We start from the raw sequence: 975,175 nt of genomic DNA on the forward strand, positions 1-975,175 counted from the left end.
CCAGATCAGTTGACTGGAGGTGAGTGTTTGTATTGTCAACGCTCCGTCCTTCACAACCTTTGGTTTTTCTTTGTTCGCCCTAGGTTGGCAGGGTATGCTCAGACGTGAGTCCCTTGCTCACTTTGCCACTGGAGTCAAGCAAGCCCGGCTGAAGACGGCTGTAATGCCAGAAACCGGTCCTGGGAAGCTTGACTCTGGTCCAGGGAAGACATGGCTTGGCAGTTCGGGCTGGACTGTTCCCATGAGGCAAGGGGTCAGACTGATTTGCATATGGCCATGTCTGAACTGGGGTGGCGGAGTGAGCTAAAGAACGGTGATGGATTAAACCCAGATCAGTTGACTGGAGGTGAGTGTTTGTATTGTCAACGCTCCGTCCATCACCACCTTTGGTTTTTCTTTGTTCGCCCTAGGTTGGCAGGGTATGCTCAGACGTGAGTCCCTTGCTCACTTTGCCACTGGAGTCAAGCAAGCCCAGCTGAAGACGGCTGTAATGCTAGAAACCGGTCCTGGGAAGCTTGATTCCGGTCCAGGGAAGACATGGCTTGGCAGTTCGGGCTGGACTGTTCCCATGAGGCACAGGGTCAGACTGATTTGCATATGGCCATGTCTGAACTGGGGTGGCGGAGTGAGCTAAAGAACGGAGATGGATTAAACCCAGATCAGTTGACTGGAGGTGAGTGTTTGTATTGTCAACGCTCCGTCCATCACCACCTTTGGTTTTTCTTTGTTCGCCCTAGGTTGGCAGGGTATGCTCAGACGTGGGTCCCTTGCTCACTTTGCCACTGGAGTCAAGCAAGCCCGGCTGAAGACGGCTGTAATGCCAGAAACCGGTCCTGGGAAGCTTGATTCCGGTCCAGGGAAGACATGGCTTGGCAGTTCGGGCTGGACTGTTCCCATGAGGCACAGGGTCAGACTGATTTGCATATGGCCATGTCTGAACTGGGGTGACGGAGTGAGCTGAAGAATGGTGATGGATTAAACCCAGATCAGTTGACTGGAGGTGAGTGTTTGTATTGTCAACGCACCGTCCATCACCACCTTTGGTTTTTCTTTGTTCGCCCTAGGTTGGCAGGGTATGCTCAGACGTGAGTCCCTTGCTCATTTTGCCACTGGAGTCAAGCAAGCCCGGCTGAAGACGGCTGTGATGCCAGTAACCGGTCCTGGGAAGCTTGATTCCGGTCCAGGGAAGACATGGCTTTGCAGTTTGGGCTGGACTGTTCCCATGAGGCACAGGGTCAGACTGATTTGCATATGGCCATGTCTGAACTGGGGTGGCGGAGTGAGCGAAAGAACGGTGATGGATTAAACCCAGATCAGTTGACTGGAGGTGAGTGTTTGTATTGTCAACGCTCCGTCCATCACCACCTTTGGTTTTTCTTTGTTCGCCCTAGGTTGCCAGGGTATGCTCAGACGTGAGTCCCTTGCTCACTTTGCCACTGGAGTCAAGCAAGCCCGGCTGAAGACGGCTGTAATGCCAGAAACCGGTCCTGGGAAGCTTGATTCCGGTCCAGGGAAGACATGGCTTGGCAGTTCGGCTGGACTGTTCCCATGAGGCACAGGGTCAGACTGATTTGCATATGGCCATGTCTGAACTGGGGTGGCAGAGTGAGCTAAAGAACTGTGATGGATTAAACCCAGATCAGTTGACTGGAGGTGAGTGTTTGTATTGTCAACGTTCCATCCATCACCACTTTTGGTTTTTCTTTGTTCGCCCTAGGTTGCCAGGGTATGCTCAGACGTGAGTCCCTTGCTCACTTTGCCACTGGAGTCAAGCAAGCCCGGCTGAAGACGGCTGTAATGCCAGAAACTGGTCCTGGGAAGCTTGATTCCGGTCCAGGGAAGACATGGCTTGGCAGTTCGGGCTGGACTGTTCCCATGAGGCACAGGGTCAGACTGATTTGCATATGGCCATGTCTGAACTGGGGTGGCGGAGTGAGCTAAAGAACGGTGATGGATTAAACCCAGATCAGTTGACTGGAGGTGAGTGTTTGTATTGTCAACGCTCCGTCCATCACCACCTTTGGTTTTTCTTTTTTCGCCCTAGGTCGGCAGGGTATGCTCAGACGTGAGTCCCTTGCTCACTTTGCCACTGTAGTCCAGCAAGCCCGGCTGAAGATGGCTGTAATGCCAGAAACCGGTCCTGGGAAACTTGATTCCGGTCCAGGGAAGACATGGCTTGGCAGTTCGGGCTGGACTGTTCCCATGAGGCACAGGGTCAGACTGATTTGCATATGGCCATGTCTGAACTGGGGTGGCGGAGTGAGCCAAAGAACGGTGATGGATTAAACCCAGATCAGTTGACTGGAGGTGAGTGTTTGTATTGTCAACGCTCCGTCCATCACCACCTTTGGTTTTTCTTTGTTCGCCCTAGGTCGGCAGGGTATGCTCAGACGTGAGTCCCTTGCTCACTTTGCCACTGGAGTCAAGCAAGCCCGGCTGAAGATGGCTGTAATGCCAGAAACCGGTCCTGGGAAGCTTGATTCCGGTGCAGGGAAGACATGGCTTGGCAGTTCGGGCTGGACTGTTCCCATGAGGCACAGGGTCGGACTGATTTGCATATGGCCATGTCTGAACTGGGGTGGCAGAGTGAGCTAAAGAACGGTGATGGATTAAACCCAGATCAGTTGACTGGAGGTGAGTGTTTGTATTGTCAACACTCCGTCCATCACCACCTTTGGTTTTTCTTTGTTCGCCCTAGGTTGGCAGGGTATGCTCAGACGTGAGTCCCTTGCTCACTTTGCCACTGGAGTCAAGCAAGCCCGGCTGAGGACGGCTGTAATGCCAGAAACCGGTCCTGGGAAGCTTGATTCCGGTCCAGGGAAGACATGGCTTGGCAGTTCGGGCTGGACTGTTCCCATGAGGCACAGGGTCAGACTGATTTGCATATGGCCATGTCTGAACTGGGGTGACGGAGTGAACTAAAGAACGGTGATGGATTAAACCCAGATCAGTTGACTGGAGGTGAGTGTTTGTATTGTCAACGCTCCGTCCATCACCACCTTTGGTTTTTCTTTTTTCTCCCTAGGTTGGCAGGGTATGCTCAGACGTGAGTCCCTTGCTCACTTTGCCACTGGAGTCAAGCAAGCCCGGCTGAAGACGGCTGTAATGCCAGAAACCGGTCCTGGGAAGCTTGATTCCGTTCCAGGGAAGACATGGCTTGGCAGTTCGGGCTGGACTGTTCCCATGAGGCACAGGGTCAGACTGATTTGCATATGGCCATGTCTGAACTGGGGTGGCGGAGTGAGCTAAAGAACGGTGATGGATTAAACCCAGATAAGTTGACTGGAGGTGAGTGTTTGTATTGTCAACGCTCCGTCCATCACCACCTTTGTTTTTTCTTTGTTCGCCCTAGGTTGGCAGGGTATGCTCAGACGTGAGTCCCTTGCTCACTTTGCCACTGGAGTCAAGCAAGCCCGGCTGAAGACGGCTGTAATGCCAGAAACCGGTCCTGGGAAGCTTGATTCCGGTCCAGGGACGACATGGCTTGGCAGTTCGGGCTGAACTGTTCCCATGAGGCACAGGGTCGGACTGATTTGCATATGGCCATGTCTGAACTGCGGTGGCGGAGTGAGCTAAAGAACGGTGATGGATTAAACCCAGATCAATTCACTGGACGTGAGTGTTTGTATTGTCAACGCTCCGTCCATCACCACCTTTGGTTTTTCTTTGTTCGCCCCAGGTTGGCAGGGTATGCTCAGACGTGAGTCCCTTGCTCACTTTGCCACTGGAGTCAAGCAAGCCCGGCTGAAGACGGCTGTAATGCCAGAAACCAGTCCTGTGAAGCTTGATTCCGGTCCAGGGAAGACATGGCTTGGCAGTTCGGGCTGGACTGTTCCCATGAGGCACAGGGTCAGACTGATTTGCATATGGCCATGTCTGAACTGGGGTGGCGGAGTGAGCTAAAGAACGGTGATGGATTAAACCCAGATCAGTTGACTGGAGGTGATTGTTTGTATTGTCAACGCTCCGTCCATCACCACCTTTGGTTTTTCTTTGTTCGCCCTAGGTTGGCAGGGTATGCTCAGACGTGAGTCCCTTGCTCATTTTGCCACTGGAGTCAAGCAAGCCCGGCTGAAGACGGCTGTAATGCTAGAAACCGGTCCTGGGAAGCTTGATTCCGGTCCAGGGAAGACATGGCTTTGCAGTTTGGGCTGGACTGTTCCCATGAGGCACAGGGTCAGACTGATTTGCATATGGCCATGTCTGAACTGGGGTGGCGGAGTGAGCGAAAGAACGGTGATGGATTAAACCCAGATCAGTTGACTGGAGGTGAGTGTTTGTATTGTCAACGCTCCGTCCATCACCACCTTTGGTTTTTCTTTGTTCGCCCTAGGTTGCCAGGGTATGCTCAGACGTGAGTCCCTTGCTCACTTTGCCACTGGAGTCAAGCAAGCCCGGCTGAAGACGGCTGTAATGCCAGAAACCGGTCCTGGCAAGCTTGATTCCAGTCCAGGGAAGACATGGCTTGGCAGTTCGGCTGGACTGTTCCCATGAGGCACAGGGTCAGACTGATTTGCATATGGCCATGTCTGAACTGGGGTGGCAGAGTGAGCTAAAGAACTGTGATGGATTAAACCCAGATCAGTTGACTGGAGGTGAGTGTTTGTATTGTCAACGCTCCATCCATCACCACCTTTGGTTTTTCTTTGTTCGCCCTAGGTTGCCAGGGTATGCTCAGACGTGAGTCCCTTGCTCACTTTGCCACTGGAGTCAAGCAAGCCCGGCTGAAGACGGCTGTAATGCCAGAAACTGGTCCTGTGAAGCTTGATTCCGGTCCAGGGAAGACATGGCTTGGCAGTTCGGGCTGGACTGTTCCCATGAGGCACAGGGTCAGACTGATTTGCATATGGCCATGTCTGAACTGGGGTGGCGGAGTGAGCTAAAGAACGGTGATGGATTAAACCCAGATCAGTTGACTGGAGGTGATTGTTTGTATTGTCAACGCTCCGTCCATCACCACCTTTGGTTTTTCTTTGTTCGCCCTAGGTTGGCAGGGTATGCTCAGACGTGAGTCCCTTGCTCATTTTGCCACTGGAGTCAAGCAAGCCCGGCTGAAGACGGCTGTAATGCTAGAAACCGGTCCTGGGAAGCTTGATTCCGGTCCAGGGAAGACATGGCTTTGCAGTTTGGGCTGGACTGTTCCCATGAGGCACAGGGTCAGACTGATTTGCATATGGCCATGTCTGAACTGGGGTGGCGGAGTGAGCGAAAGAACGGTGATGGATTAAACCCAGATCAGTTGACTGGAGGTGAGTGTTTGTATTGTCAACGCTCCGTCCATCACCACCTTTGGTTTTTCTTTGTTCGCCCTAGGTTGCCAGGGTATGCTCAGACGTGAGTCCCTTGCTCACTTTGCCACTGGAGTCAAGCAAGCCCGGCTGAAGACGGCTGTAATGCCAGAAACCGGTCCTGGCAAGCTTGATTCCAGTCCAGGGAAGACATGGCTTGGCAGTTCGGCTGGACTGTTCCCATGAGGCACAGGGTCAGACTGATTTGCATATGGCCATGTCTGAACTGGGGTGGCATTGTGAGCTAAAGAACTGTGATGGATTAAACCCAGATCAGTTGACTGGAGGTGAGTGTTTGTATTGTCAACGCTCCATCCATCACCACCTTTGGTTTTTCTTTGTTCGCCCTAGGTTGCCAGGGTATGCTCAGACGTGAGTCCCTTGCTCACTTTGCCACTGGAGTCAAGCAAGCCCGGCTGAAGACGGCTGTAATGCCAGAAACTGGTCCTGGGAAGCTTGATTCCGGTCCAGGGAAGACATGGCTTGGCAGTTCGGGCTGGACTGTTCCCATGATGCACAGGGTCAGACTGATTTGCATATGGCCATGTCTGAACTGGGGAGCGGAGTGAGCTAAAGAACGGTGATGGATTAAACCCAGATCAGTTGACTGGAGGTGAGTGTTTGTATTGTCAACGCTCCGTCCATCACCACCTTTGGTTTTTCTTTGTTCGCCCTAGGTTGACAGGGTATGCTCAGACGTGAATCCCTTGCTCACTTTGCCACTGGAGTCAAGCAAGCCCGGCTGAAGACGGCTGTAATGCCAGAAACCGGTCCTGGGAAGCACGATTCCGGTCCAGGGGAGACATGGCTTGGCAGTTCGGGCTGGACTGTTCCCATGAGGCACAGGGTCAGACTGATTTGCATATGGCCATGTCTGAACTGGGGTGGCGGAGTGAGCTAAAGAACGGTGATGGATTAAACCCAGATCAGTTGACTGAAGGTGAGTGTTTGTATTGTCAACGCTCCGTCCATCACCACCTTTGTTTTTTCTTTGTTCACCCTAGGTTGGCAGGGTATGCTCAGACGTGAGTCCCTTGCTCACTTTGCCACTGGAGTCAAGCAAGCCCGGCTGAAGACGGCTGTAATGCCAGAAACTGGTCCTGGGAAGCTTGATTCCGGTCCAGGGAAGACATGGCTTGGCAGTTCAGGCTGGACTGTTCCCATGAGGCACAGGGTCAGACTGATTTGCATATGGCCATGTCTGAACTGGGGTGGCGGAGTGAGCTAAAGAACGGTGATGGATTAAACCCAGATAAGTTGACTGGAGGTGAGTGTTTGTATTGTCAACGCTCCGTCCATCACCACCTTTGGTTTTTCTTTGTTCGCCCTAGGTTGGCAGGGTATGCTCAGACGTGAGTCCCTTGATCATTTTGCCACTGGAGTCAAGCAAGCCCGGCTGAAGACGGCTGTAATGGCAGAAATCGGTCCTGGGAAGCTTGATTCCGGTCCAGGGAAGACATGGCTTTGCAGTTTGGGCTGGACTGTTCCCATGAGGCACAGGGTCAGACTGTTTTGCATATGGCCATGTCTGAACTGGGGTGGCGGAGTGAGCGAAAGAACGGTGATGGATTAAACCCAGATCAGTTGACTGGAGGTGACTGTTTGTATTGTCAACGCTCCGTCCATCACCACCTTTGGTTTTTCTTTGTTCGCCCTAGGTTGGCAGGGTATGCTCAGACGTGAGTCCCTTGTTCACTTTGCCACTGGAGTCAAGCAAGCCCGGCTGAAGATGGCTGTAATGCCAGAAACCGGTCCTGGGAAGCTTGATTCCGGTCCAAGGAAGACATGGCTTGGCAGTTCGGGCTGGACTGTTCCCATGAGGCACAGGGTCAGACTGATTCGCATATGGCCATGTCTGAACTGGGGTGGCGGAGTGAGCTAAAGAACGGTGATGGATTAAACCCAGATCAGTTGACTGGAGGTGAGTGTTTCTATAGTCAACGCTCCGTCCATCACCACCTTTGGTTTTTCTTTGTTCACCTTAGGTTGGCAGGGTATGCTCAGACGTGAGTCCCTTGCTCACTTTGCCACTGGAGTCAAGCAAGCCCGGCTGAAGACGGCTGTAATGCCAGAAACTGGTCCTGGGAAGCTTGATTCCGGTCCAGGGAAGACATGGCTTGGCAGTTCGGGCTGGACTGTTCCCATGAGGCACAGGGTCAGACTGATTTGCATATGGCCATGTCTGAACTGGGGTGGCGGAGTGAGCTAAAGAACGGTGATGGATTAAACCCAGATCAGTTGACTGGAGGTGAGTGTTTGTATTGTCAACGCTATGTCCATCACCACCTTTGTTTTTTCTTTGTTCGCCCTAGGTTGGCAGGGTATGCTCAGACGTGAGTCCCTTGCTCACTTTGCCACTGGAGTCAAGCAAGCCCGGCTGAAGACGGCTGTAATGCCAGAAACTGGTCCTGGGATGCTTGATTCCGGTCCAGGGGAGACATGGCTTGGCAGTTCGGGCTGGACTGTTCCCATGAGGCACAGGGTCAGACTGATTTGCATATGGCCATGTCTGAACTGGGGTGGCGGAGTGAGCTAAAGAACGGTGATGGATTAAACCCAGATCAGTTGACTGGAGGTGAGTGTTTGTATTGTCAACGCTCCGTCCATCACCACCTTTGGTTTTTCTTTGTTCGCCCTAGGTTGGCAGGGTATGCTCAGACGTGAGTCCCTTGCTCACTTTGATACTGGAGTCAAGCAAGCCCGGCTGAAGACGGCTGTAACGCCAGAAACCGGTCCTGGGAAGCTTGATTCCGGTCCAGGGAAGACATGGCTTGGCAGTTCGGGCTGGACTGTTCCCATGAGGCACAGGGTCAGACTGATTTGCATATGGCCATGTCTGAACTGGGGTGGCGGAGTGAGCTAAAGAACGGTGATGGATTAAACCCAGATAAGTTGACTGGAGGTGAGTGTTTGTATTGTCAACGCTCCGTCCATCACCACCTTTGTTTTTTCTTTGTTCGCCCTAGGTTGGCAGGGTATGCTCAGACGTGAGTCCCTTGCTAACTTTGCCACTGGAGTCAAGCAAGCCCGGCTGAAGACGGCTGTAACGCCAGAAACCGGTCCTGGGAAGCTTGATTCCGGTCCAGGGAAGACATGGCTTGGCAGTTCGGGCTGGACTGTTCCCATGAGGCACAGGGTCAGACTGATTTGCATATGGCCATGTCTGAACTGGGGTGGCGGAGTGAGCTAAAGAACGGTGATGGATTAAACCCAGATCAGTTGACTGGAGGTGAGTGTTTGTATTGTCAACGCTCCGTCCATCACCACCTTTGATTTTTCTTTGTTCGCCCTAGGTTGGCAGGGTATGCTCAGATGTGAGTCCCTTGCTCACTTTGCCACTGGAGTCAAGCAAGCCCGGCTGAAGACGGCTGTAATGCCAGAAACCGGTCCTGGGAAGCTTGATTCCAGCCTGGGGAAGACATGGCTTGGCAGTTCGGGCTGGACTGTTCCCATGAGGCACAGGGTCAGACTGATTTGCATATGGCCATGTCTGAACTGGGGTGGCGGAGTGAGCTAAAGAACGGTGATGGATTAAACCCAGATCAGTTGACTGGAGGTGAGTGTTTCTATAGTCAACGCTCCGTCCATCACCACCTTTGGTTTTTCTTTGTTCACCTTAGGTTGGCAGGGTATGCTCAGACGTGAGTCCCTTGCTCACTTTGCCACTGGAGTCAAGCAAGCCCGGCTGAAGACGGCTGTAATGCCAGAAACTGGTCCTGGGAAGCTTGATTCCGGTCCAGGGAAGACATGGCTTGGCAGTTCGGGCTGGACTGTTCCCATGAGGCACAGGGTCAGACTGATTTGCATATGGCCATGTCTGAACTGGGGTGGCGGAGTGAGCTAAAGAACGGTGATGGATTAAACCCAGATCAGTTGACTGGAGGTGAGTGTTTGTATTGTCAACGCTATGTCCATCACCACCTTTGGTTTTTCTTTGTTCGCCCTAGGTTGGCAGGGTATGCTCAGACGTGAGTCCCTTGATCATTTTGCCACTGGAGTCAAGCAAGCCCGGCTGAAGACGGCTGTAATGGCAGAAATCGGTCCTGGGAAGCTTGATTCCGGTCCAGGGAAGACATGGCTTTGCAGTTTGGGCTGGACTGTTCCCATGAGGCACAGGGTCAGACTGTTTTGCATATGGCCATGTCTGAACTGGGGTGGCGGAGTGAGCGAAAGAACGGTGATGGATTAAACCCAGATCAGTTGACTGGAGGTGACTGTTTGTATTGTCAACGCTCCGTCCATCACCACCTTTGGTTTTTCTTTGTTCGCCCTAGGTTGGCAGGGTATGCTCAGACGTGAGTCCCTTGTTCACTTTGCCACTGGAGTCAAGCAAGCCCGGCTGAAGATGGCTGTAATGCCAGAAACCGGTCCTGGGAAGCTTGATTCCGGTCCAAGGAAGACATGGCTTGGCAGTTCGGGCTGGACTGTTCCCATGAGGCACAGGGTCAGACTGATTCGCATATGGCCATGTCTGAACTGGGGTGGCGGAGTGAGCTAAAGAACGGTGATGGATTAAACCCAGATCAGTTGACTGGAGGTGAGTGTTTCTATAGTCAACGCTCCGTCCATCACCACCTTTGGTTTTTCTTTGTTCACCTTAGGTTGGCAGGGTATGCTCAGACGTGAGTCCCTTGCTCACTTTGCCACTGGAGTCAAGCAAGCCCGGCTGAAGACGGCTGTAATGCCAGAAACTGGTCCTGGGAAGCTTGATTCCGGTCCAGGGAAGACATGGCTTGGCAGTTCGGGCTGGACTGTTCCCATGAGGCACAGGGTCAGACTGATTTGCATATGGCCATGTCTGAACTGGGGTGGCGGAGTGAGCTAAAGAACGGTGATGGATTAAACCCAGATCAGTTGACTGGAGGTGAGTGTTTGTATTGTCAACGCTATGTCCATCACCACCTTTGTTTTTTCTTTGTTCGCCCTAGGTTGGCAGGGTATGCTCAGACGTGAGTCCCTTGCTCACTTTGCCACTGGAGTCAAGCAAGCCCGGCTGAAGACGGCTGTAATGCCAGAAACTGGTCCTGGGATGCTTGATTCCGGTCCAGGGGAGACATGGCTTGGCAGTTCGGGCTGGACTGTTCCCATGAGGCACAGGGTCAGACTGATTTGCATATGGCCATGTCTGAACTGGGGTGGCGGAGTGAGCTAAAGAACGGTGATGGATTAAACCCAGATCAGTTGACTGGAGGTGAGTGTTTGTATTGTCAACGCTCCGTCCATCACCACCTTTGGTTTTTCTTTGTTCGCCCTAGGTTGGCAGGGTATGCTCAGACGTGAGTCCCTTGCTCACTTTGATACTGGAGTCAAGCAAGCCCGGCTGAAGACGGCTGTAACGCCAGAAACCGGTCCTGGGAAGCTTGATTCCGGTCCAGGGAAGACATGGCTTGGCAGTTCGGGCTGGACTGTTCCCATGAGGCACAGGGTCAGACTGATTTGCATATGGCCATGTCTGAACTGGGGTGGCGGAGTGAGCGAAAGAACGGTGATGGATTAAACCCAGATCAGTTGACTGGAGGTGAGTGTTTGTATTGTCAACGTTCCGTCCATCACCACCTTTGGTTTTTCTTTGTTCGCCCTAGGTTGGCAGGGTATGCTCAGACGTGAGTCCCTTGCTCACTTTGCCACTGGAGTCAAGCAAGCCCGGCTGAAGACGGCGGTAATGCCAGAAACCGGTCCTGGGAAGCCTGATTCCGGTCCAGGGAAGACATGGCTTGGCAGTTCGGGCTGGACTGTTCCCATGAGGCACAGGGTCAGACTGATTTGCATATGGCCATGTCTGAACTGGGGTGGCGGAGTGAGCTAAAGAACGGTGATGGATTAAACCCAGATCAGTTGACTGGAGGTGAGTGTTTGTATTGTCAACGTTCCGTCCATCACCACCTTTGGTTTTTCTTTGTTCGCCCTAGGTTGGCAGGGTATGCTCAGACGTGAGTCCCTTGCTCACTTTGCCACTGTAGTCAAGAAAGCCCGGCTGAAGACGGCGGTAATGCCAGAAACCGGTCCTGGGAAGCTTGATTCCGGTCCAGGGAAGACATGGCTTGGCAGTTCGGGCTGGACTGTTCCCATGAGGCACAGGGTCAGACTGATTTGCATATGGCCATGTCTGAACTGGGGTGGCGGAGTGAGCTAAAGAACGGTGATGGATTAAACCCAGATCAGTTGACTGGAGGTGAGTGTTTGTATTGTCAACGCTCCGTCCATCACCACCTTTGATTTTTCTTTGTTCGCCCTAGGTTGGCAGGGTATGCTCAGATGTGAGTCCCTTGCTCACTTTGCCACTGGAGTCAAGCAAGCCCGGCTGAAGACGGCTGTAATGCCAGAAACCGGTCCTGGGAAGCTTGATTCCAGCCTGGGGAAGACATGGCTTGGCAGTTCGGGCTGGACTGTTCCCATGAGGCACAGGGTCAGACTGATTTGCATATGGCCATGTCTGAACTGGGGTGGCGGAGTGAGCTAAAGAACGGTGATGGATTAAACCCAGATCAGTTGACTGGAGGTGAGTGTTTCTATAGTCAACGCTCCGTCCATCACCACCTTTGGTTTTTCTTTGTTCACCTTAGGTTGGCAGGGTATGCTCAGACGTGAGTCCCTTGCTCACTTTGCCACTGGAGTCAAGCAAGCCCGGCTGAAGACGGCTGTAATGCCAGAAACTGGTCCTGGGAAGCTTGATTCCGGTCCAGGGAAGACATAGCTTGGCAGTTCGGGCTGGACTGTTCCCATGAGGCACAGGGTCAGACTGATTTGCATATGGCCATGTCTGAACTGGGGTGGCGGAGTGAGCTAAAGAACGGTGATGGATTAAACCCAGATCAGTTGACTGGAGGTGAGTGTTTGTATTGTCAACGCTATGTCCATCACCACCTTTGTTTTTTCTTTGTTCGCCCTAGGTTGGCAGGGTATGCTCAGACGTGAGTCCCTTGCTCACTTTGCCACTGGAGTCAAGCAAGCCCGGCTGAAGACGGCTGTAATGCCAGAAACTGGTCCTGGGAAGCTTGATTCCGGTCCAGGGGAGACATGGCTTGGCAGTTCGGGCTGGACTGTTCCCATGAGGCACAGGGTCAGACTGATTTGCATATGGCCATGTCTGAACTGGGGTGGCGGAGTGAGCTAAAGAACAGTGATGGATTAAACCCAGATCAGTTGACTGGAGGTGAGTGTTTGTATTGTCAACGCTCCGTCCATCACCACCTTTGGTTTTTCTTTGTTCGCCCTAGGTTGGCAGGGTATGCTCAGACGTGAGTCCCTTGCTCACTTTGCCACTGGAGTCAAGCAAGCCCGGCTGAAGACGGCTGTAATGCCAGAAACCTGTCCTGGGAAGCTTGATTCCGGTCCAGGGGAGACATGGCTTGGCAGTTCGGGCTGGACTGTTCCCATGAGGCACAGGGTCAGACTGATTTGCATATGGCCATGTCTGAACTGGGGTGGCGGAGTGAGCTAAAGAACGGTGATGGATTAAACCCAGATAAGTTGACTGGAGGTGAGTGTTTGTATTGTCAACGCTCCGTCCATCACCACCTTTGTTTTTTCTTTGTTCGCCCTAGGTTGGCAGGGTATGCTCAGACGTGAGTCCCTTGCTCACTTTGCCACTGGAGTTAAGCAAGCCCGGCTGAAGACGGCTGTAACGCCAGAAACCGGTCCTGGGAAGCTTGATTCCGGTCCAGGGAAGACATGGCTTGGCAGTTCGGGCTGGACTGTTCCCATGAGGCACAGGGTCAGACTGATTTGCATATGGCCATGTCTGAACTGGGGTGGCGGAGTGAGCAAAAGAACGGTGATGGATTAAACCCAGATCAGTTGACTGGAGGTGAGTGTTTGTATTGTCAACGTTCCGTCCATCACCACCTTTGGTTTTTCTTTGTTCGCCCTAGGTTGGCAGGGTATGCTCAGACGTGAGTCCCTTGCTCACTTTGCCACTGGAGTCAAGCAAGCCCGGCTGAAGACGGCGGTAATGCCAGAAACCGGTCCTGGGAAGCTTGATTCCGGTCCAGGGAAGACATGGCTTGGCAGTTCGGGCTGGACTGTTCCCATGAGGCACAGGGTCAGACTGATTTGCATATGGCCATGTCTGAACTGGGGTGGCGGAGTGAGCTAAAGAACGGTGATGGATTAAACCCAGATCAGTTGACTGGAGGTGAGTGTTTGTATTGTCAACGCTCCGTCCATCACCACCTTTGATTTTTCTTTGTTCGCCCTAGGTTGGCAGGGTATGCTCAGATGTGAGTCCCTTGCTCACTTTGCCACTGGAGTCAAGCAAGCCCGGCTGAAGACGGCTGTAATGCCAGAAACCGGTCCTGGGAAGCTTGATTCCAGCCTGGGGAAGACATGGCTTGGCAGTTCGGGCTGGACTGTTCCTATGAGGCACATGGTCAGACTGATTTGCATATGGCCATGTCTGAACTGGGGTGGCGGAGTGAGCGAAAGAACGGTGATGGATTAAACCCAGATCAGTTGACTGGAGGTGAGTGTTTGTATTGTCAACGTTCCGTCCATCACCACCTTTGGTTTTTCTTTGTTCGCCCTAGGTTGGCAGGGTATGCTCAGACGTGAGTCTCTTGCTCCCTTTGCCACTGGAGTCAAGCAAGCCCGGCTGAAGACGGCGGTAATGCCAGAAACCGGTCCTGGGAAGCTTGATTCCGGTCCAGGGAAGACATGGCTTGGCAGTTCGGGCTGGACTGTTCCCATGAGGCACAGGGTCAGACTGATTTGCATATGGCCATGTCTGAACTGGGGTGGCGGAGTGAGCTAAAGAACGGTGATGGATTAAACCCAGATCAGTTGACTGGAGGTGAGTGTTTGTATTGTCAACGCTCCGTCCATCACCACCTTTGATTTTTCTTTGTTCGCCCTAGGTTGGCAGGGTATGCTCAGATGTGAGTCCCTTGCTCACTTTGCCACTGGAGTCAAGCAAGCCCGGCTGAAGACGGCTGTAATGCCAGAAACCGGTCCTGGGAAGCTTGATTCCAGCCTGGGGAAGACATGGCTTGGCAGTTCGGGCTGGACTGTTCCTATGAGGCACATGGTCAGACTGATTTGCATATGGCCATGTCTGAACTGGGGTGGCGGAGTGAGCTAAAGAACGGTGATGGATTAAACCCAGATCAGTTGACTGGAGGTGAGTGTTTGTATTGTCAACGCTCCGTCCATCACCACCTTTGTTTTTTCTTTGTTCGCCCTAGGTTGGCAGGGTATGCTCAGACGTGAGTCCCTTGCTCACTTTGCCACTGGAGTCAAGCAAGCCCGGCTGAAGACGGCTGTAATGCCAGAAACCGGTCCTGGGAAGCTTGATTCCGGTCCAGGGAAGACATGGCTTGGCAGTTCGGGCTGGACTGTTCCCATGAGGCACAGGGTCAGACTGATTTGCATATGGCCATGTCTGAACTGGGGTGGCGGAGTGAGCTAAAGAACGGTGATGGATTAATTCCAGATCAGTTGACTGGAGGTGAGTGTTTGTATTGTCAACGCTCCGTCCATCACCACCTTTGGTTTTTCTTTGATCATCAATGTCCCCTGCTGCAGCCACATCACCCACCACCTGATACACCTACACTGCCTCAATATCAACGAAAGGATCACCTTCAAGCTCCTCACCCTCACTTACAAAATACTCTACAACACCAGACTAATCTACCTTAACAGCAGTAATCCTAAAGAGCAAATTTTGATCTTACAATGTTGCCTTTAAAAATATTAGGTACGAATTTGGTAACTCTTTGGGCAAACGTTGCTTAAAAACTAATTGACTATCATTACAATGTATCCAACCTTTCAGACATTTTAAATATACAATGTAATGTCCAGATGTGGTAGAAGGTCCATCATGAAAAATAATTGCAACAGCTACAAAAGTTCTTCCTGATATTGAACACTGACCAGCTACAATTTTTTTTATTAAAGTTTCCAATTTTCTTCCATCAGCTCTATAACGTTGCAGCATTAAAATAACATACTGTCCATATCTTATTATATGTAATGTTGATGACATTTCTGATTTACATTGGCTACACTCCATGTTTTGACTTGCTCCTCTAATTAGATTGTTAAAAGACACTGATTCACAGTCAGATAAAGTCAAATATATGAATCTTTCAGTGTCTATGATAGTGCTACATGTAAACAAACAATTTTGACAGTCATGTTGCCATTTATAAGAAAGGCCAAAAAGGTCTTCAACATCTATGCCTTCATCTTCCAGTACACAAGCATAAACCTTAAAAATTCCTGACAATCTTGCTGAATATTCTGCGTAAATTGAGTACAACCAAAACATATGTCCAAAACATTTCGAATATCAGAAACACTTTGTATTTTACTTTTATCACTACTACATTTCTCATAAACAGAATTCAACAATAAACAGAATCTTTTGTCCCGATTTTCTACAATTTGCTGTTGCAAACTTTCAAGAAAAAAACCAACATTAACAACTACATTAGCATAGCAGTTGACACCACAACTATTTTCAAACCGATAAGCAACATTCTCTTCAACACTGTCCTTTCTCTTTTTGCTTGCAGGCGCAACTTCATCTTGTTTTTTTTCTTTCTCTACAGTTTCACTACAGATATTCTCAAATCTTCTTCTTCCACATACCACACACTTTTCAAATACTGGATATTGACCTAAATTGGGTGCATATTCTCGTCTTAACCTATTATACTCTTTCACACAATTTGCATCTGCTCTAACCTTTGTCTTATCAAAATCAATCAAGTACAATCCAGATAAAGTTCTCACTCATGACAAAGCAACATATGCCATACCTTCTTCAAACACGGTACTTCCAATATTCACTAAAGCACTATCTACACTTAAACCTTGTGATTTATGAATGGTCACCGCATATGCCAAAGAAACAGGAAACTGTTTTCTGCAGACATACAAATCTTTTACAACCAAAAATCGAGCTGGACAACGACTAAGTTGTTGTACTTCAGCAATTTAATCAAATTTGATTTCTCAAAAATTCAATCCCATCTCTATTTACATAATTAACAAAATCAACAATTTTACCCATTGCTCCATTTATTAAACCTTTTTCCACATTCAAATAACGTCGTAAAATTACCCTACTGTTTACACATGCATACAAATTCTTTTCTAAACCAGCAGTTTTACTTATCGATTTCTCTAAACAATCCAATTTCCTCTTCAACTTTTCACTCAAAATAATAGTGATTCTTTCGTGTTCTATTTTATCAATTGCTTCCAATTTTATAACTTCTTCATTTTCCAACTGTAACATTTCTTCACTGAATATAGAACATTCACGCAGTGTTGGCATTAAGCAGATTACAGATTTGTTTTCTGCAATTCTCATGTATATTTTCTCTGGGACAATATTTTCATTTGGAAACAAATTGGAAAGTAATCATCTCTGTAAAGCTTGTTTGCCATGTTCGGTCATTGTTCCAATTCTTATATTTTGAAGAATACTTCCATAATCAGCATCATTTGCCTGTCGCATATTTGTAATAAGTTCCTTATACTGCAAATATGACCAAATGTTTACATTTCTAATGCTCCCCAAAGACTTTCTAGTATCTTCATGCACCAGTGTTTTAAACGGTAAACAGACATAATATCGACTACAAAATATCGAATGGACATAATATCGAGTACAAAATATAGGCTGGACAAAATATAGAATGGACAGAATATAGACATCAAAAATATCGTTTTGAAGGTAAGTAATGTAATATCGAATTTTTAATAATATCGATTTTTTTATAGTGTTTCTTATGTTATTATATGTGTGAAAAGTGTGTATTTATGTTATAATTAATTTTAATTAATTAATTTTGTTTTTTTAATTTTTGCGTAATTTAATTCTGTAGCGGGTTGTGGGTTTATAGGGGAATAGGGTGGGAAGTAATTTATTTATAATTAATTAAATATGTAAATCTATATATCGGTATTAATTTTTAATTAATTGTTAATTAATTTATATTTGGTAATTAATTAAATTTTAATTGGCAATTAATTGTAATTAATTGGTTAATTGCTAATTATGTTAATTTTACTAATTTATTTTCTGTAGCGGGTTGTGGGTTTATAGGGGAATTGGGTGGGAAGTAATTTATTTATAATTAATTAAATATGTAAAAATATGTATTGGTATTTTTTTAGAATTAATTGTTAATTACATTTATATGGGTAAATAATTAAATTTTAATTGCCAATTAATCAATTTTAATTGATTAATTGCTAATTATGTTAATTTTAACAATTTATTTTCTGTAGCGGGTTGTGAGTTTATAGGGGAATAGGGTGGGAAGTAATTTTTTCATAATTAATTAAATAATTCAATTTATTTAATTGTTTTGAAATTGAATTAATTGTTAATTCATTTTTAATTGTTAATTAAATAATTGTTAATTTGTAATTAATTTGATTCGGTAACTAATAGTAAAAATTAATTGTAATTTGTAATTTTAATTGAGTAATAATTATATTATATTAAATTGGTAACTACTTTTAATTGTGTTTTTTATAGATATTCATTTATACTGTATTTAAATAATATAAGAAGTATTTACGTTCCCTACTGTTGCACTCTCTGGAGTCGGAATAGTAATTTTTACCCCTACGCTATCCAACGTTTTCTCTACTGTTGCACCCACTGGAGTGGGAATAGTAATTTTTACCTCTACGCTATCCAACGCGTTCCCTACTGTTGCACTCTTTGGAGTGGGAATAGTAATTTTTACCCCTACGCTATCCAACTCTTTCCCGACTGTTGCACTCTTTGGAGTGGGAATAGTAATTTTTACCCCTACGCTATCCAACGTTTTCCCTACTTTTGCACCCACTGGAGTGGGAATAGTAATTTTTACCTCTACGCTATCCAACGCTTTCCCTACTGTTGCACTCTTTGGAGTGGGAATAGTAATTTTTACCCCTACGCTATCCAACGCTTTCCCTACTGTTGCACTCACTGGAGTGGGAATAGTAATTTTTACCCCTACGCTATCCAACGCTTTCCCTACTGTTGCACCCACTGGAGTGGGAATAGTAATTTTTACCCCTACGCTACCCAACGCTTTCCCTACTGTTGCACTCACTGGAGTGGGAATAGTAATTTTAACCCCTACGTTATCCAATGCTTTCCCTACTGTTGCACTCTTTGGAGTGGGAATAGTAATTTTGACCCCTACGCTATCCAACGCTTTCCCTACTGTTGCACCCACTGGAGTGGGAATAGTAATTTTGACCCCTACGCTATCCAACGCTTACCCTACTGTTGCACTCTTTGGAGTGGGAATAGTAATTTTTACCCCTACGCTATCGAATACTTTCCCTACTGTTGCACTCTCTGGAGTGGGAATAGTAATGTTTACCCCTACGATATCCAACGCTTTGCCTAGTGTTGCACCCACTGGAGTGGGAATAGTAATTTTTACCCTTACGCTATCCAACGCTTTCCTTACTGTTGCACTCCCTGGAGTAGGAATAGTCATTTTTACACTTCCGCTATCCTACGGTAATAATATGGGATAATATTTAATTATATTATGTTACTATATATATATATGTTTTAACAAATATGATTGTAAAAATTAGTTTTTATAACTTTCATTAATTAGTTAATTATTATAAGGTAATTTAAGTATTTTTAAGTATATTTTAGAAATTAATTTTTAATATTAATTTACTTTAACATTGTTTTTAATAAAGTCGATATTTTTATAAACTATATTTTTGTAAACAATATTTTTTACTCAATATTTTTGTACTTACATGTTTGTAGATACAAAGTCGATATTCGGTCTGTCGATATTTTGTCAACGATATTTTTGATAGTCGATATTATGTCCCTCGATATTATGTCAGTGACCCGTTTTAAACACTGGTTGTCCTTTTACAGGAGTAAGTTGTAGAAGATCTCCAAAAACTATAACGTGTTTTCCTCCGAATAATACGTCATACTCTGTTTTAAGAATTTGCTGCATTCTTAAATGCACAAAGGCAAGCATTAAGTTTGATACCATGCTTACCTCATCAATAATGAGAAGTTTCATTTTACTCAATGCTCTTGAAACTTCACAAGAAGCTTCTCCAGATAGCCTGTGGTATTCTAATTGGTTTTCATGCTCTACTGGTAGCAATAATAAACGATGTAAAGTAATTCCTTTAATATTGTGGGCTGTTAATCCAGTTGGAGCAGTGACAACACAAGACAAATGCGACTCAGTTCTTTTCTGTACAAAACTTGTGATTACTAACATGTTTTCCTGTTCGAGCTTGTCCACTCACATACATACGGATAGGTTCAAATGATGAGCAAGAGCACTCTTTCTTCTCATGAAGTATTCCATGCTGAATCTGTTCTCTCACTTGCTCATATATTTCTTTCTGCTCAAGATTTAGTTGTTCTTCCAAGTTTCCTAAGTTTGTTACATCTTCTTGAGCTTGATACATTGCTGTTTCCACCTCTTCCGTAGCAGTTGCTGCTTTATTTTGAACAATTGGTTCTCCTAGTGGGTCCTGACTCAACGAAGCAGAAGTTTCACTGTCTTGAGAACTATCTCTAGCAATCTCAGCTGCAATTGTAGCTTCTTGCTCAATTTCGTCGTTCAACATTTTCACATAATTAGCAAAAACAGGATATTCTATTGTATCTTTAGTTGCATTGAAGGAATCTTCATAGCTCTCAAAATCTCAAAGTAATTCCAATTCTGAACACCATGGTTTGAAAAGTTGCAAAAGAGCTAAATAGTCAAATTCCCTTTTGTTAGGTGTTTCGCAACTCAGTTTACGGTGATTAATCAAATGTCCTTTTCTTTCTTTCACCAGACATCCTTCAGAACTAATCGCGGCATATATGCCATTATTGATGTTTTCTGTAATATTCCGTTTAAAAATATAGTTTTGCAGCACTTCATAGAGACAAAGGTTCTCGAGATGATGACTTCTATTTGGATAATATGTATCCAACATATTTGTTTTGACAATATCTGTACTTTCTGGCTCTTTTTCAGCTAAATATTCAATTTCTTGTACAGATTTAAGTACTCAGTTTCGTGTTGCAGCAAGACCTAGACTCACCCAAATGATTCTTCTAGATTTGGAGTATAGACTTGCAGATGATAAGCGATCCGAGCATTCATACGCTCCAATTTCTCGACGAGATAACATCTTTAAACTGTAACTATGTAATTTTTTAGTTAGATTTTTGTTGTAGGAAATCTCTTCTCACATCTCCTTCACTTCTGTCTTTTCTGATTTTGTTATGTAGGGTGTTAGATATCGAGCAACAGCAACGGAATTGTCTGCAATATATTGAATGTCTATGTTAGTATTCCACATGGACAAAATGACTGGGTTGTAGTCATTTATGTATTTTGACTCTTCATTTCTTTTTAAGTTGTATGTATTTTTTGGAGACTTTCATGTGAAAGCATGTAGCAAAGATGATATAAAACTGTTCACTCTTCCTTTCAATATTACAGGATGTGGAAATCCAAAATAACAGTTGGTGTAGAACTTTTCCTTAAATTTGTAGTTTCGACGACAGTATTTCCCACAATGATCGCTTTGTAATCGTAAGACTTGTTTTCTTAATTCCTTATCTTGTGTACTTTTGGGTACATCACATTTAGCATATTCTTCAATAAAAGACAACACAGTATCATCTGAGTCTGTTCCAAATTTGGGAGCATCTTTGATCCATAATAGCATATGTATGTGAGGAGCACCTCTCGCTTGATACTCCTTTCTCCAAAAGAAATCCAGAATCTCTCCAAGAGGAGGATTTTTTTTATTGGTGATAAAAGACATCATAGCTTCGAATCTATGATTGAAATACCTGCATATATTAACAGGATCCAAAGAGCACAATTCTCCAGGTGTCTTGTATTCGATATTTAATATATTTGGATTTGCCTCTCGAAGAAATTGAAGTAAATCATCCCAAGCATATTCAGCACAGCTTAGAAACCATGTAGGAGTTCCTAAGTTCCTTAGCATACATTTGAGTTCTCCATGACGACAGTACCAGTACCACGCTGACATGCCATCAGATTAATCAGCTGACATGGGCGCTAGGTGGCGCATCAGCGGAATGGCTGACGCTTAGCGAGGCTTCCACAGTCCGGTCGCCGATAAATCAATTATCCTTAAGTAACGTTCTTACTATGCACTGACGTCGGTGGACAAAGTTGGCGGAACTGATACTGCTACTGATGGCGGAGTTTTGAAGAACGGCGGCTGCCGCTGGTGCTCCATTTTGCGATTGAAGCTGCTGCCGCGGCGATGACCCAGAGCCTGCCTGGTACTCGGGACGGGAGGCGGCCGCTACGGGAGCACCGTGGCTCCCACGTGGTGTGTAGGCCGCGAAGAGATCTGCGCGGCGGCGGCTCCAAGACCACGATCCTGTCCGTTGTAGGTGTCAGCATTGCATGGCTCGGGGGGCTGACACCTGGTGTGGCCTGACCGCTGCCTGGTGGCTGACTGCGTGGTAGGGCAGAGGAGTATTGCCACGCCTACGGAGGAATGGTGCACTGGCGGCACCCATGCTGAAACCTTACTGTTGGAGCCCTACCAGCGGAGCACAGTAGACGGGGGCCCTATATTGGTCTGGGAGTGCTCTGGATTGCCAGGCTTTGCGGCAACGGCGGAAGGACTTGGGCTATGTGCGGGCCTTGAAGTGGATGATTGCTGCTGCCCCTGTCCCGATCCTGCAGGAGTGAGCTTGCGGGCGACCATTCTGGAAAGGCCGAGATTCTTGGCTGTGCATGGGCTGGAGGATTTGGTCCCAGCGCTGATGATATTTGGGGGTATTGAAGAAGGTGGGGGGTGCACTGCACCCCAATAGTGCTGCTTTCGGCGTGCTTATACTTGCGGCGGGAGCTGCTGTGCACTGGACTCCTGAAAGGCCTTGGCGCTGAGTGGCCCGCACGAACGGAGCCGCTCACTTGGAGGCGGAGGTACGGTTGGTGGGCCGGCCGCCATTACATGACAGTCAAGTCACCCTACAAGGAGTACAATACCTGCAGCTGGCCGCGTAGGCGTGGGCCTCCCTCCGGTGAACTTTGGAGGGCTTGGTCACTACCTGCGCTGTGCCCTATCTGCGACCCCTGAGTGGGCTGAATTGAGAGAGACGTGGTGACCCCACTGAAAACTGCAGATACCCTTATATTCAGATGAGGCATCTGATGCACCGGGCGGCGCTGGTTCTACCACGGGACTCGTTGAACACCCCCTCATCTGCCACAGGTACTGTGTGACGGGTGCATGGCCGCTTTGCCCTGATAGCTGGCTGCACCACTTGCGCCACAGACTCAGCTTGGAATTCACCCTACTATAGCTGGGGGTGACACAACTACGAACCATCACTTCTTCAAGGGGGCAGTGCTCTTGTGATCTCTTCTAAGGTAGTTTGTATCTGGCATACGACAACCTGCTGTGGCTTGGCGTCCCGGGGGTATCATGGGCCGCCTAGATTCCCACCAGTCGCGCCTCACTTTCGAAGCCAAACGGACCCCCAAGAAAACGCCTGCCAAAGAGGAGCCCGTTGAGGAGGATGCACTGCCTTGGAAAAGCTCTGGTAATGACAGTGACTTGCAGACTATACTTACAGGAATGCGGCAAGGGTTCGCAACCATAGCATCGAAGGTTGATACGCTGACGGCCCGCATCGATGGCATCACCCATAAATTGGCCGGTCACGAAACTAGGCTTAAAGAGGCGGAGCAGCGGATATCCGACTCTGAGGACGTCACGGAGCAACTAAAACCAGCTATGACCCAAATGGACAAACTCATGCGGATAATTGACGCTAAGAATGAGGACATTGAAGCTAGAAGTCGCCACAATAACGTGCGCATTTTAGGGATACCCGAAAGAACAAACACGGGCGACTTGAACAATATGTGAAAAAACTGCTCATGGCAGTCACGGATGAGGGAGCCTTATCTGCCCAATTTATAGTGGAGAGGGCGCGCAGATCGCTGGGACCCCGACCACCCCCTGGAGCAACTCCTCGCCCCATAATAGCTCGCCTGTTAAACTATCGAGATCGCAACTTGGTCTTGAAGGTGGCGAGGGAAAAAAAGCAGCTTAACTACTCCGGGGTGCCCTTCACCATCTTTCCGGATTTTACAGCTCGGGTGCAGGAGGAACGCAGGAAATTCAATGGAGTGAAACAGAAGCTCCACCAGGAACAAGTGGACTATGCTCTTTTATATTCAGCGCGGCTACGGATTACCCACCAGGGCAAACAAAGCATCCACACGACGCCTCAATCGGTGGAGAAGTTTCTTAAAGAGATGAAAAGGCGGAAGACCACAGCTGCGGACGAGGATGAGCCTACCCAACTGCCATTGTCGGACGTGGAATGACTTGCTGCTAAATCACAGAGCCCACCAGGCAGCGATGTCAATGATGGAGTGCACATATGTAATGGACTTGGGTGGACTTGATCTACGGCCACTGTATTGTATACCACTGATAGTTCAATTGACATTTTTTCTGTCATTTTATTGCTGTTTTAAGAGTAACATGTGGAAACTTTAGAACGTACAGTGATTGATCTCTTATACCGGACACCCTTGCTGGTTTGGGGACTACTGGATGTAGACAGCGCCTAGGCTTATAGCAAGGTTCCGGTGTGCCATCTGGAGTGCAGACCCCCATGGGTGTACCCCTGCTTTTTTGTGGTTTGGTTATGTTGATGGGTGGGAGGGGGGAGGGGTGGAGTATGTCTGGCATGATTGGGATGCTTCAGTGGGAGGGGGAGGGGATGGGTGGAGATAGTTCATATCGGCTGATTGCATTGTTGGGGAAGGGAGGGCAGGGGAGGGATCAGCTGGTATGTTTGTGGTGCTTCAGTGGGTGGGGGGAAGGGAGGGAAACCGTTCAAACTGACACGTTTTTTCTGGATGCAGGAGATGAGCTGGCGGACAGTGGTGGATTGTGGGTAATGGTGGTACCCTTGCGGGCATTGTTGACCTATTTTATATGCATTGTACTTATTCATGATGGGTGAGCCGCCTGAAAATACTTTCACGGTACTCTCCTAGAATATCAGAGGGCTTAAGGATGCCAGAAAATGTAGACAGGTATTAGCTTACTTGGATCGCCATAAGGTGCACATGGTGTTGTTACAGGAGACGCATATGTCCCCTCAGACTAATCCTTCTTTTGCTAGCAGATGGGCTAGCATCAGGGTTTTTTCTACCTACTCTTCCTATGCTAGGGGCACTGCTATATTGATAAAACCCTCAGTTCCATTTACACTCTTGGGTCAATTTGTGGATACTTCTGGGTGCTACGTGATCCTGTTGGGGAGGCTGGGTGACGGGACAGTTACCATTGGCAATTGTTATGCCCCGAATACAGACACGCCTGAGTTTTTCACACTGATGTGGGGGAAGATACTGGATATTGGCTCCAAGCACATCATTTGGGGAGGCGACTTCAATGTAGCATTAGTGCCTGCACTAGACAGAGCGGATGGTCTAGCACAGTATCATACTAAGATGAGAGAGACGCTGCAGGGTATTGTGGAGGAGGGAGGACTGGTGGATAGCTGGAGGCATATACACCCCATGCGCCAGGAGGGCACGCACTTCACCTCTTACACGGGCAGGTGGGCACGGCTTGATTACTGTTTCTTGTCCAGAGAACTGGTTGTTGGTGTGACACTTGCACGGCATTTGGCTAGAACCTATTATGACCACTGTCCTGTGTTTGTTACGATGGCTTATACCTGGATATGACCGTCCTACACATACCTGGTGTCTCTAACCCACTGCCCTACTAGACGCCGTCTTTCGGGAGGAGCTGAGGGAAGACATAAAGGACTTCTTTCCTCGTAATAAGGACACGGTCGATAGTGTCGAGATGGTGTGGGAGGCCTTCAAGGTCACAGTTCGAGGGTGGTGTATTGCCAAGAGCTTTGGGGTGCTGTGCGATATCCAACGTACACTACATAAGCTAGAGGGAGAACTAAAGGGGTTAGAGAGACAAATGCTGGGTAGGGATGGAGGGCTGCGCAACGAGAGTTTAGAACCAAATTATCAGACTATGAGGAGGAGGTGCTGCGCGAAATGAAATTCCGGAGCAAATATTGGGTCGTCCGCAAGTATGGTGAAGGGGAGCGGCCTGGGAGAGCATTGTCTGAGGTCATACGGAATGCCCGCTGCACTAATACTATCTTGGAACCTAATGACTTGGAAGGGGCGGCTTATAGGGACAATGGACGACTTCTGAATGTCCTTAAAACGCATTATGAGCGCTTATATACTACTCAGTCCACGGGAGAGGTAGATCTGGATGGCTTCCTGGGAGAGGTGGCATTATGCTGGCTGAGTGACGTGCACACGGAATTCTTGAGCGCCCCATTGAAACTTGACGAAATTAGAGAAGCCATAATGTCTCTGAGCAACGGGAAGGCGCCTGGTTTAGACGGCATACCTGCAGAGTTCTATAAGTGCTACATAGATATTATGGTGCCGGTGTTGCGAGAAGTGTTTGAAGACTCCTTGGAATTGGGGATATTGCCCCGATCTATGTGCGAAGGAGTGATTACGTCCCTCCTGAAGCCGGGTAAGGACCCTATGCTGTGTGACTCATACCAGCCCTTATCATTAATAAACTGTGACGTGAAAATATTGGCCAAAGTATTGGCCACACGGCTGTCCCTCTTAATGACCAAAATAATACTTCCAAATCAGTGGGGCTTCGTTCCGACTAGGGCGACCTCTCATAACCTGCGCACTCTTTTTTCCCTCATACAAACGGTGGCAACAGAGTTCCCGCTTGCCGCTGTGTTTTTAGATGCCTCTAAGGCATTCGATTCCGTGGAGTGGTAGATATCTTTTTACTGTCTTACGGAAGATGGGTGTTCCTCCAATCTTCCTGGCCTGGGTGCAATTATTATATACTGGGCCCACGGCGAAAATCCTTGTGAATGGTCATTTATCAGAATCGCTGTCAATAACCAGGGGCACCCGTCAGGGGTGCCCGCTATCTCCCCTTTTATTCACTATCGCGATAGAACCCTTAGCATGCCGGATACGACAGCTACATCAGGATAGCGCCTTTCGGTGCTTTCAACATCAAATCTCCGTCTCACTCTACGCCGATGACGTGACGCTGTATGTCACTGATCCTCAAAATAAATTGAATGCCCTGTTACGTGAATTTGTGGTCTTTGGTAGATTGTCAGGGGTTGCCATTAATTGGGGGAAGTCGCAATTTTTTCCATTAACCGCGGTGGTAACTGAATTTCCCTTAGATTTCCCCCTGGAATGGTGCCATTCTGACCTGCGCTATCTGGGGATCCAGGTTTCCAGGGATAGGGAAAAGACACTACGGATGAATTATGGGACGGCCATCACGAAATTAACGACACTGTCACGCGATGGATAGGTCTCCCTTTGTCGCTGGCTAGCAGAGTTTTTCTTATTAAAATGGTTATATTGCCCCGCTTTTTATATTTCTTTCTTAACATCCCATGCTATCCAGGAGCCTTTTTTTCAAGACTTTGAAAACGGAATTGGTTAGACTGGTGTGGGGTGGGCATCTACCGAGGCTCAGATGGGCTGTTATGGCACAGCCATATAACAAGGGGAGATTTGACATACCAGACTTTGAGGCGTATTACCTCAGTGTGCAAGCCCACTATGTGTATCACTGGGTTAAGCCTACATCGTATATGCCCCAGATTGCTGTAGAGGACTGGATTGCTCACCCGTTGCCCCTTAACGGCATCATTTATGGCCCGGCTCATGCGCTGGACACTCCACTGACCACATTGTTGTGTACGATTGATGCCTGGCAGAGAATTTTGCGTATCTTACAGGTTTCGTTGCTCTAAGCACCGGGTATGCCCCTTACCTATCACCCCCAGGTAGAGTTGCTAAAAGAAACCGGGTTTCAAAAATGTGCAGGCGTCTTAATATACTTACATGGGGGGACATGTTCCTCAATGGTGTGTTTTGGTCTCGAGAGCTCTTTTTTGGCACTACTGCCCCCAACCCCCTGGAAATAATCTACTTGATACGATTGTGGGAGGGCATGAAAGCGCTGCTTCCAGAATATCCAAAGGAACCGCCCCGTGTTGCCCCCTTAAATGTTACTGATGGCGCGCATTTGGTATCACACATTTACAGTAGCCTTCGGACCCATACCGAAGGGGTGATGGGGATGGCTAGGGAGCACTGGAGGGCAGATTTAGAGAGAGATATAACCGATGAGCAATGGGAATATTGTTGTGTATCAAAAGAACAAAATGGAGGAGTACTACCCGATGAGGGTATGTGAAGGCTCTTGTCTGAACTCAGGAAGAATTGTTCCTTTGTTAGGAAACCCCTCACTCACCACCTAGTGGTGACTTGCTTCATCATCGGGGCCCACCCAAGTGGCCTAGCGTCACTTGGGTGTGCTTCAACACCTGCAACTGCAGTGGAGCTGGTAGTGAAGTGTGGGGTGCAAACAAAAAAGAATGTGAGTGTTAAAAATTGTCCTGGTATTCTTTTGTATAGAGTTTTAATAAAAAAGATACTGGACAAAATTAAAAGATAAGGTTGAGATAGTAGTGGGGAAGTTACGGCCCACTTATCTCTGTTTTATGTGTTGGTCGACATGTTTCTACCATAAGGGGAAAATCCCCGGTATTCCTCAGGACCAAAACAAGGAAGTGGGTGGTATGTGCCCCCTAAAAGACACACCCAGACCTAAATCCTTGGACAGCCAGAAGAAAAATCAGCTTCTGGGACGCACACCTAAAATAGAGGGTGCTTTAAAACAATGCTGTAGCTCAACTCGAGCTGCATGATGCACATACCACCCACTTCCTTGTTTTGGTCCTGAGGAATACCGGGGATTTTCCCCTTATGGTAGAAACATGTCGACCAACACATAAAACAGAGATAAGTGGGCCGTAACTTCCCCACTACTATCTCAACCTTATCTTTTAATTTTGTCCAGTATCTTTTTTATTAAAACTCTATACAAAAGAATACCAGGACAATTTTTAACACTCACATTCTTTTTTGTTTGCACCCCACACTTCACTACCAGCTCCACTGAAGTTGCAGGTGTTGAAGCACACCCAAGTGACGCTAGGCCACTTGGGTGGGCCCCGATGATGAAGCAAGTCACCACTAGGTGGTGAGTGAGGGGTTTCCTAACAAAGGAACAATTCTTCCTGAGTTCAGACAAGAGCCTTCACATACCCTCATCGGGTAGTACTCCTCCATTTTGTTCTTTTGATCCTTGACCAGGGAATCAGGAGTATTTCCCGTCCGACGTTCACGGACACAACTCCTTACTCTCCTACTTGTTTTCCAAATATTGTTGTGTAGTCACCGGGAACATAACATCCAGTTGTAGATTTAAAATCATTCATTATAAGTTCCTGCACAGAATCTACTACACCCCTGCACGGAAATACAGGTTTAAGCTGGCTGATACGGACCGTTGTGACCGGTGTAGACAGCCCGGAGCTGGGTTCTTGCACCTGTCGTGGGAATGTCTCAAAGTGTGGCAGTACTGGGAACAGGTGCATGGCGCCCTGGAACTAATGCTTGACACTAGCTTTGATAAAGATCCATTGATATTGTTATTGGGTTATACTGCACATATACCTAGAAGCGGCAGAAATTTTTTAGATGTGTCTTTGCTACTGGCTAAGCGACGACTTGCCTGTCGATAGGGTAGGGGAAGGGCCCCGAAGTTCAAGGAATGGATGCAGGACATGGTATACTGCCAGGAACAGGGTGGGATCTATGCAGAGACTCAACCCATCACCTCCAGACCTAAGGACATCTGGGGCCCCTTACAGGCCTACATGCTGCAACAGGGGACGGCACAGGTGGACGGGGCAACCCCAGAAAGGAGCGGGCAGGAGGGGGCTAATGAGGGAACTGTTTCCTGTTGAATGAACCACGGTTGGACAATGAAGTACTAATGACCACGTGTATGCAAATATGGGTGGGTAGCATATACATGTCGCATTGTGCCCTAACTTCTCCATGTTGGATATGATACTGTTGGAAGATGCTGATTACTTTGTCTACATTAACTCTAAGGATGTGTTTCTGAATGGTCGATGTATATCTGTAGGGTCTGCATCCATATTGCCCGTAAGACAATGTTTGCTGAACCACTCACTGTGCATCATGCTCTTGCTGGAAGAACTGTGCTAATGTATAATGTTTCTAAATAACAAAAATAAAGAATACAAAAAAAAGATTAATCAGCTGACATTCCAAAACATTATCTTTCTGCTGTTCTTTATTCATAAATTCCTTTGCCGAAACATTTTGCAGATGTACACCTGTTTTCAATATATGGTTTACTGCATAAGAAAGTCCAGACAAATCACTCTCAAACAAAAGATGAAACAAATACGGAATACATTGTCGAAATCTTGGATCTTCTGCATATAATCTTGATGTCCGGTATTCAGATGCAGGAATCTGCACAGTTCGTTTATCATATCATCCTCCTTTTCCTGTAGGGAACAACTGAGGGAAACAATGAGCTTCCAAGCTTTTTTCCCATACACTAATGGGACTTCCTTTTGCTTCTTTCATTTGGAATAACTCTATAGCATTCCCCATCATTTCTTTGGAATGCAGTGGATGAACACTGTAATGTTCGTAGATTTCTTCAGTTCTGGACACATCCACTTTTTCAATTTGTCCAGATGGCAAGTCACTATCTTCTTGTACAGTTATTTCTTCTTCTCCCACATACACATTTTTGTAATATTGATTATTTTTTAACAGATACAACGTTGCCTTTTTCACTTTCTTAACATCCACTAATTCTTGCCAGATTTTCTTACTCTTAGTAGGAACGCCATTAACAAGAATAACTAAAAGTTCATCCTCTACATTTTCTACACCAATAGTTTCAATATTTTTCTTTGAATCTAGAGGCAAATATACAACTCTTCCCTTTAATCCTCTCTGTAAATCTGAAGGAGGCAATTTTCCTGTCTTAGGCTCCATACGAACAAAAGCCTGAAACGGGATGCAAACATTGAATAAGAATAGACTCATAGGTATTTAAATCCATCAGTACAGAAGGAATATTTACCAACTCAAGATTATTATGCACAGCTCTAGCAGGCATTTTGTTCTCATCTAATTTGTTATAACAATATTTACAAATACGCTGATCAGAACCCAAAGCAAAACAATTCTCAACCAACAATTAAGTTGCAAAATCCTTCCACTCATTATTATTTTCCTTTTCACTTTTTAAATACAAATCAACACTCCTGGTCTGATTTTTATAATGAATTCGTCGACAACAGATACAAGAATTATTTGGTCTTTTACCTGAAATCACCTTAAACTTTATAATTTCTTGCTCAAAATTTTCTACACTGCAATGTTCTACATTCTCTTCCACATTTTCTTCTATTAATGTCTCAGTTTCTGCACTGTCTTCCTGAGGACCAAAGTTACTAACCTGAATTTCATCACAAACATTTGTTACATCTGATACAGATCCATGCAAAAGAGCACTGTTCAACTTTTTTAACATCAGTGCTGGGCTTTTTGCATAATACAATGTTCTCACTAATTTCCTCATTTCAGAATGATGTACTGCTAACATCCTAAAATGGCGCAAAACACTTCGACATACTTTTTTAGAAAGACAAGCCAGAGAATGACCTTGCAAACCAGTATTTTCTCTCACTCTGCAAGGGTCTAGTCCTTGCAACATCTTAATCTTTTGTTTAACACTTTTCTTAGTATAGTTATGTAAGAAATTACGTAAAAAATCAATATATTCTTGCCGCACACTGCAAATACTACTACAACTCCAAGTGTACACTAGAGCTTTTGGACGTCTCCCTAAAACGTCACCAGCTAACACCTCTTCTGCATTTCTAGGAACAATTTTCTCTTTCTCAATAGGACAACCATTTCTAACCTCATAAGCACAACCACTAGTGTCAACTGCATGCAACAAATCATTACTCCGAACTTGAACTATGTTTCCATTCACCCAAATAAAAACTCACAAAAATTACTTCTGTTAATTACTCTTCTCCACTTTTTTTGGCCTTCATTAAATGGATTGGCTTATCTAGTGATCTAATTCTATTGATTACTAAAATGAACAATTTTCTTTTCAATTCCAAAGCTTTCTCAACTACAACTACATTTTCTATATCTTCTTCTTCTTATAAAATACTGTTTTTTTCTTACATACCTTAATTTCTTTAATAAAATTTGAAACAAATCTATTATAAAACATTTTTTTCCTAATTTCCATAAATTGGTTTTCCCTCCTTTTACTATACACAGTTTCCTCTGCACTTGATTTTCCATGATTGTTCTCTTTATTTGAATTTTTCTTTTTCGTTGCAGATACACTAATAAAATTTTTCTGTTTGTGCTCACTACTCTTAGTCTTTAATATTTTCCTCAAAAAAGTGTTCCTTGTCTTACCAGGACTTTCTTTCTCTTTGTTAACACATTGCTCTTCATGTAAATCATGTTGATGACTTCTCTTCAAATACACACCTTTCTTTTGTTGTTTCCGCTTCTGAAACTTAGTAGGCATCATACAGTTTTTTCAGTATCGATAAACAGAATCTATAATAAGAAAATATATATAACATTACAAAAATAAATATATCAAATATTCTATTATATTACTTGCAAGAACAGAGGGAGGATTATGAGGACAAACGTGGGACTATACAAATAAAAGGACTTACAACAAAAGAGGAAGGAGTATGAAACAAGGGAAAATATAACCAAAAAGGGGAGTATAAACAGACACTGCAATATAACGGAATAAAGTAAGTATGAAAAACTGGAAAGTATCAATAGGTAAGGGAGAGTATGAGGAGAAAGATGGAAATATGTGGAGAAGAAAGAGTATAAGAAGAAAAAAAGAGAGTAAGAGGACAGAGGGGCACTATAAGAAGAGAGAGAAAGACTCTAAAGAAAAAAAGAAGGAATATGTGAAAAGATACGCAACTATAAGAACAAAAAAGGAATACTAGCAAAGGACAGTATGTATAAGGACAGAGAGAACAGTACCAGAAGAAAGCACGAACAATGTCAGGAAAAGTGGAGCAAAAGGAAAAAAGGGGTAAACAAGAACAGAGGATACAGTCTGAGGTGAAAAGAAGGAGTATAAACAGATGGAGGATTATAAAGAGAAAAAAGTGTATGACGAAAGAGGCAGAAGTTTGACTAGACAAACAAATATAAAGAGAGAGGTCAGTATGAAAAGACAGAGAATATGAGGAAAGTGCTGCAGAGTGTATACAGTGAATCAAGGAGCAGTAACAGATGTGAGCAAACAATATGAACAGATTTAAGAAGTATAAACAGAGAGGACAGAAAATGAAAATAGAAAAGAAATATGAAGAAACAGTGGAAAATATGAACACAGAGAGAAGGAATATAGGACAAAAGGCAATATAAGAAAAACTCAGTAGTAAGAGGACACATTAAGAAGTAAGAGAAGAGAGAGGAGAATATGAAAACAGGGAGCAGTATAACAACAGGGGGTAAAATGAGGAGAGAAATGTCACAATAAGAAAAGACGACAATATTAGTAGAGTGCAAAGTATAAGAAAAGACAGAAGAAATGTGAGAACAGACACAAGAGTATTAGAAGAAAAAGAAAAGTATGAGAAAACAATAGGGAATACCTGCAAAGAACAGCAAGAATAAGAAGAAACATAGAATATAACAACAGAAGAGTATATATGAAGAAAGACGAAGCAATGTAAAAAGACACAGAGACAAAAATATAGAGAAAAGACAAATATAAAGGAAAACTGACCTATAAGCAGAGAGGGAGTACTACGAGAAGACAGTAACAATTATGACAACAGCGGTGAATATAAAGACAAGAGACAATATAAACAGTAGGACAAACATGCAAAAATAGGAGAAAGTATGAAAAAAAAGTATAAAAAGAGAACAGAATATAAGAAAAAGAAGATAGTATAATGAGAGAGGAAGGAGTAAGACAAGAGAGGAGGGAGTATGACAAGAGAGTGTAGAAAATATGCAAAAAGGAGCGAATATGGGGGCATATTATCAAGCCTTGGTGATACAATTATCGCAACTTTATCGACAGGAAACTGCTGCTAAAGTGGCGATAATGGGCTTGATAATATGCTCTATGAAATTCCAATTGAAGCTCATGTTAGATGTGAAGAACATCTGACATGAGCTTCGATTGGATTTCCATAGAACATATTATAAAGCCCATTATCGCAACTTCATCTGCAGTTTCCTGTCGATAAAGTGGCGATAATTTTAACGCCCAGGCTTGATGATATGCCCCATAGGGGCATATTTTCAAGGACCGCTGTTAAAATTATCGCCGTTTTATCGGCAGGAAACTGCCGATAAAACGGCGATAATGGGCTTGCCAATACGCCCTCGTTAATTCCCATAGAAGCCCATGTTCTGCTTTTTATCTGCAGGAAAATGCTGATAAAACGGCGATAATGGGCTTGATCAGCCAAGGCCCGTGGAGGGAGTTGCGGTGGGACAGGTGAGGCGGGGAAGGGGCAGGGTGGGGGGTGATAAACAACGGAATCTGGATGATTGCAGGTAAGTAAACAATTAAATTAATAAAACGAATTTCGAAGCGCGCCCTGCATCGCAAAAAGCGATGCAGGGCACGGAACGAAGGGGCATATTATCAACAAAAGGCGATACATTATCGCCGATTTTATCGGCAGGAAACTGCCGATAAAGCGGCGATAATGGGCTTCATAATAGACCCTTGTAAATTCCCATAGCAGCCCATGTTCTGTGTTAACCTGGGCTTCTATGGGAATTCACAAGGGCATATTATCAAGCCCATTATCGCCGCTTTATCGTCAGTTTCCTGCTAATAAAAGAGGCGATAATGTATAGCCTTTTGTTGATAATATGGTCCGAAATTCATTTTATTAATTTAATTGTTTACTTACCTGCAATCATCCAGATTCCGTTGTTTTTCTCCCCCCACCCTGCCCCTCCCCGCCCCGCCTGTCCTACCGCAACTCCCTCCACGGTCCGCGTCTGGGCTTGATAATACGCCCTTGTTAATTCCCATAGAAACCCATGTTAACCCCAGAACATGGGCTTCTATGGGAATTAACAAGGGCATATTATCAAGCCCATTTTCGCCGTTTTATCGGCAGTTTCCTGCCGATAAAACGGCGATAATTTTAACACTGGTCCTTGATAATATGCCAGTCAGTGCCATATTATCAGTAAAGGGCGATACATTATCGCCGCTTTTATCGGCAGGAAACTGCCGCTAAAGTGACGATAATGGTCTTGATAATATATCCTTGTGATTTCCCATAGAAGCCGAGGTTAACACCATAACCTGGGCTTCTATGGGAATTCACAAGGACATATTATCAAGCCCATTATCACTGCTTTACCGGCAGTTTCCTGCCGATAAAAGCAGCGATAATGTATCGCCCTTTATTGATGATATCCCTTAATGTACACAGACGCGCAAACTGATATTAAACAAAAAAACATAACAGTAATAACAGTAATAATTTTACAGAATTTTAAGGGATACTGTCATGTGTCTAAGGTCACACTGTGAGTTAGTATTCATTTCAGATAATTGTGGCAGAATAAGTTTCTTACTTGATGTGTTTAAAAATATAGGAATACATGTACTTATGCAGTGAGTCAGACTTTAGGACATGTAGTGCTATAAAAATCTATGCAGCATGTGTGTCAGGCCTCTTGATTCCCAAATAGTCTCCATGTTGTGTAATAGAGCTCCTGTGTGTGCTGTAGAAATGCCATATCAATTCTCTCTGTAGCATGTAGTAATCATTTCAGTGTATTTTCATTTCTATATTATCAGTCCCACCGTGACCCCTTATACTACCAGAACAGCACTGCACTGTCCTAACCCTGAAACACCATCCCTATAAAAAGCTGCTAAACTCTTTCAACACTACCGCACTGTCCTAAAATCTGAAACAGCACTCCCAGCAAAACCCTTTTTCACTGTAGTAATCATTTTACTGAATTGCAAGGAATACTATCATGTGTCTAAGATCACAGTGTGAGTCGGAATTCATTTCAGAAAAATGTGGCAGAATAACTTACTTAGTTGATGTGTTTAAACATATGGGAATTCATGTACTCATGAAATTAATCAGGCGTTAGGACAATTAGTGCTACAAAGTCCAAAGCAGCATGTGTGCCAGGCCTCTGAATACCAAAATAGTCTCCATGCTGTGTAATAAAAATCCTGGGTGTACTGTTGAAATTGCATAGCAACTGTCTCTGTTGCAGGTAGTAATCATTTCAGTGAATTCTCATTTCTACATTTTTAGTCTCACCTTGACCCTCTACACTGCCTGAACACCACTGCACTGTCCTAAACCCTGAAACAGCACTCCCAGCAAGACTCTCTTTCACTGTAGTAATCATTTTACTAAATTGCTAGGCATACTGTCATGTGTCTAAGATAACAAATAGTCTCAGTTTTTAACACAGTGCTTACAAACAGACATTCTCTTGAATACCTCTGTACAATAGGAAATCAACAATCACAGAGACTTTGCTAAAAGTCAAACAATATACACCTGGAAATAAAAACTATGCTGTACGACTCAGTTTATACCACAATACGTTGGCTACTAGTTCAAAGATTACAATTGTACAAGAAGACTCTCTCAAATCATTTTTAATTTTTCATCATAAATTTATTCTTGTGGCATTTCATATTGTAATAGAACATCTAGCATGATGTTATCAGGAATTTCAGTAACATCATCAGCTACTTCTGAACTTGACACATTAAACTCAATATCATCTAATGCATCTATGAATTCATTGTCCAAACTTTCTTCCAAAAAATCACAGGTTATATCTCCTGCACCAATAGGTTGTTCTTCATTGCTGCTGTCCACAAAAGGTACATTTAAGTCCTCTATCAGAGTGTTAGAAATTTCAAAAGTGACTTCAATGTTCTTCTGATTTTGATCCATAATACATTTTATTATGTTGCTGTACCTAGCAGAAAAATATAAACACTTCATTTTAAGATTTTTACTAATAGATAATAATAATAATTTGTATATTCTAATATATTCCAAAGGCAAAAATGGAACTGGTCCAACCAATATTGTCCACAGATTGAGAAAGCAAGGAAACATGTGAATAAGTCTGTTTCTGCTTTCCTCAGAGACTATGGTATGGGTTCTATATACCACAACAACTTGCGTTACAACATGCAAGGCATTTATAGAGGAGACGGTGTACATTTCACAGATGAGGGAAACAGAGTCTTCCTCTTCAATTTTAGACGCTGCATCGGTAATTACTTGTATGTACAAAAAACACTCAATGAACTCAACGGCTCTTTTTAGAGCTAACCAACATCTAAACACTCAAACTTGTTATTTAACTGTATTTTTTTGGGGGGGTTTTCTGACGTACGCGTAACGTGCGCGCACCTCGATTTTTTTTACCTCGATGGTGCGTGCAATATATATTACCTACCGCCAGTAGGTAATATATATGGGGCTTCAACTGGGACGGGGTGCATAGCCATAGCCCATTCAGGGCGTGATTATTTAAGATACGTATTCATTGGTATATGTTATCTTTGGTTGCCTTCTAAGCATTTATGATATACTTGCATAGGCTGCTGAATTGACTTATAAAGTTGTCCTTCATCAAGAATGCATGTTCCAATATGGCGCGATATTTTGCTGTAGATGCACTATAGTCCTATGTTGCTGTTTATGAACTGTCCCATGTGCATAAAACACTAATGGCCGCCGCGCGCTTCTGTAGATCAACTGACGAAAGCCCATGCTGAAACGCGTCTTGATGTGCTGAGTGTTTCCCAATAAAAATCTTAGTGGAAACCACCCCTGCGAGTGCCACGTTCCTTGTCAGGTTGAGTGCCTGAGGATGTTGGGAGCAATATATATATATATATATATATATATATATATATATATATATATATATATATATATATATGAATCACACAAGTTCGCCTAAGCTTGGAAGAGCCTCACACAGGTAGATAAAGTAACGTGCGTTTATTCATGAAGGCTGCAGGCAGTTTCAGTAACAACCAACTTCTTGTACCGACGCGTTTCGAGTCCTCCTGACTCTTCTTCCTGGGCAACAGCACATATGCAAAAAGACCGGTTTCAGCAACCATTTTTGTTCTGATAGTCCCCGCCCCAGTGGGCGTTACTGGTTGCAAAGTATTATGGTACTTGTGGTTGCTTGTTCTACTCAAGTGAGTCCGTCTTGAAGCATTGTGCAAAAAATTAAAACCACAGTGGGGAGAGGTAGTTGATGCCTCTAACTACAGCACATTGAGTCCTTCGTGAGCACTATCTTCTGTGCTGATCACACCAGGTGGCACGATCATTGCTGCTATACAGCCGGGCGTCCTCCGCGACCTGGGCCGGCCGCTAATATGAATCACACAAGTTCGCCTAAGCTTGGAAGAGCCTCACACAGGTAGATAAAGTAACGTGCGTTTATTCATGAAGGCTGCAGGCAGTTTCAGTAACAACCAACATCTTGTGCCGACGCGTTTCGAGTCCTCCTGACTCTTCTTCCTGGGCAACAGCACATATGCAAAAAGACCGGTTTCAGCAACCATTTTTGTTCTGATAGTCCCCGCCCCAGTGGGCGTTACTGGTTGCAAAGTATTATGGTACTTGTGGTTGCTTGTTCTACTCAAGTGAGTCCGTCTTGAAGCATTGTGCAAAAAATTAAAACCACAGTGGGGAGAGGTAGTTGATGCCTCTAACTACCGCACATTGAGTCCTTTGTGAGCACTATCTTCTGTGCTGATCACACCAGGTGGCACGATCATTGCTGCTATACAGCCGGGCGTCCTCCGCGACCTGGGCCGGCCGCTAATATGAATCACACAAGTTCGCCTAAGCTTGGAAGAGCCTCACACAGGTAGATAAAGTAACGTGCGTTTATTCATGAAGGCTGCAGGCAGTTTCAGTAACAACCAACATCTTGTGCCGACGCGTTTCGAGTCCTCCTGACTCTTCTTCCTGGGCAACAGCACATATGCAAAAAGACCGGTTTCAGCAACCATTTTTGTTCTGATAGTCCCCGCCCCAGTGGGCGTTACTGGTTGCAAAGTATTATGGTACTTGTGGTTGCTTGTTCTACTCAAGTGAGTCCGTCTTGAAGCATTGTGCAAAAAATTAAAACCACAGTGGGGAGAGGTAGTTGATGCCTCTAACTACCGCACATTGAGTCCTTCGTGAGCACTATCTTCTGTGCTGATCACACCAGGTGGCGTGATCATTGCTGCTATACAGTGCTCACGAAGGTTGCTGGTTGCTGAAACCGGTCTTTTTGCATATGTGCTGTTGCCCAGGAAGAAGAGTCAGGAGGACTCGAAACGCGTCGGCACAAGATGTTGGTTGTTACTGAAACTGCCTGCAGCCTTCATGAATAAACGCACGTTACTTTATCTACCTGTGTGAGGCTCTTCCAAGCTTAGGCGAACTTGTGTGATTCATATTAGCGGCCGGCCCAGGTCGCTGAGGACGCCCGGCTGTATAGCAGCAATGATCGCGCCACCTGGTGTGATCAGCACAGAAGATAGTGCTCACGAAGGACTCAAGGTGCGGTAGTTAGAGGCATCAACTACCTCTCCCCACTGTGGTTTTAATTTTTGGCACAATGCTTCAAGACGGACTCACTTGAGTAGAACAAGCAACCACAAGTACCATAATACTTTGCAACCAGTAACGCCCACTGGGGCGGGGACTATCAGAACAAAAATGGTTGCTGAAACCGGTCTTTTTGCATATGTGCTGTTGCCCAGGAAGAAGAGTCAGGAGGACTCGAAACGCGTCGGCACAAGATGTTGGATGTTACTGAAACTGCCTGCAGCCTTCATGAATAAACGCACGTTACTTTATCTACCTGTGTGAGGCTCTTCCAAGCTTAGGCGAACTTGTGTGATTCATATTAGCGGCCGGCCCAGGTCGCGGAGGACGCCCGGCTGTATAGCAGCAATGATCGCGCCACCTGGTGTGATCAGCACAGAAGATAGTGCTCACGAAGGACTCAAGGTGCGGTAGTTAGAGGCATCAACTACCTCTCCCCACTGTGGTTTTAATTTTTGGCACAATGCTTCAAGACGGACTCACTTGAGTAGAACAAGCAACCACAAGTACCATAATACTTTGCAACCAGTAACGCCCACTGGGGCGGGGACTATCAGAACAAAAATGGTTGCTGAAACCGGTCTTTTTGCATATGTGCTGTTGCCCAGGAAGAAGAGTCAGGAGGACTCGAAACGCGTCGGCACAAGATGTTGGTTGTTACTGAAACTGCCTGCAGCCTTCATGAATAAACGCACGTTACTTTATCTACCTGTGTGAGGCTCTTCCAAGCTTAGGCGAACTTGTGTGATTCATATATATATATATATATATATATATATATATATATATATATATATATATATATATATATATATATCCACACACCTCCTTTGTGAAAAAGGGCAGAGGCCACACGAGGGGAAAACCACTCGGAGCACTTTATTAGTTTTTTCATGGCGAATGCATTTCGGCATATTCCATGCCTTCATCAGCTCCCAAGTGTCCAGGGATAACAACAGCATATATATATTTATATATGAAGCTCCAGTTTTACCAAGTAATCCCGGGGCACTCGTGGGTGGGTGCTCCAACACGCTGGTACCACGTGTCAAAATCCAAGCTCAGAACTTCGCTGTATTTGAAAAACAAAGCAAAAGCACTCCGTGGTGGGCGGTCAAAGTTATTTAATCCGGCAACAGCAAAGTGTGCACAGACGCGTTTCGGACGTCTAGTCCTTCGTCAGTGTTTCAACATAGCGTGTGTGAGGCGGCTATATTTAAGCACGTCATCGCGACCTATACATTGAAAGCGATGACGGCTTAGACTTATTCATTTTACATGCTAATCGAGCGGCCATCATAAAGCTGTTAAAATACATACATTTAGATAATAGGAAGCGCCGAAAAAATACAGCGCAAAACCTCCCATAGATGATTGCCGTATATCGGCAGGTAAGCCGCTGTGAGCCGGTGTCATTTGTAACCATAAAGCCGTGTATCGGCACCACACCAGCTATCATTTTGCAGGTTAAAGAACTGTGACCAATTAATCATTAGAGGGCAAAGCAATCCCAAAACAATTCATTTTCATCCTCACATGTGTTATCGACTTTTAAAGTAATTTCATTTCTATCAATAACCTAGAAGATCAGGCTCAGACTCCATCAAAAAATTAATTAATTAATTCTCACGAATTAATCAAAATTCCATAAATGATTCCATAACAATTAACCATACAGTCATAAAATAGTTCCAATATGCAGATTTCCATCATCAGTACATTTTCGCTCACATATGAGTTATTTTCCCAAGTGTACAGTCAATTCTTCCCCACTATTCATACCTTGTGGGGTCTTGGTTTCTAGATCAATAATAAAACGTGACTCTAGTCTTCGTAATTTCAAAAGTCTGTCACCCCCTCTTGATTGTAAAGGCACATGATCTAGCCCCCAATACTGTGTTCCGTTGCCGACCGGCCCAACACCGCAGGAGTGAAGAACGTCCCAATCCCCTACCCTCACCGTGACCCCCCTCACCCGCAATCAAAACGGATGGTGGAGAACACGACACCGGGAGAAAGTGGGTAACAAAACAAGGGAACCCAAGGTCTTGGGGAACACAACTCGTCTCCTCTGGCTTCTTGGCAGCTGACAGCTTGACACAGACGAGAACGCTAAAATGAAAGGAGACAAGATTAAACACACCCCTACTACTATTACCAGTGCCAAGTACACACATGAACCACCGACCTCCCTGCTTACCCCAGATAATAAACGGAAGTGGCTTGATACGAAACAGGAATTCTTCCACTGCAATCGTATTGGTTGTTTCTTGCGTAACCCCAGACCAACCACGCCCCCTCGGGAAACACCAAGAATGACAAAGGGGGTGGAATTCACAATTCTTAGGACAAAAAAAGGACCGGGGAAAAATGGTATCAAAGGGAATACGAAAGACACCCCAAAAAAACCTGGAATCTAAAAAAGAACACGAAGGTAGCACAAAAACGGCCGTTATTCAGCTCCTTCGTGAAACCACCCAAACACAGCGTATAACAAGATGGTTTGGATACAAAAAAGGGATAATAACGGGACGTTAAAACTCAAAGGAAACGCTGCAGCGAATCCCAGAACGTCACCGAAGATCAAAAACAGGTCCCCAATAAAGGGTTCTGAAATGCCCAAGGGAATAGAAAAACAAGGGAGCAGGGGAAAAAGGGGATCAAAACCCAGCACTAGAAAAGACCGCTGGAACGGAGCTCTTAGGAAACAACCATGGATTGGGACCCCAATTATATACTTATCACTCTTGATATCACAAGCTTATACACTTGTATTCAACACACCAAGGGGGTTGAGGCAATTAAATTCTTTCTGAGTAAAAGACCAGCCAAATACACTGAACATGGGGTTATGCTAACAGAGTTGTTAGAATTCTGCCTAACATACAATATATTTATGTTTCAGGAAACTTACTATAAACAGGTGCCCGGGACTGCGATGGGAACCTGCTTCGCCCCCAGCTACGCAAATTTATTCGTCGACTGGTGGGAGGAGCAGGTGGCCCTCGCGGGTGACAATGAGAAATGGGCAGGACAGGTTCTGGTATGGAGGCGCTACATTGCCGACCTCTTTCTCGTGTGGAGGGGCTCCTCCAGCGAGGCAGAGGACTTCGTGAGTGCTCTCAATAGGAATAATTTAAATCTAAAATTTACCTTTGAGATGAGCAGGAAGGAGGTCCATTACCTAGATCTTAGGGTCTTTAGCAATGATAACATGAAGCTGGAGACAGCCTTATACAGAAAACCTACGGCCGGGAATAGCATATTACATGCAAAAAGCAGTCATCCCCCAAGCCTAGTGCGCAGTATACCATACGGGGAACTGTTGAGATTACAGTGGAATTATTCACTTGAACCTGACTTTATCAAGGAAGCTAAAAAATCAATAGAAAGGTTCAAAATCAGAGGTTATGACAGCACTCTCTTAGAGAAAACATACAAGAAAGTGCTTAAAATTCCTAGAGAGAAACTGTTGTTGCCCAAAGAGAGAACCAGTGAATTAGCCGAAACAACTAATAAATTCCGCATGATAACCACTTTCTCTGATGATGCCAAATATTTAGGAAAAACACTTACCAAGAATTGGCATATACTGCAAACTGACCCTGTGATAGGTAGCGACGTCCCAGAACGTCCATTGATCACATTTCGTAAACTTAAATCCATCAAAGACAAAATTGTCCACAGTCATCTTATGCCACCTAAACCCAAAAGTACTGGTACCCTAAAGGAGATGAAGGGTTTCTTCCCCTGTGGGAAGTGCAAAGCGTGCGAAAACAGCAAGAGAGTACTGACATATAAGGTACCGGGCCTATCTAGAGGCAGAGAAATCAACAAGTTCATCACATGCTCGACTCCGTTTGTAGTGTATTGCCTGTTATGCCCATGTGGCCTTAAATATATAGGCAGCACAATTAATAGCGTGAAATTACGGATTTTAGAACACCAACGAGCAATTACAAACAAAGATGTAACGTATCCTGTAGCCAGTCATTTCGCCAAAATGCACCAAAGTAATAGGGATCTATTACAGTATTGGGGGCTAGATCATGTGCCTTTACAATCAAGAGGGGGTGACAGACTTTTGAAATTACGAAGACTAGAGTCACGTTTTATTATTGATCTAGAAACCAAGACCCCCACAAGGTATGAATAGTGGGGAAGAATTGACTGTACACTTAGGAAAATAACGCATATGTGAGCGAAAATGTACTGATGATGGAAATCTGCATATTGGAACTATTTTATGACTGTATGGTTAATTGTTATGGAATTTTGATTAATTTGTGAGAATTAATTAATTAATTTTTTGATGGAGTCTGAGCCTGAACTTCTAGGTTATTGATAGAAATGAAATTACTTTAAAAGTCGATAACACATGTGAGGATGAAAATGAATTGTTTTGGGATTGCTTTGCCCTCTAATGATTAATTGGTCACAGTTCTTTAACCTGCAAAATGATAGCTGGTGTGGTGCCGATACACGGCTTTATGGTTACAAATGACACCGGCTCACAGCGGCTTACCTGCCGATATACGGCAATCATCTATGGGAGGTTTTGCGCTGTATTTTTTCGGCGCTTCCTATTTTCTAAATGTATGAATTTTAACAGCTTTATGATGGCCGCTCGATTTGCATGTAAAATGAATAAGTCTAAGCCGTCATCGCTTTCAATGTATAGGTCGCGATGACGTGCTTAAATATAGCCGCCTCACACACGCTATGTTGAAACACTGACGAAGGACTAGACGTCCGAAACGCGTCTGTGCACACTTTGCTGTTACCGGATTAAATAACTTTGACCGCCCACCACGGAGTGCTTCTGCTTTGTTTTTCAAATACAGCGAAGTTCTGAGCTTGGATGTGACGATCTGCATCCAATGAGGCTGTGGAAGTGAGAGTTAAATGAAGGACTGAGTCACCTGAAAGTCATTTTACGGCATCTGAGGAAGGCCACGCCTTGGCCGAAATGCATTATGCCTGATGTCAAATATATGTGCTACCTCCTACGTCCCCGTGTTGGTCTCTGCTTCTTCATGAGCGGTGGGAGGAGTTGTTCCTGATATACTGCGCAAGTTTCCAGATACGCGCTTCAGAGACCCCGTTCCTTCAAGTGGCACCGAGATTCATCTGGTCCCTTGCTCGGCATCTTTCTTCGCAAGGTATTGCAACTACCCGGAGCCCGCCTCTCATGATCTTGGATCTCTGGGCGGCTGCATAGCAGGCTGTGACTTCACGGCGGCATTGAAATCAGCACTGTCATTTCAAACCCTGCCTGCTTGACAATTGACAATGAGGGGCTGGAACGTGGGGATGGGAGGAAGCATGCAGTGAATGGATTGTTGACCTTCAGAAATATTGCCACAATATCGTTATCCACAAGGACACACCACAAGCATAACTTACCTGTGTAATGGATTCTGGGGGGTGTAGTTCCTTCGAATCTTAAACAGAGTGCTGTACTCCAATGAGGGTGGGTGTGACGATCTGCATCCAATGAGGCTGTGGCAGTGAGAGTTAAATGAAGGACTGAGTCACCTGAAAGTCATTTGACGGCATCTGAGGAAGGCCACGCCTTGGCCGAAATGCATTATGCCTGATGTCAAATAAATGTGCTTCCTCCTACGTCCCCGTGTTGGTCTCTGCTTCTTCACGAACAGTGGGAGGAGTTGTTCCTGATATATATATATATATATATATATATATATATATATATATATATATATATATATGAGGTATGTCAAGTTCCTTCGTCCACTAGCGCTGCAATCTGCCACACACACGAACAGGAACCAACGAGACCCAAGATGTGGTGCAAAGTTATTTTATTATTTCAAAACCCAGCACCAGTCCGCCACGACGCGTTTCGGCTAAACGTAGCCTTGTTCACATGACAACGTCACGAGGGCTGGCCACCCTTTTAAAGTGCAAAATAGCCATCACATGATAGAAACATAGAAGAGTTACTATAATCTTGTAAGTTAACTCAAGTTTGTCTTTCTAAATTCCAGCATAAATGCTGTTCATTTGCACACTATTGCACAAGCCCAAACAAATGTCAATTGTTATCTGTCCGAATAATTGTAAAATACAAAATACAACATACAAGTTGTCACCGCACAGTAATTGCTACTTGAGGAGTCCCTATTACCAAAATTTCATATATACCCATCAAATCACAATGGTTACTCATTAATTGATAAAAAGCTCAAAAGGACCATATAAAAGTTAAAAACATAAATATTTACATTTGAAACCATGTCCTGATGGTGGAACTCACTCCTAATAGTAAACCAAGTTGGCAACTAGATCCATATGTAGCATATACAGTGCAGTTGTTTTAATGTGCAAATAGCAAAATTTGTGCAAACTATTACTAAATTGATATATGTACAGATGGCTAAAAAAACAGGTGCTACCATGTAGTAAAAACAATGATAATTCAAACAATGTGATTAAAATCAGTTACATAATGATCTTGATAGACGTCCAGGGTACAGGGTAAGATTTTAAATCAAGTACAGCTACAGAAAGGCAATGTAATTATAAGTTACATATAACAGTGGACATAACTCTTTAAAGATAGGTGTGGCAGTCCTCCCCAGTGTTGAGGCCCTGTGGTACCTTAGTATCTAACAGGATGATGTAGCGCGTTTCTAATTTGCGCAACAGGGACTCTCTATCACCTCCCCTCCTCTGGGGAGGAACACAGTCTATCACAAAATATGACAAGAGGGAAGCATCTTTCCCATGGCACTTGTCAAAGTGCCTTGCAACTGGATAAGAGGTGTCAACGTTGCAGATTGCTCGTAAATGTTGGAGAATGCGCTTATGGACCTGAGGCCTCGTGCTGCCCACGTATCTTAGCCCACAAGGGCACTCCAAAACATAGACAGCAAACTCTGTCTTGCAGTTGAGCTTGTGTCTAATCTTAATTGGAAATGGCGACAATGGTGTTGTCACTTCTGTTTTGCTAACGCCATTTTTACAAGCCTTACAACTCGAACACCTCAAAAAGCCCTTACTCTCATTAAGCCAGTTTCCCATCACCACCTCAGGACTGCTGGACACCAAGCTATCCTTCATTGACCTAGCTTTGCGATATGCTATACTAGGACATTTTGGAATGACTGGACCCAAAATAGGATCCTCAGACAGTAGGGACCAATTCTCCTTAATGATTTTGTAGATGCTATTATGCTGGTTGCTATAACCCATAATCATCCTTGTTACCCCTTGTGGGTCTTTTACCTGTGCTTTTGACTTCGTCCCTCCTGAGCCCAGGAGTGACAGTCTGTCCGTTCTGTTAGCCTTTAGAATTGCCAAATTAATGGCATCCGATTTGTAGCCTCTAAGAAGGAAACGCGATTTACAATGGAGTTGTGCCAGCCGGCACTCCTCCTCACTGCTGCAGATCCTCCTGACACGGAGCATCTCCCCATAAGGTATGCTCCGTATCAGGTGTGCAGGATGATGACTCCCCGCATGCAGCAATGTATTGCCCGCAGTGGGCTTTCGGTGCAATCTTGTATGAAGGCTGCCTGTCTGAACGTAAATCTCAACATCTAGGAACACAATTGAGGTTGCACTTATGTTACTGGTAAAACGGATGTTAAGATCATTCTCATTCAGTTTATCAATGAAATCAATCACCTCCGTCTCAGTGCCCTCCCAAATAAAAATCAAATCATCAATATATCTTGACCAGAGTTTCACCTTGGTATTCATGATGGCCAAATGTTCTTGCCACAGGACCTGCTCCTCCCAGTACCCCATGTGCAAACAGGCATAACTGGGAGAGAAGCAGGCCCCCATAGCCACTCCCCTGGTCTGAAGAAAAAGTTGTTTGGCAAACAAAAACATATTGTTCTCTAAGCAGATTGCAATCATGTCCATCAGCATTTTAGAATGATCTTGGAAACAGGATGGTCTTTTCCCAAGAAAATGCTGTATTGCTCTCATACCATCTTGGTGGAATATACTGGTATATAACGAGGTGACGTCCATAGATACCAATATATAGTTTGTGTTCCACTGGAAATTTGCTAGTTTCTTTAATAAGTCACTAGTATCCAAAATAAAAGATGGCAGGTTTCTCACAAAGTCCTGCAAAAAGAAATCAATATATTTGCTCATGTTTTCCAACAGGCTGTTGCAAGCCGAAATTATGGGCCTGCCAGGAGGTTGTTGATAACACTTATGAACTTTCGGAATGAAGTAAATAACTGGTGTGACCGGGAAATCATTCCTCAAAAATTTAAGTTCGTCCATAGTGAGCAGGCCCTTGCTCCTCCAGGCTATCAACGTTGAATATATTGTGTTTCTCGCCTGTAGAGCATCCTGTGGTGTAATACGTTTATAACAGTCTCTGTCATTCAGTTGTTTTAGGGCTTCTTCTAGATACATCCTACGTGGCCATAAGACCACGTTGCCCCCTTTATCTGATTGACGTATCACTACATTTTTGTTTGCACTCAACTTTTTAATCAATTGATGATATTCACTGTCCCTATAGTTGAAACGTTTCCTTCTATGGGCGTTCTTAATCTGTAGCTCCTTCAATTGTAGTGCCACTTTGTCATGAAAAATGTCCACATTATCTTTTATCATGAGTGGACAAAATTTCGACTTCGGTTTGAAAGGTGTTGTACATAAGGCAGTGGCAGGTTCCCCACCTATTGTCATTGAATTGTGAGAACCTGAGGAGAATTCCTCCTCTTGAAGCTCAAAAAGTTCTTGCGTTAGAGCTGATCCTAAAGGTGGATCCGCATTTCCACCTATTGGGGTACCAAGACTGGCGTTTACAGGCTGATCATTGCTATTCGCCACACTCTCAGTTGTTTTGTGCGCATTATGGTATTTTCTCAGCTTGAGTTTGCGCACGAATTTAAACACATCGATCTTTGTGGTTGCGTAATCGAAGTCTCCCCTTGGACTGTACGTTAAGCCTAACGCCAGAATGCTGGTTTCCTTGGGGGTTAGGTCGATGTCAGTCAAGTTGATGACAGAGTGTCCATTCTCATCAATTACTGTGTTGGCGTTCAATCCTGTGACGGAGCTGGCTGTGCTTTGTTGCGCTGCCAGCGAGTACGCTGTCTCCTTGGGGTTCCCCTTACGCTTCCGGCGTTTGTTGCTTTTGCGCCTTTCTGAGCGTTTGCGGTTGGCTTGCTGCCTGCGGTAGATTGATTTGCTGAACGCAAAGTTAATTTGCGATCCCGCTGGACCAACTCCAACTCCTGCCCCGGGGTGAATTTCCGAAACCCCGACCTTTGTTGTCGCCTTATTTCCGAGTCTGACTCACTCTCGGGTTGTGAGCTATCCCCCGAAACTGAGGACAGTTCTACCTGTTGTGATGGTACAGTGGTATCAGTTGAACTTATAGCAGCAACGACAGGTAAATTTTTACTTTGTTTAATGCTGTCATATTTTCTTGCAAAAGTAAAAATTTGGCCATTTTCATAGTCAAGTCTATCACGTATAAACTTGAAAGCTTTTCTCTTCTTGATAATGTCCTCCTCACGTGCTAGACGTGCATTCATATCCGTTCTGTACTTATCAATTTCCGGAGTAGGAGGCAATTTAAGTATGTCAGCTTCAATCAAGTTGATTTCGTCTAAGAGCTTCAATCTATCGCTCTCAGCGAACTGAACTAATATGGCCATCAATCGTTTGGAATTATCTAGGTTGCAGAGCGCCCATGCTTGTAACATAAGTGGGTCGGGCTGTTCATAAGAAGGAGCTAACATAATGCGCAAACCGCGCGGCACTCGCCCCACATCCAAATAGCCGGTCAGGGAAGTGAATTCCCACCATTTGGATAACTCTCTCTTGCTGCATTTCTCCAAACGTTTGAACAGTTCTTTTGCCTCATTTTTCGTGCTGCTAACCGCAACTACAATAGAATTAGTATTAGTCCCGGACCCCCCAGCCGGGGAATCCGTAAACATGCCATGGACGCCTCAACACGCCCCCTTAACGTGTCCGCCGACATGGTGCTTAACAGTGGGTAATATTCAAAAATGCACACAGCAGTCGATGCTCCTACCGGTTGCTATGCCGCCGAGCCTGCTACTCCACACAAGGTATCTCGCGGTCTGTCCGGACAGCGTCCCAGGTACACACACGGGGAGTCCAGTAGTTCTCGATCTGCTTCCGCCGACCCAGAATGCCGAACTCCTTCCGGTTTTCCTCTGACCCGCCGCAGTCAATTCCGCCTTCCTTGGGGCGTTGGCGACGTCTCCTCCACGGAGCTTTGATTAAAGTCCCAAAAGACTGTTGCTTCTTGCCGCCGTTGCCCAAAACATGGAGGGGTCTCGTAAAGTCCGGGGAAGCAGTCCCGGATGCCAAATACGAGGTATGTCAAGTTCCTTCGTCCACTAGCGCTGCAATCTGCCACACACACGAACAGGAACCAACGAGACCCAAGATGTGGTGCAAAGTTATTTTATTATTTCAAAACCCAGCACCAGTCCGCCACGACGCGTTTCGGCTAAACGTAGCCTTGTTCACATGACAACGTCACGAGGGCTGGCCACCCTTTTAAAGTGCAAAATAGCCATCACATGATACAAACATAGAAGAGTTACTATAATCTTGTAAGTTAACTCAAGTTTGTCTTTCTAAATTCCAGCATAAATGCTGTTCATTTGCACACTATTGCACAAGCCCAAACAAATGTCAATTGTTATCTGTCCGAATAATATATATATATTCACTCAAAAAACTATAAGTTTTAGTGGTGTTAAAGTTAGCTGGACATTTTACTCATACAAAACCATTGAAAACGCTCCTATATAGTTAGTTGTACTAACTATATTTCGCACACCCGCAATCCACTGCTGATGATGTCACATATTAGATCATTCATTACATGGTCAGTGACATCACTGATGACATCTCAAATGACATCTCAAATGACATCACTGATGACATCATCCATGTGACAATCACATACACCTTTTCATACACTATTACAATTTTTCCTGGACACCAAGTTGGCCAAAGGCAAGGTGCCCACCCTGGTTGGAAGTGTTGACAGCCAATGACCATGCAGCTTTCTCGGGAAGGCATGCTGATTGGCTGCCACTGTCTGTCAACACTCAAAACCAGGAAGTGTTGGCAGCCATCTTGTGCCTTGTTAGAACCAAGGCACAAGAAAGCAGTGAAACAAAGGTGTGAAACTCGCAAAGGGGCCAGAGTAGAAGCACCCTGACCCCCTAGGCCTGCTCAGGGGGTCCCACAAGGACCCCCAAGGCAAAAAAATTTATTTATTTTTTTAAGTCGCGGGGTATGCGTACCCCGCGACTTTTTTTTTTTTTAAAAGACTTTATTTGCATTTGCCAATAGTACATTACAATGTTACGTGCAACATAAAGCCGTCGAATAACACTTAACAGCTCATTCACAGCGTTACACAGCTATTTAGCCGACAACCTTCCGGTCCGGCAGCGTGCGTTGAATCAGTACGCATGGCAGTCAGAAAAACTTTCATCGAGTGTACGTCATCTTACTTTTATAAAATTACAAACAAAACTGTAGACTCATTACTAACAGATAAGCACCTATAGCCAGAGCAATGTTTCTATAGTGTCACCAGCCGGAGCACAGATTCCAGAGTATCATCCCATCCCCTCCGAACTCAGTCCACCCATTACCCCTATTGCCCGGTTCTCTATCCTTCTACTAGCACCTCCCCACCCCCTAAGGTCTCACTCGCCCATCTCCTCCTCATCTTCTGAGCTATCCACTTCTTCTTCAGAAAGTGGATCGCATAAGTCTCCTCTGTATTTGTTCCACGGCTGCCAGATCATATTCCATTTGCGAGGGTTAGCTCGCATTTTATACACTGCACGTTCGACTAACATGAGTTTATCCATAGTCCTGCACCACAGCGCCAATGTAGGTGTCTCCGCCACTCCCCACCTCTGTGCAATGTCTCGCTTGGCCACCATCGTCCCGATTGTAACCCATTGTTGTTTCCGGCGTGTCAGGTCAGTCCCTTCCCATACATTCAGCAAACATACACGTGGGTCTGGCGTCAGTGATGTTTCGAGAGCCTGGGAGATGGTGCGCAGGACTTGCCGCCAGTATCCTGAGATGGCCGGGCATTCCCAAAGTGTGTGCAACAGTGTCCCTTCCTCTCCACACCCTCTAAGGCAATACGGGTTGTCTGCCCTGCTCATTTTGTGTAAGGTGGTCCTAGTGTAATATACCCTATGCAGTATCTTAAATTGTATCAGCCTGAAACGAGCTGAGACGCCCGCCTCTCGTGGTGACGCCAATGCAGCGTTCCAGTCTGTCTCATCCATGGCTTCCAGCTCAGTTTCCCATTTCTCTTTCAGTTTGACCAAGGGGTCCGGGAGATTGTTTAATAGTTTACGGTAAGTGAGTGAGGTGGCGCCTGCCTGCATGAATTCCGTGAGCAGGCGGTCCTCCAACGGTGAGGTGTCCGGGACAGTCGACCCTGGCTCAATCACCGTCAGTAATGCATGCCTTATTTGTATGTACCTGTATGTTTCATTGGGGCCTAATGCGTATTGTTGCTGCAGTTGCGGAAAAGGGATCACTCCAGTAGTGGTCCAAAGGTCTCCTACTGTCGAGATGCCAATGTTATCCCATTGGGTAAATCCCTTGCTGGTTCGAAGACAGCCCAGCTGTTTGGTGTCCCACAACGGAGTAAGTTTAGTTATGACCCCTTTCCATTTAAGTCGCGCCTGTGCCCTGTGCCAGAGTAGCACGGTGTGTTTAGTAGGTCCAGTCAGTTTCGCTGTAAGCCCTGGAGTATACAATGGGGCCAATAAGCTGTGTGTGCCTAGTTTTGCTCTGTCCGCTGAATACGCCGGGTCAGTATGCGGGGCGTGGATCCATTGGTTAACGACCTTGAGTTGCGACGCCCAGTAATACAGTTGCATGTTTGGCAAGGCTATTCCCCCGTCGTACCACCCACGGTTAAGTTTGGTATGCGCTATTCTGGGCGGGCGTTCTCCCCATAATAGGTCTGTCATCAGCGCTGTCACCTTCCGGAAATATGAAGGCGGTATCATGACTGGGGTATTCTCTAGTACATACAGTAGGCGTGGCAACGCCATCATTTTAAATAATGCTGCTCGTCCCAGCATTGTAAGAGGTAGAGTCTTCCAGTGTCGCACGTCCGCACTAAGGCGAGTGAGAGGTGGCAGTAAGTTCAGGTCATAGAATACCGCCGCGTCACGAGCGACATGAATACCCAAATACTTAAAGGAAGTGTCGGCTATCATTAACGGGCAGTCATTCGGGAGAACTGGTGCAGGACCTTTCAGTACGTATATGACTGATTTTGTCCAGTTGATCGTGTATCCGGAGGTCAGACCCTGCGTATTGCACATGGCTAGTAACTTCGGAATGCCCGTCTCAGGGTCGGTTAGGTAGATGAGCATGTCATCAGCATATAGGGAGACTCTATCCTCCCAGGTGTCTCCCCATTGCAGTCCTTTTAATAACGGGGTATTCCTGATGGCAGTAGCCAGTGGCTCCAAGGCCAGCGCAAACAGCAGGGGGGAGAGTGGGCATCCCTGTCTCGTTCCCCTAGCCAAAGGATTTTCCCGGGAGATGTGACCGTTGGCTGCCACATGTGCCACAGGTTCCGTGTATAGCAGAGTGATCCAGGAGATGAATTTGGGGCCGAAGCCCATACGGGTCAATACTGCGAACAGGTACTGCCACTCCACCATATCAAACGCCATTCTGGCATCCAATGATAGAATGGCCGCCGGTTCCTTCAGCAGGTGGGCACGTGCCAGTGCTCCGTGCACACGGCAGAGATTCAATGCCGTACTTTATGTGGCATGAAGCCTGACTGGTCTGGGTGGATTAGATGGGTTAGGTGCGGAGTCAGTCTATTCGCCAGCAGTTTTGCCAAGATTTTTGCTTCGGCATTAAGGAGCAAAATCGGGCGATAGGACGTGCAGGCTATGGGTGGTTTACCTGGTTTCGGGATGGCCACTATGGTTGCCATCCGTTGATCCGGGGGCAAAGACCCCTTCTCCCGACACTCCGTGTACATGGCCAACAGAGGTGAGCTTAGGGTGTCCGCGTAAGTCTGGAACCATTCTATTGGGATCCCGTTGGGGCCCAACGCTTTGCCGGAGTGGAGTGCAGCAATTGCCGTCTGTATTTCGCCCAATGTCAGATCTTCCTCCAGTTCATCCACCGCTTCCGGTGGTAGAGTCGCGATCTGTGTACCCTGAAGCGCCGACATTGCCGCTTCTGCTGTGACTTCCGCCTCTGGAGTGTAGACTTCTCGGAAGTGGTCAGCTAAGATCTCTACAATCTCATCGGGGCGTGAGTGTGATATCCCCTCCGAGTCCACCAGCTGTAATATGTGTCTACAGCCCTCTCTTTTTTTATCTAGCCATGCCAGTAGTTTATTTGCCTTGTCCCCTATGTCATATACCCTTTGCGCTGTAGATTCTATGTTTTCTACTGTACGTCGCTTGAGAAGGTCGTCATGTAGCTGTTGGCAGAGATGGAGTGAGTGTAGGGTGTCCTCTGATGGGCGTGCCATATGGTCTGCGTTTGCTTTTTCTAGTTTCAGTTCCAGATCTAACAGTTCCCTCTTTTGTGCGCGTTTGTGCCCCGCTATCGTCGAGATGGCCTGCCCTCTTAATACTGTTTTGTATGCCTCCCACAAGGTCGTTGGGGAGGACACCAAGTCAGTATTCTCCTCAAAGTAGTACCTAGTCATTTTTTTCAGGTCCTTACGGATGCGGGGTACCTTAAGATACCCTGGGTAAAGTGGGTAAGTTCTTGTACGTGCAACTGCGGAGCATGACAGGCTCAGCGTCAGGGGGGAGTGATCCGAGACACCTCGAGGTCGTATCTTTGCCTCAGATATCGTGAGTCGGCCGCCCCCCAATGTAAGGAAGTAGTCAATACGGGACAGACAGTTATGGGTAGCCGAGTAATAAGAGTATTGCTGATCTTCGGGGTGTAGGCGCCGCCCTATATCTACCAGTCCCTGAGCCTCTATGAACTCGCTGAAGCGGGACGGGCCAGTTGTCAGCACCAGAACCGGGAACCTATCTCGTGTGTTATCTGCCACCGCATTAAAGTCTCCTCCCACTATTAGATCCCCTTCCGGGAGTTCCAACAAGAATTTTCCCAGGTCTGGAAGCGCAGTCGCATGTAGTGCAGGTGGAATATATACTGACACCACATTGAGGGACCGTCCTTCCCATTGCCCACACACCGCTGCAAAGCGGCCGTAACTATCAGTTTTGGTGTTCTGTGGAATGAATCGGGATGTTCTCTTCATCAAAATACCTGTTCCCCGGGAACCTGAAGTGAAGTCTGAGTGTGTTATCATGCGGTAACCTCGTCTATCCAGAGCCTTACTAGCTTTATCCACTAGATGTGTTTCCTGAAGGAGGATCAGATCATGATTCAGTCTCCGAATGGACTGAAGCTTCAACCCTCTCTTTACCTTGTCTCCTAACCCCCTGACATTCCATGATACCACTTGTAACGGCGGTACCAGCCCCGTGTCAGGACTGTCATCTACCATATCAGACCGTGCCATTTGTGCCATTGTGTATCTGTAAGGACGGACCCTGTTTCCCCCTGGACGCTTCCATGCGCCTGCAATGGTGGGCTAACTGTCGCCGGGCGTGCAGTGGCACGCGCGAGGCATATTCTCCAGCTTATTGTGACTATTGTGATTCTTCGCGCAATTCTTAGAGTCAAACTTTTCAAACAGTTAAACATTTCTACCCCCCCTATCTTCCCAACTCCCCCCTCCCTGCTCCCCTGCTACTCGGACTTGGAACTGCCCGCCTCCCCAATTTAGCAGAGTGCCTGAGCCCACCCAAATACAAACACATCGTTACTTGCTCGTTGGGGGTGAAGAGTGCTTCGGAGTCAGCGACCCCTCATTCCCTCCATGGAGGCCCGTAGCCCAGTGTCCATGGCGGCCCACGCCGCAGTCCCATTACCAATAAATGTCTCGTAACCGCCGGAGTGCTATTCTTCCACCTCCAGACCTCCATTAGCAGTGTCTCTTAGTGGCGAGCTGCTGTCTTCTGTCGGCTCTGCTGCCCGGTTATCTGCATGATCTCCTGTTCGTTGGCCTCTCCTAGGCCGTCCTGCTCGGTGGGGTTGAGAGGTTGGTCGCCAGCCATCCAGCCAGTCTCGGGCTATGTCCGGATTATCAAAGAACCAAGTCCTATTTTCTGCCACTACCCGCAGCTTGGCCGGGAATAACATGGAGTATGGGATCTCTCTCCTTCTTAGTTCCTTCTTAATTTCTAGAAACGTCTTTCGCTTACGGGCCACCTCCACCGTGTAGTCCGGGAAAAAGGCCAATGTAGAGTTTTGGATCTTTACGGGGGGGGACACCCGCGCCGCTTGGAGGATGGCATCTCTATCCCGGAAATTGAACAGTCTCGCCAGGATAGGTCTCGGAGTCGCCCCCGGTTTCGGCTGACCACCCGGTACTCTGTGCGCCCTTTCGACTGAGAAGAACGTCGACAGGCCCTTAGGTTGGAGTTGTGTCTTGATGACTTCTTCCACAAAGAGATCAGTTGCCCTTGTACCTTCCGATTCTGAGACCCCAAGAATTCGGATGTTATTCCGTCTAGAGCGCCCTTCCTGGTCATCGAGCTTTTCCTTTAGTAGTTTATTCTCTGTTACTACTTTCTCCATCGCCGTCTGAAGCTCTGAGACATCCTCCACCAGTGATTTCGTCACGAGCTCCAGCGAGCCCACCTTTTCCGCCATGTTGTGGAGATCTGCTCTAATGAGAGTGACTTCAGTTGAGATCGAGCCCACCGTGGTCTGGACCTGCGAGAGCGCTCGCATTACGTAATCCAGCTTTTTTTGTTCCCGCGCCGTTTACTGTTTTCACAGAGTTTCGCATTCCGTCCGTTGGAGGGGATGCAGACGTATCGCAGGTGTATCTCTCGATACGCGTCTGTGTCGCGCCGCCTTTGGGGCCTTTTCCCGCCATCTTGCCTGCCAACGTTCCGCTGGGCGTCAGGAGAGATGTCCTGCAGTGGGGGCCGGGCAAGGGAGTGATCGCGGCCCCAGCCCAAGCGTTATCGCAGTCCAATCCCTGTAGTGTTATGAGTAGTCCTCCAGCTCAAGTTATTCTGGACCACTATGGAGCCGTGGCCGCGGTATTCACGTGAAGCGCGATGCTCTGTTCCCCCCAGTCTCACACTAATACCCTCTGTGCAGCACAGGGTCCTGTAGTTTCCTCAGCGATGGCAGCGTCCTACAGTTTGTGGAGCTGGGATGCGCCCCGATATGGCCCGGCGGGGGATCAACACTGTGGGGTCCAGTGTGAAGCAAGGGTCCAAAGCACAGGGCCAGACAACGACTGAATCTTTCAGGTCTCCCAACACCTGCGCCCCTCACCACCCCTTTCTCTGTCCGCACTGGTACTGCGGCCTCCAGGCGCCACCCAGGTCCGATTTACGCCAGCTCCGGCGTGGGGGGGGCACGAGAGCCCCTCCGGCCGCCCGCTGCCCCCGCGACTCGCTTTCCCACCCCGCCACGTCCCGCAACAGTGCCTCACCCCTCCTTCGATTGCGGCTCTCAGGCAGCGCTCCGGCAGTGTCCTCCGCTGTCGCACCTGCAGCACCACGGTCTTCGGATCGTTCCCACGCCTCGTACGGGGTCAGCGTTGTATTCTGGCAGGTCACTGTTGGTTCCGCTCCTCGGTTCCCGGCCACGTCCGGTCTGCTCCTGCCGGCCCAGCAGCACTTCCGGTCGGCACCTCTGAGTGCTGGAGGCCCCGGCTCCTGGCCCTCGTCTAGGCAGCGCTGACACTCGGCCGTAGCTCTGCCGTCCGGCGTCCAATTCGCGTCGGAGTGCCTGCCGCCTGTGCCGCCCGGTCCCGGGTCTCCGGTCCCTCCGTCCGAGGTCGGTTTCAGCCACGGATTATTTCACGGATTGTTGGAGAGGTCGCTTCTCTACCGGAGCTGTCCTTCTAGGCTGCCGCCATGCTCGGCTGCTAGCCACGCCCCCACCCCACGACTTTAAAAAAAAAAAAAAAATTGCCTTGGGGTCCTTGTGGGACCCCCTGAGCAGGCCTAGGGGGTCAGGGTGCTTCTACCCTACCCCCTTATTGAGTTCTACACGTTTGTTTTTCTGCTTTCCTGTGCCTCAGTCTACCGAGGCACAAGATGGCTGCCAACAGTCTCTGTTTTGGAGTGTTGACAGACATTGGCAGCCAATCAGAATGCAGCTCGCGCACTAGAGGTACGCGTACGGTACGCGTACGTGCGCGTACCGTAAGCGCACGGGTAAGCTCACGGGTAAGCTGCTATAGATATATATATTTTTTTGAACCCAAATTACTCAAAATCCTCTGGAGCACATATCTTGAGACATAGCAAAGGCACATCGGGCTACCAGTCCCTACAATTTTGCCAAGTTTGGTGAAAATCCATTCAGCCGTTCGAGCTAAAAAGTGAGTTCGACCGCCCTATGGAAATTAACATGGGGAAAACACGTTTTGGGACCCCCCTTTTATCTCGGCCCCCGCTTGACGAATCCCCCCAAACTTTCAGGGAAGGACCGGAGCGCCGCGAGGCAAAGTTAAGGAAAAATTCAGGAAGATTCCTCAACCGGCGCCAAAGTTATTCCCAATAGAATGTTGCGATTTCCCTATGGAAAACAATCCTAACTATATATACCTACTGGCGATCGTCAGTAGGTAATATATATATATATATATATATATATATATATATATATATATATATATATATATATATATATATATATATTACCTACTGACGGTCGCCAGTGGAAAACAATCCTAACTATATATACCTACTGGCGACTGTCAGTAGGTAAAATATATATATATATATATATATATATATATATATATATATATATATATATGAAAAGCCGCAAGCTCCGGTATGAAAGGAAGTCGTCTAGCGGGGCGGTCCGTGTTCAGGGCACCGGTAGCCCTGTGTACTATCACTCCGCACTCCCCCAGCTCCAGGAAGAACAACACGGACACCTTACTTGGTTTGCAGTAAATTTAATCGGACTGCACAGCAACGCGTTTCACCTTTCGGCTTGGTCACGCTACAGAAGCATAACAGATGCACACATTTAAATATACGTAAATAAGTGAACAAAGAAGACGGACTACACCCTAGTGTCAGTAAACAAAAAATGTGATTACGCCATTTTGACCTAGTCAATAGAGACCTCACACAGTAAACATATATCAATACATTTGTATACATTTGAGCAATGCAGGTATTAGATACAGCTTATCCAAAAATAAAAAGTTTTCAAAAGTAGAAAGATAATAGTCAATAAAATACCATCAGAATCAATATATCATTGAACTGCATAGAGTGTTTTGCTACGTGACACAAAGCCAGGTCCCGCCCTAGTGGGCACTGATAATATCACCCAATCCTAAAATGTAGTTTGTAGTCGCTCGAACTCCTAAGTACATGTTTCAAAATTCAATTATAAGTATAACTGTACAATGGGTCTGCTCGAGTTCCATGATACTGGGAAATGACACATGATCGTCCTAGTTGCAAGGCATGTCCTATATTTACAAAACAAAAACTACTAACGCCCTAGTGGGCATGATCTTAAGTATAAGGTGTGCTGTCTCATAATTTTGTTTGGTCTCGAATGTTTCAGTTGGCATGTATCACCATCACCCCAAATGTGCATATACCTGAAAATAAATAATAACAGTATCAAAAGTCGTTCCAAAAGGCAGCAATTTACAACAGTATAAATGATGTATTATGCAAGAAACTATTATTCGATTTCAAAATTCACTGACAGGGTATACATTGCATATATACATCATTACTGCTAGTATCTATCAATGCAGATGAATTGACAATTCTTCGCTCGAGTTCAGTCCCTGTGGCATCATAGTTTCCATGTCAATTATGTATTTAGACTCAAGCTTTCGGAGTGCCAGTTTGCGGTCCCCCCCACGAATGCTGACAGGGATATCATCAATGACAACCATTCTTAACAAGTTTTCATTTTGAAAATGTTGATCATAAAAGTGACGAGCAACAGGGTACTGTTTGTTATTGTGCCTAATCGCTCTTATATGCTCGAGAACTCTATTCTTGGCACATTTGATCGTGCTGCCTATATAGGCCTTGTTGCATGGACACAGAAGGGCATACACACAATACATGGTATTGCAATTAAGTTTCTTTCTGATGGTTAGTTTCTTATCTGTGCCTGCAATCGATAGGACTTTACAATCAGAACTATTCCTGCAAGCCTTGCATTTTCTACACCTTGTGAAACCTCCCACAGTTACATTGGCCTTCGTCTGTCTGGTAGTAATCAGGCTGGGGCTTAATTCATCTCTTAGAGAGTTACATTTTTGAAATGTGATCTGCGGTGTGATATTAAGGTGTTTTTCCAAGTTGGCATCAGTTAATAGTACGTGCCAATGTTTGTGTAGTATTTTGCGTAGTTGTGATGACTGCCCTGAAAATTTCGTTATAAACCTCAAGTTATTTTTCACTGGGTCTTTTCTGTCTGGGTGGAGTAATTTAGTTCTATTCACAACATCCACTTTGGCACAGGCTTCTAGGATAGTCTTTTTGCTGTACCCTCTTTCTAAGAATCGATCAATCATCGTCTTTTTCTCAAGTTGATAGTTCTCCTCTGAGCTACAGTTCCGTCTGGCCCTCAATAGCTCACCGTAAGGGATGCTATATATCAGTTGTCTAGGATGGGAGCTGGCAGCATACAGGATACTGTTACCCGCTGTACTTTTGCGAAATAATTTTGTTTGCATGGTGTTATCTACAATCTCCACCAGAACATCTAAAAATTCAATTTTAGTATCACTCATATGTTCGGTGAATCTCAGATTGCAATCATTATCATTCAAACATCTGACAAAGTTATGGGCAGAGTCCAAGTCCCCATTCCAAATCAAAAAAATATCGTCGATGTATCTGAGCCACAGAACACAGCGATCATGATCTTCCAACTGGGCGGCCACCCGCTCCTCCCACCAGCCCATCGCCAGGTTGGCGTAGCTGGGGGCAAAGCAGGTGCCCATCGCTGTGCCCTGTGACTGTCGATACACCACCTCATCAAAAAGAAAAATTATTTTCTAGACAGAATTTCATCATGTCAAGAATCATTTTGGAATGGGACATAAACGCTACCGAGCGTCTCCTCAGAAAGTATTCCACAGCCTTGAGTCCAAATTCATGTTTAATGGACGTGTACAGACTGCACACGTCCAGGGTAACCATGATGTAATTAGGTTCCCAATGTATACCCTCAATGATTGTAAGGAAGTGGGTGGTGTCTTTAAGGTAGGCGGGTAGACTGACAACATATGGCCTTAGATAATGGTCAATGAACCTAGATGTCATTTCAAGGAGTGACCCAATAGATGACACAATGGGTCTCCCTGGTGGATTAGTGGGGTCTTTGTGGACTTTAGGTAGTAAATATAAGACTGGGATACAAGGGTGTTGGCATTTAAGATAGTTCAATTCCTCCCATTCAAGTAGGCCCTGTGCTTGCCATTCATTAAGCATTTCCCCATAAGTTCTATTTGACTCATTGACTTCTAATCTGCTTGATTTCATATAGCAAGTGATGTCTGAAAGTTGTCTAAGTCCTTCCCTTATATATGCCTCCTTATCCAGAACAACAACATTACCTCCCTTGTCGGATGGTCTTATCACAATTGTGGTATCTGATTTGAGTCTGTCTAATGCCTGCCATTGTTGTACCGTCAAGTTTTTCTCAGATGTTTTGTGATATCTCATCCTCTTCAAATCCCTCAGAACCCCCCTCTCAGAGGAACAAACAAGCCAAAGCAAGATACAAGAAAAGAAACAACGACCCCTGTGGGAATGGTAACAAGGGGGAAAAAGGCCCAGGTATGACAGTGATGAATCTCTCCAAGCGGATGCTGACGACGGAAGAGACTGATTGGAATCTGAGATTCACCGAACATATGAGTGATACTAAAATTGAATTTTTAGATGTTCTGGTGGAGATTGTAGATAACACCATGCAAACAAAATTATTTCGCAAAAGTACAGCGGGTAACAGTATCCTGTATGCTGCCAGCTCCCATCCTAGACAACTGATATATAGCATCCCTTACGGTGAGCTATTGAGGGCCAGACGGAACTGTAGCTCAGAGGAGAACTATCAACTTGAGAAAAAGACGATGATTGATCGATTCTTAGAAAGAGGGTACAGCAAAAAGACTATCCTAGAAGCCTGTGCCAAAGTGGATGTTGTGAATAGAACTAAATTACTCCACCCAGACAGAAAAGACCCAGTGAAAAATAACTTGAGGTTTATAACGAAATTTTCAGGGCAGTCATCACAACTACGCAAAATACTACACAAACATTGGCACGTACTATTAACTGATGCCAACTTGGAAAAACACCTTAATATCACACCGCAGATCACATTTCAAAAATGTAACTCTCTAAGAGATGAATTAAGCCCCAGCCTGATTACTACCAGACAGACGAAGGCCAATGTAACTGTGGGAGGTTTCACAAGGTGTAGAAAATGCAAGGCTTGCAGGAATAGTTCTGATTGTAAAGTCCTATCGATTGCAGGCACAGATAAGAAACTAACCATCAGAAAGAAACTTAATTGCAATACCATGTATTGTGTGTATGCCCTTCTGTGTCCATGCAACAAGGCCTATATAGGCAGCACGATCAAATGTGCCAAGAATAGAGTTCTCGAGCATATAAGAGCGATTAGGCACAATAACAAACAGTACCCTGTTGCTCGTCACTTTTATGATCAACATTTTCAAAATGAAAACTTGTTAAGAATGGTTGTCATTGATGATATCCCTGTCAGCATTCGTGGGGGGGACCGCAAACTGGCACTCCGAAAGCTTGAGTCTAAATACATAATTGACATGGAAACTATGATGCCACAGGGACTGAACTCGAGCGAAGAATTGTCAATTCATCTGCATTGATAGATACTAGCAGTAATGATGTATATATGCAATGTATACCCTGTCAGTGAATTTTGAAATCGAATATTAGTTTCTTGCATAATACATCATTTATACTGTTGTAAATTGCTGCCTTTTGGAACGACTTTTGATACTGTTATTATTTATTTTCAGGTATATGCACATTTGGGGTGATGGTGATACATGCCAACTGAAACATTCGAGACCAAACAAAATTATGAGACAGCACACCTTATACTTAAGATCATGCCCACTAGGGCGTTAGTAGTTTTTGTTTTGTAAATATAGGACATGCCTTGCAACTAGGACGATCATGTGTCATTTCCCAGTATCATGGAACTCGAGCAGACCCATTGTACAGTTATACTTATAATTGAATTTTGAAACATGTACTTAGGAGTTCGAGCGACTACAAACTACATTTTAGGATTGGGTGATATTATCAGTGCCCACTAGGGCGGGACCTGGCTTTGTGTCACGTAGCAAAACACTCTATGCAGTTCAATGATATATTGATTCTGATGGTATTTTATTGACTATTATCTTTCTACTTTTGAAAACTTTTTATTTTTGGATAAGCTGTATCTAATACCTGCATTGCTCAAATGTATACAAATGTATTGATATATGTTTACTGTGTGAGGTCTCTATTGACTAGGTCAAAATGGCGTAATCACATTTTTTGTTTACTGACACTAGGGTGTAGTCCGTCTTCTTTGTTCACTTATTTACGTATATTTAAATGTGTGCATCTGTTATGCTTCTGTAGCGTGACCAAGCCGAAAGGTGAAACGCGTTGCTGTGCAGTCCGATTAAATTTACTGCAAACCAAGTAAGGTGTCCGTGTTGTTCTTCCTGGAGCTGGGGGAGTGCGGAGTGATATATATATATATATATATATATATATTGCCTACTGACGGTCGCCAGTAGGTATATATAGTTAGGATTGTTTTCCATAGCGGTCGCCAGTAGGTAGTTATAGTTAGGATTGATTTCCATGGGGAAATTGCAACATTCTATTGGGAATAACTTTGGTGCCAGTTGAGGAATCTGCCTGACATTTTCAGCAACTTTGCCTCGCGGCGCTCTGCTCCTTCCCTGAAAGTTTGGGGGGGATTCGTCAAGCGGGGGCCGAGATAAAAGGGGGTCCCAAAACGTGTTTTCCCCATGTTAATTTCCATAGGGCGGTCTGTCGTACTTTTAGCACGAACGGCTGAATGGATTTTCACCAAACTTGGCAAAATTGTAGAAACTGGTAGCCCGATGTTCCTTTGCTATGTCTCAAGATATGTGCTCCAGAGGATTTTGAGTAATTTAGGTTAAAAAAAATGTATATATCTGTAAGCGTGCCCCGGTGCGCGTACCGGGGAGCGCTCCGGGCGCGCCACGCGACTTGCGCACGGGAAGCTGATTGGCTCTTGGGTGTCTGTAACCATTCGAAACAGTCCGGAGCGGCCGCCATCTTGTGTCTCGGTAGGACCGAGACACAAGAGGTGGCTAAAAACAAAAAGGGGGAAATGACCAAAAGGGGGCAGGGTACACCCCCCCGACCCACTAGGTTTGATGTGGGGGCCATAAAAGGGTCCCGTGGGACAAAACCTTTTTTGACTTTTTTTCCATTTTCGCGGGGGGAGCGCCCGGTACCCGCACCGGGGAGCGTACCGGGGAGCGTACTTTGAGTGATTACGGGTAGGGTAGCTCTGAAAAGAGCTTTTGGGTTCTGTGGCTGTTTTAGGTACCTACAAGTACGTCCCACACACACCCACACGCACACAACCCCACACCCACACACTCCCCACACACACCTCACACACGCACACCTCCACCCACACCCAAACACCCCACACCCCCACACCGACACCTTACACATCCACACCCACACCCACACATCCCACACACCCACACACACCACACACACACACACACCTCACCCCCCCAACACACACACACACACGCACACACAGATACCTCACAGACACACCCCACACATCCCACACACACACCTCCCCCCCACACACACACACACACACCTCACAGACACACACACACATCCCACACATACACACACATCCTACACACATACCCCCCACACCCACACACACCCCACACACACCTCACACACCCACACTCCCACCTACGCCCAAACACCCCACACACCCACACCCACACACACACCTTACACACCCACATCCCCACCCACACCCACATACCCCACACACCTATACACTTCATCCCCCCCAGACACACACACACACATACACACCTCACAGACACACCCCGCACATCCCCCACACACACCTTCCCCACCCCCACACATGGGGAAAACTCAGTGAAACACTAAAATAATAATTTAAAGTGCTTAGAGGTAGGGTATCTCTGAATAGAGTTGTTGTGTTGTGTGGGTGATTTAAGTACCAACATGTAGGTACCAATGCAGAGTCTTAAATTCAATGTACACCGTTTCCTCTGTAGATAATTTGCATGTTGTTAACACACACACACACCTCACCCCCCCAACACACACACACACACACAGATACCTCACAGACACACCCCACACATCCCACCCCCCCCCCCCACACACACACACACCTCATAGACACACACACACATCCCACACATACACACATCCTACACACATACCCCCCACACCCACACACACCCCACACACACCTCACACACCCACACTCCCACCTACACCCAAACACCCCACACACCCACACACACACCTTACACACCCACATCCCCACCCCCACCCACATACCCCACACACCTATACACCTCATCCCCCCAGACACACACACACATACACACCTCACAGACACACCCCGCACATCCCCCACACACACCTCCCCCACCCCCACACATGGGGAAAACTCAGTGAAACACTAACATAATAATTTAAAGTGCTTAGAGGTAGGGTATCTCTGAATAGAGTTGTTGTGTTGTGTGGGTGATTTAAGTACCAACAAGTAGGTACCAATGCAGAGTCTTAAATTCAATGTACACCGTTTCCTCTGTAGATAATTTGCATGTTGTTATAGAAGTTATTGTGGTATATGGAATCCATACCATAGTCTGTCAGGAAAGCAGAAAGAACATGGAGGCAGGAGATGAAAAAGAGATGTCAAATACACATTGGAGATAATATAGTGGGAGAAAGGAAGTATCTATGAGCAAAATTACTATGTAAAACAAAAACGTTGCACAGTATACTATAAGTCTGACTTTACATTATAATCAATTTGGTACTAGTTTAAGAATTACATATAAAAATGAATAATGTCTCAAACAATTTTAGAATTATTAAATATAATTTTTTTTTTAGATTCATTTTCAAAATTTGATAGAACGTCTAACATTTGACTGTCCGAAATGTCCTCTTTTTGAGTGAACATAACTTCCAACATTTGACTGTCAGAAACGTCCTCATATTGAATTAACAAATCCACAGATTCTACACATTGTAGAAGTTCATGGTCCCGTGATTCATCCATGAATTCCAAGTCATTGGGTTCAATGATTTCTTCATTGTTCATCTCTAGGACAATTTCAAAGGAAACGTTCTGTTCTCCTTCCATTTTTGTGCTGAAATTTGCAACAAAAAAAAAATCTGTAGAAATATGGCACTGTTGGGTTTAAGTTCAGACAGGTAGTTTTGATTTTTTAACAGTGAAGTTAACTTTGGGCAGTGTATGGTAACAGGCAGGAAGTAGAAATATAAAAAAGTGCCTGTGAAGAAACGTAAGTAAATTCATAATTCTAGCAGAGAAGCCTAAGTCAATCCATAAATATAACAGAGGAGCCTATCTCTATCTATAACTATAGCAGAGGGACAGTAAATAACTATCAGAAAACGTTTTTACAAATTAACTTAAAGTGCCCCTTACAAATTATCAACTTACTTTACAGAGAGGTGAAGAAGACAAAATGCGAAAATCCTTTCAAGATGTACCTCAAGTAGTGGTAGTCAAAATGGCCGTGTTTCCCTCTCATTTTTCATTTATATTCATGTACATAACCAATCAAATGTCAGGAAAAAAAAGTAGAAAATGAAAGTAACATTTTAATTGGTTGTAAATTCTAACACTTCAGATGTGTTTTTGTGAAGTAATTTACCTCAGGGTATTTAGAGAGGTCTACAGGCTAAATGGCTCAATGGAATTCCATCGAATTTGGAAAAATGGTAGGGATTGTTATGTAGTATGAGCTATTCTATATTTGGTGAAAGTGTCTCCAGTGGTTTTTATGTAAATTAACTTTTAACATTTTTTTTAGAGCGCTTCCCGGTGCGCGCCCCGGTACGCGTACCGGCAGCGCTACGGCAGTCCTCCATTTTGTTTTCGGTAGATTTAAGACAGAAAATGGAGGACAAACAACGCTGGGAATGGTTATAAGGGGGCATCGTAGGCACTCCTTGACCCTCTATGTTTTGTGAGGGGGTCTTAGGAGGTCCAAATAGGCAAAAAAAAAAAAATTCACGTGGGGAGTGCCCGGTACGCGCACCGGGAAGCGTACCGGGGAGCGTACTATGGTGAAAAATAGTGAAAAAAGTTTGAAAAAGATAATCATTTGGAGTGATCAGAGATAGGGTAGCCCTGAAAAGGGCTTTTGGGTTCTGTGACTGATTTAGGTACCTACAAGTAGGTACCAATGCACAGTCTTAAATTCAAGAGGAATATTCTATTCCCCTCATCTGAAAAGTGCACACCATCTCCCCTGTAGATATCTTGCATGTTGTAACGCAAGTTATTATTGTATATTGAACCCATTCCATAGTCTCTCATGTAAGCAGAAACAGATTTATTCACATGTTTCCGTGCTTTCTCAAATTGTGGACAAAATTTATTGGACCACTTCCATTTCTGTCTTTGGCATATATTGGAATATACCAAGGCAGTTTGAGGAAAAAGTGCCATCAATTGATCAAAGGTGTCCTTTAAAAGCATTTCCAGACCTACCCCAGTCAAAGTGCCCAAGTCATTTCCTCCACAGTGCACAATTAAAAGGTCAGGGTGTGGCAAATGCAAAAAGGTTTTCACCAATGGTATCAATTGGTGACATTTCAATCCTCTCTGGCCAATCCATTTAATCTTCACATTTGGTAAGTCAAGGTTGTGAACATTTCTGGTAGCTGCATACCTTTGAGCCCAGTGGATACAGCTATGTCCAATAATCCAGACAGAATACATGGTGAGAGGAGATTCTGATGCAGTCAGATGAAGTGTGGAAAAGAAATGGCAGTTGGAACAATAGGAGTTTGCAAAAAAAAACCTGTGGAGTTTCAGTGCTCTTGAATCACAAGCAATGATTGGTAGAATGAGATAGTTGAAAACTGAAAGTTAGGGTGCATGGTTGTGTTCTGTGTAAGAAGTAATTTGAATGGTTAAAAAAAAGTAATTTAAAGAAACCTTGCACCAGAAAAGCTGGTGTATTCGCAGGTCAAACATCCTTGCTGAGGTGATTTGCAACATTGTAGAATAAACTTTTAACCCTCGGAGCTCAGTGAGGAGGGAGTTGCTATGGTAACAGGTAGAAAGGGCTGAGGGGGGGGAAGGGTGTTGGTTTGAAAATACAGAGGGAAGAGATTTGATTGGTTACCATGAGCAATATGTGTGTAGAATTAGAGGTTTTCTGTGCCTTTATGGTTTGCAGTGCCTAGAGAACATACCTTTTGCTCTGCTAAAGAAATATTGGTGTGTGTATCTGACACTGTTCTGAATCTCCTAAAATATTTGTAAAGGTGAGTTATGATTCATTTAATATACATAGAGACTTGTATACTCTATGGAGAAGATTTGAAAGCAAATTGTGGTTTTTTAATGTTGCTTTGTGTCATGCTTTTTGATAATGCTTGGTAAAAAGTTTTTACTGCATAGAGTAATTGTATTTTGTAAAATTGTGAAGTTTTAGTCGTGACATGGAATGCTTCTACATAGGACCTGTGCTGTGTTTTGTAAATGTGATGTCAGTCAGTCAAAACAAGCTTTATTCGATTGTTAAAATCATAAAAGCAGGATCAATACAATAAAATGTCACATTTCATCGGTTTAAACGACATACAACAATCATAATAATAAAAGTACATTCAATAGTTATTAAAAGTGGGCATACTAAAAATGGTAAAAACAGTAAAAACAAGCACCGTGTCTTTAATCACTCCACCTGAATACTCGGGGATAGCTTCCTGGTCTTGATACGCATAGCAGCTACCAGGAAGCTAGCAACCCCGAAAATTACATTTGTAGTTCCTAATAGTTGTAAATACAACAAGGCTGGGCGTACTTGTAGGAAGCCTACTTCTCTCAGGATAGGAATCAAGAACCGCCTTCTACCCTCCTTGAAGTGCTCACAGAACATGACAAAATGCATCAGAGTCTGCTCTGAAAAATTGTCACAACTGCAAGGACTTGATGAATCAGGTACCCCCCACACTGGGAAGTCCCCCAGGGAGTATTGGATAATGTTGAACCTGAATCTAATGAGGAGGTGGCGGTGAAATGGTTTGCTTACAATTTTTAGGTAGGTTCTAGAGAAGGAGTGGTTAAGATGTCAAAAACGATTTTGGGAAAAATGAATGGCTTTTACATTTTTTAAAAGGAATAAAGAATGTGTGCATGTTTAAAGAAATACATTTGACTCTTTACAATGATGTTACCTGTGTTAACTCAGTGTAGGAAGCATATTGAGTTTGTTTGCATAGAGGAATTGTATTTTGTAAAATTGTGAAGCTCCATGTGAAAGCTTTTGTCTCAGTCTTATCCCTGCTGTGAGGCAGATGCTTGTACATAGGATCTGTGCTATTTTGGGGAAAATGAATGGTTTTTACATCTTTGAGTATATTGTGGTGCAGGGGTTTAAAAAGTGACGCATCTAACTACATGCGTCACTTTTTAAATATGGTGCAAAAAGGTACATGTTTGGGCTTTCCTGGGGAGCGTAGGTGGTGAGGCTTGTGTCTAAGAGTGCAGTGGACTAGGCTTCATGAAGCCTATCCCCGACTGCACTCTTAGACACAGGTGTCAATTTGACTCTTTACAATGATGTTACCTGTGTTAACTCAGTGTAGTAAGCATATTGAGTTTGTTTGCATAGAGGAATTGTATTTTGTAAAATTGTGAAGCTCCATGTGAAAGCTTTTGCCTCAGTCTTATCCCTGCTGTGAGGCAGATGTTTGTACATAGGATCTATGCTATTTTGTGGAAAATGAATGGTTTTACATTTTTGAGTATAATGTGGCGCAGAGGTTTAAAAAGTGACGCATCTAACTACATGTGTCACTTTTTAAATATGGTGCAAAAAGGTACATGTTTGGGCTTTCCTGGGGAGCGTAGGTGGTGAGGCTTGTATCTCAGAGTGCAGTGGACTAGGCTTCATGAAGCCTATCCCCGTCTGCATTCTTAGATACAGGTGTCAATTTGACTCTTTACAATGATGTTACCTGTGTTAACTTAGTGTAGGAACCATATTGAGTTTGTTTGCATAGAGGAATTGTATTTCGTAAAATTGTGAAGCTCCATGTGAAAGCTTTTGCCTCAGTCTTATCTCTGCTGTGAGGCAGATGTTTGTACATAGGATCTGTGCTATTTTGGGGAAAATGAATGGTTTTTACATTTTTGAGTATAATGTGGCGCAGAGGTTTAAAAAGTGACGCATCTAACAACATGCGTCACTTTTTAAATATGGCGCAAAAAGGTACATGTTTGGGCTTTCCTGGGGAGCGTAGGTGGTGAGGCTTGTGTCTAAGAGTGCAGTGGACTAGGCTTCATGAAGGCTATCCCCGACTGCACTCTTAGACACAGGTGTCAATTTGACTCTTTACAATGATGTTACCTGTGTTAACTCAGTGTAGGAAGCATATTGAGTTTGTTTGCATAGAGGAATTGTATTTTGTAAAATTGTGAAGCTCCATGTGAAAGCTTTTGTCTCAGTCTTATCCCTGCTGTGAGGCAGATGCTTGTACATAGGATCTGTGCTATTTTGGGGAAAATGAATGGTTTTTACATCTTTGAGTATATTGTGGCGCAGAGGTTTAAAAAGTGACGCATCTAACTACATGCGTCACTTTTTAAATATGGTGCAAAAAGGTACATGTTTGGGCTTTCCTGGGGAGCGTAGGTGGTGAGGCTTGTGTCTAAGAGTGCAGTGGACTAGGCTTCATGAAGCCTATCCCCGACTGCACTCTTAGACACAGGTGTCAATTTGACTCTTTACAATGATGTTACCTGTGTTAACTCAGTGTAGTAAGCATATTGAGTTTGTTTGCATAGAGGAATTGTATTTTGTAAAATTGTGAAGCTCCATGTGAAAGCTTTTGTCTCAGTCTTATCCCTGCTGTGAGGCAGATGTTTGTACATAGGATCTGTGCTATTTTGTGGAAAATGAATGGTTTTTACATTTTTGAGTATAATGTGGCGCAGAGGTTTAAAAAGTGACGCATCTAACTACATGCATCACTTTTTAAATATGGTGCAAAAAGGTACATGTTTGGGCTTTCCTGGGGAGCGTAGGTGGTGAGGCTTGTATCTAAGAGTGCAGTGGACTAGGCTTCATGAAGCCTATCCCCGTCTGCATTCTTAGATACAGGTGTCAATTTGACTCTTTACAATGATGTTACCTGTGTTAACTTAGTGTAGGAACCATATTGAGTTTGTTTGCATAGAGGAATTGTATTTTGTAAAATTGTGAAGCTCCATGTGAAAGCTTTTGCCTCAGTCTTATCTCTGCTGTGAGGCAGATGTTTGTACATAGGATCTGTGCTATTTTGGGGAAAATGAATGTTTTTTACATCTTTGAGTATATTGTGGCGCAGAGGTTTAAAAAGTGACGCATCTACCTACAAGCGTCACTTTTTAAATATGGTGCAAAAAGGTACATGTTTGGGGTTTCCTGGGGAGCGTAGGTGGTGAGGCTTGTGTCTAAGAGTGAAGTGGACTAGGCTTTATGAAGCCTATCCCCGACTGCACTCTTAGACACAGGTGTCAATTTGACTCTTTACAATGATGTTACCTGTGTTAACTCAGTGTAGGAAGCATATTGAGTTTGTTTGCATAGAGGAATTGTATTTAGTAAAATTGTGAAGCTCCATGTGAAAGCTTTTGCCTCAGTCTTATCCCTGCTGTGAGGCAGATGTTTGTACATAGGATCTGTGCTATTTTGGGGAAAATGAATGTTTTTTACATTTTTGAGTATAATGTGGTGCAGAGGTTTAAAAAGTGACGCATCTAACTACATGCGTCAATTTTTAAATATGGTGCAAAAAGGTACATGTTTGGGCTTTCCTGGGGAGCGTAGGTGGTGAGGCTTGTATCTAAGAGTGCAGTGGACTAGGCTTCATGAAGCCTATCCCCGTCTGCATTTTTAGACACAGGTGTCAATTTGACTCTTTACAATGATGTTACCTGTGTTAACTCATGTGTAGGAAGCATATTGAGTTTGTTTGCATAGAGGAATTGTATTTTGTAAAATTGTGAGCTCCATGTGAAAGCGTTTGCCTCAGTCTTAACTCTGCTGTGAGGCAGATGCTTGTACATAGGACCTGTGCTGTGTTTACTAAATGTGATGTCATAAACGATTTTGGGGAAAATAAAAAAAAATAGATGCGTCTGTTTTTAAACCTCTGCGCCACATTATACTCAAAATGTAAAAGCCATTTATTTTCCCCAAAATCGTTTTTGACATCACATTTAGGAAACACAGCACAGGTCCTATGTACAAGCATAGGCTTCATGAAGCCTAGTCCACTGCACTCTTAGACACAGGCCTCACCACCTACGCTTCCCAGGAAAGCCCAAACATGTACCTTTTTGCACCATATTTAAAAAGTGACGCATGTAGGTAGATGCGTCTCTTTTTAAACCTCTGTGCCACATTATACTCAAAAATGTAAAAGCCATTCATTTTACCCAAAATCGTTTTTGACATCACATTTAGGAAACACAGCACAGGTCCTATGTACAAGCATAGGCTTCATGAAGCCTAGTCCACTGCACTCTTAGACACAAGCCTCACCACCGACGCTCCCCAGGAAAGCCCAAACATGTACCTTTTTGCGCCATATTTAAAAAGTGACGCATGTAGGTAGATGCGTCACTTTTTAAACCTCTGCGCCACATTATACACAAAAATGTAAAAAACATTCATTTTCCCCAAAATCGTTTTTGACATCACATTTAGGAAACACAGCACAGGTCTTATGTACAAGCATTCCATGTCATTACTGAAACCTCACTATTTTACAAAATACAATTCCTCTATGCAAACAAACTGAATATGGTTCCTACACTGAGTTAACACAGGTAACATCATTGTAAAGAGTCAAATTGACGCCTGTGTCTAAGAGTGCAGTCAGGGATAGGCTTCATGAAGCCTAGTCCACTGCAATCGTAGACACAAGCTTCATCACCTATGCTCCCCAGGAAATCCCAAACATGTACCTTTTTGCGCTATTTTTAAAAAGTGACGCATGTAGGTAGATGCGTCACTTTTTAAACCTCTGCGCCACATTATACTCAAAAATATAAAAGCCATTCATTTTCCTCAAAATCGTGTTTGACATCACATTTAGGAAACACAGCACAGGTCCTATGTACAAGCATTCCATGTCATTACTGAAACCTCACTATTTTACAAAATACAATTCCTCTATGCAAACAAACTCAATATGCTTCCTACACTGAGTTAACTCAGGTAACATCATTGTAAAGTACATAACACTTGACAGAGGTATAATGTGGTGCAGAGGTTTAAAAAGTGACGCATCTACCTACATGCGTCAATTTTTAAATATGGTGCAACAAGGCACATGTTTTATACCGCCAATGCGTCACAAAAAGTGACGCATCAGTAGCGCAAAACTGACGCGTGGCTTTATAAATGAGGTTCATCTTTTTCTTGCACACTACTCCAGTTTAGTCCTGTCCACTGCACTCTTGGACACAAGCCTCACGTTTTGTGCTCCCCTGGAGAGTCTTCATCTCATCTGCACTCCTGCTTAGGTGTGAGAATCGTATCACATGGGGAAAGCCCCATGTGAAAGCGTTTGCCTCAGTCTTATCCCTACTGTGAGGCAGGTGCAAGATTTTGACATAACAGTTTCCTAAAAGTGACGCAGTGAAGTTTTATAGATTTCACTGTGTCATTATTACGAGGCTTTTTGCAGAGAAATGACCCCCTCTCTCTACATTATACTTGACAGAGGTATAATGTGGTGCAAAAGGTTTTAAAAATGACGCATCTACCTACATGCGTCACTTTTTAAATATGGTGCAACAAGGCACATGTTTTATGATGCCAATGCGTCACAAAAAGTGACGCTTCAGTAGCGCAAAACTGACGCATGGCTTTATAAATGAGGATCAATTATGTCATCTGTGTTACCTGAGATTAGGAAGTAGATTGTGCAGATGAGGTGAGACATGTCCAGAGGGACAGAGGAGGTGAGGTTTATGATCAAGACTGTAGTGGGAGAGAGGGCTTTCCCGGGAAGCATAGGTGGTGAAGCTTGTGTATAAGAGTGCAGTGGACTTAGACACAGGTCTCATCTTCTTTGTACCTGTGGACAGAGCTGTCTTCGACTATACTCTTCAATACAGGCCTCACCTTTTGTGTACCCCTGGAGAATCCTCACCTGATCTGTAACCCTGAATAGATCGTTTGCTTTTTGTCATTGCTTTGTTGTTTGATAATAGTGGTCTATAATGTGCTATTTTTTTCTTTAACACAGATTGAAATCAAGATTTCAAGAGTTAGCAAACATGCCCACAAGGGAAAGGACAAGAAAACAACGTAACCGAGAAAAATCAAAAACAGCAACGGAATTACAGTACTCTTCCACAACAAATACTTCAAAAAACAGGAACCAAGCTCCTGGTAAGACAACTAAGTCTTTTATTCAGAACATATGTACTTTAAAAAAAAATAATGGACAGCATGTAGAAAAAGAAAATGAGAGAGTAAATTTGAAAAGGAAGGAGAGAACCTCAAAGAATCCTACAACTGGAGCAGGAGAGAATAATATGTATAGGAATAGAAGGCAGAATCAGTTTAGAGACATTCGTAGACGAATGTTTCGCAATAGGGTGGTTTTAAATTTGTTAAAAAACATTAGGAAAGGTAAACAGAGAGCTGCTTTTTATAAGAAAAAGAAAAGTGTAGAGAAGATTGTTGATCAGGCTTTTGAAGTTAAGAAAAAATTATTTATTTTAATAATCAATAGAATTAGGACACTTAACAAGAAAATTGATGTTTTCAAATCAAACAGTAGATGGAAAAGAGTAATTAATCGGACTAATTTTTGTAAAGTATTTTCTGGAGAATGGATGCACAGTTCAAGTTGTGAGCCATTTTTTAATGAGGAGAGTTACTTCCAGGAGAATGATTTAGTGCATACAGTTGACACCAGTGGTCGAGCGTATGAAGTTAAAGACGGTTGTCCGATTGAAAAAGAGAAACTTGTGCCTAGAGAACCAGAAGAGGTGTTAACTGATGAAGTTTTAGGGAGACGTACTAAGGGTCCAGTGTACACTTGGAAGTGTAGTCGTATTTGTAGTGTGCGACAGGAATCAATTGATTTGTTTTGTAATTTCTTCCGTACATATAGTAAGAAAAGTCTAAAGCAGAAAGTGAAGTTGTTGCAAGACTTAGATCCTTGAAGAGTGAGAGAAAAGACAGGTTTGCAAGGCCATTCACTGGCTTGTCTTTCTAGAAAAGTCTGTCAGAGTGTTTTTCATCATTTTAGGATGTTAGCAGTGCATCATACCAAAATGAGGAAATTAGTGAGAATGTTGTATTATGCAAAAAGTCCAGCACTTAAGCTTAAACAATTAAACAGTGCTCTTTTGCACGGAACGGAATTAGATGTGAAGAAGATTTGTGAAGAAATTGAGATTTGTTATTTTGATAAAAAAGAGGATAGTGTAGAAATTGACACAGCAATTCAAGGTAATGTGGAAGACAATGTACAGATTTCAAGTACAGAAAAGTTTGAGCAGGAAATTATCAGGTTTAAGGTGAAATCAAGTGAAAGGCCGAATTTTACTTGTGTGTGTTGTCGACGAAGTCATTATAAGCATCAAACTAGATTAGTTGATTTATATGTAAAAAGCGAAAAGATAAATAATAATGAGTGGAAGGATTTTGCAACTTATTTGTGGGTGGAGAATTGTTTTGATTTGAGTTCTGATCAGCGTATTTGTAAATATTGTTATGATAAATTACATCAAAACAGAATGCCTGCTAGAGCTGTTCATAATAATCTGGAGTTGGTAGACATTCCCCCTGAATTGATGGATTTAAATACATATGAGTCTATTTTGATTCAATGTGTCCACCCTTTTCAGGCAATTGTTCGCATGGAGCCTAAGATAGGGAAATTGCCTCCTACAGATTTGCAGAGAGGATTAAAGGGAAGAGTTGTTTATTTGCCTCTAGATTTCAAAAAAAATATTGATACAATTGGTATAGAAAAAGTAGAAGAGGAACCTTTAGTTATTCTAGTTAATGGGGTTCCGACAAAGAGTAAAAAAATCTGGCAAGATTTAGTGGATGTTAGGAAAGTCAAAAAGGCAACGTTGTATTTAGTCAAAAACAATGAGTATTATAAACATGTATGTGTTGCAGCAGAGGAAACAGCTGCAGATGAAGACAGTGATTGTTCAGTCGGCCAAATTGAAAAAGTTGATGTCTCTAGAAGTGAAGAAATATATGAACATTATACTGTACATCCTTTGCATTCCAAAGAAGTAATGGGGAATGCAATTGAATTGTTTCAAATGAAAGCAGCAAAAGGAAGTCCCGCTAGTGTATGGGAGGAAAGTTTGGAAGCTCGTTGTTTTCCACAGCTATTTCCAACAGGTCGAGGTGGACAATATGACGATCGACCACTTCAAATTCCTGCATCTGAATATCGAACTGTAAGATTATATGCTGAAGATCCAAGGTTTCACCAAGGAATTCCCTATTTGTTTCATCTATTGTATGAAAGTGACTTGTCTGGGCTTTCTTATGCAGTAAACCATATACTGAAAAGTGGAGCATATCTGCAAAATGTTTCGGCGAAGGACTTTATGGAGAAAGTCAATCTGCAAGATAATATTTTGGAATCTCATCTAATCAATCTCATGGCATGTCAGCGTGGTACAAATGAGTATTGGTACCGTCGTCATGGGGAATTGAAATGTATGCTAAGAAACTTAGGAACTCCTACATGGTTCCTCACTCTTAGCTGTGCCGAGTATGCATGGGATGACTTACTTCAATTTCTACGAGAAGCAAATGCAAATATACAAAATATAGAATTCAAAACACCTGGAGAACTGTGTTCTTTGGATCAAGTAAATGTATGCAGATATTTCAATCATAGATTTGAAGCTGATGTCTTTTATTACCAACAAAAAAAATCCTCCCCTTGGAGAGGTTTTGGATCTCTTTTGGAGAAAGGAGTATCAAGCGAGAGGTGCTCCTCACATACATATGTTGTTGTGGATTAAAGATGCACCCAAATTTGGAACAGATTCGGATGAGACAGTGATGAGCTTTATTGAAGAGTATTCAACATGTGCTGTTCCGAAAACTACTGAAGAAAACAGTTTAAGGCAACAAGTTTTACGCTTTCAATCCCATCGTTGTGGAAAGTACTGTCGTCGAAAATGCAGAAACAAGGACTAGTTCTACACAAAATGTCGTTTCGCCTTTCCACGACCAGTGATTTCTAAAGATAGAGTAAATAATTTGATGTCTTCTCTGCGACATACTGTGACGAGGAAATCACCAAAAAATACATACAATTTAAAAAGAAACGAAGAGTCCAAGTACATCAACGACTACAACCCTGTGATTTTGTCCATGTGGAATGCTAACATGGATATTCAATTCGTTGCTGACAACTCTATTGCTGTGGCTCGATATGTGACGTCTTACATCACAAAAAAAGAAAAGACCGAACTGAAGGAAATGTGGGAGGACATTTCACATGAAAAGAGTCTATGCAAGAAATTATACAGTTACAGTCTGAAGATGTTGTCGCATCGAGAAATTGGAGCATATGAATGTTCTGATCGATTGTCATCAGCAAGTCTATATGCCAAATCTAGAACCATCATTTGGGTGAGTCTAGGCCTTGCTGCAACACGAAATCGAGTTTTGAAATCTGTACAAGAAATAGAGTATTTGGCGGAGAAAGAACCAGAAAGTACAGATATTTTGAAGACCAACATGTTGGATACATACTATCCAAATAGAAGTAGTCATCTTGAGAACGTTTGTTTGTATGAAGTTCTGCAAAACTATATTTATAAGAGAACCATCAGAGAAGATATTAACAATGGAATATATGCTATCATTGGATGTGAAGGATGTCTAGTGAGACAGAAAAAAGGCCATTTGATTAATCATCGAAAATTGAGTTGCGAAAAACCAGAGAAAAGGGAATTTTACTATTTAGCTCTTCTGCAACTCTTTAAGCCATGGCGTACAGAAGAGGAACTACTTGGAGATTTTCTCTGTTACGAAGATTCTTTTAATGCAACCAAGGATACCATAGAATGTCCTGTTTTTCCAAATTATATGCAAATGTTGAACGAAGAAATAGAGCAAGAAGCCACAATTGCTGCAGAGATTGCTAGAGACAGTTCTCAAGACAGTCAGAGTTCTGCTTCATTGAGTCAGGATCCACTTGGAGGACCAATTATCCAAAATGAAGCTGCCACTGCCATGGATGAGGTGGAAAGAGCTATGGAACAAGCTCAAGATGATGAAGTTAACTTAGAAGATTTGGTGAAACAACAAAACCTTGAGCAAAAACAGATATATGACGAAGTCACAGAACAGATTGAACATGGATTCAGTCATGAGAAAAAAGAGTGCTCATGTACATCATTTAAGGCTGTCCAACTGTATGTGAGTGGAGAAGCGGGAACTGGAAAAAGTTTTCTGATTAAAGCAATTGCAACTTATCTGCAGAAAAGGACTGAATCATCGCTGTCTTGTGTTGTTACCGCTCCAACTGGGCTGGCAGCACATAACATTAAAGGGATTACTTTACATCGTTTACTGATGCTGCCAGTGGAGCATGATAACAAATTGGAGTATCACAAGCTATCTGGAGATGCGTGTTCCGAAGTTTCGAGAGTCCTGAAGAAAATGAAACTTCTTATCATTGATGAAGTAAGCATGGTGTCAAATATAATGCTTGCTTTTGTGCATTTGAGAATGCAAGAAATTCTTAGAGCAGACTATGATGTCTTATTTGGAGGAAAACATATTATTGTTTTTGGAGATCTTCTGCAGTTGACTCCAGTGAAAGGACAACCTGTGTTCAAAATGCTCACGCATGAAGATACCAGGAAGTGCTTAGGGAGCATTGGAAACGTTAATATATGGTTAAACTTCAAATATGCAGAACTGCTTCAAAATATGCGGCAGGCAAAAGATGAAGATTATAAAAATATTTTACAAGATGTAAGAATCGGAAAACTAGGTGAGCAAGGGAAAGAAGCTTTACATGGACGATTAATTTCAAATTTGTACCCAAATGAAAACATTCTTCCAGAGAATATTTTTAAGAAAATTAACGAGAGGAAATCTGCCATATGTTTGATGCCAACTCTGAAAGAATGTTCCATGTTCAACAACAAAATGTTAAATTTAGAAAATGAAGAGATAGTGAAACTGGAAGCTACAGATAAAATAGAGCATACGGGAGCAACAATTGTTTTGTCTGAAAATTTGAAATCAAAATTGGATTCATTAGAGAAGAGTATATCTAAAACTGCTGGTTTTGAAAAGACTCTGAATGTGTGTTTGAATTGTCGTATCATTTTGAGAAGGAATTTAAATGTTGAAAGAGGTCTGGTAAATGGAGCAATGGGTCATGTTGTTGGTTTTGTGAATTACAAAAATAGAGATGGAATTGAAATTTTAAAAATTAAATTTGATGGCATTGATGAAATAGAACAAATTTGTCGTTGTTCAGCTAGATTTTTGCTCGTGAAAGACTTATATGTTCGCCGAAAACAGTTTCCTATTTGTTTGGCATATGCGGTGACAATTCATAAGTCTCAAGGTTTAAGTGTAGATAGCGCTTTGGTGAACATTGGAAGTTCTGTGTTTAAAGAGGGTATGGCATATGTGGCATTATCACGAGTCAGAACTTTATCAAGATTGTACTTGATTGAGTGTGATGAAACAAAGATTTGTGCAGATCTAGATTGTGTTAAAGAATACAATAGGTTAAGAAGAGAGTATGCTCCACATTTGCCTCAATATCCTCTGATTGAAAAACGTGTGGTAATCCGAAAAAGAAGAAATTAGAGTAATTGCAGTGAGGTAGTAGCAAAAAGACAAAAAGTAGATGAAACTGTAATTGTAAGCAGAAGGAAAAAGGATTCTGTTGAGGATGTTGTTGGATTTCAGTTTGAAAACAGTTCTGGTGTCAACTGCTATGCTAATGTAGTAGTTAATGTTGTTTTTTTTCTTCAAAATTTACAAAAACAGATTGTTGAAAATCGGGAACAAACATTGTGCTGTTTATTGAATTCTGTGTTAGAGAAATGTAGTAGTGATAGAGCAAAAATAGAAAGTGTTTCAGAAATTAGAAATCTTCTAGACATATGTTCAGGTCAAAATCAATTTTCACAGAATATTCAGCAAGATTGTCAGGAATTTTTAATGTATATGTTTGATGTATTGCAAGATGAAGGAGTAGATATAAAAAAACTTTTTAGCCTTTCTTATCAATGGCAACATGACTGTGATAACTGTGCTTCATCAAGTACTACTAGAATAGACTCTGAAAGATTTATATATTTGACTTTACCAGACTGCAAATCAGTGCCTTTTAATAATCTAGTTAAAGCAGCGGATCACAATATGGTGTGTACCCAATGTAAGTCTGCAATGCTGTCCACATTATTTCTACAAAATTATGGTCACTATGTCATTTTAATGTTCCAACGATGTAGACCTGATGGAACTAAATTGACAACTTCTATTAAAAATTTCGTGGCTTCTCAGTTATCGATATCAGGAAGAACCTTTACAACTGTAGCTATTATTTTTCATGACGGTCCTTCTACAACATCAGGGCATTACACATGCTATTTAAAAACTTCTAAAGGTTGGACCCAATGTAACGACACTCATTTGACTTTCAAACAATGTTTGCCTTTTGGCTTTATACATTCATACTTAGTGTTTTTTAAATGTAATTGGCCTATGAAGACGGGAGGAGTACTGATATATACTCATACATCTGACACTATTTGGCCAAATGGAAAGGTGCAGGAATGAGTAAAGAGTCATGACTGAAAAAAAGGAGTATATGAAAATATTGAAAATATTTCAGATGTTCTTGGAGTTTTTCTTCTGGAAAGTCGATGAAATGGATTTTTTACTGAACAGCAAAGTACTTTGCAACGAGAAAAGGACCTCCATGATATACTATTTGGCCTCAAGGAAAAGTAAGTCAATCAAAGATTAGTGTACATTTGTCATTTGTCAGTATCTAAGGTTTTTTTAAAACACAATCTTTTAGATTGTGTTTTTTTTTCCCGCTGTCATATGATGAGTAATTTGAACTCACTGAGAACAGCAAAAATAAACTATGTAACATGTTGTACAAGTTATTCTATACTTTGGATTGTGTAAATTAAATTGTATTCCCATTCTCTGACACTCACTTTCCTTTTTCCATCCTCTTTGAGCTCTTTTAACTCACTTATAATGTATTTCTCTCACTCTCTGTAACCCCCGTTCTTTTACTCCACTTCTTTGACAAGCCCTCATTCTCATTTCAACTGTCTGCATCCCCTCTCTCACTTGCATAACTTTTCAGCTTTCAGTCTCTCTGCTTTACTTCCCTTTTCTGTATTTTCCTCCTTTGCTCTTTTAGTAATTCCTCTTTACTCACTCACCAGTATTATTGCACTCTATCACTATAAATCACCCACTCTCCCTAGCTGATCTTTGTTTGCTCCTTACTTTTGACCTCTTCTCCCTATTTTTCGTTCACTACTTCTATGTCCTCAGTGTCTCACTCTACTTGTGTTATTTTCACTTGTGTTTATCTACCTTCTATCACTTCTTTTACAACAACTTCACTGCTCCTCTCTCATCGTTCTTTATCTCATTTCTTTTACTCTGGTTCCATTACTATCCCTCATTTCCTTTCTTTCAATGTCCTTCTCTTTACTTTCATCACCAAATTATTTTCTCTCAGTACCACTGTTTTAGTCGTCTTCTCCTCTCTTTCCTTCTTTTTGCTTCCTTACTCATTTTCTTTTCTCACTCATTGTACTCCACCTCACTCAGTTTTTCTCTTAGTGTGTCTACCTACTAACTTCCTCAGTCCATTTCCCTCAATCGTTGTATATTATCCTCTCTCCCTTCATCCTTTCACTCTATGACTGTTCTTCACTTACTCTGAGTTAACTTCTATTCCTCATTCTTCTAAATACATCCTTAATTAGACTGTTTTCTGTCTCAGTCATTATCTTTTTACTTACTACTGTTTCCTGATTTAGTTTTGCTAACTCACATTGTTTTAGTATCTTTCTTCCCTTCAGTTCATTTCTATGTTCTTCTCTTCCTCTGTGTCAGTGAATCTATATGCCTTACTCTTAGTAATTTGCTCTCATTCTATTTCTTTTTCTCTCTTTTTGTCCTTCTACCTTAGTTTATTTCCCTTTCTGTGTCCTTAACTCTAACTTTATTTGTAAATAGAGTGTTATGATTTTTAACCTCTTCATTTGTATCTTTTAATTTAAAATACATATTTTACTAATTATAACTTATTTTTTCTTCTCTCTTTCACAGATTCAAACTGTAGTAAAAAAATAATTAAACTGACATTTATTATATGGTAAGTATGACTTTGCTTTAAGGTCACTAACATTTTCTCAATCTACCTCACTCCTGTGTCTTTACTCTGCTTCTCTCACTTATTCTTATTCTACATGTTTACTCCCCTTTCCCTATTTACACTCTCATATTCAACTTCATTCGATCCCTATTCTTTACTTCACTTACCCTCTGTTCCCTTCCTTTGCTTCTTCACTCATTCTCTTTTTCTTAATTATTTACCTTACTTCTACACATACACCTCATCCCCCTCCCAACACATACACACACCTCTAACATACACCCCACACACACAACACACACACACACCTCATACACACAAAAAACCTCCCACACACACTCCTCAAAAACACACATTCCATACACACACATACATCGAACACATATACACCCCACACTCATACACTTCTCACACATATTTCACACACCCTCACCTCCACCCACACCAAAACACTGCACACAACCACACCCACAGACACACCTTACACACCCACACTCCGACCTACACCCACTGACTCCCTATAAGTCACACACACTGCATTACTTATCTTTTTTTACTGTTTTACTCAAGTCCATTCAGGTACTGTTTCCTTTACTCTCTTTGTCCTCTCTCTTTGTCACTCCCCATGTGTTATCCTAATTCAATTTTTCTCCCTCTTTCATCCCTCTTTACTTATACTACCTGGTCTTTTCTCACTTTCCCTCATCGTTCTTCATTTATCGTGGTTCCGCCACTACCCTTCATTGTCCATTTTGTACTGTCCTTTTTTTTTCTTTTAACAGCCAATCACAGTCTCACACTATCTCTACTTTAGTGTTCTTCCTCTCTCTTCCTTTCTTTCGCTTCTTTACACATTTTACTTTTCTCACTTTCATCCAATTACACCTTCTCTAATTTTTTACTATGTAATGAATAATCCCTATGTGGTTATCTTGTAGCTCTTTTTCTCTTAACATAACTCTCTTTGTGTCTTTCCCTCATGCTAACTGCTTCATTAAATTTTTTTTTCTATTTTTTTGCGGGGCGCGCCCCGGTACGCGTACCCTAAGGACAAAAAATTGACAGAGATCCTTTAAAAATATAGGTTTAATTTTATAAATGAAAGGTAGTTCTGAAAAGAACTTTTTTTTAATTCTTTTTGTTGTTTTATATTTTTTTAAATGTTTTTTTAACATTTTGTACTTTTTTTGGCTTTTCAAAACAGTTTAATTTTTTTTTTTTTTTTTTATGGGAAGAAACAAAGAGAAAGGGAATTGAAAATGGCTCAACTGGAGCAAAAAACAAAAAACGAAAAAAATTACTTCTTTTGTTTGGGGCAAATGTGATTCTGACCAGCAAGGACAATCAGCTTTATGCTCTTTTCACCATAGGCAATGAGCTTGCCACATTCAGTACAAGTGATTCTAAAAGTACCAAATTGTTGCTGAATGCAAGGCATCGTCTCCGTTGTTTCTGGGTCCGATTGACTTGGTTGCTTTCTTTTTGAGGTGGTCCTTGAACACTGGGGGAGGTGACTGGCCAGTTCCCTGATCTCTGCACGAGAATAGTTAGCAGGATGCTTCCGGGTCATATGCCGAATCATGGTATGATTCGCAAATGAATATTTTTTATTTGGATTGTCCCTTGAGAGTTCTGCACCACAGATTCGACACGTTACCTTGGCCGCATTAACTTTTTTCTTGCCCTCTGGAAGAGAAAAAAACTCCCATACAATGTGTTCTTTTGGCTTGTATGGGGTAATTTCTTCCTGCAGCCATCTGCTCCCCTCCTCCTCTTCCTCTTCCTCCTCCTCCTCTTCTCCACCAGCAATGTATTGTTGTGGTGGTCCTCTTGGTGGTTGTGGTGGTGGTGGTGGTGCAGATGCTCCAGCTGCTGCTACAGTAGCCATTTCAAAGTACAAAAGAATTGTCTCTGTAGATGAAACAGGTCTTCCTCAGTCAAAAGACAAAGTCAGAGTGAGGAAGAAAGGTGGGGTTTTTTATCATTTGGAAAAAAAACTGTGCTGAACCAATCAGAAGTGTTATTTTCAGGTCACAAGACCCAGGCTTTACTCATTTGGAAACCAAACCAAAACTGTTCTGCACCAATAGAAAGTGTTATTTTCAGGTCACAAGACCCAGGCTGGTCACAAGACCCAGGCTATACTCATTTGGAAACCAAAACTGTTCTGCACCAATAGAAAGTGTTATTTTCAGGTCACATGACCCGACGCGCTTACGCTACCCGCACTGGGGCGCGCCCGTAGTCGCGCTCCGGGGCGCACCCGCCGGTGCGTAGCGTAAGCGCGTCAGGACGTTTTCGCGATCGTATGCGATCGCTTGCTTTCGGTTGCGATTACGCTGTGCGTCATATGACGCATCACTCGGTTACGCGAAACGTCACGATGTTGTTTTAGTTCGCGAGAATAGCGCTAACGGGACGCTCCCCGGTACGCGCCCCGGGGCGCGCCGTAACATTGCGCTTACCCGTGCGTTCACCGTTACGCGCCCCGGTAGCGCCCCCGGGTTATATATACTGATGTCACTGACCATGTCATGAGTGATGTAATATGTGACGTCATCAGCAGTACATTGCACGCGCAAGTTATAGTGAGTCCAACTAACTATAACGTGGGAATTTCAATGGTTTTATGCGAGTAAAAGTTCCAGCTAACTATAACTGGTGTAAAACCTATGGTTTTTTCAGTGAATTTAATAGGTTTTTTAAATGCTAATTCCTAACTATAACTATAACTGGTGTGAAACCTATGGTTTTTTCAGTGACGAATCTTCGTGAAGTTTTTAAAACTTATGGCCAGCACTTGTCCGCTCCTATTCTGAAAGTCTCTGGGTGATTCGTCAAGCGGGGGCCTGAGAAAAAAGGGTCCCAAAAAGTATTTTCCCCATGCAATTTTCCATAGTAGCCTTTAATCGCAGCTACAGTCCGAACTGTTGAACGGAATTACACCAAATTTGGCAAAAAGGTAGTCCTTGGTTCACACACGTGCCTTTTGGTTAAATGGTGTAAATCTGTTCAGTAGTTTTTTAGATATTAAAGGAAAACAATACATATATATCTGGGCAGAGCCTAACGACACATCTCATCGTGAGATCTAATTGGCTGTCAGCACTTTATCTAAGAAGTGTTGGCAGCCATCTTGGGACCAATATACATGATAGGACCTCATTACAATGCATTGCCGTTAATAGAATGTTTTAAGACTTTAGTTACATTATAATCATTTGTTGATGGTACCATACTCATTTCAGGAAATGAGGTGTGTTCTAAGCTGATTTTACCATGTGAAAAAGCCTTCTGCTGGGATATCATGAATCATGTTTGAGAGAAAACTATTTTCTCATGATTTTTCCACAGAGGTTTGGAAGGTGATCTATAAGCTAAAGTGAGAGCATATTTTCTGTAAATTCACATTATCTTTCTCAGTCGTGTGAGAATGAAGTCTGACATTCTCAGTCAAACATGTACACCCAACAAGGGAAGAGACTGTTAGTTAATTCCTTTGTGTTCTACTGCAGCTTCCCAGAGTGTTCTAAAGAACAACTAGAGTGCTAACAGCCTTACTTGTGACAAAAGTATGGCACTCCTGAAGCCATCTTGATTGGAATAAAGAGGTAACTCTTAAAACATTTAATTTAAAAAGGAACAAAATGAGGGGATTCATTTTGTCATAGAAAGTATGATTAATGCTGCAGAAAGAATAATTAGGGCACATTTTGACTTCTCAAATCCTCTTCTATTTCATTAAAAAACTCTAACATGCAGACTGAAACATGCACTTTGAATACCAGCAGCAGACTTCCCTTGTGAGCAGTAGCTTTACTACAGTGATCTAATGAGCAACTAAAGTGCTAACATTCAGAATTTATGGCAAATGTATGACACATCTGAATGCCCTTTTGATGGAACCAAAGTAAACAAGCATTGAAAATGCAATAGGTCTCACCCTCGTTTAAGTTAAAGCAATTCTGTTTGTAATTAGGTGGCTTTTTAGCTTTGCTTTTATTAGTGTTTTTCAAACTTTCATGTACATAACATGCATATGTCTGCATATATGTATATGTATATGTATGTATGCATTTATATTTGTATTTGAATAGAAATGCAGATTATATATTTGTTTATATATGTATGTATTACCTACTGGCGGTCGCTAGTAGGTAGTTATAGTTAGGACTTAGTTTCCATAGGAAATCCGCAACATTCTATGTGGAATAACTTTGGCGCCGGTAGACGAATCTTCGTGAAGTTTTTAAAACTTATGGCCAGCACTTGTCCGCTCCTATTCTGAAAGTCTCTGGGTGATTCGTCAAGCGGGGGCCTGAGAGAAAAGGGGGTCCCAAAAAGTATTTTCCCCATGCAATTTTCCATAGTAGCCTTTAATCGCAGCTACAGTCCGAACTGTTGAACGGAATTACACCAAATTTGGCAAAAAGGTAGTCCTTGGTTCACACACGTGCCTTTTGGTTAAATGGTGTAAATCTGTTCAGTAGTTTTTTAGATATTAAAGGAAAAAAATACATATATATCTGGGCAGAGCCTAACGACACATCTCATCGTGAGATCTAATTGGCTGTCAGCACTTTATCTAAGAAGTGTTGGCAGCCATCTTGGGACCAATATACATGATAGGACCTCATTACAATGCATTGCCGTTAATAGAATGTTTTAAGACTTTAGTTACATTATAAATCATTTGTTGATGGTACCATACTCATTTCAGGAATTGAGGTGTGTTCTAAGCTGATTTTACCATGTGAAAAAGCCTTCTGCTGGGATATCATGAATCCTGTTTGAGAGAAAACTATTTTCTCATGATTTTTCCACAGAGGTTTGGAAGGTGATCTATAAGCTAAAGTGAGAGCATATTTTCTGTAAATTCACATTATCTTTCTCAGTCGTGTGAGAATGAAGTCTGACATTCTCAGTCAAACATGTACATACAACAAGGACAGAGACTGTTAGTTAATTCCTTTGTGTTCTACTGCAGCTTCCCAGAGTGTTCTAAAGAACAACTAGAGTGCTAACAGCCTTACTTGTGACAAAAGTATGGCACTCCTGAAGCCATCTTGATTGGAATAAAGAGGTAACTCTTAAAACATTTAATTTAAAAAGGAACAAAATGAGGGGATTCATTTTGTCATAGAAAGTATGATTAATGCTGCAGAAAGAATAATTAGGGCACATTTTGACTTCTCAAATCCTCTTCTATTTCATTAAAAAAACTCTAACATGCAGACTGAAACATGCACTTTGAATACCAGCAGCAGACTTCCCTTGTGAGCAGTAGCTTTACTACAGTAATCTAATGAGCAACTAAAGTGCTAACATTCAGAATTTATGGCAAATGTATGACACATCTGAATGCCCTCTTGATGGAACCAAAGTAAACAAGCATTGAAAATGCAATAGGTCTCACCCTCGTTTAAGTTAAAGCAATTCTGTTTGTAATTAGGTGGCTTTTTAGCTTTGCTTTTATTAGTGTTTTTCAAACTTTCATGTACATAACATGCATATGTCTGCATATATGTATATGTATATGTATGTATGCATTTATATTTGTATTTAAATAGAAATGCAGATTATATATTTGTTTATATATGTATGTATTACCTACTGGCGGTCGCTAGCAGGTAGTTATAGTTAGGACTTAGTTTCCATAGGAAATCCGCAACATTCTATGTGGAATAACTTTGGCGCCGGTAGACGAATCTTCGCAACATTCTATAAGAAGATGGGGCGCTCCGCTCCTTCCCTGAAAGTCTTGGGGTGATTCGTAAAGCAGGGGCTGAGAAAAAAAGGGGGGGGCCCAAAATGTGTTTTCCCATTGCAATTTTCCATAGGGACCTTTAGACATGGCTACAGCCCGAACTGCTGAACGGAATTACACCAAATTTGGTAAAAAGGTACAGTTTGGTTCATAGATTGTGCTTTCTGTTAAATGGTGTAAATCCGTTCAGTAGTTCCTGAGAAAATAAAAAGTAAAATCATAGATATATTTACGAAGTTGTACCGTATGCGTACCGTTCCGAGGGGGCAGGGTAGAAACACCCTGACCCCCTAGGCCTACTCAGGGGGTCTCAGAAGGACCCCCAAGGCCCCCCAAAAATATTTTAATTTTTTTTTTAAATCGCGGGATACGCGTAGGTACGCCTATCCCGCCTCGCGGCTCCCGCCCTACCATAGCAAACTGCTTTGGTTTTGGAAAGAGAGAGCAGGAAACATGCTCTCTCTTTCAGAAATCAAAGCGGATTGCTTTTCTGCATGGGGAGCAGCAAGTTAGCTGCTCCCCATGGAGGAAAAGGAATGCCGGGTCCCGCAGGATGTGAGGAGCCGGCAGGGACCATGGGGGGCTTGGGGACCCCCTACGGTCCCCAACGGAGTGGGCCAGCCCCAGGGGATGGGGTCCCCGGGGATACAAGTGGCCCGGGAGGGGGGGCATGTGGCCGCTCTCCCAAAATATATATATTTTTTTAAATGGCCAGCCCGGGGGATGGTGTCCCCGGGGCCAAAAGTGGCCACAGGAGGGGGGCAAAGCAGCCCCCCTCCTAATTAAAAAAAAGAATTAAAAAAAAGGCCCATGACCCGGGGATGGGGTCCCCAGGGCAGAGTATGACCTTGGGAGGGGGCCACGTGGCCCCTTCCCGATTTTGTTTAATTAAAATTGGGGGCAGGCCCTGGCGGAAGGGGTCCCCATGGCCCAAAAAAAATAAATAGAAGCGGGGCTACACAGCCCCCCTTCTTAAAAGTATATTTTTTTTAAACGGGATCGGGAGGAGGCCACGCCCCCTCCCTGCACCTCTCTGCAAATGCACCCCCTGGCGAATTTACTATTCCCCCTCCACCAAGTATAAAGTCAGGGAAGATACTGGACAGTGATGGAGCAAGGATTTGCACGTACAGCGACTTGCTTGAACTCATGAACCTCAAATAACCCTAATAGTATTAATCAACCTGTTTGTCTTATTAATTTACCCTTTATTCTGACATTATGGGTGTCCGAGAGACGCTTGCCTATGTGTTTACTAATCCTAATACACTTGCTACCCAAGATGGCGGCTGCTACGCGGGAATTTCTTCTGCGCATGCGTCGGTCATAGCCATGTGACGTGACGTACTCGCAGTCCTGATGGAAATCTCTTTGCACTTGCGCAGTAGAACTAAAATGGCTGTTTTGTGTCCTCACATGCCTGAAGCTTGCAGCGATGCTTTTGCTATGCTGTTCGTTCTGTTTTAATCACTAAAGCTATACTTATTATAAAGTAATGTGAGTAGTATAGGGATATACAGTGCATTCACTTTTTTCTGTGTTTTAAAACTATTTCTATTTACTTTTCATGTATCGTAAATCCTTGGGCATGAGGGACGGGAATACTCCATGTTGAAAATCCCTTCTGTGCATGACAGTCTTCAGCAAGGGGATAAACTCAGTGTTCTTGAAACCAAGCCAGATGGAAGCACCAGCCAAGATGTGCCTGGGAACCATTTGTCTGACCCCACTAAGAAGATGACAAAAGACTACAATGTATAAATCAATAGACTGTCCATTGTTTCACACATTTAAATCGTCATGTGAACCTGAAGTTCGGTAGGCGTGCCCAGAAAATGTAAATTATGGGCTAGAGAAAGTCAAATCCTAGGAGATGTGATGATCTGTCCTTTATTTGTCCAATCGAAATTGGGGATCCTTACACTTGCAACATTTGGGGAGTGGAACACTGACCCGAAAACAGTATAACTAGCCTAGGTATAGATAGAGAAATTGTCCGACTTGTCAGAATAGCTGACCTGTCACTGACCCAACGCACTCAATAGCTGATCGAGAAGCAGAGGTGCTGCGGAGCACTCTGTCAGACAGACTCACAGACCCATTCGGGGTTTTGAGAACCTTAAGTGCTAGCGAAGCACTTTGCTGGGGAATTCGAGAACCCAATCCTGGTTTTGACTGATAGCTGCAGAGAGGGTGTAGAGCAGGCGTTGCAACTGAACTGCGGGTGCTGGTCTCAACTTTGGTGGTCCTGTCCTGATCCTAATCTGGTTTTCCTGTCTTGGGTTTCCATTCTGCATCTGCTGGCCTCCTGGCGACTGCATTCCTTGGGGTTCCTACTGTCCTTAAACTGACCCTTGGCCAGGGTTGGTCTCCACACCGTTCTAGGTAAATATAAATCTGTGAGGGAAACACATTTGCGTCCTTTTCTTTAACCTTTCCTGAAAATCTTGCTAAAATCGTAATTGCATATGTTCTTTTTCTTTACCCTCCCTTTACTAAACTAAAGTGGTCATTTGAATTATCAGCGTGTTCCAATTTTCTTAACCTTCCTATAGCTGCCTGTTAAATTCACTTTCGTCATTATAGTTTCATGTTCCCTTTTCTTACCCATCCCATAGGGAAACAATAAAATTGTGACATTCTAGCATGTTCCTTATTTTCCCCGTCCTTTAGAAAATATCCATTCTAAGTCCGATTTCTATACGTCTAATTTTCAGTATGTTCCCTGTTCTTACCTTCCCTTTAGTGTTCTAAATGGTTGGTATAATCTATTTTCTACATGGTTATACACTCTTTATGATTTTGGTTATCGATAGTTTGCTTACTGTAAATCTTTTGCTTTCTGACATTGACGAGAACTAGATAAAGGTTTTCAAAACTTCCTGAGTCTGTGGTTATTATAAAGAGTGCAAATATTATAAATGTTATTGTATTTTGGTGACTGCTTATCTTTTTCAGCTAGCTCCCTGATCCATTGTGATCATAGGTACCCGTAACAAGGATTGGTAAGTCGGGTACATTGGAAATAAATAGGAATGAACTGGGTTACTGGTAGTAGAGTGTAGGTTACCCGATTTATAAATATGGTAAATTAAATTTATGGGCCCAAAAGTGCATATGGTAAAAATTATAGTCGGGTGGCCTGCGCGCTCTATCAGTAATTGTCTAGTAGCAGAGCTATAGTTAGGGACTAGTTAAAGGTAGGTAGGACTAGTTAAGATAGGTAGATAGGTAAACTGCTGCTAACTGTGAAAATGTTATTGCTGCTAAAAAGTATTGATCGATCATATGTCAAATTGTTATTGCTTTGAAATGTTATGAAATGTTTTACATTTGTTCTCTGAAATTCTGATGTATTGATTAATGTTCTAACCAAACTCGTTAGTGATTGTTATATGTTTGTCTGGAATCCCCAGGGGCAGAATAGCGAGTGGTAGAATAGAAGCCACGTCGCATAGAGGTCACTTACGTTGAGGAAAATTGGTGCAGGTTGGGCAGAACTGGAAGCACTAATTAGGGTTTTCTGTATAAATGTATGAATAAATGATAGCAAAGAGTTTGCTGGCCAAACTTCTATTGTGATATAACCCAGTAAGGGTCACATGGAAGGAGTAGCAGGTTCGTCTAAGCTTGATTGATAGCAAAGGGGTTCGCTGGTGAAACTTTTGACTTAGTATATATCCCAAAGTGGATGAGTCGAAGGAGTAGCAGGTTCTCTAATGCTTGTGTGAAGGATAGGCAGAAGGGATCTATCCGCAGTATATGAAAAGTAAACGGAAGAGATTTACTTGCAGTGAAACAAATCTTTTCTTTTAGACACTCGAGTACAGTGGCGAATGTTTTGCGTTGTAAATTAAACAGAGCACTTGCACTTTAAAGGGTAGAAATCAAAGTTTTCCTTACCTTATGAAGGAGGGAGTCAGTTGCGGAGCTGCGCTGACGTCACTCAGTGCCGCGCTGGTATTGGTCGAGACAGCGGGTGTGTAGCTGAGATAGCATTGTAAAGGAGGGGTGAGCACAGGAGCGTGGGAACTCGTTTACGAAAAAAAACGCGCACCCATTGGTTGAAATTGTTTGAAATCGCGCATTTGATTGGTAGTAGAAAAATAAAAGACGCATTTGTATTTGAAGTGATTTTGTAAACAAAAAGTAATTTGAGAAAAGGTATATGTGGTATCCGACTCATCCAGAGACTCGACCTGATCCAAGATATCAAGGTATTGCAAGGGATCAGTGGAAATCAGCTAGATATAACATTATGTACGGAAACAAGAGAAAAATGACATTTGTAGACAAAGTAAAGAATTATTTCCAGAAAGACAAGCCCATCAAAACTAGAGAAGGAGATATTATTCCACCACCTAATACTCCCGCATCGTTTATGTTGTTTGACAGAGGCTACCATGCTTGTGTATGGTTAGAGAATTGGGTGGAATATACTAAAGATAACAGAATCTTAGCATTTCCTTTGGAAGGGACATTTAATGGCAGAATTCTGTTCAATCTGAGGACCCGAATGAATGATTTGCATCCCAGACCTAGACTAACGCAATATGAGGCATTAGAAGAATGGGAAATAGAGGCTTTTGAGCGAGAAAGACCCAGAATTGACAAAGGGTTAGCTAAACTTTATCCAAAGGTACAGAAAGAGACCCGAGAGAAAAGAATGAAAGCATGGAGACAGAACATGATGGTAGAAGGACTGTACCCTGTAATAACAGTAGGAGAGCCCATGGGAGGGAAAAGGACAGAGAAAACAAAGCATTTAATGACCAGTGGTGATTCAGACGATGATTATCTGGAGGATTTATTAATGAAAAATCCACCACCTTGAGGAACCAAGCAGACCCTCCAGCTTATCGCGATTTCGCGATTAACGAAAAAATCGCGAAATTAGCGGAAATGCGCGATGGCCGCGATATTTACCATTTCGGCCGCGAAAAGAGTGTCCCTGCTGCCTTTTTAAAAAAATAGTGTCTTCTTAATGGATGTACGCAAACAGCATTAGAGATAAGGTAGAGGAGAGAAGCAGGCGAAAATGCACATGGAGTCAGAGGCGCCGCGCAACTAGAGCATTTCTAAGCATTCGGCAGAGTGGAGCTGCGGGGGCTATTACGAGGCGTGAAACAACAACTAAGCCTCATTACCATGCAAATGGTCTTCTAAAGACCAGTGAAGTACTCGGGTGCGGCTGGGCGTGGAAGTACACAAAAGCTTCATTTGACCTTTTGGGAGGAGCGGGCTGTGAATGGCAGTGGGGGTGAAAGGACTTCTATCCTGGCTTGGAGGAGCTGTAAGAAGTCAAGGATGAACAGAGCTGAACAGGGTTGGATATTGCAGCAATGCAAGACAAGCCAGGCATAGAGAAGAAAGTCGGTTACCCCGTATAAACATTCGGGAGAGAGGATGTGGCCTAATGGTCAGAAATGCTGGATTTAGACGTCTCGGTGTCTGCTCAACAGCCCGTGATTCTAGGCAATTCAGTTCATCTCCTCGTGCCGATACATTTTAAAATACAAATCTTATCTTGTGTAATATTAAAGCACTCTAATCCCTTTCGTCAAAATTTCGCCCTAAATAGAACTGGATAAAACATTCTTGGTATGTTCACAGCACTTATGTAGACCGCGCCTCATCCAGTGGGCTCGAACCCTTGCAAGGAGTGCATTTCCAACCTCGTGATTAGGCTCTTTTTTCACAAGGATGTGTGCCTGTGATTAAAAAAACGAACTGTAGTTGCTGATGCTCACATGAACCGAGCACGTCTGAAGTGCGAGAAATGTATTCGCAGAAGCGAGGTTCACTGCCTAACCTGGACCCTTCCGTGAGGCAGGTGGCTGGCGAGAGCTGTGGCTTTGCTTTCTCGTTTTCTTTTAAGCCTGCTGTTTTCCCATTGATGTTACTAGTGACGCAGCTCTTCCAGGGTAGTAGGGGGTGAGGAAACTGGGCGAATGAAAGTGAAAGGTGGAGAAAAGTAGAGAGGAGTGAGCAGGAAAGAAAGAGGGAGGGTGAATGTGCGAGAAAGAGGGCGAGAGAGGAAGGGGAAGAAAGACAGTGTCTGGAAGAACGAAAGTATGAGAGTTAGAGAGAGAAGAGAGGGCAAGGAAGGGAGAGAGGGCGACAAGAGAGAACTAGAGAAGCAGGGTGCTAGAGAGATCCGAAGATGGAAAGAGAGAGGGACTGGGGAGAAGAGACTGGGCTGATGAGAGAGATATCGATAAGGAGAGAAAGATGTGTGTGTGTGTGTGTGAGAGAGAGAGAGGATGAGTGAATGAGGCACAGAAAGGAGGGGGCATGAGAAACAGAAAGCTGAATGGGACAGTGGAAAGAGTGAAACAGGAAGGAAGATAGAGGAGCTAAAAGCGGCAAAATACAACTAAGAGAGGGAGAATTGGGAGGCAGAAAGAGTGTAAGGAAGGGCGGGTGACGGATGGGGTCACTGGAGGCCGCTTTATCAAGGTCCAGGGCTGCAGCCTCTGTCTCCAGCTCCATGGATTTACCTCCGCAGGCAAGAGAGAGAGAGGGAGAGAGAGAAATAAATAGCGAGAGAGAGAGAGAGAGAGAGAAAGAGAGAAAGAAACAGGGAGTTAGAGAGAGAGAGAGAAAGAGAGAAAGAAACAGGGAGGTAGAGAGAGAGAGAGAGAGAGAGAGAGAAAGAGAGAAAGAAACAGGGAGGTAGAGAGAGAGAGAGAGAGAAAGAGAGAGACAGAGAGAGAGAGAGAGAAAAAGAGAGGGAGGTAGAGAGAGACAGAGAGAGAAAGAACGAGAGAGAGAAAGACAAAGAAAAAAGAGAGAGAGAGAAAGAGAGACAAAGACAAGAGAGCAACAGAGACGGTAAACAGCGTTTACAATGCTGTCATTACATCGCATTACTATTACAACACGGTAGTTACAACGACTGCGTTGTTAGTATGCGATGCATTTACATTGCAAGTCATCACGACTTTCTGTAGGGGGCGCAGAGGTATTGGAAATGAATTCCAACACCTTCCCTACTGTTGCGCAAACTGGAATAGGTAAGTAAAGAGTGTAATAAGAATACCGTGCTCTGCAGCCCAGAGGTTCAGCCGGCAGATGTACAAAATAGGATGAAATTAATTCTCCGTATTTAATGCGACCCAATATAATTGCATCCTAGACGCTAGCAATTACAGGCCGGAATTTTCTGCAGGAGGCGCATTGAGAGATATGTTAACTGTACTGTTAAGGGCTTATCCTTATTTACCCTTTTGGCATTCTGCTAATCTCCGATCTATGCCCTGCTTGACAGCTATTCACTCTCCACGCTATTGAGCCCTTTGTTGTAGGAAAAATGGCCAAATAAAATGCCGCAAAATTGCCGCTAAATTTCCATATTTGTGCCGCTAAATTTCCATTTTTGTGCCGCTAAATTTGCTAATCCATGCCGCTATATCCTGGGGGGTCTGACCAAGGTCTCTAAGCACGAGAAACCCATTCCTGAAACCTAATTATGGTGAGGGACAGAGTATGACAAACCCAAGTGCCCCGAGTTATGGCCCTACTTTAATTCTGCAGATAGTACATGAAACCTCCATGGATAAGGTACTGCAGGATAGAGAACGAGAGGCTTTGGTTAAACAAAGAACAGAACTAAATCAGAAAATCTCTCAATTAAATACCAGTCCTGAAGCTCTGACAATTCCAGTAACTATTGGTCCAGTTGTTCCTCTGTACGGGGATAAGCAAAGTAGTCCGAAAACTCCAATTATAACCCCATCTGTAGTACAGCCGAGAAAAGAGCCATTGATAATAGACGACCAGGCAAGTGAATGCGAATCTGTGATTTCCTTGATGGATTTACCGATAAGGGAACCAGAAGGGAGCTCATAGAGAAAGAACACTCCTTTTAGTTCAAGAGAAGTTCAGATTGAGTCCTCTTCGGGTACTAGAAGTGCTACGGTAGTGATTCCTGAAGAAATAGACAGATGGACCTGAGAATTAGAAAAACCAAATCACCAGCCAAAACCATTGGATATATACAAACTGAGAATAGAACTGGAGGAACTGATAGCTGGGAATGTGGGTTTGGACAGACTAAACACCCTTAGTGAAGAATAATTGTTATTCATTTGCAAAAGTATCACCCGTAATACCAGAGTGTACCATGAGAAATTAATGGACACCGCAGCTAGCATGGGAATAGACATTAGCCGATCTAAAGTGTTGCAAAAACTCTACAGAGCAGAATTCTCAGACAAAGATTTAGAGAACATTAATGTGTCAGGAAAAAAGATACAGATCAGAGAATTGTTAAACCTGTTACAAAAATGGGGAGATTTAGAAAAATGGAAAGCCAGGTGGGCCAAGAAAAAGGAAGATAGTAGACCAAAGCAAATGACATCTGAATATGTTTTAAAAGAAACAGAGAAGGTAGAAAAATTATATCCTATGAGAGAAGTGCTAGATGGAGGATATGTACATGTTCCATGGTCCCGACAGGATATTGTGTCCTTTACGAATGACTTCCCAAAATTACGAGAAAAACCTGTAGAATGGGACTGACAGGTCGAGAGATTTGTGAAAGTTCAGAAGTGTCTCCTGAAAGATCTAGATGGTTTTTTTGACATTGTAGTCCCTGTAGATTTATGGACAGAATGTAAAATTGCTGTTGATTGGCCTAGTGAAGAGTTCCCGAGAGACCCAAAGACAGGGGCTCCTTCAGGGGATGTGATGAGGAAGTACAACCAGGTAATGTTGTATCTGAAAGGAAAGGTGCCTGCAAAAGAAACTGATTGGACCCGAATAGATAGAACTACTTAAAATCGAGATGAAACTGTACATTCATACTATCAACGACTGTTACAGGTGTTCAAGACATACAGTGGTCTGGATAACATTGAGAAGAAGGACATGACCCACTTCATTTATCGATTTGTGTTAGGGTTAAGGCCTGAGATTTCACAGTGGATCAAAGACAATAAAATCTGCTGGCAAGCAAAACCAATTGATGAAGTCCTTAAGTATGCTAAATACTGCGAAGATGAGCTAGAAGACAAACGAAAAGAACTGAAAGAAAAAGTCATGTGGGCACAAGTAAAATTAGCAGAGCACCAAGAACATCATTTAAACAAAATGACTAATAATCAGAGTCAGGGCCCTGGGGGTGGGGGAAACCCCAGAGTAAAAATGAGCCGAGAAGAGGCACGAAAGAAGTTTCCCTGACACGGGTGCGGAAAGATAGGACACTGGAGAGACGAGTGTAAGGCTGTGCAGAATGGTAATGTGCAAATTAATGATTTAAATCCACAGACGCAGAATGAGACACCACGGAAGACTCAGCAGCAGGTAAAACAGAATCAGTTGCCTCGTGCACCTAGGCCAAATTATAGGAGCAAAGCACAACAGAGTGAAGACACCGAAGTGTGGGAAGGAAGGGAGGATAGAAATGCAGCAACTTCACAATTTCTGTTAAATGACACATTTCTCTGTGATGACACCTACTGACGGTGCCTGAGGGGGGAGGATGAGGAGTGTGTGCTTGGCGTATCCTTACCGGTGTACCAGTCAGGGCCATACATCGAAGGAAAGGTTGAAGGAAATGACGTCACCTTTCTGTTGGACACTGGTGCTACCCGTTCTACTGTGAGAACAGCAGACGTTCCAAACCTACCCCTCTCGGGAGAAGCGATCCAAGTAGTGGGCATTTCTAATCAGCTAATTAGTACCCCATTTACAGAACCTATGGAGATTAAAATTGGAAATTTTAAAGAAATGCATAGATTTGTTGTTTGTGATTCCAGTCCTGTAAACCTGCTAAGACAAGATTTGTTGTGCAAAATGAACTGGACTATCTTTTGCACTCCAAATGGCGTCGAAATTCAGACCCCAGATGAAGATGGAATTTACAAATTAATGTTAGCAAGAACTGACTCAGAAATTAAAAGACTGACAGTACAGGACTTACCTGAAGAACTCCAAGAGACAGTGAAACCGGAAGTATGGGATTTTACTGAAAAAGATGTAGGATTAATGGCAATTAAAATAGCCATAAAAGAAGATGCAGTCTACCCAAATACTAAACAGTATAAAATGAGTAAATGAGTGCAGAAGTCAAAGCAGGAGTTGCTATTGAAATCAAACGATTGCTAGAAGCAGGCATTTTGCAAGAAGTGTTGAGCAGTCCTTGTAACTCACCGATAATTGGCATAAAGAAACCTAGTGGTAAGTACAGGGTCGTACAGGACCTGTGCAAGGTTAATACAATTGTTGTTCCTTGCTGTCCTGTCGTGCCAAACCCTGTAGTGATTCTATACCAAATACCGTGGAATGCTGGATGGTTTACCGTCATTGACCTATGTCATGCATTCCTTTCAATTCCATTGCATCCAGACAGCAAATTTCTTGTCTCATTTGAATTTGACAGTCATGTATATGTCTGGAATCGTGTTCCTCAGGGGTACACGGAGAGTCCTTCGATTTTTAATCAGATTCTGAAAAAGTGCCTTGAAACTCTGGTATTGTCCGGAAAATCAGTCCTGGTGCAATACATAGACGACCTCTTGGTAGTGTCTAAAAGTTGAAAAGACTGTGTGACTGACACAATTGCCTTGCTGAACCATTTAGGTGAAGGAGGACATAAAGTGTCACCAGACAAACTGCAGTTCTGTACCTCATCAGTAAAATATCTGGGACACCAGATAGAGAGAGGTATCAGGAAAGTTACCAAGGAAAGAATCAGAATAATTCGTAACATGGAATTGCCCAATACCCAGAAAGAAATCAGAATGTTCCTTGGAGTTGTACGATACTGTAGGCAGTGGATTGTGGGATTTTCAGTCCTTGCAAGAACATTGATAAAGTTGACAAAGAAAGGAGCAAAAGATCCTGTGGAATGGGATGACGAAAGCATGACTGCTTTTGTAAAACTGCGAGAATGTCTGTGTACCGCTCCTGCATTAGGAATGCCTGATTATTCAAAAGATTTTGCACTTTTCTGTGACACGAGATAATTGTGCACTTTCAGTCCTGACCCAAATTCATGGTTTGACTCGATGTCCAGTGGCATAGTTTTCTTCCACATTGGACCCAGTCACAGCTGGATTACCTGGATGTTTGAAAGCTGTAGCTGCAACATGCACGAGTCTTGAACAGAGTGAGTCCATTGTTATGGGGCATCCAGTAACTGTGTATGTTCCACATTCTGTTGTAATTTTGCTGACAAGAACAAAGACTCAGTATCTCACACCAAGTCGACTGACTAAGTATGAGAGAATCCTTGTAGGTGCAGGAAACGTGACCATCGCTAGATGTAATATTCTGAATCCAGCTACCTTACTGCCAAATTCATTCGCAGCAGACGTGAGGGAGGAAATTGAACATGACTGCATTGATTTGACTGAGTTTAGTACAAAACCACGACCAGATATAAAAGAAGACCCTTTAATTAATGAAGATTATGAGCTGTTTGTAGACGGCTCATGCATGAGACATGAGGAAGGAGGCCTAAGTGCTGCCTACTCAGTGTGTACTTTAGGAGGTCCAGTGGAAGCATCCTATTTACATGGAGTCAAGTCTGCACAAGTAGCTGAATTGGTTGCATTGACAAAAGCTTGTAAATTTGGGAGGAACTCGAAGATAACCATATATACTGATAGCCAGTATGGTTATGGGGTTGTGCATGACTTTGGCCAATTATGGATGCACAGGGAGTTCCTGACTTCTTCAGGCACCCCTATCAGAAATGGAAAATACGTGCAGGATCTACTGGAATCAATCCAGTTACCAAAAGAATTGGCTGTGGTCAATGGTGCTGCTCACAAATCTGGCGATGACAAAGTGACAGCAGGTAATCGATATGCTGACCAGTTAGCCCAACATTGTGCAAGATCCCGAATAGCAATCAATGTAAAGGTTGGGGGAAACGGAAACAGCTGCCAACTTTTGATGTTAGAGGGAGTGAATACATGGGAAGAAGTGAGAGACTTACAGGACACGGCAGAGCCACAGGAAAAACAAAGGTGGAGAAACTTTGGTTGTCAGAGGAGGGTGGAAGACGGTGTCATTGTTTACTTGGATGGTATGCCTGTGTTGCCAGACTGTCTGCTCACTCCTATGGCTAGGTTGATACATGGAGACACACATTTAGGCAAAGATGCAATGATTCGTATGTTCCGCCAGACATGGTTCAATTCGAAGTTCAGAAACATAGCAGAGGCACTCTGCCAGAGGTGCCTGGTTTGTCAGCAATTTAACCCCGGAAAGAAAACTGTAGTGTTACCAGGGAAAATTGGCAAGGCAGAGGGCCCCTTTATTCGACTACAACTAGAATTTATTCAGTTACCCCCTTGTCGAGGAATGAAATACCTACTTGTCATTGTCTGCCTGTTTTCAAAATGGGTGGAAGCTTACCCTGCACGTAGAAATGACAGCATTACAGTAGCCAAATTATTACTTAGGGAGCTCATACCTAGGTACGGTTTTCCAGTCACAATTGAATCAGACAGAGGAAGTCATTTCCAAAATGAAATAATAAAACAGATTTGTGAAACATTCAAAATCACGCAAAAACTGCACTGTGCATATCGCCCAGAGGCTTCTGGAGTGGTAGAACAACTGAATGGCACAATTAAAGCAAGATTGGGAAAAATGTGTGAATACACTCAATTGGAATGGCCTGATGCTTTGCCACTTGTGTTGATGGGACTCAGAAGTATTCCAGACCGGAACACGGGCTTGAGTCCCCATGAGATATTGGTGGGAAGAGCAATGCGGCAAGCATGGGTACCAGGATACAAACTGATAAGCATAACTGATGATTTGGTACTAGACTACTGTAAAGAACTGGCTGACCAAGTGCGTTCTATCTCTCAGCAGGTTGGGGGAGACGCTGTCGCCAGGCCAACGACCTCAGCACATGACCTGAATCCAGGTGACTGGGTCGTAATAAAGAAACATACTCAGAAAAGTTGCCTTGCACCAAGGTGGGGAAAGCCACGACAGGTGGTCCTAGTAACCACCACAGCTGTAAAGTGTGCAGGAGTACCTCGCTGGATCCATGCCAGCCATACGAAGAAAGTGACTGAACCTGACGAAACTGAGGCTAAAGGTTGTGCAGCTGAGGGGTCCCAAGATATCGGTCCTGAAGTAGCTGAAGAAGAACAACCGAGCTCCAGTCAAGAAGATTGGGTCCCGATAATCGATCTGACCATAGACCCTATACGAACCAGAAGGCAAATATATTTAGATAGACAGTGGGATAGTGAGGACGAGACAGGTGAAGAGGAAGATACTCAGATCATCGAAATTCAAGTCAAATCTGATTTGGATCTAAGTGACGAAAGTGATGAAGAATTGGTTGCTGACCAGACCAGTGAAGAAGCGAAACCCACTTGAAAAGTTGCCTTGAGTAAGCAAGCTGTGCAGAGTTACAAAGAGGGGTTGAAGCTTCTTTTGAGTCAAAATGTCTGATTCTTCTGTGAATGGGAGACCGAGACGAGGTTGTTTTAAAACATGCTGCCAAGTATGTTTATGTAGTGTAGCAATAGTACTGATACTTTGGATAGGACTAACAATAGCCATTCCTTCTATGATGAGTAAAGACCTGAACCTGTACCCAAATAATCACCAACCAGAAGACACTGTAGAATCACACACTAGAAATGCACCACAAAGAGTAGATGCACCAGAGAAGACACTTAGCCTTAAGCAAACAAAGTTAGATTTAGAAGCACCAGATGAGGAAGGATTACATTACAATAAGATCAAGAACAAAACCCATTTAAATGTTTTCGCAAACCTGTTAGTACATTATGTAGAAGCTATGGAAATAGACGACTGTTATGTCTGTATGAAGCTGCCTACTTCGGTTGCTGAAGGTGTGACGTACCACCACTTGCCCTTAACCTATGGAATTTCCTGTAGTATTCTAACTAGTTTATTTTATAGGACAGGACCTTTACAGTATTATTACTCAAACTTTGATGTGACATTTTCTGAACTTCCTGTCCCGAGAAACCTGAACCCTGTACATACAACTAGAGATGTAGCAAAATACATGAGTGATTATTTTCTAACTGTAGGTAAAATAAATATAGATGACGCACACAAAGATAACTTGACTTGTTCATTACACGAAAAAGAGAAAATGTTTCTGAATATGGTAGAGAAAAGAAGAGAAGGTTTCCAAAAGAAAGCCAAAGACAAGAATCAGAACATTCCTAAATAGGCTGAAAGCATAGGGAGCACCTCAAATGGTGGAGCTAATGCTGCTATGTTGCTGGATTTCGAAAAGAAAGGGAAACTTTGTCTCCAAAGAGAAAGAACCAGTTATTATAACAATATATTCATTGGTTCCAGTGAATGCGAATATAATTACAAGGTAATTGGGGGTTGGGGTTTCAAAGATGGGTCAGAGCCTGTGTTTCCTGGAATTTATTATGTATGTGGGAACACGGCTTATTTCAAATTGCCCGACCATTGGTACGGAAGCTGTTACTTTGGTAATGTCTTCCCAAAGATATAGCATGTGGGGTAAATCACTGGAAGCACTGAAAAGACTAATGAATTAGTACATACTAAAAGAGAAAGTGTTGGTGAAATAGTAGGTGATATTTTTAGTGCATTGATACCTACAGTGGGAGTGGCTCTGAACACACACAGAATTTGCAAATTGTCAACAGTAGTGGATCGGTTATCTACTGACACTGCTGGAGGTTTCCTCATGGTCAATACCGAATTGGTTGCGGTTAGATCAATGGTTTTACAGAACAGACTTGCTATTGACACATTATTGGCAAAAGAGGGCGGAGTCTGCAGAATGTTGAAAGCGCAACATTGTTGCACTTACATACCTGACAAAAGTGTGGAGATCAAAGGGTATGTGAGGAACATTACTAATTTGGAAAAAGAGCTTAAACCACTTGAGGTTGACAGTGCCTGGAAGAGACTTACTGATGGTCTCTCCGCTGTAGATAGTTGGTTTTCTAACCTAGGTAAAAGTTTTGTGAGCAAAATACTGATGCCAATTGCAGGAATAGGTTCAGTAGTGTTCATAATAATAATTTGCTGCAAATGTCGAAAACACAAAAAGAAATATACTGTGAATAAGCGGGGAGTGAAAAGAAATGTTGATGAGCTTGAATTAGAAGAATTAAATAATCAAATTTATAAAAGGGTGAAAAATTCTCACCCTAATAAAGATACTGAGAAATAGCTGAACAGAATGTTTGAAGAAATTTAACTGGGTAAAATGTGAGAAGTTGGCATCTGGTTCCATTAATTTGTGATGATATAAAATATCATCAAAGAGGGTATTGATGGAGCAAGGATTCTCACGTACAGCGACTTGCTTGAACTCATGAACCTCAAATAACCCTAATAGTATTAATCAACCTGTTTCTCTAATTAATTTACCCTTTATTCTGACATTATGGGTGTCCGAGAGACACTTGCCTATGTGTTTACGAATCCTAATACGCTTGCTACCCAAGATGGCTGCTGCTACGCGGGAATTTCTTCTGCGCATGCATCGGTCATAGCCATGTGACGTGACGTACTCGCAGTTCTGGTTGGAATCTCTTTGCACTTGCGCAGTAGAACTAAAATGGCTGTTTTGTGTCCTCACATGCCTGAAGCTTGCAGCGATGCTTTTGCTATGCTGTTCGTTCTGTTTTAATCACTAAAGCTATAGTTATTATAAAGTAATGGGAGTAGTTTAGGGATTCATGGTATACAGTGCATTCATTTTTTTCTGTGTTTTAAAACTATTTCTATTTACTTTCCATGTATCGTAAATCCTTGGGCATGAGGGACGGGAATACTCCATGTTGAAAATCCCTTCTGCGCATGACAGTCTTCAGCAAGGGGATGAACTCGGTGTTCTTGAAACGAAGCTAGATGGAAGCACCAGCCAAGATGTGCCTGGGAACCATTCGTCTGACACCACTAAGAAGATGACAAAAGACTACAATGTATAAATCAATAGACTGTCCATTGTTTCACACATTTAAATCATCATGTGAACCTGAAGTTCGGTAGGCGTGCCCAGAAAATGTAAATTATGGGCTAGAGAAAGTAAAATCCTAGGAGATGTGATGACCTGTCCTTTCTTTTGTCCAATCAAAATTGGGGATCCTTACACTTGCAACATTTGGGGGGTGGAACACTGACCCGAAAACAGTATAACTAGTCTAGGTTTAGCTGGAGAAATTGTCCGACTTGTCCGAATAGCTGACCTGTCACTGACCCAACGCACTCAATAGCTGATCGAGAAGCAGAGGTGCTGCGGAGCACTCTGTCAGACAGACTCACAGACCCATTTGGGGTTTTGAGAACCTTAAGTGCTGGCGAAGCACTTTGCTGGGGAATTCGAGAACCCAATCGGGGTTTTGACTGATAGCTGCAGAGAGGGTGTAGCGCAGGCGTTGCAACTGAACTGCGGGTGCTGGTCTCAACTTTGGTGGTCCTGTCCTGATCCTAAACTGGTTTTCCTGTCCTGGGTTTCCATGCTGCATCTGCTGGCCTACTGGCGACTGCATTCCTTGGGGTTCCTACTGTCCTTAAACTGACCCGTGGCCAGGGTTGGTCTCCACACCGTTCTAGGTAAATATAAATCTGTGAGGGAAACACATTTGCGTCCTTTTCTTTAACCTTTCTTGAAAATCTTGCTAAAATCGTAATTGCATATGTTCTTTTTCTTTACCCTCCCTTTACTAAACTAAAGTGGTCATTTGAATTATCAGCGTGTTCCAATTTTCTTAACCTTCCTATAGCTGCCTGTTAAATTCAGTTTCGTCATTATAGTTTCATGTTCCCTTTTCTTACCCATCCCATAGGGAAACAATACAAATGTGACATTCTAGCATGTTCCTTATTTTCCCCGTCCTTTAGAAAATATCCATTCTAAGTCCGATTTCTATACGTCTAATTTTCAGTATGTTCCCTGTTCTTACCTTCCCTTTAGAGTTCTAAATGGTTGGCATAATCTATTTTCTACATGGTTATACACTCTTTATGATTTTGGTTATCGATAGTTTGCTTACTGTAAATCTTTTGCTCTCTGACATTGACGAGAACTAGATAAAGGTTTTCAAAACTTCCTGAGTCTGTGGTTAATATAAAGAGTGCAAATATTATAAATGTTATTGTATTTTGGTGACTGCTTATCTTTTTCAGCTAGCTCCCTGATCCATTGTGATCATAGGTACCCGTAACAAGGATTGGTAAGTCGGGTACCTTGGAAATAAATAGGAATTAACTGGGTTACTGGTAGTAGAGTGTAGGTTATCCGATTTATAAATATGGTAAATTGAATGTATGGGCCCAAAAGTGCATATGGTAAAAATTATAGTCGGGTGACCTGCACGCTCTATCAACAGTCGACTTATATAATTTACTATTCACACTCCACCAAGTATAAAGTCAGGGAAGGTGCTGGACACTAAACCCATATCATTTACTACTCCCAGTCCACCAAGTATAAAGTCAGGGAAGGTGCTGGACAGTCAACCAATATCATTTACTATTCCCACTCCACCAAGTATAAAGTCAGGGAAGGTGCTGGGCACTAAACCCATATAATTTACTATTCCCACTCCACCAAGTATAAAGTCAGGGAAGGTGCTGGACACTAAACCCATATAATTTACTATTCCCACTCCCACTCCACCAAGTATAAAGTCAGGGAAGGTGCTGGACAGTCAACCGATATAATTTACTATTCCCACTCCACCAAGTATAAAGTCAGGGTAGGTGCTGGACAGTCAACCCATATAATTTACTATTCCCACACCACAAAGTATAAAGTCAGGGAAGGTGCTGGATACTAAACCCATATAATATACTATTACCACTCCACCAAGTATAAAGTCAGGGAAGGTGCTGGACAGTCATCCCATATAATTTACTATTCCCACTCCAACAAGTATAAAGTCAGGGAAGGTGCTGGACACTAAACCCATATAATTTACTATTCCCACTCCAACAAGTATAAAGTCAGGGAAGGTGCTGGACATTCAACCCATATAATTACCTATTCCCACTCCATCAAGTATAAAGTCAGGGAAGGTGCTGGATACTAAACCCATATAATTTACTATTCCCACTCCACCAAGTATACAGTCAGGGAAGATTCTGGACACTAAACTCCTTTGATTTACTATTCCCACTCCACCAACTATAAATTCAGGGAAGGTGCTAGACACTAAACCCATATAATTTACTATTCCCACTCAACCAAGTTTAAAGTCAGGGAAGGTGTTGGACACTAAACCCATATAATTTACTATTCCCACTCCACCTAGTATACAGTCAGGGAAGATGCTGGACACTAAACCCATATAATTTACTATTCCCACTCCACCAAGTATAAAGTCAGGGAAGATGCTGGACAGTCAACCATTATAATTTACTATTCCCACGCCACCAAGTAGAAAGTCAGGGAAGGTGCTGGACACTAAACCCATATATTTTACTGCTCCCACTCCACCAAGTATAAAGTCAGGGAAGGTGCTGGACAGTCAACCCATATAATTTACTATTCCCACTCCACCAAGTATAAAGTCAGGGAAGGTGCTGGACAGTCAACCCATATAATTTACTATTCCCACTCCACCAAGTATAAAGTCAGGGAAGGTGCTGGACAGTCAACCCATATAATTTACTATTTCCACTCCACCAACTATAAAGTCAGGGAAGGTGCTGGACAGTCAACCCATATAATTTACTATTCCCACTCCACCAAGTATAAAGTCAGGGAAGGTGCTGGACAGTCAACCCATATAATTTACTATTCCCACTCCAACAAGTATAAAGTCAGGGAAGGTGCTGGACACTAAAGCCATATAATTTACTATTCCCACTCCACCAAGTATAAAGTCAGGGAAGGTGCTGGACAGTCAACCCATATAATTAACTATTCCCACTCCATCACGTATAAAGTCAGGGAAGGTGCTGGATACTAAACTCATATAATTTACTATTCCCACTCCACCAACTATAAAGTCAGGGAAGGTGCTGGACACTAAACCCATATCATTTACTATTCCCACTCCACCAAGTATAAAGTCAGGGAAGGCGCTGGACAGTCAACCTATATAATTTACTATTCCCACTCCACCAAGTATAAAGTCAGGGAAGGTGCTGGACACTAAACCCATATAATTTACTATTCCCACTCCAACAAGTATAAAGTTAGGGAAGGTGCTGGACAGTCAACCCATATAATTAACTATTCCCACTCCATCAATTATAAAGTCAGGGAAGGTGCTGGATACTAAACCCATATAATTTACTATTCCCACTCCATCAAGTATACAGTCAGGGAAGATGCTGGACACTAAACTCCTTTAATTTACTATTCCCACTCCACCAACTATAAAGTCAGGGAAGGTGCTGGACACTAAATCCATATAATTTACTATTCCCACTCAACCAAGTTTAAAGTCAGGGAAGGTGTTGGACACTAAACCCATATAATTTACTATTCCCACTCCACCTAGTATACAGTCAGAGAAGGTGCTGGGCACTAAACCCATATAATGTACTATTCCCACTCCACCAAGTATAAAGTCAGGGAAGGTGCTGGACAGTCAACCCATATAATTTACTATTCCCATGCCACCAAGTATAAAGTCAGGGAAGGTGCTGGACACTAAACCCATATAATTTCCTGCTCCCACTCCACCAAGTATAGAGTCAGGGAAGGTGCTGGACAGTCAACCCATATAATTTACTATTCCCACTCCACCAAGTATAAAGTCAGGGAAGGTGCTGGACAGTCAACCCATATAATTTACTATTCCCACTCCACCAAGTATAAAGTCAGGGAAGGTGCTGGACAGTCAACCCATATAATTTACTATTCCCACTCCACCAAGTATAAAGTCAGGGAAGGTGCTGGACAGTCAACCCATATAATTTACTATTCCCACTCCACCAAGTATAAAGTCAGGGAAGGTGCTGGACAGTCAACCTATATAATTTACTATTCCCACTCCACCAAGTATAAAGTCAGGGAAGGTGCTGGACAGTCAACCCATATAATTACTATTCCCACTCCAACAAGTATAAAGTGAGGGAAGGTGCTGGACACTAAACCCATATAATTTACTATTCCCACTCCACCAAGTATAAAGTCAGGGAAGGTGCTGGACAGTCAACCCATATAATTAACTATTCCCACTCCATCACGTATAAAGTCAGGGAAGGTGCTGGATACTAAACCCATATAATTTACTATTCCAACTCCACCAAGTATACAGTCTGGGAAGATGCTGGACACTAAACTCATATAATTTACTATTCCCACTCCACCAACTATAAAGTCAGGGAAGGTGCTGGACAGCCAACCTATATAATTTACTATTCCCACTCCACCAAGTATAAAGTCAGGAAAGGTGCTGGACAGTCAACCCATATAATTTACTATTCCCACTCCACCAAGTATAAATTCAGGGAAGGTGCTGGACACTAAACCCATATAATTTACGATTCCCACTCCACCAAGTATAAAGTCAAGGAAGGTGCTGGTCACTAAACCCATATAATTTACTATTCCCACTCCACCAAGTATAAAGTCAGGGAAGGTGCTGGACAGTCGACCCATATAATTTACTATTCCCACTCCACCAAGTACAAAGTCAGGGAATATGCTGGACACTAAACCCATATAATTTACTATTCCCACTCCACCAAGTATAAAGTTAGGGAAGGTGCTGTACACTAAACCCATATAAATTACTATTTCCAATCCAGCAAGTATAAACTCTGTAAAGGTACTACATAGTAAACACATATAAATCAATATTTCCACTCCAAAAACTATATTCTCTAGAAAACAGCTAAAGAGTAAAACCATATAATTTACTATTCCCAACTTCACCAAGTATATACTCTGAGAATGTGCAGAACAATAAACCCATATAATGATCCTTCATAAATAATACATACCTCTTACATCACAATTTTTTTAAAAGATATTAAACATAATCAAAATTCTCAATTAAAAATAAATATTAACAATAATTTTCAAATTTTGTATCATTATTATAATTTTTTAAATATTTTTAAATATATTTTTAAAATGTTTAAAAAATAAATGTAATACTTTGTACCTCTTTACTTAATTTAAACAATATTGTAAAAAAAAAATTAAAATACATAACATTATTTTTCTCAAAAATTATCCAAAAAATAAATATGTTAAATTATTCAAAATTATAACACAATTCTTAAAAACATAATGCTTTATTTACACTAAAATGAATTTGGATTTCATAATGTAAAATTTGAAATTTTGGTAAAAATAAATTATATTTCTCAATTTTAAAAATTCAATGTAAAAATGTAATAAAAAAACCACTATTACACAACAAACACACAAAAACCCCAAAATAAATGTCAAAATGTAATATTTTAAATTACTGTTTTATAAATATTTGCTAAAACATCTTTTATTTATAATTAAAACTCACATTTCCAAAATGAAAATTTCAAAATATTTTTATTTTTTATTTTTTTAAATTAAAAATTAAATTTCAAATTTTAAGAAAATACACACCCTACACACCTAAAAACATAAATAACACACCAAAAACAAAAACAAATTTTAATTTTTTTTTTTAATTAAAATTTTAAATTAAAAAAAATCCCATATTTTAACACACTTCCCACCCATGTTCTCTAAAAACACACATCCCACTCCTAAAATATAGCATTTTTTTATAAACATTTAAAAACTAACCACCCTATTCCCCTAAAAATCCACAACCCGCCACTAAAACATATTAATAATTCTATTTAAAAAAAATTCAAATTCACATTTTTAAAACACTCCCCACTCTATTCCCCTAAATACCCACAACCCACCCCTAAAACATAAAATTTGTCCAAAAAGTAAAAAATAAAAAATGTACAAAATTCAAATATACATATTATTAAAACACTCCCCACCCTATTCCCCTAAAAACCCACATCCCACTCCTAAAATGTATTATACATTTTATTAAAATAATTAAACAATTTAAAATATTTATAAAAATTAAAATAAAAAGAATTTCAAATTCACATTTTTAAAACACTCCCCACCCTATACCCCTAAAAAACCACATCCCGTTCCTAAAACGTAAAATTTATAAAACAATTTATAAATAAATAATATAGAAATTTCAAATATATATATTTTAAAACACTCCCCACCCTATTCCCCTAAAATCCCACATCCCGCTCCTAAAATTTATTATATATTTTTTTTAAATAAATAAAAAATGTTAAATATTTATAAAAATTTAAATAAATAAAAATATATATTTAATTTTATAAATTAACAAATATACATTTTTGTTTTACCAACACCTAACTTTTTCGACATTATTAACAGTCTATATTTCAAACATCGATATTCTTACACTCTATATTGTGGCTTTCGATATTCTAACACTCTATATTTTAGGTTTCGATATTTTTAACTAAAAAAATAACGATATTTTAAACAATCGATATTAACAACTCGATATTTCTTACTTCGATATTTATTTTTAAAACAAAAATTCGATAAGACATACCTCAATATTACTTACCTCGATATTACTGCCATCTCGATATTACTCATTCGATATTCTGTCCAGTCGATAAAAATGACTCAATATTTTGACTGCACACCGTCACAGTCTATGCACTTGCAGAATTAATCAGGCATTGAGACAAGCAGTGGTACAGTCATATGTGCACAATATATGCGGTCCCTTAAACCCTTGCAGACTACTGATTCAGTCCTGCAAAAGTCCGGGTAATAGTCATGCTTGTCTGGAATCACACTGTGAGTCTGTGTCTACTCCTACAATTATCCTGACAGAAGCATGTCCTTATCTAATCACTCTGCTGAAATATAAGCACTTTTAAACTTATCCTGCTGTCAACTACTATCACTCTAGGAACCCAGTCACTGTCTATGCACTTGCAGAATGACTCAGGCATTGAGACAAACAGTGGTAAGTCAAATGTGCACAATATATGTGGTCCCTTAACCCCTTGCAGACTACTGAGTCAGTCATGCAAAAGTCCAGGTAATAGTCAGGCTTGTCTGGGATCACACTGTGAGTCTGTGTCCACTCCTACAATCATCCTGACAGAAGCACGTCCTTATCGAATCACTCTGCTGAAGCATAAGTGCTTATAAACTTATCCTGCTATCAACTACTAGCACTCTAGGAACCCAGTCACTGTCTATGCACTTGCAGAATGACTCAGGCATTGAGACAATGCCTAAGCACTTATAAATTAACTGAGCACACTATTTGCAGCACTGTCATCATTCTAGTTACTAGTGATGTTCTTATATAATGACCTAGGCACAAACACAAGTACACGTACAATATTCTGTGCACAATCCCTACAAACCTTAAGCAGATACATACTATTGGTACACTCCACTAAATACTGAAGTAGTACTCATGCAGCCTAGGATACCTCCTGTCAGTCTCATGCAGTTCGTCAATCAGCCATCCAGTACTATGTTCTTATTGTATCACTCTGCCAATACCTAAGCACTTAAGGGGCAGATTTACAAGCCACCTGTGCCACCAGTATGTCACTTTTTGTAACGTAGTGATGGCGCTGGGGAGTCCTCCATAGTTACAAGGAGAGGAAAAGCCACCCTGCGTGGCTTTTCCTCTCCTTGAAAATACGACCATTCAAACGCAGTACTTTGCGTTGAAGGGGTGTTCCATGGGTGTTGCTGTGTCCCACACAACACCCATTGAATAATACATCTCAAGACTTAGGAGAAAGTGTAAATCTGTAGATACGTGTGAATGGTGCGCCACCCTAGAGGTGGTGTAGCGAGGCACAACAAGGAGAAATGTTTTCATTTTTCCTCGTTTTTTCCTCTTTCAATGCACGCTGCATTCCACAGCACACATTGAAGGAGAAAAATGCCTTTAGTGATTGCTTTTGTGCCGGAAGTAGTCTCTTCCTATAGAAAAACAATCTCCCCACGACACAGATATCCTTGCACCTTAATGCAAGTATGCCTGCGTCACTGCATGGCTGCAGTTTGTGTGCTAGTGCAGAGGGAGCACAGAATTGCGACATATTCATGTAAATATGTCACATCCCTGTGCTTCGGAAGTGCCGCAGCGCGGTGCAGCTAAAGGGCTTGCCGCGTGACTCTGCATCACTTCCTCATAGATCTGCCCCTATAAATTCACTATACAGTACTAATGAATTCTTTCAGTCAATCATGCTCTACACATACATTCAACCAAACTTTCAGACATTACCATGCAATTATAGTTCTTTTTTTAAACCAGATAAGGTCGTTCTGAACTTTTTTTTTCTTCTGTTTTTCTTTTTTTGTCGTTTTTTAACAAATTTGTACTTTTTGGGTGTTTTTAACCGCATGCGCGCTAGAGGTTTTCCCGCTGCACGCTGCGTTTTTGGAAAAAACGCGTTACATGATAAGCTCAGCTCGTCATGAGCGTACGAGCGTCGTCACTCATGACCAGCTGAGCTCATCATGAGCGGGGAAGGGGTTAAAAAATTGAACAAAAAAGGAACAAGGGGTCCATTAGGATGGCGGGCGGACTTAGGGGTCGATAATGATTGCGGTGAATCCGCATCCTCCGGACCGGTGGAAGCCACCGCCGGCCCGGAGGATGCGGAATCACCGCCGCGGTCAAAGAAAACACCCACCGCCAGATCAGGATGGCGGTGGGAACAGCGGCGGGGTGTTGACCGCTATTTGGTGGCAGTGTCTGCAAGACACAGTCAGCCAAATTAGGATGTGTGTGTAAACATGCTTTTTCGAGGCAGCTTTTCCGCCGTGGAAAAGCATTTGGACCTTTGCTTCTGGGGGCCCCGTGTGGCCCCCAGAAGCAAAACCAGAATCGACCAAGCAAAACGACCACAATGTCTGCCCGCCATCCTATCGGTCTTTGGGACCACCCGCCATAAAGGCAGGGGTCCCGTGGGGGGTATTGGGATGCGCCCGCCACAGTGGCGGGTGCATCCTGCATTTTTAGCATGGTGGCGGGTGGTGCTCTCAGCACCGCTCATCACAATGCTAACAATGCATGTATGTATTTGCATACACAAAGCGGCAGGCACCACACGGTGCCTGCCGCTTTGTGTATGCAAATGCTGAGGGGTACCACAGGTACCCCCCATGTGCACCCCCCACCTCGCCTTCACTTCAGGGGCCCGCAGGGGGCCCCCGAAGTGAAGACCGCATGCCTTTCCGTGGCGGCGATGAGGCATTGTTTTACGCCTATCCTAATATGGCTGCCGGTGTCTGATAGACAACGCCACCATAGAAACCCTTTTCCGCCCCGGCCGCAAGGTGACCAGGGCGGAAAAGCGGCGGACGGTGTTTCCGTCCGCCGCGGTCCCTCTGCCATAGTAATATGGCAGGGGGAAATGGGTGGCAGGCGGGCATGGATGTCGGGCGGATCGCCACCGCCACCATGGCGGTGGCGATCCACCCGACATCATAATGGGCCCCTAAGTAAACAGTTAGCTTTTGGAATTCAACATCATTCCAAAAACAAAAAAAACAAAAAAATTGCATTTGTGGTTCTATTGAGCTGCACAAATAGCGTCCACAGACTGTTCACCATAACAGATGATGGTTTTGCTGCTGCAGAAAAGCAAATTCTGGGCGAATGTCTCCTGGTGGGGTTGAAGTGGACGTTCTGGAGGTGCTAGCAATGCCTGGTGGTGGATTTTTTGCAGCACGCCTCATTTCTTCTCGTGACAGATTCTTCGGGGGAATGGTCCACAGATGTTTATACATACTCGCTGTTCCACAGGAGTATTTCTTGTCACTGCCTCGCGACAGGACCCTGTCACACAGCAAGCATGTGACTTTTCTTGCGTTGACCTTTTTTTCTCCGGCAGGAAAGGTGAAAATGTTCCATACCACTGATTCATGCCTCTGCTTGGGGGGATCTTCCTCCAAGATATCTTCATCTGAAGAATAATGAGGAGCTTGCGAACCAGATGCCATTTCTCCAATGCAATTTTTTAGAAACACCCACAAAATTCCAAAACCAGCTCTAGAAGAAGAAGAGATGTCTCTCATCAACTGCTCCAAACAGAATAATTAAAATGGGTGGGTCCTTCAATAGATACAGTGGGAAATGTTATGAACCAATCAAATCTTTTTTTTTAGGTCACAAGGGATCCGCGCACCGTGCGCTCACGAAGTGAGCACCCAACGCGACTTCGCAAAAATATATTTAAAAATAATATACGTTTATTACAAGTAGAAATATATCATTTTTATGAATACCTTAGATAATCTTTTGCCCTAATATGTACATTAAAGACACATACATATGATTTTAGAACATAAAAAATTTCACGGGAGTCGCACACACCCAGCGCGCCCCAGCACGTATTTGACGTCACTTGGGGATCGCCGCTTCACAAGCATCGCGTACTGTAATACGCATGAGTCGCGAACGCGCGGGAGCAGGAGTCGCAGACCAGTTGCATACCGGTCGCACACACCACGTAACATTGTACGTATATAAAGTAACTGAAACAAAACATGCACTCGTCGCTCACGATACGCGGATCCTTTACGACTTTTCCAAAATGGCAGCTAGAATACGCGGACCCACTGCGGTAGGTACGCTTTGGGTGCGCAACTCCCCAAACAATTTTGAAAAAAAAGTAAATAGAAAATCATATAAATATTAAAATACAAACAAGCAAAATAATTAAAAATATTTCAATTTTAAAATTATTTTAATTATTTTTGCAATTTTCTGAAAAATATATAATGTTGTTTAATAAATAAAATATGTATAAATTAACAGGTAAAAACTGTGGAAATTCAGTACAAAAAATAGGTATAACTGCTATTGCACTTAAAAATTAGCATTTAAAAAACCTTTGAAATTCACTGAAAAAAACCCATAGCTTTCAGAGAAGTTACAGTTAGGAATTAGCATTTAAAAAACCTTTGAAATTCACTGAAAAACCATAGGTTTCATGAGTGTTATAGTTAGCTGGACATTTCATTCGTACAAAACCATAATAATTCCTCTGTTATAGTTAGTTGTGCTAACTATAACTCGCGCGCCCGCAATGCACTGCTGATGATGTCACATATTACATCATTCATGACATGGACAGTGACATCACTGATGACATCTCAAATGACATAACTGATGACATCACTGATGACATCATCCATGTGACAATCTGATACACCTCATCACACACTAGTATAACCTTTGATCACTCACTGTAAAATACAGAGTACCATATTTGAAAGCATTGACACACACATACCAGTTACAAATACGCACTCACTGATTCCTAAATCTACACACACAACTGTCCACTCACCCACAGAATCACTTATACATGCAGTCACTGATCAATGGTAACACTATCAAATGTACTCATACACCTATATAGACATTGACACATCAGCAGTCATCCTAGTCTGTTATGCAGTGATGCTACTCTCATGAAAAGAATCAATCACACTTACATTTACTCATCTACACAGTTCATACACACACCACCTGATTTATACATACACATAGTAAATCATAGTTACGAATTTAAAAAATCACTATTACAATTATGAACTCATTCATACAGTTACTCTCACAATGACTGACTCTTACGTATACTTATTTATATACATCAACTCTCATATACGATGCCTTTTATTTTTCTACTTTATTGGAGATGAACAACTGACACATATATTCACTTACCAACACACAAATAAACACACTCAGACACCCAAACAACTGCTTCCATATACACTCCTAAACCCATATGCCTAGACAATTAACCACTCACACATCTATACATATAGTTACAACTCCCCCACCCAACCACAGATACACTCAGTCTTCCTTACAAATACTCAGCCAACTAATCAATAACTAATATAGACACTCATGTAGTTAGTGGCCAATTGGTGCAGCAGGTTATACAACAACAGAGACAGTGATACACACATTCACATGTATCAGATCTGTTGTCCTTCTTTTATTGTCTGTGTGTTGTGCACTTCTTTTAAACTGTGTTATGTTTTTCTGCATTACTCCCCCTTACCTAAAGCGCCGGGATTCTCTTTTTGAGTAACCGTTGCGCTATACAAAACAATAAATAACATAACATAACATAACATAACATAACATAGTTTGGTTACTAACCCATATATTTAGTGAGACACATTTAATTACTCACTTAAACAAACAGTCAGACAGCTACTAAATCTTCCATTCAGACAGTTATATATCCACTCAATCTTCAATACAGATTGGTATATATATATTAGATATTTACATTTCAAACAAAACCACATTCACTGGATGATGTCATCAGTGATGTCATCAGTGATGCCACTGTCCATGTCATGAATGATGTAATATGTGACATCATCAGCAGTGCATTGCGGGCGCACCAGTTGTAGTTAGCACAACTAACTATAACAGAGGAATTTCTATGGGTTTGTACGAAATATCCAGCTAACTATAACACTCATGAAACCTATGTTTTTTTCAATGAATATACATATAGATGTGGTGACCTTTGACAAAGCCAATAGACTTGCCTTATATTACTGTAGTGGTGGCTCCTTGGCAAAGTCAATGGGCCTGCCTTATTTAGCAATACATCTACCTATATTATGATGCTCTAGTTGGTATAGGTGGAGGGTACTGTGCTTTTGGTGGGCTTCACCCATTGGAGTCAAATGGGATTTCAGAATGTCACAACAGGTATTTCTATTTGGCTGATGTATATATTTGTAGATTCTAGGAGGGAGATCCGCAATCAGGGATCCACCCACTAGACAGCAGGGAGGGGGAGCGCCTCCTTGGGCATGGGCCTTTGCTCCCCCATTTCAAAATAGGCACATTCAGTCTTTCTGTCCCTCTGGTGGCAGATGGGGGCAGTAGCCCCCAATCAGCCCCTAGACACCAGGGATTTTTTTAGTTCAGGGGTGGGGGCTGCCCAGAATGGGCATGCCAATGCCCCCACTCCCCCCAAAAAAATACTTAAGTCTTTCTGACCCTCCCAGGAGGCAGATAGGGCAATTGCCTCTGATCTGCCCCAGGGGGGGCAGAAATTCCACTAGGCACCAGGGATTATTTTGTTTCACAGTTCATGGGTCGTGGCTGCCCAGAATGGGCATGCCAATGCTCCGACCCCCTCCAAAAAATGCCAGAGTCTTTCTGCCTCCCCAGGAGGCAGATGGAGGCAGTAGCCCCTGTTCTGCCCCCTGATGGGGCAGAAAGCCCACTAGGTACCAGGGTTTTGTTTTATCTGTAGGGATGAGGGCTACCCAGAATGGGCATGCCAATGTCCCACCCCAAAATAAATGCCACAGTTGTTCTGCCCCCAGAGGCATATGGGGCAATAGCCCTTTATTTGCTCCCTTGGGGGCAGAAAGCCCACTAGGCACCAAGGATATTTTGTTTTTCAATGTTCAAGGGGTGGGGGCGGCCCAGAATGGGCATGCCAATGCCCCACCCGCAAAAAACATGCCACAGTGATTTAATGCCCCCCCCAGGGGGCAGATGGTTGGCAATAGCCCCATATCTGTCCCCCAGGGGGGCAGAAAGCCTACTAGGCACCAGGGAATATTATATATTTTTTTTATAAATAGGGGTGGGGCTGTCCACAATGGGCATGCTAATGTCTCTACCCCCAAAAAATTGCCACAGTCTTTCTGCCTCCCCCAGAGGCGGATGGGGCAATAGCCCCTTATCTTCCCCCCGGGGGCAAAAAGCCCACTAGGCACCAGGGATTTTCTTTTATGATACATAAAGGTGTGGGCTGCCCAGAATGTGCATGCCAATCCCCACAAAAAAATTAGCCACACTCTGTCTGGCTCCCCAGGAGACAGATGGGCAATAGCCCCTGATGTGCTCCCCCCCCCCTCCCGGGAGACGAATAGAACCTACTAGGCATCAGGGATTATGCTTTTTTTTACACATAGGGGTGGGGGCTGCCCAGAATAGGCATGCCAATGCCCCCACCCCAAAACAAAAGACTACAGTCTTTTTGCTCCCCCTTGAGAGCATATCAGGGCTATAGCCCCCAATCTGCCCCCCCCCCCCGGGAGTGGCAGAAAGCCCATTAGGCACTGACCTTTTGTTTGCAATGTGCCCAGGAGGGGATTTTGGGTCCTAACGCAGCCAGCACCTAGGGAAACCTTGCAAACCTGTACATTTTTTAAAACTAGATACCCAGGGGAACCCAGGATTGTGACCAGGTTCTGCTCCCCAGAATCCCTTGCAAACCTCAAACTTTGTAAAGAAAAAAAACACATTTTCATCACCTTTCTGTGATGGAAAATTCAGGAATCTGTGGAGAGCCACAGACTTTCACCACCCAGCATTACCCCAAGTACCCACATAAAAGTGGTACCTTACTTGTGTGGGTAGGCCTAGTGCCCGCATTAGGAAATGTCTCAAAACGCAACATGGACACATCAAGTTTTTCTAGCAAACCTCAAACTTTGTAAAAAGGAAACACATTTTCCTCACATTTCTGTGATTGAAAGCTTTAGAATCTGTGGGTAACCACAAACCTCCACTCACCCAGCATTTCCTTAATTCTCCCAATAAAAATGGTACCTCACTTGTGTGGTTAGGCCTAATGCCTGCGACAGCAAATGGTCCAAAATGTATTGTTGAGATTTCAAATTGATCAATCAAAAAAACGACTTGGTTTAGCGAGGGAGTCACCAGCGTTTTTGGTCCCGGGCTCGGTGGGCATCTAGGGAAACCTACTAAACCTAGACATTCCTGAAAACAAGACACCCTGAGGAGTCAAGTGAGATGTGGTTTACGTGGATCCCCAAACGTTTTCCTACCAAAATGCCACTGCAAACCTCAGATTTAGCTGATCCCTCAGTTCTCCTGATAAAAATGGTACATCACTTATATGGGTGGGTCAAGTACCCACAACAGGGAAGGGCCCAAAATGTATTGGGTAGACATCAAAAGTATATATCACAAAATGACTTGGTTTTGCAAGGGGGCACCTGCGTTTTTGGTCCCGGGCTTGGCGGACATCTAAGGAAACCTACCAAACCCATACATTTCTGAAAACTAGACACCTTGTGGAGTCCAGGGAGGTGTGCCTTGCATGGATCCCCTAAAGTGTTCCCACCCAGAATCCCCTGTAACCCTTAAATTTAGCAGAAAAAAATCCAATTTTTCTCACATTTCTGTGTAGGAAAGTTGGGGGATCACCGGGTTGACACAAATTTCCTACCTCTCAGCATTACCCCCGTTCTATCGATAAAAATGATGCCTCATTCATGTAGGTTGGCCAAGTACCAACGGCAGGAAAGGGCCCAAAACGTATTGTGGAGACAACATTATCTATCACAAAATGACCTGGTTTTACAAGGGGGTCACCTGCGTTTTTGGACCCAGGCTCGGCTGCCATCTTGGGAAACCTACTAAACCTAGACATTCCTGAAAACAAGACACCCTGAGGAGTCAAGTGAGATGTGGTTTACGTGGATCCCCAAACGTTTTCCTACCAAAATGCCACTGCAAACCTCAGATTTAGCTGATCCCTCAGTTCTCCTGATAAAAATGGTACATCACTTATATGGGTGGGTCAAGTACCCACAACAGGGAAGGGCCCAAAATGTATTGGGTAGACATCAAAAGTATATATCACAAAATGACTTGGTTTTGCAAGGGGGCACCTGCGTTTTTGGTCCCGGGCTTGGCGGACATCTAAGGAAACCTACCAAACCCATACATTTCTGAAAACTAGACACCTTGTGGAGTCCAGGGAGGTGTGCCTTGCATGGATCCCCTAAAGTGTTCCCACCCAGAATCCCCTGTAACCCTTAAATTTAGCAGAAAAAAATCCAATTTTTCTCACATTTCTGTGTAGGAAAGTTGGGGGATCACCGGGTTGACACAAATTTCCTACCTCTCAGCATTACCCCCGTTCTATCGATAAAAATGATGCCTCATTCATGTAGGTTGGCCAAGTACCAACGGCAGGAAAGGGCCCAAAACGTATTGTGGAGACAACATTATCTATCACAAAATGACCTGGTTTTACAAGGGGGTCACCTGCGCTTTTTGGACCCAGGCTCGGCTGCCATCTTGGGAAACCTACCAAACCCACACATTTCTGAAAACTAGACACCCGGGAGAGTCCATGGAGGTATGGCTTGCATGGATCCCCCAATGTTTTCCTACCCATAATCCCCTGCAAACCTCACATTTAGCTAAGAAAATAAAAATCTCACATTTCTGGCTGGTATTACCGCACCAGCACAAATGTTTTACTACTCAGCATTCCCCCCAGTTTCCCGAGTAAAATGATACCTCACTTGCATGGGTGGGCAAGGACCTGTGACTGGCAAGGGCCAAAAACATAGGGATTTAAGGTATAGCACAGCAAACTCTAAGCGCTATATTTTTATTAAATACTTTTTTAGGCAATTCTGCATTAGACACCCACACAAGTGAGGTATCATTTTTATTGGAAAACCAAAGGGAACGCCAGGTGGTAGGACATTTGTGCCAAAGCAGTGATCCCACACAGAAATGTAAGGAACATATGACTTTTTCTAGCTAAATTTGAGGTTTGCAGGGTAATCCGGGTAGGAAAATGTTGGGGGATCCAACCAAGCCACACATCCCTGTACTGCCCTGAGTGTCTAGTTTTCAGAAATGTGTGGGTTTGGTAGGTTTTCCTAGATGACCGCCGATCCCGGGACCAAAAATGCATGGGCCCCCTTGCAAAACCAGATTGTTTTGTGATAGATAATTTTGATGCCCCCACAATACATTTTAGGCCTTTGCCAGTCGCTGGCACTTTGCTCACCCACACAAGTGATGTACCATTTTTAGCGGGAAAGCAGGGGAAAAGCTTGGTGGTAGGACATCTTTGTCAGCCCGGTGATCCCACAACTTTCCCACACAGAAATGTGAGAAAAATGTGATTCTCATCAGCTAAATTTTAGGCTTGCAGGGGATTCTGGATAGGAAAACGTTGGGGGATCCACACAAATTCAACCTCCCTTGACTTCCCCTGGTGTTGAGTTTTCTGAAATGTCTGTGATTAGTAGGTTTTCCTAGATGGCTGCCGAACTCGGGATCAAAAACGCAGGTGAATCCCTTGCAAAACAAGGTCTTTTTGTAATCTATAATTTTGAAGTTTCCCCAGTACATTTTGGCCGTTTCCTGTCTCAGGCACTAGGCCTACCCACACAAGTGAGGTACCATTTTTATCTGGATACTTGGGGTAATGCAGGATTGGTGGAAGTCGGTTGCTTTGCTTAGATTCCAGAACTTTCAATTACAGAAATGTGAGGAAAATGCGTCTTTATTTTATAAAGTTTGAGGTTTGCAAGGGATTCTGAGTAACCGAACCTGGTGAGAGCCACACAAGTCACCCCCTCCTGGATTTCCCTGGATGTCTAGTTCTAACAAATGTATAGGGTTGCTAGGCTTCTCTAGGTGCCAGCTGAGCTAGAGCCCAAAATTCACTAGGCACACTGCAAATAAAGGGTCAGTTTTCTGTGTAAAAATGTGATGTGTCCACTTTGTGTTTTGGGTCGTTTCCTATCACGGTCACTTGGCCTACCCACACAAGTGAGGTACCATTTTATTGGGAGTCTTGGGGAAATGCTGGGGGGGGAGGTTTGTGGCTCCACGCAGATTCCAGAACTTTTCATCACAGAAATGTGATGAAAATACATTTTTTTGATTTTGACAAAGTTAGTGGTTTGCATAGGATTTAGGGTAAAAAAAAACTGAGAAGGGCCACACAAGTCACCCCATCCTGGCTTCCCCTGGGTATATAGATTGCAAAAAGGTACAGGTTTACGAGGTTTCCCTAGGTGCTGGCTGAGCTAGGGTCCAAAATTGACAGCTAGGCATTGCGAAAAATGGGCCAGTTTCTAGTGGAGAAATGTGATGTGTCCATGTTGCGTTTTGCGACGTTTCCTGTCACGGGCACCAGGCCTACCCACACAAGTGAGGTACCATTTTTATCAGGAGACTTGGGTGAACACAGAACCGTAGAACAAGTGTTACTGCCAGTTGATTTTCCATGCATTTCTGCCTTCCAAATGTAAGACACTGTATACATTTTGAAAAATGTCCTTTAATTCACATGCTTGTATGGGTACCCACAATTTCGGAGATGTGCAAATAACCACTGGTTCTAAACTCTATATTTTGTTGCCATTTTGGAATTATATAGGTTTCCTTGGTACCTATATTTTATTCTTTATATTTTACCAAATGAATTGCTATATACCCGGTACACAATGAAAAACCATTGCAAGACGCAGATTAGTTATTGGCTTTGGGTACCTCAGATTCTTGGTGACCCTACAAGTACTTTATATCAACGCAACCAAAAGGGTCCAGCAGACATACCGGTATATTGCTTTAAAAAATCTGCCATACTTTGAAGAAGTTACAAGTGAAAACATTGGCACAAATAGCTGTTTTTTCAACACACTTTCAATATTTGTTTATTCAAATTGTTAGTTTCTATAGGAAAAACCTTGAAAGAGCTACACAAATGACCCCTTGCTAAATCCTAAATGTTGTCTACTTTTCAGAAATGTAGTTTTTCGGGATCCATTATTGCTTTCACACCCATTACTACCACCAACTGAAAGGAAGTTTAAAGCACAAAAAATAGGCTATGTCCCAATAAAATGCCAAAACTGTGTAGAACATTTTGGTTTTCTGAAAAAAGTCTGCCTGTTCCTAAAAGCTGTGCAGATGATGATTTGAGCACTGCAAACCCATTGTTGATAACTTTTCCAGGGGAAATTACAGACTCTTTCTTCTGCAGCAATTTTTTCCCATTTAGAAATAAAAAGAAGTAGCTGTATTATGGCCAATTTCTCGGTTCCCTCCAGAGGAAACCGCAAACCCTGTTACCTTTAGAATTTTCAAGATATTGGAAGAAAGGGATGCACATTTGCGGTGGATACCTTATTTGGACAAAACGTTACAGGGGCAGAGTTGTGAAATACCCCAAATAGCCAAAAAAAGGCTTAGCACTGGGTGGGGTGGGGGTAGGCCTAGCAGCAAAGTGGTTAAGGTCAAAATTGATACAACTGTGCTACATCGATTCAAGTGTATGGTCCAATTGACAATTACCTGAATAAGCAGTGGATTAGGGCACTGTCAGTTTCATATAGTCACCACTGCAAATTCCCCATTTGGGCCAGCGACCATCACCATAGTGATATTATTTTGATAAAACATCATTCCGTTGCTGCATTGTTACTGGCATACCTCATTCAGGCTGCCAAAGGATCAATGTTTAATTTCCAACACTCCTCGTCATTCCTATTAATCTATGAACAGTACTAGGGCTTGTAAACAGGTCACTACACAAATCAAAGACAGTAACAGCCCTTCTTAATACAGCTGCTACATATTCAATGGACAGTAGCTGCACTTATGAAACACACTTCTGTGCTTGAAATTCACAGTTCCAGTTATTCTCACCAGGGCTGCCATTCTTGTACTGGGACAGTACCTTCACTTTTCAAGGAACGGTACCAGAGCATCTCAGCATGCCTGCTCTAAAAGTAGTGGTCAGTTCCAACAAGTTTTATTTCTGATGTGTCAGTACCAAGTTGTGAACAAGGCTTTTGTACTTGTAATGAACCATAACAGCACCTATTTGCTAGTAGACACTTTTTTTCTACAGGTTTTCCCTCACCATAATGCATGTGTTATATTACATGTCATTAATATCATATCTAATACACTGACCTAATTACTATATTGCATGACCAGAATGAGAGGGGTAGACGTTGATTTAAGAATAGCAATTACATAATTGCAACTGCCTTTCATTTGTTGGTACAAATATTCAAATATCATATGACACAGTAAATAATGACTGAGACCTGAGTACAGCATTTCAGGAAGATGTTTTAAAAACCATAGGGCATTTGTCTGTGCTTGACGTTCGTCCTACATATTACCAGAACATAGAAACTCAGCCCCTTTCCCTACACTTCACGCACATTTTACTAAAATCAGCCTAAGGAACAACAATCACATCAATTAAATGTCGTACTGCCTCTCTACTGGGCAATTTCCCCTACACTCACATGGTTACATTGTTGCGTATGTGGCGACGACCATGTCTGAAATGAACAGGCGCCCCCCGCGCCTAGGGGAGGGGCGCCCTTAGTTGCGCCACGGGGCTGAGCCTCCTCCTCCGGGCCCCAGTACAAAAAGAAGGGGGTGGTGGTAATGTCTTCGTGACGTGAGGTATCGTGAAAAACGAAACTTATGAGAAACGAAACTTAGCCAGTATTTAAGGCTGTGCCCTAGGGCGTTTCACTCTCTTAGTCCCCTTAGGCCTCAGCCTGAGCTTCAGGAGCATCGTCGAGAGTGTCGTAGATGTCGAGTGATGTTCCTGTCGGGCGGAGTCTGAGGGGGCCTGGCATAGCGTTATTCATTGCAACCTATGGAAGGCTAGTCATCAGGCTGCGGTAGTGGGAGCGGGCTATCAAAGGAAATGTCTTCACCTTATGCAGAACACAAGCTAGCTAACCGTGTGCAATGTCTCGCGGTAGATGGAACACCTGGTGTGGCTCCCACCAAGCGTCAATTAGACACAATTCAGCTTAGTGGGCTACGGGCGCCCAAGATAGGGGGCCGACCGGCCGGTGGTCACGAACTTTCTGGCATTAACTGAAATGCTCACTGGATGGGCTTCAGGTGTGAGCGAGGCTCCAGGCATCCTGGCTGACGCAGTTTGTTTCCAAATATTAAGGTCATAACATACGTCAAGGTTTTTTTTTTTTTAAAAACCTTTATTTTGGAAAAAGAATACAGTTACAGACCTACAACCACCAAGGCCGGTCAATCATACGAAATAGCAAGAACAGATCAATACACAGCTCATCAGCCGACAACCCGAGGGTCCGGCAGCGTAACAGTATGGTGTGATTCGGAGCAGTTGGCAGATGAGGATAAATAAAAGGTTTTCATGTTTTATTACATACAAACAACAAGAAGAAAAAGAATCGAGGCAATATTATCAATATTAGGCCTGCAGTGTACGGTAGGGGGGAGACAAACGAAAAACAAGCACCAAACAATCGTAGGAGCGGGGACCAAGAGTGAATAGCACTTCACAAAGAACAGAAAATCAAAACACTGGAACGTACAGTCAAGGAGATCTCGGAAGGTCTGGGGGCTCAGCAAAGGGAGGGTCACAAATCTCTCCACGGTACGAATTCCACTGGCCCCAAATCCTCCCCCACTTCTTGGGCCTACCTCGGGAGATGTACACAATTTTTTCTCTAAACATGCACCAATCCATGTTCTCCTCCCAGGTCGAGACCAATGGTGCCCTATGAGACCCCCAGAGTTGAGCGATATCTCTCTTTGCAATCATATTGCCCAGCGTGACCCATTGAGTCTGAGCAATGGTACAATCATTCGGTTCCCAAACATTCAGCAAACAGCGTCTGGCCTCGGGGAGTAACCCGACACCCGTCACTTCTCCCATCACCGCATGCACTCGATTCCAAAAAACCACGACCGCCGGGCATTCCCATATAATGTGGAGAAAGGTAGCAAGCAAACCACATCCACGCCGACATAACCCATCCACAGAATAACCCATATGGATCAATCGTGGACCCGTGACATAGATACGATGTAAAATCTTGAGCTGCACCAGTCGGAGACGCACCGGAATAGCGACTTCTTTTGGGGAGGATATTGCAGCCTGCCAGTCTTCATCGTCTAATTCCAGACCGTCACCAGTCCATGCCTCTCGTAGCTGCACAAGAAGGTCCGAACGGGCATTAATAAGTTTTTTATATATGAGGGAGATAGTGCTGTCAGGGACATGTCCATCCAGCACTCTATCTTCCAGGGGAGAAGACTCAGGGATCGAAGTACCAGCAGGGAAGACCGAAGCAAGTGCATGGCGGACCTGAAGATATCGGAAATATTCCCTATCACTCAGCTTATATTCCCGTTTTAGCTCATCAAAAGTTTTGACTCTGTCAACGGCCCAAAGATCACCCACTTTGCTAATACCGATAAGGTCCCATCTATCGAATCCCTTCGAGGACCACAGACCACCCAGTCTCTCAGCTGCATAAAGGGGAGTCGCCCTAGTCAGTTTATCCGTCCAGCCCGTGGCCGATGTTGCACTATCCCATACACGTATCGCTACCACAGTGGGGCCCGTCAGACTCCTCCTGGCGGTTCTGGAGTAGAGCGCTCTATTATAATCGCCCCCCGGTAGTTGCCACCTATCCATATCATAGGCGGGATTAGGAACAGGACCATACATGGCATGGTTAATAGCACTCAACTGTGACGCCCAATAATAGCGCCTGACATCCGGCAAAGCTATACCACCGTCATACCAGGGCAAAGTCAATTTCGCCAACGCTATACGCGGCCGTCCACCCCAAACCAATTTCCTCTGAAGGCCCTCGATTTGACGGAAATAGCCGGCCGGAACCAGATCGAGCGTGTTCTGGATGGCGTATAGGAATCGGGGAAGAGACATCATTTTAAACAGGGCCGCTCTCCCTAAAGGAGACAGAGGCAATCCACACCATGCCACTACATCCGACTGAAGTCGGGCAAGCGGAGGCAGTAGATTACGCTCAAATAGTACCCTGGGGTCCATAGAAATATAGATCCCCAAGTACTTGAAACCAACACTGGAGACAGGTATAGGGCAGAAACGGGGCAAAGACGGCTGTCCACCTGCAAGCGGTTAAATACAGGATTTAGCCCAGTTGATAACCAAACCAGAGTTCTTCCCGAAAGAGCTCAGGACGTCAAACAGAACACTCAATGACTTACGGGGAGAAGTAAGGTATAACAGTATATCATCGGTGTAAAGCGACACCCGATCCTCGAAGTTAGGGGACCACCATATGACCCTGAGCGAGGGCTCCCAGCGGAGCCACGCGGCAAGGGGTTCAAGAGCGAGCGCAAAGAGAAGAGGCGACAGAGGGCAGCCCTGCCGCGTGCCACGCCCGAGGACAAAAGGGTCAGAAGCCCTTCCATTAACCACCACCTGTGCCAGCGGTTGCTCATATAAAAGCCTAACCCACCCGATAAACTTAGGACCAAAACCAAACTTGGGAAGGGCAGCCCACAAATAAGGCCATTCCACCGTGTCAAAGGCCATCGAGGCGTCAAGGGAGACCAAGATGGCCGGTTCCTCAAGAGACCCCGTCCTCGCCAAGGCACCATGAAGGCGTCGAAGATTGAGTGCGGTATTACGGTGGGGGATAAACCCGGACTGATCAGGGTGCACCAAATCGCCAATCACCGTAACCATTCGGCTCGCCAAGATCTTCGCGAGAACCTTAGGCTCCACATTCAAGAGCGAGATCGGCCGATATGACGAACATTGTTCCCGAGGCTTTCCATCCTTATGGATGACCACAATGGATGCCAGTCTCTGATCCCGGGGAAGAAGCCCGAGATCTCGCGACGCCAAGAACATCCGACGAAGGTATGGCGCCATTTTGTCGGGGCACAGCTTATACAGCTCGACTGGCATACCGTTCGGGCCTGAAGCCTTTCCCGAGCGAAGCGCACGGATAGCGAGCGCTACTTCATCGGTAGAGAAATCCGCCTCCATAAGCTCCCTGTCCGAGTCCGACAGACTAGGCAACGTTATATCTCGGAGCAACAGGTGCGAGTCCTCCTCGGGTCTGTTTGAGACCGACGCGTAAACCTTCCGAAAGTGCTGGGCAAAGACCTCTACTATCTCGACAGGGTCCACCACTCGCACACCATCCACTCGTTCAATCACGGGCACCACCTGGTTCAATCTATCCCTTCTGTCAAGCCAAGCAATCAATTTCCCCGCCTTGTCACCCACATCATATAGGTGCCCCTGCTGCTCACGATTCATCGCCTTAGCCGCATCAGTCACCAGAGCTCTGTATTCAGACTGTTTAAGCGCCAGGGAGTGCAAGCTACCAGGCGTAGTTCCAGACTCCATCCGCCCCTCCAACTCAGAGATATCATGTTTCAGACGTACCACTTCCATAGTTCTGCGCCTCCTTTCGCTGGCAATCAAAGAGAGTGTCTGACCCCGGATCACAGTTTTATATGCCTCCCATAAAGAAACAGGGGAGGATACCGACCCTTCATTCTCAGCAAAATAATAATCCATACATTTAACCACTTCCGTACCAATGTTGGGGTTACGAAGATGCCACGGATGAATAGGAGCGATCCGACCCCCGGACTCCAGCCGCACGTCAATAGTGAGCCAGAGTGGGGAGTGGTCCGAAATCCCCCTAGCCAAATGTCTAATTTCCCTCACTGAGACCATCTGCGCCGCTGGTATAAGGATGTAGTCGAGTCTCGAGAGACTACCATGAGCCCCTGAATAAAAGGTGTATTGGAGCTGTTCAGGATGGAGTTGTCTCCAACAATCCGCTAATCCAAGTGTGTCCAAGAAATTCCCCAGCCATAACTGCGATGCGGGGAGGGTTCTACGGGGGCTACGATCCTCCTCCCCACTGACGACCGAATTAAAGTCGCCACCCACTACCAGCAAGCCATCGGGGAGTCCCAGGATTACCCCGCCCAAATCAGAAAACGTGGTGGACTGAAGACCAGGGGGAACATACACAGACAAAATGGAGATCGTCTTCCCCTCCCAGCGACCCACAACAGCGGCATAGCGGCCCCTATCATCTAGCACCTTATCATCCACTTCGAGGGGGAGGGAGTTTCTAACCAGGATACCCGCCCCCCTCGACCCAGTGGTGAATCCAGAGTGGGCCACCAAGCGGTAGCCTCGTCTATTCAATGCATGGCACGTATTCCCTACAAGATGTGTCTCCTGTAGTAAAACGATATCCGGGGATTGTCGCTTCAAGTATTGCAAAACTATCCCCCGTTTTATCCTATCCCCGAGACCATTAACGTTCCAGCTCAGTACCTGCAGCCCCCTACCCCCCATCCCAGACAGGAACAAACAGTCCTCCCCGACACAAAACAGGCACAAATGATAAAATAGCGACCAAATCGTAGCCTCATAACAAGCAAACAAGAAAAGACCCCCCCACCACCCCCCAAGGAACCCTCAACACACAACCCCCCACCCTGCACCCCTGCGGTAGACCAAAAAGCCACCCCAACTTGCAGTGGGCCTGTCGCCCCATTAAACTAACCTACAAGAAGAGAGAGAAAAACGTCCCCTGAGGAGGAAGAGTCCCGAATCCCTCCACCCCGGGTGTCCACAACGTAGAAACATCGCAGTCACAGAGCCACTGCAAAGCGTCCAACAAATTGGCTCGTCGGCACAGACTCACTACTCCTGTTCTTCCAAGCCGCCCTCGGCGCCCCCCGAGCTCTCCGGGCTGGTGTGTTGCGTCGGCAGGGTGTCCAGCCAGTCACTGGCCACCTCGGGGCGATCAAAGAAGAATGCACGTTCATTATGTTCATTCCTCAGGCGAGCCGGAAAAAGCATGGCGTATTTCAGTCCCATGTCCCTGAGACGTCTCTTCACACCCGTAAAGCCCATACGTTGCTTCTGCACCGCCTGCGTGAAGTCCGGATAGAAACTGATCGACACGTTTTCAAACTTAGTGGGACCATTAGTACGGGAGGCCTGCAGGATAGCGTCTCTGTCTCGGAAATTAAAAATCCTGGCTATTATAGGCCGCGGAGCGGCACCAAGCTTGGGCTTCCCACCTGGAATCCTGTGAGCACGCTCCACCGCAAGATTACTAAGGCCCTTTGGTGCCAAGTGGTTCCGAATAAGATCCTCCACCAAAAGGTCCGTAGGCGAGTCTGTAGAGTTCTCCGGAACACCTACAATGCGGACGTTGTTGCGTCTGGCCCGGCTCTCGAAATCATCCAGCCGACGGGCGAACGAATCTCTGGCCACGCGAAGATCGCGGACCTCGGTCTGAAGATCCGAGACATCCGTAATCAGGCTTGCTGTCTTGATGTCCAGGGATTTAACCCGTTCATTGGTTTTCCCCAAGTCCGTCCTGATAAGGTTGACCTTGATTGCCATCGTGTCCAGCTTAGCGGCCAGAGTTTCATATTGCCGACCCATCGCAGTCTGGACACTGGCAATGGTGCCCATTACATCCTTTAGAGTCGGCTCTTCAGTCGCAGGAGCATCGTCACCAGACTCCCCCAGGGCCTTGCTCGGTCCACCCGGGGATCCCTTCGGGCGGGTAAAGCGATCTATAGTCTGTGCCTGAACAGCCCCTCCACGATTCGGGCCTCGGGTGTTGCGCCTCTCAGAGTCCGTCCTGCCCGTCATGGTGGGCGACGAGCTCCGACAGGACCTCTGGAATCTGGTCAAAATGATGCCCCCTATGACAAGCCTGTTGTGTCGAGAGGTCGAGGAGCGACAACCAGAATAGAATTGATGGCTAGCCCAGGGCAGCAGTATCAATCAGCAGCGAGTTGGCGTCAACAATTACCAAAATCGAAACCGAAAGTACCACAGGGGCAGCGGATGCAGCTCTCCAGCCGTTGTTGTTCAATCGCCACCTGGGCACCTCGGGAACTCAAGCCCCCGGATGGCCTCTGCCATAGGCCTCAAATTATGAGGAGCAGCAAGTCCGGCTCCCGGTGGCCAAATCGAGTTTTGGAAAAAGCTTTTGATATCAGCAGGGCATCAGCAAGAAATACCCGTCGTCCAAATCAGGATTTGTTCCAGGATAGATGAGTGTGGCGGAAGGGGTCTCGGGAGCCCTCTGCTCACGCGCCCATCTTGGATCCGCGCGTAGCTCCTCCCTACGTCGAGGGTTTTAAACCATTTGCCGGTCAGGGTGACTACTTTTGGCCTAGGTGCATAATAAATGCTGCAGCTTCCGATTGTCTTCAACAAGGGCAACACAATTTTCTTATGGTTAGACATGGAAAACAGTTTTGTGGCGAGATAGCACTCTTTATAAAGTAATAAACAAAAACAGGTTGGGGAGGGGGCCCCTCTTATTTATTTGCAGGAGTCCCCTGTGATCAGGGATGCTGCTGGTGGTGCTTTCCTTGTAAACAGGGAGGACACGCGCATTCTAGTGTGCTGCCGAGGTAAAAAGTTAACGTGTACAAATTCATCTGTTCAGCCAAGTTGTTCGAGTGTACGGCCCAGTTAACAGCAGAGTGGGGCGTTACTGGCCGAGGCGGCAAAGTTCAGATATACGGCCAAGTTCTGGTGTTCAGCCTACTTTCAAATTAAAGGGTAAAGCTCAAGGTACGGCCAAGTTGTACTACTGCGTCGCCAAGTTCTCAAACTTTCTTCTGCTCCGATGCCCACTATTCAAACATAAGTGCCCTTCCATGTAATAACCAGTGCACACTATAGGCTTTCCTTAGCGCCAATTAACAGCTGCCCGGTGTACCAAAGCGGTATGCAGCAGCCCTAGCGCCAGGCGCTTCGAAAATCTTAAAAGTACGTTATCCACTGATGGTAGACGCTATGGGCATATGGTGAAGTTATGCTGCATATTTTCCAGTATGGGCATAGGGTGTAGTTACACTGCATATTTTCCAGTGTATGCCATTGGTAAACAGGTATGTTCTCCACTGATGGTGGATGAAAAAAGTGAAGTTATTTTGCATATTCTACAGTCTAGGCCATTTATAAATGGGCAAGGATGTTTTTGTGGAAAACTGGGAAAGGTGGTTGCAAAGTGGGGCAGGGATGGCACTCTGGGCACAGCGAATATCATTTTATTATGTGCAGTTCACTTCCATAGTCAGCTTCTACCTTGGGGATTAATATATCAGTGTAATTGGAGCGATTAACAACTTAATTAAAGCAATTTTAACAACAGGTACGTCTGGAAGACAGTCAGCGTCTAGGAGGGGGGAGGGCGAGTGCGCCGGGGAGCTTCTCACCCTGTGGCGGAGCGCTGACAGTTAACAACAAAGAGGGATGCACAACAATGGAGGTGCAACCATTCCATGGACCACAGGAGGGGGTAGATTCCACGTGTGTAGTGGGTCGGCGGGGAGGAGGGACCGACCTGACGGTGGTCCTGAACTCTACTGCCCTAACCCACAACGTATGGACTCAGTAGTATCTTGGGGAGGTGGCCTGTGTTCAGGTACCCTGGTGGGCCGGTGCAGTATGCGGTGCCCTAGATGTCAAGTAACGGTTGGCTGTAGCGCGTCGGGGCCTGACGGCGCAATGTGCGCAGCACAGTGGGACATTGGTGGCCGAGACGCATAACTGCGCTGCGAGGCCTCAGGGCAGTTATGCGCTATACAAATGCAATTTTTCATTTAATTTCATTTCATTTCATTTCATTTCAAGTTCAAAAGTATGTCCAAGTTCTAGTGTACGGCTGAATCTAAAAGTTAATGTGTGATGTTTAGATGTACAGCTAGGCTGTGTACAGTCGAGTTAAAGTGTGATCTGGTACCTAATTTCCTTACTGCCGTTGACATGTGATGCAGCTAAGTGTGATGCTGTGAATAATTCTTAAATACAAGAAGCAGATCTTTCTTTGGTAATGGTCTGTGGTAAATTGACTAGCGTAATGTGAATAAAAAGGCTACGCCGTGGACAACCGACCCTGATTCCGAGAGTTATTGGGCGTAGCGGGTGGTAATGTGAAGGAATTTGGAGAGGAGGGAATGTCACGTTGTGCGCACACTAAGGAGCAATTACCATTTGTCCATGACACACGGCCTAGGTTCTAGAAACTTGTTCAGGACAGTGCCAGAGGAGGAGGAGGCACTTTCACAGAGGGAGCGTTCTCCATTTTGTTAGACAATGCTGCTGCTGGCGGATATTATCGAGACTGTCGCAGGTTTTCTGAAGAGTAGATGGGAATGCCAATTCTCTAAGACGATTACTGGTAGCACAACATTTGGAGGTATTCGACCCCAATACAGTAAGGGCCTTATTTATCAAGGGACTGTGTTGCCTTTGATCCATGCAACATGAGGCATGCACAACGCAACCCCAAAATACAATTGATCAAGCCACGCTTGGCCAATTTTCATGGCCCTGAGTGGCTTGATAAATAGCGCAATGCAGCACAAATCACTGTGTTGCTTTACTCTGTCCGATTGAGGCGTTCCTTGGGCATTGCGTGGCTGTTCCTACGCAACACCCATGGATTTTGATGCATTCCCAGATGTACCATTACGTGTAGACCTGGGAATGCACAAAATGGTATGCCTTACCATGTGTGGTGTAACGAGTAGAAATATCTTTATTTCTCCACGTTACTTCCTCTTTCTTTGCGAAGAAAATGCCTCAGGGGATTGTTTTTGTACAAGAAGGTGTCCTTTCCTGCACAAAAACAATCCTGCATGCAACACAGGCACCCTTGCAACACGGGCAGCACATTGTTCGCCAATGTAAAGAACAAAAAAGAAATGCGCTGATATAAATATGGCGCTTTCCTGCCCTTTCTCTATCATGCATCGCAGCAAGGTGGCTTGCAGAGCTGCATGATTTTTTTAAATAAATATGGCCCATAGTTTATATTGTGCTTTGTTATTGGTAATTCATAAATTCAATGTTTGCATCGTTCTTTTTTACAAATATATTCTATGCAAATCAATGACTTTGCATCAGTTCAGTGCATTTTTGAACAGTCTGTCATGGGACAGTTTAAAACATGTACTGGATGCCACATTGGGACTGTTTTGAGCGATCGTTACATTTAGAGCTGCAGGTATCTGGTAATGGCTCAATTCGTCCCAAATACAAACTGCATATTTTGAGGTAGTTGGCTGGCATATTGTCTGAGCTAAGCTTGGATTATTACCTGACCTACAAGGAGTATAAAAGCTGTCTTCTCCTTAGGAAACCCTTAGATGTGCCTTCGACCATAACGCCTAGAACAAAATCAAAAGACCTGATTTAAAGTTGACTGCTAATGGAAACTCCTCCAATTTCTGCATTAAATTCTAAATCCAGAGTCGAATCCATGGATGGAATTTCCTTCATCATAAGACGTGCATGGTGGATGAAATTACAAAAATTGACGTGCCTCCGGATTGACCATTTCTTTGAAGAATTTTTGGATTTTTCATTATCAATCAGGTACTAACACTTCAAAGATGAACAGGCTAAAAAAATCATTTATGTGTTTACATTTAGAGAAATTCTTAATTTTTGATGACTGATTATTGCTTTAATTTGAGAAACTCCCTAGCATGTTATCGTCCACAATCTCAAATAATGTTACGTGTGAAACAACTCATGTAAAAAAACGTTCTTTTCCGTCTTGCATTACCCAAAACAATACAAAGTAGGAATTCGTGCAAATATGTTAGGCAATTAGTCACCCTGTGTGCAATATGCAAAGCCCACATCGACTGGCGGTGGCATTTGACAGTTAAGTTAAGTATTGAAACCCACAGGTTCCCTGGAACATGCGCTTACTTCAGGATCAGCAACCCGCAGCAGTTTCCTGTCTCTGAAGCAATAAACCACTTCATCCTGTGTCCCTTTGCCAAGAAGCACCAGAACTGCACAGTCTTCTCAAGTTACTGTCTAGCAGGCTCCCTACCCTACACTATGCGTGCATTCTTCACATAAAGAACATTCTTACGTCGCGCGTTCAGAGAGCAACTCTAACCAAAGAATTATGGGGAATGGATCTCCAGTGTTTCAGACACTCTGTTGGGATTTTGTAGACTGTTTAAAAATGTTACAAACACCGTGGGGCTGTGGGGAGGGGCTGGCAGTGTCTAACACCCCCATTTTTAGGCTTGGCTTCCCCAATACAAGTGTCAGAAGTCGGAGCTCACGTTAACACTTGTTCACTTCCTCATTTGTTAAGCTAAACTTAAACACACATGGCGCATTGCAAAACACATTTCAAACCATTTCTTTGCTTTTCAAACACCAGTAACACTGCTCCTGCACGGTCATCCAGGAAAATTAGCATGATGGGGATGATTCTCATGCTGCTTGAGCCACTGTGTGTGTATGCATCAGTATGGTTTACTGCTCAACTCTACCTTTCTGGAAGTGAGTCTCTCTCTCTAAAAAACATTGGGGCATATTACCAAGGGCCTTATCGCCGCTTTAGCGGGAATTTTTCCCGCTAAAGCGGCGATAATTTCATCGCCCTATTACCTAGCTGTCGCTAACACCAGTTAGCGACAGCTAATAGGCGATAGCGGGCATTTAGGGGCCCACTGTGCATGTCAGCGATATTTATCGCTAATGACATGCAAAGTGGGCGTGCCAAGATGTTAGCCACTGGAAACAGTCGCTAACATCGCTATCCCCTATTACCAACTTTTGGAAATAATCGCGCTAAGCGCGATCATCTCCAAAAGCTAACGCCTGCCCAGAGCAGTTCTTAGCCATGTTATCCAATGGAAGGTGGATAACATGGCTAATAGCATTTGCTCGGTAATGCATGAATATCACTGACTTTTCAGCGATATTCATGCATTTCGGGCAATTTTTATCGCTTAGGAGATAAACCTTGATAATATCAAGGCTCCTAAGCGATAAAAATAGGCGATGCTCGGCGATATAATTTTGGCCGCTAACCAAGCTGAGCGATATTTTTCGCTCATGCTTGGTAATATGCCCCATTATTTTACCACTTTTCTTAAAGGTATCCTTCCTAAGACACTGTTTATCCTTGATCCATTTTTAGATCGGCAGATCCCTTCTCCAACGTTACACTCCTCTTGGCCCTCACGACTTTTTCAGCCACTCAATGCTTCAAAGCTGTATACACAGTGACATCATGTAACACACTAGACTAGCGGTATTACACTGAAACAGGAAAGCCACTGCTGACACCAGTAAACTAACAAAGGGGCACCGAGAATGCCACAGCAGCACCAACAAAGATTAACCAACAAGGTTACAGGCACATTGCCACAGTAGCCCCAATGGTGACATTATGGCATTAACATGGGTAAGTGAGGAAGGGGCACTGGCACTAGACCACTCACAAGGGGACACTGACACAGGGGCTCTGGCAAATGGACACTGTTACTCAGATACTGAAATGCAAAAATCAACCCTGGCATTAGGACACACCCACAGGGGACACTGAAAGAGGCGTGCCAATACTGAGGTGGAAACAATGGCTCTGGAACATTGGCCTTAGGCACAAACACTAATGCTTGGAGAGTGGCAAGAAGAGCAGTTTAACTGGGTTATTGCGACAGAGATGCTATGACACAAAGTTACTGAGACTAAGATAGTAACTAGTGACTGTAGGACACAATTCCAGAACAGTGACCCAACATAGGGACATTGACACATGGACTCCGACTGGAAGGGGGGGGGGGCAACACATATGTACTAACGTGGATACTGATGTAGGTAGTGATACAAGGACACCGACATGGCCACTCTGCCGTGGGAACATGCATATTAGAACACTGACTCCGGGGTATCTAGACCAACATGGAGATGTTGATTTGGGAGTAGTAACCCTAGAACTTTCACATGTAGAAATTACAATGACACTAGGGCACTACTGACACAGGGGCCCCAACACTGACAGAATGACCCTGACACTGTAGCACTAGCAATGGAACTGCAATAATTATAATGGGATGATGCGATTGGGTAAAATATAATAGGACACTGATATATGAGCACCAATGCTGACATGGGGATATTGACCTGGCAATAGTGACTGAAATGCTGAGAGAGGGCACACACATTGATGCTGCAACAATGGCAATGGCATTAACACAAGGGCACCACTTGGGAACACAACACTGGGGCACTGACATGTGTTTAGTGACATGGGGACACTGATACTGGCATACTGACACAAGGACACTGACATGGAATGACATAGGGACACATGAATGATATTGACACTGGAATACTAACACGCATATTGGGTAAGGCAACACAGAAAATAGTTCCCACCACTGCACCTCTGCATGGGCATGCAGATATTGACGGGACAAGAGGACCCTGACATAGAGGTACTAAAACCAACTTGGGGACATTAGGAGGCTGACACTGGCACATAGGCAATGTCACAGAAGAACTGAAATGGGGAAATTGACAATGGGACAATGACACCTGGGTACCGATACTGGGATCCGGGTAGATGGGGAAATAAAGACCCTTGCACTGATACTGGAACTGGACAGGAGGGAGAACATGGAAACACTGACACATGGTACTTACAGTGATTGAGTATTGGGACAATGTCACGTTGTCACTAAAACACGTGCTATAACACATGGATATTGGCAAAACACTGTTAAGTGACACAACACAAGTGCACAAGCCTGGAGACACTAAACCTGGATCACTGCCACGAGAACACCCACACTGGCATAAGGAATATTGCCAGGAAGGACACAAACACTGAGAAACAAGCATTTGCATATGAATACTGAGAGGGTCCTGAGAGAGAAATACTGACCCTGGGAAACTAATACACCAACACTGACATGGCTGTATGGGCACAGGAGTTCAGACATGTTGATAATGGCACGCAAAAATCACCACAGCCATTTGGATGCGCTTTGCTGCCATTAGGACACAACCAAAAATGCATTCAGATCCTAACAGTGAGATAGTTCAACTTACATTGTGACATTAACATTGGAATAGTGACACTTAAAAAAGAACACAGACATTGAAATGGAGGTATGGCACTCCAACGCTGACCAAAGGGACACCGAAACTGGCAAAATTGCATCAAATGTCGACATGGATAGACCAGCACTGAATCAGAGACATTGCAATTTGGAATCTGAAATGGGTACACTGACAGATGGACTTGTAAATGATACTGACATTGGGAGGTTGATGCTTTGACAGTGATAGTGGGGCATGTGGGTACAGGGACAGTATGTCACTGGCATGGGCAGTGAAACCTGCACAAGATCACTAAAAATGGGACAAGTGAACATAGGAACTTTAATTTTTGGGCACAAAGACTACGCCACGGAGGCAGACAGGGAGACCCTGTACATAAGACAAAGGAAGCCCACAGTCAAAACTAAGCAACTAAGGCCCTTATTTATGAAGGGCTTGCGCCGCCGTTGCATCACTTTTTTGTGACGCTGAAGTGGTGTAAATAATGCACCACGCTGCCCCTTATTTACAAAGTGACTCATTTAGACAGATGTGTCACTTTGTAAAGGTCTGCTCTACATTACACCTGCGTCAGCTATAATTTATACAGGGTGGGCATTGCCCAGTGAAAAAACCGTGTAGAGGTGGTGCGGTGAAATCTCTGAGGTTTCACTGTGCCACATCTACGACTTGACTGTGTCACAATCCCCACCCCTGCTTCAAGCTGGCGTAATGAGAACTTGCTAAAAAAATTGCCCACACCAAAGCAGAATTGACAAATATTATGGAAACCGAAGACTGGACCAAAACATTGGAAGACATCAATGTTCAATTAAACAAATACACCCAAGAAATCAATGAGAGGAAAATTCGCAGGTACAAGCGAGACACTATAGACTACAAACTGGGAGAGGTATATTTCTGGGCAGAAGTGTTCGTCAGACGACGACAGAACAGACCTTACAGCCAAAATACAAAGACCGAAACATCATCTTCGGATAACGATGTCATGCACAAACCACATAGAACAGCTAGTAAACATCCATCCACTTCTGTGATCACAGAACACCAACAAACACGAGCGTTTCTTTTTTAGAGGAGACCAAAGAGACAAAGGCGACTCAGGAGGGGCAAAAGAGAAAGAGAACGTGGATGCAAAGAGCATACCGTTAACGAGCAAGAGACTCAAAGGAAATCAATCAATCAATAAACATTGATCTATTCTAGCCACGGAGCCTGATTTTTTAGGCATATTCACTGAGACACCGATTTTCGCATACAGCAGAGGCAAAAATATCAAAGAATTGATCACACAATGGCCACAAGATGCACAAAAATCCACACCCTCCTATAACTGCAGCAATAGCAACAACATTATTAAAGGATCCTGGATAACCCTTCCTATGAAAGGAACTAGAATCAATTCGAGAGGGACTGCTAACTGTGACACCACCAATGTCATATACTTACTGAAAGGCCAATGCGGGCTGACATATATGGGTAAGACTGAAAGAAAAATTAAGGTCAGAATACTTTACCACAAGAGCAACATTCGGACTAAAAATATTAAATCAGTGGTTGCCGCACACTTTGTTGAAAATCACCATAACATCAGTCAACTCAAGTTCTTGATTCTGGAAGTTATGGAGAAGCCGAAGGGAGAGACAATAACAACTGTCTCCTTCAAAGAGACAACCTTTGGATCAAATTCCTCAACTCTTTAAAACATCACGGCCTTAACGACAGAATGGAATTTTCATGTCATCTTAAATACAACTGACTTTCATCTTCTTATACTCATAACTCTCTCTTTTTTGTATTATATTGTTTCTTGCTATACTGTGATTCTCACACTGACTGATTGGTTGCTCCCCATCACTCTATTCTTGCTCTTTCACCTTTGGTCCATGATACCGACACCTTGAGAACGTTTCCTCTTTTTTTACACCCCTGCAATTCCTAATTCCTGATATTTTAATTTGGGTTCTTCATTCTCAGCTCAAAGACACTCTCCCCACATTTACTTCTCACTATTTGCTGTTTTGGTTTTGACTTTTTTGTTAACCATCTCGCTATTTAGATTACTTTTGCATTCCTACTCCATCCGCAACTACATTGATGTATACAAACCTCCTATAGATTTATGTCAAGACCTCATACTTTAATGCAGTTTGCATGTTTCAAGATGGCACCCCTTTTCGGTGGCTATTGCTTTAGTTTAGCAAGTCCCTCTTCACTGTTTACACTCTATTTCATACAAATTCATTCCCATTCCGGGCGTTTCACCTTCGCCGTCACATGTCTGTTACTGCGATTACATTCTTGTAAGTAACAAGGCTTGCATGCTGCTATGTTCATCGGCACTTAGCGTGTTTTAAACTTATTTGGACATTTTCATTGTTGACCGCGAATGGTGCACATATCTGCACGCATACGAGTAAGAATCCTATCTACTGAGTGTCCGTTTTTTTTTACATATTTGAATATTCACTTATACTTTATGTTCACACACACTTTAGTCTTCTAGGTTCCGTACACATTCGTTGTCAGCACGTTTGTTTTCCAGTGGAAGTTTCTCTAATTTCACTGCGTTTTACTCATGTTCATTGTGTTTAACTAGTTCTCATGCCTACACAAGTTTATATGAGTACATGGTTGCACTCACGATACTGGTCACTCTTAGGGAACAACTCACCCAGGTCGAGGTGACTGTACTTATTCTCATGTTTTGGTTCCTCAAACTACTATTGTTTGTCTCTTGTAGAAATTTTCCCCTGATGAAGGGCTTACATAGCCCAAAATGCATCGGTAGGGATGATTGAAATTTGTGATGGCCTCATCTAACTCTGTTAATATGATGTAAACCCGTGAAGAAATTCATCAATATGATAAGCTAATATCGAATCAAGAATAAAACCTTTACAAATTTATCGCTACAATTTGATATTTTATCTACTGTTTGCATGATCCTTTAACAGACCCAATATACCCCGCTAGGAGGGCCTTGTGCAGTGCTCAGGCGGGCGGACTTTCTACATCCAGTTGTGCATGTTCCACCATTTATTTCCTGATGCAGGGCTTTTCACATGGGACTCGACTGCTGACACACTTCTTGAGTTGCGTCAGTTATCTAACACACTCCAGCAATGCATCATGTTTGCGCCACCAGATACGTCAGGATTCCTGACGTATCTGTAAATCCTTGCGCCATGGAGTGCCGTATTGCAAATATGTCGCATCCATGGTGTCATAAGTATGGTGCTATGAAAAGTGACACATTGTTATTTTTGCCCAGCGATTCGCTACTTTTCAAGAATGAGGACCTAAAAGGGCATACTGTTGGCAAATTCTGATAGTCAACAATAGTTCCTGACTTTTATTCTTGAGATAATAAGTTGGATATCAGCTTCCAAATAAAATGACCTCTCAAGTACTGTTCAAAGTAACCCTAAAACCTACCTCGGCCAATTTATGTCCCTAGAATACACCATTTGGCTTCCACATGCTTCCTGCTGTTACAGTGCAGAAAGGGAGGGTGGGAGCTTCAATCAGGCCTGGTCACATTAGGTGGAGGAGAAGAGGGGCTCTTCCTTCTCTCATTGGTAGATCCTTTTGAAATTCTGAGCACACAGCCACAAAGATAGAGAACAATAGTGTTGAGCTGAACCCAAAATGCAGCACCACGACTCACTGTCAGTTGCTTAGAGACCACGCAGTACCTAATATGAAAATTAAGTAAATACATATAAATAAAGGCAAGGTCCAAAGTTTTTTTAGATGCAAGAAAAAGGTCCAGGGGTCCTGGGTGATGTAGCCAATATTTGACACCAATAGGGGGAGGAGATTAGCTCGAGGCACTGGACCCTTCCAGCCTCGTTTGTAGAACTGTTCAAAGAATTTGAGCGATATCGCCCATACAATTAGTTCTCCCAAAAGAGTTTTTGTGTTCGATTCTATTGTTGAGTTTGGAAGAAAGACAATTTTCTGGTGTTCTTCTGTTTTTTATTACCAACATTTTTTTTATTGGTTTTGACATGTGCTTCGCCCCACTGGGTCTATTAGACCAGGGCTCTCTCAAGACTTAACGAGTTGGACCATCATGTTACTCAGAACAAGGGATTGCCCCGAGTCACCTGCTCCGCCGTAATAGAATTACAACCTAAATTCTCGTTGGTTTGAAAACTGATATAACTTACCTTATGTTCAAATCTGAAGGAAAATGCATATTACTATCATGAAAACTCGTTAAGCCTTGAGAAAGCCCTGGTCTAATAGACCAATTGGAGTGAAACACATGTCATGGCCTGAACCCGCCCCTCCCTGCACACACTGGCTCAGATAAAATATTGTTTTATTTTTCAGCTGCTGTCTCTGAGCCAGTGGGGCGACGCTCCACCGCCATTGCGGAGGAGCAGCCCCTGGGTATTATAAAAGAGCAATAATACCAAATAATTGTTGCCCCGATAAAAACAATGAGAAAATTGTCTCAGAAATATCCGAAGGATATGAAGATTAATGTTCTATTGATAGACGTCATTTCCAAGCTCCGCCCTTTCGTACATTATGCTTATGAGTTAGCGGAATGTGTCCAACTAATTACTTGCATTTACGCATTTACATTTATGTTCTCATTATTCAGTTATTCACTTATGCGTGTGATATCGTTTTAGTGTTCTTAGCTTAGCATGTGTGCCACCATTTTGAATTATTTCTCTCTGCGTGCAAACTGTACTTGCTCATTCCCCCTCCCGAAGGAATAGGAATAATTCCTCGTGTCAGCATATATTCATTTCTTGGTTTACTGTAGCTGAAACTCCTGCTAGCGAAACTCCTTATCAGGCCGTTCTCATGCGCTGGAGATGTAGCGGCCTGGCTCTGTGTCCTTGGGAGATGATAACAAGTGTTGCTATTGCAGGTGCAGATGCCTCCTGTATGAGGCCATTGTCCACACTTTTGGGGGACCAGTACTTTTCCATTGTGGGCGTGTTTACTCTGCCTTCTCGTAATATAATGTATCACCATGATGATTTGAGTCAGTCCTTCTCGGCACACTCTTAGGGGTGAGGTCGATATAGGGCCCTCTCATATGGGAGTTTGTGGCCTAATAAACTTGCTTTGTTTATTCTTCTCCACTGTCCGGCTGACTTATTTTGGTAACTATAGGTGAGTGAGGTAAGTCACTCGGGTGGTATTTTAGCCACGCTTATCAGATGGCGCCCGAACAGGGACTCCGCGATTAGGATCTTTCTCACCCGTAAGTGGGTAGCAGAAGTCCGGAGACCCCTGGTCGGCACGGTGGGTCCGGGTACCCACTTTGATGCCGAGCTTGGTTCTCGCAGCGCTGCCCCACCCTGCTGATCGGAGGAGGTCTCGGTCCAGAATCCTACGCCGGAGTCCAGAAAGCTGACCGTGTTGGTCCAGGCAGCCGGAAGTGGAGAACGGTAGAGGTCGGTACCGCACACGGAAGGTAAGTGGTCCGACCGGTGATTGAAGGGGCCGGAGTGCTCCGTGAGACCGGTGTGTCTCTGGTGATTGGAGGAGCCGGTGTGCTTCTGGGGCTAGTGTGCTCCGGGAAACTCAGAGTGCAGATAGCGCTCTGACAGACTTGATGGAGATTGGGGAACGTTGGTTTGTAAAAAATCCGACTGGATAGTACTGCGGGTTGGTGAGCGGCTTGCTACGTGAGGATTTTGGGCTCGCCCGAACACCTACTGTGGTGGTTTGTGGGAGAGTGCCGGGTCCCGCGCGGTGTGGCGCCTGCCGATTTGTAGTGCTGCCCGGGAAAACGGATTGGTTTCCCAGTCTCGGAACAGCGGGTGTGTGCTGTTCAGTCTGCGGTAGGGTCCAGGTTTCCCAGGACTTGGTCGACGGGCCTTGTCTTATTTTGGTAACACGTGTTTTGGTGCGGATTCTATTTGATAAATATATGCATATTGAAACTGTGAATTTTTGTGCTGTTGTGTGTTTATAAGAGAACAAGATGCCGTGTTTTAGTAAATTGCGGTGTTTTGGGTGTTGTGATGAGGTTTCAGATGTGAGATTGGCTAAGAGCCAACCTGCCCCGCAAGAGGGCTCTCCAAATTTCGACATGTATGTCAAGCAAGGCTTACCTCCTATTTTGTTTTCCTCTCTGTGGCATAAGTATACAATGGATAATGTGGATTTGCAGTGGCCTTTATTGGGCTCTTTTGACGCAGCAAAATTAGACTATTTACAAGACAAATTGTTTGCTAGGCGCAGCCGTCAGAGTATGTTTGATTCTTTGCGAATGTGGCAGAAGGAGGCACGAGAACGACAGATAAGGGAGGAGAAGGTAGCTCAGAAAAGATCGGCACAGACCATGGCGCAGAAAGCGAGGGAACACACTAAGAAAGAGAATGAGCTGCGGATTGAGCGCGCAGATAGGCGTTTTAGGTTATTGGAAAATAAGTGTTATGTGGTAAAGGAAGAGGACATAGACGAGGTGGAAGATATTTTGAGCGCCCGACCCCCTCCCCCATATGCTCCACAACCGCTGTACCCCGTGCTCGGAGATTCCGCCCCACAGGCGGTGGTTTCAGTTCCCCAAGTCAGTGCCCCTCCCTTGTCCGGTACACCTGCTTCCTCTGCAGCGGGACGTACTTCCCCCTCTGCCACGGCACCCTTGCTCCCTTTCACGGTGGCGAGCCCTGCGTCTGCTGCGCTGTCCCCGGTGTTCTCTGCCAGCCCCGCTATCCCCACTGTCTCTGCCAGCGCCACCCCTCAGAGCGCGTTGCGAACACCCGCTAGAGGAGCGGAAGGCGGGCTATTTACTCAGGTACGGAAGTTACTTACGCGTGCTAATGTACCCCTAGATGAGAAGGCCATGGTAGCTAATCAAGCTTGTCAATGGGCCAGGAATAATATTTATTCACTAGAGGATATTTGGTCCACTATGAAGGATTATGAGCCTTTGATGCAACAGCATGCTTTGTGGCACATGTCAACAACTCTAATAGCGCTATGGGAGCAGGGATATGGTGGTGTGGTGCCAGCGGTTCTGCGCGATATTAAAAGTCATGCTTACAGGGCTAATACTGGAGCAGCGGAAGTGCTCCGTAGTTTGAGGTACTTGTTGGAGTATAGGAATGAGCTAACAGCGACAGGTGAGACCCATTTCCCGGGGATACATCCGATGCGTGAAGTACACCCTATATTTCACCCTGAGGTACCTGAAATAATAGACCAGACTACCCAGGTAGTGACTAGACCACGTGTAGATGCCCATTTCCAGGAACAATGGGTGTATACGCCCTGGAAAAGGAGCGAGGTATTAGCTCTGAAGGCACAGCTACCCGACTCGAGAAAAAATCCAACGGCTTATTACAAAGAATTAACGGAGGCAGCTTCCTCAACAGTAATGACGTTAGCAGACATTGAACTATTTTTTGGGTTATTGGTCCCCGTGGATGTGTGGAGACAGGTGAAGGGTTCGGAACATAGAGAGGAGTTAGGCGGTACTTGGGAAGAATTTACAGATTGGGATAAGGAACGAAAGCCAGGTGAGAAGCCGAAGCCTGAGATATTAGCGTTACCCGGGCGTATAATTAAATATATGCATTCACTCATTCCTCCTAAGAAGGTAGATTGGGATAAGTTAACGGCTTGCAAACAGAAAAAGGATGAGGCAGTTTCAGATTTCTTCACTCGTTTTGAAGAAACATTTATGGATTTTAGCGGACAAGACATCTCTCAAGATGGAGGGCTCCGTCTTTTTGTCAACAGATTCGTTACGAATCTGCTGCCAGAAATATCGGCCCGACTGCAAGCGTCAGAGAGTACATGGACAACATCTACCCCCTCAGGGATTTTGAGCATGGCCCAGTATTATGAACATAGAGAGAACGAGAATAAGGACAGACAAGAAAAGAAGGCGAAAGATTTGAAGACAAAGGTTTTTTTGCAGCAAGTAGCGAAGGGCAGAGGACGGGGAGCCCCGCCCATGTCAGGTGGTCGAGGAAGTAGCTTCGGAAGGGGAGAGAGAAGAGAGCGTTTGGGACCCAACCAGTGCGCTAACTGCAAACAGGAAGGGCACTGGTGGAAAGATTGTCCACTACTACGGTCCCATGCTGGACCTGGCAGGGGACGAGGTCGGGGAGATACGAATAGAGATACTAGACAGTCCGAGGAGGGCAGGAGACCGGGAGGAAATTATTTTGACGGAGGAAAGGATAGACAGCATTCTCAAAGGGAGGGCGATGACGGCAGGGATAGACAGTTCTACAATGATGCGTACGCCATGGATGATTTCACAGGATTTTCCTATAACTAGGACAGCGTAGGGCAGAGTGAGGGACCTGTTTCTGTGGATGTTGATCAACGTGGGCCTTATGTAACGGCAGACTTGTCGGGATCCCATCAGAAATTTTTATTGGATACAGGTGCTACGAAAAGTTCTGTAGCACGTTCTCAGGTTCCAGGGGCGGCTCTGTCTGGCAAGAATAATATTTCAGTGGGGTTCTCTGGTACCCCGGTGGTTAGCCCCATCTCTAAGCCCTTGACACTTACAATTGGCCCCTTCACTGTTGATTCCTCCTTTCTCTTGACTTCGAATTGTGGTGAGAACTTACTGGGTTTGGACTTGTTAAAAAGGCTGCATGCTACGATTTACTGTTCCCCGGATGGTGTGTACCTTACGATGGGTCCTTCTGTTGCGCGTGCGCAGCAATGTTTTTCAAAGGACGAGCCCCTCCCAGTTGAGTTCAGGGATGTTCCCCCGAGTCTGTGGGCCAGTAGTGATACTGATGTGGGAAAAATGGACATTGCACCGGTGTCCATAAATGTTAAGGTGGGAGCGAAGTTACCTCGAATACCCCAATACAAGATCTCTAGAGATGGAGGGAAGGCTCTGTTGCAGATTATACAGGATTTGATTGGATCAGGGGTAGTTGAGGAAACGGACTCAAATATCTGTAATAGTCCGATACTTCCAATACTTAAGAGATCTTCAGGTGACGCAGGTGAGAATACACCTGATGTCTATCATTTTGTGATTGATTTACGCCACGTTAACAAGGTTGTTGAGCCCCAGTACCCAGTGGTTTCTGACATTACTACCATTTTGACTATGATACCCCCCTCAGCTAAATATTTTTCAGTGCTGGACCTTAAGAATGCGTTCTTTAGTATACCTGTACACCCAGATAGCAGGTACCTCTTCGGATTCTCATTGGCTGGCCGCAGTTTTAGATTTTGTCGAATTCCTCAAAGTTACACAGAAAGCCCCAGTATTTACAGCCAAGCATTAAAAGCACAGTTAGATGATTTGGAGCTCCCGCAAGGAAATGTCTTGTTGCAATACGTGGATGATATTCTCATCGCCTCCGACAATGAGGAGGGGTGCCGAGAGTCTACTGTTAAATTGTTACACCATTTGGCTCAGAAGGGTCACAAGGTGTCTCTCCCTAAATTCCAATACTGTCGACAGGAGGTCACCTACCTCGGTCATCTCCTATCGAAGGACGGGAGAAGGCTGACACCAGAGCGCGTCAAGGCAATAACTAACATGGCAGTCCCTAACACACAGCGAGAGGTGCGCGCATTTTTGGGCATAACATCGTACTGTCGCCAGTGGATACCTAATTATGCTTTACTAACAAAACCCCTGCTGTATTTGACCACAAAAGAGGTGCGCGAGCCCCTACCTTGGACACCTGCATGTCAAGAAGCGTTTGAGTTACTAAAGACTAAGCATGGGCGGATTTTGCGGATCCACGATTCACGAATTTGCGGATTCACGGATCGTGGATCCGCAAAATCCGCGGATTGTGCGGATCGGCGGATTTGGGGGCGGGGCTTCCTCGAGTGTGTGGGCGGGGCCAAACGGACGGGGCTTCCATGCGAGCGCACATGCCTCTTGTGTGTATAAAAGGTCAGAGACCGATCAGAGCAGCAGATTAAGAGACAGAAGCTCCTGGTCACAGGAACAGCACGGGGATTGCGCTCGTGAAAGTCAAAGATGCAAATGCCTCTGGCCAGCATCACAGCGGATTTTCGATGGTATATTTGGGAAGAAGGCACACCTGCCCAGCCCCCACAACGCTCACGATTGTTTTTGGGCTGATGAATGAGTCACTGAATTTAAGCTTCAACTAGGGCACATGCTTTATTGATATCTGCAAGTGTTCCTCGAGTGTGTGGGCGGGGCCAAACGGACGGGGCTTCCATGCGAGCGCACATGCCTCTTGTGTGTATAAAAGGTCACTCAGAGACCGATCAGAGCAGCAGATTAAGAGACAGAAGCTCCTGGTCACAGGAACAGCACGGGGATTGCGCTCGTGAAAGTCAAAGATGCAAATGCGTCTGGCCAGCATCACAGCGGATTTTCGATGGTATATTTGGGAAGAAGGCACACCTGCCCAGCCCCCACAACGCTCACGATTGTTTTTGGGCTGATGAATGAGTCACTGAATTTAAGCTTCAACTAGGGCACATGCTTTATTGATATCTGCAAGTGTTTCCTGTTGAGGTTTATTTTTTGTGCCAGGACCGTCGTGCCCGAATGAACCCTGCCCTTCATATTTATTCAAGAAGACACCACCGTTTTTCACCATCATAAATAATTTACGATGGCGCCGGCAAGCTGCCAGCGCCATCCTGCAAAAGTTACTTAATTAGCTTCAACAGGAAGCTCCAACTGATAAAATAAAGCAGGCGCTCGAGACCCTGCTGTATCTTATCTATTAGAGCTTCCTGTTGAAGCTAATTAAGTAACTATTTGAGGATGGCGCTGGCAGCTTGCCGGCGCCATCGTAAATTAGGCTCGCTTGAACTTTTGACCCGCAAAATCCGCTCCGATCGCGGATTTTCGGTAAATTCGCGAGAGTTCGCGGACCGCGAATTTACCGAAAACCTGCAAAATCCGCGATCGGAGCGGATTTTGCGCTCATGCTTACTAAAGACTGCTCTATGTTCTGCACCCGTTTTGGGAACACCTAATTACCAGAAGCCTTTTGTACTCTATGTGCACGAGGCGGAAGGTTGCGCGTTGTCTGTCTTAACACAAGATTTTGGAGGGAAACAGAGACCGTGTGCTTACTTCTCTGCAATGCTCGACAACGTGGCAAGAGCGCTTCCGAGCTGTCTAAGGGCTACAGCGGCTGCTGCAGTTTCGATAAGACAATCGGCAGGGCTCGTACTGGGTTCAGCTCTTACGGTAATGGTACCACATGCAGTGGACATTTTGCTAAACAGAACACAGACGCAGCATTTAACTAGCGCTCGTCTGACTGGTTATGAGATGACACTATTTGCCCCACATGTAACGATAAAAAGATGCGCTACCCTGAATCCAGCCACACTGCTGCCTCCCCCTTCAGATGAGAAAGATGGTGAAGTGCATGACTGCCTGTTCCGAACAGAGGAAGAGACAAAAGGGAGAGTAGATTTGACGGATAAGCCCCTAGATGACCCTGACGGAGAGTTGTATGTTGATGGGTCTTGTTTTAAACTAGCGGACGGTACCACAACAGCAGCATATGCAGTTACGACCTTACAAACAGTGGTGGAGACTTCTAGAGTCCCGTACAACTCAGCTCAAGCTGCAGAGATAATAGCGTTGATGCGTGCATGTGAATTGAGTGAAGGATTGGATGTGAACATTTATACTGACAGCCAATACGCCTTTGGCGTGGCTCATAGTTATGGAAGACTGTGGGCAGAAAGGGGATTTTTGACATCACACGGACAACGAATCCAACATGGCCCATTGATATTGCGACTGCTGACAGCTCTAACGCTTCCCAGACGGCTAGCAGTAATAAAGTGTAGTGCACACAAAGCGGTGGTTGATGACGTAGGGCGGGGAAATGCGTTTGCAGACCAGACGGCCAAAGAAACTGCCAGGAATAGACTCCCGCGAATGTTTGTGGCTGGACCGGCTAGATGGGTACCAGACGTTAACATGTTTGCAGATACTGTACAGAGTGTGCGGAACATACAAGAGAAAGTGACTGAGGAGGAGCTGAAAGAATGGAAGAATGGAAAGGGACAGTTGGACTCGGATGAGTGTTGGACGGATGTGACAGACAAAAGACGATGGTTGCTCCCAAATGCATATGTCCTCCCAGTGGTGACAATGGCTCATGGACCAGCTCACATAAGTGCCAAGGGAATATGTAAATTATTAGACCCAGTGTGGAGTAATAAAAACATTTCCAGGGTGGCCACACGTTTGGTACAACAGTGCATGATTTGCTTACGACACAATCCTGGGAAGGGAACACCCGTCCCTGTGGGCAATTTTGCACCCCCAACATATCCCTTTGAAGTAATACAGATGGATTACATTGAAATGGAAAGAGTGAACAACCTTAAATACGTACTTGTGGTGGTGTGCGCATTCAGTAGGTGGGTGGAGGCTTTTCCAACAAAAGACTGTACAGCCATGTCGACAGCTAAGATGTTGATTAAGGAATATTTTAGCAGGTTCGGGTTACCTAGAGTGATCTGGAGTGATAACGGTACCTCCTTCAATGCTGAACTGATGAAAAATATATGTAAGGGATTACAGATCTCTCAAAAATTCCACGCAGCCCTACACCCACAGGCTGCGGGTTTAGTTGAAAGATTTAATGGTACACTGAAATTAAAAATGGCCAAGATACAGGAAAGTACTGGGCTACGCTGGCCAGACGCTCTTTCCCTTGCCCTACTCTCCACACGAGTTACAGTGAATTCCAAGACAGGTGTTTCTCCTCACGAAGTTGTATTCGGCAGGCCCGCCAATGTGTGGGGAGTTCCTAGACCTAAATGTTTCTCAGAGATAGAATATCCTATGTTGACAGACTACTTGTATGCTTTGACTAAAGATCTCCATTCTGTTCACCAGCAGGTAGCAGACACACTGAAGCCGCTGCCTGAGGGGCCCGGTCACGGCATCAACCCAGGGGACTGGATCGTCGTTAAGAAGTACCAGCGGAAGTCCTGTTTGGAGCCTAGATGGTCTGAGCCACGGTTGGTGCTGCTCACCACCCGCACCGCACTTCGAGTGGAGGGTCGAAAGGCGTGGACGCATGCCTCTCATGTCAAGAAAGTTCCACTACCTTTACCCTATGATGCATGGGTAAGAGGTGGCATTGCAGATCACGAAACAGAGTCGTTGCCTCAGTATCTTCCCTTTTCTGATGCTGTGTTGATTGGGGAGGAGCACGACGAAAAAGAACGGAAGCCAGCCCTGAGTACGAGTAGCGAGGCTTCTATTGGTCACGGTGCTCAAGCAACTGAAACCACCTCTTTTCAAAACGACCCACCAATTCTGTTTTCAGACCCCGAAGTGCGAGGGAGCACTGGCTATAACTTGCGGCCCAGGAAAGAGAGGCAAATGCATTGAGCACTGGAAGAAGGGCTGAGATAGGGACTAAGAGTGGACTATATTCGATAGGTTACCATAGCAATAGGGATGGACTGCTGAAAGGAGCCCTGGTGCACTTCTGAGACATTGCTTCTGAGACATTGCTGCACGGAACATTAGAGTTGTACGTGGGCCCGAGTTCTGTGCTCCTGAGTCACTGCAGTTGTGTGACTCCGACGAGGGAATAGGGTTTGCGAGGTCGTAAGCCTGCCTATGAGGCTTTAACGGACATAGGGAGAACAGCCCATCGAAGGGTGAAGAACCCCTCTGGCCGGTTTTGGAGTGTCTGAACTTTTAGTAGTGTCCCTAGCTTTTGAACTTTTAGGATATCCCTTAGCTTTTGAACTTTTAGGATATCCCTTGCCCCGTTTTTTTAGCAGAAATGTATCCTTTTGGCCGTCCGATCCCAGACGAGGAACAGCCTTTTGCTGCCCCTCGCAGATCAGAACCAGATTCACCATGGCGTGCCCTATCACGAAAAAGTAAAATTGTGGTTATTGTGGTGCTCATTATTGTCTTTCTGATAATGCTTGGGATACTGTTTTTCCTGGATAAAGCTTACCCCGTCCACAAACTGGTTCCTACCCCTTCTCCTTTACCAGAACATAATATGGTTACTGTTGATTATGGTGAACAATGTATGAGAAAAGGTTATCGTGATAATGTCTTCATAAAAACTCTACATCATGCGCACGCTGTATACAATGTGACAGATTGCTGGGTATGTGGGTTGCTTCCTTCTGCAGCATATAAGAAGGACAGGTTATTGGCACTGCAATTGACCCCTGTGAATAGCTGTGTGGGCTGGTATACCTTGATAGGTGGGGTAAAGTTTTTTCAGCAGCCTGACTCTCTCACCCCACGACTCCCCAACAGTAAGTCTACACTGACGATGCAAGTACGCCCTTTGCCTCCCTCATCCCTTGGACGATTATTTACTGATGGACGTTTTGACCAAACATTTTTAGAGACTTGCTCGAAAAAGTTGGACAAATTACTGATACCTAATGACACTGATAAGGTACGAGAGAGTTTTCTACAGCTGAACTCTTCTCTAGCATACCGACACCCTCCTGCAACAAATGGTAGTGGTCATTCCCTGGTGCCCCTAGCAGTAGTGGGACCCTCGCCTTATTTCTGTATTCAGGGTAGAGGTCCGATAAAGGTGGGTGACAGTATTTGTAATGTGACTACCTCAATTCGGCTGACCCTTAGTCCTTCGCTTGTCACTCCCCCTAATGTCTACTTTGTATGTGGTGACAGTGGGTATCTGTGGTTGCCTGAGGGTTGGGGTGGGACATGTTACCTGGCGTATTTTCTCCCTCCTGTTTATGTGGCACCTTCGGATTATCATAAGACACATAGGAGGTTTGCCGTGGTGCAAGGACAGCGAAAAAGGAGGGAACTCCAAGTTGATGACGTAGATCAGACGGACACCGCTGGACAGCAGTTTAGTGATTTCTCTAAAGGCCTGTTGCCATTCTGGGGCCCTATCTTTAATATTAGGACCATCAGACGTCTTTCACGGGTCATGGAAAAGGTAGTCAATACTGAGGCTGATATTGCAGCTAATATGTCACTGGAGATGCAGGCTATGAGATTATTTACGATTCAGAACAGAATGGTTCTTGACGTCATCCTGGCAGATAGGGGTGGAGCTTGTCGCGTCATCGGGACGTCTTGCTGCGTGTATATTCCTGACTCCGCCCCGACTGTTAACTTGGCTGTGCAGAAACTTCATAGGTTAGCTGCCGAACTTCATCAAGATACCGGTACCTGGTCCCTAAAGACATGGTTATGGGGTCTTTTCTCTTCCTGGGGTTGGAAAATATTCATGGTCATTGCAGGTGTAATGGGGGTCCTACTGTCATGCTGCCTCTGTGTCTACTGCCTTCCCCCTTGTTGCTCCATGTGTGCCAGCAATATGCGTAAGTCTACGAACAGATTGAAACAATATCCTGTCTCCAATGCTGTTGAGCTTACTGATGCTAATTGGTTGATACTCATTCATGATGATGTTCTGGTTTAAGCATGTCTTTCCAGTTTTTCCCTGTCCATAGATTTTTGCTGTAAAGGCCCTCCTTTTGGTTAATAAATGGAAACAAACGTGTTAGCCACAGTCCGCTAAAAGGAGGGTCTGATAGACGTCATTTCCAAGCCCCGCCCTTTCGTACATTATGCTTATGAGTTAGCGGAATGTGTCTAACTAATTACTTGCATTTACGCATTTACATTTATGTTCTCATTATTCAGTTATTCACTTATGCGTGTGATATCGTTTTAGTGTTCTTAGCTTAGCATGTGTGCCACCATTTTGAATTATTTCTCTCTGCGTGCAAACTTTACTTGCTCATTCCCCCTCCCGTAGGAATAGGAATAATTCCTCGTGTCAGCATATATTCATTTCTTGGTTTACTGTAGCTGAAACTCCTGCTAGCGAAACTCCTTATCAGGCCGTTCTCATGCGCTGGAGATGTAGCGGCCTGGCTCTGTGTCCTTGGGAGATGATAACAAGTGTTGCTATTGCAGGTGCAGATGCCTCCTGTATGAGGCCATTGTCCACACTTTTGGGGGACCAGTACTTTTCCATTGTGGGCGTGTTTACTCTGCCTTCTCGTAATATAATGTATCACCATGATGATGTGAGTCAGTCCTTCTCGGCACACTCTTAGGGGTGAGGGCGATATAGGGCCCTCTCATATGGGAGTTTGTGGCCTAATAAACTTGCTTTGTTTATTCTTCTCCACTGTCCGGCTGACTTATTTTGGTAACTATAGGTGAGTGAGGTAAGTCACTTGGGTGGTATTTTAGCCACGCTTATCACTATGGGAAATCAGTTTTACTTGGTTCCTATTGCAGTGGCATTTGCAGTATAAAGCAGCAGCATGTGTCATAATCAAATTTATATGCTGTGCAGCATTGCGCCACATTTTAGTAGGCATTGAAATGCTTTTCGGCGAGTAGCATGCTACTCTGGAACCCATAGTGCATTTGTCGCAAGTTAGTATAGGGAAATCTTAGTTGGTAATTTGAGCGGTGGACATGTGAATATGTTAGTTGTATTGAATAAGATAAAGGAGGGATAGAGGAAGGAAGAGTCTAGAAAGCGTTATTATGGAGATTATAGTAGTTAAAGGAGGTTTGGGATGAGTCAAAGGAGGAATATAGGAGGGCAGAGTCTAGAAAGTGTTATTTGGGAGATAATAGTAGTAAAATGAGGTTTGGGATTAGTAAAATGAAGGATAGAGGAGGGACAAGTCTAGCAAGAGTTATTAAGGCAGACCACAGTAGCACAATGAGGTTTGGGATAAGTCAGAGAGCGGACTTAGAGGATACATTGAAAGAGGTATAGTTGAGCACAGAAGAGCTGGCAGAAACAAGATTGATCCTCATTGTACTAGCAATGACATAAAACTGAGTAGCTCACACAGCAGTAAAATTCAGCAATTTACTAATAGTGGACATAGTGGTAGAAGTTCAAGCCAGTCACAGCGTTCCATTGAGAGGTAGAATAGATTTCCCATCAACACAAAGCATTAAGAAATAACACATAAACGATTTACACTGAGTTGGAAGTTCAAGCTCATGGGCTTATTTACACGCAACTATTTTGGAATTATGATTGGTTTGTGCCTAAAGTATATATGTAGATTCCTTGGGGGAAAAAACAAATTTCGATGTTAGCATTCTGTATTTATTGTTATCATAAATACAAGTTACTAAAAGAACAGCCGACACATGTTTCACCCATTTGGCCAGCAAGCTAAGGGCTTTCTCAAGGAAATATTCTTCAAAGGATAGAATCAGAAAGTCTTGTAATTCTAAGGTGGTCAAGGAAGAGCTGCGTCCGCATTAAAGGAACTTCATCCAAAATAGCAATCCTGCCAACAACGCAGACACTGTTGCACCATGGTGCATGGATGCCTGTGTTGGAGCTAGGTACCAAATTGGGCGCCCGCTGAAAGGACAGGAAGGCACTGTATCTTGTAAATACGGTGCATTCCTGCCCTTGCGAATTGGCGTAGGGCAGCACAGCAAAAAGACTTGCCGCACTGCCCTATGCCAATTCATTGCAAATGAGGCCCTCAGAGACTAACCCCCACATGCATCAATCTAGGATTTTGCATTTCTTAAATAGCGAAAATTAAGGAATCGCTATTTAGGAAATGCAAAATCCTATGCATCAAGAAATCCTAAAAGTTTTTAGGATTTCTTAATTTTCGGAAATTGTGATTCCTTAATTGCGAATCTCAATTAAGGAATGGCATTACATTGATTCCTATGGGCCTAGAGGCCCATAGGAATCAATGCCGTTTTGCTTTTTTTTTTTTTTACTCGCAATTTTTTGATGCATTGCAAGGGTGCAGAGGGGGGTCCAAAGGACCCCCCCCCTGCACCCCTGAAATTTATTTTCAAGTGCATGTTTCACACACACATGTCCTAAGGACATGTGTGTCTGTAACATGCAAGTTTAAAAAATGCACTTTTTTGCTTTTTTAAACATTTTCGCAAATTAACACGAGGGTCAACCTCGTGTTAATTTGCACTTCCAATTTCACAATTCGCTATTTTTTACAAATTGATGCATTGCATTTAAGGGATCGCACAAATGCGATTCCTTAATTGCATTTGCATTTTTAAGAAATGCAAAAAATAGCGAATTGTTTCATGCATCCCAAAAACGTATTTAGGAAGTGCAAACGGCCGAATTTACCGATTTGCACCGTTTGCACTTCCTAAATAGGTTGATGCATGTGGGGGTAAAAGTGCTAGAGGGTACAATATTTTCAGGAGCATGCGACCAAAAAGTGACAAGGACTTTATGCAAGTGTGGCCCACATCTCTTAAACAGCTGGCCCATCCTTTGGCCAGTAATCATGACTTCACTTTTCATGACTCTGCTCTGTTAGTCTTCGACACAACCTTTGAGCAGAGCACTACTAGTGCAGTGCTTGAACACTCTGTGCAGCCTGTTGCTCACGTCTGCTGTACCTTCTCATCTTCCTCTCTCTTTGTCTTTAAGTAGGATTCACCAAGTGTCAGCATCTCCCACTGTCAGTAGATGTTGCCTTGTTCTGTATTGCAGAAAGTCATATATCCACTCTTTCTATCTCTAAATCCTAGAAATCTGTAGGCAGTTATATTGGTTGTGAGTGGGTTTGCTCATGTTCTAGTATAGAGATTCTTAACCTGTGGTCCGGACCCCCTGGGATTCAGCGCCACCTACTTAGGGGGTTTGTGACTGCTTTGAAAATGAAATAATATTTAAATAGATTAATAAAATGTATATAAATAAAGAAGCAAAATGTAAAGTTGGAATTTTAAAGCGTTCTGTAAATGTAAAGGAGTTTGAAATTGGAGGCTGAAAATTAAGTTGGTATCCTCAGATTGATTAATGGTTGCAGTGCAAGTGCATAAACAGAATATAATACGGACAATGGTTGGTCTAAATTGGATTTAGAAAAGCTCCAAACCTTCCCTTTAAAATTCAAAGTTTGATTCGTTTTATACTTGTATGTGAAATAAATAAAATATTTAAGCATTTGTGTATTTGTTTGATACGTGTTTTATCTGGCATCTTCGTGTATTCTTTTGAGGCTCAAATCATTGAAATTGCTTCGGCTGGGGTCCCTACCTTCCGGTAATGCCTCAATGGGGGGGCGCTGGATTCCAATATTGATTCATTGGGGTCCCTGGATTTTAGTATTGATCAAGTGGAGGTCAGCAGAAGTCAAAAGGTCAATACCACTGTTCTAGAGGATTGGGGAATGTGAGTCATTGCAGCCACTGACCTATATCTAGTGATGCCTCTGAGGGTTTCTATAGCTAATTGCTGTCTCACTTACTGTCTGAGGTGCATTTTTGTCCCTTGCCTCTTTGAGTGACAGCATCACACATACCAATTCTGTACTTTTCTGGTCTCTGACACTTCTTGAATGTTTGTGTTATAGTCTTTGTCTGTCATTTCCCTAAGTAGTAGGGGATTTGGGACTGGGGGCAGACTGATTCCGTGCACCCCCACCAGGTATCTTAGCCTGTCAGTATCAGCTAGCTCACAGTGCCACTATAATCTCCTCTTACCAAGGAGAGAATATATTCTGGCAACTTCAGTACATGACAACCCTGACCCCTCAGGATCGTGGAAACAATATACTACTTTTCACCCAGTCACTCGTGCTCACTTAGTTGGTCTCAGAGAGATACACAGAATACACAGGCTGAGTGTTTTCAATAAGAATGTATTGACAAGTTGTTCTTCTAGTGTAGAATAGATGAGCTGCAGCAACCATTAGCCAGTTGCAGAGATATATGATTAGAAGTACTACAAACGTAAAGGGATGGTAAAGTTCTACCATCTTGCAATACTCATGTATACATACAAGTATATAAAACACATGATAAAAAGTGCGTACTCCTACGCTGCCTCCCTAACTAGATATACCTATATGTATCTAGCATCTGTGTAGGTGTTATGCCAAGAATCCCTCTAGGATCTAGTTATCCCTATTATTTGAGAATGAGAGAATATGGGAATCCTGGTCTCGAGTGTGACACCCCGTGAGGGATGTTAGACCACTGCGAGCTGGAGCGTCTACATGCAGGAACCTCAGCGTCTCTGGTCAGTGTGTCAGCTGGAAAGTCTCGGTCTCCTCTATACTTCTAAGCAAGATGTGATGTATAAATACCCATAGGTCTCCCCAAGGGTTCTACCTTGCTGTGTTACTGTGTCGGCCTAAAGGATGATGTCAGGCCTGAACTTTATACAGAGATATTATACAGGAGATGTTAGTCCTGCTGTTAGTCCTGCTGTGCTTCCAAGAAGCCTCATGCATAATATATGAGATTCGAACTAGGGAAAACCCCCTGTTCTGAATGCAGTGTTGTATCTAGTTAAAAGGTCAGCCCCTAAGAACCGTTATGTATATAATGTAGGGAAGAATATAGGTGAAAGGCGCCAATGTTACCTGTGCCTATATAGGGTACCTATATGGAATATAACAGTGGAATGCTTGTGTTCCCACACATCCATTCATGGATTTTGGCATATTCCCAGAGTTACAATTACTGGTAGACCTGGAAATGCGTCAAAATGCTATGCCTCACCAGGCAAGGCGTAAGGAGGAGAAATATCTTTATTTCTCCTTGTTGTCGCCTCTTTCCACGTGTACCGCATTCTGCAGCATCGTAGAAAGAGGAAAATACAGGTGTTCTTTCTTATACAAAAACAATCCTGCTTACAACGCATGCACCCTTGCAACATAACGCAAGGGTGTGTGCATTGGTACTAGACAGCCAAAAGTGTGCAAGCGCTATGAAAAGATAGGAAAGTGACATATATTGTTAAATACAGTGCTTTCCTGCCCTTTTTCTTAGCGCAAAGTGGTACAAAAGGGGGTGGTGATGGACGGAGCATCTGAACCAATCAAACACTCACACCCAGTCAACAGATCTGGGTTTAATCCATCACCGTTCTTTAGCCCACTCTGCCACCCCAGTTCAGACCTGGCCATATGCAAATCAGTCTGACCCTGTGCCTCATGGGAACAGTCCAGCCCGAACTGCCAAGCCATGCCTTCCCTGGACTGGAAACAAGCTTCCGAGGACCGGTTTCTGGCATCTCAGCCGTCTTCAGCCTGACTTGCTTGAATCCAGTGGCAAAGTGAGCAAGGGACTCACGTCTGAGCATACCCTGCCAACTTATGGCGAACAAAGTGGTACAAAAGGGGGTGGTGATGGACGGAGCATCTGAACCAATCAAACACTCACACCCAGTCAACAGATCTGGGTTTAATCCATCACCGTTCTTTAGCCCACTCTGCCACCCCAGTTCAGACATGGCCATATGCAAATCAGTCGGACCCTGTGCCTCATGGGAACAGTCCAGCCCGAACTGCCAAGCCATGCCTTCCCTGGATCGGAAACAAGCTTCCGAGGACCGGTTTCTGGCATTTCAGCCGTCTTCAGCCCGGCTTGCTTGAATCCAGTGGAAAAGTGAGCAAGGGACTCACGTCTGAGCATACCCTGCCAACTTATGGCGAACAAAGTGGTACAAAAGGGGGTGGTGATGGACGGAGCATCTGAACCAATCAAACACTCACACCCAGTCAACAGATCTGGGTTTAATCCATCACCGTTCTTTAGCCCACTCTGCCACCCCAGTTCAGACATGGCCATATGCAAATCAGTCGGACCCTGTGCCTCATGGGAACAGTCCAGCCCGAACTGCCAAGCCATTCCTTCCCTGGATCGGAAACAAGCTTCCGAGGACCGGTTTCTGGCATTTCAGCCGTCTTCAGCCCGGCTTGCTTGAATCTAGTGGCAAAGTGAGCAAGGGACTCACGTCTGAGCATACCCTGCCAACTTATGGCGAATAAAGTGGTACAAAAGGGGGTGGTGATGGACGGAGCATCTGAACCAATCAAACGCTCACGCCCAGTCAACAGATCTGGGTTTAATCCATCACCGTTCTTTAGCCCACTCTGCCACCCCAGTTCAGACATGGCCATTGGCAAATCAGTCTGACCCTGTGCCTCATGGGAACAGTCCAGCCGAACCGCCAAGCCAAGCCTTGCCTTCCCTGGACCGGAAACCAGCTTCCGAGGACCAGTTTCTGGCATTTCAGCCGTCTTCAGCCCGGCTTGCTTGAATCCAGGGGCAAAGTGAGCGATGGATTTAGGCCCAGATCTCTGTACTGGGGTGAATGTATGACATTGTTCTGCATTCTGTCCATCATTTGTTGTTTTGCATTTGCCACCCCGAGTGGGATGGGTATGCTCAGACGTGAGTCCCATGCTCTCCACACCACTGGAGTCAAGCTAGCCTGGTTGAAGACGGCTGATTGCCAAAAACCGGTCCTAGGATGCTTGATTCCGGTCCAGGAAAGACATAGCTTGGCAGTTCGGGCTGGACTGTTCCCATGAGGCACAGGGTCAAGGCTGATTTGCATATGGCCATGTCTGAACTGGGGCGGTGTGGAGTGCAAAAAACGATGGATTTAGGCCCAGATCTCTGTACTGGGGTGAATGTATGACATTGTTCTGCATTCTGTCCATCATTTGTTGTTTTGCATTTATCACCCCGAGTGGGATGGGTATGCTCAGACGTGAGTCCCATGCTCTCCACACCACTGGAGTCAAGCTATCCTGGCTGAAGACGGCTGATAGCCAGAAACCGGTCCTAGGATGCTTGATTCCGGTCCAGGAAAGACATGGCTTGGCAGTTCGGGCTGGACTGTTCCCATGAGGCACAGGGTCAAGGCTGATTTGCATATGGCCATGTCTGAACTGGGGTGGTGTGGAGTGCAAAACACGATGGATTTAGGCCCAGATCTCTGTACTGGGGTGAATGTATGACATCGTTCTGCATTCTGTCCATCATTTGTTGTTTTGCATTTATCACCCCGAGTGGGATGGGTATGCTCAGACGTGAGTCCCATGCTCTCCACACCACTGGAGTCAAGCTATCCTGGCTGAAGACGGCTGATAGCCAGAAACCGGTCCTAGGATGCTTGATTCCGGTCCAGGAAAGACATGGCTTGGCAGTTTGGGCTGGACTGTTCCCATGAGGCACAGGGTCAAGGCTGATTTGCATATGGCCATGTCTGAACTGGGGTGGTGTGGAGTGCAAAAAAACGATGGATTTAGGCCCAGATCTCTGTACTGGGGTGAATGTATGACATTGTTTTGCATTCTGTCCATCATTTGTTGTTTTGCACTTTTCCTTAGCGCAGCACAGCAAGGTGGATTGCAAGATTGCGCTACGTGAAAGTATAATAAATATACCCCTTGATGCATTGTTTAAGCCAGGGAATGATTCTCTCAAGTGTGCATCATTTGTGAATGTGTACTCTGCCATGACTTCCATGTTCCTTGCAGGGAGAATTGTGTTTGGGTGTCATCAATCATCTCCTCAAAGAATACGTGCTGCCAGCAGTTGGTTGATTCTGTGAATCATTAATGTATTTGGCTGTGTCTGTGCCAGGAAATGAAAATGAGACTAACCTAGTAAGATACGTATTCTGTATGATTGTCCATTCATCTGAATCTATTCAAATCCAAAGCGGAATTATATGTCGTAAGAATGGAAAGATGGAGTATGATGTTGAAAAAGTTTGCATATCACGCACCAGTGTTATGTTGGACTGGTGAACCCTTTATGATTAGAGTGGAAGGCTTTCTACCGTTGAGATGGGGGCATTCAATGGCCCCTCTGGTGATGTAAAGAAGAAGGCATCCTAGTCAAAGAACTATGTCTGGGATTTTGGGCTCTTCTCTGGTTTAAGGGGAATGGTGACAGAGCATGACCCATGAGGTTTAAATGTATCTGTAGCCTGACATATTGCTTTGCAGATAGATGGAAGTGAAATGCTAACTGTTCCCCTTTTGACTTTCTTGAGGTAGCATGCAGTATATGATTGAAATGCACAGAGTGGCTTAGATTTCTGGTGACAAGGTCTGAGGCATTTCTTTTTAGGCCTGATGTGTTTTTATCATTTGTAGTAAGCTCTTGATGATGATGTCCTTGTTTAGGTATTGTCTTTTTTTTTTTAATATTCATCCTTTGTCACGTGAAGGAGTGTTCTCCATAATTGAAATATTCTTCTTCTAAGTGCTTTCATCCATTACTTTATGTCTCACAGGAGTTTGTCAGACACAGTTGCATTTCCGTGCATCACAGCTCTTCTTACAGGTTCAGTGAATGGACTGTAGTCCATTGTCAATACTCTGTTGCTACATGAAAGTTGGAAATTGGTATGTCCTTCATACTGTTTGACAAAAACTGGGTAATTGGCACCATTGCTCTGTTTGCTTGACGTATGCTGCCCATGCACACAACTGGATTTTTCCCTACATCTTAATCAACAATTGCATATAGAGTTTTTGCAGGTTACACCATTTTGCTTGATTGGATGCCTGGTGTTGTTTATCTTAATCCCTTTAACAAAGGCTGGGACATGCACATTAGATTTCTTAACAGAACAAGACTACATTATGCATTTTGTAGGGCAATTTAGGGCTCAATTTAGATCTTGGTGAAGAGGGAACTCTGTCACAATGACGACGTAGTTCTCTCCCTACCAAAGAGGTAATTTGGTTGTTTTAGAAATCTCAACCCTATCCTTCGGAGAAGCATGGCAAGCATTAGGTTTAGCATAAAACAACATACATGCCTAGTGCTCGAATCTTGTATCAGTTGCTGAAGTCATTATTGAAGTATGAGAGTCTGTATGGAAAATTCTATGGCTGCAGCTTTTGAGTCCTTTACCTCCATACAGATTTCTCTACCCACACATGTTTCATAATGTATGTAAGTCTCAAAGAGGGAACTACACAACCTAAACTTCAAACTTCAGGCGAAAATTTTCACCGAAGCAGCGTGGCCAGTCAACAACTAGTGGATAGTTCCATATCATTAGTGTCTTGCAGCAACATTAGGGGTGACTGTGACACAGCTATGATGGGATGTAAGATTGGGATAGCACCAAATAACACTCTGGGAATATTCACAAGAACGTGAGATAATCATCGCCATAATCGGTTAATACAATGTTTCATATCGCCGTCTATCGCGGCAAAATATCTCAGTATTAACGTCCTATTCACAACAAGGCGGTAACATGCGATAGTTTCCAGATAACGCGTCAAATGTCCGCAATAAAGTCACCGGTACGGCGATAAAAATGTAAACCCCAATGTGAAAAAATTGGCGATGGGTCCCGCCGCAAAAAAAAAATCTGCGATAATCTTTGCCAGGCCTGCAATTCACACACGTCAGGCGGGAAAAATCACTATAAAAGTAGAAAAAAAAATACAAACAACTGCAAAGCACAATGGAGGTAGCCAGAGCAAGTACAGAGGACAACCAGAACCCCACAAGCCCCACGGAGGACCAGCCTGGGACCTCTGGGTCAGGGAAGGGCACGGACAAGAAGAAGAGGAAGACACGGTTCAGTCCGCAGGAAAACAGGATCCTGATAACGGAGGTGATAGAACACCATCAGCTACTGTTCGTCACCTCCACTGTGTCATTGGCAACAAAAAATAGAATATGGCAGTGCATCATGGACAAGGTGAATGCAGTCGGAGTGCTGAAAAGGAAAATGGAAGAGGTCAAGAGGCGCTGGAATGACGTGCAAAAGCAAGCAGAAACTCGCCAACAACCAGAAGGCAGCAATGCAGACTGAAGGTGGGAGTCCAGCACCACAGGAGGAGCTGGATGAGATGGAGGAAATGGTGTCCACAGTCATCAGTGTGGAGACAGTGGCAGGAGTTGGGGGACGGACACTGCTCAACATGACCTGACACAACAGCAACAGGATGAGTAAAGACCAGGGACAGGGGGGACGGGGGGAGATGGGCACAAGGACACACATGCACAATTACGTCTAGCACAGTGCACACCCACAATGACTCTGGAGCATGCCTATGATCCCCTTGGCAAACTGCAGCACACCTAGAAACAGCAAGTAGGCCCCCGTCGACTATGTGCCCAGAGGGGGCCCTTCCCACACACCACCAATCTCACAACCAACCCATTCACATGTGTTAAACCCAGCAAAGTGGTGTGTCTGTGAGCAACACTGACAATGCAAGTGACACTGCATGACGAATAGCTTTGCTGCAGTCAACATATCATGAAATGTTGCACGCCACAACACAACACTGAGGTGGCTGAGTGTGGACCACATCCGTAAAGGAGCAGGTCGCACTCTGACACATCCACGTGCTCAAACAACCCCTGAAGCCAACAACACATGTGCGCACAAACCATTGCTCCAGACTCCCAACTCCCACCAAGTGCTTAATGTACCCAAGTCTGCCACATCTCAGCGCTGTATAAGCACAGAAGTCAAAGGCACACCCCATGAAAGGGATACGGGGCAGCAAAACCAGAGCTGCAGGGGCGACTCTCCCAAAATGCAGCACGCACACATAACATGCAGAGCACATCAACATTGACAGCATTGTGGTACAAACTGCAATACGTTGACAACAGAACAGAGAACACAACTGGTGCCACTTGTGGTAGAAACTGGTCAATCACATTTGGCATAGCAGGGAAATGTGAGTTGATAATGTACAAGTACAAACACACCTTTGTTATGTTGTCAAACTGTCCACTGTCCCGCATCAAATAGGAAGCTCCTCCCAAACAGTCACAATGTACATTGTCATGCAGTCTGTATGTAAACATGTTATATGCATCAACACACATGTGAACACAATGTTAAAATGCATCTCCCATTCACATTGCAGATGGAAAACCAACACCTCCAGCAGAGTAGACCAAACCTCTCTTCACTGATGATGAAGAGGACCTCCACACCTTCGATACCGATGCCCTCCAAGAGTTCATTGACAGCCACGTCAACCCACCTCCAGGAGCAGTGCAGCCCAGCTGCAACGAGGAGACCCCACCCCATGCACAGACCACACAGCAGGCAGCACCCACCACCAAGGCTGACTCCCAGGTCCCCCACGAACAACACATGGCCTTCCAACGCTGTGTGTTGGAGTTCCAGGAGAAGATGGCTGAACAGGTGCGGTTGGGGTTTGACCGTATGGCATCCAAACTAGATGCCATACGTGGGTGTCTAAGTCACATCAGGGACCACTCACGTTCCCTAAAGGACACCCACAGGCCACTCCATGCTCTCCAATGATCCATGGCTGACATCGCTGGAGTCCTGACTCTTAGACAAGAACAACTGTCTAGTCAGAGTGGCTCCAGCAATGTCTGATCATGGAGAGCATGGAGTGGATGCAGGCAGAAAGAGCGGCTGCCATGGCTGCACAGCAGTGAGAGGTAGCTGTGTTCTTCCATGCCGTGCAGACCCTCCTCATGGCATTGCTGCCACAAGGCCTTGCATGGATGAATGCTGCGGCTACCACTCCATCCACATCTCAGACCCCTCAAGTGCCAGTGCCACACAGTGCAACAGACATTCCACCTCTGGCCCCTGATATGTCACTGCCACACAGTGCTGGAGACAGAACACCACCACTCACATGTGAGGCACATGAAACAGCAGAGGACGAAGATGTGGATGAATCTGCCTTACTGGTAAGAAGTAAGCAGTAGCATTCATCTCTGCCATATGGCCTGTTTCTTTTCAGTTCTGCCCTTTGCATCATCACCTTCCACTGTCCCCCAATACACTCTGCAACACTCACCTTGGACCTCGACAGGGACTGCCATATTCTGTTTGGTTACCAATGACACAGCAATCAGACAGCGTACTGAACTCTTCCTCTTCCGATGAACTTGTCATTCCCTAAAGGACTCTTGTTGGCCCTCCACGGGTCAAGAATGTAAAGTGGGGTTTGCATGGCCCTGTACTGCTCCAGCTACAACACTCCACTGAATGTGCATTAAACATTCGTATTCACACAGATGTGTCATATCTATGATCATTCAAGTGTGGAAGTATGGATGAGTGTAGGGCCAGTGATTCCCCCTTAGTCCATGTTGCTCATGCTGTGAGACTTGAGTCACAGGGTGCAACATTACCGATTGCGGTCCGGGTGGCACCAACACTACAACAGAGACACACACCTTAGTTACTTCCTTGTACAGCCCAAGACGGACTCACGCCCAGAGCCCCGTGGTCATTGTTCACACCCCTACGCTGGACTGGCACACACCAGGTCAGCCCACTCCACTTACACTTACAGGGGACGACGACAACGCTACATGTCCCAGGTCTTCCCTGTAGTGATCTGCTGATCACAGGACTAGTTGTCAGCATGCCACGGCCACTCCCTGAGGGCTAATTTACACCCACACCACACCCATCCAGCACAGGCGTCACAGGACATGTGACCCTGCCAATAAAAATGGCCGGGCGCACGTGCTCGGGGCCATTCTGCTGTCTGTCTGCGTGTATCTGTGTGGTTATTATTTATGTATGAGGGCCTAGGGCCTCACCACAACACATTCCCCACTGCCGGAGGTGACATGATGGTGTCCGCACCATGATACTCAATCATAAAGGGTCCTTGACTTCCGTTGCACAGAGTTGGTGGCTTCAGATACACTGCGGCCGGCAAGGGCCTACCGCCACGGGACGGTGACTTTTGGTGCACTGAGGTAGGTGCACCTTAAGTGCTGAGCGGGTGTACAGTGTGCGATGATACGCCGTCCTGTTGGTCCGAAATTGTAAGGATTTGCGTGAGCCCTGCCGGACAGCAGTGCAGGCCTGAGCCAGCGGGCAGAGCTGGCTTACCGCCACGTGCGGTTGCCTCGCGGTTCACAGAGTTAGTGGCACCTAAAGAGCTGAGCAGGTGTGCAGCATGCGATGATGCCGTGTGCACTGATATGATCTCTGCCTTTGTGAAATAAAGACCCAGAATCACGTGTGTGACCTGGTGGCCCACGCTGCGGGGTTGCATGATGTGGAGGCTGCCAAGGTCGCGGGCCAGGGGCCCCGGGCTTGGAGCTTGCACCTGCACATGGTGGGCCCTCTTGGAGACACATTGCTGGTGGAAGGTGAGCAGTGAGGCCTGGGTGCTCAGGGGCGGGCAATCACCGCTGGGGAGCGGGAGGGGTGCAACAGCCTGTGTGCATAAGGGCGGGCAAGCGATGATGGCGTGTGCAATTATATGAACTCTGTCATTCATAAATCTGGACTATGTTTCAGATAAGGGACCTGGTGGACTGCAGTGTATATTGGCACATGGTTGGAGACACACCAGTGGCAGCAGGTGAGCAGTGAGGCCTCGTTCTGCAGTCTCGGCACTCTATTTCGCTCTCTCTCTCTCTCTCCCTCTCTTCCTTTCACTCTCTCTCTCTCTCTCTCCCCTCTCTTTCTCTCTCTTCCTCTCTCTTTCTCTCTCCCTCTCTTTCTCTCTCCCTCTCTTTCTCTCTCTTTCTCTCTCTCTCTTTCTTCCTCTCGTTCTCTCTCTCTCTCTCCCTCTCGTTCTCTCTCTCTCTCTCTTTCTTCCTCTCGTTCTCTCTCTCTCTCTCCCTCTCGTTCTCTCTCTTTCTCTCTCTCTCTCTCCCTCTCTTCCTTTCACTCTCTCTCTCTTTCTCTTTCTCTCTTTCTCTTTCTCTCTCTCTTTCTCTCTCTCTCTCTCCCTTTCTTTCTCCCTCTCTTTCTATCTCTCTCTGTCCTTTGATGAGTGCATGACACACCTTCCAAATAGTTGTTTTGAGTTTAATTTGAATAAAATGATTTGTTTGGACATTCAAATATGAATGAATTATTCTCCTTTTTCTGACCACACATGAATGTTAATTGTTGTAATTGTGCGACATCCTGCGAACTGTTTTGTTAATGATTTCCTAAAGTTGATGTAAAATATCTTTGGGAGGGGATGGGGGGCTTGGGGGGGGTGTGCCCGGTGTAGGACCCAGGGGGAGGGTCCTGCGGGTGGTGGCACTGAGTGTTTGAGCTGCATGATCAGTAGCTCCATGGGATCTGCTGTTCTTCAGGTGTGGTTCTGGGCTGGGCTCCCTTTTTATGTCGCAGGTTGTCGTCTGACTTTACACCAGGTAAGAGCAGGTGTTAAATCCCTGCAGCTAACTCGCCTTATCGCATGTTTTGGGATCTTATCGCCGATCTGGCTGGTCGTTGAGAATGTTGCGAAGTGGTGTTGTTGCGGGCTTTTGCATGGGAACGCCTACTCTGCATATCATTAGGGTTAGTTGTCGGTGTCATCTGGGGCGATGTTTTGTGCTGCTGCTATCGCCGGAAAACTTGTGTTAACGGATGTTAACACCAGCTTGTGAATAGGGGGATAAATATATTGCCACTTTGGCTGCGATAAAGTGAAGCTAACTCAGCGATAAGTCCTTGAGAATATGCTCCTCTGTTTTTTAGGTCTAGTGTTTGTATACAGCCCTCTTCATCCACTGGTCGTTGTGTCATTCACATTATATTTCTGCCCTCTACAGAGTGCAGCATGGATAAATGTGTCAGTCCACTACAGACGATGGTTAACTTCGCTATTAGCAACGGTATTTCGCACTTTCACAGAGAGCACACCTTCTGTGAAAGTAGTTCCCTTCAGAGACTGTTGTGGCAATTTTTGCTTTTGAGAATAACATTTTTTGCTTGTAGCATTTTAATAGCCACGACCAGGCAGCTCTCACAAGAAAAAAGTTTAACAGAATCCATGACAAAACCAGCAACGAGTAAACCAAAATACTGGCAGGCAAAACCAGACCTTTTGCCGTTGCCATTGCCTGTTTTCCTTTTTATTAGCTAGCCTGTGGTTATTTCATGAGTATTATTTTACATTTCCCGTAATGTCATTTCAATACTTATTTGGGGTTTAGATATTTTTTGTTTTTACTAGTACGTCATGTGCATTACCTACTTTGTTGCAATAGTAAATGAACAGAAATCAAAAATTAACTATGATTAGACTCTAATTGGCAGGCAAAATGTAACTTGCCCAACGTTGATGCTTGTAGCCGAAAAGGAACCAGAAGCAACCCATTTAACTGCAGTGTATTTCCGTCACTTGCACTTCCCCTTTGCTTCTTGAGCTCCGTTGGCTCACACAAGCAAATATGTTTTTTTCATTCATTTTTTGAAGCCTTTACATATAGCGGACAAGAGACGTTAGTGTCTTTCTATCGGCTTAAATAAGACATTTGTTGCCATTTTTTTTCAAGCCTTCAAATACAAAAGAGACGTGTGGATTTTTTACTTTAACATTAACGCTTTGATAACCGTGAATACAAATAATGGCACTTCCGTGGCTTCTGTCCCTTCGAAAAGTTGATATTTTTTGCTCTCCTATGTCGGGAAGACTGTATTCTGTCCTCCGATCCCACTCCTCAGCTGGGGTGCGTAGCTGTGACGCACTCGTCTACCGGACTCGTGGACACCCCAGAGAAGTCTTGAGGTAAGTTAATGTTTATGTTTGACCGGGCGTGTTCGTTAAGTCTCTTCGGCTATTTTTGCCAAACTTGCCCATGATTAGTACTCCCTCGATGCCTCCTTTATGTCTCCACTTATTTATCAAATTTAAATCCGTGATTATAGCAAAATTCGAATGAACTGTCATCTCTACAATGGGCATGCTCCTAGAGTAATTAGACTAATGGTGCATGTCTTCTTTTTAGAAACAACCAATGAAGCATTACAAAGCATACCAGCACAGCAAAATTAAATTGCATAATACCAGTCTCAACAACTCTGTCATTTTAGATACAGTAATTTATCTGAGTTACAAAATATTGTGGGCATTTGTCGACACCCACTTGGGACAATAGGAAGAGCCTCGTCACAGTTTCCCCCCTAAGAATAAAAGGAGGGTGTGCACCAGCAATTCTGAATTATTACGGGCGATATGTATCAAGGAAGTATTTTGCATTTCCTAAATAGCGATTTTTAAGGAATCGCCATTTAGGAATTGCAAAATGGTATGTATGAAAAAATCGCTATTTTTTAGTGATTCCTTAGTCTTCTTTATTTGCGAATTCGCATTTTGCGAATTCGCAATCAAGGAATATTTTCCAATGCATTTCTATGGGCCAGGAGGCCCATAGGAATGATTGCAAAATAATTCTCAAATTGCGATTTCGCAATTTGCTAATCGCAATTTGAGAATTATTTCAAGGGTGCAGGGGTGTCTCAAAGACACCCTGCTGCACCCCTGAAATCTACATGTGTGTGCATATGGCGCACATACATGCCCTACGGGTATGTGTGTGCATCACATGCCACCTTTAAAAATGCCAAATTGTGCATTTTTGGAAGAATTCGCAAGTTACCATCAACTACAAGTTGGTGGTAATTTGCGAATTCTTAACCTAAATTCGCTAGCCAAAAATGCTACATACATAGCATTTAAGGAATCGCAAAATTGCGATTCCCTAAATGCTATGGCAAAATAAGGAATCGCACAAGTTTGCAATTCCTTATTTTGGGAATGTTTCATACAGCCCAAAACATGCAAAAAGGCCGTTTGCGATTCGCAAAGGCTGAAGTTCTGAGAATTTTGGCCTTTGCGAATCACAAAAGGCTTGATACATATCGCCCTACGTGTTGGCCCAAGACTGCAACAAGCCTAGGTATTGAGGGGCATATCATCAACAACCGGCAAAAATTATCGCTAAGCGCACTTAGTGCTAGGATAATTATCGCCGGCTATCGCTTGTTTTAATCACGGAGATAGCGCGCTATCAGCGACGCTTATCTTCAGAGCAATAAAAATAACCAAGTTAGCTGCCAAATGTTCAATTATCGCTGGGATTCCAGCGATAATCGCACAACGTTTAGCGCTACGTTGTTGATTGGGCAGGGCATACTTAACCATGATATCCATCTTCCATTGGAAATCATGGCTTAGTCAAACTAAAAGCAGGCATAAGGAAAGTAACGATAACAGCGGTTAGTGCTACTTTTCTTATCGCTATGGTTGTTAGCGTGCCCATTGATAGTTGGAGAAATGTTGGTTAGCGACATTTCTCCAGTTATTTTGGGCAGGAACGCACATACGTACAGTATTTACCAAAGACTTGGGCTCTAGGTGCAGGATCATTTTCAGGACAGTTGGAGCACAGTTTTGAGAAAGGAGCAATCGCCTATAGTATTGCTCAGGTTCAGTTAGACATGAATAGGCCATCCGATAACATTAAACCAGAACTTAGGAGGAAGTATGGTGGGGGGTTGTACGATATTTACTAACAAGAGGATGCTTCCAGAGGTTTCACTCCGAATCATGAAGTAGAAAGCCCTGGAACATGTGGAAGCTACCTTCTTAAAGGGCCAGACGTGTTTACGGCTATGTGACTGTCCCAAGTATAGAGTCTTCTTACATTGCAAGTTCTTGGAAGATGCAATCAACAACAGAAATGCCATTTAAAGAGTAATCTTTTGAAGCCTAAAGAATAACAAAAGAAAAAATTAGTTCAACTCAAAGCGAGGGATCACTGGAGAAGCCAATCACTATGTACTGATCGATCAATGGAGAAAGTGGTGAAGTGGCGGGTGACACATGACTAGGACGCAAAACTCAATTGTCAAAGGGGACTTGCACTTTGAGGGCACATTTTTTTTACAAATTAACAGTGTTCATTATGGGGACTCTTTTTTCAAGCCCAGTCTGTTATTGCTGGCTATGACCACACAACTTTGAGCTTCTCTGTTATTGTTTTGTCTACATTTGACTCTAAGTGAATCACTAGTCCAGTTCTTTACATCAGTCTTCTAATTAAAGCACCACCCAGCCCTTTTACAATGTTACTATCATCCACACTGTGCACATGCACATAGATATGTATACAGACCTATTTCCAATCACAGAATGTCCCAAATACGCTTAAAAGTGGAAGGACAAGCCATTTGTCTGTGATCCATGGAGATTCTGTTATCAGTACTTCTCCCTTTTCCCACAAGAGCAGTTCAAACATGAATGGGAAAAATATCCTAGTTTGCAAATGTTTTCTATATAATTATGACTTTGCCATATTTGCCACATAATACAACATCTGCTACATTATCTGACAATTTTAAATAATAAATTGTTTTTAGCTCAAACGGATCAAAAGTTACTAAAAAATGTATTGTGCTGCTGCGAAGTGGACGGCCCTTTGCAGAGGTTGACTGATCACCTTTCTCACTGCTGTATTTGTATGTTACAATGGTACTAATAAGGAACAATCTTTCCAGAGATTGTTAGCATGTGTAAAAATGTAAAAATAATAAAGTTTCAGAAAATATACTGCATTACTTTGCAGCCTTTTATTGCTGCATAATTTAGTCAACACTGCGGTGTAATTTTGTCTTCTTTTGCTGCATAATTCCAGTGGCCCCAAAGCAGGCAGCACATCTTAAAAGTGCTTGTGCATGAAGCAGAGAGAATGTGAAGTTTGTGAACTTAGTTTAGTGTGTGTGCAAATCCTGTATTTCCAATCACTGGTAAGTTCCAGCTACTACTGCTGAAACAAGGTCAATAGTGATACCAATGGGTGAGGCAGACTGGCCTCAAGGGCAGGGCCGGCTTTAGCACTGGTGGTGCCCTGCGCAACAGTGTTTGTTGGTGCCCCCCCATTGACCACCTCCGCCACAGAGTCCCTCAATTCCACCCTTTAACAGTGCCCATCAAGTCTCCATAACCACACTCTCTCTCAGATGCATTTAATTTGATTTACAGCGCCACTCAATCCAGTGTAAGGTTTCAGACCACTTTACATCACACAGACTACACAGAGACAATCAATTATACATGTGTAAATCACTGTATAGGAAATGTTACATAAGACAAAGGACTAAAAGGTGTAGAAGTCACATGCCAACCATACTAGTGGGCAATATAGTTTAATAGTGATTGGTCTGGACAAACACAAACTCAGAATTTAAAACGTAATACCATGGTTGGGTGTTCTCTTTAATAACCAGGATGTATTCCTATCCAAATGAACACTTTTTGCAACATTAGGATAATCAAAGACTGGGGGGAAAAGATAATGCTCTAATTTGTACCTTGCAGTTTACATGCAGCTCTTAGATGACAATAGCTCACTGTTCTATGTTATGATTTTAACTTCTAAACTTTAAGCAACCAGAGATCTGTCTTTAAAAATCAGTAGCCTACCAACCTATTTACATTATTTCCACTTTGTGAACTGCATAGTACATGTTCTGTGCAGCAGGCACATTAACTTTCTGTGCAACCTTTCCATGAATCAAAACTTCCACTTCTCAAGGGTCCTGTGACCTCAGTGACAGAGTCACTGTTGCTCTAGGGTGTGCTGCTTCATAAGCCTGCCCACAAGACTAGAGGTGAACTTCATTATGGATTGTGGTGGACAGGCCTCCAAGGTTAATCCACACTTGCCCCCACTAGGGTAAACCTGCTGGTGCTAAGACACCGGGGCTTCTATGGCCTTGTGAGGCCTTCTTAGGCGTAGCATGGGAATGTGCTCACTCAGGAGAGTGGTCTGGGGACGGATCATGAAGGCTGAACCTGGTTCCTCAGTTCCAAATCCACAAGCTCTGACCATAGTGCCACATCCTCTCCCCCACTGAACACCATACTGCCCCACTGAGAGAAACTAATTGTGCCCTGCTATAAATACCTGGATGTGACTCAGTTCAAATTACGACCTAGACAAGAGCAATATATGCTGCCTAAAGAAATGTAACAACATCCAGAAAAAAGCAAACACCCATAGGGAATGCAAGATTAGGAAAATCATGTAAAATGTAAGCAGGAACAACATGGATAACTTAAAGCATTTACACTCACTATTCAGAAATCAGTATGTGCTTGTGTCTGAAAAGTTAAGGACATGACTACAGGGCCCGAAAGGGACCTGCTTCAATGTCCATTGCTTATAGCCTTACAAAATGCAAGCAGTATGGTTTAAAAAGTCCACATCCATGACCACAGAGCCGCGGTACGCATGTGGTTTTCCAATCCACCCATCAATCCGGCATTGCAGTACCTCCAGGAGTTTTGCCCTTCCTCATTCAAGGAAAACAATGCTGTTCAAACAAAAGATAAAACAATAGTAGCACTTCACTGGCAAACTCTGTATAGTGGCGCTAATGTGTTTGGGTGTGAATAAAATCAATCTGGATGCTTTATGAATACTGTCTTGCTTTATTTAGTCATTTATTTATTTTTCATAGTTGAACCTTTTATTTCTCTCACTCCTGAGGCTGTACTTTAGAATAGAATAAAGTCAGAAAAAGACAACATTTACAGCAAAAGTATTTTTCGTTTTTGGATCCATTTCACAGTGAAACAAATAAACGAAAGGAGGAAAGAGAGGGTGAGAAGTAGGCCAGCCCAGCCACCCCCTCGCTCCCTGCTAAAAGTGACACACAACAAATAAAAGTCACTGAGCTGCTGAACCGGGCCGGGGCCTAGGCCCTCCTTGCCCCTTCCTTAGGCCCCGGCCCTTTTGCGTTTGATTCTGGCCCCGGCCCAGTTGCGACGCCCCCCGCCCTCGGCCCCATACAGCGCCACCACTGCCACCAGTCACCCAGAAATCAGATCTGGCCATGGCCAGGAACAAATAGCACTCACCTGCAGACAGGGGGAATTAAATCATGGGGTGACGTTCTCTTTCCCTGTTCCAGACTGTCTCCCTCTGGCCTCTGAATGCCTGCCTCAACCTCGCCTCAGAGTCACGTCACGTCACATTCCTTAACAGTGAGCAGCTAGTCTGCTCCCCAGAAACCTAAAACCTAGCAGAGCTTTTCAGCACTTTCCCCAATATGGCGCCACCAATCCAGCGAGGATAAAGGGGGAAGTGCATCATGGAACATCCTGTTCCTTTTTTTCTGACTTCGTCAGTTACCTTCATGCCTAGCGGAGCTGCGGGTCGGGTAAGTGTACCTTCTGATTTTTTGTTTCTTTATTTTGGCAGCCTGCTGTAGCGGCCACTATTTTTCTTGTGTTTGGGGTAGGTGCTGGGAAGTGTACATTTTTGTTTTGTGCCTTCTCACGGCCTGCTTTAGCTGCCATTTATTTTTAAAAAAATGGACAAGCAACACCGGGTTCCGTGCATATATATATAAGACAAACCATACATTGAACACTACAAATTATAAATTAAATTTAAACAAAGAAGTAGAAAAATATTCAATTTTATTTGTATTTTTACTTATTTAAAAATTATACATCTTTTTCTTGTATTATTTGATAACCAATTACATTTATATCTTTCAATGGACAATTCATTCCAATTACACAATAGTTAATTTTTCATATAGGTTACTGATAACATGAAAATAGAGGGATTATAGTTGCGATGATCTTTGGTGATAGTACACAGAACCAATCAACGCGTTTCGGCTACTGCCTTCTTCAGGAATTCTGTATATACAGCAAGTCTTGATTGATCTTTCCTTTCTCTGTTTTATAATCCCAGGTATCTGTGGATATTTCGTAGTACTAGTAACCTATGTTTAATGATTAAATCTTGTCACGTGTCTGAGTATATGGCGTGGACAGCCCGCGCACTCCCTTAGGTTTTAAGTAACTAGAAAAACGTCCTGCGATTTCAAATCATTCTGGCTTCAAGGTAAAGGTTATACGTGAAGTGATGATTAATAATAGATGGCTCTTGTTCATTGAGGTTGCACTCTTCTTGGGGGACACTTCTGATTTTGTGTTCCCCGAATATCGGATATGTTCCGCCACTTCTGATCGTTGCCAACTTAGCAGCCGTTTGTGCCTGTTCTTTTCCCTGCCCCTCGCCCTCTTGTACACGGCCTGCTTTGGCGGCCGCTCCTCTCACGGGGGTCCCATCGGGCCCTGCTTTAGCGGGCGGGGCCCTCTGTTCTTTCCCAGCGGCGCAAAGCGTCCTTTGGGATTATTGCCCCCCCTTGGTTTTTTGTTGGGAGGCCGGTCGCTTTTTTATGCGTCCACCCCCTTGCCGTCTGGCTCGAGTGGTCGGGTGCCTCGATGGCTCCTTCTTTGGCTGCCCTGCCCCTCCTTATTGATGGGGCGAGTGCTCTCCGGCCATGGTGCCCGGTGGAACTCTTGTTTGGCCTGCCCCTTCTGCTGCTGTGGTGGGGTCCGTAAGGGGTGTTTATGTGGCTCTTTGTTCAGTTTGTTGGTGCTCTCTGACTGGTTTGCTTCGCTCCTCCTGTGCTGTTCCTTGCTCTTACGGAGCGCTGTGCACATGGTATGCTGCATCCACTACAGCGACCTGTATTCGTCTTCTTGGTCACAGGGCTACGGCCGTGCCTCCCTAATATCGCCTGTTTTCGTTTGTTTACATCACGGTGGCCTAGTGGTTCAAGCCTCTTACTATGTGGAGATGCTGGGTCTGGTGGCTCAGTGGCCTGGTGCATCCACTGCAGGGGCCTGTGTTCTCGACCTCATAGTCATAGGTTCGAAAACCGGCGGCTCCACTCCGCCTTTCATCCATCTGAGGTCGATATAATGCTGCCATTGAGTTTGGTGGCGATAAAACGTCTGTTTTTCTGCTCCAAGTGGCCTATGGGTGAACGTGCACTTTATTACGACACATGTTGTTATGAGTTTCACTCCTGGTGTTTCTGAGGTCATGTTTGGCCTGGTTGGTCCCTGGTTGGGGGTCTGCCTGGGTGTACCAGTTGCTGTGGATTTTTATTCTACTCATGGTCCAAGGAGCTATAGCTCAAAGGTAAGTCTTGTACCTTTGGTGGTGTCCGCCCTCATGGGCCAGGGTTCAAATCCTGCCAATGCTGTGAATGTATCCCAAGGTGGTACAATTTCAATCAGTGGATTTGTTGTTCCCTCAGTCTATCATAGTGGTTTCTCCATGATGCCCTTCCCTCTGCCGTTGTAGGTCTTTGAGTGGAGGGGGCGGTAGTGCATTCCTACACTGCTTCTTTGAGGTCGGGCTGGATCCTTTTCCATCTGCCTGGTCCAGTCCCTGGTACTGGTTCCAGGCCCCGGCACTTCTTTTGCTGGTGTCATGTCTGGATGCGTTCTTGGTTGGCGGAGTCCTCTCGGACGTCGGTCCTGTTTCGGTGGCCCTTTTCTGAGTTCCTGGGTGGTCGGATCCCGGCTGGAGGTGCGCCTTTGTGTTTTGCCTGCCCCAGTGGTTGCCGGTTCCGGATGCCTGGTCCTTGCGGCCTGTGTCCGTGGGTTCTCGGTTTGGGTTCTCCCCCCCCTGGTCTTCTGGCTGACCCCCCCAGCCCTGTCATCCTCTACAGGGGTGGCCTTGCTGGGAGGAGTGCGCCTTCTGTTGTAATAGTTGGCTGTCGTGAAGGTTCCTTCTCTGGACTGGGGCGAGGGTTGTTGTTCGTTTCTCTTCCTGGTCTCCGTGACGGATACTTCCTGTTCTGTGCCCTGTTTTGGGTCTCTAGTGGTTCGTTCTTTTCTTTCCCGGACGTACATTCATGTTGATGGCTTTGCTGTCCATCCTGCCTCTGGTGCTTCTGGGATGCTTCCTTACATCCCTGGCCCTGCTGGAGGTTTTTCTCCTCGTCCCCATCCATCCTGTGGATCGGACGTTTCTCCGGTTTGCTGTTGGTTCCCGGCACTTCCAATTCCGGGTGCTGCCTTTCGTCGCCTCCATGGATTTTTTGTGGCTCTTGGCCCCTCTGGTGGTTTTTCTCTTTTTCATGGTCTTCAGGTTTTTCCCTGTCTTGACGATTGGTTGTTTGTTTTCTCCTTCCTTTTCTCAGGCTCTGTCGGTTGTGGCTTGGTGTGTCCTCTTCTAGGGTCCTTTGGGTTCCTCCTCCTCCAGTTGTCCTACCTGATGCACTCCCGGGCTCTGTGGTTCCTGGGGGCTCTGTTCCGCATGGATCTGGGGATGGTGTTCCTTTCTGAGGAGCGTCGGTTGCCTTTGTGCCATCGCCTTTCCTCGGTTCTGTCCGATACCAGGTGTCTGCCCGATTCTGGTTCGGGAGTTAGGGGGAGTTGGCTTCCACTATGCATCTCCTCCCTTGAACCCCGGCTGCGTTTGTGTCCTCTCCTGCATCATGTTCTGGCCCTCTGGTATCCTGCCTCTCTGGATTATGAGGCTCTTTTTCCTGTTACCGCAGGGGTTCGGGCTGCCCTCCAGTGGTGGTTGTCCCCTCGGTCTCTCTCCAGGAGCTTCGTCTTTCTTCCACCTCCGGCTGTGGTTGTTTTGTCGGTGGGTGCCTGTGCCATTGGTTGGGGGGTGCGTTCTTGGCTCCTTCGAGGCTCAGGGTCGGTGGCTTCTGGGTCGTGCTGTCTCGGTGCAGACCGACTGCCCGGTTGTTCTGGCTTATGTCTGTTGCCTCTGGGCATGTGCTGGTCTCTGTTTCTCCTATCCGGGGCGATCGGATGTCGCCCTGGAGTATCTTCCAGGACTGGTGCTTGGGCCTGCGGGCTCTCTGGGCAGGGTATTCCCTTCCTCCCAGGCGAGGTGTTTGTCCTCTCTCCTGTTCCATAGGATTGTCCTCTGGTTCGGCCTTCCCGGGCTGGTTCTGTTTGCCTCGGAGGTGTCGGCCCTTCTTCCCATTTTTGCAGCCGGATTCCTTCTTGGCTGGCCTTGGCGTTCACTGCCTTCACAGTTCCTTGGTCCCTGTGCCTTCTGTTTGCCTTCCCGCCTTTTGCTTTGATTCCCCGGGTCCTCCGGGATCTTCGGTTGGCTCGGGCGGGGATTCCTCTGGTGGTGCCGGAGCGGCCTTGTCGGCCTTGGTCTCCCCTTCTGTTGTCCTTGGTTTGCCCCCATTGGCTGTTTCCTCTGTGGCTGTCCCCTCTGCGGCTTCCTCTGCTCCGGGTGTTCTCTCTGTGCCGCCTCCGCTGGGGGTATGGTGGTTGCTCTTTGTTGGGACAGGGTTGTTCTGTCGAAGTGGCACAGTGTGTCCGGTTGTCTGTACGCCCTTCCACCTTGGTATCTTTTGCCCGTCGTTGGCATGCCGTCTCCTCCTGGTGCCTTGGGAAGGGTGTTTTACTTCCTCTTGTGTGGCTGGGAGGGTGTTGGACTTCTTCCGTGATGGGTTTGTCCTGGGGCTTGCTGTTTCGTCGCTCCGTGCGCATTGGCTGTCGTTCTTGGTTTTGGGGGTTCTGATGTGTCTTCTGTCTCCCCTTTGGTGGCCCACCTTTTGCGTCGTTTTTTGATTCAGCGTCCTGTTTCTTGCTCTCCTGTCCCGGCCTGGGATTTCCCCTGATTCTGCAGGTCTTGCCTGGGCCCCCCTTTGGGCCTTTGCTTTCTGTGGTCCTTTGGTTCCTTACAGCTGCGGTTGTTTTTTTTTTTTATGGCAGTTTCTTCTGGACAATGGATTTGTGGGTTTGGTGCCTTTTTGGCTTCTCCCCCTTTTTTTGCTTTTCTGCTTGAACAATGTGTTTCTTTGTCCTTGTCAGTTCTTTCTGCTCTCAGTTTTGTATTCTTTCCACTGTCAGGTGGGTTTTGTCCCCCCTGTCTTTTTTTCCGGGCCCCTCCTCTTTGGAGAGGGTGGTTCTGCATTTTTTGGATGTGTTGGGGGCTCTTTGCATCCCTTTGGTTCGCTCCAGTACCTTTTCGTGGTTTCTTTCCTTGTTTGTGGCCTATGGGGCCTCGGGGTAGGGCTTCGTCCTTCCTTGTCCGCCTTGTCACGTTGGGTGTTTTGTGCTGTACTTTTCACTTGTGGATAAGCTCCCTATCCTCTCCCTTCTTGGGTACAGGTTCGGTCTTCCCTGGATGTGTCCTCCTCATGGACCATGTTCTTTGGTGCCTCCTGCGTGGCATTTGTGTTGCTGTCACTTGGGCCTCTCCTCATTCCTTTTTCTCTTTCCGTCTTTGATTGGGGTTGGTAGCCTCGGCGGCCTTTGGCTCTCATGTTTTGTCTGCTGTATATCATTTTTGTTTTGTACTGCTTTTATTTGGGTAGCTTGGTCTGTTTTGCTGCAATTGATTGTCTTTATTCCTACAATCACCGTGTGCTTGGGTATGGGCTCACTGTTAAGGAATGGGATGGGAAGACAGGACGAGGAGGTAATGCCCGGTTACTCACCGATAATATTCATTACTCTGAGTCCTGGTCTTCCCGTCCCATTCCTGAGCCCTTCCCTCCTTCACTGGTTTTTGTCTTTGGTGATTGTTTTCCTTTCTGTGTTTTCTTTGGTATTCTTAGGATGTTCTATGACGCACTTCCCCCTTTATCCTCACCGGATTGGTGGCGCCATATTGGGGGAAGTGCTGAAAAGCTCTGCTAGGTTTTAGGTTTCTGGGGAGCAGACTAGCTGCTCACTGTTAAGGAATGGGACGGGAAGACCAGAACTCGGAGTAATGAATATTACAGGTCAGTAACCGGACATTCACTCCCGTCTGAGCCCCTAGGAGGCTGGGCTGCACCACCCAACTGATCTTCAGTCTGCGATTTCTTTGTATTTCAAGTTTGTGTAGTAAACCCCTGTTTTGAAGGGTTATTTGTTTGGCAGGCTTCTGGATTTAAGCACTAAGCAGGTGAACCTGCATGTCCTGTAACATTCCTGAGGAAAGAAGTTTGTGGTTGGCTGCAGGTGCCCTTTTCTGTTTTGTTTTAACCAGTGAGACTCAGGACTGTGAAGGACTTTCTGTTCAAAGTAATGTTTAACCTATTCTTGGTTTGGGCATCCAGATATTGTGAGGTCCTTTTGAACACTACATAGCGCTAGTATCACCTAACAGTAACAGGAGCCAGCTTTGTCATACTTTAAGGCCTGCACCGGTCGAGGCAGAGCCTCGTATTCTTCTGTCAGCTGAGATAATATATTAAGGGCATGATTGGTTGTTCAAAATTGTAGAAGAAGTGGTATGATACTGTTGACTCATTTTTATTAATCAGGACAGTCACATTTTTACTGAGTCTCTGCTAGATGGGGAGGAAACAGTCCCCTAGAAGGAGAAGGGTTCTATAGGTATAGTTTATTCATCTTGGGTTATAAATAGGTGAAGGAAGGGTTGCAATTAATCCATTGTTCCTCCTTATTTATCCATAATTAATTATGGGGAAATTAAAAGCTGTTGATGTCACTACTATCTCTCGTGAACCCACCAAATGTGCTAGGAAAGCCAAAGAAGCATCCAAAGATCAACCACATTTACTCAAATAAATGATTTAATGGAAGAGGTTGAGACAATCCTGAACCCATCTTTCCCCCACAGACTAGTGGCTCTAAGCAGGGTCAGACATTCACACAACCAATATTGCAAAATTTCCTTTCACAAAGACATGACAAGGTAAGGCCTAGCATTCGTAGGTCATCTCCCGGTCCAGTACATGCCCCAATACCAGCAGCAGTAGAAGAGACTACCAACATTTGGCCAGTACGTTTACCTTCACCCCTTGAACCTGTGGTGATCTGTTCCAAGGATTTTCGCCCTTGATAGAGAACATTCCTGAAGGCCTGCCAGAGATTGAATGCAGGAGGGAAGAGGCTACTATCATTACTAGGTCACACAACTCTACAACTAACTTGTATGAAATAGTGCACGCACTGACTAATGCAGTAGTACGTTTTAGGGAGTTGGTAAAGACTTTAGACAGTAACCTGAATACTGCTGTTGATACGATCCCTCAGATCATTAGTGCCCAGTCAAGTGTTTCTGGCCTGCCTGTATCTACACCCCATTGTCAATCGTCCTTACCAACTCATAAAAACACAGTAGTCCAAACTCTGAACACTCAAGGTGATCAGTCGGACACTGGGAGGTCTAGGCAGGTTGCTCAGCCTTTCCAATCTAAGATACATCAGGCTGATCAGTGTGGCTTGGGCTCTAAACAGGTTGTCACACAAGAGTAGAGGACCATTATCTAATAAAGTATACACTGGCTAAGGAGGAATTATAAATGCCAGTCAATCATTATGTCAGATATCCTGAATGTGCGACAGAAATCATCTGACCCCCAGCTACAGGATATAATTGGGATTGAGGTAGCTTCTAGGGAAATCATTGACAGACTTTTGGCAATTGATGCCTTTGACATCCGTACTTTGGGAAAAGTGATACATCTTGCCTTTTCTAAAGACCCTGACTGCAGATGCCCTACCGACATAGTGGGGGAGGGGGCGATTACAGGAGAAAGAGGTCCCTATCTAGGGTTAATTGACTCCCTTCTGATAATATTAGCAAGTCCTCCACCTCTGAATCTACATTAGTAGAGGCCGAGGGATTGTATCCCCAGTAATAGAGCTGGCAGTTTGTATCCAGAGTGGAGGTGACCCCACAAGAGTCACTCCACAGGATTGCTGTAACCTCCAGGGGCAGCTGCAGGTCAGTTCATGGAACGTTGCAGGCATACATAGTAGGCTGGCTGACTCATTATGGGGAGTTTACATCGACACCTTTCATTTATGCTTGTTGCAAGAGACATGGGCTTTAGAATCCCTGTATAGATCAGGGTTTGTAACATACGCTGTGGATGCACTCCCCTCCCTGTCTGGTTGCCCTGCTGGGGGCTCCTGATATCCATAAAAGTATCTCTTGGAGGGGACATTAAGCAACTGATAATTGAGTCACCTGAGATACTAGGACCAACCGCAAGGGCCAGCAAGGATCTTACTATTAACATTTATAACATCTACTTTTGCAGTTTGCCCAACTCTAGTGCCTCAGTTACTATACGCACCCTCGATCACCATCTAACACTTCCTATCAGCCATTGGATTATATATCTTGGGGGACTGAAACGGAAAATTTATCTATGGCCAACCCGAAACTAAATGCCCCCCCCTTAAAATCTTGCTCTGGCTTTGCTACCCAAATGGCTCTCTTCACGATCCCTCATAGGGTTCAGGCACGCAACAGCACCTTCTATCAAGGGGCTGTCACATGTAGAATAGACTACATACTACTTTCCCCCAATTTCTGGGTATGGCTTGTGGATTTCGGTGTTGTAGACAGAGCCAAGAGTGACCCTAACCCATTAATCTTGACTCTGAAAGGAGAGCTTTTGGACGCCCCATTGGAGGTAAGGTTTCTGGAGGATTTTTGAAACTCCAAAAGGATTCTTAAGTGGTCTAAATGTATCTCTTGCCCTAGGTTTCTTATCATAATTTATAAGTGCTTCGACCCATTTCTAAAATTCACAACCACCTTTTTAGTGCCCTAAGTTGACTATACCAGGTTGAGGCACGTTCTGATGGTTTGAAACTAGCCGATGCTAGTACAGCCCCATGGTTTACAAAGGACTGTAGGAGGGCAAAAAACAGCCTGATATTAGCCACAAAACCCTAAATCCCCAAAGTATTTGTGAAGTTAGAGCTCTCTATAAAAAGGTATTAGAGGCGAGCAAAAAGGAATGGGATGAACAGAATTAGCAAGACCTGTTGGAGGCTTCCAAAGAAATAATGTTTCAACGTTTTGGCTTAATAATGCCCATGGTAGCCTAAAAGCCCGTACTCCAAATATTCATCATATACCACAATAGGTCTGAGTAAAACATTTTGTAAACCTTTACTCCACTCCTTATCAAGATCAGCCCATTTGCTATATTAACCATGGCCCAAGAAATATTGGTAATACATTGAATTGCCATTCATTACAGCAAGATCAATCTGACCACGCTAACAACCCCGGTTTTAGGGGAAATGGTGACTTACTGAACCAGATGGGTGATACCTTTTCACTAGAAGATACCAGGGTAGCAAACCATTCCTTAAAGCCTGGGAAATCTCCCGGACTGGATTGCATACGAGGCGATTTGTATAGTTCTGAGGTGAATGTTAGGGCCCCTTACATCAACATCTTGCCAAATGCTATAATGGCCGTAGCTTCCCTACTTGATACTTGGAGTGGAGCCGTGATCATACCCATTCATAAAAAAGGGTGTCAAATCAGACCCCAGTAATTACAACCAATTAGCCTCATTGATATAATACAAAACTTGTTTTGTTCTCAGGTTCTCGACAAACTTCAGGGGTGGATCACTGATAATTATATTCTTTCCCCCTTCAATGCTCGGTTTAAATCTAGGTTCAGAACAGTGGATCAGGTTTTTAGATTTTCTATGAACCTCTGGAAGTACATCGGGATCCTGAAGAATCATTTATACATAGCTGCTTTTGATCTCTAATCTTTGGGACTGCTTCAGGTCTATGTTGGCTCCGTTACACTTGTTGGAGAGCTTAATGCGGCTGCACAAAGAAGATTTTGGTCAAGTTTGGTGGAGGCCAGATGGGCAACTTACTGAGAGGATAAAAGTCACATGTGGGGTGTGGCAGGGATGCGTTCTTGCACCTACCCTCCTTTTATAGTTTATTAACCTCTCGTTTGGCTACCTCCTGGAGTGTACCCATGAAGTCCCCAAACTATGTGGCACCCCCATACCCAGTTTACTGTTTACAGATGACACATTGCTCATTTAGAAGCTGTCTTGAAAAGTAACCAGAGGGGAGGAGCAAGATGGCGGATTGACACCGCCACAGAGCATGGCCAAGTGAGCTTCCACGCGACACCCGAAAACAAGATGATTTTACATCGTTTTTCTCCCTCGCATTTCTTTGTATGACGTAGCGGTTCGAAAGGAAAGGAACTGTATCGACCTATATTGACCGGTGGTGAACTGTGGCGAAATTGCGACGAGCTATGGCTAGTCCACGTCCTCTCACCTGAAGCGCCCCTCACCTTCCATCTGAAACGCTGAGACGCTGCAGAGCGGAGCACGGGAAGAGAGTGCTATGTAGCGGCACGGTTTGGTAAAGGAAAAAACTGAGAAGAACGGGGAAAAGAATCGAAGCTGTAGTGAACGGTGGCGAACTGTGATCTTTCTACGTCCTTTCACGTCCTTTCACCTGAAGCACCTCTTCACGGAAGGAGAGCATATGTGGCAGTCATTCGCATCCAGATTTGGGCACTTGGTCTTAGCGTCTCGGCTTTTCTATTGGAAACTTGGAAGCCGGTCTGTAGTCAGGAGGCCAAGCCTGGTTTTTGCTGTTGCTCCAGTGGCGGCAGCGGTGGCAACTAGTCTATCGGCTCCTCTGCCGTTCTCCCCCTCATCTCAGGCCAGGAAGATGGCCCCAAAAACGGATCCAAGGAGTACACGAGCGGAAGGAATGTCGGAGCAATAGGGGATTATATCGAATATGCCACCGAGCATATCGGATGGCACTGGGAAGCCATCACACGCAGGCAGCTCTGAGAGGGACAGAGCACACGACAGCCTGCTTGAGGTTCTTCCGGCGGTTACTGAAGCTCGAGCCATCTCAGAAGGCAGTAGTGTCACCTCCCTTAATGCTGCTCATATAGTACTAAATGCTGCCTTAGCTACTGCTACTGCTATAATTGTAACTGCTGCTGCTACAATTGTAATTGGCACTACAACTGCAACTACTACTGATTTAAGGGGCTCAGCCGATGCTATAAAAGCTTTTTCTGCTACAGCCGTTACTGGTACTGGTACTGCTACTGTTACTGTTTTGGAGCCGCCAGAACCTACCGGCGGTACTGTTATAATATAGCTATGTCTCTGCCTCTGCTTCCATCGGCTCTATTGGCTGCTGACGGCTGTCTGAATTTAATCAATACTGATACTGGTGCAGAGGATGATTGATCGCGCACGATGGAACTACCGAATTTAAAAGAGTGGTAGAATTGGGGGCAATAGTCTGCAGTGCTATAGATAAAACTACCATGGATACCACCGCTGCGGGCAGAGATGAGGAAGACCTGGAGGCAGATTCATTTGACGATATTGACGATAATGAAGACACTATGGAACTCTCAAAGGCATCTTTGGATAAAAGGGGAAAGGGAAAGGGAAAGGGGAAGGCAAAAAACAAAAGTAAGGGCAGTGAAAACAAAAAGAAATCACCTGTTGGACAGAATGGTGGACAGAATATCGGACAAAATGCGACTACACCACGTGGAAAGCTAATACCTGACAATAGCCCTTTGCGTAAATGGATACAGGCAAAAGGAGGCATCAAGAGTGTGGCATCACTAAACTCAGGAAACATCCCTAGCGAGATCATAGCAGCAAAACCCCAATTAGTAGTATCGGTGGTAGATATTTCAACGAGTCCAACAAGGCTGCCCTCAGGTGGAGTAAGCTTTAAACACCCAGTCTCCACTATGGAAGGAATTCAAGGTATCACAGATACCACTACAGGTGCTCAGGAGGTGGCTGTAACAAGTGACGGTGCAGGAACAGCCTGTAATCAAGAGGTTATGACACCTTCATTGTGCTTGATACGTCAGTCGCTTAAAGAGCAAAGACAAGAAGCTCAATATCACTATACGCAGGTCCAGGAAAATAACAGCAGAGTACATCAGTCTCTGCAGGAGATGGCAAATCAGCTGGGGAGTCTAACCAAGGATATCCCAGAATTACAACAGAGGGTTGTTGTCACGGAGGAGCCATCAACTCGCACAGACAGTCTCACAAAGAAACATGATGATCAGATCTTAGCGATGCAGATCAAACTGGAGGACATGGAAAACCACCAGCGCCGACAAAATTTAAAAATGTTTGGTATCCGTGAAGGCTCAGAGGGAGCCGACCCAAGGTCCTATGTGGTGCAACTATTCCAGAAGGCTTTCCCTGAACTCACCGATTGGGACTGGGATTCTCCATTGCAGAGGGTCCATAGACTTCCAATTACCTAGAGGGGCAAGGGCGGGCAATACCCATGACCATTTATGATTTAGTTTGGAACTTCCTGTTGAGACAGGCAGTTGCACTGAAAGCCCGACCTAACTCCCCGGTAAAAGTAGGAACTGTAAGCTTCTTTGTTAGATCTGACCTAAGTAAGGTCACGATGGATAGACGTTGGAAGCTACGCCAATATATAGATTCGATAAAGGCGTCAGGTGCGCAGGTTTTTCTACAAGAACCTGCGCGCTTAAAAATCCTTAAGAATAGCCATACCTTTTTTTTGCAGAAGCAAAGGAAATCAAACAGGCTATGGCTAAGTGGAAAATGAAGGCTGGAGCACACAAATAGAATGAGGGTTGTAAATTATTGACCTCGGCAGTATCTCCTTTCTAATCTCTAAAAAAAAGTATTTCTTTTCAGTATGGCCTCATATTTAGCTAATATTCAGCTTAGGCTTAGCTGCTGTCCGGGTATCTCTGCTATAGGTATGGAGGACGGCATTCGGTATTAATATATGCATTATACAAAGGGATGGATAGCTATATATCTTTGGAAAACGTAGGCACTAATTTAGGGGGAAGGCAAACATCTCTGATCACATGATGAGGGTGTACGGGTGAGATCATTATGGCTGAAGCTCTGTATGGGCTGCCTAGTTAGCTGCAGCTGGGTAAAGGGGGGAATCCTCTTCCAAGGGATAGGGTGGGGGTGGGGCTGGTCATGGAGGGAGGGAGGGGAAAGGAGGGCAAACAAATTTCATCACTAGGGCACTGCAGGCTATTAGGTATTTTCTTTTCTTTCGATTCTATTTTTTCAATCTTCTCTTATCTGAAAGGCAAGATAGTAAAAATAAATAGAGTAAGGGCTATTGAGGTACCAAAGGGGATACGGGACAAAGGTTAGGAAAACCTATTATGGATCAGGTTAAGTGCTTGGTCTGGAATGTGGATGGCCTCAATAGTACTATTAAATGCAAGTTAGTTCGGGAGGAGTTGAGAATGTATCAACCCCATTTAATAGCCATAACAGAAACACATATTGCTTATAAAGATCGCAACTTGCTAAAACAATTGGGGTACGAGATTACTACATGCACCACTCAATCTTTAAAAGGAGTAGCTATTCTTAAAGACAAAACGTTTAATTGTAGAGTGTTAAAAAGTCAATCAGATCAGTGTGGCCGTTGGGCACTTACTCAGCTAGAGATAGGAGGTAAAAAATGTGAGGTGTGCGCAGTATACGGCCCTAATGTGGACGACCCTGCAACTTTTTAACATCTCAGTTTGGAATTGCTGAATTGGGAGGGGGAAAAATTGCTAGTGGGGGATTTCAATTGCATCATAGACTATGGCTTAGACTCTTCTGGTAAAAGCCGAGCCCAAAGAATGCGCAAGACACGTGCCGCAATATTTCTAATGGCAAGGCTACAATCTGTTAAAGATCTATGGAGAAATAAATACCCAACAATACCGGGCTATACATATTATTCGGTCCCCCATAAATCTTATTCAAGGATTGATATGGTTTGGGTATCAGATGATTTAATTAAAACATCAGAAATGGAAGTATGCCCCCGCGTAACATCGGATCATAATCCTATCAGGCTAGTATTCCGGATATATATAGTAAAGAGGGAGACTAGACCATTCTCATTTCCAAGATATCTGCTGACAGACAGGGACTACTTGGATAATACGATTAGGGAACTGAAAGAGTTTTTTAGAGTTAATACGGGAACAGCTTCACCGACTATTGTATGGGATACCATGAAGGCGTTCGTGGTATTACACAAAAATATATCTATGAGAGGAATAAGAAAGGTAGAAATGAAACAGAGTCTCTAATAAGCACTCTACGTAATCTTGAAGTGCAGCACATAGAGGCAGCAAATAAAGATCAGGCTACTCAAGATACTCAGTTTCTATTACTAATAGACGCAAGAGTATTAGGGAACAAGACCCTGCGGAAAAAAATGACAGCTAGCTTTACTAAACATCGACTGGAGAAATACGAATATGGTGAACATATAGGGAAGGTACTGGCTTATCAGACTGCAGAAGCAAAAGCAAAAACTAAGATCAGTGCTATAAGGGGCTCAGACGGACATATGCATACTGAACCTTCTGCAATTTTGGAGCAATTTTCTTTGTTCTATCAGAAACTCTATTCCCTTACATGGGTTCCGAATCAGGAATATATACTAAACTGCATTGAGGACAGCGGCATATCAATAACTGATGAAGAGGAAGCTGTTAAACTAGAAGATATAGTGTCTATAGAAGAAGTGGAACTGGCTCTGTTAGAGTCGACTCTGCTGGAGTCGACTCGCTGCCATTAGAATTCTATAAATCTTTTAAAAGTGTATTATTACTGCCTATGTGCAGAATGATACAATCAGTGGCAGTAAGCAGGCAGGTCCCAGAATCATGGAATACAACACAAATAGTATTTTTCTTAAAAAAGGGCAAATCTCCAACAGAATGCGGGTCATACTGGCCTATCTCACTGATTAATACTGACGCAAAGGTCTTTTCAAAGATCTTGGCAACTCGCCTAGCTCTACTTATGCTAAGAATAGTATCTGAAAGACAACACAGTTTAATTATTGGGAGAGACACCACTGCTCACGTCAATACGGCTATTGGGGCATTCGACTATGCAGACAAAAAGGAGAATTACCTCATTATGATATTATTAGATGACGAAAAGGCCTTTGATCGAGGGGATTTTCAGCAGTTTTATTTGGGGATATAAAAAACAGAGGAGGGCAATTAAATTACTTAAAGCTACATATGATCAAGGTGGGCTTGGTCTCCCAGACTTCAAAATCTATTTCTGGGCCGCTTTTACGGGCCGTTTTCATAGCTTGCTTGGCCTAGATCAGTCTGATTTTGTGTTCAGGTTTATGCTTGGGAATCAGAGGGATACATTCTTATATGGAATTAGAGATCCAAACTATTTTAAAAGGGTAAAATTCAAGACCATAAGGGATATTGCTTATATTTGGCAAGCAATGTCTACTAGGTGCAACCTACCGATATTCCATAAAAAACTACCCATTGTGGGAGAATCCGACTTTCCCTAAGGTATTTAAGGATCAAGCGGGTAAAATTTGGGCAAACCATGGAGTAAACTGTCTGGGCGATTTATATAATGATAGAGATATCAATCATTCAATCAAATTATGCTTTATTCGATTTTAGCAAAAATACAAAATCATAAAAGCAGAAGTTAAAAATGATAGTCAAGTTCATACAGTGTCCTCTTTAAAAAACATCATTCTATACAAACAGTAAAAAAAACTGTACATCTGTAATATATAAAAGGGTATACCGTACATAAAATGGCACTTATTTCTTTCCATACCATGGCTAACAAGTTATTACATTCCGCTTCTTCAATATACTCTTTAAAGAAACGGTCATAATTACAGTGCAATATTCATTATCCAGCTGTTGCAAAGATAAATAAGCTTGTCGGTATTGCCGCCATGCGCCCCGCTTCAGATATTGCTTAATCCACCTTACACGTTCTTGAGTGTAGTACTTACAAAATAATACTACGTGGATTGTCGTTTGCTGGGAGACATTGTCACAAGGGCAGAGTACCAGATCCCTAGACCAGTAATTTTTATTTGGAAACGTCACTAGATGATTCAAATCTAAACCTTGTTAAGATGTATCTATCAAAACCCCTCAGACAATAACACAAATAGGGTTGGATCCTATAACAGGCCAGGGTCATCTGATGTTGAATGACAGATTTTTTATGAATTTCCACAGTTAATCTTAACAGTTCAAAATGACTCATGCATAATTGTTTCAAAGCCTTTTTGGATATTGCACATACCTCCTCCGGATTCTCATAAAACTCCGGTCTGTTTAGATCATTACACAGCTTTTTAACATAATATAGCCATGGAACGTGTCTTGCCTGATCCAGAACCCTTACCTCCCTAATAATTTCTCTATTTAATCCCAATGTTGGTGTAGAACAGACTCTATGCCATAGTAAAATTGGTTGCAGTTTAATGAGATCTGTAATGAACTCAATGCCCAATTCTGCATGACAATTAAAAACGGATGTACTCTGTGGGACCGCAAGAATATATCTTAAAAAGATGTTTTCAACAATTTGAATCGACGCCACGTTACAAAAACCCCAGATACCCGCCCCGTACATTGCTATGCTCCTGCACTTCGCTCTGTATATTTTTATTAGGATCTCAGGTGGTCTTTTTCCTAGTTTTTGTGCAAAGTTTATTAATGCGGCAGTCGATCTTCTGAATAAAAGGGTGCTGCTCCTCACTGCTGGACCCCAGGAGCCTGCTCCCTTTAGGAGTATGCCTAAATATGAAAAGGTTTTAGTATATTCGATGTTAACATCATCCACTGCTAGGTTCCTGGCCTTATTTTGTCCTTTCCCACATATCATCACAAATTTTTTTTAGCATTGAGTTTTAGACCCCTATTGGCCATAAACTCAATATAGGTGGAAAGTGCTCTCCGGAAACCTATCTTAGTTCTGACCATCAGAACCGCGTCATCCGCATAGAGAAGGGAGACGACCTGCTTGTTGTTATGTCTAGGAGAGTCTATTACATTGGCCCTCAATTCCTCCTCCAGAGTGTTGGTATATATGGAAAAGAGGAAAGGGGCCAAGACGCAGCCTTGTCTAACTCCCCTCTCTACGCGGAATGATTTGGTGCATTCTCCATTGAGGCCATATCTCACTTTGGCTGAGAACCTGCTCTACCGTGCCCATCCCTTCCCTAAACCCATATTGAACAGGGCTTAAAATGTTATTTTCCTTAGCCCGGATTTGAAGTTTATTTAATACCACCCTTCCTGCCACTTTCATCCATACTAATATTATAAAGAGAGAGCCCAAACCTTTGAGGCGGGTAATCTCAGTAACCACAGCACCAATCACAACACCCAATACAGCGTTGGAAAGGGAAGTTGCAGCAGAAGGACATAGGCTATGCAGACGGATAAAGAAATGTATTAAAAAATTGCATCAAACAGGAAATGATGTAATAATGTGACTCACTATATTGAGACTGAGAGCCTGGAGCCAATTTGATCGTGAACAAGGGATATGCTGTCCCGAAACGCGTAGATTTGTGCCTGCCTGCTTGAGAAACTCCATGCTGTGAGGATTAAATAAAAAAGCACATAAGTGAAGACAAACGCGAGTTCGTCCGGTTTTTCTCCCAGCTGGGGTAATTGGTTGTGGATTTAAATGCGGCGTGGTTCTGCCGCGGGGATTTACGAACCGGCGAGAGAGCGCTGCAAATTCTGGCGAAAAGGAACCGAGTGGTATCAATATATATCCATACTAATCTATACTACTATTATAAAGAGAGAAACACAACCATTTGAGCCAAGTGAACTCGGGAACCACAGCGCCAATCCACACACCCGATACATCCTTGAAATTGTCAGGGTGTGTAGATGGACATAGGCTACATAAAATTTAAAAAAACGTAAATGTAAAAAATTAACTTTAAAAACAAAGTAGTCCCCTGAAAGAAGCGCCGGCAGCGACGTCTGCGTCATGACATCGGGAGCGCGGGGAGGAGCGGCGTTCAGGAGCAACAGGAAGAGCGGAGGACATGATCGCAGGGAGGAGCTGCGGACAGGCGGGGAGGAGCGGCGAGCGGCGGACAAGCGGTAATGACCAGTGAGAAGCGGAGGAGCAGTGAAGCGGTAAAATCAGCAGCGCGAGGAGGAGCGGCGAGTAAGGTAAGTGAACCATCCAAGAGCCGCGGTAAGTGAACCATCCAAGAGCCGCAGGTGCGCAACGAGGGACGGGCGGGAGCCATGGGTGCACGCAAGCCTTAAATGCTGCCTCCAGCCCCCTTCTGCCCCGGGCAATGCTGGGGCGGGCTGCTAGTTAGAGAATATAAAAGCGAAATTGGCCTGTAGCTAGAAGGATTTTCACGGTCCCCTTTTTTGTAGATGGGTACTATCACTGATTCGGACCAAGATTTTATAAACCCTTCTGAACAACAAGCCTCCAGGACTGGGGGCAGAAGTGGGGCCCAAAGATCAGTGGTCGCCTTAAATAAATCGATTGGAATCCCATTGGGACCTTGGGCCTTAATTCCTTTGCTTTGATTGATTGCCAGTAATACTTCCTCAAGGGCAATCTCAATTGCAATCGGTGATTGTGCCAGTTTACATGCTTCTGCCACCCAGTTCCCAGAGTGGCTTACATCACAAATATTCTCCTTACTATAGACCTTAGAGAAGAATTGAATCCAGTTGTTTTCATCAATAGCAATTTCCAGACTTGCACTTTCTCTATTTATGAGAAAAGGGGCATTCACCGCCTGCCAAAATGAGCAGAAATCTCTGCACTGGGAGGCCTGATACAAATTAACCCACGCCTGCTCTTTTATTTCTCTTTTACGACTTTTCCTTGCTAGATTGTAGGCCTTCCTACAGGCTCTAATTTCCTCGCTATCCCTAGTTGGTGTACTAAGTGCAGCCTTAAGAAATGTATATGTTTTAGTACACTGGCTGTCAAACCATCCATTCCCCTTTATTTGTTTCTTGTTTTTAAGGGTAGACATGATCTTTTGGAGTGTTTGTGTAATCTGCATGAAAGCTTTTAATACATCGGCATAAGAAGAGTCCTCGTTTAGGCATGTCATGATTGGTGTCAATACCTTTGTTACTATATTTTTGTTTGCCAACATAGGATCTTTTGACCCCCATCTTATCGTAAAACCATTTTGACGAGACAACACTAAATCTTGAGCCCAAACCAAATGCTCAATCGTGGAACTAGTGTTGTTGCCAGGCATTAATATATCAATACAAAGATGCAGGTGATCCCTTAATCCAATTGGGTGAATCACAAATTTTTCCACCAAGTTGGCATAACGTATTGGCATGATGAAAAAATCAATCACAGCTCTGAAACCCTGTCCAAGTAGGGACAACATTGGCAGTTGGAGAACACATAATATTGACGAACCCAAGATCGAACGTTGCCATAATTTCGTTAAATGTCTCCCCTCTATGTATGCTCTCCTACATAATTATAGACCATTGGGCAGTGAGAAATTAGCGGAACGCTGGACTCAGACTCTGGGGACAATGGTCTCCTCTAGAATGATCGAACAAGTACTAGGCTATGTTAAGGACTCAGTCCACTCTGTCAGTCTACAACTCTAGCAAACACGTATTACCTGCATGATGTATTATACCCCTGCTAGAATAGCCAAATGGGCCCAGGGAAATAAGATGGGGGATAAGGTGAAATGCTCAAAATGTGGACTGTACGCGGCTAATTTAAAACATATGTTTATGGAATGTCCAGAATTGAATGGATACTGGAGGAAAATTGAGCAAATACTTAGCTCTAAAATAGGATTGGATCACACACTTACTGATCTTGAAATTATGTTGGGATGTAAGGATGATAACCCGACAGTAGCACGTCTCGTTACGATTTTGATGGCTGCAGCTAGATAGGCTATTGCCAGGGCGTGGGTCTCCACCTGTGGCAGAGGATTGGTGGGCGATTATCAGAGATACCTATGGCTTAGAGGCCGCTCTAGCAAAGGCAAGGGGCATTAAATCACTAGTCAAATTAGAGGCGCTGTGGGGGCCAATGGCCCTGGATGGCCTAATCTAGCTAGATTAGGCTAAAATATGAAATAGGAAGTAATACACTTAAAATGTTTGCAAATGCTCTTTCTTATCTGGTATGTTATTATGAGATCTTTTTCCCCTCCTGTTGGACCTGGCCCTTTTCTTGCAGTTTCACCCCGAAACTTTTTGCTTTTACCTAGCCTGTTTCTGTAACCTGGTGTTGGTGATTTTAGGCCTCTGCGCACTTTTTCACTGTGGTACAGTGTAAAGTGCGTGAGCTCTCTGTGTATGTGTGGTGAGTGACCTGCCCTCCCATACAAATGCATGGGGAATATGTGTGACCATGGTAGTTCCTGGTGTGTGGGGAGTGCAGGGTCGAGTTTGGTATGTGCGAACTCGTGAGATGGAATGCTGCGTAATGATGTATGTGGCATGAATGTGTCTAGTGTGGAAGGGCCACTTCTAGACATGGGTGTGCGTGTGTAGTGAGTCTGCTGGCACGTGATTGGCTGGAGCCTGGCTCCAGGAGTGTGCCTGGCTCCAGGAGTGTGCCTGGGCCTGCTTGTGGATTGACTGTCTGGTTTGAGGATGACAGGGGCTGGGGAGCCCCCAGGAGATTGTCTGAGTCAGCCCTTGGTTGAATGACTGCATCTGCAACTAGAGTGGTGGGAGGAGATAGCACCTGGGAGTGAATAGGGCTGTGCCTGCCAGCCACAATGCTGGCTCCACCTCCTGCTGGGGGGCTGTCGCCTCTGCCCCTCACACTGAAAGAAGTTCCCTATAACCAGTTGTAGCTGGTTCTCACACTGCCTGCACCCTGCTAGACAAAGGTTTTTGCTATATAAAAAGGGGCTGTGTCCCCTTAAAAAATGTTCTTGTTTCTAACTTGAATCCTGCCAGGGGCGTGCTGCTGCTGGGGCCCAGGGGAAGGCTTGCCTCCCTGGGCCCTGCCCAGCACCTGGATACCTGAGGGAGCTGCTTGCCCCATCTTTTGTTCCCTCCCAGCGCTTTATCTGGTCCCTAGCGCCTGGGAGCGCTTGGGAGCGCTGTATTTCTTCTCCAAAGCGCCTGGGAGCGCTGTAGTGGTCTTTAGCGCTGGGGAGCGCTTCTTGTGCTTTGGCCGGTGCCCACCCGGCATTTTTCACCCCGTGTATGGTGCTCTTAGCGAGTGCCTACCTCGCTTCTGCAATTTAATGGGATTTCGAGGGTGCCCACCCCTCATGTGGCCCCAGGAGAATTGCCGCTGCGGCCCGAGCCGTTTTTTATGATGTCCGCCGCGTCCGCGGCCCGCCTGGTTGTGGGCGGGGCCCGCGGGACGGAAGCAGGAAGAGGAATGCGGGCGGAAGGAGAAGCGTGCGGAAGGAGGATGACGCCTGCCTGTGGGGGCCCCCCTGCGAAGGGAGAGCCCTGCAGGCGCCAGCCGTGATGTCCAAGAGCGCCCCGAGGTTTGGGCGCTCTTCCGCTGCACTGCCAGGATCCCCGGTGAACTGGAGAGGTTCCCGGCGCCCGTCCTGCGTCTGAAGGAGCCCGGTGAGTGTTGTCGGGCCAGGGGGAAGCTCCGGGGGCTGTAGTAGTCCAGGGGCGTCAGGGCATATTGGCAGCATCCAGTTGCGCCCCTTGTGGCACAGTGATGGCAGTGCAATTAGGGCGGCCCCGGTTGGCAGTGGGTCGCCCCAACGTTGTCTAGAGCCCCGAGAGGCTCCCTGGGGGCATGTTTGTTCACGAGCCCCGAGAGGCTCACAGCGCCCCATTTGTCGAGGAGCCCACGAGGGGCTCAGGCGCCACAGTTGTTGAAGAGCCCACGTGGGGCTCAGGCGCTACATTTGTTAAGGAGCCCACGAGGGGCTCAGGGATTACTTAGTTTTAAGACCCCAGAGAGGCTTGTGGCCGCATTTACCTTATTTGGAGCCCAGTGAGGCTCTTGAGGGCATTTTATATTTAGAGTCCAGAGGGGCTCACCGCCCACATGATGTTTAGAGCCCCGTGAGGCTCTTGGGGGACACGAGTGTTTTCAAAGCCTGTGTGGCTCCCACAGTTGGCGCAGCTTGTCCTGAGGGCCAGTGAGGGCCCATGCCGCAGTTTTGTCCTCCAGCTGCCCAGCAATTAGTGGGCAGCTGCAACATTTAGGTTTGCGCCGGTGGCTAACCCCTGACTGGCGCTGCATTGGCAGCGCGCCCTGACATTCTGTACACAGGGCTGTTGAGTCCCCTTGTTGGATGGCCAGTTGGCCAGGGGGCTGGTATGTAGGTAGGGTGTAAGGCCCTAATGTGATTTTTGCGCAATGTGATTTTGCTATGTTTATGATAGTAATTGCCTAAGGTGATGTTTGCGCTATGTGATTATGAGGTTATTTTACCTATGTAGGTTTATGCTAGTGAGAGTTTATTTCACTATGTGAGTTACGCCCCTAAATGTGAGTTATGCTTAGGGGGAGAGTCTAATGTGTTTAGACTAGTGAGAGATTGCCTACTGTATTTTTACTGGTTAGGCCCAAATGTGAGTTATGCGTAATGTGCTATGCCATTATGCCTGTGACACCTCTGAATGTTTTATGCATTATGTGTCTTACCTACACCTCTGAATGTTTTTATGCATCATGTGTTTTTCTGTGCTACACCCCTGAATGTTTAGGCATCAAGTGTTTCTCCGGTACCTCTGAATGTGTTTTGATGCGTCATGTGCCTTGTTCTTACACCGCTGAATGTATGTTTATACATCATGTGTCTTTCCTACACCTCTGAATGCTCTATGCATCATGTGTGAAACTTCTGATTGTTCTATGATCTACAAAGTGCTATTTCTAACAGTATTTCTAGTTCTAAAAGTGTTGATTCTGACAGTGGCCCATGTGGCCCTGTCCTGTAAATAATCCCTTGTGAATATTGCCCGTGCCAGTGGGCACAATGTACATGTGTGATTTCTATCTAATGTGTTTTGACAATACAAAAGTTATTTTGATATAACCTTGTGTGGAGTTCCTTTTGTGGTGTGCCTAGGATGTTGTTGCTGTTGTGTGCTGGCCAAATGCTTTACACATTGCCTCCGGGATAAGCCTGTCTGCTCGTGCCAAGCTACCAAGGGGGTGAGCAGGGGTTATCTTGGCGTGTGACTCCCTTGCCCTGACTAGAATGGTGGTTTCTGCCTGGCTTTGGCGTCAGCCTTAGCCTACCAGAAATCCCAGTTCTAATATTGTTGGACAGCGGTGAGGATTTGGACTTGTGTTTGCGCCGTGCCACAGCGACAACTGGCTACATTACAAAACTCTGCATTTTTTTTAGATAGTCACATGTTTGGGATTATTGTTTTTGATTTTGTTTTTCCTCAAGAGTGTCATTTTCAAATGGTGTTCCTGCGCTTTATGTTTAGTGGCAGATGAGAGAAAATGACAGGGCGGGACGCCAGTAGAGGGGGAGGTTCCCATAGATTAGGAATCCCTTGCTGAGTCCAGTGCCCAATCCCTGTTCCTGTCCCTGTGTGGGTAGATGGAAGAGAGGGAGTGTGAAGGAGAAATGGCTAGCTCGGGAGGGTGGTTATCCCCTGAGTGTAGTGTGTGTGTCTGGATTTCCCAGTATGGTAGGATCCAGTGGTGGCAGCTAAAATGTGTCCAGTGCGTGAAGTCCCATTCCCAGTTCCCAGAGTATGGTGCCTGGTGCTCAGTAAGAGGGGTACAGGTTGAGAGTCAGGGGCAGTGAGGAACTGTCTCACCAGTCTGGAGGGGGAGTGTGTGGATGAGTGGTGTGTTGAACTAGAGGAGTTGGTGTGACTTTTTTAAAGGAGCTTGCACGGGAGGTGTACCTCTGGTGGTGTGCAGGAGGTACTGCAGAGGCACTGGACAAGAAGGTGGACATCTGGCGGTGTGCTAGATGTCTTGCAGAGGCATTAAGGAGTGATTCTAAAAGTAGTGGCTTGTGTATCTGATGATCCTGTGTAGGGGAAGAGGTTCATGTGTAGCCCAGCTAGGTCCCAGTAGGATGGTAGGGGTGTAGGGGCTCACGTCCTGTCTCAATGGAGGCGGAGTGAGTGTGGGACGGTGTGTCCCACGTTGGCCCGAAACCCTGTCTCAGGGCCTGGAGGTTTCCCTAAGGGAGCGCCAGGTCAGGGGCCTAGGCTGTACTTACAGGTCATTTGAGGAGGATCTTCCTGTGTCTAGAGGACGGGGAGTGTCTGTAACCAGAACTCCGGTGGTCCTGGTGTTGGGCAGTACCGTTCCTAAGTGGAGGGTGCAGAAGTCCTGGTTCTCTGGGCATTTGACCATCTAGAGTGCTTGACCATTTGTGGGGCCTCTGGAGGTCATTCCCCGAGGAGGGGGAGGCCAGGTTCAGGTTCAGCCTGACCTGGAGGGAAGGGCATCTGTAATCAGTGTCCTGACCGGTTTTGGCTTCCAGGGGTACCGCTCCAAGGTGGGAGGGTGCAGAACTCTGGAAGGGGGTGCAGAGGGATTGTGTCCTTACTTCTGAACCCGGTGCAACCTGAGGGTTTAGATCCTAGGTTGGGAGATTAGGAAACTTCCAGGTCAAGAAGGAATCTCTGCCAAAGTAGATCAGCTGAAGAGACTGAGGGGGCTGCCCTTGCTGTGTGTTCTGGGGCCCACCTGCAGTTTGTTGTTTCCACTAAGGTAGAGGAAAGAGGACTTTGCTGTGTGCTGTGTCCCCCCACCTGCTGGGACTGTGCTGTGTGCTTTGTACCTCCGAAGTGAAATAGTTTCCAGATCCCAGGTGGTAGACCAGTAATGGAGTGAGGTCCTGAACTAGTAGGAGAGTTGTGTTCTGGTGGGTGATTCCCTGGGAGGGTGCGGAAACCCAGAAGTAGAGGTAGGGTGGGGCATTCTTGCCCGTGACCTCTGGTCAGCCTGAGGTTGTGGTCCCTAGGTTGAAGGATCAGTGGTAGTTGTAGCTACACTGAGAGGGAGAGTGGAGAATGGCTATTGTGTGCCAGGGGTTACTGCCCCCCACTCTGTGGATTGGTCAGGACCTGTGACATTTGGATGGCCTAGGGCCTGGCCGTGGATGACTAGAGAGTACCAGTGGGGTATCCTAGTTGTGCCAGAGAGCTCTTGTTGGGAGAAATCCATGTGGGTTCAGAGTGGCGCAAAACCGGAGTGTGTCCCTGCCGTGCGGGCCCGTGTCCGTGTTTTGTCGCCCAAAGCAGGGAAGCCCATCAAGGGATTGATTGGTCTACCCTGCGTTTTGGCTGGAAGGGGGTTGTGTTGGACTTGGCCCTTTTCTGACAGGTTCACCCCGAAACTTTTTGCTTTTACCTAGCCTGCTTCTGTAACCTGGTGTTGGTGATTTTAGGCCTCTGCGCACTTTTTCACTGTGGTACAGTGTAAAGTGCATGAGCTCTCTGTGTATGTGTGGTGAGTGACCTGCCCTCCCATAGGAATGCATGGGGAATATGTGTGACCATGGTAGTTCCTGGTGTGTGGGGAGTGCAGGGTCGAGTTTGGTATGTGCGAACTCGTGAGATTGAATGCTGCGTAATGATGTATGTGGCATGAATGTGTCTAGTGTGGAAGTGCCACTTCTAGACATGGGTGTGCGTGTGTAGTGAGTATGCTGGCACGTGATTGGCTGGAGCCTGGCTCCAGGAGTGTGCCTGGGCCTGCTTGTGGATTGACTGTCTGGTTTGAGGATGACAGGGGTTGGGGAGCCCCAGGAGGTTGTCTGAGTCAGCCCTTGGTTGAATGACTGCATCTGCAACTAGAGTGGTGGGAGGAGATAGCACCTGGGAGTGAATAGGGCTGTGCCTGCCTGCCACAATGCTGGCTCCACCTCCTGCTGGGCGGCTGTCGCCTCTGCCCCTCACACTGAAAGGAGTTCCCTATAACCAGTTGTAGCTGGTTCTCACACTGCCTGCACCCTGCTAGACACAGGTTTTTGCTATATAAAAAGGGGCTGTGTCCCCTTACAAAATGTTCTTGTTTCTAACTTGAATCCTGCCAGGGGCGTGCTGCTGCTTGGGTCCAGGGGAAGGCTTGCCTCCCTGGGCCCTGTCCAGCCCCTGGATACCTTAGGGAGCTGCTTGCTCCATCTTTTGTGCCCTCCCAGCACTTTATCTGGTCCCTAGAGCCTGGGAGTGCTTGATTTTGCTTATAGCGCTTGGGGAGCGCTTTTATCTGCCTTCAGCGCTTGGGAGCGCTGTATTTCTTCTCCAAAGCGCCTGGGAGCGCTGTAGTGGTCTTAAGCGCAGGGGAGCGCTTCTTGTGCTTTGACCGGTGCCCACCCGGCATTTTTCACCCTGTGTATGGCGCTCTTAGCAAGTGCCTACCTCACTTCTGCAATTTAATGGGATTTCGAGGGTACCCACCCCTCATGTGGCACCAGGAGAATCGCCACCGCGGCCCGAGCCGTTTTTTATGATGTCCGCCGCGTCCGCGGGGGCGGGGCCCGCGAAACGGAAGCGGGAAGAGGAATGCGGGCGGAAGGAGAAGCGGGCGGAGGAGGATGACGCCTGCCTGTGCGGGGCTCCCATGCGAAGGGAGAGCCCTGCAGGCGCCAGCCGTGATGTCCAAGAGCGCCCCGAGGTATGGGCGCTCTTCCGCTGCACTGCCAGGATCCCCGGTGAACTGGAGAGGATCCCGGCGCCCGTCCTGCGTTTGAAGGAGCACGGTGAGTGTGTTCGGGCCAGTGGGAAGCTCCGGGGGCTGTAGTAGTCCGAGGGGGCGTCAGGGCATATTGGCAGCATCCAGTTGAGCCCCGTGTGGCACAGTGATGGCAGTGCAATTAGGGCGGCCCCGGTTGGCAGCGGGTCGCCCCAACGTTGTCTAGAGCCCCGAGAGGTTCCCTGGGGGCATGTTTGTTCACGAGCCCCGAGAGGCTCACAGCGCCCCATTTGTCGAGGAGCCCACGAGGGGCTCAGGCGCCACAGTTGTTGAAGAGCCCACGTGGGGCTCATGCGCTACATTTGTTAAGGAGCCCACAAGGGGCTCAGGGATTACTTAGTTTTAAGAGCCCAGAGAGGCTTGTGGCCGCATTTACCTTATTTGGAGCCCAGTGAGGCTCTTGAGGGCATTTTATATTTAGAGTCCAGAGGGGCTCACCGCCCACATGATGTTTAGAGCCCCGTGAGGCTCTTGGGGGATACGAGTGTTTTCAGAGCCTGTGTGGCTCCCACAGTTGGCGCAGCTTGTCCTGAGGGCCAGTGAGGGCCCATGCCGCAGTTTTGTCCTCCAGCTGCCCAGCAATTAGTGGGCAGCTGCACTGTTTAGGCGCAAGATGGAGAGTGAGTCCCTGAGAGGGACAGAGATGGCACAGTGGTGCCAGGCCTTCCACAGCTGCGCAGCACTTAGTGCCAGCTGCAACGTGTAGGCCTTGTGATTGTTCACAGCTGCCCAGCAATGAGTGGGCATCTGCAACGTTTAGGTTTGCGCCGGTGGCGCACCCCTGGCTGGCGCTGCATTGGCAGTGCGCCCTGACATTCTGGACACAGGGCTGTTGAGTCCCCTTGTTGGATGGCCAGTTGGCCAGGGGGCTGGTATGTGGGTAGGGCGTAAGGCCCTAATGTGATTTTTGCGCAATGTGATTTTGCTATGTTTATGATAGTAATTGCCTAAGGTGATGTTTGCGCTATGTGATTATGAGGTTATTTTACCTATGTAGGTTTATGCTAGTGAGAGTTTATTTCACTATGTGAGTTACGCCCCTAAATGTGAGTTATGCTTAGGGGGAGAGTCTAATGTGTTTAGACTAGTGAGAGATTGCCTACTGTAGTTTTACTGGCTAGGCCCAAATGTGAGTTATGCGTAATGTGCTATGCCATTATGCCTGTGACACCTCTGAATGTTTTATGCATTATGTGTCTTACCTACACCTCTGAATGTTTTTATGCATCATGTGTTTTTCTGTGCTACACCTCTAAATGTTTTAGGCATCATGTGTTTCTCCGGTACCTCTGAATGTGTTTTGATGCGTCATGTGCCTTGTTCTTACACCGCTGAATGTATGTTTATACATCATGTGTCTTTCCTACACCTCTGAATGCTCTATGCATCATGTGTGAAACTTCTGATTGTTCTATGATCTACAAAGTGCTATTTCTAACAGTATTTCTAGTTCTAAAAGTGTTGATTCTGACAGTGGCCCATGTGGCCCTGTCTTGTAAATAATCCCTTGTGAATATTGCCCGTGCCAGTTGGCACAATGTACATGTGTGATTTCTATCTAATGTGTTTTGACAATACAACATTTTTTTGATATAACCTTGTGTGGAGTTCCTTTTGTGGTGTGCCTAGGATGTTGTTGCTGTTGTGTGCTGGCGCAAATGCTTTACACATTGCCTCTGGAATAAGCCTGTCTGCTCGTGCCAAGCTACCAAGGGGGAGAGCAGGGGTTATCTTGGCATGTGACTCCCTTGCCCTGACTAGAATGGTGGTTTCTGCCTGGCTTTGGCGTCAGCCTTAGCCTACCAGAAATCCCAGTTCTAACACCTCCCCTTTTTTCCTCCCTTTTTTTTCTCTCTCCCGCCTCTCTTTTGCCTCACTATTACGTTCTTGCCTATGTATTAATTAATATATCTGCTTATCTATATTAATTTGTTTGTGTATTTCAATTGTATGAATATGCCCTATCTGATGATTTTTTTTTTTTTTTAAACAGAAGCTGTTAAACAAATTCCAAGAATTCTGCAATGTAGGAGGGCTTGAGATTTAGGTTGCCAAAACAAAGTGTATGATCATCAGACCACTTAGATCATTTAGGGGGGACCTGAACCTAGGGGGCTTAGTATTTGAAGAAGCTAAATCCTTTGACTATTTGGGCATAAGAATCAGTAGTTCCCTCTTGTGAAATCCTTATATATAGAATAGTAATGCACCTATAGAGCACAAAGCAGCTACAATTGGGAAAATGCACAAGGCTTCTAAACAGAGGGCAGTTTCTCCTGCAGTAGAAATATCTAAGGTTGCAGTGCAGTCTCCAGCCCTTTATGGGGCAGAGGTTTGGGGGATGACTCTTCTTGATCAGTAATAGGTTAGCTAAAACCACTTCATAAGATCCAAACTTTCTATGCCGCGAGCTACACCACTAGTCCCCATATATTATGACCTAGCTCTTAACCGGATAGGTGACCTAGCCATCTGAAGACTATTGATCTGCTGTGTTAAAATCCGGTCCACTCCCGAACTGTGCTTGTACTGTGAAGGCCTTCAAGATCACATTCAGTTGGATAAGAATGCAGCCACCCCTTGGTTGGCGCACATCAAATTATGGCTCTTTAAATTTGCGTTGGGTGAACTGTGGTCTAAACCCTTAACCATTAATTCTGCTTCAAAGGCTCTTCTAAAGAAATCCATTTGGTGGTATTTGAACTTTAACCGTCACCGTATAGCCGGCAGTAGCAGCCTTACTTGCAAGTTTGTATCTATAAAACCAACTCCATATTTTGAATCTTATGGGCCAAAACCCTTTTTTATTAAATTTAGTTTGGTATTTTAGCACTTAATAGTTACACTTGTAAATGAAGCAAGGTGAGCACCACTATTGATGGCAGGAATAAGTGCCCTCTTTGCCCTGATTGTGTAGAAAATATCAACCATATTCTATTTTGTTGTCCATTGTACTCTCGTCATAGAGTAAATTGGTTAAAACATTATTGTCAAAATTTGGAGTTCCAGCATTATTTACCAGCCTTTCACATTGTGAGATCTGACCCCAGCTGTTATGCATTTGTTATCTGAGCAGGTTTCGATTAGCTGTAGGTGTGACCCAAAAATGGCTAGGTCTACCAATTTAGTACAATCAATCAATAAATCAGGAATTTGTAAAGTGCACCACTCACCCGTGAGAGTCTTAAGGCGCCGGGGGATGGGCGAAGTTTGGGCAGTTCAGATTCAGACAAAGAGCCAGGTCTTGAGGTTTTTCCTGAATGCTTGCAGTGTGGGGGTTTGCCTTATGCTGAGGGGGAGTTTGTTCCAGGTTTTGGCCGTGTTGTAGGAAAAGGCTCTTCCTCTCGTTCTGGCTCTGAAAATGCGAGGGATTTCAGCCAGGGCACGGTCGGCAGAGCAGAGGTTTCTCATGGGGGAGTAGAAGGAGATTCTTTCTTTGAGGTATGTGGGTCTGATGTTGTAGAAGGATTTGTAGGCGTGAGTGTGCACCATGAAAGTCACTCTCTTTTCGATGGGGAGCCAGTGGAGGTCTTGTTGGTGCTGGGTGATGTGGTCTTGTAGTGGGATGCTGAGGACGAGTCTGGCTGCGGCGTCCTGGAATGTCTGGAGTTTGTGGAGCAGACATTTGTGATTCCGGCATAGAGGGTGTTCCTGTAGTCCAGTCTGCTGGTTATGGATGCATGGGTAAAGGAATTTCTGGAATCGGAGGGATCCATTTGAAGGTCTTGTGTAGTATGCGGAGGGCGTTGAAGCACATGGAAGATACAGCATTGATCTGTCAGTTCATGTTGAGGAAAGATTCAAGTATGATGCCGAGGTTGCGGGTTTGATCCGGGGGTGTGGGAGGGTTGCTGAGGTCGGGGGCCACCAGGTGTTGTCCCATGCTGAGGTGGTGGATCCGAGGATGAGGACTTCTGTTTTCTCCGAGTTGAGTTTCAGGCAGCTGCTGCTCATCCAGGATGCGACATCCTTTATTCCTTCCTGGAAACGGTCTCTGGTGATGCCGGTTTCCATGTTTAGGGAGAGGATGAGCTGGATGTCGTTGGCGTAGGATACTATGCTGAGTCCGTATTTTCTGATGATGGTTGCGAGAGAGGGCCATGTAGATGTTAAAGAGCGTGGGGCTGAGTGAGGATCCTTGGGGTACTCCGCATCTGATCTTTGTAGGTTCGGAGATGAAGGGCGGGAGTCTAAGAACTTTGAGTTTGGCTGGCGAGGAAGGAGCGGATCCAGTCTAGAGCAGTTCCTTGTATGCTGGCGTCACAGAGTCTGGTGGCTAGAGTACAGTGGTACATGGTGTGGAAGGCTGCTGAGATGTGTAGTAGAACGAACGCTGCTGTGTGGCCTTGGTTAAGGAGGGTGTGGATGTTGTCCGTTGCGGCTAGAAGGGTGGTCTCAGTGCTGTGGTTACTGCGGAATATAGATTGAGAAGTGTTGAGGATTGCGTTGGATTTCATGAAGTTTGTGAGCTGATTATTGACTTCGCTGAGACTTTGGCAGCGAAGGGGAGGAGAGAGATGGGTTTGTAGTTCTTGAGGTCCTTTGGGTCTGCGGAGGGTTTCTTGAGGAGGGGTTTACAATATATAAATGTATTTTAGGCCCAAGACAACTGTTGTGAGTTGACAACTGTTTTTTATGCATACAACTGTTGTGAGTTGATGACTATTTTTTATGTATACATTCTCACGATTGTTCTCTTACAAAGATATAACAACATCCGGTGCTACCTATATATAAGCAATTGTAGGTGTTTTCATGAAACCAACAAGGTTTTTAAAATAATATTTTAATTAAGTGCATTTCAACAGTGATCTGGCAGAGTAATGGTCTAAGTCACTGGATATAAAGGTAATAATTGATGTATTGCCATTAAGGTTTAGGCGTGGTAATGCATTTCTAAGAGTTGCCAATCTATTAATAAATAAAGCAGTATAAGGCAATACATATTCCATGATTTTTCACCCAGTAAGGTACTTTTAATGGAATGACAATGTCAGCTCGAACTGTCCTAGAGGCTGTGAAGAAAATGCCGACGAGGTACATATGTTCTCTGCTTGCCCACTGCTTAGAGACTGAAATTAACTAATATGTTTAGCACCATCATAAATCTTTCAAGAGCAAGATGGAGGTACAGGCGCAAATCAGTCTGTTGTGAAAAACACTGGCTGCTCCCTCTGTCATCTAAACCTTGATATATCAGCTTCTGGTTCTGAGTAATAAATCCCCCCTCAGTTTTTAGTCCTTATAAGGCATGATTAGAATTCAGTCATAGTACACAGGCTACTAATATCCTGGGCGTTAAAGTGCTGCTCAAGGGAAGAATGGCACCGAGCAAAGGATGAAAAATGGCTAATTAGCCGGTGCTTCCATTTTCATGTTCGCAATAAAAAAAAGGCGTGAGGTTCTAAAGTCAAAGTAAGAATTAAAATAAATTTGACCAGAAATACTTGGGAAGCGGGATGGAGCTCACCTTTAAAATGTAAATCAATGTTAATCATGACTATAAAAACGCATGCCAACTACAAACATTTTCAAAAGGCATGATTTTCAGCAATAAATGAATATGTAATTGCATTAGCTAAAACTATCTTCCACTTTTAAATTGTTTTCTACATGTGAATAATAGCAATTAACAATGGTCTGGATTTGCGCAAAGGTGCCGCCACCTTGCTTAAGCCCCCAGAGGAACAATCTAAAACCTAAATGTACCGAAACTCATCAGTTCTGCACCCATAGCCTCCAAATGCAGTTCTCATTGCCTACCTCATGTCACAAATAATATCTAGATGAAAATAAGACAAAAGTGACAATAAAGTAGCAGAAAGCAGCAGATCTCTATGTTCGTGTTCTTATTTCAAAAGGATGTTTAATTGGATCCACAATCAGCCGACACGTGTTTCATCGTGTTGAAGTGGAGTCAACACGACTCTTCAGGGCTGGTATCAAATCCAGGCATCTATGGGTGGATGCGAAAAATGTGTGCAAGTTGATCGATATATCCTGTAAAGATATTGACGGATATGTCAATATGTTATAAACGTAGAGAACCCTGGTAACGGGTTGGCAGTTATGTGTCGGCTGATTGTGGATCCAATTAAACATCCTTTTGAAATAAGAACACGAACATAGAGATCTGCTGCTTTCTGCTACTTTATTGTCACTTTTGTCTTATTTTCACACTGTTTTGTGGTAGCGAGAGCTTTGCTGTTTACAGTTTATGGTAATCTTTTGATTGTCTTGGAACGGTTTTAGGGTCATTCCGTTCGCTCTGAACGCACCACGCGTCTGAACTCATCTCTTTACAGGTTGTAACGTATACTATAGGTAGAGCGCCATCATCTGAAACTTCTCTAAACCCTATTAGCTGTTAATATCTAGATGATGTCATCAATTACACTACGGTGACATCACGCATCAGATCAACACTGATAGTTTCGATGAGCAATAATATGTTCTCTTAAGCACATTTGTCACCTGGCGGTGTGAATGGCCAAATATAAGGCCCTTGCACGGAAGGATATGTTGGCAAGCGGACTGAGCATTGGGGCTGGTAATGTATAGGCCTTGTTAGCTCGGCCCAGCCTAAAACCAAGCTCGGTGAGCTGCAGGGAAGAGGTGGGCACAGGGCCTACCAAAGGGGAAAGGAGTGACTGCCCATGGTTGAGAGGCACACATAAATATCCGGATGCATCAGTGCAGCCGATAGCATTAGTGCAAAGGACTTTGCACTGACGAATGAATGCTGGCAGTGACTGCTGCCCTGCAGCTTCCAGTCCGCCGATTTTACCGTGGATGAACCAGCTTAGTACTTTTTGTTTTACCATGGGCATCCAAAGGCCTCCTGCTCATAAACCCCTCTCTACACGCCTTTTAGTTAATCATAGTCCTAATAGTGACCCGTGAAATTGGCTTGGGTCGAAACAGAATCGACTGAAACAGGGATTAATGGTGCACTGTATCATCATTCATGATGGTGATTTTCTGTTTACCCTGTCGGCCGGTGTTGTTAATCTGCACTATGTTTTCATGTATGGTGTGGATCACTCCTATGGGCACCGAGACCTCGCTTCACTATTTGCTACCCATTTTATCTGTTACATGACGGTGTGCAAAAACCATTCAATCTTGCCTCGAAGCGCGTTTGATGGATCGGGAGAGATGTAGTGGCAGATTTACAACAAAGTAACGCAGCACAGTGCAGCAAGTCATTTTGCTGCGCCGTGCTGCGTTAGTTTGGAAAGCACTGAGATGCAAAATATTTTTCAGGAATATGTCACATCTCTGCTTCCCCTGCGCTGGCGCACAAACTTCAGCCATGCGCCGGCGCAGGCACCCTTGCACCATGGTGCAGGAATGCCTGCGTCTTGGGGAGATTGTTTTTGTGCAGGGAGGGACACCTTCCTACACAAAAACAATAACAAGAGGCTTTTTCAACTTTCAATGCGTGCTGTAGAATGCATTACAGGATATTTACAAGGAGAGGAAAAGACACCCAGGGTGGCTTTTCCTCTCCTTGTAAATATGGAGGAGCCCCCTGTGCCACCAGTACGTCACTAAAAGTGACGTACTGGTGGCGCAGGGGGCTTGTAAATCTGCCCCGTAGTCCCTAAACGGACTTTGGTTCTCCCCTCTGTACTTATCTCAGTTTAGGAAGCTAAGGGTAGCAATTGCAAATGACAGAAATGTAGGACACACTTGGCCCTACAAGAATGCACCGGAGACTCTGACATTTCACTCAGGTTATTTTCTGGCTGTGGTTTACATGAGTGGCGCTGCGAACCCTCAGGTCGGGCCTCCTCTTTTTCCTTTGCTGCTTCGGAAACTTGTATTCAAGCAGTCCTCGGAGAATTAGTGGATTCCACTCTTCCCTTGCTCATCTCACTTTCTTCTTGTATGAGGCATGAATCCAGTTTGGCAGGCCTGCACATTTCACAGTGGTGTTGGGTATGAGGGTGACTTAGTACGGGGCTCTCCATCTCTCCTCCAAGCATGACTTGCAAGTGTGCTTTTTCACTCTGAACCCAGTCTCCAGGGTTCAAATCATGGCACAGATCTCACAGATGGTGTCACTGAGTCAACTTGATGAGAAATAAAATGCACCACATTAGCTGGTCCTTTGCAGTAGTTGAGAACTATGTCATCTGTAATATTCACAAGTGCAGCTGCAAGAACAGAAGGAATTCTCATTGCTCTCCCCTTCCGTATCTCATGGAGGAAGTGTCTGGTTCTCATGCTTGGAGTGCTTCGAATGCTCATGAGTGCCAGTGGGAGTTCATCTGGCCAATTGAAAGATATGGAGGCATTGCCTTTGCTTTGATTGTCCCATTTACCCTCTCTATCATTTCTGATGCTTCTGGTCTGTAACTGCAGTAAAATCTCTTGTCAATGAATAAGGCTGTGCATAGTGGGCTACATCATTCTCGAAGTGACTCCCTAACTTGAGATAACGGGCATTCCAAAACTCGGTTTTAACTCCCCAAAAAAAGTTTGGCCATGGTTAGTCTGTTACATTTCCTAGTGGGATATGTTTCACCCCATCTGGAGAATAAACATACAAGACCATATTTATGAAAGGGTTGCGTCACATTTACACCATGCAACGGTGTGCATGCACGAGGCAATCCTTAAATGTAACTTATTAAGCCACATAAGGCCTGCTTATTTGAGATAAACTCCCTAATTTGAGATAAACGGGCTTTCCAAACCTCAGACTTAACACCCCCAAAAGTAGTTGGCCACGGTTTGACTGTCACATTTACTAGTGGCATATGCCTCAACCATCTGGAGAATAAACATACAAGGCCATATTTATGAAAGGGTTGCGTCCCTTTTGCACCACGCAATGGGATGCAGGCGTGACGCAATCTTTAAATTAAATTCATCAAGTCACGCAAGGCCACCTTGTGTTTCCCTGAGAGCTTGTTGAATCTAGAGTAACGCAACGCAGCGCAAATCTCTGCATTGCATTACTCTGCCTCAGGGAGGCATTCCATGGGTGGTGCATGGAGGTTTTCACTGCAAAACTCTTGGATTTTGAAGCATTCCCACCCAGAGTTACCATAAGTGGTAGACCTTGGAATGTGCCAAAACTGTGTTGCATCCCAAGGTGATGCATAACTAGGAGAAATATGTTTTTGTTCTTTTCTCTTTTTATGTGTGCTGCAGAATTAAGCACATATAGAAAGAGGAAAATGCCTCAGGTGATTGTTTTTGTGTAGGAAGGTGCCCCTTCTTGCACAAAAACATTCCTGCTTACGATCGAGGTACCCTTGCACCATGGTGCAAGAGTACCTGCTTTGGTGCTTGGTGGTAGATTGCGTGCCAGCATCGGGAAAAGGCAGGAATGCACCATAATATGATAAATATAGTGCATTCCTGCCCTTTCCCTGTCAATGCAGTGCACCAAGGTGACTCGCGGCACTACATGATATATTGGTATATTATGCACCACAATAACTAGAATATGACTCCGCTGACTATAGCGAGGCATCTCCAAGGAATTGCTCTGCAGTCGATTGAAGGGGCAGTCTGACTTTCCTATGTGTGACTCATTGTTGCAACACATTTTCTTCCTGCGTTCATTTTTTGGACAGATGGTGCACCTCTGGCACAAACTTTCAGCCATAACATGGAAACGAGGGTTATGCCAATAAAGCTTGACGGTCACGCCATCTCGTGTCAACCAACATGGGTTGGGCCATGCATATGTCAGACCATGGCCGACAACATGGAATCGGACAAAACTGGTTTTATATCATCCGATACTTAAATGTCAGTGAAATCCTTTACACAGCCTGAATTCTCCCACTTTGCTTTTGTCTTTTGGGATCCTTGTTCTATCATCTCTTCATTCACTAAAGGTCTACACAGTGTTCAACAACATATTTGAGACTGTCACATTTTCTTCACTAATAATTGAAATGTTCTGGAATTAAGAGTGCAATATATTTCAATCTCGTCTGCTTATCTGTTACCTGAAGTAACAAAATCATTGCCGCTCCTGTGGGCAGCACACATCACAACATCTATTTTGCTGCAGATCTTTTACTTCTCATGGACCTGAATAACCAAGCATGTACAGATCTTATTTCAATTTTGAATCTTATCTCTTTCATGGTTATTCTTGTTTGATACCTTTTATCAAAGGTTCACTGCCTCACATTGTGTGGCTTTGGGTTGAGGCTTAATGTCATACATTCTCTTTCTCAGATTCTTACGTTTTGCTTTGTGGAAAGTATTGCATAATTGGAATTGTAAATCCCTGTCTTTCTCGGTATACTGTTGCCATTGTTTGAGCCATGCACTTGTGTATACCCTTTCTTTGCCACCATCTGCCTAGCCGGTGTTCCCTCCATTGGTAATTTCTCTTCCTTAGTCGAATATTTTGGGACTTCCAATTAAAGTTTCCCCATGTTTCCTCAATCGTCAGCAAATAATTAAGTTACTCAAATCATGGCACAAGCCTCCCTTCCAATTGGGCCAATCACAATGTGGCCTCAACCAGATGTTCACCAATCCGAGCACAACCCTAGTAAATGTCAATCAATCACAGTGTGTCTGTTGACACGAACTGACCTATCCCAGCTCGGCACCCTATGATGCAAGCAGCACAGCGTACAGAAACATTTTCAATGAATGAAACCCAGTAACTTCTCCAAACTACTGTTGTCTCCTTCCGCTATATGGAAAGGAATATTACAGCTCAAAGACACAAATGGCGCTTTTCACAGCACTCACAACCACACAACAGCAAGCCCTCGACCTGCGGGAACTTTCTTTTAACCTGCATGTTCACTCCCGTGCACCAAGGAATAACGATCCAAGTTCATGTATTCATACACAGTGATATTACGTCCCTATCTTGATGTGACTCATAGCACTTCACAGTACACACCTCGACCCTAGTAGACAATTCAATAAAACAACTAGATCTCGATTTCACGCACCTTGATGAATGATATTAACTTAAACCACAGCTTTGTATTGTAACTGCACTAAGAGCATCAAGCATAATTGAAATCACACAGCACAATCACCCCAACAATTCATGGAATAACATCAAAAAGACAAATAATCATGATCCCTACATGTCTACAAATCAAAGTCACATAATACTTAAATTCAAAATACGACCACTCTACACACTCTACAAATCGCAAGACGCACCACTTTGGTGTGAGATTACTCACACTTCTACACATGCACAATGCTTTTCCCTACTGATACTCACAGAGCGGCATCAGGAATAAATCTCAGGGCAGCTGCCACATCTCCAAACGGTTGTCAGGAATTAGGGATGCAGATTGGGTCAGGGTAATTTTAAATTTAGGAGCAAAACCTTATGAACTATGAAAGTGCAGTTCTACTTTTCCTGAATGCTGATCTAATCGGTACCAGATGGATCCAGGTGGAACCATCAGCTCTATTACCAGATCTGATGGCATGCGAAACCTATTTAATCTTCCCTCAAAGCGTGCGTTGATGGATCAGAAGTGTTGTAGTCCCTAGACAGATTTTGGTGCTTCCCCGCTGGTCTGTTTCAATTTAAGAATATAAGGGTGGCAATTTCAGATAACACATATGTAGAACACCTTTAGTCCTACAAGAAGAATAGACCATGAAGTCTCATCCTTAAAGGTTTTCTTAGGATTTAGACATAAGGAAGTTAATTAAATACAGACAAAATCAATTTCTCAATAAATTGGAGTGCAAAGTTAAGATAAAGTGCAGAATCAGGAAGTCAGTAGACTCCAAATCAGCAAAATACAAAATACACAATGGAAAAGAAACCCAGCAAAGATTCGCCTCCTAAGGAAAAGGGAAGGCTCTTTCTCGCATAAAGAAATGACACTCTTACATAGGGTTCCAAACAAAGGATTGCATGCATTCAATACATTGGCACATGGTTCACAGTCTGTAAATCAATCAGAATATAGCAAAAGATAAACATTTACAACTAAATACAATCAAAAAGATTCTTATAGTTCTACTACTTAAAGCTTATCACGAGCAACATCTGCACATACAACAGAAAAAGCCACATGATATGGGATTCTCATTGAGGCAGTGAAGTTTAATCTCAAATGTGTACATTTTAGGCCCGGTGTATCAAACATCTTTACCCTTTTCTGTGTTTATGGGAAAATATGTTCGCTCATCTGACCCTTTGTTCAGAACAGTCTGTGAAAGTCTACATCCTTTTCTGTGGATATATTTATTTTCAGTCTAGTGAGACATGGAAATACAAGTCTATTCACGTGTTGGAGTGAAATGTTACAATAAGATGGAATTGAAGGCAAACCTTGCCTTAGGTTAGTTCAAAAACGAATTTATATTACAGCAAAGCATTAAATGGAGCAAAAAAGCGAAATAAACATATGCCTTAAATAGGACTGTTGCAGAAACAATAATTGATTTGTAGATCCCTTTTAGTTAATTACTTCCTAAGAAACCATAGTTGTCCCACATATATGTTATTACCTCGTTTCTTATGGGCTATTCAGGTTACCCTTATTCTCCATAAAAAATATAGAGAGTGCAACAGTAGGAAAAACGTTGGATAGCGTAGGGGTACAAATTACTATTTGATATTAAATTACTTACCTTCAATTCGATATTTTTCACCACCATATTCTGTCCATTCGATATTTTGTCCATTCTATATTTTGACTTCGATATTTTGGTAATATTATAGCCTTATAGCCCGCCGTAGCGGGCTATACCGGCTATTAAAGGCCCGCCATCATCAAAGACCCCGCTGTTAACAGCACTCGTGCATTCAGCGCATTCCAACCCCTCACCAAAGAAATGGCTCTAAAACTATTTCTGGAATGCAAATCTGGTTCACCGCTGGACCCTGCCCCAGCCCTTATCATGAACGAAGTTGCCCCCATCATCATCAACCCTCTACTCGACATCTGGAACTCCTCTCTACTCACGGGGGTTGTTCCCTCCGTTTGGAAACACGCCATGTTAATTCCACTTAAAAAAAAAAACTAACGTTGATCCCTCCTGTTTAAATAACTACCGCCCGATCTCACTGCTACCCAAACCCGCAAAAGTACTGGAAAAAGCAGTCCAAAAACAACTGTCCCACTACCTGGAATCCAACTCCTTATTCCACGACACCCAATCAGGTTTCAGACTAGACTATAGCACTGAGTCGGCGCTACTCGAGGTCTCCGAATCGATCCGCGAATGCACTGACAGGGGAGAGGAGGCCATGCTGGTCCTCCTCGACCTATCCGCTGCATTCAATACCATCTCTCACGACAAACTTCTGACTCGTCTGCAAGAAGTTGGAGTCAGCGGGCCCCCCCTCGCATGGGTAAAATCTTTTCTCACCAACAGAATACAGCAAGTGATGTTGGGACCTTTTCTCTCCTCCAAGAAACATCTGATCTGGGGTGTCCCACAGGGCTCTGCCCTCAGTCCGCTCCTTTTTAATGTGTACCTCAAACCCCTGGCTAAAGTGGTTGAATCCTGTGGCGTCAAAGTAACTTTCTATGCTGACGACACCCAACTGGTATTCTCCTTCAAAGACCACTCTGAAAAATCCTTTAACAACTTTCGTCTCTGTATGCTCAACATTGCTGCCTGGATGTCTGACAACAACCTACAGCTTAATACAGAAAAAACAGAGGTCGTGTTCTTTAATCAAAAATCGCCTATACCCTCTAATCTCTGGTGGCCGTCTGAACTCAACCCCCCCCCCGGAACCTGTACAAACCGCCCGAAACCTTGGCTTTCAATTTAATACCACCCTCTCCTGCAAGACTCAAATTAACAAAGTCACCTCAGCCTGTTTCGGGAAACTTCGAATGGTAAAAAAAATCATCCCCTACCTACCACTTGAATCCCGAAAAACGGTGGTCCATGCCCTCATCACGGCTCATCTGGACTATGCCAACAGCTTATACGTGGGCGCCCCTACTTACCTCATTAGCCAACTTCAAAAAGTTCAGAATGCTGCTGCCAGGCTGGTTTGCAACGTCCCATACCGTCATCCCATCTCACCCCACTTGATTAAACTGCACTGGCTCCCAGTGAAATTTCGCATTCAATTCAAGGCCTTAACACTGGCCTTCAGAGCACTCAATGACCGAGGTCCAATCTACTTACGTAACAGAATGAGGTTCTCACAAGCACCTAGAAACCTGAGATCCAATCACCTACGTCTCATGTTCTGCCCCCGGTTTCGCCTTTCACGGACAGGAGGAAGGGCCCTAGCAGTAGCCACTTCCAAACTGTGGAATCAGATGCCCACAGAGCTACGATTCCTGACGTCCGAACCCCAATTCCGGAAAAATCTAAAGACCTGGTTATTCTCCCAGATATAACAACAGTACCTACTCCTTCTCGAACCTCTGAGATCATGTCTTCAGCGCCGGGACGCCTCCGTCGGAGGTAGCTGCGCGCTCTACAAAATCCTAAATAAATAAATAAATAATCGTTAAAGGCCCGAGCCGAAGGCGAGGGAGTTTAACGAAATAGCGGGACTTTAATAGCCGGTATAGCCCTGCTACGAAGGGCTATAAGGCTATTAGAACATTCTGCCACTAGAGGGCAGAATGTTCTAACAAATTAAACAAAGGGTTCTCGAAGCTCGAGGGGATATAAGTCCCCTCGAACTTCGAGAAGCCTTTGTAGAACATTGGAATGTTGCTCTGTGGGCCTTTACCGGCCCGTAGTAGCAGGGAGCACTCTATTGTCTGCAATGGAGCTCCCAACATTCCAATGTTCTAATATATTTTGAATTCAATATTTTGTCTTGTTACTGTGGCAGCCAACCACAGAAGAAAGACAAGCAAAGCATCCAGGCCCCACCAGCCCGAACCCCCAAAAACCGCAGAGTGGAAGGGAGCCCAGAAAACAACCCAGAAGCCAACCAGACAAAAAAACAAAATCAAGGCTGAAAAGAAGGCACACCACAGAGACCCCAATTCTCAAAGGCCAAGCCCCAGAAGGAAAACGGAGGCCGAAGCCACCACACCATCAGAGCAACAGACGCCAGGAGAACCAGCACAGACCGAGGACCCCACAGTGCATGAAAAACTCAAAAAGACACCCAAAGAGCTAGAAAGCTGCCACACCCAACACCCCCAAGCAGAGAGCAACCCAAAGTAGACAATGGAAGGAACGCCCAACAATGCTGAAATGCCACACAACCAATAAAGAAGAGAGCCAAAGGGAAGTGTAGTATGTTTATCTAGGGACTGTATCGATACTCCTATTTTCTGACCCTTGTCCGGTTATTATTCACTAATGTCCATACAACGGCACAGAAACCCGTTTTCAGATTAAGTCATAGCGCATGCGGTCACATTGAGCAAGCACTATTCCTCCAGCCCCCTAGAAAGCACACCGAGTTCTCTAAACAAACCAAGCCTCCAGCCAACCTGGGAAATCCCCGCTGCTATTGTTTTGATTTCGTTCGAGAACTCCTGTAAAGAATGTAAGGACGACCAGTTCTTAATGACATCTTTTATTGACGTCTTATGTCCATCCTTACGTCAAACCCGGCACCTTTCAGGTATAAATATACCGACGCTGCCCTAAGCAAAGACACGGTGGTGATGAGCTTGGAGCAGTGACTACTTGCCGGAGAGCCCAGCTGATGCAGGAGGCCCACGGACGCTGCCCCTCCCTCTTGACGCGCTGAGAGAGACGCTGCCTTTTCTCCTGCCGAGAAATCCAGCTTCCAGCGTTTCCAACTTGCCCTTGCGGGTGATTGGGATACCGAGTCCTGAGACAGAGATACCAGCCCTCCTACCTTCTAAATCCCAGGTACTGAACTGACTAACCCCTTACAGAGAATTCTTGAGTCAGATTCTTGGCAAAACAAACTTAACTTAAACTGCTACTTACTTACTCCCTCCCACGTATTAGGCTTAGGTCAGGTACACCGGGGTAGGCGTAGTTAGAAGCACCAGTTGAGTACAATTAGTCAATGTATATATGTATGTATATCTTTTTTCCATGTTAAAGTATCATATGGCTAAGAAACCATATCAATGCTTTTACAGTATTATTTTATAATCCTGCTTTTACTGTATGCACTTTACTTAACCTTAAGTATTGCTACTGTAGCGATTCATTTCTCTTGTATGAGAAAAAGAGACTGATCAATAAATAACACCTTTTATTGAACACGCCCATCTCTTCTTTCTCTACAATCTGGTGGAACTAAGTATGCACGTACTGACTGAGTAAAATAGTTGTCTTTTGTTTTCACACGACTCTGGAGATATACTCTTGATTAGGGAGAGCAAAGTTGTCATGTTCTATGGTTGTCAGAAACGAAATCCCTTCTTGTCTATCCAGGGAGGTTAAACTCCTCCTCGCCTATTCGAGAAAGTTTCTAGTGAACTCTGAGCTAGCTGGCACACAAAACTTAAGTCTAACATCGTCAGTAGAAGACCTAGTTAACCTCTGTGCTACGTCTATACTATTGAATATATTATTCCAATGCGCAGAGCCTATTGGGATAATAGGAACTACACTACAGAAGCGGGGGATGATCTATACGCCCCTGCTCCAACCAGGAACTAAGATCAACAGGGCCAACATCCAGACTAACCCCACCACCACAGGAGAGGCTCACGGCAGACCAGCCCATAAAAAGGAGGAGAGGGGCCACCAGCAGGGCCAAGGCCTACACCCAAAGGACCAGCCAAGGGCAGAAGCACACAGACCAAACCATGAAGTGAGGAGGCACTGAGCAAAAAGCAAGCCCCTACCAACCAAACCAACGCAGCCCCCAGAGTGCACAGAGGACACCACAGCCACTGAAAACCCAAGAGGAGCACCAAGGCCAAAGGCAAAAACGCCAGCACCAACCACCAATGCAGACATGGGACGACCGTCACAGCCCTCATACCGGGAGACAGAGCTGGGGCACCGGAATTGACCAACAGGGCAAGACCAAGGAACCCATAAAAGAGTGTAAGGGACAATGGGACACAACCACCACCCGAATCCTGTCAGACAATGGCACTGCCGTGAGCAGACAGAGGTAGGCAGGATGAGCACCAGATCACCAGGAGGACCAGGCGGACAGAAGCACAAACCCCAACAGTACAGGAAATTACATGGGGGAAGATAGAGGCCAGAACCCAGTGAAGCACATCACACCAGCAAGATAGAGGCCAAACACAGGACCCCATCCAAGGAAAGAAACCGCAGCGGGCGGACACCATCATACTAAGAACCACTGAACAGGATCAGGGCCCAGAAAACCGAGATGACCACGAGATGGGCAAGGCAGTCCCCCAGGCCCACAGCAAATAGTAACAAAAAAAGATAAGGTAAACCGCTACGTGGTATTCACCCCCGGGCCGGCAGAAACAAGACCACTGCGCACCATCACCACAATCCCATCAGCAAGCCCAAATGTACTACAATAGCCAGAGAACTTGGGTAGAAGACACCGGCTCCCAGGAAACCAGGCAAGCCAGGGGGCATTACAAGTACTTCCCCAGAACCAGACTAGGGTCATTGTTCTTCCCCTTCCATTTTGGTTTCTTCTGGGCCTGCCTTCCTCTGGTGCGGGCTGGGCATGGTGGGACCGTTTTCTTAGGGGCTGCTTTTATTCTGCCATAGCTTTTCCCCAGCATTTTGTGGGTCTTGTCTCTGGGGCCTTGGTTGTGGCTGGTCCTGGTGACATTTCTTACTGCCTTTGTGGCTTGTTATTTTTTCTCTTGTGTGGCTCACTGGTCCTGGGCCTCTCTTCTCTGGTCTGTGGGGGTGCCGTGTTGGTGGCCCTGATTCCTCCAAGCTGGGGGCAGCTGTGCTGACCTTTTTTGGTGTAAGGTTTTCTGCTTCCGGTTGGTTGGGCTGTGCCAGGGACTTCTGTCTTCATTCGCTTCTTCCTGGAGCCTTTGGTGGTGGCCCTGTGACCAGTTTGGAGAGCAGACTGCCTGTACTTCCTCTTGTCACTGGCCTGGGGGTTGTGGGCTGTTGCTTCTTCTCCTGGACAGTTGTTTGTCCTTCCAATCTTGTGGTCTGGCTTACTAGTGGCCAGTGGTGGTTCCTGCTCCTGTCGCTGCCAGTGGATCTGTGTTTCTGTAGGTTGGCTTCTTGGGGGCCTGGGGGCCGCCCTGTTTGTCTACCCTGTCCTTGGGGTTCTGGAGTGGTGCTTGTTTTTCTGCCAGGTTTTTGGCCTGGGGCACTGGGACCCATGTGGTTTCAACATCCAACAGGGCCATAGTGCCCATGGTGGTTTCAACATCCAATAGGGCTAACATCCAGACCAACCCCACCACGACCGGGGAGTCCCACAGCAGACCAGCCCAAAAAAAGGAGTAGAGGGGCTGCCAACAGGGCTTAGGCCCACACCCAGAGGACCAGCCAAGGGCAGGACCACACAGACCAAAGCAGGAAGTGAGGAGGCACAGACCAAAAAGCAAGCAATCACCAACCCAACCAACCCAGCCCCCAGAGGGCTCAGAGGATGCCACAGCCACTGAAAACCCCAGAGGAGCACCAGGCCCAAAGGCAAGAACGCCCAGCTCCAACCAGCAGTGTTGGCACAGGAACACAGCCAAACCCCCATACTGGGTGACTGAGCAGGGCACTGATACAGGCCAACAGGCAAACTGAGGAACGCACAAAACAGCGCAAGGCATACTGGGATACAACCATCGGAACCCAGCCCAACAACAGCACCGCCGTGGCTAGAAAGGGGTAGGTCAGATGAGCACCAGAACACCAGCCACTCGAAGACCAACAAGGAGGACCAGGCAGTCAGAAGGACAAACCCCACCAGTACAGGAAAAAAGGGGGAAAGCCAGAGGCCAAACGAAACCCAGCGAAAAACAACACCCCACCAGGAAAGATGTCAACCACAGGGCCCCAACCAAGTAAAGAAACCCATAGGGGCAGACACCACCCGATTCAGAACCGGACCGAACCAGACCAGGGACCCGGAAAACTGAGACAACCACGAGAGGGGAGAGGCAAACCTCCAAGCCCACAAGACCAGGGGAATCCAAAAACAAAAGGCATACTAGGTAAACCTCCCCTGCAAGCAACACACACCAAGGGCGACACACCTAACTCTAAACCCAGGGGTCGACCCACTGCGTAAAACAGCACCGGAGATGGTCAAGCCCATCAGCCACCATAGAAAAGACTAACAATACATGCAACAGCAAGCCATCGTACACCCCAGACCCCACAAACAAGATGAGGGCCACTGGACACCATGCCAACCAGCCCAAACCAGGAAGGGGAAACCCCAACCGAAGAACCATTCAATCAACTGGCATGAACGACAAAGGACAACCCCAAAGAACCATTCCAAGCAAGCCCCGACACTAGCCACAGAAGGGCCAAGATAAAGACTCATGCCAGCCCCAGAGCAACCGGGTACGAAAACCACCAAGGGTCCTAGAGCACCAGGCCTAAATCTGTGTAGGAAAACAAGCTCCACAGCAGAACCCCAAGGACAGGGGAGACAAAAAGGGTGGCCAGTCCCCCAAGAAGCCAACACATTAGTCATTTCCAGCAGACTGTTGCAAGGCATCATCAGCGGTGACTGTAGTTGCAGTGAGGCGAGCTAGGAGTATTTTTCTTTGCAAAGCTCACAGCATAGAAAAGCCCTTCTCGCTTCTTGAACCGATGGTAAAATCTGGATACAGAGATAGAGAGGATTCCATATAGTGCAAGTACATTTTTCTAGTGCCAGTCTTAAAATTAGATCCTTATCCCTGTAATTCTTGATCCTTGTGACTATAGGACTGAAAGGAGCCACAGAAGGCAGTTTCGTACCCAAAGATTAGTGGGTTCATTATATGAATTAATATATGAATAAATGATTGAATTTATAGAGCACACAGCTACTCAAGAGTGTCCTGGAAATGAGGCAGCAAATCAAGTCAGAGGAATATGCTTGTCGATAAATAGGTGAGTTTTTAATAGCTTCATGGAGGCAGGCTCATCTGAAGTATTTCTTAGTTGGATTGAGAGATGATTCCACATTGTGGCTACTTGAAATTAGAAAGAAAAAACACCTTACCTCTTTTTCATAAAGTATGGGACAACTAGGAATCGCACGTTATTGGAGAAAGATGATTTGTTTGATAATTGCCATCCATTGGAACATTAGAATAGTCCAAACGAGACAGGATCAGAGACAGGACCACAATTTTATGCGCCTCCTAAGTTAGGAAGAATATACTTTTTTTAGGGTTCTTAAAATCAAGAAACATGACTTGAACACTGAAGAAATCTGTGGTTTCAAAGCGAGTCAATCCTCAAATAACAACACCAAATTCTTGGCTATAGAGGTTGGAAGGAAAGGAGGTGGACATCCTGCAGGCAAATATCCTGCCTATCCTGACAAAGGATCGGGCCAAACAACAGGATTTCACTTTTGTCAGGATTACACTGGAGATTGTTGTCCCTAAGCAAGCATATCAGAGCTTTTAGACATGATGCAAAGGTCCTAGTCTCCACTGAATCGCCTTTATAGGAGAGTGTCAATTGTGTTATGTTTGCATATGAGATATTTTTAATGTTAAAGAACTCCACCAGGAAAGCGGGGGAGTCATATAGATATTAAAAATGGTAGGGCTTAAGGCAGAACCCTGGGAAACTCCACATTGTAAAGTTTTTACCTTTGAATAAAAAGGTTTCATCCACACTGCCTGTTTCTTGTAAACAAGAAAGGAACTAGGCTACCACAGGGCTGACCCATTCACTCCAATTGAAGAGAGACAACATATTATCTTGTGTGAGACAGTATTGAAAGCCGCTAAGAGATCCAGCAGAACCAATGCTATGTTACAACCAATGTCCAGATCCCATTTTATTGACTCAGAAATTTCCAGCAACGCAGTTTGAATTCTATGACGGGGTCTGAAGCCCAATTGTGAAGGGTGTAGCACATTAAAAGTCTCTAACAATGCCCTGAGCTGTGTTGAGCAGTGTCTCAAGGATTTTTGAGGAGTAGAAGTGAAGTGAATAAGCTTTATTGTATAATTAGTTATAACCTTTACAAAAAGTAGAAAAAGGAGCAGCAGTTTAAAATGAATGATCAACGAGCATCCATGGTGTAAATTTAGCAACATTAAAAAGACAAGATTACATACAAGGGACGTCAAGTGCCAAGTCAATTCAATTTTATATTGTCCATTTACTTGTTGAGGAACGGTGAGTGGAAACCATCTTCCGTTGACTACCAAAGAACAAGCGGCAGGTGGAAGACTTGCGTGACATTAAAAAGAGGGAACTAAATCTTATTTACTCTAAGATTAGCAGCATAATCTTTATCTTCATAGTTTTTTTTTCTTTTTCAAACTTGTATGATAGTATGCCTTTTGTTCTCAAAGTTCGTGACAAGTTTGACTGATCTGCAGATTAATTGTGGATCCGCTGTACACAAGACTTGTATGACGGCGGAGCGGCAGGTACGTACTCTGTATTCAATTAACTTTGTCTTTAACCAGTACCGTCGCTCCTGATCCAGTGCAGGACAGATGCAGAGTAGGTGGATAAAGTCTTGTTTTGCATCGCCACATAAATCACACTCCTTGGTGTCTGGTTTCCTCCAATCCGGTTTGTCTGCGTTTGTCGGTAGATTACCCATACTTAAATTAAGGTATTTCGTTTTGACATATGAGGAAAAGGAAAGACCAAGATAAGCTGCCGGTTTGAGCACTTTGTACGATTGAATTATCATCCAGGCATGTGATCGGTGACTAAGGATTGATTTGTCATTGATCAGCGAATGCCTGTTTGCAGCCTTTTTAATCGCTAGCTTGAATGATGATACCGGTAGCTTAGTTTGCCACAGGGATGTAAGTTCAGTAGTGTCGAGGGATAGTTTTAGATACTTAGCGTACTGAGAGTTGGAATTATTTTGCATTGCATCCCACGTGGCTTGGTTGATTCCTGTTTCCCTGTTCATCCAAATATCGTACCAGAATTTAATGGTCTCATACTTTTTTTGCAGTTCTTGGGATTTCAGGCCGAACTCCGGTCGGACCTGCGCAGGTGATGCATTGGACGGTACGCTAAAAACCCGCTTGTAGACTCTAGTTTTGATTCGGTCTAGAAGCTGTGCACTTCTGCCATGATGTAACACACTGCCATAGCCTATTGTGGGTAACAGCTTGGCTTTGATGACTGTCAGAAGTGGATTAAAAAACGGGCCCTTTAGCTGTTTGGAGATGCTGTTAAACGCATGTAACAGGGCTATTCCTTTTTTTTCGATGACATCGAAGTGCAGGGAAAAGTTGAGGTGACTGTCCAATTGTATTCCCAAATACTTGTAATTGCCCACCACTTCCAATTTTTTATTGTCTATGACAAAAACCGGCAGAGTATTACGTCGACGGGTCAGTATCATGATCTTTGTTTTCTGGCTGTTGATTTCGAGAAGATTGAGTTTTGTGTAATCTGCCAGTTCGTGCAGGAGACGTTGCAGACCTATCTTTGTTTGACTTAGGAGCACCACATCGTCGGCATAGGAGAGATGTGTCAGCCTTAGTGTTCCTAGCCGCGGTGGGTGAGCATTAGTGCTATCCAGCCTCGAGGTTAGGTCTGCCATGAACAGATTAAAAAGATGAGGGGCCAACACACAGCCCTGCTTTAATCCGTCATGTGTGTTAATCTTTCGTGTCAGCTGGTGCCCATTAGCGATCTTTACCTGCATCCAGGTATCTGTGTATAAATTCATTATAGGGCTTAGAATTGTATCCGGCAAGCCCTGCTGCTTTAATTTGGACCATAGTAGTTGACGGTTAATACGGTCAAAGGCCGCCTTGAAGTTGACGAAACAGGAGTACAATGCTTGATGGTTTTGCATACTTTTTTCGGCCATTAAACTTATTGCCATGGCGTTGGCCATGGTGCCTGTACCCCTACGCAAACCAGTCTGGTTTACCGGGATCTTCTGATTATCCTCAGACCATTTTAAAAGGTCCATTAATACCAAGGATGCGTAATATTTTGCCTCAGCATCGATGAGTGCTATTAAACGGTAATTTGCTGGGTTTTTACGGTCTCCTCCTTTGTAAATCGGATTTATAATCGCCCCTCTCCAACGTTCTGGCAGCCGACTCGTGTCATTTATTGATCTGAATAGGATGTTTAACTTGCGTGCCCAGAATTGAGGGTCTTCCTTGTAGATAGCCTGGGGGACACCATTTGGTCCAGGTGCACAGTCTTGTCTGCTTCTCTTAACTATTTGCGCTGTTTCGAATTCCACGTATGATCTTAATGTCTGGTCTCCGTCTCGCTGGATGACACTCAAGTTGTTACGTTCTACAGGGACAGTGGTCTTCACTTCCACTATTTTTAATATTTTTTGTATTTTTTGAGCTTGTGTTGTAGGTGGCACCAATTGGTTTACTGAAAAAGTATCAAGTAAATGTTGGACCCATGCATTTTCCGTAACACAGGTCATGCTTGTTGTTTGCACTGATCTATTTAGTGAGTTTACTTGTGACCAGAATGCTCTGGAGTCGGATTTTTTTATGTTTTGTAGCAATTTGGTCCAAAAGTCAGTGACTTTGATTTTATTTTCGAGCCAGATTTGTTTTTTGTATTGTTTCCTGATTGATCGATACGTTTGCCAAACGTGCATATCCGAACTGCGACCCTTTGCATGCCTCATCGATGCCCGCAGACGCCTTCTTAAGGACAATATAGTCTTGCTGGTCTGACTATGTTTCTTTTGATTGAAGTTCTCGCGCAAGTTGACTCCAGTTTTTGGTAGCTTCTCCAAAAAGGCAGTCCATGTTTCTGCACACAGTTCGCTTTCATCGGTTATGGTTTGAAGTAGGTGCTTTGCCTCCTTGGCTATTTGTGGTAGTGAGTTAGTCGTCCACCTTAATCGCTTCAGGTTGACTGTTGTTATTTCCCCAGCTGTTGATCGAGCTTTTAAGTGTTTGAACGGTGCCAATTTAATCTCAATGTGCTGCATTAAATGATCACTCTCCGGTGAACTTTGAATTTGGAAACTGTTGATTAGCCCCAGCAGGGGGAGCAAGACGATGGTGTAGTCCAGAATTGTACTCGTGCTGGGGCCTATGTGGGTAATTGATGGGGGTTTATCCTGTTTGATTCTTCCATTTAGTACTCGCAACCCATGATTTTCCAAGGCCCATATCAACTGTTTTCCCACTTGGTCGGTCCTCTTGGTTGGCGGGATCTCCTGTGTTTCAACCACCCAGAATTCGTTGGCAGCCATGATATTGTCTTCCTCTTATGGGAGCTGTATGAGATTTGCATTGAAATCGCCCGTCAGAATTATCTCCCATCCTGGTTGGTCAAGGCGGAACCCTGATATAACATTATTAATGCCCTTGAATAATTATTTTTTTACCTTCGTTTTTGGCTGGGCGTATATATTGATTAATATAATAGTTCCGATACCTGCCTGAGATACCCTCTCTAATTTGATTATTTGCATGTCTGGTATGGAGGCTGCCAGTTGGGAGGCCTTGACGTTTAGTGCAGTGCTTATGTAGACCGACAGACCCCCCCTTTGCTCGACCATAGCGCTGAGCGCGAATTGCGTTGACATGAAAACTAATTCTACCTGGAACATCAATTGGCTCTGTTAGCCAAGTTTCCCGCAGAGCAATGATATCATATGTATCCCAAGTGTCTATTTTCCTACTGTTGTTTAAAAATTCTTTGGCACCGGCGATATTCCAGGAAAGTACTTTTACTATGCTATGTCCAGTGTTGAGCGCCCTGCTTTTATTTCAGTATTCCGTTGGGTCTTGCATTTGTCTGTTCTGTTGGTCGATTTTGGAAATGTCTGCACCCCTTGCCCCTTGCAGTACCGAATATGTACATCGGCTAACCCCAGTATGGTCTCCTAATTTGGTGCGCTTTCTTAATAGGGGCGAGGGATAACCTGTTGTTGCATCTTCCTTAAGCGAGATCCCCATTCTTCAAATTTCCTGGTTTCGTTGATTAACTGCTTAACAGTTTCCGCGCTCCTCCAAGTTGTGAGGGTGCCTTCCTTGGGAGTGTTGTTTCCGAGGGTGATGAATTCAATTGTCAACAGGTCTGTGGGTGTTATGTGGTTGAGGCTCCGGATCGCCGATATTAGGTGTAGGATGTTTCCTCGGTTTAGATAATCTTGTGTACCTTGCATTTTATAATTGGGTATAAAAAGTAACCTTCTGGATATTATAGGTTGCGCACTGTACGTGTTATCGTGCAACCGAGTTGTCCCTGCTTTATTGCTTCCGTTGTGTGTTCCCTCCACCCTTGTGCTATTAACCTGTTGGCTATGAGCATCGTCCCCTGGTTGTTCTGGCAGTATACTTTCCTTAGTTTTTACTTTCAATATTGTTCTTTTAGGTCCGCCTGGTTCTGTGTTGGGAGTACGATCGTTCACATTGTTGAGTGGGTTAGGACCTGGCCTTATGGTCTTTTCTGGTCCTATGGTTTGATGTTGTTGCTCGGTAGTGATCTTTACTTGTAGTTGGTCTTCTTTATTCTGGTCAACTTTTGCTATGACTTGTCTTGCCTTTATTTTATCTCTTTTGGAGGCGATGTTGATACTCATAGTTAATTCAGGTTTTGAAGCAGCTTTGTGAATATTATCTGGACCTTTGGTCACTACCCTTTGGGCTCCGTGCTTGGTGGATTCGTGACTACTGTACTCTTGATTCCTTGTGTGGTGGTTGGTACTTTGTTGATTAGCCCAAGTTTTTTGCCTTACGTTATTCCCATTGCTAAGTGACTCGTCCTTAGGGCTTCCTGGTTTTTGTTTAGGTGTGGATGATTATAATCGATACTTTCCAGACTCCAATCCTCCTTATTTGAGTCATCTGTGTCTGTGCTTGTTGCATAGTCGATCTCCTCAAATATTGTTGATGCTCTTGTTCTTTTTCTCTGTGCTGAGTCATTACAGCAATCCTCTTTGACGGTTAGCTGCCGCCCTTTTTCTTTTGCACTATGCTTCCGAGAGCTGCTGTGGGGTTTTGACGTTGTTAGTGACTGACGTGACCCCTCCGCATCTCCCTCTTGGGTTTTAGTAATTGTTTTTCGACAGTTGAAGATCGGGAAATTGGTCAAGGCTTGTTTAGGTGCAGGTATGCGGTTTAGTAATTGATTTCTATTTTTCCTCACACGTTTTTTCTGCCTTTTGGTTAACGGTGTTTTGATCTGCAGATTTTTTTCGCCATCTTGTTTGTGCTGTTCTTTTTCTAATGATTCATAAGTAATGCTATTCTGGGTTCCTGAGTTGTTCCCTGTGATGTTTTGTTCTTTCTGTTTGTCGCCAAGTTTTTTTTAGTGTGGCGAGTTTTGTTTCGGTTCTTTGTCTGTTATTTGTTGTAATACAGATACTGTCAGTTCTGACTTTCTCTTTTCCTGGGTTGATATTGCTTCTTTATGTGCATCCTTTTGCTGAGCGGTGAGGTCTCTTTCATTTATTATGTTTTTTGCACCCTAATTTGCGTACTTGCATTCATGTAGAATGTCTCCAAGTATTGACGGTAAGTCTTTTAATTTTTCCAGTATTGGGCTGCAAGTGCAGTGTGGGACCTGAGTCCCGGGACGGGGCTGCTCCTGAAAAACATCGAACAAGTTTCCATTTTTTTATTTATGGTGGCTATATGTTCGGCTATAGTACTCATTAGAAGAATTTGGATGTCAAGTTTGTCTGACTGCATGTTCAATGTTTTGATTGAAGTTTCCAGGATATTACCCAGTGCACTGTGTAGTGCAATTATGGATTCCAGATTTTGGCTGAGATCGCTCACTCCTGCTTGCTTGCATGCGATCGCTTTATCGTGTTCGTCTTGAGTTACGGGATTTCGATGTTCCTCATGTTGTGTGCATGAGAAACCTTTGTGTGGCGACCTTTTTGCAAGTGATTGGTCGCATGGCACTGACACACTCGAAATATTTATTATTGTTGGTTCCTGACGGCAATTGGTATCAGGACCCGTGGGCGAAGCTGGTTGAGCTTTGTTTTCTATGTCCTGGTTTGACCCACTTGATATCTCAATTATGTTATTGTTTGCTAGTTCCTGGGTTGATAAATTGGTTTGGTGCTGGTCCCTTAAGGTTTTTCCTTTTACCTCCGTTGCTGCAACTGCTGGCTTTTTTTGTGAGTTCTTTTGCTTGGAGCCATTTACGTTTTTTTGGTTTTCTTGCTTTGTGTTGCAGGACATTATGCTTTGATTCTTGTCCCAAAAGATTTGGGAGTCTGACCACAGACCGCACCCCTCAGTATCTTTACTGTGTTTGCGCTTTAATTGATTTAGACGTGAGTCCAATCTTGGAGTTGAGTGGTTATTTGGTTGTACCTTGTGTGCCACTTCTGTGGTGCTAGTATTGTGCCTTCCCTCCTCATCACCAATTATCGGTGGACTGCTGGCCCTTGATAAAAGTTTATTTGTACCTTTTGCTGATTGAACTGACAGTTTTGGGGTCGTTGTGGTCCTTTGAAGCTGTGTGTTTGTAAAAATCTCTTCCAAGGGTTTGTCACTAGGGCTTTGAAGCTGTGTGTTTGGTAAAATCTCTTCCAAGGGTTTGTCACTAGGGCTGTCCTTTATCCACTCAATAACACTTGACGACTTCCGGTGATTCATTTGTTCTTGGGCCGAGTCTTTGGCCGAGCCATGGCTTCTGTTTTCCGTGTGGTCGTGTGTACTTGAGCTTGAATTTGTAGCTTATGCTTATTATTTCCCTCGGTGATTTGTGTGCACCTGCCTGATTCCTCTATTCCAAAACCCTTTGCTGAGGTGCTGTTTACACCAGGCGAGGGTGAGTGTTGTTCAGCCAGCTGTATGGTTGGCTTGCTCGGAGTCATCGGTTTTTGTAATCCGTTTGGGGTTGCTGGCATTGTATAAATTGCTGTTACAGGGTCTTTCAAAAATTTAAATTTTCCACTGGGCTTAATTGATCCAAAAATTGAGTAGATTGGGGGTATTAACGAGGTAGTGGGGGGGGTTGGGTGGAGTGTCTTCGGAGGGGCTAGTGAGTTCTTTCCTTTTGGATTTCCATTTTATGGTCTGCGGGGGATTCCTTCGTGTTCTCCCCGACCTCATTGTTTAGTTCCTATGGTAGCCCGAAACTTCCCGCTTCCCTTTAGGAACTTTACACAGGGATCTCGGTGAGTGTTTGCTTGCGCGGTGGGGTGGTCGGTGATAATGTACGGCGAAGATCAGTCGCGTGAAACTGGTCCCACTCTCCACACTCCGCTACACTCCTCACCAAGTTCCTATCCAACCAGTGATTATCTTTACCAAATTCCTTTCCAAACAGTGATTACCTTTACTGCTACGTGCCACCTCTGTCACTTCTGCCACTCACCCCCTCCACCACTCCTCACCGGTTCTGCTGCTCCCTCGCAGGACGTTACTACACCTTGCTCCTTCGCTGCTCAGATTGCCAGTGCGTTACTCCTAGATCCCAGTCTTCTTCTCTCAGCTCTCAGCTCTAATTTAAGCTCTGGCGTGGCTGGCGTGTTGAGATGCCTCAGATGCCTCAGATGCCTCAGTAAGGGTGTTTCAAGTACTCAGGGCTTTCCAGGGGTTCCAGCCACTTTGGATACCTCCGTTGCGCCTACCTCTTCTTTGCTCCTCGGCACTGATCGAACTTTAAAATTGGTCACGGGCCTGCAGGCGCCTCTGTATGCCCGTACTGAGCACTTTGGTTCTACAAGCGCGCGGCGCCTCCGTGCCCTCCCTGACCTCACAGCACTTTAGGGCTTTAGGACTTCTGAGAGCTTCCGAGAACTTTAGGGCCAGCGCTTCTAGTCACAAAATCAAAAATCGTAGTGATAATGCAGTTGGAGCTGTTTCCGATGTTTTAAAACATGTTGTCACTACTTGAATACATGTACAAATTCCTGTACATATTCCTCGTTTTTATTGAAGGCTAACTTTATTAGCCTCCTTCTTCCAGTAATGCAGAGCAGAGACAGAGTAAAAGAATAATGCTTTCCCCTCCTCACCTCACCAAATTTTACATGGACTGCAGCATGCGGTTTCAGCGCCGGTGCTCTCTGGGCCCACTCAGTGCGGTCTGCCTCTCGGCGGTTCAGGGCTTCAGGGAGCTTCGGGGAGTTTCAGGGAGCTTCTGGGCCAGTGCTCGCGGCCCGCCCCTGACCCGCGCTCGACCCGCGCTCGACCCGCACCTGACTCCCGCTTCTCACCGCTTCCCTCCTGGTGTGGTATACAGGATGCTGGACGCGGGACGCGGGATGCAAGATGGGGGGTGCTTGATGCCTCCTGCACGCCTACGACTCACGGCCTCCCCGGCACCTGCTTCCACTTCGGCTCGCGCCTCCCGGCTCCTGGCTCTCGGCTCTGCCTCACAACTTCGCAGCCTCGCTCCAACCACTACAACCGCTCCAGCCGCTAGTCTGCCTCGACTGCTCGGATTACTGCTCCACAGCGCCCTCTCTGTGATCAACAGTGTTTGCTCAGTCTTCGAGGAGACAATTGGGGAGTTTGTCCAGACGGGGCAGTTTTTACTGCAGGCCTTTGAGGAGTAGGAAGAAGGGAAATTGGTCGGATATTAGACAATACAGTGTCAGCATTTGGTTTTTTTAAGAGGAGAATCCTATTCGCCTTTTCCAGAATTTAGGTATTTACCCTGTTTGCAGAGAGGTTGTGAAAAGCTCCAGAAACACAGGAAAATTTGAGGAAACGGGTCTGAAGGGGAGCCAGATTTACAGATCTGGAAGCATTCTTTCAGTTTTCTTTCTACTGGAGATAAAAAAACAAATGTAAGCTTGCCCACCAGTTGTGGTGAATGCTATTGCCAATATATGAACTGCATTTGATAGTGCAAGATTCAATTGGATCTTTATGATTTTTATCCTCACTGAAATTGCCAAGCGTACTGCACAGATTTGTATCTACCTAGCATGTTTGCGCCAATATGGTGGGATCAAAAAGAGCGACACAATCTTAAAAATTTCCTTCGGCCTGTTCTTAGGGTCACTAATCAGTTTAAAATGGAAATTACCTCTGACCAGTTTTAGATTGTTATGACATTGTTTCAACACTTGGTTATATAGTAATTTGTCTTCCACTTTATAATAGCACCTCCAAATACATTCAAGTCTTTTGCAGCATTGCCTTTCTGAAACCTGTTCATCAATGTACCAGGCGGCTGAAGATGAACGTTTATTTTTAGGAGGCAGCTTTCCAGGGGCTACACTATCTGATGAGATGGCCAGACATTTATCCACCATGACATTATCTTCTAGCACCTTACCTGAAAAATAGGGCCTAGTAGAAGCTAGGACTTACTGTAAAATGCGAATCTCTACATGCACATATTGGGCCGTTTAATGCCTTTCTGTCCTCATTTTGAGACTTAAAAAGGACCAAGAAGATGGTAGAATACAGTCGTTAGCCCACACCACTTTCCTAGGTGCTTCCATAAAAATAGGCGTATGGGAAAATATTAACTTAATGGTATGCACAACACATTGATTTTGGCCAGAGGGTGTCATAGAGAGATTCAATGCTGTTAATGTTTCAAGAAAACGCATAGCCAATGTCAAGTCAAGTCAAATAGCTTTATTTCGATAACAAGTATCATAAAATCATCAACATTCTTACAATCCATCAATAAAAATACGAGTTATCTTTAAAACAGTAATAGTAAAATATCCAAATCAGTCAAAATATAATAGGTTGTCACAATATCATATCAATAACAATAACAAATAATATCAGATAGGTCCTTAGTTAAAAGTCAAATTGATTTGGTTTCTTCCTTAAACACAAAAAAAGAGGACATTTACATTTAAAATAGTTGTTTAAAGAGACGGTGCATTTTATTTTGGCCAAGCTATTTATGCTCAAATGAAAGATGGAATAAAATCATGATGCTTCATCAAACCGCCCTGCGCAGGAATTTATGCCTAATTATACAGACGCAACTTAGGTACTTAACCACACCACAAGCAAAGAGAGTTCTTGAATCTGATTTTAAGATACACAAAGCAGCACAATGGTCAGCAGTGCCCAGTTGTCTGCAGATGGGTTTTAGCCATCTGGATCTGGGTGATTTGTATGCTGGGCATGCGAAAATTAGATGGGCCACACTCTCTTTCGGTGCTTCACAACAAGGATAGCCCGTAATTGTCTGGTAGGGGATCTCCACTTTGTAGTTAATTCGTGAACCAAGAGTGAGCCTACTCTGAACTGTATGTAAAGTGCCCTATCTCGTGGCATCTGGATGAAATCCAGATATGGTTCCAAACATATGTGCTATTTATGTAAATAGAAATCTTCTGTGAAGCTTCCTGCTTTGGGATTGCTGAGCTCCAGCATGTCAACCCAGGCCCAATAAAAAGTGTTGAGCTCAACCTTACTGAGAAGATTTTGACTTTCCCACGATTCCCTAAGGCCAAGGGCGATAAGTGATTTCTTAACATTATTTATCCAGCTCACTCTTTCACTACCGTCTAGGTTCATTATCTCTGTGAGCACAGCGGCATAGTAAGAGAGTTCAGCAGTCCCCGTATGCAGGCCCAAAAAAGCAGTGGTCACAGCCCAACAATATCTCTAAATGAGCGTCTGTCCATGTCCCACATCAGGGGTTTCAATGGTACATTGCGAGGAAGCATCACTAGTTCTCTAAAAAACGTATGCTCAGATGTACAGATTTCTTCTACATTGTCGAAACCCCATAGTTCGGTACCATAAAGGGCCAAACTAACTGCCTTTGCAGCACAAGCCTGGGCCTCTGGTCTGCTCTGCGGAGAGCGATGTTCTCTACCTAGTGCCCCAACCGCACAATTATGGTTCAGAAGCATTTTATCAAGGTGAGTTCTCCACTGCATTTTTTCAGACATTCGAATGCCAAGGTAGTCGAACATACTAACTCTCTCCAGGCGAATTCCATCTAAAGTGAGGTTATCTCTGGATGATCTATAGGGGTTAAATGTCATAAGCTTAGTCTTCGAGGTATTAATGACCAGCCCCCCAGATTTACAGAAAAGCTGAAATCTATCCAGGAGTCTTTGAAACCCTGCTGGGGTCTTAAAGATCAGCAGGGTATCATCTGCAAACAGGAGAGTGGGTACCCTATCTCCTGCCAGGGCCGGGGCATCAGCTGAAGCCTCCTGAAGGAAGCTTACCACCCTGTTCACGTATAAAGAGAACAGGGTGGGTGCCCTTACACAGCCCTGGCATACTCCCCTGCTTACTGGTATCCTGTCTGTTTTCTGTTCTTGGGACTCCCACCTCACTTGTGTGTAATTGCCCTCATGTAATTGAATCAACAGGTTGAGGATCAACTGGGAGATCCCCATCTCACCTAGTATTTGCCACAACTGTTCACGGGGGACCACATCAAAGTCAGTCTATAAGTCAATAAAAGCGAGAAAAAGACTGCCCTCGCTAATCACGACTACCTTCCATAAAGGAGAAGCAGCCTGAATGCCTTGGTCGACCAGCCCTGTGTTGGCCCTGAATCCCGCCTGATACTGGGAGAGGACGTTCTCATCCTCCACACAACATTGAATTCTCTGCAACAACACCCTACCGACTACTTTCTGAATAACATCAATCAAACTGATTGGTCGGGAGTTGGCGGGGCCCTCCCTAGCCCCTTTTTAAAAATTGATACCACCTCAGCACCGTTCCACGATTCAGGTACTGAGCTTCCTTTGGCAATGGAATTAATTAAAAAAATTATATAGCTTACCCAATTAAAGGTATCTGCTAGGAGAAGATCCCCCAGTAGATCATCTGGTCCCGAAGCTTTTGCTGGGACTATTCTCTTTATAGCAGCTTCCACTTCGCCTAGCAAGAAGAGGGCAAAAGTATTTGGAGTAAAATGGGTACTTAGTTGGTCATATCTTCTTTGTGGATTAGGTCCGTCCCAGAATAAAGTTTCCCAAAGTGATCGTACCACTCTTGGCTTGTGATATGATTGGGAATTATATCAGGGTCTTTTCTACCTGCCCGTCTGACGAGGTTTCAGAAAGAGTTAGCATCTCTAGATCTACTGCTGTCCTTTAGATCCTGCCAGTGGGACTGATCCCACTTTAGCTTTGCATAAAGCAGAGCTGCTTTGTATTCTTTCCTAGTGGTTTGGATCAGAGGACAGTTTTTACTTTTTATTGCTAGAGCTAGGTCCTTTTTTGTCTGGATTCCCTAATGAACCATGTCTGACAGTTTTTTTGGCGGGCACTTAGTTTACTATAGTTATTTGCTATTTGGAAGACGGACCCTATCTGATGTATCGTTCTCGTGTATATTTCTTGGGCCTTCTCCAGGCCGTCTATTTCGCTAAGTGCCTCCTGTAATTCAAGAGTATTCTCGCTCAGGACGTGCCTAATACCCGCCATTTTTAATTCTTGGTCAACAACTTTAGACCATTTGAGGTACCTTCTACAGTTGGAGGGAACCACTTCTTTGGTTGACATGGAAGAAACTACACTGTGAATAGGGCAAGGGGGAAGCCATGGGATCTTCATGGTCAGGCAGAGTGGATTATGATCACTATCGGTAGTAGGAACCACTTCCATGTCGATCATGATTCTCCAAAGCCTAACGTCTATTAAGATGTAATCAATGCAAGTGGGGTCTGACTCTATTGTATGTATTAGTCTCCATGGCATCTGATGAAGTTCTGCCGTTGGCAGCCCTCAGTCCGAATTCTAAGACAAGTGCATTAAGCTGAATTGTTACCTGAGACCATCTTTTAATAGGGGTATATTTAGAAGTGGAACACCCCTCCTTGAATCATCCTCTTCTACTCCCAACACGTCCTCAGAGCTTAGGTGCTCAAAGGTACAGTTAATGTCTCCTGCAACCATAACATAGGAAACAGACGGGCAACCAGATAACTCCTGTTCCAATGATGTAACCATAGATGAAGAATTCCCCCCTGGTGTCCCCTTATATAGACATTAACCAACTCGAGAGTTTCTACCTCCCTTAATGGTAAGCCTCATTATATCTAGGCTCGCACATCGATGTTTGATAATTCTACAGCCCATGGCAATATTCACCCAAATAATAAGGTCTCCCTATAGTAATAGCAGGTGTAAAAAACACAAGTGTAACCTGATTTGTTGAGTGGGACTAAGCTCCATGGTTCCTGAAAAATATAGATGTTGTGTCCCTCTATAAGATCGTTCCAGTCAGGGAGTAACAATTTGCTATGGAGCCCTGCATCATTACAGGAAATGATCTTGAGCTGGGAGGGGGAGGCCTGAATGGGAGCTATATCACATAAAGGGGTTTGATAAGTCAAAGGCATTGGGTCAGATAAAGCAGAAGTATCAGAGGATAAGGCAGAAATATCAGTGGATATTGCAACCCCTTGACCCCTCAGGTTACAAACAGGATGGCTACTATGGTCAATAGATCCCAAACTAGTTGATAATTGTTCCCGATCACTGCATGATTGCATAGTGTTAGGAGCACTCTGATTATTAGCTAAAGGGACAGATTGTGGGTCCTGATTTAAATTGGAATCATATCTTAGGTAATCAATAGCTTCCAGTGAAGTCCCCCCTCCTGTGGGCAAAATTAACACACTATTCTGTGCCCTAGCAGCAGCAATAGTTGGAAAACACCTAAACTGAATGGCTGAAGAGTCCGGTGGGCAAGTCCGGTACTCTAATGCCAAAAGATTTTCAGCCAGGTCGGGCTTAGTCAGGGTGAGTTCTATGCAGTCTAAAGATTGGTTATAGGACATGCATCTCTGTGCCCTGGCTATGTCTTCCCTTATCAATGAACGACAACCCCTCACATGGCGTATCCAGTGTATGAACTTGTTTTTCAAAGAGTCTTCATTTTCAAAGCCACCTAGTGAGGCAAGCTTAGGGAGGTTGACCATGAAGACTGTCCGTGCTAGTGCAGGGTGAAAACTAGATTGATTCTCAATTGTAAGTGGTCTTTAGTACACAAGTGAGTAGTCGTTAATGTATTGATAGGTCTTCTATGGTTTGTAATAGCTTGGGAAGAAAGTTGTTTTTGCTGACTAATAGGCAAATTAGCTTGAGGGGGGCCTGCCTGTCTGGGAATAGAAGCCATGGGGGCCAGTCGAAATGGGACTATAGAAGGTGAAGATGGACCATTGCTTATTGGATCTCCTTTTTTATGGGCAATTATAAGTGTCCGATGTGTATGGGAATTAGGTGACAAACGAGCAGCTGGAGTGTACGTTGTATTTTTCGGGGACAACGAGTTAACTGTAGCCACAAGCTCCTCAATCATCAGATTCATTGCACCAACTCCATCCTAAGTGAATTAACAATCTGAAAAAGGGCTTAAGGCGATGTGACACATGTTTCAGCTAACTCAGTGAGACTCTCAATAGGACTCGGGTGCATCAGCCAATGCTGCAAATCTCTTTGAGCAAATAATAGAAGGCTCAAAATGGCCTGAGCATCAAGGACTGAAGAATTAGGTGGGTGGGGAGGAGTCTCTCCCAGTTGCCTCAACTTAGGTCCTAGTTCGATGGCCTCGCTACAACCTGGGGCATCTTTATGTGGGGCTTTCTGAAACATTGAGGGTACAATTGTTGGGTGGAAGGGGATAGTCCTCTTTTTGGGCGAAGGACTAGTGCTATCACTGGCGGCTGACAACTCAGCTCCTAATATCCCTTTGCATTCTGTGATGAGGGTGTCAATTCTATCCATCACACAATTGTTGGTAGCATTCCTAAGGGCTTTTCTAGCCTTTTCCCCCTTGCCTGCCCTGCCATTAGAGCCATTTGTCCCCCCCTGTTCCCTCTATAGTTTCCTTTTGTCCATTTTTAGGCCTTCAATAGCTACTTGAGGTCAGTACTTTCCAGAGGCTTGCCTGTAGCTAATTCTCCAAAGGAAAATCTTATGATGAACAAATAGAATGCAAGGGTTTGCTAGTGTAAGTTTGTAGAGTGTCTTTAGTCTGCAAGGGAGTTTTTCAAGGAAGAGAAAAGAAGAAATAATAAATAGAAGAAGAGGGTGTGCCCAAAAATCGGCACAGTACCATTCCAGCTACAAATGCAATAGCCAATGTATGTTATGTTATCCAGTTTTTTAAAGCGCAAACAGCTGCCCCAGCAACGGGGCGTCCCGGCGCTAATCTTCAACCATATCCATATGCAGATTAAAATCACTTAATACGGTGTGGCTATGTAAAGCTGCGGAATGGCCGCCTTCTGAAGGGGCTCCGCAGACCAGGCAACATTATCCTACGATATTACTGTCTACAACCGTGATCTGCCAAAGCTGCTCAACTTAACATGCAGCTAAACTGACTCGCACCAATATGGCAAAGCCTGACCGTCGTATGCTGCGTGGGAGCTGAGATGCAAGTCCGGTCAGACCGCAGCTTGGCAGGCAGGGTAATATGGCGGCCATGCTCCACTGTTAAGCGAAACTGAAATAATGGGCTGCTGCGGCTCTGACCAGCATCGTCGAGGCAGGATCAGTTGCCAGGAACAGCTGTGCATGCTGACCGAGATCAGTCATCCAGCCTGGAGACGACTCCAGCGCCCTTTCACTTGGCGGGACTGCACTCAGAGATTGGGGGCTTAGGCGCCGGAGAGGCCTTGAGTGGTGTGTCTGTGGGCCTGTTGCTTCAAGCGAAGAAGATCGGGCACAGCTGGTGACCATCTGCTCCCTGTACCTACGGGATGTACAGAACGTGCCGAACTGCGAGGGTAAGAGTCCAGGCACTGCAGCGAGGTACGGTAAGTGTGGGTGGGGTGGCGCGGTGCCGCCCACGCTCCTACTGCACTGGCCTGGTCCCTGTATACCACAGGAGGCAGCTCTGTGGTTGGCAGCATGATTGGATCAGCGCCGCGGCAGCCCCTGCACACAACGGGCCGCTGGGTGACTGAGGTGCTACATCGTGCTCCGCAGTGGGTGAGGGAGGCAGGTGAGCCTCTGCCGCCTCCTTTGGGCCTTACTTGCTCATGTGTAGTGCGGAAGCCCAAATTGGTGATTAAGGGTGCCGCTCGTTCTGGTCCCATTTTAGAGTTAATTGGCACTGGGCACTAGCTTCCTCCAGTTTCCCAGCACAGATACAAGATATTCTCTCCAGCAGGGCGGGTAGTGTGTCTGGTTGCAAGATTGGAGCCCATGCTGACTACTTGAGATATGCAGCGGGTGTGGTGCGCAGAGTAGCTACAGGCATGCACTTAATCAAATAAGCTCTGAGGGGGTGGTGGTACCCTGTGTTGACCCACGTCGCCAAGACCTTACATTGCTGTCTTGTGGTTCTATGACTACTGCTACAATGGGGAAGACAGACCCCAAACAGGCGAAACTTCCCTTCGAGAATAACCGCCTCACTTGGACTAAAGACACAGGCCCTGAGCTGGATTTGGCCCAAGGTTCCAAAGAACTCTTGGAAAGTCAGGGGGAAACATCCGCACTATCCTGCTGGACGTGCATTCCAGCATCAAAACAGTTGACAATAAGGTAGACGCTCTTGCCTCTAGTCTGGATGTCCACAAGAGCAGGCTTGATATTCTGGAAAATAGGTTATCGGATACCCAAGACTCTAATGTAGAATCCAGAACACATGTCCTCAACATGGAAAAAGTATTGGCGGTGATCAAAGCAAAGAATGAGTATTTGGAGGTGTGTTCTCGGCGCACCAACCTACACATTATTGGGCTGCCTGAATCGACTGCCATCCGGAAAATGGAACCACTTATTGAAGAACTTCTGCTAATTTTGTTTGGGCCGGTTCTTTCACAAGTCATGATCATTGAAACGGCACACTGCTCCCTAGGCCGTAGGCCCCCGCCTGGAGCCAGACCGAGCCCAATTATTACACGCCTCCTGAACTACAGAGACAGGGATGCCATCCTCAGAGCAGCAAGAGACCAAAGTCCCATTACGCACCAAGGAAACTCCCTCTCCTTTTTCCCTGACTATACACCTATGGTCCAGGCAGCACGAAGGGAGTTCATGCCCGCAAATCACATCCTACAAACGGACTCCATCTCTTATGCTATGCTATATCCAGCTAAGTTTAAAATCACATACAACGGGAAATCGCAGTTCTTTATGGACGCTAAATCAGACCTTAAGTACGCCAAACACATAGGTGCAAGGAAACCCCCCTCGCTTTCTTCACAACAAGCTGCTTCAGAACAGAACTTGAGTGACAATGATTGATATGTCGATAAGTAGCTTTATATTGTTTTACGCATGTTTGGTTATTAGTACGTTAATCATTACGATGCAGGATACTACCTAGTCTCTTACTATTGCAGTTCAAATTCACATGATTCTATGTTGCAGCAATTATCTCCTTTGGCGAATTTCGCACTACTCGCCATCGCCTGGTCACCCTGTCACAGTGCAGATTAAATCTGACTTCCCTAGCCCAGCAGGTAGATCTCCCATGTGGTGTTGTTTTGTTCAATGGGTTCTTCATGGGTGGGTGGATATAAGTCACAACCTGTTTGGGAGGCTGCTGTGGGTGGGGGGGCTGGAGGGGGGGGCATAGCACACTCAGGCACATTGGGCCAGATTTAGGTAATCCCCGATTACTGATTCTTAAATACCGAATCATACCGATTCGGTATTTAAGAACTGGCAATCGGGATGTAGGTATATTTACCGAATTATTTACCGAATCGTTATGATTCTGTAATTAATGAATCGGTATTTACCGAGTCTGTAACTGCCATTATTTCCTACTGGCCTTGAGGCCCATAGGAATCAATGTCAATTACCGAATCGGTAAATACCGATTCGGTAATTGGGGGAAATATTGAAGGGTGGCAGGGTGTCACTTTGACACCCTGTTGACCCCTCAATTGTGCATGGGTGCACATGTTGCTGACATACATGCCCTTAGGGCATGTATGTCTGCAACATGGCAATGTTTAAAAAGCAAAAAAAATGCTTTTTAAATGGTTTTCTTAATTTACCACCAACTACTAGTTGGTGGTAAATTAAGAATTCTTAAACCCTTGTAGCACTGAAAACAGTGCTACCTACATCTGAAATTACAGAATCGGTAATTTTACCAATTCGGTATTTTACCGAATCAGTAAAATTACAGGGGCCAGATGTAGGTCGGTCGGTCGGCCGTTACCGAGCGGTATTTAAGAATTGGTATGTAGGGGCATTATTTTACAGAATCGGTAAATTTACCGATTCGGTAAATTTACCGATTCTGTAAAATACCGAATCTGTATTTTTACCGATTCGGTAAATCCCAGATGTAGGTGGGACTCTTCTGAGTCCCAAAGGCCCTACAAATTCGGTATTTTACCACCCAATCCAATTTGTGTGGTGTGCATGCACACCTAGCCATGTGACAGACAGACATGCCCTCAGGGCATGTCTGTGTGCCACATGGCGCACATGCCTATTTTTGGGGTGCCAGAGGGTGTCAAAGTGACACCCCCTGCCCCTTTGCAAAATTCGGTATTTACCGATTCGGTAATTACCGAATCGGTATTTCCCATTGATTCCTATGGGCTTCACAACCCATAGGAAACAATAGGGAATACCTATTCGGTATTTACCAATTCGGTAAATACCGAATTCTAAAGATTCGGTATTTCAACATCTGGAAATACCTACATCTCCCCCCTTCATATTTACCGACCCTTAAATACCGAATCAGTAAAATTCGGTATTTAAGAGTCGGTAAATATGAATTAGCTACATCTGGCCCCAGATTCGGTAAAATTACCGATTCTGTAATTTTACATGCCCCTACATACCAATGTCCAAATACCGGTCGGAAACGGCCAAAAATCGGTATTTTCGGCCGTTTCCGACCCGTATTTGGACACCTACATCTGGCCCATTGTCCTTAACTGCACAGCGTCTATGTGAAGTGAACTGTTACTGGATTTCTTTTAAAGATTATTCACGCTCCTATTCTTCTCCAAAATATGAAATGTATCAGTTCAGTATGCTTTTAATTTCAGGATGTGCTACTGCGCACTTATTTTACGGGTACACATTACATACCCCTTAATCACTGAGTTATGACTGAGACAAAGTTCCTCACTTAGAACGTTCGTGGACTCAATGGTTTTAAGAAAGCACACTGGTACACACATATTTACGCAGGCATCACATAGTCGTGTGTTTCCTCCAAGAAACTCATCTAAACCGCAATTCTAACCCAAACTAAAGAATAGATACTGGGGGGAAATACACTTGGCACCCTACTCCAATTACGCCAGGGGTGTCTCGATATTGATCAGACGTGGACTGGGTTGGTCGGTCACACATGTAGTGCTGGACCCTAAGAGAAGATATATAATTCTAAAGGGTTCCCTAATGACAACTAAACTCACCCTTGTGGAACTGTATGCCCCAAATGTGGATTATCCACAATTCTTTCTCACTGTATGGGCTAAGATAGCAACACTGGGAGGAGACACGCTAATATTTGGGGGGACTCCAGTGTCACTTTCAACAATAACTGGGACAGAGTCGGTGCTTCTTGTAACTCACACTTCAAGGCAACGTCACAATTAAACACCATTATACTTGAGCACGGTCTTGTGGACATTTGGCATAGCAGAAATCCGGCCATGAGGGAGGGAACTTTCATCACGTCATCACATAACGCATGGTCAAGGATAGACTATTGGTTAGTGACAAGCAATGTTGCGTCATGGACCATAGACACATTTCACCTCGCATGCACACTCTCTGAACACGACTCGGCGCTGCTGCAATGGAGGATACCACAAACTTAACCCCGCGCATTCAGTTGGTGTTTGCCACCACATGCACTCCAGAATACCGCATTCAGAAACGAGATTAGAATTGACACTACTCATTATTTTTCAACCAATGAAGGATCGGTTGCCTCCGCCTCTACCTTGTGGGAGGCGTTTAAGGTGGTGATTCTAGGGGTGTGCATTTCCAAGCAATCAGGGGTATTAGATTCTATTTGTTCTACCATTGCAAAACTAGAACAAGAGATTAAGACAGCAGAACCAATGTTCTTCCAATCTGGGGAACCAGGGCATCTGGTTACCATAAGGAGAAAAATCTCAGAATTTGGTTAAGAGGTAGATAGGGAAACCCGTTTCTTAGGGAAACATTCAAGAGCGCGTAGTTATGGTAAATGCGACAGGCCTGGTAAAACTCTTGCCAATGCACTCAGACAACGCACTTCCCCTTCTTTTATTGCTGAACTATTAGATGACGACGCTTCCCCCATCACAGACCAAGAGGACACACATAAGTATCTCACAAAATACTACTCCTTGTACACTGTAACACAGAATGCACCACACGCAGACCTTGGTGAATACTTAGAATCAATTGAGCTGCTCTGGTTGAGTGACTCCCACAGAGAGTATCTGGATGAGCCATTTTCAATAGAAGACATTACACAAGTTATTAACAGCCTACCGGCGAGAAAGCACCTGAACTTGACAGCCTGACCACCAATTTTATAAGACCTATCCGGAGGAGCTGGCACCTGGACTGCTAGATGTATACCAGGAAACGCTTGAGATAGGAACCCTACAACTGACTATGCGGGAGGCGGATATCATTTCCCTTTTAAAACCCGACAAGACAGCTAATTTATGTGACTCATACAGACCACTGTCGTTAATTAATGTAGACGTAAAGACGCTAGCCATACTCATAGCTAACAGACTTCAGCCGCTATTACCGCCAATAGCCACACCTGATCAATCGTGATTCATCCTGGGCAGGTCAACAGCCTACAATTTGCGTGCGTTCTGTGCCACGGTGCACCAGATTGACCCCCTCTTACCTTCCCTTGCAGTCTTTCTAGATGCTACACAGGCATTTGACTCCCTGGAGTGGCCTTTCTTGTTCACTATCCTGCCCAGGTTGGGATTTAGCCCCAACTTTGTCAAACGAATAAGGCTGCTACATACAAAACCCACAGCCCGGCTTAGAGCGAATAATCTAATATCGGAACCATTCTGCATCACCTGCGGAACCAGGCAGGGATGCCCGCTTTCGCCACGGCTGTTCACAGTGGCAATGGAGACCATACTGGCCAGAATTTGCCAACACCACACCACACGTGGACTAGGGTTCACTGACAGGAGTCTTATAATATCCATGTATGCAGATGACATAACATTTTATATCCGTAAACCAGATGAAAAACTGAACCCTGTGTTGAGAGAGGTCCTCCGCTATGGCGGAATGCCCGGCATACAAATTAACTAGTCAAAATCCTCAATTTTGCCGCTGACTGATGCCCCACTGCAAACCAACCTGGAATTTCTGCTTAAATGGGCTGATGGAGCTGTTAAGTACCTAGGGTCGTGGTTAAGCAGAGACTTGCAGGAAATATGGCAAAAGAACCTTTGGTAAGTTACTGGACTGGTTGGATCGTAAGTCGAAACTCTGGGCTGCCCTACCTCTGTCACTTGCTGGCAGAATCGCTATCACCAAGATGATACTACTTCCTAAATTGTTATACCTGTTCGTTAATATACCCATACCCTTGACCAAGGCCTTTTTTAACTCCTTATGCTCTATTGTGATCACCTTAGGTTGGGCCGGCAAGCAGCCCCTCTTTAGCTGGGAACTATTAACGCGCCCACTGTCTGGGGGTGGATTGAGTGCACCCTATTTAGAACTTTACACACTGTGCAGGCCCAAGTTCTTCATTTTTGGATACATCCCATTCCATTTCCGCTGCATGTGGCCATTGAAACATATATAGCTGATCCCACCCCTCTGCACGTAACTGTCTATAAACCATATCACAGAGCAGCAAATGAAATAAATACAGTTGAGACCCTCAGATGGGCCTGGGGCAGTTTATGGAAATGAGTGGGGACATCATTGGTCTACGCGCCCTCCCCTCCGGTTGCACACCACCCTCTTTTCCCCTTCCTTAATGATAAGGGTTCCATACTGTGAGCACGCAGTATGGGCATTTCCACATTAGGGGACCTATACCCGGAGGACACTTTTTTAGAGCAGCCACAACAACAGGGAGCTGAACCGGTGCCACTCCTGAATCTATTCCTATAGTTTCAGCTCCGTGCTGCCTGTAAGAAATTGCATCCTGCTTTCCCAGCCCCCCAGAAGTGATGAAGCCTCTAGAACATTTATGAACCACACCCTCACCTTGTAGATTAATTACCAGACTGTATAACCTCACACAAACAAACACCCTTTGGATTGCCCCCCAAGGCACTAACACGGTGGAGAGTTGACTTGGAAGGACTGCCCATAGATGAATAATGGGTATTTTCTTGCTCGCAGCTGAGATATCTATCCCCGACTTACAAGCTGAGACTGATCCACTTTAAATTCATACATAGGATGTACTGCACCCCCTTGCAGTTACACAAACTGGGGTTACGCCCTGTTTCACGCTGCTAAAAATACGGGCGCGAGGCGGATGCCTTCTTGCATGTTGTGTGGAGTTGCCACCCCACTGCTGAATTTTGGAAATAGGTATATGACCCTATTCTGGCTGTCACTGGAGTATCGCTGGATTCTACCCCGGTAGTGGGACTGCTGAGTCATGTGGGAGAAATCTCACGCGAGAGGCACCGCTTGGTGGCCATGATGCTACTTCTCGCTCAACGCAGACTGGCCATACGCTGGTGCGCCGCTAGAGCCCCCATGGGGCTGCGTAGGTGCATGATGTCGCTTACTGTCAAGAGCAGCTGGTGAGCTTTTGGGACCTAATGTCGACAGCATCTCAACTGAGGTATATATAGGAATCTTTCAACACCTGGCTAAGGGGACGAGGTGCAGCCCTCCCGGATGCTCCTGGCCCAATTTAGGTTACCTCCCCTTCCTAATCACTTTCATTGGGACGGCCGAATCTGAACTGTGGGATATAGATACTTAGAGCCATCCCTTTCTCCCCAACTTACTGGACCTACAATCTATTTGTTTATTTAGTCCTATGCTGACTCTGTTATGTCGCAGGCAATAAGCCTGTGAGAACTGTACTAATGGAGCAGTAAACCTGTTATTGTTTAATAATGATATCTCACATTATTGTAATGATGTTATTCGGAATTATGCTGTGTAGTACTCTCATGCAAATGTACTTTTGTAATATATATGCCTGAACAAACTTCAATAAAAGAAAAGAAAACAAAAACAACTTAATACCAAGAAGTTTGCATAATTAATAATCTTAGATGCTAGGGCTTGGTGGAGATAGTTAATCAAATCCCCTGCATACCCTATGGAACACAAAATTAAAACCCTATGCAGGGAATGTTGAGCTGAAGTGGAAGAGTCCAAGGCTTCTGCATCTAGCATCTCTTCAACCAGAAATGTGTAGCCCTTGAGATGTTTTTTAAAACAATTGCTACTCTCCTGCCCGTGTATCCTTTCCTGTCCACATGAATGCAGGCATACTTGTTAGGAAGTACTAATTGTAGACTAGAGACTTCCATCATCCACGTTTCAGTCATAAAAAGAATGTCAGGCTGGGTATAAATTAGAAGAATATAAATGTCTAGTGCATATTTGTGCAATCAATGGATGTTAACTAGAGCAGGGTTGAAGTTATTACCAACATTAGCTTTAAGTTCTCCCCTTCCGTGCTAGAGTACCTGGCTCTTTCCCTGATTTTCCTCCTCTGCCACTACCTTGTCATTAGCGCTGGGACGCTCAAGGGCAGCCATGCGCTTTATAAATCCCTATTTCATTTCATTTCATTTCAAGGCACAGTACTGTTATACACCTTGCACAGGTAACAGGACCCTGGCAGTCTCTTAGGACCAACTTGCAATCACATAGGTTAAAATTCCTCAAATGTATTAGTACCTCAACCAGATAGACAATCCTTGCCTTGCTTTCACTTGTCGAGCCAGCATACTGGCTGTTGTTGGGCGGTTCCGGGACGCGGACAGCCCAGATGGGCTTGCCTTACGCCCGCCAGTGGAACATCCATGCCGTAGCCTTGTTTATATAGGGAGCCTCTTTCTAAGGTAAACCCACCGAGACACTAGAGCGCACCAGAGGAAAGTGCTCCACTCCGCACCTCAAGGATGTGTGAAATAAATTATAAAAACTTTTAATAAACTTGTTGAGACTTACAAAAATACCTGCTAAAACCAAGCAATAAGAAACTTCACCCTCACAGTTTCAGATTCAAGCACAACAAGTAGAAATCAAGCTCAATGACCACAAAATAGAAAAGAAGTTTGTTTCTCCAAATATGTAATTTAACAATTTCTTTACAGAAGTCTTAATTTGACCTGGTTTGTGGATTCCAGGACACCTATGCCCAGGTGTACAAACATTTTGCATTGTGTTTGCTTTAGAAAAGTGAAGCAAACCAGTTTTTTTTGTCAGTTGCCTAAATATAACGCAAAGCAGCGCAAACCACTGCTTTGGGTGACTTAGAATCAAGAGGGCGTTACATGGGTGTTCCCAAGCAACCACACATGCTTTTTTATGCAACACCCTATCTACTAACAATAGTAGACAGGGGTTTGCATCAAAAAGTAAATGTCACTTGAAAGCAATTCTTAAAAGGGGAAATGGTTTAATTTCTCCTTTCTTTTCCAATTTTGCGTGTGTGCTGCACTCACACATACAAAGTAGGAAAAGTTTTAAATGCTGTCTAGGCATACTATTTTGTACTGGAAGAGAACCCTTTCAGTACAAATCCTGTGCTAGAGGCATGCGCACAACCTTGTACTATGGTGCAAAGATGAGTTTGTGACACTTTGGAGCAAAATTCTGCACCGTTGCTAGGGAGAAAGGAGGAGAGTGTCATATATATATGTTGATATGGTACTCTCCTGCTCCCACCACGTTACGCCAGCCGCGGCCGGTAGTGGGAGTACCGGCCGGGCGGTGACGTGGGGAGGGGGAGGGGTAGGGTGGGGGGTAGTAATTATGGATTAAGGAGTTTAAAAGGCAGCCACGGCTGGTGGTAGGTGTAACTGCAGGGCGGTGACGTGGAGAGGGGGAGGGGCAGGGTGGGGGGTTGTAATTTATGGATTACGGACTTTAACAGGTAAGTAAACATATGAATTAATAAAACGAATTTCGTTGTGTGCATTGCATCACCAAATGCGATGCAGTGCGCGGAACAAAATGTGTTTTATTTATTTATATGTTTACTTACCTGTTAAAGTCCGTAATCCATACATTACAACCCCCCTGCCCCTCCCCCTCCCTACGTCACCGCCCTGCAGTTACACCTACCACGGGCCCTGGCTGTTAAAAGGTAAGTAAACATATAAATAAATAAAACTAATTTTGTTGCGTGCACTGCATCACCACCTGTGATGCAGTGCGCGCAACAAAATTTGTTTTATTTATTTATATGTTTACCTTTTAAACTCCGTAATCCATACATTACTACCCCCCACCCTGCCCCTCCCTCTCCCCACGTCACCGCCCGGCCGGTACTGCCACTACCGGCCGCGGCTGTGTTACACAAAGCAGCACAGCATTTTTCACTGCTGCACTGCGTTGGGTGACACTTTTAAAAATCTGGTCCCCTCTAAGCGCAGGTCATTATGTCGAGACTGGACCTCAAAATCTTTGTTCTGAGCACATGTGAGGTCTAGTGTCTTTTCCAACATTTGCAGCTTTGCAGTCTCCATGGAGCAGTGGTCAAAATGTATTAAAAAAGTATGGGATCTGTGATTCTGAGTGTAGGCGGGGTGGAGTCAATAAGTGTGGTGAGGATGTAAAGCATGGCAGAAAATAACAAAATATTTTGTAACTATTTTGTTGGTTTTTTGCCTTTAGAAAACCTACGCATAAAGTAACAAACATATTAAATTAAAAATAAATTACATTTAAACAAAACCAGTGAGAAATGCACTGTTTTATTATATGAATCTTCTTTTGGGTAATGCAATCCCTGCAGATGTCTGTGTAACAATAGAACCACAGAATTGAATCCTGACTAGTGCAGTGGTGAATAGTGACTTGTGTATTTGTAATGACACTATATCCCAGCCTGTGAAAGAAAGCTTTATTTTACATTGGCATTACACAGAGTATATAGATAGGCTGCCACAAAACTCACAACAGATTTAGGTTTAAGATAAAAAGTGCTTATAAAAATACATTTTAGTAGTATGCAGACTAGAGCAAACATTTTTTTATATCTGTCCATTGTAATATGCAGACTGTACCTGGAGTAAACATTTTTCTTTCTATGTCCATTAAAAACACACTCCACGGCTCAGTTTGTAACACACTTGCAACAGAGGTGGACGAGCCAGTAAGTCAACCGGGGGATTCGAGCCAAGGGTCTGGTTTGGCTCTTACAGCCTTGTAGGAGGTGAGCCCTGAAAATGTTTGCCATGTAAATAATTCAAGAAATATCATGGAAAAATATGTTAAGGTCTCCTCAGAATTCCAGAAATTGTGTTTCTATAACATATGGAAGGTTTACCATTATGTCCTCTTATTGCACTGCACTGAGAGGAACTTATTCGTAAAAAGGAAAAACTTTATTTCGGTCGTTGAAACCATAAACGTATATATATATACAATGCAATACATTTTATTAGAAGATAAAATAATAAAAAAGGAATCCATCCATCTTACAAAAAGGCTTGTGCATCACCTTGATATTTCATGAAACAGTCTGGAGCGACACGTGTCCAGATCCATTGGCTTCATTAAAGTGCATGTGTAAAATATGTGCAATTACACAAACGGCAATGACGAGAGAGGCAACATGAAGGACAACTACTCAGTTGTGGCTATGAAAGTACAATTGGTTTTAGACTGCGTTAAGGTGCTTTTCTGGGGTCGTAGAATGGTAAATCCAGAGAAGTCGTTTCACAAGCCACCTTAGGGATAAAAGTTATACATGCAAGGAAAGAGTCAAAACAAAGTACATCAATAAAAGTTGAATATAAGACATAAGGGGCTTTAAAATGTAGGTTAAACTATTAACAGATGGGGACATTATGGGTGCTTGAGGCTTTGATAACAGATTTAAAAGAGTCCAACGCCTGTGGCACATCAAAATTAGAAATCAGGATACAGCGAAAACAATGGGTGTGCAGGTGTCGATCTTCAGGACTCTTGCCCCCAGATGCATCAGCAAACCAATTTGCGATTCCTTAATAGCGAAAAATACCGATTCGCTATTAAGGAATTGCAAAATGGAATGCATCAAGAAATCACTTAAAAAATAGCGATTTCTTAGAATTCCTTAATTGAGTCGCAATTAAGAAATACCTCCCCATTCATTCCTATGGGCCTAGAGGCCCATAGGAATGAATGGGAAGACAATCTCAATTTGCGAATCGCAATTAGCGATTCGCAAATTGAGATTGCGATTTCAAGGGTGCAGGGGTGTCCAAGGGACACCCTGTTGCACCCCTGAAATTGATATGTGCGCAACATGGAACTTTGAAAAATGCACTTTAGTGCATTTTTCAAAGTTTTTGCAAATTACCACGAAGTTGTACTTCATGGTCATTTGCGTGCCCTATTTGTGAATTCGCAATTTTAAACACTTTCATGCATTGCATTTAAGGAATCTCAAATTGAGATTCCTTAAATGCAAATAATCGCAATTTAGCGATTTCTAGAATTGCGATTTTTGCATTTGGGATGATGCATCCCAAATGCAAAAATACAGCTCGCAAAGGGCCAGATTCTCAGAATCTGGCCCTTTGCGAGCGGATTTTTGTTTGATGAATCTGGCCCTAAATCCCTCACCACAGTGCATAAACCCTTGATTCCTTCACAGCTGGATATGCCAGCACTGCCTTACTAGTTTGTAGCCAGGGCAAAAAAAGAAAACGTGGAGCTCTGACTCTTCCTCACAGTTGCAGGCAGGGCACCCTCGCGAGGCTGTCTTTGACCATTTACAGGAAAAAGCATGAAGCGGCAGGGTACCATGTCTAACTGGACATATCATTTCCTTGCAAGGGGTGGTTGGATATCATCCAGGAAGGGCTCAATATTCATCTTTCATTAACAGAAATTCAGAAGACGGTCTGATGTTCTAAGGTTGAGCTCCCTTGGATGGCTGCTAGTTTGGACATTTGATAGGTTTTTACTAATTCGGAGCGTGAGATTGCAAAACACGCTTCCTCTGGGTTACTCCAAAGACTAGGCTTTCCCAACCAACTACATTCATCCTTGATGTATATAAACCAAGGGATTTTTTTCTGCACCCGGGAGACTCAATAGCTCTTTTAATTCTGATCGATAGACTGCCAGTTCCGGGGTCACCCACAGTCTACGCCAAAAGGTTAGAGGTCTAAGATCAATTTCCTCTCCAATTGGTTGAATTCTTAGATCCAGTCGTAGGGGGATTGGGTAGGTGCTTGAGGGGAGACCCAGGATCTGCCTCATGAAGCTATTCTCTACTTTACTCACATTGCTATAGGAACAATGACCCCATAATTCCCCCCTGTACATTGTCACACCCCTGGCTTGCACGTTATGAATCTCTGTTATAGGCCCAGCGGGTTTAGCGGAGGAGTTTCTGAGTAATTTTGTAATGCCCCCAGTAGCCTGGGCTAACTTAAGCTTGGCTTTGGCTATTTGTGGCCCCCACTCAATACCTACACTCTCTCCAGCATAGTGCCATCTAGACAAGGATTTGAGCGGGATGATTTGGCTGTGTTGAAGACCATTACCTTTTTCTTCTGGGTCTTAATCCCCAGCCCCCTGTTGTTACAGAAGTTGACAAAACTATCTAAAACCCTCTGGATGCCCTTGGGCGATTTTGACATTCAAAGGGTGTCATCCACAAACATCATTGTTGGATCCTTTGTACCTGCTAGCTTAGGGCCATCGTTATTTTTGACCTCAGTGAGTTGGGCAACCAATGCGTTGACAAAGAGGCAAAACAGGGTAGGTGTGAGCATGCACCCCTGCCTTACTCCTCTGTCAACTGGAAATCGGGAGGTCAGTTCACCTCCTTTTCCCCTCCTTACTTGGGCGAAATTTCCTTCATGCAATCTAATGAGCGTACTCAGAAGATGGCAGGGGATCCCCATGTCTCTAAGTACCCCCTTAACTTAACTCTGGGCACCAGATCAAAAGCCGTCTTCAGATCCACAAAGATTAAATAGAGGCTGCCACGCTCCATTCTGACTGGTTTCCAAAATATAAGTTGGAGTCTATATATTTGGTCAACGGTGGAAGTGTTCCTTTTGAATCGGGCTTGATATGGCTCAATATTTCGTGTTCTTCCATCCACCCCTAGAGGCGATCCAGAAGTATCTGTGCAAACAGTTTTTGCGTGACATCGATCAAGCTGATTGGTCTATAGTTTGCAGGCAGGAGTAGTGAGCCCTTTTTAAAAACTGGGACAATTTCTGCCCCTGCCCAGGTTTCAGGGATCGGCATACCTTTCATGATAGCATTGAATAGAACCCCTGGGTAAGGTTCCCATATTTTCGGTACTTCCCGGAAAAGGTCCCCCGGAAGCTTATCCAGTCCTGAAGCTTTGCCGGAGGGAAGCTTATTTATTGCATTTAGAACTTCGAGCAGGGTGATCTCGGCGGCTTCCCGTGTGGTATATAGAGCCTGTAAGTGTGCTTCCCATGATTCTGCTGCGATGTTTGGTTCTATTTATTGCTGGGTTACTTTCACTAATGCCCATGCTAACTATGGACCAAAATTCCCTCACGTCCTTGTTGGGTAGGATGGTTTTTAAAGCATCCCATCTATTCAATTCCCAGGTCTGTTTTGGTATTCGGGTGGCTTCTTTATGCAACACCCGCATGTGTTTAGTTAGTGGTTTGTCTTTGGCTTTAATGGCCTCTAACAAAGCCTGTTTCGTCTTTCGACAATTATCATTAAACCAGGATCGAGTGACTCATTTTTTTGTCTTGGAATGTGTCTTTGGGTAAAATATATCAGCCAGTTTAGAGACCAGGCCTGCATGCAAATCGGCAACTTTGCTGATGAATACTGGGTTACCTGCCACTGTGGCAGCTTCTCCCATTTCAAATAAGACTGGGACAATTACTGTGTATAATGCAGTCAGCTTTTCGGGTGACTGCTGAATTACCCCCCATTTTATTATTCTCGTATTATTGGTGAGTATTAAACTATTATCAGGGGGGGTGCTGCTGACCAAGACAATTCCAAGGTCCGGCATATTCAATTCCATGAACAAAGCGTTGTGATTGCTATCATGCCGCTGATGGACAGTGAAGTCAAGAACCCTGTGCCACATCCTAGTCTCCACTAGGATGTAATCCAGAAGAGAGGCTTGGCCTATTCTATTAAATGTTAGATACCCTGGTGTGTCCGATGCTGTGTGACCAGGTGTCCATTGTGAGGCTGTAACTGAGCGCTGTTGGGTAGCGTAATTGCGCCGCCAGCAGTCAACTTTTTAATCTCCCCGTTTTTTCATTTGCTTTGATATAATTTCGATTGTACCTTGTTTTTAGCCGCCGCGCTTCGCCTGGCCCCTCACTCCCACACTAAAATCTTTGGAAGATCACCGCTACTTTGGCGGACCCGGTTCCGGGGTGGTGGAGTCCATCTTGGGTAGGCTGTGAAGCGCGACGCCGCCATCTTGGTGCGGGTACTCTGGAGACTCATTCTCCGAGGTTTCGCCGGACTATTTAAAGCTCCACCTTCCTCAACGCGCAGCGGTGACGCGCAGGTGTGGCGCCCTCTCTGCGCCTGAGTCGCGCCAGAGTCCTGCCCGTCTGCGCCCGTCAGCGGCACGTAGGCGGACGGGGCAGGACGGCTGGCAACTCGTCCGACCTCTGGGCTAGCTGCATATTGCTATCCATCATGATTACGTACTCCAGTACTGATCTGCGTTCTCTCCGTCCTCCGTGTGGTCTCTGCCATCATGTGTTCCCAGGAGGTCGGGCTTTGAGGAAAGGCTGTAGCGAATGTGGTTGGCGCCGTCCTGATCGTAAACTCTTTACACAGGTTAGTCCATCCACCCACCATCAATGTTTGCTACTTAATACCAGATCCCTGCCTGGCCATGCTTTAGATATCTGGAATTTGCTGCAGGATTCGCAGGTATCCTGCTTATTCCTGACGGAGACTTGGCTGGCTGACTCTTCTGCCCCTGATTTGGCTAATGCCGTACCTTCCGCCTATAATATATTTAGAAAAGATAGGCCATCTGGTAGAGGCGGTGGAGTGGCGATCATAGTAAATAAGAACATAGCATGTCGCACTTTCCCTGTAGATAATATACAGGGTAGTGAAGCCCTCGGCTTCACTCTCCAGCTTTCATCTTACCAGGCCTGTACAGGTATTCTTGTATATAGACCACCAGGCTCGGTGGGGCCTTTTTTAGAAGAACTGCAGGCAGCTCTGGCAACCCCATGCCTTAGATCTAATCACTGCTTTTTATTGGGTGATCTAAATATTCATATGGACAATAGTTTAGACCTGGACACTCTAAAATTGTTGGACATCACTTCTGTGCTCGGTTTATTTCCGTACGTGGTAGGACCTTCTCACAATAAAGGCCACACGTTGGATCAGATTTTTTCCACTCTCCCTATCTGTGTAGGTCCTCCTCTGCCTGTTTTGTGGTCTGACCATTTTCTCATTTCTTTCTCCTTCCCTGTCACTGCTTCGATACGGTCTAAACCTGCTGGGTCGTCAAAGCATCTCTCTAAATCTTTCCATCTTCTCACTAGAGATATGCTATCGAACGCCTTGACTAATTTTCCCTGTCCTACCTCTGACAACTTAGAGGATTACATTGCTCTTTTTCACAAATGGCTCACAGATTGTCTGGAGAGCCTGGTTCCGGTCAAGAAACAAAATTCTGCCAATAAAAGGACATCTGCCCCATGGTTCACTCCTCAGCTAAATAAATCACGACAAGATCTTAAGAAAGCTGAAAGAGCATGGAGGCGAACTTATGATGATTCTGAGAGGCAGAATTTTAAGGCATTGACTCGAGCTTATCATAAATCAATCTGGGCAGGTAAAAAATCTTATTTGGAATTTAGAATAAATGAGGCGGAGCATTCCTGCAAAGAAATCTTTAGGGTAGTGAAAGATTTCACTTCTCCATCTGCCTACACTCCTATCCATGTCCATTCTGAATCCTGGCTGAGGGAATTGGCTGTTTATTTTGTACAGAAAATTACCACCATTCAAGACTCTCTCCTGTCTACTTTCCAGCAGCATACGGTGAGTTTGGGGTGCTCCCTGCCAGACCATGGTCCCTTCTTGTGTGACTTTTCTCCACTTGATCATGAGAGTTCACTAGACATCTTGGCAAATCTTAAATCTGGATCTCCATTGGATCCTTGTCCTGCCAAGTGTCTAGCAAATATGGCACCAGTTCTAAATGACCTGGTTAACCCCATTCTGAATCTGTCGCTCTCATCCGGGGTAGTTCCTCTGGCTTGGAAGAGCGCCATGATCCTGCCACTCTTGAAGAAACCAGCACTCGACCCTTTGGTCCATGCCAACTACAGACCCATCTCCCTACTCCCTGCTCTGGCGAAAGTGACAGAGAGGTTTGTTCACAGATCAATTTCTAATTTCATCGAGGAAAATGGTCTGTTGCATAGTACTCAATCCGGTTTCCGTGCGAATTTCAGCACGGAGACTGCTCTCCTTGAAGTCACGGACGCCATCAGGGTTGAGCTGGATGCGGGTAGAAAAGCTGTGTTGGTTATGCTTGATCTGTCGGCGGCATTCGACACCGTTCCCCACGCACTTCTCCTTTCTAGACTTTGGGACTTTGGTTTGCGGGGAACGGTGTGGAGCTGGCTCAAATCCTTCTTGGCCGACCGCCGACAGACAATCTGGGCGCCTCCCTACTCCGCCGAGATGTCACCGCTAGAAGTGGGGGTTCCCCAAGGTTCCATCTTGAGCCCCCTCCTCTTTAACATCTTTATGGCTCCTCTGGCGGTGGTGGCGGAGTCTTTTGGTGCCCGGATTGTCTCCTATGCTGACGACACCCAACTCCTGTTTGCAAGCGACAGGGGTGGTCTGTTTGACGACGCTCAGGTTAGGGGTTGTTTGAGTGCGGTTTTTGAGTGGTTTGGACGTCATGGACTGAAGTGCAACTCCGACAAGTCGGAGATGCTCTTCTTTCGTTGCACTTCCGAGCCTGACTGGAAACCCTGGTGGCCGCAGGACATGTCCCCTCCCGCCAGTATATCCCTGAAGGCCAAAAATCTGGGAGTTATCATCGACAGCGACCTATCTTTCGGACCGCATATCTCTTCCCTTACTGGGAAATGTTTTAGCATCCTTCGGATGCTTCGCAAATTTCTCCCCCTAGTGTCCATCCAGCACAGGAAAATTATTGTCCAGGCACTGGTTGGTTCTAGGCTGGATTATGCGAATGTTTTATTCCTGGGAATTCCCAAATATTTGGTTAGACGTCTACAAATCGCCCAGAATTCAGCGGCCCGAGCTATTTTCGGTCTTCCGAGAAGAGCCAGAGCCACTGATCTTCTTTTCACATTACACTGGCTACCCATCGCCAAAAGGATTCTTTTTAAAACTCTGACCACGACTTTTAAGGCCTTACATGGTATAGGCCCTAAATATATTACAAAACGACTGTCTTGGTACCAGCCCTCCAGATCTCTCAGATCTTCGTCCCTATCTAAGATGAATGTTCCCATTATCAGGCGCGCTAGAGCAGGAGGCCGGTCCTTTCGCTATTTAGCTCCTCGTGCTTGGAATGACCTCCCGATTTCTTTAAGACAGGCTTCTAGCCTTCTTTCATTCCGAAAGGCCCTTAAAACATGGCTTTTCTCTTAAACTGGTGTGGTTTTCTTGTTTTTATGTGTCCCTTTAGTTGTTATGTTGCTCCCTTTTTGGTGGGTACCTTCGTTAAAGCGCCGGGATACTCCATGGAGTGGCCGTGCGCCATAGAAGCATAAAATTAACATAACATAACATAACCATTACACGCTCTCTGGGAATGGTTCAATGTGATTGCATTGATCTCGCATGCCAGCAGAGACCAGACCTTAATTGGTGGAATTTGTGGATCTGGGATTAACCATCGCGCATCCTCCTCAATGGAAATTGTATCAGTAACATTGGGAAGAGGCTCGAATTGACAAATAAAGTCTCCCCCTACAATCAACAGCATACTTGAGGGGGAGTAGGATTGAAAAGATCCAATTTATCGAAAGCCAGGGATTCCTTGTTCAGACCTGTAGGTCGAGAGTAGATGTTAATGAAAGCCAAATTCAGCTTGGTAGTGCTAACCATTGGATATCATTGGACTAAGAGTTCAGCTGTTTTGCTGTGCAACCCAGGTGTGAGCCAACCCAGATACATGGACCCCTAGACGGGCTGGCACTTCCCCTCGAGATGGCTGGAGTGCTAAATGACGCAAACACCACCCTTATAGGGTCTTCCCATGGCCATGTTTCGTGGAACATGCAAATATCAAATTGGTCCTCAAAAAGCTCACAGTCAGAGCAAGACAATTTGCTTTTAAGGCCAGCAATGTTCCAGGATAGGACCCTCAGCTTTCTCCCTGTATTATGCTTATCTTATCAGTGGAAACGTCAAGATCGTTGTTGCCAAGGGTTTGAGTCCCCCCTATTAAGGCCGGGGAGGATACCAAGTGTGCTAATGTGTTGTTCTGCCCTCGTGTTGCTGATGTTTAGGGGGTCGAGGGTTGTGGAGGCTAGTGGTTCCGGGGGCTCTTCCCGTGGGCCTACTACACCACATGCTGTGTTAATATATCCAAATCCATTGTGTTTATCCCACCCCAGGGATGGTGGATTGGCTTGGTTGGCCACAACCAAGCTTCTCTAGCACTCCACGGTACCTCGAGGTTCGCATTCCCCGATCTGTTCCCCTAATCACTGTTTGTCAATCCACTTCTTCCAGAACCCCAAATCTGTTTGTTACAGGTATGTTGTAGGGCAAAGGTCCGAAAGAGGAATGCCTAAGGCCAGTGTTCTGATGCTCCAGTGGCCACCTACCAGGATCTAAGATGGTATTGATCCTATCTGGAATAAGGCAGTGTGGGTAGAAATAGTCCAGTGGGAGAGCCCTAACCTCGGTATGGTGCTCTGCAGTTCTGCATTTCTGGCTTAATAGCCTGCACACGGTTTGAGGATCTTTAAAATTAATGATCACACAGTCCCCTAGTGTTGTTTTTTGGCTATTTCCCACCCAACCAACTCTGCGGACCAATAAAATTTCACCTGCCCTGTCATAGGGGAACTGCCTGCGCCTTACCAACCAAAACAGGCTTTTGTTCCCGGAGGTCCAGTTGTGACTCCCTCTGGCCTTTTTTGAGCTCTGGACCCCTGTCAAAATGATCACGTAGGGGGATGAGGCTGGGGGTAAGTTTATGGTAGGCTTTATCATTGCTTCTGTCCTACTCACTGGACTATCTCCCCCCCTGGCCCTTCTCTACTCTCTCTGGGCCCTGTTAAAGTAGTGTTACTGTTGTTTATGCTCTGTGTGGGGCGTAATTTGTTGTTATTCCCTTCCTCACAAAAAAACATTCATTGGTGCTGTGTGGGTGGAGTGAACTTGTGCCTTCTGTGCACCTACTCTAAGTTTAGGCATCGGGGGTTATACCTCTCAAGTTAATGTGTTCGTTGGGCCGTCTAAGGCCAATAGACTGGTAGAATCTTGGTTCCTTAGCATCCCTGGCTTATCTGCGGGTGTTAAACTAGGAGCGTCTACCTGACAGCTGAAAGTAATCCCCCTCAATGTAGTTTGTGTGATATTAGTATATATGTGTGCTTGCCTAGTATCCTCCAGTGTTGCCAAATTGTGTGTACGACCAGTCAGAGGGGAAACTTCTTCCTTAACAATAACTCTAAGTTGGAAAGCATGGGCGAGATGATAGAACCTTGAGGGACCCCTGCTTTTGTAGAGAATGGTTTGGATGAGAAGGTGGGGTATGGACGACATTAGTTCTGTTTCGAAGGTAGGACGCTATCCAGTCTAAAGCAGTTCCCTCTATGCCGGCTTCATAGAGTCTCTGTTTCAGAATGTCATGGTCAACCGTGTCAAAGGCTGCTGAGAGGTCCAAGAGGAGTAGCGCAGCAACCCGTTGCGGTCAACTGTATTCTTTATGTCATCCCAGATGGCAAGGAGGGCAGATTCAGTGCCTCTTCCCGGACGGAATCCTGTTTGGAAGTCTGAAAGTATGTTATTCTCTTCAATAAATTGTGACATCTGGGCCAACGCTGCTCTTTCTATCAGTTTGCCCAAGAACGGTCCATTTGTAATGGGTCTGTAGTTGTCAGGGTTCAGCGGGTCCAAGATTTTTTTCTTCAGTAAAGGGCATATGTATGACTTTTTGAGTTCTTCTGGAAATATTCCAGTAGTTAAGGAATCGTTGATGATTCTTCTTACTGGAGTGGCAGCAGAGGTTGTTAAAAGAATTGTCTTGAAAGTTTGTGGCGGACAGGGGTCAGAAGGGCTGCTGGCGGGCCTGCTTGCTTTGAGCAGGTCCATAAATTCATTGTGTGAGATGTGTTGGAAGGAACAGAGAGGCTTGATTAGAGCATTCTTGGGTTGTTGTTTTGTACAAGGGTTAGTGCTGGTGCTTTGTGTCTGTTTTAAGTACGATTCCAATGTGTCTGCTTTGTCCGTGTAATGAATTGCAAGTTTGTCTGTGAAATCTTGAGTAACAGGATGAGTTCCTTCTAGGCAATTTGGTTTGAGAAATTCATTGAGTATTTTATAGAATTCTTTATTTGCACATTTAGCATTTTGAATTCTGTCTGAATAGTACCTTTTCTTAGCTTTTTTGATAGCAGACTTGTATAATCTGTTAATTTTCTGGAGGTGAAGTTTGTCTTGTTTGGCGTTTGTTTTTAGCCAGGTACGTTGCACCTTTCTAATTTGTTGTTTTATGTCTTTTATTTCTATGTTTCTCCAAGGTGCTTTTTTTCTTTTGTTCCGTTGTGTGGTTTTGAGTGGTATCAGGATGTCAAAAGCTTCCTGTAGCCACTCATATAGATTTAGAACAGAATTTATGCTTTCCAGATTTGTACTGGTGTTAGTTGTGTGTCCAAGTGTTCCAAATTGAATTTGTTTCACGGCCGATAGGTGGATGGATGAAAGGTAGTGTTAGGTGAGTCTCTTAGCATTATTTTATGTTGGAAGGCAAGCAAGTGGTGGTCTGACCATGTGACTGGAGTTATAGTTTGAAAGGTAACTAGTTCAGTATTAGCAAAAATGACATCTAGGATATGTCCAGCGGTGTGTGTCGGATTTGGGATTTCCACCCAAGGTCCAAGCTACCATCTCTCTTGTTCTGTCCAAACTCGATTACGCCAATAGCCTCTTCCAAGGATCACCTTTAACGACCATGAAAAGACTACAACGGATTCAGAACTCGGCTGCCAGACTACTCTTGCATATCAAACCGCGAGACCACATCTACCCTGCCTTGAAAGTCCTGCATTGGTTACCGGTTGTCAGAAGATCCACATTCAAGTTGCTTTGTATCACCCACAAATCAATACATGGAATGGGACCGCTCTTCACCAGAAATAAAATCACCAAACACATTCAACAAAGGAACATCTTGCCTCAAAATCCCACCATACAAGAAAAAAAACATGGGTGGCATATCCTTCTCTGTTCAAGCAGCCAAACTATGGAACTGTTTACCCCCCAACATAAGGTCTACCGACAACCACCTTATCTTCAGAAAACTACTCAAGATTTGGCTCTTCCCTACATAAGCACCATACACAAACAGAAATTTACAGCCTATCCCTCTGTATAAAAGCATTTTTTTCACTATAGATATGTACCTATCTTTGTGTATTACTTTGTATAATCATGTAAAATAATAATGTTGTTGAGAGAAAAAATAATAATAAATAAATAAAAAAACATCTTTGGTCTACATGTACATACTTCCATTGTGCATCTATGTACCTTCTATGTACTTGGATCTTTGTGTCTGTTACTTTTCTCCTGAAAAAGCATATCCAATGCACTACCCTATTTCTCATCCTGTGCCTCTAGCAATATCTTTAATCTACATATACTTACCTCCTTTATGTATCTATATACTTTCAATGTAATTTCGGATCTTTATATTTATCACTTTCTTCTAATTCAGCATTTCCAATACACTACCCTATTTCTCATCCTATACTTCTCTCAATATATCTTCTAGCCCATCCTTCTGACTCATCTCAAACTTCTTCTACTACTCCTTCCAATGCAATACCCTATCTCTCATCCTATACATCTATCAATTTATCCTCTACATCCACTCTCTCATTTATCCCAAACTCCATACCACTACTATTATTGCCAAAATAACCCTTTCTAGGCTCTCGCCTACTCTACCCCTCCTTGCATCATCTAACACCTCTTTTACTATACCGATCCCCTATAACAAACATTTCTAAACTCTTTCCTCCGAGTCTCCCTCCAAAACTCCTTTTTACTCATCCAAAAGCCTCCTCCTATTGCTAAGACCTGAAAAAAAAATCTTTCACTCTTTTATCCCTACAATATCCTTTTCAATCGAAAATAACAGACTAACATGTTCACTTCTCAAATTCCATATTAAACTATACTAATAAACTACCCAAATAACTGAATACCATATCCACTACTCAAATTACTCCATATATGTTTTACTATACAAATTTTTAACAGTAATCCTTTATGGGTTCCGGAGTGGCGTGCTACTCGCCAGAAAAGCGATTCAACACCCATCAGGGGTAACAAGTGCTATATGAATGCAAATCTTTCTTCCCCTTTTATCCCTCCGCTATCATTCTCACTCCAAGTAACTGACTAATATCCACCACTGAAATTACTTCATATTTCACCATATTAATTCACCACTAATCCTTTGTAGGCTTCCTGAATAGCATGCATCAACAAGCGCTATATAAATACAAACCTTTGTCCTCCTCTATCCTTCTGCTATCATTCCAAATCCAAATAACTGACTAACCTATCCACCACTTAAAATGTACATTGCATGTTTCACTATACTAATTCAACCCTAATCCTCTATGGGTCCCGGCGTAGCGTGCTACTCGCCGAAAAAGCGCTTCGACACCTCGTCAGGGGTAGTAAGCGCTATATAAATGCAATTACAATACAATACGTTTATTATAGGCCCCCCTCTGGCTTTCTTACTTTTGGGTGCCCCCCAACCACTCACCTGCTTACGCTTCCTATTCTTGCATGTACTAGGAGCAGCAACCCTCTCCTGGGCTACAATTTTTGGAGCAGCTTCTAGTCGGTGAGATGGTGAGGACATATGTGCTCCGGGTGTATGGGATGGGGTAGATTAATCTAGGAACGGGAGACAAAGATCTGAGGTTAATGAAAGACGCCTTTCAGTGAGTTCTATTGTTACCACACCTACAGCCCCCTGCAGCATTCTATCAATTGAGGTTGGGGGCAATAAGGAGGAGGGTGGCTTGGGGACGGAGCTGTTTAACAGCGCTGGTGGATTTCCCCATTATTGAACCTTAGTGGACCCACAGTGTAACCACCCAACTGGAAACCCCAGAGGAGGCACTTGTGATTAATATAATCAACAAGCCAGAAAGCATGCAAACAGTGTCATTATTGCATAGAGTGGTTAGAATACTTCAACCTATGTATTTACAAGTCAGGCTAGCCTTATTTCCCGCCCCTCAGAGTCCTTGCTTGGGAGAGTTAATTAAATACAATCTATGCTTACAGCAATCATGGTAAATTGTCAAAAAGGGGTGCAAAGGCAGCCCAGGCCACAGCTATGGGGGAGTGGTGAAGAGTACTCTCCCCTTGCAGTGATTAGGAGGCACTCTCCTGATCCCCGCTGCAGATGCTCTTCCCTGTAATCCTCATTGGGCTCCACTGCAATAGGATCCGGTGGAAGCGAGTAGCTGCACAAGGTTCAGCACAGAGCGAACAGTATAACGAATGAATGGACCAGCAAAGTCTTATCTTCAGATTTCAGTGGAAGATCAAAATCAAGGGGGGTGGCCCTGCCCTGCCTCTTTCTGGCAATGACGGGCAAGGCTTTCCCCGGGCGAAGCCTGGGCGTGCCCCACAACGCGGCGGTTCTCTGCGCTATTTAAAGCACTGCATGGCTCCACCTCCTCCCTCCTGGGAGGGAATGCAGCAGTGAAACATTTTTATTTGTTGATTAATTAAAATCATTACAATAAAAGGAGAAAACAGAAACAAAACAGACACAATATCTAATTTAACATTTACAGATACAGTGCACAAAAATTTTCCATAATTGATTAACATTTTCCAGTTAGGGATTATAGTGCTACCAATATTTTCACAGGTTTAGTAACGGATATACAAGGTCCAAAAAAATGCAATGTGCTTACGAGGCCGAAGCTAAAGTGCAATGTGCTAGCAGCGAACGATCAATAACAGTTAACAGTAGAATAAAGCAAAAACATAAAAGAACATTTTTACAAATTGTCTGTAACTGTCGTATTGCAAAATCAATGCTAAAGCAACTTATGCTATTGTCAAAAAGTGAACTGTGTATTAAGTGCAATAGGTTAGCAGCAAATATTCAATAGCAGAAAGTGAACAGTGCATTAAGTGCAGGAAAAAAGGCTGCAGAAATGCTGAGAACCTATGTTATAATGCATCGAATGTTATGCAGCTGTAAATAAAGAGTTTAAAAAAGTGCAATACGCTAGCAGCAAATATTTAATGGCAGTAAGCAACGGAGCAAAAGAACAGTATCACAAATGTCTAAAACTAAAACCAGCTAAAATACAATAGGGGAACAGAATCAATACTAACCGACTAAAATACACTAGTAGAACAGAGTCAATACTAAGGTGGCTTGTGCTATCAGCTAAAACGTGAAAGATACATTAAATCTTTCACTATCACAGCTAAAGTGCCTTGTGCTAAAAGCAAAGAATAGTCATTTAATTTTTTAACACAGTCTGTAATGAATTGCAACTTTCGGGGATAAAGGGCACATACGCAAATCAATAAAAATAGTAAACATATTAAGCAGGACATTATTAAAAAAGTACTCTAAAAACAAGCAAATATAACATGGTTAAAAAGTGCCATAAAAATAATCTATCTACTCACTAAAAACAGCTACATCATCATTTCACAGCCATAACAAGTTTAACATATGCTTTGGATGTCAGCCTTACATAATTTCTTTTCCACTCTAAGAATGAATTGAACAAACTGCTGTATAATATAGACGTTGACACCGCTTAAGCATAATATTAATGCTGATCTACGGGTTCTAACTCCCTTTTCTTTAAAAATAGGTTTCAGAATTATTTTCCGTTCCTGCAACATTTTTGGGCATAATGTTACCATATGCAGCAAGGTTTCATCATGCTGCCCACAAAGCCTACAAATATTTGAAGCCCATTTACACTCCCATTTAGGGCTTCCATCTTTGGTTGGATATATTCCAAACCGTAATATTATAAATTTATCCTTGATTAGGGGTTTTTGATGAAAGAGTAAATAAGGTCGGGCAATCATTTTATCAAAAGAATTGGCCATAGACCAAAAGTGAGTTTTTTTCCTCAGCTCATCTTTATCCAAAACTTCTGACAACAGAGCAACGGTTGAATTAATACATTTTTTAAACACCATTGTACTCCTTGTTTCATCCTCAAAATTTGGGCATTCGAATTTTAGGAGACATTCAGCTAAATAGTCCTGCCAGCTTCTGCAATATTCGCCCTTTGAAATCTCAAGCCAGCACATATTGGCCAGCGAGCCCTCCACGGCTCGAGACAAGACCAATAATGTTTTTAAAAATGAACCTTGACGCACCAAGAGCTGATTCCTTAAACCATATTCCAATCTTAAATTGGCACGTGGAATCTGCCTAGGTATCCTAAAAACTGATTTATATGTTCTTGCCACTATGTCCTCCAGCACTTTCACATCTCTACCCTTAAAAATTATGGACCATAGTCCAGGGAGGGAATAAGTGCAGTAGTGGATTGTGGGGGTTGCAGTCCCCCAGCAACAACAACAGCAGAGCACGTCCCGCGCCTTCGTGGGTTCCGGTGCTCTCTGAAGCGCTGCCTGGCTCCTCCTCCTCCCTCCTGGGAGGGAATACAGCAGTGGATTGTGGGGGTTGCAGTCCCCCAGGAACAACAACAAGAGCAGAGCGTGTCCCGCGCCACGGTGGTTCTCGGCGCTTTTTGAAGTATTCTGAACTCACATATTTTAAAGGAATTTCACATGCGATAATGAAGCAAAATGAAAAACTTTGAAATCTTTGCCTAAGATCACACAGTGTGGTTAAAAGGGGAAGCGGCGATTAATCCAAGCTTTCTCGTTTCACTTAGTACAAATCAGCCATTACATGGATATCAACTTGTCTCTCCTTTTTACCTCAAGTGTAATGACTTGTTAGGTCGCACTGCGTAGCAGTGTGGGCGGAGCTCCGAGATTTAATGTTTCTTAGTTAGGGGGCTTGAACCCGCCCCTCTTCTCCATTGGCTGGCCTCGTAAATGCTCGCCAGCCATTGGAGGAGAGGGGCGTCACGCCCTTTAAGCCCCATCTTTTTTGGATTCGGGGGCGTGTTTTTTGCGTTCTTTCTCACCGTGACGTCATCCGTCACTCAACAAAAAACACCCCCCCCAGTTTGAAAAGGACGGGGCTTATCTGCAGCTGCTGCCACCATTTTGCTTGTTTATCGCTAGTTAGTGTGTTTACCTCTAGTGTTTTCTAGTGATGGTCCGTGTTATTATTTTGCTCTAATTCGCGAACATTTCCCCTTCCCCACTGTAGGAATAATATTATAGAATTTTCGTTTCATCCCTTTACCCCGCTGTTCGTTCTCTTATTTGACAACCGTGAATTCAGAAGTGAAACACATTTGGCGGGACAGGCCGAGGTTGTCGGTTCGATCTTCTTGTCGACGTGAAATCAATAGTGCGTTCGAATTTGTAAAACCCATGTTTGAGGTGCACGGGTGCGGGTGCGTTCGGCATGTTCTGCGGCTGGGAATAGAGACTGGAGCAGGGAGGGTGGGTGTGGACGCCCAGGGGCTGAGGTGAGGGCTCTTGAGTGGATACTCCTACTCATAGGCAAGAGTGCCCTCCCCCCTCTCTCCCCCGAGTTGCGTCGGCTTAAGGGAGGCTTTCCGGGCTCGTCCCAGCAGACGCAGCAGCAGCAGCCGGACCGAGCGGACTATCGCGAGCAGCTCTCCACTATGAAGAGAGAGAGGGACACGCGCTCCAGGGCTATGATGGGGCAGACGGGTGCACCCCAAAACTAACGATGATCGTTTTGAGCAGGGGGCAGAGCGTTTCTGAATTATTAAAGATCTTCTGTTTGGAATCGGGGCGTCGAAAGCCAACATGAAGCAGAAGCCGGAGACGGAGTTCGTCAAACTTTTGACGTGGAGGAGCTGGGACCAGCTGTGCGCCCTGGACGAGGCTCTGAACCCCGCCTGCGAGGCCAAGATGGGGGTGAGTGGGGGCAGCGCCCTTCTTTACTTCTCTCTGCTGCACAATACGGCGCTTTTTCATATGTTCCATTTATTACTTTTTTACATATTTTTACTTTCTTCATATTGTAAACGGGTTAATTGTGTCCAGAAATCTAAGGCTCTTCATGCGTCAGTATAATAAATCACTGATATCTAGAGATATTTACCCAGATATTTTATTTTACTTTCTTTTGTCCAGCGTTGTGTTGAAATTGTGACGAGCAGGACATGCAAAACAGCGTGGTGTTTAAATCTTTTGTGTCATGAAGATCCCTAATGACGCAGCTCAATCACTTTATACACTAACATTACTCGCGCGCTCTCTGACAACTCTCTAAACCTTTCCCGTTTATTTGGCTCCTGCTAATTCCCAGGAAGCACGAAAAGGGGTTAAACTGCAGTCGAACTAGGAGGTCCGAGGTCTAATCTCGGTATACTTAGTCGCATTGTGTGATCCTGGGCACAGTGGTTATCTCCCTCTACATCAGCGAGCTTGAGGGGCTCCTAAAGGCGGTCACGATCGCGCTAGCGCTCTCCAGCAAAGGCCACTCGTCAGAAATCCATGCGTGTGTTCTTATTGCATTTAGGCTACCACGATGAGGCGGAGGCCACGTCATCATGGACACGGGGTTCCTGCCCCGGCTTTGCTTTTGCAAAGCTTTGTCAGCTGCCTTAGTCGGAATGAGGGCTGGAAATGGTAGCCCTGATGACAAGGAGCCACTAAAAACCAGAGTTGGATAATACGGAGTGATGTCTCTCCTAACAACTGTTAGCTACCTTTTTTAGGCGCCATATAAAATCACTTTATGAATGATTACCATCCGATGCTTGCCACTTTTTCTAATTGTTTATTTTAATATAGTTCTTATTTTTTATAATGCTAGTGCATCGCCGTCTGCACACATGGTCGCGCGGATATAGTAAAAGTGTTGCTCTAAACTTAAAAATAAAAGGTAACTCGTGGATTAAATAAAGAGTGCAGGCGGCCCGCTGAGTATGGGTGCAGAGTCCCAGGCAGGCGTGACCTGGGCTGAACCTCTATTATAGGCTATTTGCCCCTACTCTCAGAGGAGGGGTCTGGAGCTGAACCCCTACTCTGAGCTGTAGGCACACTCACAGCCAGAGGTTCATGGGAAGAAGTACTCAGAGCTGCATTCCGTGCCTGCGAGTGGTACTCATTCTTTCAGATAGAGGCACTTCGGCTTGCACCCGCCCTAGACTGCAGAGGTACTCTGAGTGGTACTCAGAGCTGCAGGAACAACCCCAGGGAGAGTTAGATCGAGTGCACACATACTCACAGCATGTTACCTTGAGCGGCACCATTACTCCCAATGAAAGTTACTCCGAGATTCACCCACACTTCTAGGGATGGTACCTGGAGCTGCACCCTTACTTCCAGGGAGTATAACTTTGAGTGCACCCATACTTCTAGTAGTGGTACCTTGAGCTGCACCCTTACTATCAGGGAGTATAACTTCAAGTGCACCCATACTTCTAGTAGTGGTACCTTGAGCTTCACCCTTACTTCCAGGGAGTACAACTCCGAGTGCACCCATACTTCAAGGGTGGTACCTTGAGCTGCACCCATACTCCCAGGGAGTATAACTCCGCGTGCACCCATACTTCAAGGGTGCTACCTTGAGCTGTTTCCTTACTCCCAGGGACTGTTACTGTGAGATGCACCCATACTTCTAGGGATGGTACCTTGAGCTGCACCCTTACTTCCAGGGAGTATAACTCTAAGTGCACCCATACTTCTAAGGGTGGTACCTTGAGCGGCACCCTGACTTCCAGGGAGTATAACTCAGAGTGCACCCATACTTCAAGGGTAGCACCTTGAGCTGCACCCATATTCCCAAGGACTGTTACTCAGAGTGCATCAGTACTTCTAGGGCAGCACTCATCCTTCCATGGACTATTACTCTTGGTATACCCATACTCCAAGAGTGGTACCTGGGAAGCACATGTACCATATGCTAAGGTGCAGAGCAGGGTTTGCGACACGATGAAAGAATTTGTGAGTCTGACTCTCCTATATACATTTTATGGGGTGTTTGGTGCTCAATGTCCTGGGCACTTGTGATTTGTTTGTCCTGCCATGCTGCACGCTCCATTAGAGACACAGTATACCATTACACATTGTACTTGCTTGCAGGTGGATTTTCTGTCTCTCTCTCTCACACTCTCTCTCTCACACTCACTCTCTCACACACACTCTCTCTCTCTCTCACACAAACACTCTCTCTCTCTCAAACACACACACACTCTCTCTCTCACACACACTCTCTACTACTCAACATTACTCACTCATAATTAGTCATTCTATACTACTCACTCTTTACTACTGAAACAAAAAATACACTATGTATATGTAAGGGTGTGGCTGTGCATGTAAATGTGTGTGTCTCTAGGACTCTTTACTACTCACTCTCTCACTATTTAATACGTACTCTTTCACTTTTTACTACTCGCTCTCTAATACTCTCTTTACTAATAATTCTCTCCTACTCACTATCAACTACTCACTCTACTACTCTACTACTTACTCTGTGTGTGGGTGCTAATGCAATAGGTCTCACATATGCAAGCGACTAAGCTATTGGCAATATAAATGACAATGCCATTTATTTATGATTTAAAAAAAAAAAAGAAATGTCATGAGCAATGCCAATAGCTCTACCTTTAAAAATGCCGAGACCATTGCATTGTAAATGCTTGTTTTTACCTTTGTGCATGAGGGTAGAGTAAGGATGACAGGCAGAAGCCCCACCAAAGCTTGCCTCGTTTGGGGCTCTATGTTCAAACAGGACATCTAGCGGAGCCAGAGCCAGTCTTTAAGCTCGAGCCTGGCTCGAACTTTAAGGATTCACCCACCTCTACCTACAAAACCTCTCAAAAACAGAATGCATGTGTGTCCTCAATTAAGTAAATCCTCTATCAATTATAGCCACAGACTTCCAAACAGCTTTAAATTTGGTGATTAAGCAAATGCGTACATTTACATTTCATTGAGGCAGCAAAGTCCGAGGCAAGAAGGCGTTCTTCTTCTTGGTTAGCTGCCTATCCCTCACTTGACGTCACAACACAGGAGACTCCTTCTACTTCAGCTGAGGCATCTCAAGTGTCCGTATTAACCGCTCCGCGAATTTTTTTGTTTAGCAAAACATAGGGGAAATGTTTTTGTTCAATTAAAAAGTATGGGGACGTCTTACCGCACAGATCCTGCCCACTTCGACCTCTGGCACGAATATACCATCCTTCACGTCTGAAAACGTCTTTCTGACATGTCCAATTAAGTGGCATGTTATTCCGTTGCTCCATTTTGCAATTAACTCTACCTGTGAGTGTATCTCTCTTATAACCTATAGTTTGTAGGTAGGTAGGTATAAGGCTTTATTTCGATAAAAACATATCTTAAAAGCATAACATTATACAGTAATTTGATGTCAACAAATAATATAATACTCAATTTACAATATGGTTAAAAGTACTATACAATTAGGATAAAAAGACTATATAAAATTGAATATAAGATCACTAATTAAATAACTTCACTAAGCCTTTTGGATCTGATGGACCAAGCCCATCTTAAAAATTTTGACAGTCCACATACAAACAGTGACCGAGTATCCGACATCAGGATTCGCAATGCTACAATATGGTGTCTAGTGCCCAGTTCTCTGCATAATGGCTTTAACCAGCAGTTCCTTGGTGATTTTTATGCCGGGCATGCGAATATAATATGAGCGACGGACTCTATTCTTGTTTTGCAGATTGGGCAAAAGGGTAGGGTTTGGAACGGAACCTTCCAGCGTGCGGTTAGTTGATGTACTGGAAGGATTCCAACCCTGAATTTGAAATACAAAGCCCTGTCAGTGGGCTTCAAAATAATATCGAGGTAGGGTTCCCGAACTGCCACATCCTTGATCCTCAGAAAGTCAACAGTTGCTCTGGCATGTTTGGGGTCAGAGCTGTTTTTGCTGGATTCCCAACTCCAATAAAGATTCTTCAAGACCGCTTTGGGGGGAGCGGACCTAGTTTCCCAGGCATCCCCGAGACCCAGCTCGCCAAGCAAAAATTTGACATCTTTTAGCCACCCGATTTTAGACCAACCCGACATCGACATTACTTCCATTATCCCATCCGCATACTTAGCTAATTCTGGGACTCGCCATAACCGGGCCCATAATAGGAGCGGTGGAATTTGTGCCTGCTCTTTAATCGAGCGGCACCCCAAATCAAATAGCAGTGGTACCGTAGGGGTACTCTGTGGGAGTACCATTAAGTCCTTAAAGAATTTGTTCTCAGATCTAGTGAGCTGATCTATATTGCATGTACCCCACAGTTCTGCCCCATAAAGGGCCGAACTGACTCCTCTCGCCTTATAAATATCAATAACCGGGGCGATGGGTTTGGTTGAAGAAGAACGCTGTTCCTTAAGGAGTGCCCCCACTACCCTTTTGTGGCTTAGTAACATCTTTTGTAAGTGTGGCTTCCACTGCATTGTATCTGATATGCGGATACCTAGATAGTCAAATTCCGCAACCCTTTCCAGGGGCACAAGGTTCAAAGCTGGCGGTCGTCCGGATTTTTTTGGGGGGTTCAACACCAGGTATTTGGTCTTATCAGTGTGAATTATAAGACCTCTACAAGTACAGAAGGACTGAAAGCTGTCCAGGAGGCTCTGTAAGCCCACAGGGGACTTAGAGATGAGGTGGGTATCATCAGCGAATAGGAGGGTTGAAACCCGCTTGCCCGCCAGGGAAGCTGCATCAGATGGATTTTTCAGCAAGTGCTCCACAACTCCATTCACATATAATGAGAACAGAGTGGGGGCAAGGACACATCCCTGGCGGACACCCCTATTCACTGGAATTCTATTTGTCTTCTGGCCCTGTGTACCCCACCTCACCTGTGCAAAATTTCCAACATGTAGCCTCACCAATAATGACAAGATATATGCGGGGATCCCCATTTCGGACAATACCCCCCACAAACGGTCCCGGGGACCAGGTCAAAGGCAGTCTGTAAGTCGATAAACGCGAGGTAAAGACTGCCTTTGCCTATTAGTACCATCTTCCAGTATATGAGCAGTAATCTAAATGCCTGTTCGATGGTCCCTGTGCCAGTCCTAAACCCTGCTTGGTAGTCCGATAAGATTTTATTATCATCGACCCACTGCAAGAGTCTCCCAAGTATCACCTTGCCAACGACCTTCTGGATAGAGTCAATTAGACTTATTGGACAGTAGTTGGCAGGGTCGTCCCGACGCTCCTTCTTAAAAATTGGGATGACCTCTGCCCCCTTCCATGACTCTGGGATTGCAGCGCCCTTGTTGATGGCATTAAGTAAGGTTGAAATAAGCCTCCCCCATTGAATGTAATCAAGACGGAGCAAATCCCCCAGGATCCCATCTGGGCCTGCTGCTTTGGTGGCACTATAGATTTTATCACGTTTTTCACTTCCTTTGTTGTAAAAGAGTGGCCTTCACACTCCCCTAGAGGGTCCATTGAGGTAGGTGTGATCGGCCCCTGTCTGTCATCCAGATGGTTCGTGTATAATGATGAGAAGTGGGTAAACCACATTTGACCAGTGATATTACACGTGTTAAGGGTATTAGCAGGCCTATTCCTAGCTCTTATGAGATTCCAGAAACCACTAGGATCCCTCCCAGCACTGGCCTCCCTTAAAGCTTGCCAATACTGGTCCTCCCACTCTTTTTTTGCTTCAGCAATAGTCAGCTTATAGTCTTTCCTAGCCAACTGGATCAGCTCGGGGGACTTACATTTGACAGCTTTAATTAATGCAGATTTCTTTTGTCGGCATATTTTTGAATACCAGCCCGTGTTATCCTTAGGCCTTTGGGACTCCTTTTGAGCAGTACCTCTATTTTGTACTAAGAATAAGTCTCCCAAAGCCTTGATTGTATCACAAAAAACTACAGATACTTCCGAATAGTCCAGGGTATTAGTGTCCAACTTTGACTGGGCAACAGCCAGAAGGGCCCCTATACTCTGAACTTTCCCCTCGTCCAGGACAACTTTACACCATTTAAGGCACCTCCCGCAGTTTGATGGACAAACTTCTAGGGTTGACAATATTTTGGTTGGTTCGACCGGTCTGATTACACACGGCCACAAGGGGTGTAGGGTCAGAGAGAGCAGATTGTGATCACTGTCCACAGTGGCCACGACTTCCATATAATACATGAAGCTCCAAAGCTTGAAGTCCAAGAGGATATAGTCAATCCGTGAGGAGTGATTGACCCTATTGAACGTATGGGCTCCAGATGGGTCCGAGATGGTTCTGCCATTTGCCGCCCTTAGGCCAAATTCCATGGCTAAGGTGTTCAGCTGTATGGCCCGTTGTGACCACCTCTTTATCGGTTGGATTGTTAATATCGGTATACCCCTCCTAGTATCCTCTTCGGAGATATAGTTTGTAGGGTTTGTCTCATATCCAGCAGTAAAGATGTTGCATCTGAATCTTCAATGCCATATTCACAAGTCTCGGATTCTTTTTGTGCCCCCCCACCTTTCTCCTTCAGCAGTTTTTTAGTTTTCGCCTGCACAACTCTTGCGCTTTGCTTGCAAAATCTCCTGTAAATTAAAAAAGAAAATAAATTAAAAGGGACTTACAGCTCGCCGGTTATTTGCCATATGTTAGTGTGCTTATCACTCTCTTTTCTATGCTTTCTATTGGTTATTACACGCAACTTCTTGTTTCCCGACGTCTTTCCTTGTGTTTTTGTGTTTTCAGTGAAGCATGAACCAAGTATCTCTTCCTTTTAAAATCTTCATTTGCTCGACCCAACGGTATTAGAGCACCTTCACAGGAGCACCAGTTGCAGTATGCAAGGCCCAATTACTTTCTAATTATAGGCCATGCTATGTAATATGTACTGAGGCATTCCATTCATTCAACACTCACCATGCATCATACAATAGTTTACATCCTTGCACATGGGTTCCAGCGCCTAATATGCCCCCCATTGAATTGCTTGCCCTCCTGCTATCCGTGTTTTGTATTTTTTATTTTTGCCATCTGATATAGTGCCAACACGACCCATAGGTATTGGAACGATTTTACAGGAGCACCAGTCACATTACACAAGCTGGATTACTTTTTTGCCTATAGGCCAATCAATGCAAAATGTACCAAAGGGTTCCAGTCAATCAACATTCACCATCCATCATACAATGGTTTACATACTTGCGCATAGACTCCAGCATCTAGTACAGTTTTCCCACCCCGCCCCCCTTGCATTGCTTGCCCTAACCCTGCTGTCCATCCTTTTTTTTTTTTTGACGTCTTTTATAGCGCCAACTTGACCCAAAGGTAGGACCATTGACATTCCACAATGCTGATTACTTCTTGCTTACAGGTCAATCAATGCAAAATTTAGTGAGGCATTTCATTCAATCAACACTCACTATCCATCATTCAATTGTTTAAATAGGATAGGATCAAGGCGCTTAGGACGTTCTATGGGTTTAGTGTCAACCGGAGTTTCCATATCATACACAGCAAGGAATCTTCCAGGCTTCCTATGAAACCACTTGCATTCCATGCTAAATAGATCACATTCACTGTATCTAATAATTCATTCACTTAGCTGCATTGTGTAAATTAGGATGCTAGACTAACTTTCAGAATGGCATTAATCGCTCCAGCCAGTTATCTTGTACATTCCTGGGGATTCTGAGGGCCCTCAGTACACAGCGAGGAACCGTGTTTTGTCACAGGCCAGAAACTCACACATTTCCCCATTGTGATCTTACTGTCCTGCTGTTCTTACTCAGTGTCCAATGGACAGTATTGCTAAACATCTCTCAGAGTCCTTGGAAACCAAATAGTGAGCTGCTGTAAAAGCAAATATGGGTTCAAGTGCAGGTGGAGAACTTCTAGTTAAAGACTTTCGGCTAAGTTGAAGCCTAGGTCGGTGAGGTGCACGTTAGCCCCACCCAAGTCATTCATGCAGCCTTTGCAAAAGAAACATACTGCACAATGAAGTGCTCCTGCCACCCTATACCGCACTCTCTTTCCTATCTCACTGGAGAGTAGATTACAAAAACTGCATCTCTAACTAAACAAGGTGTGCCAGTCCAAATTCAGCTCTCCGTAAATAACCTGTGAAAAAAGCTATGTCAACGCCAACAGATCTTGAATAGGTGAAACAATGACTTTGCCAATGCTTGCTTGTTTTTACCACTAGCATGACCTATTTCTGCTCCTGGTCAAAGGGTTCATGAAGGCAATGTAAGAAAGAGACAGTATCCACTCATTATTCTTTCCACAGCTCCTCAACAGCAAATGGAAAGATGTTGACGAGCTAAGTGGGGTCACCTTGTGATCTCATGGGGGAGGGGAGGCAGGTAGCTAGACGGATGAGGTGTTTAAAATGGCGACTAATGTCTCTCCTAGCATTTTGGTGAATTGATGTTCACGAAGCATTCCAACTTTCCTGGTGTGATGTCGTTAATATGCCCTATAAACTAACCCACATTAAATATATATTGAGCGACAGTAGATTTGGATTTCTGGATACATTATAGTTTAACGTTTGCAGTAGGAAATGAAAAGAGAAAATTCACATTTTGAAATATAATATCATTTGAGAGCAGCATATCAAAAGAACTACAGTAAGATTGCAATGACTTCCTTATCATCGTTAATAAGACGGAATTGGGGCACAAACTAAACCAGATTCTTTTGCCGTAGCAGAAGCCTTTCAGATCGGCTCTGAAATTCACCTTAGCTTTAATCAGTATAGTGACTATTTTGTAAGTAAAATGCATTAGAGATAACAATCTGAGCTTCTCCTGTAGTAAAAAAAAACCAAAAACCTTTAAAAACACAATCCATCAACGCGAACAATTTCTCTAGCTGACACTGATTGGGCATAATGCACAATGGCCCTGGGAGCTATTTGTCTTTCTCTGAGTGTAATTCTGGTTTAGCAGCACCACCATCAGACGACTACATACAAATTGGACCAAGACTGCAGGAATGCATTTTTATCTGCATTTCTTTCGGCTTGGTGTACCAAAGGGTTCTATGGTCGCAAAGCCTGCGATTTGAAAATCCCTGGATTAGTGTGAAAACAAAGCGTACAATGTAATTGGAAAAAGTAGATTACAAGTCACAATTTCTTCGCAACTTGCAATGTACACATTGGCACTCCATGTGATATGGAAATGGATGTATGACGTTACAACGCATACTTTTACAACGCATACCTTTACAAGGCATTTTTTACAACGCAAAATCCATTACAACGCATTCCATTACAACGCATGCCATTACAACTAATTTTTAAAAACTACCAGTACAACGCATTCCATTACAACCCATACTACCTTTACAACGCATACCATTACAACGCATAACATTACATTGTATGTATGGTAAGTATTGGATAGTGTAGGAGTAAAAATTACTATTCTAACTCCGGGGGGTGCAACAGTAGGGTAAGTGTTGGATAATGTAAGGGTAAAAATTACTATTCTAACTCCAGGGGGTGCAACAGTAGGGTAAGTGTTGGATAGTGTAAGGGTACTATGCGTGGTAATGTTATGCGTTGTAATGGTATGCGTTGTAATGACATGCGTTGTAGTGGTATGCGATGTAGTGCCATGCGTTGTAATGGTTGCATTGTAATGGCATGCGATGTAATGGATGTTGCGTTGTAAAAGTTTCATTGTAATGGTAGTGCGTTGTGAAAGTTGCGTTGTAAAGGTTGTTTCCCATGGAAATAGGACAGAAATTAAAGGTGGACGCACCCCGGTATGAATGACAAGAAAATGTATCAATGTTTTGCAAATCACAGTCACAGTCCCAACTATTGAGAACACCGATTTTATGAGGGACAGCTCCCACTCTGTGAATATGTGCTCGGGCTTTGGGGTATATATGGTAGTCAAGGGAAAACTGCCTTCTTACCCCAATAACCTTCACAGGATGCCAATTTGCAAATGCAAACCCTCTGTCCAGAGGCTGCTATGAAGATAAACTAGCATTGTTTGACCGTGAATACAGTGATGGGTGATGTTCTTTGCAGACCTCAATTCTGGCATTTACAGCCAGTAAGAGAGATTGTCATAATTACTCCTTATATTGTTAATGTTAATGGAGCAGCGATACTGTGACTCCAGCTGAAGAGCATTATTTGCTTTGTACATTGGACACAGCGTAAAAAATATCGTATGCGACCAAGGATATTGTATCATGACAAGAGTGGTCAATTTTATAGGCTCCAATTAACCATATCATGATAAATCACACTTGCAAGGCTTATGTCTAACATCTGGGCATAGTTATCTTTCTGATTTTCAAAAGTAACAAGTGCATGCCAGTAGTCTACTAATGCCAGGGCAGGTGCTTTGCACTAATACATTGAAATGGAAGATACAAAGGATCAGGATCGTCTGTGTTCCAAAGGACAGGGGCCGTAGGGCAAATAAAGTAAACCTTATAAGGACAATATTCAAAATCAAAGCCATAAAGGTTGATTCAAAATTAAGAATCATTACAGAAGGCAAACAGTAGTCAATTAGATACAAATCAGCATCAACAATCCAGACAAATAAAGCCAGTTGGTGGATGTCAAACTTAAGGGAATTAGCCATAATCAACATAGAGTTCAGTAATGAACTAACATGAATGTACTCAGTTTGTAAGTCAAAGGAAAGAGATAAATATTCAGACAGTCTAATTGGTCACCCATCAGCTAGTTCAAAAGCAAAGGTCTATTTATTAAGTTAATAACAATCCAATATAGGACTGCTCAGTATGAAAGCAAGGAAAAGTTCTCTAAGCATAAATCAAATAAACCAACTGTCATAGAGTCTGCCTTCTTGGAAATGAGCAAAAGCCTTTTACGCATTCTAAAAAAAAACACATTTTGTAATGTCAGAGAAGTACAAAAAATACATTCTACATGGCATAAAGTGGCAAGAACGATACATGACGTAAACCAATTGACATTGAAAAAATTGTGGTACTTAAAATACGTTACTTTAAGGAGCATCTAGCTCTTTATTAAGTAACAATTCCATTGACTCTACAAACAAGCAAAATGACATTGCAATATTGAAGCAAACTAAACAATAAGTAATTCTTAAAAGAAAAGAAAATACAGTTGTGGCTCAGACAACAAAAACCTCGAGGATTGCAACATACTGGAACATCTCGACAAAGCTTCCTCCCAAGGCAGTACAAGAGAATAACACCATGAAATGTATTCCATTTGGCCATTTTATGAAAAGGTAAAAAAAAGAAGAGCAAAAAGCATGCAAGTAGCACACTTGTTTGTGCAACGTTAAAAGACACAGGGGTATGCTTATTAGAACTGGTGCAGCAGTTTGCCAAATAGAATGACAGCCACGGTACAACAATTTCCAACGCCATGTTTGTGTCGTATTTACAATACGGCGCACCATGGAGTTAGGAAGAAGCCGGCGTCGTAAAAACTGGTGCTGTTGTGTGCGCTGAGTCATTAGGAAATTTGACACTAATGACCTGCTGCACTGCCACGTGTGAGGAGGGGGACAAGGACTATCAGTCCCAGCCGCCCTGCGGCCACCGTCATTGCTGACACCGTCCCGCACCCGAAGGTGCTTCTAAATTTTGCGGCAGGCTACCGCAGCACGGGAAGCCCGTTTGGATATCTGCTGCACTGCCGCGTGTGAGGAGGAGGAGGGGGACAAGGACTATCAGTCCCAGCCTCCCCCGCGGCCACTGTCATTGCTGACATTGTCCCGCGCCTGGAGGCACTTTAAATTTCACGGTGGGCACCCACAGCACGGGACACACGCGGGCGTGCCCTGGCCAAGGGCGGGCCTGTCTGCGCCCTGTTGTGTGCTAGGGTTATCAGCACTTTGGGCCGCAGTTAGGCCTACCAAATAGCGCAGGGGCCGGCAACGCTCAGCACAGTTACTCAGTCCGACACCGTGGTCTCAGTCGGAAGTGACGTGCACGAGCGCCCGCCCTCCTTTTATTCAACCCCGCAGGCCACGCCTGGCCTGCGGATGTAGGGATGCGTGTGTGCGTGCAGCAACTAGACTGTTGCTAGCATTACATCCCTATCCAACTATATATTTTTTTACAATGAATGAAGAACAGTCCTGAATTGTAATACAGTTCAAACAAAGGTGCCTGGGTACTTGCGTGTCCCTTGATGACAGCTTCAGGGTCTCAGCAGGCAGGCATAGTCTTTCAACTTCTGACTCGGTGGTGGGTTGGGCCGCAGGTTGTATCTCCGGGCGTTTGCCCTGCCGCCTTCAGCACCTTGATGAGTGTCTCTGATCGTGGCCGGCGGTGTTTGAGGCACCGACGCGGATTCAGGCCTCTCCGCATGGCTCTCTGGAGGTGTATTATCTTCTTCTACAGGAGTCGTTGTCACGTGTGGCTCGTTGTCCATTTCCGCTGTCTCCGGGCATTGTCTGGATTCTGGTGGTAGGGCCTTGAACCAAGAGGCATTTCTTGATACTTCCTCTTCCCCTTTTTGGGCGGTGACCATGGTGCCTTTTGTAGATGTTACTGTCCAGGTGCCCGGCTCATATCGAGTTTGGAACTTCCCCCCGGGGCGTCTGTTCTGTATGATTACTCGGGTCCCCGGGCTTAAGCTTCTTGGGGTGGCTCTCCTGCACCGACTTGCTTGCTGATTTCCTTGTCGTCTCCGTTCTTGTGCTTCTCCGGTGGCAGCCGGGGATGGTGTCCAGACCGGGGCATTGGGAAGATCTCTCCGTGGCCCTCGGAACATGAGGGTCCATGGGCTGCTTCGTGTGGTACAGTGAGGGGTGCCCCTGTACTCCCGCAGGAACTCGTGCAGTCTCTGTTCGGGGTCGGCCTGTTCCACCATTGCTATCCGGAACACTTTGTTGAGGGTCCGCATGAATCTCTCAATGTCCCCATTTGCCTGGGGCCATTGAGGTGTGATGCGACGGTGTTGGATCCCCCTGTTCTTGAGAAACGTGGCAAACTCAGCCCCGTGGAAGGGTGGTCCGTTGTCACTCCATATCTCAGACGGATACCCGAACATGGAGAATATATTTTTCCAATGCTGGCCCTACATGTGTGAATGCAGTGGAAGCGACCCTCTCCACTAGCGGATATTTCGAGTAGGAGTCGATAGCCACTAGGGTGTGCCCTTCCCCCGGGAAGCTCCCAAAATCTATGCTGACCTTGGTCCAGGGAGATGTGCAGGCCTCTTCAGTGATCACCGGTGCAGGACTCTCAGGGTCACTTGTCAGCTGGCAGGCCATGCAGTTCCTCACGTATTCCTCCACCATGTTCTCCAGCTCCGGGAACCATACCTTTTCCCTCATGCGCGCCTTCATCTTTGTCGTGCCTTGGTGGCCCCCATGGGCGAGTTGTACTGCCCGGTGCCTCAGGCTCTGGGGAATGACTAACCGTGCCTCTCTCAATAACACTCCTTCTTCAGTAGCGCTTAGCTCATGCCGGACTCGCCACACCTTCGTGAGTGCCTCTTTGTCTTCCGCGGACCAGGAATTGGGTGGGCGTAGGTAGTCAGCCCACGAGCCTTCTTGAACTGCCTGCAGCGACCTCAGATAGATGTTGTCATCGGCGGCTGCTTCCTTAATGTCTTCTATTGTCATGCTCTGGGGCATGACGTGAGTGCCACCCATTGGGCATATTCCTCACAGTCGTCGTCCACTGGTTCTGGCTCCATTTGGGAGGGATGGCGCGATAAGTAATCTGCGGGATTCTTGGCCCCTGGGCGGTAGATTACTTCCATCTCGTATGGTTGTAGTTGAATTACCCATCGTTCAATGTGAGGTGGTGGGTGTGGAGCAGTTCCCTTGAAAAGGGACACCAGGGGTTGGTGGTCGGTGACCATTACAAAAGAGTGTCCTCGTTGATAAAGATGGAAATGGCCACAGGCCCATTTAATAGCGAGAGCCTCCCTCTCGATCTGGGCATACCTGGTTTCCGTTGGAGTCAGGGCTTTGCTGGCGAAGGCTAACGCCGTCCACTGGCCAGGTTCATGCTCCTGGGTCAAGACCGCGCCGAGACCCACCGGGCTGGCATCGACGATCACCTCCGTACGTTTCGTGGGGTCAAAGTATGAGAGAGTGGCTTTCTCCAGGAGAGCACCCTTGATTCCCTGGAATGCTTCGTCTTCTTTCGGGCCCCACTGCCAGGTGGCATCCGTCTTGGTCAGCGCTCGTAGCGGCTCACTCCGAGTAGCTAGGCCCGGTGTCATGCCTCGAGGTCCGCAAACGGGCGGTCCCTTTAAGAAACCCCTTCATAAGCTGTTAGAGCCCTGGGAGCGACGCTTTACGTCCTTGCGTCAAGCTCCCGTTACAGCGTTTCCTGTCCTGGTTTCCTGTTGCCTGATTTCCGGATATCCTTAGTGGTGGAACGAGCTCTCCTCCGTTCCTCTGCGTTTGAGGTTATCTTCTTGTTCCTGCTATAGTTCCAAGCTCTGGAACTAGTCCTTGAGCCCCGTTTGTTTATAGACTGCTCCGCCCGACGGCCGGGTTTGACTCCGCCGTCCGGCCGGGCAGAGTGTCAGTGTTCCCCTTGGTTTGCTGCTCCGCCCGTCGGCCGGGCTTGTGCTCCGTCGTCTGGCCGGGCAATCACTGACCTCTCCTCCTTTTTCCTTGGCTCCGCCCGACGGCCGGGTTTGTACTCCGTCGTCTGGCCGGGCTGTTTCTCCCCCGTCATTTCCCTATTCACTGCTCCGCAATTCAGCCGGGCTTTTCCCCCGCTGACCAGCAGGGGACCCTTTAGGTATTTAGCCGTGTTTATGTCCTTCCCTCACCCGGCGGCCGGGCTTAGTCTCCGCCATCCGGTGATTCCCTTACCCGCAGTTTGTTTCCTTCTTGGTACTTATCATCTTCCCTCACTTCCTGCATTCCTGGCCATACTTGCTGTGTGTGGGTTCTGCACTTGCGTGGACTCGTGAAAGATTCATCTACACAACTCCCAGAATCACGGTAACAGCGCAGTGCGCTATTTCTATGTTATTCTCTATGAAGTCATACTTGTATTAATGTATGTTTGTTTTACATCTCAGCCAGTTAATTCTACGTGAATGTTACCGTCTGGTTCGGGTGGGCTCTACTGCAATACAGATGTTGGTTTAAGAGTCTTCTACATATGACCAAGTAAGACTACTATAATCCTGAACAGTGTAGACAAGTGCACAGTATTCCTCGAGTACTCATTATTGTGTTTCTTGTTTGTTCCTCCACCTTAGCTCAACCTAACTCCTGTCCCCCATACACAGTTATATGCCAGCAAAGTTTATTTACTCTTGGTATGTAGTACACATAACCTATAGATGTGCCTACTGTTCTTTTGTGCATGTTTCTGAGGGTTAGTAATTCCTGTTTTGGTTTTAGCCCCTACAACCATCAGAGGTCCAGGCCAGGTGCATGTACAACCACACAGAAGTCGTCATACCAAGAAGAATATTTTTTCCCCGCCTTTCCTTGTTTTGTCTCCCTGTTTTCCCCTGGCGAGCCTCTCGGTACTCTAGTGCTTGATAGAGTCGGAAGGCCGTAGGGGAAGGCTGTGGAATATTCATCGGATCCTTGGCGCTCCTGTGGAACCTGCCTGAGAACCATTACAGAACGTAAAGCCCACGTGGTTTGTTCTGCCCGAGCGTCATGGATCTCGATGCAGTATCCCTGGCTGATGTTGCTAGTATGTTGGGGAATTTACAGGTAGAGACCCAAGCATTGATAACTAGAATGGATGTATTACAGCGACAACAGTCGAGTGGAGCTACCGGGGGAAACCCGTCGGTGGTTCAAGTAACCACACCCCCTTCTCTACCTTTAGCACCACCTGAAAGGTATTCTGGAGACGGGGCACGATGTGCCGCCTTCCTTAGTCAGTGTCAGCTACATTTCTCCTGTAAGGCTGCATGTTTTCCGTCTGACCAGGCTAAGGTGGCTTTCGTAATTTCCTACCTTAGTGGGGGTGCTGCAGATTGGGCCATACCATTAGTTGACAGGGATGATCCGTTGCTACACAGTTACCCCGCTTTTAGGAGGGAGTTTCGTAAACTTTTTGATAGACATGTATACACCCAGTCTGCGGATACAGAATTATTAGCATTGAAACAGGGCAATCAAGATCTCGTGTCCTACATTACTTCTTTTCGTAGACTTGTAGTCGAATCCCACTGGCCAGAGGAGAAACGTGGTACCATGTTTTACAAAGGTCTCAGAGATGACTTGAAGGATGCTTTATCACAAATCGTAGATCTGCCTACATCATGTAACGAGCTCATTGATTTAGTGGTAAAGATAGATCACAGACAACAAGAAAGAAAGAAAGAGAAGGGTAAACCTGAAGCAAGGTATCTGCCTTTACGTGAAAAGAAGGTCACTGCAGAGAAATCCACTGACGAGAGTGAGCCCATGCAGATAGGCATAGTGAGGGGACCTCTCACACAAGAGGAAAGGCACAGAAGACGAACACTCAGACTGTGTCTGTATTGTGGGAAGGCAGGCCATTTTTTGAAGGATTGTCCTATAAAACCCGCACAGTCTAAGTTTTCGGGAAACTAGGAAGCCTGGAGTCCTGTGAGACAAGGACTCCAGGTAGGTTAGGATTAACCGTCTCTTCCACTGACTATAGAAACACCCCAACGAATCACATGTATGTGTCTGCCTTTTTGTCTAGCGGAGCGCATGGTTTACATGCGCTAGTAATGATTGATTCAGGGGCATCAGGAAATTATATGGACCAAGAATGGGCCAAAGAAAACATGTTACCTTGTACTCCAAAAACAATAGCCAGTCATGTCACCACCATTGACGGTAGTCCCCTTGTCTCAGGCCCTGTGACACATCATACCTCTGTATTACACATGACTATAGACCCCGAACATCACGAAGACATAAGTTTTGACCTTATTTGTTCTCCGCAATTTCCAGTACTCCTAGGCATACCCTGGCTCAGAGCCCAAAACCCTAACATCAATTGGGAAACCTCGACCATAACGTTTCCACCTAAACCAGGAGAACCAGTGGGAGGTACATTAGTTGACATGGGTTCCTTATGTAGCAGTAGTGATGAGAGCAAGACTAAACTACCCTCGTGTTACCAAGATCTGCACTCGGTCTTTGATGCTAAGCAAGCAGAGATCCTCCCGCCACACAGGGTGTATGACTGCCGCATAGACCTAGAGTCGGGAGCAAGAATTCCATGTAGCAGAGTATATGCTCTTACAGAAAAGGAGAATATATATTTACGCGATTACTTGGACGACATGCTTGCTAAAGGCTTTATAAGGTCTTCCCGTTCCCCGGCCTCCTCTTCTCTATTTTTCATCCCTAAACGAGAAGGAGGTCTGCGGTGCTGTATTGACTACAGGAAGTTGAATACTGTCACGATCAAGAATCGTTATCCATTGCCTCTGATCAATTCCCTCCTTGACCGAATCCGCAATGCCAAGTTTTTTACCAAGCTGGACTTGCGTGGCGCATATCATCTTGTGAGAGTCAGGGAGGGAGACGAATGGAAGACCGCGTTCTGTACTAAATTCGGGCTATATGAGTATCTGCAGAGCCCTTTGGGCTCTGCAACGCTCCTGCAGCGTTTCAGTTTTTTATAAACGAGGTCCTGAAAGAAATGCTGGATCTATACGTCATTGCATATATTGACGATCTTCTGATTTTTTCTTCAACTTTGGGTGAACATGTACAGCATGTACGCAACGTGTTGGAACGTTTACTTGAGAATCGTTTGTATTGCAAACTTGAAAAGTGCAACTTCCATACACAAGAAGTCCCCTTTTTGGGTTATATAGTGTCTCCTTGGGGTCTCAGCATGGATCCCGCGAAGGTGGAGGCAGTCTTGTCCTGGCCAGAGCCTCGTACAATAAAAGAGATCCAAAGTTTTTTGGGATTGGCCAATTTTTACAGAAGGTTTATACATGGCTTCTCTACACTTGTAGCACCTATCACTGCTTTGTTGAAGAAAGGCATCCCTTTCGTTTGGTCCCTAGCGGCAGCAGAGTCTTTTCGCCTGCTGAAAAAGGCCTTTACTAGCGCTCCTGTTTTGAGTCATCCGAACCCGGCCTTTCCCTTTGTGGTGGAGGTAGACGCCTCACTGGTGGCAGTGGGTGGAGTATTGTCCCAAATAGACACGGAGTCAGGCGAATGTCATCCGGTGGCCTATTATTCCCATAAGTTCACCCCTGCTGAATACAACTATGCAGTGGGAGACAAAGAATTACTGGCCATCAAGAAAGCATTCGAAGAATGGAGGCAGTATTTACTGGGTGCCAGATATCCCGTGGTGGTATATACGGACCATCGCAACCTACAATATATCAATTCCGCTAAGGCACTTTCTATGAGACAATTACGTTGGTCACAATTCTTTAGCGAATACAACTTTACAGTTCACTACAGACCAGGGAGAAAGAATGGAAAGGCCGATGCTCTGTCAAGATTAGGGTTTGAAGTTCCTACGGACGTAGTTGAACAACCGTACATCATCCCTAGGACTAGTATTGTAGGAGGGACTTCAGAGGAAGAAGATTTCATAGCACAGGTTCAGAGGAGCCAGGCTGCAGTGGACATGACAACGTTGGTGGGTTCCCAAGACATGATTTTGAAAGAGGGTTTAGTCTGGGTACAGGGGGGAGTGGTGATACCTTCTACTGACCTACAACAACTAGTTTTGAAGTGGTATCATTCACATCCAGTGGCAGGACACCCAGGTATAAAGAAGACCACCAAGGCAGTGAGGGAGAGGTTTTGGTGGCCTGGAATGCTTAAGGATATAGAGACCTATGTGAAGACATGTCACGTTTGTGCCCAAACTAAGGCTTCTCACCTTAACCCAGTTGGCCTGCTCATGCCGTTGGCTTCTCCTCCTAGCCCTTGGCATACGGTGTCACTTGACTTTATAGTGGATCTGCCTGTGACTAAGAGGAAGAACAACACACTACTGGTAGTGGTAGATTTATTTACGAAAATGGCCCATTTCGTACCTCTACAGGGCTTACCGACAGCAGCTAGCTTGGCTTCCATATTTCTACAACACATAACCAGACTCCATGGGGTCCCTTCCGTCTTAGTGTCCGACAGGGGTGCCCAATTTGTGTCACGTTTCTGGAAAAGTTTCTGTTCCATGCTCCAAATCGATGTCCGACTGTCCTCAAGTCACCATCCGCAGACAGACGGACAGACAGAAAGGGTCAATCAATGTTTTGAACAATACATACGTAATCAAGTATTACAGTCATTGAGTGATTGGGATGAGTTAGTATGGTTGGCCGAGATTTCATACAACAACAGCCCGCATTCTTCTATCAACACAACCCCTTTCTTTTGTTCTTATGGGTATCACCCCAAGCTATTGCCTTCAGTAGTCCATACTGATGGATCCAATCCGGCTGCCATTGACAGACTAGAGAAACTTCAACAGGTACACAAGAATACCATCGACTGTCTAGATATGGCGAAGGTGCGGTACACAGAAGGTGCTAACTTACACAGGAGATTAGAACCCATTTACACTCCAGGAGACAGAGTATGGCTTTCCACAAAACATATAACATTGAGGGGTCCACGCAAGTTCAACCCTAAATACATTGGCCCCTACAAAGTGCTGAAGATGATAAATCCGGTGGCCATGAAACTGGAACTTCCACCCTCTTTCAGGATTCACCCCGTGTTCCACGTTTCCCTGTTGAAACCGGTTGAACCAGGTACCAAACTGCCCCAAAGACCTGCTCCTGTGTACCTCCAAGATTCGGATGAATATGAAGTGGAGGAGATTCTGGATTCCCGTAGAAAAGGAAGGGGATTGCAGTATCTAGTGCACTGGAAGGGTTATGGAATAGAAGAGCGTACATGGGAACCTGACACTAATATCCATGCCCCACGTCTGATTCGTTTGTTTCACCAAGGTCATCCTGACAAACCCAAACCTGGAGAGGGGAGTTGTGGGGGGAGTGTGCTGTCATGCCTCGACGTCCGCAAACGGGCGGTCCCTTTAAGAAACCCCTTCATAAGCTGTTAGAGCCCTGGGAGCGACGCTTTACGTCCTTGCGTCAAGCTCCCGTTACAGCGTTTCCTGTCCTGGTTTCCTGTTGCCTGATTTCCGGATATCCTTAGTGGTGGAACGAGCTCTCCTCCGTTCCTCTGCGTTTGAGGTTATCTTCTTGTTCCTGCTATAGTTCCAAGCTCTGGAACTAGTCCTTGAGCCCCGTTTGTTTATAGACTGCTCCGCCCGACGGCCGGGTTTGACGCCGCCGTCCGGCCGGGCAGAGTGTCAGTGTTCCCCTTGGTTTGCTGCTCCGCCCGTCGGCCGGGCTTGTGCTCCGTCGTCTGGCCGGGCAATCACTGACCTCTCCTCCTTTTTCCTTGGCTCCGCCCGACGGCCGGGTTTGTACTCCGTCGTCTGGCCGGGCTGTTTCTCCCCCGTCATTTCCCTATTCACTGCTCCGCAATTCAGCCGGGCTTTTCCCCCGCTGACCAGCAGGGGACCCTTTAGGTATTTAGCCGTGTTTATGTCCTTCCCTCACCCGGCGGCCGGGCTTAGTCTCCGCCATCCGGTGATTCCCTTACCCGCAGTTTGTTTCCTTCTTGGTACTTATCATCTTCCCTCACTTCCTGCATTCCTGGCCATACTTGCTGTGTGTGGGTTCTGCACTTGCGTGGACTCGTGAAAGATTCATCTACACAACTCCCAGAATCACGGTAACAGCGCAGTGCGCTATTTCTATGTTATTCTCTATGAAGTCATACTTGTATTAATGTATGTTTGTTTTACATCTCAGCCAGTTAATTCTACGTGAATGTTACCGTCTGGTTCGGGTGGGCTCTACTGCAATACAGATGTTGGTTTAAGAGTCTTCTACATATGACCAAGTAAGACTACTATAATCCTGAACAGTGTAGACAAGTGCACAGTATTCCTCGAGTACTCATTATTGTGTTTCTTGTTTGTTCCTCCACCTTAGCTCAACCTAACTCCTGTCCCCCATACACAGTTATATGCCAGCAAAGTTTATTTACTCTTGGTATGTAGTACACATAACCTATAGATGTGCCTACTGTTCTTTTGTGCATGTTTCTGAGGGTTAGTAATTCCTGTTTTGGTTTTAGCCCCTACAACCATCAGAGGTCCAGGCCAGGTGCATGTACAACCACACAGAAGTCGTCATACCAAGAAGAATATTTTTTCCCCGCCTTTCCTTGTTTTGTCTCCCTGTTTTCCCCTGGCGAGCCTCTCGGTACTCTAGTGCTTGATAGAGTCGGAAGGCCGTAGGGGAAGGCTGTGGAATATTCATCGGATCCTTGGCGCTCCTGTGGAACCTGCCTGAGAACCATTACAGAACGTAAAGCCCACGTGGTTTGTTCTGCCCGAGCGTCATGGATCTCGATGCAGTATCCCTGGCTGATGTTGCTAGTATGTTGGGGAATTTACAGGTAGAGACCCAAGCATTGATAACTAGAATGGATGTATTACAGCGACAACAGTCGAGTGGAGCTACCGGGGGAAACCCGTCGGTGGTTCAAGTAACCACACCCCCTTCTCTACCTTTAGCACCACCTGAAAGGTATTCTGGAGACGGGGCATGATGTGCCGCCTTCCTTAGTCAGTGTCAGCTACATTTCTCCTGTAAGGCTGCATGTTTTCCGTCTGACCAGGCTAAGGTGGCTTTCGTAATTTCCTACCTTAGTGGGGGTGCTGCAGATTGGGCCATACCATTAGTTGACAGGGATGATCCGTTGCTACACAGTTACCCCGCTTTTAGGAGGGAGTTTCGTAAACTTTTTGATAGACATGTATACACCCAGTCTGCGGATACAGAATTATTAGCATTGAAACAGGGCAATCAAGATCTCGTGTCCTACATTACTTCTTTTCGTAGACTTGTAGTCGAATCCCACTGGCCAGAGGAGAAACGTGGTACCATGTTTTACAAAGGTCTCAGAGATGACTTGAAGGATGCTTTATCACAAATCGTAGATCTGCCTACATCATGTAACGAGCTCATTGATTTAGTGGTAAAGATAGATCACAGACAACAAGAAAGAAAGAAAGAGAAGGGTAAACCTGAAGCAAGGTATCTGCCTTTACGTGAAAAGAAGGTCACTGCAGAGAAATCCACTGACGAGAGTGAGCCCATGCAGATAGGCATAGTGAGGGGACCTCTCACACAAGAGGAAAGGCACAGAAGACGAACACTCAGACTGTGTCTGTATTGTGGGAAGGCAGGCCATTTTTTGAAGGATTGTCCTATAAAACCCGCACAGTCTAAGTTTTCGGGAAACTAGGAAGCCTGGAGTCCTGTGAGACAAGGACTCCAGGTAGGTTAGGATTAACCGTCTCTTCCACTGACTATAGAAACACCCCAACGAATCACATGTATGTGTCTGCCTTTTTGTCTAGCGGAGCGCATGGTTTACATGCGCTAGTAATGATTGATTCAGGGGCATCAGGAAATTATATGGACCAAGAATGGGCCAAAGAAAACATGTTACCTTGTACTCCAAAAACAATAGCCAGTCATGTCACCACCATTGACGGTAGTCCCCTTGTCTCAGGCCCTGTGACACATCATACCTCTGTATTACACATGACTATAGACCCCGAACATCACGAAGACATAAGTTTTGACCTTATTTGTTCTCCGCAATTTCCAGTACTCCTAGGCATACCCTGGCTCAGAGCCCAAAACCCTAACATCAATTGGGAAACCTCGACCATAACGTTTCCACCTAAACCAGGAGAACCAGTGGGAGGTACATTAGTTGACATGGGTTCCTTATGTAGCAGTAGTGATGAGAGCAAGACTAAACTACCCTCGTGTTACCAAGATCTGCACTCGGTCTTTGATGCTAAGCAAGCAGAGATCCTCCCGCCACACAGGGTGTATGACTGCCGCATAGACCTAGAGTCGGGAGCAAGAATTCCATGTAGCAGAGTATATGCTCTTACAGAAAAGGAGAATATATATTTACGTGATTACTTGGACGACATGCTTGCTAAAGGCTTTATAAGGTCTTCCCGTTCCCCGGCCTCCTCTTCTCTATTTTTCATCCCTAAACGAGAAGGAGGTCTGCGGTGCTGTATTGACTACAGGAAGTTGAATACTGTCACGATCAAGAATCGTTATCCATTGCCTCTGATCAATTCCCTCCTTGACCGAATCCGCAATGCCAAGTTTTTTACCAAGCTGGACTTGCGTGGCGCATATCATCTTGTGAGAGTCAGGGAGGGAGACGAATGGAAGACCGCGTTCTGTACTAAATTCGGGCTATATGAGTATCTGGTGATGCCCTTTGGGCTCTGCAACGCTCCTGCAGCGTTTCAGTTTTTTATAAACGAGGTCCTGAAAGAAATGCTGGATCTATACGTCATTGCATATATTGACGATCTTCTGATTTTTTCTTCAACTTTGGGTGAACATGTACAGCATGTACGCAACGTGTTGGAACGTTTACTTGAGAATCGTTTGTATTGCAAACTTGAAAAGTGCAACTTCCATACACAAGAAGTCCCCTTTTTGGGTTATATAGTGTCTCCTTGGGGTCTCAGCATGGATCCCGCGAAGGTGGAGGCAGTCTTGTCCTGGCCAGAGCCTCGTACAATAAAAGAGATCCAAAGTTTTTTGGGATTGGCCAATTTTTACAGAAGGTTTATACATGGCTTCTCTACACTTGTAGCACCTATCACTGCTTTGTTGAAGAAAGGCATCCCTTTCGTTTGGTCCCTAGCGGCAGCAGAGTCTTTTCGCCTGCTGAAAAAGGCCTTTACTAGCGCTCCTGTTTTGAGTCATCCGAACCCGGCCTTTCCCTTTGTGGTGGAGGTAGACGCCTCACTGGTGGCAGTGGGTGGAGTATTGTCCCAAATAGACACGGAGTCAGGCGAATGTCATCCGGTGGCCTATTATTCCCATAAGTTCACCCCTGCTGAATACAACTATGCAGTGGGAGACAAAGAATTACTGGCCATCAAGAAAGCATTCGAAGAATGGAGGCAGTATTTACTGGGTGCCAGATATCCCGTGGTGGTATATACGGACCATCGCAACCTACAATATATCAATTCCGCTAAGGCACTTTCTATGAGACAATTACGTTGGTCACAATTCTTTAGCGAATACAACTTTACAGTTCACTACAGACCAGGGAGAAAGAATGGAAAGGCCGATGCTCTGTCAAGATTAGGGTTTGAAGTTCCTACGGACGTAGTTGAACAACCGTACATCATCCCTAGGACTAGTATTGTAGGAGGGACTTCAGAGGAAGAAGATTTCATAGCACAGGTTCAGAGGAGCCAGGCTGCAGTGGACATGACAACGTTGGTGGGTTCCCAAGACATGATTTTGAAAGAGGGTTTAGTCTGGGTACAGGGGGGAGTGGTGATACCTTCTACTGACCTACAACAACTAGTTTTGAAGTGGTATCATTCACATCCAGTGGCAGGACACCCAGGTATAAAGAAGACCACCAAGGCAGTGAGGGAGAGGTTTTGGTGGCCTGGAATGCTTAAGGATATAGAGACCTATGTGAAGACATGTCACGTTTGTGCCCAAACTAAGGCTTCTCACCTTAACCCAGTTGGCCTGCTCATGCCGTTGGCTTCTCCTCCTAGCCCTTGGCATACGGTGTCACTTGACTTTATAGTGGATCTGCCTGTGACTAAGAGGAAGAACAACACACTACTGGTAGTGGTAGATTTATTTACGAAAATGGCCCATTTCGTACCTCTACAGGGCTTACCGACAGCAGCTAGCTTGGCTTCCATATTTCTACAACACATAACCAGACTCCATGGGGTCCCTTCCGTCTTAGTGTCCGACAGGGGTGCCCAATTTGTGTCACGTTTCTGGAAAAGTTTCTGTTCCATGCTCCAAATCGATGTCCGACTGTCCTCAAGTCACCATCCGCAGACAGACGGACAGACAGAAAGGGTCAATCAATGTTTTGAACAATACATACGTAATCAAGTATTACAGTCATTGAGTGATTGGGATGAGTTAGTATGGTTGGCCGAGATTTCATACAACAACAGCCCGCATTCTTCTATCAACACAACCCCTTTCTTTTGTTCTTATGGGTATCACCCCAAGCTATTGCCTTCAGTAGTCCATACTGATGGATCCAATCCGGCTGCCATTGACAGACTAGAGAAACTTCAACAGGTACACAAGAATACCATCGACTGTCTAGATATGGCGAAGGTGCGGTACACAGAAGGTGCTAACTTACACAGGAGATTAGAACCCATTTACACTCCAGGAGACAGAGTATGGCTTTCCACAAAACATATAACATTGAGGGGTCCACGCAAGTTCAACCCTAAATACATTGGCCCCTACAAAGTGCTGAAGATGATAAATCCGGTGGCCATGAAACTGGAACTTCCACCCTCTTTCAGGATTCACCCCGTGTTCCACGTTTCCCTGTTGAAACCGGTTGAACCAGGTACCAAACTGCCCCAAAGACCTGCTCCTGTGTACCTCCAAGATTCGGATGAATATGAAGTGGAGGAGATTCTGGATTCCCGTAGAAAAGGAAGGGGATTGCAGTATCTAGTGCACTGGAAGGGTTATGGAATAGAAGAGCGTACATGGGAACCTGACACTAATATCCATGCCCCACGTCTGATTCGTTTGTTTCACCAAGGTCATCCTGACAAACCCAAACCTGGAGAGGGGAGTTGTGGGGGGAGTGTGCTGTCATGCCTCGAGGTCCGCAAACGGGCGGTCCCTTTAAGAAACCCCTTCATAAGCTGTTAGAGCCCTGGGAGCGACGCTTTACGTCCTTGCGTCAAGCTCCCGTTACAGCGTTTCCTGTCCTGGTTTCCTGTTGCCTGATTTCCGGATATCCTTAGTGGTGGAACGAGCTCTCCTCCGTTCCTCTGCGTTTGAGGTTATCTTCTTGTTCCTGCTATAGTTCCAAGCTCTGGAACTAGTCCTTGAGCCCCGTTTGTTTATAGACTGCTCCGCCCGACGGCCGGGTTTGACTCCGCCGTCCGGCCGGGCAGAGTGTCAGTGTTCCCCTTGGTTTGCTGCTCCGCCCGTCGGCCGGGCTTGTGCTCCGTCGTCTGGCCGGGCAATCACTGACCTCTCCTCCTTTTTCCTTGGCTCCGCCCGACGGCCGGGTTTGTACTCCGTCGTCTGGCCGGGCTGTTTCTCCCCCGTCATTTCCCTATTCACTGCTCCGCAATTCAGCCGGGCTTTTCCCCCGCTGACCAGCAGGGGACCCTTTAGGTATTTAGCCGTGTTTATGTCCTTCCCTCACCCGGCGGCCGGGCTTAGTCTCCGCCATCCGGTGATTCCCTTACCCGCAGTTTGTTTCCTTCTTGGTACTTATCATCTTCCCTCACTTCCTGCATTCCTGGCCATACTTGCTGTGTGTGGGTTCTGCACTTGCGTGGACTCGTGAAAGATTCATCTACACAACTCCCAGAATCACGGTAACAGCGCAGTGCGCTATTTCTATGTTATTCTCTATGAAGTCATACTTGTATTAATGTATGTTTGTTTTACATCTCAGCCAGTTAATTCTACGTGAATGTTACCGTCTGGTTCGGGTGGGCTCTACTGCAATACAGATGTTGGTTTAAGAGTCTTCTACATATGACCAAGTAAGACTACTATAATCCTGAACAGTGTAGACAAGTGCACAGTATTCCTCGAGTACTCATTATTGTGTTTCTTGTTTGTTCCTCCACCTTAGCTCAACCTAACTCCTGTCCCCCATACACAGTTATATGCCAGCAAAGTTTATTTACTCTTGGTATGTAGTACACATAACCTATAGATGTGCCTACTGTTCTTTTGTGCATGTTTCTGAGGGTTAGTAATTCCTGTTTTGGTTTTAGCCCCTACAACCATCAGAGGTCCAGGCCAGGTGCATGTACAACCACACAGAAGTCGTCATACCAAGAAGAATATTTTTTCCCCGCCTTTCCTTGTTTTGTCTCCCTGTTTTCCCCTGGCGAGCCTCTCGGTACTCTAGTGCTTGATAGAGTCGGAAGGCCGTAGGGGAAGGCTGTGGAATATTCATCGGATCCTTGGCGCTCCTGTGGAACCTGCCTGAGAACCATTACACCCGGTATGAACCGACCACAGTAGGTGGCCATGCCAAGGAAACTTCTTACTTCCGTCGGGGACTTCGGTGCGAGGGCGTCTTTGATGGCCTTGGACTTCCTCGGGTGTACCTGGATACCCTCCTGGTTAAAGACGTATCCGAAGAATTCTATCGATGGCTGAAAGAATTGACACTTTTCTTTGTGGAGTGTCGCTCCATAGGTACTCAGTCTCTTTAGTACATCCCGGAGGTGTTTGTGGTGTTCTGACGCGGTGGCGGAGTGTATTAAAATGTCATCGCTGACATTTATTACCCCAGGCAGTCCGGATAGGAGTTCCTTGATGGTGTTCTGAAACACCTCCGCCGCCGAGGAGATGCCGAAGTTTAAACGCTTGTAGCGTCGGAGGCCAAGATGGGTGCTAAAAGTGGTGATGAACCGACTTTCCTCCGCTAACGGTAGTTGGTGGTATCCGGCGTTTAGATCTATTTTCGAAAACCACTTAATCCCGTTCACGTCAGCAACGATGTCATCCATCGTGGGGGTCAGGTGTCTCTCCCTCCGGATCGCGGCATTCGGTAACCGCATGTCGATGCACAGGCGGATTTCGCCGGGTTGCTTAGGTTTTACCACAATGACCATTGGTGATACCCATGGAGTGGGCCCTGTGACTTTTTCTATGACACCTAGGCTTTCCAATTTTTCAAGTTCTTTCTCCACCAGTGGCCGTAGGTGAAATGGTATCCGACGGTGACGCAGGGCGGTGGGAGCCACAGATCTGTCGATATGTAGTTTGATGCAGCCCAGGCTTCGAAACAGTTCGGGGAATCGTCCTAATAGTTCATCTACTTGGTGTGCTCTGATGCGATTGGCAAACGCTATTAGTTTCAAGTCCTCAGCCGTGTGACTACTTATCAGAGTGTCGGCCTCTCGGTTGATTATGTGGACTGTCGCCATCACCTCTGACTCGTCGGCCTGGATAGGTATTGTGATCTTTCCTTTCAGGGGTAGTGGTGTGTCCGCTCCATAAGCGAATATCCTCGTCTTGGACGGCAGTACCTGGGGGCGCGGGCGTAGCTTATTGAACTGCTGCAGACCCATTACATTTACCGTGGCGCCAGTGTCAATTATGGCCTTAACTTCATTTCCCGCCATCTGCACAATGCACGTCGGTTGCGGCCGCCGCCGTTGCTTGAGCTCTCGTGTGAACCAGACGGTATAGGCTCTTCATCCTCCGACTCCGAGTCATCATACACCGTGGGTACGTGTCTCTCTGTCTTCGATGGCGGTGGGTCAGCCAGCGACAGCTGTCGAACAGCTTTGGTAGGCGTCCGTGATTTCTTGAAGTTCTTTGACGTGCTCCTTCTGCGGCATACGTTTGCGAAATGGTTTGGAATTCCACAATTTGCACAAGTTTTTCCCTGGGCTGGGCAGTCCTTATCCGCGTGGGGCTCATGTCCACAATCCCCACACCGCGCTCGGGGTGGATCTCTCCGATACTCTTTCTGTGGTGGTCCACGCGGTTGGGTCCGCACCGCATCTGCCCGCGCAGTCTTGACGGTTTCTGCCTTGAGTTGAGGTTTGTGTAGTGCTTGTTCCATGGCGGTGGCCCTGACGTTTGAGAGTTCCTGAGATCTGGCCAAGATTAGGATATCTTCCAATGAGATCCCTGGTTTGCGTAGAATCGACCCTCTCAGCACCTTGTCTCGACATCCTTGAATGATTTGTCTCCTTATGGCCCTCGGTTGATCCTCGTTGGTACAGGAACTGGCTAGCTCCCTGACGCGGGCATAGAACTGGTCCATCGTCTCACCTTCCCTCTGGCGTGCTTGTCCCAACTTGAAAACTTCGAAGTCCAAGTTCAGCTGTGGGTCAAAATGGGCGTTGAGGGCAGCAACTGCCGCATCGTAATTATCCGCCGCCCCCGTGTTGGGCAAGTGTTTGAACAGTCTGAAAATGTCATCACCTGCATAATGTAGTAAGAGCGACCTTCGCACTGCTTTGTCTGTCTCTCTCGTGACCACAAAGTAATTTTCCAGTCTTTCGAGCCATATCTTCCACCTCAGTGAGGCTGTGGACGGGTCCTCCGTTTCACTGAATGGGGCAACACCCCAGAAGCAGCGTGCTGAAACAGAATGTTAATAGTGGCTGCTGGCGCGTCTTCGTCTGCCATGGCGGCAGTTCGTCGGGGTGACTTTCTCTACTTTGCTTTTACTCCCGATTTGAGGGTTGCGCGCACTTGCTGACTGTCCTCCTCAGTTGCGCCGGTTCTGCGACACCCTGTGGCAGCTGCGCGGCTCACCTCAGCTCCGTCGATCGTCCCACCAGCCTCCGTTTGCGTGAGTGTGTCGGGATTCTGGTTAGGGTCCTTCTCAGAGCTGCGTAGCGGCATGCACTCCCTCCAGGGCACAGGAGAATGCACCCCCAGCCGTTTTCCACATCTCACGCGCAATGCGTGAGCATTGGCAGGGCGTTTTCCCGCTTCTCACGCGCAATGCGTGAGCAATGGTAGGGTGTCCCGGGATCCGCGGCTCACGCGAGATGCGTGAGATATAGCGCCTTGTCGCGTCTTCGGTTCGGTGTAGCGCACCACGGCGCCCCATCCTACAGGCAGCCACAGGATCTTCCAGGGCCCAGGCGTGAGGAGGCAGGGGGCGTAGGCAGGCTCAGGATAGGCACAATGCCACAGCAGGCAAAACACCGCGGTGGGCACCGCGTAAGGGAGCAGGCAGCTCCGACTCGGTCACCGATGCACGGGCGAGGGTTGGGCCCCCTCCACTTGTCGCCAATGTTGTGTGCTAGGGTTATCAGCACTTTGGGCCGCAGTTAGGCCTACCAAATAGCGCAGGGGCCGGCAACGCTCAGCACAGTTACTCAGTCCGACACCGTGGTCTTAGTCAGAAGTGACGTGCACGAGCGCCCGCCCTCCTTTTATTCAACCCCGCAGGCCACGCCTGGCCTGCGGATGAAGGGATGCGTGTGTGCATGCAGCAACTAGACTGTTGCTAGCATTACACGCCCGTCCGCAACTGTTCGCTGCGGGGCTGGGTCAATCCTCTTGGCTGCAACTTCTGGAGCAGGTCCTTGTCACCTGTAACACACTATGGGTAAGCGCAAATTACCTCCTAATTCTGACAGGGCGAAAGTGAAAGCCAAAATACCCAGGAAATGTGCCTCCATTATTTCTTATCTTACGACAGCTGTCGGGCCATTAAATGAGGAAATCATGTTGTTGAGGAGCAGCTGGGCATAGGGGGAGGAAGCAGACCAGATAAGGACTTACAGAGCAGAGCGTCCCTGGGGTGTCACAAACTGAAAATGTGGCATCCACGTTAAATGACATTAACTCTGTCTCAGAACTCAAGGACAAGGAGGCAATAGCTACGGACGTCCTTTTAGATATTTTGCCTACTATCTGCGGATGCTGGACATCCAATATGGGAAGGCCAGTAGGTGCAGTACCTGGCGCCCCAACAGTGGCTATACCGAAGAAGAAACTCAGAAAGGTTTTGAAATCGGGGGCGAATAATGCTTTGAATGGGGGTGGCCGTAGACCTTTGGGGAATGAAGATTGGTGCAAAACTCATCTTGCCACTGTTGTGGAAAATGCTATTTCTTCACATCTCAAGACTTTGAAGGGGCATTTAAAGAGGGTCTAACAAATTGCCTTAAAAATGTATTGGAGGCCATGTTGATTAAATTGTCCTCAATAGACGATCACCTAAAAATAATTAGGTCCTTTAACCCCTTGCATGCTGCCGAGATTCTGCGCCTGTGCGGCACATTCCGATCGCGGGTGCGGTCATGACGGCCCCCAGCCGTCATCAGCACACGAGCACCGTAGTGCATGACGGCTGGGAGCCGTCATCACCATGCAAGGGGTAAATGAGGGTAGGATTGACAACTCTGCTCAGGGCAAGGTGGATTTGATGGATCAAGTAACCGCAGGTCATTTACATGCAGGACCGTCCACCAAGACCCAAATCCCTCCCCCTAATCATGGGATTTCAACATCTGACCCCAATAACTTACCCATTAACAATGATAAGTTACTTCCTAGCACACAGAATAGTCTTATAGGGCCCAACTGCAGTCCGAAGAGCCAGCAAACTCTGTCAGTACAGTATGGCTTAATCAGTCCCAACGTGTACAGGAAAACAAATGTAGGCTTCACCTACCCCCGGAGTCTACTCCCCTGGTAGCAGTGCTGGTAGGGGTCCCTTGTCGGAAAGATAATACAAACGAGCCTCCTGATGGACTGATTTGCAAGGTTAAGCATTGGTGTTCAAAGGTCCCGGAAGGTGGGGTTAAAGCTGCTTCACATATTATTATGGCTAGATGCGAGGGGTGGGTCGGCCAAGGTGTGAAGTCGGTTGAGGGAGACTGTGTTGTTATTGATTTGAATCGGGCTAATGTAGCTAGTTCATTGTTTAAAGAGCCTGGCATCCTTGGGATGGGCGAGATTACAGCGCTCCCCTTAGGGTTTTTCTATTGCTCACCTGTGAGAAAAAAGGTCGAGAATTCAACACTGCAGCATAGTTATCCCTTAGAAAGGTCACATATGGGGCAGGGCAGTATTTTCCTGTCTAGCCAGCAGTGGAGGCTGGTGTACATGGGCAAAATGCACGTCGCCCTGCCACCATGGGGGGGTTACAAAAAATCTGAGATGGGACACCGAGCAGCTAGCAATAAACTGTGCTGGCTGCTCGGTAAACCAACATGTCTAAATCTGCCTTTTTTTTGGGGGGTGGGGGAAGATGGCCCTTAACTCTGGCTTGCCTTGGTCGGCAAAGATTTCCTCGACCTGGGGCCAGAAAGCAGGGCAGTGACGTCAGACTGGTGGGTGCAGCCTGTGTCTCACTGCCAGAATAAAGTTTCAGTTTGGGTGTGATTCCCATAGCCCAGGGAGGAGTCGAAACCGACCATTAATTTCAATGGCTGGGGGCAGTCCAGTTTAGAGAAGTTTGCAGTGGGGGTGTCAGAGGCCTGTGACTCTCCCACGAGACCCAGCAACAGTTGTTTATTTTATAAATGATTGGTGGGCTGGGGCCTGGGGAAGGAGTTTAAATCCTGAATTTTCCAGTTCCTTCCAGGCAGGCAGTTAGCTGTGTTCCACCATTGCCACGCTCACTGCACTCGGAGTCTGGCAGTCCAGTCATGAGGAGCCTGGTGCGAGAATATTCCATATGTGAGTATTTAGGAATTTATTAAATGCACTTGGAGAACTAACTGTTTCGACTAAAACTGGAGGGGCTCATAGTGCCCATATCGGCCCGCACACCAGCCCCCCAGCAACATGCATATCCCATAAATAAACAGACCAGACAATTGTTGATGGGAAAACATTGCTGCAGGTTTATTAGCATAAACAATGCCAACATGGTGGGGTATCTTACAGATGATCCAAAGGCAAGTCGCCCCTCGCAGCCTACCACCTAATGGGCCAAGTAGCATCGCGGTCTTGACCAGACGGTGCTTAGCGGTTGTGGTGTGCTCCTGAATAGGGTACTCCTGAGTCCCTTTACGCCTCTGGATCATCCTGTAACTCCGCCTGCAACACAAATAACAGCTGTTAACACACAACCTCCCCCCCCCACCACCCTGAGATGCCGGGTAAGCGGTAGAGAGGGAAACATCGAAGGAGAAGCGGCCACAGAGACCGCCAGTAGGGGGGGAGCCTTAAATACTTCCGCCCCACCCCCCACCTGGCCGGAAGTGACGCGCCTTCACGGAAGGGGCGACCCTGGACCCTGGGCTGTCTCGCATGCCATCTTGTGGCACTAAGGGGGCTGCCTCTTATGAGGGTCCTCTGCGGGGACGAGTCGGTCAGCCCGCATAGTGCCCATATCGGCCCGCACACCAGCCCCCCAGCAACATGCATATCCCATAAATAAACAGACCAGACAATTGTTGATGGGAAAACGTTGCTGCAGGTTTATTAGCATAAACAATGCCAACATGGTGGGTTATCTTACAGATGATCCGAAGGCAAGCCGCCCCTCGCAGCCTACCACCTGATGGGCCAAGTAGCATCGCGGTCTTGACCAGACGGTGCTTAGCGGTTGTGGTGTGCTCCTGAATAGGGTACTCCTGAGTCCCTTTATGCCTCTGGATCATCCTGTAACTCCGCCTGCAACACAAATAACAGCTGTTAACACACAACCTCCCCCCCTGCCACCCTGAGATGCCGGGTAAGCGGTAGAGAGGGAAACATCGAAGGAGAAGCGGCCAAAGAGACCGTCAGTAGGGGGGGAGCCTTAAATACTTCCGCCCCACCCCCACCTGGCAGGAAGTGACGCGCCTTCACGGATGGGGCGACCCTGGACCCTGGGCTGTCTCGCATGCCATCTTGTGGCACTAAGGGGGCCGCCCTCTTATGAGGGTCCCCTGCGGGGACGAGTCGGTCAGCCCGCATAGTGCCCATATCGGCCCGCACACCAGCCCCCCAGCAACATGCATATCCCATAAATAAACAGACCAGACAATTGTTGATGGGAAAACGTTGCTGCAGGTTTATTAGCATAAACAATGCCAACATGGTGGGTTATCTTACAGATGATCCAAAGGCAAGCTGCCCCTTGCAGCTTACCTCCTGATGGGCCAAGTAGCATCGCGGCCTTGGCCAGACGGTGCTTAGCGGTTGTGGTGAGAGGATAGCCCCTCCCATATCCGGTGAACCAGTGGTCCACCCTCTTGCTCACACCCCCCCTACGAGGGGCGGAGCGTTCAAGCGACACCCGGTTGTACAGGTTTCTAACCGCCCGTAGGATAACGGGGCGTCGTCGCACCCCAGGGTCCACTGCACAGATCTCTCGGGGATATTAGGCCTCAGCACCCTCTGTGCTCCTGAATAGGGTACTCCTGAGTCCCTTTACGCCTCTGGATCATCCTGTAACTCCACTACAGCCCTGGGTGTGGCGACCGTCGCAACCAGGGCCCCCCCACCTGAGCACCCCTACTTATTTGCATCCTGCTATTCCTAACGCTTCATTAAGGTCTAAGAGGAACAAGTCCATGCCCACATTGGAAAGGTGAACTCCTTCATCCTCAAAGCATCCGGTGGATTTGGCGTGCAGTTCCCCTTGTCTAATAAAGCCAAACCCAACTGATCAGTGAATTTACGCATAGCGCAGTTAACTCTCCTGCGCGTCACCTCCAAAGCTTGCCCCGATCGTGCCCCATGCCGCACCAGACGTGGCGTGATCTCTGACCACCATAGTTCACATGTCCCTAACATGCTGCTTATCTTGCACATGTTTGCCTTCATGTCCCGCAGCAGAAACCTTTTGCCCACTGCCGGTAGGTCGTCCCGGCCAAGGTGTATGACTAGCACATCTGGCGGAGGGAAGATCCTCTCCAGTTCTCGCTGCAAGGTGCCCAACAACCCATTCCAACGCATGCCCGGGAATTCCAGCCAAATGATCTCAGTGTTGCAAAACTCATGTCAATAAGTAGAAGGGAGGTCTCCTATCAAATCCAATCAGGGATGAGGAGAAAACAACGGTAAAGACAAAGGAGTGGTCCCTAGCTGGCCAATAGTTTTGGCAAGAATGAAGTATCTTCCTTTCAAAAGATAAAAAAAAGGGAAGGGGAAGAGGCAATTAGCCTATAAACGCCATAACCACATGAAAAATAATTCACAATATTTGAGGGAAAGGTACATAAAACAATTCATAACGCAAGATTTAGAAAATTGTACAATTTTTAATTCACAAGTTACATATACAAAAATTAATATATAGTGCCGATTAAATACAATTAAAAATGTACTTTGAAATGTACATAGGTACACAGAATTGTGTTAAAAACATGAACACAAGTTGTCGACGCAGCGTTTCGGTATCTAGGATGTGACCTTCATCAGGACAGGGTTCTAGAAGAAGAGACATTATATTAAACATGGCTATATTTCTTTTTTTTAAAACCATTTATTCCAAAAGTACACAGAATTAAAAAATCCACACTTTCAAAAACTTAACTAACAGCTAATGTTTCTTCATGATTATTTACAAAAACGGGCACAGTTTTCACCTCTTTTATTAAGCATGTGGTATGGACTTGAAAATGGGGGCAAGTTATCTTGGGCTTATCTATCTTTTACATATGGAAGATAGCAAAAAGAACTCAGGTAGGTATTTGGCGATAGTTCTCAAGAAATGATATATCTATACTTTGCCATGTGAAACAGTCCTTTTAGCACTGGTACTTGTGGGGGTTCATGATCCAATGCAAAAATAAAAGGCGTGAAGCCAGTTGACAGATTTAAAAAAATACCTTAAAACGGAAGAGTATAGATCCTCTCTATATGATTCTTCGTTACATTCGTAACGTCACATCATGTGATGGCACATTCTTTTGGGTGCTGAGATGGTTCTAAATAATTGGAAAATATTTCAATCATTATTATTAAGCAGTCATTTAATTGTTGCTTCAGCATAGTTGGAAGAGGAAAGGCATTGATTTACCTTGGACGGAGGGCTCTTGGTGTGTTATTGATTTATCTACACCGCCGTTTTGGTTCGGTTTATTCTTTGCGATGTTACCTTTATCAATTGGTAATTTTCAAGAATAATTCTGTTAAGTCCTAAATTGTGGAAAAACAGTATAGAGAGCATGTAGTGTTTCTACTTGATACATGCACTTCTTTGTTTATGTACCTAAAGTAGTATTCAAGTTACCTCATATTTTGGGAACAGAGATGGAGAGTGGAGGTAGCCACCGTTGATAAGTTGATTAGAATAGGGTCTAAAATAAAAAGTGGTGGACATACATTTAGTGTGTCATTTTATTTTAGAGATTCCTAAATATAAGGTGCTGGTAGCTCGATACTTACCAAATGATATAGGCTTAGGTGTATTTCCTAGTTGTCGGGATATTCTAGTCCCTTTTGTGTTGGCTCATCGCATAGTCAAATTGGTGCGACCTTCTCTTTTGTCTCCAAACTAGGTGTATTTCATCACCAGGCTAGGGGGAGAATTACATAGTTTCATTTTTATGCTATTTATGTTCAGTCTGCTACTAACAGTTATATATAATCAACATCTCTGGCTATTATTACACACTTTTTCTGTTTACTATTTAGGTCTTTCTATTGTTTACAGATATAATGTGGGTGATCGGATTCTAATATCCTTAGACTGCCACCCTTGCTAATAATGTTTAAGCGTGCTGCTCTTTCTAACTAATATTTACAAGGCTACTAATTCTGACTACCGTAGTCCCTTAAGACGCAGTCTGGTACCATGGACTATCTGAGCATATGGCTCCTTCTAGGTACTCTATCACGGAGCAGCTAACTCGGCAGAATGGGTTAAGTTGCGGTGGGCTTCCTATTAGTATCCCCATGGTGGTTTCTCTTACCTTTCGCGAGTACTCCGGCCTCCCTGCTACCTCGCCTCTCTCTGTTTGTGAATGAGGAGGGGTGGCTGAAGACCATGTTTATAAACCGCCCAGTCGGTTAACGCAGCTGGCGCCCGTTGTTGTTAATTGGTTTGCGCGCGTTTTCTCAGGCGCGATGAACTACTCGGGTGGTTCTTTGTGAAAAGAACTACACGTGTAGTTTTGCCTGTGGCTTCCTCATTTACTCGTCATTTCCTGTTTCTTATCCTGACGCTAATACTCGCCAATAAGAGAGAAACTACTCTGGTAGTTCGTAACTGGCTCATTTTTTTGGTATTATTCGAGCGTCCTGATGTTATTGACTTATGTGACAAATCTAATGCTGCTAATTCAGTTGAATGATATTAGACGGGAGCGGTTATATATATTTATTTATAGGTGTCTCGAGACCTAACAGTCTGCTTTTTCTGAAAATTAAAAAAATGAAATTTATCTCTCCGCTTTTAAGAAAACTTTTTATTCCGAATAAATACATATTTTAGACATTGAAGTTTATTTACAACTAACAGTACCGAGAGGACGTTTATTTCCAACTAACAGTACCGAGGGGACGTTTCATGGTGGTTGCTGTAGTCTTGTTTATACTAAAGGGTTTCAGTTAAGTTGATTCAGTCATAGGAAACCAGGAAGGTAAATGTCTGTGATGATCAATTATACTAGAATGCGTTCCCAGTCCTCTTTGTTATTTAATCCCTTTTTCACTGTGTTGAATTTTGACATAAAAAATTGTTCTCTTTTTCTCCGTTTGATTTCCATATTGCCACCTCTGGCATTCATATGTGTCTGTTCCAACACACACCAAGATAAGTCATCAAGTGAGTGGTTGGCCTCCTGCCAGTGTTCGGTCAGGGGGGCTCCTTTCTTCTTAGTCCTTATTGCTGACTTGTGTTCATTTAACCTGAGTCGGATCTCTCTTGAGGTTTCTCCTATGTATGGCAGATTACATGGGCATTTAATAAGGTATATTAAGTTTTTGGACCTGCAATTCATCATAGACTGGATTTTGTGAGAATTTTTGTTTAATTCTATACAGGCACCCTTTATTATTGATTTACAATTTCCACAATTGCCACATGGAAAAGTCCCTGTTGGGAGGGGGGCATTATTAATACTAGGTTGCAAATCGCTTTTTACTTCCCTATAGGTGTGTACTAAACTGTTTCTTATCGTTCTGTTACGTCTAAACGCAAACATTGGCTTGGGTATTTTTTCTTTCTTTTTATTAGTTATCAAGTGCCAGTTTTTATTTATTATATTCTTTATTTTATTGCTCACAGAACTATAATTGGTCACAAAAATAAGTGGTTTAGTTGCTTCTGTTTTATTCTGTTTGTCCTGGAAAAGATTGTCCCTATTATAGTATTTCGCTCTTTTATAAGCGTGTTTAATCATTCGTTTTGGATAACCTCGAGTAATAAATTTCTCTGTAAGTATATTCGCATGTTTTTCAAAATCTCGCATTTTTGTACAATTACGTCTGAGTCTGAGAAATTGACCGAAAGGAATATTATCCTTCTGGCATGGTGGATGAAAACTGTCATAATGCAACATAGTGTTACGATCTGTTTTTTTAGTGAACAGCTCCACTTGTAATTTGTTCTCATCACTTTTAATCAAGATATCTAGAAATTCACATTGTTGTGTGTCATGGTTTGAAGTAAATTTTAAATTTCTGTCCCCTAGATTCAGCCATGTAATGAATTCATCCAACGTTTCTACTGTGCCTGTCCAAATAAAGAAAACGTCGTCTATATATCGAGACCAATTCGATATATTCTCATAAAAAGGAGCCATGGGGTTAAATATGTGAATATCTTCGAACCTTGCGACGTATAAACACGCTAGGCTCGGAGCACAGGTAGCTCCCATGCTCGTGCCCTTAATTTGTTTAAAAAAATCGTTTTGGAACATAAAAATGTTATTTTTTAATACTAAAGTGACACAGTCTAATATAAAAATTTCTTGTGCATTAAGATCTCTATTCTGACCGGTCAGGAGAGTTTCTACCATTTCAATAGTGCTGTCTTGTGGTATGTTAGTATACAAAGCCTCTATATCGAGGGTTACTAAGATTTGAGTATCGCGATTAAAAGGGATTCCCTCTAATTTCTGAATAATATCTCCCGTGTCTCTGACATAAGCTTTTTGGTTGATGACATGGGTTGAAGGAAGATATCAGCGTACTTGCTTAAAGGTTCTGTAAGGGAACCAATGCTAGAGACTATAGGCCTCATTGGTGGATTATGTAGATCTTTGTGTACTTTTGGTAATCCGTACAGAGCAGGTACCACTGGATTTTCATTCACAAGGAATTTGTATTCTTCGTTGCATATCACCTCATCTTCTAATGCTAGATCTAGTGTTCTTTTAACTGTTTCTTTTAGTTGTAGCCAATCTTCTCTTTTGACTTTTTTATAGTGATCCTGATTTTTTAATAGCAAATGCATTTTATCATTATACTGTTGTGTCGACATAATCACAATACTACCGCCTTTGTCTGCGGGTTTGATAGTTAGCGTATGGCAATTCTGTAGTTTTTGAAGGGCCTGTTTTTCTTCTATTTTCAAATTAAAGTTAGTCCAATTCTTTTGATCTAACAAGTCAGAGATACTCTTCTCTACTACTATCTCAAATGCTTCTATATCCTTATTCATTTGGCCTATGTTAGGGGTCCATGAGGATTTTGGTTTCAGACCGGACTTGTTCGAAGAAGGTATCTGGTCCTTCCCATCAAAGAAAGTTAGTAACCTTACTTTCCTGAAAAAAAAAATTGTACAATTTTCTAAATCTTGCGTTATGAATTGTTTTATGTACCTTTCCCTCAAATATTGTGAATTATTTTTCATGTGGTTATGGCGTTTATAGGCTAATTGCCTCTTCCCCTCCCCCTTCCCTTTTTTTTTATCTTTTGAAAGGAAGATACTTCATTCTTGCCAAAACTATTGGCCAGCTAGGGACCACTCCTTTGTCTTTACCGCAAAACTCATGTCTCCACTTCCTGCTTTCAGCCCACTGTGCCAATCTGGAGACACCCGCGTGGCCCATGACCCAGACTTTCGTTCCTGGTAAATAAAGAGATGTGATGTATCAAACCTGTTTTATTAAACACAAATCACACCACACTGCAAATGAATACATAACACGACACTCTAATGCCAGACTGGGGGTCGTGTACTGGCAGCTCCCTAACTTTGTGGCCACACGCCATCATTGATTAAAAGTACATGTCACTAACACCTTATGAAATGTCCCCCACGGTGTCTGTTGATGGACCTGACCTTATAATCAGCACTCATGGTCTAATGTACCGTTTGAAACAGTTTGATTGCCACCGCCTCACCTGTTTGATGCCCTACGCTGACAAGCCTTCTGTAAATGCTGTGGTGGCTGCGCCGATGCGAAAGGAATGAGTGCAAAAGCGCTTGCCCGGGCCGTTCCCCCCAGACAGCGCCAGACATGCGTGTATAACGTGTTCCACCTGATATTTGGTGAGGGGGGTGCTGTCTGCATGGATGAGGAAATAGCCGTCCACTGCCGGGCGTGTTGCTACGTATGCAGCTACTAAACGGACTGGGCAATACTTGCTAACTCCTAGGCTATTCAACCTAAACACTTTTCCTCCCCCCCGCTGATCAGTCTTAGATCGTCGCAGTGTGAGTTTGTGTGCCTCGCCTGAGAGGGACACATCATGCAACTTCAGTGCCACCCCTGACGTGTCATTCTTAGATCTAGCAACCAACTCGCAAATCCTGAAAGCTCCAAAGAAAGCCATGCTAAAAGTGGTTGCAAACAGCGCAGCCTCAGAGTCTGAGATAGTTGCTTGGGGCAGCCAATCGATCATCCCTTGTAAAGTCTGAAAATCTATGGGTGATCTACTGTCTGGAGCCTTAGGTTCACTCCTAGCCCAACCTATTAACGCTGCCCTAATCACGAAGGCCTTGGTAGGGTCAGCTTACCCTCTGAGCTTGGTGTGATGGCTGATGGCCGCTAGGTGGCCAGATATCCATGAATGGCTCTTCTTGCTGTCCTTAGCCCACAGGATAAATGACTGTACTCTCGCTTCTAAGGATGCCCCGCAGTCCTCCCAAGCCCCCACTGTAGCATAATTTTTTTTAATGCATGTCCTGTATCTACTGACGGTCTTAGGTGCTAATGACAGCTCCCCCAGTCCCCTCATTCGCTCTTCCACTTCAACAGGTACCAGAGATGTGCTGGGAAGGGGGTTGCCTCCTCTCTCGCTCTCGGCCATGCTTCCCGGAACCGGCGCCACTGAAAACGAGAGAGAGCGTCAGCCGCAATGTTTTGGGTACCTTGAATGTGTCGAGCCCTGCATTCTACATTGTTGAAAAGACACACTCGCACCAGCTCACGTAGGAGGCACAAAACCAGTGGGCAACTAGCAGATTATCCGACCATAACAGGACCCTTTTGGCTGACAACACTGCGGGCAACAAGTGAAAAGACACAACAATGGGGAATAACCCAAGAACTGTAATCTTAGCTGTGACCTTTTTCTTGTGCCAAGCATTGGGCACCTTCTCAGTCCAGAATGGCCCCAAAACCCTGCCTACCAGAAGCATCAGTGTAAAGAGCGAGGTCGGGACTGCCAGCCCAAGGAGCCCTCCAGATCACTGCTCCGTTGAAATTGGCCAGGAATTCTGCCTACATGGCCAGGTCGTGCTGCATGCCTTTACTCAGCTTCACCATGTGGTGTTTCTTGGTGACTTTGGCGGTGGCCCTAGCGAGTCTTCTGGCAAACACCCTACCCGCTGGGATGATTCTAGCTGCGAAGTTGAGCTTCCCTAAGATGCCTTGAATGCATTCCAGGGGGGCCCTGTCTAGGCACGCTAAGGATTGGATTTGACCCGCCAGGTCCCTCACTTTGTCTGCCTGTAACCTGGACTCTCCCGCAATGGTATCGATCTCAATTCCCAGGAATGTTAACACTTGTGCTGGCCCTACTGTCTTTCCAGGAGCGAGAGGGACCCCCAGATGCCCAGATAGTTGTACAAAGTCTGCCAGGGCCTGTGAACAATGCTGTGTCCCATCGCTCCTGATGAACAGGAAGTCGTCTAGGTAATGAGTCACCCTTCCACCCCGTAGGTGTCTTTGAGGGCCCATTGCAAGAAACAACTGAACGCTTCGAAGTAGGCACAGGACACAGCGCAGCCCATGGGCATGCATTTGTCATAATAGAACTTTCCGTCTAGCTTGAAGTCCAGTAGGTGAAAGCTGCTCGGGTGGACTGGTAATAGCCGGAAAGCAGATTCAATGTCTGCCTTTGCTAACCAGGCCCCTCTGCCCGCCCGCCTGACTAGGTCCAAGGCCACGTCCAGCGTACAATATGACACAGAGCATGAGCCCTCCTCCAAACCATGGTTAACAGAAGCCCCGTCTGGGTATGAAAGGTGATGGATTAATCTGAAGGCACCATGTTCTTTCTTGGGTACCACCCCCAGGGGCGAGACAACAAAGTTTTCCAAAGGGGGAAGCGGGAAGGAACCCCCCACCCGGCTCAATGACCTCTCCTTCTCCACTTTTGACCGAACTACCTATGGTTGGTCTTTGGCAGATCCAAGGTTGTCTGCTTCTCTGCTACCAAGGGCACCTACGTAGGGGATCCTGAAACCTTCATGGAATGCAAACAACAGCAGGCGGCTGTCAGTCCCCAGGGGATAACGCCTAAGCAAAGGGGTAATGTTGTCCACGATAATAGGAGAACAACCTAGAACAGCATGCCCTGGAGGAGGAGGAAGAGCAACTGGCGGCAAGGTGGCAGGGAAATTAGAGAAACTGCCACCAACCAGGAGCTGAGCAGGGGCAGGAGAAAGTGGCGGGGAGGGGGAACCAGAGCTGGGGGTGAGATAACTGATTCAACTATGCTGCCCCCTCTTCCTGCTGGTTGCGAGCTTTGTTTGGGTTGGCAGCAGGCCGCAGGGTGAGGTCCCCCACAAGTGTGACATGCATGCAGGAATTTGCACGTCTTACCCCAAGAGCATGACCCCTTGTTAAACAGGCGGCATGTCCCGGGGGACGATCTCTTGAAGCCCCCTCTGTGTCCGCCTCCTCGAAAGGTATGGTTGCCCCTTGGCCCTAACTGAAAGGACCCTCCTTGTGATGGCTTCCCCCCGGGGGGAAAACCCTGGGAGCCACTGGTCTGATGAGCACGGGCCCCCATGTGCTCCATCCAGAGCTGCACCTTTTTCTGATCCTATCTCATTTCTGGACACTGCGACATCTTTCTCCTAAATTCTCTGTCGTAGTTGACCCACCCATTACCTCCCCATTTCAAGGCCTCGTTGTGAATGATCCTGGAGTACTGCATCCAACTCTGGGACCTGCTCTGGGAATTTCTCCATCGTGACTGAGGCTAGAATAGAGAAGGCATCAAGCCAGTTTGCAATGTTCTTTTCTGGCCAGGGTTGGTACTTAACCTTTTTCTCATCCTCCTTGGCCCCTATCTTTCTGGCGTCCATGCCTTCTTGGCCCAGCATGAGCAACGTGAAGATATCTAAGAAATCCCGCCTCCAGATACCCTCTGTGGCGGCCTGTGGTACTTGCCAGGCCAGCGAGCAACAACCGGACAAGAGCGGGGCGGAGGTGACTAGTTGAACCAAAGAGCTGGGGGGGGATGGGTGCCGGGATAACTGCAGGAGGGACCCCTGCGGTACTGTGTGCTACGGGCAGGACCGGGCTGGACACCAGGGGAGGAGGGACCGGAGGAGGCGCCGCAACCGACCCCGCATGACTGTTGGCAACCTGAATGCTCACTGCCGGCGCTGCCCCGCCCGGACTGGCTGGCTGCCCTGTGGCCCAAACATTAGATGCTACAGGTGCAGCACTCAATTTATCACAGACACTGGAGCCCACCTGTGATGGGCTTGCAGCTACTGACCCTGCCATGTCCTCCCTAGTTGCGTAATTACCTTGGGCAGCGAGGCTATCCTTCGTGATAACCCGTGCTGGTGGCAGGGGAGCAGGCACCTGGGAAATGACCTCCCTGGGGGTCGACACAGTTCTGCTCCTGGGAGGTGGCAAAGGGTCTTGAGGGAAATCCCTGACGGTGGGCTTGCAAAGCCGCTTGGGTCTGGATGGGACCACATCAGCGCTGGGCTGAAGATCCGACGGGGGTGAATCGCCCACAACTCCAGAATCTTCTGTCTCGGGGGCATGCATGACGCTGTTTGCCCACGCTAGGCCTTTAAGCTTGGCCATCTCGAAAAAGTCTGCCCACTGTGCATCTTGGGAGGTACCCGGCAACGAGTCCTCCACCTGCGTAGTCTCCGGGAAAAGGGGGGGGGAGCCCTGGCTACGAATGCTCGCTTCTGCTGGCACACGGCACGGCAATCTGGGGATAAAAAGCTGGATCAACCAAGGGTACAAGGTGTTAAATTATCGACCGGTCAACCTTCACCCGCTCCCGTAAGGCTGCGTGCCCCAAATCTCTTCCATACTTACATATTGAAAAGCGTGTGTGTGCCGAAAAGAGAGAAATGTGGACGATGTGGGCGATCCTCTGCGAGCGAGGATGAGTGGGGGCTAGGGGGGAAAAGGTGACAACATTAGTGGGCAACAAGGCTTGTGACGCTCCTCCTGGCTAGCTCTGCCAGTTCACAGACCTCGAGTGGGCCAGCGCACCCCCTTGCTCTTCCCCCGTGTCACCGCACTCTGCCTTATACCTGCTATCCACTACTTTCTGCTCTGTTCGACTGGCACTGTCGGCCGTTCGTTCCCCTCAGCGGTGTTGTGATAGGCACCTGTAAATATAAAAGAAAATTTTTAACAACGTTCCCTTCCCTTCTGCTGAGCCCCGTGTCTCCGGGCCTTGCTCCTTTAGTTTGGGTGTCGTGGGTCCCCTGTCCGCTTTGCCCGTCCTCCGTAACCATTGTAAGGGACACCTCCTGCAAGTACACACATGTTAGCACAGTATATTTCCCAACCAATTACATTAACTTTTGCACATGTTCCTGCCATGGACATACTCTATTGAAGGAATATAACCGTTGAATGCAAAAGATTAGCGTAGTTACTGTAGATCCCAAGGAGGAAGACACCCGGTAACATCGGGTTCAGTAAAGGAACGTGTAGCAAAACGAGCTCCTGGCGCTACAATACTGAGTAAAATAACATGCGTCCTAGACCTGGGGTACGTGACCGTGGACCAGGAGAGCACCCCATTGCAGAGGGCCAGCTGCTCTCGTTAGGTTCAAAGTCCTTATTATACTAAGCACGTTTACTATTGAGCAGTCTGATTTTAAATTCTCTACTAGGCCGCTCCAATCTCTCAATCTATCCTCTCCAGTTTCCCTCCCAGGGGAATATAGTTCCTGTAAATAATCTTCCCAAGCCCCCTCTTCCACTACACAGTTCATTGGGGCAACAGAAGATTCTGTAGCTGATTTTATTAGCATCCAGAACTGGCGAATATTTTTAGATTCTAGCGTCTCCAATAATTTTCTCCAACATATTTCTTTGTGGACCCTTTTTGCATTGCAAATTAGTGATGTATATTCTCTCTTTATTTTGGCGAGGTTTTCCGCCCAAGCCTGGTCAAAATATTTGCGTAGGCAACGCTCTTCTCTCCTTAATTCTCGTTTCTTGTTTAAGCAATCTAGATTAAACCAATTTCCTTGTTTAGCCTGCATCCTTTCTTTATCCTTGGGTGCCCTTGCATCTATTCTTAAATCTATACTTATACATTTGACCACTTGGTCTATTTTGTCAACATACCATGATAGATTTTGGCCGCTCACACATCCTAACTTAACATTTTGTTGCAGTCTAGTTAACCTTTCTATAAATACATCCGAATCCCGAGTTGTTATCCGCTTCGGGTACTCTATCTCTTGTAAAACCACTTTGTCACAATTGGCCTGTGGGGATGTTACCAGCTCTAGTTTTAGTATATTATGGTCACTACATTCAGTAGGGCCAATCCTAAAATCTAATACTAGTTCAAAGTTCCATGCCAGCATGAAAACATAATCAATAGGGCAATTTTGAGTCCCATATTTGAAAGTTTTCTTTGCCGGAAAATCTTGAGCTTGCCTACCGTTTAAGCAGAAAAGACTTTTTGACGCTAAATAACTTCCAAGTTTGGCGGCATCAGTCGGTGTTATATTTTCGAGGAACTCTGCTTTTTTTTATATCATATGAGTCCAGAGTTTCAGTATACAAAAGGTCTAACAATTTTGGGTTTAATTTATGGTTAAAATCTCCCACCAACAAAATTAAATCAGTGCCATACTTATCACAAAGTGAATCCAAGTCATTCTTAAAATGTCCCAGTTCAACCACATATTCTTCTAGAATCAACATATTTTCATATTTTTTGTCAACAAACGTTGTCCGTATCCTGCAGGCCTAAAGCCACTTACATGTCACCAATAACTGGGGCACCCTAATCACTAGGTTTGTAGATAATAAAATCAACGAGCCACCTGCTGCACGACCAGAGCTAGATTTTTTCGCTGACCGATGGATTTGTCGAAACCCCTCAACTACAGGGGGCTCTCCACAAAGCCAGGTCTCTTGTATACAGATGATCTCGTTGTTTTTCGCAAGCTTTTTTAAGAGTTCCTGCTTTATCTGTGTTCCGAGACCATTTATATTCCAAGAGGCCAATTTTATGCCATGTGGCTGCCCCTTTCCCTATTCTACATCGCTCAGTGGGCCGAGAGGATCTGTACCCTCCATATAATGCTGGGAAGGGCCTGCAGGGCTTGTACTATTACTCCAATTCTTCCAGGCTTCCATCATGTCTGAGTTATTTACTACTATGTTGAAGTTTTCCAACCAACAGTCCACATCGCTTCCTGGTAGTTTCACTTGTCTTTTTCGTAGGCCCGCATGGAACCGTAGGAAGGTTTTCTGTTGCGGAGCTTTGTATACTGGTACAACCTCTTCTTTGGGCATTAGCCTAATCCCTTCTTCACATATCTCCTTCTCTGCATTTATTATTGCTGATTTAACCAGGTCAGAATAAAGCTGTACCCAGTAAACTCTTTACCATCACAGGATGCTTGAAATCCCACTAGCCGAAGATCTTTAGATCCTATTCCTTTTAAATTTGGGCAGTGGGCAAAGGAGTTAAGGAGGTGGGAGCTGTTTAAATAGGACCTCTTCTTCGTTTTTTTCCCACCCCTTCCTATTTTCACTTGTTCGAAATAGAGCGACTTGTTCTCTTTATCCTCCTCACCTTCCCATCTAGGACCCCTCAATAATGGTTGAATGTTGATTCTCCCCCCTTCCTCCGAGCGAATACCCCGGTATATTTTGTCTTTAGGGGGGACCATACGACCAAGTGTTCTTACTGCCTTAAGAGGCATATGGTTTATATTTTTTGACTCCTTATCCTGGTGGTTTTGCTTCCTATTACCGAGCCCCTTTTTTACTAACATCCTTGCAGATTTCTCTACACTTATTTTTGACATTCTAGTTTCTCTCACTGTTTTAAGTGGTTCAGACTTAGGCCCTTGATCAGATACTCCTAATCGTTCCTGCTGCTCTCTTCTCTTTTTCCTTGGACTTGTTTTACCCTTTCTTTGTGCATCTCTTCCTGCCAATCTCACTCGTTTTGGCAACCCATAGCTTGTATAATCACCTCTTCTTTTTACCAACATTGGCCATCTTGAAACATAGACTTCATGATTGGTTGTTGGTACTTCAGAGTCATGGTTAGCCATCGGGGGTTCAACATTTCCGACCTCCCCCTCCCCTTCCCTCACCGAACCTATCGATAATGAATCAGAGACAGGTCTTAACATTGATGGCATTTGCCCTCTAATGCCGTGTAATTCTCCCTCGATTTTGGAGAGGTGCATTTTCTGAGTTTTTAAAATGTCATGGTGTAGCACAGTCACTTCCAGCAAACCTTGTAATGATTTTTGCAACATTAACATTAACTCCAGCATTGAAAAGGCGGGGGTTTCCGAAGATTCCGTATTTATCTCCAGGGATTGATTTTCACCCCAAGTATCGCCAATTTTGTCCACTAGCACTGGTCCCTTGGTTCCATGTAAATCCGGACTTTCCATTCCATTTAGTCTTCCATCTGGTGTTTGGGCTACTTCATCGGACATCTGAAATAGCAGTTGCGGTGATGAGGAGAGACGTGGTGACATTATTACCCCCTTATGACCTATCAAAGACTGTACCGATTGGTTAGCCGGGTTTGCAGAATCCACTGTACATTCATTAAAAATTAGGGAGGAGCCCCCTTTCCATGATACATCCCCATCTTCTACAACCAGGGTTTTAGCAGGGGAAAAACCCTTTTAAAATACTTTCCCACAAAATCTTTGAGGGAGTTTGATGCTATACCTCCCTTGTTTCCTCCTTGCAATGGTTCCTTGGCAGCTTGTCCTTTTTTCCTTTGCACACGATAGCCACGTTTTGATTTTGACTCTACCCCTGGAGCGATCCGATTTTCTCCAGAAATGTTTTGCTCTTCTACTGTGGCCTTCTCTTTCTGTGCAGAACCCAATGTGCTTTTATTTCTCAGAGGGGCCATTTATGGACATGCAATTTTAATAAGCACCCAATATTAACCCCAAAACTACCCCCTGATTACCAGCTCAGTCCACAGGAAGGGGAGGGGTGGGCGACAGGGGAGTGATAACTGCTTTCATTTTAAAAGAAAAACTTTTTCTGTCACTTACCTCTGTTGTGCCGTGAGCTTGTACTTATGCCGTGCAGCGTGCCCTTTTTGACCCTATTCCCAACACACTAATCAGCAGACAAAGTTCCTTCTTCCTCCTTTGGCACCCTCACTACTGCTGCAAAGATGGTGCAGTTATATGGAGTTTTTATGGGGTTTAGTTCTACTGAACCGCTTTCCTCCAGCACATAATTTTCGCCTTTATCCCCTTTCAGCAACCTTAACCAGACTGGGCTTCGCCACTCCCCCTCCAACCTTCCTTGAGCCCACCGATCTACTGCCTCCCTGGGCGGGCGCTCACATGGGTTGCTCTGTGCTCACGTAGCACAATGACCAGACTTCTGTTGGGGATGGCGGGTGGGCGACGGCTGCTGCAGCAAACGTCCAGCAGAGGAGAAAAAAAAAGGCGTTCAAGGCACTCGCCAAGGGTTTACTACGGGAAATCCCACTCAGCAGACCCGCATTTCGTTCCGCTCCTGATTCCAGGCTCCAGCTCCAACTCTCGCAGCGAAAAACGTAGAACGTCAGGGTCACGGGATCATGCAGTATAACAGCGTCAGCAACAACAGAGAGGACACAGGCGCAATTAAATTTACACAGGAGAACTCCTAAATGATCACGACAAATGCTAAAGCATCAAGGCAGATACTGTATATGTGGATATATGTCATTGACTCCTGCTACATGTGTATTGGATGCCAGGGATATTCCTTGTCATAAGCCATTTGGCTCTCTTGCTCACTGCAGAATGTTTATGTGATAACACTGACCAACTGTTTTCTTTTTTGTAAAGTTTTTATTTTGAAAATGCAAATAAACAAAGTTTTAAAAAAAGGTTTATAGAGGAGAACCCGACTCAAACATTTACTGGACTCATCCCACAAAATATGAATTTGTGGTCATTTATGACTGAACTAATTTCCAAAAGAACATTAGCTGACAACTTATTAGACACTTGTTGTAGGACTTGTCCCTATCTACAGGGTCACTCCGAACAGTTTTGCTGTCACCCCTCCTATTTGTGCTCAATTTGGCGTTATTGGCATTAGGACTCAGTGCATTTTTCCACTGACAACTAGTGCTAAAGTGCTTGAGCTCACTCCCTAAAATATGTTAAATTTGGCTTATACCTGATTGGTTTATGTATTTACTTTTAAGTCCCTGGTAAAGTGGTATGCCATATACCCAGGGACTGTGAATGAAATACTTCTAGTGGGCCTGCAACACTTATTGTGCATAGCAACAGTTTTTTAATAGGGGCGTGGGGGCCTCTCCCACTGTTTGTTTTGTTGCCCATGGGAGGCGGACCCTACAAATCATGCTTACTGCATTACTTTCTTTAAATGCCATTTTAATGTTAGCCGCAGTGCACGGCATGGCATGGGAAAAGTTGAGAGTTACTCAGGGGATGGGGTGGGGGTGTGGAGAGTCCAAGCCTGCTTGAATAGCTGCTGGGCTTCCTTTGGGTGAAGTGTGCATGTTGAGTTAGACAAGTATCTTGCTGCAACCAGCCTGACATGCACACCTAAACCCTTTCCTACCTCCGCAATGTAGGAGATCAGGGGATTGTCACCACATCCCCCAAGGCTCTAAATGAGCGCTGTCAGCGCCTGCCCTAGCCAATCCTCATGCTGCTCTCCTGCTGTTTCCTCACAGAAACAGAAAGGGAGCAGTGTCTAGATTGGTGCAGGAGTCACAGGGTGGGACAGGGCCTGGAGGGAGGTTACAGCGTCCATGCTCGCGGCGCATCTGGAGGCAAAGTCATGAGTTTTCAGAGTCGGACGGTGCTGAGAATAGAGACCGGATGATGAGTGTTTTAATGTTTAATCACATGGGGGAAGTAGAGAATCAAGCTCAGGCCCTCTGACAACAGTCTCATCAATAACTACTTGGGATTGATAAAAAAAAAATGTCTGTTGTGACTGACAAGCCTACTGACAGTTTGAAGGAAAGTACCTGAAAAGTGACTGTTAGAACATGGAACTTGATCAACCTTTCAAATGCACCACTCAGATACATGCTTCAGAATTTCTTAGCTCCTACTGGTCTTAGAAAGTCAGAGATGTGTCAAATGTGACTGAAATTTACCCCGCCACCGCAACTTTTGTTAAAAGTTATATGCCTGTATGTAACTGGACTTGTCCCAGCCCAAACCATTTTTCAGATGTAAAGCCTGAATCATGTGATTGTACAACTGCAGTAACCTGTCCTGGAGTACATGACTGTGTCTCAGCTGTCCCGCTATGAGGCACCCTCATGGCACATGATTGATTTTCTCCAGCCCTACCAGCCTGATAGATGAGATGCAAGCCATGCCTGCCGACTGGCAGTTCAATTGTAACCACCGTCCGCACATTTTTTTTTTACTGTTTTTATTTTTAAACATCAGCCAAAACATCAGCAGGCGAGCCTGATACTCATTAGATTTGACATTCTTACAACCCTTTGTTACTTTCAGGGGTACAGAATGTGCACTATGGGAGTTCATTCTTCAATGCTCCTCCCTCCTCCCTCCTCCCTCTCTCTGGATTAGACATGGCCTTCCCCGGCTGTACATTCTTAACAAATGAGGTAGTCCACTGACAATTTACAAATCCTGTGTGTTGGGGTGTGCATTGTCAATCCCAGCGCCATTGATCTCGAGATTGTAGTATCATAGCCATTGCTGCCAAATTTTTGTGAACGTGTTGGGACATCCTCTAGCCTTGTATATTGTTTTCTCATCTGCCATATATAAGTCCATACTTGCACACCATTCTGCCAGGGTGGGCAGGCCCTCCCCTCAGTCTAGCACTGTCTCTTTTTGTGACTATCAGTGCCAGATTTCTCTACATGAGTTTGTATCTAGGGAGATCAATTTCTGTAGGGATACCCAGGATGATATGTTTAGGGTACATAGGGATCTGTACCTCTAGTATATCATTAAGTTCCTTCACTATTCGTGATCAGTATCTTTGTATGTGTTGACATTTTCAGAGTGTATGTATGTAGGTGCCATGAATGGTTTTACACTCAGACAGTTGGGTGCTTCTGCCCTACCAATAACGTTGAGTTGCACCCTGCCGTAATATACCCTATGTAGGATTTTAAATTGTATCAAACTTAAGCGAAGATTAATTGCTACCTCTGGTGGGTGCATCAATGCCACCTCCCATGTCTTCTCTGAGGGCCTGTGGTTCCTTCCCATTTAGACCTGAGAGATTTCAGTCTGTCAGGAATGTTGTTAAATAGTGTTTTATATGTCCACGAAACCGTCTTTGAGGGTTTCTCCTCTTGTAGCAATCGCCCTTCTAGTGGTGCATATTCGGGAAATGTCTGTAGTGTCCGTTTTTGTGTCGTCCAAACATGTTGCAATTGTATATATGTTTATTGTTGCGTATGCAACAATTGGTATTCGGTTTGGAGAGCCACAAAGGTAATTACATTGTCTTTGTTGAGTTTGTCACTTACTGTTGTGATCACGACTGTGTCCCAGCTCTTGAAGCCCCTTAATGTTGCTAAATCAGGCAACCTCCTACCCGCCCATAATGGTGTAGCTTTAGTTAATTTCTTGTCCCGTCTCATCTGGCGTTCAGTCCCCCTACATATCTCCACCGTTCTCTGAGTGGAGGGTAGTAGGTCTTGTGCTCCTGCCCCCCATAAAGATAGTGAAGATAGGTATGTTTCTGGAATTTGAGCCTCTCCAGGGTGTACGCAGGGTGGTCTCCCAGAGCATAACACAATTCATTAATTATAGTTAGATGTGCGGCTCGATAATAAGCTTGAATATCTGGCAGGGAAATTCCCCCATTGTACTGACTGATCTACAGCGTTTGCAATGCCATTCTAGGCTGCCCCCCATCCCATCGGAATGTGCACAATTCATCGTTAATTGTCTCACAGTTAGTCACTGGGATCGTATGGTATGTGTTTTGGAGTATGTAAAACAGTTTAGGGAGTGTTATCATTTTATACATGGCCGCTCTCCCCAGCAGTGTTAGAGGGAGCCGCCTCCATCTTGCCACATCTTCGCAGAATTCTACCAGAACCCATTTGTTGTTTTGATTAAGGGAGTCAGCTTAATTCATGGCGATGTATAGCCCAAGTATTTGAAGCCCTCTCCGGTAATATGTAGTTGTCCTGGCATAGAGCGTACGTCTGTGGACCTTCCCACTGGTTAGAGACTTGACTTTCCCCATTTGATATTATATCCTGCGTATTTACCATATTCCTTAAACAATTGTAGCATCGGGGGAAGTGTAATGTCAGGGACGGTGATGTGAAGCAGAATGTCATCTGTGTAGAGGGATATTCGTTCCTCTATAAGTTGACCTCCGGTATCCTGGAAGCCTCTAAGTTCTGGGTGAATTCTAACTTGGCAGGCCAATGGCTCCAGGACTAGCGCAAAAAGCAGAGGAGATAGGGGACAGCCCTGTCTGGTTCCTCTTCTAATTCAGCTGACTTTACCCTATTAGTCCAAACTCTAGCTCTGGGGTTAGTATACAATAGCTCCACCCAAGTCATAAATTCTCGTCCAAACCAGAACTTCACAAGGACTTGCTTCATGAAAGGCCAGTGGACTGTGTCGAAGGCCTTTTCTGGATCCAGTGATGAGCAGCACTTGCCGGGTCAGCCTGTTCTTCACTGTGTCTAGCCAGTTGGCCAGCCGACGGATATTGAAATACATAGCTCGGTCAGGCATAAAGCCAAATTGGTCCCGGTGGATCGGGGATGTAATCACTGTTAAGAGTCATGTCGCTAAGATGAAGGCCTGGATTTTCGTTTCGATGTTGAGCAATGATATTGGGCAGTAGGATCCGCAGCTCTCTGGGGTTTTCTCTGCTTTGGAATAACTACCAACGTAGCTTGAAAAAGATCTGGTGGAAGCGACTCCTCCTCCCTGGCAGCCTGAAACATGTTGAGAAGGCCTGGACTCAGTAGACTAGCCTTTTGCTTGAAGAATTCAGCTGGCAGTCCGCTTGGTCCTGGACTTTTCCCTAATGTTTGTCAATTGATGGCATCAAGGACTTCAGTTAAGGTCATTTCTGTTTCTAGGGTTTCTGTATCTTCTCGGGGTATGGTAGGAGTATCTATACCACTAAGGTATTCTGTTATCTGCGATTCATCTGCCAGTGGCCTAGCCTTATATAGGTCCATGTAAAAGCGTGTGAATGCCCCCACTATGGTGAGTGCAGTTACATGTCGTTCTTCCAACTCCTGGATCTGGGCCACCCAGCTCGCCTCTATTCCCATTTTGTCTTGCTAAGCCAGGAGTCTCCCTGCTCTGTCTCCCGACTCATAGAATCTGTGTTGTGTAACCTGAATTTTGGCCTATACCTTCCGTTCTTGTAGGGCTCAAAGTTCCCTGTGTGTAACTGTGATTTGTCGTAATAGGGTAACCTCGGTGTCTGGGGTAGTACGTCTCTAGTTCCAGGAGTTTATCTTCTAGGGTTTCTATTTGGCGAATTTCCTCCCTTAGTTTTCGTGCTATGACATCCTGCATTCTACCTCGAATTACCGCTGGGGCCACTGAGCTCTCATTCTCTTGAAAGTGTAATTCAGTCTCCTTCTTTATTGCTCCCGCTACTGTTTTGTCGCAGAGCTCCCAAGCATTCAGTTTCCAGTCTGATTGCTTGCTCTCACCTCTTCCTTCAACTGTCAACCACAGTGGTGAGTGGTCAGAGATGACCCTTGCAAGGTATTCCACCTTGTCCACTGCTTGTATCTTCCCTGCCAGGGCAAAGTAGTAATAGAGTCTAGAGAAGACTCGATGTGCCCGGAGAAGTAGGAATAGGCATGTCCTAGTGGATATTGTTGTCACCAATGGTAGGTTAGTCCTAACAACTTCACAAAGGCCGCCAATGGGGTGGAAACCCGGGTTCCTGTGGCAATGTGTGTGCCTGGGTCGATTACATAAAGTCACCTGCAATGATGTGTGTGGAAGGGCTCGATTCTAATAATATCCTGGCAATTGCAGCTAAGGTTTGGGATTGCAGTCTTGGTGGGGCGTAGACACTGATTAATGTAAGCTCTCGTCGTCCCCAGGTTCCGTGGACAGCGACAAAAGTCCCACCGGGATCTGTCCAAGTTTTAGTTGTGTGGAGGGGAGGTATCCTAATTAAGATAGCAACTTCTCGCGCCCCAGGGGAAAATCCTGCATGTTCGAGCGGTGTATATGACCCTCTCCCGATAAAGGCACAATGTGTACCCAGCAGGTGGGTTTCCTGCAAAAAAACAATATCGGGTTTAAGTCTCTTAATGTGTCTTGTTACCAATCCTCTCCTAATCTTGCTACCTTGCCCATTGACATTCCACGTCAGTGCTGTGTATGTTTTGTTACTCATTATGTGTATATCTAATATTCTTCCTTATGTGGCGAGTAGGCCTGTCTGTGGGTCTCTTCCCTCCTGTCCCTGTCTGTCTACTATGGCACTCCTGTTTCTGGTTGTATGGGGAATGTATTCACAAACAAAACTATAAGACTTTGGGTCCCTCAACCATACCCCCACACTACTCTCTCCCACTTCCTACGCGTATCCCCTGAAGTGTCAGTGGTTTTGACTAGCCAAAGGGTTAGTCCAATCATGCACTTTTCACTTGGTGCTTTCCTACACCTGTTCGGTTTGTGACTGTTAATCAATTTTCAATACCATCAAGGTTCATTCTTTTTAATTTTCTTAATTTTGACCACAATTCATTTCACAATTTGTTAATCATTAATTCTTCAAGGTTATATCAACATTGTAAATTGCATTTTTCATTTACAGTTGTACATAGCATTATGTTCAATGTTACATTTCAAAATCAATCAGCATTGAAATTTAACACGCCCGATGCATTTCGGTACTGAGTACCTTCCTCAGGGGCAAAAACTAAAAGACAAGAGGAATAATATATGTACATTAATACGTGTGCCCACAGTAGCTCTTGGTTTATAAATATCCTCGTGATAAATGCGCATACCTTATAGTGAATGGTGTTTACGGGGTTTCCCTGTAAAGTTGAAGAATATCTGAATGTTATATATATATTATAATGTTCCTAGGTGGGTATTAGAATACTGTCGTTGTTAGTCTCTTACCTAAAGAAGCTGTAAGTAGAGACCGATTCTGCAATAGAGACCATGAATGCAGTCTGTTAAGTACATCATATCAACTAGTGTGGTGTCCGTTTGAGAAAATAAAGAAAAAATGAAAAAAATGACTCAGCCTACCTGTGTCAGGCGGTTACTTTAACGAAAACCTGTGATATGGTGAGATAAAAGCAATACGAAATTGCATTAATGTTCAGGTCTTCTAATCACAGATGTTACCGTATTCTGTGTTGCTGGTTATCCTACCTTTCAGATTTTCTTACTGGTGCTCTTCTGTAAAAAACAGAAATGCACACATACAGCCGGTTATGATCCCTACTTTCGAATAAACTGCTGGTCTCAAAAAGAACCAATAATTAATGCACCGATTATGGAGAGACATACCTAGTGCTGAAACGCTGTCGGCTTTATTCACGGTCGCCAAAATTCCCGGAACGCCATCTTCCCTGTTGTTTTCTGTATAAGTGCACGCCTGTTTGCGTGATCACAAAAAACGGACTCAACTGAGTTCGAAATGGGCGCCATCTTACAGTGGACTTACTTCAATTAAACTTATTATTGCGGTGCCTATATCATGTTGTGCCTGTATTGGATGGAGCGATTTAACTGTATGAATGATATCGTTTTTTGTTTTTTTTTAAACGGAGAAAGGTGTTTATTAAAACGAGCGTAAATGTGCTCTAAGACATTCTGCCGACTCGATCTTGATTAGTCTAGTAGTCATACCCACTAGTGCTCCATCTTAGAGCAATGTTGTATACGTTAATATTAGCACACTGGTGTTAAATCTAAATAATGAAAGATAATGCTGTTCTTTTGTATGCTGCTGTAGTTGAATGTGTGCCTCGGTGTAGAACCTGATATTTACCGAAAAATGTATTAAAATGTACGTTATATGTAAAATAAATAATGGAACTGGTATTTGGATGATGCATTAATGCTTGTGGCGGGAACATTAATTCAAGAAAAACAATTCAAGAAAAACAATAGTGAACCCATACATGCTCTCAAACATCAGTTCATGATATTCAACGTCCTGTTCAATCAGTAAAGTTTTTTTAAACCCTATCCTAAGTGAATGTCATTACTCAATTCTCCCCATGAAGGGTTTCTATCCCCTGTATATCGAGTGTCTTTCATAGGTAGCATGATAAATCATATCGATCATTCAGCCCAATCGGAGACATTGTTTGTAGAGTCTTAATCCAGAATAACTCTCGTTGCAGTAATTTTTGTCTGTTGTCAACTCCCTGTCGCATTTCTACCTTCTCTATCACAAAAAAACGTAGTTGGGATATAGAGTGATGTGATTCTTGCCAGTGTTGTGCTAGAGGTGATGCTGCTGTTACCTTTCTTATCTTGCTCTTGTGTTCTGTTATTCGGATTTTGAGTTTCCGTTCAGTCTTTCCCACATACATTTTACCGCATGGGCATTTAATTGCATAGATCACGTTTTGTACGTTGCAATCACTTGTATGTCTCAATGCTATCTTTTTGCCTGTTGTTGGATGGTTGAACGTATCTCCTGTGATGACATTATTGCAATGTATGCAATTCTGACAGCGTGTCGTTCCTTTATATGCCCTTGTATCAATTTGTGGTTTCGGGTGTTTTAAGATCTCCTTTAGATTTTCCCCTCTGGTGTATGCATGAAGTGGCACGTCTTTAAAGAGACCCTTGAAATCTGGTTCTGTAGCTAGTAGTTCCCATCTTTTGTTGATTATTGTTTTGATCTTTTTTGACTGGGTGGTGTATTTGGATACAAAAACCATTCTGTCCTTAATTGTCTTTTCTTTAGTTTTTAACAGTTCTTTTCTCTCGATTTTAAGTACTTTTTCCTTATTTTGTTTTAACATATCCATTGGGTACCCTCTTTGTTGATATTTAGACAAATGTTCATCCATCTTGATCAAGCCTGTCTGTGTTTCTGAACAGATGCGTTTTATCCTTAAACATTGTGAATAGGGTAAATTGTTAATCAAACTTCTCGGGTGGAAGCTGTCGTATGCCAATGCATTGTTTCGATCTGTAGGTTTAGAGTATAGTTCAGTGCGGAAACCTGTTGCCAACTTGATAATCCTTACATCCAAAAAGTCTATGCTCTGTTGATCGATTCTATGTGTGACTTTTATTCTTGGGTTTACATTATTCAATTCCATGATCATTCTCTCAAGTTCTTCAGTTCCCCTGAAGTGTCAACATGACAACCTGGCACAAGTGTAGCCTGAAAGGTGTATACCCCCACCCAGTTCCCTAAACCCTCTAAATACGAATCGATCTGTACCTAGCTTGCATCCCCTAAGTATTAAAAGCAAGAGTCGGGGGTCGCTCTTTGAAGGTGATGGTGTCTGTACTCTGGAATTCTCTACCTTGGTCTATCAGTGGATTTCCAGAATCATCTGGTTTACAGAAAGGCCATAAAAACTTGTCTTTTCCCGAACTAATCCACACCTCCTATGTTTCTATCTTGCAATGTTTTATCTGGGTTAGCGCTGGGACGCCCCGTTGCTGGGGCAGACATGCACTGTACAAATCTCTGTAGCTTACTAATGCAAAAAAGGATATAAACTTCAAATAGATCCTTGCATTCAGAAGCACTGAGTACAGTAATGTCTGGAGGGGTCTTTAGCAGTTCTGCTGTTCGTCTGCCATCGGCATAACCTGTGGTTAAGCCTTCTTCGCTGCCCTTGTCCTGCTGCTGGTGTGTGTTCTCTGGATTTCTTATCTCGGTGCCTTGATCTTTTAGTAGACTAATTTTCTTGAGAAGTGGATGGTCACTGCCTGTGTCTGCAAAATACTCCTTATCCGAGGCTTCTGTGTGGGTGCTGTCCCATTGGCTGGAGCATGTATTGCTGGCTTGGGCCTGTGTAGAATCTTCGTCTGATTCTGAGCGCATCTGCTTCTCCGGTGGGTATGGGGTTCCCCTCAGTGGAGTCCCTGTCTGTGTTCTGCACCCTCCCATGAACAGACGCCTCTTTTTCACCCACTGTGGTTTGGGTTATGGCCGTCCATTGCATCTCCGATTTGTGACTCACTAGTCCTTGTAACTCATCTCAGAGGGGGCGCTCCTATATCCCTGCCGAGGTTTCTACTTGTTGCCTTGAAAGATGACTTTTAGCTTGGCTGGGAAGAGGAGCATGTACTGAATTTACCTGGCTCTCAGTTTAACCTTCACCGAGTCAAATGTCCACCGCATCTTCTGCACTTCCCTTGAGTAGTTGGGGAAAATTATTCCCCTATACGCCATGATTCTCTGAGGATTGTGTAACAATCCTAAAAATTCAGGAACCGTGCAATTATTGGCACTGGGTGGCACCGGTGGCACTGGGTGGCGGTCTTGCATTGGGCATTCTGTGGGCCCATTCAGTTATAAAGCAGGGTGAAAACTTTAAAACGTTACCACTGGAAGGAAGTCGTGCAACCACGTCATTAAGAATGTGACTGGGTCCAAGTCCTCTGCACCCTCCGGGAATCCAATAAAGTGCAGATTGTTTATGCGTGCCCTGTTTTCCATGTCATCCACCTTTTATGCAACCTCTCTCACGGTTGCCTTCAGGTCTTTGACGTCTAATTGTAAATTATGTGTCATGTCTTCCACCTCTGAGATGCAAGTTTCAGTTTGAGTCACCCTGAGTCACCCTTTCGGCGATATTACGCATATCCTGCTGCAGGAGGGATACTTATGACCTTATTTCTGCCATTTTTCCATCAATGGCCTCTGTGGTGGTGTGGATTGCTTGCAGGATGGCTGCATTGTCTGGTGGTCCAAGGGGCTCTCCTTCCATTTTCGCTGGTGGGGGAGCACTTTTGTGTACTTATCTTGTTTTGGGTTCTTTATCCCTCACCATTGTTCAGTTAGTAGCATTGGATCTCCAGGACGGTTTTTGGTCTCTTCCTTATTCCCTGTGCTGGCCCTGAAAAGTGGTGTTGTGTGTGTGGCCCAAGAGTCATTTAGGCTGCTAATCGCTGGTGTCCAGGGAGGGTAGTCTGCTCCGTTGGTGGTGAGCAGTCTTGGTCGCAGTCGGTGTCTGTGCAGTGTTGACTCCGTTGTTTTATCTGTGGCTGCCAGCTACTGCTACTTTCTCTGTCGCCTTCGTCGCCACTATCTCGGGTGACGATCCTTCCCTCACCGCTAGTAGCGTGCGGTGTGTCTTTTAGCGAGGAGTGTGGAACCCTCCGCGCATTAGATGTCTCTCTGTAGTCCAGGGGGCGTTCTTGTCTGTCATCTGAAAGTGTAGGTCTCTACATGGTTGTATGTACCTCTGGTCCTACACTGGATGTTGCATCTACTCTTTGCTGCCGGCCAATCTAGGAGGTGGGGGAAAGGGCTGCCCGCCGTCCCCCTTGCCCACAGGTGCATTACAACCTGTTAGCAGTGTTTGTCAGGGTCTCGACCTCCGTTTCCCTTTACTGTGCAGTGAGTGTCCAAAACCCTCCGCACCTACTTGCTTTGGTTCTTGTCCAGCTAAGCCTCAGGGATAACGCTGGTAGAGCTATCTCTTTTGATTCCGAGGTGTAGGCTGGCGGCCAGTGTTATCTCCCAAGCTTTTCTTACAATCAGTGTTGAAGCACACCTTGTTCATTAAGCTAAGGGCTTCCACACGCCGACCCGAGTCTTCTTCGTTTCACAGGGGTCTCTGAGAAAATCTCTGTGCCTCATCTCTATTTCCAATCAGCAAGGATGCGGGGCCTAGCCCACCTGATGTCGACTGTGCACAGCCGCTCTTGCCTGCTCACGGATCAGGGCACAATTGTTTGTGTGTCGCAGGAAACGGCCCAGCACCCGCCGCACCAACCTGGTAGGCGGCAGATGTAGCCAAGGCTGTGTTGTGATCCGGAGTGCCCCCCCGGCCGATCCCTACTTGATGGCCTACATCAGCGGAATCCCACTCCCTAGGCCTGCAGTGTGTCACCCCTCCGCCTCCAAACGGCAAGGGGACGAGGCCTGATGTGGTCAGTGTCGTGCGTGTTAAGCTCTTCCCGCCTGCACACAGATCAGATCCCAATGATGTATGCGTCATTAGAGACAGTCCAGCCACTTCTGCCACACTGATCTGGTAGATGGCGGTCCGTCTCACTACGTCAGCCAAAAGTGCGCTGTGCTCTTGGGTGTCCCCTGGGTGATCTTACTATAAGGGCCTCCATGGCAGGGTCCCTCTTCTCCAGGCCTACGGCATGAGCGCGCACCCTGGTCTGTTCTCTGTGCCCTTCACAGGGCCGTCATCACTGCCTATCTACACTTGGTAGACTTCTGGAGGTGTGGGCTGGTACCTGGGGCTATCTTCTCCAGCCCTCTCAGTAGCAATATCACTGCTTCGCTTACTACGTTGGGCTAAGGTGTCACACCCCCCCACAAGCTGACTCCGAGCAGCTGCAGCTTAGCTGGGGATGCCTCAGAAGGGCCCTCAGCTTCCTGCCCTCACCTCCAGTCAGGGTAGGAACGTGGATCAGCCCGCTCTGTATTGCCTGTGCACAGCCCCTCTCGCCTGTACACAGACCTGGGTCGTGGGTGTCGCATGGTGCTGGAGATGACAAGTCACCTCATCGCACCAACCTGGCTGACGGTGGGGCCTCCCCTTGTCTGCAGACAAGCCCTCTCACTGATTTCAGGGGGTCCCTAGGTAGCGACCCACTCCAGGGCTTTGTCTTTACCTCTGCAGGCAAATGCGACTCAGTCCGCCCTTGCTCACCCCTTGTGCTGCCCCTCTCACCTGCGCACGGGCTAGGCTTGGATTCTCATGTCTTCTCTGGTGGGGGTCGGAACCCTGGTTTCCTGCTTCTGCTGCCACTCGATCTACCCCCAGCTCCTAGTATCCCACGGGGAGCAACAGGATGACCGAAATCTGCACCTGTCGCTCGGCCCAGGAATTCAGCCTAGAGCGCCGCGTCCTCCATCTTGGGCGGTCTCGCTTCGCCTCTAGGTCGTCTCATTAGGTCTCGCCTACGTAGTGCGCATGTGCTGCATTGGAATGAGACCTGTAGCCATGGATTGCCTTTTTCAGGCTAAAACGTGCACGCGTTCCATTGCCTTCAATGGCAATGCATGCACGTACGGGTTTCCCTTGAGGGAGCGAGCTTTGGCAACATATGCTTGTAATTAACTTACAAACACATGGTGCCCCTGGCTCGCTCCACAAGGGAATCGCTCAGGCCTCCTCCTCTCTCCCTCCCCCCTGCTGCCAGCAAGCGAGGCACACACGTTTGTTTTTTTCATGTCAGTCCTCCCGGGTAACAAGCAGGCATCCACTTCTGTCTTTTTGCTGCGATCAGCTGTAATGACGGAAGTGGATGCCTGCTTGTGCCCCGGGGGAACTGCAGGACAGCCGAAACAGCGGACTGTCCCAAAATGTATGACTTTAAACCAATGCCACCATGCCGGAATTCACAAAGGCTTAAGGGTGGGAGGTGCTGTGTGCCTCGCTATGCACCTTGAGTAGTGATGGGGTCGTGTGTTGAGTGATTGCCGCAGTGTGTGTAGTGGGTAACAGGCATGAGCTGTGCAGTGTCATCTCACTGGGTACCACAATTGTCTGGAGAGCGGTCGTGTTCTCTCAGTGTGACATGGGTGGCTGCACGAGTAAATCTCTGCTGTTTCGACAAGACCTTTTTTCATATATATCTACAAGTATATATAAATTGTATATAGGTTGTCAATCCACTTACATCACCTGTGATTAGGCAGCAAGTCCGGAACCGCAATTTTGTTTTGTTGGATTTTGAATACTGGCTTGCCTTTGGACACAGCAGAATGACTGGAGTAGAAGGTGGGGCAAGTGGAGAGGTTCGACACTGAGAGCCGGATGACTCTCTTGGCAGGGACTTTTCAATCCTGCAAGAGGTCTTTGTCTTCACCCTTGATTGGAAGCCGACATCAGGAACAGGGCACTGATGTCATCGGCACAGTGGTGAGGATGGGAAGTGGACTGTGTTTCTGGGGGACAAGTTGCACAGAGCTTAAGGTATGAACTGCAACTATTGCCCTGTGTTCAAGGCAAAACTATGAGATTGGATGAAGCCTAAATATGAGCAGGTGTTAGCAAGCAAGGGCGGCACCCTTCATTTACCAAAGTCGAGTAGCTTAGCTCAGGCACAGGAATGTATTAAATGTTCCTCGCTGAAAATGTTTATTTGATAAAAAATTATGACAATATCGGATGCTTATTTATAAAATTCAAGTTACCTACCTATTTTAGGTTTATTAATTCAAGTGCCGGGAAGAGGGAATGGAAAACATAGCAGCTCGACCATCTTTCTTGTCCCAGTACAAAAGTGTTGTGTAGTAAAATCCACACTCGTAGGTTTGTGTATAAGTATATTGAAATGTATTCCAAGGGCGTTATTTATGAGGCCTTACGACAGTTTTGCGCTTCCGTTGCGTCACTTTTTGTGACACATCAGCGGCGTAAACCATGCCTTCTGTTTCGCTCTATTTACAAAGTGATACATCTAAGCAGGTGTGTCACTTTGGAAACCCCTGCGCTACATTATACCTGTGTCAGGTATAATGTATGCAGGGTGGGTGTTCCCACGTATGTAAGCCTTGTAGAAGTGACGCAGTGAAATCTACCAGATTTCACTGCGCCACTTCTAGGGTGCAAATGCATCAATATCTTACGCCTGCCTCACAGCAGAGGTAAGACTGACGCAGGCCCTTTCACATCGGGCTTGCCCGATGTGAAAGGACACATTGCTGGAGTTGCGTCACTTTTGTGACACACTCCATCAATGCGTCACTTTTGCAACATACAGATACGTCAGAAATACTGACGTATCTGTAACTCCTTGCGACATGATGCGTCATAAAGTAAATATGACGCATCAATCATGTCACAACGAGGGCGCACTGAGAAGTGACGCATCGCTGCTTTCACTCAGCGATTCGCCACTTCTCATAAATGAGGCCCCAAGTATGTAAAAGAGCAGACAGGCAGGCGAACAACGAGGATGTACCAAGCCAGCAACCTGACTCCAGGCACCAAAAAAACTCCAGGTAATCGGAAATGCCGACCAAAAAATTACCAACGTAATCAAGCAACAACCTACAAGTGTACTGCTCGCAGGACATTAGCACCAAGCATGGCTACTTTGGACCACTGTCTAGTCTATAATGAGGAAAGTGTGGGTAGGAGCTGAAATAGTAACTCGCGAAACGTAATCCCAATTCCCGCCAACCCGAAGGCCGCCATGTCACCCATCAAGCACTGCTGGTCCAAGTAGAGCCATCCATGCCTACGCGAACACAGGCCTGGGCTCATCCAAGCAGCAGCCGCGGACTTCTTAACCTGGCCAGTAGGCCATTACAAAGCACAACACTATTAAAAGGAAACATATAAGAGACAGGTATCACCAAAGACTCCAGCTCACTTTAGTATTCTTGTATAAATAAACCAAAAGTATAAGTTAAAGATAATACGTTTATTCCAGGAAAAGAGCACGTCTGGTAGGATCATGAGCAGAGCTGGAACTAAAATACAGTGGAACATATTGCATTCCATTACAACTCTCTAATAGAACATGGAACGATAACACATTTAAAAGACTACATCTCATTTAAAGAGGTAAACCTAACATTTAAGATAAATACTAACAATCTTATCAATAATAACATACTACACTCATCCAATCAGCGATCGACATTGCGCCCACAGGAAGATCCACTTTTGCCAAAAGACACGCCAGAGTGTGGTTGATTCCAGAGGTTCAAATGAAGTACACTGACGATCGCCAAGGACCAGGGTGAGATCCAATGGAATGCAGCCCTTTATTTCGTCACAAAGGGTGCTCACATAGTGCATTCTGTTCATGGATCCTAGCGTCCGTCTATGGTTGCTGTGAGATTTGCTGCTGGATACAGTCTTTCACCCCAAGACCTGTGATGCGTATTGCATTCTAGATTTCCTGGCCCTACGGTTCCATAAGAGGCTGACATCCTCTCCCTCCCAAGTCAGGATTTAGTGGGCTGCATTTCTTGTTTTATTTTAAATAGGGAAGATGTGGTACCTTGGGTGAAGTGCATCTTCCTGATACCATGGTGACGGGATGATGTACTGCAGCTGGATTCCAGAATGGTGTGACTACAGTCAGTTGAAGAGGGAAGCTGGAGTGGATAAGGTGTACCTGCTTGTCTTCAATAAAGCTTACTTGAATATTTAACTGGATTTACTCATCTTTTTTTTCGTTCTCTCGCACCCTTGTTTCCCGGAGCGCACAGCTATTTTGGTTTCTTTTTAAAATCTGTTTGCGGGCGTGGCCAAGCACGAGGTTTCTAGGGCTCGGATGGGTTTTGCTATGGTCACAATGAACTAGTTGACATATTATATTAAAATCAAGTACCCCTGCTGCGACCGCCGGCGGGGATGTCCGGTTCCTAAATAAATACAAAAAATTGAAGCTGAGCTCATGCCGGGCCTCCTAGGGGCAGGTGAAGGAACTGACTAGTTGTGTCTACAATAAAGAAAAAGACACTGAAAGCACGGTAAATCCAGCTCCCTATGTATTCCGTTTCCTTCTAAAGTGCTTCCGGTGTGAGGCACGCATGCAGGCCCTGGCCAGTTGCCTGTACCTTATCTTGGTTCACCGAGCTTACACTGCAACAGGGCCAGACTGGGAACCAAAACTGGCCCTGGCAAAGTGCTCGGCCGCCCCCCCACCCCCCAGGGGTGGGTTGGGGGCAGGGCCGGACTGGCTACCGGGCATTTTAGCATTCTGCAGAGCTGGGGGCTGATGTCACTGCAGTAGGAGCTAATTTCGTAGATGGAGACCTGCGTGTGCTTCGAAATCAACAATGCAAAACGAATTTCGTTTTGCACATGCAGGTCCCCATCAACGAAATCAGCCCCCAGCTCTGCAGAATGCTAAAATGCCCGGTAGCCAGTCTGGCCCTGGTTGGGGGTGTGACCGCGCTCTTTGCCAGGGCCGGTTTTCGCCGATTTTGTTACAGGGCCGTTTTTGCAGCAACGCTGCAAAAACGGCCCTGTAACAAAAACGGCCCCCAGGGGCCCAAAACCGGCCCCCACCCTTGCGCTCTGTCCGGGCCCTGCACTGCAAGCAGCCCCAGCAATCCCCCAAACCCGCATGTCAGAGAAGTGCAGACAAGGAGCGCTGCATGCAGTTTAAGCTGAGAAATGCTTGCATTTGTAGAATATGTGAGGCTGGTTTATATAAGTGTGTTATCCTGCAGTGTGACAGCATGGGCAGAGAAGCGAGTTTGGAATTAAAAGTCCACTTGCTACGAAACCACTCATTTCTTTCTGCCTCAAATTATGTCTGAAAACCCCAGCGCTACTGCTTAAGTGCCGTGAGTTCCTAGTAAATACGGTTTATTTTAGAAAGTTAACCAGCATTTTATCGAAAGAAAGTGTTTCTCCTTTAATAACCGCTCACACGCCGGACCGGCGGCATACCTGAGCGAAACATTTTCAATTAATGTAAAAAAGCAACTTATGGCACATTACTTTTGGAACTCTACCATCCTTGGCTGACCAGCCCGCTTGGTTGCATACAGGCCCTAAATCATGTCGGCTGTGCAATTTCCACAAAGAAGATTTTATCCACGTAATTTGCACATGCAAGAAATTGCAGGAGGAACGAATGATCTTTCTAAAAACATGCTTCAATGAAAGAGGCATTAGATCCTGCAGAGCTGCAATAATGGCGTGCCTAAACCCCTCTGACCCTCCATTGAATGGCAGACTGATTACCTTTCCTAAAGCATTTACAAAGCTTTGCTAAAAGGGTCTGAAGCATGGCTAACTGAGGGCTAATTCACGGCACTGATTTTCATTAACTATGGACATTTTAGAAACTCTATGTAGAGATGAAATGATTGTATGTTTATATTCTTCTTTTTAACCTTTTGTTATAATATTGTTCTCATTCGCTTTTCGCTACTTGTTTTAAAATTGTTATGGTTTTAATTAACTAAACAATAAACATTACTTACCTTACCACTGAGCTATCCCTCAGCTGCTGTGTATTCAATGACACAGCCTCTCCTCTGTCTCCAAACTGGCTCCTTTCCGAGGTGGATGAAATGAGTACGGTCCGGTCTGTCCGTAGTCGCAACACAGCATCTTCTTGCTCAGAATCGGCACAGACACTAGTTGTAAAACCAGTGTGAAGTCGGAGGAGTCAAGGAGTGTGCATGTTACTGCTCCACTGTTTTTTTTTCAGTTTTATTGATTGTCTTCTCAACATTTGAAGATCAAAAGGCTGAACTAGCTCTTCCCTCATTCAAACCTGTGACCCAAGCGTTAGCATATGTCTCAGTCGCAAATGCTTAAGCTTCTGAGCTATCTTGCTTGTTTGGCAAAAATATTTTATTTGAGAGCCCTCAACTCCTTCTTTCTCCACCCTATCCCACCTGTAGCTCCCACACCATTGCACGCCTGACTACCATGGTTCAGACATTCTAATTGTGGTTCTCGTTTGTCTGCAGCCTGGTGCCCAGCAGGAGGGTTTACCTCTGTTGTTTAAAGTACCAGACTTCTCATGGACCAGAAGTGTGGGGGTACTAGGGCACGCCCAGGGCATGGGTTTTGGGGCGCATTTAGAAGGGGAACCACTAGGGATTTATGGAGCACAGCTGAAAAGGGCAGTGACCTGGCACCTTAAACCTGGCACTTCACACCCACACTTCAACCTAGCACTCCTACCTAGCTGCCTATTCCTGGCATCAGAGTCTAAAGAGGTCGCTTTATCCCAGAGATACTTTCCCCCTCAGGTCGAAATGACCCCATGAACCTATCACAAATGAGTCCTTCACTCACACACCTTAGGTTAGTAGAAGCCCTCCTTCTACCCCTAGTTTTCGACTTATAACAGTTTGGTCAATCTACTCCTGGTCCTTATTGATCAACGTCTGCTGCAATACTAACATCAGTCTCAAGGGGCAGGCGCCTTCTTCTTTGAAATATTTGAATCTATTCCTCCATACTCTACCTCCTTCAGTGCTACGTGATTGAGGTGGAAAGAATTTTCTAACGCACTCTCCTGCCATGAATGACTCAGCTGCATTGACATGTAACTGACTTTTAACAGCTCCTGTGACACCCAAATGAACCTGACTGAGCTAGACATGTCAACTTTTTCATTGGCCTGCAATGTAACTGATTAACTTCAACCAAATCTGGAAGCCTTTCAGAAGCACCCGCGTGACTTCTACCAGGAGTTCTCAAATCGTCGAGTAGTGTTTTATTACATTTTTTGCCTTCTGATATGCCTACATTTGTTTGTCAACATACATGCATGACTACAAGTCGTGAACAAAAGGTAAATGAGTGGTGGACAAGCGAAGACAACTGGAGGCCTCTAAGTTTCTGACAAAAACCTCAGACTTTCTGGTTTATCATAAGTGAACTTGACATGTGAATGACTCTTTCAGAGTCCTCAAGATAGCCAGTTTTTTGTGTGTGAAGCAATTGTTTTTTTTTGTACGGCCTGGGATTTGAAGTGCTGGTTAATCAATACAAAAACTAGAACTACAGGTCCCAGAATGCCTCACTAGCTGGGCTAATCACGCTTGGATCTCGGAAACGTGAGAGCTATGGAATTTCAAAGCCCCTGGTCTTTCAGATGCGCCTGATTGGCATGTGACGGACACCGTACTGTCCTCCTGGGTTTACAGAGAAACGTGTCAGTTAGGTGACTGATTCTATACCAGGACCAACTTCAATGTATTCGCGTCATTGAGTAATATAAGTGACTCCACCCAGAGCCTTCTGGTAATTCAAGGGCACAGGCCTCTGATTGACTTTTTCAAGGCCCTGTTAGCCTTTCAAAGTCGAGCCTCTACCACAGCAAGCCTGACAGTCAGCGGTACTGGCCTAGCTGGTTGAGTAGATCCAGCCCAGCCTGCCTTTATGAAGTACCACCCTGCTGCACAATCGTATTTTACCTATGAGGAGATGGCGTCCTGCCCTGCTAGAAGGTTTTGGACGCGAGGCTGGTAGCACCTGTCTGTAGGGTAAGCCTTAGAAGAAAGGGCTTAAATCTACTTGATCTAATGATCCCTTCTACAGCTCACGAGGTTACGTCCCCTGCTGCAGCGAGCTGTGTAAAAACAAGCTTTAATTCTGGTAGCGCTGTCCCAACTTTTCATCTTCCCAAAACAGATAAAATGAATACAGCACTGTGCACATTTTATCCATATTTTATATTGTTCATCACCAGGTTATCTAAAGTGGTTCTGAGCTGTATCCTACAGCAGTGAAAGAAGCTTTTACAAGGACATTACAAACCAATTTCTGCTGTTTACTGTGCTGCTTTCCAGTGTCCTTGTACTGCATAATGCATTTGTATCCCACTGGATAAAATAATTCAGCATTTAAGGTGTCCCTTTAAAGTCCCAACCTTGAAGTATTTAAGTGGCGACTCCTCCTTTCATCTTTATGAAGTCAACAGACAAACAGTAAGTTAGGAATATTAACCTCGTTTGTTCAGATGTATTAAAATTATGCCATGTTATGTTATCTAACATTCCTATAGCACATATCTGTCACCAGTGGAGTAACATGGCACTTAAACTCCGGGGTGTGGTTAGGTAATTACATACAGACATGTATGTGCAGTTGGAGAGGTCAGTGGTTTTAATATGTTCTTTGTGGCAGATTTTGGTTTCACGAGTGTGATCAAAAACCACGGTCTGGTTTGTTGTAGCAAACTTGTGGCTGCCTTAATGTGTGTCCATTTTTTATAAAATGTATTTGAAAAGCTTTGATCTGGGACATTAACAAATAGTCAACCATTTCACATGCACAGCTTTTGTATATGAGTAGTGTGTTTGATATTTGGATTCTTGTCACACAGGATATTGCAAACTATACGCACCCTGGCAAGCGTGCCACACATTCATTTAATTCTAAGTTTGATGTGTTGACATAATAAGGAACAGCCACTTTTAAAAAGGGAACGACTTGGACCGTGTTTGAGACAATGTTTTTATTTTTCTTGAAAACGCAATTGAAAATTGTACAAAATAATTGTAATAAAAAGGGTTATTGTGAGGTAAAGTTTCTGTGCTAACATCTGTTACTTATTCAGCTTATTAGTAGCCACTGATGTGGTGATTGTGTTTCAGAATCGTTTTCCTCAATTATTTCGCTTGAACAATATTTTTCTGTGTTGTAAACAGGAGATCACTTTATTTATATTCTGTGGTGCACCAGCATCAAAATTCGTGCAAATTGATTTGGCCTATTTTTTTTCTTTTTGCAACTTCCCAGAGTTTCCTGGTCTTAGTTGATTAATAGGTGATTGTTCTGCACCCACGGTCACTCTGTCTATCACAATCATTTAGAAATCCTCTAGAACAGTGCCAGATGTGGTGTAAAACCAGTTCCTACATCCCCTCTCAAACCCACTGGAACGGAAATGTACTTACCTGTTTGCAAAAGCTGGCCTGTATCAATGTCTAATCCACCAGGACTGAGGTGAAACTCAACTGACAGTGACCTGCCAGAACGACCCATGTTCTCTGGTCACAGACCCATTCCCAGATTACAATAGCATATGGTAGGTGTATGATGGCCGTTTTGTAGCACCTTTCACATCAGTGTTGGGTGTTGGATCACTTTACATCACACAAACATATAGGCAATGAGTCACCTGTGTGACTACAAGGTGTAGGATTCAAATTTCATCCATACTGGTAGGCATTTTTTAAGAGTGCATGGTCTGGGGAAGCACACACTCAGGATTCAAAACGTAAGAAAAGTGTTTCTACTGAAACAAACCCTTTTAACCACATTAGGATATTAAAAGACTGTGAAAAACATAACGTTCTTACCTGTATCATGCAGTGTGCATGCAGCTCTTTGATGGCTGTTCATAGCACTACTTTAGATGAATCAAAACTGCCACTAGACAAAACTCCTAATCCAACAGGAACACATTATTATTTTGACATTTTTATTTTTGCCTAAAAATTATTGGACACACATGGAAACCTGTAGCACATACTTTTAAACCCATACATTATTTTAAATACAGCACCCCCAAGGTCAGCATTAAGCGGTCGCTCCACGCTGTAGCCGGATCTGATTACAAGCACATCCAATCCTTGACCTCTCTGGTGCCAGTATAAAACTTACGACTTCGCAATGATAATGATATTCTCCAGATAGCGTTAATAGTAGGATGCTGTAATGGTTTTGTTGGTGTAACCCCTATTTTCACCTTCTAGTTGTTTTGCAGGTGCATCAAAGTGGATGATACTTTGTTTATTTTTGCAGTTGCAAGTATACTTCATGTAGGCAACATATGTGTGTTATTTGTGTTTAGTTGTAGTGTCACGTGGTTGCTAGGGCCATTGTCGACATCTTTAAGTTAGCATGAGCCCAGCAGCCATGATGCTGCTTTTGCACATGACACTGCATGTCTTTATTTTTCAAAGAATCTATTTATGCCTTTCACATGAGAACTCACTGCTGTGTTCCTTCTCTGCCTGTTCCTTGAGTTTCATCTGAACATTGCGAGCAAGGTCGATAAACACAATTCAATTCAATTCAAATGAATTTTATTCGGTTTTTGTTTGTAAAACCATAAAAGTTACACAGATACAGGTACATTAAGAACAGTAAAAAAAGTTAATACATGATTTAAAACAAATATTTTGTACCACTAATGAAACAACTGGATTAATAAACATGCCAGGCTACACCGACTTTACACATCCATACAGGTCCTGAGTTTCACAGAAGCTTTTAAAATCCCTACTGTAAAAAAGATACAGTCTTCTTTCAGGAGGTGAAGATACAGAAGGGCTGGAAGAGCCTGTCTAAAATTCATTCTTTTTAAAATGGGAAACAGAAAGGGCTTACGGGGAATTTCATACAGTTTACATAAAAACAAAAAGTGCAGCAAATCCTGCGGAGACTGACCGTCGCAGCCGCAGGGAGCTAGCACTTGGCCTCTGCTAAAGCCATAGGTCTGGCTAACAGTAAATGGAAGAGGTTAATCCGGAACCTGGTTAGCAGAAACTTCTCATGTGTTGACAGAGTCCCCAAAAGATAGGGGGCCTCATTTATGAAAAGTGACGCATCGCTGCGTGAAAACAGAGATGTGTCACTTTTAATTGCGCCCTCCTTGCGACACCAATGATGCGTCATATTTACAATATGACGCATCATGGCGCAAGGAGTTACAGATACGTCAGTATTACTGACGTATCTGTAAGCGCAAAAGTGACGCATTGCTGGAGTGTGTCACAAAGGTGACGCAACTCCAGCAATGTGTCCTTTCACATGGGGCAAGCCCCATGTGAAAGGGCCTGCGTCAGTCTTACGCCTGCTGTGAGGCAGGCGCAAGGTTTTGACGCAACGGCGTCCTAGAAGTGACGCAGTGAAATCTCATAGATTTCACTGCGTCACTTCTACGAGGCTTTTTGCGGGGGGAACGCCCCCCCTGCATACATTATACCTGACGCAGGTATAATGTAGCGCAGGGGTTTACAAAGTGACGCATCTGCTTAGATGCGTCACTTTGTAAATAGTGCGCAACAGGAGGCATGTTTTACGCCGCTGATGCGTCACAAAAAGTGATGCATCGGAAGCTCAAAACTGACGCATGGCCTCATAAATGAGGCCCAAGGTTCCGTCATCTGGGTTGTTTTAAGCATTAAATACATCCGGACACTAGGTTTCAGTACCTCCTTAACCTCCCTGTCTGCTTTCCTTAAAGTCAGAAAGGTTATCTTGGTTAATTCCACATCCTTCTTAACAATAGCGTAAGGGTTGGCGAATAACTCACCCCGCCCTATCCCAGTCTAAACTTCTTTTGATATACATAACCCAGGGAATAAGGGCTGAGTTATCAAGAGACATACACTCTCTTAGTATTAAATGGTTGAGAGTTAAATCTTTATTCAGCCAACACTTAAGCCAAAAAATCAGGGGTCGCAGGGCAAAAGCGTCACTTAAGTAGGGGACCCCTAGTTCCTCATGGACCGCTAAATTAGAGGTTCCACCCGGAACACAGTAAGCGTTTCAGGAAGTCATTCTCCACTACCTGCAGGGAATCTACGGCAGTGTATCCCCAAATTTCACTACCATAGGTGGCTATGGCCAGGATTTTAGCTTGGTAAACTTGCAGCATAGCTCCTGTAAGTTTCTTCCGTATTTTAGAGGCAAAATTAAAAATTGCAGTGTTTACACGAGCCAGATCCCCTTTATTCCTCAGGATTAGGGGACCCCATTTAAGTTGGTCATCAAATAGGACCCCTAAATAGGAAAATACATTCATACTAGGGATCTTGGCGGGGCCAACGCTAAAATAAAAGTTATTTTTCGATTCTTGCCCCACTTTCATGACGTAAGACTTGGAGTTATTGATTGCCAAGTCCCGGTCAGACATGAATCTGGAGAATGTGGTTGAAAGGGATTGCAAACCAATTTCGGTCCTGGATATGAGCCCGGCGTCGTACGCATAAAGCAGGACGGGAATGCCACCCGTCCTACACAGGGGTAATCCACTCCAGTTACCCATGGCGCACTATGCAGTTCATTTATATAAAAATTAGATTAAAAAGTCGCCAGAATGCATCCTTACCGGATCCCCCTTTTAATTTCAAAGTCTCTAGTGACCTGCAAGTCCTGCGAAAACCTGACATTAGCTCTGGTTGATAGGTGCAGGTCCTCGAGAAAATTAACTATAGTGTTCTCCATCCCCATTGCCCTCATGGACTGCCACAATCTGACCCTGTTTACACAGTCAAACGTGGATGACAAGTCCATGAAGGCAAGATGGTTGGTTCCGGGTCGAGCAACAGTATATTTGCTCAGTATCATAAATAAATTAAGACACTGAGCAACTGTAGAGCTTCCCGGCCGGAATCCATATTGGACATCCAACATGATCTTGTGTTCCTCTGCCCATATTGATAACCTCTGTAAAAGAATCCATCCACTACTTTGACCATCGAATCAATAAGCGAGATAGGTTTGTAACAGTGGGTACTATTTCTATTGCATTTCTTAAAGACAGGGACTATAGTGGAAGATGCCCAGGACTGAGGACAGCCAGTCCTAGATACTGCATTTAAAAACTGACTCCAGTATCGGGCCCAGAACAGGGGGGTCTGACTTAAATAGATCTGGGGGAATCCCATCTGGACCAGGTGCTTTGTTAATGGATAGTCCTGTGATACCTTCCAAGATCTCCCCCCTTTCAAAAATTATTACAGGGTCCTTCGTATCCTCACTTTCTTGAGAGGGTATTCAAACATAGATTTAAATTGAAGTACCCATTCCTCCTCTGTAATATGTGAGTCTAAAGCCCCCCCATCCTGATCAAAGAGGGGTCGATTCACGACACTCCAAAACCTCACACTGTTCCTGAGAGTACTTGAATCAATCAGCTCCCTCCAAGCTTCCTCCTGCAAGACACCCTTCCGTTTGGCCAGGGCTAGCTTATATTCCTTTCGGTGAGCACATACCTCAGATTGTGTTCTTGGTTTGGCTGCCAGAGCCTCCCTCAACCTCTTTGCCGCTTTAGAACAGTGGCAATCAAACCATCTTGGACCCTGTGTGGTATTTCTACCAGCTGGGACACTTAAAATTCTACCCACTTTTTGAGCTATTGACTCGTATGCCCAAAGAATCGCATTTGGGCGGAAACCCTTGGTTGAGCAAATTGTTAAATCATGTGCGCAAGATATTTTTACTTCGTTATAATATTTATCTGGGGACACATGAGACCATTTTAATCTGCGCTTACCGTCAGTCGGTCTCAATACACCCCTTTTTGGAGCAGCCTCAATCTTATCTGTTAGTGGGCCCTTCATATAGACAGTTAATGGATTATGGTCACTAAACTCACTCTCCACAATATTAAAACCATGAAAAGAAGAGTGCATCGAAGAGGAAATTAAGATATAGTCAAATAATGACCCTGTGCCATGCCCTTTACGGGTCGCCACATGAAACTTAGTATACGGGTCAGTTAAAGACATGAAAGCCACCAAATCCAATTCATTTACCATGTTGTTCAACAGTTCCTCTTGGGCGTGATGTTCAAAATGAAAACCCCACAGGCGGGGGCAGCCCAACTGAGAGATACAAGATGTTGTTGGGTTACCACAGGGGTGTATATTAAAATCCCCAGAAACCACAAGATTATGTGAACTGTGGCCCATGAATTCTCTTATGAATGCTCCCAAAATAGTGATGTTACAGTCCTCATGCAGACAAGCCACCGAATTGTAGAAATTAACAATACCCCATCTAGTATTCCCCCCTTTTGGCGGACAATGCCAGAATTCCACGGTGTATGGTTGGCATCACCCGAATCTGACAACCGCAGCCACAGAAATATATACAACTAACCCGCCCTTTGGTCTTCCACTCGCCAAAGGGGTAGCCGGGACAAAAAAAGCCTTGTAACCTTCCAGAAATAGGTCACAATCCACTGACCAAGTTTCTTGGAGGCTGTTTACCGTGAATTGCTTCACATATTGCACCCACCATGGATCTTGGAGCTTATTGGCCAACCCTGCAATATTCCAAGATAGATAATTATTAGATCTCACATCTGGGGGCCTTACCCCTTCCTCCACGGGGGACTGGTCAGGAGCAACTTGTTAGCGGTAGTGAGGGATCGGTACTAAACTGTCTATCTAGTTCAGAAGGTGAGTATACCATAGAAATAGGCTGTTGCCTAGATACTAGTCTATTTGGCCACCCACCTCGGAGAGGGACCTTGGGGACATTTTCAGGTACGTCCCTATAAGGGACTGGCTTGTAAAAGTAGCCATGGGGTAAAGCCCTTATAACAAATCCCAGTAGGGGAGTGAGGCTGATGTCCCGAGATTGAATACTGCCCGCAGTGTGTGGGAATATCAAAATTTACAATAACACAGTCGCCAGAGCCCATTCTACGAGAGCTCCCTATCCAACTGACCATGCGTGCCATGAGGATGTTTCTTATCACGCGGTCACCCACAATGGTATTTTGTGTAAACCAATGAGATAGTTTATTTATCAACCGCCCATGGTCTTTGTTAGCCCCTATAGGAAGTGGCGGAACATTTCCCAGAACCACTATGTATGGGATGGATTCAGGTGGGTGGTCAATAATTGGGAGACTTGATAGGTGTACGTCCCTTCTTTCTGGTCCTTCTGGTCTCTTTACCCTAAGAGGCACAGAGGGCCCAGCTCTTGTAGGAGTCTGGTGTGCAATTGCTGGAATGTATACACTAGTCGGCCTAATGCTATTGGAACTGCCCTTATCTAGTACCTCACTATTTACAGTAGGCCCCACAGATGAGCTTACTCTTGCACCTATACCCCCTGAGACAGCATGGTCTTTACTAGTATTATCCCTAGCTGGCGGTAAAGCCGGCATATTACAGGTATCCCGCCCCTCTAGTTTTAATAACCTGGCTTTTACTGAACTCATTTTTTGAAAAATTGGGTCCAGTAGGGTGGACATCATAATTTCAAGCCTACCCCAGAAATTCCCCTCCAGGGTGCTGTCAGCTGGCTGCCCTAACATTTGTCTGATTCATAGGAATTAGGGGACCCACTTTACAAACATTTGTGGTAGGGACAGCTAGTGATTTTTTTCCAGATATGCCCTGAGCAGATTTATTTGATTTGGCTAGTCCCCGACTTTTCCTTTTTACAACGGGGGATTCACTAATATAAGTTGACTTCAGTTTTGCTTTCTGCCCCCTAGTTGTAGCTTTAGATTTAACTGGGCTAGGTTCTTGCTCCAAAGATGAACAGGAAACAGAGTTTATCGCTGTAGCTGGAGCAACAACTGGAGACTGACTCAGCCGGGATGGAGATGCATCCTGATTTAGAACCGCCAGAGAATCAGAAATTGCTGGGTTTAGAAGGAGTCTACCTTGTGAAGGGTGGGGCTCAAGAGATAGTCTGCGTGCGGTTAGATTTATTTCATTAATGAAGGCTGATTCTGCCCTCAAAATGAAGGCGTCTAAAGTACCAGCCACACTCTTCCCCAAATTTGGCTTCCACTTGTTCATGTTGGCTATTTCTGAACACACTGAACTATTTGCACAAATCCCTGCCAAAGTGCTAAAGTGCTAAACTATTATTAGGGCAAAGTGCTTGGTACCATATATAATGAGGATAAATCAGTATACTACTATAACACAAAACAATGAAATTGCCAAATGTATACTCCACAAGACATTTGTATTTACACTAGAAGTGCAAAGTGCATATATGTTGTTTGACGGCAATAATACTAATACATATAAACAGTTAAGAAACACTAAAGTGCAGTAAGCGGTACAAAGCCCAGAGTCAGAGAACAAAGTCTAGGTCCATAAGTCTTATTGGGCCGAGTTCAATATATAGAATTTGGTCACACCTGAGCCGTTAGAGCAAAGTACATTAGAAATATACTACCAACGAAGGAGCACCAGTACTGCCAGTAAGCTCAAGTGACTGTGGTGACAGGAAGCAACAGTACCTACATACAATCTCTGAGTGCTGGACAAGAATCCACAACCTCAGGTATAAGGGGGGTTGCCCTGCCCTGCCTCTTCCGGCCCCTGATGGGCACAGACGGGCCCGCCCTTGGTCCGGGCTCCGTCCAGACTGCGTCCCGCGCTACGTGGGGAGAGGCAGTGCTTAATGCGCAATCACCACGCCTACCCCTCACTCACGGCAGCTGTGGGCAAAGCGTTGCACCCTGGGAGATGGAGTCTGCTCCCAGGGTGATGTAGCAGGCACCGGGAAAGGAAGGCAGTCAGTCCAGTGAAGAAAAGGAAAAAGGGCCCCTCGCCACGTTCCACTGAGAATGGGAACAGCTTCTCCTTTTGTTTGCAGCTATTAATTCAGCTTGGGCTCGATAAACACTGTGTCTTGTTATTCTGTTCTGGTCAGGCCCTAGCACCTAGACAAAACACACCAATGCAGTTGTTTTTGCTGGAGACTCGTACTTTGATATTATGGGAATGCATGCTTAGGAACACACTTGAAGAGGGACCTTTCCTGGGAGAAGAGCAACCCTCATCTGTGATGTAGAAATACAATCTATTGCCTGAGGTATGGGATCGGCTAACAAAGCCCAGAGATCTTCTATTATATAATAAGACTTCTTCTTGTGAAGGGGAGAGGGGGTTAGGCATTATAGTCCTTTATCCACTGTCCCATCTCCTTTTATGATATATGGCCTTGCTGCAATGCTAACTGCATTGATATTATGCATTTTGCTGCTGGTTGTGGCACGTATACTACATTTTAGAGTATGTTAGTTAAAATACATATTTCAAACTATATTTGTATCTCTGTCAGATCTTATTGTGGGCAAGTGCGAGAGTGTGAGCTACAAGGTGAATCTTATTACCACAATTCTGGAAAGATCTACGAGTGATGTGTTCTGGGGTGTCTAATCATTGGTTTCTCCATTTGTGAGTAGGAGAGAGAGTGAGACACTATAGCTAGTCAGTCTTCGGATCATGGGTACTAAGGTGGTAGGAAAGCTTAGCCCCTATACACCGAGGTTCCATAATCCTGCGCATAATTCTGTATATGTGAAGAGTCCCTGAAAAATATTTAAGCCAAATTGTGTTGAGTGTTAAACATGTGTTGGCTAAAATGTTTGGGAATTATCAAAATGTGATACAATGAAGTATTCTCTGTCTATCAAATAAAGAACTGTTTGCATTGAAACCATGTTTCTTGAACATTACCTGAAGATATATCAAACTTATAACTACAACTATATGTTACTTATATTAAAGTATCGGATATCCTGGAACTCTCCTGATTTCACCCACTTCTATTATTCACCAGAGTTATCTTGACATTGGTACTGTTGCCTGAAAACTGCTGAATATAAAAGGAGTTCTGCAGAGGGTGCTTTTAAACCCATACCAATTTGCAACACACAGTACCCCCAGCTCAGTGATCGGTGCAGTGGGGGTCATGTAGGACCCATCAGCACCATCAACATAATTAAACATTTTAAATAGAGTTACAGACATCCACTCAGCATTTACCACCACTGGTAGCAACCAGCTGAGTTGCCTGTCAGGATAGGGAGTGTGGGGGATTTAAAAATACTGATAGCAGGCCAAGGCCCTCAGTTACCACTGGCAGTTTCTAGTAATTGACTCAGGTGGTAACTTGTCCCGGGCTTGGCTGCCGGCCTCTGGGCCTGACTATCTGCCCCAACTCTGAGCCCCCTGACACCCAAGAGGAGAGGCCAAGGAATTGAGGGAGCAATGCTAGGGCGGAGAGTGCGGTTGAAAGACAAAATTATTTACACCACGGCCATCATGATAGCGCTTTCGTGTGCTACTTCAGATAGATAGTCCTGTGAGCAAACACACCACTAGGGATGGACGGGGTCACATGGTGGTAAATTTTTTTAAACGCTCTCAAATGCACGTCTGGAGTGCTGGCTGACCCCCGGGAGGCTGGAAATGAAAGTGAGTAAATTTGTTTGCGGGCTGATTTTGTTAGATTGGTGCCAATAATGGATCAGCGCAGCAAACAGGCACCCAAAAACAAAACACACCACCAGCAACAAAACTAGCCCCCAGCCTTCCAGGGAAACGCCTGATGCCCGGTACGGACAGTCCAGCCTTGCATGTAGGTATCAAAAAGGAAAGATTAGCCCTGGCAAAAGATTTATTTTGCCAGGTCAAAACAGCTGCTTTAAAATTGCATACACGCTGCAATGGCAGACATAAGACATGTTTAAAAGGCTACTTAAGTGGGTGGCACAATAACTGCTGCAGGCTGGCCCAGTAGTAGTATTTCCTTTACAGGCTCTGTGTACATGTAAGACCACTTTACTAGGGACTTAAAAGTCAATTGAATGTGTTAATTGGGTTTATGCCAAATATACCAGGAAGTGAACACAAGCACTTTACACTGGTTATAAGTGGTAAAACACACACATTCCTAAAGACAACAAAAATGAATTCAGCAAAACTGTATGGGAGAAGGTAAAACGTTTGGGGGTGACCTTGCAGAGAGAGCTTAGTCCAACAACGTTAATCTTGAATAATCAAAAGATTACTTTTATATAGTGCTATGAACTCGTAAGTGCTAAAGTGTAAATAATAATGCCCGTTATCCATTTTACTCAGTTAAGTGATATTGGTGGTATAGAAGCCTGAGTTGGCCTTGCCGAGTAGAGATTAGTGACCAGCAGGTGGAGGCCAATGGTGTTCCTCAAGTTACAAGACCATCTAGCTAGTGTGTCCGAGGGCAGTGTATATATGCCATGAGGCTAGTATTAAAGAAAATGGTAGGAGAGTGAAGAAAAGAAGGAAATGGAGATACAATAATTAGAATGGAAAAGAGAATTTAAGAAACATTTTGGAAAAATATAAATGATGAAAAAGGAGGTAGAAAAGAATATGGGCTACAGTTGGTATAGGAGACAGGGTAGAAAAATGAAACAGAGATGAAAGGTGAGTATGCAAGATTGTGGGGGAGAGTGGAAAGGAAGAAAAGAGGAAGCAAATGCAGAAAAAATCGGATACAGAGACTGATGGAGTAGGACGCTGCATTGAAAGGCGAGGATATAGAAAATGTAGATAAGGTTAAATGATTCTGTCATGTCTGTTTTCTGCAAATATTTCTAACAAATAAAGCACTCAGGGCCACATGTATCAAGCAATTTTGTGTATGTAACCTGGACAATTCGCAGAATCGGCCTGTTTGCGAATGCAAAAAAGGTTTTTCCCATGTATTAAACCCTATTTTACGATTCAGTAACCTTTTACCAAATTGCAAAATGGGTTTTTGAATAGGTATTTGGAAAGGGCATGTTTAGGGCGTCCCTTCCAAATACAGAATCGCAACAGCATTTATGAATGTTTTGTGACCGTGAATGCATTTCTAAAATGTTCGCATTTTACCAACTTCGAGTTGGTGGTAACCCATTCGCAAATGGTAAGGGGGTCCCTTCCCCTTTGGTATGGGTGACAAAAACGTTTTTAAGAGCAGGCAGTTGTCCCACGGACCACTTCCTGCTCTTAAAAAATGGAAAGAAAACTTTCATTTTTCTTTATTAAACACAACCCATTTTCCTTTAAGGAAAATGGGCTGCATTTAAAAACAAAATATTGCTTTATTAAAAAGCAAATACGTACATGGTGGCCTGCTGACCCCAGCAGGCCACCATCCCCATCATTTTTGCGATTCCTAGGGGGGTCGCATATTGCGACCTAGCTCACTAATATTAATGAGGTAGGTCAATTTGCAACCCTCTAGGAATTGCTAAATGAAACTCTTGCGGGCACATGCATCATTGCTTTTTGCATTCGCAAACGGTGCGAATTCCAGAATTCGTCCGTTTGCGAATGCAAAAATTAGTTTTGGGATGCATCAAACATGGTACAATTTTCGCACATTTAGGAATCGCTATGTCATGTGCGAATTCTTAAAATAATTCGCATAAAGTGGAAATCGCTTTTTTTCCCCAAAAAATGGCATGCATCAAAAATCGCTATTTGCGAATTTCGTAAAATTAGCTATTTGCATTTCTTAAAATAAGAAGTGGTCTGAGGTGGTGGTATTTTTTCCCGCTAATGGACAACAAGTGACAGTGATTCCAAAGGCAAATAAGGGGAACACCAATGGATGTCAGAAGCATTTGCCATGGCTGCAGTCATTATATTTGGACGTAGGCGGAGATTGAGAGCTGCAGCTAGGAGGAGAATGATCAGTGATAGGATATTTAGGCTGCGCATCACTTTATTGGGGCAGAGTGATCCAGAGATATATGACAGGTATAGGCTCAATGGTGATTCCATCATGGAATTGATAGCTGATCTGGACCCATATTTACAAAAGCATACTCGTAGGACCCAAGCCATTCCCACACATGTTCAGGTGCTTTGTTCACTTCACCTTCTTGCCTCAGGTTCATTCCAAGGTGTCATAGCCATTGCTGGTGGTGTGTCCCAGAGTTCACTATCTAGATTTTTCAATAATTTTCTAGATGCTATGCTTCATAGGATAAGGCATTACATAACATTTCAAACTACTGCACAAGATTTACTCCAAACCAAGTTAGATTTTTATAATTTGGCACATTTACCATGTAATTGGCTGCATAGATGGCACACATATTCCTATTTGTCCTCCTTCACACAATGAGTACATTTTTCGTAATAGAAATTCCCTGAATATTCAAGCCATATGTAATGCAAAAACTATAATTACTGACCTGGTAGCCAGCTTTCCTGATAGTGCCCATGATTCCTACATTTTCAAGCAAAGTGCCATTCATGGAAGGCTGTTGGCAGGAGAATTTGGTGATGGTTATTTGCTAGGTAAGAAATTAGGTATGGAATTCTTTTCAATGTTTCAGGAATATTCATACATTTAAAGTACTCATTTCTATTCTGTCTTATCATGACCTATAGGTGACAGTGCTTATGGAATAAGATCATTCATACTTACTCCCTATCTGACTCCAACTACTCGTAAAGAGCAACTGTTTAACCAAGCCCATATATCAACACGTAATGTAATTGAAAGAACTTTTGGAGTGATGAAATCAAGATTTCGCATACTTCACAAAACAGAAGGATCCTTACAATATCGCCCTGAAGTTTGTTGTAAAATTGTTGCTGCTTGTGCAATGCTGCACAACGTTGCAACTAAAAGAGGTCTAGAATTGGATTTTGAAGAAGGAATGCCCAACAATGACAATCAACCCCCACAACTCCAAGCCAGAGTACATGGTTCAGACGCTGCAGAGGGAAGGAGAAGGAGGGCTGAGATCACACAACATTACTTTTAAAACAGGTATGCCAAAGACAATGTGATTGTGATTTGCATTTGCTTTTATTAATGTTTGAAAATGAAGTGAAAGTAACATCTATGTCAACACCATTGTCAGTCATGGTGGCATCTATAGATACGTTTATGTAAATTAAATAATAAGCAGAAACTCAAATGCATGTTCAATGAAAAGGACAATACTCAATTCCAAAAGCAACCTACTTCTTTCTTCCTCTGACCCTTAAGGCTTTATTTGTTACATTTTCTTTAGCCATGGTCATTATTGTACCGTTCACATTTTTCCTCATACTACGGCGTTCTACATTTTTACCAGAACTCCCTTCCATTGGCACATCATCATTACTTGGAGTACAGTCCTCCTCAACAGACATGTCCAACATGGACACATTCTGTAATTTTTCTGTTGAAGACATGAGTGATGACATACCTTTAGATATTTTAGAACAACATTTTCTGAGGCCCTTCTGCATAGTTACTGCATTTCTAATCAGCTGTGCAGTCTGCAAGCACATTTTATTCATCACCCTACTACAAGTTTGAAAAGCCAAAACTGTCTGATTTGCCCTTCTTGAGTGCAGTAATGATTGAGCATGCATGTTTGCACACATTTTGTCCATGGATGCAGCAATTTTGTCAACATTTTGAGCAGTCTTTTCATTTGCATCATCCATGTGTGCAGATATCTCCATTAAACTTCTGTTAATGCCACTCACATCATCAGTCATGCTAATTAATTTCCTTTTGATAACACGAATATCCTTTCCTTGTAGACGGTGAATTTTGAGGCGTTTAAGTTCAACAGCACTGGCACTGATGTCCACCTCATTATTGGATCTACGCTGACCCTGACGTCTCCTGCGCCTGAAAAACTGCTGCAGTCTATGGCGTCTGTGACCTTGTGTTTGAAGTGGAGTTGGGTTTTGGGGAGCCTCTTGGACTACTAAATTTTCATTTTGAGAAACTTCACTGTCTGAATCTGGCAGCTGGCGTATTCTTTGACGTGAATTAACTCTCTGCACTGTTGGTGAAGATGCCCCTGAGTTATTATCAATAGAATTTAGTAAATCATCTGTGAATGACTCTGCAAAGTCTATAAAATGGGTATCCAGATCAGCATCTATTAAGAATAGAATAGAGAATTTACTTTACTTTGTGTATTTGAAATAATTTATTACATTACTTAAATAAAGAACTCCTGAAAAAAGAAAGACAAGTTTCCAATTTTTTTAAATTGTGTCTTTCAAAACTGTACGACTAGGTGATTTTAGAATTTTGACTAAGAGACTTTTTATGAAAACCAATTTACAAAAACTACAAGTACCACAATGCATTGCTGCTTCCATAAAAAAACAGTATTTCCTTTACTTTCAAAGATTGTAGGGGAGGGAATACTGTAATTCATTTACTATTGACTTTAATGGACAAGGAGGTAAATATAAAAAACATGAGTCATTTTTACCTTGAGAGGTACCTGGTAGGTCAGAAGTGTCAATATCCAATAAGCCAATGACTGCCTCTGTAGTAAGTTTCCCTTCCACAAGATCATCCAGGGGTGTGTTTGGCTTGTCTTTTGGAGGTCCGCCACCAGTCTTCTTGGCCGTCTTCATTCGCGTCGCAAGTCTTTCTATTGCGCGACTGCACAGATCATACCACCTTTTCTGCAAATTTGTAATGTCCCTATGTGCCACTCCTACAGCGTTGACTTTGGCTTGGATTGCCAGCCACAGCTTCCTTTTCACTCCTTCTGGCACTTTTAGGGACATTTTGCCAAAAAGTTGATCTTGCCTAGCTGTGACCTCCTCTATTAGGATCTCCAACTCTAGGTCACTGAATTTGACCTTTCTGTTCCTAGTGTTACTATCCTCAGAAGCATTCACAGGATCCATTGCAGTGGAACAAAAAGACAGGCTCCTCCACCTCCAACAGCCACAGCTCCAACTGCCAGTACACTCTGAAGCATTTCAAATGGTGAATCAGGTGTACTTAATTGTTTTCCTGGCTCACTGGCAGCACCTTCATTGAGATGCATCATGTGTGCGTTATCGCAATTTGCGATAATGCAATATGCGAATTCGCAATTAAGAATTCGCATATTTTATGCGAATCGGTAAAAATTGCGATTTTTACCGATTCGCATAAATTATGCGAATTTGATGATGCATCCCATATTGCGATTCCTTATTTGCGATTCTCTAAAAATCGCTAATAAGGAATCGCTAACACACACGATGATGCATGTGCCTGTTGGAGTTTCATACATTAGGAATGGCGATTACCTAATTACCATTTCCAGGCAATCACAATTTGGTATTGCTATTCCTAATGTTGATATATGTGGACCTCAATATATAATAGACAGCACACATCTCTTTTCACTGGTAAAAGCCAAGTCTCTGTTTTGTGTAAACTGTTCTATAATTCCCATACATGCAAACACTCCAAATACAGGCAGGGGACTACCAATTTCAAGGCTAGTCTCCCGATTTGGAGTTTTGTAAAACTGCCAAAAATAAAATGTTGATGCCTGTCACACATGCACCAACCTCCCCCTCCAAGAATTACCGCTGACATCAATTCGTCTTAATTCTTTGAGGGGGAGATTAGAGCATATAACAGGCCTGATATTTAATTTTTGGCAGTTTTACATAGCTTAAACTAAAACTGTGGGGCATATTTTAAAACAACTATCACCACAGGAACATTACTTTTAACGATGTTGCTGTGGCTATAGGGGCTACGCCTTATTTACAAGGCGGCACAAGGTGTTTCGGAGGGCATTCTGCTGCATTACCAATTGATTTTAATGCTGCCCCCTGTTTACAAGGGTGGTGTAATAGGAAGCAGCGCCATAATTACAACAAGGAAAACCTGGTCTTAACAAAGCAAAATGATTTTGTCATGTCAATGTTTATTTCTCCTCATTTAGAGGTTTCTATTTGTGCTGCATTGTGCATTGCGTAGGCCCTCTTTTACTGTGGTGCAAGGGTGCCTGTATTGGGCTAGGCAGCTTACTTTAGCGCTGGCGCAGGGGGAAGCACAGGGAAGTGCCGTATTATTGTAAATACGGCGCATCCCTGCGCATCTAAATTGACGGAAAGGCAGCTTTAGCTATTTTGGACCTAACCCACGCTCTATCACTTTATTGTAAATATGCCCCAGAGGTTGGAACTTTGCGCTATTAAACTGCCAAAATTCAAATGATGATTGTCTGTCACCATACATGTCACTAGACCAGATACAGGCAGATTGCCTCATCTCTTACTTGCCTGCTCTAAAATGTTGATATATATGAATTTCTGAAGTTACATATAACAGCACTTTTGGGGCCGTCTTATACCTGCAACGCTTTTTTCTTTATTGCGCTGAGCGCAGCTTTTAAAAGTTGCGCTTGGTGCAATGAAGGAAAATGCGCAGTATTAAACTGAATGACTGCCTCCAGGGCAGTCGCGGACTTGCTTTCATGTGAAAAACTGAGCTGCTGCTTTGAAGCTGCTCCGCTTTTTTATAGTGCGGGCGGCAACCCTTCTGCACTTTGAAGGGGGAATAGAGATCCCCTTGCAGGCGGGTGCAGGGAGTACTGCACCTGCCTGCAAGGGGATGTTTGGGAGAGGTCCCTGGGACCCCCTTTCTCCTCTCCAGAAGGCAGCCATCAGGGGATGCATGTAATTCGGAATGGGCGCAGAGGCAAAGGGGCTTCCTCATGTGCCCATGCAATATCGGTATTACAGAAGGGGCTGCACAAGCATCTGAGGCCACTTCTGTAATACCAAAGTGACCCAGGGGCGCACACAGTGGGAACACATCCCCGTTGGGGCCCCGGGGCGCTTGTATAATAGGGCCCTTAGTGCTATCACCCTCAGTAATGTCACATAGTTCGAAGTTTGTGCTTTCCGTAAACGGAAATGCGACAGAACACACCTGTAAGGGTTTATAGACTGGGAAAAATATTTCTTTCCTGCAGGAAAAAAAAGTTGATGGTGCAAATGTACTTCAGCATGACGTACCTGCATACAGCAACACATAATATTGAAAAACATTCAAGCAAGTGAATTTGAAATCCATATGCAATGCTGCCATCTAGTGGTAGAAATATGTATTCTACCAATAAACTTGGAGCATCATTTTTATTCTTATTCCATGCTATTTTCTGAATTTATATAAATATGTTCCGTATCTACGAACAAAATGGATATGTTGATATGCACGATATAAGTGAATAGTTTTGTTCTTGAGTCGGGCATATTAAAATAATGTTCTGCGTCGCAAGTAGTAGATTATTTCAACTTTAAGTCTGGTATACATTTTCTTCTAGTCAAATGATGTGTCTTTATGCCAACAGTATGGAAAATGTCGTCCTGCCGCATGTTCACGAAACAGATGTTCGAATTAAAATGCTTGCTGCCCCGATTAATCCAGCAGACATCAACATGATCGAAGGTGAGATATATGCCAAGAACACTTTGTTTAAACAACATGCACCTTCTGTAGGAGTCGGTACACCTCTATCTTCAACATTTGACAGGGGAAATTATGTACCTCTTCATCACCACAATGAAATTGCATTGATTTATAATCAAATACAAATGCGGTTCTTTATTTACAGCTTTGAATCTGAGTCTAATGTTGAGTCTTATGTTGCTAAAGCGCCTACCATGCCTTAGAGTCGAATCAGACCGCTCCTAAGGGAGTTTAAACATGTGATATCGTAAAGAGTTTTAAAATGTTAATACGTGTCTAAGGAATGCATGAAATAATAGAAAAGCAATGTTATAAAATACGTTAAAGCTGCGGTCGATAGTTCACCTACTCATCGATTGTTGGTAACTCGGCCTAATGAAAACATTTCTGTACCACATGAGGCCATATCTGTGATTCTGCAGAGTGGTGGAAATGGACTACCCCATAGTCAGCTTCTATTTTTTGTTTTTAAAGTACTCCGTATTGAGGCTTAAGAACAGGAGGTTTGACATCACTGTAGAAATGATTTTGGAGTGTTGAAAACGGATGATTTTATTGCGAATCAACCTAACATTACATCAAATACAATCCCACGGATCGCCCACGTTACGTCTTTGCTTAACAAGGAATATTTAGATGAACAAAGCACACGAAGAGGTTCTAAAACATCACCCACCTCTAAACATTAAAACATCACCCACCTCTAAACACAAAAACATCACCCACCTGTAAACACTAAAACATCACCCAGCTCTAAACACTAAAACTTCACCCACCTCTAAACACTAAAACATCACCCACCTCTAAACATTAAAACATCACCCAGCTCTAAACACTAAAACTTCACCCACCTCTAAACACAAAAACATCACCCACCTCTAAACACAAAAACATCACCCACCTGTAAACACTAAAACTTCACCCACCTCTAAACACTAAAACATCACCCACCTCTAAACACTAAAACATCACCCACCTCTAAACACTAAAACATCACCCACCTCTAAACATTAAAACATCACCCACCTCTAAACACAAAAACATCACCCACCTGTAAACACTAAAACATCACCCAGCTCTAAACACTTAAACTTCACCCACCTCTAAACACTAAAACATCACCCACCTCTAAACATTAAAACATCACCCAGCTCTAAACACTAAAACTTCACCCACCTCTAAACACAAAAACATCACCCACCTCTAAACACAAAAACATCACCCACCTGTAAACACTAAAACTTCACCCACCTCTAAACACTAAAACATCACCCACCTCTAAACACTAAAACATCACCCACCTCTAAACACTAAAACATCACCCACCTCTAAACATTAAAACATCACCCACCTCTAAACACAAAAACATCACCCACCTGTAAACACTAAAACATCACCCACCTCTAAACACTAAAACATCACCCACCTCTAAACACTAAAACATCACCCACCTCTAAACATTAAAACATCACCCACCTCTAAACACAAAAACATCACCCACCTGTAAACACTAAAACATCACCCAGCTCTAAACACTAAAACTTCACCCACCTCTAAACACTAAAACATCACCCACCTCTAAGCACTAAAACATCACCCACCTCTAAACATTAAAACATCACCCACCTCTAAACACAAAAACATCACCCACCTGTAAACACTAAAACATCACCCAGCTCTAAACACTAAAACTTCACCCACCTCTAAACACTAAAACATCACCCACCTCTAAACACAAAAACATCACCCACCTGTAAACACTAAAACATCACCCAGCTCTAAACACTAAAACTTCACCCACCTCTAAACACTAAAACATCACCCACCTCTAAACACTAAAACATTACCCACTTCTAAGCACTAAATAATTACCCACCTCTGAACACTAAAACATCACCCACCTCTAAACACTAAAACTTCACCCACCTCTAAACACTAAAACATCACCCACCTCTAAACACTAAAACATCACCCACCTCTAAACACTAAAACATTACCCACTTCTAAGCACTAAATAATTACCCACCTCTGAACACTAAAACATCACCCACCTCTAAACACTAAAACATCACCCACCTCTAAACACTAAAACATCACCCACCTCTAAACACTAAAACATTACCCACTTCTAAGCACTAAATAATTACCCACCTCTGAACACTAAAACTTCACCCACCTCTAAACACTAAAACATCACCCACCTCTAAACACTAAAGCAGCACCCACCTGTAACCACTAAAACATTTCCCACTTCTAAACACTAACACATCACCCACCTCTAACCACGAAAACATCTTCCACCTTTAAACACTAAAACATTACCCACCTCTAAACACTAAAAGATCACCCAGCTCTAAACACTAAAACATCACCCACCTCTAAACACTAAACCATTACTCACGCCTTAAACACTAAAACATCACCCAGCTCTAAACACTAAAACATCACCCATCTCTAAACACAAAAATATTACCCACCTCTAAGCACAAATAAATTACCCAACTCTAACCACTAAAACATTACCCACCTCTAAACACTTAAACATCACCCACCTCCAAACATTAACACATCACCCACCTCTAAACACTAAAACATTACCCACCTCTGAGTAGATTGTGAGCTACTGGTAGCTCTTCAGCTGCCTGTAAGTAGTTCTCATGGGTGCATCCCATCCTACAAAACTGGAACCATTTGCTTGGTTGAATTAATATATATATTCAGATGAAGTAATATATATGTGCCAAATTTGTGAATTTAAGACAAATATGTGTGTATTTTCAGAAGCGTTAAGCTTATGTTTGGAGAAAAATGGAGATTACCTTTTCAAAATATATTCAAAGCTGATTTTTGAGTGATAAATCATATGAGGAGACTTATTAATAATATTGTAACTTTTATGCCAGGGCACTGCAGCAGTGGCTGGCATGTATTACCTATGTAAAGGCATTACAAATTCACTATGCCTTTTCTACATTACTCCTAGCTCTACTGTCTGATGCACTGAGGTGATCACTGCTGGTAATCTTGCAAAGGTTGACCACTAATATAATCGTGTCTTATGTGGTCACTATTAGAACACTGATTACATAAGTAGCTCACCATGATTTTAATTGAACATAAGTAGCTCTTATTACACTAAATGTTGGAGACCCCTGCACTAAAACATCACCCACCTCCAAACACTAAAACATCACCCACCTACAAACACTAAAACATCACCTACCTCCAAACACTAAAACATCACCTACCGTAAAAAACACTAAAACATCACTCACCTTCAAACACTAAAACATAACCCACCTCTAAGCACTAAAACATCCCCTACCTCTAAACACCACCCACCTCCAAACACTAAAACATCACCTACCTCTAAACGTCACCCACCTCTAAACACTAAAACATCACCTACCTCTAAAAATCACCTACCTCTAAACATCACCCACCTCTAAACACTAAAACATCACCCGCTTTTAAAGAATGGGGTAGTTACACCGATCTCAAACTTGATAATTGAAAAATAAGTTCCCCATTCTGGCCGAGAACTTCGAAAAATACTGTGTGTGAAGAGGGGCACTGGCACCGCTGCAAATAAAATTTTCGTTTCCGACTACGGTGATCATTCATTGGTTTAATTCACCTGTTGTTGAGATTTATGTGGAAGCTCCATCTCTATCATAGGTCCCAAGAGCATAAATCTATCAGCGTAATACTCGAGCTGCAGAGATATTGTGTGCTAATAATATGTGAGAGATTCCAGCTCGGCCCTGTCTATTCAAAGTGTCATCAGTCAGAGGTCAATAAGAAGTACATTTTAGTCATTAGCAGCACGAGTTACTTGAGTCAGTGAAATGGCCCGATAAGCAGCTGCTGGTAGTTTTTCATAGAAGGCGCTACTGAGAAGATGTTACAATTTTCCATAATGCTCCTTCAAATTTTCATAATGACCTTCTAAATTTGCCCTTCTTCACAGTAGCCCCGTAAGCAGACTACCTCCTCACATTACTTAGGTAGGAGCTTCAGCTTCCCCACCGAACCCTTCAAGCAAATTAGCGCTCTAGCCTTCCCATCGGATGTATGACGTTACAACGCATACTTTTACAACGCCTACCTTTACAACGCGGTTTTTACCACGCATACCATTACAACGCATAGCGCTTTGGGGTGCTGAATAGTGAATAGTTTTATTTACTATTCCAACTCCAGTCCCCGTGGATAGTAGGGAAGGTTATTGGATAGTAAATTACCTATTCCCTATCCTAGAGCGCCCCCCAGAGCAATGCGTTGTAATAGTTTGCGTTGTAAAAGTTGCGTTGTAATGGTAGGTCGTTGTAAAAGTTTCGTTGTAAAGGTTGTATACCTCCCGATCCCTTTCTAACATGGCTGACCTCCTTCACCCCTGACCTACTATAAGAGGCGGCACGACTCACCCCACTTCCTGTTTTTTTGGTTCTGCTTTGCAGACTCTTCCAGTAAGTTACAGGTAAGTGGGGCAAGGTCGTGCGGTAGCTGACCTGGGGGCCTGGTGGAAGTCCTGCTGAGCGGGCTCTTTATGTCTATCACCGTGCTTTTGTTGTTATACTTTTGATTGTATTGTGTATTCTGAGGTCCGGTCACAATGGTTTCTTACCTCCTCCTTGGAGCTATGCCTCAGAGGGCTCAGCCATTACGGCAGGTCCTTGTGGTGCGGGCGCCGGCCTTCTGGGTTAAATCTTCTGAGGGCCGCTAAGCCGCTTTCATTTGTGACGTGGGCAATCTGCATGGAGAGTGCTGTCGGTCCTGTTCAGCGTGTAGGCCATCTGGTGTCTCTGGTAGTCCTTTTATGTTGGGAGCTGTGGTAGGGCAGCTGGCTAGTTTGCGATGCTGGGGCTTGACGCGTCATGCATTCCTGGCCTACTGGGCTTTGCTGGGGAATGGTGACAGATTTTCTCATCAGGAAGGGCCTATTTAAACCTGGCTCCCTCGGAGTGGTTCTGTGTGCCTCAGGATGGAGAATACTGAGGCGTCTCAAGTTAGGGAGGGCCGTAGTATGCAGGCTCCGGCAGAGTAGCCTTCTTTGCAGGCAATTCAGCAGACGATACAAGCTGCAATGGCAGCTGCATTCAAGGAGTGCATGGGCCCTTATTCTCATAAGAAGCAGTGTGTTGAACCTTCCACTAGTGCTGGGGCTGAAAGAGAGGAGGATTATCTCATGAGCTGTTATGTGCAGGCTCAAGTTCTTAAGGAGGTTCTGCAGAATACCAAGGATAATCTGGCATTCTCTGTGCCCCAGGTAGAGGAAGTATCAAAGAACTTCTTCATGCAATCCAGAGGTGTGACCTGAGTCCTTGCCCCTGCATCCCTCTATCAAGAAGGTGATGGATAACGAGTGGCAGGAGCTTCACAAGACATCTTTCCCATGGTACTTATCAAAGCGTTATTCCATTCAGGACTTTCTAATGATTGTCCTGCTGCAGTAAAGGTAGGTTCCTTCATGTCTAGGTTGCCTTCACAGGAGACCATCATTTCGGAGGATGCCCCTCCTTCAGACTAGGATGACAAGAGGGTGGAGGCTGCAGTCAAGAGGTCTTACGTGATGGCCAATTTCTCCATTAGGGTTCTGCTTATCTCTCCTACATGGTCCAGTCTCTGGTTGAGCTTTTTGAATAGGGGGTGGACATCATACCTACCTTGGAGATCATGGAGCAACAGACCAGAATGTTCTCAGACATTTCCTTTGATACCTTGGGGCTGCTGCTGCCTCTGCAGGCACGGCCATTCAGACCCGGTACCAGGTCTGATTGTGCCATTGGAAGGCTGAGGCGGCACAGAAGGCACTTCTGTGAAGATTCCTTTCTCTGGGGTGAAGCGATTTGGTGCTCCAATGCAGACAGTGAAGAAGTCGGCAGAGGATAGGAAATTGCTGCCTCCAAATCATCCTACATGGGGTAGATGTTTTGGATTCAAGAGGGCCTTCAGCATGTCTTCTGCTCCTCAGGATAACCTGCGCTTTCATTGGAGGGGACTCGGATGGGATGTCCCTTTCTCCCACAAATCCCAGCCTCAGCATTCAGATGTTGGTTCCAACCCCTCATCTAAGTCTTGACTATCCAATAGGCTCAACAGTCAACTTCCTGTAGTGGCTCGGTTGTCGAACTTTGAGGAGGCTTGGGGAAAGTCAACCTCTGACAAGTGGGTGTTGCAGATTGTCAAAGAGGGCTAAACGATTGTCTTTAATTCTCTGCCCTTCAGAGTTTTTTGTTCATATTCCGCTGCCCTCTGCTGCCACATAGAACTAGCTGCTACATAGAAGGATACTCTCTTGGCAGATAGTTGGGATCTTCTCTCAAAAGGGGCCATTGATCCTGTTCTGGCTGGTCAGTGGGGTTGAGGTATCTACTCATTCCTTTTACTGGTAAGGAAGACTTCAGGACATTTTTGGCCCGTGCTGGATTTGAAGTGGATGAACTATTTTGTCTCCCTTGTTAAGTGTGAGATGTTGTCTTTGCAGGAGATCCTCCCTTTGCTGGTTCAGGGGGGACGTGGTGGCTTCCTTGGATCTGCTCGATGCCTATCTCCATGTGCTGATTCATCCGGCTTCCCATCAATTCCTCTGGTACTGTATGGGGCCACAGCATTTTCAGTTCCAGGTATTGCTCTTTGGCTTGTCCTCTGCCTATGGGTTTTTACGAAAGTCTTGGCTTCCTGGGTTTGGCTCATCCATATGGAGGAGATTCCGGTGTTCCCGTACCTTGATGACTGGCTAATTTCTACCCCTTCTTTTTCCAAGGGGGCTCTTCACATCCAGAGTGTCTGCGAGATTCTGGAAGACCACAGGTTTTTGATCAATCACAAGAAGTCGCACCTAGTTCCCATGCAGCACCTGGTTTTTATTGGGGGTCACCTGGACCTGGTCAGGAGGCTGGTGTTTTTGCCGGTGGGGAGGAAGGTCACCTTACAGATGGACCTGGGTTGCCTGCTCGCACTGGATTCAGCCACGGCATAAAAATGTGGATGACGTTACAGAGCTTGACGTCAGCGGCAATCACTGTGTTGCCATGGCCCTAGTTGCACCTCTACTCATTAGTGAACCATCTCCAGTCCCATTGGTCCCTGTATGCCCCCAATCACTATCTACAGGTAGCGTGTGCCTTCGTTGAGGATCGCCCTTAGCTGGTGGCTGGATGTGACCAATCTGACAAGGGGTTTTCCCTTTGTGTTGTCCTCCTCCAGTGTAGTGACCACAGATGCCAGCAAGCTGGGCAGGGAGGCAACGTTGGATTCCTTGTCATTTCAGGGACAATGGGATCACTGCAAGTTGGTTGTTCTTCCAACTTCAGGGAACTGAAGGCTGTGCAAATGGCTTCTCAGGAATTGCGTCAGCCCTCAGTGGGTATTATGTGCTGGTCCGGATGGACAATCAGGTTTTGATGGGTTATCTCAATCACCAGGGGAGTTGCAGGGTATGGTCCTTGTGGCTCATGGCTCAGGAGATTCTGACCTGGGTGAAAAGCAAAGTGTTGTCTCTACAGGCAGTGTACCTCCCAAGGAGGGAGAATTGTTCGGCGGACCACCTGAGCAGGGTTTTGTGCCCATGAATGTGATCTCTTTGTCAATTGAGGTGTTCCTTGTATTGCAGAGGAGGTGTCCAATTGTTCACTTATTTGTAGACAGGGAACAATGCTCTAGTGACCCACTTCTGCCAAAATTCTTCTCGTCTGGAGGCATGGCAGATGGATGCAATGTCATTCAGGTGGCTGAAAGTCCTTCTCTATGCTTTTCCTCCAATCCCACTGATGCCAGGGTGTTGTGCAAAATATGCTTGGAGAAGGCTCTTGTTCTGGTGGTGGTGCCAGGCTAGTTCTGGCACCCCTGGTAGTTTCTCGTGAGGGAGCTTGTGGTTCAGGAGTGTTTTGTGATTCCAGAACATCCTTATCATCTGCCTCTGAGAGGTTCGCTGCTGCCCACTGGGATTCTGCGGTGGCTCCATCTTCAGGCCTACCTATTGAAAGAGTGACTCTGTTGTCACGAGGTTGCTCAGCTGAGGTGGTTGATCTACTTCAGAGTTCCAGACATCCGGCGACTCCTAGGTCTTATTCCAGACATTGGGGGTCATTTTGTAGATGGTGTGGCACTAAGGGGCTGGACTAGGTGGATCCGCTCAGGATACTTGATTTTCTATCTGATAGATTTTCATTGGGCCTGGCTCCCTCTACTCTTCAGCCCAGTGGGCAGTTTTGCGGGCTTTCTGGAGTCCCCATGTGGATGAGTTGGATCCTTTGGTTTCAGGGTTGATGCATAGTTTCTTTCTTCAGTGTCCTAGGGAGATTTGTCCTGCCTCAGCCTGATATCTCCATTTGGTGTTGCAGGTGCTGCAGGCTGCTCCTTTTGAACCTTTGTGGGTGGTGAACATCAAGTTCCTGACCAGGAAAGTTGTGTTTTTGGTGGCCATTGTGTCCGCTGGAAGGATTGGGGAGTTGAGGGTCTTTTTTAAGATCTCCTTTTTTGAGGATGTTCCCAGATTACATTGCCCTGCAGTCTGATCCGAAGTTCTTGCCCAAGATTTCTTCCGTAACTAACCATTCAAGGGAGGTTGTTCTGCCCACGCGTTCTCCTGAGCCTCTATCTGGGGTAGATGCTGGCCTCCCGCTATTGGATGTCAGGAGGGCAGTTTTAGTGTATCTTGAGAGAACCTTTGACTTTTGCAAGTTTGATCATTTGTTTGTCACATTTAGCCTGGTGAGGTCTGGTCATAAGCCTTCTATTTCCACATTGATTAGGTGGATTAAACAGACAATCCTTCTGGCATATGAGTCTTCTGGTTCGGAGGCCTCGGCCAGGATACAGGTGAGGTCTACCCACATTGTTTCTGTCTCCTGGGCTTCTTTCAAGGGGGTCTCGATCGAAGACATTTGTAGGGCTGCAATATGGGCTTGTCCTCCCATGGACCACTATCAGGTTGAGTGGGGCTGTTCAGCTGCTGGCGATTATGCTGCAGATGTTCTATAGGCTGGCACTGACTGTGATTGACTGTCGCTGTGCTGTTGGGTGGCTGTTTGTTTTTCCTCTGTTTGATGTTTGTTTTAAACTTTATTTGTGCCTCACATTTTGGTTTCTGGTGTTCTTGTTTTCTGGTGACCATGAAGCGGTGTTGGCTTTGGTATATTCTCACTACATAAGTAATGTGGTGAGGAAGACTTACTAGGAGGTAATGCCCCGGTTATTCACCAACTCTTAGGCTTTGCACTAACCATCTGGCATTTAGGAGATTGTAGAAAACTTTCTTGTTTCAAATGTAGCTCCTCCTCTAAAATCTTGAGAGCATTACTTTCTACCTGCTAGGTGAATTAAGAGCAGAGATACTCCTCCGGGAGTCGATTCCAGCGCTATACAAACCTATAAATAAATAAATAAATAAATAAATAACTAAATGTTTGTTACTCCGAGCATAGTCTTCCTTGCCACATGGTTTTCAATCCCGCCCTTCGCTGTTTGGTTATGGGCTTTATGTTTTTGGTACTGAGGCTTGGTAGTGGAGCAGGGAGTGGGGTAGGTCGTGCCGCCTCTCATAGAAGGTCTGGTTTCAAGAACTTTAGCCAAGTTAGGAAAGGATGAGAAGAAGGCTAGGGTCCTAATTCACTTGGAGGGTTCTGTGGGGGAGCTGAAGCTCCCTATGGAAGTAACGTGGCGAGGAAGACTTTACTTGGAGTAAGGAAGATTACCGGTAAGTAACAGGGGCATTGCCCATTTTCACAATGGCTCTGTAAGCAGATAGTGTTAGTTTTATGTTTAGCATTAAAGCAGATATTGCCATCTTCCACAGTTGCACTCTTAGCAATTATTGTCACTTTTCCCATTGCCACATAACGTAGATGTATCTAGTTTCCATAAGCTTCAAGGAAGTAAATATCGCTACAGTATTTTTCCTAATCCCACAGTACAGTGTAAATGTAGTCTTATCAATGCCACTGTATACAGATATTAAGGATTTCAACAGTGCTAATAATTTCAGATTTTACATTGCATATCAACGCAGACATGATGACCAGTTTCTAGATTGCTCAGAAAAGCTGACCTTGCCAGTTATATAGGCCTTAGGTGCACACACAAATACACACAAACACTCACGTGGAATATGACATGGGGGATAAGACGTTATTTTTAATTATATTTCTCTTTCTAATAATGGACTGTGTGTGTTTGTGTGCATGCGCTTGTGTGTGTGTGGCCTGTTGTGAAGGAAATGAAGTGGAAGCTAAGCAATATTTTAAGACTTAACTCCTGAAGCAACAGAAGTAGGAAAAGGAAGACTCAATGCAGAGGTTGCAGGTGAAAGTGAGACAGGCTCAGCCCAGCCTGTTGCTAGGTGGATGCTTTGTGGCTGGAGAGGCAGAGATGGCCAGGATGGGGATGTTGGCAATGTCACACAGAGGAATGACCTACTAGTTCAATTATCTTATTTTAGTTATAAGTGCTTGTGGAATGAGTGCTGCACATCCGCATGAAAGGCTAGAATCCCCTCAAATAATTCTGGTGTAAAAAGTGCATTTTAGAAGTCTGCGATTTTAAGATGTTACATATTATCCCTTACATACCAGCTCAAGCTATTTGGAATTTGCTTACATTTTTTGATGATCTTCACTGAATTCAGTTCAGTTTGCAGTACATCATGGAGGATGGATTGGAGAAAAGATAAAACATCCAGTATTCTGAGCAAAAAGGCTGTAGTAGACGTTGTCGAACCACAAACCTGAGATGGTCCCCTTTTTCAGAAGGGTGTTTGAAGAGGTAGAATATTAAAAAAAAATATTGTGATACAAATAAATTGTTACAGGAATATTGTGATGTCAAAAATATTGTGGTTATGAATATCACAGGTATGTATACTGTTTTTGGTCTTGCTTTTAATATCATTTACTAAAATATCATTGTATATCATGTTGTTTTTTTACAATTTGTTTATGTAATTATCTTAAAAACGGTTAATCTTATATACATTTATTTATTTTAAAAAGTAATCATAATGTGTATTGTATTTAATTTTACAGTGTATTAGTTGAAAATTAGAAAAATAAAACTATATCTTTAATGACATTTATAGTATTGGAATGTTGGGTTTATAGTATAAATAAATTCTATGTGTATTATTTTCTATATTACTAAATTTATATTTTATACATTACACATTTTGCCAATGCATATTTACATTTTACAATTGTTTTTTGTAATGTTACCATTGATACTTCTTAATTTAGTTTAATTTTAAAGTTTATGTTTGCAATTTTGTTCTATTTTTTTTATTGATTTTTTATTCATTTTTTAAAATTTGTTACGCCTTGTTATATTTTGTAATATTTTAAATTAAAATGATATATTTTCTAAATGTATTTATAGACTCATGCAATCATTATTTCATTTTAAAATATTTGTTTTCTTTTAATTTTTTTTGTTTTTTTCTGTGCGTTTATGATTCTAACTGTTTTAAATTTGTTATTTTCAAGTGTGCATTTAGTAAAAAAACATGTACCATTTTTATGTGAATTAGATTTTTGATGCCTCAGGATAATTTGCTGCTTTTGGTGTCCCATAATTCACTAGCTCTGGGAGAAGAGGGAAAGCTGAAATCTCCAACATCTTCCCCCATACTTTAACATCGCCTACCGCCTCCCATTGCATGGGACGCCTCAGGAGACTGCTGCTTTTGCTGGGGACTCAGTTTACCATAGATTCATAGCCATAGGAGAAGAGGGGCCACTGACAACTCCCTGCACCGTGTGCTTAAAAAACACCTACCACCCCCCGCGGCCTGGGATGCATCAGGAGACTATGCTGCTCTTGCTGGAGTCTCGGTGTCCCATAACATAATTCAATATTGCTAGGTAAGGAAGGGACGCCAACGTCTCCCCGATCTGCTCGATTTAAAAGCACTTACCACCTTCCGCAGTGCGGGACACCTCAGGATAATTAACCGCTTTTGGGGCAGAGATTCAGAACCACACACGCAGTTTAACTTGCATGCTTTCAGGTTTATCAAGGCCTTGCCCGTTCATTCCTCTCACCATCATTTTGCGTGTTGCGCTCATTTCTTGCAAGATTATAATCCTACAGTCACAGAATGACCTATCATGATCATTTCCTCTAATGCCAAATGCCTCTGCACACCTGCCATCTTGGCTAGACACTTTAACCTTTACTAGACAGCTCTTGATGACTGCCTATATTACTTGTTGCATTTACTGCTTTAAAGAAAGAACACAATGCTGTGAGGGATTACCTTCCTGGTGTACCATTCTGAACATTGACACTTTTTGTTCAATTCAGCCTTGAAAAAGTCTCTGTGATGAAACACGTGTCAGCTGCCTGTCTGTATATGATATTATGTCTTTGATGCAAGAAATGTGAATAACACCGGGAAGAATAAATACAACCAACACAACTTTGAACGTTGTATTACTGGTACTACTGGCCATACACCATAACCATTGGACTTCTCTGTGTGCTGCAGTACTTTTTTCTTCATTACTTTGCCTCTTTTGCTGGTGACTGGTGACTCAGTGTCCCATAATTCAATAGCTTGGGTGTAGGAGGGGTTGCTGACATCTTGGTGTGCGCGTTAAGAGTGCCTACCACCTTCCACGGGCAGGGTTGCCTCTGGAGACTGTACCACTTTTGCTGGAGACTAATTGTCCCATAATTAAATAGCCCTGGGAGAGTAGGGGCTGCTGACATCACCTCACTCTACTCACTTTTAAAGCGCCTATCACCTCCTGTGGCGTGTGCCGTGCCAGGGCAATGCCTGGGCCAAGGACGGGCCCCTCCATGCCGGGCCGCACCAGAAAGAGGCAGGGCAAGGCCACCCATCTTGGCTTTGTATCCTGGTGAGCTTTTTCTGTATTTATTAGTTCATTTTGATGGATGGCTTTTTGTTGCGCCTCGTCATTTTTTGCTCAGTCTTAACCTACTGGTGCCCTGGTTTTCGTGTTATTCCTCATCATGGGCAAAAGGAAGGCTAACAAGTGCTCCCTGGGAGCAGGGAAAGAGACAAAACTGATGCAGACATGTGGCGAATACTTGTAGCCTGAATTAAAGCCCCCATAACAAATATTTCTCAGTTTTCCTAAAGCAAATGAACTGGTGATTTTCATGGCATCTCTACCTCTTCCTCTATGGCGCAGTTACAGCACACAAGGTGCGAAGGACCCTAACTCCTATTATTTCTTGTACTTATCAGTTTACTCCGTGGGTTTGGAGACACATTTGGAACCTAGCATGACTGTTCTGTGTAAAAATATTCCGTGGAGAAGTTGCCATTACTCACTTGATAGTCTCGTAGGACTTGCCTACAGCCCCCCTCTGATAATCTCACTTTTTACTCCTCATGTTTTGACATTATCAAAGACATTGTGGGTAGTCTGAGAACCAATCTTAACATTGTTAAGGATGCAGTTTTTGCTTTAAATTTAAGAATGTCTCATTTTCTAGATCTTAACAAGGGGGTACTGGAAAAAATGTTTTTGCAGCAGCCTTGTAATTATTCGCCTCTCAGGACATATCAGCATTTGTATCAGACTATTGGATCTCAGGGTATCGATAATACTGAGCTTGGGCCAATGTTCTCTATTCATTCTCTGTTTACCTTTGGCATTATTAACGTCTGCAACACTGTAGGTGAGCAAATCGTAATGCCAGTGAAACCTGACTCTGCTGCTAATGCTACGGGGTGACAAATGTGGAATCCTCCCTTAGTTTTGCTCCAAATGTGGGTGGACAATGGTCACCTGGATCTTGCTGCTAGGGATTCTTGTAATGTACCCCTGCCTCATATTAATCATCTGGATCTCCCTCCTGATTGTATTCCTTATTTAGTAGTTTTGGTAAACATGCCCAGTTGAAGACTGCTGGGAAAGAAAACTTTGATCCTCTGAGAAATAAAGTGACTCATTGGTTGTCTACCAAGGGTGGGTTTCATGTAAACCTTCATGATCAAATCATTATGTCTCGTAGAATCGGGTGGGTGAGCCGAGCCAAAAACCTTTCAAGGCGACTGTATTGTGGTTAATTTTGCAATAGTCTGGTCACAGGCAGAATTCGTGCCTCGTGCCAAAACAAGGGTTTGGATTGTAGAAGCTTTCTACAGCACTCATAAAGAGAAAAACCACCCCAAAGATTGCTTTTGTGTAACTTAAAGTAATGTAAAAAGGTACTTTTAGAGCGCGCAGCTACTCAATAGAGTGTACCGGCATTGAAAGACCTCAAGACAGACAACTGACACTAACTCTGCCAGATCACTCGGCTCAATGGCGATTGTTAGAATAGCCAAGTTTTTAGCCGCTTCCTGAAGGTGAGTAAATCCTGCATCTGTCTAAGTGACAGTCGCAGGCTGTTCCAGGGACGGGAGGTCTGCACTTGGAAAGAGTGGCTGCCTATGCGGGCGCCGGAAAACCTGGAGATGAGCAACTGCTGCTGCGATGAGGACCTCAGAGTTCTCTGCGGTTTTTAGTACTGAACTCTTTTCTTAAGATTAGAGGCACCAGTGTCATGTAGAGCTTTAAAGGCCAGAACCAGAGCTTTGAACCGAATCCTCTTACGAATCGGCAGCCAGTGCAGGGCTTTCAGGTGGGAGGACACTCGCGTTCTGGGTCCAAGCATGAGAATGGCCCTCGCCGCTGCATTCTGGACCACTGGAAGGCATGTCAATGAATATACCGGGAGGCCCAGGTACAGGATGTTCACGTAGTCCAGCCTTGACACAATAAGAGCCTGGACCACCATCTTTCTGTGAATAACCAGAAGCAGGGGCAGGGGCAGAGAATGCTTCAGCATTATTAACAAGCCGAAACAGGACCCCACTACTGTTTGGATCTGAGCTTTTATGGATAAATCATCATCCAGTTTGGCACCTAAGTTCTTGACTGTCCTTACTGAGGTTCCGGGTGGGGACATGTCTGCAGACCAATGGAGCCACACCTCACAGGGAGAAGGACCAAAGAAAATGATCTCCGATTTCTCCAAATTACACTTTAATTGGTTCAGTTGTAACCAGGAGAACACTTCTGACTGGCAGATGTTGAGCACATCCCCTCTAACATCACCGCCCTTCTCACAAGTAAACAGCAATTGTGTATCATCTGCTTATGATACTATTTTTGCACCATGTGCCTCTGCTAGATGCGCGAGGGGGGCCATATGTAAGTTAAAAGGTGTTTGTCTTAGAATCTAGCACTGAGGAAACCCTACCTCATGGGGGGATGGAGGCAGTAAAGGGCGGAGACCAAATAATTTGCTGGCGGTCTTACAAGAAAGAAAAAAACCACTTGAGTACTGTGCCACTAAGGCCACACTCCAGAAGTCTCTGCAGGGGCCGGTCGTGGGGCATGGTATCGAAGGCCGCGGATAGGTCCAACAGAATCAGCACCACTTTGCCTCCTTTATCTAGTGTTTCCTTGATAACATCAGAGACTTCTTATAAGGCTGTTTCTGTACTAAAGTTTGCTCTGAAGCCAAACTGGCTATGGTGAAGCACATGATTGACTTCCACATATTCGGTAGTGACAAGATTCACATATTTCTCCAATGCTTTGGAGAAAAAGGGGAGTAAGGATATTGGCCTGTAATTAGAGGCTTTCAAAGTGTCAGCTGAGGACTTTTTTAGTAAAGGGAGAATTTTTGCCTTCTTCCAACTGTCTGGCACCAATCCATTCTGCAGTGAAATATTGGGGATCAGATTCACAAATGGATTGATAATCCCAGCTGTAGAAGCCAGCACTTTAGCTGGGCATGGGTCAGAGGGTGAGCCTGACTTGAGGGCTTTCATAATCTCCAAGAATATTGCCAGGGGAATTGGAGGGAACTGTGTGACAGGCGGGTGGAAGGGATCGGGGGCCCAAAAAACCCTCCCTTGAGGCACGCACACACCTCCTTCTCAAGAGGTTTTGATAGGCGCCCTGCCACAAATGTAGAAACCTTAGCGGAGGGGGTCCATTCCGATGAGCGGGGGTGTACCAGGTCCTCTGGTACCAACATGTTAGACTGATCGACACCCTTCGGTGCGTCTGTGGCCGAATGCTCCGCGGGGCGCCAAGGCCTGGAATGCCTGCCTCGTCGGCTGACTCCTCTAAAGAGTCCTCGTCATCATCATCTTGAACGAGTGATGTAGCTGGTGGTGCTGGTGGGATGGGATGGGGGTGCCTTTCTGACCTAGCCAAAAACGCCATTTTGAGGGGATAAAAGGCGCCTAAATTTGCATTTGCCGTGTTTTTTTGTGGGCACTGCGACTGTATCGCAAATGCGTATTGCATGAAACGCTGCTCAAAAGGCCCCATGGCCACATTAACCGCCTGATGAATGGAGACATCCACGGCGTCACAAAACTCATAATCTAATGGGATGACTTGGACAGTTTCTTCCTCAGTGTAGTTCTCCTTCGTGGCTAAGCAGAACAGACTACCTTACCACAAACAAAGCTGGAAGAAAAATCAACCCAAACGCTCTAGTCGCTAGTGAAACAACTACCTGCAAGGGGATACCAATTTGGGCGTGCCAGGTACTGAATATGGGCCACACAGAGTGTGGGCTGGGATGAAACTCGCAGGGGCGACTCACTCTTCAATCACTGGGTATCTGCTTCCGGGCCTGCCCCTAATCTTCTGAAAGCGCTAACTAGCACTGTGTGCCCCGCAAACACGCACTTCAGGCAAAACCACACACGCTTTCAATGCCGGCCCGCTATGCGGGCGTATACAAGGAGATTCTGGTATTTATTGTACGGACCTGCACGAAGCAGGCGTAAGGGCTTTCAGAGCTTGTGAGGGCCGTGCATGATGGGCGAACGATCGGCGCTCTCAGATCTCGCCGCGTCTAGCGCGCCCGGGATAAGCGAGACACGGCAGCGCAACACCACACCGCACTATCATCGGGGCCGCCTGTGAGGCGTTAAGGCTCCCGCGGCCCTCCCTGTGAAGAGAAACATTGTAAACTCACACAATTCAAGTATAAGACGAATGTTAGACAAATTAAACCACGTATACACAGAGAAAACACGCCACTTGAAAGAAAATTACCCACACGCCGGAGCGAGGGTAAAATAGACTTAGCTTGTGGCCGAGCAGGAAAGAAAGAGGCAGGACGGGAACAACGGCAGGCCCTAGAGGATGATGGTCACTGCTGATTGGTTGGCTGGAGTTACATGATGGACTACAGTTATGATGGGACTTGTAGTTGTTTTTCTTAATGAAAGTTGAGATTGCATTGCAGGAAAATAAAAGAAAGAACAGCATAATCCTCGTCTCCGGTCCTGCCATAGAATTAAAATGTTGTGATTTTGAAATATTTAACCTATATTATTATTATGTGTTGATTTTGTATTTTAAATGTATATTTAAAAAATATGTTATGCTCTTTTAATGTTTTAAATATTTTAAATATTTTATTTTATATTTTGTAAATTGTATCTATTTTTTTAACATGTACTGCTTTTAATGTTTTTAATGATTTTGTAATCCAGCCTAGACCCCAACCAACCTGTTTCTGCAGCGCTGTTCTCGCTGCTCCCTCGCTGGGGTGGGACTGGGTCCCCCAGCTCAAGGCACTCACTAGGAGGGGCGGGGCCAAGCTCCTGCCATGACACAAAGGTGCTAGAACACCCCCGCAGTGCGGGACGTGAGAGGGTGCGTCCGGGCAAAGCCTGGACCAAGGGTGGGCCCGTGTGGGCCCATCGAAGAATGGGCTGGGCCACCCCCCTAAGATTTGCTTTTTTTTGGACTGTGAGGTATTAACAATTTTAATTATTGTTCTCTATTTTAATTGGCATTTAATGAGAGTTTGCTGAAGCCAGGCAAAAGGTCATTAGCCGCAAGATAGACCAACTGATAAAGAGGTTGTTTGGCAAGGTCTTTACTTGAGCAGTCTGTCCCTTTGCATAATGGAGAAAAGAAAGGCGACGGAGGGTGGGGGTGGGCCAGGTTCAGAGAAAGCAAAGAAGCAAGCCAAACATGTAGTGAGTAATTGTGTTCTTGACCGTAAAGACATCCATCTGTTGGAATATGAGGGTATTTTAGACATAAACAGGGTGGGTGAGGAGGTGGTTTCAAGCATTCACAGTAGTCCTCTTAATTGTAACAACGATGGCATCACTCAAATCATCCCAAAGATGTTTTCAAAGTCTAGGAATAAAAGAAATCCTGCACCTACCACAAAACAGCCAAATTCATTTTTTGAAGCAGCAGTCTCAATTCATTCTGAAACACATCCTGACATTTCAACAGACAATCTAATTGGATGTAATAATCTGTTTGCCTGTTTACAAAGCCCCATTAAAACTAGGGACAGCTGCACTAAGAAATCTCACACAAATCGGAATAACAAACTCCAGCTAATTTCCCCAGTATCCACAACCCTGTCAGCGATCTAAAAGCAGATCTCATCAGCTTGAACTCCTTAATAGGTGACCTTGTGGGGATGATAAGGGAGTTGATAGCCCTTAACAAATTGACGTCTGCGATATCTGAGGCACAAATCTTTCTGTCTAATAAACCAATACCTAGAGGAAATGTTGAAGTACACTGTGGATAAAAGGCAGGCCGCTCTACCAATAGTAAAAAACAAAGAAGTTGTACTGGTGGGGAATGGTTTATTAAACAGGGCCAGCAAGAAGATCTTCCCAAATAACCCCATTAATTGGGAAAGCAGGAAGCGGGGCCTGAGCACTTTATTAGAACTAGGGAAGCCGGGTTTGCTGTTTTGCCTACTAGCACATGCATAGAGCAAAGACCACCTCCTTAATGGAGGAGCACCTGAGTAACAGAGATTCTTTTACCTCCTGCATAATTGCAGGGGATCTTCCACAACGTTCGAATCACTAGATATGGGTGAGTTGCTGGAAGCACTAGAGGAAGAGAAGTAGTTGATTCTGTCAGTAGATCTGAAACCGGTAATAAAGTGGTCCCAAATTGTGCTACAACTTAAAGCTATGACCCTAGAGTTCGGCATTAGGGCGGCTAATGGTAGGACTAAAGCAGATAAATTTGGGGCAAACATTTTTAATAGACTAGGTGCACAAAGTCATATTGACTATATTCTGTTAGGGTGAACACCTTTACAACGCAACTTTTACCACGCAGTGCCTTTACGATGCAACTTTTACAACGCAAACCATTACAACGCATTGCGCTGGGGGGCGCTCTAGGATAGGGAATAGGTTTAATTTACTATCCAACACCTTCCCTACTTTCCACGGGGAATGGAGTTGGAATAGTAAATTAAACTATTCACTATCCAGCGCCCAAAAGCACTATGCGTTGTAAAGGCATGCGTTGTAAAAACAGCGTTGTAAAGGCATGCGATGTAAAAGCATGCGTTGTAATGTCATACATCCTTCTGTTAGACCCATGATTGTGGCATATGGTAAAAGACATGGTGGTTGGTGACACGATAGACAGTGAATACAGCCCTCTTTGCCTAACGATGCTACCTCTGTGGGGCGAATCAATAACTTCCTCAAAGATCCAGAGGCTGGTAATGTAAGAAGTCTGCCCTTTTAATGATAGATGCCGCCTCAAATGGCATAAGCTAGCAACCGACCAGGACAAACTAAGGAGTATACAATGTGATTTAACAGCTTTTACTGCTGAGATTACAGCATCAAAGCCCACAGAGGAAAGGAACCTTATAGCAACAAGTCTCCATTCCAGTTTCTTCACTCTTCTTGGCCACCATCTCACAGTCAAAAAACATTCTAAGCCTACGTGGCACACTAGATACAGGACTCGTACTTGGTATATTAAGGCACGCAGGCCCTCCAGATCGCTATTACTACATGCAGTGAAAGGCAGAGACCAGGAGGGGATCAGAAATGCAAGGAAAGCATACAAGCTAGAGCTGGGGAAAACAAAAAAAGATTGGGATGAAGGTAGGTGGCAGTCCCTTAAGGACGCATGCCAAGCAAGAGACAGTAAAAAATTCTGGTCGCTAATGGCACGGGCGCTCAGGCAGGCCATGCTGAACTAGAAAATCACATTCTCCCTGACGTTTGGCACACCCACGTTTCCAACCTGTGAGCTGACCTCGAAGCGCCTAAGTCACTGACTGTGCAACCCAGTCAGTATCTTAAAACTAACGGGTTTTTTTTCTATGAAAGATATTTTATCTGCTATTAGAACTATAGTCCCGTCCAAAGCTCTGGGTCTCGAAGGGATACCAGGAGATCTATTTCTTCTGGATATCCCTGGATGGATGCAATATATGTATGTACTATTCAATGCCATAGTTGAAGGTGCCCCTATTCCAGCTTCCTGGAAATTCACAGAAGTTGTACCAGTATTTAAAAAGGTGACAGGTCATCCCCCTATAATTATAGGCCAATCAGCCTTATTGATGCAAATCTGAAGGCCATCAGCATGGTGCTCCTGGGCAAAATTCAGCTATGGGTCAGTGTCAATGAAATCCTATCCCATACCAAACAGGATTTACAGAGAAAACAGGGACCGTAGATCCAGTATTCCCTTTTCTCCTTCTTTGCTGGAACACAGGGCTAATTGGGAAAGGCAGCCTATATGTCACATTTATAGCTCTTAAGACAGCATTTGTTCTTGTGTCCAAGCAAAACCTGTAGCAAACACTCAGAGATCTAGTCTTGCCAGAGGAATGTATAGCTCTGCTCATTCGCATGCATGAAGGTATTTCTGCCAGGGTGCTTTGGGGCTCCCAAGGACAGCTCACAGACTCGATCACTGTTAGCATGGGTGTCCGACAAGGTTGCATCTTGGCCCCAACACTTTTTTCGTTATTCATTAACAACGTGTTACAATTTCGTACCTCTAAGCCAGCTGACACCCCTACAAAAGGGGGAGAAAAGTAGTCACCCTTCTTTTGGCTGACAATACCCTGCTGGTGTCCAAAACACCTGGAGGATTCAATTGGCTGCTAAATTCGTTCCAGGAATTTTGTGATTCCAAAGGCCTAATATTCAATACAACAACAACCAAATGTATGGCCCTGAACCCTCACAAAGTTATTGGGGTAGTCAGGGGCTTGGAGTTACACAGCTTGAAAGGGTTATCACTTTTGAATACCTAGGGCTAAAATTAGCAGATAACATGTCATGGAAACCCCATATTATTAAGATGATCTTGAAGCATAAACAGTTGTCTGGGGTTCTAGGGTGAGAACATCAATTATCTCATACTAAACCGACTGGGCCTGCATTGCAGACATACAGTGCTAAAGTGTTGAGCTCTGTGATGTATGGTGCAGAACTGTGGGGCCTGGAACATGTAGAGGAGCTTAGTAACTTAGATTTTAGCACTCCCCTCCTTCCGCTCATGCTAGATATGGGCAGAAACTCCCTTGCTCCAAAGTAAGTTTGCGCCCCTTGCTATTTTGGCTCAGGATTAAGACAATCTGTGAACTATTGCTGTAAGCACGTGCAATGGAGGATGTAATAATCAGGGACTCAGCAAATAAAGTGAGTAGCTAAGAGGGGTTAAGAATCTGCTCATAGCCATTGGCATGGGTGACATATGGGAAATCAGTGATTCCACCTTTCTCCCCCGGAAATGCAATCTGAAAAAAGTCTATTGGGGTGGGTATCTCAGGGAAAAATTATCAGCAGCAGAGCTCAGGGGAAACTTACCTTAGATTTTACGGCTCACAAATAGTTCACTCTCTGGAAGGCTATCTTGACTTTATAGACCATCCCAGAGATAGGAAAATATACATCTAGTTCATCCAGTTTCGGTTCGGCTCTTTGCCCATGATTTTACCAACGAAACTGCTTTCACATGTCCTGGCTGTAAGAACCAACAAGAGACCCTAGCAAAAAAATATATACCCTTGCACACAACAAAATTATATACTATGGTGTGTCAGTGTGGACACTGGTACATTAGAAACATAGCATGTGAATGGACAATAATTCATTAAGTGGTTCTTGAGAATAGAGTATTTTAATGATCTTGAGACAAATCCATCCGACACATGTTTCGTCGCAAGTGGGATTATCCTCCCGCGACTCCTCAGGGCTGGGAAAGATACAAGGGAAAAGGGTGGATGACACAGTAATGTACAACAAAAACACAGTTTATTGTGACTTGCCTCCAAAATGGAAACTGTACCTTAAGAAAAGCGAAAAAAACACATCACGCGTGAACAAAACCGTGAGATAAGGGGAGACTATAGTGTGCACGTGGTGTATAAAGGAAGTGTATCAGGTGAGAAGGACGGTGGGTTGAGTCTAAGAAGCCGCACGAGTAAGGGAGAGTAAATCTGGTGAAGCCACCATCTGGGCTTTGGAGATGAAAATGGGGTTTTCCGATTGGGAAAAAAGACAGCCGGAGGGAGTGTGACTAATATAAACATGCATGTGCTGAGAAAAAGAGAGGGCCAGTGGTCCGCTCCTACCTATAATGGATAAAGATGTCACTGTGGAGGTCTAAAAAACAGGGGGGAGGTGTAGAAAATAAACATAAGTATTTATAAGTTTAGGCTGGCCAGTAGAAACAGTCATATGAGAAAACAATCCACAGGGGCAAAGCAAAACTCTCCGCTCTGCTGGTGATAATTCCGACCCAGCAGGGCCCAGGACTCTAAAAGAAGATGTAGAAATAGCGTGTGAGGAAATGCTGTAAAGGGCGACAATGCATCTGTGCGCTAAGTAATCCCCCTACCAAACCATATAGACACTCATTCTGATACTCAAAAAACCAACTAATAACCCATATACACACTCATGTAGCTCCTCACCAACCCATGTAGCCATTTATACACAAATTGAGACACTGATACAGATATTTAAATATTTAAACATTACTCGTTAATGCATGTATTCTAAGATACACTTAATAATTCAGTTATACAATCAATTTTACAAAAAAAACATCCATTTGCACACTTATTTACCCATTTATTCTTCCATCGACCTTTAGATATACATATTTAACAAATATTTATTTTTCAGAAAGACACACATTCACTGGATGATGTCATCAGTGATGTCATCAGTGATGTCATTTGAGATGTCATCAGTGATGTCATGAGTGATGTCACTGACCATGTCATGAGTGATGTAATATGTGACGTCATCAGCAGTGCATTGCGGTCGCGTGAGTTATAGTTAGCTGAACTAACTATAACGGGGTAATTTCAAAGGTTTTGTATGAGTGAAATGTCCAGCTAACTATAACATGTGTGAAACCTATGGTTTTTTGAATGAATTTCTAAGGTTTTTTAAATGCTAATTCCTAACTATAGCATGTGTGAAACCTATGGTTTTTCAGTGAATTTCAAAGGTTTTGTAAATGATAATTTTTAAATGTATTAATTGTTATATTTTTTTACACTGATTTACTACATTGTTTTAAACTATTTATTTTTAGATTTTTTTTAAATTACATTACATATCTTTAATATAAATTGGAAAAAAATGTGTTTAAAAATATTTAAATTGTAATATATATATATTTTTTTAACATTTTTTTTAATTTATATATATTTTATATAGCAGGCAATGATATTCTATGGAAGGAAATTCAAGTTACTGGTAAGTATGGTTAAAATTACTTTTCTGGATCAGTACAGGGCTGAAAGATGGAGCACTGAGGTCTCTCCTGATTACAGGTGAGTAAATCGGAATTCGTAGTTCGGCTGATTTTTGAGGAATTTTTTAAAGTTCCAAAACTCCACACTTACATGAATTTCCAAGTGAAACCAATCAATGTTAGCCTATGGAAGGAAATTCAAGTTACTGTAAGTATGGTTAGAATTACTTTTCAGGATCAGTAGTGGGCTGAAAGATGCAGCACTGAGGACTCTCCTGATAACAGGTGAGTCAATCGGAATTCGTAGTTCGGCTGATTTTAGTGGATTTTTTTTTTTGGGTAGACCTTTATTAGAGGCAAGAGTCGTCGACCACAGCATGGTGCCTACATCCCCGGACGGTCCGGCATCGCAATACACCGTTTTTCAAAGCATGATAGACGGGGAAGAGAGTACATAGCAAGCCACCTACAACCACTTTGGGCCGGCCGCATCATGTGGGACAAGTTCTTGTTTAAGTTATTATGGCCGATTCAGAAAGACTCATGCAGTACACCTCTGTGACATAAATGGCAGTGATATCAAAGAACAAAATCAAAAACAAATACATCCCAACCAACAAGACTGTGGCCATCACTTACAAGAGATGGGGGCAGATTCCATATGGTTACAACTGACATACATCATATACTTAAACTCTGCTCAGAAATTACGCAGACTTGGTGGGACAGCGGTGTGTAGATAGATCAACAAGGGCTCCCGAATATCATTCGGACTGGAGGTTACAGGCAGCTCCTCCCCATATAGGACTAGGTTCTCTCTACAATATATCAAGTCCCTAAGCCACAAATCTGGTGTGGGGCTTCGTCTACTGTTCCACGTTATTGCCACACACCGCTTGGCAATAAGCAGTGCCACTCATGCCAGCCCACCCCTTGCCCCTCTTAGAAAGGGGATTAAACCCAGTAAACACACCCGTGGTGTGCAGGGCACATCCACCCCAAGGATCTTTGACAATTTAGCAACCACCGCAATCCAGTATGCCCATACCCACCCGCAGGCCCACGCTAGGTGCCACAAGTCCGCACCCAAAGCGCCAGATCGCATGCATGTGTCTGTGTCGCGTAGACCATACCTAAAAAGTATATGGGGTGTATGATGAAGAAATTTGAAATGTATAATACGCAAATTCCCGTTTGATGTTAGGGCTCCGGTCAAGCTACAACAGCGCACCCAATCGTCCTGAGAGATCGGGGGTCCAAATATTCATCCCATTTGTCCAGACTTCTATCAACGGGGAGGGCCCTGTCCTCTCTCACGGCATGATATAATTTAGTGACAAGTTTGTGTCGAGTGGGACTGGTGAGTAAGACATGTAATGCAAGGGATTCTGGAGGTTCTGTAGGGATCGTTGGATAGTAGGTACATGCTGCTTGCCTAAGTCTGTGTATCAAGAATGTAAATAATAGAGTCTGATGTGGAATGTAAGCCATGTCAGCGGACGTTCAAAAAGAGCCATTGGGGTACAGATCCTTCATTTTATCAATACCTGCCTGAGCCAGTAAATTCATGGCTCCCTTCTCATGTGTCACCGTGGTAGGCGATAGGCAGTAGCGGAGAGTACAGTGGTAGTTTCCCAGCCAGCCTGCCCAACGCCTGCCAGGCTGAAATCGTCGCGTTAATAGTGTTGAACGTAGCCCGCTGGGTGAACCTGTTCTTTACGTGTTAAAACGGAGGTTAATGGGATGGGGTGCGCGTCCCACTGTTCTACCGCAACGTGTGGGATGAAATTGTGATCAGTGAACCAAAATGCGCGTATTGTGCCTGCGCACATGGGTAGTAGACATAGAGATCGGGTACCCCAAATCCCCCATGCTTATAATCTAAGGTGAGTGTGCACCAGCTTACACGGGCCTGCTTTCCACCCCAAATCAGACGGAGCAGTGAAGATCGCAGCGTTTTAAAAAAGGGCTGTGAAAGAGGGATCGTAATGTTGATGAAAAGATAGAGGAATTTAGGCAATATCACCATTTTAATCAAAGCAATTCGGTCGGCGAGTGAAAGCGGTGATCAAACCCATCTGTCAATCTGTTGCTCTAACAAAGTGACAGCAGTGCCGTAGTTCTCACGAATGACTCTTTCGGGATCACGATGCACTCAAATCCCCAGATATTTAACTGAGTCCTGCGCCCCTTCAAGAGGGAATTCCAGCTCATGCAGACATGTGGCTTCAGTCAGTGGTAGTATCACCGACTTAGACCAATTAATGTGTAACCCGGAAAATCTGGCAAAGTGTATGTACTTCCGCAGCACAGACGACAGATGCAAATTGGGCTCACGAATAAAAAGCAACATATCATCCGCATATAGTGAAATGATGAGGGGGCGGTAGTGCAGATTAAGACCCGCGTGTTTGTGACGTTGCCGTATCAGACATGCTAACGGTTCAAGTGTTATTGCAAACAGGAGGGGCGACAAGGGGCACCCCTGCCTAGTGCCTCTAGAGATGGGAAAAGGATCCGATGTGTGCCCACCCACCTGGACTCGCGCAGTAGGACGGGCATACAGAAGCTGTACCCAGCTGACAAAACTGGGGGGAAAACCCATCCACTGGAGGATGAAGAAGAGATAACCCCATTCAATGGAATCAAATGCTTTGGCAGCATCAAGCATGACAGCTGCAGCTGGAAGATCAGGAGAAAGAGTGTGAAAGATGGCAAACAAAGTGCGAAGATTGTGGGAGGTGGAGCGCGTAGGTAAAAAACCCAGACTGATCAGGTAAAACCAAATTTTGCATGAGTGGCTGGAGACGAGTAGCTATTATCTTGGCCAATATTTTGGCATCCGTGTTTATGAGCGATAAAGGGCGATAGGAATCGCAAGTGTCAGGTGATTTGTCTTTTTTTAAATAAGGTAACGATGAGCGCCTCTCGGAGAGAAGTGGGGAGCACGCCAGAATCGTGGGCCTCTGCGTACATTTCTATCAGGAAGGGGGTGAGCTCTTCAGCATATGCCTTGTAAAATTCAGGTGGGAATCCATTCGGGCCTGGTTCTTTTTTATTAGGAAGAGAGGCTATTGCCACACGAATATCTTCCACAGTAATAGGCTGACTGAGATATTCTCTCTGCCCGTCCGACAGCCAAGCAGTGGCTACTTGTGACAGGTAGTCCTCCAGTTCCCCAGTAGCTGCATCACACCGCGAAGCATATAAGTTCATGTATGTTCATCGGAACTGTTCTAAGATATCTGTGGCGCTAAAATGGTCCTGCCCAGCCCCATCTGTGATTTTAGTAATGACGTTGTGATGCATATGGTGCTTAATCTTTGTGGCCAAGTGATGCCCCGGTCTCCCACCTTCTCCCCACGAACGAGCCACAGCACGTCTCAATATGTATCAGATCTCTGCATCTGCTAAGTTAGCATGTTCAAGAATAGTTTCTTTAATTGCTGCTAAGGTTGCATCGCATGGTGTGCTCTCATACTCCCGTTCAAGGCCAGACAGTGTGGTTTCCACTTTTGTAATTTGTCCCCTCAAATCCTTTAAAATACCAGCGGAGGTACTGATCCAGTCACCTTGAATGGTAGCTTTAAAACACTCCCACATAACCCCGGAGCTATCAACAGATCCCTTATTCTGATCAAAATAACAGACATTAGCCTTGCGAATAGTTTCCAAGTAAAGGGGGTCCAGCAGTGCTTTAGTGCGGAGGCGCCATGTGAAGGCCCGAGGAACCTGCTGAGGTAAGGTAATAATAAGGCGAACAGGACAATGATCTGAGAGTGTACGCGGTAGGTGCTCCACCCCTAATGCCCAGCCCTCAACCTCTTCACACACCAACCAGTAATCGAGACGAGACCAGCTGCCATACGCTGTAGAAATGTGTGTGCCCTCTCGCGCCTCCTTATGTCTGTGACGCCATATATCCAGCAATCCAAATTCCACCATCCCACTAGCAATCACACTCGCTGCACCCGGGGAATGCTCCTCCTTACCACTAGATTTATCCCTACTGGGATCCAGATGAGTGTTAAGATCGCCTCCCCAAAGAATTGCAGCATCTGGCCAGTCACGCAGTACCGCGAGGAGGCGCACGAAGAAGCCAGGGTCATCCACGTTAAGAGCATATGAATTCACAATGGTGAACAGCTTGCCTGCCAACATCCCTTGTACCAGGGCATATCGTCCTTCAGAGTTAACATGTGTGTGATGTACTGTGAAAGAAAGGCCTTTCTTAACCAAAGTGAGTACCCCCCGGCTATAGGAGGAATAGGAGGAGGCCAAACGGTACCCAGCCCAGCGAGCCCCAACCAATGTGTCTGTATGGTGCGTGAGGTGAGTTTCCTGAAGGAGGACACAGTCAACACTATGGCGTTCTAAATGAGCTATCACTTGTCGAATTGTTTTAGGCAAATTGAGCCCCCGCACGTTCTATGTGAGGCAAGAGATTGTCAAACCATTACTGTGTATAGCAAGCGTAACTGATGTGGAATAAGGAATCTGCCTAAGTCCAATAGATGAACAAGGGTGCAAAAGCAACACCCAGCTGGATAGCAACAATAGGTAGCCACAGAAACAAACCCTAACCCGGTTCCCTCCCCCTCTCATCCCCCACCCACTTTACCAATCCCAACTCGCCAAAGCCATCCCACAACCCCAAAAACAGATCCCCCAAAAAAAGCATATGATCCAAAAACACCAATATTGCACATGTTATGTAAAAAACATACCTCCCCCATCTCTCTCTCCCACCAAAACGCCCCACCCACTTTGGCATCCCCAACTCGCCAAAGCCAACCTAATCAACCCAGAACAGTTCCGGAAAGTATAAACTAGATTGGGGAACACCCATTTGGGGAACACTGGAGCACACATACCCTCCAGTTTCTACGGGAGGTAGTCGAGCCAACAAGTGTTCATAGTCCTGCCTATGGAGTTAAAACGTAAGAAACCAAAATACGGTCACCCTGACGCCCCAGAGATACTAATACAGTGGCAGGGCATAAGTGGCGATCTGACCATCAAAGGATAATCTTTCAGTTTGCAACATTCAAACGTCATACATACCGGCGTGAGTAGTCTATAACACAGTGTAAACTAGAATGAAAACATAAAATCTTATCTGCACACTGCCAGTGTCCTGGAGAAGTCTGTGGCACGACCGTCTTGATCATTCTCTGTCAAGTGCATGGTGGGGAACCAGTCGAGGTGCGGCGGAGAGTGGGCAATAGGAAGAGTCCAACCGTCCATGCCACTCAGCAGCGTCACTTATCTGCCCCATCGGCCCCTCTGCATTCGTCTTCTTCTGGGCTGGGAGAATCTCGACTGCGGCGTTTGAGAGTTTTGATAAAGTCCATTGCCGATTTAGGGGTGGTGAAAATCCTCGGTTTTCCGTTAACCTCAATGCGCAGTCGTGCTGGGTATAACATCTCATAAGGGATTTTTTCCGCGATAAGGAGTTTCTTCACTGACTGGTATTCACGTCGTGCCTCCTGAACAGCAGCTGTAAAATCAGGATAGAATGCGAGGGTATTACCTTCATGCGTGATGGTGCCTTTTTCGCGCGCTTGCCGAAGGACGGTGTCCCGGTCTCTATAATTGAGCAAGCGTGCGATGATGGGACGCGGCGGTGCTCCTGGAGGCGTGCGGGTGGCAAGAGATCGATGGGCTCTTTTAACTATTAGGGCGGGAGACAAGTTCTCCGCACCAAAGATTGTCTGGAGGAGTCGTTCCATGTAGCTTTCTAACCGGCCAGTATTTGTAGATTCAGGCAGGCCCGTAACGCGAATGTTGTTGCGCCGGGACCTAGCCTCCAAATCCTCATTGCGCGCTTGGATCACTGCCAACACCAATTCCATTGAGGCTGTATTTGCTGTAACATGTTGTAAACCATCCTCTGCCGTAGAGAGACGATCTTCTGCCTCTCCCAGTCTCATGGCGTGTTTATCTAGCTTTGTGGACATATGATCCATACGCAGGTTGAGATGGTCGAGATTGCAGACTAGCCTGCACTGCAAGCATGGTTTTATCTATATTGGACAGTTGGTTGGTGGGTGCTTCTGCCTCGGAGTCTGAGGCAGGGTGCGAAGGCGTCTTACCGCAGCGCCGTGATTCAAAAGTGAGATGTGGCTGGTTCCGATCTGGCTTCCCCAATTTTTTAACGCTGAGTTAGTGTGGGTGTCCGAGACTGTCACTCCACAGGCAGCAGTGCAGATCCAGCGCACAAGTGGCCCGAAACAGAAGTTGCACCCCAGTCGCACCCGGTAGAATCTGTTCCCAGTAAAGGTGACACTCCACGCGTCAGTCAGGGTGAAATGTCCACTGTTCTAGCAGACAGCAGGGCTTATCAGGCTGTACAGCAAAAGGGACAGCTATATGGACTGATCTGCCACTGTGCACAGAGCAAGGTAGTATGACACAGACCAAGAACCTCAAATAGAACTCTGTGCAATCACAACGTAGTGGTGCTTGGATACTGGCCGTCACGACTCTTAGGCAGCACCTCCAGGCTGTGGAGTGCAACAAAAACGATGGATTTAGGCCCAGATCTTTGTACTGGGGTGAATGTATGACATTGTTCTACATTCTGTCCATCAACTGTGTTTTTTGCAATTCTTACCTCGAGTGGGCTGGGTATGCTCAGACGTGAGTCCCAGGCTCTCCACACCACTGGAGTCAAGCTATCCAGGCTGATGAAGGCTGATAGCCAGAAACCGGTCCTTGGATGCTGGATTCCGGTCTGGGAAAGACATGGCTTGGTAGTTCGGACTGGACTGTTCCCATGAGGCACAGGGTCAGAGCTGATTTGCATATAGCCAGTGTCTAACCCAGGGTGGTGTGGAGTGCAAAAAAACGATGGATTTAGGCCCAGATCTTTGTACTGGGGTGAATGTATGACATTGTTCTACATTCTGTCCATCAACTGTGTTTTTTGAAATTCTCACCCCGAGTGGGCTGGGTATGCTCAGACGTGAGTCCCAGGCTCTCCACACCACTGGAGTCAAGCTATCCAGGCTGATGAAGGCTGATAGCCAGAAACCGGTCCTTGGATGCTTGATTCCGGTCTGGGAAAGACATGGCTTGGTAGTTCGGACTGTACTGTTCCCATGAGGCACAGGGTCAGAGCTGATTTGCATATAGCCAGTGTCTAACCCAGGGTGGTGTGGAGTACAAAAAAACGATGGATTTAGGCCCAGATCTTTGTACTGGGGTGAATGTATGACACTGTTCTACATTCTGTCCATCAACTGTGTTTTTTGCAATTCTCACCCCGAGTTGGCTGGGTATGCTCAGACGTGAGTCCCGGGCTCTCCACACCACTGAAGTCAAGCTATCCAGGCTGATGAAGGCTGATAGCCAGAAACCGGTCCTTGGATGCTTGATTCCGGTCTGGGAAAGACATGGCTTGGTAGTTCGCACTGGACTGTTCCCATGAGGCACAGGGTCAGAGCTGATATGCATATAGCCAGTGTCTAACCCAGGGTGGTGTGGAGTGCAAATAAACGATGGATTTAGGCCCAGATCTTTGTACTGGGGTGAATGTATGACATTGTACTAAATTCTGTCCATCAACTGTGTTTTTTGCACCTCCAGGCTGGCACAGGGAAATCGCGAGAATGCTGGGTCAGCAACCGCTGCAATCCAGCGCTGCACAGATTGGGGCATATATTAGAGATGCGGGGGTGTCGCCAGGTGTGGCCCAGAAGATCAAAGAGTGGACATTGGGCAGAGAGGAGGTCCGGGCACTAATAGCAGGGAGCCAGCAGGTCAGGGCAGCTTCAATTGTCAAGGCGGGGTCTGCCAATACTCGCCAAAGAAATTGAGGTCTATACCTCGTCTATGACCAGTGAAGCAGTCAGTCTCAGCGCAGGAAGCAGCCTGGTGAGAATGCACAGCTGCCGTTACCGCGCCGTAACACACAATGTCAAATGTCAAATGTTGTTATATAGCGCACAAATCACCGTGAGGTCTCATGGTGCTGGCAGCAAACGAAGATGGTAGGTCAGCCAGCAGTCCGCAACTAGAGGCAGCTAAGGAAAAAGCCAAGTTTTGAGTTTCTTGCGGAAACATTTGTGGTCAGTTGTGGAGGAAATGTGTTCGGGTAGTGTGTTCCATAGTGAGGGGGCCCGATATGAGAAGGCGCAACCTCCATTACGTGAGGTTCAAATACGGGGCTGAACAAGATAAGGTTTGGAGCATTTCCTTAAAGTTCTACCAGATAAGTACCATTTAAGTTTATTTTTAAGGTAATGTGGACCAGCCCCGTACATTGACTTATGAACAAGACTTAGAATTTTAAATTGGCATCTTTGACGAATTGGAAGCCAGTGGAGGGTCCGAAGATTCGGGGCAGATGGAGCTCTCTGAGGGAGATTAAGGACCAGCCTTGCCGCCGTATTCTGAAGAATCTGGAGCTTGGTCAGCAGATCAACATTCAAAGCTACAAGCAAGGAATTACCGTAGTCTAAACGGTTGATAACAAGACCTTGCACCAGTGGTTTCCTTGCTTCAGTGGGTAGCCATTTGAAGATTTTGCGAAGAGTACGCAGAATCCCATCCCAGACCCCTAATACCTGATTAACAAGGACAAAGAATTGTCACTGGTGATCCCCAGATTACGTACAGATGATTTGGGAAGAGGACACGTGCCTAGTTCCGGGGGCCACCAATCCGGCGACCAGAATTCCTCGGCCTTTCCAAACAAGATAATTTCTGATTTGCTACTGTTTAGTTGTAACTTGTTTGCACTCATCCATTTGTTGATTTGAACCATACAGTTCTTAAAGCGGACTTGGGTACTGACGAGTTCAGAGTCACAGGTGACCAACAATTGGGTATCGTCAACGTAGGACATGGTCTGAAAGCCGTGTGCTCTGATGATACCAGCTAGAGGAGTAAGATAAAGGTTTAACAACATAGGACTGAGTATTGAGCCCTGGGGAACCCCAACAGTTACCGAATAACTACAGGAGGTCATTGAGTCGGCAACCACAGTGGTGGACCTGTCAGCCAGATAGCTCTCAAACCAGGCAAAGGCTTCTCCTCTGACACCCACCTCTCACAGCCGATGTTTCAAAATGCTGTGGGAGATGGTATCAAAGGCGGCAGACAGATCTAAGAGAACCAGGATTGCCACCTCCTTTTTCTCCAGGGTAAGCCTTATATTGTCAACAATCTCAATGACCGCAGTCTCCGTGCTGGCCCGAAAGCCAGATTGTGAGGAGTCGAGTAGACCGTGTTTCTCCAAATGGACAGTGAGACGTTTATTAATAAGGTGGTCTAACACCTTCCCAAATAAAGTCAGGAGAGAGATTGGACAGTAATTGGATGGAAGGTTAGGATCTGCTAAAGGTTTCTTAAGGATGGGTTTAATATAAGCTTGTTTCCATTTCAGAAGAACCTTAGCTTGTTGTAGGGACATGTTCAAAGTTTGAGTTAGAACATTGGTGATTAAAGGCATAAGCTTGGTACAGGCTTGAGGGGGAAGAGGGTCTGATTTGATTTTTGTCAGGCCTTCTAATCCTTCAGTAGTAGTTATGGGGTCAAATTCTATGAGCACAGGGATATTTCTTGTTTCCGAAGACGAGGCCAGCAGACAATCAAGGGATCTGTCCCGCCTCGAAGTAGGCCGACATGCGGGAGTGAAGTTCGCGCCACGAAGGCTATCAGACGAACCCCAGGGCCTCCCCAGCGCTCGCCGGAATCTCTTCAAATATCGGGCCCTCCGCGCCGGCAAAATAGCGTGTCTATGCTGCATCGTACCTCAGGATCTCTGTGCCAATATCTGGCGATGAGGGGGACAGTGATGCCGGGCGCCTGCTCAGGATGTCCGAACGCATTTCAGGCCGCAGAGGGTTGTGGGGCCGATGTCAGTCGCACCACCGGGTCCACGCACTTCACTCCGTGCCCCGTGCTGCAGTGGTAACACCACTAGTGTTCAGCCAGATCCGGGGCCGCCGCCCTGTGTATGGCAGGGAGAGCACACACGCCGCACAGTCCAGCGGTGCCCACAGGACAGGGCGCAACCCACCAACACAGCAGAGCAGGCCCGGGCGCTCACCCGCAGCAGCCGTCGTCAGATCAGCATCTCCAGCAATTCTTCCTCAGTCACCAAGGCCCAGATGTAGGTAAAATAGATTTACCGATTTTAAATTACCGAATCATACCGATTCGGTAATTAAAAATCGGTAAATCTAAGGGGTTGAGATGTAGGAACATCCAGATGTTCCTGCTACCGAATCGGTAAAAATCTGTATTTACCGATTCGGTAAATACCAACCGGTAATGGCCCATTCATTCCTATGGGCTTTGAAGCCCATAGGAATGAATGGGGCATTACCGGTCGGTATTTACCGAATCGGTAAATACAGATTTTGACAAGGGTGCAGGGGGTGTCACTTTGACACCCTCTAGCACCCCCAAAAAAGATTCGGGGGCCATGTGGCAGGCATACCTGCCCTAAGGGCAGGTCTGCCTGTCATATGGCACAGGTGTGCATGCACACATGTGCATGCACACCGGAATCGGTTTTTTACCATGAAGTTGGATTTCATGGTAAAATACCGATTCTGTAAGGCTTGTGGGACTCAGAAGAGTCCCACCTACATATCAATAATACCGAATAGGTATAAATACCGAATCGGTATTTTACAGATTCAGTAAATTTACAGATCGGTAAATTTACCGAATCTGTAAAATAATGTGTCCCTACATACCGATTACTGAATACCGGTCGGAAACGGCCGAAAATACCGATTTTCGGCCGTTACCGACCGACCTACATCGGGCCCCAAGTGCCTATAATCCTCCGACACTCGGATTCCTCAGTATAAAGCTGTTTTCTTCAGCAGGACTGCAAAATATTAATGAATAATGGGCTCGACCGACGGAGCTGCTCTAGTGAGCGGAAATCTCGTGCGCCCTCTAGAGCCCCCCCTTTTAGTGGAATTTTTAAAGTTCCAAAACTCCACACTTAGAAGAATTTCCAACTGAAACCAGTCAAGGTTAGCCTATGGAAGAAAATTCAAGTTACTGTAAGTATGGTTAGAATTACTTTTCAGGATCAGTAGTGGGCTAAAAGATGCAGCACTGAGGTCTCTCCTGATAACAGGTGAGTAAATTTGAATTCGTAGTTCGCCTGATTTTAGAGGAATATTTTGCTCAATAGTGAAGGAAGGGGGTGGGGCCTGAGGTGACATGTGTGCAAACACGCCCTGTGGTGCGTTTTAAGGTGGGGAATTCATTCCTCTTCAATCCTGAGGCCCCCCTGTGGGCAAACTAGCCCACCATGTACCTCCAGTATGCACCAGGGAGCTGCGTTGCAGAGAGGTGTTCAGAGGCAACGCCCCCTTTTTACCAGCTCCGTGCCTTAATTTTTTTAAGTCTTTCTACCCTGCCCCCGTTGCATCTTTTGCGCACTTGTTTATCACTTTTCTTGTGCCTCGGTTCTACCGAGACACACGATGGCTGCCAACACTTCCTGGTTTAGAGTGTTGACAGACAGTTATCAGCCAATTAGCATGCAGCTAGTGCTCATAATGGTAACTAATACAGACTTTCACATAGCTAGTAACCAACTGGAGAACCAGTTTACACAACAACTGACAAAGTGATACAGATATTCAAACAGTTTAGTCACTATCCATTATATTTAGTGAGACACTATAAATTGGTCAAGTAAACAGTCAATTACACACTACTAAATCCGCCATCCAAATATTTATTTTTATATATCCACTCATTCTTCAATGCCAATTGCTATATATATAATGCATATTTAAATAACGAAGCAAACCACATTCACTGGATGATGTCATCAGTGATGTCATCAGTGATGTCATTTGAGATGTCATCAGTGATGTCACTGACCATGTCATAAATTATGTAATATGTGACATCATCAGCAGTGGATTGCGGGTGCGCGAAATATAGTTAGTACAACTAACTATATAGGAGCCATTTCAATGGTTTTGTATGAGTGAAATGTCCAGCTAACTATAACACCCCTAAAACATATAGTTTTTTGAGTGAATTTTAAAGGTTTTTTAAATGCTAATTCCTAACTATATAAGGCCTGAAACCTATGGTTTTTTCAGTGAATATATATATATATATTCACTGAAAAAACCATAGGTTTCAAATACGTTATAGTTAGAAATTAGCATTTAAAAAACCTTTGAAATTCACTGAAAAAACTATAAGTTTCAGAGACGTTATAGTTAGGAATTAGCATTTCAAAAACCTTTGAAATTCACTGAAAAAACCATAGGTTTCATGAGTGTTATAGTTAGCTTGACATTTCACTCGTACAAAACCATAGAAATTCCTCCGTTATAGTTAGTTGTGCTAACTATAACTCGCGCGCCCGCAGTGCACTGCTGTTGATGTTACATATTACATCATTCATGACATGGTCAGTGACATCTCAGATGACATCACTGATGACATCACTGATGACATCATCCACATGACAATCTGATACACCTCATCCCACACTAGTATAACCTTTGATCACTCACTGTAAAATACAGAGTACCATATTTGAAAGCATTGACACACACATACCATATTACTACATACGCACTCACTGATTCCGAAGCCAACACAAACTGTCCATTCACCCGCAGAATCACTTACACATGCCCTCACTGATCAATGGTAACAGTTTCAAATGTACTCATATACCTATATAGACATTGACACATCAACAGTCATCCTAGTCGGTTATGCAGTGACGCTACTCACTCATGAAAAGCAATCACACATACATTTACTCACCTACACAGTTATACACACAACACTGGATTTATACATACACATACTAAATCATAGTTACTGTGTTAAAAAATCACTATTACAATTATACACTCATTCATACAGTTACTCTCATAATCACTGACTCTGACGAATACTTATTTATATACACCAACTCACATATACAATGCCTTTTATTTTTCTACTTTATTGGAGATGTACCACTGACACATATATTCACTTACCAACATACAAATAAACACACTCAGACACCCAAACAACTGTTTCCATAAACACCCCTAAACCCATATGCCTAGACAATTAATCACTCACACATCCGTGCATAGAGTTATAACTCCCCCGACCAACCTCAGATACACTCAGTCACCCATACACATACTCAGCCAACTAATCAATAACTAATATAGACACTCATGTAGTTAGTGACCAATTGATGCAGCAGGTTATACAACAACAGAGACAGTGATACACGCATTCACATAGTTTAGTTACTAACCCATATATTTAGTGAGACACATTTAATTACTCACCTAAACAAATAGTCAGACAGCTACTAAATCCTCCATCCAGACAGTTATATATCCACTCAATCTTCAATACAGATTGGTGTATATATATAATAGATATTTAAATTTCAACCCAAACCACATTCACTGGATGATGTCATCAGTGATGTCATTTAAGATGCCATCAGTGATGTCATCAGTGATGTCATGAGTGATGTCACTGACCATGTCATGAGTGATGTAATATGTGACATCATCAGCAGTGCATTGCGGGCGCGCGAGTTATAGTTAACTATAACGGGGGAATTTCAATGGTTTTGTATGAGTGAAATGTCCAGTTAACTATAACATGTGTGAAACCTATGGTTTTTTCAGTGAATTTCTAAGGTTTTTTAAATGCTAATTTTTATTTATAACACGGGTGAAACCTGTTTTTTTCAGTGAATTGCAAAGGTTTTGTAAATGATCCCGCAGCGCCAGCAGTACCGCAGCGTGCAGGAAGCAGTTCCCGCTCCCGGAGGAGCCCCGCACCACCCGCCTGAAAGCCGCACGGGACTCCATTGCCCAGGAGCCCGTGCGTGACCTGCACACCATGGAGGCACGCCCACCCACCCACCGGTGCTCATACCACCTCGCCGGACCCGCTGGCGTGGGTCCCGCAGCGGCAGCAGTACCGCAGCGTGCAGGAGGCAGTTCCCGCTCCCGGAGGAGCCCCGCACCACCCGCCTGAAAGCCGCACGGGACTCCATTGCCCAGGAGCCCGTGCGTGACCTGCACACCACGGAGGCACGCCCACCCGCCCACCGGTGCTCATAATAACGTCAGGTTGACGCAGCGCGGGACCAATGCCAGACGAAGCCGGGCAAAGGGCAGGCCGTCTACAGCCGTCATCAGCAGGAAGAGGCCGGGCAGGGCCCATCCTCTAACTTCTACAACAAGACCCCCTCATCACAGCCTGGACATTATACCCTGTTAAGAAGGTACTTTGGGGTCGTAAGAGGGGGAACATAGTAAGGTCATTCCTGTTGTCCCATTGTATAACCATCAGTAGAATGGGCAAACGGAAATCAATGGAGGGGGGTGCCCAGCAGTCGAATACAAAGAAGGGGAAAAAGATAAAAAAGTTTATTGTCACTAGTTCCAAATCCACCTAGACACGCATTGAAAATCTTGTCAGCGAATTTGAGGAAATCTTAGCTGATAACACACCACAACTCAATGTGACTACTACCCCCAATATAGAAGAGCCAGGCAAATGCAGAGGGAAAGTGATCCCAGATATCTTTAATAAAAAACAATTATACTCCACAATCTTTACCCATCTGCTTAGTTCATACTCAATCAGAGAATAGCTCTGCCCTGGCTATAATGGGGCCATCAGGCTCTACAGATAATGACCCATCAATGGTTAAAGGCTCTATCACCGACAATGGGTCTTTACGGCCAAGCCCTGGGGATACCACTTTTCTATGTAGTAATAAATATGATGTCCTGGACGGGGAAACAGGCGATGCAGTAGATGTAATCGTGCAGGCGGCAAAAAGGGGTGTAATTGACAATGTAATAGGCACTTGTGCTGAAAGGTCTGAGGGCTGCCCAAACTGTTCTGGCTCGACTAAACTTATCTTGTCTAAGTTAGAGGAAATGGAACAGGATATGGTGGATATTAAGAAAATTCTGGCGACATTACACCATAAAGGGAATGCAGCTCTGTCAAATAAAAGTCTGCCTCCTGGCAGTCCCACCCTAATCCCAACACCACTACAACAACTATTGCACCCCGCTCCTAGGTCCTCATCTGCTTGTGAGCGCCCAAAGAACATACCATTGAGCACCAAGCCCCATCCCAAATTATACGCTGATGTTATAAGACCGCATGGGGCAGACTTGCAAAGTAAGCCTGGTCCTTTAATTGCCCCATCAACTAGTAATGTGAGGATGATGAGAGATAGATTTGCCAAGGGGAGCTCGTCTTTTACGTCTGTGCCTTACACCACAAGAAATACTAACAAGATAGTTTACATGACCGGGGTCCCAAAATTAAACAACAAGCAGGGCTTTGAATCCAGGGAATCCATACACAACAAATCCATACACTGGCTTAGAAATGTTAGGGGCTGTAGATCCATCATTAGAGAGGACTTGATAAGTGTCAAGAGATTGTCCCTTTTTAGCTCCAGTACCGACTGCATTGAAATTCAATTTAATAACCAAAGTATGGCGGATAACCTGGTGAAGCTGGTGTTCCGGTCCTCCCCACCTAGTCATTCTAACATCCAGATCAGGCATCTCCCCTTATGGGCTAATGAAGGGGCAGACAACGACTCAGGCCTTAATAGAATAGACTGACTAACAGGTAGCAATTCTAGTTCTCTCCAAGTTTCTGACTCTGAGGGGATCCTGGCGGCAAATATTCCAAAGGCACCGAATGCTATTCCTATTGTTCCCAGCTCGGACCCTCCAAACCAGATCATGAGAGAGGCAGGTGGGGCAGGAGAGGGCAACCACGGAATAATCCATATTTTGTCCTGGAACATTGCGGGTCTCAAAAAGAAACTGGCCATCCCCGATTGGCATGAATTTATTAATAAACATGAAATCTGCATGTTCCAGGAGACTTGGAGCCTGGAACCCCTGTATACCCCTGGTTATTCCACTTTTTATATACCTGCAGAACCCAAGGCATGGGCCGACCCTCGGGGGACTTCATATCTGGGTAAAAGTATCACTGAACTTGAATATTAAAGTCCACAATGCCAACTCAGAAGATATCCTCCACTTATCCTTTAAAGGGCCATGGAATGGTAGCAGAATTGACCTTTTCAATGTATATGCAAGAGGAGGCCCTTCTAACCAAAACTCTGTTACAATCTCCTGTTTGGAAATGGCCCTGGCAGGTATCCCCCCACATTCTAACATCATCTTGGGAGGGGATTTAAACTGCACATATGAACCCCTAAGCAATGAAGATATTCTAGGGTCCCAGGAGGAAGATATTAAATACCTTGTCCTCCCCCTAAATCTAACTCCCATTAAGAGGTGGACGGTGAGGGCACTACAAATCAATGCCCTGACTATGGAATTTAATTTACGGGCACTCAACGGGAGAACTACTTCGGACCCTAGTGGGGCCATGACTTTTAACAGATTGAATGGGCCTTCACGTATTGACTACATTATCCTAGATGTAAATTCATGGGGCCATGTCGTTGACATGAAGGTTAAGCAGATGCCAGATAGTGATCACAATCCACTCTGTGCAGATATTAGTTGGGGAACTAGTGAAAACATCATAAATACTCATTTAGCTTCAAAAGCAGTGATCCCTACCAACTGTAAACGAAAGCTCAAATGGCATAAAGTAGCATGTAAAGAGGATATATTAGTCGGTATAGGACTTAAAGTGGCTTCAAAGGTGGTAGAATTTTCCCAGCTTAATTCTGCGCCTGAACCAACAGTCAGTGCAAACCTTAGCAATTCCTATAAGGAACTTATAGAAAACATAGGTTCTCACTTCAAAATTAGGGGGTCCAAGGGAGGGATAAAACATGTACCTAAAAAAGGTAACCCTTGGTTCACTAAAGAATGTAGAGATCGTAGGAATGCCATCTCCTCAGCCTTACAGAAAAAAGATCCTGTAGCCGTAAGGCTTGCCAGACAAGAATATAAAAAATCTACAGAATCTGCCAAACGGGTTTGGGAGGAGGACCACTGGCAGGAATTAAAAAAGGCGGCTTACTTAAAAGACTCTACTATTTTCTGGGCCTTAATAAATCAATTAACTAGAAGGGGCTCAGATCCCATCCCTAATACCATAACCGAACAACAATGGTTTATGCATTTTTCAAATCTTTACTGTAGCGAGGTAAGATCAGAGCAACCCCTGACCGTCCCCCCTGACCCCGAGATAGCGCCTATGCCACCTGCACCCGCTGATTATTTTACACTCCTTGAAGTCCAGTCAGCAATCAAAAGTATAACCCGTGGGAAGGCCGCAGGCCCAGATGGGCTGCCAGGTGATCTAATTCTTCATGACCCTACATTATGGGCCAACCTTATCCTTCATCTGATGAATTTACTGTTAAAGGGCTACCCAGTCCCAGATTCATGGAAGGGAGCCGAGGTAGTCGCAATTCACAAGAAGGGAGCGAAAGAGGACCCTGCCAACTACAGGCCAATAAGCCTAATTGATGTCATCCAAAAGGTGGTTGGCAGGGTTCTCATCTCCAGAATGGGGGCCTGGCTAGAAGAGGGGGACATTTTAACACATTTACAAGCGGGTTTTAGACAAAAAATAGGTACAATGGACCAAGTATTTAGATTCACAGCGACCTATTGGAAGACCGTTTCTATTGGCAAAGGGTCGTTATACCTGGCCTTCATTGACCTTAAAAGCGCTTTTGATCTTGTCCCCTGGGTCAAATTGTGGCAGGTATTGCACGAGATGGGCCTTCCACGATACCTCCTGGAACTAATCAAAAGATTGCATGAAGGTACATATGCGAGAATCAGATGGGGGAATGAAGGTCAGCTGACAGAGAGAATACCTGTGCAGAGGGGGGTCCGACAGGGGTGTGTGATGGCTCCGACTCTGTTCTCCCTCTTTATAAATGGGGTGGCAGACCATTTGAGGGAGGACCCAGCGGATGCCCCCACCCTGGCTGGGGAAAAACACCTACCCTCCTCTTTGCTGACGACACTCTCCTCATGTCCAAAACCCCCTCTGGTCTCCAGAAACTTCTAGACAGGTTTAGCGGCTTTTGTAAAGATCGTGGCCTTACAATTAACACCACCAAAACCAAATTAATGGTTTTGTCTAGAAACAAAAAATTGAAGAAAATTCACATTGCACTGAATGGCACTTTATTGGAGGAGGTCGATGCATTTGATTACCTTGGGGTCAGAATAAATTGTAAAATGAAGTGGGACCCTCATATTGCTAAGATGTTGCTTAACTTTAAAAGGGTGACAGGAGCAATTGCCAGAGATCATCGTCTGACATCCAGCAAACCCATTAGCCCTGTCCTAGCAGTGTACGAGGGCAAGGCACTGTCTGCTGCAACCTATGGCTCCGAACTCTGGGGGTTTGAAACAGTTACTGATTTAGCCACAGCTGAGCACAAATTTATGAGAGAGCTAGTGGGTCTCCCGGTCTCCACCCCCATCAAACCGTTATTTTATGACTTGGGACGCCGTTCAATCAAAGACATTGTCGGCCTCCGCAATTTATTATTTTGGGTCCGCCTCAGAAGGACGCCGGATCTTAGCCATTATGCTGCAGTCCTTGACAAACTTATTGAGTTGAATGGCTTTGGGGTGATTCCTTGGCTGAAAAATCTAAGGGACCTGGTGATTAACTTGGGACTTAAAGAAGAATGGCTATCACAGCAGCCCCGCCGAAAGACACTGTTAAAAAACTGTATTGGGAGAGGATCCAAGAAAAGGACTCGCTAAACCCAAAGTGGGGTGCTATAACCGACCAATTTCTGGCACACAAGCCAATGCCGAGGCTGGAGCCATTCCTTGATTTTATCACCTCACCAAGAGACAGATCCTTGTTCCTTAAAATGAGGCATGGCACCTTACCCCTGAACATTTTTACCAGTAGGTGGAAAAACTTTAAACATCATCAAGCGGCATGTCCGGGGTGCCCTAATCCCACTGAAACGCTTGGCCACTTCTTGTTTGCCTGTAGGGCATACAAGGGGGCAAGGAAAAGATGGCTAAGCCCAGTTTGTAGAGAATTGGGTACAAGGCAGTGCTCAGTGGCCTTCCGCATCCTGACAACGGACACTACCTCCATTATGATAATTGCCGGGGTTGCAAAATTTCTGGGGAGTGCATGGCAAATACGATCCAAGCTGGTGCGATTGAGCATTGGGTAGATGTTTAAAATCTGTAAAATTGTCCAAATTAGCACTTTACCAATTAGCACCCTTTTTTGCTGTGACATACCCATCTGGGCTCTCGTCCCTTTTATTAACTATGAATTTTTAGAAAACTTCTCTTTTAAACAAAATCTATATCTGAATATCCTTTTAGCAATTTTTATTCTTTTTATGATGTTATTGCATTTTAATTCAATTTATGATGTACTTACTTTTATGATACCTTGCTATCGAATAAAGTATTACAACAAATGTATTAATTGTTATTTTTTTTATACTGATTTACTACATTATTTTAAATTATTTATTTTTAGTGATTTTATTTTTTAAATTACATTACATATTTTTTATATAAATTTAAAAATAAATGTTTTTAAAAATATTGAAATTGTAATATATATATATTTTTTAATTTATATATATTTTATATAGCAGGCAATGATATCCTATGGAAGAAAATTGAAGTTACTGGTAAGTACAGTTAAATGTACTTTTCAGGAACAGTAGTGAGCTGAAAGATGCAGCACTGAGGTCTCTCCTGAAAACAGCTGAGTAAATCGGAATTTGTAGTTCGGCTGATTTTAGAGGAATTTTTTAAGTTCCAAAAGTCCACACTTAAAAGAATTTCCAAGTAAAACATGTCAATGTTAGCCTATGGAAGGAAATTCAAGTTACTGTAAGTATAGCTACATTTACTTTTCAGGGTCCGTCCTCGGCTCAAAGATGCAGCACTGACGTCTCTTGTGATAACAGCTAAGTAAATCGGAATTCGTAGTTCGGCTGATTTTCCATGAATTTTTTAAACTTCCAACACTCCACACTTAGAAAAATTTCCATGTGAAACCAGTCAATGTTAGCCTATGGAAGGAAATTCAAGTTACTGTAACTACGATTAGAATCTTTTTTCAGGATCAGTAGTGGGCTGAAAGATGCAGTACTGAGGTCTCTCCTGATAACAGGTGAGTAAATCGCGATTCGTAGTTCGACTGATTTTATTGGAATATTTTAAAGTTCCAAAACTCCACACTTAGAAGAATTTCCAAGTAAAACATGTCAATGTTAGCCTATGGAAGGAAATTCAAGTTACTGTAACTATGATTAGAATTACTTTTCAGGATCAGTAGTGGGCTGAAAGATGCAGCACTGGGGTCTCTCTTGATAACAGGTGAGTAAATCGGAATTCGTAGTTCGGCTGATTATAAAGGAATTTATTAAAGTTCCAAAACTCCACACTTAGAAGAATTTCCAAGTAAAACATGGCAATGTTAGGCTATGGAAGGAAATTCAAGTTACTGTAAGTATGGTTACATTTACCTTTCAGGGTCGGTCCTGGGCTCAAAGATGCAGCACTGACGTCTCTCGTGATAACAGGTGAGTAAATCGGAATTCGTACTTGGGCTGATTTTAGAGGAATATTTCGCTCAATAGTGAAGGAAGGGTGCGGGGCCTGAGGAGACATGTGTGCAAACACGCCCTATGGCGCGTTTTAGGTTGGGGAATATATTCCTCTTCAATCCTGAGGTCACCTGTGAGCCAACTAGCCCATCAGGTACCTCCAGTTTGCGCCAGGGAGCTGTGTTGTAGAGAGGTATTCAGAGGGCACGCCCCCTTTTTACAACACTCTGCAACGCAGCTCCGTTCCTTAATTTTTTTAAGTCTTTCTACCCTGCACCCTTTGCGTCTTTTGCGCACTTGTTTATCACTTTTCTTGTGCCTCGGTTCTACCGAGACACAAGATGGCTGCCAACACTTCCTGGTTTGGAGTGTTGACAGACAGTTTTCAGCCAATTAGCATGCAGCTCGTGCTCGTAATGGTACACATTACATCCTCGGACGGAACGCGTATGGTATATATATATTCCCCAACCTAAAACGCGCCACAGGGCGTGTTTGCACACATGTCACCTCAAGCCCCGCCCACTACCTTCACCACTATGCAAACATGCCCCGTAACACGTTCTAAGTTGGGGGATTAAGTCCCCTTGCATACTGGGGGTCCCTGAGGGCCAACTAGCACACCAGGAACCTCCAGTATGCGCCAAGTGTAAAAAGGGGCGTTGCCTCATTACACCTCTCTGCAACGCAGCCCCCTGGCGCGTTTGCAGAGGGGGAACTAATTCCCCTTGCATACAGTAGGTCCCTGGGGGCCAACTAGCCCACCAGGAACTTCCAGTATGCGCCAGGGGGCTGCGTTGCAGAGAGGTGTAATGAGGCTATGCCCCTTTTTACACCTCTCTGCAATGCAGCGCCCTGGCGCGTTTGCAGAGGGAGAACTAATTCCCCTTGCATACTGGAGGTCCCTGGGGGCCAACTAGCCCACCAGGAACCTCCAGTATGTGCCTGGGGGCTGCGTTGCAGGGAGGTGTAATGAGGCCACACCCCTTTTTACACCTCTCTGCAACGCAGCACCCTGGCGCTTTTGCAGAGGGGGAAGTAATTCCCCTCACATACTGGGAGTCCCTGGGGGCCAACTAGCCCACCAGGAGCCTCCAGTATGGGCCAGGGGGCTACCTTGCAGAGACGTGTAAAAAGGCCACGCCCCTTTTTACACCTCTCTGCAATGAAGACCCTTGGCGCGTTTGCAGAGACGTGCAGGGAATAGGCGTGGCCTCCTCCCGATCCCATTAAAAAAAAAAACTTTTAAGAAGGGGGGCTGTGGAGCCCCCCTTCTTTTTCTTTTTTTTTTGGCCCTGGGGACCCCATCCCCAGGGCATGCCCCAATTTTTTTTTCTTTTTTTAAATCGGAAGGGGGCCGCGTGGCACCCCTCCCGGAGCCTATTTTGGCCCCGGAGACCCCATCCCCCGGGGCATGGCCAGCATAATTTTTAATTTTTTTGTGGAGGGGGGCTGCAGCCCCCCTCCAATGCCCCCCTTAAGGCCCCCGGGACCCCATCCCCCAGGGCCTGCTTTTTAAAAAAATTATTTATTTAGTTTTTTTTGGGAGGGGGGCTGCGTGGCCCCCCTCACGGGCCACTTCTGGCTCCAGGGACCCCATCCCCCGGGGCCTGGCCTTCCTCGTTGAGGGCCGTGGGGGGGTCCCCAAGCCCCCCACGGCCCCTGCCGGCTCCCCTCATCCTGCGGGAGCCGGCATTGCTTTTCTGTATGGGGAGCAGCTAACATGCTGCTCCCCATACAGAAAAGCAATCGGCTTTGATTTTTGAAAGCGAGAGCAGGTTTCCTGCTCTTTCTTTAAAAAATCAAACCAGTTTGCTGTGGTAGGGTGGGAGCTGCAAAGCTCCCGCCCTACCACAGCAAACAGCAGTGTCCCGGGGGTGGGCACCCCGGAACACTGCAGTAGCCAGCCCTGGGGGGTGACGTTACCAAGGGCCATCGAGGGCTCCAGGAGGGGGGCCGTGTTGCCCCCCTCCCAACATGTACGAAGCCCGGGGGGGTGGTGGTCCCCGGGGCTGGGGGGTCCTTCACGGACCCACCTATTTGCAAATTAGTGCCCCGGGGAGTCGGAGGTCCCCGGGGTGTGTGGGGGGGCTTGAGCCCCCCCCACACAGGTTTTATTATTAAAAACGAAGCCCCGGGGGTGGCGGTCCCCGGGCTCGGGAGGGCCTTAGAGGCCCTCCATCATTAATGTCTTTGCCCCGGGGGTGGCGGTATCCGGGGCTGCGGGGCCGTGTGCCCCCCACTAGCATATTAACTTTGCCCCGGGGGGTGGCGGTCCCCGGGGCAGTGTGGGGGGGATATTTTTTTAAATATGCCCCCGGGATTTGGTCCCCCCCGGGGCTAATTTAAAAAAAAAAGCAGACCGGGTTTTTTTTTTCACGGGGTACGCGTATATACTCTGTACCCTGCCCCCTTTGCGTGTTTTGCGTGTTTGTTTTCAGCTTTCTTGTGCCTCGGTTCTACCGATGCACAAGATAGCTGCCAACACTTCCTGGTTTGGAGTGTTGACAGACAGTTGACATCCAATTAGCATGCAGCTCGTGCTCGGGAAGGTACGCGTGCTGTAAGCGTACTGTACAGAGTACAGTACAGATTACGGTAAGCTTCTATAGATATACTTATGATTTTACTTATGATTTTCTCATGAACTACTGAACGGATTTACACCATTCAACTAAAAGCGTGATCTGCGAACTGAACTCTACCTTTATGCCAAATTTGGTGTAATTCCGTTCAGCCGTTCGGGCTGTAGCCCTGGCTAAAGGACCTATGGAAAATTGCATGGGGAAAACATGTTTTGGGACCCCCCTTTTTTCTCGGCCCTTGCTTCACGCATCACCCCCAAACCTTCAGGGAAGGAGCAGAGCGGAGCAGGCCATTTTCTTGGAGAAATTCGCGAATATTCGTCCACCGGCGCCAAAGTTATTCCAAATAGAATGTTGCGGATTTCCTATGGAAACTAGTTTTAAACTATACCTACCTACTGGGGATGTATGACATTACAACACATGCTTTTCCCATGCAAGCCTTTACAACGCGGTTTTTACAACGCAAACCTTTACAACGCATAGCGCTTTGGGGTGCTGGATAGTGAATAGTTTAATTTACTATTCCAACTCCAGTCCCCGTGGACACCAGGGAAGGTGTTGGATAGTAAATTAAACGTATTCCCTATCCTAGAGCGCCCCCAGCGCAATGCGTTGTAATGGTTTGCGTTGTAAAAGTTGCGTCGTAAAGGCACTGCGTGGTAAAAATTGCGTTGTAAAGGATGTTTCCCACCTACTGGCGACCGCCAGTAGGTAATATACACATATACCTATATATATATATATATGTCTTCTTTTGTAAGAGGATTCTTGTCATATATTTTGCGCCGGCCAGAGGCGCAATCCAGAAGGCCCTGCCACGCGAAGAGACCCGACTCTAAAACTGGCTTTCCGCTGTTCCAGCGTTCACTGAAGTTGAGGGATCAACAAGAGTCGGAGACCGCCAGGAACGTGATGCTGATGTACGAGGAAGGAGGTATTTTATCTCCATGAGCAGCAAGCCTCGCATTTGGCAGCTCTGATCGTAATTTTCAGCATTGTGGAAATGGCTGTGGTAGCATTGAGGGGACAAAGAGGAATGACTGCAATATTGGGGGCGGTGTGAACAGTCCCTTCCAACTCACCTGTGACAGCACGGACCCATTGTCTAAGTTCCCCCTCACGCCACCGACCAGAAACTTGCCGAGACGGTGCATGCTGGGAACTGCAGTTCCGTGGACTTAATTGGAGCTGCTCAGGTGTGCCTACAGCATTAGGGGGGGGAGCAAGGAGTGCAGTCAAGTATTTCACGCAGTGTGGGAGACATTTGGAAAGGACACGGTATTGGGCGCTGAGGAAGGTCTGTTGACCGAAATGCATTCGCCGCTGCTGGCATCGTTCTAAATAAAGCTGGCTGTTCCTTCAGAAATCCCCTCAGGCCTCTGTCTTCTTTTGTAAGAGGATTCTTGTCATATATTTTGCGCCGGCCAGAGGCGCATTCCAGAAGGCCCTGCCACGCGAAGAGACCCGACTCTAAAACTGGCTTTCCGCTGTTCCAGCGTTCACTGAAGTTGAGGGATCAACAAGAGTCGGAGACCGCCAGGAACGTGATGCTGATGTACGAGGAAGGAGGTATTTTATCTCCATGAGCAGCAAGCCTCGCATTTGGCAGCTCTGATCGTAATTTTCAGCATTGTGGAAATGGCTGTGGTAGCATTGAGGGGACAAAGAGGAATGACTGCAATATTGGGGGCGGTGTGAACAGTCCCTTCCAACTCACCTGTGACAGCACGGACCCATTGTCTAAGTTCCCCCTCACGCCACCGACCAGAAACTTGCCGAGACGGTGCATGCTGGGAACTGCAGTTCCGTGGACTTAATTGGAGCTGCTCAGGTGTGCCTACAGCATTAGGGGGAGGAGCAAGGAGTGCAGTCAAGTATTTCACGCAGTGTGGGAGACATTTGGAAAGGACACGGTATTGGGCGCTGAGGAAGGTCTGTTGACCGAAATGCATTCGCCGCTGCTGGCATCGTTCTAAATAAAGCTGGCTGTTCCTTCAGAAATCCCCTCAGGCCTCTGTCTTCTTTTGTAAGAGGATTCTTGTCATATATTTTGCGCCGGCCAGAGGCGCAATCCAGAAGGCCCTGCCACGCGAAGAGACCCAACTCTAAAACTGGCTTTCCGCTGTTCCAGCGTTCACTGAAGTTGAGGGATCAACAAGAGTCGGAGACCGCCAGGAACGTGATGCTGATGTACGAGGAAGGAGGTATTTTATCTCCATGAGCAGCAAGCCTCGCATTTGGCAGCTCTGATCGTAATTTTCAGCATTGTGGAAATGGCTGTGGTAGCATTGAGGGGACAAAGAGGAATGACTGCAATATTGGGGGCGGTGTGAACAGTCCCTTCCAACTCACCTGTGACAGCACGGACCCATTGTCTAAGTTCCCCCTCACGCCACCGACCAGAAACTTGCCGAGACGGTGCATGCTGGGAACTGCAGTTCCGTGGACTTAATTGGAGCTGCTCAGGTGTGCCTACAGCATTAGGGGGAGGAGCAAGGAGTGCAGTCAAGTATTTCACGCAGTGTGGGAGACATTTGGAAAGGACACGGTATTGGGCGCTGAGGAAGGTCTGTTGACCGAAATGCATTCGCCGCTGCTGGCATCGTTCTAAATAAAGCTGGCTGTTCCTTCAGAAATCCCCTCAGGCCTCTGTCTTCTTTTGTAAGAGGATTCTTGTCATATATTTTGCGCCGGCCAGAGGCGCAATCCAGAAGGCCCTGCCACGCGAAGAGACCCAACTCTAAAACTGGCTTTCCGCTGTTCCAGCGTTCACTGAAGTTGAGGGATCAACAAGAGTCGGAGACCGCCAGGAACGTGATGCTGATGTACGAGGAAGGAGGTATTTTATCTCCATGAGCAGCAAGCCTCGCATTTGGCAGCTCTGATCGTAATTTTCAGCATTGTGGAAATGGCTGTGGTAGCATTGAGGGGACAAAGAGGAATGACTGCAATATTGGGGGCGGTGTGAACAGTCCCTTCCAACTCACCTGTGACAGCACGGACCCATTGTCTAAGTTCCCCCTCACGCCACCGACCAGAAACTTGCAGAGACGGTGCATGCTGGGAACTGCAGTTCCGTGGACTTAATTGGAGCTGCTCAGGTGTGCCTACAGCATTAGGGGGAGGAGCAAGGAGTGCAGTCAAGTATTTCACGCAGTGTGGGAGACATTTGGAAAGGACACGGTATTGGGCGCTGAGGAAGGTCTGTTGACCGAAATGCATTCGCCGCTGCTGGCATCGTTCTAAATAAAGCTGGCTGTTCCTTCAGAAATCCCCTCAGGCCTCTGTCGTCTTTTGTAAGAGGATTCTTGTCATACATATATATATATATGTACACATATATATATTCACTGAAAAAACCATAGGTTTCACACCAGTTATAGTTAGCTGGAAATTTTACTCGCATAAAACCAATGAAATTCCCACGTTATAGTTAGTTGGACTCACTATAACTTGCGCGTGCAATGCACTGCTGATGATGTCACATATTACATCACTCATGACATGGTCAGTGACATCACTCATGACATCACTGATGACACCATCCAGTGAATGTGTGTCTCTCTGAAAAATAAATATGTGTTATATATGTATTTGTAAAAGTTGATGGAAGAATAAATGTTTAAATAAGTGTTTACATGGATTTTTTTTAAATTGATTGGTTAACTGGCTTATTAAGTGTATCTTAGTGAATACATATATTAGTGAGTAATGTTTAAATATTTAAATATATGTATTAGTGTTTCACTTTGTGTATAGGTGGCGGCATGGGTTGGTGAGTAGCTACATGTGTATGTATATGGGTTATTAGATTTTTTTTAATATCAGTATGAGTGTCTGTATGGTTTGGTGGTAGATGCATGAATCACTGACTCTCTGTTTGTATCTGTTTTGAAGACAGCATATGTGCAGGACTGTATGGGTGAATGGGTGTGTATATGTGTGTGTTAGTGAGTGAATAACTGTCTCACTAGTGTCTTTATCAGTAACTACATATGTTTTAATCTAGTATATGTGAATATTGATGTATATAAATGAGTATATGTGAGAGTAAGAGATTGTAAGAGTTCCTGCTTAAATAAGTATGTGTTTCTATAAGTGATTGTTTAAGAGAGTACATATGTGTAAGTTTCCTTAGAAGTAAAGTGGTAGTGTGTGTATAGCTGTATATGCAAATAAATGGATGTTCAATAGTTTATTTGCATGTGTGAGTATGTGTGAGAGTATCTTTTGGATGACTGTAGGTGTATAACAGGATGTATAGGTGTATCACTACGTATGATGAGTGAGTATATGTATGAGTGACTATATAGAACTGTTGGTCAATGAGTGGATGTGTATATAGATGGTGGAATTATTGAATTGGTTGTTGTAACTGGTATGGGTATCTCCATTTTTTTGAAAAGTTTAGTTTCTATTTTTGAATATGTGTTGCAAGGGTTACATTACAGTGAAAGGAGGTCTGTCACTCTGTCACAAGGATGGTGTCATCAGTGATGTCATGAGTGATGTCACTGACCATGTCATGAGTGATGTAATATGTGACGTCATCAGCAGTGCATTGCACGCGCAAGTTATAGTGAGTCCAACTAACTATAACGTGGGAATTTCATTGGTTTTATGCGAGTAAAATTTCCAGCTAACTATAACTGGTGTGAAACCTATGGTTTTTTCAGTGAATTTATTAGGTTTTTTAAATGCTAATTCCTAACTATAACTGGTGTGAAACCTATGGTGTTTTCAGTGAATTTCATAGGTTTTTTAAATGCTAATTCCTAACTATAACTGGTGTGAAACCTACGTTTTTTTCAGTGAATTTCATAGGTTTTGTAAATGCTAATTCCTAACTCTATATAGGGCCTCAAACCTAAGTTTTTTTCAGTGAATTTCATATGTTTTTTAATGGCTAATTTCTATAGCTGTGATATATAATATTTTTTATAATAAATCCTATATTGTATATTTATATAATACTTTTTTATATGTATATTTTTCCCTTTTTTTTTTGCCTTGGTGCGCTCCCGGTGCGCGTACCGGTGAACGCACGGGTAAGCGCGTCGGCTCATGTGACCTGAAAATAACACTTTTCATTGGTTCAGATCAGTTTTGGTTTCCAAATGATGAAAGCCCGGATAATGTGACTTGAAAATAACACTTTTCATTGGTTCAGAACAGTTTTGTTTTCCAAATGATGAAAGCCCCCACCTTTTTTCCTCATTCTCACTTTGTTCTTTTAGTGAGGAAGACCTGCTTTTTTCTTACAGATATGACTACAGTACTATCAGCAGCTGGAGCATCTGCCCCACCACCACCACCACAAGGACCACCAGAACATCACATTGGTGGTCAAGAAGAAGAGGAGGAGGAGGAGGAAGAGGAGGAAGAGAGAAGGCAGTTCCTGCCTGAAGACAATCCCCCATACAAACCTAGGGAGCACTTCATATGGGAGTTTTATAAAATCCCAAGGGGTTCCAAAAAAGTAAATGCTGCAAAGGTGATCTGTCTCATCTGTGGTGCTGTGCTATCCAGGGGGAACCCTGCGAAAAAATATTCCTTTGGGAATCATACAATGATTCGGCACATGCAGCGTTTGCACCCTAATAACTATTCTGCAGCAGAGGTGAGAGAACTCTGCAGAAACCTACCCCAATCATCTTCCAGAACCTCAACAACCAAAGAACCCACTCCATCGGGTCCAGAGGCAAGAGAGATGATTCCAAATATACAAACAAAGTTTGGGGGATACAAAATTGTTTGTATATATTGTAACAAAACAATTAGTTATGGTGAGCAAAGCATTACACTCATCAATGTTGCTGGTGATAAGCACAAATGCCCGAAGAAACCTTAATTTTTCCTGTTTTTTTTTTGCTCCAGTTGAGCCATTTTCAATTCCCTGTTTTTTGTTTCTCCCCATAAAAAATACAAAAAATATATAAAACTGTTCAGAAAGCCAAAAAAAGTAAAAAATGTTCCAAAAAAATAAAAAAAATATAAAACAACTAAAAGAATAAAAAAAACAGTTCTTTTTAGAACTACCTCTAATTTATAAAAAAAACAACATTTTTAAAAAAAACTCTGAAGGAGTGAGCATGAGGGAAAGGGACAGAGAGAGTGATGTTAAGAGAAAGGGAGCTAGAGGGAGCAACACAGAGGGACTGTGTATTAGATAGTAAAACAGTGAGGGAGGATTAGAAAAGAGCAGTGACTGTAAGTAAAGAGGGGTGAAAGAGGGTGGATAAAAGTGAATAAGGGTAAGACATGGGGAGTGACAGAGAGAAAGGAGAGAGAGAGTAAAGAAAAGAGTGACTGAAAGGGAGTGAGTGAAGCAGCAAAGAAAGGTAAGTGAGGGAGTGTGGGTGAGTTGTAGGGAGTGAGCATGACGAAAGAGTATTGACAGAATGAGGAGACAGAGACAGCAACGGTAAGAGAGACAGAGTGAGGGAACGGAAGTGAGGAACTGTGAGGACAGACGGACTGAGAGAAGGAGTGACAGGAGTGAAGTAAATGATTAAGGGAAAGGGAATGAGTGAGGGAGCAAAGGAAGGGAACAGAGGGTAAGGGAAGTAAAGCAGGGAGACTGAAAGAAGTTGAATGCGGTAGGGGAGTAAGGGAAAGGGGAGTAAACATGGAGGATAAGAATAAGTGAGGGAAGCAGAGTAAGGAAACAGGAGTGAGATAGGGTGAGAGAATAGTAGCGTAAAACTTGTTGCCTTAAACTGTTTTCTTCGTTAGTTTTCGGAACAGCACATGTTGAATACTCTTCAATGAAGCTCATCACTGTCTCATCTGAATCTCTTCCAAATTTGGGTGCATCTTTAATCCACAACAACATATGTATGTGAGGAGCACCTCTCGCTTGATACTCCTTTCTCCAAAAGAAATCCAAAACCTCTCCAAGGGGAGGATTTTTTTTGTTGGTAATAAAAGACATCATAGCTTCAAATCTATGATTGAAATATCTGCATACATTCACTGGATCCAAAGAACACAGTTCTCCAGGAGTTTTGAATTCTATATTTTGTATATTTGCATTTGCCTCTCGTAGAATTTGAAGTAAGTCGTCCCATGCATACTCAGCACAGCTAAGAGTGAGGAACCATGTAGGAGTTCCTAAGTTTCTTAGCATACATTTCAATTCCCCATGACGACGGTACCAATACTCGTTTGTACCACGCTGACATGCCATGAGATTGATTAGATGAGATTCCAAAATATTATCTTGCAGATTGACTTTCTCCATAAAGTCCCTCGCCGAAACATTTTGCAGATGTGCTCCACTTTTCAGTATATGGTTTACTGCATAAGAAAGCCCAGACAAGTCACTTTCATACAGTAGATGAAACAAATATGGAATGCATTGACGAAACCTTGGATCTTCAGCATATAATCTTAAAGTTCGATATTCAGATGCAGGAATTGTAAGTGGTCGATCGTCATATCGTCCACCTCGACCTGTTGGAAATAAATGTGGAAAACAACAAGCTTCCAAACTTTCTTCCCATACACTAATGGGACTTCCTTTTGCTGCTTTCATTTGAAACAAGTCAATTGCATTCCCCAGTACTTCTTTGGAATGCAAAGGATGAACAGTATAATGTTCATATATTTCTTCACTTCTAGACACATCAACTTTTTCAATTTGGCCAGCTGAACAATCACTGTCTTCATCTGCAGCTGTTTCGTCTGCTCCAACACATACATGTTTGTAGTACTCATTGTTTTTGACCAAATATAACGTTGCCTTTTTGACTTTCCTAACATCCACTAAATCTTGCTAGATTTTCTTACTCTTTGTCGGAACCCCATTAACTAGAATAACCAGAGGTTCCTCTTCCACTTTCTCTACACCAATTGTATCAATATTTTTCTTGAAATCTAGAGACAAATAAACAGCTCTTCCCTTTAATCCTCTCTGTAAATCTGAAGGAGGCAATTTCCCTACCTTAGGCTCCATGCGAACAATTGCCTGAAAAGGATGGACATATTGAATCAAAATAGACTCATATGTATTTAAATCCATCAATTCAGGAGGAATGTCTACCAACTCAAGATTATTATGAACAGCTCTAGCAGGCATTCTGTTTTGATTTAATTTATTATAACAATATTTACAAATACGCTGATCAGAACTCAAATCAAAAGAATTTTCCACCCACAAATAAGTTGCAAAATCCTTCCACTCATAATTATTTATCTTTTCACTTTTTACGTATAAATCAACTAATCTAGTTTGATGCTTATAATGAGTTCGTCGACAACACACACAAGTAAAATTAGGCCTTTCACTTGATTTCACCTTAAACCTGGTAATTTCCTGGTCAAACTTTTCTGTACTTGAAATCTGTACATTGTCTTCCACATTACCTTGAATTTCTGTGTCAATTTCTACACTGTCCTCTTTTTCACCAAAATAACAAATCTCAATTTCTTCACAAATCTTCTTCACATCTAATTCAGTTCCATGCAAAAGAGCACTGTTTAATTGTTTAAGCTTAAGTGCTGGACTTTTTGCATAATACAACCTTCTCACTAATTTCCTCATTTTGTTATGATGCACTGCTAACATCCTAAAATGATGAAAAACACTCTGACAGACTTTTCTAGAAAGACAAGCCAGGGAATGCCCTTGCAAACCTGTGTTTTCTCTCACTCTGCAAGGATCTAAGTCTTGCAACATCTTCATTTTCTATTTTAGACTTTTCTTACTATATGTACGTAAGAAATTACGAAACAAATCGATTGAATCCTGTCGCACACTACAAATACTACTACACTTCCAAGTGTACACTGGACCCTTAGTACGTCTCCCTAAAACTTCATCAGTTAACAACTCTTCTGCTTCTCTAGGCACAAGTTTCTCTTTTTCAATCGGACAACAGTCTTTCACCTCGTATGCTCGACCACTGGTGTCAACTGCATGCACTAAATCATTCTCCTGGAAGTAACTCTCCTCATTAAAAAATAGCTCACAACTTGAACTATGCATCCATTCTCCAGAAAAAACTTTACAAAAATTAGTCCGATTAATTACTCTTTTGCATCTACTGTTTGATTTGAAAACATCAATTGTCTTGTTAAGTGTCCTAATTCTATTGATTATTAAAATAAATAATTTTTTCTTAACTTCAAAAGCCTGATCAACAATCTTCTCTACACTTTTCTTTTTCTTATAAAAGCAGCTCTCTGTTTACCTTTCCGAATGTTTTTCAACAAATTCAAAACCACCCTATTGCGAAACATTCGTTTACGAATGTCCCTAAATTGATTCTGCCTTCTATTCCTATACATATTATTCTCTCCTGCTCCAGTAGTAACATTTTTGGGGGGCCTCTCCTTCCTTTTCAAATGTGCTCTCTCCTTCTCTTTATCCACATTCTGACCAACATTTTTTTTTGATCTACATATGTTCCGTAAGAAAGACTTAGTTGTCTTACCAGGAGCTTTTTTCCTGTTTTTTTAAGTATTTGTTGTAGAGGAGTACTGTAATTCCGTTGCTGTTTTTGATTTTTTCCGCTTGGCATCTTTTCTTCTCCTCTGCCTTGAGGGCATATTTCCTTACTATTGAAATCTTGATTTCAATCTGTGGTAAAGAAAAAAATAACACATTATAGACCATTATTACCAAACAACAAAGCAATGACAATAAGCAAACGATATAAACACTAGTTTACAACATATCTAAGTTTATATCACACCAACTATGTAACTAGGAGTAAGACAGAGAAAAAGAGCTAGAGGAACTAACACAAAAAGACAGAGAGACTCAGACAAGGAAACAGGTTGAGGGAGTAAAACATAGAGAAGGAGTAAGACAGAGAGAGTGTATAATATGTTGTAAGACAGAGAAAGAATGTAATAGGGAGAGGTAGTAAGTCAAAGAAAGGGATAAAGGGAGTAAGTCAGAAAAACGGTGTAACAGGGTGGAAGATAGAGAGAGGGTGTAAGAGAATGTAAGACAGAGAGAGGGTGTTAGAAGGTGAGAGGATGTAAAAGAGAGTAAAAGAGAGCGAGGGTGTAAAAGGGAGAGAGAGAGCGTAAGTTTGAGAGAGGGTGTAAGAGGAAGTAAATCAGAGAGAGGATGTAACAAGGAGTATGTCAGACAGAGGGTGTAACACAAACAGAGGAAGAGAATAAAAAGTCAGAAAGAGGGAGAGAGGGTATAAAACAGACAAATGATGTAATAGGGAGTAACTCTGGGACAGAATGTTACAAAGAGAAAGGTTGTAAGACGGAGTAAATCAGGAAGAGGATGTAAGAGAAAGTATGACTTACAAATTGCTGTAAAAAAGAGAGAGAGGGAATAAATTAGAGACAGGGTGTAAGAGAATGTAAGTCAAAGAAAGAGTGTAACACAGAGTCAGGATGTAAAAAGGAATAAGTCAGAGAGAGAGTGTTAGAAGGGGACAGGTGGAAAAATAGAGTAAGTCAGGAAAAGAATATAATAGAGACTAATACATTGTTAATAATCCTTGGTAAAGAAATGTTAGTGCATAAAGGAATTGTATTTTCTAAATGAGTGAGGTTTCAGTAGTGTAATCAAATGCTTATACATATGACGTATGCTCTGTTTTGTACATGTTATTTAAAAAAAGATTTCAGGCACATGAATTGGTTTTACATTATTGACAAGGATTAGATAGTATCTGCATGATTACAAAAATATATTAGCACATTTCACAATCATGTTACCTGTGTTTCCTCAGATTAGTAAGCAGATTGTGCTGATGAGGTGAGGCCTGTCCAGGGGTGCAAAGGAGGTGAGGCCTGTGTCCATGAGTGCAGTGGAGAGGACTGACCTCTGACCCTTGGACAAGCCTTACCTCATCTGTGTCCTCTGGACAGGCCTCAATGTATTGGGTATAATTGATGGTAACTGGGTGCAGATGAGGTGAGGCGTGTCCAGGGGTGTAGATAAGCTGAGGCCTGTCTATGAATGCAGATGAGTTGAGGTCTATTCAGGGTTGCAGATGAGGCGAGGATTGTCCAGGGGTACAGAGGAGGTGAGGTCTGTGTTGAAGAGTGTAGTGGAAGAGAGGTCTGTCCAGGGGTACAAAGGAGGTGAGGCCTGTGTCTAAGAGTGCAGTGGGGGATAGGCTTCATGAAGTCTAGTCCACTGCACTCTTAGACACAGGCCTCACCACCTGTGCTCCCCAGGAAAGGCATCTCTCCCACTACAGTCTTGAACACAGGCCTCACCTCCTCTGTACCTCTGGACATGCCTCACCTCATCTGCACAATCTACTTCCTAATCTGAGGTAACACAGGTGACATCATTGTGAAAGGTTCAAATATATTTATTTAATCATGCAGACACTATTTATTCCTTCTCAAATATGTAAAAGCCATTGATTTGCCCCAAAATTGTTTTTCAAATAACATTTTAGAAACAGAGCACAGGTCCTATCTACAAGCATTCAATTTCACGACTGAAACCTCACTATTTCACAAAATACAAATCCTCTATTTTGCAAATGTTGATACCAAGCATTATCAAAAAACATGACACAAACCAAGAGCAAATAAGCTCAATGTGCTTCCTAGTATGAGGTAACACAGGTGACATCATTGTGAAAGGTTCAAATGTATTTCTTTAATCATGCAGACACTATTTATTCCTTCTCAAAAATGTAAAAGCCATTCATTTTCCTCAAAATCGTTTTTCACATCACATTTAAGAAACACAGCACAGGTCCTATGTACAAGCATTCCATGTCACTACTGAAACTTCACAATTTCACAAAATACAAATCCTCTATCTTGCAAATGTTGATACCAAGCATTATCAAAAAACATGACACAAACCAACAGCAAAGAAGCAAAATCTGCCTCCTAATCTGAGGTAACACAGGTGACATCATTGTGAAAGGTTCAAATATATTTTTTTAATCATGCAGACACTATTTATTCCTTCTCAAAAATGTAAAAGCCATTGATTTGCCCCAAAATCATTTTTCAAATAACATTTTAGAAACAGAGCGCAAGTCCTATGTACAAGCATTCAATTTCACTACTGAAACCTCACTATTTCACAAAATACAAATCCTCTATCTTGCAAATGTTGATACCAAGCATTATCAAAAAACATGACACAAACCAACAAGAAAAAAGCTCAATCTGCTTCCTAATCTGAGTTAACACAGGTGACATCATTGTGAAAGGTTCAAATGTATTTCTTTAAGCATGCAGACACTATTTATTCCTTCTCAAAAATGTAAAAGCCATTCATTTTCCCCAAAATCGTCTTTTCACATCACATTTAGGAAACACAGCACAGGTCCTATGTACAAGCATTCCATGTCACTACTGAAACTTCACAATTTTACAAAATACAATTCCTCTATGCAGTAAAAACTTTTTACCAAGCATTATAAAAAAACATGACACAAAGCAACATTAAAAAACCACAATTTGCTTCCAAATCTTCTCCATAGAGTATACAAGTCTCTATCTATATTAAATGAATCATTACTCACCTTTACAAAAGCTTTGGCAGATTGAGAACAGTGTCAGACACACACACCAATATTTCTTTAGCAGAGCAAAAGGTATGTACTCCAGGCACTGCAACCATGAATGGCACAGAAAACCTCTAATTCTGCACACATATCCCTCATGTTAACCAATTAAAACTCTTCCCTCTCTATTTTCAAACCAACACCCTTCCCCCCTCAGCCCTTTCTACCTGTGACCATAGCAACTCCCTCCTCACTGAGCTCTCAGGTTTAAACGTTTATTCTACAATGTTGCAAATGAACTTAGCAAGGATTTTTGACCTCTCAATACCCCAGCTTATCCAGTGCAATGTTTCTTGAAATGACTTTTTCTTAACCATTCAAATTACTTCTTTCACAGAACAGAACCATGCACCCTAACTTTCAGTTTTCAACTATCTGAATCCACCAATCATTGCTTCTGATTCAAGAGCACTGAAACTCCACAGTTTTTTTTTTTTGCAAACTCCTACTGTTCCAACTGCCATTTTATTCCCACACTTCATCTGACTGCACCAGAACCTCCTCTTACCATGTATTCTGTCTGGATTATTGGACATAGCTACATCCACTGGGCTCAAAGGTATGCAGCTACCAGAAATTTTCACAACCTTGATTTACCAAATGGTGACATCAAGTGGATTGGCCAGAGAGGATTGAGATGTCATCCATTGATATCATTGGTGAAAACCTTTTTGCATCTGCCACACCCTCACCTCATAATTCTGCACTGTGGTGGAAATGACTTAGGCACTTTGACTGGGGTAGGTCTGGAAATGCTTTTAAAGGACACCTTTGAGCAATTGATGGCACTTTTTCCTCAAACTGCCTTGGTATTTTCCAATATATGCCAAAGACAGAAATGGAAGTGGTCCAACCAATTTTGTCCACAATTTGAGAAAGCACGGAAACATGTGAATAAATCTGTTTCTGCTTACACGAGAGACTATGGAATGGGTTCAATATACAACAATAACTTGCGTTACAACATGCAAGATATCTACAGAGGAGATGGTGTGCACTTCTCAGATGAGGGGAATAGAATATTCCTCCTGAATTTAAGACTGTGCATTGGAACCTACTTGTAGGTACCTAAATCAGCCACAGAACCCAAAAGCTCTTTTGAGGGCTACCCTACCTCTGATCACTCAAAATGGTTATTTTACTCTAACTTTTTTCACTGTTTTTCACCAAAGTACGCTCCCCGGTACGCGTACTGGGTGCTCCCCCCGCGAAAAATTAAAAAATATATTTTTTTTTGGCCTATATGGGCCTCCTAAGAGTCCCTCAGAAAACCTATGGGGTCAGGGGGTGTCTACCATTTCCCCTTTTACCCATTCCCAACGTTGTTTGTCCTCCATCTTGTGTCTCAAATCCACCAAAACACAAGATGGAGGACTCCCGTAGCGCTGCCGGTACGCGTACCGGGGCGCGCACCGGTAAGCGCTCCCAAAATTTTTTAAAAGTTAATTTACATAAAAACCACTGGAGACACTTTCACCAAATATAGAATAGGCCCTACTACATACCAGTCTCTACCATTTTCCCAAATTTGGTGGAATTCCATTGAGCCATTTGAGCTGTAGCACTGTCTAAATATCCTGAGGTAAATTACATGACAAAAACACATATGAAGTGTTAGAATTTACAACCAATTAAAATGTTACTTTCATTTTCTACTTTTTTTTCCTGACATTTGATTGGTTATGTACATGAATATAAATGAAAAATGAGAGGGAAACACGGCCATTTTGACTACAACTACCTGAGGTACATCATTAAAGAATTTTCTCCATTTATCTTCATCACCTTTTAATTAGGTAAGTTGTTAATTTGTATGGGGCACTTTAAGTTAATTTGTAAAAACTTTTTCTGATAGTTATTTGGTGTGCAGTCTTAATATCGAGTTTTTTATTTCGACTGGACATAATATCGACTCCAGAATATCGAGATGGCATTAATATCGAGGTAAGTAATATCGATGTATTTTTTATCGATTTTTATGTTTTTAAAAAATATATCGATTGATAAAATATCGAGTAAGTAATATCGTTAGTAAAAAATATTTATTTTTCTAGTAGTTTAAAAATATCGAAAGTTGTGTTATCGACAGTCATGATATCGACTGTCATGATATCGACTATTAATATGGATATAAATAATATCTAATAGTTAAATGTACATTGTTTTAATGTTTTATTACTACATTTATTGTTAAAATATATGTAATTTTTTTATTTGTTTATATAGAAATAATTTAAAAAATAATTAATAATTTAAAAAAATATTTCAAATACTATAATAATTTCTAGGAGCGGGTAGTGGGTTTTTAGGGGAATAGGGTGGGAAGTGTTTTAAATATAATTAATTAAATATGTAAATGTATTAATTGGTATTAATATTTAATTAATTGTTAATTAATTTTTTTTAATATATAATATTTAATTGGTAATTAATTTAATTTAATACATTAATTGCTAATTATGTTTATTTAAATAATTTATGTCATGTAGCGGGTTGTGAGTTTATAGGGGAATAGGGTGGGAAGTAATTTAATTATAAATAAATATGTTAATTAATTAATTTGTATTAATATTTAATTAATTGTTAATTAAATATTATATTTTAAATATTTATAATTTAATTGTTAATTAATTTAATTTAATTTAATAATTGGTAATAATGTAAATTTATATATTTTATGTTATGTAGCGGGTTGTGGGTTTATAGGGGAATAGGGTGGGAAGTAATTTAAATTTAAATAATTAAATATGTATTTTTATTAATTGGTAGTAATATTTAAATAATTGATAATTAAATCACATTTTTAATTAAATAAAATGTAATTGGTAATTAATTTAATTTAATTGAATAATAGGTAATTATGTAAATTTATAAAATTTATGTCATGTAGCGGGTTGTGGGTTTATAGGGGAATAGGGTGGGAAGTAATTTTATTATAATTATTTCAAAAGGTAAATGTATTCATTGGTAGTAATATTTTAATATTAGTTAATTAAATAATGTATTTAAATTATATAACAATTAATTGGTAAATAATTTAATTTAATTGATTAATTGCTAATTATGTTATGTTAAATAATTTATGTCATGTAGGGGGTTGTGAGTTTATAGGGGAATAGGGTGGGAAGTAATTTAATTTTAATGTATTAAATATGTTAATTAATTAATTTGTAGTAATATTTAAATAATTGTTAATGTAAACATTAATGTTCATAATTTAAAATATAAATTCTAAATAAGTTTATCTAATTAATTAATTGCTAATTTTGTTACATTAAATTTATAATTTTCTGTAGTGGGTTGTCTGTTTATAGGGGAATAGACTGGGAAGTAATATAATAATAAATAAGGAAATAATAATATTTACTTAAGGTATATAATGTTTTGCACACAGCGTTTAAAATGCACTACCTTTACAATGAAAAAACCATAGCAATGCATGTATTTAGGGTTCAGGGTCAGTTTTCAGTTTGTGGGCTAAGGGGTATTTTTAGGGGTCTGGGTCAGTTTTCAGTTTGTCGGTAAAGGGGTATTTTTAGGGTTCAGGGTTAGTTTTCAGTTTTTGGGTAAAGGGGTATTTTTAGGATTCAGGGTCAGTTTTTAGTTTGTGGGTAAAGGGGTATTTTTAGGGTTCAGGGTCAGTTTTCAGTTTTCAGTTTTTGGGTAAAGGGGTATTTTTAGGGTTCTGGGTCAGTTTTCAGTTTTTGGGTGAAGGGGTATTTTTAGGGTTCAGGGTCAGTTTTCAGTTTTTGGGTAAAGGGGTATATTTAGGGTTCAGGGTCAGTTTTCAGTTTGTGGGCTAAGGGGTATTTTTAGGGGTCTGGGTCAGTTTTCAGTTTGTCGGTAAAGGGGTATTTTTAGGGTTCAGGGTCAGTTTTCAGTTTGTGGGTAAAGGGGTATTTTTAGGGTTCAGGGTTAGTTTTCAGTTTTTGGGTAAAGGGGTATTTTTAGGGTTCAGGGTCAGTTTTTAGTTTGTGGGTAAAGGGGTATTTTTAGGGTTCAGGGTCAGTTTTCAGTTTGTGGGTAATGGGGTGTTTTTAGGGTTCAGGGTCAGTTTGGGGTTTTAGGGTAGAGGGGTACAGGGTACAAATAAGGTAAATTTACATTTTCATTAATTTAATTAAATTTAAATACATTTAATTAAATTATTTTCTATTAATTTACATTAAATACAATATTATATAATTATAAATACTTAAGTTGTAATGCTAGGCGTTGTAAAGGTCTATGCTTTGTAAAAACATTTGTTGTAAATAAATGTGGTGTAATGGTATTTGCGTTGTTAAAGTTTTGTTGTAAAGGTATGTGTTGTAAAAGTATGTGTTCAAACGTCATACATATTTTATTTTATTGTATTTAATAGAAAAAAAATTAAACTTAATTTATAATTAACAAATAAATTATTGGTAATTAGTTGTAATTTAGTAATAATAGGTAAGTTATAGAAATAATGATAGTTAATTAGTATTTTTAATATATTAATTATTATGTTAAATTAAATAGTTAATCATTTGTTAAAAAAATTTATATTATTTTTTAATTTATTTATTAATATATGAAGTATTTACTTTCCCTACTGTTGCACCCACTGGAGTGGGAATAGTAATTAGTATGGGTTCAGTGTCCAGCACCTTCCATGAGTTTACAATTGGTGAAATGGGAATTGTAATTTGTATGGTTTTAATGTGTAGTATGGTTTTGTGAGTTTATAATTTGTGCAGTGGAAATAAGAAGACATTTTTTATATAAATAATTATTATTGGTAGGATACTATAATAAAGTTTTAACATTACATAGAATTTTATTTTATAATTATAATTATTGTTATTGTAGTACTTAAAAGATTAATACATTTTTTAAATTATTAAAATTTTAAATGCATTTTTATATAGAATATTTCATATGTAATTAATATTTATATACAATAATAAAGAAGGAAACATACACAGGGTTTAATGTAATAAATGAAAAACAGTTTATTAACATATAAAAAATAAATTGTAAGTAGAGATTTATTTTTAATTTCAATTAAATTTAATTTTAATTTTATTAAACAGTTTTTATTATCCAAAACAATATATGAAGTGCATATATATGTTTTTAACACATAAATGATATTAACATAATTTTATGTTTATTAACATATATTGTAATTTTAATAGTTAAAGAAAAATAATGGTAATATGTACTTTTCATTTAATAACAATTATTTTATTCACATAGACATTGAATATATTGTCATAGATAAATATGTACATTTCTTTTGTAACAGTAACATTTTTGTTTCTTACAAAGTATTCATTTTTTTTAAATTAATATTATGAATATTGAACATATTTATAATATTCATTTTTACATAGATAAACACAAAAATACATTTTAATATACATACATAATGTTTTAACTAATATTTGCTATTTTTATAAACAAATTATTTGTAACAAAGTTATAGATGTAAATTTGTTTAACATATACATTATTTTTAAAATGTATATATAAATCATCAAATATTATTTAAAGTATCACATAACAGTTGAATAATTATTTGAAAGTAATGAATATTTTGGAAATAATTTTCTACAATTTAAATAATTATTTACACTTAATATAATACTCAGTGTATTTTTTTAAGTGTTGGAATATAGAAATTAAAGAGGATTTTGCTGTATACAGGGACTACTTTTTAACCGCGTAATGTTACTTAGGCGTATTTGGTGCTTCAACAGATCGCGGTTGGATGCTGCTTCGCGTTAGAGAGGGTAAGTTTGTTTTAATTGTATTTTACAAGTTAATGAAGTTATTGTTAGTGTATGTGTGGTGTGTTTAGGTTTATGTAGATAGGGTTATTAAGAGAAGATTGTGTGTTAGGTGTTAGGTAGAGTGTACGATATTAGATTTTTACCGCGTTTTAGTTGTAGGTGTGTGAGGTGAGGTAATATGTTGAAATGTTACAAAGATAATATGTTTGGTGAATAAATATGTGTTTTTATATATGTATGGGTGTTTTTGTGTGGGTGGGTATGTATTTTATTTTTTGCAGGTTATCGTCGCGTTTTACTGTTTTTGAGGAGTTTCTTATTTTTCGATCAGAGTTGTGTGACGAGTATTATATACTCTTATTTTTGCACACAATTATTTTGGATTTCAAGTTTTCCAGGAGCGTATTTTGTTCAACATTACTATTTTCGGGTTTTCTATCGTATATCGTGTCTATTACATTGGAAAGGAGTCGCTATGGATTTCTTTGTATTTTTGCATTTTTTTTTGGGGTTCCATGGATTGTATGGGTTTTTGCAATGGTGTCGTATGGATTGCTTGGAACTGGATTACGTTTGAAGCTGCAACAGAACTTTAAGTATTTACCACATTTTTTATGGGTGGGGAAACTGTTTTAATTTTTGCTTTACTTACGTTGTATGTAACATTTTGTAAATACATTATCTAAATACATTTTATATATGTTAATATTATGTATTTGATAATTTAATTGCAAATTGTTACATGTTAAAATCAAGGAATTTAGAAAAAAAAATGCTTAATTTAACGTGAATAGTTATGTAATGTTTTAAAGAATAGTTTTTGCAATCATTGATAGATATTCTAGTCCTTTGCTAGTTGGATAGAGGGTAACTTGACTTTGGAGTGTGTTATACATTTTTTTAGTTTCTTTGGTGAGTTTAGGTCCGATCAAAGTTACTGATTGCTCCATTCGGAGCTCCTGGTAACTCTGTTCTTTTTGTAAGGATTGTATTAATTTGTGAAGGGTAGGCGTTCCTCGGCCTGTAGTTGCTTGGAAGGCATTGTGCCATCCTTCAACTGCATTGTTTGTTTTTGCTTCCTTATTTAGTGTGCTAAGGTAGACATTCCACCAAGCTATTTGGTATTTGGGTTGTCTTCTATGGCCTGATCTGTGTAGCCTTCCTACCCATGTGTCTTCGAAGTAGTCAAGCATAGGGCTTAGTCTTTCTTCGTTTCTTTTATAGTAGGGGCTGTCTATTAATAAGTTATAGTGCTCAGTTACATCTGTTAGTGGAACATAGGCTAGGGCGATGAGTTTTTTTATTTGATAAGCAAATGTGCTATCAGTGGCGTATTGGATACTCAAGGTAGATTTTTGTAGATGTCGCCAGATACATTGATTAAAATGATAATAGCAACCTTGTATTGCTGTGTGTGGGTATGTTTTAAGGATGCTGTTTATCATTGCTTTTTCAATGTCAATGATAATTTTTTGTGGAAAATAGTTGTTAGTATGTTGAATGACTTCAGTTAGTATTTCTTGATAGGTAGCTTGCTGTTTGTTTGGTAGAAGGGCATAAAGGAATGGAATATTTGCATTTTGGAAATGACCATGGATGGTGTATAATTGATAAAAAGGTTTGGGGCATACAGAAAAAGTACCGTCCATCATCCAAGTTTGGCATTGGGTAAGTTTAGTCATGTTGTTTGCTGTGGCAAACACTATAATTCTTTTATCTTTAGATTTGTTGTCATAGAGTATACAATTATCTTTATTGTGAGTTACAGAGAGTTCAGGGGGAATTAGCACTTCCTTAAAAGTTTTTGGTGTGGGAGGAGTAGTGCATGTTGCTCTTTTTTGTCTAGCTACAGTTCTTTTAAGGGATTCGATAGATGGTAATTGGCTAGAAGCATGTTGGGGAAGTACACTTAAATGGTGTTTCAGAATTGCAGTTGTTGGTTGATCAGTTCTAGTACTAGCTTCTTTAAGGGAATCTAGCATTTGTCTAATCTCTATTTCTGTTACATTGGGTGGGTGATTATGTTCCTTAGTATAAGTAACAGTAGTTTCCTGAGTTATAGCTCTACCATAACATTTGTTGGCATAATATTTCGTACACTTCCAAAACACTTTCAAATCTTTTTGTTTCTCTTGAGTGTAGACATAACCCATGTAACAAAGAAGCATTTTCCCTTTTTGTGAATAAATGAATTTAGCTCCTTCAGTCATGATTGTATTGTAGTGCTAGGAGGTAATTAAAAGAGAATGTCATTACATTTTTTGTAAAAATAATGTTGTATTCTAATAATACAGTTTAATACATTTTTAATTTACCTGTAATTCTTGTGATGATTTCAAGTAGATCTTTTCAGGTGTTGATGTTCTTCAAACTGTTATTTTCTGTGTATATCTTTTTGTACCTGTGGAAGTTGAGAAAATGTGTACAAATATTTTATTACTATTTATGATATTTTGATAGATGTTTTTAGCTAGTTTCTATTTAGTTACCTATCTATTAAATGTCGAATTTACATTTCAATTATATACTTACTTATTTATATTTAACTTTTGATGTCCAGGTGTTGTGTAGGTCTTCTGTATTTTCTTTTTGTCTGTAGGATAAGTAGTAAAAAAAAACACATATATTTTAGGTATTTGGCTTTTAAATATGGGTGTGAGGTTTGAGAGTTACATTTTCGATGGCTAATAATGTAGTAGTACTTACTTTAGATAGGTGTAGCTGTCTTTATGTTGAAGTCAATCAGTTTTCTTTCAGAAATCCTGCAGAGTTTCGTCTTCCTTTAGTTAGGAGATGTAGGCTGCATTTTTAGTTTGCTGTAATCTTGTTTATATAGTATTAGTTTAATTGTTTCAGAAATAGGATTGGTTGTTTAAATTGATAGTCTGTTTTTATTTGTGGATTTGAATTTTTTTACCTGTTATGCTAATTGCTTTCCTTATATGGGTGACGCCAATTAACGTTTTTTGAATGTGTAAGGCCTTATTTAGTATAGGTAATGTTATCGTTATATTTGTAAAGTGGAGGAATATATATAATTTGCAGTAAGAAATGTTTAGTTGTTGGAAATATTGTTTATGTATTATAAAATGTATGTTTGTATTTATTTTGTGTTATAAATGTTAGGAAATTATATAATATATTTTATCGATTTATATAAACAATATATGATTAATTATGATTAGTATGACTAAATTTTAAGATAATAAAGTGATGTATTCAAGGATGTAGTAATGTCGATATTTTAAAAAACGATCAATTTGCTATCTATATTTTTGTATTCGATATTTTGACTGTTTTTCATTTAAATATGTGATAATCGATGTTTTAGAAATCGATAATGTTGTTAGTCGATATTGTTGTAGTCGTTGTTTTTTGTAGTCGATATTGTGGTTTCGATATTTTTGTGGTTTGTTGTTTAAGTATAGGCAATCGATAATTTTGTAGTCGATAATTTGTTATCGATATTTTGTCCAGTCGATATTCGGTCTGTCGAGGTTATGTCAGTGATCCAGTTATTTACTGTCCCTCTGTTATAGTTATAGTTTGAGATAGGCTTCTCTGTTATAGTTATAGATTGAGTTAGGCTTCTCTGGTATAATTATGAAATTACTTAGGCTTCTTCACATACACTTTTTTGATATTTCTACTTCCTGCCTGATACCATACACTGCCCAAAGATAACTTCACTGTTAAAAACTCAGAAGTACCTGTCTAAACTTAAACCCAACACTGCCCTAACTCTACTGATATATTTATTTTTAATGCAATTTACAGCAAGAAAATGGAAGGAGAACCAAAAAAAATTATTATTTCTTTTGAAATTGTTCTGGCGAACAATCCTGAGGAAGACTTTGACTTTATGGATCAGTCTCAGGACGAAGAGTTAGTTAATTGTGTGGAAGAAATGGAATCATGGACTCAAAATGAGGACATTCCTGACGATATAATATTGGAAGTTCTTTTACAGACTATGGTATGGATTCCATATACCACAATAACTTCTGTAACAACATGCAAATTATCACAGAGGAGACGGTGTACATTGAATTTAAGACTCTGTATTGGTACCTACATGCTGGCACTTAAATCACCGACAGAACACAACAACTCTATGCAAAGCTACCCTACCTCTAAGCACTTTAAATTAATATTTTACTGTTTCACTGGGTTTTCCCCTTGGTACGCTCCCTGGTACGCTCCCCGGTGCGCGTACCGGGCGCTCCCCCCGCGAAAATCGAAAAAAATAATAATTTTTTTTGCCCCGCGGGGCCCTTTTATGGCCCCCACATCAAACCTAGGGGGTCAGGGGGGGTCTACCCTGCCCCCTTATGATCATTTCCCCCTTTGTTTTTGCCACCTCTTGTGTCTCGATCCTATCGAGACACAAGATGGCGGCCACTCCGGACTGTTTAGAATGTTGACAGACACCCGAGAGCCAATCAGCTTTCCACGCGCGAACTCGCGTTACCCGCCGGGTGCGCTCCCCGGTGCGCGTACCGGGGCGCGCTTATAGATATATATATTTTTTTAACCTAAATTACTCAAAATCCTCTGGACCACATATCTTGAGACATAGCAAAGGCACATCGGGCTACCAGTCCCTACAATTTTGCCACGTTTCGTGGGAATCCATTCAGCCGTTCGGGCTAAAAGTGAGTCCAACCGCCCTATGGAAATTAACATGGGGAAAACATGTTTTGGGACCCCCCTTTTATCTCGGCCCCCGCTTAACGAATCCCCCCAAAACTTTCAGGGAAGGAGCGGGCCATCTAATTTGAGAAATTCGCGAAAAGTCGTCCACCGGTGCCAAAGTTATTCCCAATAGAATGTTACGGATTTCCTATGGAAACTAGGTCCTAACTATAACTACCTACTGGCGACCGCCAGTAGGTAATATACACATATATACACACATATATATATATATATATATATATATATATATATATATATATATATATATATATATATATATACATATACATATATATATATATATATATATTCACTGAAAAAACCATAGGTTTTACACCAGTAATAGTTAGCTGAAAGTTTTAGTCGCATAAGACCATTGAAATTCCCACGTTATAGTTAGTTGGACTCACTATAACTTGCGCGTGCAATGCACTGCTGATGACGTCACATATTACTCATGATATGGTCAGTGACATCACTCATGACATCACTGATGACACCATCCTTGTGACAGAGTGAGAGACCTCCTTTCACTGTAATGTAACCCTTGAAACACATATTCAAAAATAGAAACTAAAATTTTCAAAAAAATTGAGATACCCATGCCACTTACAACAACCAATTCAATAATTCCACCATCTATACACACATCCACTCATTCACCAACAGTTCTATATAGTCACTCATACATATACTCACTCATCATATGTAGTGATGCACCTATACATCCTGTTACACAACGACAGGCATCCAAAAGTTACTCACACACATACTCACACATGCAAATAAACTATTGAACATCCATTTATTTGCATATACGGCTATACACACACTACCACTTTACTTCTAAGGAAACTTACACATACTTACTCTCTTAAACAATCACTTAAAGAAACACATACTAATTTAAACAGGAACTCTTACAATCCCTCACTACCACATATACTCACTTATATACATCAATATTCACATATACTAGATTAAAACATATGTAGTTACTGATAAAGACACTAGTGAGACAGTCATTCACTCACTAACACACACATATACACACTCATCCACCCATACAGTCCTGCACATATGCTGTCTTCAAAATACATTCATGCATCTATGTGCTAAGTAATACCCCCACCAAACCATACAAACACTCATACTGATACTAAGAAAAACATCTAATAACCCATATACATACACATGTAGCTACTCAGCAACCCATGCAGCCACTTATACACAAAGTGAAACACTAATACATATATTTAAATATTTAAACATTACTCTCTAATATATGTATTTTAAAAAAACATCCATGTAAACACTTATTTAAACATTTATTCTTCCATCAACTTTTACATATACATATATAATACATAATTATTTTTTAAAAATAGACACATTCACTGGATGGTGTCTTCAGTGATGTCATGGGTGATGTCACTGACCATGTCATGAGTGATGTAATATGTGACGTCATCAGCAGTGCATTGCACGCGCAAATTATAGTGAGTCCAACTAACTATAACGTGGGAATTTCAATGGTTTTATGCGAGTAAAACTTCCAGCTAACTATAACTGGTGTAAAACCTATGGTTTTTTCAGTGAATTTAATAGTTTTTTTTAATGCTAATTCCTAACTATAACTGGTGTGAAACCTATGGTTTTTTCAGTGAATTTCAATGGTTTTTTAATAGCAAATCTTTATAGGTATAAAAAATAATACATTTTAAAACGAATTTTATATTGTATAATTATGTCAAATGTTTTATTTTTTTATTTTTAACCCTGGGGCGCTCCCGGGGCGCGTACCGGTGAACGCACGGGTAAGCGCAATGTTACGGCGGGCCCCGGGGCGCGTACCGGGCAGCGTCCCATTAGCGCTATTCTTGCGAACGAAAACAACATCGTGACGTTTTGCGTAACTGCGTGATGCGTCATATGACGCACTGCGTAAGCGCACCCGGAAGCACGCGAGCGCATACGATCGCGCAATGTCCTGACGCGCTTACGCCGCGTGCCCCGGGGCGCGCCCTGGAGCGCGACTACGGGCGCGCCCCGGGGCGCGTAGCGTAAGCGCGTCGGGTCATGTGACCTGAAAATAACACTTTTCATTGGTTGCTAACATTTTTTTTTATAAAGAATGAAATCCCCACCCAATTTCCTTCACTTCTTCTTTCACTTTTGTGACTGAAAGACCTGCCTGTTTTGCTGTCGGTTCTTTGTTGGATATCTTGGATTATCATGGCTGCCAGACCATCCAGCAGTGAAGATGACTCCAATGAATTCATCGATGAAGAGCCTCCTCAGCCAAAATACAAAGAACATTTCATCTGGAATTTTTTTCCATACCTGATCACCAGAAGAAGGTAAATGCTCCAAAAGTGGAGTGCAGGATCTGTCACACAGTCCTGTCACGGGGTAACCCCAATAAAAAATATTCTTTTGAGAACTCCACAATGATTCGCCATGTGGAGAGAAGGCAACCCCAGAATTTTGCCCGGGAAAGTGTCAGGGCTCTGGAACAAAAGGTTCCCAGTGATGGGGCCTCTACATCAACCGGAGGACGAACACCATCGGTGAGGGGGAGATCACAAGAGCAGTTTCCGAACATTCAGCCTGCATTTAACATAGGCGCCCTTAAATGCAGATACTGTGATCAGCTACTTTCCTGTGGGGAGCAAAGTGTTCTGCTCATGGTTCGAGCATTGGAGAACCATCACTGCCGTTACCAGCCCTAATTTTTTATTTTTTTTTGCTCCTGTTGAGCAGTTTCCATTCCCTGTTTTTGTTGTAGTTCTAAAAAAAGAAAAAAGAAGAAAAAAAAAGTTATTTTCAGAACTACCTCCAATTCTCATCAAAGAGCTATATTCTTAAAAAAATGAAAAAGAGTACGTGAAGTGGAGTGCATTGATAAATGAAAGGAAAATGAGTAAGAAAGAACAGAAAAGTATGAGAGGAGAAAGGAAGTGAAGTAGGGGGACTGAAAGAAGGTGAGTGTTGGGAACGAAAGTAAGGAGAAGGAGAGTGAACATGGGGAATGTGGCTATTCAAACAAAATGTAGAAAAGGAACGGGGGGGTGGAAGGGTAAGAAAAGATGCATTGCTGGAGTTGCATCATTTTTGTGACACTCTCCAGCAATGCATCACTTTTGCGCTTACAGATACGTCTGAAATACTGACGTGTCTAAAAGTACTTGCGACATAATACGTCATATATTTAATATGACGCATGAGTAGAAGACTGAAGGCCTCATTTATGAGGCCATGCGTCACTTTTACGCCACTGGTGCGTCACTTTTTGTGACGCACCAGTGCTGTTAAAAATGCACCTTATTCAGTCATATTTACAAAGTGACGCATCTAGGTAAATGCATCACTTTGTAAACCCCTGCGCCACATTATACCTACGTCAGGTGTAATGTATGCAAAAGGGACGTATTGACGCAAGAAAGGGTCGTAGAGGTGACGCAGTAAAATCTATGAGATATCACTACGTCACTTTTATGATGCTGTTGCGTCCAAATCTTGCGCCTGTTTCACAGCAGGCGTAAGACTGGTGCAGGCCCTTTCACATGGGGCCTGGCCCCATGTGAAAGGATGCATTGCTGGAGTTGCATCATTTTTGTGACACACTCCAGCAATGCATCACTTTTGCGCTTACAGATACGTCTGAAATACTGACGTATCTAAAAGTACTTGCGACATAATACGTCATATATTTAATATGACGCATGAGTAGAAGAATGAAGGCCTCATTTATGAGGCCATGTGTCACTTTTACGCCACCGGTGCGTCACTTTTTGTGACGCACCAGTGCTGTTAAAAATGCACCTTATTCAGTCATATTTACAAAGTGACACATCTAGGTACATGCATCACTTTGTAAACCCCTGCGCCACATTCTACCTACGTCAGGTGTAATGTATACAAAAGGGACATATTGACGCAAGAAAGGGTCGTAGAGGTGACGCAGTAAAATCTATGAGATATCACTACGTCACTTTTATGACGCTGTTGCGTCCAAATCTTGCGCCTGTTTCACAGCAGGCGTAAGACTGGTGCAGGCCCTTTCACATGGGGCCTGGCCCCATGTGAAAGGATGCATTGCTGGAGTTGCATCATTTTTGTGACACACTCCAGCAATGCTTCACTTTTGCGCTTACAGATACGTCTGAAATACTGACATATCTAAAAGTACTTGCGACATAATACGTCATATATTTAATATGACGCATGAGTAGAAAACTGAAGGCCTCATTTATGAGGCCATGCGTCACTTTTACGCCACCGGTGCGTCACTTTTTGTGACGCACCAGTGCTGTTAAAAATGCACCTTATTCAGTCAAATTTACAAAGTGACACATCTAGGTAGATGCATCACTTTGTAAACCCCTGCGCCACATTATACCTACGTCAGGTGTAATGTATGCAAAAGGGACGTATTGACGCAAGAAAGGGTCGTAGAGGTGACGCAGTAAAATCTATGAGATATCACTACGTCACTTTTATGACGCTGTTGCGTCCAAATCTTGCGCCTGTTTCACAGCAGGCGTAAGACTGATGCAGGCCCTTTCACATGGGGCCTGGCCCCATGTGAAAGGATGCATTCCTGGAGTTGCATCATTTTTGTGACAGACTCCAGCAATGCATCACTTTTGCGCTTACAGATACGTCTGAAATACTGACGTTTCTAAAAGTACTTGCGACATAATACGTCATATATTTAATATGACGCATGAGTAGAAGACTGAAGGCCTCATTTATGAGGCCATGCGTCACTTTTACGCCACCGGTGCGTCACTTTTTGTGACGCACCAGTGCTGTTAAAAATGCACCTTATTGAGTCATATTTACAAAGTGACGCATCTAGGTAGATGTGTCACTTTGTAAACCCCTGCGCCACATTATACCTACGTCAGGTGTAATGTATGCAAAATGGGTATATTGACGCAAGAAAGGGTCGTAGAGGTAACGCAGTGAATGAACGGGGTTTTTCCCCATGCTACGCTCCCTGGTACGCTCCCCGGAGCGCGTACCGGGCGCTCCCCCCTCTGAAAATTGAAAAAAAAAACGCGGAGCCTTTTATGGCCCCCACATCAAACCTAGGGGGTCAGGGGGGGTCTACCCTGCCCCCTTTTGGTCATTTCCCCCTTTATTTTTTGCCACCTCTTGTGTCTCGATCCTACCAAGATGGCGGCCGCTCCGGACTGTTTGGAATGTTTACAGACACCCTAGAGCCAATCAGCTTTCCGTGCGCAAGTCGCGTAGCGCGCCCGGAGCGCTCCCCGGTGCTCGTACCGGGGCGCGGCTATAGATATATACATTTTTTTGAACCTAAATTACTCAAAATCCTCTGGATCACAAATCTTGAGACATAGCAAAGGCACATCGGGCTACCAGTCCCTACAATTTTGCCAGGTTTGGTGAAAATCCATTCAGCCGTTCAAGCTAAAAGTGAGACCGACCGCCCTATGGAAATTAACATGGGGAAAACACGTTTTGGGACCCCCTTTTATCTCGGCCCCCGCTTGACGAATCCCCCCCAAACTTCCAGGGAAGAAGCGGAGATCCGCGAGGCAAAGTTGAGGAAAAATTCAGGCAGATTCCTATATATATATATATATATATATATATATATTACCTACTGGCGGTCGCCAGTAGGTATATATAGTTAGGATTTTTTCTCTATGGGTTTTTTGAAAATTCTATGTCTAATAACTTTGGCGTTTGTGGATGGAATTGGCTGAAATTTTCAGGAAAATGGCACATTTTGTTTCTGAGCAGCCCCTGGAAATTTGGGGGGAGTTGGTCCAGGGGGGGCCGAGATAAAAGGGGGGTCCCAAAACGTGTTTTTAACATTGAGTTTTCCATAGGGCGGTTAGCCTCACTTTTAGCCCGAACGGCTGAATGGATTTGCACGAAACTTGGCAAAATTGTAGGGACTGGTAGCCCGATGTGCCTTTTGTAGGTCTTAATATATGTGCTGCAGTGGATTTTGAGAAATTAACGGTCAAAAAAAGATATATATCTGTAAGCGCGGACCAGGCAGCGCCCCGGTACGCGTACTTTTCGCGTAACGGAACTTCGCGTAGCGAAGCTGATTGGCTCTCCGGTGTCTGTCAACATTCTAAACAGTCCGGAGCGGCCGCCATCTTGTCTCTCGGTAGGATCGAGAGACAAGAGGAGGCCAAAACAAAGGGGGAAATAACTATAAGGGGGCATAGTAGATCCTCGCTGACCCCCTAGGTTTAATGTGGAGGTTTTAAAGAGGTCCCGCGGGGCAAAAAAAAAAAAAAATTTTTTTTTGTTTTTTTTCGTGGTTAGCGCCCGGTACGCGAACCGGGAAGCGTTCTGGGGAGCGTACTACAATGAAAAATGAATGATAGACTTTTCAAATGCTGTATGTTAATTGATTGTTGGTTTTGTTGATTATTTTTTTTTTTTTTTTATTTTTTAAGCATTTTTTATTGTGTTTCATAATTTATTAAACTTTCTAACATTTCATTGTCAGAAATTTCATTATTATCATGGAATATACATTGTAGTCTCTGAGGTTGTAAAATGTCCTCATTTGCAATGAGGTTATCTACTGCTTGTACACATTGCAGTAGTTCTTGGTCCCAAGTTTCATCCATAAATTCAATCTCATTTGGATCAATGATTTCTGTGTTGGACTCTGGAAGGACAATTTCAAATGAAATTTTTTGTTCACTTTCCATTTTCCCTGAAATTTGCATAAAAAAAATATATATTAGTAGAGGTAGGGCACTGTTGGGATTAATTTTAGATAGGCAGTTTTTAACAGTGAATTCATCCATAAATTCAATCTCATTTGGATCAATGATTTCTGTGTTGGACTCTGGAAGGACAATTTCAAATGAAATTTTTTGTTCACTTTCCATTTTCCCTGAAATTTGCATAAAAAAAATATATATTAGTAGAGGTAGGGCACTGTTGGGATTAATTTTAGATAGGCAGTTTTTAACAGTGAATTTATCTTTGGGCAGTGTATAGTATCAGAGTGGAAGTAGGAATATAAAAAAGTGTATCTAAATTTATAAGTACTACAGAGGGATAGTATATAACTAACAGAAAAAGTTTGCCATATTAACTTAAAGTGCACAATATACTTCAGTTTTAAAAATAACAACTTACCTTTAAAAAGAAGTTGAAGTTATTAATGAAAATCCTATTGAAATGTACACCAGGAAGTAGTAGTCAAAATGGCTGTGTTTCCTTGTCTTCCTTTATATATATTCGGGTACATAACCAATCAAATGTCAGGTAAAAAAAGTAGAAAATGAAAGTAACATTTTAATTGGTTGTCAATTCCAACACTTCAGATGTGTTTTGTGAAGTAATTTACCTCACGGTATTTAGAGAGGTCTACAGGCTAAATGGCTAAATGGAATTCCAATCAAATTTGTGAAAATGGTAGGGATTGGTATGTAGTATGAGCTAATCTATATTTGGTGAAATTGTCTCAAGTTGCTTTTGTGTGAACTACTTTCCCACCTTTTTTGATGGTGCGCTTCCCAGGAAGCGACCCGGTACGCGAACCGGTGAGCGCCCTGGTACGCGAACCTTAAGCGTAACGGGAGTCCACCATTTTGTGTTTCGGTCGAATTATGATACAAGATGGAGGGCAAATAATGTTCAGAATAGGTAGAAGGGGGCACGGTAGACTTATCTTGACCCCCTAGGTTTTGTGAGGGTGGCTGAGGAGGCCCATATGTGCGAAAAAAAAACATTTTTTTAAAAAATTTCGCGAGGTTAGCTCCCGGTACGCGTACCGGGTAGCGCCCCAGGGAGTGTACTTTGTTGAAAATTAGTGAAAAAAGTTAGAGTAAAATAATAATTGTGAGTGATTAGATGTAGGGTAGCTCTGAGAAGAGCTTTTGGGTTTATGGTACATTTAGGTACGTATAAGTAGGTACCAATGCACATTCTTAAATTCAGAGTGAAAATTCTGTTGCCCTCATCTGAGAAGTGAACTCCATCTCCTCTGTAGATATCTTGCATGTAGTAACGCAAGTTATTGTTGTACAGGGAGCCCATTCCATGGTCTCTCATGTAAGCTGAAACAGATTTGTTTACATGCTTCCTCGACTTCTCAATTTGTGGACAAAATTGGTTTGACCACCTCCATTTCTGTCTTTGGCATATATTTGAATATACCAAGGCAGTCTGAGGAAAAAGTGCCATCAATTGCTCAAAGGTGTCCTTTAAAAGCATTTCCAGACCTACACCAGTCAAAGTGCCCAAGTCATTACCTCCACAGTGCACAATTAACAGGTCAGGTTTGGGCAAATGCATAAAGGTTTTCACCAATGGTATCAATTGGTGACATTTTAATCCTCTGTGGCCAAACCACTTAATTTCCACATCTTGTAAATTGAGGTTAGGTAAATTCCTGCTTTCAACGTACCTTTGAGCCCAGTGAATATAACTATGACCAACAATCCAGACAGAAAACATGGTGAGAGAAGGTTCTCCAGCAGTCAGATGAAGTGTGGCAATGAAATGGCAGTTGAAAAAATGAGAGTTTGAAATGAAAAAAACTATGGAGTTTCTGTGTTCATGAAGCAGTAACAGTGATTGGTGGATTTTGATTGATGAAAACAGAAAGTTAGGGTGTACAGATGTGTTGTTTGAGAGATGTATTTTGAGTGGTCAATAAAAAATCATTAAATGAAAGAAAGCACTGGATATGCAGGTGCACTGAGAGTTCAGAGTTCAATTGCAACATTGTTGTGTGAACTTGCAAACACCAGAGTTTCTCCAAGAGGTGGTTGCTATGGAAAATAGCCAGAAATGGCAGAGGGGGGAAGGGTTTTCATTTGAAAAAAAGTGAGGGAAGAGTTTTGATTGGGTGACATGAGAAATATGTGTGAAGAATTACAGCATTTCTGTGCTTTTGATAGCTGCAGACTCTGGAGTGCATACCTTTTGCTCTGCTGAAGACAAATTGGTGTGTTTCTTAGACTGTTTTCAAACTCAAAGTATTTGCTAAGGTGAGAAAATATTTCTTTATTTTAGATAGAGAATAGTGTGCTTTAAGGAGAAAATTATGATTTATGTGGCGCAAATTGCTTGTAAATATGCTCTCACATGTGCATGGAAAAATTTGATTTTGAATGTTAGTGTTATATAGCCATGTTAAAAGTGACCCAACCATGCTGGAAAGTCAATCAAAAAATGATTTCATGTGTTTTAATGACATTTTAAGTCATTTTCTCATGTGCAGTGTTTAGAAATTATGATTTGAAAATCGTTTTTGTGGAAAAGGAATTGTTTTTAAATTCATGACAAGGATATAATGGTGTATGGTTCTTTATAAGGCAATTGACTGTCCCTGATGTTATTTTTCTCATTTTAATGTAAGACCTTTCTCTGTGGCGCAAATTGCTTGTAAATATGCTCTCACATGTGCATGGAAAATTTAGATTTTGAATGTTTGTGTTAAATAGCCATGTTAAAAGTGACCCAACCATGCTGGGAAGGCAATCAAAAAACGCTTTCATGTGTTTTAATGACATTTTAAGTCATTTTCCCATGTGCAGTGTTTAGAAATTATGATTTGAAAATCGTTTTTGGGGAAAAGGAATTGTTTATAAAATCATGACAAGGACATAATGGTGTATGGTTCTTTATAAGGCAATTGACTGTCCCTGATGTTATTTTTCTCATTTTAGTGTAAGACCTTTCTCTGTGGCGCAAATTGTGTGTAAATATGCTCTCACATGTGCATGGAAAGTTTTAATTTTGAATGTTTGTGTTACATAGCCATGTTAAAAGTGACCCAACCATGCAGGAAAGCCAATCAAAAAACGCTTTCATGTGTTTCAATGACATTTCAAGTCATTTTCTCATGTGCAGTGTTTAGAAATTATGATTTGAAAATCGTTTTTGGGAAAAAGGAATTGTTTTTAAATTCATGAGAAGGACATAATGGTGTATGGTTCTTTATAAGGCAATTGACTGTCCCTGATGTTATTTTTCCCATTTTAATGTAAGACCTTTCTCTGTGGCGCAAATTGCTTGTAAATATGCTCCCACCTGTGCATGGAAAATTTTGATTTTGAATGTTTGTGTTACATAGCCATGTTAAAAGTGACCCTACCATGCAGGAAAGCCAATCAAAAAACGCTTTCATGTGTCTTAAGGACAATTTAAGTAATTTTCCCATGTGTAGTGTTTTGAAGTTATGATTTGAAAATCGTTGTTGAGGTAAAGGAATGTTGTTAAAATTTATGTGCGCCATATGCCCCCAAATTTCTTTTTTAGGGTTGCAGCAGGGTGTTCTTGAGACACCCCTGCACCTTTGGAATAAATTCCTAATTTGTGATGAGCAAATTGTTAATCGCAAATTGCACCTTCATTTATATGAGCCTCCTAGCTCATGGAAATGAATGGGTAATTTGCAATTAGCAATTTTCTCATCGCAAATTTGGAATGGTAAAGAATCGCTATTTATTCCTTAAAATTCGCTTTTTTGGAAATGCAAAATAGTTATATGATACATATGGCGGTTGATGTCTAGCAAGATAAGAAGCTTAGGGATACATTTATGATGACTGGCGCAATGAAGTAGAAATCACTTACTTCATTGCTAGGCCTTTACATGAATTATCTCCTCTGTATTCTTCATCAAGCATAACTTTAATCTGCAATCCTGAGTAGGCCTCACCTTAAACAAACCTCTGGATAGGCCACATCCTATTGTCATCCTGAATTAATCATTTAAAATGCTAGGGACAGATTTATGATAGGTGTATACCTCTTTTGTGCCACTTAGAAAACATTGTCCATGGGGAAATGACTTAAAATGTCCTTAAGACACATGAATGTGTTATTTTAAAACGTTTGCAAATTTTTTGGGTCACTTTCAACATGGCTATGTGACTGAAACAGTCAAAATCTAAATTTGCAATGCACAGGTGGGAGCATATTTACAAGGAATGTGCTTCATGGGGAAAGGTCTTATAATGTAATATGGGAAAAATGACATTAGAGACACTGAAATGCCTTATAGAGAAGCATACACCATTATGTCCTTGTCATAAATTTGCAAACCATTACTTTTCCCCAAAAACGATTTTCATATTATATTTTGAAAACACTGCACATGTGGAAATTACTTAAGATGTCAATAATTCAAAATTTGCGATTCCTTAAATGCAATGTATCAAAAAAAAAATATGTAAAAAATGATATTAAGGATTTGGAAACTACCACCAACTTCTAGTTTGTGGTAATTTGCGAATTCTTTTCAAAAAGCATTTTTTTCAAAAAAAAAAAAGGTCCCATATGACGCCCATACATGCCATTAGGGCATGTAGGTGTGCCATGTGCTCTCAAATTTCTTTTTCAGGGGTGCAGCAGGGTGTTCTTGAGATACCCCTGCACGCTTGAAAAAAATCCTATTTTGTGATGAGCTAATTGCTAATCACAAATTGCAACCTTAATTCCTATGAGCCTCCTAGCCCATGGAAATGAATGGGTAATTTGCAATTAGCAATTTGCTCATTGCAAATTAGGAATAGTAAAGAATTGCTATTTATTCCTTAAAATTTGCTATTTAGGAAATGGAAAATAGTTTGATGGTACATATGGTGGTTCATCTGTAACAAGATAAGAAGCTTAAGGATACATTTATGATGACTGGTGCAATAAAGTGCACATTACTTACGTCATTGGTAGTCCTTTATATGTATTATCTCCTCTGTATTCTTCATCAAGCGTAACTTTGATCTGCAATCCTGAGTAGGCCTCACCTTAAACAAACCTCTGGATAGGACACACTTTATTGTCATCCTGGATTAATCATTTAAAATGCTAGGGATAGATTTATGATAGGTGTATGCCTTTTTTCTGCCACTGTGCGTCACTTTTATGATGCAGCGGTGGTGCAAAATATTTGCTATGAGGTGCCAACATTAAAAATTGATGCATTTAGGCAGATATGTCATGGTGTAAAAAAAAAACGTACCACATAAAACCCAATCAGCAGTAATGCAAAAGATGCACCATGTCGCAAGACAGGCCTCACTTGGGGCCATATGTATCAAGCTAATTAGCATTTGCAAAGATCAAAATTCTATGAATTTCGGCCTTTGCGAATGTTAATTAGACAAATGGTATGTATCAAACAACTTTGATGCAAAATAAGGAGTAGCAAAATTTGCTATTCCTTATTTTGCGATTGCACTGAAGCATTTGTAAATTTTGTGACTACTTAAATGCAATGTATCAAACAAAAACTATGTAAAAAATGACATTAAGGATTTGGAAACTATTGTGGTAAATTAGTGGTAATTTGTGAATTCTTTTCAAAAAGCTTTTTTTCAAAAAAACAAAAGGTGCCATATGACGCCAACACATGCTCTTAGGGCATGTATGTGTGCCATATGCCCCCAAATTTGTTTTTCAGGGGTGCAGCAGGTGTTCTTGAGACACCCCTGCACCCTTGGAAAAATTCCTACTTTGTGATGAGCAAATTGCTAATCGCAAATTAAACCTTCATTCATATTAGCCTCCTAGGCCATGGAAATGAATGGGTAACTTGCAATTAGCAAGTTGCTCATCACAAATTAGGAATGGTAAAGAATCGCTATTTATTCCTTAAAATTCGCTATTTAGAAAATGTAAAATATTTTGATGATACATATGGCAGTTCATCTGTAACAAGATAAGAAGCTTAGGGATAGATTTATGATGACTGGCGCATCACCAGGGATGTGACAGTCATCCTGCGCCACTGTTCCGCCACCCATGTTGTGCTGCATTTACAATGTGGCGCAGCATGGGGCAAAAACGGCACAGATGCGTGACGCATCTGTGCCGTAAAGGTGGTGCATTGCTGGAGTTGTATCGCAAGTGCGATGCAGCTCCAGCAAGGCTCAGGGGTGTCCCATCTGCACAATGCTGCGTCAAGACCTATGCCAGCTTCAATCAGGCGCAGGGTTTTGACGCAGCTTTCTCCTATCTGATTGTAAATGCGGCACACCATGGGTGGTAAAGCAGTGGTGCACATTAACTGGTGCATGCCTGGGGATGTGCCATTTAATATAAATCTGCACTTTAACATTTGAGTATGTGCAGGGGACACAGAGTCGTTGAGGCTTATCCAAGGTTAAGAAGAGATGAGTCCTGTTCAGTGAAAAATTAGACATAGGCTTCACCTGCTCAGCATTGCTGGACATGGCTAAATAATAGCTGCAAAATGTTAATCTTGTTAAACAATTTTACTATTATAATCTCTGAGATTTGTTTCTTACTCTGCAACATCTCATTGTTGTTATCTTTCTTTAAAGATAAAGACAACATCAACATGAGCGACAATCAGCAATCAGTTGATTTTGACCTCATCATTGAACTCGTAATTGAAACATCAGTGGATGTTGATCCCTTGGATGATTTAAATCCTGAGGATGAAGAAGAGCGTGATGAGGATGCAGATTTGTCCGAATTATATGATATAGGATGGGAAGCTGACCTGCTTGAGCCTTTGGAATTATAAACATTTATTTTTAAAATTTATAATCAATAAAAAGTAAAAAGGTAAACTGTTTAATTTAAAAATAAAGACACCTTCAAAAACAGGTTATGTGTAGTGTCTTCAATAAAATATTAAAATATGCTCATAAAATTAGATCAGATTCACATATAAAATAGCATAGGTAACATAAATATAAATGTCATTTCTTTTCTGGTATTTCTGTATTGTAAAAATGGCAATGACTAAAAAATCTTCAAATTAAAATGTCAAGTAGTGTGTTATGTTTTTGATCACTATTACTGATTTACTGTTTGATAATAATGTTTATTAACATTTTTTATTATATTTTTCCTCAGATTCAACTGCAGATCATTTCAAGATTTTAATATGCCTACAACACAAAGACAGATAAAGGCTGCAAAACGTCAAAGACAGCAGGAGAAAAAAAAATGCAGCAGTCCTCTAACAAAAAGATTTCTCAAGCCACGAAGAAAGCACCGGGTAAGAGCTCTAAATATTTCATAAGAAATATTTGTAATAAAAAAAATATTACTACAGAAAATGTTTCAGTCCATAACACGAGGAGTAAATCAAATGGAAAGAAAAGGACAATGGAAAATGTTACTGCTAGAGCAAGAGATAAATCTGTGCATGATAGTAGAAGGAAACAACAGTTTAGGGAGATTCGTAAACGAATGTTCCGCAACAGGATAATTGGCAATTTGTTAAAAAATATTAAGAAAGGTCAACAGAAACTAGTTTTTTATAAGAGAAAAAAAAAAGTTGAGAAAGTTATTGATCAGGCATTTGAAATTAAACGTAAGTTATTTATTTTGATAATCAATAGAATTAGGAAGCTAAACAAGGCAATTTTTGATTTCAAAAGAAATAGTAGATGGAAGAGAATAGTTAATCGTAGTAATTTTTGTGAAGTTTTTTCTGGAGAATGGATGCATAGTTCAAGCTGTGAGGCATTTTTTAATGAAGAGAGTTATTTCCAGGATAATGATTTGGTGCATGCAGTTGACATCAGTGGTCGTGCTTATGAAGTGAAAGATGGTTGTCCAGTTGAAAAAGAAAAACTTGTGACAACAGAGGCAGAAGAGTTGTTAGGTAATGAGGTTTTAGGAAGACGTGCTAAGGGTCCTGTGTACACCTGGAAGTGTAGTAGTATTTGCAGTGTGCGACAGGATTCCATCAATTTGCTTTGTGATTTTGTACGGTCATTTAACAAAAAAAGTTTGAAGCAGAAAATGAGGTTGTTGCAAGAATTAGATCCTTGCAGAGTAAGAGAAGTGACAGGTTTGCATGGTCATTCACTGGCTTGTCTTTCCAGGAGAGTATGCCAGAGTGTTTTTCATCATTTCAGGATGCTAGCAGTGCATCATAACAAAGTGAGGAAATTAGTTAGAATGTTGTATTATGCTAAGAGTCCAGCAATTATGCTGAAACAATTATGCGCTGCTCTTTTGCATGGTTCTGAAATAGATGTGAAGAATATATGTGAAGAAATTGAGTTTTGTTACTTTGGAAGTAAAGAGGAGAATGTTGAAATTGAGCAAGAAGTAGAGGGTCATTTGGAAGATAGTGTACATGTTTCCAGTACAGATAATTTCCAGAGGGAAATTGCGACGTTTGACATGAAATCAAGTGAGAGGCCTAATTTCACTTGTGTGTGTTGTAGACGCACTTATTATAAGAATCAGACTAAGTTAGTGGATTTATATGCAAAAAGTGAAAGGGAAAATAATAGTGAATGGAAGGATTTTGCAACATACTTGATGGTAGAAAATTGTTTTGATTTGGGATTGGATCAACGTGTGTGTACTTATTGTTGTAACAAATTAAAACAAAACCAGATGCCTGCTAGAGCAGTTCATAATAATCTGGAATTGGTTGAGATTCCTTCTGAATTGAAGGACTTAAATACTTATGAATCTATTTTGATTCAAAGTATCCATCCCTTTCAGGCTATTGTAAGAATGGAGCCAAAGACAGGGAAATTGCCTCCATCAGATTTACAGAGAGGATTAAAGGGAAGAGTTGTTTATTTGCCTCTAGATTTGAAGAAAAACATTAACACAATTGGAGTAGAAAAAGTGGAAGAGGAACCTCTGGTTATCTTAGTTAATGGGGTTCCGACAAAGAATAAGAAAATATGGCAAGATTTAGTAGATGTTAGGAAAGTTAAAAAGGCAACATTGTATTTGAAAAAAAATAATAAATACTATAAGAATGTATATGTTGCAGAAGAGGAAGTAAGTGAGGAAGAGGATAGCGATTTGTGTGCTGGTCAAATTGAGAAAGTAGAACCCTCTACTAGTGAGGAAATATATGAACATTATAGTGTTCATCCTTTGCATTCCAAGGAAGTCATGGGGAATGCTATTGAGTTGTTTCAAATGAAACAAGCCAAAGGGAGTCCCATTAGGGTTTGGGAAGAAAGTTTGGAAGCTCGGTGTTTCCCACAGCTTTTTCCAACAGGTCAGGGAGGAAGATATGATGAGCGACCTCATCAAATTCCTGCTTCTGAATACCGGACTTTGCGATTGTATGCAGGAGATGCTAGGTTTCGACAATGCATTCCTTATTTGTTTCATCTCCTGTTTGAAAGCGATCTGTCTGGACTGTCATATGCAGTGAACCACATCTTGAAAAGTGGTATACACATGCAAAACATCTCGGCAAGTGATTTTATGGATAAAGTGAATGTCCAAGATAGTATTTTGGATTCTCACCTGATTAATCTCATGGCGTGTCAGCGTGGTACTAATGAGTACTGGTACCGTCGTCATGGTGATTTAAAATGTATGCTGAGGAACTTAGGTACTCCCACATGGTTCCTCACTCTGAGTTGTGCCGAGTATGGCTGGGAAGACTTACTTCAATTTCTACGAGAGGCAAATGCTAACGTAGATAACATCGAATTCAAGACACCCGGAGAACTGTGCTCTTTGGATCCAGTCAATGTATGTAGGTACTTCAATCATAGATTTGAAGCTATGATGTCTTTCATCATGAATAAGAAGAATCCACCTCTTGGAGAGGTGTTGGATTTCTTCTGGAGAAAGGAGTACCAAGCAAGAGGTGCTCCTCATATACATATGTTGTTGTGGATCAAGGATGCACCTAAATTTGGAACGGATCCAGAAGACTCAGTGATGAGTTTCATCCAACAGTATTCTACGTGTGCTGTTCCAAACGCAAAGGAGAAGAAAAGCCTAAGAGAAAAAGTTCTGCGTTTCCAAAGCCATCGATGTGGAAAGTACTGCCGTCGTAAATTCCGAAACAAAGACAAGTTCTACACCAAATGTCGTTTCGGCTTTCCACGACCGGTGATTTCTAAAGGAAGAGTAAACAGTTTGATGTCTTCGCTGCGACATAATGTGATGAAGAAATCACCTAAAAACACATACAATTTGAAGAGGAATGAAGAGTCCAAGTACATCAACGACTACAACCCGGTGATTTTGTCCATGTGGAATGCTAACATGGATATACAGTTTGTGGCTGATAACTGTATGGCTGTGGCTCGGTATGTGACGTCTTACATCACCAAAAAAGAGAAGACAGAATTGAAGGATATGTGGGAGGACATTTCCCATGAAAAGAGCCTCAGCAAGAAGTTGTACAGTTTCAGTCTGAAGATGTTGTCGCATCGAGAAATCGGAGCGTACGAATGTTCTGACCGGTTGTCTTCAGCAAGTCTCTATGCCAAGTCCAGGAGTATCGTTTGGGCGAGTCTTGGTCTTGCTGCAACGCGTAATCGAGTTCTCAAACCTGTGCGGGAAATTGAGTATTTGGCGGAAAAGGAGCCAAACAGTACCGACATTTTGAAGACAAACATGTTGGATACATATTATCCAAATCGAAGCAGTCACCTAGAGAATGTTTGTCTGTATGAGGTTCTGCAAAATTACATATTCAAGAGGAACATCAAAGAAGATACTGAGAAAGGAGTGTATGCTGTAATAGGAAGTGAGGGATGTCTGGTCAAGCAAAGAAAATGCCACTTGATAAACCATCGAAAATTGAGTGGCGAATCTCCTGAAAAAAAGGAGTTTTTCTATTTAGCACTTTTGCAACTTTTCAAGCCTTGGCGTGCAGAAGAGGAACTGCTTGGAGATTTCCTCTGTTACGAAGACTCTTTCAATGCCGCCAAGGAGACCATAGAATGTCCTGCTTTTCCCAAATATGTAGAAATGTTGAATGCGGAAATTGAGCAGGAAGCAACGATTGCAGCCGAGATTGCCAGAGACAGTTCTCAGGACAGTCAGAGTTCTGCTTCATTGAGTCAGGATCCACTAGGAGGACCTCTTATTGAAAATGAAGCTGCCACTGCTATGAATGAAGTGGAAAGAGCCATGGCACATGCTCAAGAGGATGCGGTTAACTTAGAAGAGTTGGAAAGGCAACTCAACGTTGAGCAGAGGAAAATATATGACGAAGTTACCATGCAAATTGATCATGGATTAAGTCATGATAAGAAAGAGTGCTCATGTACGTCGTTGAAGCCTGTCCGACTGTACGTGAGTGGAGAAGCGGGAACTGGAAAAAGTTTCCTCATTAAAGCAATTTCATGCTATTTGCAGGAAAGGACAGAGTCATCGCTGTCTTGTGTTGTCACTGCTCCAACTGGACTGGCAGCACATAATATTAAAGGGATTACTTTACATCGTTTACTGATGCTGCCAGTGGAGCATGACAACAAATTAGAATATCACAAGCTATCTGGAGATGCTTGTTTTGAAGTTTCAAGAATCTTGAGGAAAATTAAACTTCTTATCATTGACGAAGTAAGCATGGTTTCCAATGTCATGCTTGCCTTTGTGCATTTGAGGATGCAAGAAGTTCTCAAAACAGAGTATGATGTGTTATTTGGTGGCAAACACATCATTGTTTTCGGAGATCTTCTGCAGCTGACACCAGTGAAAGGGCAACCTGTGTTCAAAATGCTCACGCATGAAGATACCAGGAAGTGCCTAGGCAGCATTGGCAACGTCAATATATGGTTAAACTTCAATTATGCTGAACTGCATGAAAATATGCGTCAGGCGAAGGATGAAGTTTACAAGACTATTCTACAAGATGTTAGAATTGGAAAAGTGACCGAGCATGGGAAAGAAGTTTTAAATGCACGATTACTGTCAAATTTATATCCAGAACAAGATGTTGTGCCTGAGAATATTTTTCAGAAAATTACTGAAAAGAAATCTGGAATATGTTTGATGCCAACTCTTGCAGAATGTGCCAAATTTAACAACAAAATGTTGCATTTAGAAAAGCAAGAGATTGTGAAACTGGAAGCTATTGATAGAGTAGAGCATATGGGATCAACAATTATTTTGTCTGAGAATCTGAAAACTAAATTGGATTCATTAGAGAAGAGTATATCTAAAACTGCAGGTTTTGAAAAGACTCTGAATGTGTGCTTGAACTGCCGTATAATTTTAAGAAGGAATTTACATGTTGAAAGAGGTCTGGTAAATGGATCAATGGGTAATGTTGTTGATTTTGTGAAATACAGAAATAGAGATGGAATTGAATTTTTAAAAATTAAATTTGATGGCATTGAGGAAGTACAGCTAATTGCTCGTTGTTCTGCTAGATTTTTGCTTGTAAAAGACTTATATGTTCGCCGTAAACAGTTCCCTGTTTGCTTGGCATATGCGGTGACAATCCATAAATCGCAAGGTTTAAGTGTAGACAGTGCATTGGTGAATATTGGCCGTTCTGTGTTCAAGGAGGGTATGGCATATGTGGCATTGTCACGAGTTAGAACTTTATCGGGATTGTACTTGATTGAGTGTGATGTCAGAAACATTTGTGCAGATCTAGATTGTGTTAAGGAATACAATAGATTAAGAAGAGAGTATGCGCCACATTTGCCTCAGTTTCCTTTGTTTGAGAAACGTCTGGTAGGCCGGAAACGAAGAAATGAGAACAATACTGGGGAGGTTGTAGCAAAAAGACAAAAAGTGAATGAACCTAAAATTACAAGCAGAAACAAAGAGGATTCTGTTGAAGATGTTGTTGGTTTTCAGTTTGAAAACAGTTCTGGTGTCAACTGCTATGCTAATGTAGTAATTAATGTTTTGTTTTCTCTAAAAAATGTAAAAGAAGAGATTGTGGTCAATTCTGATCAAAGATTTTGCAGTTTGTTAAATTCTGTGTTAGAGAAATGTACCACTGATAGAAGAAACATAGAAAGTGTGTCTGAAATTAGAAATCTGTTAGATAGATGTTCAGGCCAAACACAATTCTCTCAAAATATTCAGCAAGATTGTCAGGAGTTTTTAATGTATATGCTTGATGTATTACATGGTGAAGGTGTAGATGTAGATCAGCTGTTTGGGCTTTCTTATCAATGGCAGCATGACTGCGAGAACTGTATGGTATCAAGTACTACTAGTGTAGACTCAGAAAGATTTATATATTTAACTTTGCCAGACAGTAAATCAGTCTCCTTTAATAAGCTAGTAAAAGCTGCTAATCACAACATGGAGTGTAGCCAATGTAAATCTGAAATGATGTCCACATTATTTATACGAACATATGGCCAGTACGTCATTTTAATGTTCCAACGATGTAGGCCTGATGGAACAAAATTGACAACTTTAATAAAAAAATTTGTAGCTTCGCAGTTGTCAATATCAGGAAGGACTTTTGTAACTACAGCAATTATATATCATGACGGCCCTTCAATAACATCAGGACATTACACAGCTTATTTAAAGTCTAGAAATGGCTGGTCATTCTGCAATGATTCTGTTTTAATTTTCAAAAAAAAATTGCCGTATGACCTTAAAAACTCTTACCTGGTGTTTTTAAAACCAAAATTTTAGGGAAATAATCTCGGGATGTGCTCTGTGGAATTTCAAGAAGTTCTAATGGCTCCTACACAATTTGGCCTTGAGGATAAGTGTAGTTCAGAGACATAACTTCTAATCATAGGACTGGACATCATGGAGATATATGTGCACTTTTAATGAGTTCAGAAAAACTGTTTCTTTTCATAAGCTAATTGAAGCAGCCAATCAAAACATGGAGTAGAGGGAATGTAAGTCTGCAATGCTGTCTACTGTTTTACATTGCTTTGTGATTAAAAGTGATGTAGAGAATTAAATAATTGTAGTACTCATAGAGGTAGTGTAAGTCTGCTTCATATTAAGCAGTATCAGTGTCATAGGAAATGTAGAACATGGCTGAGCAAGAAGGGGAAGATATTACTATTCCAGGATTGTGAAAATGATCTTCAACATTTTAATTGTGAAAGTTGCGGAAATGCCAAATGATGGGATTGGCTTACAAGAAATCCAAGAGTTATAAATATCTCTGACTAGATTTGGCCTTGTGGAAAATAGTGGTAGAGAGCAAGAAGTCATTTATTGCATGTAACGTGTTTTAAAAAAACGATGGAGGTTTTCTTTCAGAAAGTGGCGGGCTGAAAGTAATAACAGCACAAAAGAGTGTAAGCTGTTCATAGGACATCCTTGGACGTCATGGAAAGTAAGTTAACTTTAAGGAGTTCTGAATTTTAATTTCTGATGTTGTATGGGTTTTTTAAACACAATCATTTTGATTGTGTTTTTTTTTCCCCGCTGTTACATGATGAATACCTTCAAGTCACTGTTTTTAGTGAATTTTGATACATTCTGAGAACAGCAAAAATAAACCATTTAACATGTATAATTAATTCTGTACTGTTTGCATTTGTGATATATATGTAGAACTGTGTAGGAGGCATGGAGAAGGTGAGTTTTCTGTAAGTGTTAAATTTATTGCATGCAGTGCTGCACTTCTACGTATTCTTTCATATGCTGGACTACATCTGCACAATGAGATACCTAAGCAAAGGAAACACAAGTGATGTGATTGTGAAATGAGCAAAATAAATTGCACATATTTCAATTACATCACCTGTGTTTCCTATCATTATGAATCACATTGTGCAGATCAAGTTTAGGTCTGTCCAGGGAAACATAGGAGGTTTCTACTTTGTTGAAGAGTGCAGTGGACATGACTCACTTCATTGGTAGACTTTCACAGATATTATCTCCTCTGTACACTTCAACAAGTGTAAATCTCATCTTGAACTCTGAGTAGGCCTCACCTCAAACAAATCTCTGGATAGGAGACATGTTATTGGCATCCTGAAGCGACACTTTTCTGAAACAAGAGCAATGCAAAAGATGCACCATGTTTTAAGATAGGCCTCACTTCATCTGCATCAAGATACTGTTAGTTTAAAATGTATATCTTTAGGATTGTGTAGAGGACCTGGAGAAGCAGAAGCTTCTGTCAGTGTCAAAGTTGTTGAAAAACTATTTGTCCTTCAATATTTTCCCTTGTCTTTTGTAATTTTTAAATACATGTTTTAATATTTTTCAAATGTTGGTTCTCTCTTTCACAGATTGAAAGTATAAAAATAAAATGTGATTCATTTAACGGCAATTACAAGGTAAATAGTTGTACTCTTTTCGTTACATTTCTATCACATTCACCTACTATTAGATCCACTGCTTCACTTCTTTAATCCTCAGTTTCCTGCCTTTGTTACTTTCCTCATTCCTTTCTCTATTACCTACTTACCTCCTTCCACTCTTTTTCTCAGTCCCTCTGTTCTCATAGTTCCTCAGTCTTGTTCACTCACTCCATCTCTATTACTCTTAGTGTCTGTGAATTACTTTCCCACCTTTTTTTTTGGACCGCTTCCCGGGAAGTTGCCTGGTTCGCAAACCAGCAGCGTTATGGGAGTCCACCATTTTGTGTTTCAGTCGAATCAAGATACAAGACGGAGGGCAAATAATGTTCAGAATGGGTAGAAGGGGGCACGGTAGATGTATCTTGACCCCCTTGGTTTTCTGAGGGTGGCTGAGGAGGACCATAGTTCTTCACTCTTGTTCACTCTCTCTGTTTCTATTAATGTCACTGTTTATGACTGATCATAAATTTTTTTTAAAAAAAAGAACAGTAACTATAAGGGAAGGAAACAGACAGTTATGTTAAAAGAAAGACAGCTATAGGGAGTAAACTAAGGATACTGTTACCTACAATCCACTGCTGTTGATGTTACTGACCATGTCATGAATGATGTAATATGTGACATCATCAGCAGTGGATTGTAGGTAACAGTATCTCTTGTTTACTCCCTAACGCTGTCTTTCTTTTCACATAACTGTCTGTTTGCTTACCTTATACTTACTGTTCTTTTTTAAAAAAAATATTTTTTTTGGTTAGCTTCCGGTACGCGTACCGGGTAGCGCTCCGGGAGCGAACTAAGAGAAATAGAGATTGGCAGAGTTTCAAATATTCTACCAATTTTTTTATAATGGGTAGTTAGTTCTGAAAAGAACTTTTTTTTTAATGTTTTTGTTGTTTTATATTTTTTTTAGTATTTTTTGAACATTTTTTTACTTTTTTTGTATTTTCTGAACGTTTTTAAAAAATTTTTGGTTTTTTTTGGGGGGGGGGGAAACAAAAACGATCCATTGTAAAGGGCTCAACAGGAGCAACAAAAAAAAAAGAATTTATTTTTTGGGGCGTCTCGGACAAACATTAACATGATTTTGAATAGCTCGTAAAATCAAACTGATGCTACTTTCTCTGTAGCAGATGAAAGCGCCACATTCCACGCACACTTGCTTTACGTGCCCAAACAACATTTGGATGTTTGCGATCATCTCCCTCGCCTCTGGTCCCGACACCTCTGGGACAACCGATCTTCTTGCCATTGGGAGGGGATTTTGTTGTTCGTCACGTAGCTGGGCAGCACTATAATTATTTGGGTGCCACCTACTCATATGCCGATGCATAGTGTGATTGCCGTAACTGTATTTTTTATCAGTTCCCCTTGACAATCTATCACCGCATATACGGCAAAACACGTAGCGTGCATTCACTTTTTTTTGCCCCTCTGGAATTCTATAGAATTGCCAGATGTAATTCTCCTTTCGATTGTACCTCCTGGGCTCCTCTGGCAAAAACTCAGGCTCTTCCTCCTCTTCCTCCTCTTCCTGTTCTTCCTCTTCTTGCAAAATTACTTCTGCAGGTGGTCCTCTCTTTCTTGGATTTGGTGGAGGTGGTGGGTTAGCACCAGCTGAAGCTACTAATGAAGCCATCTCAAAGTCTAAATAAAGGGTCTTTCTCTCACCAAGATGAAAGTCAGAGTGAGGAAAGAAGGAGGGGTTTTCATCATTTGGGAAAAACAAAAGTTCTAAACCAATGAAAAGTGTTCATTTTAGATCACATGACCTAGTATTACATCATTAGGAAACCAAAAGTGAAATGAACCAATGAAAAGTGTTATTACCGAGTCACATGACCTGCTGTGTTTACGTTACGCGGTCGGCGCCGCGCCGCGGATCGCTTCCGGTTCGCGTACCGCTACGCTTCCGGGTACGCGAACGTAGCACGTAATATGACGTATTACGCGAGAACGCGAAACGTCATGCTGACGCGAAGCGTCACGATGTTGTTTTGTAACGCGAGAGGTGCGCAAAAGGAACGTTTACCGGTTCGCGTACCGGGTCGCGCCTCCGGATTGAGCTAACGGGAAGCTAACCGGTACGCGTACCGGGAGCGAAACAAAAAAAAAAAAAAAAAATTGTATTAAAAACATGTAAAAAATATTTTTCTATTTAAAGAATAATACATTGTAAAGGTTTTGATATTAGCTATTAAAAAACCAATGAAATTCACTGAAAAAACCATAGGTTATAGACCATATATAGTTAGGAATTAGCATTTACAAAACCTTGAAAATTCACTGAAAAAACCATAGGTTATAGACCATATATAGTTAGGGATTAGCATTTAAAAAACCTTATTTTACTCACACAAAACCATTGAAATTCCATATATAGTTAGTTGTACTAACTATATATCACGCACCCGCAATCCACTGCTGATGATGTCACATATTACATCATTCATGACATGGTCAGTGACATCACTGATGACATCACTGATGACATCTCAAATGACATCACTGATGACATCACTGATGACATCTCAAATGACATCACTGATGACATCACTGATGACAAAATCCAGTGACTGTATTTTTCTGTAAAGTTAAAATATGTCTTACATATTTATGAATGAGTCGATGTATAAGTGTCTGGACGAAGGATTTAGTAGGTGCATGACTGAATGTATGAGTGAGTGATTAAATGTGTCTCACTGAGTGCATGGGTTAGTGACTAAACTGTCTTAATTTGTGCATCATTATGTCTGTTGTTCTGTAAACTGCTGCATGTGTTGATCAGTAGCTATATGAGTAACTATATGGGTTATTGATTGGTTGCCCAAGCATTTGTATGGGAGACTGAGTGTGTGTGTGGGTGGCTGGGAAGTGTATGACTCTGTGCATAGATGTATGGGTTCAAAAGTGCATGTTGGAAACAGCTGTATGGGCGGTTGACTGTGTGCATGACTGTATTGTTGAGTGAATAGATATCTCAGTGCTACATGTCAAATTAAGTACATATGTAAAATACAATACATGTGAGAGTTGACATATATAAATAACTGTGCATAAGAGCCAGTGAATGTGTGAGTGGCTGTATGGATCATTGTGAACTTGTATCCAGGATTGTATAAGTGAGTAAATATGTCTTAGTATATGTTTGAATAAGTAAGGTGTGTTTAACTGTATAGTTAAGGAAATGGAGGTGTGATTGATTGTTTGCATGACTGTCTAGGTGTGTGTGTAACTTCATGGATGAGTGACAATCTTTGAGTCTGTGTTTACACTGAGTGTATCTAAGGTTATATTAGAGTCTGAAGAGCTTCATCGTATTATCACATGAATGATGTCATCAGTGATGTCATCAGTAATGTCAAATGAGATGTCATCAGTGATGTCATCAGTGATGTCATTTGAGATGTCATCAGTGATGTCATCAGTGATGTCATTTGAGATGTCATCAGTGATGTCATCAGTGATGTCATTTGAGATGTCATCAGTGATGTCATCAGTGATGTCATTTGAGATGTCATCAGTGATGTCATCAGTGATGTCACTGACCATGTCATGAATGATGTAATATGTGACATCATCAGCAGTGGATTGCGGGTGCGTGATATATAGTTAGTACAACTAACTATATATGGAATTTCAATGGTTTTGTGTGAGTAAAATAAGGTTTTTTAAATGCTAATCCCTAACTATATATGGTCTATAACCTATGGTTTTTTCAGTGAATATATATATATATATTCACTAAAAAAAACATAGGTTTCAGGAGTTATATAGTTAGGAATTCGTTTTTAAAAAACCTTTAAAATTCACTCAAAAAACTATAAGTTTTACTGGTGTTATAGTTAGCTGGACATTTTACTCATACAAAACCAATGAAATTGCTCCTATATAGTTAGTTGTACTAAGTATATTCCGCGCACCCGCAATCCACTGCTGATGATGTCACATATTAGATCATTCATGACATGGTCAGTGACATCACTGATGACATCTCAAATGACATCACTGATGACATCACTGATGACATCATCCAGTGAATGTGGTTTGCTTCGTTATTTAAATATGCATTATATAAATAGCAATTTACATTGAAGAATGAGTGGATATATATAAATAAATATTTGGATGGAGGATTTGGTAGCAGTGTAATTGACTGTTTACTTGACCAATTTATAATGTCTCACTAAATATAGTGGATAGTGACTAAACTGTGTGAATATCTGTATCACTTTGTCAGTTGTTGTGTAAACTGATTCTACAGTTGGTTACTAGCTATGTGAAAGTCTATATTAGTTATTGATTAGTTAACTGAGTATTTGTATGGGAGTGTGAAAGTGTGTGTGGTTCGGTGGAGGGTGTGTGACTGTCCAAAGATGTGTGAATAGTTGATTCAGTAGATATATGAAGTTAAAACTACATGTTCTAACAGTTTGGGTGAGGGAATCTCTTTATGGGTGTGGTGATGAGCAAATATATTTCTCAAAGGTACAGGTCCAACAAACTTGAAAAATAAAAGGCAGTGTATGTGTCAGTTGTTGTATATAAATAAGTATGCATAAGACACAATGATTGTGTGAGTGACTGTATGGATAACTGTATACTTGTAATAATGATTTTATAATTCACTAAGTATGACTTACTATCTAAATGAATAGAAGAAGTGGTGTTTGTATAAGTGTTTTGCTAAGTAAATATGTAAGTATGATCCATTGTTTGCATAAGTGAGTAGGATGACTTCATATGTGAATAGGATGCGTGCTGTTGTTTAATGTCGATATAGATGTATAAGTATTTGTTCTATTGTTCATTGACAGCATGTATGAGTGAATCCATAGGTAAGTGATTAGATGTGTGTATACATCTATGAATCACTGAGTGGATTTTTAGATACTTGTATTGCGGTGACAATGGATTTAAATATGATACTCTGTATTTTACAAACAGTGATCAAAAATTGTAATAGTGTATGAAAAGGTGTATGTGATTGTCACGTGGATGATGTCATCAATGATGTCATCAGTGATGTCATTTGAGATGTCATCAGTGATGTCACTGACCATGTCATGAATGATCTAATATGTGACATCATCAGCAGTGGATTGCGGGTGCGCGAAATATAGTTAGTACAACTAACTATATAGGAGCAATTTCATTGGTTTTGTATGAGTAAAATGTCCAGCTAACTATAACACCACTAAAACTTATAGTTTTTGGAGTGAATTTTAAAGGTTTTTTAAATGCTATTTCCTAACTATATAAGGCCTGAAACCTATGTTTTTTTCAGTGAATTTCAAAGGTTTTTTAAATGCTAATTCCTACCTATATAAGGCCTGAAACATATGGTTTTTTCAGTGAATTTGCAAGGTTTTTTAAATGCTAATTCCTAACTATATAAGGCCTGAAACCTATGTTTTTTTCATTGAATTTCAAAGTTTTTTTTAATGCTAATTCCTAACTATATAAGACCTGAAAGCCCACCAGGAATCTCCAGGAAGCGCCAGGGGACTGTATTGCAGAGAGGTGTAATGAAGCCACGCCCCTTTTTACACCTCTCTGCAACGCAGCCCCCGTGCATGTTTGAAGAGGGTGAACTAATTCCCCTTGCATACTGGGGGCCCCTGGGGGCCAACTAGCCCACCTTGAACCTCCAAGATGCGCCAGGGGGCTGCATTGCAGAGGTGTAATGAGGCTATGCCCCTTGTTACACCTCTCTGCAACGCAGCCCCCTGGCGCGTTTGCAGAGGGGGAACTAATTCCCCTTGCATACTGGGGGTCCCTGGGGGCCAACTAGCCCACCTGGAACCTCCAGTATGCGCCAGGGGGCTGCATTGCACAGAGGTGTAATGAGGCTATGCCTCTTTTTACACCTCTCTGCAACGCAGGCCACTGGCGCGTTTTCAGAGGGGGGACTAATTCCCCTTGCATACTAGGGGTCCCTGGGTCATATCTGCCCAAATGCCGAAATTCCGAACGATTGAAAATGACTTTTCTTGAGAAACATTTGGATTTGGATTATCATGTCCTATACTTTGGAATTTTTGAAAGACTGACTTTGAGAATGCTATAAATTACTCAAGTCTGCCCGAATTGTGTGGGTAAAATTGATACCTAGCCATTTTGAATAAGAATGTACTTACGTCTCGTCTAACATTTGGAAGAAATTTCTAGTTATATGACAACAGGATACCGACATAACTTGAAGGAAATAAGAACGCCCTGAAGAAGTTCTGTTGTACAGAACGAAACGTGTCAGCTGGCTGTGGTACATAAACTTAAGGAAAATAAAAGCATTTGAATATACACCAAGATTCAGCGCTTCAATAAGGACTCTAAGTGATATGATTTGATTGGACTTATTGTGCAAGTGGTACTGTGCCAAACTTTGGAATATTCTCCACTACTCTCTACTACTTACTCTCTACTACTCCACTACTCTCTAATACTCACTCTCTACTACTCATTCTCTACTATTCTACTACTCTCTACTACTCTCTCTCTACTACTCACTCCCTACTACTCACTATCTACTACTCTCTACTACTAACTCTCTACTACTCTCTACTCTCTACTACTCACTCTCTACTATTCTCTCTCTCTACTACTCACTCTTTACTACTCACTATCTACTACTCTCTACTACTCACTCTCTATTTCTCACTCTCTACTACTCTCTACTACTCACTCTCTTCTACTCTCTCTACTACTCTCTACTACTCACTCTCTACTACTCACTCTCTACTACTCTCTACTACTCACTCTCTACTACTCTCTCTCTACTACTATCTACTAATCACTCTACTACTCACTCTCTACTACTCTCTACTATTCTCTATCTCTGCTACTCACTCTCTCCTACTCACTCTTTACTACTCTCTACTACTCACTCTCTACTGCTCTCTACTACTCACTCTACTACTTACTCTCTACTACTCTCTACTACTCCCTCTCTACTACTCACTCTCTACTACTCTCTACTACTCACTCTACTATTCACTCTACTACTCTCTACTACTCACTCTCTGCTACTCTCTCTACTGCTCTTTACTACTCTCTACTTCTCACTCTCTACTCTATTACTCACTCTCTTCTCTCTACCTCTCTACCTCTCTCTACTTCTTTCTCTACTAGGCTCTACCTCTCTACCTCTACCTCTCTACCTCCACCTCTCTACCTCTACACCTCTACATCTCTACCTCTCTCTACACGCACACATATACACATATATATATATGCATATATATGCATATGCATTTATGTATGTGTATTACCTACTGGCGGTCGCCAGTAGGTATATATAGTTAGGATTTTTTCTCTATGGGATTTTTGAAAATTCTATGTCTAATAACTTTGGCGTTTGTGGACGGAATTGGCTGAAATTTTCAGGAAAATTGCACATTTTGTTTCTGAGCAGCCCTTGAAAATTTGGGGGGGGTTCGTCAAGGGGGGGCCGAGAAAAAAGGGGGGTCCCAAAACGTGTTTTTAACATTGAGTTTTCCATAGGGCGGTTGGCCTCACTTTTAGCCCGAACGGCTGAATGGATTTGCACGAAACTTGGCAAAATTGTAGGGACTGGTAGCCCGATGTGCCTTTGCTAGGTCTCAATATATGTGCTTCAGTGGATTTTGAGAAATTAACGTTCAAAAAAAGATATATATCTGTAACAGCGGACCGGGCAGCGCTCCGGTTCGCGGACTTTTCGCGGTACGGAGCTTTGTGAAGCGAAGCTGATTGGTTCTCCGGCGTCTGTGAACATTCCAAACAGTCCGTAGCGGCCGCCATCTTGTCTCTCGGTAGGATCGAGAGACAAGAGGAGGCCAAAGCGAAGGGGCAAATGACCATAAGGGGGCATAGTAGATCCTCGCTGACCCCCTAGGTTTGATGTGGAGGTTTTAAAAGGGCCCCGCGGGGCAAAAAAAAAAATAATAATAATAATCGAATGGCTGAATGGATTTGCACGAAACTTGGTAAAATATTAGGGACTGGTAGCCCGATGTGCCTTTGCTAGGTCTCAATATATGTGCTCCAGTGGATTTTGAGAAATTAACGTTCAAAAAAAGATATATATCTGTAACAGCGCTCCGCTTCGCGTAACGGAGGTTTGCGAAGCTGATTGGTTCTCCGGCGTCTGTAAACATTGCAAACAGTCCGTAGCGGCCGCCATCTTGTCTCTCGGTAGGATCGAGAGACAAGAGGAGGCCAAAGCGAAGGGGCAAATGACCATAAGGGGGCATAGGAGATCCTCCTTGACCTCTTAGGTTTGATGTGGAGGTTTTAAAAGGGCCCCGCGGGGCAAAAAAAATAATAATAATAATAATCGAACGCCTGAATGGATTTGCACGAAACTTGGCAAAATTGTAGGGACTGGTAGCTCGATGTGCCTTTGCTAGGTGTCAATATATGTGCTTCAGTGGATTTTGAGAAATTAACGTTCAAAAACAAGATATATATCTGTAACAGCGCTCCGCTTCGCGGAGATAAAATTATATCTGTATTACCTAGCTGTTGCTAACACCAGTTAGCGACGGCTAGTAGGAGATAGCGACCATCTTGGGCCCCACTTTGCATGTGAGTGATATTTATCACTAATGACATGCAAAGTGGGGATGCCAAGATGTTAGCGACTGGAAACAGTCGCTAACATCGCTATCTCCTATTATCAACTTTTGGAAATATTCGCGATAAGCGCGAATATCTCCAAAAGCTAGCACCTGCCCTGAGCAGTTCTTAGCCATGTCATCCAATGGGAGGTGGATAACATGGCTAAGAGCATTAGCTCGGTAATGCATGAATATCGCTGAGTTTTCAGCGATATTAATGTATTGCGGTCGTTTTTTATCGTATTTGCGATAAACCTTGATAATAGCAAGGTTTATCTGCGATAATTTCTGACGATGCTTAGCGGTAAAAAAATCGTTGCTAAGCATCGTTAGGGATAAATATCGCTTAACTTTGGTAATATGCCCCAACGTCTGTTAACGTTCGATTCGAAGGAAATCAGGAAGTGTTGAAAAACATTGTCTGCGCCATCTTGCCTTTTTTCAAATGCCACACTTTTGTCGTGCACGGCAGTCATTTCAGATGCCTTGACCAGACCCACTCTGTGCACGCTGTCGATCCTTAGCATGGCTCCCCACCCTCGCAAGCATCTCCCCCAGGCAGTGGTCACCCCCGCTCTCTGTCTTATGCATGGGTAATAAACCACCCCCCATCTGCGCTGCTCTTCCCTGAGAATCACACCCTGTGCCCGCCCGACACCTCCCTTTCGCCCTATTCACTACCGCACCCTCTGACACTCCTTTTCCTCTGTGTCCGATTGTCCAGGCCGGTCCTAGGGTATCAGCTAGCCCTGCAGATGTAGTTTATGGCCCCAGCTGTAAAGAATCACCCCTCTTCAAAGGAGTTATAGTCGATCAAGGCCCCCACCCGATGAGATCCGTCACACCACACGCGTTCCTACTATCTGAAAACCATCCTGTATTGTGATTGGGGAGGGGATCGAGCCTGAAGCGGAAGATTCCAGGGATGACTCTTTGTACATCAAAGTTTTTACAATTATGTGTCACATTAAAAATATATAGCACTCCAACAAAGTAGTAAGATTATAAAACTTTAATAACTTATAAATATATACAAGAAAACAAAAACAGTAATAACATATAAACATTTTTAGGGAAAAACAACGAAGTAGCGGTCGGCTGTGCGAATAGTCCCAACGCAGCACAACGTCCAGATTTCTGGCGTGGGGCGTCGCGGGGGGTGGGTCATCAGTAGCAAACTGTTGTGCGAATAGTTCCAAGGCAGCAGAACGATGGCACCAAGGTGATGTCCAGTAAGTTGCCGCACTGGTTTTGGTATCCTACAATGCTGCTCCGAATAACGGCGTGGGGCGCCCCGGGGGAGGCGGCGTGAACGGGCCTCTCCAGGTGGAGTCTCATCTGTTGTAGTGGGGCGCCCCTTTACCGTTTCAGTTGCCATTCCGTCCGCTTTTGGTCCACTGTGTCAAAAGCCGCAATTCAGCTGAGTTGCGCCCACTCTTGCGGTGCAGCGATAGGCGGCTGCGCCCACTCTTGCGGTGCAGCGATAGGCGGCTGTCACAGGACTCTCAAAATGGCGGCAGGCTCTTTCCTTTTTGGGCCTGGTCCACTGAAATGGCCCTGGGACACCTTGGAAATCGGACGCTAGTCTGCTAGGTCTTGGACCCCATTCTCGAAAGCGTCCCCTCCGCCTTGAGGATTCATCAAAAGTTTTGGGGGCCCCCGACTCCTGTAGGCTTCTGGTGGGGAGCGGCTGCCATGATTGCTCGCGGAATGACCACGACGGAGCTACGAGATGGTGGTGCTCTCATGCTGACGCCAGCTTCAGTCTGAAACATCCAGAAACAAGGTGGGGCTTTCATCGTTTGGGAAAAAAAAAGTTTTCATCCAATGAAAAGTGTTGTTTTTAGGTCATATGATCAAGCCTTCCATCATTAGGAAACCAAAAGTAAAATGAACCAATGAAAAGTTTTATAAACAAGTCACATGACCTGTTATGCGGCATAGGGTATAAAATGCGGAGAAAATACGTTGGCACGTGAGGCGGCGTCAGTAGCGGACCGATGTGCGAATAGGCCGAAGGCAACACAACGCGCCAAGATCCGGATGGCACCGAGGTGGTGTCCAGCAAGTTGCAGCACTGGTGTGACCATCCTACAATGCTGAAAGTCGGCGTGGGGCGCCCCGTTGGCCTGTGAGTTTGCATCAGTAGCGGACCGATGTGCGAATAGGCCGAAGGCAGCACAACGCGCCAAGATCCGGATGGCACCGAGGTGGTGTCTAGTAAGTTGCCGCACTGGTGTGGACATCCTACAATGTTGAAAGTCGGCGCGGGGCGCCCCGTTGGCCTGTGAGATGGCGTCAGTAGCGGACCGATGTGCGAATGGGGCCAAAGGCAGCGCAACAATATTTTCGGAATAGAAGACACCACAAGGCGCTGAGATGCCAAGATCCGGATGGCACCGAGGTGGTGTCTAGCAAGTTGTGGCACTGGTGTGGCCATCCTACAATGGTAAAAGTCGGCATGGGGCGCCCTGTTGGCCTGTGAGATGGTGTCAGTAGCAGACTGATGTGCGAATGGGGCCAAAGGCAGCGCAACAATATTTTCTGACTGACACCACAAGGCGCTGAGATGCCAAGATCCGGATGGCACCGAGGTGATGTCTAGCAAGTTGCTGTACTGGTGTGGTCATCCTACAATGCTGAAACTCGGCGTGGGGCGCCCCATTAGCCTGTGAGATGGCGTCAGTAGCGGACCGATGTGTGAATAGGCCGGAACCAGCACAAGGCGCCAAGATCCGGATGTCACCGTGGTGGTTTCATAGTTGAGAGGCACTTCATCTGCAGTGGGGCGCCGAGATCTGGATGGCACCGAGGTGATGTCTAGCAAGTTGCTGTACTGGTGTGGTCATCCTACAATGCTGAAACTCGGCGTGGGGCGCCCCATTAGCCTGTGAGATGGCGTCAGTAGCGGACCGATGTGCGAATAGGCCGAAGGCAGCACAACGCGCCAAGATCCGGATGTCACCGTGGTGGTTTCATAGTTGAGAGGCACTTCATCTGCAGTGGGGCGCCGAGATCCGGATGGCAACGAGGTGATGTCTAGCAAGTTGCTGTACTGGTGTGGTCATCCTACAATGCTGAAACTCGGCGTGGGGCGCCCCATTAGCCTGTGAGATGGCGTCAGTAGCGGACCGATGTGCGAATAGGCCGAAGGCAGCACAACGCGCCAAGATCCGGATGGCACCGAGGTGGTGTCTAGTAAGGTGCACTGGTGTGGCCATCCTACAATGTTGAAAGTCGGCGTGGGGCGCCCCGTTGGCCTGTGAGATGGCGTCAGTAGCGGACCGATGTGCGAATGGGGCCAAAGGCAGCGCAACAATGTTTTCTGAATAAAAGACACCACAAGGCGCTGAGATGCCAAGATCCGGATGGCACCGAGGTGGTGTCTAGCAAGTTGTGGCACTGGTGTGGCCATCCTACAATGGTAAAAGTCGGCGTGGGGCGCCCTGTTGGCCTGTGAGATGGTGTCAGTAGCGGACCGATGTGCGAATGGGGCCAAAGGCAGCGCAACAATATTTTCCGAATAGAAGACACCACTAGGCGTTGAGATGCCAAAATCCGGATGGCACCGAGGTGGTGTCTAGCAAGTTGCTGTACTGGTGTGGTCATCCTACAATGCTGAAACTCGGCGTGGGGCGCCCCATTAGCCTGTGAGATGGCGTCAGTAGCGGACCGATGTGCGAATAGGCCGAAGGCAGCACAACGCGCCAAGATCCGGATGTCACCGTGGTGGTTTCATAGTTGAGAGGCACTTCATCTGCAGTGGGGCGCCGAGATCCGGATGGCACCGAGGTGATGTCTAGCAAGTTGCTGTACTGGTGTGGTCATCCTACAATGCTGAAACTCGGCGTGGGGCGCCCCATTAGCCTGTGAGATTGCGTCAGTAGCGGACCGATGTGCGAATAGGCCGAAGGCAGCACAACGCGCCAAGATCCGGATGTCACCGTGGTGGTTTCATAGTTGAGAGGCACTTCATCTGCAGTGGGGCGCCGAGATCCGGATGGCAACGAGGTGATGTCTAGCAAGTTGCTGTACTGGTGTGGTCATCCTACAATGCTGAAACTCGGCGTGGGGCGCCCCATTAGCCTGTGAGATGGCGTCAGTAGCGGACCGATGTGCGAATAGGCCGAAGGCAGCACAACGCGCCAAGATCCGGATGGCACCGAGGTGGTGTCTAGTAAGGTGCACTGGTGTGGCCATCCTACAATGTTGAAAGTCGGCGTGGGGCGCCCCGTTGGCCTGTGAGATGGCGTCAGTAGCGGACCGATGTGCGAATGGGGCCAAAGGCAGCGCAACAATGTTTTCTGAATAAAAGACACCACAAGGCGCTGAGATGCCAAGATCCGGATGGCACTGAGGTGGTGTCTAGCAAGTTGTGGCACTGGTGTGGCCATCCTACAATGGTAAAAGTCGGCGTGGGGCGCCCTGTTGGCCTGTGAGATGGTGTCAGTAGCGGACCGATGTGCGAATGGGGCCAAAGGCAGCGCAACAATATTTTCCGAATAGAAGACACCACTAGGCGTTGAGATGCCAAAATCCGGATGGCACCGAGGTGGTGTCTAGCAAGTTGCTGTACTGGTGTGGTCATCCTACAATGCTGAAACTCGGCGTGGGGCGCCCCATTAGCCTGTGAGATGGCGTCAGTAGCGGACCGATGTGTGAATGGGGCAAAGGCAGCGCAACAATATTTTCTGAAGAGGAGACACCACCAGGCGCTGAGATTCGGTTACCACCGAGGTGATGTCTAGCAAGTTGCCGCACTGGTGTGGCCATCCTACAATACTGCTCCGAATAACGGCGTGGGGTGCCCGAAGGGGGGGGGGGCGGCGTGAACGGGCCTTCCTAGGTGGAGGCTCGTCTGCTGTAGTGGGGCGCCCCTTTACCGTTTCAGTTGCCATTCAGCTGAGTTTCGGCTGCTCTTGATGCTACAGCGACAGGTGGCTGCAACAGGACTCTCAAAATGGCGGCCTGTTCTTTGGATTTGGGCCTGGTCCACTAAAATGGCCCTGGGACACCTTAGAACTCGGACGCTCGATTTTTTTTTCCTTTCCTGTACATGCAAAAAAAGGTAAATGCCCGGTACGTTACACGCTTCATCTGCCACGATGAACTCTCCAGAGGAACCGAAAAAAAATATAGTTATGGTAATTATACCATGCATCGTCATATGGAGAGGTGGCACCAATTAATTATAGTGCTGCATAAAAGAGAGATTTGGAGGACAACCCCTGACCTGCTAGTACATTCATCAAAGAAGTGGCACTGACAGCATCAGAGGCAAGGGAAACGGTCCCAAATATTTAGAAGAACTTTGGAAAGATTAAAATGACATGTTTAGATTGTGGCAAATTAATTTCATGTGGACAGATGAGTGTTACTCTAATAAATACAGCATATGAACATCATCATAGTCGATGGTTGGTAGAGACATTTTGACTATATCCTGGACCTGCCCGTCCTCGCCCAAAATGGCGCCGGAATAAATGGGACTCGTAACTCCTTGTTGTATACTGGTTGCAGAACCTTGAAATCACGAGATACGTATGCAGTTTTGAAGCACATGGCGGGCGGGGACGAGAATTGATTGAATATTTCGACATCCCTATTGATATTAAGTTCTGATGTGTTATTGATTACTGTACTATTGAAAGTTCGAATTAACGTCACCCATGGTACTTGTCCGCAAATGTATATCTAGATAATTTTATTGTAACTGGCCCTGTCGTATTTTAATTATAAAATGTACGTCCACCGATTCCGTAACTGTTAGACACCTTAGTTCTTGCAACCTAATGGCCCGCCCGTTACGTTCCTCTACAGTGTAAATGTCTACTCATCATATACGATTACAGTTTGCTCCGTGGCCGGCCCACGTGGTTATAGGCTCGTATTTGTATAATGAAATTTTCACAATAAAGGTTTTTAAAAGAAAACATGGTAGTAGTATATACATTGGTAAAGTTTTTAATAATAGTCACTGTTTTAGAATCATTAAAAGGCAAGTGAAATAAAGCAGACCAATTACATGAAGGGTAAAAGGTATAATACGAAGGAACGCAGTAAAGATAAATGGTCAAGGGCTGTTGTGTTTTCTATTCCTGCAACATAAAGTGATCGATAAGAATCTCATATTCAGGCGTATCGGCGACTAAGACAGCAGGTCGACCCTCTTTTGCTCAACGGCTCCGTCATGGGACGAAGAAACGCTCTTTTTCTCGAAAAAAGAATATATTTTACTTGCAGGATAGTTGTAAATTTTCCGGGAAAGTACATTAGCCTGGAACATTATAACATATATTTAAGAAAAAATAATGTTCGGAAGTAATAAAAAGCGTAATTTTTAGGTCATATGACCAAGCCTTTCATCATTAGAATAAGAAAAGTAAAATGAACCAATGAAAAGTTTTATTAACAAGTCACATGACTTGTTATGCTTACGTTACGCGCTGCGCGCCCCGGATGACTTCCGGATGCGCTAACGCGGCGCGTCATATGACGCATTACGCGACAACGCAGGTCCAGAATATAGTCAAAATGTCTCCACCAACCAGCGGTCGGAACACAACCCCTTTCAGCAGGCTAAATAGTTCTGTTAAATGACAACAGAAGGGACAGGCAACAAGAACCATTAGTCAAAGAGGGGAGGGCTAGTTCTTCTCTACCGGGTTACATTGGGGCGCTACCGGAACTGATCGAATTGGTAGTCTACAATGTTTCTGGATGTTTCAGACTGAAGCTGGGGTTAGCATGAGAGCAGCACCATTTCGTAGCTCCGTCGTGGCCATTCCGCAACCAATCATGGCAGCCGCTCTTTATCGTTATTTTGGGCGGGGTGGGTGGCGGAGCCGAGCTGTTTTGCAGCCATCATTGTGTGGAGTTCAGTTCATTTCACTAGTTTTGTATTTGTCATGAGGGGTTGTTCGTAATGTTTCTATTTTACCGAGGTCAAAAAGAGATCCCATTAGTGGCCTACTGATTTTGCTCGATTCCTTTTCTTTTTTTTTTACACGATTTTTCGTTATCTGCAAAGACTAAACAGAGTATTGCGACTCTGTGTTTGTTTGTAAATAGAGAATGAACCAAAGAGAACCAATTCTAAAACAGTAAATACTTGGATAACAATCAATCAAATGGAGAGAGAAGCAGGCACGACGTATTACAACGGGGGCAAAGGCCTGCGTTAACTACCCTTCACTATGTGCAAAGAGAGAGTACTCCTAAGAGAAATGAGGGGGGGGGGGCACCATTCAAAGCAGATCAGTGTGCATAAACACGAAAATGTTATCACTTACCACGTACTTGACATTCGACAGCTTATGATATTTGCTATTAAAAAACCATTGAAATTCACTGAAAAAACCATAGGTTATAGACCATATATAGTTAGGAATTAGCATTTACAAAACCTTGAAAATTCACTGAAAAAACCATAGGTTATAGACCATATATAGTTAGGAATTAGCATTTAAAAAACCTTATTTTACTCACACAAAACCATTGAAATTCCATATATAGTTAGTTGCACTAACTATATATCGCGCACCCGCAATCCACTGCTGATGATGTCACATATTACATCATTCATGACATGGTCAGTGACATCACTGATGACATCACTGATGACATCTCAAATGACATCACTGATGACATCACTGATGACATCTCATTTGACATCAATGACCACATCACTGATGATATCATTCATGTGACAATACAATGCATCTCCTCACATTTTAATATAACCTCTGTTTCACCCAGTGTTAAATACAGAGTATAATTTTTGAAACCATTGACACACCAATACTAGTTACTACATATGTACTCACTGATTCCTACGTCTACACACACATTCACTCATTCACCCATACAATCATTCATACATACAATCACTCATCTTTACAACACTATCATATGCACTCATACACCTATACAGACACTCACACTCTGCCACTCATCCATGGAGTTACTCACACACCTAGTCAGTCCTGTAAAGAATCAATCACACTTCCATTTTCTTGTCTATACAGTTAAACATAGAGCACCTTACATTTTCAAACATATACTAACACATACTTACCTTGTTATACAATCATTGATATAAGTACACATTGATCTGCACAGAGTCACACACCTCCCAGCCAGCCACACACACACTCAGTCTCCCATACAAATACTTGGACAATCAATCAGTAACCCATATAGTTAATCATATAGCTACTGATCAACACATGCAGCAGTTTACAGAACAACAGACATAATGATGCACAAATTAAGACACTTTAGTCACTAACCCATGCACTCAGTGAGACACATTTAATCACTCACTCATACATTCAGTCATGCACCTACTAAATCCTTTGTCCAGACACTTATACTTCCACTCATTCTTCAATATGTAAGACACATTTTAACTTTACAGAAACATACAGTCACTGGATGTTGTCATCAGTGATGTCATCAGTGATGTCATTTGAGATGTCATCAGTGATGTCATCAGTGATGTCACTGACCATGTCATGAATGATGTAATATGTGACATCATCAGCAGTGGATTGCGGGTGCGCGATATATAGTTAGTGCAACTAACTATATATGGAATTTCAATGGTTTTGTGTGAGTAAAATAAGGTTTTTTAAATGCTAATTCATAACTATATATGGTCTATAACCTATGTTTTTTTCAGTGAATATATATATATATATATACAAACATACATATATAAACATATATAATCTGCATATCTATATAAATACAAAAATAAATGCATGCATACATATACATATATGCATACATATGCATGTTATTTACATGAAAGTTTTAAAAACACTAATAAAAGCAAAGCTAAAAAGCCACCTCATTACAAACAGAATGGCTTTAACTTAAACGAGGGCGTGATCTGTTGCATTTTCAATGCTTGTTTACTTTGTTTCCATCAAGAAGGCATTCAGATGTGTCACACATTTGCCATAAATTCTGAATGTTAGCACTCTAGTTGCTCATTAGATCACTGTAGTAAAGCTACTGCTCACCAGGGAAGTCTGCTGCTGGTGTTCAAAGTGCATGTTTCAGTCTGCATGTCAGAATTATTTTAATGAAATAGAAGAGGATTTGAGAAGTCACTCAAAATGTGCCCTAATTTTTCTTTCTGAAGCACTAATCATACTTTCTATGGCAAAATGAGCCCCCTCATTTTTGTTCCTTTTCAAATTAAATGTTTTCAGACTTACCACTTCATTCCAATCAAGATGGCTTCTGGTGTGCCACACTTTTGTCATAAGTAAGACTGTTAGCGCTCTAGTTGTTCTTTAGAACACTCTGGGACATTCTGTCATTGGGCTATACTTGGGCGACATCTGGGTGATATTTAAGCTACATTTGGGCTCTTTTGTCTCTGGTGGCCATCTTGGGAGACTGCATGTCAGAATGTTTTTAATGAAATAGAAGAGGATTTGAGAAGTCACTCAAAATGTGCCCTAATTTTTCTTTCTGAAGCACTAATCATACTTTCTATGGCAAAATGAACCCCCTCATTTTGTTCCTTTTTAAATTAAATGTTTTCAGACTTACCACTTCATTCCAATCAAGATGGCGTCTGGTGTGCCATACTTTTGTCATAAGTAAGACTGTTAGCGCTCTAGTTGTTCTTTAGAACACTCTGGGACATTCTGTCATTGGGCTATACTTGGGCTACATCTGGGTGATATTTGGGCTACATTTGGGCTCTTTTGTCTCTGGTGGCCATCTTGGGAGACTGCATGTCAGAATTTTTTTATGAAATAGAAGAGGATTTGGGAAGTCACTCAAAATGTACCCTAATTTTTCTTTCTGCAGCAATAATCATACTTTCTATGGCAAAATATACCACCTCATTTTGTTGCTTTTTAAATTAAATGTTTTAAGATTTACCACTTTATTCCAATCAAGATGGCTTCAGGTGTGCCATACCTTTATAATAAGTAGGACTGTTAGCGCTCTAGTTGTTCTTTAGAACACTCTAGGAGGCTGCAGTAGAACACAAAGGAATCAACTGACAGTCTCTGTCCTTGTTGGATGTACATGTTTTACTGAGAATGTCAGACTTCATTCTCACATGACTGAGAAAGATAATGTGAATTTACAGAAAATATGCTTTCAGTTTAGCTTATAGATCCCCTTCCAAACCACTGTGGGAAAAGCATGAGATAATAGGTTTCTTTTAAACATGATTCATGATATCCCAGCAGAAGGCTTTTTCACATGGTAAAATCACCTTAGAACACACCACAATTCCTAAAATGAGTATGGTACCATCAAAAAATGATTTATAATGTAACTAAAGTCCTAAAACCCTCTACTAACTACAATGCTTTTTAATGAGGTGCTATCATGTATATTGGTCCCAAGATGGCTGCCAACACTTCTTGGATGTAGTGCTGACAGCCAATCAGATCTCACGATGAGATGTGTGGTTAGGCTCCGCCCAGATATATATGTGTTTTTAAGGTTAATTTTCATAAAAATCACTGGAGCAATTTTCACCAAATATAGCAAAGGCACTTATGCGTACCAGTCCCTACAATTTTGCCAAGTTTGGTGTAATTCCGTTCAGCGGTTCGGGCTGTAGCCTTGTCAGAACGTCCTATGGAAATTAGCATGGGGAAAACACGTTTTGGGACCCCCCTTTTTTCTCAGCCCCCACTTCACGAATCTCCCCGAAACTTTCAGGGAAGGAGCGCAGCGGAGCTGGCCAAAATGTGGGAAAATTACACGCAAATTCCTCAACCAGCGCCAAAGTTATTCCCAATAGAATGTTGCTGATTTCCTATGGTAGCTAGGTCCTAACTATATATACCTACTGGCTATCGCCAGTAGGTAATACACATACATATATATAAATGCATATGCATATATATGCATATATATATGTAAAAGAAACCTCCAGCAGCGCGGAAGGAAGAGGCCACAAGCAGGGATTACAGATGAGGCTTTCTTTATTCGAAACAGCAGATGTGGCATAATGCATTTCGGCTATGAAAAGCCTTCTTCAGATGCCGCTGCCAAACAGAGGTGAGTAAAGTCCAGCTTTTAATAGTCCTGCACCACTCCCCTGACAAGGAATAGGCGCCACCCCCAACCATGTGATCATCCACCATGCTGTAGTGTGGTCGCAAACTACAACTCCCAGAAACCTGCATACCTGGGCTGGTGGGATGTGGGGTAACCACAAGTTGAATCCTGGTGTTTGTGACGCCTTGCAGTGTTGGACTCTCTTGCTTCAGTTTGCATTACTTCTCGAAAGCCTCTCGAGTCCCCGCACGCTCCAACCTTGTGAGAGCAGGTCCGCCAGAATGTGCACTGATTGCAGTGAACCATGTGCCCTCTGTGAAGTCACAGACTGCCGACTGGCAGTATCCCTCGTTTCTCCTGGACTCACAAGGCGGGCTGCCGCTTGTCAATACCTTGACTAAACAAAAAGCTGCTTACGCAGGAACCAGTGATGCAAGCAGCCACCTTGAAAGAGCGGGGCCCCTTGACGAGTCTCTGGCTGACACCAAATATAGCAAAGGCACTTCTGCGTACCAGTCCCTACAATTTTGCCAAGTTTGGTGTAATTCCGTTCAGCGGTTCGGGCTGTAGCCTTGTCAGAACGTCCTATGGAAATTAGCATGGGGAAAACACGTTTTGGGACCCCCCTTTTTTCTCAGCCCCCACTTCACGAATCTCCCCGAAACTTTCAGGGAAGGGGCGCAGCGGAGCTGGCCAAAATGTTGGAAAATTACACGCAAATTCCTCAACCAGCGCCAAAGTTATTCCCAATAGAATGTTGCTGATTTCCTATGGTAGCTAGGTCCTAACTATATATACCTACTGGCTATCGCCAGTAGGTAATACACATACATATATATAAATGCATATGCATATATATGCATATATATATGTGTATATGTGTGTGTGTAGAGAGAGGTAGAGAGGTAGAGGTGTAGAGGTAGTGAGGTAGTGAGGTAGAGGTAGAGAGGTAGAGGTAGAGAGGTAGAGACTAGTAGAGAGAGAAGCAGGGAGAGGTAGAGAGGTAGAGAGTAGAGAGTGAGTAATAGAGAGTAGAGAGTGAGTAGCAGAGAGTAGTAGAGAGCAGTAGAGAGAAGAGAGTGAGTAGGACAGAGTAGTAGAGAGCAGTAGAGAGAGTAGTAAAGAGTGAGTAGTAGAGAGTGCGTAGTAGAGAGTGAGTAGTAGAGAGTAGTAGAGAGTGAGTAGCAGAGAAAGAGAATAGTAGAGAGTAGTAGAGAGTGAGTAGTATGGTGAGTAGTAGAGAGAGAGAGTAGTAGAGAGTGAGTAGTAGAGAGTGAGTAGTAGAGAGTAGTAGAGAGTGAGTAGTAGAGTGAGTAGTAGAGAGTGAGTAGTAGATAGTAGTAGAGAGAGAGTAGTAGAGAGTGAGTAGTAGAGAGTAGTAGAGAGTGAGAAGTAGAGAGTAAGTAGTAGAGAGTAGTAGAGAGTGAGTAGTAAAGAGTGAGTAGTAGAGAGAGTAGTAGAGAGTGAGTAGTAGAGAGTAGAGAGTAGTAGAGAGTGAGTAGTAGAGAGTAGTAGATAGTGAGTAGTAGGGAGTGAGTAGTAGAGAGTAGTGGGGAATATTCCAAAGTTTGGCACAGCACCACTTGCACAATAAGTCCAATCAAATCATATCACTTAGACTCCTTATTGAAGCGCTGAATCTTGGTGTTTATTCAAATGCTTTTATTGTCCTTAAGTTTATCTACCACAGCCAGCCGACGCGTTTCGTTCTGTACAACAGAACTTCTTCAGGGCGTTCTTATTTCCTTCAAGTTATGTCGGTATCCTGTTGTCACATAACTAGATATTTCTTCCAAGTGTTAGACGAGACGTAAGTACATTCTTATTCAAAGTGACTAGGTATCAATTTTACCCACACAATTCGGGCAGACTTGAGTAATTTATAGCATCCTCAAAGTCAGTCTTTCAAAAATTCCAAAGTATAGGACATGATAATCCAAATCCAAATGTTTCTCAAGAAAAGTCATGTTCAATCGTTAGGAATATCGGCGTTTGGGCAGATATGACCCAGGGACCCCCAGTATGCAAGGGGAATTAGTCCCCCCTCTGCAAACGCGCCAGTGGCCTGAGTTGCAGAGAGGTGTAAAAAGGGGCATATCCTCATTACACCTCTGTGCAATGCAGCCCCCTGGCGCATACTTGAGGTTCCAGGTGGGCTAGTTGGCCCCCAGGGACCCCCAGTATGCAAGGGGAATTAGTTACCCCTCTGCAAACGCACCTGGGTGCTGCATTGTAGAGAGGTGTAACAAAGGGCATAGCCTCATTACACCTCTGCAATACAGCCCCCTGGCGCATACTGGAGGTTCCAGGTGGGCTAGTTGGCCCCCAGGGGCCCCCAGTATGCAAGGGGAATTAGTCCCCCCTCTTCAAACATGCATGGGGGCTGCGTTGCAGAGAGGTGTAAAAAGGGGCGTGGCTTCATTACACCTCTCTTCAATGCAGTCCCCTGGCGCATACTGGAGATTCCTGGTGGGCTTTCAGGTCTTATATAGTTAGGAATTAGCATTAAAAAAAACTTTGAAATTCACTGAAAAAAACATAGGTTTCAGGCCTTATATAGTTAGGAATTCGCATTTAAAAACCTTGCAAATTCACTGAAAAAACCATAGGTTTCAGGCCTTATATAGTTAGGAATTAGCATTTAAAAAACCTTTAAAATTCATTCAAAAAACTATACGTTTTAGGGGTGTTATAGTTAGCTGGACATTTCACTCATACAAAACCATTGAAATTGCTCCTATATAGTTAGTTGTACTAACTATATTTCGCGCACCCGCAATCCACTGCTGATGATGTCACATATTACATCATTCATGACATGGTCAGTGATATCACTGATGACATCTCAAATGACATCACTGATGACATCATCCACGTGACAATCACATAGACCTTTTCATACACTAGTAAAATCTTTCATCGCTCTTTGTAAAATACAGAGTATCATATTTGAATCCATTGTTACAGCAATACAAGTATCTAAAAACCCACTCAGTGATTCATAGATGTATACACACATCTAATCACTTACCTGTAGATTCACTCATACATGCTGTCAATGAACAATAGAACACTATCAAAAATACTTATACACCTAAATCGACATTACACACCAGCACACATTCTATTCACATATGAAGTCATCCTACTCACTTATGCAAACAATGGATCATACTTACATATTTACTTAGCTACACACTTATAAAAAGACAACTTCATCTATTCATTTAGATAGTAAGTCATACTTAGTGAATTATAAAATCATTATTACAAGTATAAAGTTATCCATACAGTCACTCACACAATCATTGAGTCTTATGTATACTTATTTATATACAACTGACACATACACTGCCTTTTATTTTTCTAGTTTGTTGGACATGTACCATTGAGAAATATATTTGCTCATCACCACACCCATAAAGATATTCACTCACCCAAACAACTGTTAGAACATGCAGTTTTAACTTCATATATCTAGTGAATCAACTGTTCACACATCTTTGGGCAGTCACACACCCCCCACCGAACCACACACACATTCACTCTCCCATACAAATACTCAGTTAACTAATCAATAACTAATATAGACTTTCACATAGCTAGTAACCAACTCCCGACGATCCAACGATCGCGCAATTGGTCTAAAATCCCTTTATCTGAGTGGCAGGATCTCCTGCAACGTACCAAACCCACTAACACATCTATTCCTACCCAAGACAACGTGAACTATAACAGATGGATCATTAGCTCCTTAGATCTAGTACTACCGCTAAAAAGTTCTCATCCCAAGCGGAGCAATCCCACAGCCCCGTGGTATACGAATGATCTACGAGAGGCCAAACGTGTCTGTAAGCGACTTGAGAGGAAATGGCGCCTCAATTACCTCCCAGCAGACAAAACAAGCTATAGAACAGCAATTAAAAAATATAAAGCAGACATCCATCTAGCTCAGGCTAAATATTTTGAACATAAGATCGAGAAAGCGGCGTCCAAACCTAAGGAGATCTACCGGATAGCCAAATCCCTCTTGCAACTTCCCGAGGCCCCAAGGGATCATAATAACTCTCAGACCCATTGTGAGGAAATAGCTGAGTTTTTTCATCAGAAGATAGAAATCATCAATTCTTCTTTTCCCCATCCAGTCGCTTTGCCCACAGATTCTGCCAACATAGGCTGCACAACAGTCCCTCCTAATGTTCTCAATAGCTTTCCTCTATTAGACCTTGTTAACCTAGAGAAACTCATGGGACAGGTTAAATCTGGATCACCTATCAACCCAGCTCCCCCCAGTGCTCTCACCCAGATAACCCATCAGATCTCGCCTACCATCCAAGACCTGCTCAACTCCTCTCTCCACACTGGTATTGTTCCACCTCTATGGAAAAGAGCAATGGTCAGAGCTCTATTAAAAAAAGACAGCCTCGATCAATCTAACCCCGCTAATTATCGACCCATTTCCCTCCTGCCATGGCTCAGTAAACTTCTCGAGAAGCATGTTAACTCCGTTCTTACTGACTTCCTGGAAGCCAATAACATACTGGACCTTTCCCAGACCGGCTTCAGGCCCCGTCATGGAACGGAGACTGCACTGATTGCAGTGACGGAGGAGGCAAGAAGGATCTTGGACGATGGCGGGTCCACTGCCATCGTCCTACTTGACCTGAGTGCCGCCTTCGACACTGTTAATCATAATACCCTACTCCATCGCCTCGACAAAATAGGAGTGTCAGGCACAGCACTCAATTGGATGAGGTCCTTTCTCACAGACAGATCTTTCCAAGTTTTTGAGAGGGACTTCATCTCTTCCAGTAAACCTCTCAGCTGTGGAGTGCCTCAGGGTTCCTCCCTGAGCCCTACCCTTTTAAACCACTTGCACGCTAATGACAAAGCCAGCTCGTCATGGGCTTTACCTATGGTGGACTCATGACGAGCTGGCTTTGTCATGAATAATGGGATTTATGAACATCCAGCGCACAGCGGGAAAACGCGGTAGCACTGAAGCAGTTAATGTCTACCTATGTCCTCTAGCGGATGTCGTCCGCCCCTTCGGTGTGAAGATTGTCACCTATGCGAACGACACGCAGCTAGTGGTAGCACTGGACCCCCCCCTCAACTCACACCACAGTCTACACAAATGCCTGGAAGCTGTCGCCGCTTGGATGTCTGGCTCCCGTCTAAAGCTCAACTGGGACAAAATAGAGGTAATGCTCCTTGGTAATAACATCACGAAATCCATTGACCTTATCTGGCCCCTCTGTTTAGGAAGTCCCCCGCAACCCAAGGAGCAAATCAAGAGTCTAGGGATCTGGCTCGACCAAAGTCTCACCTTTAACCATTAAGCTACCAAGCTCGCTGCCATCTGTTTCGGGTTGATGAGACTACTTCGTAAGATTCTTCCTCTCCTTCCGTTCCACTCAAGACGGATTATGGTTCAAGGACTAATCCTCTCTCGCCTGGACTGTGGAAATGCCCTGTATCTTGGGGCCCCACAGTCTACACTTAACAAGCTCCAGGTTATTCAAAATTGTGCGGCAAGAATTCTCCTGAATATTCCTCGCCGAACCTCAGTCAGAGCCAGATTGAGGGACCTCCACTGGCTCCCGGTGAGATCTAGAATCAAATTCAAGAGTATGTGCATTGCACACCGCTCATACTGGGGAACAGGTTCTTCCATTAATTCCCCCCTGGTGAAAGCCTATCAGCCTTCCCGCCCACTCAGATCCGCGACCTCCCACCTCGCCTCAGTCCCACGCATTAGGAAGGCTAGATGTGGAGGCCGCTCGCTTTCTTACAACCTAGCCAAGATTTGGAATGCTCTTCCCCTCCCAATAAGATCAGAACCCAATCTACTCACCTTCCGTAAACTTCTTAAAACTTGGCTTTTCAGTAAAACCTCGGTTTAATTCTTCACTCACCCCACTCATTCCAACCCTCTGGCTCAACTCAACCTTTTCGCAGCGCTGGGACACCCCTGGGTAGCTAACGCGCTTTACAAATCCTCTTTCCATTCCATTCCTGGAGAACCAGTTTACACAACAACTGACACAGTGATACAGATCTTCAAACAGTTTAGTCACTATCCACTATATTTAGTAAGACACTATAAATTGGTCAAGTAAACAGTCAATTACACTGCTAATAAATCCTCCATCCAAATATTTATTTTTATATATCCACTCATTCTTCAATGCAAATTGCTATATATATAATGCATATTTAAATAATGAAGCAAACCACATTCACTGGATGATGTCATCAGTGATGTCATCAGTGATGTCATTTGAGATGTCATCAGTGATGTCACTGACCATGTCATGAATGATGTAATATGTGACATCATCAGCAGTGGATTGCGGGTGCGCGAAATATAGTTAGTACAACTAACTATATAGGAGCAATTTCAATGGTTTTGTATGAGTGAAATGTCCAGCTAACTATAACACCCCTAAAACTCATAGTTTTTTTAATGAATTTTAAAGGTTTTTTAAATGCTAATTCCTAACTATATAAGGCCTGAAACCTATGGTTTTTTCAGTGAATTATATATATATATATATATATATATATATATATATATATTCACTGAAAAAACCATAGGTTATAGACCATATATAGTTAGGAATTAGCATTTACAAAACCTTGAAAATTCACTGAAAAAACCATAGGTTATAGACCATATATCGTTAGGAATTAGCATTTAAAAAACCTTATTTTACTCACACAAAACCATTGAAATTCCATATATAGTTAGTTGCACTAACTATATATCGCGCACCCGCAATCCACTGCTGATGATGTCACATATTACATCATTCATGACATGGTCAGTGACATCACTGATGACATCACTGATGACATCTCAAATGACATCACTGATGACATCACTGATGACAACATCCAGTGACTGTATGTTTCTGTAAAGTTAAAATATGTCTTACATATTGAAGAATGAGTGGAAGTATAAGTGTCTGGATGAAGGATTTAGTAGGTGCATGACTGAATGTATGAGTGAGTGATTAAATGTGTCTCACTGAGTGCATGGGTTAGTGACTAAACTGTCTTAATTTGTTCATCATTATGTCTGTTGTTCTGTAAACTGCTGCATGTGTTGATCAGTAGCTATATGATTAACTATATGGGTTATTGATTGATTGTCCAAGTATTTGTATGGGAGACTGAGTGTGTGTGTGGCTGGCTGGGAGGTGTGTGACTCTGTGCAGATCAATGTGTACTTGTATCAATGATTGTATAAGAGAGTAAGTATGTGTTAGTATATGTTTGAAAATGTAAGGTGCTCTATGTTTAACTGTATAGACAAGAAAATGGAAGTGTGATTGATTCTTTACAGGACTGACTAGGTGTGTGAGTAACTCCATGGATGAGTGGCAGAGTGTGAGTATCTGTATAGGTGTATGAGTGCATATGATAGTGTTGTAAAGATGAGTGATTGTATGTATGAATGATTGTATGGGTGAATAAGTGAATGTGTGTGTAGACGTAGGAATCAGTGAGTGCGTATGTAGTAACTAGTATTGGTGTGTGAATGGTTTCAAAAATCATACTCTGTATTTAACACTGGGTGTAACAAAGGTTATATTAAAATGTGAGGAGATGCATTGTATTGTCACATGAATGATATCATCAGTGATGTGGTCATTGATGTCACATGAGATGTCATCAGTGATGTCATCAGTGATGTCATTTGAGATGTCATCAGTGATGTCATCAGTGATGTCACTCACCATGTCATGAATGATGTAATATGTGACATCATCAGCAGTGGATTGTGGGTGCGCGATATATAGTTAGTGCAACTAACTATATATGGAATTTCAATGGTTTTGTGTGAGTAAAATAAGGTTTTTTAAATGCTAATTCCTAACGATATATGGTCTATAACCTATGGTTTTTTCAGTGAATTTTCAAGGTTTTGTAAATGCTAATTCCTAACTATATATGGTCTATAACCTATGGTTTTTTCAGTGAAATTTCAAGGTTTTGTAAATGCTAATTCCTAACTATATATGATCTATAACCTATGGTTTTTTCAGTGAATTTCAATGGTTTTTTAATAGCAAATATCATAAGCTGTCGAATGTCAAGTACGTGGTAAGTAAAAACATTTTCGTGTTTATGCACACTGATCTGCTTTGAATGCTGCCCCCCTACCCCTCATTTCTATTAGGAGTACTCTCTCTTTGCAGATAGTGAAGGGTAGTTAACGCAGGCCTTTGCCCCCGTTGTAATCCGTCGTGCCTGCTTCTCTCTCCATTTGATTGATTGTTCTCTTTGGTTCATTCTCTATTTACAAACAAGCACAGAGTCGCAATACTCTGTTTAGTCTTTGCAGATAGCGAAAAATCGTGTAAAAAAACAAAAGAAATCGAGCAAAATCAGTAGGCCACTAATGGGATCTCTTTTTGACCTCGCTAAAATAGAAACATTAGGAACAACCTGTTGAAAATAGCAATGTGTATGTACATAAGCGGCGTTCATTTGTGTTCACAGTACCCCTTGTTGATTGTTTGAATCGAGCATTGAATTGTTCGAAGTTGGTTCTCTTAAGGATCTTCTCTGCCTGCAAACGAGGAAGAATAGGAATATTCTCTCTCCCTTTCCAGATAGTGAAGGGTAGGTAACGCAAGCCTTTAACACGTCGTACCTATTTCATTCCTCATTGATTGATTGATTGTCCGAACATTGACTGTTTGGGAATTAGTTCTTTTTGGAGGTATTCCCTGTTTGCAAATAAACGTAGGAAAATCTTTGCAAGTAGTGAAAGGGTACGTAATGCGGACCTTTCTCCCCGTTGTAATCTGTCATGCCTATCTACTCCCCACTGATTGATGCACCTGTTTCACCCGGACCATTTACTAGAGATAGGTCATCTGGCCCGACAAGAGAGCACCCCTAGTGAAAAGGACATATGCAATAATAACGAAGTGATCACTGTATCCTGTTAACAGAAACTTTAGCATGAAACAACCTGGAAAGAAAAGAATAGGAAAACGAAAATCAGTAGGCCACTGATGAACTTTTTATTAAATAACAAACAAAGAAACGATAACAATACGTAATGATAAAACCTATTATTGTCCTAGAAACAAGAAACGTTAGAAGTAAGCCCGTAATAAGAAACCTGAAAACATCGCCCCTCACTGCCCCAAAACGTGTCTGTCCCACCGCCTGCCACGGCCAAATAACGGCAAACTGGGAAAGATAGAAGTCAGCAGACATCCGCCCCATTCTAGAAACTTCCAAAGGGCAACAGGTTTTCGGCTACGCCCAGCCGGAAGCAACACATATAAGGCGGGTCCTGCTGCCACGCCTCGGCCAGGAGATCATCACGTAGGGTGTAGCCGGAGGAGAGGCCGAGGCCAGCGGGACCCGGCCAGGGGGATTGACAACACTGGAGAGTTTTAGGGGGGGGGAATGTCCGTGTCCTCGACCCTCCCCTCTCTCTCCCAGTCCGGCCGCGGTGGCCCTTGAGAGTTGCAGGTTGTCCCTCCACACTCTCTCCCGGTCCGGCCACCAACGGCCGGGGGCTGGGGCCGACGGGATCCGGCTGCAGCCGATGAGCCAAGGAACCCGTTCATGGGGCCAGAGCAAAGGGCGTCCGGCCGCCATCCACCGGAGGTCCGGCCCAAAGACGGACGGGACATTTCTTCTTTCTTGAATAATTGCTGCAACAACCCTGGGGGGGGGGATGTCTTGCACATGCCTCCGACCCCCCCCCCTCTCATCCTCATCGCCTGGTCCGGCCATAACAAATCTCAAGCGAGACGCCGTGGGGTGCACTGGGAGGGAGAGACGGTGCGAACAGGCCTCTCCCGCCTCCCCAGGTGGAGGCTTCCCACCTGCACCCTCAGCGCTCCAGGCGCCCGGAAAAGGGTTCTTCCACTGTGGCGATGCTGCAACGTCTCGCCCGGCAGGGTGGAGCCCGTCCGCTCATTTGACCCCGCGATCGCCAGTAGCTACCGAACTCTCAAAATGGCGGTCGACCTGGCAAGAGCGGGCCCAGCATAAAGAAATGGCCCGGTCACTGGTTGACTCCACCACCGTAGTCCTCCACGACCTTGAAGATTCTAGAGGAGCCGCGGGAGTCCCCGACCCCCGCAGACACCCCCGATGGGGAATGACTGCCATGATCGCCCGTGGAGTGACGAAACTGTAGCCGCGGGACGTCGGCGCTCCCGTGCTGGCGCCAGCCTCAGTTTGAATGACTAGAATCCTGCAGACCTCAGTTCCGGTGAAAGCACAGTGTGACCCGGTAGGAAAAATTGTTGCACCCCCTCCCCTTTTTGACTGATGGTTCAAGCCACCGATCCTTTCCTTTGCCCTTTTAACGGAACTTTGGACTGCCTCCCCCCCCCGCGGCGCCCCACGCCGTTATTTGCTGGGCGGCAACTTACTAGACATCACCTTATCACCTTCGTGCCATCTAGATTTCAGCGCGTTCTGCTGTCTTGGAACTATTCGCACAACAGACTGCTACTGACGACCCACCCCCAGGCAACATCTTCTGAATTTTCATAATTTGAAAGAACTAGTAACATTTCCTCTTCAATCATCTCATCAGGAATCTCCTCATGAAAAGTCTGCAATGATGATTCTTGTAACTCTATGGTCTCCAAACATTCGATAAATTCGCCATCAAGAGATTGATCAAAAAAATCATTCAAGTCATCTCCTCCTTGTGAGAATATTTCATTATTGGTGCTGTCAATTTCATTAAATGTAGTGGATAATTCAAAAGAAATTGCCACGGTCTCTTCATTGTTTAAATGTTTTTACTGTTTTTGTTTTGTTATAAATATATACAAGTTATTAAAGTTTTATATTCCTACTACTTTGTTGGAGTGCTATATATTTTTAATGTGACACATAATTGTAAAAACTTTGATGTACAAAGAGTCATCCCTGGAATCTTCCGCTTCAGGCTCGGTCCCCTCCCCAATCACAATACAGGATGGTTTTCAGATAGTATGAACACGTGTGGTGTGACGGATCTCATCGGGTGTGGGCCTTGATCTACTATAACTCCTTTGAAGAGGGGTGATTCTTTACAGCTGGGGCCATAAACTACATCTGCAGGGCTAGCTGATAGCCTAGGACCGGCCTGGACAATCGGACACAGAAGAAGAGGAGTGTCAGAGGGTGCGGTAGTGAATAGGGCGAAAGGGAGGTGTCGGGCGGGCACAGAGTGTGATTCTCAGGGAAGAGCAGCGCAGATGGGGGAAGGTTTATTGCCCATGCATAAGACAGAGAGCGGGGGTGAGCAGTGCCTGGGGAAGATGCTTGCGAGGGTGGGGAGCCATGCTACGAATCGACAGCGTGCAGAGAGTGGGTCTGGTCAAGGCATCTAAAATGTCTGCCGTGCACAACAAAAGTGTGGCATTTCAAAAAAGGCAAGATGGCGCAGACAATGTTTTTCAACACTTCCTCATTTCCTTCGAATCGAACGTTAACAGACGTTGGTGCATATTGCCAAATTTAAGCGATATTTATCGCTAACGATGCTTAGCAACGAATTTTTTTACCGCTAAGCATCGTCAGAAATTATCGAAGATAAACCTTGCTATTATCAAGGTTTATCGCAAATGCGATAAAAAACGGCCGCAATGCATGAATATCGCTAAAAAGTCAGCGATATTCATGCATTACCGAGCTAATGCTCTTAGCCATGTTATCCACCTCCCATTGGATAACATGGCTAAGAACTGCTCAGGGCAGGTGTTAGTTTTTGGAGATATTCGCGCTTAGCGCGAATATCTCCAAAAGTTGGTAATAGGAGATAGATATCTTGCATGTTGTAATGCAAGTTATTGTGGTATATGGAACTCATACCATAATCTCTCAGGAAAGCAGAAACTGATCCTTTTGGGACCGCCTGAGAAGGCCTAGGGGGTGAGGGGTACTCTACTTTGCCCCCTTTTCACGTTCCGAACTATTTTATTTTACTCTCTTCTGTAATTACACAAAATGGCAGCGATAAGATGCATCAGAGACAGACAGTGAGAGAAAGGAGGCCGGAGATGAAGAAGAGATGTCAAATACACATTGGAGATAATATAGTGGAAGAAGGAAAGTAAATATGAGTAAACTTACCATGTAACATAAAAATGTTCCACTCTATACTATAAGTCTCATTTTATACTACAATCACTTCGCTACAACCTCATAAATTAAAAATAAAAATGAATAATGTCTCAAACAATTTTTGTATTTCTAAATATAAATTTATTCTTCTGAATTTTCAAAATTTGAAAGAACTAGTAACATGTCCTCATCAGGAATTTCCTCTTCAATCATCTCATCTGGAATCTCCTCATGAAAAGTCTGCAATGATGATTCTTGTAACTCTATGGTCTCCAAACATTCGATAAATTCGCCATCAAGAGATTGATCCAAAAAATCATTCAAGTCATCTCCTCCTTGTGAGAATACTTCATTATTGGTGCTGTCAATTTCAATAAATGTAGTGGATAATTCAAAAGAAATTGCCACGGTCTCTTCATTGTGAGCCATTTTATTTTGAAATTGCTTGCTGTAAATTGCAGAAAAAAATAATCACTTTCATTTATCGTTTTTAGTAATACATAATATAAAACTAACTTTATCAAGTATTTAGTATAACAGAAGGACTGTAAATAAATAACAGAAAACATTTTTCAAATTATCTTAAAGTGTACAACATAGTTCCCCTTACAAATTAACAACTCACCTTTTTAAAAGTAGGAGAAGTGTTAGTACTGTGTAAACCAAACACCAGAAATTGAGCACCAAAAATTCCTCACAAATGTACCTCAGACAGTAGTATCACAAAATGGCTGTGGTTTCCTCTCATTTTAGATATATACATAACCAATTAACTTTCATCACACACAAATACAAAACCAAAGTAACATTTTAATTGGTTCTAAATTTCAACACTTTCAAATGTGTTTTCCCCATGCAATTTTCCATAGGACATTTAGATACGTCTACAGCCTGAATGGCTGAACGGAATTACACCAAACTTGGCAAAATGGTACATCAAACCTAAGAGGTTAGGGAGGATCTACTATGCCCCCTTATGGACATTTGCCCCTTCGCTTTGGCCTCCTCTTGTCTCTCGATCCTACCGAGAGACAAGATGGCGGCCGCTACGGACTGTTTGCAATGTTTACAGACGCCGGAGAACCAATCAGCTTCGCAAAGCTCCGTTACGCGAAAAGTACGCGAAGCGGAGCGCTGTTACAGATATATATCTTTTTTTGAACGTTAATTTCTCAAAATCCACTGGAGCACATATATTGAGACCTAGCAAAGGCACATCGGGCTACCAGTCCCTACAATTTTGCCAAGTTTCGTGCAAATCCATTCAGCCGTTCGATTATTATTATTTATTTTTTTTGCCCCGCGGGGCCCTTTTAAAACCTCCACATCAAACCTAGAGGGTCAGGGAGGATCTACTATGCCCCCTTATGGTCATTTGCCCCTTCGCTTTGGCCTCCTCTTGTCTCTCGATCCTACCGAGAGACAAGATGGCGGCCGCTACGGACTGTTTGGAATGTTTACAGACGCCGGAGAACCAATCAGCTTCGCTTCACAAAGCTCCGTAACGCGTAAAGTCCGCGAACCGGAGCGCTGCCTGGTCCGCTGTTACAGATATATATCTTTTTTTGAACGTTAATTTCTCAAAATCCACTGGAGCACATATATTGAGACCTAGCAAAGGCACATCGGGCTACCAGTCCCTACAATTTTGCCAAGTTTCGTGCAAATCCATTCAGCCGTTCGGGCTAAAAGTGAGGCCAACCGCCCTATGGAAAACTCAATGTTAAAAACACGTTTTGGGACCCCCCTTTTTTCTCGGCCCCCCCTTGACGAACCCCCCCAAATTTTCAGGGGCTGCTCGGAAACAAAATGTTCCATTTTCCTGAAAATTTCAGCCAATTCCGTCCTCAAACGCCAAAGTTATTAGACATAGAATTTTCAAAAATCCCATAGAGAAAAAATCCTAACTATATATACCTACTGGCGACCGCCAGTAGGTAATATATATATATATATATATATATATATATATATATATATATATATGCCACAAAAACAGGAACCAATTCGAAGGAGACCGCAGAAAGTGTAAATTCAGCTTTATTCTGCAATGTGACAACTGCCAGCAAAAAGTCTTTTCAAAAAGGCAACCCTCACAGTATATTTCAGCCGGACGCGTTTCGAGATGCAGAATCTCCAAAAAGCATTCTGGGAGCCACTATCCCTACAGGGTGGCTTCACAAAGCAGGCATGGAGCAACCCGCATTTTGGCACACCAAAGCACAAAAAAGAGAACTGCGAAACCCAACTGCGTGTCTCACTGGCTTTATTAGTTTATCAGAAGTGGCAGGACATCAAAACCTTACGCGTTTCAGCCGTTATTTATGGCCTTCTTCACAGGTGAGGTGCATCACAATCGATTAGCTCACATATTTTTGAACACCCTCATCACGTGACCAGATAACAGTACTACCAGTCCCATAGTGCAACTTGACCGTTACTTCACACTGCAGTGGTGATCAACTGTAAAGAAGGGTCTTGATCCCACAGATAGAGTAAGACTCTTCACTCTGTTCCTTCTGTACTGTGATGCTGTTACAATGAAGCTCCATAGCGTCCCCAATCATAGTACAGCTTTGAAGGTGCACTTGATAATGCAAGGAAATATCACGTCATGAAAGTGCCCCAGTTACCTTCAATAATGAAGCCCACAGGATGTGCTGCCCAAAATGTCACCAAATCTTAGCAGCCAGGTCCAGTGAGTCCCCAGTTTGCAAGAGGAGAGAAGATATCCCTCCTCCAAATACTCCCTCTTGCACCATGCAGATATCTTTGGGAAATCCTATCTGACTGCATCAGCACGTGAGACATTCTCCCCAATTTAATCCAAAAAGCATTCCTCCAACTGACAGGAGCCACCATCCCTACAGGGTGGCTTCACAAAGCGGGCATGGAGCAACCCGGATTTTGGCACACCAAAGCACAAAAAAGAGAACTGCGTAGCCCAACTGCGTGTAGGGGAGCATGTCTCGCGCGCTGATGCATTCAGAGAGGATTTGTAATACTTCTGTTTAAATTACTTTTCTTTCTTTCACTGTCATTTGTACTGTATTTTGATCTAACTGTTTTACTGTGATCGTTTCTGTGCCTCTTGCCTTCTGTTCCCTCCCGTTTATCCCACCGCTGCGTCCCCTGCGGCCCTGACCCCTCGCTCATCCATTCGTCCGCTCCCCCCTCCCTGCTGTTCCTCCCGCCCACCTCCCCTTCTTATGGCGGCCGCTGCACGACCGCGCACAGTGTGCATGCCGATGGCGCACCTGGAGCATGCCTAAGGCAAGCCCGTCCGTGCCTGTCCGCACCTGGAGCACCCCCACCACCAGAACCCCCAGTCCCTGTGACCGCCACAACACCAGACACCGCTACAATGTCAGCACCCTCCTCGCACTCAACACCGAACGAACACGCACCTGCTGCCTGGCCACCCCAAAGCGCACCCAAGGACCCTTCTCCTGCTGGAACTGCAGGTTCACCTGCATCCGACCCGCCAACCCACCAACCAGGATAGAACCCAACTACCTCAGATGCATCATTCTCAACACCCACTCCGCCTGCAAACGCGCCGTTCAACTCTGGGATCTACTCGACTCAACCTCCCCATACGTAGCCTTCCTGACGGAAACCTGGCTGAACCCCTCCTCGACACCCGTCATCGCCATAGCCATCCCGGAAGGGTACAAGATCACCCGCAGGGACCGCACCAACAGAGTAGGAGGAGGAATCGCCATCATGCACAGGAACACTCTCAGAGTCTCGACCAACACCCATGACACCCTCAGCACTGCTGAACACCTGCACTTCCAGTTCCACACCAACCCCAACCCCAACACCACCCTCAGAGGAACCCTTGTCTACAGACCCCCCGACCCCGACCACAGTTCAGCGACTCCATCGCCAACTTCGTCAGCACACACGCCCTCGCCTCCACGGACTACATCCTCCTCGGGGACCTGAACTTCCTCCTCAAGAACAACAAAGACACCAACTCCGACACCCTGATCGACAACCTCGCCAACCTCTGATTCAGACATCTCGTCACAACGCCCACCCACTCCTCCAGCCACACGCTTGACCTCATCTTCTCCGCAAGTCCCCACATCACCTTCAGCCACACCACCGAACTCCCCTGGACCGACCATCGCTGCATCCACTACACCTTCGGAAAAACCACCACACACCACCGCACCCAACAGATGCCTCGCCGCTGCTGGAGCAAAGTCACAGAAGACCAGCAAACCAACATCTTCGCCCGAAGCCCACTTGCCAACACCACCGACCCCAACACCGCTGCCCGCAACCTCAGACAGTGAGTCGACGACTGCGCCAACACACTCGCCCCGCTCAAGAAATCCTCCAACAACCACACCAGCAAGAAAACCAACTAGTTCACCGAAGACCTCCAGGCCTCCAAACAAACCTGCTGAAAGCTAGAGAGGAACTGGCTCCTTGAACGAACACCAGACAGCCACGCAGCCCACAAGAATACCACTCGGAGACACCATCACCTCATCTGATCCACCAAAAGGGCCTCCATTAAAGACTGTCTAGACAAAAATGCACACAACAGCAAAGAGCTCCTCAACATCATGAAGGAACTCTCCAACCCCAGCTCCAATTCTAACGACATCCCACCTGAGCAAGACCTGTGCAACCTGCTGGCCACCTTCTTTCATCGCAATATCGCAGACATCCACAACAGTTTCAAGCCACGATCGCCGTGACAACAACTGAGAGCTTCACCCCCACAACCACCATCCGCACCAACCACCTGCTATCCTGGACCAACATAAATGATGATGACACCATCAAGATCATGAACACCATCCACTCCGGATCTCCGTCAGAACCATACATACACCACATCTTCAACAGAGCCAGCACCGCCATCGCACCCCATCTCCGGAAAGCCATCACCATTTCCTTCGAGACAACAACCTTCCCGGAGAGCTGGAAGCACGCCGAGATCAATGCCTTACTCAAAAACCCCAAGGCGGACCTCAATAACCTCAAGAACTTCCGTCCCATCTCCCTGCTCCCGTTCCCGGCGAAGGTCATTGAGAAGACTGTCAACAAACAAGTGACCCGCTACATCGAGGAGAACAGCATCCTGGACCCGCCCCAGCTCGGGTTCCGCAGCAATCACAGCGCCAAAACTGCCCTAATCGCCGCCACTGATGACATCAGGACCCTACTAGACAACGGAGAGACCGCTGCCCTCATCCACCTGGACCTGTCAGCCGCCTTCGAAGCAGTCTTCCACCGCACACTATGCACACGTCTCCACGACGCTGGGATCCGAGAGAAGGCCCTGGACTGGACCACATCCTTCCTCTCCGGCGGAACACAGAGCGTCCGCCTCCCCCCATCCGCTCCAAAGCCACCGAGATCATCTGCTGTGTACCCCAGGGCTCATCCCTCAGCCCAACGCTGTTCAACATCTACATGGCACCACTCGCCCACATCACCCGACTGCACAACCTCAACATCATCTCCTACATCGATGACACCCAGCTAATCCTCTCCCTTACCAAGGACCCCCACACCGCCAAAGCTAACCTCCAAGAAGGAATGAAGGCCGTCGCCGAATGGATGAGGAACAGCCGACTGAAGTTGAACTTGGACAAGATGGAGGTCCTCATCCTCGGATCCACCCCCTCAGCCTGGGATTACTCCTGGTGGCCGACCGCACTGGGAACAGCTCCAACACCCACGGACCACGCACGCAACCTAGAGGTCATCCTCGACTCCACCCTCTCCATTACAAAGCAGGTCAACGCCGTCTCTTCCGCCTGCTTCAACACCCTCCGCAAGTGGATCCCCACCGAAACGAGAAGAACGGTCACCCAAACCCTCGTCAGCAGCAGGTTGGACTATGGAAACGCCCTCTACGCTGGAGCCAGAGCCAAAATCCTGAAACGACTTTAACGCATCCAGAACGCCTCTGCATGCCTGATCCTCAACATCCCTCGCAGCAGCCACATCACACCCCACCTGAGAGACCTGCCCTAGCTCCCCGTCAACAAGAGGATAACCTTCAAGCTCTTCACCCATGCACACAAGGCTCTCCACAAAACCGGACCAGCGTACCTCAACAGATGACTCAGCTTTTACACCCCCACCTGCCAGCTCCGCTCCGCCAACCTCGCCACAGTCCCCCGCATCTGAAGAGCAACCTCCGGTGGCAGATCGTTCTCCCACCTCACCGTTAAGACCTGGAACACCCTCCCCATCCACCTACGGCAGACCCAAGACCTGCTGACCTTCAGAAGACTCCTCAAGACCTGGCTCTTCGAGCTGTAGCTGCACTACCCCCCTCCCCCTCAGCGCCTTGAGACCTTCACGGGTAAGTAGTGCACTTTAAAAATGCTATGATTGATTGATTGATTGACTGCTTGATTGATAGCAGCCTTTCCATGGTGGCACTGCCGCCATGGAAAGGCATACAGTCTTCACTGTTGGGGGCCCGTAGCAGGCCCCCAGGATGCTGTGGGGGTGGGGGGTGCACATGGTACCCCCCTGCATTGGCATGGATAAGGTGGCAGATATCGTGCTGTTCCTGTCAGCTTGTGCATGCCAATGCACAACGTGAATTCCCAGGATGTGGTGGGCGGTGCTGTGAGCATCGTCCGCCACTATTCTGGGAATGGGAGATGCCACCGCCACCGTGGCGGTGGCATCCTAATTGCAGGTGCGGGACCGCCACACCCCTGGTGGATGGTCCTGCATACTGTTACGCCATCGTAATGGTATCCTTAGTCTTCTGATTGAAGGACAATTGCCCTTCTGGGGAAGCCTTGCTGGAAGCTCTCCAACAGCAGGACTATAAAAATATAATTACTGGAGATTATTAGCACCGAAAACACTGTAATTATCAGGTTGTTTTTGGAGAAAGGAGGAATGACTAAGTCAAAGACAGGCATTGCCTTTTGGAATTTTCATCCACACGTCAAAGACAGAAAGTAGTGTGACTGGGACTTTGAAACAGTCCTTCCAACACTTCATATCTCCTCTTATCTAGGTGGTACAATATGAAATGGACCAAATTCAGGGTACCCCTCTACTGCAAAATGCTATACCTAGACAAACTTTATAATTGTTCCCACTTTGGATGTGTGCTGTATAGTGCAGCACACATGCACATTTTGGAAAGGTGTGGAGAAATAAAAGCATTAACTTCAATTTCAAAGAGGTATTATCTTTCAGTGCAATACCCCGTTAAAATGTGTTAGTAGAGGGGGCATTGCATTAATACCACAGGTGGCTGCATGGGCACCCATGTCCCATGAATGGAACCCCCCCCAAGCATAGTAATACAAAGCAGCGCAAAGCATTGCTTTGGGTTATTTCAGACAACTTAAAACCACAAAGCAAGGTTTGCGCTCGAAAGTGATTTCCAAATAACCATTTTGCGCTGATTTGTGTCACTATTGTGACACAAAAGCCGTGCAAAAGATTACTAAATCTCCTCCTAGTGTCATGCTCACTGCAGGGACAACGAGGGGAACAGGACTGATGCAGGAGAGCCATTCCTGTCCCCTGAGTCTTCTCGGGCCTGGGAAGAAGGAAGACAGTCAGCTGTGCTGTCTTGGGGGAAACCAGCAAGACCAGTTGAACTTTACCTGCAAAGCTGGTGAAAGTATTCTTGGGAAAAAGAGGTCCAGATTCAGTGGCTCTTTTGAGCAGTGGGAAAATGTTCCCTTTGTACAAAGGTCAGTCGGTAGACTTCTGAATCAGAACCCATACGGCCTACTTGCCATTTCTCACAAGTGCCCCTTTGCATTGTGCCCTGCTAATTATGTCACCAGCGCCCTAACAAGGTACTCATGGGTGAACCCCATGCCTTCGTCCACAGTCTCATAGATTCTGCATTAGGCCCAGTCCCACCTCTTATGCAGTTCCTCACACCTCACCCCCATTCCTTTTTTTTGTCTTCAAATGCCCTCATTTCCTACTGAAACCTCAGACCTTCCTTCTTATTTATATAACGGAGAAACCAGCCCTGCTGAAGGCAATGGAGATAACAGTTGTCTGGGCAAAGCAGGAAGGGAAGAATTGACTGCCATGTCAAGTACCCCCAGGCTGCATTCATCGGACAGAAGGGTAATGATAACACCAACCTATGCCGGTTCTATGACAACATTTGTCCTTTCATTTGTAACCAACTGTTCAGGGAGACAATAGCTTGTGCACCTTATTTATTGCCATGCAATTTTTGTCTATCTCAAAAACATATATGACTGAATCAAGCCATTTCGGATGAACCCTGGGGCAGATTTACAAGCCCCTTGCGCCTCTTTTGCGTCACTTTTAACATGGGAAAAGTGCCGTAAAAGTGGTGCAAGGGCTTGCAAATCTGCCCCCTAATATCTACAGATCAGCCTCCGTCCCAATAATATTAAGAAAAAAATAGTAACCTATTGTTCGAATTCAGCTTAGCTCCAGTCCCAGGTATCAATCCAAAAATAATAAGTACATGGCTTACCTCAATTTGCGTGTGCAAGAGATCGAATACAAACGTACACACACCCTTCCACAAACAGTGAATAGTGGGTCAGCAGAAAAACATATGTACATCATCAGCATCAATAAGCCCACACTCCTTGCAGCTGGCTCCTGTTGACCCCTTCAGTCTCCAGAGCCTCCTTGGGGACCAAAAAGCTCTATAGAGACAAACCAGTGATTTTTCCTAATGTTACGCTGGCTTAATCACCTTGTGCAATACCTGAAAGGATACTTGCCATAGTTCCACATTTTCAGGCAGAATTTCTCCACCCCAGAGCTATATTGATGTGTTGTCACCTTCATCTTGAATATCCATAATCATCTCATACCACATTGCAACCACCTTCTTTTGTTGGTTGTTGGTTATTAGATGTTCTTCCAGTTCATTGGTCCCCCCTTGAATTTCCTTCACCGACTTAGCCCAACGTTGTAACTGTATGAATTTAAACATGGACACTGACATCTCAGTCAGTTGTTGGAATGGGCCCACAATCACAACTGCCCTTCTTGAAAAATCTGACCCCACTCCGTAATTCCAACATCTCGTCCTGCAGAAACTCTGGTGACTCCAGGAAGTCCCATAGTGGGGCATACATAAGGGAATTTTGTTACATGTCAGATCTGTGCCCACAGTTGAGCGGCTGCTAGCAGCACCTTTAATTTGATCTTCTTAAAACATTTCTGGTGCCCAAATGTAAAATAAAACGTGCCGACCTGTCCCCACCTCCTGAAGCAGGGTCTCTCATAACCTGTCTGCTCCAACATTATCTGACAAGAGAAATCTGGCATTTTTTAATTGTAAAACCAAGGCATATAATTGGAAGTCTGGGAGCGTAATACCCCCCTTGCCATATTTTTTCTGCAACTTTCTTCTTGCGGTTCTTCTCCACTTCGTAGACCAGATGAAGGAGTCTAACCTACTGTGGAGGTGTTTAAACCATGGAAAAGTAAATTTGGGGAGAATTGACATTTTAACTAGATTGGTTCTCCCAAATATTGTTAGTGGAAAATGAGACCAAGTGGTTATCAACCTATTGGTTTTAACAATCGCTTTCCTGAAATTTAATTCCACCAGTTTGTCTAATGAGAGGGTACCTTTATTCCCATGTATTTGATCTCATCTTTTATCTGCACATGATTCTCTTCAATATTCCATTTACGGAGCCTTACCTCCTGGGGTCCCTGTCCACACACGAGAAGTTCCTCTTAACCAGGTTCAGGATGAATCTGTTCCATCTTTTGCTGGCTAGACCGAAGGGCTGTCACAGAGGTCAAGTATTAGCGTCCTGTGGCTGCGACGGTTTGTCTAAACAGGATTTGCTGCACTTTATGTTCTTCTGCAAATTTTACTCTGTTCCACGGAAATATTTCCCGGTCCCTATCTTAAAAAAGTTGAATTTTAGTCAAGTTCGCCCAGCCCTCTTGTACTTACAACTATTGAATGATGTTTGTTTGTTCTTTGTTGTGGGGTATTTAAAATCTATAATGTAATCAAGGGCTTGTATGGATGTATAATCTGGGGGCTGCTGGTCCACGGGCAGTTTATAGTATGTTGACCTAGCTTTCTTTAAGGTGTAAAAGGAAAGCAGGCCCATTTTTAACTTTTTTAACTTTTATGATGTTTAATGGGGCCTCTGTTCCTTATGAATTAGTAGCTTTGTATATCATGATACTTTTGGCACCTCACACTTTATATCGAGTAGTACTTTTGAATGGGCTTGTTTTTTATGGTGATTTTTTTAATGTTTGAATCCTTCTATGTATTGTACATTTTTTAACTTTTATGGTTGATTTGATTTGATTTACCTCTGTTTTATTCAGATTCTCCTCATAACCTGCCACCATCCCAAATTCTGTTACTAGACGTTCGAGGCTCGCTACTGCTGACGATAGGTTTTGTGTGTAGGCCATAATGTTGTTTGCATAAAGAGCTAATTTTTTCACCATACCTCACACACAAAGGGAGTAATTTGTTGCTCCAGCCTAATTTCTGCAAATGGTTCAATGTATAAATTGAACAAAAGCAGGGAAAGCTGGCAACCCTGTCTTGTTCCCCTAGTGATCTTAAAACTGGGGGTTGAATTGCCATTCCCCAAGATCCTTGTGACAGGGACACTATATATCCCATGTACGGCCCTACAGAATCTATTACCCAGATTATAGCGGATCAACATAAAATGCAGAAATTGTCAAATTCACTCTGTCTAAAGCTTTGGTAGCATCTAGCGTGATAATAGCTAATGGGTTCTTATAATCCACCACCATGTCTATTGAACCAATGAGTTAATGACTTAATTGATGCATGTATCTACCTTTCATGCACCCCTTCTGGTCTTCTGCTACTAGCTTTCCCCCCACTTTGCCTCAAGGCAAGAATGGTAGCATAAAGTTTACAGTTGTAATTTAAAAGGGAAATTGGCCTGTATGCATTACAAGCTTTCTGATCTTTTACCTGGTTTTAAGAGTAAGGAAACAACTGCTTCCTCCCAGGATATTGGTAGAGGTACTCCCTCCTCCCAGATCTCTGTAAATAAATCTGTTAACACTGAACACAAGATGTCTTTTAGGTTTTTGTAGAACTCATTAGGGAGACCATCCGGCCTTGCTGCTTTATTCTTTTCCCCTTTTTTCAGAGCTGCATAGAACTCATTCTGCTTCATATCATCCTCTAAAAAATAATGTTTCCTCCCTAGAGAATATCTCTACTCTATGATTCTCAAGGCACCTACTAAGTTGGGCTTCTGACGCACACAGATTCTTGGTGTATAATTCCCCATAAAAGTCTACAAAAGCATGCCTGATCTCATATCTCGACTTTAAAATGTTCCCTGTTTCTCTACCAGTTGTCTTGCTTATATCGTTCTTTACAACTTCTGCCTTGGCCTTCCAGACCAGAAGTTTCCCGGCACTTTCACTGTATTTACAGTGTGCTAGTTTACTGGCTTCACACTCTAGCTTATAATATGGCAGAGAGGGGATGCTTATATTCAAAAATCTCCTCTTGCCCATTTTCAGTTAGGTCTCCCTCCTGTGATTATTCTCTGCACTTTGACTCAAGTGTCTCGATCTTCTGTTCCAGGTCTTCAATCTCACTCCTATAGACTTTCGTATTTTGCTCTGGAATTCTAATCAGAACCCCTCTGTTAAACGCCTTGTATGTGTCCCACACAAAATGTTTAGGTGCCATGTCTTTATTAAATTAAAATAACTCACTTGTTCTCCTCATTAGGTTGTCTATTACAACCTGGTCATTTAATAATGATCTGACTAGTGTCCATTTCCTTCCTTGTCTTTACTTCTCCACCTTTATTTCTAATGCCAAGGCTGCATGGTCTACAAGTGAGCGGGAAGATGACTGATGTTCGTGACCTTTATGTCTAAGGATTTGTCTATTAAAAAGAAGGTAATCCTAGAGCAATGTTTATATTTTAAATTGTAAAAGGTAAACTGCATTTTGGTGTTATGCCTAACTTGCCAAATATCAGAAGGACCAAACTGTTTCATAAGGGATTTAACATAGCCTTGCATTTTAGGATTGAACCTTGCTCGACTATTATTAGACCAATCCAGCTGGTAATCCATTACAACATTAAAATCACCAAACCAAATAATTGGGTATTGAAACCGTAGCAGCTCTGAGGCCAGAGCTTGTAGGGGATCCATATAATCAACATTTGGCCCATAGTACCCTATCAAGGTATAATGTTTACCCAGTATTTTCATGACAGCAATAACGCATCGCTCTTTCTTATCTGCTTTCCAATCGAGGATAGAATTCTCCATTTGTTTTTTTATTAATACGAGGACTCCCTTTGTGTGGGAATTTCGGTCGCTAGTGACCATCTGCACAATCCACATCTGTTTTTTTTACAAATCTCCAGACATTCCAACCTAGATAAGTAGGACTCCTGAAGAACTGTGGTAAATAAATAAATAATACCCTATTTTTGACTAGACATATATCATAACAGATAGCTCAATAAATAAGAGTCAAGATTCGAGGTAGTAGGAGTTTTGCAGGTTTAATACAGCATAAGGACAGGAACAGGACAACCTGCATAGGAATAGGATGACAGGGCCCAGCAGCTGCTGGGGCTGGGATGAGCGCGCTGACTTTTAATAACAATACATGAGCATATATACATAGCGCAAACACATAGCATTACATTGCAGTAGGCGTAGCAGTGGGTGGAGCAGAAGGCGTGACGCGTAGCAGTCGCGAAAGATAAGAGTAAAAAGAAGGTGTAACTCAGACATGTGATGCAAACGTAACAGAATATGTCATGAATGGGCGGAAACATAGGAGGGGGCTACCTAAGGAGCCGGGACCTCTAACCTGATGGTGCGCGCAAACTAGCAATGACGTGTTACGAGGAGAAGCTGGGGGCTATGAACTCTGTGCTAGGAGCAGAGACTAAAGTCTGGAGGGTCGGAGCGACATGTACCTAAACCCTATCTAGTATCTGATGTTTAGGGAACATGTTGATATAAACTAGAAGTCATGAGGGGAAAAGCTAATTGACTCTAAGACTAGAGCATGCATTTATTCTACATGTAGTGCGTGATGAAGAATATTAAATGACCATTAAATACAGTATTTCTCTTAATATGGAGCCGCATAGGCTAGACAATGACGGAAACTATTGATGCAGTTCAGTAGCTTAGGAATGCAGAGAAGGAGGACTAAACTGATAACGGGAATCATAACATAGTCTTGGCAGACTCAGAGACTGAGCCAAGCTGCACCGGGCACTGCGAGGCAGGAAGTAAGTGAAAGGTCGAGGATACAGGTGGGGGCTGAATCGCTCCTCAGCAAGGGTTCAGGAGACAGGAGCTGAATCTGATGTCCGGGCCCTGTTGAGGCCTGGAAACGGGGACTTTATAATGAAATAACGTGCACACTGAGAAGCGTGGCAACATTACTTTACATAAGCCTGATATTCGTAGTATTCACGGGGACTGGAAAATGACATACCAGAGGTGGACACAACTATAATTGCGTCATTAATCGGACATGGGGAGTACATATGCATATTGGTCATGCACACATAACATATGATGGATGACACGTAGGGACACAGAACATGGCAAAATTTACTTTTCCACATTCCCTCCTTGTCACTACGTTTCCATCAGGAAACATCAATATTCATGATACCATCTATCATTTCATACAGTACCATTTGTTCATCTCGAATTGTCTTGGAACGGGATTTAGAACGGGGCTTGGGACTAGGAATACAAGAGGTAGCACACATGCCGCAAATCGCAGGGCCACATTGTATACAGAGACAGCAGCTGAATATGATCGCTACTGCGATACCTAGAAAGGACAGGACTTTCCACCCCCAGGCGGAAATTATATTCCAGAACCAACCGGACCATGTCCAGGTGCCTGGATCCTGGTGTAATAGATGGGCTATTTTATGGAGTCTGGTTATAGCTGAATAAACAGACAGCGCGTTATTTGGAATGAAAATGCAACAACTGGATCCGATGACTCTACAGGCCCCGCCCCTATCGGCCAGTATGACGTCAAGGACGAGACGATTCTGGAGCACAACAATTCTCATAAAGGATTGCTCTTCGGTTAAGTTACCTAAAGCGGAGGCAGTCTCATCTACTACAGCTTCAAGGGTTCTTGTTAACCTACGGATTAGCTTACTATTTACAACTGTACCTAAATAAGGGAAAACACCTTTATCAATATCAATGAATTGTTCTGCAGCAGTTTCAGTATAATCGACAATCGGGAGATTTCTCTTGTGTCTAGTATGTACTAGGAAGGAATTCCTATGGTAGTCAGGTGGGGCTAGGAAAACAGGTGGCAGTAGGAAGGCAATGTAACAGGTTCCCTCCCAATCGAGGGGCAGACGAACATATGCAGTTTGACCACAAACAAAATAAGAATGACGTGAAGCTTTAAAAATAGATTTCCCACTGTCACTATACTGGATAATAGTAGTACAATCACTATGTCCTACGTGTACAGAACCATAATTACGGACACATAATTCGCCTTTGACTGGTAGTACTGAAATAGCAGGTGAGTCTGGAGTAGTATCAGACTGAACATTCAGAACCATGAAATTCGAAGAATAGTTACCTAAATTATACACTTCATTTTCTAGATCTAAACCTGTTCTGTGGGGGAAACCTTGCTTGTCTGGGAAACATGTGCTGTTAAGAAAAGACATATCTGTTAAGGATGACGTTAACGTGGACCATGCTCCACACGAACCATTATGTGAAAAAGGATAAGGAAAAAGTGGCAGAACTCCCTTTGACGTCTGGAAAGGGGGCAGTCGACCACACACCCAGCAATTAGTGGCATTGCTGGTTTGATGTGAATAATGCAACATGCGGATAAATGTATTGTCACGCATAGCGAGGCGGTATGAATATTCGTGAGGAGGCAGATCACTAAACGTGTGCTCTACTGTAACATTAGAAGGCTTATTTACATGAGGAACTGGAAAACACAGGAAAAATGCGTAACTAGTGCAGGATATCAAAAGGCTGAGAAATAATATGAAACTTAGAAAAACGATACATCGGATTGAGTTTGGACTAACTCTCTCACTATGGGGGTCTATTTTATACATGTCAGAAACAGTCTAACCGTTTCACCTAGGGGAGGACTTAGACAATCAAACTGGCTGACTTATTTTACTAGACCTTAATTTCTGTTTATACTCCTGTTGCGGAGTTTTCTCTAACAGGGGAGGGGTTGTGTCAATGTCATTTGCGGGACAGTCCTTAGGAACAATGTTTTGACAAGTCTTGATATCCTGGGAAATGTTCTTGGAGACCGGTTTTAATCCGTAGAATTTCTTGACGTGCGAAAGGTGCACCCAGCCGCGGCGTCCTTCCAATTTCACAGCTGTACGGGTGGTGAGGAGGACCTGACGGGGCTCCTTCCAACGTGGCTCCAGCGGACTTGATCTGTCAAAGTTGCGTACGAGCACCATCGAACCTGGAACGATTTCATGCGGTGCCACCTCGGTATTGTCTGGAAATGTGGCGGCAACCTGTGAACGACATGAGTTGAGGGCAGACATCAAGGAAGCTAGGTAATCTGTCAGCATATTACATGAAACATCAGTAATACTTCGGGGTCTAGGAGTACCCCACATGTTAGGGGGGCGGCCGAATACGACCTCATACGGGGACAGACCTGATCTGGAATGTGCGACCATGCGCATATAAAACAAAGCAACTGGCAGAGCTACTAGCCAGTCCACACCCTTATCTTTACATATTTTGGCAATTCGAATTTTCAGAGTCTGATTATGTCTCTCGACTAGACCGGCTGCTTCAGGATGGCGTACACAATGGAACTTCCACTGGTACCCTAACAACAGGGAAACGTGCTTCATCAACTCAGATGAGAATGGCTGACCGTTATCAGAATATACGACTCTAGGGAGTCCATATCGAGGGAAAAACTCACGAACCAACTGCTTGGCAGTGGTCGCGGCTGTGTAATCTGGGACTGGATATGCTTCTGTCCATCTGGACAAAGCGCATACAACTACAAGGACATACTTGAAACCTCGACATCGCTCCATCTGAATATAATCCATCTGGAGGACCTCAAAAGGGTGGTCAGGAGGCTGGAAACCACCTTGTTCCACCGGGACACTTTTACCTGGATTAAACTGACAACATATCATACAGGTACGGACTTTCTGCTTGGCTGCAGCTCGTAAATGCTTGTTGAACCAAATGTTCTGGATACTGTCTAACATTGCTTTTTCTCCTAAATGTGCTGGACTATGTGCGGTATTAATGATGACTTGAACCATAGAGTCGGGGAGAAACCATGCGGTCCTACCCTTCGTCACCCATCCTTGATCTGTCTGGACCCCTCCTTGTTCAGACCACTTCTTGGTTTCATCGGGAGTAGCATGTAACTGGATATCTATGACATCTTGAGTAGGGTCCTTAACTGTCATACATGTAGTCAGATCTGGAGTGTGTGTCATGTTACCTGGACTGTCTAGAGTCTGTGCTGTAAGCTTGGCTGTGCGATCTGCTAGATCATTACCTTGGGAAATAATGTCAGTAGCTTTCGTATGTGCTTTGCATTTCATGATAGCGATAGATGTCGGTAAATGTATTGCATCTAACAGAGCTTGGATAAGGATACCATGCTGAATCTTGGTTCCATGAGAAGTCATGAAACCTCTCTCCTGCCAGAGCACTCCAAAGTCGTGTACAACTCCAAATGCGTAACGTGAATCTGTGTAAACATTAACTTTCAGGTTCTTGGCGTGTATACAGGCTTGTGTCAGAGCAACTAGCTCTGCTGCTTGAGCGGACAGGGTATCAATACGGTGTGTTTCAATAACTTCGGTGTCAGTAGTCACTGCATACGCGGCGACTAGTTCTCCTGTACTAGTTCTCATACATGAACCATCCACATAAAGTTTCAGGTCAGGATCTGGTAACGGAATGTCTGTCAGGTCTTGTCTTGGCTTTGTCGTAATGTTGACTACTTCCACACAATCATGTGTGGCAGAATTTGAACTAGCTGATGGTAACAGTGTAGCAGGATTCAGGACGTTGCAGCGTCTAATTTCTATGTGTGGCTGAAACAGTGTCAATTCATAACCTGTTAAACGTGCAATTGTCAGGTGCTGTGTTTGTGTTCGGTTTAAAAGAACTTCCACGGAGTGTGGGACTTGTACTGTCAGGGAGTGTCCTAAAACTATGGAATCACTTTGTCTGATAGCTAGGGCTGTGGCTGCAACTGACTTGAGGCACGCAGGCAGAGCCTGGGCTACTGGATCTAGTGTGCTCGAAAAATAAGCACACGGCTTGTATTGTCCTGCTTGATCTTGTGTAAGAACAGATAATGCTGTACCTTCACGTTCAGTAACGAAAAGTGTAAAAGGCTTACTGTAGTTCGGTGTAGCTAGAACTGGAGCTTGGCATAAAGCTTTCTTTAACTCGTTGAAACTAAGTGTATGTTCAGATGTCCAAGGGAGAACAGTCGATGCGGCTGCCTCCTGTGTCGTTAACTGTATCAGTGGCTTGGCTAGAAATGCATACTGAGGAATCCACTGTCTGCAATAAGAAGTAAGGCCGATAAAGGCACGTACCTCCTTCTGGGTCCTGGGCTGAGGAAGACTCGCTATTAACTGGATACGGTCGGGTGTCAACTGCCTACCCCTCTTGGACAGTAAGTGTCCTAAGTAGACCACTTGCTGGACACAGAATTGAAGCTTCGAAGGGGACACCTTGTGCCCCATCTCGGCTAGGAAATACAGAACCGTCAGTGACGCTCGCTCGCAGTCACGTTCAGAACGGGCTGTGATCAGTAGATCATCGACATACTGGAGCAGGGCAGTGTCAGTTGGCATGTGAATATTATCTAGTTGTCTCTTAAGTGCTTGACTGTAAATACTAGGGCTTTCTGTGAAACCTTGAGGAGCTCGTGTAAACATATAGCTCCTTCCATTTAAACAAAATCCGAAAAGAAACTGGCTGTCTGGATGGATGGGAACACTAAAAAATGCGTTCTTGAGGTCTATGACAGTGAAGAACGTGGCTTCGGAATCAATGGCTGTCAATAGGGAAGAGATATCTGGGACAACTGGGTACTGAGGAATAATACATTTGTTAAGTTCCCGTAAATCAATCACTAATCGATATACTGGGGGTGCATTTGGATCAGTACGTTTCATGACTGGAATGATCGGAGAGTTACATACATTGGAGTCAGTTTCTACAACTACTCCTTGAGCCATGAGCTCGTCTATAATTTTGGATAAGGCTGCTACAGCCTCAGGTGGCAATCTATACTGCCTGATTCGTGGTAACACTACACCTGGTTTGAGAGTCACACGATGGGGTGTGATTTGCATATAACCTACATCAGTTGGACCTTGCGCCCATAAATGCTGCGGAACTTTAGACAGTCTGGAATCAAAATCTCGTAATACATAGTGACCCTTAAAGTCACGTAGGAACAATCGTATTCCCTCTGGGGAACAACATATAACTGCACCTAACTCTTTCAGTGTTTTAATGCCTAATAGATTTTCTGGACATGACTTAGTAAGTAACAGATCAGTAGTGCGGGACAATGGACCTACTTCTAGAGTGACTGGCTTTGAAATCTCATTAACGATAGGCTTTCCTGAAAATCCAAGGGAAACATTTCTTGAGCCTGAGAGCGGAGCCCCTGGAACTTCGGCATGACTAATTGTGGTCCTACTTGCCCCTGTATCAATCAAAAACTTTCTGTCTTTCCCTAATACTTGACTGTGAACATAGGGACCTTCTTGATCTACAGGTATCTCGATGAGAGGCAAGCCTACCTCCCTCTCTAGGCTGTTTCATGAATATGGCTGGTACTCTGGATACTCAGACTGTGCATACTGGTACATCTGCGATGCAACATGCTGTGTTGCAGCAATAGGCTGCGGTACTGTAACTGTCTGTGGTGCATTCTGTGACTGAGGAGTCTGTGAAACTTGCTCCTGTCTAGGCGGACGTGGTCTTTCTTTAGTCTTACCAGTAGCTATGTTGTGTTTCAGAACTGCACACTCATTTATAAAATGACCTGGCTGTTTACAATAATTGCAGTTCCCTTTAACGGGAGCTGCAGGATGACTGGCTTGATTCTGACCCCTCTTCTGACTGTCTTGAGGAACAGATTGTGCAACTAGTACTTTCATTTTCGTGTCTTTCATACGTTTTCTCTCGTGTTCTTGCTCTTCCCTGATTCTATTCTGGTGGTACTGGAGCATCTGGAGCATCTGGGACGGAGTATTTGCTTGCCAGGTACTTTCGACTTTCAGAACTCGGTTTTTAATTGGTGGACTTGAATTCTCGACTAATTTGGTAACGAAAAGGTGAGGGTAAGACTCACTACTTGTCTTGAGGCCACTGTTGATACTAAAGCATTTTTCAAACCTAGAATAAAAATCACTAATATCTTCATCTTGTTTCTGTTTACAGGCTGAGATTGCATCCCAGTCTTCTTTTCTAGTTGTTAATAATCTGGGTAAAACTTGAATTAATAATTCTGGTAATTCTTTACATTTCTCTCCAAGACCAGTACCTGGTACACGTATCTTATCTTCTGCTTCTAGGACTGCCCAATCTATCTTTTTCTCTCCCACCTCCCATTCTTTTTCCTTTAGCTTTTCATACACCCCTGCGGGTAGCAGAACCTTTAACATTTTAATGATATCTGGGTAAGTGTATTCTCCCATACGGAGCATGTCTTTTAATTCTCTATGGAACCCTGCTGGATCTTTGTCATGACAGGGAATTAATTTCTTCATTTCGAGGAGTTCCATCTTTGTGATCGGAGTGTATACAAACACTCGCTGCATTTCGCCACCCGCTCCTCTGACTGGGTGGACTTCTCGTAACGGATTCTGTCTGTCTATGTAGAATGATTTACTTTCTGGGGGTGAGACATGGACAAAATGCGGGTTCAAGAATGTTCTATATTTGTGGCGTTGTTCTAGAATGACACTAATTAAATCGGTACCTAGACCTCTCCATCTGTACTGGAGTAACTCGTTCAGGATATCATGTAACGGGCCTGGATCAGAATGTTGACCCTCATACAGAGTAATGAGGTGCTGAATCATATACATACCCACCAGTCGCTGCTCGGCTGGGGGCATTTTCAGGAACATTTGTGCCACTATTTCGTCTGGAAAAGTGGTAGAATCAGTAATCCATCTGACTGCCGATCGGGCTAGTTCCTGTTCATGCATAGTACTTAACTCACTATAACCGATTCGTGATTTCAGAATGTGATCGGTAGCTTGAAATACTTGTTCTAGGGAACCTTGTTCTGGTGCTGGATGATGGAAAATTGGCTTGTGTTCTAGACGTAAATGGCGATCTGGAAATCTAGATTTTCCTACATACGCTATTCTGGCAGTACTCTCGTCGTCTTCCTCTTCAGGATCAGAGGTACTTTCTTTCTCGCTTACTTGTGCTGCTTTACGCTGTTCGTGTATCTTTATTATCTCTCTACGGATTTTCTTGTACATACTTTCCATGGCACCAATGGTATTGTGCTTTCCTTCGGCTATATTATCACTCCACTTTGTTAGAGTTTTCATTTCTTCCGGGTCTTTAGACGGGTAATCCTGTTCTCTTATTAGACAGTTAATTAAGAACTTTAATATCATGCGCTGAATCTCGGCTTTCCTTTGAGACATGGCATCACTAATACTTTGTGGGTCATCCCCTGTACGGATGAAACGATATATCCTGTCTAGATCTTCTTTCATATTCGGCAGGGTGACTAGATACTCGGTCACTCTCCTTACGCGTACGGAATATAAAACCATATTAAACTCGCCTGGAACTGGGTCATAGACACATTCGCCAAGGGTTTGCCTGATCTCTGCAACAGACTTATTACTCTTGGGAGTACGCTGTGATGCTTGAGCATGTAATTCGAGTGCTGATAAACGCTTGTATGGCGGCGGAGTTTGAGGAAGACCTCCTCCTGCGGCCCCTAAACTGGAATCATCAACTGATGCTTTTCGTCCTGGCAGGGTGGGTAATTGTAACGTGGGCTGGACTTGTATGGCGGGCTGACCCGGGGGGGCTGTTAAGGGCACCCCGGTGTCTGGAGGAGCAGGAATTACCTGGTTTACAGGGACTGGCGGAGCGCGAACAGGATTTGCATATTCGGGGACTGTGTCGTCCAAATAGGACGAGATGAAAATATCAGCTGCGGTCGGTTTGTGACGTAGCTTGGTCGGAACTAATGGTGGCGGAAAATTACTGGATGCCTCTGGGGTCGCTTTTGGCAAGCCCTCAGCAAGAAGAGGATACATACCCTTAATGAGGGCATTCCTCTGTCTGTCTGATTGCTCAGTTCTAATTCGTTCACCTATCTCGATTAATTCTCTTTCTTGGGCTCGTTCTTGGGATTCTCTACTTAGTTCTGACTTTCTGATTTCTCTTTCGGTTCTTTTATGAGCTTCTTTGCGCCATAACTCGATGGCATCTTTCTGTGATTGTCTGGCTTTCTTTTTCCATAATGCCTCCTCTACTCGCATGATGCATTCGGCATCCCATGTACCCGATACGGGCCATCTATACTTTTCTTCTAACTGTTTGGTATACTCTACCCATAAATCTAGATACAATATGGCACTTATGCCATGTTTCTGATACATAAAGTGACCTGGACTGTCCCTGGGCGGGACGGGAACTGCTGCTTCCAGCAGACCCTTTCTAGTCTTTAACTGACGTAACTTGGAAAATATAGGCATGACTGAACTGTAATCTAGACACAATACAATACACAATAAACACGATACTTATTTCCCATTCATACCACGACATTAGAATACATGAAAAACATTTAAAATAACAGTTCGGACAGAATACTACCTGGAAATACTTGAAATTTCTCGAGAACAGAACTGACTAGAACAGAAACTAGATGCACTGCTGAAACAGCACGAAACTTACCGGTCTCTTTAAAGAGACACGTCAGGACCCGCATCCACCGAAGTGGACACTTCGTTTGTGGGACTGTGTACCACCAACCCACAGACCAGAGTCAATCAAATTGACCCTGTCTAGATACCACCCCAGTAACGGTACTCACCGGGCAGCAAGAACGGAAAGCCTCGGACTGGACTGGACTGCTACGACGATGACGACGAACTTCGGACTTCGGACTTCAGTTACGGGTGGACCTCCGGATACCTCGGACCTTGGACTCTTGGCTTGGGCTCTGGTCGGGACTTGCCGCGTTCCTCCACCGTCTCGTCTGGATGCTGGACCGCCTCCTCCGTCTCCTTCGTGGGCCTGAGGGATACTTGAGCAGAAATATCTGCCACTGCGCAGAAGAGTTCCGTCACGACTGCAGAGGGTCAGGGGGTCGGCGTGGCTTCACCGACGCGTGGGGAAAGGGCAAGTCCCTATTCGGGCGCCATTATGTGGTAAATAAATAAATAATACCCTATTTTTGACTAGACATATATCATAACAGATAGCTCAATAAATAAGAGTCAAGATTCGAGGTAGTAGGAGTTTTGCAGGTTTAATACAGCATAAGGACAGGAACAGGACAACCTGCATAGGAATAGGATGACAGGGCCCAGCAGCTGCTGGGACTGGGATGAGCGCGCTGACTTTTAATAACAATACATGAGCATATATACATAGCGCAAACACATAGCATTACATTGCAGTAGGCGTAGCAGTGGGTGGAGCAGAAGGCGTGACGCGTAGCAGTCGCGAAAGATAAGAGTAAAAAGAAGGTGTAACTCAGACATGTGATGCAAACGTAACAGAATATGTCATGAATGGGCGGAAACATAGGAGGGGGCTACCTAAGGAGCCGGGACCTCTAACCTGATGGTGCGCGCAAACTAGCAATGACGTGTTACGAGGAGAAGCTGGGGGCTATGAACTCTGTGCTAGGAGCAGAGACTAAAGTCTGGAGGGTCGGAGCGACATGTACCTAAACCCTATCTAGTATCTGATGTTTAGGGAACATGTTGATATAAACTAGAAGTCATGAGGGGAAAAGCTAATTGACTCTAAGACTAGAGCATGCATTTATTCTACATGTAGTGCGTGATGAAGAATATTAAATGACCATTAAATACAGTATTTCTCTTAATATGGAGCCGCATAGGCTAGACAATGACGGAAACTATTGATGCAGTTCAGTAGCTTAGGAATGCAGAGAAGGAGGACTAAACTGATAACGGGAATCATAACATAGTCTTGGCAGACTCAGAGACTGAGCCAAGCTGCACCGGGCACTGCGAGGCAGGAAGTAAGTGAAAGGTCGAGGATACAGGTGGGGGCTGAATCGCTCCTCAGCAAGGGTTCAGGAGACAGGAGCTGAATCTGATGTCCGGGCCCTGTTGAGGCCTGGAAACGGGGACTTTATAATGAAATAACGTGCACACTGAGAAGCGTGGCAACATTACTTTACATAAGCCTGATATTCGTAGTATTCACGGGGACTGGAAAATGACATACCAGAGGTGGACACAACTATAATTGCGTCATTAATCGGACATGGGGAGTACATATGCATATTGGTCATGCACACATAACATATGATGGATGACACGTAGGGACACAGAACATGGCAAAATTTACTTTTCCACAGAACAATTTTTTGAGGTAGGGCATCTTTTAAGTATTGAAATATTTTCCTTTGCCTACGGTCAACTCTCAACTCAATAATATTCCAGAACAGGATCAGTATATTAAAATTATTCATTAAATGATATTGAGAGGACTGCATAGACTTCCAAACTTTTATGCAATTTAAGGCAATGGGACATATAAAATAAAATATATAATATTCCCCTATGCTTCCAACCCTGTGCTTCCTGCACCCTCCCCCTCCCTGGAGAACCCAAACCCTTCATTCCTTGGCTATCCTATCCATTTGAGCCCGTCAGTAAGGGAGGTGAGTGAACGCCTGAATGTGTAAAGCAAAAAGGAACAAGAAAAAAAAAGGACGGGCAATAAAGAAAGAGTAGAGGTACAAAAAACACAGAACCTACAAATAGTAGCCTCATCAGAGGTCCCTGATATCCTAAGGCTAAGAACTCCTGCCATATGCCTAGAATCTATTGTAGTTAGGGATTCTTAAGTTTTTCCAGAAAGGCTTCAGCCTCCTCATGATCCCTAAAGGTATACATTGTATTTCCTATCATCACTCTTAGAGTGGCTGGAGGCTTTGCCTAGGCAGTTCCACCTAACTTTCTGAAGTCTCCCATTCTTTCTCCTAGCTTCAATTGCTTGGTTGAGGTTACATACGATACATTTGATCTGCTGTTGAAAGAGAAACCTTCTCTGGACAGTGGCCCAGCTTTTAGCGCAGTATTCAATAGCTTATCCTTGATGGAGTATGTGAAGAAGTTAGCTATGATTCTGCAAGGTTTTGTTTATGGTGGGTCCGTCCTAAATGGATCCCGATGTATCCTTTGAATATCCTGCATTAGAACCTCCACCGACCCCTCCCAAGCTCCGCTGAATTTTAACATGTTGGTGATGAATGATTTCAAATCACCACCCTCTAACCCTTCCGGGACATTTAAGATTCTAATATTGTTGTGCCTTGCGTTGTTTTCCAAGGTTTCCAATTTATCTTGACTTTCTTTCAGCATGTATTTTAGGGTATTGAGTTCTTTTCAGTCCCTAGTTGCCTCCTCCTGCAGATCCAACACCAATGCTTCCAGGGCTTGCGTTCTTTGAGACAAGGACTCCAACTTTTCTGCTGAACCTTCACAAACCCCTTGGATTTCCTTTTGGTTGGCTTGAGGAGTCCAACACCCATTTTTGACCTCATCTGCAAGGGATTTCCTTATATACTCCAAAGGGCTTATCTGCAAATCTGGATCTTTCACGGGGGGGACGGAACCTAGAAGATGGCCTCTCCCTACTGTCTCTATCTGTGCACCCTTAAGGCTTCCCATTGCCGAGCTTGGGTCTCAATCTCTCTCCTCAGTAGAACCCTCTTCAACCAGACACTGCTATCTACTAGTGATCACAGGAATCCAAAGATGCCTTGTGCCTCCACCGGTAGATCAGGGACGTCATGTTATCCCTGATGTCTTGGTCAGGGCCAGACTGGCCGTAGCGGACACCGGGCATTTCCCTGGTGGGCCGCCATGGTTGGGGGCCGGTTTTGGGCCCCTGGGAGACGATTTTGTTACAGGGCTGTTTTTGCAGCATGGCTGCAAAATCGTCCTCTATAACAAAATCATCCGAAACCGGCACTGGCAAACAGCTTGGCCGCACCACCAACCACGGGGGCGGCCAAGCATTTTGTCTGGGCCGGTTTTGGTTCCCAGTCCGGCCCTGGTCTTGGACCACCAAACAGATCCCTTTAGTGGCCACCAAAGAATCTACGTTCCTGGAGGGGGGAGGGGTTCATCTGACATTTGAGTTCCTTCAGGGATCTTTCCTGTAGCTTAAAATATGACCTTAGAGACGGTGTGATTCTTGAACTCTTAGATTTTTGATATTTAGCATTCTTATTCCTAAGTTAGCAAATCTTTAACCTTGCAGGGTCAATGCATTTTCTTTGCCAATATTCCTGTTGCAAAACAAGAAGGAATGATGGACGTAACAAAATGTAAGCCTAGAAAGGACATGCTTCCTTATGTGGGTGAATGTAGGCTTTCCTTTTTGACACACAAGACTGCGCGTTTGCTAAAATAGATTAATATTATCATTTGTTGAGTTAATGAACTGACTAAAAATCTGTGGCATGCATTCAACCAAACACCAATGTTGTTGCATGCAAATATAGCAATATAAATACTCACAGAACCTCATTCAGGCAATTCCACCTTTATTATCTCATCTTCTTGTTGGAGAAGATCAAGTTGGTACATTCTGTAGCAGTATCACACCAGAGTACAGTTAAAGGACTGGCTTAGTTCCAGGTCAAACAAGCACTGTCAAAGCCAATAGGTCTGAGCATTGGCTTTGGTTTTGTTTTTTACCTTAAACAGCTGAAGGAAATGCACACATAGCCAAAGCAGCTATCTAGAATGCTTTTTGAAACATCAGAAAGAGCATTAAAAGATGGCCGTGGAGGATGTGTGTGAATCAACAGTGGCCATCTTTGAATGCATTTTGCAAGGTTTTACCAAATACCTTTTAAAGACCGTTGCAACAGATGCACGCACACACCAGCACCCAACGTTGAATGCCTTTGGATTTATTTCAAGAATTCCCATCTATTAGAGATGGAGGTTGTGAATGTGCATCCCTCTGTGGTAGCCATTTTTGAATGGGGTGTGCTAAAAAATATTCAGAAATGCGGGGCATGCATTTGTGCTTATGTGTGTACGTTGGTGGAGATGTTGAAATAGTAAAAAAAACATTTGAAGATGGTCACCAGCCAATAGCTCAGCAGCTGGCGGAGGACAAGAAGGAAATTTGTGGGGTTAGGGGTAGTGGAATAAAAAAGAGAGGTATGGGTGAAAAGAGAGGAAAAAGGAGGAACGGAGAGGCAGGGGACACAAAAGTTAATCACTTGCAATGCAACAGCTGACATCAAAAATGAAAAGATACTTGAATGCTGGAGAGCTGAAAGCTCCTGGGCGGCACAGTCAAAAGGATATGTTGAAAAAACATCAACGCAAGAACAGCGAAATGAGATGGGCAACACTGCTATGCAATCATGAGCAAGGGTCTGACCCAATGCCCACAGCCAGCGAAATTTATGGCTGAGACCTAAGACTGAGTCAAGCCATTTTGCTTCTGCATCTTGCACACACTACTTTCCATAATCTTGATTGATTTCTCCTGCTAAAGATTTACACATAGATATAAAATCAAATGGATTGATACATATTTTTCTATTCTGGGCCATACGGACATGATTCATCTATGAGTCTTGCTACAAACTAATGGATGAGTCAGAGTCGAGTGAGCCATTAGATGAAAAACGACCTTTAGTATTCAAAAGTGTACAAGCTCTGTTCGACCCTACTTTAGATTGTATTGCAGTGAAGTAACATTTCTTATGTTTTTTTTTCTCTTTTCAGGCACTTACGCTCTGTTGCCAACGTTACCTGCTGTTGGTGGGAATGAAGGCATGGGAGAAGTCATTGAGGTCGGGCGTAATGTCCTTGACCTTAAACCTGGGGACTGGGTCATTCCAGTAGATGCTGGCTTTGGTAAGAATGCTGTCTGAATTTAGGCCAGATAATTTTTTTGTAGTCAATTAAATATACACACGAGCATATTTACTTTCAGTTGCTAGCTGCTTTGCAAACCATCTTTGTGGAAACTCAGATTTGTTTTCCTTTACCACAATAGACCTTTATTATTATTATTAATTAACATTTGTTGAGCGCATAGCTACCTGCAGGCATCCCAGTGCTAGTGACAGCAAGCAGACAGTATTAGGGGTTCTAAGACATATTCTGGAATAGCCAGCTCTTCAGAAGCTTCCGAAAGGAAGATGGTGGGCTGTTGATCGAAGAGGAAGGGTGTTCCATAACCTGGCAGCGTTATAGGAGAAAGAGCGGCCCCTCTTGATTTTGGGGACTGATGCTAGAAACAGATTGGTTGAACGAAGACATCTTAAGGGGCAATAGAAAGTGTTGAGGGAGTGATTGATTGTGGGACCTTTCACCCAGAGGATCTTGTGAACTATACATAGTGATTTGAATATTATGCGTTCATTTATTGGCAGCCAGTGCCGAGTTTTAGGAGCAGGCGTGGCAGAGTGTGTTTTAGGGATATTGTGTAGCAACCTGGCTCAGCAGTTCTGCACGACTTGAAGTTTCCTTGTAGTGGATTTAGGAACACCCAGGCAGAGGGAATTCCCATAGTCCAGGCGGGAGAGTACCAATGCCTGAACCATGACTCTCCGAGCAGGTAACGGAAGAAGTGGTAACATTTTCCGAATCAATCTGATGATTCCAAAGCAGGTGACTGCTAGCTTCATTGCTTGGTGTTGGAATTTGAGAGATCTATCCAACCAGAATCACAATCTTTTGATTTCGGGTTTAGGGGCTGGCAGGGGACCAAGACAGTTGGCCATTCCAAGGCTGGAGATAAAGTAATTGCCCAATACCATTACCTTAGTCTTGTCTCCTTTGAGCTTGAGGCACGAATGGTCCATCCATTTGGCCACAGTTTCCAGACAGATTTCTGGGTTGGCTGGAAGGTTATTTGGGGTGTTTTAGTGCTACCACTAGCTGAGTATTACTCGCATTTGTGATGATATGGATCTCATAGGGCAGGACTAACTTAGCGAGAGGTTTCATATAAACATTAAACAGAGTGGGGCTCAAAGAGGAGCCCTGGGGAACTCCACATGTGAGTGGCACATTCTTAGAAGTGTTGTTTCCTTCAAATACATGAAACGACCTGTCAAGTAAAGAGGACTTTTTCCAAGCCATGACGTCACCAGAGACTCCAACCATTCTAAGTCTGTCAATATGAAAGTTATAGTTGACAGTGTCAAAGGCGGAGCTCAGGTCAAGGAGGATGATGGCCATGGCTCCTCCCTGATCGAGGATTTTCCTGGATTCTTCAACTACTGCTAGAAGAACGGTTTCCATACCATGTTGCGTTCGGAATCCGATATGTGAGGTATTCAGTAGGTTATGAGTTTCTATGAACTCGGAGAGATTTCTATTAACATATTTCTCTAATATTTTGCTTATCCCAGGGAGAAGCAAGACGGGACGATAGTTACCCCATACCTCAGGATTAAGATTGTTTTTTTTAGCAGTGCTTTTATCATGGCATGTTTCCATGACAGAGGAACTTGACAAGTGGAAATAGATAGATTTAACACTTCAAAGTAAGTTTGGGAGTATTGTTTCCTCTGCCTTATGAAGCATATGAAGAGTTACAGGATCGCGGGGGGAGCCAGATTTGTCCTGGACAAAGAGTTGGGAAAGGGTGGCACGATTCATAGTTGGAAGTTCCTTCAGTCGAGGTTTGCTGCCAGGTGGAGTATCAACTTCCGAGACTGAGTTATCGGGGCCAAGAACCAGAGGGAAGGTATTGTATATCTATCTAGAATTTTCTTGTTAAAAAATTCTGCAAGTTCATTAGAGCGAGATTGGGTAGAGTCAGGTGGTGTCTCAGACGGAAGACATTTCATAAAGTTTGTAGCTATCTGAAAGATTTCCCTGGGAGCATTGGCTGTGGAGGTGATTTTTTCTTCATAGTACTGTGCTTGTGTTATCTTTATTTCTGTTTGGTAAATTTTGATGGACTCTCAATATTTCTATGTTTTTAAGGTGTTGTACTCTTTCCGCCAAGCTCTTTCTAATCTTTTGCAATTTTGTTTAAGTTCCTGAAGTTTGGATGAGTACCAAGGTGTCATTTTCTCTTTACTCCTTTAATGGCTCAATTTGAGTAATATGGTGGCATCCAAGGATGATTAAATCCAATGGTCGAATTTATCAGTGGCTATGTTAAGGATGGGATCCAATAGATGTCTAGTATTCGTCTGGGCTGTGGTCCATGACTCTAATGAGAGTTTCGCCCAGGGGCATACCCAACAACCAGAAGTTTGGAAGTTAGTGGGCTGTTGCGGGAAGGTCCATTGGATCGGGATCAAAAAATTATCCAACCAAGGCACAGGGAATGAGATTGCATACTTAGAGCTTTTCATTGTTTGAAAAGATTGGATTCAAGATGGTACCTTAACAGTGTGTCGGGCTAGTGACTTTTTGAATCAGTTGGTTAGCCAATAAGCCTTAGGTAAGATCCAAGGCTACAGATTTAGGAGGGTCCTCTAAATTCCAGTTAAAATCATCTAATAAGGTCATGCTGGGCGAGGTACTTGCTAACGTAGCAGCGGTATCTGTAAGAGATTTAAGAAAGTGTCCACACAGGCCTGGGGGGCTATAGATAAGGATTCCTGATAGGGTGAGTGTAGCAGAGAAAGAGATTGCGAAGAACATATTTTCGCAGTCTTGAATGCGGTCAGGCTCAATAGGACCCTTCAGGTGGTCATTGACAATGATGGCAAAGCCTCCCTCTTTCCTCAATTCTTTGTCTTTCCTCAAGATACAGTAACCAGGAGGAAGTGCTTGCACAAGGTCGGGATCTGATTCCTTGTGGAGCCATGTTTCTGTTAAGAACAGAACATCGGGTTGTTCTCCATCAGTAAATATATTAATTTCAGAAGAGTGTTTAGGTAGAGACCTGTAATTGAAAAGAAATGTTTGTGTACACTAGGGGTATTTGTTTTAAGCTGTGTCAATGGAGCATTGCAGGAACCAAAAGAATAATAAGTACATGGTGCGAAGCCGTTTGTTAAACAAATGGAATGCAGGCATAGATCTTTACAAGGAATCCACAGTTGATGGAGTTGGCAGGAGGAATATGTCAAGATCTCATTGGTGGAAGAGGCAGGGATTCTGGCCCCTGGTCCGGAATGGGCACAGACGGGCAAAGATGGGTATGGCTTTGGCGTCTGCGCTGCCATGCGACTTAAGTAGTCTACGGGAGTCTGCCTACATGACCTATGCCCCGGAAGTCACCCCGCCTCCTCCCGCCAGCTCCCTCCACTCAAACGGAAATTCTGTGGTGGACCAGGGAGTGAGCATAAGGCAGGAGCCTTAAAAAGGTACAGTTAAAACAAATGGCTAAAACAGTAAAAAGCATATATTTTAAATGCCCACAGTAAAGTGCTCAGTGCAATATAGTTTCCTTTCCTGCTTACGTGTCGCTGCGCGTCCGCGCTGCCATGCGACTTAAGTAGTCTTAAGGAGTCTGCCTACCTGACCTATGCCCCTGAAGTCATCCCGCCTCCTCTCGCCGGCTCCCTCCACTCAAACGGAAATTCCATGGTGGACTGGGGAGTGAGAGCGAGGCAAGAGCCTTAAAAAGGTACAGTTAAAACAAGTGGCTACAGCAGTAAAAAGTATATTTTCAAAATGTCCCCAGTAATCCAGAGTTTCTTTATTTCATCTTAGAACACCGAGACTTGTGGGTGGGGTAAACTTTCCAGATTTTCGATTATATCATAAAGCTTTCAGCTTAAGGCAAGCTTCTCATTGGCTTCTTATGGAATCCTCTCCTTATACTCCTCCATGGGTCAATATTGAACGCTGTTTGTTTACTCCTTTCTCGACCAAGGATGTTCTTTCTTTCACTGCCAAAACTGCCCTCACATTCCTTCCATTATTTAAACACACTTGCTCCTTGTTACGACCTCATCTTCAGCCAAAATTAATATCCAGAAATGCCTTTCTACACTCTCCTTTGTGGCATAATCGTCTTATAACCATTAATAAGAGACGTCTGTACTGGGCCTCATGGAGAGCAAAGGGAACTACTTGGGCTACCGATTTATTTGATGGTACCTCTCCTTGTTCTTTTCCTGATTTTCAAGCTACATTTAAATGCCCTCGTTCCTTTTTGCATACATTTTCCATACTTATGGAATTACTCCTAAGCATTTTCTATTCCCTTCCTTCAGATGAAGCTTCTAGCACTCAAGACTCACTTCTTAAAATATTAGCATCAATTCCAAAAGCTTCCCTAATCTATAAATTCTTTAACACCATGAATCCAGAATGAGACAAAACTAAGATGGAACTTGCTTAGGAATCAGACTTAGGCTTTCAGTGGAGCACTGATATATGGAATAGGATTTGGGCTCGCTCGCTGAGAATCTCAAGATCCGCTTCCACCACTCAATCAATGTTTTTTCTATATCACAGACTATATCTCACTTCCATTTCTATAGCTAATTTCACACACATAGACAATAAGAAATGTTGGTCCTGTGATTTTCGATCAGCAGACCTCTCACATATCTTTTTCTCATGTCCCCCTGTTATTTCTTTTTGGACACAAATCTGGGCTCGTTTATCTAACATTTTTCAAAGTCACACACCTATGTCCAATATTCTTCTCTTTATGGGAAGTTTATCAGAATCCATTCCTTACCTTTCTATGAAAGAGAATTGTTTGATCTTATGTTGGCATTAGCGCTTCAACAAATTACGATAAATTGGAAATGTTTGACCAAACTTTCAATTAAGCCATGGTGGAATACTGTATGTCAATATCATAGGTTAGATGTTGCCTATGCCTCTCAATGCAATCCACATGTAAATAGAGATGTATTTTGGTTACGATTTACTCCTTATATAAATATGGTTTCATTTAATAATGTTTCTCAATATCGTTCTGAAAATGTTCAACCCCCTTGAATTCCTTCCTCTTTATTCTTCCCTCTTCTTCTAATATTCTAATATTCTGCTAATATTTGGTAAAAATTTTACTCAACAGTTATTTGTTCTTTATATTTTATGATTTTTAGGAGAATAGCAGTGCAATCTATTTAGTAGTTATGATTATTAATATATTATATACCCCGTCTTTTCCCTTTCTCCCTCTTTCCTTTCTCTTGTTTCCCCAAAATGTAAACAGCTTTCTACTATGATTATTGCCTACTCTATTTTGTTTACAAGATATCCTATGCATTGTTATTCTTTAGGCCTTTAATGTATGTTATTATCAAACTTAACAAAAATGCCCCCAGTAAAGTGCTCAGTGCAATACTGTTTCCTTGTCTGCTTACGTGTCACTTATTAGTCAAATTTAACACACACAAACCCACAGTGGCAGTTCACCAATACTTTAAATGCAATGATTGTTTATTTAGGATAGCGAATCATCATACCACTACTAAACCAAGCACAGTAAGGGGCGTACCATTCGCTCCTCTATCCTGAAATACATGTGCTTTATAGAGTTGTTAAACCAGACTTTCAGGATCTTCATTACTTGCATCCATCTCTCCAATGATGTCCTTCATCCTACAGGATTCAGTGTTCAGAGCCTCTTCAGACACAATTACTTCCAAACACCAATACGAACTCATCCTCTGGTGCTGCCATGTCCAGTCCAATAGGGTGAATGGGCTGGATGCGTTGTCTGGTTCTCAGGTCCCAGTTTGCAGTACGTTGGACTTTCAACCTACCTTCTGCTAGGACAGTACATTCCATGTACAAGGCTGGTACCCCGCGCAGATATGACCTTCCTTACTAACATTCACACAGGCTCACTTTTCCGAGAATCCTTCTGAATTTGCTGCACTGGCACATTTGCGGCCTCCTTGGTGGGACCTCATCCCTGCATGCCACATCATTAAATCGGGAACCTGCAGTAATACACCTTCTTGACCATTGGTAGCTCAAGATCACACAATGCCAGAAAAGCTACTCCTCGGTCACCCTAAGGATAAGTATCAATCCCGCACCACAAACTAACACGAATAAAGATATAAAATTGCTAGAATGTACTAGTTTATGCTCTTTTTCTTGCATTTCTCTCATGCTATCCCAAAAGATTAAGGGATTGATTTAGGTCTTGTCAGATGGGTTAGCCTAAGGCAACGTTGACTGATATCCCTCTCTGCGAAATATAAATCCATTTATGTCTTATGAGATTTATATTTCGGTGAATGGGATATCTGTCACCATTGTGAGAGAGTAATCCATCCGCCCAGATCTAAATCAGGACCTAGGTCTGATTTATACAGGCCACCTTTAACTAACTTTCTCTCCCTGCACTCATAATTCTCTTGCTTTCTTTTCTTTCTAATCTCTCCTCTCCTCTCCTCGCTATACCCTCCTCCTCTTTTTTTCTGTCTCCCTCTTTTGCTTTCTTTCCTATTCAACTTTTTCTATCAATCCCCCCAAAATATTCTATTAATTCTCATATTCACACTTGAATATTGCAATCGTAGGGGCTTATATACAAAGAATTGGTGTAGGGCAGCACCAGAAGTCATTTTGCTTCGCTGCCTTACATTAATTCATAAGGGTAGTAATGCACTGTGTTTATAAGATAAGGTGCATTCCTGTCCTTTCAGTTTGCGTCAGCGCACAATTAGCAGCCATCCCCAATGCAGGCATCCTTGCACCATGTGTTGATGTCTGTGTTGTTAGCGTGATTGTTTTTGTGCAGGAAGGGGCTTTTCACCCCCAATGAGGAATGGATTAGCCATCTGGCCTCCCATTTCCATGAACAAATTTAAATCATTCAAGACTCCTTTGAGGCCCTACCCCTGACCAATGGAGAGTTTTTTGGGCCCCCGATCCCTTCCACCTTTGTGACAGACCGCCTTTCACACAGTTCCCTCCGATTCCCCTGTAAAAATCCTTGGAGATTATGAAAGTCCTCAAGTCAGGCTCACCCTCTGACCCATGCCCAGCTAAAGTGCTGGCTTCTATAGCTGGGATTATCAATCCACTTGTGAATCTGATCCCCAATACTTCACTGCAGAGTGGACTGGTGCCAGACAGTTGGAAGAAGGCAAGAATTCTCCCTTTACTAAAAAAGCCCTTGGCCGACCGTTTGATAGCCTCTAATTACAGGCCAATATCCCTACTCCCCTTTTTCTCCAAAAGCATTGGAGAAATATGTGAATCTTGTTACTATGGAATATGTGGAAGTCAACCATGTGCTTCACCATAGCCAGTCTGGCTTCAGAGCAAACTTTAGTACAGAAGTAGCCTTATTAGAAGTCTCTGATGTTATCAAGGAGACACTAGATAAAGGAGGCAAAGTGGTGCTGATTCTGTTGGGCTTTCGATACCATGTTCCACGACTGGCTCCTGCAGAGACTTCTGGAATGTGGTCTTGGTGGCACGGTACTCAAGTGGTTTTCTTCTTTCTTGAAAGACCGCCAGCAAATTATTTGCTCTCCGCCTTTGCTGCCTCCATCCCCCCCATGATGGTAGGGGTTCCTCAGGGCTAGATTCTAAGCTCAACACATTTTAACTTATATATGGTCCCCCTCGTGCATCTAGAGGAAACACATGGCGCGAAAATAGTATCATATGCAGATAATACACAATTGCTGTTCACTTGTGAGAAGGGCGCTGATTTTAGAAGGGATGTGCTCAACACCTGCCTGTCAGAAGTGTTCTCCTGGTTACAACTGAACCAATTAAAGTGTAATTCGGAGAAATCAGAAATCATTTTCTGTGGTCCTTCTCCCCGTGAGGTGTGGCGCCAATGGTTGCCTATAGACATGTCCACACCCGAAACCTCATTAAGGACAGTCAAGAACTTAGGTGTCAAACTGGATGATGATTTATACATGAAAGCTCAGATCCAAACAGATCCAAATCAGATCCTGTTTCGGCTTGTTAATAATGCTGAAGCATTTTTTGCCCCTGCTTCCAGTTATTCACAGAAAGACGGTGGTCCAGGCTCTGATTGTGTCAAGGATGGACTACATGAACATCCTGGGCCTCCTAGTATATTCACTGACACGCCTTCAAGTGGTCCAGAAGGCAGAGGCGAGGGTGATTCTCATGCTAGGACCCAGAACGTGGGTGTCCTCCCACATGAAAGCCCTGCCGATTATTAAGCGGATTCTGTTCAAAGATCTAGTTCTGGCCTTTAAAGCTCTACACGACATTGGTGCCTCTTATCTTAGGAAAAGAGTTCAGCATTACATGAGGTCCTCATCGCAGCAGCAGTTGATCATCCCCAGGTTCTTCGGCGCCCGCATACGCGGCCGCTCTTTCCAAGTGCAGACCTCCCATCTCTGGAACAGCCTGTCACTGTCACTTAGACAGATGCAGGATTTACTCACCTTCAGGAAGCGGCTGAAAACTTGGCTATTCCAACAATAGCCAATGAGCCGAGTGATCTGGCAGAGTTAGTGTCAGTTGTCTGTCTTGAGGTCCTTCAGCGCCGGGACAATCTATTGAGTAGCTGCGCGCTCTAAAAGTACCTTTTTACATTACATTACACAAAAACAATCTTTGGGGGTGTTTTCTCTTTCTGAGTGCTATAGAAAGCTTCTCCAATCCAAGTGTATGTCAATACATTGCTGCATCATTTGCACAACTGTTGGAAATGGCCGTCTCTGTGTCGTCATCCCCAAACCTTTTGCCTTCACTCCTCCAATTTGCTGAAATCGTTTTTGTTGCCCTTGAGACTCTATGCACTTTACCACTGCTAGCCAGTGCTGTGCTAAAGTGTTTGTGGTTTTTGCCTAAAACATGGTAACATTGGCGTATAATTTTTAAATGAACGGTGATGCACTCCTTCTTTTAAAAAAATTCTACAATGATTATCCACTTTCTCAAATGTCTAAAATACTCTTCTCAGCGTGCTGCGAGGGTAGCAGGGTTGTCTTTCCCGTGCCTCTACTGTGAACCTCCCTATCTCGAGACCAAAGGTCCCGACCCCCACGCACTGTAGCTCTAGGTTATATCTTTTTAATCAACTCAAAATAAATATTTATCCAAATGTTGTCTTTGTTGCTACTCACATTCAAAATGTTTTAATTTCGACACCAGAATGCAGAATCAAAATAATCACACAAAATAAAAACATATATTTTTACATTGCATTTCTCATAAATTGTACATAAAGAAATTAATTTCCACAGTTTCTTCTGTGATTCCTTTTTTAGAGCATCAAAGACAAAATTTGGATAAATATTTATTTTGAGTTGATTAAAAGGATATAACCTAGAGCTACAGTGCGTGGGGGTCGGGACCTTTGGTCTCGAGATAGGGAGGTTAACATTGGCTTATACCCATTTAGCATATTTAATTTACTTATAAGACCCTAGTAAAGTGCAACACATGTGCCCAGGGCCTGTAACTTAAATTCAACTAGTGGGCTGCAGCACTGATTACACCAGTCACTTAAGTAACCCTTTAAACATGTCTCAGTCATGCCATTGCATATCGTGTGTGTGCAGTTTTAACCCGATGTGTGCTTCAGATGGCCCCCGGCCGACCAACATCACGGTGGGCGTGTGCTGATGATGGCCAGGAGCTGTCCGAATCCCGCCCACTCAATAAAACCCCCACACAGCGTGAAAATTTGCGCAGCACCGAAGGGGTTAAACTGTGATGTCAAACTGCCAAAATAAACCTTTTGCCGGGCCCAGACCTTCCTTTTTAATACATATGTCAACCCTAAGATAGGCCCTGGACAGTCCCAAGTTCTAGTGTATTTAAAACATTAGACAAGAACTTTTACGTTTTACAAATCCCGGTAGTGAAAAACTCTTAAATTCGTTTTCACTACTGCAAGGCCTATCTCTCCCATAGAATAACATTGGTGTTACTTTATTACATTTTATAACTTTACTTTGCAAATGGGAAGATATGACTGGCTTATGTCTGGTGTATCTTAATTCCCATTTTAAAATCCTAACTTAAACTTATGGTGAAGTGGGATATTAAATTACAAGTCTGAAAAGGGCGCTTTTAAAAAAGTTGGCATTCTTTCCTTAGCCATTTGGTGCCTGCAGCCTGTCTCTGGTCACATGACTGGGTGTAGTTTGCAGTTGGGCTGTGTGTATTCTTCTTAGACAGCCACACACAATGGAAGCTTAGGTGTGACTTGATGGGCCATCACTGGCAGGATGGGTGGGAGGAGCAGGGGCCAGCCTCACACCTGAATAGGCTGTGTCCTGTCTCCAAACAAATGGCTTAACACCCCTGCATTGTCACTTCAGCCAGCCCAGCTTGGAGCCAGGGCATGGGAGGTAGGGAATTACCTGCACTTTGAAGACACTGTCTAAAAACTTCTCCAACCACCCAGATCCTGAGCACCAATGTATAAAAGAAGGACCCCAGACTCCACCACTTCAGGACCTTCTAGACCTGTGTATACTCTGCGAGTCAGAAGGTCTGCTGTGCTGCTACAAGGACTGCTTCTTTCTTAGATTTCTAATCCAAAGGAGCTGCTGCCTTGCTGTGCTGACCTACTGCCTGCTGCCATGTTGCTTGGGGATGAAGAACTGGACCTGGAACCCATTGTGAACCCATGACCCCAGAGTGGCTCAAAGGGCTAGTCTGCTGGCCTCCTGATCTGAGCCTCAGGGACATAAAAGTCTACCCAACAGCTTGTGGACCCTCAAGAAGGGCATATCAGGTCATGGACCTTCAGTGTGGCTCCTGAGCTCTTAAATTCAAGCTTTTCAGCTCTTCACGACTGCGAACAATCCTATTTACACCGGAACCGCACCACTCTCACCAGAGATCAGCACAAGCTGTTACAAGCCTGCCTCTTCACCCAGCAAGCATCCATTGCCTATGGAGGACCGCCAACGCAAAGTACCAGGCCACCCATTTGTGACGCCCAGCCTGCTCCTCGCGCCACACCGACCACCAACAGTGACGCTCCCCTAGCTCCTGATAACGTTCTTCAATGCAAACAGGACACTTGGCACACAATTTTAGAAGGCAAACCTTCAGCAGGACTTATCTGGACTGTATCTTACCCTCGATCCATCTCGCTTGGCCTGAACTTTTGACTTTGACCCGGTCCAGCGTAACAAGATATTCCAGGCTGGTGCTTTATGTTTTTAGGCACTCTTTTACAGTTTATTCTTTAAAAATTCATAACACTGGTTCTACTAAGGCGATTTTTCTTGTTTTGGTCTCCTTTTATTTATTACATTTGGCTCTGTTTTCCTAACCTGGTGTGGGATCTTTTTATGTGGTGTTTTCACACTGTTTTCCTGTTTGAAGTTTTGCACAAATACTTCACACATTGCCTCTAAGTTCATTGATTGATATCAAACACAGTGTGTTTATTTTATGTTCCTGGGACTGCAGGGACCACCTGACTCCATCATTGTAGGAACATGATTACCAGACACGACTTTCTGCCTTGAAAAAGCCCTCTGCAGTTTGGCCAACGGGCGAAACAAATGTAGGCTGTTCTATGTGACTTTCCTAATTGGAACAAGTGAAAGTAAAAATAAACACACTGTGTTTGATATCAATCAATGCACTTTCGAAATTATTCCACATATTATACTTATTAAGAAGGCACAGCCCTCCGCCCACTACCTAAACTAATGCACCCTGCAATGGCCCTTGGGTGTAGCCATTTGTGAGGCATGTGCCACTATCAACATTGGGCCCTGACTACTGTAGCACAAAAGCCCAAACTCATCCACCCACCACAGCAAGTTGCCTCTAAGTTAAACCTGACTGCTTTGTGTCAAGCTATCAGAGGGTTGAGCACAGGTTAATTTGGGGTTTGCCTCTGCCTTTACCTGACTAGGATTGTGATTGCTGCTTGACCAGGGCTCACATCCTAGTTCACTAGTAACCCAATTTCTAACAACGATCTCTCATTTTTAAAAAGTACACTTACTGCAGTTAGACATTTTAGAAGAAACTAGATTCTACTTTACTCGAGGAGTTCAGAATGATCCGTGAAATACCTTAAAATGTATCAGCCTAGATCATACAGTAAGGTATAACTTTCCAGTTTGCTGCTATTCCCTCATCATATTATCGTCTGGTATTGCCATCTCTAGATCTAGCTCCCACAGAATTTGCCTTTAGGTTTTTATTTGTCCTCATGCTATTATTTGAAACTCACAATCCTGCTCCTCTGCATCTCTCTAATTCTTCATCTTGACAGCCAAGTTTGAGATAACTGGTTCCACTGGGATAGATAGCATTTGATACTTTAGCAGCAGAACCCTAATCAAATACCGTAGGGTCAAATGGAGCAGGGCCGGCTTTAGCACTGGTGGCGCCCAGTTCGACAATCACTTTTGACGTCCCCCATGTCCCATGACCACCTCCTCGTATTTTCTCCCTACCACCTGCAAAAGTGCCCCTCATCTCTCCTATCATAAGATATTGCTAAACACAGCGCCCCCCTGAGGTCACGGCGCCCCCCTCCCCAGTGCGGTTGCATCAGTCTCACTGCCCTAAAGCCGGCCCTGAATGGATGCTGGACTGCTGTAAATAGAAATGTCAAGTTTGGTTGTTGATGGAGTGGGATTAGGAACCAGCCACCTGCAGCATCCATTTCCACTCTGCCTTCCTGAGTAGCAGGCACTCGCTTCTGGAACCTGACGGCAAGGCTTAAATTAAGGGACAGCCATGACCTTCAAATAATGTAGTGAGAGACAAGGTACATACACCAGTTTATAGTAAATACTGGTAATTTAACGAGTGAGTGTCTGCCATCTCTGCCGTTCTGGGAACAAAACATAAGCTTTATGAACAGGACACTGCCGGAGATAGGTTTAAGGTGAGCAATGTGTTCTGTGTTCTCCTATGCCAGTCACACTGCATGGAATAGAACATGGGTAAGGAAGAGAGCAAACATCTGGAGAGCAATGTCTAAATACAAGAGGGAATCTGGTAGGAACAGTTCACCCTCTTGCCCCTGCACTGGATGTATAACGTTACAACGCATACTTTTACAACGCCTACCTTTACATCGCATTTTTTACAACGCATAATGATTTTGGGCGCTGGATAGTGAATAGTTTAATTTACTGTTCCAACTCCAGTCCCCGTGGACACTAGGGAAGGTTATTGGATAGTAAATTAACCTATTTCCTATCCTAGAGCGCCCCCAAGCGCTATGCGTTGTAATAGTTTGCGTTGTAAAAGTTGCGATGTAATGGTAGTGCGTTGTAAAAGTTTCGTTGTAAACGCTGTTCACCACCTGCACTACCTTTCAGGCTAACTAATTACAAACAAGCTTACTTCTGCATTAGAGATCCACCCCCTCACAACCCACATGCACATCATCTTCAGGTTTGAATTTGGTTTCAGGGCATTTTTCTCATATTCAATCTGTGTAGACTTTTTTTTGCAACTGAAAGTTTAACCACCGTCAGCTAAGTACAGTTTTCCTGTTTGTGATTTGGGATAATTGAGAAATGTATTCATTTGTACCCTTTTTCCCAAATGAGATGAGTAACAAGCAGAACAACCATTCCCGAAGGCTTAACTTTTATCAATTTGAAGACTTTTTATGTTTTGTTTTAATTGGGCCTTTTTGTGTTGAAACGTAATTACTGTGCAGTTTTTTCTGCACACAATGTGCTGAAATATATTTTGTCCCCTGAAAAATAACTGTTCTAAAATCTGAGTCCAAGAATTCGGTCATTCGTGTACGTTGTGTGCCAGCTTATTGTTATGTTGTCTTATTTTCTGTACACATATATTGGAAACCGTTCGGTGGCTTATAGTTTATATGTTCTTGTCTGATTTTGTGAAGAATGTCTTCGATCGATTTTATGTATTCTGTTGTGCCAATTTTACGTCATGATGTCACTAATAGGTTAATTTGTCATATAAAACATCATCGTCAAGAACATATAAACTCAACATGGAGCCTTTCCAATAGCACGCTTGATGCACGGTATTCATGAGAGTTACAGGTGCTAATCTAACTGGCATGTTCAAAGTCCACAACAAATGTCTTCTATGACGGCCTGACAGTGGTATACTTTGAAAGGAAAGTATACCACTCATACCACCTGAATCACTCACTGGTGGGGATAAAGTTTTTTCTCAAGCAATAGTCGTGTTTTCATCATATTGTTTTCTACTTGGCATCGGTAATAGACACACTCACATCACGTAGTCAGTTTGAAGTTGAACATCACCGCACTGTGTGAATTCTTGTCTCTCAAGGCAAGGATTTGTCACCCGAGCTGTAAATATACATCTCATTCGCATTCATTTCTCCCAACCTTTTCAAAATCCTAGGTTGCAAAAAAACAAGTTTCCTAAAAATATTAAATTGTCCCATAACTGTGCTTGTTTGCTTTTGGTGAATTGAAACTCGCCTGGTTTTCCTCTAGACAGACACAGAAAGCAAGGATTCCAAACACAACATAGATAAAATTCACATGAACACATATTAGTATTCCAACAGCGCAAGCACACGCTCCATAAATCTTAACAGGCCCTCCATTTTTTCCATAAATACAGCAAAGGTCAAACTACTCCCAGCGCTTCTTTTTCAGTGAGAGGAAAATTCAAATGAGGCACTCTCTGTAAACCCTTTGGCGGGGTGCCTGGAAATGATTATAAGGTCCTTGCTTTCACTGCAACAGGAATAATCATTGTTTACAAGCAAATAAATCCACCATGACAAGACATCATTAAAAGCATCAGCAATCTGTCACTGATATGCAAGCTTTTGACGCTTGTTGGTACACCACTGTAATATATAGCAGCTGGCCTCTGACTTCATGCTATTTGAGCAGGGCAACGCATCACTTAGGTAGCGCCATCTGAAAGAGCCTTAGGAATTAGCGACTAGTGCTTAAATTAGCAGCAATTAACCCTCAGTGGATGCATAAATGCATGAGTGTGTGTTATACAATTCTGTGGTGGTTTATTGGAATGAATAATGGCCCGTTGTCAGAGCTTCACTTATTCGCAGGCCTTGCTACTATTTCATTCTGCTCTCTTTCAGGCACATGCATCATTGTTGGCTTTTGCGATTTATTAATTGCGAAATCGCAAAAGCCTATGCATGAAGAAATCGCTGAAGATTTGCGATTTCTAAACATTCCTTAATTGCGACTCGCAAATTGCGAGTCGCAATTAGGGAATACCTCCCCATTAATTCCTATGGGCCTAGAGGCCCATAGGAATGAAGGGGAAGACATTCCCAATTTGCGATTCGCAATTAGCGAATCGCAAATTGAGAATGCGATTTCAAGGGTGCAGGGGTGTCCAAAGGACACCCTGTTGCACCCCTGAAATTAATTTGTGCACATATGTTGTGCACACACATGCCCTAAGGGCATGTGTGTGCACAACATGAAACTTTGAAAAATGCACAAAAGTGCATTTTTCTAAGTTTTCGCAAATTATCATGTGGTCCAATCTCATGGTAATTTGCCCCCCCTAATTGCGAAATCGCTATTTTTAAAACGTTCATGCATAGCATTTAAGGAATCGCAAAATGTGATTCCTTAAATGCAATCGCAATTTTGAGAACTCGGAAATATTTGCGAATTCTCAAATTGCGAGGGCCTTCACCCTTGATGCATCCCAAAAGCTGATTTTGCGATCGCACCGTTTGAGGTCGCAAAAAGCTTTGATGCATGTGCCTGTTTGAGTCTACAACGGCGCTGCAAGTTGACAGCTACTCTGCTGCTTTTTATGTTGTCTTGACAGAACGGCTGTCTGCCTGACCTTTTGGCCCACATGCATCAAGCATTTTTGGAGTCGCAAACGGTGCGATTCCTTAAAATCGGGCGTTTGCGAATGCAAACGTGCTGTTTGGGATGCATCATGCTATTTTAGAAATTGCAATTTTTTTAGCAAATTCTAAAATTGCGATTGCACATTAGAAATCGCAATTGTGCAATTTCTAAAATGCTATGCATCATTTCTTAAAAATGTGCGATTTTACAAATTGGAAGTGCAAATTACCACGAAGTTCAACCTCGTGGTAATTTGCGAAATTGTTCAAATATGCACAAAAATGCATTTTTTAAACTGTTAAGTTACAGACACACATGTCCTTAGGACATGTGTGTATGTAACTTATACTGAAAAGTACATTTCATGAGTGCAGGGGGGGGGGTCATTTGCACCCCCCTCTCCACCCTTGAAATGCATTGATGAATTTCTATTTCAAATTGCGAATTCGCAATTCCCATTCATTCCTATGGGCATTTTGGCCCATAGGAATGAATGGGAATTGGGAATTCGCAATTGAAAATTTGCATTTGTTATGCAATTCGGTAAAAATAGCGATTTTTACCGAATTGCAAAAAAAAGCTAAAATATTCATGCATAGGCTTTTGCGATTTCTAAATTGCGAATCGTTATTTTTCGCAATTTAGAACTCGCAAAAGCCGATATTGATGCATGTGGGCCAAAGTCTCTCCACGTCCAACAAACTATATACATCCAGTGGGATTTGGGGCAGTAAATATCTCTGAATTCATGCTATTGGCTGTTTGGAGTATCATTTCACCTCCTAGTAAGTGTTTCAATTCCAATGCATGTGGCGCATTTTATCAGTATACGGTCAGGATTATTTAGTGAAAGCAGAAGTCATATTTCAAAAGAAGGCACCCCAGTCTAAAAGCAACAGGTTCTGAATTATAATGTTTGTCTTAATAGCGCAGCTGTCTATTGGTGCCTCTTGGGTGTGAGTAGGGTTTGAAGGACATGGTACGCAGCCAAATATGATGTGGAGTACCCTGTTCACTAAACTCGCACTCCCCTCCCTCCTTCGGAGGCAGGGGAGCGAGCATGTTTCTAATGTTATGATATGTTACATCTGCTTATATAGCGCGGCGGCTGCCCCAGCGAAGGGGCGTCCCGGCGCTGGACTAGACAGGAGAGAGCACAACATACAGACAGGCTATCAGGTCAACTTAGCAAAACAGGTGGGTCTTTAATGCCTTTCTGAAGGGAAGAAGGTCATTTATACTTCGGATCCACAGTGGTAGCGCATTCCATAGTTTGGCAGCCATGTATTGAAAGGAACGTCCTCCAGTGCGGGCGAGTCTGACACGGGGAATCATGACCAGATTTTGTCCTTCTGATCTGAGAGCTCTATTCGGAGTGTACTGCGTTATGAGATGACATAGCATGGGAGGTGAAGATTTTTTTAGAATCTTAAAGGCCAAACACAGGGCCTTGAAATTAATTCTCTTTTCCACCGGTAACCAGTGCAGTTTTGCCAAGGTCTTGGTTACAGACTCGAACCGGGGAAGCCCTGTTAGGGCCCTCGCTGCCGCGTTTTGGACACGCTGCAGACGTTTTTTTCCGCTTGATTAGCTCCCAGGAGTAGGGAGTTAGCATAGTCTAAGCGGGAAAAGATAGTGGCTTGGATAATTACCTGACGTGTAGAGGGGTCAAATTTTTTTTAATATAGGTCGTAGGTTACGCAGGATACCAAAGCTTGTGGCAGCTACTTTTTTTGTGTGGCCAACAAAACTCAAGGTTGAGTCGAACCACACCCCCAAGTTTTTTACCTCTGTTTTGGGGTTAGGGGGGGGGCCAAGAGTATCGGGCCACCAGTCTTTTCCCCAAGCTTCGGCATTTTTTCCTACTATTAATACCTCCGTTTTGTCAGCGTTAAATTGTAAATAATTGGCCGTCAGCCACTCAGTTACTGCAGTGAGGCCATGCTTGAAATTCAGTGCTCCTGCTCCGTTGTCATCACCACTCAATGTTACCACCAGCTGAGTATCGTCAGCGTATGACACGATGGAAAGGTCCCGCCTTTTGGCGATCTCAGCTAGTGGTTGGACATATGGATTAAAGAGTGTCGGGCTGAGCGCTGAGCCCTGAGGTACTCCCTGCATTATGTTACACTTTTTAGAGACAAATGGAGGAGTAGCTACCTGAAAAGATCTATCTGACAGAAATGCTTTAAACCAGGCTAGAGCTGCGCTCTTCACCCCTGCTGCCTCCAGTCTGTACAGAAGCACCTCGTGGGAGACCGTATCAAAGGCAGCGCTGAGGTCGAGCAGGATCAGCGCTGCCGTTTGACCAGAATCTCTGATGGATCCGAGATGTTCTGTAACATTAAGAAGTGCCGTCTCCGTGCTGTGATCTGCACGGAAACCATGCTGGGAGGCGTCCAAGATGTTATTGGCATAGAGGTGTGTCGTGAGGATGGTATTTACGTAGGACTCAGTGATCTTGGCCGGCCATGGCAGCAGAGATATGGGCCTATAGTTTTCAGGTTTTGTCGGATCTAAATTTGGTTTATTAATTATGGGATTCACCCATGCCTGCTTCCATTTTATGGGGATTTCTGATGTTGTCAAAGATGTATTAATAATGCCTCTTAGTGGTTCAAGTACTGTGGTATCTGCTTTCCTGAATTGCTCAGGTTTTAGGGGGTCGAGGGGAGAACCTGATTTGACTTTTTGACAGAATCCGTCAAAGACCTCCTGACTTAGCTCCGGGATGTTAGTAAGTTCAGATATAGTTTCTATTTTAGAAGGGCTGAGCACAGGCTTTGCGGTGAAAACATTATAGATTTTTTCAAATTTTTCCACAAAAAACAAAGCCAGTTTATCGCAGAACATCTGTGATACAGAGATGTTAACTTCTGTTTTTTTAGTGCTCAGATCTTTCAGGATTTTAAAAATGATTTTGGAGGGATTAGAACTTACATTGATTTTGTTGGCATAGAAAGTTGCACGGGTTTTACAGATTTGGCTGTGATACTTTTTCTGAATTGTATTATATTGAGCTTTTAGGTCGGGTCATATCGTTTCCTCCATTTACGTTCGGCTATTTTGCAGCTTTTTTTCAGGGCTAATAGCTCTTCGTCAAACCAAGGGCTTGACTCCTTAGCGCGTGCTTGAATCCAGGAAGTAGGAATTAATATATCCAGGGCCTGAGTTATCCAATTACAGTAATTTTCGTAACATAGGTTAGTGTCGTCAGAGTGGGGTAACGGGAGTTTTTTTAGCATATTGGCAAAATCTTCCAATCGTAGTTTCCTCGAAGGCCTCTTATACATCTTGTGTATTGGCCTGTGCTGAGATTTAGCCTGGTTGGGGATGGACATAATAGTTAGCATGTGATCCGTCCATGTCATAGGTATAGGCAAGGACACCACAGCTTCTTCTATGTTAGTAAAAATGGGGTCTAGGAGATGACCTCCAGTATGCGTTGCTCCCTGGACCATCTGTCTAAGTTGAAACCCTGCTAAATCTGCAAGCAGATTCGTTATTTTTGTCTCATTGCTGCAGTCAAAGTGTATGTTCAGGTCTCCGAGAATATTGAAATTCGCTGTTCCGGCTGCCAATGAACAGACTGTCTCTAATAGTGCTTTTACAAAGTTGCTTTCACTTCCCGGCGGTCTGTAAATTAGAATGCCTGGGAAGGATAGGTGTGGGTTTATTTTAATGGTGTAGCGAGCGCTCTCGCAGCCTGCAATTTGTAGCTTAGTGAAAGTACACTCAAAATGGGATCTGGTCATTACCGCTATCCCACCTCCTCTAGTTTGTCTGTTTAGGGAGTGGATAGTGTAGCCTGTAGGAGTGACCAGGTTAGCTACCGATGTTATCTCGTCTTGCATCCAAGTTTCAGTAATGAATAGAATGTCAAGAGAGTGGTCAATAACTAAGTCATGTATTTGTGAATAGTGTTTTCCAAGAGATCTTACATTCAGTTGTGCAATTCTTACAGAGTCACGTGCTGATGTAGTCAGAGGAGGTTGAGGGGGAGATATATGTGAGAGTAAATATCCACACGCACAACGAATGCCACTTTGCACCAAATGGGGGTCCGTTTTTTTACAGGTCAAGTGTATGGTGTTAAGGCCCATCAGCTGCGCCTGAGTGTAGACAAGCTTGGTTACCTCGATTTGGTCAGGGTCCCTGGCGAATGGCGACATCCTGGCGCGGACGGGCACAGACGGGCTTCTCTTAGGCGCGTCTTCGGTGCGCCCTTCGTGCGCCCGCTGCGCTCGTCCGCTGCGCTCCCTCGCCCTTGCCGGTAAATATACTGCCGGCTGTCTAGGTTGGGGCGGAGCAGCTAGACCGCTCACCCAACCAAGATGGCAGTTCAGGTTGGGACTATCAGGAAGTGAGTGAGTGGCTCAGAGAAATCGGGCTGTCCCCGGAGTCTCCCTCCACTTTGAACAGTCAGCTGCTGACTGGCGGTGGAACGAGGAGTCTGCGGGTGCCGAGTCAACTCAGGGGTAGGGTGTATGCAGTATTAAAATCACAGCATAGGAACACAAACACAAGTATAATTAAAATCTATACAAATGTTTAAAATGATTCGCCCAGTGAATGATAGCTCCAATTCAGCCCCTGAGACGATTTAAAGTGCAGTTTAAAGTTAAAAAATTATAGAGCTGCAAATCTGGCCGGAGAGCGATAAAGTATGTCCCGCTTCTCCGCCTAGTCTTCCATCCAACCAATGGTGAAGCCTACATTCACTCTGCCAGTAGTAACCTTTGACCTATGGTCCAACAAACATTCGGCAGTAGAACGATTGGGGTTAGGGTATTTTGGCTATTTGTGGCAGTTCCAACATATTTTTTCCTTTCGAAAACTGACAGGAAAAGCCAGGAAATACGACTATTGAGCTCTTGTGGTGAGAAAAACCTCCCAGTGAATCAGAGCCATTATATTTTTTCTCCACCATACTAGGACGTTGGGGAAGTTTTTGAAAACCAAAAAACATTGCTGCACAGGTGCATTGAACACACTACCAGCACAGCAATCTTCATGCCTTTAGTTAAGCTTACATCAGGGTCACCGAGTGAGGTGACAAGATTGTGTATGGAGAGATGTCAGAGACGATATATTTGCAATGTCGAATAACATAATAAGTAGTGGACAAATGCTGATCACCACAGAAGGACCCGGAGTAGAACAACTCTCAATACAACAAGATAACCTAGCTACATCAGCTACATCAGCTACATCAGACTTGTCGGTTTTGGAGCTGCTAAGAAAACTAGAAAAAAATATTCATCTAGGTTTCGAAGCCTCTAGAAGAAACCAGGAAAGTATAAGCACTAAGTGCACACTACTGGAAGACAAAATTGATAAACTAAGTATTCGTACAGGAGAAATTGAGTCAGATATGAAAGTCATGCAAGGAAAAATACAGGATAATCGTAAGGAAATTGAGAGTTTAATTGTTAGAGACAAAGAATCTGATGAAAGAATAGAGAGGTTGGAGAACATGCAAAGGCGCAACAACTTAAAAATTCTAAAAGTGCCCGAAGGAAAGGAGGGGTCAGATATAAAAAGTTTTGTAGTACAGTTATTAAAGAAAGAACTGCCGCTAGTAGAGACAGAAGAAATGTTGTTGCGGGACATTCAGAGAGTACATCGAGATCCATTCAGGTTAAATCCAAATCGTTCTAAACCTAGAAAAATTTTGATTAATTTCCTGACATATTCTCTAAAAGAAAAGATCTTGACAGCTGCTCTTAAGAAAAAGGGCATACTGATTGACGGAGTCGCTGTGGATATTAGGTCTGATCTGTCCCCTGCTACAGCAAATAGACAGTGGGAACTAGGAAAACGACTGTTACCTCTAAGAGAAATAGGGGCTACGGCCCAATTGAAATTTCCTGCGTTCCTGAAGGTTATGTGGCAAAACAAGATGTATACCTTTCGTACAGTAGAAGAAGTAGACGCCTTTCTGGATAGCTCTCAGGAAGAGTAGATTATAGACCACAGAAAGCTAAACAATAGAAACGATGCACCGCCATCGCGACATCCACCGGCCTAGGCCATGGGAGTTTTGGTTGGGTTTTCCAGGGAGGGAATGGGAGGGGGGGAAGGGAAAGTAGGTTCTGGGGGAAGGGGAGGGGTGGGGGAGGGGTTGGGGAGGGGGGTCAAGGGAGAAAATAAGAAAAATATTCCTCAGGAGCTACCTCACTGCCAAATAAGTAGAAAGGAAACATGGGTTAATTCTTATGAGTGGGATAACTAATAAGGAGCTAAGGTTCCTCACATGGAATGTGAATGGTCTCCGGGTTAAAATGAGGAGATTATCAATATTGAAATATTTGGAAGACTGTTCTGCTCATGTGATCATTATACAAGAGACGCATTTAACGGAGACTGAAAGTAAGGAGATTTTCGGTACTCAAAAGTGGATTGCTAATGCTATCTATACTCCCCAAGATCTAGTAACTAAAGGGCTGGCTATTCTGATCAGGAAAGGAATTGACATTGTGGTCGAAAATAAATTAGCAGATAGAAGAGGAAGATGGGTGATTGTTAAGTTAAGATTGGCAGGGGAAGCCTTTATACTAGTTGGGTATTATGGCCCGAATGTTGACGACCCAACAGTATTAGAAAAAATTGAGGTGGAATTATTAGAATTCTCTGGTAAAATCATTATGGCTGGAGATTTCAATACAGTTTTGGACTATAAGTTGGATAGAACTGGGAATGACAGAGCAATAGTAAATGGCAAAATGACAGCTAAGATAAAGATGATAATGGTACAACAAGGTTTGTGTGATATATGGAGGTGGAGAGCTCCACAACAGATAGGATTTACTTTTCACAATAAAAAATATAAACATAGTTCACGGATAGATTTTTTTTTGGTAGATACTAGGCTAAAGGAAAGGGTCACGAAAGTCGAACATATAGGGGCACATCTATCAGATCACTCAGCTGTGAGTTTGAATTTAAGTTTAGATGCAGACGAGGGGAGCTCAGTCTGGAGATTAGATAGAACTATTTTAGCGGATGACGAATTTTTAGAAGCCTTAAACGAAGAGCTACGAGTTTTTCTGGATGTGAATGCTGGATCAGCGAAGGATGATATAGTTTGGGAGACTTGTAAAGCTTTTATGAGAGGGAGATTGGGAGCTCAGGGGGCTAAGAAGCGGAGGCTGTATAAAAATTTGATTACTAACTTGGAGAAAGAAATACGAGATTGCGAAAGTAGTCAAATACCACAGGCAGGGAATATTTCCGGAGAGAGGGTCAAGAATAGACTTTTAGATTTAAAAATAGAACTTACGGCAGTACTTGCTCGAAGAGTCAAAGAAAGGTGGGAGGCTAGTCAGCTGGCACATTTTTCATATGGAGAGGGCTGTGGTAAGCTACTAGCGTGGAAAGCCAAGAAAGACTTTGTACGTAATCAAACAAAAGAAATTAAGAAGTCGAATTCAGGAGAAGTTGTAACAGAGCGGAAGCAGATTGTACAAGCATTCTATGATCATTTTGTAAACGTCTATACAGAGGATCTCTGTCCGAGTGAAGTAGAGATAGAAAGTTGGCTATCTATGATGAAACCACTCTCTGATGATTATATGGAGGAGTTGAATAAGGAAATCACTCAAGATGAAGTGTTGAGAGTCATCAAGGAGAGCAAAAGAGGGAAAGCCCCTGGCCCGGATGGCCTCCCAGGGGAGGTATATAAAGTGTTAAGTGAAGTAATTGCTCCCACATTATGTCAATTATACAACAAAATTTTCAGAGGGGAAGTAAAAATACCTAGTTCGTGGAATGAGGCAATAATTACTTTAATTCTTAAACCAGGGAAGTCCCCTAGGAGTCTAGATGCCTACAGGCCGATCTCGCTTTTAAATTGTGATTACAAATTCTTCTCAAAGATCTTGGCTGATAGACTTGGTAAAGTTACACATAAACTGATTCACGAAGATCAAAGAGGTTTCATTAAGGCAAGGTACCTAAAAGAATTAACATTTTCACTGATTGGTATGATAGATCTGGCCTCTAATCTTGATCTCCCCTTGGCAGTAATAGCCTTAGATGCTGCCAAGGCTTTTGATCGAGTCAACTTTACTTATCTAAAAACTCTCTTGCAATATCTTAACTTGGGAGATAAATTCACGCAATCTCTTTTTGCTTTGTATTGTTCACCGACATCGCGTGTTTTGGTTAATGGCCCTCTCACACATCCTATTAAAGTAATGCGGGGCACCAGACAAGGGTGTCCTTTATCGCCCTTGCTTTTCAATATATATATTGAGCCTTTTGCTTGTAAGATCAGAGCCACAGAACAGATCCCCCCTTTTGTGTCTATGGACTGGACTAAGAAACTAGGGTTATATGCAGACGATATTATTGTATATTCCTCGAATGTGTTGTTTTCCCTGGAAAATCTGGTAGGAATTTGGAAAAATCTCAGGTTACCAGATAAATCAGGATAAGACTGAAATTATGGCCTGGAACCTTAATACAGGGGATGAGAAAACAACTACAGAAATGAGATACTTGGGGGTTAGGATAACACAAAAGATTGAAGATCTAGCAAAAACTAATTTTGATAGGATTAAAAAAGAAGTTGCTGCTACACTAAAAGGATGGATGAATTTACCTCTCTCTATATATGGTCGATCTAATCTTGTAAAAATGGTGATTGTACCGAAAATTACCTTTTTGTTTGAGACTATCCCACTCGGTTTTAAAAAGGAATGGCTGGTTAAACTACAGAGTATGATAACATCTTTCATCTGGGCGTCAAAAGGCTCTCGAATCTCATGGAAAAAACTAAGGAGGAGACTTAATAAAGGAGAGTTGGCGGCCCCAGATATTCAAATTTATGCATGGGCCTTTTGTTTAAAAAACTGTAGGATGCTGTTGGGTACCCTATTTAAATCTCCGATTGGAGAAATGTTTGGTTCTTTGCTGAAAAGGTCTGGATATAACGATTTTGGTTTTTTATATAAGTTCTCAGACCCTAAATTTTTTAAAAAGGTGAGACTCAAGATTTTGCGAGATTTGGCAGAGATATGGTATAAAATCAGAAAAGTAGTAAAACTGCCCTATTTTAGTCATATGGCTCCAATCTGGGAATCTCCCGGTGCTCCAGCTTGGACAAAAGATGCGTTGGTATTACAATTGAAAAAGGAGCCTGATTTGCAAAGGTGGAAGGACTTGTTTTCAGAAGGCAAACTTATACCATGGAGTGTATGCCAACAAATGTGGGGACCGGTTTTCTCAAAATATAAATACTTGCAGATCCAAAGCTGGGTTAATGATGTGGAAACAGAGATTGGGACTGAAAATGATTTTGAGCTGAAGTTGGAGACAGAGACCTTTAAAAAGGAAGTTGCTTTTTGGTATTGGACGGTATTAGAAATGGAGGATGGACCGTTTGTCTTGCCAGAGACCCTGTGGATGGAGAGCTTGCCAAGGATCGCGACGGAAAACCAATGGCAAGTAACTATGTCTATGCTATATAGTATTGTTAAGCCTGCAAACCTAAGGCGAAATCTCTTGTTTACCATCCACAGGGCATATTGGTCTCCTTATAGACTTTCCAAATTCAAAGCTGGTGGAATTGTTGGGTGTCCGAAATGTAAAGCTCCGAATGTGCATGATTTGCATATGTTTGTCTCCTGTCCAAAAATAACGCAATTCTGGATAGATGTAAGTAGTTCTCTCTCCAAATCTCTGAACCAATGCATTGAGGTAAGCCCAGAATTAATTATTACGGGGAGATATGACTTAGAAAATAGAGTTATGAGTAATAATGTTAGACTTATTTTCTATGCTATGTTGTTGGCGCGTAGAGAGATATGCAAGTTATGGGTCTCACCGCTTTGTCCTAGTTTAATGGATTGGATTTTAGCCATGAGGTATATGGCTAAGCTTGATATCTTAGACTATTTCAAGCGAAATCGAGGATTTTGGTTACCCTTCCTTTTATGTTTTGGCTGAATACTTTGTGTTAATTTCCGATGATTAAGCCCGTGCCTATCTCGCTGGTACATGGCACCCCAGGATGAAAAATAGAGATGGAGGAAGACACACCTGTTGAGTCAGGTGGCCAAGAGGGGCGGTTCAGAGAAAGGCCAGACTCAAGAATAGGTGATGTCTATGCCCCATTACTTTAAACCAGCCTATGAGATAAAAAGCCCAGTGGTGGTTTAAGATTGAAGTTATGGGTGGCGAGGTGGCAAATGAGGAATAAAAAAATACAAAAAAAATACAAAAAAAGATTGTGTATGGAGGTGCGCAACTTATAGTAAATTGAAGTTGGTGCAGAAATGGTTAATTTAAGTAATAACTATACTAGTCTGTATAGTTTCATTTGGGTTTGTATAGAAATAATATATAAAGATTTACTATCTTTAACCTTTAGTTTTTCCATTGAATTTTAATGGTTTCCAATTTTTTATAAAAATGTGTTTCAAATCATAGTGTCATTCAGTTGGGTGCTGTTAAGTGGAGTGTCCGAGATTATAGTGGAGGACAGTGTCATACAGTCTAGTGTCATAGAGTCTTGTCTGTGAAGTTGAATAGAGTGGAGTTGTGTAGCATATAGTGGAGTAAAATGTTATAGAGTAGAGTGCCATGGTGTGTCATATAGTGGAGTGGAGTACGCATAGTGGAGTGGTGTGCTGTACAGTGGAGTGGCATGTCCTGCAGTACAGATGAGTGTCATCGTCTGCAGTGTTGTGGAGTGAGTATCATTGAGTGGAGTGTCGCAGAGTGGCATTGAGTGGACTACAGTGCAGTAAAATATCATATAGTTCAGTGTTGTGGAGTGGAGTGTCCCATACAGTGTAGTGTCTCACAGTGAAGCGTCGTACAGTGGCATGTCGTACAGTGGATTTTGTTACAGTGTTGTACAGTGGAGGAGAGTGTCATAGAGTGGAGTGGTGTGTCATATAGTGGAGTAGAGTCACATGCACAGTGAATTACAGTGGCATACAGTGGATGGTCATAGAGTAGACTAGCATGTCATATAGTGGCAAAGAGTGCAGTAGAGTCTTGTAGAGTGGAGTTGCATAGAATACAATAGGGTTCCGTACAGTGGACCATAGTAGAGGGGTGTGTTGAAAAGTGGCATAGAGTGAGGTAAAGTATTGTACAGTGGAGTAGAGTAGAGTGGAACTCAATGGAGTTGCATATGACAGAGTGGAGTAAAGTGTAATACAGTGGATTGTTGGGTTGTACAATGGAGTGGCATAGCTTGGAATGGTGTAGAGTGGCCTGGTGTATCATACAGTGGAGCAAAATGTTATAAATGGCAGTGCTGTGTGGTACAGTGGAGTATGTTGGAAAGTGTCGTACAGTGGAGTGGTGTGGAGTAGAGTGTTATAGAGGGGAGTGACACACAGTACAGTATCGGAGAGTGTGGTAGAGTGTAATGGCATAGAGTTTTGTAGAGCTGAGTGGCATAGAGTGGTGTGAAGTAGAGTGGTGAACAGTGGCATAGAGTGGAGTGGAGAGTTGTACATTGGAGTCTGGGGCATACAATGTAGTAGAGTGTTGTACTGGCACGTAGTATAGTAGAGTGTAGAGTATTGGAGAGTGGACTTCTGTAGAGTAGAATGTTGTAGAGTGGAGCACATAGAGTGGAGTGTCGTACAGTGGTGTAGAGTGGGGTAAACTGTCGTACAGTGGAGTCGAGTTGATTGGCACAGTGTAGCGAGTAAAGTGTTATGTAGAGGAGTGGCATCTTGTATAGTACAGTGCCATTGAGACGAGTAAGGGTAGAGTGGAGCAAAAAGTCAAAGAATTGAGTGACATGTTATACAGTTGAGTGGTATGCTGTGTCATACAGTGTGGGAAACTGTTGTAGAGTGGAGTGGCATAGAGAGGAGCACAGTGTTGCACAGTGGAGTGAGATACAGTGTTATTGAGTGTGGTACGGTGTGGTACAGTGGAGTGGCATAGAGTGTTGTAGAGTCAAGTGGAATATAGTGCCATTGATTGGAGTGGCATAGAGTGGAGTAGTGGAGTAGAGTTGAGTAGAGTGTAGTAGTGTGTTATAAAGTAGAGTGAAGCAAACAGTGGTGGAGTGGAGTACAGGGAGTTGCATAGAGTGTCTTTAGGACATAGAGTGGACTACAGTGTTGTGCAGTGACATACACTGGAGTACAGTGTTGTACAGTGGAATAGCATAGGGTGGAGTATAGTTTGGTACATTGGAGGGCTTTTGAGTGTCATGGAGTGGAGTAGGGATTTGTTGAAGTGAATAGACTTGAGTGGCATTGACTGGAGTAGGGTAGAGTGCCGTGTCATACAATGTTATGTCATGGAGTGTTGTGGCTCAGAGTTTCATGGCTCACAGTGGAATGGTGTAGAGCGGAGTGGCATAGAGTGGAATAGCATAGAGTGGAGTGGTGTAGAGTGGCATACTCTGGAATAGCGCTTACTGGAGTGGAGTGGCATGTAGTGAAATAGCGTAGAGTAAGGTGGCGAACAGTGGGGAACCGTATAGTTGAATAGCATAGAGTGGAGTAGGGTACAGTAGAGTGGCATCCACTGTGTGTCCTAGTCTGGAGTGCTGTACAGTGGAGTGGGGTAGAGTGGAATAGCATACAGTGGAGTGGCATAGCGTGGAATAGTATACAGTTTAGTGGGGAAGAGTGTAGTAGCGCACAGTGCAGTGGCATACAGTGTAATAGTATACAGTGGAGTGGTGTAGAGCAAAACGGCATACAGAGAAATAGCATAGAGTGGAGTCGTGTACAGTGCAGTGGCATAGAGGGTAATAGTGTAGAATGAAGAAGTGCACACTGGAAAGGCGTACAGTGGAGTGACGTATACGAGTGGTGTACAGTAGGGTTGGGTAGAGTGGATCAGCATAGAGTGAAGCAGCATACAGTGGAGTTACATACAGTGGAATAGAGTAGAGAGGATAGGCATAGAGTGGAGTAGTGCTCAGCGGAACAGCATAGAATGGAGTGGTGTACACAGGAGTGGTATACAGTTAAATCGAGTAGAGTGGAGTGGTGGAAAATGCACTGACCCACATTGGAATGGGATATAGTGGATTAGCATACAGTGGAGTGGCAAACACTGGATAGGACAGAGTGGAGTGGCATAAACTGGAATAACGTAGAGTGGAGTAGAATATCTCAGAGTGGAGTAGCATAGAGTGAAGTGGGGTACAGTGGAGTGGAGTAGACTAGAGTGGCGTACAGTCGAGTGAGTGGAATAGCATATAGTGGAGTGGCATAAAGTGGATTGCCGTACAAGAGAATAGCATGAAGTGACAAGGAGTGGAGTGGTGTACAGTGGATTAGTGCAAAGTGTCATAGAGGGGCGTGCACTGGAGTGGTGTAGATTGAAGTAGCCTACTGTGAAGTAGCATAAATTGGAATAATGTAGAGTGGCGTAAAGTGGAATAACGCAGAGTGAAAGTATCATTCCGTAAATTGACAGTTGCAAGGGCTATATTGGAGTCACCTAGATTGGAGTGACCTACAGTGGGATGGGGTAGAGTGAAATAGCATACAGCAAAGTGGTGTAGAGTAGCATACATTGGAGTGGCAGAAAGTGGGATAGCATAAGGTGAGTGGCATAGAGTGGACATGCATACAGTAGAACAGTGTAGAGTGAGTGGCATACAGCGGAGTGGCATAGAATGGAATAGCGTTTAGTAGAGTGGTGTAGAGTAGAGTGGGGTACAGTGGAACAGTGTAGAGGAGATTGGCGTAAAGTGTCAGTGCGTAAAGTGGAGTGGCGTACAGTGGAGGAGCGTAGAGTGCAATATCTTGGACTCACATACAGTCGAATACCAAACAGTTGAGTTACGTAGAATGGAGTGGCATACAGTGGAATGAGGTAGAGTGGAAAATGATACAGTGGAGTTGTGTAAAGTGTAGTGGTGTATACTGGAATAACTTAGAGTGGAGTGGCATACAGTGGAGTGGAGTACAGAGGAGTGGCATAGAGTGGAGTGGTATACAGTGGCATTGCGTAGAGTGGAGCAGCGTACAGGGAGTGCAAAGAGTGAAGTGATCTAGAGTGAAATAATGTACAGTGGAGTGGCATGGAGTACAGTGGAGTGGAAAAGAGTGGAGTGGCGTACAGTAGAGTGGCGTGGAGTGTAATAGTGGAGAGTGGAGAGGTGTACATCAGAATCTAAAAATGGAGTAGCTGCAGTGGAATAGTACAGAGTGGAGCAGCATGGAGTGGAGCAGCATAGAGTGGAATGGCAAACAGTGGAGTGGCAAATAGTGGAGTGGCATACGGTGGAATAGCATAGAGTGGAGTGTCATTCAGTGGGGTGGCATAGGGTGGACTAGTGTAGAGTGGAGTGGTGTACAGCGGAATATCAGAGTGGAATAGCTACAGTGGAATAGAGCAGAGTGGAGCAGCATATAGTGAAGTGGCATAGAGCAGAATAGCAAACTGTGGAGTGACATACAGTGGAGTAGCATACAGAGGTATAGTGTAGAGTGGAGTGGATTACTGTGGAGTGGTGTAGAGTGGAATAGCATAGAGTGGAGTAGCTCACAGTGGAGTGGCATACAGTGGTGTGTCGTAGACAGGAGTGATGTAGAGTGGAGTGGCATGGCATACGGATGTACATGAAATTTGGAAGAAATGTACACTATGGTATACAGATTAAGGAAGGCAGAGATTTGCGCTGCCTTGCGTTCCTCCAGATTTAAGAAGCAATGCGCAGCCAAGCATGGTACATTTTGTTGCTTTGCAAATGTGACTTAAGTATAGCGTTGCCCATAAGAGACCATGTTTGATGCAAGGGCTATGCAATACAATAATATATCTGGTCCTTAGTTATATTGTGCCATGGTATACCACAGTAACTTCATGGTATACCACAGTGTGTGCTGGGTAGCCCATAAGCACATTTGGTGAAGTCCAGGCAGAAAGGGGGCATAACAGGGGACTCCATCCCCTATCGCTCATCGCTGCAGGAGCCGCTGATGCTGTCCCAAGCACCAGGAGGCACACTTAAAAACAGCCCAAGGCTCCTGTGGATCGGGAGCCGTTAAGCACATTTGGTGAAGTGCAGGCAGCAAGGTGGCACAACAGGGGGCTCCATCCCCCAACGCTCATTGCGGTAGAATCCGCTGATGCTGTCCTGAGCACCAGGAGGTGCACTTAAAAACAGCTGTAAGCATATTTGGTGAAGTCCAGTCTGCAAGGGGCACAACAGGGGACTCCATCCCCCATCGCTCATCGCACCAGGAGCCGCTGACGCTGTCCAGAACGCCAGGAGGCGCACTTGCAAATGGCCCAGGGCTCCCGCGGCGCCTGTCAGTGGCCGGAGGAGGCTGGGCTGGGCCAGGTCCCTTGGTTGTTTCATCTGGAACTTGCTGAATTTAGGGGCCCAGGCCGTGGTCACCTTTTCATCAACAAGGTGACTTGAAGTGCTATTTTTCCCTACCCTTTCTACTAAAGAGTGTGCTAAACATTCCACCTGGTCTCTCAAGCAGATTACATCGTGCTTCACACAAGTCTGGTTAATTCAGCGCTCGAAACATGGGAAAAAGAAAAATGACTGCTGTTCAAGGGGGTCCCTGGGAGGCAGCATGGTAGCAACCATTGACTCATTTTTAACCAGGACAGCACTTGTGATAACGCAGGAGATAGCCAGGATTGAGAGAAGGCTCTCACTGGAGGCAGAGAAACTTGCCCAGGAGTCTGCTGTGGCCTTACGTGGTGAGGCACAAGAAATGACAGGGGACATTGTGGGGATGTCAGTTCTCTCGCATCTGTGCTCAAACTCTCCGCGGCGCTTCCTGGTGAGCTAGCAACAGCTTCAAACACCTTTACGGCTAAACCGGCAGCGGGCGATGACTTAGTTTTGGACTATACTCCAACCAAGAGGAAGCGAATAGCCTGTAGCAAGGCCATGAGGAAGTCTCCACCGTCCAAATCTCCATTAACAGCTGGTCCCAATTATGAACAGTTGTTGGACACTCTTTTTGTAAGACTGGAGTCAATGACTAAAGCCCTTTTACCACCAATAATGTTAAACTTGGAAGGGGTTGAGAGGAGAGTTAACGCTTCTATCCCCACGTGCAATAAAGGGTATACACCTGTTACAACGCAATTTTTACTCCGCACTACCACTACAACGCGACCATTACTCCGCATACCATTACAACGCATTGCGCTGGGGGGCGCTCTAGGATAGGGAATAAGTTTAATTTTCTATCCAACACCTTCCCTAGTGTCCACGGGGACTGGAGTTGGAATAGAAAATTATACTTACCACTATCCAGCACCTCTAAGCGCTATGCGTTGTAACGGTATTCGTTGTAAATACCGCGTTGTAATGGTATGCGGAGTAAAAGTATGCGTTGTAACGTCATACATCCGCAATAAAGGCCTCATGAGTTCAAAACCAGTGGGGGGGGGGTGGGGAATCTCTGTTCTGTGTCTGACACTTTGAATGAAATTAGTCAGGCATTGTGTTCTAAAGACCCAGAGATCGAGGAAGTGTCTTGTAGATCTAGACACATCAGCATGCCCGGAGAGCCGATTCCAGCGGTCCAGACAGCCCAGGTAGCTCAGATGGGCAGTCCCCTAACATCCAAGAAAGGCCCATTACCTATATGTACCTTGCCCCAACCTTTCATGTCCAAGGTGTGAGAAGTTGGCCTGATATGTGATGTCCACTATTCTAGTGGGCACCCTGTATCAGTCCAAACAACCCTTATGATGATGGTTGTAAAGTCAACCTTATAGACCAGCTATCCTAGTGGTAGCATGGACAATGCAGTCTTAGGCTAAACTCAAGAGGGCATGTGAAGCCAGCTGTTTTACCATTTGTAACCCCTTTAATACCAAATGAAAGGACACCATGTAGTGTAGTTCCTATATTCCCAATAGGCTCTGCGCATTGGAATAACATAAACGATAGTTTAGACGTAGGACTTAGGTCGACTGGGTCTCTATTGAATATGTTAGACTTAATTATAAATGCCAGCTAGCTCAGAGGTCACTAGAAACTTTTTCGAATTCACAAGAAGGGATTAGTTTCTGACAACCGCATAAACATGACAACTTTGCTCCCTCAAGAATAAGGAGTATATCTCCAGAGTCGCGGAAACAATAGATATCTATTTTACTCAGTCAATTGTGCATGCTTAGTTTCACCAGAAGTGCAGAGAAACAGAGAAACGGGCGTTTTCAATAAAAGAGGTTATTAATTGAACAGTCTTCTTTCTCATGCAAGAGAAGTGAATTGCTACAATTGCAATACTTGTCATAAAGTAAAGTGCGTACAGAAAAAGGAGTACTATAAAATAATACTGTAAAAGCATGGTATGGTTTCTAAGCCATACGGTGTTTAAAATATATTAAATACATACAATGATAAAATAATCACTAAACATACTCAACTGGTGCTTCTAAGATATGCTTACCCCGGTGTACCTAACCTAAGCCTAGTACATGGGAAGGAGTAAGTGAGATGTAGTTTGAGTTAAGATAGTTTCTGCCAAGAATCTAAATCAAGAATTCTCTAAGGGTCTAATCAGCTCCGTACCTTGGTTATAGAATGAAGGAGGTCTTGTATCTCTCTCTCAGGACTCGATCTCCCGGCAACCCGCAAGGGTGACAGGGAAACACTGGAGCTGGATTTCTCGGCAGGAGAAAAGACAGCGTCTCTCTCAGTGCGTCAGCGGGAGGGTCGGCTTCCTTCGGCACTTGCTACAGCAGGGCGTCGGGCCAGTAGATAGTCGATCTGCTCCAAACCACCGTGTGTTTTGCTAGGGCAGATGCTGGTATATTTATACCTGGAAGGTGCCGAGTTTGACGTAAGGTTGGACATAAGACGTCACTAAGAACTCGCAGTTCTTTCAGGACTCTGGGAGTTCTAGGGCAAATCAATACAGAAGCAGGGGAATTCCCGGGCTGCTGGAGGCTTGGTTTATCTAAGAACACGTTGTGCTTTCTAGGAGTCTATGGGAGTAGCCTTGCCGTATTTGGACTGCATTGGCTATGTCTTAACCCCTCCCACGCTCATGACAAGCTCAGCTCGTCATGAGCCACGGTTCTCGTGTGCTCATGACGAGCTGAGCTCGTCATTACCGTTGGACCGCTCACACGCGAGGATAATTCCCCTGCTGTGCTGAGCGTTCCACAGAAACGGGTGTGGCCGTGACGAGCTCAGCTCGTCATGAGCACACGAGAACCGTGGCTCATGACGAGCTGAGCTCGTAATGAGGGTAATCGGGCCAGCAGCGAAAGGGTTAATGTGGGTATGATTCTTATGCCTATATAAGGATATGATTTGATATAACCACATAAGGGCATGAATCGGGAATATTTAACTAGAGTCCTAGATTCGTCTACAACACCCTCTCCACGTATAATGTCCATCATTACTAAATACTAAGCAATTTGAAACATATCTATGCATGCTTTCCATCCCACCCCAAAATACATAAAATGCATTTGAAATGGTATAAAAACGGAAAATGAGTATTATACTGTACGTTTTCAAGCAGTGGTATCATTCAGATAATATATTTTTAGCATATTGGAATATTGACTGAATGAAGCACGAAATTTACATTTATGAAATGGCTCTTAATACAGAAGAGAGGGTCGAGACCATTTCATCACATATTTATACAAGACTTACATGTGCTAGAGGTAAGTCAAAATATTGTCTCTAGAGTTTTCAAAAATAGAAATCTTGTTCTCTAAGAATAGTTCTACTTTAAGCAGAGTATCATGTGCCAAAAGGTAAATATTTTGGGAACGTGGAAAAATATAATTTCGCTTTCAGGGAAAAAAATAGTTCCAGAGTTTTTTCGAAGTTCTGTTTATTAAAACTGAAGGCCGAATTCAGAGTTCAGGGAACGCTGTGTGCTCGTGTTTTCAAAAGTTATTCTCGTTGTTAGGAGAGAACATTAATTCAGATAGGCTGGCAAAGAATTCATCTACAACAGTAGGTGAAAGGTGGACCATGTCCGAAAAAGTAGAAATAGTGCATATGTGAGATGCATTGCCGTCATCGGTGTCTAGATCAGCAATGGTCACAGAAGGTTGTATCTGTGTGCCGCTTTCATCTCGTACCTCACCGCCACCTAGTCGTAATGGTGAGGTCTCAACAAATGCCGTCATTAGAATAGGTAGCCGCTGGGGACAACACGTTGCATGAACCGTTACCGAACCAAGCAAAGTATCGATATCCATCGGTACAGCTGATGGGAGTGTGAGACAGACGTCTAACACGCATTCTTCTTCACAGAGCAGGCATCGTAGAACAGGTAGGATGCAATCTTGCCAGATTGGTCTGAACGAAAGAAACCAGGTAGTATTCAGATCTCTTAGCCGAGCCAAGCCGAGGACTTTAGTAATCCGATCTCGGTATCGACAAACCACACCTGCGTGAACATTTTACGTTCCGCATTCCAAATAAGCATATTAGCTTTATCACGAAGAGGAATTTCCTCACAGTGATACTCACCCAGCTTTGTGTGGGTGAAAACCTCACCTCGCCCGGCAACCGCTCGGGAAATTGAGGCCCCGCTCTGATGTGTAAAAAAAGGGACACAGTTAGCGCACAATTCAAAAAGTGTCCAGCCCAATCGCAATACACAAAAACCCAATAGACGTGTGATAGGCTCCTGACTACCCAAACCTTGCCTAACCCCGCCACTGAGCCAACCTCAAATGTTTGCGATAAATGGAAAACCCAGAAACTTGGGTAACAGTGCTGCCAGTGGTGACCCTATATCGCCCCTTAACTCAGGTTGTAAATAGCACTGTGGGGTAGCAGCCAGGGTAATGCTGTCAACTCGAAAAATGCCCAAAACTCAAGGAAATATCCAGAATGCCACTGCTAGTGCCAAGATAAGCGATCGGGAAAAACACAGTCACAATTTTTTTTTTATATACGTGAATTACGGACACTATTCATAAAGGTAATAGGAACTGTTCACTCCCAGCATTGCCTTCACCCATATTGAGTACTAGGAACCTGTCCTAGCAACCTATATAAACTAATCTGTTCATCAGAACCTCGTCGAACTGACCTGTCCGTCGGTGCCCGCGCTCGAAGCCGAGAGGAAGGGAAGGCACCGACGGAGCCGCCCGTTCGTTTTTAAATCTTAAGGCTTCCTATTTGGTCAGCCAATTGCAGCCACTACTGAGACCATTAGCTTATAACTCGATGAGACTCAAACAGGGAAACGCGCTCACCTGCGTTGTCAGGAAGCGAGCCGGGGAAGTCAGATCTCCGCCCGTTCGTTTTTAAATATTAAGGCTTCCTATTTGGTCAGCCAATTGCAGCCACTACTGAGACCATTAGCTTATAACTCGATGAGACTCAAACAGGGAAACGCGCTCACCTGCGTTGTCAGGAAGCGAGCCGGGGAAGTCAGATCTTGCAAAACCAGCACTGCTCTCAACGCGCATGCGCAAAAGTGCTCAGCTGGAGTTCAGGGAGCACTATATTCTTGCGCATGCGTGAAGCTGTTTGAGAACAACAGAGGTATTACAAATTAGAACTATAGAAAGCATAAATGCTAGGCTGCACCTGTGCTAAGATGTAGGGGCTCAATGAGCCCCCTATCATTGAACACCAAAACAGTGGATCGCCACGATTAGCACAGAAATTGGCAAAAGAATCGTTAATGTCCAGATAAGCAGTGTCTGGTTAATATGCTGCGTACAACATGTATATTAAAGCAAAAAGCTAGGAGTACCAAATATATTTTAGTAGTTTGTGTAATGTAGGACAAGAAAGAGAATGCCCGGTTTGTCTGAAAAAATTTCTAGCCATGGAGGTTGTTTAGATACAGTAAACTGGCAGGGACAAGAAAGAGAATGCCCGGTTTATCTGAAAAAATGTTCTAGCCATGGAGGTTGTTTAGATACAATAAACTGGCAGGGTGAAAAGCCGCGGCTCTGGAGAATGATCCAAATGCCTGGTCAGGGAGAGTTCAACAGAACACAGGCCAGACTTAAGGCAGGAGTAACGGCATGTGGGCAGACGGAGTCACACATAATTAAATTAGGTGAGCTATATGATGCAAACAGCAGATAGGTTTGCATCTGAAAAAGACCCGCAACAAGAAGTTGCTCTAAATACTATATAAACAAATGTGCGGAGGGTCAAAGGGGAAATAATTTAATGACCTGTCAACTCATGCCCCTATACTATAGATATAAAACACACAAGAAAGGAGACCAGGTCAAATAGTAGTGTGCTGTCCTGAATGGAGAGTAGGAATCACAAGGATACCCGTGTGGATAAGTATGTTGGGTCACACCGGGTTACAAAAATCCCATCAGACCACCCTCTTGGCGGCATATCATCATGTGGGGATGGGCAGTCATTCCATCTACCGCCCATGTAGCGGTGCGAAAATGGAAAACAGCGTATTTTGCCACAGTTGTGCCCAAAGTAAAGTACAGAAGAAGTGCAGTGCAGTGAAAAAAGTGATACTTAAAAATGACTACCTAGACTAAAGAAATAGTTTATTAAAATAAGTGTAGGTGTCAAGATTAAAAACACGCCTAGTAGTAGAAAAGTAGAGCTACATTATGGCGCTGTGTAGAATGGTCAACTAGTTTCAGCTAGATGGAGTATTGCTCCAGCTTTCATCAGGACCTTGGAAAAGGTAGGCTACTGCAGCACAATATAATGTAAAGGGTGTACAAATATGAGAGAGCAAAAGTTGCATCAAAATACTTTAAAGAAGAAAAGTGTCACCCGAGACTTGGAACCTCTATATCCTCTGAAGACAGGAAAATAATCTTCTACCTGTCAAGGAAACAAAAGATACCATGTACGCATTTCCACACAGGAGTCAACATAACCCCACTTGCACCATCAAGACAAACCACACCTGCGTGAGCATTTTACGTTCCGCATTCCAAATAAGCATAATAGCTTTATCACGAAGAGGAATTTCCTCACAGTGATACTCACCCAGCTTTGTGTGGGTGAAAACCTCACCTCGCCCGGCAACCGCTCAGGAAATTGAGGCCCCACTCTGATGTGAACAAAATGGGACACAGTTAGTGCACAAGTCAAAAAGTGTCCAGCCCAATCGCAATACACAAAAACCCAATAGACGTGTGATAGACTCCTGACTACCCAAACCTTGCCTAACCCCGCCACTGAGCCAACCTCAAATGTTTGCGATAAATGGAAAACCCAGAAACTTGGGTAACAGTGCTGCCAGTGGTGACCCTATATCGCCCCTTAACTCAGGTTGTAAATAGCACTGTGGGGTAGCAGCCAGGGTAATGCTGTCAACTCGAAAAAAATGCCCAAAACTCAAGGAAATATCCAGAATGCCACTGCTAGTGCCAAGATAAGCGATCGGGAAAAACACAGTCACAAATTTTTTTTTATATACGTGAATTACGGACACTATTCATAAAGGTAATAGGAACTGTTCACTCCCAGCATTGCCTTCACCCATATTGAGTACTAGGAACCTGTCCTAGCAACCTATATAAACTAATCTGTTCATCAGAACCTCGTCGAACTGACCTGTCCGTCGGTGCCCGCGCTCGAAGCCGAGAGGAAGGGAAGGCACCGACGGAGCCGCCCGTTCGTTTTTAAATCTTAAGGCTTCCTATTTGGTCAGCCAATTGCAGCCACTACTGAGACCATTAGCTTATAACTCGATGAGACTCAAACAGGGAAACGCGCTCACCTGCGTTGTCAGGAAGCGAGCCGGGGAAGTCAGATCTCCGCCCGTTCGTTTTTAAATATTAAGGCTTCCTATTTGGTCAGCCAATTGCAGCCACTACTGAGACCATTAGCTTATAACTCGATGAGACTCAAACAGGGAAACGCGCTCACCTGCGTTGTCAGGAAGCGAGCCGGGGAAGTCAGATCTTGCAAAACCAGCACTGCTCTCAACGCGCATGCGCAAAAGTGCTCAGCTGGAGTTCAGGGAGCACTATATTCTTGCGCATGCGTGAAGCTGTTTGAGAACAACAGAGGTATTACAAATTAGAACTATAGAAAGCATAAATGCTAGGCTGCACCTGTGCTAAGATGTAGGGGCTCAATGAGCCCCCTATCATTGAACACCAAAACAGTGGATCGCCACGATTAGCACAGAAATTGGCAAAAGAATCGTTAATGTCCAGATAAGCAGTGTCTGGTTAATATGCTGCGTACAACATGTATATTAAAGCAAAAAGCTAGGAGTACCAAATATATTTTAGTAGTTTGTGTAATGTAGGACAAGAAAGAGAATGCCCGGTTTGTCTGAAAAAATTTCTAGCCATGGAGGTTGTTTAGATACAGTAAACTGGCAGGGACAAGAAAGAGAATGCCCGGTTTATCTGAAAAAATGTTCTAGCCATGGAGGTTGTTTAGATACAATAAACTGGCAGGGTGAAAAGCCGCGGCTCTGGAGAATGATCCAAATGCCTGGTCAGGGAGAGTTCAACAGAACACAGGCCAGACTTAAGGCAGGAGTAACGGCATGTGGGCAGACGGAGTCACACATAATTAAATTAGGTGAGCTATATGATGCAAACAGCAGATAGGTTTGCATCTGAAAAAGACCCGCAACAAGAAGTTGCTCTAAATACTATATAAACAAATGTGCGGAGGGTCAAAGGGGAAATAATTTAATGACCTGTCAACTCATGCCCCTATACTATAGATATAAAACACACAAGAAAGGAGACCAGGTCAAATAGTAGTGTGCTGTCCTGAATGGAGAGTAGGAATCACAAGGATACCCGTGTGGATAAGTATGTTGGGTCACACCGGGTTACAAAAATCCCATCAGACCACCCTCTTGGCGGCATATCATCATGTGGGGATGGGCAGTCATTCCATCTACCGCCCATGTAGCGGTGCGAAAATGGAAAACAGCGTATTTTGCCACAGTTGTGCCCAAAGTAAAGTACAGAAGAAGTGCAGTGCAGTGAAAAAAGTGATACTTAAAAATGACTACCTAGACTAAAGAAATAGTTTATTAAAATAAGTGTAGGTGTCAAGATTAAAAACACGCCTAGTAGTAGAAAAGTAGAGCTACATTATGGCGCTGTGTAGAATGGTCAACTAGTTTCAGCTAGATGGAGTATTGCTCCAGCTTTCATCAGGACCTTGGAAAAGGTAGGCTACTGCAGCACAATATAATGTAAAGGGTGTACAAATATGAGAGAGCAAAAGTTGCATCAAAATACTTTAAAGAAGAAAAGTGTCACCCGAGACTTGGAACCTCTATATCCTCTGAAGACAGGAAAATAATCTTCTACCTGTCAAGGAAACAAAAGATACCATGTACGCATTTCCACACAGGAGTCAACATAACCCCACTTGCACCATCAAGACAAACCACACCTGCGTGAGCATTTTACGTTCCGCATTCCAAATAAGCATAATAGCTTTATCACGAAGAGGAATTTCCTCACAGTGATACTCACCCAGCTTTGTGTGGGTGAAAACCTCACCTCGCCCGGCAACCGCTCAGGAAATTGAGGCCCCACTCTGATGTGAACAAAATGGGACACAGTTAGTGCACAAGTCAAAAAGTGTCCAGCCCAATCGCAATACACAAAAACCCAATAGACGTGTGATAGACTCCTGACTACCCAAACCTTGCCTAACCCCGCCACTGAGCCAACCTCAAATGTTTGCGATAAATGGAAAACCCAGAAACTTGGGTAACAGTGCTGCCAGTGGTGACCCTATATCGCCCCTTAACTCAGGTTGTAAATAGCACTGTGGGGTAGCAGCCAGGGTAATGCTGTCAACTCGAAAAAAATGCCCAAAACTCAAGGAAATATCCAGAATGCCACTGCTAGTGCCAAGATAAGCGATCGGGAAAAACACAGTCACAAATTTTTTTTTATATACGTGAATTATGGACACTATTCATAAAGGTAATAGGAACTGTTCACTCCCAGCATTGCCTTCACCCATATTGAGTACTAGGAACCTGTCCTAGCAACCTATATAAACTAATCTGTTCATCACAACCTCGTCGAACTGACCTGTCCGTCGGTGCCCGCGCTCGAAGACGAGCGGAAGGGAAGGCACCGACGGAGCCGCCCGTTCGTTTTTAAATATTAAGGCTTCCTATTTAGTCAGCCAATTGCAGCCACTACTGAGACCATTAGCTTATAACTCGATGAGACTCAAACAGGGAAACGCGCTCACCTGCGTTGTCAGGAAGCGAGCCGGGGAAGTCAGATCTTGCAAATCCGGCACTGCTCTCAACGCGCATGCACAAAAGTGCTCAGCTGGAGTTCAGGGAGCACTATATTCTTGCGCATGCGTGAAGCTGTTTGAGAACAACAGAGGTATTACAAATTAGAACTATAGAAAGCATACATGCTAGGTTGCACCTGTGCTAAGATGTAGGGGCTCAATGAGCCCCCTATCATTGAACACCAAAACAGTGGATCGCCACGATTAGCACAGAAATTGGCAAAAGAATCGTTAATGTCCAGATAAGCAGTGTCTGGTTAATATGCTGCGAACAACATGTATATGAAAGCAAAAAGCTAGGAGTACCAAAGATATTTTAGTAGTTTGTGTAATGTAGGACAAGAAAGAGAATGCCCGGTTTGTCTGAAAAAATGTTCTAGCCATGGAGGTTGTTTAGATACAGTAAACTGGCAGGGACAAGAAAGAGAATGCCCGGTTTATCTGAAAAAATTTTCTAGCCATGGAGGTTGTTTAGATACAATAAACTGGCAGGGTGAAAAGCCGCGGCTCTGGAGAATGATCCAAATGCCTGGTCAGGGAGAGTTCAACAGAACAGAGGCCAGACTTAAGGCAGGAGTAACGGCATGTGGGCAGACGGAGTCACACATAATTAAATTAGGTGAGCTATATGATGCAAACAGCAGATAGGTTTGCATCTGAAAAAGACCCGCAACAAGAAGTTGCTCTAAATACTATATAAACAAATGTGCGGAGGGTCAAAGGGGAAATAATTTAATGACCTGTCAACTCATGCCCCTATACTATAGATATAAAACACACAAGAAAGGAGACCAGGTCAAATAGTAGTGTGCTGTCCTGAATGGAGAGTAGGAATCACAAGGATACCCGTGTGGATAAGTATGTTGGGTCACACCGGGTTAGAAAAATCCCATCAGACCACCCTCTTGGCGGCATATCATCATGTGGGGATGGGCAGTCATTCCATCTACCGCCCATGTAGCGGTGCGAAAATGGAAAACAGCGTATTTTGCCACAGTTGTGCCCAAAGTAAAGTACAGAAGAAGTGCAGTGCAGTGAAAAAAGTGATACTTAAAAATGACTACCTAGACTAAAGAAATAGTTTATTAAAATAAGTGTAGGTGTCAAGATTAAAAACACGCCTAGTAGTAGAAAAGTAGAGCTACATTATGGCGCTGTGTAGAATGGTCAACTAGTTTCAGCTAGATGGAGTATTGCTCCAGCTTTCATCAGGACCTTGGAAAAGGTAGGCTACTGCAGCACAATATAATGTAAAGGGTGTACAAATATGAGAGAGCAAAAGTTGCATCAAAATACTTTAAAGAAGAAAAGTGTCACCCGAGACTTGGAACCTCTATATCCTCTGAAGAAAGGAAAAGAATCTTCTACCTGTCAAGGAAACAAAAGATACCATGTATGCATTTCCACACAGTTGATTCTGTCAACACCTCTGCACTTCCTCTATTGTTTTGGAATTACTGGCAGCGTGCAGCTGCGGAAGTCAATCAAAGAATTCATCTCTCCACACCACTTTTTTGTGATTCTGCACTCGACGGCATCACAGCAGGGTAAACAGAGGCCACCCCGGTTTCTTGGTACTAAAATGGCTGATCTGGGCCTTGCATTCACTGAGGACGAGATCTCTAACCTCATGGCCTCTCTAGGCACTTTTGAAGGATTGAACTCTGGATGCCCATCTATGAAAAATAGTGACTGGGATGAATTGGAAGAACTAAGGAGAACCCAAATAAAAACAGCCATCCACGGGCTGCTTATGTCCGAATATCTGAAAGTTAATACAGCTCCATCAGGTCTGGTAGTTCGGAATGAACCGTTCATATTCCTTGAGGACAAAACCTTTAAAATCGATTGGTCCCAAATATCATGGAGATGTACACGGGACTGGATCGTCTTGATCATCAAAACAGCGAGCAGATTAGCGAGCGATTTAAAGGTGGAAATACAAGCAGTAGAGGTACGTCTCAAGAGTTATGAGTCTCCAGCTAACTTAAAAAAATATCTTGATGAACTAAACAAAACATTGAATGACTTTGAAATATCTCTCAAAGACAGTAAATATGAAAAACTTCAGAAAGATACTAGTAGGTGGAGTAAAGAAAAGATCTACCCCTATATCAAGGAGAATTACAAACCATCAAGCGATAATGTTTCCAATGACGGTTCATCGGATGCCGGATCCAACAGCTCCAACTCGAGCAGTAACAAAAGCCCCAGATACCAGGGCGCACGAAGGAATTTCCGACGACCCAACAATCGGGGAATGAGGGGATGGAACAGCTACCCCCAGCCAATGATGTACCCCCCACAACAGTTCGGCCCACCACCCTTCCAACATCCGAATGCCCCTTTTCCACCATGGGGATTCCAACAAGACTACGGATACTTTGACAACTCGGGTCCTTTTTTAGGGGCGCGCCGAGGACAGACCAAGGGAAGGAATCGGAGAGGCAACTCGGTCCACTGGAGCAACGAAGAAGAAGGAACTCCAAGAGTATCAACCAGGAGCATGACAGGGGCATCGAAGAACCAGAAATGAGCCTGGTTGTAAATCTAATGGGCAACGAACTATCTGAGCCACAGAAAAGAATATTGGAGAAAGGCTTAGGATATGTCCCCACTGGCAACATGGATAAATTCCACCTATGCAAGGAAGTACAGGAATTTATAAGGAGACTCAAGTTACAGGTCTTTTTCAAAGATAAGATGGACACCCAAGAAAAAGGAGATACTGGACTCAAGCCTCGATCCACCTTCACTCCATTGAACAACACCCTCCCCATAGAACTCCTGACCTTCGAGAAAGCAGTCATGAAAGATCTGGAAGCTCTCGACCCAATGCAGAAACGAGTCTTCCAAAATGTTTCCAACGAAGAACGACAAGCACTCCGTGAATTAAGCAACAACAAACAATTGGTCATAAAACCAGCGGACAAGGGGGGTGCAACTGTACTAATGAACAAAGAACAATATGACAAGGAGTGCACCAGGCTGTTACAAGACAAAAGGAACTATGAAATACTTTCATCAGATCCAACTGAGAGAATTTCAATCAAAATCAAGACAATGGTAGAGGAGGCACTGTCGCACAACTGGATTACCAATAAAGAAGGGGAATTTTTGTGCCAAAAGAACCCAAGGACCCCTTACTTGTACATCTTACCCAAGATCCACAAGGACCTTGAGAATCCACCGGGCAGACCGATCGTATCGGGGATTGGGTCAGTCCTCGAACCAGTCTCTAGGTTTGCGGATGCATTCCTAAGACCCATGGTACAAAGTACATCAACATACCTCAGAGACACAAAGGATGTGTTAAATCTACTCGAGGAGGTGTCATTTGACCCCAATACACAGCTATTAATCAGCTGCGATGTGGAAAGCTTATATACGAGCTTGCCTCACAACGAAACACTGGCAATAATTGAAGATGTCCTCTTCGCAGACGATTGGGAGTACCAAACCCCACGAAACGTGGTGATGGAATGCTGTGCTTTGGCCCTTAAGGAGAATTTCTTTGAGTACAACGGCACTCTGTACCTCCAAAAGCATGGGACCAGCATGGGAAGCACATTTGCTCCAAGCATAGCTGGTCTCTATGTTCACCACCTTGAGGAAACGAAGATACTGAGCACCAGCAACCCATTCCGGCAAAAGATCTTGACCTGGAAGAGGTACATTGATGACATCCTTATCATCTGGGATGGAGATGATAAGACCGCCCAACAGTTCCTGACATGGCTCAACTATCAGGATGAATTCCTCAAATTTACCAGTGTCACGACAAAAACCAATCTGGTATTTCTGGATCTGAACATCTTCCCCAAGAATGGCAGATTGATGACAACAACCCATTTTAAGAGCACCTCTAAGAACTGTCTCTTGATGTACCAGAGCTTTCATCCGAGACTTTTGAGGGACAACCTACCCTACGGCCAGTTCTTGCGACTCCGTAGGAACTGCACGGAAGTTGCCAATTTCAAATCACAGTCAGAAGATCTGCGGAAAAAGTTGCAAATGAGGAACTACCCCCCAAAGATCATCGATCAAGCCTATAAGAGAGCAAGGAACAATTGTAGAGAGAGCCTCCTGGAAGAAAAAGTAAAAAAAGTGGAAGAGCAGAGACCAATATGCATCACCACGTATAACACCAACTCTGACCAAGTGAGTAAAATCATTAACAAGAATTGGAAGATCCTGAATAGCGGGGGTCTGGAAATTCCAAAACCTATGTTCTCGCACAAAAGAGCACAGAGTGTCAGAGATATATTGGTACATACCAGACCCAAGGACAACAGGGTCAACAACCTGGGCAATCCAAACTTTGTACAAGGGCACTACCCGTGCGGCGGATGCAAGGTATGCTGTCTGACCAGAAAAAGCAAGAAACTGACCTTCAACAACGGGACAACATGGGAACAAAGAAAATTCCGTAACTGTAATAGTTCCAATGTTGTGTATCTCATCACCTGTCCCTGCAAGCTCGAATATATTGGCATGACGAGCAGGGCGGTGAAGTTGAGAATAGGTGAGCACAAAAGCACAATCAAGTGTAAGAAGTCCAGCACTAAACTAACAAACCATTTCTTAGAGAGTGGCCACAAACCTGAAGACATACTGTGGACTATAATTGAACAGATTGACAACGAAAAACATCTCCTGGAAAAGGAACAGAGATGGGTTTTTCGTGTCCAGTCCAACAAACATGGGTTGAACGACGAAATTCCATGGGGTCAGTTATAGAACACCTGTACCTACCCCCCTTTCAGAGGCACCCCCCCTTGGCTAATTTAAAAACATATGTCCCCACCACGATACCAGAACTACCTGCATGCGGAGACTACCCCCTTCGAAACACAGTGTGACTGTGGTATAACTATTGTGTATAATATCCTCATAGTGGTCATACTTTAAACCCCAATAAACTGTGTCTACCAAAGCTCATGCTATCAGCTAACCCCGCTGTCCAGCTTATATACCCAACATTGTTTTCTCCAATTACGGGAGTAAACCGGCAACACAAATAGGGCAGCGGTCCTATTACTAGATATATCTGTTCCCCGTATTTGGCAACCCAACCAATATCTCAGTTCAGGTCCTCAACAACGATCTTTTCACATTATAATGGCCTTCACATAATTTAAAGGATATAGAATCATTACTATTATATTCTATTATAGCGATCTCATCACTGACAATTAAATGCTATTTAATCCGTGATGTCCAATTTTGAGCAACAATGGACATGGAAGCAAGACTTCCGCAATAGCACACCCGCGTTCCATTGCGGGCGGCCATTTTGGGTTAGCACGCTAGTGTTTCAGGAAAGACTTCACCAGCGCGCAGTGCAGCTTAAATGTTCCACCGCTCCCCACACGCGAGCATTCTACAGAGCGGCAACACGGGTAGAAGTAAGACTTAGGGACTATGCGGACAATGTAAGTCATAGACTTTCACCCAAGGTCTCAAAACGATTGGGTTTTCGAGATATGAGTTTCACTCCTCGCAGAGTGTGTCTGTTTACGACGCTAAGGGCGTGGTTTTCTTTCTTTCAGAGCGCCGCGGTGATTTTCTACCGATTGTCAGCTCATGGGGCTTATCACGCTTGCCACAGCAGTATGTATCGTTAATCATTCAAAAGTTGGGGTGTGCCCCGTTTTGGGGGTTTTTATTGAATCAATGACTAATTCTAAGACCAGTATAAGAAATCGGGTTCCTCGTTTTTAACCCTGTGGGGTGTCGCTGTATGTATTGAGTTATGAGAGTGTGTGTGTGTGGAGATTGAAACAGCCCTAATTACAAGGGGCATCGCAATGTTCGGAGAGTTTTCACGAACAGTCAGGGGATGGCAGATTGAACCATCACTCTGTCCATAAAGTCTTGAGTTTAGGCTTTAGGCAATGGGCAAATGAAATATGATGAGTGGAATTGTGGCGCAGAACAATAATGAAAGCGCAGAGATAAACCACAGCTACTAATATGAACATCTGTGTTTTTCTCCTATGTTCGGCTATATTCACGGACAGCCAGGGGATGGCAGATTGAACCATCACTCTGTCCATAAAGTCTTAAGTTTATTCTTTATGTAATGGGTAAATGGATATGATGAGTGGAATTGTGGCGCAAATAATGATGAAAGCGCAGAAAAAACCACAGCTACAAATGTAAATATCTGTGTTTTTCTCTTTTTTCCTATTTTCTTTACAGAGACCGCATTCAGGTCATCATTTTTTGACATTTTTTAATATTTTTGCTTCCCTGGGGCCAGCTCATGCCCTGAAGCATAAACTAACAGTGGATTTTTACTGCTAGTTTGTAGGAAGACAGGCTGACAACACTTAGCAACTGAGCTTTGTTCCAGTAGGGACCATTAGAAGGTCCTGATGAGTAGGCAGTAGGGGACTGCCTACGAAACATGTAGACCAGGTTGTAGCGATCAGCTCAACCCCAAAACCCCCTTCTTAACGTCCCCAGCTAGGGAAGTGAATAAATTGTTTTTTTCCACTAGCCAGAGGATTTTTAACTTTTTTATTCCCACACATCGTTAGGTCCCTACACTTCACTGACACCACCCACCTTGCACCATCACATAGTCCTGTCACCACATTAGTGCTCCCGCGTAGTCGGTCAGGTCGTAGCACGCCCCGCCCCGTAGAGGGACGGGAAGACCCCAATGATGAAGCATGACACTACTGGATTTTTTTAGTGTGTGAGGGGTATTTTAAAAAGCACATTGCGCTCTCATCTTTACTACCCTAAGAGAGAGTATTTTCACTATTCTTTCACCACTAAAAAACAAATAATACAAATATATCACTGCACATTGATAGAATCTCTTTGTTTATGTAAATCAGTTTGGAGGGTGATTCTGTCAACACCTCTGCACTTCCTCTATTGTTTTGGAATGACCAAATAGGAAGCCTTAATATTTAAAAACGAACGGGCGGCTCCGTCGGTGCCTTCCCTTCCGCTCGGCTTCGAGCGCGGGCACCGACGGACAGGTCAGTTCGACGAGGTTGTGATGAACAGATTAGTTTATATAGGTTGCTAGGACAGGTTCCTAGTACTCAATATGGGTGAAGGCAATGCTGGGAGTGAACAGTTCCTATTACCTTTATGAATAGTGTCCGTAATTCACGTATATAAAAAAAAATTTGTGACTGTGTTTTTCCCGATCGCTTATCTTGGCACTAGCAGTGGCATTCTGGATATTTCCTTGAGTTTTGGGCATTTTTTGAGTTGACAGCATTACCCTGGCTGCTACCCCACAGTGCTATTTACAACCTGAGTTAAGGGGCGATATAGGGTCACCACTGGCAGCACTGTTACCCAAGTTTCTGGGTTTTCCATTTATCGCAAACATTTGAGGTTGGCTCAGTGGCGGCGTTAGGCAAGGTTTGGGTAGTCAGGAGTCTATCACACGTCTATTGGGTTTTTGTGTATTGCGATTGGGCTGGACACTTTTTGAATTGTGCGCTAACTGTGTCCCTTTTTTTACACATCAGAGCGGGGCCTCAATTTCCCGAGCGGTTGCCGGGCGAGGTGAGGTTTTCACCCACACAAAGCTGGGTGAGTATCACTGTGAGGAAATTCCTCTTCGTGATAAAGCTAATATGCTTATTTGGAATGCGGAACGTAAAATGTTCACGCAGGTGTGGTTTGTCTTGATGGTGCAAGTGGGGTTATGTTAACTCCTGTGTGGAAATGCATACATGGTATCTTTTGTTTCCTTGACAGGTAGAAGATTCTTTTCCTGTCTTCAGAGGATATAGAGGTTCCAAGTCTCGGGTGACACTTTTCTTCTTTAAAGTATTTTGATGCAACTTTTGCTCTCTCATATTTGTACACCCTTTACATTATATTGTGCTGCAGTAGCCTACCTTTTCCAAGGTCCTGATGAAAGCTGGAGCAATACTCCATCTAGCTGAAACTAGTTGACCATTCTACACAGCGCCATAAAGTAGCTCTACTTTTCTACTACTAGGCATGTTTTTAATCTTGACACCTACACTTATTTCGATAAACTATTTCTTTAGTCTAGGTAGTCATTTTTAAGTATCACTTTTTTCACTGCACTGCACTTCTTCTGTACTTTACTTTGGGCACAACTGTGGCAGAATACGCTGTTTTCCATTTCCGCACCGCTACATGGGCGGTAGATGGAATGACTGCCCATCCCTACATGATGATATGCCGCCAAGAGGGTGGTCTGATGGGATTTTTCTAACCCGGTGTGACCCAACATGCTTATCCACACGGGTATCCTTGTGATTCCTACTCTCCAACCAGGACAGCACACTACTATTTGACCTGGTCTCCTTTCTTGTGTGTTTTATATCTATAGTATAGGGGCATGAGTTGACAGGTCATTAAATTATTTCCCCTTTGACCCTCCGCACATTTGTTTATATAGTATTTAGAGCAACTTCTTGTTGCGGGTCTTTTCCAGATGCAAACCTATCTGCTGTTTGCATCATATAGCTCACCTAATTTAATTATGTGTGACTCCGTCTGCCCACATGCCGTTACTCCTGCCTTAAGTCTGGCCTCTGTTCTGTTGAACTCTCCCTGGCCAGGCATTTGGATCATTCTCCAGAGCCGCGGCTTTTCACCCTGCCAGTTTATTGTATCTAAACAACCTCTATGGCTAGAACATTTTTTCAGATAAACCGGGCATTCTCTTTTTTGTCCCTGCCAGTTTACTGTATCTAAACAACCTCCATGGCTAGAACATTTTTTCAGACAAACCGGGCATTCTCTTTCTTGTCCTACATTACACAAACTACTAAAATATCTTTGGTACTCCTAGCTTTTTGCTTTAATATACATGTTGTTCGCAGCATATTAACCAGACACTGCTTATCTGGACATTAACGATTCTTTTGCCAATTTCTGTGCTAATCGTGGCGATCCACTGTTTTGGTGTTAAATGATAGGGGGCTCATTGAGCCCCTACATCTTAGCACAGGTGCAGCCTAGCATTTATGCTTTCTATAGTTCTAATTTGTAATACCTCTGTTGTTCTCAAACAGCTTCACGCATGCGCAAGAATATAGTGCTCCCTGAACTCCAGCTGAGCACTTTTGCGCATGCGCGTTGAGAGCAGTGCCGGATTTGCAAGATCTGACTTCCCCGGCTCGCTTCCTGACAACGCAGGTGAGCGCGTTTCCCTGTTTGAGTCTCATCGAGTTATAAGCTAATGGTCTCAGTAGTGGCTGCAATTGGCTGACCAAATAGGAAGCCTTAATATTTAAAAACGAACGGGCGGCTCCGTCGGTGCCTTCCCTTCCGCTCGGCTTCGAGCGCGGGCACCGACAGACAGGTCAGTTCGACGAGGTTGTGATGAACAGATTAGTTTGTATAGGTTGCTAGGACAGGTTCCTAGTACTCAATATGGGTGAAGGCAATGCTGGGAGTGAACAGTTCCTATTACCTTTATGAATAGTGTCCGTAATTGACGTATATAAAAAAAAGTTTGTGACTGTGTTTTTCCCGATCGCTTATCTTGGCACTAGAAGTGGCATTCTGGATATTTCCTTGAGTTTTTGGGCATTTTTCGAGTTGACAGCATTACCCTGGCTGCTACCCCACAGTGCTATTTACAACCTGAGTTAAGGGGCGATATAGGGTCACCACTGGCAGCACTGTTACCCAAGTTTCTGGGTTTTCCATTTATCGCAAACATTTGAGGTTGGCTCAGTGGCGGGGTTAGGCAAGGTTTGGGTAGTCAGGAGTCTATCACACGTCTATTGGGTTTTTGTGTATTGCGATTGGGCTGGACACTTTTTGAATTGTGCGCTAACTGTGTCCCTTTTTTTACACATCAGAGCGGGGCCTCAATTTCCCGAGCGGTTGCCGGGCGAGGTGAGGTTTTCACCCACTCAAAGCTGGGTGAGTATCACTGTGAGGAAATTCCTCTTCGTGATAAAGCTAATATGCTTATTTGGAATGCGGAACGTAAAATGTTCACGCAGGTGTGGTTTGTCTTGATGGTGCAAGTGGGGTTATGTTGACTCCTGTGTGGAAATGCATACATGGTATCTTTTGTTTCCTTGACAGGTAGAAGATTCTTTTCCTGTCTTCAGAGGATATAGAGGTTCCAAGTCTCGGGTGACACTTTTCTTCTTTAAAGTATTTTGATGCAACTTTTGCTCTCTCATATTTGTACACCCTTTACATTATATTGTGCTGCAGTAGCCTACCTTTTCCAAGGTCCTGATGAAAGCTGGAGCAATACTCCATCTAGCTGACACTAGTTGACCATTCTACACAGCGCCATAATGTAGCTCTACTTTTCTACTACTAGGCGTGTTTTTAATCTTGACACCTACACTTATTTCGATAAACTATTTCTTTAGTCTAGGTAGTCATTTTTAAGTATCACTTTTTTCACTGCACTGCTCTTCTTCTGTACTTTACTTTGGGCACAACTGTGGCAAAATACGCTGTTTTCCATTTCCGCACCGCTACATGGGCGGTAGATGGAATGACTGCCCATCCCCACATGATGATATGCCGCCAAGAGGGTGGTCTGATGGGATTTTTCTAACCCGGTGTGACCCAACATACTTATCCACACGGGTATCCTTGTAACATTAGCATATCCTGTTCTATTATATCAATAGCAGATGATACAATGCTGTCCAGTGAATAAATTCTGGAGGACAGAGTCGTTAACCCATTGTCCACTACAGACAGTGTTTTTTCCAAATTAATATGATCAATTTCTCGTATTTTTTCAGCAGTTTCAATTTGCGTTACTTTCCAAGTTTCGTTGTAAGCAGCATATATAACGGCGTATATGAAACGTTTTTGACGCTGTTTGCGAGGTCCCAATAAGAAATCTCGCAAGTCAGCACCTTCTTTAAGTAAGGTCAAGTGTTGCTTAATTTCAGGTAGTGTGGATTTCTGTAGCCATTCGAGGCATAGTTTTCCTACATTGTATGTTGTTATTATCCCTGGATGTTGTCTCTGGGAATATCTTGGGTCAGGCCTGATCTGTTTGAACCCCTGTGTTTTTTTCAGGAATCTATCTTGACAGTTATTAGTGTGTGTGGGCCATATCAACCATTTTCTCCAATCAGGATTAGTTCTATTTTGGTGTAAAATATGGGATACGTCTATCTCCACATCTGTAGTGCTATTACTATCAGGTATGGGCTTTGCTATAGACGGTTTGTTTAAGTCCTTTATCATGGCTAGGCCAAGACAGGTCGTTTGTTGAATGGTGTCATTCAGGAACATTATCTGTTCTGGGATCATGCGGGCTCTGAATAATGATTCTAAACCTTGTACCTGCCAGTCTTTTGTACCCCAGACAGTTTTTGTCTCAATGTTGTTTTTCCAAAATTCAAAAGCAAATGTAGACAATTTTTCATAACATTTTGCAGAATATATCAGTTTAGTATTTGTCAACACGTTTTTCATTCCTGTCTTATTTATAATCTTAAAAGAAAACGTTTCTGGAACAGTGTTATTAAACCCTGAGAAGTATGGGAATTTCTCATAAAATGTTTTCGAGCTGCCTTTTGGCGGTGTTGGACAATGTTCCCATTGATTGTAAGCAAAAACATTTCTAGGATTAGCAGATTTATGCAAATAGTGGTGCCCATAATGATTAAAGCAATACATTTCTTCATAATCTGAAGAACCTTCTAAATAATCATGTTCTGTAAATTTTGCTGACATTTCCAAATCTGACATCCTATTATTAATAGTTTCAACGTCCCAATCTTTAGAGAAAGTGCTAGGTGATACAAAGTCACTTAAAGAAACCTTGAACTGATGTGATATTTCAAGAGTTCAACCGGGCCATATATGTCGTAATCAGTAGCGTCCCATGCTACACCACCAGGTATAGGAATGTCTGTGATGTTTACTGATGATAGTTCTGTTTTTTCAATGTGAGAAGATCGGTGAGGTTTTAGAACCAAGTTGATGTTCTGACTTGCTGTGTCCATTGTACTGTATTTTCCATCAATCATTCTTCCCAGGCTTAAAACCAAAATGAGCCAGAGTAGGAGGAAAAGTACACCTAACACAATCCACAATTCAATCCATGGTGAAATCAGATATGTTTCTCCAAGTTGATGAATGAGTTCAGTTATTTTCTCTTTGAAAGTTTTATTTTCTGGCTTTTCTTCATGTTCACTTGGATCTTCAGAAAAGTCATCGAAATTGATGAAGTAGCCAGATGCAGTTCTGTCAATTGTTGGAATTGCTTCCGGACTTTCATTATTCTTTACAATTGTATGGTCAGAGGCTACCTCATTGTAGACAGGTATTTCTTGACGAGCTGTTGCAATTTGGGTTTCAAGAGGCACAAGTTCCATGGCTTTGTTGCATAGTCCTTCTTTATTCACTGCAGGTTTATCAAATGTGATTAGTCTCTCAGTTTGAACCTCTTGAATTGTAGCAAGGTTTGGTCTTCTGCTACGTCTTTGGAGTCCACTGGGCCTACTACTTATTATTGGCCACATGATTGTGGTTTTACCAGGTTGATTGATACAACTCTGTTCTCCTTTTTACCAGCAAGGGGCGGTAGTACTACTGATCTTGTTCCGCTGATTGCTAAGACAGGTACTGCTTTCCTGTAAGAAGGCCCAAATTTCTTCTTAACCGCGATCTTTTCTCTGACCAGATCCCCAATCTTTGGAATCCAGACAGGTCTTGCTGGGACAGGTGTTTTTTCTTCAGTGGCCGTTGGCTTTAGCTTTGTGTTGCTTAGACTTCTTCTTGACTTATTTAAGTCCTGTAAAACAGCCAAACGATCTTTGATATCAAAGGTTTTTTGTTCCACCACTGAAGTCTGACTATCGAGTTCTTCGATTATCTATTGCGACTTATATAGCGCACGTATCACCCGAAGGTATCAAGGCGCTTGCTTAGGGAACCCGTCCTGGTATTCCCCTGTGAGATACCCCGGCAGGGTATCCACAAGGTGAAAGCCAGGCATCCCGCCGCGAGGGGCCGTAGTGGAGATTAAGCAAGCTATTGCCCAGAGTCGCAGAGTGTGACCCCGTGAGTCAAGTAGGCACCGGAGCGAGAATTGTCGGGTCCGTGGAATTTTTGAGCCCGAGACCCGCTGAGGCGGGGAATCGAACCCTGGTCCACGGCCGATCTCAGCTTCCGGGTCTGCCGCCTCTAACCACTGAGCCACGCTTCCCACTATTATCATTCTTGTACCAAACCAAGTTCATACGGAGTGATTCCACCGAGAGAATGTCTTGGCAGATTATTAAGACTACGTTGGACACTTATTAGTAAGTAAGTAAATCTTTATTCGGTTTTCAAATTACATAAAAAACCATAAAAGAGTTTCCACAGTACATTTCATGTAAATATCAAACTAGCCATTATTACACAAATATAACATTTAAAATTCATTTTCTCAGAAATTAAAACAGAATTAATATATTTACATTTAACCCCTTAATTGCTGCCGTCGGCCAACGGTCGTCACGGCCACTACCTCCCCAGTGCTGCGTGCGACCGCTGGACGTCCAGTTCAGCACTGGATAATGGACAGCGCAGCACTGGGGAGGAATTTACAACGCTCCTAAGGTGTTAAAAGGGGTTCCCTTATTCTTTCCCCTCAGGAGGTCAGACATTACCTTGTTTAAGATTTACTCTATGTTTAAAAATACATTTTAAAAACGTGCTCACAGTTTTACAAGTCAATTCAGAGCTCAAAAATTGCAACCACAACATGGCGGGACGGCATCTTCTAAGGCCCAAAGTTCACAGAAGGGGAGTTAACCATAGCTTACGGTGTACAGTATAAAATTTGCAGAACAATACAGTGTGGATCGTTGATTGTTCAGACATTTCATCACAGGGGGACGCCGTTAAACATTCGTCCCAGCTGTTTCTATTAGGAAAAGCTACAACCCTATGAAAAATATTTAGCCTAAATCTTGCCAATAAAAAACGCTCAAATTGTGACTCGACATATGTCAAATATGGTTCCATCTCTACAGTGGTCATAACTGTCAAGGAGTGTTGGACTGAGGGTTTCTTTATCTCTGTGCTGATACGTAGTTCTTCTATATGGCTCAAAGCCCTTATTTTTAGATCTTTCTTCGAGATTTCAGCAATTGTTTCAGGGTTAGAGTAATATTTGGCCATCCCCAGATCAGTAAGAAGATTTTTTACATATCTCAGCCATTCTATTTTTTCCGCATAGTACAGTGACATACAATCTGCAACAATCTCTTTTGTGAAGGAGTTTTTCGTTGACGTCCAAATACGACGCCAAAGCAGTATGGGTTCGATCTTTGCCAAATCCTTAATGTGGGGCATTCCTAGCTCTGCATGGCATGTAAAGGTGAATACTCGTTTAGGGACCGCCAAAAGAAATCTCATGAAGGTGTTCTCTGCTACCTGTAGGGTTTTTGTGTTTTTATGTCCCCACAGACCCGCCCCATAAAGTGCGGTGGAATGACACTTTGCTTTATAGATGCGGAGCAGCTCTACTGGTGGCCTCTTTCCTAACTTCTGTGCGAATTTTATAAGAGCAGCAATTGCTCGCAGAAGTTGATGTTTACGGGCTTCTATAGCCGCTTTCCAGTTAAGCTTCTCGTCCATCATAATCCCCAAGTACGGGTATTGGGCGGTTGGTTCTATTTTTTCATTATCAAGAAAAATACTCTTCCCCTGTTTCTTTCCTTGACCTGCCACCATGACCTAAGTCTTTTTTATATTTATGTGGAGGTCCAAACTGCCCATGAATTTTGCGTACCTATTCAGTGCTTTCTGTAGCTCCCGTGGGGTGCGTGCTAATATCACCGCATCGTCTGCGTATAGGAGCGCAGGCACCAGGCGATCTTTCACTTGGGGGAGGTCCTGGCCCCCCTTCAACATCTCTACCTCGAGCCCATTAGTATAAAGGGAGAAGAGAAAGGGGGCCAGCACACAACCCTGCCTGACGCCGCGCTCCACTATGAATGACTCTGATAGTTCACCCTGCACTCCGAAACGTACTCTGGATGAAGCATTGGAATATAGTTCTCCAAGAACGGTTACCAGGACTAAATCTATTCCCATATCGATGGGAGCTGACCACAGTTTTGCATGGGAGACGCAGTCGAAAGCTGCGGATAGGTCGGCATAGACCATGTACAGCCTACCCCGCTTTGCCGACACGTACTTCCCCATCATTAGGGCCAAATTCAGGGCTTGCTCTGTAGTGCCAAAGCCCTCTCGGAAGCCAAACTGAATGTCTGAAAGAGTCCCGGTATCGTCCGCCCACTCCTGTAGGCGCTGGAGTACCACTCTGCCCAGTACTTTCCCCAGAGAATCCAGGAGCGAGATCGGGCGGTAACAGGACACGTCCTCCCTATTTCCCTTCTTAAATATGGGTACCAAGATTGATTGGGTCCAAGATGTAATTAGCCCACATTTCATTGTAGCATCAAAGACCCTCTTTAATATTGGGGCCCACAGATCTAATTTAAATTTAAAAAAGTCGACTGGTACCCCATCTGGACCAGGAGCTTTTCCGCTTTTGCTCGCTTTTACTGCATTTAGTACTTCATGGAGTCTAAAATCTAGTGCAATTGGGAATGGGTTAACATGATTATTCTGGTTAATTCCTTCAGTTAAATCTACTTCTGAAGATTTACCGAAAATTTTTGGAAAATGGTTTACCCATATTGGTCCTTCAATAGCGACTTCTACTTTTGGATGGTTATTAGTATCCATCAGAAAGGGAGATTTCACCACCTTCCAAAACAATTCGCTATTTCTATTTAGTGAGCTCTCATGGAGTTGGTCCCATAGGGCTTTCTTCAATTCCTCTTTTCTTGCTTTACATGCCAATCTATATGACCTTCTCAAAATCCTAACCTCCTCATGGTCTCTAACAGCTTTTGTTAGTGCTATTTTTAAAGTTTTATGGGCCACTGAACAATTGTGATTAAACCACCCTTTTTTTTCTCCTTTTTTACCTTTTTGCTTTCTTATTAAGCATTCATTTACCTTATCCAGGATCAACCTAAAATTTTCTAGGACTCCCTCTTCCCCTATATCAGTGTCTAGACACTTCAGTATTGCCGGGTATACCGCAGTTACCACCTTATTTGTTAGTTCTACGGGATCTATCTTTCCCCATCCTAGGTTATAACCATTTGTTTTTGTTAAATGTATATTGTTCTGGGCTAGTGCGGTCATTAAAAACTGTGCTGATAAGTGCCCCTCATCTATAAGTAAGTCAAAGCCTAAAGCAGCATGATCACTCAGAGTATTTATTAACACTCTGAATCTCTGGGACTTATTTCCAAGAGTTGCTGTAATCAATATATAATCAATTGTTGACTCGCAACCCCTTCCCAGGTAGGTTGGCTCCAGCTGCCCACAAGGGGGTTTCGCTTCATTTAGTGTCACCAAGTCCAATTCAGATAGAGTTTCGTTTAAAAAATCTCCCACCACAGAATGGCTGAAGTGAGTTATTTGGTCATCTATTTCATCCCCTATACCACAGATGTTACTGTTATTCCTCTTGCAGGGGTGGTGATTGAAGTCACCCCCCCACACAATACTTGGGGGTTCTAAGCCTTGTGACTGTTTTGACCAAGTAAAAAGTTTCTTGCGGAGAGCCCCAAGTGTTTTTACTCTCTCGCTTTCTGCAAGATTGTCATACATATTTACAAGTAGGATATCCCTCGTCATCAGAAAAGACAATCTCAGTATCTGGTAATTTGGTTCTAAACTAAGCACTGTAATTTCTAACCCCGCTATGGTGTTCGCTATGTAGATCATTAACCCACCCTTTGCCCTGCCATGGGTGCCTGCGATTGCTGGGGAAAAATAAGTTTTATACCCTGTCAGGTGCATTTCTGTAGTGAGCCAAGACTCCTGTAGGCATATTACTTGATAGTCTTGGACAAAATCTAGGGCACTTCCATCCACGATTTTTACTCGAAGACCCGCAATGTTCCAAAACATAGTTTGTAGTTTTATTTCTTCCATTCCGGGGTCTGATCTTTCGTTCATACTACTAACCTTGTTTAAAACAGGGGTCTCCAGAACCAATTGACTTTCCTCCCTTATTGGATCTGGTATACTGCTTTGTGTATTCCCTAAGATAAGATTATCTCCCCCCCTTGCGGGTATTAGGTTCAGTAGGGCCAACTGTGTGTCACCTTTTATTTGTTCTCTTTCTATAGTACCTTTCAAATTAATATCACCCTGCAAGTTAATAGATTCTGCCAAAGTGTATTTTACTGGAGAGGGTTGTTCCCTGCCAAGTCAATCTACTTCATCCAGCCCAAACAGCATTGAAAAATGATTAAAGGTAGGTACGTTAAACCCCTGGTATGGTTGATAGTTATTGTTCTGAAACCCCCACTGTGACTGGGGATAAACTGTTTGGAAGGGTTGGTTATAAAAAAAATTCTGAGAGGGTTGATAGCCCCCTTCTCTCCGGTCTGAGTGAAACCTTTTATCTGGATTCTGTTTTAGGTCTGTTATCAGTTCTCGCGGGTAGAAGTAGCTGACATAGTGTGTAGAAATATTATCACCCCCTATAGCTTCATACCAGTCGCCAATGCACCTCACTGCTCTATGGTCCTTAAAATTGATGATTATTACGTCCCCCCTCTTATCTTTTGGTCTTGATACCACCCAGATCGCGCGTCTTACTGTTAAAATTTCCCCATTTATGTGCGCGGGAAGAGGTCTGTTTTGCTTCAGCCAATAGATAGTTTTATTTTTTAAAGCATGGTAATTCTCTCTAACCCCCTCTGCTAATTCCGGCACCCCGGTCATAATAATTGTGTATCGGGCCGATTCAGGGGGTAGATCTACTATCCTAGTCGTTGGTCTATTTTGACACTGAGGTAACTGTTCCCCCTTCTCCTTATCTAGTCTATTTTTCATAGGTGGGTTATTCTTTACAGGAGGGAGGTTCGTTTCTACTTCTCTTTTCTCTTCTTCCTTTTTTTCTGTGCCAGTTTGAGTGTCTCCATTTTTTTGTTGGTTGCTTACAGGGGGCTTGGGCTTTTCTTTATTGGATATTTCCTTAGATGATTTAGCCAGTGCTTTTTTCCCCTGCGTAGTACCAGATTTCGCAGGTACGCCACTGGTAGATGGTTGCTCTGTGAGCAGAATGGAGGGGACAACAAGATTAGTAGTGGAGCTTTTAGGATGTAGCACTGCCAGTTTAGTTAAGGCAATGGTGTTTCCTTCTATTTGCTTGCCCAGCTTATCTAAGTGTGTACTTATTAGTCTGGTTCTCTCTAACAGAGGAAGTAGAAGTGACTTCACCATGACCTCTATTTTAGTGAGGAGTTCGCCCTCCAAGTTTTGGTCAGGAGATGGCCCTAATGTATTAGTCATTATAGATGGATTATTTGACTTGAGAGAACGTGTGAGTGGCGACGTTGGGGGCAGAATGTTGGATTTCTCTTTTGTAGCCGTACCTGACAAAGAAAGGGAGCCTCGTCTCTTTCTTTTTTTCGATTGGTTCTCTACTTGTTCTATGAGTACTGGGGAGGATACAGATAATTTGGGTGAGCTGGATAGCCTTGATGTATTAAGGCTAACTAGTGAATCAGAGAGGGACGTCACGCCATGGGAATTATTCCTATTATTTCCCTCGTCCCCTAAGGCCCCTAAGACAGTAGAGGGAATATTGTCAGTGGGGGGAACATTATCACTCAGAAGTTCTAAGTCAATCATCCCTGGTGAGGTGGCTTTCCCAATTTGTCCTAGAGAGGAGCGTTTGCCGGTTAACAGATCCAATGATAGGCGCTTTCTGTGTCGGCAATTTCCTTCTCCAGGACAATAGTCGCCCGTTTAAAAAATTGATCTATTGTACCTGTGACTGCCCCTTTTGACGTGTTAACAGTTATATTTCGTGATTTCCCTGTATGTGATGACATGATAATACAAGAATGAGATCTTCAAAGTATAGACACGAATGACAATGTACAAAGCCGATGTCTTATAGTTCAACAGACTCTAGCTAGTGTCCAATAGGTATTGGTACGGAAGTACGTCTCTTACCGAGAAACAAATGTTAGGGGGCTGGCCCATCCCGTCCTTTTTCGTCCTTGGACGGCCTTAGACGGCACGCCCTTTGCCCGGGCTTCGCCCCGGGCGCTCCCGCGCAATGGGGTTCACGGTTACTTAAATAGGTTGAGCCTGTTGATGTATGGGTGGGGCGGGGCAATCAGGGAGAGCGGGCCAAGTGTGGCGGCCTCGGGGTTGCCGGGACTCCTGGGATATCGAGTCCCGGTCCCAGCGCTCGCAGCCCTGCAGCCCTGTCAGTTACCCACAGCAGCCTCCAGAAGTCCGGTGCAGGAGCAGTAACAATGCGGGACCCGCGAAGCTGGTTCCGCGAGGAGTGAAGGTTTCCAAAGGATCCTCGGTATAGCAGCAAAGTGTCAAGTGGCGTCCCACGGTTGAGCAGCAGGCAGGGCTTTTTACGATGTACGGGTGGGGCGGGGCAATCAGGGAGAGCGGGCCAGGTGTGGCGGCCTCGGGGTAGCCGGGACTCCTGGGATATCGAGTCCCGGTCCCAACGCTCGCAGCCCTGCAGCCCTGTCAGTCACCCACAGCAGCCTCCAGAAGTCCGGTGCAGGAGCAGTAACGATGCGGGACCCGCGAAGCGGGTTCCACGAGGAGTGAAGGTTTCCAAAGGATCCTCGGTATAGCAGCAACGTGTCAAGTGGCGACACTTGTTAGATGTTTGACCCATCCATCACCGAACCTAATACCATCGCTGTTATAGATTGCTTTATGTCACAGTTTTTTCTCTCCACTACCGCATTTCCCTCAGGATGGAATGGACTAGAGTACCGCAATGCAATGCCCAGGCTGGCCATGGCCTCCTTGTAAGCTCGAGAGCTAAATGTAGGACCCTGGTCAGAATGTAGCATGCCAATTGCGTATGTGCCGATAAAGACTAGCAAATCTTTTATAACAGTTCTGGCGTCAGCCGAGCGCTGGGGCCACATCCAAATGAATCTCGTCATAATATTTATGGGATCGCTTCTTTCCGTGTGGACGTCTGCGTGTAGATAGCCTAATGCTGTCTAATAGAGGTGTCTGAGCTGGCCCTTCTGTGCCTGAGTCTGGTATCTAGTCCGGTTCACAACTGCGATCTCTGTTGAAGTCCTGACAATCTAATGCAAAGTTATAAACATGCACGCTCATCCCCGACCACCAGTATTTTGATTGCAATTCTGTTAGAGATTTCAAGATCTCTTGGTGCCTCAGACCCATTCCCATGTGTGCTTCTTGAATCAAGTAAGCCCTCCGGTTCGTGTTTGGAATTACTCTGTCCCCCACTCCAGGGATTCGAGCAAAAGGAACGGAGTTCGCATCAATTATGTATGTATTATTGAGTGGATAATTTAGAGGTAATGCCGCATAGTTGCCTTTAAATGAGGCTTTTAATGCCAGCATGGTTTCTCCATCCATTTGTTTTTTAGAATGCTTTTTTGTAGCTACGGAAGCCGGTCGAACAGCTGCCGTTGTGGCTTTGATAGCCAATGAATTCCCTGCAACGTGAACGCCATCACGTCCAAGACTCTGCGTATGTATCACGTGAGTCTTTAGTAGTTCTTTCTGTAAAGGAACTACTTGTTCCCATAGTTTTTTATGCGTTATTGTGACACCTGTCTCATCTTTGAAACCGTTTTGAACTCAGTTCTGCAAGTATTCATTGTAAGACTGGACGTAATAATACGAATCGCACACTATTAGTGTGAGGAATTCGTGATCAGTATTTTCAAGCGCCATCTTAAAAGCCTGTAGTTCAGCTCGCTGAGCTGTACAGTTTCTGAGTGATTCAGTTTTAGTGACCATTGGTCTGAATTTACCTATGCCCCAGCGACCTTTAACAATCGCGCATGCTGCATTGTAAACTTGTTTATCCACAATGTAGTGTTGTGCAGATCCGTCTGTGTAGATTACACAGGCGTACTGTTCGAGAGGCAGAATTTCGATCGACAGAGGACATTCATGTTCGTATTCTAGATGTTCTAGCTTTTTCATTTTGGGATCAAATGCGTGTATCACGTCTGTTGCAGCAAGAGAATTAACCCACTGTAGCAATTCTGGATCTAATGCCATAGCATTTGGAATGCTTGGTCTTGTTACTGCCTCAAGGGCTGATACTGCTGTTAAAACAGATATGCTCTTCCCTTGGGCTAGGGCTCTTTCTTTTCCTACAGCAGTTTGGACCGCAGTCAGAATTTTTTCAGTAGAACTGAATTTCATTTCAGCTTGTGTGTACAAGTGTGATTTATAAGCTATTGATACCGTTTCTCCCGGGAAACATCCTTTACAACGCAACTTTTACCACGCAGTGCCTTTACGACGCAACTTTTACAACGCAAACCATTACAACGCATTGCGCTGGGGGGCGCTGTAGGATAGGGAATAGGTTTAATTTACTATTCAACACCTTCCCTACTATCCACGGGGACTGGAGTTGGGATAGTAAATTAAACTATTCACTGTCCAGCGCCACAAAGCACTATGCGTTGTAAAGGCATGCATTGTAAAAACAGCGTTGTAAAGGCATGCGATGTAAAAGCATGCGTTGTAATGCCATACATCCGTTTCTCCCTCATTAGAGGTCAAGTACGTAAATCCGCATCTTCCTGGGATGACTCGGATTACAAGGTTGCGTTCGTTTTTTCGCGTGTTTGCAGTTTTGTTTTAGTTAACATGTATGTTTGTATTGATCGTAACATTTTTGTGTGTTTATGTGTCCAATTAATTGGTTTGAAATCAGGTTTTATTAATTCGTAGAGGGGTTTAACGCTCTCTGCGTAGTTTAGAATGTAAGTTCTTCTGAAATTCAAGAAACCTAGAATTGATTGTAAGTTTTTCAGCGTTTTTGGAGCTTGGAGTACTGGACACTTCTCTAAGAAGTTGTCTGCAAGGCTTTTGCCTTCACTTGATAACTCATATCCTAAAAATAGGACAGTGAGGTGGGCAATTCATGATTTTTTAAAGTTGAATTTGTACCCTTCAGATGCGAACCCAAGTATAATTGTGTTCACTCTTTTTAAGTGTGTCTCCAGGTCATTGTCTGTAAGATAGATGTCATCGACATAAGATAATGCCTCATCATCATACATTTGTAGTAATCATGTTACCCTGGCTGAAAATAATCCTGGGCTGTTCTTGAATCCCTGGGGGAGACGACAAAATTGTCCATGGGCCCCCACACTGGAGAAAGCGGTCAAATACCTGCTTTCTGGTGCAATGTTTTGACAGAAGAAACCATTTGAAATATCTAATGTCGTTTTATATTTTTTGTGCACAATGTTATTCATTAGTGCTGCACTGTGTGAGTTTTGTACTGCAAATGTTTTGCAACAAGAGTTTAGGTGTCTGTAATCCAAAACTAGACGATATAAAACATCCGGTTTGGAGACAGGAAACAAAGGGTTGTTCATCTGTGAGGTGCATGTTTCAATCACCCCCTGGTATTCAAGTTGATCTAAGATCTCCCTAACTTGTTTTTTAGCTTCTTGCTTAACAGGATTTTGCCTCTGTGCAGTAGGTTGATTTTTTAACTGAATTTTATGGTGAGGAGAATCCTCATCCCATCCTACATGATTTTTATATAATGCAGGGGCTTGGGCCACTGCCCATTTTCTAGCATTTGTGTATTTTTTATGAATTGTAATGTGATTTGAGAAGGCAGGCATAATTATTTCTTCGCCATGTGGGCACGCCCTGACAAACTCTGCTGGCCAGTCTTTCTCTGCTAGAAGGATATCATAGCCTTTAGATAGATTCTCCCAAAAGAGACCTCTTATTTTCCTAGTTTTGTCCCCTTCTATACGTAATGTTATTTCATATAATTTATGGGGTACACTAACTCTGGTGTCTGCAGTTTCCACCTGAATGTATTCATTCGTGTCCACTGTCTCCAGAAGATTAATCAGGGTCTTGCGAGCTATGGTCACTTCTGCTGCACTGTCTAGCATTGTCTGGGCCCATTCTCCGTTCTTGAGTTGTGTCCTCAGCATGTTTTTATTTTAATACTAGCTACCTTCTTTTTGGGAAATTGTAATTTTTTACTTTGATGAGCAGGTTCCTTGTCTTTGGACTTGACGCGCTCTTCTTTATGTTCTGACCGTCCTCTTCTTTCCGATTTCTGTGAAGAAGTCTGAAAAGATCGAGATGGACGTGTATCATTATCTTGATATCTGTCAGGTTTTCTTAAATTGTCCCTATTTCTAAGGTTGTATCTTTTTTCAGAGGGCTCCCATTGTGGAGACCTTCCTCTGGTTTGAAACTGTTTTTCTCAGGGAGTGGTTTGTTTATTACCCTCCCACTTCTTTTTTGGAGTAATGAGATTATTCTTAATAAAGCTTTTTTCAGGATTTTCAGTTAGTTGTGGTTTTAGTGGTTTCCCACCCAAACTATCTCTACCTAATTCTTCATAGCACTTTTCAATTATTCTGGCAAGTTCAAAAGGTTGGTCTGTTATTTATGTTTCTTCTAATTTTTGGCGGATCGCTACAGATGCTGCTTTTCCTTTTATATTGGCTAGTAGTATAGCCAAGACTTGCTTAAAGTCTTTTAGTAATTTCATACCTAGATTTAAAGCAGGCTCCGGACCGTATTCATTTTGAATCTGTCTTAGTACGTCTGGTAAAACCGCCATAGACGGAACACCATGTGTTTTTGTGTATATTGAAGCAAAGACCGTTTCCCAAGTGTCACAGTCCTCCACATGTGGTGCGATCCCCATTGGTAGACAGATTGTAAGAATTCTGTGTTTTTCATGAGGTGTACTATCAGGAAATACAGCCTCTATTTGAGTAATTGTTTGAGCTAACCAGAACGGAATTTGTTCCCGTTTTGCGGGTAATTTGCCAATGACTGATTGTATAGTCTGTGGTATAATTTTATTTGTGTTCCCCTGGTGAGGGGTGTGCTGTGGAATTTTTATTGCTGGTTGGACTGTTAAAGTCCGCATGACATATTGGACCAATTGTCTATGTATTTTAAATAATTGTTTTAGCTGAACTAAAAGTTCTCTGTCTGACATTTCTTCAATGTCAGGTTGTGGTGTATAGCTGGCTAGAACCGGCCATGTGGCTCCTGGTCTACCTAGTGGACCAAGCCTGGTAATGTGATTTTGATGTTTTAGGGCGCCATTAAACCAGAGCTGATGCTCCTGGTAAGTTAGTGGAATTTCAACGTCCTCGAAAGGAACGTATTCCACCGGAGGTTCCTCTGCTTTGTAGTAGTGGAACTCGTGTGTTACAGCATTTTCTGCTGGAAAAGTTACCCATGAATAGAATACCTCTGTCTGCCGATCTTCATGTGCCTCTATGACAAAGATGACTGTACCACCTCTTGATGATACTCCATTATTTATAAGTTTGTAAGTTACACTTTTTCTAATATTTATCGGGATCTTAATTGCCTCCGGGTCATTTTGGAGGGCTGTGTCATCAAAGACTGCTTGAGCTTCTATTCTAGCTCTTTCCCTTTCGTCATCACTTTCCGGCATTTTTGCTGGCAGGAAGTTTGCAGAGCAAGTTTCAATGAAACAAAGATTAGGTGCACAATATTTTGGAACACTGTATCCTTCAACGGTGACTAAACCAAAAACTAATTCATAGGATTCTCCTCCTACTAAGTTTTCGCGGATATTAACCTTTCCCCCACTCCAGACGTCTATTGGAGTTTTTACGGGAAAAAGGGGGTCTGTGTGAAAAGCATGACTGAGTTACTCTAGTATCTAGCGTTAAATTATCGCCTTACCAAACGTTGGGCGCCATGTAGTGTAGTTCCTATATTCCGAATAGGCTCTGCGCATTGGAATAACATAAACGATAGTCTAGACGTAGGACTTAGGTCGACTAGGTCTCTATTGAATATGTTAGACTTAATTATGAATGCCAGCTAGCTCAGAGGTCACTAGAAACTTTCCCAAATTCACAAGAAGGTATTAGTTTCTGACAACCGCATAAACATGACAACTTTGCTCCCTCAAGAATAAGGAGTATATCCCCAGAGTCGCGGAAACAATAGATGTCTATTTTACTCAGTCAATCATGCATACTTAGTTTCACCAGAAGTGCAGAGAAACAGAGAGACGGGCGTTTTCAATAAAAGAGGTTATTTATTGAACAGTCTTCTTTCTCATGCAATAGAAGTGAATCGCTACAATTGCAATACTTGTCATAAAGTAAAGTGCGTACAGAAAAATGAGTACTATAAAATAATACTGTAAAAGCATGGTATGGTTTCTAAGCCATACAGTGTTTAAAATGTATAAAATACATACAACGATAAAATAATGACTAAACATACTCAACTGGTGCTTCTAAGATACGCCTACCCCGGTGTACCTAACCTAAGCCTAGTACATGGGAAGGAGTAAGTGAGATGTAGTTTGAGTTAAGATAGTTTCTGCCAAGAATCTAAATCAAGAATTCTCTAAGGGTCTAATCAGCTCCGTACCTTGGTTATAGAATGAAGGAGGTCTTGTATCTCTCTCTCAGGACTCGATCTCCCGGCAATCCATAAGGGTGACAGGGAAACAATGGAGCTGGATTTCTCGGCAGGAGAAAAGACAGCGTCTCTCTCAGTGCGTCAGCGGGAGGGTCGGCTTCCTTCGGCACTTGCTACAGCAGGGCGTCAGGCAAGTAGATAGTCAATCTGCTCCAAACCACAGTGTGTTTTGCTAGGGCAGATGCTGGTATATTTATACCTGGAAGGTGCTGAGTTTGAAGTAAGGTTGGACATAAGACGTCATTAAGAACTTGCAGTTCTTTCAGGACTCTGGGAGTTCTAGGATAAATCAATACAGAAGCAGGGGGAATTCCCGGGCAGCTGGAGGCTTGGTTTATCTAAGAACACGTTGTGCTTTCTAGGAGTCTATGGGAGTAACCTTGCCGTATTTGGACTGCATTGGCTATGTCTTAATATGGGTATGATTCTTATGCCTATATAAGGAAATGATTTGATATAACCACATAAGGGCATGAATCGGGAATATTTAACTAGAGTCCTAGATTCGTCTACAACAACCACACAGGTTATATATATAAAATATATATGTATTTATTAATAAATTAATCCTCTGAACTCTTTATGAGGTCAGAGGCACAAGCCCATAACAAGATACTTAATTATCATACAATAAGTTGCACAAAATACAGTAATGCTCTAGGGGCACCTCGAACCATATACTAAAATAGTGGTATAAGAACCACGTCACAAACAAAGGATAGGCCTAGGGCCTGGAGAATCGCTGGGGCTACGCTTTACTACCAAAGGATAGGGAGCAGTAGGCCCACGGGATGCGTGTGCAGTGTCTTTACACACACGCGAGTTACCATAGTGTTGGAACTAGTTTCCAATCCTTTCATTCCCATTCTTTTAGGTCACTTCCGGATGGACTAGGAGAAAGCTACTGAAAACTAGGACACTAGGATAGTTAATACCCACTGGAGCACTGGAGTAATCGCGTTACCTCACCCACAGGAAGCGGGTGAATAGGTGTCAAAGTGTGTCGGGTTTCGTCGCTGAATCCTATGGAGCCGTGAAGAAAGATTCTGCAGGCGACCAGGAGGGAAGTGTCCGGTTGGATCCAAGGGCGGATCTAGGATGAAGAGTACCTAAAAGCAGAGGGGACAGAGTCTGGGTCACCAGCCAGTGACCAGGAAGGAACCAGGCGATGTCGCGAAGCAATGAGGTGATGTCGTGAAGTTTGTCTCTACAGCCACGTGGACCAGGAGGTTTCGAGGACAACCAGGAGCTGGATACGGACTGTCCCACATCAGCGGTATCGGCTTCTGGATTGGAGTCAACAAGCCTTGGCAAAGGCAACCCATGCAGGAATCGAAGATGGCTTCTGCATCAGACCAGCATGGTCTGATGGGCGTCTCCTTTTCAGGGAAGCAGGGGCCAGTCTGGAGCAACCAGACCAGCAGTGTAAATTCAAAGGTTTATCGTCACAGAGGCCACTAGCCAATGGGCAAGTAACCGGACAGATGGGTCAAGCAGGAAAATGCAAAAGGGCTCCACGCAGAACTTGTGGAGTGTGGAGGGCTGATCTTCGGTTCAGATGATGCTCGGGGCTGGGGCTTCTCAATCCCCAATGCACAACTTCGAGGGTGCCTCAGAAGTTGCACAGAAAGCAATTCGCTGGCTTTCCAAGATGGCCGGTCCCACATCTCTCGTCACGGGTCTCAGCTCTGCTGTGACTGTGGATCGGCAGTTGGAAGTCTGGAAGTCCGGGTCTTGTCAGGCTCTGTGCTCGGGCTCAGGCGGGAGCGTCGACAAAGCAAACTGTTGATCGCTTGATGGTGCCTGCTTACACAGGGTGGTCACTCCTTGACCACAAAGGAGATTCTTCAGTCCTCCATCTTCAGGTAGAACGTCGAAGGTCCAGAGTTTCGTTTCAAGTTTCAGTCAAGATAAATCTAAGGTCTTGGGACTCAGCTCCTACCTATATACCAAATTTGGGGACTGGATTACCTGCTAGGTCACTCCTATGGGTGGGACCAGGGAAGGGGTTGGTTACACTCCTTTCCCTTTGCCAGTTTCGTGCCAGAGCTGGGGCTGCAGTGCCCCAGCACTGTTTTGAACTGGACTATGCATGGGACACCTTGTGTGCCCCTGGTAGTGTCTCATTTCATTCAGCACTCCCTGCCCCAATACACTATGGCCTGTCTGGGGTGGTGCTAGCACCTCCCAAGACAGGAAACATATTGTCCAAGCCTCCCTCGCTGGAAGGACTCCCAGCAACAGGAGGTCAGACTTGTGTCTGTGGCAGCAGCATCCATTTTGTGATGCTGAGGCTCTGGTTAACTTTAACCGGGACTAGTAGGAACAACATGTCTTCTCCCTCTAGAAGGGTGGAATGCAACCCCCGTCGCCAGAACTGGCGAGGAGGTAGTATTCCAAAGTGTATGACACCTTACACAACATGTTTTGATAAAGCCAAATCAAAGTTAGCATTTAACCGTGAGGTTCATAATGCACTTAAGAGTATATGGTATGGCTATATCCTAGAACAGCTATAAGGACATGGTTCCGAAAGCTGCAGACAGGCTCAGCTCATGCTAGAGCCTCATCTCACATAAAACCAAGCACTCTGCCTCCAGGATTGTTAAGGCCTGCCATACGAGTGACTTATAGGTGCATATGTGTCTAGATATAAGGTTAGATATAGGAATACTAAACCTAAGCAAGGGGTGACTACACAACCTTGCCCCAGCTGAGTGATCAGCCAGTTGTGTCAGTTTGGATGGCCAGCCAGGGGTGGCATAAGATAAATTGTGAAATGATTTTTGATACAGTGAAAATACTTAATTCAAACTATATGAAAAAAAGAAAATGTTTACATATATAAAAAAATAATAAAGAAAATAATGAAAATGATATAAAATTATGGTATCTGTGTCATCTAATCAGGTTACTTAGAAATGTTTTTTTGAACCATGTCAAATGTAAAATTATAAAGCCACAGGGGAATTTCTTGTGTTTTTGGCATAAGATATGCTGCAGCCCCTGGTAGGCCTTGGGTGCACCTATGCCCTGGGTACCTATGGTACACTGTACAGGGACTCATAAGAGTGACTCAACATCCAATTAGGGATGTACCTAAAATACATGGAGTCCATTTTACTGTGAGAGCAGATAGCCTGGGGCCCAGATTAGCAGGATCCCAGGCCAACTAAGTCGAAAACCAGCTAAACACAAGGCAACAAATCTGGGGTAACCCATAGTCAGGGATCCACCTTCCTACACAAGGGCAAAAAGCAACGCATTCCCAACCTGCCCCCTGCTTCTGCTCCCCTAGGTGCAGTATTACTAGCGGTTCCCTTACCATCTCAAGGTACTAAGGAAACCTCCCTGGACCTTATACACAAGGTCACTCACTGGTGTTATAAGAATGTGGTAAATGGCCAGAACATATCCTCTGACATCATAAAGGCCAGAATAGTGGAATGGATTGGCCATTGGACAAAAAATAATGTAGTGGGGGATAGCATAGTTGTTAATTTCAGGCACTCCTTGCATGGTAAGTCACTAGTGGGTGTGTTTATAAGAATAGCTGTACCCCCAAAATCAGAACGGTCCCATAACAGTTCTTCTTTCCCCCTAAGCAGTCTCTCGCCATTCCCCAATGGCAGCTACCTCCAAATCCAGTCAGGCCAGACCACATAAGTAATATGGATACAATTCTACCCATGAGTAACCGCTTTCAACCTCTAGCCAGTCTTCAGGGCCTGGATGAAAATGACTGACTAGAGCTGGAGGATGAAATTATCCAGCGCAACAACTCACTCTACATGGTCCCTAACACCTTAGATCCAACCGGCTTCTATGACTGACCTACTGTGTAATGACTCTCCCTGCACTATTCCCTCACCAACCCTTTCTGTTACTCCATGTATGAAGGCACTCTTGTGGAACATAGCGGGTCTTAGGTTGAAAAAGGGCAATATATCTTGGGAAAATTTCCTTTCAACGCATCACATTATTGACCTACAAGAAACCTGGAAGGCAAATTAATGTTTTTATTTAGATGGCTTCATTTCATTTTGTTAACATGCTACCCCTTCGTATATGGGAAGAGCCAGAGGGGGTTTGCTTCTAATGTTTTCACTCAAAATTTCTTGTAAGACCCGAATGATTGAATGCCGATCACCTCATGTACTAGCAGTAGTGTTGTCTTTTAAGAATCTTCCCACCCTGCTAGTGGCCAATTTTTACAAATCCTTTTCCAGAAACAATGAGCTAGAACACCTTCTAGCTCTAGAGGGACTCTTGAAATGTTATGAGGACGATACATTAGTTAATCACGATCTGATATTTCAAGGGGATTTTAACATTCATCAGTGTTATTCCAACTGTAATTTAACGTCGGAGCACGGGGATCCTTTTTCATGATCTAATCATTTTGAGCACACACCACCAGGCAGGTCTTCTTTCAAGTCACAATCTACACTACTTACAGCAAACAGACATGTTGGCTTCAGCTCCTACCTACGCAGGAAGCTGTAGGCACAGTATTATCGATCATAATATGCTGTCTGCGTCATTAGTCTCGGTTGTAGAGAACTTGAGTGTTTCTTGTTCTGGCCTCAGCGATCATAATCCCCTCAAACTTGTGCTGTCCCTTTCTGCCATTCTAACAGGGTAGGTGGCCACCTGCATCACAAATAAAAACATCAGCATCAAAGATCAAGCTCGCAGGCTGAAGTGGGAAAGGATCGTCCTGGAAAGGTTCCTGGACAATCTGTATGCCGTTTGTGCCATAGAGGTTTAAGCATGTATGGACCCCACTACGCATGGCAGAGTCACTTTAGAGGCCTTTGACAACATTACTAAGCAGAGAGCATCTAATCTAACCACCGTGAGCAGAGCAAAATGCTGCAAGCCCAAGAGGTGGTTTGATAGGACCTGCTCCATGGCCCATAGGGAGCTTTTGCAGGCCCTTAAGCATTACCCTAGGGATGAAGTTGTGGTCAGGAGGACAAGAAAGGCATACAAACTTGCAGAGCAGGAGAGGAAGAAACTGATAAGAGAGCAGGCTCTAGGGCAAGTAAGTGTCTTGGTAGATAGCTCCATATTCTGGTTGGTGGTCAATAGTCCCTTCTTCTCTGATATGCCAAATTCCAATACAGACTGCATAATTCCGGCTGACCAATGGGTACAGCATTTTTACCATATTTATAGCAGTACCAATTTAGGAGAATCTGAGGCTCATATTGAGGCTGAGTCAACCAGTGTGCCTCCCAATTTAGTATAGATGAGGTTCACAATTCAATCATCTCTACATCTAGGGGTAAGGCTCCCGGCCCAGACGAGGTACCAGCAGACTTATATAAGGCTGACCCTAAGGTTTGAGCCAAGATTTTAGCTCACGTTTTTAATGCAGCATGTTTATGTGGTTTTCCCCCTTCATGGGCAATGGCAGTTATTATTCCCATTTTTAAAAGGGGCCCACGGGATGACCCTTCATGTTATAGACCAATCTCACTTTTAGATTCTGCTGCTAATATGATGGAACAAGTGACATTGGATCGTCTAACAGCATGGCTTGATCATTTTAATGTAATTTCTGATTTACAGTACAGTATTAGGCAGGGCAATGGGCCGCTGGATCAATGCCTTAACTTGCACTTAGTGATCGGGAAATCACTAGCAGAATTTCTGCTAAGACTTTTATTTTCCTGAGAGATTTTGGAAAACCGGAGACAAGCCAGCCAACCAGCCCTTAGAGATCACTTTGTATTGAAAACAGAGTTCAGTTCTCCTTCAGCAGAGTCAGAGAGCAGCAGACAGTAGGGCAACAAGCAAGCAGCAGTCCTTCCATAAAAGCAGTCCAATTGAGTACTTTAAGCAGCACAGCAGTTATTCTGATAGAGGTCCAGTTCAAGATCAAGAAGTGTCTGATTTTACAAGGCCAGAGACCCAGTACTTATACCCAAAAGTGCCTTTAATGTTGGAGGTGACTTGAAAAGAACTCTCTGAAGTTCCCAAGGATCTCTTTCAACCCAGGTGAGTCTGTAAGGCTACCTATAAGGGGTAATCAGTCTGTTGTGTGAGGTCAGTTCGCTACCCTTTGAAGTGTAAGTGTGAGCCCTTACCTTTCATCTACTCAGGAAGCCCCATGAGAATGCAGATGAGTGCTTACTTAGAATGCAGATGAGCCTCAGCGTCCTGTGTTTGTGGCTGTCTAGCGGTAATGCTCAAAGTGTAGTTGTGACCCAGCCCAGATGTGTATTGGAGACAGACTGCAGGCACCCAGAGCAAAATTAAGAGCAAAGAAATGCCCACTTTCTAAACGTGCCATTTCTAAAATGGTTATTTGAAATCCAACTTTACTATTGAAAAGGATGTATCAACTCCATCACAAAGACATTGAACATGAAGAATCTACTCCTTTCCCACAGGAATTAGAGTTTAAAAGGTGGTTTAAGGATTCCCCAATGATAGCCTCTGAAAGGAGTAGGCCTCACAGGAGCGAAAAATGAAATAGGCTATTTGTCACTACCAGGCCATGTCAAACATAAAGGTACAGCTCCTACCTTTTACTTACACAGCACCCTACCCATAGGGCTACCTAGGACCTACCTTAGTGGCAACCTATGCACAATAAAAGGGCAGTTTAAGACTTGGAAAGTAGTTTTCCATGCCAAGTTGAAGTGGCAGTACACTGAACAGACAGGGCCTGCAAAGGCAGGCCTGTGGCATGGTTAAGGGGCTACTAATGTGGGTGGCACAATCAGCGCTGCAGGCCCACTAATAGCATTTAATTTGCAGGCCCTGGGCACATAAAGTGCAATTTACTAGGTTCATATTTAAATATGCCAATTGGGTAGGAGCCTAGGCTACCATGTTTTAGGGGGAGAGTATATTCACTTTAGCACTGGTTAAAGCAGTAAAGTACCCAAAGACTTACAACCAACAAAAGCAAGGTTGGAAAAAATAGGAGGAGGAAGGCAAAAGGTTTAGGGTAACCCTGCAAAAAGGGCCATTTCCAACACTTGTTGAAACCTGTTAACAAAAATGGCTCGTTTCAGAGCTAACATGGTTTCATGGTGTATGTTACTTGTACTAACTAGTATACTTGTCTCACAGCTCCACAATCCTTAGGAAAAGACGAGGCGAATCCAAATTGCAGTGCTATTTCTTTTATTGTTTGCCCAGCACCGTTGCCAATGTACTATGTTTTCCTTTTTTTCTTTTTCCCAATTTCTCGTAAGATTCCTGTGAGAGCCAGAAAAGCCCACCAAAACCGGTGGCTCTCACAAGATCATAGTTTATTATCTTGGAGTTTGCATTTACACTGAATATATCCTGATATAGCATGTATAATTTATATACACTAGAAAAGTAACAGTGCGTTTCGTTTAATGAAATGCAATCCATTATATGGTTGTGGGGAACAAACTAAATCTCTTAGATTTAAGAAAAATACATGTTTTATGTGCATGAGACCAACATTAGTACATAGCACACATTGATACTCAATCACTTGTTTTGGGTTCATTTATAATTATTAGAACTAGTGGAATCATTACATAGTCGTTATCCTTGGTAGGCCACATAAAGACAATAAATATTTACTTAAATGCTTTTTCTGTGTTTATATCTATCTGGAAGTTTGTAAATATCATTTCTTCTTGTAGTAGGGTGAGCGGATAGACTATCCCTACTGCTGAGACCGTCGTGTAGTTCCTAGAAATGTATTATAGGATCTGCACGTTTAGACAAAATAAATTGTGGCACTGGTGTGGAGTCTGACTCCGGACACCCCCACTGAATATGTTTGCCTGTATATCATCTAGCTCACAGTGCCACTATGAACCCCTCTTACGCTAGGATGAAGCCAACCCCATTACCTGAAGTGAGGAACTGTAGGAACGCGTTGTGGTCTCGAGATGGACACCCCGCAAGGGATGTTAGACCACTGCATGCAGAAACCTCAGCATCTTGCGTAAATGTGTTAGCATGGACGTCTTTCTCCTATGCCCGCCCCAGCAAAGATATGGTGTTTATATACCCAAAAGGTACCCTCAGGGGTTCTACCTTGTTGTGTCATGTAGGCAGAGGATGATGAAAGCGATTACTAAACCTTCTGTGATTACAATAATCCTTATGCATATTAAATTATGCTAGTTTTCAGGGAAAACCACACAACATTTGTGCAGCACCTAAATAGGTAAAAGGTCAGCATAAACCTGTTATGTTGTATAATGGCACAGTAAAATGTAGGTGAAAGATTAGGTGACTACCTAAGCCTATATTGGGGTGCAATACAAATCATAACACCCACTCCTCATCGGACCGGATGATATACTAAAAAGGGAATGTCCTTCTAATCAGTCATAAAACATTCTAATACATGTTCAGAATGAAAATGTATAGAAAATTGATAAAAATACCTAAAAACACTAAAAGTCCTTTATATATGTTAAAATCTTTATAAGTCCATTAAAATATGTTCATATATATGGTTTGAGCAAATGAGAACGTTTGAAAGCCATGGTGCTCAGGAAGAGTAAAGTAGACAGGAACAACTTTTTTTTTAAATTCTAATTTTGGTTGTTTTGGAAAAAGGGCAAATTCTTCCCAGTATACGGAAAGCCAAATGTTTAAGTGTCCTTTGTGGGAGAAGCAACATCACTGTTGCTTGCCTTTGCAGATGACGGTTCCGGTAACACCTCACAGATCAGGTCAATAGAGCAAAGGTGATCTTCAGTTCCCACAGCAGATGCCGAGGAAGCAGTTGAAACATCCAAAGCCTGTGTGCCTGTAGTAGAGCAGGTATCCAACCCAACAGAAGCTGAAGCGTCCCATGGTGGCTCTAAGAAGGCCGACATCAACAGGGGAGTACGCTGAGGACACTGTACCACATGGGCCGTTAACCGGTCTATCAATACATCCACATCCAGTGGCGCAACCAATGGAAGTGTTAGACAGAGATCAAACACGCATTCTTGTCCGCAGAACAAGCAGCAGAGAACAGGCAAACCATTGTCAATCCAGACTGGTCAAAATGATAGGAACCAAGACTTGCTTAGCTCCTGGAGTCGAGGTGTGCCCAGATGGAGTACCATGCGATTACGGTCACATTGCTGCAAGAGCGTTTTTTTCCATCTCCTTGGTGACTGGGATGTCCATTGTGTAGCAGAAAAATTAAAATCAGGATCCCCACTACTAGTAGCAGGATTAACAGGAGCCCTCCAAAAATGCTTCTGAATATGGAGTGTAGAAAAGCTGGAATCACTCTGAAGACTGTCTCAATGGTGCTTAACCATTCAGAACCTATGGTTTTAAATAGGTGTACTATTCCCTTTGTATCCGACATGTTAAAGATATTCTTTACCATTTCTCCGAAATGGAAAGGCAGTTAGCTCATACCAGTGCCTTTATCTCAGCCGAGGACCATGCAACCTGAACATCTAAAGTCTCTCTGGCTGAGGTCATGGGCACATCTTTCTGTAAAAGCATGGCTTTCATTCGGCTCAGAGTATCAAATCGTATAAAGGAAACATTCAATGAAGACCATAACGGCACCTCCCTGACTGTGTGGGTCGATGGAAATAATACTTGCATATTACAATTAACCCTGGAACTCACTGTGACTAGATATGTGATGCCTGGAAGCATCCCACAACAACCTTGATCATTCAGCATTAAGTAACTCCCATTTCAGAGCGGCCTGAACAGTGGATTAATCACAGCAGCTGGGGACCCTTTCAAATGACAGGACAAGTTTGCAACTGAACCATTACAGCCCCCATGAAGCATAATATCCTGGCAAATGAGAGATCCACTCAATGAAATCTTATAATCCGTATGGCTGAGAAACACTTCAGTGTCTCCGTTCGTGCATCTAAATCTATACAGTAATTCCCAAGATTCATGAATGAATTCCCTACCGATTGCTTCATACCTGCCTATCTGGTGGTGTTCTAGGCAATATCAAAACTGGAAACTTGTTATTAGCAATGTTATATGGCCATGACTTAACCATTCTGTGGACAGTGACTCTGCCACAGTGAAAGGTAATTGGTCTAATTTTCCACGTGCAGCATTGTATATTTTGCATTCCTTTGTGCCATTGTTGTCTGCTTTTCAGTCATATTATATGCAGAAAATAGAGATGTACTGTTGATATATCACCAGGGCACATAACCAGAGCACAAGGATTGTAGCGTCAAGCTTAATGACATAATAGAACGTAACTGTGATTGCCCATGTTGTAGAATGGACAAATCTTGTTCTAGTATATCTATAGCAGAAGATACAATGTTGTCCAGTGAATAAATTCTGGATGTCAGAATGGTTAACTCTGTCAATTTCACAAAGTCTCTTTGTAGCTTCCCGTTGAGAGATTTTCCAAACTTCATTATAGACAGCATATAAGTAGAGTTTACGATGGGGGATCCGGGAGCGTGGCGAAAAAATACTTAAATCCATGTCTTCTGAGAGTAAGGACTGGTGTTGTTTCAACCGGGATAGTGTTGAGTTTCGTAGCCAATATACGCTTAACTTCCCAACCCTGTATGATGTCATCAACCCCGGATGTTGTCGTCGTACTTAGCATAAGTCAGGTATATGGATACTAAACCCTTACGTGGTACCCTTGAATCTTGACTGACACCTATTTGTGTCAATAGACCAAACTAACCATCCCTTCCAATTGGGATCTATTTTAATGTATGAAAGGCCCTGCATGATGTCATCTAGTGAACCCTCCCCATTTTCTGTTTAGTTTTGCGAACTCCCAAACTGTGAAAGTGATGGAATACAAGATGTGTTCAAGTCCTTCATCTTGGCTAACCCAATACAGCAAGTCTGTTGCGCAGTGTCGTTCAGGAAGATAATTTGTTGTGGTATGAAGCATACTCTAAATAGTGTAGATTTTATGTCTATAGTGTCTTTCCATAAGTTGAAACCCTGTTCAGAGAGTTGGGCAATAAAGGATGCAGAGTATATCTGGTTGGTGTTTCGCCAGTATATTTTACCGTGCAGATGTTGATGCAACCTGAGCCTGAATTTGAAAGATTAAAAACAGAAAAAAAGCAAACTTCTCTGCAAACGTGTTTGAACTACCTTTCGGCTGTGTTGGGCAATGTTCCCATTGGTGATATGAGAAAACATTACATGGTACACTGATTTTATGCACCACGGTGTTGGTAACAAATCAGATGAATCATGAATTTTTCGAAAATGCTGCTGACAGTTCTAAATCAGACAGCATACTATTTACAGTCTCAAAATCCCAATCGTCAGAGTGTGTACTAGAAGTGATGATATCATTCAAAGAAATTTTGAATGCATGTAGTATTTTCAAAAGTTCAGTGGGACCAAATACATAAATATGAAACTCTGTCCCAAACTATTCCGTCAGAAACTGGAAATGCTGTAATTTTCACATAGGACAGGTCTATCTGTTCAGGATGAGATGATGTATGAGGTTTTAGTACCAAGTTCACATGCGATACTGCAGAGCATTTTGGTAGATTTTGTCCATTCAATAGTAAGAAAAAGACAGTTACTAAGTCTACACAAAAGAGTAGGAACAGTATGCCAGGTGCTATCCAGAGCTGTAGCCATGGTGACACTAGATATGTCTTTTTTAGCCTAAGGTAGAATTCATGAAGTTGTTTTTCGCGGGAAACTGGAGCTGGCAGTGACTCGGGTTCACTAGAATCAAGAGAAAAATTGACAACATTGATGAAGTAGCCAGATGCAGTTGAATCTATCTTTGGTAGCTCAGCAGGTTTTGTTGAACTTGAAGGGGTCTCTTGTCCAGGGAGGAACTGGCCTGGCAGTTTGGTCTGGACTGTTCCCATAGGGCACAGAGTCAAGACTGATCTGCGTATGGTTGGGTCGAAACTGGGGTGGTGTAGTGGGCAAAAGAACAATGGATTTAACCCAGATCTTTTGACTGGGGGAGAATGTTTGCATTGTCAGCATTCCATCCATCGTTTTGTTTGCTTTAACACTTTGGCAGTTCGGTCTGGACTGTTCCTATGGGGCACAGGGTCAAGACTGATTTGCATATGGCTGGGTCTAAACTGGGGTGGCGTAGTGGGCAAAAGAATGATGGATTTAACCCAGATCCTTTGACTGGGGGAGAATGTTTGCATTGTCAGCATTCTGTCCATCATGTGTTTGCTGTTTTACTTTTAGCCCTAAGTGGGATGGGTATGCTCGGACGTGGGTACCTTTCTCACTGTGCCACTGGATTCAAGCTAGCCTGGCTGATGAAGGGTGACATACCATGAAACCGGTCCCAGGATGCTTGTTTCCAGTCCAGGGAGGACGTGGCCTGGCAGTTAGGTCCGGACTGTTCCCATGGGGCACAGGTTCAAGACTGATTTCCATATGGCTGGGTCTAAACTGGGGTAGCATAGTGGACAAAAGAACAATGGATTTAACCCAGATCTTTTGACTGGGGGAGAATGTTTGCTTTGTCAGCATTCTATCCATCATTTGTTTGCTGTAACTCTTTTTGCTCTTAGTGGGATGGATCTGCCCGGACATGGGTCCCTTGCTCACTGTGCCACTGGATTCAAGCTAGCCTGGCTGATGGAGGGTGACATACCCTGAAACCGGTCCCAGGATGCTTGTTTCTGGTCCAGGGAGGACCTGGCCTGGCAGTTCGGTCTGGACTGTTCCCATGGGCACAGGGTCAAGACTGATTTGCATATGGCTGGGTCTAAACTGGGGTAGCGTAGTGGGCAAAAGAACAATGGATTTAACCCAGATCTTTTGACTGGGGGAGAAGGTATGCATTGTCAGCATTCTGTCCATCATTTGTTTGCTGGAACTCTTTTCACTCTAAGTGGGATGGGTATGCCCAGACGTAGGTCCCTTGCTCACTGTGCCACTGGATTCAAGCTAGCCGGGCTGATGAAGGGTGACATACCCTGAAACTGGTCCCAGGATTCTTGGTTCCGGTCGAGGGAGAACCTGGCCTGGCAGTTCGGTCTGGACTGTTACATGGGGCACAGGGTCAAGACCGGTTTGCATATGGCTGGGTCTAAACTCGGAAGGCGTAGTGGGCAAAAGAACGATGGATTTAACACTGATCTTTTGACTGGGAGAGAATGTTTGTATTGTCAGCATTCCATCCATCATTCGTTTGCTGTAACACTTTACGCCCTAATTGGGATGGGTATGCCCAGATGTAGGTCCCTTGCTCACTGTGCCACTGGATTCAAGGTAGCCTGGCTGATGAAGGGTGACATACCCTGAAACCAGTCCCAGTATGCTTGTTTCCGGTCCAGGGAGGACCTGGCCTGGCAGTTCAGTCTGGATTGTTCCCATGGGGTACAGAGTCAAGACTGATTTGCATATGGCTGGGTCTAAACTGGGGTAGCGTAGTGGGCAAAAGAACAATGGATTTAACCCAGATCTTTTGACTGGGGGAGAATGTTTGCATTGTCAGCATTCTGTCCATCACTTGTTTACTGGAAGTCTTTTCGCTCAAAGTGTGATGGGTATGTCCAGACGTGGGCCCCTTGCTCACTGTGCCACTGGATTCAAGCTAGCCTGGCTGATGAAGGGTGACATACCCTGAAACCGGTCCCAGGATGCTTGGTTCCGGTCGAGGGAGAACCTGGCCTGGCTGTTCGGTCTGGACTGTTCCCATGGGACACAGGGTCAAGACCGATTTGCATATGGCTGGGTCTAAACTGGGGTGGCGTAGCGGGCAAAAGAACGATGCATTTCACCCAGATCTTTTGACTGGGGAAGAATGTTTGCATTGTCAGCATTCCGTCCATCCTTTGTTTGCTGTAACGCTTCTTTAGATGGTGGCACTTTAAGTTTTCACCCCAGGAGGGAGACTATTAACCGACCAGTTGAAGTACTAAAAACAGGAGTAAGGCTAGATCTTCCACCAGCAGCCTGCCCCTATGTTATAGTGTTAGTAAATATACCAGAATTAAAAGTGAATCAACAAGAAACTACAGAGCAGCTCATCCACAAAGCCTAGCATTGGCTTTTTAACTATACAGGGGATAATTTTAACTTATACCAACACCTCATTATGGTCAGAAGGGTAAACTGGGTAGGGAGGGCCCCTAAAACCATCAAAGGGGACTGTATTCTCATCAATTTTGACAAACTCCACATGGTTGGTGAACTATTAAGCTACCAAGTACCCCTGCTCTCCATTCTGAAATTTGTGCATTTCCGCTTTGCTTTTTTTTTAAAGCCCTGTACACCATTTTAATTGCCAATCTATTAAATAAATAATGGCTATTTGACCCACGTTCTTTTACCAATGACTTCCACATCCCTTTTTACCCCTACCTCTTACTAATAGATTTACTTTACTGGAAGACATGGCTGAATGTGATTGACTTGATGAGCGGAGTCTAATAGTTAATAATCATGAATACATAGCGTCACATAACCGCTTTACTGTAATGTCTCTGCCCCCTGTAAATTATCAATTAAACAACCAGACTGGTAGCTTAATTCTGTCTCAGAGACAGATTCATACAGAGATTATCCCGGAATCTGTTGCAGCTATTTCGTGGAATATCACTGGGTATAATCAAAAAAAGTCTAATTCCGACTGGGGGTCCTTGTTAATGGCCTATGACATCTTGTGCCTTCAGGAATTCTGTGAAGTTGGTCAGATCCACTTGAATGGATATCGCTAATTTCTTACGCCTGCCATACCCTCAACAGCTAGTCATGCAAAAGCTGATCTATTGGCATTACTTTCTAATACTTGAACCCCAAAGGTTAAAACCTTTTTAAACACATCTCCATATTATCATATTATATATATATGCATTTTTCGATCAAGGAAAATATGATCATTGACATCATAAAAACACAAAACATCAAAACAACAGTAATGTACATTAAAAAGTTATCAAATTATCGATCTTAAAACAGGTTTAAAATTCATATAAAACACAGTCATCCAATTAGACAAATTAAGGCTATGTAAACACAGTCATTTTCATGGGCTAGATTACACATTTTAACCTCCTCCTCCACGCAAATAGCAGGAATCTTGAGATGGAAAACTCTAGCCAACGTGTGGTATCGGATTTAAAAATCCGTATAGCTTTCGAATGACACCTAATAGAAAGCAAACGACAAACAGGAGCTATCCAGGTTCTTTTATAGTCAGCAGAGGACGGGCAGTAAAAGAGAAAATGCTCAAGTGTTTCAGGTACAGCAAGGCAAGATGGACACAATACATTAACCACCACATTTCCCCAACTGCTTCTCCTTGTGTTTAAACGAATCGTGCCATATCTAAGTTGGGTATACAGAGCTCGTGCCTGTGGTGGCTCGATGTCGTCCAAGAAGAACTCAAAGCCATAGCTGTCTTTAACATTTAAAAACCTCTCGGTTAAAGTGCCATGCGCAAAATTTTCAATGCTTTCTGAGATCATCAGTGCCCAAAATCTTTTTTCAACAAGAGGTATCAAGGATTTGGTAATAGTCCCAGGTTCCTCCCACAACTGCCCCAACCCAATTTTTAAATACCAATGCAATGCAATCAATTCAATCACGGCTTCCTTCAGTGGGACCTTTGTGTTACTTGTCCACACCCTTATCCAAAATAGGAGGGCTCGGAGAATGGCATAGTATTCAATAGATTTTAAGCCAAGGTCTAATCTTAGTGGCAAAAGTGGTGTATTCACTGGCAAGTTTGTAATAGCTCTAATAAACCTGCTCTCAGAAGTAGTTAGGTCTGTGAGATTTTCGAATCCCCCACAGCTCGGCCCCATATAGAGGCGCTCCTAAACCTTTTGCCCTATGCATTTCTAGGATAGGTGAGATGGGCCGGTAGGGGGAGGCTCTAGCCCTACGTACTAGGGCACAATCTACATGCTGAAGGGTCAAGCTACTCTTTGCCAGCTGCTCATTCCAAGTCAGCCTATCACTGATGCGAACCCCCAGGTTATCAAAGGACTTAACTTGCTCCAAAACTTGGGTTCCCAGCGCAAGTTTGCCTTAACTAGATTTATAGGGATTAAAGGACATATACTTAGTTTTGGAGCAATTTATTTCTAAGCCCTTTTCTTTACAGATCTTAGCAAATTTATTTAGTAGGTTTTGAATTCCTCTAGGGGTTTTAGCAATCAGCAGGGCGTTGTCAGCAAATAGTAGACACGGCACCGCTCTACCTGCCAGTTTCGGAGGGTCACCATCACAATTAAAAAGTTCACCAATTAAACCATTAATATAGAGAGTGAACAATGTCGGAGCAAGGACGCAACCCCGACGTACGCCTTTCTGAACCAGTATGTTATTGGTCAGGCTGCCATCAGAGTTCCATCTAACCTAGGCATATGTGTCATGGTGAAGCCGAATCAGGATTCTGACTATATAAGATGGGGGTCCTAATTCGCTCAGGGCTAGCCAGAGTTTAGTCCGGTCAATTGAATCAAAGGCAGTCTTTAGGTCCACAAACACCACGTATAACTGACCACCTCTGATGGTAACTTCCTTCCAGATTAACAGAAGGAATCTGAAAACTTGGTCAGGGGTGCTTGTGGCAACCCTAAATCCTGCCTGTGAGTCAGGCAGAACAATATTATCCTCTATCCAATTGTGAATTCTTGTCAAAATGGTTTTACAAAATATTTTTGGGCGAACATCTATTAGGCTAAAGGGCCTGTAATTGCAAGGTGACCCTTTGTCACCCTTTTTTGGATAGGAATAATTTCAGCGCCCCGACAGGTGTCCGGAATGGCTCCACCATGCAGGATGGTATTAAACACTTTTTGGAGCAGGGGGCCCTATATAACAGGCTCAGCTTTAAACAAGTTGCCCGGAAGCTTATCTAAGCCTGGGGCTTTCCCACTCTGCAACAAATTTATGCCCAAAATGGTTTCATCAACTGTAATATTATCTTCTTCTAATATTCCAAGATCTTGTGGGTGCATATGTGTACCTAGGTCATAATGAACCCCCTGGTCTGCAAATAGGTCCCCAAAGTAATCCTCCCACACATGGGGCTGAATGTGGAAATCCGTTTCTATTTCTATATTTGATGATCCCTTAGACAGCAGGTGCCAAAAAAAGTGGCTGTTTTTAAGTTTTGCAGCTTCAAGAAGCATGCACCACTTTTCGGTCTCCCAATCCCTTTTTGCCACATTTTGTGCCATTTTATAAGACTTTCTACAGCTTTGTACAACTATAGGAGACTTCCTTTTCACTGCCTCAAATAGTTCATCCCTTGATTTTTTGCTGGCTTTGTTAAACCAGGGTGCTATTTTCCGCTTCGGTCGAGTACAATTCTTATAAAAAAGAGGTCTTAAATTTATAATCAATTTTGAAAATGTAGTCATAACGACTTCCGGCCCTATGGTAGGTGTACTCAGATCAATTAAACTCTGCTCTACCTCTGCATATATTTTGGGGAGCACAGTTGGATCAGCTAAAATAAGGGGCCACTTGACTCATCTATTGTTATTTGTAGTAATAACCGGGGTACTCTCACTCCAAGGGGGTCCATACAATGAGACTAAACCAGTCAACGTGAGGGACAAAGCGTTGTGATCGCTGTCGTCCCAAAGTAAAATTACCATATCTTTGACACAAGGCCAAAGATCAAGATCGACAAGAATATAGTCGATCCGGGTCTTAGAGGCACCCCTCTTAAAGGTATGTCTCGCTCCTTTACCAGACTGTGTCCGGATGTTACAGGCTCTGGCCCCGTGTGCAATAGTGAGTGATAAAATTTGTTGGGCCACACCAGTACATTTCTTGATTGATCATAAGTTTAGCGATCCCCCTTGCTGTGTCCTCCTCCGAGAGGAGCTCCTAAATGTAATCGACCGGTTCAAAGCTTGTATTAAAGTCACTGGCGATTATCAATCGGTAACTCCCCATGGCTGAGTCAAGATAATTAGTCAAAGTTATTATTGTCGCTGAAGGTCTGTGAGGGCTGGTCACTCGATTATAAATGTTAAAGAGTCTGACTTGCACATTGTCCTTGCCCAATGATAATTCTAGCCCAAGTATCTCATCTGAGTCAATATTTAGGACTTTTATTTTACATACCAATGAATTCTTGACCCAGATTAAAAGGCCGCCAGCTGGACGACCAGGTGACGACTGTTTGGCTTCAACACTATGGGGCCGAATATGATGGCGGATGGACCTGAGTCCGTCCGCCACCATAGAGTAGGAGGGACCGTCCGCAGGGGCTGCGGAGGTCCCTCCGTGCAGATTAGGATGTGACCGCCAGGGTGGCGGTCACATCCTCAATCTTTAACATTGCGGCGGGTGCAGCTTCAAGCTGCACCCGCCGCAATGTTAAAAAAAGCATGCACGGCATTTGCGTGCACAAAGCAGCAGGCACCGCGCGGTGCCCGCCGCTTTGTCCACTCAAATGCAGGGGGGTACCATAGGTACCCCCCATGTGCACCCCCCACCACCCCGCCACCAAGGGGGCCCGCAACGGGCCCCCGAAGGCAATCTCCGTATGCTTTTCCACGGCGGAAAAGCCGCCATGGAAAAGCATATGTTTTACGCTATCCTAATATGCCTGGCGGTGTCTGACAGACACCGCCAGCCATGTTAGGGCTTTTCCGCCGCGGTCGGAAGGCGACTGCGGCGGAAAAGCAGCGGACGGATTTTGAGAACCACCGCCATCCTAATTTGGCGGTGGGTCTTTTAGGCATCCGCGGCGGATTTCCTGCATCCTCCGGGCCGGCGGTGCCTTCCGCCGGCCCGGAGGATGCGGGGAATCCGCCATCCTAATCAGCCCCTAAATGTGGTAAAGCCTACCCTGTCAACACGTTCAGTCGCCCAAGTTTCCTGCAGGAGGCATAAATGGTAGCTATCCATTAGCTTACACCAGTCAGGATCACTTATCTTGGACTTGATACCAGCACCATTCCAAGATAAAATTCTCAAAACCTGGAGGTCGTCTAAGAGTTCCTTGGTAAGCCCAGGGTTGCTAATAGCCCCCCCCCCCCGAGCATTTGTTTTGAATGAGAATGAATACAGTTTGTTGCAAGTACATCTATACCATGGTTACTCTCAGTACATGAAGATAATATAGCAGTGGGCCGTAAGTCCGATGTGACTTCTATAGGGATTGAGGGTACACTGGATAGTCAGTCTTGGGAGTCCAGGGTACTTAAGGGCAGACATCTGTTTCTAATTTCCAAAGGGGGGGCCTCCTGGTATATTGGAGGTGTTGCATAGGCCACATTATTTGCCACAGAGTTTATCTCACTATTTTCAAGTTGCCTATAAAAGAAGCCAAGGGGCTGGACGCCAATCACTTTACCCAACCTCTGAATATTAGAACACAGTTCCCAGCCTAACAATCAACTTGCTATATTTGGAGATCTGCAGTTTATTACAATACAGTCACCAGGAAATGACTTGGGTAACGGGCCCACCCACCTAACTCGTCTCATAAATAGGACATCTCGATAGTCAGAGTTTAAAAAAATTGTGTTCTGTTGTAGCTAGTGGCAGGTTTTATTTTTTAATTGAGATTGTGATTCAGTTTGATTTTCCTGCAAGATGGGAACATTAGTAAGAATAACAACGTAGGGACAACACATCGAAGGGAGATGTAATGTCACTTTATCATCACGATTGGTTTGGCCATATATGTGGGGCAATAATGGACATGTTGATTGGTCCGGGAATGCATTGTTCCTGTTTATAACTGTGGATGGAGAGCCTCGCTTACTTTGATTTGGGGATTTACATGTATTTACCACTTGATTTCCATTTGCAGGCCCTCGTTGCTTCTGCTCTACTGTATTAGTTGGTTTTCTAGGGACAGCATTATCCGCAAGACAAGATGGTTGAGTGTTGCGCCTAACAGCTGACCCTTCATGTTGGTTTAAGATCCCCCTTTGAGCAGGACCTCCAGCTAATGAATTAGATTTTACCCCTGTACTTAGATCCCTAACCATAGTATACATAAGTGTCACAGTAACTCTAACTTGTCTAATCTAGTTAAGATTGGAGAAAGATTTCTGTGGATAGACTCTTCTAATAAGGAAACTAATGCACAGTCCGCTGTTGGGAGATTGCTGCTGGCTGGATTGAAGATCGCAAATTTGTGCCGTTCGCAGTGGCTGATCCTTGTAAGGGTGACATCGGGGCTTCTGTGCATGTAGTCTGAGACTGTTTCTCCGACCTAGACCATGTGCACCTTGTGGGCTCCATATGTTTTACTTTTTTCTTCCTTTTGCCTATGGTTTCATGCACTAGTGATTTTAGAAATTGTGTACAGGGCTGCTTCACATGGGGTGGAGATTGGGCAACAGGACTGCTCAAGTGAGCAGGGTTTGTTTGAGTAAGTTCCACGGTTTCAGCGGTCTGAGCTTCCATCGAGTCTGGGCCCGGGTCGTTGACCAATCCAGCTGGGCAACCTCCCAATGATAGCCGCCGCTCAGCAACCTCAGTCTCTCCATGTCAATTGCCTTTTTTGCTCGCAATAAAAAAGAGTCCAGTGTAGAATTAGACATAGTTCTAGGCGTAGCAGCCTTCTCCCCAAGTGATTTCGGGATTGCCGGCATGTTACTCTATACGATTAAATGCTATTACTTACTTCTACCTATATGCTATATAGAGACTGCCGAGAGAGCAAAAATATGTAAACGTCCATGGCCTAAAGGACCTTAACCCGCCCGCCTCTTCCTGCCGCTAGCCCGGGCTCCTCAACCCCCGAGAATCAGAAAGCTCAGAGCCCCCCAACATGACGGGCGTCAACAAAATGTCTCTTCCAAACAAATAAAGAAATTTGAAGCTGCTCTTTCAACAAGTAGGTACAAAAGGGGGTGGTGAAGGACGGAGAATCTGAACCAATCAAACACTCACACCCAGTCAACAGATCTGGGTTTAATCCATCACCGTTCCTCACAACCGGTCCTCGGAAGCTTGTTTCCGGTCCAGGGAAGGCGTGGCTTCGCAGTTCGGGCTAGACTGTTCTCATGAAGCACAGGGTCATACTGATTTGCATATGGCCACATCTAAACTGGGGTGGCAGAGTGGGCTAAAGAACGGTGATGGATTAAACCCAGATCTGTTGACTGGGTGTGAGTGTTTGATTGGTTCAGATTCTCCGTCCATCACCACCCCCTTTTGTACCATTTTGTTTGCCATAAGTTTGCAGGGTATGCTCAGACGTGAGTCCCTTGCTCACTTTGCCACTGGATTCAAGCAAGCTGGGCTGAAGACGGCTGAAATGCCAGAAACCGGTCCTCAGAAGCTTGTTTCCGGTCCAGGGAAGGCATGGCTTGGCAGTTCAGGCTGGACTGTTCCCATGAGGCACAGGGTCAGACTGATTTGCATAGGGCCATGTCTGAACTGGGGTGGCAGAGTGGGCTAAAGGACAGTGATGGGTTGAACCCAGATCTGTTGACTGGGTGTGAGTGTTTGATTGGTTCAGATTCTCCGTCCATCACCACCCCCTTTTGTACAATTTTGTTCGCCATAAGTTGGCAGGGTATGCTCAGACGTGAGTCCCTTGCTCACTTTGCCACTCGATTCAAGCAAGTTGGGCTGAAGACGGCTGTAATGCCAGAAACCGATCCTCGGAAGCTTGTTTCCGGTCCAGGGAAGGCATGGTTTGGCAGTTCAGGCAGGACTGTTCCCATGAGGCACAGGGTCAGACTGATTTGCATATGGCCATGTCTGAACTGGGGTGGCAGAGTGGGCTAAAGAACGGTGATGGATTAAACCCAGATCTGGTGACTGGGTGTGAGTGTTTGATTGGTTCAGATGCTCCGTCCATCACCACCCCCTTTTGTACCGCTTTCAACTAGTAGAGCGTTTGATGCACCTGAACAGATTAATCAGAGGCATGCGTCAGCCTTTGAGGTGTTCAAAATTATGCTTTAGAAAAGATAGCTAGCACTGGTTCATTCAGGAGTGTCCTGTTAAAAATGCGCTCAATAAAATTGTGAGTTAAGAAGAAAAAACAATGACAACTTCCTTGGATCCAGCGTCCCAGTATTTCAAGTGCCTAGTGGATTGCGCCTTGAGGGCCCCGCTTCATCAGCCAGCTCCTTATTAGCTGTCCCAGGTGCTCCATTCGGTAACACAGTAAGAGCAAGCACACCCGGAAGGGGGAGGGGGAATCCAACACCAAGCGCCGCTATCGATGTAGCCCAACAGTCTCTCATGCAATGGGAGTCAACTCGGGTATCACAGCTCCGCCCGCTTACCCGATTCCAGACACGACGGTCTCAGCACATGCAGGGGATCACGGCAGGGGCCCACTCTCCATGTCTCCGCAGGCATGACCCCTGAGACCCGGCCGCCCCAATCTGAGAACACAGACGAGAAGGCTCCCGACACAGCTGTGACCAGCGGCTCCGCAACGGCTCCCGCCTGTGCCGGCACAGACCAAAGGCAAGGCAGGCAGGTAGGCAGGCCGCACCCCGGAGCGCTTCCCGCTGGCCGTTAAGCCCCGACGCGGGGCTGTTGCTATTTTTAATGCAGAGGGCCGTGTTTACTATTCGTCCTGTATTTCCCGTATTTCGCCTGAGTTTCCCGGGAAAGTCAGCTGCAACTAGTTCAAAATGTTTATCTGCCTTTCAGTAAGGAGTAATGCTTTGCCTGTGGGAAGTAGTAAGCGAGAAGGGCTTATCACATTATTATTCTCCTAGAGTTTTATAAAGATAGCTATTGGTTACTTCTACATTTTTTTAATAATAATTTTGGTAGTTACAATTCAGGGATTCTGGATCCTTTGGGAAGAGATATTGCCAATTTGGAGAAAGCATATAATAAACCCTGTGATATAATCTGGGTAGGGGATTTTAACGCCCACCCTTGTAATAAGGTTAATACACCAGTGTGTGGGCTAGGAGACGAAGATGGGGATTTTGTTCCCCATTTTAGTTACAATGATTATGGTAACGCCTTAAATAGACTGTTAATTATAAATAGTCTTATAATTTTAAATACTTCTGAAATCTTGACTGGTCAGTTAAACTTCACTTTTTCTAGTCGCTCCCATTTCTCGACACTTGACTATGTTCTGGTCTCAGACCCCATTAGGAAGTTTTTCACTCATTTTCCATTCAACTTCTATGCTTTTAGTGATCATGCTGCAATCACATTTCTTGTTCCATCTTTACCAAAAAGGGAACAGCCTGTTAATCTCCATATTAAACCAATGATTGCAAGGGAGAATGGGATTGCCTTGAAGTGGGAGAGAGTTTACACTGCGAAGTTTGTGGGGAATATGGTCTCCAAACGAGCAATAGAGATAATGAGATGCTTAGATCCAATAACTGATGATGGCATAATCATAGCATTTGAGCAAATTTTATTGGAAATTAAAAATAACTTAATACGTTCCATACGTAATGGGTGACCTAAGTGCCTTTACTTGGTTTGATGATGAATGTACAAAATCACTTAAGAACCATCATACGGCCTTAAAGACAAAACACAGAGACCAACTCTACTCTTGGTCAAGTACTTACGCCAGCTTTATAGGAAACAAGTTTATCAAGGTTAAAAACCCTAAAAGAGGACTGGTAGGAAAAATTGCCAAGGGCCGCCACATTAAACAGCTCACAGGCTTTTTGGATGTTGATTAATGTACCTTTTCTGAGAGACGAGCAAAGGATGACAACAGATATTCATGTAGAGTAGGAGGCATGGGTTGCACATTTTGAAGGCCTATTCGGAAACACTCAGGAGGTGACCGCACAAGTCCTCCCTTTAAGTTTATCTGGTACAGAAGACAATGTTTTGTTCACTCTGGAAGAAACAAAACACGCTTTTAATCAGTGTAAAAGAGCGAAGGCACCTAGACCCGACGGTGTCCCTCTTGGCTTTTTTCTAGACAATCAAGATCTCTGGGCATCGCTTTTGACAAATGTTTTTAATAAAATTGCTAGAACATGTGCTCCGTCAACATAGAAGACGACTGTAATCATACCTATTTATAAAAAGGGGATAGAACAGTTCCCAAAAATTATAGGTCCATATCTCTGTTGGATTCTACTGCCAAATGAATTTGTCCGTTACTTTTAAACAGTCTTGAGGAATGGGCCTTGGAAAAGAACACTATAATACCATGCCAAAATGGCTTCAGAAAAGGAAAGGGCACAGTGGACCAGTGCCTGAATTTGAATTTAATAACAGCTAAATATATGGTAGCTAAGAATGGTCATTTATACGTTGCCTTCATGGATCTGTCAGCAGCCTTTGAATGCATGGCACAGTCTAGGCTGTGGCAGATCATGGAGGCAATGGGAATTGAGATACAGATCATTAATATAATCCGTGACCTGTATGCTGGAGCAACTGCCTGTGTCCGCTTTGGCAAGGGAGGAGAGTGCACAAGACACTTTAAAATTATTAGGGGCGTGAGGCAGGGGTGCGTCCTTGCGCCCTTTTTATTTGACCTTTATACAAACGCCACAGAATCTGCATTGTTAGGGTCCACTCCAGATGTCCTCCACATACATTCACTTCAAGTACCGATACTCCTCTATGCTGATGATGCAGTGATTCCTGCGCATACTGGTAACGCCCTGCGTCGTCTCGTAGTGGAGTATGCAAAATCTATGAATAATTTGGACCTGAAAATTAATTACTCCAAGTATTTTGTTCTTGTTGCAGGTCCAAAACAGCAGAAACAGCCACAAATGTATATTGATGGGGGAAAGCTAGATGTTGTGGACTCTTTTAACCGCATGCGTGCGGCGCATTTTCCCGCTGTGCGCTGACTTTTTTAAAAACTCGCGGTTCATGACGAGCTCAGCTCATCATGAGCGTACGAGAGGTGTACCTCATGACGAGCTGAGCTCGTCATCAGCGCCGAAGGGGTTAACTATCTAGGGATCATGTTTGATCAAAATAATAATTTGTGAAGTATGGTCTCAAATAGGGGATTATTGATGGAAAAAAACATTGGGGCTCTTTTCAAATTCGTGAAAAAAATTGGGACTAAACCTATTGAAGAGGTAAAGAAAGTCTGTGAAGCAAACACTGTGTCAGCTACCACCTATGGGGCAGCGGTTTGGGGCATCTTTAACTCTTCTAAACTGCATCATATAGAAGATGCCTTTTTGAAAAACTTGATTTCCCTGCCCCAGTCGTGTTCTAACTATAATTGTCACACGGTGCTGAGAATTCCTTAAGTCAATGATAACATTTGTACTGCACACATTCTGTTATGGCATTTGGTTTGGTGTAAGGAGACTCTCTCATTGACTAGGGATATTGTAAACAATGTTTTGAAATTGGATGGTGGGAATAATATCAGTTGGTTAATATATATTAAATCCAACCTTGAGACGGCTGGTTTGCATCACCTTTATGAAGATCCAATGATGTGTCGGTCTATCTCGAAGAAAGAGCTGAAAATTCATTTACTGCCCCACTTACAGGCACTGAGGCCGGAAATTAATTCTAAACTGTCGACAGTTAGAGCATATATCACTGTCCTGAGCACCACATTGATTAATGCGCATTGAACTTATCTATCATTTGTTACAAGTCTCCAACATAGATATATTTTAACAGTGTCGTGTGGCCTTATATTATCTCCAGTTACTGTCTGATTCCTTTACCTGTTTTTCTTTGGCTTCATTCTTTTTATCTGCCTTGAGAAAAAGATTATATTGTCAACCTGATACACAAACTGTAAAATAAGCTACTCAATTGTGCAATTTCTTTGTGTACATTTATCTCTTTTTAAATTATGAATGACTTTTTATTCTAACTTTATTCTTTTTAGTAAATTTGTTTTAATACATGTAATTTAAAATTTTAATAACAATGGAAATGGATGTGTTTGTAGAATACTTTTCATGCCATCATTGTGTTGGCGAAATAAAGTTATTTCTGGCTGACTGACTGGCTATTATGGTCTGAAGTACGATGTGCATCTCTCAACTTTGTTCTTTTTATCTGATCTGTATTCTGGCCGTCCTTTCCTCCCGGAGTTTTTTGATGAACCCTGAAAGGAACGAGAGGAAGGTGTATCAGTATCCTGATACCTCTCAGGTTTTTTAATGTTATCACGGTTCCTAAGGTTGTACCTCCTTTCGGAGGGCTCCTGTTGAAGAGACCCACCCCTTGATTGGGATCTATTCTCTCTATTCTTTTGTTGTTTACTATCCCATTTCTTTTTTAAAGATTCAGGTGCTTAATTGGTGTTATCATTTTCAGGTCCACCCATCAGTTGAGTTTTTGTTGCTCTAACTTCCAAATTATCTCTACCTAATTCGGCATATGTACCTTTGATAATTTTAGTTAATTCATGCACCTGTTGTGCAGAGTGAAATCCCTCAGGCTTTGGCGTATAGCCACCGCTGCTACCTCCTTTTTATGTTTGACAACATAATCATGGATACCTGGGCAAAATGTCCTAACAATTTCATCTACAAGTTCAGAGAAGGTTCTGCTCCATACTCATTCTGTATCTATCTCAATACATCTGGAAACACTGCTATTGAAGGGATACCATAAGTTCTGGTATAGATGGCAGCGAAGAATGTACCCCAAAAGGTACAATCCTCTATCAGGGAGCTATCCCCATCGGCAAGCAAATTGTTACCCTGAGTGTGGAAACACTGCCTCTAACTGTGTGAGTTTCCGAGCTATAAAGAAAGGCATTTTCTCACATTTAGTGGGTATTTTTCCCATGACCGTGTTCAGCAATTGTGGGGTAATTTTAGTTGCAGTCCTTTGAAGTTGACCTGCTGTGGTAATTTTAGTTGGTTGAAGTTTGAGTGTCCTCAAAACGAACTGTGTTGAATTTCTGTAAAGTTTTATTACTTCTTTGTGAAGTGGACGTAGGTTGCAATTGGCATTGTGTCAATATCTGGATGTAGTGTATAAGCCGCTAGGACCGGCCAAGTTGCTCCATCTCTGCTGAGCGGACCGAGTCTCACTTTACCTTTTGTGTGTGGCAGGGCGCCTTTAAACCAGTTTATGTGCTCCTGGTAGGTGAGCGGAACTTCAATGTCCTCGTATAGATGTTTCTCTGGTATTTCAGCTTCAGTGTATGAATGAAATGTATTTAAGCAGGCATCTGCTGGTGGGAATTTGACCCACAAATAGAATACCTCTGTCCTGTATGACTTTTGTGCCTCAATCATGAAGGTTACTACACCACCTTTTGCTGTGACTCCAAACTCTGCAAATTTTAAAGTAAGGGCACTTCTGACATTTTCAGAAATGTTGATAGCACCACCTTGCTCACCACCCCTGGCTGCATTTGCACGTCGGTCATTGTTGAAAGTGTTTCAAGGAAACTGAAATAAGGTTTTATGCACAATAGGGAATTATAATCCTTCAAGCTTGAAATAAACCTACAGCCAATACATAGGAAATGCCTACTCAGCTGCGGCAGATCATTCCTTCCCCACTCCAGACGACTCTGGAATAATGTGAGTAGGGGTCTCTAAGAGCACAACTGAACTACTCAAAATTGACCGTTTAACAAGAACCAAACCAATGTTAACGCCATGTTGTGTAGTTCCTATAAATCTATATAAGATCTGCGCATTTAGACAATATAAGCTGTCGGACTGTGGTCCAGGCTGACTTCAGACACCCCCACCGAATATGTTCACCTGTATACCCGCTTGCTCACAGTGACACTATAAACTCCTCTTACCAAAGAGGGAATAGTTTCCGGCTACTATCGAACATGACAATCCTGACCCCTCACAGATTGTGGAAACAGTACAGTACTTTTTGCTCAGCCACTCATGCTCACTTTGTCTCAGAGAGGTACACAGAATACACGATGGGGATGTTTTTAATAAGCATTTATTGAGTTAGCATCATTCTAGTGTAAAATATGTGTGCTGCAACAACCATAAAACAGAAACAGATATAAACAGTTGTAAGGACCAAAAGAGTAAATAGAGGGTAGATTTCTACCATAGTGCTAAAACAATAGATATTGGCAGGTATATAGATACATGACAGTAAAAATACGTACTTCTACAATACTAACCCTAACTAGATGTACCTTAATGTACCTAGCATGTATGTAGATGTATACCCAAGAATCCCCCTAGGATGAAGCCAACCCCATTACCTGAAGTGAGGAACTGGAGGACCCCTTCTTGGTCTCGGAATAGACACCCCGCGAGGGATGTCAGACCACTGTGTGCTGGAGTGTCTGCATACAGGAACCTCAGCACCTCGCATCAGTATGTCAGCATGGAAGTTTTTCTTCTCTGCCTGCCACAGCAAAGATAAGGTGTTTATATACCCAAAAGATACCCTCAGGGGTTTTACCTTGCTATGTCATGTCGGTCAAGGATGACATAAGGGATGACCCTTATGCATAGTTATTCTGCAGAAGATGGTACTAATGCAGCAATTTCGAGAATCCTTATGGATAATAAATGAGGCTAGTTTTCAGGGAAAACCACATGTATGCAGCACCTAATTAGGTAAAAGGTCAGCACAAACCCATTATGTTGTATAATGGCAAAGTAAAATGTAGGTGAAATGTTAGGTGACAACCTAGGCCTATGTTGGGGTACATTACAAATCATAACAAGACCTCTCTCTGGGCTGACAGGTGTGCGTAGTAGGATGTGAGGAGAAACGGCCTCTCCTCTGAGACCTCTGTCGCAGATGGTAAGTAACCATAGTACAGTTTATGGAGGGACTGGCCTCGCCACTGAGACCCCTCTCTGGAATAACCCATTTTATATTAGAGTGTGGGGAGTGATTGGGGTCTAGACTCATTTCTGTGCTCAAATTGCTACCCATGGTGATAAGTATGCATAGTAGGGTGTTAGGAGGACCTGGCCTTTCTGCTTACACCCTAGTCTTGGATGACATGTACACATAGTATGAAGTGCGGAGAAACTAGCCCCTATGCTGACATCTCTCTCTTGGAATAAGGATGTGCATAGCAATGTGTAAGGAGGGTTTTACCCATCTGCTCACATTTCTCCCAGAGTGACAGATGTACAACTACGACGTGGTGAGGAAATTACCTCTATGCTGAGAAGTGTATCTTGGATGACACCCATAGAAACTAGGGTATGGAGAGAGACTGCTCTGTCAGCTCAGACCTCTGCCCAGAGCAATCATGTGTATAATAGACTGTGGATTGAGATTGGTCTCTCTGCTCCTACCTCTCTTCATGGCAATGAATTTGCATAGTAGGGTATAGAGTATCTTCTCTGCTAAAACCTCAGTGTTGACCCACTGGTGTGGATAATTGAATGTGGGTACACACCACATCTCTCTCAGACCTCTCCCCATGGACACAGTCATGCATAGTAGGGTGGTGTCAGAGACAGACCTCTCCACTGAAACTTCTCTCCAGAATGACAAGCATATATAGTATCACGTGCAAAAGAACTGCCCTCGCCACTTTGAAAGCTATACCAGCTGTCAGCAGTTCATAGCAAATTATGAGGTTAAAGTGTCTGTGTGCTGATACTTTTCTGCTGTTTGGACATTCTCTATACTAAACTATGGAGAAGGACTCATCTCTCTACTGAGACTTCACTTATGCAATACAGCCAATCATACTTGGGTATACAAATAAATGGCTTCTGCATTAAGAAGTCTACACAGCATTAAATTGTATATATGGATATAAATGCAGGAACACTACTACAGTCCCTGAAAAGGAACTGCCAGTTGTAGTTAACACTGAAATACTGAAAGAATATTGAAATCTATAACTATTTAGCAAAGAAATCACTACTAATGTTCAACTTTTTTTATTACAGAAAAATATATTAAAATTAAAAAACTATAACAACTGTATTAAACTATTTTACTATGTAAAACAAACAAAACAACCAACTTCATGAATGTATAATGTCTTCATCAGATTATGATGTGCCAGCTAGTGTACTTCCAGCATCCCAGCCAAACAATCTTACATTTAGGAGATTTTTCTTTTGAGGACAGCTGGCAAAAATGTCTCAACAAAACTTCTTATGTGTACAGTGTTTTTAAAAAAAAGTAGTGCACAAAGGATAGCTCGGGCAGAGTTAGCACATGCTGCTGAACGGAGAACTCGTCAGGTGGTTCCACATTCTTTCAAACTAAATACACTGTGCCTCATCTGGTACTTATTGCTGAACAACACAATAATTCTCCTTTTCTTGACAGGGCTATCAGATAATTATTTCCTCAGAGACAAGTAGACCTACACAGGACAAGCATGTGCAAGATCACAAATGTCCTCCTATGCAATACAAACGTTATCAGTTCTCCAATTTATAGTTTTTTTTCCTCACTTTAAAAACCGGAATATTATTTCCTGTTTTTCAAAAGTGGACAAGACTTTTTTTCTTCCCAATATAATTTCTTACGTGGTAGTTTTCTTGCTCAATTCTTCGAAAAAAGGAGTGTGTCAGGTTTTGCGCTTTGCTGACAATCGGCACGCAGAGCTCTAGAGAGCGAGAGCGAGTGAGAGCGGCGGCGGCGGCAGCGGGAGCGGGACCACGACCAAGATCGCAAACCGCCCTGAAGCCCTGAAACCGCCTGTAGCCGCCTCGCCTCGCCTTGCTGGTGCATTGGACCCCAACCCTCGGCCCTGGCCATGGGGACCGCGGGGAAAGAGAGAGGAAAGTGCCGGGCCAACGCTCTACGTTTGGTTCTCTGTGCTCAGTGCTTGGAGCGGAGCAGAGCAGAGTGAAGGAGAGGCCGAGGAGGTTTTGGGAAAAAGCCTACAACTGTTTTCCGCATTGTGCATTGTGCTAATCTGATCTGTGGTGAGGAGTCGCGTACCTTGCTGAGCAGGAGCTGCTGTGAGTTGCCGCATCGCATCACGGGATTGGACTTCCGTATTTTCCACTGCGCTCCCCTGCCTGCTACCCACCACCCGCCACCACTGCTAGCCCCCGACAGCTGCTGTTCCCGGTGCCTGCAGTGTCTGTCCTGCTGCGCTGCTGCCAAATCCGGCCCGTAACGCCACGCCGCGCCGCACCGCTGCCTTCGTGTTTGGTGGTTAGCGGTTCAGCGGCTTCAGAGTTTTCCGCGTTTAGGGCTTTGGCTGCTTTTTCCTTGTGACTGGGCCTGCAGGGAAGTGAGCAGACAGGCTGGGGAGGTTGAGGCGGCTCGTACGGAGCACTGCAGGTGTCGGAGCAAGTGGTTCACTGGCTGGTTCACCGGCTCTCTCCTCCAGTGCAGCAAAGGCTGAGGCAGAGGCAGAGGTGAGCTGAAGTGAGCTGAAGTGTCCCCTGAAGGGGCAGGGAGAAAAGCCACAGAGTCACAGCGCATACTTGATGTGGATGCGGTGAGGAGTTTTTGAGTTTATCCTCAGATTGTTTATGTTGCTAGAGTGCGGCCTGAGAAGAAACTCTGGACAAATACAATTCACAAAATACAAAAATATAACCCCACTACAAGTACAATACAAGTAGTAATTAGTAAAATTAGTAAAATCACAGGTGCAATTCGGGGAAAGCTATTTAACCAGCATATAGCTATATACCTTGCATCGAGTATGCCTAACCACATCTAAATCTATCTGCCATCCGCACCAGGAGGAGTACTCCTGAAGCAGGTGGAAGTAGGTGGAATATTGCTGGTTTCATTGTTTTTCCACGAAGGGAAGAAGCAGCACTGTCTCCTGTTTGTTGATCGCTGCACTCCAACCCACAGCCCCAACCCACAGCTCGCGGCCCCCGCTTCGCGGGAGCAGCTCGAGGACATCGCTCACCTGTAAAGACTACTTGCCAGGCCGAGGAGCCGATTGAAGACTTCCCACCCCTGCGGGACTGCGAGGACCAGCGGACGCTGCGCCTGTAGACTCGCCACAGCTGGTCCTCTTCCCGCCCCCCTCCCGCTATATATTGACAACGTGTGACGCGTCCGCGGGACGCACGCGGGGCTAAGCCCAGGCAAAGGGTGGGCCCTCTCAGGCCCCTAGAGGCCGAAGAAGGCAGTGCTGTGCCCACCCCCACTTCTAAAAGAATATTCTGTTATAAACGCTTTGTAGTAGGTTTGTGTCTATTTCGTCACATTACTGTACTAGAGATACCCTTGTGCCCGCCCCAGTCCCAGTCGAAATGACGGCCAAAAAGCTTAGGTCTGGAAGATTACTGGTTGGAAGGTCGTGTTCGAAAACAAAATCTAATCCCCTTCGTAACAAGGATAATAATGCTGTACAACTTAAGGGCACTTGTCAGCTTTTCAATCTCTGGGAACGGGGGAAAAACAGAGCATTAAACGCTGATCCTTCCTATGATGACAAGGCAAAATCGCTCATTTCTTTGACGGGATTAAGCACTGAGGGTGCGGGGTATGAGAATAACTTGGAAAAGGGGGTCACTTCGCCTGCTGCAGTAAGAGAAGGCTTGGTTTCTTTGAACAATTGTGTGTTTTCCACCATACACAAACCTAAGGATAAAAATACTCGTTTCCCTCTCCCTCCCCAATCTCCCCCTGTAGTTATACTACAAATGGAGAGGGCGTTGGAACTCGTTTCACTTTCTAAAACTAGTGAGCCTCCTCCTGAAAATCTCGATACAAGCCTCCCTCCCCCTAGAGAAGTGTACAATAAGGATCTAGTTTTTTCTTACCTAGACTTAGATCTCTGTAGGAGATATATCGAGGTCGATAATGATAAGGTTGGGGATCTTATAAAAACTCCTATAACATCAGCTCCGCCTGTTCTCCATCTCTATAGCAGTACTCCCTCGAATATCTCCCAGTTAAATATCTCAACGAGCCCCAACCTTAATATACCCAACCTTAATATAACAGGTATTGACGCTATGCCTCCTCCTAGGTTAGATGAACCAGTCTCCGATTGCCTATCCTCTCTTGAACATTTGCTCTCTTCCATACTAAGATTATTAGAGAAATTTGTAGGGGGCTCTGATTGTGTATTGGAAACAGTAACTCAAATACTGACGGTTTTATTACACAATAAATTTGAGAAGAAATCCTGCTCAATTTTAGATGTTGTAGGAGAAGACCCTCCAGAGCAGAAAATCCTTGGGCCAGACAATGGGTCCCTTAATATTTCCCTTTCATCTAATGTCAGGGAACAAGTAGTTCTCCCTTCGAAAACCCCTATCTCAAATTGTGCAGTGGATATAGTTCCAGTAGTAGAGGTTTTACACGAAATAGGGCCAAAGGATGATATAGAACTACCTCCGATAATAAAGGACCAGTATGAAATGGACCATAAGGAAGATAAGGAACTATTTCCAATCTTCAATAAACAGTATAGTGTGGGTGATAAGGAGGTTCAGGAACAAGAAGGCGATAGAAGAAAAAAGGAGATTTTAGGGAAAGTCAAAAAGAATGGGACAAAAAAGAGAAGACTAATTAGAAGAATTGAAAAAAATAGAAGGAGAAAAATTCTTTGGAGAGAAAACTCGGAATTGATCTCAAATCAAGAATTACATCAGGCTCCCTTGTTGGTATTAAAAGATGCAAGTGAGGACGTGGAAATAGCTGTGGATGTTTCTACCTCCGCAGCACAGAGTATACAGAATTCTTATTCTCTACCGTCTTTTCCCTGCTCTTCTGGTGGGCCTTCTATGGTTAATGGGGATTTGGTAAACCCAACTCCCCAAAAAAACGAGATCATTTCTATTGGCCCTACATCCTCTGCTCTTAATCCTTTGGCTAGTTCCTACTCCGTTAAAAGGGAAGGTGCAGTGGTTCATCAAAAACCCCACGAAATCCCCATGGAGGAGAGCGTTGATACTCTATTTCTTGACTTCTTTCCCCTATTCGATGCTGATTGTATTTTAAATAGATCCCTACTTCTCAAATATTTCCAGGAATCTGCAAATTTAAAATTGCTACATACTGCAGATATAGACCTAGTACGGATTCTGAAGACAGAGGGTAGAAATTTAACGAGGGTAAAATTCTACTCCAAATTAGTGGTAAATCTAATTTTACAACGGTCTGAGGATTTCCAGAGTAGAGGGATCGATGTTATGCCTTTTTGGGGGAACCTCCCCTCTGTTAGACCCCTTAAGTCTTCAATGCCTTTAGGGTCTTCTGCATCTCTCCTACAGGTAGCACCTGGCAATGTAGAACAATCTGGGGGTTTCGATGATCTGAAAGTTCATCTATCAAAAGATCATCGTCTAGTATCTTACCCTAATCCCCCTATACCCCCCTTTCAGGATAAGGTGGAAGATGAAACTCTCCGCTGGAACTGGTTACCCGGCGTTCTTTCGAAGAAATTGACTATAAAGTACCCGCCCAATCCTCATCTTTAGCGATGATATATTGTTATTATCTTGGAATTGCACCGGATTAAAGAATTGCCCCGAAAAAATTCAATTCCTTATGTCCCTAAACGCCAGTGTAATCTGTCTCCAGGAGACTTGGTGTTCGGAGAAACTTCAGATAGGGAGTGATTATTTTGTCCTGGAGGGTCATGCTCTCCCTTCAAGGAGAGGCCACGCCAGGGGCGGAATCGCCTGTCTGTTATCTAATCAGGTAAAATGGAACTTCTCCCACTACTTGGATTCTTGTAACCTGTTCCAGGCTGTAACGCTGTTTGGCCAGGATAAAGCTGTGGTGTCTAAACCCCTAGTGCTAATTAACGCCTATATTCCCCCTGAAGTTAGTTTTAACGAAACTTTAAAGAAGGTTTTCGTTTATATTCAGAGTCTTAGGGATAAATCTCCTTCCCCTAACATAATTCTAGTAGGGGATTTGAATTGCAAAATTTCCAACTTAAGCATGAATCTATTTCGTGATAAATATAAAGAAGAATCATTACAGATCCCCCAAGCCCTCTTTCCTGAGAAGATTAAAACAAACAAGCGAGGGAAGATACTTCTTAAGGAACTGTCAGTTATGGATGGGATCATAGTGAATGGAAGGTTCCCTTCCGATTCCCCTGCAAATTTTACTCATAAATCTTACCAGGGTGATTCTATATTAGATTATGTGATAGTTGAGAATTCCACCTTTGCCCTACTAAAGTATCTCAGGGTTATTGAAACGGTTTTTAGCGACCATAAATTACTTCCTTCCTCTATGAATATAAATCCTCCAAAATCCGACCGATGGTCACTTAACGGCGACCTGGTAAGTTTTGGAGTGAAATCAGGAAGATGTTATTGGAACACGAAAGCCGAACAAGATCTGGAGAGCATTCTTGACGCTGCAATTGACGATCTTGCTACGTGGCAGGGTTTTGAAATTTTGTGCTTCCAAGATTTTATGCAATTGGTGTCTTCGGTAGCGAAAAAACCAATTAAGAAAAGGTGGTTTGCAATACCATCCTGTCCCCTACGTTTACTCAATATAGAAATAAATAAGTTCGTTAGAGAACAATATTTGTGTTATTCGGTAGAAGGATCACGCAGAGTAACTTTATTAAAAAGAAGGAGGAAAAGGTTACAAGTAAAATTACAGAAAGAAGGGGAGGACATTGCTTGGATAAAATTAAGAGAGGCAGTTTTTAAAGGAGAAATGAGACAGTTCTGGTCCCTCATAGGTGAGGGGTGTGGATCAAGAACAAAACCGCTCCCTATCCCCATTGAAGAACAAATATGGGTGGATTACGTCACATCCCTTTATGCAAATAATGGAGCAGCGGTTTCCCGTATAAATTTTTCTATGAGTGATCAGACTCTGGTCCCCTTATCTGAAAAGGATATTGAAACTGCCATAAAGGAAATGCGTTCATCTGGGGCAAGGGGACCGGATGAACTGCCAATCTCTGTTTTAAAGCGTAGCGGCGCAAAATGGAGCAAATTGTTATGCCCCGTGTTTAGCACCTGTTTCTCTAGTGGAAAGATTCTTCCTTCTTGGAAAGGGAGTATATTAGTGCCCCTTTTCAAAAAGGGAGATCGGTTATTTCCCCAAAATTACCGCCAAATTGCTCTTTTGGATGCAATTGGCAAAGTGTTTGCAAGATGTCTCTCAAAACAAATTAATGACTGGGTGGACCTAGCAAACATACTTCCCCTAGAACAGACGGGATTCCGTAAGAATCATGGCACCCTGGATAACAACCGCTCTGCAAGTAATAACTGATAAATATATCGGGGTCAGAGGAGGGGGGTTTATGCGGCCTTTTAAGCCGTGGACAACTCTATAAACAAACCAGTTGCATGCTTAATGTATGCAGATGACATACTTCTTTTAGACCTTACTCCGAAGGGACTTAATAACCGTCTGCATGCATTGCATTTATTCGCTGAATGCCATCATTTAAAGATCAACATGTCTAAAAGTAAGGTAATGTACATTACAGGAAAGAAAAAAACGAAATTTGGAAATTTCAATTGGGTTTTAGGCAATGAGAAATTGGAAATTGTAAAATCTTATGTCTTCCTCTGGAAAATAGTATGTGGCAACCTAAGTGTCAAGACCCACATAGACAACAACATTAGGAAAGCCAAGACCCAGGGAAATGGACTGAGTGCCCTTTATAAGGCCACTGGCAGAAGACATTTTGTCTATCTGTTGGAGGCCTTTCGTGCTAAAATTCCAGCTTCCCTGCTCTACGGCACTGAGTTAATAGATTTGAGACAATGGGGTTTCTTAGATACAACTGAGGGTGGTCTCTTGCGACATCTGTTGTCGGTCAATAATGCCTGTAGAGTGGAATCCCTCAGACTTGAATTTGGCATACGAAGTAGTTGGGTTCAGGCCTTGGCAGGAGTAATACGCTGGGTCTTTCACTTAGCAAAGGGAAAGCCGACTACTCTAAGATTTTTGATCAAAAAGGAATTACTGGGTCCCATGAAAGAATATTCCTTACTTATAAAGAATTTTAGAAGGGCTGTTACTCTACTAGAATTGGAGGAATCGACTCTTTTTTCATTATCCCCATATCAGCTAAAGCAGTCCTTAAAACGGGCTACTTGGGAGTTAAGTTTTAGGAGGGATAGAGACGTCCTTATTAAAAAGAAAGGTGTCATTAAGGTTGTCAACACTTATTCATTTAAACATATACAACCTTATGCATCCTGGTCCCTCCCCCATAGCTTACGCCGTTTCTGGTTCCTCTTGAGACACGATCTTCTTCCCTTAAATAAATTACTAGCTAGATGGTATGGCTTTTCTGATAAATGCACTTTATGTAACAATGTTAATTCAACTCAGGACACTGCCCATATCCTGTTCATATGCCCAGCCCTAATGGTCTATCGTCGAAAGTGGTTGAGACCAATATGCCTACAGTTAAACATTTCCTCTGCTAAATCTCTCCTCGATGCCATTTTCAATCCTCCCAATGAAATGTTCTGTTTCAGAATTTTTAACTTTTTTAAATGCTTCTTAGAATTATATTAACAGATGTGTTGCCCTTTTTATGGTCTTTGTATAATTGGAATGTATTTTGTGGATTTTATGTCTGTGTAAATTTTGCTATTGATTATGTTTTGTTTATATGTGGATCTCAATCGAGTTCCAAATCATATTAAAATATTAAAATATTAAAAATATATTAAATACTTGAGTGTGTAAATATCAATCCATCATTTATACAATAGCTCAAACAATCATAATCTTGATCCGTTAGCTCAATAAGATCCAATCACAAATAGTTTCTTGGGAGTCTTTTAGTTGATTTTCAATTCCAAATTTTATTCAATCTATGATACATCAATAGAAGCAGTCAACTCAAACTAAGTGGACATCATCAGGGCTCACGATCACAATTGGCGCACGGATTCTATTCTTCGATATGTGGTATTAGTCGGTGCACATTGACCCAAATATGTCCTCTTGTTACCATTTTATTCTAATCCATGATAACCTTACTTTTCCATGACTCCTGCTCCTCTGGTATTCATCCTGCCATTGGCATATTGAAGAATAGAATCTGTGCGCCAATTGTGATCTATTGTATAAATGATGGAATGATATTTACATGCTCCTTTTTTTGAAGGATTGAATTTTGTTTTTAATTTTGCCCAATGGCAGTGGGACTACATAAAATTGAGCGTGAAGGTGAAACAATGGCATTTCCTCAATTATACACAAGTGCACCCATTTTCTAAGCCCTCCCTGCCAGCGAGTAGTTTTCTTGTTCACAACTCCTGTTTTCCATTTTGTTCCTAAAAAAAGAAAAAATAACCCAAAAATGTAAAGCTACATACTAGTCAATAAATGATAACAGTCATTCTTCACTATATTCTGTTAACTTTTCTACATCTTTCACCCACAATCACATATTTATATCTAGTGTATCACTAACTTGTTATAACATTCTTCTGAAAGATTCCACACCCTCTCACGCAGTGCATTTTTTCGTAAATAAATTAGAACATGCCATCAAATCTGATTTCATAAATGTTCATAAAGTGGCGCATTCCTCTTGAGATACCATTGCTAACACTAGGCACTATTTCACTCTAGAAATAGGTATATCACCACTCAAGCTCAGCACAGGGCTAAAATATGTGTAGAGTGAGATTCATTAAAAACACTAGGGCTTGTATTATCAAATTCCACATTCTTTGTTTTTTAGTTTTAGAAACATTACTTCTTTTACTTACAAGTGCATACAGTGTGAACCCTTAATTTCCTAACAAAATCTGCAATACTTCCAGATTTCTCTCTACATTCTAATGTCTGCCTCTCAAAAACTATATTGAGAAATCTACACCATTACAAACAGTTTTTCACTCAGTAAACTTTGTGTAGAAGTTTACCATCATTAGTGCACTTAGCAACACTTCTCAACAAACGTCATAAAGTATGCTATTAAATAACTGAACTTTGAGCTCTTTTTTAAATGCAGCTGAAGACGCCAGTCTCTTTTAGTTCCAAATTAAGTCACATCTGCTGACACTGAAACACTACCCCACACGACCCCCTAACACTAACCTAAACCCTAAAACACCACCCTACACTACACAAACACTACAACATGACTCTAAACCCTAAAACACTACCTCAAGCACGACCCTGCCCCAACCCCCAGTCCGCTCCCTACACTGAAACACTACCCTGCAGGCCCCCCCAATACTACCCTACACTAAACAAACACCACAACACTGCCCTAATCCCTAAAAACCTAACCCCTGCATGACCCTCCCCCATCTCCCACTTCTGTCCCTACACACAAACACTACACTGCATGACCCACAACATTACCCTAAACCCAAAAACACTACTCTTCAAACACAAACCCTTTAATAAAACACAGCCCCTCTCACCTCTCTCTCCTTGGTGCACGTCTCTTGTCCACGGCAGCAAGCGCCCGTCATCGCTGCAATCATCCAATCCAGTCCTCGAAGAATTCTCCCCTCCCCACTGCCGTCATCGCTGCCTCCTCGTCAGCCATACACGCATTACAATGCATTTGAAGTAACATGCGTAGTAAAAGGCTACGTGTTGTTACAGCGCATGCGTTGTTACGCTTGCGTTGTAATGGTACGCGAACTAAAATTCGCGTCCTAACAGGTGTTTACCATTTTCACTACCTAGTGGTGACTGCCACTATGTAATATGTGTGTGTGTGCGCACACACACATATAATTATATATATATAATCATCTGTGGCTATGTGATATACTCTGTATTATGTTGACTCACTGTGTAGTGAACAGTAACTCTGAAAACTCTGAATCTTTCCCAAAAGATGTATTACGGCAAGGCACTGTGTCAATGTCTAATTTAAGCTATAAAAGGTAGGTCAAGACATTATTGTGAATGCTTGTTATGTACTAATTTGAAGTCCTGAATATTAAAAAATATTAAATATTTTAAAAAACGAGGTGCTCCTGCTGTCAGAAAAAAAATTCTTTGCAGTGTTTCACTTTCGATTATGATATATCAAGTACTTAACATAAAAGTAAAATAATCCTGATGTTACACAAACACTTCTAATTTCCATTAACCCACCAAGCCATCCTACTCTCAGTGAAACTTGAGACCTGCAAATTACACACAAATCGCTGAATATGGCACTGAACCTCCTGAACTTTCTCATTGGATTGGAGCCTTAAACGTGCAGGCTTAAGGGGTTAATACCTAGGAACAGACAATTTAAAGTCCTAAGCAGTTTCAAACCATGGACACTGTCTGTAACTGCAAAGTCAACCCGCCCAAAGCAGTGGAACGTTGGAGCAGTGGTGGGCATCAGCATGGCAGTGCAAGTATAAAAATACAGATGACCCTGTTCTGCCTGGCATCCCTGCAGGCTTGCACTGTGCTATCAGCTCCTGTTGTCCAATTGGTGATCCCCAGGCCCTACGGAACACCTAGAATTCATGGCAGCATGGGGAAACTGGGAGTTGTCCAGGCCCAGGGGTCAAAAACATCAAGGTAACCCAAAGATTTAATTGCCAGGGGTGTAACCATTTAACAAAAGGGAAATCCCTCTGATGAAATATCATAAGTTCAGGTTCCTTCTTTGTCAGTGGGTGCTTTGCATCTAGGGAAACATAACTGTGCAGGAACCATGGTGTCTTTGATTGTGTGGATGAAGGTGCTCTCTCTCCCTTTCAAGGAGACAAAGGACTCAGGGGTTGTACTCCTTAGAGAATGTAATCAGTTTATAAGTCCCACTTTACTGAAAGTCACAGCCCATCAAACTTTCTGAGAGGCTCCTTGAAGCTCCCTATTTTCAAATCAGGTCTTAAAGAAGATGTCATTGAAATACAATCTCAAGAACCAATAATCAAGTTTATCCTCTTGATGTATTGTATATTTATTGTTTACATCTTTTTCAAGGTGTAGCTGTATTTCTAGTATTTGTTTGGTCTGGTCTACTGGAAAACAAGAAAACAAGCTAATATTCGGCTATTTCTGAGATTACTCTGTGTATCATCGCATTGTGTAGTACTTGTTACAGCTATTCATTCATAAATAACTGACACATGAGTTATATGAGTACCCAACCAAGAACAACATGTCACCTTGTACACATTATCCAACTGAAAGGATGTATTGCTGTGCCTTATCAACAAACAGCAAGCATTGGCAAATCCAATGGCTACATAATAAAACAAGCATTTGCAATGCAATAGGTCTTGCATTCACACATTTGAGCTGTTGGCATTGTATGTGACAATGACTTTTATTTATGTTTTGTGTTTTAGAACCTAAATTAAAGGCGTTGTCATTTACAATACTAATAGCGTAAACTTTTGCAAATGAGAGACCTACGGCATTGCAATAAAGGGCCTTCTCGACCCCTTGTTAGATTGGGAATTTTAGAGGAAGAGACTGGCCTGCGACGTCTTCAAAGTAGTGATAAATAGTGCATTGAGGAAGATGTGTAAGTGTTGAAAATTGCTCAGACAGAAATTGTGAAGTGAGAGTTACATATGATCAGAGCTACAAAAAATAACAAAGTGCTCCGACACCTTTCACTCTGTGTTTACACTGTCGTGGCTCAGGAGGAAGAGTGGGAGGAGGGCTATTTACTGCTCTCTCCTTGATTTGATTGTGCAGTGTGGTATTGTGTAATGTCATTGCTACCTCTGGCCTAATAAAAAACACTCCAGCTGTAGTAGGACCCTAGCTTCACCTACAGGGTGGGCTGTGCTTTATTGCAGGCATTGAGAGAGGGATGGTCTTGGCTGCAGCTCGGGCCTCATACAGTGCCCCTGCTATTACTAGTCAGCGAGAGGAGCTGAGGTGGTGATATTGGTATTGGTGGTGGTGATGGTGGTATTTTATTGGTGGTGGTGGTATTGGTATTTCTGTTGCTTGTATTGGTGGTATTAGTGGTGGTGGTGGTGGCATTGGTGGAGGTGGTATTGGTGATGGTGGTATTGGTATTGGTGGTGCTTTGGTGGTGGTGGTATTGGTGGTGGCAGTATTGGTGGTGGTGGTGGTATTGCTGGCGGTGGTATTTCTGGTGGTGGTATTGGTGGTAGTATTGGTATTGGTGGTGGTGGTATTGGTTGTGGTATTGGTGGTGGTGTTGTTGATGGTACTGGTGATATTGGTAGTGGTATTGCTACTGGTGGTTGTGGTATTGGTGGTGGTATTGGTGGTGGTAGTTTTGGTGGTGGTATTGGTGGTGGTGGTATTGATAGTGGTGGTAATGGTGGTGGTGGTGATAATATTGGTGGTGATACTTGGGGTGGTGGTATTGGTGGTGGCATTGATGGTGGTAGTATTGGTGGTGGTGGTATTGGTGGTGGTAATATTTGTGGTGGTATTGGTGGTGGTAGTAGTATTGGTGGCAGTGGTATTGGTTGGTGGTATTGATGGCAGTGGTGGTGGTGGTGGTATTGGTAGTGGTGCTCTTGCAGGCATGGAGAGAGGGATGGTCTCGGCTGGCCTCATACAGTCTCGTCTTGGCCTCATACAGTGCCCTTGCTATTACTAGTCAGTGAGAGGAGCTGAGGTGGTGATATTGGTATTGGTGGTGGTGGTATTGGTGGTGGTGGTGGTGATGGTGTTATTGGTATTGGTGGTGGTGGTATTGGTAGTTCTGGTGCTGGTATTGGTGGTGTTGATGGTATTAGTGGTGGTGGTGGTGGTATTGGTAAAGGTGGTATTGGTAAAGGTGGTATTGGTGGTGGTATTGGCATTGGTGGTAGTGGTATTGGTGGTGGCAGTATTGGTGGTGGTGGTATTGGTGGTGGTATTGGTGGTGGTTTTTACGGGTGGTGGTATTGTGGTGGTGGTATTGGTGGTGGTATTGGTGGTGGTGGTATTGGTACTGGTGGTTGTGGCATTGGTGGTGGTTTTGGTGGTAGTATCGGTGGTGGTGGTCTTGATAGTGGTGATAATGGTGGTGGTGGTATTGGTGGTGGAGGTGGTGGTATTGGTGGTGGTGATAATATTGGTGGTGATACTTGGGGTGGTGGCATTGGTGGTGGTGGTGGCATTGGTGGTGGTGGTATTGGTGGTGGTGGTGGTATTGATGGTGGTGGTGGTATTGGTTGGTGGTATTGATGGCAGTAGTGGTGGTGCTATTGCAGGCATGGAGAGAGGGATGGTCTGGGCTGCAGCTCGGGCCTCATAGTATTGGTGGTGGTGGTATTGGTGGTGGTATTATTGGTGGTGGTATTGGTGGTGGTAGTGGTATTGGTGGTGGTGGTATTGGTAGTGGTGATCTTGCAGGCATGGAGAGAGGGATGGTCTCGGCTGGCCTCATACAGTCTTGTCTTGGCCTCATACAGTGCCCCTGCTATTACTCAGTGAGAGGAGCTGAGGTGGTGATATTGGTATTGGTGGTGGTGGTGGTGGTGATGGTGGTATTGGTATTGGTGGTGGTGGTGGTATTGGTATTTCTGGTGCTGGTATTGGTGGTGTTGATGGTATTAGTGGTGGTGGTGGTGGTGGTATTGGTGGTGGTGGTATTGGCATTGGTGGTCGTGGTATTGGTGGTGGCTGTATTGGTGGTGGTGGTATTGGTGGTGGTGTGGGTGGTGGTGGTATTGGTACTGGTGGTTGTGGTATTGGTAGTGGTGGTATTGATAGTGGTGATAATGGTGGTAGTGGTATTGGTGGTGGTGGTGGTATTGGTGGTGGTGATAATATTGGTGGTGATACTTGGGGTGGTGGTATTGGTGGTGATGGTATTGGTGGTGCTGGTATTGGTTGGTGGTATTGATGGTAGTAGTGGTGGTGGTATTGGTGGTGGTCGTATTTTTTTTGGGTCCTCTTTTGCCTCTAAAAAAATCTCCATTCCATTTGCACCCATAAATAGAGCGTTGTGCACTTTTGTGCTGGAAACAGGGAGACAGAGAATAGGAGGAAAGGGAGGATACCGGCTTCAACCTTTTGCGCCCTTATTTATTTGAAGCACCATCTTCCATCCTATGTTCCCTTATTGTCCCTCCCCTGCTCTCCCCCATGCGCCGTAATGCAGAATGGGAGGCAGGGCGGACCCAATGGCCAGGCGAGGCAAGAAAGGCCTTTCTGAGGGGTAGCTTAGGGGTGCTGGCACCTGGAAAAAGACGCAGTGTCAACTGTCGAGGAATTGTTTCTGGCCCTCGAGAAAGATCTCATTGATCCCATGATAGACGAAGAAGCCCGCAAAAGCCTGTTTATAAAAGTACAGGAAGTAAAAGCTAAGCTGGCAGTAATTATACAAGAAAGGGTAAGAAAGAAATGGGATGCCAGTAGATTGACTCATTATGAATATAGTTAAGGCTACAGCAAGCTGCTGGCCTGGAACGTCAAAAAGGAGCAGGTGAGAAGCAGGATAGATCAGGTTAAATGCGGAAAAACTGGTGGTCTTATTAGTGATAACAGCGAGATTGAGCATGCTTTTTATAGCTATTACAGCGGGGTATACCAAGAAGATCTAAAACACAACAAAGATGAGGTTGAAGTTTGGCTGGGACAGGGCTCAAGTAGTACCCTTTCAGCAGAGAAGAGCAGGCCGCTGAATCAGGAGATTGGTGGTGGTGGTATTGGTGGTGGTGGTATTGGTGGTGGTGGTATTGGTGGTGGCGCTACTGGTGGTGGTGGTACTGGTGGTGGCGCTGTTGGTGGTGGTGGTACTGGTGGTGGTATTAATGGTGGTATTGGTGGTGGTGGTATTGGTGGTTGTGGTATTGGTGATAGTATTGGCAGTGGTGGTAGCATTGGTGGTGTTGGTATTGGTGGAGGTATTGGTGGTGGTGGTGATATTGGGGATGTTGGTGGTATTGGTGTTTTTTGTGGTGGTGGTATTATTGGCGGTGGTGGTATTGGTAGTGGTATTGGTGGTGGTATTGGTGGTTGTGGTATTGGTGGTATTGGCTGTGGTATTGGTATTGGCAGTGGTATTGGTGGTGGTGTTATTGGTGGTGGTGGTATTGGTGGTAGGGGATTTTCTGGTGGTATTGGTGGTGGTGGTATTGATTGTGGTGGAGGTATTGATTGTGGTGGTGGTATTGGTGGTAATGTTATTGGGTGTGGTTGTATTGGTGGTGGTATTGGTGGTGTTGGTGGTAGCGGTGGTATTGGTATTGGTGGTGGTATTGGCATTGGTGGTGGTGGTAATGACGGTGGTGGTGTTGCTATTGGTGGAGGTGTTGGTGGAGGTATTGGTAGTGGTGGTGGTATTGGTGGTGCTGGTGGTATTGGTGGTGGTGTTGTTATTGGTGGAGATGTTGGTATTGGTGGAGGTATTGGTAGTGGTGGTGGTGGTGGTGGTATTGGTGGTACTGGTGGTATTGGTGGTGGTGGCGGTATTGGTGGAGGTGGTATTAGTGGTGGTGGTGGTATGGGTGGTGGTATTGGTATTGGTGGTGGTGGGATTGGTATTGGCATTGGCAGTGATATTGGTGGTGGTGGTATTGGTGGTGGTAGTATTGGTGGTGGTATCTGTGGTGCTATTGATGGTGGATGTGGTGGTATTGATGGTGGTGGTGGTAGTGGTATTGGTGGTATTGGTGGAGGTGATGATAGTGATGTTGGTGGTGTTGTTGTTAATAAAACAGGCTTTTGAAAACAACCCATCAGGTGGCTTTGGCATAGATGACGTAACACAGATGTGCTGTTGTCAGCTTCAGCCCATTAGCACACGATTATGTGCTACCTGAAATTCACATGACGTAATTCGCAAATCATTTCAAAATCCATTTTACTTGGGGGGGTTGAAACAGACACAAGATAATGCCAGGTTAAAGTGATTGAAAGCAGGCGCCTGTGTTACGGGGCAGCCATGCTGCTTACAAACACACAAGCGGTTTCAGCTGAAGCAGAGCATGTCCTGCCGGCAGTAAGAGGAACTCAATAAAGTAAATAGTGCTTACAGACTAATTAACGGGTCAGGTGTAACAACTGAAGTAAAAGGGCCAGTCGCCAGGGAAGGGTACAAATGAAGACCAGGCAGTACTTAGGAGGGACTAACAAGACTATTAATGTATCCGAAGGCAGCATTTACGAAAGACAATGACACAAGCCAATAAAAAATATGGGAGGAGAGCTGGTGCAGCTTTTATCCCATACTCCACTACAGCAGTCTCACAGAGAGAGCAGTGCATGCACGCTGCCCCCAGGCTTGACCTGAAAATGTATAACTCTATAACATACATTGGCATAGCCAGAGGTCTTGCCTATGTGAGAACTATTAGCTTTGCCAATGTCTGCATGGCATCTCCCCCTTATTTTATTGAATGTGGCTCCAGGAAAGGGGGTCCCCAAGCCCGGAAAAGGCTTTTTATTGTTTATGGCCTGGATTGTGGTCCCTGGGACAAGTGAAGGCTTGGTAAGGGGACTGCATGCCCTCATCTCTTTAAAATGTTGCCCGAGGGGATAGGGTCCCCCGTTCCTATTGAGGATTGGGGAGGGGATCTGCACGCCCCTCCCCTTAATATATATGTTTTGGCCCCCAGGCAATGGAGTCCCAGGGGCCTGAATACCAACGCTACGCCTCATTGCCAAACACTGTGCGTTGTGTGGGGTTGGCAACCTACAGGGGGGTTTGACTGCCGTATGACACTGTTTGAGGAACGTTTAATTTATAGGAACAACCCATATAGCGGTCACCTTGTATCATGGTACCGCTATATTGACGACGTTTGGTGCCAATGGGAAGGCACTGAAGAACAACTGGAAGCATTTCATGAATGGCTAAACAACCGACATGCGGACATAACATGCACCATGACCAAAGATAGAATGCGGTTGACTTTCTTGGATGTAGAAGTACTGGTACAAGACAATAAATTAATCACCACCTTACATCGTAAGGCAACAGACAAAAAATCCATCTTACACTATACGAGCTGTCACCCCCGGAGCTTAAAAGACAATTTACCATACAGTCAATTGCTGAGAGAACGACATAATTGTGCACGGAAGGAACACTTTGTAATTCAAGCAGACATATTGTGTGAACAGCTCCAGAAGTGAGGTTATCCAAAGAAAATGCTTATACACTCCACAAAGCGAGCCTGGTATACACCCAGACAGGAGTTGCTGACCAAAAAGATTAAGAAGCCCTCTGAACTGGTGTGTGTCAACGTTTGGTCCACACACTACCAAATTGAAAAAGCACATTTTGAACAACTGGCACCTATTAACAAATCTATCCTGCCAATTTGAAAAACCTCTTTTCGCACTTAAACGAAACAAAAGTATCGGCCAACAAATCATAAGTGCCGACCTGCGGAAAACCAGAGAACAGCCAGATCTACAAGCACTATGCCGCTGGCACCACGACACGAAGGGGAGCATGGGGGGACAGCGCCCTAGTCCCACACGTCGGGCGAGGGTAGCCTGCAGCACGCCCCCTTGAGCCACCTGGCCAACAACCAATGGGGAGGGCTCACCTGGGGACGGGGGAGGCGTGTCCAAGGGTATATGACCAGGCCAGCACCTAGGCTCGGCCTTTCCTTCCCGCGCAGTCCGAGGCTGCTCTGCGCTGTACCCACCCTGAACCCTGACCCAGCTGCAGAGCGGCGGGCACAGTTTGTTTTGGATACCTTAATGATCATGTTTTATGTTGCAGGCGGAGTCACATGGCGATCTGGAAGCAGATGGACAGTAGGGGTACCTCTGCGGCAGAAGGATACAGTCTAAATACCTCTGCCTGGCACAGTAGGGTGCCCGAGCCAAGAACCTGGAGCCGAGGGGGTTCCAGGAAACAGCGTCGGTGCCCCGTTAGTCCTTCGGGCGGTCGGGGGGCCTGAACCGACCGGGGGTGTGCCTCATCTCCCCGCCCTGACAGGGGGGGCGGGAGTATAACAAAATAAAGTGATAATGTACTGCACCGTCTGAGCATCGCCTCGCCGTGCAAGATGGCTCCTTGGGCATGCGGGTCAGCGAGAGGCTGCCGCGTTGGATCGCCTGTAAGATGACCCACCTACCAGGACCTGTGTTGTATGAAATAAACCTGCATCACTGCATTCCCACAAATATGTCTCATGGTTTCCTTGGTATGTAAGGGTGTGCGCGCAGGGCGGAGTGAGCACTGATGGTGTGGGCACTATGGAATTTAACACCTGTAGTGGGCCACCATAAGTGTGGGTTGTGTTCCTCCTGCAGTAATACCACGGAGGGCACAGAGTTTGTGTTCAACAATACAAAATGGAAACATACAGAGTTTACAAATTGCAAAACCCGCAACGTGGTGTACACAATTACATGCCCGTGCCCGAAAGTATATATTGGCAAAACCACACACAAGTCCATCTCAGAATGACACAGCACAATTCACGAATAAAACAAAGAATTCTAACAGCACCTATGGTTCCTCACTTTGTTGAAAATGGTCATTCTGAAAATGACTTTGTGTGGACAGTGTTATTTGTCATAAAACCACCACCGAGGGGTAGGGACATCGATGCCCTGTTGAATAGTAAAGAAGCATATCTGATTATGAAATTCAACTGTGTATCAGATGGTCTGAATGAGTTGCCATGGGCCCTTCAATTGGAAGCTCTGGGTCCCCTGTGTAAAAACCACAAAAGCCATAAATCACTTAGACTAGATAGGGAAGAGGTGTGGCGCCGTGGCTAGGGCGACTGACTCCGGAATCTGGAGATCACGGTTCGATCCCCGGCACCGGCGGCAGATTAGCCCAGCACCATGTGACTCTGGGCAATAGCTTGCTTAATCTTCCCGATGGCCCCCAGTGCCTAGAGACCCTTACGGGTGATTGTGCTACAAATGTGGATTATTATTATATATAAAATTCATTTAATTGTAAAACCATCATTTTCATGAATATGGATGCTCACTATAATATTCACATACATTTCTGCAATTGCCACACAGCCATGTTTTAAATAATGGGGACTGCTTAAATAAAACACGGCCCATGGTTTCATTGGGTAGTGTGAGTTTCATATTGGGATTTTGCCTCGTTCTGCCGGTAATAGAGACTGAACCCGACCCGTGGTTAACAGCCACAATGACTCGAGTACGGTGGGTAACAATGGAAATATCTAATAATTAAATGCCTTATGAAAAACTTCATCTATAAAAAAAACGACATGCCTTCATTTCAACTTTATCCTGTTGTCTAGCAGCAATGAGTGTAATTAATAATGGCCCTCGAGAAACGGCAGTCTTTGGAGAGTTACGGTGGCGTCTTTGAATAAGACTACGTGCCCCAGAACACACCAGTGCAGATGAAAAACGCCAGCTTCCAGCCACGGTTTGCATATTAGCAGCCAGCAGCACGACGGCTGACTGCTATACTGTTATGATGGACTCCCTTTAAAATCGGACATCGCTTGAACCTAGTAAGTTCATCTTTGTAATGCAAAGCACAATATTTAGCGATTAGAAGCGCAGTATGCGTTGGAACAATAACGAGGACTTTGTTTTTTCCCGTTTCCTTTCCGGTTCCCTCTCGTGCTGGCCTGCACACTCAAGGCGAACATATAAATTAGAAAAATAGAAGTTTTCAAGCACTTGAATATGCGTGCCTCCGCACACAAGTAAGTGCTATTTCTAACATTGTGAAACATTTGGGTCATTTAAATCTTAAAACACCAGATAGAGTTGTAACTAGGGGTGCATTGTTTGTTATTGGCAGATCGAGGTAAAAGTGAATGAAGTAGCTGGAAGCCACGCTGGCTATACAAATGAAAGTGAATCTTAGGCAACCTCCAAACTATCAATCAAAAAGTAAGTGTTTTATATTAGAACTTAAAGCAGCTTACTTGAAACCTCACAACAAACAGTGTCCTGTAAACTAACAGGATTTGTCCTTGATAGTTTTAGGTCCTACTTGGAAGAGGTACTACCCACATTCACCAACGTGAGGAGATCTCATGAATTCCAGGTACATGATTGTTGTGTTTCAAAAAAGTGGAAAATAATAAAAAAGATGAAGAGGAGTAGGGTCAGGATTTTAATTGGTCCTTTTTTATTTCATGTTCCAGGTTACACCGTGCCCCGGTGCCCTGATGATAATCCCGCAAGACACTGCGTCTGCCTTTTCAATATATCTGCTACATAGGGCATTTAATTAACTATTAAAATATTACTTCACTGCAACAAAAAAAACTAGAAATTCACTGGAAAAAAACAATGGTAAAAGTAATGTTATACGTAGGGGTGCGCAGTAAGCTCCTCTCCTTCCGTGGAACTCATGAAGTTTTGGCCACTCCGCCCTCAACTTGGGACGTGGAGTACCAGAAAAACTCCTTCAACAGCTGCGTGGGGGAGTTTTTTCTCACGTGTGGCTCGCCACCTTTAAGTTGGCAAGCGTGAGTGAGAAAATCAAGCACTAGACCGTCTCCCGGGAGGGTTTTTCAATGTGCCACATGGTGCTATTTGCACAGATTTTACAGTGTGGGATAAGCTCCCTGTACTAGAAATCAGCACAAAAAGTGTTTCGTACCCAAACTCCACCACTCTTGGAACATCACAGTATCGCAATGAGTTTATAGGTAACTCGGCGAGTTCCACTCCCCCCTCCCTCAGTTATAGGCTGTGTGTGGTGGGGGTTGAATTTACGTATGGTAATAAAGAATTACATTATGTTTAAAAAAAACTAGAAATTCACTGAAAAAAACAAACGTTAAAGTAACATTATAGTTAAGTGAAATGTTCAGTGACAACATGGTTTAAACAAAAAAAGAGAAAATCACCAGTTATAGTTAGTTATCTCAAATAGTTATATCTCATGCCCTCGCCATAGACTGCTAATTAACCCACATATTCCATCACTCATAACAACTTATATGACATCATTGATAATATCACTGGAACATATGCAATTAAATTATTAATGAGAAAACTGTTCATGGCTGGGGCATGAGCTATACTGCTCGGGATGGGGACCACTTCCCGCCCTCCCCATATAATATACTAGCAGCCCGCCCCAGCGTTGCCTGGGGCAGAAGGGGGCTGGGGCTGCATTTTTAGCCCGGGGCCAGAAGGTGGCTGGGGCATCATGTTGTCGAGCGGTGCACCCGCCGACAGTCTCCCTTCCCGCCCCCCCTCCCCCTCCCGCCGCCCGCCTCCAGACTCCAGCCTCCCCGCCTCCAGCCTCCCGAGTACCGCCCGACTCCCTCCCGCCCCCGACTATTTACTTTTCTTACCTGACCCGCCGCTCCTCCTCTTCATGTCGCCACCACTGCACCGCCGCCTCTTCATGTCGTCGCCGCCGCTACTCACTGCACCACTGCACCACCGCCCCTCCATGACGCCACAGCCCCTCCATGACGCCGCCGCTCCTCCATGACGCCGCCGCTCCTTCTTCGTCATGACGCACGTCGCGTCGCGGCCAGCGCTAGGTCCCGGCCGGCGCTACTTTCAGGGGACTACTTTGTTTTGTAAATTAATTTTTTTATTTTGCTTTTTAAAAAAAAATGTATATAGCCTATGTCCATCTACACACCCTGACATTTTCAAAGATGTATCGGGTGTGTAGATTGGCGCTGTGGTTCCCGAGATTACCTTGCCAAAAGGTGCAAGTTCTCTCTTTATAATAGTAGTATAGATTTATTGGCACTGGTGGTTGGGTCTCTGTGGCCAATAGTAGCTTGGGGAGGGGGACGAGCACACCCCCTCCCCTTTTTTTTTAAACAAAGGGCTCTCGGTCCCCAAGTCCAGTAGTGGTTTGAGAAGGGGAGCTGCATGACCCCAACCCGGTCAGGGTATTGGCTGACTGCAGGGAGTTTGATGCAGGCCCTGCGGCCATCCCCACATGGCACATTTGATATTTTGATATTTGATATTTATGTGCATTTGTAAAGCGCGGACGTTCGCTCCCAAGGGAGCATCATGGCGCTAGGCGAGCTGTGAAGGATGACTGAGGAAGTGGAGTGTGATAAAGGAGTGAAGCTAAATGGCAGCCAATACAGAGGAGTCTGGTTGCTGGTAGACCCATGTCTTGAGAAGTTTTCTAAAATTGTTCTCATTTTCTGTAAATCTAAGGTTGACAGGTAGGTTGTTCCAGGCCTTGGCTGCCAGAACAGTGAAGGATTTCCCACCTTTGGTCTTGTATTTGAATCTGGGGATTCGGACCAGATTTGTCCCGGAGGATCTCAGGCAACGCGGGGGATTATAGCGCGTGAAACGATTTGCAAAATAGCGGGGCCCTGTATTTTGCATGGTTTTAAAAACTGTGAGGAGCAGTTTAAAAAGGATTCTTTCATGCAGCGGCATCCAGTGCAGCGAATTCAGTGCTGCCGACGCTGATGACCTTCTGGGGAGTTGTAAAACCAGTCTGGCTGCAGCATGTTGGATGCTCTGCAGCTTTCTGAGAGTAGATTTTTTCACTCCGGCCATAAGGCCATTGCAGTAGTCGAGTCGGGAAAGTATGAGAGCTACCGCGACTGACTTTCTAGCTGCAATTGGGAGAAAATCAAAGAATTTCTTTAGGGATTTTATTTGTCCAAAGCAGCGGCCGGCAGTAATCTTAACGTGGTCATCGAAGGAGAGAGATGAGTCGAATTGCACGCCTAGGTTCCGGGCTGATGGTACAGCACTTGGAGGGGCCTCTGATCCTAAGGGCCACCAGTCTTTCGGGCAAAAAGACAGATTTTTACCCAATGGGATGATTTCTGTCTTAGCACTGTTGCATCCAAGGTGGTTAGTATTTAGCCACTTAAAAACATCAGAGAGACAGTTTTTGAACCGGAGATCTGCGTCAGTTCGCTGTTTGTCAATGGTGACAACCAATTGAGTGTCGTCAGCATAAGACGTGACTAGAATCCCATGTGATTCTATCACAGCTAGGAGGGGTGCCATGTAGATGTTAAAAAAAAGAGGGCTTAATATGGACCCCTGGGGCACTCCAGATGTAATGGGTTTTTCGCAGGAAAGGTGCGGACCGAGGGACACGTTCTGGGACCTATTAGATAGGAACGATGAAATCCAGGCCAAGGCTGTGTCTGTCACGCCAATCTCTCGCATTCGGTTGATTAAGATGACATGCGAGATAGTGTCGAACGCTGCTGTGAGATCCAGCAGGATGAGGACAGCTTGCTTGCCCTCATCCTGCAGGAATTTGATGGAATCAGCAAGTTCGATCAAAGCTGTTTCGGTGGAGTGACCGGAGCGAAAACCCGATTGTTGGGGGTGCAGGATGTTATGGGCTTCTACAAAAGTTTTAAGCTCCTCATGTACTAGATGCTCCGTGACTTTGCCAAGAATAGGAAGTAAGGAGATGGGGCGCATGTTAGTCAAGTCTGTTGGAGACTTGTTCTGCTTTTTCAACAGAGGTTTAACGGTGGCCTTCTTCCAATCAGCCACATGGCCGAAAGCTGTGCATGGCGTGGGATTGCTTGATGGTGAGGGGTTAGCCTCAGGGCCTGCAGCCAACCCACCACCATGCACAGCCAAAGGCTGTGGGCGGCAGGGTGTTAGCTTTAGGTATGGCATTAAAATATGACTTTATGTTAAACAAAAACTAGAAATTCCCTGAGAAAACCCCCTATGGTTAAAGTGACGTTATATTAGGTGAACATTTTGGAACCAACATAATGTTTTAAACTCCATAATAATAATAATAATACATTCATTATTTAGATATATAAAACATATCTTTAAAAGATTCCTCGAGCACATTAACACAATTTTATAGATTAAAAGAGAATAAGAAAAAAGGAAATGTAAAAACAGAGTAAAATTTGGCCTTCTTTTCGGTGGTTACTGCAGCGTGACAATTTAGAAATTAGCACTCCCGCACTATGCAGGTGTGGTTAAAGTACATGTTTTTCTGCACAGTTGTCCAATTTTCCTAAGAGACTATACACTTGCTGAATGAATTTGGCCAATTTTATATTTAAAACAGTGTTCTCTGGGGACAGAGTGGCAATAGTGGCATGTCTACAAGTCCGAACTCCCAGCCTAATCCATTCTGGCCTGAGAAGGCGTCTACGTTGGAGAATAAAAAAAGGGCATGTACAAAGCACGTGCAAAAAAGTTTCATTTGCTGACCTACACGCTCTGCACGTTTGATCATCCCTTTTTCGACGCCATACAGGAAGGTTTTGAAGGAAGCGCCAGTCTCCCAGTCTTAGGGCGATCAGACATCGCTTTGACTGATAAGAAAAAGTAGTCGAAAGGTAGTTAGCCGGGGATAATCGTTTGTAGGAGTTGACTACTGCCCATGCATGGCTACGTTTCACAAGGAGAGCTTTGTCCGTAATCAGAGATTTAAGTCTTGTAGCTTTTTTGATTGTAATTTTGAAGGCAGTCTGACTTGGATTAAGGGCCCAGAGGTCCGCAGCAGACATTTGTTGGGTGTAGTCATTTAGAAGGCGACCAAATGACCCCCCCGGATTGCTCACACTGATTTCGTTCCAAACCAAGAGTTCCAGGGTGCCATCTTCTGCCTGTCTTAGTTTGTGAATCAGGTTAAGATATGAGCCAGCGTTAGAGAATTCGTAGTTAACTAAGCCCAACTCTAGTCTGACCTGGGCTGGCGAGGAGGAACTCGGCAGATGGAGAAGTTTCTTGTAGAGTTTGATTGTCAGTTTGTTTAAGGAATTGTTCATTTTACCCTTAAAGATCTCAATGCCATACGAAAGTGTGGGCCCAATCTTTGCTCTAAACACATCCAGTAAAGGCAGGAGCGTGGGGCCTGAGAGTCTCCTCGATAGCTTAGCCAGGGATACCCTTAGCGCAGTGGCCTTGGCTGCAATCACAGTGCTCTGCTTGGTGAAGCTGCCCCTGGAATCCAAATGGACCCCTAAGTACTTGTACGACTGGCCAATTGTGATGCTTTCTTTGTTAATTGTCCAGCCTCCACCGCTGTAACGTTTTTTTCATGTTAATTTCTAACTGGTTGTTGACCGTGTAATGCATTAGGGCATCAAGGAGTCTCTGGAGCCCCACTCTAGTGAGACTGAACAATGCCAGGTCATCGGCATATAAGAGATTACTTAATGCCGTACCTCCTACTTTTGGTGGATGGCTAATTACTTTCTCCAACCTGCTTGATAGATCAGCAATAAATAGATTGAAGAGAAGGGGGGCCAACACGCATCCCTGTTTGACACCACGAAAGGTCCTGATTTTACGGGAGAGATGTGCGCCAGCCCCTAACTTAACTCGGACCCATGTGTTGGAGTACAGCATGATGATGGGATTCAGGATGTTGTCTGGGATTCCCCACTCCCTCAGTTTTTGCCACAGAGCAGCCCTAGGCACCCAGTCAAATGCTGCTTTGAAGTCGACAAAGCAGCAGAAAATCAACTTGGAATTTGTAAGGGCTTTGTCAATGATGGTAGAGATTGCCAATAAGTTTGTCATTGTTCCTGATTTGGTGGTGAAGCCTGTCTGATTCAGGGGAATCAGATTTTTGTCCTTTACCCATTTCCTGAGATCCTCCAAAATGAGGCCTGCAAAGTGCTTTGCCTCTATGTCCAGCAAGGCAATTAATCTGTAGTTGTTCGGGTTGCCTCGTGATCCAGCTTTGTAGATGGGATGGATAATGGCACCTCTACAAGAATCAGGAATGGTTTGATAGTGCAGGGAGTAATTAAAGAGATTCGATAGCACCTTAGACCAAAAGGGGACGTCGGACTTGAAGCTTTTGGGGCAGGCCATTAGGGCCTGGTGCTCCGTCTTGTCTCCCTTTCGTGAGTGTTTTGACAACTCTATCTTCAGACATTTCCTCAGATGGGGTAAGCCCCTGCATGTAGTCGGGTGGGGGGTTCGATGTTTTGCCCGCGCCAGTGTCAGAAGCCCATATTAGTTCAGGGCAGTCGTGATGTTCTTGTGCCTGGAAATGCTCTGTCAGATACGTGATCCAGTCTGCTTCCTGGATGTTCGCAGATCCAGAGGATGTTGTGTTTCGGTCGATGTTGTTGACAAGAGACCAAAATATCTTGGAATTCTGTTGTTTACTTTCCCATACCAGTTTGACCCAGAATTGAGTTTCCTGGGCCTTTTTTTCTTGGGTGACAGCCCTCCTGAATGCCTTTTGGGCGTGATGGTATGTATCGAGGAAACTGCTGTTCTCTGGAAATTTTAAAAACAGCCTCAATGCGTTATTTCTCGTTCGTTTTAGTGTTTTTATCATGGGGAGGGCTGTTGCTCCTACTGGTGGTGTCCGATTTGGGCCCTGCCTTGTCGCTGGATAAATTCTGATCAAATGTGCACATAGCTGCGACCATATTGCTGTTGGGGAAACCATTGGATCTACGACACCCCTGATGAAATCCTTGCTTGTATTTAAGATGCACTGACAGTTAGACTCACTCCATTTCAGACGTTTTAAGTTGTCGGAGTGTATTCCTTTGTATGTAGATGGAGCTTTTTTGTGGAGAGCTAAATTTATGGCAAAGGAAATGACCAGTGGCCTGTGGTCGCTTTCAGGCCTTGGCAGGACGGAGAAGTTGGCCAGATTGAACAGAAATTCCGAATTGCAAATGGTAAAGTCCAGGTAGGATTTTGCTCTTCCGTTTGACCATGTCCAGTTTGGAGGGGAGTCATTTGCTGATCTTCCGTTCACAACTAGGTACCCTGCGTTGTAAAGTCTTGTCACAGTGACCTCGCCTAATGTATTGAAGGCTTGCTTTAGGTATGGCAATAAAATATGACTTTATGTTAAACTAAAACTAGAAATTCCCTGAGAAAACCACCTATTGTTAAAGTGACGTTATATTAGGTGAACATTTTGGAACCAACATAATGTTTTAAACTCCAAAAAACATAGAAATTCGCCAGTTATAGTTTTCTCTAGTAACTATAAATCATGCCTTAGGGTAACTATACAATGCACCCTCGCCATGCACTGCTAATTACCTCCCATATTACATTGTTCATGACCTATTTGATGACACCATTGATAACGTCACTGCAACATCTCAAATTACATATTTAATGATAAGACTGTGCATGCCAGGGGCACAAGTAGTAGTTACCATTGGGCACGAGTTTAAGGGGCTGATTACGGCTCTGGTGCAGTTGTGCCGGCTCTCCGCTAGCACAACGGAACCAAAGCTGTGCAAGGACCACCCGCCTTATTTCGTGTTAAACTTTTGTGAGGCAGACAGTCCTTTGCTTTTCCCTTGGCAGGGCCTGAAAAACAGGCAACGCAATGGGAACAGCAAAACTGTTCGAGCACAGCATGGACGGTGACTTCCATCCCATGCTGGATTTTTGGGGGGACTACAAACAGGGGGACAAATGTTTTGCCGCATGGAGTGTATCCCAATGGTGGAGGCACTTTGTTCCTGCACCACCAGCCTTTTCATTTCAGGGCTCCTGCCATGAGTTGGCGGGAAGTGGCAGACCTCGTAATATGCTCGATAGGACTGTTCCAGTCCCACGGAACATGTTACATTGTGGCGCTGCTCCACCACAGCCAGGGAACAACTGTTCCCTGACACAGCCAGTGGTCCTCCTCCGCTACGATGTTTGAACTCATAATGATTCCCCCCTCTTTCTTCTGGTAGGGATCCTATTAATCCTTCTATTGATCCTCCTAGATCCCGTTTTGGACACTGTGGTACTAATCCAGAGGTCAGCCTCCTTTGCAAGATCCCTGGGGACAGTGAACTTGGTGTCTTTCAGGTGTTGGTGCAATCAATTACTGAGCATGTGCTCTTTCAGAATCAGATTATATAGCCCTTCAAAATCACTCACTTTGCTGCCCTTCACTCAACCATTCAGTCCTTTGCTGCAGTGACCCACAAATCCATCTTAGACTGGTTAGACAGTTTGTGATTATCCCTGAACCTCAAGTGGTACTTCTCTGGGATGAGACAAAACTTGGTGATCAGGGCTGCTTTCAAGGGGCATTTGTCATCTGGACATCTACCTCTACAGCCAGCAGGGTATCCCTCTAAACAACTGGAACTTGCTTCTATAGATTAGGCCACCAGGTCTCCTCTGGGCTCTAGGCATATGCAGGGCTACCTCACATGCTGCAAACAATGTATCAATATTATACCCCGCCATATAACTGGACACCGGATTTTTGGGAATGTGAACACTTTTATCACCTCTGGGCACTTCTGTGTCACTGCCACCATTTTCACTGGACTCTGAATTTCTTTGCCATTAGGTCCAGCTTTTTTCTCCACCAAGGCTAACCTTTCTCCTTCATGGCCCTGGTGGTGGCAGATGCCACAGACATCAGGGCACTTCTTATGAATCTTCCACAGGTCCAGGAGTGTTTCACATTTGGTTTAGGCAGAAAAATACCAACTTTCTAAAACTGGCATTTTCAGATTAGTAATTTAAAATGCAACTTTACCATTCATGAGCATTTTAAATTACAACTCAAATGAGTGGAAGAATCATTCCTCTGTTCCGAACCTGAAGTTATCACGTATTAAGTGTGATATGATAACCTTGTGTTTAGTCTATGGGAGAGATAGCCTTGCTACAGTGAAAAACGACTTTAGGAGCTTTTCACTGTCAGCACACATACCATTTAAGAGCACATATCCTACATTTAAATATCTTTAGGTGAGTCTTATGAGTATTAAAAAGGAAGACTGGCAACAAAGAGTTATTCTATAAGGTCAAAATGGTAGGTTTGAAACTATACTGGATGCTGCAATGACAGAACTGAGAAATGTTTTACATTGCTACTTTAGTGGGTGGCACAATGGGTGCTGGAGCCCACTTTTAGCATTTAATTTACACATCCAGGGTACATGTAGGACTGTTTACTAGGTACTTTTAAGTAAATTAAATGTGCAAATTTGGTGTATACCAATTGTACCATGTTTAATGAAGAGAGCACAAGCATGTTACCTCTGGTTAGCAGGGGTAAAGTGTAAAGAGGCCTAATGCCAACAAAAAACAAGTCGAGCAAAAATAGGGGATTGAAGGTAAAAAGTCTTGGGGAATGCCACACCAACGATGTCAGTTCTAATCGAGCATTTCCGCATTCTAATGTAGAATAGTTCAAAGCATTAAGTCCTGTCTCACTGCTGCAATCTGTATGTGATCTGCAGGTCTCACGATAATTCCACTGATTGAGTGGTGTAAAATTCGATTTTTTACACTGATTGGGGTAATGCGTGCTGCTGTTCAGGAAACACACATTGAGCTGGTATGTGTTTGACATAGGTTTATTTCAGCATTAGTTGTCCATTATCAACTGCCCACATCCAAACAGCTTTCCTTCTAAGCATTCCCTCCACACTCACTACTTTCGAGAATGAAACACATTGTTCTCACTAGATTATCCACCAATTGGACCAGGCCAGAAGAAGGAGCCGGTGTTACTATTGTACCCCTAGTCATTATTAATAGAAATGCGAAATTTCCCTTTGCTACATTTTCCACATTTGCATCATGTAAACATATGGGGCGGATTACATTACTATTCTAAAACAAACAGTGGCAGCAAGCACTCTATGAAAATACACATTGTATTTTATGTTTACATTTGTTTTTATTTTTGGAAGGTAAGCATGAAAATTAGATCAGTCATCTGCTGGTATGGTATCAACATTCAGCCACTGTCAGTTATTATGCAACCTATAACATGAAACTCCCCTTCAACCCCCTCCCTTGCCATCCCACCCCAGGTGCCCATACAGTTAAGAATGTATCTGAGGATCAGTGCCTATAGCCATCACATGATCAATCTCAGCTGGAATGTGGGGGTGGATCCATCAAGCGCAGCAGTTTGAGATATCTAGGGCAAGTGAGATCTGTGAACTCCTGTGAAAGAAGTGTTATGAATGGTTGCCAGATCTCCCGGAACATGTTCCCTTCTAGTTTAAGTGTTGATGAGAGTCTCTCGATCCCCAGTAAATCCCAGATATGATGTATCCATGACAATCCAGTCAGGATTTTGTCACTACCCCATAGGGCCAGTATTGACTTTTGTGCCGCTCTTAGGGCCAGTGTAAAGTGTCTGCCTCTCCCGGATATGAGTGGGTAAGTTAGCGGATTGGGAAGAAATGGGGGTCTCTAGTTAGCAGAGGTAGGTACCTTTGTCCAAATAGGGGCTCTAACTTCTAGTCAGGGTAAGGGGGATACACTCCTAAAATAGCCCCTGCTCACCCCCTTGGTAACTTGGCACGAGCAGACAGGCTTATCTCAGAGGCAGTGTGTAAAGCATTTGTGAACACATACAGTAATACAGTGAAAACACTACAAATGGACACCACACCAGTTTGGAAAAATAAATTATCTTTATCTAACCACAACAAGACCAAAACAACAAAAATCCACAGTACAGGTATCAAGATATCCTCAAAAATAGGTTATTCACAAAAGTAAAGTTTGTAGCAGCAAATAACTCCACTTGGAGTTATAACGACGTCGTAACCGGTGGAAATCCCAATGTACGGCGCCGACTGCGAAAGCAAAGACAGTTCGCGGCACCGGGGAGGTGCGGCTTCATAGGTGCTGTGCAGCGTCAGCTCCCTACGACCCCAGGGGAGGTGCTGCCTTTGTTCCTGACCTTTTGTATACAGGGAGATAGGTCCTGGGACGTAAGGACAGCTGGACCATATATAAATTCTTAAAGAAAAATAGTGCTGGCCATACAAACATTTTTATAACATCGCCATATTTAGAGTGACAAATCAACTTTAGTTAAAGATTTGTTTGGTATTATTTATTTATACCCTTTTAGTTCATATGTTTTTTTGGTTAGAAAATAGTTTAGACAAAAAGACATACCATATACATACACTTATTCAAGAAAAGAACATACTTCAAATGACTATACTTAATCACAACAACATTACATAAGACATAAATCCCAAACCTTTCATATTTACATTTGCACAATTATTTGTGTACCAACACAAATATTCATTATCTGCACTTCAAATACAGTTGATTTCTAATCAAAAGAATCAAGAAAAAATCAAATGGAGAAAAGATAAATCAATATCATGCACAGTGTGAATAAGACTGAAATGCTTAATCCATAATACAGTCATTAAGGGAGCAATTTATTCCCGGATCTTTAAAAAGTGCGTGTCTCCATTTGGTCGACGCGTTTCGAACTCGCTATGTTAATTCGCGTGTTCTCATCAGGGCTTTATGACTTTTCCTGCATGGTTTTGTGCAAAAAATATAAATGAAAAGGAAAATTTGTATCAATTCCTCTAAAATAATGAATAGCCTCATTTTATCGCTCAACTGTGTACGTTAAATGCAAGGGGATTACCTTACAGAAATCGTCGCAGTTTGTTGGGGTTCAATTATTTTGTGACGTTCCTGTCGTGGTTTCTAGAAGAGGGAAAACCTGATCAATACATTGTTCCAATAGGGAGCGGATTACCTGATGCCAACGTAGTGTGCACCCCTATCTCAAACCTTGTCTATGTGTTCCTTTCTTTAAATTCAAAATCGGTAGACATCCGACGTTGTTTTTGGAGGGGGTTTGTTTTGGCGTTTTGTCAAACACCCACGGATCCCGTTTATGAGCCTGAAAGAATGGATAAAGAGGAACTGTAACTCGTCCTCTTTACATATTAAGGCGCTTCTAACATCCTTAACTGACATCAGTGTGTACCTGTGCTCCGGGGCTCAGCGGAAATATTCTCACTGCTACAGGCGTCGTCAGGCGGCTCAATATCAGTTAGAGCGGTCTAAGTCCTGCAAAGAAGACAAGCGCTCGGTTACTCGCTGCTTGTCATTTGTGTCAAAGTTCGAGTTAAGCGTAACCGTGCAGTGGTCACTTACCAGTTGTCTTCTGTTTTGGGCTACACTTCCAACTCCTAGCGACATAGCATCATTGCGCCATGGTGGAAGGGGGCGGGGGTGTTTTATCAGATCACATGACACCGGGAATTATGAGATATGTAGTCTCATTCAGTACTTTTTCCCGTGGAGCTTCTACAAGATGAAATCTCATATTTTGGGGGCTTTTACAATCTAGAAATTTCAGACATGGAATTTAACCCAGTCTGAAAGCTATTAAATCGCAGTATCAGGTAGGCTTCCTTTTTGAATAGGGCATCATCAACATCTTGGACTCTTCTATTATGCCCTATTGTATACAGGACTGTCCATTTGAAGTCCATTTCTGAATGACCTTGTTCAATAAAATGTTGGACCATGGGAGCGGACACAACTTTATTTTTGATGCGCGACCTGTGTTGTGTGACACGAGTGTTGATTTGCTGGTTTGTTTTGCCTATATACAGTTTGTTGCAACTGCAAGTAATTGCATAAACCACATTTTTGGTTCTGCAAATACTGAAATTTTCATTCTTCCATCTTATGTTCCTGTGAAGAAATTCACTGCCCTCAATTGTTGTGTCACACGACACACAGTTCCCACATCTATGGTGGCCCGTGATCTGTTTTAGACCCCATACTGATAACAAATCATGTTTAGGTTTCTCCATCATTACATCAGCACGAACAATCTGTTGGCCTATGCTTCGGTTTTTTTTAACGCAAAGATTGGTTTTGGAAATGGGCATTCCAGTTCTTCTGAAAGATGCCAATTTTTAAGGATGGTTTGTCGTATCTGATGAGCATGGGGGCCAAACGCTGTGACACAAACAATTTTTTCTAATTCGTGTTTGTTTTTCCGTTCAAGAAGGCACTCTCGTGGAGTGTAGCGCGCCCTCTTGCAAGCGTGTTTCAACAATTTTTTGGGGTATCCCCTGGTGATCATTTCATCACATAACTTTTTTGAGTGCAAATCATAATCCTCAATCTCTGAGCAGTTTCTCCTGATTCGGAGGAGCTGCCCGTAGGGTAAATTAGTCCTCAAATTTCTGGGATGTGCGCTCTGATGGTGGAGGATGGTATTTCTATCTGTCTCCTTTTTGAAGAGGGACGATTTTAGGCACCCGTCAATGCATCTTATTTCGACATCTAAAAAGGTCATTTTTAAGTTGCTCTGTTCCATTGAAAATTTGATGTCCTGATGCTTATTATTCAGCCACTGATGGAATTCTATCAATTCAGTGTGGCTCCCCTGCCACAAGAGCCACACGTCATCAATATATCTAAGCCACTGTTTTATATGCTTCTTGTAGGGATTGTTATTCTCCACGAACTTGTTCTCGTACTCTGCCATAAACAGTATGGCCATCTCCGGCGCATAAGGACAGCCCATGGCTGTCCCCTTGGTTTGTAAGAAGAACTCGTCATTGAAGCGGAAGTAATTTTTCTTCAGTGTTAGTTCCGCGAGTTCTAAAATAAAAGACGTGGGGACCCTGTGGAGTCTTATTCTTTTATCAAGGTATAACTCCATGACCTCAAGTGCTTCACTTTGTGGGATTTGCGTATATAATGATGTCACGTCCATTGTGACTATGATCTCAGTTGACGGATTAAACTCCATGTTTTCGATTTTGACCAAAAAGTCGCGGCATGACAGCAGGCGTCGGGCCTCTGTTGCAAGTCCGAGCAGCACTCACAGCTTCAGTGCAGGTTTTGGCATTGCTCGCCAGCTTCTGTCTTGCAATTTCCTTCTGTAACAGTGAAAAAGCAGTTCCAGATACATAGAGACAGAAGGGGTGAATTATTTGTGTTCCTGAGACTTCTGAACATGAGGCAAGCTCAGTTTTCAAGCCCTTGGAGATATTTTCTTCAAGCAGGTGACAAAGCAAACATCAAAGTCCTTTTTCTCCCTTCCTTGGCAGCAAGCAGCCACTGCAAGCCAACCCCAGACAACAAACAGAACAGCGGCAGTATTCTGCCTCAGCTTCTCCGGCTCTTCTCCTTGGCAAAGGTTTCCTCTTGATTTCCCAGAAGTGATCTAAAGTTCAGGGGTCTGGGCCCCATTCTTTATACTACAAAATCCTTTGTTCTCTGAAGGCAGAGAGTGTCTGTACCCAGCCCAAACCAGTTCTGTCTTCATTGGTGCAGCTTCCTGGCGGGAGGTGGAGACAGCATTGCTGATGGCATAACAAGCGCATTCAGGTGAAAAGGAAATCGCCTCCCCCTACTCTAAATGCAGCCCATGTCCTACCTTTCACATACAATGCACCCTGCCTGCAGGGGTACCTTGGGCGTACCTTAGGGGTGACTAATGTGTAGAAAAAGTAAGGTTTAGGTACTGGCAAGTGTGTACACTTGCCAAGTCGACATGGCAGTCCCAGACTGCACACAGACTCTGCAATTGCAGGCCTGAGTCACATTTTACAGGCTGCTTCTGTGGGTGGCACAATCAGTGCTGCAAGCCCACCAGCAGCATTTGATTTACAGGCCCTGGGCACACATAGTGCACTGTACTAGGGTCTGACAAGTAAATCAAATATGCCAATCATGGAATCACTAATCCAATTTACTAAGAGAGCATATACACTTAAGCACTGATCAGCAGTGGTAAAGTGCCCATAGTCATAAAACCGCCAACAACAGGTCAGAAAAAGTACAGCAGGAAGGCAAAAAGTTCTGGAATGACCCCGCAAAAAGGGCTAAGTCCAACAAGGGGAATGCACATAGTATTTTAAAGACATTTTGGGAATCTTACTGCTGCTAACCATGTCCATATGAGTCAGGTGATCTGTTCTAGGTGGGGATAGATGTTGCTGGGTCATGTGTGATCTGTGGATTCAAAAGACATATTATAATCATGGCTTTCCCCACTGATAAAATGGTCAAATTAAGAGCCTATTACCCATCTTGTGTCTCAGTACTCATAACTCGCACACCAGGCATTTTTATTATTAAATTAGAAGTTTAAGGGTGGTTAGGTCTGGAGCCAACACATTACCAGGAGACTAGAGCCAAGCCTAAGTAGGTCCTGGCATGCCTGTAAGAGCTCAAGCATGAGCCAAGCCATGAAAATGTTTGGCTTGTAAATCGTGCAACAAACATGTAAAAATGTGTTAAAATCTCTACAAAAATCAGTGCATTTCTTTAACATGCACAAGCGTTTGATCTTCATACAATAAACATTTCTGCATTGAGAAGCCTTTATTAAAAGTCATAGCTTTTGAACATGAAGTGAGAAACATTCACCCGGTTACAAATAGTCATCCCCCTATGTTGGTGTCACGTGCAATTTATATTTGACCTAGATTCTTATTATTCATGGAGCAAAGTGTAGTATAAAAAATAAGTTCAGAGTATGTGCTATGTAAAAATCTCTTGTGCTTGATTTATCATGGGTTCGGTGCTCATGGTTCTTTACCTAAACACGTTCGGGAGTCACTTGTTTCAAGTTACTCTCACTTGCAATAATACACACTATGGGGCCTATTACGATGACGGATTTCCCGCATCCACCGGGCCGGCGGAAGCCACCGCCGGCCCGGAGGATGCGGGAAATCCGCCGCGGAGCCTTGAAAGACCCACCGCCATATTAGGATGGCTGGTGGGTCTTACAATCTGTCCTCCGCTTTTCCGCCGCGGGCGGATTCCGCCCGCAGCGGAAAAGCATTAACATGGCTGACGGTGTCTATCAGACACCGCCATCCATATTATGATGGAGTACAAAGTATGCTTTTCCGCGGCGGCTTTTCCGCCGTGGAAAAGCATACGGAGCTTCACTTCGGGGGCCCGTTGCGGGCCCCCTGGGTGAAGGGGGGGTGGGGGGTGCACATGGGGGTACCTATGGTACCCCCCTGCATTTGCGTGGACAAAGCGGCAGGCACCGCGCGGTGCCTGCTGCTTTGTGCACGCAAATGCCGTGCATGCACTTTTAACATTGCGGCGGGTGCAGCTTCAAGCTGCACCCCCGCAATGTTAAAGATTGAGGATGTGACCGCCAGGGTGGCGGTCACATCCTAATTCCACAGGAGGGAACTCCGCAGGCAATGCGGAGGGTCCCTCCTACGCTATGGTGGCGGACGGACTCAGGTCCGTCCGCCATCTTAATCGGCCCCTAAATATCTTTAATGATGTAAGAAATGGGGCAGCTTTAAATGGGTTTAAATATTTCATGACTTATACGTTCACAATTTCTGTATAAATGGGTTTAAATATTTGAAGACTTATACGTTCACAATTACTGTACAGACATTCTTGCTTTCTCAAATAAAAGCATTATTGACCACAATATTATTCAAAATTGCCTGGAAGGACAGACGCCAGTTATATCTTTCGTGCTCGTTCGCTTATCGCACGTGCTATGTAAAACTCATCCCCAACTTTTACGCCCCTGCACTTTGAAATGTCACCAGCCACCGCTGGTACTGACGAGATGTCAGTATCACGAGTTTACACCCGGAAGAATGTCCAGAGTAGCTTGTTAAAGGAAAAGGAAGTACAGGAGCAACATTGTCAGCTATGACAATTATCTTTTTAAAAGTGCTGAATAAGCGAGAAAATAAATATGTAAACCAACAGACGGAATTGCACTTTAAAATATGATGGAAATCTGTTACATGGAGAGAGGGAAAATGTGGTCCTTAGTACTACTGGTAAACAAGAAACACTAGCAGCACATTTGTGGTTGGTGGTGTTTATTTTAACTATCAAGAAGGCATCAGAGGTAGGTTAGAAGTTGAAACTTTAGCCTTTTTCTTGGCCGGTCTTTGAACAAATCTTTCAAACAATGTTACAGAGCTAATGGGATAAATAAAGACAAAAAAGGAGGAGAACTACCTCCAGCTACAGGTGATGCTTCTGAAGCACTCCTATTGAAATCTGAAGGAGTTCAAACTGGACAACCTGGACGTTATGCAAAATCATTGATGCGACCTGTGAGTTCGACAGGAACCCTTCGGAATCCCGAGGCCTGGCGAGCAGTGCAAGTTACAGACTATTAAAGAGAAGTAGACTCTCGAAAAACGTCTGCTGGAAGTGCTACAGAATCTGATATAATGAAAGCGTTTTACCAAACACACACAAACCATTGGTTTGCTCCCCGAAGATGATTGTCAATTAGCAGAAAACAAGTATCCAAGTATTTTCAGCACTTGCTGTGCCAAACCTGTGTGGCAAACAATTGATTGTGGGTGTGAACCTTATGCAGATCTGCATCTACCAGCTTGCACTGTGAGAGTTGGTACAGGCAGGCACCCAGTGTGTTCCACTCCCATGTTGGATACATTTCTTCAAGCTGAACCCTGTCTAATCAACGATTATTTTAACTAAGCAAATCACTGGAGTAGGATGCTGACTGGACCTTGATTGATCAGTTAGGGAGCCGCCAGCCACTTTTGGAGTGCATTTTGAATCATTTACTAATGGTACATTTACCCATACTCATAATCCGAGGATTAGCACAAGTTGATTGGTTCTCTGTTTAATTCTGTTTTTATAGGTCTTTACTGGTCTATTTGCAGGTTTTGCTGTATGAAAAGGTGCCCAGCCTTTTTAATTCTTGGCCCTGTGGTCTCATTGTTTACACTCTGCATTTATGCACTCTTTAAGCACTTTCAGCACTTTACTACAGTAAATGTAATACTTTTGGCCCTATATTCTAAGTGTTTGTACTGTGCACCCTTCACTTTGCTCTTAGGCACTTAGGCACTTTAAGCACTTTATTTTGTCGACATCCTGTTCTTTGTGGCCAGGTAGACCACAACTCTGCCCATTGTAGAAAACTAACCAGACCTCAGCCTGTTGAATTTGTTTTGGGCTTTCTCCGACATATTACTATCATTTAGGATGTCGAAACGCAAATTGCAAAAAAAAAGACCAAAACTGTTGTTGACTCCCCTTGTTCTACTATTGATTCCTACCTAGTAAGGGCAGTTAGCGCCATTAACGTTGCAATAGATAGGGCAGAATGCCACCTTTCATTAGACACAGTGATTGAAGAATTAGCTGGGTTGGAAGTAGAGCCTACCCCAAGTAATGAACAAGAAATTACCCCCCCCCCCCTGTTAATACTGAGACCCTTGATCTCGACCCAGATCAACCTCTACCACCCGAGGCACCATGAGTGCAATCACCTAGTGGCTCCCCTACACAGAAAAAGAAAAGGAGTTGTAGGAAAAGCCAAATGGAGAAAACTGGGATTACGAGTAAAAATAAAAAAGGCCCACCATCGAATATTGTCGTCAAACCATTGGAGAAATGCCCCGACCCAGGGCATTTGTCCGATGAGCAAACTCATCATATTGTGGCTCTTTTAACACAAAAACTAGAAGCAACCATTAAACCATTACACGATAAACTAGACAAACTTAATAGAGAAGTCGTCAAACTTAGTAACTTATTTAGAAATATTAGTAAAGACCCTCAGGAGATTGCAAATGGGTTACTGGAGGGGTAGTATGAGCACTCTAAACAAGGTATAACTACTGCTACTGCTAACACTTCTATTAGTACCTTAAGCACCACTAATATGAATAATAAGGAATATGAGGGCCGAAGTCTTAACCCTCAAGCACCCAAAAACGGTGCTAACACGATCCCAATAGGCCCCAGACAGACGTGACAAATACTAATCATCGCGGGTACAATAGAAGGGACACCATTGCATGCGCAGAGACAACTAAGACCCTTAACGTGCCAAAGGAGAGGGAGGAATTAGAGGGAAGAACAGGTTTGCCGAATAATCTTCCCCCCAAATGCTGTTCTTATGTGGCAGTTCTGGCGAACGTGCCCCTTTTGTACCAACTAGAGCCTGGCAAAAAGGAAATGTATGACACCATAAAAAATAAAGTGGTGCACTGGCTAAAGCAAAACTGTGGTTTCCCTGCGGACCATGGCGACCAGATTCTCTTGACCAAAAGAGTAAACTGGATCGGGCCCTTAAGAAAATCATTGCATGGTGACTGTGTAATCATTAACTTTAGGAACCCAAATTGGGCCAGGACCTCTCTGGAAATAGCAGCTATAACTTCACATAGTGACTCCAATGTATCACTTCTGCCTCGAGGCTTCTTTTATAGACATCTAAGGCCCTCACCCAATAAGGAAGGAGATTGGGAGGTACGTAGAATTAATCCAGTAGTGTTACCTCAGCCGTATCATGGATTACCCACATTTAATAGATTTTTACCACTTAGCAAACTTGATGTTAATGATTCACAGGGCACCGTTCTTCTACCCATTGAGGAATTTGAAGGAAACAGGTTGACGGTTGTTAGGAATGTCTGTAGACAGTGCACCTAATATGAATATGTATGTGCTTAATTTAATTATTCCCAAGAATCCATTTAGGGATGCAAATCTGTCTGCGCTAAATATATTAAATAAGGAGACAGATGTTAGTATAGGGGTCCACCCAGTTGAAAATAAAGGGCAAGCAACAGAAGAGGCTATAAACCCACCAGTATTGCTCCCCCGTATTAATATGGGAGAAGACAGTAGTGTAATAAATGACCAATTTACTGAAAGTACAGGAAACCCTCCCAGCCAGTGGCTATACCATTGTCACCTGGAGTATAGCGGGATTGACTAATAAAAAGGATATGTTGGGTTGGATAGATTTTATTAATAAACACAACATAATTTGTCTAAGGAAACGTGGAGCATTGATCATGTATACTTCGAAGGGTTCAAGTCTTATGATATACCAGCAACTCCCTCTATGTCTGGTAGAGCGAAAGGTGGGCTGTTAATCCTTTTGAAAAATAATTTGCCCCTAAAAATTAAAAGGGTTATTAATGTAGGGCATCATTCGCAGATACTGTGGTTATACCATAAAGACGGCTGGGATGCTTTACTGATTACTTTTTATAATAATATATTTGATTCTACCCGTCATAAAATAGTCACTGAACTAAAGACAGAAGTAGATAATTTGATCGTAGCAGAAAATACTAATTTTGCAATTGTATGGGTCGGAGATTTCAACCTCTCAATTTGTACTCTGTCTATGACCAAAGTCCGCAGGTTTAGTAGCAACCAAGTGGATGACCTTATCCATTTCCCACATAACAGCTATGGAGATAGCTTAAACACCATCTTGGCAAAATATGACCTTGATGTTATGCAATGTGCACAGGATGGGTACGTGAGGGAGATACCAACCTTACTGGAAGAAACGCAACTAGCATTGTTGATCATGTAAAAGTATCTGCTAATATTGTACATATATGCTCTGCCCCATGGATTGATGAATTGCTCTTGAGCAACCACAGTTGTATTACCATGCCAATATTTGTTTGGGGGAATAAATACACCTCTAGCACAACAAACTGTTATCAGTAATATTGCCCCTAGTAGACCAAATGGCACTAGAATCAGGTGGAAAGGTACTAACTCAGCTAAAACTTTAAAACATGCTATTCTAGAATGTGGTAATGAGATCTATGATAGTGTAGAAATTGAGGTTGAACCAGACATGATACTAAGTAATTTCTGTAAAATGAATGATACTATTAATAAAATATTCACTGCATCCCCACGCAGGAAACATATGCGGAACAGGGGCTGGTTCAACCACTCTTGTACCAATTCACTGACCCAGCTGAAACTAGCACTGTCCAGTAGACCTAGGGAGAAGGCACTAGTCCAAAAATGAAGACTAGAATATATTTTAAACTTAAAACGGAGGAAGAGGGAATTCCAAGCGGAGGCATGGGATAACCTCGCTTTGGCCGCAGATTCATCAAATAATAAATTGTTATGGGAAACTGTCAACTCGCCATTTCTTAAAAATGAATCCTACCTGGAACTTCTATGCCACGTTAGCTGTGAGGAATGGCACATTTCTCTAGCATATTTAACCTATGTGATTACAATTTTGAGGGTTCTACAAATCCAAGTAAATGGCCAACTATCCCCCTAAATATCACCCTTGATGAGGTGGAGTTAGATATTAGAAGCAGCAAAGGCGGAAAAGCACCGGGCCCGGATGGTGTACCCATCGAATTATATAAAACTGTGTTGGATCTGTGGGGCTCGATTCTCACCAGGGTTTTTAATGCGGCAGTAACAGAGGGAGCTCCCACTACCTGGGGTGAATCCATTATTATCCCCATTTTTAAAAAAGGGGAATAAATCAGAAGCCAAGAATTACAGCCCGATCTCCCTATTAAACTCATCAGTTAAGGTCATGAGCAGGGTTTTATTAGTAAGACTGGAAGACTGGGTTGCAAATAATGGGATACTGTCACAGGCACAATATGGTTTTAGAAAGGGGCTGGGCACGATCGAACAGTGTATTAACTTAGAGCTTTTAATTGGAAAATATACATGTGCTAAGCAAGGACAGCTTTTTTATGTTTCGCCGATCTTAGCAGTGCCTTTGATCTAGTGGATCACGCTACACATTGGCCAGTTCTACTCAATCTCGGAGCCCTGGAGTCCATTATTTACATATTAGCTAGGCTATACGAGAAACTATCGACCAGAGCACGGTATTGCCAAAGGGGCGAATGTACCCCTAATTTTAATGCAAAAAATGTGGTATTCGCCAAGGCTGCGTCCTAGCACCATTGCTTTTTACCCTATTTATTAATGAAGTTGACACAGTTCTTAAAATGATACAGGCCGCCCCCCAATCTGAAGGCCAGGATGTACCGGTTCTGCTTAACGCAGATGATGCAGTGATTCTATCTAGAACACCGGTAGGCTTTCAGCGGTCAATTGATGGTTTTGCAAATTTTATTAATGAGAGGAAGTTGCTGATTAACAAGGCTAAAACATACACAATGGTCTGTGGCTTGAAACCCAGGAATATGAAATCTTTTTTTTATAGATGGGAAGAAAATGCAGATTAATGGAAGCGTGACATGGAAGCGTGAAATGTCCAATGTTCGGGCTAAAATGACAAAAAGTGTGTATGGGATCTTTAGGTTTGCATCTAAACTGGGGCACATCGCATCAAAGACATGAATGATATTCATAAAGCTAGATGCGCCTCTATTGCACTATATGGCCCAGGGGTTTGGGGGTTACCATTCCAGCCAAGAATTGCAAACAGAGGAAAATTCCTTCTTGAAAAATCTTTTATGTCTGCCCACCTTAGCATCCTCTGAACGAATTCATTGCAAAGTGGGGCTCAATTATTTGTCAGACTTGATTGCACTTAGACCCCTACTACTCTGGAGATGAATATGGACAAAGGAGGAGAGTATATTCACTAAAACAATTATTAAGGACAGCTTGCGACTGGACAATTGTCTTAAGATCCCCTGGCTCAAATATATAGATAAGGTATACAAAGATTTGTTCAATATGTTGATCCTGAAAAACCAAACGATGTAACGAGATGGACTAAACAGGAGATAAAGAATACTTTCTTGTACCATAAGAAGGAGTGCAGGCTGACAACTGTAGAGAAGCAATCTACATATCCGTTCTACCACCTGCATTTAGATATTGATGGCTTTCAAGGCTATCTAACATTAGTCACAAGACCATCACACCGTTTTGTTTTAACAAGAATGAGACTTGGCCTTGCTCTCCATTTAGTAGCATTCCCCATAATGAAACAGCGATCAGCCTCCCCGTGCCCATGTGACGGGCACACTAAACAGAGCACTTTGCACTTTTTACTTTTATGTGACTTGTACTTGAATTTTAGAATTGCCTACTTAAAACGACTGTTTAAGAAATATAACGTCAAAACCATCAATGTTGCTATGAATTTATTGTTTACATTAAGAGAGCCCGAGATTTGTTTTTATGCTGCAACATACATTTTAAGATCAATCGTGCCAGATAAAGTATGATGTTTTAATTTTATTATGTACTGTGACTGAACTTTCGCTGCTTTTAAATAATTAGATTTTAGTATCTGTGTATGTACATTTTCTTTTATGGTTGATACTCTTTAACCTAATAAAGCCTATTGACTTGTGTCTTAACTCACACCATAATTTGCAGTCACCTTGGTTGAGAGATGTGCAGTGCCTGTGGAAATGAGTGAAACATCACAGAGATGTGTGTGCAGCCCCCTGTATAATGCTGGCTCAGTCAAACGGGAGAGGCATGGTGAGCAAAAGAACAATGGATTAAACCCAAGTCTTTTGACTTGGAGTGAGTGTTTGAAAAGTTTCAGCACTCTGTCTATCATCTTGTTGCGTTAGATATGTTTGCCCTAGGTGTCCCAGACATGGGTCCCTTGCTCACTGTGCCACTGTATTCGAACTAGCCTGGCTGATGAGGGGTGTGTGGCGGTTCTTGCATGCCGGCTGATGGCAAGATCCCCAGGCACTGGGGATGCACATACTAGTGTTCTAGTTGTGCGTGGGATGCCACTTTCTGTGTTTTCGGTATCTGATTGGCTGGAGTTGGAGGTGTTGCTGATACACTGCATTGAAGGAGAGCTAATGTCATTTGCGGAGAGATCAATTGATGGTGAGAGGCATTGTGAGGGGCTGGTAGATTCCGGAGGACAGACAGAAGTGGTGGTGCATGCGGGACCCGGTGGCGGTGCTGCGGGTGTGGCCGGAGAAAGATGTGACCCAACCAACAGCAGCCAAGAGCACCCGAGGAAAGGTGTGTTGGACGAGGCAGCCGTGACTCCATTTCAGGTTCATGGCTTCAGGCAAGTGCTGCGAGCAAGTGTTTACTCCCTTGGTTATAGGCTTGCGGTGCATGCATACTTGGTGGGCTTGTGGTGCATATTGTGGTGGCACTCACCGACATGTGTTGAGACATTAGAGCACTGTTGTTTGGTATGTCCTCTCTGTAGTGGGCAGCAACAAGCGGCTGAGGGTTATTTTCTTTCTTTGACTTTACTGGAGCTGTTGATAAAAGCATATTGATGATAGGCGAAGTGTCACAAAACGGTGAATATGCTTAATGCGGTACACTGAGGTGTCTCATGGTAAGGGGATAAAGCTAAAAAACATGTTAATTGCCCTGTGCTTATGTTTTTATGAGGGTGCTGGTTTGTAAAGAAGTCAGAGGACTGGGAGTAAGCACTAAGGAGGAAAGCTTTAAAACAAGAGACCGTGTGGAGAGACTGATGTTGATTCTCAATCAACGTATGAATAAATAAAACAAAGTGATATAACGGAATGGTCTGGCCTTGTATCACTTGTCCCGTAACTGAGTGATACCCCAAAACCGTAACCAGGAAGCTTGTTTCTGGTGCAGGGAGGACCTAGCTTGGCAGTTCGGGCTGGACTGTTCCCATGGGGAGCAGGTTCAAGATAGATTTGCATATAGCTGGGTCCAAGCTAGGGTAGCATGGTGAGTAAAGAACGATGGATTTAACTCTTTCGCATGAGGGTGAGTGTTTTGAAAAGTCAGAGCACTCTGTCCATTATCTTGTTGTGTTTCCTAGGCTCTGCCTATCGTGCATGTGTGACCTTGGTGCTTCGACTGTTAAAAGCCTTTGTGCTGACCACATTTCCAATGTTGAGTGGCAACTGTTAAACAGACATTAATTTCTCTTTCAGCCTCAAAACACATCACAAGACGTATGCATGCAGCATATTGCTCAATTTTGTTGAATAGATAGTTCATGAAGCACATATTCAGTATGGATGACAATTTCATGAGAAGTAGTTATAAATTATTAGTTACAGGTGAAACATAATACAAGTTTACAATTTCTTTGCCTTTATCTCTTTGAATTGATTGTAGAGAAAGTTTTGTGATTTCTAACTTACTTAACAACGTTAATTTCCCATATTTTAGAACAGGCGCTAGCAACCTCTTCTTGCAACATTATCAATGTCATTGCCAGTGCTTTTGCCCAAAAAAATAAACAGAGAGGGGCTTCGGGTCATACTCTTTCAGTCACTAGTTTGTTTGAGTCAACCTACTTCAGTTTTTGCTTGAAGAAAGTGCCATCCCCATTTTGGGTAAGCCCAGATAATTATTTCTTTCTTACAGTCATGCTTTCTGCTTGTAGGTGTATTAGGCAGACCACATAGTGTCTCATTACAGAGCATTGGCCGTACAGCGATCTTTTACTGCAACAGACCAGCTGGTATATGGTTGGGGAAAGCTCTTCCGCAGGAGAATCCATCAAGTCTTACACTGCCCCAGTTTAGAGAGCCCACTTTAGTCTGTTATCATACAAGGCTTCCGCCCTCCTCCTCTTCTGGCTCCACAACAGCATATACGGTAGCCAGTGTGATGGCTGCTGGCTTTTTCACTCACGCCTCCTCAGGGAACATTCTTTCTGTGACTAGCGATCGTTTCTTTAAAATCAGAGTGAATGTTGCACTGTGAGGGAGTTTGTGGCTTTGAGGGCTTGTGGAGTGTGCTCATTGGCTCCTCACTCCTTGTTTGCCACAGTGCACAGGAAGAAAGAGCAGATGACCTTACAGTAGTATAGGGCATAGAAGGGAAACACAAACAAGTACTTTTTTAGTATGCACAATATATAATGTATGAAGTATTAGACATCAATGTCAAATGTTAAGGTCTCATTGTTTAAATATAAGCAAAATATTCTTAAAGTTTATGATTTGTTTGTTTGGCTACCACTACTTAAGTTATCAAGTCTCCCATTCGGTCCAGTTGCCTTTTCTGGGAGATTGACAGTTTTCACTATAGACCAGCCCACCCCTGCTTTCACACAGAACCGAGTCGAGCAGCGAGGAAGGAAGCACTAGGAAGGAATCTGCAGCTTTCTTTTGTTAATGAGGGCCTCAGTCACCACAGCCATACTCGTTTCTTTCTGGTGTTCCCACTGAATAGAACTAAAATGATTTGTCTGCAAAAAGGTGTTGAATTTTTAGTTGCATGATTTACTGCGTACTTGCCACTGAATGTTCCAAGCGTTGTGGCGATTATATCTCGTGTTCCTCTTAATAGTGACGCGATGAAGAGCCATGACAGAAAATAAATAAATAAAACTGAAATGTAGGGTCCTAAATACACAAGTGACTTTAATTAGAGACGGTTGAAAACCACGTGGTAACATTGTGAAAAAGACCTATGTCAACAATTATCTAATCAAATAAATGCACCAATTCATCTACCAATGAGCAACGAAGTATGCGTTTTGGTTAATTCAGTTTATTTTGATAGCTCTCAGGTATGGTGCTAAGTTACTCACCTGAAATGAATATTATTATCGAAGTAATTTCACTCATAATGCATAAACATCTTCTCCATGATCTTGTTTACTTTCCCAAGGTACCTGGCGGACAGAAGCTGTTTGCAAAGCAAGTGAAGTGATGCTGGTTTCTAAGGATATACCTCTTCTAAGTGCTGCTACTATTGGGGTCAACCCTTGTACGGCGTACCGACTGCTGATGGATTTTGAGACCCTGATGTCTGGTGAGTGTCCCAATACGTGCTGCTTTACGACGTCTGTGTCACATTCACATTCTCTTTTCCAGGTGGGAAGTATGTTTGTATACAAGATGGCGCGTCTCTGCTTTGACTGAAGATGTTGATAATACTGCACGTTGATTTCCATATATAGCACAACCTGTGTACTTTTATCGTTGGATGAGAAACGTGAACTTTAGGATCTTGTGCTTCTGGCCCTTTCACCAGGAAAAATACATTGGGAGGATTCACAAACGCATTTATGAGTATGGGAAGCAGCCCTACAGGAGTTCTCTTTTATAATCATTTTGTGACTAATAGTCGGGCTGAGTCCATCACACTACAGTGGGACGCTAATCCGACCAACAGCGTAATAGGCCCCTGAGTCTCCATAAAAGAGAATCTGTGACAGAGTTAATGACTTGTGATGGATAGTTAGGAGGAAACTCCAAAGACTGATTGCAACACATCAAGCTCTCAGCTTATCCTCAAGGCAGATTCCAGCATGTCCCGGCTACTTACTGCAACTACACAAAACTCTCCTAGTAGATTTAATGTGAAAGTTAGTGCGTAATATAAACCCTAAGTTACACCCTCTAAGCGACAGCCAAACCGTAAAAAAGATGACCTGACTAGTCCTCTCAAACCCTTTCCCACCATGGACATTTACTCCAGCAAAGGCTGAACTAAATAGGCTTCAAGGTTTGGATGGTGAGGGTTGGAGGTGGAACACAGTTCAGTTCAGAAAGTCTTTATTTCGAATATCAATTCATAAAAGACAAGTATACAAAACACACAAAGAGTATTATAAAAAACCAGAATAACAATCATCATTTAAAAAGTTATCATTTAAAAAGTTATTAAACAAATTGATAATAAAGACTTACATTTAAGATGCCAGCAGACATTGTTAATATTAAAACATTATTGGTATTAAGACCATTAAAAAATATTAGGGTTCCTGCTACGAACCCTAATATTGCCTGCCCAACCTAGGTACTTAGCCACACCAACCACAACCAACTCAGACGTGTTAGTACGAAATATCTTCATGGCTTCAGAACTCCCTTTGATTTCCAGTCTACTGCATAAGGGTTTGAGCCATTTTAAGCGTGGAGCACGATAGGCTGGGCAGGCAAAGAAGAAATGTCCCATGCTCTCCAGATGATCCGGCACCAGGGACAGGTGTTAATTGGATTTGAATTCGCAGCCCACTTCAAAGTAAAGGAATTAACTGGGAGAGGCCCGACTCGGAACTGATGGTATAGTTTCCGGTCAAGGGTTTTAACAATCACATCCCAGTATGGCTCTAAGGATGGGGTCAATTTGTGAACCAAAAAAAGGCCTGTTAAACTGGTAGCGTCCGACTGGACAACTGCAGAAAGCTTTACTGAAGCCCAATATAGGTCTTTAAAATCCGATTTGGAGGGGAAGGTAGAACCCCCCGGATTGATCCAGAGCTGATTGAGTCCCATCTCTTCCAACACTTGTTTCACTTCCCTTAGCCATGGAATTCTAGAAGCGCCCCACAATGATTTAACCTCATCCAGTTCCTTGGCAAAAAGGCTAAGCTCCGGTGTAGTCCAGAGTCGTCGCCACAGAGCCACCAAACGAAAACGGGCCAATTCATCGAAGGGTTTACAACCCAAGTCTAACAACAGCGGTTAGAGTCCTGGAAGAAACCCTGAATAACACCGACTGGAATTTCAACACACCCAGAGCCTTCATCCTTGAATGTGCCAGATTGGCATTAAAACGCAATTTCTTTGAGTTTGAAGGAGACCTGTTTTTACAAACACTTTCAAGCAGTGCAAGAAGAGGAAAAATCATCACATTGGGAGGGAGGGGTGAGGGGGGGTGAGCAGACACCAGACAATTTGAAAGTGTGCAAAAGGCCGCTTTTATTGAAACAGGTGCATATTTACAAAAATACCAACCTGGCAACCGCCTCACAAAACTAGTCCTCACTAAATAAGATGTTACCTTACAACCCCAAACGTCAGGCCCGCCCCTACCACGTCACAAACCCCGCCCCCACCCAGCACAACATAATTACAATTCAAACAATACCAAAACCTGATAATCATTTAAATATCATCCCAACCCACGGCAAAACATCACATTGCAAAACTTACCCACCAACAACTTACATTACCCAAAACCTTGTAACCACCCCGCGAAACAACTCTTTAAACTTTTCCAGCCAATAGCCCAACTTTAGCAAAAACCCAACAAGCTTCATGTCCCTGCTGACCAAGAACGCCCAATTTCCGCACGGCACCTGTTCCAAGCGACAATGAACAACATGTTTTGTCACCCCATATCCACCTGTTCCGACAAAAGACCCTAAAATTATGGAAGGTAAACAAATAAATAATGAAAATAAATAAATAAATGAATAAGTAAAAGACCCGGGGAAAGTAAGAGAAAAACCCTAACTGAGAATAGGGAGGGAGGGAGGGAAAATTTCCAAAAACTAATGAGCTCCCGGCCACCAGGTCATTCAACCTAAAATGGTGGCCGGGAGGAGGGGCTACAGGGCTATATAACTGGGCTCCCCCAGTAGGAACCGAGGGAGCCCAAAACCAGCCCAAAAACAGCCCAAGGCCGGTGCTCTGATGCAACCCCCCCCCACTAGCCCCTCCCAATCAGCCCGGGGGTGGGGACCTCCCTACGGTCGGCTGCCCCCCCCCAAGCCCCCCTTGGGAGGGAGGGGTGAGGGGGGGTGAGCAGACACCAGACAATTTGAAAGTGTGCAAAAGGCCGCTTTTATTGAAACAGGTGCATATTTACAAAAATACCAACCTGGCAACCGCCTCACAAAACTAGTCCTCACTAAATAAGATGTTACCTTACAACCCCAAACGTCAGGCCCGCCCCTACCACGTCACAAACCCCGCCCCCACCCAGCACAACATAATTACAATTCAAACAATACCAAAACCTGATAATCATTTAAATATCATCCCAACCCACGGCAAAACATCACATTGCAAAACTTACCCACCAACAACTTACATTACCCAAAACCTTGTAACCACCCCGCGAAACAACTCTTTAAACTTTTCCAGCCAATAGCCCAACTTTAGCAAAAACCCAACAAGCTTCATGTCCCTGCTGACCAAGAACGCCCAATTTCCGCCACCCAGAAAAGAGGGGGAAGGAATTACCCTCCTCTCTTTCTGCCCCCCAAAACCGACCAACCAAGGAACTAGAATCTCAACCCAAGAAATGTTGAATCTTCAAACACCTGGAGAGCACCTCTCGCAATTCCAATAGATATAAATCCATCCCTATACGAGATAAGTGAACACCATCGCCGCGAAAGAATTCCACATTGTCATAACGGATGTCCTTATGGGACACCCGCCCAAAACCCAGATCTCTACAAAAACGGGAAACCTCCAGATTCAACTTCCTTCGCGCCTTGTCAATCGCCCTAGGCTTGATCGCACCCCTCCAGGTTCTTCTAGGGACCAATTCTGTCCATAAAACATGGCAACCCGCCCATTGTTGACGAATAAGAGAAAGATCCTTCTTCATTGCTCTTAATAAAACCACCCCTTTCACCCCACAAAGGTCATTCTCCCCAAGGTGTAAGAGCAGCACGTCAGGACAAACACCTCCCACCAACCAAGAATTCAAGGCCGGGATAAGCTCCCTCCAGATCATACCTCCCTTCCCCTTCCATACAACATGAAAAAGACGAGAATTAAAACCAAGTGTGGAACCAAAATAGCTTCTTATAGCTTGATCTTCCGCGCGCCTAATGAAGGAATGTCCCACTATCCAGATCGTCATGACAGTAGAACGGGGGCCGGCCACTGAACCTGAAAAAGAAAAGCAGCATCAAACTCAAGAAAAACTATCATCCGCAGGCGCCATAACAGGATCAGTACGCACATAGCGCCTAAAACAGTTGGAGGACCAACGCCCCAGAGACATAATGTCTTGCTGCGACCAACCCCTGTTATGTGCTTCTGTAGCTGCCCCAATCCTGAAAGAATGTGTACCATACTGAGTCTCATCCAAGCCCATGAAGCGCAGCGCTTTACGCAAAACCATGCGCAGTTGGTACTCCGTCACCCTGGAACCATCCACATGTCGAAAAACAGGGCCCTCCAAAGCGGCCCCCGAACAGTCCCACAGACGCCTGGCCCACCCCAAAGGACACGTCTCAGGGGGGAAAGAAGCTTCCAGCCAGATGCCCCTCCCTTTGCTGTGTTGATCAGTTTTTGCTCGAGCCAACCAAATGTGCAACCCCGCTTCCAAAAATCGAACATTCTCCCACCCCACCCCAAACGTAACTTTCGACCCCAATAACTCAGAAACTCTGAACGCACCAAAAAACATCCAAACCATAAGAGTAGAAAACAGACAAACCTCAAACCCATTCAGACAAACAGAGGGCAAAACCTGCAAAACTCGGGCTAACGTCTGCCAGGACAAAGGTCGGCGAACCATATGTTCCCTACCCCTCTCCCTACTCCAACCCTCTAGCATACGCTTACCCACCTCCCCAGCAGAAGGAGAATAGCCCCACAGTAATTTGCCCATGAACGCAATACCAGCCAATTTTCCAGCAATCGTCACACGTGTCAACCCCCTGTCTATCAAGTGAAGAATGAACTGTACCACATCTTCAGATCGTCTCCAGCCCGGAGCGCGCCAGCCGGCCCCAGATTCTAAAAACTCTTTCCAGGCCAATTCATACGCTGTCCTAGTAGAAACTGCAAGCGAACCTACCACCAGCTGCAAAACCCTGTCTCGCCTACAGTCCACAGATGTTCCGGCATGCGGGTCGGCATCCTGTCCGCCTCCGAGGCTAGCCCATGGAATCTCTCCCACTGTGAACGAGACAAAGCATCCGCAATGTCATTGTCCACCCCAGGAATGTGTAAGGCCTTAAAACTGATGTCATACGTCAAGCACCCCAACACAAAGACTCGCAAGAGCTTCAAGATGTGAGCATCCCTGGCCGACTGCCGATTGATAATGTCCACTACAGCCTTATTATCAATTCGAAACAGCACTTTTTTGTGAGAAAGCTCCTGACCCCACAAAGTCAACGCCACCACCACAGGGAAAAGCTCCAGGAAGGCAATACTCCTGCCCCCGTTCTTCCACGCAGCAGGCCACTGTTCAGCACACCATCTGCCCTGCCAGTAAAGACCGAAACCATCACTGCCTGCCGCATCTGAAAAAATTTGGACGTCCCAAATCCAATTCTCTTCTCTGTACAGAGGAATGCCATTGAAAGAGTGCAGAAAGGCTACCCACATCCGCAGATCCTCCTTAACACCTGCTGACAAGCGAACGTGATGGTGAGGTAAAAACTGACCAGACAGAGCTCTACCCAAACGCCTGCAAAAAGTTCTACCTGCCCTGACCACCCTACAAGCAAAGTTAAGATGGCCCAACAGCACCTGAACTTCCTTCACTGTGACCTTCGCCTTGTTCAACATAACATGTAAAAGGTCCAACATTTTTTCTTTTTTATCCACAGGTAAACGTGCCTCCATAACATTAGAATCAATCTCGATTCCCAAAAAAGACATGGTCGCGCAGGGGCCCATTGTCTTTTCCGGTGCCAACGGCACACCTAAAAAGTCCATCAGAGTTTGGAATGTTCGCAAAGCATTCTGGCATACTGAGGAATTGGGAGCACCTACAAAAAAGAAATCATCCAGGTAGTGAGTCACAAGCTGATGTCCTGACGTGTTGGTGAAAAACCATTGGAGAAATGTGCTAAAGGTCTCAAATAACGCACAGGATATGGAACAACCCATTGGTAGCGCCTTATCCACATACCACTTCCCTTGAAATTGAATCCCCAAAAGATCCCAATCTCCAGGATGTACAGGCAACAAACGGAATGCTGATTTGATGTCCCATTTCGCCATCGCCGCACCAGTGCCGGCAGATACAACCAGGGCCATGGCCACATCCACTGAAGAATAAGACACTGAAGCAGCCTCACCATCAATGAAATCGTTAACTGATGAGCCCTCCGGCCATGACAAATGTTGAATCAAACGAAATTGCCCAGGCTCTTTCTTAGGCACCACACCAATTGGGGAGACAATAAGATTTTCCAAGGGCCAATCATCAAAAGGACCCGCCATCCTTCCCTCCCGCACTTCCTTATCCAATTTGTCTTGCACCACCTCTGGATGTTCATTGGCCGACATTAGATTCTTAGACCAACGCCGCAACCGTGGCCCTGTGTAACCCAAACGAAAACCTTCCTGAAAACCATCTAACAACAACTTAGCAGCCTCGACATTCCCGTAGCCCCTCAGAGCCACAGCCAAGTGAAAAGGATTAACTGGCGTATGAGCCTTTGGCCCCAGTTCCAGAAGTGTTTTTCCCCCCCCTGTAAGATTGAGGCTGCTGTGCAGGAGCAGGGGCATTGGCTGCCTGTTGTGACCACTGTCTACCCCCTGTAACCCGAGGCCCCCAACACTTGGACAGTGGGTGCGGTTTACCACATTGGGAGCATTCGTGTCGAAATTTGCAATAGTCTCTTGGGCAATATCCTCTGTTAAAATCCCAACATGTCCCATTGGCTGATTGTACTGACACAGCTGCACCCACCCCTCCCCGAGTGGGCCTACCCTGAAAGGGCCGTGAAGGTAAAGGATACCCACTAGCTGTGAAAATTGTCTTACCACCCGCCGAGGCACCCATAGTGTGTTGCCACAAGTCATTATCCAACTCCCCCCATTTCGCTTCAGGATCCCAAGCCATCCGAGCCCGGAATTCCTCATCATACTGTGACCAGGCATAACCACTACCAGTAATCTGCGCTTTCCTGATCACATCCATATATTTAAAAAGTGCCACACAGCGCTCAGGGAATTTCTCACAATACACACTAGCGTATATAAGAAATGCCGCTGTCCAGTTTTCTATGGTCAAAGGAACCTTTGCGCGCTTGGCCAACTCATACTCTTCCTCCTTAGACCCCTCCTTAGACCTAACCTCCCTGTGTAAAAGCTTCAATAATTCAACGTACTCCCCTTTCCAAATCCTTTCCTTAGTAGACAGCATTAAATGAGCGCCCAAAGGTTTTGTGACGCCCATGTAAGGCAATTTCTTTATTTTAAGCTCCTTGCTGTGTGGGGGGTCCTTACCTACCTCCATGGGCTCCGTAACAGTCCCGGAATCCACCTTAGAACCCACCCCCCCGTCACTCGTACCCACTCCTTGATCCTTAACATAACGACCCTTGTGGAGTTTAAAATCCACGCCCTCTGAAGGAGGATCCCCCCCCGTTCCAACAGAAACCATCAAAGGCTTGTTCCGCGGCCCAGCAAGCTCACCTGGATTCAATAAAGGCAGTTGGGCCGGCCTCTCTCTCCATGCCATCTGTTCAACTTCAACACCTGACCGAGGAACCCTCACCACGGGGCCGCTCTCTCGAGTTGGTCTGGAAACTGTAGCTCTCGGACGCACCACCACCGGTGCCTGTAAAACATCATCAGAAGCGTGAAAAAGCCCCCCCCTTGCACCCTTATCAGGTATCTCGCCCTCCTCGGGGCTCTCCTCATCATAATCTAAAACCAAAGATTCTTCCAACCTCGGAGGGGCCAACTCCTTTGACGGGCTTCTGAAACCAACCCGGGTCTTACCAGCCCGTACTGACATCTGAGGCGGGGGAGCCGACTGGACCCGTCTGTACTCCCCCAAACGTTGACCAGATTTGTGCAACTGAACCAACGATGAATCCCTTTGCTGATGAAAAGAAACATGTGGGGCCAGCGAGGACGCGCCGGTCCTGCTTCTGCCAACCCCGCCGATATCCAAAGAACCTGACAATGGGGCCAGCGAGGACGCGCCGGGTCCGCTTCTGCCGACCCCGCTGATACCTGTAGAAAGAGAAGTTGGGGCCAGCGAGGCCGCGCCCGACCTGCTTCTGCTGACCGCGCCGAGATCCTGTAATGAAGACGTTGGGGCCAACGAGGTCGCGCCTGACCTGCTTATGTTGACCGCGCCGGGGTCCCTCGCCGGTACGGGGTATGCCGCGCCAGGCTCCACCCTCCCTTCTCCTCGGTGCAACTGGGCCGCACTCCACCCTACCAAGTCTGCCTCTCCACGACGCTCCCTGACCTGCAAAGCAAAAGGCTGAACTGATGTGCCGGGACCCTTACTACCAGAACGGCCAAAGCTATCAACACCACCAGCCATACAAAAACCAGAATCCTGAAACTGCACCCTACCAACCTCCCTAGCAACAGACCCCCTATATTGACCCGATAAGCCCTTCCGAGGAGGGGAAGGCTCCACTACCTCATCTCCACTACTCCAGTCCAGCAACTCTTGAACAATCTCGGAAGCAGGACCCGATGCCAGTCCACCCTGCCCTTTCTGCCGGATATCAGCGCGGGGCTGCTCCAACCTCCCAAGTGATCTGCCCCCAACAGGCAAACCCGGAAAACGCAAAGTGCCCCCAAAACCACTCAGCATATCAGTGCCCTGGCTGGGAGTAGCCCTGCCCGCGTCACGAACCCCCTCTGCCCAGGAAGGAAAAACATCTAGGCCCTCCCAAGATCTAACACCCACCTGCCTATCGCAACTCTCCTGCATAGGAAAAGTAACAGCACCACCCTCACCAGGCTCAACGAACCCCCTGCCAGACCCAGAAACATCCTGTGGATCACACAACAAAACACCACCAGACTGCTGTCCCAGCAAACCTGCCCCTGCCCTCCTTTCCATCTGCGCCCACTCCCCCTCCCCCACAGAACCACTAAGAACTGACAGTACCTCCCCCCGGGTTGAAACAGGGGGGGAAAACAACAGGGGGCTATAAGGCACAAAAACCTCCCCGGCCCCTAACTGTCCAGGCTGCACTGTAGGCTGAAGCACAACCTCACTCATCAATTGCTGCCCAGAGGCGGAAGCTGGCGGGAAAACACGGACATTAGTAAGCCCCCCATGGGAACCCAACAATTCCGCCTCCTGACGCAAACCAATTGCCCCCAAAACCGAGGGTTCACCAGATATGCCGGCCGGCACTGATGCAGAGAAACCACATTCAGCCTGAGCGCGCGGCGCACAGAATTCAAATTGCGCATGCGCGCCAACCGCCGGTGCCGCGGCCGCTGAGTCCTCAGCCTGACAGGCGGAGGCAGAAGCAGAACGCTTTCTGCCTCCCTGCTTGACGGCCCGCTTGCCTCTGGCAGCGGGGACCGAAAGCGAGCGCTGCAGCGGCACCACCGTCACAAAGGGAGTAGAAGCCTCCCCCTCCCCTAAACCCGCCTCACGCTGTAAACCCGCTCCCACTCCAACATGCGCCACACGTCCAGGGGTCGCTTTCCGAGCGCGCGGGCGGCCCCTCTCACTTACCCCCTCCCGGCGAGATTTTTTGGGCGACGCGCAAGCCGCGACCGCCGCCGCCACACGAGCTGAGGCCTGCCGCCGAGGACGCGACGGCCCAGTCACCTCTCCTATTACCAGGTCCAGGCGTCCCGCTTCGCTCAGAAGGCGGATCGCCTCCAAAACACGGTAATCTTCACCCGACATGACGAGGAATCAAAACGAAATGACTCTCACAAAATTTCCAATAACTAATCAAAATTTCCAAAAACTAATGAGCTCCCGGCCACCAGGTCATTCAACCTAAAATGGTGGCCGGGAGGAGGGGCTACAGGGCTATATAACTGGGCTCCCCCAGTAGGAACCGAGGGAGCCCAAAACCAGCCCAAAAACAGCCCAAGGCCGGTGCTCTGATGCAACCCCCCCCCACTAGCCCCTCCCAATCAGCCCGGGGGTGGGGACCTCCCTACGGTCGGCTGCCCCCCCCCAAGCCCCCCTGATGATAACTTCAGGATGTAATTGTGCTATGTTTCCTTTGCGAGCGGGAGGGTGGGTAGGGCTGCTCCACTCATGGAGCAGGGAAGGGACGGAGTGGCATGCCCACTCAAGCGGGCAATGACTGTTTGGTCGGCCCACTCAGCCCGCCCAAAGCAGTCATGAGTACTGTCCTGTTGGCAATGCAGGCTGCATTACAGCCTGCATGAAGAACATGCTCACCCCTCCAGCCCCTGGCTGAACGCGCCTTTTCCCAGCGCCAATCCCAAGACACGGGACCCAGCCTCGAGGTAAGATTTCTCTAATTTAATATTTACAACACTCTCTCTCACACACACATCCCGTGTACATGTCACATCCAGTGTCCTATCTGGTGTTTCCCACCTCCCAGCTGTCTAGTGCCCCGCTGCACTTCTCAACTGCAGCCGCTGTGCAACCATGCGCAGCGGCCGTACCACTGGTGTGCCAAAGGTATATATATGAAGTTACGACGCATACCATTACATTGCATTCCATTACAAACAGGCGGTACATCCATGGGCAGCGTTTTCGCGCCAAGCGTAGCGGGTCTCTACGTATTCAACTTTGAACAACAATTCATTCTGAGCAACCACAATCCCTTCTTTGAGAATCTTAAGTTCTGGAAACGTTACATTGATGACGTGTTGGCAATTTGGCAGGGACCTGTCACACTACTAAATGACTTCATCAATTGGATTAACACCTGTGACCAACATTTAAAGTTCACACATTGCTTTGACAACAAAGAGTTGGTGTTCTTGGATGTCGTGATCACAAAAGAAACTGACCATTTATCAACTCGGACGCACTACAAACCAACGGCAAAGAACAACCTCCTGAGATACGAGAGTTTTCACCCCCGCCCTCTTAGAGAAAACCTCCCTTATGGTCAGTTTTTAAGATTACGACGCAACTGTAGCAAATTGAGCAAATGTAAAGAACAGGCTACTGACCTAAGTAACAAACTGACTATCCGTGGTTACCCAGCCAAAACCATCAGGAAATGCCAGAAGAGGGCTCGGAACCAGCCTAGAGCAGCACTTTTGGAGAAAAATGTGCCCAAGAATAAAGACATACCGTTAACCTGTGTAACCACATATAACACCATCTCCAACCAAGTGACGAAGAGCATAAATAAACATTGGTCGATAATAAACACTAGGAATCTCCATTGGGAGAAACCATTGTTCTCCTTCAAGAGATCACGTAGCCTAAAAGACAGCCTAGTAAACACCAGACCAATCATAAAACAACCTCCAGGAGACCAAACCATCACTCAAGCATGGGGGCTGCCTGACGTCATAGGTCACTATCGCTGTGGAAACTGTAGTGTGTGTCACCTGACATCGGATACCAAGGAGCTCGAGATTGAACCAGGGAAGGTGTGGAAGCAAGAGACACACACCAACTTCAATAGCTGCAACGTTGTTTATCTGATCGAATGCACATGTAAAAAAAGATACATTGGAATGACAACACGAAAAATTAAACAACGTATATGTGAGCACCGCAGCACCATTCGCTGAAAGAAAAGCGCAACGAGATTGACCGATCATTTCAGCTCAAACAATCACACTCCTAATGACATGACCTGGACAGTCATCGAACAAGTCACTCCAGGCCCTAATTTACAGTAGCGTCTTTACGAAAAAGAACAAAGATGGGTTTATAGACTTTCTACCCACATACTGGGGCTGAATGATAATATCCCCTGGGCAACTGTCTTATAGCCTATAACCCTTAATCTAGTCAATCACATTCATATATTGATTGTTTCCTATTTGTCCGCTACTTGAGTCGCTTCTGGCAGTAACTCTCTATTATGTATGTCCCTATGAATTCGACACTGTCATTACCTCCCATTTGTAATCCCAATTGGCATTGGCACCTTCACACAATCCCATGAGTAAGGATCGCACCTCGGTCCCCAGCCCAGCCATTCCTGTGCCTTCCAGCACCATGCCCCTTCGCATCTCCTACAGCTGGCACTGTGTTGTGCAGATGCCGGTGCTTATCACACCTTGAATATCCTTTTAACTTCTGGCATTTAATATAATTTAAAAACTTGTCAAGGATTTACTTCATTTAGCAGGAACCGAACCCCGGCTCCCTGCGTAGTTGCCTAGCAACCGAGGCAGCACACTGTCCCCCCGCGCCTCCCGTAGTCGGTCACGTGCTGTGCACAGACGCGACTTCGCCTCCAGGAAAGGTCAATGTATACGAGCCTGCCGGCACCCTCCATTGCGGGCATACGGAGAGGTGTATAGGTGATGGGCCTTTTTCCCTCCTGGATAACTGTAAGTAATACCTCTATTTCTTGGCAACCGGGCTCCCTTTCATCACTCGTTTGCCTTTACTCGCATCTACTTGATGGAGTTCTTTTCCAGACGCGTGACTGCAGCGTCCTAAATCTCGCCTTACTTTCCTCGCCAGAATATGTTTCTAAACCGGAGGCCACCCTCCCTCCATCCCGTGATGCCTTAAGACCCCCTGTGAGGAGTACGTCTTTTTATGTGTGTCTGTTCGTATTTGTTGTGTTTAATGTATAAAACCACACCAGAAAGGTTGTTTGATTTTTGATAATTCACGCCGCTTTTCCGACTTGAGTGTACCTTTGAAAAGGGCCGATTCACACACTTTAAAATCGATGAGTGTGCGCATAATGTATTTCTCAGCACATCACAATATTGATAGGTGTGTTGTATCAAAAAAGACTCCGGTGTATGAGCCAAAACTCACCATACACTGCACTTCTTTGACTTAGTGTGCTATCTCCCCGGAGCATTCCTGACATGGGGTAATCAATTCCCCCCAAATTAGCTCACATTACAATGCGATCAGGTCTGAATGAGAACTATGTGAGGAAACCACGAGACACACGTGATGAGCACTGCACGACGTTACAGGCTTGTAGCGATCTCGTTTTAATTATCCTTTTCTCTCCACAGGTCTTTTTATATTTTCTTCATACCCTATTTTAGGATCTTGAAGCATCAGCCTACTACAGATTTGGTAGATAAGGCTCAGGAATCTAGGGCTGGCAGGGTGTTAGTGTACTCTGACCCCTCATTTTCCTTTCGGTCCTGAAGAAAACCCGGCTAACTGCTATGTATGGGTTGAAACATGTAGACCTTGCACATACTGATACACACAGTCATAACTCACTGTAATTGTATCGCAACACGTTTTTATTTAATGTCCAGTAATCTTAAAATAAAATCCATTTGTCATAGATATACCAGGACATTTTTTAACATTTTTTCTGCACCACTCACAAGAACCCGCTCCACTGTATTCCAGGTGTTGCAGCACACCCTGGTGGCACTCGGCCTTCGGGGTGGCCCGATTATGAAGCATGTCACCACTAGGTGGTGAGTGAGGGGTTTATTATAACCTAAGGAAGACTCCAGTCTCCCTTTGTCCAGCTTCATCATCTGTCCTCATTCAGATCACCTTTCGAGTAATCCCTTGAGGTGGTACTCCTTTCTTGTTTATTAATACTAGTCCAGGGGACCAGGAGTACTCTCCATTCACACCCTTGTGTGAATAAGCTTCCCTTACTCTCTTTTTGTTTAAGTGTAATCCCCCCTTCAGTCATCCCTAGGGAGGAGAGGGCCCTCATACCCTTAAATCCAAGCATCAACCCCTGGAGACGTGGAAAAGACACAGGTGGCTTAGTCTTCAGTGAGGGCATTGGGGATAGCCCCAATGAAGAGGACAGCTTTTTAGCAAAGCTGGCCAGGAGATTAGACCTATAGTCCAGACTCCTGGCTCTAGAGAAACAAGAAAGGAGATCGGGTTAGCACCCATCAGTGGTGGCAGCATTCAAAATAATAAGGATAGAGAGGAATCTTATGATCTTAAAATGCTCAAAGGGATTGTCACTAAATATGAGGGGGTGATGATATCACCAAGTGGTTCACAGCTTTTGAGAGGGCTTATGAAGCCAGGAGGGTGAATTAGACTTTCTGGGGGGCGGAGGGGCACTCCTGTGGGAACTGTTCTCTGGTAACTGCAGAGACAGGCTTCTGGCCATCTCTGGGCAAGATGCAGTGTCCTATGATCTCATGAAGAAGACTCTGATTGAGGGATTTAGACTCACCACTGAGGAGTACAGAATTAGATTCAGGGGGGCTCACAAAACCCAGAACCAATCCTGGATTGATTTTGTAGATTACTCAGTAAAGACACCGAGTGGCTGGTTAACTGGAAACAATGTGCATGATTTAAAGGTAATTTACAACCTGTTTATCAAGGAACACATTTTAAGTAACTGCATTGATGAAAAGTTGCATCAGTATCTGGTAGACCTAGGTCCACTTTCCCTTCAATAATTGGGAAGGAAGGCAGACCACTGGATCAAAACAAGGGTAACTAGGACATCGAGTGGGTGTGAACAAAAGAAAGGGGTCACAAAGCCTCCCCAGAAGAAATATAGTGAACCCCTTAAGGATAAAAGTAAGGAGTCCCAGGAAGCCCCCCAAAAACCTGTCTAGGATGGTGAGCCCAAAGGCACCTCACAAACTAAACCAGGGTACCAAGGTAAGAATTGGGATCCCAACAGAATATGGTGTCACAACTGTCAGAAGTCAGGACACCACACCAAGGACCCTAGCTGTCCTAAAAACAAGACCCCTAGTACAGCTCCAGGGGTGACTAGTGTAGCCCCAGGAGTTGCCACTGTAGCTCTGGAGGTAGGGTCCTCAGATGAGGAAGTCCTCCTAGCTTTCAACTGGAAAAGGGGCCCAAGAGGTAAGCTGGAGATCCCAGAGGGGAGTAGACACTTCCATCACCTACTGGTGAATGGAATCCCAGCCACTGCCCTGAGAGATACCTGTGCCAGTCACACTGTGATGCATGACAGATTGGTACTCCCACACCAGTATGTCCCATGGGAAACAAGAAGAGTAAGGGCTGTCCCAGGGGTGGTCACCGTTAGGCCTGTGGCTGTAGTGCCCCTAACCATAGCTGGGTCCCTTAGATGGAGAAAGGTGGTTGTCAGTAAAGAACTCCCCCTTTATTGCCTCCTGGGGAATGACCACTTACAGGTGAATCTGAGCCAAAGAGAGGTACTGCCTAAAGCCAGGCCTCACCCAAGAAACCTGGGGGGGGGGGGGGGCTCAACCTGCAGTTAGTGCAGGTAAGCCACAAAAGAGTAAGAAGAAACAGGGTAGGAAAGGTGGGCAACTGTTAGCCACAGTTGCAGAGGGCCAGGGAGATTCTGTCCCAGTGAGGGAAAAACTCCAAAAGTGGCCCTGGTAACGCCCCCCATGCCAACAAAAAGGCCTGACTAGTCAGGCAACTGCCCAGCCTGGGCTGGTGGCTTCTCAGCTGGCAGAACAAAGGGTGGTGGAAGGGTGTTCACTACAAAGTGTTGTGAACCCATCCTAAAACAACAGACAGACAGCCAGGATGTATGACGTTACAACGCATACTTTTACAACGCCTACCTTTACAACGCGGTTTTTACCACGCGTACCATTACAACCCTTAGCGCTTTGGGGTGCTGGATAGTGAATAGTTGAATTTACTATTCCAACTCCAGTCCCCGTGGATAGTAGGGAAGGTTATTGGATAGTAAATTAACCTATTCCCTATCCTAGAGCGCCCCCCAGAGCAATGCGGTGTAATAGTTTGCGTTGTAAAAATTGTGTTGTAATGGTAGGTCGTTGTAAAAGTTTCATTGTAAAGGTTGTATACCAGACAGCCAGGACCCACAGAGACCATAAAATAGCCCCTTCACTTGCCCGTCAGGAGCTAAAGGTGAGGTTCTGGGCACTAACAGCTGTCAGCAGCCTCTGCTGGGTGTTAGCCTTCATGGCAGCCCAATCCTTGGCATGGTGGTTTAACCCCTGCCAAATGCCAAACTAGCCCCCCTGACCCTATTGGTCATGGTGGGGTTGCTCAAACTGTGGGTAACTTCTGTGGGTAAGCTGGGCTTTTCCCAATCAGAGCTAGGCTCCTGCCCCCCTCCCACTGGAGAGTGGCAGGATAGGGGGTGTACTCATCCCAGGACAGGGATCCATTGGTCCCTGCCTTTACCCTACCTGTAATGCCCCTAAATTTTGTATTTAGGGGCACCCTGAACCTTCCTTCCTCAGATCCCAATTTTAAAACAAGAAGAAGAACAAGAAGATAGAAGACCTGCTGTGCAGCTGCTAAAAAGAGGACAACACCAACTGACTTGGCCCCAGCCCTACAGGCCTTTTGATCCTTGAACCTGCTCCTGCTAAACCCCGGCGTCTCCAGTGGTCAGCAACCTCGAAAACCCCGGAGGACCTGACTGCCTTGCTCATCTAAAGACTGGGACTCCCACAAGCAGTGGTTCTGCTCAAACAGCAACAACCCTTGGTGCCAGCCAGGAACCGCGAATCCAGCACACTCTGCACCCGCCGAGCCTGACCTGTGCCTGAGTGAACAAAGACCACGAGGACGTCCCCCCGGGCGATTGTGACCACGAATCCAATGCCCAGGGACGCTCCTCAATGCTCCTGATGATGCCTGCAGCCTCACAACAAGGGACCCCTTCAACCGCGACCAGCTGAGGGTAAGATTTCCCGACGTCAAAAGACACCCCTTCACCCGGTGCAACACGGCACCATGTGCCCAACTTCTGGGTGTCTGCCTAGCCTCCAACATCCCAAATTACCTCTTGAAGTGGTGGTCGCACCTGAAGAATCTCAGTCCCGAGCCTGCAGCCTTTGTTCAACTTCCAGCTTTCCCATTGAATAACATTGGGCACCTGAAGGCCCAAAAGCACCCTGCACCCAACCACCCCAGTGCCACTGGGAGTGCAGCATCTACCCTACTCTACTTCCCCACTTGCCTTGTGTCAGAGACCAGGTGCTCAGCTCCCACAGTTGCATGGCCTGCCTGCTAGCAGCCACCAACTGAAGGCCCCCTATCCTCCATAGGATAACATTGGGCCTACTCACTCTGCACCCGGCTGCCCCTATGCCGCTGAGGGTGTAACAACTGTACTTACCTGACCCTGGGAGACCCTTGAGTCTAACCCAAAAACCTTAACTCTGCCAGCCGAGTACTTACCCAAAGACTGATAACTTGGTTTTCTCCATAGTGTAACATTGGCTAGGTTTCACTCAGAATTTCTTCTAAGTGTCGAGTTTTGCAACTTTGAAATATTCCTTAAAAATCATCCGAACAACAAAAACGAAACTACTAACCTGTCATAAGGAGAGATCACAGTGCTGTATCTTTGAGCCCAGCACTGAACCTGAAAAGTAATTATAACCGTGATTTACTGTTAACCCAATTTTCCCCCATAGGAATACATTGCCTGTTTTTTGCCAGAAATTCTTCTATGTTGATTTCAAAAACTTACAAATATTCCTTAAAAATCTCATGTGTAACAAAAACGATTTCTTTCAACTGTTCGTACTCCCGTATGCCAATAATCCGCCCAAATTCGCTCAATCGTTATCTCTCTATCTGTAAAAGATATATATTACCATCACTAAACGCCCTTTACATGATGTGCCAGACTGTCTCCCCGCCTAACTGCTGCCCCCTTCTCTTCCGCGTACCTGTTCAGAATAGACTCCTCTCTCCTACTCTTCGCGTCGCGTCCTCGTGTAATCGCCCCTCCGCCTTCTTAAAGGAACCTAGCGTACTATATACTTGTTTTTTTGGGGGGAGGGGGACGGTCTACAACAAAAATAATATTTATTATTTTTAGTACTATAGTAAGATGTTTGACAGTAGGGTTGAAAAGTACTGGCTGTACACTAAGTTATGTTTTCTCTGGATGGACTACAACATTGAAAGGAAATCAAAGTAAAACAACAAAATGTGTACCGCATTTACAAACCTCTTGCAACAATTTCACATGCAAACCTACCCCCCTACAAAATTAACTGTGTGGGCCTCAATGACGCCCCTCAAACCACGAAAACAACCACCCCCCGGAGATTTCTATATTGTGTGAGGGAAGCTGTGTGGCCCACTGCCTGATGCCCTGGAGTCCGCCACACCCAGACCCGGTTCCTGCAGTGTCCTGGGGGGAAACAGCCATTACAACACGGTCATAACCACGTGCGACCCACGCATGCTTTTACAACTAGTATACATTTACCACGCATAATAAAGCCATAAACATCCTAATGGCTTTGTCGTGGCGGACACGCGTTGTAATGGCTGTGGCTTACGTGCTTCAAATTAGTTTTTAGGGATGCGTGTGACCAAGTCTGATAACATCGGAGGCCAAGGACAAACACCGTGGTGTCTGTGGCAGGAAATCTCATGAATCACAGAGAAGATAGGCGGAGGGTAAAATGAAAGTAGCAGGTATAATAAAAATAACGGAAGAAAACTACTAAAATGGCAGTGGACGGAGTATGTAATCAACGTTTGGCGCCTCAGCAATGCGTTTCAAATAAATATAGATAGAATATGATTATTAATATATTACAAAATTATAGCAGCGAATGACACACACGGCCCGGGAAAAAAAAGCGGCAAATTTAATACCTGCAATGAGGACAGCTTTGCTTGGCGAACTTGAAGATAACAAAAGAAACATGGGCTTGGAAACGAGGCTGCGCATGCGTAGAGAGTACAACTGGTACAAAACAAAAAACTGAAAGTTTTACATACTATCATAGAAATATAGCTCTTTTTTTAACCAGTAAAGTTAGTTCTCAAAAAGAACTGTTTTTTTTTGCCTCAATGCCCCCACGATCCCAGACGGCTCCCCGCATCCGTACTTCAAAATAAAACCCAAGGGTGTGCCTTTCCCTGGGTCTCGGAGTGCCTTACAAGCCCCCCATTATGAAAAAAAAATGCCCCCGGGGGCTAATTAAGAATAAAACAGTCTTCTATTTTTTTTTCCTTTTCCACCACGTGGGACCCCCTGAGCAGGCCTAGAGGGTCAACATGTTTCTACCCTGCCCCCTTTCCTAATTTCTCAACTTTGTTTTACTGTTTTCTTGTGAATCGGTTCTAGCGACGCACAATATGGCTGCCAACACTGGTTTGGAGTGTTGACAGAGAGTTGACAGCCAATCAGCATGCAGCTCGTGCTCGTAATTGTACGGATTTCCGTACGCGTGCGGTACTTCGTCTCTAGATATCGCTTTGATTTTACTTTAAATTTTCTCAGAAACTACTGTACGTATTTACACCATTTAACAAAAAGCACAACCTGCGAACCGAACTCTAGCTCTCTGCCAAATTTGGTGTAATTCCGTTCAGCCGTTCGGGCTGTAGCCCTGGCTAAAGGTCCCTATGGAAAATTGCATGGGGAAAACACGTTTTGGGACCCCCCCCTTTTTTCTCGGCCCCCACTTGATGAATCACCCCCAAACTTTCAGGGGAGGAGCGGAGATTCGTCCACCGGCGCCAAAGTTATTCCAAATAGAATGTTGTGGATTTCCTATGGAAACTAGGTCCTAACTATAACTACCTACTGGCGACTATATATATATATCTCCAAACACAAAAGTTGTCCCATGAAGACGCCACACACGGAGGCGATACGCACACGCTGCCGCTGGCCATTTGCGTTTCGAGCATCGAGCAGCTTCCTACTCTTGATCACTGGCAGCACAAACACACAAAAGTGAACTGTAGGAACAGCTGTTTTTTATTTGATGACAGGCCCCTCCCTCCTGGACCTCGGCATTGTGGTCATGGTAGTCCTCAACATCGTAAAGCCAGCCTGTACAGTTCCTTAATGTAAAGCCAAGTGGAGATCGCTATTCTCTGTGCTTGTATACATTTTATTATCCTGTGGGGTAGAAAGCAAAATAGGCACCGCTGTAAGACCGCCAAATACAACCATATATATATATATATAGCCAGGATCCCAAAGAAAGACCACCCCGGGTCAAACACGGGCACAGACTCCGTAATGGGTGTACATTAGTTGATTTATTGCGTATCCATGTCAAGATGACGCGTTTCGACCGCAAGCCTACGTACAAATTAAACACTAGTTTCGGGAGTCAAATCTTATGGGCTTTGCCTTTCCTCCTCCACTTGCCCAAACAATTGACCTAACGTTTAGCTTTCCTAACTGTCAATTAACGGAAGACGTTGTCCAAGAAGTCAATATTTCACTATTTATAAAAATATAAGTACTGTACAAATTCATTTTGGAACATGTGCACAGATAAATAAAAATTGGAAATATACCAGTGAAAGGAAACGATACATATACTGAATACTCAGAAAATAAATCAAATCAAATTGACATTTCGGATATATTGCAATCCATAAAAGTACACACATTAAACAATTCATGATAAAAACATCACAATAATCACAAAGTCAATCTAGGTTACATACAACACAAATATTTCTTAAAAAGAGTGCATAGACAAAATCAATACAAGAAAAGTGCAAGTAGAGTCCATATACAGAAAAAAGTGCAATAGTGCTATGAGCTGCAGTTAATGCACAATTACTCATCCAAACATTTTCTTAGTCTCATAGTTAATTTTAAAAATTCTAACACCTGGAGGACACTATCAGAGTGCAGGAGCTGTAAGTACATAAGGGCGGGTCTGATTTGATTAAAATTTAATTTCTTTAAAAGAGTAACCAGATACCGCCTGCGGGGATATTCATAGAATGTGCATAAAAATATAAAATGCAGCAAATCCTGTGGAGACTCTCCGTCGCAGCCACAGGGAGCTGCTGGTTTCTTAAAAATGTCCGACTTAGGTCTAATTAAAAGATGATGAAAGATGTTAAACCTGAACCGAGTCAGCAAAAATTTCTCATGGGGGGTGAAGGAGCATGTTAGATACAATTCCATAGAATCACAAGTTCTCAACATGATATACTTTCTAACATTAGGTTTCGAGAGCTCAACTTCATCTCTTAGAGCATTACAGTTCAGAAAAAAGGCTCTCTTAATTGCTACAACATCACCCCTAACTATATCCCTCTGGTTATCAAACAAGTTCAGGCGGCCAAGCTTCAAAAATTGGGACTTCAAATATTTAAGCCAGGGTACACACATTGCATGATCGAGTGATACAAGATCTTCCACTATCAGGTGGGTTAAAGGAATTTCATCATTTAGCCATAGTTTTACCCAACACAACAGTGGTTTCAATCCAACAATGTCGGATAAATGCAGACAACCAAGTTCTTCATGAACTGCTAAATTCGGTGTGCTACCAGGGACACACAACAGGCGCTTTAAAAATGTATTTTCAACTATTTGTAGTTGTTCGCCATTTGTGTAGCCCCATATCTCACTTCCGTATACTGCTGTGGCTATGGATTTGGCGTTGTATAATTTCATCATAGCCACATTTGGCTTTTTCCCCAATTTAGAGGCAAAATTGAAGATGGAGGCATTTACCCTAGACATTTCCCCCTTCTTCTTGGCCAAATGTGGGGCCCAACAAAGCTTCGTATCAAATAAAACACCCAAGTAAGAAAACGTCTGGGTGATGGGTATCAGAACATCATTCAATTTAAAATTGAACTTCTTTTTAGGTTGTCGGCCAACATGCATTATAAACGATTTAGAATTGTTGACCATAAGGTCCCTATCAGACATAAAATTATTAAAAGCATTCAAAAGTGCCTGAAGACCTAATTCTGTTCTTGAAATTAAAACCGCATCGTCGGCATATAAAAGCAAAGGAATACCCCTTGCACCAGCTCTAGGACAATCAGATTTTACCTCTTGTAGTTCAGCCTCTAGGTCATTTATATAAAAATTAAAAAGAAAAGGGGCCATGATGCACCACTGACGTACACCTTTATTGATAGGAAAACAACCCGTAGTTTCCCCAGTCGATGAAAACCTCACGTTGGCTCTTGTATCATTTTGCAGATCCGCTAGGAACTCCACAATCCCCCCATCTATTCCCTTATCCTTCATGGTCTGCCACAGCCTCCCTCTGTTGACACAGTCAAAGGCTGAGGACAGATCCATGAAGGCAAGGTGAATTACTCCCTTTTGTACGACAGTATATTTGTTCAGAATAAGGAACAGGTTGAGACACTGAGTTATGGTAGAGCGCCCCTCACAAAAGCCATATTGAGAAATCGACATGATGTTGTTTTCATTTGACCAGCTTGTTAAGCGTTGAAGTATAACTCTCCCCATAATCTTAACCATTGAATCAATTAGGGATATTGGTCGATAACAAAGCGCACTTCCCCTATCTCCCTTCTTAAAAACTGGGACTATAGTTGATAGTCCCCACGTTTCCGGACAACCCACTGTGGCCGCAGCATTAAATACAGCAACCAGAATGGGAGCCCAAAAAACTGGATCAGATTTGTAAAGATCCAGGAGTATTCCGTCAGGACCTGGCGCTTTATTAGCAGTGAGGCCCATTATGGCTGCCAACACTTCACTTTTGTCAAAAATAATAGGGCTGTCCCTATCATAGGGGGCAACAGCCATGGATCCAGGAATTTCAGAATAGTACAAACTTTTAAAATGACCTTCCCATTCCTCTTTAGTTATACAGCAGACAATTCCATCTCCAGGGTCCTCGGTCAAAAATTATTTTTTTTTACCAGAGCCCAGAATTTGGTGCTGCTATTCAGGGTAGAGGGGTCAAGCAGTTCCTCCCAGGCCTCTTTCTTCAGTAGCTCCTTACGGGCGATAGTGATGGCCTTATATTCCTTTCTGCATAGTTTTACAACCTCCCGATTCCTCGAGGAAGCTGACAGAGCAAGCCTCAGTTTGCGAGCAGCTACAGTGCAGTCATGGCTAAACCATCTCGGTCCTACTTTAGCCTGGGTTTTATTAGGGACTGATAGAAGCGCTGACACCTTCTCCGAAATATTTTGATACGCCTCTAGGACCAGTTTAGGTTCACCCCCCCATTAATACAAACATTAATGTCCTCTGCACACCCTTCAGAGATGTTCTTATAGAGTATATCCGCAGAGACCATTGACCATTTTAACCGCCTCCTCCCATCTGTTGTGCCCAGTCTGCCTTGATCAGTACTTTTATAGCCTTTTTTTACCCAAGGACAGTTCAGACAGATTGTTACAGGGTTATGGTCACTGAATTCACTAGGAAGGATGCAAAAGGAATCTATAAAAAGGTTGCATCGTCCTTGAGACAAGAATATGGTCTATAAAGGTACCCCTTCCGTGCCCCTTAAAGGTAGGGGTATCAAAACGATATAAAGGGTCCTTTAATGACATAGCCAAAGAGAGGTCGAGGTCATTCAATAGGTCATTGCACATTTCCCCCTCAATAGTGTGCTCCATGTGCAGACAAACCGCACGAGCACAGGTCATTTCTGATAAGCACTTGTGCAATGGATCTATACAAGGATGCAAATTGAAATCCCCCATAATCATGAGGTTATGGCCCACATTTTCCATAAAATTAGAGACAAAAGAATTAAGTACATGAATATGATTCCTACCCGCACCAACAGAAGCAGCATTATAAAAATTCACCAGGCCCACAAGGACATTACCTCCAGATAGGATTAGGCCCATAATCCCTGGGTATTGTGCTTCAATTCTCTGTACTTCACATGGTATTAGTATGGAGACAAAGATTACAAGACCCCCCTTGGGCCTTCCCCGCAATGATGGCAAGGCTGGCACAAAGAAGGCCTTATACCCTTCTAGGAAGAGGTTACAGCCCAGCTCCCAGGTCTCTTGCAAACAGATAATAGAGAATTGCTTGATGTAGGTAACCCAATTTACATCAGACATTTTGGCCGCAAGACCAGCAATATTCCAAGAAACAGCAAGATATCCTGACATTTTACCCACCGGGTTAACAGAATTTATAGATTCACCTGAAGCCCTGGTCTCCTGAGCCGCAGGTGCCCCCAGTCAATCACACTGCTCAAGACCGGATAATACTTCATACCTGTTCTGTATGTTTAAGTCGACCCATATTGATAGTAACCGGCACTGGGACTTCTGTTATAAATTCCATTGGGCCCCCCTGACCCGCAAGGATTAGTGACATTATAAAGAAATTGAGACTCTTGCACAGGAGTATAAGGTTCAAGCCCCTGCCTGGTTAAACTCTGTTGTGATGGAGGTTTACACAAGTGCGCATAAAAGTAACCCAGGGGGCGTACACAGATACTGTTCATATTATATACCAATGCAGAAGCTCTCAAAAGAATAGTTGCCACATGCTGGGGGTGTTTGAAATTTACGACTATACAGTCCCCTGACCCAGTCTTTTTAGACGGCCCTACCCAGTTTACACGTCTTACTGTCATAATTTGGTCCGAATATGAGACGGGGAACCCACAGTTTTTGTTGAGCCATGACACTGTTTTATTTTTCAGAGAGGTTTGGGATTCGTCAAAAGGAGATGCGGGATGGGTGCCGCAAGAGGGCACATTAGTCAGTACAGCCACGAACGGGGCACAATCTGGTGGTAAATTAAGATAGCGATTGTACCTCGGGGGTTTGGGAACTCTACTACTTTGTTGCCTTGTGGATGGTTGTTGCGGCGGAGCAGCTGCCACAGGGATATCCGGTCGAATAGAGGTTTCAGACCCTGAGGCCACCGCAACAGCAACATTCCCCCTCGCCTTATTACGTATATCATTGACATCAGCAATGTCTTTCCCCCCAGAGTGTACATTTCCATTAGATGTGACATTTTTCTGTAATAATAACAGACCGCCCAGCCTTGTCACTTCCTTGGCTAGGTTATCTATCTTATTAGTTAATGGTTTAATAAGCTCCTCCATTTAAGTTGTTAAGGAAGCTTCTAAGTTTTTTATAAGCGAAGCTAGGAAATCGGGAGTTATATTTACACCATTTCCATTACCATCATTATTAGTGCCCGTGAATACAAAAGGGGTTGGTATCGCAGGGCTGGTAATTGCCTTACCATCCTTTTTTTTAGACTTATCTTGTTTCCCATTCACCCTTTGAGACAGCGTTCTACAGGTTCTCATGGCCCTGGTTTCTGGATAGGTCTCATTCAGCACACCAGTATCAGAACTTGACAGCACCTGTGGGTCAGAATGTACCTCCACATTCACTGAGATGGGCGCCGGAGGGTCAATAGAAATGACATCACTCGTGTTAATTGCGCAATCTTGTGTCAAACTAATAGGGGAGTTTTCTAATAATGTTTCCCCTACCACATTGCCTTTCCCCAGCGATGCACGTCTGTTGTTATTAATCTGGCTTACTTTCCTAACCAGGAAATTATCCAGAGTAGCAGGACCCACCAACACCTTATAATTTTTTGATTTTGACATAATGAGCACAGATGATGTTTAAAACTTCCAAACAGGTACCCTTCAGTCTAAACACTCACAATTATAACAATCAACATATAACAAGATTGAATTAATCAAATGTCTTACACGCTCCTGGCACGTTAAAAGTCCGAAAAGGGCAATATAAGGGTCCTGGCCCAGACCAGTCTCCTCAGGCCTCTGAGGGCCACAGAGGGCCCGCCCTTTGCCCGCGGGACGAGGAGGCGTGTTCTCCTTTATGCGCCTTCCGGCGCTTCCTGGTTGTGAGGGCGGCGGCGTCCTTGCCGCGATGGGGCTGCTGGGGGTTGTAGTTCGTCAAGACCCCCGGCGGAGCCAAGCCCGGCCGGGAGCACCCACCGCAAGAAAAACAGGAATGGCGGAGCCAAGCCCGGCCAACAACGCTCAGCAGAGCCAAGCCCGGCCACACGCAGCTGCAGGTAATGGTTTTTGCGCCCCCCGCAAAACTCAGAGGTGTGCTCTCCTTTATGCGCCTTCCGGCGCTTCCTGGTTGTGAGGGCGGCGGCATCCTTGCCGCGATGGGGCTGCTGGGGGTTGTAGTTCGTCAAGACCCCCGGCGGAGCCAAGCCCGGCCGGGAGCACCCACCGCAAGGAAAACAGGAATGGCGGAGCCAAGCCCGGCCAACAACGCTCAGCTGAGCCAAGCCCGGCCACACGCAGCTGCAGGTAATGGTTTTTGCGCCCCCCGCAAAACTCAGAGGCGTGCTCTCCTTTATGCGCCTTCCGGTGCTTCCTGGTTGTGAGGGCGGCGGCGTCCTTGCCGCGATGGGGCTGCTGGGGGTTGTAGTTCGTCAAGACCCCCGGCGGAGCCAAGCCCGGCCGGGAGCACCCACCGCAAGGAAAACAGGAATGGCGGAGCCAAGCCCGGCCAACAACGCTCAGCGGAGCCAAGCCCGGCCACACGCAGCTGCAGGTAATGGTTTTTGCGCCCCCCGAAAATATATTTTCTACCGAGCAAGAAAATGTTTAAATGGTCTCAGGGGTCATGAAAGAACAACACTAGCAGTTCTCTGCTATTACGTCGGATACTACCAGGTTTCTGGCTTCCTCCTGTTAGATAGATTCTACTAAGTAAGCAGTAAGGCATTGAAAGAAGGAATGTTGTAAGATAAATTATATCTGAGCATGATATAGGGTAAATACATTATTAAGATAGCAGTCAGCATCAGCACACATATACGTGCAGGCATGAATAACCATCAGACTAATCTTTAGATATATTTGATGAGTTGATATACACTTTTGAAAAGAGAACTTTCGTATTAATATTTAATACTTTACAGACTGTGTCAAAAGAGTACAGCGTGATAAGTAATATCATTTTCCTCCTCAGGAGATACAGTGATTCAGAATGGTGCTAACAGTGCTGTTGGACAGGCTGTAATTCAAATTGCGGCATCAATGGGTTTAAAAACGATTAATGTGATAAGAGACAGGTAACAGCCTCATTTTTTGCATTAGCATGTTCCAGGTGAGTGAGTACATTTCTGTCAACTCTTTTTGTGATTTGTTAGTTTAAATGTTTTTTTTATTTGTATTATCAAATGAAGTGCAATGTGTTTACAGTTTTAAACGTTCGTTAACATATTTTATTGTTAAAATGTAATTAGCTGCTACAATACATTGCTAGAAAGTAGAAGCCGGGCACATTATTTCAACTTGATAACATAATGACCCTTCGGTATACTTAATAACAAATACCTAGAAAAATAAATCGTAATATCTTCTCATACCATATTATTTCAATGAAGTTATGGCTCCAATTGTGAGGAAGATGAACATGCCATTTGCTTGCTATCATATTGTTGTCACGTCATTTCTTCGTGGGTATGCAGTGTTTTGGAATATTTCTTAAGAAAGGGCGATTATTCGGGTGATATTAGTAAAATGAATACAAAATAGTCTGGTGGGATACACAAACAAATTGAAGTTTATATCAATTAATAATTAATATAATAATCAATAAAATATTTGATTAAATAAAGAAATGTTTTCACTTTTACCAACGTGCATGCAGACAATCTGGTCCTCGATGAAAAGACGAGCAATAGTGTGTGCGACGTACAAGTTTCTTCAATCAAAGGTTACAAGAGTAATCGGCTGTGCTGGGCTAAATCTGGAGTTCCAACTGGATCACCAGTGCAAGGAGTGATACCTTTAGGTTCTCAAAATTAAAATACTGATTAAAAGATAATCATACATACAGTCAAGACGGTGGTAGATAAATAAGATTACGCACCCAGATACCCTGAAGATCACTGATTTGCAAAGATGGACCCACCGTGTCCCAGCTGCCCTTGCTCCTGCTGTACGGGGATCCTGTGTAACTCCTGATGTCAACACACCATTTCTTTGTCCCGCTGCAAAGATTAGCGGGCTTCAAAACACTGCATTTGGCATCAGGGACTGGTGTTTCCTCATGGCTACAAACAGTGAGATTCAGAAAAACCTTCTTTCTCAGCATGCATGAGGGGTCGATGCCCATCCTTTACACCTGCTCGGAGATGGTTCCATCTAGGTTTTATGATGTTACAACGCATTCCGTTGCAACGCATGCCTTTTCCACGCATGCGTTACAACGCGAATGCCACTACCACGAATATGCTTTACCACGAAAATGCCTTTACCACACATATCTTTACAACATTTTTCGTTGTATAACTATGCATGACAATGGCATTTTCATTGTAAATGCTTTTTTCGAACCCTTCCCCAATTCCTTATATGTTCCCTAAAATCATTAAAAGTTAGTATATTAAAAAAAGAATACTCACAGTTTTTCATGGATGGACTTCTCCGTCTTCAAAGTTAAGTGGTCCTTTTTCTATTTTTGTGAAAAGGCAGGACGTAGACGCACGTACGTTATTACGTCGTTAGGGAGGCTTATTTCACAAAGGACAAGAGGCACAGATGAGCGCTTTAAGGTAAGAGTTTTCTTTCTGGTTTTTAAACCCACTCTTTTTTTGGGGGGGGGGAGACCCCCTCCCAAGCCCCCCAGCCCCATTTTTTAATTCTACCTTTACCACACATTCCTTTACTATGTATTTCGTAGTAAAGGAATTCGTGGTAAAGGTTTTATGTGGTAACCACGCATGCGTGGTAAAGCATGCGTGGTTAAGTATAGCGTGGAAATGGCTGCGTTGTAGTGGCTGTTTCCCTCCATCTACAGCCCATGCTCCATGTCAAGTCATGCTATGAAAGGAAGTATCTGCACTTGCTCCAGTGCTTTCCAATTGCATATTTTCAGTAGCTGCAGTTCAGGTGTCTCATTTACTTGTACTCATCCATTCGTCACGTGCTGTTGATGTTTTTCCCACTCTCTTCCCTGCGTTCCCTTCAGCATCAGTCCTGCCTACTGTTCTTCCCTATACTGCTTCTCTTTTCTACTTCTTATTCGACTCTTAAATCTGTGGTTTAACAATTGCCGCGACAGCCCCAGTGGTGCGGGTGTGGGGATGCCCAGAGCACCAGGGGCCCCCCTTGGGCAGTGTGCACAGGCGGTGAGGCTCCTGGCCCAAAGGTTCCTGACTTGGTCCAGGGTGTTGGAGGCCCCCTCAGTGACCTTTGCAGGAGGGGCCCCTCAAGTTTCGTTACTCTACTGTCCACAATCAATCTACCAATTTCAGAGCCTCTGGAACACTGAGTTCACCTGTCTCCAGGATTTAGCTGTATCCTAGGACATCCTTAGCAATCCAACCTATAATTAACTCCAGAAACTGTCTGTCCTTTGTGATATTTTTCTAATCTGTACTGTGTGTCAAAGTCTCAGCGGACTACGAATTGGGAAGGAGTTCTTGCCCCTTCAACTGTCGGTCCTGCCCGGAAGATTTTGAGTGTTCTCACATGGGGCAAAGGTTATCCCCATCTCTTGGAGGAAGGCAAATGAAGGAATACACATGTTGGGGTGTGGCCAAGACCAAAAGCAAGGCCGTTGCAAGCTTAAAGAGCTCTAAATTTGCATTCTTCTCCCAGTCTCCCAGTGTGGCAACCTTTCAGATGCACAGACGTATCACTTCGCTTAATGTGGACATTAAAATCTACATGAACGTTTTAGCAAAAAAGACACACTTGGGTATTACCAGCTTTCGGACAGGAGAATCAGCCTATGTCGTGGGATGTCAAAGGTTTGACACTACTTACAATATAGCTCACCTTGTCGAAAAGACACATGGAAAAAGATCGGGTCAGTATTAACACATTTCTTCGTGGAAATGGACTTTGACAGGGGGAGCCGACATTTTTAGCAGGAAGCGATGGAGTAACTTGGCATGGGGAGAATTTGCAAAATTGATAATAACAAAATACCAGGCTCCGGCTACTAGAGTTCTTCATAACAGGATATTTTGCCAAGCAGGGATATCCAATATCCCCTCTTCAGTTTATTTTTTCAAGTTGAGCCTTTCTTTTCCATCTGTAACAGAGGTTATTCTTGAAGATGCCAACCATAACATGTCACAATATTTCTGGGATACGTAAGGCAATACAATAAATGCAGGATCGATAATATTGTTGCCTCAAACCTTGAGCAGTCTGGCAGCACAGTGTCTAAAAGCTGTATCTCCCTTCCACCTCAAATGAACAACAGATAACAGGCATGAGACATACTTTGACTTTCAGAGAGGCCTAGATGACAGAATCTTTAGCCAGGCAATACGATCCCTTCTGAATATATGGAGCTCTCTGCCTGTGTCAGGCTATAAAATCAATACAGGGAATTCAGTACTGTTGCCTCTAACCTTGAGAAGGGACATAAAGCGCAGTATGGCTGTCCAAGATGGAGAACACTTCATTAAGGTCACGATGGGGTGGTATTTAACACTGGAGAAGCTCTGCAAAATATTGCCTAGGATGTTGGATGCTTGGTAAAGTGAATACACCTTAACATAGTTGGTGGCTGTTAGCCCATTCATGGGACATACTGGAAGGAGGGTTTGGCAACAATTAATTCCATAATGGGATTTCCAATCACCGAAGGCATCTGAGAAGAAATGTATTGAAGGGAATGGAAACTGATTTTTTAACTGCCCATGATGCCCAAAATGATAATCCGGAGACAATGAAATAGGTACTGTAAGAAATTGGAGTAATAATTGGGGGGAGGGCGGGGAGAAAACCTACCTCAAGTAATAGTAACACTATTTTAATAAATGAAATCACACCAAAATGACAAAACTCAAATAAATTGAACTGGAGAAATGAGTTTTTAAAGCTCAAATTAAAGCGCAAAGCGTTACCCACACATATCTGGTCGCACTAGACTGAGTCAAAGTTAAAAGTTAAAGCCAACCAGTTGGACATGTGGGTTGATACAAGGACAAGGTTCATCTCGGATAAACATTTATCCTCAGACGTAAAAACTTTTCTGGAAGTTGGAACTCCTTCAGAAATGTAAACTGGTAAGTAGATTCAACCGGCGAGTTCATGTCGATGGCTTTGGCTTAATGGCAATCACAGTCTCCAGTCGGTTTCCACCGGTTCTTTAGAGGAAAAGTTGACAAAAGTTTCTAAGTTAACATTCTAAAAGTGTATTATATTAACGGGAACATCACACATATAAAATCCAACTTTACCATTAAGTTTGATTTTAAATTACCATGAAAATGAGCTCTTGAGTGATTTTTCCAGCTCCTCCCAAACTAAAATTAAGCATTATAATGCTTCCTGATGGAAGGGACAACCTTGCTACAGTGAAAAATAACTATGGAGTTTTCCACTGCCAGAACATGTAAAATATACACATCCTATTTTTATAAACAATGCTCCTGCCTTAGGGGCATGGAAGGACTACATTAGGGGTGACTTTTATATATTAAAAATGAAGTATTTAGGCATGTAAAAAGGGTTATTGTGACAGGTTAAAATGACACTTTAAAACTTCATTACTACACCGGCAGGCCTGGAGACTGGTTTTCACAATGCTATTTTAGTGGATGGCACAACAAGTGCAGCAGCCCACTGGTAATATTTAATTTCAAGCTAGCCTGACGGATGAGGGGTGTTACCCCCAAACCAGTTCCAGGATGCTTGTTTCTGGTCCAGGGAAGACCAGGCTTGGCGGCTCGGCCTCTACTGTTCCCATGAGGAACAGGGTCAAGACTGATTTGCATATGGCTGGGGCCTGAACTGGGGTGGCAAAGTGAACTAAAGAACTATGATGGAGACTGCGCATTACTAGCAATAGAGAACGGACTCCAAACTGAGGGGAAGAGAGGACAAACGCCGGTGAAGCTGCTGCCAGTGAGCGAGGCGAGTGGAGCGAGCCGAGAGCAGGTGACGGGGAGAAAGAGCTAGTACTACCACTGCCCTCTGAGCCCTGAGCCCCCTGAGCGGTTCCCGCAGCCCTGCTCTCCCACACCGAGGCGCAAGCCGTCTGCATCAGCCACCCCAGCCGCTTCCAGCAGCTTCACAGCTCCGGTGCAGAGCATGTCAAGCGTACCATGGAGGTGCGTGAAGGGAGCTCAGAGGGTGCAGAGAGGCAACTTGCGATCACAATCACCCCCGGCCCCCGCAGCCTCGCCTCACAACTCCTGCAACTTCAGCAGCCCCCACGTAAAGATAGACTCCGCATTTTCACGCTAATTACAAAGCGAGTGAGAGGAAAATGCGGGCTTCCTTGCGGCTCACAGCTCCCAGCCTACGGCCCCCTCTGATTTCCACACAGTGGAGACCTAACTAAGCTTCACTGAGTCTTGCGGCCGCAGGCGGGTGGCCAAGCGTGGGTGAGCCCCAGCCCCTTACAGAGCACAGGTTTCTCCCCATCAAGGGTACTACAACGCCCCAATGCTCAGCTGCAGTATCAGCTGGCCTGCAATGTACTAGAGCAGCAGCAAGGAGAGGAACTGTAAAGGCAAGATGCAGCAGAGGCAAACCAACGTGATAATTATGTTTGGTCGAGATTCGTGCCGGGACCCGGGGCGGCTGAGCCTAGAGGGGCCAAGTCGAACCAAGGAGCTGAGACAAGGAGTTAAGGCACTAAATTGCTGCTGCCAATTACGTCGCCAGCAATTACACCCCGCCATTACAACTGCTATAATCATGGAACGCCCCCTGAAGCAAAGTAAGCAGCGGCACTTACAATCCGCATTTTGGAAAACAAGCAGTAGGAGCAGAACCAAGCAAAAAAGAATACCGCTCTGTATCGCGGTAAATCAACTTTCTGCTACAGCGAGTGAGAAGTGAGCGCGGCTGCCATTAAGGGCAGCCACTGAGTGTGTGCCCGGTGAGTCCGCAGAAGCGGTCCAACTAGGTTGGGCGCGGCTTGCTGCTCACCAGCGAGCCCCGCTCACAGTCTATCTGCATCACATGCGCTTACCCACGAGATCAGCAATTATCAATTACCTGGTTTCGGAAGTTCTCCATTCCACCTATCCTCAGGACCATTATTATTCACAACATACTTGAGGCAAGCAAATAGCAAGTGAATAGGCACGGAGGACCTCGGTAACAAGCAAGAACTATACAATAGAATAAAAGAACAACAGAATAAGTCGGCACGTTCTCTGGAACCACCGGACCAGCACATAGCGCGCCGCGCAAATCACAGTGAACTGCGCCAAAAACAAAAATGATAAAAACGGATTCCAGTCTCTGGGTCAAGGTCAACTGTTGACGCTAACGGAGGCGTAGGCTTAGCAGGGCTACCAACTAAAGATCCCGGCACAACATGCACAAATGCCCAGGACTCAGACCAGCTTTTAGGGTTCTCCTAGACACAGAATAACTAAAAGATCGCTAAGACTGGCCTGATAACTACATACCTGCTCCCCAAGTCCCTAAATGGTGCTACCACCAATGACAGCATAGACCACCTAAGAAACAACTCAGACACTAAGGAAGAATTTTCCTCCCTTGCAACAAGCACCCAGGACTTATGCCCCATGGAAACAAAACGCTGTTCCCTCTCATGTCCAAACATGGAGGTGGTTAATAGTCTCATTCACTTGTCCTTGGGGCTAGAATCTGCCCCCAATGCCAACATGAACTTTGCTCCAACGGCCCTTCATTCATCTTTCATTGACACTCCCAAACTAGCCTCACGTGCACCAGGAAGATCTACAATAATTGAGGCTCAAATACATCAACCATATTCACCCACCCAGCAGCATCCTCTTCTGATTGCTACCACTGGTTCTTCTGCTGTCATGAAAAAACAAGAGCTGGGAGAACTTTCATCATTATTTCTACAGCAACTTGAAGCCAAAATAGAACAAACTTTGGAGTCTTCTCCACAGCTGTACATACCATCTAGCGGAACAAACCATTAACACTGTACTCCTCAACACATAGAAAATCGAAGTTTCTCGGCTACCTCGGAGGCGCCAAAACTTACCAACCCACAATATATAACAGCCAAAGCCTTACTGTGGCAATCCTCTAAGATGGACTTGCAAATGGATCTCTTACAATCAATAGCCTTGTGCTTGGCGGACTTGAAAGGAAAAATGGACCACATTACAAACTTGATGCTTATTCCACAAACAAACTGCTCATGCTCATGTGCGGCTATTGTGGATCAGTCCGGCGGTCTTGACCACCCTAGCAGATTCAATCCGGGCCATAAGGTGTCCTCGTGGGCCACCCTCACAATTGACTCCAATCAAACCTGAATCAAATACTGAACTCATCAACAAGCAAGCTAACTTACTTGAAGATCCATCTACAAGCTCAATTAAAACATTACATCTGTCACTATCTACTGATGCTAGCTCAACGCCCCCAACGGGGTCCACAACAGTTGCGCTTTGTCCTCCAACTAGCTGTCAAACAGCAGAAAAACGTGATGACACCACAGAGATTAAACAGAAGGAAGGCTTGCTCTCTAGGAAAGCAAAGAAAAAATTGAGGAAATCACATAAAAGGGCGAAAGCAAAAAATAGAGTGGCGTCCCTCTTCACTCTTGTTGAGGGTTTCGTTCACGGCGAGGGTTTACGTCGCCCCATTACGGACTATAAGGGTCGCTGGTGTTTGAAATGCATATTATCTATGGAGTGGACTGTCGTCGCCTATAGAAATCATGAAGTAACAGAACTTAGTCCCCTCGCCGTCCGCATAAATCTGAGATTTTCTCTTTGATACCAGACACAAAGGTGTATATTCCGAAGATTTAATAAAACGGATATTCCACGACCACTTCGCCACCTAGACGGAATACAGTGTTTGCCTACCTATGATATGAAGCTCTGAAGCTTAGACGTTTTCTGTCCCCATCGTGAGTGGCGCCATTGATGCTGTGAATCTGCTTTTACCTTACCCTTGATTTCACCGATACAATCACAAGTGATAAGATATTCTTGAGTTACATTGCATATCTTTTTGATCCCCTGGTATTTGCACTAATATGATGAATAAGGTCCTGACGAAGGTGGCCTAGAGCCGCCGAAACGCGCGTAGACCTGCTACAAGGGCCGACAATTACATCTTGGAGCCCTAGAACAACAATAGCCTTGTGATCTTGCTAACTACAATCCAGTTCCTTTTTCTATCTGAGTATGTGGTTTGATTGTGGTATGACTGGCAGCACGTGAGTATGTTGATTGGTATGGTTGTTACCAAGGGGTATTATTCTTGTTGTTTATATTTATGACTTATTTGTGTTATTTGTGATTTTTTGAAACAAATAGATGTATTCTTTATGTAATTCTTGATTCAAAACAGTATTTATATGAATCTATAAAAAAAGAAAAAGAAAATATATACAATTTTGAATAATTCTTGTTTAGAACCAATCTTTTTTCTGTCACCTACCTTTGATATTTATAGATGTATACACACAATTGAAATATACGGCCACTGAAGGAACTTACCCTTACATTATATATGTCCCTCTTCATTCGTACACATACATCTGAGTCAGCTACTGGCTCAGTTAAATTGTATCCAATTTTTGCAGCAAAAACACCAGGAAAGAGGGACAGGCCAATGACATCAAACCATCTACAACTAAGCAAACAATCATCAATCAAGGGATCAGCGGATGATTCCGGCTGAGGGGCAATTACTCTCAATGTCCCCACCTCCTCCCCTCCTGACAAAGAGAAGGTGGTAGCCCACACAATAGCAACTCAGTATAAGCCTACGGAAGTACCATACATGAGGACTGGTCCTCTCCCTGGGCTGACACCACTGTCTATAACATCAGGGGCACAGGCAGAGGCCGATACGCAATCACCGTCCACTGCTACACTCAGTAACAATATGTAGCCCCAACAGGCACCAACATTTCCACCCGGACCAACTGCATATAGATCCTTTTCAACATATCAACCCTCCCTAGTTCCCCACAATCAAGCCCAATCTGGAAACATAACAGGCAGCAGTCGCTCGAACTCAGAAGTGGCGGAGGTTGTACTTACACCAAGATACCACGCTAAAGGCCACTATGATACTCTGAACAGAGACACATCCTGCGCCTATTCACTTATATACCATCATTGGAGCACATAACCTCAGCAGATGTTGCCTGGGTAAAATTTCAAAGCCTGCCAGGGGACTCTAACGATGAATCCACAGTGGTTGGGCTATACCAGCAGCCCCATCAGATGGCAATGCTGCGCGAAGCCAATCAACTGGCGGACGGGGGCATAGAGATTAAGTATTTACCTCAAGATAGATATCCTTACGTCTAAGACATCAAACCCATAAATACATTAACCTATTCCATCTTAAAATGTGCTGATGGCACTCGCCTAGGCAACAATCCCTCTAGTATACTTTCTCAATACAAACGTTTGAGGATCACTTGCTCCACAAATCAAAGAAGAGTGTTCTCATGGAAACAGAACATCAACAACCAACGGCCCAGCACGGCCATCACTTGGCTCAACGGCATATCCAAGCCCCTCAGAGGCAACACAGACTCCACACCGAACAAGCAAAATAACCACCTGACGATCATCTCTTGGAATGTTGCTGGCCTTCAGAAATTGGTCAAGAAAGAATCTGCTCTAGAGCATCTACAAAGCAGTGATATAATTTGCTTCCAGGAGACATGGGCAACATCTACTACAACTCTCCCTGGGTACTTCGAAATCCATGTCCCGGCTTCAAGACGTAACATCTTTGGGCGGTCAATGGGCAGCCTCTCCACCATTTCATCCTGCAAGTATACGAACGTAGGAGAATCTACGGGGGAAGAATGTGACAAAGTTCCCCGCAGGATAAAATGGACCCTTAACCTCGGCACTAAAATGTCAGTTTGGACAACAAAAAATTAACAATTAAAAACGTCATTCAACTCGCAGGTCCTGCTAGACTACTGGCCCATCCTCCTCACGGATATGCATCTGGCGCTAGGTGGGACATCAGACGCTCGTCAAAAGCAGGGGCTAACCCAGCTAAATCAGCATCAGAATAAGGAAATGCAGGAAAGCAAACAGAACACTCAGAAGGCCCCAAAAGCAAAACAAAGAGGGGACAAAGCATTGCAGGGTGCTGCCACTGGATCTCTTTGTGCTGCCTATAAGAAACATGCATGGGAGAAACGTACTAAACGAATAGAAGATGCTTGGCTCAAAATTTTCTCCCTTCTTAAAGAAAAAAATGCAGCTACATTTTGGAAATATGTAAATCAACTCAGCAACAACGGCCAGTCTAAGGAGAATGGGGTACCCGAGAATGTCAGCCCGAAATCAGCTGCTGTGATTACTGGACCGGAGGGGGGCTGGACTCAATGCGCCAGTGAGCACCGCATCATCCCATCACTCCCAAGCGCCAGGAGGCGCTTGTTTAAAGCCAACATTGTGTGCTTCCAAGCGTGCTTAGTCGCAAATCCCTTATTGGGGCACTCCTATAGGTCATTAAGCTCCTAAAAAGTTCATAAACACTTTACTTTCTTCAGTGAGTAATTTATTCATTCAATGCTTCATTTAAGTTCCTGCATATTATATGGCATATGCGTTTTTTTTTTAACAAACTTGCAAATTCATCAATTGAAATCTCCCCGTCTCCAATGCATTTCGAGCACCCCTGTGCTCTTCATCAGGGAGTCAAACTAGAAAGGTAAGTAGATAATATAATGCTTAATCCCATTATGTTGAAGCGTCACATTTTTATAACAAATACATAGCAATATTCAAATCAAGATAGTCAGTGTGGTTAGTAAGCACACGTGATTCAAATGTATCCAAAAATGTCAGTATTCACTTATAACAGCATAACTTATACAAATGTTCCTATGATTTTTGACAGTGAAACTGTTGAAAAAATAAAAAGAAACTCATGGTCGAAATTGGTATCATGCCTTAATGTTGGTAGAACTATAATACAAGTAAGTGTACCATACAAATGAGAGTGTCTGTCGCGCTACCATTCCTAACTTGTTCGTGATGATATACGTTTAAACTAGTGGCGTATCCAATCATTTAAAAAAACATATTACATATCGGTGCGTGATGCACTTTGCAAAAATGTTGCATTTTATTGTCGTTTTTTGGTCTTACCGTTATGTCTTCTTATAGCAAGATACGACTCATCCCGTTATACGGCATTTTGTGCATCGAACCTAAACATAAAAAATGAATCAATGGGTGTTGATGGTGAATTACAGTCAAAAATGGATAATAATAGTCCAAATAAATTATAAGCATAATAAAATAGTGGAGTAATATGACATTGTCAATGTCTCATGTTATATAATTGGCATCCAATCACAGTCTATGAGCAAAATAAACCCACATGGGGTGTATTTACAAGTAACATAAAAATTCATTCCGATCGTTTAAACCCATTGGATTCATGGCTTCCAATAGATAGATCCAGTAATTTTCACGCTTAAGTAGATGTGTATTATTGTCTCTACCCTCTACTTTTTCAATCACTTCCAATACTTGAAATCTGAGTTGGGCTATATTATGCTTGTGTTCATGAAAGTGCATAGCCACTGTGGACCTTGGGTTCTTCGTTCTTATATTCGATTTGTGTTCATTGATACGTATACAGATCTTGCGCTCTGTTTTTCCAACTTATATTTTCCCACAGGGACATTTTAAGAGGTAGATCACATTGGAAGTTTCACAAGTAGCTGTACATGTGTACAGTGTACAGCTGATGTATCATCACTGTACACATCAATCCCCCACCAACTGGGATTGGAGGCAATTGAACACACATTGCTCAATAGTGACATTGATCATAAAATGCAAATATTCATAATGGAACTTGTGCATTTTTCACTTTATTACAGCTACTTCAGATGGAAGGAGGAGTGGTTCCTCCAACTAAGCGGTACATAGATGGGGAATTGTATGGCTCCATCATATGCGAATTTAGTTATGGAAAAATTTGAGGAAGAAAACATACTCTCCAATGTGAATTGGAAACCCCACATCCTACTTTACCAAAGATATATCGATGACATTTTCGTACTATGGAAAGGAGACAAAAGGAGTGCAATAGAGGCTTTGGAATCATGGAATGAATACAATGAACATCTTCAGTTCACTTGTGAAATATCAGATACTGAAATAACATTTCTGGATATGAGACTAAGAAAAGCAAGAACACACTTGGATACCGACATGTATAGGAAATCTTCGGACAAGAACAATGTCCTTCACTATACTAGTTACCATCAACCAAGTCTTAAAAACAACCTCCCTGTATCCCAAATGTTGCGAATACGGAGAATAGTATCAGATGAAACAAAAGTACCACTCAGAGTTGAAGAAATGGTGAAACGGTTCCAACAGAGAGGTTACCCACACACTGTCGTCAATAAAGCAGTACGAAGATGTCAATTAACGACAAGGGAAACCTCTCTAACCCCTAGCAACAAAAAGGAAACTACCAGAATGGTGGTGGTAACAAAATATACTACAGCAAGTTATTCATTTAAACGGGATAATCAACAAACACTGGCAGCTTCTCACTATGGAACCGGACTTCAAGAATCTATTCAAGGAACCTCCTATGTTTGCATACACTAGAAACAGAAATTTGGGAGAAATCTTAAAAAACAAGAAACCGAGAAGAGTAAGCACACAGGCACTCTTCCATGCCTAAACTGTCAGAACTGCAATAATATCATGCGAGGAACTACCATACGACACCCCATGAAAGGACATGAAATCAAGTTACATGTTTCAGCTACTTCTGAAACTTCCAATGTGATCTACCTCTTAAAATGTCCCTGTGGGAAAATATACGTTGGAAAAACAGAGCGCAAGATACGTATACGTATCAATGAACACAAATCGAATATAAGAACGAAGAACCCAAGGTCCACAGTGGCTATGCACTTTCATGAACACAAGCATAATATAGCCCAATTCAGATTTCAAGTACTGGAAGTGATTAAAAAAGTAGAGGGTTGTGACAATAATACACATCTACTTAAGCATGAAAATTACTGGATCTATCTATTGGAAGCCATGAAACCAATGGGTTTAAACGATCAGAATGAATTTTTATGTTACTTGTAAATACACCCCATGTGGGTTTATTTTGCTCATAGACTGTGATTGGATGCCAATTATATAACATGAGACATTGACAATGTCATATTACTCCACTATTTTATTATGCTTATAATTTATTTGGACTATTATTATCCATTTTTGACTGTAATTCACCATCAACACCCATTGATTAATTTTTTATGTATAGGTTCGATGCCTTGTATTACGAACTAACGTTAATACCTACAATATGGCTGCCACCATACTATCTACACTCTAGTCCTTTTTTAGTTTCTAGCTATAGTAGTTTGCATCATATGCTCCGCCCATAATAATGATGTCAGACGGCAGGCACAACACACTACACAAAATGCCATATAACGGGAGGAGTCGTATCTTGCTATAAGAAGACATAACGGTAAGACCAAAAAACGACAATAAAATGCAACATTTTTGCAAAGTGCATCACGCACCGATATGTAACATGTTTTTTAAAATTATTGGATACACCACTAGTTTAAACGTATATCATCACGAACAAGTTAGGAATGGTAGCGCGACAGACACTCTCATTTGTATGGTACACTTACTTGTATTATAGTTCTACCCACATTAAGGCATGATACCAATTTCGACCATGAGTTTCTTTTTATTTTTTCAACAGTTTTACTGTCAAAAATCATAGGAACATTTGTATTAGTTATGCTGTTATAAGTGACTACTGACATTTTTGGATACATTTGAATCATGTGTGCTTACTAACCACACTGACTATCTTGATTTGAATATTGCTATGTATATGTTATAAAAATGTGACGCTTCAACATAATGGGATTAAGCATTATATTATCTACTTACCTTTCTAGTTTGACTCCCTGATGAAGAGCACAGGGGTGCTCGAAATGCATTGGAGACTGGGAGATTTCAATTGATGAATTTGCAAGTTTGTTAACAAAAAAAAACGCATATGCCATATAATATGCAGGAACTTAAATGAAGCATCGAATGAATAAATTACTCACTGAAGAAAGTAAAGTGTTTATGATCTTTTTTGGAGCTTAATGACCTATAGGAGTGCCCCAATAAGGGATTTGTGACTAAGCACGCTTGGAAGCACACAATGTTGGATTAAACCCTGGCGTTATTGACGGTAAACGCCACCCTGGGAGCAACCTAAAACTCATAATAATTATATCTATACTTGATGAACGCTCGTTTAAAAATAAGGTTGTGCGGTTACACACCATATTGATTTGCTTGTTTAAAGCTGCCAGCTGCCTCCCGCAGCACGGACGCCAGAAATCAGCTGCTGTTATCACCGGACCGGAGGAGGGCTGGACTTAATGCCCCAGTGAGCACCACATCATCCCGTCACTCCCAAGCGCCTGGAGGTGCTTGTTTAAAGCTGCCAGCTGCCTCCCGCAGCGCGGGACGCCCAAAATCAGCTGCTGTTTTTACTGGACCGGAGGGGGGCTGGACTCAATGCCCCAGTGAGCACGGCATCATCCCGTCACTCCCTTGCGCCAGGAGGTGCTTGTTTATAGCTGCCAGCTGCCTCCCACAGCGTGGGACGCCCAAAATCAGCTGCTGTTATTACCGGACCGGAGGGGGGCTGGACTCAATGCCCCAGTCAGCACTGCATCATCCCGTCACTCCCAAGCGCCAGGAGGTGCTTGTTTAAAGCTGCCAGCTGCCTCTCGTACCGCGGGACACACGCGGGCGAAGCCCGGGCCAAGGGCAGGCCCGTCTGCGCCCGGCCGCGCCAGACCGAGGCAGGGCAGGGCCAGCCCCCGTGCCCTAAGCTATCAGCAGCTGTGGTAAAGGAACCCAAACATACATTTTCACTCACCACGAACATTGGGCCCATATCCCTGGTCTCTATCTTGTAATTTGTACTAACCGGTGGGCGGACAAAGCCTTAAATGTTTATAATTTAACAGTGTGGCAAATTGCTGTGTTGTTCTTAACTGTCTCCATTGCGACTACTCAATACATATTTCTCTCCGTTCGACATTGTTTATTTGCCCTGATATCAACTAGTGTAATTTTGGTTCATTAAAATGGGGAAAGGAAAAGCTGTCGATAGGGGGGGATCTATAAGGAAAGGTAAAAAAGTTGAAAAACCGACCAAAACGCAGAACAAAACCCACGCTGTTATGGATTGTGTGAGAAGTTGGCCTGATAGGTGATGTTTCCAATTCTGGAACCACCTGTTATCAGACCAAACAATCCCTTATGGTGTCTGGTTGTAAGTCAACCTTATTAGACAAGCTATCCTAGGGGTAGCATGGACTAAGCAGCCTAAAGGCTTAACTTAAGAGGTCGTGTTAAGCGAGCTGTTTTACCACATACAATCCTGTAATATCAAATGAAAGGACACCACACAAGTATATATTATAAAAATATATGTGTTTATTACTAAAAACAATCCCCAGTACTCTTTATGAATAAAGGGGCACAAGCGTTAAATCAAAAGCACAGTATAACATACAAAGTTGCACAAATATGGATGAGGGCGAGGGGCCACTCAGACCATATACTAAACAAGTGGTATAAGAGATACCAATCGAGCAGTGGTTAGGCCTAGGGCCTAGGGAAACGCTGGGAGCAGTCGGGACAAGCAATGCTGAAGTCGGGAAAGGCCCACGGGATTCGGGTGCAGTGCGGAAAGCGCACGCATGCACCAATGTTAACCAATGGTGCGTAAAAGTTGTAAAGTTAAAGTTTAAGGACACTTCCGCTGAACCTAGAGGAACAAAACTTAAGACACAGACCCTAGAGATGTGCACCAGTGTGGGAACACCGGCGGAGCAAAGTTACCTCACCCACAGGAAGCGGGTGCACAGGGTCGAAGTTGAGTCGGGTTTCGTCACGCAGGCTCTTGGTGCTTGAAGCTGAAAGGGCTGCAGGCGGGGTGAAAGAGAAGTGTCCGGTGGAGTCCAAGGGTGGACTCAAGTCAAAAAGTACCTGAAAGCAGAGGGGACAGAGTCTGGGTCACTCAGCAGTGACCAGGGTGGAACCAGGACGGAACCAGGCAATGTCGGGCGCAATCAGGTGGTCGTCGAGGAGCTTCTCTCCGCTGTCACGTGGGCTCTGGGGCATCTGCGACATCCAGGAGCAGGTCACGATCTGTCCCATGAGGGTTCTCACCGTCGGCGCAGTCGGCTTCAAGTTTGGAGCAAACAACACTTGGCAAGAGCAATCCACGCAGAACCGGGAGATTGCTTCTCACTCGAACCAGGAGGGTCAGAGTGGGGGCTCCTTTTCAGGGGAGCGGGTGCAAGTCTGGAGCAACCAGAATCGCAAGTCGATTTTCAAGTTTCGTCGGCACAGGGGCCACTAGCCGGCTGGCAAGTGACCGGGCCAACGCGTTGAGCCAAAAGTAGCAGAAGGGCCCCACGCAGCACTCGGCGAGTGTAGAGAGGTGAGCTTCGGTGCAAGAGTGGCTCAGGGTTGGGGCTTCTCAAACCCCGGTGTACAGCTTCGAGGGTCACTCGTGGGCTGCACGGTCAGCTTCTCGTGGTCTTTCCAAGATGGCGTGCCCCACGCTTCCGGTCGCCTCCACGGGTCCCAGCTCTGCAGGGACTGTGGATCGGGCTGTTAGAAGGCAGGCAAGCTTGATCTCGTCGATCTCTGTCGCTCGAGTTCCGGCGGGAACTGCGACAAAGCAGACGTCGATGGCTGGATGGTGCCTGTTTGCACAGGGTGGTCACTCCTTGACCACAAGGGAGATTCTTCGGGCTTCTACGTCGAGTAGGATGTCGAAGGGTCCAGAATTTTGTTTCTTATGTTTCTTCAGGATAATCTGAAGTGCATTGGCACTGCTCCCAGTCTTATACTAATTTTCGGGGCTGGATTACCTGCTAGGTCCCCTCCTATGGGTGGGACCCAGGAAGTGGGTGGATACACCCCCTTCCTCTGATCCAGGCCGCCCTGGCACGAGGGCTGGAGTGCCCCAGAACCGGTTTGGCCGGATTATGCAAGGGGCAGCCTTGTGCGCCCCAAGCAGTGTCTGGTTTCTTTCAAACCTCCCTGCTACAATCCACTATCTCCAGTCTGGGGGGGTGTAACACCTCCCTGCGACAGGAAACCCTTTGTCCAGGCCCCATTTGGCTGAGTTTCGGTCAGCTTCAGGGGGTCAGACTCGTGTCTGTGGCAGAGGCATCCATTTTGTGGATCCAAGGTCCTTTTAGAAATTAACCGCATTTAAGTAAAGTAACATGTCTTACCCCTCTAGAGGGGTGGAATGCTATCCCCGTCGCCAGAACTGGCGAGGGGATAGTATTCCAAATTGTATGACACCTTACACGACATGTTTTGATAAAGCCAAACCAAAGTTGCTATATAACCGCGAGGATTCTAATGCCCTTAAGAGTATATGGTATGGCATTATCCTGAAACAGCTTAGGGAGTTGTTCCCGACAGCTTCAGACAGGCTCAGCTCATGCTAGAGCTCCATCTCACATAAAACCACGCACTCTGCCTCCAGGATTGATGAGGCCTTCCATAGGAGTGGCTCACAGGTTAATATGTGTCCAGATATAGGTGTAGATATAGGTATACTATATCTAAGTAAGGGGTGCTTATACCACCTTACCCCAGCTGAGTGATCAGCCAGTTGTGTCAATTTAAGAACCAGCCAGGGGTGGCAAAAGATATGCTGCAGCCCCTGGTAGGCCTTGGTGGCCCCTATGCCCTGGGCACCTATAGTGCATTTTACAGGGGCTGACAAGGAGTCCATTTCCAATTGTGGTATGTGCCTATAGCACATGTATCATTAATTTAGTGAGAGAACAGCAGGCTGGGGGTCTGATCAGCAGGCCCACAGCCTCAATAGTCGAAAACCAGTGAAGCAAAAAGCAAAAATTTGGGGTGACCATAGGATAGCAGACCCTACTCTCCTACACAACCCCCCCCCCAAACGCAGGGACATTAAACTAACCTTGACCAGATAAGTCTTCATGTTCTAAGTGGAAGTACCTGGAGAGACCATCTGCATTACCATGGTCAGTCCCTGGGCGGTGCTCCACTGTAAAGTCCATCCCCTGTAGGGAAATGGACCACCTGAGCAGTTTGGGATTTTCACCCTTCATCTGATTGAGCCACAAGAGGAGCTTATGGTCTGTCTGAACTAGGAAGTGAGTTCCAAACAAGTAGGACCTCAACTTCTTCAGGGCCCAAACCACAGCAAAGGCCTCCCTCTCAATGGCTGACCAACGTTTCTCTCTGGGGGTCAGCCTTCTGCTAATAAAAGCAATGGGCTGGTCTTGACCATCTTGATTAAGTTGTGAGAGCACAGCTCCCACCCCCAACTCAGAAGCATCTGTCTGTACAATGAACTGTTTGGAGTAGTCAGGACTCTTCAGGATAGGTGCAGAGCACATGGCCTTCTTCAGGTCATCAAATGCCTGTTGACAGCTAACTGTCCACTGAACCTTTTTTGGCATCTTCTTGGATGTCAAGTCATTTAATGGTGTCACTATAGACCCATAGTTTTTCACAAACTTTCTGTAATACCCAGTCAGGCCCAATAAGGCTCTGACTTGTGTCTGGGTAACTGGAGGAGCCCAGTCCTGTATGGTCTGGATTTTGCTCTCCAGTGGCTGAACCTGACCCCCACCTACTAGGTGGCCCAGGTACACAACCTTACTCTGCCCTATCTGGCACTTAGTAGCCTTGATAGTTAGGCCTGCCTTTTGCAGAGCCTCCAAAACCTTCTTCAGGTGGATCAGGTAATCCTCCCAGGTGGAGCTAAAGACAGCAATATCATCTAGATATGCTGCACAAAAGTCATCCAACCCAGCAAGGACTTGGTTCACCAACCTTTGGAAAGTGGCAGGTGCATTCTTCAAACCAAAGGGCATTACCACAAACTGATAATGTCCACTAGGGGTAGAGAATGCTGTTTTGGCTTTTGACTCCTCAGCTAGTCTGATTTGCCAGTAGCCAGCTGTCAAATCAAATGTGCTCAGAAACTTGGCAGAAGCCAATCTGTCAATGAGCTCATCTGCTCTTGGAATGGGGTGAGCATCTGTCCTAGTGACAGCATTGAGACCCCTGTAGTCCACGCAAAATCTCATTTCTCTCTTTCCATCTTGGGTATGAGGTTTTGGCACAAGGACTACTGGGCTGGCCCATGGGCTCTCTGATGGCTCAATCACTCCAAGCTCCAACATCTTTTGCACCTCAGCCTTGATGCAATCCCTGACATGGTCAGGTTGCCTGTAGATCTTATTCTTCACAGGCAGACTGTCACCAGTGTCCACCTCATGGGTGCACCAGTTAGTCTGGCTGGGTGTGAGTGAAAACAAATGCCTGTGGGCTTGCAAAACTTGTCTGCAGTCCATCTGTTGCTGGTCAGTGAGGCTGCCCGCCAAGGCTACTCCATCAACTGAACCATCATCAGCGTTCTGAGAAAGCAGGTCTGGGAGAGGGTCACTCTCTTCCTCCTGATCCCCATCTGTGGCCATGAGCAAACTCATGTCCTCCCTGTCCACAAATGCTTTCAAACGATTCACATGGATTACCCTGTGAGGGCTCCTAGGGGTTCCCAAGTCAACCAGATAGGTGACTTCTCCCTTTTTCTCTATGATAGGATAGGGTCCACTCCATTTGTCCTGGAGTGCTGCTGGGGCCACTGGCTCCAGTACCCACACCTTCTGTCCTGGTTGGAACTCTACCAGTACAGCCTTTTGGTCATGCCAAGCTTTTTGTAATTCTTGGCTGGCCTCCAGGTTTTTGGATGCTCTCTCCATGTATTCAGCCATCCTGGAGCGGAGACCAAGTACATAGTCCACAATGTCTAGTTTGGGCTTTTTGAGAGGTAACTCCCATCCTTCCTTCACCAAACACAATGGACCCCTCACAGGGTGGCCAAACAAAAGTTCAAAAGGGCTGTAGCCAACCACCTTCTGTGGGACCTCTCTGTAAGCAAAGAGCAAGCAGGGTAAAAGAATGTCCCATTTCCGCCTAAGCTTCTCTGGTAATCCTTTTATCATTCCCTTCAGGGTCTTGTTGAATCTCTCCACAAGCCCATTGCACTGTGGGTGATAGGGTGTGGTAAACTTGTAGTTTACTCCACACTCCTTCCACATTGCCTTCAGATAGCTAGACATAAAATTTGTGCCCCTATCTGATAGTACCTCCTTTGGAAAGCCCACTCTTGAGAAAACTGCAATGAGGGCTTTTGCCACCACAGGTGCTGTGGTGGTCCTCAGGGGAATAGCCTCTGGATACCTGGTGGCATGATCCACTACCACCAGTATAAATCTGTTTCCAGATGCTGTTTGAGGATCCATGGGACCCACAATATCTATTCCAACTCTTTCAATGGGTACCCCCACCACAGGTAGTGGTATGAGGGGGGCCTTTGTTGTGCCACCTGACTTACCACTGGCTTGGCAAGTGACACAGGAGCGACAAAACTCCTTGACATTTTCTGACATATGAGGCCAGTGAAAGTGTGAAACAAGCCTGTCCCACGTCTTGTTCTGGCCTAAGTGTCCTGCAAGGGGAATATCATGGGCCAAGGTAAGGAGGAAGCCCCTAAACTTCAGAGGTATAACCAACCTCCTGGCTGTACCAGGCTTGGGGTCTCTAGCCTCTGAGTAAAGGAGTCCATCATCCCAATACACAGTATGGGTACCTTGGGCATCCCCAGCAGCCTCAGCAGCAGCCTGCTGTCTGAGGGGTTCAAGGGAAGGGCAATCTAATTGAGCCTGCCTCAGGTCTGCCCTTGAGGGTCCCCCTGTCCCCAGAAACTCAACCTGGTCAGGTTCAAGTTCCTCAGAGACAGTCTCCTCTTGGACTGCAGAATCAGTTTCCTCTGAAACTTGATCCTCAACCTGGGGCAAGGTGGAAGGCTCAGCCTTTCCTCTCTTGCTCCTTCTCTTGGGTTGTGGTTGGTCTATTGTTCCAAGATCCACCACTGGTTCAGGAAGGCACTTCTTAGCCTGAGACCTTGTCACTGCAAGGACATGAGCTGAAATCCCTAGCATTTCTGCATGAGTCCTGTACTCCACTTCTGACCAAACTGAGCTTTCAAGATCATTGCCTAACAGACAGTCTACTGGGAGGTCTGCACTCACAACAACTTTCTTTAGGCCATCTACCCCTCCCCAGGAGAAGTTCACAACTGCCACACTATGGGAAGTAGTGGAGTTGCTGGCATTGGTCACTAGGTAACTTTCACCTAGTACAATCTGTCCAGGGTCCACAAAGTCAGGTGTCACCATTGTGACACTGGCACATGTGTCCCTGTAGGCCTGAGCCAGTTTCTCATTAATTAAAGGCGTCTGCCTATATTTGCCCAGGTTACTGGGGCTTACTGTAGTGGACAAAGTTAAGTCCACATCATATAGGAGAACTGCCTGAGTAGGGATTCTGACTAGGCCAGATCCTACTTCAGTACCCAGGGTCAACCCTACTACACCCTTTGGCTGTGTTCCACCACTGCTGACTGTACTAGGGGGTGCAGTTGCTTTAGGAGCTGCAGTGGTGGCGACTGGATTTGTCTTGGTGCATTCACTGCCCCAGTGTGAAACTGATTTGCAGGTATTACACCAAGGTTTCTTTGGGCCATTATTCTTCTTCTTCTTGTTTCCATTTTGGGAACCACCCTCCTTACTATTAGTTTGGGGGCCTGAAGACTTCTGGTCTTTTTCTTTATCTTTCTGATATCCACCCTTCTGGTCTGTTTTCTTCTGGTCACCACCTTGGTTCTGGGGTTTCTGCTTAATCCTTGTTCTGACCCATTTGTCTGCCTTCTTTCCCAATTCTTGGGGAGAGGTCAGATCAGAGTCAATAAGGTATTGATGCAACAGCTGGTTTGTACAGTTATTAAGGATCTGTTCTCTCATGATAAGATTGTACAATCCTGTATAGTCTGAAACTTTACTTCCCTGCAACCAACCCTCCAGAGCCTTAGTGGCACAATCTACGAAATCAGTCCAGTCTTGAGTCTGTGCTTTTTGGGTGTCTCTGAACAACAACCTGTATTGCTCAGTGGTTAGGCCAAACCCTTCAATAAGAGCACTCTTCAAGACAGAGTAGTTTTTGGCATCCTCAGGTCTAACTGTAAGGAGCCTGTCCCTCCTTTTCTCTGAAAAGGAGTACCATAAAATTGCAGCCCACTGATCCTGAGGAACCTGCTGTACCATGCAGGCTCTCTCAAGAGCAGTCATCCATTTGTGGATGTCATCCCCTTCCTTGTAGGGGGCCACAATTTTTGTCAGGTTTCTATTATCATAGCTCCTGTCTTTTTCTCTAGGAATATTGCTGCCACCAGTGGCATCTAAGCCACACAATCTCTGCTCTCTTGCCAAGGCAAGTCTAGCTTGAGCCAAGGCTACCTCCTCCCTCTCTATTTGGAGTTTGACAGCCCTCATTCTGGCCCTATGCTCTATCTTCTGAGAGGCAGTCATACCTCTCTGAGATTCTCTTGAGGCACTAGAAATATGAGAGTCCCCTGAGGGAGATCTCACTCTTCTGTTGCCTGGGAGAATGACATGGTGGGATCTGGGGAGGTGCTGGCCCTTTCCATTTCCCAGTAGGTCTAAGTTGGCCTGGTTAAGCCTGGCAACTAGGACCTGGCTACCCCTCTGATCCTGTTTCTCTGGGTCCTCTACATCTGAGTCCTCCTCCTCCTCCTCTTCCTCCTCTTCTTCTTCCTCTGGAGGGGTATCAGTTACAGGGGGGTTCACTCCATCCCCTGACTCTAAGGGAACTGCATTCGCCTTTTCTAAGTCATCCTGTTCTAGAATGGCTATCAGGGAAGGACTGGTGGGACTTCTGCCCCTTTTTAACCCTCTTGAGATGCACAAGGCAACCAAGTCTTTGTGGGTTAGTTTGTCATAACTGGAAGTTGCCTGGGTAAGGTCAACTGTCACAGGAACAGACCCTGAGGCTTTTCCTGTGTCAGACATGACTCTAGTGTGGTGTAAGTGATGCACCTACCTACACTAAGTGTTTCCCTACTGTACCTTGCTAGTGAGTTGTAGTCAGGGTGTGCTAATCCCTTTCATCTACAACTACTAAGTTCAGTAGAACTTAAATATGCTAAGCTTTTGATTTATATGTACCTAGAGGTACTTGATGTGATCTTTCAATTTGATAAAAGATTGCAATGGTAAAACAACAGCAAGCTCAAATCCCACCGCTGCCACCAATGTGAGAAGTTGGCCTGATAGGTGATGTTTCCAATTCTGGAACCACCTGTTATCAGACCAAACAATCCCTTATGGTGTCTGGTTGTAAGTCAACCTTATTAGACAAGCTATCCTAGGGGTAGCATGGACTAAGCAGCCTAAAGGCTTAACTTAAGAGGTCGTGTTAAGCGAGATGTTTTACCACATACAATCCTGTAATATCAAATGAAAAAACACCACACAAGTATATATTATAAAAATATATGTGTTTATTACTAAAAACAATCCCCAGTACTCTTTATGAATAAAGGGGCACAAGCGTTAAATCAAAAGCACAGTATAACATACAAAGTTGCACAAATATGGATGAGGGCGAGGGGCCACTCAGACCATATACTAAACAAGTGGTATAAGAGATACCAATCGAGCAGTGGTTAGGCCTAGGGCCTAGGGAATCGCTGGGAGCAGTCGGGACAAGCAATGCTGAAGTCGGGAAAGGCCCACGGGATTCGGGTGCAGTGCGGAAAGCGCACGCATGCACCAATGTTAACCAATGGTGCGTAAAAGTTGTAAAGTTAAAGTTTAAGGACACTTCCGCTGAACCTAGAGGAACAAAACTTAAGACACAGACCCTAGAGATGTGCACCAGTGTGGGAACACCGGCGGAGCAAAGTTACCTCACCCACAGGAAGCGGGTGCACAGGGTCGAAGTTGAGTCGGGTTTCGTCACGCAGGCTCTTGGTGCTTGAAGCTGAAAGGGCTGCAGGCGGGGTAAAAGAGAAGTGTCCGGTGGAGTCCAAGGGTAGACTCAAGTCGAAAAGTACCTGAAAGCAGAGGGGACAGAGTCTGGGTCACTCAGCAGTGACCAGGGTGGAACCAGGACGGAACCAGGCAATGTCGGGCGCAATCAGGTGGTCGTCGAGGAGCTTCTCTCCGCTGTCACGTGGGCTCTGGGGCATCTGCGATGTCCAGGAGCGGGTCACGATCTGTCCCATGAGGGCTCTCACCGTCGGCGCAGTCGGCTTCAAGTTTGAAGCAAACAACACTTGGCAAGAGCAATCCACGCGGAACCGGGAGATTGCTTCTCACTCGAACCAGGAGGGTCAGAGTGGGGGCTCCTTTTCAGGGGAGCGGGTGTAAGTCTGAAGCAACCAGAATCGCAAGTCGATTTTCAAGTTTCGTCGGCACAGGGGCCACTAGCCGGCTGGCAAGTGACCGGGCCAACGCGTTGAGCCAAAAGTAGCAGAAGGGCCCCACGCAGCACTCGGTGAGTGTAGAGGGGTGAGCTTCGGTGCAAGAGTGGCTCAGGGTTGGGGCTTCTCAAACCCCGGTGTACAGCTTCGAGGGTCACTCGTGGGCTGCGCGGTCAGTGTCTCGTGGTCTTTCCAAGATGCCGTGCCCCACGCTTCCGGTCGCCTCCACGGGTCTCAGCTCTGCAGGGACTGTGGATCGGGCTGTTAGAAGGCAGGCAAGCTTGATCTCGTCGATCTCTGTCGCTCGAATTCCGGCAGGGAACTGCGACAAAGCAGACGTCGATGGCTGGATGGTGCCTGTTTGCACAGGGTGGTCACTCCTTGACCACAAGGGAGATTCTTCGGGCTTCTACGTCGAGTAGGATGTCGAAGGGTCCAGAATTTCGTTTCTTATGTTTCTTCAGGATAATCTGAAGTGCATTGGCACTGCTCCCAGTCTTATACTAATTTTGGGGGCTGGATTACCTGCTAGGTCCCCTCCTATGGGTGGGACCCAGGAACTGGGTGGATACACCCCCTTCCTTTGATCCAGGCCGCCCTGGCACGAGGGCTGGAGTGCCCCAGAACCGGTTTGGCCGGATTATGCAAGGGGCAGGCTTGTGCGCCCCAAGCAGTGTCTGGTTTCTTTCAAACCTCCCTGCTACAATCCACTATCTCCTGTCTGGGGGTGTGTAACACCTCCCTGCGACAGGAAACCCTTTGTCCAGGCCCCATTTGGCTGAGTTTCGGTCAGCTTCAGGGGGTCAGACTCGTGTCTGTGGCAGAGGCATCCATTTTGTGGATCCAAGGTCCTTTAAGAAATTAACCGCATTTAAGTAAAGTAACATGTCTTACCCCTCTAGAGGGGTGGAATGCTATCCCCGTCGCCAGAACTGGCGAGGGGATAGTATTCCAAATCGTATGACACCTTACACGACATGTTTTGATAAAGCCAAACCAAAGTTGCTATATAACCGCGAGGATTCTAATGCCCTTAAGAGTATATGGTATGGCATTATCCTGAAACAGCTTAGGGAGTTGCTCCCGACAGCTGCAGACAGGCTCAGCTCATGCTAGAGCTCCATCTCACATAAAACCACGCACTCTGCCTCCAGGATTGATGAGGCCTTCCATAGGAGTGGCTCACAGGTTAATATGTGTCCAGATATAGGTGTAGATATAGGTATACTATATCTAAGTAAGGGGTGCTTATACCACCTTACCCCAGCTGAGTGATCAGCCAGTTGTGTCAATTTAAGAACCAGCCAGGGGTGGCAAAAGATATGCTGCAGCCCCTGGTAGGCCTTGGTGGCCCCTATGCCCTGGGCACCTATAGTGCATTATACAGGGGCTGACAAGGAGTCCATTTCCAATTGTGGTATGTGCCTATAGCACATGTATCATTAATTTAGTGAGAGAACAGCAGGCTGGGGGTCTGATCAGCAGGCCCACAGCCTCAGTAGTCGAAAACCAGTGAAGCAAAAAGCAAAAATTTGGGGTGACCATAGGATAGCAGACCCTACTCTCCTACAGATTGTATTGCCAAACTTGTTGGTGAATGCGCGTAGATTTTACTTGACTCATCTGGCCCGTGTAGTTCCACCACTATGGCCAGTGTACGACCCCCCACACAAACTCCAAGCATCAAACAAACTCCCTCAGTTATTCCTCATATGTTCAAAAAGCAAAACCCAACGGGCCAACAACCTGCTAATTCTGACCTCGTTCAGCACGAAGAGAGTACTAATTCTTCCCTGCTAAGCCCATGCCCTGTGACAATCTCTGCAAAAGAGCCCTCTATCATTTGTTCAAATCGATATTTGCCCCTATTGCTTACTTCCAAGGAAGAAAATGCACAGTTATACACCATGGGGACTGAAGGAGAAAGCAACAGATGTAATGATATAATGAATAGGGCTCATTGTTCCTTCTCAGGTCAGCTTAGGAACCAGCTAAATGACTTAAAAGATCAGACTAAGCATCTCATGGGGGAAGTTATGGAACTAAAGGGAATGATAGACAACCTCAAATTAGCGCTAAAAGCACGCTCTAGCAAATAGTGTTCAGGCACACAAGATTTGCCCCATATACAAGCTTGCAGAGCACCAATTTCTAACAAAAGAAATCTGAGCTATCCAACTGTTAAAAACATAGCTAACATACAAATGGGTGGAGTTTCTAAAAAACAGCTAGCAATTTAAATACTACGCAGAAATCTGCCACTACTAATGAAGTAGTAAGGAGATCTGATAATTTGCACAATACATCTAACAGAAGGGAAACTCTACCTCCGTATGTTCCTTTGAATCAGCCTAGGACAAGTTCGCACACAAGAGCAAGTTCCTTTGAAAATCCTTGTCCCCGGTCACTCAAGTCACAATTTTTTCTAAATAATGTCCCCAAGACCCTGCCTAGTCTAACTAGAGAGGATAAACACTCCTTAATTAACAAGAGTACCCAGTGGCTGAGAAATGTTCGCAGTGCAGATCGATAATCAGGGAGGATATATCTTCTGCTGTAAGACATAGTTCGAAGGATATCAACTCTGACTATGTGTGCCTTACCCTTGCTGCGCCACTGTTGGTAGAAAACCTGTTAGCCTTTGAGCTAAGAACTTCACATTTGATTCATACAAATATTTTCTGAAACTGAACCCTCCTGGCGCTGTTAATCATTTACCCATTAATGCCCATGAACAGAAGCAAATTGGGGACTCACCCCTCCACAACATAGATTGACAACCAATTGGTTTGTATTCACAAGGAGGATCCATGGTGGCTAGCGTAATTGGAGGGGACGAAAGCTTCTGCATAAGCTGCCCCCCTGGTATGGATTTAGAAGGGATAGAGTGTGCCGATGGCATGCTTAGGACCTCAGTCCAATCACCGAGTGTGGTCCATAAACAAATGGGTAATTCTAGCCAAATAGGTAGCATATTCCAGTCTCAGCTACTCCTGTATTGGGTACAACTATGGTGGCTAGCCCAGGCAAAACCATAGTTCACCATGATCCATATCTACTGAGACTCGCATCGTGGAATATAGCAGGGTTGTCTAACAAGATACATTCATCCGATTGGATAGTTTTTTTAGAATCACTGGACATCATTGCGTTTCAGGAGACCTGTGCGTTGGCCTCGGTCTTTCACCATGGCTACCTAAACTTTTACAAATCCGCAGTAGGCGGGCACAAAGGAAGACCTTCTGGAGGATTAACAATATGGGTGAGGCAGAGCTCCACTTTTAAAATAACTGAACTGGAGACTGATAACAAGGATTCTTTGGCACTGCTTATCTGTCCTAAAAATTCGCCTAAGTTACTCATTGCTAAGGTTTATACTAGGGGTCTGGCGGGTGGCAGGTCCTCAAAGACAATTATTGATCTTAACAATTTTTTTGTTGGAAAGGGAGAAGGGTTCAACACAGTTATTGCTGGAGATTTCAATACCACATTTGAGCCTTTGGACTATGAGGATGGCTATCTAAGTGCAGACGAAGACGTCCAATGGGGTATTCTCCAATTGGAAATTCCACCAATCAAAAAATTGACCGAGGCAGCCCTACAGTTGAAAGCTTTTAGCCTAGAGAGGGGTGTGAGAGCAGTAAATGGACGTACACCATCCAACCACTCAGGATCACATACTTGGCCTGAGAAGTAGTAGAATAGATTACATACTTATTAACATAGAGTATTTGTAAAGGATACACGACGATTCTGCAGGAGCGTCAGGATTCCGAAGTATAATCCACAGCCTTCCCCTGCTGCCTACTACTCTATCAAGCACTAGAGCACAGGAGGCAAGCCAGGGGAAAACAGGGAAACAAAACAAGGAAAGGTTGGGGTAACAAGTGGGTGTTGAGGGTCTTCAGACTGGTCGTCTCAACCTTCGTGTGGACTTGGTAATCAGGAGAGACTGCAATGCAAAGAGTTATATTCTTCAATCTGAAGAGGACAATCACACTTCCAAGTTTATGACATAACCTTACATACCTAGATGTTTGTATATTGCTGTCCCTGAATGCATATGTGAAAACCTCTGGAAAGGGATATAACTGGAGCTGCAGTGAAGAAGACAATAACCTCATAAGTCTACGGACCCAATGTATACTTGTAGTAGTAAGGGACTAACAATATATCGTGCTCACTCTGTTCTATTGTCTTTAACAGCCTCGAAGCACACCCCAAAGGAGATCCTGATTACAAGCATTCAATAGTCAATATTCTTGATGGTGAGAACAACATCTATGATGATCAAAACAAGGAGTCAGAACCAAAATACAGTAACACTTATAACAATATAATATGCAGCGCGAAAATGCGCTGTTACCGTATTTCTGGAACATGAATCTGTATCCCACTCCTCACTGGTCCACGCAATAGTTCAAGTCCAAATGAGGTGAATAAACACCAGTACTTACGAACCCCAAGGAATAGGTAAGATCAGGGAAAAGGAAAAGACCTAACTAACTAAATAGAGCTCACCGGTAAACAACCCAGCCGCCAGCGGAGCAAAACCCGGCTGGTAGCGGAGCAACCCGGTGAGGCAAGACAACGTGAGGGAGAATGTGTGCCCGGCCCGTCAGCGGAGTAAAACCCGGCTGACAAGCGGAGCAGAACACCAAGGAGGCCAAAAACAGAGGGAGGATGCCCGGCTCTTCAGCGGAGCAAAACCCGGCTGAAAAGCGGAGCTGAATTGAGGCAAAGGGTATGGTAAGGGAATCTCGCCGGATGGCGGAGTAAAACCCGGCCGCCGGGCGAGACAAGAGAAATACTGCAATGCAGTCTAACTGCGTAGAGACACTGAACGTGTCGAATGTACACAAGCGCGGTGGGGAGGCAATGTGTAAAAGAGAGCGACGGCCGGTAAAGGCTCAGAACGAACCAAACAGAGCCGAGGACTCTCACAACGGAACAGACACCAAGACGAAGAGAAACCGGAAGTCAGGCACAGGAAGTCAGGCACCGGAACGAACCCAACGGAGCTAGACGCAAGAACGTGAAGCGTCGCTCCTTGGGTTAAGGACACCTAAGTAGTGCATGTTTAAAGGGCCAGCGCACTAGGAGGGGGCTTGGGGCATGACAGTATACTCCCCCCACAACAACCCCCAACCGGTTTTGGCTTGTCAGGGTATCTTTTATAGAAAGCCCTTAACAGTCTGGGTGCATGGACGTTAGACAAGGGTTCCCATGTACGTTCTTCCACACCGTATCCCTTCCAGTGAATCAGATACTGAACCGTACCCCTAACTCTACGGGAATCCAGGATTGATTCAACCTCATATTCCTCCGAGTCCTGCAGAGTTAATGGAGTAGGTTTTGCTGGCAGAGTAGTCCCTGGTTCAACCGGCTTTAGTAGGGAAACATGAAAAACCGGATGAATCCTGAATGAAGGCGGAAGTAGTAATCGTATGGCAACAGGATTGATTATTTTTTCCACCTTATAGGGACCTATGTATTTGGGATTGAACTTGCGTGGACCCCCGAGAGTAATGTATTTAGTGGAAAGCCAAACCTCATCTCCTGGTGTGTATATGGGTTCTAATCTTCTGTGTAGGTTTGCCCCCTCCGTGTATCTCACCTTGGCCATCTCAAGACTCTCCAATGCCTTCCTCTGTATTTCATGTAACTCTTCTACTCTATCTGCAGCAGCAGGGGTTGGACAATCTAAGGAACCACCAGAGGGCAGCAATTTAGGATGATAACCATACAGGCAAAAGAACGGAGAGATCTTAATAGAGGAATGCGTGCTGTTATTATATGAGATTTCTGCCAACCAAACCAACTCATCCCAGTCCACTGGAGACTGCAACACCTGATTCCTTATGTATTGCTCAAAACACTGATTGACTCTCTCCGTCTGTCCATCTGACTGTGGATGGTGACTTGAGGACAGACGGACGTCTATCTGAAGCAAAGAGCACAGACTCTTCCAGAACCTTGACACAAACTGTGCTCCTCTGTCGGAAACTAATGCAGATGGGAAACCATGAAGCCGCACTATGTGTTGCATGTATATGGCGGCTAATTCTGCTGCTGTGGGAAGACGTTGTAACGGTACAAAATGAGCCATCTTGGTGTACATATCCACCACCACCAGTAACGTAGTGTTCTTTGCCTTGGTGAGCGGTAGTTCCACTATAAAATCAAGGGACACTGTATGCCAGGGACCGGGAGGGGGAGGAAATGGCATGAGAAGGCCTACAGGGTTGAGGCGAGAAACCTTAGTCTGTGCACACACATAGCAGGTCTTCACAAAGTTTTCTATGTCTGCCAACATAGTAGGCCACCAATAGCGCTCACGCACAGTACTAATGGTCTTCTTAATCCCTGGATGGCCCGCTATGGGATGTGTATGATACCACTGCATAACCTGGTCTTGGAGGTTCTTTGTCGGTATAACCACTCCCCCTTGTACACACACGAGGTCACCCTTCTTGGTCGTGTCTTGTGAACCCACTAGAGCCTGCATGTCTGCTGACGCTTGACTACACTTGACTTGTACCAAGAACTCCTCCTCCGACCTAGTGCCTCCTACAATTTTCCTTCTAGGGATAATCGATGTAGGCTCAATGGGATCGATAGGAGTATCGAATCCCAGCCGTGAAAGTGCGTCTGCCTTCCCATTACGTTTGCCTGGTCTGTACTGCACAGTGAAGTCGAACTCACTGAAGAACTGAGCCCAACGCAGTTGTCTCATGGAAAGTGCTTTCGCTGACTTCAGATATTGGAGATTGCGATGATCGGTGTAGACTACCGCAGGGTGTCTTGCACCTAGGAGATACTGCCGCCACTCCTCGAATGCCTTCTTGATGGCCAGGAGTTCCTTGTCCCCAACCGCATAATTGTATTCCGCAGGGGAGAGTTTATGCGAGTAATAGGCCACTGGATGATACTCACCGGACGCTGCATCCGCCTGAGATAGAACACCTCCCACTGCCACTTGCGAGGCGTCTACCTCCACCACAAAGGGCAGAGCAGGGTCGGGATGAAGCAGCACCGGGGCACTAGTGAATGCATTCTTAAGCATCTGGAAGGATCGCTCTGCCTCACCGGACCAGACAAAAGGAACCCCCTTTTTCAACAAAGAGGTTATGGGCGATACCAAGTCCGAGAAATTGCGAATGAATCTCCTATAGAAATTGGCCAGACCTATAAAACTCTGGACCTCTTTAACCGTCCGCAGAGCCGGCCATGCCAATACAGCCTCCACCTTGGAGGGATCCATGCGCAGGCCACCAGGGGAAACTATATATCCTAGGAACGGAACTTCCTGAGTGTGAAAAGTACACTTTTCCAACTTGCAGTACAACTGATTGTTCAGTAACCGTTCTAACACGTTACGGACATGTTGTTGGTGTGTCTCCAAGGTAGAGGAAAAGATCAGCAGGTCATCAATGTAGGCAATGACGTAATCATCAAGAATGTCTTTCAAGACTTCATTTATGAAGAATTGAAACGCCGCTGGGGCATTACAGAGCCCAAAGGGCATTACAAGGTACTCGAAGAGACCATACTTAGTGCAGAACGCCGTCTTCCACTCGTCTCCCTCCTTGACTCGTACCAGATGATAAGCGCCCCGCAGGTCCAACTTGGTGAAATATTGGGCATTGCGTATTCTGTCAAGGAGGGAGGCTATGAGAGGAAGAGGGTATCGGTTTTTTATGGTCACTTCATTAAGCTTCCTGTAATCGATGCAACACCGCAGGCCCCCTTCCCTTTTAGGAATGAAAAACAAGGACGAAGAGGCCGGGGATCGCGAAGGTCTGATGAAACCTTTCTCAAGCATAGAGTCAAGATATTCCCGTAAATACACGTTCTCCTTTTCAGTGAGTGCATACACTCTACTACAAGGTATTCTGGCTCCTGCCTCGAGATCAATACGGCAGTCGTAGACACGGTGCGGCGGAAGACCCTCCGCTTCCTGTACATCAAAGACTGCTTGCAATTCATGGTAACAGGATGGTAGAACAGGACAGTCTTCCTTACCCTCCTCGGCTGTGTGTACCTCTCTATGAGAAACTCCTACAACAGGCCCCAGAACCACCGGAGGAAAGGTTATAGTGGATGTTTCCCAATTGATGACAGGATTTTGCGCCCTTAACCATGGGATACCCAGAAGCACAGGGAACTGTGGGGAACAAATTAAATCAAACATTATATCCTCATGATGATCAGGAGCTATAACCAAGTGCATCGGGTTGGTGTGATGAGTAACCGGACCGGAAAGAAGGGGACTGCCATCGATGGTAGTGACATTACTGGCAATCTCCTTCTTAGTGTCGGTTATCATATTCTCCTTTGCCCAATCCCTGTCCATGTAGTTTCCAGAAGCCCCAGAGTCTACCATTATCAATACGTGTAAACCAAGAGTACCCTGTGTGAGATATGCTGGTATATACAGATGGTTAGTAGGAGCGTACGTATAGTCGGAAGAAGAGACTGTTAGTCCAGACCTACCTGAGTTCCTCGTCTCACAAGAACTCAGGCTGACTAGTTTCCCGACACCTTGGACTGAGCGGGTTTGACTGGGCATTCCCTTAGGAAATGACCCGCTTTCCCACAATACAGACATAACCGAAGAGTTCGTCTTCTCTGTCTTTCCTCGGAAGTCAGAGGACCTCGGACTATGCCTATCTGCATGGGTTCGCTGTCTTCCGTGGCTTTTTCTGGGGCAGGTTTTTTATCCTTCAGAGCAACATACCGATACTCATGCTTCCCTTTTTCTTTCTTTCGTTCATGCAAACGATGATCTATCCTCACCACCAAGTCTATGAGAGCACTACAAGAGGTAGGAAGATCGACTATCTGGGACAGGGCATCTTTCAGTTCTTCTCGCAACCCCCTGTAGAACATGGTACTGCGTTTTTCCTCCGGCCAATCGGACTCAATCACCAACCGGCGAAACTTAGTAATATAGGTCACCAGATCCTGAGTACCCTGTTTTAGTTCCAATAATTCAGTATCGGCAGAATGAGTATACATGTGTCTATCGAAAAGTTTACGGAATTCTCGTCGAAAAGCTGCATAATTATGTAACAGGGGGTCATCTCTGTCTACTAAGGGTATAGCCCAATCAGCGGCAGAACCACTGAGATAAGAAATTACAAAGGCTACTTTGGCCTGGTCGGAGGGAAAACATTGAGCCTTGCAGGAGAAATGAAGTTGGCATTGACTGAGGAAAGCCGCGCATCGCGCTGTTTCTCCTGAAAAACGCTCAGGGGGTGCTAGAGGTATTGAATGTGGAGTAGTCACTTGTACTACCGATGGCCCCCCTCCTGTGGCACTAGAAGTCTGTTGTCTCTGCAGGGAGTCCATTCTGGCCATCAATGTCTGAGTCTCAACCTGCAGATTACCCAACATACCTGCCACATCCGCCAGTGTGACCGCTTCGAGATCCATGACGCTCGGGCAGAACTAACCACTTGGGCTTCACGTTCTGTAAAGGATACACGACGATTCTGCAGGAGCGTCAGGATTCCGAAGTATAATCCACAGCCTTCCCCTGCTGCCTACTACTCTATCAAGCACTAGAGCACAGGAGGCAAGCCAGGGGAAAACAGGGAAACAAAACAAGGAAAGGTTGGGGTAACAAGTGGGTGTTGAGGGTCTTCAGACTGGTCGTCTCAACCTTCGTGTGGACTTGGTAATCAGGAGAGACTGCAATGCAAAGAGTTATATTCTTCAATCTGAAGAGGACAATCACACTTCCAAGTTTATGACATAACCTTACATACCTAGATGTTTGTATATTGCTGTCCCTGAATGCATATGTGAAAACCTCTGGAAAGGGATATAACTGGAGCTGCAGTGAAGAAGACAATAACCTCATAAGTCTACGGACCCAATGTATACTTGTAGTAGTAAGGGACTAACAATATATCGTGCTCACTCTGTTCTATTGTCTTTAACAGCCTCGAAGCACACCCCAAAGGAGATCCTGATTACAAGCATTCAATAGTCAATATTCTTGATGGTGAGAACAACATCTATGATGATCAAAACAAGGAGTCAGAACCAAAATACAGTAACACTTATAACAATATAATATGCAGCGCGAAAATGCGCTGTTACCGTATTTCTGGAACATGAATCTGTATCCCACTCCTCACTGGTCCACGCAATAGTTCAAGTCCAAATGAGGTGAATAAACACCAGTACTTACGAACCCCAAGGAATAGGTAAGATCAGGGAAAAGGAAAAGACCTAACTAACTAAATAGAGCTCACCGGTAAACAACCCAGCCGCCAGCGGAGCAAAACCCGGCTGGTAGCGGAGCAACCCGGTGAGGCAAGACAACGTGAGGGAGAATGTGTGCCCGGCCCGTCAGCGGAGTAAAACCCGGCTGACAAGCGGAGCAGAACACCAAGGAGGCCAAAAACAGAGGGAGGATGCCCAACTCTTCAGCGGAGCAAAACCCGGCTGAAAAGCGGAGCTGAATTGAGGCAAAGGGTATGGTAAGGGAATCTCGCCGGATGGCGGAGTAAAACCCGGCCGCCGGGCGAGACAAGAGAAATACTGCAATGCAGTCTAACTGCGTAGAGACACTGAACGTGTCGAATGTACACAAGCGCGGTGGGGAGGCAATGTGTAAAAGAGAGCGACGGCCGGTAAAGGCTCAGAACGAACCAAACAGAGCCGAGGACTCTCACAACGGAACAGACACCAAGACGAAGAGAAACCGGAAGTCAGGCACAGGAAGTCAGGCACCGGAACGAACCCAACGGAGCTAGACGCAAGAACGTGAAGCGTCGCTCCTTGGGTTAAGGACACCTAAGTAGTGCATGTTTAAAGGGCCAGCGCACTAGGAGGGGGCTTGGGGCATGACAGTATTGGTCTTCAGTAGTGGATATGAAGGTCTGTACAAGGATTGAAAGCGACCATGACCCACTACTGTTGGAAATAAAAGGCCCAGCTCATGTAGCACTCTTGCCCCCGGTTGAGGTAATTGAGACCGCCGATGTTATAATTAGTAATGACATGAGGAAGGTCAAGCGGTCCCGGGTTATCGAAAATGAAAGCTCCCTCAGATGCATGACTGCTGATGTTTCAAACACGCTAGACTCAAAAAATGTTAAAAACAGGATGAAATCAATCATAATATTACACGCATTCATGAATCCATGTTTGAAAATATCAGGCGTTTTTTCACTAAACCTTATAAAACCCCTAAGAGATCCTTACCAAAGCATGACCATTGGTATAAGAAGGCATGTAAGGCAGCATACAAGCAGTTGTCCTGGGCTATAAAATCCAATGACATAGATAGGATAAGAACAGCTCGCAAGCAGTATAAAACCACACAAATACTGGCAAAAAAGGCATGATACGAACAAAGGTGGCAGGATCTTTTGCAAGCTAGCAAAATGAAGAACACACAATCATTTTGGCAGCTTATAAAATGGGTCTGTGAAGGCCAAGGAAATGCCCCGTCAAATCATATTGGCCCAGACCAATGGGTATCTTTTTTTAAGCACCAATTCGCTGTCGTTGAGAACATTCTCCTATTTATAGTTCCAAGTGTAGTAACCCCGGTAAAATTCTCTTTAAGGAATGTCGAAACCGCTGTGACCGCAGCACCAAAAGGTAGGGCACCCGGCAACGACTGCGTCCCAGTGGACTTATTTTTATCCACTAAAGAAAATTGGTTTAGGTACATTCTCTCTCTTGCAAATGCGATTGCCAGTGGAGCATCTATTCCTGATTCCTGGCATGGGGCGGAAATCCTTCCTGTTTATAAGACGGGGGACCGTTCCAGCCCTAGTAACTACAGGCCTATCAGCCTGATCGATTCCACCCAAAAGATCATGGCTATATTGGTTCTGAACAGAATACAGACATGGATAACAGAGAATAACATACTATCCCCCTTCCAAGCAGGTTTTAGGGCCTTTGTAAGCACGATAGATCAAGTTTTTTACTTTTTATTAATCTATTGCCGTGTTGTATTGCTAGCGGGTGGAACTATTTATGCCACTTTCATAGATCTCAAAGCAGCTTTTGATACGGTCCCGAGAAACAAGCTCTGGGTCGTATTTAGAGCCCTGGGAATTTCCCCCGAACTTTTGCATCTGGTGGTAAAATTGCATGAATCAAACTTCGTGCAGGTTCGATGAGGAGCTCAAGGGAATACTACCCCCAAATTTCCAATTCTAAAAGGGGTACACCAAGGATGCATGCTGGCTCCAACCCTGTTTTCACTTTTTATAAATGGTGTGGTTAGTTATTTTTCTGAACACCCAACCGATGCTCCCTCTGTTGCAGGTATCAAAGTACCAATACTCATGTTTGCGACAATACTTTAATTTTATCCAAAACCCAAGCTGGGCTGCAGAAAGCCCTGATACGTTTTGAGAAATTCTGCAAAGAACATGAGTCACTGGTAAATGTGGATAAGACAAAATGTATGGTGTTACACAACCACAAAGTCATCAAGTCAAGGGTTGTTATGAAAAACGAGTCTTTAGAGCAAACTGATTTATTTACCTCTCTTGGAGTAAATATCAATCGTCAGCTAGATTGGAAGCCCCAAATTGAAATAATGGCGCTCAAACACTCACCGATAGCAGGGGTGATTTTGAAAGAACACAGGCTTTCTCAGACAAAGCTTATTGGCCCTGCACTCAAGATTCATCATGTAAAGGTTATGGCATCCATCTTATCTTTTGCAGAACTCTGGGGATTCGAAAATCTGTCCTCCCTAGCTCAGGCCCAAAAAAGCTTCCTGAGAGGTTTGGTTGGTCTCCCGCAGAGTACTCCTCTCACTCCTTTATATTTTGATCTGGGGTGCCGATCACTAACAGAGGTTACTAGGTTTAAACCATTGGCCTACTGAGAAGGCTTTGTCTACTCCGGAACTAGCCCATTATGCCATAGCTCTTATGGACATCAGAGGAATTGACACTTCTCATAAGATCAGATGGCTACAACAGGTCAAAAGATCCCTGGTGGGCATGGGCATGAGGCATCTTTGGGAGGATCCAGCACATAATACTTTTCCTTCCAAAAAAGTATTTAAAGATGCGTACTGCACTATGATTAGATCTGGTATTCTGAGTTCCTCCAGATCGCCATCATTGGATCACAAGATGGAACTATTATATGAAGAATTCTGGGATTTTATAACTAAGCCCATTGACAGAAAACTTTATTTTCAGTTATGGATAGGAACGTTGCCAACCAAAGTTTTCACCAAGACCTGGCACCCTTTCCAAGATAGCAAATGTCAATTTTGCCAGAGTATGGATGAAACAATCTCCCATATATTTTTTGCTTGTCCAGCATATTGTTCTCCATGGAGAAAATGGCTCAAACAATTTGCTTTGTCAGAACCTTGATACTAGGCTGAGCAACACAGCGCTAAGATTACTAAAGACTAGTACCCAAGAGGCAATTGTGATTGCTATAGCGAAGTTTTTTTTGGATTGCCCTGGAGAATAAGATAAAAGGCCGGAAACAAGCAGACTGCTACAGTGTCTACTAACGTACTGCCTTCTGCTTAGTTTTCTTGTTCTGTTACACGCTGTTCTACATATATACATAAATCTTTTATATCTGTACATTTGTATAGGGGCCAGATAGTATAGATCATTATATGAATTGTTGCCTTTTTAGCCTGTATCGTTTTTAAATCTTTGTGAGGGAACTATATTAACCAGTTTTTATTAGATGTCTTTGTTGTCTTTTTAACTTGTATTTGTATAGTCTTGATGTGAAATGGATTTTATATATGTATTATGTGATGATGTAAATATTCTTGTCTTTTATGATCATTTTGGTCGAAATAAAGACTAACAAATGAAAATGAATCAAATTATACAGCTCCACAGCGGCGGGACAGGAGAGCTGCTAGTCTCCCAATCATCCCAGACATTAAATTAAGAAAACATCCAGGCCCCAGATATTCCAGAAGTCGAAGTAATCAAAATCATTAGTGGCATGAGGAACGATGGCGCGCCAGGGCCCAATGGAATACCTGCTGCAGTCTTTAAATCAAACCGATCATTTTGGGCAGAACTTCTCACGCCGCTTTTTAATCAAGCCTTTCTTACAGCCACAATTCCATCTACTTGGCAGGGTTAAATATTACACCCAATTTACAAAAAAGGCAACCGCTTAAACCCGGCCAAGGCTGCGTATTAGCCCCACTACCTTTTAATCTCTACACTGCCAACTTACCCAAAGCACTGGCTGGTTCAACCTTGGTTGCCCCAAAACTGGGCACCGTGGGTCCAAATTCTGCAATACGCTGATGACATTGTCATCATGGACCATACAAGAACGGGTCTACAAAGAGCGCTCACTACCCTTAACATGTATAACATCAGGAACAAACTGCTGATGAATGAGTCAAAAACTAAAGTCATTATTTTTGGGAAACATCAAAGAAACAAAATCTTGAATTGGAGAGTAGGTGGGTCACAAATAACCACCTGCATCAGCTACAATTATTTGGGAGTCTGGTTCAAGGGCAAATGAAGTGGCCCACCTTAAACATCCTTGGTCCAAGGGAGCTGGGGTTATACAGAGCCTGAGGCGCCTGAATCGGCAGCTGCACAGCCCCTCCGCCAAGCCAATTTTAAGGGTCTTACACACCAAATTGCTTCCAGTTTTATCTTATGGCCACCTGGCTTTTCCAGGTAAAATGGACTTTTTTCTTGCAAACTATCAAATAATGGCATATAAGAAAACATTTTCCATTCCACAGCATGCAAGGAGGGCCAGGCTGAGGCTCGAGTTGGGCCTGGCAAGTGTAGACCTTCACTGCTTAGGTGATTTTCCACACCCTGCGTGCCTCAGCTCAATCCTTGAAAGAACAATTTCAATTTATATTCATGGACAAACTCTCCCCCTGGTACAGAAAGCTGCATTTGGCCATTTCCACATTGAAGATTGAAACCACAAACCTCTCTAATCCGCCATTCCTCTGTCATAATGGGAAAAACCCATAAAAAGCCAAATTATCTTAGTGTCATTTGAGAGAGACATTGCTTGGCTTTCTAAAAACCCACTCTTTACAGCCCTGGATGCCTCGTACATCAAAGGGAAACATCAACCATATTTCAACTACTCCCTTCAATTACAGACTCGCAATAACATTATCTATATGAGGCTTTTAGCCCTTCCAATCTACGACTTTAATCCGCTTTGGGCTCAGAGGAATGGACAGCTAACGTGTAGGCTTTGTAATTACCCAGATGAGTCTTGGCTTCACCTGCTATGCTACTGTCCCCGCCTTGCTCACGACCGCCATCGGCTACTGTTCCCAGTCTATCGGGACAAGCTGCTGAGGCATTGCAGGGAAGCATCTGACTTGTGTTTTAGGAACACCTCCACTCAAGTTCTTGCAAGGGCTGGGAAGTTTATTAACATTATTTTAACAACATTGCATACGGCTCAGCACTAAGACACAGCTAAAGAACATGAGACGGCGGCCAGGGGGTCATATTGGATCACCTTGCAGGGCCCATAAACACATTTACAGAGATAGCGCACTAAAAGCTGTTGAAAGATTCTCAAGTCCCTTTCTATATTGCCACTGTACAAAAGGACTTTGCTGAAAGCTAGGTACTGGCAGCTGTAACAAACTCCGGTTCATTCTGATATTGCCTTTTGCACTTCACACTTTTCTTCTGGCTCTAAATGGTTACATTTAACATTCTTGCCACTAACCATAAATGCTGCTGGAGAATTGTCATTAATCTTGACTGCTTGCTTTCACAATGTGCTATTAAAACATTTTATTGATGAGATGTTTGTATGTTACGGTTTTAATTAACTGTTTAATAATATATTTTTTTTAAAAGATTCAACCCAGATCTAATAGTGATGGAGGGTGAGTGTCTGAAAAGTTTCAATGCTCTGTCCATCATCTTTTTCTGTTTGCTATGTTCACCCTAAGTTGGTGCGGTATGCTCAGATGTGGGTCCCTTGCTTACTTTGCCACTGGATTTAAGTTAGCCTGGCTGATGAGGAGTGTTACCCCGAAACCATTCCCAGGATGCTTGTTTCCGGTCCTGGGAAGACCTGGCTTGGCATTTCGGGCAGCACTGTTCCCATGAGGAACAGGGTCAAGACTGATTTGCATATGGCTGGGTGTGAAGAAGGGTGGCGCAGTGAACTAAAGAACGATGATGGATTAAACCCAGATCTAATAGTTACTGGGGTTAAGTGTATGAAAAGTTTTAGCGCTCGGTTCATCATCTCCTTGTGTTTGTAATTTTTAATTAATAGTCATTGGTTATATGTAGTTTTATATATTATGGAATTAAAAGTGAATTAAATGGGCCAATCAGGGGAGGCGTGGCCGGATCGGCAACCGTAATGGCTGCTTGGAGCTGAAGCTCCGTGTCGACCTTGCGCACCGCAGCACAGAACGGAATGTGAGAATCATTTATTCCTCATGAAACACCGAAATTCCGGGGCGGCAGCAGCTGCTGAGAAACTGCAAATTGTGCAGAAAAATGGACAGTTAGGACCCTAAACAACTGCCACGTACTTTGAGCCCCGTAACACAAGATGGCGACCAACTAATATGAGCTGAGTGACACCCCAACCCTGCCGAAGCACTCCTGATGCGGAACCATAGCTCAGCACGAGCGACGGGAGTAAAGCTTGATGACCTACAGCGAGGTTGCCCATTTGGGGGGCCCCTTAAAGCTGCGGAGCCCAGAGAGGGATCATTGCTGGGTGGGGCTGAGGAGCCCGGACACACCAAGCTGCACAGAGCGCGACATGACTGCGGTGTTGGAAGTCTGCAGAACACCAGCCGAGCTGAGGCTACCGCGATCCCAACGCAGCCTAGGTCGAATGAGCCACTTCACTTCTACACCCACCGGAGCCCATGTGCCTTCTGGACGTGGGGGTGCCGCTCTTCAGGGAACAAAAGGAACAATGACATAACATTTAAATCCCCCCCGCAACACAGAATCACTGGAGCTGGGACGCTACCAAAGCTCCCTCTGAGACATCAAGCGCTTGCAGCATGGCGTCTGGAGTGAGCACAGCCTGAGGCTTACAAACACAGGCAGGCTGCAGCAGGGTGCTCAGCCTCCCCTACAGTGGAGCGGAGCAGTTCCACAGTCAGTGAAGCATCGCCAGAGGAACACCTGGGCAAGGAAATTACACCCAGCCACATAACTGAGGTGCATCGTTCTTTTGACCTGGTGAGTGAGCCCCCCCACCTGGTGTAACGGACAGCTGCATGAAGCCCTTCAAATAATGACAGGGTGTGGTGAGCGTCCTGGGCACTTCGTGCATACCTCAAGGGTGCCACGCCTACAGAGAGCACACACTTTACACCTTGATTAAAGGCCACTGACCCATGGGAGCCCTCATAACATCTATGCACGCACACCCTTTTATGGTACATTACTGGATTGGGAGCGGACACATGCTGGGACGCCCATCACACGGCTAAAGGTCGGGCTGATCAGAGTCTATTGCGCCAGCTGGGAATGGTGCGCAAAGAGCCCAAACAAAAACAGCTTAATTTTGAACCCATTATAAAGACGACCGCTCTGCAACCCACCTCAATGGCTGCAAAAGCTGCTGCCGGCGCCACTGGTGGCACGATGCCCCTAGAAAATTTGGTCCTGCTGCTAGAACTGCGTTCTGGATTCAAAGTGCTCTACACCAGATTTGACTCTTTAGACCTGTGCCTTGACGGAATGGGAGAGCGGATCGACTGCAACAACACTAGATTGGACACTGTGGAGGGCTGAACTTAAGACTTGGAAGTCGGAGTAGCCCAAACCACCAAACGACTCGAACTATTGGAACGAATATTAAAGTCATTTGCCGCAAAGAATGAAAGTTTGGAGGTGAGAAGCCGGCGCAATAACGTGCGCATCATGGGAGTTCCGGAATCAACCAATAAAGGAAAATTGGACCGCTTCATGGAGCAACTACTGACAGACCTATTCGGAACAGATCACTTTTCAAACACCTTCACTGTGGAATGCGCCCACAGAACATTCAGCCCCTGCCCTAACCCGGGACTGCCACCCAGGCAAATTATGGCGCGATTGTTAAATTTCAAAGATAGAGACACAGTGCTCCAATTGGCCAGAGAAGCAGAGACACTAACTTAACAGGGCTCTTCTGTCTCATTTTATCCAGACTTTACAGCCCTTGTGCAAGAAGCCAGGCACAGGTTTGCAGGGGCCAAAGCAGTGGTCAGGAAACTGGGCCTCTGCTACTGCATGTTGTATCCGGCCTGGCTCAGAATTTAATGTAAATGGTAAAGTAACATTTTTTGACACCCCCAACGAGGTCCACAACTTATGTAATCACCACGCAGGAATCAGAGGCGCAGATGGCGAATCTTCTCCAGGAGGAGCTTCTCAAGATTCACTGTCAGGGACAAGTGCAGACTTATTCACAGCAAGCTAGAAGAAATACTTTGACAGACGAACTGGTATGCAACTGTGCCCCATTGCAAGATAACTTCAGTCAGTAACTATATGGGCATAGACAACGGGGCATATCAAGAACAATCTGTTTACATAAATGGACTCTTTGTTGGGGAGGGGTAATTGCTAATCATTGCTGGGGTGTGCAGGGTCCCACGTGGTGTATCCAACTCCCCCTGTGGGATCACAATGTTACAGAATGGGGGAACATGCCACGTTGGCATTTTTTGCAGCAACAGTTAATGGGGAGGAATATAGGGACATCTCCCGGTGGACAGCCACTGAGTGAGGGAGGAAGGGGGGTGTAGAATTGATTTGTGACTTTCTTTGATAGTTTGTTACATTGTTCCAAAGATGCAGACACATCACACATACACCAACTTCCTGTTATGGCTCATAAGGTAGAACTACGAAGCAGTGCTAAAATGACCCTACTGATCTGGAACATCCACGGACTGAATAGCCCTAAGAAATGTAGACTAGTGCTCCAGTACATACGTCAACACATGTTAGATATAGTACATCTTCAAGAAACGCATCTATCCCCTCTGACCCTATCAAAATTTGCATCTACCTGGGGAGCTCACCGATATTTCTGTAACTACAGCTCATATGCCAGAGGAGTAGCCATTTTGATTAATCGAAGAGTACCATTTAAGCACAAAGACACAGTATTTGATCCAAGCGGGGGGTATTCGGTAGTAAAGGGAACAATAGCAGGACACAAAATTGTATTAGTGTAGGCCCCTAACATTGACAACCTCATTTTTTTTTTTACGTTTGCAGTTGCTTATAGACAGTCTATCGACAGACCACGTAGTACTAGGTGGAAATTTAAACATTTTGTTGGATCCCCTCCTGGATAGCATGGCGAAGGCCCCTACACATAAGCCCCGAGCCCACAAGGCTCTCCAGGACATGTGCCAAGACTATAAATTGGTTGACTCTTGGAGATATTTGAACCCATCTAGCATGGAATACACCCACTATGCACCACAGCATGATACATGGACGAGGTTAGATTAGTGGCTGCTTACTAGACCGACAATTGCATGGGTCCAAAGCGTGAGACACCTACCCCGCACATTATCAGACCACTCCCCGGTGTCCCTCTCAATACATTTACCGGCACAAAGTGGGTTCAAGAAACAATGGAGGTTTCCCACCATGGCGTTAAAAGACCAAGTATTCCACGACGACCTACCCACAGCGATAGTGGACTATTTCACCAATAAGGTCCGCTCAGTCACTACACATGCAGTGTATGGGAAGCTTTTAACGCATGCATGAGAGGGGTATGCATATCCACACACACTGGGTTACTAAGGGACTTAAGGAACAGATTGAATTTGCTAGAAGACAGACTACAGCTGCTGGACAGAGGAAACATGATAAAGGAAAATCACAACGGTGCAGAGTATTACAATGCAGGACTGAATTACTGGCAGAATACACAGAGGACGATAGTAGAAAAGCGCTATATCTACGGAAAATATGAGGCAGCCCGTAGGTATGGAGGAGGAGAGAGACTGGGTCGCACTCTAGCAAGGCTGCTCAAACCTCATTATAATCAAAATTACATCACTAAGCTCCTCGATGATCATAGTCGGGAAACCTGTCATAGGTCGCACTCTCCTGTCATATTACACACCTCAAAATCAGGAACCAACACAGCGGACATTAAGATATATTTAGACGAGATTACTATGGTCTGGCTGCCGGACGCCCACAGGAAATTCCTGAACAAGCCATACTCAGTCGAAGAAATATACCAAGCCATTGAAGCAATGGATGGCTCCAAAGCTCCCGGACTAGATGGATTACCCGGAGTCTTTTACAAAACTTACAAAACACTCCTTGCCTCAAACCTCCTTGAGGTATACGCCAAAGCATTGGAAACTGGCACTCTTCTACCCTCCTTTAGGGAGGCGGTGTTGGTCAGCATTATATTCTCCAGCCCTACCACTATCTATGAACCACTGGATCCCTCCGATGTAAACTGCGACTAAACGCACTCTGTCCTGACTATAAGAGATTTATTCCCGGGAGGTCAGGCTTTTATCTGCTCCGAAGACCCATGTTTCGCGGCAACCACATTTATAGATCATTTCATATTGACTCATATACAGAGTGCACTCAGAGGTGCGATTTCCACTTACCCGCTAGAACCAGCAGACTTTAGCCTACTCACATCAGTAACAACAGATAACAGTGGAGAACACATTACTTCCAGGTTATACAAGACTTGTCTTGCAATGCTGCCAAATCGGGATGCTATGGTCCGAGATGCCTGGGCTGCCGATTTAGAACAGCCGCTTACAGATGATATTTGGAAAGGGAGTTGTAAACAAACCAAGCTGGTTTCATGTAATCATAGACACAAATTACTACACTTCAAGATTGTTAGAAGGGCCTATGCCACACCGCAGCAGATGATCCAGATCAAAAGCACCACTTTCACACATTGTCCCAAATGTAATTTACAGGCTGCGTCCTTCCTCCACATGACCTGGTCCTGCAGCATAATTAACGTTTACTGTCAGGGAATACACAATCTAATACAGCAGACAGTGGGGAAACAAATACCAGCAATCCTCTAATAGCAACGATGGGCTGCGTAGAGTCCCTGCCCAAAAGTGCACACAGATTTACGGCAATCACCATGCTACTGGCGAAACGAGAAACAAATCTTCGCTGGGGCACTAGGCAGAAACCTACTGTTACGAGCTGGCTTAAAAGCATGACATACTACGATACCACAAGAGAAAATATATGCAGAACCGCAACCACACACTTCACTACCAAAAGATATGTGGCAGCCTCTTCGGGAATACCTCCAGTTACATGGTACACAGAGCACACCAGTCAGTCAGGAGGGACAGGGACCGAGTCAGAAGGCGCAAGTCACAGGGTGACACACGAATGTACACAGAGACCACGCTGCATTCAACAGGCCATTCAGGCTTTAGACAGGAAGCAGGTATGCAGGAGCAAGAGAGTAGGGAAAACACGAAACACACTCAAAGGTCCACCATCCATCTTAAAGGAGGGAATGTACCTATGTATCTGTATTTGTTTCATTATGACTGTAATCTTTAATTTTTTTTTGAGTCTGCAAGAACTGTGCGTATAAATTTACACTTTGTGAATTTATGTATGCTGTTAAGAAAATGATCAATGATTTGAAAACAAATGTAAATAGGTCAATCAGATGTATGCCAAATTTACCATACTTAAAAAGGAAAGCACAATAACTTTAGCACTGGTTGGCAGTGACAAAGTGCACAGAATTATTTGCCCAACAAATACATGTTCAGCAACAGAAGGTAAAAATCTGGGGGAATACCACACAAACGTTGGTCATTTCCAACAAGACCTACAACAACTCTGTCTATCTGGTTTTGAACAACACGTAAAACAATGGCTGTAGAAAGACTCACGAGACACCTGTTAATGCCAAGTACCATTTCTATTGGTATGGCTTCTATTACTGTGGTACACGGAGAAGGAATTGAGGTGACATGTCCTCTCAGACTGAGGCCCCATATCTATCTTTACTGTGAATACCCTTTAAACCTTCGCCTGAGAAATAAGTCCTTCAGTAAGGAGATGTAATTTATCAAAATGTGTACAGTTTTGTTCAGTAAGTGCAGAATGTGATTATATATATTTTTTTGTTTTGTTTTAGCAAAATTGTACCTGCTAGTTGAGAAAGTAGGATGTTTGACTGATATTGAGGATGGTTATTTTACAGTGAAGCAGGTCTTACATTTCAGTTGTGAAACAGAAACCTGCTTTGTTGTGTTGTTTTAGTTCTTGCTGACGTTCATAGAAATTTAAATATTAATAAAAGGAAGAACAAATAATGCAGAAATATGTATTGTGGGGCAACATGACTTCTATTATGCAATATACAACACATTGTATGATTATGTTTCCTATAGCTTCACTCCACTATAACACGTAAATCGGTTTATGGAGTCAAACATTTTTATCATAACATCAAACATGGGAAAAACTACCGGGAAAAAGGGGTGGGAAGGACAGCGAGACCCGCAGAGTGGAAGGAAGGAAAACACAGATCTCTAATGTTACACATCAGAATCCAGTTGATCACCCTGTAGGTGAATCGAAAGACCACCAAAAGAAATGACCATTCAGCAGAGGGGACGGGGGTTTCAGTCCACACAGCAATTCACACCTCAGGGCCGAATCTACCCCAGTTGAATACATTAGTCGGCATGAATGGGAACATCCATTGAATCATCAAGCACCAGCAATTCCTGTAGCGCACACAGCATAGCATTCCATTCAGCAGAGATGGGGAATTTACATAAATCCAGTGTATCCTCTAGTATCAGGGAGATCGCTTCAGCCTTCACCCAGCTGAGCATTGAGAAAAGCCTGGCTCTCATCGGTGGGTGTTCCTCCGACTTCCACCTATGGGTAATTAATTGCTTAGCCACAATAAAGCCCAGGTCCAAAAAATGGGTAGATGCTTTGCATTTTTTTATCCCTAGGGAACATACCAGCTATGCTCATTTCCCAAAATCGCGGTATCGCCCTATCCGTAAAAGTGACTAATGCCTCTAGCACCTTCTCCCAAAAAAGTCTGTAGGGCTGGACAGTACCAGAGCATATGTAACATATCTGCATTCGCTAGCTTGCAGCGCGGGCAACATGCATCCTGCCTATGAAAATACCGATTAATTTTAATCGGGGGAAAGATAGGCTCTGTGACCAATATAAAATTGGATTACCCCAAAACGGGCATTTCAGGGGACCTACTTGGGACTTTCGAGTATCATGGACCTTTCCATCTTTGAGAGGGACCTCCCCCGATCTGCCTCCCACTTAACTCGCAACGGCGTTAGATCTACTAGGGTATGTTCCCTAATCGATTCCGCAAATCACTTCACCAAGTGGCGGCCTTTGCCAATAACATGCACGTATTGCACTAAGAGATGCATCGGGGGTTCTTGCATTATATCTCCCCACCAGTGTCTCATTGCGGCAGTCCAGTAGGCATGATTCAAAAATTGACCTGGAGGGACACCATTCTCGTTCGTGATATCAAGAAATGGCCTCAATGTCCCCTCTCCATTTAAGTCTCCTAGGGCGGATATGCCAGCATCCGCCCAGGAAGTAAGGTCCACACTCTGAACGCGTCCTCGCATGGTAGGCATTCGATTTATTACCAGGTTGGAATAGGTAAAGGATCTTCTCTAGAGAGTATGGGGGTCATGCTCTGCTGAGTCTGCTAAATGTAATTCCTCCACCCATTTCGTCACCCATAAGATTTGGGAAGCCAAAAAATAGTGCTCCAGATTGGGCAGAGCGAGCCCCCCCTTTGAGCGAGGAAGGTATAATTTCACCAGTGCTACCTAGCATTGCGAGTTGTTCCAGATGAAATCCCGAACAATCCTCTCCAGAGAGCGGAAGAAAGAGACTGGTAGGTAGAGTGGTGGATTAGCAAAATAGTAAAGAAGGAGTGGCACCATGACCATTTTAATTTACTCCACCTGACCTATATCCAAAAGGTTCAGCGTCTTCCAAAATTCAATCTGAGACTTAAGTGCTGTAACCGCCTTTGTGATGTTACCATCTATAAGATCCTGAGTGTAGTGGATAATGCTGATGCCCAGATATCTGAACACCACCGACTGTCATTTCACTACCATCCCGTCACAACTCCCAACCCGGGTCATCCATACCAGAGTAGAGACAAGATTTGCCCAAGTGCAACCCCAGCCCAACAAGGCTGCAAAAGATTTCAACGTGGTGGGGATGATTTGTGGAATCGCCAGAACATCCTGCATGTACAACAAAATGTCATCTCCATGAAGCAAAATAGCATGTTCGCCATCCCCGAGAGGTATCCCCCAGTCTGGCGCCAAAGTGCGCAGTGCCATTGCTAACAGTTAGGGGGGAGAGAGGACACCCCTGATGAGTCCATCATTCTATCAAGATAGGCTCCGAAAATAGAGACCCCAGTCGCAGGCGAACAGTGGCAACTCTGTACAGCAGCCTTATGAGGCCTAAAATGTGGGGCCCAAAACCATAATGATGAAGCACAGCGAGCATAGCGGACCACTTGACCATGTCAAAGGCCTTCTCCAGGTACAGCACAACACAACCGGCTGTTGGCCAGGTCGACGAAGCACAACGCATCACCCTGTCCAGTCATCATATATTAAGCGATGTACTGCAAGCAGGCACAAACCCATTCTGGTCTGGATGAACCAGTTGGGGGATCAGCGGCGCCAGTCTATTTGCCAGACGCTTGCCAAAATCTTATAGTCCCTGTTTAGGAGCGCCAAGGGATGATATGCCCCGTGGAGGTGGGGTCCCTACCTGGCTTAGGGAGCGTGATCAGCATAGCCTTCATCATTGAGGCAGGGAGGGCCAAAGACTTGAGCGCCTCTGTGTATACCTTGAGTAGCTGGGGGCTCAGGGGGTCTGCATGTGCTTTATAAAATTCATGAGGAAGGCCGCTGGGGCCAGGAACCTTTCCAGAAGGTAAAGCCCTCATGGTACCCGAAACCTTCTCAAGTGTAAGCAGGGCATCCAAGTACGTCTGTTGGTCTAGCAACAGGACTGGGATTGGGAGTCCATCTAAGAACTGCTAAATCGCCTCCTCCGAGGCCTGCGGACCAGCTTTATACAGCCATGTGAAATGTGCAGACAGCTCATCATGTATCTCTAGCTGCATAAACCGAAGCTCCCCACCCAAAGAACGGAGTGCTGTAGCTAGCCCACCTGGCTGCTCATGTTTAATCAACCAAGCGAGGAGAGGCCCCAAGTGGTCTGCTTTAGCGTACACTGATGCGGAGTGTGTGGCAAAGTTAAGGCAGCGCTGTTGTTCAAGGAGTTCTGCATGTTTCTTTCATGCTTAAACAAGGTCGGCTAATCCACCAGTGTCCCCCACAGCCCTAGATTCCAGCAGCAGTAAACAATTTTCCCTCACGAGTAGGTCCAGAGATACCTGTTTTAGGAAGCCGCAGCCCAGCTCCAAGCACTTCCCACTCAGGGTGACTTTCATGGTCACCCACTCCACTCGTGTGGAAGAGTCAGTCCCATATCGCCTCACCAATCGTCTCCCGAAACATCGAGTCATGGCCGGTTGTAACCGCCATGTAGGGACTCCCGAGATCCCGCCCTCCCAAGCCACCACAACACAATGAGGATTGTGATCGGAGCGCGTGCGCCCCCAATACTCAAATTTAAAAACATACGGCAGGAGGCAGGGGGACCCAAAGAATCTGTCAAGCCTGACATGAAGGTTATGAGGTGCTGAAAAAAAGGAGTGCACCTTCTCCCCGGAGTGTTTATGTCTTCACATCTCAACCAGACCCCAACCATGTGCCCAGCTTTTCAGCACTGCCAAGTTAGTTGTGGCGGATGTGGTCTTGAGAGGAGGAAATGATCTGTCTGTCCCCACATCTAAGACGCTGTTAAACTCCCCACCCACCAACCAAGGGATCTCACACCACCTTCCCAAGGCAAGAGAAAACTGACTGAGGAACTTCCACATTCGATGCATACACACTACCCAGCAGTACAGTGTGGAGAAGTGTGGCTCAATGGTTAGAGTGGCAGACCCTGATGCAGAGGTCTAGCCCGGGACCAGGGTTCAATTCCCCGCCTCGGCGGGTCTTGAGCTCAAAAATTCCACGGACCTGATAATTCTCGCCTCGGTGCCTATTCCAATCATAGAGTCCCACTCTGCAACTCTGGGCAATAGCTTGCTTAATCTCCACAACGGCCCCCACAACGCTAAGGATGCCTGGCCTCCACCTTGGGGGTGCCCAGGAGTGGATACCTCACAGGGAAAGCCAGGATGGGTTCCACAGCGGTATTCGTACAAGCGCCTTGAGACCCTTGCAGGTGAGTAGTGCGCTATACAAGTATCAATTTACAAGAGGTCCAACTAATTTACTCTTCACCAACACATACTGGCCCCCTTTATCCTTAAGAACCTCATCCAAAGCAAAGGGTATCCCAGAGTATATCCAGATAAGGGCCCCCCTACCAAACAAGGAATAATCAGTGGCATATATTTTACCCCTCCATCTACGCTGCAATCGGGTAGACTCTAGTGCATTTAGGTGTGTCTCCTGTAGCAGCGTTATGTATATATTGTGAGCATATCTACGGGAAGGCATGCGGAGAACCCGAACATTTTAGGTAAGGATCACGTGACCCATGGCATAACGAAAGGAAGTGCACAGCAGTAGTTCACAATCCCGAAACCCAGTGTGGAGCAGTCCGATGTACTCAGCAACAGTTTTATTATCTCTCCTCCCGACTCCCTCAGCAAAAAGGAAAAGGGAAATATCAACTAGGGAAGGAAAAAAACATATAAGGACAATCCCCAGCACATCAGGGAGTCCTCCAAACACAACAGACAGCAACCCAGCCACCTGACCTATTGGCCCCGAAAGGTTGGGGAAATCAGGGGGTTGAGTAACCATGCAGGGCACCCTCTCAAAGTCCCCGAAAAGACAACTGACAGTGCATTGCCACAACGTACATCCGATATTCAAGCCCAGAAGCACCCCTAGTACACACCAAGCCAACCTCCACCCTGATTCATGATAGCACATGTAGACCCCAGGAACAAATTCCCCACAGTAAAGCAATCAACTGCACCCAGCTAGGCAATCTGAAAATAGACAGTTTTATACGATACCATCCGCTGTTTGGGGTGTAATGTCCAGCATTCTCATAGATGCTTTATCAGATGAGTCCCCCAGCGAGGAGCCCCCTTCCCCAATGAATGATAGGAAGTGTCGACTTTATCTGCTGGCGTTGCTGCTTCTGCCATTTTCTCAGTGATACCGACCACATCCTGCCTCTCCTTACGGATCTGGGCCGGGCACTGCCGCCAACCCCAGGAACCGCCGTTGGGGCCGCAGTCTCCGAGTTTCCCTGCCACCAGCATGCCCAACATATGTCTTGTCAGTGCCCGCAGGCCTCAGGCCAGAGTATAGACCTGATGTCTCCAGCCAGTCCCAAACATCCTGAGGCCTGTCGAAGAATCTGGACTTCTCATCTGAAATAATACAGAGTCTGGCCGGGAGCATCAATTAATAGGGGCGACTGATCTGCCGGAGCTTATGCTACACCGGTAAGAGAGACCCCCGCTGACACTGGACTTTCATAGTATAGTCCGGAAAGAACAGCACCTTGGCATTTTCATAGTGGATATTGCCCCGTTCCTGGACTCTCAGAGGATCACATCTAGATCCCTAAAAAGCAGGAGCTTGAAAATAAGTGCACACCGGGGGCCGGTTTTCTCTCTGGAATTTCATGTGCCTGTTCTATGGTGAAGAATGGGGAGACTAAGTCAGCAGGCAAAATGGTTTTAAGGCCAGATTTACAGGAACGCGGCTGCGCCCTGGCCCTCTGCACCTTCTGCAATCCCAATCAATCGGACACTGTTCCGCCGTGAGCAGCCCTCCGCGGTTTCAATGCGGTCTTCAAGATACCGGATTCGGACTTCATGGGTGTTCTGTTCTTTATCTTGGAACTCTATGACTGGTTTCAATTCAGCAATCTCCTGCTCCACAGCAACCATCCGGTCTTTCAAATTTCAATGGTCTGCATTAAGTAAGTTAAGGTCCAGTGCCATCTTGTACAGTTTAGCCTCCATGGAAGCGCTAGAGTGCTCTATGGCCTGTAGTATAGCATCTATGCTATCACCGGGGGAGTCTGCTCCCCCACTGATTCTGGTGGTTTCACATTGCAGGGCTCTGCTGCTTATGAGGAGGCCCTCTACCCGATTTCTCTAGTGCATCCAAATGTCTTATGCACCTTCCGATGTGCTCCCTTATTCACCAAAGTATTTCACGGGCTCACTTCGCACAGTCACCTGACCCAACACCTGTCCTCTCCTTCGCGATTCGCAAGCGACTGACCCTTACTGGTTCCTCACCAATCTCTTCAAGCAGTGCCAGGGTTTTCTTATGAAGGCACACTGCTATCACCAAGGTGCCATGGTCCCAGACCACTTTGCCACGTGGCAGAATATCACCACTGTTCCTTTGTGCCAAGTAGACTTGGCCAGATGCAACATGCACGTGCTCTCACTAGTATCACACTTCCTCTCAGTATCACTAGGCAAGTGTCATAGGGTCCCTCTTCACAAAAGATCAGTGCGGGCATATTTGGCCTGGTCACCGCTGTCTCCTCCTCCAGCCAACCGCTGGCATCAGCACACCGTCTCTATGAGGCTCTCACTGGGAATGTCCTTCACTAATGCAGCATCTAACTGCCTGCATTCATCCCCAGCCCTCATTCCACGATGAATGGGAAGTAGTGAAACTTCCAGCTAGGCTGCAGCCTAAGTGCACACTTCTACTTGGTGGTGTCTAGGGCAGGCAACTCACCGCTTCTCTCATCCCAGGAACCAACTCAGTGAGACATTGCTCCCTCTGCGCTCTCAGGCGGGGACGCAACATGAATATGTTTTTCAGTCTGTAGGGCAGAGGCTCCGACCCAGCCGTCCTTTCTGGCTGACTGTGTCCGCGGCCCTTCCATCACACTCCAACGTTCCACAAAGGAGCACAGAGGCTCCGGTTCTTTATGGCGAATCCCTCAGGTGCACCGCGTGCTTCGGTGCCATCTCGTCTTCGCACCGTCTTGCAGCTCCTTTCCGAGGGGGGCACAGTTTGTCCTACTGCCCAGATTCAGAAAGGCGAGACCCATCAACGGCGCACCATCCGGCCGCTCAAGGCCGCCATACTTGTGCTGTACACCAGTGCCTCGCAATGTTGCAGACAGCCCGACTTTTGGACTCCTCTATGTCCGCCACTAACTTCCAGGGGTGTCACTAGTGTGCCGCACACTCCTCTGCTGCACCAGATATTAGCAATACAGGATAATTATTGCAGATTAAGGGGACAGACAACGGAGCATTTCTAAAAATAGTCCACCATGCTGCCCCTGCTGGCCGCACCCCCCCAATGGTAAATGCAGTTCATGGTACATGCTTACTTGAATATTTACTGGAGTATTCCACCAAAGTTGGTGCAGGTCAGTTCTGTAAATCTCTAGACACCTGTTTCTGGATATCATTGGTCATCAGTAGAGATAGAAACTAATTTAATCGGGGGTTGCTGAGCAGGCTGCCACAATCCTTTCAGGTCTCGGTACCTTTCACAGGCGTACAGGTGCATCTCCATAAGCTTGTCAGCTCAATGGCTCAAGGGAGCCTTTTTTAACAGAAAGGGGTAAGCAAGTCAGCATGTACCATGAACTGCATTTACCATAACGCTAAGAGGTGAACTGTGCTGTGAGGTGAAGCAGTGTGCTCCCACCCCTTTTTGTTTGAAAAGGCTCCTGCAGGAATCCATTGCGGTGACATTGAACTGCACCATATGCATAATGCCATCTTGTACAGCTCGCTGAACAGCTCTACTCCCATATAGAAGTTGTCCAGATAAAGATTAAACACATTTTAAAGGAGTATTTGGTTAAATTAGCCTTAATGAAAGAGAAATTGGACAAGGTCCTGTACATTTTTTGGTGTGATTCCTAACATGGAAGGGCAACCTTCGGGTTGTGTACATAACCAGTAGAGCTTTAAGACAGTATGTACATTTTGATGCAATAACAAACTCTTTTGCTTGGTATGTATTACCTGAACAGCAGCCACCCTTTGTACAGGATCAAGGACACATCAATGTCTATATTCTTTCCAAGAGTATAAATCTCTGTAAGCCTTGCAGAAGGCAAATGTTCTACAACAGGCTGAATTTTGAACATCCTGTCATGGTCTGGATGGTAATGGGGCAATACAACAGAGCTATCTTTGAAATGCTGCATACGCTGCAATAGCAACAAATTATCTCTGCTCATGACTGGTGTGAAGGTGGGTGTTACCTAAACCAATTGAGCAGACCAGTAGGACTACTACACTTGGTTTGTGCACTGTCTTCATTTTGAGTTTACGGACCAGAAGTTTCTTTAACCATCCAAGTGAAGTTGGAGTCCAGCGGTTCACCCTAGCTAAGGCCAGAGAGTGCCTCCATGCGCCCTCATAAACTGGCAGGCAAAGTTCTTTGGTGCACCATTTCCTCAAGGAGGTCAGCATCCAGAAAGAGAATGACATAGTCAATAGGCCAAACAAATTGCTATATTGTTTTACATCCAGTGTCTGCCATGAATTAGGGAATTTGAGGCTGCACTAAATGAGTGTCTGCCAAGAGAGCCCTCTCTCAGTGCTTGCCACTGCATGTCTGCATGTACCTGGTCTCTGCATTAGGCTACCTTACTACTGTCTCTCTACAGGACAGATTGTGCTTGCGAAGGGACATCACAACTGCCATGACCATGCTCCTCAGAATCACTAGAAGACAAGTCATCAGACAGAGCACCTCTAACTGAAAAATCACTTCCAGATTCTGCTCCACTTTCCTCTCCCTCATGCTGTCTCTATAGCTAAACATGCCTCAGAGATGTCCTCTCTGCTTTAGTTCGGGCCTGGGCAGCAGTCATCCACCAAGATGCTATCCCTTTTGACTGTCTAAAACCTTCCTTCTGATAGACTATGTCAAATGTACAAGGCAGAAATATAGATGTAAGACAGTGGGTACCTATGTGAGGATATGTCACAGTAGAAAAGGAAAAAAGCTTGACTCCAATTATGCTTATTCGACTGCAAGGACACATAAAGATCATGTGAAGGACAGCCTCCAGAACAAGGAACATGATTGGATAAATGAGCACATCTTCAGCTCTTGGGCTGTGAGGCCAGAAAATACAAACCAACCCAGAATCATGTACAAAAACAAGAAAGAGAATAAGTCAGAAAAGAATGCAAGCTGAAAGCCACACAAAGTATCTAGTGGCAGAACGACAGACGTCCAGTAGGAAATGGAACTTACTCTCATCTAGTATGTCAGAAAATACTATCCATAACTTGCATGGTGACTATTGCGGTATTAAATTCTTCTGAAAACTCATAGTGATGCACACCTACTAAATCATGCTGCGCTGTGCACAAAGGTAACTTTAGGCAACGCAGAATCAACCCCATCCTTTATCTTTGGGGCAAAAAAAGCTCTGCAAGTACTGCAGATTTAAAATGTGAGTTGTTTTTAAATAAAGGTATGACTTGGACTACTTTAATTGGAAGTAAACATTTGATCATGTATAGATTTATCAACAGTGACGAGTAGGGCAGCAGATTAGGACAATAGATTTTATGACTGAGGTTTTTAGAATGTCACTGTGGAATAGTGTAGTCATCATAGGAGCAGCAGTTTAATCAACCTCTTCCAGAGAAAGGTTGCTGCAGGCGGACCAGAAGGAAGGGGTTGCAAATGAGATCTAAGAAAGAAGTCTGTGAATGGTTATTAAACTAGAGGTGCAAACACTGGGCAGTGTTCATCTTACATTCTGATTTTGCTGAAGACTTGATTTAGTCACCATCCTATCAACACAAATGTGAGATCAAACTTAAGAGTACCCAGAGCATGAAACCCTTCTTAGCCATCATCAAAAAACTGTAAAGATGCCCTAGTAGTTCAAACATTTTCAGTCAGCTAAAGGCACTTGGAGTATATACAAAAGTATGCACATATCTGGATATTTTCACAATGAACTGAAACTCCACATTAAGTTCCAGAAAATATGATTAAGACTAATTTTTGGTTTAATTAAACTACTCTTTTGTATGTGGCCAACTGAAAGCTTGTGTGATATGTGTATACATGCTCACGTTACTTGATGGGGCAAAAGTTTTCTCTACAATAGACTTCACATCAGCCTACCACTGGATTACACTTGATGACGAATCATGTGAGCATACAACATTCATCACTCTATTTAGTACTTTCAGATATGCAAGATTACCATTTGGTTTGGTGTCTTCTGCATCGGTTTTTCAGAGAGCGTTAGAAATGGTATTCAAAGGTGTAAAAATAATAGGGATATATCAATACAATATCTTAGTATTTGAAATCAAATGTGGCTCAGTATGATCAGGGGTGAGACAGAAAACCTAAAAATTCTAATTTGTCAGTGGAGCTAGAGAAATGCAAATTCAGGAAAGAATAAATAGATTATTTGGGGCTTACCATCACTGGTGAGGGCATAATTCCCAAGGATGTCCTAATTAACACCCTATGTTATTTGAAAACCCCAGCCAACAAAGAAAAGTTGATGAGAATTCTAGGTATGGCAGAGTACTACAGTTTATTTGTCAAAGGTTTTGCAGCAATGTGCTCAGCAATGAGAAACTTACTCAAGAAAGGAAAAAAATGTGTTTGGTATTCTGTTTGTGAAGCGGAGTTAAAGGAGGTGAGACAAAAATTAAGTTTAGCACCCAAACTTAAGAATTGTGACCCAAAAAGGAAGTAGGTACCCACGACAGAAGAAAGCCTTAAAGGACTAGGAGCTGTCTTGCAACAAGGAGAGCAGGGTTCTGAACAAATCATTTTGTACCTCTTGAGAAGCTCAAGGGTTCAGAAAAACATTACTTTGTTATAGAGAGAGAGGCACTTGTGGTATTTTGGGCAGTCAAAAAGTTAAAAACGTTCTTATGAAGCAGCAAATTTGAAATCAGAACTGATCACAGACCTTTGTGTGACAAAAGAAAAGGTATAGATGCAGTTTCAAGTTGAATTATGAAGTGGGTGATTGCTCTTCAGGAGTATGATTTTGAAATAAAATATATTTCAAGTATAAACAACACTGTAGCTGACACCTTATCTAGGTTAGTGTCAATAGAGGAGGAGGCACATGGTGAAGATCATGAATTTGATAATAGGAAATTGGAGCAAGAAATGGTCTGTGAAATGAGTGATGCCATTGGGTTAGAAGAGAAATGGCGGTCAGAACTGAAATCAGATAAAACCTTACAAGACGTTCTACACTTATTCAAAACTGGATGAGGTAGCAGCAACAAAAGAAGTGAAGAAATCAAAGTGTTCTTGGGAATGAATTAAAGATGAGTTTACAGAAAGTCATGGGTTACTATTCAGAGGAACAAACTTGTTCCTCCTCTGACGATGAAAGAAGAACTCATGTCATTGGCATGTTATATTTAGCAAGGGATGTCTAAAACTATGGAGAGATATTGAGAATGACATGTTGGTAGCAACATATGGCTCTACAAGCAGAAAGATCGATTTGAGAATACATGCTGTGTGCTTTAATTGAAAATTCCACGAAACCTAGGGTACAGCCTATGGTAATTAGAGAACATCCTGCTGAGCCTTGGGAAGAGGTTGCTTTGGGCATACTTGGTCCAGAACAAAGTGATGGTTGTGAAACATATATTATGGTTTTAATGGATATCTATTCAAGATGGCCTGAGGTACACTTCACATGAGGTATTGAAACTAAACATGCGGTGACACTTTTGAAAGAAATGTGTGGAATGGGAGGTTTACTGCGAATTCTACTAACAGACAATGGAGTTTAGTTAGTTCCCAAAGAAATTGAAACATTTTTAAGAGAATGTGCAATAAAACACAAAATATATGCACTTTACCATCCGGAACCAAATGGAATGGTAGAATGTTTCAACTGAGTATTAAAGGAGACTATTCTCCTGGCCAAAGATAATGGTTTGACGTGGAAGGAGGAAGTCTGTAAGAGAGTAGAAGCTTACAGAATCAAACCACACTCTACTACTGCATAACTACCATCTCATACGGTGCCACAGCATGACATACGATATCGGCTCCCATCACACGGTCACCCGGTGAGGAGCCGATATCACACTGTGGCACGGAAAATGAGCTGAAAACCACTGTAAATAGTGTTTTTTTAGCTTGTTTTCGAGGGGCGTTGAACTGCTGGCATGCATTAAGGAGTGTGAAAACACCACAGGACATCGGCACCAGCCTCTGTAAGCCTTTTTGTTTGGAGGCGGGGTGGGGGTTCAAAAGTGCTTCCTAGGCACTTCCTGGCACAAGGTCCTGCCCTTTAAAGGCCCCGGCCCTTCCTCACATTGTGAGTTTATTCTTTAGGTTGGCAGGTCTGCTACTGCTTGAACTACTTTTGAATTATTTTGCTGTAGATGTCCATGTACACTAATTAATCCTTGTTGGATCAATGATTTAAAGAATAAATTACCTGCAGTAGATAGGGGTGAAGAGTGTAGATTGAGAGAAGAGAGGATAATACAAGCATGCAAACAACACTATGATATGAGGAAGTCAGTGAAACAAACAAGGGCTGTTGTTGGTGATCTGGTTATGATAAGGAAGCCAAGTGGTAAGGAAGGTGGTTACAAATTTTCCAGACCCAATAAGGTCATAAAGATCTTCAACAATGCAGTGGAGATAGAAGATCATAAAATATGGAACCTGAATAGAGTAGTGACTTTTAAAGGGATGATAGCACAGGAAATCATGTCTGTGAATGTGTCAGGTGGTAAGAAAACTAAGAACAAGATGGAAGCCAGGGAAAGATCTGGTAGAGTTGTTAAAGCTCAAACTATCTTGAAGATTACATAAGATAAATGTCTTTCCATTTTCCTCTGGATGTGTAATTTTTTAACAGGAAAATTGGTATTCACATCACATAGCATTTGTACTGCTCAATTGAAATTTTCTTTTTTATGTTTAGTTATTAATGTGTTTTAAAATTCTGTTAAATAGTGTTTATATGTGTTGTTTGATTGATAAGGGAAAGATGTGTGAAATGTGCATACAAAGAGAGATGAAGCTGTCTGTGACAGCTGCAGCAGTCATCTCACGGAATCTTGGTGGGAAACCAGTGAGCAGTTGGCAGTTCGTTTTGACAGAGCTGTTTGCCTGCCATTGTAGCTCGATGAGATATTCTTGTTTGGAGAATAAATACTTTATCATCTACACTGTGTGTCTTGCAATCTTTCACATAAAGCTCGTCACAGCTTGCAAAGTAATTAAGAGACATCTTGTTTGACTTTAGTATGGTGCATGTTCCAGGAGGGAGCTTCTGAATACACTGCACATGTGTGGAGAGATCAGAATGCCCCCAACTACTGATGTATATATTCACATTCCAAAGTAGACGTATATTCAATGGAAAAACACGATCTTTTAGTGAATGTCAGATATGGAAACACCCATCACTGGCTGACTTGCTTCTATTAAACAGCTCTAAAATCGAAAGCTTTCAGCTACATTTTAAAGCCCTGAATGACTGTATATGCAGTGCATGAACACCCAGGCTGTTCACAGAATGAGAGGTCATTTTGAAAGTTCAGCAGCATGGACAAGCTAGCACTGCATTCTGGTTATTTACATAATCAAACACCAGTCCAAACGGCAGAACAACACAGGTTAGAGCGTTGGTCCACAGCGAGAGCGAGTAACAATTCACCTTAATGGTAACCATTCCCAAGTGTTTATAATCGGGTGACAAATACATGATTAGGTCATTAAAAATAGCAGAACAGGTAGCCACTGATACTTGAAACAGAACTACAATCGGACTTTTTAAGAACATGAAATGCCAGACCATTATTTGATCATATTCCAATGAGGGCAAGCAATAAATAAACTATTAAAAAATCCCTTCCCTCAAGCTGGGCTCCCGTTTGCAGTGTAAATAACAGAAGAGGATGAGGCATGGTGCTGGTGGGGAGCAAGATGCGGGATTGAGCAGGAGAGACGCAACAATCGGAGCAAGATACGATGGGTGTTCACAATAAAAAATAGAAAAACACCCCCTCTCTGGCTGGCTGCGAGCTGATGGGGCGCAGATATCAGGAGAAACCTCTACGTTGGCTGGAGAGCGTGCAAGGAGCAGGAGGTGGCATGGGGGACTCAGCGCACATGTAGTGCGAGTCCTTCAGGAAACAACAACAAAGACAAGCTTCCACAAAGATAACACGGAACCCAATAAGAAAATAGTGCGGAAAACAACCAGATACAGAGCAAAGTGTAAGGTTAGTGGTACTCGCAGAGGCCGCTCCAACGGGGGCTAGAGGGCCGGCGCCATAACCGACGCCAAGCCCCGGAAAAACTGGTTTTGGCGCGATGAGGTGCCGAGAAGCGCCTGCGCCCCACCCCCCCACGACAGCAGCCAGAAAGGTTCCTACCCCCCGGCCAATGGGGAGGCAAGCGGGGTACAAACCCTCTAATGGGGGAATCTGCCTGCAAGGCGAGAAAGATACAGGGGGATATAAGTTGCCTATCCCCCAGGTAGCTCCTATCTTCATGGAGCGAGGGAGCAGCAGCGGCACAACAAGAATTTTGTCGCACCCACGCCTAAGGAACAGCAATATCATAGTGCTGGGAAGTAGGCAAGGCAATGGCGGAGAGCTACGGGGATAATTGTTGGTAAGGAGGCCCAGCGAAGGGTGGTGTGCCGGAATAGGACCACTTACCTTCCGATGCCTCACGGCTGGGTGAGTTGGCCTAAGCGCGGTGTGTAGGACCACTCACTTTGGGATGCCTCACGGCTGGGCGATTGGGCCTACAAAAAGGGGATAGCAAATGGAGACGGCGCTTGCAGCCCAGCCCCCGCCGGATGGCAGGGCACAAAAGAGTCCAACAAAGTAGCGAGTCGTGGCCTAACTCCGGGGACAGAAGCTACCCCCCGCGCAAAGAGAGCACAAACCCAACCGTACAAAGGGATGACTCAGAAGGGACAAGAAACAAGGCAAGCTTCCAAATGAGCTAATCAAGGAACTGTCAGTCCAATTTGCTAATTGGTGATGTACATATGATTTGTAACAGATATTACGTATAACAAATGCATATGATTTATGACGCAAATATGACAGTTCTACGTCGATGATTTATGTCCAGGGCATGCAAATAATGCCAAAGTATATCCATGTATTCCTAATAAAACTGCGGCCAACAAATGACCACTACAAACACAAATGCATGTTGGCTTGTTCATTCTAAGGAATACAGTGGGGAAATGTAGCATGTAGTCCGGAGTGGGCACAGTGCAGAGGTTATTGACCGTTGCTCTTTAGATAAGAACAGAAGTGACGTATTAACTGCGAGAACCAGTTAGGAGGCAGCAATGAAGAGCAACGCTGGAGCGAACCTATGGTAAGCAGCAGGCAGTATTAAACTCCTTTTAGTGAATACAGCCGGACTTGCAGACAGGCATTTGCGCTGCCTATGCTTAACCTAAAAATGACTAATAAGATCCTAACAGAGCCCAACCACTGAGAACAGAAGTAACAGAATAGGAACCACCATCGAGGGAACTATTACGGTGCCCAAATATCGATCCACCTGCCTGCATTAAGAAGTGTGTCAGATAGAAAGCATTGAATATAGGCAATCTTATTTAGGAATGCCTCATGGTCCACAATCTGGCCATTATAGACTATCACCAATCATAGACAGCGAAGAGCAACCCCAGTTCAGGAGAGTGCTGCAGCCACCCAAAGTAGGGGTTCTCTGCTGCTCTCGTGTCAGTGTCTCCTTTAGTATATATCCGCTTTACCCAATATAGGTATTGCCCCACATCCCTTGCTAGTATTGACAGCATAATAAAATAACACTTGACACCATTAAAATAGTGGAATGTTTGTACAATGCAATCAAATTTTTCGTGACCCAAGGTATCACAGAGAATGGGTGCACTGTAAATAAGGATGAAACATAATGTATCTAAGGGAGCTGATGAATAGAGTGAGCAATACATACAATGATAACTTAAGTTTCTTCTATTCTCAATTTGTTTTCTTTGCCCGCCTAAATAACAATACTTATTTTCTTTCCCAGACCAAATGTGAAAGACCTCATGGAGACTTTACATTCTATTGGTGCCGACTGGGTACTCACAGAAGAAACACTAAACAATTCAAAAATGGCGGACCTATTCAGGGTAATTGCACTACTTTCTAAAAAGTACTTTTAGAACATTTTGAATTTGTCCAGTTTTATTTTTGTTTTTAATGCCATATTACAATCATATAATTTGTGACCTTCTTGGTACAAGCTCTGCCAATAAACATTCTTCCTTTCACAGGGTGTACCAAAGCCCAAATTAGCTCTAAACTGTGTAGGCGGACACAGCGCTGGGAACCTTTTGAAACACATAGAGTAAGTTATGTTTTGTTTTTATGGTAAAAGCCTGGTTATTTAGAAATCTGTCATGTACAAAATTCTGCCACTTTAAAAGTACATGTGATTTAATATGTTACCTTCCATTCAAAAAGCTACCATAAGACATTATTTTCCCAGGCCGGCCATTTTGGGAAGGGCCTAACAAAGAGTTCTGATCCTAATTTATTTTACTGTTGCCTGTGCGCATTCTGTTTTTTAATTATATTTATTACTAGTTATGTGGAAGGATTGTATACAAGGGACACACTTCTTTTGCTACTCATAAAGACATTCTAGGCAGCTGTAGCAGAGAGCCAGTCAGAGCAGCACTGAAGAACAGAGAGTACTGCTTAGACAGGGGTGTAAGGTCACCGGAAGATTTATATGTGTATATATATGTATATATATATATCTTCAACTCAGAAGCAGTTCCCACTGGGAGTTATAGTTAGGTTGACTGATTTCTTCATTGGAAGTTTCAGAATGACCCATGAAGCGGGGCTGAAAAAAGGGGGAGGGGGGATGCAAATATTACTGCTGAACAGTATTACACCACACAATTTGCAGGAATCTAGATCTTAGTCTAGAAAGTGTGCTTTTTGTGATTTGGAGTAAATCTGGTAAGTTTTGGGTGAAATTAGGTATCAAAAATAATTGGACAGTTGGGTTCAAGGGACTCTTGTGAGAGTGCCTCAAACCCAATTTTTTTAACAGTAGATTGGCCTAGGGGTATTTTTCCCCTTGGGACAATTTGCTGCCTCAGGAGAAAGACACCTGTTGGAGCAAGCACTTTGACTGACTGACCCTCCTATGGATTGCCGCTAAGTAGGCATTTATATGCTTGCATCAGGAAGCTTGATTAACTAGATGGTGCTTATTTCCTTTCAACGCTGCTAACAATGCAACTATCCTCTCTGACTTTGCAGATGTGGTGGCACAATGGTGACCTATGGAGCAATGGCAAGAAAGCCAATGCAATTACCAGCTGTGAGTATTTAATAGCGGACTGTCTATCTAAGTAAATTAAATATCATTAAAGGAAATAAACTGCTAAGTCCTCATTGTTGTCACAAGCGATACCTTTAACGTAAATTGTGACATAAAAGTCTTTGCTAAATATGTGATGTGTTCTTTGAGGCTCAGCATTCTATTGATAGTAAGATAATATAAAATTCCCTATAAATTCAAAGTTCTTATTTTGGCACTGGTTGAACAGGCAATACGTGTTTCACTCAAACTATAATATGCACGGGATCTTTATCAAGGTACCCTTCTTTTTTTAAAACAAATTAAAATGCTACATCCATGACTATTGACTGTGTGGAGTTATTGACTTAATAAGGTGATTTCCAACTAATGTCTATATAATGGACACTTGGCATCCTCCCTTCACCCTTACCTATGTCCCTCATAAAAAAGTTGTGTATCAGTTTCCCTGAAATGGTGATGTCCTTGTTGCTGGTTAGAAATTGAGGTGCTCTCTGTTCTGTCATTGCTAGCATTGGAGACATGGTGGTACGTGTACAGGAAGGAAACCCTCTTAAAATCAAAGCAAACTTTCCATTGGTTTGAAGAAAAAAAACATGTGCACACAAGTGGCTGGTGAATGCTGGTGTCATTTATTAGCAGCATGCTAGAACGAACAGGCTTAGTGCTGTAAATTAAATGCTACTAGTGGGCCTTCAGCACTTATTGTGCCACAGATTTAAGCAACACCTTAAATGATGTCCCAGGTCTGCCACTTTAGCCTGACTGCAGTTTTAAACTGCTATGTCAACTTGGCATTTAAAACCCCTTGCCAAGCAAAAAACAACCCATTAATTGATTTTCATATTAGCTAAAGGACACTCTTGGCAGCCCATATGTCAGGGTGCCTTGTAATGAAATATTCGGACATGTACTTATAAGTTTTACATGTCCTGGTAGTAATAAAGCTCCTAAATTTGTTTCTCACTCCTGTGAGGCTTCCACTCCCATAGGATAACATTGGATGTTCAGTATTACATTTAATAAGCTATAATTTCAAAGTTGGAGCTAGTAGGAATCTCATGTTTGGTGTCTTTGGAATTATGGCAAAGAGCCCTATTTTTATCAACATTTTTAAAATTACACTTCTAGAAAGTTAAAAGGTAAAGCTGCCTACAAGGGATTTATTAAAGTACAAAATTAAGGGAATTAAAAAAATGTTTCTATAGAGTGATATCTAATTACACTCAAAAGAACAAATCAAAAATAGTGTTAAAGAAAATTTGTAAATTAATTGCAACAACCAGGTGATAAGTTATGCACAAATATATTTTTCACAAATTGTAAAAATGACATTAAATTCACAAAGCTAATGTACAGGCATACAAAGAAATACAATGACAAAGACTGGAATTACATTGACAATAGAACATATATATGTTAAATACAAGAAAAATATTTTAGATCTCACTGTGTATGTTCATCTCCAGAAAGAAAAATGAGTTTGTCCTATACATAGGATCAAATACTCAAAGGTAACCAAATTTTAACATTCACTAAGGAGAATAAAATCGTCGTCGACGTTTCGGTCTTCGCTGAAACAAATCCGCGAAACCATCTTCGGGACAGAATTCATTCTTGTGTGAGTTCATGACCCCTCTATTTCAAAAGAAATACGGATCAACTTATTTTTATCGAGTGATATAAAGGTGTTAGCACCCGGTGTAGGTGAACTAAACCGATAATAGGTGATTGTGAAGAAATGTGACCAAAGATATAGATACGATTGACTTAAATTAAATGGAGAAAAGATTAATTAATAGACCATTTCAATTAGGTTATCAAATTTATTTGATCATTAAGGTCTAAAAAAGATCATTGCATTACTGGCCAACAGAGAATAGATTCAAAGATTACTATGATGTAAAGAATCTCAAATGTTTGAAGTGATTCTACAAAGAAGGTTCAGAAATCAGTAAGTATTCTGGTATAAACTGCTATGTCAACTTGGCATTTAAAACCCCTTGCCAAGCAAAAAACACCCCATTAATTAATTTTCATATTAGCTAAAGGAGACTCTTGGCAGCCCAAATGTCAGGGTGCCTTGTAATGAAATGTTCTGACATGTACTTATAGGTTTTACATGTCCTGGTAGTAATAAAGCTCCTAAATTTGTTTCTCACTCCTGTGAGGCTTCCACTCCCATAGGATAGCATTGGATGTTGAGTATTACATCTAATAGGCTATAATTTCAAAGTTAGAGTTAGTAGGAATCTCATGTTTGGTGTCTTTGGAATTATGGCGAAGAGCCCTATTTTTATCAAAATTTTGAAAAATGACACTTGTAGAAAGTTAAAAGGTAAAGCTGCCTGCAAGGGATTTATTGAAGTACAAAATTAAAGAAATTCAAAAAATGTTTCTATAGAGTGATATCTAATTACACTCAAAAGAACAAATCAAAGATTGTGTTAAAGAAAATTAGTAATTTAATTGCAACAACCAGGTGATGAGTTATGGACAAAGATATTTTTCACAAATCGTAAAAATGACATTAAATTCACAAAGCTAATGTACAGGCATACAAAGAAATACAATGACAAAGACTGGAATCACATTGACAATAGAACATATATATGTTTAATACAAGAAAAATATTTTAGATCTCAATGTGTATGTTCATCTCCAGAAAGAAAAATGAGTTTGTCCTATACATAGGATCAAATACTCAAAGGTAACCAAATTTTAACATTTACTAAGGAGAATAAAATCGTCTTCGACGTTTCGGTCTTTGCTGAAACAAATTCGTGAAACCATCTTCAGGACAGAATTCATTCTTGTGTGAGTCATGACCCCTCTATTTCAAAAGAAATAAGGATCAACTTATTTTTATCGAGTGATATAAAGGTGTTGGCACTCGGTGTAGGTGAACTAAACCAAGAATAGGTGATTGTGAAGAAATGTGACCAAACATATAGATACGATTGACTTAAATTAAATGGAGAAAAGGTTAATATTAGACCATTTCAATTAGGTTATCAAATGTATTTGATGATTAAGGTCTAAAAAATATCATTGCATTACTGGCCAACAGAGAATAGATTCAAAGATTACTATGATGTTAAGAATCTCAAATGTTTGAAGTGATTCTACAAAGAAGGTTCAGAAATCAGTAAGTATTCTGGTATAAACTGAATAGCTTATTTACGGGCACATTGAATAGCGGATATTTACAGATCATTTGGTATAGTTTAATCTCCTTATCCACATAGGAGAAAAGCATTTCCTGAAACACAACAGAGATCTTTGATGTATGGGATGCCATTGCGTTTATTAATCGATGTTCATTAATTTCAGAAACAACATTATGGGCATGAGCAGTTTATCTGCTCATGCCCACTGGAAGTGGATTTACTGCATGCTCGCGCTTGACAGGAGCTGCCAAAGCTCCCACCAAGAAAGTGAAAACAGCTATGTCCCGGGGATGGGCACCCCGGGACATAGGGAGATGACCCCAGGGTGGCGGTCCCCATGGTATTAATGGCTCTGGGGGGCACATGTCCCCCCTTCATTCATTTTCAAGGACCTACCCTGGGGAGGTTGTGGCCCGAGGGGCTCTTAAAAGCCTCAGGAGCGGGATTTGAGGCCCCATTGTACTTAAAATTAAATGTGCCTGCTCTGGGAATGTGTCTGTCCTGGGGCCAAGATTGACCATGGGGAGGGGGGCACTTATGCCTCCTCCCCGTTTTATATATAAAGAAACCCCAGGGTCTTGGCCCACCTGGGGCTAAGCATTAAACAAGCGCAGGAACTGCACTAGTTTCTATTTTTGCCACAAATTAATGAAAACTATCAATTTTGTGGCAAAAAAAATGTACATGCTTTTTTGCCCAGGCGGTGTCCATGTGGGACTGCAGTACAAGGGCTACAGGTTCAGGTAATTCCTACCCTGCACCCTTTTCTTAATTTTCATGTTTTAAGGGGGGGGGGGGAAGACTTGGCTAAGGCCCAAAATGGCTGCCAACACTTCCTGGTTGAATTGTTGGAAGCCAATCAGAACTCTGCACAAGATCATCAATAGTCACAAAGTATTGGCAACCCTAGTTATAGAAATTTTATTTTTCTTTAATATCTTGAAAACTACTGAACGGATTTACACCAAATTACAAAAGGTTCGCTTTCTGGACCAAGATCCAGCTATCTGCCCAATTTTGTCTAATTCTGTTTGGCGGTTCGGGCTGTAGACGTATCTACGGGAATAAACATGGGAAATTTGTTGACTCTCCTCCTTTTTCTCTGCCCATGCTTCACGGATCACCCTGAAACTTTCCATGCACAATCAGACCCACTGGCACACTTTTCGGGGGAACATTTCGTAAACAATTGTGAACCAGTTACAAAGAGATCGGTAACTAAAAAAATGCTTTTCCATGGAAATGAGGTCTTACTTGTAACCTATATATATATATATATATATATATATATATATATATATATATATATATATTCACTGAAAAAACCATAGGTTATAGACCATATATAGTTAGGGATTAGCATTTACAAAACCTTATTTTACTCACACAAAACCATTGAAATTCCATATATAGTTAGTTGTACTAACTATATATCGCGCACCCGCAATCCACTGCTGATCATGTCACATATTACATCATTCATGACATGGTCAGTGACATCACTGATGACATCACTGATGACATCTCAAATGACATCACTGATGACATCACTGATGACATCTCAATGACATGACTGATGACATCACTGATGACATCTCAAATGACATCACTGATGACATCTCAAATGTCTTACATATTGAAGAATGAGTGGATGTATAAGTGTCTGGATGAAGGATTTAGTAGGTGTGTGACTGACTGTATGAGTGAGTGATTAAATGTGTGTCACTGAGTGCATGGGTTAGTCAGTAAACTGTCTTAATTTGTGCATCATTATGTCTGTTGTTCTGTAAACTGCTGCATGTGTTGATCAGTAGCTATATGAGTAAGTATATGGGTTATTGATTGGTTGCCCAAGTATTTGTATGGGAGACTGAGTGTGTGTGTGGGTGGCTGGGAGGTGTATGACTCTGTGCATAGATGTGTAAGCAGTTGATTCACTAGATATATGGATTCAAAAGTGCATGTGGAAACAGGTGTATGGGCGGTTGACTGAGTGCATTGGTGAGTGAATGGATATCTGAGTGCTACATGTCAAAGTAAGAACATATGTAAAACACAGTACATGTGAGAGTTGACATATATAAATAACTGTGCATAAGAGTCCGTGAATGTGTGAGTGGCTGTATTGATCATTGTGAACTTGTATCAGGGATTGTAAAAGAGAGTAAATATGTGTTAGTATATGTTTGAATAAGTAAGGTATGTATAACTGTATAGTTGAGGAAATGGAGGTGTAATTGATTCTTTGCATGACTGAGTAGGTGTGTGAGTAACTCCATGGATGAGTGACAGTCTGTGAGTGTCTGTTTACACTGAGTGTATCTAAGGTTATTTTAGAGTCTGAAGAAGTTCATCGTATTATCACATGAATGATGTCATCAGTGATGTCATCAGTAATGTCAAATGAGATGTCATCAGTGATGTCATCAGTGATGTCATTTGAGATGTCATCAGTGATGTCATCAGTCATGTCATTGAGATGTCATCAGTGATGTCATCAGTGATGTCATTTGAGATGTCATCAGTGATGTCATCAGTGATGTCACTGACCATGTCATGAATGATGTAATATGTGACATGATCAGCAGTGGATTGCGGGTGCGCGATATATAGTTAGTACAACTAACTATATATGGAATTTCAATGGTTTTGTGTGAGTAAAATAAGGTTTTGTAAATGCTAATCCCTAACTATATATGGTCTATAACCTATGGTTTTTTCAGTGAATTTTCAAGGTTTTGTAAATGCTAATTCCTAACTATATATGGTCTATAACCTATGGTTTTTTCAGTGAATTTCAATGGTTTTTTAATAGCAAATATCAAAACCTTTACAATGTATTCTTCTTTAAATCGAAAAATATTTTTTACATGTTTTTAATACAATTTTTTTTAATTATTTTTATTGTTTCGCTCCCGGTACGCGAACCGGTTAGCTTCCCGTTAGCTCAATTCGGAGCCGCGACCCGGTCCGCGAACCGGTAAACGTTCCGTTTGCGCACCTCTCGCGTTAGAAAACAACATCGTGACGCGTCGCGTCAGCATGACGTTTCGCGTTCTCGCGTGATACGTCATATGACGTGCTACGTTAGCGTACCCGGAAGCGCAGCGGTACGCGAACCGGAAGCGATCCGCGGCGCGGCGCCGACCGCGTAACGTAAACACAGCAGGTCATGTGACTCGGTAATAACACTTTTCATTGGTTCATTTCACTTTTGGTTTCCTAATGATGTAATACTAGGTCATGTGATCTAAAATGAACACTTTTCATTGGTTTAGAACTTTTGCTTTTCCCAAATGATGAAAACCCCTCCTTCTTTCCTCACTCTGACTTTCATCTTGGTGAGAGAAAGACCCTTTATTTACACTTTGACATGGCTTCATTAGTAGCTTCAGCTGGTTCTAACCCACCACCTCCACCAAATCCAAAGAAGAGAGGACCACCTGCTGAAGTAATTTTGCAAGAAGAGGAAGAACAGGAAGAGGAGGAAGAGGAGGAAGAGCCAAGGTTTTTGCCAGAGGAGCCCAGGAGGTACAATCGAAAAGAGAATTACATTTGGCAATTCCATAGATTTCCTGAGGGGCAAAAAAAAGTGAATGCACGCTACGTGTTTTGCCGTATATGCGGTGATAGATTGTCAAGGGGAACTGAAAAAAAATACAGTTACGGCAATCACACTATGCATCGGCATATGAGTAGGTGGCACCCAAATAATTATAGTGCTGCCCAGCTACGTGATGAGCAACAAAATCCCCTCCCAATGGCAAGAAGATCGGTTGTTCCAGAGGTGTCGGGACCAGAGGCGAGGGAGATGATCCCAAACATTCAAATGTTGTTTGGGCACGTGAAGCAAGTGTGCGTGCACTGCGGCGATTTCATCTGCTACAGGGAAAGTAGCATCATTTTGATTATGAGAGCTATTCAGAATCATGTTAATGTTTGTCCGAGACGCCCCAAAAAATAAATTCTTTTTTTTTTGTTGCTCCTGTTGAGCCCTTTACAATGGATCGTTTTTGTTTCCCCCCCCCCCAAAAAAACCAAAAAAAATATAAAAACGTTCAGAAAATACAAAAAAAGTAAAAAAATGTTCAAAAAATACTAAAAAAAATATAAAACAACAAAAACATAAAAAAAAAAGTTCTTTTCAGAACTACCTCCCCGTTATAAAAAAATTGGTAGAATATTTGGAACTCTGCCAACCTCTATTTCTCTTAGTTCGCTCCCCGGAGCGCTACCCGGTACGCGTACCGGAAGCTAACCAAAAAAAATATTTAAAAAAAAAAAAGAACAGTAAGTATAAGGTAAGCAAACAGACAGTTATGTGAAAAGAAAGACAGCTCTAGGGAGTAAACAAGAGATACTGTTACCTACAATCCACTGCTGATGATGTCACATATTACATCATTCATGACATGGTCAGTAACATCATCAGCAGTAGATTGCGGGTAACAGTATCCTTAGTTTACTCCCTATAGCTGTCTTTCTTTTAACATAACTGTCTGTTTCCTTCCCTTATAGTTACTGTTCTTTTTTTTAAAATTTTTTTTTGATCAGTCAGAAACAGTGACATTAATAGAAACAGAGAGAGTGAACAAGAGTGAAGAACTATGGTCCTCCTCAGCCACCCTCAAAAAACCAAGGGGGTCAAGATACATCTACCGTGCCCCCTTCTACCCATTCTGAACATTATTTGCCCTCCATCTTGTATCTTGATTCGACCGAAACACAAAATGGTGGACTCCCGTAACGCTGCTGGTTTGCGAACCGGGCCACTTCCCGGGAAGCGGTCCAAAAAAAAAGGTGGGAAAGTAATTCACAGACACTAAGAGTAATAGAGACGGAGTGAGTGAACAAGACTGAGGAACTATGAGAACAGAGGGACTGAGAAAAAGAGTGGAAGGAGTTGAGTAAGTAGGTAATAGAGAAAGGAATGAGGAAAGTAGCAAAGGCAGGAAACTGAGGGTTAAAGAAGTGAAGCAGTGGATCTAATAGTAGGTGAATGTGATAGAAATGTAACGAAAAGAGTACAACTATTTACCTTATAATTGCCGTTAAATTACTCACTTTTTATTTTTATACTTTCAATCTGTGAAAGAGAGAACCAACATTTGAAAAATATTAAAACATGTATTTAAAAATTACAAAAGACAAGGGAAAAGATTGAAGGACAAATAGTTTTTCAACAACTTTGACACTGACAGAAGCTTCTGCTTCTCCAGGTCCCCTACACAGTCCTAAAGATATACATTTTAAACTAACAGTATCTTGATACAGATGAAGTGAGGCCTATCTTAAAACATGATGCATCTTTTGCATTGCTCTTGTTTCAGAAAAGTGTCGCTTCAGGATGCCAATAACATGTCTCCTATCCAGAGGTTTGTTTGAGGTGAGGCCTACTCAGAGTTCAAGATGAGATTTACACTTGTTGAAGTGTACAGAGGAGATAATATCTGTGAAAGTCTACCAATGAAGTGAGTCATGTCCACTGCACTCTTCAACAAAGTAGAAACCTCCTATGTTTCCCTGGACAGACCTAAACTTGATCTGCACAATGTGATTCGTAATGATAGGAAACACAGGTGATGTAATTGAAATACGTGCAATTTATTTTGCTCATTTCTCAATCACATCACTTGCGTTTCCTTTGCTTAGGTATCTCATTGTGCAGATGTAGCATATGAAAGAATACGCAGAAGTGCAGCACTGCATGCAACAACTTTGACACTTACAGAAGCCTCACCTTCTCCATGCCTCCTACTCAGTTCTACATATACATCATAAATGCAAACAGTACAGAATTAATTATACATGTTAAATGGTTTATTTTTGCTGTTCTCAGAATGTATCAAAATTCACTAAAAACAGTGACTTGAAGGTATTCATCATGTAACAGCGGGGAAAAAAAACACAATCAAAATGATTGTGTTTAAAAAACCCATACAACATCAGAAATCAAAATTCAGAACTCCTTAAAGTTAACTTACTTTCCATGACGTCCAAGGATGTCCTATGAACAGCTTACACTCTTTTGTGCTGTTATTACTTTCAGCCCGCCACTTTCTGAAAGAAAATCTCCATCGTTTTTAAAAACACGTTACATGCAATAAATGACTTCTTGCTCTCTACCACAATTTTCCACAAGGCCAAATCTTGTCAGAGCCATTGATAACTCTTGGATTTCTTGTAAGCCAATCCCGTCATTTGGCATTTCCGCAACTTTCAGAATTAAAATGTTGAAGATCATTTTCACAATCCTGGAATAGTAATATCTTCCCCTTCTTGCTCAGTCATGTTCTACTTTTCCTATGACACTGATACAAGCAGACTTACACTACCCCTATGACTACTACAATTATTTAATTCTCTACATCACTTTTAATCACAAAGCAATGTAAAACAGTAGACAGCATTGCAGACTTACATTCCCTCTACTCCATGTTTTGATTGGCTGCTTCAATTAGTTTATAAAAAGAAACAGTTTTTCTGAACTCATTCAAAGTGCACGTATTTCTCCATAATGTCCAGTCCTATGGTTAGAAGTTATGTCTCTGAACTACACTTATCCTCAAGGCCAAATTGTGTAGGAGCCATTAGAACTTCTTGAAATTCCACAGAGCACATCCCGAGATTCTTTCCCTAAAATTTTGGTTTTAAAAACACCAGGTAAGAGTTTTTAAGTTCATACGGCAATTTTTTTTTGAAAATTAAAACAGAATCATTGCAGAATGACCAGCCATTTCTAGACTTTAAATAAGCTGTGTAATGTCCTGATGTTATTGAAGGGCCGTCATGATATATAATTGCTGCAGTTACAAAAGTCCTTCCTGATATTGACAACTGCGAAGCTACAAAATTTTTAATTAAAGTTGTCAATTTTGTTCCATCAGGCCTACATCGTTGGAACATTAAAATGACATACTGGCCATATGTTCGTATAAATAATGTGGACATCATTTCAGATTTACATTGGCTACACTCCATGTTGTGATCAGCTGCTTTTACTAGCTTATTAAAGGAGACTGATTTACTGTCTGGCAAAGTTAAATATATAAATCTTTCTGAGTCTACACTAGTAGTACTTGATACCATACAGTTCTCGCAGTCATGCTGCCATTGATAAGAAAGCCCAAACAGCTGATCTACATCTACACCTTCAGCATGTAATACATCAAGCATATACATTAAAAACTCCTGACAATCTTGCTGAATATTTTGAGAGAATTGTGTTTGGCCTGAACATCTGTCTAACAGATTTCGAATTTCAGACACACTTTCTATGTTTCTTCTATCAGTGGTACATTTCTCTAACACAGAATTTAACAAACTGCAAAATCTTTGATCAGAATTGACCACAATCTCTTCTTTTACATTTTTTAGAGAAAATAAAACATTAACCACTACATTAGCATAGCAGTTGACACCAGAACTGTTTTCAAACTGAAAACCAACAACATCTTCAACAGAATCCTTTTTGTTTCTGCTTGTAATTTTAGGTTCATTGACTTTTTGTCTTTTTGCTACAACCTCCCCAGTATTGTTCTCATTTCTTCGTTTCCGGCCTACCACACGTTTCTCAAACAAAGGATACTGAGGCAAATGTGGCGCATACTCTCTTCTTAACCTATTGTATTCCTTAACACAATCTAGATCCGCACAAATGTTTGTGACATCACACTCAATCAAGTACAATCCCGATAAAGTTCTAACTCGTGACAATGCCACATATGCCATACCCTCCTTGAACACAGAACTGCCAATATTCACCAATGCACTGTCTACGCTTAAACCTTGCGATTTATGAATTGTCACCGCATATGCCAAGCAAACAGGAAACTGCTTACGGCGAACATATAAGTCTTTTACAAGCAAAAATCTAGCAGAACAACGAGCAATTAGCTGTACTTCCTCAATGCCATCAAATTTAATTTTTAAAAATTCAATTCCATCTCTATTTCTGTATTTCACAAAATCAACAACATTACCCATTGATTCATTTACCAGACCTCTTTCAACATGTAAATTCCTTCTTAAAATTATACTGCAGTTCAAGCACACATTCAGAGTCTTTTCAAAACCTGCAGTTTTAGATATACTCTTCTCTAATGAATCCAATTTTGTTTTCAGATTCTCAGACAAAATAATTGTTGATCCCATATGCTCTACTCTATCAATAGCTTCCAATTTCACAATCTCTTGCTTTTCTAAATGCAACATTTTGTTGTTAAATTTGGCACATTCTGCAAGAGTTGGCATCAAACATATTCCAGATTTCTTCTCAGTAATTTTCTGAAAAATATTCTCAGGCACAACATCTTGTTCTGGATATAAATTTGACAGTAATCGTGCATGTAAAGCTTCTTTCCCATGCTCGGTCACTTTTCCAATTCTAACATCTTGTAGAATAGTCTTGTAAACTTCATCCTTCGCCTGACGCATATTTTCATGCAGTTCAGCATAATTGAAGTTTAACCATATATTGACGTTGCCAATGCTGCCTAGGCACTTCCTGGTATCTTCATGCGTGAGCATTTTGAACACAGGTTGCCCTTTCACTGGTGTCAGCTGCAAAAGATCTCCGAAAACAATGATGTGTTTGCCACCAAATAACACATCATACTCTGTTTTGAGAACTTCTTGCATCCTCAAATGCACAAAAGCAAGCATGACATTGGAAACCATGCTTACTTCGTCAATGATAAGAAGTTTCATTTTCCTCAAGATTCTTGAAACTTCAAAACAAGCATCTCCAGATAGCTTGTGATATTGTAATTTGTTGTCATGCTCCACTGGCAGCATCAGTAAACGATGTAAAGTAATCCCTTTAATATTATGTGCTGCCAGTCCAGTTGGAGCAGTGACAACACAAGACAGCGATGACTCTCTCCTTTCCTGCAAATAGCATGAAATTGCTTTAATGAGGAAACTTTTTCCAGTTCCCGCTTCTCCACTCACGTACAGTCGGACAGGCTTCAACGACGTACATGAGCACTCTTTCTTATCATGACTTAATCCATGATCAATTTGCATGGTAACTTCGTCATATATTTTCCTCTGCTCAACGTTAAGTTGTCTTTCCAACTCTTCTAAGTTAACCGCATCCTCCTGAGCATGTGCCATGGCTCTTTCCACTTCATTCATAGCAGTGGCAGCTTCATTTTCAATAACAGGTCCTCCTAGTGGATCCTGACTCAATGAAGCAGAACTCTGACTGTCCTGAGAACTGTCTCTGGCAATCTCGGCTGCAATCGTTGCTTCCTGCTCAATTTCCGCATTCAACATTTCTACATATTTGGACATTCTATGGTCTCCTTGGCGGCATTGAAAGAGTCTTCGTAACAGAGGAAATCTCCAAGCAGTTCCTCTTCTGCACGCCAAGGCTTGAAAAGTTGCAAAAGTGCTAAATAGAAAAACTCCTTTTTTTCAGGAGATTCGCCACTCAATTTTCGATGGTTTACCAAGTGGCATTTTCTTTGCTTGACCAGACATCCCTCACTTCCTATTACAGCATACACTCCTTTCTCAGTATCTTCTTTGATGTTCCTCTTGAATATGTAATTTTGCAGAACCTCATACAGACAAACATTCTCGAGGTGACTGCTTCGATTTGGATAATATGTATCCAACATGTTTGTCTTCAAAATGTCGTTACTGTTTGGCTCCTTTTCCGCCAAATACTCAATTTCCCGCACAGGTTTGAGAACTCGATTACGCGTTGCAGCAAGACCAAGACTCGCCCAAACGATACTCCTGGACTTGGCATAGAGACTTGCTGAAGACAACCGGTCAGAACATTCGTACGCTCCGATTTCTCGATGCGACAACATCTTCAGACTGAAACTGTACAACTTCTTGCTGAGGCTCTTTTCATGGGAAATGTCCTCCCTCATATCCTTCAATTCTGTCTTCTCTTTTTTGGTGATGTAAGACGTCACATACCGAGCCACAGCCATACAGTTATCAGCCACAAACTGTATATCCATGTTAGCATTCCACATGGACAAAATCACCGGGTTGTAGTCGTTGATGTACTTGGACTCTTCGTTCCTCTTCAAATTGTAAGTGTTTTTAGGTGATTTCTTCATGACATTGTGTCGCAGCGAAGACATCAAACTGTTTACTCTTCCTTTATAAATCACCGGTCGCGGAAAGCCGAAACGACATTTAGTGTAGAACTTGTCCTTGTTTCGGAATTTACGACGGCAGTACTTTCCACATCGATGGCTTTGGAAACGCAGAACTTTTTCTCTTAGGCTTTTCTTCTCCTTTGCGTTTGGAACAGCACACGTAGAATACTGTTGGATGAAACTCATCACTGAGTCTTCTGGATCCGTTCCAAATTTAGGTGCATCCTTGATCCACAGCAACATATGTATATGAGGAGCACCTCTTGCTTGGTACTCTTTTCTCCAGAAGAAATCCAACACCTCTCCAAGAGGTGGATTCTTCTTATTCATGATGAAAGACATCATAGCTTCAAATCTATGATTGAAGTACCTACATACATTGACTGGATCCAAAGAGCACAGTTCTCCGGGTGTCTTGAATTCGATGTTATCTACGTTAGCATTTGCCTCTCGTAGAAATTCAAGTAAGTCTTCCCAGCCATACTCGGCACAGCTCAGAGTGAGGAACCATGTGGGAGTACCTAAGTTCCTCAGCATACATTTTAAATCACCATGACGACGGTACCAGTACTCATTAGTACCACGCTGACACGCCATGAGATTAATCAGGTGAGAATCCAAAATACTGTCTTGGACATTGACTTTATCCATAAAGTCACTTGCCGAGATGTTTTGCATGTGTATACCACTTTTCAAGATGTGGTTCACTGCATATGACAGTCCAGACAGATCGCTTTCAAACAGGAGATGAAACAAATAAGGAATGCATTGTCGAAACCTAGCATCTCCTGCATACAATCGCAAAGTCCGGTATTCAGAAGCAGGAATTTGATGAGGTCGCTCATCATATCTTCCTCCCTGACCTGTTGGAAAAAGCTGTGGGAAACACCGAGCTTCCAAACTTTCCTCCCAAACACTAATGGGACTCCCTTTGGCTTGTTTCATTTGAAACAACTCAATAGCATTCCCCATGACTTCCTTGGAATGCAAAGGATGAACACTATAATGTTCATATATTTCTTCACTAGTAGAGGGTTCTACTTTCTCAATTTGACCAGCACACAAATCGCTATCCTCTTCCTCACTTACTTCCTCTTCTGCAACATATACATTCTTATAGTATTTATTATTTTTTTTCAAATACAATGTTGCCTTTTTAACTTTCCTAACATCTACTAAATCTTGCCATATTTTCTTATTCTTTGTCGGAACCCCATTAACTAAGATAACCAGAGGTTCCTCTTCCACTTTTTCTACTCCAATTGTGTTAATGTTTTTCTTCAAATCTAGAGGCAAATAAACAACTCTTCCCTTTAATCCTCTCTGTAAATCTGATGGAGGCAATTTCCCTGTCTTTGGCTCCATTCTTACAATAGCCTGAAAGGGATGGATACTTTGAATCAAAATAGATTCATAAGTATTTAAATCCTTCAATTCAGAAGGAATCTCAACCAATTCCAGATTATTATGAACTGCTCTAGCAGGCATCTGGTTTTGATTTAATTTGCAAGAACAATAAGTACACACACGTTGATCCAATCCCAAATCAAAACAATTTTCTACCATCAAGTATGTTGCAAAATCCTTCCATTCACTATCATTTTCCCTTTCACTTTTTGCATATAAATCCACTAACTTAGTCTGATTCTTATAATAAGTGCGTCGACAACACACACAAGTGAAATTCGGCCTCTCACTTGATTTCACCTCAAACGTCGCAATTTCCCTCTGGAAATTATCTGTACTGGAAACCTGTACACTATCTTCCACAAGACCCTCTTCTTCTTGGTCAATTTCAACATTCTCCTCTTTACTTCCAAAGTAACAAAACTCAATTTCTTCACATATATTCTTCACATCTATTTCAGAACCATGCAAAAGAGCAGCGCATAATTGTTTAAGCATAATTGCTGGACTCTTAGCATAATACAACATTCTAACTAATTTCCTCACTTTGTTATGATGCACTGCTAGCATCCTGAAATGATGAAAAACACTCTGGCATACTCTCCTGGAAAGACAAGCCAGTGAATGTCCATGCAAACCTGTCACTTCTCTTACTCTGCAAGGATCTAATTCTTGCAACAACATCATTTTCTGCTTCAAACTTTTCTTATTAAATGACCGTACAAAATCACAAAGCAAATTGATGGAATCCTGTCGCACACTGCAAATACTACTACACTTCCAGGTGTACACAGGACCCTTAGCACGTCTTCCTAAAACCTCATTACCTAACACCTCTTCTGCCTCTGTTGTCACAAGTTTTTCTTTTTCAACTGGACAACCATCTTTCACTTCATAAGCACGACCACTGGTGTCAACTGCATGCACCAAATCATTATCCTGGAAATAACTCTCCTCATTAAAAAATGCCTCACAGCTTGAACTATGCATCCATTCTCCAGAAAAAACTTCACAAAAATTACTACGATTAACTATTCTCTTCCATCTACTATTTCTTTTGAAATCAAAAATTGCCTTGTTTAGCTTCCTCATTCTATTGATTATCAAAATAAATAACTTACGTTTAATTTCAAATGCCTGATCAATAACTTTCTCAACTTTTTTTTTTGTCTTATAAAAAACTAGTTTATGTTGACCTTTCTTAATATTTTTTAACAAATTGCCAATTATCCTGTTCCGGAACATTCGTTTACGAATCTCCCTAAACTGTTGTTTACTTCTACTATCATGCACAGAGTTATCTCTTGCTCTAGCAGTAACATTTTTCATTGGCCTTTCTTTTCCATTTGATTTCCTTCTCGTTTTATGGACTGAAACATTTTCTGTAGTAATATTTTTTTTATTACACATATTTCTTATAAAGTGTTTTGTGCTCTTACCCGGTGCTTTCTTCGTGACTTGACAAATCTTTTTGTTAGAGGACTGCTGCGTATTATTTTTCACCTGCTGTCTTTGACGTTTTGCAGCCTTTCTCTGTCTTTCTATTGTAGGCATGGTGAAATCTTGAAATGATCTGCAGTTGAATCTGTGGAAAAATATAATAAATAATGTTATTAACCATTATTACCAAACAGTAAATCAGTAACAGTGATAAAAAACTTAACACACTACTTGACATTTTAATTAGAAGATTTTTTAGTCGTTGGCAAATTTACAATACAGAAATACCAGAAAAGAAATGACATTTATATTTATGTTACCTATGCTATTTTATATGTGAATCTGATCTAATTTTATGAGCATATTTTAATATTTTATTGAAGACACTACACATAACCTGCTTTTGAAGGTGTCTTTATTTTTAAATTAAACTTTTTCCTTTTTCCTTTTTATTAATTATAAATTTTAAAAATAAATGTTTATATTTCCAAAGGCTCAAGCAGGTCAGCTTCCCATCCTATATCATATAATTCGGACAAATCTGCATCCTCATCACGCTCTTCTTCATCCTCAGGATTTAAATCATCCAATGGATCAACATCCACTGATATTTCAATTACAAGTTCAATGATGAGGTCAAAATCAACTGATTGCAGATTGTCGCTCATGTTGAGGTTGTCTTTATCTTTAAAGAAAGATAACAACAATGAGATGTTGCAGAGTAAGAGACAAATCTCACAGATTATAATAGTAAAATTGTTTAACAAGAGTAACATTTTGCAGCTATTATTTAGCCATGTCCAGCGATGCTGAGCAGGTGAAGCCTATGTCTAATTTTTCCCTGAACAGGACTCATCTGTTCTTAACCTTGGATAAGCCTCACCGACTCTGTGTCCCCTGCACATACTTAAATGTAAAGGGGCAGATTTATGTTAAATGGCACATCCCCAGGAATGCACCAGTTAACGTGCACCACTGCTCTGCCACCCATGGTGTGCCGCATTTACAATCAGATAGGAGAAACCTGTGTCAAAACCCTGCACCTGCTTGAAGCAGGCATAGGTCTTGACGCAACATTGTGGAGATGGTGCACCCCTGAGCCTTGCTGGAGCTGCATCGCACTTGCGATACAACTCCAGCAATGCGCCACCTTAACGGCACAGATGCGTCAAGCATCTGTGCCGTTTTTGCCCCATGCTGCGCCGCATTGTAAATGCAGCACACCATGGGTGGCGGAACAGCGGCGCAAGATGACTGGCACATCCCTGGTGATGCACCAGTCATCATAAATCTATCCCTAAGCTTCTTATCTTGTTAGATATGAACTGCCATATGTATCATCAAAATATTTTGCATTTCCTAAATAGCGAATTTTAAGGAATAAATAGCGATTCTTTACCATTCCTAATTTGCGATGAGCAAATTGCTAATTGCAAGTTACCCATTCATTTCCATGGGCTAGGAGGCTCATAGGAATGAAGGTTTAATTTGCGATTAGCAATTTGCTCATCACAAATTAGGAATTTTTCCAAGGGTGCAGGGGTGTCTCAAGAACACCCTGCTGCACCCCTGAAAAAGAAATTTGGGGGCATATGGCACACATACATGCCCTAAGGGCATGTGTTGGCGTCATATGGGACCTTTTGTTTTTTAAAAAAAAAGCTTTTTGAAAAGAATTCACAAATTACCACCAATTTACCACAATAGTTTCCAAATCCTTAATGTCATTTTTTACATATTTTTTGTTTGATACATTGCATTTAAGTAGTCACAAAATTTGCAAATCCTTCAGTGCAATTGCAAAATATGGAATAGCAAATTTTGCTACTCCTTATTTTGCATCAAACTTGTTTGATACATACCATTTGTCTAATTAACATTCGCAAAGGCCAAAATTCGTAGAATTTTGATCTTTGCGAATGCTAATTAGCTTGATACATATGGCCCCAAGTGAGGCCTGTCTTACGACATGGTGCATCTTTTGCATCACTGCTGCATCGGTTTCATGTGGTACGTTTTTTTTACACCATGACATATCTGCCTAAATGCATCAATTTGTAATGTTGTCGCCTCATAGCAAATCTTTTGCACCACCGCTGCATCATAAAAGTGACGCACAGTGGCACAAAAGAGGCATAAACCTATCATAAATCTGTCCCTAGCACTTTAAATGATTAATCCAGGATGACGATAAAGTGTGGCCTATCCAGAGGTTTGTTTAAGGTGAGGCCTACTCAGGATTGCAGATTAAAGTTACGCTTGATGAAGAATACAGAGGAGATAATACATGTAAAGGCCTACCAATGAAGTAAGTAATGTGCACTTTATTGTGCCAGTCATCATAAATGTATCCCTAAGCTTCTTATCTTGTTACAGATCAACCACCATATCTACCATCAAACTATTTTGCATTTCCTAAATAGCAAATTTTAAGGAATAAATAGGAATTCTTTACTATTCCTAATTTGCAATGAGCAAATTGCTAATTGCAAATTACCCATTCATTTCCATGGGCTAGGAGGCTCATAGGAATGAAGGTTGCAATTTGCGATTAGCAATTAGCTCATCACAAAATAGGAATTTTTTCAAGCGTGCAGGGGTATCTCAAGAACACCCTGCTGCACCCCTGAAAAATAAATTTGGGGGCATATGGCACACCTACATGCCCTAAGGGCATGTATGGGCGTCATATGGGACCTTTTGTTTTTTGGAAAAAAATGCTTTTTGAAAAGAATTCGCAAATTACCACAAACTAGAAGTTGGTGGTAGTTTCCAAATCCTTAATATCATTTTTTACATATTTTTTGTTTGATACATTGCATTTAAGGAATCGCACATTTTGAATTAAGGACATTTTAAGTCATTTCCACATGTGCAGTGTTTTCAAATTATGATTTGAAAATCGTTTTTGGGGAAAAGTAATGGTTTGCAAATGTATGACAAGGACATAATGGTGTATGCTTCTCTATAAGGCATTTCAGTGTCTCTGATGTCATTTTTCCCATATTACATTATAAGACCTTTCCCCATGGAGCACATTCCTTGTAAATATGCTCCCACCTGTGCATGGCAAATTTAGATTTTGACTGTTTGAGTCACATAGCCATGTTAAAAGTGACCCAAAAAAATTGCAAACGTTTTAAAAAAACACATTCATGTGTCTTAAGGACATTTTAAGTCATTTCTCCATGGACAATGTTTTCTAAGTGGCGCAAAAGAGGCATACACCTATCATAAATCTGTCCCTAGCATTTTAAATGATTAAATCAAGATAACAATAAGATGTGGCCTATCCAGAGGTTTGTTTAAAGTGAGGCCTACTCAGGATTGCAGATTAAAGTTACGCTTGATGAAGAATAAAGAGGAGATAATACATGTAAAGCTCTACCAATGAAGTAAGTGATTTCTACTTCATTGCGCCAGTCATCATAAATGTATGCCTAAGCTTCTTATCTTGTTAGACATCAACCGCCATATGTATCATATAACTATATTGCATTTCCAAAAAAGCGAATTTTAAGGAATAAATAGCGATTCTTTACCATTCCAAATTTGCGATGAGAAAATTGCTAATTGCAAATTACCCATTCATTTCCATGGGCTAGGAGGCTCATATAAATGAAGGTGCAATTTGCGATTAACAATGTGCTCATCACAAATTAGGAATTTTTCCAAAGCTGCAGGGGTGTCTCAATAACACCCTGCTGCACCCCTGAAAAATAAATTTGGGGGCATATGGCGCACATAAATTTTAACAACATTCCTTTACCTCAAAAACGATTTTCAAATCATAATTTCAAAACATTACACATGGGAAAATTACTTAAAATGTCCTTAAGACACATAAAAGCGTTTTTTGATTGCCTTTCCTGCATGGTTGGGTCACTTTTAACATGGCTATGTAACACAAACATTCAAAATCTAAATTTTCCATGCACATGTGTGAGCATGTTTACAAGCAATTTGCGCCACAGAGAAAGGTCTTACACTAAAATGAGAAAAATAACATCAGGGACAGTCAATTGCCTTATAAAGAAGCATACACCATTATGTCCTTGTCATGAATTTAAAAACAATTCCTTTACCCCAAAAACGATTTTCAAATCATAATTTCAAAACACTGCACATGGGAAAATGACTTAAAATGTCATTAAGACACATGAAAGCGTTTTTTGATTGCCTTTCCAGCATGGTTGGGTCACTTTTAACATGGCTATGTAACACAAACATTTAAAATTTAAAATTACCATGCACAGGTGGGAGCATATTTACAAGCAATTTGCGCCACAGAGAAAAGTCTTACATTAAAATGGGAAAAATAACATCAGGGACAGTCAATTGCCTTATAAAGAAGCATACACCATTATGTCCTTGTCATAAATTTAAAAACAATTCCTTTACCTCAAAAACGATTTTCAATTCATAATTTCAAAACACTGCACATGGGAAAATTACTTAAAATGTCCTTAAGACACATAAAAGCGTTTTTTGATTGCCTTTCCTGCATGGTTGGGTCACTTTTAACATGGCTATGTAACACAAACATTCAAAATCTAAATTTTCCATGCACAGGTGGGAGCATATTTACAATCAATTTGCGCCACATAATTCATAATTTTCTCCTTAAAGCACACTATTCTCTATCTAAATTAAAGAAATATTTTCTCACCTTAGCAAATACTTTGAGTTTGAAAACAGTCTCAGAAACACACCAATTTGTCTTCAGCAGAGCAAAAGGTATGCACTCCAGAGTCTGCAGCTATCAAAAGCACAGAAATGCTGTAATTCTTCACACATATTTCTCATGTCACCCAATCAAAACTCTTCCCTCACTTTTTTTCAAATGAAAACCCTTCCCCCCTCTGCCCTTTCTGTCTTTTCTGCATGGCAACCACCTCTTGGAAGACTTCTGGTGTTTGCAAGTTCACACAACTTTGTTGCAATTGAACTCTGAACTCTCAGTGCACCTGCATATCCAGTGCATTCTTTCATTTAATGATTTTTTATTGACCATTCAAAATACATCTTTCAAAGAACACATCCGTGCACCCTAACTTTCTGTTTTCAGCAATCAAAATCCACCAATCACTGTTACTGCTTCATGAACACAGAAACTCCACAGTTTTTTTCATTTTAAACTCTCATTTTTTCAACTGCCATTTCATTGCCACACTTCATCTGACTGCAGGAGAACCTTCTCTCACCATGTTTTCTGTCTGGATTGTTGGACATAGTTATATTCACTGGGCTCAAAGGTACGTTGAAAACAGGAAATTACCTAACCTCAATTTACAAGATGTGGAAATTAAGTGGTTTGGCCACAGAGGATTAAAATGTCACCAATTGATACCATTGGTGAAAACCTTTATGCATTTGCCCAAACCTGACCTGTTAATTGTGCACTGTGGAGGTAATGACTTGGGCACTTTGACTGGTGTAGGTCTGGAAATGCTTTTAAAGGACACCTTTGAGCAATTAATGGCACTTTTTCCTCAGACTGCCTTGGTATATTCAAATATATGCCAAAGACAGAAATGGAGGTGGTCAAACCAATTTTGTCCACAAATTGAGAAGTCGAGGAAGCATGTAAACAAATCTGTTTCAGCTTACATGAGAGACCATGGAATGGGCTCCCTGTACAACAATAACTTGCGTTACTACATGCAAGATATCTACAGAGGAGATGGAGTTCACTTCTCAGATGAGGGCAACAGAGTTTTCACTCTGAATTTAAGAATGTGCATTGGTACCTACTTATAAGTACCTAAATGTACCATAAACCCAAAAGCTCTTCTCAGAGCTACCCTACATCTAATCACTCACAATTATTATTTTACTCTAACATTTTTCACTAATTTTCAACAAAGTACGCTCCCCGGGGCGCTACCCGGTACGCGAACCGGAAGCTAACCTCGCGAAATTTTTTAAAAAAATGTTTTTTTTTCGCACATATGGGCCTCCTCAGCCACCCTCACAAAACCTAGGGGGTCAAGATAAGTCTACCGTGCCCCCTTCTACCCATTCTGAACATTATTTGCCCTCCATCTTGTATCTAAATTCGACCGAAACACAAAATGGTGGACTCCCGGAACGCTTAAGGTTCGCGAACCGGGGCGCTCAACGGTTCGCGTACCGGGTCGCTCCCTGGGAAGCGCACCATCAAAAAAGGTGGGAAAGTAGTTCACAGAAAAGCCACTGGAGACAATTTCACCAAATATAGATTAGCTCATACTACATACCAATCCCTACCATTTTCACAAATTTGATTGGAATTCCATTTAGTCATTTAGCCTGTAGACCTCTCTAAATACCCTGAGGTAAATTACTTCACAAAACACATCTGAAGTGTTGGAATTGACAACCAATGAAAATGTTACTTTCATTTTCTATTTTTTTTACCTGACATTTTATTGGTTATATACCTGAATATATATAAAGGAAGAGAAGAAAACACAGCCATTTTGACTACTACTTCTTGCTGTACATTTCAATAGTATTTTCACTAATTCCTTCAACTTCTTTCTAAAGGTAAGTTTTTATTTTTAAAACTGAAGTATATTGTGCACTATAAGTTAATATGGTAAACTTTTTCTGATAGATATATACTATCCCTCTGTAGTAGTTATAGATTTAGAGAGACTTCTCTGTTATAGTTAATGATGGAGTTAGGCTTCTCTTGTATAATTATGAATTTACTTACGTTAAATCACATACACATTTTTATATTCCTACTTCCACTCTGATACTATACACTGCCCAAAGATAAATTCACTGATAAAAAATGCCTATCTAAAATTATTCCCAACATTGCCCTATCTCTACTAATATATATTTTTTTAATTCAAATTTCAGGCAAAATGGAAGGCGAAAACCAAGTTTCTTTTGAAATGGACCTGCAAGACAGCAGCCAAGAATTGATTGATACAATTGATCAAATTGACATTGAATTTTTCGATGAAACTTGGGACAATGAACTACTGCAATGTGTACAAGCAGTAGATAACCTCCTTGCAAATGAGGACATTTTACACCCTCAGAGACTACAATGTATATTCCATGATAATTATGAAATTTCTGACAATGAAATGTTAGAAAGTTTAATAAATTATGAAACACAATCACATTAAAAAAAATGCTTAAAAAATAAAGAAAATAAAAAATAATCAACAAAAACAACAATCAATTAACATACAGCATTTGAAAAGTCTATCATTCATTTTTCATTGCAGTACGCTGCCCAGAACGCTTCCCGGTTCGCAGACCGGGCGCTCCCCACGCAAAAAAACCCTCTTTAGATGAGCCACACGTAGGTAAGTAAATCATCGTGTTTAATTCAGGTAGCTTGCAACAGGAAGTCGGGAACATCTTGCACAAATATAGCTTGCCAACGCGTTTCGTGAAACCCTCTTCACTTTTTCACAGGCAAATTAATTACAGCAGCTGCAAAGCGTTCTTTTATTTACAAGGTACCCGCCCACTGGCTACGGGCAAAGCCACATGGTACCTGTAGTTTCATTAGTATTCCCTCCGTGGGGTGCTGTGCGCTGATAACATTAGTCCAAATTAAAACCAACTCTGGGTTTGCAGCTGCTGTAATTAATTTGCCTGTGAAAAAGTGAAGAGGGTTTCACGAAACGCGTCGGCAAGCTATATTTGTGCAAGATGTTCCCGACTTCCTGTTGCAAGCTACCTGAATTAAACACGATGATTTACTTACCTACGTGTGGCTCATCTAAAGAGGGTAACCTTTAACGTGTGGATTTAAACCGGCTAACCCAGTCGGAGATCAGCCCCACCGCACAGCAGCGGTCCGGAAATGATGCTATTCCAGCATACATCAGGAGAGGAGTACGTGTCAGGAGTGCTACAGAGCAACTGGGAAGATCGTGGGCAGTACTTGCAAACCCAGAGTTGGTTTTAATTTGGACTAATGTTATCAGTGCACAGCACCCCACGGAGGGAATACTAATGAAACTACAGGTACCATGTGGCTTTGCCCGTAGCCAGTGGGCGGGTACCTTGTAAATAAAAGAACGCTTTGCAGCTGCTGTAATTAATTTGCCTGTGAAAAAGTGAAGAGGGTTTCACGAAACGCGTCGGCAAGCTATATTTGTGCAAGATGTTCCCGACTTCCTGTTGCAAGCTACCTGAATTAAACACGATGATTTACTTACCTACGTGTGGCTCATCTAAAGAGGGTAACCTTTAACGTGTGGATATATATATATATATATATATATATATATATATATTCACTGAAAAAACCATAGGTTATAGACCATATATAGTTAGGAATTAGCATTTACAAAACCTTGAAAATTCACTGAAAAAACCATAGGTTATAGACCATATATAGTTAGGAATTAGCATTTAGAAAACCTTAGTTTACTCACACAAAACCATTGAAATTCCATATATAGTTAGTTGCACTAACTATATATCGCGCACCCGCAATCCACTGCTGATGATGTCACATATTACATCATTCATGACATGGTCAGTGACATCACTGATGACATCACTGATGACATCATCTAGTGTCTGTGTGTTTTTGTAAAGTTTAAATACGTTTTACATATTGAAGAATGACTGAATGGATGGAAGACTGAGTGTGTGTGTGGCTGGCTGGGAGGTGTGTGACGCTGTGCATATCAAGGTTTTGTAAATGCTAATTCCTAACTATATATGGTCTATAACCTATGGTTTTTTCAGTGAATATATATATATATATATATATATATATCCACACGTTAAAGGTTACCCTCTTTAGATGAGCCACACGTAGGTAAGTAAATCATCGTGTTTAATTCAGGTAGCTTGCAACAGGAAGTCGGGAACATCTTGCACAACTATATATGGTCTATAACCTATGGTTTTTTCAGTGAATTTCATTGGTTTTTTAACAGCTAATATCTGTAGCTGTAAAATGTATTCTTCTTTAAATCCAAAAATATATTTTATATGTTTATTAATAATTTTTTTTTAAAATATTTTTTTTTCTTCGTTCCCGCTTCGCGAATCGGGAAGCTTCCCGTTAGCTGACCTTGATGCCGCGAAGTAGACCGCGAGCCGGTAAACGTTTCTTTACCGCAACTGCCGCGTTAGAAAACAACATCGTGACGCCTCCCGTCCGCATGACGTTTCACGTTGTCGCGTGATACGTCATATGACGTGCTACGTTAGCGAACTGGTACGCTTACCGAGTCGCAAAGCACAGGTTTCTGGAAGCAAAGCGGGAGGCCCTGCAAAGCGCTTAACGTAAACACAGCAGGTCATGTGACTTGGTAATAACACTTTTCATTTGGTTCATTTCACTTTTGGTTTCCTAATGATGTAAGACTAGGTCATATAATCTAAAATGAACACTTTTCATTGGTTGAGAACTATTGTTTTTCCCAAATGATGAAAATCCCTCCTTCTTTACTCACTCTGACTTTCATCATTGTGAGAGAAAGACCCTTTGTTACCAGTGAGCAATGGCTTCTTTAGTAGCTTCAGCTGGTGCTTCCCCACCACCTCCACCACCTCCAAGGAAGAGTGGACCACCTGCTCAAGTTATAATTCAGCAAGAAGAGGAAGAAGAGGAACAGGACGACGAGCACGAAGAGAGGCACTTTTTGCCTGAGGAGCCCAGGACGTCTCACCGGAAAGAAAACTTCATTTGGCAATTTTTTAAAATTCCCAAAGGTCAGAAAAAAGTAAATGCAAGATACGTAACTTGCCTTATATGTCAAGATAGACTGTCCAGAGGGACCGACAAAAAATACAGTTTCGGAAACTACACAATGCATCGCCATATGACTAGGTGGCATCCTAACAACTACAGTGCTGCACAGTTTCGTAACGACCTAGATAATCTCCCTATTATGGCCAGAAGATCTGTTGTACCGGAAGTAACGGGACCAGAGGGCAGGGAGATGGTGCCAAATATTCAAACGAGATTTCATGAAGTAAAACACGTCTGCGTACATTGCAGTGGATTCATTTGCTACGGAGAAAGAAGCATCACTCTGATCAACAGAGCTATTGACTATCATATGCAAGTTTGTACGAAACGCCCCAAATAATAAATACTTTTTTTTTGTTTTGTTGCTCCTGTTGAACCCTTTACAATGAAACGTTTTCATTGCCCCCTGCAAGAAAACCCCCAAAAAATATAAAACTGTTCAGAAAAATTCAAAAAAAGTAAAAAAATGTTCAGAAAAATAATAAAAAAAATATAAAACAACAAAAACAATTAAAAAAAGTTCTTTTCAGAACTACCTCCCCGTTATTAAAAAATTGGTACAATATTTGGAACTGTGCCAACCTCTATTTCTCGTAGTACGCTTCCCAGTTCGCTCGCCGGTACGCGAACCGGAAGCGAACCAAAAACAGTAAGTATAAGGGAAGGAAACAGACACTTATGTTAAAAGAAAGACAGCTATAGGGGAGTAAACTAGAGATACTATTACCCGTAATCCACTGCTGATGATGTCACATATTACATCATTCATGACATGCTCAGTGACATCATCAGCAGAGGATTGCGGGTTTTTTGGCAACGTGCCTTATCCACGGTTTAATAACGCTGCCTTTTGCTTTATATAAGTTTTCAAATTGTATGAAATATATACCAATAGGTCGTTATGAACCTTTAGGTAGTGCTTTTCTTCATGAGGTCTGGTCGCTTCCATACACATACAGATGTTTCAAAGATGATCAAGAAGTTTATCTGAATGGAGAGGAATGCACTGAGACGCCAGATCATTCACTAATGTGTAGGCACATACAGTTACACGGTTCATGCAACAAACACCGACCAAATATGGCTTGCGTGTTGCAAGGCACGCCAGTTCCTGCTATCATCCCCACGTTCAAGTTGTTGGAAAATGGTAGTTATTTGATGCTCAATAATGAAGATTGTTCTGGGTTAATTAAAAGTATTCCTTTTATCGTAACAGTAAGTGAACGGGTTATTTGCTGCAGAAATGTTCTATTTCCTCCCACACATGAACATAGGGAGTTTTCAATCTGGCCACAAATACCAACCTTGGGAGCAGATTTCAACGGCATGGCAAGAATAAGAGCTCTTTTGTCTCAGAGAGAGGTGGCCTTGAGTTCGGCCCGTGAAACTTTCGTGCTTCACATAGCGAACACCCGTACAGAGGTGCAGACCCTTTTCAATAGTGATTCGCCTTTCCATTTCAGCAAGATGGTTCGGACTATCTTTAACGCGTCCTCCACAAAGGCCCTGGCGCACTTTTTTAAAGTTGTTACCAGTGGTCTCGTGACTTCATTTGAGAAAATCTTTGGAGTCATCCCTGCTTTCTTTCATTCTATTTTTTCCACTGTGCTTCGTGGATTGCCATTTTTACTTGCATTACCAGCGGACGCTCTTGTGCTTTTTTACATTTTTAAAAATGGATGTCCCTCCTGTGCAAGCTCCCGCCCTGCAGCTGCTGACACTGTTCCGCAATCGCATGCTAGAATATTATGGCACAATGCCGTTGGCGATATTAAGCACGGCATATGGATTATCTTTTCGATTCTCCTACTTCACCTGTGTCCAGCCTGTATTTCACTGCCTGACCTGTGATTTCGATTGGGCCATTGATTTGTGTCTCTGCGGACCGGTTTCTCCTGACGTCGACTTTAATCAGCTGATGACTCCTATCATTACTCACGAGTTGGTTTGTCCTGGCGAAAGGATTATGGCTGTGGCATTGATGCATGGACTAATTGGTCCCTGGAATTTACTGGCGGCAACACAGTCTTTCTTGGAACAGAGCTTTCTTGAAAACCCATCGAGCTGTCCTCTGATGGTGATAGAGGATCCGGTGCTGGGAGAGCACGTATGTTCTTTTCCGCTTTTAAATTGGATGGCTGAACTCTTTTCGGATGAAGACGGTGACTTCCTATTGGAGGCTGTTGCAGCTTATTTTGCATACACAGTTATGTCATAGACCTTTTTCATGTTTGATATGCTGAGTAATAGCATTTCATTGACAATTCATTGACTTATTTGTCAAGTTTTTATTATTTAGCTTGCCTATTGGCTTAAGACTCGATAAAGTACTTGGCTGTTTTATTTTTCTTTAGCATTAAATTTTCCTAGTTTTTAATGTTTTACCTTGCGGACCGTCCACATATAAAGTTGCAATCTGCTCTCATGAGATGGCACTTCTATTATCTTATTCAGTTCGTTTCCGGATCATGGGGAGGTGTCATCTAGGTCCTGGATATCTTTACACCGTGTTAAGTTAGCATGGGCTCATTACCGGTTTAAACGCCATTTTTCCTTTTTTGCAACTTCTGCACACGACACTTAGTTGTTGCTTTAGCTTTCAACCTAGTAGTTCATCGTGGTTTACATGAGAATAATATGTTATTGCTCTACTATCTGCTTTGCTTGTTAAACTATATCTGTACAGCGAGTGCTGAAGTTTCAAGAACAACACGATACAGAATTGTTATGAGGTCTGATCTGCACGACTTCATACTCATAACATAAGTGCAGCTTCTGCCAATTCTGGGCATGAGGCGGGTTTTATATTGCTTTGCCGAACACACATACACAACAGTTGATGCGGTTCACATGAAGAGAGAGCTGGTGTATGCTGATGTGATTCCTTCAAATCTAAGACACTAAAGTATGGGCACGCCCTAAACCAACACAAACAGACCTTCTTAGCAAATAATATAATATGTGTATTAGGGAGGGTGAGATATAAGCAGCCGCGGGCCGTGAGGGAGTTACGGTGGGGCAGGGGGGCGGGGAGGGGGAGGGGCAGGGTGGAGCCCTCTCCACCCTGCCCCTCCCCCTACCCGCCTCCCTGCCCCACCGTAACTCCCTCCACGGCCAGTGGCTGCTTATAAGTGTTGATAACTCTTATTCATTTACAGCATGTTAACATACTGTCACCATTCGCTTTTTATGTACTAGTAACTATGCTGGTAATTTTGCTACTGATAATATGTGTACTTGTATTATCTAAGATACTACGCCTGAGAAGACGGCATTAGTAAATAAACATTTCAAATACACATGTGTTCTTCTTAACTCCATGTTCTGGTTTCTAAGAAATATATAACGACCGACTGTTCATGAGTTCCACGTATCCTGAGGTACTATAAGTTCATATTCTGGATTGTCTAAACATTGAGAGTTTGTTATATCCAATGTGACACTGTACCTAGCTTGCTAAGGGGTTTTTGATTACTAACGTGAGCTTTGGGGCACCCTAATTCGCCGAGGTTCCAATCCTCTGTCCACAGTTCTGTGTGAGAACAAAAACCCTGCGACAGGGGCACCCCGACCCTTGCTGGAGCTTCATCACACTTGCGATACAACTCCAGCAATGCGCCACCTTTACGGCACAGATACATCACGCATGTGTGCTGTTTTTGCCCCATGATGCGCCGCATTGTAAATGCAGCACACCATAGGTGACGGAACAGCGGCACAGAATGACTAACACATCCCTGGTGATGCGCCAGTCATCATAAATCTATCCCTATGCTTCTTATCTTGTTCGAGATGAACCGCCATATGTATCATCAAAGTTTTTTGCATTTCCTAAATAGCGAACTTTAAGGAATAAATAGCGATTCTTTACCATTCCTAGTTTGCGATGAGCTATTTGCTAATTACAAATTACCCATTCATTTCCTTCATTTCCATAGGGAGGTTGGACTCACTTTTAGCTAGAACGGCTGAATGGATTTCCACGAAACTTGGCAAAATTGTAGGGACTGGTAGCCCGATGTGCCTTTGCTATGTCTCAAGATATATGCTCCAGTGGTTTTTACGAAAATTAACTTTGAAAAATATATATTGGGCTACATTGGCCTATATATATGTTGGAGCCCAAATGTAGCCCAATGTAGCCCAATGAAGCCCTATGAAGCCCTATGAAGCCCAATGTAGCCCAATGTAGCCCAAAGATGGCCGCCAGAGACAAAAAAAACAAATGTAGCCCAAATATCGGCCAGATGTAGCCCAACTATAGCCCAGTGACAGAATGACCAATCAGCTTCGCAAACCTCCGTTACGCGAAGCGGAGCGCTGTTACAGATATATATCTTTTTTTGAACGTTAATTTCTCAAAATCCACTGGAGCACATATATTGAGACCTAGCAAAGGCACATCGGGCTACCAGTCCCTAATATTTTACCAAGTTTCGTGCAAATCCATTCAGCCGTTCGATTATTATTATTATTTTTTTTTTTTGCCCCGCGGGGCCCTTTTAAAACCTCCACATCAAACCTAGGGGGTCAGCGAGGATCTACTATGCCCCCTTATGGTCATTTGCCCCTTCGCTTTGGCCTCCTCTTGTCTCTCGATCCTACCGAGAGACAAGATGGCGGCCGCTACGGACTGTTTGGAATGTTTACAGACGCCGGAGAACCAATCAGCTTCGCTTCACAAAGCTCCGTTGCGCGAAAAGTCCGCGAACCGGAGCGCTTCCCGGTCCGCTGTTACAGATATATATCTTTTTTTGAACGTTAATTTCTCAAAATCCACTGAAGCACATATATTGAGACCTACAAAAGGCACATCGGGCTACCAGTCCCTACAATTTTGCCAAGTTTCGTGCAAATCTATTCAGCCGTTCGGGCTAAAAGTGAGGCCAACCGCCCTATGGAAAACTCAATGTTAAAAACACGTTTTGGGACCCCCCTTTTTTCTCAGCCCCCCCTTGACGAACCCCCCCCAAATTTCCAGGGGCTGCTCAGAAACAAAATGTTCCATTTTCCAGAAAATTTCAGCCAATTCCGTCGCCAAACGCCAAAGTTATTAGACATAGAATTTTCAAAAATCCCATAGAGAAAAAATCCTAACTATATATACCTACTGGCGACCGCCAGTAGGTAATATATTACCTACTGGCGATCGCCAGTAGGTATATATAGTTAGGATTTTTTCCCTATGGGATTTTTGAAAATTCTATGTCTAATAACTTTGGCGTTTGTGGACGGAATTGGCTGAAGTTTTCAGGAAAATGGCACATTTTGTTTCTGAGCAGCCCCTGAAAATTTTGGGGGGGTTTGTCAAGGGGGGGCCGAGAAAAAAGGGGGGTCCCAAAACGCGTTTTTCCCATGTTAATTTCCATAGGGCGGTTGGCCTCACTTTTAGCCCGAACGGCTGAATGGATTTGCACGAAACTTGGCAAAATTGTAGGGACTGGTAGCCCGATGTGCCTTTTGTAGGTCTCAATATATGTGCTCCAGTGGATTTTGAGAAATTAACGTTTAAAAAAAGATATATATCTGTAACAGCGGACTGGGCAGCGGCCCAGGACGCGTACTTTTCGCGCAACGGAGCTTTGTGAAGCAAAGCTGATTGGTTCTCCGGCGTCTGTCAACATTCCAAACAGTCCGTAGCGGCCGCCATCTTGTCTCTCGGTAGGATCGGGAGACAAGAGGAGGTCAAAACAAAGGGGGAAATAACTATAAGGGGGCATAGTAGATCCTCGCTGACCCCCTAGGTTTGATGTGGAGGTTTTAAAAGGGCCCCGTGGGGCAAAAAATAATAATAATAATAATAATCGAACGGCTGAATGGATTTGCACGAAACTTGGCAAAATATTAGGGACTGGTAGCCCGATGTGCCTTTGCTAGGTCTCAATATATGTGCTCCAGTGGATTTTGAGAAATTAACGTTCAAAAAAAGATATATATCTGTAACAGCGCTCCGCTTCGCGTAACGGAGGTTTGCGAAGCTGATTGGTCATTCTGTCACTGGGCTATAGTTGGGCTACATCTGGCTGATATTTGGGCTACATTTGTTTTTTTGTGTGTCTGGCGGCCATCTTTGGGCTACATTGGGCTACATTGGGCTACATTTGGGCTCCAACATATATATAGGCCAATGTAGCCCAATATATATTTTTCAAAGTTAATTTTCGTAAAAACCACTGGAGCATATATCTTGAGACATAGCAAAGGCACATCGGGCTACCAGTCCCTACAATTTTGCCAAGTTTCGTGGAAATCCATTCAGCCGTTCGAGCTAAAAGTGAGTCCAACTGCCCTATGGAAATGAAGGAAATGAATGGGTAATTTGTAATTAGCAAATAGCTCATCGCAAACTAGGAATGGTAAAGAATCGCTATTTATTCCTTAAAGTTCGCTATTTAGGAAATGCAAAAAACTTTGATGATACATATGGCGGTTCATCTGTGGAAAAGTAAATTTTGCCATGTTCTGTGTCCCTACGTGTCATCCATCATATGTTATCTGTGCATGATTAATATGCATATGTTATTCCCCATGTTCGATTAAAGACGCAATTATAGTTGTGTCCACCTTTAGTATGTCAGTTTCCAGTTCTCGTGAATACTACGAATATCAGGCCTATGTAAAGCTACGTTGCCACGTTTCTCAGTGTGCACGTTAATGCATTGTAAAGTCCCCGTTTCTAGGCCTCAAAAGGGCCCGGACACCAGATTCAGCTCCTGTCTCCTGAAGCCCTCGCTGAGGAGCGATACAGCCCCCACCTGTATCCTCGACCCTTCACTTACTTCCTGCCTCGCAGTGCCCGGTTCAGCCTGGCTCTGCCTCTGGGTCTGCCAAGAGTATGTTATGATTCTAGCTATCAGTCCAGCCCTCCTTCTCTGCATTCCTAAAGCTACTGAATCGCATCAATAGTTTCCGTCATTGTCTAGCCTTCACGTCTCCACGTTAGAGAAATACTGTATTAATGGTCATTCAATATTCTTCATCACGCACTACATGTAGAATAATGCATGCTCCAGTCTTAGAGTCTGTTTGCCTTTACCCCGATAACTTTTGGATTCTATCAACATGTTCTCTAAACATCAGATACTAGATACTGTTTAGGTACATGTCCCCCTGACTCTCCAGACTTCAGTCTCTGCTCCTAGCACAAAGTTCATAGCCCCCAGTTTCTCCTAGTAACACGTCATTGCCAGTTTGCGCGCACCATCAGGTTAGAGGTCCCGGCTCCTTAGGTAGCCCCCTCCATGTTTCCGCCCCATTCATGACATATTCTGTTACGTTTGCATCACATGTCTATGTATACGCCTCTGTTACACCTACTTTCACCCTTATCTTTCGCGACTGCTACGCGTCACGCCTATTGCTCCACCCACTGCTACGCCTATCGTATGTATTGTAATGCAACTGTTTTAGTATATATGATCGTGTATTGTTATTAAATGTTAGCGCGCTCATCCCAGATCCAGCCCCAGCAGCTGCTGGGCCCTGCCATCCTATTCCTATGCAGGTTGTCCTGTTCCTGTCCTTTATGCTGTAATAAACCTGCAAAACTCCTACTACCTCGAATCTTGACTCTTATTTATTGAGCTATCTGTTATTCATTTATTCATCCAAAAATAGAGGTATTATTTATTTATTTACCACATAATGGCGCCCGAATAGGGACTTGCCCTTTCCCCACGCGCCGGTGAAGCCACGCCGGCCCCCTGACCCTCTGCAGCCGTGACGGAACCATACCGTGCACGTGCAGATATTTCTGCTTCAAGTATCCCTCAGGCCCACGGAGGAGACGGAGGAGGCGGTCCAGCATCCAGACGAGGCGGTGGAGGAACGCGGCGAGTCCCGACCAGAGCCCAAGCCGAGAGTCCAAGGTCCGAGGTATCCGGAGGTCCACCCGTAACTGAAGTCCGAAGTTCGTCGTCCGTCCGGCGTCGAAGCAGTCCAGTCCAGTCCGAGGCCTTCCGTTCTTGCTGCCCGGTGAGTACCGTTACTGGGGTAGTATCTAGACAGGGTCAATTTAATTGACTCTGGTCCGTGGGTTGGTGGTACACAGTCCCACAAACTAAGTGTCCACTCCGGTGGATACGGGTCCTGACGTGTCTCTGTATGAGACCGCTAAGTTTCGTACTGTTTCAGCAGTGCATCTAGTTTCTGTTCTAGTCAGTTCTGTTCTCGAGAAAATTCATGTATTCTGTTTCCCGTATTCCAGGTAGCATTCTGTTCGAACTGTTATTCTAAATGTTCTTCATGTATCTTGATGTCGTGGAATGAGTGTGAAGTAGTTATCGTGTTTATTGTGTATCGTATTGTGTCCAAATTATAGTTCAGTCATGCCGCTCTTTTCAAAACTGCGTCAGTTGAGAACTATAAAAGGTCTGCTGGAAGCAGCAGTTCCTGTCCCGCCTAGGGACAGTCCAGGTCATTTTATGTACCAGAAGCATGGCATAAGTGCCATATTATATCTAGATTTATGGGTCGAGTATACCAAACAGTTAGAGGAAAAGTATAGATGGCCTGTATCAGGCACATGGGATGCCGAGTGCATCATGCGAGTAGAAGAAGCATTATGGAAAAAGAAAGCCAGACAGTCACAGAAAGATGCCATCGAGTTATGGCGCAAAGAATCTCATAAAAGAACCGAAAAAGAAATCAGAAAGTCAGAATTAAGTAGAGAATCCTTAGAACGAGCACAAGAAAGGGAATTAATCGAGATTGGTGAACGAGTTAAAACCGAACAGTCAGACAGACAGAGGCATGCTCTTATTAAGGGTATGTATCCTCTTCTTGCCGAGGGCCTGCCAAAAGCGACCCCGGAGGCATCCAGTAACTTTCCGCCACCATTAGTTCCGACCAAGCTACGTCACAAACCGACCGCAGCTGATATTTTCATCTCGTCCTATTTGGACGACACAGTCCCAGAATATGCAAATCCTGTTCGCGCTCCGCCAGTCCCTGTAAATCAGGCACTCCCCGTTTCTCCAGACACCGGGGTACCCCTTGCAGTACCTGTTACGGTCCCCCCGGTCCAGCCCGCCATACCAGTTCAGCCCGCATTTCAATTTCCTGCCACACTAGTACGAAGAGGATCAGTCGACGATTCTAGTTTAGGGGCCGCAGGAGGAGGTCCTCCTCAGACCCCGCCGCCACATAAGCGTTTAACGTCAGCCGAATTACATGCACAAGCGTCACAGCGTACGCCCAGACATCAGTCTGTAGCAGAAATAAGAAAAGCCCTTAATGAATGCGGCTATGATCCAGTCCCAGGCGAGGATAATATGGTTTTATATTCATTACGTGTAAGAAAGGTGGCCGAGTATCTAGTCACCCTACCGAATATGAAAGAAGATCTAGACAGAATATATCGTTTCATCTGTACAGGGGATGATCCAGAAAGCATTGGCGAAGTCATGTCTCAAAGGAAAGCCGAGATCCAGCTCATGATACTAAAGTTTTTGATTAATTGTTTAATAAGAGAACAAGATTACCCGTCCAAAGATCAAGCCGAAATGAGAACCCTGACAAAGTGGAGTGATAATATAGCCGAGGGTAAGCACAGGACCATCAGTGCTATGGAAAGTATGTACAAGAAAATTCGTAAAGAAATAATAAGGTTACACGATCAACGTAAAGCAGCACAAGTAAGCGAGAAAGAAAGTAACTCTGATACGGAAGAGGTAGACGACGAGAATCCCGCCAGAATAGCGTATGTAGGAGAATCTAGATTTCCAGATCGCCATTTACGCCTAGAACACAAGTCAACTTTCCATCATCCAGCACCAGAACAAGGTTCTCTAGAACAAGTGTTTCAAGCTACCGATCACACTCTGAAATCACGAATCGGTTACAGTGAGTTAAGTACTATGCATGAACAAGAACTAGCCCGATCAGCAGTCCGATGGACTACTGATTCTACCACTTTTCCAGACGAAATAGTGGCACAAATGTTTCTGAAATTGCCCCCAGCCGAGCAACGACTGGCGGGTATGTATATGATTCAGCACCTCATTACATTGTATGAGGGTCAGCACTCTGATCCAGGCCCGTTACATGATATCCTGAACGAGTTACTCCAGTATAGATGGAAAGGTTTAGGTACCGATTTAATTAGTGTCATTTTAGAACAGCGTCACAAATATAGAACGTTTTTGAACCCGCATTTTGTTCATGTCTCACCCCCAGAAAATAAACCATTTTACATAGAGAGACAGAATCCGTTACGAGAAGTCCACCCAGTTAGAGGAACGGGTGGCGAACTAGAACGAGTGTTTGTTTACACCCCGATCACAAAGATGGAACTCTTAGAGATGAAAAAATTAATCCCCTGTCATGATAAAGATCCAGCAGGGTTCCATCGAGAATTAAAAGACATGCTCCGTATGGGAGAATACACGTATCCAGATATAATTAAAATGTTAAAGGTCCTGTTGCCCGCAGGGGTGTATGAAAAGCTCAAGGAAAAAGAATGGGAGGTGGGAGAGAAAAAGATCGATTGGGCAGTTCTAGAAACCGAAGATAAGGCACGAGTACCAGGTACCGGTCTTGGAGCGAAATGTAAAGAATTACCTGAATTATTGATTCAAGTTTTACCCAGATTGTTAACAACTAGAAAAGAAGACTGGGATGCAATCTCAGCCTGCAAACAGAAACAAGACGAAGACATTAGTGATTTTTATTCTAGATTTGAGAAATGTTTTAGCATCAACAGTGGCCTCAAGACAAGTAGCGAGTCATACCCTCACCTTTTTGTTACTAAATTAGTCGAGAATTCAAGTCAACAAATTAAGAATCGAGTTTTGAAAGTCGAAAGTACCTGGCAAGCTAATACCCCGTCCCAGATGTTACAGATGCTCCAATACCACCAGAATAGAATTAGAGAAGAGCAAGAACACGAAAGAAAACGTATGAAAGACACGAAAATGAAAGTACTAGTTGCACAATCTGTTCCTCAAGACAGTCAGAAGAGGGGTCCGAATCAAGCCAGTCATCCTGCAGCTCCCGTTAAAGGAAACTGCAATTATTGTAAACAGCCAGGTCATTTTATAAACGAGTGTGCAGTTCTGAAACACAACATAGCTACTGGTAAGACTAAAGAAAGACCACGTCCGCCTAGACAAGAACAAGTTTCACAGATTCCTCAGCCACAGAATGCACCACAGACAGTTACTGTACCGCAGCCCATCGCTGCAACACAGCACGTTACACAGCAGATGTACCAGTATGCACAGTCTGAGTATCCAGAGTATCAGCCATATTCATGAAACAGCCTAGAGAGGGAGGTAGGCTTGCCTCTCATCGAGATACCTGTAGATCAAGAAGGTCCCTATGTTCACAGTCAAGTATTAGGGAAAGACAGAAAGTTTTTGATTGATACAGGGGCAAGTAGGACCACAATTAGCCACGCCGAAGTTCCAGGGGCTCCGCTCTCAGGCTCAAGAAATGTTTCCCTTGGATTTTCAGGAAAACCTATCGTAAATGAAATTTCAAAGCCAGTTACTCTAGAAGTAGGTCCATTGTCCCGTACTACTGACCTGTTACTTACTAAGTCATGTCCAGAAAATCTGTTAGGCATTAAAACACTGAAAGAGTTAGGTGCAGTTATATGCTGTTCCCCAGAGGGAATACGATTGTTCCTGCGTGACTTTAAGGGTCACTATGTATTACGAGATTTTGATCCCAGATTGTCCAATGTTCCGCAGCATCTATGGGCGCAAGGTCCAACTGATGTTGGTTATATGCAAATCACACCCCATCGTGTGACTCTCAAGCCAGGTGTAGTGTTACCACGAATCAGGCAGTACAGATTGCCACCTGAGGCTGTAGCAGCCTTATCCAAAATTATTGACGAGCTCATCGCTCAAGGAGTGGTTGTAGAAACTGACTCCAATGTATGCAATTCTCCGATCATTCCAGTCATGAAACGTACTGATCCAAATGCACCCCCAGTATATCGATTAGTGATTGATCTCCGAGAGCTTAATAAATGTATTATTCCCCAGTATCCAGTTGTCCCAGATATCTCTTCCCTATTGACAGCCATTGATTCCGAAGCTTCATTTTTCACTGTCATAGACCTCAAGAACGCATTCTTCAGTGTCCCCATTCATCCAGACAGCCAGTTCCTTTTCGGATTTTGTTTAAATGGAAGGAGCTATATGTTCACACGAGCTCCTCAAGGTTTCACAGAAAGTCCTAGTATTTACAGTCAAGCACTCAAGAGGCAACTAGACAACATTCACATGCCAACTGACACTGCCCTGCTCCAGTATGTCGATGATCTACTGATCACAGCCCGTTCTGAACGTGCTTGCGAGCGAGCATCACTCACAGTATTGTATTTCCTTGCCGAGATGGGACACAAGGTGTCCCCTTCGAAGCTTCAATTCTGTGTCCAGCAAGTGGTCTACTTAGGACACTTACTGTCCAAGAGGGGTAGGCAGTTGACACCTGACCGTATCCAGTTAATAGCGAGTCTTCCTCAGCCCAAGACCCAGAAGGAGGTACGTGCTTTTATCGGCCTTACTTCTTACTGCCGACAATGGATTCCTCAGTATGCATTTCTAGCCAAACCACTGATACAGTTAACGACACAGGAGGCAGCCGTATCGACTGTCCTCCCTTGGTCATCTGAACATACACTTAGTTTCAATGAGTTAAAGAAAGCCCTATGTCAAGCTCCAGTTCTAGCTACACCAAACTACAGTAAGCCTTTTACACTTTTCGTCACAGAACGTGAAGGTACAGCATTATCTGTTCTCACACAAGATCAAGCAGGACAATACAAGCCTTGTGCTTATTTTTCGAGCACATTAGATCCTGTAGCCCAGGCTCTGCCTGCGTGCCTCAAGTCAGTTGCAGCCACAGCACTAGCTATCAGACAAAGTGATTCCATAGTGTTAGGACACTCCCTGACAGTACAAGTTCCACACTCCGTGGAAGTTCTTTTAAACCGAACACAAACTCAGCACTTGACAATTGCACGTTTAACAGGTTATGAATTGACACTGTTCCAGCCACACATAGAAATCAGACGCTGCAACGTTTTAAATCCTGCTACACTGTTACCATCAGCTAATCCAAATCCTGCCACACACGACTGTGTGGAAGTAGTCAACATCACGACCAAGCCAAGACAAGATCTGACAGATATTCCATTACCAGATCCCGACCTGACACTTTATGTGGATGGTTCATGTATGAGAACAAGTACAGGAGAACTAGTCGCCGCGTATGCAGTGACTACCGACACCGAAGTTATTAGGACACACCGTATTGACACCCTGTCCGCTCAAGCAGCAGAGCTAGTTGCTCTGACACAAGCCTGCATACACGCTAAGAACCGGAAAGTTAATGTTTACACAGATTCACGCTACGCATTTGGAGTCGTACACGACTTTGGAGTGCTCTGGCAGGAGAGAGGTTTCATGACTTCTCATGGAACCAAGATTCAGCATGGTCTCCTTATTCAAGCTCTGTTAGATGCCATACATTTACCGACATCCATTGCTATCATGAAGTGCAAAGCACATACGAAAGTTACTGATACTATTTCCCAGGGTAACGATCTAGCAGATCGCACAGCCAAACTTACAGCACAGACTCCAGACATTCCAGTTAACATGACACACACTCCAGAGCCGACTACATGCATGACAGTTAAAGACCCTACTCAAGATGTCATAGATATCCAGTTACATGCTATTCCCGAAGAAATCAAGAAATGGTCTGAACAAGGAGGGGTCCAGACAGATCAAGGATGGTTAACTTAAGGAAAAGCCACTTGGTTTCTCCCCGACTCTATGGTTCAAGTCATTATCAATACTGCACATAGTCCAGCACATTTAGGAGAAAAAGCTATGTTAGACAGTATCCAGAACATTTGGTTCAACAAGCATCTACGAGCTGCAGCCAAGCAGAAAGTCCGTACCTGTATGATATGTTGTCAGTTTAATCCAGGTAAAAGTGTCCCGGTGGAACAAGGTGGATTTCAACCTCCTGACCACCCTTTTGAAGTCCTCCAGATGGATTATATTCAGATGGAGCGATGTCGAGGTTTCAAGTATGTCCTCGTAGTTGTATGCGCTTTGTCCAGGTGGACAGAAGCATATCCAGTCCCAGATTACACAGCCGCGACCACTGCCAAGCAGTTGGTTCGTGAGTTCTTCCCCCGTTATGGACTCCCTAGGGTCGTATATTCTGATAACGGCCAGCCATTCTCCTCAGAGTTAATGAAGCATGTTTCCCTTTTGTTAGGGTACCAGTGGAAGTTCCATTGTGTACGCCATCCTGAAGCAGCAGGTCTCGTAGAGAGACATAACCAGACTCTGAAAATTCGCATCGCCAAAGTATGTAAAGAGAAAGGTGTGGACTGGCTAGTAGCTCTGCCAGTCGCTTTGTTCTATATGCGCATGGTCGCACATTCCAGATCAGGTCTGTCCCCGTATGAGGTCGTTTTCGGCCGCCCCCCTAACATGTGGGGTACACCCAGACCCCGAAGTATTACCGATGTTTCAAGTAATATGCTGACAGATTACCTAGCTTCCTTGATGTCTGCCCTCAACTCTTGTCGTTCACAGGTTGCCGCCGCATTTCCAGACAATACCGAGGTGGCACCGCATGAAATCGTTCCAGGATCCATGGTCCTTGTCCGGAATTTTGACCGCTCAAGTCCGCTGGAACCTCGCTGGAAGGAGCCCCGACAGGTCCTCCTCGCCACCCGTACAGCCGTGAAGTTGGAGGGTCGCAAAGGCTGGGTGCACCTTTCGCACGTAAAGAAATTTTATGGACTAAAACCCGTCTCAAAGAACATTTCCCAGGATTTGAAGGATTGCCAAAGTACTATTCTTAAGGACTGTCCCGCAAAAGACATTGCTACGAACCCTTCCCTGTTAGAGAAAACTCCACAACAGGAGTATAAACTCAAGTTAAGGTCTAGTAAAATAAGTCAGCCAGTTTGATTGTCTAAGTCCTCCCCTAGGTGAAACGGTTAGACTGTTTCTGACATGTATAAAATAGACCCCCATAGTGAGAGAGTTAGTCAAAACTCAATCCGATGTATCGTTTTTCTATGTTTCATATTATTTCTCAGTATTATGATTTCCTGCACCAGTTATGCGTTTTACCTGTATTTTCCAGTTTCTCATGTAAATACGTCTTCTAATGTTACAGTAGAGCACACGTTTAGTGATCTGCCTCCTCATGAACTCTCTTACCGCCTCGCTATGCGAAATAATTCTTTCATCCGCATGTTACATTATTCACACCAGACCAGCAATGCCACTAATTGTTGGGTGTGTGGTCGACTCCCCCCTTTCCAGACACCGAAGGGAGTTCTGCCACTCTTTCCTTATCCTTTTTCACATAATGGTTCGTGTGGAGCATGGTCCACGTTAACGTCATCCTCAACAGATATGTCTTTTCTTAACAGTACATGTTTTCCAGACAAGCAAGGTCTCCCCCACAGAACCGGGTTAGATCTAGAAAATGAAGTGTATAATTTAGGTAATTATTCTTCGAATTTCATGGTCCTGAATGTTCAGTCTGATACTACTCCAGACTTACCTGCAATTTCAGTACTACCAGTTAAAGGCGAATTATGTGTCCGAAATAATGGTTCCGTACATGTAGGACATAGTGATTGTACTACTATTGTCAAGTATAGTGACAGTAGGAAATCTATTTTCAAAGCTTCACGTCATTCTTATTTTATTTGTGGTCAGACCGCATATGTTCGTCTGCCCCTCGATTGGGAGGGAACCTGTTACATTGCCTTCCTACTGCCACCAGTTTTCCTAGCCCCACCTGATTATCATAGAAACACACATCTAGTACACATTAGACATAGAAGGGAGATCGAGTCCCCAATTGTCGATTATACTGAAACTGCTCTAGAACAGTATACAGATTTCAATAGAGGTTTCTTCTTCTTTATAGGACCTATCCAGAATAGTAAGCTAATCCGTAGGTTAACAAGAACCCTTGAAGTAGTTGTCAATGAGACTGCCTCTGCTCTAGGTAACTTAACCGAAGAGCAATCTGCTATGAGATTTGTCGTTTTACAGAATCGTCTCGTCCTTGACGTCATATTGGCCGATAGGGGCGGGGCCTGTAGAGTCATCGGATCTAGTTGCTGCATTTTCATTCCAAATAACGCGCCGTCTGTTTATTCAGCTATAACCAGACTCCATAAAATTGCCCATCTGTTACACCAAGATCCAGGCACCTGGACATGGTCCGGTTGGTTCTGGAATATAATTTCCGCCTGGGGATGGAAAGTATTGTCCTTTCTAGGTATTGCAGTAGCGATCATATTCAGCTGCTGCCTCTGTATACAATGTGGCCCTGCGATTTGCGGCATTTGTGCTACATCTTGTATTCCTAGTCCCAAGCCCCGTTCTAAAACACGTTCCCAGAAAATTCGTGACGAGCAAATGATACTGTATGAAATGATAGATGGTATCATGAATATTGATGTTTCCTGAAGGAAACGTAGTGACAAGGAGGGAATGTGGAAAAGTAAATTTTGCCATGTTCTGTGTCCCTACGTGTCATCCATCATATGTTATCTGTGCATGATTAATATGCAAATGTTATTCCCCATGTTCGATTAAAGACGCAATTATAGTTGTGTCCACCTTTAGTATGTCAGTTTCCAGTTCTCGTGAATACTACGAATATCAGGCCTATGTAAAGCTACGTTGCCACGTTTCTCAGTGTGCACGTTAATGCATTGTAAAGTCCCCGTTTCTAGGCCTCAAAAGGGCCCGGACACCAGATTCAGCTCCTGTCTCCTGAAGCCCTCGCTGAGGAGCGATACAGCCCCCACCTGTATCCTCGACCCTTCACTTACTTCCTGCCTCGCAGTGCCCGGTTCAGCCTGGCTCTGCCTCTGGGTCTGCCAAGAGTATGTTATGATTCTAGCTATCAGTCCAGCCCTCCTTCTCTGCATTCCTAAAGCTACTGAATCGCATCAATAGTTTCCGTCATTGTCTAGCCTTCACGTCTCCACGTTAGAGAAATACTGTATTAATGGTCATTCAATATTCTTCATCACGCACTACATGTAGAATAATGCATGCTCCAGTCTTAGAGTCTGTTTGCCTTTACCCCGATAACTTTTGGATTCTATCAACATGTTCTCTAAACATCAGATACTAGATACTGTTTAGGTACATGTCCCCCTGACTCTCCAGACTTCAGTCTCTGCTCCTAGCACAAAGTTCATAGCCCCCAGTTTCTCCTAGTAACACGTCATTGCCAGTTTGCGCGCACCATCAGGTTAGAGGTCCCGGCTCCTTAGGTAGCCCCCTCCATGTTTCCGCCCCATTCATGACATATTCTGTTACGTTTGCATCACATGTCTATGTATACGCCTCTGTTACACCTACTTTCACCCTTATTTTTCGCGACTGCTACGCGTCACGCCTATTGCTCCACCCACTGCTACGCCTATCGTATGTATTGTAATGCAACTGTTTTAGTATATATGATCGTGTATTGTTATTAAATGTTAGCGCGCTCATCCCAGATCCAGCCCCAGCAGCTGCTGGGCCCTGCCATCCTATTCCTATGCAGGTTGTCCTGTTCCTGTCCTTTATGCTGTAATAAACCTGCAAAACTCCTACTACCTCGAATCTTGACTCTTATTTATTGAGCTATCTGTTATTCATTTATTCATCCAAAAATAGAGGTATTATTTATTTATTTACCACACATCTCTAACAAGATAAGAAGCATAGGGATACATTTATGATGACTGGCGCATCACCAGGGATGTGTTAGTCATTCTGTGCCGCTGTTCCGTCACCTATGGTGTGCTGCATTTACAATGCGGCGCATCATGGGGCAAAAACAGCACAGATGCGTGATGTATCTGTGCCGTAAAGGTGGCGCATTGCTGGAGTTGTATCGCAAGTGTGATGAAGCTCCAGCAAGGGTCGGGGGTGCCCCTGTCGCAGGGTTTCTGTTCTCACACAGAACTGTGGACAGAGGATTGGAACCTCGGCGAATTAGGGTGTCCCAAAACTCACGTTAGTAATCAAAAACTCCTTAGCAAGCTAGGTACAGTGTCACATTGGATATAACAAACTCTCAATGTTTAGACAATCCAGAATATGAACTTATAGTACCTCAGGATACGTGGAACTCATGAACAGTCGGTCGTTATATATTTCTTAGAAACCAGAACATGGAGTTAAGAAGAACACATGTGTATTTGAAATGTTTATTTACTAATGCCGTCTTCACAGGCGTAGTATCTTAGATAATACAAGTACACATATTATCAGTAGCAAAATTACCAGCATAGTTACTAGTACATAAAAAGCGAATGGTGATAGTATGTTAACATGCTGTAAATGAATAAGAGTTAGCAACACTTATAAGCAGCCGCGGGCCGTGGAGGGAGTTACGGTGGGGCAGGGAGGCGGGGAGGGGGAGGGGCAAGGTAGAGAGGGCTCCACCCTGCTTCTCCCCCTCCCCGCCTCCCTGCCTCACCGTAACGCCCTCCACGGCCCGCGGCTGCTTATATCTCACCCTCCCTAATACACATATTATATTATTTGCTAAGAAGGTCTCTTTGTGTTGGTTTAGGGCGTGCCCATACTTTAGTGTCTTAGATTTGAAGGAATCACATCAGAATACACCAGCTCTCTCTTCATGTGAGCCGCATCAACTGTTGTGTATGTGTGTTCGGCAAAGCAATATAAAACCCGCCTCATGCCCAGAATTGGCAGAAGTTGCACTTATGTTATGAGTATGAAGTCGTGGAGATCAGACCTCATAACAATTCTGTATCGTGTTGTTCTTGAAACTTCAGCACTCGCTGTACAGATATAGTTTAACAAGCAAAGCAGATAGTAGAGCAATAACATATTATTCTCATGTAAACCACGATGAACTACTAGGTTGAAAGCTAAAGCAACAACTAAGTGTCGTGTGCAGAAGTTGCAAAAAAGGAAAAATGGCGTTTAAACCGGTAATGAGCCCATGCTAACTTAACACGGTGTAAAGATATCCAGGACCTAGATGACACCTCCCCATGATCCGGAAACGAACTGAATAAGATAATAGAAGTGCCATCTCATGAGAGCAGATTGCAAGTTTATATGTGGACGGTCCGCAAGGTAAAGCATTAAAAACTAGGAAAATTTAATGCTAAAGAAAAATAAAACAGCCAAGTACTTTATCGAGTCTTAAGCCAATAGGCAAGGTAAATAATAAAAACTTGACAAATAAGTCAATGAATTGTCAATGAAATGCTAGTACTCAGCATATCAAACATGAAAAAGGTCTATGACATAACTGTGTATGCAAAATAAGCTGCAACAGCCTCCAATAGGAAGTCACCGTCTTCATCCGAAAACAGTTCAGCCATCCAATTTAAAAGCGGAAAAGAACATACGTGCTCTCCCAGCACCGGATCCTCTATCACCATCAGAGGACAGCTCGGTGGGTTTTCAAGAAAGCTCTGTTCCAAGAAAGACTGTGCTGCCGCCAGTAAATTCCAGGGACCAAGTAGTCCATGCATCAATGCCACAGCCATAATCCTTTCGCCAGGACAAACCAACTCGTGAGTAATGATAGGAGTCATCAGCTGATTAAAGTCGACGTCAGGAGAAACCGGTCCGCAGAGACACAAATCAATGGCCCAATCGAAATCACAGGTCAGGCAGTGAAATACAGGCTGGACACAGGTGAAGTAGGAGAATCGAAAAGATAATCCATATGCCGTGCTTAATATCGCCAACGGCATTGTGCCATAATATTCTAGCATGCGATTGCGGAACAGTGTCAGCAGCTGCAGGGTGGGAGGTTGCATAGGAGGGACATCCATATTTAAAAATGTAAAAAAGCACAAGAGCGTCCGCTGGTAATGCAAGTAAAAATGCCAATCCACGAACCAGAGTGGAGAAAATAGAATGAAAGGAAGCAGGGATGAGTCCAAAGATTTTCTCAAATGAAGTCACGAGACCACTGGTAACAACTTTAAAAAAGTGCGCCAGGGACTTTGCGGAGGATGCGTTAAAGATAGTCGGAACCATCTTGCTGAATTTGAAAGGCAAATCTGAATTGAAAAGTTTGTGCACCTCTGTACGGGTGTTCGCTATGTGAAGCACGAAAGTTTCACGGGCCGAACTCAAGGCCACCTCTCTCTGAGACAAAAGAGCTCTTATTCTTGCCATGCCGTTGAAATCTGTCCCAAGGTTGGTATTTGTGGCCAGATTGAAAACTCCCTATGTTCATGTGTGGGAGGAAATAGAACATTTCTGCAGCAAATAACCCGTTCACTTACTGTTACGATAAAAGGAATACTTTTAATTAACTCAGAACAATCTTCATTATTGAGCATCAAATAACTACCATTTTCCAACAACTTGAACGTGGGGATGATAGCAGGAACTGGCGTGCCTTGCAACACGCAAGCCATATTTGGTCGGTGTTTGTTGCATGAACCGTGTAACTGTATGTGCCTACACATTAGTGAATGATCTGGCGTCTCAGTGCATTCCTCTCCATTCAGATAAACTTCTTGATCATCTTTGAAACATCTGTATGTGTATGGAAGCGACCAGACCTCATGAAGAAAAGCACTACCTAAAGGTTCATAACGACCTATTGGTATATATTTCATACAATTTGAAAACTTATATAAAGCAAAAGGCAGCGTTATTAAACCGTGGATAAGGCACGTTGCCAAAAAACTCGCAATCCTCTGCTGATGATGTCACTGAGCCTGTCATGAATGATGTAATATGTGACATCATCAGCAGTGGATTACGGGTAATAGTATCTCTAGTTTACTCCCCTATAGCTGTCTTTCTTTTAACATAAGTGTCTGTTTCCTTCCCTTATACTTACTGTTTTTGGTTCGCTTCCGGTTCGCGTACCGGGGAGCGAACTGGGAAGCGAACTAAGAGAAATAGAGGTTGGCACAGTTCCAAATATTGTACCAATTTTTTAATAACGGGGAGGTAGTTCTGAAAAGAACTTTTATTTTTATTTTTCAGAACATTTTTTTACTTTTTTTGAACAGTTTTATATTTTTTGGGGTTTTTCTTGGAGGGGGCAATGAAAACGATTCATTGTAAAGGGCTCAACAGGAGCAACAAAACAAAAAAAAGAAGTATTTATTATTTTGGGCGTTTCGTACAAACTTGCATATGATAGTCAATAGCTCTGTTGATCAGAGTGATGCTTTTTTCTCCGTAGGAAATGAATCCATCGCAAAATACGCAGATGTGTTTTACATCACCAAATCTCATTTGTATATTTGGCACCATCTCCCTGCCCTCTGGTCCCGTTACTTCCGGTACAACAGATCTTCTGGCCATAATAGGGAGATTATCTTGGTCGTTCCGAAACTGTGCAGCACTGTAGTTGTTAGGATGCCACCTAGTCATATGGCGATGCATTGTGTAGTTTCCGAAACTGTATTTTTTGTCGGTCCCTCTGGACAGTCTATCTTGACATATAAGGCAAGTTACGTATCTTGCATTTACTTTTTTCTGACCTTTGGGAATTTTAAAAAATTGCCAAATGAAGTTTTCTTTCCGGTGAGACGTCCTGGGCTGCTCAGGCAAAAACTGCCTCTCTTCGTGCTCGTCCTCCTGTTCCTCTTCTTCCTCTCCTTGTTGAATTATAACTTGAGCAGGTGGTCCACTCTTCCTTGGATGTGGTGGAGGTGGTGGGGAAGCACCAGCTGAAGCTAATAAAGAAGCCATTGCTCAGTGATCACAAAGGGTCTTTCTCTCACAATGATGAAAGTCAGAGTGAGGAAAGAAGGAGGGATTTTCATCATTTGGGAAAAACAAGAGTTCTCAACCAATCAAAAGTGTTCATTTTAGATTATATGACCTAGTCTTACATCATTAGGAAACCAAAAGTGAAATGAACCAATGAAAAGTGTTATTACCAAGTCACATGACTTGCTGTGTTTACGTTAAGCGCTTTGCAGGGCCTCCCGGTTTGCTTCCAGAAACCTGCGCTTTGCGACTCGCTTCGCGTACCAGTTCGCTAACGTTGTACGTCATATGACGTATCACGCGACAACGTGAAACGTCATGCGGACGGGAGGCGTCACGATGTTGTTTTCTAACGCGGCACTTGCGGTAAAGAAACGTTTACCGGCTCACGGTCTATTTCGCGGCATCAAGGTCAGCTAACGGGAAGCTTCCCGATTCGCGAAGCGGGAACGAAGAAAAAAAAATATTTTAAAAAAAAATTATTCATAAACATATAAAATATATTTTTGGATTTAAAGAAGAATACATTTTACAGCTACAGATATTAGCTGTTAAAAAACCAATGAAATTCACAGAAAAAACCATAGGTTATAGACCATATATAGTTAGGAATTAGCATTTACAAAACCTTGAAAATTCACTGAAAAAACCATAGGTTATAGACCATATATAGTTAGGAATTAGCATTTAGAAAACCTTATTTTACTCACACAAAACCATTGAAATTCCATATATAGTTAGTTGCACTAACTATATATCGCGCACCCGCAATCCACTGCTGATGATGTCACATATTACATCATTCATGACATGGTCAGTGACATCACTGATGACATCACTGATGACATCTCAAATGACATCACTGATGACATCACTGATGACATCTCAAATGACATCACTGATGACATCATGACACACCAATACCAGTTACTACATAAGCACTCACTGATTCCTACGTCTACACACACGTTCACTCATTCACCCATACAATCACTCATACATACAGTCACTTATTATTACAACACTATCATATGCACTCATACACCTATGCAGACAGTCACACACTGCCACTCATCCATGGAGTTACTCACACACCAAGCCAGTCCTGTAAAGAATCAATCACACTTCCATTTCTTCATCTATACAGTTAAACACAGAACACCATACTTCAGTGACATCACTGATGACATCACTAATGACATCTGAAATGACATCACTGATGACATCTGAAATGACATCACTGATGACATCATGACACACCAATACCAGTTACTACATACACACTCACTGATTCGTACGTCTACACACACATTCACTCATTCACCCATACAATTACTCATACATACAGTCACTTATTATTAGAACACTATCATATGCACTCATACACCTAGTCAGTCCTGTGAAGAATCAATCACACTTCGATTTCCTCATCTATAGTTAAACACAGAACACCATACTTTTCACACATATACTAACACATACTTACTCTCTTATACAATCACTGATACAAGTACACATTGATATGCACAGAGTCACACACCTCCCAGCCAGCCACCCCCACACTCAGTCTTCCATACATCCAGTCATTCTTCAATATGTAAAACGTATTTAAACTTTACAAAAACACACAGACACTAGATGATGTCATCAGTGATGTCATTTGAGATGTCATCAGTGATGTCATCAGTGATGTCACTGACCATGTCATGAATGATGTAATATGTGACATCATCAGCAGTGGATTGCGGGTGCGCGATATATAGTTAGTGCAACTAACTATATATGGAATTTCAATGGTTTTGTGTGAGTAAAATAAGGTTTTCTAAATGCTAATTCCTAACTATATATGGTCTATAACCTATGGTTTTTTCAGTGAATTTTCAAGGTTTTGTAAATGCTAATTCCTAACTATATATGGTCTATAACCTATGGTTTTTTCTGTGAATATATATATATATATATATATATATATATATATATATATATATATTACCTACTGGCGGTCGCCAGTAGGTATATATAGTTAGGATTTTTTCTCTATGGGATTTTTGAAAATTCTATGTCTAATAACTTTGGCGTTTGTGGACGGAATTGGCTGAAATTTTCAGGAAAATGGAACATTTTGTTTCTGAGCAGCCCCTGAAAATTTGGGGGGGGTTCGTCAAGGGGGGGCCGAGAAAAAAGGGGGGTCCCAAAACGTGTTTTTAACATTGAGTTTTCCATAGGGCGGTTGGCCTCACTTTTAGCCCGAACGGCTGAATGGATTTGCACGAAACTTGGCAAAATTGTAGGGACTGGTAGCCCGATGTGCCTTTTGTAGGTCTCAATATATGTGCTTCAGTGGATTTTGAGAAATTAAGGTTCAAAAAAAGATATATATCTGTAACCGCGGACTGGGCAGCGCTCCGCTACGCGTACTTTTCGCGCAACGGAGCTTTGTGAAGCGAAGCTGATTGGTTCTCCGGCGTCTGTCAACATTCCAAACAGTCCGTAGCGGCCGCCATCTTGTCTCTCGGTAGGATCGAGAGACAAGAGGAGGCGAAAGCGAAGGGGCAAATGACCATAAGGGGGAATAGTAGATCCTCGCTGACCCCCTAGGTTTGATGTGGAGGTTTTAAAAGGGCCCTGCGGGGCAAAAAAAAAAATAATAATAATAATCGAACGGCTGAATGGATTTGCACGAAACTTGGTAAAATATTAGGGACTGGTAGCCCGATGTGCCTTTGCTAGGTCTCAATATATGTGCTCCAGTGGATTTTGAGAAATTAACGTTCAAAAAAAGATATATATCTGTAACAGCGCTCCGCTTCGCGTACTTTTCGCGTTACGGAGCTTTGCGAAGCTGATTGGTTCTCCGGCGTCTGTCAACATTCCAAACAGTCCGTAGCGGCCGCCATCTTGTCTCTCGGTAGGATTGAGAGACAAGAGGAGGCCAAAGCGAAGGGGGAAATGACCATAAGGGGGCATAGTAGATCCTTCCTGACCTCTTAGGTTTGATGTACCATTTTGCCAAGTTTGGTGTAATTCCGTTCAGCCATTCAGGCTGTAGACGTATGTAAATGTCCTATGAAAAATTGCATGGGGAAAACACATTTGAAAGTGTTGAAATTTAGAACCAATTAAAATGTTACTTTGGTTTTGTATTTGTGTGTGATGAAAGTTAATTGGTTATGTATATATGTCAAATGAGAGGAAACCACAGCCATTTTGTGATACTACTGTCTGAGGTACATTTGTGAGGAATTTTTGGTGGTGAATTTCTGGTGTTTGATTTACACAGTACTAACACTTTTCCTACTTTTGAAAAGGTGAGTTGTTAATTTGTAAGGGGAACTATGTTGTACACTTGAAGATAATTTGAAAAATGTTTTCTGTTATTTATTTGCAGTCCTTCTGTTATACTAAATACTTGATAAAGTTAGTTTTATATTATGTATTACTAAAAACGATAAATGAAAGTGATTATTTTTTTCTGCAATTTACAGCAAGCAATTTCAAAATAAAATGGCTCACAATGAAGAGACCGTGGCAATTTCTTTTGAATCGTCCACTACATTGATTGAAATTGAGAGCACCAATAATGAAACATTGTCACAAGGAGGACATGACTTGTATGATTCCATTAGATTGATTGAAATGGACAGCACCAAGAATGAAATATTGTCACAAGGAGATGACTTGAATGATTCCACTACGTTGATTGAAATTGAGAGCAGCAATAATGAAATATTGTCACAAGGAGGAGATGACTTGAATGATTCCATTAGATTGATTGAAATGGACAGCACCAATAATGAAATATTGTCAGAAGGAGGAGATGACTTGAATGATTTTTTTGATCAATCTCTTGATGGCGAATTTATCGAGTGTTTGGAGACCATAGAGTTACAAGAATCATTATTGGAGACTTTTCATGAGGACATTGCTGATGAGGACATGTTACTAGTTCTTTCAAATTTAGAAAATTCTGAAGAATAAATTTATATTTAGAAATCAAAAATTGTTTGAGACATTATTCATTTTTATTTTTAATTTATGAGGTTGTAGCGAAGTGATTGTAGTATAAAATGAGACTTATAGTATAGAGTGCAACATTTTTATGTTACATGGTAAGTTTACTCATATTTACTTCCCTTCTGCCACTATATTATCTCCAATGTGTATTTGACATCTCTTCTTCATCTCCGGCCTCCTTTCTCTCACTGTGTGTCTCCGATGCATCTTATCGCTGCTATTTTGTGTAATTACAGAAGAGAGTAAAATAAAATAGTTCGGAACGTGAAAAGGGGGCAAAGTAGAGTACTCCTCACCCCCTAGGCCTTTTTAGGCGGTCCCAAAAGGATCAGTTTCTGCTTTCCTGAGAGATTATGGTATGAGTTCCATATACCACAATAACTTGCATTACAACATGCAAGATATCTATCTCCTATTACCAACTTTTGGAGATATTCGCGCTAAGCGCGAATATCTCCAAAAAGTAACACCTGCCCTGAGCAGTTCTTAGCCATGTTATCCAATGGGAGGTGGATAACATGGCTAAGAGCATTAGCTCGGTAATGTATGAATATCGCTGAGTTTTTAGCGATATTCATGCATTGCGGCCGTTTATTATCGCATTTGTGATAAACCTTGATAATAGCAAGGTTTATCTTCGATAATTTCTGATGATGCTTAGCGGTAAAAAATTCGTTGGTAAGCATCGTTAGCGATAAATATCGCTCAACTTTGGTAATATGCCCCAACGTCTGTTAACGTTCGATTCGAAGGAAATGAGGAAGTGTTGAAAAACATTGTCTGCGCCATCTTGCCTTTTTTGAAATGCCACACTTTTGTCGTGCACGGCAGCCATTTTAGATGTCTTGACCAGACCCACTCTCTGCACGCTGTCGATTCGTAGCATGGCTCCTCACCCTCGCAAGCATCTTCCCCAGGCACTGGTCACCCCCGCTCTCTGTCTTATGCATGGGCAATAAACCTCCCCCCATCTGCGCTGCTCTTCCCTGAGAATCACACTGTGCCCGCCCGACACCTCCCTTTCGCCCTATTCACTACCGCACCCTCTGACACTCCTCTTCCTCTGTGTCCGATTGTCCAGGCTATCAGCTAGCCCTGCAGATGTAGTTTATGGCCCCAGCTGTAAAGAATCACCCCTCTTCAAAGGAGTTATAGTAGATGAAGGCCCACACCCGATGAGATCCGTCACACCACACGTGTTCCTACTATCTGAAAACCATCCTGTATTGTGATTGGGGAGGGGACCGAGCCTGAAGCGGAAGATTCCAGGAATCACTCTTTGTACATCAAAGTTTTTACAATTATGTGTCACATTAAAAATATATAGCACTCCAACAAAGTAGTAGGAATATAAAACTTTAATAACATATAAATATATAGAACAAAAGAAAAACAGTAAAAACATTTAAACAACGAAGAGACCGTGGCAATTTCTTTTGAATTATCCAATAGATTTATTGAAATTGACAGCACCAATAATGAAATATTCTTGTCAGTAGCGGTCTGTTGTGCGAATAGTTCCAAGGCAGCAGAACGCGCTGAAATCTAGATGGCACGAAAGTGATGTCTAGCAAGTTGCCGCCCAGCAAATAACGGCGTGGGGCGCCGCGGGGGTGAGTGAGTCCAGTAGGCACCACAGCTATTCTTACCGGCATTGCAGAATTACTGCTGGGGACAATGCCTGTGCTGTAGCAGGGTCACAGCAGAAACAAAAAGGATTCTGTTGAAGATGTTGTTGGTTTTCAATTTGAAAACAGTTCTGATGTCAACTGCTATGTTATTGTAGTGGTTAATGTTTTGTTTTCTCTAGAAAATGTAAAAGAGGGGGAGGCAGTCCAAAGTTCCGTTAAAAGGGCAAAGGAAAGGATCGGTGGTTTGAACTATCAGTCAAAAAGGGGAGGGGGTGCAACAATTTTTCCTACAGGGTCACACTGTGCTTTCACCGGAAGTGAGGTCTGCAGGATTCTAGTAATTCAAAGTGAGGCTGGCGCCGACGTCCCGCGGATACAGTTTCGTCACTCCACGGGTGATCATGGCAGTCATTCCCCATCGGGGGTCGGAGACTCCCGCGGCTCCTCTAGAATCTTCAAGGTCGTGGAGGACTACGGTGGTGGAGTCAACCAGTGACCGGGCCATTTCTTTATGCTGGGCCCGCTCTTGCCAGGTCGACCGCCATTTTGAGAGTTCGGTAGCTACTGGCGATCGCGGGGTCAAATGAGCGGACGGGCTCCACCCCGCCGGGCGAGACGTTGCAGCATGGCCACAGTGGAAGAACCCTTTTCCGGGCGCCTGGAGCGCTGAGGGTGCAGCTGGGAAGCCTCCACCTGGGGAGGCGGGAGAGGCCTGTTCGCACCGTCTCTCCCTCCCAGTGCACCCCACGGCGTCTCGCTTGAGATTTGTTATGGCCGGACCAGGCGATGAGGACGAGGGGGGGGGGGTCGGAGGCATGTGCAAGACATCCCCCCCCAGGGTTGTTGCAGCAATTATACAAGAAAGAAGAAGTGTCCCGTCCGTCTTCGGGCCGGGCTTCCGGTAGATGTCGGCCGGACGCCCCTGGCTCTGGCCCCATGAACGGGTTTCTTGGTTTATTGGCTGCAGCCGGATCCCGTCGGCCTCGGCCCCCCGACCGTTGGTGGCCGGACCGGAAGAGCATGTGGCGGGACTACCTGCAACTCTCAAGGGCCACCGCGGCCGGACTGGGAGAGAGAGGGGAGGGTCGAGGAGACATTCCCCCCCCCCTGCAACTGTTCAGCGTTGTAAAGGCAATCCCCTGGCCGGGTCCCGCTGGTCTCGGCCTCTCCTCCGGCTACACCCTACGTTAGGATCTCCTGGCCGAGGCGTGGCAGCAGGACCTGCCTTATATGGGCTGCTCCCGGCTGGGCGTAGCCGGAACCCTGCCCCACCTTGGAAGTTTCCAGAGTGGGGGCGGATGTTCTACTGACTTGCATTTTCCCTAGTCTATCGATTTTTTTGGCGTGGCAGGCGGTGGGACAGCGAGGGGTGATTTGGTTTCTCTTACTGTTTTTCTGGTCTCTCACCACTGGCATATTTCGAACGTTTTCTTGTTTCTAGGACATTAATAGGTTTTATCATTACGTTATGTTATCGTTTCTTTGTTCGTTGTTTAATAAAAGTTCATGTTCATCAGTGGCCTACTGATTTTCGATTTCCTATTCTTTTCTTTCCAGGTTGTTTCATGCTAAAGTTTCTGTTAACAGGATACAGTGATCACTTTGTTATTATTGCATATGTCCTTTTCACTAGGGGTGCTCTCTGGTCGGGCCAGATGACGTATGTCTAGTAAATGGTCCGGGTGAAACAGGTGCATCAATCAGTGGGGAGTAGATAGGCATGACAGATTACAACGGGGGAGAAAGGTCCGCATTACGTACCCTTTCACTACTTGCAAAGATTTTCCTACGTTTATTTGCAAACAGGGAATACCTCCAAAAAGAACTAATTCCCAAACAGTCAATGTTCGGACAATCAATCAATCAATGAGGAATGAAATAGGTACGACGTGTTAAAGGCTTGCGTTACCTACCCTTCACTATCTGCAAAGGGAGAGAGAATATTCCTATTCTTCCTCGTTTGCAGGCAGAGAAGATCCTTAAGAGAACCAACTTCGAACAATTCAATGCTCGATTCAAACAATCAACAAGGGGTACTGTGAACACAAATGAACGCCGCTTATGTACATACGCATTGCTAATTTCAACAGGTTGTTCCTAATGTTTCTATTTTAGCGAGGTCAAAAAGAGATCCCATTAGTGGCCTACTGATTTTGCTCGATTCCTTTTGTTTTTTTACACGGTTTTTCGCTATCTGCAAAGACTAAACAGAGTATTTTGACTCTGTGCTTGTTTGTAAATAGAGAATGAACCAAAGAGAACAATCAATCAAATGGAGAGAGAAGCAGGCACGACGGATTACAAAGGGGGCAAAGGGCTGCGTTAACTACCCTTCACTATCTGCAAAGAGAGAGTACTCCTAATAGAAATGAGGGGTGGGGGGCAGCATTCAAAGCAGATCAGTGTGCATAAACACGAAAATGTTTTTACTTACCACGTACTTGACATTCGACAGCTTATGATATTTGCTATTAAAAAACCATTGAAATTCACTGAAAAAACCATAGGTTATAGACCATATATAGTTAGGAATTAGCATTTACAAAACCTTGAAAATTCACTGAAAAAACCATAGGTTATAGACCATATATAGTTAGGAATTAGCATTTAAAAAACCTTATTTTACTCACACAAAACCATTGAAATTCCATATATAGTTAGTTGCACTAACTATATATCGCGCACCCGCAATCCACTGCTGATGATGTCACATATTACATCATTCATGACATGGTCAGTGACATCACTGATGACATCACTGATGACATCTTAAATGACATCACTGATGACATCACACTTGACATCAATGATCACATCACTGATGATATCATTCATGTGATAATACAATGCATCTCCTCACACTGTAATATAACCTCCGTTACACCCAGTGTTAAATAGAGAGTATCATTTTTGAAACCATTGACACACCAATACTAGTTACTACATACGCACTCACTGATTCCTATGTCTACACACACATTCACTTATACAATCATTCATACATACAATCACTCATCTTTACAACACTATCATATGCACTCATACACTTATACAGACACTCACACTCTGCCACTCATTCATGGAGTTACTCACACACCTAGTCAGTCCTGAAAAGAATCAATCACACTTCCATTTTCTCATCTATACAGTTAAACACAGAACACCTTACATTTTTGAAACATATACTAACACATAGTTACTCTCTTATAGAATCACTGATACAAGTACACATTGATCTGCACAGAGTCACACACCTCCCAGCCAGCCATACACACACTCAGTCTCCCATACAAATACTTGTGCAACCAATCAATAACCCATATAGCTACTTATATAGCTACTGATCAACACATGCAGCAGCTTGCACAACAACAGAGATACTGATGCACACTTTCAGACAGTTTAGTCACTAACCCGTGCATTCAGTAAGACGCATTTAATCACTCACTCATACAGTCAATCACGCACCTACTAAAACCTTCATTCAGACACTTATACATCCACTCATTCTTCAATATGTAAAACATATTTAAACTTTACAGAAACACACAGTCACTGGATGATGTCATCAGTGATGTCATCAGTGATGTCACTGACCATGTCATGAATGATGTAATATGTGACATCATCAGCAGTGGATTGCGGGTGCGCGATATATAGTTAGTGCAACTAACTATATATGGAATTTCAATGGTTTTGTGTGAGTAAAATAAGGTTTTTTAAATGCTAATTCCTAACTATATATGGTCTATAACCTATGGTTTTTTCAGTGAATTTTCAAGGTTTTGTAAATGCTAATTCCTAACTATATATGGTCTATAACCTATGGTTTTTTCAGTGAATATATATATATATATATATATATATATGTGTTCACTTGAAAAAAACAAAGGTTATAGAGACGTTATATTTAGGCACAGGTTTCACTCATACAAAACCTGAGAAAATCAGCAGTTATAGTTAGCTGAGATAACTATATCTTGTGCCTCCTCAATGCACTGCTTATGGCCTCACATATTACATCACTAATGACATGGTCAGTGACATCGCTGATAACATCACTTATGACATTTCAAATGACATCACTGATGCTTGCTTCACGGCAGGCAGGGAAACAGACATGCTCTGCTTTCAACAAGCAAGAGCATTTTCTGCTCTTGCTTGTTGAAAGCAGAGCTGAGTTTGCTATGGCATGGCGGGGGCAGTGCTCCCACCCTAGGCCTGCTCAAGGGGTCACATAAGGATCCGTAGGTCCAAAAAAGTAAGATAATATTTTTCTTTTAAAAAAAAGTCGCGGGATGGGCATAGGATCCGCGCATTTCGCCACCGAAAAAAAGAAGCATGTATTTTTGAGATATACATCAAGCTTATGTGTTTAGATCTTGGGTGGCTGTAAAAAGAGCCCTTCTGTTTATTGAGAGATTTTGGTACTTGTAGTTAGGACCTATTATGCATAGGAAAACCGCAATATTCTATTGCCAATAACTTTGGCGTCGATTGATGAATCTTCTTGAAATTTTTCAAACTTTTGGCCAGTTCAGTTCCGCTCCTTCCCTGAAACTTTGCAGGTGATTAGTGAAGTGGGGGCGGAGAAAAAAGGGGGGTCCCAAAGCGTGTTTTCCCCGATGCAATTTCCCATAGGACCGTTTGCCACGGCTACAGCTCGAACGGCTGAACGGAATTACAACAAATTTGGCAGAGAGATAGTCCTCAGTTACGACTTGTGCCTTTCAAATATCTGGTGTCAATCTGTTCAGTAGTTTCTTTGAAAATTACGGTTAAAGTCATTTATATATCTATGGGCGTGGAGAATCCGCGGATTGGCCGCATAGAATAAGCGCACCGTCCCGATCATGCGCTCAATTCTAATTGGCTGTCAAGCAGTTGTTAACATTTAAAATTAGGAACTGTTGGCAGCCATTTTGTGCCTTGGTAGAAGCGAGGATGGGGAAGTCAGTGAAATATGTGTGCAAAATGTGAAAAGGGGGCAGGGTAGACACACCCTGACCCCCTAGGCCTGCTCAGGGGGTCACATAAGGACCCATAGGGCCAAAAAAGTAAGATAGTATTTTTCTTTTTTCTTTTAAAAGTCGCGGGTTGCGCGTAGGATCCACGCATTTCGCCACCGCAAAAAAAGAAGCATGTATTATTGAGATATACATCAAGCTTATGTGTTTAGATCTTGGGTGCCTCTAAAAAGAACCCTTGTGTTTATTGAGAGATTTTAGTACCTACAAGTAAGTACCGATGCAGAGTCTGAAGATCAATAGGAAGACTCTGTTTCCCTCATCTGTAAAATGTACACCATCTGTCCTATAGATGCCATATTGAAATGCAGATTGTTGTGGTAAATGGACCCCATTCTATAGTCTCGGAGAAAAGTAGAAACAGATTTATTCACATATTTTCTAGCTTTCTCAATCTGTGGACAAAATTGATTGAATCAGTTCCATTTTTGCCTTTGGCATATGTTAGAATAGACAAAGGCAGTTTGGGGGAAAAGTTACATCAATTCTCCAAAGGTGTCCTCCATAAGCATTTCCAGACCTACTCCAGTCAAAGTGCCTAGGTCATTGCCACCACAGTGCACAATTATGAGGTCAGGGTGTTGGAGATGTAAAATGGATTTCACCAATGGCAATAATTGGTGCCACTTTAACCCTCTCTGTCCAATCCATTTAATGTCTACGTTTGGTAAAGCTAGGTCTTTGTGAATTCCATTCTGTTCAGCGTACCGTTGGCTCCAGAAAATATAGCTGTGTCTCACAATCCACACTCTAAGCATGTTGAAGGGAGGTCTGGATGCACTCAGATGGTCTCTGTAAATGAAGTGCCAGTTTGAAAAGTAATATTTTTGTAAAATGGTGGCTAAGATGCAGTAGAGCAAAAAAAGAAGAGAAATGATTGGCTGTTTGACAATATTCTACATTGAAAACTAGGGTGCAGGTTTCGGTTTTTTGAAATCCTGATTCTTATTGGTTAACAAAAATTGATAGAAAGGATCATTACATAAGATACGCTGGTATATTGAGAAGTCAAGCACACTTGCTGTTTTGATTAGTAACATTGTGTGATGAACTTTTGACCTGTGTGCTCAGTTAACTGTTTCATGTTAAGTGTTTCTATGGTAACAGGCAGAAGGCAGAATGGTGGTAGGTTTCAAATGTATGTCATTTGGAAAGGATTGAAATGTCTAACCAATAGAAATGTGTGTTAGGTTTTGTATTAAGTAGTTTTGTATTAGGTGGAGAGGTGTGGCGCCGCGGCCAGGGCGACTGACGCTGGAATCTGGGGCTCAGGGTTCGATCCCCGGCTCCGGCGGCAGGTTAGCCCAGCACCATGTGACTCTGGGCAATAGCTTGCTTAATCTTCCCGACGGCCCCCAGCGCCTAGAGACCCTTACGGGTGATTGTGCGCTTTACAAATGTGGATTATTATTATTATTATTATTAATGTGGTAAGGAATGTGATTTGATGTTCAGGTGTGTATGTGATGAAAATGAGTGGGAAACTCTGCCATTCTATGGGCCTGGTGAGAGGTGTTGAAAACAGAGATTTTGAATAGGAAAATCTGCTTTGTGACACGCATACTTTTTATTCTACAAAGCAATTGGAAAGGTGAGTTATTAATTTGTGAGGAAATGTATGTGGTTCATTTTGGTTTTAATCAGAGTAATGTGTTTGTTCTGCTAAAGTGAAGGGAATATATTTTTTTTCTCTAGAATTTTATTGTGAGTATGTGTGCATTTAGAAAGCATTCTGAGATAAGCATTTGTTTATTTTATGTGTTTGCACACCGATAACTATGCTGTTCTCTTGTTTTGGGAGAATTAGAAACCCGTTATTTTTTATTTATTTGCAAAAATGAGTGAAGTTTGTACATTAAAATGTAGTACTCATTCTAGACTACGAAATGTGTTTCGGTAAAATAGAAGGGATAGTGTTGTTTGTCTAGAATCACACAGGGATATATTATCAAGAACGGCGATAAAATTATTGTTGCTTTAGCGGCAGGAAACTGCCGCCAAAGCAGCGATATGGGATTGATAATATGCTCTTGTGAATTCCTATAGCAAACCAGCTGCCATATTATCACAAAACACCAGAACCTGGGCTTCTATGGGAATTCACAAGGGCATATTATCAAGCCCATTATCGCCGCTTTAGCGGCAGTTTCCTGCCGACAAAAGCAGCGATAATGTATCGCCCTTTCTTGATAATATGGCCCCAGGTTCTGGTGTTAACCTGGGCTGCTATGGGAATTCACAACGGCATATTATCAAGCCCATTATCGCCGCTTTAGAGGCAGTTTCCTGTAGCTAAAGCGGCGATAATGTTATCGCCGTTCTTGATATTATGCCCCACAGTGTGTCTTCTGTGCATTTAGGAATCACTCTGAGAGAAGCATTTTGGTACGTCGGGGCATATTGTCAAGCAGGAGGTTAAAAATTATTGTCATGCTTCAGCACTTCCTTATAATTCTGCACTTATGCATTCACCACACATAAGACATTTATTTTTACAGTCAATTATGCACTACACATACATTCATCTCAACTTTCACACACTAGCATACTAGTTTAGATCTTTCTTTAACCAGAGTAGTTCTGAAAATAACTTTATTTTTTATTTTTGTTGTTTTGTTGGGGAATTTTTTGAATGATTTTGTATTTTTTTTAGTTTTTTTAAAACAGGGAAAACATGAGAACTGGGAAAAGAGAACTAAAAACTGGCAGGAGAGGAGAAAAGAAATCTAACAATGGTGGTGGTCAACAGCTCGACACACCAGATCCACCGACTGCTCTCCATATGCTATCAGCCGTCCACATTTTATACAGCTCATTCTAAGTTTCCTAAATTGAGGACGAATATCAGGGTGTGCGGTCGAGGTTTATGGTATTGGTCCACTCGTACTCGGGCCTTCTGATAAAGCAAGAGGAGCCTCTCTCAAACTCCTAAACTCCTCCTTTGCAAAGTTGACCAGATGCTTAGATTGCAAGTGCTTCTGCATACTTGCAGTTCCGCATGAGTACTTTTTGTTGGGGTCTCCCCTTAAAAAGCACTTCATTGCATATTCGGCAAGTAACTTTTGTTGCAGTCCCCTTTTTTAAACCTGGTGGAAAGGTGAAAAATTTACAGACAATGCTGGTATATTTTTGCTTTAGTGGAGGTTCAGGAACAAATTCTTGCTCTGATGAGTTCTCTGAATCAGAGGATGATGGTGGATTAACAGCCATACTATCTTTAAATGAATCTCTTCTCCAAAAAAGAAAGAGCAGCAAATCTTCTCAGGAGGCCTTTCCCTCAGAAAAGTTCTAATAAGAGTGATTGAAATTGGTGGGGTCCTATAATAGTTTCAATAGGAAGTGTAATGAACCAATCAAATCTCTGTTTTTAAAGTCACATGGGGTGCGCGTAGGATGCACGTAGGATGTGCACTCTCAATACACACCCTACTTGCATCGTGCTCGCGTCCAGCGCGACTTCGCAAAATTGCATTTAAAAGCTATGAACTTTTTAAGAAAGTTAAAGAATATTATTTTTATAACCTCAGAAAATCTCGTCTTAATATTTATATTAAATATATAGAAATAAGTTTTCCAACATTAAAGAAATCACGGAAGCAGCACACCCATTGCGTCCGATATGCATATGAGGTCACGCGCTACCGCGCGTCCGTCACGTCACATTATACGTACATCTCGCGTATGCGCCAGGCTTCGAGCACAGGTCGCATAGCAACCGCGTTGGAGAAGTCGTACCCGTTGAACACCCTACTCGGATCCTACACAACGACCGTAAAATGGCAGACACGTTTTGCGCAGTAAACGAGCAGGGTGTTCGTACGGTGCGCAACTCCCAAAAACAATAAAACATTTTTTTTTAAATTAAGTATATTATGAACAATATATAATAACGAAAAAATATATATTTTTATGTAAAAATAAAAATAAAAAAATGTGTAATGTAATTTAAAAATAACATCTAAAAATAAAATGAATAAAAATATATATAAAAAAACAATAAATATATTTTAAAATTATGATAAAAAAAATCTTTGAAATTCACTAAAAAAACAGGTTTTCCATATGTTTTAGTTACGCATTAGCATTTACAAAACCTTTGAAATTCACAGAAAAAAACATACTTTTCACAGACCATATAGTTAGGAATTAGCATTTGAAAAAACCTTTGAAATTCACTGAAAAAAACATAGGTTTCAGACAAGTTAAAGTTAGGAATTAGCCTTTAAAAAACCTTATAAATTCACAGAAAAAACCATAGGTTTCAGGTGTGTTATAGTTAGCTGGACATTTTACTCGTATAAAACCATTGAAATTCCCCCGTTATAGTTAGTTATAGGTAGTTATACTAACTGTAACTCGCGCGCCTGCAATTCACTGCTGATGATGTCACATATTACATCATTCATGACATGGTCAGTGACATCACTGATGACATCACTATTGACATCATCCAGGTGACCTACACAGTAAATACATTCAATAAGCTCAACAGACAAACTAGATTATTAAAAGCAAACTCTTATGTAAATATTAGCGCTTGAAATACACAACCGAATATTCCCACATACGCAAATTAGCCAAAAGGCACAAGATTTGGCCCACATGGGGATAGTTGAATTCCATGGGGAAAATTGGCTAATACAGAACGTTGCACACCACTTCCCAAAGCACTGAACTGAGTTGATTATCCTACCTACACAGTAACTACATTCAGTAAACTCAAATGACAAACTAGATTAATTAAGAGCAAACTCTTACATAAATACACTGCCAAATATTCCCCCTTATGCAAATTAGCAAAAAAGGCACAAGATTTGGCCCACATGGGGATAATTGAATTCCATGGGGAAATGGACTAATACAGAACGTTGAAAGAATCTGTAACTCATTCACAAAGAAGAGCCTCTTCCAGGGAAAACTCACAAACAGAGTTGCCCAACAATGCCAAGAGGCAAAAGGACCGCAGTATAATGCATTACTTGTAGGCTTTGGAAATGACCAACATGCAACCTCCGAAACACTTTGCACCCCAAAGAACATGTCTGTGGCTTGGGGTAGGACAGGCCGTTACTGAACCTTGCAAACACAAGGAGATGATGGACGGAGTGCTGAAACGTTTCAGACACTCACCCCAGTCACAGATCTGGGTTAAATCAATCATCATTCTTTAGCTCACTTCGCCACTTCAGTTCAGACCCAGCTATATGCAAATCAGTCTTGAACCTGTGCCTATGGGAACAGTCCAGCCTGACTGCCAAGCCAGGTCTTCCCTGAACCAGAAACAAGCACCATGGGACCAGTTTCTGGGTAACATCCTTCATCAGCCAGGCTAGCCTGAACCCAGTGGCAGAGTGAACAAGGGACCCATGTCTGGGCATACCCTGCCAACTAGTGCTGGGTCTGAACTGAGGTGGTGCAGATCCTCCCCGGATCCTCTCGGATTCAGGTAGATTAGGGTGGATCCACAGATCCAGACCTCAATAAAAAAAATAACATACTCATTCACAGACCTATACATCTGCTCACACATCTACTCACACTCACATCGACAGACACCCATACAGCCATTAACACACCTATTCACACACTATGTCACACACCCAGGTTGGAAGGACACTATAGTTCACAAATAGCATTAAAAAATCATAGAAATTCATTTAAGAAAACAAAGGTTAAAAGGATGTTATAGTTAGGAAATTAGATTAAAAAACTGAAAAAAGCCACAAAAAAGGCAAAGTTTATAGGGACGTTATATTTTGGAAATAGAATTTTTTTTAAACTTTGAAATTCCCTGAAGAAAACAAAGGTTTAAAAGATGTTATAGTTAGTCTTAGATTTCACTTGTACAAAACCATTGAAATGTGGCAGTTATAGTTACTTGAGCTAACTATAATTTACTCACCCACAATGCACTACTTATGACCTCACATATCATACCACTCATTACATGGTCAGTGGCATCACTGATGACATCTCAAATAACATAATTGATGCCATCATCAAGTGAGTGTCTGTGTTTTTATAAGAATGTATGAGTGTTAAACATATATACCACCGTAGTACAAAAGTTAGATTACTTTACTAGGTGTACTAGTAAAGGGTGTTACTATTTCTAACATAGGTGGTCTGAGTAACTGTGTGACTGTCTGTATGAGTGTGTGAGTGTGTGTCTGAGTGGTTGTATATGTGTGTGAGTGTGTAAGGGAGGGTGAGGGTGAGATTGTAAGGTGTGTAAGTGGTTTTGTGCATTGGTGTGTGAATGGCTGTATGGGAGGGTGAGTAGGTATGTGAGTGGTTGGCTGAATGGGTGTATGATTGAGTATCTGTGTGAATGGCTGTTTGGGAGAGTGAGTAGATATATGTGAGTGGTTGTATGGATGTGTGAATGAGTATGTAAGTGGTTATGTGAGTGTGCGAGTGCTTGTATGGTTGAGTGAATGCTTGTGTTTAGAGGCTGTATGGGTGAGTAAGTGGGTAGGTGAGTGGCTGCATAGGTGAATATGTTTGTTTGTGAGTATCTGTATGGATGGGTATGTCGCTGTGTGAGTGGCTCTATGGGCGAGTGGTTGGTTAAATGAGTAGCTGTATAGGTTAGTGAGGGGCCGTTTGAGTGAGTAGGTATGTGAGGGGCTCTACAGATGAGTGAGTGATTGTGCAAGTACTTGTATGGGTATGTGAGTTGTCTGGATTTTTGAGTGGTTGTATAAGAGGTTCGATAGTGGTATGACTGGGTACGAAAGTGGTTCTGTGGATGTCATTTAAGATGTCATCAGTGTTGTCACTGACTATGTCATGAGTGATGTAATATGGGGGTCATAAACAGTGAATTGCAGGGGCATAAGTCATAGTTAGCTCAGGTAAGTCTAACCACTGAATTCACTAGTTTGGTCGGAATGAAATCTTAGCCTAACTATAATGTCCCTGTAAAATTAGTTGTTTTTAATGACTTTATTTGTTTTTTTAATGTTATTTCAGACTATAACATGCCTATAACTTTTGGGTTTTTAAGTAAGGCATATATATTACCTACTGGTGGTTGCCAGTAGGTAGTTATAGTTAGAACCTAGTTTCCATAGGAAAAGCATTTTTTGATTTGCTAATACCTTTGGCGCCGTTTGATGAATCTTCGCAAAAGTTTCAAAAGTGATGGGGCGGTCCAGAGAGCTCCTGTATTGAAAGTTTTGGGGTGATTCATCAAGCAAGGGCCGAGAAAAAAGGGCGGTCCCAAAACCAGTTTTCCACATGTTAATTTCCATAGGAAAAATTGGACCAGGCTACAGCCCTAACTGCTGAACGGAATTACACCAAATTTGGCAAAAAGGTAGGTCTTGGTTCAGAAAGAGACATTTTTGTTAAATGGTGTAAATCTGTTCAGTAGTTTCAGAGAAATTAGAAAAAGAAAAATATCAATATCTGAGTACTGAGGCGGGTTTGCGAACCCTTCAGGCATGAGCTTCACTCTGATTAGCCCCCAACACTCCAAACCAGGACGTGTTGGCAGCCATATTGTGACTGAACGGCGTTACAAGAAAACAATGCGAAAGAGGTTAAAAAGAAGAAACGGTGGCAGGGTAGAAACACCCTCACCCCCAGGCCTGTCAGGGGGTCCCACAAGGACCCCCAGGGCCAAAAAAAGCATTAAAAAAAATTGCAGTATTTGCGTTGGGGTTGTGAATCCCAGTGAAACTTTTTTTTTTAAAAATAGCGCAGGCTCCCCATTTTAATGAGGCCCCCGGGTGGGCCAGGTCCCGTGGGCAATGCTAAAATAAAATAGCGTGGGCCCCCGCAGCCCTGGGGGCCGCCACCTCCCTGGGGCTATGAAAATTATGTGCGGGTGCATGCGGTCCCCCTGCATCCTCTGAGACCACCACCACCCCAGGGTACAGACTTATTTCAATGCGGGGTCCGTAGCGGACCCCCAGGCCCTGGGACCCCCACCTCCCTGGGGCTATGTAAATTGAGGGAGGGTGGCTGTGCGTCCCCCCTCTAGGAACCCTTGATTGCCCTGGGGACCACCACCCCCCAGGGCCAGCTCCTGCAATGTCCTGGGGTGCCCACCCCGGTACATTACTATTTGCTATGGCAGGGCGGAAGCAGGAAATCCTGCTCTCACTTCTATGAAGCAAAGCAAGGGGAGCAGCATGTTTACAGCTCCCTTTTTCCCCCAAGCAATGCCGGCTTCTGCAGGAGGCGGGGAGCCAGCAGGAGCATGGGGGCATTGGGGCTTCCCTCAAAGTCCCCAACGGAGAGGCCAGGCCCTGAGGGATGGGGTCCCTGGGGCCAGAAGTGGCCCGGTAGGGGGGCCTCACAGCACCCCCTCCCCAATAAGCAGTTTTTTTTGTTTTAAACACAGAAAGGCCTGCACCAGGGGATGGGGTCTTCAGGGCCATAATTGGCCTGAGGAGGGGGCCCCCTCCAAATATTGAAAAAAATCAAAGTAAAAAAAAAAGTCTGGCCAGGCCCAGGGATGGCCCCTTCCTGCTTTTATAAAAAAAAAGGTAAAAAAGGGGTCAGGCCCAGAGGGCTGGGGCCCCCAGGTCCCCAAAAATGTAAAAGAAGGAGGGCCACACAGCTCCCTTGTTAAAACCCCCAGTATGCAAGGGGAATTAGTTCCCCCTCTGCAAACGCGCACGGGGGCTGCGTTGCAGAGAGGTGTAAAAAGGGGCGTGGCCTCATTACACGTCTCTGCAACACAGCCTCCTGGCGCATACTGGAGGTTCCGGGTGGGCTTGTTGGCCCCCAGGGACCCCCAGTATGAAAGGGGACTTAATTCCCCAACTTAGAACACTCTACAGGGCGCGTTAGCACAGTGGTGAAGGTAGGGGGCGGGGCTTGAGGTGATGTGAGTGCAAACATGCCCTGAGGCGCGTTTTAAGTTGGGGAATTAATTCCTGTTCAATCCAGAGGTCCCCTAGGGGGCAACTAGTCCAACAGGTATCTCCAGTAAGCGCCACGGAGCTGTGTTGCAGAGTGTTGTAAAAAGGGGGCGTGCCCTTTGAACGACTCTCTACAACACAGCTGCCTGGTGCATACTGGAGGTACCTGGTGGGCTAGTTGGCGCACAGGGGACCTCAGGATTGAAGAGGAATTAATTCCCCCATCTAGCTCACTACTATTCCTGGAAAGTAAATTTAACTGTAATTACCAGTAAGTTGAACTTCCATCCATAGAATATCATTGCCCGCTATATAAAATATATATAAACTAGCAGCCCGTCCCGACGTTGTCCGGGGCAGAAATAGAATGTGTGGCACATCACTTACAATCCGCTCCCTGTGACATACGTGATTTATAATGAAAGTGTGAGCAACTGTGCCTCTGAAAGCCTTTTCATTGTAGTCATTGGAAAAAAGTAAAATGTGAGGTTAGCAGCATTAGGTAAGTATCACAAAATGTAAGATTATTTTGGCGCGTTATTTATCATTGAGCTTACACGTCGTTATGTACCTGTTTATTGAAGTTGAAGTTGGTGCTTGAGACCCCGCCTGAGCACCGGAGCAGTATGCAAAGCTTTGTGATCCCCGCTGTTAGGCTGAGTGGCTTGAGCCCCCACGTGAGCACCGTAGCAATGCTGCGGCCCGTGAAGCCTTGCCCATTGGTGTTTGGCCACGCCCCTCTGACAACATCCAGGAGGCACGCCCCGTGAATGTGGCGCCCATTCAGGTTTTGCCACGCACCTCTGACAACGGCCAGGCCCACAACGGAGTAATGTGAAGGTTTTTGTTTACAATGCCGTTTTCGCTTTTACCAGTAATGACGGGGAATGGCGCGCCCCGTGAATGCCGCGCCTATTGGTGTTTGCTGTTTGTCCATGCCCCTCTCACAAAACCTACGCCCACAAGGGAGTCCTGTGAAGGTTTGTTTGCCGCGCCCTATCGCTTACAACACAACACCCACGCCCCCAAGGGACTACTTTACCCCTAAGGTTGTTTTACCGTTGTAATGTATATGGTGGCCACTTGTATAGCCATGTCCATCTGCTGCAACTGTCCTTTCCAATGCTGTATTGGGTGTTGTGATTGGTGCTGTGGTTCCTGAGATTACCCGCCTCAAAGGTTTGGGCTCTCTCTTTATTATGTTAGTATAGATATATATATATTGATACCCCTCGGTTCCTTTTCGCCAGAATTTGCAGCGCTCTCTCGCCGGTTCGTAAATCCCCGCGGCAGAACCACGCCGCATTTAAATCCACAACCAATTCCCCCGGCTGGGAGAAAAACGGGACACACTTGCGTTTGTCTTCACTTATGTGCTTTTTTATTTAATCCTCACAGGATGGAGTTTCTCAAGCAGGCAGGCACAAATCTACGCGTTTCAGAATAGCATATACCTTATTCACGATCAATTTGGCTCCAGGCTCTCAGTCTCAATATAGTGAGTTACATTATTACATAATTTCCTGTTTGATGTTATTTTGGCCCTCGGCCTTCTGGATGATGTAGTTTTTTGCAATTTTTTTAATACTTTTTTTATCCGTCTGCATAGCCTATGTCCTTCTGCTGCAACTGCCCTTTCCAACGCTGTATTGGGTGTTGTGATTGGTGCTGTGGTTACTGAGATTACCTGCCTCAAAAGGTTAGGGCTCTCTCTTTATAATATTAGTATGGATTAAAAAAATATTAAATAAAAAAAATTACAATTTCAATTTTTTTAAAACAGTTTTTTTCAATTTATATTAAAAATGTGTAATGTAATTTAAAAAATAAAATATCTAAAAATAAATAGTTTAAAATATTGTAGTAAATCAGTATAAACAATATAACAATTAATACATTTAAAAATTATCATTTACAAAACCTTTGAAATTCACTGAAAAAAACATAGGTTTCAGCCACGTTATAGTTAAAAATATGATTTAAAAAACCTTAGAAATTCACTGAAAAAACCATAGGTTTCAGCCATGTTGGAATAACTTTGGCACCGGTCGACAAATCGTAGTGAAATTCTTCAAGAAGATGGCCCGCTCTACTCCGCTCCTATCCTGAAAGTTTCCGGGTCATTCGTCAACCGGGCCGAGAAAAAAGGGGGGTCCCAAAACATGTTTTCCCCATGCAATTTTCCATAGGGACCTTTAGGCACGGCTACAGCCCGAACTTCTGAACGGAATTACACCAAAATTGGCAAAAAGGTAGAGTTTGGTTCACAGATCACGCTTTTTGTTTAATGATGTAAATCCGTGCAGTAGTTCCGGAGAAAATCAAAAGTAAAATCATAGATATATCTATGGGCGAATGGGGTACGCGTACCCTTACGAGCACAAGCTGCATGCTAATTGGCTGTCAACTGTCTGTGAACACTCCAAACCAGGAAGTGTTGGCAGCCATCTTGTGTCTCGGTAGAACCGAGCCACAAGAAAACTGAAAAGCAAGTGCGCAAAAGACGCAAAGGGGGCAGGGTAGAAACATCCTGACCCCTATCCTGCTCTGGGGATCCCACAAGGACCCCAAGGGCAACATTTTTATTTATATTTTTAAATCGCGGGATGCGCGTAGCATATGCGTATCCCATGAAAAAAAAATGAAGCCTGCTTTATTGTCATTTAGCCCCCGGGAGGCCAAATCCCGGGGGCAATGTAGTTATTTGTAATGGGGGGCCCAGAGGGGCCCCCTGCCCCGGGGACCGCCTCCCCCGGGACTTTAACGATACATATTCAGGGGGCACACGGCCCCCCGCAGCCCTGGGGACCGCCACCCCACCCCCAAGCTTCTTTTTATATAATAATGTGGGGCCCAGAGGGGCCCCCAGCCCCGGGGACCGCCAACCCCTGAGGGTTTAACATTATGTATGTGGGGGCTCACGGCCCACCCGCAGCCCCAGGGACCGCCACCCGGGGCTTCTTTTTTTAAAATTAAAAATACCTTTGTGGGGGGCTCAAGCCCCCCCACAAGCCTCGGGGACCACCAACTCCCCGGGGCACTACATTTTTAAATTGGGGGGTCGGTGACAGACCCCCCAGCCCGCCAGGACCACCACCCCAGGGTTTTTAAATGTTGGGAGGGGGGCCGCCTCGCCCCCCTCCTGGAGCCTTGTGGTGGCCCTGGGTACCGCCACCCCCCCAGGGCCGGCTCCTGCAGTGTCCCGGGGTGCCTACCAGCGGGACACTGTAGTTTGCTATGGTTTTTGGAAGAGAGAGCAGGAAACCTGCTCTCTCTTCCAAAAACCAAAGACTATTGCTTTTCTACATGAGGAGCAGCATGTTAGCTGCTCCCCATGTAGAAAAGCGAGCCGGCAGGGACCATGGGGGATTTGAGGACCCCCCCACGGTCCCCAACGAAGAGGGCCAGCCCCAGGGGATGGGGCCATGCTGCCCCCCTCCCCAACAAAACATTATTAAAAAATGAGGCAGAGCCCAGGGGGATCGGGTCCCCGGGGTTAAAAGAAGCTTCAGGAGGGTGGCCACACAGCCCCCCTCCCCATTTAAAAAAAGAAATTAAATTAGGGGGCAAGCAAAAAAATGGGAAAAGAAGGGGGCTACACAGCCCCCCTTCTTAAAAAAAAACAAAAAAAGAAAAAAGCCAGATGGTGGCAGGGGTGAACCAGAGGGTGTCAGTGGTGAACCAGAGGGTGGCAGTGGTGAACCAGAGGGTGGCAGTGGTGAACCAGAGGGTTCTTTGATGAACCAGAGGGTGGCAGTGGTGAACCAGAGGGTGGCAGTGATGAACCAGGGGGTGGCAGGGGTGAACCAGAGGGTGCTGTGATGAACCAGAGGGTGGCCGTGATGAACCAGAGGGTGGCAGAGATGAACCAGAGGGTGGCAGTGGTGAACCAGAGGGTAGCAGTGATGAACCAGAGGGTGGCAGTGATGAACCAGAGGGTGGCAGTGATGATCCAGTGGGTGGCAGTGGCAAACCAGAGGGTGGCAGCAATGAACCAGAGGGTGGCAGCGATGATCCAGATGGTGGCACTGGCGAACCAGAGGATGCCAGTGGTGAACCAGAGGGTGGCAGTGGTGAACCAGAGGGTGCTGTGATGAACCTGAGGGTGGCAGTGATGAACCTGAGGGTGGCAGTGATGAGCCAGAGGGTGACAGTGATGAACCAGAGGGTGGCAGTGGTGAACCAGAGGGTGGCAGTGGTGAACCAGAGGGTGGCAGTGGTGAACCAGAGGGTGGCAGTGATGAACCAGAGGGTGGCAGTGATGAACCAGAGGGTGGCAGTGATGAACCAGAGGGTGGCAGTGATGAACCAGATGGTGGCAGGGGTGAACCAGAGGGTGGCAGTGGTGAACCCGAGGGTGGCAGGGGTGAACCAGGGGGTGGCAGTGATGAACCAGGGGGTGACAGTGTTGAACCAAGAGGGTGACAGTGTTGAACCAAGAGGGTGACAGTGGTGAACCTGAGGGTGCTGTGATGAACCAGATGGTGGTAGGGGTGAACCATATGGTGGCAGTGGTGAACCTGAGGGTGGCCCTGGTGAACCAGAGGGTGCTGTGATGAACTAGAGGGTGGCAGTGATGAACCAGAGGATGACATTGATGATCCAGTGGGTGGCAGTGGCAAACCAGAGGGTGGCAGTGATGATCCAGAGGGTGGCAGTGGCGAACCAGAGGGTGGCAGTGGTGAACCCGAGGGTGGCAGTGGTGAACCCGAGGGTGGCAGTGGTGAACCAGAGTGTGGCAGTGGTGAACCAGAGTGTGGCAGTGATGAACCAGAGGGTGGCAGTGATGAACCAGAGGGTGGCAGTGATGAACCAGAGGGTGGCAGGGGTGAACCAGGGGGTGGCAGTGTTGAACCAAGAGGGTGACAGTGTTGAACCAAGAGGGTGACAGTGGTGAACCTGAGGGTGCTGTGATGAACCAGATGGTGGTAGGGGTGAACCATATGGTGGCAGTGGTGAACCAGAGGGTGGCAGTGGTGAACCAGAGGGTGCTGTGATGCACCAGAGGGTGGCAGTGGTGAACCAGAGGGTGGCAGTGGTGAACCAGAGGGTAGCAGTGATGATCCAGAGGGTGCTGTGATGAACCATAGGGTGGCAGTGATGAACCAGAGGGTGGCAGTGGTGAACTAGACGGTGGCAGTGATGAACCAGAGGGTGACAGTGATGATCCAGAGGGTGGCAGTGGTGAACCAGAGGGTGGCAGTAGTGAACTAGAGGGTGGCAGTGGTGAACCAGAGGGTGGCAGTGGTGAACCAGAGGGTGCTGCTATGAACCAGAGGGTGGCAGTGATGAACCAGAGGGTGGCAGTGGTGAACCAGAGGGAGCTGTGATGAACTAGAGGGTGGCAGTGATGAACCAGAGGGTGGCAGTGGTGAACCAGAGGGTGGCAGTGGTGAACCAGAGGGTGGCAGTGGTGAACCAGAGGGTGGCAGTGGTGAACCAGAGGGTGGCAGTGATGAACCAGAGGGTGACAGTAATGAACCAGAGGGTGGCAGTGGTGAACCAGAGGGTGCTGTGATGAACCTGAGGGTGGCAGTGATGAGCCAGAGGGTGACAGTGATGAACCAGAGGGTGGCAGTGGTGAACCAGAGGGTGGCAGTGGTGAACCAGAGGGTGGCAGTGGTGAACCAGAGGGTGGCAGTGATGAACCAGAGGGAGGCAGTGATGAACCAGAGGGTGGCAGTGATGAACCAGAGGGTGGCAGTGATGAACCAGAGGGTGGCAGTGATGAACCAGATGGTGGCAGGGGTGAACCAGAGGGTGGCAGTGGTGAACCCGAGGGTGGCAGTGGCGAACCAGAGTGTGGCAGTGGTGAACCAGAGTGTGGCAGTGATGAACCAGAGGGTAGCAGTGATGAACCAGAGGGTGGCAGTGATGAACCAGAGGGTGGCAGTGATGAACCAGAGGGTGGCAGGGGTGAACCAGGGGGTGGCAGCGATGATCCAGATGGTGGCACTGGCGAACCAGAGGATGCCAGTGGTGAACCAGAGTGTGGCAGTGGTGAACCAGAGGGTGCTGTGATGAACCTGAGGGTGGCAGTGATGAGCCAGAGGGTGACAGTGATGAACCGGAGGGTGGCAGTGGTGAACCAGAGGGTGGCAGTGGTGAACCAGAGGGTGGCAGTGGTGAACCAGAGGGTGGCAGTGGTGAACCAGAGGGTGGCAGTGATGAACCAGAGGGTGGCAGTGATGAACCAGAGGGTGGCAGTGATGAACCAGAGGGTGGCAGTGATGAACCAGATGGTGGCAGGGGTGAACCAGAGGGTGGCAGTGGTGAACCCGAGGGTGGCAGGGGTGAACCAGGGGGTGGCAGTGATGAACCAGGGGGTGACAGTGTTGAACCAAAGGGTGACAGTGTTGAACCAAGAGGGTGACAGTGGTGAACCTGAGGGTGCTGTGATGAACCAGATGGTGGTAGGGATGAACCATATGGTGGCAGTGGTGAACCTGAGGGTGGCCCTGGTGAACCAGAGGGTGCTGTGATGAACTAGAGGGTGGCAGTGATGAACCAGAGGATGACATTGATGATCCAGTGGGTGGCAGTGGCAAACCAGAGGGTGGCAGTGATGATCCAGAGGGTGGCAGTGGCGAACCAGAGGGTGGCAGTGGTGAACCCGAGGGTGGCAGTGGTGAACCCGAGGGTGGCAGTGGTGAACCAGAGTGTGGCAGTGGTGAACCAGAGGGTGGCAGTGATGAACCAGAGGGTGGCAGTGATGAACCAGAGGGTGGCAGTGATGAACCAGAGGGTGGCAGGGGTGAACCAGGGGGTGGCAGTGTTGAACCAAGAGGGTGACAGTGTTGAACCAAGAGGGTGACAGTGTTGAACCAAGAGGGTGACAGTGGTGAACCTGAGGGTGCTGTGATGAACCAGATGGTGGTACAGGTGAACCATATGGTGGCAGTGGTGAACCAGAGGGTGGCAGTGGTGAACCAGAGGGTGCTGTGATGCACCAGAGGGTGGCAGTGGTGAACCAGAGGGTGGCAGTGGTGAACCAGAGGGTAGCAGTGATGATCCAGAGGGTGCTGTGATGAACCATAGGGTGGCAGTGATGAACCAGAGGGTGGCAGTGGTGAACTAGATGGTGGCAGTGATGAACCAGAGGGTGACAGTGATGATCCAGAGGGTGGCAGTGGTGAACCAGAGGGTGGCAGTAGTGAACTAGAGGGTGGCAGTGGTGAACCAGAGGGTGGCAGTGGTGAACCAGAGGGTGCTGCTATGAACCAGAGGGTGGCAGTGATGAACCAGAGGGTGGCAGTGGTGAACCAGAGGGAGCTGTGATGAACTAGAGGGTGGCAGTGATGAACCAGAGGGTGGCAGTGGTGAACCAGAGGGTGGCAGTGGTGAACCAGAGGGTGGCAGTGGTGAACCAGAGGGTGGCAGTGGTGAACCAGAGGGTGGCAGTGATGAACCAGAGGGTGACAGTAATGAACCAGAGGGTGGCAGTGGTGAACCAGAGGGTGCTGTGATGAACCTGAGGGTGGCAGTGATGAGCCAGAGGGTGACAGTGATGAACCAGAGGGTGGCAGAGGTGAACCAGAGGGTGGCAGTGGTGAACCAGAGGGTGGCAGTGGTGAACCAGAGGGTGGCAGTGATGAACCAGAGGGAGGCAGCGATGAACCAGAGGGTGGCAGTGATGAACCAGAGGGTGGCAGTGATGAACCAGAGGGTGGCAGTGATGAACCAGATGGTGGCAGGGGTGAACCAGAGGGTGGCAGTGGTGAACCCGAGGGTGGCAGTGGTGAACCAGAGTGTGGCAGTGGTGAACCAGAGTGTGGCAGTGATGAACCAGAGGGTAGCAGTGATGAACCAGAGGGTGGCAGTGATGAACCAGAGGGTGGCAGTGATGAACCAGAGGGTGGCAGGGGTGAACCAGGGGGTGGCAGTGATGAACCAGAGGGTGCCAGTGTTGAACCAAGAGGGTGACTGTGTTGAACCAAGAGGGTGACAGTGGTGAACCTGAGGGTGCTGTGATGCACCAGAGGGTGGCAGTGGTAAACCAGAGGGTAGCAGTGATGAACCAGAGGGTGGCAGGGGTGAACCAGAGGGTGCTGTGATGAACCAGAGGGTGGCAGTCATGAACCAGAGGGTGGCAGTGGTGAACTAGACGGTGGCAGTGATGAACCAGAGGGTGACAGTGATGATCCAGAGGGTGGCAGTGGTGAACCAGAGGGTGGCAGTGGTGAACTAGAGGGTGGCAGTCGTGAACCAGCGGGTGGCAGTGGTGAACCAGAGTGTGCTGTGATGAACCAGAGGGTGGCAGTGATGAACCAGAGGGTGGCAGTGGTGAACCAGAGGGAGCTGTGATGAACCAGAGGGTGGCAGTGATGAACCAGAGGGTGGCAGTGGTGAACCAGAGGGTGGAAGTGGTGAACCAGAGGGTGCTGTGATGAACCAGAGGGTGGCAGTGATGAACCAGAGGGTGACAGTGATGAACCAGAGGGTGGCAGTGGTGACCCGAGGGTGACAGTGGTGAACCAGAGGGTGGCAGTGATGAACCAGAGGGTGGCACTGATGAACCAGAGGGTGGCAGTGGTGAACCAGAGGGTGGCAGTGATGAACCAGAGGGTGACAATGATGAACCAGAGGATGGCAGTGATGAACCAGAGGGTGGCAGTGGTGAACCAGAGGGTGCTGTGATAAACCAGAGGGTGGCAGTGATAAACCAAAGGGTGGCAGTGATAAACCAAAGGGTGGCAGTGGTGAACAAGAGGGTGGCAGTGGTGAACTAGAGGGTGCTGTGATGAACCAGAGGGTGGCAGTGGTGAACCAAAGGGTGGCAGTGATGAACTAGAGGGTGACAGTGGTGAACCAGAGGGTGACAGTGGTGAACCAGAGGGTGGCAGTGGTGAACCAGAGTGTGGTAGTGATGAACCAGAGGGTGGCAGTGATGAACTAGAGGGCGGCAGTGATGAACCAGAGGATGGCAGGGGTGAATCAGAGGGTGGCAGTGATGAACCAGAGGGTGGTAGTGATGAACCAGAGAGTGACATTAGTGAACCAGAGGGTGACAGTGGTGAACCTGAGGGTGCTGTGATGAACCAGATGATGGTACGGGTGAACCAGGGGGTGTCAGTGGTGAACCAGAGGGTGGCAGTGGTGAACCAGAGGGTGCTGTGATGAATCAGAGGGTGGCAGTGGTGAACCAGAGGGAGCTGTGATGAACCAGAGGGTGGCAGTGATGAACCAGAGGGTGTCAGTGGTGAACCAGAGGGAGCTGTGATGAACCAGAGGGTGGCAGTGGTGAACCAGAGGGTGGCAGTAATGAACCAGAGGGTGACAGTGATGATCCAGAGGGTGGCAGTGGTGAACCAGAGGGTGGCAGTGAAGAACTAGAGGGTGGCAGTAATGAACCAGAGGGTGGCAGGGGTGAACCAGAGGGTGCTGTGACGAACCAGAGGGTGGCAGTGATGAACCAGAGGGTGGCAGTGGTGAACCAGAGGGTGGCAGTAATGAACCAGAGGGTGACAGTGATGATCCAGAGGGTGGCAGTGGTGAACCAGAGGGTGGCAGTGAAGAACTAGAGGGTGGCAGTAATGAACCAGAGGGTGGCAGTGGTGAACCTGAGGGTGCTGTGATGAACCAGAGGGTGGCAGTGATGAACCAGAGGGTGTCAGTGGTGAACCAGAGGGAGCTGTGATGAACCAGAGGATGGCAGTGATGAACCAGAGGGTGGCAGTCGTGAACCAGAGGGTGGCAGTGATGAGAAAGAGGGTGGCAGTGATGAACCTGAGGGTGGCCCTGGTGAACCAGAGGGTGCTGTGATGAACTAGAGAGTGGCAGTGATGAACCAGAGGGTGGCAGTGGTGAACCCGAGGGTGGCAGTGGTGAACCAGAGTGTGGCAGTGGTGAACCAGAGTGTGGCAGTGATGAACCAGAGGGTGGCAGTGATGAACCAGAGGGTGGCAGGGGTGAACCAGGGGGTGGCAGTGATGAACCAGGGGGTGACAGTGTTCACAGGCATCGCACCGGAGGCCACGCCCCCTTGATGCAGCACTCTGCTAACCCGCCCCCTGGCGCGTTTGCAGAGGGGGAACTAATTCCCCTTGAATACTGGGGGTCCCTGGGGGCCAACTAGCCCACCAGGAACCTCCAGTATGCGCCAGGGGGCTGCGTTGCAGAGTGGTGTTCTAAGGCCACGCCCCTTTTTACACCTCTCCGCAACTCAGCTCTGTGGCACTTACTAGAGGTAGCTGGTGGGCTAGTTGTGCCACAGGCACCCTCAGGATTCAAGGGGAGTTAATCCCCCAACAAAAAAACGCGCCACGGGAAAAGTAATTCTAACCATACTTACAGTAACTTGAATTTCCTTCCATAGGTTAACATTGACTGGTTTCACTTGGAAATTCTTCTAAGTGTGGAGTTTTGGAACTTTAAAATATTCCTCTAAAATCAGCAGAATACGAATTCCGATTTACTCCCCTGTTATCAGGAGAGACCTCAGTGCTGCATCTTTCAGCCCACTACTGATCCTGAAAAGTAATTCTAACCAGACTTACAGTAAGTTTAATTTCCTTCCGTAGGATATCATTGCCTGCTATATGAAATATATAAAAATTAAAAAAAATGAAATAAAAAAACAAATATTACAATTTCAATGTTTTTTTAAAAATTTTTTTCAATTTATATAAAAAATATGTAATGTAATTTAAAAAATAAAATATCTAAAAATAAATAGTTTAAAACAATGTAGTAAATCAGTATAAAGCAAATATAACAATTAATACATTTAAAAATTATCATTTACAAAACCTTTGAAATTCACTGAAAAAAACATAGGTTTCAGCCACGTTATAATTAAGAATTAGCATTTAAAAAACCTTAGAAATTCACTGAAAAAAACATAGGTTTCAGCCACGTTATAGTTAGGAATTAGCATTTAAAAAACCTTAGAAATTCACTGAAAAAACCATAGGTTTCACACATGTTCTAGTTAGCTGGACATTTCACTCATACAAAACCATTGAAATTCCCCCGGTATAGTTAGTTTAGTTAACTATAACTCGCGTGCCGACAATGCACTGCTGATGACGTCACATATTACATCACTCATGACGTGGTCAGTGACATCACTCATGACATAAGTGATGACACCTCAAATGACATCACTGATGACATCATCTTTGTGAAAGAGTGGCAGACCTCCTCTCACCGTAATATAACCTTTGATACACACATTCAAAAATAGAAACTAACATTTTCAAAACAATGGAGATACCAATACCAGTTACAACAACCTATTCAGTAATTCCAAAATCTACATACACATCTACTCATTCACCAACAGTTCTATATAGTCACTCATACATGTACTCACTCACCATATGTACTCATACACCTATACATCCTGTTACACACCGACACTCACCCATAGAGTTACTCACACACATACTCACACATGCAAATAAACTATCAAACATCCATTTAATTGCATATACAGCTATACACACACCACTACACTTACTTCTACTGAAACGTACACATACTTACTTTCTTTAACAATCACTTATAGAAACACATACTTATTTATACAGGGACTCTTCCAATCTCTCACTCTCACATATACTCACTTATATACATCAATACTCACAAACACTAGTTTAAACCATATGTAGTTACTCATAAAGATACGATTGAGACAGTCATTCACTCACTAACACACCCATACAGACACTCATCCACCCATAAAGTCCTGCACACATGCTGTCTTCAAAACACATACAAACAGTGAGTCAGTCATTCATGCATATATGCGCTAAGTAATATCCCTCACCGAACCATACAGACACTCATACTGATACTCAAAAAAAGAACTAATAACCCATATACACACTCATGTAGCTACTCACCAACCCATGCAGCCACTTATACACAAAGTGAGACACTGATACAGATATTTACATATTTAAACATTACTCCTTAATACATTTATTCACTAACATACACTTAATAAGTCAGTTATCCAATCAATTTTACAAAAAAACATCCATTTAGACACTTATTTACCCATTTATTCTTCCATCGAACTTCAGATATACATATATAAAAAATATTTATTTTTCAGAAAGACACACATTCACTGGATGATGTCATCAGTGATGTCATTTGAGATGTCATCAGTGATGTCATGAGTGATGTCACTGACCATGTCATGAGTGATGTAATATGTGACGTCATCAGCAGTGCAATGCGGGCGCGCGAGTTATAGTTAGCTGAACTAACTGTAACGGGGGAATTTCAATGGTTTTGTGTGAGTGAAATGTCCAGGTAACTATTAACATGTGGGAAACCTATGTTTTTTTTAGTGAATATATATATATATACATAAAACATATTTAAACCTTACATAAACACACAGTCACTGGATGATGTAATCAGTGATGTCACTGACAATGTCATTAATGATGTAATATGTGAAATCATCAGCAGTGCATTGTGGGGGCGCAAGTTATAGTTAGCTCAACTAACTATAGCGGCCAAATTTCTCTGATTTTGTACGAGTAAAATATTCAACTAACTATAATGTCCCTGAAACCTATGTTTTTTTCTAAGAAGTTCTATGTTTTTTTAAAATGCTAATTTCTAACTATAACGTGCCTGAAACCTATGGTTTTTTTCAGTGAATTTCAAGGTTTTTTAAAATAATATTTCTAACTATGCCTACAGAGGTAGGACATGTGAAGAAAGAGGAAGAAAGGCGCAGAAAGAAGCAAGAGGAATGCAGAAAGAAGCAACAGAAGCCCAGAAAGACAAAGAAAAGTGCAGAAAGAAGTAAGAGATATGCAGAAAGAACCAACCGAGGTGCAGAAAGAGGCCTTGTTTCAAAGTCATCCTGTGCCCCCAACTTTTTACTGACTGATACTGGTGGTAACTGGCTCTGACCAACCAGGCCCGGAACCAGTGCTATGCTGAAAGACATTTAGAGTACAGTGAAAACACCTACATACACTAGGGTACACTATGGGTTGGGGTCTCCCTGTGATTAATTGTTATAAATCATTGGTTCACTCGGGTAAAATATATTTCTTTACTTATCTTATATTGGCACACAATATTATTCATTCATTGTTAAGTGAAAAATCATTAATGAGAAATGAGGGATGAGAATCCAAGCAAACTGTGAGTTTTTAAGATAATTTATCAATTAGGATCATCTATAAATTCATTCATTTATAAACGTACATGAAGTACAAAGGCTGAAAAAGCTGTACAATAGTGGGCAGGTAGTGAAATTTGTGACAATTGGTGCTCAGTGTAATTGGTGCAAATACAATATATACAATCATAGTACGAAAATTGTGAGAAAAAAGGGGGAGAATGGGAGGGATGTGACCAATGTTTATATAGTAGTTAGTATGGTCTGTACACTCCAGGCGTCCGTATTGAGTACAGAATCCGAGGAAAAAAATTGGTCCACTGGGATTTTTGTCGACCTTTCAACCCTGGGGTAGCGCACTTGGGGAGTCTATGCGGGTCTTCTTCAGGACTGTGCGGGGTTGGGTAGGGGTGGGAGGCAGCCTACAGATTAAAAGAACAACTTTCAGGTATGGATTCTCAATTGATTAGGCCTACGTGTTTGCCTAACATATACATCACTCACCTCCGAGTAAGCCCAGCCGGGCTAACATGGGGAGATCGTTGTGCTGCAATGACAATTTCTATTGCGGGATAAAAGGAAGCCTAATTAGTGCTTCTCAAGGTTAGGGGACATGAATCATGATTGATTAATTACAATCTGCCTGGTAACATTACCATGGTGCTTACCTCTCAGTGGTACTGTATGATTTGCCCACGAGAGTTCCAAAGTCCTGTACACTTCTGGAAGGTCTGGCGAGTCAAGTGTTTCCGTTTCCCGGCTAAAATTAAAGGGGAAAGGATGCGCAATATTTATTTGAGCGTCGATGTTGCATAGCTATATTTAACTCAACATACGTAAGCCGATGGCCATCGCGTAAAAAAATTCAAGATGAATCAATTGTTGGCCCCAGCGGGGAGCGTCTCACCTTATATTTAAGCCGATGAATGGAAAATCATTAATCGTGAAGAAATGAGGTAGCCGGCGGCGAAGAGCTCTGTCCCGGTACGGCTTTCCAATTGTACTGCACGCTTCCTCAAAGTGTAACTGGATCTATCCAGTGAAGAAGCGCGCGAGGACGTTGACAGCAAGGGCGTGTCAGGGGTTGCTAGGCAACCACTCTGCCATTCGCCATCTGCGACGTAACAGCAGTTCATACGTTAGAGTCATTACTGTACGGATTTGTGGATTTGACAGCCATCATCTGCATGTAACGTGGCGATCTTGGCGGCAGTAATGAATGCTCATTCAAGCTAGAATGGCTAAGGTTGGATGTTACCGTTATCGTAGGGAATCAATGACACCCTAATTAGTCTGAGAGATTCTATCCAGTATTTGGAGGAAGGGTAATCATACATTTAAACAAACAGTCTTTGAAATCAGTGAAAACTCATAAGGTGCGCAATTGTACATAGAGAATTACTATGAAACGTTTAAGGCATGCAAAATGCAGGATGTTCATACATTCTGTGTCTGAGATGATATGGAACATATGTCAAACAAAGTAGGTAATCATATTTCAACAATCAGTCAGTAAAAATTCACAAGGTATATCTGGTACATAAAATTAATCAGGTAATCATACATCATTTTAAACGTGCGTTTCAGAGAGAGAGTATATCTGGTACATAAAATGATTCCTCTTTTCATTTCAAATTCCAGGGAATTCATACATTATGTGCCTGTGATGGTGTGCAACAAATCATGAACATAGTGGGTAACCATACATCATTTCGAACGTACGTTTCAGAGAAAGAGAGAGAGATTTCTCAAATGAGATGGCACAGACTAGTGGCAGGAGGTCAGAGTCATGCAATAAAATTAATGAGCCCACTAAGCTTGTATATGGAAGTACTGTGTTATCATGGTTATAACTGCCCCATTTGTCTTCTAGTTTCCTCAATCTCATTTAGCCCATTTTGTAGTGCGTTCAAGGTATGTATCCATCGACATTCCTTGTAGTTCATGGAGTGTGTGATGGGGCCACCCCTTGGATTCATGTGTATCTTTTCTAAAACCCACCATTTGATGTCATTGGGTGTATGGTTATGTGTGGTAAAGTGTCCCACCAACGGGGCACCTAGCGTTTTACATCTTATCCTACTCATATGTTGTAAGATGCGAGTTTTGACTTTTTGCGTAGTTTGCCCCACATAGATTTTGGCACAAGGACAACGTATAGCATATATCAAATTAGTGCTATTGCAGTTTGTAAAGTCTGACAGCTTATAGGTCCTGTTTTCCTGTGTGAAATCAATTTCCTCCTGGCACAAGTCACAGGCCTTGCATGATCCACACTTGTGGTGGCCAGTTATGGGTGGAAGACCAACGTAACTCCTTATCTCTGGTTCTTTATGTGGCTCCAAGTAGGCCTGAACCACATTATCTTTCACATTTTTTCCTCTTTTGAAGGCAAAGGTGGGTTTCTCATTTGTTTGAAGTTCACCCGCAATCAGATTCCAGTATTTCAGAATGATCTTCTTCACCTCGTTACTGTTTGTATTAAAGGTTGTCACACATACGATGTTGTGGATGTCATCTCTTTTTTCCTTGACTTCCAAGAGTTGTTCTCTAGGGCTATACCAAGCCCTTTTCTTTGCGCGCTTTAATTGGTTTCTTGGGTAACCCCTCTCTATTAGGCGGTTGGTTAACACCTCTGATTCGAGGCAGAAATCTTTTCTGTGTGAGCAGTTTCTCCTTATCCGTAAGTACTGCCCATAGGGCAAGTTGTCTCTCAAATTGCGGGGGTGATGCGATCCATACATCAAGAGTGTGTTCTTCTGTAGTGGTTTTCGATAAAGATTGCAGTATAGTCTTCCTTCTTCCGTTTTGAAAGTAAGATCCAGAAAGTTTATTGATACATTACTGCTAGCCATGGTAAACTGTATGTCGCCGCACCTCTGGTTCAGCCCTGAATGAAATTCCTCTAGCTCTTTCTGTTCACATCATCGATGTATCTCTTCCATACCTCGATTTTGTTGAGGTATGGGTTTGTGTATTTGTACAAGTGCTCTTCCTCGTAGTTGTCCATAAAGATATTTGCTAGACTGGGGGCATAGGTGGCCCCCATCGCTACTCCCTTACACTGAAAGTAAAACTATTTTTCAAATACAAAATAATTCTTCTTCATTGCTATTTCAAGTAGAGTGATCAGGAAAGCAGTGGGTATCCAATGAGGTCTTGGTCTTAGGTCAAGCACGGTTCTGATTACTTCCATGGCCTTGTCCTGTGGGATAGAGGTGTACAGTGATGATACATCCATTGTGACCAATATGTTTTTCTGTTGGTCAAAGGGGTGGTCTTACAGCAACTGTATGATATGCATTGTGTCACGTACATAAGACTTAGCCTGTGGTACCCATGGCTAAAAAAAGTGATCTATAAATGTATTTAATGGCTCCAACAATGACCCACATCGGGATACTATTGGTCTCCCCGGGGGGTTCTCCAGTCTCTTGTGCACTTTCGGCAGAGCATAGATGGTTGGTGTGCGCAGTTCCTTTTGGTTTAGAAACTCCGATTCCTTTTTGCTCAGGAACCCATCTTTAATTCCGCCTTCTGTCACATTGTGTATGAGTGTTCTTATCTCCATCATAGGATCCCTTGTGATGGGTTGGTAGCTCTCCGCTACTCCTAGTTGTTGTCTAATCTCTTTGGCATAGTCTTCTCTGTATTGTAACACCAGAGCACCACCCTTATCCACAGCCTTAATAACTGTGGAGTCATTTTGTCCCAGTGCGGTGAGTGCTAAGCATTCCTCCTTGCTAATGTTGTAGGGAATGTACTTCTTTGTGTTCAACAGGCGCATTGTGTCCTCCATCACTATTTTTTCAAAGGCGAGAATCCTCTCACTCATCATAAAAGACGCTGTTGTGAACGTCGAGGCCGGTTTAAATGCTGTTGCCGCATTAGTGGGGGTATAGGTGTTCCTAGAAAAGTAGTATTTGAGTCAAATCTTACGAAAGAAACATTGGAGATCTTGTTTTGTCTTGAAGGAGTCTGGTCCCACTGTGGGTACGAATGATAGGCCTTTGGAATGGATGCTACGTTCTGCGTTGGTCATGCCGTGATTTGATAGGTTTATAATAGGATCTACTGATGCAGAGGTCCTAAGCACTAATGCCATGTCATTATTGTTACCTGGAGGTGTGAAATGGCCTTGTGTTACACTGGTGGCTGAGTCAACAAGCAATTGGACATCATCGTCATTTGTGTTATGGTTTCTTGACCTGAGTTGGTCTTCATGGTTAACCGATGTATCTGGTATGGGCATGTTTGTAGTGACAGGGGTAACTATAGTGCCCTCCAACAACCCGCTAGTGAGATGGCTTATTGATTGTGACATACCCACTTGATTTATGTTAACATCTACCACCTGTATGTCTGTCTCCTCGTTGATATTTCGCCATGGGTCTCTGGTTGGTAAAACCTGACACGGGAAGGGCCCTGTTGTTTGTTCCATCCCCTGCCCCATCTCCTTGATCTTTCCCAATTCTGTGTGTGACCCCCCTCCTCTGTTCCCTCGGATATAGCTGTCCCCTAAAGAATGATGAGGACCTTGGTTTGCTTGATTGCTAGTGGAGGGTCTGTCAGTTTCTGAATCAGAGTTTGTCACGACCACACTTCCTCAGGATCGGGTGATGCTGAAAAGGGGTCTACCTCCAGATTGCCCTATACTCTGACTGTATATATTACACAGAGCATAAAGGAAATCAGGCGAGGGAAAGGTAAGGAAGGGTCTGGAACGGGAAAGGGAGGCTGAAACGAGAAAAGAAGAAAACACACAAGGTAAGTACAAGAAATCACTAACTACACTCATCCAATTCTCGCTAGAACAACACCTACCAACTACTAAGTGTGGACTGCTTTCCTCCTCTCTCGTGCATGGCAGGTATCAGATAAACGCCTCTATACCCAAGTATCCAATTCTGTAATACATAAATCAAAGGAAGCGTTCAAAACTTAGGCTCACACCACAAACACCAGCATGCACCTCTCTCCAGAACCATGCATACCTTCCAGCCTTCCCTTATTAACGAAAATGATTCCCTTGTCAAACTCAAAAAAAGAAGCCCGCCCAAACGCTAGTAATGATTCCAAAAGTCACAGCGCCTTTCGTGTCCCATCCAAGGCACAATATTTTCAGCAAGGAACACGAAACGCTCAGCAGCCGCTGAACGTTAACAGGACATCCAAAAAACAAGTGCAGACACCAGTTCCTGAATTCGGGTAGCTAATCACGTACAGCTTGCAGCCCGGAAATGGCCACCTAAATAACTGCCCAACTCCACCCAGTCGCCAGGCATTATGGGACATGTAGTCAAAAAGAAGCGTTTTCATTATGTTATGCACTTCTAACAAGCTATCCATGTAGGCGCTTCACGTGGATCAAGACGGATCATGACAGAGTTACTTCCTACTGAGGAATCTGAGAAAGTGTAAAACCTACTTGGGCCCTGTCTTCCTCTGTTGGTGAAAATTCCCTGGCTATCCTGTTGGTAGTAGTCGTCACAGATGTAGGGGTAGGTTATCTTTTTATCATAGTTACGCACATCCTTACTAAGTTTGTCAAGCTTCCTATTGAGAGTGATCGTGTTGAATTCTGCAAGTACCTTCTCAGTGCATTTTAAGGCTTCCTTCGCATTTGTCAGTGCTGAGTCACCCAATATTTCTCTTTTTAAGTCCGCTATTTCCTGTGTAAGTTTCCTCACAAACTCCATCGCTGTCTCTACTCCAAGCACCATCCAGTGCCTGGAGCAGTTGTTTGCGACGTAGCTGAACCCTTCTCTGAATTTGGGCACGTCTATAAATATCGCAGGCTCATTACGGACCTGTAATCCCTTGGGGATAACGTTTGATTCTAAATACTTGGTCAGAACATGTCCATGTAAACGTGACCGTATCAATTTCTTCTCTAGTCTCTCTAGTTTTGCCAATTTTTCATTGAGACCAGCATCAACCGGTGACATTTCAGCCCCTAAAAGGATGTTGGAGGCACCCTGCTCTTGTATCAACTTGGCTATGTATTCTTCACTGTATGCCAGTGTCTCTTTATCGGTCATCATCAGTAAACTGGTACAAATTAGATACCTACGAATTTTAAACAAAAGGAAAACAAAACAATAAATGAGAGTAAACCCTCGCAGGCATGCACCTGCACTCAATCAAGCTAAGTCACAAATGGGGTAACCCAGTATCCCGATGAACCTGGGCAGTCATATGATTTGTGCAAGCTGACAGCAGCTGGGTGACGTGCAAACTGCGAGTCGTGTTTTTAAACTGTGTATATTTACTGAGACTCACTTGGAGCTTCAGAAATAATTTTTTTATCTCGTGTTTGAAGTCGAGTGACAGACTTCCTACACATTACATTTACACTCCGTTTCCCCCTGCACTTACCTGGTCGGTCCCCGGTCCGTCACGGCTGTTTTGCCGCTTGTACGGAGGGACGCGACTCCTCCCCCTCATTTTCTTTAAAACGAGCCATAACCATCGACCGCGCTGGTGTGAGCAGCGCGAGTCAGGCGCTGAATGAGAGGTGATTTTTGTGCAAGCTGACAGCAGCTGGGTGACGTGCAAACTGCGAGTTGTGTTTTTAAACTGTGTATATTTACTGAGACTCACTTGGAGCTTCAGAAATAATTTTTTAATCTCGTGTTTGAAGTCGAGTGACAGACTTCCTACACATTACATTTACACTCTGTTTCCCCCTGCACTTACCTGGTCGGTCCCCGGTCCGTCACGGCTGTTGTGCCGCTTGTACGGAGGGACGCGACTCCTCCCCCTCTGAACGTCTCATATCCGGGTTGTCGCCCATAAAGATAGATGAGAACGAGACCGCGCAGCGGACGGGCGCAGCGGGCGTGCCAAAGGCAAGCCCGTCTACGCCCGTCTACGCCCGTCTACGCCCGTCCACGCCCGGAACACGGCCTCGGCCAGTTATGCTGCCCGGTCTGGGAGTGACATTGGAAGGATCACTTGGACAGGTGAGGACCTGCTGTCCTTTAGGCCAACACTGCCATGTAAAGCCGTCAGGGCTGATTTATCTATAGATACCCTACCTCAGGTATGCTTTCATTGTGGGGTGACCCTCCGTACACACAAACCGAAATTTCCAGTTGGCCCCTTGACCTGCAATTTTAAAGCTGGCCTGTTGAACTGCAGATCGCTACCAAAACATGCAGAGGACATCTGGCTATTACTGGAAAGTGCAGAGTGGGACGCCCTGTTTCTGACAGAAACATGGCTGAATGACCATAATATGACCGCCATTTCCTTAGCGGTACCTCCAGGTTTTAAAATGTGTCTCTCTAATCGAGATGAAAACAGTAGGGGCGGAGGTGTGGCCTTTATTCTTAAGGACCAGTACAAACTTACATCTTCGGCACCGACCACGATTGCAGGGGTGGAAGGTTTGCACTTTTGCTTTCAAATCTCCTCTCAACAATCCTTAGCGGGCTTTGTCATTTATCGACCCCCGATTTGTTCAGAGGAAAATTCTATTGCGCTTATAGACATTATTTTCCAACACTCCCTCCTCCATCCGCATTTTTTGGTAGTGGGGGATTTTAATGTACATGCTGATAGAGCCGACTGCCCCCAAGAGGAGCAGCTAATCTCCACGCTTAGTGCGGCCAATCTGGCGCTCATGACCACTGGACCCACGCACAGAGCAGGTCACACGCTTTATCTAATATTCTCCAACATCAGGAACATGACAGTGGAGGATCCACGGCCACTGTTGTGGACAGATCACGCTTTAGTCTCTTTTACCATTTTGGCACTGGGAGAGAAGACGGGGGGTGGAAAACGCTCGGTTTTGCAGAGACAGTGGAAAAACTTGAGTCCTGAAACTATCGGCCCAGCCTTAGTCCGTAACCCTCCGCCACTAACCGCCAACACAAATATTAATGCCAATGCTATGAATAAATGGATCAATGATATGGTGGAGGATGTTGCCCCTGTTAAACGAGCAATGTCACAAAGGGAATCTCCCTCGCCCCCTGGTTCTCAGAGGAATTAAAGGCACAAACATCAGCCTGTAAAAGATTGGAACGTGTGGAGGGCAAACTATTGTGAACTGGCAAGTGCCCGCTACCGGGGAGCCATTCGAGAACTTCACAAATTAATAAGAAAGGCTAAAAAAACTGTATTTTACCACCTCCATTCAGCAAGCTGATCATTCAACCAAGGAAGTTTTTAAAATAGTAGAGTCTTTTTTTAAACCTAGATGTATCGAGACAGAGGTTGTCCCTTCGGTTGCACTTTGTGACAGTATCTCGGAATTTTTTGATAAAAAAATTAAAAAAGTGTACCATTCATTTTCCTTACCAAGACCCACGGAAAAAGAGGATAGGGATGCGGTGAGCCACCCTCAGATGTTTTTATGTCAATTCCAGACGTTCGCGCTACCTGAGGTCCTGCAAGAAATAAAAAGGTGTAAATCCGGGTCTCCTGATGACCCCTGTCCACCCAAGCTCTGGAGTCTGATGGCTGAACAAATCGCGCCCGTCCTCCAGAATGTGTGGAACACCTCGATTTCCTCGGGAGTATTTCCGGATTGCTGGAAACATGCCACACTGCTTCCTTTGAAAAAGAAAGCAAATGGAGATCCGGAGGATCTTAGCAATTTGCGACCAATTTCACAACTGGCAGCTCCAGGCAAAATGTTGGAGAAACTGGTCCAACGACAATTAAATAGGTTTGTGGAGGAAAACAACATTCTGCATGAAACCCAATCGGGCTTCAGGGCAGGTTTCAGTACTGAGACCGCCCTGATTGAGGTGGCCGAGTCAGTCAGGTGGTCGTTGGATTCAGGGGCATCTGCAATGCTGGTGCTCCTGGATCTATCGGCCGCCTTTGACACGGTTGACCACGGAAGGCTGTTGCATCGATTGGCGGAGGTTGGACTACAAGACCAGGAGCTCGGCTGGCTTCACTCCTATCTGTCTAATAGATCCCAGAAGGTAGCACTAGGGACTTTTGTGTCCAAAGCTAGGCGCCTGGACTGTGGTGTACCACAGGGCTCGGCACTCAGCCCGCTGCTTTTTAACATTTATTTAGCTCCACTTTTTACTTTAATTTCCAACTGGGGTGTCACGGCAATTTCATATGCCGATGACACCCAGTTAGTTTTCCCCTATGCAGAGGCATCAGAGGCAGCGTTTGCCAACTTTAAGAGTTGTCTTCGCGACGTAGCCTGCTGGATGAACACTAATAAGTTGAGGCTAAATGCCGGAAAAACCGAGGTGCTTTTCTTTGGGAAAGGCCCTCACCCCTCTGCGGAGCTCTGGTGGCCAACAGAGATGGGCACGCCCCCTACCCCCAGCATTAAGGCAAAAAACCTGGGAGTACAGTGGGATGAAAACTTATCCTTTCTGCCCCACATTCAACAGGTGGTCGGAGGATGTTTAAGTAAATTGAGAAATTTACGGAAATTTATCCGGCTTCTGCCGGAGGAATGCCGTAAAACGGTAATCCACGCTATGGTCACCTCAAGGCTGGATTATGCCAACGGTTTATACTTGGGCCTCCCGAAATACCTGATTCAACGGCTACAAACTGTCCAAAATGCGGCTGCGAGACTGGTAATGCATATTCCATTTAAGCAACACGTCTCTCCGCATTTGCTTAGATTACACTGGCTTCCGGTAGCTAGCAGAATTAAATTCAAAGCCCTAACCCTGGCATTTAGAGCCTTACGTGGATCATGCCCCCAATACCTTAAGGCCCGTCTTACCAGATATGCTCAGTCGAGACATCTCCGCTCTAGCTCCTTGCTCCAACTCTGTGTCCCTCGAGTCAGGCGGGCTCGGATAGGGGGCAGGACCTTTGCCGCCAGTGTGACGCAGCTATGGAACACTTTACCATCGGCTATTCAGCTGGCACCATCTGAAGCCATTTTTAGGAAGCTACTGAAAACATGGCTCTTTGAGTAATGAGTGTTCTTTCCTTCTCCGCATCAGGCGTCTTCCTGCACTGCACACCTAGCGCCGGGACACCTCCGCCGAGGTAACTGCACACGCTCTATAAAACTCTGTATTATTATTATTATTATTATTGTTATAAACAGTTGGTTCACTCGGGTGAAATATATTTCTTTACTTATCTTATATTGGCACACAATATTATTCATTCATTGTTAAGTGAAAAATCATTAATGAGGGATGAGAATCCAAGCAAACTGCGAGTTTTTAAGATAATTTATAAATTAGGATCATCTATAAATTCATTCATTTATAAACGTACATGAAGTACAAAGGCTGAAAAAGCTGTACAATAGTGGGCAGGTAGTGAAATTTGTGACAATTGGTGCTCAGTGTAATTGGTGCAAATACAATATACAATATATACAATCATTTAAAAAAAAAAAAAAAATATTAAAAAGCTTGTAAGCATACAGAAACTAAACACAGAGAAAAAGAGAAAACAAAAACAAACAACTACATCATGGCGATCTAATACAACTGTCACAAATCATATCATATAATTTAAAAAACATAATATCAAAGTATAATATGACACAAATCAGGAAATTCAAGAAAAATGAACGAATCATTCAACCATTACCTAAATGGTGCCCATATTTTCAAGCCCCTCTCACGTCTTCTCCTGCCAGTTCTCAGAAACACGGCTGTTTCCAAGTTGTGAATAGCCAGTATTATTGCTCTCCAAATCGGAAAGGTAGGAGGGACTGGATTAATACACTCAGAGGTTATACACAACCGCAGTAATGCCATTGCAATAGAGAGAAAGGCGGATTCATAGGCTGTTCTAACCCTGTGCGTTTCAGAACCCATTATTACCAGCTCCGCTGTGAGTACAACCAACATTTTTAAAGAATTATTGATGAACGACTGTATATCTTGAATAAATTCATCCAGATTAACACATGAAAAGAACATATGTACGTCGTTAACAGCTGGCATGGCACACCTTGGACAGCACTGAATCCCACCGCCTCCCCATTTAGATATTTTATTGGGGGTATAATATAAATCGAATAGTGCCATATAGCTTTGGGAGCGAAGGCTCCCTGATATTCAGGCTGAGTTTGAAAGCTCCAAATTCTGGGAGGAAAGGTCATCAGGGAGACCCAACAACAGATTTTGATAAAGGGCCCCAATACGGGCCTTCCTCAAGATCAAATTCATGAGTGAATTTCTCACTAATGCGGTTGGAGAATTTTGAAGGAGATTGCCTATATAACTTCGCAGTTGTAAATATTTAAAAAATTCACACGTGCCCAAACCAAACTTGCGTTTCAAGAAGGTAAAAGAAGCCATATTACCATCATAAGCGAAATCCCCCAGCATAAGGATACCATGGGATCTCCACCTAATTATAACTGAGTCCTGAAAAATAGAGGGCAACAACCTGGCGGCAGCAAGAGGTGTAAAGAAATTAATTTTAGGGATCAGCCATTTCTGTCGCACCTTCTTCCAAACTGAGTACAATGCTTTAACTACCTTGAACTTAGTCTTTTTGTAGTAACTGGGCTCTAAAACTGAAGAGAGAATCCCCTTAGCCTCCTCCCCTAACCCAATCTCAAATATAGAGGGACTAAGTGCCGGTGGAAGTGGGGAGCGTAGACCAAAGAGAGGCTGGGCAAGATGTTGCACAAACGCAGCCCAATTATACAACAAAAGACTAGGAACTGCCCACCCGCCCCTTTCCAATGGCAGACACATCCATTTAGCAGCCCTTCGGGGAAGGCGGTAGCTCCATAAGAACCTATTACAGCATCTTTCTGCGCTGTTGAGGCTGGTCTGGGCAAATTCCAACGGAATAGTCCTGAAGATATACTGGAATTTCGGCAGAATCAACATTTTTAAAACATTCCTCCTGCCAAATAATGACAGGTGCAAATTGTCCAACCTGCGGAGAGTAGAATTAGCAGTCCCTATTATAGGTAAGATGTTCATCTCCGGTATCTGCTCTACTGCAGCCGTGATTTAAACACCCAGATAGGTTGTAGTTTGGACAATTGGTGCGTCAGAAGGACCCATAGTGGTTGACTGGATCAACTGTGTTGTCTGGACATTAAGTTTGTACCCCGATATGCGAACGAAGGATTCAGCCCTGTTTCTTAATATCTGAGAAAGCCGATGAAACATTACTAGTTAAGACAATAAGATCATCTGCATATGCCAGAACTTTAAATTCGCCCAGGTTTACCCTTACCGGAATAATATTAAGAGAAAGCTCCAATTTATTAATAAACAAATCAATGTAGAGAGCAAAACAAAGAGACGAGCAGGGACAACCCTGGCGGGTGCCCCTATTGATGTCAAACGGCCTCGATTGCAAGCCAGAAATAGACAAAATTGCTTGCGGGGCAATATAGAGCGATTGTAAAGCAAAAATAAAACTATGACAAAACCCCTTCCAACACAGAACCTTCCATAGAAATCCCCACGCAACCCTGTCAAACGCCTTCTCCGCGTCTAACAGGATTGCGCCAAGGGGAGATCGCGTAGCTTGAGCCGAGTCCAGAAGAGCTATAACACGGCGGACATGATCCGCCGCGTCTCTTCCAGGGATGAAACCGTGTTGCCGGATAGAAACTATAGGGAATATCACTTTTGTCAATCTAACCGCTACTATCTTAGAGAAGAGCCTGCTGTCCGCATTGATAAGCTAGATTGGACGGAATGAAGCAGGTTCCAGCTCCGGCTTATCCTTTTTTTTCAGCAAAATTATCATTGTAAACCACCAGGAGTCTGGAGTCCTGCCCTGCTGCGCATCTCTCAGAGTTATTAAAAGATCGTCCCTGAGCTCCAGCCGAAATATGCTATAGAACTCTAACGGAATAGAGTCAGGGCCATCTGCCTTGCCGCTGGCTAATGAATTTAGAGCTGCCTCTACTTCTTCCTACTCAATGGGTGCTGCAAGTATCGCATTTTGATGATCCAAGATTCTTAAAGTACTAAGTTCCTCAGTGAAAGAACCGAGCTCCGATTCTATCACTTGCGCACTGACTTCCTCAGTATATAGGGAATGATAAAAGTCAGAAAAAACTGACAAAACACCCTCTGTGGTATCTTGAATAACTTCCTGCACATCCTGGATCTTATCAATACGATTAGACAGGTCTCGCTGATGAAGCCACTTGGCCAGTACCCTGCCGGATCTTTCACCGTGCTCAAACATCGTCGATCTATACTGTAGATATTTAGCAGCAAGGTCCTGGCCGAGGAACTCAAGCAGAGAGGCTTTAATGCATGCGACCTGTATCTGCGCCTGAGCTATATCCAAGCCCCCAGTAATAGCAGCCGTAAGCTGAACCTCTGCCTGACGTAGTTCATCCATGCTTAGCTTAATCTTTTCCTTGATTGGTATCTGACGAAAAAGTGAAAAGCTTTTAGTTTCGCCGCGGACAGCAGCCTTCAACGAGTCCCAGACTTTGGGCCAGATGTAGGTCGCCAATTACCGGTCGGTAACGGCCGATTTCGGCCATTACCGACTGGTATTTGGGATTTGGCATGTAGGGGGCATTTTATTTACAGAATCGGTATATTTACCGATTCGGTAAATCAAGATGTAGGTGGCACTGTAATCAGTGCCACAGGCCCTTACCGAATCGTTATTTACCATGGAATACTATTCCATGGCAAATAACGAATTCCAGTGTATATGCACATCTGTGCATGTACACCTGTGCCATGTGGCACACAGACATGCCCTAAGGGCATGTATGTGTGTCACATGGCACACAAGCCAGAAACAGGGGTGCAACAGGGTGTCAAAGTGACACCCTGTCCCCCTTGTAAAATCGGTAATTTTACCGAGTCGGTAATTACCGAATCGGTATTTGCTATTGAATCCTATGGGCTTCAAGGCCCATAGGAATCAATGGCAAATACCGATTCGGTAATTACTGAATCGGTAATTACCGAATATTACCGATTCGGTATTTTTACCGAATTATTTACCTACATAGCAATTAACGAATTATAAATACCGAATCGGTAAAATTCGGTATTTACCATTCGGTAATTTGCTATTACCTACATCTGGGCCTTAGTTGCTAGGGGCTGAGCCTCTGTTAATATTCAAAAATTCAATAACCCAGAGCCTCATATGGTCTAAATACAGTGCTTCTAGCAACAACTTCCTCTCGAATGTCTACGGTCTAGGAATTCTAGCAGAGCCTGTCAAAAAGCAATTAATGGTCAATAAGTTATGGTCCGAGATAACTCTAGGGGACTTAGAAATTGATGTGGTATCTGCCAGTTGATTTGAAATAAAAAAGTAATCGAGCCGGACCATTTTTTTGTGAGGGGCAGAGAAATATGTGGTGCCGTCTATATTCTTGTAGTGGTGAAACCAAAGATCAGTCATAAGATGTTCTTGAACTAGGCCTTGTAAAGCTCTATATACTCTGGGTTTCTGTCCCACATAACTCTGCCCCCCCACCACATTGAAGTTTGCAGGTAGATTGATATTAAAGTCCCCACACAGGCATACAGGCTGGGTCCATAAAGCCAATTCAACATTTAAATGCTCTAATACCGCAGGATCATCCAGGTTGGAACAATACACTGTACAAAGCGTCAGGGGTGAGCCATTAACCCATAGCTCAGCTATTGCCCATCTCCCCCCGGAGTCTTGACTAGATCTTACACAAGAGCCCAACCCATGTTTCATCAAAATTGCAACACCTCGTATCATAGAGGACTGCTGCGAACAACTATTAAATCAAACCCAGGAATTTTAAGACATCCCCTCTTATTCCAGGGAACATGGGTTTCCTGCAGACACAACACTTCTAAATGCAGTGCTTGAATTACCCGTGCAAACAAAGCATGCTTTTTCCCGTTATTTACACCACATACATTCCATGAGGCTATATTTACCTTAAATGACGCCATTAAGAAGCTTTAAAGAAAACAACGAAATTAGAATTCTTCTATGATTTAATCCATCATTGCCATGACTACTGTGATAAAGAAAAACAGTTTTCAAGCTTTTTATTTTTAAATCCACCCCGACCCCAAACCCTACCCTCCCACTCCACCCCCCCTCTGACGACCACCCACCCCCCTCCCTTACCCCTACCGCCCCCCACGCTAGGCAGGAACCGAAGTTCCAGTGTTGACGAGACTGGTATAAGCAGAGTCCCCCCCCCAAGGAAAGTTGCTACCTGTGCTCACTCAAAATCAAACCAGCAGGAGAGCTACTCTCTGACGGGGGAACCTAAACTTGCCAAAAAAGAATTTTCGAGAGAATACTATTCAACCCCATGAGAACTATAGCCCTACTAATAGTTTAAAGAGAAAAGAGATAATAAAAAAAAGCTAAGTTTACATTCCAAACCAGACCAACTAATCTATTTCAATACATCCAAAAATGCTTTGGCCTGGATCTCAGATTAAAAATATTTTGTCTGACCTTGATGGATGATTTTAAGCTTAGATGGGAAAAGCAAATAAACCTGCGCCCCCTTAGATTGGAAGGGGGTAATCAACTGACGGAGCTGCCACCTCCGTTCTACCGTGGCTGGACAAAAGTCCGGCCTCACAAAAAACTGACAACCTTTTCCCAACCTTTGCCTATCAGGCTTGGCTAAGTCATAAATCCTTTCTCTTGCTAAGAAATTTTTCATACAAATCATGATAGCGCGAGGTCTGTTCTCTGCTTGACCCGGGCGATGCTTCCGTTTGAAGGGGAAGCGATGGGCACGTGGATCTCCAATCGCCAATCCCAATCCTTCACTTCAGGGAAGGCTCGTGAAAACAAATCAACAACGAACTGGCGAGTGTCTGACCCTTCCAACCCCTCAGGAACCCCCAGAATTCTTAAGTTGTTCCTCCGTGCCCGATTCTGAATGTCAATGAGTTTTGCTTGAATGTCCACCCTCTGCAGCTGAATTTCATCCACCGTGCATTTTTGTGCCACCAAGTCGTCTTCTAATGTAGAAATCCTTGTTTCTGCCTCCGTGACCCTGGAGGCTATGTCCGTGCAAGTCTTCATAACCCTGCGCAAGGAATTTTGAACTCTGCGGCAGACCCCCTGTGCTCGGGCGCTCTCTTGAAGCGTATATTCTCGATGGGCCATTATAGTTTGATAGATTACGGCCAGCGATATATCAGCAGGAGGCGAACCGATGTTAGGATCCAAAACATAAGGCATTTGTTCATGAGCTAGGCCTTTTATCACTGGCTGATTAGACAATGAGTAGTCCCAAGCAAGAGAGTCCGCAGCCATAACAGAATCCTGAGGCGCCTTACGAATTGTAGATAGGCCATTCAATACCTCATTGGTGCGCCAATCGCCCAGATCGCTGCCCTCCTCATCATCTGTCCATTCTTTGTCCAACCCATTGTCTTCACCTGATGACCCTGTATGTTCCGACAACGAAAAAAAAAGATCACCATCTATGTCTCCATCCACGCTTGCGGAAGGTGCTGGAGTCTTTAACACGGAACTTTGGGAAACTATAATCTGTGGATGCAACGTTGGACTCTGTAGGACTACATCTCCCAGAACCCCCTTTGGCAGTGCCTCCAGGCCCAATACGGAGTCAGTACTTGAGGGTGCCCCTGGAGAGTGATCCACAGCCTGCACACTGCAATTTTGCGCAATTAAAGTTCCAGGGTTTCTCCCAACTTCCTTTTCACATACTTGTAAACTTGTAAACTTGCTGATTTATAGAGCGCGAATTGTTGCCCGGAGGCGTCCAAGCGCTAAGATAGCCACAAACCCACTGAAGCAAAGGAGGGGGGACAAGCAATTAGTAAGGGGATGTGAACAGAAAAGTCTTTAATTGCTTGCGAAACACCGTGAGGTTAGGGTTAGCTCTGAGATGGAGTGGAAGAGTGTTCCAAGTCTTGGACGCGTTATATGCGAACGTCCTTCCACCAGATCTTGATCTTTTTATTCTTGGCACCACTGCCGAGAAGGTCTGGCTGGAGCGAAGACTTCAGTTCGGGGTGTAATGGGTAACCAGATCACGGGTGATACTGGGGCCCATGTTCCAGAAGGCTTGATGGGCTATACATAATGCCTTGAACAAAACTCTCTTCGAATTGGTAGCCAATGAAGGCTAGTCAGTCCGGCCCTCACTGAGTGTCTACGGGGGATTTTGAGCAGTAGACGCGCTGCGCAGTTCTGTACAATCTGCAGCCTGCGTAGGGTGTATTCTGGGGCGCCGAGGTAGAGTACATTATTAAAATCAAGGCGTGATTGTATGAGACCTTGAATGGCTACCTGTTTGGCTTCCATGGGAAGGAGGGGAAATATTTTATTTAGCACCCTCATAATACCAAAACAGGTAGCTGAAAGTTTTGTGGCTTGCGTATTGAAGGATAGCGATCTATCCAGCCACACTCCAAGGCTCTTGATGATATCTTTGGGGAGTGGGGGGGGGCCTAGACAGGTAGGCCACAGAGAGGGAGGGAGGGCCAGATCTGAAGGACCTAAGAGCATCAGCTCTGTTTTGTCCCCGTTCAACTTCAGGGATGATGACGACATCCAGGTCCTCACTTCCTCCAGGCATTCTCTAAGCCCGCCTGGCGCAGTACGGTTTGCCTCCTGTGCCAGTGAGACCACTAGCTGCGTGTCGTCCGCATAGGAGATGATCTTAACTCCAAAAGGGCGGACGACGTCGGCCAGTGGTCTCATGTACAGATTGAAAAGTGCAGGGCTCAGAGAAGAGCCCTGAGAAACACCGCACTTTAGAGGTCTGCTGGAGGACACGGACTCGCCATCAAAAACCCTAAAGGATCTGTTCTCCAAAAAAGATTTAAACCATGCCCAGGCTTTATCCTTAATCCCGGCACAGGCCAGGCGGTTCAGTAGGGTGTCGTGACTGACCGTGTCAAACGCCGCACTTAGATCAAGGAGGATCACTGCCACTGATCCTCCTTGATCCAGGATTTTTCTAGCTTCCTCTGTAACCATGAGGAGAGCGGTCTCAGTCCCGTGTTGTGGTCTGAAGCCCGTCTGAGTGGGATCTAGTATGTGGTAGTCTTCCAGATACTTCACTAGCTGTTGGTTAATGTATTTTTCTAGGACCTTGCTCACCCATGGGAGCAAGGAGTTGGGGGGATAGTTGGCCAGGTCAGACGGGTCCAGATTAGGTTTCTTAATTAGTGACCTGACCAAGGCTTGTTTCCAGACAGTTGGTACAGTGCAGGATGAGATGGATGCGTTTAGTACCTCCCTGACGACGGGCAAGGTGATCCGGGATGCTGCCATTAAGATGTCAGGTGGGGCAGGGTCGTCCGGGGAGCCTGATTTGACACTGAGAGCTAGTGATTCAAGGGTGGAGAGATTTAGTGGGGGAAAATGGGTTAAGCTGTGTTGAGAGGGAAGAGGGGAGAGGATAGGGGAGATGTTAGGTTGGTTTGATGAGTTAATTTTTGAGGGGGGAAATGCTGAGTAGATCTTGTTTACTTTCTGATAGAAAAATTTGGCGATGTTATTGCAATGAGTGACAGATTTCTCGACCTGGAACGCAGGGGGTGGGTTTGTTAATTTTTTAATGATCTGGAAGATCTCTCTAGGTTTAGATTTGGCCTGCAGGATTTTGTCGGCGAAGTAGGTGGACTGGGTTGCTTTTATTTGGGTTTTATATTCGCTAAGAGTTTCACGACAGCGGGTTTTGTTATCTGCTGAGTTGTCTAAACGCCAGCGTCTTTCCGCCCTTCTACAGAGGCGTTTCTTGTCCCTAAGAGACTGCGTATACCATGGGGCAGTTTTCTGTGGACGCTTCAGTACAGTCTTGCTCATAGGGAGAGTGGTGTCAAGGGTGTGAGTAATCCAGTTGACATAGGCCTGATTAGCTAGGGCAGGGTCCTCCTGATTCTCGGGTTGTGAGATGGCAAGTTTGATGGACCAGTTATCAACCTCGAGGCGCGACCAGGCTCGCCTGAGCCTTGTAGTGGGGACTGGTGGGGGAGTTTTGAGTGCGGTCCACCTGAAGGGGATCAGAAGGTGGTCTTTCCAGGGCAGGGGAATGCCTGGGTCCACTGTGATGTAAGGACAGTTGGTGAAAATTGGATCCAGTACGTGGCCTTTGGCATGAGTGGGGGTAGTGACACGTTGAGTGAGTTGTAGGGCTGCAAGATCCTCTAGTAAGATGGCGGCTGTGTGGTCAGAGGGGGAGTCGAAATGAAGGTTTAGGTCACCTAGCATGGTGAAGTTAGAGGAGGTACTAACTCTGTCGGCCACACTAGATGGCAGTGATTCATAGAATTGCTTCGGGGGGCCGGGCGGGCGGTAGATAAGGGTGCCCGAGAAACAGCTATTGGGTGAGAGTTCGATGTTAAAACCAATACTTTCACAGTCTGAGATAGTCTCAGAGGTGACTCGGCAGTGGTATTGTTCCTTGTGAATAATAGCCAGGCCTCCTCCTCTCCCTTTGGGTCGATCTTGCAGTGTGATTTGGAAGCCGGCAGGGAGGGCGTCTACTATCGCGTAATCAGACTCAGAAGTGAGCCAGGTTTCCGTCAGGAATAGTATATCTGGGGTGTGTTCCTCTAACAGCAGGGCCATTTCTGCGCTATGCTTGGGCAGGGAGCAGCAGTTTAGTAGGAGCATGTGAAAGTCATGCGTGGGCGCCGGACAGGGTTTAGGTTTGAGCGGTACGGAGCAAGTGGGGCAGATTACCGGTAGGTCCTCGGCTTGAAGAATATGTCAAGTACAGGTATTAGCGGAGAGCCTTAGTCCATAGAGGGTTGCCGGGGTGTAGCATCTGCGCTGTGATGGCTGGGGAGCAAGGGGGGTGGCCCATGGCCCGGACTCGGCGCGGACGAGCGCAGACAAGCTTGCCTTATGCGCGCCTTCGGCGCGCAATCGTCGCGCCCACTGCGCTTGTCCGCTGCGCCTCCGGCATATACACATGTTTATAGCAGGGGGGGCAGTGCAGGGGCGTGGCCTCGAGTGGGCGTGTCCCAGTTAGCTTGTGAGGATTACAGCTGGTGGTAAAACGGCGATTTCGCCCTACCCAGCGCTCATTTTTGAAGGAAAAAGGGTGCCTGCACACAGTAATCGTGCAACAGGGAGGTGAGTGGGTTTTTTAAAATAAGTAAAAAATTTCAGTTTTTTATCATTTAAAATACACAATTTTGCTTCTGCTCCCGGCTGTGCCTCAGGAGATATCCGGCTGTCCCAGCGCTCGTGGTTCAGCGCGGTATTTGTAGATTTTAGTACAGGGGGGCGTGGCCTCGAATGGGCGTGTCCCAGTTAGCTTGAGAGGAATACAGCTGGTGGCAAAACGGCGATTTCACTCTACCCAGCGCTCGTTTTTGAAGGAAAAAGGGTGCCTGCACACAGTAATCGTGCAACAGGGAGGTGAGTGGGTTTTTTAAAATAAGTACAGAATTTCAGTTTTTTATCATTTAAAATACACAATTTTGCTTCTGCTCCCGGCTGTGCCTCAGGAGATATCCGGCTGTCCCAGCGCTCGTGGTTCAGCGCGGTATTTGTAGATTTTAGTACAGGGGGGCGTGGCCTCGAATGGGCGTGTCCCAGTTAGCTTGAGAGGAATACAGCTGGTGGCAAAACGGCGATTTCACTCTACCCAGCGCTCGTTTTTGAAGGAAAAAGGGTGCCTGCACACAGTAATCGTGCAACAGGGAGGTGAGTGGGTTTTTTAAAATAAGTACAAAATTTCAGTTTTTTATCATTTAAAATACACAATTTTGCTTCTGCTCCCGGCTGTGCCTCAGGAGATATCTGGCTGTCACAGGGGAGGGAAACAAAGTACCGGCGTCTGTCTTACCGGTTTCAGCTGTAGCTGCATGCACTGCTGGAGCCGTGAGGGAGACTGCTGAATTAGGAGCACCTTTTCCTGCCAACCCCCCCCCCTGTGGTTTAAACATCGCTGGTACTGGAGTTGCCACCTTTGCAGTTTTGCTGGTCCCTGTATGTGCTTTTTTCGGAATGTCTGTTTGCAGGGCAGTGCGAGATGGCGCTGCGGCTGAAGCCGATGCTGATGTCGATGTTCCTACTGCTGAGATGGTAGTTTTCACTGCGGTCCGCGGGAGGGACTTCAGCTGGTTCTTTGGAGGCATCCTGTCGTTAGAGGGCCGGGAAAAGCAATCCGCCCGTGTGTACTGATCCCAGTAGTGCACAAGGAGAACACCGCCTGAAAAACAACGCGCAAAAATCCGCCTCAAGGAATTATGATGAAAGGGTGAAAGCTGCCACAGCATCCTCCGTAGTCGAGGAGCAAGGTAAGGGTCCGACGCCGTTAAAGCCTCGCATTACAGCATACTTTTGAGAGGCAGCTCCTGGAGGGAGGGCGACGCAAGGACCAGCTCACTCGGCCGGAGAACTGGCCGCCATCTTGCCCCAATATATACAATCATAGTATGAAAATTTGAGAAAAAGGAGGGGAATGGGAGGGATGTGACCAATGTTTATATGGTAGTTAGTATGGTCTGTACACACCAGGCGTCAGTATTGGGTACAGAATCCTAGGAAAAGATGTGTCCACTGGGATTTTTGTCGACGTTTCAACCCTGGGCTAGCACACTTGGTGCGTCTATGCGGGTCTTCTTCAGGACTGTGCGGGGTTGGGTAGGGGTGGGAGGCAGCCTATAGATTAAAAGAACAACTTTCAGGTATGGATTCTCAATTGATTAGGCCTACGTGTTTGCCTAACATATACATTACTCACCTCCTAGTAAGCCCAGCCGGGCTACCATGGGGAGATCGTTGTGCTGCAATGACGATTTATATTGCGGGATAAAAGGAAGCCTAATTAGTGCTTCTCAAGGTTAGGGGGCATGAATCATGATTGATTAACTACAATCTGCCTGGTAACATTACCATGGTGCTTACCTCTCAGTGGTACTGTATTATTTGCCCATGAGAGTTCCAAAGTCCTGTACACTTCTGGAAGGTCTGGCGAGTCAAGTGTTTCCGTTTTCCGGCTAAAATTAAAGGGAAAAGGATGCGCGATATTTATTTAAGCGTCGATGTTGCATAGCTATATTTAACTCGACATACGTAAGTCGATGGCCATTGCGTTAAGAAATTCAAGATAAATCAATTGTTGGCCACAGCGGGGAGCGTCTCACCTTATATTTAAGCCGAAGAATGGAAAATCATTAATCATGAAGAAATGCGGTAGCCGGTGGCGAAGAGCTCTGACCCGGTACAGCTTTCCAATTGTACTGCACGCTTCCTCAAAGTGTAACTGGATATATCCAGTGAAGACGCGCATGAGGACGTTGACAGCCAGGGCACATCAGGGTTTGCTAGGCAACCACTCTGCCATTCGCAATGAGCGACGTAACAGCAGTTAATACGTTAGAGTCATTACTGTACGGATTTGCGGATTTGACAGCCATCATCTGCATGTAACGTGGCGATCTTGGTGGCAGTAATGAATGCTCATTCAAGCTAGAATGGCTAAGGTTGGATGTTACCGTTATCGTATGGGATCAATAACACCCTAATGAGTCTGAGAGATTCTATCCAGTATTTGGAGGAAGGGTAATCATACATTTAAATGAACAGTCTTTGAAATCAGTGAAAACTCATAAGGTGCGCAATTGTAAATAGAGAATTACTATGAAACGTTTAAGGCATGCAAAATGCAGGATGTTCATACATTCTATGTCTGAGATGGTATGGAACATATGTCAAACAAAGTAGGTAATCATATCTCAACAATCAGTCTGTAAAAATTCACAAGGTATATCTGGTACATAAAATTAATCAGGTAATCATACATCATTTTAAACGTGCGTTTCAGAGAGAGAGTATATCTGGTACATAAAATTATTCCTCTTTTCATTGCAAATTCCAGGGAATTCATACATTATGTGCCTGTGATGGTGTGCAACAAATCATGAACATAGTGGGTAACCATACATCATTTTGAACGTACGTTTCAGAGAAAGAGAGAGAGATTTCTCAAATGAGATGGTACAGACTAGTGGCAGGAGGTCAGAGTCATGCAATAAAATTAATGAGCCATCTAAGCTTGTAGATGGAAGTACTGTGTTATCATGGTTATTACTGCCCCATTTGTCTGCTAGTTTCCTCAATCTCATTCAGCCCATTTTGTAGTGTGTTCAAGGTATGTATCCATCGACATTCCTTGTAGTTCATGGAGTGTGTGATGGAGCCACCCCTTGGATTCTTGTGTATCATTTCTAAAACCCACCATTTGATGTCATTGGGTGTATGGTTATGTGTGGTAAAGTGTTCCACCAACGGGGCACCTAGCGTTTTACAACTTATCCTGCTCATATGTTGTAAGATGCGCGTTTTTACTTTTTGCGTGGTTTGCCCCACATAGATTTTTGCACAAGGACAACGTATAGCATATATACCAGCTGCTAAATGAACTGAAGCACTTGGTGTTTTTTAATGAGGATGACAGAAATGAACTTTGTATTTTAAGAGATAATCGCTTTTAAAAAAAATCTCCTGAATGTGTATATTGTTATGATCCTATGTTTCATGTATGTATATATATGTGTCTTTTATGGCCCAGGTGGCCGAAATAAATAAATAAATAAATAAATAAATAAATAAATAAATATATCAAATTAGTGCTATTGCAGTTTGTAAAGTCTGACAGCTTATAGGTCCTGTTTTCCTGTGTGAAACCAATTCCCTCCTGGCACAAGTGACAGGCCTTGTATTATCCACACTTGTGGTGGCCAGTTATGGGTGGAAGACCAACGTAATTCCTTATGTCTGATTGTTTATGTGGCTCCAAGTAGGCCTGAACCACATTATCTTTCACATTTTTTCCTCTTTTGAAGGCAAAGGTGGGTTTCTCATTTGTTTGACGTTCACCCGTAGTCAGATTCCAGTATTTCAGAATGATCTTCTTCACCTCGTTACTGTTTGTATTAAAGGTTGTCACACATACGATGTTGTCGATGTCATCTCTTTTTTCCTTGACTTCCAAGAGTTGTTCTCTAGGGTTATACCAAGCCCGTTTCTTTGCGCGCTTTAATAGATTTCTTGGGTAACCCCTCTCTATTAGGCGGTTGGTTAACAGCTCTGATTCGAGGAAGAAATCTTTTCTGTGTGAGCAGTTTCTCCTTATCCGTAAGTACTGCCCATTGGGCAAGTTGTCTCTCAAATTGCGTGGGTAATGCGATCCATACATCAAGAGTGTGTTCTTCTCTAGTGGTTTTCGATAAAGATCACAGTACAGTCTTCCCTTCTTCCATTTTGAAAGTAAGATCCAGAAAGTTTATTGGCACATTACTGCTAGCCATGGTAAACTGTATGTCGCCGCACCTCTGGTTGAGCCACGAATGAAATTCCTCTAGCTCTTTCTGTTCACCTTCCCAAATCACTATCACATCATCGATGTATCTCTTCCATACCCCTATTTTGTTGAGGTATGGGTTTGTGTCTTTGTACAAGTGCTCTTCCTCGTAGTTGTCCGTAAAGATAATTGCTAGGCTGGGGGCATAGGTGGCCCCCATCGCTATTCCCTTACACTGACAGTAAAACTGTTTTTCAAATGCAAAATAATTTTTCTTCATTGCTATCTCAAGTAACGTGATCAGGAAAGCAGTGGGTATCCAATGAGGTCTTGGTCTTAGGTCAAGCACGGTTCTGATTACTTCCATGGCCTTGTCCTGTGGGATAGAGGTTTACAGTGATGATACATCTATTGTGACCAATAGGTTTTTCTGTTGGTCAAAGGGGTGTTCTACCAGCAACTGTATGATATGCATTGTGTCACGTACATAGGACTTAGTCTGTGGTACCCATGGCTGCAAAAAGTGATCTATAAATTGATTTAATGGCTCCAACAATGACCCACATCCGGATACTATTAGTTTCCTGGGGGGTTCTCCAGTCTCTTGGGCACTTTCGGCAGAGCATAGATGGTTGGTGTGCGCGGTTCCTTTTGGTTCAGAAGATCCGATTCCTTTTTGCTCAGGAACCCATCTTTCATTCAGCCTTCTGTCACATTATGTATGAGTGTTCTTATCTCCATCATGGGATCCCTTGTGATAGGTTGGTAGCTCTCCACTACTCCTAGTTGCTATCTAATCTCTTTGGCATAGTCTTCTCTGTTTTGTAACACCAGAGCACCACCCTTATCCGCAGCCTTAATAACTATGGAGTCATTTTGTCCCAGTGCGGTGAGTGCTAAGCGTTCCTCCTTACTAATGTTGTAGGGAATGTACTTCTTTGTGCTCAACAGGCGCATTGTGTCCTCCATCACTATTTTTTCAAAGGCGAGAATCCTCTCGCTCATCATAAAAGATGCTGGTGTGAACGTTGAGGCCGGTTTAAATGCTGTTGCCGCATTAGTGGGGGTATAGGTGTTCCTAGAAAAGTAGTATTTGAGTCGAATCTTATGAAAGAAACGTTGGAATTCTAGATTTGTCTTGAAGGAGTCTGGTACCACTGTGGGTACGAATGATAGGCCTTTGACAGGATGCTACTTTCTGCGTTGGTCATGACGTGATTGGATAGGTTTATAATAGGATCTGCTGATGCCGAGGTCCTAAGCACTAATGCCATGTCATTATTGTCACCTGGTGGTGTGAAATGGCCTTGTGTTACACTGGTGGCTGAGTCAACAAGCAATTGGACGTCATCGTCGTTTGTGTTATGGTTTCTTGACCTGAGTTGGTCTTCTAGGTTAACCGATGTATCTGGTATGTGCATGTTTGTAGTGCCAGGGGTAACTATAGGGCCCTCCATCAACCCGCTAGTGAGATGTCTTATTGATTGTGACATACCCGCTTGATGTATGTTAACATCTACCACCTGTATGTCTGTCTCCTCCTTGAAATTTTGCCATGGGTCTCTGGTTGGTAAAACCTGACACGGGAAGTGCCCTGTTGTGTGTTCCGTCCCCTGCCCCATCTCCTTGGTCTTTCCCAATTCTGTGTGCGACCCCCTCTTCTGTTCCCTCGGATATAGCTGTCCCCTAAAAAATGATGAGGACCTTGGTTTGCTTGATTACTAGTGGAGGGTCTGTCAGTTTCTGAATCAGAGTTACTTCCTACTGAGGAATCTGAGAAAGTGTAAAACCTTCTTGGGCCCTGTCTTCGTCTGCTGGTGAAAATTCCCTGGCTATCCTGTTGGTAGTAGTCATCACAGATGTAGGGGTAGGTTATCTTTTTATCGTAGTTACGCACGTTCCTACTAAGTTTGTCAAGCTTCCTATTGAGTGTGATTGTGTTGAATTCTGCAAGTAACTGCTCAGCGCGTTCTAAGGCTTCCTTCGCATTTGTCAGTGCTAAGTCACCCAATATTTCTCTTTATAAGTCCGCTATTTCCTGTGTAAGTTTCCTCACATACTCGATCGCTGGCTCTACCCCAAGCACCATCCAGTGCCTGGAGCAGTTATTTGCGACGTAGCTGACCCCTTCCCTGAATTTGGTCACGTCTATAAATATCGCGGGCTCATTACGGACCTGTAATCCCTTGGGGATAATGTTTGATTCTAAATACTTGGTCAGAACATGTCCATGTAAACGGGACCTTATCAATTTCTTCTCTAGTCTCTCTAGTTTTGCCAATTTCTCATTAAGACCAGCATCAGCCCCTAAAAGGAAGTTGGAGGCACCCTGCTCTTGTATCAACTTGGCTATGTATTCTTCACTGTATGCCAGTGTCTCTTTATCGGACATCATCAGTAAACTGGTACGAATTAGATACCAACGAATTTTAAACAAAAGGAAAACAAAACAATAAATGAGAGTAAACCCTCGCAATCATGCACCTGCACTCAATCAAGCTAAGTTACAAATGGGGTAACCCAGTATCCCGATGAAACTGGGCATGTAGATGGAAGTACTATGTTATCATGGTTATAACTGCCCCATTTGTCTGCTAGTTTCCTCAATCTCATTCAGCCCATTTTGTAGTGCGTTCAAGGTATGTATCCATCGACATTCCTTGTAGTTCATGGAGTGTGTGATGGAGCCACCCCTTGGATTCGTGTGTATCTTTTCTAAAACCCACCATTTGTAGTCATTGGGTGTATGGTTATGTGTGGTAAAGTGTTCCACCAACGGGGCACCTAGCGTTTTCTTCACGATTAATGATTTTCCATTCATCGGCTTAAATATAAGGTGAGACACTCCCCGCTGTGGCCAACAATTGATTTATCTTGAATTTCTTAACACGATGGCCAATGACTTACATATGTCGAGTTAAATATAGCTATGCAACATCGACGCTCAAATAAATATCGCGCATCCTTGCCCCTTTAATTTTAGCTGAGAAACGGACACACTTGACTCGCCAGACCTTCAAGAAGTGTACAGGACTTTGGAACTCTCGTAGGCAAATCATACAGTACCACTGAGAGGTAAGCACCATGGTAATGTTACCAGGCAGATTGGAGTTAATGATTCATGCCCCCTAACCTTGAGAAGCACTAATTAGGCTTCCTTTTATCCCCCAATAGAAATCGTCATTGCAGCACAACGATCTCCTCATGATAGCCCAGCTGGGCTTACTAGGAGGTGGGTGATGTATATGTTAGGCAAACACGTAGGCCTAATCAATTGAGAATCCATACCTGAAAGTTGTTGTTTTAATCCGTAGGCTGCCTCCCACCCCTACCCAACCCTGCACAGTCCTGAAGAAGACCCGCATAGACGCCCGAAGTGCGCTACCCCAGGGTTAAAACGTCGACAAATGTCCCAGTGGACCAATTTTTTCCTAGGATTCTGTACCCAATACTGACGCCTGGAGTGTACAGACCATACTAACTACTATATAAACATTGGTCACATCCCTCCCATTCCCCTCCTTTTTCTCACAATGTTTGTACTATGATTGTATATTGTATTTTCACCAATTACACTGAGCACCAATTGTCACAAATTTCACTACCTGCCCACTATTGTACAGCTTTTTCAGCCTTCGTACTTCATGTACGTTTATAAATGAATGAATTTATAGATGATCCTAATTTATAAATTATCTTAAAAACTCGCAGTTTGCTTGGATTCTCATCCCTCATTTCTCATTAATGATTTTTCACTTAACAATGGATGAATAATATTGTGTGCCCATATAAGATAAGTAAAGAAATATATTTCACCCGAGTGAACTACCTGTTTATAACAATTATATGACTGCCCAGGTTCAGCGGGATTCTGGGTTACCCAATTTCTGACTTAGTTTGATTAAGTGCAAGTGCATGCCTGTGAGGGTTTACTTTCATTTATTAATTTGTTTTCCTTTTGTTTAAAATTTGTTGGTATCTAATTTGTACCAGTTTACTGATGTTGTCCGATAAAGAGACACTGGCATACAGTGAAGAATACATAGCCAAGTTGATACAAGAGCAGGGCGCCTCCAACTTCCTTTTAGGGGCTGAACGGTCACCAGCTGATGCTGGTCTAAATGAAAAATTGGCAAAACTAGAGAGACTAGAGAAGAAATTGATAAGGTCACGTTTACATAGACATGTTCTGACCAAGTATTTAGAATCAAACATTATCCCCAAGGGATTACAGGTCCGTAATGAGCCTGCGATATTTATAGACATGCCCAAATTGAGGGAAGGGTTCAGCTACGTCGCAAATAACTGCTCCAGGCACTGCATGGTGCTTGGGGTAGAGACAGCGATCGAGTATGTGAGGAAACTTACACAGGAAATAGCAGACTTAAATTAGAAATATTGGGTAACTCAGCACTGACAAATGCGAAGGAAGCCTTAGAACGCGCTGAGAAGGTACTTGCAGAATTCAACACAATCACACTCAATAGGAAACTTGACAAACTTAGTAAGAACGTGCGTAACTACGATAAAAAGATAACCTACCCCTACATCTGTGATGACTACTACATACAGGATAGCCAGGGAATTTTCACCAACAGAGGAAGACAGGGCCCAAGAAGGTTTTACACTTTCTCAGATTCCTCAGTAGGAAGTAACTCTGATTCAGAAACTGACAGACCCTCCACTAGCAATCAAGCAAACCAAGGTCCTCATAATTTTTTAGGGGACAGCTATATCCGAGGGAACAGAGGAGGGAGTGGCACACAGAATTGGGAAAGACCAAGGAGATGGGGCAGGGGACGGAACACACAAAAAGGCACTTCCCATGTCAGCTTTTACCAACCAGAGACCCATGGCAAAATATCAACGAGGAGACAGACATACAGGTGGTAGATGTTAGCATACATCAAGCGGGTATGTCACAATCAATAAGACATCTCACTAGCGGGTTGATGGAGGGCACTATAGTTACCCCTGTCACTACAAACATGCACATACCAGATACATCGGTTAACCTAGAAGACCAACTCAGGTCAAGAAACCATTAAACAAACGACGATGATCTCCAATAGCTTGTTGACTCAGCTACCAGTGTAACACAAGGCCATTTCACACCACCAGGTAACAATAATGACGTGGCATTAGTGCTTGGGACCCCTGCATCATCAGATCCTATTATAAACCTATCCAATCACGTCATGAACAACGCAGAACGTAGCATCCTGTCCAAAGGCCTATCATTTGTACCCACAGTGGTACCAGACTCCTTCAAGACAAAACTAGAACTCCAACGTTTCTTTCGTAAGATTCGACTCAAATACTACTTTTCTAGGAACACCTATTCCCCCACTAATGCGACAACAGCATTTAAACCAGCCTCGACGTTCACACCAGCATCTTTTATGATGAGCGAGAGGATTTTCACCTTTGAAAAAATAGTGATGGAGGACACAATGCGCCTGTTCAACACAAAGAAGTACATAACCTACAACATTAGCAAGGAGGAACGCTTAGCACTCACCGCACTGGGACAAAATGACTCCATAGTTATTAAGGCTGCCGATAAGGGTGGTGCTCTGGTGTTACAAAACAGAGAATACTATGCCAAAGAGATTAGACAACAACTAGGAGTAGCGGAGAGCTACCAACCCATCACAAGGGATCCAATGACGGAGATAAGAACACTCATACACAATGTGACAGAAGGCGGAATTAAAGATGGGTTCCTGAGCAAAAAGGAATCGGAGTTTCTGAACCAAAAGGAACCGCGCACACCAACCATCTGTGCTCGGCCGAAAGTGCACAAGAGACTAAAGAGCCCCCCGGGGAGAACAATAGTATCCGGATGTGGGTCATTGTTGGAGCCAATAAATAAATTTATAGATCACTTTTTGCTACCATGGGTACCATAGACTAAGTTCAATGTAAGTGACACAATGCATATCATACAGTTGCTGTAAGACCACCCCTTTGACCAACAGAAAAACATATTGGTCACAATGGCTGTATCATCACTGTACACCTCTATCACGCAGGACAAGGCCATGGAAGTAATCAGAACCACTCTTGATGTGTGGATCGCATCACCCACGCAATTTGAGAGACAACTTGCCCTATGGACAGCACTTACTGATAAGGAGAAACTGCTAACACAGAAAAGATTTCTTCCTCGAATCAGAGGTGTTAACCAACCGCCTAATAGAGAGGGGTTACCCAAGAAACCTATTAAAGCGCGCAAAGAAAAGGGCTTGGTATAGCCCTAGAGAACAACTCTTGGAATTCAAGGAAAAAAGAGATGACATCGACAACATCGTATGTGTGACAACCTTTAATACAAAGAGTAACGAGGTGAAGAAGATCATTCTGAAATACTGGAATCTGATTGCGGGTGAACTTCAAACAAATGAGAAACCCACCTTTGCCTTCAAAAGAGGAAAAAATTGGAAAGATAATGTGGTCAGGCCTACTTGGAGCTACATAAACAACCAGACATAAGGAATTACAAATGTGGATCATGCAAGGCCTGTGACTTGTGCCAGGAGGGAATTGATTTCACAAAGGAAAACAGGACCTATAAGCTGTCAGACTTTACAAACTGCAATAGCACTAATTTGATATATGCTATACGTTGTCCTTGTGCCAAAATCTATGTGGGGCAAACCACGCAAAAAGTCAAAACGCGCACCTTACAACATATGAGCAGGATAAGATGTAAAACGCTAGGTGCCTCGTTGGTGGAACACTTTACCACACATAACCATACACCCAATGACATCAAATGGTGGGTTTTTAGAAAAGATACACACGAATCCAAGGGGTGGTTCCATCACACACTCCATGAACTACAAGGAATGTCGATGGATACATACCTTGAACGCACTACAAAATGGGCTGAATGAGATTGAGGAAACTAGCAGACAAATGGGGCAGTTATAACCATGATAAGACAGTACTTCCATCTGCAAGCTTAGTGGGCTCATTAATTTTACTGCATGACTCTGACCTCCTGCCTCTAGTCTGTACCATCTCATTTGAGAAATCTCTCTCTCTTTCTCTGAAACGTAGGTTCAAAATGATGTATGGTTACCCACTATGTTCATGATTTGTTGCACACCATCACAGGCACATAATGTATGAATTCCCTGGAATTTGCAATGAAAAGAGGAATAATTTTATGTACCAGATATACTCTCTCTCTGAAACGCACGTTTGAAATTATGTATGATTACCTGATTGATTTTATGTACCAGATATACCTTTTGAATTTTTACTGACTGATTGTTGAGAAACGATTACCTACTTTATTTGACATATGTTCCATACCATCTCAGACACAGATTGTATGAACATCCTGCATTTTGCATGCCTTAAACGTTTCATAGTAATTCTCTATGTACAATTGCGCACCTTATGAGTTTTCACTGATTTCAAAGACTGTTCATTTAAATGTATGATTACCCTTCCTCCAAATACTGGATACAATCTCTCAGACTAATTAGGGTGTCATTGATCCCCTACGATAACGGTAACATCCAACCTTAGTCATTCTAGCTTGAATGAGCATTCATTACTGCCACCAAGATCGCCACGTTACATGCAGATGATGGCTGTCAAATCCGCGAATCCGTACAGTAATGACTCTAACGTATGAACTGCTGTTACGTCGCAGATGGCGAATGGCAGAGTGGTTGCCTAGCAACCCCTGACGCGCCCTCGCCGTCAACGTCCTCATGCGCATCTTCACTGGATATATCCAGTTACACTTTGAGGAAGCGTACAGTAGAATTGGAAAGACGTATCGGGACAGAACTTTTTCTTCATGATTAATGATTTTCTATTCATCGGCTTAAAAATAAGGTGAGACGCTCCCCGCTGTGGCCAACAATTGATTTATCTTGAATTTCTTAATGCGATGGCCAACTACTTACGTATGTTGAGTTAAATATAGCTATGCAACATCGACGCTCAAATAAATATCGCGCATCCTTTCCCCTTTAATTTTAGCCGGGAAACGGAAACACTTGACTCGCCAGACCTTCCAGAAGAGTACAGGACTTTGGAACTCTCATGGGCAAATTATACAGTACCACTGAGAGGTAAAGCACCATGGTAATGTTACCAGGCAGATTGTAGTTAATCAAACATGATTCATGCCCCCTAACCTTGAGAAGCACTAATTAGGCTTCCTTTTATCCCGCAATAGAAATCGTCATTGCAGCACAATGATCTCCCCATGTTAGCCCGGCTGGGCTTACTAGGAGCTCAGTGATGTATATGTTAGGCAAACACATAGGCCTAATCAATTGAGAATCCATACCTAAAAGTTGTTCTTTAAATCTATAGGCTGCCTCCCACCCCTACCCAACCCTGCACAGTCCTGAAGAAGACCCGCATAGACGCCCCAAGTGCGCTAACCCCAGGGTTGAAACGTCGACAAAAAAACCCAGTGGACCAATTTTTTCCTAGGATTCTGTACCCAATACTGACGCCTTGAGTGTACAGACAATACTAACTACTATATAAACATTGGTCACATCCCTCCCATTCCCCTCCTTTTTCTCACAATTTTCGTACTGTGATTGTATATATTGTATATTGTATTTGCACTAATTACACTGAGCACCAATTGTCACAAATTTCACTACCTGCCCACTATTGTACAGCTTTTTCAGCCTTTGTACTTCATGTACGTTTATAAATGAATGAATTCATAGATGATCCTAATTTATAAATTATCTTAAAAACTCGCAGTTGCTTGGATTCTCATCCCTCATTTCTCAATAATGATTTTTCACTTAACAATGAATGAATACTATTGTGTGCCAATATAAGATAAGTAAAGAAATATATTTCACCTGAGTGAACCAACTGTTTATAACAATTATATGACTGCCCAGGTTCATCGGGATACTGGGTTACCCCATTTGTGACTTAGCCCCCTCTTCCCTGTGATTCGCATGGCCTCCCCTTTAAGGCCCTAGTGCATAATAGGGCAGGAGGATTTAAACTACCTCTAACTCAGAGGTGCAGAAAGCGTCAAGAGAGGTGCATAAACAGGGAAGAAAGGTGCAGAAACAGGGAACAGGGGTGCAGGAAGAGGCAAGTGGGGTGCCGAAACAACCGAGGTACAAAAAGAGGCAAGAGGGGTATAGAAACAGGTACGAGGGGTGCAGAGAGTAGGAAGAGAAGTGCAGAAATTAACAAGAGAATTGCTGAAAGAAGCAACAGAAGTATAGAAGGAAGCAAGAGAAGTGCAGAAAGAGGCAAGTGAGGTGCAGTCAAAAGCAAGAGCAGTGCAGAAAGAACCAACAGAGGTGCTCAAACAGGCATGAAGGGTGCAGAAAGAGAAAGAAAAGTGCAGAAAGAGGTAACAGAGGTACAGAAAAAGGCAAGAAAGGTACAGAAACAGGCTTGAAAGATGCAGAAACAGGGAACAGGGGTGCAGAAAGAGGCAAGAGAGGTATAGAAAGAGAAAAGGGGTACAGAAAGTGGCAAGAGATCTGCAGAAAAAAGCACCAGCTGCTGAAAGAGGCAAGAAGGATGCAGAAAGAAGGAAGAGAAGTGCAAAAAGAGGCAAGAGAACTACAGAAAGAGGAAACAGAGATACAGAAAGATGCAAGAGAAATGCCGAAAGAGGAAAGTGAGGTGCAGGAAAAAAAGAACCAACAGAGGTGCTGAAAGAGGCAACAGAGGTGCAGAATGAGGAACAAGGGGTACAGAAAGAAGGAAGAGTAGTGCAGAAAGAAGCAACAGAGGTGCTGAAAGAGGCACAAGTGGTGCAGAAAGAAGGAAGAGAAGTGCAAAAAGAAGCAACAGAGGAGCTGAAAGAGGCACAATGGGTGCAAAAAGAGGCAAGAGAAGTACAGGAAGATGCAACAGAGGTACAGAAAGAGGCAATAGTTGTGAAGAAAGTTGTAGAAAAAGACAAGAGAGTTGCACAATGTTGTGCTTACATTTACAGCAGCTCAGCCAGTATGCATGTGTGTATGTATGGAACCTTAGAATGCCTGATGACAGTGTGGAATGTTGGTATGTCTGGTGGACTGGAAGAGTGACTGTTGGTGTGAGTGGGCTGAGCTATGAAGATGCAGCTCCTGGTGGGGCCACAACAAAAAGGAATTCCCTTGTGGCCTTATTTATTTTGCTCCAGACATGTAGGTCCTACTTTCAAGCAAAGTCCTTCAAAACATGGCAAGCACAATTATTTATTTCATTTATATTTTTTATTTAGTATTCATCTTTTCTTTTTAGAGAAAGTTTTTTATATATTTCTATACTTTTAATTTTGAATTCATATCTCACAAAAAGATTTAGATCAGTGCATATATAACATTTGCATTACATATATAAACAATTAAAAAAAGATTATTTTTATATACACGAAACCCTACAAAGAGCACATCATGACATTCCCAGAAACTCAACACACATCCTAAAACATTCACTCAGAATAGACTCTTTATTCCGTATCTAAGGAGTCACAGATCTTTATGTGAACCGTCGCGCTAGGTCGACGCGTTTCGGTGGGCTTAGACCACCTTCCTCAGGACACCTTTGACAGAACAAAGTTCTTCACAACAGTTTGTGCACTCTGTATGGATATCTGCAATTACAAATAAAATACAATGTATCTATGTCATCAAAATGCAGAATAAATACTTGTACTTTAACACTGAAGAAAAAACATCTATATCCAAATTAATTCATGAAGGACTATCAATCTTTACACATTATACTTCATACTTTATACATTATTTTCATCATTGTTTGTCTATGACATGAACCCACACTGACCAAACTGAATGGTTACATAAATATCTTGGGCCAAACCATGTGACCACTGTTTATAAGACTTGAAAAGGTAACTTGAGGATAGATAGAAAAAGAATGAGGGCGTAAGTGTGAAAAACAAAAGAGGAGTAAGAGGTTCTTAAGTCGATTTTCCAAAGTAGCACCTACTCAGGTTACCCGAAAGATTGAAGGAACTAACTTGTTTTACCACCCTACTCACGAAATAGTTCATATTTATTGGCAAATCATCTTACCCTAGCACAAGTACAGGGCGATGGTTTCTATGGAAAGTCACATCCGTCGATTAAGTAGGCAGTACGTCCTGTGATAATATTAGAAGCTTTGTTTTTAATCTCTCTATATCTAAATATGAAATATCCTACATCTGTGTTACAGATCATCTTACCTTATTGAAAATTCTACTGCATCTTGTTTTTCATAACTTGCGATTCTTTATTAGCTGCTCCCTTCATTCAGTTTGCATTTATTGCCATAGAAATCTAGTCAGAGATGCAAGCAAATTCTCACTATGTGTCCCATTCATTTTAAAATACGATGTTGTTTTATATCACATATAACAGACTAACCTCGTATAAAGTGTTGTTACAGTATCCCTTTTGGAGTTGAAGACCAGGTTTCCTCAATTTTCCACAGTATTATGCACATCCATTGATGCTGTAACGATATCAATGGTAGGGATTTGGAGGAAAAGAATGATAACTTATCAAAATGCAAACCTCCATCAAAATTCACCCCCACCCTAGACATGGTGGGACCAGAGGTGCAAATCTTTGAAAGGCAAGTAATACAGGATATAACACGCTTACTGTCAAAACCACTGAGACCATGCTTTAATCTAACAAAACAAGAGAATATGGCATTAAAAAAACTAGAATCTAACCCACAACTAGTGATTAAACCTTGCGATAAAGGAGGCGGTATCACGGTCTTTAATAAGACTGGTTATGACAAGAAAATGCAGACTATGTTATCGAATGTAGAACATTATAGGCCAGTTCATGCTAGAGAAATACAACGGCTAAATGTATCTATTAAGGAAATGACTCAAGCAGCACTACTAGATGGCTTTATTTGTGACAATGAATTCATCTTTCTAAATAAAACATGCCCAGTGACACCTGCTATGTATGGCCTTCCTAAGACGCGCAAAAATGAAAGCCAGCCACCAATGAGTCCAATTATTTCAACTATAGGCTCTAGCACAGAACCGCTCTCAAAATATGTGGATTTTTTTCTGTGTCCGTTGACACAAAAATATGAGTCGTTTGTGCGTGATACAGGTGACATGATAAATAAAATTGAAGGTATGTCATTCAATACAACAACAGACATCCTCGTAACGCTTGACATTGAGGCGTTGTATACCAACATACCTCAATGTCATGCGTTACAGGCTGTGTCTTCCCTTCTACAGAGGTACCCAGATAATAGACCAGATGCATTCATTGTTCAATGCTTGGAGGTAGTTCCTTTGAACAATTTTTTTTAATTTGACGGATTGCTTTACAAGCAAGTGAAAGGCACGAGCATGGGAGCTTCCTGTGCTCCAAGTGTAGCGAACACATATATGGGAGAGTGGGAAAGGAAAAATATTTACAATGAAACCGCCCCTTTTTTTGAAAATGTTTTTTTATGGAGACGATTCATTGACAATATTTTTTTTGTTTGGCGTGGTGATGTATTGCAACTCGAAGAGTATATTTCATGGCTTAACGCAAGCGACAAAAATCTGAAGTTCACTTCAAATTACATTAGTAACAAAGTAGAATTTCTAGATATAGTCATTGAAGGGAATGAGGGAACCCTGAAAGTCAGCTTGTTTCGCAAACCAACTGCAAAAAATACCATACTCCAATTTGGGAGTTTTCATCCCCACTGCCAAAAGGATTCTATCCCCTTTGGGGAATTTCTCCGCTTTCGCCGCAATTGTACATCGCTATCTGATTATTCCATCCATGGTGCGTTATTGAAGGATCGGTTGATTAAGCGAGGCTACCCACATCGTTTGTTCCGCCAAGCCTTCAAAAGAGCGAAATATTATGACAGGGATGCCCTACTTAAACATACGAAACGTAAGTCCAATGAAAAAATAACCTGTGTCATAAATCATTCGCCTCTAAACTATAAGATCAAAAACGCAATAAATAAGAATTGGAGAATCCTAGATGTGAAAAATGATGGACAATTTGTTAGACCATTGATAGCCTATAGACGGAACAAGAACCTTAGGGACCGGCTGGTCCACACCAGAAGTATATCTAAAGTTCGAGAGTTGCAAACCACTTTGACAGGTTTACCTTTAGTACAGGGAAATCACAGATGTGGCGGCTGCCATGCCTGTGAATCTGCTTTGGTAAGTGACACCATTCAGTATAATGGTGCTAATGTAAAATTGAAATCTTTCACAAATTGCAGGAGCAAAAATGTTATTTACTTTATTCTATGCCCGTGCGGTCTAGCCTATATAGGCGAGACAGGACGGGAGTTTAGAATAAGGTTCAGCGAGCACAAGTCGGCAGTGAGGACAAGTAAATTGACAGCACCACTAGTGCAACATTGTTTGGACTTCCACCATGGTGAATCTGATTTAAAATGGTGTATATTGGAAAAGGTACAATACAAGAATGGGGAATTGATGGAAACAACAAGAAAAAAACGTGAGAGTTACTGGATCTTTTACATGGATAGTGTTCGGAAGGGCCTCAATGAGAGTATTTCCTGGTATGTAACGAAATAGTGACAATTAATACCATACTTACTAGCATGAAATCACCTCTGAATCTACTCTCCGTTATTATGATTGGATGAGATGGCTCATACAGTAATTAAATTGGAGCTGATCTTTGTATCCACTAACTAATCGCTATTGAAAACAATATCAACTCTATGAGAGAAATTGTTAGAAGCTGAGGTAGAACAAATGAACAAGACAGAAATCTCATAGAAAACAATACACCACACAATACCACAATATGCCCTTTTTGATCATACTGGGCTCTCTCAAGATAATATTATATCTACATCAGACATTAACATCATGTGACACGGGCAGGAAATGGATAAAATATAGGCCCGTTTATTAATGGTAGCCGAATAAAAATAAGACACACATAGAAAATGATTTCTCTTCTTTTGAAGATGTCTTGCTCGTGGTATTTATGGTTGTTTAATTGATCAGCAACTAATGCGGAACCTTATAATCACATTCGATTTTAGGTAAAATATAATATCAATACTAGGTATCCACACTAGTTCAGATAGGCAAAGAAAAAAGCGAGAATGTAATCCCTGTTTAAAAATGGCGTCCGTATTCAAACGAGGTACACGAAGACAATGATACCTTATTTTATTTTTTGGTTCTCATCTAAAAAACAATATTATGAGTTCAACAGGATAATTTGGTTGTTTATCGATAAGTGTGGAGCTTTATAACTATATATCTTATGTAAATATTAACGAAAACAGTCTAAAAAACAACACTCAGAAATGGCGTTGCTTTTGCTATGCAAAGCTAGCCAATTAATAACCCTCCATACGCGGGCGCAAAAGGCGCGTAAATGACGTTATTTAAACCCACGGATAACTAGCTTCCTGTTCCAAGTGATCGGGAGATGTTGGTATCCGGGAAGAACGAGATGCAAACTCGGGTAAGTACTTCGGTTGGAGGGCACCCAGTGATTCCGAATGCATACTTAAACATTGTCTCACGGTTTGAGAGCATAAATGTTATTAGGGAGAATAGTAAAGTATTGGCTTCCTATGTGCACGCCTTTACTATTGGCAATACGAGTGTTCTTTTCGAACAAAGACACATGAGAAATACATGTCTCCTAACAAATTAGTGAAACGGAGTGAGAAAAGGATCCTTGATATTGACTTGTCTACATGGAATATAGGGAATATATAAGGCTTGCACAGAATTGTGCAATTAAATTGAAGTATTTTAACAGTTAATTTGATCAAAGAACTGTGGTAATAATATTGTCATTATTTCTGATAACATATGACATTACAGCCGTAATTGATATATAGTATACTTAGTTGACCGCAAATCTTTCATTAAACATCCCGCTAAAGTCTCAACCATTGATATCGTTACGTTACAGAAAGGGGGGTTGAACCCATGCAGTCGCGGGGACCTGGGCGCTACGTGGTACATAAACAGAAGGGTCCCCGCAAGGACAGCGTATTGTACACTACATACACTGAAGACTAAACACAATACAAAAATTACTCTAAAAATATGTATAAAGTATTGGCATTTATTTGTCAACACCATGTAATTGCCAATTAGCAATCAAAATTCACAATCGATAAATGGCCCCATAGGAAGGCAAAAAGGAAAGAGGGAGAGGAAGATGAGTGCTCGTGAAACGAGTGGGGAAAAGGTGAACACAGTCCAAAGACAAAATCAATTGTAACTTTATCGATCAATCACAATACATAAAATACATAAGCCCTGAATCAGGGCAGACAGTGAGACTAAATAAACAAATGACAATCAACGGTCACATACAGATTTTGAGAACAGTCTGGGGCATGTGCCGGAAGTCCAAGGAAAAAACAGTCGACGTTTCGACCCCTGTCTATAGGCTATCTTGAGTCCTTTTACGGGGTCTTCATCAGGACATAGAACCGGGAATTGGGGAGGGAAAATTGGGGCGATGGTCTCTGAAAAATTTAAAACAAAAATGGCACTTAGTATGGCGAAGGTGGACTAAATCCAACCATCCGTAAGGTGTTCTAACATACAATGAGATGGTGAATTACCATGGAGTAAAGGCCCACAATGGCTCTAAACATGGAAAAGGAGATGATGCCACGCGATGTGTCGTGATCAATCTCATCGATAAAGATTCGCAAACTACAGAGGGGGACAGTAAATCATGAAGGTGAGTACAGAACTCCGATCATCGATATGATCTAACATCAATTAACTTGAAACACAATAAAGGATTAACACATGACTCAAAAGGTATTGCCGTGATAGGCGGTGAATGAGTCAATTGTTGATTAATGAGCCTACCCAACCTACAAGGGCACCAGCTGAAAATAGACCTTATTAAACTACATAAGAAAGGGAGAAATCACTACAATGACCTTAAAAAATCCAAGCTTACATACCGTTACTTAAATGTTCAATCACACATGTATCATGTAGAAGTGTGGAGGAATTTCAATTTGTGGCAGCTCTTACTGTAATATACAAAATAAAATAAAATCTTTAAAATTAAGTTGGTGAACAATTATACAGTATACCTCGGAAGACCAATGTCTATAACAAACCTCTTCAGATAGGAAGAAACAGCTAGGTGCTTTAAAACGTGGCTGTTGTCGATATTGACGGACCTTAGGCTCATGGATGCATTCACTCGTCGGTGAAATTCGAAGTTAACACTCTGAAAACGAGTGAATAAAAGGCGGACTTAGTGGTTTAATTACATCCTCCTTCGCTTCTAAAAAACGGTCACGAGCCTGTTGCCTACCTCTGAGTGTTAGACGGGCTGTCTAAGCAAATATGACATCAATGGCGTGTTGTGTGGCAAAAAACAAGGTAGGGCGGCAAACTAACCAAACGCCTTATCTGGGTCGGTCCTGCGGGTTAAGAGGAAAAACAGGTAAACGCGTGCTCTCTCTAAAAAATGAACGAGTAAACGGCAGAGACTAACGCTACTTACATGTATAAGAATCAATACTGCCAGATGGGATACTCGTGCGAACAACAGCCAAACCACTATGCAAAGTTGGAGGCGGAGTTTTGGTTCGGCAGTAACCTGTCCAAACGCCTTACCAGAGTCAATCCTGCGGGTTAAGAGGAAAGACCGGTAAATGCGTGCTCTCTCTAAACAATCTAAAATAGTAAACAGCAGACACCAGCTCTACTTACAAGTATACGGATCAGTGCTGCCTGGTGAGATACTCGCGTAAACAACAACCAAACCGCTACGTGAAGTTGGAGGCGGAGTTTGTGGGTTAAACAAGGTTACCAAATAGAAACGGGAGAAAGACTTCATTGGTATCTGGACTTTTTCATCAGTAGGAGGGCAGACTAACTTACAATTAATAAACATGCATTTCTTTACAGTCAAAGGGAAAGAATAAACCTATTTTTTGGAAAACATTACATTATATTAGAATTGTATTTGTTCTTGCCACCGTGCAACTCTCACACAGGAGGTTGAAAACGGGTGAGATCATCTTACCAAATATATGCATACCACAATACAACATTTTATCAGTGGGAGAAAACCTAAGATGTAGCTACAGTAACAGTCAGTGATAACGCGCAACTCTCAAGACATGAGGTTGTAAGCGAAATGTTTACATCTATTTAACCTTGAAGTGTACTATTACAAGATTTACAATATAACTGGAATTGGAGGCAGTTTCAGATAAGCGGTGTTACCCCAATGATGCCAATTGTGCTAAACTGCTGTCCTGCTCATTCAACCCGTTAATGATTGAATCAAGACTGGACATCCATTTGGATTCACGTGTGTTTAGTACCAAAGGCAGGTTTCCTCCTCTCCTACCAAGGACCACCTTTTCAATTACAAACCATCTCAGGTCTGATACAGTATGACCTGCTGTCTGCCAATGTTCTACCAGCGGCGAGCCCGCCACTCTACATCGCAGTCTACTGCAATGGGAGGAAATCCGAGATTTGATTTTTTGTTGGGTCTGTCCCACATAGACTAAACTGCAGGGACACTGAATAATGTAAATCACGCCAGTAGAGTTACAATTTGTGTAGTGTTTCAGATTGTATTTACGACCCCTATACTCGAATGCTTTGGTTTGAATAGTGGTTTCACATGCTGTGCATGTCCCGCATCTGTGGTGTCCAATTAGTGGGGGCAAATTCCATAAAGATGTCAGAGTAGGTTGACTCTCTGACTCCAGATATGAATGGACCACCATGTCCCGTATGTTTTTGGCTCTCTTAAAGGAGTGAAGGGGAAGTTGTGTTTGCTTAACCACCTCGGCCACCAAAGGCCAATTTTGGTTGATGATTTTCTTAATTTCATTGCTACGGGTAGAGAAAGTCGTCACACAGATAATGCGATCTGTGGCAGATTGAGTAGTTGCCTCTGGGTTGAGCAAAGATTCTCGTGGGTTATACCACGCACGTTTCCTAGCTCGTTTCACCATCCGAGCAGGGTAACCTCGTGAGACGAGGCGCTCACTGCGGATTTCAGATTCCAGAAAATAATTAGCTCTTGTTGAGCAATTTCTCCTAATTCTAAGGAATTGGCCCACAGGTAGGTTGTCTTTGAGACCTCTGGGATGATGACTCCCATACTGTAAAAGTGAGTTGCGTTCGGTTGGTTTCCTGAATAAAGTGGTTCGTAGACGATCTCCATCTCTATAGATTGATATATCCAGGAATGGTATAGTGTCATTACTGGATTCCATTGTGAATTGAATGTTGGAATTTCTAGAGTTAAGCCAAACATGAAATCCATTTAGTTGATCTTTATTGCCTTCCCAAATGCATAACACATCATCGATGTATCTGACCCATAAAGTCAACTGGGTCTGGAAAGGGTTGTCAGATGAAGAAATGTGTTGTTGTTCAAAATGGTCCATATAAATTATGGCCAAATTGGGAGCAAAGGTCGCTCCCATCGCGACTCCCTTCATCTGCAGATAGAAAACCTCCTGAAAGATGAAATTTTTTTGCATCATAGCGATCTTAAGTAGCTCTATTATGAAGTCAGTAGGGACAGGTACAGGGGCCGGTCGCTTATCCAAAGCCTCCCGCATCACGTCCAGAGCCTCCTCTTGGGGGATGCTGGTGTATAGCGATATAATATCGCAGGTGACCAAGAGAGAGGTATTATGATTAAATGGTCTTTCATCTATCAAATTGATAGTCTGAGTAGTATCTCGCAGATAGGCCCTTGTATTAAGTGCAATGGGCTTAAGAAAAAAGTCAACATATTTACATATAGGCTCTAGAATGGATCCGCACCCGGACACAATCGGGCGTCCTGGAGGACTATTCAAGTTCTTGTGTACCTTCGGGAGGGTGTAAATAGTGGCCAATCTTGGAAATTTTGGATTAAGAAATTTAAATTCATGCTCACTTAAGAAACCCGCATCTACACCTTTCTGTGTGGTTTTCAAAATCATAGAGGCTATATCACGTGAAGGATCACTGGGTAATTGTCGGTAGCTGACCCCATCTGTAAGCTGTCTGTAAATTTCATCTTTATAGTTGTTAAGATCCTGCACGACAATTGCCCCGCCCTTGTCGGCGGGCTTGATGATGACACTTTTGTTGGAACACAAATCAGTGAGGGCATTTTTCTCATTTTTACTCAAATTAAATCGGGTGAATTTATGCTGGTCTGTTATCCGATCTACCGAAGCAGTCACAATTTCTTCAAAAGCCCGGATTCTAGTGTTCATAGCATAGGTAGGAGGAAAAAATGTGGACGGTAATCTGAGTCCAGTGGTAGAACTATGTTGTCTAGTAGTTTGGTTGCGGAAGAAATATCTTAATCTGATCTTCCTGAAAAAACTGTAAAGTTCTGTTTTTAACAGGAATTTGTTCACTGGAGCCGTGGGAACATAGGACAGGCCTCTGCTTAGAACCTTGAGTTCTTCATCCTGTAAATTATATCTGGAAATATTAATCACAGGGTTGAGGGTCATCTTGTGGGCACTCAGTGTGTTGGAAACCGAAAGAGGAACCGTGTTTACCACCTGTATGTGTTCCTTCTGGTTGATATTTCTCCGTGGACCTCGGGACGAAAGGTTACCCGTTTGTCCTGCTTGCCCCGGATGCTGTCCCACGTTCTGGGGTTCTGTTGTTGACCCCGGCCACGTCCTCGTGGGGGTCGCCATTGGCCCCTGCCCTGGTCTAAAAAAAGGGGCTGGAATTGTGGGGGGTACTGTTGGTATCCTGTGTCTTGCGGTGGATACAAGAAAGGGATACTGGGTCCAGCTTCCACGTCACTCCCTGAACTGTAAGAAGAGTCGGAAAAAGTTGTAAAGTTCCGTCTTCCTCTATAACCTCCCCTACCTCGGTTGGTGAAACGACCCTGATTGTCCTGTTTGTAGTAATCAGGTTGCAAATATGGGTAGACTGTTTTTTTATCAAAGAGTCTGAGGTCTCTGGCCAGTTTTTCCAATTTTTTTGTTTGGGCTGAAATATCAAAGTCTTTAATTGTGGCTTCTAAATTCTCAACCGCCTCTTTAGCTTTTGTCAGAGAGTTATCTCCCAGAATTTCAGCTTTAAGATCAGCGATTTCTTTAGTGAGAGAGACAACTTGTTCGGCTGCCGTCTCCACTCCCAGCACCATCCAGTGCCGGGAGCAATTATTCGCCACGTAACTAAACCCTTCTTTGAATTTCGGTACGTCCACAAAAATCGCTGGCTCGATTTTTCCATGTTTAGAGCCATTGTGGGCCTTTACTCCATGGTAATTCACCATCTCATTGTATGTTAGAACACCTTACGGATGGTTGGATTTAGTCCACCTTCGCCATACTAAGTGCCATTTTTGTTTTTAATTTTTCAGAGACCATCGCCCCAATTTTCCCTCCCCAATTCCCGGTTCTATGTCCTGATGAAGACCCCGTAAAAGGACTCAAGATAGCCTATAGACAGGGGTCGAAACGTCGACTGTTTTTTCCTTGGACTTCCGGCACATGCCCCAGACTGTTCTCAAAATCTGTATGTGACCGTTGATTGTCATTTGTTTATTTAGTCTCACTGTCTGCCCTGATTCAGGGCTTATGTATTTTATGTATTGTGATTGATCGATAAAGTTACAATTGATTTTGTCTTTGGACTGTGTTCACCTTTTCCCCACTCGTTTCACGAGCACTCATCTTCCTCTCCCTCTTTCCTTTTTGCCTTCCTATGGGGCCATTTATCGATTGTGAATTTTGATTGCTAATTGGCAATTACATGGTGTTGACAAATAAATGCCAATACTTTATACATATTTTTAGAGTAATTTTTGTATTGTGTTTAGTCTTCAGTGTATGTAGTGTACAATACGCTGTCCTTGCGGGGACCCTTCTGTTTATGTACCATTGATATCGTTACAGCATCAATGGATGTACATAATATTGTGAAAAATTGAGAAAACATGGTCTTCAACTCCAAAAGGGATACTGTAACAACACTTTATACGAGGTTAGTCTGTTATATGTGATATAAAACAACATCGTATTTTAAAATGAATGGGACACATAGTGAGAATTTGCTTGCATCTCTGACTAGATTTCTATGGCAATAAATGCGAACTGAATGAAGGGAGCAGCTAATAAAGAATCGCAAGTTATGAAAAACAAGATGCAGTAGAATTTTCAATAAGGTAAGAAGACCTGTAACACGGATGTAGGATATTTCATATTTAGATATGGAGAGATTAAAAACAAATCTTCTAATATTATCACAGGACGTACTGCCTACTTAATCGACGGATGTGACTTTCCATAGAAACCACCACCCTGTACTTGTGCTAGGGTAAGATGATTTGCCAATAAATATGAACTATTTCGTGAGTAGGGTGGTAAAACAAGTTAGTTCCTTCAATCTTTCGGGTAACCTGAGTAGGTGCTACTTTGGAAAATCGACTTAAGAACCTCTTACTCCTCTTTTGTTTTCCACACTTACCCCCTCATTCTTTTTCTATCTATCCTCAAGTTACCTTTTCAAGTCTTATAAACAGTGGTCACATGGTTTGGCCCAAGATATTTATGTAACCATTCAGTTTGGTCAGTGTGGGTTCATGTCATAGACAAACAATGATGAAAATAATGTATAAAGAATGAAGTATAATGTGTAAAGATTGATAGTCCTTCATGAATTAATTTGGATATAGATGTTTTTTCTTCAGTGTTAAAGTACAATTATTTATTCTGCATGTTGATGACATAGATACATTGTATTTTATTTGTAATTGCAGATATCCATACAGAGTGCACAAACTGTTGTGAAGAACTTTGTTCTGTCAAAGGTCCTGAGGAAGGTGGTCTAAGCCCACCGAAACGCGTCGACCTAGCGTGACAGTTCACATAAAGATCTGTGACTCCTTAGATATGGAATAAAGAGTCTATTCTGAGTGAATGTTTTAGGATGTGTGTTGAGTTTTCGAGAATGTCATGATGTGCTCTTTGTAGGGTATCGTGTATATAAAAATAATCTTTTTTTAATTGTTTATATATGTAATGCAAATGTTATATATGCACTGATCTAAATCTTTTTTGAGATATGAATTCAAAATTAAAAGTATAGAAATACATAAAAAACTTTCTCTAAAAACAAAAGATGAATACTAAATAAAAAATATAAATGAAATAAATAATTGTGCTTGCCATGTTTTGAAGGACTTTGCTTGAAAGTAGGAACTACATGTCTGCAGCAAAATAAATAAGGCCACGAGGGAATTCCTTTTTGTTGTGATATTGCTGTTCCTCTCTATTCCCTTGCCCAAAGTATTTCAAGAGGGGGTCCCTTTGATATGTTGCTCCTGGTGGGGCCATGAATAAGCTTGAATTCATCTTGAACCAACCATCATTCTGCTTGTAACCAACAACTATGATCCTGTAACTTATAAATAAACCTCTACTTGGATTTACCTTGTGACTACCATTTTACTTTGTTACATTGGCAACGATCTGGCGAAGAAACCCTGCTTGCTGGCTACCTGAGGTATGAGACTATTTATATACTGAATAAGGAAACTACATAAAGAAACCACATAAAGAAAAGATACTTTAAAATAGGAGAAGAACGCCCACCTAGCCCCACCAGTGTCCACTACCATCAGGACAGCCTGCCTGGGCGCTTCGCACTCCTTACATTCATGAACTTAAGTGAAACAGAACAGGTTAAGGATTTAACGACTTAACATTGCTTTTCAAAATTTGTGTTGTTCAAAGGCAACCTGTTTCAACAAGCATAAAGTTCACTACACCGGACAACCCAGTCAAAGCTTGCTGTGTTTTCATCAAGGTACTGTGACACAAGACTGAATTATTTTATATTGCCTACAGTACCTCTACTAACATCTACAGAGCAAACGCATTCAGTCTCAAGCAATAAGCTATGAAGTGATTGCCTTATTTCAGACTAGCACTCATTTGTGCCAGTGCACTCATTTGTGTCGGTGCAGTTTTTCTTCATGAGCCAGCGTTATGTTTTTGGATTTTACAACAGTGAACTGTGATGATGAGAAAACTGATACCCCTGGTGAACATTCGTGTCTATTTAAGCGTGGAGGTGTTCTGGATTCATTTGTGATGTGTCACTTGAGTGCCGGATTGAATGTGTGACATCTTTTATCTATTTGCGTATGGTTTTGAAGAACATTTTCTAGTCTTCATGCCGGCGGTCGAAGAGGGGAACGAGCAGTTGCGCTGTATTTCAAATTTCAAATTTAAACTAGTGCTTGTGTACCTTACCTGGTCCAGGGTTACACACGGAGCAGCTCAGGAGCCTCTTGTGACGTCTTTTGTGCTGCTTTTGGACGCTCTGCAACTGGGGCGCACCGTGAGCCATCCAGCATTCACGTCTTTTGCGTGCCTCCATTTTGATCTTTGACTTGCCTCATATGATTTCTTGTCAACAATTTGCTCTTCTCTGTATGTGCTAGCTGTGTATAGCTCCAACCACGTTCCTTTTACTGATGCGGCATTGAAGGTCACGAAGGGGAGTTTATGTCAAGTGTTTTTCTCACGTTTTTAACCACAGCGCTAGTAGGTCATCCCATGATGATCAAATGGATTATCTTGCTGAGGTTAGTGTTTGCTACTGTCCGATGTCAATTTCAGTGTACTTCATGACAGTGCACATTTCGACTTAATGGAACTTCTCTTCACAAGGTTACGCTGCCTCACATATTCGTGTGCTCATTAGCGTCCTGGTATCTTGATTGTCTGGGAATGTTGTCTTCTACTCAGCGTTTGGTTGTTTTCCAAAGTACTTTGTATATTTGGCAAGTGCTTTCATTATTCTAAAATTTTATCGTGTGAAGATGGAAAAAAAAGAGGTTTTTTTTCTTTTGGAGAAACAACTGTTCTTCTTGAAACATGAACAGTTTTGCGATGCTCTAAATAAGGTCATACTGCCATCTACTGACTTAAGTTGGTATTCAACTTGTAATGACTGATTTATTTATAGTGATATAAGCAGCAATTTAAGTAAGACTGTTTTGTTAGTAATGATTTATACAGCTATTTAGTAAGACTGTTATACCTTATAATGATTTATGCAGCAATTTAAGTAAGTCTGTAATACTAGTAATAAGACTGTTATACCTTATAATGATTTATGCAGCAATTTAAGTAAGTCTATAATACTAGTAATAATTCTGGCAGCAATTTGAGTAAGACTGTCATATGTAAAATGATTCATGCAGCAATTTAAGTAAGACCGTGATACTGGTAATGATTTATGCAGCAATTTAAGTAAGTCTGTAATACTAGTAATAATTCTGGCAGCAATTTGAGTAAGACTGTCATATGTATGATGATCCATGCAGCAATTTAAGTAAGACTGCGATACAGGTAATGACTTTTGCAGTAATTTAAATAAGACTGCAATGCTTGGAGCGATTTATGCGACACTTAATTTTGGTCATTCACATTTCAATTGTGTGTTTTACGTGGTACAAATTTTGTGTGAGTTGCTTATGTTCCTCTTTGACACCATCTTGGTATTGCTGGCGCATTAAGTTTAAATGGTTGTTTTTTCTGATGTTACTCTCGAACTAGTCTGCAGTGTGGGTTGTGCGCACATCCTTTTCACTGTTTTCACTGTTTTCACCCTACGTACCTATGTAACTTTGCATCTACATTACTTTTTACTCACCTGTACCCGTTTTTATTGTGCTATGCCTACTCTACACTTGATTATTTCACATGGTCTAGAGTATTTTCTTGGTGTGTGGTGCGTTTAGTTTATATCTCCACACATTATTTTATTATTACTTTCTTCTGAGCATGTTACTTATTGCATGTTACCTTCCTGATATTTTCATGATGTTCCCTAGGGAAGGGGTGGTGTGTCTCGCTACTTCTTCCTGTTAACATCTTTTCACCTATATCTTGTTGTTTGTCTGTGCTTAGTCTGCCTTTCTTTATCTTTGGTTTCCTGCTCTTTTCTTTATAATTCGTTGTAACTATTTGTGTATTTGTTCTCTTTGTTTCCTTAAGGAAAGAGGATATGTTGTGCTTACATTTACAGCAGCTCAGCCAGTATGCATGTGTGTATGTATGGAACCTTAGAATGCCTGATGACAGTGTGGAATGTTGGTATGCCTGGTGGACTGGAAGAGTGACTGTTGGTGTGAGTGGGCTGAGCTATGAAGATGCAGCTCCTGGTGGGGCCATGAATAAGCTTGAATTCATCTTGAACCAACCATCATTCTGCTTGTAACCAACAACTATGATCCTGTAACTTATAAATAAACCTCTACTTGGATTTACCTTGTGACTACCATATACTTTATTACACACAAATAAGAAAGGGGACAGAGAGAGGCAGGAGGGTTGCAGAAAGAAGCAACAGAGGTGCTGAAAGAGGCAAGAGAGGTACAGAACGAACCAAGAGAAGTGCAGAAAGAGGCAAGTTAGGTGTAGAAAAAAGCAGGAGCAGTGTAGAAAGAACCAACAGAGGTGCAAATAGAGGCAAGAAGGTTGCATAAAGAGGTAGAAGTGCACAAAGAGGCAAAAGAGGTACAGAAAGAAGCAGGAGTGATGCAAAAAGGAGGAAGAGAAGTGACGAGATAGGCAAGAGAATTGCTAAAAGAAGCAACAGCGGTATAGAAAGAAGCAAGAGAATTGCAGAAAGAGACAGGTGAGGTGCAAAAAGAAGCAAGAGCAGAGCAGAACAATCAACAGAGGTGCAAAAAGAGGCAAGAGGGGTGCAGAAAAAGGTAGGAGGGGTACACAGAGAAGCAAGAGAGGCACAGAAAGCGGCAGGAGGGGTGGAAAAAGAAGGAAGAGAAGTGTAGAAAGAGGCAAGATAATTGCTGAAAGAAGTAACAGAGGTTTAGAACGAAGCAAGAGAAGTGCAGAAAGAGACAAGTGAGGTGCAGAACAAAGCAAGAGCAGTGCAGAAATAACCAACAGAGATGCTGAAAGAGGCTCAAAGGGTACAGAAAGAGCAAGAGAACTGGAAAAAGAGGTAACAGAGGTACAGAAAGAAGCAAGAGATGTGCAGAAACAGGCAGGAAATGTGCAGAAACGGGAAACAGGGGTGCAGAAAGGCAAGCAAGGTGCAGAAAGAAAACAGGGGTGCAGAAAGGGGCAAGAGATCTGCAGAAAAAGCAACAGAGGTGCAAGAAGAGGCAATAGGGGTGCAGAAAGAAGGAAGAGAAGTGTAGAAAGAAGCAAGGGAGGTGCTTAAAGAGGCAAGAGGGATTCAGAAAGAGGCAAGAGCAGTGCAGAAAGAACCAAGAGAAGAGCAGAAAGAAGAGACAGAGGCGCAAAAGGAGGCTTGAGGGGAGCAGAAAAAAGGAAGAGAGGTGCAGAAAGAAGCAACAGAGATGCTGGAAGAGGCAAGAGAGGTGCAGAAAGAAGCATGTGAAGTGCAGAAAGAGGCAACAAAGGTGTAGAAAGAAGCAACAGAGGTGATGAATGAGGCACAAGGGGTTCAGAAAGAAGGAAGAGAAGTGCAGAATAAATCAACTGAGGTGCTGAAAGAGGCACAAAGTGTGCAGAAAGAGGCAAGAGAAATGCGGAAGGAGGCAACAGAGGTACAGAAAGAGGCAATAGTGGTGCAGAAGGAAGGAAGAGAGGTATAAAAAGAGGAAAGAGAGTTGCACAAATAGGGAAGAGGGATGCAGAAAGAGGCAGGCGGGGTGCAGAAAGAATTAACAGAGGTGTGGAAGGAGGCAAGAGAGGTGCAGAAAGAAGCAAGTAAAGTGCAGAAAGAGGCAACAGAGCTGCAGAGAGATGCAAGAGGGGTGCAGAACCAAGTAAGAGAAGTGCAGAAAGAGCTAAGAGAATTGCTGACAGAAGCAACAGAGGTTTAGAAAGAAGCAGGAGAAGTGCAGAAAGAAACAAGAGCAGTGCAGTAGGAACTAATAGAGGTGCAAAAAGAAGCATGAGGGATGCAGAAAAGGGTAGGTGGAGTGCACAAAGAGGCAAGAGAAGTACAAAAGTAGGCAAGAAGGGCGCAGATAGAAGGAAGAGTAGTGCAGAAAGAGGGAAGAGAATTGCTGAAAGAAGCAACAGAGGTATCGAAAGAAGCAAGCGATATAAGGAAACAGGAAGGAAAGGTGCAGAACCAGGGAACAGGGGTGCAGAAATAGAAAAGGGGTACAGAAAGTGGCAAGAGGTCTGCAGAATAAAGCAACAGAGCTACTGAAAGATGCAAGTGAGGTGCAGAAAGAGGCAATGCATCTGTAGAAAAATTCAACAGAGGTGACTGAAAGAGGCAAGTGAGGTGCAGAAAGAAGCAAGAGAGGTACTCAAAGAGGCATGAGGGATGCAGAAAGAGGCAAGAGAATTACTTTAAGAAGCAAGAAAGGTTTAGAAAGAAGCAAGAAAAGTGCAGAAAAAGGCAAGTGAGGTTTAGAAAGAGGCAACAGAGGTGCATAAAGACACAAGGCAGGTGCAGAAACAAGCAAGAGAAGCCTACAAAGAGGGAAGAGAATTGCTGAAAGAAGTAAGAGAGGTTTAGAAAGAAGAGAGAAGTACAGAAAGAGGCAAGTGAGGTGCAGCAAGAGCAGTGCAGAAAGCACCAACAGAGGTTCAAAAAGAAGCATGAGGGGTGCAGAAAGAGGTAGGAGAGGTGCACAAAGAGGCAAGAGAGGTACATAAAGAGGCAAGAGGGTGGAAAAAGAAGGAAAAAAAGTGCAGAAAGAGGCAAGAGAATTGCTGAAAGAAGCAACAGAGGTATAGACAGAAGCAAGAGATGTCAAGAAACGGTCAGGAAAGGCACAGAAACAGGAGACAGGGGTGCAGAAGGGGCAAGAGGTCAGCAGAAAAAAGCAACAGAGGTGCTGAAAGACGCAAGTGAGGTGCAGAAAGAGGCAAAATATCTGCAGAAAAAAGCAACAGAGGTGCTGAAAGAGGCAGTTGAGGTGTAGAAAGAAGCAATAGAGGTGCTCAAAGAGGCAAGAGGGATGCAGAAAGAATTAACAGAGGTGTGGAAGGAGGCAAGAGAGGTGCAGAAAGAAGCAAGTAAAGTGCAGAAAGAGGCAACAGAGCTGCAGAGAGATGCAAGAGGGGTGCAGAACCAAGTAAGAGAAGTGCAGAAAGAGCTAAGAGAATTGCTGACAGAAGCAACAGAGGTTTAGAAAGAAGCAGGAGAAGTGCAGAAAGAAACAAGAGCAGTGCAGTAGGAACTAATAGAGGTGCAAAAAGAAGCATGAGGGATGCAGAAAAGGGTAGGTGGAGTGCACAAAGAGGCAAGAGAAGTACAAAAGTAGGCAAGAAGGGCGCAGATAGAAGGAAGAGTAGTGCAGAAAGAGGGAAGAGAATTGCTGAAAGAAGCAACAGAGGTATCGAAAGAAGCAAGCGATATAAGGAAACAGGAAGGAAAGGTGCAGAACCAGGGAACAGGGGTGCAGAAATAGAAAAGGGATACAGAAAGTGGCAAGAGGTCTGCAGAATAAAGCAACAGAGCTACTGAAAGATGCAAGTGAGGTGCAGGAAGAGGCAATGCATCTGTAGAAAAATTCAACAGAGGTGACTGAAAGAGGCAAGTGAGGTGCAGAAAGAAGCAAGAGAGGTACTCAAAGAGGCATGAGGGATGCAGAAAGAGGCAAGAGAATTACTTTAAGAAGCAAGAAAGGTTTAGAAAGAAGCAAGAAAGTGCAGAAAAAGGCAAGTGAGGTTTAGAAAGAGGCAACAGAGGTGCATAAAGACACAAGGCAGGTGCAGAAACAAGCAAGAGAAGCCTAGAAAGAGGGAAGAGAATTGCTGAAAGAAGTAAGAGAGGTTTAGAAAGAAGAGAGAAGTACAGAAAGAGGCAAGTGAGGTGCAGCAAGAGCAGTGCAGAAAGCACCAACAGAGGTTCAAAAAGAAGCATGAGAGGTAGGAGAGGTGCACAAAGAGGCAAGAGAGGTACATAAAGAGGCAAGAGGGTGGAAAAAGAAGGAAAAAAAGTGCAGAAAGAGGCAAGAGAATTGCTGAAAGAAGCAACAGAGGTATAGACAGAAGCAAGAGATGTCAAGAAACGGTCAGGAAAGGCACAGAAACAGGAGACAGGGGTGCAGAAGGGGCAAGAGGTCGGCAGAAAAAAGCAACAGAGGTGCTGAAAGACGCAAGTGAGGTGCAGAAAGAGGCAAAATATCTGCAGAAAAAAGCAACAGAGGTGCTGAAAGAGGCAGTTGAGGTGTAGAAAGAAGCAATAGAGGTGCTCAAAGAGGCAAGAGGGATGCAGACAGAGGCAGGAGCAATGCAGAAAGAACCAAGAGAAGTGCAGAAAGAAGCAACAGAGATGCACAAGGACGCCTTAGGGGTGCAGAAAGAGGCGAGTTAAGTGCAGAAAAAAACAACAGAGGTACAGAAAGAGGCAAGAGTGGTGCATAAAGAGGGAAGAAAGGTGTAGAAATAGGCAAGAGAGTTACACAAATAGGGAAGAGAGATGCAGAAAGATGCAGGAGGGGTACAGAAAGAAGCAGCAGAGGTTTCAAAAGAGGCAAGAGAGGTGTAGAAAAAGCAAGTGAAGTGCAGAAAGAGGGAAAATAATTGATTGCTGAAAGAAGTAACAGAGGTTCAGAAAGAAGCAAGAGAAGTACAGAAAGAGACAAGTGAGGTGCAGCAAGAGCAGTGGAGTAAGAATCAACAGAGGTACAAGAAGAGGCAAGAGGGGTGCAGAAAGAGGTAGGAGAGGTGCACAAAAAGGCAAGAGAGGTACAGAAAGAGGCAGGAGGGGTGGAAAAAGAAGGAAGAAAAGTGCAGAAAGAGGCAAGAGAAGTACTGAAAGAAGCAATGGAGGTATGAAAGAAGCAAGAGATGCGAAGAAACAGGTAGGAATGGTGCAGAAACAGGGGACAGGGGTGCAGAAAGAGACAAGAGTGGTGCAGAAATAGAAAAGGGGTGCAGAAAGGGGCAGGAGGTCTGCAGAAAAAAGCAACAGAGCTGCTGAAAGATGCAAGTGAGGTGTAGAAAGGCAAGAGATCTGCAGAATAAATCAACAGAGGTGCTGAAACAGACAAGTGAGGGGCAGAAAGAAGCGAGAGAGGTGCTCAAAGAGGCATGAGGGATGCAGAATAAGGAAGAGCAGTACAAAAAGAACCAAGAGAAGTAGAGCAAGAAGAAACAGAGGTACACAAGGAGGCCTGAGGGGTGCAGAAAGAAGGGAGAGTAGTGCAACGAAAAGCAACAAAAGTGCTGAAAGAGGCACAAAAGGTGCAGAAAGAGGCAAGAGAAGTACACAAAGAAGCAACAGAGGTACAGAAAGAGGCAAGAGTGGCACAGAAAGAGGGAAGATAGGTGTATTAGGAGGCATGAGAGTTGCACAAATAAGGAAGAGGGGGACAGAAAGAAGCAGGTGAGGTGCGGAAAGAAGCAACAGAGATGCTGAAAGAGGTAAGTGAGGTGCAGAAAAAGGCAACAGAGCTGCTGAAAGATGCAAGTGAGGTGTAGAAAGAGGCAAGAGATCTGCAAAACAAATCAACAGAGGTGCTGAAACAGGCATGTGAGGTGCAGAAAGAAGCAAGAGAGGTGCTCAAAGAGGCATGAGGGGTGCAGAAATAAGGGAGAGAAGTACAAGGAAAAGCAACAAAAGTGCTGAAAGAGGCACAAAAGGTGCAGAAAGAGGCAAGAGAAGTACACAAAGAAGCAACAGAGGTACAGAAAGAGGGAATATAAGTGTATTAGGAGGCATGAGAGTTGCACAAATAAGGAAGAGGGGGGACAGAAAGAGGCAGGTGGGGTGCGGAAAGAAGCAACAGAGATGCTGAAAGAGGTAAGTGAGGTGCAGAAAAAGGCAACAGAGCTGCATAAAGACGCAAGAGAGGTACCAAAAGTAGCGAGAGAATTGCAGAAAGAGGGAAGAGTATTGCTGAAAGAAGTAACAGAGGTTCAGAAAGAAGCAGAAGAAGTGCAGAAAGAGGCAAGTGAGGTGTGGCAAGAGCAGTGCAAGATGAACCAACAGAGGTTCAAGAAGAGGCAAGAAGGGTGCAGAAAGAGGTAGGGGAGTTACACAAAGAAGCAAGAAAGGTACAGAAAGTGGCAGGAGGGGTAGAAAAAGAAGGAAGAAAAGCACAGAACGAGGCAAGAGAATTGTTGAAAGACGCAACAGAGGTATAAAAAGAAGCAAGAGATGTAAAGAAACAGGAAGGAAAGGTGTAGAAACGGGTGCAGAGAGAGGCAAGAGAAGTGCACAAAGAAGCAACAGAGGTACAGAAAGAGGCACGAGTGTTACAGAAAGAGGGAAGAGAGGTGTAGTAAGAGGCAAGAGAGTTGCACAAATAAGGAAGATGGGGACAGAAAGAGGCAGGTGGGTGCACAAAGAAGCAACAGAGATGCTGAAAGAGGCCAGAGAGGCTCAGAAAGAAGCAAGAGAGGCACAGAAAGAGGCAAGAGAATTGCTGAAAAAAGCAACAAAGGTTTAGAAAGAAGCAAGAGAAGTGCAGAAAGAGGCAAGTGAGGTGCAGAAAGAGGCAACAGAGGTACATAAAGACACAAGAGAGGTGCAGAAACAAGCATGCGAAGTGTAGAAAGAGGAAAGAGTATTGCTGAAAGAAGTAACAGAGGTTCAGAAAGAAGCAGAAGAAGTGCAGAAAGAGGCAAGTGAGATGCAGCAAGAGTAGTGCAAGAAGAACCGACAGAGGTTCAAGAAGAGGCAAGAGGGGTGCAGAAAGAGGTAGGGGAGGTACACAAAGAAGCAAGAGAGGTACAGAAAGAGGCAGGAGGGGTAGAAAAAGAAGGAAGAAAAGCACAGAACGAGGCAAGAGAATTGTTGAAAGAAGCAACAGTGGAATAGAATGAAGCAAGAGATGTAAAGAAACAGGAAGGAAAGGTGCAGATACAGGGGACTGGGGTGCAGAGAGAGGCAAGAGTGGCGCAGAAGTAGAAAAGGGGTGTAGAAAGTGACAAGAGGTCTGAGGAAAAAAGCAACAGAGCTGCTGAAAGATGCAAGTGATGTGTAGAAAGAGGCAAGAGATCTGTAGAAAAAATCAACAGAGGTGCTGAAAAAGGCAAGTGAGGTGCAGAAAGAAGCAAGAGAGGTACTCAAAGAGGCATGAGGGTTGCAGAAAGAGGCAAGAACAGTGCAGAAAGAACCAAGAGAAGTAGAGAAAGAAGCAACGGAGGTGCACAAGGAGGCCTGAGGGGTGCATAAGGAAGTGAGAGAAGTGCAGAGAGAAGCAACAGAAGTGCTGAAAGAAGCCAAAGGGTGCAGAAAGAGGCAAGAGAAGTGCAAAAAGAAGCAACAGGGGTACAGAAAGAGGCAAGAGTGGTACATAAAGAGGGAAGAGAGTTGTATTAAGAGGCAAGAGAGTTGCACAAATAAGGAAGAGGGGGACAGAAAGAGGCAGGTGGGGTGCACAACGAAGCAACAGAGGTACTGAAAGAGGCCAGAGAGGCTCAGAAAGAAGCAAGAGAGGCACAGAAAGAGGCAAGAGGATTGCTGAAAAAAGCAACAAAGGTTTAGAAAGAAGCAAGAGAAGTGCAGAAAGAGGCAAGTGAGGTGCAGAAAGAGGCAACAGAGGTCCATAAAGACGCAAGAGAGGTGCAGAAACAAGCATGAGAAGTGTAGAAAGAGGGAAGAGAATTGCTGAAAGAAGTAAGAGAGGTTTAGAAAGAAGAAAGAGAAATGCAGAAAGAGGCAAGTGAGGTGCAGCAAGAGCAGTGCAGAAAGAACCAACAGAGGTTCAGAAAGAGGCAAGAGGGGTGCAGAAAGAAGTACGAGAGGTGTGCAAAGAGGCAAGAGAGGTACAGAAAGAGGCAGGAGGGTTGGAAGAAGGATGTAGAAAAGTGCAGTAAGAGGCAAGAGAATTGCTGAAAGAAGCAACAGAGGTATAGAAAGAAGCAAGAGATGTGAAGAAACAGGCAGGAACAGTGCAGAAACAGGGGACAGGGGTGCAGAAAGAGGTAAGAGTGGTACAGAAATAGAAAAGGGATGCAGAAAGGGGCAAGAGGCCTGCAGGAAAAAGCAACAGAGGTGCTGAAAGATGCAAATGCGGTGTAGAAAGAAGCAAGAGAGGTGCTCAAAGAGGCAAGAGGGATGCAGAAAGAGGCAAGAGCAATGTAGAAAGTACCAAGAGAAGTGCAGAAAGAAGCAACAGAGGTGCACAAGGTGGCCTGAGGGGTGCAGAAGGAAGGGAAAGAAGTGTAGAAAGAAGCAACAGAAGTGCTGAAAGAGGCACGAAGTGTGCAGAAAGAGGCAAGAGAAATACAGAAAGAAGCAACAGAGGTACAGAAAGAGGCAAGAGTGGTACAGAAAGAGGAAAGAAAGGTATAGAAATAGGCAAGAGAGTTGCATAAATAGTGAAGAGCAGTGCAGAAAGAAGCAACATAGGTTCTGAAAGAGGCAAGAGAGGTGTAGAAAATGCAAGTAAAGTACAGAAATAGGCAGGAGAGGTGCAAAAACAATCATGAGAAATGCAGAAAGAGGCATGTGAGGTGCAGCAAGAGCAGTGCAGAAAGAACCAGCTGAGGTTCAAAAAGAGGCAAGAGTGGTGCAGAAAGTGGTATGAGAGGTGCACAAAGAGGCAATAGAGGTACATAAAGAGGCAGGAGGGTTGGAAAAAGAAGGAAGAGAAGTGCAGAAAGAGGCAAGAGAATTGCTGATAGAAGCAACAGAGGTATAGAAAGAAGCAAGAGATGTGCAGAAAGAGGAAAAGTAGTTGCAGAAAGAAGCAAAAGCAGTGCAGAAAGAACCAACAGAGGTGCTGAAAGAGGCAACAGAGGTGCAGAAGGAGGCACTAGGGGTGCAGAAAGAAGGAAGAGGAGTGCAGAAAGAAGCCACAGAGGTACTGAAAGATGCAAGAGAGGTGCAGGAAGAAGGAAGAAAAGTGCAGAAAGAAGTAACAGAGGTGCAGAAAGAGGCAATAGTGGTGCAGAAACAAGCAAGTAAAGTGTAGAAAGAGCTAGGAGAATTGCTGAAAGAAGCAACAGAGGTTAAGAAAGATGCAAGAGGAGTGCAGAAAGAGGCAAGTGGGGTACAGAAAAGTAAGAACAGTGCATAAAGTACCAACAGAGGTACGTAAATAGGCAAGATGGGTGCAGAAAGAGGTATCAGAGGTTCACAAAGAGGCAAGATAGGTACAGAAAGAGGCAGGAGGGGTGCAAAAAGAAGGAAGAGGCAAGAGTATTTCTGATAGAAGCAACGGAGGTGTAGAAAGAAGCAAGAGAAGTGCAGAAAGAGGCAAGTGAGGTGCAAAAAGAGGTGCAAAGGGTGCAGAAACAGCAAGAGAAGCACAGAAAGAAGCAACAGAGTTGCCAAAAGAGGCAGGAGAGGTGCAGAAAGAAGCAAGAGAGGTACAGAAAGGAGGAAGAGAAGTGCAGAAAGAAACAACAGAGGTGCAGAAAGAGGCAAAAGGGGTGCAGAAAGACGTAAGAGGGATACAGAAAAAGGCAAGAGAGGTGCAGAAAGAGGGAAGAGAGGTGCAGTAAGTAGAAGAGATGAGCAGAAAGAGGCAAGAGAATTGCAGAAAAAGAAAGAAATTTGCAGAAAGTAGCAGCAGAAATGCAGAAAGAGGCAAGAGAGGTGCAGAAAGAAGCAAGAGTGGCTTGCACTCCATTAGTACCAATTTAATACCCACATTTAGCAATACGTAACAGGTGACCATTCTAGGTTTGCAAAGGGCCTTCCACCACGCTGTAACACTTGTCGCTGCATTTTTGGTAACAGTTCAGCTGTTTGAGCTAGAAACAAGGCTTTTTTTGTTCAAATCTGCAGATTAGGGAGCAGATGATGGATTATGTGGCTATTACAGAAAATGTATAATTGTGCGAAACTCGGTGCAAACAGTCGGATAATTGCAGTGGCCCTGCTCATATCTCGGACTAGGTCCACAAGTGCTCCTCAGTGACTCCTTTTTTGTCTCACTGAGTTCATAGTTGAGCTTCTATAGAAATGAGGAAGAATAAACCTGAGGTTACCACTCCACAACACAGACTACAATACCACATAATTACTCTCTATAACACTGTGAAGGGGCAGAGCCTACCTCCAGGTCGCAGCGATCCCGTACGAACGCCCATAGGGGCGACAACACTAACCTGCCGCCCAAACCGGCTACACCTCTCTCTGTCTCCCTGCAGGTACCGACAGCATCGCCGGCGCCCAGCGGACCGGAAACGACCTGGAATGACCCCGGAAGTGCAACGGCCACTAAAGGACCGGAAGTGACCCGGCATGACCCCGGAAGCCTTTCCTCAGCGACCCGAGGGGATCGTATAAAGACCAGCAACACAGAGGTGGACGGATCCCCAGCGGTGGACTCGTGGCAGGAGTTGGCGAGACGCGAAGGATCAGCGACGGAGGTTGTAGGAGAGCGGACGCGAGGAGAGAGCGAAGAAGAGGAAGAACTGTGGTGCGAGGATTGGTGGCATCCTCAGGAGGTGGCTGGAAAGCGGCCGTAACTCGGATGAGAGTTACGGCGGGGCACGTGAGTAATCAGTTATCATTCTCCGTGTTTTCCCCACCTTGTGTAAGTAGTGTAAATAGTGTAAATCTTGTACAGATATCACGCGCACCCGCACTGTGTAATATAGTCACCCCCGCACTGTATGATACCTACCACCCCCCCCCTCCCTTCACGACAACCACTCTATTCCGACACCTCCCTTTTCTTTCCCGTCTTACCCTACCCTGTTCTCCTCCCCCACTGTCTATTTCCATCCCTACACTCCCGGTGCCGGTGACAGTCATCTAAGTTCCGTGTGCTTTGGAACTAACTGCCCTGTGTCTTTCTCACTTACCTCCGAGGGACACCCCAACGCCCGCCAGCAGGAAGGAGATCCCCAGCCCGGCGGAGGAAGACCTACCTGTGTTCCCCTCTTCGGACCCCCTCTCGAGGACCCGGAACAGGATCAGCAAGCAGTATACCCGGACACCGTGCCCAAGGCTTTGACTTCCTCTGTATCTAATAAAATCCTTGCTAACCATAGCACACTACATTCGGCCTCCACGCCTGTTATTCCGGCCCGCACACCCCCACACCCCACAAGTGGCGTCAGAAGTGGGATCGCCCGGGAGCATGGAGGCCGCCGTCAAACAGCTGGCCGAGGGCCAGGAACTCCTCGGCAAACTGATGGAGAGGTTTTTGAAAACCGCAGAAGATGACAGGGGCCAATTGCACGACGTCCTGAAGGGACAGGGCACAGCCCAGGACCAGGCCCTGGAAAAATTGACCACCGTCATGGGGCAGCACAGACCAATGGCATCGTTACCCTCGGTAGTCCTGCAGAAGTATGTGGCTGGCGAAGATCCAGACTTTTTCTTCACCAACTTCGAACGGCTTGCTCAGGCCGCTGCCTGGCCCGCAGATCGATGGGGCCATTACCTAGGTCCCCTACTAACAGGGGAACTGCAAGCAGCCTATCAGCAGGCCAACATCCAGGGACAGACTCCCTATGCGGATATAAAAAAATGCATCCTGGAACGTCTGGGGATTGATGACGAAACCTACAGGGTCAGACTCCGCCAGGCCAAGGAGGGACCCCAAGAGAATCCCCGGGCATTGTCGTTCAGGATACAAGACATGGCCGACCGATGGCTCAAACCTGCAACCTCAAGTAAGGCTGAAATAATGGCCAAGATATACCTCGAACAATATCTGGATTCCCTACATCCCGCTACGCAGAAGTGGGTACGCCAACATGCCCGTTTGACTCTTGACAGTGCTGTCGAAATAGCCAGTGCCTATAATCGAGCACAGGAAGGCCAGCGGGCGAGGGAAGAACACCCAACCCACTCAGGTCGGGGCAACCATCCCAGGCCAACAAGACCACCTCCGGTGCAAAGAAAACCAGAATTAGCCCCACTGATGCCTTACCCGGTCATGCCCAGACCACCGCCACCAGGACCACAGTGTTACCATTGTGGTGGTTATGGACACATTGCCCGCATATGCCCTCAGAAAGAGGAACCCATGGAGATAGGCTTGACGAGAAATTATGTGTGTCTCACCACCGAAACAACCCCTCCACCCTTCAGGTGTCCCGTACAGATAGACGGACAAAGGATGATGGCACTTGCGGATACCGGATGTCGCCACAGTGTTCTGCGTCCCCAGGAGCTACCTCACGCCGTGGGACCCGTGACCGGGTCAGTGGCCATCAAATGTGTCCACGGAGACACCAAATGTTACCCAACCACACAAGTCCGCGTACAACATCCTACGGACCCAGGAAGCTTGTTGACAGTCGGTTTGGTTCCCAATCTACCCGAACAGGCAATTCTGGGGAGCGACTATAGTGGTCTTCCGCATCTCCTCCAAGACACCACAGACTCCTTGAAGAAATGGTGGGCAGAGGCTCCCTTTTTCCGTGATTCCCCTGCTGCCGCCGAGACACCCAAACCCTGGAAGACCAAGGCCCAAAGGAAAAAGGAAAAGAGGGGGTTCGCTCTGGCCTGCCCAGCACAGGTGGACCCTCATCCGTGGGAAACCGATCGGGAATTCAGAGCTGCCCAACAAGAAGATCCAGTGTTGCAGGATGCTTGGGGTCGGGCCCTCCCCGATGAAGACCCCTTACACGTAGGTCCCTACTTCTTCATACGGAATGGACTATTGTATCGCAAAGGAGGAGCCCAGGCCAATACTCAACTGCTTATCCCGGGGTTGTTCCGTGAGAAAGTTTTGTTTCTGGCGCACAGTCATCTGTTAGGTGGGCATTTCAGTGATGAAAAGACAGGAGAAGCGATCCTAGAGAAGTTCTACTGGCCCGGTGTGTACGCGCAGATTAAACGCTATTGTCGGGAATGCCCGGTGTGCCAGAAAACCAGCCGGTACCGACCACCGAGAGCTCCCCTACACCCCCTCCCTCTGATAGATATCCCCTTCACTAGGGTGGGGATGGACATTATAGGCCCCCTGTTACCCTCCAAAAGCGGCTGTAGGTACGCCTTAGTAGTAGTGGACTACGCCACCCGATTCCCTGAAGCAGTGCCTCTCCGTCAGCCAACCACCCAGAACATAGCCAAAGCGCTTCTTGCCATATTTTCCAGGGTGGGGTTTCCCCGCGAGATTCTAACCGATCAAGGCACCCCCTTTGTCTCCTCCCTCATGCGCCAAGTCTGTTCCAAACTGGGGATCAAACAGATAAGAACATCAGCATACCACCCCCAGACGGACGGCTTGGTGGAACGCTACAATGCCACGCTAAAGACCACCTTGAAAAAACTTTTGGGTCTCGAGAGCAAAAGATGGGAGGAAATGTTACCCTTGGCCCTTTTTGCCATCCGGTGCAAGGCACAAAGTAGCACGGGTTATTCGCCCTACGAACTGCTCTATGGTCGCGCCCCCCGAACTCTTTTGGACATGGCTCGTGAGGCCTGGGAAGCCGAACCTGATCGGACCCGTCCTCTCCCCGAATACGTCAACAACCTGAAGACCCATTTAGGAGAGATCCGAGAGATTGTGAGACAGAATCTACTGGCCGCTCAAACGTCTCAAAAACAACAATACAACAAAGGAACCAAACTCCGGTCCTTTGTTCCCGGGGAGTTGGTCCTGTTGCTCCTTCCCTCCTCGGACCATAAGTTGCTAGGACAATGGCAGGGTCCATTCACCGTCACCAGACAAGTGACTCCCGTGACATACGAAGTCCAAATAGACGCCACCAGGGGGTCCACCCAGATATACCATGTCAATCTCCTAAAGAAGTGGGAGGGTCCTCGACCCGTCTTGACTGGTGTTAGCCCCCTCCCCTTTGAATGCTGCTTTGATACAGAGCTATCTGAGAGCAAGAAAAGAGACCTCTGCCAGACCCTGTCCCCCGTGCAAACCGTGTTTTCCTCCCTCCCAGGACACACTGCAGTAGTGGAGCATGCCATCCATACCGAAAGGGGGAAAATAGTCAGGCAGCGTCCGTATCGTGTCCCAGAAGCTCGAAGAGCAGTCATACAAGAGGAAACCAATCAAATGTTAAAGATGGGCATCATTGAACCCTCCCGTAGCGACTGGAATTCGCCCATAGTCCTAGTACCAAAGCCCGATGGTTCTACCAGGTTTTGTATCGATTTTAGGGAGGTAAACAAAATCTCAGCCTTCGATTCCTACCCCCTACCTCGGGTAGACGAGATGGTAGAGCGCATCGGAAGGGCCCAGTATATAAGCACCCTCGACCTCTGCAAGGGATACTGGCAGATTCCCTTGAGAGCCGAGGATAAACACAAAACAGCATTTTCCACCCCAGAGGGACTGTTCCAGTTTAGAGTTATGCCCTTTGGCCTTCATGGAGCCCCAGCAACATTTCAACGGGCCATGAATCAGGTTCTACAGCCCCACTCCCACTACTCGGGTGCGTACCTAGACGACATAGTCATCTACAGTGACACCTGGGAGCAACATCTGTCTCATGTACGAGCAATCGTAACCTCCCTAGGTGCCTCTGGCTTCACCATAAATCCCTCCAAGACCACGTTAGCTGCCCAAAGCGTAAAGTACCTGGGATACCTGCTGGGGGAGGGACATATTCGGCCACAAGACAGCAAGGTCAGGACCATCCAGGACATTCCCTTTCCCCAAACTCGTAAAGATCTCCGAGCGTTCCTGGGTATGCTGGGATATTACAGGAGATTTATACCTAACTTCTCCCATACGGCAGCCCCCTTGACGGATCTCCTAAAGAAAGCAACGAAAACGGAGGAGATCCTCAAACAACCAACCCCCTTGTTGTTACAGGCCTTTCATCTCCTCAAACATTCCCTGACCTCAGAACCCGTGCTGATGAGTCCTGACTATTCCAAGCCCTTTATATTGCAGACCGATGCGTCAGACCAAGGTTTGGGGGCAGTGTTGTCCCAAAAGGACGAATCAGGGGCAGAAAAACCCGTTCTATACCTAAGCAGGAAGTTGTTTCCCCGTGAGACCAATTATTCAGTGGTAGAAAAAGAAGCCCTCGCCATTAAGTGGGCAATCGAAAGCCTCCGGTATTACTTGGAGGGGCGGGAATTCATTCTATACACGGATCATGCCCCTCTTGAATGGATGGCGCGTAACCGGGGTAATAATGATAGAGTACTCAGGTGGTTCCTCTCTCTCCAACCTTTTCGCTTCCGAACCTTACATCGGAAAGGGCAGGAACAGGGTAACGCGGACTATCTCTCCCGGTACCCACCAAACCTAACCCCTACAAGAAACAATCCTAGGGAAAGGGGATGTGAAGGGGCAGAGCCTACCTCCAGGTCGCAGCGATCCCGTACGAACGCCCATAGGGGCGACAACACTAACCTGCCGCCCAAACCGGCTACACCTCTCTCTTTCTCCCTGCAGGTACCGACAGCATCGCCGGCGCCCAGCGGACCGGAAACGACCTGGAATGACCCCGGAAGTGCAACGGCCACTAAAGGACCGGAAGTGACCCGGCATGACCCCGGAAGCCTTTCCTCAGCGACCCGAGGGGATCGTATAAAGACCAGCAACACAGAGGTGGACGAATCCCCAGCGGTGGACTCGTGGCAGGAGTTGGCGAGACGCGAAGGACCAGCGACGGAGGCTGTAGGAGAGCGGACGCGAGGAGAGAGCGAAGAAGAGGAAGAACTGTGGTGCGAGGATTGGTGGCATCCTCAGGAGGTGGCTGGAAAGCGGCCGTAACTCGGATGAGAGTTGCGGCGGGGCACGTGAGTAATCTGTTATCATTCTCCGTGTTTTCCCCACCTTGTGTAATTAGTGTAAATAGTGTAAATCTTGTACAGATATCACGCGCACCCGCACTGTGTAATATAGTCACCCCCGCACTGTATGATACCTACCACCCCCCCCCTCCCTTCACGACAACCACTCTATTCCGACACCTCCCTTTTCTTTCCCGTCTTACCCTACCCTGTCCTCCTCCCTCACCGTCTATTTCCGTCCCTACACTCCCGGTGCCGGTGACAGTCATCTAAGTTCCGTGTGCTTTGGAACTAACTGCCCTGTGTCTTTCTCACTTACCTCCGAGGGACACCCCAACGCCCGCCAGCAGGAAGGAGATCCCCAGCCCGGCGGAGGAAGACCTACCTGTGTTCCCCTCTTCGGACCCCCTCTCGAGGACCCGGAACAGGATCAGCAAGCAGTATACCCGGACACCGTGCCCAAGGCTTTGACTTCCTCTGTATCTAATAAAATCCTTGCTAACCATAGCACACTACATTCGGCCTCCACGCCTGTTATTCCGGCCCGCACACCCCCACACCCCACAAACACATAACCAACTCTACATAATTCCTATTCACCAAATACCACATACTTTCTATCCACATAATTCCACTACACACAACATATATCCACTCCACTCCAAAAGACATTAGTAAAAAATGTTTACATTTACAACGCCAATAGCTCTAACTCTCGCAAATGCGAAACCTATTACATTGCAAACACTTCTTTAACTAGTAGTCACATTTGTAGAGTGGCGGAGAACGGGTGCTGGACCTCCAACCATCGCTCAGGAATTCCACTGCGTAGGATTTACAGGAGCTACCAGAAGGGCTTCTTGGCCCACAAAGCCTCTCAGGAGTAAAGTGGACTTCATCCCTCATCCCGTAGTCTGCCAGAAGGTGGGTTTGCAGAGTGGTGGAGAAAGGGGGCATGGCCACCGAAGACGTCTTAGCAATCCTACTGTGTGGGACTTACTGTAGGTAATAAGAGGGGTACTTGGCACCCAAGGACATCCTTGGAGGCCAACTACCCCTCCTGTTACCTCCAGTAAGCCCCACACAGCAGGATTGCAGAGAGGTGGTCTGCGGCCACACACCCTTTTTACACCACTCTGAAAATGCACCTCTTGGTGCACTGCTACTCAGGGGATGAATCCCACTTGTGTCCTGAGGACCTCAGGTCAAAAGAGGACCTCATCTCCCCACCAGCAGTGCGCTACGAGTCGCTTTTGCTGAGTGGTGTAAAAAGGGGCATGGCCTCGGACCACCTCTCTGCAATCCAGCTGTATGGCGCTTACTTTAGGTACCTGGTGGGCTAGTTGGCCCCCAGTGACTCTCAGTATTCGAGGGGACTTAATTTCCCAACTTAGAAGGCGCCAGGGGGCCCGTTTGCAGAGTTTTGCAGGGAGGGGGCGGGGTCTCCAGCTGGTTTATTTTTTCTTTATATTTAATTGTTTTAACTTATGGGAGGGGGTCGCGTGGCCCCCTTCCAGAGGCCAATTATGTCTCCGGGGACCCCATCCCCTGGGGCCTGCCTTTCCATTTTTTTTAAAGTTTTTGGAATTTTTAATTACAGTGGAGGGGGGCTGCTTCTGGCCCTGGGTCCCCATCCCCCGGGGCCTGGCCTCACCGTTGGGGACCATGAGGGGAGCCACAATGCTTGCATGGTCCCAGCCAGCTCCCGCTTCCTGCAGGAGCCGGCATTGCTTTTGCACAAGGGGAGCTGCTGACATGCAGCTCCCCTTGTGCAAAAGCAATCTGCTTTAGCTTTTGTAAGCAAGCGTTCAAAAACCAAATCAGAGTTTGCTGTGATAGGGTGGGAGTGTCATAGCAAACAACAATGTCCCAGGTTGGGCACCCAGGGACATTGCAGGAGCTGGCCCTGGGGGGTGGTGGTCCCCAGGGCCATCAATGGCTCCTGGAGGGGGGCCGTGCATCCCCCTCCCATCATTTGTGAAGCCCCGGGGAGGTGGTGGTCCCCGGGGCTGTGGGTCTGTAACGGTCCCCCACATTTGAATATTTAATGCCCTTGGTAATTGGTGGTCCCCGCAAGGCTCCCCACCCTTATTTAAATGAAGCCCCGGGGAGGTGGCGGTCCCCGGGGCTGCAGGGGGCCGCGTGCCTGTGCCCGTGTATAAATTATAAAGCCCCAGGGACGTGGTTGTCCATGGGCTGTGCCATAATTTACTATTGCCCCCAGGAGCTGGCCCACCCAGAGGCTTTTTAACAAATGAAGCGCGGGAGCCCGCCCTACGTTTCTTTTTATAATTTCAACCGGATTTGTGCACCCAGTGCAAATGTAGCCAAAAGTACTTTAAAAAAAATGCTTTTTTGGGCCTGGGGGTCCTAATAGGAGGTCCTGAGTAGGTCCTAGTAGGACGTCCTGAGCAGGCCTAGGGGGTCAGGGTGTTTCTACCCTGCCCCCTTCTTGTTTTTTTACCTTTTTTTAACCTTTTTCTTGAGACTCGGTTACCGAGTCACAAGATGGCTGCAAACACTTCCTGGTTTGGAGTGTTGGCAGCCAATTTGGATGAAGTTTGTGCTTGGGACTCCTCCTCGGTGCTCAGATATATACGTTTTTTGTTTTTTATTTGAGGAACCACCGAGCAGATTTACACCATTTAAAAAAAAAAGTCGCTTTTTGAACCAAGAGTTACTTTTTTGCCAAATTTGGTGTAATTCCATTCTGCAGTTCGGGCTGTAGCGGTGTCTAAAGTTTCCTACGGAAATTAACATTGGGAAAATGCATTTTGGGACCTCCCTTTTTTCTTGGCCCCGCATGACGAATCACCCCGAAACTTTCAAGACAGAAGCTGACCTGAGTGACTCATTAGTTTTCAAAATTTTGCGAACATTCGTCAAGCGGCGCCAAAGAAATTGGCAAAAGAAAAAACGCTTTTTGAATACAAACGAGGTCCTAACTATAACTACCTACTGGTGACCGCCAATAGGTAATTAATATATATATATATTCACTGAAAAAACCATAGGTTATAGACCATATATAGTTAGGAATTAGCATTTAAAAAACCTTATTTTACTCACACAAAACCATTGAAATTCCTTATATAGTTAGTTGCACTAACTATATATCGCGCACCCGCAATCCACTGCTGATCATGTCACATATTACATCATTCATGACATGGTCAGTGACATCACTGATGACATCACTGATGACATCTCAAATGACATCACTGATGACATCACTGATGACAACATCCAGTGACTGTATGTTTTTGTAAAGTTAAAATATGTCTTACATATTGAAGAATGAGTGGATGTATAAGTGTCTGGACGAAGGATTTAGTAGGTGCGTGACTGACTGTATGAGTGAGTGATTAAATGTGTCTCACTAAGTGCATGGGTTAGCGACTAAACTGTCTTAATTTGTGCATCATTATGTCTGTTGTTCTGTAAACTGCTGCATGTGTTGATCAGTAGCTATATGAGTAACTATATGGGTTATTGATTGGTTGCTCAAGTATTTGTATGGGAGACTGAGTGTGTGTGTTGGTGGCTGGGAGGTGTATGACTGTGCATAGATGTGTGAGCAGTTGATTCACTAGATGTATGGGTTCAAAAGTGCATGTGGAAACAGCTGTATGGGCGGTTGACTGTGTGCATGAGTGTATTGGTGAGTGAATGGATATCTCAGTGCTACATGTCAAAGTAAGTACATATGTAAAACACAGTACATGTGAGAGTTGACATATATAAATAACTATGCATAAGAGCCAGTGAATGTGTGAGTGGCTGTATGGATCATTGTGAACTTGTATCCGGGATTGTATAAGAGAGTAAATATGTGTTAGTATATGTTTGAATAAGTAAGGTGTGCATAACTGTATAGTTGAGAAAATGGAGGTGTGATTGATTCTTTGCATGACTGAGTAGGTGTGTGTGTAACTTCATGGATGAGTGACAGTCTGTGAGTGTCTGTTTACACTGAGTGTATCTAAGGTTATATTAGAGTCTGAAGAGGTTCATCGTATTATCACATGAACGATGTCATCAGTAATGTGATCAGTAATGTCAACTGAGATGTCATCAGTGATGTCATCAGTGATGTCATTTGAGATGTCATCAGTGATGTCATTTGAGATGTCATCAGTGATGTCATCAGTGATGTCACTGACCATGTCATGAATGATGTAATATGTGACATGATCAGCAGTGGATTGCGGGTGCGCGATATATAGTTAGTGCAACTAACTATATATGGAATTCCAATGGTTTTGTGTGAGTAAAATAAGGTTTTTTAAATGCTAATTCCTAACTATATATGGTCTATAACCTATGGTTTTTTCAGTGAATTTTCAAGGTTTTGTAAATGCTAATTCCTAACTATATATGGTCAATAACCTATGGTTTTTTCAGTGAATTTCAATGGTTTTTTAATAGCAAATATCAAAAGCTTTAAAATGTATTCTTCTTTAAATCGAAAAATATATTTTATATGTTTTTAATATAATTTTTTTATGTATATATATATACATTTTTTTTTTTTTTTTTTGTTTCGCTACCGGTCCGCGCACCGGGTAGCTTCCCGTTAGCTCAGTTTGGTGCCGCGACCCGGTCCGCAAACCGGTAAACGTTCCGTTAGCGCAACTGCCGCGTTAGAAAACAACATTGTGACGCGTCGCGTAAGCGCGAGGTATCGCATTGCCGCGTAATGCATCTTATGACGCGCCGCGTTAGCGCACCCGGAAGTGTTCCGGAGCGCGAACCGAGGCGCGAAGCGCAGCTCCCCGGAAGCGATCCGGGGTGCGTCGCGTAAGCGCGACGTATCGCGTTGCCGCGTAATGCGTCTTATGACGCGGCGCGTTAGCGCACCCGGAAGTGCTCCGGAGCGCGAACCGAGGCGCGAAGCGCAGCTCCCCGAAAGCGATCCGGGGCGCGTCGCGTAAGCGCGACGTATCGCGTTGCCGTGTAATGCGTCTTATGACGCGCCGCGTTAGCGCACCCGGAAGTGCTCCGGAGCGCGAACCGAGGCGCGAAGCGCAGCTCCCCGGAAGCGATCCGGGGCGCGGCGCGCAGCACGTAACGTAAGCGTAACAAGTCATGTGACTTGTTAATAAAACTTTTCATTGGTTCATTTCACTTTTGGTTTCCTAATGATGTAAGGCTAGGTCATGTGACCTAAAAATAACACTTTTCATTGGTTTAGAACTATTTTTTTTCCAAAATGATGAAAGCCCCCACCTTTTTTCTCACTCTGACTTTCAACTTTGTGAGAGGAAGACCTATTTTGCTTACTAAAAAATGGCTTCAGTAGTAGCTGCAGCTGGTGGACCCCCACCACCACCACAACCACCTAGGAAGGAAGGACCACCTCCACAGTTCCTTCCCAACCCAGAGGAGGAAGAGGACGAAGAAGAGGAAGAGGAAGTACAGCCAAGACAGTTTTTACGTGAGGAGCCCCGGATATCTCACCACAAAGATAGTTTTATTTGGCAGTTTTTTTCTTTTCCTCAAGGCCAAAAAAAAGTGAATGCTCGCCACGTGACATGCCTCATATGTAAAGATGTTTTATCTAGAGGCACAGATAAAAAGTATAGTTACGGCAACTATACTATGCACCGTTATATGCAGAGGTGGCATCCACTGAATTACAGCGTTGCAGAGATGCGTCACCTCCAAGACAACCCACCAACTCCTGTGGCCAGTACATCGGCACAGGTAACTCTGTCGGGGCCAGAGGCACGGGAAACAGTGCCAAATATTCAACAGAATTTTGTGCACATGAAGATAGTGTGCCTTTATTGTGGTAACCTACTCTCATGTGCAAATATGAGTATCAATTTGATAAATAGAGCATTTGAAAACCACAAGTGCTCAAAACGCCCCAAAAAAAAAAAAAAATTTGCTCCTGTTGTGCCCTTTCTAATGCCTGTTTTTCGTTGTTCCCCCTCAAAAAAACAAAAAAAACATAAAACCATTTAAAAAATACAAAAAAATTAAAAAATTGTTCAGAAAAATAAAAAAAAATATAAAACAACAAAAATAATTAAAAAAAAGTTCTTTTCAGAACTACCTCCCCTTTATACAAAAAATTGCTAGAATGTTTAGCACTCTGGCAACCTCTATTTCTTTTGGTTCGCTTCACGGTTCGCTCGCCGGTACGCGAACCGGGAGCGAACCAAAAAACATTTTTTAAAAAAAAGAAGAGTAAGTATAAGGGAAGGAAACAGAGAGTAATGTTAAAAGAAAGACAGCTATAGGGAGTAACACAGAGATACTGTTTAATAGATCTATTTACTGAAGAAAAGATGGAAGAGGGTATAATTGTGAAAAACAAAATAGATAAGGAAGTGGAAGAAAAAAAGGAGAGTAGAAGAATAATAAACAAGAGTTTCTTAGAGAATGTGAGTGAATGTTCAAAATAAGATTAAAACATGTGGAATAACAGAGAGAAAAAACAGAAAGCAGAAAAGAAGAAGTAACAGAAAAGGAATGATTGAAACAGCAAAGAAATGTAAATAACATAGGGGCATATTATCAACATAGGTGATAAAATTATCGCTGCTTTTATCGGCAGAAAACTGCCGCTAAAGCCGCTTTTGCGGCAGTTTTCTGCCGATAATGACTGCTTTTATCGGCAGAAATCTGCCGCTAAAGCCACTTTTGCGGCAGAAAACTGCCGCTAAAGCCGCTTTTGCGGCAGTTTCCTGCCAATAAAAGCAGCGATAATTTTATTGCCTGTGTTGATAATATGCCCCTTAGTGTGCTTGAACTACAGGGAGAAAGCATAATGAACTATTAGTGAAAGAGTGATCAGTCAGAGACAGTGAGAGTAATAGAGACGGAGTGAGTGAACAGGAGTGAGGAACTATGAGAAGAGAGGGACTGAGAAAAGGAGTGGAAGGAGTAGAGTAAGTAAGTAATAGAGAAAGGAATGAGAGAAGTAGCAAAGGCAGGAAACTGAGGGTTAAAGAAATGAAGCAGTGGAACTAATAGAAGTTAAATGTGATAGAAATGTAACGAAAAGAGTACAAAACATTTACCTTATAATTGTCGTTAACTTAGTCACTTGTTATTTTTATACTTTCAATCTGTGAAAGAAAGAACAAAAATTTGAAAAATATTAAAACATGTATTTAAAAATTAGAAAAGACAAGGGAAAAGATTTAAGGACAAACAGTTTTTCAACAACTTTGACACTTACAGAAGCCTCTGCTTCTCCATGCCCCCTACACAGTCCTAAATATATACATTTTAAACTAACAGTATCTTGTTGCAGATGAAGTGAGGCCTATCTTGTAACATGGTGCATCTTTTGCATCACTGCTGCATCACATAAGTGATGCAACAGCGGCACAAAAGAGGCGCATGGCCATCATAAATCTGCCCCTAACATTTTAAATGATTGATTCAGGATGCCGATAAGGTGTGGCCTATCCAGGGGTTTGTTTGAGGTGAGGCCTACACAGGGTTACAGATGAAATTTAGACTTGTTGAAGAGTACAGAGGAGATAATACATGTCCATGCATACCAATGAAGTGAGTCATGTCCACTGCACTCTTTAACAAAGGCCAGACCTCCTCTGTCTCCCTGGACAGGCCTAAACCTGATCTGCACAATGTGATTCGTAATGTTAGGAAACACAGGTGATGTAATTGAAAAAAGGGCAATTTCTTTTGCTCATTTCACAATCACATCACTTGTGTTTCCTTTGCTTAGGTATCTCATTGTGCAGATGTAGTCCAGCATATGAAAGAGTACGCAGAAGTGCAGCACTGCATGCAACAACTTTGACACTTACTGAAGCCTCAGCTTCTGCATGCCCCCTACACAGTCCTAATTATATACATTTTAAACTGACAGTATCTTGTTGGAGATGAAGTGAGGCCTATCTTGCAACATGGTGCATCTTTTACACTGCTGATGCGTCACAAAAGTGACGGAACAGCGGCGCAAAAGAGGCGCACGGCCATCATAAATCTGCCCTTAACATTTTAAATGATTGTTTCTAGATGCTGATAAGGTGTGGCCTATCCACAGATTTGTTTCAGGTGAGTCCTACTCAGGGTTGCAGATTAAATTTAGGCTTGTTGAAGAGTACAGAGAAGATAATACATGTGCAGGCCTACCAACGAAGTGAGTCATGTCCACTGCACTCTTGAACAAATGTCAGACCTCCTCTGTCTCCTGGAACAGGCCTAAACCTCATCTACACAATGTGATGCGTAATGTTAGGAAACACAGGTAATGTAATTGAAAAACGTGCAATTTTTTTTGCTCATTCCACAATCACATCACCTGTGTTTCCTTTGCTTAGGTATCTCATTGTGCAGATGTAGTCTATCATATGAAAGACTACGCAGAATGTGAGCACTGTATGCAACAACTTTGACACTTACAGAAGCCTCAGCTTCTCCATGGCTCCTACACAGTTCTATATGTATATCATAAATACAAAAAGTACAGAATTAATTATACATGTTAAATGGTTTATTTTTGCTGTTCTCAGAATTTATCAAATTTCACTAAAAACAGTGACTTGAAGGTATTCATCATATAACAGCGGGGAACATGATTGTGTTTAAAAAACCCATATAACATAACCAATCAGAAATCAGAACTCCTGAAAAGTAACTTACTTTCCATGACGTCGAAGGATATCCTATGAACGGCTTACACTCTGTTGTGCTGTTATTATTTTCAGCCCGCCACTTTCTGAAAGAAAAGCTCCATTGTTTTGACAAATATGTTACATACAATAAATGACTTCTCGCTCTCTACCGCACTTTTCCAAATCGTGTAAGAGCCATTTATAACTCTTGGAATTCTTCTAAGCAAATCCCGTCATTTTGTATTTCCGCAACTTTCAGAAAGAAAACGTTCAAGATCACTTTCACAATCCTGTACTAGTAATATCTCACCCTTCTTGCTCACTCATGTTCCACATTTCCTATGACACTGATACTGCTTACTATGAGGCACATTACACTACCTCTATGACTACTACAATTATTTAATTCTCTTGATCACAGTGGATGTTGTCAAAGGACCATCATGTCATATAATAGCTGCAGTTAGAAATGTTCTTCCTAAAATCAACAACTGTGTAGCCACAACATTTGTAATTAAAGTTGAAAACTTATTTTCATCAGGTTTATATAGTTGGAATTTTTAAATGACATTATAACCAAACGTTTGTTCAAAATATGTCGACAGCATTGCAGACTTACATTACCTCTACTCCATGTTTTGATTGGCTGCTTGAATTAGCTTATTAAAAGAAACAGTTTTTCTGAACTCATTCAAAGTGCAGTTATTTTTCCATGACATCAAGTGTTATGGTAAGAACACCGTTTGCTTTGGGAAATACTCTGTTGTCCTTTAACTAATCCGTGCCCACCACTTTCTGTAAGAAAACCTTTTTTTTTCAGTAACTACTTAAAACTCAAAAATAAATTGTGACTCTGTACTACACTTATCTTCAAGGCCAAATAGTGTAGGAGCCATTAGAACCTCTTGAAATTCCTCAGACAAAATCCCGAGATTCTTTCCCTAAAATTTTGGTTGTAAAAACACCAGGTAAGAATTTTTAAGGTCAAAAGGCAATTTTTTTTTTAAAGTTAAAACAGAATCATTGCAGAATGACCAGCCGTTTCTAGACTTCAAATAAGCTGTGTAATGTCCTGATGTTGTTGAAGGACCGTCATGATATATAATTGCCGCAGTTACAAAAGTCCTTCCTGATATTGACAACTGCGAAGCCAAAACATTTTTAATTAAAGTTGTCAATTTTGTTCCATCAGGCCTACATCGTTGGAACATTAAAATGACATACTGGCCATATGTTCGTATGAATAATGTGGACAACATTTCAGACTGTCTGGCAAAGTTAAATATATAAATCTTTCTGAGTCTACACTAGTAGTACTTGATACCCTACAGTGCTCGCAGTCATGCTGCCATTGATAAGAAAGCCCAAACAGGTGATCTACATCTACACCTTCATCTTGCAATACATCAAACATATACATTAAAAACTCCTGACAATCTTGCTAAATATTTTGAGAGAATTGCGTTTGACCTGAACACTTGTCTAACAGATTTCGAATTTCAGACACACTTTCTATTTTTGTTCTATCAGTGCTACATTTCTCTAACACAGAATTCAGCTAGCAGCAAAAACTTTGATCCGAATTGATCACAATCTGTTCTTTTAAAGTTTCTAGAGAAAAGACAACATTAACCACTACATTAGCATAGCAGTTGACACCAGAACTGTTTTCAAATTGAAAACCAACAACATCTTCAACAGAATCCATTTTTTTTCTGCTTATAATTTCAGGTTCATCGACTTTTCGTCTTTTTGCTACAACCTCCCTACTATTGGTCACATTTCTTCGTTTACGGCCTACCACACGTTTCTCAAACAAAGGATATTGAGGCAAATGTGGCGCATACTCTCTTCTTAACCTATTGTATTCCTTAACACAATCTAGATCCGCACAAATGTTTGTGACATCACACTCAATCAAGTACAATCCCGATAAAGTTCTGACTCGTGACAATGCCACATATGCCATACCCTCCTTGAACACAGAACTGCCAATATTCACCAATGCACTGTCTACACTTAAACCTTGCGATTTATGGATTGTCACCGCATATGCCAAGCAAACAGGAAACTGCTTACGGCGAACATATAAGTCTTTTACAAGCAAAAACCTAGCAGAGCAACGACCAATTAGCTGTACTTCCTCAATGCCATCAAATTTAATTTTTAAAAATTCAATTCCATCTCTATTTCTGTATTTCACAAAATCAACAACATTACCCATTGATCCATTTACCAGACCTCTTTCAACATGTAAATTCCTTCTTAAAATTATACGGCAATTTAAGCACACATTCAGAGTCTTTTCAAAACCTGCAGTTTTAGATATAGTCTTCTCTCTGAATCCAATTTTGATTTCAAATTCTCAGACAAAATAATTGTTGATCCCATATGCTCTACTCTGTCAATAGCTTCCAGTTTCACAATCTCTTGGTTTTCTAAATGCAACATTTTGTTGTTGAAGATGGCACATTCTGCAAGAGTTGGCATCAAACATATTCCAGATTTCTTCTCAGTAATTTTCTGAAAAATATTCTCAGGCACAACGTCTTGTTCTGGATACAAATTTGACAGTAATCGTGCATGTAAAGCTTCTTTCCCATGCTCGGTCACTTTTCCGATTCTAACATCTTGTAGAATATTCTTGTAATCTTCATCCTTCGCCTGACGCATATTTTCACGCAGTTCAGCATAATTGAAGTTTAACCATATATTGACCTTGCCAATGCTCCCTAGGCACTTCCTGGTATCTTCATGCGTGAGCATTTTGAACACAGGTTGTCCTTTCACTGGTGTCAGCTGCAGAAGATCACCGAAAACAATGATGTTTGCGCCACCAAATAACACATCATACTCTGTTTTGAGAAGTTCTTGCATTCTCAAATGCACAAAGGCAAGCATGACATTGGAAACCATGCTTACTTCGTCAATGATAAGAAGTTTCATTTTCCTCAAGACTCTTGAAACTTCACAACAAGCATCTCCAGATAACTTGTGGTATTGTAATTTGTTATCATGCTCCACTGGCAGCATCAGTAGACGATGCAAAGTAATACCTTTAATGTTATGTGCTGCCAGTCCAGTTGGAGCGGTGACAACACAAGACAGCGATGACTCAGTCCTTTTCTGCAAATAACATGAAATTGCTTTAATGAGGAAACTTTTTCCAGTTCCCGCTTCTACACTCACGTACATTCGGACAGGCTTCAACGACGTACATGAGCACTCTTTCTTCTCATGACTTAATCCATGATCAATTTGGTTGGTAAGTTCGTCATATATTTTCCTCTGCTCAACGTTGAGTTGTTTTCCAAGTCTTCTAAGTTAACCGCATCCTCCTGAGCATGTGCCATGGCTCTTTCCACTTCAATCATGGCAGTGGCAGCTTCATTTTCGATAACTGGTCCTCCTAGTGGATCCTGACTCAATGAAACAGAACTCTGACTGTCCTGAGAACTGTCTCTAGCAATCTCGGCTGCAATCGTTGCTTCCTGCTCGATTTCCGCATTCAACATTTCTAGATATATGGGAAAAACAGGACATTCTATGGTCTCCTTGGCGGCATTGAAAGAGTCTTCGTAACAGAGGAAATCTCCAAGCAGTTCCTCTTCTGCACGCCAAGGCTTGAAAAGTTGCAAAAGTGCTAAATAGAAAAACTCTTTTTTTTCAGGAGATTCGCCACTCAATTTTCGATGGTTTACCAAGTGGCATTTTCTTTGCTTGACCAGACATCCCTCACTTCCAATTACAGCATACACTCCTTTATCAATATCTTCTTTGATGTTCCTCTTGAATATGTAATTTTGTAGAACCTCATACAGACAAATATTCTCGAGGTGACTGCTTCTATTTGGATAATATGTATCCAACATGTTGGTCTTCAAAATATCGGTACTGTTTGGCTCCTTTTCCGCCAAATACTCAATTTCCCGCACAGGTTTCAGAACTCGATTACGCGTTGCAGCAAGACCAAGACTCGCCCAAACGATACTCCTGGATTTGGCATAGAGACTTGCTGAAGACAACCGGTCAGAACATTCGTAAGCTCCGATTTCTCGATGTGACAACATCTTCAGACTGAAACTGTACAACTTCTTACTGAGGCTCTTTTCATGGGAAATGTCCTCCCACATATCCTTCAATTCTGTCTTTTCTTTTTTGGTGATGTAAGATGTCACATACCGAGCCACAGCCATACAGTTATCAGCCACAAACTGTATATCCATGTTAGCATTCCACATGGACAAAATCACTGGGTTGTAGTCGTTGATGTACTTGGACTCTTCGTTCCTTTTCAAATTGTATGTGTTTTTAGGTGATTTCTTCATCACATTATGTCGCAGCGAAGACATCAAACTGTTCACTCTTCCTTTAGAAATCACCGGTCGTGGAAAGGCGAAACGACATTTGGTGTAGAACTTGTCCTTGAATTTACGACGACAGTACTTTCCACAACGATGGCTTTGGAAGCGTAAAACTTGTTCTCTTAGGCTTTTGTCTTCCTTTGCGTTTGGAACAGCACATGTAGAATACTGTTCTATGAAACTCATCACTAAGTCTTCTGGATCTGTTCCAAATTTAGGTGCATCCTTGATCCACAGCAGCATATGTATATGAGGAGCACCTCTTGCTTGGTACTCCTTTCTCCAGAAGAAATCCAACACCTCTCCAAGAGGTGGATTTTTCTTGTTCATGATGAAAGACATCATAGCTTCAAATCTATGATTGAAGTACCTGCATACATTCACTGGATCCAAAGAGCACAGTTCTCCGGGTGTCTTGAATTCGATATTTTCAATGTTTCCATTTGCCTCTCGTAGAAATTCAAGTAAGTCTTCCCAGCCATACTCGGCACAGCTGAGAGTGAGGAACTATGTGGGAGTTCCTAAGTTCCTCAGCATACATTTTAAATCACCATGACGACGGTACCAGTACTCATTAGTACCACGCTGACACGCCATGAGAATAATCAGGTGAGAATCCAAAATACTGTCTTGCACATTGACTTTATCCATAAAGTCACTTGCCGAGATGTTTTGCATCTGTACACCACTTTTCAAGATGTGGTTCACTGCATATGACAGTCCAGACAGATCGCTTTCAAACAGGAGATGAAACAAATAGGGAATGCATTGTCGAAACCTAGGATCTTCTGCATACAATTGTACAGTCCGGTATTCAGAAGCAGGAATTTGATGAGGTCGCTCATCATATCTTCCTCCTTGACCTGTTGGAAATAGCTGTGGGAAACACCGAGCTTCCAAACTTTCCTCCCAAACACTAATGGGACTCCCTTTGGCTTGTTTCATTTGAAACAACTCAATAGCATTCCCCATGACTTCCTTGGAATGCAAAGGATGAACACTATAATGTTCATATATTTCTTCACTTTTAGAGGGTTCTACTTTCTCAATTTGACCAGCACACAAATCGCTATCCTCTTCTTCACTTACTTCCTCTTCTGCAACATATACATTCTTATAGTACTTATTGTTTTTTTTTCAAATACAATGTTGCCTTTTTGACTTTCCTAACATCCACTAAATCTTGCCATATTTTCTTACTCTTTGTCGGAACCCCATTAACTAAGATAACCAGAGGTTCCTCTTCCATTTTTTCTACTCCAATTGTATTAATGTTTTTCTTCAAATCTAGAGGCAAATAAACAACTCTTCCCTTTAATCCTCTCTGTAAATCTGATGGAGGCAATTTCCCTGTCTTTGGCTCCATTCTTACAATAGCCTGAAAGGGATGGATACTTTGAATCAAAATAGATTCATAAGTATTTAAATCCTTCAATTCAGAAGGATTCTCAACCAATTCCAGATTAATATGAACCGCTCTAGCAGGCATCCGGTTTTGATTTAATTTGTTACAACAATAAGTACACACACGTTGATCCAATCCCAAATCAAAACAATTTTCTACCATCAAGTATGTTGCGAAATCCTTCCATTCACTATTATTTTCCCTTTCACTTTTCGCATATAAATCCACTAACTTAGTCTGATTCTTATAATAAGTGCGTCGACAACACACACAAGTGAAATTAGGCCTCTCACTTGATTTCACCTGAAACGTGGCAATTTCCTTCTGAAAATTATCTGTACTGGAAACCTGTACACTATCTTCCACATTACCCTCTTCTTCTGGGTCAATTTCAACATTCTCCTCTTTACTTGCAAAGTAACAAAACTCAATTTCTTCACAAATATTCTTCACATCTATTTCAGAACCATGCAAAAGAGCAGTGCATAATTGTTTAAGCATAATTGCTGGACTCTTAGCATAATACAACCTTCTAACTAATTTCCTCACTTTATTATGATGCACTGCTAGCATCCTGAAATGATGAAAAACACTCTGGCATACTGTCCTGGAAAGACAAGCCAGTGAATGACCATGCAAACCTGTCACTTCTCTCACTCTGCAAGGATCTAATTCTTGCAACAACTTCATTTTCTGTTTTAAACTTTTCTTATTAAATGTCCGTACAAAATCACAAAGCAAATTGATGGAATCCTGTCGCACACTGCAAATACTACTACACTTCCAGATATACACTGGTCCCTTAGGACGTCTTCCTAAAACCTCATTACCTAACACCTCTTCTGCCTCTGTTGTCACAAGTTTTTCTTTTTCAACTGGACAACCATCTTTCACCTCATAAGCTCGACCACTGGTGTCAATTGCATGCACCAAATCATTATCCTGGAAATAACTCTCCTCATTAAAAAATGCCTCACAACTTGAACTATGCATCCATTCTCCTGAAAAAACTTCACAAAAATTACTACGATTAACTGTTCTCTTCCATCTACTATTTCTTTTGAAATCATAAATTGCCTTGTTTAGCTTCCTTATTCTATTGATTATCAAAATAAATAACTTTCACTTAATTTCAAATGCCTGATCAATAACTTTCTCAACTTTTTTTTTTCTCTTAAAAAAAAACCACTTTCTGTTGACCTTTCTTAATATTTTTTAACAAATTGCCAATTATCCTGTTGCGGAACATTCGTCTACGAATGTCCCTAAACTGATTTTTCCTTCTACTACCATGCACAGAGTTATCTCCTGCTCTAGCAGTAACATTTTTGATTGGCCTTTCCTTTCCGTTTAAATTGGTTCTCTTTTTCGGGACTAAAACATTTTCTGTAGTACTACTTTTTTTTCTACAAATGTTTCTTATGAATGATTTCGTTGTCTTACCCGGAGCTTTCTTGGTGACTTGACGAGTTTTTATTGTAGAGGACTGCTGCAAGAATTTATTAAGCTGCTGTCTTTGACGTTTTGTAGCCTTTCGGTTTCGTTCTTTAGATGGCATTATGTCCTTTTGAAATGATCTGCAGTTGAATCTGTGGTAAAATATAATAAAAAATGTTATTAACCACTATTAGCAAACAGTAAATCAATAACAGTCGTCAAAAATTTAACACACTACTTGTCATTTTTACATAGAATAATTTTTAGTGCATTGGCAAATTTAGTAGTCACAAATAGTAGCAAAGAAATGGAATGCTTCTACATTTGACCTGTGCTGTTTTATATGTGAATCTGAACTAATTTTATGAGCATATTTGACTATTTTATTAAAGACACTACACACAACCTGTTTTTGAAGTTGTGTTTAATTTTAAATGAAACGGTTTACATGTTTACTTTTCATTTCCAGTAACTTTTAAAAATAAATATTTACAGTTCCATAGGCTCAAGCAGGTCAGCTTCCCACCCTATGTCATACAATTCTGACAAATCGGCATCCTCATCATGTTCTTCATCATCCTCAGGATTTAAATCATCCAAGGGATCTACTTCCACTGAAGTTTCAATGACAAGTTCAATGATAAGATCGAGATCAACGGATTGCTCATTATCACTCATGGTTGATGTTGTCGTTATCTTTAAAGAAAGAGAACAACAATGAGATGTTGCAGAGTAAGAGAGAAATCTCAGAGACTATAATAGTAAAATTGTTTAACAAGAGTAAAATTTTGCAGCTATTATTTAGCCATGTCCAGCGATGCTGAGGAGGTGAGGCCTATGTCCAAGTTTTCAGTGAACAGGACTCATCTCTTCTTAACCTTGGATAAGCCTCACCGACTCTGTGTCCCCTGCTCATACTTAAATATAAAGGGGCAGATTTATGTTAACTGGCGCATCCCCAGGGATGCACCAGTTAACGTGCACCGCTGCTCTGCCACCCATGGTGTGCCGCATTTACAATGTGGAGCACCAATGAGCAAAAACAGCACAGATGCGTCACGCATCTGTGCCGCAAAAGCAGCACATTGCAGGAATCACGTCGTAAGCGCGACATGTCTACTGCAATGCACAGGGGCAAGCCACACATTGCATGGTGCATCACTCCTTATGCCTGTTTCAAACAGGCGTAAGGATTTGATTCAGCAATGCCATAAAGCTGACTCAGTGAAATCTTCTGAATTTCACTGTGTTAGTTTTACAGGGCTTTCATGCAAATGAATGCCCACCCTGCAACAAAACGCCTATATGAAACCTGACGCAGGTTTCATGTGGCACAGGACTTTACACCGTGACACATCTGCCTAGATGCATCAAGTTGTAAATATGTCGCAACATAGCGCATCTTTTGTGCCGCCGCTGTGTCACAAAAGTGACGCACAGCGGCGCAAAAGAGGCACACGGCTATCATAAATCTGTCCCTAACATTTTAAATGATTGATTCAGGATGACGATAAGGTGTGGCCTATCCAGAGGTTTGTTTGAGGTGAGGCCTACTCAGGGTTGCAGATGAAATTTAGGCTAGTTGAAGAATACAGAGGAGATAATACATGTGCAGGCCTACCAATGAAGTGAGTCATGTCCACTGCACTCTTGAACAAAGGTCAGACCTCTTCTGTGTCCGTGAACAGGCCTAAACCTCATCTGCACAATGTGATTCGTAAAGTTAGGAAACACAGGTGATGTAATTGAAAAATGTGGAATTTCTTTTCCTCATTTCACAATCACATCACCTGTGTTTCCTTTGCTTAGGTATCTCATTGTGCAGATGCAGTCGAGCATATCAAAGAGTACACAGAAGGTGAGCACTGTATACAACAATTTTGACATTTACAGAAGATTCAGCTTCTCCATGCCCCCTACACAGTCCTAAATGTTTACAGTTTAAACTGACGGTATCTTGTTGGAGATGAAGTGAGGCCTATCTTGCAACATGGTGCATCTTTTGCATCACTGCTGCATCGCTTTCATGTGGCACAGGACTTTACAGCATGACACATCTGCCTAGATGCATCAAGTTGTAAATATGTCGCCACATAGCAAATCTTTTGCACCGCCGCTGCGTCACAAAAGTGACGCACAGTGGCGCAAAAGAGGCACACGGCTATCATAAATTTGTCCCTAACATTTTAAATGATTGATTCAGGATGACGATAAGGTGTGGCCTATTCAGAGGTTTGTTTGAGGTGAGGCCTACTCAGGGTTGCAGATGAAATTTAAGCTTGTTGAAGAGTACAGAGGAGATAATACATGTGCAGGCCTACCAATGAAGTAAGTCATGTCCACTTCACTCTTGAACAAAGGCCAGACCTCTTCTGTGTCCGTGGACAGGCCTAAACCTCTTCTGCACAATGTGATTCGTAAAGTTAGGAAACACAGGTGATGTAATTGAAAAATGTGGAATTTCTTTTCCTCATTTCACAATCACATCACCTGTGTTTCCTTTGCTTAGGTATCTCATTGTGCAGATGCAGTCTAGCATATCAGAGAGTACACAGAAGGTGAGCACTGTATACAACAATTTTGACATTTACAGAAGATTCAGCTTCTGCATGCCCCCTACACAGTACTAAATGTTTACAGTTTAAACTGACGGTATCTTGTTGGAGATGAAGTGAGGCCTATCTTGCAACATGGTGCATCTTTTGCATCACTGCTGCATCGCTTTCATGTGGCACAGGACTTTACAGCATGACACATCTGCCTAGATGCATCAAGTTGTAAATATGTCGCCACATAGCAAATCTTTTGCACCGCCGCTGCGTCACAAAAGTGACGCACAGTGGCGCAAAAGAGGCACACGGCTATCATAAATTTGTCCCTAACATTTTAAATGATTGATTCAGGATGACGATAAGGTGGCTTATTCAGAGGTTTGTTTGAGGTGAGGCCTACTCAGGGTTGCAGATGAAATTTAAGCTTGTTGAAGAGTACAGAGGAGATAATACATGTGCAGGCCTACCAATGAAGTAAGTCATGTCCACTTCACTCTTGAACAAAGGCCAGACCTCTTCTGTGTCCGTGGACAGGCCTAAACCTCATCTGCACAATGTGATTCGTAAAGTTAGGAAACACAGGTGATGTAATTGAAAAATGTGGAATTTCTTTTCCTCATTTTACAATCACATCACCTGTGTTTCCTTTGCTTAGGTATCTCATTGTGCAGATGCAGTCTAGCATATCAAAGAGTACACAGAAGGTGAGCACTGTATACAACAATTTTGACATTTACAGAAGATTCAGCTTCTCCATGCCCCCTACACAGTCCTAAATGTTTACAGTTTAAACTGACGGTATCTTGTTGGAGATGAAGTGAGGCCTATCTTGCAACATGGTGCATCTTTTGCATCACTGCTGCATCGCTTTCATGTGGCACAGGACTTTACAGCATGACACATCTGCCTAGATGCATCAAGTTGTAAATATGTCGCCACATAGCAAATCTTTTGCACCGCCGCTGCGTCACAAAAGTGACGCACAGTGGCGCAAAAGAGGCACACGGCTATCATAAATCTGTCCCTAACATTTTAAATGATTGATTCAGGATGACGATAAGGTGTGGCCTATCCAGAGGTTTGTTTGAGGTGAGGCCTACTCAGGGTTGCAGATGAAATTTAGGCTTGTTGAAGAGTACAGAGGAGATAATACATGTGCAGGCCTACCAATGAAGTAAGTCATGTCCACTTCACTCTTGAACAAAGGCCAGACCTCTTCTGTGTCTGTGGACAGGGCTAAACCTCATCTGCACAATGTCATTCGTAAAGTTAGGAAACACAGGTGATGTAATTGAAAAATGTGGAATTTCTTTTGCTCATTTCACAATCACATCACCTGTGTTTCCTTTGCTTAGATATCTCATTGTGCAGATGGAGTCTAGCATATCAAAGACTACGCAGAAGGTGAGCACTATATGGAACATGGCTATGTAACTCAAAGAATCAAAATCTAAATTTTCCAAGCACAGATGGGGACGTATTTACAAGGACCTTGCACCACGGGGAAATGTCTTAAATTAAAATGGGAAAAATAACATCAAAGGGACTCAAAGGCCTTGTAAATATGCCCCAAGCAACCTATGAAACTCTAGCAGTACATATCAAGAAACCTAATTGATTTCAAAAAACGTTTTTAAACAAATGATGTAAAGCAATTATATACCTACATTCATGGGGAAGTGACTTAAAATGCTCTAAGACACATTAAAGCGTTTTTTAAGGCCCTTGCAACATTTTTGCGTCACTTTTAACATGGCTATGTAACTCAAAGAATGAAAATCTAAATTTGCCAAGCACACATGGGGGCGTATTTACAAGGACCTTCCACCACGGGGAAATGTCTTTAATTAAAATGGGAAAAATAACATCAAAGGGACTCAAATGCCTTTTAAATATACCCCAAGCAACCTATGAAACTCTAGCAGTACATATCAAGAAACCTAATTGATTTCAAAAAACGTTTTTAAACACATCATGTACATCAATTATATACCTACATTCAAGGGGAAATGACTTAAAATGCCCTAAGACACATGAAAGCGTTTTTTTAAGGCCCTTGCACCATTTTTGCGTTACTTTTAACATAGCTATGTAACTCAAACAATCAAAATCTAAATTTTCCAAGCACACATGGGGGCGTATTTACAAGGACCTTGCACCACAAGGAAATGTCTTAAATTAAAATGGGAAAAATTACATCAAAGGAACTCAAAAGCCTTGTAAATATGCCCCAAGCAACCTATGAAACTCTAGCAGTACATATCAAGAAACCTAATTGATTTCAAAAAACGTTTTTAAACACATCATGTAAAGCAAATATTCAACCACATTCATGGGTAAGTGAGTTAAAATGCCCTAAGACACATGAAAGCATTTTTTTAAGACCCTTGCACCATTCTTGCGTCACTTTTAACATGGCTATGTAACTCAAAGAAACAAAATCTATTTGTAAAACACTTGACACAAAGCAACATTTTAAATACACAACTTTCTTCATAATTTTCTCCCTAAAGCATACTATTCTCTATATAAATTAAATGAATCTTTTCTCACCTTAGCAAATACTTTATGAGTTTCAAAACAGTCTCAGACACACACCAATTTGTCTTCAGCAGAACAAAGGGTATGCACTCCAGAGGCTGCAGCCATAAAAAGCGCAGAAATGCTGTAATTCATCACACATATCTCTCATGTCACCCAATCAAAACTCTTCCCTCACTTTTTTCAAATCAACACCCTTCCACCCTCTGCCATTTTTGCCTTTTTGGCATAGCAACCACCTCCTGAAAGACCTCTCATGTTTGCAACTTCACACAACAGTGTTTCAATTGAACTCTGAACTCTCAGTACACCTGCGTATCCAGTGCAATCTTTCATAAAATGATTTTTTCTTGACCATTCAAATTACATCTTTCAAAGAACTCATCCATGCACCCTAACTTTCTGTTTCCAGCAATCAAAATCCACCAATCACTGCTACTGATTCATTAGCACAGAAACTCCACAGTTTTTTTCATTATAAACTCTTATTTTTTCAACTGCCATTTCATTGCCACACTTCATCTGACTGCAGCAGAACCTTCTCTCACCATGTTTTCTGTCTGGATTGTTGGACATAGTTACATCTACTGGGCTCAAAGGTATGCTGATAACAGAAATTTACCTAACCTCAATTTACAAAATGTGGAAATCAAGTGGATTGGCCACAGAGGATTAAAATGTCACCAATTGATACCATTGGTGAAAACCTTTTTGCATTTGCCAAAACCTGACCTGTTAATTGTGCACTGTGGAGGAAATGACTTGGGCACTTTGACTGGGGTAGGTCTGGAAATGCTTTTAAAGGACACCTTTGACCAATTGATGGCACTTTTTCCTCAAACTGCCTTGGTATATTCAAATATATGCCAAAGACAGAAATGGAGGTGGTCGAACCAATTTTGTCCACAAATTGAGAAGTCGAGGAAGCATGTAAACAAATCTGTTTCAGCTTACATGAGAGACCATGGAATGGGCTCCATGTACAACAATAACTTGCGTTATTACATGCAAGATATCTACAGAGGAGATGGAGTTCACTTCTCAGATGAGGGGAACAGAATTTTCATCCTGAATTTAAGACTGTGCATTGGTACCTACTTATAAGTACCTAAATCTACCACAAACCCAAAAGCTCTTCTCAGAGCTACCCTAACTATGATCACCATAAACAAATTTTAAATGTAACTTTTTTTTTACTAATTTTCACAATTTACGCTTTCCGGAGCGCTACCCGGTACGCGCACCGGACGCTAACCGCGCAAAAATTTAAAAAAAAAAAATAATTCTCGCACATGTGTACCTCCTCAGCCACCCTCAGAAAACCTAGGGGGTCAGGATACGTCTACCGTGCCCCCTTCTACCCATTCTGAACATTATTTGCCCTCCATCTTGTATCTCAATTCTACCGAAACACAAAATGGAGGACTCCCGTAACGCTGCCGGTTCACGTACCGGGGCGCTCACCGTGAAGCGCTCCATTAAAAAAGGTGGGAAAGTAATTTACAGAAAAACGACTGGAGACACTTTCACCAAATATAGATTAGCTCATACTACATACCAATCCCTACAATTTTCACAAATTTGATTGAAATTCCATTTAGCCATTTAGCCTGTAGACCTCTCTAAATACCCTGAGGTAAATTACTTCACAAAACACATCTGAAGTGTTGGAATTGACAACCAATTAAAATGTTACTTTCATTTTCTACTTTTTTTACCTGACATTTGATTGGGTATGTACCTGAATATATATAAAAAAAAAGAGAGAGAAACACAGCCATTTTGACTACTACTTCCTGAACTACATTGCAAAATCATTTTCACTCACAACTTAAACTTTTTTTAAAAGGTAAGATGTTATTTTATAAATTTGAAAACATTTTCAGATAGTTATATACTATCCCTCTGTAAGAGTTAGACATTGAGAAAGGCTTGTTTATTATAATTATGGATTGATTTAGGTTTCTGTGGTATAATTATGAATTTACTTAGGCTTTTTCACAGGCACTTTTTAGTAGTACTACTTCACGCCTCAAAAGTACCTGTCTGAACTTAAACCCAACAGTGCCCTATCTCTACTGATATATTTATTTTTTATGCTCATTTCAGCACAAAAATGGAAGGAGAACAGAACGTTTCCTTTGAAATTGTCCTAGACATGAACAATGAGGAAATCATTGAACCCATTGACTTGGAATTCATGGATGAATCACGAGACCATGAACTTCTACAATGTGTAGAATCTGTGGATTTCTTACTTCAATATGAGGACGGTCAAATGTGGGAAGTTATGTTCAGTCAAAAAGAAGACATATCGGACAGTCAAATGTTAGACGTTCTATTAAATTTTGAAAAAGAATCAGAAAAATAAAATTATATTTAATATTAAAAAATTGTTTGAGTCTTTAATCATTTTTATATGTAATTCATAAACTAGTACCAAATTGATTATAATGTAAAGTCAGACTTATAGTATACTGTGCACAATCCCAAAAATAAATTTATATTTAATAATCATAAATACTGCTACTTAAATAAAAAAAACCAAAAAAAACAACAAAAAGAACAATCAATAAACATACAATATTTCAAAATATCATAGTCTATCATTATTTTTTCCTTATAGTACGCTCCCCAGACCGCTTCCCGGTGCACGTACCGGGCGCTCCCCAGGCAAAAAAACCCAAAAAATGTTTGTTTTTTTTTTGCCCCGCGGGGCCCTTTTAAAGCCTCCACATCAAACCTAGGGGGTCAGGGAGGATCTACTATGCCTCCTTATGGTAATTCCCCCCTTTGTTTTGGCCTCCTCTTGTCTCTCGATCCTACCGAGAGACAAGATGGCGGCCGCTCCGGACTGTTTAGAATGTTGACAGACACCGGAGAGCCAATCAGCTTCGCTTCGCGAAGTTCCGTTATGCGTCAGGTACGCGAACCGGAGCGCTGCCCGGAGCGCGCTTACAGATATATATATTTTTTTGAACGTTAATTTCTCAAAATCCACTGGAGCACATATATTGAGACCTAGCAAAGGCACATCGGGCTAACAGTCCCTACAATTTTGCCAAGCTTCGTGCAAATCCATTCAGCCGTTCGGGCTAAAAGTGAGTCCAACCGCCCTATGGAAATTAACATGGGAAAAACGCGTTTTGGGACCCCCTTTTTTCTCGGCCCCCCCTTGACGAACCCCCCCCCCCAAATTTTCAGGGGCTGCTCAGAAACAAAATGTTAAATTTTCCTGAAAATTTCCGCCAATTCCGTCCACAAACGCCAAAGTTATTAGACATAGAATTTTCAAAAATCCCATAGAGAAAAAATCCTAACTATATATACCTACTGGCGACCGCCAGTAGGTAATATATATTCTTATATACATATATATATTCTATAAGACAATGAACCTGAATATGGACACCCAGCCTAACAAGTCGGGGCTCACCAGCAGGAGTCACTGCTTACATATTCAAAAAGACAGGCACCATACCTTCCATGATGTCAACGCGAGCTCAACCAATCAGACAGTCATGTACAAATATTCTTTATTTGCAGGAATATATAGCATGACGCATTTCAACCTGCAATCAGTCTCATTCATATGCTTTGTTGCAGGGATTCTGCACAAGAATAGAACAAGGTGCAGGATTATAGAACCTAGATGTATAGGGTCTCAGTCATCCTATCACCTTAGTGCCCATGAGCCCAGGACCAACTAGCTATGGTGTCTCACTTCCTCTCCTACTCACTCACAGAGAAACAAATGATTAGACACCCCAGATCTCTCAGGAATCGGAGTAAAAAGACACACCCTCGCACTCTTGCACTTGTCCACAATAAGGTCTGACCGAGACACGAAACAGTTTACAATATTTATTTTAACAAACATGCCCTAACATGCAGTATATGTGCCACAACAAGCCGGAAAATGCATAGTACAAATACAGTCAGCATAGCAGCTAGTCCATAAATCATAAAGGGAGAAGTATTCATGGAAAGACCATAAAGCCTAACCTCCCTCCCCTTGCTAAGAAACAGTATTATTATATTTTAGAAGATATATGGACATACCTTACCCTATAAATGGTAGATCTACATCGTAGGTGCTGTCTCACTCTTCTCCCTGGAAAGGTCCCTCTCTAAGTATGTGCTCCCTATTTGTGTATTCCAATATAACCAAAGTACATTGTCCAAACACCAGCTGCAGCAAAATAACAAGTATTACATCATCAAGTAACTGAGTATTTTAAAAATGTTTTTGAGTAATAAATATATACACCAAAATGTACTGATGTATGAGTGCCTGTGATTTAATAAGTACATGGTGCTGGATGGGTGATTGGAGTAGTACAAGGATACTGACAGGACGATGGCTGCACTGCAAGAGTAGTGCTTAGGGTATTGTAGCATTGCATACGTTTGTGCTACTGCTTTACTATTTTACAACTACTTTTAATGTTACACCTAGCCAAATACAAAGCAGGAACCATTCTCATTTCTCTGCTATAAGTCTCACCATATTCCTAAAACATGCATGGATATCTCTGTACCACAACACTACGTACACCTCAAAAAATCCACAGAACAAACTTCAAATTAGAACCAAACACCAAAAATGATGTGGCATATTTCAACTGTACCTCTGTAGAGACTTATAAAAACCAGTCAAATCAGAAATACCTTAACCCCTTCCACGCTCATGACGAGCTGGGCTCGTCATGAGGTAGCCTCCTCGCACGCTCATGACGAGCCCAGCTCGTCATGTAAAGTGCGGTTTTAAAAATCTCAGCGTGCGAGCGGAATTCCGCCCGCACGCATGCGGTTAACTCAACATATGCAAGTAGACACATACTTCACACACAACTCCATGCACACCTTTAAACTTGACAAACTGCACTTCCAATTTGAAAGCAACACCTAAAATGATGCGGTATACTAAAAATGTACATGTGATTGGAGAAGACAAAAGGTAGGGCATGTGCACTGCCTAAGTGATCAGAGGAATGCATAGATCCTGACAGGGTGATTGCAGGAGTGCAACGGTAGTGTCTAGATGATTACATAACTGCATAGGTAGGGCCTACATGATTTTGAAAGTGCATCAGCACTGCCTAAATGATTGGAAGAGTGCATTGATTCTGACAGTGTGATTAGAGCAGTACAAGGATAGTGCCTGAGTGATTGTACCAGTGTATATCTAATGCATTGATGAATCTATGACTGCAGAAGTATGTCTGGGGGATAACACGAGTACATAAGTAATGCCTAGTGATTCCATGAGTGCTAGTGTAATATCTGGGAGATTTCAGAAGTACATACAAAGTGCCGAGTGATAATATCTCTACAAACATATCTCACACCTCACTTTTGTGCTGCTGCTTTACCATTTTACAACTACTTATAATGTTACACCTAGCCAAATAGAAAGCAGGAACCGTTCACATGTCTCTGCTCTAAGTCTCACCATATTCATGAAAACATGCATGGATATGTCTATACCTCAACACTATGTACACCTCATAAATTCACAGAACAAACCTCAAATTTAAATCAAACACTAAAATGATGTGGTATATTTCAACTATACCTCTCTAAACACATATAAAAACTAGTCTAATTACTAATACCTTAACTCAACATATACACTTCCAACTTGAAAGCAACACCTAAAATTATGCAGTATACTACAAATGTACATATCCACACACTGAAACAAACACACTACCATAATCAGTAATCCATATTCCAAAATACACACAATACTATATAGAATCTATATTAAACAACATTTAAATACATTACAACAAACTGTAATTAACATTTTTACATTTAATAATGTATGTCAAATTTCAAAGTTCATGATTTATATTTTACCTTTAAAACAAAGCCAACACATAATACACCTTACACATTTATAGCTCACCTTCCAAATTGATTTGTAGATTAGTAAGTGTCAGAAACTCAGAAAAAATGTTCTTATGCACACAATCAATAAGTATAGCACTTCTCTCAGCAAAGCAAAACCAGAAATGGCAAAGTTTCCCTCTCTTTCTCCACACATATACATTTAAACAACAAATCACATTGCTTCCCAGATTATTTCAAATTCTAACTAAACCCAAACTGCTTCTGGAATTTTTGGAAGTCACGATTCCACCGTGCACCGAAGGTGATGGCATCGCAAATCCAAACCACTTTTTTTTAATAACACACCACTTCTAAACATAGCACTGACTTGGAAAATCTCACTGTAATAACATATTACTTTATTATTTATAACAAATTCCCATTTTAATGTCACAGTTAACTTTCAACTCTACCCCCATTCTGCTTAATACCTGTTTCCATAGTAACAGTTCATGGAACACTCAACTGAACTCACAGGTCACAAGTTCAGAATATTTTAAAGTTCACCACACAATGTTGCAAAAACAAACAGCAGGTGTGGTTGACTTTACAAAATATGAGCTCATTCTATCTACTGTTTAGTTTAGTTTAGTTTAGGGCATTTGTAAAGCGCCTGGTGACGCCACTGGCGTGTCCCCGCGCTATGGTAAGTGAGTAATTCCTGTCCCCCCCTCCCTCTAAGGCCACCTGCTAAAAAGGTGAGTTTTAAGCTTTTTCCTGTACCTTTCATACATGTTTTCTAAACAATAAGAAACATGCTATTTTAAGACAAAAACATGCACCCTGTTTTTCACAGTACAATGTTCTTAACCAACCAATCATTCCTCTTCTTTTACAAAAACTGCATCTTATCCACCATTTTAGATACCTCTCATTCCACCAACTGCCTACTTCAGCTACAGACATCTTTTCAGTGTACCCAGACTTCCATTCAAGATGGTTAGAGTGTGGATTGTGGGACACAGCTATGTTTTCTGGTTCAAAAGGTATGATGAACACAGAGGTATTGACAAAGGTCTAGCTTTAACAAATGTGAATATTAAATGGATTGGACAAAGAAGATTCAAGTGGCACCAATTTATGCCTTTGGTTAACACCTATTTACATCTCCAACCCCCGAACTTATGATTGTCTACTGTGGTGGCAATGACCTAGGCACATTGACTGGGGTAGGACTGGAAATGCTAATGAAGGGCACCTTTGCAGAATTAATGTTGCTTTTCCCCAAAACTATCTTTGCATACTCTAACATATGCCAAAGACAGAAATGGAAGTGATCCAATCAATTATGTCCACAAATTGAGAAAGCTAGAAAAAATAGCATTAAAGCTGTTTCTGCTAATCTCAGAGACCATAGGATGGGCTCCATATTCAACAACAATCTGCGTTTTGATATGGATGGCATCTACAGGAGTGATGGTGTACACTTTACAGATAACGGAAACAGAGTCCTTCTCAACAACTAATGCAATGCCTCCCCCTGGCTAGGGGGAAGCGGCTCAAAGCACAACGTAGAAAGACACAACGGTCTTATTCCATAAACAAATATACTCCAAATGTTATGGTGAGATTCAAAGTTTCACGTTTTAATTAAGCGTATCCGCAATTCAAAATGCGTTATTTCATAAGCATTGGGTGCTTCATGCTTAGATGCAGAATAAAGTACACAGCTATATTAATTCCCGATGAATTTCGGGCTCTGCCCTTCTTCAGGGGATCACTCTACAAACAAAAATGAAAGAATCGCCGTTTCAGCAAGTGAAAACTCTACATATTGTCAATTACAATCCATGGTAACTTGAGATAATAACTTCATGCGTGCCATGCTTTAACAAAGTAAATCTAATCAACCAATGATAAAGAAAAGAAATTCAAAGGACCAAACGCCAAAGTTTCAAACCGTGTTTTGAATAACGTGCAGAAAAGGCTGCTTGTATTTAGTGACACAGTGTAACCATATCGTCAACATCAAGCATATACAAAGACCCATAAACGTGCAAAGTGTAATTGAATGCCGCATGTACCCCGTTTATATCTAAATCGTCATCCGGGCTTCAAGCCATTAGTCAAGTACTCACGTGAAAGGTAACAAAACACGGGCTCCGGAGAGTTCCCACTGTTAACAAACGAGCGGACGCCCTGTGTGTCTATTATGTGCGCGAGTGAAGAAGACTGAACAGAGAGGACGGCTAAGTGATATTCGCATCATGCCGGTTAATGAGGAAACATAGGCGCCATCTTGGAATGTGTTAAAATGTTTAGAATTCGTGATTAAAACGGGTTAAGGAAATTGTGTGAGCAACAAAATAATAAATTCAAAGTGCAAAATTATGAGAAAGTGTATCAAGAAAAGCATGCACATGCGCATAAAATAATCACAAATAACATAGAAATTCCATTCGGTCATTGAGACCATGCGGGGCCATGGTGGACAAATATCGGATCCAAAAGTTCTCGCGCTTCAGCAAAGTGTTCTTATGGTCCATGGTCAGTTTGACTCTTTCATTTTTGTTTGTAGAGTGATCCCCTGAAGAAGGGCAGAGCCCGAAATGCATCGGGAATTAATATAGCTGTGTACTTTATTCTGCATCTAAGCATGAAGCACCCAATGCTTATGAAATAACGCATTTTGAATTGCGGATACGCTTAATTAAAACGTGAAACTTTGAATCTCACCATAACATTTGGAGTATATTTGTTTATGGAATAAGACCGTTGTGTCTTTCTACGTTGTGCTTTGAGCCGCTTCCCCCTAGCCAGGGGGAGGCATTGCATTAGTTCCTATCGAATTGTCGCTGTCAGGCCAGGCAACGACTTTCTCAGAGCACACTACAGATCATCACCTGCACGCCCCAGCCAGGTTTACCCATCAGCTGTGCGAGTTCCACAACCCACTAGTATTCTCCTTCTCAACAACCTCAGGGTCTGCATCGGCACTTACATGTAGCCACAAAAATCTCCCAATAAAAACAAGGGCTCTTTTTAGAGCCACCTAGTAACCCAAAATATAACCTAGCTTTATAATTTTTTGTAAAATTATTTATGCTTGGAGTTGCGCACCCATCATGTTAACACTAAGGGGCAGCGCTGAGAGCAGCGCACCCATCACTTTCACACTAGAGAGCCACTCACCCATCGTGTTCACAGTAGGGGGCCCCGCTGAAAGCCGCACACCATTCGTGTTCACACTAGGGGTCACTAACCCTTCACGTTCACATTAGGGGGTGGCACTGAAAGCCGAGCTAGGGTCGCCACTCCAAATTTCTAGAGAAAAAAAGCATTCACTTTCATTAATTTACATTCGCCTCAGGGGCCCCCACCCTGAGGCATGCCCAACATCTCCATATTTATTCATTATTTTTAAAAAGGGGAGGGGGCCACGGCCCCCCTCCCAGGTCACTTCTGGCCCTGGAACCCCATCCCCCGGGGCTTGGCCTCTCTGTTGGGGACCGTGGGGGAGCCACAATGCCCCCACGGTCCCAGATGGCTCCCGGCCTCCTGCGGGGGCCAGCATTGCTTTTGGGCAAGAGGAGAAGGTTTTCCTCCTCTCGCTTCAACGAAGCAAACCTGGGTTTGCTATGACAGGGCGGGAGACGTGCTTCCACCCTGTCATAGTAAACAACAATGTCCCGTGGGTGGGCCCAGTAGGACATTGCAGGAGCCGGCCCTGAGGGGTCGCGCTTCCCAGGACCATGAAGGGCTCCAGGAGGGGGGCGGTACGGCCCCCTCCCTCTATTTTCAAAGCCCCGGGGAGGTGGTGGTCCCCGGGGCTTTGGGGAGTCCACGAGGCCCCCCTGCATAATTAATCAAAACCCCGGGGGTGGCGATTACAAAACAAGCCCCCGGGAGGTGGCAGTCCCCAGGGTTGCGGGAGAGCACACAGCCCTCCCGCACCTAATTTACTTAGCCCCAGGGAGGTGGCAGTCCCCGGGGCTGTGGAGGCCCCGCGGACCCCCACAATATAATTATAGGATTGCGCCCGGGGGCTCATTTAAATGAAGTGGGGGAGCCCCCACTTCATTTAAAAAAAATAATGTGGCTGGATTTGCACACTCAGTTTGCATTCGGAGGTTTTAAAAAAGGCCTAGGGGGTCATGGTGTTTCTACCCTGCCTCCTTTACTTCTTTTTTAATCTTTTTTTGACTGTTTTCTTGTGACTCGGTACTACCGAGTCACAAGATGGCTGCCAACACTTCCTGGTTTGGAGTGTTGGCATCCGATCACAGTGAATCTCGTGGTTGTGGCAGCCAATCACAGCGAAGCTGGTGGTCAGGAGGATGCGCGAACCCACCACTGCCCCAGATATCGAAACTGTTATTTTTTTCTCAGCAATTACTGAACGGATTTACACCATTTGTATTAAAAAAAAGTCGCTTTCTGAATCAAGCACTACATTTTTGCCAAATTTGGTGTAATTCAGTTCAGCAGTTCGGGCTCTAGCCTATGGGAAACTGACTTTTTGACTTTTATTTTTTGAATTTCTCAACTACTGAACGGATTTACACCATTTAAATAAAAGGTCACTTTCTGAACCAAGCTCCACCTTTTTGCCAAATTTAGTGCAATTCCGTTCAGCAGTTGGGGCTGTAGCCACTAATAAAATTACCATGGAGAAAACACTTTTTGGGACCCTCTTTTTTCTCAGCCCCCGCTTGACATATCACCCCCAAACTTTCAGGATTGGCGCTGACCTGGATAGACCCTTTTTCTGGGGAATTTCGTGAACATTCTTCAAACGACGCTAAAGTTATAAGCAAACCAAAAAATGCCTTTCCTATGGAAACTAGGTTCTAATTATAACTACCTACTGGCAAGAGCCAGTAGGATATATATATATATATATAGATATATATATATATATCTATATATATATATATATACTCCAGTTTTCCAAAGATACCCAGCCGGGTTTACAGGAAAAGACCAGCACTCTCAAAGGCGCAACAGATATTTTAGCAGAACGGTTTATTCAAAAAAGCAGACGCGTTTCGGGAGTAAAATCCCTTCGTCAGTGTTAACATCAGAGCGCCATAAATGACACCCTTATCTATGTTCATGAATCATATTGACACAAACAATGGACTAAAGCATATAAGCATATATTACGCGCCACATTCTATACATGTATACATTCTATACATTTTGTCAACGTGAGATACTGAAAATCTTTTCCCATATTTCAGGTCACATTTAAAACATCCGCAAATGCATTATGCGCTTACTCAATGGACAATCTCGCCGTGTATCGGCAGAAGTTTCAATGGACATTTTAGTCCAAAAACACGTGCCTGAGAGACGAAGCATTAGAATAAATGCACAATTAAAGCGAAGATCTCTACATTAGAAAAAACGCTCTACTGAGCAAAATCTTGCCGTGGATCGGCAATTGCAACCCAATATTAGGTTGCTGTATTCTCAAGCCAGTGAAAAAACAAAATTCACATATGTTAATGTTAATGTTATGTGGATTTATATAGCGCACGGCTGCCCCAGCCAAGGGGCATCCCGGCGCTGCGAGCAGACAAAATGCAGAGTGAAGGTAACAGAAATGGAAGTCAGATTATTGGAAAAGATGGGTTTTGACGGCCTTTCTAAAGGCTAAAAGGTCTTGAATCCCCCGTATGGTTTCAGGCAAACTGTTCCATAGCTTGGCAGCAAGGAAACTGAAGGAACGGCCACCGACTCTGGCCAGTCTAGTGCGAGGGATGGTCACCAGATGTTGTCCTTCTGAGCAGAGCGATCTTCTAGGGATGTACTCAGACAGGAGGGGACTCAGCAATGGAGGAGAGGCGGTTTTAAGAATTTTGAAGGCTAAACATATCCCACCTTGACAAAAAAAACTCTCTTTTCCTATATACATCTTCAGATTTCCACCCAGTCAATTCATCAAAATTATTGCAGACAGATTTTCACAATTTCTCATAAATCACATAACAGCCCAACATATTCTTAGCCCAAGTGAGAGGCAAGTTCTTCCCCTATATTCAGTCCCTTGGGTGCCCTGGTCTCAAGCTCTATGATGAATCTAGATTCTAGTCTTCTTAGGGCCTGTAATTGGTTACCTCCTCTCGGGTTTTCAGCAACTTGGTCTAGGCAGAAATATCTTAAAAGGTTTCTGTCACTCTTATGTTTGATGGCAAAATGCCGTGCTACCGGATAGCTAAAATCTTTATTGGCAATTGCCCGCATATGCTCTAATATCCAGAGTTTAACAGGATTGATGGTACTACCCACATACCTCAACGGACAAGGGCAAACCAAACAGTAGACTGCGTGATCTGTGTGACAAGACATAAATGTAGTAATTTTTTTGCCACCTTTGCAACCTGTCACATCATATGCTAAAGTTCTTTTACTTGCCGAACAGGCTTTGCATTTCCCACACGGGAAGAAACCTTTTGCATCTTTCAGAGTTCCTAATTGTTTCTCCTGGGGTGGTAGATAACTATGGACCATCTCGTCTCGCAGCGATCTTGCCCTCCTATAGGTAATAGAAGGCACATCAGGAATATCCGAGCCCACAATTGGGTCGGATTTGAGGATGTGCCAATGTTTAGACAAGATAGATCTTAATCTAAATGAATCCGCAGCAAACGGTGTAATCATGCGGAATTTAACCTCTTTAGAAGGGATAGTCTTTTTCTTTTCAAACAGTGTGCTGCGAGGTATTTTTCTGACTTTGTTCAAGGTTTCTTGAAGCAGGTTTAAATTATATCCTCTGTTGCGGAATCTCTCTATGCTGTCCGTGGCAGCTTGTTCAAAATCTTCATTATGGGTACAATTACGTTTTAATCGTAAAAATTCCCCGTATGGAATATTGGTGATAAGTTTATGGGAGTGGCTGCTTGAAGCATGTAAAACGCTATTTCCAGCAGTCGGTTTACGATAGAGTTGGGTGCTGATCTGACCATTCCTCACACTCACCTCTAAATCCAGGTAACTAACCTTTTCTTTGTTAATTTCCCCTGTGAATTTGAGGTTGCACTCATTGTCATTTAGTACTGATATATACTCATTGGCATCTTCTATAGATCCATTCCACACTAGGAACAGGTCATCGATATACCTGCTCCAAGCCACTATCTTGTTATTCCAAGCGGCATTACCGGGGGCCCAGGCTACCTGCTCCTCCCACCAGCCTACGAATAAATTCGCATAGCTGGGGGCGAAGCAGGAGCCCATCGCCGTCCCAGAACACTGTTGATATATTGTATCCTGAAAGAGAAAGATGTTATTATAGAGACAAAATCTTATAAGTTCCAATAACATCTTATTATGCAAAGTAAATCTCAATTCTCTTTTGTTCAGGAAAAATTCAACAGCGGCGAGTCCTTGTTCATGGTCTATGCAAGTATAGAGACTTGTAATGTCCAAAGTAATTAGTACATATGAAGGTTGCCAGGCGAGAGATTCCACTTTTTCTATGAAGTCTGTAGAGTCTCTGATATACGATTTCAGAGACAATACAAAGCCAAACAGAAAATGGTCTAAGAATTTAGAAAGGTTCTCTGTAAGACCTCCTATGGAGGAGATAATTGGTCTTCCAGGGGGATTGTGGATGTTCTTATGTACCTTGGGCAGGTGGTAGAAACAAGGTAAAATAGGGTTCATGGTTTTCAGAAAGAGATATTCGTCGAGCTCAATCATTTGTCGGTCATGCCACTTTTTGAGCAGTTGATATAGTTCTTCTATGCTTGTCAAATAATCCTTTTTCGTGATGACATTGTAGCACGACTGATCCTCAAGCTGTCGTTTTGCTTCTGCAACGTATTGTAGTCTAGACATAATGACTATGTTACCTCCTTTGTCGGAGGGTTTGCAAACAATCTTTTTGTCCTCCATCAGGCACTTCACCGCTAACTGTTGTTCCTTGGTAATGTTATGGTGCTTCTTTTGGGGTTTAAATTCTGTCCTCATGGAGGCCAGATCCCTGGCAACCACCTCTGCAAAGATGTCAATGGCGTCCACCGCAGTCTGGGGGACAAATCTTGAGGCAGGTTTAAAATTGCCCTTCGGTGCTTCTTGCTCTATGTTGACATTATCCAATCTTTGGGTTAAGGTGTTATTTGTTGCATTTGTCTCCATGTCACCCTCTTGTCTAAGATTTTGCAAGACTTCACAAGCTGTAAGGTCATTTACAGATAAGAGATCAGTGTCTTTTTTGTTTCTCAAATATTTTGATTCCTTCGTGGTTGGTTTAGTCTTAAAAAACTTATGCAATTTGACTTTCCGAATAAATTTATATAGATCTATGCGTGTCTGTGTATATTCCATATTTTTATTCGGACAAAAAGTGAGTCCAAGTTTCAAAACTGACTCTTCTGCTGACGTTAACCACTTGGCTGCTAAGGTACATCCCCCTCTTCCCATTGACTTTCCATTGAAATCAATGGAAACTCCATGACGAGTTACCCTTGTCATTAGCACTGAAGGGGTTAATGATCTTTCGGACAGATTTACAATGGTGAGCTGGTCTGGGCTATTCACCATCTGCCTCTCCTTTGGCTCCTGGTTACTCGTGTGGTTGTTCTTGTTTGTCCTCTGCCTCTTCCCTTTCCAGCCTCCCCGTCTTGTTTGTCTGCGTCTTCTGGGGGCTTGTTCTTGCCGCCACGGAGCCAGCTCTCTTGTATGACTTTGAACTCCTGTTGAAAAGGGGTTTTGATTGTCGATGTCACAGACATTGTTGTAAGACCAGACGTTTCGTCTCCAGAACTTTCACTCACAATGAGGTCAGAATCCGAAGTCTCCACTCTTGTTTCCGTTGCGGCTTTCGGCATCTGATTTTTTCTAGCCACTTCTTTACGTGGTTGGTCATATTTTTTATGGAAGGTTAAGACCCTCCCCATTGCATAGTCCCGCTCATCCCGGTCAAATTTTTCTTGTTTTCTAAGTTTAATTTTGGTTTCATATTTCTGAAGTCTCTTTTTCATGTTGGCCCTAAGTTGTTCTTGTTCCTCTTTGTTGGCGTTATGTGTAATCAACTCTTCCAACTCCTCTATCTCTTTAACGACCTTGTCACGGTCGCTCCATGCAAATTGGATCAGGATCTCCAACATGCCTTTGCAGGAGTTGGCTATATGTGACGCCCATGTTTCCAATAGCTGGGGGTCTGGGTTCTCATACGCGGGTACTGTAAAGATCCGAAGACCTCGAGGCACCCTCTGTACCTCTATGTACCCCTGTAATGATGTTCCCTCCCACCATTTGCGCAGTTCCCGTTCATATAGTTTTTCAAGTTTTTGGAACTGTGTGGATAGGGTGTTGGAGACAGCCACATTCGACACTGGTGGCGGTTTGGAAATGTCTGGGTTTTTATTCTTAAAGATGTCTCCAGCCGCATCGCGGCGCTCTGACATGTTAAACATGTTTTCTTAGTATCACAAATCTTTGGTGTCCCGGTCCCGGGAACCAAAATGAAGACCCGTCTGCTTTCTGCTGCAAACTCCCTCGCCCAACCGTCGATAATACACGTAGGACATAACACGGAAAAAGTGCTTAAACGAGCTGGCTTACCGTTTTTGAAGTCCGCCGGCTCTTGCACTTTCCGTTCACAGCTTCGGACGCTTTCACTTTTCAAAAGATGAGGAAGTGTAATTCTCCTTCTTCACAGACGTCCGTCGACGGTGGTGCACTCACTTTAAGTTAAATTGTAGCTCCAAAACACCAAGTACGTGAGTCACTCTGAGGGCGGGTGCTAGATAACGCGATGGTGCTCGCGTAATACATGAAGGCTCCAGTTTTCCAAAGATACCCAGCCGGGTTTACAGGAAAAGACCAGCACTCTCAAAGGCAGCAACAGATATTTTAGCAGAACGGTTTATTCAAAAAAGCAGACGCGTTTCGGGAGTAAAATCCCTTCGTCAGTGTTAACATCAGAGCGCCATAAATGACACCCTTATCTATGTTCATGAATCATATTGACACAAACAAAAGCGTTTTTTCTAATGTAGCGATCTTCGCTTTAATTGTGCATTTATTCTAATGCTTCGTCTCTCAGGCACGTGTTTTTGGACTAAAATGTCCATTGAAACTTCTGCCGATACACGGCGAGATTGTCCATTGAGTAAGCGCATAATGCATTTGCGGATGTTTTAAATGTGACCTGAAATATGGGAAAAGATTTTCAGTATCTCACGTTGACAAAATGTATAGAATGTATGCGTTCTAAGATGGCGCGTAATATATGCTTATATGCTTTAGTCCATTGTTTGTGTCAATATGATTCATGAACATAGATAAGGGTGTCATTTATGGCGCTCTGATGTTAACACTGACGAAGGGATTTTACTCCCGAAACGCGTCTGCTTTTTTGAATAAACCGTTCTGCTAAAATATCTGTTGCTGCCTTTGAGAGTGCTGGTCTTTTCCTGTAAACCTTGCTGAGTATCTTTGGAAAACTGGAGCCTTCACGTATTACGCGAGCACCATCGCGTTATCTAGCACCCGCCCTCAGAGTGACTCACGTACTTGGTGTTTTGGAGCTACAATATATATATATATATATATATATATATTCACTGAAAAAACCATAGGTTATAGAATATATAGTTAGGAATTAGCATTTAAAAAACCTTATTTTACTCACACAAAACCATTGAAATTCCATATATAGTTAGTTGCACTAACTATATATCGCGCACCCGCAATCCACTGCTGATCATGTCACATATTACATCATTCATGACATGGTCAGTGACATCACTGATGACATCACTGATGACATCTCAAATGACATCACTGATGACAACATCCAGTGACTGTATTTTTCTGTAAAGTTAAAATATGTCTTGAGTGGATGTATAAGTGTCTGGATGAAGGATTTAGTAGGTGCATGACTGACTGTATGAGTGAGTGATTAAATGTGTCTCACTGAATGCATGGGTTAGTGACTAAACTGTCTTAATTTGTGCATCATTATGTCTGTTGTTCTGTAAACTACTGCATGTGTTGATCATTAGCTATACGAGAGGCTATATGTGTTATTAATTGGTTGCCCAAGTATTTCTATGGGAGATTGAGTTTGTGTGGGGGTGGCTGGAAGGTGTGTGACTCTATGCATAGATGTGTGAGCAGTTTATTCACTAGGTGTATGAGTTCAAGAGTGCATGTGGAAACAGCTACATGGGCAGTTGACTGTGTGCATGAGTGTATTGATGAGTGAATGGATATCTCAATGCTACATGTCATAGTAAGTACATATGTAAAACACAGTACATGTGAGAGTTGGCATATATAAATAACTGTGCATGAGAGCCACTGAATGAGTGAGTGGTTGTATTGATCATTGTGAACTTGTATCAGGGATTGTATAAGAGAGTAAATATGTGTTAGTATATGTTTCAATAAGTAAGGTGTGTTTAACTGTATAGTTGAAGAAATGGAGGTGAGATTGTTTCTTTGCATGACTGACTGGGTGTGTGAGTAACTCCATGGATGAGTGGCAGTGTGTGAGTGTCTGTATACACTGAGTGTATCTAAGGTTATATTAGAGTCTGAAGAGGTTTATCGTATTAGCACAAGAATGATGTCAAATGAGATGTCATCAGTGATGTCATCAGTGATGTCATTTGAGATGTCATCAGTGATGTCATCAGTGATGTCACTGACCATGTCATGAATGATGTAATATGTGACATGATCAGCAGTGGATTGCGGGTGCGCGATATATAGTTAGTGCAACTAACTATATATGGAATTTCAATGGTTTTGTGTGAGTAAAATAAGGTTTTTTAAATGCTAATTCCTAACTATATATGGTCTATAACCTATGGTTTTTTCAGTGAATTTTCAAGGTTTTGTAAATGCTAATTCCTAACTATATATGGTCTATAACCTATGGTTTTTTCAGTGAATTTTCAAGGTTTTGTAAATGCTAATTCCTAACTATATATGGTCCATAACCTATGGTTTTTTCTGTGAATTTCATTGGTTTTTTAACAGCTAATATCTGTAGCTGTAAAATGTATTCTTCTTTAAATCCAAAAATATATTTTATATGTTTATGAATAATTTTTTTTTTAAATATTTTTTTTTCTTCGTTCCCGCTTCGCAAATCGGGAAGCTTCCCGTTAGCTGACCTTGATGCCACGAAATAGACCGCGAGCCGGTAAACGTTTCTTTACCGCAAGTGCCGCGTTACAAAACAACATCGTGACGCCTCCCGTCCGCATGACGTTTCACGTTGTCGCGTGATACGTCATATGACGTACTACGTTAGCGAACTGGTACGCGAAGCGAGTCGCAAAGCGCAGGTTTCTGGAAGCAAACCGGGAGGCCCTGCAAAGCGCTTAACGTAAACACAGCAAGTCATGTGACTTGGTAATAACACTTTTCATTGGTTCATTTCACTTTTGGTTTCCTAATGATGTAAGACTAGGTCATATAATCTAAAATGAACACTTTTGATTGGTTGAGAACTCTTGTTTTTCCCAAATGATGAAAATCCCTCCTTCTTTCCTCACTCTGACTTTCATCATTGTGAGAGAAAGACCCTTTGTGATCACTGAGCAATGGCTTCTTTAGTAGCTTCAGCTGGTGCTTCCCCACCACCTCCACCACATCCAAGGAAGAGTGGACCACCTGCTCAAGTTATAATTCAACAAGAAGAAGAAGAGGAACAGGAGGACGAGCACGAAGAGAGGCAGTTTTTGCCTGAGCAGCCCAGGACGTCTCACCGGAAAGAAAACTTCATTTGGCAATTTTTTAAAATTCCCAAAGGTCAGAAAAAAGTAAATGCAAGATACGTAACTTGCCTTATATGTCAAGATAGACTGTCCAGAGGGACCGACAAAAAATACAGTTTCGGAAACTACACAATGCATCGCCATATGACTAGGTGGCATCCTAACAACTACAGTGCTGCACAGTTTCGGAACGACCTAGATAATCTCCCTATTATGGCCAGAAGATCTGTTGTACCGGAAGTAACGGGACCAGAGGGCAGGGAGATGGTGCCAAATATACAAATGAGATTTGGTGATGTAAAACACATCTGCGCATTTTGCGATGGATTCATTTCCTACGGAGAAAAAAGCATCACTCTGATCAACAGAGCTATTGACTATCATATGCAAGTTTGTCCGAAACGCCCAAAATAATAAATACTTCTTTTTTTTGTTTTGTTGCTCCTGTTGAGCCCTTTACAATGAATCGTTTTCATTGCCCCCTCCAAGAAAACCCCAAAAAAATATAAAACTGTTCAGAAAAATTCAAAAACAGTAAAAAAATGTTCAGAAAAATAAAAAAAAAAGTTCTTTTCAGAACTACCTCCCCGTTATTAAAAAATTGGTACAATATTTGGAACTGTGCCAACCTCTATTTCTCTTAGTTCGCTTCCCAGTTCGCTCGCCGGTACGCGAACCGGAAGCGAACCAAAAACAGTAAGTATAAGGGAAGGAAACAGACACTTATGTTAAAAGAAAGACAGCTATAAGGGAGTAAACTAGAGATACCATTACCCGTAATCCACTGCTGATGATGTCACATATTACATCATTCATGACATGCTCAGTGACATCATCAGCAGAGGATTGCGGGTTTTTTGGCAACATGCCTTATCCACGGTTTAATAACGCTGCCTTTTGCTTTATATAAGTTTTCAAATTGTATGAAATATATACCAATAGGTCGTTATGAACCTTTAGGCAGTGCTTTTCTTCATGAGGTCTGGTCGCTTCCATACACATACAGATGTTTCAAAGATGATCAAGAAGTTTATCTGAATGGAGAGGAATGCACTGAGACGCCAGATCATTCACTAATGTGTAGGCACATACAGTTACACGGTTCATGCAACAAACACCGACCAAATATGGCTTGCGTGTTGCAAGGCACGCCAGTTCCTGCTATCATCCCCACGTTCAAGTTGTTGGAAAATGGTAGTTATTTGATGCTCAATAATGAAGATTGTTCTGAGTTAATTAAAAGTATTCCTTTTATCGTAACAGTAAGTGAACGGGTTATTTGCTGCAGAAATGTTCTATTTCCTCCCACACATGAACATAGGGAGTTTTCAATCTGGCCACAAATACCAACCTTGGGACACGTTTCAACGGCATGGCAAGAATAAGAGCTCTTTTGTCTCAGAGAGAGGTGGCCTTGAGTTCGGCCCGTGAAACTTTCGTACTTCACATAGCGAACACCCGTACAGAGGTGCACACCCTTTTCAATTAAGATTTGCCTTTCAATTTCAGCAACATGTTTCCGACTATCTTTAACGCATCCTCCACAAAGTCCCTGGCGCACTTTTTTAAAGTTGTTACCAGTGGTCTCGTGACTTCATTTGAGAAAATCTTTGGAGTCATCCCTGCTTCCTTTCATTCTATTTTCTGCACTCTGGTTCGTGGATTGGCATTTTTACTTGCATTACCAGCGGACGCTCTTGTGCTTTTTTACATTTTTAAATATGGATGTCCCTCCTATGCAACCTCCCACCCTGCAGCTGCTGACACTGTTCCGCAATCGCATGCTAGAATATTATGGCACAATGCCGTTGGCGATATTAAGCACGGCATATGGATTATCTTTTCGATTCTCCTACTTCACCTGTGTCCAGCCTGTATTTCACTGCCTGACCTGTGATTTCGATTGGGCCATTGATTTGTGTCTCTGCGGACCGGTTTCTCCTGACGTCGACTTTAATCAGCTGATGACTCCTATCATTACTCACGAGTTGGTTTGTCCTGGCGAAAGGATTATGGCTGCGGCATTGATGCATGGACTACTTGGTCCCTGGAATTTACTGGCGGCAGCACAGTCTTTCTTGGAACAGAGCTTTCTTGAAAACCCACCGAGCTGCCCTCTGATGGTGATAGAGGATCCGGTGCTGGGAGAGCACGTATGTTCTTTTCCGCTTTTAAATTGGATGGCTGAACTGTTTTCGGATGAAGACGGTGACTTCCTATTGGAGGCTGTTGCAGCTTATTTTGCATACACAGTTATGTCATAGACCTTTTTCATGTTTGATATGCTGAGTACTAGCATTTCATTGACAATTCATTGACTTATTTGTCAAGTTTTTATTATTTACCTTGCCTATTGGCTTAAGACTCGATAAAGTACTTGGCTGTTTTATTTTTCTTTAGCATTAAATTTTCCTAGTTTTTAATGCTTTACCTTGCGGACCGTCCACATATAAACTTGCAATCTGCTCTCATGAGATGGCACTTCTATTATCTTATTCAGTTCGTTTCCGGATCATGAGGAGGTGTCATCTAGGTCCTGGATATCTTTACACCGTGTTAAGTTAGCATGGGCTCATTACCGGTTTAAACGCCATTTTTCCTTTTTTGCAACTTCTGCACACGACACTTAGTTGTTGCTTTAGCTTTCCACCTAGTAGTTCATCGTGGTTTACATGAGAATAATATGTTATTGGTCTACTATCTGCTTTACTTGTTAAACTATATCTGTACAGCGAGTGCTAAAGTTTCAAGAACAACACGATACAGAATTGTTATGAGGTCTGATCTCCACGACTTCATACTCATAACATAAGTGCAACTTCTGCCAATTCTGGGCATGAGGCGGGTTTTATATTGCTTTGCCGAACACACATACACAACAGTTGATGCGGTTCACATGAAGAGAGAGCTGGTGTATGCTGATGTGATTCCTTCAAATCTAAGACACTAAAGTATGGGCACGCCCTAAACCAACACAAAGAGACCTTCTTAGCAAATAATATAATATGTGTATTAGGGAGGGTGAGATATAAGCAGCCGCGGGCCGTGGAGGGAGTTACGATGGGGCAGGGAGGCGGGGAGGGGGAGAAGCAGGGTGGAGCCCTCTCTACCTTGCCCCTCCCCCTCCCCGCCTCCCTGCCCCACCGTAACTCCCTCCACGGCCCGCGGCTGCTTATAAGTGTTGCTAACTCTCATTCATTTACAGCATGTTAACATACTGTCACCATTCGCTTTTTATGTACTAGTAACTATGCTGGTAATTTTGCTACTGATAATATGTGTACTTGTATTCTCCACCCTGCTTCTCCCCCTCCCCGCCTCCCTGCCTCACCGTAACTCCCTCCACGGCCCGCGGCTGCTTATAAGTGTTGCTAACTCTTATTCATTTACAGCATGTTAACATACTATCACCATTCACTTTTTATGTACTAGTAACTATGCTGGTAATTTTGCTACTGATAATATGTGTACTTTTATTATCTAAGGTACTACGCCTGAGAAGACGGCATTAGTAAATAAACATTTCAAATACACATCTGTTCTTCTTAACTCCATGTTCTGGTTTCTAAGAAATCTATAACGACCGACTGTTCATGAGTTCCACGTATCCTGAGGTACTATAAGTTCATATTCTGGATTGTCTAAACATTGAGAGTTTGTTATATCCAATGTGACACTGTACCTAGCTTGCTAAGGAGTTTTTGATTACTAACGTGAGTTTTGGGACACCCTAATTCGCCGAGGTTCCAATCCTCTGTCCACAGTTCTGTGTGAGAACAGAAACCCTGCGACAGGGGCACCCCCGACCCTTGCTGGAGCTTCATCACACTTGCGATACAACTCCAACAATGCATTCGCCGAGGTTCCAATCCTCTGTCCACAGTTCTGTGTGAGAACAGAAACCCTGCGACAGGGGCACCCCCGACCCTTTCTGGAGCTTCATCACACTTGCGATACAACTCCAGCAATGCGCCACCTTTACGGCACAGATACATCATGCATCTGTGCTGTTTTTGCCCCATGATGCGCCGCATTGTAAATGCAGCACACCATAGGTGACGGAACAGCGGCACAGAATGACTAACACATCCCTGGTGATGCGCCAGTCATCATAAATGTATCCCTATGCTTCTTATCTTGTTGGAGATGAACCGCCATATGTATCATCAAAGTTTTTTGCATTTCCTAAATAGCGAACTTTAAGGAATAAATAGCGATTCTTTACCATTCCTAGTTTGCGATGAGCTATTTGCTAATTAGCCGAATGTAGCCCAATGAAGCCCAATGTAGCCCAATGTAGCCCAAAGATGGCCGCCAGACACACAAAAAAACAAATGTAGCCCAAATATCAGCCAGATGTAGCCCAACTATAGCCCAGTGACAGAATGACCAATCAGCTTCGCAAACCTCCGTTACGCGAAGCGGAGCGCTGTTACAGATATATATCTTTTTTTGAACGTTAATTTCTCAAAATCCACTGGAGCACATATATTGAGACCTAGCAAAGGCACATCGGGCTACCAGTCCCTAATATTTTGCCAAGTTTCGTGCAAATCCATTCAGCCGTTCGATTATTATTATTATTTTTTTTTTTTGCCCCGCGGGGCCCTTTTAAAACCTCCACATCAAACCTAGGGGGTCAGCGAGGATCTACTATGCCCCCTTATAGTTATTTCCCCCTTTGTTTTGACCTCCTCTTGTCTCTCGATCCTACCGAGAGACAAGATGGCGGCCGCTACGGACTGTTTGGAATGTTGACAGACGCCGGAGAACCAATCAGCTTCGCTTCACAAAGCTCCGTTGCGCGAAAAGTCCGCGAACCAGAGCGCTGCCCGGTCCGCTGTTACAGATATATATCTTTTTTTAAATGTTAATTTCTCAAAATCCACTGGAGCACATATATTGAGACCTACAAAAGGCACATCGGGCTACCAGTCCCTACAATTTTGCCAAGTTTCGTGCAAATCCATTCAGCCGTTCGGGCTAAAAGTGAGGCCAACCGCCCTATGGAAATTAACATGGGAAAAACGCGTTTTGGGACCCCCCTTTTTTCTCGGCCCCCCCTTGACGAACCCCCCCAAAATTTTCAGGGGCTGCTCAGAAACAAAATGTGCCATTTTCCTGAAAATTTCAGCCAATTCCGTCCACAAACGCCAAAGTTATTAGACATAGAATTTTCAAAAAACCCATAGAGAAAAAATCCTAACTATATATACCTACTGGCGACCGCCAGTAGGTAATATATATATATATATATATATCCACAATATCTTCCTTGAAGAAGAAATCAGCCGCACACCGACAACGAAGCTTGCATTATTTATTAAAAACCAACGGCAATCCTGACATGTTTCGTTCTCTCTCGAACTTTTTCAAAGGTACGCCGTGACTACCATGTTCATTTTTGTGAAACCACTACGCTTATGCTTAATTTGTAGGTTTGTCCCCGCCTCTATTGGCTTGCAGTGTCTTCTGGTTCATGTGGTTCACTGATTTGAATGTGTTTGCAACCCTCCATTGGGTAAATATTTCGAAGTTTGTTTTGTCCTGGTTTGATAAAATGCAAAGTTCGTTGTGCCCTAAGCAACCCATTTTCGAGGCTGGCTCGGGGTCCATACCAAAGACAGTCTTTGGCGCTCACCAGCCTTCCCTATTCGCTTACGCGGCACACACCAATTGGTTCCTCTGCGGAAAGGCAACGGCGCTCTATCTAGAGGTGCGTAGCTGCGGCGGAACCACGCCGTAAATATAGCCATAATATCTTCCTTGAAGAAGAAATCAGCCGCACACCGACAACGAAGCTTGCATTATTTATTAAAAACCAACGGCAATCCTGACATGTTTCGTTCTCTCTCGAACTTTTTCAAAGGTACGCTGTGACTTCCATGTTCATTTTTGTGAAACCACTACGCTTATGCTTAATTTGTAGCTTTGTCCCCGCCTCTATTGGCTTGCAATGTCTTCTGGTTCATGTGGTTCACTGATTTGAATGTGTTTGCAACCCTCCATTGGGTAAATATTTCGAAGTTTGTTTTGTCCTGGTGTGATAAAATGCAAAGTTTGTTGTGTATATATATATATATATATATATATATATATATATATATATATATATATATATATATATAAAATAATGTTACTAGACAAAGAGATGCTGTTGAAATACAGGTCCAATATTGTTTCTAACTTTTGTGACCTGTAAGCAGTGATGACATTTTCAAGTGGTGTTAAGTGTCTTTAGACAAAGGTGTGGTATGTGCCTGTGTTATTATGAATCCAAAACCAGTCCCAGGATGCTTGTTTCCGGTCCAGGGAAGACATGGCTTGGCAGTTCGGGCTGGACTGTTCCCATGAGGCACAGGGTCAGACTGATTTGCAAACGGCCATGTCTGAACTGTGGTGGCTGAGTGAGCTAAAGAATGGTGATGGATTAAACCCAGATCAGTTGATTGGGGGTGAGTGTTTGATTTGCTCAAACCCTCCGTCCATTATCCGCTTTTGTTTCGCTTTGTTTGCCCTAAGTTGGCAGGGTATGCTCAGACGTGAGTCCCTAGCTCACTTGGCCACTGGATTCAAGATAGCCTGGCTGATGAGGATTATGAATCCGAAACCGGTCCCAGGATGCTTGTTTTCGGTCCAGGGAAGACATGGCTTGGCAGTTCGGGCTGGACTGTTCCCATGAGGCACAGGGTCAGACTGATTTGCATATGGCCATGTCTGAACTGGGGTGGCTGAGTGAGCTAAAGAATGGTGATGGATTAAACCCAGATCAGTTGACTGGGGGTGAGTGTTTGATTTGCTCAAACGCTCCGTCCATTATCGCTTTTGTTTCCCTGTGTAGAACCTGCCAGGATCCAACAGGAAAATCATGGTGGCACCATCTTGCAGAGTTTTCTGATTGATAGAAGGGGCACAGACCTTAACACCAGATCTGGCTGCCTAAAGTGCCACTGTTCAGAATATACGATCCCAAGGGTATCAGTAACTAAAATAGCTCGTAGTGTGTTGAGGTCCCCTCAGTTCAGGATAAAGTGCTTGTAATGGAAGTAATTAGATCCATTTAGTGACAGTATTCTAAAATTTGCATATGAAACTTTAACATTTTTATGCATGAACTTACAGGATACAAGCCTGCACAAGAAAATCAAACTTTATCATGTAGGAATTCATTACTCAGTTATTTCAGATTAAAAAATCACATTAGTATTATAAAATCAAGTCATGACGACTCCTTAATTTGCCATTTCTCTTAGAAACATCTAATATTTGATGACATCAAAATTCGTGGGTTTTGGATGACCCGATGGAAAAAGGAGAATAAGAAAGGTAATATTCTGAATTACTTGAAATGAAATGACTAATGTATATGAATTATCGTTTACATTTTAACCAGAAAAAAGGATAATGTATAGGAAGAACATGTGCAGCAACTACCCTTTTTCTCTAAGGGACATATGATCGGAATTTTTTTTTCCCTATGTCTCTTCTTTCATCACTATGCTCTCGGATGGACTTGGGGCACTGGGGTGCCTGCTCTGTGTTGTTTGCTGTGGACTAATTTCCAGAGTTTGGAGGCTGTTAAGTTTCTTCCTCACCTGGGGTGTAGGCTGGGATTGGGTTTACCCTGTGCTCTCTGGCCTTCTGGGCCTTGTAAATTTAGTTAGCATTCTCCCTGGCTCATGCTGTTGTATTTCTGCAGTTACTGCTGCTGCCTTCCTGTTGGGTGACTGTGATGTGATGGTTTTGTTGTGGTCCATAATTTATCTAGCTTTCTCCTGGTAGAGGGGCTGGGGAGTGCCTGCTCTTTGCAGCACTAGGTCCCTTTGCTTAGGGTGAAATATTTGTACCTCCCCTTTTTTCTGGGGCTTAACCTACTCTTGGGATTCTTCATGCTCCCTGCATACTCATACATGTCCTCTTCAAAGCCTCTGCCTCCCTTCAAAGTTTGTTGCTGGCTTGTGGTTCTATATTTTCTCTACCCTTCCTCAGCACCTCTAGGTCCCTTTTCTTAGGGTGAAATATTGTCCCTCCCCTTTTTTCTGGGGCTTAACCTGCTCTTGGGGTTCTTCGTGCTCCCTGCCAACTCATCCATGTCCTCTTCAATGCCTCTGCCTCCCTTCTAAGTTTGTTGCTGGTTTGTGGTTCTATATGTTCTCTACCCTTCCATGTCTCCCTGCTAAGCTTGGATTAGGGTCTTGGCTAGGCAGGGTCTTTGAGGGGATGACTGGGTTTAGGTTTTCCCTTGTGCTCCTTTGCTGAAATTGGAACTTGTGGGTGCTGTGTCCTGCTGCATCTTTTCCTGTTTGGGCTGCCGTCCCCCATTTCTTTTGGTTGTGCACTTCCGGGATTGCTATATGGCTTTTTTTTGTGCCACCTGCTGAGCTTGGCAACCTCTGGCTGGTTTTCATAGCCTTGGGTATTATGGTACTATCGTTTTGCCTCCCTATTCTCCCTACAGCCTGGCTCTGGTTTGCTTTTCTTCTGCCTGTGATACTCCTTTGGCAGGCAGTTGTTCTCTGTGGGTGTTACTTATTTGGGTAGGGCTTCTGCCTTCCAGGTGGGCCTTTCTGTCTCCATTACCATAGCTTTATGCGAGCCAGTGTTTCCTGATGTGCTTGATGTCTCTATGGCCTCCTTTTGCAGGTTGTTTCAGCTGGTACCTGCATGAGGTATCTTGGAGCCTTTTTCTGTGTCAATCTTTGCATTCTCTGGATTTTTCTGGATCTGCCATGGGTGTTCAAGCCTGGTCTCCCTCTTTGACTTCGCAGTACACTGAGGATGTTGTCATTTTTGACATTACATTGATCGGTCTACAACATAATGTAAACGCTCTCTATAGGTACACCGAAGCAATTTATATAAAAGTAAAGATCTCCAAAACAAAAGTAGCACCATTTAGGGGAAGGAAACATCACATCCCTTTGGACTGAAAATTAGATGGTAAACAGATAAAGGTACGTAAGGCATATACTTACCTGGGGCAGGTATTCACACAGACACTCAAAAACAATTCTAATCTCCAGACCTTGGAATTCAAGGCTATAGCCCACATAAGTTCCCTAAAAAGATGTTATTCTTCCTCTGAAAAGAGACATTTCCACTCACTCCTTGAAATATATTGTGCTAAAATTTCTCCAATTCTCTTGTATGCATTAGAATATATTCCCATAAATAAATGGAATACCCTGAATAAGATTAAAGGGAAATTACTCCATATAATAACCACAATGAGCTAAGCTACACCGGTATAAGCACTCCGTCAAGAACTTTCATTAGCAAGTGCCTACACAAGAGCCTTGGCCAACATAATTAGATGGGCATACAACCTAGTGCATGTGGAAGAAGACTCTTGGCGAGCCCTTTTAAAGCATGAAACATTCATGGTTTGAATGAGCAACTATACTTTTAATGAAAATCTTGTGACACCTATAGGCCATTTTAAATGCACAGTCTTGGCTACGTGCACACTTGAAGTTGTTTTTAAACAATACGACCCGTTTCTAGGTTTTGACCTATATATTTCATATTGTTCTCAGTTATTTTTGCTGGGATTTTACCTCTAAGCACCTATATTAAATACTGGGACGATACAAGTGATAAGAAAGGATTGTGCAAACTCTGCAATGGAGGAGTAAAAGATATAGCCCATGTTCTATTTATTTGCCCCAGTAAAGCCTTGATAGAAATGCTTTTTAAAGCTATGTTTTAGATATACCCTATTTACTACTAATGATTTGATCGCTCTAATTAGTTCCCCTCCAAATTAATTTGATTGTTACCATCTGTACAAATGTTTCAAATCCTTTCTGTTGTTTTTTTAAAATAATTTATACATACCGCTGTTATATTTATAATTTTGTATTCATTTTGTACTTATTTTAAATTGTTGACCTCTGAATAGGTCTAAATCAATTAATACACTTATATGTATCTTTGTCGCCCTGTGCTGGCATCCACATTCTTGGGCTTTAATGCATGTTACATTGTGTGCTGCTGATGCTGGCACCTCCTTTACTCCATCTCTTACTCAATGGTATAGTACTGGGGTTACCCGATATACCTCAGAATTTGGACTTCTAATATAAGTATATAAAAATGTGGTTCTATCTTATTTATTAATTAAACCGTAACCACAATCCTCTACTTCTCAATGAATAAAAGCAAAGAGCACAACAACTTCACATTTTTCACTTTTAGTGCATCATATATTGTTTCAAACATCACACAAGAAATTTATATTCACAAGGTAGGTGTTCCAAAAAACAAAATAAGGGCAGCTGCACAGTGCTTGTGGAAGGTGAATGTAGTTGTATCATAATAGGTACAAAACAGACAATGAACATGTTTGATTAGAAGGGATACATGTAGTGATTCATATGGCAAATAGTCAAATTCATAGTTTTGCCTACTCATACATCAAAACAACAAATCTTTTAAAGATTTTAATGTTGATGTTTTGACCCATGGAAGGGTGACTTAACGAAAGCAGATCTTCATCACGACCAAGGAAGATGGATACATCCTGTGTTGTAAAAAAACACTGCGAAAGGATGGTGTACATCGGTGCAAGAAGCTGTGTATCATGTAGTATATTTGGGTTATTTCCTCACTGCCAAAACATGCCAAAGGAGGCCAAGGAAAGGCACAAAGAGTCACCTACAATCACTTTATGTAAGGCTCAACAGCTACCTTTGGGATGAACCAAACACATGTATTTAAAATCTGCTCTACATGAAAGAGTTACAGTAAATATGTATACATCTAGTGTAACTCACCAAATTATCACTTGAGTGGTCTCAAAATTCCCTGCCAACTTCAAAAAAGAACATGAGTGGGAAAAATAGGAGAGTTATAATATTTATATACTTCAAAATAGCAGCAGCTTCAACTCACCAATTGTTACAATTATCAAGGTTGAAAAATTCTGAAATGCTCTAAAAATCAACATAAAGTCAAATGTTACCAAAGAAAATTGAACATGCGAAGAGTTCAATCAGTTGAATGGTGCTGGGCCGAAAAAGGATCCTTACATGTGCTTGTATGTCTGTAATGGTGTATACGCTGTGCTGCAAGAAGTGAGTTCAGAATGAGCTCTTAATGATGTGGGTGGGAGCTGCATATCGAAGTGCACCCAAGCCTATTAGAAACAGATCCAGAGTATTTTTCTTACGTAGTGTGTGGGAAAATGCAGACTGGCCCCCACTGGATTCAATAGTCTTATTTTAAGTTGAAGAGTGAAAACACCTTTGTTTAAGAATCCGTTTTTTGATGTAGATTGAAGCAATACTGGGAAGTCTAAATGTCAATACATGGTTATATGCCGTAGTCGAAGTGGGCAGGATTGGCAGGGCATGGTGTGCCCCTGCTTTTTTAATATAATAGAATTTGTTTCCCAACTTTTTTATTTTAAAAATGCATCCCAGGATGGCAGAAGTAGCCCAGGTCTTTAGATATGGTGAGGCCGTATGTGGCAGTATGGGGATGGACGGGCTGTGCAGGGAAGGGAAGGGAAAGGACTCTGTCTCTTCGTTCTTGCCCAGAGAAGACAAGGACAGTGTTATGACAGAAGACAAAATGCAAATAAAATGTTAATAAGGCTTTATTAACATAACAACAAATAAAAGGCTCATGCAGGTCCTGGCAAAACAAGAGGTTATCATGTTCCCAACAAATCATCTGATCTCGATGTTACATGACATCACGTAAATACATTAAGAACATTCTAACATATTGCATCATAGTGCTAGCAAGATTTAATAGCTTAAATCATGGTGCAGGCAAACTTGTCAAAGGTGCATGACCTTAAGAGGAACTAAGAGCAAACTATCTGTATACTTACACATATACAACATCTCCCTTTCTTTAATGATGAGAAAGTTAATGCAAAATATACTCTTCAAATCTCTTAGTCAATTTTGAGACTCTGCCTGATGACATGGAAGGTTCATCGATTTCGTTCTGTAATTAATACCGATCATTAGAAGTTAAATCAGATCTTCACCAGAACTGTTATTTACTTGAGCAACACACAAAGGTCTAGTGGCTGAATTATTATTCTTAGTATTAACATGTTTCAAAAGTACCGCTCCCTTAGAAGCCTCAACAACACAATAAGGTGCAGTGACAGCTGATTCTCCTTTTTGTATTTTAATTAGGTTTCTTGACAGTAACCCAGTCACCTTTTTTAATCATTGTATTTTTTGCTGTATGAATTTCATCATGATAAAACTTGGCTAACTTGTGTTTATCTACAGTTTTCTGGTGGACCTAAAGATTACTATCAATGTATTCAACATGTTTTACAGTTTTAAACTCCAATCCAAACTTTGGTGTAAGCATAGTATTTTCTTTCCTTCCTCTCATTAAAAAGAAAGGTGTGAAACCTGCTACATCTTTTTTAGTCTTGTTGTAACTGTTAACTTTGTCAAGTAAAAATGTATAAACTGACAGATGTGAAGCAACAGCCAATTGGACTTCTTCTTTTAAAAATCTATTAACACGCTCCACCTGTCCATTTTAAGATAGAGACTATAAAGGTGTTTTCTTCTAATTCCTAGGTCCTTTAAATAGTTTGTCACTTTGATTGAAACAAGTTGTGTACCATTGTCAGAAAATATCAGGCTGACCTTCAATTGCAAAATTCTAAAAAAAATCTATAACCAGTTCTGTGGTAATATTGGGTAGTAAATCGTAATGAATCCATTTACTATAGTAATCAGTTAAAACAACACGATATCTACATCTGGTCTCTAAAATGGTATAAGGGCCTGAAAAATTTATGGAAATCTTAGAGCAAGGTGTATCAGGAATGGTAACCATTTACATCTAATTTTCATTGGTTTTCAAATGTGTAACTGAATTTAAACACTGTACACACATATCCATGTACAAATTAACATCTGCATCCAGTAATAACTACATAGAAGTTTTTTTGTCGCAGTGGTACCAGGATGTCCCTTGGGAGCCAATCAATCAATTTTTTCCTTAACTGATGTGGTGGAACAAACAAATCACGGCTTAACAACATACCATTTTCTATGGTTAACTCTTCAGCTAACTCTTGACAGTCCTTTACATTTTTTCTAAGTTCTTAATGGTGGCCATTTATCTGTCATGTACTCCATTCATTTTTGTAAAACTTTATCGTCTTTCAGCACTCCTATCCATTCTTTATCTGAAATTGCATCATCGCTAAGTGAAGTTGATTCAATGGGAGCTCCCACACAATCCATGTCTTCTAAGCAATCATCTGCTTGATCAGTGACAGGAAGCCTGGACAAGCAGTAAGCTGACAGTCAAGTCCACCAGAAATATGTTTGATTTGAAAATTAAATGCATGCAACTTTGCCATTAATCGGACTACTCTAGAAGAAGCCTTTCCACTACCTCTACTGCAACAATCTATCCATCATATAAATTAAGGGCTTATGATCTCTGACAAAATCAAATTCCTTTCCCTAAAGGTACATTTAAAATCTTTCTACAGCTCATACACAAGCCAACGTTTCTCTCTTTTGTGCTGTAGAACAACTTTTTATCAACTGGATGTGAACGCAACTGTGTATTTCTGTCCAACTTTTTTGTGTAAATATAGCTCCTATGCCACTGCACTTGCATCCACAGTGACAATGTTTTCCCGTCTGAGCCGTAAGGATGCAAAGCTGGTGCAGCCACAAAATATCTTTTTGTCACCTGATATTCATCATCTTGCTCCATTCCCCACTTGAATTTGACTACTTTTCATAACAATTTACGCATGGTTTCAACTTTTTCAGCATAACCACTGATAAATCATTAATTATGTTCACGTAGGCTAATAAATGACTTGAGTGCCTCTTTCTCTTTAGGTGTGGGTGCATCACTAATTGCCATAACAAAGTCTTTTTTGGGCTTTGATTTTATCAGGAGTCAACATATGTCCTAAATACTCAATATAATTTTGTAAAAATGTAAAAATGTGCATTTACCCTTTGAAACAGTCACAACTCTTTTTTTTTAAATGAATTGTACTGTATTTCAAATGTCATTATGTTCCTGAATGGTACCTGCATGTACAAGTATATCATCTTGAAATTGCTCAACCCCTCTCACATCTTTAAAAATGACATCCATTAACTTTTGAAAAATGCTGGTGGCCGAAGCCAGCCCAGAAGTTATTCTCACATACCTCAAAGCTTCAAAAGGAGTTACAAAAGTTTTATAGTCTCTTGATTCATTGGATTACTTTACTTAGTGATATGCGGACTTGAGATTGATTAATGAATACAATTTTGAACCGGACGTGGCAGCCAACATTTCTTGTATCTTGGGCAGGGGGTGACAGTCCGTTACTATAAATTTATTCAGTGATCTCAAGTCAGCACATAGCCTAATATTTCTTGTTCTTTTTAATAACAACAATAGCGGTAACCCATTAAGATGAATCAGTGGGTTGTATAACTCCTTCATTGTACAATTTGTCTAGTAACAGCTTCAATTCAATTTTTACTGAAAGTGATAGTGGCCTTACTTTATCGTTTACCGGAATGACACTGTCCTTAAGTTTGATAACATGTTCAAATCCTTTAAAACATCTTATATGATCTGCAAAAACAGCTTGATTGTCATTTAAAACTCCAACATTTCCAAGGTTATCTGTTCATTTGCTTTGAATACCAGAATTTCACCTAAAACAATAGGTTCTGGTGATCCTGGTTTCTAAATAATTCCAAGCTAACCCAACTCTTTCCAGCCTATGATATTCCTCCCTTTTTCAGCTACATAAAGATTTGTTTCGAAGGATCTTTCTCTAAATCTTAAAGTGTCTTCAAAATAACCTAACATGTCTATATTAAATTCCTAAAAAGCTTTTGGAATTACATCTGTGACCTGTAATTTGACATGTGGCCAATTTTCAAAATATGTTTTGTCAGATATGATAGTTATGGATGAGCCAGTATCTGCCATAACTTTTAACTTAATTTTCCCTATTTCGATTATTCCTAATGGTGCTTTCGTCCTACCTATGGATTCATCCACTGTCAAAACAATATTTGAACACATTTCTTATTTAAATTTGTCAACACTTCTAATGCTAACTCTTGCAACAATGTTACCTTTCATATTTGTACATACTGAAACAAAATGATCATATTTTTGACATTTTAAACACTTCTTACCCACAGCTGGACATAAAACAAGATCGGGAAGCAGCCAGGGATTAGACATCAGCACTACCTGGAATTGTCACTTACATAGTATATTGTAAATGCACGTTGCCCACCTCAATGGTCAGCTGCCTATTGATCAAGCCTAAAAATGTTATATATACAAATAGAGGTGCAAACACTAACAATTCATAAATGTAACAAATTCAAGAAATGAATACAAGTTACAGGTCTTGGTCGTTGTATTGGTTACTTTTCTTTATATTGATTTTTCTCTTATATATTTTTGTCAAAACTAGCGCCGCCAATGCATTTCACCTTAAAAAAGGCTTCATCAGGGCTGAAAATATGAAGGATAAAACACATATGTAAAACCTTATAAGATTCTATGTGACACCATAATAAGTCTATTTACAGAACAAGACATATATGAAAGGACACATTATACACAACAGTACAGTCTCATTATCAAAATCCATTATTAAAATGTACATGTGAATCTCTATCCACCAAAGCAAGGCTATTAACAGAGATAGCAGGTTTAACCGACTATTACATTTAGGTAGAATTTCATAATATCCAGTGAGTGTTAATCACCAGCACTAATGCAAACGCATGGGCAACTCCACAAAAAGTATGTAACATACATAATACATAACTAAAACAAATACAGAATATGAAAATATGTTCACATCCCAAGGGTAAGAAACACCAAAAGACAAATTTAGACAAGATGAAAGGAAGACACAGAAAATCACAAGGCATGCATGGAGTCAATACAATAATACAGGAATTAGCGAGTGAGCGTGTTTTGTCTCATTTTAAATAGATCACATGGTTAAAAGAGAGGAGCCATATGCTATCACAATGTGAAGTGCACTTTAAAAGATGACACAGACCGAGTACCTCATGCTGTATGGTATGTCTCATTCACATACCTGGATTAATACAAATGTGTTGGGTTCGCCCAGAAGAAAGAAAAGTATTTATAACTTCATGGTATTCTTACCATAAAATTGTATAAGCCACTCAAGAAGAAATAAGATTTCTCTTCAGCAGATAGTCAGGCTTATTTATATTCAACAAAAATCTAAGATTAATAATCGTATTGATCTTTATTAGCTATATACGTAGTAAATGTACTTCTCAATAACACCAATGACATCCCGCCCTCGCAAGATCTGTGCGACTCACTGGCCACCTTCTTCCAGCGCAAGATCACTGACATCCACGACAGCTTCAACTCCTCATCTGCCCCGACCACAACAAACCACACCCCGAACATCACCTGCACCAACCAGCTGACCTACTGGTCCCACGTCAACGACGAAGAGACACGCAAGAACATGAACTCCATCCACTCAGGATCCCCGTCAGACCCCTGCCCACACCACGTATTTAACAAAGTTGATGCAACCATCGCACCCCAATTGCGGAAGATCATCAACATCTCCTTCGACCAGCAACATACCCGGAAAGCTGGAAGCACGCCAAAATCAACGCCCTCCTCAAGAAACCCAAGGCAGACCCCAAAGACCTCAAGAACTTCTGGCCCATCTCCCTGCTCCCCTTCCTGGCGAAGGTCAACGAGAAAATCTCCAACATGCAGCTGACCCGCCACCTCGAGGACAACAAAATCCTAGACCCATCCCAGTCTGAATTCAGACACAACCACAGCACTAAAACTGCCCACAGACGACATCAGGTGCCAGCTAGACAACGGCGAAACTTCAGCCCTCATCCTCCTGGAGCTGTCAGCCTCCTTCGACACGGTCTGCTACTACACACTAAGAACATGCCTCCAAGAAGCCAGCATCCAAAAGAAGGCCCTGGACTGGACCACGTGCTTCCTCTCCGGCAGAACCCAGAGAGTCCGTCTCCCGCCCTTCCGATCCAAAGCCACCTACATCATCTGCGGCGTACCCGAGGGCTCATCCCTCAGCCCCACCCTGTTCAATGTCTACTTGGCCCCCATCACACAAGTGGCCCACCAGCACGACCTGAACATCATCTCCTACGCTGACGACACCCAGCTCATCCTCTCCCTCACCAAGGACCCACACACTGCCAAAACCAACAACCACGAGGGAATGAAGGCCGTCGCCGAGTGGATGAGGAGTAGCTGTCTGAAACTGAACTCAGACAAGACGGAGGTCCTCACACTAGGTCCCACCCCCTCTGCGTGGGATGACTCCTGTTAGCCGACCACACTGGGAGCAGCTCCAACACCCACGGACCACGCACGCAACCTAGGATTCATACTCAACTCCTCCCTCTCCATGTCGAAGCAGGTCAACGCCATCTCCTCCTCCTGCTACAACACCCTCCACATGCTTCGCAGGATCTACAGGTGAATCCCAACCAAAACAAGAAGAACAGTGACCCAAGTCCTCGTCAGCAGCGGGCTGGACTACGGCAATGCACTCTACGCAGGAATCCCGGCCAAAACCCTGCAATGACTACAACGCATCCAGAACGCCTCAGTCTGACTGATCCTCAATGTCCCCCACCGCAGCCACATCACCTCCCACCTAAGAGACCTGCACTATCTCTCCGTCAAAAAGAGGATTATCTTCAAACTCCTCAACCACGCACACAAAGCACTCCACAACACCGGACCAGCCTACCTGAACCACAGACTCAACTTCTGCACTCCCACACGCCAGCTCCGCTCCGCCAGCCTCGCCCTTGCCGCTGTCCCGCACAGCCAGCGAATGACCTCTGGCGGCAGATCTTGCTCCCTCCTCGCCGCCAAAACCTGGAACACCCTCCCCACCCACCTACGGCAGACCCAAGACCTGCTCACCTTCAGAAGGCTCCTCAAGACCTGGCTCTTTGGCAGTAGCAGCACCCCTCCTCTCAGCGCCTTGAGACCCTCACGGGTAAGTAGCGCGCTTTACAAGTTCTCTGATTGATTGATTGATTGTGAGATCATAAGGCCTCTCTCTTTTACCCATGTGATCTATTTAAAAAGAGACAAAACATACTCACTAAATCCCATATGATAGAAACAAATTGTCACCTCCCCCACCCAGAAGGCAGGACACACCCACGACCCCATGCTCGCAGGAGGGAACAACATCCGCTTCATCCACACCACATAGCCCCTCTGGACAGACCACCACTGTGTACACTTCACTTTCAACACTGCCACCGCTCACAAACCCACTCCACGTCTACAAGGAACTGGAGCAAGGTCACAGAGGAGCATCTCAACTCCTCCTTCATCCATGACTCCACGCCTCGACTGACGCCAACTCTGCAGCCAAGGAACTACACCAATGGATCCCCAACTGCGCAGACAAGCTTGCACCCTTCCGCAACCCCAGCAGACAACTCCCCTTGAAGACCACCTGGTTCACAACTGACCTCCAAGAACTTAAACGCACCTGCAGATGTCTTGAAAAACGATGGAGGAACAGAAAAGCCACTGAAGAACAGACCACCTACAAGAACGCATGACAGAATTGCACCAACTCATAAGATCCACCAAAAGGACCTTCATCTGGTACAAAATCCTCACCAACTCCAGCAACTCGAAGGAACTCTTCAGCATCATCCAGCAGTTCACCAAACCTCCCAGGGAAGCCACAGACCTCTGCAACAAGCCAGGCTACTACTTCTACCTGAAAACCAAGGCTCTCTACGACAACTTCAGCGAACGGACTCCAGGAACCACCCTTTCCTCCAGCAACGACAGCCAGCCCACCATCATCACATAGACCCTGGTCACCACCGAAGATACCACCATGACTATGAAGATCTCTCACTCAGAAGCCCCCGCGGACCCTGCTTGTCGCACATCTTCCACAGAGCCGCCACGACCATAGCGCCCGAGCTGCAATGCACCATCAATGCCACCTTTGAATCTGGCACGTTCCCTGACAACTGGAAATGCGCAGAAGTCAAGCCCTTCCTCAAGAAACGAACTGCAGCTCCACGGATCTGAAAAACTACCTACCTATCTCTTTCCTTCCCTTCACAGCCAAAGTCACAGAGAAGATTGTCAATGTCCAGCTGACAAACTTAATCGACGAGAACGCCATCCTCGACTCTTCCCAGTCTGGATTCTGCAGTAACCACTGTACCGAGACCGCCCTCCTTGCCGCCACAGATGACATCTGCATGCTCCTCCACTAAGGCCACACCACAGCCCTCATCCAAGTAGACCTCTCCGTAGCCTTCAACACCATATCCCACCGCACTCTCGCAGCCAGACTCCATGACACCGGAATACAGGCAACTGCCATCGACTGGCTCCGCTCCTTCCTCACCAGCAGAACCCAAAGGATCAGACTCCCACCTTTCCTCTCCGAACCCACAGAGATCAACTGTGGAGTACCCCAAGGATCATTACTGAGTCCCACGCTCCTCGCCATTTACATGGCCCCCCTCGCCACCATTGTTAGACATCATGGACTCAGCAAAGTATCCTACACTGATGACACCCAGCTCATCCTCTCCCTCACGGATGACCCCGAAGCCACCAGACTGAGCTTCCAGGAAGGTATGAAAGATTTCACAGTTTGTATGAGCAGCAGCTGTCTGAAGCTCAACCCAGAGAAGACAGGAGTGCTCATCCTTGAACCCACCCCCTCAGCTTGGGACAACACCTTGTGGCCCACTGCCCTCAACAACCCCCACACCCCCATAGACCATGCCCGGAACCTTGGCATTATATTCGACTCGTCCCTCACCATGACCCACCAGATCAACGCTGTCAACTCCACCTGCTTCAACAACCTCTGCATCCTTCGCAAGACCTTCAAGTAGATCCTTCCCAAAGCCAGAAAGACGTCACCCACACACTCATAACAAGCAGACTGGACTACAGAAATTCTCTCTACGTTGGAATCAACAAATCCCTGCTACGCAAACTCCAGATCATCCAGAACACTTCGGCCAGACTCGTCCTCGGCATCCCATGACATGAGCACATCACCCAACAATTGCGAGACCTCCACTGGCTCCCCGTCGAGAAGAGAGTAACCTTCAAGCTACTCACCCATCTCTCCACAACACCGGATGCAAATACCTCAAATAAAGAGTCTCCTTCCACATACCAAAAAGAATCGTCCACTCCACCGACCTCACCCTAACAGAAACCCAGCGCATCCGCAGAACCAGATCAGGTGGAGGAGCCTTCTCCTACATCATGGCTAAGGCCCGGAACAAGCTCCCCGTCAACATCAGACGCGCCCCTACTCTGCACACGTTCAGGAAGAGCCTCAAGACCCGGTTTCTCGACTGACTCGGAGCTGCACCCCCTGCAGTGCCTTGAGACCCTCACAGGTGAGTAGCACACTTCACAATTCCCTGATTTATTGAATTATTTATTGACTCCACGCACACCTTGGCATTTTCTGTGTCTGCCTTTCATCGTGTCTAAATTTGGGTTTCTGGTGTTTTCTAACCTTGGGATGTGAATATATTCTTTCATATTCAGTAATATATTAGGTATGTTACATACTTTATGTCCGAGGTCTTCAAACCTTTTGATGCTGAGACCTCCGTGTAAAGATTTTTTAGGCATAAGGACACCCTACTGACAAAGTTTTCTAGAAATTGGTACTCCTCATCATTGACAACTATCGACAACAATAAATGCCCCCAATTTCCATATCAAATCAAATAGCGGGGAAATAATATTAAACAGTGTTTATCACACCAAAGGTCAATGAGTGTGGAAGCATTGTTAAAGGTGTGGCTAAAAACAAAGGGCCTAATTTATGAGGAATTGGCCTAGGGCAACGCTGCAAGTCTTCTTGCTGCACTGGCCTACGCCAATGTAATAGTGCAGGAATGCACCTTGTTTATGAAATATGGTGCATTCCTGTCCTTTTCCCCTGCGTTGAAGCACAAATTGGTGCCTAGTATCAATGTAGGGAAGATTGTTTTTGTGCAGGAAGGGGCACCTTCCTTCACAAAAACAATCCAGAGAAGCATTTGCCTCTTTCTATGTGAGCTGCAGAATGCAACACACATGAAAAGAGGAAGAAACGGGTAGAAAGGAAAACATTTCTCCTCGTTACGCCTGCTGTGGGGAGGCGTGTGGTTTTGGTGCTTCCCCAGGTTTGCATGGTTTTGTAAATCTGGGGTAGCGTCAAAATCCATGGGTGTTGCCTAGAAACACCTACCACAATGCTCATGTAACACCTACTTGACAGACTAAGGCAAGACAGCGATTTGCTCTGCTTTGTCTTACTCCATATGTATGAGGCCATGTAAAGCCACGCAGGGTGACATTTCTTTGCCTTATAGAATATGATTGAGACGCTTGTGCCACCCATCTTTCACCATCAGGTAGCTACATATAAAATAATGGGTAGCTTAAATGAAAAATAAAATAGAAAAAGTTGTTACTCAGTGGGAAATGCAGGGTAGTACATTATGAAACCTTTATTAATTAATGCACTGCAGAGGTCTGTGTGCAACCAGAGAGCCACAAAAATAAATTTGGTTGGCGCAATGGAGAATAGTGACTTGTGTATTTTTAGTGCTACAAGGTCACAACCTGTGACAGAAAGCACTGTGAATGTGTAAGACATTATTTTATTTTTGCATTACACACCTTATAAGACACACTGCTACAAACTGTGCAAATAGTTTTAGGATAAAATGAAGTTTCCAAAATGTACATTTTAGTAATACCGGAGCATAAGTGATGCCTTTTCTTTTTTTCATAACTGTCCCTTCAACACTTCCTCAAGGGTACTTAGCACTGTGTAAATTATGATTAAAGGCATGCACTTCAAAGCCCAGTTGTTAACTTCCTACCACCACTCAAAACAAAACTAATTAATCACAAAGCAATTAAAGGCAGAATCACTCCCAAGCACCCTTTACATTTACAGATAAAGGGCCATATGTATCAAGCTAATTAGCACTCGCAAAGGCCGAAATTCTGCGAATTTCGGCCTTTGCGAGTGCAAATTACCTAAATGGTATGAATCAAACATGTTTGATGCAAAATAAGAAATAGCAAAAATTGCTATTCCTTATTTTGCGATTGCACTTAAGGAATCGCAAACTTTGCGATTCCTTAAATGCAATGTATCAAAGAAAAAATATGCAAAAAATGCCCATAAGGATTCGCAAATTACCACAACCTTCTAGTTGGTGGTAAGTTGCGAATTCTTTTGAAAAAGCTTTTTTTCAAAAAAACCAAAGGTGCCATATGACGCTCACACATGCCCTTAGGGCATGTATGTGCGCCATATGCCCCCACATGTCATTTTCAGGGGTGCAGCAGGGTGTTCTTGAGACACCCCTGCACCCTTGAAAAAATTCCTAATTTGCGATTAGCAAATTGCTAATCGCAAATTGCCCCTTCATTCCTATGGGCCTCATGGCCCATAGAAATGAATGGGTAATTTGCGATTAGCAATTTGCTAATCACAAATTAGGAATGGTAAGGAATCGCTATTAAAAAGCGATTTTGTACATACATACCGTTTTGCGAATTCTAAATAGCGATTCCTTAAGAATTGCTATTTAGAATTCGCAAAACGGAACTATGATACATATGGCCCTAACTCATAACACACCACTGCATTTCATTCAGGCAACCTGGCATGACAGATTGTTAGAAATGGCTGCCCAGCCTCTTCATTTAACAGCACAAAAGACTCCATTCTCTTCAGCTGAAGCATTTTAACCACCGGAATGAAACATCAGGATTTCCACAAGGAAGAGCACATGTTTCAGATTCCAGGCAGAAGTGAGGCCTGAAAATGTGCAACCATCTTCCCAGGACTCCACGACCCCCCTGGGTGTCACGCCTCACGGAAAAAATACCTTTGCTTTATGTGGAATTGGCTACACTTTTGCATTAGAGCTCGTGACTGACACTCACTTGATGTTATGAAATTCACTGGTCTACCTAAATGTAATAGTCGGTTAAACCTGCCAATTCATTTAAAAGCATTGCTTTGGAGGATAGAGATTCACATGAGCGTTATATTAATGGGTTTTGATAATGAGACTGTACTGTTGCATATGGCGTGTCTTTTTGTATATGTCTTGTTTTGTAAATAGACTTATTTTAGTGTCACATAGAACCTTATAAGGTTTTACATGTGTGCTATCTTTCATGTTTGCAGCCCAGATGAAGCCTACTTTTATGTGGAACGCGGTGGCTGCGCTAGTTTGGGCAGAAAAAGAAATAGGAGAAAAATCAATAAAGAAAAGTAACCAACAAACGACCAGGACCTGTGACTTTTATTCACTTACTTCATGAATTCATAACATTTATGAATTGTTTGTGTTTGCCTCTCTATTTGTATATATTCAATGCTGTAGATGGACATCCTTAGTAATCCGCCTTGTGACTCTTTGAGCCACACCTGTAACAAGCAAAAAATATTAAATCATTACTCTTACCAATTTAAACATTTTACTAGATCTGTTATCAACCTTCCTTCTTTCCTGTAAAGCAAAAACGTTATTAGTCTGTGGACATTTAGAAGCTAAAACTCAGGATGATAAAAGGGATCGCTCTATTCCTTTGGCAATAGCAATAACTTTCATAAAGTTGGATTTGTGCATGCCAATACTCTTTCCTGTATCTTCTTGGAGTAGCAATGAAATACAAATTGCCCCCTTATATATATGTCCACCATGTCATTGAATTTGCATTCAGTAGCTAATACTTTGAGGCTCACAATGTACCTCTCTATGCTCTCATTCTCAATTTGTTTGCACATGCTAAACCTATGTCTCGCCGCCATTATATTTGCTTGTTCTGAAAACTGTTTTTTGCATGTGCTCAACCACTTCCTGATATTCATCCAATGGTATGAATTTACCTGGAGCATTTCCATATTCTGGCAAACTATCGAAAATGTCCTGTCAAGCATTGCCAAAGAGACCAAACATCATGGCTTTTTTTCCTCTCTGTATTGTAAGCCTTTCCATTAATAGCTCCAAGATAATTTTGAAAAGATCTATGCCAGTTTTTCCATCTCAATGCTGGTTTACCTAGTTCATTTAAAAATAGAGTGGGTTGACATAGCACATTAATTTGTGCCCTGTCATTTTTCGATCCTTTGTAAAAGACTTCTACCTCTTTGAACATAAGAAGATGTCCTGGTTAAAATTTTCACTTTAAAAAAGAAAGTAATCACTTTATAGAATGTATTTTGTAACTTCCATTAAGTTTGTTGAATAAGTAAAACATCAAACGCATAAGTCTGTCACAATGTTGCGAATGTTGTATCAAGTCTTAACTGATGCCTCAGAATCTTTCACAAGGAAAATAAATTACATTATTTTTCCCTTTTTCTTTTAAAATAAATGTACATTTTCAAATACCTAGATTTACACAAGGCCGCTATTTTCAGTGTATTACAAAGCACGTAATTCTCCTGTACTAGGGGTGGGCAGAATTTGCGTAGTCGCGCTAAGCACAGCTACGCGAAATGGTAAAAAATCTACGCGAGCACGCCAAAGTTCTGCGAATATGCGGAATTGCTTGTTCCGCCCATTCGCAATGCTTTTTTCCTGTTCGCGAATGCTGTTTGCGTGCTTGGGGAGAAATATCTTGTGAACACGCCTTTTGAAAGCACAAACCAGCAAAAAATTCTGTGAAGCCGCGGATCGTGGAATTTTGGGCAATTCTGCATTCGCTGCAGAATGCGAATGCAAAATTACCCAAAGTCCGCAAGCAGAACGTACCAGCCGCTACACTTCTCTCACTGGGTGAAACCTTCCGACCCAAACATTTCCTAAGAGCAAACCAAAATAGAGGCACTTAACGTAGCGTACCAGTGTGAGGCGCACACTACCAGGTGTCATGTGGCAAAATGCCGAGCTTACTGTTCATGCGTCACAAACGGGGCTTCTGCAGTGCGAATTCAATGTCCAGAAGAATGCACAAGCCTCAGGGAGCATATATGCAACATCACACAGAGCTAAAAGCTAATTTGAATTTAAAAGGAAATCTATACTACTATTATAAAGAGAGAACTTTGAACCTTTGAGGCGGGTAAACTCAGGAACCACAGCACCAATCCAAACACCCGATACATCGTTGTAATTGTCAGGGTCTGCAGATGGACATAGGCTATATAAAAAAATAAAATATACGTTCTTTAAAATATTTACGATTAAAAAAAAGTAGTCCCTTGGAAGTAGCGCCGGCCGCAGATTGCTCTGAAAGCTGTAAAGGAGCGAGCAGTGAAATGGATGCAAATAAACGTGCTGATCTGAACTTCGTGTGGCTTTGCTTTAATTTGGGGCTTCCTGTTTAGACTTTATATATATATATATTACCTACTGGCGGTCGCCAGTAGGTATATATAGTTAGGATTTTTTCCCTATGGGATTTCTGAAAATTCTATGTCTAATAACTTTGGCGTTTGTGGACGGAATTGGCTGAAATTTTCTGGAAAATGGAACATTTTGTTTCTGAGCAGCCCCTGGAAATTTGGGGGGGGGGGGGGGGTTCGTCAAGGGGGGGCAGAGAAAAAAGGGGGGTCCCAAAACGTGTTTTTAACATTGAGTTTTCCATAGGGCGGTTGGCCTCACTTTTAGCCTGAATGGATTTGCACGAAACTTGGCAAAATTGTAGGGACTGGTAGCCCGATGTGCCTTTGCTAGGTCTCAATATATGTGCTCCAGTGGATTTTGATAAATTAACGTTCAAAAAAAGATATATATCTGTAACAGCGGACCGGGCAGCGCTCCGGTTCGCGGACTTTACGCGTAACGGAACTTCGCGAAGCGAAGCTGATTGGCTCTCCGGTGTCTGTCAACATTCTAAACAGTCCGGAGCGGCCGCCATCTTGTCTCTCGGTAGGATCGAGAGACAAGAGGAGGCCAAAACAAAGGGGGAAATGACCATAAGGGGGCATAGTAGATCCTCCCTGACCCCCTAGGTTTAATGTGGAGGCTTTAAAAGGGCCCCGCGGGGCAAAAAAAAAAAATTTTTTTTTTTGTTTTTTTGCGTGGGTAGCGCCCGGTTCGCGAACCGGGAAGCGTTCTGGGCAGCGTACTATAAGGAAAAAAGAATGATAGACTTTTCAAATACTGTATGTTAATTGATTGTTGGTTTTGTTGATTATTTTTAATTTTTTTTTATTTTTTAAGCAATTATTTATTATTGTGATTGTGTTTGAAAATTTAATAACATTTCTAACATTTAACTAGTTTATGAATTACATATAAAAATGATTAAAGACTCAAACAATTTTTTAATATTACATACAATTTTATTTTTCGGATTGTTTTTCAAAATTTAATAGAACGTCTAGCATTTGACTGTCCGATATGTCCTCTTGTTGAGTGAACATAAGTTCCCACATTTGACCGTCATCATAATGAAGTAAATGATCCACAGATTCTACACATTGAACTAATTCATGGTCCCGTGATTCATCCATGAAATCTGAGTCATCATTGTCCTCAATATCTTTTTCTGTGTTGTTCTCCAGAACAATTTCGAAGGAAACATTCTGCTCACCTTCCATTTTATTGCTGTAATTTGCATAAAAAATAAATATATCAGTAGAGATAGAGCACTGTTGGGTTTAAGTTCAGACAGGTACTTGTGAGTTTATAACAGAGAAGTAATCTATGGGCACTGTATGGTTTCAGGCGTGAAGTAGTACTATTAAAAAGTGCCTGTGAAGAAGCCTAAGTAAATTCATAATTATACCACAGAAACCTAAATCAATCCATAATTATAATAAAGAAGCCTTTCTCAATGTCTAACTCTTACAGAGGGATAGTATATAACTATCTGAAAATGTTTTCAAATTTATAAAATAATATCTCACCTTCTAAAAAGAAGTTTAAGTTGTGAGTGAAAATGATCTTGCAATGTAGTTCAGGAAGTAGTAGTCAAAATGGCTGTGTTTCTCTCTCTTCCTTTATATATATTCAGGTACATAGCCAATCAAATGTCAGGTAAAAAAAGTAGAAAATGAAAGTAACATTTTAATTGGTTGTCAATTCCAACACTTCAGATGTGTTTTGTGAAGTAATTTACCTCAGGGTATTTAGAGAGGTCTACAGGCTAAATGTTTAAATGGAATTGCAATCAAATTTGTGAAAATGGTAGGCATTGGTATGTAGTATGAGGTAATCTATATTTGGTGAAATTGTCTCCAGTCGCTTTTCTGTAAACTACTTTCCCACCTTTTTTGATGGTGCGCTTCCCAGGGAGCGACCCGGTACGCGAACTGGCGAGCGCCCCGGTTCGCGAACCTTAAGCGTTACGGGAGTCCACCATTTTGTGTTTCGGTCGAATTAAGATACAAGATGGAGGGCAAATAATGTTCAGAATGGGTAGAAGGGGGCACGGTAGACTTATCTTGACCCCCTAGGTTTTCTGAGGGTGGCTGAGGAGGCCCATATGTGAGAAAAAAAACATTTTTTTAAAAATTTAGCGAGGTTAGCTCCCGGTTCGCGTACCGGGTAGCGCCCCAGGGAGCGTACTTTGTTGAAAATTAGTGAAAAATGTTAGAGTAAAATAATAATTGTGAGTGATCAGATGTAGGGTAGCTCTGAGAAGAGCTTTTGGGTTTATGGTACATTTAGGTACTTATTAGTAGGTACCAATGCACAGTCTTAAATTCAGAATGAAAATTCTGTTGCCCTCATCTGAGAAGTGAACTCCATCTCCTCTGTAGATATCTTGCATGTAGTAACGCAAGTTATTGTTGTACAGGGAGCCCATTCCATGGTCTCTCATGTAAGCTGAAACAGATTTGTTTACATGCTTCCTCGACTTCTCAATTTGTGGACAAAATTGGTTTGACCACCTCCATTTCTGTCTTTGGCATATATTTGAATATACCAAGGCAGTCTGAGGAAAAAGTGCCATCAATTGCTCAAAGGTGTCCTTTAAAAGCATTTCCAGACCTACCCCAGTCAAAGTGCCCAAGTCATTTCCTCCACAGTGCACAATTAACAGGTCAGGTTTTGGCAAATGCAAAAAGGTTTTCACCAATGGTATCAATTGGTGACATTTTAATCCTCTGTGGCCAAACCACTTAATTTCCACATCTTGTAAATTGAGGTTAGGTAAATTCCTGTTCTCAGCATACCTCTGAGCCCAATAGATGTAACTATGTCCAACAATCCAGACAGAAAACATGGTGAGAGAAGCTTCTCCTGCAGTCAGATGAAGTGTGGCAATGAAATGGCAGTTGAAAAAATAAGAGTTTAAAATGAAAAAAAACTGTGGAGTTTCTGTGTTAATGAAGCAGTAACAGTGATTGGTGGATTTTGATTGCTGGAAACAGAAAGTTAGGGTGCATGGATGAGTTGTTTGAAAGATGTATTTTGAGTGGTCAAGAAAAAATCATTAAATGAAAGAATGCACTGGATATGAGGTGCACTGAGAGTTCAGAGTTCAATTGCAACATTGTTGTGTGAACTTGCAAACACCAGAGGTCTTCCAAGACGTGGTTGCCATGCAGAAAAGGCATGAAATGGCAGAGGGGGGAAGGGTTTTCATTTGAAAAAAAGTGAGGGAAGAGTTTTGATTGGGTGACATGAGAGATATGTGTGAAGAATTACAGCATTTCTGTGCTTTTGATAGCTGCAGACTCTGGAGTGCATACCTTTTGCTCTGCTGAAGACAAATTGGTGTGTTTCTGAGACTGTTTTGAAACTCAAAGTATTTGCTAAGGTGAGAAAAGATTTCTTTAATTTAGATAGAGAATAGTGTGCTTTAAGGAGAAAATTATGAAGAAAGTTGTGTTCTTCAAATGTTGCTTTGTCTCAAGTGTTTTACAAATAGATTTTGTTTCTTTGAGAAAATGTAATTGGAGAAAATGTGAAGTATTAGTACTGACAGGGTGTTATTGTGCATAGGAGCTGTGGAGTCTTTTCAAATTATGACTTGAAAATCGTTTTTGAGGAAAATGAATGGTTATAATATTTATGACAAGGACATAATGGTGTATGCTTCATTATAAGGCAATTGAGTGTCTCTGATGTTATTTTTCCCATTTTAATGTAAGACCTTTCTCTGTGGAGCAAATTGCTTGTAAATATGCTCCCATCTGTGCATGGCAAATTTAGATTTTGAATGTTTGCGTTACATAGCCATGTTAAAAGTGACACAAACATGCTGCAAAGGCAATCAAAAAACGCTTTTATGTGTCTTAAGGACATTTTAAGTCATTTCTCCATGTGCAGTGTTTTGAAATTATGATTTGAAAATCGTTTTTGGGGAAAAGGAATGGTTTTTAAATTTATGACAAGGACATAATGGTGTATGCTTCTTTATAAAGCATTTCAGTGTCTCTGATGTCATTTTTCCCATATTACATTAAAAGACCTTTCTCCGTGGGGCACATTCCTTGTAAATATGCTCCCACCTGTGCATGGCAAATTTAGATTTTGAATGTTTGTGTTACATAGCCATGTTAAAAGTGACCCAACCATGCTGGAAAGGCAATCAAAAAACGCTTTCATGTGTCTTAAGGACATTTTAAGTCATTTCCCCATGTGCAGTGTTTTCAAATTATGATTTGAAAATCGTTTTTGGGGGAAAGGAATGGTTTGTAAATTTATGACAAGGATATAATGGTGTATGCTTCTTTATAAGGCATTTCAGTGTCTCTGATGTCATTTTTCCCATATTACATTAAAAGACCTTTCCCCGTGGGGCACATTCCTTGTAAATATGGTCCCACCTGTGCATGGTAAATTTAGATTTTGACTGTTTGAGTTACATAGCCATGTTAAAAGTGACCCAAAAACTTGCAAAGGCTTTAAAAAAACACTTTCATGTGTCTTAAGGACATTTTAAGTCATTTCCCCGTGGGCAGTGTTTTCAAATTATGACTTGAAAATCGTTTTTGAGGTAAAGGAATGTTGTTAAAATTTATGTGCGCCATATGCCCCCAAATTTCTTTTTCAGGGGTGCAGCAGGGTGTTCTTGAGACACCCCTGCACCTTTGGAAAAATTCCTAATTTGCGATGAGCTAATTGCTAATCGCAAATTGCACCTTCATTCCTATGGGCCTCCTGGCCCATGGAAATGAATGGGTAATTTGCAATTAGCTCATCGCAAATTAGGAATGGTAAAGAATCGCTATTTATTCCTTAAAATTCGCTATTTAGGAAATGCAAAATAGTTTGATGATACATATGGCGGTTCATCTGTAACAAGATAAGAAGCTTAGGGATACATTTATGATGACTGGCGCAATGAAGTGGACATCACTTACTTCATTGGTAGAGCTTTACATGTATTATCTCCTCTGTATTCTTCATCAAGCGTAACTTTCATCTGCAATCCTGAGTAGGCCTCACCTTAAACAAACCTCTGGATAGGGCACACCTTATCGTCATCCTGAATTAATCATTTAAAATGCTAGGGACAGATTTATGATAGGTGTATGCCTCTTTTGTGCCACTGTGCGTCACTTTTGTGATGCAGCGGCGGTGCAAAAGATTTGCTATGAGGCGACAAAATTACAAATTGATGCATTTAGGCAGATGTGTCATGATGTAAAAAACACCGTGCCACATGAAACTGATGCAGCAGTGATGCAAAAGATGCACCATGTTGCAAGACAGGCCTCACTTGGGGGCATATGTATGAAGCTAATTAGCATTTGCAAAGGCCGAAGTTCTGTGAATTTCGGCCTTTGCGAATGCTAATTAGACAAATGGTATGTATCAAACAAGTTTGATGCAAAATAAGGAATAGCAAAATTTGCTATTCTTTATTTTGCGATTGCACTGAAGGATTTGCAAATTTTGCGATTTCTTAAATGCAATGTATCAAACAAAAAATATGCAAAAAATGCCATTAAGGATTTGCAAATTACCACCAACTTCTAGTTGGTGGTAATTTGCGAATTCTTTTCAAAAAGCTTTTTTTCCAAAAAACAAAAGGTGCCATATGACGCCCATACATGCCCTTAGGGCATGTATGTGCACCATATGCCCCCAAATTTCTTTTTCAGGGGTGCAGCAGGGTGTTCTTGAGACACCCCTGCACCTTTGGAAAAATTCCTAATTTGCGATGAGCTAACTGCTAATCGCAAATTGCACCTTCATTCCTATGGGCCTCCTGGCCCATGGAAATGAATGGGTAATTTGCAATTAGCAATTTGCTCATCGCAAATTAGGAATGGTAAAGAATCACTATTTATTCCTTAAAATCTGCTATTTAGGAAATGCAAAATAGTTTGATGATACATATGGCGGTTCATCTGTAACAAGATAAGAAGCTTAGGGATACATTTATGATGACTGGCGCAATGAAGTGGACATCACTTACTTCATTGGTAGAGCTTTACATGTATTATCTCCTCTGTATTCTTCATCAAGCGTAACTTTCATCTGCAATCCTGAGTAGGCCTCACCTTAAACAAACCTCTGGATAGGGCACACCTTATCGTCATCCTGAATTAATCATTTAAAATGCTAGGGACAGATTTATGATAGGTGTATGCCTCTTTTGCGCCACTGTGCGTCACTTTTGTGATGCAGCGGCGGTGCAAAAGATTTGCTATGAGGCGACAAAATTACAAATTGATGCATTTAGGCAGATGTGTCATGGTGTAAAAAACACCGTGCCACATGAAACTGATGCAGCAGTGATGCAAAAGATGCACCATGTTGCAAGACAGGCCTCACTTGGGGCCATATGTATGAAGCTAATTAGCATTTGAAAAGGCGGAAGTTCTGTGAATTTCGGCCTTTGCAAATGCTAATTAGACAAATGGTATGTATCAAACAAGTTTGATGCAAAATAAGGAATAGCAAAATTTGCTATTCTTTATTTTGCGATTGCACTGAAGGATTTGCAAATTTTGTGATTTCTTAAATGCAATGTATCAAACAAAAAATATGCAAAAAATGCCATTAAGGATTTGCAAATTACCACCAACTTCTAGTTGGTGGTAATTTGCGAATTCTTTTCAAAAAGCTTTTTTTCCAAAAAACAAAAGGTGCCATATGACGCCCATACATGCCCTTAGGGCATGTATGTGCACCATATGCCCCCAAATTTCTTTTTCAGGGGCTGCAGCAGGGTGTTCTTGAGACACCCCTGCACCCTTGGAAAAATTCCTAATTTGCGATGAGCTAATTGCTAATCGCAAATTGCACCTTCATTCCTATGGGCCTCCTGGCCCATGGAAATGAATGGGTAATTTGCAATTAGCAATTTGCTCATTGCAAATTAGGAATGGTAAAGAATCGCTATTTATTCCTTAAAATTCGCTATTTAGGAAATGCAAAATAGTTTGATGATACATATGGCGGTTCATCTGTAACAAGATAAGAAGCTTAGGGATAGATTTATGATGACTGGCGCATCACCAGGGATGTGCCAGTCATCCTGCGCTGCTGTTCCGCCACACATGGTGTGCTGCATTTACAATGCGGCGCAGCATGGGGCAAAAATGGCACAGATGCGTGACGCATCTGTGCCGTAAAGGTGGCGCATTGCTGGAGTTGTATCGCAAGTGTGATTCAGCTCCAGCAAGGCTCAGGGGTGCCCCATCTCCACAATGTTGCGTCAAGACCTATGCCTGCTTCAAGCAGGCGCAGGGTTTTGACGTAGCTTTCTCCTATCTGATTGTAAATGCGGCACACCATGAGTGGCAGAGCAGCGGTGCACGTTAACTGGTGCATGCCTGGGGATGTGCCATTTAACATAAATCTGCCCCTTTACATTTAAGTATGTGCAGGGGACACAGAGTCGGTGAGGCTTATCCAAGGTTAAGAAGAGATGAATCCTGTTCACTGAAAAATTAGACATAGGCTTCACCTGCTCAGCATCGTTGGACATGGCTATATAATAGCTGCAAAATGTTACTCTTGTTAAACAATTTTACTATTATAATCTCTGAGATTTGTCTCTTACTCTGCAACATCTCATTGTTGTTATCTTTCTTTAAAGATAAAGACAACATCAACATGAGCGACAATCAGCAATCAGTTGATTTTGACCTCATCATTGAACTCGTAATTGAAACATCAGTGGATGTTGATCCCTTGGATGATTTAAATCCTGAGGATGAAGAAGAACGTGATGAGGATGCAGATTTGTCCGAATTATATGACATAGGATGGGAAGCTGACGTGCTTGAGCCTATGGAACTATAAACATTTATTTTAAAAATTTATAATAAATAAAAAGTAAAAATGTAAACCGTTTAATTTAAAAATAAAGACACCTTCAAAAACAGGTTATGTGTAGTGTCTTCAATAAAATATTAAAATATGCTCATAAAATTAGATCAGATTCACATATAAAATAGCACAGGTAACATGAATATAAATTCCATTTCTTTTCTGCTATTTCTGTATTCTAAATTTGCCAAGCACTAAAAAATCTTCTATGTAAAAATGTCAAGTAGTGTTTTAAGTTTTTGATTACTGTTATTGATTTACTGTTGGGTAATAGTGGTTAATAACATTTTTTAATATATTTTACCACAGATTCAACTGCAGATCATTTCAACATTTCACCATGCCAACGAAAGAAAGACTGAGAAAGGCTGCAAAACGTCAAAGACAGCAGGTGAATGAAAAAAAGCAGCAGTCCTCTAACAAAAAGATTTGTAAAGTCACCAAGAAAGCACCGGGTAAGAGTACAAAAACATTCATAAGAAATATTTGTAGTAAAAAAAATATTACTACAGAAAATGTTTCAGTCCAGAAAAAGAGAAGCAATTCAAACGGAAAGGAAAGGCCAATCAAAAATGTTACTGCTAGAGCAAGAGATAACTCTGTGCATGATAGTAGAAGGAAACAACAGTTTAGGGACATTCGTAAACGAATGTTCCGCAACAGGATAATTGGCAATTTGTTAAAAAATATTAAGAAAGGTCAACAGAAAGTGCTTTTTTATAAGAGAAAAAAAAAAGTTGAGAAAGTTATTGATCAGGCATTTGAAATTAAACGTAAGTTATTTATTTTGATAATCAATAGAATTAGTAGGCTAAACAAGGCAATTTATGATTTCAAAAGAAATAGTAGATGGAAGAGAATAGTTAATCGTAGTAATTTTTGTGAAGTTTTTTCTGGAGAATGGATGCATAGTTCAAGCTGTGAGGCATTTTTTAATGAGGAGAGTTATTTCCAGGATAATGATTTGGTGCATGCAGTTGACACCAGTGGTCGTGCTTATGAAGTGAAAGATGGTTGTCCAGTTGAAAAAGAAAAACTTGTGACAACAGAGGCAGAAGAGGTGTTAAGTAATGAGGTTTTAGGAAGACGTGCTAAGGGTCCTGTGTACACCTGGAAGTGTAGTAGTATTTGCAGTGTGCGACAGGATTCCATCAATTTGCTTTGTGATTTTGTACGGTCATTTAATAAGAAAAGTTTGAACCAGAAAATGAGGTTGTTGCAAGAATTAGATCCTTGCAGAGTGAGAGAAGTGACAGGTTTGCATGGTCATTCACTGGCTTGTCTTTCCAGGAGAGTATGCCAGAGTGTTTTTCATCATTTCAGGATGCTAGCAGTGCATCATAATAAAGTGAGGAAATTAGTTAGAATGTTGTATTATGCTAAGAGTCCAGCAATTATGCTTAAACAATTATGCGCTGCTCTTTTGCATGGTTCTGAAATAGATGTGAAGAATATATGTGAAGAAATTGAGTTTTGTTACTTTAGAAGTAAAGAGGAGAATGTTGAAATTGACCAAGAAGAAGCGGGTAATGTGGAAGATAGTGTACAGGTTTCCAGTACAGATAATTTCCAGAGGGAAATTGCGACGTTTCAGGTCAAATCAAGTGAGAGGCCAAATTTCACTTGTGTGTGTTGTCGACGCACTTATTATAAGAATCAGACTAAGTTAGTGGATTTATATGCAAAAAGTGAAAGGGAAAATAATAGTGAATGGAAGGATTTTGCAACATACTTGATGGCAGAAAATTGTTTTGATTTGGGATTGGATCAACGTGTGTGTACTTATTGTTGTTGCAAATTAAATCAAAACCAGATGCCTGCTAGAGCAGTTCATAATAATCTGGAATTGGTTGAGATTCCTTCTGAATTGAAGGATTTAAATACTTATGAATCTATTTTGATTCAAAGTATCCATCCCTTTCAGGCTATTGTAAGAATGGAGCCAAAGACAGGGAAATTGCCTCCATCAGATTTACAGAGAGGATTAAAGGGAAGAGTTGTTTATTTGCCTCTAGATTTGAAGAAAAACATTAACACAATTGGAGTAGAAAAAGTGGAAGAGGAACCTCTGGTTATCTTAGTTAATGGGGTTCCGACAAAGAATAAGAAAATATGGCAAGATTTAGTGGATGTTAGGAAAGTTAAAAAGGCAACATTGTATTTGAAAAAAAATAATAAATACTATAAGAATGTATATGTTGCAGAAGAGGAAGTAAGTGAGGAAGAGGATAGTGATTTGTGTGCTGGTCAAATTGAGAAAGTAGAACCCTCTACTAGTGAAGAAATATATGAACATTATAGTGTTCATCCTTTGCATTCCAAGGAAGTCATGGGGAATGCTATTGAGTTGTTTCAAATGAAACAAGCCAAAGGGAGTCCCATTAGTGTTTGGGAGGAAAGTTTGGAAGCTCGGTGTTTCCCACAGCTTTTTCCAACAGGTCAGGGAGGAAGATATGATGAGCGACCTCATCAAATTCCTGCTTCTGAATACCGGACTTTGCGATTGTATGCAGGAGATGCTAGGTTTCGACAATGCATTCCTTATTTGTTTCATCTCCTGTTTGAAAGCGATCTGTCTGGACTGTCATATGCAGTTAACCACATCTTGAAAAGTGGTATACACATGCAAAACATCTCGGCAAGTGACTTTATGGATAAAGTCAATGTCCAAGACAGTATTTTGGATTCTCACCTGATTAATCTCATGGCGTGTCAGCGTGGTACTAATGAGTACTGGTACCGTCGTCATGGTGATTTAAAATGTATGCTGAGGAACTTAGGAACTCCCACATGGTTCCTCACTCTGAGCTGTGCCGAATATGGCTGGGAAGACTTACTTGAATTTCTACGAGAGGCAAATGCTAACGTAGAAAACATCGAATTCAAGACACCCGGAGAACTGTGCTCTTTGGATCCAGTCAATGTATGTAGGTACTTCAATCATAGATTTGAAGCTATGATGTCTTTCATCATGAATAAGAAGAATCCACCTCTTGGAGAGGTGTTGGATTTCTTCTGGAGGAAGGAGTACCAAGCAAGAGGTGCTCCTCATATACATATGTTGCTGTGGATCAAGGATGCACCTAAATTTGGAACGGATCCAGAAGACTCAGTGATGAGTTTTATACAACAGTATTCTACGTGTGCTGTTCCAAACGCAAAGGAGAAAAAAAGCCTAAGAGAAAAAGTTCTGCGTTTCCAAAGCCATCGATGTGGAAAGTACTGTCGTCGTAAATTCCGAAACAAGGACAAGTTCTACACCAAATGTCGTTTCGGCTTTCCACGACCGGTGATTTCTAAAGGAAGAGTAAACAGTTTGATGTCTTCGCTGCGACATAATGTGATGAAGAAATCACCTAAAAACACATACAATTTGAAGAGGAACGAAGAGTCCAAGTACATCAACGACTACAACCCGGTGATTTTGTCCATGTGGAATGCTAACATGGATATACAGTTTGTGGCTGATAACTGTATGGCTGTGGCTCGGTATGTGACGTCTTACATCACCAAAAAAGAAAAGACAGAATTGAAGGATATGTGGGAGGACATTTCCCATGAAAAGAGCCTCAGCAAGAAGTTGTACAGTTTCAGTCTGAAGATGTTGTCGCATCGAGAAATTGGAGCGTACGAATGTTCTGACCGGTTGTCTTCAGCAAGTCTCTATGCCAAGTCCAGGAGTATCGTTTGGGCGAGTCTTGGTCTTGCTGCAACGCGTAATCGAGTTCTCAAACCTGTGCGGGAAATTGAGTATTTGGCGGAAAAGGAGCCAAACAGTACCGACATTTTGAAGACCAACATGTTGGATACATATTATCCAAATCGAAGCATTCACCTCGAGAATGTTTGTCTGTATGAGGTTCTTCAAAATTACATATTCAAGAGGAACATCAAAGAAGATACTGAGAAAGGAGTGTATGCTGTAATAGGAAGTGAGGGATGTCTGGTCAAGCAAAGAAAATGCCACTTGGTAAACCATCGAAAATTGAGTGGCGAATCTCCTGAAAAAAAGGAGTTTTTCTATTTAGCACTTTTGCAACTTTTCAAGCCTTGGCGTGCAGAAGAGGAACTGCTTGGAGATTTTCTCTGTTACGAAGACTCTTTCAATGCCGCCAAGGAGACCATAGAATGTCCTGCTTTTCCCAAATATGTAGAAATGTTGAATGCGGAAATTGAGCAGGAAGCAATGATTGCAGCCGAGATTGCCAGAGACAGTTCTCAGGACAGTCAGAGTTCTGCTTCATTGAGTCAGGATCCACTAGGAGGACCTGTTATCGAAAATGAAGCTGCCACTGCTATGAATGAAGTGGAAAGAGCCATGGCACATGCTCAGGAGGATGCGGTTAACTTAGAAGAGTTGGAAAGACAACTCAACGTTGAGCAGAGGAAAATATATGACGAAGTTACCATGCAAATTGATCATGGATTAAGTCATGACAAGAAAGAGTGCTCATGTACGTCGTTGAAGCCTGTCCGACTGTACGTGAGTGGAGAAGCGGGAACTGGAAAAAGTTTCCTTATTAAAGCAATTTCATGTTATTTGCAGGAAAGGACAGAGTCATCGCTGTCTTGTGTTGTCACCGCTCCAACTGGACTGGCAGCACATAACATTAAAGGGATTACTTTACATCGTTTACTGATGCTGCCAGTGGAGCATGACAACAAATTACAATATCACAAGCTATCTGGAGATGCTTGTTTTGAAGTTTCAAGAATCTTGAGGAAAATGAAACTTCTTATCATTGACGAAGTAAGCATGGTTTCCAATGTCATGCTTGCCTTTGTGCATTTGAGAATGCAAGAAGTTCTCAAAACAGAGTATGATGTGTTATTTGGTGGCAAACACATCATTGTTTTTGGAGATCTTCTGCAGCTGACACCAGTGAAAGGGCAACCTGTGTTCAAAATGCTCACGCATGAAGAGACCAGGAAGTGCCTAGGCAGCATTGGCAACGTCAATATATGGTTAAACTTCAATTATGCTGAACTGCATGAAAATATGCGTCAGGCGAAGGATGAAGTTTACAAGACTATTCTACAAGATGTTAGAATTGGAAAAGTGACCGAGCATGGGAAAGAAGCTTTACATGCACGATTACTGTCAAATTTATATCCAGAACAAGATGTTGTGCCTGAGAATATTTTTCAGAAAATTACTGAGAAGAAATCTGGAATATGTTTGATGCCAACTCTTGCAGAATGTGCCAAATTCAACAACAAAATGTTGCATTTAGAAAAGCAAGAGATTGTGAAACTGGAAGCTATTGACAGAGTAGAGCATATGGGATCAACAATTATTTTGTCTGAGAATCTGAAAACAAAATTGGATTCATTAGAGAAGAGTATATCTAAAACTGCAGGTTTTGAAAAGACTCTGAATGTGTGCTTGAACTGCCGTATAATTTTAAGAAGGAATTTACATGTTGAAAGAGGTCTGGTAAATGGATCAATGGGTAATGTTGTTGCTTTGTAAAATACAGAAATAGAGATGGAATTGAATTTTTAAAAATTAAATTTGATGGCATTGAGGAAGTACAGCTAATTGGTCGTTGTTCTGCTAGATTTTTGCTTGTAAAAGACTTATATGTTTGCCGTAAGCAGTTTCCTGTTTGCTTGGCATATGCGGTGACAATCCATAAATTGCAAGGTTTAAGTGTAGACAGTGCATTGGTGAATATTGGCAGTTCTGTGTTCAATGAGGGTATGGCATATGTGGCATTGTCAAGAGTTAGAACTTTATCGGGATTGTACTTGATTGAGTGTGATGTCACAAACATTTGTGCGGATCTAGATTGTGTTAAGGAATACAATAGGTTAAGAAGAGAGTATGCGCCACATTTGCCTCAATATCCTTTGTTTGAGAAACGTGTGGTAGGCCGGAAACGAAGAAATGTGACCAATACTGGTGAGGTTGTAGCAAAAAGACGAAAAGTCGATGAACCTGAAATTATAAGCAGAAACAAAAAGGATTCTGTTGAAGATGTTGTTGGTTTTCAATTTGAAAACAGTTCTGGTGTCAACTGCTATGCTAATGTAGTGGTTAATGTTTTGTTTTCTCTAGAAAATGTAAAAGAAGAGATTGTGGTCAATTCTGATCAAAGATTTTGCAGTTTGTTAAATTCTGTCTTAGAAAAATGTAGCACTGATAGAACAAACATAGAAAGTGTGTCTGAAATTTGAAATCTGTTAGACAGATGTTCAGGCCAAACACAATTCTCTCAAAATATTCAGCAAGATTGTCAGGAGTTTTTAATGTATATGCTTGATGTATTGCATGCTGAAGGTGTAGATGTAGATCAGCTGTTTGGGCTTTCTTATCAATGGCAGCATGACTGCGAGAACTGTAGGGTATCAAGTACTACTAGTGTAGACTCAGAAAGATTTATATATTTAACTTTGCCAGACAGTAAATCAGTCTCCTTTAATAAGCTAGTAAAAGCAGCTGATCACAACATGGAGTGTAGCCAATGTAAATCTGAAATGATGTCCACATTATTTATACGAACATATGGCCAGTATGTCATTTTAATGTTCCAACGATGTAGGCCTGATGGAACAAAATTGACAACTTTAATTAAAAATGTTGTGGCTTCGCAGTTGTCAATATCAGGAAGGACTTTTGTAACTGCAGCAATTATATATCATGACGGTCCTTCAACAACATCAGGACATTACACATCTTATTTAAAGTCTAGAAATGGCTGGTCATTCTGCAATGATTCTGTTTTCATTTTCAAAAAAAAAATTGCCGTATGACCTTAAAAACTCTTACCTGGTGTTTTTAAAACCAGAATTTTAGGGAAAGAATCTCGGGATGTGCTCTGAGGAATTTCAAGAAGTTCTAATGGCTCCTACACGATTTGGCCTTGAGGATAAGTGTAGTTCAGAGACATAACTTCTAACGATAAGACTGGACGTCATGGAGAAATAAGTGCACTTTGAATGAGTTCAGAAAAACTATTTCTTTTTATAAGCTAATTGAAGCAGCCAATCAAAACATAGAGTAGAGGGAATGTAAGTCTGCAATGCCATCTACTGTTTTACATTGCTTTGTGATTAAAAGTGATGTAGAGAATTAAATAATTGTAGTAGTCATAGAGGTAGTGTAAGTCTGCTTCATAGTAAGCAGTATCAGTGTCATAGGAAATGTAGAACATGACTGAGGAAGAAGGGGAAGATATTACTAGTCCAGGATTGTGAAAATGATCTTCAACATTTTAATTCTGAAAGTTGCGGAAATGCCAAATGACGGGATTGGCTTACAAGAAATCCAAGAGTTATAAATGGCTCTGACAAGATTTGGCCTTGTGGAAACTTGTGGTAGAGAGCAAGAAGTCATTTATTGTATGTAACATGTTTTTCAAAACGATGGAGGTTTTCTTTCAGAAAGTGGCGGGCTGAAAGTAATAACAGCACAACAGAGTGTAAGCTGTTCATAGGACATCTTTTGACGTCATGGAAAGTAAGTTAACTTTAAGGAGTTCTGAATTCTGATTTGTTATGTTGTATGGGTTTTTTAAACACAATCATTTTGATTGTGTTTTTTTTTCCCCGCTGTTATATGATGAATACCTCCAAGTCACTGTTTTTAGTGAAATTTGATACATTCTGAGAACAGCAAAAATAAACCATTTAACATGTATAATTAATTCTGTACTGTTTCCATTTATGATGTACATTTAGAACTGTGTAGGAGGCATGGAGAAGGAGAGGCTTCTGTAAGTGTCAAAGTTCTTGCATACAGTGCTCATATTCTACGTAGTCTTTCATATGATAGACTACATTTCCACAATGAGATACCTACGCAAAGGAAACACAGGTCATATGATTGTGGAATGAGCAAAAAAATTTGCATGTTTTTCAATTATATTACCTGTGTTTCCTAACATTACACACCACATTGTGTAGATGAGGTTTAGGCCTGTTCCTGGAGACAGAGGAGGTCTGACATTTGTTCAAGAGTGCAGTGGACATTACTCACTTCGTTGGTAGGCCTCCACATGTATTATCTTCTCTGTATTCTTCAACAAACCTAAATTCCATCTGCAACCCTGAGTAGGACTTACCTGAAACAAATCTGTGGATAGGTTACACCTTATTGGCATCTTGAAACAATCATTTAAAATGTTAGGGTCAGATTTATGGTGGCCGTGCGCCTCTTTTGCTCCATTGTGGGTCACTTTTGTGTAAAAGATGCACCATGTTGCAAGATAGGTTTCAGTTAATCTCCAGCAAGATACCATCAGTTTAAAATGTATATAATTAGCATTGTGTAGGGGGCATGCAGAAGCAAAAGCTTTTATAAGTGTCAAAGTTGTTGCATGCAGTGCTGCACTTCTAGGTACTGTTTAATATGCTGGACTACATCTGCACTATGAGATACCTAAGCAAAGGCAACACAGGTGATGTGATTGTGAAATGAGGAAAAGAAACTCCACATTTTTCAATTACATCACTTGTGTTTCCTAAGTTTATGAATGACATTGTGCAGATGAAGTTTAGGTCTGTCCCCGGACACAGAAGAGGTCTGGCCTTTGTTCAAGAGTGAAGTGGACATGACTTACTTCATTGGTAGGCCTTCACATGTATTATGTCCTCTGTTCTCTTCAAACAACTCGAAATTTCATTTGGAACCCTGAGTAGGTCTCACCTCAAACAAACCTCTGGATAGGACACATCTTATTGGCATCCTGAAGCAATCATTTAAAATGTTAGTGTCTTGCGACACTTTTCTGAGACAACAGCAGTGCAAAAGATGCACCATGTTTTAAGATAGGCCTCACTTCATCTGCATCAAGATACTGTTAGTTTAAAATGTATATCTTTAGGACTGTGTAGGGGGCCTGGAGAAGCAGAAGCTCTTGTCAGTGTCAAAGTTGTTGAAAAACTGTTTGTCCTTCAATCTTTTCCCTTGTCTTTTGTAATTTTTAAATACATGTTTTAATATTTTTCAAATGTTTGTTCTCTCTTTCACAGATTGAAAGTATAAAAACAAAAAGTGAGTAATTTAACGACAAATATAAGGTAAATGTTTTGTATTCTTTTCGTTACATTTCTATCACATTCACCTACTATTAGTTCCACAGCTTCATTTCTTTAACCCTCAGTTTCCTGCCTTTGCTACTTTCCTTATTCCTTTCTCTATTACCTACTTACTCAACTCCTTCCACTCTTTTTCTCAGTCCCTCTCTTCTCATAGTTCCTCACTCATGTTCACTCACTCCGTCTCTATTACTCTTAGTGTCTTTGACTGATCACTTTTTCACTACTTGTTCATAATGCTTTCTCTGTGTAGTTGAAGCACACTAAGGGGCATATTATGAACACAGCCAATAAAATTATTGCTGTTTTTATTGGCAGAAAACTGGTGCAAAAGTGGTTTTAGCGGCAGTTTTCTGCCGCGAAAGCGGCTTTGGTGACATATTTCTGCCGATAAAAGCTGCAAAAGTTTTATTGCCTATGTTGATGATATGGCTCTATGTTATTTACATTTCTTTGCTGTTTCAATTAATCTTTTTCTGTTATTTTTTGTTTTCTGTTTTCTATTTTTTCTCTCTGTTATTCCCCATGTTTTAATCTTATTTTGAACATTCACTCACATTCTCCAAGAAACTCTTCTTTGTTATTGTTCTACTCTCTTTTTTTTCTTTCACTTCCTTATCTATTTTGTTTTCCACAATTATACCCTCTTCCGTCTTTTCTTCGGTAAATAGATCTATTAAACAGTATCTCTGGTTTACTCCCTATAGCTGTCTTTCTTTTAACATCACTCTCTGTTTACTTTCCTTATACTTACTCTTCTTTTTTTTAAAAAAAAAAAATTTTTTGGTTCGCTCCCGGTTCGCGAACCGGGAAGCGAACTGGGAAGCGAACTAAAGGAAATAGAGCTTGCCAGAGTGCTAAACATACTAGCAATTTTTTTGGAAAGGGGAGGTAGTTCTGAAAAGAACTTTTTTTTAAATGTTTTTGTTGTTTTATATATTTTTTATTTTTTTTTAACATTTTTGGTTTTTTTTGTATTTTTTGAACAATTTTATATATTTTTGGGTTTTTTTGGGGGGGGAAACAACAAAAAACAGGCATTGAAAAGGGCTCAACAGGAGCAAAAAAAAAATTACTGTCTGGGGCGGTTAGGGCAATTATGATTGTTATAAGCCAGGTTGATGGAATTAATACTCATGTTACCACATGATATCAATGCACCACAGTGCAGACAAGTAAATTTCAGATGCCCAAAATTATCCTGGATGTTTGGCACGGTTTCCCGTGCCTCTGCTGTTGTCAATGATATTAACGATGTTGACCTGGCCACAGGAGTTGCTGTTGGGTTTTGTTCCATGTCACGAATTTCCGCCCGGCTGTAATTGAGTGGATGCCACCTGTTCATGTGCCTATGCATGGTATAGTTCCCATAGCTATACTTTTTATCAGTCCCTCTTGATAATTTCTCTTTGCAAATGAGGCAGGTGACATACCTCGCATTCACTTTCTTCTGCCCTGGAGGGAGTGAAAAAAACTGCCAAATGAAACTGGCTTTCCTATGGGAAACCCGGGGCACCTCTTCCAAGAACTGTGGTCCTTCTCTCTTCTCTTCCTCTATTTCTTCCTCTTCCTCCTCTGTGTTGGTGATGACCTGGGGAGGTGGTCCTCTCTTCCCATGAGGAGGTGGAGGTGGTGGTGGGGGTGCACCAGCTGAAGCAAGTACTGAAGCCATTGCTCTACTATGAATAAAGGTCTTCCTCTCACAATGATGCAAGTCAGAGTGAGGAAAGAAGGAGGGGTTTTCATCATTTGGGAAAAACAATAGTTCTAAACCAATGAAAAGTGTTATTTTTAGGTCACCTGACCTAGCCTTACATGATTATGAAACCAAAATTTAAATGAACCAATGAAAAGTTTTATTAACAAGTCACATGACCTCTCACGCTTATGTTACGCGCTGCGGAACGCGCCCCGGATCACTTCCGGGTCGCTGCGCTTCGCGCCTCGGTTCGCGCTCCGGAGCACTTCCGGGTGCGCTAACGCGGCGCGTCATAAGACGCATTACGCGGCAACGCGATACGTCGCGCTTTCGCGAAGCGCCGCGGATCGCTTCCGGGGAGCTGCGCCTCGCGTCTCAGTTCGCGTACCGGAGCACTTCCGGGTGCGCTAACGCAGCGCGTCATAAGACGCATTACGCGACAACGTGATACGTCGCGCTTCCGCGACGCGTCACGATGTTGATTTCTAACTCGGCAGTTGCGCTAACGGAACGTTTACCGGTTCGCGGACTGGGTCGCGGCATCAAATTGAGCTAACGGAAAGCTTCCCGGTTCGCGAAACAAAAAAAATATTTAAAAAAAAATTATTAATAAACATATAAAATATATTTTTGGATTTAAAGAAGAATACATTTTACAGCTACAGATATTAGCTTTTAAAAAACCAATGAAATTCACTGAAAAAACCATAGGTTATAGACCATATATAGTTAGGAATTAGCATTTACAAAACCTTGAAAATTCACTGAAAAAACCATAGGTTATAGACCATATATAGTTAGGAATTAGCATTTAAAAAACCTTATTTTACTCACACAAAACCATTGAAATTCCATATATAGTTAGTTGCACTAACTATATATCGCGCACCCGCAATCCACTGCTGATGATGTCACATATTACATCATTCATGACATGGTCAGTGACATCACTGATGACATCACTGATGACATCTCAAATGACATCACTGATGACATCACTGATGACATCTCAAATGACATCACTGATGACATCACTGATGACATCACTGATGACATCTCATTTGACATTACTGATCACATCACTGATGACATCATTCATGTGATAATACGATGAACCTCTTCAGACTCTAATATAACCTTAGATACACTCAGTGTAAACAGACACTCACAGACTGTCACTCATCCATGGAGTTACTTACACACCTAGTCAGTCATGCAAAGAATCAATCACACCTCCATTTCCTCAACTATACAGTTATACACACCTTACTTATTCAAACATATACTAACACATATTTACTCTCTTTTACAATCCCTGATACAAGTTCACAATCATCCATACAGCCACTCACACATTCACTGGCTCTTATGCACAGTTATTTATATATGCCAACTCTCACATGTACTGTGTTTTACATATGTACTTACTTTGACATGTAGCATTGAGATATGCATTCACTCACCAATGCACAGAGTCATACACCTCCCAGCCACCCACACACACACTCAGTCTCCCATACAAATACTTGAGCAACCAATCAATAACCCATATACTTACTCATATAGCTACTGATCAACACATGCAGCAGTTTACAGAACAACAAACATAATGATGTACAAATTAACACAGTTCAGTCACTAACTCATGCACTCAGTGAGACACATTTAACCACTCACTCATACAGTCAGTCATGCACCTACTAAATCCTTCATCCAGACACTTCTACATCCACTCATTCTTCAATATGTAAGACATATTTTAACTTTACAGAAATACACAGTCACTGGATGTTGTCATCAGTGATGTCATTTGAGATGTCATCAGTGATGTCATCAGTGATGTCATTTGAGATGTCATCAGTGATATCAGTGATGTCATTTGAGATGTCATCAGTGATGTCATCAGTGATGTCATTTGAGATGTCATCAGTGATGTCATCAGTGATGTCACTGACCATGTCATGAATGATGTAATATGTGACATCATCAGCAGTGGATTGCGGGTGCGCGATATATAGTTAGTGCAACTAACTATATATGGAATTTCAATGGTTTTGTGTGAGTAAAATAAGGTTTTTTAAATGCTAATTCCTAACTATATATGGTCTATAACCTATGGTTTTTTCAGTGAATTTTCAAGGTTTTGTAAATGCTAATTCCTAACTATATATGGTCTATAACCTATGGTTTTTTCAGTGAATATATATATATATATATATATATCTATACTACTATTATAAAGAGAGAACTTTGAACCTTTGAGGCGGGTAAACTCAGGAACCACAGCGCCAATCCAAACACCTGATACATAGTTGTAATTGTCAGGGTCTGCAGATGGACATAGGCTATATAAAAAAATTAAATATACGCTTTAAAATATTTACGATTAAAAAAAAAAGTAGTCCCTTGGAAGTAGCGCCGGCCGCGACGTGGGTGCTGACATCAGGAGCGCGGGGAGGAGCGGCGTACAGGAGCGCGAGGAGGAACGACGGACATGAGAGCGGGGAGGAGCGGCGCACAGGCGGGGAGGAGCGGTGAGGAGCCGCGGACAGGCGGTGAGGAGCGGCGGACAGGCGGGGAGGAGCGGCGGCTGAGGTAGGTGAAGAGGCCCATGTGCGGCTCATTGGGGGCCTTGAAAGTGGCGGGTGCGCTCCGGGGGACCCACGGACAACGTCGGGGCGGGCGGGGGCCCTGAAGCCTGAGACTACGTCGGGGCGGGCGGGGGCCCAGAAGCCTGATTGCTCCCGGACAACGTCAGGACGGGCTGCTAGTAAATTATGATAAAGTTTCAACATTTCTGCTTGGAATATGTTTTTAAAAAATTAACCTTCACTTAGTTGTCTCGATCAGATGCAAGTTCTTGTCTCAGAAGGGTTTCCATATGCTGCGTAGAAGGTGAATATATAATATATTGAAATTCAGCAATAGACGCTGCTGTGGGCCATCAGATTTCCCCCAAAAAAGTAGCCAAAATGTTATTACAGAAGCCACAATGCACATGAAATGTTAATAAGGCGTTATTAACATTACAACAAATGAAAGGCCCACACACAGGTGCTGACAAAACAAGAGGCTGTCATGTTCCTAACAACTCATCTGATCTCGACGTTCCATGACATCACATAATTACATTAAGAACATTGTAACATACTGCATCATAGTGCTAGCAAGATTTCAATAGCTTAACTTATGGTGCAAGCAAACTTGTCACAGGTGCATTGCCTTAAGAGGAACTAAGAGCAAACTATCTACATACTTATACAACAATGTTCAATTCTCCTGCTCTGCTGCTGGCAACTGCCCTCCACTCTCTCTCTTTCTTCCTCATCCTCTTATTCCCACTCTTTCTATCTCCCTCTTCCTCACTTGCTAGAAACTATGAATCCAACCTGCTCTTTCCTCTGCTTTCCTCTATTCGTTCCCCTGTGAAATTGATCCAAAAAATAAAGAAAACACTTTGCTAGAAATGTTGTCTTTTTCTGACATTTTTCTATCCCAAAATGCAGCTTCAAGATGGAGAGAAAAAAAATGGTTAAAAATAACTATATAACTACATAGAGCAAGACAGAGTAGTCACACTGTGTTAAGATTGGTTTTATTCACACCCTAACGTGTACTGCACTACCTGGTTGATGCATGGAGTAGAAAACGTTTGGTATGGTCCATATGGGCTGTTGTCCGTATTTTAGCTTAAAATATATGTACCATAGTTCTGTGTTCAGTGATGTGGTCTTTTTTATACCATACTGCTTACGTTTTTTCAGGATATAAGCAATGGACATTGAAACTGGTCCCTTCTGGACTCTGTACTCATGTCCTTAACGTTTCAGTCAAAAACTCTCATTGATTTCTGAATAATGCGTGTAAAAGCGTTAAGGTAACCATGTTGTTCTTACTTACATTTCACATGCTTTACTTAATCTTGCATTCCCTATGAGGGTTTGTTTTTTCCAGGATGTTGTTACTTTTTTCCCAGGCAGTATATTACTCTTGTGTAGTGCATAATTTGAATTGAGTTGCATCCATGGGCTTATAGCAGGGCACAATTGGGTTGTAGCTGAAGGCAGTGTGAGTTTCTCTCAGTGGGACAGTATGGTGTTCAGAGGGGGAGAGGATGCAGCACTGTGGCCAGATCTTCTGAATTTGAAACTGGAGAACCAGGTTCAGCCTTCATGACCTTCCACTCTCCTGAAGGAGCACATTCCCATGCTTGACCTTAGAAGGCCCCACTAGACCTTAGTAGCCCTGGTGTCTCAGCACCAGCAGGTGGACCCTAGCAGTGTCAAGTGTGGGTTAACCTTGAAGTCCTGTCCACTACGCTCCATACTGAAGTTCACCTCAAGTCTTGCAGGCAGGCCTAGGAGGTAGCACACTATAGAGCATCAGTGACTGTCACTGAAGTCACAGAACCCTTGAGGCCAGTACGCCTTACACATTGGTACCTCCATTGGCCTTGTTTCAGCAGTACTAGTGCAACTCACCAGGGATCAGCATTGCAAGATATGCACACACACCTAACTACGTTTGCAAGCTACACAGTCTCTATGCTTCGTACACAAGAACTTTTAAAATGTGCCTCCTGCTTTGGGGCCATTGGAATTATGCAGCAATGGAGGACAAAATTATGTTGCAGTGTTGACTAAATTATGCAGCAAAAAAGAAGGCTGCAGTGTAATGCGGTATATTTTCAGATTTTTGGGACATTTTTACACATACTAGCAGTCCCTGCAAAGATATTGTCTTGATAGGTGACCAGTCAACCTTTGCAAAGGGCCCTCCCCTTCACAGAAACACCAGTAACATTTTTAGTAACTTTTGACCCGTTGGAGCTAAAAAAAAACTATTTTTTAGATAAAATTGTGAGATAATGCACCAGATTATGCATTATGTGGCAAATATGGCAAAGCCATAATTATGTGGAAACCATTTACAAACTAGGATATCTTGCTATTCATGTTTGAACTGCTCTTGTGGAAAATGGGAGAATCGCTGATGACAGAAACTGCATGGTTCAGGGACAAATGGCTTTTGATTCCACTTTTAAGCGGACTTGGGGCATTCTGTGTGTGGAAAAGTATCCCACTTTGTGAATGTATTTAATGTCAATAACTCATAATAAACCTTAAATAAACATGTGTATCCACTGGTTGAATTAAATAACATAACAAGCTGTCATTGGTCAGTAAAATAGCAAACAGTTACAAATAAATTGCGATGTTTTGCTTTCCATGGCCACATCTCTGACTCCGCCCACTGACCCAGTCCTCACTGGATTCAAGCTAGTCTGGCTGTTGAGGGGTTTTACCCCGAAACTGCTCACAGGATGGTTGTCTACGGTTCAGGGAAGACCTGGCTTGGCAGTTCGGGCTGAACTGTTCCCATGAGGCACAGGGTCAAGACTGATTTGCATATAGCTTGGTCTGAAGTGATGTGGGAAGTGAGCTAAAGAATGATGAGGAAATCAACCCATATATGTGACGGGGGTGAGTGTCTGAAAAGTTTCAGCACTCCATCCATCATCTCCTTGTGATTGCTTTGTTCGCACTAAGTTGGCAGGGTATGCCCAGACTTGGATCCCTTGCTCACTTTGACACTGGATTCAAGCTAGCCTGGCTGATGAGGATGCTTGTTTTCAGTTCAGGGAAGACCTGGCTTGGTAGTTCGGGCTGGAATGTTTCCATGAGACACAGAGTCAAGACTGATTTACATATAGCTTTGTCTGAATTGAGGTGGCCAAGTGAGCTAAAGAATGATGATGGATTCAACCCTGATCTGTGACAGGGTGAGTGTCTGAAAAGTTTCAGTGTTTCGCACATCATCTCCTTGTGTTTGCTTTGTTCGCCCTAAGTTGGCAGTGTATGCCCAGATGTGGGTCCCCTGCTCAGTTACAACAAAGAGATCAGGTGAATGAGGGTAATTTGCGCTGAGAGGAAATATTAGTGTGTGGGATATAATATCAGATAAGCTCCAAGGATAAGATTTCGGTCACCCAGCCAAAATCAAACACTGTGACTCAAAATGAGCCACAATTGTACAGTTATAGAACACAAATTGAATCCTGAGCTAAACAGTACAACAAGATTAAAGTCCAAGTATTAGATTCCAAGATTTCAGATTCTTTTAAATTTCTTCATTTATTTTCATTTGTGATGGAGTCCAATCTTCACCCATACAAAGAGAAGACAACCGCTGCCAACACGTGTTTCGTCTAGGTCAACAAGACCAAAGACTTCATCAGGGCATGTAAGTCACAAAGGAGCAATTCCGTATTGATAATAAAGGAAGTGTGCTGTTCCGAAGTCAGAAACACCTCATACATCGATTAATGAGGTCCTCCAAGTACGTAAGTATGTCGAAGATGTCCAGACCTTAGAAAGTTGTGTCCAGATTGTCCAGGAACAGAGTTAGTATATATTCATATTGTTCATATTAATTCTTCAGATTAAGGGATCCTGTCCTCTGAGTGCAGAGAAACGTTAAAAAGTCAAGCGGCGTACTGCAACCCCTGCTCACTTTGCCATTGGATTCAAGCTAGCCTGGCTGATGAGGGGTGTTACTCCGAAACCGGTCCCAGGATGCCTGTTTCCAGTTGAGGGAAGACCTGGTTTGGCAGTTCGGGCTGGACTGTTTCCATGAGGGACAGGGTCAAGACTGATTTGCATACAGCTTAGAGTGAACTGAAGTGGGGAAGTGACAAAAACATTCATAATGAATTCAACCCAGATATGTGACATGGGGTGAGTGTCTGAAAAGTCTCAGCACTCCGTTCATCACCTCATTGTGTTTGTTTTGTTTGCCCTATGTTGGCAGGGTATGCCCAGACGTGGGTCTCTTGCTCACTTTGCCACTGGATTCAAGCTAGTCTGGCTGATGAGGGGTGTTACCACGAAACTGGTCCCAGGATGCTTGTTTCTGGTTCAGGGAAGACCTGGCTTGACAGTTTGGGTGGACTGTTCCCATGAGGCACAGATTCAAGACTGATTAGTCTGAACTGAGGTGGCGAAGTGAGCTAAAGAATGATGATGGATCTAACCCAGATCTGTGACTTGGGGGTGAGTGTCTGAAAAGTTTCAGCGCTACGTCCATCATCTCCTTGTGTTTGCCCAATCCTCAGTTATTCCTGCCCTCCACTTCTCAGCCTACAGTTACCTTACTTTTTTCCCCCACTTCAACAACTGGTTATATGTGAAAACACATACAGAGGTATAAGACATAGAAAAGGTAACAATTAATTGATCCCTAATTTTTCCAAGTTCCTCACAATCATTTAGTCCCCTGTTTACTGAATCAAGTAGGTGCACTAACTTGAATTCCTGTACATTCAATACTAGTCCAATGTCCCCACCCTGTGGATTTTGTTGCACCTTCTACAAAAAGACCCATTGTATATAGTATTTAAAATGTTCCACTACAGGTGATTCATTTGTATGGCATTGAATATGGATGCAATGCTGAAGGATGCATTGTTTTACTCTATTTTGTCCGACCAATATACGGCAGGTTGCATGGGCATATTTAGCACACGTAACATTCATACTGTTACAATACATTTAACTCTTTAAATAATATTTGATTTTGATGATCGTAGTGTTTCGTTTCCAAGCATGAATTACAGACTTTATATTTGCCACATTTGTAATTGCCTGCAAGCGGTTGATGATTTGATTGTGAATGGATAGTGTTCAGTGCTTGGTAGAAGTCTGTGCACGTAACCACTGCTAACCAGTGCTAAAGTGCTTGGGCTAACTCCCTAAAACATGGTAAAAATTGTCTGACACCTGATTGGCATGTTTAATTTACTTATAATTCCCTAATAAAGTTGTATACCATATAGCCAGGGCCTATAAATTAAATGCTACTAGTGGGCCATAAACACTTATTGTTCCACCCACTTAAGTAGCCCATCAAAAATGGCCTCAGGTCTGCCTTTGCAACCTGAATGCAATTTTAAATTGTTATTTCAACTTGGCAAAATAACCCTCTTTCCAATTCTTAACCATCCCTTTGATTGCATTTAAGTCGCCCCAAAGTTAGTCCCGAGTCAGCCCATTGGGCAGGGTGCATTGTAATTAAAAGGTTGAACATGTATATTTAAGTTTTACATGTCCTGATAGTGAAAACTCATAACTTACACTCCCTCCCCCCATAAAACCCATCAAACTTACCTCCACCACACAGGATGATTGGTAGTTGTAAAAAGGAGACATGTACCATTAGCCCTCTGAAAGTGCATGAGTCTAGATGTGGGATGACAGAGAAATTGACCAGTCCCAGGGCACGCAGCCTTTGAGGGTATGCTGGGCTGCTGTGGTCCTTTTTATGACTTATTTATTTATTTATTTTATTTTAAAGGTTTTATATAGTGCTGGCTATATCCGGAGGTATCAGAGTGCTTTACATGAGCATCAGATCATAATTACAGGTTACATCGTTACAAGGGTAACACAGTTATTAGAGCATGGCATCATAGTTACTAGTAAGGTCAAGATAAACAATAAGCACAAATACGAAAGGGGAAAAGCAAGCAAGGGGAAAGATTCAGGGGAGGGGGAAGGAGCTGGGGAAGTAGACAGGAAATGAAGGCGGGAAAGAGGGGAGGGTGAAGGACATTGCATGGAAAGAGGAGGGAAAGGGCAACAGGGACACAAACCGGTAGACGAGTCAAAGCAACGTTCAAAGTCCAGTAAGCTGTGATCCTAGGGGAAGTGGTATCACTTCCCTATCTCTGTTGCGGGAGGCTCCCTTTACGCAGTGGACTCTCTCAGAAGGGTCTCTAAGACTCCAAGGCCTACATACTGGATCCTTCCCCAAAAAAGGGAGAAGGAGTGCTTTGGCAAGGAGTGCCATACCATGCCTCAGCTGTGAGTGGCTCCCTTGGCGCAGTGGACTCTCCCAGCGGGTACGCTGAGACTCCAGAGTATAAATATTGGATCTTTCCCCAACAAGGGGAGAAGGAGTGCTTAGTCAAAGGGCACAAAGGACAGGGGGATAGGCAGACTAGCAGGCAAGGTGAGAGATTTAGGGGAGAGAGGATAGGAGCTAGGGAGGTAGACAAGGGGAGAAAGAGTAACAAATGGGAACAAATTCATTAATGAGTTATTATATAGCGCTGGCTAGACCCGATGGAATCAGAGTGCTTTACATGAGGGACAATAATGTTGCAAATTACATCAGTTAAAAGTTACATAAGTATCAAGAAAAGCATTTAAAGAACATTGGGGACAAGGTGAATGGAGCAGGAAGGGTAAGGGGATAGGGTAAAGAGGTAGGAGGAAGACAGGACGTAGACACGAGGGGGAAATAGTTACAAAACATACCAGAAAAAAACTTTTTAGGAGCATAGAAGAAAAGGAAAATGGGGTGAGGAATGGAAAGGGGGTGAGGGCAAAAAGGGTAGTGTATAGATACAGCGGAGAGACGAAGGGAAAGTTTGTCCAAGGTCCGGTTGGGTAGGTGACGGCCGAGGGGGAATACTCGGCCCATCTCCTCCTCAGCTATCAGGTAGGTCCTCCGGTCATCGGTCAAATGGCTAGGTCTCAACAGAAAAACATTAAAGGGAAAAGGGCGAGAAGAAGGGAGCGTAGAGGGGTGAAAGGGTAGGAGGGGGAAACGACAGAGAGACGAAGGAAAGTCTGCCCAAAATCCGGATGGGTAGGTGACTGCCGAGGGGGAATCTACAACTCATCTCCTCTTCAGATAACAGGTAGCTCTACCGGACATCGGAAAAATAGCAGGGTCTCTACGATTGAGGGAAGGTTCAGAGTACATGTCCAGAAGGGAGAGCAGGATCAGGTTGGGTGAGGGATGTGGTTAAGCTCAGGACGCTGACCAGTTCTATTGTCCGGGAGCGTTAGAGCATCGTGGAGAGACCAACTGGGTCCACAGCTTAAGGAAGGGGTTGGATTTATCAGCTAACGCATAAGTAAATGTCTCGTGCCCAAGGAAACACCAAAGTTTATGAAGCCATTGATCACAGGTCAAGGTTACAGCCTTGTCCCAAAGGGAGAGAATGGTGTGTTTTTCTGCCAACAGGAGGTGGGAGATTTGTTTACGTGAAGTGGAACCAAGGCAATAAAAGCCCCCTGAGTGTCTACCCAGGAGGGCCAGTTCCAAGTTTTGTTGAGGGGGATATACCTGTTTCTGAAATATGGTGGGAAAGAATGTGTACCAGAGGTCCACCATGAGGGGGCAAGTCCAATAGTATGCAGAAAGAAGCCTCTCTTCCCACATCCCCACCAACAAGTGTCAGGGCAGGTAGGGTCAGTGGCATGGAGTCTGGCTGCCTTTAGTTGCCAATTAACAACTTATTTCACCTAAATTGACAAACTGCATATTAATGAAACATGGGACAAAGCACTCTAATGATACCACAAGTTGGCAAGATTGGATCTGGATTTAGGGCGACAAAAAATTAACAGTAAATATATGTGCAATGCAAACTTTGTTGAATAAAGACAATGTCTCATTCACAACATTTTTTTGTTCTTAGATTTGAGGAAGTTTAATACAATGGTGTCACTTCTGTCGGAAATGGTCAGAAAAGGGAAATTGACTGCTCCAATTTGTACACCAGTTCCATTACATGACTACAAGGTTGCGTTGGAAGATCTCACATCTACAAATGGAAGAAAATACATGCTTATAATGGATTAAAATTGTACATCAACTGTTCCGAAATTACTTACTGGCACCTTTCAGAGGATCTGATAAATTTCCCCATCATCACACTGCTTTGCTTATGGCACCCTAAAACACTGGACACAAAATTGTTTGAGACATTTGTTCACTAAACTCAATGTCCCAGTTCTAAGACTTTACATGCATGTTCGACCAATATAAAATAGAGAAGATTAACAACCATGCATATGCCTTAGGAGCTCTTGGAACAAGTGATTAACTGGAAATCACCTCCTTTTTAGGGAATACACTACAGTGTGAATGTTCACCATGCAAAGACATGCCATTTGTATGTAGCCCCAAAAATGAATGTTGATCATATGTGGCAGCCATAAAAATAGATTTTCTAAAAAAATAACAAAATGATGTGTGTATGTTTTGAATTATTGTCAATAGTTTGCGTCATTTTGGATTAATGACCAAATGCATAAGATTTAAAGATGTACTTCACTCACAGTCAAACTACCAGAAAAAATATAAGAACGTATTGACAGTGTGTGATCAAACAAGTGTCATACAGAACTTCTGCAATGAATTACATTAGAAAAATCAATGCTTCTATGAGCAAAACGATAAATCTGGAAATATTCCGAAAATGAGATTGGAAAGTACAGTCTTTGTGTTCAGTAATTCTTCTACGCCACTGGAAACATTTTTAAATGACTATAACACACATTTTGCATCTGTTTTGATCCAGAATGCATTACTATTATATGTGTGTGAGGAACATGGATCACCACAGCAAAGCCTTCAATGATTTATGGGGTACTCAGTTATGTTTTTCATCAGGTTGAGTATATTGTTTAGTTTGAAGATCTGTGAGACATTTCCAACATCTGCCCACATAAGAGCACATTTGTATCTCATTCTATTAACAGTTTGCAGTGAAGACACACGGGAAACTGGTAAGTAGAAGTTTCTTTTATTGTGATACTGGACCATCAGAGCAGAGCAGCGGCAGCGCAGTGGTCAAACAAGCAACTCAACTGCCAGCCCTGGAACTCCATACAAGAACCTTGACATAGTGGAGTTCCACACACACTTGTGGTTCTAAAAACAAGCATAGATTACTACATGGGTCTTTCCTTAAATAAAACAAAAATGCAAAAACACAAAGAAAAACAAATATAAAAAAGAAAGCTAAACATAGTACAGCAATAAACAATGCAAATATAGAGAACAATAAAGCTCCGATAATAGATGGGAAGTCACTGTGACAGGTTTAAACTAAGTATAAAACTATAATAATTTAGACTCTGTAACAAACAGGAAGATTCCTAACTCTGACACTGCACCTCAAACAGGAAGGTTATCCACTTCTGAACTATTTTGATTACGAATAACCCTTTCTGAGCTATTTTGATTTCTTCCAATCGAAACCTTATTTTTCATTAATGAACACAAATTCCACCAATGTCCATTCTCAAGTTTCACAGAACTACCTTTCACCTTGATCACCCTAAAAGAAGAATCAAACTTTGGCAAACCCTTCTTCACGTGGAAAGGTTTCTTCACACCAACATAATCACCCACAACAATCTGTACTTCCTTCACTTTTTTGTTGAATCAAAATAGCCTTTCTGCTTGCACTGAGTCATTTTCACACGACTTCTTACACAATCATCAGACCATTATCTTTCTTTCACCCACTTGCTCATCTAACCGGGGCTAAAAGTGGTTGAAGCTCTCCTGCCACGTAACAATTCAAACGATGAAACTCCTGTTGTGGAATGGGGAGTTGTGCGATGGGGAGTTGTGCGATAGAACCACAACATGCTCATCACAGAATTCAACACAACACACTTATTGGCAATAGCCCACTGTATGCACTCGCCCAACACTCTGTTCATATGCTCGACTAAACCGTTGGTCTGAGGATGGTACAAAGAACTTTTAAGATGTTTGATTCCACAGGTTTGAATAAAATGTACAACTTCAGAAGCAACACATTGGGTACCATTATCCGTCACAAAAAATTCAGGAAAACCTTTCATGAAAATGTAATTGAGGAATTCATAACTGCTTTAGAGCTCACTTCTCTCACAAACCTGACCTCTGGCCACTTGGAGTAATAATCCATCATGACCAACGCAAATTTAGATGAAGAGTCAAGTGCATTAAAAGGACCTAAAATATTGAGTCCCAACTTAACCCATGGTGCAGATGGTAAATCAACTGGAGAAAGAGGAGGAGTACGTAATTTGGCTGTTTTATCGTAACTTGAACAAATAACACAAGACTTTACAACTTTATCCACCTCTCTGTCCATAGAAGGCCACCAAAAAGAAAGACAAACTCTTCTCTTTGTTAAGGTAGCTCCTAAATGCCCCTCATGAGCACTCTTGATCAACTCAAGCCTTAAACTAAGAGGAGGGATTAACCTGTCCCCATGCATCAACAAACATCCTCAATAGTCAACTCATCGGCAATCTGAAGATAGGTCTTGTACTCAAAGTATAAATTCCTCTCCTTAGGCCAACCATTTCCAATATATGTCATCACCAAACCCAAAGACACATCACTACTGAGGGCATGGTGCCATTGACTTTCCGAAACTGCACACAACTGTGGGAGATCTACCGCGGCAACTATGACTTCCTTTTTATCATCCTCACAGGTGGCAAACTCACCTTCTACAGTGCTGGAAGAATGTGGGAGGAAATCTGCAGAACCATTTTTTCCCACAGGAATATATTCAGCACAAAAATCAAATTGGAGAAGCTTAGAAGACAATCGTGCAATTCTACGAGTAAAACCTCTAACGTTTTTGCCACTCAGAATAAAAACTAAAGGTTTGTGATCAGTACGGAGACATTTTCGCCCCAAATGAAATTCCGAAATTTCATTACTGCCCACCAACATGCCAGTAATTCCTTTTCAATAAAAGAGTAACTATTTTCTATAACTGATAACACTCTTGATGCAAAACTAATAGTTCTTGTTACAGCATCTTTTTCCTGGGTTAACACAGCCCCCACACCAACATTGCTAGCATCCTCAGTAGGAGTGTAAGTGAGAGAAGGATCATAATGTTTTAGAATTTTTGGAGAGACCAGTTGTTGCGTCACCCACTCAAAAACATCCTGTCATTCATCATTCCATTTAAATGTCACTCCTTTCGTAAGCATCCGTGATAAAGGTCTCAACTTACTCCCAAAATCCTGTACAAAA

The 975,175-nt window shown here is 43.8% G+C and overlaps 2 protein-coding genes across 2 annotated transcripts; one reads left to right on the forward strand and one right to left on the reverse strand.

The window, feature by feature from the left end:
- The first annotated feature begins 167,862 nt into the window (after positions 1 to 167,862).
- Positions 167,863 to 972,367, forward strand: LOC144761686 (enoyl-[acyl-carrier-protein] reductase, mitochondrial-like). Its single transcript, XM_078646957.1, has 10 exons — positions 167,863 to 168,234; positions 349,997 to 350,094; positions 500,503 to 500,634; positions 642,541 to 642,684; positions 669,064 to 669,166; positions 731,605 to 731,707; positions 731,852 to 731,925; positions 732,855 to 732,915; positions 924,586 to 924,658; positions 971,817 to 972,367. Exons 1-10 carry the CDS (start codon positions 168,074 to 168,076, stop codon positions 971,978 to 971,980), a joined length of 1,113 nt encoding a protein of 370 aa, XP_078503083.1. The 5' UTR covers positions 167,863 to 168,073; the 3' UTR covers positions 971,981 to 972,367.
- Positions 645,762 to 651,345, reverse strand: LOC144761685 (uncharacterized). Its single transcript, XM_078646956.1, has 2 exons — positions 650,004 to 651,345; positions 645,762 to 646,508 (listed from the first exon to the last, which is right to left on the reverse strand). Exons 1-2 carry the CDS (start codon positions 651,265 to 651,267, stop codon positions 645,898 to 645,900), a joined length of 1,875 nt encoding a protein of 624 aa, XP_078503082.1. The 5' UTR covers positions 651,268 to 651,345; the 3' UTR covers positions 645,762 to 645,897.
- Positions 972,368 to 975,175: the final 2,808 nt, after the last annotated feature.

This window comes from Lissotriton helveticus, chromosome 6 (assembly GCF_964261635.1).
Source record: "Lissotriton helveticus chromosome 6, aLisHel1.1, whole genome shotgun sequence".
Lineage (NCBI taxonomy): Eukaryota > Metazoa > Chordata > Amphibia > Caudata > Salamandridae > Lissotriton > Lissotriton helveticus.

What these genes read in the sequence shown, in the direction of transcription:
- LOC144761686 (XM_078646957.1), top strand. Translation starts at nt 168,074, where the DNA reads ATGGCACTTCCGTGGCTTCTGTCCCTTCGAAAAGTTGATATTTTTTGC. An exon ending in AAATGGCGGACCTATTCAGG is followed by an intron (nt 731,708 to 731,851) that starts GTAATTGCACTA and finishes TTCCTTTCACAG; the next exon opens with GGTGTACCAAAGCCCAAATT. An exon ending in AGCCAATGCAATTACCAGCT is followed by an intron (nt 732,916 to 924,585) that starts GTGAGTATTTAA and finishes CATTTCTCTTAG; the next exon opens with AAACATCTAATATTTGATGA.
- LOC144761685 (XM_078646956.1), bottom strand. Translation starts at nt 651,267, where the DNA reads ATGCAGGAGAGTTGCGATAGGCAGGTGGGTGTTAGATCTTGGGAGGGC. An exon ending in ACTGCCTTTATTGAATCCAG is followed by an intron (nt 646,509 to 650,003) that starts GTGAGCTTGCTG and finishes TTTCTTTTTCAG; the next exon opens with GTTCAGTGGCCGGCCCCCGT.